The 1145436-nt window shown below is 39.1% G+C and overlaps 2 protein-coding genes and 4 long non-coding RNA genes across 21 annotated transcripts; 2 read left to right on the forward strand and 4 right to left on the reverse strand.

The window, feature by feature from the left end:
* Window positions 1-40712: 40712 nt before the first annotated feature.
* On the forward strand, window positions 40713-63427 carry LOC146443097 (uncharacterized). 4 transcript variants are annotated; one of them, XR_014856517.1, is made up of 7 exons: window positions 40713-40806; window positions 54202-54294; window positions 56873-56926; window positions 57100-57239; window positions 60690-61699; window positions 61792-61876; window positions 62450-63427. It is a non-coding gene; the product is annotated as an uncharacterized LOC146443097 (long non-coding RNA). The 4 variants fall into 4 exon arrangements; XR_014856516.1 differs by having other exon boundaries at window positions 60690-61876; XR_014856515.1 differs by lacking the exon at window positions 57100-57239 and having other exon boundaries at window positions 60690-61876.
* Window positions 63428-352222: 288795 nt separating this feature from the next.
* Window positions 352223-356170, reverse strand: LOC146443098 (uncharacterized). The gene is made up of 3 exons (XR_014855925.1): window positions 356057-356170; window positions 355847-355979; window positions 352223-353438 (listed from the first exon to the last, which is right to left on the reverse strand). It is a non-coding gene; the product is annotated as an uncharacterized LOC146443098 (long non-coding RNA).
* Window positions 356171-427688: 71518 nt separating this feature from the next.
* Window positions 427689-970885, forward strand: CELF2 (CUGBP Elav-like family member 2). 9 transcript variants are annotated; one of them, XM_085082623.1, is made up of 16 exons: window positions 427689-427993; window positions 521304-521346; window positions 521917-521952; window positions 664939-664974; window positions 841626-841822; window positions 872102-872184; window positions 895167-895215; window positions 903838-903972; window positions 914377-914456; window positions 919324-919482; window positions 921030-921093; window positions 931802-931936; window positions 950164-950283; window positions 956922-957119; window positions 959888-960031; window positions 965113-970885. In XM_085082623.1, the coding sequence occupies exons 5-16, from the start codon at window positions 841645-841647 to the stop codon at window positions 965238-965240; spliced, it is 1473 nt and encodes a 490-aa protein (XP_084938749.1). In that variant the 5' UTR covers window positions 427689-427993; window positions 521304-521346; window positions 521917-521952; window positions 664939-664974; window positions 841626-841644; the 3' UTR covers window positions 965241-970885. The 9 variants fall into 9 exon arrangements, with proteins under 9 accessions (XP_084938749.1, XP_084938721.1, XP_084938707.1 ...); XM_085082595.1 differs by lacking the exons at window positions 427689-427993; window positions 521304-521346; window positions 521917-521952 and adding an exon at window positions 595376-595905; XM_085082581.1 differs by lacking the exons at window positions 427689-427993; window positions 521304-521346; window positions 521917-521952; window positions 664939-664974 and adding an exon at window positions 715620-715885 and having other exon boundaries at window positions 965113-965284; window positions 966578-970885.
* LOC146443100 (uncharacterized) lies at window positions 798370-802409 on the reverse strand. 2 transcript variants are annotated; one of them, XR_014856520.1, is made up of 4 exons: window positions 802317-802409; window positions 801406-801554; window positions 799845-800090; window positions 798370-798998 (listed from the first exon to the last, which is right to left on the reverse strand). It is a non-coding gene; the product is annotated as an uncharacterized LOC146443100 (long non-coding RNA). The 2 variants fall into 2 exon arrangements; XR_014856519.1 differs by having other exon boundaries at window positions 798370-800090.
* Window positions 970886-977542: 6657 nt separating the features above from the next.
* LOC146443101 (uncharacterized) lies at window positions 977543-978808 on the reverse strand. The gene is made up of 3 exons (XR_014856533.1): window positions 978615-978808; window positions 978268-978460; window positions 977543-977608 (listed from the first exon to the last, which is right to left on the reverse strand). It is a non-coding gene; the product is annotated as an uncharacterized LOC146443101 (long non-coding RNA).
* Window positions 978809-1027086: 48278 nt separating this feature from the next.
* Window positions 1027087-1138629, reverse strand: USP6NL (USP6 N-terminal like). Of its 4 annotated transcripts, XM_085082677.1 has the most exons (16): window positions 1138516-1138619; window positions 1136147-1136247; window positions 1133382-1133471; window positions 1086744-1086817; window positions 1084853-1084935; window positions 1067911-1067950; window positions 1063808-1063888; window positions 1054956-1055063; window positions 1052899-1053008; window positions 1050637-1050685; window positions 1048840-1048960; window positions 1045651-1045745; window positions 1044046-1044111; window positions 1043859-1043958; window positions 1041526-1041678; window positions 1027087-1030669 (listed from the first exon to the last, which is right to left on the reverse strand). In XM_085082677.1, exons 3-16 carry the CDS (start codon window positions 1133383-1133385, stop codon window positions 1029228-1029230), a joined length of 2526 nt encoding a protein of 841 aa, XP_084938803.1. In that variant the 5' UTR covers window positions 1133386-1133471; window positions 1136147-1136247; window positions 1138516-1138619; the 3' UTR covers window positions 1027087-1029227. The 4 variants fall into 4 exon arrangements, with proteins under 4 accessions (XP_084938803.1, XP_084938795.1, XP_084938780.1 ...); XM_085082669.1 differs by lacking the exon at window positions 1136147-1136247 and having other exon boundaries at window positions 1138516-1138629; XM_085082654.1 differs by lacking the exons at window positions 1133382-1133471; window positions 1136147-1136247; window positions 1138516-1138619 and adding an exon at window positions 1115715-1116323.
* Between the last annotated feature and the right edge of the window lie 6807 nt (window positions 1138630-1145436).

Raw genomic sequence — 1145436 nt, forward strand, 5'->3', positions numbered from 1 at the left:
GAGTCTAAGGACCATTAAAATATAAACTAGGACTCACCCCTTCCCTTCATCTACTTCCCTTTAAAATACAGCTTCAAGTTTCAGTGGTTGCTTATGTGAGGACTTCTGCTTTTTCCAAAGCAAGTAAAAAGCTACATATTTTGCTGCTGAATTTATATAAAGGCAAGCTCTGATATTTTGAATAAGCTACATTTACCCAAAAATATTTGCTCCTCTGGCCTGGCCCAAAATTTAATCAGTGTTAAGCAAGAGTATGTACATTTTAATGATCTTTCAGGTAACATTCAGGAACAGTGTTTTAGTACCATGTGTTTATCCAAGTCTTTTGGTCTTTTTAAAGTCAGTGGTGAAGAAGCTGTGCTGTGAGAAAAATACAGCTTGGAGAACTCATTAGGAGCTTTTAGCCTGATGGTAACATTACTTCTTTATCACTAATACGTATTCCAATAAAGGCACAATACGTGAAAAGTAAACACACCTTGCCAGTATGTAAGGTGATCTAAAAGTAATGCATTTCCAAGCAAGATTTTGATGATACTCACACTCAGATAAAACCTTAGGCTCTCACGTGTATTCAGACCCAAGCTCCCACTGTTAATTCAAGCCTCTATATTCTCTCCTTTTAACTAGCACTTATATCTGACAGCTGTAAAGGCTTTCAGCCATAATAAATCTCTCCCTGACTTTCCAAAGCAAACAGTGTTGAAGTGAGTGATCCCTCCAATAACATTTTGTCAGCTCAAATCACCGCTGTGTTGTGAGTTAATCAGACAGTCTATGCTGACTGTTTGCTTCCCAGATTTCTTATGGTACTTATTTCCTACATTTGCTGTGATCCTGGTGTGCTGCCAATCCTAAAAAGGTATTTTGCTGCAGCTATACCTGTTGGTTAGATGAATTACTGTGCTACTTTTAATTTTGAGCAATTCATCAGATCCAGGTGCTTTTATTCTCCCAAAGGCATTAGGTGGGTTACCAGATCTCATTGCAGAGAACCTAGCCATAGAGCAGGAAAAGAAAAAAGCCACAGATTGTTTCAGTAAAGTCCATTTCATTGTTAAGAACTTATTTACTATGCCTTTAACAAAAAGTCAGGGGAAAAAATCAGGTCCTGTGCTCCTGCTTACACTGCAGTGTGTTTGACTATTCAGCACAACTTAAATTCTTCAATATGGTATTAAGACAACAAATGGGAAAAAGTAAGAGAAATGGAAACCAGGCAATATTGGACCTGAACCAATATTGGTCACAGACTTGAGAAAGGTATTTCCCAATTAATTAGTAGGGAAACTCTTTAACTTCATCAACAAATAAATGGATGAGAAAACTTTTGGCATCCTCATTCACATCTGTTTCTTTTGCTGACAAATGATATTAAAAAAATGAAAAATTCTAATGTATTGATAAGGTTTTGGCCCTTGTTATTTACAGTGTTTTCCCTCATTTCTCTTTTGTTCACACATGCAACCACTTGTACATTCACATCTTTACTTCAATCTACTTATTTATTTTCATTATGTCTCATCGTGATGAGCTAATGAACCAAACAGGTGGAGTTTTCCAGATGTCAAGTGGGTTTGTGCTGCTTAGAAAAATGTTTCAAGAGAAAGAGCTTGCGTTGATTGCTTTGAACACTGGTGGCTCCTTTTCACAAGAAGCAAATTCAAAAATGGTTGCCTTTGGCAGGTAAACTTACTGTTTTGCTTCAGGCGAGACAGAGGGGAAAAACCTGCACTGGTTAATTTTTTATAAGACAAAATATTCAAAGAGGAGAAAGTGGTTTTGATCAATGACAGGAGGCTGCCTATAAAAACAGTCAAGTTCAGTCCAATATTTAATTAAAATATATTTGGTTTATGGCAAAGAAGTTATGGAAATACATAGGAACTGGGATTTTCCTTGGCTGCAGTATCTCTCAGATCTATTTCTCTTTCTCAGGTAAATGAAGAATTGTCATGCATTGCCCCAGGCTTGAATTCATCATTTTCATAAGCAAGTTGTATTTTTCCCCCCAGTGTGATCCCAGTGATGAACTTTTCCCCCCAAACAACAAACCAGAAATGCATTCATTTTATTTGCTTGTTTATTTGCTTCAAAGTCATTGAGTTGGGGATGAATGATTCCTTGTTTTCCATGAACCTGCAGAAACAGGATTTTCTTTTTACTAGTTGTGTATTGGTTATGAAACTTTTTTCAGTCTCAAACAAAACACTGGACAGATTGCAACCACAAATGAGTCTCCCACATCTGAACAGAAGGAAAAAAAGGGAAAGAGGGAAGGGAAGGGAAGGGAAGGGAAGGGAAGGGAAGGGAAGGGAAGGGAAGGGAAGGGAAGGGAAGGGAAGGGAAGGGAAGGGAAGGGAAGGGAAGGGAAGGGAAGGGAAGGGAACCTGATGCAACTCAAGCATCATACATTACTTTTCACTGATTCTTATAAGATTCCTTTCCTGGCCCTCCAGCTGGTCTCATGGGAAAATAATCTGTGCCACCTTTAATGGGTCAGACATTGCTTCACCACCCATTGCATAATTTCAGAGTGAGGAAAAGATGTGCCAAATTTCACCCCCTGCTCTCCTCTCCAAACCAGGAGGGAACTCATGGATCCAGAGCAAGAAAGAGCAGGTCAGGATCTTGCTAAGACCTGCAGAGTTCTGTGGTCTGCAATCATCAGGGCTGTGATTGCACAGGCCAATCTAAGGAATTGAGGGGTAGGGAAGGACAATTTCAGAGTGTAGTTTTATTATAGGCCCTGTGTTCTCTTTCTAGGAAAAATACCAGGTCAATCCATGAGTCTGCTGTCATTGCAGCTGAAAGAAGAGATCTTAACATGATTAAATTCTGATAACATTATTAAATTATAATATCAAGCAAACAAAAAGTCCCTTTTCTTGGATGAAATATTAGTTTGAAGGAAAAAAATATGGAAAAATTCATCTTCCTGGTACAGAATCTCTATCTCACCTTGAAGAATATTCTTGTGAGTCTCTGCTTGATCTTGACCAAGTCATTTAAATACCTGGTCTCAAGGCTATACACTCTTCAAGCACTTCAAGAGGTGTGATTTGAAAAATAGACTGCACAAAGTGGCTGGGATCTCATGCTCATCCTAAAGTGTATCCTGACTTGACATTGTTGGGAAAGGGTTCTTCAGCTAGATGGTCCACTGGTTTGCTCTGAGGGGACAATTCTGTTCATAATCAGCCTGCTGACTGTTAAGTACCATAAAATTTTATAACTCAGAATGAATACAAGTGTTCTGATTCTTATAATTTCAGGTGTATGTAGTTTGTGGTTTGATTGGAAACTTAAGAATGAGAGCAAGAGAGAATCTTTTTCCTACTGCAAAAGGATTTGGTCTAATTTTAGTGAAAAAAAATAAAGCAGTATTACATCAGCCAGATGATGAGTCAGGACTCCATGATTTTTCTATTATTTTCTATTTTTGTTTAGCTGTGAATGTTAGGAACCTGTAGACTGAAAAAAGGAAATTTGAAAAAAAATTGATGCAATGATGTGAGAAAAATTGAATTTCTCCCTTTTTCCCCCCCTTCTCCCCCCACCTCAAAAGTGTAAAAATTCAAGTGAGTGCTGACATTTTCACCTTTAGAAACTCCAGCAGGAGATGACAGCTTTCAGCAGCTCATGCAGCTCTAAGATAAATGTTCCATTATGGGAGGCAAAAAAAAAAAAAAAAAAAATTTAAACTGAACTGCTTAAATGTCCAGACTGAAGCAACACCACTTCCTGGCAGATGATAAGACCAATCCTTAAGTCTCAATGTACAAGATTTGAGGATAGTAAAAAACACAGTGCTGAATTCAGTGGGTTTAAGATCATTTCCCCAGCAAACATGGCGCATGTGGAAAGGTGTAGAAACTACACCTGAATTTCACACCTCTGCAGATGAGCCAGGTACAGGGGAGGAACATCGATGCATGAACCTTATTTATATCCAAACAATGAAACATTGGCTCCAGCAGCCTGCTGACAAAGGGATGGGCAAGTGTTACCTCCTCGAGAGAGGAGCCTTTGGGCTTGAGTTGGTGCTGGAAGGGGAAGAGGAACCATCCACCCCCTGAAGAAAGGACACAAGCTCAAGGAAGTTTGTCCCTGAGACAGCTGCCATCAGTGGCAGTAGGGAGGTTTGTTCAGAGTAGCTTTAGCACACACCTGCAGAACTGACTGAAATTTTAACTGATGTTGGTAAGCAGATAAAGTCAACTTCAACAGAGTCCTCAGCTTTAAGTAACGTTGGGCTAAGATCTTCACAATCAGATCCAAAGGGTCAAGGAAATAACTTGGTTTACAGTAAAACTAACACTGTGCCATAATAAAGGCTTAAAAAATGTGTATTTCAGGATTCAGTCTCCACCCCATCTTTTAGGGACATAGTGGGCTCTAGGTTTCAGCAATCTACCTGCTTCCAGGTTTTCCAGCTCTCCTCTGAACAGCATGGCAGTACTGGCTTTGTCAGAGGCACAGTGCTGGAGGTAAGGGGTTCTCCCTGCCCACTTCATGTTACTAATGGAAACAAAGCTTTGCCAAATGAAAATATTGTTTTTAGCCAGAGCTTTCAACCTTCTTGTGTTACAGTTCTCTTTGCTGACTTGCACCAAACAACCATTATCCCCTGGGCCTGGACCGTGCTCTGTAATGGTCTCCAGTGATGTTGCCATATGCAAATAAAGAACAACACTGCTGACAGGGGAGGATATTTCACCTAATTTGTGATGGAAAAAATTCCTTTTTAGTAACAAAAGAAATAGGTGTCTTTATATTGAACTGTTCACAATATCTGCTTTTAGATTCACAGAATCAGAATCACAGAATGTTTTGGGCATGAAAGGACTTTTAATTATAATCTGATTCACCCCCCTGCCATGGGCAGGGACATCTTTCAGTAGACCAGGTTGCTCCCAGCCCCATCCAATCTACCCTTTAATGCTTCCAGGGATGGGGCAGCCACTGCTTCTCTGGGCAACCTGTGCCAGGGCCTCACCACTCTCCTAGTAAAGAACTTTTTCCTGATATCTAACATAAACCAACACTCTTTCATTTTAAAACTGCTGCCTCTTGTCCTCTCTTGCTAAAAAGTCTCTCTCTATCTTTTTACAAACCTCTTTAGATATTGAAAGGACACAACAAGGTCTTCCCAGGGCCTTCTCCAGGATGAACAACCCCAACTCTCTCAGCCTGTCTTTATAGAATAGGTGTTTCAGCCCTCTGACCATTTTTGTGGCCTTCATTGGGATTTGTTCTAACAAGCCCTAATCTTTCTTGTGCTGAGGACCCCATGTTTGAACACAGCATGGCAGGAGGCATCTCACAAGGGCAGGGAATAGGGGCAAAATCACCACCCTTGACCTGCTGGCCAAGATTCTTGTGATGCAGCCCAGGATACTTTTGGGGAAGAAGAGTCTCATCCATTTTGTTGGCCATGATTTTGGACTATGAGCTCAGGTGGAAACATAAATATTTGTTTAGAAGAATCCCACTCTGCTTGTGTTGTACATTCCAAAAAAAACCCATCATTTATCAGTGTTTTCAGGCCTTATGGGACCCCCCAAAAATGCAAGTCTTGTTTTAAGCCCTCTCCTCTTTTTCTGTGCATGTACACATGCTGAAGTTCATGTGTTAAAGCAATCTGTGACACAAAGGTTTTACCTTCTGAATCGAGGTGGATGAAAGGCACACAGTGCTATGATCCCCATTTCACAGAGGTGGAAATGAGACTCAGGCAGATTTAGGGACTTGCCCAAGGCAAGACAGGAAACCCTTAGCATGACCAGGAATCAAACCCACATCTCTTCTGTTCTTTAGCTAGGCAACTAGTGTTCCTCTAGGTAGAGAGCACAAATAAGATGGGAAGTGGTACTTTGAAGCCCTTTTCTCAAGATAACGTCACTGTTATTGTTATAATTTAGCAATAGATGTTATCAATACAAAAGTAAAGCCGGTTGCAATTTGAGTTTATCCTTTGTGATGACTCACTTCTTCCATACTGCCCACAAGAAGTGAACTAATAACTAGTTATTCCCCCTGGATTTCTCAGTATGAATTGTCTCTGTGTTACTTGCTTTTAAGACAGATTTCTAAACCACCCCAGCTGAGTCATATGGTCATATCAAACCCCCCATTAGACCTCTTGGTGACCCCCTGGTAGAAAGGAGGCTGCAGACACACATCCAACTGCACCATGGTGTTCCTTGATGGTCCATTGCTCTGATGAAAGACAGTCTGCATTTGGAACTTGTACACCCCTCATGTCCATAAAACACATTGGATTCTTTAAGCTTTGTCACTTTTGGTGGGCTTGAGCTTGCACAGCTGATTTGACTATACTTGATCATAAAAACATGGAATATCCTGAGATGGAAGGGACCCACAAGGAACATTGAAGTCCAACTCCTGGCCCTGCACAGGACAGCTCCAAGAATCCTACCATGCACCTGAGAGCATTGTCCTAACACTCCTTGAGCTCTGTCAGGGCTTGTGCAGTGACCACTTCCCTGGGGAGCTGTTCCAGTGCCCAACCACCCTTTGGGTGAAGAACCTTTCCCCAATATCCAGCCTAAACCTCCCTGACACAACTTCAGGCCATTCCCTCTGGCTCTATTGCTGGTCACCAGTGAGACCTGCAAGTTCTCTGCCTGCTGGAGCAGGATCTGAAAGGCAGAAACTCTGGGTCCACAGGGAATTTGGAACTATCAGAAAAGCCACTACAGGTCACGGAAAACACATTACTGAGCTCTTCTGAGTGTGGAGCTATGGAGATCCAGAAAACTCCATAGTTATTATTGAGACAGTTTTGTCTACCCAGTTTAGTCTACTTTTTTTGTTTTTTCCCCTGACAAAATAGTGAATGAAGGCACTTAGAATCATAGAATCATTTATGTTGAAAAAGACCTCTAAGATTGTCCAGTCCAACACTAAACTATGTCCCCACATGCCACATCTATGTGTCTTGAAGTTTGGCAAGCAGATCTGCATCAGGATGGCATCAAATCAATTATTGAAAGTAATAGGACTTCTGCCATTGAATCTAATAGGATTTTTGACATTGAATCCATTAATCCTGGTTTTTTTTGGGTTTTGTTTTGTTTTTTTTTAAAGGATGTTCCATTCTAGGTTCGGATATTTTTTCCTTATAGCCAGTTTTTTACACAGACTAAGCATTTAATCATTGTTCCAAACTGGGTAACTGCTGTTCTGAATAAAGAACTCAGTACTAAACAATCTGTGTTGGGCTTTTCCCATTGAGTAATTTGGTGTTTAGAATATACTTCATTAACTAACGTGCTTGGTTAACTAACATCTTTGCTAAATGTCACAACTAATGTTTGATTCAGGGATTTTATATGGTATTCCCCTGCAGTCTGTCTCTATTTGCATAGCCTTCGTTTTTCTTCTTCCAGAATTTTTGAAGCTTGTTTGTGAAAGTGCAACATTTTGCAGATTATCTCAGAATTGCTGAAGATTTGTTGTGGTTTTTTTCCCAGGGACTGGTAAAATCACACTGGCTCCAGAGGTTCAACTTTCTGCCCCTGCTGAGGGAGGTCATCAGTAGCATGGAGTCAGATTTGGATATCTCCCAATCAGAAACAAATAAAAGCTGGCCCACTGGGACTTCAGCTAGCCTGTATCTGCCCTTCCAATGAACAGTTAAGCTTTGTTGTGTGCCTGCTTGAGAAACAGCTGTTTGTCTAACCCCTGAACTGCTCAATACATTAATCTGAAGAATTATTTAACTCTGTCTGAGCTTCTGAACATGGCACCAATAACTGGTTAGCACAGATTCACCAACCTTAAAAATAATAATTCCTGAGGTTCGTTTGAAAAATAGTTTTCCTTCTGCCTGAGATTAATTAGAAGTGACAATCTTTGTAGGAACATACCCAAAAGAGAGCAGAGTTCATAGGGTTTTAACCAAGATGCTCCCCCTCGAAACCTTCATGTTACTGTTTGTGCCTGGTGTTTGTGAGTCAGCCGTGGAGGCAGACCCTGTTTTTTGTTGGCCTTCTGTTTGGGGAATGTGGTTCAACTGTGCATCACTCTGTTGTCCCTCTGCCAGCTAAGAACAAAGATCCAGTCAGAAGGATGGGAAAATGCATTAATATTCCACATGAGGAGGAGCCAAGCCTTGATCAGATCTGGATATCTTCAAGCTTCAAAGTTAGGAGACTCCTGGATTCAGTGTGGGCTCATTTGTTTCTGAACCCAGATTTAAAGAGAGTGAGTCACAGGGACCATTGATCCCTGTGAGAGAGTAGGCCTAAAAAGAGGGAAGAAATAGAGAAAAATAAGGAGGATAATGCATGTTTATGAAAAAAGTAAGTGACACACTTTTGTTTTTTGAAATGCTGAGTGATGCAAGATCAAATATTCTCCTCTCACTAACAGACTTGGTTCTTGCTTCACTTCATGAGCACATACACTCTTGATTCCTCAGATTGCCCTAGAGAAAAACAGCAGAATTGTTCACTCTTCTAAGATTTTGGTTTCTGAGAGCCATTGTTATGTTCTTCAGTATCTAGGTCATTAGGTATCTGTCCAGACTTAGCACTGGAATTTCCCAGTAACTTGCACTCTTTAGGGTTTTGTTCCTGCACCATTAAGAGAGATCATTGAAGGGACACCTTCCACTATCCCAGGTTGCTCCAAGCCCTGTCCAGCCGTGCCTTGGACACTTCCATGGATGGGGCATCCACAGTTTGCTGGCCAACCTGTGCCAGGGCCTCAGCACCTACACAGTAAAAATTTTTTTCCTAATATCTAACCCAAACTCGCCCTCTTTTACTTTGAAACCATTCCCTCTTGTCCTATCACTACACACGCTTGCAGAAAGTATCTTTTTTCCATCTTTCCTGTGGGCACCCTTCAGGAATTGAAAGGCCACAATTAGGTTGTCCGGAAAACTTTTCTTCTCCAGGCTGAACAATCCTAATTCTTTCAGCTTTTAAATGGGTGGCTTCAGGTTGGGGTAAATCCAGGGGGTTTATTGTCCCGCTCCACACAACATGCCAGGGTGTATTTTGCAAGAGGAGCTGTTTCTTGTAGATAACGACAAACAAATCACGTGATGCAATGCAACCCCATAAGGTGTTCTACCTGTCCAAGTGAAAAAAGGCAGTGTGGAAATTATGGAACAAACCATTAAGTATTATGGCCTCACGAGGTTCTGCTGTTGGTCTTGCTGAGTTTCAAGAGACCATCATCTCCATGGACTACAAAGAAAGCTGAGAGAACTGGTCCTACTCTATATGACCTGTGTTTCAGTCAAATTCCTTCCCTATGAGTTTTATTTTTCCTAAAGCTCCAACTCCAACAATCAAGGTGTTAGGAGAGATAATTAAATTTTCATTAAAAGTGAATGCAAACAGAGCTGTCAAACTTTAGCAGTCAGAGAGAAACCTTGAAAATTTAGCCTAGATCTGGGCATATGCTTGAGCAATGCTGAAGCCTGAAAAGAGATTAAATCTAATGTTTTTCTTGTATTATCATCAGTGTAGAAATTATGGTGTTTGCAGTTCAGGGAGTGTAAGAGTTAATAGGCAATGACAGAGCTCTGGGAACTGGGCAAGTTGTGGATTGTGTTATGAACACAATCCCTGTTGCAAGGAGTTTAGAGTATAAAAAAGGTAGGATAAGATGGACATGGACAAGCCAACAAGGAATATGATGATATTATCCTTTTTTACCAGATTACTGATTTACTGACAGAACAGGCCTGAATCTTAATGAGGGATTTAATCAGAGAAGGATGTAATTTTCAGCTGGAACCCCTTCGGTGAAACTGTAGATTTGACAACATCTATTTTGCCTGTGAATTTCTGTCAGATGAGCTAATTTATTCATTAAGCAAAGCTGAAAATATATTTGAAAAATAAAATATTTTAACATTTTATGATTAACTGTCCTGAATTTTTAGCTAAGATTGTTTAAAAAATGTATTTAAACAGTTAGAAATCATATTAAAGCTTAGTGAGTCATTTGATCTTAATCAATGTTAGGCTGTGATATTTATATTTTCACTGCCTCCTCTGCCAAAATATCCCAGCATCTATGTTCTTGCTCAGCTTGATGATGATGATGATAAAAAGATTATGAAGAATTAACAGGAAAGCATAAAATTTCCCATTTTTACAGCAGTTTCTCACTTGACTGAGGGAAAGATGTTGTTTGAGGAGGCAAATGGGGCAGGTGAACTGTACACATGTGAAGAGGCAGCTGAAGAGTCTGGGAGACAAAGGCAGAGAGGGTGCTAAACATGTTTTTTTGCGTTAGGAAAAGAGAGAATGGCTTTAAACTAAAAGAGGGCAGATTTAGACATCATGTAAGGAATAAAGTTTAATGATGAGGGTGGTGAAACATTGGCATAAGCTGCCCAGAGAGCTCGTGAATGCCCCATCCCTGGAAACATTTAAAGTCAGGTGGGACAGGAGACTGAGAAACCTGATCTGACTAAAGGTGTCCCTGCTCATTGCAGAGGGTTCCACTAGATGACCTGTAAAGATTCTTTCAAACCCAAATCACTCTATGATCCACCTTTCACACAGGGCAGTTTTGTCCCTGCAAGGGCAGCTGTAGACCAGGAGGAAGGCAGGAGGTGACAGGAAACCACTTGTCCCAGGTACAGTTCCAGTAACCCAGTTACTCCTGGGTGCACTGAGTCTGTCTCATTACCTGTCCTAATATTGTTTTCTGGACAATGCTAAGGCAGGAGAGAAACTCTCTCCTTTACTACTGCAAGGCATGGAAATGCAGGGCTAATTCCCTTGCTTGAAGCATTCCAGCCCCGTTAGGGGCAGAACTGTGGCTCCCCTGTACATCCTTCGGAAAAAGGCACAACCATAATCCCCCAACTCACAAAGCCAGCAAACCCCCAGGGCTGATATTGCCAGCTGTGCTGGTTATTGGGTGGTGTGGGGAGGGGAAATATACCTGGAGAGAGAAGATGCTTTGCTGTGAAATGTCTGAGGATGTGCTGTCACCCTGCAGAGTGTCTGCAACACCCATCTCTGCGTGGGGGAAGAGGTGTCAGGCTGTCACCAGCGCTCCTGCAGCTCCCACACCTATTGAGCCTGACAAAGCTGTTTAGCCAAAGTGCATCACATTCCCTGCTGCCCTCATTTTGCTTAATCTGCATTCTTGCAGCTCAGTAATCCTCATGGGGGACTTCCTATAAATAGTGCTTTGGCAATTAAACCCACTTTCCTTGCAAACTAAGCTTTAATTGCTATTGGCAGGTAGCTTGCAGGAGTATCTCCTATGGAGGAACTAGAGGATGAAACACATTTTAAATAATGAGGGTTTATCTTTGCGAAGAAAGGAAAGTTTATCTCAAATGCTAATGCTATTATCTAATCGAGCATCTAATGTTTTTCTATGCAGTTTGCCCCTCTGAGAGCACCACGGAGCAGAAATGTGAGCTGTGAAAATCCTGCTGTGCTCATGGAAATGTCTAAATTTCTCTCGCACATTTTCAGGGAAACCAGGTCAAAGATTACACCTCTGCAGTATTTCTATGGCAATACACATTCGTTATTTTTAATGCATTTCACTCAGATTTCAATCAGAATTATATTCAAAGAAAACAGCAAATCACAATAAAAGAATGTCCCCTCTGCCCTCAGAAAACAGGTGAATACACATCCAGGTCAATCCACTGGCCAGCTCTGATGTGCAGAGGACATGGGGTCATCTGTTTCAGAAGCAGGTTTAGCTGTTCTGCCTCCTGTTTCACAAGCACTTCACATTCTTAAATGACACCTGGAAATCCGAACAGGCACAGTGGAGCCTATCATAAAGGGAAAGAGGGATTTGGACTATTTGGAAGTAAATCCTGAGATTATTTTTACATGAACCTGTAAGAATGATATTGGTATGCATGTAAGTGCGCATAAACCAGCTGCTGCTCCTGCCTCCTTGCATGCTGAGTGTGCTTTGCTTCAAATCAATGTTTTTATGGGCTTTTAGGGGAGCAGGAGCAATCCAGATATGCACAGAAAACCAAGGCTTTTCAAACCTAAATATGGCATCTGACTATGTGAGGTTTAAATACAACTACAGATGATTCAGTCCTGTATCACACATTGTTCCAAATATGGGTCAAATTCTTTAAGGTGGTAAAGTTTTTACATATGTGTGGCTAGTTTTAATTTGCTATAAAGTCACATTAGACTCATGGAAATGAATGTGTGATATATTTCTTAAAAGAAAAAATAGCACATATAAGGGGACATGCTGCAAAAATGTATTTTTTATATTGTTAGTCCAGATCATCTGTAAAATTCACTTAAATAGAATGCGCACACACACACACACACACACACACACACACACACATATATATTGTGCTCACTTTTTATAAATTTGCAATTTTGATTTTTCCTGCTGGAAATATTTTCACCAAGTCCATGGTGGTCATGTCTGGGGCTGAGGCTGAGCTTTGAATTTGTTTGTACTGGGGGAATGAATTTCTTTGTTCTGAGTCAATGAATTTCTTTGTTCTGAGTCAATGAATGTCCTGAGCAGATGCATGTCCTAAGCTCAGTGCTGCTAGGAACCACACATTCCAATTAAACACTGAAAACTCAAAAAGTAGTGGCTTTAGATTGGATATTAGGAAGAAATTCTTTACTGTGATAATGGTAAGACATTGGCCCAGGTTGCCCAGAGAAGCTGTGGCTGCCCCTGGATCCCTGGAAGTGTCTAAGGCCAGGATGGATGGTGCTTGGAGCAACCTGTGACAGTGGAAGATGTCCCTGCCCATGGCAGGGGTTGGAACTGAATGATCTTTAAGGTCCCTCCCAACCCAAACCATTCTGTAATTCTCTGACACCATGTTGGCAGCACTGAACTATGTCCACCTTCAGCTGGAGACTGCCTCAGTAAACTGCTGGAGGACAAAAACCACCAGCAGTTGTATTTTAAGGAATGCTTTTGAATAAGAGATCTCAGAGAATTCAGCTCAAATCTGGAGATTTTTCAAGGAATCTGATGGCTAAATTTATTTTGGATATGTTACCCTGCTGTCAGGCCTGGGACATCTGTAAAGCTGCACTTTGCCCATTTAAATTTAAAACCAGCACTGGACCATAGTATCATTTGTATTTATTGTCCAGGCACAGAGAAATTTTAAAATGCTGCTAGGCACCTTACTATGTTTAAGCTCACTTAAAATGAGTTAAGCTCTCTGTGCTGCTCAAAAAGTCAGTTGGCTTTATCTCATCTCCATTTCTAGAGTAAGTAATACACAAAATATTATTTTTTTACCTAATTTTAAATTAAGCACACTGTGATTGCCTTTCTTACTTCTGTCTTACCCCAAGTACCAACACTGGCAATAATTTTTACTGCTAATGTAACTGGTAGAAACTTTTTATTTGCTTGCTTTTCTAACAACTTTTTTTTTTCTGTTCACATTTATAATCTTAACAAGGGAGAAAATGCTTATAGAGAAAACATAAAGGTATAGAAAGTCACAGAAATGTAGTCAAGAAGAATAATGGGTATTAAATCAATATTTATAAACATAACAGCTAATAGAAAAACAGGCTCATACCCATTTGTTTTAAAAATAGGTTGCTGCAAAACCATGTAAATGAATATTTAATTTAATGTGTTTTTTCTATATCAAGTGTAGTTCCCTTTACAAAAGCCCATGAACAATGACAATAATGCACAATAAATATTAATAATTACCCATAATGGGTAATTAAAGTTTAATAATTAGTATGAAAGTCAAAATAACAAGAAAGAATCACTTGATCACATTCAAAACATTCAGTATTTGAAGGATGTTGTATAATCATTGCAGCATAGGTTAATGATTGTCCATTTGAAGTCTGCACTCATTTACGTTCATGGTTATTGGAATGTAACAGTTGATAGAGCATTTCATGATAGAAAAATTGAATATGTAAATATTATTCCAAATGTGAGTCCACTGTGATGGGGTTATCTGTGCAAATGTAGTTCACATTGGTGGTATTCTATAAGGAGGATGCTTTTTGAAGTGCCTTTGCAAGAATGGGTTTAATTTAGGGGAGTTCAGGTTAGTACGCTGCACAGAAATAGAGAGATTTTGTGTTTGTAAACACTGCTCAACTGAACCAAATGCATTTAGTCTGAAATACCCTGCTACCCTGCAGCTGAGGGTTTGGATCACATTTTACAATACTTTGAAGAGTTAGGGTTGTATAATCGTTTGCAATGTATTTTGAGGTTCTGACGGACTCCAATACAAAGAAGAGAAATGATTTATCAAAAATATACTTTGGTTCATCAGACTCATTTATAAAGACAAGGGGCAGAAGACAACCAAAATACATCTCCTATGGGGTAACATGCTGATATTTCAAAATGCACCCAGTTCTTTCCAAGCTCTTCTCTTTGTTTTTGTTTGGGGTTTTTTTGGTTTGTGTTCTTTTTTCAGATGAAATAGTTTTTTAAAACATGCTACAAAAGGAGTAAACTTCTTAATAAAACAGGTCCATTTGGCTGAATGCTAAAATTTTTGTTATTAAATTATTTAAAGGATACATAATTAATCCCCGTTGTCCAGGAACTTTTGCCAACAATAATAGTCCTCCATATCTTCCAAGTTTTGAACACTGTGGCCATTGAGCTACTTCCATCTTCTTGTGTTCAGGGTGAGATTTGTGGTCAGCTTGAGAAGCCCCCTAAACCATATCTCTCTTTGTTTTGTTTTTTATTTTCTTTCTTTTTTTTTTTTTTAATTGAGTTTCAGCAAATTCAGTTTCCCAATCCTGTTGTCTGTCCCTCTGCATGGAAAAACAGGAAGCACTCTTCTTCTGCACATATACAGTAGCACACTGCAGTATTTTTATATTGGGATAGTAAAAGGGGACTGAATATTGTCGGGGACTTCTCACATGGCAATCCCTGTCTCTAAGACCAGTTAAGTGAAATGAGGAGTGCAGGTGAATGAGAAAATTACTAAACAGGGAAAGCTGTTTCTGAAGCAATATAATTATTTGCAGTAATGACCAATCTCTGCCTTTTCATTGCTCCGTGCCCTCTGGGACTATTGGTGGTCAAGCGGTTTTGCAATTGGTTTATCTTTCCCATTTCATAAATGAGGAAAATGAGAGCAACTTGCTGGAGGAGGCAAAACAAGCCTGGGGAACTGCCAGGATGTGAAATACTCATGGAAAACAAAATCCAAGGTAAGAGGAGAGGGAGAGGCTTTAAGAGAGTTGCAGCCTCCATTTCCAGTGCTATGGAGGGAATTTCCAGTACCAATGAAGGGAAACTCCAGCATGACTGCACAGCACACCTGCCTCTACCTGCTGACCTATGGCAGCCCCAGCATTGTCCCACTAGTGTTCCAGCCAATCCCAAATAAAAATCCCCAATACCCACTGCCCACAGGGACAGAATCCTGGAATCATGGCATCTGTAAGGTTGGAATCATCGAGTCTCTGGGATGATCAAGTCCAGCTGTCAACCCAACACCACCACCACGCCAACCACTAAACCATGTCCTCTAGTGCCACATCCTCATGCTTTCTGAACACTTCCAGGCATGCTGACTCCACCACTTCCCTGGGCAGACTGCTCCAAGGCTTGACAACCCTTTTGCAAGACATGGCATTGCCTCAGTGACTTTGGCATAGGTGTTCTCCCATGCTTGAGCAGGAAAAATTCCTCATCCTTTTGGGAATGCACCATTTTCTCTCTTGTACAGAGGTGCAGGAGAAGGCAAGTGGATCTGTGACAGTTTTCCAGGCAGAGCAGGAAAGAAAAGCTGCTCTAGTATGAAAGAACATCACCAATCCCCACATACTTCTGTTTAACTAAAACATGTAATAGAGGAAAAAGACTGAGGAATTCTGTGCAAGTGAGTGAAATTAGCTTTTTCCTAAAATGGAGAATTAGAATGTTTCATGAAATTAATGGAAAGAGGATCTTAGAAAGAATAAAGAGGGGCCTGGATAAATTAAAGATTTTATCTGAAACCAAACTGGAGTAATTGACTAAATTAACTTGTCTTAAAGAGACATGTACTGAGACATTGCAAAATAAAGAAAAGATAAAAGGAAATTAGAGAGTGTAATATGGCATATAAACAGCACCAGGAAAAAAAAAACTGAAGGGAAAAGTAAGAATGTTAGTGTCAAAGGGGAAGAAAAAAGGCTTTACATGCATAAAAGTGACTAAATGTGCCATTTTATTTTTCAACAAGAAATATAACAAATCTTTCTGCTGCAGCCTCAAAAAGAAAGTAAGAAATCAGTATTCAAATGACACACCTCAGGGAGCAGTCTACAAAAAACTGCACCTCATAGACATCTCAGACTTTCTGTATTTATTAATTAAAATTTTAAGAAATCATGGGAAGGCCCTGAGCAGAGATAATAATTTGATTTTTCCTACTTGGTGCAGAATGAACCAAGACAACCATCATATTATCCATGTTTTAATTTGGCCAGTATCTAGAATTAATCACAAGCAAGATTTTTTTGATCAATATCATGATATATATACAAAAAAAACCATTTAAGATTTTTAAAGAGACCTTTAATTTGCTAAGACAGCTACCACAAACCTGTGAAAGCAGTAGAAACCCTCCTGTGTGCTCTGTTAGCAGAACACAAATCCAGTGCCCTCAGTTTAGAAAATATTACTATGAAGGAATAATGTTAATGATGCAAAGCCCCTGCATAAACCAAGCAAAGCTTTTTGCACAACTCCTTCTTCATTCCTGATCAGAATATTAAATTAAGATTGCATTAAGGAATCAAGAAAAAGTGTTTTTGTTAATCTTGCAGACTTCCTTTCAAAGCTCTTTTTCCATTTCTTCTCTATAGCCTACATTAGCTATTGTTTTTGTTATTATTGTTATCATCATAATTATCATCATCTCCATCATCAATATAAGTACAAATTTTATTAGTAATACTATTATTATTTAAAATTGTATTTGCAATTAGTAGCCCAAATCAGAGACTGAATGCACTGGATTAAATATTATGTATATACATATATTAACACACATGCATGTATGTATATCCACATACAGAAATGCTTAAAGACTTTCTCATGAGGCAGTGAATTTACAGCAGTGGCAATTGCTTCTGTTTAAGGACTGGGTTCTGGAGGGAATGTGCATTCCAGTGACAAAGAAAGGATAGTTGCTTTTTTAAGAAACTGGGGAGAAGCAGTGGGTAGGACCCACCTCTACAGCAGGTCTAGTGCAAGACAGAAGCCAAAAAACCTCATGGTATTCTCATCCTTTGGCAAGGCATGAGTGATGCTGAAATCAAAACATATTCTACATTTGACAAGGGCACACATTGTACTTACACTCTCAGCCTTCCTGTTAATCTCAACTCTAACCAAAATCAAAGCCTCAATAGCATGGGAAGTGTTCAAGGCCAGGCTGGATGGAGCCCTAGGAAACCTGATTGAGTGAAAAGTAACCCTGACCATGGCAGGGGGGTTGGGACTAGATGATATTTTAGGTCACTTCCAACCCTAACCATTCTTTGTTTCTGTGATTCTATGATTCTATGATTCTATGATTCTATGATTCTATGATTCTATGATTCTATGATTCTATGATTCGCTTCTCTTAATTGCAATGAGATTTCAGCCAATTCTCACTCACAATGGCTGCAGTTTGAGAGACCCATTTCCTCCATTTTTCAATCTGCTTTTTGTCTTGCTTTGTTCTGGTTTGGTTTAGCGTTTTAGTGAGTGGGAATAGGGAATCTCTATAATGTGTAGATGTATCTGCCAGAGTACACTCAAAAAATTTTTGCAACAAAAACTTAGATCTTGCAAGAATACTCACTTTCTGACAAATTACCCAAGGTCACTAAGAGAAGATAATGGATATAAGTACTAGCATTCAAAGGAAAAATCTTTTTAGTTAGAAATGTAATTAACAAGGGAATGAGATCTTACACTTAGGTGAACCTCAAGAAAACATAAATGTCCGTAGACACCAAAGTAGTGAGGATGGCACTGAGTAGTGGAGTGGTAAAGATGGGGAACTGAGGCAGGACTATCAGCAGGATTTAAAGACCTGTTTCAAGGCAACAAATGGCACTCAAGCCAATGAGTGAGCTGCTGGCGTCCTATTCAGAGCCCTGTGACACGGGAGGGACTCCAACCCACATTTCCCAAGCCCCCAGGCACCCCTCCTGCAACTGGATAAGCTTTTTTCTGCTGCCTCTTTTCGCAACATCACCATGACAACAGTGGCTGCTCTCTTTTTGGCTGGTGCTCAGTGTGCATATTGATGGTGATCAACAATGAGGTACCACGATGAGTAAATAGATTAGACCCATGTGTTACCCTATGGCCAACACACACAATGAGCAGATCTGTAGCCCTCAGATCACTGTTGTTATTCCTCCTCCTGAGTCCTGCAGTGTCCTTTCTACTGACACGTAAGCTAGCATTTGACGATAGTATTATTTACATTTTTAATTACATTGTGTGTACTGGGTATTTACTCTGAGCACAAGTGGCAAGCTGTTTGGGAGCTAGTGTTTCTGCAGTGCTGCTAATTAATTGATGATAAATAAGTAAATAAAGAGCCCAGCAAAAGCAAAAGGAAAGACTATAGCCTGCTGCTTTCCTTTCCAGAAAACTCTATCCTCCCTAGTTTTTTTGCTTTTTCCTTTTTTTTCATTCAAGTGTTATCATTCACCTTTTAATTGAAACAAGTTTGCCATTTGGCTGCCAACATTTCCCCATAAGCAGCAAACGGCACTGAAAGCAGGTCTAAATGTTTTTTCTTCCTTTTCTTTGTTTCCTGTACTGGGATGACAGGTCCTTAGGTTACTCTGAAATTCCTTACACACATATTCCCTGATAAGTAAGCTCTGGCAAATCTTCCCTATGTGCCACCATTTGAAATTTAAGCCAAGAACAATGAAGGGCAATAATTGTAAACAAGGAGAAAGAGCTGGGATGAAAACAGAGCAAGAGCTCCAGTGCCTAATTTTTATTGAAAATGAAAGAATATTTCACCCTCCTCTCCATAAGTAACAATCACACTGCACAGATAGGAAGCAGTTTAATAAAGTGCAACCACAAGAGTTGGGCTTTCAAATGCTACACTTGCAGCTGTTGAATGTTTCCCAAGAACATCTCACTGAGTAAATTCTGGCTACTTTCATTATGTGACTAAGGCTTTCTTCAGCCTATCAGCACACAGCAAAAATCACGTTCATTTGCTTAGCTCTCCTGCATTTAAAAATCTGGTCAAGATGAAACAAGCTGTGTATTATAACACACATTTAAATATGAGTTGGCCCAGTGAGTGTTTTAAGAGGAGTGGATATCTGGTTTGTGTTCATTAACAGATGGAGTTATCCAGTAACGGAAGGGCCAAATTTGGGAGCTGAATTATGCAGCAAACCTGTGCTTTCTAGAACTGTTGATGGTTTTACAACTGCTTTGCCTAGATGGGAGCAATTATGCAAAGGGCAGGTCCAGGCAATGGAGACCATGCCAATGAGTCTGTAGCCTCACTGAAGGAATAATATAACCTCTGAAAGTCTTAGACATGCAAAAGGGCTGCTGAAAAAAGGAGGCAATTTTAGAAACATGCCTAAAGAAGCTGCTGTGTACATACATGGGCTGGATTCTGTGGAGGATCCACAGAAAAATAAGACCTGAGGAGGTCCCAGTGCTCCAGCCCCAGGTTCCCACCTGCCCAGCACACGTGGTGTGAACTGTCAAGGAACTGATCACAGCTTTTCTTGTTCTCCTCATGATAGCTACATCCAGAGCACAAAAGACAAAGCACATGAGTCTGTCCTTCATGAAGTTACTTTTAATTCATAAAGGACAATCTATTAGGGGAACGTGGGCATCACAATGCTGAGCCAGTTTTCATGTAGCTACCCAAAACCTGCAGTTCTAATTGCCTGTCAATATAGGCAACAAAAGCCATCATATTCAGCAAAAACTTGCCTAATTCTGCTAGAAATAAGTGGCTGAGATGAAAGTTTGTTTATTTTCTACACATTCCTGAGGCTTTCAAGCCTTTCAGCTCTGAAGTTGTACATCCCAGAGCATTTCTAAAGGACACTCAGACCTTTTCTTTCCAAAGGTAGGTGAAACAAATACATCAATCCTTTCTTTTTAAAAAACTTCAAAATAGAGTCTGTTCATTGAAAAGGGGAAAAACTAAGCCGAGTCTCCTATCTCTTTGGAACTGCTTTAACTCATATCAGCACCCTGTTGATAAGTGTCTTGGGCTGTAAAAAGCAGGGGGAAGTTGCCATAACATTTCTGGTCAAATCCATTTCTCTCTGCAAGAATTTACACCAGTTCACTTGAAGGAAAAGCAAATTTTAACACAGATGTATAGTTTAAAGTATGAAGAGACTCAAGTTCCCACTGCATTGAATACTTAATAGCAGGTATTGAAATATTTAGCAGCCTCCAGGCCTGAATCCAAACTCCCCTCCAGGCCTGAATCCACACTCCTTCCCCACAAGCCAGGTGAGTGCCTTAACTAGGTTATGAAGCAACCCAGGGACATATCAAGATCTCTTTATATCCAAGATCCACACAGCAAAATGTACCCTGGAGAGACAAGGAGAGGGAGAACTCCAGGAGCAGCTCATATGCACACAGTAACTGCAGCTTGCCTCTTGTGCTTTGCCGCACTTTTATTTTGGGCTATAAGGAATATTGAATTGTTTCCTCCAAACTGGAATGGCCTCAGCAAAGAGGTCTGAGATCATCCATGGCCCTAGAAATCCTCAAAAAATCTTTGCTGCAATTAGCTAGAAATCAATCATGGTCAATTAATCACACCACTCTCCCAGGACAGTGATGTGAGCTGTGGAGTGTCTTCCTCTGTGTCTTGCAAGAGATGTGAACCCTCTGAAAGGAGGAACACCTGAGACCTCCTGGTTAAGGTATCTTACCTGTAAAATGAGAGACTAGGGTGCCTGTGAGCAGATAAGGACAAACTTTTTAACAGGATCTATTGTGATAGGACAAGGGGGGATGGTTTGAAAGAAATAGGGTCAATTTAAATTAGCTATAAGGAAGAGGCTTTGTACAATGGCAGTGGTAAAACACTGGCATAGGTTGCCCAGAGAGGTGGTAGATGCCCCATCTGGAAACTTTAAGGGTCAGGTTGGATGGGACTCAGAGCTACCTGATCTAGCTGAAGGTGTCCCTGCTAATTGTCCAGGTCATCTTTAACAGTTCCTCCCAATTCAAACCCTTCTATAATTCCATGAGTCTCTAATGTCAAGTGGGGACAGAAATGGATGTAAGTGGGGCTCACTCCAGCTGGGGAGTCCTTATACAAAATGGGGCCACAGTACCTACCCTAATCTGGCAGTTATGCTTTGTGCTTTGAAACAACCTTCCAGATGGACTCCTGTGAGCAAGCAGGAGAACATTCAATTTATATTTGCCTTCCTGGGCTAGGAATGGCAGACAAGCCAAACTCCACAGTCTTAGTGAGGTGGGGCTTCTGAAAGAGACACTTCTGAATACCTGAGGCTCCAGGAGAACATTATTACTTGGTAGCAGCAGCACCAGACAAGCTGACAACAAACTACTGAAGTCCCTTATGAATCACTTGACAGAGATGTTCCAGCAGTGTTCATGGCAGGAACAGATTCTTGCTGTCAAGAAGTATCTACCCTGTCCTTGCAGGGACAGTCATCAGTTTGAAAGGCTGTTGATGAGGCAGTGAGGTTTCAGGTTTAGCAAGGTATAAGAAAGATTAAATTTCTGGATTTCTATTTTTATTACTGGGGCTCAGCATTGAGATTTAGGTTATTAAATCAGATTCTGAGTTTTCATTTAAAGGAAAACAACAACAAGGACAACAAAAAAAACACCCACACACTGAGGAAAATAAAATCAAAACAAAGAGAGCGAGTGACACTCCAATCACTGGAATGTAACCAGATGAAACTGTGTGATCCTATGCAGGGAATATTTGCTGCTGTTTGCTCCTGAGTTAATTAATTATTGCTGGCAAGTTGTGCAGGGTGTGGGCCTGTTCTTGGCTGCTTCACTCTATGTTTGATGCTAAGGCCAGGGGAACTCCAGAGGGTATTGTAAAAATTCCTTGCCTTGGGAGTGAAATAGAGAAAAAAAACTCTGCATGCTCACTGTTGTTGTTGTTTCAAATCCTGTCCCCCATGGTAGTTTTACGATGGTCTTTCATACTCTAAAACCACCAAAGATGGAAGCTGCAAGTTTTGACCATCTTAAAGGTGTTAGGGAAAGGTTAGAGTGGGAAAAGGGAAACCTAGAATAGGAGTTAGGATGTCTGTATGGGCCATAGCACATCTGGGCTTCATTCCCTGATTTGTTGTAAAATGTCACTATGACCTCAGTCAAATCACTTAGGGATGGGCTATTAAAGGGATTTACATACCTAAATCCACCATGACATTTTCAAAGTTGGAGCTCAGGCACTGCCTTGTCTTTCTCCTTCCTGCGGGTGCATAAAACTCCTGGGGATGGCTTAAACCCACCTTCCTGCTGGAGTCTGTGAGGCTTGAGAGAAACTTCCCCTGCCATGTCCCTACTCATTGCTTTCCCCTGTCTTCATGAAATTTGCACTGATATGGGACTGTGGGTATAAATGGATCAAGCAAGCAGGGCTGCTGAAAAATAAGCAGTCAAAATGTCACCACAAGTGATGGAAAAAATGTCAAAAATGGATAAAATATTATCGTTCACCATGTAACACTACAAATATGTGATAGAAAAGAATGAGGCTGGGTGGGGGTAAGAAATAAAAATGGGAACATGAAAGGTAAGATCAACTCTTTAACTAACAGAAATATTTTGTTTTACTTTAATTTTTACAAATTAATTTTCTGCTGCTAACGTGGTGATTGAAAATACAATTCAAGTCTTCTGTGCTCCAAGTATATATACTTATGGTCTGACAATTAATTCACCTTATTCTCAATATGTGAAGAAAATGGGGTAAATAACTATACCACAATCACAAAATAGCTGAAGAATTTCATGATAGTTGAGTAAAAGTTGAGTAATTTGCAACAAAGTCACAAAAACCCCGACAAAGGCTGAAAACAATTTCCACCTTCCTGGATGAAAATTACAGCTAATCAAAACTTTGTTTTATTTCCCTCTCAGCCCCTCTTCAATATATGTGATTTAGTGAAAATCATCTCTTTTCTGACTTTAACTATTAGCAAAACAGGGTTAAATATTCTCAGGATAGTTTTTTTTTAAAACCGCAATAACTATCCACGTAGGCACGGTTCCATTAATTAAACATATGAATTTAATGTAGCTAATTTATGCAAGTTTGGGCTCAGACTCACAAGTGGTTATCATTGCATAATAAGTTACTTGACCTGTGGTTTAACTGTCCCTGAATGGGATTTTAAACTGCACTAAGTTAAAATTGTAATAAAAAGGCAAAGTTTGGCTTAATACAGAGAAGAAAATTCTGCTAATTCAGCTTTATATTTCAGTAAGAATAAATATTGTGCCCATATGAAATGAGTGCATTGTCTATTTAAAAAAAACAAATACTGTATATTTTAGTTGGAGGTGCAAGAGATTTGTTGTCTTTTTAGGGGAAATTACAGCCAATCATAAGTTAGGGGAACTTGTTTCCTGTTTGCTATATTTTTCTCCCCATTAAAATTTAAATTAGAAAAGGTTCCTCAGGAAAGTGGCAAAAACCTAGCAAAAACACAATGATATTTTAAAATCCATTTAGGAAAAACTTTGTGCAAAGTTTCTCAAAATGGCAATTGAAATTTTTCTTTTACTGACTGTAACCAGACGCCTGCTAAATCGATAACTGAAGACCTCATGTTTTGTTTAAAGAAAAAAAATTGAGAAAGTGGGTCTGAGGGGGCAAAAAGTCTGTGGGGAAATTTGGACAAAGTAAATTGTTGTTCAATTTCTTCTCTGCAAAACAGAAACAAATTCAACCCTTGAGAATTGCTATTGTTTTTTCACCTTGCCTTTTTTTACTCCCTCTGATGTAACTATTGAAAATCAATGGTTCCTCATTGACTGAGGTAGGTGAAGCCATCCCATATATTCCTCCCTGCTGCAGGAAAAGGGAATGTAATGTTCAAGACTGCAACTCACTTTCTTTACTGAGTGCCTAATGTTCAACAGCAGATTGCAGCTGAGCTGGCTTCTTGTTTGAAATCGTGAATATGCAATACTTGACCAGAAAGTAAAGAATATGACTGAATAAAGATTTTATTTCTCATCCTCAGTCAGCTGACATTGGTTAGAGCTACAAAAGTCACTTGAAAACAGGCAGTGACTGCTGACTCAGAGGTCACACTCCACTCTGACAACACGAAATTAGTTGCAGTTGGTCATAATATGTGTTTCTGGTCTACTCGTGGTCAAGGATGTCTCCTGCAGTAACCCAAAAGCTTTGAAGCCTCATCTGGAGAGCAAAATCCCCAAGGGAAAGGTCACAATTTAAGAGAAGCAACAGTCTTCTGATAAACAGGATAAGGGAATTTTAGAAACTTCAAGACTTTTTTTTCTTCCTTCCTTTCCGGCCCACACAGGTATTGCTCGAGGCATCAGTCCTAGAAAAATTAGGCTACTGTAAGATTTATTGGCTGAGTGCAGAGTTTACATTACATTTTCTCTCATCACTTTCTCCTGGAGTAATTGCCTATGCATGCACAGTCCTGGCTGCAAACAGTGTGGTCTGATCCTTGGGTGGCTCATTTTGGGGCTCATCCAGCTAAAAGTTGATATCACCCATGAGCAGCTGAGTCCTTTAAAAGGACTCAGAAGCTTGGGACTTTGCAGGGAGATAATATGGTTCTTTAGAAGAGAAGCCCCTCATTACAGGGCTTTTGCAAACACTGTCTCTCAGTTATTTATTCCCTACAACCGCTGCTTTCCTTCAAGTCTGATTTTTTTTTTTACACTGTAATTTCCTTTCATCAGCAGCCACTGTAATTGATATAAAATACCTATAGACGTAGCTCTAGTTGTGAAATTTGTGGTTAAATCATTGTGTGAGTTTTTCATTCTTAATTTTATATATCCAGTGGGCCTAAAAAATTTGGCACAGGGTTTGTAAAATTCTCTCTTGTCTTCTTTGTTGTAATAAGCCTTGTAAATGCTCAATTTCAGCTGGAAACACCAAAATCAAGTTTGCAGAAGTGCTACTCATTGGGAAAGCCAGACACTCAATTCTCCACACGGCACCCCAAAGAGTTGGACTCAATGATCCTCTCAACTCAGAATGTTTTATAATTCTGTGACTCCAAGAGGCAAAGCCTTGCTAGCAGGTACAAACTACAGGACTCACACAACATCTGTGGGTCTTTCTACTCAAGGTTATGATTGGGCAGTGATAAAGATCTGACACTGCTCAACAATATTGCCCAAGCCTCCATACAGAGGATTTCACAGTGAAAATATTTTATGAGCTCTGAGAACTTATGATTATAAGACTTATACCAGTGGCGGAAGAAATCTTACATGTTCTTTAAGCTAGGCTAAACACCTCTGTGACATTCAAAATTCAGTACTTGAATTTTACCTGAAAATGCCTAAATGTAAATACTAGTGGGAAAAAAAACAAAACCTAGCTAAGACTTGGGTGGTAAAACCAGAACCAGACGTCAGAGTTTGACCTGTGGTGAACAGTCTTAGCATTTTCACTCATTTCCAATACTGAAGTGTGATGCAGAGAAAGGTGAAACCCAAATAATTTCCTTTTGTAAAAATGACAGTCCTGTAAAGCTACAAGAATGTTCCAGAAACAACAAGAAGAAAGGTGGGCCATGCCGCTTCAAAGCCTGGCTGTATTATTCTTATTGGTTCCTTGGAAAATATTTCATGACACTTGAACCTCTTGAACAGTAAAAAGACATCCAGCTTTGAAATAATAACTGGGGGAAGAGGGTAAACCGAGCCATATTTTTTCAAGCATTCCAGGTGCCCTCTGCAATTGGTGACCTAGCCAAGTATGAGAAACAATGCAATCCCAGGGGCCTGACGCCAAAAAGATCCACAGCCACTAAATGCATTAAGACATTAATGTCTACTTTGGGATCACTTCTCAACTTAACAGGTTAACCTCTGGCCCACGAGGGAATAAGCAGCAAACAAGGTTTAGCCAAAGCTTGTACTCAGAGGGTAATTGATAGCTGCAGCCCACCCATCTGATACATTTTTTTGATGGAGATAATTTTCCTCTCATAAGGGAGCTATCCATAGAAATAATTTAAGTTGACATCTCAACACTAAATCAAAATGCTGCGGTCTGACATAGGTACTGCTAGATGATCTGAGTCTTTCCAGCTAAAGGACAGAGGGGAAGGCAGGGGGGAAAGGGAAAGAAACCTTGGTTTGTTATTTTGGTCATTTTTTGGAAGGAAAGTTTCCATTTCACTGGCAAATAAATCAGCTTTTATTTGGAATAATAAGGAATCACTCCTTTATCCCTTTCAAAATAGACATATTTTAGATCTCAACAAAATGAGCCTTTGTGGCACATTTTTGGGTGAGTGTTTTTGATGTTTGCTTTTTTTTCTTTTTGAAAAAAACAGTCATTCTGCTGAAGTGTAGGGAGCTGTTAATTGGTTTTTAGTACATTAATGTAAGCAAAATGTGCCTGTAGAGGAGATAACATTGATATAAACCTTTGATATTAACTTTATTTCTTCTTCTTCTCTTCTCTTGCCTTTTGCCTTTTGCAAGAGGAATTTTAAAAGGTCTGGTTTTATTTGCCCTCCTTGTCCCAAAGCTGCATGAAAAATATCAAAGTACATCAAATATACAGCACTTTCATAGCATTCTCACATTTTCTATACAGAATAATAGCACAACCTTTGGGGAATACATAGGAGCAGCAAGAAACTTGCAGCAAATGGTGCTGGTAATGCTGGAGATCAAAGCTGAATGTCAATCCATCTGTTATTCTGATAGCAAGAGAAAGTTACTTCATCTCTTGAACCACTTGACATCTTTATTTGCAAAATCAGCTGTTATACTTTAATTCAGAAGTTGGTTATGGTGTAAGGGGGTGCATGTTTTTATTCTGGTTCCACAGTGTTATTTAAGGCAGAAAGTTGTTCCATATGAGACACAGTCATCTACAAGACATGACAGCAGCATCATTCCAGTCTTCTACAGCACAATATTTTCTGTTAAATATTCCCAACAAAGCTATGTATTTCTCCTACCTGAAAGATCATTGTATAACCAGAAAAAGTCATGGAATTTCAGGAAATTAATTAATGATTAAATAAAGCAATGTGATGGAGTTTTCTCCTCTCTGAGCAGCAGAAGTGACTGTCCAGGTAGCTATGTCAAAACCATATATAGTTTATGAATATGGCAAGCTTTGTGTTGTTACATTTCAAAAATAATAGAACATACTAGACAAGTGGCATTTGCAGAAATTGAACAAAAGCAGTGTGTTTAAAATATTTGGCTTGTAATATTTGATGTTCATTCATGGTTCCTTTGGTTTGGCCAATGTTACAAGGTCTTTCAACCTACAACAAAGCAGAAAGCTATGAGAAAAAAACCCAAACCATAAAACCAGAGTGGTTGGTTACTGAACAGAAAATATCTAACTATTATTATTTGACAAAGTAGATTTGGACTGACTTGTGCCAGCTGGAAATTGTTATATTGTGAACCAGAAAACTGTGTACTTCAAATGGTATTTATACAATGATAAAAGCCTTTAAAAACCTTTAAAAGCTGACATTTCCTAAGGTACGTGTGTTTAGAGAGCAGCAGGTAAACCACAGTGGGAAATTTTAGAATATTTTATGCATTTACCCTTCTTAAAGAAAAACATCAGCAGTCAGTTGAAACTGAAATACATTTTGATAGTTTAAATATAATTTAAATTTTGTCAGCTCAACAAATAATGAAGAAAGAGATATGCATTTCCACTTGAAAGAGGTGTTTAGGTATATCAGTTTATTGTCATCTTTTTCATGGAAAAAAAACCCAAAAAACCAAATCCAAACAGAATCAAAACTGAAATGTATATATTTTTAATCCTGCTCTGTTCAGGTGAAACAATATCAGTTGGAAACTGCAGGATCTTGATCAAAGAAAATTACCTGTTGGACCATTTCTTAAAATGAATTGAGTACTTACAACATTTTGGTTTGGGACATTTTGTTTTCCTTGTATATCATTCAGTCAGGTCCGTTGATCATTATACGGTTCCCTCGGGTACAAATAAATTTCACATGATGAAGGTTTTTCCTTATTGCTGAAAGCTTTAGTCTCTGTTTTATTTCCCTTCACACAGTAACTAATACACTATCTACAGTAAATTACTGTGACCCATTTGCATCCTTTTCTTAACCTAGGGGTGATTTTACTGGCCTCTTGGGTGGGTGACACTGATTTACTCCACCATTTTTTCTGGATAGAGGTCAACAGTTTACGAAGCATTGGGAAAAGGCTGAAGCTTGACGTAACACTAGATAGTTGAAAATTAAATAATACCAAACAGATCTCAACAGCTCTATGTTGAAATGAAGTTATTTTCTATAAAAAGGCAGATTAGCCTATCTTCAGTCTCATGAAAACCAGGGCCACATCCTCACCCAACTAGAAATTTTTCACATCCTGTTGAGGTTCAGTGATTTATATCATTTTATGTTGTGTAACTGGTGGTACACATTTTATTTACATTCCCATAAAGCAAAAAAGAGGACATACATGGATGAGAATCTGTCCCTCTGAAAACACACCATGGTCATCGTGGGGGTGGGCTGGTTTGTAGTCTTTATTCTGACCAACATATTTGAAAGGAAATTCTGCTTTGTGTTGCCACTTTAAACTTTTTTCTCTTTTTTTTTTCTTTCTTTTTTTTTTTTTTTACAGCACAGACTTCAAAATGCTTCTTTGAAACAACTGAAGAGTGAACTTTAATTCATGTTTTTTAAACAAAGGTTATATGAGACTTACAGAAGCCTCACAAAGGAAAAATATCAGCAAGAATTGCACATTACATTTAGAGTGCTACTGACTTTCAAATTTCTCTACAGGTATTATTTCCCATGAATAGGAACAAAGAGCAAAAACAGTTAAAAAAGCATATTCAAATGTGTGCATAAAAAGGCATGGTAAATGAATACTGTTTAGTTTGCTGACATAATTACTGGAATGTAATTTTTATGAGTCGTAGAAATCTTGGCATTTTCACTGAACCAGATAATTAGACTCTGAATAGAACAGGGTCAGAATAATTAATACATCAAAACTAGATGAACTTTTTCTAATTATTTTTATTTAATCTCTATTATAATTATTGTTATACTCTGCTGAGCATGATTGCCTCATGTTCATAGATTTGAATGCTGTCTTATAGTTGCATCCTGGGACTTTGTGGAATATTAACAAACCGTGGCCTGGAGAAATTAGAATGGTGTCGTTTCATGATGGAATTCTAAATTGGAATTTTTCTATTTTTCTATGTAGTTGCACAAATTTTGCTTCACTATCATTTAAAAAATGAATTTAAAAACAAAGTATTTTAGTTTATTTATTTTTACATTAATGGAGAACTTCTCCTGAAGTTAAAAGCAAGCTCTTTAAATGCACCTCCCTCCCCCTCTCTTCTGACTCCTGCAACTTTTTTTCAGATCTCATCATTTTTCCTTTTAATTAGATTTTTTTTTCTGATTGCATAGTTTCTCTGCAAGCTTTTGAAACATCAAAGTTAAGGCCAGACTCCACCGACTGAATTCAAACAATCACTCAGAAGCATGGAGAATAAGGAGTGCTTCTGTAGTGAATGCTGATGTAATTGAAGGCATGTGAGAGATTTTAGTCTGCATCCTATTTTTTTTTTTTTCTTTGAGAAGTGTAAGCATTAAATATAACCACCTTGACTGCCATCAGGGGGACTGATTCAATAAGCCCTCTGATGTCAGGTCTGCCTGACAGGGCCTTCAGGTTGTCTTGATGGCTTAAAAATATATCTATTCTCCCTTATACAGAATTTGCTATGTCTAAACAACAAAACACATGTAGCTGGAACACAATTATCAATTATAAAGTCTTTCCCTTTGCTTTAGTGGCAATAGTTTGCTAACTTGATGCAAGATGCTGCACGTAAAATTTTGGTAAAGTCTGGTAACCCACCAGTGTTTTTCCTTCATAACTTAATTTACACACCCTATGTGTGTCCAGGTCTAAAGCCATTGCAGACTTACCCTGGTATAATCATAAACAGAAATAAGAGGTGTATTCACTTTTGAACTTAGAAATTCTCACTACAATTGACTGTGGAGAGGCTTCTTTGAAAAAATTAGGGTTAAAAAAACTACCTATTGGCCTTTGCTTTCTAGTACCTTCTGTTATTATTATCTTTTATCATCATGGACAGAAGATATTAAGCAGAAAGAATGGTCTGTAAAACGTGTTGGGGTTTTTTCCCTTCAGAAGGTAATTCCATCAACACTGTATTTAACTCAACCCTATTATATTGGATCTGCACCCCAACTCTAATGAAATCTCTACTTCCTCTATCCCACACATGATCTGCTATGGGAGCAAAGACAATATATTTCCTCAGCTCTCACCAGCTCAAGGGTTTTTTATGAAAGCAAAGCAACCTACTTCTCATCCCTCACCCACTCCTTGTCTCTAAACATGAATCCCAGCCCTTGTCAGATTACTTTACAATGAACAGAGATACCTAAAAAGATAAGTGACCATCTTCCCTTTAAGGGATGCCCAAGATAACAACATTTGCTGCACCAAGAAGATCTGACTAATCTCTGTAGGATTTCAAAACAGATAGTCAGCACTCTGGGAAAGGAACCTGGCCTCATTTCCAGAGCAACCCTCATTCATTTAATGTCCTCACTGGTAGATCTCCTGCATACACAACCCAGCTCCCAGGAGGAAGAATGTGCATGGCTGGAACTGGGAAAAGGATAATTAATGAGTGGACAATAAGCCCAGGCTGAGTTTCATGGTAATTACAAAGTAGTCCAGACTCTGTATCACAGAATCATAGAATTTTTTGTCTTGGAAGGGACTTTCAAGTCCATCCCAACACCCCTGCCATGGGCAGGAGCACTGTCCACTAGACCAGGTTGCTAAGGACCCCATCCAACCTGGCCTTGGACACTTCCAGGGATGGAACAATATCCTTCTCTAGAAGAGAGTACTGGAAGAACACAGCACAGTTTGTCACCACAGCCTTGTAGATTAAAGAGGCAGATGCTGTTATCCAAGTATAAATATGTGTGTATAAATATATATATATTTATATATATATAGTATATATATAGAGTTCTGTCATGGCTACCCTACTGGAGTAAACTGGGCTGTCTTGAGGAGCTATTTGCTAAAATCTTCCTCCTAAACCACCTTAGGGCAATCATTGTAATTGAGTTCCAAAGTTTTCTTAAAAATAAAAGGAAATATTTCCCCATCTTTCAATCTTATTGTATTAGAACCACAATGCTGAAAGCCCAGAGTTCACCTAAATAGAAAATAACCCATTAGAAATTATGGCAGAGTCATGTGGGTGCTGATGGAGCCTTGTGAGGACAAAACTGAAAGGATCTCATTCATAATTATCACAGATGAGTACCTAACCTACATTATTTTGTTCATATCTATACTTCCAAACCTTCATTAGACCCAGTCCTGAAATGGTCATCTACATGGCCAATCTGCTGGAATTAAATTATTTATCACAAGTATATCTTCCTCTGATGCTGGAAGCTGAGAAAAATTGCCTACAAAATCTATGGGACAGTCCTTCCTCCAAATAGAAAGAATTCTTCGGTCCCTTTCATATTGTTACAACCAACATTTTCCTCCAATAAAACTGCATTTTCATCATTTTTGGGTGAACTAAAAAAAGGTACATTTAAACTCGAGCAATTCTGCCCAGCAATGCAGTTCCTGAAAGCCTGCTCTCGTGATTAAATTCTGCCCTGGGTCAGCTAATTTATGGCTGATATCAGTGAAAGGTCAAGCATCCTGGGTGTGGGAGGAGGGAAAAGTGAATGTGTGGAGGAGTTTGCAACCGGAAGGTTGCGTTCAACTGCTGATGGAACCTAAGGAAAACATTTGAAAATCTAGATTAAGAGGAAACAGATTGAAAAACACCCACAAAACTTCCCAAAGCTTAGAAATAATAGAGGACACTGATGTAGTCTCGTACAACTTTTGTCGATTTCCCCTACTCCTTTTCCATTCATTCTTCTCATCATCAAGTTTTTCCTCCTGTCTTCTCATACTCTTTTTCTTTTTGCTCTTGAGTTCTCATACCTACCCAGTTTCCTCACTGTTCTATTTTTCTGTATGTGCAGCTCTTGATTTTCAGGAGCAGATGAATTAATACTAAATTTTGTAACTGTTAAAAGTCCCTAAAAACCCCTTCAATACTAAAGGTACTCACCTGAATCAGCCACCAGCTGCTCTCCCTACAATAAAAATATAAGATTTTACAGAGTGGAGGTAACAGTATGGTGCCTAAATACCCACCTTGGGATGAAGTGAACTGAGCCCATAAAGGCTTTTCTCTCCCCATTAACAGTCAAGGGGTTTTAGAAAAACCATTCACATGCAGAAGTTCATGAGACATTCTCCTGAATTTAGACAACATGATTTCCCCAGTAAGCTATGGAAGATCTAACATTTTCCCCAGCTACAAACTGTACATACTTTCTGTCTGATAATGAGAGGTGAAAGAAGTGAGCAATTTTCTCTTAGTGACCATTTCCACTTCTGAGATGAGCTCATTTCCACAGCAGTGAAGTGTTTTATCTGCAGTTTCCAGTACGGTGTCCTAGAATTTTCTTTGAGGCATCATTTTGAGAAGAGCAGGAAGGTGATTCCTGCTGATTTAAAAAGATGGTGAGTTACATCATCTTTTCTTACCCTTTTTCCCACTGTCACTTTAAAGGCTACTTCATAACTCCACTTCCTCATCTCTGAGTATTTTGCATTTACACACAGGAAGCAAAACAAATCAACACAATATCTGTCTTCAGCCCAGACTTAGGCTCAGCCCCAAACATGAAGGACTCAAAGAACAAATCTCAGTTCTTCACAGTAGTATGTAGGTCAAAGCTGAAATATGTTTTGATAATGAAATATATTTCCAATGTACATTTTTGAGCCTCCAAATAAAGCCAGACATTGATAGAGTAGATCAATTTGGCAGAAGGACTTTCAGGATGGTCGTGAGCTGGTGCTCTTGCCCTTTGAGGACACACTGAAGTGGGTGGGCATTACACTTTTAGATTTGCAAAATTTCTCAAGAGATTTGTTGAAATTCACCGCTGATATTCTCCCTAATTAATAACAGATGAGCTAAAAAATCATCACAACAAAATAAGATATATACTGTTCATGTGTGATCAATTCTATTTGAGTGATTGCTACTTGGAGTGACAAATAACATCTAACTTTCCTGATTAGAGACACAAATATCTGTCTGTGACTAGACACACCTGGGACACCACTAGCAAACAATAGAAACCTCAGCCATAAACGTGGTATGCTGAGGTTTGCGAGAGTGGTTGTTGGTTGAGCTCCCACCTCTGCTACAGGAAACTGTTATGAGCATCTCTGTCTCTGCACTTGGAGTCTGCAGATCTGCTGCTTTCTAGCTGCATGAAGCTAAAAACTCAATAAATTTCAGGTACATTACAGGGGTTGCACTGTTTTCCCTCTTGGTGCCAAACTGAGCCCAAATGTTTGCAAATATATTGGCTGCCACTGCACAGGTCAGAAGAAAAATGAATAAGCCAATGAAAATCCTCATGCACAATTGATGTTTAATTGGTGAGTCCACTCATTTGAACAAGAAAAGACTGAGAAAAAGGAAGGTGTTGGTAGTCATTTCCTATACAAGCTATAAACCAAGCTGTTGAATACAGATGTTCCCTCTTGTGTTACTCATGTGGGATGTGCAAAAGACCCTGGCAAATTCCTTTTGTGGGGAAGAAAGGCTGCTTCTGCTGCTGTCATAGGCCAGCACAGGAAGATCCTTCAAAGGTCTGGTCTGTGCAGTGGTTGTTGGAATGACCTTTGTGCTCCTTTCCAACCCAAACCATTCCATGTCGTTCCCAAACCATTCCACGACTCTATGATTCTCTGATACAGTCTGTGTATCAGCCTGTGGCAGGTGAGACATGCGAGGAGGTGACAGTGACATCCAAACTCTCCTCCCCTACCCTCTCACAATGTTAGAGTCACCTAAAATCTGTTCTACCTCACATATAGGATGGAAGTTGCCAAGGCTCAGAAACCTAAAATCCATTCTGTGAGGGTCTCTGCCTACACTGCAAAGAGTAAGAACATGGGAGAAAGATGGGCAGTACTTATTCATTCTTTAAAAGACATTAAGTCTAATCTTGCTCTGGCAGACAGCAATGGAAAAGTTCTCAATAGCACTGCTGGAAGAAAACCAGGTCCTCAATGCTGCAATTCTCTGTACAGAAGATCCCAGTGACTGGAGTAGAGTTAAAAGTGGCAGTGACAAATGTAACCATTGCCATCCAGTGGTACCATGGGCTACTGCATATGGATGGAAAAATGTTCCTTGCACCATATTTCAGAAAACACGTCTCACCCCAGTACCAGACCTCCACAGCACATATACATCATCTCAAGGGTCTAAGAGAGCTGAAATAGTGCTCAGGAATTGAATGGGCCACCTACATAGGGTTGGGTAGAAGATTTTTACTTTTTTCTCATCTGTGGAAAAACTAAGATATGGCAATCAGACTTTTTCCTTCTGCTCTCTTCTGCTGTAGAAATAAATGTGTCTTTTATGCCTCGACTGCAATTGTATGCAAGAAATCCCACTTCTATCTTTAGGCTATTAGAAAAATAAGAACATGTAGTGAGTACATATAATTGATCTGAACTTTTCTTTCAAGTTAACAGAAAGCTCGATAATTCCAATAATGAGTTCAAACAATCCCAATTTAATCATTTTCATACAAAGCTTTCTCCCTTTCCTGCCTCTCCTTCCACAGACAAAAGTGAAGTGATTAATATATTTTAGTGCTTTTATGAAGAATACAAGTCCTTGCCCATTATTAAACAAATCTCCACTTAGGAAAAGGAACACAAATAGACACGGAAAAAAATTATTTCCCATTGTAGGGACAGAAAAAGCTGAATATGAAGTAAGGGGGGAGTAGCCTACAATGTGACAATTAAAAGTTATGACTAAATCAGTAGGATGCTGGATAAAAAACCTGACTGTGATGTGTTTTGCATAGTGTAAGTGATCAAACTGTGAGCTGGAAGTTGCTTCCTGGAGAAAATATTTAGTCATTAGCCGTTTGATTTCCATCTTGCTTCCTAGTCATGTGGCATAAACCCTCTGTAAATCTGATTGATCAGCAGATTTCATATCATTTTCCTATCATTACACATCCTAAACAAAGCTGACACCACTTAAAAGTTATAAAACAAGTGACACAGGACAATGAATAAGGTTAATGCATCTCAATCAGGGATGAATTTGACCCTCTGGACTCTGTCATATTTATAAGATTTACAGTCGGCATCATATTCGCTGGTGCACTCTCCTTGCTTTGTGACAAGGAGGCAGAGCAGCTGTGAAACCTCCAGATCGGTTAAGATGCAATTGTTTTGCTCATGAATTTGACCCTGTATGCCATATGGACTAGAAAGCTCATTTGATTTTAGCAGAGCTGCTGTTGTGATGTATTTCCAAATGATGCCTTTTCAGATATTTAGGAGCTGAATTTACCTCCTAATCACGGATTTGGAATGACTGAGGCTTTTATAGCATGGAAAATCATCAAAATATAAATTATAGCCAGGAGTCAGGTTCCATTTCTGGTAGAGCTAGAATGTGCAATTGCCTGAGAAAAAGCAAATGAACAGCAACCATAAACACCTGCAGAAGAAAGGTCAATCTCATAAAAATCTGAACAATCTTCTTAAGGTGTGGCCATTTTCCCTGGAGATTATTAGGAAACCTGGTGTGACACCTGCTAATCCAGGTACTAAATGCCTTAAGTTAGGTGTGATTCTGGGTCTGAGCTTCTGGTGATATGAGAGATTTTGCATCAACTCTGAGGTGTGAGAGCACCTCCAGCTTGACCATACACCCCATGTTTGCAAGACAAACATTCCATATTCTGGATGTAATAATCAGGATGAGCATGTTGTTGGAGAAATATTTCAAGGCCTTTATGATGGTTTTATAAACAGTTATCTGTGTGACAAATTATGGTAGTTTAAATATTTTGAAAACATTTCAGTGCTCAGCTATTCCTGTTTTGAGAGGCTTGGTTTTGATACACATCCAGTCCACCCACTGCATCATTCAAAGCTAGGTATGTTTGCTTTGGTTTGGTCTGGAGAAAAAAATCAGACATTTAGTGTCCCCTCCAAAAAGATATTAAACACTCTGAAGAAATGGGAAAAATTATTCTGGTTAATAGGAGAAAAACTGAGAAACTCTAAGTCAAATGTTACCTCACCCCTGGTTTTTGTGGTCGGTAAAGTTTGTCCTCTGTCAAAATTCTGCAGAAACCATAAGAGAAGATTGTTTGCACAGGACACAGAGTTCCTTTGGATAAAAGGTAGAGACTCTGGGGTGTTCAATAGACTATCCCAAATATTCTTCTATTTTCTGTTCACACCAGGTGCATCTTGATTTCTCTAATAAAAAGTTGCATGTGCCCATCTGTCCATATGAAAACAGAATGTTCTGTGGCAATTATTTGCCTCCCTGTGGGCAAAGGGTGAGATTGAGAATGAATTACAGGCAATACATTAATTACACATACATTGCACAATTGGAAGTGAAAGAAATTTAAGAAACTACAATGAATATGAGAAATAACCTAAATGTGTTCTATAGATGAACTGATAGAAAGGGAGATTGGGCTGATAAACTACAGACATTAAAAATACCAGGTCAATACTAGCTGCAACATGGTGAACCAAGTATTTTGAATAACCTCTGGGATAGTTTCTGCTAATGACTAATACCATTAGCAAAATTCCCTAGAGGACTTTAAACAGGACTGTGTGCACTTAGGAGGATGTACCTATGATCTGTATTTTCTCACATCTGCAAAAACTGCCATAGTTCAACTAGCCAATCAGTTTTAAATTGTGTTGATGTAATGAAATCAATATCAAATTTGTGTCATGGATGGGAGAAACAAATATGCCATTTTGCAAGAAATTTTAAAACATTTCAGTGCATTATGTACATCCTATGTTGGAGTAGCACCCAGAGTTGGTTTTTGCCTGTTCTTTATTTTTTTTTGTTTTCCCCCAGAGAAGATCATGATGAAGTCTTGGTTTGTCCCCTAGTCTTAAAATACTTCATCAAAGAATTTGCAATAATGCCAGGTATAGGACATCTTAATCTGAATAATTTGGGTCCTAGATCAATCACACAGATATGATTAGCTTCCTGAAGTTCACAAGAGTAAAGACTAAGAATAAGGGAGTTTAGCAATTTTCACTTTGAATGTTCCTGTGTTTTTATGCATTCATTACACTTAGGTTTAAATTTTGAAACAATCCCTTTTTGCCTTTCAAAGGAAAAATTGAGGATTAAACTCCATGCATCATAACTGCAATGAAAATGAACACACAGGAAAACAAAGCAGCAGACCTCAGCAAAACTCTATTCCAATCTTGCTAACCTTATCAGATCCTTTACTGTTGTGAATCCTGGTTTGCAGAAGTACACAAGGAGGTGGAGATTTCAATTTCCATTAAAATAAATTAAAAAACCACGCATCCTTGTGGTTCTTGCTGCAAATTTAAAAATACGTCACAGAAAACATAAGCCTGTATCAGCTGTTGGGGATTTCAGATATGGTGAAGTTTGAAAAAAATGTTCATTGTGAGCTACATTTGAATCAGCTGAAATATATAGCTGTAGAGAAGAAAATAGGCATGTAAGACAAAACAAAATTGAGCATACAAACATATGCCCAAGTCCTGATTCATCACCCAATCTTAGGGTAATTTATATTTATACATATTGCTTTTTGCAATGTTTGATGTTCTGATTATAAAACATGTCCAAGGACAACAAAAAGTAACTAGACAATATGAATGTGCATATTTTTGGCTTGGCTATGTTTCTATTTGGAAATATTGGAGGGATATATGAAACATCCCATATTAATATTCTTGCATAATTTCAAGATTGTTTGGCCCAGTGTTTATACATATGGAGCCACATATGGGTATATATGTTGGATGGGAATTGCTGTGTGGATTTTATGGTACTAGAGGGAGCATCAGAGGCTTGACTTTCTACTTTGGATAAGCCACAGATAACAACATTCCTGAAGAAGCAATGCAGCTCCTCTGTGCTCACATGGAGTTATAAGGGAAGTGGTAGAATCACTGTCCCTGGAAGAGTTCAAACCCCATGTGAATCTGGTGGTTGGGGACATGATTCAGTAGTGGACCTGGCAGTGGTGGGTTAATGCTTGGACTTGATGATCTAAGAGGTATTTTAAAGCTTTAATTATTTTATGACTCTCTCCATTCTTCTGGTTTTATCATAAGCCTTTACAGAAGACTACTTTTGTTGGTATCCTGTATGGAAGTACAGAGACAGTTTTCTAAAACATGTAAATAATATTTGTTTCTTTAGGTACAAGGAAAAGAAGTGAAAAATCTACTTTTCTTTTTTTTTAATTCTTGAATTCTCCACCAGGAAGGTAATATAGAGCAGTAGGCCTGGGAACATCAACCTAACATGCTTCATGTTGATTCTACTGCTTCCAGTAACTGGTATTTTGTGTTACACATGATGTACACTCTGGCTAAAGCTTTTCCTGACATGAGAGACTACTTAAAATTGCCACCAAGTCTTATTGTACACAGCAATTTCTGCCTGTGCAATGTTTCTATTGAAGCGTTTGGTCTCCCCTTAGTTTTAAAGCATACTGTCCACAACCTAATTTAGAAAGCTGTTCAAGCATAACTTAACTGAGAGATGTTGTTACCAATACAGTTTTCCAGACTGAAGATGGAGACACGTTAAACAGGTTAATGAACTGATGCTTAATGAATGTTTCTGACACTGAATACCTCAGGTTGATAGAAACAAACATTTTAGAGCAGAAAGGACCATTGGATGATGCAGTTTACTTGCTTGAAAACACAAACTATCCTATTTCATCTAGTTACTCATGTGCCAAACCCAGATGTTCAATGAACAAGGACTTAGTAAGGGGATAAATGACTGCTACTATTCTTTAAAAAGCTATGTGATATTCTCAGATATCTGATTTTTAACATCTTTTAATGTTGTGGAGAATTAATTGAAACTCTTGCCAAAAGTCAAGCTTGTTTGTCACAGATTCTCCCACACTTGTCCATTAGCAGTCTTACTGACTCATTTTCAAATTATCTGCCTCTTCTATGTATTATTTTTCTCTATTTAATTTTTCAATTTCCTCTACTACTTCTGGCCTTCTTTGGTAAGTTTTTTATGTCTCTTCACTTCTGTGTACTGACATTTTATTAATCCTTCCTCCCTTCACTACCTCCAGTTCACCCCCATCTATCTTTCATAGTCCCAAATTGCCACTTTATTTTCCTTGTGAAATCTGGGAACCAAAGGAAAAGAAGGAAATCAGCACTAATGTGTGGGCTGAGATGGGATAGAAATCATTATCTTATTTTGAAAGCAAAGTTATTGTAATGATGCTGGCTTGCCTTGGGAGAGGTTTAACCATCTCAGTACTTGCCCATTTTTCAGTCTCTAGTCCAAACCTGAAGACCTACTGTGACTGTAAGAATGAGCAGAGGTTTTCAGGGAATTTGGATTAGAAAAACTGACGAAGCCACTGTGATATGGAAAAAAATTGTATGAAACCCTGGATAACATAATACAGGGAAGGAAGGATACTGGGAGAAGAGTTTAAAAGGAATATTGGAAACTGAGGTGTACTCTGCTCCTGGACTTGAGTTTAAAAGAAACTGTGCCTCTTAATCCTCTAAAAGCCCTTGGAAACTTTGTCACCTTATCCTCTTGAAATTCTAGTTTGAAAGGAAATTAGGCAGCTTTTCAAATTAAATTTTGGCAAGTATACAATTAGTCATAAAACAAAACCACTGAAAAAGCTATATTCCTTGTTTATTTATCCAAACAGTACAGTCCTGTCAAAACCACAAATTGATGTCCACAGTCCAGTTCTTTCAACTCATGCCATTTACTTTTTCACCCATCCAGCAGTAACTGTCTGTACAAAGGGAGGGAGTGAGTTGAGGGTTTCTAGCTGATCTTTAGTGTCCTTAAGGCTGATCCCCACCTCACCTGGTTGGATGGATCCTGAAGGGAGGCTCTGAACCTGCTCTCCTGGGCAGCTGAATTCAAACCAGGATGCAATCAGCAGCTTAAGCCAGGTCCTCACCAAAAACCCCCCAGCATGTTGTCCATAGGGATGTTTTCCATTGCTGTTGTTCAGGTGTTTATTTGCTGGAAGGATCTGACTATGATAAGCAATACTGGTCAGAGATTTCCTAACACTGGGATCAATGCAGGACCCCAAAGCAGGGGAACCACACTGCCATGAAATACCACCAGAGGAACAAGTTAACCAGCCAGGGAACTAGCCACAGTCATGTAATCCTACTACTTGTAGGACCCAATCTGTGTTGTCACACCTGCTGCCTAACAAGTAATTTAGGTACCTTTAAAAGCCCTGCAGAGCACAGTTACCTGAAAAGCTTGATGGCAGGAGATAGCACGCTCAATGCTGGCCACCAGTATTCCTGAGGTCAAGGAAAAAACCCAGAAACTCCAGAGGAAACTGAAGACATCATGAGGTTGGTATAAAATATAAGTGGGAATTATCCTATTCTGGAAATACCTATCTCTTTCTGTTGACTATAGGGTGCTCAAGATGACTATCTAAGACCAACCAGTAGTTAGACAAAGTTAAGGGATGTGAGTCCCTGTTCCAGGGTAGATATTGAAACATCAAAACACCATTTTTTCTTTCCTAGCTCGCTGCACTTCCTGAGCCAATATAAGCCATTCCAGCAAAAAGTCAATTTTGCCAGTGTAAGCAGTGTCCTCATAAAGAAAGTGTTGTTACTACAACTCTCCCTATAAAGCCGTTGAGTGTAGATGAGACTTTATTTGTTTTATTTTGGTTTTCAGCCTTCTTTATGGATTTTACTTTTATTATAAACAAACTGGGGATGTTGCTACAGTCTATGAGTTTGCAATGGGTTGTTTTTAGCAGTATCAAGGCATGTAATCACCTTGACAACAGAAGCCAAACACACATGTTTAACTAACCTGTATGCAGCAAGTATTTCCTATATTAATCTCCCCAAATTCAGCAAGTAAATAATTTTTCCTAAATCCAACTTTTTGGTTTAGTTTGTTCTTGAGCTCTTGAGCTTATGATCTTTGTGTGTCCCCTAACTCTGAAGGGGAAGGAAGGTATTCAATCATGCCCCTTCAGTACTTAATCACAACTTTAATATGGTTTCCTTCCTGGTTGGTCGTGGCACATATTGAATTAGGAAGCAATCCTGTCCCAGATCCACAAACATACTGCCAACCTTATTTCCTCCACTTAATGTAATCCAGTCTAGGCCTGGATAATTGAAGGCTTTTGTTACTCCCACCATGCCCTTTTCACATGCTTCTTATATGTACAGTCTATAAGTCATTTTTTAACCCAGTTGTTCTCTCAAAACAGGTGGTCTATATTATGTTCCTTTGGGGTCTGACTCTGCTTTCATTTACCTCGTCATAAATCAGGAGTAGCTGTACCCAACTGAATGGTATTAGGTCAGTGTAAAACTGATGTAAAGGAAAGAAAAGAATTTAACTTTATTTCCTGCTACTGTTCTTCTGTGGGAGAGGGACTCAAAAGGAACTGCTATTATGTGGTATAACTTTTTATTTCACTTTTATGCCCCTTTTGGGGGCCTTCATTTTATAGATTTTCTCCACTGCTCAGTGAACCAATTTTGGATGACTGGAACATGCCTGTGGGGTTCAGCAGCTCTGCTCTGACCTGCTGCATAGCAAAGCTGATGCACAGTCATCTTTCTAGTATTTAATGTCTACAGTCCTTCTTCTTTCCATTTTCAAGAAATGCAGAATATGATTTCCAGAGACAGAAAACTGTAGCACTTGGGTAAATCACTGAGCCTGACATTGATCTTAATGGGTCCATGATTTACCCATCAACACTTATTACAGAACTACGAATCACCCCATTGAACCAGGTCCAGTCTTGTATCCAGTCTCTTCACACTTTAATTTCCTGTGCTAGCCATAATCTGGAAGAGGGGATATTTGGTGGTATTTAAAAGAAAGGCAGAGATTAAAAAAAAAAGAAAGAAAAAAAAATTTACCCAGACTCTCTGTACTTCCTTCAGGTCCATTTTTCATGTTATCAGGTTGATCCATCCTTTCATTCAGCAGTGGAAGTCCCATATCAATCTGCACTGCGGTGTGGTAAAACAAACAGGACTGAATAACATCTGGAACATTTTTTTCCCTATTGGCTATTGCTCAGAACAGAGTCAGAATATATTTTTCTAAAGTTTAGAGTGTGTGCATAAGGAGGAAATTGTAAATGACAGATTCTAAACAGCATGATTATATTTTTTCTCTTTTTTAATTTTAATAAGCTAATTCAATCAGTATCAGGTTGGAGTGAAGGGAGGTAGAAATCAGTTCATTGGAAAAAAACTCTTAGACTAGTGTGAAAATATTTAAATTTTCCTTTTTATTTTTCTTTGATTTGTCAACAGCTAAAAGCATTGTCATAAATGCTTCTTTCTTTTCCCAAATTTACAAAGAATGCTACTGTGAATGCATCATTTGAGATTTGTAGATTCATTTTCAGATTCAAGATTCTATAACATCATTTCCGCCCAAAACTGATAGAGACTATCTTTCATTTTGAAGAGCTTTTACTACTTAATATCTAGCAAATCACAGCTTCAAAACTGAAGAACCCTTACTAAGAGAGCACTTTATCACAACTAGAAAAAAATAAAGAGACTGAAAAAATGTTCATACTATGGTATATCAAGTCTAACTTTTTTTTCATTGAACCCAGAGTTGTGTTTTCTGTCCTCCAAAGAAATTTTTTAATTCATATCACTGCTAAACACCTCTCTAGTTCATGCCTTGGTCCTGTTGGGATTTTTCATCTAAACCTTCTCCCTGTCTATTCTCAAGGGAATGCAATATTTTATATGTTCTTTTACCGTCATTAGAACAAACCTACAAAACATAACACTGGTCATCGCATTGCCTAAAAAATATGGTGACATCATATTTTTGCCCTCATAAAACACCTCAGAAATTAAGCTCCTATCAAGAAATGCTTGACTTCATATAATAGACTGTTCATATAATCCCTCTCTCAAAAATAATTTGAATTCCAGATAGCAGGTTCCATTAATTTAGGCTCCTTTTGAGGTGCTTCTCCCACATCAGAAATATTTGAGGAGCTGCGGAGTCATGAGGACAATTCTTTGAGACAGTGGCTCAAATTTTGAGTCAGGCTCCAGCAGCTAATCTTTTTTTAGTAACTAACTAAGGAGGGGAAAATGGACTTCCTCTTCTCTTTGAAGGAAATCTTTTACTTTTTTCCAAACCTTTAGCCAAACCAAAATAGTCTATATGTGTTTTTTTTAACCTTCTGACATAGAAGAAGGAAATGGACCAGTACCTCCCATATTGTGTATGTGCATTTTCTTTAATTTCTTTCTTCTATGGAAAGGTGACAGAGTTTTTGATCATAAAATATAACTGTATCTCAAAACAAAAGTTCAACCCCCACTGTGCCTTTGAGAGAAACAATTTAAGCAGTAAAGTCCAACACAGGTATATAGCTGTGACCCCCACGTGGAAGTAGAGACATTTGATTTAGAGATGACGTGGATATGTAAACATTTTTACCTTAATTATGTATAATGCCTTGGAAAACTCTGAACTTTGACAATATATAACTATGCACATGTACAAACACATACTTTGGTTTTGAGACGTGAAATTTTTCACTTAGATGGCCATTATAATATTTTACTGTTTGGTCCACAGCCATCCAGAGCAAAACCCAGTTCCTGAGTGGACGCAATGATTTAAGATGAAGTCAGTATCTGCATCTCTCACCTCCCTGTTCTCACTTGCAACATGAAGGAGAATATTTTGTTTACCCACCACCATTACTCACAGTTAGGGAGAAACTCCCTTGTTAGACCAGGAGGGCTGATTCCCATCTCGCTTGCCGCAGTTCAGCACCATTTCAGACTGGGAAGGCTGTACCCAGTCAAACTGGTACACAGGAGTTAAAATCTGTCTTTGGCTGAGCTGGAGGAACCCCAGAGGACCTCCATGGCAAACATCTGCTGTGAACATAAATAGCAGCAGACTTGTATGGCTCACCCAACCCTTTCAAGCCCTCCCAGTGGTGTGGGTTTTGTGGGTGAGATGTTCAGCTTTAGGCTCATGAGCACATTTGTTTCATCAGGGTATGAGTCTGAAAACAAGGACATGAAAAGGAATGGGCAAGATGGCTGGGCGTGAGCCACCCCAGAAGTCCAGGCAGGTTGTGCCGCCCAGCACACTGCTCTGCTTGGCTTCGCTTAACTCGGGAGCGAGGTGTGATGTGAGTCAGCCCCAGGACTTGTCCAAACAGTTCCAAAAGCCTACAAGAAACATTTCTGAGGTGGGACTGGCTCGCAGTGGGAGTGGGGGAGTTGGAAGGGAAGCACATCCAGGGTACACGCGGGTGGCAGTCACGCAAAACCTTAACTTCTCACCGGGCAGTGACCTTCGTATGTTTTCATGTTTATCTAAAAAGATAAAAGGTATGTGCTTGCTCAGGAATGAAAACATGGGTAACATTCAAACAGGGGAAAGCAGAAACAGCAGTATAAGAGGCAGGGAAATGTAAACCAGCACTGAGAAACGTTTGACTTTGCCTTTTTTTTCGTTGTAGAGGTCATGGCTGCATTGCATTGAAGCAAATAGAAATGACTGAGCAGAAGGTTTTGATAATGTAGAGCAGAGCTCTTCTAGGGATACTTCTCACTGTCAGAATTAGTAAGATCCTAAAGTTAACAACATAAATATGACCAGAATGAACAGTTTCAGATTTTTCTAATTGTAAAGGAGGCACTGAGTTCAGGATTTCTCAAATGAAAGAAACTAAAACAAGAGCCAGAGCTTGTGAATGTGCCTAGTCTTTTGCATAAAGCCCAAGAAAGACCAGGTGTTTCTTGAGAATTTTTCAGCTGTTTCAGCATCTTTACCAAACACCAGGTAAACCCATGTCAGTAAATACTTTCAGGCCAACATAAAATAAATGAAATTAAAGTTTAAAACTGTTGGGAGGGAATGTTTTGTTTAAAAACATGAAGGCAGCTTCTGAGTGGAAACAAATTCAGGTCGCTCCAGTGAAAAACAACAATTTACATGGCTTGGATCGAGGCTGTGATGTTTCTGAGGTATTGCCTTTATACATATCTGATTTGATAGAACTGCTAGCAAAGCAGACTCCCTGTGTACAGACACAGACAGCACGCTGCTCAGACAAAGGTCCTGATCCTTATCTTGCACCAGTTTCACACTGGTGCAATCCCATCCCTACCAGCCATTTTGCTCTGGATCTGCTCTTGCTGCTCAGACTTGTGTCAGCCCTGGGCCCAAAGTTTCCCTGTGAAAACCGGGAGAGAGAAAAATGGCAAAGAAGGGGAAAAAGGATCAATTTTTCATTTGACACCAAGTGAATCATGACTTCCTTGTGGGATGTGCTACCTTTTCCCACTGTTGGCTCCATTTCCCATAATGCCCTTGACCTCGGAGGTCACCTGTCATTGGAAGATGAAGCTCTGAATAAACAGAGAAGACCCTGTGGTGTCTCTTATCTCTCGGTTTTGCCTCAAATCTCCGGGCGGAGTTTTAAATTATTCATCCACTGGTGCTCTCTGCGAGTTACACGTCTCCGTCACCTGCCCCCCCTTTGCTTGCCCATTTGTGAGTGAAGGCGGTATCCTTGGGAACCTTATCAGAGATCACAGATTCAGGCTCCAGAAATGAAATAAAAGAGGAAATTGGCTGTATTAGCATAAGAGGAGTCAGCCTGGAGTTGAATACACACATCACCCAGAAGCACCACTGGCTTCTCTTATCAGTAACGTCTGATCACCACTTCTTTATACACACAGGCACACATGCACCACACACATGCACACACACACACTCTCCACTCTTTAATTCCACCCAGCCCGTTCCTTTGTTCCAGCTCGTGTGAGGGAACACACGGAATAAGGTCAGATGGCACGAGTTTCCTGAAGCAGTTTTCAGCACTCCCAAGTTCTCCTAGGTAAAACAGCAGAAAAGAGCATAAACAAAAACTTATTTATTTATTTTGTTAACAGAAATGATGGTAATCCTGTAGCCTCCACTGGAGGGGAAAAAAAGTCAGGATAAAGATTTCAGATAGAGGGGTTCTGTTATTAGTTCAAGTATGATTCCTAGACCAATCTCTCTGTTTATCTCTCTCTCTCCAGTGTCTCACGATAATGCATAAACATGGTTTATGAGATTTTATTAAGAATATAAAAATCTGATATCCATATAATATAATTGGACATGTTTTTGAAAATTAGCACAGTGAATAATTTTGAAATTTAGAGGTGCAGATTTGTGTAATTGAGATAAATTATTTTCCTGGGCTTCCTTTTTACATGGAGACATTATCTCTGATATTGCTTTTGTGGGAAACACTACACATTGTTCCTTCTCAATCAGAAAACTGCACTGAAAAGGAAAATAAAGCAATTAGTTCACATTTTTCATGGCATGGTGAATTGGAATTTTAAAATTCTGCCTTCCTTACGTTTGCTGGGACATGATTGTATATCTGGCTTTTTAATTTGCAGTGTGTTGCTTTAGTGATGTACATTTTTGTTCTCAGAGTTGCTGTTGGCAGGGTGGCATCTGCTACCCCTGTTGCTGTTGAATCTAGTAACTGGAGAAAAAAAATATATTAGAGGGAACTGACAGTACAAACAGTGGAAAACATGCCCTGTGAGATCAACTTTGTTAACATTTTAGGATGATTTTTCTCCATGTTGTGAAAAACAGCAGAAATTAATTTCCCTTCTTTTGAAAGCTGTTATTTGTTAATATCCAATTTTGGTAATTTCCATGCAGGATTTTACCCATGGTAATATCACCATATCTCTACAGAATGAGGCTCCTTTGTTCTCTAATGAATATTACCAACATCACGCAGTAAACATGCATTGGTTTTACATATTATGTGGTGGACTAAAGTCTATGGTCCTTAATTAAGCAGAGCTTTGACTGAAATGAAAACTAAATCAAAAAACAAACAAACAAGAAACCCAAAGATGTTCCTTCATTTTTAATGATGGAACCAAGATGAAATCTTGAGGGCTTAGATTTTTAGGTCAAAAAAAGCAAAAGAAAATAGCTCCAATTCTCTTCTTAGTGTTTTTTATATTGGAGTGAGTACTTTGTACATATACTAATAATGAGAATGATGGTGATGGTGATGATGATTATGAAGATAATATTTCTATTGGCTTCATTCATTTTGCAAAGGATAAAAGATAAGATGATGGTTCAATAATCCTTTCCCTTTTATTCAAACCAAACCATGTATTTCTAGGAATATTTGTTTCATTTCCCCTTTGATCTCTGCAAAGTCCTTCCATGTCCTTGCCATCCAGAGTAACATCTATGCTTATAAGGCCTTGATGATCTTCAGAGGAAGGGATTGTAGTGTCATAGAGAACCAATCTTAATTGGATTTGAGTGGGAGGCGTGATATATTAGTTTGTAACCATATGCAGGACTGATGCCAAATTATTCCACAAAATGACTCTGGATCTACTGAAGTTGTTGTGAAAACAGCCCTTGACCTCAGAAAAGCCAAGCATACACCCTTAATACCTACCTCTCTGCTCTTGCAGTATTCATCAATGTAGGAGGCCATGGTATCACGAGAGGGTAGCTGGGAGGAAGATGAGAGTGATAAGAATAGCAGGGTTCACTTTTAGTTTTAGTAACATAAAAATCTTCTTCAGTTCCTTATTTATGTATAACTTGTGCTAATCTGACCAAGAATAAACCATCTCCTTTGCAGTGTCAACAGCAGAAAATGAAGAGTGTCATTACAACTTCTATTTGTGACACATCTGGAGGTTGAAAATGAAAACCTATGCATTAATGAAGAGTTTTTCACAGGTGATACACATTTAAAGCAGAAAGGAGAACTGAAGACATGGTGACTTCTTTTAAACAAGACTAAACTTGTTCATTGACTAATTCAGCTCATCCAACTGAATGGAGCTGCTCTAAAATGGAGCCTTATAAGGAGTCAAAGGAGCTAAATCTCAGTTGGGTCAATCACACCCTGGAGGTACTTCATTAGGTATGAACTTAAAAAGAGAAATTGGGGAAAAAGTGTTTTTCTTCACTAGTATTTCAATACGTTGGGCAGAATGGGCATGGACCGGGGATCTTAAAATGTGAAGGTAACATAGTAGAGATGTGAAGTGGCTAGGTAGTACATAGGGGTCTTTTCTCTGTCATCAAGGCCAGAGTTTCACCATCAGACAGTAAGAACGAGATTTAATCTTTCTAGATATTCCTGAGGTCAATTGGACATTCACAGATAAGGCATACTTTTCCTTTACCAGACTTTCTAGTATTTCTTCCTGGCAGAGTTATGACATTGATTAACATTCTTCTAAGACATGGAAAATCCCACAGACTCTGCAGGCTGGTGAAAATCACCATTTCTGTTTAACTTGGTGTTGCAGGATCATTGGGGGAACTTCCAACCCCTGCCATGGAGCTGGGCTCTGGTCAAAGTATAATATGCTAAAGAATTCACCCTCTAAATTATTTTATCTTATTAAATATGATTTTAATGAAAATATATCTACAGAACTGCTTATAGCACTTGTGAGTTTGATGGAAAAGAGCTCCCCTTCATATGAAGTAAGTGGGGGGTTGATGTTACCTTCTTGAAAGACATCAGCCCTTTTAACCCACAAAGATGCCAAATTTTTCTTCATTTTGAGTTCTCTGAGTCTCCCAACATGTTTTTTATACCTAAACATTTCATTCTGTAGCAAATTGAAACCTTTAAGAGCAGAAGTATCATGTCCTCTGGAATTCCATGGTACTACAGTTTCCAATTCAGCTACCTCAAACAAGCTACTCTGTACTCATCATGCCTGATGCAACTCTTTCTTCTCCAAGCCTCCTTGTAAATCCAGGTAGTTTCCATGCACTGCCTCCATATAACACATGTGGTCAAGCTTTCTGTCTTTTCCCAACCAGCAGAACAAGAAATATATTTATTTATTTCTTGAACAAGAGTTGATATGTTTATGCAATCACACTCGAGTTTGGGACTCAGGGACATGTGCTAAAGGTAAGCATTAATTCAGCCTTGAACAAGGCTCTACAAAGTGTTCTGGAGTCAGTCGGCAGTTGCTTCTGTGAGTCACTGCATTGTATTCCCACTTACTGGGTAAGAGGCAATTGCTTGTCTGAGCAAAATGGATGGCAACCCAGAGGGGCAGAAAGCTGCAATGTTCCCTTTCTGCAATAAGTGCATTGTGACAATTTGGCAGAATAGCATTTACCTCAGAGAGAAAATAAGACCCTTTATTTCAAGAACTGAGACACAGCTTCTTGAATCCCAGGTTTTGGAAGCTGATGTTTGCATAACAAAACAAATCTGCACGTGTCTGCAGGTTATGAATTCATTACATCATCCTACTGATAACAAACTTCTGTCTACAGGAGTTCTAATTTTGATCACGTGCTGTATTTTGAATTCTCCCCGACCTCTCAAATATATATTTGTGAAGACATGGTCATTGGAGTTTGAGTTACACCTTTTGCATTTAAAGGTCTCAAATACCGGGGCAGCTGGGATTCTCACTTGTCAGCTTTTCACTGATGATCCATTTTTTCATTCGAGTAAAAATGCCAAGATATCCTTTTTTCTCTTCTCCTGCTAAAAATCAATTAGCAAATGCATGCTATTTATCATGTATGTAAGACCATGTTAAATTATGCCTATTTTATATGTAGAGGGACAGAAGACATTTTGAAACTTGGTCAAAACTATGCTCTTTATTCATGGCTAAACCTCAGAGTTCTAGTCTGGATCCCATTCTCATCATCAGCTGGCTTTTGCATTTTGATAGTGTCAGGGGATAGTGTCTGAGAGCTCTCTTTTTCCATGGGGACCAAGATCTGAATCTATGCTATCTGTGAATCACAGAGCAGATACATGGATACAGAACAAAGAATGTCTGTGGAGCTCTCCAGAGATGATCATCTTTGTGTTTCTATTTCCTAATAAAGGCTTAAATAATTTCCTTTCAAACTGAAGAAACAGATGCCCCATTTCTTATCTGGATCATGTCCTTGCAGGAGACCAAAAGAGCATCAACATTTTACTTCTGGGAAGGCCCACACACTCCTATATAGCCATTACATTTCTGGGAAAATCTGATTTACAATTAAAGCTACACAAGGTGCATCTAATCTCTGTTTACATTTGTCAAAACCTGCCCCAGCTGTTTTCCTTTTTCTGATTCTGCAGTCATAAGCTGAGTATTTATGCTGCTTCTCCAGCAATTAAACGACTGTATTCACATGAGCAACTATTGTGTTTTATAAGGAACCTTTAGCCCCCAAAATGCAATTCAAGAAAATTTCAGGGACAGTACTATGAAAGATGTTTTGGAGACAAGATTTCATCCATGCATACAAATTTGGAAAACCAGCATTTATCTGGGAGGCAAAACATTTAATATTCAATGTAGAACACTATATTCAAATGACCCAAGAAAAGAGGAACCTTTCTTCTGGAGACCTCTGTGCTGCTTTATGGATGGTGATGAATTTCAGGAGCTAATAATTTGAAGAGAATGCAGACCAATGTAGGAAACACTCTGCTCATGTCCAAACTAGTAATGGAAATTAGTTCTGTATCTGGCCGTGTTCTTCCACTAAGTAATGAAATAAGATAAAGGATTTTGCAGGTTTTTCTGTATTCAGATTTTATGTAGGTTAGGAATTCCCTGTCATGGGCTGAACTGGGATTTTGCAGCCCTGGTTACAGGGAAAGATGTAAGAGTGCAGGCAGGTGAGTTGGTCTGAGTACAGGAATGCACCTCCAGGTATCTCACAAGGCCAGACCTTCATGGGGAAAAGGCTATAAAGTTCACTACACTGGTGCCAGCAATCTGACAACTGGGTAATGTAAGAAAACAAAAAAAAAGCCTACTTTTTTTTAACATTACAACTTTTTACATTTCTCAAACCTGTCAGCAATGAGCCATAATTTATGCACAAACTTATGGGAGCACATGAAACCTACTCTGCCTTCCTGAGCATCACCCCAGAATGCTGCTGCAGATACCAAAAACAAGCTCAGATTGGGATTTCCCCCCACTGCTGGGGTGGCTTTTCTAGGGAATTTCAGGTGGGCTCTTGATTGCTTTTCTGGGTGTTTCTTTTTAACAGCAGTGGTGATCACCTGAAAACAGAGAGCTAATGAGCCCTCTGTTTGCATGTACTTGGGACTGGGGTAAGGAACCAGAATTCTTATAAAACTAACTATCCCCTGTTCTTTTAGATCTAGGTTATTTTCACACTGGTAGGAGACATCATTTCTTTAAGGAGTTTTCCTAAAAGCTCTGAGTTCTCTCTGAAGAATCTTGATTTTCTATGCCCACTGTAAGGAGAACCATAGGAAAGGTAGACAAGTAAATCTGGCCAGGTGAGTTTCCATTCTTCCACAAGACTGCTTAATTTTGGATTCTCCCCCTCTGGAGACATTCCAAACCCACCTGGATGTGTTCCTCTGTCACCTGCTCCAGGTGACCCTGCCTGGGCAGGGGGATTGGACTGGATGATTTCCAAAAATCCCTTCCCAACCCAACTACTCTGTGGTTCTGTAAAGAGGCACTTCAACCTGAGATGTGGTGAATGTGCCTTTTTGGTACAAGAGCAGGTACCAGGTTAACAGGGGATGATGAATTACTGTCTTTTTTTGTATGTATTTCAACACAGATTGGCATTCCACACAATATGGGGATTTTCTCTTTTTCCCATGCTCTAATTAGCAAGTACTAGACATCTGAATTTTGATACATTTATGGACAAAAAAGATTTAATTTGCTTTTGGTATCATAAATTTAAAAAAATCCACTAATTTTAACTCCTAGTAAAAAACCAGAATAGAAAAAAAAAAGGAATAAACACACCTTTTATTTTCTAAAGTTCAAAAGTATCTTCTTAAAGTAATAAGTGTATAATACACTGGGTAGGAACTTTCAACCAAATCAGTAGGGTGTGTTACTGATAATACTTCTCTACTCTTTGGCACTGCAAAACATAATGACTAATTAACAATATTAGCTTAGTGCTAAATGTCTGAGGTTCTGTATTAACTGATAAAAAACCCCCTAACTTCAGAACCACTCTTGATTTATATCACTTGTGATGCTGCCCTAAAAAATGCTGTATTGATTTACATCAGGCAATCTCCTGTGTGTGGTTCAGGCTCTACAGGTAAATACAGTCCACAATGATTTTAAGGCCATGACTGAAAAACAGAAATAAAATATGCAGTTATTGTTCAACTTAGCAATTCTCACAGCTATTCAAGTTTTCGCATATTCACACAGAAAAATATGGGTGTGCAGATAACCAGACCACCCTGAAAAAAACTCATTTAAAACTGGACTTTGGAACTCCTACAAAGGGAAAAAAAAAAAAAAAAAGAAAAATAGAAAGGAAGACTTGTTTCTTTTCACCCACAATGCTGATGTCTATTCCTGCTTGCTTCTTTCACACCAATGCATAATGTCTTTGGATGCTTATCACAATAGCCCCCTTGGTAAATGAATATTTTTATTGCAGTAGCCTTTGGATCTTTAACAAAGAAAGATGGGTAGATTCCCACCCACAACATTAAAGTTTTCCTATTCACTGACACCAAACCATGTTCTAATGTTTAAACAAACCCAAACGCTTGGGAAAATTTAGATTTGACCTCTGTGGGCATGTTAAACAGTTTACATTACAGCAAACTCTAGTTTTCCCTAATGTGCATAGCACTTTGGAACTTCGTCAAAACGGAACAGTTTCAAAGCTGTATGATCTTCACCCGGGGGCCTAATTGAAGCGGCATGAAAAATATTTCTTTCTTTACTTCTTTTCTTTTTCTTTCTTTTTTTTTTTCCCCTTATAAAGCTGGATCTGAAGCTGGGTACTCTCCAAGAAAGCTTATGAAGCTGACAAACATTTACCTCCTGGTCCTACAACCCTAAAACTTCCAGCGTAGAAATTCAGAACAAAGGTCAGACGGAGGAAAAACATATTAGAAGCAGCATGACAAGCCAAGTTTTATTCTACTTGAAAAGCCAGCTTTTTCAAGTTCTTTTTCTTTCATATTGGTTGTTTGAAAAGAGATCTGAAGAAAAGTCGAAATCCCCATGTAAATGCATATATTTTCAAACAGGAGGATACCTATGCAGATGCATATTAAGCTGCATCCAGCTTTGGTGGGCAAGCCATGTTTGAAGAGCATTCTCAATGCAGTTGATGCTCGTGTCCTTTTTCAGTCCCCACTGAAGTTCATTTGCATCAAACTGAAATGAATATATAAAAAAAAAAATTAGATGTTTAATTTGCGGTTGCCAGTGGCAGAAGAAATATGCATTTGTGCTACTTTCTTGCCAAGCAAAACACTTTTGCAGTAAATGTTCTATCTGTAGAGTTCTGAAATGTATTGTATATTCCAAGATTTATGCCATAATACTGTATTGGGTACCAAACCATATTTTACTGGTTGTCTGGGGGTGAGAGTCCAGTCTGGAAAATTTATGAAAGAATTATATATATATATGTATGTGGATAACTTACACTCTACCTGTGACAGAGGGATATGATTTAGATGATGTTTTAGATCCATTCCAATCCAAACCATTCTCTGAACTTGGTAAAACCCCATTAGTGTATATTGATTTGAGCATTATAAACAAAAGACAATCTAGTAAAGAGCTGATAAACAAACATCCCAAGTTCCTCTGCAGATATGAAGCAATGTACATCATTTGAGCAGTCCTATTTATACTCCTATTTATTCTAACATACTTCCATTATTTTTCCAGGGTCTTTCCTATTTATCATTTTGAAAGCTGGGCAGTGAGGGGAAGGACTGGGGAGAAAAGGCTCACTGGTACCCTACAATTTTCTGCACCCAGGTAACACAATCTTTGTTCATCTGACTAACTCCATGGATGGGGATATTTCAGTTCAGCTCAGAAAATTAAAGCCAGCAAAGATTATTGGATATGCTTGCAGAATTAATATGAAACTTTAATAATCCAAAATATACGAGCATCAATGTGTTCCTACAAATCAAATGCAAATAATATACAGTTCCTTGGTCAAATCCTCAAGTGGGGAAAATCAACTAATCTGATCTATATCAACGGAGGATGGGATCTCTGGTTTAATCTGTGGCAGGATTTTCTCAAAGAACACTTTCCAAGTTTAATATTTGAGATCCTGAGAACTTTTGAAACGCTTCATAATGTGAAGACTCCCTGAAATTTTGAGAACACATCTCAAACTGTGACTTGAGACTTGAGGGACATGAAGTTAAACTCTTTACAGCACTCTGAATATTTATAAGGAAAGAGAGATTTCACAACTGTAGCTCCACAACATATTAAGTACTCGCAGCTACTGTTACTGTCAGAAATGAGGGTCAGGGATTTTATTTCATGTTAAGGGATCTTGTGTCATGTGTAAATGCTTCAGATAGAGGGCACATATGATACCTTTATCCATTAACTGAGCAGTCTGACCAGACTTTTTAGTATGTCAGATTCTTGAGACTGATTATTTAGCATTTGCCAATCCAGATGTACTGTATTAGTTTCAAACAGAAAAACTTGGTGTCAATAATATTCATCTTTTTTTCACCCCCAAGAGAGGTTAAAGAAATGTACAAAGTCATTAGAATCCTGTCAGTTGCTGTGTATTTTTGGATAGAATCACAGAATCGAATGAGCACTATTTGTTGAAGAGTCTGTATGCCCACCCTTGTGGAAAAAGATCTGATGCAATTTTAGAATGATTGAATAAATAAGAGCATGTGTACACAAAAGTGGATTCTGCAAAAAGTATTTTCAAAAGCTTTTCAATCTAATTGAGATGAGCTGTCTCATTAAAAATGTTCTCTTTAACCACTTGCTTCCTAAAAAAGGGAAGAGTTAATTATGAAAAAAGACTTTATTTTATGATCTTTGTCACTTTTCTCTTCACATATCTTAGTGGATCCACATGGCAAATGAAACTAATTCATTGGGTTGTTTCTGATCTTTTTAAACAGTAGCTTGTCTGAAAGCATTTCAAAACAATATGTAGTAAAAAGTCTCTTCTCTCAGGAGATCCTAAATCCTAAAAATGCTTTGATACGTGATAAAAAGGCTGCTCCTACATGTCCAGAGTCTGACACACAAAGGTGTATGCAATATCAGAAATTCCAAAGTAATTCTGATTTCTGGTAAGGATACTGAGGAAGCACAGTTACATTTGCAATTGGATTTCCCCTTGGGACACTGGTACCAGAGAAAACAGACTTTTTATTGCAGTACACGAAGAATTAGCCATGTAACTAGATAAGTAGTACACTGTTACAATGGTAAAATTTATGCACTCATGCACCTGGAGGCTTATGAAATATCAGGCACTAGATGTTTTTGAGAGAACTTAGGAGAAAAATATACAACAATATTTTAAATATCTTAATTTTCCCCCCTCATTTTATATTTACCTTTATTTCCATCCCTCTGATGGAAATAAAGGTAAAGGAGAAACTGCTTGTTAAAGGAGAAATTCTTCACTCACAGTAGCAATGATAGTAATAAAAAACTACTGAGCATCTGATAAATGTCAGAAGTGTTATTTGCAGTGGAATAGTTAAAGCAAACTTCTATGTGGTCAGAGATTCTCCTTTCTCATAGTAACTCAGAGTCTGAGTGCATGGACAGAAAGAATCATATTCCTTCATCCAAGCATTCTGTTTTTCTTGTCCATTTATCTCCGTCAGCCTACCTACATTTTCCCATGATTCAGGATCCCAGCCATGACTATCAGATAGCCACTGTCCTTCTCACACCTACAGAGTGTTTTTGAGTGCTGCCCTTATTTACTCTTTGGGATTTCAGTGCTGCAGGCTGCAAAGCAAATTATATGGGAGCAATCAGTCCTCATTAGAACTTTGGCCCACAGAGCCAAGGAATTTGCTGATGTGATCAGCATGAGCTGTGATTATCTCTAGTTTTTAGAGAAGTTGGCCCAAGCTAAGTGATGTTTTTCATTTATTGTTTCTCATGCTCTGGGATTTGTCACTATATGAAAGCAATTTCTGGAGGAGGGTGACTCTACTGCATATGGCCATTACTTGATGGAGTAGCATGCAGAACAAAATTCGCTCTCTGGAGAGTGATCCACTGAGGAAAAACAAAATCAGCTAACTCTTTGAAGTGAATGTAATAGTGATATCACTCAGCTAAATATAAAATATTTTTGTGCCTTGTTAGAATCATTAGATTATATATAAATAAGGGGATTAAAGTAGTCTCTGGATAAACCTGTTTATTTTGTTTTCTTTTTATGAAAAGAATATTTTCTATCATCACTTCTATCAAAGTGCTATTCCCAGAAAAATCAATATTTAGTAATATCCATTTAGTTTGCTGAAGTTCTACACTGGCTTTCTTTCTGAAATGTAAATTGTCAAATAGTGCTGACTTGAGCTCCTCTCTATAGTGCCTTGAGCTGTTACAGTGAACCTGAATGCCTGGAGAGAAGAGTTATCTCAAGGTATTTCCCATCTCTTCTTTTTCTCAGCTTTTGCCCAAAAGATTTCCAGAGGGGTTTCCATCACAGAAATTATCTGAGCTTCTCCAGCACTCTCAGGGTTAAGGATAATTATAGTAATTTTACTTTATATAAGCAAGAAAAATCTCATATTTATTTTGCATATATCTTTTCAGTTATGATGGGGTAGTAGCATATGAAGTTGTGATAGACGAGGGATTATGAAAATTCCAATGAGAAGACAGTTCCCTGTTCTACAGACCTTCCAATCCCTGTGAAGGACAAATAGAAACAGAAAAATATTTGAGAACACTCAGTAAGTAATATGACTGTCCCTCACAGTGTCTGCATAGTGGGAAGAACTTCCAGTATATCAAGCAGAGAATCATTCTCTACCGCTCAAATTCTCAGTATTTAAGAGAACTTATTTTCAGTTTCTCCTTTAACTTGTTTCTGAAGCTCACAGTACATTGTTTATATGTGGGCTTGAGGTAATTTTCCCAGAAAGCCTTGATCACTCAGCAGAAATCGAATTTCCTCAAAGGAGATAAAGATCATCCCCAGTCAGTGCATGATCTCTGCTCTCCTTGTTTTAATCACGCAAAGGTGAGTGAAAACACCTAAGAAACTGGTCCAATGATTCACATTTCATGGAAAATTTCACTATTTTTCAAAGAACATTTTTTTAATATTCAGATTGAAAAGTGTCTAAGTGAACTGCTTGTACTGGAAGGACAGAAAAATAACTGAGATGAGCAGCAAGGAGCTGGATCATGTTCTTGTTATGTCCACAGTGTCCTGATGGCTGGTGCTGCTCACCATCATTTTCAGTGTCTTCATGCATTTCTGGTTATATAGCTAAAAAAAACCCAAAAAAAAACCCCAACAAGTGTGCACCACGCCACTGGTGCTAAATCATTTAATTTTAATGAAATTTGCATCAGAGAGGTTGTGGACACTGGTGATGTGATATCCTTATTCTATGTAACCTCACACCATATGCTAGTGCTGAAATTTCTATAGCACTCAAGTAATGGATCAACATTTCTGCACCTTCTGACATGAGAATGTCACATTTTGCTGCCAAAAAACCCCCAAAACTTTGTGCAGAAACACCAGGGCTTTCTCAGCTCTCTAACGACTTTGCAAAGCAATATAATTAGAGATTTACACAGGTTTTTTGTCAAGCTTTGAAAGCTATGTTTCACATTTTTTAATCAGGTTTAACTTCATCTGACACTTTTTATCTTTAATTTTTTTTCTCTCGTGCTGGACTGCATCAGCTGTTCTGTGGAACTCAAGAGAAAAAATAGAAGGAAAATGTCTATAAATGTTCTGGAAAAAGTTCCTTTAACAGAGATAAAAGAATGGATGGTAATCATAAAGCATGACTTTTTTAGAATCTATCATCTACAGGAAGGAGTGTTGAAATACAATGCAGATATTGTATGTTCATTAACAAAGTCCATATAGGATTTCAAAAAATGAAAGAAAGATGGGGTCAAGCTGGTAAAGATGTTAGTATTTAAGTGCTAACATGGACATTAGAACAGCTTTCTTCACCTCCTGGTCTTTCCACAGATTTCTTGTACAGCTTGAGACAGAGTTTCTCAAAGACCTTCCAGTAGCAAAGTACCTACATGTCTGTGAAACAGCAAAAACAGTATTTTCAACTTCACTGTGAACTTACACCTGGCAAGTGTAGAAGGTACACAGAGGGAAAAAAACCACAAAAGAGTAGAACATAAAGACATAAAGAAAATACTTTTTCTTGCAAAATATTTTTCATGGAGAAAATGCCAATTATATGTACTGCAGTCATAAGAAGCAGAACAGGATTCACATATTTGGTATGCTTGGACAAATACATGCTAAAAAATAATAACAGTTGGGATTTTTTCTTTCTGAGATGATCCAATATAAAACTAAAGTTTCTTTCCATGAAAAATATTGAAAACTCAGAGAGGAAAATACTTTCATCATCTTCTAAAAATCTTAAAATGGCTTTCCAATTAGGGGCATAATTGTTTTATTTTTCAGCAGAGAATCAGTTTTGACCACCTTCTGACTTCTTCAATGAAGAATTAATAGTTTTTTTTATTGCAAAGAGTATTTCAGGTTCCAGAAATGCTTGGACATAAATTTTAGGATTTTCTCTCATAAAAGTGGAGAGCTTTCATTTCAACAATCAGTCTGAGGACAGCTTGCCTGTTCACTTCCCACTTCCCTTACCTATAGATGTGAAATAGACCTGACACATAAGTGGCCAGAAAACAGAAAATTTGACTGGGGGGTGGGTGTTGATGCTGCCAGATTTCCTCATGCAAGGTCTTTGAAGTTGATTTAGCAGCAAACTCTGTTAACCCTGCAGAGAAAGAAGCTGGAAGGTGAATGGTTTGTATTGCTCTGGGTACCAACAGCAGGAGGGACAGCTTTGGAGAGTAAAGTGAGGGTTTGCTATAATGGTGTAAGGGATTGCTATAAATAGGTAGAGATTTGGGTGATTTCATAGCTAAAAAATAGCAGTGAAATAGCCCTAAGGGAGAGAATCATTCAAATTTCCACCGTGCTGGAGGAAGTGAGAATATTTCTGGTGAGCTTGGGAGTTGACTTTGTGTCAGAATAGTCCAATGGGCAGAATACAAGCAACAACAATAGAAAGTTCATAAGCTAATTGAATATGTATTTCATAGAAAAACCCCACACATCTAGCATTCTTTCCAGGAAACATACACAAGAATAATGATCTAGATATTAACTTATGAAATGTTTCCTACAATAAGTTACTGTTGCGTGTCATTCTACTGCAGGCAAAATGAATGGAAGGCTTTGACTTAATATAATGAAAATTTTCTGTATTTTCCTCAGTTGAGAAGCTTCATTGAGACTTTGTATTAGCGTTTCATTATATGTGAGATGGGAGAGAAATCTATCTGCTTTTCTCTGCCAAGTCTTTTATCAGACGAGAACATGTATTTCTGCAGTCGTGTGAAACAGAATTGCAGATGTTCAGCGCCTGTATCCAGAAGTCACCCTTTTCTTGAGGACCCAGCACGAATTTCTATCATATCTATCACAGCTATTTTCGTGCTAGCAGGGACACGTTAGGACATGTCAGGTTGATAATGTGTTGCTTCAACTCTGGCAGTTCTGTAAATGTGGGAAAAAATCAGCCAAAACCAAACCAAACAAAAAAGGTTCTGCTTAAATTTCCATCACTGCAGAGTCATGCTCTGAGGATTTTGAAGAGAATATGAACCAAGCATTGAATAAAAATATGGTAAATTGAACCTCATCTATACCTGGCAAATTCTGCATGGTTTGATTCATATTAGGAAATATTAGTGGCTCCTCACATTAAACAATGTACCACTTTCTTCTCAGGAAAAAGATATAAATATTTTTAAACTCTGCATATTACATGTATTTTATGTATAGTATATCATATGTATAGTAAACTTCTCTCAAGTATGAACAATCAACTGCATCTATACAGCTTGTATTTATTTATGTAGTTCAGAAGTAATAGCTGATAGAGCACTTTATTAAAAAATAAATAATGGGGTGGAAAAAGTTGTTCATGCTAAAGCCGTTCTCATATGCAGTTTGTCAGGATGTAGGTGATTTTTGTAGTTTGATTTGAAGATTGTCATGAAAATTGCTGTTATGTAAAGGATATGTGTTTTGTTCTCCAACAAGTAGACGCTTGGTTTAGGCTTCCTTGTTGTCTTCCAAACATTTGATTTTTTTTTTTTTTTTTTTACAGCCAAGCTGCAAATGATGAGGAGTCAGAAACTGCTTTACAAGATCAGCCTTCACAGAAGTGTCAGACACCTTGAAATCAGTAACATTTATCAGCTCACCTAGATAAGCCAATACCCTTTGTACACCCCAAAGTTGGATATTTCAAAGCAATATTAAACCATTTTTTTTTCTACCAGGACTTTCAAATCACCCAGGGAAAATTAGCATCCATATAACACCAAATATCAGTGCAAAAACAAAAAAAAAAAAAAAAAAAAGAAAGAAAATGTGAGAGTCACAGCCCTGCAGACACCCACCCTGGAGAAGTTCATGAAGGATTTTTCAGGGGACAGAGCTCATTCTGGAGCAGGTACAGAGTGTGAGGAAGCCCCATGCAGTAGAGGTGAAGAATTATGAACTGAACACAACCCCATTCCCATTCCCCTGTGCCACTCAGGGGTAGAAGGGTCAGGAGTGAAGCTGAGCCTGGGAAGAGCAGAGGGATGAAAGGAAATTATTTTTAGCTATAGTCTCATTTCTCATTAACCCACTCTGTTTCATAGGCAATAAACTAAATTAATGTCCCCATGTCCAATCTGTTTTGTCTGTGACAGTAATTGCTGAGTGATCTCACTTTCCTTACCTTGACCCATAAGATTTCGATGGTTCTTCTCCCCCCTGTCCTATTAAGAAGGGGCAGTGACAGCGCAGTTTGGGGACCACCTGATGGTCAGTCAAAGTCAAACCCACCACGTTACCTTAGAATTCACTGAAATCCCCTCCTTGGCCTTTCCTTTCCCCTGCATATCTCCAGCCACATCACTGTTTGAGCCCAGCTAGACCCTGCTTGCCCTACAGATGCTGAGAGACAGAGCTTGGATCTCCTGCACAGTGTGGTGCAGCTGCACGAGGAGCACAGGATGGCTCTGCACCTATTCCAGGTGATTCATGGAATTGCCCAGGCAGCAAAAGGAAAACCAACCTGGGAGCTTTCATTTGCACCCCTTGGACTTTCACAGGACACACTGTTAGGTGCACACCTCAGTCCCACAGAAGACACCCCCTGCCCCAGCCCCTTCAAGGACAGAGAGAGACTCATGACTGTTGTCATCTTTATCATTCAGGTTGCTGATTATTTCAGGATATCACCACCGTTTCATTTCACCTGTGTGTTTTCTGAAGTTCTTCCATTAGCTGTGCTTTTAAAAGGTGAGTGAGCACCCCCTGGCCTGCCATACACATTTTCTGGTCACTTATCTGCATGACACTACAGTATTTAATTACACATTCACCTACTACATCTCAAATTAAAAAAAAAAAAAAAAAAAGTCCAGCACCACCACAAGTAAGAAAGAATACATCCAAATATCACTATTCATCTACCAGACCCAAAACTGCAGTGCTTGGTTTGTCTGGTATTTCTGCCACCAACACAATAAATGAGCTGCATTAACATACTATCACTAAAAACATAAGGCATCTGATATAATGGGAATGGAACTCATAATACTAAAACCTGTCTGAGTCTTAAAATATTCAAATCATTAAATCTATTTCCATCCTTCCCTCTCTCTTTCAGGAGGTAGTAAGGTGCATACCCACCACTGTGAATGTGTTAAGTTAAAAAAACCAAACAAAAAACAAAATTAAAAGTTAAATATATTTTCAAAGCCCAAAAGGAGCCATTTATTGCTGTAGGAGAGAGAATAAATTGCTGAGAATTTTTTTTTTTTTTAACAAATGGCTGGGAGTGTTATAATGTATTTGATTTTTTTTTTCTAGAGGTAATCTTAGATGTGGAGTGAATGAAGTGAAGTCTGTTATCAATCCATAACATCTGCTGCAGTGTCAAGTGATGAAATGGGTGACTCCAGAGCCCAAGACAGCTGGGATGGCTTTCTTAATGCAGTAGGGTATTGTGCAAACAAACAGGCACTGATACCGTCTATGGTTGTCACAATTATTCAAGCTGGTGATACATCTTCCTGTATTAGCTGCTTGAGAAGCCCTATTTCTTTTAAAAGTAAACTACTGTATAACAATCACCCATTCTGGTCCCTAACTCAGTTGAGTGCAAACATAATAAAACATTGGAAATAAAAATAAATTAAAATTTGCCACCAGAGCAGTAAAGCATAGAAATAGGTATATACGAGCTTGGGGAAAAAAAAACAACCTACTCACAGTTTATAGAGCTAAGAAATAATGTATACCTTTATAGCCAAGTCTATACTGGCAAGATTATTCTGCTTCTCTGGAGTGCCTCCCAGTTCCTGGAAAATCTAGTACATTGTTCAGAGCAGTTAAAGACCAAGAGTTAAAAAAAATTATGGATCTCTGCAAATATCCCTTTGACACTGCCAGATAACTACTGAGATCACTCAGGGGATTTCAGGTTAAGGCCAGTATTCAAATGTTGGAAATATAAGGGAAGATAATGAATTTACATTTAGGATCCTACATGTAAACAACCATCAGGTTTAAGTCAACAAAGCATTTTCTGCTTACAGAATATATTTATATACGTATAAAAACGCATAAAACTAAAAGACACAGCTATTGTTATGAAAGACTAAAACTCAGTAACTTGTTTTCATGAAAATCTGAAGATTATAATTTGGATCTGAATTGTATCATTTAAGGGCAGAACGTAATCCAAAAGTCACTTTGATTCTCCAAAATTAGGAAACATGTGTGAAGAAAATGTATCAAATATATTTTTTTTTTCCCCAAAAAGAATCATTTCAACCTTCAAGCAAATAAAAGCAACACTTGTTTTTGGAAATTGAGCTCAATTTGTGATATTTTAAAGAAGAATACTAGAAATGAAAAGTGATTATTTCATTTGCATTTAAATATATCATCAACCTAAATACAATAAATAGAATATGTATATAATACACACATTATATGAATAATACATAACATATATAATTTATTTTATACATGTATATATTGTTCTTAGGTTGAACCATGACAAGTTTTGTTGGTTTTTTTTTTTAAATTTTATCTCAGGTATCAAATTAAAACTATTTGCTAGAAAAAGAAGACAGATATTCACTGAGTGCCAAATGTCAGTTCAGGCACAAATTTTTTGAATTACATTTTCAGACCAAATTTTATCCACTTTTGTTCCTTCTTTCTCAGGAAAACAACAGAACCAGCACAACTGACCACTGTGATCATGGCACTGAGCTCCCTCTTGTACATGTGGGAGAGAGAGCAGCCAGACCAGTGGAACTGGTTCTGATCTCACTGCTGGTGATGAGCTTGTGGTGCACAATGGAAGTTGCAACACCGAGGGCTGAAAGGCAAGCAAAAGATGGGAACAGTGTGCTTGCTTGGATGCTCTGCCTGATATATTTGCCACTGCCTCACTCTTGCTCTGAATCAGACCTGCACAGCTCTTTCTGGCTGAGTCCCCTCTGCAGGCATCTCAAAAACATGTGTGCTCTAAGACAAGTTTTTTTGGTTTTTTTCCTGTTAACTGAAGCTGGTGAATCGTAATGAGGCTGAAGATTTTCCTTCCTCTTTCCCAAGTTGATAATAAATTACTAAAATGCCAATTTTATGTTCTCATGCATTCCTGACTTAATAAAGGTACCTTATTTGCCTAGAAGTGTAGTATTGGCTATTGTTTACCAGGAGGCTGGAAGAACCCAAAGGAAGATGAACAGATTGTGCCAGTTTAATTTGGTGCGATCTGATTCTGTTAGATCTTCTCATCTGATTTTGCTTTCCGAAGCAATGAGTGGAGAGAGCAATTTTCCAACCTGTGACCTTTCAACAAACCTTAAGCTGCTCCTGGAACACCAAGGTCATTACACAATACTCAGAGTGTGGTTGTTATCAGGAAAATTCATTGAAGGGCTAGGCAGGAGTCAGGCTGGGTGGCCCCAAAATTGCTGATCACCTGACAGGAGCCAGGGCTCACAGTTTTATCAGTGAGACTTGCAGGGACCATACAGAGAAAATGTTAAGAACTTGAGGAGCTTCTCATGTAGCAAAGACTTCTTCACACTGAAGGAATAACCTTTGAGTAGAGACCTGCAGATAAAAATAATTAATCCCTGGTTATTTTCCTTGTGTTCCTGAAGAAGTGAGCTATTTGATCAAATACATGTCTCTCTTTCCATCCATCCTCACCTTTCTCTTTCAAAGACTTCTAGCCTTAAAAGTTTCAGCCAAATTCAATAGGTAAAAATTTCAATATTGAAAGGCTCAAAGTTTTATGGAAGCTGGTAGTGTATAGGAGAAGCTCCATATGAGGTTCCCCATAGAGAAACACAAGATATAAAACTCAACAGCTGCAGTCTGCAAAACTATTGAAATCCATCAATAATACTGTTCCTGAAACCATTTATCTCATAGAAAGACTGATTGCTGAAACTGGGAAGGGTCCAGGTAGCTTCCATTATTCACTTCATTAATTCCCACCACCAAAAAAAAATCTGAAAACCTTTAAAAACAGAGCAACAATCTGCCTTTTCTAAGTTTTCTACTTAATTTTCTGAATGTGGCTCTATTTATACAAAAGTAAAATCTTAGTTAAGATGTGTTTTCATCTCTATTCTATTTTCATCAGCCATTATTTGTATATAAAATCTCAGACAGATGAAAACCCTTGATTTTGTAGTATCTGTCCACTTTTTCTGTTGACATGATACCCAGAGTCTCATGGCATAGCTGCTCCCACCTTGAGAAGGTGTGCCTGGGATTTGTTCTGTTGGGCATAAATGGATAAATGAACTATCAGATTGCTTGTTCTTGCTTTCTTCTCTTGTTTAGCTCCATAAAAAAAAACCCAAAACCAAAACCAAAAACAAACAAACCAAACAAAAAAACCCCAACAAAACAAAAACCTAAACAAATTAAGAATGTCCTTAAAGGTTGTAACTAGAAATACGAAGAAGCTGCAAACTCCTTGCAAATTGGAAAACACTAGTTTTCCCATTGGAAAACACCAATGGGAATTACAATGGTCATTTAATAATTCTGGCACAAGCCCCTGTATCAATACTGGAAATATTCCACGGGTTAATTTCCTCATGGATACTCTCAGGAAAAAAAGCTTTCTGGTGAAATTTTCTCATCTATTACATAGAGAAATGTTGATCTGTGTTTTCCAAGGCTGTGTTTGGGTTAGTTCTGACCATGAGAAAAAGAAAAACATAATTATTAGCAAGCTTTTATTGTGTTTTCATCACTCACTGCTGTGGAGACTGAATCAGATTGAGCAGATGATCAGCCCAGGTAATTAGTGGAATAGCTGAATAAGTTTGAAGATTCTCCTGTTGTGAAACCTGTATGCAGAGGGCGAGAATGTCTTCTGTTCTGTGTTCCTTTTGTACAAATGTAAGTGAAACATGGCCTAGGACAAATCCAGGACAGTGAGAAAGAGATGGAAATATTACAGAAATGTCTTAAACAGATTCCTATGGAAACCTCCTTGCCTAGTTGCCTCCTGACCCATCACCCATCAACTCAAAAGTCTGTAATCTATTTTAGGTTCTCATTTCCCTTTGTCTCTCTTTAAGAAGACTGAAGATTTTTTGGTGTGTATCCCCAAGAAGCTGAAATAAATTTCTAGTGCTTTGTCACTGAAAGAAAACAAAATTAAAAAGTTTATAAAAGTCTTGCAAGTGACTTGTCTCTGTGATGCAGGTTCATTGAGACTGACACAGAATGAAGAGGAGAAAAAATGAAAACATGAATGGTGCTGATAGTTTGCCAGGAACCAAGTGTATATTTTCAGAACTTTTCTATGTATTATTGTGCAGATATTTGCCTATACTCAGCAGAACCACACTAAAATCTGTGCCAGGGACTGGACTAGGTGACCCCAAGCTGGTACCTTCCAACCTCGTCCACTCTGTGGTTCTGTAAAATCAAGCTGGGCTAATATTTTACAAACTGAAGAAATCTGATGTCTTTTTGGCAGACAATTTAGACTTTCTAGGAGGGTTGATATCTCAATCAAAGTCCTGTTATTTGGGCTCTCTAGTGGAGTTGAAAAATCACTCTGATATGCTACCTTGCACACCTTATGTATTTCAGTTTTCCTGTCTGTTAAGCAGGGATGTTTGCAGGCTAATTTTTTTTTCTATAGGCAATGGGTTTCACACCACTGAAACTTTTACATTAATTCTGTTTTAAATTTGTGTTGATTTATTTTGTCCAAACTCCCACCTCCAAAAATAGCCTTAAAAGCACCGAAATGCCCATCTCAGAACTTGTAATGCTTTTGTTCTGAAATTTACTAGAATTTCACCCAACATAATTATTTAAATTTTCATGTTTGGCTTTTTGAAAAAAATATTGGTCATTCTTGTGACTTCAAAAGCTCAGAGATAAAAAAAAAATGCTCTCATAGATCCAAAGGGATAAAAAAAAAGCCAATAGGGGACCTAATTACAGCTGCTCTTCTGGTGGTTCTGGTATTTTAGCTAAGCTTCTGAGATTTCACCCAAGAGGGCTTTTTTTTTTGCTTTGTTTTGTTTGTTTGTTTGTTTTTGTTGTTGTTCATTTTTTGTTTGGTTTTGGTTTTGGTTTGTTTTATTTTTACTGCAACTCTCATCTTTGTGGCAGAATAAAGACATGTTCTCTACCTCTCTGCCTTCCAGAGCATGTGTCAGGATGTATTGTGAGACCATGAATCAGGTCAGGCTCCTCACAGAACACGGCAGCCACACTTCTCATTTTCACTCAAGACACTGTGGTATAGAACTACAACCTGGCACTTTCTGTTTAAAATTATTCTGCTTTCCAGGCATCTTCTTGCTTCTGTGTTTACAGTTCCAGTGAGTGTAAAAAGGTTCCTCAGGTGTAACTGGGAGAAGAATTTGTCTCAGGGTGGATATTCTGCAAACTCAAAGAATTCTTCCAGTTTGCCTCGTGACCTGTTTGTGTGTTGTAACAGAGTCACTTCCAAAGCTCTTTCATAGAATCACAGAATGATTTGGGTTGGAAGGGACCTTAAAATCATCTTGTTCCAACCTCCTTGCCATGGACAAAGACACCTTCCTGTAGACCAGGTTGCTCAGAGCCCCATCCAGCCTGATCTTGAACACTTCCAGGGATGGGACATCCACAGTTTCCCTGGGAATTTCACACAGCCTGTGCCAGTGCCTCACCACCCTCACGCTTCTTCCTGATACCTGATCTAAGCCCACAGTTTAAAGCCATTCCCTCTTGTCCTGTGACCTCAAGTCCTTGTAAAAAGTCTCTCTTCAACATTCCTGTTGCCATTTGTAGCCCCCCATGCACCTGACCCTTCCTCCAGGGCTTGCCCCCTCTCAGAGCTGGACATCATTTTGGGCTGCCAGAACAGTTATATGGGTTTGATATTAATGGCCAATATTTTGGATTCATGTGCCTCCGTGCTCCTTCTAACATGGTCAAAGACAACAGATTCATGGTTACAGATTCAGACTTTCTAGTAAATGCTCTTATTTAGGTAAAATTCTAATTCAAGAAAGAGCAGCTGATGCATTGTTAGGTGCTAAAATAAGGGTTTCTTTCTTGACAAAGGATGTTTAACTTGCCAAGTGGATGAGTTTCTGAATTCGAGTTCTTCCTCAACATAAGGAATAATGTTGAGAGATCAAGCTTTCCTTTTGGAGTACAGAGAAACTATTTGTAAACTCAGATTAACTTTTGTGAGTGGCTTTGGCTGAAAAAAAAAGTGAAAAATACTCTGAATTAACACAGTAATGTGCCGTCTTATTTTCTAAATTAACTCTTTCCTTAAAAAAAAAAAATCTAACTTCTCTTATATCAATATTAAAAACTAAATTTCCTGACATTTCATTTAAAAGCACTTTGTTGCCTAAAAATTGACTTATACAGAAAGTGGAAAAATATGGATTTAAATAACCTAGAAACAAAGTAGACTTAATTAACTTTGTTGTTAATTTTGGAGCCTCACATTAAAACATCCTGCAAACCCCTTAATAAATAAGACCTGATTTAGAAAGCATCCACCGTGCATTTCTAGTCTAGCCAACAAAATTACAACAAAGACAGATTTGGCTGGTGGCAATGATCAAATATCTTTAGGAACTCATCTTGCACAGCACAGAATAACTTATTGCAGTTATAAGCTTCAGCTGCATTAGTATCCAGTGCTCCTGGAAAAATATCTCCTTCTGCTTTATCAGCCTAGCAAGCTCCCAATGAAGATGAATTCTTGTTGGGAGCAGCATCCTGGACTGAAAAAGAATGTAGTGAGAAAGCCTGGCATTTGTCTTCCAATCAGAATCCCAATAAGCACACAACCAGGGGAAGCAGGAAGGGGAGAAACAAACATAAATATTATTTTAAGAGATCTCCTAATGTGCAATATTTATATACAAATACCAACTAGTGTTACACATAGCACTCTCAGGTTCCTGAAATATATCGAAGTACAGCAAATTGGAACGAGTCCTGAGTTTCCATTTACTTTATCTAACCAGACTTATCAATTCTTTTTACTCCAGGCTGACAAAGTAGAACTGCAGCAGACAAATGAGGTAGCAGGGCTGACATAATGTGTTGTCACAAAGAAATGGTAAATTAACAAAAAAACAAACCGTGACTTTGATCACCTCTGAGGCTCCTACTTTACTCAACCCAAATTAGTAGTTTACTCACTCTTTAAGGAATGTTAGATATTACTGGGAGGTGAGCAAAGAGAAAGGGAGTGTGCTTGTGAAGGGAATTTACTTCCATTTTATCTCCAGCTTTTAAAGTGCAAAATGGAAGAGGCAGGGGGGCTCCATGCTGGTCCCCTGTACCATTAATAACGAAAAGTCACTGGCCTCAATGAGAATAGGTTCAACTGCTTAAGTTTACAGATTCTATTCCTTGAGTTTAATGATGACTTGCCTGATGCCTAGTTTAAGTAATTGTAAATATAGAGGTCTGTTTTGAATTACAAAACAGAAGTATGACAGATGTGCCAGATGAGAACTAGAGGACCACAACTCTGGGCTTCATTGCCAATGGTAAGGGAGGGAGCATTTATATAAATTATCATTCTATCTGATCTTAGAAATTTTGGGGTGTTTATCACTAATTTGTTTGGTCACCTAAAAATGTCATTTTACTTACAGAGAGCTGAGTCCCAGGGAATCACAGTGGAAACAGGGGCAGAAGTTACAGCTTTGGGACAACAGCCCAGAATGAATGGCTGGATTATCTTTTTTCTCACGTTAAGTACTTTACGCCACACATCCAAGTAGTGAAAACTGCTATAGCTCCACTGAGATTAGGATTTTTGGGACAGGAGATATCATTCATTTGTCAGGTGCCCCATGATATAAAATAGGTTATGATATAAAATAATGATATAAAATATCCTCCTCAGATATAAAATAGGTTCCTAAAAGGAACCAGCAGGTGAATGAAACGTGAGGCAAAGAATTATGAACCATGTTCTGATTTTTTTTTTTTTTAAGTGTAACACTGTTAAAATCAGCTGTGGTTTTGTTCCAGAAAAGGTTATTGAATTTGGCAGCAGTCATTTAAATCAAAGTCATCTACAGCCTCTGGTGTGGAATGCCAGGATATCTGAGCACCCTGTTGCAAGCTGTGTCTGTCATGGATGCACTTTCAGGTATTTGGTCTCATGCATTTACAGCCATATTTCAAAATTCCTTTCTTCATCTCGCAGCTTCAATGAACCTTCCAGAGAAGCTGCTGTAAGGAAGCAAACACTGCAGACTGTAAATCAGAGGGTGGTGTGGACTATAAACACACTGGTAAACAATGCCTTGAAAGACATTTTAAAGGTGGGAGAGAGTCCCATGTTTATATGTAGCTCCTCAGTGTTTATCTAGGTGCTTCTCCAGGCTGCTATTCATTTCATGGAATTGCTTAGAGGAAAGTTAGGGCTCTTGGCTCACTGAATAAAATGAACAAATAGTAAAAACCACTAGAGGTTTAATACAAGCCTTGGTCCTTCAGCATAACATTGTAAAAATACTCCATCCCTTCTCTGAATTTTTTTTTTTTCTTATTGAAACAACCAGAAATTCCACATTTGTATTTATTTGGGGAATTATTTCACCTAGAGTTAGCACTATGAAGTGAGGTAAATAGAAATTCCTTTAGCTATATCAGGGAAAATGAGGATTCAGTTTGCACTAGCACACAGCAGTATAGATATGTAACACAGGTATAATGGCCTGAGTTACCTGCCTGAGCTACCATGTCTGTTGACACTTGGAGGATCTGGTTTAGGAAAAAAATGTTGGTAAAGCTCTGCGTTTCCTCAAAACAAGAGAAGAGGATTTTCTTTTTGGTTTCAGTTGATGTTCAGAGTTTTCACGTGAGTCTGGGATCCTCATCAGAAACAGAGGCTTGAAGAAATGCACTGAATACCATCAAATAATGATAAAATCTCAAGTTGGTGAACCTGCTACCTGCACAGCAAATTACCAATTGCCAGCTGTTCCACGGTAGCGAAAGGCTGCCAAATAATCCCTTTTATTGAAATGAAAGGTTCAAACCATCTGAAAGAACAAACAGACCCTCCAAACAAGCCCTGAGCACAGATAACTTGCAAACAAAACAGAGCTCGTGTCCTCCAGTGGATTAATTGCTACAAGTACCTGCCATGTTCTCATCACAATGTGGATTCTGTAGCCTTAAGGAAAACAAAGCTTTCACAGCCTGCAGAGATGTCTGAGGTCGTGTCTGCTGGTATAAGGAATGAAGGATTATTCCAAGAGATATTGGCTTGCACACACGTGATGGATCACAGATCCCTCTTAAAGTTAGCTGGGTAATAAGTGTACAATGTGCTTCTCAGTCTGACAAATCCAGATATGATATTAAATAATGGGATCCAATAAGAAATCAATGAACCTTTGTCTTCAAAAATTGCATTTTCGATTTTATCATTACAAAAGAATGGCTGTGATTAGATACAGAAAGGCAGGGCTATTGATTGTGCAGTCACTTACTCCAGGCTAAAAGGCAGATGGTTACAGTATTGTTTGATCTGCAATATTTTGGTGTTAAAAATCTCACTGGAACTATCCAGACAAGGAAAGTAAAACAGTACTGCATGTTGGATACACGAGAACCCAGCTGACAGAGAGCCATAAACTCTACTGAAGTTAGTTTTTCCAGGGGTGAAAACTCACTGAAGGAAAGGGAAACCGAATTAGGGAAAAATCTGTTCTTCCATGTAGAAAAATGAAGGCAGTATGCTTGCTTGGATTGCAAATCTGGATGTTGATGTGTTTTTATTACATTGAGCACAAGACATTCTGCTCATTTTCACTGGTTTTGGTCAAAACACACATTTATAAATAGTTCAAATCCTGATGACAAAGACTGAATATTTCAATCTAAATCTTGCATGAGTGTATTCTAGAGTGAACTCTGACATCCTGTGGGCACAAGGAAAATGACCATTATTTGTCTGCTGTATTGAAAGAAATGCTTGCTGTCATAGTTAGCAGTGTAAGCAGTGCTTGAACAAACATATCTACATAAATACACATTATTTTCAAATATTATGTGTCCTAATGTTTGCTCTTGGGTAGGAATCTCAGAAAGTTTCCATACAGCACTTTCATTTTTCACAGTCTATAGTACCCTATTTCTCTTGTATCTTTTGTCTGATCAGAGAAAGTAAGAAGATAAAACTTGGGGTTTACAGTGTTAATCTTTCAAGTTTTCTCTATGAAAGCAGAGTCAATAGCTCCATTTCCCCAATTAAAGCAAACTCTTTAATTATAGAATGCTTTGAGTTGCATGTTTGACAACGTCTCAGTTTTAATTAACTGAATTCCTCTTAAGATACCATGGATAATCATTGCCAGCAAACTTACCATGGCCTAAAGGTTGGGAAACACTGACATCTTGTGGGAAAAGAAAGCAAGGAGGACAGACTGCTTTAGTCAGGAATTCAGCAGAGCTACAGAACCCAGAAAGCAGATAATTTCATATATACATTAAATTATCAATAAACACCTCATATCATAGAACCACAGAATCACAGAATGGTTTGAGTTGGAAAGAACTTTAAGGATCATCCAGTTCCAACCCTCCTGCCATGGCAGGGACACCACAGGCTAAATGTGGAGTGTGGATATACATATAAAAATATACATATAGAAATATACACATACTGATGTATACATATATGTGCACCCACAAACACACAGAGGAAAACCACTGCTTCTAATACTTATTTGTCTGCAGCTGCTTTCAACAGATTTTACCACAGCTTGTGACTGCATTTCTGCTAACTTTATGAAACACAGTGTATTGCCAGTCTCTGCTATTCTCAACAAGACTAATTCCAAAATTTATGCTTTTTTATTCTCTTTTTTTAAATTATTCTGCCTGACATGGAAATCTGACATACTCTTTCCCCTCTGAAAATATATTAAAAATCATAGCATGGAGCGAAAGAGGAGAACTATATAACTGAAGGAGCCACTGCATTAAATCTATGGGGTAAAAAAATGCATTAGGTATCAAAAACCACCACTAAAACTGTAATTCTCAGCCTATTCAATACTTATCCCTACACCTGGTATTTCAGTCAGTCTAGTACATGTAGCAATTCACTGATGGTATGGAGCAGCAGTGGCATCTACTGGCCACAATCATCTCCTGACTGCTAAAATTTCTCTATTGTTAAATCTTGTGACGATGACTTTACTATCTCCCACCTCTTTGTAAATGCATGATGGTGAAAATACTTGGTGCCTGGAGAAACCTATTTAAGGCATATTCTGGTACCATGGAGGGGATAAATCCGTCTGAGCAAACCATGAGCTGTCAATGTAGTGGCAAAAATATAAAGTATTTGAAGGTATAGGCCAGATATTATCCCTTTTTTCTTCTTTGCTCTATGGTTAATGCTAAGATTTTTTTTTTTTTTTTTTTTTTTTTTTGCAACTGTAGAGTTTCACTGAAGGATAGAAAAATGATGGCAAAATGGATTTAATTTTTGGATTCACCAAATCAAATAAGTACCAGCTCTACAAATAAGGACAGTAGACCATAATCTACTGAATATCAGATAATTCCTGAGAAATAAACTCCTATTATGGGAATTTTTATTTTCTTGAGGCCTCTTCAAGATGCCAGAAAAACCCAACAGAAATGTAATGAACCAGGTCCCCAGAGTATTTTGGAGCTGTTGGAAAACCAAGGTGCATTTAAACCAGCAGCCTGTGAAGGTTTGTTATGGGGCTCATAGTCTCCAAACTCTTGATGTGTGACCTGGAATTAATACAAATTTTTTTTCTCATATTAGGTAAGAGAGCAAATATGAAAATGTTTCTTGGTGCTTTAATAGTGAGATACTTAGAAAGGTGCCTTTGTGTGAAGGAGACTTTCCTCTACAAAGTTTCTTGAAAGAAACTGCTTCCTACAAAGTTTGACTGAGTTCACCCAATATTTCTGCTATCTCTTTCCTGATGTGGGCTAAAATATTGATTTAATTATTTTGGCTGGAAAATAACCTAGTTATTTAGTTTCCATATAAATATTTACATTGGAGTTGTCCACATTTGGTGAAATGAATCTCTTTTGGGCGTCAGGTTAGTGTTTTTAATTTAGGTCTTGATTCAGCCACTAGCCGTTTGATACCAGATCATCTTTAAGGTCTCTTCCAACCCAAATCGTGTCTTGGTACCAGGTGTGCTTTGTGCTGGGAGCACACAGTTCCTTGGTTAGCTCAGGAACTTTCACAGAGATCTCGCAGTGTCTCTAGGGAATTCACTGCTAATGCTGAGTTAATTGAATGAAACCCTTAAATTACTTCCACAGTCAATGCAGAGGTGCTTTCAGAGCTTTGGCTCTGAAAAATTTGGTGCTTTCAGAAATTTGGCAGGTGGATGACCCAGTCTGACATACATGATCTATCTCTGTTGCTGCACAGGTATACACATCCAGAGTCTGAGGGACTGAATCTCATCTCAATTAATAATGAAAGAGTTTGGATGCAAGGCAGATCTTTTTTTGTTGTTGTTGTTGTTGTTGTTGTTGTTTGCTAAATATTGAAGAAAAAATAAATGCCTGAGCATAATGACAGTAATAATGTGTCAGACCAGAGATCCTCCCAGGCAACCATCCTGTCTCCAGCAGTGGCCAAAGGCAGAGAGCAGCCACTCCTTACACAGAGGGGTTGGACTGGGTTGTTTATAACACCCACACAGTACCACACCTTGTGTCGTGAGTGTATCCAGGATGGTGGGTCATAAAGTGATATTTTCCCAGAAAATTCTCCCAGGCTCCAGTACTCTGAGCTATAGGGCATGATTCCATGCATGAAAACAAACAAACAAACCAAAACTAACACAAAAATTCTAAAAAAAAATGTAATTACCTCTTCTTTTAAATTTTCCAGTTAAGATTTGAATTCCTGGAAAAAATAAAACCCCTCACCCAACAACCCCCCAGCAGGATTTCATTGGCATTAGTTCACTCAGGGTACAATTAGGTAAATAGTAAAAAACCATTTCTGGCAAAGTTGCATTCAGATTTCTCACAGATGCTTTGCGGTTTTCATTCCTCTTTGCACTGTTGCTCATGTGGAGAAGTAATTGGAGCATATTATGGGGAACAGCTGCACTCACATGCAAACAAGGGTATTTGCTGATGAACCCAGGTCTCCATCATCCATTTCGCCAGTAGTTCAAGGCATTTCTGCATGGGTTTAGTTTACATCAAAGGGAGCATTTCTGTTTTAAAGCAGAGTTTTGTACCAGGAATATACTCCAACCATTCCACTCACCTTGGTGGGCAAGTCACCCCAGGAAAAGCAGAAGAGAGATGAGCAGCAGATAGTGATCTATTGCAGGGAAAGCCTGTGAGTCAACAGAGCTGTTATATGGCCTCTGCTAATTCAAAGAAAAAGGGAAAAGTGACATCATAAAGCAGAAATCCCCTGGACTCAGAAAATCCCCTGCTGCTTTCCTGCACGGACAACACACCGATCCTTGGTGTAATTTATATTCCCAAAATATACACCTAAATCTTGGTTGTATAAATCTTTGTTAGTCACCAAGGTGGTTTGCACTGTTATAAATCAGCATCTTCCACAGAGGAAACAGTATGGTTGTAGAGAATAATAAATCTAAGAGAAATATTTAATATGATAATGCCTAGCAGCCATCAGAAACCATACCTAAAATAAAATACACAGTCTTAACTGTCTATTCAAGAAGCCCAAGAAGGACATATTAACAAGTGCCCAACTTTTTGTCTTGTTTGATATAGCTACACATTATTTAGATATTCCTCTTGTGAAAAAACAGGTAAAGAAAGGTGCTATTATCATTCCCTTTCCCAAGCAAATAAATTAGCATGGCTTTTTTCTCCTATGGGATGCATATGCCTTTGTGGATGAAATTTTGGAAAAAAAATAAATAATTGTAATATTATTCTTCACCTCACCTCTTCCCATAATCATGGCACATTTTGTGTCCAGTATCTTTCCCTTATTTCTGTCTTTTTGTATTCAAAGTAGGAATTCAAGAAGGTTATGTAGGGTTCAAACACTCACTCTTAAAGATATTGATAAGTTACCAGGAAAAAGGTAAATATATCATTTACAGGACGGAAAGTGAAGCTTTTGTAGAATTCAGGGTACCACATGAAATACTGAAGAAATACCTATTGTCTAAGCCTGTAAAGAAATGTGTTCCTGGGATCCCTTTCTCTCTAATCAAAGGAGGAAAATAGATATCCCCACTGTATAATCTGTTTTAGGAGATTATTTAAGGTGTTCAGCAGTTTTAGTAGGTATTGCCCATTGGAACTGCTCAGATTTGACGTCTAGAGTCAAGTCCAACAGAAACGTAGGCTGTTGACATATGTGAATTAACTTTGGAGTCAGCTAGAGTGAAATTTACGTCAAAATTACAGACTTGTGCCTAAGTTCCCCCTGAGAAGCCACAGCCAGTGAGAACATCCCCAGAAATGTGACAGCTGACCTTTGAGAGACCAGTGCTCCCCAACTCACCAGCAGCAGACCAGGAAAAACACCCTGAAATATTTCACCTGGACCTTGTGTGGGCAACTGAATTAAGTTTTTTATACACCTGCTTTTAGAGTTTGTGTGTCAATGTTTGCTGGCTATCTGGGACTCCAATCTCCTCGACAGATGATGGAGATTTGACCAACACCATCAAGGGAGCCCAAGGAATGACTCAGTTTACCCCACTGTGGGTGATACTGTTGTAGAAACATCTGTGTGTAGAGACCAAAACCCCAAGCTGTTGAAATGAAAACTTATTAAACAACCCATGGAATTCAGAACTGAAACTTGGCAGATGCCAGAGGCTCTGTGCATGCAGGAACCCTCCTGGAGCAGGAGCTGGAGGCTGCAGGCTCTCAGACACCCTCCACAAGTGACACTGAACAGCTTCATTCAGGCAAAATCCTTGATTCAGGGTAAACACGACTTAGCAACAACTAAAACATCAGTGTTATCAACATTATTCTCATACCAAATCCAAAACCAGCACTCAACCAGTTACTAGGAACAAAATTAACTCTATCCCAGCCAAAAGCAGGACAGCATTTCAACTAGGTGCTCAAATTTAGACAGTGCTAATGTTCCCCAAAGACAGAATAACTGTTACTGGGAGACACAGAGTTGTTTGGTTATCATCTCTTGGGATTTTTATGTCATTTTGAGGGAGAAGACTTCAAAGAACTCACACATAGCAGTTAGCATCTCTGCTTCTGCAAAGTTTTAAGAAAAATATTTTTTTTCAAATAACTCTTTCTTAAACACATTGGTCACCCCATCTCTAAAAGTAATTTATTCCATGTAAAGAAGACAATAGTTTAATTTGATGTTGAATAAAAGATGTTGATGTACTACAGTTGTATTACTCTTTACTTGACCTTTTCTCTGCCAGTTGATTATGCACAGCTTTAGACTCTGCCAGCACTGCTTTTGGCATAGCTGAATGTTATTAGTGTAATAAAATTCAGTCAATAATTAAAATACTTTCACACTGAAGTGCTCTTTATGACAATGAATTAAAATTAAACTTGGGAACATGGAAAGATCCCTAAGTGCAGGACAAGCTGTGTCTCTGTGTAGGGTTCGGGTTTTAGTTTTGGTGGGTTTTGTTTGTTTGCTTGATTTTACTATTGCTGTTTCTTATCAAAATATAAGTTTTGAGACAGCTGAAACCCTATCAATTCATATCAGATTTTTCACATAACTTCAGCTATGAAAATTTTTGCCCTTGTGGAAAAGATCTATCATGGTGTTGAAACAACATTTGATGTATAAATTTAATTTCTTTTCTAGAGAAAAAAATCTTCAGCCTCTCCTATTGCCATATTGAAATTGCACATATCCTACACCCTATATACCTTCTTCAACATTTCTCTGTATTTTGGAATTAAGAACCAAGGGTTACAGATTTTTCTCCTGAATTAGAGAGGGAGAAGCTCTTCTCCCCTGAGGATAGATCTGGTTCACTTTGTCGCATCTAGAGCTGGAATAATTTAAAGTTTTGTTTCCATTCCTTGTCTTACATAAAACAATATTTCCAAGTAAACTTCCTGTGATTTCTGCCTACACCTGGGGTACAGTCCATCGCAGGAGTCTCATGATAAAGCTGACTTTGACAAACATAAATATTGAATTTAATGGTTGTATTTTAATTTGGAAAGTCAGTTTATAAGATGAGAGGTGCCTTGAGACTTTGATATGACCAATTCCTTGAGACATGACACATTTCAATATGGGCAATATCCCAGAAGGAGGACTGGAAATAATCCGAGATATTGCCAGCTTAAAAGCAGCATCAACAGCAGCTCTCCAGCTCTTCACAGAGAATTATTTGACACTATCTAAAAGCCTCCTGTGAAGGAGATTTCATAGTAATTGTCAACAGCCTATTGTGGTTAACTTCTCATCAGAAACTTTTCCTAATATGTCAGTTAGACCATCGTTGTTTCCTCTTCTATTCCTAGGGGTCACAGAGCACAAATTACTTTTCTTTGAAGAATTTTTAGTGATATTTTGAAGCAACACTTATTCCATGAAAATAACTTTATTTTGCCTTTCTCCCCAGTTAGGGTAAAATTATTAGAATTTCTCTTGCCTTGGGTTTTACAAAATACTCATCCACTGTGGGTAGTACTTTTGGGGAGCATCATCCATTCCAGATGATGAATAATAAGCTAATAATATTAATGAGAGCAGACAAAAATTTTCCACTTAAAATCAAGGAATGTTCTGGATACTGAAGAGTGGAATTATTTTTGCTCCCATTAAAAGAGGAGGTATTAATTATTTAATACATATTATTTGGAAATTTGATATTACAACTATAATTTACATTATAATATATTTTACATACTGTATATACAATACTGTACATCACAATATATTGTGAATAAGAATTATTGGAAAATGATGAATTTTTTTAACATTCCAGATGGTAACAGGATAGTAGCACCACTTTAAGAAAAGTGATTTTGTGGAAAAGTAATGAAGAAAATCCACTTCAACTCAGAAAGTGGAGTGTTCAGAAACTCATTTTATCTTCAAAATATCAAATATCTTTATTTTGTTTACATCTTTCCAGGGCAATGATACTTTCCTTCCAGTAGATGGTGATAGAGAACTTCCCTTAAAAAAAAGGCGAATGACTACTGTGGGCTTTCCTTCCCTTGTTTTTGCGGAATCTGCCCCCAAATCAACATCGAAATAAATAAAACATTTTTTGTGGCCTCATGATGGGACAGCTTGTTGTTTGTCAACTATTTTATGCTCTCTCTACGATTCTGCTTTTTTTCCCCAGAAATAAATTTTTTTTCTCCTTAATCTGGAAGGAAATATGAACCTGTAATTACCATAATGCTAAACATTTTTTGTCTTACATCCTCTGCTGTGGTTTTTGGAGACATTTCACCCTCCTCTTCTATTTTCCCTCTGAGCTGGCTGGATGCTGAAAGTCAGCAATTTCTCCATTTCATTTCAGTTTAAATCCTGTGTTACAGAAATTTTATCTTTGTTCTTAATTCCAGTCTTCACGTAGCATACTTTTATTAACAGAAGGAAACATTTAGGAGTTTCAAATATGTGAGAATGAGGGAAAGAGATTTAGTTATGCAAAATTTGATCGTCAAATAAACCAGTAATATTTCATAGGGGAAAAATATCAATTAAGAAAAGATATTTACACATAGGATGAAACTGGACTTTGATATTTCAGTCATGTCAACCAATGTCCTTAGAATTAACAGGGAAAAAAAAATCAAAATGGTTTTGTAAACTTCAGAGAAACCATTAAGATTTTCTTTAAATTTTTATAAATGTATCCAAGGTCATCCCCTTAACATTTGGCTGGATATCTTGGATATTCTCTGCCAGATGTAAGGTGGTTGTAGGTGACATGCAGGCAGCAGTGACATTCTCTAAAGTACATAGCATTGATGAGGATGGTGGGAAAACAGGGACTGAACCTAAAAAATTTACTGAATCCATCTCACTCATGTCCTAAAGCCAAATCAGAGCAAGACAGAGCTGACTGCACTGAGAGGGCATTGAAACCAAACCATCAAGGTTGTTTCTGGTGTTGTTCTCTCTTGGAAATGATTATGTCTCACTTCCATTGATTATTGAACAAATGGGAAGGTGTTAGGTTCTCATAAACTTTCCAAAGTCTGTTTCTGAACTTGTATAAAATTATTGCTGTGCAAGGATGTAAATTATTGTTGTTTGCTGTAATGGAATGAACTGAGGAACATAATGTGTTTTTATCTTGCCTTTCTGACAGAAAAAAAAAGACAACAAACCACAAAAAAACCCCAAGTGAAAGCTATTTCGTGTTCGTGAAGATTTTGCTTGGAAACCTAGATTGTTTTACTTCCCCTGAAGGAACTTCAGTAATCTTACCCCAATTCACTGTGATTTGGAAAAGATTATGGGAATGCTTCAAAACAACGATAAGATCAAAATAAGATCAAAATAAAATGTCTTAGTTTACCAGCCAGGCAGAAATGTTTTACTTAAGGTCAATCTAACACTAATCTCACAGTGCCTGAGCTAACCTTTTAGGATTATGGGAACTATTTTTCATTGCCCTGGCCTTCACTTCTGTATTATTGGGTAGACTTACAAAATTATATCTCCTAGTTGCTGCTGTACTTGTGTCCCTGAGGACAACAGCAGAGCATGATGGAAGAAAAAAATGTTGAATTGGAAAATATTGACCACTCATTCTCCTGGTATATATTTTGTTGATTTTTTTAAAATAGGAATTTTAAATCTTATTTACATCCCTTAGACACAAGGTTCTAATTCAGGGGGTATGTTAGGGTGAGAACAAACACCTACCAGGACCCCAAAGCAGGCAGAGAGTTGCCACGAGATGATTTAGTATAATTTTGAAGTGAGTACTAAACGTCAGGCTAAACCAATTAAAACCCTTTCATGAGCAAAACCTGCACCAAAAAAAAACCAAAAAAACCCATCTGTTTTACATACCTGAGCAGATTTCCACCCTGAATTAGTAACTTCATATTTTTTCTGATAAAAACCCAGCCCAAATGCCAGGTCTGTCCAGGGAAAAGCACCTTGCAAGCTGCCCAAGTGATAGAAAAACACTACTGGGGGTGAAGAATATGATGATCTTCCTGCTCTGAACATCTTCATTCTCTTCCAAATTAACATAGGAACATTAATTTGATTGTGTACTTCCTACAGCACTGCTAATTAGTTATCTCATATTAATTATAGCAATTACACACACACCTATCTATAGGACTATTAGGCAGTTCATAGGAAAAAAACACGAACCAAGATGTGCTTGATGCAGAGCTGCTAATCAGCCAACAGCTGCTCTTGGTCCCAGAGTTGCTAGTTAACACCCAAAATACTGTGCAAAAGGGATACTTTCAAAACTCCAGCTAATAAAAACGCTTTTCAAGTCATTGCTAAACAAATGTGTTCAGTCTGTGCATTTCTCTTCATCTGCTAAAATACCATGGATCAGAATTAAATGCTAATATGACTAAGCAGCAGTACAAGAATCATCAAAGGGTTGTTGTGAGACATATTACCAGGGAACAAACAGAATATGTTTTAGCAGAGGAAATGTAGTCTGGGCAAATATAGGCCAGTAAATCTACTTTTAAATCAATAAAAGGTGTTTATCTGCCGTCTGTGAGTTTTGCCTGGAAAATGATTTCTGTTCTTACCATGATTTTATACACTGGGGTGGGTGATGGGAAAAGACTCATCCTGCCACATGAAATATCATAGGAAGTGCCCAGAAAGGGATTTCCATTAATGAGCTGCAAAATAGAGTATCCTGCTAATGCCTGGTTCAAGGGGTGTCCCCAGACTGACACCCAGAGTGTGATGTTCCTCTCCATCAGCCATGAAATGCATTCCTTTGTTTTACATGAGAATCTAAATATATATATATATATATATATATATATATATATATATACTTTGTTCAATTTTAAGTCTCTGTTCTAGGTGGCCAAAAATCCCAGCTCTGGTTCCTGTGCCTTCATGTAAAACAAGAGGACAGCCTGGTACAAGGATGTGTTCTACTGTAAAATTTCTGACCTTCTGCTCCCAATCCCTGTGGTGTTTGTGAGTATGAGACATTCAGTGACCAATTCATTGGTTTTAGGAGCAGAAACCATTAGATCAGCTGCTCTATCTTCCTCTGAATTGCAGACAGAAAATTCTACCTGCAGGTCCTACACTGCTTCCATCAGGACAGCTTTCTCACTGAGGCATTAAGGCAACACTGGAAGCTGTGAGGATCCCATATCCATTTTTCTCTACCCACATCCACTGCCACAAAATGTGAAGCTGCAACTTCCATTCTTTGGTTCTGGTTCTGTTCCCTCCACTCTGTTGCATCCTCCCATCTCACCCCACCCTTCCTGTGACGGACGTGGATCAGAGATGTTTCATCTCCATGCCTTTAGTATATCTACACCATCTATTTCTATATCTATAATATCTATCTATCTATCTATCGATCATCTATCTATATCTATATCTATATCTATATCTATATCTATATCTATATCTATATCTATATCTATATCTATCTATATCTATATATATCATCTATATCTATATCTATATCTATATCTATATCTATATCTATATCTATCTAGATCTATATCATCTATATCTATATCATCTATATGTATATCTATATCTATCCATATCATCTATATCTATAATCTATACTTATATCTGCGTCTCCATTGGATGGCCCAGCCCTTTCATTTTTTGTGGCTATTTTCTTTCTTCCAAAGTAATTAAATTGTTTGTGTAAACAAGTTGAATCCCCCGCTTTGCTTTCCATGCAAATCAGAGCTCTACCATGATGGAAATAGTATTTATACTTAAAATTAAATTCATCACACAGCTTCCTGCCTGGAAGCTGCATTGCCATTTCAGTCAATTGCTGCAATTGCTGCATTGCCCCTATTGCAGACCTTTATTTTTGTGTATTCCCTTGACAGATTTGACAAGAGTTATGCATATTAAAAGAAACCTATCCTGCTTGAAGAAAAAAAAGTGTACAAAATTATTTAATAAAATGTGAAATTGTTTGGTCACACTTAGGTCCAAGGCCCAAATAAATATCGTGGTTGTGTTTCACTGACTGCCAGGGAAAGTTTGGCCATCACCTTTTTAGCTGCATCAGAAGTATATCGTTATGTGAGGGTCTATATTTGGGTCTGAATACGCAATATGTCTTGTTTCAGTATCATTACATGTATATTCCTCATTTACAGGCTGAAATACATAGACAGGGTGAAGTCTCAGCTAAGAAAATCCAGAAGGCTCTTTATGCCTCACAAATTTCTCTCATTCTGTTTAAAATCCAGTCCTCATCAAGAAAAACTTGTTTAAGTAAAGTAAATTTAGTGGCCCTTTTCTGGAGCCAGAATTTTTATCTTTAGGAAAACTAATTGCCAACGAAGTGCAAAAAGCTGGTGAAGAGTCTAGAGCACAAGTCTGATGAGGAGCAGCTGAGGAAGCTGGAGAGACTCAGTGTGGAGAAAAGAAAGCTCAGGGGTAACCTTCTCGCGCTCTGCAACTCCCTGACAGGAGGGTGAAGCCAGGGGGAATCAATCTCTTCTCCCAAATAACAAGTGACAGGATAAGAGGAAACAGCCCCCAGTTGCACCAAGGGAAGTTTAGAATGCACATTTGGAAAAATCTCTGCACTGCAAGGATTGTCAAGCCCTGGCACAGGCTGCCCAGTGTAGTGGTGGAGTCACCATCCCTGGAGGGATTTAAAAGACTTGTGGCACTTGGGGACACAGTTTAGTGGTAGGCTTGGCAGTGCTGGGTTAACAGTTGCACTTGATGAATTTAGAGGTTTCTTCCAACCTAAAAAATTCTGTGATTCTATGATTCTAATAACAACCTCAAGCAGGAATTTGTTTCAGAAATGCAAGCAGGGCTATATGAGCCTTTTAATTTCTCATCCCAGAGAATGAGTAACACAGGTGTACAGCAGGCTGTGGATGCCATGCCTGCAGCAGCAGTCACGTCTTGTGAACTGATGGACAGGGGGGATGAATTTATGAGGCTGAATTGAAGAAAAAGGGAATTTCATGTCCTTCTCTGTAGGTAAACATTAAAAGCAAGCTTGTACCATAGGGAGATTAGAAAACCAACTTTCAATAAAAATGGTTTCCCAATGGCTTTTTACGAGTTTATTAATTGTAGTGTAACTCTATTATATTTAGATGGCCAAATTAGGCTTCACTGATCCTGCTTCATCTGTCTCTAATAGAGGGAGGGTAGTATCTACGAGGGTTATCATCATCAATGGAAGGGGTGAAACTGAAGATAGGAAAAATCTTTCTAGGTAAATATAAAACAATGCCAAATAGCTTAAAAATCCATATTTATTCTCACTGGAGGATTGTACTACTATTCAAAGTTGTCTAAGGATATTTACAAAACCAAGTTGGTAGGAAGAAGTACTCCCTCTTACTACATTAATTCATATATTTGGGGAAAACAAATGGTCCTTTGAACATAAAGAATCTGAAGAATAACGTGCTCAGGAGTTATTTATTTTCCATGAGCATATTAACTGGATAAACTATAAGAAATTTTATGACCTATGTCCCTACAGGTCATAACCTTCTCTCTACAAGACTTGCACTATAAAGTTTCTGCAATGAAATAAATTATGAATTTAATCCAGAGATACGAAAACTTGGGTGGTAGAGTGGTATGATATCCCCAGGTCATTTCAGTGCATTTCATGACATAGTTGTCTTTTTATTACATATGCATTCATTACATAAATTGATCCTAAAGATCAATTTTCGGTGAAAGTTGCCTCTGAACATATTAAAAAGCTGCTGCAAGAGTTAATATCCCACCTACCATTATCTGAGCGTTTAGCTGGGGTTTAGATGGTGTTAAATATCTGCTTCTTAGTTAATTCTCACCCACAAACAAACCTGAGGACTTTCAGTAAAATTTTGCTTGATCAAGAGCATGAGAATCTAAGAAATCTAGGGTTCTTTGATGATGATTGATGATGAAGGTAGATTTATTAAATGCTGAAATAGTCTTTACCAAAAGGAAGAAGCTGCAAAACCTTTTTCAACAAATACTCTTCTGATCCTCAGGCCTTTTCTTTGAAGAGAGTAGTCACAGCTTTCCTACCATAGGACAAAACTTTTCACTTCCCTATAAAAGATACAAATGGAACAGGAAAGGGATGGGTGGGAATAAATTTATATTCTGTTCTCCCAACTGCCACTGACTTTCTTTGTTTCCAGGCAACTTTTTAACCACAAACGTCTTTTTTTTTTTTTTTTTTTTTCTTGAGAACTAAATAACCAACATACTTTGCACCAGGGTTTGAGGGAGCTCAACCCAAGGGAATGAATTATCCTTATCTTGTGATTCCCCAGGCACACCTGACCATGATTCCTGAGTAACCTCTCATTCTGGCACCCTCCTCCAACAGCCTCCCTCCCCAGTCAATGAGAAACTTTCGAATGAGTAAACTGACATTATGACATTTGCCAAATTTCAATTTTGTTCAGTCAATTAGCAGTAGCTTCAGTCTTGTATTTCAATTGATTAGGCTGAAATTACCATAGTGAATTTCCATCCTGGAGGGTATGAAAGCCCTCAGACTCTGGGTGTACGTGAATCTCATGTGCCTCTCCAGCCTGAGCTGCTGTAGCTAATACACTAATGAAAAGGTTATGTCAGGCAAAGTGAATATGAAAAAAAAATTGAAGACAGAAAAGTTAAATAGGTTGCTTTAAACCTTTTAATAGAAATGGGATGGGGTGTTTTTTTTTTTTTCCTCTCCTTCTAATAGTAGCAAATGCCTATCTGTGAGTGCTTCTCGCAGATATTAAATGTAACAAATACAACAGGGAGTGCTTTTGAAACAGCAGATGAATTGAAACAGTGGGAAGAAAAAGGAACAGGAATGGGATGGGGCACAAGATACTTCAGACTTAATATATTGCAAAAAAGAGAGATAATTCTATGGGCTAAAAAAATCAATCCACATACTATCTCTTTGCTTCACAGAACGCAGAATCCCAATCATGAAACCAATAAAAATGCATTCTCTGATATTTTACCTATTCTATTTTACTCTTGCAGGGAAAAACAAACCCCACATGCAGCCCCTTTTAAAAAAGCAGGACTGCAAATTATGCAAGGGGATTGTTGTCTGCTGTGAAATCCTGGATTTAAGAGAATAAAACAAGTACCCCAGGACCAAAGCCACTGGACAGAAAACACTCCCAAACCTTTGTTCTGATTTATGCAGTATTGGAGTTTTCTATTCATCAGGGAAACTTCCTAGTGAGATTCTGTGTCCTCCCAACCCAGCCAGAAGGAACCAGGGATGGCTAGAAACTTTCATTACGGAATACAAAGACAGGAAGAGATTTATCTGGCTTTGAAAGTTGACAAGAGTTAAAAATTTCAGGCTGTGTCTCTTCTGCTCTCAAAAGCAGCCCCCATTCTCAAGAATAAATAGGAGCATGGCTCAGTATAAGAACAGAAGAGTCTTGATCTTGCACCACTGATGGGCTGATGTAGATCCTCAATAAACCAGCTTAAAATGGGTTCATGAGAGGAGCTCAGGCAGCTGCACTGTGTGTGCCTGGAGCCATCATCATGTGTCATTGTGAAAAAGTGCAAGTCTTGTCTTCTAACCTCAGGAGATCACAAAATCAGGCAGGAGGGAGGATTAGATTTTGACAGGACCTTGTTTACCCACTTGCCAGCACAATGCAGATCCCGACAGCCAAACTGTCTGCCAAATGATTGTTTGCTTTTATCTTGTACAGGTTTTCCTGACAAATAACTGAAAAAGTATTTTGTGTTGTTATGTCAAGATGTAGCACTTTCCTGGTGGTTTGCATATCCTAAAAAGGAACAAGAAATAGCCGTGAAAAAGTTTCTGGATAGGTTTGGACAAAATTTTTTTTTCCCCTCAATTTCATGAAATATTCACTTTATTCTCCCAAAGGACTCTGTCTCAATGACCAAGGTAATAAAGATCTGATGTATCTATTTCTCCTTTGGAATTATTTGGCTCATTTTTTTACAAAAGTGTGGAGGAACAGAAGTATAAATCTGGATCTTAATACGATTAAACAATCACATAGCTGTAATGAAAAATGCCATATCTGAAACTGTCTTGGAGAAAAGCACATCCTCAGGCCAACATATGGTTTGACAGTGCACATGCAGACTTTCAACTTACTTGTAAGGGAGTAATTTCCATGGACTTGATGGAAGTTCTCCAATTTCCACCCACAAAAAATGGAAATACTTCTTCCTGTTGTCCTCTTGGTCACAGGAAAAATTTCCTTTTAGAACTTAGTTTTCCTGTTGCTCAAATGCTTTCACTTGCCCTCTCTCACCCATCTTAGAAATATTTAATCAGTCACTACAGGTCCTTTCAGTGCATGAGTGGGCTGTGTGTTTAAAGTTCATCCTTTAATATTCACACTGTTTCCTGAGGTGTTCCTGCCATGTTGTTAAATTCTGCTTTGAATACCATAATTCCAGTTTATATTTGGAGGCGTTTTCACTTGTGCATGTCCTTTATGAAAATGCTGCTGTATTTCATTCTGTGGTGCCTGCAGATTATGGCAGTGGAGTTTGCATTCCATTCAGCTTCTGGAGGAAAGCAGCATAAACTTCATGTTTGTTTAGGACCTGGTTCTTTAGGTGACATTCTGACTCCAAGAAAGTCAAATTAGATTTTTCTATTTGTTTCAGTTGAGATGGGTTTTCTCTATTTATTCACTTAAGTGATAATAAAGAGGAGGAAAAAAAAAAAAAAAGTTTAAGAAAAAAGTTCTAAAATGTCAGGGACCAGCAAAGGTGATGACATCTCAAGATGGCTAATTTTTCATTTTCATATCATGTGGTGATTTTAAAACTGTGTGGTACTTCCTAAGCACCTTGGTTTAGATCTCTCCCTTCCTCTTCCCCTGCCTTCTCAGATTGTCCATTACATTAAAGACAAATAAACAAACAACACAAGGTTTTTCAGGTTCAGAAAATGTCCATAATTTGACTTGGAAAGGGAAGAAAATTATTATGGATAAATTGTGTTCTGCTTTACCACCTACTAGGTGAACTTGCTTCTGGGAAAGATGGTAACTGTTGGATGCTGAACAATGTGAAGAAGAGATATTAATTTGATATTTCTCTGCTGAAAAAAAGCTAAAAATTCCAGATGGAAATAGGTGGGCTAAACTTTTTCTGGCCTTTTATTTTGTCACAGAGAAGAAACAGGCCAGGACTGTCATGTTATATGCTAAAATGGTTATTAATAAGAAAAGATTTCTCCCCATTTCCCCCTCCTTCCTTCCAAGTTGGAATTATTACTATATGCATTTCCCTTTTCACATTTTCACAATCACAGGCAGCTTGTGCACAAGCATCCACAACATTAAGTTGTGAAGAATCACCCACAGTTCTCACTTCATTTTCTTGGCTGGGAACCTTGGTTTCCATTCTGCCTTCCATGCTGTCTCTCCCTTCTTCAGCACAATCCCCATTGCAGCTTCGTTTCCATAACCTGGTATCAGTGAGCAATTGGCAATGACAGTTGACAATTCTGGACTGAACCTTTCCAGAATCTGTGAAGATACAAATCTGAGATCCAAGGTTATGGAATTGTTACAGGAATTCAAGCCTGTTCTGGGTTCTGTGCAGCAGAGACTTTCTTCAGCCCCTGTTGGACCATGGGGATAGTATGCAGTGTTAACCTAAAAATTCTGAGGCAGTATTTTTTTCCATTAAAAATAGGTACAAACAATTTATTGAATGGAAAAGGGAGAATGGTGCTTTTGGTGTCTGAATCTGCATTGTTATTTTTGCCAAAGTGCTCTGCAGGTCATTCAGAGAAACCCTCAGCAGGGATTAGACACACAGTGAGATGTGCACTTCCACTCCCAACAACATAACACGACCTTCAGCTGAAAGCCAAAAAATGCTCATTATCTGTACTTCAGGAATACCTTCTGGCAGTGTTATAGTTGTATCTCTTGGTAGATTTTCCAAGTACACTCAGTGGTCTGACTCTGTTGCTAATTACATCCATGGGAAGGAGTTTAGACCAGAACTGTGAATTTGCTGAAGAATAACATATAGTTCAGTTTTGGCAAATGGGATATGTCTCTCTGCCCTTGACCATTAATATGTTTTTCTGGCATGCCATTGGATATGTGACAAAAGGCTTACTATGGGAAAATTGTGATTTTTTCAGAATTTGAACAAAATCCTCCAAATATTTTTCCCATTAGTACTACCGGCAAGTTGCAGTGTGGTAAATTTTTATTGTTAGTAGTATAAAATAGTCAAGGTGCTGAAGGCATGTATGTTTTCACTTCATAAGATACATTTAACATATTGACTTCCTTCAATAGACTTCTAATATTTTTTGAAAATATTTTCTTTATTTTGGTAGCTGGCTTGCTTCCTCATGTCAGACTATTGTTTTATCCTCAGATACTCTTTGTAGCAGATGTGAAAATAAGGACAATGTCTGACACAGGAGCTGAGCTCTTTAAAGTTTTCGGTCCTCATGTCTGTGGCCAAAAGAACTAGGTCAATCTCAGTTTGGAATTGTATTTTTACCACCCTGGATTTCATTGCCTTATCAGGGTCAAGTTTTAAAATAGGTTGAGCAATGGCATGACTATCCGTGATTGGACAAGTGAAAACCATCACTTTCATTTAAAAATACCTTTCCTTCCAAGATGCATTTTTCTTTAACCTTTCTAAAACTAAAATGAGAAAATTATTATGTTCCCTAGGAGCCTCCTAATAACAAAAAATATTGTTAGATTTTATTATTTATTGACAAAGAGTACTTTGGATGAGACAAGGACTGAACACTTTCCTGTTGTTATTTCCACCTAATCTTCCCTTCATCCTTACAGGAGCTCTCTTGAAGCAGAATCTCCCATAGTCCAACATTGTTACTTACCACAAACTTCCAGGTGCTGGGTAAGATTAAGAATTTACACTAAGAGAAGTTTATTATTTATCAGGCAGTCTGATGTATCAATGAAGATACACATAAACTTTTAATTTTTAATGGAGCATCCTTCACCTTCCAGAGTGCCTTAACCTTTCTCATGCTGGGGACTTTCTGTTTTGCTTGGAACCCCAATCTCCCACTCTGCCATTCATCTGTGCACTTCATCTGTGCACCCTGGAGTTGCTGTGGCAGTTTTACACTTGCATATCTCATGTTGTTCTTGTGTGTTGTTCTCACCTGTTGTTCTCATGGCCATGCACTTTCAAATTCTGAGATATACTGATTCAGTCAAGTTCTTCTTGTAAGAAATTGTCACAGATGTGAGGATAACACCTTCTCCCCCTTTTCCTGCCTTTTTTTTTTTGTGTAGAACCATATAGGCAAGGAAAGGAAGACTTAATGGATGACATAAAAACATAATACCCATTTCAACAGCCAATAATTATTAGACAAAAATATGTATTTGTGCACAAAGTTTAGTAGTTAGTTGGTGTGCAACATGTAATCAAAGCTTTTTCCAGGGAGTGTTAGTAGGATCACAGGCAGAAACCATCAAGTAGGAGATGGTTTTTCTTCCTGGCTAGCCACTGGGGAGTTTTCACTATTCCATTCACTATTCCACTCTCTTGCTCTGTTTATCCCCTAAAAGTAACTTTACCATTTGAGTCAGTGTATACCTTCAGCAAGACGTTCCTTGAATAAAACTTTGTCCGTGGAGGCCTCTTTTATCCCTCTTTGTACAACACTCTCAGCATCCTGGTAGGTTCAAGACAAGGCAAAATCCAAAAAAGAATCTGTGAAACAGGGATTCAGATAAACCCAGTTCTGCCCCAAGCCTGGCCTGGAGATTGCATTTAAAACTCAGAGAAGAGTGAGCCAGGGGAAATCCTTCTGTGATTTTGATGCATTTGGTCCTTGTTTGAGACTGGGACAAAGCCACAATCAAATTCAATGTTAACAGCAATTTATAGCACTTTTGCATCTGCCAAGTCTTAAGTTTTTATTTGTGCTTCTGATTCACGCTCTTGAGGATGTACAATTTGCAGGGCTTCTGAGCCTGCCTCCCATAGAAAAAAAAAGCCCACAAAAACCTTTCTCTTCTTTCTCCTCATTTTAAAAAACTGTGGTTAAGATGTGTATTGCAGAATGCTCAATAATTTTCAACTTTTTTTTTCTATTATATAAGATATATTCCTTACCTCTCTGAATCTATGGAAATAGCAGTGTGTGCTCAAACTATTTATATCTCTGAACATATAATTTTTCTTATCAAGTTGTCATTGCATTTTCTGAGCTGCTTGACTGGTTATTGCGGACAGAGTAAAAATATTCAGCTGCCAGGTATGCCTTAAAAAAAAAAAAAGGATATACAAAGACAATAATAGCAAGTTGTTCTAATATTCTACACTTTTTGCTCTACTCCTGCTGGTTACTGACAGTGCTGTTGTGTTTTTTAAGATATATTTAATTATATTTTTAATCTACTAGCTGTAGCACGATGCATTAGAACATTTTTGCTAATGAGTTTTTTACTTTCCAACATATCCTGTCAACGTGATCTTGGCAGGCAATCTTGTAGAGTGGCAAAATCTTTGTGCTCATCAAATTGGGCACCCATTTGTGAGCTACACTAGATGACACCTGAACTTTGATACAGATATTAACAATCTGTGTCAATATACTAGCCTATGGTTAATTGGAATGAGAATACAAGTTTGCAAGTATGAAAAGATCTGTTCCGCAGATATTCCTTGCTGATTGTCTTCTGCATTGGGTTGATCATTGGTGATAACGTGGTGGAACTTCTCTCAGACAGCCATATTTGCACTTGCTGGTACCATATGCTAAGTAGCTTGTGCAAATGCTACCCCCACACTGAATTAATTGCCTGACTCATTATTGTATTAACTGCTTACCATCTGAATTTGCATTCTCTCTTTCATTCATTATCAGTTCATGTTTGCCTGCTTGATTTGCTTCCTCACAGATTAGAAATCTCTTCCTGGGTCTGACACAAAAATCTGTGCTGTGGTATAATAATCACTGTCTGAAAATACATAAAAGAGATTTTAGAAATCAGATATGCAAAAAAATAAACTGTGTTGTTTATATGCTCTTAATTAATATCTCTGGTTTTCTGCAAAATCTTTTTTCTTGCAAAATTAAGTAGATTCTACAAGGTGTATTGGGGGCTTGGCAGATTTATAATGTCTTGGTAGCTCTGGTGATGACTGGCAACAGCTGAGTTGGACTTCAAAGGAACCAAAAATTATTGACTGGAATGAAAATATGAAGAAATCGCTTCAGATTTGCTCTCAGAGATCATCATCTAGCCTGACATTTTACCAGACTCGGCTAATTGCTGATTCCATTAAAACCAATAGGAGTTTTGCCTTTGTGGCCACCAAGATCAAGGCTAGCCTGTGAATTGTGTTAGTGCTGTCTGGATTATAAATCTTTCCTGACAGGTTCACTACTATGCAATATATTAGGGACTTAAAATTTAAAACAAATAATATCTTTTATTTTATGTCCTTGTTACCTCACCAGTCTGCCTTACCGCTTGACTTTTATTTTATTGTTTTAGAGTCTATCTTCCAACAAGACATCTGCTCTTGGTCAGGAGATAGAGTATTTCCCTTGTCACTATCTTCCAATAATTAAACATCCTCACTCTTGGAAAAAAAGTCTGACTCTTATTCAGTTTTATCTGGCTGAAGCTTTAAAGTTGGTGTTTGCATGGTAGGGCACTTAGGAAGGCATCTCCTCAAGGGAGGGACATTCCATTGACCAAGTGGAAAGAATTGAACTCCACCTGGAATACAGAGAAGGCCGAGATTCTCAAACAGTTTTTGTGTCAGTCTTTAGTGACAAGTGCCTCAGTGACACTGGCCACATCACAGAAGGCAAAGGCAGGAGCTGGGAGAAGGGAGAACTCTCTGCTGTACAAGATCAGATTTGAGGTAATCTGAGGAACCAGGAGGTGCACAGCTCCATGACACTTGGTGAGATGCAACTGCAGGTCCTGAAGGAAGTGATGGATAAAGTGGTTAAGCCACAGTCTCTGCTATTTGAAAGTCATGGCAGGCCTGTGAAGATCCCACTGACTGGGGAAGGGGAAGCACAGTTTTAAAAAGGGAAAAATGGGAAGACCTGGGGACCTCCAGACTGTTCAGTCTCACCTCAGTGTCTAACAAGATCATGGAGCAGATCATCCTGGGAACTATGCTAAGGCACATGGAAAACCTGATAGCAGCCCTTCAGTACCGAAAGGGGACTTGCATGAAGGCTGGAGAAGGGCTTTTCACAGGGACATGTAACTTCCCTTGCAAACTGATCTGACTTCCTCACAGTTTTCCTTGCTTTCAGTCTTGATGTCACCTCCTCTTTTTTCCTTCTGACTTTCTTCTGAAAATACTGAGTGGCATTAGGCAAGTCCTTGAAAATCTTTTTTGTCTGTTCTTCCTCCCCAGGCTGACAATTTTCCACTGAATGTCTTTCTGAGAATAGACAGTCATCGAGTTCTCAACCCACCTAATGTGCTTTCTTGACAACTTCTAACCAGAAGGTAGTGAAATACTAAATCCCACACTCTTCTGAAGTCTTAGTATGTTTGCAGTTATCAAGCCTGTCATTTCAAAAACTAAGGGTTTTTGGTTTGATTGCATTGATTTTCCTGTGGAAAAAAAAAAAGGTAGTATTGACTGACATTAGTCACCTTCCCAGCCTAATAATTTATGAATTTATACCAGAATCCGCTTTTCCTTGAACTATGTTTGTGGCAGACATCCGGCTAATTGTGTCCAGAATATCCTAAACCACCTTGCCTCCCTCCTCTGAATCATAATACAATGCTAGGATTTGCCCAGCCTGCTGATGTTTTGCCTCTATCCCTGTCTATTCATCCTGTCTATTCAAAATTCAGAGCATGAACTAGAAATGTCCTCCATCAACTCACACAGAATCCATCCAAGCAAGTATCCTGGCCTGCTGATTTAAAATTATTTATCTCTGAGAGATGTTTAACACCCTCCACTGCTACTAATGGACTGGAAAATACTTTATCATGTTCCTATGATTCAAATACATCCTCCTGCTTCTTTCAAGATACAAAACAGAAATATTGAATAAACATATCTCTCATTAAAAGTTTTGCCACCCCCCTAAGCACCAGAATTTTATTATAGCTATTATTCAGAACCTACCTTATTCCAGCTAGTCAGATTTTGCTCTTTTACTGCCTTAATTTTCTACAACCTATAACTTCCCTTCCTAGCTGATAGCTGTTGCTTCCCCTTTCTGTTTGCTAAATATTGCCTTTTAATTTCTAAGTTCTGCTTCCAGTCTTTTGTTGAGCCTGGAAGGTTTATAACTAATCTTGTCCTCTCTTTTCAATGCGTATTTATGAGATTTTAGGTACTTCCGTTTTTTTTTTAAAGAACTCCCAGATTTCATCTGGGGTTTTTTTAAACACTTTTTATATATTTCCTTTATTTTATTTTTTTTCTCTTATCAGGGAAATCAGGTTTATATATCAGTTTTGACTAATAAAATATGCATGGATGGGGAAGAGGTGACACTGACCTGTGTCTTCATTGTCTGGCATGCACACTGACCTGTATTTCAGGTCTCAATGCTGGAGTGTCTACACCACCCAAGAGAAAAACCTGTAAATGGATCTACAGGGTAAATAGTGTGGTTTGAAGGAAGATCTTCTCCCTTCCAGCTAGAACTGGCCTGTTGAGTGCCCACAGCCCTGGGCATGAAATATGGTGTGGCTGTGAGGCTCTTGTACTGCTATTAGATTCAGAAATTAATTTGGAAGACTTTTTTTTGTTTATATCAGTTCACAGAACGTATAACTTTATTTAATGGGGCAACCAACAGCTTCCAGTACACTGATTAATTCCTTTTTTTTCCTTAGAAATAAATCAAAATTTCTTATCCCTGAAACCTTTGAGCATGGATCAAACTTTTTTTGTTTGTTTGTTTGTTTGTTTTACTGTTTAAAAATATCTATGATGGTTTAAAATCATATATATGTTTTACTTCTGGCTATCTGACACTTACCACGTTTATTTTCAACAAATGTTTTGTCTTGCACTGAGCATGGAAGAAGTGCATTACCTGCTCCTTGTAAGCTTTAGATGAGGTGTGTGTGCTGTGATGTCTATGAGGAATCATCCAGCACATGATGGTTTGGCTCTCAATCAACCATGGACCATTGATTTCATTTTTTTTTTGCTTGTAAATAGGAACGTCATTGCCTTCAGTAGGGCATCAACTTGCTCAGTATCTACCAGTGTAATCTTCCCATATTTGCTGCTGTCATCCTTCTTTCTTACATTCCTGCTATTGTTATTTATGGTCAGCTACTATCTTATTAGCTTGTTAGAGCAGAGGGTTTATCTTCCTGCGTGTTTGCGAAGCACCTGCAGTGACAAGGACCATGATCCTGACATGCTGCATAAATAACAGCAGGATCCCTTGCTGTTGGGATCATAGATATTGCTGAAGGCCTTCAAAAGGAGGCTGAGGGGCAACATCATTATTTTCTACAGCTTCATGAGGAAGGAAGTGGAGAGGGAGGCTCTGATTTCTTCTCCCCATTATCCAGTGATAGGATGCATGGGAATGGTTCAAAACTGCCCCTGGGGAGGCTTAGATTGGACAAGAAGCATTTATTTTCTGAGAAGGTGGTGAAACACTGGAACAGGCTTCCCAGAGAGGTGTTTGGTGCCCATTTGGACAATGCCCTTAACAACATACTTTAACTTGGTCAGCTCTGAATTAGTCAGGCAGTCAGATTAAATGATTTTTTAGGTCCCCTCCAATTTAAATATCCAGTCTATTCTATTCTATTCTATTCTATTCTGTTCTATTCTAAATATATATATCAAAGCTATATTTGGACATCCATAATGTGGGTGGATTAGTCTCCATTTTCTTAAAAGGTCAAATCCTAAATCTGCTACTGATTCCAACAAGATTTGGATCAAGTTGTGTAGAAATAAACAGAATGAGGGTATTAACAAATGGCAGTATTGGTCCACTGTGGGTCCTTTTCTTCCAGGCACATGTTTAATGTCAGGTTTTTTTCCATTAGAAGGGCCAAAGTAAGAAAAACACCTAACAGCCATCAGAGACCTTTTCAGATTTCTCTGCAGAGGTGACAGAAATACCATTTCCACTTTTAATCTCTCCACAATGAGACCTTGAGAACAAAGTGTTGTAGTGGTCTTTGCACAAAGTCTGACCCTACATCTCCCAACAATGCCAGGAGCTTTCTTCCTACCTGTTCTCAAGCTGTCCAATACCTGATACCTGCCTGTCTGTTTCTTTGTCATCCAGCAACATGTCAGGAGAAAAATAACAACTCACAGCACCACCTGTCTTACAAAGCCCTAAATCTCAGTAACTGAGATGTCTCAGAGTCTGTGATCTCTGAAAAGCTGAACAGGCATTGTTAAAAACTAACCAAATTTGATTTAAACTACAAGTTTGATATTCAGCTGCTTTGAGGAGTGTGTTATTGATGCTGGAAGGTCTCTGCATTTTGCAAATCTCACAAAGTATTTCTGAGTCCCACAATATGCTTACAAATCTCAAAACAGTTTCACCAATTAAGTCAATGAATCCCAAAAGAAAAACTCAAACATTTTCACTTGCAAATCCTGACTTTCTTTCTACGATTCAAGGATAAGAAGGGATTTACAAAACCTATACTGTCAAGTACTGAAGCAATTTTGATTCTCAATATGCCTTGTGGCTATGTTTGAAAGAATGAGCAAGCAAAAAGTTGCTGACATGATGACAAAAATCCAAAGGGTAAAATCCTTCCAGTTGAAAGGAAAAGAAACAGAGAAGGAAGCTCAATACTGCCCATGAGGATTTTTCCTCATGATGATGTCCACTCCTTGGTTAGGTCCAGGTCCAGGAAAAATGTATAGATCTCCTTAAAGCTGTTAAAAATGATGCTGTTTTCCCCCATAAGCTAAATTAGAATAGAGCAGCATAGTTTAGAATATATTAGCATAGATGGAATAGTGGCAATTGGAAGGGATCTTCAGCAGTCATGTAGTACAACTGCCTGAGCAGTTCACAGTTGACCAAAAGTTTAAGCTTGTTGTTGTTAAGGACATTATTCAAATGCCTCTCAAACTTAGCAGAAGGGATTTTAAGCACCATAGCCTGGGGTGTATTTGTTCTGACCCTCTGAAACACAGCCTCAATGAATCTCTAAATAAGAATCTTGAATTGCAGAAAATTTATTTTCCCCAAGTTATCACTAGTTTGAATGACATTAGTATTCAGTTCACTTTTAGACTTGATGATTATTGCTATGTATTTCAGTAAATATGTATTTAATTGTGCATGCTCTTGATCCTTGGCATATTTAAAACCTTTGTATTGCTTAATTTCTATATTTTTTTTTAACTTTTAATTAGCAGAAAGTTCATAAAAAGTAAAGCAAATTTTGCAGCTGTTCTCTTGGATCTGCATGAAAACCAGGGAAAGATTTTATGTCTGCCTAATTTTACAAGTTTATAGTGCAGCTATCCATATGTTTTCAGGTATATTTAGTACAGACACATCCTACTCATTTTAAACTGTGTAATAATGATGCCACAGATTCCACAGACCCTGCTCAGAGCACTTCATCAATGTGTTCAATAGAAACTCATCTGACCTTACATTTAATTACATTTAAGTCCGTAAAAATTTGTATTTAACTTGAAAAATGTACAAATTCCTAACAGAGAAGACCTTCAATATGACTTACTCTTACCCCACCAATCAAACAGCACAGCTTTAACAGTGAATTTCAACAACAGATTTTAAATGCAGGCATGAAAATCCCATCAGAATATTACCAAGCATTGAAGAAATATATTTGTCCACAGATACACCCTCAAATTATTCATCACATGGTTTTCAAATAATTTTGAAAACTCCAGTCCTTAAGCCAGTGGGTTCTGAGAAGTTGTGGTTACTTTACATGGAACCCGCACTTTATTCTCCAGAACTGAAATTCTTGCATTTTCCTTTTGTTATAGCTGCAGCACTGGACCCTTATCAATATACACAAAATTTGGGTGGTGTAGAGATGTTTCCACCCAGATCCCTGAGAAACCACCCAGATGGTTCCCAGAACTGGACACAGCACTCCAGATACAGCCTCACTAAGACTGGTTAGAGGGGCAGGATATAAGTGTAAACTCCAAAGGAAATCAATTTTATTTCCTTGTACTCCATCACCTACTAATTTGAGAAATCTTAAAATAATCCTTTAAGGAAGAGAGTAATTTTCTCTTGTAAAAGCATTTATTTCCTGGTATTACACAATAATCTTCAGACATTCTTAGCAAGATTAAATAAATTTTACTTTTAATAATGAATGACTAAGAACTAACATGGCAAAAATCAAGGTAACTGATGTATTATTCAAGTACATGGTCTACAGCCATTTGAAGCCCATCAGCTTATTGATCTTATTATAGTTCAATGGCTTTGGATCAAACTACAGTATTTACAGGAGCTTTTATTTGCAAGGCATTTAGAAACAAGTTCAGATAAGATTTTACAAGTGCCACAAATGTTCAGCCTACTAATATATTTAAGTGTACAGACAACGCATAAAATAAACATTTATAGGTCAATGTTTATTGCATTACATAAAGCAACTTGGTATAATTTTCTGTTAATAGATTTTTCGTCCCAGCTATATCATTTAAAAAATGCTTTTACTTACTGCCTAATATCCAAGCCGGCAGGGAATTAAACAGCGGTAGCAAAACAAAATGTTATTTGATTAAAGAAAATTATTTTCTAAGAATGTTTTCATGTTGCCGCAGTGTTCCTGTTGGTGGTACATTATGCCAAAATTATAAGACCGAAGGAAGAATTTTACTGAGCAACATTAGATGGCAGTCTTGGATGAGCTGTACAATAAGCATCTAATGTGCCAAAATTCAGAGAAATGGTATGCTGGATTAAAAGCTGCTTCTGCAGTTGCATTTGGCATCCCTGTTGAAATGGGTTTAGATCCCATAACTTCTGTCATCTGTCACAATAACAAAGCTCTGGTCTGAATAGCACAAAAGGTAGCATTAGAAGAGAAATTTTCAGGCAACCTGAAAAAAAAATGTTTTAGAATATCAAGGATACTTTATTATTATTATTATTAGTGGTATTGGTATTTGAGTAAATGTCTGTAAGTACTTTTCATGGACCTTTCTCTCATTTTCTTTACTTTTGAGAGGAGCCATGTATTCTTTTAAGACCTTCAGAAACTTTTGTGCTACATCCCTTTAGAAAACCCTATACATGTTGTGTTCTATCAGCCCATAGAAACTGGTGGTTTCCTTTGAAATTATTTTCTTCAAAGTTGTTCATAGTCCCCAGTCCTATCACAGAATAAAAGGACATTCAGAGTATAGATGAGGAAAGGCAGCCTCACCCTGCATTTCTGTGTGTGTAAGTTCCTCCAATTACAGCTGCTGTCAATGCCTTTAGCATCTGCTCATCACATATGGTTTCTGGCCCTGCATTTTTCTTGGCTGGTGCCCTTGCAATAGTGATTTTGAAACTAGTGGACTGTCAAGCTTGGGTTCTGGAATTTTCTTGTACATAGAGTGTGGACTGGCAGTAGTGGTGTTCATCTGCTCTGCCCATTCTTTGATGTAATTAAATTGTGGTGAGTGGATCATTCATTGCTTTTCCATATTTTTCATTTACATAAACTTCCTGGAAGATAGTGTTTCTGGAAAATGTTATCAGCTGGAATAGTTTTGTGATGTGGCTGCTGAGGTCATATTTATGCGTGGAGAGAAAATAGGTGTCAGACTGACACCTGGAGTTAGTGACTCAACGCTTTGTGCAGTCATACAATCTTGCAATGGTTTGGGTTGGAAGGAACCTTAAAGATTGTCTAGTTCCAATCCCCCTGCCATGGGCAGAGAATTAATAAAAATCAGAAGTCAGGTTTTGAAGTGAATCTCATCACACACAGGTTTAACTGTGGTGTCCAACTGCATGACCTGAACAGTTCATGGGTGAAACTCGAGTGGAAAATGAGCTCCACGTCACACCTGATGTGCATAAAATTTGTCCTTTGGGCCAGGCTCAATACTCATATCACAGACATGACTGCACAAGTAAAAGATGACAAAAAATTATTGCAAATTTATCGCAATGGGCTTAGTTCACTTAAAAAAAAAAAAAAAAAGATAGCTTATCTATATTTGGCACAAAAAAAGTTTCTTTTATTTCCTTACTGTTGTATTAACATTGATGTTATTAGTTTAAACACCTAACTCCTATGGAGAGCTTGTAAAGTCTCACAGTGCTTTACAAACAGAATCCTGTCATTGTTCCTACTGTATAACTACCAAAAACAGGTACAGGAAAGATTAGGTGACTTAAGAAACGTGTCCTTGTAGGCCACTATTAGAGAAAAAATAAACCCAAGACGAGTGCAATTACAGCCCAGTAATGCTGGGACTGCTAGGCCACAGTCTCTTTTGGCACATCCCATTTGCCTTGGCTACACAAAACAAAATAACATATTATTCTGATTTATTTATTTTTTTTTAGTAGTGGAACAAATATTATTTGTATGGGGCAAACTGTGATGTTACAAAACACAACTTAAAGCTGCATAAAGAAACTCAAATCCAATTGCATCCTGGAGTTGTGGAATCATGGACAATTTGGTTTGGAAGTGACTTTTAAAGTTCATCTGGTCCAAGCCCCCTGCAGTAAGCTAGGACATCTTCAGCTAGATGAGGCTGCTCAGAACTTTGGCCAACCTGACCTTGAATGTTTCTAGTGAAGACTGAGGCAAAAATTTGTTGAATACCTCTTCTTGTCTACTGTTACCACTTTGCCAGTTTTGTTCACCAGGGAAGAACACTTTCTTTGGCTTTTGTCTTCTGGCTGACATGCCTGTAGAAACCCCTCTTGTTATTCTTTGCATCCCTTGCCAACTTCAGCTCCAACATTGCACATTTTTCAAACAGGATTTTTTTTTTTAACTCCTCAAAGAAATTCATGGTATCCCAGCAAATCTATGGTTTTCTGAATTTTCTGTGGAGTTTTTTTGGTTTGTTTTTTTTTTTTTTTTTGTTTCATTCTTCCTCTTAATATATTATCAAATAGTTTTGTGTATTTGTCATGTTCCTGTGCTCTGTAGTGGTTGACATAAACTGCACTTTAGAATATTTTGCCATGGATACAAGCAGCTCTGAAATAAAGCATTCTCAGTGTACCTGCTCACTATGAAAATAAAGGTAAGCCTCTTTCCAGGAAAGTCCACTTTTCAAATGACTAAACATCCTGGATTACACCAAAAACAACATCTAATTTTAATGGAGAAATCCTTTCATGTGATTTTAGGCATATAAATTAATAATAAGGGAAGCTGAGAAGGGGAAAATCTTGGTCAGTTATACAGCAATTAGGTCAACATGAGCATAGAGGAGAACTGGACAATAGAAAAGGGGATCAGAAAACATAAAAGCCTAGCAAGGTGTCCATAGGCTATGCAGTAACAGTATTTTTGTGCTGACTGAACAATAGTTTAGAGAGGATAAGTTTAAACAGAAATTCAGTCTTTCACATATGGCTTTACTGTCCCATACAGTGAGATTCTCTGAGCTATACTTACTTTTAAGGTGCTTATTTTAATTTGTTTTTAGATTTCCTATTTAAGCTTGTTGAAGGAATCATGTGCAAAAAAAATAAATAGTGTTCTTGTCTAAATTTTACATATGTAAAAAACTCCTCAAGGAGCAAGGAGAGGAAATTATTTTCTGTTCTCTACAGCCAAACCACTACCCAGGTTGTGTTTCTGATAACTTTAACTACCTTCATGGATAGAGCAGCACATAAGGAAATCTTCCTATCCCTCCATTATAGTTTGTAAAGATGTAGCAGAAACATCTTTTTCAAATTCCTGATGTGTTTTTGGATACAGGAGAAATAGAAAATGATGTTATCAGTTTAAACCTATGACGTGTACATTTCCCTAAACACCATCTCTTGTCCATAGACAAAAGAAAGGATTTCTGGGTATGACTGGTCTTATTGTAAAGCAGACTTTTACAGCAGATGAGTTGAACTCCTAAAGTTCCTCTTTGTTCACCTTTATTAACAGTAAGATTTAGTTGTCTAAAACCCAAAACCTGCATAACAGACAGCTGATGTGCCAGGAGATTAATTCCACACAGGAGTGACCTAACCCTGGAGCTACAATGGGATAACATGGTTATTTTTGGACCAAAATAAATCCATTATGTACCCAACGCCTTTTTACTAATTGAAATTGGCATGTTCCCATGAAGGAAATTTTAGTTTTAATGAATTTTCCAGCATATTTTTTTTATTTTATTTGTAAAAAAAAAAGTGCAACTCTTCCAACAAGTATGAAACCACAGGACTGACTCATCCTCAATGGAATTCCCAGCCCCAGTGCATACTACACTCTAATTCTATGTATTCTGTATAACTTTGTGGAGGATGGCATAGTCCTATATTGAGATATTATTGAAGAATATTCATATACATAGATACAGTTCTGTTAGGGTGGATCACTCATTTTATTTCTCTGGTTACAAATTTCACTTTCAGGAAAGAAATATATTTAGAGGAAAAAAAGATATTTGTTTCCTTGAAAAAGAAACCATTAATAAAAAAGTTATTTTTTTCTTTTCAGCTATTACTGAAATACTTTGCTTTCCAGTTTCTGTAAACACAAAAGGTGATATCCTTCAATACCTGAAAATTTACAGAAAAAATATAAATATTAAAAAGAAAAAAGGTAACTCTTAAGTTGTAGCTATTTTTACATCTTTTGAACTCCATTTACAGCAATTTATATTAATACTAAATATAGTAACTCCCTTTGTAAACTCTCCCAAGCCTTGGTAATACCCCAAAATCCCATGGAAATGTCCATACTTTACATTTTTCAAAACACAAATAAACTGAAGTAGAACTCAACTTAAAAATTACTGCATATTATATAAGAGGAAGACTAAAACTCCAAAGTAACTAATTTAAATTATCCTCAGTTTAAAAATTAGACCATGAAATGTAGAAAATTGAGCTTAACCTCAAAAGGAACCAAACCAGTTTCAAATAGTCCATGAGCACCAGGCAACAGAGAATCTGAAATTCAAATGATATCCAAATAACATCTTTTTTGTTTGCTTGTTTGTCTGTCTTGTCATAAGCCAGTTCTTGAGTTTATGGGTTATAGCTAAGGTCTGTACACTCCTGTTTTCGTCCAGATTTTGAACCAGGTGAATCTCATATTTACATATCTCAGAAGAAAAAGAAAACAGTTAGGAGAGAAGGAAAGCCCATGTAAACACAACATAAATTTAGATAATCCCCATAGATATGCTAAAGCCTTCCAGATTCATGAACAATAGAATTTTGTAACAATTTTTCATTTGCATTGTATAAACTGCAATCTTTGCTTTGTTGGCAGAAACACTTTGTATTCATGAACTATGTTTAGTTTAGCACTGCTTAGAATTTCCTTTTTCCCTCTAAATGCCAATAGAATAAAAAGACAAAGTAGCAATGTTAGGCTACCATAACACACAAGCTCTTGTTTTGATTACTCATCTCTGTTAGCCATTATGTTTGCCCACCCAGATACTTTCTGCCTGTTTTATTTTGTACAGTCTTGTGGAGCAGCCAGAGCAGGAACTGATATTTCAAAGTGGTTGATAGTGGGAAAGGAACAATTATGTATAAAACAGAAGCGGTTTTATAGAACAATACAGAACAATTATGTGTAAAACTTGAGAGGGGGGGAGAAAAACAATTATATGTTCAATTCTTGTTCATAATGACCTTTAAGATGTAAAATAAAAGCTCATGACTACACCAAGTTTGTGAAACTATAAAATAATTTTCCAGCTTCATGTTAGCCAATGGACACATTTTTAAACCCATGTTCTGACAGGTTTGGAGCAGGTGCTTAAAATGTATTTCTAAATACCACCATTAATTTCTCCTTTGAAAGCATGACATAAATGCCTGTAGGAAAAATGTTCTCTCTGTCTTTGGTAGACTGAGTGTTTTTGCACTAATATTCTCTAACTCGCGGCCCCCAAATTGGATATCAAATTTCATAAGTCACGTAGCTGAAGAATCTGGAATATTTGAAGATGCTGAAAAATTCCAGCTCTTGCTGACTCACCTGAGAGCAGCTGTGGGAGCAAACACCTCACACAGGAGAGTGGGAGCCACCCAAGCATCTCCATCTGCTACCAAACACTGGATGTCCTTCAAAAACTGACTGGTACAGAAAAATAATGGTGAAAATGTGGCAACAAGACTCCAGTGAACTCAGAATGGAACTGCTTGTCAGGCTCAAGCATTTATGCAAACAACCTGTTATTAACTCAGTAGCATTTTAAACACCCTTGTGGAGCCCTGCTTTGTATCAGATGCATGTTTCAAAAGTTTTTTGATTCTAAGTAATACATTGGTAAGACTGTCTGGTTCTACTCTTGGCTTGTTTGAAATGTTTATTCTACTGAAGAGCACAGATTTGTTAGAGACAATGCTGGGCAGAGAAGTGTGAAGAACAGGTTATTTCCATTAATAAAAACATCTAATTCAACACAAAACCCTTGGCTTTGGTGTTATTTTTTTTTTTGGTTGAAATTATTTTCCCAAGTCAATTCAAATATGGAAGACATTCATATTGACCCTTTTTTTTGTCAAAAAAATTCATATGTTGGCTCATTTGTTTGGAAATTACCTTCAATCCTCTACTTTCTGTGCATTTTAATTCACCTCCCAATAATCCATTTACACTTCTGAAACACAGGGCACTGAAAGTAATAAGAAAGATGGTTGAGTAATGCCCACATGTGGAACTGAAAATTAGGCTGTATTTGAGTCAGATGTATATTTATGCCTTGACAAAAGTACCTCTCCTGGCATTTAAGTCTTTCACAGAGAAGGCTTAATGAACATAATAACTTGGAAAATTGTTTACGAATCTTTTGAGTCCATTGTGAGTAATGTTATGTCAAAGGTGATTGTAAGCTGTGAGGAGGAAAAGTAACAAATAATAGAGATGGCAAGATGATGTTTTATGAAATGTTTTTCATGCACAGATTTCAAGATTCACTGCAGAAGATTGCAAGCAAAATTAACTGATTTTTAGATACAAATTTCAAGAGCAGTAGGTTGACTTAAATCACATAGGAAACTAAGAGTAGAAATGTGAATAAAGTTTTCCTCTCCTCCACTTGAGCCATGAGGTCTCCATTCTGGCTTTCAAGGCAAAACTACACTCTCATGTAATTACAGTCTTCCAGGAATTTGAAGTTAATGGAGCTTGGAGATTGGTCTCTCAGACCTCAGACTTGAGGCTATAATGCCAGACTGTCAACTTGTCTAATAACCCCATTTCAGACCTACAGTGAAGATAACATCATAGATGGGGAGAACAAAAAGACCATGATGCTTTTGCAGACTTGGATGCTGCAGTCCAGTGCTTGATTGGCAGTGAAATATTTCAGAATTCGGCAAGAGGTAGGTTTTTTTCAAGTTTCAGCAGGTATATCCTGATCCTATAGCCCACGTAATTAAAAGGTGTTATAATACCTTAACAACTGTCTCATATGTTCATTGTTCGTTTAACATTACACCTACCTCAGCATTTTTTCCCTTGTAGAAAGCAAGTTCCTGTTGGAAAAATGCTGAAGTGTAGATTGAGTGACATGCAGGAGCTTTTGCTATTGAATGACCCCTTGACACTCAGTAATGAAACCAGTCTTCGATGTTTGTATAAAAAGAACATTCAATTTTCAGGGAAATGTCAGTATGATTATTTTCTTTTCATCTCTTTTGATTTTTTTTATTTTTATTTTTATTTTGCTCGAGGTTTTATCATCACTTAACTCCAATGTATACATCAGGAGTTGTATTTTTAGATAACAATGAACAATTCTGAAAAAACTATATTGAAGTTTTGACATTTTTTCTTATCGTCTGAATGATTTTGCTTGCAGATAGGAATGGGGAGGAGGGAGGTTAGGAAAATGCATGCAAACAATAAATATGCCTCTCTAGTAGTCATAAACTGACATTTTGCATATGAAGAATGCACTACCTGTGTGTGCTTTCAGGTGAAGGAGCCCAACCTTGCAGCTCATGGAGTAAATCACAAATATGTGGGATCTGCATTAAGGCTGTGCTAACCCACAAACACCAAAACAAACCCTACACAAAATGAAAATGGAATTAATCCTTAGTGACAATGGTGACTTTAGGAGTGATTTCCAGGGCTCTTTAGCCATTCTTTGGGAATCTAATCATGATGGTTAGAATTTGCTCAAAGTAGTGACCCTTAGGTGGGACTGATGGACTGAGCAAGGGTTGTTGGTTCCCATTGGACAAAACTCTGGACTACATAACTGCTCTGCAAAAAAACATCCCAACTAAGTTACTTGCTAAAATGAATGCTAAATGAAGCCTTTATTCATCATGGTCTGCTGGCAAAGGCAGTCTCCCAGCTGAAAGAGACTGTGAGTCCAAAGTTCCATCAGGGAGATGAAGGAAACATCTCAAACCTCCTGCCTGAGCATCCACTATGTTGTATTTTGTGCACTCGTGGAAAAATTTTGTCTTTTTCAGTTTCACCGATGGCTGATGTCCTACTACGTGAAAATTAAATGTTCATTAGCAGTGAAACTAAAAAACAGGTCCCCCACTTCTAGAGCACATGTCCTGATTACCCTGATAAGGACCAATTCTCTTTGTCTCCAAAGACTTTTAAACATTAAATGCAAAGTAGAACAGCACTAGCGGGAAGCACTGAGGAAGAATGATGTCTGAGCACGCTTGTGTCAAGTTCATTCTTCTGAGAAGCCAGATACCTGCATTCTAACCTATTTTTCCAGGGGAATATGAGGATTTTAATAAAATGGAGCAATGACAGCAGGAGACACTGAACACATCCCTCCTTAGAATAGTCTTTTACATAATACCTGTAGGATGTGCTCATTGGAGTGTCTTTAGATGGAGGGATGTCTGCACTGCAAGATATCATTGGAACAGTTAATTCCCCTTTTAAAAAGTACCCTATCAGACTTGAATTTGAAAAAAAACTTCAGGATGTTCAAAGTAGTCTTTTTTCTGGGGAGAGGAAAGATGCTAAATGAAAAACAAAACCTCTGGATGTAATGACTGTAATTTGAGCTGCATTTATTACAGATATTGTTTAGAGTCCCTTTGCCAGTACACAGAGACATGAGGAATGGAATCCTGGTCTCAGATCTAATTTTAAGGCAGGCACTTCCTTAGCTCGGGCCCAGTGTAGTTTAACTTGTTCATGAGTGGCTTGGGTGGCAGATGCCTCCTCAGCAAGGTCACAAAGGTGGGAGCTGAGGGTGCTGTTCAGCCCTTCAGAGGGACCTCAACAGCTCTGAGACATGGGCAAAGAGGGATGAATGGAGCTCAGCAAAGGCAAATGCAGGGTTCAAGAACCAACTGGACTTGTGCCTGTGCCATGTGCTCTGGGATGGCCCTGCTTGAGCAGGGAGGTGACACCAGATGACCCACTGAGGTCCCTTCCAACCTGACCCTTCTGATTCTGTGACTCAGATGACCTCTCAGTTCTCCAAATCACAGCGACATGAACAGAGGCCTTTCATTGCCTGTCTCCCTTGATTACTCAGAGTTTGTATTGGTAGATTAGATGCTGGAGATGAATCTGTGTAAGAAACAAACACTCATGAATCCCACAGCCACTGCTTCATCCACTGAATTTCATCCAAATTTCTTACTCATCTCTCCTTCCATGAGGAATCACTCAAAGCCAACCTGAAAATCATATCTCACACAGACACACTTTGGAAGTCTATTCAGTCCAAACAGATTTCTGGGTCTTTGAGCATTTTCCTGTTGTTGACCAAAGGTCATCTTGCCTGATATCTACTTAATATCCCTACATACCTGAAGTTCAGTGTAACAAGATCTGGCACAGAATAGAAACTTAAATTGAAACAGATGATGACAGACTGTTGCTTGCAGTGAATTATGTCAAACAAGGGATTATGGAGGGTGAATACAGTAACCAAAAGAAAACATACCAAAGGGGAGTTATAATTGCTGAATAAACAACCTCCCTGCCTTAAGACTTGAGCAAGGGAATAAATATACTTCCAGTGGGAAAAATATCCTTCCTAGCTCTGTATTAATGACACCCAAGAACAACTAGATAAGTGTGTTCAGTGTTTAATTCAATTTAATTTAAAGCTTGGCCACTACTATAATCCTTATAAGTATCCCTTTAGCTGGAAAACATTACAGGCTCAAAATTGGATGCATACATGAGTTTATAAGAAGGAGTGGACTCAAAGCTGGATTGTAAACCAGGACCTGGTTGACAGCAATAGGAACTTCTGGTTTATTTCTCTGTGTTTCAGAAATAATACAGTGCCTTTATAGTATGACCTCGAATCATTGGAATCAAAGGGAATGTGACTAATAACTGCAGCACACAGAGAAACTCCCCATTAAGGGTTGATTAAAACTCATTCAAGTTGCAAAACTCTTGTTAGCACCAAGTTTCACGCTGTCAGCAAATTGCTTGGGAAAAAGCCCTCCGTTTCATTTGTGATCTTTCAATGTATTTCACAGAGAGACAATCACAGAAGTACTCGTGCATTCATCACACACTGAGATTCTCAGCAACACCAAGAGTTGTGTGGTGCTTGCTGTTGATGTGAAGCACACTTCACAAACTGGAGCAAGCAGCACAAGCCTGGGCCACACAAGTGCAAATGCTATGATTTCACATTGTCATTTCAGATTGTCTTCCTGCATCTTGCTAGTCAGGATGAAGGAAATATAAGGTTTACAGAAATGCTGTTTTCTTTTGCACATGGAAAGTGGATTCCGGGCAAGACAGTATATCGTAGTTTCACAACTTTAAATTAATTATTCCCACAATCCACAGTGGCTGACACTTCTACTGACCCTCATTTAAGAGGAAAAAAGGCCTCTTTCAATCCTGTGAGACATTAAAAATTCAGAATTATCTACTGCAACCTTGAAATGCCTTTCTACCATTTCCTCTTCACTATTTTTCTGACAAAGCTTTCAATCTTGTAGAAGTTTCTTTTTGCACCTTAATAGATCTTCACTAAACGCTTTACATAAACATCAACGTATTTCCAAATCTGTCAGTCTTTCCTCATGGGACAGGAGTTCCCCTTCCCCTGCTGTATATCATGTACAGAATGAACATGGGTATGATGCACAATTCATCCTCAGACATCCCACCCCAAAAGTGCTAGTAGTTTTGTTCATGTTTTTCACTAAAGTATCTCATTATGTAAGATTACAAAGTCATTGCAACACCTAAGAAATTATTTTCTTCACCCCTAAATACTTGATTAAATTCTGAAGATCAAGGTAGAATTAGCTGCAAATTTGGGCCAGGATGCTCCAAGAGATCAAATTGAGATTTAATTGAAAGCTACTGGCACAGCACAAATTATAGGCATTCGCCTCTCAATGTAACCCTTCTAGTGTGTAATTATTTAAAACAAATTTGAGAGTTCATATTGTTTAACCATTGCCATGCTAGTCAAAGCTACCTAGAGATGTAAGGGAAGAAATGGCACACTGGGAATTTCATATCAAAAAGATTTATATTTTCTTTCTCCTGGCCTCACAGATTATAAGGAAACACTGTTGGGAAAGAGTAAACAGTGAAAAAAATAAAAAAACCTTCCCTGCTGCAGCTGGATCAGAAACCTTCATAGGATTTTGTGCACTTACCTTTCAGTAGCGAGAGGGAAAGGAAGAAATGGGAAATAGGCAGCAAGTGCAATTTTGTTGTTTTCCTTAGTTCCAAGAAATACTTGAGGTTCAGATGTTCCCTGTGCTATTATACACGGATGACTCCACAATCCGGGATTTTCAGTATAGGAATCAACAAGTCAAGATGCAGCTCCTGCTAAATTTATTGTTCCCTGCTGTACTGGTCCAACAAGCAGAGAGATGCCTTGCAAAGCTATAACAACAAATCTGATTAAAAAAAGGAATTATGATGTTCTCACCAAACTACCCACAGATCCTTAATAACCCCTGTGACTAAGAGCATTGTTTTTTTTTTTTTTTTTCAGTTTGAAAGATCCATTGGGTTTTTACCATTAAATATTGAGTTGAATTTGTTGGTAGAATTGTTCTCCAAATTTTACCACACATGAATCCTAAAATGAGAAAAGTCATAGATAAATGACATTAAATATATATATGTTTTTTCTTTTTTTAACTTTGTTCCAGCACAAATTTTCTACTAAACAATATTTTTTAAAATACTTGTAGCATATTGACTAAAATGCTCCTCAGCTCAGGGCTTGTGTTGTTTATTAAACTAAGGCACTCTGTTTATCACATGCAGACTGAGCTTTGAGTCAGTGACCACCTCTGTGCAGTGAATTATGAACTGGTGATTTCAGTTCTTTTACAACTGCTAGACCAATTTTATTTGGTAAATATAGCTTCTATGTCAACCCTTAAGTGCAAAACAAAAACTATATCACTGCATGCTAGAAAGAATAAAAAGGACCCGGGCTCTGCCATCAAAATGGAGTTCATAACTCCAAATTATGTAGTGAAAAAAGAATGGAAGGAAGAGGAGAGAGCAAAAGTTGGATTGCACATGTGATATGTTGTTGTCAGCATTTGTATTGGGTTTGCATGTCAAGGTTTTGTCAAGAGTGGGGAATGGCTACAAGGGTGACTCACCTGTGTCCCACAGATCCAAGGGCAGCAAGATCCAAAACAAACCCACAGCCTCCATTCCCCACCTCCCTGCACTGCTGGAGGGGGAGCAGGAGGTAGAGAATTCATTAATAAAGTCAAACCCGTTAGGAAGGATGGGGTAGGGGGAAGATGTTTTAAGATTAGCTTTTATTTTTCATTTTCCTACTCTTTTATTTGATTAAATTATTTTCCCCAAGTCAAGTCTGTTTTGCCTGTGACGGTAATTGCTGAGTGATCTTTCCCTGTCCTTACTTCAACCAACAAGCCTTTTGATATATTTTCTCTCCCCTTTCCAGCTGAGGAGGGGGATGACAGAAGAGTTTTGGGGAGCCCCTGACAACCAGCCAAGGTCAAGCCACCTCAGTCACACCACACACCACACCTGGCCGGGAGAGAAGCTGAAAGGAGGCTAAAAGCTCTTTCCCTCTGACTTCAGAAACCTTGGAAAACACAGTAGCACAGAAAAACACATAATTATAATCACATAAAAGCCTGAAGAGCTTCTGAATTACAAACTCCAGGTAAATTCCATAAATTTAGAAAGTATGAATTACATGATTGTTGGGCAAAGAAACCCTCAGCCCTTGCTAAGACAGTTGGATGTGGCCAGAAGACAGCAGAAGTGCCAGAGAACCTGCCTTGATTTCAGCAAGCCTCTTCTGCCCCTCGGAGCAGCAGTTTGGTGACAAATCAGGAAAAGCCACCCAGATTACACAGGGAGAAGTGGGACAGACCTGCAATACCCATGTCAGGAGCGGGCAAACACCACTGATTTGTGTTTACCCTCAATTACACCACTCCTGAGATGAGCAGGGGATTTATGAGTGCCTACCCAGGCCGTTACTGCTGTGCATGAAGCCTGTGACAGCCCATAATGGAGATGTGAGGTGAATGCAAGAAATGCTCTCTAATGAAAAAGGGATTGGATTCCGTTAAGCCTCCGTCAGCACCAGCCTTGAAAATATTAAGAGAAATAATGAATTATAATTAAAAAATAATTTTCTTCTAATGAAACAAAATTAAACGCTAAGCTGGCGCTGCTGTGTAGGAAAATAAAGCGTAGGAATATCAGCAGCAGCATGGCTCAGAGCTTCAGAGAGGAGCAGGGTCAGTCATTAAGCTCAGTAGGTTGCTCACATCCACACCCCAGGAAGGGTGCAGAGGTGAGAGGATGGACCAGCCCTGGTCAGGAGAGGCTGCAAAGTGCAGAGATCAGGGCTGAATGCCCACAAACTGAGTTTGCTGCCTCAGCTTTGCTACCAACCCTCCCTTGTGCTGTTAAGCAAACCTTTCCCTCTCTCCCTTTCTACCCTGAGATACAGACTGCTGGGTTCAACCATCAGAGTTTGTGTAGCCACACAAAAGTCAGAGAAATGTCATTTCAGCAAGGATTTGGAGCATGTAATATCCTTTAAGAATGAGCAGAACAATCATGGAGGGTCCCTTCTGTCCTTACTCCATGAAGAGCTGAGCTGCTCCAGTTTTTGTCCTATTTATTTAATTTGTCACTTAAAATATGGAGATGGCGAACACAGGCACTCTTCTTCTGTCCTTACAGCACTGCAATGTAACATAGCCTTAATCCTAAATAAATCCCTTATTTCTGAAAGCAGATATGGGACTTACTATTCTAAGTATAGGAAAAATCATCTACTTAGCTGTCATGAACCACGTTGAAAAGTATTATCTATAGTTTTGGGGTTTTTTAAATGTTTCACATTTGCTATTAATTATCCTCAAGGAAAGCTGAATGATCATTTTGAACATGAACATGATTAAACGCATTTAATGCTACCTGGCGTTGGGCTGTTGGCTACTTAGGGAGAAAACTATGGATTTAATTGTATTTGAATCAGATTCCAGATGGGAAATAGCAAGCATTCAATGTTTCTTGGTCACTGACACAGCCTTGAAGTCTTGCAGAAAGGCTTTAAGTAGAGACTACAACTCCCACTGAGTTCAGTGAGGCAGGGTAAGGCACTCACACAGTATTTCTGGGACTGACTTAAAAAAAAAAGAAACCCAAAAAAACAACACATGCCCAAAGCACATCCACAAATCTTTGCCTGGATCTCCTACTTTCCTAAATAAGTGAATAACACCTCTGGAAAAAGCCCTATTCTTTTATAGGGAATGATGATATAAAAGGTTCATATAGAAATAGATGGTTACATCCTTTTTTTTTTCAGAGAAACCTACTATCTGAAGATACATAATGGAATATATGTCTATATCGAAACACTGACCATGGCAGCAAAAGAGAAATACAAATAAAAACAAAAATTCTGGTGAGAACTCTGGTAAATCCTACTGAATGATTACACAAGGAGAATAAAAGACTTGCAAATTTCAACTATTTCAATTTAATGTAAGCAGATTGATGAAAAAATGAAACTGTGCTCTGCATCTGTGGAGATAATACAACCCCGATCCCAGAAGCCTCTGATTTCTCATTTAAATTAAACCAGTCCAGTCTTGGATGTCATCACACTGTTTGTTTCCAGCATAATGGGCAATGGTCCCCACGGCTCTCGTGTGATGAAGATCAAACTGGTGGATCTACGAGTGACTCCATCATCTAGATTTCTTTTGGCAGCTCTCAGAAGGTCTCAGTGGCAGTTGCCCTGCTGATTATACAGCCACATTGAGTGAATATTCCAAATGACTCACCAGTCACAGAGACTGCGGACAGGGAGAAGGTTTGTGTTATTTCCAGATATAATTTATTATTTTCATAACAGAAGTAGCAGAATTATCTCTGAGAAAGAACAGCATTTTAAATGTAGGAAGAGTTTTAGCTGGGCACCTGGCCTTATTTATCTTCTTTCTTAATGATCTGGTGGAAAGAGAAACAATGAGTTAAACAGAATCACCACTTGTGTGAAACTGAGATTTACTACCAGCTCCACTGAGGACAGAGGCACAGTGCAAAGGGACCAAAAGGATATGAAGATATGATGGAAAAAGATATGATTTTCAGACATGAGAGAGGAAGAGACAAACAAATCCAAAATTTCCTGCAATACAGCCAGTGTTACAAAATAGAATTAAAAAGTGTAAAAGGAGTTTGCAATATTATGTGTGAGGAAAATAACAATAACAGTACTAGAAGTAAAAATGAGCAGAGGCATATTTTGCTTAGCTGAGCCAGAAATGTTGTTCAAATGTCCAAGTCTTGAACAGCACATGCTTTATAAATGTTACTGTCTGGATAGAGCTGATGTCTTCCCTCCTTCCCTTCCTTTTTTTCCCCCTCCCTCACTCCCTAACATAATTTCTTCTTTTTCTTTCCTTCTTCTGTTTCTCCCACCTAGCCTGCTGATCCTTGAATAGCTCTTTCCCTCCTCCCAACATTAATATATTGTCATTTTCAGCATGAAAAGTGTGCATCTACCTGTTCTCTCTCAAGCTGGGGGACCTGACAGAGGTGCTGAGGTAGAAAGTGGAAGCACTTTGAGAATGCAGTGAAATGTCTCAATAGACTGCCAAAGAAGGAAGTTCCCCTAAGATTAACCACCACAACAGGATTGTGTCAATTCCGAGCCTAAATGGAGGTGAAGGTTTGGAATTAGCTCACCAGAGAATCTTCCCCTGTGAAGACAGTGGGAACTTGTGAGGAGAGCAGATGGCAACAACAGGAAGCCAGGCCTGGTGAGTCAGACCTGGGAACCCTACTCCAGACAAAAATTCCCTCCATGGCAAACTGTGAGGAAGGAAGAAAGTCCTTATATACATGCCAGAAAGAGTTATGGGAAAGGCAGCTACACCCCATGGATATCTGGGACTTGGGCTGCATAAAAGTGATACCTCCAGAAGGACACTCTGGGACCCTCACCAATGGGAATACCAGAAGAAGACCAGAGGGATGCTGTTAGAATCCATGTGGTGGATCTCTTAATAACGGGATCATAATAGAAGTGTCTCCCTTTTCCTGGGTCAATAATTCCTGCCACTCCTGCTGCTGAAGAAGAGTGTAGCAGCATCCCCTCAACCAGTGTTTCAGGCTGGACTTAACAGCAGAATTTAGTCTTCAAAACAACACATAAAATGGATTCTTTCCCAGGATACATGAGCAGGGATTGAGCTGCTTCAAGCCAGTGAGAAGTCCACTCTGGGAAGCTGAAAGTCCCTCTTAAATCCTGTGTCTCATTATGCAAGTGATAATTTATGGCATCTCTGCTGGGTTTAATCCACCTGAATCCCACCCAAGGAATCATAAATTATTTCAAGCACCAAATACAATAGAGGAGACGGTGGAGGAATTTTAGTCCCCTTTGTTTTTATATGAGTTAAATAGTATCTCCATAAGTGGGATTTTTTTCCCTTTTGAACTTCGCTAACTGAATGTCCTCATGCTTTCACTTCATATTTTGAAGCATTATTCTGACTCTTCTTTTAGCCTGACCTTCCATTAGATTCAGCAAGCACTGACTCAGGTCTCTTTGCCTTTAATTAGACCTTGAATATACTTAATGGGACAGTATATTCAGGGAGATTCAAATGATTATTTCTCAGTAGAACCCACCCAATTGAAGGATATATTTGGCTTAAAAGGTAACTGTGAATGCAAGAAAGAGACTCAGAATTTTTGTGAAAATGACATTCCCAACTATACATCTTTAAAACATCACAAACTGCCACCTGCAGGTAAATTCAGAGGATAGTAAATACAGAAAGATATTTCTAATGTTTCAACATAAGCAGTATTTCCTAGTGATTTCTCACTGATTACATCTCATCATATAAAGCTAGAATTTCCTAGGACAGAAGAGAATTAAAATATATACACATGTTCTGTCATCTCCCTGAGAGAAAAAAACAAGAGCTGTCACTATCAAATTAGGCATGAATGGTAGAAATTAGGGAAAAAATATATATATTCAAATTAAACCACAAATACATTTACATATATACTTTTTAATATTTTTCCTTAAAATAGTTCTCAAAAACAAATGAATGACTCTGCATTAACTCTAAAACTATTGAAGAAGGTCGAAAGGTTTAATAACTTTGTGTTCCTTTAAAATGACCCACCCAAACATCCTGAAGGAAAATATGTGTGTGTGCTTTTATGAGTCAGCTGAATCTACCATGCTGCACCAAAATTTTCTGAACTAAAGGTTCCTCTCTTCATAAAAATATCTTTAGGAAATTAAAATTCACTTTTAAAGCATCAAATATTTTATTTTTATTAAAAATACTGGAATATCCTGATTTGACTGGTTTAAAGCATCCCAAATTTTTTGGAGCTGCTGCTGCTGACCACTGAAAACTTTTTGCAAGACTATCTGCAAAACTCAAATGTGATTAAAATAATTGAGAAAAGTGTGTGGCTATGTGTTATATTTCTCTAATTATGTTACAAGGGCAAACCCACAGCATAATTATTACAAGGCGGTTTTTGGAAATAGCTTTATTACTTTTTAATTTCTTTGTCTAGGGAGGAGTCACTGCCATTGGGATTTGTGTTAGTTGGCCTCCAAAATTCTTAGTCCAAGAGGCCATCCAGTCCTGTTAAAGAAAAGTTTAAATTAAAAAAAAAAAAAAAAATACAGTGGCAAAGAGCATCCAAAGCTGTCAGAGTCCTGTTATTGATGCTGTGCAATCTGCTCAAGTATTGATAAACCAAAGCAGAGCAAAAGTTACAGAAAAGAACAAGACCTATTGGATCTCCAGGTGGATCTGCATTAGCGTTTATTATATTGGAGCAAGAGCACCTTTTCAAAACTGTGACAAGTACTGTTTTCACAGTCAAGCAGAATTTTCCTACAGGTGTTGGTTTATGGCATTCCTGTGGGAATTTTTAATGAATACTACATCTTTAAGGCTCAGTCTGAAGCTTCATGTGTATAAACAGTTGAAATTAACTGGGAATCTGAAACTGAGTTTTTCCTTTTGTAAGGAAAACATCAGACTTTAAAAATAAACCATGCCTTTAGTTTTGACTTGCCTAATTTAAATAAACCATTAGCTAAGTTTTTATTTATGTCTCAGTCTTAGCTGCTAAAGTAGATATTTATAACTTGGTTCTTAAATTTTCTTCTAATTTACTTGGCATTTCGTATAATACAAAGGAGGAGTTGTTTTCTCTGTTTCTTTTTGTTTGTTGATTTTTTGTTTTGTTTTGTTTTTTGTTTCCCTTTTGCAATTTTTTAAAATTTGTTATGAAATGTCTAAATATCTCTTGAATAATATACAGTAAATTCTGCAACTTGTTGATAACTTCAGTGTGTAAATTTCATCACAATTCAAACACAGAAATACTGCAAAACCAACAGTTTCAGTCAATGGAATCATCCTTATTTTCTATGCAATGGTGCTTCTGAAACAAAGAAAAAAAAATCCTTCCTCTAAGCTTTATTAATCCATCAGAAATCTATGTTTGAAGGAAGCAGCATTATTACTTGGAACCTTTTTTTTTGGTTGATTTTGATGCATAAATACAGGATTTGGAGCCCTTAAATGTCTTGTTGATCAAAGTTTAGGTCTTATATGTGTAAAACTTCCTAAAAAATAATAAATTGTTGAGAATTAGGATCCATCTGTTGCAGCTGAGACACCTTAACAGTCTGTTATACACCTGAGTTGGACCCTACAAGATGTAATGGGCAGGAAGAGGGAATAATAAAATGTACCCAAGTATTCCAAAACTGGAGATGAGACAGATTTTATGAATCATCCTCTGAAAATGCCTATTTTTCATTAGTGACTATCAGGAGAGGTCAGAGTGACCTGCCCAGATGTAGTTATTTATTTTTTAGATTTCCACATTTTAGGTGAGATGAACTGCACATTGTATGACTAACACGGAACAGTATTTTTTGGACTGACTGAATTCTAAAAATAAGAGTTTTGAATATTAATGCAGCTTTAACAAATTTCCTGAAAACTTGTTACTGCAGAGTCTGAATAAAATCAACACCTCTGATAATAATAAGTTATTCACTTGAATTCACACTCTTGCTAAGGATCAGTACATCCTATGCAAAACCTGTCAGTACCTAGAATAGCAGAGTTGAGGGAGTTTACAGAGCTGATTAGTCATTACATATAAGCAGCAAAATAAAAGTTATTTTGTTGCCTTTTTATAGTTTGATACTCTTTTTTTTTTTTTTTTTTGGCAGACTATACAAAACTATGAAAACATGGAGGTTGAAACAAATGTTAAATGTGCTTAAGAATAACTCTCTTCCTGGAAAAGAAGAGGGAATTATATTTATACTGAATTAATGGTTAGGGTGTGTTAGCTCTGGGGTCATAATTTAACTTTCAATATTTACTTGAAATTCTTTCCTTATGTTGTTCTGGTGCTCATTGAATAAGACCCAGTGCAGTTGTGACATTTAACAGTCTTTATTGTAACGAATTTTTTCTTTTTAGACAACTTAATGGAGGCAATAACTCAAATTTTAAAAGCAGTTTCATAAAGCCTCCTCCTGAGAAGTTAAAGCCACAAGTGTAGATAATCAAGTAATTGTTAAATCAAATCAGTTGAGATAGCTTGAATATTTTCTTGGGCCACAAACCTCTGCCTTTACTTGTGCAAGAAAACCTCAATTCTCATACTTTTTTCATTCCACTTTGCAGTTCCAATAAACATATCTCCCCTAGCAAACAACTCCATCCTTCTCTCCATATTGATCTTTGCACTTGGGAAAACATTCTCCAAAAACGAAATTATCAAGCAAACTCCGTGGTGACAGAATTTATCATGAACTATCACTTTTCTTGAGAAGCATAAGGGGGAGGATGGGAAGTGATGGGTTTTCTTCATGCAGACATTTCACTCTCAGCAAGCAAATGTCGATCTTCCCCTTTGACGCCCTGAAATTGTGTGAGGCATTTCACAAAGCAAACTTGCTTTTTTTGTCTCTAGCTGGGATTCAAGCTAAATTCAATATGACACAGTAAAAGTCTAAAGACAGACAAGAGTAAAGGTAGGGAAAAAAGGTGAGGAAAATGACAGGAATAATTCACTGACATGATCAAGGAGCTAAGAGGTGCAAGATGTAGCCTGTCTGAGCAGCTGAACTTGTGTACTGATTGTAGATAGCAGAAATAACATTTAAGTAGATGTTAAATAAGATTGATATGACACTGGCCCCTGTGGAGAACTTTCACTCTGAATTACTGGCCTTGTCACAGAAGCATACCCAAAAACTTTGATTAGAGAGCAGCAAGCCAACCTTTGGTGCTGTTCAGAGTGACAGCAGTTCTGATATATTCATCAAAACCCTTACATGACATATAGTCTCACATGCAACTCCTGGATCAATGAAATTCTACATTGGTCTCCAGTGGTGATTGAAAACCATTCTCCGTGTCAGCTGCTGCTGTGAAAACCTCTTCAGTGGCGCTGGGATGGAGCAACAGACCCAGTAAAGGGTAAATGAGCTGTTCATTACCAGGTGGATGTAATTCCTTATTAGTCAATCTAAGAGCTCATCCTCTGAAGACAGGTGAATGCCTAATGTGACAGATTGGGTCCCTTTCCCACTTTGGGTAGAGGAATTGTTCTCAGCTTTCATCATGGCTTTGGTACAAACTCTCTGCCTGGAAAAGTGTCCTTAAAAGAAATGAGCAACCTGGTCTAGTGGGAGGTGTCCCTGACAATGGCAGAGGGGTTGGAACCTGAAGATCTTTCAGATCCCTTCAAACCCAAAGCTTTCCATGATTCCAATACTCTATTAAACATATCTGCACTTTGCAAAGAAATCCATGACATCAGAGAGCCATGTGTCCATCTTGAGCTACTCTCCAAAGGAATTTTTATCTTAAAACACATTCACTGGCACTTTCACATGTATGCTGGAGATCTGCCTACCTACAGGGCAGATTAGGGAGCTGCTAGGTGCTCTGTGTTTCCAGGAGTGTTTTGCTCCTTTTGAGTGCAAAACCCCCAGCATTTGCAGTCCTATCAGGAAGAGAAATGTGCACCTCAGTCTCTAGCTGATAAGTTTATCTATGTAAATGTTGTTTACTTGTGCAGTGTCTTCTGAAGAGCTTTGAGTTAGTCAAAATCCCTTCATAAGGCTGACAGAAATAACCCTGGACCTCTGGGCAATCCATGCCCTACCAGAACAGTGAGTGGTTTAGGCAACTGAAGTGAGATCTCAGCATGGAGATCAGTTTGAGACCAAGAGATCCATGTTTTGAGCCTGTGTACAGATATCCAGAGGTCTGCTTTGATCAGCAGAGATCTAATCAAGGCAGGGAACAAATCCTCACATCAGCCTGCCCTTTGCAGAGGCTAGGAATGACATAAGGCAGCTCCAGTTTTCCTAGACAGACATATTTTGGCAACTGAATCAAGATTCCTCTTTCCACATACAGCAAGCCTGGCTCCTCCACTGTAGCTTTGTAGATCTTCCATTGTCTTTCTTTTATCTTCATCTTTTATATGCAATATGCTGTAAACACGGCTCCAGCTGAGCATGAGAGCAGTTACCACCTCAGAATGCCATACAGACATCCCATTAAAACAGACCAGAAGGGAATGTGCCCTTTTTTGCTACAGAGTTACACCATTCACACTCATTTTAGTAAAATTTCAACTTCAATATTGTTTTCTCATGCTACTATCTAGCAAGTTACTTCTCTGTTACATGAATTTCATTTCCTACCCAGAAGTGTTGCAATTTATATTGGTTTTTATTAGTATTGAGATTCCCCATGAACCATGATTCAAACTGTTTCTCCAAATTTTTAATGCAACCTTCCACTCTGGTCTCCCCAGGACTCATAAACTCTGCATTTTTCCCTTTCTACAGTTAAACCCACCGTTCAGATCAACACTGAAAAGGATAACAAGGCTCTGGTTTAGCACACACTTATTTATTGGTGTCCTGCCAGTATTGCAGAGATTCTCTCACCAGAGTCCAGTGAAATGTGCTGATCAACTGCTGAAAATTCAAGCCTGACCAATGTAGAGGAAAAGGAGCAGAGAGAGCATCAAACAAATTGCCTAAAAGTAAACAACAGAGCCTCTTGATGGAGACTAGTATCTAAAATGAAACTTTAGCTGGAAATCAAGCTTCAACCTTAGCACTGCATCAGCTGTCACTTCTTCATGCTTTTATGACTCACTGCTGTGCTGTTGCTGAGAGGAAATTACCCAAAACAGGATTTTAAAAAGAGTAAAGTAGTGCTTAAAGGAAGCTCCAGAGCAACTGAGCATCCTTTCCAGCAAGATCTATTCAACCACTCATTTCTGCTACGTACAGGCAGACAAAATGATAACAAATATTAAGCAAAGACCACTAATTTGTATTCATCATAGTCTATGATTGCAAAGATTACCAAACACAGCAACCCAAATACAGTGGGTTGCTATATTCCAGTATATATTTCCTCCCTTCTGCTTGGTGCTGAACCATAAAGGTTGTTCTGAGATGTATTTTTTCGTTGGCAGTAAGTGCTGACAGTGCTCTTACAGAATCATAATTTTTTGAAATTGAAAAAGTCTATGAGATCAGCAAGTCCATTTTGGTCCATTCATGGAAAAGATATATTCTCCCAAGAGGGACATGTCTTATACTAAAAGAAGGTTACCTATGGATTGCAGCAAACACTGCACCTTGCTGGTGTCTGCCTGTGTTACTCTTTGCTTTGCCCCATCAAAGTCCTGCTGAATTCTCTTCTGATAAAGTTTCCATGGGCTAGGGGTGTTTAAGTTCTGTCATGCAGGCTGCAGACAGCCCAGCAGGAAAATGAACTCAGATCACACCCATCTCCTTCTACCTTTTCCTGGAGTAAATCACAAACAGGCTGCAGAAGCTCTGGATTTTTCTGAAGGTACATCCCACTGGACTCTTGCTTATCTTGTACCACAGGTAATGCTGCTGAGCATGCAGAGTAAAGCCCTGCAGCACACATTCCTCATGCCTACTTATTCTCCATGTGGCCAGATTTGCCACCCACGTGCAAATGAATTTCCACCCAGTGTCTGTTCTGGACAGGATGAATTTCTCACACTTTCACAGTCAGTCTAGAGCTTTGAGATAGTAACAGTGCAACTTTTGTCTTTGTAATGAAGATGCAGAGAAGTCATCAGTCTGAGCAGCACAGGCTGAGATAGTTCTTTCTATGGGCAAAAAACTCTGCCAGTCTGCAGATAAATCCTGGTGTGGAAAATACATTGATTGTACCTCAAAAGCAGCAGCAATCAGGGAGCCCACACAGGGTCTTTTGGTTAGAAAATTTCATGAGAGATGAGATGTGTTAAGTTAAACGTCTCAGCCTCACAGGTTGAACCTTGGGGTCTCACATCTGGTGACATTAGGAGGAGCAGCAGGGAGAAAATGCAGTCCAATGGCTTCTGTGTAAAACCTGGGCTGTGACCAGGAGATATTTGCAATGTACATTCACTTCCCACTGTGAAATGGCCCTCAGGGACTCAGTTGTCAAAACACAAATGTATAATATTTACCAGATGGGGAGCGAAAGTAGATGTTCTGCAATGCTCACCATTCTGCACAATAAACATGAGTTAACTCAGAAATGCCTCTGATGCTGATCTGAAGATCACAGAGAAAACAAACAACTACAGTCATAGAATCCTGGAATGGTTTGGATTGGAAGGAACCTTAAAGATCATCTTGTTCCACCCCCACCATGGGCAGGGGCACTTTCCACTATCCCAGGATGCTCCAAGCCCTGTCCAACTGGGCCTGGAACACTTCCAGGCATGGGGCAGCCACAGCTTCTCTATTCATTCTGTGCCAGTGCCTCACCACTGAAAATAAAGAATATTTTCCTTATATCTAATCTAAACCTGCCTTCTTTCAATTTAAAACTATTCCTCTTGGTCCTATTTGGTTACTTTTTTTCTTCCAGAATAGCAGAAGTTGGCTTAAATGGGAATGTATATCCAAAACAGGAAAAAGGAAATCTGACTTATGTTTTTATGTGCCCTATGCTAGAACCCTGTGTTAAAAACCACAGGTGATAGTGCTAATGGACAGATAAATTCCCTTTTAGTAGAATCAATCTCCAATGGCAGGTGATACAGTGTGTTTCAAAACAGAACTGTGATAAAAGGTGATGTGCTGGAAACATCTCAATTTATTAAAAAGAGGTCAAGGCCAGAAATCAGCCTGGTAGCAGTGCTTAACAATTGTCAGGGAATAGTCAGCAAAAACCCAACAAATTTGTTTCTATTTTCCACTGGGACATCTAGATAAGGCAGGTTACAATTAATTCTAGGTCCCAGTGCCTTCATTTGCTGATCATCTCACATTCAAACACTCAAGCAAGTTAGACTCTTTCATCATATCCATGCACCTTGCTGGCTCTCTGAAGATAACCTGTCTCTCTGTTCTGTTCACCACTTAATTTATCAGAACTTCCTTAAATGTTACACCTTTTTGTCACTATCAGTAGTCAGCTGTGATTTTTTTTACCTTATCACTCTAGCACCAAGAAATGCTGGGGAATATTATCAGTTCTGTCTACAGGGAAAAGAAATGAGAACTGTCAGTCTACCCTATATTCTAGAAAGCTCTTTTGCACTCCAGAAACAAAGCATCTGCTGGCACTTTGACAAGCTCTTTCCTTTTATTCGAACGGAAAAATAATCCAAAAGATCAATAGGAAGTGTGAAATGCATGGATTTTAGTGAATTGGAATTTCTTTCTTGTGTCACTGCAGGCAGAGAATGACTGCAGACACACAGGAATTTAACTGTAGTTTTGGGCATGGCTGTGCTATGCAGAGGAAAAGTCCTTGGAAATTAGGGATGGCAGAAGAGGATGAAGTGAAAGCTCACATTTTGCAGCCTTTGTACACTGAAGAAGCCTTTAGGTCAGAGATGTCCACTGGCACAGAGGTTAAACACACTTCTCATATTTCTCTGTGCAGGAGGGGACATTCCCATGGACCACTTTCTCCTGCATCCCATTTCAAACCCATGAAGACCGTGAGCCTTATGAATTTGAAATCAAGTCTCTGAGGCCATGGAAATTAGGTGGAGGTGATTATTATTAGTCATTACTTAAATTAAAAAGTAGGTTTGGCTTTTTTTTTAATTAATACAAACTTCAGTGGAAAATGGAGTTTAAGACAACTGAAATCACCTGCCTGTGCAGTTAGAATCTGGGCATGGTTGCAGATGAGTAAGGAAGGAGTGTATGCATAAAAATAAAGTTTTATTGAATAAAACTTATGCTGAAAGGGGGATAAGAACTCCAACACACCTCCACAAGTAGCTGTGCATTGAATACAATCCTGTGCATTGATCCAGAAGATATTTTTCCTTATTCTGGAAAAAATCATCTTTCTCCCCTTCTTTTTACCATTGTGTTTTCTTTATTCAACCACTAACCCGACCATCCTATACTATTTTCAAACATATTATTATAGTGACAGCTATTAACTGAAAGATTAGGCCTTCACAGGTGCTATTCAAGCACAGTCCACACCCACTAAAGAGCTTTTTCTGGGTAATGTAGGGAGAAAGGCTATAAACAAGAAGCATCCTATATAGAAATGATGTTCTGCATCCTTGTACTTTCTCCACATCCCTGATTACCTGGTTCTTAATTTTTATGCTGAGCACAGTTTTTTTACTCTTTAGAAGAACTTTACCAGAAAAAAGCTGTTACTAATTGCTTCATTGACAATTACAGAGTCAGGAAAAGTCTTTTCACTGGAGCAGGAGCTCAGCATTGTCACAGCTGTTAACACTCTCCTTTGTTTCTAAACATTCTTCTGGAGTCTGCAGGCTTTATTCTTTAACTTTTCTGCATTTATTGTGTGCAAACCTTGTGCAGAAATGTTCTCCTTAAAGAACAAACAATGCAAGACACAACAGTAGCAAAGGTTAGAGGAAATATTCAGCTGGCTGACTAATGGAAGGAAAAATCAATTATATGGACATCTCAAAATCCAAAGCCCTCTGTGATTTTTTTTTTTTTTTTGTCCTTGGCAGAGTTTTATCACATGGAACATTACTATTAGAGCTCATCAGCTCAGCTGAAAATAGTATTGACTGATGTATTGAGTATATTGTAAACTCTTCTGGGCTGGCACCACATTTGTCTATGTTCAGGCATCTTAATTGTTATTAAGACCCCAGGCTTGTGCTTTAAATAAATGGAAGTGCACCCTTGTAAGACAGAGGGAAATTTGAACAATAAGTTCTGAGTATGACAGGAAATAATAGTAAATCACTGTAAATTGTAATGTTTTCATGCGAAAGTGGGGATGCAAAAGGAGAATAAGTTCAGTGGAGGTTGAAAAACTGCAATGAAAAACTTTTCCTCTCTCTCAGTGTTCTAAATTGCTACCCAGCTACTTGGCTGCTGAACTTTGTTCCTAGAAACACAAACCCAATACTAAAATCAGAATATACACTAAGAATGCAACAAAATGTCCCTTCAGGGTCAAAATCCCTTTGTGGTAATTCTCAGGAGACTTTTGCCCTTTTTATTTTTATATTTAGTAAATTGATTTCTTAAGTTCCTGAATTGCTCAGATCCACTGTAAATTTTCTGACTTAATTTTTTCTTACAAGACAAAATGCTGAGTAGCCAAAATCCCCACAATCTTCCAAAATATCCACCTTCAAAAATATGGTCCTTAGGCAAAAATCTGAAACAGTGCTTTTCAGTCTCATCAAAATGGATTTTTCTTTTTCCTTTAACATTTGGGGTTTTGCTTAACTAAATCACCAATTATAATTTCCTTTTTTTTTAATATATATATAAGAGGGAAATATGTAAGATGGAATATCATGTACACATTTTAACAGTAAACCTTAAAAAGGAAATATACTGGAGCTAGTCATATTTTTAAAAAATCTAGAAAACAGAACCTATGGGGAAAGAATGAAGAAACAGAATATGTTCAGCACTTGTATATCTGGATGTATGAAAGATTGTTGAAAAGGGAAAGAGAATACAATATTTTTTAGTTTTATTTTAATGGATACTCCATTGTAGACATCATAAAAAGGACAGTTTACAATAAGAGAAAAGGGTTAAATGTGGTTTGAGTTAAATGTGAGGAAGTAACATTAGAAAGGCTAACACTGAAATAACTTGTCTGAATAGGTGTGGAATCTCAATCGCAGGCTGCTTTAAAAATTTGGTCAGAAAAACAGAATGTGAGAAGTGACAGAAGACACTAAACTTCCATTTGAACTAAGGAATTAACAAGACTTATGCTAGACCTTTTTGCTCGATTTTAATTGATTTTTATATATTTTTTTCTTATTGCAATACATATGGGACAATGACCATTCATCACAAGGCTTTGCGGTTCTTTTGATTTTAAATGGAATCAAAGTGTAATTTTGAACCACTTCTAGCAGTGCTGTTAGGGACCTAAAGACAGAAGGAAGGGTCAAAGTGTTACATGCATCTAAATAAATGAGGGTTTCCTGAGGAGACTTTCTTGCCAGCAAGAGAATTAAAAGCCACTGCAGGGAAGGCTTGAGCAACTCTTGTTATTCATTAATAGTAAAAAGAATATTTATCCTGTGCAAAGATGGTTAAAAGGTCATGCAATAACGCTACTGGGAAAAGCAATTTTATGTATTTATAAATATATCACATTCCATGGCAAAGGAAATCTCTCTGCAATCCTAACGATTAGCAAATGCTTTGACTGAATTCCATAATTTATTACTTCTCTTACATCAGGACATCATCCCTGAAACTTCACATTGAATTACCAGGGGAATAAAAAAGGAAAGTGGAGGATGTTCAGAAGCAATTATATCAATTGTTCTCTGGAGCCCAAACATTCATTTATTCAGCAAATAAAGTTAGTGCTAATTACTCCACAAAACAGAATTTCTCAATTTGGATTGGGTCCAAAGCATTGGTGTCAGCCCCAGTTTGCTGTTGCCAACTGGTGCATTTTCTGCCTGGGTGCAAAACACCAAGGCTGCTGCTTCACCCTCCTCTTATCCCTTGGTTTCCATTGGGGTTTGGATCTGCACCCCTCCCTGCAAGAAAAACGTTCAGGGGCTGGAATGTGTCCAGAGATGGGGCTGGGGAGACTCAGTCTGGAGGAAAGGAGGCTCAGGGGGAACCTTCTGGCTCTGCACAAGTCCCTGACAGGACCTTGTGGCCAGGGGAGGGTCAGTGTCCTACCAGGGGACAAACAATGGGACAAGAGGAAACAGCCTCAAGTTGCACCGGGGGAGATTTAGATTGGATATCAGGGAAAATTTCTTCACTGAAATTTGTCTGACATTGTAATTGGCTGAGCAGGGAAGTGATGGAACCACTATCCCTGGAAGTGTTCAAAAAATGAATAGATGTGACATTTAGGGACATGGATCAGTGATGGGTTTGGGTTAATCGTTGAACTCAATGGTCAATATTCTTCCAGCCTTAATGATTCTGTGATTCAGAAAAAGATTGGGAAACAGATATTATGTGCTGAATAAACACAGAATTAATATTTTAGTTGTCTCTTTATATTGTGTCACACTGTCTTTAGAGTAGACAGATACAAGGAGTTGTAAAAATGTCACTATTATTCCTGGTGTCAACAGCAGGGCTAAAGATCATGGATGGCCAAAACAGGGAGAATATGCAAACACAGCACACAGTAGAATGTGCATATCAACCTTAAACTATCTCTGTCTCATAGCTGATTTTTCTGTGTTCAGAGGAGTTTCATATTTCCCAGTTATCTAAGTATCAAAGCAGTCAATTCAGACCTGTTCCCAATTATTCTTCATATTGTGGTGGAACAAAGTGACCTCACTAAGTACAAGACCCCTCTGAGCCAGGGCAATCCGAGGTACAGAACAGAGGATTCTCACTGCTCTCAAACATGAAGTAATGCTGGTATTAAACAACAGATGCTTTACAAATGCATGAGATAATTTTATTCTGTTATTTCTTGGAGCAGTCTTGTGCAGGGCCAGGAGCTGGACTTTGATGATCCCTGTGTGTCCCTTCAAACTCAGGATATTACATGACTCATGAATTATGGCTCAATTACTTCCAGATTTTATTGTGAATATATTTAAGAGCCTTTTGCTTGTCTTCATGACCAAGAATGTGTTTCACTTAGCTACTATAAAGTTAACAAAGGGAAAATTGCCTCTTTCCCAATATGTTCATCATATGGAAAAAAACCTGCTTCCTTGGCTTACTTTTACCAGCAGTCATTAATTAATTCTCATAACACTCCTGTAAGTACCAGCATCTGTTAAACATTAGCACACACAGACAGATGAATCCTTTGTGGTTTTCTTTTGCGTATTTGTTTTTCCTCACAGACACTTGAGACTTACCAATTTTTTTAGTTCTTGGACACTGGATATTCTGTCCAGATTTTTATCTTACCTAATGCTGAAACTCTGAAGCAGGGTGTTTTTGTTTTCTGTCTTCCAAATATGGACCACCATGACAATAAAAACACTGAAAAATATATATTTATGTGTAAACTTTTCTACAGTGTGACAATACCCGCTCTTCTCCTTGCCTGAACTCTCCCCCTTTACAATTAGCTTATCTTCAGTATTCATGCATAAAGAAGGTTTCAGGCTAATATTTTTTTTTTTATTATTATTAGTCCTTTTCTTTCACAGGCACAGCCCTCCTGTTCCTCATCTTTCATGGTAACAGACTCCACAGACCTCCCTTAGAGCACCACTGCCCCAGCATCCCAACTACATAAAATTCTTTTAGATTCTTGTGCCTCAATATGAAAATCTGCATTCTTTTTTTCTGAGTTAAATGTCTGGATTTCTTTCACAGCCAATAGGAAAAAAAAATTTCCTTTTTCTAGAGCATTATTTATCTCATTCTTCCAACCTGAACAGGAGAATCAGACACTGAAATGCACATTTCTCCCCTATCACCATGTAGTGGTTCCAGCTCACCCGCCACACCTCAGTCTTCTCAAAGGGTTCCAAAATGCTGTTGGTTACTCTGGTTACCTGAGCAAAGATCCAAAATTAGATGAGGCAAAACACAACAACAATAAAAAAATTAAAGTTTTTCTTCCAGGCTCATTTTCTTTCTGATCTTTCCTTGAAATTTCATCAAGACTCTTATTGTTCTTGTGCTCATGGTTTTCCTTTCTAATTATGAGGGTGAGCTGAAGTCATATTCTCCCAACAGTAGACATTATTTTGCTCCCTGAGCAAAAAACTAAGGAAAAAAAACAACAACCATATTCTTTTGTAACTTTGTTCTCCTTTTCTGCTTTCTTTATCCCTGAACATCATGTTCTGCTCTTATTAACCAATCGTAAGAATCTATCACTGTATTATTTTGTTATGGCATTATTCAGAGTAAAGAAATAGTAGAAATCAGATTTATTCATGCAATTAAAAAAAAAAATCAGATTTTTGCTCTTTCCAAGGGAGGACCACTCATGTGATTTTAGTCCTTAGTGTAATTCTGTTCAAAGGTAACTTTCTGAGATCCAATCCTTTTTCTCCTCCATCTGATTGCAATGAAGTAAAACTTACAGGAAGGTAGCCAGAAAGCATCAGGATACACAATCTTCCAAAAATTAAACCAAAAATCCTAAACTCTGTGTAAGGTTATCACAGATTTTTTTTTTATGCAATTTGGTAGCACAAGAGGGTTAAAGCTAGAAGCAAAACTGAGTTCCAGCTGGGGAAACTCATAGGGCTGGATTTTCTTTATACCACACCTTTAAACCTCCTAGACCTTCCTGTCAAGAAAAACAAGAAAAACTCAGAGATAAGCACAACATAAGTCTCTTAAAACACACCTTAACTTTTCTCTTCTGTAGTTTTATACTAAGATGATTCCAAATGAAGGTAACCCAGTGCAATTTTATTTTTTGCATGGAAACAATATAGTCCTCACCTGTGCTTCAACCATGCACAGCTGGGGGTATTTACAGCTGTTTTGACCAGCAGAAGCTTGCATTTGTTTTAAAGACAAAGAAAATTTTTTAGACTTCTACTGAAACAGTTTGAGGAGTGGTAAAGCAACTCTGCTCCCCAAAGCTGCAGACGGGCTTTTGGACTATCTGCTGCTGAATTCCAAAAGTAACACTTTTACTTCAGTTACAAAACTCCCAGCATTTCTAAATTCACATTTTTATCTTTTGCACCACCTGAGAATCCCATCTGCTGTTTATCTCAAATATATCCAACTTTCAGCAGCGTATTTCTTTGGGATGTTCTCAAATTCCATTTTGGTTGGACTTTGTTTTTCATTTGGTTTTATTTTTGGCTTGTTTATTTAGAGATGAAACTGTGCATGGTGCAAGGCACACATGGGTTTTTCTTTACTTTCCCCTTCTGCTGCAGCCTCAAGCAGCATGTGTCAAACAAAAAGGATGGTCCTTTATTCGAGCTGCTGGTCACAATTCTTAGCAACCAGGAAGGGATGGTTCACAGGGATTAAGTCACTTTTGAAATGTGAATTCTTGACTTGTGATATAGCCAGTGGACAACCAAGGATAAAGATACCTGGAAGAGCCATTGTGTATTTCCTGCAGAAAATAGTGGCTTGCCCAGCAGAATACATTTGGATGCATTTTCCTAGGAGATGGTGACTTTTTGACAATGAGGGGTTTTTTTTGGTTTGTTGGGGTTTGGTTTTTTTTTTTTTCTTCTTAAAACTATCGGAGAAATGAGTTCATTTCATAAAAAGTTTTGTTAGGAAGCCTTTCCAAACTCCATGTGGAAATCCAGTCCAAGTGGACGCTGATTATGGCACACTTCAAATCAGAGTTAAATGCTGATGAGTGCTTTGCTCCTGAGGTATTTTGATGTGGACCTTTCTCAATCTATTCTTCTAGTGATAGCTCAATCTAATTCTTTAAAGAAGGGTGACATTCATCTAACCCAGCTGTATTTTCTAAAATCCAGCTGTCTGACCATAGTAATCAAGGCTTCAGCTATAGCCAATGAAAAGAAATAGATGGATAGGGCAGGAACCTGTCTTTTATTATGATATAAATCTTCTTCTGCCTCTGCCTCTCCTATGGCTTTACAGGAAATTCAAACCACTTGCTTGATGAAATAACTACATTTTAGATGGTTGGATTTAAAAAAAAATAATGAGAGCTGAAATTAAAGAGGGATAAGTCACTGGTGTTGTGCTCCTAACTTCAATATTTAGGCCAATACTCTTTAATATCTTCATTTATGACCTGAATAATGGGCAAAAATGAATCCTCAGTCAGCTTGCAGATGGTGTAAACCTGGAACAAGTGGTTGGCAGATGAGATGATTATATTACCTTTTAAATAGGCTGTAAAAATGGGGCAGCAGGAAAGTCATGAAGTTCAGCAAAGGGGAATGAAAAGTCCAACACATAGGGAGGAACAAACCTATTCATCAGTACATGCTGGTGGCTTTTAATTTTTTCTTTCATTTCAATGGACAGAAACTTCAGTCAACAACTCACTTGTGCATTTCTGAAAATCTTATTTTAAGTAGCATGCAGAATCATTGAGAGCACCAAGATTTCAGGCTTGGAGCAGGATGGATTATCTAGTGGTTAGAGCATAAGCCTGGAAATGAGGGGAGCCAGGTTTAGCTTCTTTCTCTGTCACAGGTGTTTTATGTTATCCTAGATAAGTCATTTTGCCTTTCTGTGCCTCTTACTCCCAGTTGTCAAATAACTCTTCCTTCCTTGCCTCTGTGGGATATCATAAAGCATGTGAAGTGTCCAGACTTTATAGTATTAGTTGCCATGAATGTATCTTAGCCTGTCAATTTTATGCTGGTGGAGGTACATTTTCTTAGAGAATCCAACAGAGTTATTTTGTCATTATACTGTATAACAGAGCAGAGTCAGCTCACAATTTTGCAGAAATATAGATTCGGGTTTTGTGGTGTTTTACTTTATTTTTAATGTTTGTTTTAACAAAGATGTGGGCAGGGTAACCTCTAGCAGAATTAGGAGGGAATGAGGGGAAGCAGTCGAACTGGACATAGGTTAATATGTTTTGGATGGCCCAGGGTACCAGTGGGTAGGTTATTGAACCAGAACCTAATTCTTGTACTTGTATAATTTATTTGAAATAAATTCAAAATGCACCCATAGAGCACATGTTGTATGATTATTGCTATCTGCTCTTAATTACAAAGTGTGGTCTCACTCAGAGCATCAGTTATGATGCTCATTTCTCATTTTTGATGCATCCAATTTTTGGGTTTGGACTGTTCTTCTGCACAATAATTAACATTATGCAGAACTATCAGGAAACATGAGTTTTGGGGATAGATTTTATGGGACATTAGATGTCTTCGATATCTAAAAACCAAACCAGAATAAGGACCTTAAACATCTTTGAGACTCCATCTCTTTTTACACCAGTATTTTGGAGTTCACTTGAGAAGAAGGCAAAGAACTGAGGAAAGAAAAAATAACTCCGTCAATGTAATAACTTGCACCAGCCAGAACAAATAAACAAACAAAATCCAATTTCAAATAATCTCCAGTGGAGTTCTCTAGTCTAATTTGCTCATGATAATGGATGAATGGTTCTTCCCTAATTGGTAGTTTCGAGTGGAGAACAGGCTTTTTTGTTCTCTGGTCGCCTCGGACATTGCTAGAGTAATGTTTCAATTGATAGTCTGACACTTCACTCCCACTTTTTTCCTCATACTACAATTTCAGAGTCAGTTAAGCCATCTGATGATGCTGTTTAATTCTCTTATAAATAACGGGTTTGCAAAATGAGAGAACTGCTGCTAAGAAATTATAGCCCAACAGAACAATTTGGGCATTATTTTGGATGACACACACACATCCATTATTTCAAAATTATTATTGTGGTGTTTTCATATAATCTTTGATTAAATTGAGTAGTTATCTTCAGAAGAACTACAGTTAACAGTTATACAGTTATAACCCAGTTCTGTACAAACTGATTTAGTGGTGGCAGTGTGTAACCTTGTGTAGGTCTGTTTCACCTCTATTTTTTCCTCAGATTAATAAAAAAGCAAACTTACACAAAAAAAAAAAAAATTGAACTGCTTTTCATGCTGAAAAACATTTGTGTGGCAAAATCACATTTCTGTAAATATCACAGTTAACTCTCTTTGTGCTAAGAGATCAGTACAAATATCTTGAAACCTCTAAGTTACATGGAGCAAACAACCTCTATCCATAAAATGACAGGTATTTCTCTTCCCCCACCTCAAAGGCACATTATCACACTGATGACTCTTGCAGAGTTTCTTGTATCTCCTTTAAAACATGAATTACCTTGGAGATATTTTTCTATGCTAGAAACATTACTGGACTAATGGTAAATCTGCAACGCATGCATAATGAATAGCATCAGTTTGCCATTCAAAAGTCCTTAGGAACTCTATGGGGTAAGTGATTATCTCACCAGCAAACCATTGTGCATTTTCTTTGAAATCTCATCAGCTACTCTTCTCATTTCAGTCTCTTCTGTCCCTGTCTTTAGCAGTTTGGGATGTGCAGGAAGCTAAAACTGAGTATGTCTTGCATTCTGTACTTTATCTTGGAGGGCTCCTAACTTGGGAGAGGAAGTCACCTGTATTTGTGCAATGAATTGTACTAAATGCAGTTATGACAGCCCAGGGCATGTAAGGCCAGTAAATCTGACTTTGAACCCACTAGGGACCAGTGGCCTCCTGGAGCAGGAGATGCCATAATTTTCCCTGAGATATCTCAAATGGAACCAGGTGTCCTCTCAGAGAAACAGAATCACTTCCAGGGAATGATTCTTCTGAACTACTACAGATGTCTGCACTGAGTTGAAATGAGTCTTATCTTACATCTTTATCAACATTTAAAGAAAGATCAAGTAATTAACTTCTTAATTACTGACATTGAAACTGTAACGGTGTGTTTCAGCCTACAGATGAGATATCTACAGGCACATGCACATAAATTAAGTTCTCACGAGTGATTAATGAGCCTAAACTCTCTGTACGAGAGTTTCATTCTCTTTAGTCAATGAAAAGCTGAAGCTGTGTTCAGTTCCCTCAAAAGTAGCTGGTTCTGTTTCAGATGATCAGTGATTTCCCACAAGTCCCACCACTGGCAGGTAGGACAGGTCAGTAAAACTTCAGGGGACAGATCAGTAAAACTTCAGAGTTCACAGGTAGAGAAGAGTTTTGCAGACAAGACCAGATTTGGTCTGAGAGGCAGGGTGTATCATGGGATAATTTGGATAAAATTAGGCCATGGAGTCCAGCTTCCTGCTCAAACCATCAGGCTGCAGAAGAGATATGTGGAAAGCACCTGTGAGCTGCCCCAAAACCATCCTTCATACCCCTTTTGGAGTGGTTTAAATGGACAGGTCCTGACAGATAAACTGTAGCTAATCTCCTTGAGTTAAGCTCAAGACCTTTCTTCACTTAAACACAAAGCTTTTTGAAGCCTGAGTGGACTCCCTTTGCCACCTTACTGATTTTATCATGAAGCAGCCATTTTTATAAAAGAGCACAAATTTCAATTTGCAATGGAGTCCTTTTAGAGGGTGGTAGGATACATTTAGGACAGAATAAATTAAAGAGAAATAACAGAAGATTTGTACCACACACTTCAATATAAAAAGAAAGATGGACAAATTTAGGAGCAGCAGGCACTCCATTGCCTGAATGAAAAGGCATTGAAGAGGGGATAGGGGAAGCAAGAAAATAATTTACTAATCTGTAGTCTTCTCTAGTCATCATATTCCAGTACAAAAGCTTTTAATTTATTCAGTGGAACATCATGTGAAAGTAAACTTTAGAATTTTTATAAACAAGGGGTTAAAATTTTAGGCACAGACTGGTGCAAATTCAGCTCCTTGTCCCTTTTTACATACAGATTCTATGCAGAACTTCCCAAGCTCTGTTGTATTCTCTAGCAATGACATCTCTGAGTGAGCATTTTTACCCATAATCTATGCTGAAATTATTTTCTAAAAGGGAGAATATTAATAGTTTTATGAAAATTGTTTGTAGGAAAAAACAGGGTGTTGTTTTTCTTTTTTGACCTGATCATTTCAGATGGGTTTATTTATTCTTATGTAACGTAAGTATTTAATTGAAGGATATGATAGATTTATGTTTATGGATAAGAGATTTTTGCTTGAAAGCAGAAGGTTTTGATTTTTATTGCAAAAAAAGTTAAGTGCTTCATTTTTTAAAGAAAAATGAATAAAAGGAATTATTCTGAGGAAACAAAACATTTTCTGACCATGTCTATTAATAGAAACTGTTTTTCCTATCTGAAATATACATAGAATTTCTCAGATGCAAAATGCAAAGGCTTTATTTTTTTTTTTATTCATAAGAAATTTCAGGAGACAAATGGCTTCTCTGCATTTCACCAATGAGAAGCAGATCAAAACTGTGTACTTGGAAATGTAGCACTATCTGCAGGGACTAGGTGCAAAACTATTTGAAACTGCTCATTTCTTTTCCTGGCTTAGCAAAGCCTCTGATCATCCTGTAACTATAGCAACATAACCATAAGCTGCTCAATTTTAGACACTTTTTGTGCATTGTCTATTTTTTCCAGAATATACAAAGATAATGGGAGAGAGGCACTCTGCTTTGTTTGCCTTGTTAAGCGATATTTAAATTATAAGTGATAAGCAGAATGAATTCAAATTTCTGCTGTCTCTAGATTCTTTTAACGTTAATTTTATTTACCTGAAGAGTTAGAGGAGTTGATCCCTTTTCCTGGCTGTAGGCACATCATTCCATTTGGGAAGCCCCAAGGGAGCTTGGTATCCAGCTGCCACCACACAGGGATGGATTTTGGGGAGCTTGTAGTTGGTTTAGGTGGAAAGAGACTCCTATTTCCAAGTAACTGAATTGCACCAAAGACTGGCCTTGTATTTTTCAAAAGATCTTTGAGTCTTGCTACCAAGATGACTGGATATTTCCTTAGTGTCAAACATCCAGGCAATGGTAACTTACAGCCTCCTGGAAGATACTGGACAACACTGTTTCAGGTCCCATAAAATCCAGTAGATTCCTTTTCCCGCCAACGTTTCTTCTCTTGGAACCTTCTTGAAATGCTTCAACCCAAAAAATTTGGATTGGAATTTAGGGATTTGTCTGCTGGTAGAGAGTTTTAAGTGAGCTGGAGTGATGCAGGTCCCCTGTAGGTCTTGTGTTCCATTTTCTGATCCCATAGAGATGTCACAGACAGCCCCAAACAACATTCAGTTCTGCAGTGGTTAATGAGCTGTGAACTTTGGGGCTCTCTGCCAACTCAGGATATTCTACGATTCTGTGATTCTGTGATAATGAAGACCTAATCAAAACAGCCAGGAGCCAACATCTAGGCACACACACATATAACTATATAGCTCTCAACCTGACTGGTTTTGGTGTATGGAACTGAAAATTAAAACTACTTGAGGCATCTTAGGATATTGATGTATTGGCACAGAGGTGACAAATAAAAGAAGATCATGAAGAGCTGCAGGAAAAGTACAATACCCTCAGACATTTCAAATGCCATAAACAATTTGGAAACTGAGTCAAGCAGTGACCATTTGTTTGTGCAGCTACAGGCCAGACAGGTTTTATTCATTTTTTAATCCTGTGAAAGAGATGCAAATAGCATGCAAAAGGATAGAACCTGAGAAAAATGCCTGCTATTAATACTACAGCTTAAAAAGTAGAGTAAAACATTTAGCAAGTATCACACAGAGCAACAAATTCCTAGTGCTGGCAAGAAAAATCAAACATTTTAGGAGGGTCAAGACAAATGCCCCAGTGTTATAAGTGTCAAGATCATGGACAGATCCAGTCAAAGAACTCTGTCCTTCTGAATACAGAGGTGTGAACTCTGATTAATATCTGACCACTCAAGATCCAAGGAGTCGTTCAGCACATGTAGAGCCTGTCTGTTCACAGTTCAATTCTAGACTTTCTCTGCAGTCATTGGAAAGAAATAGAAAAATCTCAGAGAGCAGCTCACCACTGCTGGTCTAGATTTTTTTTCAGAATAAATTGAATTATGTGTTACTAAGTTTTATTTGTGTTCATATTAATAGAGGGCAGAGAGGTCAGAGCAGAGCAGATGCCTTCCCTGAGCAACAAAGACTATTCCTGAGGACATAAACCATTTTGCAGCATCTTTCCATATTGACCCCCAAAGTGTAAATGAGCAATACGAGTCTGAAATTAAATGAATTTTATATAACTACATAAGGATTTTTTTCCCCACAAAATGTCCAAACTCAAACCAATATCTCTTTTGCTTTTTATAATCATTCTGATAAAGAGAAAAGTCTCACACTATATCTCAGAAAAAAGCTGTTCAAATTTTTGCTTGGTGAGATAGTGTTTTTATCTCAGGCAATGTCCCTGTCATTATTCTTGTGGAAAACTGCAAAACAACTTATTTCTTTTTACTTAAACTTTCCAATTTTTGAATCAACCACTCCGGATAAAGTGAATGGAAAGACGAAAAGCTCCTCCCCAACACTTATAACTTTTACTTCTAGATGTATTTCTGTTCATGCACACACATAGAGAAAACTTTTAAAAACAACTCCAAATACTTAAATTGTAAATAATAAAAAATTATATTAATGAAGTTCAGCAAGAACACAAATTCTTGCAAGACAAGGATATAGCCATGCAGCATCCTTTTCAGTCAAAGTTTCTCTAACTCCCTTTTTATGCCCTTCCTGTACTACTGAAGTTAATTATTAATATCTATCTAAATGGAGAGGGAGGAAAAACACTTAAGTTCCAGATCTTCTGGAAATAATTAGATTATTTAAAGGGCTTTATGGCATATCTACACCTGTAAAGAGTGAATGTTTATAAAAAACACTAAATAATAGTATTTCAGTCCCCCAAGGGGAAAATCCATCAGCGCTGTATCATATCACATATATAATCATAAAATTGGATGCTTGCTCTCAGATAATTATCAGAAGAGTCTAAAGTCACCATTTCTAATAAGGATTACACGTAATCAGATAAATAGCTGTGAGCATTGGCAGTCAAATTCCTTACTTATTTTCACTGGTCTTGCCGATACTACAATGGTTATCTAAAGGAATAAACACAGCTTTGGTTTCTCTCCTTGTCTCAGATCTCCCAAATCATCTTAACACAGTTGCTTGTCACTGAAAGAGTTATTTCCCTGCCTACCTGCCTTCTCCCAGTTCCCACCTTCACAGCCTCTGAGAATTCAGTTCTGCTTTCCTCAAAGAGAAACAGATGAAAATACTAACTAGAAATGCTTCCTTAGGGCAGGAAATTCTGACCAAAGGTCCTCCTGATCTGATTTTCTTTCTATATTTTCTCTGTCATGAGAATGAGGAGTTGAGGAAATTCACTCCCAGACAGCTCTGTGTTCTTATTCCAGAGCATGTTCTCTCTCTACTTTTTCCAAGAGACCCCAGTCCTCATATCAGCTCATGTTCTGATGGATAGAACCCTCACACCCTTACCAGATGTTAAATCAGCCTCATGCTTTGGATATTCAAATCATTTCCACTCAAGGGTCTTTCCTGGGGGGCTAGAGAAGAGGAAAAGGTGGAAGAATTGTGGCTACTGTTGAGGTAATGCTGTTGAGCAATTGGGATTAGAAAATTTAGGGCATGGGAAGGAAATAGCTCAAAAAAAGTGAACATTTCACATGATTGCTCCTGATGTGTTTGAATTCACTATGAAGCCAAGGAAGTCATGGGGTGGAAAGAAAGGAGGATAAGAGGAACCTGGCATGAGATTAGTTAATTATCCTCCTTGATTAAAGTCTATGGTCCTGAGGCTAACAAGAAGAGGAAATTTTAATGTGGAAGTTCTTACATGAAAGAGAAAAAACTTGAATAAATCTTCACTAAAGCCCTAACAGAGTATAGCAAATACTTCTGAGAAAAGCTGGGATTTTTGGTTTGGAACCACTGTGTATTAAGATTTTCATAGAAACATAGAATGGTTTGCATGGAAAGAGACTTTAAAGATCATGTAATTCCAACCCCCTGCCATGGGCAGGCACACCTTTCACTAGAGCAGGTTGCTCAGAGCTCCATCCAAACTGACCTTGAACACTTCCAGGGATGGGATAGACACAGCTTCTCTGGGAAACCTGTGCCAGTGTCTAATCAACCAGATAGGAAATAATTTATTCCTAATATCTAATCTAAATTTACTCTCTGTCAGTCTAAAGCTGGTCTTCTGGTCTTGCTAGAGTAGCTACCAGCAGTGAGTAGAAAAAAAAAAAAAAAATTGCCCATTCAGTGATATTGATTTTGCTAATCTTGTTTCAGCATGTTAGTGGTTTTTTTCTATAAGCTGCTTGGAACACATTTGAAAAGTCTGGCTAATGACATGTGAAATCAGATATACAGTAAAAACCATTACACACTATGAAATGTGTCCTCATAGTATTATTGGGAGGCCTTGCTTCATTACAAATATAGTATAATCATCATGGCTGATGGAGTTTAAACAAGAATTCACTGCAGTTTGTTTTGGTTCAGTAAAAACAGCTATGTCAAAGGTTTTGTATTTAGCTACAAATGTTTAGTCTCAAGGAGATAGTCTAAGGGTAGCCAGCATTCATAGCATATTATTTTCTTTAACAAGGACACCAGTGATTTAACAAATTCACCAATGGTTCTGAAAACAGAACACAATGTGAAAAACTGAATATAAATACTTTAGGATTCAATCCAGAGACCTTTTAGTTCAATTTGCCTTTCAAACAGCTGCTGTACCTTATTTATGCAGTATAAGCAACCTATGAAATTACAATTTAGATTAGTCTATATTCATTCCTCTCTATACATGAAGCAGGAGTACAGAAAAGTGTTAGCTCTTGATTTTAGGTGTAAAATTCAAGTCAGGTTTTGGAGTTAAACACCATCTATATTTCAGATGGGAATTCTGACTCTGTCTATTCTTCCTTTAATACTGATTTTTCTTGGTTGCTTTGTTGTTTTATGTTTTTTCCCCCAATGAATGACAGCAATTAAACCAATACTAAGGGAAACTAAACTGATTGTGCATTTCATACATTAAGAATTGATTTAAGACTCCACTGTGAAGGAAACAATAACTGCTGGGGGACTTTCACTGGACGTTATCCCCTAAACACATTTTCAGATTTACACTTCATTTTTCTGTATAACATGACTGCCACTTAGGCTTTGTTCCTATACATGGCCATTACTGACTCTCAGTTTGCCACCTGTTAAGTTGCACTGAGTAATGGTGTAAAAAAGAGACCTACCTTGAAGGTTTAGATAATCTTCCTTAAATTCACATCATTATGGAGTAAGAGTCCATTTCTTGAAAGGAAACCAGATGTTGACAGAAACCAGCCCCAATCACGTGGCAAGACTATTTTCACATTGAAGATCAATATGAAGGCTTTTTCTATACTTCAATTTGCTTAACTTTGCCTTCAGCTTCTGTCTTGGCTCCTCTGGTAGAACAGGTCCATTGTGTGGAAGGATAAAACATTCCTTATCTGCTTGTTAGATATGATCATATGATGGTTCATTTGATGGATATTTAACTTTTTTTTTTTTAATTAAGGAGAAAAAATATAAAACATATAACTGCATCTTGAGTTCTTCCAGTCAAGGCCTTCCTAAAGCAGCTCTGAAGTATGTTGCTTCAATATTTAGATTAAATTTAAAGTACCAAGAGTTGGTTTTTCTGAAGACACCAGGGATCTATGAGGAAAAAAAAAAACAAAACCCTTTATGGCAATCTGTCATGTATTTATATATTATGTCCCATCCCTGGAAGACTTCAAGGCTGGGCTGGATGGGGCATTGAGCAACCTGATCTAGAGGAAGTTTCTCCTGCCTGTAGCAGGGGGTTTGAGATGAGATGATCTTTAAGGTCCCTTCCAACCCAAAATTTCCCATGATTCTGTGATTTTATGGTTTTATTTCTAGAATAAAAGAAGCTGTGAACTACTGAAAACTATGTACTATGCTTTGTCCTGGACTAGAAAAAGGTAGATTAAGGGGACCTGGATAACCCAGCCTCTGTTTGCTTACATCTTTCTCAGTAATGGGTCACAGGAAGGAAATAAGGCAAGAAAGAAATCATTAGGGCCTGCCAAATATTTTCTGTTAAATTTCTTGTGTAGGAAATTTCTTGTGTTTGCATCAAACATGTACCCACAGTGCCTGCTGTCCTCAAACTTTAAATTTTCATCAGATAACAAAATCTTCAGGATTTTCATCAAAAAGGCAATTTTCCACAGAAAGGAATTCTGTTATTTGACTGTATCTAGAAGTTACCGATTTCAGAAGTTTGCTAAGCTGAACTGCGATGAATACAATTATTTGCACTCAATGCTACTCCTCACTGTGAAATATGAGCAGTCTTTACCCTGAGCAGAACAGATGAGTACATGCAAGCCATAAAGTCAACAAGTCCAACACCCTTTAGCATCTTCTAACTGCAGGTGAAGATTCCCCTTTCTCCTGTTGCAGTATCCATCATGTTTTTCCCTGTCACTGGTGCTTGGAATACTTTCTCCTCTTCTCATAGCAATATTCCATCAGATTGGTTTGCAAATGAAAACGTTAAAGCAGGGAGTATAATCTGAGTAATAATAACGCCTTTAAAGTTAATTGTAATGAAAAAGCTGTTTAGCCCTGCTTTAATTCTAAAAATTTAGGACACATTAACCTGTTGATAAGCCATCTTGTGAGGAAGGGATACATCCCATCTGTTGCACTGCAAAAAAAAAAGAAAGGATATCAGGGAATGGACAATCTCTGTTTGCCTTCAAGTTTCATTTTCATCTTAATTGGTTTGGTACTATGAGCTTTCCTGCTTGGCTGAAGGCAGAACTGGAACCTGGTAAAGCAGGGACTTTTTTCATTTCTTCTGTGTTTTAACTGTAATAAAAGAACATTCCCAATTTCCTCATAATCTGCTACATGTCAATTCCCTCAGGTAGCTAGCTTCATTCTATTTCTATTTTTAAACTACAGTAGTTGACTCTTGTTTTTCTCAGCTACCCTTTGCTTAACCTCTAATTTGAGTCTGCCAGTCTTTCCTGTTTGTCACTTAGAAAAGATGCTCTGGTAAGTAAGAAACAAGTTATTTGTGCAGAGAAGCAAAAGTTTATTTTTACCTTATTGTCTCATCCTATGCATCTTGGTGCGTATTTCAGTGTACTATTGTGTCCTGCAATAAATCCATCACAACCCATAAAATGCAAAAATTGAGGTTGCAGGTGTAAAGATAGCTCAGGCTAGCAGTGCACAGGAGCACACAGCAGACTGAAATCCAGGGCTTGTGTAAAGACTTGGCAAGGTTGTCATTTCCTTCACTGGACCAGGACTCCATTTGAGTCTTTATAGGAGCCAGAAGCATAAGCAAACCTTTTTCTCAAATTATGCATCATTCAATACTGCAAATTCAAAAAGTTATTTCAAAAAACAAAAATACTCAGAGTCTCCCAGAAGCTATGATATCTTACATCTTTACTTTATAACCATGACCTAAGCCATTCTTTTTATTTTACTTCTAAGGCTTTAGGGATCATTTAAAGGAGACATTTCAAGCAGTTTTCCTGTATTATATATCTGGATATGGAATCTGATACTACTTGTCTTTTGCAGTCAAGGCTATGAGTAAAACATCAGATATTTCAACGTTTGCTGTAACTCATGAGAGAAAGCCTCCACTAATTAAACTTGGAGAGGAGAAGATTGGAGTGAGGAAAAGGACAGACATATAATGATGAATTGCAGCCAAGAGAGGTTGGAATAACCTGTAGGAAAAAAGTCTCTATAAAATTTATATACCATTGAATTTACATGTGAAGAAGTAAACTCCCTACTCTTACCTTGTGTGGCACAGCAATTTTTGCCTTTCCATGGAGAAATGGTATCTGCACGTCTTTTTTTTTTTTTTTTTCCTAATGTAACAGTTATTAAAATGAAATGTTTTATGCTGTTACTGATGTCCTAAGTTATCCAAACCTCTTCTCTAACTCTTTGACTATAGATCTTACCTAGAGCCCATTGCAGGCGACAAAATTACAGCCCTGCTGCACTTTAAGGGTTTGTTTCCCCTTCTACTGAATTCCCATGGAGTTTTTAGCACTGGCTTAACTAGGAGTAAGCTCTGTTTTTAAATTCATACTCTTGATTTCAAACAAAAGTACATATTTTATAAAAAGAGTTTTCTGATGACAATATATATTCTCATGGTGGAGGAAACAGCAGTGCAGAAATTATATTACAGCCAACTGAAATTCAAGTTCTGTTTTTTCTGAGAAGAAACTTCAAGTGTATGCTAAAAAAAAAAAAATAATCAGGAATACAATAAAACCCTATAAATCAGGTAGTGGTGATTCTGATGTATCTGTATTTTAAAAGTATAGCCCAAGGGATTAAAACCATGATAATACCATGATAACAGAAACGGTGTAAACATTTCAAATAAGAAGGATTGTGTCATCTAGATAACATGACCTCTGAAGAAAGAGTGAAAGAAACTGTAGTTATTTAAGCCTAACAAAGTAAGGCGAGAGCTTGAGATATTTGATCTCAAATCTAGGGAGAATTATTCTGCAAGGAGGATTGGAAAACAGAAGTCTGCCATGTTCATGATGGGTGCAACACACACACAAAAAGTTAAACTTCATCAGGAAAAAAAATCTGGCTCAAACAATAGGGAAAATTTCCTGTCAGGGTGATGAAGTACTGGAATAGATTATTTAACCCATTCTGAAAACTTCTTAGAGGAAAACAGAAGTTAAAGTGACACAGCATAGTTGATCCCATTAAGGGGCAGATGAACTCAGTGTTTTCTGGCCTCCCATAGCCTGTTTGCTTCTGATAAGAAAACATTTTCCTTTTACAAATATCACCTGGAGAAACTGCCTTTGCTGAAAGTGAAATGATTTGCAGGAATGTGCTACCTTGGGTACACATCTGTTGGGATTTTGACTTTAATGATTTTGACTGGCTTTTTCTGAAATGGTAAATTCAATATGCAAAATGAAAGTTTAGAACAAAAGGAAATGGTTTGCAATTACTCCTGGGTTTGGGTTTTTTTGGTTTTTATGTTTGTTTGTTTGTTTGTTTGGGTTTTGTTGTTTGTTTGGGTTTTTTTTTAATAAATCTACAGATCACTCAAAAGCAATTATTAATTTAGTTTTGAAAGAAGCTCTGTAATGCCAGTATTTCCTGGTTTTTTTTTTTTCAAACTCTATCACTGTATCAGCAAACATATATGTTTTCAGTACTTCACTTTGCCAAAGGATTAAATTTGCGGCTGTCAATTTTTAATTAAAGCTGGACTTAAATGACATGTGAATTTTGTAGCTTTCAGGGAATATAATCCATGTACAATCAATGAGTTCTGCTGAGCTTTATGGAAGTATCTTGTTACATCCAGGAGCTATAAAAGTTTTACTCTTTCCTGAAGTAAGAGTGTATTTCAGTGATATTGCATAATGAAACCTGACTTCATCTTTTTCTGTGAGACACTGCACTAAAAATATCTGTACTTTGACTGACACTGATTTTTTTTTTTTTTTTCCTATAACGCATCCCTCTTGTGTTACCTGTTGAGAAAATAACTTCTTCTGGGTCAGGGTTGCCTCACAGAGGAAAAATTTTGATTTCTTTCTTCTAAGGCTTCTTTTAATATCATTTTAAAAATAACACCATCTTTATTTGAACACATAAAGGGAAAAAAACCAACATTTTTTTATTTTATTTTTGAATAACACTAATAAAAGAAGTTGTTTGTTGTTGTTGTTGTTGTTGTTGATGATGGTTTCTATACTCACCAATTTAACTCAATGTTCTGTTCCTGCTCTTGTTCAGAAGAATGCATATAACATGCAGTGCCATAAAACTGCTATATACAAAACAAAATACTCTGTGTACATGTGTTTGTTTTTTTTTTCTCCAAGCACACAATGGAGGGAAGAGTTGACTGTGATTCAAATTTGCTGTTCCTAGGTGAATTCAGCAACACCCCTAAAAGTTTCTACTGAAATCAAAACTGCAAACTAAAAACAAATATTATGAATTGTATTCTTGTGTTCCCTGAAGATAATTCAAGATGAAAATTTCAGTGATATAAATGTCACCTTTCCAACACAAAGCCTCATTACTCAGCATCTTGTCCAGAAAGGGATGATGTTTCTGGTAGGAGGTGTTTACAACAGTTTTCACTTATTTGCCTCTCAAGGAGGGACAGGTTTTGTATAACAAAACTCTCTGAAGGTTAATAATGCAACAGAATTTTTTTTAAAAAAATTGAGGAAAACAAATTTTGCAAAATTGTCATAATAAATAAGGAATAAAAGGGAGAGAACACAAACTAACTTCAAACTTCAGTCAGGTTGCTTAGTGCCTTGCCCAGATGTGTCCAGCTGCAGTTTGGAAACTCTTCAGACACATCTCACAGCCCTCAGGGCATTATTCCAGCTTGCTCTCCTTGCAAAATCACTTGCCTTTATATGGTGAGGATTTACATTCTGACAGCTTGTAACTGCCTCCTTTAGTGTTCTTTTGTGGTGCAGATCCATGAAAAGCCTAACTCCATCCCCTCTCTATTCCCCATTTTTGTCCTCTTACACTTTATGCTGTTAATTTTTAATTTTTATCCACATTTATTTGGGTTTTTTAAATTTCAAACTATACACAACATATGCATGTGGAAAGAGAGAGAATCAAGTTATTATGAATTTTCTTATGGGCACTTCTCCATTTTTCTCCTGTGAAATAAAGGCTGTCACAGTATCTCCCAAAGCAAACTCCAAGGTCTAGCCCCATGTTTCATATTTATCCATCATAATGAGATCCAAGGTAATTATCTAATAATGGTGAAGGTACTATTTAAATGCAAGAGCCTGAACTTGAAATGATAATTTTCAAATCAGTGATATAAGGCTATGTTATATATCACACAGACATGTATGATTTACTTTCAGGACATGACTCTTCACCAGCCTAAATCCAAGTAAACCAAAGCTGGTGAGCCTGTTAAAGGATCAAACCCAACAGCAATCATATCCTGCAAAAGATGGATGTTTAACCAGGAACTGCTGAGAAGAAACCAAAAACTGAGGCCATTAATGGCTCTTTTCCGGACTGTGGGCTGTTTCCAACAACTTGTATGTTTCTAAATAAGTGCCAGTGTTTGCCTCCATCTCACAAATAATTGTATTTTACATAACTTTCAGTGTTGTAAAGTAATTTTAGGTGTTGCTAATAATGAGAGGAAACTTTAGTGCTAAAAAACCCAAGTTAGTAGAAAAGGATTAAACACAGTTTCCAGAGTTATTACATTCACTGACATCCTTTTTATGGGCTGGAAAGAAGGCATTAGATCAGTCATAATTACTGTGTCAAAAAATATCTTCATAAAATAGAAAGGGAAAGGGTTAATGCAATGCCATTACATGGAATTTACAGGCTTAGCATGATGAATGTTTCACTCATGTTGAAGGTGGTTTTGTTGTTATCCATGGAGTAAGGCTGACTTAATTCTCCAGACATGAGGCTTTACTTCCAGGAATAATGAACAAATTGCTATTTTCACAAGGGCTCATAAGGCAGCCAGTTTTGTCCTCCCTGATTGTTTAGGAGACCCTTAAGGCTTTCACTGGGGACCTCATTATTTTCTATATGGTTAGAGGATGAATTAAAGAGAGCCCTAAAGGACATTTATGTATAAATAAAGCAGAGTAACTTATCCATCTAAGGGGAAACAGGATGAAACAGAGATGAAATCAGGAGCCATATAATCACCACCCTTCATTTCTCAAAAGTATGAAGGACCTAAGTGCCATCTTTAAACTAACTTTCTTATCAGGATTTAAAATTTCAGAATTATCAATAAATCAGTCAGGGTTAAATCAGAGTAAAGAGCAATTTGTTTTGATATAGGTGGGGAAAAAATGCCCAACAGTGAACCTGATTTGCAGATTATGAAACTGAGCAGAGCTAATTACAGCAATATTGATTTATTCCAGTCGAGCATCTGAGCTCCAGAAACTTCACAAAGCCTTTGACTTTGTTCCACCCTGTGCTTAACCAAGTGAATGACAATAATTCATTATTGTTTGCTAATGTGCTGAGCTTCACATGCCAATATTCCCTTTCCTGACTACAGGCAGAGAGAACTATGTGAATGTACAAGTGAGGCAAAGATTTTTATTGCAGGACTTTGTGTAGTCAGTTCTCAGCACATGGAACTCAATGAAGACAAACTGACTCACAATACCCACAAAATAACCTATCCCACAATTTTTCATCTTAGCTTGCAGTGGATAAAGAGACTAATTTGATGAAGCAAAGCAAAATCTTGCTTTTTTTGTGGGTTCATTAATTTTAATTATATTTGATTATGTAATGTAGGCATTAAAAAAAGTAATTGGATAATTGGATGAAGAAGAGCTTAGCAATGTCTCCAAGGGGATTGCTGTTCTGAATGGTCAACGAGAAGCTGGAAGTACAGCAGTACACTGCCAAATGTTTTATGTGATCCAAAGGGAAATTCTTGGAAAACGAGAATATAGGGATGGTCTTTAATCTCACCCTTCCATATCTTTCCCTATAGCAAAGGACACGTTTAGGCCTCAAAGGAGACACAGGGGAGACTATTCCTGTGCCAAGGGGATCCCCATGAAAGAGGTAAAAGTAAGAAACTCTGTTGTCCAAAGACATAAATCCTGGACATCTCTTAGAGAAAGCTTTCAGTCTAAATATCTTTATTCACTGCATTTTCCTCTCTGTCCTAGATTGCAGTATAGATATATTTATTATTGTATTACCACCTCCACAAGCTGTTAAAGCAGGTGGGGCACTGGTTGTTATCTCCTGCTATGACACACCCCTGATAACTGTTAATGAGCAATCAAGAACCAGCTGTATGACCAATGGAATTATCTCATCCTATTGTGAGATGCTCCACCCAGGAGGGAGGAGCCAAGCATTCCCACCTAAATATAACCTGGCTTTGAACTACACAAGTCACCTACTGTCTACTGGGTTCCCAGAGGACAAGAGCTACCACTGGACCCTCAGCTGGAGACCAGACCTTCCACAGGATCACTGCTTCAACCTAACTGCTTCACCTGGGCTGCTATCACCACCCTAACAGGGTATCAGGTTGTATCTGATTCTGTCAGTGTTTTCTCTTGTATTATTGCATTTATTTTTAATTTTCCTATTAATTTATAATTCTGACTTGTGATCTCCCACTGGTTTGTTTTCAAACTAATACACTCTCCAAAATTAGTCCAGAAAAACAAACAAACACAAAAGCCAAATGAAGAGCATCATCCCATTCCATTGACATAAATCTTTCCATATAATCACCTGCATACATCTCATTGCTGAAATAAAAGATTATACAAGATTTTTGATAAATATTATCACATAGTCAACAGAGCCACCTTTTTATTAAAGGAAGAAGCTATCTACTAAATTGTGAGATTCATGGCAGGTCAAGTGTGTCAGGCACACATGGACTTATCAGGATCAAACTGATTCACAAACACTCTATGTTTTTTTCCAAGATGTAGCCCTGATAGTCAAGTACAGTGCTCTTAGAAGGTGGGAAGATGTGTGTGGATATCAAAAAGAAAACGTCCTGGAGAGTTCTAGCAGCTCTGAAAGAAATAAGTACTTTTATTTCCTTTGTTTTGTTTGGGTTTTTTGTAAAGGGAGAGAATGTTTTAACCACCTGTGACTTCACGTGAAAATTGTTTACTGGAGGTGAGATTAGCATGAAACCAAAGAAGATTGGTGGCATCTGCTCAGCCTGCACCCATAAAATAATGAAAATAAATGATAGTACAGCTTTGTTATAATTTATCGTTCCATTTGTTCAGAAGGTTTTCACGGAGATGCAATCCCACAGAGCTTGTGGCAAAGTTTTATTCAATTTATGTATAAGATGGTTTCCTTTCTCCTTGAAAATTTGAAAGTCTACTGCTTTTAGGACCTGCATTGGACTTAACTAACAAATTTAGAAAGCTTTCTTTATGAAAACAGAGTGGTAAACTGCAATTTGGTGACTGAAGAGTTAGTAACAGATTTGTGTCATTGCTACAAGTCTCACATTTGATTTTAGGTAGAATTAAGGTTTTACCTCAATTTACCATGGCCTAAGCAGAACTGACTTCTCAGTAAAACTTTTGATCATTCCAATCTGGGAAGGAAGGCACTCTTTTTACACATTTGGGATTCATTCTTGTCAAAACTGACATGTTTTCCCTAAATATTTCTATTGTTAGTGAATCAGGGGGTTCTGACAGAAACATGTGTTGCTGAAACATAAGAAAAACCAGTGTCAGAGAGGAAAGGCTGCAAGGACATTTAGTGAAGGACACAGGCTCAATGTTTAGCAGAGATTTTAGAAAAGTGAGACTGAAGGATAAATTAAAATTGAATGAAGAATCCCTTACCAAATACTGGGTATTACCAATATCCCTTACCAAAGACTATTCTAGGAATGATTTGCATTCACTCACCACGAGTAGTGCATTTGAGTTTGATTGCTTTTCTCTAAAAACTAAGGGTAAGAAATAAGAAAAGTCCTAAAAGGACAACATAAAAGGTGAGAAGCATAGGTGATGGGGAGGAGAGCTTCTCTGAAAGGCAATCAACAGAACACACTTGATTAAGCTGGAAAGAAAGGTAACAGGAAAGAAGTCAATAATATAAAAAATATAATAGCAGAGAGAAGATCAACCTAAAGATTCTTTATGTGTTTTCTTTCTTGCTCCATTCCAGAAATCTGAAATGGCAGGTGGTGTAGGCAGAGAGAGATCAGAGCTGCATTTAGGCATACAAATTTGTACTGGGTTATTTTTTGAGACATACACATTTAAATGTTAAAATAAAAATTATGGAGCTCTGTAAAAGTCATTCATTTTGACATACAGGACTCATTTTTCTTTGAGAAATTTCATTCAAAGAAATTATAAGCTTTCCCTTATCCTATTTTGAAAACTAAGATGCATTCTTAATATACAAAGAAGAGCATTTTTTCTTTTTTAAGAAAACTCTGTGGTTTTCATTATCTCAAAGTATTTCAAAATCCTCTCTTGTCTCAGGTGGCATTCCCCAGAGGATATGTGCATTTTTAGAGACACCTATGTGACCTCTGTATGTTAAAAAGCACTAAAACAGTTTCCTTGAAGCAATCAAGACCAGTTGGTATCATATAACCCTGAAACTGCTGTAATTTTATACAACAGGTACCTTGGGCAGCTCTAGGGATAAGCAACTTGGTTGCTGAGGTAGCAGCAAATCTACCTTGACTCTTCTCTTTCCTTGCAAGAGAGTAGGAAAATCAGGTTAGATGCTGTGACTGATGGCTCTGGAGGAGGACATTCAGCAAGCACAGGATATTTGCTTTTGTGGTGAGTGGGCTGAACCTGTACCAGGAAATATTGCTGTTTCCACCATTCTCATGCCCTGGTGACAGGTGGATGAGAAAAGTTTATATCCCAGTTTGTCTTTTCATCAATATCTCCTTTCGTTTTACCACTTTCTTCAGTTTCTACTCTTGTGTTTTATCTCTGTCCTGAGCCTTGAGCTGGTCTGATTCAGTATTTCCCACCCTGCTGAGGAGTGTCAAACCAGGCTGTCACATGTGTCTTCCACCATCTGACTGCTATTGGCATAGTGTGAATGTCATTTTGTTAGGAGAAAGCTGATGCAATCCCATCAGGTGAGCACTCTCAAAATTGCCCTCTCTTTTAGGTCACTGCCAATTTATATTTGCTTGGTTCTTTTTCCTCTTAATGAGGTATAATTCGAACTTCAAATAGGAGCATTTGTTCTTTGCTAACTTGGTACAACAACCAGTAAAATAAATAGAAAGACTTCCATCTACTTCATGGACTTTAGATCCTCTGTATGGAAAAACTCCATCAGCCAAATTAACTTGGTCTCAGGAATGTCAAAGAAGTGAGAAGTCAGTTGGTCAGTGGGTGGAGGAGTAGTGCTAGATCTCAGTGAGAGAATCTGGTGTGGGTGTAGGGTGAGAAAGTGGATTTTAGTGTCAAGAGCAGGACTTTTTTTAGACACGTAGACATGCAAAGGGTTGAACAGTGACAGCACTCCTTTATTCCCTTTTAACTGCTCATACATTCTCAAGGTTAATGATGAAAACCCACAGGTCAGCAACATCAGTTATTTTCCTGCCAGTCATGCTCCCACCTCCAAAAATGAATGTAGTGCATGTCAGGTTTTGCTGCTATTAGTTTTGAACTCAGATAATTGTACCAGCTTTGGTACAGAGCCACCCTGAAAAGAGAAAATGTCAAATGCAACCTTTTCCTTGCTGTAAATGGAGTCTGCCTTCAGAAGGTGATATAACAACAGGCTTCAACTGCAATTTCTCTTTGTAGTTATGACAGTGAAAATTATTTTAAAAAAATAAAACTTCAGTTCATTTTTTTAAAATAAACTTTCATGATTTATGAGCTGTTTCGGGAGACACAGCTCACTCCACCTCCACCACAGATGAAATTAAAAGCAACAAACTTTAAATGGGTGCATATACTTACACTGTGCGTGATTAACTCTCCAGGAAGGAGCTGCTGCTGCAGGAAGCGATTGAGGAGCCATTTAGTAAAATCTGGGAAAAAGTTACATAAATACGAACAAGACTAGCAGTTTTGCAGTTTTGTTTTCTCAGGTAGGCTGATTTTTTTGGTGTGCGTTTGCTCGGTTGGTTGTTTTTTTGGGTTTTTTTTTGGTTGGTTGGTTTTTGTTTGGTTTTTTTTTTGTTTGGTTTGCATTGGGTTGGTTGGGGGTTTTTTGGTGGTTGTTTTCGTTTGTCTTGTTTTCGTTTTTTGTTTTGGGTTTTTGGGCTTTGTGGGGAGTTTGATTATTTTGGTTGTTGGTTTGGTTGTTGGGGGCTTTTTTTGTTTGGTTTTGGATTTCTGGGTTTTGTTTGTTTGTTTTTCTTTAAAACATAAATAGAACACCACCTTGATTTGAGAACTGATCTCTTCTTGTCCTGTATGACATGATAGTGAGTATTTTTTGCAGGCTGCTTTTCCAGACATGACCAAAATTTTGTTACTGCAGTGGGTTGACCCTGGCTGGACACCAGGTGCCCACCAAAGCCTCTCTGTCACTTTCTCCCAGCAGCAGAGTGGGACAGGGGATGGGGAATGGGGTCAGCTCATCACATGTTGTCCCTTCTGCTCCTTCCTCCTCCTGAATGAGTCAGACACAGAGCTGCTGAATCAAAGCCTACATCAGGATTTACTTCACTGAAATGGTCTCCATGCAGACATGGCCAATGTGGGATCCACGACCAAACCTAATCCAGATAAAATATACTATGTTCCACTGTGATGAAATACAGTCACTTTATAGAGTAAAAAAGTCAGAGAATTATTAAGTTTAGAAAAGACCTACAAACTGTCAAGCCCAGTTTTTCACCAAACTGCCACATCCGCTAAACCATATCATGGAGTGCCATGTTTACCCATTTTTTGATGGTGACTTCCCTGAGGAGCCTCTGCACATCTCCTTCTCTAGTGTCCACATGTATAAATTTAGATAAGACTTTTGGACATTTCCAATAAATCATAATATTTCTAAGTCAGAAAATTCACTTGACTTTAGAAATTAAAAGGGTTTTAAAGTAATTTGAAAAACAAAAATTATGGTTATGCTGGCCATCTACAGCAATGCTGAAAATTTAGCTATAAGTTTGTATTTAAGTTGCCACCTCTGTGAACACAGAATATTGCCACAAACTATCCCCAAATCTCTTGTGGTGCTTTAAAAAAAGCATTTTTCTACTCTTTCAAACACTGAACAGCAGCTGGGAGTGATTCAAAGCTTCCAGCAGAGTTCATGACAAATGTGAAGGAACTGAAAAGAAAATAAATGGAAAACTACTCTGGCAGTTTGTTACCAACATGGGATAGAGAACCAGGAGATATTCAGCATGTTTAGGAACATTGAATCATTATTGCTCAGAAATCAGATTCCAGGGAGCTCACTGCTTGGCTGTCCTGAAGAAAAGCAAATCACAGATCCTTTCACACAGAATCAAGTGTCTGGGACATGTCTAAGTTTCTCATTTGCATGCTGTGACATTTCTTGCACCAAGGCTTGGTGAATAGAAAGTGAAACAAAGATGACTTTGATGTACAAAACAAGCCATGGTAGAAACTGGGAAAATTGTGATTATATATGGTCTTTGAGAAGACAACACTTATCTGTAATAGGAGCTTGTATTAGGACTAATGTGAAACAAAGGGTTTGTTCCAGATTATAGTCTGTGCTGCCTGATTATCTGCTCTGTGAACCTTCAGTCACAGATAATGTGTCTAACAGCTCAGAGAACTGTATTCTCTGTGAGTTCCTCTCCCTCTCATTCAATGACTGTTTTCCCCTCAAACAGCTCATCTTTATTTGGCTGCTGAGGTACCTTGGTGCTAGCTTATAAAAAGCACAGTAGGTGAAAGACTGAACATGGTCTTTGAATTTTTGCTTGTTTTTTGACAGAGGTTGTGATGAGGGTAGCAACAGTCAGCTACCGGAAAAGGCACTAAATACTGAAAGAAATTCAGTTTTTCTTACTCAGCCGTAGATTCTTCAGTCTTGAAAGAATTTCAAAAGTTTTTCTAGAAAATTCATTTTCTTGAGATTAAATGAACCATATTTATATTACGTCTCACAGTTCCTTTTCTAGCTTGTTTTAAAAGCATCTTTCAGAGGGAGGTGAAGACTGTGGAAGCAACTGAGAAAACATCATTTGTGCTTCACTGACCTTATTACAAAAACCTTTTCTTAACATTAAATTTTCTTAATTTTAATATTTTTTGTAGCAATTAAACATCCATTGCACATGCCCTGACTGCCATGGCCAAGAGGAACACACTTTTCACTTAAACTTTGTAACACCTTCCCATCTTTTTACTTTTGTCAAGTATCCAGCTCCTGCCATTAGACATTTTTAAATCAGTCTTTCCTTCTTTACTGTGGGACTTTAGCCTTCTGATCATTGCCATAGTTTTTCTTTCAAATTTATCTAATTTAATCCAATGATTTAATGGTTGCTGGGATCCAGAACATGGTTCATGCCATTCCTATTCTATGATGTTTTTTATCTTTTGGGTGATGCTTGTTCCTAGATGTTATTTATATAAAACTATTTTTTTTATTCCTGCATGAAATTTCAGTCCTGCCTTACATGCTGAAATAATAACAGCTGAAATAATAGTGCTGCAAGAGGGTGTGTGACTATTATCATCCATCAGTCAGGGAGTAAAAGACTTTATTTCTTTTGGAGGTTTGAGGTTTATTCCTTCAGGTCACCCCAGCAGCTACTTGTGAACCCTGTCCTCACTTAGCAATAAGTCATAGTAGCCAGCCAGCTTGCACAGATTGGAAAAAATGAGGTTTCTCGGGAAGGCTCTTCATAAATAATGGGTTGTGCTGAAGTGACTCCTCTCAGAGTAATCACCAGATGTAGGAACCAAATAGGAAACTTGCAAATATAAATTAAGATTGCAATATTAAAATCTATTTGTAAGAAAAACTAGCTGCATATAGAAATCTGTACAGTTGCCACTCTAAATTCTAAATTAACAAATTAACACCAAATTCTTTAAAACTGGTTTACTTTTGGAAAAAGGATGCATAAGAATGGGAAAGAACTTCCCAGGCCCATTGATTCTGATATAACATCCCCACTATACACATCTAGTGGGTTTGAAAATGATGCTACAGCTGCTAGAGACAGGTAATAATAGCAGAGTCTTAATTATTGCAAGCCAGGGTGGAATGAAGCAGAAAATTCCCTGCCATTCTTCATTTCTTTTTTTTTCTGTTAACTAAATTATTTAACTGTAAAAACTACATGTGTCATTAAGGAAGTGTTATTTAGATTTATGTATCACATTTCAAATCGACCACTCTTCAGGATATCTCAGCCTAACTTGGATGATATAAAATTATATCCCTTGTATGCGTAAGAAGGTACCAATGCAACTCAGTGCAATCAAAAATTATCAAAACAAGCTGCCCTTTTACCCACACAAGAACAGATATCTTCCATATGGTTGCCTGGTTTGATATCTTTACAGTTTTCATGAATTTATTGTTACTATCTCTGTGAGGAAAAAAAAAAAAAGAAAGAAAAGAATGTGTTCTTTTATTCCTAGTTTAAGATGTACCACTGGATACAGACACTCTATGCAACTTGTTTAGGAGAATGGAGGAAATTTATGGTAGGACAAGCTATTGATTTTATGTTTAAGGTTGCTACTGTTGGAACTGCTGTGTAACACTGAAAAATGATCTTAGCTGTTCTTTGAATTCCAAGAGTCTCCATGGCCTGAGCTGTAATCCTGGGCATCTCTTTTTTAAAAAGCTTATGTGCAGACTGAGCTGAGGGTTGACTGTGAATTCCAATGCAATAAATTATATCAATGTTCTTTCAGGAAGAACTACAGTCCTCTCTGCAAGGAAGAACCCAAGTTATCTTCTCTCTGACGTGAGAGCAAGGAGAGAAGTCTGAAGATCCCAGGTCCATTTAGGCTGTGGTGTGAAGAGTTCCCTGTAACTAAGACTTCTTTTCCTAGGAAAAGCTGTAGGGGTGCTTCAGAACAGAAAGGTGTCTCTTTTAGCCTTGAAGTCACCAGGAGGAAAAGGTGCATTATGTACAAAAAGACAGAGTTCACAAAGATTCTTGATTACCCTGTTCTCTCCCACACCCAAATCCATGCTATTTGAGGCCAAAGGAATTTTTACCCAGAAGTTATTCATTCAAAGGAGGCCAAGATTTCCAGAATTTCATTTTGAATATAGCAAGCAAAATGCCCATACAACCTAATATATAGAATTGATTGATATATCAGAAATGTCTTCCTGTTACTAACTGAGTTGCAAACAAGAGTCTTCTTCTTACCCCTGCCTGGTCAAAACATACATCTATATTACCTCCTTATTTTTTCTCTATCCCTTGAATAATACTAGCTCAGTCACTGTGCTGTCAAATTAGGAATACATTTATTCTTATTCAGGAGGGGTATAAAAAGGCATATCCTGGCACTAAAGTAAGATGGATTTAGTTGATATAATCCTTACTTGGAGGTCATTTTTTTCCTCAAATCAACACTTGGCTTTATGAGGAAGTAAGGGATAATACTAACCAATATTACTCTAAGTATATTTAATGAAACACTATTTATAGACATGACTGTATTTGATTTTAAAGATTTTGGTGTAGCAATCATTCTATACTCCACTTTTGTGCCTTAATCCTCTGATTTACAGGAACCTGAAGCTCAAACTGTATGTTCTTCAGAACAAAGGATGCCAAAGGCAAGGTTAAAGCAATGGAATTAAAGCAAGGTTCATGTTTAAAGGCTATCAGCTCTGCTAAATTCCAATTCCCCTCTCACAACCTCCCCATATTATTTTCCTCACTTTTCTCCTAGGCAGTTATTGCATTATTGCTTTGCTGTGCTCCTGTTTGCAATGCGTCTTGGTTCAAGAAAACGAGGGATTGCCTTTAAATATTGCTTTAAAGAATCTGTGAAGATTCTGCAGCTGCTTTTCCTGGTTGAAAAGTCCTTGATGGGACTGGGAGGGAAGGGAAGCCTCGTTACAGAAGCTGGAAATATACCCAGGACTTGGCTTGCCATGCACAGTCTTTCATTGGAGTTCACACAGCTGCGGAGTCCCCAGAAGCAGGGAAGTTTGTCTGAGGCAAGACGAAGAAAAGATAATATAAGCCTTGTGAGAGTTATTTGGCACTTCAACATAGAAGTGCTTGTACTTCCATCTGGGTTGTATGCAAAATTAGAGAAGCCAGAGCTATATCCTACTCCTTGGGCTGTTGACAGGAGTTTGGCTCGCACTTTAATGGATTTTTTATATTTTTGCCAGAAGATTAGAACCACAAAACCTGTGCTGGAAATGGCAACCTATATTGTACATAGGAGTTCACCCTGGCAGATGGAGGACAGAAAGTCAAATCAGTTCTTTTATGTCCTTGGAATCTTGCAGTTACCCCTCAAACTGTTTCTGCTTCTGAGCATCTCCTACCCCTTTCCCATTATTGTTTGTGTTGGCTCTTTCTGCTGTTAACCACAGCGTTTTTTTCAATACAATTCATGCCTGGCCAAAGTGCTGCCCAAATTTCTTGAGCAACAAGCTGCTTCTTTTACTTCAGCATTTCATTTGACAGGGTTAGAACAAAAAGCACATCCAATCAATCCACTGTGGTTTTTTCAGTATTTTTCAATATCAATGGGAGTTGTTTCTCGAGTTAAAATCATGCTTTATGCTGCTGACAGAATTAATGAAGGTGCTGCAAGATAACATTATTCCATTCTGGTGTAATGGGGAGATCCACAAGTGGCATAAATGGATGGAGGTCCATTGACCTCAGTTGGGTGTGTCTGTGTGTGTTTATATGCACAGATGTGCTTGTGTATATAGAATGAAAGAATCCTAGACTGCTTTGGGTGGGAAAGGACCTTAGTTCTGACCCCTGCCATGGGCAGGGACACCTTTTATTAGACAGGATTGCTCCAAGACCTGTCCAACATGACCTTGAATATTTCCAGGGATGGGATAGCCACACCTTCTCTGGGCAACCTGTGCCAGGGCCTCATTACCCTCACAGTAATGAATTTTTTCCCAATATCCAACCTAAATCTACCCTCCTTCAGCTTGAAAGCATTCCCTCTCATCCTGTCATTACATGTTCTTATCAGAAGTCCCTCTCCAACTCTCTCGTAGCCCCTCTAGGTACTGTAAATCTTCTATAAAGTCTTTCTGGAATTTTTCTATTCCAATATGTGCCTTTACTGTCTTCTATATATGGAAATATTAGCAAAAAAAGGACTCATAGAATTTTCAGTGGTAGCATTCATTTGTCCTCTTCATTTTCAGTTTTCAAATCTCTAAGAGTAGAATTATTCTCTGACTTCATCCATTATTCAGGTTTCCCAAATAACTGGCTAATCTGAAACACATCACAGGAGACACTGGAGAAAAGAAGGACTAAGTTTATTGTACCAAATATCTGAATATTCTGTCTTCTTCTAACGAGGTAAAAAATCAGTTGACCTTGATTGAGTATAACTTCTATTGTGCTCCTTAATATCACATTAAAATGGGGGGGAAAAAGTATAATATTGAAGGCAGTTAATGAAGGAATACAAAGGAACTTTAATAAAACCTTGATTGAGATATGGGATTTTAGGATGGATCATTTTGATTGTGCTTTCTCTTCTGCTCAATTCATGCCAAAAATTTTCACCTAATTGTTTCTGCTCTGAGCCACTGTGTATGTTTTCTTTCCACTATTTCCTGCAAATTCCACTCTAGAGATGGCAACAATTGTGGAAGAGCCAGTAATGGTGCACATAAAGCTTCTTGTTGCTCTGAATTAAAGTGTTCTCAGTGAGACAATAGGACTTTCAGAGACTTCAGCCAGTAGAGAGTCACTCCCTGCAAAACTGCACATTTATTACCAGATATTAAGCTTTGACTCATTCACTGTCACTCTTTCAAACTCCAAGAAGGTCAGGAAAAATGATTTTAAGTTAAACTGAGTGTATTTTTATTGTTATTTTTCTCTACATCTAGAATCACAGTTTTAGCCAACATATAATGTTCAATATTTTGACATTTTCTCAGTGTTTGTGTAACCATTTTTATATTTATAAACTCACAAGCAATATTATTTCCATTAAAAAAAAAAAACTACAAATGCAAAAAAAATGTTCCCCATGCAACAATTTACAGTTTACTTTAGAAAACAGACAATTGTTTGTCTTAGTTCAAGCTTTGTTTAATGCCTTTCAAAATACAGAGTTAACAAGAAACATTTCTCTGTGGGTTTTATGACTGGAGAAGAAAATGTTTTGAAATGGATTGAAAGCAATTGTTGATTTTCTTTGGAAATCCACATTCTCAGGAAATTTAAACTGGTTGACCTTGATGGAACGAGTTTGTTCAGAACACTCTGAACCATCTCCATGTATTAGTAAGTGTTTGGTTCTCCCTTGCCTTTCATATCTAATTCTGCTCCTTATTATATTTGCAACAGAATTTTATCTGGGGAGCCCAAAGAATTAAAAACATGAGATATGTACTTGTAATAATTTGGAGTGATAGGAGACTACAACTTTTGCTGAGGTAAAAGAGGTAAATAAAAACATTGCAGAAATACATGCATAATTCTCTATAACCATTAGTTTTCATAGTCATATAGATGTTTGCAAAGGTAGATGTAAAGTACAACTTTCTGATGAAGTGATAGCATAGTCCAGTGTCAAAAATGAGAAGGCTTAAGTAGCAATACCTTCTTCACCTCCACTGTAGATTGTTTGTGCTTCACCTCTGCCCCACAAAATACTGAGACTCTGTTTGACAAATAATGGTAAAAAAATCTTTAGCAGAGATAAATCCACACAAATCAATTGACTGCAGTTCACACACCCTCAATATCTGGCTTAGTGCTAAGACCTGGCATTTACAATTAAGGACAAAAAGGATTTTTTGAGGAAAAGAAATGTTATGGCTGCCTCTGGAGAGGGAAGGGAGATGGAGTTGGGGCTGGAAACTGTCCAAACCAGCAAACTCATAAGGCTGTCAGATTCTTAATCTCTTACTGGAAGCAAACCTGCATTTCAGAAAAATAGGGAGAAAATGCTATGATTATTCTAACAGACCTCTGGAGACTACCATGAGCTCCTTACCAGAGAAAGAAAAAGTGCTCTAGCACTTCCTTTTGCCTCTCTCTTCAAAGTTAGCTCTTCATTTTAATAGCCAGATTCCCAAATAGCTCTTTAAAATGCCAGTGACGCTATCTGTGATGCCACCTGCTTACAAGTGAAATTACCTGACAGACCTCCAACTGCTTCGATGGGAGCAGATTTTAAACAGACCTTTGAACATGTGAACATAAAAGGTTTACTACCAGGAAGCTCCAAGGAGAATAAAGCACTTACTAAAGCAGACTTGTATTCTGAAAAACTTCATTTTAAGGGTGAGGATGTACCAATCCACCGTGGTGGGAGGGTTGGAGCTGGATGATCTTTAAGGTCCATTAGAAACCAAGCCATTTTATGATTCTCTTTTTTGTAGCATAATTTCCAAGGGACTGGCTACTCTAGCAGTCATTCTTATATCTAACAGCATCACTGTTTTTTTGCTGCCTTTGCTGTGAAAGGGCTGCTGAGGGGCATTTTTTAATTTATACAACAGGAACTAAACAGAGAACTTGGGGGACATTTGACTATTTAAGCAATATGACCTTAGGAGTCTATGCAATGTGATGAAAGCGCAGAGCTCTTTTCACGTTAAAGGAGTCAAGAACAGTCCTGCAAGTTCTAGATTAAAGGTACTTTTTGCTTTCTTCTCACGCTGAAGAAATATTAGATGGATGTCCCACTAACATGGAAAGATTCAGTCTCTCAGTATCTCTGAAGATATGTTAATTTACAGGAGCAGGAAAAATTATTCATTTCATGATTCCATGCAAGAGATTGTTGACTTTGTCAAAAAAATCCATTACCTTCAATTTCCAGGATTTTTGTCATATTTCTTCAAACATAACTTTCTGTAAAGCCCCTGGAGATCAGAATTTGGATAAGCATCACAGCTAATGCTCAACAGAATAGTAAGATCTTGTGTGGATCTTACAATTGCTCTTCTATCCTTTTCCTATCCTTGTTTATAATGTTCACCTCAGGATGAATTGAATATTTTAAGATATTAGTATTTCTTTTGGAACTTTTTGGCACAATATTTGAAAATGGAAGTAATGCTAGAAGCAGGCAAATAAATGCTGCAGTGAGGGACAAACCAACCTTCCTGGGCCAAGCCCCTTAAACAATTCATGTTGCATTGTCTCACCCTGGGGAAGGATTAATAACACCCAGCCAGTTGTGGCAAGTTGGACCCATCCATTTCTAGAGCCAATTCAATCAAAACCTCTGATTGAATAGTCATTCACATAATAGTCACGTCTGGCCTTAAAATTCATACCTTTTCCTGACAATCCCAGTCCTTTAGCTTGTGAAGTATTGATTTATACAAGAGCACAGGAGGTTGCCTGTTCCAGCCTTCCTTCTGTGCTTGATCAGGGTCGCTGCATCCTTAGGTCCAATCACTCAGTACATTTTATAAGCTTTGGATAATACACAGGTCACTAGCTGGAACACTGCACATTCATCTGATTTTCTAGCTGAATGCTAATAGGGCTTCAATATTTGTTCATTCAGCATTGTATTTCCAGTTACCACAGTTAATAAAACTTCTTTCCCAGGAATCGTGCTGGCTAAGGGAATCGGCAATGTTTATTCCCATATTTATCCCCAAAAGTTTTTCCTTTCAGTCCTGTCCCTCGCTGACTCAGAGGTCTGTTTTGTATGAAGAAGACAAAGAAAAGGTTATATGATTATCTACAGAAAGCCAAGAAAACATACTTGGTGGCATGCCTTTTTCATTGTTACTTGGAAACCATTAAAATATTAAAATGTCTACAAAAGCAATAAAATGATCACAGGAGTATGTGGTGATATTTAATTTTCCCACAAGTTAAATATCACTGATAATTAACTGTTAGAAGTTTATTTTGAAATGACATTTCAGTGGAATATCAGACCTTTACAACATAATTAAAGGTTTTCTCATTGTAATGGTGCCCTATTCCTGGTATGAAAGCTGTTTGAAATTATCTGTCTGCTTCATAAATGATTTTTTTTAACCTTTTTTTTTTTTCCCATTTAATTTGGCCATTTCTTGTTTTGTTTCTCTTTTAACTACTGATCATAGCCATCTCACTAGGTGATTTGGATCTCTAAGACAGGAAAATGGCTCACTTTTTTTTAAGTTGTTTGATCTGGCACTTTTCTCTGATCAGGTGGATTTTTGCTGCCAGTTTGGAATGAGTTTGCTGTTAGAAGAGTCACTCCAGGACACGTTTTTTTCACGTTAGGGCTGGGGAGATTTAGGCAAATAGAGTCAAATTTTAAAAATCCCCAGTTCTTACCTGAAGTAGGCTTTTGTCACTCCTCAGATATCACACACAGGTGTCATCAGTCCTGTAGAGAAAAGAGAAAACAGGATCCTGTCTGTTGCTGTTTAAAATAGGTGTGACATAGACAAGTGCAAACATAAAGAAATTTTAGTCTAACAAGGAAGTGTTTGTGGCATAACTTCCCCATTGCAGAAGATTCTTCTCTACCACCACTCAGTAAAATTGGCTAATTACTTACAGCATAAGGGGGTTTAAATCCCTATCAGAACATTTATTACTATTTCATGATATTCTATCCAGTGTAATTCTGTCTGCTTGAGGCTCATGTCATAACATGGTACAGAAGCCTTAGTAGGGCATTCCACAAATGCCAGAACTTAATACCAGTCAATCAGTGTTGTGCTTTAGCCATGGCAGGAGCTCAGCCCCAAACTGCTGCTCACTCACTCCCACCCAGTTGGAGAGGAGAGACCCACAAGGGTTGGAGTGAGAAAACTTGTGCGTTGAGGGAAAAACAGTGTAATAAGTAAAGCAAAAGCTGCACACACAAATTAGGGAATCAATTCATTACTTTCCATGGGCAGGCAGGAAAGCCAGGAAAGCAGAGATTCATCACGGATAACAGTGACCTGGGGACAAACACTGTCACTCTGAATGTCCCTCACTTCCTCCTTCTTCCCCCAGCTGTTATTCCTGAGCATGGTGTCACACATTATGGAATATCCCTGGGGTCAGTCAGGGTCAGCTGTCCTGGCTCTGTCCCCTCACAGCTCCCTGTGCACCTCCAGCCTCCTAACTGGTGGGGTGGGGTGAGGAGCAGAAATGGCCTGGGCTGTGTGTAAACACTGTCCAGCAACAAGAAAAAAATCTTTTCAGCACATACCAGCTACTGGGAAGAACATGAACACCACTCCAGCCAAAACCAATACAGGAATTTTCTCCTCTACATCTCCTTTTAAGTTTTAGTTCAAAATTGAGGTCAACATTTTCAACAGCAGCCCCCAAAATTTCGTGAGTTACACAAACAAGACAGTATAAATATTATAATCATTTTATGTACCATCCTGAGACATCTTTGTGCATTATTATCCAGTGATGTGCTCAGAAAAGGATTTCACTGCTATTCAGCAGTGCCTCAAGGACAGGCTGGCTCCATCAACACTACTAAATTAGATTATACCAGAAAATGTTCCTCAAGCTGCTAGATTGTTAAAGCAATCCCTGGCAATGTTTCCATGAAAAGAAACAAATATCCTCCAAGCATTTCCCAAATGCAGCCTGAGATCTAGCACAGACCAGGGACTGCTTCCAACAGTCAACTGGAAAGCCACTGTGCAGTCTTTGAAGGAAAAGGGTTTAAGGAAGGAAGTCATTGCATAGAGGGTGGTCTTGGTGCCAGACAGCATTAAAAATTAATGGAAGAGATAAAACCCCAATGTTTTGGCATCCCAAGAGCAGTCAGGGAGTAAGTTAGAGCAATGCAAGATTACTTTGGTTGCTCATTGCTCTGCTCTAGTGTAGCAGGAAAGAAACTTGCAGTGGAGTTGTAAAAGAGTTCATCATGCACATATTGTCTCTGAGGCATCAGAGGTGATCCAAAACACTGCCAATATGGCTTTATATAAAGGAGAGAGCAGTCAGCACAGTAATTGCTGGTGGGTGCTAAATTCATTTCACACAGGTCACAAAACAACCTTCAAAGGATGATTCCAACCAGCAGCTATTGCAATAGCAGGCACTGGGGTAGGCAGAGGCTACCCTGTGCTTTTCTGTCAAGGATACACCTCTGAAACATCTTCATTTTGCAGATATTACTCACTGGAGTCCCCTAAGCTCCATGACTCTCAGATATATTTCTTATCCTTTGTGTTTTATTGGTGAAAAACTGAAATATAGAAAAAATAAAACTTTTCTTTTAGAAAGAACAGACTATCTCAAGAGGCTTTCCGTAATATTTATTTTCATCATTACTTTTGTTTCTTTTTGGTTTCCTTTTAAAAGAACTTGGCTCAGAATTTAAGCTCTGACAAGCGGGAAAGTAATGTAAAGGGCATTAACATCCCATAAATCTGTCCTGTGACAGGTAATGGATGTCAAACAACCTCTTCCCAGACCTAACTGGAAGGAAAAAGAGAAAAAGAACAGAAAAGTACTTTCTTTTTTTTTCCCCCCAGGAAATTCATGGTATTAACAGGAGGATCAACTCTTTTATTTCAATATCAAACAAAATCCTTGGGTCAAAAGCAAGTTATGAGAAAGTTATCTTCGAAGAACCTGGAAAGATTGGTGCTGAGGGAAATATGCTAACTCTGCTGTCTGTCTTCATATTATATTCCAAACAGGGACCAGCTGGAAACATCCCATAATAACAATCACAGGATGCACAACAATGTCGGAATTATCTGCCGGAGTAGACACAGATGTTTTTGGAGAAGCTGAAGAGATTTATGCTATCAAATGTGAGAACAGCAGTGTTTTATTTCTTAAATGCATTAATAAAGTTGCTTCATGGGAGTTTTGTCATGTTGACAGAACACAGAACTGTCCAAAACATAGAATAAATCAACCAAGTAGAAAATGACTCAGATTTCTAAAGTATTATTAATTTTGAAGGGTTTTATTTCAACAAAGTAACTAGAGTATTTAAAAACTTAGATGTTCAAAAAACCCAGGATGTCAGGAATCTTGAAGACCTCATACAAAGCAAGCAGCCTCTTTCTCTCTGCTTTACAGAAAGACAATAAAAAGAAACTAAGGAGCAGAAAGAGAGATAATTTGTAATTAGCAAGTGACAGAAATAAACCCTCCATTTTCTGGATCCCAGTGGACATATAGTACAATAAACCACTGAACCCCCACAGTGCTATTGAAAAGATATTGGCAGATAAGTTATGTCATAACTCACTCCCTGTCTATGAAAAAAACTAATAAGGAAAATTTCATTCTAGTGGGGAAAAAAAAACCAAAACCCAAAAGTTAACCCCTGTCTAGCTGATCACAAGTATCTCTCATAGCTTAACACCCTTAAATAAATGTTAAGGCATTTAAATTATGTGTTATGACTTTTATGTCCTTCATCTCCACCTGCCCTTTCCTGAGGCCATCAACCAACAGTGTGTGGGACATTCAGCTGAGGAACATCAGCAGAAAAAGATTAGCTCTTTCAGTCTTGATTAAAAATGGTGAGACATTTCACGAAACAGCTGCACACCACACTCACCAGTAAGCCAGGTGTGACTAATGGTCAAAAAGTTTTCAGTTTCTTCTGTTTCCTTTCTGTTTGTTCTTTCTCTCTGTAAATGTCATATATTCCATCCCTGGAATTGTTCAAGGCCAGGCTAGATGGGGCTCTGAGCAACCTGGTCTAGTTGGAAGTGTCCCTGCCCATGGCACAGGGGTTGAAACTGGATGATCTTTAAGGTCCCTTCCAACCCAAACCATTCTGTGGTTCTGTGATTCCAAGATCCTATGACAAAGATTGCAAGGAACTGTGGAATGACAAAGACATCCACTAACACTTAGGAAAGTTCCAGACACAAAAATGAGGGGGATGACAGGGGGCAGAAGTCTCTTGAGGTAGTTTAAGTGTTGCTGCATTTTGCTGGGCTTACCTGTCCAGCATTTCATACAGGCATTATTTAGTAGAGATAAACAAATAAACAGAGCTGCAAACCTTGGAAGTACCTCCTAGACAATCTCAAAATGAAAATGCAATTGTCTTTAAGATGCTTGGGAGTAGACAGAAGGATGGAATCAGTAGCTGTACAATTGGGCAGATTTATGTGCATAGATATCCTATTCCAGCTGATAAAGATACATTCATAACTCACTGCTAGATACCAAATGGAATTATCCCTTTGTAAAAAACAAAAACAAAAAACCAACAAAATTATCAGATAACTATGCCAAAATAGTTGCAATCTTTTTACATTAGAATTGTCACAATAATTTAAGAAATTTAATCTGGAAAGTATTATTTTTCTTTTCTTTTTCCTTTCTTTTTCCTTTTTTGTTAATCTTAAATGCTGAACTCAAACCCTATTTTATTCCAGTCTACCAGAAGTTGATAAACACATACCTCACTAAGAGGATATGAGCAAAGACCAGCGAGTAATTAAATATCTTTGCTGAACTGGTGCTTGGGAACTGAGGGATTCATTATTTTTGTTTAATGAATTTTCCTAACCTTTGGTTCCATAGCTGTGCTCCCTCTTTATTCCCCTGAGATGCTGGCAAATGGATCCAGTCGACAGCAGCAGTTTGTTCTTTGGCCCAGGGGTATGGCCAGGAACAAGGGCTACCAAAAGGGCTCGATAGATACAGAGGTGCCAGGCTGGGAAGGTTTGTGTGTGAATAACTATTGCTGAAAATCAATCTGATGGTTGCCTGGTGTCAAAGGCAGTCAAGCCCATTTGCAGGTAATGTGGTGATTTTCTTTCAAGCAGGTCAGACACCACACATAAGAATTTGTGATGGAAAAGTAGGAAAAAGGGAATAAACCTATGATTATGCAAACCAGGAGAGGAATTTTGTGACAACTGAGACACAATCAGGTGCAGGCAGAGAGCAGCACAAATGCTTTCAAGAAGTAAAAGAGATTTTTAACTCAGTGAGAAGCAAAAAAAAAAAAAGTTGGAAAAAACCACAGGATGCAAGGAACCCTTTTGGATTTTAAATTGTAGTGGTAGCCATGCAATTGCATTACAGGGAACTTGCCAATGTCTAATTACCATGACGTCAGTCACATAAGGGCAGAGTTATGGGCTGTAAACCTGCATCTAATCCCCCTTTTCAGTGCTCTAACCCCCTGCCCACACAAACAGAAAGGGACTAAAAGACAAGCCAGTCAATCAGTGGTGATAACACCCCCATACAATCAAGCAGCAGAGTCCAGGGGAGGATTAAGCATGGGGGAATAACAGGGTTATAAACGAGAGAAACAGCAAAACAGCCAAAGAAATTGTAAGGGCATAATAATAGCAAATATCCTGGGAACAATTCTAAGCAATGAATTCCAGCAAACAAAACCTCACGCTGTATTCAATCAATGTGTTTTAAGAAAATATAATGTGTCCAGTGGGTAGAACCCTGGTGTCAGAGTGAAATGAGTTGGTGGCATAATGACTGTTGTTACTTCTCTTTTCTGTAAATTTGACACAATCTGTTCCTGTTTATCTTCCTGATCATACTCGGAGGCTTGATTTCAGCAAAGATCAATAATTCTTAGCTATGTTTTGTACATCCAGTAAACGTATTTTTCCAAGATACAGCTAAGAAGAAAGCTGAAATTAAAGAAAGGCTTTGTCATCTGCTTTGGTAATTGCCTATCTTGCTAGATCTGGTTTTCAAGATAAAAGAAACTCTAGAAAATACTCTCTACCTGTGAAAAATAAATATTTCTGAAAGAGAAAATATCTTTATGAATGCAAAAAACTTCAGGCAGGTTCCAATCCCTAGAGTTCATTGGTAAGCTGTTCATTTAAGGGATTACTCATTAAGGATCTGCTGTGTGTAACCCAGCTTTGTCCAGAAGGGTTCAAAGAAACCATTTAGATAGGAAACACATCACGGGCCTGTGGTAAACTGGAAAGAGACTGGTTTTGGAGTAGCTACCAAGCACAACCAAGGTACTCATAGAGATGAATAAAGTGCAAGATCTACCTCTGTCTGGCTCAAATTGTGGTTGTGGCAGTAGAGCTAAAGCCTGGTGAATGCCCTGAACTGATCAGTGTGGGACAGATCTCTATCATGTTTTCATTTCAGTGCAGAGAAGAAACACTATTAAAATCTACAGAATTTTAACGGGACAGAAAAAAATTACTTTCCATGCTGCCCTATTTGTCACCTCAGACTTTAAGCAGTTCTAGCGCTTTAATGTAACTATCTTCATAATTTTCTGCAGGTTTGCTAATTATCACTGCTTTATAGTTCACAACACCTGAAAAATGAAGGGGCAGGTCCAACAAAGCATGCAATCCGTATTGAATAACTTTAAGGGATATAGATTAAAAAATAGAATCCAAGATCAAAATTGCACACCTTTTTAGTGCTGGGTAAGAGTCACATACTTTAGACAGAAGATATCAAATAAGGAGCTATGTAGAACAAGTTAATATCACATCTGCAGGTTGTATCTGAACTTCAGCTCTGTGAAGCAGAGCATCTCAGTCAGATCACCAGAGGAGATGCTCCACGAACCTGGAATTCAGTCTGGAATAGATGCTTCTTATAATTGGAGAAGAAAGAAACAGTCCTGTCCATCTTTTATGTATTAATGTGTGTCCTGGGTGATACACTGTCCCCAAAAGGGGCAGGAGCTCATATTTCCCAACCATTCTTGTATTTGATAGAGCATGAGAAGAATGAATGAGCTGGCATCACTTCTTTTTCCTCCTTTTAAGTCTGCAGCTGTTGAGGAAAGGAAATCAAAACACGGCAGGGGATGAAGGAGCAGCACAACTTTGAGCCATGGTCACATAGAAATGGGGAGTTATGTTTTGAACTGCCTGCTTCTGTGCTCTTTACATTTCCATCCAATGGCTTTACAGATTGATTATCAAAGGCAAGAATAACATTCAAGACTTTTACTCCTTGGTAAAGATCTTAATCAGACTTGCTGCGTTTTGTGTCTTCTTTGGCTTCTAACTTTTTACTTTCTTTTCTAGCAGAGGCACACAGTTATTTCACACTCAGAACAGACACACACACAATTAATGGAAGCCAAATCTCTGGGTTTTTTCTGCCTGCCTTTAAAAAAGGAAGCAGCTACAATCACTGCTGGTTCTGTTAGGCCCCCAGCCCTATTAGCCTATATATGCTATTTTCCCCTCTGAGCTGATGAATTGCAGAGACCAATGTCCAAATGCCTCTCAGATACAGTGACAACATCTCTATAGCCCAGAGACCTTGAAAATAACCAGTTCTACATTGCCTGGTTTGTTTTGCATTCTGCAAAGTTTGGGTAGTAAGTGCTACCACCTAAATTATATTGCACATGGCAACATCATTGGTCTTAGACATCTTATATATCTATTGGTGGGAGAAATCTTAGTAGAAAGATCGAACTTCAATTTTCAGCTTCCCTGGCACAGAAAGGGCATGTAGGTCTCTCTTCCCTTTCAGACACAAACTAATACCACTGTTGAAAAGAAATCTCTTTTTAAGAGGGTTTGACAGGACCTACTGGAAGTTCAGAGCGCTGCTCTCTGCGTCTTCCTTGTATGCCAAGAGGATGACAACCAAGAGAGTCCCACCAATGAGGTCTCTTATACAAATCTGTTCCATCTTGTGCCATGGTTTTATGACAGTTCTTTCCTGCCAGACTGTGGCTAGCACAGTTTTTCCCATGAGAGGTTTTCCTGTGTTTTGTAAATAAAGATAAAGTTTGGATGTTTTGGAACAGTGTCCCAGAACTTGGACAGTGCAGGCCTGGCCAATCAGGCCTGGGGGAAGGCTTCTGACTGACCAATCTGGGTGACTTTTGAGAACTCTATAAATGTGATGAAATCAAAACAATAAAGGTCATTCCTTCTTGCCACTGAGAACCGATGCATTCATTACTCTGCTAGCTGCTCAACAGCGACACCAGACCAGTCAGAATAAGTCGTAGCAGTTCCTAGGTCTTGCAAAACATGTTGGTGGGGTTGATTAACTGACAATTAGCCTCCAACATATTACTTCTAATTATTAACTGTTCAACGACAGCCAGTGAGACATTGATAGAGTTGTATAATGGTGAAAAGGCAATGGGCATTTTAAATAATTTGCTAAAAATCATTTGTGCAAAGTGAGAAAACTCTGCTGAGCAGCACATAAAGAGCACTGCTTGAATGTCCACTACAAAATTTCCCACAACTGGAATTTGAACTAAATGTTTTCAGTCCATAAGAAGGAACTTGTGTCTTCTTCTTCATTTAAAAACAAATCCATAATTCTTTGATTACACTAATTACAATGCAGTTGAATTCCTTCCTTATTCCTCAGCCACTGGGGACCACAAACACATTGCCTTCGATTCTGTCTAAACGACATGTTTGACTTCAAATTACAGATGTAGAGAGATTATATTCCAAGTCATTTCATACTCTTCATAAGCACAATAATGAATTTTCATTGTAAAAGATCCACAGCATGAAGTCTTCAATTTGAGACAAAGCCATGTATGATGGTGTACTGCTGAGACCAGGAAGAAAAATAAAAGTGGATGGCTAAAAGCTAAAGATCTATCTTATTACCCTAGATCCATTTGATGTATCTTATGGCCATTGTAAAAGGTAACTGTCACATTCAGAAGTTTAGGAAAAACCCTATGAGAAACTCAGGACTATTTTTTAAAACTACTTCTTATTACCATTAGAATGTGAGCAGTCTGACTGAGATTCCTTTCACTCTCCCTCCCCAAAAGCTCTTTTTCTGTTAATTAATCTATCTGCTGTCTCATCATAGCTGGAAGCTTTGATTCACAGTTCTTATTAATTGTCACATATTGCGCTACAGCCACAATACAGGATGGAAGAGAACTGTGAAAGCAGAAAGTGCCTGGCAGAGAATTGAACATAAGGAGGAGCAATGGGCACTTATGGTAGGAAGAAAAGTATTGGTTCCTTGGAAAAAAAACCCCACATTTCAGAAGCGTGATGTTGTTCAAATACTGGATGATCTGAATAGTTTCTGTTGTAGTTTTCCTTCCAATATACAACTTTTCATATTAATTTCTGTTGGTATTTTGTTTTTTTTCAGGGTGCAAATCACAGACATTTGCATTGCATTGATAATTGGGAATTGCATTAGAACTGAGAGCTCCCAGTTTACAGCAGGCAACTTCCAATACACCCAGCAGCCATCCCACAAAGAGTATTATTATTCCTTTTTTCACCCTGTGTTCAGACAACTGGACATTGATTCACAAACAAATTTGAATTCACTTGATTTACAAGTAAATTGTAAATCATAACCTATGATTACCTCTTCTACTAAGGAAAAATAATACTGATAGCTCTCCCAGTTGATAAATATACTAAACAGACTCATCGGTGGTGGTGGTGGTGTTTCCTCAAGAAGAGGTGGCCTTGCCTTTTAGGTTATTTTCTCTCCTTTTTCATGTATGGCCGTAATAATTTTGTTGCTTTCTTCAAAGTTTTCTTCTTCAGGTACTCATCCTGTTTTGATCTGGACTAGTTGTTCATTGGAATTTTGGACTTAACAACTTGGAAATCTTCTGTAAAGACTTGGCAGGGGTTGTGAAATGACTCAGAAGCAAAGCAGGAACAAGCACTCAGTCAGATCTAGCTCATGGTCTTTCTTGGAGGCTCTCTGCCTGGCTTTAAGTACTTACATGACCATCATCACTCAATCTTTCTTAACAAGAGCATTTTTCATTACTATTATTTTAGAAGCACTTTGTAATAACTCAGAAGTACTGGAAAAAAATCTGAAATGCCTCTTTTTATTTTTTTCCCTCCTTCACCCAAAATATATGTTTCCTTCCACTGTGTACAATCTGTTTCTGTGGCAGTGGCTTGAGTTTCCTTGGAAACGGCTGCAGGTCAGACCTTGATTGGTTGTGTTGTCAGCTTGATTGCAGTGTTTCAGGCAGTGGGACCTCTAAGTGCAGCTCTGAAGCAAGTAAATAGGGGGCTATCCAAGGGCTTTGCATTAGTGGTCTGAAAGAAACCACACAGATGGCATTTGGGGGAGTGTGTGACACAGGGGCACTGGTTTGAGGAGAACAGGAGACAGCAAGGAGTGGAAAAAAAGAGCCAAATCAGAGGTGTTGGCAGGATGGCTGGGATGGAGAAGTTTGGCTGCAGTGAGAGCTGTCATAGTCTCATCTCTCGTTGAAGGGGCAGATGACAGTAGGGTCCTTGTGGTGGTCTGGACCCTGAGTCTCTCACTTACTGGGACTGGAATGCTTTGTTTCCTGTTTGATTCTGCCAATTCAACTGCACATTTTCTGAGGCACATGGATGTCTTAATACAGTACTAAGGGGGAAAAATTAAAAAGGATGTTTTCCACTGCAGTGTCTAGGAGCCAGTAAATTAACAGACATAATTATAGAAGAGAGTAGCAGGTTTGCATAACTTTGGGGAGGAGAGGAGGATTCCTGAATCTGCTGAGTTTATGAATCCAAGTACAGTAAAGCCACATAAGAGCATACTCATTGAGAAGAAAACAGGAGAGGTGGGAGCAGCACTTCAAAAGGGCTCCCTGAGCTTTGACCCCTTCCATTTTCCACCCATAGAAATACATGAGTACTGAGAATTTTCCAGGGCTTGTATGTGAACACAGTCACATGCAGGGTTTAGTGGTCAAATCCCATGTTAAATTTCTAAAACAAAATTGCAGAATATCCAGAATGGGCTTTTTCTCTCCAGGTTGTTTGCTTTGCCTTGACTTGCCTTGCCTTGTTTTCCATTCTATTCCCCCAACTCCCCGTAAAATAAGGTTTAATTTTAAACTTCAACAGCACAACAGTGGTGTGTGCTTCTGAACCACTCTGCCAGATAAACTTCTACATGGTGATTATGTTCTGTTCTGACTCCTTAATGTACTTGATAAATTCTTTGGCAAGCAGACATGCCCAATGCCCAATAACCTACTGTGAACCTACAGATTAAAAAAAAAAAAAAGAGAGAGGGAAGAAAAAGGTGTTTCTTGTTTTCCATGTGTGCACTTTCATTTATTTTTCTCCCTGATTCACAAGCAGATCACTTTCTGTTAATTAAGTAAAAAGTACTTAGTGGAATCGATCTGAATTCAGGTCTAAGAGCACTCGCTAATTCTGCTGTTAGTTTTAGGAAGCTGGTGGCAAAAAGCATCTATCAAGATAAATTTGTCCAGGCACCGCCCATGGTTAGAGCCACAGTCAAATGTCTGCAGTTTAACAACTTGTCTGTGTGTCAGCTGAGCACCAGGACTGTACTCCTCCTTCAGCCTATGGAAAAATGCCAGTTAAAGTCACCTGATAGAACCTGCTATGAAGTAAATAAAAAAGTGAAAATTTTCATTATTTTTACAGGCCTGTGCAGAGATTATCTCAGTTCACCCGACACAAAGTAATCAGTTAAATTATATTTAGCAAGCACAGCCCATAGTGACGGACAGATTTCAGCCTACAATGATAGATAAACCCCAATCAGACATTTCAGGAGTTAAACAGGGAAGGGAGGAAAGGGTGGCAAGACAGGGAGAGGAAGGCACCTGCCTGCTGTCAAACAGAATAGAAGCAGCAAGTTAAAGGAGGATAAAACCCTCTTGGTTTCTTCTCTAGTGCTGTCCCCAGTTAACAGCGCTGCTCTTCTTTTAATAGTGTATCACTCTTTTTCAAGGAAATGTAGTGCTCTCATTACAGATAATCCTCCATGCTCCCTCATCTTCCCTTTCCCAGCTTTACACAGATAACATTAGTTACTGTCCTTTTATTGCATTGTTCCATTTTGTGTACTCAGAGAACTATCTGCATTACAATAATCTATGTATGTCAAATGGGATTAGGAAGGAAATTGAATGAATTAGACAGAGTTAGACAGTAAATAATCAAGGAAATTTTAAACAGGAAAATACGTCACTATAATTATGCAGGTATCACTAATTCATGTTTTTTATTCAAACTTTTTTAATCCTCACTGTAGACAAAATTAAATGACACAGAAATTATTCTTTTTCCTTAATAATATATTCCCTGGAAGAGAAATACATATTCCATGCATTGCATTTTTTAGCATCCTTTATATGGTACATAGAGGGAGCTGTTGGCACAAGTTTATTAGACCAATCACTGAAAATTTTCCATTATTACCAAACCCTTTATAAGATTTCATTATTATTTTAACTGGAAAAATCATACTATCATCATCAATATATGAATAAAAAGAATCTCATGAGTTTTAGGCCCATAAGGAAGATAAGAACTGTAATACAATATTCTGCTTTTTGCTGGACATTGCATTCATTAGTATATGAACTCCAAGACATTAAAAATTTTTTGCTATCTCTAAATAGAAAATTAGGGAATATTAGCTTTACAATTTATAAAGTATATGAAAACATGTAGATGAGACAACTGTACATATATCACTGTGTATGTATGAGACACTCTTCTATTATTTCTAACACTGCAGAACAGTCTGAAGGCTGAGAGTTGGGATCTTTGTCCTCAGTGGAGTGCAGGGAGACAGCAATCTCTGCCTCTCACTCCCCTAACCTTCAGAGATCTTTTTCAGGCTGCTGCTGCTGCTGAAACAAGGGGTGAACAAATATTTAAAGGGGAGGCTCTTGCTCTGAGAGTGGTTTAGATGCTGTTAATTACCCGTGTAAAGGCAGAAGGACTCTTAATCTACTGTTCTTTTTCTCTACACACAAGCACCTAAAATTCTCACTAGTTTGCCCTCAGGATTAGTATAAACATTTAAAATTTGCAAAAGCAGATTAACAAATGTATATTATAAGAATGGGACAGTCACAGGAGCTGTCTTTAGTTAAAGAAATATTGGTTAGGGACAGAATATTTTTTAATAACAGATATAAAATGGAATCCACTCTTTTTTTCAAAACTTAAAAAATAGTCTTTTTAACTTTTTTGTCCATCACATTTCATTGCTGACATTCTGCAGGTTTCCAAACTCCTTTTGGCACTTGCAGTGCTGCCATCCTGAAATCATGACTATTGCCTCTGCAGTCCTAGTTCAATACCCCCCAAACAGGAAGTTCTGGACTTGATAAAAGAGATATTATTTCCCAAGGGATTTTTGGCAAAACTGGTGCAAGTCATATCTTCAAAATACAAGGCAACCTTGGCATTTTTAGCCAGGTCAATGCTGAGTGTCTTAAGGTCCATGTCAGAGCTGGACATCACAAAGAAATAACATTCTTACATCTTGTCTTAGGCTTTAGGAGCTTCTTAAACACTGAATGCATTTGACATGTCATACACTGAACAATAACAACAGGGTTACTTAATTTCACAGCAAGCACACAGATGTTGTGTTGGATGCACATGGTCACTTTATCCATTTTTCATTTAACTCGTAAATGGATTCCATTTAGCACTGAACAAAAAGAAAGCTTTTTACAATGCCTGTTCTGTGCCCAATCTCCTCTTCATTTCAGTCAGTGAGAGGTTTGACTGCCTTTGGTTTATGCTGAAGGAGCCCTTCATTTCAGCTCACATGTAAATGCAATTTTGTTTGCTGTTCAGTGCAGTGCTGAGCAGGTGCAGTAGACATCTACCTTAATGGTTGGAATAACAAGAACTGCTGAATGATTCCTGTCTACCTCAAATTTATATCTATCTGAGACTTTAAATTAAAAATTGCATTTCCTACTCAAGTCCTCAATTCAACGTGATACTTAGGCAGAATTTAGCTTCAATGCATGCACATTCCCAGGGATTTAAACAAAGCTATCTGTATATTTAAAGATAGCTTCACACTTTTTGAACAGCAACCGAAGCAGTTGCCAAGATTTTTGCTTTACAAGCACACAATATCTGAAAAACACATTTATTTATTCAGCAACTTGTTTTTTAGACCAAGTGCTTTCAAATCATCCAAATGGGTGTTGCATTTGTTTTGTATTTTCATTGCTAATACAATATTTGAAACCGTGGTTCCTCTGGAGCAATTTATGACGGAGGAGAAGGGGCTATTTGGTTTAGGATAGAAGTATTGGAAAATGAAAAATGGAAATTTTTATAATTGAGCCATTTCATGTTTGGAAGAAAACTAAAAGCTAATCTTAACTAAAGTGCATTCGTTTCGGTTCATGACACTAACAGCTGCTGTAATTGTAGTGTTGAGGCAAAGAAGTTCTGTATTGTGAAAAATATATACTAAATTGTTTCTAAGTATCTCACAAGATCTTACCTTCTGCCAGAAAATTTATATAGTCACAGTGCATTTATTTTTCATCGAACTGTCTTCTCCATAGCAACAAAAAATGCATATGTACTTATTGTGGAAAAAGTCAAGACACACAGGGAACCCATGCAATTCCTTAGTTGTCCATAAAGTGAATCATAGAATCAAAAAATGGTTTGGGTTGGAAGGGACCTTAAAGATCACCCAGTTCTGACATCTCTGCCATGGGCAGGGACACCTTCCACTAGACCAGGATGCTCCAAGCCCTGTCCAGCCTGGCCTGGAGTACTTCCAGGGATCCAGGAGCAGCCACAGCTTCACTGATCATGAGATAAACCCAAGACAGAGAATCTGAACTGTTTCAAAGTGTTTATGATCAGTCTGCTCCTTCCATGGCTGAACCATCAGGTGATGATTCATGACAGACATCACAGGTGAATGAGACTGGATGGAATTGTGTTATTTGTGGAGATACATCACGGTAACTGGAAGACAAGTGGTTAAGGATTCAGGATACTGGTAGCTGGTAGGTGGCGTTGGAGACTGCTTTTTTGCCAAATTTTCCATAGTCTTTGTTAAATAAAGGGAAATTAGATGCTGATGGTGTTTTATTTCATCTTTGGACACAAGAAGAAAACTTGCAAGCTGTGGCTGCCACTCATCCTGACTATTTTCTCCAATTTACTCAAAGTATTCTGTTTCTGCTTCATTTCCCAGAACCCTACTTTTCCATCATTACTGATTTATTTAATCATAAATATAAACTGAAAAATATATAGATCTAGGGATTATCTTTATACTCTTGAATTCTGGGCAGTGGTTGAAAATTCTGACTTTATGTTCTTTAATTTCTGTTGAAGAAAAGCTTTGGTATAGGAGAGTTCAGTTTCTCAGTTCTGCTTCTTGTTCTAAGTGAACAGGAAAATACTGGTATTAAATATGCATTTCAGCAAAAAGTATAAAAAACTCCAAACTGGATTATGAATTTTTTAGATGACTTCTAAATTAACCTTGATAATACATACATTTGCTGAACAGATATATACACAGGAAATAATTTAGTACTCATGGACCCTTTATTTCTTGGTTTTTCCAAGAGAGTTCTGCCTCATAACAAACCACTTGATGTAGAGCAGGGACTTGAACTTAGAACTACTCCACCACCTATGAAATCAGCAGACTATTGAGACAATTCAGGTAAGTCTTACTTATTTGTCCTGTTGAAACTCTTCCACTTTTAACAAATTGTACAATCACCTTTCTTGTAGTTATACCAAAAGAAGATCAGAAAATTGGTGGTTCAGGTATAACGTTTTGTTTTCCTTTTCCCTAAAACCTCTCTCAAAGATCTCAAAGATTAAGCAAATAAGAATGGAAATGTAGGTTGTTATTTAAAAAGTTAATTCTTTTCACATGCTATTTAGAGAGGAAGTTCGAGGAGACTGCTTTGCAGAGGCTAAAACAAATTTAGACTTTCTTAAGGCACACTGGAAATTCTTAGAATTTATTGACTTGGGTGCTTTAGTGTGGAGTCTATAAATTTATGTCCAGTTCTGCATAATTAACAGCACTAGCTCTTCAATAAATATAAATCACTATGTTTGTGGCTCCCATGTTGGTGAAGTCTCCTTTCTTTAATCTCTCATTTATAATCAGGTATGATTTAATAGAAAACTATTCATTTTTGGATCATCTTTTGAGGCATATGCTTCAGAGAGAGCACAGATGGTCCAATAAAAGGTACTTTTGTACTGCTCCCATAGTGTAAGGGAACTCAATTGTACATATAGAATTTAATGAAGACTCACAATAATCTGATACTATCACAAAACCAGGACAAATAGAAGAGTGAAACAAATCAATCATCTGGAATAGGTGTTGCCCCAGATGTTCTGAATTTCAGTAGAGTTTGAATCCTGACTTTAAATAAATAGGACACCATTCAACTGGAATTCAGCACACAGAAAAGGAGTCTGGCTATTACACAACTAAATTTCAATGAGGTGAAAGCAGCCCCTAACAGCACAGAGGCTTCCACATAAATCTTCACCAGGTGTCTTCACTTGATGTTAAATTCATGAGAAACTTCAAGATACAGAAGAATAACAGATGGAGAGAATGGGTTTGGTTGGAAGGCACTTTTAAGACCACCCAGTTCCAACCCCCCTGCGATGGGCAGGGACATCTTCCACTGGACAAGGTTGCTCAGAGCCACAGCCAACCCAGCCTTGAACTCTTCCACTGATGGGGGCATCCAGAGTCTCTCTGAGCAACCTGTGCCAGGGCCTCACCACCCTCACAGTCAAGGATTTCTTTCTAATATCTAATCTGAACCTACCCCCATTCAGTTTAAAACTATTCCTCCTTGTCCTGTCACTACGTAACCTTGTCAAAACTCTCTCTGTATCTCTCTTTTAGTACCAAAGGCTGCTCCAGCTCTAAGGTTTCCCCAGAGCCTTCTCTCCTCCAGACTGAACAACCTCAGTCTTGCTGAACTCTTCCCTGATCTAATAGATCTGAAATCTTTAAAAATCACAACAGTTTGGCTGCTCCTTGTACAATCCCTCATCTTTTAGACAATGTCATCATCAGAGGGAGTTTATAATAAATCTCAAAAGTAAAGTCCAAGACTCACAGACTGTCTTAGGTGGGCCCTGCCAATATTTATGTTAGAACTTGGATGTTTGTTGAACTTCTGAGTATAAGATTATTTAACGTAACTTGTTCAATTTTGTCCCTCTCAACAATCCTCTAATAATTTGTTCCAAAGTGCAACTCCTAAAGTACAAGAACACTGCATGATGTAATCCTACAATCTCCTGACCTGCTCATACCTGGCTTCTGTTTTCTTCATCTTCTCCCTCTACAATCCCAAAAGCTGAGATTTTCCAGGAAGGAGATCCAAGTGGTACTTGAACCAATTCCTAGAAACCCTCTTCATGCACAGTGCAACACAGTCCTTATAAAGATGTTACTGACTTCTCATAGCTTAATATTAACACAACGTTCTCAAGATATATCTTACATAGCGATACGACCCTGAAAAATGTCCTTAGTGTTTCACAAAAGCCTCGTCATTCTTGTTTGTAATTTCAAAGTCAAATTGTACTGTAGAGTGTAGTCACAGTGACTTCTATATCTGTAAAGTTATAACAGTTCTTTAAAAGTTAAAACATTCTAAATGTTAGTTCATGTAGCAATATTTTTCCACGGAAATGCATTAATAGATCTATTAATTATTTTTCCTTTGAATGATTTTAAATATTGGTAGGGTAAGTTAACATCCCAGTCTTTGACTTGGTGTGTTAATTTCCTATCGTATGAAGAGAGCAGAACTTACAATTCTGCTCTTGTTGTTTTTTATTTTTTTAAGCACAAGTCCCAGGTGTTTCATTTTTAAAAGATGTTACAGCAATAAAAATGTTATTAAAGTGTCTTTGTTCATGCTGTTATAGTTGAGGTTGTGTCAGCATTTCCATTACAAGCTCATCTTTTTCAGAGAAAATGCTCTGGTCCATTGGGTAAATAACACATGTTTTTCTATGACACACACAGAGGAAAGCTAGAAATATTAAAGGATAAAATTGTTTAGGATCCTATCTTAATTGCATACAGTGTATATTGTGTTGTAATTTTTCCCCATGAATGAATAAATCAAGTGTTGCCTGCCAGTGATCACAAATTTCCTTGTATCACAAACTATGTTATCATCTTTTTTTTATGTAGACTTTTTTTAAAATTAAAATCTGGAGAAAATATATTTCTCATTACTATCATGCGTATTTCTCATTAGAATAATGCTTTGAAATTTCAGCTAACCCTTAGAACAGTTGTGGAAATGAAGATGTGGTGGACCTCCGAAAGACAGGTCAAAACCAATATTTTGGGAGGTCATTTTTGGTTCTGAGCTCTCACCACAGCTGAAATAAGGTCTTAGGTGTCTCAGACTTCATGTAACATCATAAAACTACTCCAAATCACAGAAACTTTTAGTACTCCTGTCTTAAGTGACATGACAAGGCTGTAAAAAGAAACCAGAAACCACGAGAGCCTTCCTCACTGTGAAGTGCTAAATAGGACAAACCTCAGTATATTCATTTATTAGCAATATCTGCTTCCTCAAGGGGCATCTCACAGACCTTTTAGATTCTGTTTACATGTTTTCAGTCACTAATTACAATTTCTAGACACTAGCCCCACTAACAGTACATCTCTTAAACTGAATCCTGAGCTCTTTCCCTGCTCTGGGGCTGTGATCCTGCAGTTTGAGGAGCTTTTTGGTTATTTCCATGTCCCTCTCATATTTTCACACTCCTCCTGTCTCATCTGACCCTGTAGAAGGACATGTTCTATACCAGCAGCTTGGAAAATAAGTGGTTTGAATTTCACACCTGAACTCTTCACTCAGTATTTGTTTTAAAAACAAACATTGTCTTTAATACAAGGGATGGGTGATCTCTCAGCTTAATCTCACTTAGTAGAGAAGGCCAAAATCTTCATAGCCTCAGGCTTATTGTTGTTCTTGTTTATTACTCTCTGGATCCCTTAAAGACAACTATTTTATTGCATCCAGGTTTATTGTAGAAATACTTAGAAGTTACTTCTGGAAATTTGGATTAGGGTGTTCCAGAAGCTGTACAAACACACAGGAGGAGATTTTTCTTATCTACCTTAGATAAGAAAAGAGTTAAGAAATATTTTAATAGGATGAAATAAATAGAGAAGACAAGTGGAGAGGAATATTTCCACCACCTTTTGCACACAAGGAAGAGTGCTATTAGATAATACAACTTAAGCCAAATTGCAAGTGATGGAGTCAAAAATAATGCTCATGTTCTTTCCATAGCCAAATCTCACCTTAACACAAGACCTCTTATATTTAAAGATTAAGAATTCACAAAGAGAAGATTTGTTTGGCTCATTTAAACTTTTATGTCTACCAACAGATTGTGATTTCCTAATTTTTGCATCGTTTGCCCTTGTCCAAGACATGTTTTGCAGGGTCATCATTCATCTGGTGTACTGATTAAAAAGCCTTTCCTTTGTCTGTTCATTTCAATATTTAATACCAAGTTCTATGATTAGGTGCAGCTACTTTTTCTTATCTCCTCATAACATTTGTGAATGGATAACTCCTCAGTTTCAGGACACAGATTGCTTTCTTCTTGCTCCAGATTAAGTCCTGTCCTAAGCATAAGGTCTCATTACTAATAAAGGGCCAAAGGGGTCAATTTTTTTTCAGAGATTCACAGATGTGGCGAGCAAGGTTCTTCTATCTCTGGATAACTTAATTTGCAGGTGCTTAAAAACAGCAAATTCAAAGCAAGCTATTCATGACTTAACTATGAGTTCTTTTGAATTTTTTCTTAAATCCAGTTTTCTGGAATGAAGTATTTTTGGCGTTGACAGTTCTCATAAAGAAAAAGCTAATGATTTTCTTCTGAGCATAATATGTGGATAATTAAGATAATGTTTTTTAGCAATCTGAAGTGTGTAACTGCCTTCATACAATGTAAATCTTTTTTTTGTTTTTTACCCTTCGTATATTTAATTTAACTGTGAAACAAAAGAGTAGAGAGAAATATGATAGTTTGCATAATTAGACAGCTACTTCAACATTATATCCTTGGGTCTTTTTCAATCTTTCACTTAGAAATTTTCTCCATAACAGAGTCTTTTAGGATCTTTCTTTTTCTTCTCTCCTAGCTGCATTAAGTGTCTTGTCTAAGAAGAAAGCATTTGCTTTTGGTTTATAAAAGTGTATGGACACAGAGAGGCACAGAAAAAATAATAGCTGTGTGTGTTCCCTGTATATATAATGGATTTATATGTGTGAATACAGAAGCACATTTGCACATACAAGAAGTATTTAATCAGCTGTTAGACCTTGAAAGCATAATCATATTAAAAAGTCACTTATTTGGAAGTTACATTGGAGTGTGGTTATTAATAACTTTGATAAATTGAGGAAAGCTTTGATAGCATAAAGGCAGTGGAGGGATTTGCTCTGATGAATTTCTGAATGCTGGTGGAGAATAAACCATTTGGGGGGGCTGTGTGTCACTCATATTATTTAGAAATAATTGCAAGGAACAATGTTGAGTTTAAGACATATTTTATTGGCAAAAGAAGGGAAAAATGACAGAAACAACGCCAACTGAAAATGCTGCTTTTGTCTCTAAAACATTTTCCTCTACATCCCTGTGCCCCTTGTGCACCTTAATCCACTGTGGTGGCTCAGTGCTGTTTGTGAGAAACTGCTTCAGGACAAGTCTGCCCTGGCAGCTGTGCAAGAGCCAACATACATCCCTCAGCTGGACAGAAAGGATGTTTCTGCACTCAGGTTATACTCATTGTTTTAGGGAAGTGAGTTTTTGGTCTCAACCTTTGCATACTTGCTAAGAGACATGAAATGGAAAAAGGAAACCTTGAGAAACTGCTGCACAAAGCTGTAGTTGTCCCTAGGTTAGAAAAGATGTTTGAACATATTTGAGCTATTCTGCTTCTATCTCAGACAACCTGATGTAGTGTATAAAAATCAGTAGTAATGTTTCCACCCACATTTTCTAAAATAATAATATTTTGGAGGTTTTATATAATTTTATTTTGTGTGAAGTGTCTGCACATGTTTTTTCCTTGCAAACTCTCCAAAACCTGAGTAACCTCAATGTTTTAAAGTCTTCAGTTGTTCTCTGTTTCTTTTCCAACAGCTAACCAACACTCTCCATTGAGAAGCTGAAGAAAAATTGTTTCTCACTTGTGAATTCTCTTTAGGGAACTGTTCTGACAGTGACAAAACTCCTGCTGTGAGGCCCTTCTTAAAGCAGTCAGACTTATACCCTTAATGATGCTCTGGTGAGACCCCACCTGGGGTCCTGGGGGTCCTCAGCACAGGAAGGAGAGAGACCTGTTAGAACAAATCCAGTGGAGGCCAACAAGATGATTAGAGAGAAGGAGCACCTCTGCTATGAGGAAAGGCTGAGAGAATTGGGATTGTTCAGCCTGGGAAGAGAAGCTTTGGGGTGACCTCATTGTGGCTGTCCAAAACCTGGATGGAACCTACAGGAAAGATGGAGAGGGACTTTCTACAAGAGTATGTAGTGACAGAGCAAGGGGAAATAGCTTCAAACTTAAGGAGAATAGATTTAGATTAGATATTAGCAAGAAATTACTCACTGTGAGAGTGCTGAAGCCCTGGCACAGGTTGCCCAGAGAAGCTGTGGCTGCACCACCTCTGGAAGTGTCCTAGACCAGGCTGGACAGGGCTTGGAGCAGCCTGGGACAGTGGAAGGTGTCTCTGCTCATGGCAGCGGGTGGAACTGGATGTGCTTTAAGGTCCCTTCCAACCCAACCCATTCTGATTCTGTGATTCTTAATGTTCACACAGCAGCATTCCCACAGATTACATGGTACACTGGAAGCATGAAAGTAATTGCATGCACTCACAGGAATCTTTTGCCTTTAAAGTGGGTAGCTTAAAAGTAAATACTTTTAAATAAAAATTTTGCATTTCTGAGCAGAGACAAAGATTGGTAATCCATGCTGGTAGCAATTCACGTGCAGCCTGTCTCAGAAGGGAGCATGTTTTGTATCTGTCAGATACCGGCTTACACAAAGCTTGCTGTAACTCCAGAGAATTTTAGATCTTCTAGATAAACTGGATTTAGAAACTGCTGAGAAATACAGGGGTAATTTTAGTGTAATTTTGGCAGTTTTTGTAACATTCTGTTACAAAGAATGATAAAGCTGAACTCAGAGTGATTCATTGAAAATTTAGACCATGTTCGGTATTTCCACTTATAAAAGTCAATTTATCGGTAGGTTTCTCTGGGTACCTTTCAGAGAAGAAAAGGAGGCATAATCCACATTTCACAAACAGGTGATGTTTGAAAGCATCTAAATAGGTGATTTCTCCCACATTTACACAAAGTCATCATCTCTGTCCCTGCCCATGGCAGGGGATTCGCAATGAGATGATCTTTAAGGTCCCTTTCAACCCAAACCAGTCCATGACTCTATAAACTAGGGTTGAGAGTAGAAACTTTGGCCTCTTATTCCATACAGGCTCCAGATAGACCATTGTATTGACTGTATAAACAGCCAAGGCTACTTAGATTTAAAATTATTAACCCTCCTGCTTGCAATTCCTCCACTAACAAAGCATATACACAGTGCTCAACTGGAAAACTGCAGAGCATGACAGTCAATGTGTTGTTATAATACTTGTTGTTATGAATTAATTAGCTGATTTACATTTATATAGCACACTTCATGCAGAAGCAACACATGGCATTATACACTTAAACTACATTACAATTAAACAGGAATTCTGCTAGACAAGTCAAGACGAGGCATCCAAAATAAACCACCCAAAAAGCTCAAAAAAATTAAGTTTCTCATAGCTCTGATGGGAAGCAACTTATTTTTAAAAAATCAAATCTTTAAGAAAGGGCAAGTACAAATCAGAGTTACAAGGACAGTGACTGATCAGCTGCTCAGGGAGGTAAGTGGAGATGAAAACAAGATGTGAAGAGTATACAAGTACTGTAAAAGCAATTCTGCATTTGACAGGAAGCCTGTGCAGCATCCTCCATCTCCCTGTGATAAGCCAACATATGCAAGTGGCCATGCTAAATGCTGAATTTTGTGCAAACCAGGGACTTATGCAATGAGTGGTCAAGGAAGGCTGCAAACATAAAGTGGCAGCAGTCCATCTGTGGTGCTACAAAAATGTGAGTCAGGAGCTGTGCATCCCACTAAGGAACAAATGGTCTTAACCTACTAAATGAAGTCTGAATAGCTCAGCCTACTTCAGATGATTAGGAAATTAAAATTCCACTCCCAGCCAAATGTTGAGTGAAAAATAACTGTTGAAAGAGTTATTGGATGTAAGCAAAATAGAAAAAAAAAAGTTATTTCATTTTCTCTGACTTAGAGAGTTAGGACAAAAAATTGAAAAGATCCAAAGGTTGACTTCTAACAAAAGCTATCCAAAATCAAAAGGTATGTTATCAGAAGATAAAATTATTTTTAGTGACTTCACTGTCAAAATATGAAGATGCTGTGTCTTCTTTCACTCTCTTAGAGTGAAATCCATGAGACACCTGTTTCTGTCTCTGGAACTGAAGGACTGCTCAGGCAGGAGTTCTCAGATGTTAGCACTGACTGAACCTTTTCTCCAGAAATGTGCTTCTCTGTGTTCTTCCAATGTCTTATTTATTCTTATGAATAATTTTTGACTCATTGAAATTTGCCTTTTCAACCAAACTCAGTTCCCTCATTTACCATTTACTTTTACCATTTAATTAACATTTTTCAGAAAAGAAGTGTTCTTCAAGAGTTGTTTTTTTTTTCTTTTCAGCCAAGCAGATTTAGATTTACAAAAGATTGTGAAAATGTAAAGAAAAAAAAAATGAAACAAACAAAACCAGGCAGATCCTTAAAAATTTTTAAGCAGCCAACTTGATTAAAAAAATGCCAGGTTCTTGGTAGCCTGGTATTTGAAATTACATCACCCAAGAATTCCTATTTTCTGGGGTTTTTTTCTCTTATCTTTCCATAATAAAACCCCTGCCATCAGTGGGCAAGAGAGTGCAAGCCAAAGCTCGGCCTCAGAAACTGAAGGTAATTCATGGTGCTGCAGTTTGAATATTAAATGAATTTTTCCACTTGGATCTCATGGATCACATGCATTCCATACATCACATCCATACTTCATGTCCTTCAGATTGCACGAGTTTCCTCTGGGGTTTGGCAAATGTGGCTTTCATCCTCTGGCGTTATAAATTTTGGGGTTGTCATTACCTGAGATACCTTCTCTTTCCTCAGCCCGTACTTGGCTGTGATCCTGTGAGAGAAAAAACCATAATAGGTCATTCCCAGTGTGTCCAAACTCATTCTGTATCTCTGTGCCACAATCCAGGAGAGCTGCACAAATGCTGCAGTGGGGATTTCTTTCCCAGGGCATTGGCATAAGAAATTCACCCTGGGAATGTGGAAGAGCTTAAGGTATTTGACCGAAATGAAATTATAGCCATATCAGTGGTCAGCAATAAATTTGAGCAGCCTAGTGTAAATGTTGACAGCTATAAATTACACATGAATGGGTAAGTCATACTAGGGGATTGGATGAAACAAAAATTGAAATAAATAAATATATCAGAGAGCAGAAGAAAAAATAAAAGGGGGAGTGGGTTGTGGGAGAAGGGAGAAGTAGCAATCTACACACCCAGGAAAAACTTGTCAGTGTCCCTCCAGCCACTCTGGCAGTTTAGGCATGGAAAAATTACTGAAGGCAGATGATCATTATCAGAGCAAGAAAAAGATGTCTCTAATAACTGTGTTATCTGCCATCAAATCTCCAGAGACAAAAATAGACTCATTTGCTCCAAGGTTTCAAGGGTTACAGAGTGAGGCAGGAACCACAGAAAAAGAGATTGATACCAGGGATTAAAGATCACAGCTGTACAGAGAGGAGGTGGAAACAAATTGGCACTGTTTCTAAAGCCCTGATGAAAGAAAACGGTGCCTTGCCAGGGAAGGTGACAACTGAAAGATAAAAGTAGAAAGGAAATGTTTTAATATTAGAGCTGAGCAAAGTGTTGGTAATGAAACAGAGCTGCAGTTTTGCTTAGTTTTGCACTTCTTCACAAAGCAGGAGCTTGGATAGCTTTCTCAAGGTGAGCAATCCCAAGCCAATTTATTGTATCTTCGGGTGGAAATGATACAGAGCAAATTGTGATTCCAGCAGCTGAGATACAAACGCAGCCATATGGTTATCCAGCCTGGTGCACCCGAGTGTTTCAGTGTGTTATTGAGTTACCTCAGCCCTGACCATGGCCAGGCAGAGGTTGGGGCTGCAGTGAAGCTGCTGGAATGGCCATCAAATCCCCCAGCAGAGCAGGTATTCAATTATAAGACATTAAGGATTAGACTAAGAGCCACTGCAGGAAATGCTAAAGACAGAGATTTCTGGAGGCTTATATCTCTTGTGGGCAAGATAGATGGACTCAATGCACACCATTACCAGGGAATTAAGCTTGCTCACCAAATGGAAACATTCTTGTCTTAGCACTTGACCCTGAGAATTGCTAAGCAGGCAACTCCCACACAGACTGGTGGGAGCTGAGAATAGGGAGAAAAAAAATTAGGATATTCCTTAAATCTGTCTGCTTAGTTGAGATTTTGAATATAGAAATTGAAAATTAGTTTCTCGAGTTTCAAATTTCAAATAGGGATGGACAAAATCTAAAGAAAACATTTCAGAAACTTACTCTCATTTTTTTCATTAATTTTATTCCCAAAATGTCAAAGTTTCCTGGAGCATTAGCCACTGCTGATTTTGACAGCCTGCTGATAATGATGCAGTGATGCTGATTCACTAAAACAATTATAAATATATATATATATAAATAAATATAAATATAAGTATAAATATAAATATAAATAATCTAGTTTGCACTAGATGGGCACAGTCTAGATGTCTCGATACCAAATCTTTGTCTTTGCAAAACTGCTTTTGCTCTTGGAGCCCCACCATGGCTGTCCATGTGGTGGAGATACATTGCTGTGCTGGAGGGGAATTTGAAAGTATTTAAAATATTTCTGAGTGCTTCATCCCAAAGACAAATTTCTGTAAGTGCCCAAGCAGCTTCAGTGAACTCATTTTTTAGCATGTGTGGATAAAGACTTTGTGTGTATGGGTGTATAGCCTGTAGTAAGGAAGAAGTGTCCATACAGTGATTTTGAATTAAAATCATGGTCTCACAGTACATTAGCTGTGACATTTTCTTCAGTGAATAATAATGACAGGATTGGCAGTGGATTAGGCCAAAGAGACAAAAGAAATGTCCCCAGGTCGTAAGGAGCAATTTATCCCTATATCAGGCTGGGCAACCCCAGAGCAGAGGAAGACAATTTGTTATTTTAAGTGAGGTACTGGAAAGCTTTAGAGCAGAGAATTGTGTTCTGTCTGCTGCCAATAAAGGCTAAGATGGCTAAAAATTCTTATAAAGTCTTATGAAAGTTCTTATAAACTTTAGTTCTTTTTAAGGTTTTGTAAGACACTCAGAACAAATCTTTTATGGTGATTAATCAACACCCATTGGACTGCACAGGAATTACTTAAAATAAAACAGAGTTTGTCTTTCCTTGCAACCAGACACTATTGGCCCAAAGAGGTTAAATGAGGACAAAAATATTGCTGCTCACTACTTCTTTAGATCGGTGTAAAATTAAAAAATAACAAAATAAATACTAGAAACTTTTTTATTTATATATATATATATATATATATATATATATATATATATGTATACATAATGTTTTGACTGTTTGGACTTCTGCTGTTACTTTCTTGTCATACTGCCTGAAAATCCAGGAGGATGCAAATATTGCTCTCCCAACCATAAGAAATACAAAACAATTAGAAGGGAACTTCTAGTAGGGAATTAGAAGATGGAAACTCTTGTTTTATCATTTATTTTTAGGTGATGGGCTCGAGGAAGATGAGCCAAGTGATGTTTCAGCTGCTTTTGCTGTTAAGATTAGGAAGGGAAACTCTCATCTCCAGCGCCATTTTTTCTGCTTTCTCTGCCTGCAGAAACACAAACTCTGATTAAAACATTTCAAGTGTCTTTCCCTTAAAGCATTCTCCTGCATAAATGAGTTGGTGATGGATTTCTGCTCAACAGTTTTGAAGCATCTCTGCACCTGACTTCCCAGCATCCAGGATCATCCAGACTCACAACTTCAGCCTAAGTTGTTCTATGAATAATTTTAAATGAGGAGTGTCACTCATGGATCATTAGTTCACTGGAAGTCAGATCTAATGTGAATGTTTTCAGGAAAAACACCGTTAAAAGAAGAGTTCTGAATAATTATCTGAGTTATATAGCTTCCTAGAGATTACTCACCATTAAACAGATTTAGGTCTTGTTAACTGCAGGAAAGAAATTGCTGAAATTCTTTACGTGTACATGGGGACACACTTGGTCCCTGTAAAGTGCCTCATGTGTTTGTTAGTACTACTTCTAGCATACAGTAATTAAGATTTATATTGCTTGAGGATATTTGATGTTAACACTGGAAATTATGTTTTTCTCTAATCAGAATGTAAATGGGGGGAAAAGAAAGGTACACTTGAGGCTCCTTGTACTTGTGAGTGTGGAACTGTCATTTAGGTTTGGTTTAGAACTGCAGTTCAAAGGTGCTGATCTGAGGGCAGCCAAGGACATATTCAAATGCTGGACCCACAAAGATTTAGGGAGTTCTGTATTTTAAAATGAGGTTGTTTAACAGCAGAAACCTCTCTGTTTTCCAGAGTGAATATAATCCCTTTTTATATGTTCTAGAACTTAGTGTATAACAACAATGTCTCTATGGGGGGAATACACAGGCTGCTAAAAAAGTTAAAAATATTTTAGGAAAATTCTGCTTTGCCAAATTTTTTCCCATGGTGTTATTTTTTAGAGTAACATTCTCTCTGCCATGAAAAATAAACAGCAATTATAAGGAAAAAATTAGAAAAAATAATAAAATCATCTCCCTCTTTTTTGAGGCAATGCAGTTGTGAACCCCAAGGAAGACAGGGAGAGAGAAGATATTTTGTTTGACATAGTCAAGATGCATCCTGCATCACCCCTCCTCTGATCAGACATCCTAGTCAGAGGAGCAAGAATCTATACATTGCTAATTATTGCAACACAGCAACTTGATTGGTAAATAAATATCCTTGTTCTTAGCAAAGTAAGAAAACCTTTTACTATGTAATTGCAGAAAAATGTAGAACTAAAAAATGAAGAACAGAAATCAGATGAGACCTGAGAGAATTATGACTGAGGGGGCAGCTTGGAGTGATTCAGTTCCACTAAATTCACATTGGAAAGGGGAGAATGGAATTCTTCCAGAAGAGAAGTACATCTACTGTGGTGTAGGCTTGCTTCCCAATTCAAGAGAAATGCAACATTCATTTAGTTGCCAGAATTTGTGTTTGATTTGAAAGGTATTATGGATAGTTATATTATATAAATTCTGATTTTTTTCTTCTCTTTTTACTTTTTTATTCTTCTAATTTTTTTAACAGAATGTCAGCCTGCTTCAGATTTTCTCATGGTTTGCACAGCATCAGAGAGGAAATAACCAGAAGAACTGAAAACTGATCATTTCTAGGAAACATATTGTGGTGGTGTTTGGTTTTGTTTTTTTCACTATCTCAAGACAGTGTCCTTGCCTACCTGTCATTTTAAACTAGCTAAAAAGAAAGCTGAGTTAAATAAAGTTTTTTGAGTGCTTGAGTGACATTAATGTTTCAAAAACTGAACCCCAAATCCTATAACTTCAGTGCCACAAATATGCACGTGTCATTTATTTTTTAAGTGTAGATTAGCGTGGAAATATTTTAGTGGAAATCATTTCCTTTCATAGTCTATTTTCCTATACAAGCAAAAGGAATTCAAGTGAATATACCCATCTGTTAGGTTGCCTCACCCCAACAAGCTTTGAGCACACTGGTTGCTTTCAACCAAAATTATGGCAAAGACACCATTATTTAAAAAAATAATTAAATTTGTGTGAATCATGGCAATCAAGAAGCAGACATCGGTTCAAATGAGTAAGGAAAAAAGCAGAAAGGGTTCATTTGGTAAACATTCTGTTTGGCCACAGCAATGAGCACATGAAGAGTTCCCAGCCTGCCTTAGCCTTACTGTCATGTTGACTTTGTCCTGCTGCTCATGGAGCTATCCAGGGGATACAGGACAGAGCTGGGGATGTTGGTGCTGGAGTCAAAGAAGGAATAAAGCAAAGCACAGGACTGTTCATCAGAAAGGTTTCATTAGCTCCACTGCCCAGAGAACTACTTGGGTTTGGCAGTGAGAAGCAATTTCCTGCACTTCAGAGTGTCACTTGGCTGGAGGTGTAAATCAGTGCAGCTTATGGGAATACCAAGGTGTGCTAATTATATCATCCCTGATCCTCTCGGCATTAAAATCCCTCCTAGGAAGAATTCACCCTCTGAGGAGATTCTTTGATTTGGAGCCTGGGAAATAATAATAACCATAATGTAAAAATACAACTTGAAAAATGGTTTTAGTTACTATTTACTAGTAGGAAAATGCTTTTTAAAAAAATGACAACAATGTAAGAATTCTTGAAGAATAAGCCAAAAGGTAGGAGATAATTAGGATTTACCTAAAACTGTAAGATTTCCTTCTAAATATGAATTCTGGAACTACATAAAATATGCACTGGAATAACTGCTGTTCTTGTCATCTGGAAATTATTAATGCATTACTCAATATTTTGGATGGAAAGCAAAAGAGCCTTTCTTTGTAAAATCACAAGAAAAGGGATATCCTGTCTCAAGAAAATGCCACAAACTCCAAGGAGAAGACCTTTCAAACCCTCCCATTAGGACTGCTCCATTTTTCCCTAAACAGGGAATTAGTCCATGAGCATCATCTGGAATCCAGATGTGCCATGACTTGAGTATGTCGTGTTCTGGGCTATTACAATCATTAAGTTGCTAAGCATAAACAGGTTTTTGCTTTGCCAGCATCTTCTCCACAAAGTTTTATGAGTCTAAGCTTTCACTTCCCATTTCTCTTGTCTGTACCTCAAAAAAACATTTCACCTGAAGCTAAATAGAAAGTTTCATATGCCACTGACTTTCCTTTTAACAAGTCACTTAGGAAAAACAACGAAACAAATTTCAGTCTATATAAAACCTTTTCTTTTTGTTGGTTTTTTTTTCTCCTGGTTTAACTAAGTGAGGAATAATCTATTATTTATATTCCTATCCACTACACACAGAGTTCTCTCTCTGGGGAGAAGATGAGATAAGGAACAAACCACCTGCGACAGATGTTGCTCATATTCTTTCATGCACAATGGGAAGGTGTTCAGATTCTGCCATGGTGAAAGTGGCATGTGGAAAATAGAGAAAGGGGAAACTGTAATGGTGCTCTGAGGAGGGGAAATAATTTATGTACAACATTCTTCTTCTAACAAATCATCCTGTAAGCTGCTCCATCGAGGTAGTCAAACCACTGGGACACAACTCTGAATGTTACACCTTCATTCTTGACTGTGCCTCCTGCACAAACCAGCCACAGGACCCTGCTGCTCCCAAAGCTGTGTCTCAATTCAAATCACAGGCAGCAGAAGCAATGCAAGCCTTAAATTACAAAATTATTGGAAAACAGTAAGGAAAAATGTATTTTCCTTAATGCAGAACACAAAGAAATTGATTAAAGAGAGAGGAATGGAGTAATGCCAATTACTGTGAGACAGTACTTCATACATACATCCATGTTCAAATTGCCTTTGAAGAGCTGTGATTTGCTGCTTGGGAAATCTATGGGTAACCAAGACAATTCTGTGCTCTTTTTTTAATGGAATGTCTGTTCTTCCTCCAGTACACACTTTCTGCATATTTTGGTTTAGAAGCCATTTTGAGCAAGATCCTTAGAAGTGTTTAGAAATCTACTAGGCACCTAAACCACTGATGACTGAGGGAGCCAGACTGAAATATGGAGGATTTGGATATTGGAACCTTTTTGATCAACTGAGTTCTTGATGGTAATCTCATAAATAATGCTCAATAAACCAAGAATCTGTGTTATGATCAAGGTCTATATGGGAAAACTTGCTGTAGTCCTGTCTTGACTGGAGCAGCTCATCACACATTCTAGAAATGTGAGTGAAGGTAAAGCTCTAGGAATGGTTTGCAGGCAGGAAATGAAAACCGCTTTTTTTTTTTTTTTTTTTTTCAGCTCTGGGATGAAAATACATATCACAGGAATTTTGGATTCAAACGTGTCTCACTAACCATGTCAGCATCAGAAGCTGCTTCCTGCTTAATTCCTCCCCCAGACAGAGATTTGATTACCCATCTGTACACATTTGTCCTCTCAAAATATGCTAGAGATATGGAAACAAGGTTCTTGGAATCCCTGGAAAGTCCTTTGCTGATAAGACTCGAACTACTAATCCTTTTACATAGAATACAGAAGATATTTAGGTTTTTATATTTTATGCTTATGTGAACACCTGTATCTCAGTTGCTGCACTGCCATTCTTTTTCCTTCCTCTGGCTTCTGAAAGATAAGCAGATAAAAAAAATTTCCAAGGTCCACAATTCGGGATTTTTCTATTAGCTATTGTTTCCTCTTTGTGTGCCCAGTCTTCAATGGAGCCAGTATCAAGTGGAGATTTTATGTGTCATTCTGAGACAAATAATATATTAATAAAAATATTGTTTGCTAGTCAACATTTGGGAAAATGTCTTTACGCATCTTGCAGTGCTTCAGTCTGGATTTTTTATTAATATCTTGAAGAAAAATATGACTGGAGGCAAGGGAATTTTGCTATGCAGGAAAATCAAGCTTTCCATCCTGTTATTTAAAAACAAAAATTGAAAATTTTTGATTGACAAAGACCCCCCTACTTTTCCGTAACTGTTTGCCTCTTATTTTTATGAACTACAAAGTGAGAGGCACAGCAAGTAGTGCAAAGAATTCAGCTGGTCAGATCTTTACTTTTATGCTAAAACCCATTTATTCTTGGGCAAAATGTAACAGAAAAGAAAGTGTGTATAAGTATGTAGAACCCTAGTAATTTAGTTTTCAGTAGGTCATGTTGCTGCACAGGCTTAAGAGCTAGTTCACACTGTTATTGAATAAAAGCAAAAAGTGTAGTTACCATAGCAACGGCCACAACACATGATGCTGGTTTTTCCCTCTGAGGTTTTAAAGTCCCTCACATTTTTAAGGAAACATGCGTCAAAATATCTCATCTGCACTCAAAGGCCTTGGTGGTTTTTATTAAAATGCATCAGGTTTGAGGTATTCAGCAGCAGCTCTTTCTGCTGAGTGATTTTGAAGGCCAAGTTGCAAGAACACCAATAGTTTGAACATAGGTACTATACAGATTTCCTGTCACTTGCTGCTGGAAAGACATACTTTCATGTCTCCCTGTGTTTGCAAACAGAAGGGAAATGAAAAGCTGCATAAAGCAGGTCATATTTCCAAAATCAAGTAAACTTTGTGTTGTTCTCCTTCCCTCTGGAGAGGTGAGTCTAAAACAAGTAGTACCAGCTGTGTGGGTGAAGTCATGGACTGCCTTGGATGAAGAGTTTCTATGTCCATCTTATCACTTCCCTGCTTTCCCAGGAACCATCTCAGAATGGAAGAGTGGACAATATGTGACAAGGATTTTCATTTTTGTTTAGAAGGAGGTAGGAGCTTGCAGTATTAAACTTGCAGTAATACTCCATGAGACTTGAAGTCAATGATTTACACAGATGTTTCAATGGTTTGTATGGCATAAACTATAATTATAAACCAGCTATTGCACAGGACAAGAGTGTAAAAACTTCTGTCCTTTGTCTTTTAGAAAACTTTCAATCCTTACTTTTGGGAGAAAATCTAGGGAAATAACTCATAATTATTTTGTCTTGGCATACGGGAAATGCAGCTGACAAAGAGTATTATGAAGCATATTTCTACTGGTGGCACATTCTTCTAGAAGAAATTTAGATGCAATTTTTAGAACAATTCAGGCTTCAGAGATCCTTTATTGCTTCCTCACTGAGTAGGTTTAGTATTCACTGAAATTTTATTTAATTTCCATTGGCTACACAAACACTTTTCCTCACTCACTATTTGATTATTCTTTCCTTTTTACCTTTCATGTTAAACCAGTGGTGCTGGATCTTTTTATGGACCTCTGAGAAAGCATCACTGTTTGTATACACATTTGTGTAGGCAATATCAGCCTAGAAAATGAGTTAGTTTTTCTTAGTTAACTTTTATATAGCGAGTGTCTCAAAAGCAACACACAGTCTGCAGGTTGAAAACAGGTGCCCTAAACTATTAAAAAACATTGCTATAGTCTGTGTAACAATTATTGCATTTTACCCCTGCAGCTCATAAAGATGAAGTCAAGTGCAGGCATCCTACAGTTGATATATCAATGGAAAATACTATTATTTAATTTAAATAATAATACAGTGTAGAAGACAGTCATATAGAGACAGAGCAGTAAAAGTCTGACAAAGCAGTTGAGTCAGGTAGAGATCATTGACAGTGAGTAATGGTTTCATATAAAAAAATGTCAAAAGAATAATTTACAGATAATATTAGGGAGGCTAAATGAGGAGACAATGGTTCAAAGTGAAAATAAGCTCAGGGTGCAGTGATCCAAAAATTGCGTTTGAAGGCTATGTAAAGCAAATACAAAGCTGGCAGTGCTGCATCCCTTTGAAATAGAGGGAAGTCTGCAGTCTAATTGTAAAATATGGCTCCATTTACTGAACAAAGAATGTTATCAGCAAGACAAGAGGAAACGTGAGAAGAAAGCACTGGTTTTTACTGTGGGTAGTCACCTCTCTACAAATGGGCAGAACAAAGAGTATGGGTTTGTAGAGTCCCATTGAAATACTTGGGGATTATCTTGTACAAGGGTTGTATCATTTTTCATATCTGTACACACAATGCTGAAAATAATGATTAGGTTTTTCTGCCTGTAATGCCAACACATAAATTTCCTGTTCCTTCTGAATGGAGGTGCCTTCTTAATTACATTCATCTGTACATCTCTGGTCTGTGTAACAGGTTTATTTTTGAGTCACTCATTTAACAGGTGCTTGAAAGCAACACAAAGATACTGTGAAAATGGTGATGGGATTTACTACCAGAAGCATTCAGTCAGACCCAATCGGGGTACAACAGGCAGAGGGAGATAAACTTTGGCTCCAAGGACTGTTAGTGAAAAACAGAAGCACTTTTTTTCTTTTTCTCACTGGTATATAGGACTGGATCACTTGAGCTTAGTTACCTGCTGCTTCTGGCAAGTATTGTAATCTCATCTTTCAATGCAATAACCTCAGTTTTGAAAGTAACTGAAATGTTTCCCTCCCCTTTTCATATTGGACAAATGTCACAGAACTTTATGATTCTGATGTTTAGCACTTTACTTTAAGTTTCCTGTCTACATTCCTGACCAACACAGGAATGTGCCACTATTATTCTGTACCCCTTCTCCTCTGCAGTGTTTTGAGGAGCAACATTTGGTTCAGTATTTATTTTTCCTCATTTTGCTTGACATTTCAGTCCCAGTGTTAGAGTACAGATATTTTTCTTAACCAGCCTTCGTTCCTTGTTGTATGAGGGCTAAAGCCTGGTACCGACATTTTAGCACACATTTGTGTTTCTAATTAAAAAAAAAAAACCAAAAAACCTTCAGGAAGAGTTTAATACTAGCCTTCTTCTAGCATGAGTACATTCTGTTATGATCAGCTCAGGGCTCAGGAGTTGCAGTTGTTTACAGGGTGAGATCAACACAAACCCTCACATTTTGGGGAAGGCTGAGAGAGATTTTTTTAAGCAGCCATACAGAGCACACCTGTTGGCCAAAATCTCACCATTTGCTGTTCTTTCATGGCCCATGTACAATAAAGTGCTAGGCCCCTCTTGCTTTGTTTTCCTTGATTTTCCAGCCATGAAAGCAGCCAACACGGTTGCTATCCCTTTAACACACTGCTTCTGTCCCAGCACACATACCATGTTTTTATTAAATCCATAATTCATATTTCCAAGTTTCTTTTCTCACATCAGGAGCTGTAAGCAAGAATAGCAATGACACACATCAGGAGTTATAAGCAAGGATGGTAATGATATAAGGATGTTGCAACAAACAAAATGTTGTGCGAGTGCAATGCTGCTCCCCATGAGCCTCCATATAACTCCCCTGCCTGCCTGTTGAAGAATCACAGACTGAAAATGCTTCCAGCTAGACAAATGTTTTGGGGATTTGGATCTTTAGAATGAAAGGTTCAGTCTGTGTGTTTTCAAGTTCTCACTGGCCATTGTACACTGCACAAAGACACCAAGGAAGCTGTTAGGTAGGGAAAGATTTGTTGCAGCCTATTTTCTTCAGCTACTGTTGTAGCAGGTTAAAAAGATAAAATGCACTTAATTTTATAGAAATGGTGCAAAAAAAAAGTTTGAATATTTAACCTCAAAATCTTTGTTGTAGAAGTGAATGATCACACATAGTTATTTACTCTTTTTCTGCTACTGAAAAATCACTTCCACCAAAAAAAAAGAGAGAAAACATGGAGATATGTGCATTACTATGTAGGTCAACTATTAATTGGTTTCAAAGGGCTTTATTCTTTAAAAGAAATGATCCTTTTATACTTACAGAAGACATTTGTTCCATTTGCAGTATAAATTGGGACACATGCAGTTTCCTTTGTTGTTCTCCAAACCATGATGATTAAGCAAGCCCATTAACTCAACGAGCAATACAGTAAGACCTTTTGCAAACTACTTCAGAAAAAAAGCAGAAAAATCTCTATAAACACAGGTGAGAAATAAAATACCAATAAGGCAAAAGTATTGTTTGCAGTACACCCTTAATCAGCGGCGATTCTTTTTACGTCTCAGCATGAAATCTCCACATCTCTGAAGTTAGTTTCATAAGAAATAATCAGGAGAACTGCATAAAACCTAAAGGCCACTACAAATTAGATTTTGCCTATACAAAATATCCATTAGATATTCACAAATGAACCACTTGCATTTCAAAATACTTTGGCTTTTTGTCAGAACTCAAAATGGTCTGAGCAGTGAGGGATCAGGTTAGGAAAGCTAAAGCCTGTATAAAATTAAATCTGGCCAGGGATGTCAAGGGGAAAAAAAGAAAAGCTTCTTTAGTCATGGTGGTGATAAAAGACTAGAGAAAATGTGGATCCCCTTCAGAAGGAAATAGGTGACCTGCTTCCCTGGGGCATGGAGAAAGCTGAGGTACTCACCATCCTTTTTGTCCTGATCTTACCAACCACACCACAGGTCACAGAAGGCAAAGTCAGGAACTGGGAGAACAAAGAACTGTCTGCTGTAGAAGATCAGATTTGACAACATCTAAGGAACCTGAAGGCGCACAAGTCCAAGGATCTGATGACATATCCATGGGTCCTGAGGGAACTGGTGGATGAAGTGGTTCAGTCAGCGTTCATCCTGTTTGAGAAGTCATGGCAATCCAGTGAATTTCCCACAGGCTAGAAACAAAACTCCCTTTCTTGAAAAGGGTAAAAAATTGAAGACCTGGAGACCTACAAGTCAGTCACTCTAACCTTGGTGCTCTGCAAGATCATAGAGCAGATTCTCTCCAAAATTATGCAAATTCATATGAAAACAAACTAAGGAGGTGATTGGTGACTGCCAACATGTCTTCACCAGGGTCTTCTGTGATGGGGTTACAATGTTGGTGGATAAAGGAAGAGCATCTGACATCTACCCAAACTTGTTCAAAGCATTTGACAATGTCCTGCACAACCTTCTTGTCTCTAAACTGCAGAGATATGGATTTGATGGATGGGCCATCACCCAAACTCTGTAGATAAGGAATAGACTGGACGGTTGCACTCAAGGAGTTGGTTGCAGTTAGATGTTCTTTAAGGTTCCTTCCAGCCCAAATCATTCAGTGACTCTATGAAACCTCTGGCTTGAATGAAAAGTGCTTTGTATTCTTGAAAAACAACATGGTTTTTTAACACTTCCGTTTTACCTAAAACACACATTGTTGCCTTAAGCAAGGCTGTTCTCTATTTAGATAAATCTTCTAGAGTAAGATTAGATAGCTAAGGGAATTAACAATTGCTTATTGAAGAAGTTGTCTTCTATGAATGCCTGGTTTGGATCCAGATTAGCCTTGACTGGACAGTGTTATTCTCATACCAAAATCAAATACAGTCATAACTCCAGATGATGCTGCTTGCATCTGTGATATTACACAGTACTTGTGTCATTATTGTACCATGCCATAGTTCTCATGCCATTGTAAAAGGAATTTATTCCCTTAGCCTGCTGTCCATCATAAGTTTCACAATTTGGTCCTTTATTTCATACTGTATTTTCTTTTTCAGAGAGAATCAGAAGTGTGAGAGGGACTTGATGACTCCAGAGTTTGATTGTATCATAGATTGTATAGCTGTCCTTAAATGGGTCAAATTCATAATGAATGGACAATAAACATTATTGTCTGCTGACCTTATTTTCTGGTGGCTACCTGAGTACTATCAATGCCTCTTAAACATGAACGAAATACATGAAAAGGCAGGAAGATGTCAGGCTGCATAAGCCTTTTCTATTTAATTCATAAAACAGGTCACAAATTACATCATTTTACTGCTGTCACCCCTGCTGTTTTGCTCCACCAGTGTCCAATAATATCTGCTAGTCCTCCAGGAGAAATCTGGAAATGGTTAGGAACTGACTTCCAAGTTAATAAATTAACATCTGTAGTCCTGTACCTGGAACAGAAACCAGACAGGCTCTTCTCAGGCTATTTTTTGCTACTCCAACACAACAGGAACCAAAGCTGCAGTATCACAACAGCACTATAGCTGAGATTAAGAATCTGCTTATCTTTATTCTCCCTTCAAGATGAAGACATGCTTGCCAACAGTTGTAAAAAGTAATCATATATGTCAAAGCCTCTTGGTACTGATAGTTATAAAGAAAAGATAAATAAGGCAAGTTTTGGCCAATGCAACATATTAGAGAGGAAATTATCATTTGATCTTGTAGAACATCATGAAAACTCAGCCTCTTGGAAAAATACTATCCAGATTGAAATTATCAAATGCTTTGAAAACAGAATGATCTGGTCACAAAGTATTTACATGGTGGGGAAATAACTCAGACATTTATGAATATTTCTGTTCCCTTTCTTTCACAAGCTTCATTTAGCCAAGACAGGCAGCGCAGGATAGGAGATCTCCTGTCTCCAAGACAGGAGATAACTGAACTAAACTCAACAGGGACCAAGCTGACCCAGAAATAAACGAAGTTCCTCAGTTAGCATTCTAGTATTACTCTGCTTCTATATATGGATTATAAATGTTGGGGGAAAATTATTAACTTCACTGTGTTGCACACTGTCAAATAATCAGTATAGTCAAAGATACCTAACTTAGATACGTATCATAATTTCTAGATATTATTTCTACTAGAATATTTTCTACTCTCTCTGTAACTTTGTACTTACCTCCACTGATAACTAGGATCTGATGATAACATATTTTTAAAGTAAACACTTATTTTAAATACCAAGAATTTTTAGCAGAGTGATTCAAAACATTTTAGTTGCCTCATTTCCCAGCATCACTCAAAAATCTTACCTTCATTTGCAAACATTACTGTGTGAAATATTGCTACAGTGAAGTCAGCAAAATAACTCTGGACTGCAGGAAGCTGAAATTCCCACATCCTCTGCCTTGACTGCTATGGAGCCAGGATTTCTCCCCTGCTGTGTTTATGCTGAGTGGAATGGAGTTAAAGACCATAAACGATTTGCCACTGCATGAAAGTTTCTGTAAAAAAACTCCAACAACTTCCTTTTAAAGGTGGGAGTAACTAAGGTTTAAGAGAGGAGTGGTAGATTATTTGTAAATACAAATAAGTGAACCTTATTGTAATGTAAGCACACTATTTCCTTTTTTGTTGTTGCTGTTACATTTATTATACTGAATCAATGTATCCAATTTACACTTATCTAGGTGTGCCTTTGTAGTGACACAAAGTTCTGAAGGAGCTCTACGTGTGCAGGCTAGATAAATGTTCTGAGAAATCTACACTAACGAACCTAAAAGAAAAATATAAGAATATGAATTGGAGATATGAGCACAGTTTCCTTGAGAAGGATTTCAGTACGTTCATGATCAGAACACTGTCAATTTTTCTTCAAGTCAAACTTTTCTGCAAATTTAAGTAATAGGAATGACAGACTCTGTTTGTCATTACAGTATCTCCCAATTTTAGTACCAAAAAGGATTGGAAAAGTATAATCCTTCAACTAATTGTCATCCTTTAAATAATTGTCCGCAATTAAGTACATAAAATTCAAGTAAAAAAATAATTCAGGCAATATATTTGTGGTAGGTAGTTTCCAGGATTTACTGTACAGAATCACAGAATGGGTCAGGTTGAAAGGGACCACAGTGGCTCATCTGCTCCAACCTCCCTGCTCAAGTAGGGTTGTCCTAGAGCACCTTGCACAGGATTGTGTCCAGTCAGTTCTGGAATATCTCCAGTGAGGGAGACTCCACAGCCTCTCTGGACAACCTGTTCCAATGCTCAGTCATGCACAATGGAAAGAAGTTCTTCCTCATGTTCAAGTGGACCTTCCTGGGCACCAGCTTCTGCCCATTGCTTCCCGTCCTATTGCTTGGCACCACAGAGCAGAGCCTGGATCCATCCTCTGACACCTCCTTGCAGACAGCGACAGACACTCCTGAGGTTCCCCCTCTGTCATCTCTTGCTGAACAGGCTCACCTCCCTCAGAGTTTCCTCCCTTCATCACCTTTGCTGCCTCACACTGAACCATCTCCAGGACTTCCATGTCTTTCTTGTCCTGAGGAGCCCAGGACTGCTCCCTAGGACTGAGCAGAGGGGCAGAATCATCTGCCTGGACCTGCTGGCAATGCTTTTTCTGATACACCTAAGAATCCCATTGGCCCTGTTGGCCACAAGGACACACTGGTCCCCAGTAATCTGTATTTAAACTGGAATTTCTGCAGGAAGGGCAGGGCTGTCTCATACCACGTATGTGCAATGCATGGAAAATTGAACATCCACAAGCTGAACCACAAAGAACTACAATTATGCAGTCAGCAAAAATAATACCTTTCTAGGAAATACTTAACTATGACATCTCAATACATTTTTTAGCAGCAATCTCTCTCTGGAGAAAGGTCTTACTTTACCACGAGTGTTCCCTATAGTTCGTGTGTGGTCCTAAAGTGAAAAGGTACTTGCTAAGTGACATCCTACTGCAAACCTTTGTAATTCTGAGTCTTTTATACCCAGAAGCCAATGCTGCTACAAATGACAAGTCACAGAAGCTCAAATGTCTCTTTTACTATGTGCACAGTGTCCATACATATGCAAGAATGAGCCACTATCCCAAAGCTTTTTTGCTCCCAGACATAAAAATCTGCAGTATGGTTTCTAGGATATAACTGCAGGCAGTAAGGAAATTGTACCATGAGAATATCGAGGGGAGCATATGCAAAATAAAGAGTGATTGCTGTGTTAGAAGCCCTCAGGTTGGAATTCAACACAAGAGCTCTATAGGTTTCAGAAATAATATACCTTAAATGGTGCAAAAAGATATTAACTAAATGTTGTCTTTGCATAGGAAGTAGATATTATTTGTTAAATATCATATTTTAAATTAAGCAATGATCAAAGTCTGTTATTGCTTTATGTCCAGAATAGGTTGGTGTTTCTCAGTCCTGTCTGGCTCATGAAGAAAACAGGAAAAGTATTTAAATCAAGTAAGTTTTTTGTAAAAAAAACACCTCTGAAGTGAAAAATTCTTTGCTTCTTCTCACTTTTTAGTGAGAATTTTTTCCATATTTTGATTCAAATAAAGGTAATTCCAGAGGAGTAATACTGATTGAGGTCTTGGATAGGATGTGAAGAGGGATTGCCTCTGCCATTGAGCTCCCTTAAAACAATCTTCCTCTGCCTCTCTTCTTCACACTTTGGCTACATGATCTGCTTGAAAACTAAGCTTTGAGAGCTTGGTGGCTTTCCTACCACGGCTAGAAATTATCTAGCATACTTGTAACCTTTAAAACTTTTTAGTGCTTTTGTAACGCTGGTTATAAAGAAATTTTTGCTTATGTGTACTCTGGTTCTTTTGTAGTTATTTTTATGGCAGTCCACACAAATGACAATGTTAGCATCCTTGTAGCACTGATAAACCAAAAAAATCTAATGCTATTTAAGCATCCTGACATCTTCAAAACATTACCAAGTGAATGCCCCTTGTAGCAACCAAGGTGCCAGAGAAAGGCTGGAAAATTGCTTACTTCTTTGGTATTTTAAAGTAATAATTTTTTTAACTGAAGTATAGGACAGCAATACCTTGAAATAATCTACTTCTGTAAACTCTTTTCTCTTCTGCCCTGATCAAGTGAGTTTTAACTCTATGATTTTTTAGACACTTGTAGACCCAAGAGAGATGCCAATCATCAGCTACCTGTGGTGTTTCTGACTTCAGGAAGATGAGCAATGTGGAACAGGCCTTTCTTCCTCAATCTTGCATTAGGTAGATCATGAATTATAAGTACCCAAATTACTTCTAAATACAATAATTTAATTTTACCAGAAAAACTTAAATACACAATTCAAATTGGGTGTTTTAAACATGATGTTGAAAGTGAGGTGAAACCCTCAGATGTTTACCTCAGGGTCAGTTCAGAGCCTCTCCTGCTTTGTAGCTCTCAAGGATCTGCTCAGTGAGATGAACTTATGCAGCCCAGAGTTGTAACTGAATCTGTTTATATGTGTCCTACAGGGAAAGCTCCCAGAACATGATCAATCTATTCAGGGATTTTAAGTGTGATTTATATAATTTACAAGCTGTGTTTAATACAAACTATTATCGCTTTTACCTTTTTTTTCAAGAACATCTTCAAGGTTCAAAGAGTTGTACAAGCACTGATAATTAACTCTGGGATTTTCAAAGAGGTTTGAGAGTGAACACCCCATCCACAGCTGAATTGGCTGGGTAGCTCTTGAAGACTTCTTTAAAAGATTCTACCCTTGACTATTTTAAGTACAGTTCTGCTCCTGAGAAAATACTTCCTTACTCACGCTATCCATCTTTCTCTACAAACCTTAGTATGAAAGATCCCAGCTGATCACTGTCTTTATGTTATAAATAAGATTTTCAAAGGATGATGATCCCAGACATTAAGGACGAGTAAGCACAAGTAATACTTTGTTAAGAGATTCTTCATAAAATCAGATACTACAGGGTCACTGATACAGGTTGAAGTATCAAGATGAAAATGAGAACTTTTTTACTAGTAAAGATGATTAACACAATAATTTAATGCCAGTTCCTAGAGATTCTCCATGGTTAAAAAAAATAGACATATTTTTCCAAAAGTTATGCTACATTTCAACCAAGAACAGATTTTTAAAACTGTATGTATCTGTGATATAAGCAGTCAGAATTGAACTAATCAGCCCTTTTTAATTTTTTACTGCTGAATTTATTTGTTTGTGTTGAACATAATTTCTTTATATTTTTACTGCCTCTATATCTTTAATTTTGTCCTCTTTTTTTTCTCCTCCTCTTGCAAATATACAGTCAGCAACATATTTGAAGAAGTTTTAGGTGATATAACCTAGTTTTGTAACCCACTGATTTTGAGCCCAGAGGAAAGAAATAAATCAAAATAGTGTCTGGGTGTTATGAAGGAGTGGAAAATTGTTGGGGAAGAAAAACAAAGAAACATCATGCCAGCAGTCAATTTTTGTCTTCTTACTTGTCACAAAAAGCATGAGGTTGTTGTAGGTTTTAGGAACACAAGTACCCAATGCATTTAATTTGTCTTTAATTGAAAAGCATCACAGATAATCTTCAGAATTGCAAAGTGGTATATCAAGCAAAAACTTTAAGCAAGAAGTGTGAGTAAAAGGGAATGCTGTGAGTCTAAAGGGTAACTCTTTCTTGGGAAGTTTCCCATTTTCTGCAACAAATTATATCTATGACTGAACATTTGATGGTGAGCCATGGAAACAAAGAGCTGTATGTAGACAGTAAGTGAAAACACTGTCCTGCACATAATGGTCTTTGTTGGAACAGTACAAGACTATTTCTAATCTGTTAAAGATCTTGTTTCTTCTTCACAGTGCTCGTCATTGCAGAGATAGACAAAATAATATAAAATATCCTTTTTATGGATATTTATTTTACGAACATTATAGCACAAAAGGCTTTTCATATCATATGAGCAAATATAATTTAACCTTGGAGTTCCATAGTCAATAGTCAATTCCCTACTCACAGGACTGGCCATCCCACACACTCAGATTCTAATGGGGCTCTTGTGGTGCAGCTCTGGCCACTTGGGGAGAATTAAGCAGCACTGTGGATGTTGTTCTGTCGGCAACAAAACTCTGTAGGAGACAGGAAGGCTTTTGCAGAATTTTCTAAGGTTTTCCCCAACTTCAGGTGAGCTAATCTGAAAGTGAACTCCACAGCAAGGTGTCTTACACTTAATTTCCTCACTTTTCACTTTTACTGACCCAGAGGTCTAAGACAAATTCTTTGGTTTGCTTCTATCCTCTGTCCAAACTTCCAGGACTCGTTCACCTGTGACTGAAGGGGGCAGCAATTGCTGTGGATGAAATCATCATTATCCAGTTTCTGAACCGCTTGTTTCCCAGACTTCTTGCTCACATCTACACTCTCAGTGTCAATGGCTCGACTGCTTTATCATTTCTTTCTGCATAACAGAAACCATCACCCACTTTACTCATTGCTGCTCTCTTCTCTCTGGTTACTTATTTCATTGCTTCTCTCTGGTTGTTTGTCAGCAATTTTGCTTTGTTGACTGCTCCAAACATGGCTCCTTCAAATCCTGATACATTGCAACCACCTTAATTTGTGGTTGTGGTTATAAATAAAGCAGCAATAACAGACTAACATGATAACATGGTGATAGTGATCTGCTATGATCATTTTTTCAGCCCTGATTTTCTCTGAAAGATGTTGGATAGCATAATCCACACCCAATATTGTATTAAACTGTCTTGATAGACCTCATAGCAGAAAGTACTCAAAATATTATGGGTCCGTCTCTGCTCTCACAGAACATCTATGTTCCAAAAACCAGAAACTGGTTCACACAGAATATATGACTTTACTGGAAAATAATAAACTCTCCTTACATTACTGACCTATTATACACACATTTTACAATCTGAAGGAGCAATCTGTGCTAAAGAGAAACATAAATAAGTTCTTATTCTGGCAGTTTTATTACAAATTGTGTTGCACAATAGCAGATGAGCAATTTTATTCATTGACAAATGGCTTAGATCGGACTGGTGCAATGGTTCATTAACCTTATGATAAGTTTGGGCTATCTCAGAAGTGCTCTTGCTGTGAATTTAGATTTGATGATGGCTCACACATCAAGGAAACAAATTGCCTTGTCTTTTATAAGAAAGAAGGGGGGAGTAAAGAAGTTAATTGATGTCTTTTAAATCCTATAACTAATAAAGCAGATTTTTTTTCTAGATACTGCTTTCTGATTCTTACGAGATGCATTAGACAGACAATGCCAAAAGCATAGATTATTTTAGTTCTGTTGTTACCAATTAGAGGGAGTCAAAGAACCCTGATTACAATTATCAGATTTTAATGAGCAATTGTCTGTCAAGATTTTTTCACAACTCTAAGGGCTCATACATGATTTGTATGCAAAGTACAGGTACCCTTGCACAGTGGGTTTTTCTTTCAATAATCAGTACCTGATTTTTAACTATCAGTTTTCACTAAACATTTTTGAATTTGTTTTTTAATGTCTTGGAAGAGCTGCTACTTCTCTTACTTAATCTAATAAATTATGGACTTAGAAAAGATTAAAATAAAAAAAAGTCATGAAAAGCAAAAATTATTTTTAAAAAATCTCCTGCTATAAGTCTACATTGATTCAATCAGCCAAATCAAATTCATCTGATCTACATCAGCCAGATTCTCCTTTCCACCTGATACCTTTTCATCCATCTTCTTCATTTTTAAAGGTGAATTTTTAGAGGCACTGGGTTTAAAAATCTTACAGTTCATGTTCCCACAGAGGTCTTGGCTATTACATTTATTTTTACTTATGGTAAAAAAAATAAAATAAGAAATCAGGCTACTCTAGCTTTAGTGTTTCTAGATTAACCTACAAATAAATGCACACTCCAACCTCCAGACAATTAAGGACCAACCTCCAGAATGGTGACTTTGTGCTGCCTGCTTCATCAGATACTGGGTTTTTTTTGAAGTAACTCTCCTTGAAATACTCTAAATTTTGGATGTTAATCAAGAAATTAATTATGACTACTAAACAGGCTGTAGTTTAAGACCCATGCTTTATTTGATGAAGAAGCTGCAAGATATACAGAGAATGAGGTTTGAAGCCGCTGTGACAGTGAATGCCAACTATGAGGAAGAATAAGTACAGAAGGGATAGTATTTTCACTGCTTATTCTGCATAATTGATGTAAATACCCTGAATTTCTGTTTAGTGCCATCCTACTTCTGTCTTTTATCTCTATAAGATATTCAGGCTTGTAGGATCACCAAGTAAATAAGGGAACTAATCACAGTTCAGCATGAGTGCTCTAAATCTTTCTCTCAAGCACATAACTCACTCAGACTATGAAGAAAAAGAGAACTGTGTTCAGTATGTATGTAAAACTCTGTAATTTTCTATCTGTCTCTCTTCCTCCCAGCCCACCCCGGCTATTTTTCAATTTTTTTGGCCCATTTCAGCCAAATTTTACAGATGGGGTAGTCGTCACTAGATAATGAATGTCTAACATAGGGAAATCAGTGACTGACAAAGGAGAACCTACTGGTGAGGAGAAGACAGCAACATAATTTCTAATTAGACACTGGAAAATTCATGTAGAAAAGCATAAAACAAATCATGGAAGCCCCAAGCACACAATCAACTTTAAGCAAAGTTTATGAGAGAGTAGAATATCCACCCATGTGTTTCAGAAATTCAGCTAAAATCTTTGTCTGTTCTGCTGGTTTAGGCTTTTGTTTCCTAATATTGAGGCACGATTTCTTTTATTCCCTAAAAAATGAAACATTACAATTCAGTCTATTAAGGTCTCAGCAAATGTTCTATTTTTTCATTGTATTATTAAGAATAAGGATTGGTTAAAAAAGCAAACAGTTCCCTTTTTTCTTCTTTCTTTAAAGGAATTCTTCATTGTCTTCCTAGACATTTTATTAGGTATCAATATTTATGGTTTAATATTTAGCGAGGCTGAAAGGCTCACCTGTTTTTTACCAATAACTGGTATTTTATTCCTGTTTTAAAGTATTCTTTAGAAATGTATGATGGCTCACTCCTGCCACCTTCCTGGGTGATAAACTAGATAAAGCTTCACATGAATCCTGCTTTTATGGCCTATTCTTGTCTTTCTTTTCCAAGTTATATAGTGTGGAGGAAGATTTTACTCTGTCACTGTCATTTTTACTGAGGAGGGTGCTGTGCCATTAAACATCTCTATTAAAATAGATATGGCCACTTCAGAAATCAGGCACTACTTGATTTGAGTTAATGGAAACACTGGTTCCAAAATGTCACCTTGCTATGAGGACTGAAGTTGAACACAAAGAAACTGCAGATAATAAATTGGCACAGATGTCAAATTCTGTCACCATTCGGTTAGAAATATTCCAGAACATAGCAGGGAGCTTCATTGCAAATGCCAGCACTGCTGGTAGGCCTTGGAAGTGTGGTTCTGCTGACTCCTTACACATGGCACATTCCATTTTTATTCCACTTTTTCTTTACTTTCCATTGGCAAGTCTGTTTTGGACAGTTCAGAACTCACCTACGCTTGGACACGCCAGGTTCACCAACCCCTGGAGAACTCATTTAGGTTGTGTTTAAACTTTTACTTGCAGGATTGTAGTTGAGAGTAGAAAACAACCCCAGGCTGGTCAGAGAGTAGTTTCAACCCACCTGTGACTGAATAGATATACATATAATTGAGGAGTTTTGCAGCAATAAGGTGAAAAAGAGCATTTTCTTGCAACATTGTCAACCCATTGCAAGAAAAAAGCCACATCTTGTTCTCAGTTTTGTATTAGAACTGAGGCCCAACAATTTGGTTCTGCAGCTCTATGTGGGTTCCTCAGGCTTTGAGTGTGAACGCAGAAGATTTGCATTGAACACATGGTGGAAGGGTTTTGGTTCTCCTGTTCTTGATTAACAGATCTAATGTTAAAAGAAAAAAGGGATTTTGCCTCAGTCTTTGGTCAGCTGATATTTTCAGTCCTTAGAAGGAGGAAAAATGTCTTTTAATAGCTGTGACTGGTTGATGACACTTTTAGTCTGTCATAGCTCTTTATTTTGGGTTCAAATCTGTCGACACACCTTATTTCTGTATCACCTCCTCAGATGGGACTTGTCTACCCTATTTTAGCTGTGTAAGGATGATGTGACTGTCTCAACTATTTTGAATACCTATTTTAGGATTAGATGGACCATTCTGTGTAGGTGTTCCCCTTTTCCAGAAGCTACATGAAACCTAAAACCTGTGTCTCCAATTTAGAAAGTCAAAATAAGTTAATTAGTGTTCCTTTCCCTGTAGTTATCTACTTAACATTAGCAGATATAAAGATGAATAAATATCTACTTTGCATAGTTTTATCTCTTTTCAAGTTTTGGCATTTGGAAGAGCAAAAAAAAAAAGGAACTATAAGTTTCTTGTTCAATGCTGCACAAAGTACTGGCACACTAATGCAGCATATTCCAAAAGCTGTGTTCTTCAAAGCAAAAGGCTTATACTGATTCTTCAAAGTGGGAAAATTCCATTTCTGAATTTCTGAAATCTTGCTCAATTTTACAATAGAAGAAAAATGCCACGTTTTCTCATCACTAGCTAATGTTAATAGTTCCCACATCTCCCCCATGACTCATGAACTGCACACATTCTCTGTTTCTCAAACAATTTAGGTATCTGAATGTCTCTAATTTCGGGTGTACATGAGGCACTTTAATAAACTGGACTTAAATAATTTGCTTGTTCCAACAAGCTGTGCTTAAAAATATTTTTTCATGTTAGTGTCACTGTCCATATAGTTGGCTATATTTCTTTTCAAACTGAGAATTAGAAGAATTATTTTCTTCCTGTTGCTTAAAAGGGTTCTATTCAGGGGGTGTTGTCATACTAATGAAACAGATTTTTAAGAATGAAAGGTCAACTGTTTGAATTGTCAATCAACTGAATTTGTCCTTGTTTAAATCTGTCAAAAGCCAGTGTTCTACTTTGAAAAAAAAATTATAAAAGTCCAAGGTAATACTATTATTAAAAAAAAATTAATTTCTTGTGTTCTAAAGAAGGAGTTGAAACTTTCTGATTAGTTCTTTGGTTATTCAAAGCCTCGGTTTGATCAGGTTTTGAATAACCAAAATTGAGGAAACATTCATGAATGGGGTTATGTCCAATGACTTTCTGCAAAGATTCATGTAAGACTGATAGTATTTTTTTTTTTCTGACACAAAGGTGACAGCATTATTAAATTTATAAAAGTCACATTATACCAAATAAACTGTGTGATGTAGTTAAATGGCTGCAACAGGACAGGACATGTTCGAAAAGAGCCAAAAAGGAAAACACTTGACATGGGAAATAGGACTGAAGGTCAGACCTAGGGAAGCGAATCACACAGCAAAACTCTGGTGGAATGGATTTGTTCATTTTAGTACTGGCAGCTCAGCTTTGATTACAAAAATAACAACTTTTTTCTGCCTGAAGGCACAGGCAGGCACAGTTACCTGCCTGCCCCTGCCTGTGCAGGCAGCCCTGACCCTTCCAGCACCAACATACAGACCCACACTGTGATAAAGAGGTGGAATTGAAGGAGTCAAGCATGTCCCTTCAGAGGAATAGAAAGGGCAAAAACCCAGTCACCAACCCCAGCAATGTGCTCCTGAGGGCACGAGAGCAAAAACATATATTCAGCATTAGTAAAGACTTCAGACTTTGGTCCTTTCTTTATCTCTAAGGGATGCACAAGAAAGATAATCTACTTTCCATTCTTCTTTGATGAGTATATTAATAACTTCGAGATTACCGAAGTGGCGTGGGTGTCACACAGCCAACAGGTAGAGATTTCACCTGGTTTTGAGTCAGATATATGTAGGCCTTCACATACACCTCCAACAGATTACATTTTAAGCCTTTCCAGCAAGCTTACTTTGCTAATATTTCAGACAGGTACATGATAAATAGGTTCATGAATACAGAGAAATCTGTGGAAGCTCTGAAGCTCCTGTCGGCAGAGGTAGATTGAGTAATAACTCTGTTCTGGGAAACTCAAGGAGGAAAGTGAATGGTGATTTATTAACTCAAATGAACATATACTGTTTAACAAGTACAGCAAATGGAAGTGAATAATACATGAAAACTGCTAGGCCTTAAATTTAGTGCATAGAAAACTGCAGATTAAATCCATAGTAGTGGAATAGTAAGTGGAGAAGCCGAAGAGTGACAGCCTGTAATGGCTGATAAAGGTAGAAATGAACCTGATTACAGATGTCAAGGTGTCACAGAGCCTTAGGCACCAGGAAAACTAGATTGACACTTGAAAACTGGATAAAACTTTTCTGTGTAGTTCAGGGGCCTGTTATGTGCTACACTCATAGCATGTGGTGCTTAACTTATGGCTTTGTTCCACACTGGAAATGAGTCGTAAGTGCTGCTTCAAGCTGTTTTGATTCTGATGACAACTCCGAAAATACGAAGCAACCAGGAGCTCCTTACAGCAAGATGGTTCCTGTCCAAACAACATGTCAACGTATCTAACCTCCAGGTTTTCTGGCCTGACAGACTTTTGTGGATTTTCTCAGGCCCCAACACCAAAGTCTCACTTTTGAGGCCAACTTCAAAAATCCCAGCACTTCTAGAACTCAAGCTGTGCAGAGCATGTTGAGAACAGCAAAATAAATGAGAGGTGATCTATGAAACTCTCTGGAAGACTCTGAGCTTTTGAGATCCAGCATCACTGATGAGTTTAATTTACAGTCTTGCTTTATTTTTTTTTTCTCCACTGTATCCATCCTCACAAACTCCTCCACAAGCAAGAAGCAGCCTGGGTGGAAATGTTTTACTTTTCGACTCTCAGAGAAGCATGTGTATCACACTGAGAATCTCTGCAGGGCTTCCTCTGCTGTTCAAGTCTGGATTCCCCATTGAATATGGCTTTACTCAGTCATCAGACACAATTTATTCACAGACTCATTGTGTCTGAAGTGAGCATGAACAGGCTCCCCAGGGAAGTGGTCACAACACCAAGCCTGATGGAGTTCAAAAAGATTTTGGACAACACTCTCAGGCACATGGAGTGAGGCTTGGGGTGTCCAGGAGTTGGACTCAATGCTCCTGATGGATCCCTTCCAACTCAGCATGTTCTATGATTCTGTGATTCTACTGGATCATTTGGTCTGATATCTTTATACCTTGTATCATTAAACTTCACCAGTTTATTTCCATATTGAGCATAATAAATTGAATTTGTGTAAATTATACCATGTGCAAAGGTAGTTGTAATACCTGAACACAGAGGTAGAAGATGCAATAATATATTCGACTGGTTAATTGTTGCAGTTCTGGGTTTCCTATGCTAAAGTTACCCAGCATTTCCTCTCCTGATCACACAGCAATACTGCCATGAAGTCACTTGCCGTTCCTGTAACTCCTGAGAAAAAAAGTCTCCTTTTCCAGAGCTTCCTCCAGGATTCTACAGTGGCTCTAGCAGTATAATTTTTCAGTGTCAGCATGCAGAACAGCACTCTATTCTCAAATGTGAGGATGATTCCCCACTGAATACACTTCACAAGATTTATTAGATTCCCACATTTTATCTGTTGTTATGTATATTATTTATAACTTCACATCTATAGTCACAAATGCATGAATTCATACCGTTTTAGCAAAGTGTTTTTCACAGCTCCATCTTAATTTGAATCAACCATAATTCTATCAAATCTAGACATTGCTATACTTTCTGTTAAGGATTGATGGATTTGATACTTAAGCAATTAACATTTTTCAAACCACTTGGAATTTTTATAGAATTCCAGTAATTATTTAAATCATATACTGCTGGGTCACAGGTTACATTAGACAAAACTTATGAGTTATTCTGTACATTTAAAAATGTTCAGACTCATAACCAAGTGGATGTTATTTCATGTCTTCCTTAGACATTACTGGACTGAGAACCCCTCAGAAAATAAAATAGATATATGTAAGAATTTGTAAGAATACTGATTTCTTTACAGTATTATTAACAGTTTCTTAAATCCATTTTATAATTGGCCCAAATCACTTTTTTAATCCTGTTTGGTATGTGCATTTTTTATTTTTTACAGGGAAAAAAACAACAACGCAAACAACAGAAAAGTTTGCTATATTTTCCACACTAAAAATCTTAAAATAATAAAATGTGGTGGGTTTTTTTTTTAATTTAGATAGGCTATACAGTCATAAAATGCCATGTATTTTTTCCAGAGGGATTAATCTGACCTAACTACAATTGTCTAAAATTTAGCTATTTAAAATAAAGGTAGTCATTCAAGGATTCCTTATTAGCTAATGAAGAGTAATAGCTCTGTTGAATATAATGAATTAAAGCTATGGGAAGAGCTTTGTACTTCCTAATTCATTCACCAAAAATAACCTCAGATTTTCAGTTTTGGACTCAAAAAATATACTATGTTCCCAAACCCTCTCCTACAGTCAAACTCCATTGTAGTTAATATCTGCATACAAATGTATTCCTCCCCCAGCACTTTACAGGAATTTAAAACATGATCCTGAAAGCTTCACCAAGGACTGGCTTTCCTCAGTGGAGCTAAGGGTTTCAAAGTGGGAACACATGAGGTTTCTGTTTAGGAATTGACTTTTTTCACCAAAAAAGATTTTTTTTTCTGATGGCAACAAATAGATTGAAAATATAAATTGCTTGTAAGCAGTTCCAAAGATTTATGTGACTTAAGAAAAAAATTAGTGTATGCTGGAGCCACAAGCTTCAATCTTTTTTATGTAAGTTCAAACAAGTTCAAGAAAGGCTTCAAAAGGTGGCAGTCTGGATTTCTGCTTCCTTCAGTCAAATGACCCTTCTGGCTACTTACACACATTCTCCTCTCTCATAGAAAAACATTTTAAAAGTCCTTTAAAAACCTCTGTCTACAGAGGCAGTGGATTGGTTGAAAGGTTTCTAATCCTATAATTTTGCACACGCAGAGTGCCTCATGCAGAGGAGCTTTTACTGCTCTATAAGTGCTTCCATTTTAACTCTCTTGCTTCTCCAGTTTAAGGTTACACTGCACTCGAAAAACACCATCTTAATTGTACTTCAACAGCAACTTCATGGCTTTTTTGTTCCTCTTTCAAGTGTTTGAAATGAGAGCGTAACTACTCCCTGAGGTTATTGCTGTTAGCTTGGTGCAGGGCTGCTTGTCTTCATTGCAGGTGTAAAGATTTGAAGGAGACACAGCTTTCAGCAGCCTTTTTTTCACACTGGATCTGCTGAGGGCCAGGACTGTGGGAAGTCAACTCTGCCACAGGACAGGGGCCAGGTCCTGCTTCCAAAACCTGTTCTCACATCACTTATCCCATTGACTTCCAGACAGAAAGATGCCCAGTTTGAGGAGTTTGAGGAGATTGAGGAGATTGAGGAATTCCAAGTGGTTCCAGGGGACAGAGCTCTCTGCGTGCAGATGAGCATTGTAATGTGGGTTTTCTCTCTGTGGATAACTGTCCCTCTTCCCTCAATCTGAGGATGGCTATTTCCAGTGGGTTGGTGCTCACCCAGATTCTGCACACTCTAATGGGACAGGGAAAAGCCAAGTTTAACACCCAAGGTCAAGATGCCAAACTTGGAATATAAAGCAGCAGAACTTTCCTATTTTCTGCTGTCCAATTAACATAATAAAATAACAGTTTAGGAGTAAATGCAACTATATACCTACACATTGTGCCCAAAGGATGAAGACTGCTGCTGTGTTTAAACAAGGCCAAACCTTATAATCAAATGTTTCTTTAAAGTGATTATGAGCTCCTGAAAATGAGTCTATTAAAGTCTGCACTAAGTTCATGGCTCCTGAAAGAAAATATTCTCCTCACCTAGGTCAGATTCCTCTCTGGGGATTACCTTTGTCATTATATTTATCATAAAATATGTTTGTATTTTTTTCAGTTTAGCACTCTAAGGCCCCAAAAGAGGTCATTGTACTTGACTTTCTGTGAGCCCAGAAGAGCTCGTGATATAAATAGGCAAATTATATATCCATTTTAAGAGACTATCTTGACCTGTCTCAGGTTGCCAACTTCCCAGACACCTTTGTGGCAATGACTGTCATGCTGGGCTAATTACCTCTAATTGTGTTGTTCCTGTTACCTGAACAGGCCAAGTTTTGCCATAAAATGGCCAGACACAGATGTGAGGCAAGTAATCTTGTTCCCATACTATTGTCCCTTCCTTGCTAGAGTGATTGCTCTGTAAGTACTTTGGAAGTAGTTTTGGAAACACAGTTTAGTCATCACTGTCTGCATACCTCAAAAGAAATCTGAACCATTTAACAGCAAAAGAAATTGGACCTTCAAATATCAATAGAACTCTCCAAGTATGTAGTAGAGTTTACAAAACAAATCTATCCTGATTTGGCTGTAGAGGAAATATGAAGAGCTGCTTGGCAGACAGCGCTTGTTTCTCATGTTTTGATCTTTCAGAATAGGCAAGAAAAGAATTAGAAATGTCTCAGCCAGGGTACACCAGGACAGCCTCTATTCAACAGATGTGCTCTTGATAAGACTGCAAGTGACAGTGGAGGTGGTTGGTCACCTGTGTTACTCAAGATCTTGAGGTCAATCAGGATGATGGGAAACTACAGAATAACCAGAGATAAGTGGAATGAAAATGAAATTCAATGTTGAGAAATGAAAAGAAGCACACCTGAGAGAGAAAAGAGTGAACTTTACACCTACAATGATAAAATGGCTTGCACTCACAGAATTTGGATTCTGAGCTTATAATCAATACTTAGCTGAAAACATCTGATCAGTGTTTAGGAGAGGTTAAGAAACAAAGTCAGTTTTGGAAAGTGTTAGAAAAAAGTAGAAAACAATGTAGCTATTTTTATTATTCTTTATTAAACTATCATATACTTTGATAAGTATACTACCATATACTATCATATACTTTGGTATCATACTGTGATAAGCATAATTCTCCTTCTCAGATAAGACATACCACAAGTAAAATGGGATCAGAAAAAATTGACAAAGGGTGATCAAAATGTGGTATTATTTCTGTGTGAGGAACAGCTAAATGGACTAAGGTCCTTTAATGCTGAAAAGTAAAAAGAAAGACTGGATGTTGAAAAAGAAATAGAGAAAGACTGAAAATGTTGTTATAGAAATCTATCCTGTGTGTCAGAGGATGGACTGTCAAATGTAAATAGGGATTGACTGTTAGGTGTCTCCTCCAGTGTAGCAGGGATCATAGTGACACTGAGAAATAGTGACACAAAACAGAAACAGATTATCCTTCTTTATACAGTGTGTGAGAGGTTTTGGAGCACATCTGTGAGCTCCATGCTGCTGGCCATGGAGATGTGAAAAGAATATGCACAGGTTCAAATACCAACATATAAATACATGGAATAAAAATCCAATTAAGTCTGTTGACTACAAAAATACACTTTCCCTCAGAAGTCCCTGATCTTTAGTTTCTGTGCATGTGTCACTGCATCTTGATTTCTATGCATATTCCTCCCTAAACATGTGCTGGGTGATGCTGTCAGAGACAGGATTCAGGTGGTCATATGGTCCTTCTGCCTCTCTGTGGCTGTGCTTATGTTCTCATTATTATATTTTAGTCCTGGCTAAATAATTGTTTCACCAGCATAGTCAGATTTTGAAACTGCTGCTCCTGGGAGGTACAAAAAAATAAAATATATTGCCATGATGTGTCTGTCCATTTCCTTCCATACTCTATATCACCTCTGTTACAAGACTCATATCCTTCAGGAGATGGGTGATTATTTGTGCTTGGTTGTGTGTTAAATTGGATGATTCCAATCTCAACAATCTGCTCCCTCCTGATCGTGAGACAGAAATAGCTCTGCCCTCTGTTTCATTGTGCCTAAGGATGCAACATGCATCCATCCTGGATTTTTGCTGGAAATGTTGGTAGCCCTGGTGTTAGCCTACCCAGAACAGATTTGTTGAAGAGGTTTCTAATCCACTTCCAGCTTCTGCCAAACAAGAAAGCTGATGGGTTTGTTGTACAGCCCAGACTAGAGAACTGTCCAGGACTGCAGCCTGTGTCTGTCTGTGAAATCCCACCCTGAAGGGAAAGGGAGCACCCAATATTCATTAATGTTCAAGTTAAAAAAGAACAACAAAAGTCAGAGGGCCCACAAAAACTCACAAAGTTTAATTAGCATATTATACCCTTGGCATGGAAATTAGTATATTAATCCCTGACCTGCTACATAAGCACACAGGAGTGAGTTTTGGATAAAGGGATTTGGGGATAGAGAAGAGAGAAAGAGACTCAATTCTTCTGTGATTCTACACTTGCCTGAACAAGACCTGCTGTATTTTTGCCAGTTTTGCTGATTGTCACCTTTCCTGATTTGAGCACTGGGGCTCTAAGTGAGCTCAGCAGTTCTGATGCCTGACACACCATCCTGATGCCTGACCCAAGAGCTCCTGAGCTAAAAGTCTGAGTAACCCCATCACACACTAATGAATCACACTCACCACAGACAAGCACAGAGCAAACCTCGAGCACTCACCCACCAAAGGGGTTACACGAAGATCTTCACTGTCTGTCCCTTCTGCCAAAAAGATGCCAACCTACGTTTCAAAAGAAAGAGAATATTTAACCCCCCTTTCTCAAAATCTGTCTCCAAGTGCCCTGAGTGCAACCCAGGTGTGAATCCTCTTACACAGTGCCAATTAATCTGGCTTATTTTAAAGAGCACATTTGAGGAAACTAATGTGACACAGCATAGGTGAAATAGCCCACTAATTTTAACAGGCTGAATAATACTTTATGCTGCTTTACTTGGGAAACATCAGGTGGCTTTGGTGAGGATAGCAGCAGTCTCTGGGAATGAACACCCCTGGACGTATTTTCTGCATTTTACAATGTTGTGCAATCCTGAAAGTCTCACAGAAAGAGCATTATTTGCAGACTAAGAACTTCAGAATTGTATGAAAATCCAAATTCTTATATTAAAATACTCTTCACATGAAATTCAGTGCAAACAGCAGCAAAATTTACTTTTTCTCTATTTAACTCCTCTTGCTTGTCCAAAAGCAAGAATCTAGTCCTTTATAACAACACTTGTGTTATGGATTTGAAGAAAAAAGTATTCCCCACTTTTTTTACACTTGGAGAGCAGATGACAACTTCCTACATTCTCTCCTGTCACATAAGCAGCATGTATCAGTGTCAGGCAGAAGGTGTTCCTTGACTGGAAAATCTCCAGTAATCACAGGAGAAAGCCAGGGAGTTAATCAGAAAGGCAGCAATGACAGAATGTTTCTTTATTTCTCACAGCACTTAGGTCATTGCCTTGCTCCATGCCTACCCATTAAAAAGATGTAGTCATTTTGACCTCCTGAGGCTTGAAAGCTTGTTTCCAGAGCCGTGCTATGTTACCCTGCAGTCGTCTGAATCTGCCAAATAATGCTTCATTACCGAAATATCACTGATGGGATATTCTATAGAGAAATATCAGATTTATTAAAGGGCTGCTTGCCCTTGTGGAATACTGTGCTGTCTGCCCCAACCCTTTCTTGCCGTGTTTTCAAGATCAGAACTTGCCGAAAATGTTTAAGGTATTAGATCTCGCTGATAAATAATCTCAAACTGTCAGGAAGAGTAATAAAGACCTTGGGATAAAACTGCCTGTAATCAGCAGCCTTGTTTGCAACCTCAGGAAGCAGCAAAGGATTTAGTGGGTCTGGACACAGAGCAGACCCTTTCCTTGGAGACTCTTTTGTTCCTCATCCCTGTTCTCCTGCTGAGCACGGAACATCAGTCAGGGAGTTTATAGCCTCATCAAACTCAAACGCTTGCTTCTGGGTTTTAAAAATGCCAACTGTTGCCTTCCCTCAGGAGACAGCGTTTTGCAGAGCTGATAGAGATTCTGAAATGTAAAACTGGGGCTGATTTGAGAGTATTAGTCAGAAGCTCAGCAGTCTAGCTGGAGTTAATTTTACATTAAGAGTGAAGAGCAAAGTAAAGACATAGAAATATGATGCAGGTTTTAGGGAATCATGGGAATAAAAATACTTTGTGTCTAAATATCAAATGACTTTGAGAAAACCACTGAGATGATATGGTAGTTTTTAGGACTGTTTTTCTTATCCCATCTTAGCATTTTCCTTTTTTTCAACATAATTGTTTTTCATTCAGAGCGTGTCTGTGTTTCCTAATTGTAAATGTGGGTTTGCATGGAGACAAAACACAGTACAATGCTGTCCTTAACAATTTAGCTGACAAATAGGTGTCTCTTTGTTAATAGCAGAATAATTGCAATATCAAACCTTGTTGCTTGGCAAAACTTCTTAAATTAGGTAGCATTTGTCAAAATTTTCTGAAGTTAAAGACCTTCTAAACACTATTGTTAAATCATTATGAAATCTATCCCAAAAGTTACTTGTAAAGTTTGCCATTTTTCCTCTCAGGGAAACAAAAACCCCAAACCAACCATCCATTAAACCAACCAAAAGCCCAGTTTTTCTCTCCATGTCCATTCCAGCTCTAGCTATTCTACAGACCACAGCAAATGAGCCACAAAGAGTCATTTCCACAGCGCCGTGAAAAAACAAGCCAGTGTTATTCCTGATTTAAGGCTGGTTTTTGAGATTAATAAATACCATTTTTTCTTCCTTCACTTTTGCTGAAGACATTTATGCCTTGTGAAAGTAGAAATACAAGGCCTTGACTGACTTCAGCCTTGGTTATCTATGATTGGGTGACATTTTCAAAAATCAAGTCCATATAAGACCATGTAAAACAAAGGTCACCAGAAAAGTGAGTCCTTTATCCCTGTCACTTAGGTACAGTTGGTGGCTACATCTGAATAAAGAAAATAAGATTTACATTTGTGAGTGGAAATAAAATCTAGTGAAGAGTGCTTTAAGGGGTTTATGTTTGTGCCTCTTGTGGTGATTAGGCCATTGATGTTCAAATATAAGCACTATTTCAATTTCTTTAACTCTGCATTTGCCTGGTAAAGCTACTCAAATCCCAAAAATCAGAACTAATCTCTTATTGCTTATGCATCACTCAAGTCTTTGTACCCTCTGTTCCAGCTTCACTTTTTTTTTGTTTACTTAACCAGTGAAAAAATCAAAATCATGTATAATGACAGCTGAATGTCTGACTCCGAGCTCTCTTTACACTTGTGCAAGTAACCTCAAACACTTCATTACTGTAATCTGGCATTTTTTCCTCTTACTTGGGAAATGAAATGGCATTGACAGCTTGAAAACTTGACAAAAATATAGTAAGCACAATACTTGTAGCTAGCTTTTGCAGTTAAGTACTGGATATTGTTGTGAATTTTTTTTTTTTTTTTGTAATGCAGAGGAAGCCAAATTGAACGATTAATCTTTGACCTGTATCTGTTGGAGGCATTTGAACAACCCCTTTTAAAGAGTTTAGCCTTCTCTGTAGCATGCACAGAACTTTCATTAACACTAAATAGAGTTACATGTGCACACCAGGGCATAAGCTGCTAAGTAGATATTAATTGGCTAAGAAATGATCCCCTATTTCTTCTCCTTACAGTGTTTTGGAACTCACTTTTGGCTTGCTACCTTCATAATTCTTTGAGGCTGCATTTATTCCTTTAACTATTTAAATGAGGACTTTTCTTTGAGGGATATTTCAGTTCCTGCTGCCATTTTAAAGGTAGTAGAAGGTAAAAAAGCTTCAATATTTAACATCAGGAGTCTACTCTATCCCTCTGTCCCTTTCTAGGCCAATCCCTGTAAATTATCAATATCTTAAATAGCACTTAGACTAGTAAATTCAAAGGAATTATGAGTAATTGTGAGTCTGCAGTCAATATTATTTTGCAGCTGTAGAAAAGAGTTTGGAAGCAAACGTGTTAGTTCTTTATTCAAAACACACTGCCCTTTCTTTGTAGCAGTAAACCAATGCAAAATGCCAAGCTGTGAAAATAAAGCAACATAGCAATACAATGGCTAGAATTTTATATTAAGCATACAACTGTAATGGACCACTTACAACTAGAAATTGCTTTATTGTCATCTGTGATTGCCATTTGGAGTGGGTTCAGGATTCCCACATATATTTTAAAAAAATCTATTTAATCTATCCATGTTGAGCTTTGTAAATGTTTCAAATCACCTTTTAAAGAAGCAGAATGCAAAGTGCATTCATCAGAGAAGTAGAACTGCAAGTATTTGCTAAAATTCATGTTAACAGTGTGCCTGTGCTGTGCTTGCACAGTTTGGGATGCTTAAACATTTGGGATGATTTCAGAGTTAGGGGATCTCCCTGTGTCCTTTTTTCACTTATCAAATTGGGAATACAGACCACTTGAAGCAACTCCAACCTTTCCCTGCAACCTATAGTTCTCTGCTTTTCTTCTTTGGGCAAGAACAGCTACTGCCAAAGAATCTCTGCTTCTTTCTGCACCTGCACCATGAACTGAGCGTTGGAGGCAAGATTAATTTTGATTTATTTGGACATCCATGATGCAGACATCCACATCGCAGATACATGAGCTGAATTCTATATTTTTGTACCTTTTGCATCTTTTGGGGATTTTCAGAATAAGAAATTATTTTAGGGACTGTGCCGTCAGTTTAAAAATTAGGTATCAGGGTTTTTTTTATATCATTTAAACTGAAGCATTAACAGAAACCTTTGTCTTTGTAATTCATGTTTTCTAATGTTGCAGGTATGCCAATGGAGAGAAGCTTTACATGCATCTTTTTTTTTTTTTGGTTGAGCTGTGGCTCAACCATGCCAAGTTTAACTCTAGAATCAGGGACATTTGTTCTTCTGATGCATTCCTATCTTTTTCTTGTATTTATTTTTCACTTCTCTTTGCTTATGTTAAATGAGTGCTTGCTGGTACTATCAGGCCCTGACAGTGCTATAGGCTTAAATGTAAAGAAGGCTCAGCTGATTATTTTTTCCCCTTGGGAGCTGCCCTTTGGCCTGCAGGCAGTTCTTTTAAAAATTTCTCAGCTCTGGCTGATGCTATTATTACCACAGATACAATTCCCAACTCAACTGTCCAGATCAGAAGTGAAGCCTCTCTGTTGAAAAGCAGCAGAGATGCTGCATCTCCACTTTCTTCTGCTCAGACAAGCTCCTTCCACAAGGCTGTGTGGAACAAGGCTTTGTGGGTTTTGTTTTGCTTGGTTTCTGTATTTTTGATCGTGCTTGTTGTACAAAAGAAAAAGCTGAGGGCAAGATGTTGGTGAGCCTGGAATATATGTGTATAAAACTGATGTTCTGCTTCCCTGGGTCTGCTCAAGCAGCACTGGCAGGCTGGTGGCACTTTCATTTGTATTTCTTAAACAGAAAATAAAGGGAAACAGCAAAACCAACCTGGTAGCTGAAACATATTATTAGGAATGTTTCCACTACAGGCTCCTACCAGCTCAGACAAGCCATTTAAAATCCCTACTTCAGTTTAAGCCTTTAATAAAATGCACATCTGCTTATTTTCAAACCATAAATTCTCCTGCAATCACCAGGAGGGTTGCTGTATGCAAGGAACATGAGCTGCTCCCAAGAGTTGCCGCAAATTTACTGAGGACTTGAGAGAATGGGTGGTTTCATCCATCTCTAGACAGTGGGATGGCCAAGCTCACCACTGTAAACTCAGATGTGGGGTGTCAGCTCTATTCTGGGACATATTACGCATCCCATTTTTAATAGAGATTAAGAGGGATTCATAAAACTCACATGAATGGTAACCTAAGTTTCTGGTATCTCTGACCTAGTAATCAAAACCTGTATCATGCTTTAAAATGTAGCACAGGTTTTCCATTTATTTAGCAATTTTTATAAAAGGCACTGTGCACGTGTTTAAACACCTACCACAAAGCCATCTCAGAAGAAGCCCTTCTTCAATGATTTTCCAGCTTGGTATAGAGATGGAAATGGAGAGTTTTTTATTAACTTCTTAGATCCTAGAGAAAAGATGTCAGGTGATGCAACAGTCAATCAGAAATTATTTGGACTCTGAGTTTTGAGACTGTTTTTTTTTTTTTCCCCAAGGGTTCCTCCACAAATTACATGAACTGAGAATTTGAGATTTAGCCCAAACACGAAAAGTAAAAACTCAAGTTGAATTGAGTGAGCATTGGGTTTATGTTTATAGCTGTATGCAGTACAGTGATGCTGTACAGGCTGTTTCTTTATAGGGATATTTTGATGTTTAACTTTTATGGATCACTATGAGATCCTTAGATAAAAGTTAAAATGTAGTATTCCATAAGGCCTCAGGCACGAAAGCACCATTAATAATTTAACACTAAAAATATGGTTACTCTAGAGGCTGTCAGATACTACTGTGGTAGAAATACCTACAGAGATAGGTAGCATAACATGGATTGAATAATTCATTTGATGAATTTCTCAGTATTTTTGAATACATTTTACAATGTCTTTCATTATTCACCTAACTTGTGCACCACTGTTAAACTATTATCTCGTGGATGCAAAAGCTGTTTACCTTACAAAGAGTTTATTTCCATTGAAGAAAGGTAAATTGCTTTGCAAAGCCATCTAATATCACCACATCCAGTGAACAGCTTTCACTAAACTAGGAAAGGTGTTCAGAGAATAAGTGAAGTTGCTTCACTTATTCAAACTTTAGGTTAAGGAGTACAGACTATTATAGATATTTTATAAAGTTTCCTCAGTGAAGACTTTGGTCCAAGACCTAGTCCAGGATGTAATTCAGACATTCTAAAATAGGAGCATGAGGTATCTCCAACATTCTGGTGATGGAAACTATGATTTTACAACAGGGCAGCTCTGTTTATCCTAATCAGGTTTTGGCTTTCAATAACTTCAGTGCACATGTTGAGTTGAAGATGTGACCTCACTAATATTCAGATATTCAGAGCTGATGTTGAGAATTCACTCTGGCTGATCATACAGAAACCATTTGGAGTGGGATGTTAGCATATAGCTTTGCTGTGTGAGGATTTCTGGAACCTCTCTCTGACCATGTAAGGTTTGTAACACTGGTCCTACTCTCAGATGGAAAGCAGCACACACAAGGGCAATGTGAAGTGTTAAATATAAATGTTTATGAATTTCTTTTCTGTTGGAATTTTAGGGTGACGGCTGATAGGTCAAGGTTCACTCTTTATTTGTAAAAGAAAAATACCCTAACAGACAGAATTGGCCAATTCTAACATCTGCTGTACAGATATGAGTTTATATAACAGCTCCCAATCTTTCCTGCTGCAATCTTGTCTGTAAACAAACAAGACATTTACTAGACAAAAAACAGGCTCAAGCAGATTAAATGAGTTCTCTAAAGTTATAAAAAAAAGGTCACCAAAAAAGGTTTCTTTCTTGGATAGGTTTGGATCTCAGATCGCCCAACACACCTTTTAATGTTACAAATTCATCCTTTTTTGCTGGATATTTGGCTTCAGAATCCCTTAGTAATGAGCATGGTGAGGCTGAAGATTTCATCATAGAAAATTGTCAAATAATCAGTAAGCTATGGTATTCAAATGTGCTGCCACTAACATATCATGGTAACTGGAGCTACATTGTTTTATTTATTAATGGAATAAAGAAAGGATGTGACTAATTTGTTTTTGCTTCTTTTCAGAGATGATCATATAGTAAAGGTGGAGGAGACCCTATTTTTTAACAGATCAAAGCATTTGTTTTACTGCTTAATTCTTTGGTACTGGCTCTCCCAAGGCCCCTGCTGCTATGAACTAATGCAAATTACCTCAGGAAATCCAACGGGCTCAGTAAACACTGAATATTAATTCAAAATGTTTTTGGAAATGCATAAACAGCATCAGTCCCAAAATCCAGAGCAGAACCAAATAAAAATGTTAAATTGATATGTCAGAATTTTATGGGCAGTGCTGTTTTGGCCATAAAAATCCATTTTTTCTTGCCACGTTGAATGATCATGTTGTTCTATCATAACACATGAATTCTAAATCATTGAGCAATATCCCAGGACTTCTTCAGCTTGCTAAGTGCTGATTTTCCCATGTTGTCCAGTCCACTTGCTCTACATATACCAATGACGTGTACTTTTGAGAAGGACTAGAGTTTTGTGGTTGGAGACTCAGAACAGGATGCAGGTAACCCACAGCAGCTCTCCAGGTTTCTTTGATTTGCCTGTGTGTGGCTTTTGCTTTACCTATTGAATTATCTCTATCTCCAGCCATGGAATTTCTCACTTTTATCCTCCAGATTCTCTCCCCCATCTCACCAGGGTGAGTGTCTTTGTGGGGCTGTGTTGCCAGATGGAATTAAACCACAAGTATCAGGCACTCTGGTTAACTCACAGCTTTGATATTGCTCACCTACAAATATTTTCTTCTGCTTTGGTGCTTTCTCATAAATGGACAGTTCAGGAGAAATTGTTTCCATGCTTGAGCTAATACAAGAAGATCCAACTGTCAGCTGTTTCTTCCTAAAAGAATAATTCCAGATCAAGTCAGACCTATTTATGAAAGTCAGAACAATTATCATTCAGCTCGAGACATAACCAATCTACAGCTTGGAAAGAGGAAACTGTCATTTACAGAAGTTTCTACATCATCACTAAATCATATTGATTTTCAAAATATTTGTGCTGGTATCAACACATCATACTGCAGTGAGTCTGACACTATTTAGATATCTTTTGTGTCTGAAGGAGCTGTGGTCCCTTCAAAAGGAATTCTGAAAAGCAAGCTGGACACTTCTGAGCAAAAAGGTCCATCATTTTCTTTCAAAGGCCCATTGCCGGACCAACTCTCAAATTTGTTCTGTATTTTCTTTAGAGGACAGAAGTAGACTGTCTGAATATTGAAATGAATAAGAAGAGTGCATTGGCATGCAGCTTTCTTTACTTTTCCACTGTATTATTACACATTTTAATATTCACCTTGGGAACTTTTCTTATGCAAGACATAATATCATAAAATATGGATCTGAAATATTGAGATCCTGATATACTGGCAAATCCACAAACTGCCAATAAAACACTCTGTGTTAGAGGGTGGGAAAGGAAATCACAGCGTGTAAGCAGTGATTTCACAAAATGTAAAAGATCTAGAGATACCCAGAGGCTCCTCAGGTGGTAGCAGCAGACACCGAGTACTCATTCTCCAGAGGGTGCAGCTACTTTCCTTGATTTTCTGGAGATGAAAAAGGCAATTTAAATATTGAATACTCTCTGCCCTCGACTAGGATTGCTCTAGCAGCCCACAGATGAACTCCTGTTGTCTCACAGCTCGCTGGAGAGATTCCTACAAATGCCTTGCGAAACCACCAACAATTGCCCAATTGCCCAATGTGACAATCAGAGCTCCTCACGCCACAGGTTCCACTTTGCAGGATGGAAAAGGAGCTTGATGCACTCTGACAGCAAAGGAACATCTTTTTCTTTCTGTATTAGCCTTCTGTCTGCAGAGGCTGGAAGAAACATGATGCTTCCAGGGTCTGTTGACAACAAAAGCAGTTTGATACAGAGTTGTGCTCAGTTTTTTCTGGAAATATAAACTCAAACCCAGTACTACTGGTTGTATCAGTTATACACCTGGGTGTTTTCTCTGACAGAAGGTATTCTGAGGACAATAGTTTCTCCACTTGTTTTACAAATGCATCAAATTTCATGCTGTGTCATACTGTCAGCAACAGTCTGCAGATGCTAAATTGCAAACTGCATTGCCACCCAAAACTTTTCGCCAATAGGCACTGTTTAGTCTGTATTTGATAACCATTAAAACATAACTTTTTGATAGATTATTGGGGCAGTAATTTTTCTTTCCTTTCTCCCAGGCAGAGCAATAACGAATGGTAAAAACAATTTGCAGCAATAAAATAATTTGGTGAAATTCAGAAATAGACACCTGCTAGAAGTGGTTCTGGGATTTAAATACATATACCAATTAACTGAAAAATTCTTGCTTTAATTGAATAATTTTTCTCAATAAAGAGTTCATTCTGATATTTTTATCCCTCAAAGGCAGATGTAAAGTTAAGACATTCTTCACATAAAACGTTTTACTGTTTTGGGTTTCTTTTAATCCTTTTGTTTTAGTTTTCAAAAAAAAGACCTTTTGTTTTGGTTTAGGGTTTTTCTTTTGTTTTCTTTTTTTCTGAGAAATTTTCAAGAGAAAGCAAATGTGCATTTTAATTCTTTTTCATGCTAGTAATGTACTACCAAAAAAACCCCATATATACAAAGACAGAGAGAGATGTATTAAGCTCCTGTGGCCACCTTGGGAGCCATTAGCTGATTTGATAATAAAACTGAAAATTTCTTGGCTTCCACACTCATGTTTTGAGCACAAAGCTTCAGTATTTTCTTAGAATCCAGCAGTGAAATGTCTTCTATTTTGATACAGAAGCAGTTCTTGAGTTATCCAAGTGATGTGTATTTTCCCAGATGAACCTTTGACAGTATTTTAAACAGAACTCATTAATTTCTATGGATGTTTAGCATTCCCAAACCCTATTTCTTTCTTTAAAAGCATATGTGAATTTACGTAAGCCTTCCACTCACAGCAACAGTCACTGGACAGAATCCAGAGTGCTTTAAACACAAAACTAAATGCCTAAATAAGTTTTTAGACAAGTTGCAAAGGCTACAGATTTTCTAGTATCTAAATTTTGATGAGTGGAAATCACAGAAGACTATTTTATATAAGATTTTTTTCTGGTATTAAAATTAACACTTAGATGATATTAAGATACACAAGTAATAATTTGGAAATGCTTAAGACCACTCATGGATAATTTGAAAATCTATATCTGTGCCATCAGATATCTCTCTTTGTTTCAGACACAATGATTAAGAAAAACATCTAGTTTTTCTATCAAATAAAGCACTCTTAGTCTCTAGGGAGATTTGATATTTTACACAACCTATGGGGAAAGATCAATGGAAAATAAAATGTTTGATTACCCTTAGTAGAATTGAAGAACTGTTTTCCATAACCACATTGTAGCTGAAAGCTGTGTTTTTAACTAATGAAGCTCTTTGAGAAGTATTCTGGAACAAAAATGGTTCTGTTTCCAAAGTGTCTCTTTCTTAGCCAGAATAATAACTACATTTTTGGTACTGTGAGTAAATTCTCAAGGCTGGTGAACTGCTGACTTGGGATACAGGATGATGGGTGAACTCTATTCGGTTTTAGCTCAAAGGAACTAGTAAGGATATAATTTTAAGTTGTTGGTCTCTGTTTTTTCAAGAGTCACATGAAAAATAAACAGGGTTACAGAAACAGAGACGGACTAACTGTGCCACTCTGGGGTAAAAGACATTCTATATTCATGTGTTTATACACTCTTACAGCTGAAGACATTGAATAGAATTAGTTGTTTATCTGTTTGTTTGTTTGTTTGTTTGTTTTTCTCTGCTAGGAGGTTGTACTGGCACATAGCAAAAGGCAGGACAATAGTAACCAGTTAGTTTCTAGTCCAGTATGGAAAATATACCAGTTTCATGTGGAAATAGAAATTTTGGCATGTTATAGTATTTAATGTCCATACTATCAGTTATAAATTACATCTAATCTTTACTTGCAATGTTCTTGGGTTTTAGATGTCTATCCTTAATATATAACAAAAGTATAAAAAGAAATATAATCCTTTTTAAGATGTGTCTGCTCAGCATTAGGGTTCTTGCATAGTGGTTGGTGGTAGTAGCCAAGCTCAAGGAGTCTTTTTTTTCCCCACTTGATGTGCTTAAAAGAAATTTCCCTTAGAATGAGAAGTAAGAAATAGGAAATACTATGTTCAGCCACTTGTGGATTTCTTTTGTTATTTTTAAGGTTTTGGTTGTTATTCTTTTTTTAATCACTCCTGTTTCTTTACCACTTTGTCTGGATAAAATTTAATCCATATACACAGGAAGCCCCTAGATTCTATTGTCAAGCTTCCTAATAGCACACTCTCACTTTATTCCCTGGTTTAATCCATTTAAAGCATCTCACATTAACTGTTGCCAATTTGTTGTTATACTTTTGAAGCTGTGGCTTGAACTGTATTGTTTTCTGAAAAAAACTTCCTTTTCTCAATGGAATTCCTGGCGAGTATGATCTACTACTGGGGTTCCTCTCATTGCTAATGCTAAACAACCCCCTAGGTGTTCTTACTCTGTTGTATTCCTATTTAGCTTGTGCTGGGGAAAAAAAATATATGTAGAAGACTTCAAAATGAAGTGCAGAAGAATTTTTTAGTGTGATTAGGTGATTTATTATTAGCCTAAAGCAGACATGTAGGGTCAAAAGAAAGAGACCTTTGCCTTTGATATATTGTTCCTATAAGCACTGGTGAGGAAACCTAGATGACTGGTAAAGGTATCTAAATCTTAGATGGTCAAATCTGGATGAGACAAATCCCAGATTTAGTACAGATATTTCAACGATTTAGGTACTACTGGGCTTTCTGGGTTTTCCTAGGATTGAGCTGGGTTTGTACAAACCATTCTCTTCAGCGCAAAGTTAATTATGAAAAATCTTTAACTAATGGACTACCTGCCAATTACTTGATCTTCTGGACACCTCGGAAAGGAATAAACACCTGGAACTATCACAGCCTGTGAAAAAATACATCTTGCAGAGCCTTTGGCATATAGATCCTTGCCCTGCCTTGAGTAAGAGATGTTACTGCCTAGTCTGTGTGTTGATCTGTATAAAATGTTTTCTCAGCCTGTTGCTTAGCGGATGGAATTGTAAAACTCCTGGCACCTTCAGAACTGAATCCTGAAGGATGCAGAACTCCACCAGCTCCCACCACTTGCGATGAAAGCTGATGGTATTTAGCAGCTTGTCAGCCCTTGATCCCATCTGAGTTGCTGAGAGCTGCACAGGCAAGGGAGCATCAGGGAGCCAGGTGGGATCCATGTGAGCTCAGGCAAACATCACATCCCCTCAGCAGTGAGAAACTTGAACCTCTGCCACTGGCTCAGTTCCTGCCACAGACACTTTAGCATATCATGCATGAAAAAGAGAGCAAACTGCCCTTCGATTTGGCCCACATTGTTGAAATTCTTGGATGGAGATACACAAGCCAGATTACTCACACTGCATTCATGTGATTTTGTTGGCCTCTGCCAAGCACTGGTTCAGTGATTTCTTAAGTGCTCGTGGCTTACAAAGAGAGATGATTGACAGCCATTATAGTGCTATACCTTGCCTTTTGAGGGAGAAAAAATATGTTACTGATGAGAATTGGAAAAATTAACTACGAAAATCATGAGACTTATGCTTGATTAGTATTGGCTGAAACAATATTTCTTTTCATCATGTGTAATCATGTGTTAGAATTCCTGCCCCATTAAATGAGAGGAGACTACATAAAAACATGCATCTATCCAGCATGAAAATTCAACTCTGCTTAGAGCTCTGCTGGTGTCTAAGTGAATTTATACTGATGACTCCAATGGCTTATCAGATCAGAATTGGTATTTTATCCCTGTCTTCATGTTTCTGACCATGTAATCTATTTTGCAGAATTGTAAACGATTATTTCACTTTTACATCCAACACAAAGGCTATTTGATTTTTTTCTGGAGAAAACACTTTTTTTACTCTCTGTTTTTGGTTTTTGTTTTTTTTGTTGTTTTTTTTTAACTTGATGCATTGTTTTCAAGAGCTCTGGTTAGCACATCATATAACAAACCCAGCTCATTATTATGCATTATCTACTGCTGCTTGCCGCAATGCAATATTTACACTTTGGCATTAAGGCAGGAGATGGCCCTCGTTATGGAGCACAGCCACCGCTGATAGATCGACACCACGGCTTTTCAGAAACATGAAGAATTGAAAATGGTTCATCTGGGGATTGCAAGTGCTATGAATTCTTTATATCTAACAGTTGGCCTGCACTGACCCAAAGGATATTAGATTTCTTAGGAGCAAACGTGCTCTGCTGAAATGTACTTAAAAAGCTCCATCTCAGCATCCTGCAGCGGCTGCCCCCCCATCATTCCTGGCTTTTGCCAGGCAGAGCTTCCTCTCCCTCTGTGCAACCCTTGCTCCCTGCCTCATCCCTCCTGCTGGTTTCCTTAGGTCTCCGCGTTGGCATTCTGCAGGCAGCGGGCAGGAGAGCGCAGGGCTAAGCGAGTGCACCATTAGGAGCTGGAGGAGGTTGCTCCCAAGCCTGGCTTTTATTGCCATGTCACTCAGATTGTTTTTACAGCTGGCAGGCCAGAGTGACCTTTGGCTGCCTCTTCTCATTTCTGTTGGCTCCTTCCCCATGAGTCCACGTCAAATCTGCTTCCCTCGCGGTCTCTTAAAGGGCTGCTCTGCCATCTCTGCTGCCTCTGACCTCACCCTGGAAGGGGAAGGGGGAAGGTGAATGCTGAATGGCCCAGCACTCACCATGTCCTGCTGCTCCAACAGCATCAGGATTGAGCCAGGTGTAGCCTGCTGCTGCTGGAATGGGACACCAGGGAGTCACCAAGGGGCAGGGAAGCACAGCAGGCACCAAGCGTGCAGGGAGATGAGGGAAGGCATGAAGTGACACTTTCCTTGCACAAAACACAAGGCAAAAACACCTTGTCATGCTAATGAGACATTTCTCTAACAGTTTCCCTTTGAGGATCCCAATCTGTAAAAACTGAGCACCACAATATCATTCTGCAGGAAGTATCAGTATCATCCCAATTTCTTTTTTCTTTTGAGACAGATCAGTTGACTGATGTCACTGTTGGTCAGTGAGTGTTTACCACTCATGGTCATCTAAGCACTGGACAATGCTGCTACCCCAGAAGTTGTTTTCCACTTTCTCCTTGCACCATCCCATATTTTGTGTCCCCAAAACATCCCAACCTCTCTGTTAGCAGAAGACCCTTCACAGAGGCAGAAAGCAGGACAGAATTTGGTTTTCTTTTTTCCACCTCAACTCTAGCAAATCTTTTGTTTCTGCCAGCTCATGATGAATTTAGAGACCTGCACAGGTGGAGAGCAAACTTTATGTCCATTACGCTGGGCTCTGACATCATGACCAAAACTCAGACCCTGCCTGCCTGGCTGCCACCACAGCTCCTGTCCTTCCCCTCATTCCAATGACATTGCAGAGAGGGAGAAGGAGAGAGCAGGATTTGGGGGGATGAAAACTGTCAGTTAAGTGAGACAATTTTTAATTAAACTGTTCATTTCACTAACTGCTCTGCACAAGGAGCTTTATTGTAGTGTTGCTGTGGCAACCTTAACTTTGAGCATCCTGACATGTGATTAAAATCTAAGATTTAAATGTTTCATTAACAAAGAGACATTATTTTTTTTTTTTTCCCTTTTCATGGGCATCCACCAAAATCACTGATCCTGAAGACTGAGGATCAGATTACCACCTCAGATTTTAGTCCCTGAGGTAAGGGATGGAGAGAAACAACCGTGCAGATGACTGAAAACCTATGAGGGAGAGATATCCCTTTCCTGACTTACATTGCCTGCCCCCTTCTCCCCCCTGCCCCACGTCTTCCCACTCCCTAAGGATGCTGTACCAATCAGACTTAGTAGCTTAAAAGGCCATAAAGGGAAAAATGTCAGGTGTGAGCTGCTCTGCTCAGCATGACAGGAGTTCAGATAAGAACACAAAAAATACCACATGGGGTTAGACATAAGGTTCATTTAGCCTGCTAACCTTTGCCTGGCAACAGCAAGTAGCAAATGCTTAGGATATGTATAGACTTGACCTTTCTCTCACAGACCCTCCCAGCTCCTGATAACCATTACTTAGATGTGTCCTTGCAAATCTCCCCCAAATGGTGGTTTTTCCTAGTAAAGACCTTCTTAGCTAAGAGAGGCATATCCTTTCCTTCTCCTCCCCCCTTAAGTGGCCATGCTTTGTCCTTTGAAGAAAAAATGATTGCTGCTTGTATTATGATGGAATGGGATCAAGGATTCAGGGCAGCCCTGTAGGCAAACAATGAAATAGAGGCATCCTAGCGTTAAGGCAAGATGCTTTCTCCTTTCTTTTGTTCTTTCTGTGCCTTTTAAGAAAGAAAAATTGGATACAGCCCCTAATATATGTTCCTGTATAGAGATGGGGATCTGTCCTGACATGTCCTTCTCTTTTCCCCGTTAATTGTCATAGCAGTTTCACCCTGGAAAGCTGGGGTCACATCATCATCTTTGATTTTACCCACCAAGGGAAATGAATAAAAAAGAGTCTCTTGTATAGGCAAACGTATGTCAGACAGCAATCCTAAAATAATACTCTTTGACTCTTCATATCTCTTTTAATTTCTCTCGGGCACAGTTCTAATGTAAGTTATTTAAGAATATGATACAGTGGAAAGATGTTACATGATAAACAGTGGATTTATCCAGGAAAAGGAGGCTTATATTAATGCAATACTTATCTCATCCCTTACAAAGTTGGATGTCTTCTTTCCTCCATCCAATAATGGAGGTTCATTTACCTTTTGGTTTTCCCTTTTTTCAGGAAAAGAGATGAAAACTCAGAGGACATCTCAGTGCTTGTGCAACATAGGAGCAACACATAATTTCCTGACCTCCTGAACAATTAGTGTAAGCCCTGAAGTGTGATATTTGATTACCATTCCTTACAGATTTAGTTTGTGGTGCTAATGGCTGTAAAATTATTGAGTTTCTTATTAAATGCAGTCACAGAATTTGTCTCAATGATTTCCAGTTGCAGAGAATTACCCAGATTGAGCATATGTCTGTTCCAAACTTGCTCTCTTTTTCCTTCCCACGACCTTTTATGCATCAGGATTGTAACAAGAAGAGAGAAAATTTACTGTAATATGAAATTTTTTGAAGGCCACAAATATGGCAAAATTGTTTGTTTGCTTACTTTCTCTCTACTGTAATCTGTATGTTTATTTTAAAACCCTCTCACATTTAGAGATTGATGTGAACCGTATGTTAAGATGGATTTTATAGGTTGTCTCAATTCTGAATTGGACAAAATCTTATAAAATATTAATGACTGTACACAGATATAGAAGATAAACTTTGGTAAATTTAACTATTTCATACAATGTCTCCTATGAAACTGGAGGATGTAAAGGTTACAAAAAATTAGGAGAAATAGTAGGGGTTTTAATAAAGAAGAGGTATATTTAAAAGGGATGTGACATTTATTATTTTAACTCTATACTTATGAGATATTATCTTGAAAGTGAGATTTTCCTTATACTTTTTTTCCTGCCAATCAGCATTGTTTTCCAAATTAGAGTTAAAAATTTCCCAGCAAGTTCTCTTCCCTACTCTGAGTACTGTACCTCAAAATTTTAATACAGCTAAATAACAGTGTCAAAGTTCTGTAGACAATGATTCTAGAGGAAAGTAAATAATTATAAGATAAGAACTGAATGAAGAAAAAAAAATACAAAACAGAGTTTCAATATGTCCACAATTTTCTTTGGCAGAGCTAATGCAAAACATTGCCCAACCTGAGAAATAAAAATTGCTCTCAGTTTTTAAATTTTTTAGTGGAAATGGAATGGATCAAATGGAAAGGATCAAAACATCTACTTTGGGTATCCTAATGCCAAAGTAAAAAGCTCCTGGCCTCAGCTTGTCATGTTGTTAATTAGTGCTTAGAAAATAATAATACAAGGCTCCTAGAGGATAAATAAACTGGGTTTGCCAAGAAGAAACAACATTGAATCACAGAATGGTTTGGGTTGGAAAGAACTTAAAAAATCATCTTGTTTCAACCTTCCTGCCATGAGTAGGGACACTTTCGACTATCCCAGGTTGATCCAAGCCCCATCCAACCTATTCTGGAACACTTCCATGGATCCAGAGGCAGCCACAGCTTCTCTGGGCAACCTGTTCTAAAGCCTCACCACCCTCACAGAGTAGAATTTCTTCATAATATCTAATCTAAGCTGCACTTTTTTAGTTTAAAGCCATTCACCCTTATCCTATCAGTCCACACCCTTGTTAAAAAGTCCCTTTCCAGCTTCCCTGTAAGCCCTCTTTAGGCAGTGATATAAAGATTTCATTCTTTCATTTCTTCATTTGAGATGAAGTTGTACCTCTCCTTCCAAAAAAAGACTGCAGTGCAGCCAAATTCTTTGATCATGGGTAAAATAAAGAAAAAAAAAAAGAAGAAAAGTGGTCACATAGTTAAGGAGTTGATGCACATCTTCATATTTCTGTATGTGATGTACATATAGGCTGCTTTCTGTAATAGGATTCTGTCAAGTATGCATTTTGTCCTCGTTTAAAAACAATCTTAGAAGTAAAATACAAGATTTTTCACATCATCCCCTAAGCAAGGACTGAAAGAAGAACACCAAATGTTGTAAGTTGGATAAAATCACTCTCCAATACCTGTTTTAAACAATATATGCCTTAAGCTTTGTAGCCGTTAAAGAAGAACAAATGGTTCTTGCTCTTTGGAGACCTGAGGTGCAAAAACAACACTTATTATTTAGGAAAAAATGTATTATTGAAGACAAACAGCGTATTTTTTGCATTAGACTACCAAAAGACATGTTTTCACTTTTTTGCTTTTTAAAAGTTTGCATCTCCCTCTACAAATATTTTTAATGACTTCATCGCTTTTCAAACACATGAGATATTTTTCCCCCTTTTTGTGATGTTTTTAGATTCAATGAAGTTTAACTGCATTTTATCTGCCAGAGGTGGGAATTAAATAATTTCTCAGAGATGTAAGGGAAGCTGGAACTTTCCCCAGTTGCCTGCCTTCTTTTCTCTTTTTGCATGTCTCAGAGTTTTGACATTTTCCCTGGTGACAGTTGCTATGCTATTCCTCAGCACATTGGCTGGGGATCCTTGCAATGCCTAAGGTGCTAAGGCATGTTTTGTACAGAAAATCATCTTTCTTTCTTTCTTTTTTTTTTTTTTTAGAGGCTTCTTGGAACAGGACATCAGTTAGAATTTCTCCCCTAGAGAGATGATGTCAAACTCCTCATCAGCACACTGCAGAGTCAAAGGCACAGAAAGTTACTAATGACCAAAGACATTTTGTGCAGAGACACCCTGCCTGTTATCTTCAAGAGGGACATATCATCCACCAGGTTCAATTAAATTATTTATTATAGCCAATGTCTCCCTTCTGGGGAGGGTTGAAAAAGGCAGGAGAAATCTTAGTATTTCCTAATAACCAGGTGTGCCACTCCCACAGAGGATGTGTGTGAATATTGCCTTCCTAATAGCTTGCAAACCCAGTTTAACACCTGACATCTGAGACTCCAAGATTGTCTTATGCCAAGTATAAATCAGAGAGAATTCATTTTCTCCTTGTCCAGTTCCATTTAACACTGAATTTCAGGTGTATGTGCAAATAGCAAGACAAAAATTCTCTTTTCACAGGTGACTCCTTATCACTTGTCATTTGTCTTCTCTCCCAGCTCAACTTGTTTTGTGAGCACCTGAATTGCCTTATGAAAAAAAAAAATTATAATAATAATAAAAAAGGAAATGGTGCTGTTTGTCCTGTTTTTTGTGGACTCTGGCAGACTCAGGCCTCCAGGAGGAGTTGTGGGCAGGTAAAATTGACAGCAGGCTCTAGCTGCAGCCAGGATCAGCTCCCAGCAGGGCTGACACACATTGTCATCTTGTTGTGGCAGCAATCAAGGATTCACAGGCTGGCAGAGTCAGAGAGAGGAGAGATCCTTCCTGAGCACACACCAAGGAGGGCATTTTGAGAGCCCCATGTTTGGTTAAAGCCCAGCACCATCCTATATTCCTGAATCAAGCTGTGTGAAAAATTTATTTTTTTTTTTGTCTTTTGTTTTTTTAGAGTTAGCTGCCAAATTGGGAGAAACTGTGATGGTAGCAACAGAACAAGAAAAACGATAAAATTTGAGTTGGATGTAAAACTTGGGATGGGGAGGGGGTGTGGAGGAGAGAGGGAAGGGCTTTTGCTGAAATAAGATGCGTCATTTTGCTCAACCCAAAATGAAAAGCTCTCTTACGGGGACTTGGGAAAAAAGAAAAAAGGGGAAAAAAAATTCATCAGGGCAACACCATTACCCTCTGTGTCCTCAGTACCTTCAGAATTTAGCACATTTAATCCTAACTCAGACATTCCCATGCCCATTTGTACTTTTGGTGACATAGCTGAGCTCAAATGTCTCTGTGTGATCTTCACAATACCCCTGAATCTTACTGTTCCACCAAAAGACTATGCAACCCAAATTTGCTAAGGTAGCTGAAAAAAAAGAAGAAAACTGAAATATAAGCAGGAGTTATCATAAACTGCTCATCTAAGGCTAGTTTTCAACTAGAGAGGACAGGAAAGAAAATAAATTAATTTTTCTCTTTAAGCATTTAGTTTTTCATTTGCTGCCTTTTTTCCCCCTTTATTTTTTTATTTAATCTGTACATAATTTATCCATATGTCTGGATCTCCCAAACTGATGCATGTCTCTGCCTTGTATTTAGATATTCCTATTGGGATGTCACACTATTTAACTTATATATAAAAGCATAGAAATAATCCCAGGGAAAGCCCCATCCTGAGAAGAGGGTAGAGCATCAATGAAGGCATTTTATGTGAATCTGCCCCACTAGGGTGTAACGTTGAAAACTGAGCCAGATCATCACTTTTGTCATTATGAACTGAGAAAAAAAAAATTACACTGCTCTGTATTGATAGAAATATGCTGAAGTAGAAGTGATAAGAAATGCTATTCTGAGCAATCATGGAATATTTCTTTAAATTCTATATTTGATGGTTGGCTAGAGATTTTTCTCTTTTTTTTTAATAGGCATCATCATATCAGTTTCTATTTATAGGTTATATCTCTAGTCTGAGAGAAGTTGTTTATATAGTAGTTAATGCAGATAGATTTTTTTAGCTATCATAACATGAAGTTTGTGTTGTATCTAAGATAAAAAGATTAACAGTTTATCATCTTTTCTAGAAATCTGATTTTTTATTGATTTCCATGGTTGTTTCAGTAACAAACATCATTCCATTATACTTTGTCAGGAATCCTTGAATAGGATCTTCATTTTTTCAGACATTAAAGACAGAATCAAAATCAACAACCCACCAACTGACATCCATGAAAAAACTGCAAACCAGCACATCTGTTTCCATGCACACATCCAAAACACATCATGAAAATTTGTGTTATCTAGCCATGTCCTTGGACACCAATATTTTTACTTTGAGGAGAACACTCATGATACCTACCTAAATAATTAAAAGGGGAATTTTATCCAACAAGGCACTTTTCCAGGGGAATAGATTCTTGTGAAAGAAACATTCAAATACATCACAAGAATTACATCCACACATCACAGGCACAATGTGTTATGGGCCATCCTGCCCTGGAAACTGTGGGGGAAATGGATGAACAGTATGATTAAGTGACTTGTTTAATTATACATTAAACTTATATGGGCAGATCATATCTGCTCAGAGCTCTCCCAACAATTCACAGTCTGCAAATCTCTCAACTCATCCAAAAAAAACCTCCCTGTAGGTCACAAACATGACAAAGGGATTTAGATCATAGCAGAGGAAGAAGTTTAAACTCTGCTAAAGCATCTCCACTACAACCACAGTAAATATTTCCACAGTGGACTCATAAAGCCTTTTATCTTTCATTTGTCTTTTTGCAGAACATATTACACTTCATGAATTTCACCAAATGTCTTACTTGAGATGTGAAAACACAAGAATGAGCCACGCAGAAAATAAATAATGGACAAAACCACCTCTGATCAGAGAGATTCTATCTCCCACAAAACAGCTACTCACTACTCTTTGAATCATGAGAAGAAAAAAATACATATAAAACTTTTTAAAACTCAGTCTGAGAACTAAAAATAATGTCCTTTTTTCTGATTACCAAAAACCTTGGATTAAATCAGCCATGACTTTGTGATACATTATAATATTTCTCCCATTGGCCATCAATATCTCTGTGTTCTTCAACAACATTCCTTCTATTCCTTGGTACCACTCACCTTTTCCAGAGATATGACCTAATTCTTATTTAATTAAGTTAATAATTTGGTTTTGGTTTTAATACAGCTTTAAAACTCACTACTCAGTGTTAAAAAACATGCTTATCTTTTTGTCTTCATCAGTCTAATAAAATGTTTCTATCTTTGCTTATAATTCTAAGATGAAAAATTTTGCATATTTTTTACTTTTAAAAAGTAATAATTTTTCAAATTCATTATTTTTTTTTCCTTTTGATGCATGAACTTCTTTTTCAGTAAAATAGTTCATCAAATAAAGTTTAAAAACACACATGATTAAACTCCTACTTCTGCCCATAGTTCTTTTTCAAATTCACCTGGAAGTCTACATCTTTCTGTAGCTTTGTTTTCATTCAGAAAGAAAATTTTAGAAAGAAAGCTTAACCAAATTCCATTTTTTGGACAAGGAATGTATTTTTTTAAAGCAATTATGGAAACTTTCAGGATCTACAAGATGCCTTAAAGTAATTATCAAAGGATGTCCAAAAAGTCAGTGGCTGATAGGTAATTAAAGATGATGATTAAGCATAAGGATGTTTTACATCACTATGGTTCCCACCACCTTCTTTAGCTGAAAGTAGTGCAGTGCAGACATTTCATTATTTGCCAAGATGACTCCCACTCTGACCCTGAATAATTTCAGATGTGTTAGACTCTCAGCTGAGATCAATCCAGCTGTCAATATATCATTATTGGAGTAAGGACACTGGGTAGAAAATGAACTAGAGGCATCATAGTAAGACCCAGAAATGCTTAAATTAGTTATCTCCTCATTGATAAGCTTTCAATTTCTAAATCCAAATTTCCTAACAGAGACTGATTTCATGAAATTCCATCCCCAGGATCTCCACTTACGGCGTAGAGACTAAATATCAAAGGTCTCTGAACTGTGAGTGATATTTACCCACAGTGCGCGTGTCATTAACAAGTAGATACGAAAAGATTGATTTTGGCTCTGACTTTAAGAAAAGATCTGGCAGTTTGTGTGCGTACAAATTTTGTTACCAGCAGAAGTATAATCCTTGTAAAATGCTAGAACTTCAAATTTAGAGCTACAAACATCATATTAATTCTGATCATAGCAAATTGTTTCAGATTGACCAAATTGTTGCTGTTGCTCTTTTGCTTATGATCATATTTTGTTTTGGATGATAAGGAAATGTTTTTGTAAGAAATAGCTTTTCTAATCTATTTTTCAATTACAAATGTGCCAACCAAGGCTAAAGCCTTAAATGATATCTCTAAGCAAGTGGATGCATTGTTGAACAGTCTAATCATTCATGTACCATCTGCATTTATTTGTAACTCCAGTTCTTGCCCATTTCTGCTTGATTCAGAGCATCAAATATGAAACTGAGTCGCTTGTTTGAAAAGATAGGTGTTGCTGTATTTGGATCAAATGATAGCATAGTTAATATTAAAATCCTAGTCCTCTCTGGAACCTGCATATTATTTATGAGTAACAGTAAGTCCTCAGTCCTTCTAGAGAGGTCATCCACTTTCAGTTAGAAGGCACATTAGGGTTTTATTCTTTGATTCATGGCCACAAGACTATTTTCACAAGATGGTAATTTCTTCACTGAAAAGGTGTCCAAGCATTGGAATAGGCTGCCCAGGGAAGTGATGCATTCACCATCCCTGGAAATGTTAAAAAAAACATGTAGATAAGGAACTTGGAGACATAGTTTAATGGTGGGTGTTGTAGTGCTGGGTTAATGATGGGGCTTGATGCTCTTATAGGTCTTTTCAATCCTTAATGATTCCATTATTCTATGATTTCTACATCAGCAGTGGAGAGAAAATAATCTCAGAAACCCTGTAAAAATGCTGCTGGGAAACCCTGGTTGTCATGGTCTCCATTCCAGTTATCACACAGATCCCAGTGAAAAGGCTGATGCTTTCTCACAAGCATCTTCTCCTTCACAAAGATGACATCACCTCCCACTTTAATAAGTTCCAGAAACCCCGGAGGAAACCACTTGAATGCTTTTTAAAAAAATTCCCCCAAGAAAAACCCCTTCAATCCATTTGATATAAGTTTGTGTATTTGCAGAGTTTTCAATAAATATAAGTCACCAAAATTATTTGACCAAATTTTACTAGGAGTACCAGCAAAGTCAGCCATTCCATCTGCTGCCTCCTCACTCCCCAAACACCTGCACTCCACCTGCTGCTCTTTGGCTCATAATCTGCATGACCCACGCAGGACCTGGGAGGGCAGGGCTGTGCCCTTAGTCACGACATCATCCCCTCCACAGTTAACACTCACCTGTTGTGCTGAAAGATTACTTGGTCTTGCTGGAAATCAGGGCTCTTGTACAATGTGTAATTACTGCAAGCAACTAAAATATCAGGTTCGAAGTTTCAGGTTTTTTATTCTTGGTAAAACTGCATTTTGCAGATCTCTGCACTCCCCAAATTTCTCTGTGCATTCAGTCAGACATTCATAAAGGGTAGTCGAGCTTCTCAAATGATGTAGTTTTGCAGGCATGCATATGAGAGTAGAAATAATTATAAAAATTGTATTTACACAGAATAAAATATTGCAGATGCAGTTTAGAACACCTTAGAAGAAACACTGGTGAGCAGGAAACACACCACAATTATTGATTTTATTTTATTGGGTAAGGAAAAATGATGAATTTTCCTCTTCTAGCAGGTGGCAATAGCTTGTTGAATACTGAAATGGATTGAATTTCAAGATATGGCTGCACATTATTATCCTTTATCACTGTCATATTCAAGCCTGGAAGATTTCTTTCACTAAATGAAAACCACATTGGAAGATGCCATTTTATTTGGGAATAGGTTTATACATTCAAAATTATCCTTGGCACTCCACTCTTAATACCCCTCCAGTGATAATTTTAAACATTATTGGTGGAAGATGGAGGGATTAAAACTTCCAAGGATGTCAATCATTTCAGCCATCCTCTCCCCTGCTCGTGTCATCTACTGTAGGAGCAGAGGCTGCAGATTTTGTGGTTTATGGCATACATCTGGAATGGAACACTCCTTAGTATATTAATTATGCATCTCGGTATTTGTCTTGTGTGATTATTTTTTCCTTCAGCTAAAAATAATTTAATCACACATTAAAGTCATGAAAATTCCATCTCTTTTCCACACTAGATTCTCCAGATTTATAACCTGCTTACCTCACTTGGGTTTGTTTTGAGATTTGGAGATTGGCCTTATTTATTATACAGTCTATAAAGTAGAATTATTCTAAATCACTCCTGTGGAACCATGAAAATGAAACCTTGGATAGGCATGAGAATTTTTATGTCTTTTAATTAGAGCTTATGTTTAAACTTCAAATGCTGTGGCAAAATGTTCATTGAACAGCCTTTACTCAAGCTGACTACAAAGGACAGCACCTCAGCTGTGTAGAGATGAGATCTCACAGCTTTTGAGCAGTTTTGAATAACAACATCAATATTCCAAATCTTCAGCTCTTACTTAGTCAGGAGATTTATACAGGAATTCTGTTGCTTTATCCCCATTTTCCAGGCTGGCAAGTTGAAGGGAAGTGAGGATTGAAGTTGTACTTTTTCCTTTTCTACAGCTGCTTGGTGGCAGCACAGCCATGAATTTGTCCAGGATTTATTTACAGTCAGTCTAAAGTCACATAATGATTACAAATGGACAAAACCAATCCTCATGCTTCAAGATCCCAGCTAGTCCATCTTCACTCGGAAAGTCTGGTCCACCTCATGCACAATCAGTTCACAATGTTTATAGTTGTTCTTTTCTGAAGTATCAAATAATCCATTCTCTGTGTTTGCAGCCACCTGGATATGGCTGTTCCTGCCTTCCTTCCTGTTCTCCATCTGCAGCACAAGATTCTGAGGACTGGAAATCTTCCATTTAAATGTAGCCATTGAGCTTAAAATGCTTCATGCATGTGAAATATAATGAGTTATGATATGCAAGCAGCCAGACTGGATGATCTAATGGTACCTTCTGGCCATAAGCTCTTTCAAATTGTTAAACCTATGAAATTTCAGAACATAAAATACAGGATAATGTTAAGTCAATGGGAGTGGTGGAAATTAAGCATTATGTGTATTAAGCCCCACATGCTTGGTTTCATTAAACTCCAAGCACCAGAATTTCTCCCAGGCAATCCTATTTCATAGGATAATAAAAGAAAGAGGGAGAAGCTTTAGGGCCACTTGACCAGTGTCTCCCCCTATTTGCTAAGTGCACACACTAAAACTAATTTTCAAGGAATTTAATGCCTGAGAGTCAATCCAGCAAACGAAGTAAATCCTGTCTGACAGAACACCTGCAAGTCACTGGGTAAGAAATATTCTCAACGCTGCTTCAGTAAGCTTATGCATGCAAATTTAACTCCAAGTTCAGACAGGTACTTTGACTGTCTCAGCTGCTGGTGACTATGGATTTTTTTGGCATAATGGGGCAAGAAATTGCTTTTTAAATTTGGAAAGTTTCAGTATTTAGAGCAAGAATCTAATACAGTTTGAACAAAATCCTTTTAAATATATTTCTCAGTTACTTCATTTAACAGTTATCATAGTCCCATATATATGCACATAGCATTTATTTATATATTTATAGACTTATTATTAATTTAAGACAGCTTTTCATAGTTTCTTACATCTCCCAGGGAAGTGTAGTATCATGTGCAATGGAAAACTGAAGTTAAACAGATCTTGAATATCATTAACTTGAAGATTTATGGTGTGTTACATGATCAGACTTGTTTTAGACTATGCTCAGTCTTTATTTTCTTTCTTCTATGATAAATTTTCATATGTGTTTGTCCTGATGAAGAGAACATGTTGAAGCTCTCCAGTATGCAAGGTAAGTTGCCACTTATATTTTTGCGTCTATATGTTTATAAAATCCAGAACACGACATGTAGGGGTATTGTCTTATTAATCCTTGATTTTCAGTAGCCAAATATCTCCTGGAGCAGATACAGTTTGTGACAGATGCCACACTTGTGGCCCTTGATCTACCTGACACGTAGGCTATCACATCTCACTTCCAGGCTGGCTGTACAAGATGTTCTTTTTCCTGCAAAAGCAGGTGATGAGATGTTCTGTACAGAGTTTCCATCCTTGGGTGCAAAATAAATGCACATCTGGACCTCGGGATTGACAGAATTGGAAAAAACTCTATGAAGGACTGCACTGAGACCAACAATACATGTGAAAACCCAGAGAAAATCCTGTCTCCAAAAAGCCCTTGAAAGAAGCAACTGTTGGGATTTCAAAACTTTTCCCAGGGCCACAAAGATACATGGCAAAACCAAATCCAATCTCTGGACTTCCAAATCATTTCTCTCCCGAAAATATTTATTTTCATAAAAGTTTTCTTGTACTGCAGCATCTGGCTTGGTCATCATCAATAGGAGCACAGGGGATGAGGTTATCCTTGCAGGGGTCTGCATGCCTGAAAATTTGCACATTCAGTGTTTTGATGATAAGATCAAAGGCAGTTTCTCTCTGCAAAACCATACCTAATGAAGGCAAATATACACCTCATATCTAAAACTCTTACAGGTGAAGTTTCTGGGACTGTAGTTCAAAGGGGTTTTGACTGAAAGGCTATTAGCAATATGCTGAAAATAATTTTTAGATATTTGCTCCGTGTGATGTTTCAGAAAGTGTTGTCTCTCTTCCCTCACTGAAAATCTAAGCATAATTAAAGATTATTTACATTTAGCAAGTGTTGTGGTTTAAGCTGGCAGGCAGCTAAACACCACACAGCCTCTTGCTCACTTCCCACACTGCAATGGGATGAGGGAGAAAATGGGGTAAAATAAAGCAATATTTACGGATTGACATAAAGACAGTTTAACAAAATAGAAAGGAATTGAAGAATAATAATAGAAATAACAATAATAATAAAACAACAACAACTAGAATGTACAAAATGAGTCATGCACAATGTAATTGCTCACCACTAAGATTTCCTCCTATTTTATATATGTGTGTATATACCTATATACATATTTATGAGCCTGACACCATAGAGTATGGTGTATCCCTCCAGCCAGTTTGAGTCATCAGCCCCAGATGTGTCCCCAGCTCCTTCTGCATCTCCAGATCAGGACTTTAAGGCATGTACTTAATGGATTTTTTTTATATGATTGCTTTTCATGTGGACAAAACTCCCAACTTATCGAGTTCTTAATCATTTAAATTCTTCTTTTTCTCACTATCTCTTCTACCTTCTCCATGTACCTATCAGTAACTTACATAACTTAGGGAAAATATTCTTACTGCATTACTTCAGAAATGCTTTTGATTTTTTGGTGACTCCCTTTTCTGACTGTCCCTGTGAAACACTGAGGAAGGAAAAGCCTGGAGAGGGAAGAAGGTCTGGACCCTGGAACAGCCTCAAGTCAGACCATAAGGGCAATTCAGAATAAAAGAATGTGCCTCATTCAGTCTTTAAGTCATAAATTCAGACTTAATATACTGTTTTAATTCTGTCTTTTGCTATATAACCTTGAGAAAAAAAGCTAAGCCTTCATCCCCCATTTCCTGTCTCTAAAGGGAATAATAATAGTCATAATAACAAAATATTTGCTTTGGAGGTAAATGCATAGCAAGATGGAGGTATTTGGATAGTATGATAATGCAGGTTACAAAAGCAGCTTGGACCAATAATGTGCTCAAATGTAGATTACTGGAAATCTTAGCCTCTGGGTTTGTCTTTTAGAACCAGAAATGTTTAATCTTTCTACTACTGTTATTGTCTTTAATCACCTTAGATCCCTCTTTTCGTTCCAGCAACATGCACTGCATGTGAACATTTTAACTATCGGTTTGACATTTTAGTTTGAAGTTATATGTGTGACAGTGGCTCTTTAAACCAACAGATCTGAACTGTTTCCATCAGAGCTTTATTCAAGTTTGTTTGTTTTGCTGATAAGAACTCTAGAGTTATATTTGCAAAGACCAGCCAGTGGGTAACAAGGATATCATTAATAAAAAAAACGCCTTTAAACAAGTGCCCCCTTGCCTGGTAAGCTTCATTTCCACCTATGTCTTATTCTATAGACAGATGCTAACAAAAGACTTATCCTGGCAGGTGCTGTGTATCTACTTGTTTTTAACAGGGTTTACAGGACTTCTGGTGAAGTTTGATGACTTCTTCTTACATCCATGACATTTTTCTTCCTCTCCATGTGATGTAGTCATTCTTCTTCAGTGGGAGTTTGTATCTTCCCATTAACTCGTTAACTACACTTGTAAACTGTCACTGAAGCAAGCAGATCTTACAGGAATCTGGACACAATGTTGGCTTTTATTGGTAAAACACAATTACAAAGGTAATTGGCTCCTATACATCTGTGTGACACTTTCTTGGCACCAGCTTCTCCCATTCCTGGATTGCCTTCCCCTCTTCCACTCCTCCTCAATATGTTTTAGTATTGGAGCCAATAGCCTGGTGACCATTCAGAGGTTATACTTGGCAGGTTTAGAACACAGATGCTGGATTGCAACGTTCAAGGGCTTGCAAGAGTTTTTATACCAAGTTCTCTGAGTGGCTCAGTCTCTTAGACTGTGCAGCAATTACAAAATTGCCTTTAAATATGGGGAGTTAACTTGTTGATGAGTTAAGTCCATTTTGTAGACCTCCAGTTTCTCCTGCTTTATTTTCATCTGGAGATAATTACGTTCTCTCACCTTTAGGATCATGTTTTCCAAGCATTCTTACCCAGATGAGTTGATAATGGACTATTTTATGTAACTTTTTTAAAGATGATCGAGTTCCTTGAAGACCACCCACCTAAGCCCCTCTGCAGTCATTGAGACAGATTACCATTTCTGCATCCTACTACAAGCAATCCAAAGTGTAAAAGAAAAAAAACATGCCAGGTGGCTGAAGTGGGAAGTGGGGGTAACAGAATGATGTAAAGCTGTCAATTTTTCACCAGTCAAAGGCAGCAATCACAGCCCACAAAATGCAAACAGAATAGTCATAGTCTCCTCTATGATACTTTCGGAGAGCTCCCTTGAACAAGATCCACTATAAATCAGTCATTGCAGGGTAAGAAAAAACTAGGTACTGCTTCGTGTCCTTTGGAAAACCACCCCCAAAACAACAAAAAAGCCCAAAATTAAACAGCTGTTCCTCCTTAAAACAGTGTCAGAGCCCCTGGTGAACATTTTCTGTCAGGTAGTGGGCTGGGGAGTAAAGGGGTTTTACCATGAAAGATATGACAGCTCAATGTTGAAATCAACTTCAGTGTGATGAGTTCTTGAAAAGAATATCTCAAAGAAAAAGAAAAGTGAATTCATCAGCCTCTAAAGGAGCTGAGGCCCTGCAAGATGAGCTCTGGTTTAGATGTACACTGCTCGAGCTCATCAAAAGAACAAAATGAGAAAATACATAACTGGAAAATGTAGAAATTTCTTTACCACTCATTTTAATTTCTTCTTTGCCATTCATTTTTCTTTCTCTCTTTTTCAGAACGGAATACCTTTCTTATTTTTAAACAGGGAAAAAAAACTATCTAAAAAAAACTGGGGGGAGATGTTTCCTTTATTACTGGCAGAACCAATTGTTGCTTCCATTTGGACTCTACAGAGCCACAGAGATGAAATTTTCAATTCTGAATCCAGCGAAGTCGGAGGCATTTGGGTGTGTCCACCACTTAAACTTTTTCCTTCACCTCTAAATGAATTTGTGCAGGAGCTGAAATAATGTTTAATTCTTTGACAGAATACAAAACAAGACAAAATCCATGGGGTTTTGTGTTTTGTAGGTTGGCTAAAGAGAATAACATCAGAAATCTTCTGTTTCTGGCCAGGCAATTTTAAGGCAGGTGTGTAATGCTATATATTTTGGAAGGTCTGTATGCAATTAACACAAGTAGGTGTTCAATAATCAATAAGCACACCTGAAAGATGAATCAGGATGATTATTTGGAGTAGTGTTACAATCTGTGCTTGAAGCAATCTCTTTGTTTTCTGCTCTACTGACCAGAAATTTCTCAGCTTGTTAAGGGTTGAAGAAATGAGGCATCAGAGAACAAATCCAAAATACAGATAAAGCTATAGCAAGAAAGAATAAGAGAATTCAGGCAATGCTGTGCAAAGCCAACAAACGTTAGCCTGACTAATGGCTTTTTTAAGGATGGATTTTAGTATGAAGAAAAAATCTTACAAGTAATAATGCAGATTCATATTTAGCACAGGAGACAGATCAAAAATGTGTGCCTATTTGCATACATGTGTGCATGTCTTTTCCCACTGCAGCAGCTTCATTTCTTCTGGAAACAAAAATAGCTGTGTGATTTAACTCTCTCACTTTGCTTTGCAATTGGATCTTTATGAATAGAATAACAGCAACAGCAAATATGTCATGAGCAATCAATAGGTTGTCATATATTTCTATAAAATATTCATCAGATAACTTGAAACTGAACAAATTCTTCAAGCATGTTGTATCAACTTTGCTTACACCAAGCACTGCTGGAGGTATTAGTTTCTTTGGCATCCTTAGGAATTTTCACATTTGAGCAAAGATTCACAGTCTGGCCTGGGAGGATTTTGTTCCTTTTTGAGAGGCAATTGCATAAATAAATACAGTAGAAATTTCCTTGTGATAATAATACATCCTTAACTGCCAGGAAAAATTACCTAGGAAAGCAATTGATTTTCTGCCACTGAAAGATATTAAATCACATTTTTATATATTGTAAAAAAGATGTTTGATGCGAAAAATGACTGAGCAAGAAGCTCTCTTTGCTTTCCTCTGCTTATGAAACAAGCTAGACTGCAATTTTCCTTTCTAGTACTAGAATTTATGAATCTATGATACTTACAGTATATTTGCAGATGATTTCTAAAAAAGAAGTGGAAATAGATCAATAATATCCATTGTTAGTTGAATGCAATTTTTTACCTCAGATGTCTCGCTGTATATTCTCTACATGCACCTACAGATCCATCGTGCACAAAAGTTATGGAATATTTAAATGCAAGTCTAATTTAAGTGAACATAACCTTTTGATCTAAAAAATAAATAATCTAACAATAGGAAAAATTGCAATCTGTCAAGACATATTTGAGTTATTTTGCAGTAATTGGCTTGGCAGCAGCTTCAGTCACAGATTTCTGTTTCACAGATTGTCCCCAAATGAATAAAAGGTTTGCTTTGAAATATAATTAATACTGCGTTCAGCTGCAAGACTTTCTCAGGTTGTCAAAGGAATTTGAAGAAGGTATGAAGAAAAGAGAAAGAAAAGAAAAAGAAAAAGAAAAAGAAAAAGAAAAAGAAAAGAAAAGAAAAGAAAAGAAAAGAAAAGAAAAGAAAAGAAAAGAAAAGAAAAGAAAAGAAAAGAAGAGAAAGGAGAAGAAGAAAAGAAAAAGGAAAGGAAAGGAAAGGAAAGGAAAGGAAAGGAAAGGAAAGGAAAGGAAAGGAAAGGAAAGGAAAGGAAAGGAAAGGAAAGGAAAGGAAAGGAAAGGAAAGGAAAGGAAAGGAAAGGAAAGGAAAGGAAAGGAAAGGAAAGGGAAGGGAAAAGGAAAAATAAAAAGAAAGGAAAAAGAAAAAGAAAAGAGAAAGAGAAAAAGGAAATGAAACCAGAACATGATAAAATACCTAAGCTGAATCCAAAAATTTGCTAAAGGGCAGCAGGAAAAAAAATTGGACTGAAATGAATGACAAAAGCCTTTCAGGCATTTTTATTATTATTTTTTTATATCAAATCAACCATCAACACACAGTTCAATAATGTTCCATGAACTTTACAGACATTTTTATATTGTCAGTTAAGGTAACATATGATGATGAAATATTCAGTCTCACAGTGTGTGTATATTACAAGAGACAAGAAAACCTTTTTTTTTTCGGTGCTGGAGTTGTAAATATCTGTTTCACACACAAATACATTCATTTACACTTTAAAGCTATGTGCAAGTGTTTAGGGTTCAAGAAGTTGGCTTGGGGAAGTTGGTGACTCAGAGTGAAATGTTCAGCAGAAATGGAAAAGTTGTTGCAATTCTCCTCCTCCTCACAATTAAAGGGTTATTTAGCTCTGAGTCCTCAGGTGCTCTGCACTCCATTTTTTTCCTCACAATTCCTTCTGAGATTTGTGAGATTTGTGATGTGCATACAAGGCAAGGGATATGACTCCTTGCTGGAAGTGAAATGAAACCGGGAATTTGCTGTGTGGGGTATGGTTGTGCTATCCAAACAGATGTGGCCCTAGGTGACAGGATATAGACAGGGGTGGAAAGAGGCCTCTGTAGGGGTGGTAAGGATTGTTATTGCCCTCAAAATCCTGGCACTACCCATTTTTCCTCTAAAGACCACCTGTGTGATTACTCAGAGAAGGTGGATGCTGACATTTTGGGAGCCAAAATCCCATGCCAGCTAAGCATCAATCTACACAGAAATGTTTGCAAAATTTCCTTGGTACTTACCTGCATCTGTTATACATCAACAGTTCAAAATGTACCTTTAATGGCTTTGCCATGCACTCCTTCTGCTATTTAAAAACTAACAGCATTCCCCAGTAGACAGCAGTGAGTGTGAACAGCTCAAATTAACACAAATTATATAAAGTCATGAAAATAGAAATGGAACAATGCCTCCTAGGATATTCTTGTGTTTCAGCAACAATGTTGTTTACTGCTGAGGTTTCCTAGCTGGTTTTGGAAGGCAGCTCTGGTTGGTGTTGCTGCTTCCCCTTAGTTTTAATTAGAGATGTCCACATCTGAATTAATCACAGGGCATTCCAATCATTGTCAGTGAAGAAAATTCAGGGTTCAGCTTATCCTATGACCAAACCTTTTAATGAACCAAAATAGATGGCCACTTTAAACATTCAGGAATTTAGGGCTGAATAAGGAGCAGAATGCTTTTCAGTGTGATTACAACTTTATTTATCAAAAAAATAGGCAATTGCGACAGTTATTGACAAAATAGGTTTTCCCAGATGATCACTAGAAAGACATTCCTAAATGTTCCAGTTAGCTAAAATGAGTTCACTTTTCTTCAGAAACCTGCAAGTCAAAACCCTCTCTGCTTTGCCTGGACTTCAGCTGGGTAAATTAAGCACATGAACATCTACAAGAACTGGCTCATTGCTTCAATCTGTGTGTACCATGTTATCACCCCACTCACAGTTCACCAGGAGCTTCATATTGTCAGAGATGATTTACAGTGAATTAATTCCACATGTTAACCAGATTCCTTTCCTGTTCAGGTAATTACCAGTGAATTAGCTGAATTAGTTTCATGTGTTGCTTGTCCAAGAGAGTTTTGGGAGGGAAAGGGTGTAGCTGTTGGTCTGTGTGCTCCAAGGTAGCTTCACAGGGTGCTGAGGATTTTTGAGAATCTGGTACTGAGACAGGTTGATGTGCAAAATGAAGCTGTTTGCAAAGGATGCTGTGAAAGAGTAGAGAGAAGGGGGAGACTGAAGATGTGGCTTAGTGTATATCCTAAATCTGGCTGGAAGATGGGCTTTGAACAAGCTGTTATTTTCCACATGGGAGTAGCATTGCTACAGTAAAATGCCAGATTTCATCCATCATAATGTCATGGCTCATATTAAAATGTCTTGAGGGACCTGAGGGAGGGATGGGCAAAAGACATCAAATCAATTTTCAGGCAATTGCTACGGTTTTCAGAACCTAAGCCCTGTGTGATGGCGTTATGGTTGCACAAAGGGAGGCTGTAAATAAGGTCCATATATCAAGAGAGGAAGTAATTTAGAAAAAGGCAGTGGATTTGACTTTTGCATGAGGCTGAACATACAGTGAAGTACAACCAGGTTATCATTCTATATATTCTTTACAGAGATAAGCACCAAATCTATACTTTTGAGAAATTAGCACATCAGTGTTGTCCTAAAAGTGTCAGCTGCAGAGCAGAGTAGCTCTGGTTTATATTAATAAAAAAATTAAAAAAAAAAAGGCGGCTCTAGGGTTATTTTACATTTGTTTAAATTAACATTTAGTTATGAGAAATGCAAGTCAAACACCGTTTTATAGCTTGTTTCTTCTGTAAGCTTGAGCATTCAGCTTTAGCAGGAAGAAAAAAAAAATACTTTTTTACAAGGTGCTTTTAAACAGAGAGAATGGGAAATTAACCCCAGGATAGTCCTGTGCTAGAAACAAGTAGACTTTGAAAGTTTTATAGTCTACACAACCAAGGATAAATAGTTTTATGATGAGTTTTTCAAGACAACACATGGCTTGTGTACCACAGTGTGCAGGGGGCAATGTTTGTACAAGATCCCCAAGCAGGTGGCTGAGAAGGAAATTGATCTACCTAATGGCTTAATATTTCTGGATACTGCATCCACTAAGGAACTCTTCTTTTTCCAGGTCTATCTGTTGGCAAAGGACCAGCATATATGAAAATCTATTCAAGGCATCTGAGCGCCTTCATATTCCATCTGGAAACAGAATCCAGGGAGTTGCCTGTGAAGAGTCTCAGAAAAAAATACTTGTTTTCTCAGGTATGTGCCTGTGGATATTTACCTCTTCCATGAGCCATGCAGAAGGAAGTGAAAAGAAAAACACACATGAAAGCAGACCTGCAAAGGTGGTTTTATCTGAAATGGTCATTACCATAGGCACGGTTGTCCTGCACCAATCACTAAAGTAGGAATTTTCTTTGTAAATGTGTAGTTTTAATCTTAGGCAAGGAAACGTCAAGATTTGCTACCCAGCATCTGTTTATATCTTGTATAAAATTAGCAGCTGGCCTCAATCCTAGCCAAAGTGGACATATGGCTGAATAAAAAAAAAACTACAATACTTAACACTAATCGACATACTTGTTGGCACTAGAGCTGGGTGAATAATTCAGTTTCTTTTCTGTTTGGTAGCCAAACCACAAAAGAGGTGGGGAGATTTGGTACAGCAAAATGTTTCAGCAAAACTAAAAAAAAATTGCACAATTATTTCCACTAAAGTGTTTCATCAATACAAACACATAAATTTACTTATTTACTTTCTAAGGTTAGTTGATGTCATTACTTGATCTTTTTTCTGTCAGTGGAGATGATTTGCTTAAGTACAAGATATTCTTCCAAAGCATGAAGTCAGTTAGTTCTGGAGAAAGTAAAACCACACATTTTTAAATAGAGAAATGAAATAATATGACATTCTCTCCTTTTTCATTGTCTTCATGGCTGAAAATAATGACTGGTTTTGTCTCAGTTTCCAGAGATTTTTTATTTCTTCCTTAAAGCTTTATTCTTCAGTAAATCAGCAAATTCACTGTTCACTGTGAGGAAAAAACCCAAACAAACAGACTGGACAGTATTCTTTCTTAGTTCCATCATGGACCAACACACATGACAATCAAAGTAAATTCAGGTTTCATTTCTATAGGTTGGCCAGCTAGTCTGGTGCCCATTGGATACAGAGATTTTTCTCCTTTGGGTATATTTGCCATACTAACAGCTTCAATGTGTAAATTAGTGTGATGGTTTGTTCTTTATTTCAGCACGGACCTCATAATGATATCTATTAATGGTTCCAATATAAAATATCTGTTCTTTGTGCACAGTGCATTGGGAAGCAGAGCTAGCTGTTGTCAATAAGAGCGTCTTTACACAGAACAAAGGAGTTGCATGGCAGTTAAAAAGTCTCTGGGAGCATAGATTATTTCCGATAAATAAAGATTTCCAGGTTTGAGTGAGAAGATCTGTTTCTTTTGGTGAGCTGTAAAAAAAGAGTGAAAAAATCCTTCAGTTATATGTACAATATCTATGTTTATTTCTCCAGAAATATTTGTGTAATGAAAATCTAGCTTAGCCTACAGACAGCAGAAGAGGTGGATTGCACTTTGTGAACTCTGATTTGTCTATTTTCTCCTTCTAGGCTCCTTCTGTGATTTTGCACCACTGGTGGAAGTAATGCTATTGATTACCCAGGTCTGATTTAACAAGGTGCATTAATGAATGCTTCTGTGCAAGCCTTTTAATATGGCATTAAATTCAATTCTGTTACTTGAACTCATGTGCTGGCCTCCAGTTCCCATTCCTAAAGGTCACAGGTGTCCCTCAGGTTCTGTATCACATTTGCCAGGTCTGTACAGCAGCAGTGCATAGCCCCAGGCACCTGAAATGGCACCAGATGTCTGTTCATAGGTGAGTGCATTTATCTCTGAGGATTTGATGCAGTTCCAGCTCCACATGAGGTGTCTAGGATGTGTGCTCACAACTGAATAGGCTCATTTTTGTCTACAGAGCCTGTAAAGCTCTTCAAATGAGGGACCAGCTGAATAACTCATCTCCATTGAGCTCAATTTCTCTGACCACACAGGCTTTTAGTATTATTTGAGATGCTCGAGTGCCTTTAAGATGTTCTCATGGTGCTCATGTGTGACACATGACACCCAGGGACCTTTGCCTGCTGGAGGAGCAGCTCCAGGTGGGATGCTTAGTGGTCTCTCAGCTGGCATACATGTCAGAATAAGGACAAACTGATCCAAACCCTTCTGACTGTACCGGAAAATAACTTCTTGGAATTGCTAAGTTAGGCATCCACCAACATTTAACACAAAAAACCCTTGAGATCTGTAGGGCTGGCAGATGTGACACAGAGCTCAAGAAGACTCAGGCCCCTCTTTAGCAGGAATTAGATGTCAAGATGACCTGAGTTACCTGCAGTGCCATTAGATGTGGCAGCTGCATCAGCCCTGTGTCTGTGCTGGATGGTGCAACAGCAGTAAATCCTTCTTGTTCTCACAGAATCCCCTGAAGAACCAAGACTAATTGTCAAAATCTGGTGCTGAATCCCATCCAAAACAGGGTGTTCACCTAAACTGGGCACACACTGAACCAGTAAAGTGGCTAAGAATGCCATTCAGAGAATAAAAATAGCCTTTTAGTCAAGTGTTAATATGCACATGCTTAAAATGCAGTATGTGCTTAAGTGATTTGCTGATTCAGACCTTGAAGTGCTTGGCCAGCCTTTCCCTCTGCAAAGCTCAGATTAGAAAAGCATGTGATTTTCTTTTTTCCTTTTTTTTTTCCTTTTTCCCAAGGCAGGAAATAATTTCTCACCTTTTTAAGTGCCACTTGTCTGTGGGAACTGTAAAAATTGTTACATCTTGTGGAAGTGCCAATTAGACACAATAATTACTTGACTCGTCTGCTTTAGCATTAAAATGCCTAAAACTCTCTGTCCTTGGCAGCTGGAATTTTTATTTCTGTGCTTTTCTGACTTAGGAAACACACTCTTTTTTGTGAAACTTGATATAATGATCAACAAGGCAGTCACTAAAATTGCAAAACTCCACTCTCCTAAACTATTCCTAGTATTTTTATTTCATTTATTAATTTTAGGAATTCTTTCCATTGTAGTTATTATGATCACTTTGTATAATTTAAAATAATTCATATGAACTGTAACAGTAACATACTTTTTATGGAGAATATACCCCTAGATTAAACATTCTGAAATTGCATTGGATTTTCTCATCTAAAATAGTATATTCAAGGAAGATAAAACCAGTCTGTACTAATAAAAACCTAATATACTCAAAATCTATGTGTATAAATGAGATGGAGTGAAGTGCAGAATTATATTCTTTTATGTAACTCTGACTAAGTTTTCTGGGATGAGAAAGTGGAAGAAATCCAAACTAGCTAGGGCATTTTGACATATTTCTGCATTTTAGCACATCCCCTACAATCTTAAAAATCATACAGGTATTTTTTCTAGAATGCTATTATGAGCTTTTAATAATTCTCATGTGTAAAATAAAAGATCTGTTTTAGCTGCATGTTAGGTGCTTTCACTGGAAACTGCTTCCAACCAAATTTTACAGAGGGGTTTTGGGGTTTTTTTTAAGTGTTACAGAATATTTTAGGGGTTTTTTTCTGAACTATTCAACACCACTTCTGTCTAAAAATGTGTATGCATAGGTGGGAGTTGATTAATGGTGCTAAAAGCGCTTTGTGTAGGATCTTATGCTAATTATCCTTTATGCCCTAACCTGTGTCAGTTTTAACAATCTAAATTAGCATTTTCTCTTAGGACTAGAGGAATGTGAGAATTGTGAAATTGGCTCAGTAAGCTGAATTAACAGTGCGAAAATTGAGATGTTCTGTCTTTCCATATTAACATCTGCTTCTTGTGCTAAATGTGATGTTCTAATCTAAGTGATGGAGACAAAAAGAAAAAAGACAAAAAGGAAGAGGAAGGAAAGATGGGGTGGGGAAAGAGAAATGAAAATCTTGCTGCATTGTAAAAAAGTGTAATTGGTGACAATTGTTATCGGCAGTTCCAGGTAATCATGTCTGGAATAATGGATTTTTGACATGCAAGTCTCCAAAATTGGTTGCATTATTGTTGATGCAAATAGTTTAGTTTCTTTCCTATTACTGCTGTAATATAATAGAGCACAGTCTTATAGACAGTGGGTGATACAGACAGCACATTGCTCAGACAAAATCCTGATTACAAATGGTTCCATTTGGTTTATTTTATATTCTAATAGTAACATAAGCCTTTCTGGGCTCATTACATTACTAAAATAAAACCCCACATTTCTGAAGAACAAAGGAAGCTTTTATTATTGTTTCTTCTTCTAAAATTGTGTGAGGATTATTCAGATTTTGGGTCCTAGTGAGTTGACAAACAGCAGTAATCGACAGCAGCGAGAAGAATTTTGCCTTTTCAAAATATAATGATCATTCCCAGTCCTGTGAACTGTCCATTGTTGCTCCTGATTATCATAATCAATACTGTCTAAAATGTTCCTGAGCTGCCAGGATGGCATCTGTGCAAGAAGCAGCTCCCAGGCAGCAGCGACTCACTCCAGATGAGTGAAAGTCAAACTGCAGCATCCCACAGCATCCCCATTCCTGGGAGCACAGTGCTGGAATGAAAAATGTCTAAATCCACTGCTTGAAGCTGCAGCTTCGTTCACAGAATTCAGGCACCTGGGAATTTAAAAATAAATAAGTAAATCAGGACCAAAATGTCAACAACTTGATGACAACAACTGGAAAGACATTGGGGCAAAGAGGGAGGTGTGAGCCATGCCAGGTGGCTGATGTCACATTAATCCTTAATTCCTGTGTGGAACCAAGACTGGTGATGGCTCCCTGGGAAAAGCTGCATCCCCAGGACTCCAAAGTTCTCTGTGCTCTGGCCAGGCAGGAGGATGTGGGAGCACCAGTTCTGAGTTCCAGAGCTGCTTCCAGCTCCTAGGGTTTCATAATGCTGATGGCCTGAGCTCTTGGAGTGAACATAAATGTTGGAGAGATCTGGTTCAAGGCCTCAGTTCTCATCCTTCACTGCTTGGCAGGAAGAAAAGAGGGGAGAGAGTTTCCCACTTCTATCTTCTTTGCTGATTTTGCTCAGACTTGTGAGAAAGATAGAAATAATGAGTTTGGCCCCCAGTCATCACTTCATTAAAATAAAAATCCTTCCTGACAGCCCAAGTGTTATCTTTAAAATCTTATTACTTGTCAGAATACACTTTTGTCCTATTGCTAGCCAAGAACATTTTAAACTATTTCTTTTTATTTTATTTTGTTCGTCCCTGCAGCATTGCCATATACAACCCTTTGGAAACATTGTATCACTTTTCAAGAATTCAGTTCAAATTGAATTTCCAGACCTTAAAGGGACTCCTGGCAAAAGAGATTACAAATACAAAAACACAGAGGGCAGCATGGTTACCAAAACTATGGTATTTACATTCACCAGCAGCTGGGAATGGACAAGATCTTGTCCCCACTGCTCAGTTAGGGGTCTCTTTTACAGTTGGACTCAATGATCTTATAGGTCTTTTCCCACCTAAATGATCCTACATTTTGTGCTTTATTCTGCTGTCCTGCTCACACCAGGCTTGTGCCAGCTGAGCATACAGGTTTGTACACCATTATTTGCTAGTTTCTCATCTAACTCTACAAGCTGGTTGTTCACTAAACATTATATTTACATTTTCTTTTAGCATTGCTTGAACACCTGCAATAAGAATGTTGCTATAACCTGACAATCACATTCTGGTAGACATAAAATCAATCCTTAAGCACCTGTGAATTTTCCCTGTTTTCTTCCACTTTATCCTAAAGAACAATAAAAGTGACAAATTGCAGCTTAATTTCTCGCCAGAAGTGATTTCTTCCCAAACACCCAGAAATGCTCAGCAGTACCCTGCACCATTCCCACTCCATGATCAAAAACAAATCTTTTCCTGCACTAACAGGCAATTCACCCTTTGAATCCACTTTTTAAATCCTGGAAATCACAATCCACTCTGGCTAGTCATTGCATCTGTCCATCAGCTGGGAGATTGACATGGATAGGGTAACATCAGCTTTGCTGGTTCATCTGCTTCCTCTTTAAGAAGTTCTCCCAGTTCCACCCTCAGCAATCACTTGGCCCTGAAACCATCTGTGACTAGAATCTCTTAGGATTGGGATATTTAATCAATTATGTCCAGAGCTGTGAGAAGAAGAGGTTATGGCACTGTCATATTGCATGTGCTCCAGTGCTGAACCTTTATGGAAAACTTTAGTTTTATTAAATGTATCTGTTTTGTGTTCTACAGTCTCTTGGGGGTGAAAAGGCAAATTAATTTAATAATAGATTGAATTTCTACCAACATCTGTTTGCAATCTGGCCAGGCTGTTATAAATATCACTTTCCTGTATATCAAAATGAAGTCTTGTATTACTTAAACTAAGTTCTAGAAAAGATTCCAGAGCTCTTTTTCTTGGGAAGGATTTTTATTTTATTTTATAATTTTATTTTCTAAAATTGAATAATAACACTTTTGGACCTTATAAAGCAGTGATTTACCGTTCCCCAGATGGTAACATATGCAATGCTATTATTTTACTGCAAAAGCCTGAAGAAAATAGAGAAAAAAAGTCAAGCTAAAATTATACTTTGTTCTTTCCTTTTTTTTAATTTTTGGAAAACAAATGGAAACCAACCAGTCCCATTAATTCAATTTCTCTCTCTTTCTTTTTTTTTTTTTTTTTTAATTTGGTTCTTGTATCATGGTAATGTTAAGGGAGAGCTATTATTGGTAATAAGGAGGCCAAATAGTAGAATTATTTCTAAGATATAAGCCCAAGAGACAACCATCTCAGTACTTTCAGATTTTGGGCACCACCTCAGCAATTTACATCAGCTTGTGTCTTTCTGAAATGCTGATGAAGAACTTGTGCTCAAAAACTTTGTCAGATCAGGGCCACATACCTCAGTCCTCAGCCTTCCATGCTGAAAGAGGATTGTTATTGTAAAGAAGCTTTGATGATGATGATGATGATGATGATGGTGGTTATTATTATTATTATTATTATTATTATTAAATTATTATTTTTGTTTGGTTTTCCAATTTTGGCAATTACATAGGGAAACCCTAACTCTGAGTACTCTGGCACAATGTAAGCATCCTGTTGTTTCCCTCATGACCAGTTATTCCCCAGGGCTTGACTGCATGTTTCAAGCAACTTTCACCTCACAGATTGGGGAAAAATGAGGTCATGAGCGTCTCAAACTGGTAGATCCTGGCTATAAAGAGAGAATTTAATTGCCTGATTGCTGAGGTGTTTATGCTTGACAAGTGTTTTCCTGAGTTTCTCTGACAAATGATAGTGGATAAAGAGTCAGAAATACAGGGATCTCCACAAACCCACCTACCACCTGCAGCCCATCTGCTTAGAAACAGTGGGCACAGGGAACTAAATGTTTAAAGTTGTATTTTACATATAGCTGAGCAAGACCAAACTCCTAGTCCTAGCATGCTAGTTCCAAAACCTCCACATTTTTTTATGGTTGACCTCACAGCCTTGAAGGACGGAGCTCTCTATGTGCTCCTGCCCATGGCAATACAGCATGATACTGATGAGCAGCACAGTACCAGAACACTTGGCTAAATATACAGAAATTTAGAATTTTCTTTTCTTTTAGAGATGTATTCTTTCTTTTCTGTAAAAGAATAAGACAACAGTGTACTTTGGCTGGACATTTTTATAGTTCTATATGTCTTTGATTTTGTTTTTCTTCCATAGCTTTTTCCAGTCCTTGCAGGTCACAATTCCATAAGGTGTCACCTAACCATTCAAAGCTATTGGGAAGAATGTGACCTGACAGTGCAAACACTCTGAAATAGATGGAGATTAATTATATGGGATTATGAAGAGGCAGATGAGAAGATAATGGAAAATCAACAGACCTGGGTTTGACCTCTATTCTGAAAGGAAAAACCAACAACAACAAAAAAAAAAAAACCCAACAACCCCCCCAGCCCTGTTATATGATCTTGGACAAATCTATTTTGTCTTTGTTCTTTCTTTGTTGGCTTTGTTTGTCAGCTTTGTCCTTTCGAATACAATGCTCTCTGGGACAAGGACTGTTTTTTCCTTTGTCTGTACAGTGTCTAAAACAAGGTGCTTCAGCCTTGGTGGAAATCTTCAAGTGGAATTGCAAGGATAGTAATTATGGAGTCTTTGTATCCAATGTCACAAGCGCTTAATGAGTTAATAGAGAAGTGTCAGTATTAATATTGAAGGAAAGACAACAGATACAGCCAAGAGAGGGAAAAAATCACCTTCAGTGTTTGAAAAATCCATAATAGAGGAAGTGTTTCCTGTGAGTCTGTTTTATTTAGACAATAAGACATTTGTTCAAATTACAATAGACATTCAAACACTTCTTATTAGGAGCTTTAAAAACCTGAAGGAAGTTTTCTTTCTGTTTTTCCATTGAAGTCTACAAGAAAGAGAGAAAGGCTCTTGCTTTCTTCTTGCCCTGAGAGAGGCTTTTCTACCAGCAAGTGAAACATTTGCTAAATACAATGGTTTATTTTTTTATAACAAAGGTTTTTGACCATACCCATTCTTTATAAACATTTTTCCAGCTTCTCCTGTGTCCTTTCCTTTTTCTAAAGAGGCTCAGCTACTCAATGTGGAAGGTGACAATGAGGCTCAGAGCAGTGCAGTGTACCAAAGGCATTGTACTGAATATCTGTGTGTATCTGAGAATGATGAAAATGATAGAACCTGTTTGCACTGCTGGAAAGGAAAGCATACAATTGTGCAATTCTATTGATATAGAAATGTTCTCTGGGTTCACAGGCTAAGCCTGTTGATGGGGAATGAATGTGTTTACATATCTTAATTTCCTTGAGGCAGAGTGTTTACCATTTTAGCTCCTCACAGTGAATAGAGAACAGGGTTTACATGGTCACTGAAGGCAACAAAGGATTTCAATGGGTTTGTAGCATAATTTCCTCAAGCTTTCAGGATAGTGAAGCAGTAGGAAAATAGCACATCTAATAAGCTGCTTTTTGTGAGAAAGCTGGAGTTTAGGAAGATGTGGACTAAGAGATGGACCCTGCAAATACTTGTACGTGTAAGGAGTTCTTCTGCTTCTGACACATAAACTTGAGGTATTTGGAAAGTCCAATTCTCTTCAGTTGGACCATTTATGTGTTTAAATTGGACACATGCTTGGTGTTCTGCTGGGCTGGCAAGCTCAACCTGATGCTTACAGTGGAAATGAGGAATGCATTTGATTATCATGAAGAGAAGCAATGCCCAGGACAAAGGGATTAGACTGCAGGAAATTTCTACTACAGTGGGGAAAAACTAAATTGCAACATTTATCCTTAAAAGTTTCAAAACATGCAGTATTTTCAGCAGCAAATCATGTGAGTATCATTTTATTATCATTCTAAAATGCCAGGAAAGAGTTGGGCAGTTTTGTCTTCCCTGAATAATCCCACTGATGGGGAGAAAATCCCATGAGGTCAAGGGTAATAAGACAGGGCTGAAGTTGCAGACTTGAGCCTTTTCCTGTAGTATATGGAAAAACAATGGTTATTTGCCTTTTCTCACTGTCCCATATCTACATGGTTTTGGCTTCAAAGTGTTCCTGTCACATCAGGGCAAGAAGAAAGATTCACTCAGTTCTTAAGATTCATGGTTTCAGCATAATCTTTTACTGATATTTTCCAGAGAAAAAGAACACACACTCCTGAAATGTCAATCAGTCTTGATGCAGTTAAGGATCCTATGTCAGTGCAAGTCGCTAGAGCCACTATAATATAACAAAATATTAGATTATACATGCTTGGTCCTGTTCCCTTATTCTGCTTCTAAAAACTGGAGGAGGACAAGGTCTGGTAGTGGTTTGCTTTGGTTTTTTTAGAAGATATTTTAGTAATCCGTCTGCATCGCATTTGGAAATGCAATTAGCTTCATATATTTGGACTGTTCTGTGCAGACATCAGGTGCTAAGAAAAAAGTGCTAAGAAAATTCACAAAAGCTTTTGGCTCTCTTGCGTAGCAGCTGGCTGAGCAGATAGAGGGCTGGGGTTTCTTTTGGGAAGTGGACAGGCCTTTGAAGTCAGCAAAATAACTCTCCTGGTTTAGATTCAATTTTCAGTCAATTGCTGGTCAGATTAGCTGTAGGACTGCAAGTGTCTTACTGGTGATGAGCTAAAGCAATTAGATGCCTGAAGCTTGTCATCTCCTTGTTAACAGGCTCCTGGGTATGCCTGCAGCCCCCTTATTTGCAGAAGACTGTAATTCAAATGACATCTGTGAGTTATTTATAGGAAAACCAGTGCTGGAGCTGTAACCTATATAAAATCAGCCACTATTTTAGTTCTCTGGCAGAGACGCAGCCTCAAAGTCTCCCGTGCTTTGGGATGCTCCTGACATCAAATGCAGGGTCAAGGCTGACCTGTGTTTTTTGATTTTGTCTTTTGTCTGGCTGTATTCACAAATCTTTCTACTACTCTGAGTTTAAAACTCTGTTGGATGCTAAGTCCTGAGAATTCTGGCTATAATAAATTTAAAAGATTGCAGAAATAAGAGGAGTCAGGGGCAGTCTCAGGACCCTCTGTTAGCAGAGAGCCACCAGCCAGTGTTTCTGAGAGGATATTCACCCACAGAGCTTGTAAGGAAAGCACTCAGGCACTGGGAAGGAAATTCAGTCACATCTCTGCTCAGTCAGCTGCAGAGATGGAAATGCTGGGTAACAGCAACATTAACTGTGAGAAAGGAGCTACGTCTGCCCTGTCACTCATAAGCAGACACATTTTCTCTGCTTGTTGAATTCATCCTCTGGTGTCATTACTCCATGGCTGGTGCTGCTCCTTCTATCTCCACAGCGGCACCAGATCAAACATTTTCCTTTCCTGCTGCTGCATACAGGAATAAATCACACCAGTTCAGCTCGTCAAGTCCACTATGACACCTCCTGGGTTAAGCCTACAGAAAAAAATACAGCAAATTTTGTTACTTTTAATCATCAGATTTCCTTTTCATAACGTCCCCTTCATTTCTGTTCCAACTCCTCCCCCTTAAAAATTACCTGGAAAGAAATAATCTTCTAGTCAGACACAGATGTTTAAGTTTGAGCTGAACAAATTTAATTAGTGCATAGAACTAAAAACTAGAATTGTGTCAGCCTCTTGGTCTTAATAGCTATTAAAAGTGTTATTTAAGAGCAGGTGTAATTTATTTCATAGCATAAAATTGATCAGATCAGTGCATATCAAAAAGACGCATGAATGATGAGATTATGGTAATTAATTAATCACCTAAATGTATGTTTAAAGTGACGCTTGACAGAGAAGAGCCAAGAAGTCCAAAATTAATCATTAATCCACACAAAATTGCATGTATCTTAGCAGCATTTCTGCAGATCTTTTATAATTCTGTACAAATAACAATTAAACAAATATATTTTAACTCTGGAAAATTACCTTAAAAGCATATTGGGATCCTTTTTTATTACCACTGAGCTATCTCTAGGATAACTGTGTTTCTGTTATGCACAGAATTGACAGATATGACACATCTATTCAGGAGTGCCAAACTATGTTCACCCTGACTGCTGCATTGCTTCCAGTGAGAGGTTCTGTCACCAGATCTTAATTAAGCCTACTGTTGATAAAGCTCAAACCAGATTAAACACAACACATTCTTCATTGCTGCAGTCAATCCTCAGTGACATCATGAACCAGAAGTGGAGCCAGTTGGTACTTATAGGTAGAAACTGCTTGTGTTTTGATATTGCAAAGGATTTAGGCTGTCATGATCACCTCTGAAAACCTCAATTGACCATTGTTGTCAGTTTATCACTTCTCATTCTTGCCCAAGTGAGAATTACATATTTATTTTATGTGTTCATATATTCACATTTCTATATATTTGCTAGGAGTCTAACATCCTACTCTACCAGAGGTCTAGCCAAGACATTGGATGAAGTCTAGAAATCAAATTCACCCCGACCATCTCATTCCAACACCCTTTGCCCTGGGCAGGGACATCTTCCACTATCCCAGGTTGATCAAAGCCCCATCCAGCCTGGCCTTGAACTCTCCCAGGAATGGGAAATCCACATCTTCTCTGGGCAACCAGTTCCAATGCTTCACCATCCTCACATTTTTTTTCCTCCAATTACATGATAGTATCTTTTATAAACCCTTAGTTTCTGAATTTAATTTATGTTCCTGTAATTCTTTTCCATGCTTGAAGGATGAAAAGCATGAAAACACAAAAAATTCATTGCTGAGCATGCACATGAGAACAAACTAAAAGATTTCAGGTACATCTAGAAAAAGGAAAGAACATCCCCCCCCAAAAAAAAACCCAAACACAAACCAATAAGTGATAAAAACAAAATAAAACAAACAAAACAAAACAATAAAACAAACAAAACAAAAAAAACTAAAAAAACACACACACCAAAAAAACCAGCAAAAAACCAAAGCAACCGCAGATAAAACAAACCAAGCCAACCAATGAAAACAATGCAAAACCTCAGATCCAGCAATTTTAAAACCAAAATAGCTAATTAGGAACTTCTTAACATTTGGACTGGCAGACTAGATTTGAATTTTTGATGAACCACTTTACTGTCTTTCCTTCTGCTGATGTAACATCTATGGAGGAATGCTCATGAAGGAGCTGTGAGGATCAGGCAGACACAGATTTACCTCTGGCACAAAAATTCCACTCCGTTAATTTCTATGTCACTATGCGTGCACTGCAGCCAACAAATGGCAGTGGTACATGACTGATATGGTAATACTACTAATATTTATGTTCTGGATGACAGGACAGTGGTTTGAAAATTTAGGAGCATTGGAACTGACTCTCAGGCTTTCCTGCCAGATGACTGTAAGCCCTTCGAAGGTTGTTCCAGCTGTTTTCCCTGGTCCAAAAAATTTCTTTTTTTTTTTCTTGGAAGTCACCTGTTTAATTTCTGAATTCTCCAGGGTGAAGAATGTCTTGTGATGCACAGAAAGGGGTCTTGATCTCAAAGGCATTCCATGATTCACCACAATTCAAAAATTCAAACATTAATCTCATACATCTTTGCCCTCATTTAACCTGGTTATGTGTATGGGCAAAGCATCTCATTTGGTGAGCACATTTTGAAAATGAGAGCTGTCTTCTGAATTGCTTTCAGCTGCTGATTTCAATCCATTTTATGGTCACCTAATGATAAAAAGTGAGCTTCATTTACAGAACAGAGTTGTTTTGAAGTTGGACTAATGCATCTGGTGGAAATTTCCAAAATAATTACAGTGTGCTTCAGTGGCACAGCCTGGTGTGGCCATTGCAGTGTGGATCAACATTTTGTCTACAGGACTGCAGAAATTCAAGAGATCCATAAAAAGATTTGACACAGTAATACTGGTAACACACCCAACTATACCTTTTCAAAAGGCATCTCTAGAGCTTAATGTGTACAATCCTGGTGAACTGACAAAAAGTTAAATGTTTGATTTTACCATAATGGTTTTGTTTGAGCTATTTGGCTCTGCATATAAGATCTCATAAATCACTTGGATATGGCTCAAAAAATTTCCAAGCAAAGGCAAATGGTGCATAAAACACTTCAAAGTGTCATGGAAAAAAAACAACTCCAGGCTTTCTGTGGTGACTTCCTTCCCTCATCTCATGTTAAGCCTTTGTGCAGTGAGCATCAAAACATCAGCTCTCCCTGACTTCGCTCTGTTTTTAGCATCAGATCTTGGTTCTGATGCCAGCACTGCTCACAACAGCCCAGACAGGCAAAATTTAGGCTTCCTGTTCCAGATGCAGAAATAAATCCAAGATGAGTTTGGCACTGGTGACAGAGAAAAGCAGCAGTTGCTGCACTGAGTGTGAACAAAGATGTGAGTGGAAGGTGTATTTGGAGTCCAAATCATGGAGCCTATGACCAGATGATAAGGATCCAAGGATGAGATCTCCATAGTAAAGGAACTAGAGCTGGGCCAAAGGTGAGAAAAGAAGATTTAAAACCTCACACATATGCTTTTGCATGTGGGTCCATGTACTTGCATACGCAGAAGAGCATAATATCCCCCCAGGAATAATCTTTGACATTTGGGTTGAGTTGTTTAGTAAAATAAAACAAAAAATATCATGCAAAGGAAAGGAGCTTGAGAGCCTCATTCAGACACCGTAGGGCCTAGACAATGCATAAATTCTCTACTCATTATTTCTGAAAAATTTGCAGCTGCCCTCTTACTAGCTTTTGCTGAATGTCTTCCAAAATGAGAATTATCCCTGACTGTTTAGCATAGAAAGGAAAAGAGAGTGTTAAAGCCTAAGTGATGAAATAGCAGACAAAGTTGATGCCAGGGGCAGCCTGGTGTAAGTCTCCCCTATAATTATAAAATTATACAAAAGATTACTTCCTAATTTGGCACTGATTATTTTTTGACTTCATGAAACTACAGGGATAATTCATTCATTGCCCTTTTCTGCTTTTTTTAATTAGATATTTTCAAGAAATCCCTTCTTCAGCATCAAAGTTGTTGTGAAGCAGGGGCAAGACAAGCTTTTTTCCTTCTGTTAATTATTTTAGATAATGATGACAGGATATCAAAAGTTTTTCCTCCACAGGGAAAAACTTTCTGCAACTTCAGAATACTCCAACCTATATAAAACTGCTGCATAAAGGTAAAGCAAAGTTAAAGCAAATGAAAGTCCCATCACAGATCCACAGATGCAAGAGCAAAATGTGACATAATACCCCCAGGTTGTCCTAGTGCCTTCAGCACAGTGATGTCCTACAGCATCTCTGGCAGGTACCAATCTCTACATTTTCATGACCAGTGACAGGACACGAGGGAATGGCCTGAAGCTGAGACAGGGGAAATTTAGGTGGACTATAGAGAAAAGATTTTTTTTGGGCACTGGAACAGCTTCCCAGGGAAGTGATGACACCAAGCCTGACAGAGCTCAAGAAGCATTTGGGCAATGCTCTCAGGCACATGGTGTGGCTCTTAGGGTGTCCTGCACAGGGCCAGGAGTTGAACTCGATGATCCTGATGGGTTCCTTCCAACTCAATATATTCTATGACTCTATGATTCTGTAATTTACCTCTATTCATTTTACAGTCAGCACTGGATAAACTGCATAAACAGCCCCTGAAGCAGAAACAGGGGGATCCCTACTCCAGGATGGTACCCCAAGAGATTCTGACTCTCCCCAGTCTTCTGCTTTTAAAAGCCTTGCACATCTTTGTGCATCCTCTATAAATGTAGGTGTCACCTCCTCCTCCTCTTCCTATTCCTCCTCCTCCTCTCCTGCCTCCTCTTCCTCCTCTTCTGCCTCCTCCTCCTCATCCTCCTCCTTCTCCTGATATTTTGCAGGAAAATGCCTATCATCAGCTCTGCTTTACACTGAAAAAAATCGATATTCTTATTCTGAGTGTGCTCATCACATTGGGCTCCCAAGGGCTGCAGGATGGAGGAAAGCTTTGCTGATGTGTCCTGGGCAGACCTGGCAGTCAAACACTGAGCCCAGCCAAAGTGGTGGCAGCTTTGGAGACAGCTCAGAGACTGCCAGGCATGCTGGGAATTATTTAGGGCAGACAGAGGCGCCAGCAGATTTTCAAAAATCTAAATATTTATAGACTTACTTATTCCGCGCAGGTGACCTGAGAACAAAGTGATCTAGTGAATGACTGAAAACTAATGACCTGGAGCCACACCTGGGTATTCTGAGCATCCAATTTAGTGCTTAATCACAAGTACTTTCACAGATCAAGTGGGACTTCAAGCTTGCACTTGCATTGCCAAATTGCAAGTCTCTACTCTTTTAACTTGACACATGTCTAATAAAAAAATGCGTGTGAGGAATCAGACTGGTGCTCCTCTTGAGTGTGTGCTCTTTTCATTGATGTTAATTTTCAGTTTCATTCTAATTGGTTTCATTGGATGCTGGGAATAAAAATATTTCTGAGGCACTGGTTGTAGTCATCCCTCTATTGTCACACACGGTGTCAGGAGGGAGAGGACAGCTGAAAGGAGAGAAGAACATTTGGTATCCCCAAGTAAAGGGAAATCAGTTAAAATTCTGAAAAATAGTCAAACTGACCAAATATCTTTGTCTTGAACAAATAAACAAAAAAATTATTTCATGAAATTATTTAAAATATTATATTTATCTGCTTAGTTTTTAATATCCTTTGGATTTAAAGGAAATCCTTTAAAAGTTGTTGAAGTTGGCACTGAAAGAGGGGTAATGTGAGGAAGAGCAATTCTGATATTAACTTCCTTTTTTTGAATACAATCAATTATTTTAATGGAAAAATGCCTTCTTGTGTGTTCCCACTATTCCTGTTTGAGACATTAAGACTAGAGAAAATGTTGTCAAAAACCAAAGTGTCAGAAATGTGTCCAAACTAAATCATTATAAGTTTCTTCATTTTCAGCTGTTTGTCATTAAAAGGATGAACTTCAAAATGCTTTCAAACTTTTAATGTAGGTTTTATGCATAAGGACTTAATGGGAGAGAGTAAAACAATCCCAAAGTAACTCTAAATCTCAAAGAAAGTATACACAAATTAAAGCTCTATTATTCCACTGATAGGTTTGTTCTACAGAATTGCATGGACTCCATTACAAGATAGTAAAGAGTCATAATTAGAATCTACTGCATACGAATAATGTAGAAAAAAAATACTGTCCTTTTTCTTAAAATCCCCAAGCTCAGACTCAAATACTAGTTATTCTGTTGCAGATTAGAAACACACTAAGCACATGAGTGGAAATGAAAACAACATTGGTTGTTTTTAAAAATACATGTTGACCCACTGCTAATAACCCCACACTGCAAGGCCCAAGCCCTTTTCCCAGTAACTCTGGATGCAAAATCAGCTGTTCTCTGCACAGTGGGACTCATGAGAGCTGCTTCCCTGCAATTTGAGGTCCTGTTTCCCTCCCTTTCTCCACTTCAAAATATGGGTGGTGGAGGGCCTGGGGTCCTTGGTGCCACTGCAGGAAAAAACTTACAGTGCAATGGCTCCAGAACTGCTCATGCTATTGTCCCTGGGTGCTACTGTCCCATCCCTCATTATTAACTCCACCAGTTGGACACACAGTGGGAACAGCTGAACTTGTACCTTTGCTGGAAATAATCTCTTCTCTGCCTGTTGTCTGTGGAATTTCATATTTTGAGGCATCACCAGTCTGTCAAATTGATCAATGGGTTCTAGAATTATTAGGGGAGTACAGAAAGCAGGGAAACTGTAAAAGCCCTGTATCTTGGCTAAATCATACTCGGAGTGCTAGAACTTCATCAGCTTTTCAACAGATTCCACCATACTTGCCCATGGCAGGGGGTTTGAAATCAGAGGATCTTCAAGGTCCCTGGCAAACCAAACCATTCCATCATTCTATTATTTCTGTGATTTGAAACTCAGAAATCCCTGGCCAAAAATCATAGTTTTTAATTTATCTAGGAAGGTTCTGTGGAATCATGTCTCATTTATAAATGTTGCTGGGAAACTACTGAGGACTGAAAATATGGATCTCTGTGGTTTCAATAAAAGCTGTGTTTGTCAGTGGTTTTTTGGAGGATTTTTGTGGGTTTTTTTTTTTTTTTGTTTTGTTTGTTTGGGGGTTTTTTCGGTTGCTTGCTTTTTTGTTTGGGTTTGGGTTTGGTTTTGTTGGGGGGTTTTTTTGTTTGGTTTTTTTGGTTTTGTTTTGTTCATTTGGGTTTGGTTTGGTTTGGTTTGGTTTGGTTTGGTTTGGTTTGATTTGAGGCTGGGGTTCTTTTGTGTGTGTGCATTACAGAGCTTATTCACAGGCTAAAGAATCTTAAGTAACCTAGCTTGTTTTATGAGGTTGCATTTATAATTTTATTACTTTCCCAGGTTGGCCACACCAAAAGAAGCCTAAGGTGGAGAGGACTTATGTCTTACAGTATTTCCCAGCACAAACCATCTGACAGTGACTCTCCAGAAACCTGCAAAGGACAGAGTTAAACTCACTTTCCAAACAAATAAAAATTTTCTTAACCAGGTTCAAGGATATGACCTGAAATGTGTCCCAAACTGGAGAGTGTTCCTAACTGCTGTCATATGGAAAACAAGACATAAATGTCCCAAAAGGTGGAGTGTTTGGAGCTGGATGGTGAGATCATCCCATGATTCTACAATTTATAGGCCATGAGAAATCAATATGGGAACAGGGGTCCTTAACTTTCTGTGGAATTTCTGAGAAACTTTCTGGTGACTTCAACTTGGATTATGAAAATCACACTCACATAATAGCTGTAATTAATTAATTAACAATATTTTCAATTTTGGCTTTGGAAGAATATGAATGAGAATTTAATAACTGTTCATTCATTGAGAATCACAGAAAATATTTCAAATTTAGAAAAATCAAGTTTGAAAAAAAATCTCTGTACAGCTACCAAGAAGTTCTAATATTTTTCCCAGAAAAAAATTGTAATTATTGAGTATAAAATTTTTTCTCTTCAGAAACCAGTATAGAAATTATTTTAGTATTACTTTCTAGTAGTAATTTTTCCAAGACCTTTCAATGTATTAAATTTTTTCTTTAACAGTGTGTTAACCTAGAATGAAGAATCTCTGGAAAACAAATCCTTGATTTGTATAACAAACAACCTGACCTTTAAAAGTCTACAAAATATAAATTAGCCTTGTTTTTCAAAGCCAGCATAGTAACACTTCTACAAGGTTTGGTATCTTCTATCCAATTCCAGCACATATCTCCTAATTTGGTCATTTCAGGGTATCCACTGGGCGCATAAGTGTTTATTGAAGACACATGTTTTCCTATTTTACTTCTTTCTGCCTCTGAGAGTTAAAATTTGCCCAGAGTCTCATTGCATTTTAGGACATTATTTTCTTAAATTTCAGTTGATGTCTCTTTAGAATAATTCCTCCTCTGCTATCTCAATGAATAAAGCACCAAAAAAAGACTGATGGCTTTGAGTGAATCTTTTCAGTTATTTTGATTCTGAGAAACCAAGAGCAATTTTCAAATCCATCTTTGTTCCATTTACAAAGATAGATAGCTACAATGAGAAGACATTAAGAGGTTTTGGTTGGCTTTTTTTTTTTTTTTAATCAAACTTTGGCCGTGAGGGTGGAATTCACTGCACTGAATTTTAGGCATTTAAAAATTAGGCACTGATTTCTGAACTACTCAGCGTAGGCAGGATGTTCATTCCTAGTCAATTAAAGAAAAAGATGTTTCCAAGGGTGATTCATCTGACCTGAGTTACCGGGTTTAGGTTGAAATGTTTCTCTTCACTGACTGCAAAGAGAACTCATTCTTTTAAACACTAAATTACTCCCGTGTCTCATCTCCTAGATATGTATTTAAAAAATTACCTCCCTGGCCCAGCTTCTCCAGCTTTCAGTGTGGGAATTTTGAAAGTTCTGGCTGACTTCACAATGATGGAGGTAGAAAATCTCCAGCTAATTTCAGCAGAGAAATGTCAGGACAAGATTATTTTTTAAACTAAGCAATTTATGCAATTGTCTGCACACAACTGATGTGGGCTTTTTTCTTTTTCTTTGTATTTCATTTGGAACAATTTGTGAAAACTAATTGAGTTACTTAAAGCATAAAAACACTGCACAACTCGCTGCTGGTATTTTGATTCAAATTTTTATTCCAACTTCTACAGAAGAAAACAAGCCTGAGCAAGAGCTTAGTTTTTATCAGAAACTCAGTGAACACTTACCTGGCTGGATCCTCCATTTCCCAAAGATCTGAGCTGCCATTTTTGCAACTGAGTCCATATACAAAATGCTCTCTTACAGAATGACTGCATTCAAGTGAAATAAGGTAGATTTAAGTGGAACATAAAGAGGGAATACTTCACAATGAGGGGAACAAAACAATGAAGCAGGTTGCTCAGTTGGGGATTATTCCTCCTTGGTCAAGGTCAGCCTGAATGGGGACTTTGAGCAACCCAACTTCATGAAAGGTGGAAAAGTGACCCTGCCTGTGGCAGGGGGGTGGAGTAAATGATCATTTTGTTGTCCTTTCTAAATAAAACCATTCTGTGATTCTATACTTTTATGAATTGTTTTGACATTTGTCAGATGAGGATGTTGCACCCTAAATATTTTGGAAAATCCAGTCTCTAAAGGTAGTGGCACTGCACTTGTCTCACTTGATCCAACCCTGCAATCATCAAAAATCAAGGTACATTTTCAGGTGAGGTCTCACAATGTCACATTTGAACGCCACAGAAGCTGTGAAATAATCCTACTGTAAATAGGTATTTTCCTTTTTTAAAAGTTGGATTCAAGAGCCATGGAAATTGCAGAGATCCTCAAAGGCATGTTGTGAACATGTCCATCCAACTCATTGAAACATGCAGCTGTCTACATCAGCTGAAATAAATCCCACCTTCTTCCAGGGATTTTTGTAGAAATTAAAAGCTATTAAGAAAGTGGTGAAACTCACAGTGCACTCAAACAATTTCTTAAAATTAGCACACAAAGAGGTGTTCAGCATGACTAGTGACGAGAAAGAGAGACCATATAGCCCTCCATCCCTTTTCTCTGTCTCTGTTTACATTCTCTTCACCTCAGCATGGAAAAGCATTTGAGGCATCAAACATGTCTTTACCTCTTGTCACCACATTGATCACTCAATTTGCTCCAAATAGTCACTTGAGCCTCCTTCAGTTCATTTCCCCAAATTGCATTTGTGTAATGCCTGAGTAATAAAAGTCAGCAGAATGACTAGATGGAATTTCATCCTTTAGCATTACCATTGAAAAAGACATTACTATTCCCTTATCAAAAATATCCATCAGCCTAATTACATCCCTTTTCTTCACGAGGTTTTAAAATAGGATACCTAAGTATGATAGCCAATGCAGAGTTATTATTTAATGATCATAGGGGAGATACATTTTGATTCATTTTCTTACATGTTAAAAATTTATGACAAACATAAAAACCCTGTTATAGCAGCTGGATCATTTGTAATGGTCATAGTTTTATTTAAATCATATATAGATAAAACATGTACATTTTAAAACATTATGCCATTTTGAACCGCTTGGGGAGACAGTCTTGTAGGAAGGAGATAAAGCAAGCAGTAAGAATAATATCAGTTAAAAAATACATGAACTCTGAAACTTGGCATCTAAAACTTTAATTCTTTTTTTTAGCCTTTTTTAATGCAAACTTTTCACCAATTTTAATCATCTCTCTGGTAATGCCTACATTACCTCAGTTTAGTTTAAAAGTTTTGACACTGATTTTGTCATTGGTCTTGTAATAAGACCCTGTTGTACCTGATTCTTTCCCAACCAGTATTATTTGTCTAACAATTTAAAACCAAAGAAAAACCAATAAGAAACAGGGGAAAAAAAAAAAAAAAAAAAAAGCGCAAAGACAGGTTTTTAGAGAGCATAGATCATCTGAAAGCAAAACATCTAATTCAGTCCAGCCCAGGGGAAAGTTTTTACACTTTACTGGAATTACAACACTCCTCTCCACTTTGTGGACATCCCAAAAAATTTTAATACATACCCAGATGGTTTCTGTTCCTCTGGAAATTATGTGAATAAATTCTCGTCTGTTGCAAAAGTTTGTCCAGGATAGTAAAAGTCTGAAAAATACAGAAATAATTTTAAAGTGTAAAAGAGATTTATCCTGGAATTTTCCTATAAATAAGGGTGGTGGATTTGCTACATCCTTCCTTCCAAAATCCAGTTTAATAGCTCAGTGCTAGTTAAATCATTGATAATGTTTTCTTTTTTCCTTGAGAAGTGCAGTTCCAAATATTTTTATTTTTTTGACTTCCTGCTTATTCAAAAGGAGACTACAGCACAAAATGCAGAGGGATTTGCAAATTTTCTTTTCAAAATACTTGAATTTACAATTTAAAATAACCAGTTGCCACTGTATTTGAAAAGGGAAATAAACACATACAAGGAAAGTGTCTTCTAAGCAGCTTTCAGGATTTATAGGGGAGTTATCTCCCTATAAAAATTGATTTCTCTGTTTCAACAAATTAGGCTTTGGCCCTTTATGGTTAAAAAGATCTTTCTCTCTCAAAGCCTCTTGCAAAAGCCATGGTTTAGTTTCTGAGCCGTGGCTGATATAAAAAGGTGGAACAAGCTGTATTTTCACGTAGCCATGAACATCAGCAGCAGTGGATCAAGCCCATCATTTTAATGTTTTTAAATATTCTCTCTGTAATTTTGGACAGTTTTGGGAAGCAGATGCCAGTTTCCAGCACAAGGACCTGAGAGGAGCTCTTAGAGGGAAAGATATAGCAGTTGTATTAAGGGCAGGAACTAATGGATCCAAATGGAGAGTAGTTTGAATGGGTTATAAACTGACAATTTATGTTTTTATAAACGCACACATGTGTTGGCAAATAAGAATTTAGTCTGTCTAATTTTGACTTGGAGAAAGTATTGTCTTACAGCCTGTATTGGGCAATTTTGTAGAGCCATGCAAATGCAAAGTGAGCCTATTGAAAAAAAACTGTCTCTAAATCATGGATTTTTCTATCATTTTTTTAAATCAGGCAACTGCAAATTTGCTACAAATTTATGAGAGACATTATAAGATTTAAAATTAATCCTAAAAAAGTCTCTCCTTTTTTGTGAGAGACAAAAGAAGTAAGGTACAAATGATGACAATTCTATGTTATAAAAGTAAATTAAGATCAAACTCTTCTCCCAAGTTCCTTTATTTTTTAGAGTAATACAAAAACATAGCCTTCACTTGCTCTATTCTCCTGTTCAATAATATTTTGCAGGTGAAGGACTTTTTTCTTTGGGGATTACCCCAAAATGAAGGTTTGGGATATTTTTCTTTTTTTATATTTCAGTTATTCTATCATAAGTTTCCTTAGGGAACCCTGAAACTCTAATAGTTAGATGTTTTATCTAAGACAGATGACAGGGTTACTTGTCTGTGACTCATGAAAGATTTTTGTGCTATGGCTGAAATTTATTTTGAGGATTTTTTTTAATATTTCAGCATAAATTACATGGAATTACCTGAAATAACTTTGACAAGCATGAGCTTGTATAACTAACAATAACAAGGAAAAATTACCAGGAAGTTACTTACATTTGCAATACTTTTTTGCAATATATATGAGTCAAGTACCTATATTGCTGTTTCGTTGCCATCAATATTAATTACAGCAATAAAAATGACTCCATTATTGCTGTCCTGAAAAGATGTTAATGATGTGGTCATCACTGAAATAGCTAAATTGGCTAATGTGATGGCACAATAAATTCAGACTATAATTGGGCTGATTCTCTTTTCTCTGACATCTGTGTAAATTAGCAGCTCCCAAAGCATAAAACTCACACAAATGAGCAAAGATCCAGATCTTTGCTTTATAGCTGTGGAGACCAGTTTGTAACAGTTAGGTAATTTTAGTTAGTCACTCTGCACTTTTGTGCTGCATTAGCTGGCATTTATATTCCATAGACATAGCCACCTGCATCTCAGCCCCTTCAATAGCTAAATTACTAATGTGTTAATATTCTTGCATTAGTTACATTTTCCAGCAATTCACCAGAAAGTATTTCATGATTAATAAATATAATAAGAAGAAAAATACATTTATATATTGCAGATATTGAATAGCTGTAAAAAAAAATATTTTGTCTAAATTCACATTTAAAAAGCCAGTTATTTAAACTTTAGGAAGAAAACCCCAAAACATTTACTTGCCCCTTCTATCTCTTCTATTTTAACTACATGACTATTTTCCAACAAGGTCCCAGGCTTGTTTAGAGAACAGACTGAAAAGTCATTTGCTGATGAACAGCAAGACAATACTTCAGTTTTTTTATTTCATTACATTTTCTCAAGCTTTATTCACTGTACAATATTCAGACTTTGCTCCAAAGACAGAATGATTGATTTCTTTCCAGCATTTCCATGTTGCTTCTTCTTTGCAACATCCATGGGTTTCACAATGATTATTGAATTTTTGTGCACAGCATTTCTGGTAGACAAAGATTATAATATTTAGAGAAGGAGAAGGGGAGGCAATGGTTGACCTGGTTTTACCTCATTTATTTTAGTTGCATAACGCTGTTACCTGAATCAACAGTTTAAAAATTTCAGATTAGATCTATTGTTGGTTAAAAGATGCAAGATCTTTGCAGAACAGCACAGATTTTAACCAGGTGCCTCTTTGTTTCAGCTACTAAAGGTGCATAATGAAACTGTGATTTTAACTTTCATAGTGCCAAAAATTCACTGTAGATTGCGGTAGATGGAAACACCCATTTACCAGTGAGTTATGCAAGGCTTAATTTTTCCTGGGAATAAAAATAAGACCACTAATAAAGTTCATCCATTTCCATAAGTTTATTGTTTTTTTGAAGGAATTATTCTGATAATGAATCTTGCTTGTGAAGTCTTTTTGATTTTTTCAAAGCAGGGGACCTGCAGATCCTATGCCAAGCATCCACAAAGTGTGAAACACACATTTAACAGCCAACAGTAGGAATTTTGGTTTAAACAATGTGCCTAGGAATACAGAAGGCATTCTGCAGAAGTAGCTCTGGGCTTGGGTCCCCTGCAGATACATTTCAACTGCCTCTGTCAGCTGAAGTCTACTCTCTAACATGCTACACATATTCCAATTCCTGTTAAAAAATTTAAAAAAAAAAATCTAACAGCTCATTAAACTGAACAACCTCCCCTTATCCCCAGAGCCTGGTCCATTTCTGGACCTTGGCACATAAGAAATTGAAACGGGGAATTCAGCCGCTAACACGCAGTAGCTGAAATACTTTGGCACTTTGCAGTTTTTCACTACTTGACGCCCCGTGTCAAAACATTAAGGGGGATGTAGAGCAGCAGCATGTCATTATGTAACATTTTTACACATCATATTTATAAAGAGTCAAACACATTTTATTCTTGATCTAGAACTCTGCTAATTAGATGCCACTGACAGTTTGACTGCAGACTCGGAGTCTGAGCACTGTCATGCTGTTCCCGGCTGGCATTTATAGTTGGCTACTCCATAGAAGCTTGGGCCATTCTGCTCAGGTTTTCAAGGCAAGACAGAAGCACTGAAACTTTTCACCACTTGTTCATCATCTCTCGCTTGTTAATTAATGTCTGCACAGTGCTTTGAGCATGTGCTGTCAGAATTCTGCCTTTTATTTCCCTGGTGAAAAAGCCTACAAAACACAATCGTGGATGCCCTACAAACCATGCTATATGGGAAAAAGGAAAGCCAGAGATTAAATCACCTGAGACTACAACCTTTTTTGAAAAGTGCATTCATCATAATATTATCACACCAATAGAGGTTATTGCTCTTGTGATTTTAGGTTAAAGAGATTTTTGTCATTTAGCTAGCTCAGCTTCAGCAAAAGTGCAACAATACAGGGCTCAGCAGCCGGTGTAAAGCCAACCCCAAAGCATGGAAAGGTAATGATCAAACTATTGAACTTTTGAGCTAAAGGTACATACCTGACAGATCTTCCTTTCCTTCCTAGAAATTGTAATTGAGCCTGGATCACGTCTCAGAACATCCTACTGGTAGCTGGAGTTTGTGATATACTTCTCTCAGCTCTGACCATGCTGCTAAATGGCCCCTGCCCTGCCCATTTCCTGAGCTCTGATTGAATCAGCCACACATTGGAGACACTTTAGGGGTTCACCAGGTCCATTACATCTGTTGCTAAATGTATCCATCAAAATTGCATTCTCCAAAGTCCTAATCTTTGTAAATTACTAGTTTTCCATACAAAGTAAAGGACACATCTACAGGAAAGGATCAAGTCCCCTGTAATGATATTAAATAGGAATTTACCTGTCTGTTGCCCAGGTTCATCATATCTCCTTTCCAGAACTGCATGCCTCTAAATTCAGTGTGCATTTTCTATTGGTGGATTCCTGGATGCCAAAAATCAGGCACAGTAATGCAGAGGAAAGGGTGTTTTCCAGCTAAAATACCACTGCAATACAGATTAGGAGAGGCAACAAATTTAGGAGGGATCATAAAAGAGAAAGTCTCTATGAAAAATTACATAAATTCCTGGCTTTCCTGTTTGTTTTCTGCTCACAATGATAATTGTATCTCTTCAATTCCCTAAATTATGTGGTCATCTGTAGGTGGCAAAAGCTATTGTAACTGTTTAGTTCATCAGTTATCCAAAACCTTTTGTGTCAAAGTTCAGTGAAAACAAAGGCAAAATAATTTATCTATTTCTGCTGATTTCAAAGGAGCAAACAGTGCTTCTTTCTGAAGCCAGGGTACTTATACAACTTCTGAGATGGTCTATTATTTCTTTAATGCCTAAATACATGCTTATTTGATAAACTTGGAGGTAGATATACAGAACTATGGTTAAAATTTGTTGTTTAGAGAAACTCTTCAAATCCGTGGAAATACATTTGCAAACAAAGACAGATTTTAAAGGTGGGGGGCTTGGTCTGTTTTTCAGCATAAATTACTTCATGTCCCCAGACCACAAGATTATGTTGAGAGCTCAAGGTTATCTAATATTTATAAAGAACTGGAAGAGTAAAAGAATGGCTTTATATAAAGGCAAACTTTACCTTTATCAGCTCAGCAGTCTTAATCTTGATCTCCTCATTTGAAGAGCTGTGGAAAAAGGTGTGTTTGGGGAAAACACAAGCATAATTAGACAGGAAAATGTTTGTCTCTCGATTTTATTTTCCTCGGTCTTTGGAAACAAAAATTACTTTACATTTACTCACAATAAAGCAAGATGTTTCTCAGCTGTGAAATCCTCCCCACAGAAATCTTCCATAGCAGTAGTAAATAATGCAGCACAAGGTAATGACAATGACACATTAGAGCTTCGTTTGAACGCACGCTGTGCTCTGAGCGTGATGCAGAATTCAATGGACAGTGATTCGAAGGGGGGAAGAGGCTTTTTTGTGTTCACATTACATAATCCACTCCTCTCTGTTGTTTCCGTTCTGGGCATTTTGTCCAAAAATGTTCTGCTTCTCATAAAGTGCATTCAGCCTTATCTGGAGCTGAAAAGCCTAAGGCTTTGTTACAATAGTTATTTATAACTTAACTATAAAAAAGTGATAGCTGAACAGGAAAACACTTCTTCAGTCATAAATAAATAGCTCATTTGTACCTAGGGAGGAGAAGAATAGCTTTCAAGGAGCTTTCACTTCAATTGCAGAATCATGACTTCCAGGTAGAGGCAATTGGAAGAAGGCTCTCTAAAACTAGATTCATGCCATTTGTTGTTGAAAGCACATTGCTAAGATTTCCAAAATTGCTCTGGGATTTGAATACCTTTGTGGGTTTTTAGGTGTCCCACTTGGAATTAATCTGAAAGGAGCCCTTATAATACCAAGCATTTTCAGCTCCCTGAGAACCAGACATTCTTGTCAGCCATCTAGAAATGGAAGAACACAAAATTCTTGCCTAGGAGAAAATGAGTGGCAGCTGCAGATGGAGAAGCATATTCATGTGGGATAATTTAAGCCTTTGAAATACAATGGAGGTAAAAAAAAAGAAATCTTGAGAAGTTTCTTTTGAATTATCCAAGTAACAATTTTTGACCTATTGTCAATATTGATTTTGTGCTCAGAGGCTGATTTCAGATGAGGCCCTAACCATTGAAACATGGAAATCAGAAACTATGCCTTGTTTATGATGAACTGCTATGACTCTGTTTGATATCACTTAGGCTGGTATGAAACTAAAACACAGACATAGCTTTTCCAGAAATGTGAGTAAGCAATACCTACATAACAACATAGAATCATAGAGTAGTTTGGGTTGGAAGGGACCTTAAAGACCATCCAATTCCAACCCCCTGCCATGGGCAGGAACATCTTCCACCACACCAGGTTGCTCCAAGTCCCATCCAACCTGGCCTTGAACATTTCCAGGGATGGGGCAGCCACACATCCCATGAGTGTAATAATTTCAGTTATGATGTTCAACAATATATTAACATCATAGTTGAAATGCTGAAGTTTTTTGTGTTTACAAGATTTCATATATTAGCTTCAGACAGAGATAAAAACTATTCAAAAGAGTTTAACTTTCTAAAACCAGGAAAAAAACCTCAATTCTGTTCTCCCCAAAATGTGCAGGTTTGCAAAGACATTTTCCCATTTAATTTCAGCAGAATTTTGTTTGTTATATGGGGAGAAAAAGGAAGAGAAGGATCATCATTCATACAGTGCAATTGAATTAGAACCACATATAAACATGGGTTTTATATTAAATTTTAGTTGATGTTAGTTTTGTGCTAAATGATCTGCTTTGCTGATCCTTCAGATCATCATCCATGTTATATTGGAACATTTCCAAAACTCTTGAATAAACAGAGATATTTTCCCCTACTTTTTCTGGTATTAATCTTAAAGAGCATATAAGATTCTAAGCAGCATACAAGATTTCTAAGCAGCAGCAGAGAAACTACCTGAATTCTCCAAAACTCGTGATGAAATGCAGCATTTCTCTACTCTTGAATTCTTTTCAGTAGGTGTTGAAATCTTTTATAGTAGATTGCATTTTACATGTTAGAAACTTCACAAGAAGGTGTTAATATAATTGAGACATGATAAGTTTGACAGTTGGTGTCATTATATGAGTTTCACTCAGCAGCCTTCTGAAGCAAAAATAATTAAAAAATCTGTTTTCCTAAGGAAGGGAAGCTTATGGCTTTAATGATGAAATAACTTCTTAATGACCTTTTCTAATCCATAGAGTCCTTGTCCAGGTCCCAATATTCAACCTTTTAAAGTGGATTACATGTAACTATTCTGACTCTCATATTTCTGATATTATTTTTTAAATAGATCTTTTTGTAGGATTGTATTCTGTGGTTACATACTTTCCCTTATATTTGTATTAAATTACAGATAGGGAAATATCTTACAATTATTTAATTGAGACTTTAAAACTCATCACCTCTCAGTGGGCATCAGTAGGCTGGGATTCTATCCCAAACTACCATTTTATCATGACTTTTTGAAGATCAAGCCAAATAACAGAGAAAGACCTGGGGAGAGCCATGAACAGACCTTGGAGCAATGTTTGGAGAGTCTGGGAAGAGGAGGCACTCTGAGTATCAATTAGATGATTCATTTCCTGCCAAAATTTTGGTCACCAACATGTGATTTAGTTGATCTGTAACTGTTAGGATTCAAACTGCTAAAAAGGGTAGAAAGGGGGTTTTTTTGGTCTCTGTGAGACCTATGAGGAGAAGCCAAAAAAAAAATTGATCAACAAACCCAAATTACACTAAAAACATAAATACAAAAATAACCACACTTTAAACTCATTTTTGCTAATGTAGAATCAAATAAAGGACAACTCTGACCACTAAGTCTGTGGTAATATTCTTGGAATATTTCATGCAAGAAAGATTCAGAGAGTTCCTTGCACCATCTCTCCATATTCCTTGGTGAAACATGAATAGAGCTGCCTAATTTGCCTTTCTCTTTCTTCCAGCCTTCATTTTTGTAGACCATATTTCTGAAAACAGCAGAAAGTTTTATGAATTCTAAATACAGGGGGAGTGTTTTATGTAGTCACCCTCTTGGACAGGTAACACTGACTTTGCATCAAGATCCATCCAAAGGTCAAACATGACAGAGTTATGGAGAAATTAGGAATGGACACAGCATTAGACCTTCTCCACAAACATTGCACTGTATAATTTTACAGCTACTTAAAGAATTCAGATTTTTTCAGGCTGTCCTAGGTTACAATATAGATGTATTTAGTATTCTATTACCACCAGCCGTGGGGCATTAGCTGTTATCTCGTGCTATGTCTCACCCCTGGTAACAGATAGTGAACAATCAAGAACCCAAGCGTGACTCATGGATTTATCTCATCCTATTGTGAGATGCTTCACCCAGGGGGGAGGAGCCAAGCATTCCCACCTGGATATAACCTGGTTTTGGAACTGCCTAAGCCAGCCCTGTCTACTGGGTTCCCAGAGGACAAGAGCTACCACTGGACCTTCAGCTGGAGACCAGACCGTCACAGGATCACTGCTTCAACTGAACTACTTCACCTGGACTGCTACCACCACCCTGACTAACAGGGTGTCAGGTTGTATCTGACTCTCTAAATGTTTTTTTTTCCTCGTATTATTGCACTTATTTTTAATTTTCCTATTAAAATTATAATCCTGACTAGCAATCTCACACTGGTTTGTTTTCAAACTAACACACAGGCATAACACCAGCCTGCACACAAACCTGCTCTTTATCTACACTCATCTCAGTGTCACTTAGCTGTTACTCTCACTTTGGGGGTCTTGTTCTTGGTTGGAATGAATGAATCAGAATTTAAACCTAAATGCTTGTATAAACAGATCTCCAATTAAGTGCTGCAGGGCCATTTTAATCTTACAATCAATGATTTGTGTCCCACAGCCATCCCTGGCACCAGTGAGGGTGGGATGTGTATCACAAATTTTTTTTCAATAGTCTGAGTCATGAAGAGAGGAGGATGCTCTCCTTGTGCACAAGTGAAACTCAGTAGGGATGGAGACTGACAGGCCCAGTATATCCCTTGAAATTTGGCAGCATTTCTGCACTATTTACCACTTCATCCATTTTACAACTCTGCTTATCTTTCTGTGTGCTTGAAGACAAATGATCCCAGAAGAGTAAAACCCACATTCTGTAAAGAGTAGTTCTCTACCCAGTCTGCAGTGCAGCCCATATGCCTTAGGTTAGGCTTTTCCACCTCACTTGGCCAGACAACTCTGCTTCTCTAGGAACTCTCAGACCATGTCAGACCTCCCCACTTAACTCAAAAAAGAGATTTGTGAATTTACAGCTTAAGAGAAATAAAAAACTTTACACATTCTCTGTTATGCAGTAGATAGCAAAAGGAGGAGAGAGGAGAAAGACAGATTTGGATGCCAGTGTCTTAATTCAGGTCAGGCACCAGGTTGAAGGCAAGCTTGGGACAAGCAAAAAGACCAAGGTGAAAGAAGAGATAGGTGGAAGAAAGTAGGAACAGGATTCCAGGCAGGCAGGGAGAGCTGAGTGATCAGATCTAGATTTATAGGTTTATGGAGGAACATTGCTGTTGTCTGCAGTATGCTGAAAGAATGATTTTTTCGGGCTGCAACAGCATTCATGGGTTAATAACATGAGTTAATTATCATTATTATGGCCTAAACAGTGGGTTCTTTAAACCTTACCACCTTGATGCCAACAGTCATTTACCAGTCATTTACTAAGTCTCCTCTAAAAATCACTTCCAGTGTTTCAGATCCATGATAACATTTCTGCCCCCTGTCCTTGTAATCATGCTTGCATTCACATGGCAGATCTTTCCAAATTCCATGAAGAACAATATACCAATGACAGTTTCAAGGGGGTTGAGGGAGGTCAATAAGTAAGATTTTCATCATAGTCAGCATGTCAGTGCTGAACTCCACACACAGGATGTGTCTCTGGCAGTTCACAGATGCCATCCCCAGGCTCCAAGCCTGGTCCCCATGGTCTGTGACACTGAACAGGTTACCTAGAGAAATCGTGGATGCCCCATTCCTGGAAATGTTCAGGGCCAGGTTGGATATAGTTCCAAGCAACCTGGTCTAGTGGAAGGTGTCCTGTCCATGGCAGGAGGTTGGAGCTGGCTGATCTTTAAAATTCCTTCCAACCTGAGCCATCCTATGATTCTACGACTTGCTCCAGTTCACTTTATGTGCTTATCATTGCAACAGTCACCTTTCACAGAGAGAATTTTCAGTAACCATTCTCATGGCACACTCAGCAACAGCTTTCCTGAGACAACATTTTGTGTTGATCCCCATGAAGCAGTTTCACATATGGCACCATCAGTGGCTCAGTCCTCTTGAAGGAATATTCTCTTAATTCTCTTAGCTGCATGATCTACTCTGATTGCACAGCCTCAAAAGCTCGTCTTGTTTATTGGGGTTTAAAGATACCTTTCCCAGAGTTCCTATTTTTCAGCCAGACCTGAAGAGAAAGGAAAACCAGAGCACCACTGGGACAACTTGCTCTGTCATTGTGAAAACTTGACAGATCTTCAAATTACAGTGGGGATAGTTGAAGCACGGTGGGGGGAAGGCCCATGTTACAACACTAGTAAATTAAATGTGCTTTTGTAGCTTTTGTATCTTACACAACCCAGCAGGAATGACATGAGAAGAGATGACAGGCAAGCACATGCCTCGGCTAAGGAGAGGGAAAAGAAGGTGAGGAAGCAGGAGGTGGTGACAGAGCATGAATAGCTTCACAAGGCATCCCCAGACAATCAAGTTGACGGAGTGGGAGTTTGCAGGCAAACTTTCTGCAGTCTCATTAGATAGGGAGCAGGCTGATGAGAGCTCTAAATAACAGGTGCTTTATTTAACAAGGGAGAGTGAACATGAAAATGAAATGAAAAGAAATTATTAGGGCTAAAGTTTCACCAGGAGTGTTGGAGGCTGAAGCTAGGACAGGGAAGAATGGTGCTCTGCCTCTTTCTGTCCCTTTGGATATCAGGAGGCTCATAGGCAGGAGGTCAGAAAGTCTCTTACAAACACCTCCACCCTGCAGAATTCTGCCCATCCTTGCAAGGAACTGAGTTTTCCACAGCTGTAAAGTTTTTGTGGCTCTCCTGAGGAAGTCTTGATATTTCTTCTTCATCTTCCTAAAACATCAACCAAACTCAGTCACCTAAATAACTAGTTATACCACTCCCAGGAACAGCACATAATCTACCATCAAATTCAATTATATAAATTTGTTTTTTGGAAAGTAGGACCTGCCTATGAGGATTTTAGCTCCATGTAATTAACCAAGAAAATCTTTATCCAGTTTACAGTGTTTACAGACACAGCATAGCACAGGTATCCAGCAATTACACAATATGTCCATCCATCACCAGTTTTTTTACTTTTCTCATGGCATCTTAATAAATTAGTAGCAGTCTTCTTTTCTTTTTTTTTCCTTTTTTATCTTTTTTTTTCTTCATATTTCCTTTCAATACAACAGTAGTAAAGAAACATTAGTTCTCTTGCCTTCACTAGTCAGAATGAGATAGATACATCACCATCTTAAAATTGCCCATGGCATTTTTTTTCAATTTTAAGCTAAATCTGAAAGAATTTGAAAGCTTCTACACTTGTTTTTTAACACTTCATGGTGATTGCCTTGCCAAGAAGTGGGAATTCAATTCTGCAGGAGACATTTTGCTCAGTAACAACTGGCAAACTTGCAATTAGTTATATCTGGCCTTGTTATTTGGTCATAGTAGCTGGTTCTCCAGAAATTCTTGAAGGCAAAGGAAAGAAACTGGAGTCTGCTTCCCATCTTAGAGGTAGGATAAGATTACAAAGTTGACAAGCATTATTCAGTCTTGTTCATATCAGCATTCAGCTCCCACATCTGCCACGACTTTGAAGAAACCAAGACTTGCTACTTCATTCTGCAGCAAGTGACCACTTTGTGGCTGGATTTTTGTTTTATTTTGTGGAGGGAAAAAGAAATTAGGGATAATTTTTCACTCAGTGGGTGTTTTATATAGATACATATACTCCTCTCAACCCATTTGAAATTTTACCACAGGGAAGTACTTTAAAATCCTGAAATTATTTGACTTTTTTTCTATGTTACCTTTTTACACCCTTACCTGAGGGCAGCACAGTTTCACTTGCCTTTGGCACTCTGGTTTTGTCCATGCACCACGAGATACACAGGAATGTGGTGATTCATCCCCTCTGACTTTGGATCCTATTGCTCAGTTGCTTTGGCTGCCTGTGGCTCTCTTCTTATTGCTTCAGAGACCAGAGGGCTTTAAGGTACTATTCATTTGACCTGTTTTAGACATTAGCTTTAGCATGAAATAAATGGCACTCCAGAAGTTCTCATTTCTCTCCAAGGTGAGCCTGAGGTGACCAGCACAACCCCAGCTGCCCATGGTGTGGCTGTCTAGAGCTGTGTTAAATCAGCCCCACCCATGAATCTCACTCAGGACCTCGATCCACTCAGATCCATGGTAAAACTCCCTTAGACTTTGGGTACAGTTCTGCCCCGTTTCATCTTTGAGAAGAAATGGATGTGCTTGCAGATCCAAGCACATGGTGGGCTGTTAACTCTCCCAGAATTTAGGACAGCACCTTAAAGACTCATTAAATATCTGTATTGAGTTGCTCCTGTTCACTGACCTGTTTGAAATTAAAATTAAGTTAGCACGATAGGGTTGGAGATCTAACATTCTTCTGCAGGTTTGAAATTGTAATTGTTTTATTAAAATATTTGCTCTTTTGCTCCCTACAAGGTTTTTGATGGCCTGAAAGTCACTGTAGAGCATCATGCTAGCCGTTAGTGCTTTGATTTCCACAATGCCTTTCTTTATTTAATAGGCCTGAAATATTGATTAACATTTACAGATTCAATTCCAAGCACTTGCCAGGGGTTACAGAGAGCCAGAGAGAGCTGGTTGTGCCAGTCAGATTCTGAGGTGTAATGAAATCCCCTACTGTGCCTGTCAACTTATCCAGTGTACAGGTCATTTCCCACAAGGTCTGCCGTGTTGAAAGAAGCAGTTTTCACATGAAACATTTCATAGGCAAAGGGAAAATATGTCTCCAGTATTGTATGCTTTATCCCTTTGTCTAATATTGAATGGCCTCATTGCTTCACACAATTTTTGCCCCCAAAGCTTTCTAAGTCAATAGAAGAAGAATGTTTCAGGTGGGCAAAAGTCAAGACTCTCAGTGTAAATGCTTTATTACTGTTGTCAAGGAATTTCACAGTAACTAAGGCTAGAGATAGACGAGCCGCAAAAGGACTGGAATCTCAATCCATTTTAGTTAAGTATTGAATGATTCTTTTATTCCTCCAAATATTACAAAGCTCCCTTTGAAAGATACTTACATCTTTCTTCCAATAATGTCCTCTTTCTTAATTTTTTCCAAGACCACATCTTTCCTTCAAATTCAAACTCTCTTACCTATTTCAATCCAAGTCCAAATAGAATGTACTTTATTCCATGCAAGTCTACATCTGATTTTCTTTTTTTTCAGGATCATGGTGCTTTTGTCTTCTTATGTCCTATAGAGAAAAGAAAGAATATGCAGAGAAATGTTTCCGTTTTTTAAGGTTCCAGATTTGCTCCTGCTGTTAAATGTTAAATATCTGATTTCAAAAGGGTTATTTTAAAGAAAGATGTCTTGTTCTTTCACTGACCACCATCTAATTTTAGATCAACTATGCCAATTGTCTTTAGGCCAAAAAAATCAATGTGAAGTTTTGGGCCCTGACCTTTAATGTGAAGCAACATTGTCTCAAGTTTAAAATTTCTGAATAAGAAGTACTCTTGTTTTTCCTTAGTTCTCTAACGAGGAGGGTGACACAGGTATCCAAGTTGGTAAATGCTTCCAGTGCCATGAACCTGACCTGACCTTAAAATGATGACTTTGATTTACAATTTCAGAGTAGACCTTAGCTGGTTTCTTCACCAGCTCGAATTGTAATGGGACATTTGACACTGATGAATGGATGGATAAGACCACCAGTGGATTCAAACATAATTTCTTCAGTTTTTCCTGAGAACATTGAAAGAAGAGGGAAAAAATCCACCTGAGAATGATGTGTTGGATATTTTAGATGTTGGTAGTAGATCTCAGGAGGGATCAGTTCCACTGCTTTAATAGAATGTTCCTTGCAACTTAAATGTAATGGAAATTGGAAAAGGCAAAGGGGCTTCCATTGAAAAATTGATATGAGCAAAATCCCACTATTAGACATTCCAAAAAAAGTGAAAATTTTCTCCCTCAAATATGTCTTTATTTATTTATATGTGATTTACAAGAGGATTTGCACTAAGGTAGGTGGCAAACATGCAGCCCTGATAAACAGTTTACTACCAAAATTTGGTTTCCCATTTCCAGGAATGAGCTTCAGTGAAAATTCATCTACTAGTTTCTCTCAATCCACAATATGCACCCAATTCTGTTGCTAATAAATTAATTATGGTCTGTATAAACCTTTGTTTTAGTCATTATATTGCAATTTCTTCATTCTTCACTGAGAACAAGATGCCTCTAACAAGAGCTTTGCTGGAAATGGGAATGAAAGGGATTTTTTTTCTGGTAGCCAGCATGTTTGAGGTTAACACATTAAATTCTAATGATCCATGAGTGATGCCTAGGGTGGAATCCTATTTAAGGTTAAATAACAGATATTTAAATATCCATATTTGAGCTGAGTATTTAATCTCCTGATAGGTATAGTTGGTAGTCATTGTATCTAGAAAACTATTTAGCTGACCAGCCATGAAGAGTAGAATTCAACTGTTTGAACTTTCTGAAACTTAAATATCTGGGGCCTTTTGAGATGCCTAAGGCAATCCTACTGGTCTGACAAATATAACACAGGATTTATGGGAGGTGACATCACTGTGAAGCAGAAGTTAGAGGCCAAGCAAGACACTTCTCAGAAACTAAAATTATACAAGACTGTATTTAGGCAACAGGATGCTGTCCTAGATAACTACTTCAGGGTGAGCTGATAATCTGAGCACCACAAATGTCACTGCTTTCAGTCATGGAGACATCCTAGAGGATTTGTAGCCTGTACATAACTTGGTCCTTGTAGGAGACATAAGCCCTATTGAAAATGCAGGTGAAAGCCAAGTGGGATCCACAAAGGAACCTCAAATTGCAATCGACACATTCATTTAGACAAATTACATGAGTTATAAAACCCATTGAATTTTTGCTACATGTTCTTTGACTGTAGCAGGAGCTTAGATGTGTTGACACCTGCAGGAAAACTATTCTGGGACTTCCATTATATCAATATATGAGATTGCCCAGAAAATACCCCACCTGATGTGCTTAGGGTCAGACTGGAAATAAGGAGTGGTTTTATCACACAAAATCAATTAAATTAGAAAAGACCTCTGAGATCATTGAGTTCAACCCATGACCAATCACTACCTTGTCACCCAGAAAATGGCACTGAGTGCCATATCCAGGTTTTCTTTAAACATCTCTAGGGATGGTGACTCCACCACCTCCCTGGACAGTTCATTCCAATGCTTAATCATCCTTTCTGTGAAGAAATTCTTCCTAATGTGAAACTTAAACCATTCCTGGCACATATAATCCACAAGTAATTGATCCACAAGTTATTGTTCCACAGGTCTACACAGTCCTTCAAATCATGTTCCCCCAACTCACATGATCTGCTTTCTTCTAGGGTGGTTAAGACTCTCTTTTACATTTCTTCTTCCCAATTTACTTCTCCCCTCTGAATCTCAAAATTAGTTACCTTAGAAAACTGCACAATGCAGGGTGCAGTCTCACCTCATCTTGATGGAAGATGTTGACCTAGAGGATCACTGACTCTGAAATCCTCCTCAGATTAATAGGATTTCTTGGAATAACCACTTAATTGACATTGGGGGGCTGATATTTCAATACTGATGTTGAGTTCCTCTACATAAAGAGGTTAAACATGAATCAGTGTGTGATGTGCAACACAGGTGTGACTTCCTCTTGGAGAGTCCAGTCTGTAGCACAATGGAAGTCTTGGGGTTTTTTTCTGTAGTCCATAGAAAATGCCATTAATGCAAGTATAGGAAAGCAACAAGCACTTGAGAAGAGGTGATTTCAGCACAGTCAACTGCATGGATGGATTTGCCTCTAACTGGATGGACAAGATGGCTCAGATTAGGGAAGAAGAAAAGTGAATATAAACATCTAATACCCTGTGCTTGCAGGTGAAAGACAAGACCCAAATACCCTGGCATTTTGATTCAGGACTTCATTTTAAAAGGAAAACTCTGTTTCCAGATGAGGTGAACCTTTTATTTAACTTTTAAGGAGGAAAAAAAGCATCTCAGTTCAGATCAACTCAAACATTGTGGGTTTTTTTCTGAAAAGAGGTAAACAGAAAAAGCAATAACTAGCAGACCCCTAATGAAAAGAAGGTAAACTTAGATGAAATTGAATTTCAGCAGAATATCTGTGCCTAATTCACTTCTCATTTGAACAGTCTGGGTCACAGCTATAGTGTCCTGACATTACCATGCGCTGGTTTCTAGTGGTGACTTTCCAGTATGTCTTTGACACCATTCCATACCCAACTCCATCCCTCAGAGCAGCTTTTCAGCTACTTTTCAGCTTTCCTAGCTCCAGCTACAAATATTTGTTTTTAAAAATATTTTCACAATTTCTGCTTTCTTACATTTTCTTTTGCTTAGGAAAGTATTGACTCTAATTCAGCTTGACTAGGCTCCAGAGCTTGGAACTTTATATTTATGCTTGTTTTCTTTGAGAAAATGCTGTGTTTGCTCTCTACATTGCATTTCTTGATTCTTAACCATTTTATCACTCTACTGCCAACATGAATGTAACCCCCTCCAGTTAAATCATTGTCTTTTTAGAGCAACTTTGTAGTATTAAAGACAAATCTGTAACACTTTAATCATGTTGACATAACAGCAACCCAAGATATCCCTGACTGCAGAATGCTGGGGGCATGAATTCTAACATTTTGCTGTAGGCTAAATTGCAAAAGAAAGGTTTTAGCAGCTGTGATTGACCCTATCTGGTATAAATCAACTATGATGTATTTCAATTATTGTCCTTTAATTAGACATACACAGGACTGGGGACAACACTGAACACAGTCAGGTGAAATCTCTGCTGCAATCCAGAAATGAATTTACCATTTACATTTGCTGATCTCTAATTTTGACACCTTTCATGAAGGTCTCCAGTTCTCTTTTCCTCACGCTGGTCACACTTTAAGCTCCCTTTGTCTCTGTGCCCCTTTAGCAAAATGGTGCACTGACTTGTTGCTGAAGACATGAAATCTTCCTGTTTTCTGTGCTTTTGCCATTATTTTTTTAGCAGCCTCCTCATTCTCTGCATTTTCTGCATCTGATCATCACCTTTCTTTGATTAACTGTAAGTAAAGCTTACAGGTGTTTTGGGGGATTGGTTTTGATGGAGATTTTTTAAGCATTAGTAAAATCTAGCTAGAGATTTAGAAACACAGATCCTACCAACTTCTGTGGTGGTGCTCTGTTCCTACATATAGTAAAGGTACATTTGAAAGTCTCCCTCTTGGTGTCTGAAATAGCTCTTACACCATCAAAACTTAAATGGAAGTGAAGATGTAAAACAAATGCTGAACACCCACGGGTTCCTTCAGTTTTAGTGGTTATTGCAGGTGCTTCATCACTTCTAAATTTGCACATTTTTACCCAATTTGGAAAGGCCAGCACATTTGCAAAAGTGCACTCTCTACCCTGAAGAGTTTTGGGTTTCGATAAATGTGTTACCAAGGGAAAAACAAGATGCAGACCTCGAGATAGTTCCTTAATTTCTGCCTTTTATCACAGGAGCTCTTCACCTAATGCTTCATGATAAATTCAATCACTGACCAGCTCCTAAAGCAGAAGCAGGGAATCTCTGTCTACAGGAGCAGGAACAGCTTGAGGTTTCTTTTCCCATGACTTATGGTCACTTTATAGCGTGTGAGTGTGACACAATCCATGTGTTTGACAAGCCTACCACCCTTTCAGCAGGGTAAAGGTACCCATGTTTGGCTTAAAAAGCCCTCTTATGGCTTTTCCACTGGCTTCCATCAAATTCCATTAAACAGTGAAGCCTGGCAGGGATTTTAAAATTCCGTATGAATGCTGTGGGTTCAAGTTCACAAAAACATCAATGCACTGACATCTGATTAAGAGCTGATTCTTTAGAAACTCAATAAGCATTTAAATGAATTGTCATTTATCCAGTTTCCCACACAACCAGGGAGCTAACTTAAAATCCAAACTTTTCCATGAGTTATTTTAACAGATCAACCCTCCTTTTTTTTATTTTTTTATTTTATTTTTTTTTTAATTATTATTTGTGGCCATACATCTTTTCAAAGCCAAGCAAAAACTCTGAAAGCAATTTGCAGGGTTAAAATGAAGCTAGGAAAATCCCCAAAGGGTTCTTTCCTGGTGCTAAATCTGGGCCTATTTTATAGTTGAGGGAAGAAAATCCTTCCTTGAAAATACATTTTCTAATTGAACATGAGCTAAACAGATCTTTGGGCTAGTTCTCCATTTTTCTCCTCTTATCTTAACAGAAGATTACTCACATTATCAAAATTCTATTAAAGGGTTTTTATTGAAATAAATGTTGGACTTATGGATATTAATAACATAACTTCCTTGAGCACCTGTTCAAAACTAAAGCAAGGTCAGAAGCTCAGGATCATTGTAAGACCACTAACAGAATAAAAATACCTGAAATAGAACTTCTGTGGGACAGTTTAGCTTGTCTTTTAGCTTGTTGAGAATCCAATAACTCGTATTTTCCAAGAGGAAATTGTGCTCCAAAGGGCCAAGAAAGGTAGTTTTCTTGAAATGAAAACAGAACCAGAAGCTTATGTAAAAAATAAATCCAAAGTAAAACAGACAAATATTATGGTACTGAGGATGAAATCTTGAGATATGAAAATATTGTGATCTGGACCTTTGTGATTAGGGCTGCAGAGGAATGGTCTCATCTCCTTTATCTCAGAACAAGGACTGAAGATCTCTGAGAGAAGATATTGTCTCAGAAAACCTGAAAGAAGCGTACAAATATGATTCCTTCACCTCCACTGAGACTTCTGCACACTTTGAAAGGGGAGATTTGTGCTGTTCCTTTAAAATTGTGTCTTAAAAAAAATATTGCAACAAAGGAGATTCTGAAGATAATGTGTAATTCTAACAAAAACAAGTGATTCCTTCAGAACTAAATTAAAAGTTGAAAAGTCCCCAAACGACTTCCTCAATACTAGGCAATATATGAATGAAATTTAAATTCCTAGATCTCCATATCTGTTACATACTTGTTTCACTCAGATATTCCAATGATCTGAAGCTCATGAGTGTGAAAGTGAGCTGAAATTTCTTTACCAAATGAAGATTTGTTGTCGAGAATTTACATTTTTCAAGGATAGTTTATTTTTACTTGTTGCTAAAAATATGTTGCTTTTCCAAAGAATTTATGAAAAATTATAAAACTTCTGAGAAAAGTGAAGAGATTTTTTTCCCTAATTCTAAACTAGAGAATTGAGGAAACATAGAAAGAACAAAGGATTGGAAGTGGGGGAGGAATTAGAAAATGGTGCTTAAAATTTCAACATTTCTATAGTCAGTGGAATTCATTCTATCTTTGTCCTCCCCTTTCCAGACTTTTTTTCTTTCTAGTCATAGCTGGTAAGTAGTGTGGCCCAAATTATAGATCATTTATATTGTATTAATATTCACCGTTTCTTATTTTGACAAAACACTGATAAAAGTTGTTTGCTGAAGAAATACATTAATATTAATAAGTGAATAATGAGCTCACTTAAGACTTTCATTATCTGTACATTCATAAGTTTGAAAGATTAATATGATAGCTGAGCAAAAAATAGTGCTAATTGTGGTCTCAGCTTGATCACAAGAACAGCACAGCTTTTCCTAGAGATGCACTAAAACCAGAAATCAAAATACCAGCCTTGAACTTAGGAGCAGAGCTGAAACCCCACCTCAAATTCATTTCTTAGTTCTAGCTTCACTCTTTATCATGCCATAACTTTCCAAATATTTGTTGAAAGAGCTCTTGGGAGCTCTCATGTTTGTTACAAAAGACTGGCCATATTTATTCCAGTAAGGGAAAAACGTTGCCCTCACTGTAAACAAGAAGCAGCTGGACTGTGCTGATGAGCTCCAGTGAGAGCAGAGTTTATGCACATTTTTTTGCAGGTAGGCATTTGTGTATTGTCTGCTTCTCCAGCAGAGTTTTGTTTTGTCTTGGAGTTGATAGTCCACACCAAGATACATGTAAATAGACTTCCCATGAGCTCTTGCACGAAAAAGTGATTGCAGAACATATCAAAACAGTCACAAAATTGCTAAGCTGCCCTAAAATTGGTCTGAGAACTAGTTGAGGACCAAAGAACAGCTGGAGTGGGCAAGTGGTGGCCACCAAGGGCTGAGAGAACTCCCTTACAGGAGTCTGGGATTGTTTGTTTCCAGGAGACACAGGAGAGCAAAGTCCATCCTAGGAATATTTTCTTATCATCTCGTTCATGCTCTGAAAATTGAATCACACAATATTTTTTTGCAGGAAGAAAGAAACAAAACCAAAGCAAAACCTTCAACAAAAGAGTTTTAGTGTACATTTGAGGACAAAATTAATAAGACCAACTCAGTCTTCGGTGCCAAGTCAGGAAGAAAATTTTCTTCAAGGTTTTGATGGAGTCTATTAGGGCCTCTTCATTATAAAACTTCCAGTGTTGTTCACAGTGGGAAACATGATTCCAAAGTAACTTGTCTGTCAGATTTGTTCTGGTTTAGCAACAGGAAGATTGAATCTTTAAATTAATGTAGGAAGTAGAACAGTGGGAATGGCTGAAAGATGCTTTGCCTATTACAAGTTTATGCTTGTGAAATGTAAATCTCGATGTACTTATGCTTTATTTGGACATTTGTAATTGCTGGATCAGCTGGAAATTTGAGTTAGCACAACTCAGGTCTGACTTGCTCCCTCAAAATCTCTATCCATCATCTGTAAAAGGGAAATTTGTGCAACTATTGCCCTTACTTTTATGTCTTAGTTAAGTGCCAAGAGATCTGTGTCCATCTAATATCCTAACTAGTATTCTGAAATGATAAAAACAGATAGACAGATAGCTGGATGATAGATTAGACAGATAGACAGCTATATCCAAATAAGTCCTTTTAATTTCCTTGGTGTCACATAGGCAGATTTTTCCCAGGGGCCACAAGACCACTCCAGAGGGCAAGTTCAGTCACCAAATAGGACACTGACCATAAGAAAGTTTATGGTCTGGTTTCCAGCCTGGGTGAAATGTTCTAATTTAAGCCCTGTGAATACCTTCTACAGTGATCACTTGTTAGGTGGAATGTGCAGATTTAAGGTATTTTGTTTTAAAGACTATTTTTTACCTTTTCTGAGTTGAAGATAATACGAAGGCATTTCAAGATGAAGGCATTTATATTTCAAGGAACAAAACAAAGAGATACTGTAATGGCATATGTGAGCTACATTTACCCTGAGGCATTTACCATAAAGTTCAGGGTGTTTTTTTATTGCATCATTCTGACAGCTGTGAATAGGAAAGTGAACATATTGGTATTGTCACTGGGAACTACCATTTGTATCTTCAGATGCATGTGGGAGAGGGAGAATTAGGAAAGGTACCAGTATCTGTGTGCACACACTGAGAGACACACGGAGCCAGAGAGCTCCCTTGGATCCATTTCATTTGGAATTCAAGAGGGACAAAACAGTTAAAACAATTGCTGGGGTTTTTAATAGGAAAAAGAGGGTGGGAACAAAGGTGGGAGAAGTAAGGAGCAATGCATGGTGAGAGACAGAGAGGGAGGAAGGGAAGAAGTAGCCAAGCTGGCAGGTGAGTATGCAGAAAGGAGAGACAAATGGGGAAAATAATATAAAAAGAAAAATAAAGAAAATTAAAGAGAGGAATCAAGGAAGGAAGGAAGGAGAGAAAGAGAGAAAGAGAGAAAGACAAAAGCTGACTTCTTTCAACATATTTGTCTGGAGAGGTACACACAGGTATGTTTGATGTGCAGACACAATTTAAAATGACCTTCTACAAATGTCCTAGTGCACAAAACAAGAAAAATCCATCTCTTTAAATGTCTGGAATAGTTCATTATGCTTTCTCTAGTCTCCGTGGAGCATCTTTAAGCGAAAGCTTGGTAAATAATATATCAATTTTCTATCGCCACCTATGAGTGAAAATGTAGAACTGCAAATTATTCTTCTGTGCATAATCAAGGAAAGAGATGTGACTGTTGTCGTTCAAATATTTCCAGATATATATTTTATGTCTGAGGCAAAACAAACTACAATCACTTATTTCTGGAGGAAATAAGCCAATTTTCAGCATATTTAGGGTTTAGTAATTTATTTAGTTTTATTCATATTGTACATTTTGGGATTTATTTCAGTAGTTCTGCTGTTCTGGCCTAACTGAAGCCAAAATTTGGGTGGCCTGTGGTCCAAGATCAAGACACTTCTGATTTGGATGGTGCATGCAAATAGAAACAAGGGTAGTCTCAACAACCTGAATCTACAGTGTAGTTCTAGACTGTGAGCTCTGAGATAGAGGTAATGATTTCATGGCAACTGGTGCAAGAGGAGAGGAGGAAATAGGACAGAAACATGGATAAGAATTTGCTTAAATCAACAGCAGGATCAAAGTGGAATAGACCAGAAAATCTCAGTGAATGTGAACCAGTGAGATATAGAGTGCTTGAACAATGGAGCTGAAAGAAGAGTCAGGATGTGCAGGATGACAGGATTAGGGAGGAATTGGGTATGGCTGCTGAAAGTGTGTGATTCCTGAGGTCACAGGGTAGAAAGGAATTAATGCTGTGATATGGCAGCAGCAGGACTTGAGGAAGAGTAAAGAAAAGTAATGACAACACAGAATGTGTTGAGACACTTCTTTAGGATTCAGGAACTCTGGATATCATATTTAGCTGAACCACAATCTTCCTATGTTATTGGAAAAAGAAGAAAAACAAAAAGGAAAAATAGAATAACTCTGGGCCCAACTCATGGCAAGAGTCCTGGTGGGATTCATTAAGTGAATGAAACATTGCAGCACAGAAATCTTTGAGCAATTCTCCCCAGGCTCCTGAATAGTCATTGAGGAAAAGCACATGTAGGCTGTGACTCATCTGCGTGCCTTTGGCTGGATGAATTGCATTTAAAAGGAGCCTATTTTGCTCCATTGTCTTTGAAGGGAGTCAAGGGTGCCCAGCTCACATGGAGACTTCTGGAGCACTCATTCAGCTGCCTCCTCCTATGAATGGAGAGAAATGGGCATTTCCAGGGTGTGACTCATTCCAGCTATCCCAAGCACTTGTCTAAATTGCCTTCTGGAATTGCCTTTTATTTATTTATTTTAGGAAAAAATCTCAGCCTGTTATTCCCGAGTGACTAACAGGCTTTGATAAGTCACACTTGCATGTCTGAAGTTAGGTGAGATGAATCCCACTCATGAAATATGAATTCCCAATGAATTCCTTCCTTCCAGACAGTTGCCAAAGGTCTAGAGACCAGGAAGGCTGAAGATTTACATTAAAACTGTCCTGATTTTTTAATCCCTTTTTATTTACCTCTGGTAGATTGAGAACATCTTGGTGCTATGAGGGCATCTCTTGGGCGCTCCTCTTGATGCACCACAGAGAGGTCCCAAAATGCTCATTATTTTGGCAGCTCAGGAGTCATTACTGTGCCTTCAGCCCACAGTGTCCCTGTGCCCCAGATCCTGGGGCAGGACTGTCTCATTTCACTGTGAGAATTAACACATGGAAGTTGATTGCAGGGAGGTAAGAAGGTATGAAGGCAGAGGTCATAAATAAAACGACACAGTGTAAAATGTTGAGGTGTTCATCGAAGGACAAAGCAAAGCTGAAGTAGCAGCATTACAAAATTACTATAATAAAGTGCAATTTAGGCAAAGGGTGAATTCTGAAACAGATCTTTCTATGTTTGTGTTGGTTCTGCCATGAAATATCTGTGTGATCCTCAGCAGGGCACAGAAAAGCTCTTGGGAAAGTCAGACACTCTGCTTATAGAGCATCAACTAAAATAGAACCTTCATATAAGGAAATATTTATTTATCCTCTTTGACACCAAAAATACAGAGAAAGCTTCCAAAAGGCAAAAAGCTTTGGCTTTCAACTGAAAGACAGTATGTTTAGATTGGATATTAATGAGAAATTAATAATAAATCTTTACTGTGAGGGTGGTGAGGCCCTGGCATGGGTTTTCCAGAGAAGCTGTGGCTGCTCCATCCCTGGAAGTGTCCAAGGCCAGGTTGGACAGGGTTTAGAGCAACCTGGGATAGAGAGTGGCATCTCTGCCCATGGCAATTGTCTTGAAATGTGACGATCTTTAAGGTCCCTTCCAACCCAAACCCTTCTGTGATTCTTCGATTTTCTGGTTCTATGATTAGATCTAAGATCAATGGACTCTTCTGATCATTTTGCTTTGCTTTGCCCTGTTTGCATGGAGGCACAAAATATGACTGTTTTACTGTGTGATAGCAGACCAAAGAATCCAGAGTGGCTCCATTTGGAAGAGATCTTGGGAGGACAAGAGGTCCAATCCCCCTGCTCATGCAGGGCCACCTAGAACCTTTTGAACATCTCCAGGGTAGGAGATGACCTCTCTGGGCAATCTCTGCCAGTGCTTGGTCACCCTCTCAGTTAAAAAGTATGTCCTTATGTCCATGCTCTGTTTTGGTTTTGTACCCATTGCCTCTGGTCAGGGCAATGGGCACCAAATGACAAATATAATGCTGAAATAAATATGCATCTTGAGATGGTTGTTTTCTTTACATAGGAAATATGTCATTTGTCTGGATATTTTCTCTTTCTTACATTTAGAATTTCATATGAAATTAATATTTATCACAAACCTAATGAATATTCCCAGATTATTAAGGAAAAGTGCATTTTTGAAAGCCTGTGTGGAGTATATGAAATATTTATAATTTCATATTGATTTTGGTATCTTTGCTGGTAAATATTTTAATTAAAGAATTTCATAAAAGACATGAGACAGAGAAGAACAAGGGATTTTTTCAGCTTTTTTAAAATCTCTTTTTTGATGATCCCTAATACTTCTGATCAGCTGTGAGAGACACGCATCAGATTATAAAAACTGAAAGATGTGAGCAATAAAAGAAAGTCTGTTGCATTCTCCAGATGCTAATTTTTAAATGCAGTAGGAGTATATTTAAGACCTAATTTAAACAAATCATTTAAACATCAGAGTTTTAATTTTCATCCTCTGCTGCTCTGTCCAAATGTTTAAGAATTTGGGATATAAGCTTGAAATCATTTTCAGAGACCCAGGGATCATACCCCATGAGAAGAAATCTTTTAAATTAACCCTATTGGACAATCAAGAACTTATCATTCCATTAGCCACTTTTACTACTAAAAAAAGGAAAAAATCTGTTATTTAAACCATTTTCTGGCATTAGATATACAGTTAAAAATGTTCAATTAAAACTTGTGCAAGTCTCAGAGTATTTCTACTTCACTGAAGATATAATGGAATATATTTAATTTGAGTGAAAGGATGTTAAAGATATAATAAAAGACTTTGACAGGTTTCTCAGAGAGCAAATGAAATTTAAATATGCAGATCCTACAGGCAAAAAAAAAATGTTCTCAGAGATCTGATTAATACACTTCAGCTCAGCAAATATGGCTTTACCACTAATCCAGGTAAAATAAAAGCAATATATTAAATGATTAATCTACAGTCTAAGATGGTTGTCCTCAGATTTTTGAGGATAAAAAAGAATATGGAAAAATTCACACAAAACAGATGTAATGTCAATGAAGCCTAAAGTGAAGAAAATTCACATGACCCTGCAACAAAAGAACAATTACTAGTCATTTGAATAGTTAAAATTGTTCTGACTACCCATACCAGATTTTTCTTTTACTCCCTGTACACAGTGTTAGATATGTGCTGTAAGCAATATTTGCTGTGAATTGTATTTATACCTTAATCCCTAATTTAATAAGCCACCCCAAATAAAGGGACTGAATCTCAAACTGAAAGAACAATTTAAAATTCTAATGTTTCTTTGTTTAACTAAGTACCAAAAAAACCCCCCAAATATATAGGGGAAAACAGGGAAAATAGGGTTAGAAAACAGACACAAGCCACTCCAAAAATTGTTTTAACCAATTTAATGCTGGGTACTCAGTGGGTGCTAATGGGTGGGACTGACTCTCCAGGATGAGGGTTCACTTGCAGTCTTTGCAACTGCCTAGAATTAAATATAAAATTATGATCAAGCTGAGAATCCAAGGTTTGAAGGATAAATCATCAAAGCCATTAAATTCCCATTTTAAAAATGACACGAGGTCTGGTTTTCAGAGGTGGTTAAATGGCTACAGCAGCATATTACTCTTGGCTAAAATCTTTAAAAACCCCACAGCTCATATCTCCTAGGAAATTGCTTGTGTCCCTAATTTTCTTCTAGACACAAACGATACATAAACATCTAATTGTTTTCATTAATAGGACTTGATCTCTTAGAAACTTTCAGTTTCTTTGAAATATTACTTCAAACTCTCAGCTGACATGAATTTAATGATATGATGCTACTGATGCTCATGAGGCTCAAAATTTGCTTTTCTTTTTATTCCAACACGCCAGGAGTCCTGTTATGCAAGAATCAATTTTTATTTAGTAAAAGATTAGCTTATGCTTCTTGGCATCTACAAAAGAAGTATGAAAATGCAAAACAACACTTAAAGCAAGATGGAAAACCAATAGAATTAATTCTGTAGTTCTAAAAATCTGATTTTTTTTTCACACTGGACCTTGTCTTTCAAGAAGAGGAGAAACTCATCACTTGTCACAGGCTGAGGTTATTGATACTGAGCTCCCCAACGTTCAAAGAGAAACCCACAGGTTGTTCTTCCATTGAATACCGAGGAGATCAGCATCATTGTGTCAATAAGGAACACACAGTGAATCAAACAGAATGTCTGCATGCTATAAATACCTTGAAATCAGCAGATATGTCACTCCAAAAAAGGGAGACCCAGTTTTGCAGAAGTGAAATAAACAATTTTGCATGAATAGCCTGAAGGGAGATATGGGTTACAAAACCATCTTTCTCTGCTGCTTTCTCCTGGTTTTTCAGCTGGCTGGTGTTTTCTCTCCCTCCTTTCTCTCTCAGCTCTGACTCAGTCAGGCAACTCACTTATTAAGTAAACAGCCTTCAGAGCAGCTTGTCTGAGGAATGCTGTTCCATTAAGTAAAAATACAGAGCAAGAAGCTCTTGAGAAGCAATGATCAGAGATCTCAGAATACAAATGAACAAATGCACTTTCTGATTTAAATATGTTATTGTTATTAGCACCATTATTCATCTTCCAGTAGCTTCTGAGCAAACGTCTTGCTGCACTAAACTTTCACAGGCATAAACATCTATTCTGCCCTAAATAACTTCCAGTGTTATTGAATGTTAGTAACATAAAACACTTATCAGGAAATGAGGCTGACTCACAGAATCAACTCACTGGGTGACAGGTGGGTTCCAACCTATTTTTTTCGATTGAAAAAAAAGATGTTCTTTGTGTTGATATTAGGGGCTCTCAAAGGCTTGTTGTTTTTTAACACACCCTCTTGCAGCGATAGCTGCCAAAATACTTGTAATTCTCCGTTCAGCATTCAGCTTAATGATCCTGTTTCCTAAGGGTCTTCAAAGCCTTTTTGCACAAAAGAAGGGAAAGTCTACAAACCCCTCTGAATTCCTCTGCAGAGACCCATGCTACTGCAAAAAAAAGTGAAATGGGAACAGCAGTGGGACAGAAACATGTTTAAAATGCCAAGAGGGAAGGTTAGATTAGATATTAGCAAGAAATTCTTTGTGGTGAGGGTGATGAAGCGCTGCAACTGCAGTTTGCACAGCAAGTTTGTCCAGAGAAGCTGTAGCTGCCCCATGCCTGGAAGTGTCCAAGGCTGGGATGGATGGGGCTTGGAGCAACCTGGGATAGTGGAAGGTCCCTGCCCATGACAGGGGGTGGAATGAGTTGATCCTTTAGGTCTCTTTCCATCCAAACCAATCTTTGATTCTTTGATTCAATGTCAGTGGTCCCCTGCAGCAGCCAAAAGAAGCTTTCCCAGGTCCCACTCAGCCCTGGACTCTCATCATGCTTCTTTCTCACAGCCCAGAGCAGGAATCTATTGTCTTTGCCACTCAAAGTTAACACATTCTTCTTATTGTCCAAGGCCAGTGAAGCACTTTGGAAACGGAAAGCATTTCAAAACACGCCTGGAGCATCACTTTAGAAACAAGCAGAGGAACAATATCCCTGTGAGGCAGAACAATGCTATTATACTAATTTCACAGATGGATAAACTTGAACGCAGTAAGGTAAGGCCTAGATCCTGTTTGGTGCTGTGCTTTGATATTTTAAGGGATTAAGCAGCACAGAGAGCCTTTTTTCACCCTAGCAGGAAAGCTGAAAGACAATCCATACAAGGAAATACAATAAACTGCAATGCATTTACATACACAACGTGCCCACAGCCGAGTGTGGCTCACCAGCTGCAGGGCTCCTCTTGTCTGCTGAGCTGCACAGGTAACAAGGATACCAATGAATATTTTTCCCAACAAGGTACTTACTTTTTTTTAAACAGCAGTGTAATTAGTCCCATCTGCCTCAAACACTTCCATGTTCTCCAAGCTGGCATGAGTTCAAGGCAGATGTTGCCTCTGCTCCACTCCTTTCACCCTCACCTCACCAGCAGGGCAGGGTTTGCCCAGGATAACCTTCCCCAAGCCCATGGAGAGCTCCCAGGTGTCCTCATGGCCATGCTCAGGTCTCTACCCAGACCCTACTCTGAATGTTAATGCTGATCTTCTTGCATGTCCCCTGGAAGAGGCTGCACTTGGGCAGGGTGACAGATCTTTCTGCATCTGCTGGGAAAGAGCATTGCTGAGTTTTATCTCACTTTTTCACTTTGCACTACATGAAATTTTTAATTGTCTAGTTGAGAGAGGGTGGCAGCTGACAATTGCTTTGTTCAGACTCACAGAGCTGATAATGCTCTGTTCATGAAACTGGGGCTGTTAATGATTCGTAAGCTGATACTTCCTCACACTTGATTGTGCACAGTAGACTTCATAATTTGAGCTTGTCATTTTCATTTTTCAGGGGGGAAAACTACAACAAAACCTCTCCTTTTCATGGTAGACTTCTCTATAAGTGTGTAATTACATCCTGATGTTCTCTGTGATTTGTACCTTGTTCAGCCCATTGAAAGTCAATTTTAATACACTTCCATAAAATTTTTATTTTGTTAGGGGGAAAAAAAAAGCATTTTTTTCCCATGTGATACTGTGGGGCTACTGTTTTCTTATATATTAATACTTTAAATACATAAAAGATGCTCCAAAGAACATTTACATCAGAGGGAAACTGTAACCATACCTATCCTGATAATTACTTCAAGAAGAAGGGATTTGTCATTTCTGCAAGTGACTGACTGTGGAAGCATTTCCATATCCATCCCAGGTCCTCACCACAGAGATGGTAGAAGTTTCCTGCAAGGATTCTTCTACATCTTGCAAAGCTTTAATAAGCAGACCTTCAGTGTAAACGTAAAGGCTGTTTGCAAAATCATATAAACTATTCCAAATCTTGCATCTGCTGAATGCTGTGGCTTTGGCTACATGAATCAAGTGGCTGAAAGACAAAGCCTTCTGAGTGTCTTAGCAGGCTTTGAAGATTTTTCTAAGACATGTAAGTGTTCATAAAAGTTTTTTTCTTAGTAATGCAAGCCTAAATATTTAAAATAGATTGTTGATTTTAAATGTTTATATTTTTTAGATGACTGTGAAGTCCTGTTCTCTGAGAAGCAGGATACTTTCAAGCATCGTTGTTTAGAGAATGCAAATTGATAATAATTTTGAAACAATCTTCTCTATTATTACATTATAGACAAGTGCAACCAGAACCATTTTAGACACATATTTTCTAAACAATCTGTGAGACAATCCCAGTTAGAAGAGTACCTGGCCCCAAATGACCACATTAACACTTTTATTCCATGATTAGAGAATGAAGACAAGGGAAGGCTCAGTCTAGCCTGGGTTTGCAGCTTTTAGTATCAGGGAACCAGACACAAAAGGTGATTTCAGATGCCAAAGTAAAGAATATTAAAAGCTATGTAATTAAAAAAAGAACCAACTAAATAAATAAATAAAATACAGATGTTTCATAAATATAGTCATATTTATGTGTGAATAACACTGTAGCTTGTTCAATCATCCAAGATATCCAGATGCAATAAATACAGAAAATTTGCTATCTATAAGTAGCCAGATAAGTGTAGAGAAAAGATTGTTTTCAATCACTTAATAGCATATTTTCCTGACTTCCCATTCCTTTCTGGAGTTTAGGCACTTGGCACAATAGAAAGGGAGATATTTTTCTCAGTGGCCTTAAATATATGCAGCCCAGATTGTTACCTGCCAAAACTGGGAGTTTCAATTCTCTGAAACTTAGAAAATCTCCTACACACATTTTCCATTTCCTAAGGCACCTTTCCAAACAGAAGGCTACAAATTTGGGATACAGCTGACCAAAGAAACAACAGTCATGAAGTCAACATGTAATATGGAACCTGATTTTTTAACAGGTTGTTAAGAAGTCTCTTCTGGGAGAGAGGGAACTGAATTGTAACCCTTGAGAATAAAATAATTTCTGTGTGAAAACCAAGAACCCTCTAATGTAGAAGACATTGGTATAAGACAGGTCAAAATGGTTTTGTACCTACATGAGAGGTTTGGGATCAGCTATGTAGAGAACAGTCATAAAGCAGATGTAAGTGTATGCATTCTCCTCCTGTTTTAGGAACCAAACAGGGAACTTCTTAGGTCTCACTCAAAATTCCTTGCCAGAAGTCATCCAAATCCTGTGAGAACTTTCCTTCTCTCTTCCACAATGCTTCATATTCATGAATTTGTTGAGCTTCAGTGGTATTCTCCATCTTCATGCCCTGAAAAAGAAACACTGAAAGAAAAAAAACCCAAACAATCAGGATGGTGAGATCATGAACAATCTCTCTGTGGTACATAATCTGAAAGTCGTGTGACCATCATTATCATTAGCAAATCTGTATTAAATGCATAACTGATGCTCCCTTCTCTGTCAATTTAATGCACTTAGAAATCAGTCATGTAAATACCATTCAGATGATTTGATTTAGCAAATCTGATCTGCCCTGTTCTAGAGGTAAGCTGAAAAGTGATTTAAAAATCATAAGGACTGTAATCCCCATTTCTAACAGAATGCATTTCATTATACAGATGTAGTCAAATTCTTTGGGATGTTTAATTCTTCCTAAACTTATCTCAGTTATTAAAAGCACTGCAATATTCCAGAGCAATTTTCCAAAGTTCTATGGCTAAACTGCTGTTTGCTGTGGATGTTACACAATAAGGAAACAAACAAAATATTATCTCAATTTAAGAAACTCGGATTTATCTCATGTAGTTTTATCCATCTGAAAGTTATACATCTGCCCTGGTTATCTGGGGTCTCTCAACAACCAAAGGAGAGAGACACATCATGAGAACATGATTCATCCTTTCTATCTTAAATACCTATCTCACCCTGGAAGCTGATGCAGCTTTTCCTAACTGTTAAAAATGGATGTCTTATTTCCAATCTGAATCTGTCTAGTTTCAGCTCCCAGCCACTGGATCCTGACATGCTAGATTAGTGAGTTATTTACTGTAAAAAATACCTTCTCTCTGTGCATGAAGAGTGCAAATAATCTACTCTTCAAAGAACTAAATAGATGGAGATTCCTGCTTTCCCACTATATGACATTGTGGTTGCTCTTCAAATAAGTCTTGAGAGATAATATTTCTTATCACCCCAACTGACACAGCTGGAAAAAAATAGACAGGTTTCTGGGCACATAAGCTCTTCTTTAGGTCTCGCTGAGTTCAAAGCTTCTCTATGAAAAGCAAATTTATTTTCATTTTTGAAAAACCATTTAACTTGACAAATTAAAGCTTTGCAGGGGAAGGAGCACTTCTTACACATAATTGGCACTCTAAGGTTTTAATTCTACAAAAAGCACCACAATAGTGAGCCAATTTGCCTTCTATTACCAGGAGTCTCTTTCCAGTGTGTACTCAGCAAATTCCGTACATAAATGTGATGATTTAAGATCACACTCCTGAAGTTGGAGAGAATCAATGGGATTGTTTCCACTAAATGACTTTCATTTCGGCCTTTTGGTTCAATTCTCTACACTCACACAGGATGAAAACTTCTATGGGCATTGAGCAGCAGTCATTAGGAAGCTGTGGTGTGCTTGTAGGAATAAAGTTCACATAAATGGTGAGAGAAAGCACACTGTTAATTTGCATTTTACTTTAAAACTCAAAGTGTATTCTAGAAACCCATGACCCTATTATCAAAGGCTAGAAGAAGATAATGAGATTCTAAATAAGGCTCTGAATAAATGAAGGTTTTCTCTCAATTATGAATGGATACATGCTTACTATTATAGAGGTGTTCTCATGTCACTTTTCTGAGGTCTTTGTCAAAACTTTCACTTTGTCAGATGAAGGTCGAGGGGACATTTTTATTTTCACAATTACAAGCTCACTGTGAAGAAAAGGTCCCTAATAAAAAATGCAATCCCTAAGCAAGGAGATTCCAGCAACTAAAGGAGACAACTTTAGAACATTTGACATTTTCACCCTCTTGGAAATGTAGAACCATTACTCCATCCTTACTTTTCTTACAAGTCCTATATAAATGGATGAATGAATTTAATAAAGATATCCCAGGACACAAGAAATTAATGGACAAAAGAATAAAATAAAGCTGCAGCTATTAAAAAAAAAAAAAAAAAAGCAGCCAGCCTTTTTGTATTTAATCACAGATAAAAATTAATCTAATTTTCGGAAAATTCTCCCTGGTTTTCCCATTTTCTTTTATTCCCTAGATTTCACAACTTGATTTTAAAACAAAAAATACTTATTTCAGTAAACCACACAGGGAAACAACATTTTAGCAAATTTTCTGATATGAGATTTGGGAGATATTCCAAAGGCCTTCTCCAAGGCCATTTATATCTGATATATCCACTATAGCTGAGATATAATGATAAACAAAAGCAATATGTTATTGTTAATTTAATTACAGTAATTAATATTTTAAATACATTGCTGATAGGAAAAATGTTGCAAGTGATTCAAGCTATCAGTTTAGTTATGCTGAACAATACACGATATCTGATGCTTCACAAAATGCCAATTACATCATCAATAATACTTCTGTCCAATGCAACAAAAATAAATTGGATATTAAGCAGGAATATAATTCTGTCCCTATAGTAAATAAAAGCAGGAGACCTCTTTCCTCTTTCATCGTGGCATAAATAATATTATTAGCACTGCTTCATTATTTCTGGAATCTACATTGAGTTTTCCCCGGGGCACAGCAACTGAGACATGCTTGATTCTCTTTACGTGTCCTGTAACTTGTCAACAAGCTGAAGCAATTAGGACTTTTTCTTCCTGGTGGTCCGTGTGTGTGCTCTGAGTGATTGGTTTTATTTAAAGATGGACCAGATCTAACATTCTTTCTGGTGACAAATTCCACAAACTGCAGGTCAATTCAAATCAGAGCCCACTCACAATTAGTTTGGTGTATTTAGGGTATATTCTCCAGTGGAATTCTTGTGTTATTATGGAAACAGCTGCAAACGGAAACTGGCTGGTGGATTAAAATAGAAATTCATACGATTCTTATGAAGTATCCCTGCTATGAATAAGGGTTGTGTAGAAAACTCAAACTATTCCTATTATACACAGTAGACATCTTTCCACCTGAATGCTCTTATCTTTTTTTTTGATCATATAAGACAAACAAGAAAGATTCTCTGGATTTGGAAACAAGACTAACCCCTTCAAATCCACCAATTCGAAGAGAGAATGAACAAGTCATTCATTTTCTATCCATTTTTTATTTAAAACTGTAACATTTTTATCTCTAGTGAAATATGCAGTTTTGTTTCATTGGCAGATACAAAGCCCTTTTGTGCTGTTATCTTGTTCTTTATATTCATGTATCTTTCTTTTAGAAAGCTAACAAATGACAGATTTTTAAACTGCCTCAAATCCTTTAGAACTCCTACACTTTCAAGAACTTTAGTCACTTGAAGCTGTAAAAATTTGGAACTGTGATAGATATTATAAGTGTGCTCTTGCAACTTCAATTTCTAATTTTCAATAAAAATTCTATTCTCAAATGAAAATGGCTTTGGCTGAATATAGTTTATTTTAGCTAGAAATCTATTTTCTTAGTTTCACAAAGATTAGGTTTGACTGCTTAATCAGATTTTTTATTTTGAAACATGAAGAAAAATCAAAACCAAACCTAAGTTTCAGGTATTCACGTTACTTATGAAATTCCAACTCAGATTTTAGTTCGCCATTACTAAACACGTATTTTATTTCTTAGTTCTACAGCTGAAGATCTTGTGAGTTCTTTTCTGTGGTATTGGAATCCTATCTGCCATTCATTCAGTAGGAATTTTCCTTTTGACAACATTAAGCTGTGAGGGAACAAATAACACAGCGTTTCACTTTGCAACAGTATGTGATCACCATTACTCACTCGAAAGACAACCCCCCAGGTTATGTGGTGTCTGAGGAAAATGTTTAGAAATCCCCAGAGTGTCATATTTTTATAATGGATATTCATGCAATTATTCATGTTCTGTCAGATGTATTCTCACTCACGGCGTTTTCACCACTTGTAGTAAGTTCTGTCTGCAGTACCTGACAGGACTGACTGAGCCAAGACCTTGATTTTTCTGGGAATGCTCCAAACTGAGAGGCAGCTGCCAACTCACCCAAATATGTTTGTCCAGCAGACAAGATAAGCACAGAGAGGTGAGGTGATTTGCCTGAGGGCACACAGAGGGTGTGTGAGGGCACCATGTGAGGTGTGGAGCTGGGAAGGGAAAGGTGATGTCCCTTTTGGAGGGAAGAGCCAATGTTGCTCCATTCACATCAGCTGGGCTGCTCAAGGGGAATAGAAGTGAGAAAAAACACCTCTTAAGAGTTGGTTGGTTAAACTACACAGTTTTGAGGACACCAATAAAGGGTTCCACTCCAGATAATGAATATAGATAGAGGGGATAAAAGATATTAAGGAAAAAAGTGCCCAATGCAAAACACTGTCCACATCAAAGGCTGCAAGAATCAGAGAATGATTGAGGTTTTAAAAGGCATCTAAGATCAGCGAGCCCAACCATTAACCCAGCATTGCCAGAAGTAAAGTTCAGGCAAAATTGACTCAGACATACTTAATACATCCCAATAAATCTGGTATCCCCAAAACCAATAAAACAGCTAACAAATCTCATCTCACCATAGAAAAAAATGCATCCGCATAGCTAATTATCATTATTTTCCAGTGGGATGCTAATACAATATTCTGCAATATTAATTTCTCACAAATTAGATTTTTTAAAACCTACATATATAACAAAATATTTTTTTAAATTTTTTCTGAACAGAACTATTTACTGACTCTAGAATTTCTGTTTTTTAATTTGGAAAATATCTTCTTTAAATATTTAGAAAAAAATATCTATAAACAGCATGCAGTTTTAATTACAATTTATACGCTTGCATTTTAATTGCCTTTTAAACTAATTTAGCTTGTTCTTAAAGTTAATTAAACTCATTGGGGGGAAAATGTTCCTTAATTCAGTTGTGAAAATGGAGCAGATGTGGAGATGTATTTGTGATTGTGTCTATCAGTCTGAACTTATAAGAATCCTTTCAATCTTAAACTCTTTAATAGACCTTAAAACAAAGTGTTCCCCATGTGATCAGCGTGCCCTGTGCATTTTCTGTTTTCAACATTAAAATTATACGTGCACAGCAGATTATTTTTTGATTAGTTTGTCCCTTCTAAAATTCATTAAATCCAGACATGAGAGGATGCTTCTCTGACTGTACCGTTAGAATTTTGGGTCTTGGGGACTATTCACTGTAAGTTTCCAAACATTTCAGTAATTCAAATTCAAAATCAGGGTTTGATTTGAACAATTGTGACTTTTGCAATTAGCTTCTGGCAGGCCAGGGAGCACTTTGGCAGTGAGAAGGGGGAATGTGCATTCTCAGGAGAAGAAAATATTAGAAATACATATCAGTTGAATTAGAGGTCACTGTGGCACTTCAATTCAATCCGTGACATAGATTTGAAACTGATGTTTACAGCAGTTCTGCCATTGGAGAACTCATCATGGGCTGGCTGCAATTCCTACAGAGTCCAGAGCTCTGTTAGTCCATGCCAAACTTGATATTAAACTAGTTTTAATTTACAGCTGCTTCAGGTGTATTTACTCCAGTCATAATTACAGTTGTCCACCCTGAAAATTAAATTGTTTATTTAGAATTAGAAGATGGCACGGGAAAAAATTTAATTGCCAAATATCAGTTTCGGAAGGAAAGTTCCTTCCAACCAAAGAACCCTACCAGGTTCCAACTGTGATTCCTACCTTGCTGTGACAGAAGGATGTGCATAGTGGTTACTACCAAAAAACGAAATCCATAGCCCATATTTCCTAAAGTGACCTCTTCATATCCCTTTCCTGAAAGAATTTAACTGCTAGTAAAACCAAACTATATCCTCATTCTCAAGCCTGTTCATAAAAATGATGTAGTCAAGATTTCTGGTTGCAGTGATATGATAGTACCTGATACATGTTAAACAACCGGGGTATTGCAGACAATTGATCTTGTGATTCACACAGAACATTAAAACCACAAAATGAATCCAAGCCTTCAAAAGGACCATTAAAATGATCAGAAGTGACTACCCAGCAATGCTCATTAGCCCAGATCTTGAATGGTGTTTAACCAACATAAGCAAACAAAGGAGGTTTTATTGTGAGGGCTGAGGGAGAACAAGAGCCAGAGTTTCAGTAGCCTCAGAAGAGTGCAAGACACCTAGAAATTCAGAAGGGAAAAAAAAAAATTGAGAAAGAAAACCAACCCTTTCATCCTCACTGTATCCAGCATCTGTGGGTCAGTGGTTCCGAGGTCACTGACATCACCTTACAAGTTTTATAAAGAAAGCCTCGGTTAGCCTATGGTTCTGTTATTGCGGCAGAAACAAGCTCGCTGCTGGTTTGTTAACTTGTTTTGATTCTGCTCTACTCTTGTTTCACTGACGTACACCAGGCTGACATCCAGAGACACTCTTCTTGGGCAGTCATGTGTATCAGGCCCGGAACGCTCGCTGTCAGCTTGATAGAACTACTAAATGACTGTGCGCTGATCCAGAAGCAACCGTTCCTCACACTGTGCAACTTGTTGGAGCTTTTATGCATACTATATAGTGTGTGACAGCTACTTTTGTGCATGTGTAGCTGCTCATTATATACACATTTAAATTCCTTTGCAGTAGCGCCTGCATGTATTTCACTTACAGATAAACTTTATGTTTTTCTCCTTTTGTCACGAGTCTTTATTTTTCATGCTCTCTGGATTTGAAAGGATGGGGATTTTTTTACAAGCTTTTTCTTTACTGACCATCCGTGTTTGCGAGAACTATTTCATTAGCTGGTGCAGCATGTAAACCTCATGGAATTAATCTGTTCTTTCACACCCAAAAGCAAATTGAAGTCGCCTCAATGCTTCCATAAAACTGAGCTTGTACTTTTTAGATTACTGACCACGGAGATGAGTGCATGCCTGTTGGAGGAGCTATACATTTCCACAGGAAATGTTCTTTTTTACCTCATTGTTGGCTCATTAGTCTTTCTTCCCCAGTGCTGCAGCTCAAATCCACAGGGAGAACCTCGATGGTATGTAGCTCTCTGTGAGACAGCTAAACACAAGTGGGAGATTGATATGGGATTTATGGGATTCCCTTAACCTAAAAGGAAGCAGGACAACATATTTCCTTTCCTGACAAAAACTGTCAGCTGTCATGGATCTCCTCAGTCACACTGTGTAGATCAATAAGGAATCACAGTTCCAAATTCTGACCTGTTATAAAGCTTTCTCCAGGTGTTTAGGTGCATTGTGAATATTCCCCAATGGATTAGCACACTTGGTTTTCTGGTGGCCCCCAAAATGTAAACCAAAGGCTGTGTGTAGGACTGTGAAAGTCTATAGCCCGGTGTCAGAACATGAATTTCCATTGGGTTCTGTCTATTTAGCAGCAGTGCTCTCCAAGAATTACTGATAAAACCTTCCCATGTAGCTTCATCAAAAACATGAGTGTTACTGAATTATCAGACATATCCTTCTAGGAGTTTGGAGTCCCATTTAAATATCTAGGATCTTTCTTATTTGGGGACTGTCCTGTGCAGAGCCAGGAGCTGGACTTTGCTGATCCTTGTGGATCCCTTCCAACTCGCAATATTCTATGATTCTAATTTAAGCAACTTCTTGGATATGGGGAAATATTTTTTGTACCTCTAGAGGATTTTTTCACATTTTTTTACATTTCATAGTAAACTTAACTCAGAATTGTAGATTAAATATCCCTGTTCACATTTTAATCCAGTTTTCAAGCCTTCTCTATCCTTTCCAAGTTTTGTAGCTCCACCAGCCCATCCAAGATCAGCACAATAAAGTCATTTCCTCAGGTCTCAAAACAGTGTTAAGGGTCTGGAATATATTAGTCCAAGGTGCCTTCATTTTGTTGTCATTGCAGACTTCTTTTGAATCTTCTGAGATTCCATGCTGCTGGCATCCACATTTACCCTTGGAAGAAAAGACTGTCTTAACCTTGCTAATACACAAGTCCCAGAGCACGAGCTGTCATGACTATGCAAGCAGTGAAATAACCACAAGGTCTCTGTAGAGTTTTAGATTATTCCCTATTTGCACATAGGTTAACTGTGATATGAAAGAAGAGAGGAAAAAATTATGCTGCACTGATTCCTAAAAAAGAGCTGGTAAGAGTCAGCATGTAATGTCACTCTTTATTAAAAGGCAAGTAATATAATTTCCTTCTGTCATCCTTTAGCGACTTCAGTGACGTTTTCATTTTCCCTTCTTTTTGACTGCTGGTCACACAAGTTATGAGCCAAGCCAGCAGTTCATGAAGTGCAATGGTTACACCCTTGCAAAGGGCAGACTTACAGGGAGGCTTTAATCTCACCTGACTTCAGGCACTTATATCGATCTGAGTTATTCATTTGTTCTCATTTCTAACGAGTGAGGAGAAACTGCTGGTTTTCAGAAGTTTATTTTAATCCTAAGACATGTTTTGTAATAAGCCATATAAAAATGTTCTAAAATGTGGATTTGTGTGCAAATATTAAATGCAGTCTGGGCTTCTAGTTCAGCTGTAGGTATGAGGTATCTAAATCAGGGGACATTAATTCACCTAAAATAACTTAGAAGCAAAACAGAAGCAGCACAAATCAAGTCTTGTAAATCATTCAGAGAATAAACACAAGGCTTTGCTACATATCATCTCTGTTTGAATGGAGATAACCTAATGTCATTTGAACAGAAAATACCTGAACTAGCATTTTCAACAAGCTCATATTGCATAATGTATCCCAAGTCACATAGGAAATGTCAATATGTTTTCTCTCTCCATTAACTTTAGAAGGCAATTAGAGGACTAGTTTACACTAGACAGATCACTTTTTGAAAGCTAGAAGTAAAAGAGATTAATTCTACCCTATCTGTTTGCTCTGTGGATTTATTTTTTCCCCAAATCAGGCTTGTGCTGTCAAGAAGTGTGTAGCCTGGCTAGATCTATACCTCTGACTGACACTTTTAAGAACATGTGGACAACAGTGTTCAGAAGGCCCAGGTTCCCCTGCATATGCAAGTGACTGGATCGTTAGAACAGCCCTAATTCTTCACATTGTCTTTGTCCTGACAGCTCAGCACAGAGCTGAGCATCAAAGCCACTTCAGTATTGTCTGAGAGAACAATCTGGAGGCACCAGCACAGCAACACAGGGAGATGTGCTCACCAATGTAATTTCTCAGCTCTGCACCTCCTCTGTAATCCAGTATCAGCTGTGGATACTGAATTTTCACTTTCGCAACCAAAAATTTTGATTGATTCCATGGCAGGATGGAAGCGTCTTAATTTTAGAGAGTTTTGAATCAGCAAAAAGTAAATATCCAAGCACAAAAGATATCTTCTCTGTTTAATCTGTTGTGCTTATTCTATCTGCATTGCTGCCATTTGATGTGTGATAGTTCAGCACCTTGAGCACTGTGTTGTACCTCAAATTTTGGGGTCAGTTTTGGGCCCTTCATGACAAGGAACACATTGAGGGCCGGTCCAGAGAAGGGGGACAAAGCTGGGAAAGTTCCTGAAACTGTTATTTATTTTGTCTCTTTTTAACATGGATAACAGGTAATATTGGTTAGTAACAATTTTCCAGTAGATCAGTAATGGAAGAGTCACATCCCCATAGTCCAAATCTAGTGGTTTTTATTAGTTTTAGAGAGAAAAGCCACCCACTTGTATTTTAGCCACAATGTTTTGATTTAGGATGTCAATATTTGTCAGAACATGTTCTAAAGCTCATATAGAGGATTTCCATATGGAATACTGCTAGGATATTTTGTGTTATGGTGGAGATTAGCTGCAGTGTAGCAGTTACAATCCCAAATTAACCCAATTAGCAGGAAAATTATCTTAGTCCAGTGAGGGAGAATGTGTAAAGTCAAGAGAATAAAAAGGTTGGTTAATAACAAAGAATTAAATAAACTCACTTCCACCTTACACAAACTTAGTTTTACTTTGGAACAGCCTGTTCATTTTAAGAAGTTGGTTCCAATGTTCCCATGCTGAATCAGACCACTTGTGATTTCTACTCAATCTAGACAAAAGCAATTTTTTACAGTTTATCATCACAATATTGATTCTGTCATATTTTCCCTGATACAAGATTGATGTGGATGTTGGAAACTGCTAAAGGGAATTCAAGATTATGTTATATTCCAGGGAGTGGTTTATAATATGTAGTGAAAATAACATTTTGTATTGTTGTGATTTAAAAACTTGCCTTGTCTTATAGAGGGGGAAGTGACCCATCTATGTGTGTATTTAGATAGAAACAGCTCCCTTGATTAATTTAAAGAGTGATAAATTAAATTACACGGCACTGACAATTAGGGAAAAAATACCAAAAAAAATGTTGAATTAAATAAATTTGAAAAAAATAGTATTAAAATGATGAGCAGATGAAGATATTATAGTAGTTCATATACTCTCTACCACTAAATGCAGATGAGTATCAAAAATTCTACAGAAACCTTAGCACTGATCAATATGGTTGTACAATTTTTAGCTATGTAAAATTACTTAAAAGACTTAAAAATAGTTTTCAAGCATTATTCATTTCATTCAACATTGTCTGCAATAGTTGTGGCTGTAAATGTTATCACTTAAACAAATTCTTACAGAGCCTGTTGCACACACAATTCTAATACTGTCTATTAAATTACCACATTGCATAGGCATTGAATTAATACCTATATCATTACAAGGCAACTACTTTCATATTCTACTGTATAAAAATAGGACTATCCTTTATCACCTTTAACTTTCTACAGTTCATCAGAGTTGTGTTAAAACTGTTTTAAAAGGAAAGTTTCAAAAGAAAACAAATAAAAATAGGCCAAAGTTAATACTGTAAAAAGCACAGGTAATAAACTCTTCACAAATCTAGATTTTTTTGTAAGATAACAAGTAGCGCACAATTTAGGTGAATGAAAACGTTTCTTTCCGTGGAAATACAAGTCAAATAAAATTCTAGGTGTAGTGAAACTGGAAAAGAAAATTTCTGCCAATGTTTAGAAACTTTCTCAGTAGTTTTTTTCCACAGCCAGAGATGTTGTCCCTCAGTGATATTGGCTTTCCAGCCTATGGGTTTTGTCCTTCCCCAGATTCTTTTTGTTTGATTTCTTGGTAATGGTGCAGGTGATCTTTTTTTTTATTATAGGCATTCTTATCCTAAAAGTACATATTCCAAATACTTTGTTCCATACATATCCTGTGTATTTTCAGTGCTTAGCTAAGGCCCCAAGAGTGCAATCATATTTATGGTTGGTGGAGAAAGACAACCAGCTCAGGAGGGATGCATGAGCTGCCCAGAGGGACAACCTTAACTGATTACACTCCAAAATTGGGCATTTCAGATCGCTGAAAATCAGACGAGAAGAAGCCAGGCCTTAGTCTGCTAAATGCAGCAAGGAAGCAATGTTCTGAGGAAGCTGTGGCATGAAGCTTAAGACAAGCATCTTCCATCCCCAATTCTCCTATTGGCCAGCCTTAATCTCCTTCTGATTTGGAAAAACATAGAACCATAGAATATCCTCAGGTGGAAGGGACCCACAAGGATCACTGATCTCCAACTGCTGGCCCTGCACAGCACACACCAAGAGTCACACCAAGTGCCTGAGAGTGTTGTCCAAATGCTTCTTGAACTCTGTCAGGCTCAGTGCTGTGATCACTGCCCTGGGGAGCTCTTCCAGTGCCCAACCACCCTCTGGGTAAAGAGCTTTCCTTAATACCTAATCAGACTCTTTTCTGACACAGCTTCATGCCATTACACAGTTCTATGTCTTTAATGCATCCATACAAATGAGGATTTCTATCTTAGAACTGTTTTAAATTTATTTAATCATATAAAATGTGAGAAAGAAACATTATTGCCATATACGTTATTTTGAGCTTCAAATGTGGTGGAATCTTAACTAGGAATTTCTTGGTTTTAAACAGAAATGCACAGTACATTAAAGGCATAAAACCTTCTTTCAGAAAGTTTACCAGGATTATATCAATGCAATGAATGATGAACACAAAACATTGTGCAAAAGATCCCAGTCATCATCTGGCTCCAAGATCAAATCTCTCTCGTTAAAAAAGTAATGAATGAGAACGGTTCCTTGTCCACACACCCTCTCAGAAGACCAAGTGCATGTGGTGCTTTTAAACTGTACAATGCTGATCGAGTGACAGATCTTGAAAGCCCATCTGCCCCAGTACTTCAGCTCCTGACACTTTTGTTTTGTGGGAGCCTATTCATAAATTTTTATTTGCTGATGCTTTTCATCATAAATGTTTAAAAGTAAAAGTGCATAATCATTTTCCCTTTAAAAAAAAAAAAAGCCTGATCGAAATCTAACTGAAGTCAATGGGAGCTTTTCTTCCTTTGACATCAATAGGCTTTGGATCAGATCCATACAATGCAATTTAGTGCAGCAGTTAAATGTGTGCTGAAGTTCCGTGAACTACAGAGGGGCTTTAGACACACTCTCAACAAATGCCCTCAATATCCAGCTGTCTTCGGAAGACAGCATTTGTTTGGTGGTTTTGGGAAGGAAGGATGAAGGCAAGAAGTAGAGGATAATTGAAGTTGATACAGTAGCATAAAAACTTTTAATTAAAAACTAGCGAGTTTCTTACAGTGTTCACAAAAACTCAGAAGGTCACAGGTATAAGTGGGCCAGTAGGAATGTTTCTAAATTGCAGAAACTTCTTATTTTTGTATAAAACCTGCTTCTCTTAAAAAAACACACATTGGAGTGTTCTGGAACTGATATTTAGTTCTGTGCCCATATAACATGGCCAGAGACCTTAGGGTGCAGAATACAAACTGTCAGCCTCAGTAAATCTGTGGAACTGGGCCTGACAGAGCAAATGTGAATTAAAACACTAGAAGTTGGGTGGTGTTATGTACAATACAGCCCTTCATGTCCGAGAAGACATGTAAGACTGAAAATAAATAAAATTTCATTTAGTGCATTAAAAAGCATCTAATTAGATAGTAAAGGTATAAAACTTAAAACTTCTTTTGTGGTGATCTGAACTGTCACATTTTTTTTTTGCAGACAGCACTTACCTGGTCATGTAAGTAACTCTTTGTAGAAAAATCAGGAAATGTGCATGAATAATGATGACATAGTGGGTGCCAGTGCCAAAATTGTAGATTCCCAAGACTTACAGATGCAACATCAGAGTGGGAAATGGGTGTACTCAGTCCTTGGACAATTTGGATGTCCATTCTGACAATCCAACACATCAGAGGTACTTACTCACATGGGCTTTCCAGAGGAAAACACTGATGCTAAATTGTGTGTTTCTACCATATCAATTCTGCTGAAGAGAACTTTCAACCTTCCCTGGAACATGTGCATCATGCAGATCCACATTTTCATCTTTGTGTGATATTTCACTGGTCACTTCATTTATTCACCATAGGAATTTAAGTTCTTTGGGCTTTGAACCTTGCTTTTTTCAGTGCTTGAGTTTATCATGTTGAGGGATCTCTTTTACACAAAAGGTTATGTGCAGAGGGAAATTAACGCTATTAAGACACAACTGCACCAGACAGTTATGCAGAAAAGTAAAATGTTTAAATAAACACCAAGGAGTGGTTGTTTTGAAGTGTCTAGTAAACTGGTGTTTATTAAAGTCAAAACTTGAGAAATTTAATTCTGCTTCTTTCCCTTAGTATTTTAATGAAAGAAATCTCAATCTGTCCCTAGAAATCCCAGGCAGGAAAAAAAAAATCAACCTTTTCTACAGACAAGTTTAAAGTAAACTGGGAAAAAAACAATAACCTTTTATGAAGTCTTGAAAAAGGGAAAGATTAAAAAATATGTGATCAATAACAAACAGGGTCTTCTGCCAGCCTTCATCTCTTCTGCCTGTAACACAAAGGCACATTAATGAGTACACAAGCATGAGCAAAAATATTATGGACTGTATTTGCCTTCCACTTAGGCTATGGAAAATTAAAGCGGAGTATCTGACTCCTTCTTAGTTCCTTCTAAACTTGAAAATGGAAATTAAAAAAGCTGTTCTGTCACCAGTACAGTCCCTCCTTTCTGCTGGTATTTTTTTGACTTTTTTCCCCCCAAAATTATCATATCTTACATTGAATGCAATGAGACAATCCAGGCACAGTAAGCAAAGACTGCTCCCTGGAAAGGCTGAGTCACTGGAAGTTGGAAACCTAATTCCTACAGAAGGGCAAAAAAAAAAGCCTTTAGACAGTTTATTAGTTCCATGCAAAAGTATCAAGGGTCACCAACTATTCCTGTTCTGCTAAAATATTTATAAGAGAGAGTTCTGGAGAGATGTGCTCATTTGATAACTTTTTGGATTATTCCTGGAGATGCCTATGGCAAATGACCTTATTGCCCTGTTGTGGTTTAACCCCAGCCAACAGTTCAGCCCCACAAAACTGCTCACTCAGGTACCTCGACACTGAGATGGGGGAGAGAATTGGAAGGGTAAAAGTGAAAAAACCCATGGTTTGAGGTACAGACAGTTTAATAGGTAAAGCAAAAGCCATGCACAAGCAAAGCAAAACAAGGAATTTATTCCCCACTTCCCATGAGCAGTCGGGTGTTCAGCAATCCCCAGGAAAGCAGGGCTCCATCAAACGGACAGTGACTTGGGAAGGCAAATGCCATCATCCAAATACCCCCTTCACCATGCCTCCCCACCCTTTTCTTTCTTTCCCCCAGGATTTATGAACTGCCCATGACCCCACATGGTCTGGGACATCCCTGGGATCAGCTGGGGTGAGCTGTTCCAGCTGTGTCTCCTCCCAGCTCCTAAAGCACCCCCAGCATCCTCACTGGTGGAATGGTGTGAGGAGTAGGAAAGGCCTTGGGTCTGTGTAAGCCCTGCCCAGAAATAATGAAAACATCACTGTAGTATCAACACAATTTCCAGCACAGATTCAAAACAAAGCCCGTCACTGGCTGCTGTGGAGAAAATAATGTCTTGGATTGATGTTATGATAATCCTTTATCCCCTATCGTTGGCTTATATGCCCAAGAAAGAAAAAATGTGTAAAAATGTGTGGTCCTGTCTCTGTAACTACACCCAGCCGAAGAGAGAAACGCGGGTTGTTTTGAAAACATTTTCCCCAAGCCTCGCTCCGGGGGAGGATTCGTCGCCCGGCAGAGACTGCGTGCTGGACGGGGGTCGGAGTGAGCTCTGTTCCCGTTTTTTTTCCCATTTTTTTCTTTTTCCTCGTTTGGACCCCTTCTCTTCGATCTGCTTTGCCACCCGGAGACCCAGGAGGGCCAGAGGACAGCAGAGCTCTCCAGGGAGCTCCACCCGGCCCCGGGGGGGGGCGAGGAGGAGAGGGGCTGCGTCTGAGAAAAGGACTTTTTAATCAGGTTGAATAACTCCTTTTCACCTTGGTTTTCCCCTTCCCCTGTGCCTTGCAGGGCACTCTGCGTGGTTTTGTCAAATAAATAGTTTTTTCTTCACTTCCATCTAAGAGGTTCTGTTGTGGGTGGGGGAGGGGGTGTCGGGGCCCTTCGCTCTCGGAGGAGAGAGAGTCTTATCATTAACCCGGGACAAATAAATTCTACATCAGCCAAAACCAGCACAGCCCCTACCTGCCCCTAGATCTACTGAATCTCTGGGAATGTCACTTTCCCTCCCAGTGTCCTCAGTCTCTAGCGGTCCAAATACAGAGTGGGACCTCTGGGATTTTTCACGAGCTTTATCATAGGGTTGGGAATGCCGTGCTTTCTCCCAGGATTTTCCAAACAGAATGTGTATTATCTGTGCAGACTAGAATGCAAAGAATAAATATTTCCTTCAGACCTTGATGAAGGCAATTGATGGGAAGAAAAATTAAAAGATGAACCATTTATACAGAGGGCTATGCAGCACCCTGACATAGTATTTTTCTTCAAAAGTAATAAATATTCATTAACCATTAGTGAAATGCCTTCACAATCTAGTTGGCTTTTTTTTTTCTTATTGCAAAGCTACAGTAAAAGGACTCAGAAGGTAATTTAGCTTATTAATATTCTTTATTTGTATTACACTAGTAATCAAGGCCCAGTAATCACCCCACTCTCGCTGTGCTCTGACAAATGACCTTTATTTGGCTGCCACTGCAAAATATATCTGTAACTGAGAGCAGCAGATGACCTAGTAGAGCTTCAGAACAAGTGCATGTGGGGGCTGCTGCAAACTCATCCTTTCTCTCCAAGCAGAGCTCAGCACTGATGATCAGAATGGAAGACACCAATTTCATGCTATAGAAACTATTTTAAGTCCCCTGACACCTCCTTTTTTTTTTTTCTTTTTGCTCTGCACTGTGATAAGAACCACATTTTTGCAGAAGATTATCCCTAAATACAAGTCTGTCTATCCTGAAAGCAGAGGAGGTCAGATTCATGGATATTCACTTTGCCTGAAGAGTTTTCACCTCAAGTTACTGCAAATTATGCCAAGAAGTGACTTAACCTCTGTTCCCCAGAGCTTAGACCACTGCCTGAAACTCTCAGTTACTGTGTTTTTCCTTCCTTCAGTTCTGCTTGCTCTTTCCTCATGTCTTCTCTCCCACATCCCACTGAACAACAAAAAATTCTATGGAGATTAATTAAGAGATTTCTGTGTTTTTTCTAATTGTTGTTATTGCTGAGAAATTGAGCAGAGGTCTGAGGAAGTACATGGGCTGGTGGCTGAGGCAGAAAACCAGGTTTCAAGGGACTCAATTGAGTTTCTGGCTAACTGGAAATATCCGAAGTGTCACTGCTCATTAATTGCTCTCTGTCCTTTCACTCTCTCTGTAAAATGAAAACAAGGGAACGTCTTTCCTCCCAAAAGTTTCTTTATTGATTTATGATGAGATTTGTTATCTTTTCAGTTGTGAACATTATCAGCTCTCCTGTAATTAGATAGGCAAGTTAAAGTCTCCAGTAAATGAAACAAAGTAGCTGGGGAAGATCATAATCTTAATTATGTGAATGTGCTTATTTAACCAGAGAAGGCTTTGGGAATCTACTATAGCAAAATTTGTGTTAGATTATCCATGATTCTCAGCATTGAATGATTCTGATCTTGATGATGTGTAACATAAAATTGGATTAAGGCTAATGCCAAATATGTAGAAAGGTTCTATACGAGTGGAACAGGAAAAGACTGATTCCAGGAAACAAACAAACAAACAAACAAAAAATCTCTAGGTTGATTCATTTAATCTCCAGCTGTCACCTCCTAAATACCCTGTGCAGTTCAGCTCACCTAAACTAGACACACAAAGGCAGGTCAGCTGAATATTTAATTTTCTAGGCTGTCATACTGGCTTGATCTGCTCCAAAAGTGATGCAAGCAGACCCACTGTAGCAAGGTTTAGAGAGCAGCATGCAGATACTTGCATTAACATTTCTTAGCCTGCAGATGAATTTCAACCCAAATATTGGAATAGATGTATTTTAAGTATGAAGGGCTTAAAAGTCATTTTGGTCAGAGAGAGGAGCTCACCAGCAAGTCTGATTCTGCTCCAACATGTCCTGTCCCTCCCAGTGACCCAAACCAAACTCTGAGTTTATAATGGCATCTGAAGCCAGAGGAGTTTCCAATAGCTCTAGGCTTGCACATGTCATGCTGCTCTGCTAATTGCTCAAGCAGCTGTACTTTTATATCTTCCATACTTTCTGAAAAGGTAATCTAATTGAACTTGGATTTTTACACAAAGAAACTGAGAAAACAATAAACTGCATTTTCGGAGAGGAGCAGACAGGTGCAGGAACAATAGACAACAGCAAACACATAAACAAAACTCTCTTCCACCATATTGGAATACAAAGAGAAACAAAAAACCCACTGATCCTGGCATCAGGAGCAAGATTGTGATTAACCATTGAATTATTCACTGTTACTCTTGTTATGTCAGAGATTATGTGAAGGTTAAATAAAAGTGGAGGAAATAAAAAGTAAAATAGAATCAATATAGAATATTTAATGGAGGAAAAATTAAATATTGCTTCAGTAAGTAGTATTTATAGTTCATGGCATGAGTCTTCAAATTCCAGAACATAAGATGGACTTTGAGTAATGTGACTGTAGGAGTTGGGAATGAACTCAGAGCAAAGCTCTGACACTCAGGCTCCTGCATCATCTCATAGCTGGCATTAATCAACAGCACATTCAAGATTTGCCACAAAGCCCATTGCTATGAATACTAATTGAACACAGTTTAGAGCTAAAATGAAATATATTTTCAAATCACTTTTTTTCTCTCTAGCACCCAGAGCCCTTTAAACAAAAGAATATGTCTGATGGAAATAAGGAGAAAAATTCAGTATACAGCCTAAAGGAATCTCCCTGTTTCTGGATGTTTGTTGTATTCATCTACTGGGCTTGACACACTGCTGAATTTTTCAAGTAGTTAAGCTGCATAGCACCACTGATTTCAGCAGGTTTACTGCAGTGTGTTTCTAGTGCAAAATGGCAAATCAATTTGCCTACAGTTGCATATTCTTCTCTACCCATTAAACTGAGTATATCTTCAATTATTACTGTCTGTTTATAGTATTTTAGACAGCCAGTAAAAATTTAAAAGTGTTTCTTACCAAAAATGAAAACAAAAAAAAATCAAAAGATGGGTCGGGCAGATTCTTCAACTTAGCCCCTAAAACTGACCTTTTTTAGTGCTGTCTTCCCTGTCCTCTGTACAGCATGCCAGAATCTTAAACAGATTCTTTTATACTTAATATAATACTTAGCATCTCTTTCTGGTTTTGGAAGTAAGGGTCATTTTTAGGTGGGAGAGGTGGTTTTGTGGCTTTGGGGATTTTTTTTTTTTTACATTTTATTATTTTGACTCATTACAAGTTGTAAGAGACAGTGAGGGACATGAGTTCAACAGTCAGAATCTGTTCAGATTGCACTTGGACACTAAAGTACCTGTTCCTGCAAATTGACTAGATTAAGGGCTCAATTTCCATTTTAACCAAGAACATGGAGTATTTATTTGTGGAAATACCCTTTGGCTTATCAGAAAGAAGGTTAACAGGTGGCTTGATCTGAGAGTACCTAAAGAGCGGCTAGAAGAGAGCTCTTTAATCAAGTGGCCAGACATGAGCCAAGATCCAACAGCCAGAAATTGGAGATAAAATTAAATAGGAAATAAAAACCGATTTTTATTCTGGAGGGTAATTAGCTGTTATTTGCTGTTGGTTATTAGATTACAGGAAGAAGTGTTTGGTACAGGAACACAAGACAGCTGAAGTTGGAAAGGGCTTTTGGAGAGAATCTTGTCCAACACCACTGCTCAGAGTCTTCTGCAGCAGCTTGCTCAGGGCTGTATCCAGATGGGACTAGAATGTCTCCAAGGACAAGGACTTGCAAAATATTTGCCCACCCATACAATAAACCTGATTATCATAAATTTATATTGAATTTTCTGTATCTGAATTTGTGGTCTCTGCCTGTTGTCTTGTCACTGAGCACCATGGGGAAAGGTCCAGCTCCATCTTCTCTGCTCCCAAATCAGGTATTTCCACACATTGGTAAGACCCCTCTAAACCTTCTCTTTTCAGCTGAAGCCCTCTCACCATCTCTTCATTTCCCTCCCTTCAGATTTTCCCACCAAGAATGAAGGTCTCTCCATTAGTCTCTCCTTAGCACTAGGATGTGCTCTAGTTCAACCAAAAATATCAAACTTAAATGCATGGGTTATAAAGGGATATTTGTCATGTAGGAAGTCAGACAACTAGAATAACTTATTTTGCCATTAAAATCTTCAGACTAACACCTTTGCCTTTCAAAAAGAACAACCTTCATTGAGGGTTCAGATGAGTTTTCTTTCTTCCTCAGAGAACTGTAATTTTCAGTCACAGGAATAGAATTATAAAACCTGAATAATTTTCTGAGTAAAAAAACACCCACAATTTTTTTTTTTTAGACCAATTATTAAATGACCTGTTTGGCTGTGGTGTACCCACATTGTTCTCCTGTACAGTCACTTGAGAATGTTGTTATAGGCACTTGTTTCCCTCCTGAAGAAAATGGCATTTTGGATTTTGTGGATCAGCAAAACGGCAGGAAATCCTCAACAATTATTGCCTATACTTCCCTTTAGCAATGTGGCTGCAGCAGGACTGAGCAGCTTGAAATGCTTTACCAAATTATTTTCAAAATGTGGATGTTATTTTGACATGACTTATTTCTTTGCTTGAATAGACAATCACCTTAGGATCTACTTTTCTTGGCACATGGTTAATGCTATTACGTTTCTGATCTACTGGGGGAATTTTTACTAGGTTTTTTTAAGCCTTTCATTGGAAATCAATGTCTAGATTTAGTTCATCAGAACATTTCTGCTGAATCTGTTACCTACCCCTCACACATGGTATTCCTCTGAAAATGGCCTGGGATTAATACAGAAACTGGATCACAGAGCTGCTTGCATGAATCTGCTTCAGATAGATAAAAATTGGGGAGTTCAGTGGCAAAAACTCTGGGTGGTGCTTAACTGGCAGCTCTCTGGATGTGGGAAGGTAGACACTGTCCTGAGGAAGGCCATGCAGGGATGAGCTGTGGCTCTTCCTCACCAGCTAATTCACCACCTTTGGCCTTCTCAGTTATTTCCAAGGGATGGTGGAACCAGCTGTGGGGTCTGGATGCTCCAGGACTGTCCTAAATGGGGACACAACCCAGATACAAGAGTTCAAGGAGCTGTAGGATGTGCTGGTTCCCACAGTCCTTATGGTGTTCAGGCATTCTCTGTCTCTGGATGTTCTCTGGCTGCCTTCAAGCTCACACTGGTTGGCAGCTGCATTATTCCTCCCTGTAGCTTTGAGTTGTCTCAGTGTAAAGGGGTCTTGAGGGCTTTTGTCTTTGCACTGTTAGAAATTAACACGTTGGGAAATGAATTACACCTCCTGCCAGCTAAATAAAAACACAGACTGATCTGAGAAAGTAATTTATTGATCTTTCTGCTGTTAAAGTAGATTTCAGGGTGCAAAATACTAACTCAGCTAAATCAATATCCCTTTCACTGCCAAGCTGACTTTAAGATTGTGGGGATATTCTGAAGAGTGCAGTTTAATGTCAAGACATGTCCCTCAGACACCACCTCAGTTAAAGCTACAGGGCAGGTTTTGGGCAAAGTGGGAGGGGAATTCTAACAGTGCTGTGTGGATCTTCCACGACCAATTCATTGGGATCTCAATGACATGTGAAGGCAGAGCAAGGTATATTGCTGAAAGTTAAAATTGCCTTTAAGTACAAAGCAGTTTTAAATCCCTTATCAAAGAGTACACTTGCAAATTTTGGTTTAATAACTTTTCCTTATCTGACCCCTCCAATGCTGTATATCAGCACAGCTTTACTGAATTTAGCAGTGTCTCGTTGGAAATCTGGCCCTCTTCTTGATAGCAAGGAAATGGTTCTAAACATATCTATGCATAAAATGTCAGCCAGATATTAATTTATGCAAAATTTGCCTTTTAAGATATGATTTTATAGGAATATTTTAAAAATCCTTTAAAAATAATTTTTAAAGCATTATTTTAGCCATAGTAAGGGACTGTTGGGTATCAGCTGTGATTCATATCTCACAGTGATGAGCAAGACTGTAAAATGTGAAGTAATACTGCAGTATTCAGCTGGAAAGCAGCCCAACTAGAAGTCAGTGGATTCAAGAAGTAAGTTGTTGCAGTGCTGTTTTTCCCCAGAAAATTATCCTTCTATGCCTGAAAGAATTAAGAAGAGCAATCTAATCACCCTATGTTATTCTTTCCTACTTCATGATTTAAAAATTCTCTGGTTTTTTCTGTTTTGTTTTTTTTTCCCTCTCCTTCCCTGCAAGGAAAATTTAATGAGGCATATTTGCTTGTTTCCATGGTATTTCAAAGAAAGATTACTAGCTGAAAGCAAAGAAATATATAGAATAAAGCAGGGAACGAATGCCTTGTCTTTAGTAACACATATAAACCTTACTTTCAGAATTAATTATATAGAAATACTTTTTCTGTACTTGTAATAAGTGAAGACGTCAGTCATTTTTTTTACTTTGCTGGAAGGTCTGATGTTATACAGCAAAAATTATTTTCTAGCCAATCTCTCTATTATTTGGTCAGATAGACATACACATATATGGCTTTAAAGAGCTTTTAAAAACAGCCTTTGCTATTTGAAATATTTTGTAACTAGGTGACAAACAGTGTTCTGTTTTCACTATTCACACACACAGGGCTATATTGTGCAGATTTCATTTATTTACCGGTGAAACCCAAATTTAAGTCTGTGAATAACACCTGGCCAAGGTGGGCACCACTCAAGGGGACCCAAGTCCGTAATTCCTTGTCTACCCAATGTCTGGTATGACAATGTTTGCTCAAATGCAGACAGAAAAATGTAGTTATCATCAAAGCCAGTTTTATTAAAATCTCTTGTTCATAGTCAGAAAAAAATATCCTTCATTATTCTTATGCTGTTAATTATTTGTTTAAATTTTAAAGGACTCCAAAGTTCAAAGGATGGATAGGATGTCACCCTGCTGCCATTGAAGTCAGTGCCAAAATACCTATTAATTCCAGAGGTCCAAATTCAAAGACAGGTAAAACACTGAAATTAAATAGAGATGACAACAACAGAACTTGAAGCAAGGATTACATTTACTGCAACACCTAATGAAAAATATAGACAGGTGATGCATGAATAAAACAGAGGTTCTCCAAGAACCCATGACCTGTATAACCATGAGCAAACCACTAAAGATTGGATCTGTCACTTAAAATGACATACCTGGGTAGGAGCTCCAGCTTTCTCCCTGGTCAACAGAAAAAGATCAGCAACTTCAGAGGACAATTTAATGCATCTGAGACAAGAACCTGCCTCCTGACCAGACGTTTAATTTAAGTGCCTAAAGCTGGATGGGATGAACCAGGAAGAGCAAATATACTAAATAAATAGTAGTAGCAATAGGGACAAAACTGCTGAGGGCTTTGCAAATCCTCTTGAAATCTAATGTGCCTTATTTCTTACCTTCAAATCGAGCTGGAGTTACTACAGTGTCTCCAGAGATTTGTTAATACAATGTGCTTTGTTAGCACAAAGCAAAGAAATCCCATCTATTCAAAGAAGGTGGTTTGTTTTTGTTGGGGTTTGTTGTTGTTTTTTTTTTTTTTTTTTTTGAAATTTCATTGCAATGCTAGGAATAGTATTTTCCAAAGCTCTTGTCTATTGTTAGAGGTTTTGTTAAACCTCTTCAAACTCTCTTTGAGCTGCACGAAGTCACCCTTGCGGGTCTTTCCTTTGTTTGGGATTCAGTGGGGGATCTGCCTGTCTTTGTGTAGATCCCAGCTTCAGCCATCAATTATCCAATTACAATAAAAAATGTTAATTCCACTCAGCCACCGCTGATCAACTAGATCTAATCCTTAACAAATTTAATAGAATCACCGTGAATCACACAAGAACACTTGCCTGCAAATTCAGTTTGAGGGTATGCTCATGTTAATAAAAAGCCACAGGTCATAATATTGCCAGCCAAAGTATCTGATTTTACAGAGTATTGTTATTTCAATATTATCAAATGAAAAAATAAGGGCCATCTGCTCAGCATTTTAATGAAAACATACGCATATTTCTTCTTACCTATGTTTAAAAAATAGTCACTTCATCTGCCATTTACCCATTTCCACAATCTTATAAAAATAATATTTTTTTCTTCAGTTCCAATTTTACCGAACAGACAAGCAGGAATTATTATCTTCATTTTATAGGTGGGAGATTATTAACCAGAAAAATCAAGTTACAGAGGTTTTCCAGCAGAGAAAACTGGTGTCTGCTAAATTCCTCTATACTGCTTCACAGCTCAGGTTTAAAACAACTTCCATAATTAATCTAATTAATATAGAATTTAGAATTTGGGCATATACAAACACTGTGGAGTAAAAGACAAAGAAGATAATATGCCATTCTTGCCTTCTCCACGTTTTCTGAGTAACATTTCCTTATTTTTTCAGGAAAAGAAAATCTCTGTTCAACTAAAGTGTTAAAATATTATCCTACATATACTTCCAGCAAGCAACTTCTCGGCATGGGTTAGGCTCTACTTGGAAAACTATTGTCATCCAGGAGACAACCTGTAGTTTTAAATGACTAGGCTGTCAGTTCCTTAGCTCTCTGCACTTGCTTTTTCTGCTTTAGTGAATAGTAACAATTACACGACAAACAGCATGTTATTTCCAACTGTGGGTTTTTGACAGAAATCTTTGTGATACAAATATTGCAAACTTCCATTCATTTGCACGATTAAATTTTGTGCAGATTTTTAAAAGCCTTAAGAAGATTTTAATAAAGCCTGCACTCTCTAGAATTTGGAAGAAAACAGGGGAATCTTTTCAAAAGGATTTTTATTAAAATGGAATGCCTTAAACAGTGCAGATTTGGGATTTTTTTTTTTTTTTTTTTAACTAGTTTTGCAAGATTTGTGTTGAGATTCACTAACAGTATATTTCATGTCCTGGAAAGGGTGCTGCCAACAATAAGGATTAAATATTAAGCAATTCTTCACCACAAAACATTTATAAATCACATTTTTTCCTGAATTTAACAATGAACATTCAACATTATATCTAGTAAATAAACACAGAAATATTATAATTGACTAAAGCTTGAATGTCATTTATGAAGGCATCTAGAACCCACAGACCCTACCCTGATTTGGCAGGAAGCACTTTTAAAATTCACCGTAAGCATTTAATCTTTGAAGGACAAGCAGGGATTTAAATCATTCATCAGTGTCAGATTTGAAAGATGTGTACTTGGATTCCTTTCCTCCCCGTTCTGCCTCCTCTCCCAACTGGAACATGAGATGCACTTCAGGTGTCACTTTCTCCCAGCTCCCCGACTGTGGCTCGGTGAGAGTCCCCATCATCCCAGGGTGACACTCCCGGGATGACAATCCCTACCCAGAGTCTGGTGACATCCTAATTACCCTCTCCAAGCGCTGGTGGTGTAAACAAAGGAGGAACGAGGCTGCACGGAGGAATTTCGTGAGGTTTTGCGTTTTGACAAAGGAGGAATTGTGATCTTAGCGTGGGGTTGTGTCCCCAAGCCATAAAGAACTCCAAGCCCCAGACTAGTTTTGCAGCCCTGCTCAGCTTTTATTGTATTTGCCCAAATTTCTCCCACTGTGCAGTCAGCTTACATGAGAATTCATACCTTTTTTCACTATTAATCTATTTTCTTTTATTTCCAAAGTAATTTTGAACAGTTCTACTCTTTGCACTCTTGACAAAGTCTGCAGCTGTGGTTTTTATGAACTGAAGTCTTTTATTTTGTGTTCTTTCTGCAATACAATTAATGACTGTAACAACAAGCAAAATGAATTTTTCATCAGGGTTAGACTCCTTATGAATATTTTTTTTTGCATTCATAGATACATTTTAACCAATTAAAAGAACTCACTGTACCTGTTGAAGCTGTTTGATTTCCACTAAAAATATTAATTTAATCCCAGTATTTTCCACATATACTCTTACATCAACAGATACTTGATCTAATTTATAGTACCTGCACACTAATTAATGGTCTTATTTGAAATAAAACATTTGCTATCCTGACCACCTTTAGTGATGGTTTCCTAGCAACCAAACCACCTCAAATATTGACCCTTATAAGATGTCCTTTATCATTCAAGAGGTTAATTTTTTGTATACTTTCTAAAATCAAATTAATTCCTTTACATAGATATTACTCAGTTTCTGTAAAATGTCTTTATTAATTTTCTCAATGTCTTTTTCACAGTAAAAAGATGGATTCAGAAAAGTATCCTAAAATTCAACATAAAGTCAATTATAAAAATAAAAAGAAACTGTTGCACTCTGGAAAATAAATCAACTATTTTAGCTGCTATTATTATTTTTTTATTCCAATTTCCATTAAAAAAATTCTATGATGGAGTCTCAATAAAAATTCAATGCTTTAGTCTAAAAAAATCACTTCAAATAGAAATTAATGTTTCTACCACAAAAGTTAGTTTATTCTGTGTTGAAACTGAAAAATTCAAAACCTATGGCTTTCTCTACAAAAATTGAAAACCATGTCAAGTGTCATTGTGCTTAAAGCTGAAGCAGCAGTATTTTGGCCACCTGGAATTTTCAGATTATGGATGTAATTTTTTCCCATTTATTTCTGTTTTGTCAATTCTTTCCTTACTGGAAATCCTTGGTAAAAGTCAAATAATTTTAAAGAAATCTTTTTTTAGATTTTTTTTTTCCCCACAGAGGAAATAAAAGAAAAAGAAGGGAAAAGACAGAGAAAGGAGAAGGAAAAAAATAAAGAAGAAAAGCAGTAAGAAAAATACTAAAATCCTAAATAATAGTCAGAAAATTGAAAGTATTTCTAGGGTGTTTTATTAATTTGTGGATACAACCATACTGTTATTTCCAATGTTTTCCCTGTAATTAAAAAATTGACTACCTTTAAATTTGGCTAAAATACTCAGACCTCTGGCTGGGACACAGGTGTTCAAGTGATGTTTCTGTGCCTGTGTGGGGCCAGAAACAGGCACAGAAACAAGTAAAACTTATTTTTGAGAGACCCCTGCACTGCAACCCCCAACAGGTTGTGGGGTTTTTCACCTCATCAGTTCTGTGGGGGTAACTTATTAACACACATTAGCAGAATTGTGGAACAATCCTTCAGCCATGTCACAGGGTTTCATTCAAAATGCCATTCAAACTGCCACAGGTATATAGGGGAAAGGGGTCATTTCAGTGGAAAATAGAAAATTTAGCAGTCACTGCAATAAACAAATTTTGTCAATTTAATTTCTCTAATGGAAAAACATCAACCAGCTCTAGCTCGATGTTAGCAGAATGGCTTTCTCAAACATTAAAATTCCTTCTCCTATCCAGCATTGCATATATTTTCTGTTATTTGTATGGGTTTAGATTTTTAGTCCATTTTTATTCATCATTTTTTCATTAAAATTGCCACTTCAAGGTTGGTCTGCTTACAGTGTCTGGGCCCACCTTTTAATAGTTTTTACTTTCTATTGCAAATGGCTGTGCCCCTACTTAAGGAATGACAGCAACTCAGCAAAAATCATCTTCCAAAGAGCTCCCACTTCAAACCAGCAGCAAAAAGGGGTACTTAGCTCTGATTAAAGCAGATCTCTGTGTTTCATAGAGTCAAGAGAGCTCCTGCACAAAGCTTTTTGATAACTACACAGAAAGGGCAGGACATGATGTACATCTCCCACTGGGATGCTGAAGTGCAAACCCCATGGTTCGGTTGTGCAACAGAGCCAAGAAAGATCCAAGGAAATTGTGGGGCAGGGAAGGAGGGATTCCTCTTTGATCCAAATCTCAGAGTGGTCCCATCCAGAAAATTGTCTCTCTGAGATCATGAAACCTGAAATCTGTTTGGCCTGTAGATCTCCTAAAGGCTCTGACTGCCAAGGGTTGGGACAGGTGCCAGTGAGGAGGAGGTGGAATGATTTAGGTTCAAAAAGACCTTTTAACGATCATTAATTCAAATCATAAACTCAGAACTGCCAAGGCCACCACTGAACCATGTTCCTCAGTGCCACACTTACATCTATTTTATATTGCCAGTCTCCCATTCTGAGTTTTACTCCCAGTCTGTTAATTCTTCCCCCTTTAATTTGAAAAAACCTTCTCTAGGTTTTTACTGCAGATCCCTTCAGACTGTTTCCAGTCCTGTTCACTGGACCACTGCCCCTGGTCTCAGATGTAAAGGTTCCACCTAGAGAGTTCTTGTCCATTGGGAGAATTCAGGTGCCTCACTTCATCTCTGTATTTCTGGGTGTTTTTCTGAACCCTTTGGTACTGTGCCTATCTGTGATTCTTCTGCATTTATATCTCTAGCAAAAGGACAAAGAAAGCATTAGACATTTCAAATTTTAATTAATGGAAATATGCTTATGATGCATAATTGGGCTGCTGGGTAAAATTAAATAAATGGATCTTATTTGGAGACAGAGCAGAGATCAAGAGATCAAGAAACCAGATTAGACTAGAAAAACATCCATCAATTATCAGTTACTAAAATTAGCTTTGTCAAATGTCAATATGAAGCTTTTTTCCTTGAGATCCAGTGCCAGTGCAACAGACTTGTAAGATTAATCATCTTTAAACACTTTGTTGTTGTTGTTATTGTTGGATAAATTTCCAGTTCATTGTTTTATACATTAACAAGAGTTTTATTCCAGGAAGTTGTTCAGTAAAAATGTTGTTTATTGCTTTGCTTTTCTTTCCCAAGCTGCTGTTGTTTTCACAATCAATGAGAAATATTAGTTTCAAAAGCTAAAAACCTTCATCAAATAATTGTGGCTAAGAAGACACCAGAACTCTGCAGAGTACATCCAAGTGCATCCATTCATTGGCTCACACTCCTGACTCTTACAGTAGAGATCTATATTTATGCATGTTCCCTGTTTTCTTACTTAGAAATCTATAAATTATATCCATATCTGTCAGTCTAACAAATGTTTTAGCCAATACACCAAAGGGAAATTTGACCAGTAGGAATTTAATGGTGAGTAGATATTGAAATGCACAGCAAGGAATACATTAACCATTTCTTTTTAATATTGACAACTGTTTTAAGCAACATACAGAGTTACAACTGAAAGGAAAGAATTGATATCTTCCTTTGTAATCACAGACTATTCACAAAGAAATACAAAATAAGGAAACTGAAGACACCAGTGGTTACCTCAGCAATTGACTGCATCATTTTGAGATCTTTCACATTAACATTTTCCCAAAATCAAGTACCAGCATGCACACTAACTTGCAGAAAGATCAATATTTTATCTCCTACAATGACTATAATTGCAAATCTGTGCCTCTGTATACAGAATCACTGCAGTTAAAAGCCAAAGATACTGAAGTGGTACCCAAGAAACCTCATATTCTTGTAAATTCCGCTAGAAGAGGTTATTCCAGAAGAACCAGGTGAAGAAAATTTAAAATGTTAGTTATTTTCTGAGGGGTATGAATCAAAATCTTTCTCACTTTTGGACTGATTGGAGTCACGCTTAGATGAAGTTGGCAATAGTAAATACCACTGTGGCTTGGGAAAATCGGTAGGATCTTGCAGTATATTGACTAAAATATGCTAAATTTTAAAGAAATCTCAGTGCTGAATTCAAGCAAAATCAGTAATAAAGATGAAACCCCAGTGGTGGTTTGCAACCATATCTAAAAGCGATAAGCCACGTCCATACTACACATAGCAAAATTAAGGAACAACTGTAGAACACAGATTTCCATTTTTAGCAAGATAATCTGAAGTAAAGGTAGAGCAGATATGGCTATAGGTGGAACAATCAGACTCTCCTGTTTCTGTCTACATCTGAAGTAGATGTTGCCAATTAAAATGCCAGCATAGGAAAATCCTAAATTAAATGGGATTTTTAAGAGTTGGTAAATAACGATATATAAAATAGTGTTCAATATCACAAATGTATCTCACCCCTCTCTAAAATTCAGCACAGTAAGACTCTCCATGATGTTATTTAGCTAAATCTAAGTATGATTTGCAAACAATTCCCTCTGACAGCAAACTGGTTCTATCAAAGCCACCCACTGTCTCACTAACATTATTATTCAGTTTAGCTACTTTAATTAGCTGGGCATTTTGCAGAACAAATAAATAATTCTTGGCCCAAGGATCTTGCCTAATAATTTTATGGGTGATGTAATGAGTGACAGCAGGTTAGAGTAGTAGAGAAAGAGAGGCTTGAACCTTAAAAATATGCTGTGATTATCCAATCTGAGTTCACAAACTGAGTGATGTGCAGCATGTGTATTCTTTATTCTTTTTGATTTTTATGAGAGAAGGCAGAATTCTGAACAGTAGTTTTTCTATGACTTTGCTACTGAGATTTTCATAGCTATCTCATTAAAAATCTTATAGTTAGCATGCACACTGCCAAGTTTTCAAAATATATTCAAAAAAACTACCAGAAGGAAACCATAGAAACATTGTTGGGTGTACAACAGTAAAAAAGAAGTCCATAAATAACTACTGAGAAGAAATAAAAAAACCTAAGTTTTTTTTAGATTACTTAAAAACTAACTATCAATTTAAAGTAATAGCTGCATGCCACCTTTTTAGCTGCTTTCCTTTACATGTCATCTGGTAAATGCAATGACTTTCTTTTCAAGGTAACACATGAGGATATCCACAAAGTGTTGAAACATGGAAAGCTTGGGAGGGACCTACATGGAGAGATCAATTCCCCCTAAGTAAGGATACGAAATTAAATCAAAGTAAGTACTCTGCACCAATTCTTAATGCAGACAGTGGCCTTTGCTGCATCTCCCTCTGTGTTCCTAAGGGAATTAAATTAGAATCATGGCTGTCTTTAATTTCTCCATGTGGTGAATGGGTGGAAAGAAGTATGTCCATAAGAAGAGACAGATATGAAATGGACTGTACTGTGCTGTTGAAATGGTTTTCTCTCTCTGCAGCTTTTATAGGGGGAAACTAAACTGAACTGACTTCAAAGAAACATACATTCCTTAAAATAGGATTTTTTTTTTTTCCCCAATCAGGAATACTCAATTCTGCCAAGAGGATGGGTTGCATCTTACCTGGCTTTGATACAAGCCTTCTGGTACCAAGGACAATAATTTTTCATCACACTTTTTCCTGTAATGTAATTCCAGTGGTGATGGTGCCAGAGATCACAGCGCATATTCTCCACACTTAATTTTTGAATTTTGTCTTTCCTGGTGGCTTCTGCCACATGTGAGCATATAGGTTCCTGTCATGATGGTTGAATTGTGTCTTTTATAGTACTAATTCTCACATTTCCCTTATATTACTCCAAGTTCCCTCAGCCTTATAATAGGATTTGCCTCACTAAGTCTAATCATCTAAAAGTTAGACATACAGTCAAAGCCACTAAAGCCAGTCATGGAAATGTCTTCTGTACTCAAGGAGAGAGGCAGGAAGAACAAATCCTGAAACCATAGAGTACTTCAGGCAGAGAGAACCACTGTGCCTCACCTAGTCCAAGCCCCATGCCCAAGGGAGCTTTCATTTTGACACTAGATAAAGTTGCCTGGAATATTTTCCAGATCAGTTATGAAAATTTCCACGAATGGAGATTCCATAAACCCATCCAACCTGTCACAGCCCATTGCCATTCTTTCTGCAATTCTTTTTCCCCATGTAACCAAAAATATCACTGCTTTTTTTTTTTCACATCATGTGCCACTGTCCTTCAGCATGGAGAGTTGTTTTTGTTCCAAGGGGCTCTGTGAAATATCAGCGCTCACATCTTGCTTTAGCCAGAGTGAAGGTGGTTTACCAGTGAGGTGTGAAGGTTTTCTTTTTCTCTCCTTCACTTGGGCTAACATGACTATTGTGGTTTGTCATGAGTGTCTAGATTGTGGTTAGATGTGGAAATACAGTAATAGATGCTTTCACGCAAAGATGGAAGGTTGTGACACCAGTGTCAAACCAACTATTTCAGCATTCCCCAGCGATGCATCAAAATGTCAAAATAGTGACAGAAGTTGAAAAGCATCTCTAACAGGGGAGAACCCTGAACACACCTTCCAAAGAAAGAAAAAGGCAAGGCAGTTGCAGTTGTATTCTGAAACTGAGTGTCCTGTTAATGATACAGCACAGGTTCTGGTAATCTCTAGTTTAGAAGAACAGTAAATTGGGTGTGCAGTCAGGTGTAAACTGCACATTTCTTTGAGTACAAATCATCACTGGATGCAAAATATCTGAGACAATTAACAATTATATTATTTAAGCAAAATATAAGAGAGTTATGGAAGGAGCAAATATTCTGGCAGCACAGAATGGAATTAGGTATCTGACAGAATCAAGAATCCAGGCTACTGGCTAAAATTTTAGTCATCTTCTGGGGATCTAAAGTATCTGTAATTCTGCTATACTTAGTTTATACTCTGGTAGCACAGTTATGGCCCAATGTGCCAGCTGAAAAGCACATAATAATAATAATTAATCCTTGCACTACAGAATTTGCAATACAATTAGCTATGATGAGCGAAGAATTGAAGACTTGCTTTGGGGATATGTAATCTTACTTGGGACTAAAACAAGATGTGCCCCCAGTTACACTGACAGTCATTAAGACACAAAGAATCAAATAATCTGCTCAAGTCTGCAGAACAGATGCAGCAATTCCAGGAACTGCTCAAATATTTCTCAGCCCTATAATATGCTTCAAACTGACTGCCATTTCCTACTTTTCCTTTTAATAATTGTGTAAATAGTGAAGGGCAAGAAGCTGGATTTCTTCTTTGCTAAACATTTAGATGAAAAAAATAAGCCCTGAGATGCTTGTTCCCTGAGGAGATGTTTCCCACCTGGACAGCTGAGGTACCACAATGCATAACTGAACAAACCAGAATGGCAAGAAGTGAATTCACTTTTTTAAGTCTTAACCCATGGATGAAGCTGTTTTAAGCATACTTTTGAGAATTTAAATCCCTAGGTCTGTATTTAAACCCATATTAGCTTTCAGTTTAATGAAGGTCTGAATAACACCTCTTAGCTTTACTTGGTTTGCTTCACATGTCAATATAGAAGTCAGAGGATTATTTAAGTAGAAATGAAGTCAGTGTTCTTTATTGCGGAAATCAAAGTTATTTTTTGGTCTTCTTTAGCAAAACATTGCCTGGAAGAAACAACAATCTAAGAAAAGCTGCAAAGGCAATAACTCCATTAATTAGGCCATTTCTAGTTTACATTTTTAAAATAAAAATGCTGGTTTAAAAATAATTTCTTAGCGTTATTTTCCAATTTAATAAGGTTATGTTAGTTAAGAGTTATTAGTTGCATCAAACTTATGTCATCATTTACTTACTAGGGTTGAACACTGAATTATATTATTTATATTAAAGCTGAAGTTCACTGCTGACCAAAATCAGTCCCACCAAGCAGTTAAAATCACCTTTTTTAAATAGAATTATCACATCTTCATTCTCTTCTTTAACTAAGAAAAAAGGCTCATCACAGCCATGCTGTTAACAGGATGATTACTAGGCCAATTCATCACCATAACCCACTTATCCCAAGCAACTTTCTTAGGCCTACAGATTTTCTGGTGACTTTTCTGAAAAACTGAAACACCTCAGTAAGGTGAACACATGACTATCTCGAAACAGCCTTGTCAAAGGTTCTGTGAATTCTTATTCCATTCAGTAGGGGAGGGATGTTTAGTCAGCACCAAGATTCACCTGACACCACTCAAGTATCACAAATGAACCTTTGTGCACCTGTTCCCTACAATCAGTGTTGCTAAACATGAAACAGAGTTTTCAATCCTAGAGCACTTAAAATTCCTTTTTTTTTTTTTTTTTAATGCAATTTTGCCCAGTTCTCTGTTGAGAGACTTTGTATTTAAAATGCAAGTGTTGCTGGAAAATGCTAGTGTTGCTGGAAAATGCTATTTGCATTCGGTGGTATTTGACTTATCCAGACACACAGGAGAGGAATCAAACACTTTCTTCTTGTAAGAGCAAGGTTCTTTTGGACACATCAGGGGATGAGTCACTCTGCAACCATCTTCCATCACCGAAAATATCAAAGGTCTCTTTCAAAGAGAGGCCAAAGTGTTTTGTCTATTTCACAGCCAAAAACTACTGTGAGATTAATTTTCTGCTATAAAGGTACAAAGTTCAAGTTGCTAAAATTAGCAATTGTTTCACCTGAGCCTCTTCTCTATGGTCCTATTCAAAGCAGTATTGTTTAGTGTTTCAGTGCCTGCTGCTTAAAATGTAATGTTCCCTATTTAATGTGTCAAAAAGCTTTAGCTAATTATTCTCATAGCAAGGATAATCGTACCAATTATGATACTTTAAAAAGAATGGTGGAAACAAAGAAGTGGAGATAAGATTTAACAATGACAAGACAAATTGGGGAGGCAGGGGAATCTTAAATGTTGAAAACCTCGAGTGCCTTCTTTTTTACAAGAAAGGATAAAATTGCAGCTTTTTGAGAGAGACAAGTTATCACTGTACAATCTCTGGAACTATGGATTATTATGACAAGGTTCCTGTAGGTTTGGAATGAGGATCATGGGTGTCCCTCCAGCCTCAAAATCTAAGGCATGACATAGAGCAAGATCTAATATTTGTATCCTTATCTACCTTGGACTGACAGGCACTGAAATTTTAGGTGCATAGTCCTGAAGGCAGCAATCCACCATTTCCAAGACCTTTTTCCTCAGGTCTATGGCTGCTCTATGGGTGGCCTATGAAGAGAAGCAGATGGCCACAGGATTGATTGTGTCAAATATCTATCTCCATTGATTTCCTCAGGAAGACAAGTATTGCTAAAGGAGCATTCAAACCATCCCAGTTAAATCTGTTTCCCTTTATTGGTGTATTGAACACACAGGGTTTTGCAAACAGCTGGGATACAGGCAGGGCATCCCCACTTTTAAGGAAAATTCTAAAAGGAGCAGATCTGAGTCTCAGTGAGGAACAAAACAGTAGCAACAATGAGACCTGTGTCCCCAGAAAGGTAAATAACCAAAAACTGGAACATATATGTCAGCCTAGAGGGTGAAAAACTCTTGTTTCCCACATCAAAAAGACCACAATAGGATGTGGGACACGATTAGGAATGATCACTCTGTGATCCTGTTGAAAATGACTCTTTATAAAGGAAGAAAATCAAGTAACAAGGAGACAGTGAGGAATTTTGCTCCTTCTGCCTTGCTGCCAGAACAAACTGAGAATCTTCTGACTTTTCAACTCAGTCAGCAGTCTGCTCCTGCAGCTATTACCTCAGGAGCAGATAGGAAGCCCAATTGTAATGACTTTTATCGCTTACTTGTGGGTATTGTTAATCACTTTGAATGTCTCTGCAACACATTTAAATTTCTCTAAATGTAGTGACAGCTTTGGACAGAAAATCACAAAGCCCTTGGTTCTGATCCAGATCACACAGACAGCCTGAGCATACTTACTGTCACTTAAAATTGAAGAACAGCATCGTGCAATTGTCCTCTTGTGTCTGACAAATTAGAAGCCACAGATTGAGTTTAAACAACCGTCGCCCTGGTCCACAAGCTCTGAAAATGAAGACACCATGAAAGTTTTTGGCACAAAGGAAAACAAGTCAATATACACATCAGGACACTACAACAGATAAAATTTAGCTCTATCATAACCAGCTATTCAAGCATTCTTGGAGAAATTGAATCTGTCTGCTGCTATTTCTGCCATGCTTGCTTTAAGCTCTTCTCTTATCTAACTCCCTGACCATTTATCAAACAGAAGAAACCAGCTGGATGCTAAGGAGACATTTCACCATCAGGCTGAGGGGTGGTACTCTCTGAGAGGTGTCACAGTAAAAGGCACTGAGAAATGGGAAGTGCGTAAAATCTTTACAACTCTTCTTTCCCCCTATTTCAGAATCCTTTTCTGAAATATATCCTCTCTATCTACCAGTCAAGTTTCACATTGAGAAAAATTTATACCAAGTCTAGAGAAAGAAGTGGATGGAATGAAAAGAAAACCTGTGAGCATAAAAGTTTAGAAAGACCTTGAGGAGGATACAGAAAGTTTGATTTTTGCTTAGTAAGATTTAAGTGAAACACTTTTATGGGGGGCCACCTTTCCTTTACAAAGACTGTGGTTTTCCCATAGCACAAGAGAATAAACACCTACTTAGAAACTGTTCCAGGCTGCCAATTACTGTAGGGGTATTTCCCATTCCCACCCTGTTACTAGTGTTTTGTTCCCAAAAGTTTGTGAAACTCGAGACAGTCTCAATAAGGCTTGGATTCCTCCACCAAAAATACAACTTCCTACTATGTGACTGAGACACACAGGCCTTGGAGCAACAGGCTGTTGTACAGAAAGGAATGTAGCAGGGAGGTGTGTCTTACACTGAGAAAATCAATGCTGTAGCAATGAGTTCTGGATATTCAAATGTGCTGAAAACCACCTTAGGTTCCATGACCCTTCCCAGTATTATTATTCTTTGCAAATCTTTGATTGTTGGGTTTTTTTCCCCCTATGAATTCCACTTATATTATAGATTTCCTTTCCATTACAAAGGTGCAAAATGCCACCATTGAGACAGGTTAGCATCATCTGTGAAACACCAGTTTGCCTTGAAATCCCTTTGAGGTGGCTCTGTGAGGCAGAATTGACCTCAAGAACACAATGCAAGTTTTGGGAAGTTGTGGGTGAGTTTCATCCCATTTCATCCCATTTAAACTATCTAAAACGTTTGTTGTGGGTTTTTTTTTTTTTTTTTTTTTTGTCTGTGCCAATTGTCTGTACCCTTTCTTTAGGAAATGGAAAGGAATAACTGCTTCCAAAGGACAAATGAACCTGCTCATTGTGAACACTTATTTTAGGCTCTGGAATACCTCTCTGTCTCTCCATGGATTACAAAAGAGCTTAGACCAAATGTTTCCCCATTGGATAACTAAACTTAAGCTCCTGTTGCAGCTAAATATAACAAGAACATTGTGAGACTAAGCCTAAAATCCCTTTCTGTACTACAGCTGGTAAACAGGCCACCTGACAGCAAGGTTACACACAGGTTACAGACACTTCCTCTTAATATTTTTCCAAAGCACTATTCTTCCTATCCTCTAAAACAGCTCAGACTACCACAAGTCACACATGGACAGATGGATGGTTTTGAATGGTTCAGTTGCTCTTAAGTTTATACAGGAATTAGTAAAATTGCAGAACTCAAGAGTTATCACTTCAGCCAACTCTGGTGACAACAAACCTCATGTTCTGCTATGAAAAGCCCTATTTTGGCTATGCTAATAGCTTCACTGAATGACCTCAGGCTTGCTTTTTTCATACTGTTATTTCATGGCCTGGTCTAACACCTGACAGGGAATTAGGAAACTGGAGGGTGAAGCATCTGAAAATGCCATGGTCAGGACATGGTTCTGCAAGAGAACAGCCCAGATGAACCCAGGACAGCATTCAGTGATTTTCCTCAGGGATTGAAGGGTTTAAACCACATGAAAGCAAAGCTTTTACTTGTGCTGTAGCAGAACCTCTTGGCTGAGTGTACTCTTAATAGGGTAAAAAAAAGGCTGGATGGCCTAGTCCAAAGAGTGGGGAATCCCTTGATCTTAGAGGTCTTTTACCACTTTAGCAATTCTACAATTCCATAGCAAGAGGAGAAATAGCTTGATTTCTCCTTCTGTTTCCTAAATGGGAAGCAGCAACCCGTTCCCAGTGCTCCCTTAAAAACGGCAAAGCATGAGGAACTGCTGCGGTGTGAGATGGGAATTTCAGGTCATTACTAATCTGGTTGACATGCAAAGTGCTGAGGTAGAAATTGAAAGCCCAGTTGCACATCCCAGCCCCCTGAGACATTTGGTCTCCCAGGAACCATTATTTCGTCTGTACAAACCACTGTTTCATAAAGAATATCGTGTTTCAGCAGAAAAGTCAAATGTGTCCTCTCATAACTCCATGTGGCTGTTAGCTTACTGCTGAGCTAATACTTTGCCACATAAATAAAACTGCAGAAAAAAGAGAGAGCAGACTTGCAAAGAAACATGGGGAAAAAATATAATTCATTGGCGCTCAGGGCTGAGAAGCTAGAGAGCTTCTTTCCTTTCCTTTTTTCTTCCCTTTACCCTTACAAGTTGATGTGTATCCAAACAGCTTGAAAAGTACTTTGAAATCCAACTTTAGTCAGCTATGATGAAGACATAAGAGGAGCTGATTTTTCCTTTGTGATGCTTTGTTTTCTTCTCTTTTATTCACTGTTCACTTCAGCAGTGGCTGCAGGAGATGATCCAAGTGTTTTTTCTTGTAACTTTTTTTTTTTCCTTTTTTTTGGTGCAGTTAAAGATATATTTCTTGAGTTACACTGTGCAATAGTGCTTACATACTGCTGTTGAGGCAAGCTCAACTAGTGAGCTGAGAGGGCTTGAACCAAAATTCAAGCCTTTTCCGACCAGGGAATTTATAACACCTTACATAAGGACTTTTTACTCTGATAAAAAAATGCTGCTCTGAGTGGAAAGACTGTGAAATGCTATGTAGCTATTTTTATTTTTGTTGAATCAATTTCACAAATGATCTAAGGTACCACTGGGGATCAATCACTGGGCTCAAGGGCAGAGCTGCCACAAAGAGAGATCTAGAGAGATTGTAGGACAGGGCCAACAGGAACTTCATGAAATTTAACAGGAGAAAAAAAAAAGCAAAATTCTGTATGTTATTGGAGTCATCACTGGACAGCTGGGGAGCAGCTCTGCTGAAAAGGACTTGGAGGGCAAATAGCTAAATAAGAAACATCAGCACACCCTGCCAGCCAAGTGTTCTGGATTTCTGGTGCAGGAGCAGAGCCAGGAGGTGGAGAACAGTGATATTCCTCCCTAACCAATAGCCATTAGTCCACAGCTACAATCCAGCATCTAGTCCTGGGACAAGGAAAGGCATTGGTAAAAACTGGAATGAATTCAGTGGTGGGCCACCAATACATGAGTGGGGGAGAGTAGGAACTGGAGTAATTGACCTCCAGAAGATGCTGGAGGACCTGGGCTTGTTTAGCCTGGAGAAGAAACAGCTTCAAGAGGAAATAACAAGTCAAAATTATTAAAATCCAGTTCAGCAAAGCTCTTTAATCCACACTTAGCTTCAAGCTTATGTTTGTTTTTTTTCCTATTCATTACAGTTTTTTAATAAAAATAGATATATTTATGTCTTTTTTTTTTAATTCTGATCTCTCTAATGCACTCACACATCTGTATATTTTTAATATATTGTAAAAACCTACTTAAAGCTGAACAAATACCTAACATCTTCCCTGCACTGAAGTGTTTTGTAATATTAAAATGTGATTATCGTTCGTCCAATTTGTGGGTAAGGTGTTATTTCATTTTATTTTTACAGCTATATGCAGTATTACCAACCATTAGCACGTAAGTAGGAAATGATGAAATTTTTATGGCTCCTGCATAAAATGAAATGGTATCAAAATTACGAGGTTTAACTCTGAACATTTAATAGAAATAAAAGGATTCAGTGCTATGCAATTCCTCTGGCAGGGGAGCTTCCATCCTGCCCCTTCAGCCTGGCTGTTGCTGAAGGAAACACAGTTCTGCATCTGCTTTGGAGGAAACCCTTCAGTCTGACATGGCCCTGGGGCCAGGCAAGCATCAACCAACAGGAAGGAGAAACACAAAGGAAAAGCATCTGAAATATCTTTAGCCTGCATAAAGGAGAAGACCCACCAAAGCAGTGTCTGGATCTGTTATCTCATTCCCTTCAAAGCATCAGAAACCAGAAGTGATTGCTCCTTCTTTATTGATTTTGGGGACTTTCTTCATGTTCTCATTTGGGGTACCCAAATGGCAGCACAGTAAATCTGCAGTTCTGGTTGACATAAAAGCTACAGAAAGGATCCCTGTGATCTGGTGCATGATTCCCTCATCTTAGTGAAATAGCACCATAAGATAAAACTGTCCTTTGGAGCTGGGCAAAGAACAAGGTTACACCATTTTGTTTGCAAGAATGCTTTCTTTACAGGCAAAGATTAAAAAAAAAGTTTGACATAGTAAGGGGAATTAATATAAATGTCTAGCCAGGTTCTCAGTAGTGTCAGCTGACAAATGACAAATTAATCCTGCAAAACTGTATAAATTTACAATACCTGAAAATCTTTCACCCTTTCCTTAGGATAACACAAAATCAAAAAATATTTAAAGAAAAGAGAATGATGTACCTTAGCACTGGAAGACTTAAAAAATTATACCCAGTATTAATACACATGCAGTTGACTAGAAAAAGGTTCTCAGAATATTGGTTAAATGCAACACTGAACAGTGTCTGCTAATATTAATTATTATTTTCACCATTATTATCTTGATGTTCTAGGAGAAATTTAAAGTACCTCCAGCAAGCATTTTTAGAGTGCATTGATATGCAAATTAATTTTCCATGTAACATCATGCATTTTCATGTGGCAATCTCCACCCTTTAAGCTTTTTCCCATCAAAGAAAGAAACAATACTCTGTCCCTGAGGTATCCAATCAAAATTTGTGAACCATTTCAAATTTATGAATCGAACACACACAGTGAAACCATTTACTGCATGTTGTATGAAGGGTGACTCCACTGTGCTCCATGGTGGGATTTTATTTTATTGCTTTTTTATTGCTTTTTAAATTATTTTCCTAATAATTCTTAATTACTTTTGCAATTAACTTTTTGACTATCATTAACCGCTAATTTTTTCACAGAACTGCTCATTGCAATTTCAAGATCACATTCCTCAATAGCAACAACTAACTTTAACACTGAATATGGAAAAGTTAAAACTAATTTTTCACTTTTTCCTTTAACATTTACTTCTAGCCAGTTTTAGTTCCCAGCTATTTGCCTGCTGATCATCACGCCTTGTGCATCATATTGCTGAAATGTACTGAGTTGTAGAGCAAGAGGTCAAGGGAAGGCTTTAGTTTAATTGTTATCTATGTCTGGGCATTCAGATCTTAGATATCCCAGAGATCTCTGTGAAGCACTTTCCTGTGTGATTTTTTTCTTCGCAGAAATGAGAGTATCAGAACCTCAGTAGCTCTGGAGGTTAAAGAACTTTTAATTCTTTATATCTGCGTTCTCCATGTATGAAATTTAATATTATTCCATGCCAGAGATAACAATTTTTTCTCCTGAAGAACAGATAATGTCAAGAAAAATTCATTCATGCTTTTAGACACCTCAGGCAGGTTTTCACTCACCTAATTTTAAATGTCTACAAATTAATTGTCTACACCTGAACTAGGTGGAGAGTTTTTTTGGCTCTCAGAGACCTGGGAGAGATATGGGCACTTAACTCATCCTGAGGCAGACATCCATAACAAGACAGATAAAATGTGTACTTTAAGTACCTGTTCTTTCTATGAGTACAAAAGAAATTCAGGCACATACTGCACCACACAGTTCAGATCTAGGCATACACACAGCTGGATAGCCACAACACTGAGATGAGCTTGACATCCTGAGTTTACAGTGAAGACTGATGTTTCAGTTTCTACATAGACACCCTTTGGAAAGTTTATGCTATATATGTCTTTGAGCTGTAACCTAATCAATATTTTAATAACCTCAATTTTTACCGTTAGAAAGGATATTTCCCAAAGCTATGTAAGCATGATTTTGTTTTAAATTAAGAATCTGGAGTCTGTTGTGTGCTGTAGAAACTGAGAGAAAAGTGCCATGATCGCATATAACTTTGTGACCCAAAGGGTGCATGGTTATTTATTGACTAAATTCTGAATAAAATAGAACAAGTACAATGAGATTGTTTTGTGATTGCATTTTCACCAAACTATATGATTGCTTCTGGATTCAATATAATTAGTTAAAAGTAGCTCAAAGCACCAAGGGTAAACAGAGTAACACAGAGGGAGGAAGAGATAAAGAGCATCTCAGAATGGTAATGCAGTTTAGGCCAGCAAAACCTCCTTGTTGTGTACTTGAGGTAAGGAGTAGGAACACAGTTTCAGATTTTTTGAGCACTTAAAATTTCAGAAGGAAACAGGAAATGTTGCATGTAAACAAAAATAGGGTGAGAGAAGCCTGTCTGGCATGCATGTTACATGCTAGCATACATTTGCCATCATTTTTGGTATAGCTAACCTAATAACAGTGAAAACTTTGATCTTTATTCCACATACATTGTAGAACTCAAAATTTAGGACAAAAGTGTGTGAAAATCTTCTGAGCATCAAGAAGGGCTCAAGGAGTCCTCTGAACAACTTCATCCTGTAGATCCTGCATTGCCTCTTTCCCTATTCCTACTCGTGAATGTTGACAGCTGAAAGTAGCAACTTTTCTCTGGAAAATTTTGATTCAGTAGCTTGCTGTGAAAGTAAACTCCCAAAATTTAACCTAGAAAGCCATCATTCCAAGCTTTCTATCCTGCAGATTTCTAGATTTACAGTCCCCTGTGAGTTAAAGGGGAGACAGAAGTTTGAATGTTGCAGAAGTCAGAGTTGCATTACCAAACTCGAAGTCCATTCTTTCTGCCACACCTTTCAGGATCTTGTCAGCCCTTGGGAGCCTAACCTAGCAGTTTTTCTGATCTCTGGCTACCTTTACTCACACTCTAATTTCAGGTATAGTACTGAAAAGCCAACAGAGAGGAAGAGCCTGAAATCACCACCAGCTTGGATGCATCAGCATCTCTCACTCCCTGAGCTCTCAGTGCGGTTAGAGAGAAGGGGTTTGCAGCGTAAGGAATCAAGCAGGTTACATTATTTTCAGCCAAAAAGAGTCATCCATTATGACAAGACCATTATCTCCTGGGACTATGCCTCAGCAACCAGTTGCTTGAGGATTTCAGGGGGAAAAAAGGATGGAATCAGATGTTGAGGAGTGTGAAGAGGAAGCAGATCACAGTGCCTGTCTTGTATCATCTCTCAGCCCTGCAGGTGTGGCTCATAGGGAAGATTCTGTATGAACTTGTGGAAGTTAAATAATCTCGTATCATCTGTTATATAACCCTGTAAGTTGCAAAGGGAACAAAAAGTTTATTGTTTTGCATCCTATTTTATTCCTTAATGTTGCCTTCAGCGATTTTTTAAAATTCAGTGTTACTACTTTTCAGTTAATGACTTCTGAAAAAAAATATATAAACTTTTATAACTTGAACAATGATTTTTTAATAGTTGTCTACAATCTAAGCTTGCAACAAGTTCTTCTAAAGTTTTCCTTTTGGAAAAAAATTCAATTTATACTCACTCTCAAAACAGTGCTCTTGCAATATCTTGATTAAACTGCCTTCAAAGTGTTGGTTTCACAAAGATTAAAGGAAAGACTCCCAGCTTACATAAACTGATATCAGCTGTGGGCTGATAATATTTTAGATTAGTTGAATCTCTAATATTAACATTTTCTCCAGACATTCCTGATTTTCCTAGTGAGTTCCACTGTTTTGATTTTTACTTGTACAAATAGAGAAGCCCTAAGGGGGTTAAACTGAGATGCCTTAAGCAGTCTCATTTTCTAATGGAAAAGACAGCCTTCTGTCTTCTGAAAACTAGACATCTCTAAGATGTCTGTTAATTTGCAGATGCATAAATTCTAAGCATGCAGGATTCTATTTTTAATAAGGTTTTAAAAAAAAAATTCTTTTCTTCTATATGTATCAGTCAGGATTTGTAAAGCCTTCAGTTGTAATATCACATCTCAAAAAAATTTAATTTCACTTTTTTTTTCTGTGTATCTCTGATAAAAGCCTGAGTAACAAATGATAAAATACCTTTCTGTATTCTTCTTTATTTTTAAAGCACAGGGAAAATAATGAGGGGGAACAGAAGGGAGAAAGAATATATGAACAAGTATTCACTTTTACATATATATATATATAAATACATATATAGCAAATATCTCCTCCAGTCATGTTCACACAAGATAATGAGGCAATCCCACTGCCCCTTCCCTTCGAAGTTGAAAGGAAGGTTACATTTCTGCACACTTAAAATAAATGTCTGATTTCTGTAACATAAAAAAAAAATTAAAAAGGTGTTGCTCAAGGGAAGCCATCAGCACTTGAGAGAACCATAATCCCCACCATCTGCTACCACAGAGACAGAGCAACTCTTCACAGCTTTTGTTGGAGTCCTCAGGCTGCAATTGTACTGCAACTGGGGGTGGTCACAGTAGACCTGAGCAATTTTATATCTTTACTGCTTATTCCCCTGCCCGCCGCCACCTCTCTTCCTTCCTCCTGTGCCCATTTTTTTACTGTAACAGGCAAAATCAGGGCAGGGAAGGGATTGTATCTTTCTGATCTTTAGGCGACATGCTGCCACCAACAGAAACATGAAATACACGTTGTATTTTGAGTCCGCAGGTGATGTCCTCTAGGCTGAGATTCATTTCATTTAATTATAGTTATCTGAAAAGTACTCAGTCTAAGGCATCTTTCTAGGCTCCTCCTATAGATGATTTTTAAAAAGGCAGTTCCAAAGGTGATTCATCCTAAACTACAATTGGCATTAATCCCAAAATAAGTGCTGTGTAAAATTAATTCTCCTGTCTGATATAAAAAGAGCTCAGGCTCCAATTTGGAGCAGACACTAAGCATGGACTTACCTGAGGAAATGCAGCCAGCTCCAATGCAGGTGTCCTTACCTGAGGTGACTTAGCAGATTTTCTTTAGAGCCAATAGAAAGAACAGGAACTTTGATTCCTCTCGTCTTAATGTAGATCATGGAGTCATAAAATGTCTTGGGTTGGAAGGAGCCTTAAAGCTCATCCAGTTCCAATCTCTTGCCATGGGCAGGGACACCCTCCACTAGACCAGGTGACTCAGAGTCCCCTCCAACCTGGCCTTGAACACTTCCAGGGAAGGGGAACCCACAGCCTCTCTCAGTACAGAAAGACTGAAATACTGGAAGTATTTCTCTTCACCAATGGCAATGATTAGCTCGTTTTTAGACTCTTTTTTAACAGATTTATAACAGTTAGAAGATATTTTTAGCAATTAAAAGAAGTGAATTTTGTTTCTAATTTCCAGGAGGCTAAAATTTAGTGAGATTAATCTGGGCTTTGCCAATTGTCCCACGCAGCTTGGAATCATGTGAGCAGTGCCACCACCTTCTAAAGACCAGTCCCCTTTGCCAGACAGCCACTGACCAATGTTATCACTTTCAGTTTTTAGGATGTGCAGGTTTTCATGTGCTTTCCAGAGCAGCATGCAGAGGGCCAAAGACTGAAATCACTGCTTCCTCTATCACACCAATATAAAGACACAACCAATCCTTCGAGGCCTTTGAGTTACTGACAGAAAACAGAGGAGAATTTGAACCTAGAGGGAAAATGTGTGTGTGTTACTTGAATTGCCTGGGAATGTTCACGTGGCACAACGTTCAAATGTCCATGGCACTTAATTTGCATACGCTGGTTGGCTCATGGCAAAATTAGAATATGAGTTACACATTTGCAAAGACACTTGTTCACCACAGTGTGCATTGAAATCAGTGCTAGTTCATTATAACCATTTAAGCATCTTAACCTCATTGGCATTTAAGTATTGGATTGAGCTTTATCTCAATGAGGTCATTAAAGAGAGTTGAATGTATGGGAGGATAGCTCCTCAGCCTTATTTAATTGCAAATTTTATAGTTAATTACTGGGACAAAACACTAAATAAGAAGACAAACAGTACAAGTTAAAATGGAAGGTTCTCTGGCAGATACAGCTTTATAAAAATGCTTCAGTTAAATGCTAAGAACTCACTCATAATAAAAGTAATTTCCCAAGTATTATGTTCTATCTCTGTTATGGTTAAACACCATAAATTAGCAGTGAGCATTCCAATTCAAATGACTTGTGTTCTTCAGTATTCTGAAAAATCAGTCGAATCAGAAGTCCGCTAGGGCTTCAATGGAAGTAATAGAAGACAATTTAATTGACAGGAATGTGTTTTAGATAGTACTTCTTATCTTCAGGCAACACATTTTATTACCTAAAACTTCATTACAGTGCACAAGAAAGGAGAAAGAGAAACATATGTTTACTTGTAGTGAACCATACATTTAAAATGATAACAGAATTGATTTCTTCCTGCATTTTTTATCTTTACTGTATACATTATGACCTGTATGCTGAAATGTGAAAACCTAGAAATTTCTGGTATACTTCTGCATTTTCCAGGAAAAAAAACCCAGTAATGTTCTTAGAAGAATGATATTTTTTTATTGTTGTAATGTACATTGTTTTCCTAAGATCAAATCTAAAAGGAAAAGAGCCCCTATATCATTCTCAGTAGTGCTTCTGTCAGATCTTGTAGCTATATTTTCCAAACAAAGAGGGTTTGGTGTTTCAGGGAGAATCCCCAACACAAAAGTTAAGAGGGAGAAATATTGGTTTTCAAGTGCAAGTACTGTGTGTGAAGTCAATTTTAAAAGTAACAGGTGACATCGCTGATTTTGATCCTGTATTATCAGTGGGGAACAAATTACAGGTTCTGAATTCACTGCCAGCAATTATCTGCAGATTTTTTCCAGCTGTTTCTGAGGGAAAAGAATGATGCCCAGTTTCTGGTGCTCCTGGAGTGGGGCTTATGAAACAGCTTTTAGCACCCAAAATTACTATAAAGAAGGCTTAGATGGCATACTAATGACTAGAAATAATAAAAATAAAGAGCTCCACACTCTAACACCACCCCTTTTCCCATTATGACTTACAAACTGATAGTGTTTATAAGTTTCCATAAGCCATCAGAAGAGGCTGAGTCTAAAATGAATACTCCAGTTCTCAGAGCTATGAAATAATTACAATCTGTTTGGGGACTATGAACGGAAGTTAGAATAAACAAGCTGAAATATATAATTCACAACTATATTCAACAGTCTTAATCCCACTGACCATAGCAGCATGGAATGGCTTGAGTTGGAATGGTTCTTGAAAATTATCTGGTTCCTACCTCCTGCCATGGGCAGGGACACCTTCTACTGGAACAGGTTTCTCAAGTCCCAGCCAACACAGACTTGAACAATTCCAGGAACGAGTTATCCAGAACTTCTCTGGCAACCTGTGTCACAGTCTCGCCATGGTCACTGTAAAGAATTTATTCTTAATACCTAATCTTAGTCTACTTTCTTTCAGTTTAAAACCATTCCCCTTGTCCTGTCACTATGTGATCCTGCAAAATTTTCCTCTCCAGCCTTCTTGTAGGCCCATTGTAGGTACTGTAAGCAGCAAAACTAAAGCAATGTAAACCCAAAAAGTACTTTTCCTTCTAAGCAGACCGTTTCAGGATCTGCATCTCAGTTGTTACACTCATGGTGCAGGAGGAACACTGACAGTCACATAGGCATTAATTGACTTTGACTCAGAACTGTAATTGTATTACAGTTATTAATACAATATATTACAAGTTTTAATACACAATAATTGAATTGCAAGCCATTTAATGGTTGAGCAAGAGTACACAGGAAACAAAGTGACCTTGATTGGTCGGTCAGAAGCAAACAGTGCAGGCAACAAGGACACAGATGTGTGACAAAGAATACAAATCTTCTACATGACTATTGAATCCAGTAGTGAGAAGCTGGGAGCACAACAGACTGTCATCTGTGTAGAAACCCTGGTTGTGTCATTGCAGTTAAATATTAGTACAGTCCATGTATTGATGGCAGGAAATACAGAATACTTGTAGAGGAGTAACATTTCTTCTATTGGGATAGTTGAAAACTCCATTAGAATATAGTTATCAGTTCTAGAAAACAAGCAAAGAAACCCAAACCAACCCAAAACAGAAGAAAACAATAAAACAAAACCAAAACTAGGCAGGCAAACAAACAACAACAAAAACCCTTTAAAAACTGTAAAAGGTTTAAAGAAAAAGCTTTAGTATAATGAAAAGAATGAAAAATAATGACAAATCGAATTCCTATATTGACTCCTGTATGGCTTTTGAGCTGGCTGTCTCCAGAAGCAGTCTGAAGGCTGCTGTGCTCCTGAGACACAGTTATCTGCATTATTAAATGTGTTGGCCATTTGGGTTGAATTCAGGTTCCTTACAAACACTGCCTGTTCCTGTGTGACTGCAGGACAACCCATCTGACTGAAATCAACCTCGGGACACAACACTGGCAGAGGGAGCAACATTTCCCCTTGGAGTTTGCCCACAGATTCAGATTCTGTGTGGCTCAAATGCTATCTTATTACTAAATACTAAGAACTATTTACCCTTTTGATCTAAATCTCTGTCTCAAGGACCTCCCAAAACATAGCATGTCTAAAGGAAATGGGGTTAATGGCCCCTTGAAGTGGAGCTGCCACTGGTGTAGATGACTAGCAAAGGTTGGACACTGAACCTGCAGACAGCATGGTCAGGAGAAATAAATCCCACTGACAGTGACCAGTGCAATTTCATTTTCCTTCAGGAGGTCAGTATTCTTTCCCATATTTTTCATCCGCATTAAGCCCTTGTCACACTTTTTTTTTTAATTAGGAGGAATTTAAGCGTAAATAAATAGATATCAATAAAACTTTTTGGTTATATCGGAACTGTATTTCATAGTGGGGTTTTTTTTCTTTTTTTTCTTTTCCCTAACATTTGTATTTTGACTTTCTGGAAACACTCCTCCCATGGTCAATACACGTTAGTAGTCTGTTTTTACCCTCAATGCCCTGATCTTATCCTCTTTGATGAGATCTGCTATTTGCAGAGTATTATTACTGGGATGTAAGAGTAACATGGGTTGATGGACAAACAAATAAGCAACAATAAAATGCTGCTCTTGGAAAACACTGTACAAACATCAATTAATTCTATTTGCAGCAGCCTTATGCAGCTGGTAAATTCCCCTCCTGCAGATGGAAGTGCTAAGGCAAAAAAAAGTGGCACAGAATTTTCACTATGCTGGGGCATTGATTCAGATGGAGGTCTGAGGCTTGACTCTTTCCTTAAGAGTGCTTTCCCACAAGCCCCAGAAGGCTCTGCAAGCTCTGGAACGTGTGTTTCTTACAAAAATTAAGCTGTGTGATTTCTTTTCTCTCTCCTGTAAAGAAAACTCTCCCTGTGGAAGAAGTTCTTGGTTTCAGGCTCATTAGCAGCTGAGCTGCAGCAGATCCCAGCCTGTCCCTTCTGGGCCCCCAAGAAGTCTTTTCTCCCTCCCTGTGAAGGTCTTGATGGTGTGGCACCTTCTTTCTCCCAGCAGGCCACACTCAACCAGACTCTGTGTCTGTGCCTTCTCCCTGCATTAATAAGCTTTTCTCCCCCTCTTCTGAGCTCTTGCTTTCCTTGAAGAGCCCAACTTTCCCCCTTGAGGTGCTGTTTGGACCCAGAACAAAACCAAGAGGCAGTTTTCCTCTTCCTGCTTCGCCTCAGCCATTTATAAGAAGTGTAACATCTGATGCCCAGCAGACTGTGAGCAGACGTATAACCCAGACACCATTCATCATGCATGGCCACAAAGTGACTCTTAATTCTGGTACTCCAGTCCATCTTGGGAGGCTGAGATAAGGGAGGCTGTTCCTCAAAGAGCCCATAAGATTTTCTTTGGTGAAAACTCTGAATGTTTTACTGTTGCTCATAAAAGGAGCCTTTCATATGGTTTTACACTGGATTTGGCTTTTCTGTGTGCAGCTTTTAATTGACGGAATCATTCATAGTGACTTTTTAATTTATTGATTTAGAGGAACTCATCCTTTCCTTCCAGAAGTAAATATTTGGCCTTCCCAAAGCAGTTGCCTTTTAATTGTGCTAATGCATCTGGCCACATGGCTGCTTTGCTTTCTTGCTCTTCTGAATTTTTCCTTGAAGAACATGAGCTGAACTTCCTTCTCAGTGGAATTACAGCCTCCTGAGGACAAAAGTAGAGGAAACATGAGTTCAGTATTTAATAACAGCTGCCCACTAAAGGGACAAGCAAGGCTGGAGCTCCTGAAACACAACTCTCAAACTGAGCTTCACCCTGGTAACACCCTAAGTTGATCTACAAGTGTTAAAATGGTTTAAAGAAGTCAATGATAATTTACATTTAACACACCAGCATAATAAGTAAACAACTATTTCCTTTCATAGAAGAAATACTTTGAAAGCTGTTTTATTTAAGTCTAAGAATGAACCTTCCTTGATTGTACCATTTTTGCCACAGTGCTGTCAAAATGAGTCAGCCAAGTACCTGATTTTCTTACAGATCACAGTTCAAGCTCCCTGGCTTAGGCTTGAGCCTAGTGCTGTGCCATCCAGTGCAGGAAGCACTCTGCTTCCAGACTCAGGAAGATGGGAAGCTCAGCAGAGAGCAGGATTCAAACCCAGCCTTTCTAAAATAATTTCCTTTCTGCTTGGCACCTTCTCTTTGACCATCTCAAACTGACATTCAGCTACCAGCAAAGCAAAAAGTGAACTCTTTATCAAGAAGGCATTTGAATCCAAAGTCAAGACTCTGGGTAGAGAAAAGCTGTGGTCTCTTTATAGTATTTTCATATACATATATTCATATATCTAGTACATGTATATATTCTCAAAACATTTGATTTTAAGAGGAAACCACTTATACGATGATTATTTTTAAGAGGGTAGAGAGGTTTTCTGTAATTATGCTACGCTCATAGAATCATAGAATCCTCTCACACATCTGTTCATTACATATCTGTGTCTCTGTAGCTAATCATCTAGAAATTCATCACATGGAATATGTAAACAAGGCAGTTCCATAACATTCACAGCCAATCAGAGAGGCTGGCAATGTGTATTTGATTACTGACCAAAGTCACTATTTCTGTTAAATGCATTTTATTTCATTTGCTTCCTCCATATTTTGGTACTAGAACTCCACATTTATACATGCACAAAGATTTTGAAGGCCTATTCCAACCTAAACAATTCTGTGTTTCTAAGCTGCTGATGAGCAGACAGTGATGTGGGCTGAAAACTGGCTGAAAGGCAGATCCAGGGAGTGAGCATTAGTGGCACAAAATCAAGTTGGAGGCCAGTAACTACCAGTGTACCCTGGGGATCAAGACAGGGTCCAGTCCTCTTTAATATTTTCATTACTGATGTGGATGAAGAGAGAGAATTTCCATTCAGCAGGCTTGATGTGGACCAAGAGATAAAGAATCAGCAGGAGATGCTGAAATGCCAGAGGAATGTACTGCCATCCAGAGGAACCTCAAAGGCTGGAGAAATGAGATGAGAAGAACCTCATGGAGTTCAAGAAGTGAAAAATCCTGCGCCTGGGAAAGGACCACCCCAGGCACCAGTACATGCTGGGGGCTGCCTGGCTGAAAAGCAGATTGACAGAAAAGGACATGTGGATCCCGGAGGGAGCCAAGCTGAGCAGGAGCCAGACAGGTGCCTTTGCAGCAAAGACTAATGGTATCCTGGCTGTGTTAGATTAACTCTTGCCAGCAGGCTGAAGGAGGTGATCCTTCCCTTCTCCTCAGCACTGGTGAGGTCACACCTGGAGTTTCTCGTATTCTCTAGATATTAACCAAGATTCACTGATGTTCTCAGAAAATTCTCTCCTAAGCTTTGCTACTGACCTGGGATCCTGCGTTCACCTAATACTAACTTTAAGTATTAAATGGAGGTATCCATCAATCAGGAATTTAGCCATTACATATTCCTCTTGTTTTCAGAGAAAGGAGATATTCTTCATTAGAGAATTATTAAGATTTCATAGGGCCTAAATCAGACTTTGGATGGGCCTTTCTCTGTATGAATCTTATAGGAAGACTAAGCCTGCTAAACTCCTAAATTAGATCCCTCAGTTGTAGTCCTTAAATTAAATTGAATAAATCAGACAAACTTCTTTTTTTTTTCCCAGTAGTGTCCTCCAGAATAGGTAGTTCAAGTTTTTAGTTTTATTTGATTTCCTCCCAAAGCCTATACACCATCCCTCATTACAAGCTGAGCTCTGCAACTTTTGTCCTAATGAAAATTACTATTTAAAGTAATTTATTATGCACAAATTAGGATTGGGCCCTATGAACAAACGTATATATTTGCATTTGGATGAATGTATTTGTGCACAGCTTAATCTCCATGTGATTGTATTTGAGATCTCAGGGACAGTACCTAATGTTTTCCCTTCAGAATTGTCATAAATAAATGAACTAGGGATAAAATACTGAACTGATTTTTGCAATTGTTAAATTACTGCAACAGATGAAAAATACATAGCCATAAAATTCTGACAAATATCTTCAGCTCACAGCTGGCAAGGTCACAAAGCCTGAACTGAGCTGCAAAATTATGGGTATTTACTTCTCTTTGGGTTAACATGGCCTAAATTCTTAAAGGAAAACAGCTTGCCTTTGGAGTCAGAATGTCACAACAGCTTAGGGCAAGAAGACAAGCTCCTAAAGTTGATCTGAAGTGGTTTATGGCAGCATTGTCCCTGTTAAAAAAAATAGCACTCAGCAGGTGGTAATTACTGCATGTCTGAATGCAGTGCAAGAATGGAGGATGATTTACTATAGAATGGCTTGGATTGGAAGGGACCTTCAAGATCATCTAATTCCATCCCCCTGTCATGAGCAGGGACACTTTCCACTATCCCATGCTGCTACAGGTTCCATCCAACCTTGAACACTTCCAGGGATGGGGCAGCCACAGCTTTTCTGGGTAATTTGTGCCAGGGCCTCATACATGTTATTTATCACACTGAGCAAACTGTGTGTGAGCAAGAACACATTCCAGCTGAAGAGTGGGAACTCAGAGGTGATAACTTCTCAGGCTATTCCTGTTTGATCTGCAAGAGCTTGTCTACCTTTTCATGAAACACAATGCTGAAAGTTTGGTCACAAATGCAGGGTGAAGGATGCTGATCATATAATTGTATTTTCCAAGTATAAAGAACACATGGGAGAATGTCCTGTTTAAAACAGGGCATTATTTAGAAACAGCCTGAATTATCTGAGTTGATACTGCATCCAAGTCACTGTGATCTTAAACAGATCAAGTCCCCTGCATCTATTAATTACACTGCAAATTCGCCTGATTGTGCGACTGTCTCACAGATTCAGTGTCGTGGCTCTAAATTCTGTTAATTACAATTCTGCCAGATGGGTGACAGAAAAGGGAACAAACTCCAAATTTCTGTAAAACGTTAAGAGAAAAGAAATGTCATCCTGTTTTTCCTGTAGCAAATGTTAAACCAGACCCTGGCCTGTATAAACTGACCAGCTCTCTTGCTGGTGTTGGACCGATTCACACCAGCTGAAGATATAGCCCAGTGTTAAAAGAACAGATGATTCATGGAGCTTTAATATTAAACATTAATATGATGTTCTCTAACATAGTTTAGTAGGTACTTACTGAGTGCCAAGTTTCCGTCGGTGCCTAGTAAGTATACTGACTAATAATAATTAACAGATCTACTTGGAAAGCAGTAATTTTCATATATTCCCCTTGCAAGATTTTTAACTGTTAATGAAAGTTAGATTAACAATTGCTGTAAGATGGATCTATAATACTCAGCTTTTTCCTTTTTTTTATCCTCAGCACAGCAAAGAAATGATCATAAAAGACTCCAGTTTCCATCACAGGGGTAACAAAGACCTCCAGGGAATATCCCAGGGCTGACTGCAGCAAGGATTTTCTCAGGTAAAGCAGCCCATGGCTCTTCCTAAACAAGTGGGAAATTGTGTTGATATTTTAGTCTGCAGCAATTTTTTTCAGGGATTTTTTTGTCCTTGTTTTGTGTTCTGCTATCACAGAAATCAAAGGTAGCACACCATTGCAGGGTACACAAGGGTCTGGAAGCATAAAGAGGATTTTTTTCTGCAGTGTTGAGATCTTCAAGCTGGTACTCTTTGAGCCCAAGCAGTCTGGCAAAGGAATGCTGCGTCAACTGGGGTATGAAAGCTTCAGGCTGCTATTTGCACTGGGCTGGAAGTGGGGGAAAATCCCTATGAACCACCACAGAAATCTCTTATAAACAGGTTTGGGATCTGGGCAGCAACCTCACTCATCCTGCAGCATCCAAGGGCACATCCTCCTCCCAGGGTTCCCATTTCTCACCTGCAGTATTCCTGGCAAAGTGAGCACTAAAGGAAAGTTTGTGTCTTTTATGTGAGGAAAGGCATTAAAAACACAGCCCAGGGTCTGAATAACACTGACTCACACCGAGGGAACCCAGCCACGCTCTGCTGATACCGAATGTTTCACTTTCCCCAAACGAATGAACTAATTCACTACTTCTGAGAGGACAAAAAAAGAAAGAGAAAAAAAAAAGCCCTAAAACACTGGTGGATTTTTATTTTTATTCTTTCTTTTATGTCTGCTAGTGGGAAGTCCTGACAGGCCAGGCTTTCCCTGAAACAATGCAAATGAATGGCTGAACACCACACAGTTATTGGTGCCTTCATCCTTCGTGGGCTGCAAATGCAGCAGAACTGTGCATATTTAGTGTCTGTGAGGTGCCTTGGATAATGATCTTCCTCTGATGCAGTATTATTGCTGTTTCTGGCAGGCTCTAGAAGGGCAGGCTAATTGCACAGTGTCAGGTGGTAGGTGTGTTACTGGGGAAAACTCTGAGAAAGCACATCAGCAGAGCCTTTTTCAATATAATAGGCACTGATTAGCCAGCCAGCTAATACGGCTGGAAAAGTTTCACCACTCACTCTTTGCTTTAAGTTCAGGAGGCCTGGATGTAAATAAGGAATAAAATGAAGACTTTTGTTTCTTGTTATGGCAGTGAAGGAGTAAGAAATTGCACTGTTTGAAGAGTCCACTTTAACACCCATTCCTTGGAAAAATGCCATTTGTCATTTAGCTTTTCCCAGGCTGGAGATACCAAGGAGTCTTTCAAATCCCATCAGAATCACCAGGAATTTAATCCAATCATTTAAGGGCTTGATCCTGAAAGATGTAAAAAATTCTCTTGCATAGGACATGGAAGGATGTGACCCCTGGTTTTGAAAGCTTTGTAGCAAAACAGTGTCAAAGCAGATTGCAGTGCTTATAAAATTATAAGAAAAAGTCTTCTTATATTCTATCTTACCCACTTGAATTAAACCTAGTTTTTCCTCTCTTCAGAAACCAAGAGACTGATACTCCCAAAAATCCCAAAAAGGCATTTCTCTATTAACTTTGAATATATGAGGGAGGTGCTTAGATACTAGATGGCAGTATAAAACCTTAATAAAATTCATTTTAATAATGACATTTTAAATAGTCATGCAGTACATTATCAATATACTTGCTGGGTTAGCAGAGGAATTAATTTAATTTCACCACCATCCTGCATATTCCAGGTATTGAAGGTTTCTTTTAGAACAGATACAAACTTTTTGTATAATATTCAGACATTAATGAAACCTTCAGATAGACTCTACTTTCTCCTTAAATTTAGTCATTTCCATAATTGCAGTGAAGAAAAATAGAGTGTTATTTTATATCAATATTCAACAAGTATCTTCATTACAATCAGGAAAATTTTGTTACTGGTAAAGATAAACTCCTTAAATATAATTTCTCTCTGCACTGCTGCTATGAATGAGAGCAGTAGAGAGAAGAAATTGCCCCAGTAAATCTGATGCTGAAATATAGATTGTTGATAATTAGTAGTCTTATATGCTGTTTCTCATTGGGGCCAATCCATTTTTATTTCACCAATTTGGGAAACGCATCACAAATCCAAGACTGATTGCAGAAACCTAAAGCTGAGAAATATATTGCATTCAACAGATGGTGGTTAAGTTAGATAATAGAACAGAGTATCCTGCTGAAGAGATTTATAGCCTTTTTATTGCTCATTCTGGGGGATGTTAGCATTCTCCATTTATGCTCATAAGGCTTTTTCATGGCAATATCCATAGTTCATAGACTAATTCTTGGAGCATTGTTACATTTATCTAACCCAACCTCCCACATAACACAGGTCAGGGCATTTCATTAAGTGTTTCTTGCACCTAGAAGCATACTTTTATAGCAGCTATCATAGCAATGGTAAACTGCCAACACCTTTCTGTCAATTTATGCTCTGTTACAGTGAACTCTCACTGCCCCAGCCCAAAGTGCTACCCACTGCCATTTACTCTCAACAGCTCGTGGTTGCACTTTCACTCTCCCAGCCTGTTGGTTCTGTAGATTTATCAAGTAGAGCCACGAAAAAGGGCACAAACAGAACGTGCATGATGCTAAGTTCAGATGAATACAGAGTAAGCAGTAGTAAGACAGGGTATATTAAGTAGGAAATACAAGTCAAGGAAGCAGCAGTTGAAGGGCTCTTGAGCATTTTGCTGGGAAAGGTCCTCTAACCTTTGTGAGTGGTGCATTTCAATTGGATGTCAAAGCCTCTCAATCCATAGCTCTACTGAGCATAAAACAAAACCCACTTGAAAACTAGATGAAAATATTGCTTGGTATTAATATGGTGGAATGGGGGATTTTCTGTTATTTTTCCTATTTTTTTCCCAACAGAACAAAACTTTTCAAGTCATCTATATTCCACAAGTAACAGCACTTGCCTTTATGATGCTCTACTATTTTTTTCCTTTTCCATGAGGTTTTGCTTTCTCAACTGGCATGAACAAACTCATATTTACAAGGAGTATTTGCTGACATGGAAAAGCCACACAATTTTTGCAAACACACCCACTCTTGCTCCATGGCACACAGGCAGATGAGAAAGGTTCCATCTAAAAGCTGCTTAGCTTTTTCAGCACATCATGTCTGTGGCACATCTGGTGGGACACATCAAATCAGCACAGCAGCACCTTCAAATCAGACTTGTAAATGTGTGGTCTGCCTGCAAAGCCCTCTGCAAACCCCTGCCCAAACCTGAAAGTCATTTAGCATAGCAAACCAGGCCCACACACACCTCACATGGCCATCATGCTCCTGCCTCTGCTGTAGAAAATGCACCAAAAGGGCCACAGAGGTGTGGGAGGGACTGAGTGTAACAGGGATCCTAAAGGGGCCCCAAAATAGCTTTCTGCAGTGTTGGCTGTGATTCTCTATTTGCTATGTTTACAAGAACATTTTGTTGGTTTTGTACTTTCCCATTCTCCTAGGTTGCAATATAGATGTATTTAGTATTCTGTTACCACCAGCTGTGGGGCATTAGCTATTATCTCCTGCTAATGACCCACCCCTGATAACTGTTAATGAGCTATCAAGAACCAACCTCATGACTCGTGGAATTATCTCCTCCTATTGTGAGATGCTCCACCCAGGGGGGAGGAGCCAAGCATTCCCTCCTAGATATAACCTGGTTCTTGAAAGGCAGGAAGAGCCCCTCTGTGCTTGATTCCCAGAGGACAAGAGCTACTGCTGGACCTTCAGGAGGTGACCAGACCTTCACAGGATCACTGCTTCAACTGATCTACTTCACTTGGACTGCTACTACCACCTTGACTAACAGGGTGTCAGGTTGTATCTGACTTTGTCAGTGGTTTCTTTTCTTGTATTATTGCATTTATTTTTAATTTTCCTATTAAATTTATAATCATGACTTGAGATCTCCCACTGGCTTGTTTTCAAACTAACACACCCATATTTTTCCAAATCCTCCAGATGTCTTTCATCTCTAAATCCAGGAAACAAACCTCATAGAAGAGAGGGCAGTTTTTCCATTGCACTGCCTAGAGCTCATCCCATAGTGGATCCCTTATCACCATGTCCAGATGTTATAGCAAAAAAAAAAAAAATAAAGGTGAGAATTTATTTCATTTCCAAGGATTGTTGTGCTGGGTAATTCCATATTCTGTCTCCCTTTTGAGACTGGGGGCCACTGTAATATCTCAGCATCTCAAAAGCATCCATCCAGTATCTGCATGAGGAAGAAATGTATTTTATTTTTCTACAAACGAGAACGGCTCTCAAAAATTAGTGAGTGAATTTCCAGGTTCTTATACCTGGAAATATCACCAAACGTATGAAACCCACTTTCATTATTCTTAAATACAGCAGTTCTCAATAACATCATTAGTGGAACTGTTGTACTGAAGGAAAGTTGATTTTGAAATAGATTGGGTAGTCAATGAAGAACATTCACCATTTTATTAGACATTAGAGCTTGGGTGTAAAACCCCTTGAGTCAAACTGGACCAGTCCATTTCTGTCAGTAAATTTATAATCTAGCTCACGATGGGCTGGATTTCACTTTGAAATGTTTTACAGATCAAACCCAATACTGGCATCATCCTTATTTCCCTCCATCTGTATATAAATCCAGAATCACCCAACTGATCTGCACCAGGGAAATGTCCATATTTCCACTAGTGTGCTTACCTCCAGTAAGTTAGTTGTCTTATTTGACACTCATTGTAAGAAGCGGGAATGAAATAATTGCATTTACTTTTTTTTTCAGCTACATGCTGTTAAACTTGCCATGTCAATGCATTCTCTTCTGGTTTGCTCAGAAAAAGGCAATTAACTTAAAGCCCAAATGCTAAATGCACAACCAGGGCATATTTTTAATTGCTTTGAGTCACTTTCAGAAAAATAAAGGAACCGGGCATTTTCCTTTAGTTCCTTGTCTCATCAGATTTCAGATTCCCAACATAAATTACACTCTATTTGTATGCAATGGTGGGTTTTCTTTCTGAACCAGCTGGCCCTGACTCTGCTGTCTGTGTGAGCTTAAGCAGAACACCCCATGTGCTGTATCTGCTTTTTGGCATCCAGTGAGGGAGAGAAAATGACCAAACACCTAATTTTTTAAAGGCTTCCTATTGACAGGTAAGTTTTGGTTACAATGGCAGAAGTGATGTTCAAGCTCCTGATAAAAAGTTTTGTAATTGCAGAGTTGGCAACAAAAACTGATCTAAACAGGAGTGCTGTAGTGAGAGCTCTGACCACATGGCTTTCTGTAAGTGCAGGCTTCATCTAATACTAGAGGCACAACAAAACTCCAGAGCGAGGAATGGAAGCAAGGAAAATTCAAATAAGACAAGGTAGGATTTTAACAATGATATCTGTAAACTATCTGTAAACTATAAAACTGACTTTACACGAAAAGTGCTGTGTTTTCCTTCCTTTGAAGGGTTTTAAACATCAATAACTTTCTGAAAGACCTTCCCTAACTCAGCCAGAAGTCATTGGTAAGGTTTGAGACAGGAATTACAGTGCATCATTTTGTCCTACAGAATTCTAAAACCATTTAGGTAGGAAAAGACCCTTGAGATCATTGAGTATCACTATTAACCCAGAAATGCCAAACCCACCACTAAAATATGTCCCCAAGTGCCACACCTACAGATCTCTTAAATACCTCTGGGGATGGTGACTCCACCACCTCCCTGGGCAGCCTCTTCCAGTGCTTGACAACCCCTTTCCATGAAGAATTTTTTCCTAATATCCTAATAAACCTTTCCTGCTGCAATTCGAGCCCATTTCCTCTTCCCTGTCCTTTGTTACCTGGGAAAAGAGACTGATCCCCACCTGGCTGCAGCCTCCCACCAGGGAGCTGTAGAGGGCAATAAGGTCACCCCAAAGCCTCTTTTTCTCTAGGCTGAACACCCCCAGCTCCCTCAGCTGCTCCTCACAGGAGTTGTGCTCCAGACCCTTCACAAGACGCTTATACAGGAGGTCAGGGGAGACAATGGGTTTTTTGAGCCATAAAATGGAATTTCATTATGATGGTGCCAAAAGCTTCATGAAACACATTAAACCCTCATGTTTAAGGCAATGGATGTGACATGAAAGTGAAATCTAACCTCAGCAAAAAAAATATTTAACATACCTGAGCCATGGACCCAGTGTTTGGCTCTGCTCCCAACCACCTCTACCAGTGAGGAAACCTTGAGCCTTGAACCTGCTGCTCTCTCACCCACCACTAACTGGGATGATGCCTTTTCTGTACATTCAGCATGGTTTTTGCAATGATTGTCTGTTAAATTGTGTTTTCCTGTGCAATTGGATACTACAAAGAGAGCCTCATGCAGCATTCAGTCACAAGCTGCTAATAGCTGCTGATTCTCCCTTCCACAGAAACATACATTAAAGAGGAGAAGATATTATCAGACTCATGCTGAGATTTAGAAGTCCTCTGTGTAGGTGTGAGAAGAGAGAAACTGAAGGAAGAATAGGAGGAGTGATAAAGAACAGACACAATCTCTTCAAAATTATGGCCATTGAAAGGAAAAAATTTCCCAGATCAATCTTGGGATGGCAAACTCTCCATCTGAACTTTGTCTCATTTTTGCCACTGAGAAAAGTTCTCCTGGTGGGAGATACTTTATGATATTATTTGTTTGAGTCTAGACCTGGTCCCTAGCTTACTGGAAATCTATATTTGCTGCAGATTGCCTGCTTTATGCTATTTATAAAGCACAGCTTTTTTTCAAAAGGCTCGGCTCCCCCCGATGTCCATGGGACATTTAGCGTTTGACAATAATGTGAGTAAAATTGGACCAATGCTGAGAAAAATCTCTCTCCCATATGCCATAATGAAACCCCCCCGTGTGTTTATGTGCTTTTTAAAGCATGTTAAGTGATTATGATGGGGCAGACACTTTTAATATATAAATCTCTAGAAAATGACAGAACATTTCTGAAGCCTCCTGAGTGGGTAGGAATCCTGAACCAACTGTTATTTCATATTTAATCCCATTCCCTTTCTCCCTAGAACTAGGCAATCCTGATTAGGCTCTACTTTTTAATAAAATAACAAATTCAAATAACAAATGCAAGTACAGCAGTGTGCTCCATATAAAATTTACATTAGAGCTTTTCTGAGAAAAGCTTTAATGCTGTGCTTGAAGTAATTTTATTTTTACAGAGTGCTGCTCGTTAAAAGTTGTAAATCCCTTTCTCTGTTGCTGAGGATGTGTCTAGCTCCCAGTTAAATGGAAATGTATAATCCTTCTCACTCATTTGCTTTGCTTAACTCGTGGTTGTCTCTCTGGGCTCAGTCCTGGAAGGTGCTTGATTCTCCCCTGCTAGGAAGACAGAACCAAAATCAGACCTTTCTCCTTGTCTAGGTGGTATTTCACTTTCCTGAACAAATGCTATTCCTTCGCCCCTCCTGCCCATTTCCTACATCCCTGATGAAGGAACAGAGAAGTGGGTCAGACCTGTTTCCCATTCTCCCACCTCCTTCCACCCCCAGAGCAGCAGAGCTGAAGCTGTGGGAGAAGCTGAGTGTGGAGTGCATGGTGCATTTTCTGGGGGTGAGAAGAGGACCATGAGGCAGGTTGAGACTTGGAGGATCACAGTCTTTTTCACAGTTTCTTCTCCCCCAGCCACAGGCAAGTGGGTGTGCCTAAAATGAGCCTGAAATGCAGTATTTCAGAGATTTTCTATCATCTATTGCTGTGAGACTTTGATGGCTAACCACATCAAAACCCAAAAACCATGCCTGAAAATTGGCAGCATCTGGAACCTCCCATTATTTGTCCCTTCAAATTTTTGCCAGAGAAATAGAGAAATAATTAAATGAGAGCAAAGTCACAAGGGGAATGTGACTCATGCTTTATTTGCCAAGCTGTTGGAAATGCTGAAGGCCTCCTGCTGTCACACAGAGCCTCGCAGAGGTTCTGCCAGTTCTGAACAATCCCAGTCTGGTGCTGAGGCTTTGGGAAGGAGAAAACACTGTGCCATTATCCACAGCTGGAGTCATGACCCTTAAAGGAATCTTCTCTGTGCTTCTAAAAGGATCAACTTCTCTCCCAGTTGTATTTTGTCAGAAGTAGAGATGGGTCTAGGTGGCTTTTATCCTTGAATTTTAGGTTAATGTGACAGAAACCAGAAGTCTGATTAGACTCTTTTGTGAATTCCAGAAAAACACAACTCCTTCAAAACATGCCATTTTTTGTTCAATGGAACCAAGCAATTTTGTTTTCCTCCTCAGGTCTTTTCTTAAATGTAAATTAATTCAAGGTTATCACTTCACTTCAGCATCCCCCACTTCACTGGAATTAGTCTTAATTTACTTTAATGAAACGAACAATATTAATCTTAATTAAAAGCCTTAGGGATAGACCTCATGACACAGACACCTTGCACTTTTGTTGGAGCCTCTCTTCTCTGTCATTTGGGATCCAGGAATTTGTCTTTCAGCAAATGATAGCCCTGATATTTTTCAGCCCTATTAATCAATTAAGTAGTCTAGGACTTCAGAGAATTTTCCTGATAGACTCTGGCTTACACTCCACTCACTCCTTAAATCAGCATTTGTTGTCAGAGGGAGGAAAAACAGCCTGAGTCAATGGGTTCCTATAACATATTTTGCACATGCAATTCATTTCAACAAGTAAAAGTGAGCAATTAACTAAAAGTTCAACAAAACTGGCCATTGAGTGACATCAAGAATGAAACTGCCCAGAGAATTTTTTTATGAGGAAATGGCTGAATTGGGGTTGTTCAGGATGGGGAAGAGAAGGCTCTGGGGTGACCTTACTGCAGCTTTTCAGTACCTGCAAGGAGTTTCACAACACAGCTGGAGAGGGATTGTTTACAAGGGGATGTGGGGATAGGACAAGGGGAAATGGATCTAAACTGAAACAGGGCAAGTTTAGATTGGCTATTAGGAAAAAAAACTTCACTGTGAGGGTGAAGCTGGACCAGGTTGCCCAGAGAAGTTGTAAATGCCCCTGAACGTGTTCAAGCCAGGCTGGATAGGGCTTGGAGCAACCTGGTCTAGCAGCAGGCAGTGATGTTGAAAATAGATGATCTTTAAGGTTCCTTCCATCCCAAACCATTCTATGATGAGAATCTTTTTTCTTCTCTCTTTGTGAGTACATTTTATGAGGAGAGGCAGGATGGGTCTGCTTGTCAGGAGCCTTTGCTGCTGTTCAGCTCAGGCATGTGACTTCCTGCTTGGCAGCAGCTACAAAACTGCTGGTTCCTTTCCAGAAACCCAAGTGGAAAGCTGGTTTGCATTCATTTTGATGGTGTGAAACATCACAATTTTCCGTGGTATTTGGAGAACACAAAATCAAATCTGAGGCTTTTTGCTTTACCTTATATACATGTATATATATGTACATATACATATTCATGTATATATGTATCCATTTCACAAGATGTGGAGAGAAGTTTGCATGTGAGTGACACAAATATTATTTTTACTGCTGAATGATCCTCTATTTTTCTAAAAAATTAAAACCACACAGTTGTCCATCCCACCACTTTCCATCCCACCCATCTTCAGCGAGTTAAAAAATACAAAAGGCTGCTCTCCTCTGCTCCATTAAACTAAAGCATGTTTAAATGCCCTTTCAACACCTCTCCCTCTATGGTGAGCACTCAGACAGGCTTGAATATCAAACTCCAGATGTTTGGGATCTTGGCAGTCATGCCCTGCTCCTGAACCTTTGCCATCAGCTGAAGCAAATGGCTGTTACTGAGAGCATTGTTGACCTAAACATTTTCTGACAGCACCTTCAACCTGCCCCTGTGATTGACACTTCCCAGAAAGCTGATGTGTCTGATGGGCTGTATCAGTTTCAGCTCTTTAGGTTTCAGATTCAGTAGCTGGTAAAATGAGCTCAGTTCTCACCGTGCATAATTCGGTAGCTGCTGCATCAGCTTTAGCTTGCTCTGCATTTAATTTATTAGGAGAAGAGATGCGTTTCATACGCACAGATTGATTGTTATTTCACTTGGTGATGTGTTTCAATCAGCAGGTGATATATGTCATTTACTACATTACACAGTTACAGATGCTAAAATATGGTTCAAAGGGATACGTACTTGATTTTTCAATACATTCTAATGCATTTTGACATGTTTTTTGTTTAGTAATATATCCAGTTATTCCTTCTATTGTGTATGTTTTTCACGTGGGGTTTTTTGTATTGGGTCGTTTGGGTTTGTTTTTTTTTTACTTAAAAGTGTCATTTATGAATGCTTCTCTTTATCTAGAATGTGCTTAAAACTTTAATCCCAATCTCACTCTGGTTTGCTTATTTATATATCAGAAACATTCACACATGTAAATTATTACCATGTCAACCTCCACGTACAAAGCAAAATAAGTGAATTTGTAGAGATATGGACTAAACATTGCAAGATCCTTATAACAGTGGAAGTGATTTTTGGGGGGATCTCAGGACATTGTTCAAGTAACATTGATTCATAACCTGCTTCACCCGCTCACTACCTTTCTTCTTGTCATTCATAACTCTCTAATTTTCTTTATGTGGGTATAAATAGAAAAAAAAAATGTGCTAATTTTTTTTATTATTTTTAGAACTCCATAAAAGCTAAGAAAGAGCTCACAGCCCTGAGATGCATTTTTAGGAAATGTCTTGATTTCTCTGTGTGTTGCAGCAAGATTTTCTGAATTTCCAAGCTAACAACAATTCTACCACTCCCAAACACATACTGTTGGACAAAAGCATATTGTAAGAAATGGGCTGTGATCCTCAAAATGTATTGGTAGGCAGTTGGCAGTATGCAATGGACAAATATTTTCTCTAAGGAAAGATGAAGCATCAATAAAGCAGCAGCCTCACATCACATGTTGCAGCTGGAGGTTCAAATGAGATTCAGGCAACTTCAGATCTGTCCTTTGTCATTTTGGAGTGGATGCTCTAAGACTAAGACATTTTGCTTGAATCACGAAGCTTTTCAGCCTAACTATGCTCCAGCACTTTAACTTTGCAAAACACTTCACAGAAAATATTTAGCCCTTAAAAGAACTTGCTTAAAAACTGAGAATGTCAGTATTCCACACAATCATTAAAGACTACATGACATTCTCAAGAGAAGAAATTTAGTGTAGAAAGAAGACCAAAGTTTTTTCTCACCTTTGTGTGCTTCAATTCCAAACTCCAAGCCTTTAAATAACTGCTGCAATTTGGAATATTCTCTAACGCTTTTGCTGGGAATGATTTTGCTAGCACATTCAGGGCACTTAAACTCTGCTTCTCCTCAGAACTGCTCTCTGGAGGAGGTTTTCTCACCCCAGTCAATATAAAGAGAGCCACAGCATACGAATTTCCTAACTTAGGTATCTACACTGTAAATACCCTCTCAGGGACTGTTGCTGCAGGATGTAGCATTAAAACCTCTTCCGATGCCTCAAAGAATTACTGAAATGTTGTCAAAGGCAGGCAGCTATGTATCATTTTTCTGTCACTAAGCACCTTTACAGCATTACAAATGTTCTAAGTGCTCAAACGATGTGCAAAGTAAATCCATTCTAAACCAAGCCAGTTAAAATATAAACAGCAAAATGTTTGTCTTGGTTTTGCCTTTTCATATTTTCCCCAACACAGAAAATAATCATCTGGGAGGCTCTAAAATGTTGGAACAATAAGGGCAATTTTATAAAATATTTTAAGAGTTTGAAAAATGTTCTGCTTGGAGGATGAAGAGTACATATGTATATATATGTGTTTATATATATGTATACGTATGGTGCTTTGGTTTTTTTTACACCACCTTTCTGACTCACAAAATGCTTCAGTTCATTGAATTTATTAAGAGAAAAATTGTGTGTTGCTGTTTCTGATCCAGTGATTAGTTGAACTTATCTCTTGAGGACTGTGGGAGAGAAGAAATTCTTAGGCTTTGTTTTTGCAATGCCATCTCTGGACATAGATCCAGAATATTGATATCAAGGGACCGACCTAAAGCTTATTGAAATCAATAGGAAGACTGACTGCTGTGATAATGGTACTAGCCACAATTTTGGAAATTTCTTAAGCAACAGCTTTATGCTGCAATGGGATTTGAGTAAATGCTTAAGCGTTTTGCTGCACTGAGATTTCGTCCTGGCACTGGGGTTTATGTACCTGCATTTATCAAAGGTGGTGTGTTTGTATGCTTGCAGGTGTGTGTGGATGTGCCCAAATGAGCAATCCACCTAGAGCTGCTGTGCCTTTATTACCCAGAGCAGATAGCCAAAACTCCATCCGTCACATAAAATAACAGGGAACTGCAAAAATTCCCTGGATTCACCAGCTGCATCCTCCCTTCTTTTGCAGGGAGATGGTTTTGTTGTTACATTTGCCAGGCTGTCACCGGCGATTTCTGCAGCGTGGGGAGATCCTGACACCAGCCATCAATGTGTCACATCTAAGTGATGTTGTGTTCAGCACTCACACACAATTTTCAAGCCACAGAGTTGTGTGTTCTGCATAAGAACCTGCTGTGGCTTAACCCCAGCCAGCAGCCAAGCCCCATGCAGCCACTTGAGAGCCCTGCTCAGCAATAACAAAAACATCTCTCTAGTATCAACCCTGTGCTCAGCACAAATCCAAAATGTAGCCCCATACCAGCTACTGTGAAGAAAATCAACTCTACCCCATCAAAACCAGCACAGAATCTTTAGATGAGAGTAGGTCTGTAGCAGATTTACATCATGAGAAGACCAGAATGACAAGAATCAAAGTATTTTTATGTCTAACTTACTTGGGTTTGCTTCAGACCCCTAAGTTTCATGGAGAAAGTGAACATCCCTTGCTAATCCAAATGGAATATCCAAACATCTCCCCGTCCATAGGAATTGATTTGTGCTCAAAGGTTTTTGCCATGCCCTAGTAGAATGTAAGCCATACAGAAAGGGCTTTAAATAAAAGAGAGAAATCGTATCAGTAGGTTTTGCCAAAGAAAGAGTTCTCATAAATGTCGGACGACAAAAGGCTGCCAAGATGTCCAAGAGGCCAGCACATATCACTCTCAAGCAAAACTAAAACAAAAAGGTTGAGAAGCTGGGTCCAAATATTGCTTTAGATCTTTTTTATGTGAGTTTACGTTGGTTTGGAACCACAAAGCCCTCAACAGTGGTAATAGGCATAAAAATATTATGTTACTATGGAGAGTGTTTTGAGGTAGCATTACTTGGAGTTTATTTTGTGCTGCAGTCCTGAACTGTATTAGTAGAGGGTGTTTTCTGTTGCTGCTCTGTGCTAAATTACTGCAGTACAAAAGTTTCCTATCTCACTCTACTTCCTCCCCATCTTTCAAAAAATATTACTTCAGTAACAAGCTGAAGGTAACTTGCTGGAGACACTTTCTGTGTCTATTTCTCTATCATTTTGCACTAAACAGCTTTTGGTTTATGGTTAAAAAAGACCCAAATCCCTGCTTGCTGGAACATAATTTTTTTCCAGTGGCTGTGGCACCACATTAATCCTGAGTTATTTTTCTGAAATATTAGCTGTGCAAGAAACTACATTTAAACAAAATAGCATTTTCCTGGAAACTATATGAAACTGTAAGGGGATATGAGTTTGTTTTAAAGATGGATAGGAATGATAGGCAGACCCAAATACTTATCTACGCATGTCCAGATGGCACACTTTAGTGATCTGAGCTTGGAGATGGATGAGAAAAACTTGTGATTTTTAATCTTGGGTCTGACACCATTTCCCTCTGTGGCCTCAGGCAAACCACTTAACTTCTCCATGCCTCAGTTCACCATTTGCCTCTAACTTGGAGTCTTTAGCAGCAGCTGCTTTCACTTTCTTTGGTAATTAGGCAAGAAATCTCTTGCTGGAGGCCTGGCATTAAAAGCTACTCTCCCTGCTGAAAGGATAGTGGAGTCTTTTGATATCTGTCGTGCTCATTTTTCCCGGTTTTCAATACTTTTAAAAGATTTCTTTTGACATCTCTTGCATGTGATAATGCAATCGAAATGTTTAAGCTCTTACTGATGTAACACCCAAGCAACACACATTTGCATCTGCCACTCCTCCTGCCCAGGGTGCTTTGAAGAAACACAGGTGAGGATTTCAGGTTCATCCTCATGACATTGTCAGGACAAGCAGGATATCTGCAATGCCAGCCCCTGGACACTTTACTGGTATCCATATAACTCAATGAAACAGCCCTGGGACCATTTTGTGCTGCCAAGACCTTGGACACCTCTCATACTCTTACCACAAATATTTTTCAGCCCACCAGATGGAGTGATTATATCCAAACTGTTCATGGGGATGGAGTCCTTTCATAAAGTGTCCCTTCTACTGCTGGGAAACTTAAATGACTGGGAGAGGGTTAATTAGCATAGGACCAAAATCACAGGAGGAGAATTCTGTAGGTTACATGAGAACTGGAAGCCATTTTTAACCCTGTTTTATTTGCCTAGATAGATAGATAGACAGGGACATGTTCCAGGGGAATATACTCACTGCCAGGTGAGGAATAAATTTAAGAAATAAATTGTTTTAAATGTTACAGCACATTCTCTACAGATAACTGAGATACTTGCAGTTTTGACAAAAGTAATAACTAAGAGGCTACCCTTTAGCAGTGAAATTCTAAATATACAGGCAATAAACCATATCATCTCCACTTCAGAAATGCAAAACCATGACCAACTTACCCAAAGTAGTCCAGCACTCCTGTAAGTGGGACAGAGCTCAGACTTGAGCCTCTCGAGATCTGCTGGGTGTTCTGTGCCATAGGAAATACAGCTTCTCAAAACAAAACCATGGTTTGATTTTATTTAGACACTTATATTGTTTCTGAAGCATTTTTACAGTATTAACTCCAATTAAAATAGTTTTAGAATGAACTAGCAAGTCCCAGGATGATTGGTGACAGGCCATGGTTACTCAGGAAGCTCTTCCCAGACCAAAGTTCCTCAGATATCCACACTGCTGCTCTAACTGGGAGAAGTATTTGTTCTTTTTGAGATATGAGAGCAGTGCCCACTATCTCAGCAGGGCCTTGTTCCATGGCATTACACTTGAGTAATATTTGTTTTCATGGACGTATCAACTTCCATTGGTTATTTCCAACTGAACACTGTATTTCTGGTAGAATTTTTGCTATTGGTCCCCAGATTCACGAGCTTGCCCTCTGTAATACTGAATTTCATTAAATTGCTATTATTCCAGTTTTCAGACTCATCCTGAGTCTGTGTCATCAGAGATCTTTATGGATGTACTTGCTTTCTATGCCAGGATTGCTAGTGAGAGTACTAATTAATTAATTAAGAGCTTTATTGCTCTTAGGGCTCCTCTGTCAGCCTTCCTTCAGGCTGAAAATTTCCAATCAAAGCAATACTTGCTGGCAAATGGTCTTTGGGCAACCCCACAGTTTTCCTCCTTCTTCACTGTTTAGCAGTTTCCTGGTTTATCCTTCAGCTTTAACTTTTATATGTTTTATCTGAAGTTCATGCTCCTTTGCTGAGGGAATCAATGTTATTTGGGGTATTTTAATAAATGAAAAAAACCAGCTACCTTTGGCACCCCAAATTTAATTTTACTCTATATCACTTTTTTCTGAATATTTATAATTTTTCTCTTCCTTTGAGATTCGTTTCAATTTTTTATACCATTCATACAGAACTTAAAAGACTGTAGTGAGCTGGATCATTCTTATTTCTACTTTCTGAAAAGAACCCCTACATCTTCAACTACCTATCCCTTAGAGATTTTGTACTACTGGCTCTGCAACTTCTTATTGTTTTGTAATTCAGACACATCAGGTCACTCTGACTTTTCTTAAACCCTCTGAGTTTTTGTTTCTCCCTAATTTCCATTTCCATATCTTGGTGTGTATTAGTCATCCCCACTTTGCTACTGTGCTCTCGTTGTTCTTATCAGCCACCTCAGCACTAGTAAATAAAGCAAGGCCATGGCACGAGCTCAAGGACTGATGAATAACCATCCCTGCCCCTGTACAGATAAAACTGACCAGTTTTGAGTCATGCAAAGCAGGACTGGCATGATGCCCATGCCTGGCTCAGGGACAGATCCAAGAACGAAATCTGGATGTGACCTTCCTGCTTTGGGGGGTGTAGAAAGCTTAATCACATCACTGATTAAGAGAACAAATCTGATGAGGAGCAGCTGAGGGAGCTGGGGGATTTTAACCAGGAGAGAAAAGGAGGAAAGAAGCTCAGGAGGGACCTTGTTGCTTTCTAAAACTCCCTGAAAGAAGGTTGTAGTGAGGTGGGTATCAGCCTCTGCTGGCAGGTAACAAGTGGCAGGACCAGAGGAAATGCCCTCAGGTTGTTCCAGGGCAGGCTTAGATTGGATATTAGGAAACTTTTTTCACCACAAGGGCTGTTAAGCAGTGAAACAGGCTGCCCAGGGAGATGGTGCAGACACCACCCCTGGAGGTATTTAAAAGGTGTGTAGATGTAGCACCTGGGGATATAGTTTAGTGCTGGACTTGGCAGAGCTGAGTTAATGCTTGGATTTGATTATCCTAGAAGTCTTTTCCAACCCTAATGATTCTGTGATTCTATGTGATCCACCCACATGCAAGATTTTAGGTCATTTTGTTCATTAGCATTTCTGTATCCACTGAAATCAAGGCACAGTATCACAATATTCATTTAGATGAGTTCATTATCTTTCCTCCCTCCACCACTAATTCTTACTTTGCAGAGGAAAAAAGTGAAGGCAGAGGTGCTCAGTAACTCACTAAATTAGCAGCAGTCCTCAAAGCAGGGTGAAATAAAATAGGACTAGAAATGCAGAGAGTGTATTTTTATATTCCTTTATAGACTTCTTTGTTCATGAAGCCTCTGGTTTGTAACCACCTCCCTGCTTGGGTCTTTTTTTATTCTCTGTTGTGATTTTATGTTTTCTTTTCTCTTCTGGACAATAGGTTATTTAACTTCTCCCTACCCTTTCCCCTCCCCATTCTATTGTCTCTGCTGTCTTTTTATAGCTTTGTTTGGCTGATTTGGGTTTGCATGATTTATCACTCTAATAACCTCTTCCTGCAATGGTGACAGGGAAGGTGCCATGGAGGGTGGAAAACTCCTTCTTCTTTATTGTTGTCTCCTATGTGATCTGGCAGGCTGGGAGAGCAACACAAAAGTGGGAGGGATGGAAATGGGAGGCACTGGAGCTGCCAGAATCCCCTCCCATTTAACATTTCTGCCAGGTTTTCTAGACATGACAGATCCTTCCACCCCTTTTTTTGTAGCCTTTCAGGGGGAGAGGGTGGGGCTGAGTGGCATTAGCATGAGAGGGTGGCCAGAGAGGAGAAGTAGTTATAGTTTTGATGTGATAATTTAGGTCTGCAAAGGCTTCACCTTTGTAGATTCAGAGTGGTTGTGGTTTGGCTGGATGTGCCACATAATTCAGAATGGCTTATTGTAGAGGAGAGGGGTGAGACGAGGGCTTGTGTGGCTGTTCTGGTTTCTGGTCTATTTAATCTCTGCAAGGGGGAAAAGACACCAAAGGAAGGACTTAAAGGAAAATAAGACTAATGTTTTGTCTTCTGAAGCTTGGAAAATTCTGAGCTATTACAATATCAAATAAGCCAAGCCCTGTCACTGTTTTCTCTCTATTTTATGTGAAGCACAGAGCAGCCAAAGGCCAATGACCTGTTCAACTACTTTATAGCAGCTTTGTTTCACCTTCATGCTGAAAAAATGAGCAGAGCACTGATTTTGTCCATTTTAGTGCATATCTTTGCTCATTTACTGTTTCAGAGCTCCTCTCCCCTCATCCATCTGCCCATATGTCCCTTGCTTTAAATATTGCCATTTCTTACCCCACTGTTAAATATTTTCCACCACCATCATGGTGCCCTTAAGATGTTTTTTTCATAGTTTTTCACATTTTTTTCCTTTAAAAATGCCAAAATGAGTTCTGGCTCAGGAGAGCCACCAACATGCCAAACTGGCGACCAGTCTATTTTCCAAAGGACTTAGATTATAAATTTCTCCCAGTTAGGAGGTCTGTTTTCAAAATTATATTAAACCCCAGTGCTCCTAGCAAGAAGCAACTTACATCACCTTCAGCATTTTAAAAAAATGGCCCATGTGTGGTAAAGGTTTCTTAAGGTCATGACTTTAGGATGTTTTTATAACATCAGAAGTTTTTTTGGCTTATTTTTGTATGTTACCATCTCACATCTGTTCTCACAGCTCAGCTCTGAGGCACAATGTAAATTTCACTACATTCCTCTCCTCTTTTGTTTTTCATGGAATCATAGAATGGTTTGGATTGGGAAAGACCTTACAGATCATCTCCTTCCAGCCCCCCTTGCCATGGGCTTGGACACCTTCCACTATTGCCCCAAGTCCAATCCAACGTGGCCTTGAAAACTTCCAGAATGGGGAATCCACAACTTCTCTGGGCAATTTATAATCCAGGGTTCCATCATTCCTCAGTGATATTTAGTAGCTCTTCATAATCTTTTTTTTCTTTGCGTGCCAGCTGCATCCCAAAGGCATCAAAACTGGCAACAATACGAGTTCAGTGAGCCCTTTTACCAGTGGTTTTGAAAGATCTGCTCTGCTTTCTGCTGCAGGGGAAGAGAAACCAGGAAGAATTATCTTTTTTTTTTTTTAATCGGAATAACTTTTTACTGCAGTTTTTAAAGGCTAATTTTGTAAGGACAAATTATAAGTCTCTTTGAGATATCAAAAATTTAATTAGAAACACTCTAAATATAACTTTATTTTTTTCCAGACAATTTAATAAGTATATTTGGGTGGCTCATTCCACTTTTGAATACATAATTCTCTAATGCTTTCAAGTCCTATGAAGTTGCAGACCATCCCAATTATAGAAAGTTCTGTAATACCTTGTTGCTTAAATGCATCTCTAATTCTGACTATGACTTAATCTCATGTTAAACTTCTCAATAATGCAATTTAATGTTAGCATTGTAGTTACTGAGTACTTAAGTGCTGTTTTCCATCCTAGAATAAGCTCTGCATGAGCCCAAGAGTCCCTTCCCTTGACTTGGGCAGTGAGTCCCATGACCCTGATGGTCTGCAAGGTGATCCAGAAGCTGTTGGTCCATGATGGGTGTCCTCTCCAGTCCACAGGGTGATGTTCCCTGGGGACAGCCCCAGGAGGAGCCAGAGCAGGGGATTCTTTCCCTGAAAGAAGCACTGGCTTTCCTTCCCCTGACCTGTTGCCCCTGGACTCCTTCATGTTTGTAGGGATGAAGCATCAATCACTAAGCCCAGCAACCCACAGCTCAACAGATCATTTTGTCTTCTACACTTCTCTGCAATCATGAATCACGTCAGGTTATCATAATTTGCAGTCTGGGAACCAGTACCTCTAAGCACTACATCATCAGCCACAGAAAATTCTCATTTGAATGAGAAAGATGCAGTGGATATATTTTGTAATTCCCATCCCATCTTACACTGATAGCCTTGAAGGTTTCCTGCAATGCCTCATCCTTTGCTGCAGTCCCTGCAAATTTATTCTATATTATTTTTGAGACTGGATAATTGTTTCTTATATTTGCATTATTACATTTTGTAGGTTTCTTCAGCCTGTACACTCTCTGAATCAAACCTAGGCTAAACATGTTTTTAAACCAAATATTGCCTTTTTATTCCTGTAACTATAACAGACTTGATCAGTTCCAGTTAAAGATAAACTTCAGATCACGTAATTCTTTACTCAGAATTAGTTTCATGCTATGCATTCTCAATTATATTTGTCTTTCCTCTATGTATTTACATTTCCCATTCATTTTTTTCCTAAGTGATCTGTACTTCGTTTATAATTTATAAGCATTTCATTATTTTTTAATGAAAAAATAATTTTTTTTTCGCTTCAGCATATTTCAGCCAAGCCCCATGCAGAAATCCTCCATGTCACTGCCAGCTCTGTCCCCTGGAAGGAGGTCTGGATGTGCAAGAACTTGTCTGTTTTTCTGACTGGCCTGTTGAAGGTGCCACCTGTCCCTGCAAACCCTGTCACTCCCTGCTCTCCTGAGCACTGAGTCGTGAGATGTCCTTTCTGTTCCTGCTGCTCAGGACTGAAAACTCTTGCAAAACAGCATTCATTTCTGAATGCTGGCTGTTGTCTGGGTCTGTACACGTTCCCATTCCTCAGGCAGCTGCTTTTCTCTGACATTTTCTTGCTGTCTATTCTACAGCATCTCTTCCAAACCCCTCACTTGGCTGTGACCTCCTGCATCCCAGTGTCCTCTTCTGCTGGTGAGTCTGTCCAGAGAGCTTGCAACTTGTTTCCCATTTAACATTTTCATTCTGCCTCGAATATTCCTGCAGCTTGGCACATCCTGGTAGCACTTTCCCTAAGTCTGGATCTATATCTTCCAGCAGCCCTTCCTTGCAGCTCTGGAACTCTGATCCTGGTCACTGATAATTCAGATGTGGCCCAACGAAGCAAAGTTACGCATCTGACTTGTTAGTTTAGGGTAAGTCAACAAAAACTTCAAAAGTCTTCTATTTTCAGTTTCCAATCTCTTTTCAAAGCTTTTTTTTCTTGGGAAGGCAGTATTCCCCAAATTTATGAAGCTTGCCTATTTGTTCTGGCTTAATTCTGTACTGCTAAAGCAAATACTCGTAGGGAGATGAACTGTAATCTCTAGGTCAGTGCTCTGGATTTATTTCAGTATCAACCATATATCTCTGACCTCAAAGTCCTAGCAGCTGACACTGCTAAAAAAATGACTATTATGAGCTCTGTCAAAGCTCATTTGAAAGAAATCAAACATTATGAGGTTTTGGGAAAGCAGGCACCTCTATATTCCTGCTCTCCAAAAATGGAACAGAGAAAACTTTATTATTTGACTGCATTATTACTGGAAAAACTCTGTCTTCTCAGGGGAACTTTTTAAAATCGCTACAGCTGGAAAACAAACAAACAAACAAACAAAAAACCCAAAACCAAACTAAGATAATGAAATTAAATGAAATAAGCTATTGAAATTAAATGAGATATAGAACATGGAACATAGTATTAAAATAAAAAATAAAAGCATTAAAATATTGAAGTTACAATACGTAATATGATATAAAATATAGAATATGAAGTATAATATATAAAAATATATATATTTTAAAAATGCTTCCACTCTCAAGTTGTAAGTTAGAAAAAATCATTTAAAAAGAGAAAAAAGAGAGGAAAAATACATACATTTCAGCTCTCACACTTTCTCAATTCAAACTGTTGTGCCATTAAAAACAATTTGCATGAATCATGATAAAAGTGTGAGATGCAGTGATTCTTTAAGGTTAGAACTGGCATCTGTGCTTTGCTTAAATGTGAAGCCAATAAAAATGGGAAATACTGATTAGTTAATGAAATATGATAAATTATTTCTAAATCTGAATATTTCTCTAGAGAAAGATTCTCAGCATATAAGGTGTCATTCTTTGCAGGTAATGCTGTGGGAATTAATCAAACAAAAAGCACAAAACTGCTCCTTTAACCTTACTACATTATGGACTCTGCTGAGCATCAGTTGGAACTCTGGAAAATTGTGACATCATTTGAGGCTGGCTGGCTTTCTAGTATCAAAATTGATGATTCTTGGGTCCAGCTTAGACCTGGAATCTCCTCAAAGCTCTAAAAAATCACAAGAAACAGCTTTTCATGCCCTTTACATTCTTTCACTTTGTAATTTCAAAGATGCTGTTGTGAAATTAAAATACAAAGAAATAGTGCAGGTAAGCAATTTTTTGAGGGTTTTAGGTTTGTTTAGTAATTTTTCATGCTTTTTCTTTTTACAGTGTTATCCAAGCAGAAGAGTAACTCTTTGAAACACAAAGCATCATTTTGATTATATTGAAATGTATAAAAGGTATTTAAGACATGATTTTACATACAGACCATGATGCTAGCAAAATCAAGCATTTTTTAATTGATTGAATAATCTGTTCTTGTGATTAAAGTTAAAGGCAGTTTTTAAAACAATTACACTTTCCTAAAAAAATTGAATATGAGCTAAATTGTTTAATTAACATTGAGAAACCTTTCTGGAAAATTTGAAAAAAAACAATTCAACCATATTAAAATTAAATTTGTGTGTGATTACTTCAAACAAGTCCTTATTAGTCACTACCTGGGTGATCGTGGTCCTCCATGCATTCATTTTTAGTTCCCAATTATTCACAGTTTGTTAATTGGTGTGATATGGGATGAATATTGATGGTACAGCCTGAAGATGATTTCCATACCAAAGGAACAGGCATATTTACTGTCCATGTACAACCCAAAAAACAAAGTTCCCAACAGATATGTCTTGGAAAATTGGCAAACACCCTTCTCTGTGTGCTGTGTGTTGGCTCATCACACAGAGAGCCTTGAAACAAGAGAGATGGAAACATAAGGGAACACAATGAGAATAAACATAATAAAATAAAATAAAAACAATTAAATAGCCCAAAACCAGAACAAAGTGAAATGGCTGAGTTCAGTTGTTTAATTTGTACAAACTTCTGGAGACACTCTGGACCCAGTAAGGTCCAGAGACAAAAAATGGTGGTGTGACTTGGTGTATCTAATAGAGAAGGGTCTGCATGTGGTGTTGGCTATCCAGATTTACACCTCCACTGAAACATGAGGGTGTTCTGTGAGGGAAAAAAGCCTTAAGAACTCAGATCTGTGTCAGAATTTCCCCCAAGCTGAGTGTTAGCATCCTGTTTTCAGCTGCTCTGTGCATCTGTCTTAAATCCAGCAGGGCCATGAGCAACTCAAGCTGCAGAAGCGGGAGGTGATGAGAGTCTAATCCATGAGAAAATCGTCTCTGAGAAGCTGGGAGAGAATCTCAAACATTTAAGGGAAACCTGAGAGATTAACTCTGAGCTAACACTTTAGTGGGATGGTCCAAACTGACTCTCAAAATGGGGATGCAACAGGAAAATATGAAAGAGGAAAATGCAAGATGTGAACAGAATTGAAAATTTGTTAGAGGTAATACATCTAAAGGAGAACAAGGCATAGAATGAAACAAAGCCTCATATTCTATCTACAAGAAAGGATTTCCACCAAACCAGAGCCAAACTGGTGTTTTCAAGGAAAGAGGTACCTGCCCTCCTATGGAGATGAGACAATAAATTATAGGTTTGCAGGGAGTGTGTTCCATCTCCTCTTCACCCTGCCCACAGTGTGCAGTGTTTAAAATAAAACAATCTAAACCAGAATGTAAAGTTCTTAGTTGATTTTATTTTCTTTTGAAATGGCTCAATTTATCTTTGAAATTCAAAGAAGCACAGCTGCACTGTAAATGTTCAGAAAGCCAATGAATGAAAAGTAAAAGCATTAACATTTAACTTGCACTTGAGGTGGTTTTCACCTTTGATCAGTTAGCATAACCTGAAAAAAAATTTTATTGAAATAGTGACATTTCCAATATTCAGGCAATATAATTTTTCACATAAAATGGAGCGTAGCTATGGCCCAAGTTCTTTTCAGTAAAAAATTGCAGTTAGTACAGTCCAGGTGGTTTATAAATTCAGCTCAACTTCTCTGAATTAATTCTAAAATAAATTTAAAGACCTTACATAAAATAATAAAATTGTTTCTAATAGTTCAAAATTCTGTGGATTATTTTCTAAAATGTATTAATTAAAAAACTTTTCCTCAATCTGAAACAAAACACGTTTTAGGTTAGAAAAAATACTGTGTTCTAGATGAAGTGGTGTGTTTTAGATAAAGTGGGGTTTTTCTCTTTTTAATTTACTTCCTTTTTTTTTCCCCCACTCAGTGGCTATGGCTGATGGCCTGGGAAAAAAGACAGTGAAAATTTCAGTTCTTCATACTGTTAATAAGGACTTCAAGGCAATAGGATATAATTTCTTCGAGGTAATTCTAATGACAGAGAGAGCTACTCTGGCTGTATTTACACCAGTAAAATGAACATGGCAATGTGCAAGACACAAGCACTAACTTTCCAAACTTTGCCCTTCCTTGAAATTCTCAGAAGTCTCTGGCAGAAATTTTACCTGGCCCAAACTACCCACTCCCGGTCAATGTCCAAATTTGGTGCAGGATTTAGCTTAGCCAGGAATATTTTTTAACAGGCAGCTTGCAGATACCCATCCCGCTGTGGGCAGAAAGAATAAGTTCAGCTAAACGCACTGGAATTGTCCCTGAACCCTTTAATTCCCTATTAAATCCACAGCCTCCAAGGCTACATTTAAGACCAGCTTTAGCTCCATTCAGGAGGCAGGTATGCAAGCTGGCTCCAGGCACAGCTAAAGGCTGCTTTCCACAGCACACAGGATCCCACCAGCAACTGGGAAGCATTTAATGAAGTATAATGTACTGAAAAAGTTCAGTGCTCAGTGATGTCAGCAAGCAGAGCACACACCTGCTCTCACATGCAGACATTAAGTGGGAGAATCCCATCTCAGATGAGCTCATCAAGGTCTTTGCCCAGCTTTCCACATTGAAAATAAACCAGGCAAAGCAGCCCCTGTGACATTTCCACGTGAGGTTAGTAATACTGAGGGGGAAAAACAAGGACACAAAGGAAGCAGCAAGACCAGGACAAGAACAAAAGCAAGGAACAAATCTATGCCTTGCCATAGCAACTTTGATGATGTTAAAGGAGGGTCTTGCTCTACCAGCAAATTTGGGGTTAGAGGCTGCACTCTCTGTAATGAGTAGTAAGGTGTCAAAAAGGGTCAAATTGCACCCTTTGTCTCCTCTATTTTTCTTTCTCAAGTCTCTCTTCTTACCATCCCCTTCTGCATCTCCCTCCACTCACTGTGTTTTCAAGCCTCAGAGCAGGCTGCTAACCCCCCTTATCTCTTTATCATATTTCCCTTGTTACACTCAACAACAGCAGGAAAAGACAGCACAAAATACCTATTTGTGAAAGACTGAGAGCTTAGTTGCAGAGCCCACAGAGGCTCCTTTCTAACAGTGAGTGTCTTTTCAGCTTTATGGCAGGGGTGGATTTCTTTTCAGTCTTGCAGATCTCTGAAAAGACAAGAAGCCTTGCCAAATGTATAGGCCCACACACCTCAAAGCTATCAAACATGTCACCTTTTATTTCTTTCACCTGTTTATGGACTGTGGACACCTGTGATTTATTGGCAGCACGTACTGCTTGCTGTGGAGAAAGTTTCTGACACAGGAATTAGCTTAGTAATCCTTCAGCTTCATTAAACCACTTTGGATTCTATTTCAAATATTTAGAATCTTTTTGAAGCAATTATTTATGTTCAAAATAATACTTAAAAAAAAAGGCTCTTTGGAATTGTACAAAAGCCCTCATGTAGGAGAGCAAAGAAAACCTAATGAAACCCAAAAGCATTTTATTTTTCCTCCTACACAGTATCTTCACTTATGGCAAGTGGAATCAGCAGTCTGCACACTGAGCAAGAGATGCTGTCAGGTAGTAAGTTACTAAGCAGAGAGAGCTTTAGTAGCAGTTGCTAGATGGTGCAGAGACTGTTTCTGGTAGCAGAAGCTACCAGGTAGTCAGGATATTTGTGCTTCTCTGATCATCTGTTGCGCAGGCTTCACTCTTTCTGCTGACTCAGACATGAGGTATTTGGAGTTTAGTGTATTTCTGTTCGGTTTAGGTGAAGTTTCAGGGCAGTGATCAGTAGAAAAGTCACCTTAACCTGAGGGCCATGCAGGAATAGAGTTTTCATGCACACATGTTTTGATAGAGTTTTTATAAGATTTGTTAATAAAATGTGGATTGATTTTATGAGGGTTTTTTTCCCCTATGAACAAATCCAAAACTTACCAGAAATACACGCTGTTTTTTTAAAGTTGACGGGGCCCAAATTTCTTTTGAAAGATTTTTTTCTTCCCAGCAGATTATATCATCTGATTTGACAAACTAGATTGACAATGCAGGTGACTTCTGTAAGATGATTCTGCTACCCACAGGCAGAGTGTCCAGAGCTTTTGGCACCTGTCAGGGTATCCACTACTAATTCACCTTATGGGATTTCACTCCCATATCACCAGGAGAGTGTAACCAGCCATTGACTCTGAGGTATTGGGCATGTATCTGCTGAGGTTCTTCACAGAAACATAGATTTATTGAATCATAGAACAGTTTGTGTTGGAACAGACCTTAAAGGTCGTCCTGTTCCAACCCTCCAGCTATGGGCAGGGACACCTTCCACTATCCCAGGCTGCTCCAAGCTCAGTCCAACCTGGCCTTGAATATTTCCAGGGGTGGGACAGCCACAGCTTCTCTAGGCCATCTGTGCCAGGGCCTCAGCACCCTCCCAACGAGGAATTTCTTCCTTATATCTGATCTAAACCTGCCCTTTTTCCCTTTAAAGCCTTGTCCTGCCAATATTACAAGCCCTTGTAAAAAGTTCCTCCACAGTTCTCTTGTTAGCTCCTTTCAGATACTGAAAAGCCTACTGAAAAGTTTCGTTTCATCTCCAAAATTTAAACATTTAATGAAATAAAAACCAGGACCTTTGTCCTGAGCCCTGGTTCTGTGCCCTAATTACACAGACAGTGTCTTAATTTTCATCATTTAAGAAACTATATAAAGTGTTTCATACAACACAAATGGCTCCAGTGAGGACAGCTGAGTTGCCAAAGCAATCCAGCTCTGGTGCTTCAGGAAACATTCTAAGTGGCAGGAAATATGTGAAAAACTTTAATTTATATATTGTTTTTCCTCCTCGTCAGTATTTGTTGAAGCTGCAAAGAGATCTATCAGACAAAAAGATTGACCACCCCTTTTTAAGACTGACATGTGAGCACAGTTCAAACTCCACCATCCCAGCAAACCCACATGGCCAATTCAGCATGAATTTGGAAGGAAGGTTTGTGACACTCAGCTGCATTTTCCACCCAGTGGTATTCATCAGATCTTCTGTCAGTACAACGGTGCAAGGATCCTAAGTCACAACACTGCTTTGCAGAAAGGCAAGTGGGTGTTTTGGGTGTTTGGGGACATGATTTGATTTTTGGCTCAGATCCATACCTTGGTGATCATTAGCAAAAGAGGTTAGAAGGTATGTAATTGCTAAAATAAGTGTCAGAGGGCTAGGAATCTAGGCTTGCAAATGTAATTACAGAACCTGTCAATAGCCATTGATTTCCTTAGACAGATCACTGGAAAGCAATCGGAAAGCATTCAGAAAGCTGGGAGTAAATTGGAGGAATGCTACAGAGCTCCAGCAGGAGCAAATCGTGGTTTTCTATCTTTTTCTCCAAGTTTTATATTTAGACACTGGAGCATCTCACAGACCAGAAGCATCTTTTGTATATTTGTGAGAAAATGTTCAGCATTCCTCCTGTACATGCTGGCTTCAGTGCATTTCATCAAACTTTAAAAAACCTGACTAAATGTTCTAAAATGAAATGATTACTAATCTCCAAAATGTATGTTTTCATAGTCCATCTGCCCTCTCTTGAGTGACTATATTCTCCTTAATATTTAATGTTTATTTATATAGCAGCTCTTAAATTATCCTATTGTGAACCAAACTATCTTATTGTTTACTTTACTCTGAACCTGTTGGAGCAGTTCCAGAGGAGGGACACAACAGTGATCAGAGGGCTGAAACACCTCTCCTACGAGGAAAAACTGGGATAACTCAGGTTATCCAGCCTGGAAAAGAGAAACTTCCAGTGAGACCTTAGAGCAGCCTTTCAGGGCTTCAAGGGGACAAATAAGAAAATTTGGGACAAAATTCTAGCTGAGTCTGTAGTAACAGGACGAGGGGTAATGGTTTTAAACTAAGAAAAGATCAGTTCAGACTAGACATAAGGAAGAAGTTTTTTACTATAATGATGGTGAAACACTGGCACAGGTTGCCCAGAGAGGTGGTGGATGTCTCTTCTCTGGAAACATTCCAGGTCAGGTTGGATGGAACTCTGGGAAACCTGGTCAAGTTGAAGATGTCCCTGCTCATTGCAGACAGGTTGGACTGGGTGACCTTTAAAAGTCTCTTTTAACCCCAACTATTCTATGCTTTTAAAAGTTCAGTCTTGCAAAATTGTTCTGTCTCCTTGCTCCTTCTCTCTCTGACTCTTGAGTCCGACCTTGTTGATAGAAGAGAAATATTTAAAGACTGAGTCCAGAAGTTTTTTCACAGTTTGTTGGAATTAGCAGCAGAATGTATTAAATGGCACTGAAAATATCAAACAAAGCTGAACTGTATTTGAGGACAAGAGAAAGAAATGTAAACTAATTGTGGAAGTCACCCATCATGTAGTAAAAAAGTGAATATTTGGGACTCCAATTCAAATAGTAGCCTGGAAAAAAATTATTATAATTAGTGACAGCAGAGAAAAACCTCTTTTACATGCAAGATGTTATAGAGATCCAGCCAAATATCTAATAGCAGGAAACAAAAAATAAGAATCATCAACAATTTCCTCTGTGTATATCACATTATTCTTTCATCTTCATACTTCTGAACTTTTTTCCTTTTTTTTTAACAATTGCCACTGTAAATCTTTCTCATGTTCTTATTTATAGGAAAAAATATAAATTCTAGTCCATCTGCTTGGTGCTTTTGAAATACACAAACATGGCTGAATCTCAACTTGAAATAACAGGGAAAATTATGTTCCTGTTGAAGCTTTTTTTCTGGAGGGCAGGATGAAAGTCTAGACAGTTGTATTGGGTTTGTTTGGCAAACCTTTGGTAGCAGAGGGGTTGCAAGGGTGGCTTTTGAGAAGCTGCCAGAATCTGCCTCATGTCTGATAGAGCCAACTCAGTTGGAGTCAACACTGGCCAAGGTTGAGTCCATCAGCGACAGTGGCAGTGACTCTGTGATAAGACAGAGAGGGGAAAAACCCTGATGCACATCAGCAGAGAGGAGGCAGGAGGTGATCCACTGCTTCACTTTCCAGCAGAAGTAATGTAGGACTGAAATAATTTCTGCCAGGTGAAGGTTTAAGGGAAGTTAATAATCCACTTACACAGCTCAACCATTGTAGCCTGACCCATTCCCACCCCTGCCTGAGTGCTAATTGCCAATGCACCTACAATTGAGAATTCAAAAACTGCCTAATCCTGAAAACAAGTGGAATTCCTCTCTCAGATAGTTCAATTACAGGTTCTAAGATGAGTTTAGAGACCTCCAAGGCTGTGGTTTCCTTTGTTTATTACATACATCATATTCCTTTGCTCTGACAGGATTTCTGCTAGCAGCTCAGTGTTGAGGAAGAACAGGAAAGCAAACACTGAAATTTCATTCCCTGCCATTAGACACCATCCAACACAGGATTTTTATTTTTCAGATTAACGGAGAAAAAATGAAGCTGCCTGGACTTCCTTGCTAATCTGGGCCAAAATGAAGATTACCACCATATGTTGGCCTGTGAGCTAAAAGTTCTTAAAACAATCTAGAGATATTGACAGCACAAGTGCTGCAGATGTGGATATAAGCCAAGTAACCATATGTGGTCAAAAGGAGTGTATGGACATCATTTTCTTTCAATAACATCTGCAAGATAAAGAATTAATTGGACTTTCTGGCTGGGAAATAGCCTAAGAAATGTAATAGATTCATAAAATACCCTCAGTTGGAAGGGACCCACAAGGATCATCGAATTCCAGCTCCTGGGCTTGCCAAAGATAACCCCAAAAATCACACCATGTGCCTGAAAGTGTTGGCCAAACACTCCTTGAGCTCTGTCAGGCTTGGTGCTGTGACCACTGCTCTGGGGAGCTGTTCAGTGCCCAACCACCCTCTGGGGGAAGAACCTTTTCCTGATATCCAACCTCAACCTCCGCTGACAGAACTTCGTGCTATTCCCTCACTTTCCTATTGCTTGCACAGAAAGAAAAAAATACTTCCAGGGTGTCAGATGGCCTGAGAGTCTGGCCCTTTGAGAACAAGCTCTTTGGAACAGATATCTTGTGTTCCTTAAGGTTTATGAAGTCCCTGTATCCTCCATGGTAGAAAACACATGTACGGAGAGCAATAGAAAACAGAAATCTGCTGAAAATGCCACCCAGCTTTGAGAACAAGACAGACAGCTAGGGAAAAAAAAAAAAAAAGATAGAAATAAAAGTTAAGTCACTTAAAAAATCCCTTAAAAACTCTCCAGGGTATTGCAAATCCCTGTAGGCATGGAGACTACATGGTTGTGGATTTTTCTGTAGAATTCTGCAAACTTTGCAAACACTTTAGGATGCTGCAGGGAGCAGATGTTTTCTAGCTGTCATCACTGGAGTATTGCTACCCAATTACGGTTTTGTTTCACAGCACCTTTAGTATTTTCCATTCACTTTATAATTTTCCCTTAACTTTTATTAAGCTAATCATAGGCTTGTGGTTGCCAGCCTGATGGACTTAGAGAAGCAGTTGTTAAGTAAAGCTAGCTTGTCCCTCGAGAGATTGTCTCAGTCATACAATAATTCTAATAATAACAACGATATGGGGAGGGGAGGGGAGGAAAACAATCATTCAGGCAACAGACTATAGTGTTCATTATGTTAATTTACTCCCAAGTATTTACTCAGTGTTACTTGGCACTAAGAAATGAAATTCAGTCGGTCCCATTCATAGAAGGAGTGTGGTAACATCATGTGAATGTTCAGTTTCATTTAGGGCAGGTAGGGAAACAGAGTAATGTTTTAATCCTTTATCACTTAAAAAATGCATTCAAAACCTTGCATGCCTGAAAATATGAGGCTTTTTTTTTTTTCCATGAAGCAGACCCATTTGGCCACTTGTTTACTGTACATACTGCTGGCAAATATTGTGGCTGTACTCACTCAAGAGAGGCTCAGGGCTAGAAAAAGGTACAAGGAGGAAGACATGGCAAGTTAAAACTGAGGTGATTTGACAAGGAGGAGTGGAAACACTTTAGTTTTAGGGAGAATCTTCTCTGCCCAATCACCAGCAGCATCTGAGTTCTCTGGATGGTTTCTAGATAACTCAGATTTTCTTCTTTTACAGAAGGCACAGGGAAGGGAGAGTCCACTGTTTTTTTAAACTCATTTGAAGCACCCAGGTTTCTCCCCTATACAATTGCTGACATATCCTGTAAAGACTCCACAGCATGAGGATAAAAACCATCCCTTGGATAAAGGGACTCTCCTCAAAAGAGAGGGTTTGCACAAGGATGTTGGTACCAGATGTTGCAGGTTGAATGTGGGAATGAGGGTCACCTGGAGTGAATAAATCCCACTGAATGTTGGTTGCACCCATTTTGTAAATGGCAAAATGTTTACTCCAGGTCTGACTTCATTTCCTTCTTCTTCTGCTGCCCCCAGCTGTGGGATCTTCCAGAATTTCAGGCTTCGGAGTGGAGTTCTGTTTGCAGAAGGAGCCAGAGCGTTGTGGAGGTGATGAACATGTGATTCTCACCCTGACATGGTGCTGGATCCCATTCCACACTGCAACACCAGCATTTTTGGCATCAGTGTTACCTTGGAAGATATCTGTGGCTGTCCATCCTGCCCCATAGTGCTTCAGTTTCTCAAAGAGATGCACAATACTGCAGGAATAGGGGCTAAATATTTCATTCAAATGTTAGACAGGCTTTAAAAAAAAAAAAAAAGATGAAAAAAAAAGACTTTTCTCCATCTCTCTTCTGCCCTCTGTTTCCAAGCACAAACTGAGCAGAATCCTAATTCCATTGAAATCAGCAGGAATCAATTGTACTCCAATTGACTGCACAAGGAATAAGTTCTTGGTGAATAATACATTTTTTTTCCTAATGTCTTTAGAATTTGGAGATGAGGAATAAAAATGTTGAAATGTGGGGTAATGCAGGGAAAAAAAGAGGAATTTGTCCACTTAACCAAACATAACAAATATTTTACTATAATGCAGGGAAAAAAAGAGGAATCTGCCCACTTCACCAAATAAAACAAGTATTTGACTACCTAAAAATCCCCTACCAAATAAAACTTTCTGAGCCTGTATCTCATTATTGTCTCTCTACTCAGGAGAGGATGGGAGAAGAGAAATGCACTTAACTGCATGGGGCTGCCGAATTTCTTGGAAGTGAGGCAACAATCTCAGCCCCAAAGTAGCTGCCACCCTTTCAAAAGGTTCAGACACCCTTGGGTAAGAGAATGGCATTGCAAAAAGCCAAGGCACAGAAACTACCTAATGTGTGATTTTTCAGCGAAAACATTGATGAAATCTTCAAAATGCTGAAGGAAATTAGGTAAGTATGAGCAACCCAGTTCTTATTTTCTTTTAAATTAGATTATTTGCACACATACTTGCTAGTGTGAGAACATGTGTGCACATGTGTGGACATTTGTGTAATTAACATTAACAGACTTAAGCAATGATTCCTCACATAGTCTCAATTATATTTCCCACTGAAATTCTTCAGTTTAAAAAAAATCTTTCCTAGAACACAAAGCAGAGAATGTTGGGATATCTCATCTCTTTAAAGCCATGTCAATTCTTGAACTTACTATTTTTATGGTAGGTTTTCTGGTGTGTTGTTTGTGAGGTTTTTTTGGTTGGTTGGTTATTTCTTTTTTTTTTAGTAGGACATTACCACTGAAGTTATTTTCAGAACATCATATGGATTTTTCATTGAAACATCTGTGTTAACTTTTATCATCCTTGCTCTGCTTTGTAATTTTGGAAACAGATATAAAGAATGAGCAACCCAGAGCACAGTAATATAGTGGGAAGCATCCTTCATAAGTCAATTGAGGAATTTAATAATCTCTTTAGAAATAAGCTCTGCAGCTATGAGAAAAATGTGTGGGTTAAAGGCCTTCCAATTAAGAAAGGTTTCTCTGTGGATTTATAGGCTGGTGGTTAGCTCTTCCTGTTCGTGTTTCCATGGCAACTGTCAGGTAGATTTTCTGCCACTTGCTAGGAAGTTGGAAATGTTGAGTCTGGTTGAGCCTTTCAATTCACTGAAGCTTAAATGAAATTCTTTGCAAGGAACTGGCATTTAGCCTGGGTCATTTATTCATATCTAGAAGAGAAATCAATTATAGTAATCAGATGTGCAAATTTTTTTTTATTGGAATTATTTTGGGTACACATTTTTTTTTATTATTATTGTGCCACAATCTATTTTTAATGCTAGGGTAGGAAAGGTTTGAAATGCTGCAGCTGGCCTCTTTGCTGCTGACGGCTTATGGCTTTAATTACAGCCCAAGACACACACAGGCACGTCTCTCTCTGGTCTACTTTTACAAGCTATAATCACTCCTGGTGATATTCATGATACCAGCTCGAATCCTGTAGACTCATTAGAGTTGAGACACCTGTATTGTGAGAAACACAGCTTACTTGCCTTTCCTCCTTTCAATTTTCTTGTCTTGTTGATTTGTTTGAATTAGGCTTGAGGAAAGTAAATAATTTGTGTGGCTTTTATTCAAACTTTCTGGGTACATCATGGTTTTAATTCCACATCAGAATCCCTGTGTGTTTGCACATTTCTCAGTGCTCCTTCTATTTTCCACCCTGCACTGACTGTCGTTTGACAGCTCCACGCTTCATTCCTGTAATTCTCCAACCTCAGATATGTTGGGGGGTGTGGTGTGTTCCTATAATTTCAGCCTTTCTGTGGTGCACAATCCATGCCACCTAACGAGCTCTGTCCTGCAGGCTTTATGTGAATAATGCCATGTAGACTTCATTGACTTTTCTCGCGAGGATAAAGCCAGCAGGGCTTGGCCCAAAGAGCACAGATTATCTAAACACAGGCAGGATGGTCTTCGGGGCAGAGAGGTAGTTAAGAGCTTGGAAAACCTGAGGGCTCGCTTTCCCTCTCTTCCCCTGGCTTCCAGGGGGAAGGGAGATTCATTTAGTGGCAGATCCTAAACTCCATGAAGTCCTCTCACACCGGAGTTAATGGAGCTGTGACAATTTATGCCAGCTAAGAATCTGCTCCATTACCCAAGCTCGCTCCAGCTGTATAATAGAAATAATAGCAGTGCCCTACCTCGGAGAGGTGTCGTGAGGATAAATAGTTAGATGGGAAAGTGTTATGATACTATGATAATGAAGACCAGAAAAATACCTTCAATAGACAGAAATCAGCATAACTGATCTGACATTTACTTTTATTCTTCCAGTCCTTCTGCCACAGAGAGACAGTAATAGCTTGACAAAGAAAAAGTGATGCCTAGCCTCTATTTCTCCTGCTGCTTTGCTTTCCTGTCTTTGTTGTTTCTTTCTTAGGATTTCACCTAACTTTTCTTAAAAGCTTTTAAGAACCAGTTAACAAATATTTCATTTCATTTTCACCCTCGCTTTATCTCAGACTATTTAATTTTGCTTCTTTTTTCTACTACTCTTCATTTCCATGAGTTAAGCCCAAAATCTGTGCACACAAAAGTCCAAACAGATTTAGTTAATTTTAAACGAAACATTAGTTCCCCTGGCATTTATAAAGTAACCAGAACCAAGGTTTTATGTTGCAAATTTTAGCAGTGGTTTCCAGGCCAGCTAAGAGAAAATTATTTTCACCCAAAGAGACAAAATATCCTATCCAAGATATTAAAGTTATGCTCAGACTGTAGATTTGGATATATAGCTCAATTGGCTCCTAGAAGTTGTGTAAAAGTCATGAATTTTCCAGTTTTCATGATGGACCTTTTGTCTTAGGCAGACTTGGCACCCTGGGCGAATCTCACTGGACTTACTTTGCTGTGTTTCATCGTGTAAAATGCCTTGAAGAATAATTCTTCCTAAGTTTTTAGTGTGGATATCGTCTTTCCCTTTGAGTCTGCAGAGAGCCATCCTGAGCTTTTCTGTGCATCTCCAGCAAAGACTGCAACCCTCTGACCACCATTGTGAGATTTTGGGTTGCTGTCATGACTCACTGACAAAGCCAGGAGCTGGATGGACTCACAGATTCTCAGGTGGGAGGAGATGCCTCTCTAACATCCACTGCATCAGGAAACAGCTCCACTGCTCCTTGGGTGTCTGGTTCTTATGGCCAGGAGAATGTTTTGAAAAACCACTTCTGCACTGGTTAGGGGTGTGCATTTCACCAGCACACAGATCATTAATCAGATTTTAAATAATCTTCAAGAGACCAAACTCTTTTGTTTAAGAGAAAACTAACACAGTCCCAGTGCCACCAGCACTGTACTACAGCTCTTCTCTGAGGTCTGTTCTTGTTCTGTGATTTATGATGTCGGTTTTTACCAAAGAGGAAGGGGTACCTGTGCCTGTTCAGAAACTGCCTTCACAGCAAAACACCTCTACCAAGCTCGGGCCTCTCAAGGCTCACATATTGCACCTTTCCTCCACAAAACACACCTTGAATGGCCAGGATTGATCTTTCATCAACACTGCATGAAATTGTGGTGTCAGCATGATTTTGGAAAGATTTTAAAATGTCCTCTTGTGGTGTTAAAGAAGAAGAACACCAGGATCCTTTACTAGGGTTGAGAAATTTTAATACATAGTGGATTATAATTCCAAGAGGCTTCCTCGTACTGGGAAGAGGAGGGGCAGCTGCTGATCTCTTTACTTTTGTGACCAGTGACAGAACCCAATGCACTGGCATGAAACTGCAGCACAGGAGGTTTAGGTTGGATATTAGAAGAAAGTTCTTTCCCCAAGGGTGGTTGAGCACCAGAGCAGCTCCCCAGGGAAGTGGTCACAGCACCAAGGCTGAGAGAGTTCAAGAAGTATTTGGACAATGTTCTCAGGCACATGGGGTGACTCTTGGGGTGTCCTGTGCGGGGCCAAGAGTTGGACTCAATGATCTTTGTAGGTCCCTTCCAAATCAGAACATTCTAGGATTCTAGGAAGGCTTGGGTTATAACTTGGTTTTCCTCTGTATGTCTCTGCTGTGGCTACTCAAAAACTGGGTTCAGGCACACACAATAAAAGAAGCCAAGTGCCTACTTAACCTCAGCCTAGCACAGCACATGGCAAGAAAAGGCTGTGGAATAATTCTCCCCCTCTCCCTGCAGAGCACAGCTGATGGACTGGCAAGGTAAGAGTGACATTGGTGCACTGGTAGCTTCAGTCTTGGTAACTCCCTTTCTCCAGTGCAAATAAGCAAGGAAATGGGAGGAACTGAGGCTGCAAAGGACGATGTGTTTAGGGTGGTTATCTTTACAGACCAGCCTTTGCATACAGCTGTGCATAAAGTAATTTTTTTAATCATCCCTAGGAATGCATGCTGAATATCCCACTCCAAAGCAGTCCTGTGTGTTAGCTGGAAGTGTCAAAATGGCAAAGAGCTGGAAAGCGCCGGTGCTTGTTACACAAAACCTGAAGCAGTACATTCCTTCACTGCTGTATATAGCCACATCTGTTTTAAATGTAAAGGCTGCTGTTTCAGGTGACCTTATATACTCTCAAGGCATTAGAGTATGTTAGCGAGTGTGTTTTGGAAAGGTTAAAAAATATGTCGTCTCTTTTTTCAGAAGCTATTAGTTGGATACAAGCTGAGTTTTTCAGCCACATGGTGTTATTGTAGGAAATATGAGGATCACTTCAAATTCAGTAATGGCTTGTTCTTCCTGGCACTAAAGAATTGTGGCATCTAATTAATGACTATACTTCTCCATCACAATCCCAATACAGATTCCTATTTCCATTTGTGCAGGCACTCACAGGATTATCTATATACAATTACTCGGAGGTTGTTGCTGCAAGGCAAGAAACAGTTTTACTAAGTCACTGTCTTTCCTTCCAAGCAAAACATCAGAATGAGGAATTGAAAATGAGTTTTTCTTTAGGTGCAGTGCCTGGGTTACTTCTTTGAGGAATGAGGAGTGATGGCAAAAGACAGGACATCCTTGGACATCTCTGCCTGATGGTTTGCCAAACTGCTGGGGAGGGTCTTAAACTGGGGATGAGAGGGATGGTCACAGACTTTAATTTCAGCTGATAAGGCAAACCCTGTCAGACAGGGACACCTGGAGTGCCTGTACACAGCAAACAGGGAAACAGGCAGGAGGAACCAGGCTGTAGATGTGCCTACAAACACAGATGGAGTATTTGGGACATGGTAGGACTGGAGTCCTCCTGCTTCTCTTACACCCAGCTTGAGTTATAGAATCATTAAGGTTGAAAAAGACATCTAAGATCATCAAGCCCAACCATTAACCAAACTGCCAGATGCAGCACTAAACCATGTCCCTTTGCACCACTTTGACATCTTTCTTGAACATTTAAGCCCATGATCTGTGACCTGAGTAGAGTTGCTCAGCATTTACATTGCTGTCGAAGACATTCATCCATACCTGGTTTCTTGATTCAGCTCACAGTCTTTCCTTTTTCAGTTATTCTTTCTTAATTGATCAAGATTGTTTCTTTCCAGAGCAATAACTTTTACTACAATTACCTTTCAATTCTCCTACTTCCAGTGGTACAGCAATTTCATGGAGACCAATGCAATGATCCAAATTTGCATTTGCTGTCATTGATGAGAAGTTCAAGAGCTTTATAGCATGAAGACTTGTAAAGATGGTTGTGAGGAGAGATGAAGTTTGAGAAACGCTCCGTATCCTCTATATTGTTATACTCACCTTTCCAACCCAGAGAACAGCTCTTGAGTTTTTGACTTTCATTAAAATTCTCTCAGTAATGACACTGAAGGGCTACACTTTTTTTCTCATTTCTGGATTTAGGACCAGCCTGCTCCCTTCCCAGCTCTGCTACTCTTTACATCAGCAGAAACAAGCCAGTCATGTAAGCCCTGATCTGAGGGAGAGCAAAAGGTACAGATCATCCAAATCACCCAGTTCCTTATCTCACACTCTTTCAAATATTAGCAAACACACATCATCGAGAAGATCTTTACATTGCATAATTTAAATCTGAAACACAAGTTTATCTGAAAATGTTTCAGGCACTACTGATTGTTCTTATTTCTAAAAAAAAAAAAGGGGGAAAAGCTAGTCTTAATTGTTGCTATGGTAACTAACACATCTGCCAGGATATGTTGCAGTGGGAAAAGAGTGTGAATTCTGTGAACATTTCCTGTTGTCTTTCCATGGAAAGACTTAGAGCAGGGCTCCTTAGTGGCAACTTTACAAACTCAACTAGAAGGCACTGTGAAATTGAAAGGCAAGCAGTGTGAAATGAATGGCAAGCAGCACTCTGGTTTAAATAAACAAATAGAAAAAGCGGGATTGGCCAGGAGAACTCATTGCCTTTGGTAAAAAACAAAGTTTTGGCTTTTGTTTTGTTTTTTTTGGTAGAGTTTAAAACACTATTGGGCACTTTATATAGATGGCAATATTATCAGTAAGATTTCAAATACCTATATTTTTAGCAGACTCAACGAAATTACCCCTCAGAGTTAAGGCCAACTCATTAATATGGAAGGAAGAAGGACGGCAAAGGAAGGAGGTCAGGTTCTGTAGAGCTCCCATCATCTGAATGTGGCCTTACAGAGGGTGGGTTTGGAATGCTTTTTTTGAGGTTTGCTTACTCCACATTCTACAGCATAAAAAAATAAACAGAGTATTTCCCAGCCTTCATCTCTCAGTGCCAAAAAGCTGACCTGCACCTTCTTTCTCGCCCTTCCTGCTACCCATATTTTTGTGTTTCACTCTGAAAGAATTTGATGCATTGCTCCTCTATTTATAGCTCAAACAATCCAACCTCAAGGCGGGTGGTTTCATTGAAAGACAAACAAACTTCTAACAAAACCCCACTGATTCGTAAATGACCAACTCTGCTGACACTGCAGGCTGCAGGGGACTTAAACTACCCTGGGAAGTTAGCCATTTACTGTAGTACAGAGTAAGAGCCCCTGTGGTTTCCTTGGCCAGGAAACAGCTGGTGGGTTTATTTCTTTTTTTGTTTTTTTTTTCTTTTTCTTTTTCTCTTTCATTTCTTTCCTTACAAAAAAAAAAATCAATTTCTGCATTGTTTTATAAAAGGATCAAAATTTAAGATTTTGTTGCTGTTTTGATGTGATGTATAAAACAGCATGACTTCCATTCCATCCTTTGTCTGACACACTTATTGATTTCAAATTGTTTTGGGGCAGATTGTTAGCATCGTTTCTCCTTTTAAAATGTACTTCTGAATGTAATGGTTTATTCCCTCGTGTTCAGGACTTTCGACCTTTGCACTGGGATCTCGTCTTGATCTTGTTCTTGTTGATGCCTCTCTCTCCCTGAATTAAAGCAAGTTTCTATTCCATTGGCACTTTTATTCCATACAAAAGAGGTGTTAAGACACGATTTTGCGCTCTGCCTCCTTTCAAGCTCAATGGACTTCTGGGTGACAAATAAAATTGTTTCTCTACTATTTCAAAGGTAAAACATGCCTCTGTCAAACACTGCATTTGTACATTGTTTAGAGTCTTCTTTTACAGAAATAGAGAAATATTGATGAAATGTAGACTCTGAATCTCTTGGAGAAACCAAGGAGGAGAAGAGATAACTGCACATATATGCAGCATTTCTAAGCATCAAGAGTACTTTGAAGGCAGATACGTGCATGATCTTGACACTTCCTCGCTCCCTGATTGGGTTCCCTTCCTTTTTTAGACCCACACAAATTAATCACAGTTGTTTGAACTGAAGATACAATTGATTCACGAGCAAAAACTTCTTGCTGCCTTCACTTGAGCTTCCTTCATTGTAGGGATGACTCAGGTTGCTGTGTTGTCAAAAGTGTCCTTCCTGCATTCTTTGACAGAAGGAAAATAGAATGAGGGATTATGCAGCAAGTTTGGGCAAGCAAAGATCAGGCATTTTTAGGGTAGAGAATTACACCTACTGGTGATTTCAGTTAGACCAGCGACCTGCTGCTTTCTGCCTCCTCCTCCCAGGCTGTGTGGACATGGTTAAGGTCTTTGTCCTGGGAACAACTTCTGGCTCTCACCCCAGTGTCCCACAGCCACATGGATCACATGCCAACCCTCCCCACATCCACAACCTTCTTTGTCTGGCTGTCATTCTGGGGAAAGTGAGGCATATCTGTGGCCTTAAAATTTATTATTCATACATTTGTGGAAAGTTTGGGATGTTTGGGTTTCTTTTTCAGTTCTGGACACATGAAATAAGGAAACAAATTGTGACAGTGCACCAGAGAGCATTTCTGTATAATGACCTACAGGTTTGAGTTGTAAGCCTTGAACATGCACAAGAGCCATGAGGGAGGTATAAACTTGCTGAAGTTTTATTGGCAGGACTAGGCAGGGAGAGGTGTGAAGACAAGGTGTGATTTCATCCATATTTCCTACATGGCATGATCTTTGGAGAGACTGAATTGTGTCCTGGTGTCACCTAACAAAGAGTTGTCTGGTTCCCGTCAAAGCAGGGGACATGAATGAATCTAATCAGGCAAAACTTCATTTAGGATTACCAGAGAAGTTGCGAAATCTCCATCCTTGGAGATATTTCAAAGGAATCTGGATGTTGTCCCAGGCAACATTCTAGGTGACCCTGCTTGAACAACAGAAGGGGACTAAGTGTCCTGCAGAAGTTCCTCCCACCCTGATCCCATGAATGGATGCAGAATGATGGGGAAACAAGACCAGAGAGAAATGTGGGTGTAAAATCTCTCTGCCAAGCTTTGCACACTTTTTGTTTTGTCATCTTGTTGAATAGTTTTGCAGGAAAGAAATGTTAAAAAAACAAAGGTGAAGAGGCTGAATATAGTATTTTTAGTGGATTTTTGATGTGCTACTTGTTAACGAAGACACATCTCAGACAAAAAGTGTGATTTTTGCACCTTCTTTGACTGTGTGGGAGAACTGCTGAAATCCATCTCTGGACCTAGACATACTACAGTTGACTCTATTTAGAAGAATTCCTCAAAAAGAGGAAGGGAGCTGGTAAAAGTACTTTATTGGGATTTTTTTCTCTTCTATTTAAAAAAAAAATCTGGAATGCATGTTTTGTTTAAAATAGGTAAGGCAAATTAGAATTTTTAAATTAAAAATTTGGTAGTTAATTCAAACTGAGATAATTTTAGCATATTTTCCTTCTTACAAAAATAAAAATACAACAGGAACAACAACAACAAAGAAAATCCCAGTTTTAAAATATCTGTTAGATAAGATTGTCATTTATACTTGCTTAAATTTTTGGCCAAATTATCAATTCTCCTACTCTACATCTTTTCCTTCAGTTGACTCCAAAGTGTGTCAGCTGGCTTGTTTTACATTCCTTTTAAACCATACATTTGTTTTAAAAAGCAAAAATAACAGGACAGACTGAAAGGGGGGAATTGTCTTTAAATTACTTAGTTTCATACTTAACATCCCACTGTGTGCATGACAGAACCACAGAAACCAGCAATGTCAAAGATATTAGATCATCCAGTCTTTCTTTTTTTAAAATGCAGAATTCTATTTGCTTTGATATCAAATCAAAAGAACCCAAAATGGAACTGTATGTAAAAAATTAAGGCAAATGTTCCTGGCCTTAGAATACAAGTTACTTTACTACTTTATGTTTCATGTCTCTCAGGGAGGATTTTCTGAAAATACAAATGGGAGTTGGGTGCCTGAGTCGATGGAAATCGGACACCTGACTCCCATTTGTGCCTTTGAAAATCTTCCTTTTATAAATCATTGTGGAATTCCTATACTATGATAGAATGTAGAAAGGGAGAGAAGGCTTAGAAGTGATGCTTGAAGTTCTCCAAGGACTATAAGGATACTCTTTCTACTTTCTTGCCTTTGAAACTGATATTCTTGGTTAAGTCACCGTATTTAAATATAGCTGTTCTTTTGCAGAGAATTGTGGTTTGCAAATTATGATAACCAGCTTTCCTGCTGATGGTCATTCAAAATTCTGCTGTATGATCTTTTTTTTTTTTAATTGCACTCTTGTTTATAACTATCTTTTACTAATTATCTGAAGTAATGAATGTCTGAAAGAAGCAGGGAAATAAAAGTATTCTGTAGGTTGTTGAGCCACTGTTTGCTGTAATTATTACACTTTTCAGTTATTTCTGTTGCTTTCATGTTCTTTTCTGTTTTGAGGCTTTCTGACCACTTATTACACTATCCTAACAAGAATGTACAGGAAATCAATGACCTGAAAAGTTCATCGCACTGTAATATGACTTAATTTGGAAATATTGTGCAATACAGTAATTCTCATGGTCTGATACTGCCTCACATTTTAACTTGTTGTAACAGTTTTCTTAATCCTTTATAGACCTGAGACAGCATAACTCTTCCTTCAAGGCACAACCATTTCTGTAAGGTATACAACAATTACCAGAGATATTCTGATTTCCCATCACTACTATTTTCATCCCATGGAAACCCAGGAGAAATGCCATTCCCTCTCAGCTGTGAGAATGTTTTGAAGGTTTGCTTGTGTTATCCCCCAGGATAGTTTTCAAGGTCTTAAAAACAGGCCGGAATTCATTCAGAAGAATACGCAGTCGTTTAGGGAAATGAAATATATTATGATGGAATAGTAGATTCTGTTTGAGGAAGATGAAACATTTCTTAATTAATTTATAACTGAAGAGTACATAAAATAACACCTAACATATATTACTTTTTATATCAACAGAGAACTCAAACATTATAGTTATTCAATGGAATATTAATTTCAATGAATTTCAGTTAAGACATGTTCTTAATAGAACCTGGAATACCAGAAAAACTCAATACTGAAAAACATACTAATGTGATAATATTCAGAATGGATGCAAGGAATCATCTGGTAAACTTCAGGGTTGTCAGAGTGACATGAAGTTATGGAAAATATGTAAAAAAGAAATAGGAATTGAGTGGATATAAATTCAAAGAATGAAATATCAGCCAGCACTAATTAATGCAAATAAATATCTTTTACAAATTTGAATGTCAACTTTGATGAGACTATGAGTTTGGTATGGATAATTATGAGATTAAATATATTACTTTGGGAATGGAAATTAGGCATATAGGCATTTTACAATGCCTAAAATGACCTCACTTGGAGATTTACAACACCTGCCTCATATAATTCTTCAGATGGGCTTAGGCAGTGTGTAAATCCTTGGTCCAAGAGAGTTGTGTAAGTTACCGTCAAAGGCTGCAAGCAGACAGGTCCCCCAAGTCAACACAACATCTTTCTTTTGCCTAAAAAGACAGTATTGATCCTCCCTCCCTTCTCCTCTCCTCTCCTTTCCCAGCTTCTTCCATTTCAAACCATTTCCTTCTTTCTGCAGAGCTTATTTGACCCTTTGGTGAGCGAACTCAGCTTGCAAGATCTAACTTGATTTTATTCACCCTTTTGCTGGGCTCATTTTCTTCTGCTTTAACGGGTGAAATGACTCATCAAGAACTCAGACAAATGTCAGAGCTGGGGTGTGGAAAACAGCTGGAGCATGTGGCTGGGAGCTGGCTTGGGGAGGTGGAAAGACAAGAAAAGTCAAAATTCCTTCTTTTGGATGTCAGAGCTGCTGAGTCAGCCCTGGCCATCCATTTGGAGCAGAATGTTCGTTTGGTGCTTAAACTGAAACATCTCCAGAAGAAGCACCTTAGCTGAAGGAGATTTCAAATATCCTGAGGTTGAAGGGTTCTGTGGTTTGGAGTGTCAACAGAAATGTCTCCAAAGCAGCACCTCTGTTTGAGCAGATTGGTTCTCTATCATGATTAAGAAGAAGAAAAGAGGCATTGAAAGTGTACACTGTATTTTAGAAAAGAAAAAAAAAATTCCAGAGGAAAATGAAGGAAGGTGTTTGGTTTATTATGCCACAGTTCTGAATAAGAGCCTGAATTGCTCTTTTGCAGCACCCAAACACTAGAAAAGTCCATAAGTTATCCAAATGGGCTTATAAGTACCTATAAGCTTATTCTTTTGAAAAGTAACAAGTAATACTGTGATAAAAGAATAGCTTCACAGGAAATCAGTTAAACACTGAAGATTAAATGAACAGCACACAAAAATGCTTACAGAAATCATTTCACTCTGCAAAAGTATTTCTAGTAGGATTCTACAGGAATCTATATTAGGGCTGAGAAAATTCAGTGTTTCCATAGTGATGGAGAAGTAAACATGATACGGCTGCCAAAAAACAGGTAATTATTGGCAGAATGATAGATAACGATAGTGACAAGGATTTCCTGCAGAATAGTCTGACAAGCAGGGTCCATTCAAAGAGAAACAGATATATTCATCTATATATTTAGCTGAACACATTAATGTGGGGAACATTACAGAACTGAAGATTGCATCCTGGTAAACTACTAACCCTAAAATTATGCAGTATTGAAGTATAACAGAAAGTCAGGATAAAGTCACAGTAAGTTATTGGGTCAGAAGGACAATTGCAAATCTTTGAGAAGAAGCAAAATATTGATACTAAATATTTCTATGGATTAGTAGTCAAATAATCTTGCTTGGTCTTGTTGGGTTATTTATTTATTTATTTTAGAAGGTGAATCTACAAAAAATATTTAAATGCTAGCAAGAAACAGCTGTCTTTTCTCTAATTAAAGATGTTAGAGGATTTATTTTGTCTACGTCCACACGTATATATGCATGCTGTAGGAATTTGCTTGCCCTGAGAAAAATGTCGCTGCAAGAGCACAACTCCTTGAACCCCAGGAAACCTGCTCTTGCCAGTACAATATTCCTTGGTTTCCCATTGAAGGTAATTTTTTCTAGAGGTGAGATTGCTTTTTTCCTAGGACAGCTTCCCAGGTTCATTTGTGCACAGCTCTCCTTGCTCGATTAACTCATGCTCTTCCCTTGGAGCAACTCCACATGCACAGCCCTGGCTTGAAGAAAGGCTGAGAGGTGATTTGATAAGTACATCCAGGAGCAGAAAACCAGAGGTTTCAAATGTCTATTTAACCTAGCAGAGAGCGATGCTGAACCAAGCCAAATTCAAACTGGAAAGTGGGTACCTGCTGTAAACAGTGAAAGGGATTAAACACTGGAACAAATTACCAATGGGAGTCTTGGTTGCTCTGTCTCCTGGAGTCTTGGTGTCAAGCAGAGATGTCTTTGTGGTAGTCAAACAAATTGCAGTTGGGTTCAATTTAGGCACAATTAAATGTTTTCTGATGTACAGAGGGTCAATGTGTATGAGCTGAGGGTTTTATCTCTCTCCATCTGCACAGCTGTCAGCAACAGAACATTAAAGAATTATTACACATGTAAATTTAACATTATTTATTTAATCAATTATGCTGGAGCTGATTAAGTACTAATATATAAAATTCAGGGTTTTCTTTTTTTCTTTCAAGTTGCACTTAACTTGTTTTCTCTGGTGAGGTTAATGAAGACATGGGAATCTCAGCATTTTACAGGACTAAATGACTTTTCCTGCTTTTTATGATTTATCTCAGTTCTTGAAGCTCCTCCCCAGCTTTTTTTAAGATCTTTAAAGTTTTTTTTCTTCTAGCTCATCTACTCTATGGGTCAACCCCACTTGCTTTACTCTCCCTCTCTACTCTATGCTGGGGAGGCCTCAGCTCGAATCCTGTGTGCAGTTCTGGTGACCACAATAAAAGAAATATATTAAACTATTAGAGAGAACCCAAAGGAGGACAACAAAGATGGTGAAGGGCCTTGAGGGCAAGCCATAGGAGGAGGGGCTGAGGGGCCTTGGTCTGTTCAGCCTGAAAAACAGGAGACTGAGGAGAGACCCCATCACAGTCTAGAACTTCCTCACAAGGGGAAGAGGAGGGGCAGGCACTGATCTCCTCTCTCTGGTGACCAGCAACAGGACACAAGGGAATGGCATAAAGTTGTGTCAGAGGAGGTTTAGGTGGGATATCAGGAAAAGGTTCTTCACCCAGAGGGTGGCTGGGCACTGGAACTGCTCCCCAGGGCAATGGTCACAGCACCAAGGCTGATGGAGCTCAAGGAGTGTTTGGACAACACTCTCAGGCACATGGTGTGACTCTCGAGGTGTCCTGTGCAGGGCCAGGAGTTGGACTCTGTCTTTGTGGGTCCTTTCCAATCCAGTTTATTCTGTGATTCTGTGAGTTGCATAAGTAAATTCCAACTTCAATTGTTTTTCTAAAACAAAGAAAATATTAGCACCCACTCTCACAAAATCAGTCACAAAACTAATATTTGCACCCTCTGAGATTATAATCCAATTTAAGGAGAGAGAATGATTTAAAGAAAATCCAGGTGTTTGACTAGTTACCTAATTCATATGAGAATTTCCTAAAACATTTTTGCAAATGGGATGAATGAATAGTAAGTAATAAATTAGATAACAGCAAATATATATCTGTTTAAATATTTATGCTTAATACTTTCAGGATTCAAAAGCATTTTTGAAACACACCTGGCTTATTGAACACTCCAATAACATGACCCCTCTAGAAGCAGCACAGTGATCAACTGTGTTTATTGTTTATTTATGAAAATGTTCTTGACAAAGCTTTATTATTTTTTTCTACTTTTTAACTCAAGCAGCCTTAATGGCCAGAATGTAAAGCAAGATCTTAACTACAACATGATGGCAAGATTGAACAGTTTTAATTACAGAAGGGCAGTATTCCATATGTAAAGGAAGTGATTTACAGTGTGGTTAGTTTGATCTAGATTTCTCTCAACTTGTATCTCACAGCTTTTTTCTCTAAAAATTACCTGAATCCTGACAATTTTTTTTTTTTTAGGATTTAAGGGTCCTGACATTGTCTGAAAAACTTTTAGTGCAAGTCCTTTAAGGTTGCCATAATGCATGTGAGAACATTTGTGTGCTTAACACAGTATTTAAATGTGGTTTCCAGAAGAGATTTCTTTTGAGTTAGTCAATTAAATGTCCCATTTTCAGATATCTAGTAAAGCAACAGTTTTTGTTGAAATGAAATCTTTTTGCTGCTTCAATTAAACTGTAGATTTGATACTCAAACCCCAGAGAGGCATTGCCTATACAGATATTTCCAAGGACTCATAGAGAGGTTTTGTGTTGGGTTTTTGGTACTTGCCTGAGCCATTTTTAACAGATACATAATTTGATCCTGAAACTTTTTAATTATAATGTTTAATTGAAACTCTCACATTTCAATTAAAACAAAGCAGTCCAAAACCATAGGGTGTTCAAAGCTTATAAGTAGGATATAATTTATTGCCATTTTGATGATCTCTAAGTCTTCAACTTATATCAATTATAAATAACTCATTTGAAAATGGATACAAGTGAAATTAACTAAATTGACACCAGTTTCTTTTTGGGATCTGAAAATATATGCATAAATGGCAAGAAAATGTTAATTGACCTTAACCTTTTCTGTGATAAGTCTCTTCAGTAATGTAGTAATACTTGGCACTTATATAGCATAGTACCTCTTATCTAAAGATCTCAAAGATCCTTACAAAAATTAATTAAATCTCACAGCACTTCTTTGACGTAGGCATGTGAAGTATTAAATAGGTGATTAAACTGGAAACTAGAGGCTAAAACTAGTATTTTCAAAACAGGATGCCTAATGTTAGGAATAAGACCCTAAATCTGCTTATCATGATCCCTTATTCTCCATAAAACCACACTTGCCATTGATCCTAGGACTCTAATGACACATAAGCACAGAGCTTTTGACTCAAAAGGTCTTTGATGCAAGGACTTGATTATTTTGGCCTTTATAATGCCAAGCAAATCACAGGTCAGACAGTGCAGAGACTCCTGCTTGGAGGAAGCAAAGACATTCTGTCATCTCCAACACCTTCTAATTCTGCTGAGAGAACACAGAGAATTTATCTTTGAAATAGATCACCATCCAAGACAGGGGGATGAACTCCCTCCTGGAGGTGCCTCTCTCCACCAACAGTGGGGATAACCAGGAAACCTGCTAAGAGTGATGTTAATTTTGAGAGAGCCAGTATCAGGCAAGATGGATTTCACCTTAATTAGGGGGAATTCTACACTAATGAACCTGATTACCACAGCATTGTTATGATTCCAGCATTAAAAAAGCACAAGAAATACCTAATACTGACAGACATCCTTTAAATACAGCACTTTGAATCTCATATTTCTTTGTCGCTTTGAAACTAAAGACATAAAGGTAGAATAAACTTTATAATTATTACCCTAAATTCTTGTTAACATATGTTGCAATCTGGATAACCGTAAAAAACTTCATTCCTGAACAAGGCTTACAATCATAAAGCTTGGATATGTAAGGTGGTGTCAAGCAAGGTGTAACCACATATTTGCGCAGATGAATGCGATGGTGCATGCACATATTGCACCTTAATTCCAGGAATTCCTGCCTGAGGAAGCAGTTCAGTGTCAATTCAAATAGAGGCATCTGTGCAGGATGGGAACTCCCTCTTGCATGCAATTCATCCATGCTAGATTTGAGGAAGAAGATTTTATCTCATCAACAAAGAAGTATTCCCCCTTGAAATTAATTAGGATTATGAGCAGAGATGACAATTTGTGTTAGCATGGAGCTCAGAAGTCCACCAAAAATCTCCTAGGAGAGACTGGACACTCATTGCTACTCCCACCATTGAGGTGAGAGAGATAGATATTTATTTTCAGCATCTCAGTCCCCAGCACCCAGGTGTCTTCTCAGGTGATTTGAGAAAATTTTTGAATTCTAGCTTCTAAGTGCCCTATGTTGGGTATTTCCCAAACTGAAAACACAGAACCTCAGAGGAAAAAAAAAATTAAAGGACAGAAGTTTTTAAAGATTCATGGATACCTCAATTTCACAGGAGTCACTATCTATAGATTTGTAGTCTTTTAGTCCATGGATGAACTCCAGCTTATAGACTTTTATCTTGTCTATTTCCACTACCTGTTTCTCTTGTTGGTTTTGTTTTGTTCTTCTCTACTTTAATCTTGAACACAAGTCATCCCAGCAAAAGAGAAAAAGCAGGCAATTCATATTTGAAAACTACCTACCAAAAATATAATCACTTGACATTCAGTCTCACAAGCACTTTGCAGGACTGGCCACCTTTACCTGTGTCACAGGGCACTGGCAAGAAATGGCAATTGAGAAGAATGTGACCCAGCTTCCCTTGCAAGCAATGGAGACATCTCCTTTTTTTCTTTTTTTTTTTTTTTTGTGGTGCTCTAGAACCACTGCATAATCTTGTTGTAGCCAATAAAAAAAAAAATTAAACTGTCTAATTTTGTAAGATTTCTTTCTTTTGTGGGTGAAGATTACTGAAGTGAAAATCTTTTAGAACAACCAAGTGTATTTCTGAGTAGTTTATTAAAATAAAAAAAGACAAGTTCCCAAAATACTTTTTGTGTTGCTGTCACTGTGAAATCCTTGAACTGGAGTATTCAGGGTAGAATAAGACCAGCTGGAGTGTAATTCTGGTGGTAACTTACACTTTTATATTTCATGAGGCCTGTAATGTACATTGTGTAGTTGATACCACAAAAGTTTTGCTGTCAATCTTTGAGGTTTAAAAAAAGAAAAAAAAAGCATTTTTGTTCAGCACATAGGGAGCACATGTTTTTTCCTCTGTGTCTCCATGTGCACAAGCATGATGAATACATTCCACATTGTCCAATTACACAGCTGACATTTTTCTAAAATGACATGTTGAGCATTTCCTTACCAGCTTGGAACCTGTCCCTGAATTCTCTTAGAAAAATACAGAGCCAAATTAGGTATAGCCTTCTTTCCTTAGCTTAATTTGCGTTTTCTAATTCTACTAACAATAAAGTTTGCCTGGATCATCAAATTTTGGAATTGAACCTTTGTGTTATCTGTTGGTCCTCCTTCAATGGTAATTTTAAAGTTAGCCACCTCCTCAGATGGATTAAAGCAACCTTATACACCATCAAAGAACACCCTAAGTTCACCCAAAAGATCATTTGCAATTGAATTTTGCATTCTCTTTGGAAAAAAGATCTTATGCAGGGCCATCAGCTGTATGGGTGCTAATTAATAACTGGGAAGACAGCTGCTGGTACAGTTATTTATAAAGATTTACTTACCACTATGACCACTGAGAAAGTCAAAACCCTTGGCCTAGTTTATGTTTTCATCTAGAGTTTGCATTGTCCATCCTGTTACCTTATAAATAATTCTTGTATCGTTATTGGTGCCGAAACAGCACAAGATCCACGTCGGCGTATTTAAAATTCAGAAAGTGCCGCGAAGGAATTTGAACTTCGCCCTGCTGCAAAGGAGTGCTGTAATTCCAGGATAAACCTTCTCCTCGTGCCCGTTGGCAAACCACACAAAGCCTCCTTGTTCAGCACCTGTCAGACACAGCAGCCCCACTCGGCAGAGGCTCCTTTTGGGGTTGACCCCAAAGTCCTGCCCCACTCAGCTGCTCTTGTCCTACTTGTGTGGGCTTGATTAGCACTGCAGCAGAGCGCCTTGCAAACCACATCTGCTACCTGATCCTGCCCTGTTTGTCAGCAGGGATTGGATCTTCCAGGGAGCCTTTTCAGCCTCTCCTCACAGCTGCTTCCAGTTCCTTTCCTGTCCCGTTCAAGTTTTGCACAGCTGTGTGAGTCTCTCTGTGGCTTGGACACTAACTCTCCTTTCAGTGCCTCTCTGTCTGTATTGCCCTTGCTGGAGATTTGCTCTGCCTCATCCAACTGCCTCTGGATTTTGATGGGAAGGAGTTAAACCTGGAGGATTTTTAGCACAATTCAGACAGTGAACTTTTTTCTTCCTCCTGACCAGCAAAGCAGTTTGCTGCTCATACGGGACCAAGGCTCAGCTGACAAATAACCCCACTGACATCAGCACAACTCGGCAGATTTATATCGGCTGAGGAGCCAACTTTCCAGGGAATGCTGAAGGCCTATCTGCTCACACAGGCTTTTGCTTCTCAGATTGTCAGAAAGACACTGGACTTAACCTTCACTGTCGGCTTGACCTTTTAAAGCCTAGTTCCAAGCACTGTTCTTCCCCACCTGAAATGAGGGATCTGATCAAGCTTCTGCAGTCTGAGAACTTCCCTTGGCACCTGAGCTCTGGCCCTCACCCCAGCTTGGGGATAACCAAGGCAGCTGCATACTCATCTATGTTCAAAGGCATCCAGGGTGGGGGACTTGGCTTGGAAAACAGTTTTTAATGTTGAACATTTGTTTTTTTTCCTTTTCTTGTTGCCATTAATAGTTTGTCACAGGAAGTTATATTTGAAGGACTGGATGTGTCTCTTTAGTAGCTGTGATTTTACAAAGACAGATAGGACAAGTGGTAATGGTTTTAAATTACATTTAGATTAGACATTAGGACAAAACTTTTTACTCAAAGGGCTGTGAGGCCCTGGCAGAGGTTGCCCAGAGAATTTGTGGACACCCCATCCCTGGAAATGTTCAAAGCCAGATCGGATGGGACTCTGAGCAACCTGGTCTAGAGGAAGGTGTCCATACACACAGCAGGGGTTTGGAACTAGAGGATCTTTAAGGTCCCCTTCCAACCCAAGCCCTTCTATAATTCTACGGACACCAGGAGCTCCAGGGAAGACTACAAAAATGACCATTCATTTTTAAATGCTTGACCTTGGTTTTCCAGCCCTGGAGAGATTTTTGATAATAAATATTTTCACTTAGTGAATCAAGGTGGACACACAAAAGGAAGATAGACTTCACAGTAACCAACAACATTAAACATTTTTAAATAGCTTGTCTGGTGTTATTTTTTAAATCTACTTTATGTATTGTAATTGATGACTTTATAACTTGCAACTTCTTTAATGAGTCCCTTCTGATTGTTCAAGTGCTCAGACATTGAGTGATGCTGGAAGCCAAATGAACAGGAGACTTATCCTGTGCACTGTAATAGAAAGAGAACCGAAAAGTGCATCATTGAAAACAGTCCCTTATGGGTTTAGGTGACCCTGTAAAATGATGCCATTCGTAAATCTATTAAATTCCATTTTCAAACCTGTTGTTATAAACAACAAAATCAGGCCTTGCTGTGTGTCTTTAGAGCATGCAAGGAAATACCTCATTGTTCAGGCAGCAAGATGGATGAAGAAAGTCCAAATTCAGAACAATTACAGAGAGAAATTAGCTAAAGTTCATGGCGCTGAACACAATTACACAATGCAAGGAGGGTTTGTGTAATTTCTGTTTCTAAACAGTGTGGTCTGATTATTCCCTTTATTGCCAGCTCAAATATCAGCAGAGTATGAACAGGTTTCTAAATTCCAGCAAAGACTTACAACTAAAGCCCCTGGTTGTGCTTTCTGAAGCATGTCTAAAACTGTAGTCAGGTAAAATTTCCTACTGATCCATGAAATGCTAAAGTTTAAACAGTACCATTTAGCTGCAACCACCTGTTTCAATTAATTCTCTACCATGTTTCATGCCTTGAAAGCTTTCATCTTTCTCTTTAAGTCACTCTGTCAAGGACCACAGATGTTTTATTTTTACTGAAGCCCTACTATGCTTTCAGTAACAACAAGAGGTGAATTAAATAAATCTACAAAACACGGCTTACATGGGCATCCATCATCACTCACAATATATGTAGACATAGCTGTCAAATAAGAGAAACAATCCTAAAGGACTTGGCAAGACAGCAGCCAGCCTTGTGCTGCACTTGCTGGATATCAGATTCTGTTACACACTCTGGGAAAAAAATACACTCCTATGTGGGGGAGCAGAACTACTGGTTATAATCCTTGCTCACCTGCAGGCCTGGCAGGCAGTTTTGTACCTTCCAATTCATCTTGTGAATTTATGCTGAGATGTCTCTTTGCTTAGTATGTGGGGCATCACCTTTGGCAAGAACCTTTCAGTATAATACTGAGGGGGACAATAATCTGACACCAGAAACTCATACATGGTTTTTCACACTCTTGATAAAACTGGAGGCCCTGTATTGAATGCTATGTGACCAGCAGCACACAGCATGGAAATCAGATACCTAAATGGAATGCAATGCAAATGCAATGAGGTTTTTTCTCAAATACTTTTAGAGACCTCAGTTAGCATTTATTTCCCACCTATGGCTCTCATACAACGTGAAGGCATCCTGCTCTTGCCACCTAACCACCACCCTCCCTGCACTGGAGGCTCTGTCACACATAATCCGTGATTCTTTAAGGAGACCTGCAGCTCCTGGAATTTCTAAACAAGCAGAGAGAAAGGCAATTTTATAACTTTAAAAGCAGAGGCCAACAGGACCATTTGTCTTGCTTTTCATTGTTTTTCAGGAGGATCACAGTGAGGGCCTGGATCTGCCTCCTTACATTATCCAAAGAATGCCTTTAGATTATCCTCTGAGTTCTACACCCAAAACTGACACACACCACAGACAACCCATAGGTCATTTATCCAGGAGAGCTTTTCCACAGAGCATCCTGAATCTATTAGTACAAACTTTACAAAGCTGCAGTGTCATCTCTGCCACTGTGACCTTCTGTCATAGCACTCACAATAACTTCACCCCTCCCAGAATTTCAGCTGGTATCACTTGCACTTCCTGCCTTCCCCTTTACACTAATATAACTTCAAAATGCCTATTCCTTCCCCTACAGTAGGAAAATATGGAAAGAAGTCTCCTGCATCTCCTCCTATAAAAACAGCATGACTGAAATCCTGATTCCACCAAAATCACCTAAAAGCAATACCTGTGTGAGAAGATCTTTGTCTGATTTTTCCTGCTTGGTTTCAATTTCAAGAAAAACAGTGATTTTCTTTAATCTAGTCAAAATCAATATAATTCCATTGGTAGAAAAATATTTTATAGTACTGTGTTTCAACTGCTGTAGAAAAGAAAAATTTTGCTCTATGACACTACAAGAGAGAAGTGTCTGCAGAACAGTGTTTTAAAATTATTCTAACAAGAATAGATATTTCCCATCCACAATGAAAAAGCTTAGAGGGGAGATCTTAGTTAAGACTTGGATGTTTGTTTGTATGCTTATTTGGATTTTCTTTATGCTGAGAGTTTTTATGGGACACTTGAAACAAATATTTTTTGACTGAATGTCTTATTTAATTCCAATAATAGTTTTAAAGGGGTTTTTTTTAATGCCTACCTGAGAGTAACAAAACTTTGTTCAGTTTTGGGAATGCACATGATAAGTATTACAAATTAATTTGACATAGCTCCACCTTGAAATTTCCCTTTTTGTTGTGGGGAAATAAACCCACAAAACTGTCAAAACTTCTAAATTTGTTTCCACCATGTCAGCCACTATGCAAACACTTTTATGTCAGGCATTGAAGACAAAGGCTTTCTTTGACAGGATGGTTCTTGCTCTATTGGCAGAGTTTCAGGCACAAGGTGAAGTACTGGAAAAAAATTGAGAATTATTTCAAAATATGGACAGGACAATATTTAAAACATGAAAATAATATTTGAAAAATTTGGCAGGGATTAATCAAGTGTGGTAATCCCTGATACATTAATATTTTCTGGTCAAATTTTTAGATTTAAGACTTTTGTGAGCAGAAAACTTTTCCTGAAACTTCAGATTAAGGCTTTCATTGTTCTACTCGCCATCCTGTATCAAGGTGCTGGAATTACAGTATATATATATTTCTATATTTTGAATGCAGCGATTATTTTAGAATTCTTGGTCAAACTCAGCTCAAGTTTAAATATAAGGGAGTTTTAGTATTGATTTTGCTAGAAAAAGAAAAGCCAAACCCTCTTAATATGCTGCTCCAAGTGGGCACTGATGGGATAAATTGCTGAGTCCAAAAACCTCTTGGCATTAGCATGAACATGGACTAAAGCTGAGCATTAGATCCACATAAGCATTATTAACCTTTCCCTCCCTGCTGAAATCTGAGGGCTGTGGGAGAAGGTTTCAGCCTTGTTTCAATCTGTAAAACTCTAGGAAAGCACTTTGCTCATGCCAGAAGGTACTTCGTTTAAAATATGCTCAGGCCCCACTGAACTGATGGTGTTTGCCTAGAAAATATTAATGGTGGTTTCAAAACTTTATGTATTTTAAAATGTATTGTATCGCTTTTTGTATTGTAAATAGGCTGAAGATGCTGGTTTAATGGCTGGTAATATGACTGAAGAATTTAGCAAATAAAGATCATGGAAATAAACCCTTTTTTTCCTTTTTTTCCCCTGCAAAAAAACAGGTCCTGCGGCTCAAGAAGGAAATATCACAATTCTACAGGAACCACCACTAATATCACAAGAGCAATGAGAAACATGGAATTGTTTAGGTTGGATACAATTTTTGAAATCATTCAGTCCAACCATTAACCAACACTGCTAAGTCAACCACTAAACCATGTAAATCACTCTAGAGGTTCACACAGAGAGAAATACACTTTGAGGATTCAGTGCATCTGATCTTAGCACTACTCTCTTTCCACCAAAATTACACACAGCTGTGGAGTTCAAGGAATGCTTAGAAGTAGACTTCAGTTACTCACTTTAAGCACCAGTCTTTATTTATTACTTTTATACTTATATTTCCACACATTTCTCCCTGGCTTCAGCCAACCATAACAGCAGCTGTCCTTGTAGAAATAGATATATGCAACTTAATACAGGAAGAAACCAACAGGTATCCAAGCAAATAATTCTGCCTTTTGATGCACATGCTTCCCTCTCCACAGCAATCCAGAGGTGGGTGGCTATCCTGGGTAGATATATTCAAATAACATCAGTCCAGCTGTGTCTCCGTGGTAGCAAGGACTTCCTGTGAGGTGCACAGTCCTGCCAGATGTGGAGTGTGTAAGCTGGGAGAGCTGAGTCTCCTGAGTTCCACAGCTCTCAGATTAAAGCTCATTTGGAGATGTCTGTGTAAAATGCCACCATATTAGAGTTTTGGGTGTATTTCTCTGCGGTTGAACACTTTTGAAAGAGGTCACTTTTAGATGATGATTCAAATCTGTATAGATTGGAGAGGGAATAAAACCTGAGGTTTTCATCCATCTGGGGAAGATAAGAACAGGACAGGATTTATCAGTTCTGATTTTGAAGCAGGGTCTCTGTGGAGACACAGACACATGGCTGCAGCCCTGATTAAAATATCTAATTTCTAAAGAGATCACTCTATTTTTCAGTGTTTTCCTGTGGATCAGCCTGATTGTTATACGGCTTAGGTATCTAACTCCAAATTTTGGGGTTTGCTTTGAGAACTAGTTAAATAAAAATATAGATTCTGCAGCCCTTTGAAACCCAGGCACTGATATTTTATTCTTCCTACATCTCAGACCCTAAATAGTCCCCATGCTGCTCATCCTCAAAGGAGGATAGATGCATTTCATTGTATTCCATGGAATGTCTCTTCTCTATTTTGAACTCAGACAGCATTAATTCATATCCTGGCCTCCAACAAGCTGCAACCTGACTAGAAAGAGTGAGATTAGCTTTCAGAAAACTTTCCAGGCTAAGGATAATATAGATATTTCATGTGTCACTCTCTTATCCTTATCACAGAGATCTATATAAATGACTTTCTGGCATTCCCCCACTTATCTGTTACACAGCATTACAGATCTGTAAGATTACACTTTCTGTGGGCTCCGAGATTCTCTCTTGAATCCAGATATTCAGCATTGTTTTCACCACACTTGGACTTCGTTCCACTTTTAGTAGCAGCATGAAGTCAGTCACATTTAAATCAGATGAAAACCTGAATTTTTCATATTAATTAAAGTTCAATAGATTCCTTATAAAGAATAGATGAAAGAAGCAGCAGTGACACAGGAGTCATGTAGGCTGGATTTTCTGCAGATTAGCTAAAGCTGGTATGAACTTCCTCCCCAGCTTTGTCAAATATTTCCTGATTTTTTGAAGAGATTGACAAATAAGGTTTTGCATAATAACACAGAAGCAATTTCCTCATAATTCCCACAATGTAAAGAAGAGAGAGAATTAAAAAAAAAAAAACAAAAACCATATGGGAAAAAAAAGTGCTATCTCCCCTAAGTGTTGTTTCTTGAAATACTGTTAAATGCACACGACCTGATCATTCTCCAGTGTAATTCTGGTGATGAATTTAGCTTTGGCACATTTAGGTACAGATTGCTGGAAAAAGAACTAGTAGACTCTCTTAAAACTGTCGATTTTTGGAAACTGATCAAAATGGTTATTTACAAAAGAAAAATCCCACATTACTATAAGAGCTCCTTTTTTGAGGTAATGGACTATATTACCATAGAATCATAGAATAGTTGGGGTAGGAAAAGACCATTAAAGATCATCTATCCAACCCCACTGCAATGAGCAGGGACACTTTCCACTATCGCAGGTTGCTCCAAGCTCCCTCCAACCTGGCTTTGGACACTTCCAGGGATCCAGGGGCAGCCACAGCTCCTCTGGGCAACCTCTGCCAGGGCCTCAGCACCCTCACTGTGAAAAATTTCTTCCTTATATCTAGTCTGAATCTATCCTATTTTATATCAACACCATTATCCCTTGTCCTTTCACTACGGGCCTTGCTAGATATTTGCCACCATTTATCTCACAAGCCCCCTTGAAGTACTAGAAGGCAGCTATAAAGTCTTTTGGAACTTTCTCTTCTCCAGGCTGAACAATCCCAGCTTTTTCAGCTTTTCCTCATAGGAGAGATGCTCCAGCCCCCTGATAATTGTTGTGTCCCCCTGGTCCTGCCCCAACCAAGCTACTCTTACCACAAATATTGCCAATCCTAGCATTACTTTTTGCTGGTGAAGAACCTGTTGCTAAAACATTATGTCATATTTGTTCTCAATCTCCTTGAGCTTTCAGAAGAGACTTGGTTATACAGCCAGAAATAAGTCAAAGTGAGTGTTTACAAGATGGTAATTTAAAAATGGAAAATGTGAAAGTGTTTTAATTTAGTTTAGAAAATAGGTAAATTAATAAATAGGGTAAAAGGTGTATTAGTGACAGATTGTTCAGATCTGCCCACATTTTAATAAGTTTTTTTAAAACAAACCACTCGCTGTTATTATTTAAGGAAATTTTGCTTGAGGATTCGTCACATTTTTCTAATTAATATTTGTAAAACTAGAGGTAATACAGCAATTCTATATTTTTCTGAGAGAGATCAGTCAATGCTATTGTTAGTTAATATTGCAGAGGCAGTTCTTTTGATTGGGTTTGTTCGGGTTGTTCCCGTGGTACAAAGTCTCTAAGCTACCAGTGTAAGTCTTGATTTGACTTCATTTGGGATGACAGTCTCAAAAAGGGTCAACCCAAGACAAGCATGCCCTAGAAGCCTTTGACTTGGAGTTCACTTGTAGCCGGGGAAACAGCAAGAGTGCCTAGTGTGAAATTCCTGGTATGAGTAGGGAAATTCCTTCTGACTTTCTCGTTTGAAGGGTGGGGTTTAGGATATGAGTCTGTTCTGAGCAGGAGAAAGGATGTACTTATTGCATATCCCATACAGTATTTCTGATACATATAGGGAAATATTTCCAGTTCCTAGGAGGAGCACCATTGCTCCCCTCACTCACAGAGGCTGTGAACAGTGAGCTTGCTCTGTCCTCAGCCTGCTCCCAGGGGACAGCAACTCCACAGTTACAGCCTTGGGTCACCTAGCAGCCTCCTGAGGCTCCTTCAGCTGCAAAGACAGTTCCCTCAGCTATCCAGGATGGCTCTGAAACATGCAGACCCAAGTTTGAGACACCAGGAAACTGGACTAGTCTGGGTGACTTAATGGGCAAGTGCCTCACAGGTCCACCAAGCCAAGCCGTGGATCAGTGATTTCCCTGAATGAGACAGGAGAAGAAGCATCTCCTACTGCAACATCTACCGCCATGTAAAGACTACTCTATTTATTTGGTCTGTACAGCCACCAGATGCACATCCCAATGTGACATTAAAAAGCAATCCTGACTATTAGCCAAGCAGCAGTTACCAAAGGAAGTTTCTAAGTAGATTAACTGCTTTCTCCAACTCTGCCAGAGCTACCTGCGCTCTGACTTTTTACAAATAGCAAGGTTGAAGCTGATGTTACAGTGATTCTAAACTTGTATTCCTGCACAGGGATCAGTGAGATAACATCCATTAGACAGTGGGTTCAGCATTTAATATCCCATTTCCAGTAAAGCTGCCCTTGAGAGAGTCAGCAGTGTGGTTCTGCTGGTGTAGTATTATGGGGAGCATGAAGAGTTCTCAGCAGGAGGCTGATGCCATGGTCTGTTAGCCCTCCCTGTACCAAACAGACACACCAAATCTACCTTTCAGATCAAAGCTCTGTTTTGAGAGGGAAACCTCTTGTTTCACACATCCTTAAACATCTAAAGTTACAACACACTAGGCTGTGGCAAAGACTGAGGCAAGACTTTCATCTTCTCCATGATGGAAATCTGAACATTCTAGCCCAAGACAATACAGATGACTTTGTACCTTTTCCAAAGTAGATTTCTATATGGGACAACTGGAGTGAAAGGATCCCTGAGCCATTTCATCTTGCTGCAGTATCCTGACAGTGCAACATGAGAAGCAAGAGATTTCTGGAAAGCTGGAAGGTAACCTTCAGCAGCAGCAAGCTTCCAGGACATGGTGGTCTCGTCTAGAGCTGTAGGTAATCCACTTTGTCTGGGATCTGTCCCTGGCATAAGGGAAATGTGTGTTTACCCCTGGTCCTCATGTGTGAGCATCTACAGACCTCCCAAAATGGAAGAGTTTTCCCTCCCACTAATTTTGGGGAATATGCAGATCCACAGTGGCACAGGGCTGCTGAAAAGACTTATGGAAGTGTTAGGGATTTATCTGAGGGTTTCACATTACAGTGCCCCATAACTCAGGTGCTCCCTACATGTCTCAATTCTTCCCCTGTCAGGGTAATCAAGACATTGCATGGGCAGACAAAGGGCTGTAGAACATGGACCATTGGAAATTTCTTACCCTGCTGTATTAGTTTGAAAACAAACCAGTAGGAGATCACAAGTCAGAACTATAATTTACTAGGAAAATTAAAAATAAATGCAATAATACAAGGAAAAAAACACTGACATAGTCAGATACGACCTGACACCCTGTTAGTCAGGGTCGTGGTAGCAGTCCAAGTGAAGTAGTTAGGTTGAAGCAGTGATGCTATGGAAGGTCTGGTCTCCACCTGGAGGTCCAGTGGTAGCTCTAGTCCTCTGGGAACCCAGTAGATAGGGCTAACTTGGGCAGTTCCAAAGCCAGGTTATATCCAGGTGAGAATGCTTGGCTCCTCCCTCCTGGGTGGAGCATCTTACAATAGGATGGGATAAGTCATGCAGTTAGTTCTTGATTGCTCATTAACAGTTATCAGGGGTGAATAATAGCAGGAGATAACAACCAGTGCCCCACCTGCTTTAACAGCTTGTGGAAGGTGGCAATAGAATAAATACATCTATATTGCAACCTAGGACACCTACCCCATGGAAGAAGGCCCAGATCCTCAAGAAGCATTCTGCAACTTCCTTCCAATTTAAGTTCATTCAAAGATGGAGGTCCAGGGACTCCCAGAACTCATTCTACAACAGAAAAAGGCACATGAGACTTCAATTATTGTTATCTACTAAAATAATATTTTAAAATACTGTAAATAAGTAGGAGTATAAGACATTTCAGAACAATTTGATGAGAGCTGTGCTGTGTTTGGCTGTGGCAGAATTAGTTTTCTTCATAGTAGCTGGTATGGGGATATGATTTGGATTTGTGCTGAAAACAGAGTTGATAATTCAGGGTTTTTTTTGTTATTGCTGGGCTGAGCTTACACAGAGCCAAGGCCTTTACTGTTTCTCCCCCCACCCATCTTTTTCTTGTCACTTGCATTGAAATCTGTCTACAGGATTCTATATGATGGGTAATGAAAAACAAAGTTGAAAGTTGCTGGGAGGTATCTATCAGATACTGCAGGAGTCAGGTCAGGCCTTAATGTCTTCATTTTGGTCCAGAGGAAAGGAGTAAATAGAATACTAATGAAAGTTGCAGATGGTACTAGAATCAGTAAAGGTTATCAACCCCAAGGAAATAATGCAAGGGGACCTGAATAGGTTAGGAATGCAGGCTTAAAGCAAAATTGTGTTTAGCCTAGAAAATTGCAAGCTAATCCCACCAGAGAAAAAATAATTAATGTTGAGTAGCAAAGGGAGGAAGGTAAAAAGAGCCTGAAATGCAGAGTTATTGAAAGAGATCTGAGGTGAGAGAAAACTTTTAAGTTAGAGATAAATTTACAGTGTGAAGCAGAAAGGAAAAAATATTGTTGAGTTAAAGACTTGGGCAAAATTCAGGCATGTCATAAAACAAGATGAAACGCTGGAGCTTTGTGCATGGCAATATCAGGCAGAGAATCTTAAATGAAAGCAACTCAGTACCAGAGGGCGAAGTACAAGGAGAGAAGACTTTTTTTTCTTCCCTTCAGGGATAATTGTTTTCTAAGGACCCAGTAAAGAAGTCGTTGAATAAGTCTTGTAAAAGCGAGCTTGGATAAGTGATATGAAAGTGGGCATGTCCCTCCAGAAACAAATATTTTCCTCTTTAACTAATACTTTCATTTTAGTTGGTCAAAGAATATAAGATGAATTTAGAGAGATCAGAATCAAGATCTAGTAGCCACACATAGAGAAAACATAATCTCTAGCACTTCAGGCATTTGAAGGAAGGAGTAGGCAATTTTAGAGCTGTGCAGTAATAAACTTTGGTAAAATTGGAAGGAAAACCAAATGGTACAGCAGGTTTTCCACACTTGTATTTTGTGCTATTTCCTACTGACTCAAGCTTTCCCATTAGATAAAGCATGATTTCTAGGAAAGTTTTGTTTCAAACTCCTCCACTCTTCTGAAGGGGATCCCTCCAATTGCTTCATTAAGACAGGGAGTATTTTTGGTCAGATCACATTAGTCTAATTAATATGTCTGAAGAGAAGGCCTAGTATTTTGCTATTTACAGCTTCACCTGAACAGCTTTGGAAATAAAACAGTAGTAGTGCATTTCAAGGGAATGTGCTTTGTGTTCAGAGATCCATCTTTTTTCCATTCCTGACTTTCTTTTCCTCTATAGAAAAGTTATTTGATATCTTTAAGACTTTCCTTACACATTGATAACATGGACATAGTAGTACACATTTACAAAAACTGCTGTCAATGTGTGAAATCTTCTGTATTGGAGAGAAATTTTACATCATGAAATATTTTATACATACTGACATTGCATTTTAACTTTTATATATTCTTTTGTTTAGTTAAACTAGTCATATTTGTTTCCAATGGTCTTAATTCTAAATGGGTAGATTTTTAAAATTAAATATTTCATAGTCCAGAAGGCTTTCCCAGTAAATAAAAATTTTCAGATTGATCAAAATTTAAGCCTAATTTATGTATTGGGATTTTTTCCCTCTCACAAGTCCAGGTTCTACCATTTCAGTGAGAGGGTCCTATTTTATGCACAATACTTAAGAATGATTACTGACTTTCACTTGTAAGGCCAAATCTTTTAAAAAAATCTATCCTCAGTGCTGTAATAACTAATAACTACTTCCATTGAGTTATCTAAACTCAACTGAGTTGAACAAATAGAGTTAAAACCAAAATCACTTACTGCTTTTAAATCAGAGCAGGTTTGGTTAAAACCAAAATCCATGTGATTCATTACTTATGTCAAATGAAACATAGAAATTCCTAATCTTGCACAGGTGACATAAAAATGAACTATAGAGCAGTAGTGCAGTTGTACCTGGAAAATTCTGTGTTGAAGGTCTTTGTTCTTTCTGCTTCATGGCAAATGGTCATTTAATTTTTCATAAAAGGAGAAAGGATTTCTGAAATACAGGCATGAGGCAGACTGATCATTGGTTCTCACACTTGCCACCAAGAAAATCCCATTCTGCCTCTGCCCCATTAGACAACAAAGATAGCTGGGAAGGGAGCTGGGCTGAGATCTTGTGAGGTTTAAAAAGACAGGTTGGTCAAGCTGGTGAAGGGTTTGGAACACTAGCCCTATGAGGAACGACTGTGGGAGCTGGGGCTGTTTAGCCTGGAGAAAAGAAGACTCAGAGGAGACCTTTTCACTCTCTACACCTACCTGAAGGGTGTTGGTAGTCAGGTGGGGGTTGGTCTCTTTTTCCAGGCAGCAACTGACAGAACAAGAGGACGCAGTCTCAGGCTGCTCCCAGGGAAATTTAAGTTGGATGTTAGGAAAAGGTTTTTACTGAAAGAGTGATAAAGTTCTGCAATAATCTGGCTTGGGAGGTGGTAGAGTCACCATCCCTGGCTGTGTTTAAAAAAAGATTGGATGTGGCACTCAGTGCCATGGTTTAGCTGAGGTGGAGTTGGGCATGGGATGGACTCAGTGATCTTGGAGGTCTCTTCCAGCCCAGTGATTGATTCTGTGATTCTGTGATTCAGGCAGGCAGTTGGGTTTTGGCACATATTTTGCCCCTCCATGTGTCTCTCCAGCTCTGTGCAGGAGACCATGGGAACACCTCTAGAAGGCAATTCCTGCTCTGAGCCCCACTGTGAGCTCTGGCCCCGGGAAGGTGCCTGTGGCACTCAGCACAGCAGCACAGCAGAGACACACTGCAGCCTGAGCAGTGACAGCTAGGGTGCACTGATACACAAGTGCCTGGCAACTGCTCTAATTTATTGCCGTAGCTGTTATGGCTCTCTGTGAAGCCTAAAATAATCTATGAGCGTTTCACATTTTAATAGTATTCATGTTGAGGGCCTCTGTGTGACTGCAGCTATATGATAACATATGCCCCAATCGGATCTGCCCTTTGTGTACGAGATGACACAATTTGTGCACAGTTAGCCATGAGGGAGATGGAGATTATCCATTTCCAGTGCAGGCAATGCTGGGTCTTCCAGCCTCTCATATGCACCAAAGAGACAAATATTTTCCTTTTTAAGAGCATTTACACCCTCAGAGCTCAACAGATGGGATGTTCTTGCCCTTCAAGGCAAAGCTCTGCTGTCAGAAGAGACACAGAGGACCAAGTAAGTAGCAGGCGCAGAAAGTAGTTAAGAGTTTAATGGGATTTGGCTGATTATTATGTTTTCTTTCATTATAATTAACTCATATTTTTAATAACACCAAGGACCTCAAACAAGGGATGACATTAGGAATATGTAAAGTTCCTGGCAAAGAAAAATGCTGTCCAAGAACATAACTGTTTATAGAAATTGAGCACTTCAAAATGTTAGCAAAAACTACAGTTAAGAGCACTGTAGTTGTGTTCATCCCTTCCTCTGAAATCATGGTGTCCAGTGCTACACAATCATGTGTCCTTCAATGCACGGTTTCTCTTTATCCATCCAGCCTATTTCTGACAGTTCAGCTCCATGTCTGAACCAAGCCCTCTATGACTGCTCACACCTTACTTCCAGGCAAAAAGTTCCACATAAACAAGCTATTTGCCTCTCCAGAAGCATCTCAGTTTTAGCTCTCTTTTTCCAGGCTTTTTTTTCTCCTGTCTGTTTCTAGCCACCTGGATACATGCCTTGTTTTCTCTCCTAACGTATTACCTCCATTCCATTCTTTCTTCTCTTTTCTTTAGTTTCAGAGCCTTTCTAACCACAGTTTGAGTGCTCAGCATGGCCATATCTACAGTGGTGACTGAAGTGGGTGTCAGTCTTGAAACCAAAAGGCATTGCAAAAATCCACGTCATAGAATCATAGAATCATAGAACCATAGAATCATAGAACCATAGAATCATAGAATCAATCATAGAATCAATCATAGAAACAATCATAGAATCATAGAATCATAGAATCATGGAACAGTTCTGTGGATTGGAAGGGACCTTAAACAACATCCAGTTCCAAACCCCCTGCCACGGGCAGGAACACCTTCAACAAGCCAAGGTTCTCCAGGCCCCATCCAACCTTGCCTTGAACATTTCCAGGGATGGACCCTCCACAACTTCTCTTCATCCACAACTGGGCCTAAACCTTCTTTCCTGAACTCCCAAAATTAGGGGACATCCTGTCATTCCAGTCGTTCTGCCCCTTCACCTAAACCATGTGTGATGTAGCTTGTCCATCCCGTGTTTACTGCTAATTTCTTCAGAAGGGCCCTCATTTGTATAATTTCATGGATGTATTTTTTTTGTTGTCCCTGACATAATTGTCACCTCATGGACAAATTTCAAGTCCCTGCTCAAATCTTGTCAGAAACATAACCTTTACAGACCTCCTGAAAGAAAAAGCTACCACCATATCTGGATGGTTTTGACCCCGCCTGGCTTTCCACTCAGACTGGGCTGATTTGACCAAACTTTTAATCCCAGAATGCAGTGTGATAAAAAGTCATAAACAGCTAAAAACAGGGCTTTATAAAAGGAAACATGAAACTTTGACAAGCACTGCTCCTAGCCCTGCTAATAATACCTCTTTGACTGGTTTGATATTCCTTGATCCTCTTGTAAAGATTGCAAAAGATAGAGAAGATTTTACAGGCAGGCTCAATAAATACCAGATCTTGTCTTTGTCTGCATATTTGCATATTTCTCACCTCTTAAGTTTTAAGCCCAAAAGCTAAAAGGTGTTCATTCAGGAGCTGACAACCTCCACTTCCCGAGTTCCTCTTGGATTGCTCCCAGCTCCATGCAATAATGTGCAGACACACAGGTCAGATGTGAGGGTCAGCACTGCACACTCAGGTGCCTTTCTGCAGAGCAGCTCGCAGAATGCAATCCTATGGCACACGTCAGGATTTGCTGAGCACATCTAGGGAAGCTGCCAAGGCATTTGGAGTGCTTTGGCAGCAGAAGAAACAGCTGGTCCCATCAAAGTGATCACATTCTTGGACATTAATTTAGCGTCTGAGAGGATGGAGTGATGCTTGCCAGGTGATAAGCTTCATAATCCTAAAGAGTTAGAGACTCAGAGGCTACAGCCTGGTAAAGGTGTGGTTAAAGCAGGTGCAACTGCTTAGTTAACAGGTTGCTTGAGCCTTGGAGAAAAGAGTATTTAGGCAACATGTAGTCTCTGAACTGAAAAGTTGCCTCAACTGGATGAGTTATAAGTAGATTGGCATCAGAAGGCTTTGGACTCTGATCATAGGAAGCCATTTTATGGAGTCTCAGTAAATAACAATAGGTCAGTGCTGGTGCAAGAATGAATTATTAATCGGTGTATATTGTGAAAATGCACTTGAATGAGTCTGGAAGGTTTTTGTTCTGGGCAGAACATGCTGAAGATGTATGGAGATACATATCAGAAAAAAATTTAAAATATGCATTCGTGGTGACCTCTGTTAAAATATTTAAGGTCTGATGTATTGTGGCATTTCCTAAACACAAGATAAGTAGCTCCTGTGAAGTTTTGGTGTTGACCATCTCAGAATGGCCATAGCAGATGCCTTTTTTATTTTTTTTTACCCAGTGTATTGCAATGAGAAATATCCAAATAATTCCTGAGCTCTTTAATAAGTCCCTTTCTGCTCCAAGGCTGTAAAAAAGAAAATACAGGAGTCAGTTATGGACACCTGAACTTAATGCTGGTAATGAGAGTGTGGTTATCTCCTCTCCTTCTCCTATTTACACCACCATGGAAAACATCCCCTTTCACCTTGGAGCCAAGGCTGTTATTGCAATATTACAAAATTGCTGAGCAATTTTCTTTCTCTGCTTAGCTATTATTTCCAATGAATCATCAGTTGCCACCCATTGAATGCAACCAAACATCAAAGCAACCCCCAAAACACATTATGAATAAGTTGCCACCCTTATTTTCCCCATTATTTCTCCTGTGAAAAGAGAGGGAATTAATACACAGCATCTGTCTCTCTTTCCTGTCTTAGGGCTTTACTTTCACACCACAAACAATTCTAAAGAAACGAGTGTTTGGAAGGCTAACACACAAGGATGGATTAATTTATCAAAGCATTAAATTCCATAGAGATTTTTTTTTTTTAAGTCAGACACCATTGATTGCAAGACAACAGGATGTACCGAGGGGACAGAAACACAGGTATGAAAAATGAATTCAACCACAGGCAAGGCAACAGGGAAGGACTAAGATGTGTAACTGTCATTTATTAAATCACATAAACTGCAGAATTTTTTCCTCCTCAAGAAGAAATTTTGGTAAGCAAAACTACGTGCTATAAAATAATGATCTTTTAAAGGAAATTGTAGCAAGCTGGTTTTTTCAGCTGGGGAAAAAAAGTAAAATTGAGTGATTGTTATCCACAAGGCAATCAGAAGTTTAAACCCTTAATTTCCACTTTACCAAACCATTTTTATGGGCTGGATTTGTCCTGGGGGGAAGGAAGAAGTCTCTTTTTTTTTCCCCCCCAGCATCAGTGATTAACATATATAGGTCACCACATCAGATGTAGAAATCCTCCAACACATTACTTCTGAAATAATGCACTGGATTCAAAGACCCCACAGAACTGTACACAAAGTACTCCATTAACAGCAGGTGCTGTACAGAAAAGCTCTCTTTAAAAGAGCTTTTAATTACAGTATATCTTTGTTTAGAAGCCACCTTCAACTACCTTTTCCTTGAGAGCTGCAGAGGAAAGCAATTAAATGTATGAGAAAACCACCCTCAATTTAAAGCTGCAGGAGAAAGCAATTAGTGTAAAAGAAGGCTTAGCTTGTACACAAAGAAATACGGTATGTGAAGTCAGTGGAGGCTGGGTATTTCTTTGACATAATTAATACATGTAGTAAATCTTTAGATGTGCAACTACCCCAAGTTGAAAGCCATAGCTGGCTGTATGGCCCATGTTTATTCCCAACTCTCCCTCTAACAACGGAGTTTACACAAAATTACATTTATCCCTCTCGGCTGTATAATTCACACCTTCTCTAAATTCTCTTTACAGAGGTGAAGGGTTTCAGTAGAGCTGAGTGAGCAGGGAGACACAGGGGTTTATTTATTTGAAGTGAGGCCACTTGCATAGATCTGGCTACAAAGAGAGACTTCACGAGGGGAGGAAAGGGATCTTTTTGGTCTTTTTTTGGTATTTTTAATTTACAAGTCTTGTTTTTAATACTGGAACTAATCTCATACTGAAACCTCTTTTTCAACCTGTTTCCCATCACAGTAAAGCAGAGTCCTTTTAGACAAAAAGGGGTTTGAAGGTTTGGTGTGTTGTTGGGTTTTGGAGGTTGGGGGTTTTTAAGTAATTGAAATTTAGAAAATGGTTTCTGTGTTTTCAGGACTTAATCTTTGATGATCAATGACATCAAAACTTGTGGGAAAAAATGAAAAAAACAAGCAACAACAGCAAAACAAAACAAAAAACCAAACCAGTCAATAACTCCACTGAAGTTAGAGGCAAAAATGTTCCTTACTAAAACAACACCAGAAAACGCTTCATTTGATGGCACTTTGTAGAGGATACAAAGGTTAATTAGATACTTTCTACTGCATTATATAGCAGGAAACCTCTGTTAATTACTGCTTCTCTGACATAACTGATTCATTAAAAACCGACTATAGAACCACAAATAAAAAAAGAAAAAATATATCTTTCCCATTCCAACCCAAACTACCAGGTTCTCAGAACTGTGCCTTCTGGGTATCTGGTTTTCTGCATAATACCTATTTACTTCTACAGTCCAAAGCCTATGATCCTTAATCAGAATTCAACAGTGACATTGAATGGTTAAGTCTAACATACAGTATTACTAAAACCCTAAAGTTAATGAAACTTCCACCAACTTCTAAACACCTCAGCATTTGTTTCTGTGTTTTCTCATGTCCCACATTATAGGAGAAAAGGTTGATATTAAGAGCTTATTTTACCACTATCTTTATTTCAACTTAATAGCACAACAGAGGTGTTCCTCTAAATGTGTTGTGAGCTTTTGTAAATTTTTTCAACCAATTAGTCAAATTTCTTCCTTGAAAGTATCTCCTTGCTAAATCCAGCTTTTTTTGGTTTTTTGTTGTTTTATGCACTACTGTATTCCTTTAAAGGCAAAGTTCAATTATTTGTCTTTTGAAGGTCTGAGTGCCTTGTTTAAAATGCCAAGTGCATTAAAAACAGCCCTCCCTTGACTTTTGCAAGGAGATATAGAAGGATAATAAGTTAGCTGGATTTAACGGAATTTTGAAATTGATCATGTGTGTGTTTGTGTGCACAAAGATACCAAAATAAGGATTAAATGCTGTCAAATATCAAGAACACTTGTTTTTTTAACCTTTTGCCATTTTTATTTCTTAACAAGGAACAAAAAGAAGGAATGTTTTGTGATTGAAACAAAGGACAGGGAGCCAGGAGACACTGAACTTGGATGAAAACTTGTACTAAAACAGTTTACAAGCACAAAAATAGGGCTTTAAAGCCACACAAGTGTAAATGAGATCAATTTATAGTGGGAAAAAGCTGCATTTTTGCTGTTACTACTTGGGGAATGTATTGTTGCACTTCTGAATTACATTCACTGTCCTAATGGATTTGTATTTAAATTTTGAAGATAACTCTCTATGCTGTCTTTTTCCTCTATGCTGATACTGAATCCACAGGAGATGGAAAAAGTTTTTGCAGACAGCCCAAGATTGCTATGAGATCTTGGTGAACTTTGCAAATAAATGGTTCTCAGCCATGACAATTTATTCCTGTCTGGAATGGTGGGATATTTCTACCAACAGTGGAAATGGCTTGAGGTCATTCCCTGTGAAAAGGGGTCTGGAGGCTTTAAAAGAGAAGAAAAACAACTTTAAATTCTACTGTGGTACCAGTTTATCGTGGCTGGATGTTCATGAGCAGGAACTTCAGAGGGCTGTGGGGAAGATCCTACACCTCGAGTCCTGTTGTGCAAAAGGAAGCACCTTTTCAGATCTGCTTTGAAGAGTAAAGGCTGAAGGAGAAATGTTTCTGCAGGGTTTTTAAATAACTATTTAGAATCTAATTGTCTATGGTAAGCATGTTCAGCATGTATCTCTTCCAGTGCAAACTTTGAGTAAAACTGAGATTAATTAAATTAGGTTTAAACATTTCAGCTTTTCTATTTTATGGTTACGCACATAAGTAGAGCAATAACTGGATACAAATGTTGCGTATTTATTGTGGCATGATCCAAGAAATTACTACTAAAGTATTAAGGAAAAGCATAATTTCACTCTTTTAATTTTATTTTATAATTAGACAGGAACCATATTTTGGTGAATACATTTATATTTAGAAGTTGTATATTATGCTTATCTTTGTTTGGAGAGGATGATTTTAGCCCCACTGCTACAAGCCTGTCAGCAACAATTAAAATAGCTGTTAAAAAAAGGCATTTATAGCTTTTGTACTTGTTTTTCTTCTTCATTTTCATGAAATATTTCACACTCATATGATGCATGCAGTCTGTTAACAGTCTCTAGCGCAGACTGTCAAAAATGGTTTCAAACATCTGGGTAAAAACAGCTTTTTATGTACTGGGATTATTAGTTCGTCCTTTTCACACAAGTGTTGTGCCGGTTGCTCATTATGCCTCTGACTTCTGTTACTTTTTGTTCTCAAAAATGATTTGAAAAAGTTTAGAAGGAAAACTTAAAAGCGGAGCAAAAACAATACTGGCAACTTTTTTGAGTGCCAGAGTTTTAAGTGCTTTCTCTTGAAATATTTTCCTGACTTTCCATTCAAATAAGAATTTTTGTGGAAGGTGTTACGGGGAGGGTTGACTGCATCCCTGCAAAGTGCAACACAGTAAATGTCTGTGTATATTCTCCATATACCATTCTATTAAAATCAATCTGCTCAGGTTAGTTTCCATTCTGAGGAGAGCTGAGAAACACAACCTCCAGTTTCTGTCACGTGCCGCGCCGCATCAATTAAAAATAAATTAAATTTCATGTAAAGAACCTAACTTAAAAATCTCAGCAAACAACAACAGAACCTTTTCACTAATGATTTTCAGTCATCAGAAGTGGAGAGAGACTCAGACAGCAGACAGCATGGTCCCAGCATGCTTTTTGCCTTTTTTTTTGTTTGCACAGTAGCTGTCAGTTGCAGCCCTGCAGGTAGTAGAACCCAGTGGGAAGAGGGGCGGGACAGAGCGATGCTGCCTGAACTGACAGCAAATTTAAATTACTGAGCTTTCTTTTGCTTTTTTTCTTTCTTTGAGTGCCCTTTCTTTTTTTTTTCTCTCTCTTTTTTTTTGGTATTTTTCTACTCTGCGACAAACTGAAAAGATTGGAGCACACACTAATTTAACAACCCTGCTTCGTCGTCTTCTTTTTTTTTTCCTCTCTTCTGCTTCCAGGATAATTAAAAGAGAAACCTGTAAAGGCAACGTTCCTTCAAGCAAGTTGGTGCTGTAACGTGCTGGTAAGATGAATTTAATTTATTTTTTTTTCCCGTTCCTCATCTTTTCTTTTCCTTTTTTGGAGCTGTAAGCTTTTGTATATCTAACGCAGTCATAAGTGTGGTTCCCCTGCTGTGGAGGGTTAGGATGTAATGAAAAGGTGTAACGGCTTGATATGTGACCTTCTCCTATTACTTAAAATGGGTAATAACAGCTTTCCTGTCTGTCCTCATGATGCTTTTCTTTCTATGAATTGACTATTTGCTCAACAGAAGAGATGCCGTGATTGTCGCACTATGACAATGAGGACTTGATTGTTTTTTGGTTACTATTCCATGCTCCTATCAGAACAGATACTTGAGTTAGGGGATTTGTGTTTGTGATTTTTTTTCCCTCTGAACGTTGCCTGAAGCACTGATACGACAGGGGGGTGGAGATGGGGGTGGAGGAGATGGTCTTGGGTATCATCCTGCCTGTTCAGCTGTTTACTAGGTAGGGAAGTGCAGCACTGAAACTTTTTTTAAAAATAAATAAATAGTTTTCCTCTTGCATCAAGTGGGGTCAGTGTATCCAGGATTTATTGTTGTCCAGTGCTGGGTAAAGTTCTTGCTGTCCCTTGCATTTTTCTTCTGGAGAAGGGGGGAAGGGGTGTTCCACTCCACACCTTGTCATACCGTTGTAGCAGCTAATTGCAAGAAGCTGACAAACTTTGAGATGAAATACCAAGCGTTGCTTTTGTAAAGAATGAGTTTGATGCTGTGGCTCACCTCCTATGAATACCAGCCTGCCAGATACAATCAGATCTGTATTATACACATTGCATTCCTGACTTGCAAGTCCCTTTATTTCCAAGGTCTCCTTTTGTAGTCTTTTTTTGATACTAGCACATTATCATTTTATTTTTTTAGCATATGAGATGTGTTTTGCTTTTGCTTTGTGTTTAAGCTTACAAAACTTACACGGTGACATGTTTTCCTTAGGCTTTCTGAATGTAGTTCTGCCAAGTATTAAATGCTACAACACCTACTGAAATCAACAGGAAGGCTGAGCTTGTCCTGTATTTAGGAGGAAATTGTGAGTACTGGCAGGACTGCATCTTATGATTGCTGAGCTATCTCTGTTTTCCCAACTGCAATTAATTCTTGTTGCACTTTAGACTGGATCCTGTAGCTTTTACTGTAGTATTTAGAATAAACACTATTCTTACACTTAGTTGCTTACAGGTTTGTGGTCATGCTGATGAAAACTTTTTGAACATAGGATGGAGTTTCTAGGAAGAAGTGGATAGACTTAGAAAACCAGTGTGATTTAGTCCTTTAAATCCTTGAAAGCTCTTTTCCTTATTTTTTTTTTAAGAGATATCCTGAAACTAATAATCTGCATATTGATGCATCAGACTTTCCAGACTCAAAGGTCTGTTTTGCTAAATGCATAATGTGATATCATGAGAGAAGTTGTGCAAGGAGTGGAGATGAGGAGCAGTGGGATTAAACAGAGAGTCCTTTCCATGTCCCTGGAGAGGAGGAGAGGATGTGCCAGTGCCATATGGAAAATCACATCCTTTCACAGCAACTTGGTTAGGGCAGAGGGTTAAGGGCGCTGCACTTGCAGAAGTTCATCACTCCCTATTTCATTCTGTTTCAAGCACTGCAGTACTTTTCTGAAGGTTTCCTTTGCTTGTGCAGAAAACGCTGGTGTCTTGTGAAATGAGGTCGTTGTAGCTCCCACATCTTGCCTTAGCCCTGAAAACTTGCCTTCCCCCACACCAACACCAAGGTCTGCAAGGCCCAGAAAATTAGGCTTTGTCCCTTGTAATCCTAAACTCTCACCCATTTATAATCAGAGAAGAAAAGGGTTGAATTCAGTGTTCTTGTTATGGAAATAAGTTTTTATTCACTCAGTATCAACTGACAGTTAGAAGCGTATCTGATGTAATATGAATAAACTGTAGGCTGTTGTCGGTAAATTATGCATTTATAGTCTCACATTCTCCTAGAAACAGTGCTTTTGCAATGCTCAAGTGGCCTAATGGGGTGAAACAACCACCAAAACTCTCATCAGAGCTTCCCAATCACCCAAAGTCATGAGAAGTCCATGGTGGTTGGTTCCCACTGTCCATGGTGAGCATCTCAGCCATGGGTGAGGCTGCAGGGAGGAGAGCTTGAGTTTAGCCAGGGGTCTTTGGTCACAGAGGTGACGTCAAAATCACTGTTTTGAAGCAATATGAAAACATAGTACAGCTGAGTTTAGATGCTGAGTTTTGTGGCAAGAATTGATTCCTAAATCCTTAAACTATAAAAAAGCTGGTAGCAGTATATTTTTAAAAAAATCCCACCCTAACCCAGCCTCCCAGTCTACATCCTCTTTGAATTTAGTCTTTAAAAATATTTATTTTAAATTAATCTGTGCACTTTAAATTGCTGTTGGCTTCTAGCAACACTTTCCTCTATTCAGTGCTTGGAAATTTCTAGTTGAATGCAACTGCTTTCGTTGTAACAAAAAAAAAAAAAAAAAAGAAAGAAAAGCAAGCCAGAAAACTTGCTGTAATTTCCTGTCAGTAACAGAGAAATAAGAAAACACTAGGCTAATAAAAATGATAATCTGAGTTTACAACTGCTAACAAGAGTCCTGAATAGAAATGGTGCTATTATGCACAAAGAATTTCTATCATCACTGGAGGAATGTAGTATAAAATTATGAGGTTTATTGTTAGGGTCCTGTCAACCAATCAGAAATCAACCCATAATCTTACTTGTGAAATACCATAAATTTTGGCATCTTCCCTCCCCTCCTGCTAATAAAATATTAAAGAAATTTTATAATTAGAAACTTTGATAACATAACTATGAATTTCCTTTACAGTAAAAAGCTGGCATAATTCTGTATTTCTTCCACATCTCTAACATTCCATATAAAGTCACGGCAAGTCTGAGTTGCACGCAGCAGGTAAAATGAGGGTAAATCACAGACTTGCCATGGGCAATAATGATGGGATTTCATCAGTTGCTTTCTCCTGGGAGAAGCCAGATTCCCAGATTTTTCTCAGGACTCTGAAGAATTACTAAAGAATGTGTCATAACACCTCCTTCCCTGAACAGGATTATTTATTAGCATTGAATTTCTGGTCAGCTCAATTCAAGTATGATAGAATCTTGGCAAAATTCTTAGATTCTAACCACTGCAGATTATTTTATTTCATTTTAGTAGTAAAAGACTCTTGGATTTCTCTTCTAACTGCAAATAATTTATGTCATTGTAAGGGGCTTGCTGTGTTTCCGTTTGATTTAACATATTAGTCATGGTCTTCTTTCAGCAAGAACCACTCTTGCAAGAACATTGTACATGGGCTGTGAGTGACCCCAAGTCTCTGGTCCTCCCCCAGTCCCTGATTGATAACATATTGGGCTAACACTTGCCAAAACACACTTCTCCCACAGGTCTGGCAGCCTGTCACACATCCTTCATCACCCTGTGATGTTCATGTGGCTCACTGCACACTCCTTGGGGCTCCTAACCCTGTGTAGGGTGTAGAGAACCCTAAAAATAATCTGATACCTCCTATTGACTTTCATCATCCCAAAGGCAAGAGCTCACAGTATTTGTGAGATCATTAGATATGAATTAAGAATATAAATAAATATTTTATCTATTAAGGTAAGCCGTAAAATAAAAGCAAGAAGGAAACAAAGTGAAAAGAGAACTAGAGGCCCATTTCTAGGCCATAATTATCATCACCCAAGGTCTTCCCTTGGTTGTTCTGCATGTCCCATGGCCTGTGGATACTGATAACTCAGCTCCTGCCCTGATGTGCTCTGAGGCCTCTTGAAACCACTGCTTTCCTACTAATACTTTTAAAGACACATATTGTCATCTTCCTTGGGGATGGTAACAAAGCAGGAGCAACCCAAAAGCTTTGGGGTTTTTTTGGGTTTGGGGTTTTTGGGGGGTTTTTGGGTGTTTTTGTTTCGGTTTTTTTGTTTGGTTGGTTGGTTTGGGGTTTTTTTAGTTTTTTTATTTATTTGCTTTCTCAGTCTGGAACCTTCAACTGCCTCTGTGTTACCCATAGAGGTGATTGTTCTCTGTCCATGGCATTTGGGCACCACAGGTAGGGCTCATCTCATCAAAATTTACATACCTGTAGTGTAGACACCTCTATGTGAGTGAGACACCTCTGTATCTCATTACAGTCAGAGAAAACAAGCAGCTGCTTTCAGGGAGTGGTTTATCTGACCTATTTTAAACATCTCTTTTCTTACCATCCCAATGAAGGACAAAATTTTCAAAACTCAGACCATTTAACCTCCTCTCCGCCTCAGATTTTCTCAACTACCCATATTGTTGTATTGCTTAATTTAGACATCTCTTGCAACTACTTCATGAAGACAGAGGACTTGAAACTCTGTAAATTACCTTCCTTGAAAAACTATTGACTTACCAAGCCTCATATACCTGGCAGTGGGCTTAAAACAAGGCTAATCCTGTGAAGTGAGGACTGGATTGAAAGGCACACCCATATATCACTGACATAATGTCACTCATATATATCATTAGTCCTCCAGGGCGGCTGGAGGGAAGCTGTCACAAGTGCATTCCTGGAAATGTGTTTAACGTCCAATTAATCTTGTTCCTCATGGTTAATTTTATTAGGCTGAGCTGATCTAGTGAAAGGAGGTGCTGTGATTGGTTTATTTGTTCTGCTTAGGAGGCCAGTGGCATTTAAAAGTCATGCTGCAATGCTATTAAAAAAATCCAAAATTTGGGAAACTCCAATAAGTGTGATAGAGTTTACCTACTTTAGGCACCATTATTATAATGAGTTGTTGCTCCTGATGAAAATTCCCTTATCCAGAGGAAGCTTCATGCATTTGAAAGCCTTCAGACTGACATTTTGGCTTCCTAAATTTTTATAGCTAAAGCTGCACTGAGAGTGCAAAAATATATTCTGCAGAGCAATCCCCATCTCCCAAAGGTACTTCACACCTGCATCCCACCTGGTTATCTGTGAAGGGGCTTTTTGTGTCCTCTTGGCCCTGTGCTTGGCCCCAGGCACCTGTTTTCATGCCCAAGCCCATGGAATGTGGCATTAGGGGCTGTGGGTGACGCTGCTGGGTCACAGCCCACCTGAACAGGGGGTTGAAAGGGTCCAAGGGAGGCAGTTTCAGAGCAGCTTTGCTCATAAGTCCTAGAAGAAGTGATACTTAAGGATGACCATAATCAGCGTCACAGTCAGGTTTATATTCAAGGAAAATCTGATTGATTTAAAAGACAAATGTGTCAGCCCACAAATATATATTAATATGTGTATAAATACAGAGTATGGCTGTTGAACATATAAAACCCCACTAGAGATATAAGACATTCAGCAACAGGAACACATTCTACCATCCGACAAACTTGGTCTCCCTTAGGATTCCTTTCTCTCTTCACTTAGGTGACCTCCAGCACCTTAAAGATTAAGTGCAGGTTTGGTTTAAGTTAGGGAAACTGGATTTTGCCATTCATTTAAGCAGCAAATTGTTGATCATCCACTCAGTTGTTAATCCACTTCTCAATATGGTTTAGTGGTGTTCAGTCAAGGTAGGTTGGACTTGGTGACCATGGAGGTCTTTTCCAACCTGAATGATTCCATGATCACCACACATGGTGGGGGTAGCTCTATTCTGAACCTGAGCTCTGCAATGTTTTGCAGAAATAGACTTTATTCAGACAAGGGCAGTGGCCAGATTTTGAAGGAATTAGAAAATGTGTTACTATGCAGTAGAACTGCTCAGGTGATAAAGGAGCTCTGAACACAGGATTGGGTCTCTTACACTTTTGCTGTTTCCAGGGATTAATGTATGGACACTGTAGCAGCCACTAACACAGTGAGCTATTCAGAAGGCCTGTTATCTGAATCTTGGATAACAAGAGACAGAAGTATAGATTAACAGTTGCTCTTAATCAATCTGATGCAGTCAATGTTTTCCAAAGGCTCTCCATTAGCCAGCAGCTCATAGCTCTACTTTTCTTTTTCTGCACCCCAAGACTCTGGCAATTATGAAGGACATGTGCATATTAAACAAAGCTTTTGCACTCAAGTGAAGAGCAAAGGCTGTCTGTCCAGTGTCACAAAGTAAGAAAGACCACATTCACAGGATATTAAAGGCTGGGTACTCTTGCTGAACAGGTTTACACATTTAAGCCTTGATCCTGCAAGGACTTACACACATGCTTAACCTTACACACTGCAAATGAAATCCTGGGCCTCTCAAAATCAATGACAAAAGTCCACTGACTTCAAAGGGCTGCTCTGTGAATAGCCTTTTTGGTTTCAGTGCAGCCTCACAGTGTGCAGAAGCGTGTGAGCTGATCTCCCCAGCCTGCGTGCTTGTATGAAGTCTTAGGAGATTGAGTGAGCTGCTAAGTGTATCTTTTGGAGCACTTCTGTCTCACAACAAACTATAAGCATTCAAAGATGTTTTCTTGTTTGATCTGTGTTCTTTACGAGTTTTGCCCAAACCCTGTGGTAAAACCTGCTGAAGCAGTCTGTGAGCAATCCATAATGCAATTCCCTCCCTGGCTAGTATTGCATTCTGAGCAGTTTGTTTTCTTTACTTTCCAAAAGATCCAGTCCCTGGAGTGAGGTGATTATGCTGGAATCACATCTTTCTTTTTTAAAGAAAAAAAAAATCTATAGTTCACCTGATTTTATAGGAAATCTGGGAAATATCTAATGAAATTACTTACAGATCAGAAAAAAAAAATAGTGTATGAATTTGTGCAGGAATCAACTGCTGGTTTTCATCTGCTTTCATCCAGTGATGCTGCACAGACCCTCTGGTTTTGGGAGAGGTAAAATCTGCTCCCAGCGCTCATGGTGACTGTGCTGCTGGAGCTGGGGGCTCTTGGGCAGCCTTGAGGAGCACCAAAGTGTCTCAGCTCCAACAGCAGAGCTCATGCTGGAAAATGCAGATGCTGCATCAGCTGCAGTGGTGTGCAGATGCACCACTGCACCCTGCACATGCTAGGGACTAGGGAGGTTTTGGCTATCATCTCCCTAAGCCTGCAAAAACATTTGTGAGGACAATATGTGTACTGTAACAGGGAGCAAGGATTTGGGATAGATATTTATAAGGTTTTGCATTCCAGTTATGCTTCAGGATAAGCCTATGTTAGCATTTGTGTAAGCCAAATTACCTCTTCTCACCTAAACTGGTGGCAGTCATTTGAGAAGGAGAGTAGGCTGGGTGAGCTCAGTGAAGCTACTTTTTTCTCTTTCAGCATTTTCCTCTGACACGTTTCATTGCTCTAGCAGCAAAAAAAATCCCCAGACTTCACTCTTTTTTTTGGCTTTTACTGTAAAGGTATTTTAATTTTATCTTCATCGTGCTCCTGTACTAATGGGCTTTACACATTCCCAGCAAAGTCCTGTGTGAAATTCTTAACCACAGAGATTACAGAAATTTACTGCTTCACTGGCGTGGTCAAGTTGCCACAAAATTGCATTTGTTAATGTAGCTGTGAAAACACATGGCACCTGCCATCTCGGAGCACAAGGATTTTAAATATGGCTTGGAAGAATTTAAGAATGCCCATAAAATGGGGCTTGGCCGTGTCAGTTTAGCTTTAGGAAGGAGAATGTGCTATAAAATACTCACCCATAATTGGACACAAGTGACAGCTTTACTTAACTAGTGTTCACAAATGAATGAGCAATGAAAATGTTCTGCCTTTCTCACCCCAGAAGAATGACCACGGCAGATGTTAATACCGTTGAGAACAGCTTTATTGTAGCTACAGGTGAGACAAATGGAGGATTTATTAGTCTGGGCATTGAGGGAAGGGGAGGAAGGGTGAAAGTCCAATGTTGTTCCAAAGAAATGCAATGTCCATTCCCAAACCCATTGCATGGCACACGCAGTGCACTAAAGCAGAGGCTATTCTGTGTTCATGAATTCATGAGCATGCCTGCTTTTTTTGTTTGCTTTTAAGTAGCCAATACTCAGAATCACAAATTGAACATGATTCTGCTGTTTATTTCCTCATGTCCTATCCTGTACCCATTTAAGTTGATGGCAAATCTCTAACTTAATTGATAATACGATGTAATCAATGACTCAAAGTCTGGGAACTCAGTGACCTGTGAAAGTGTAAACAAGAGACAACGTTGTTTTTTCTCTGATGAAAGTCCTGAGACGAGGCTTGGTCCAGCATCTGCTGGATCCTTTCTGTTCATTTTAATGAGCTTACAAATGGTCCCTAACATAATGTGCATTCAATAGAAATCAGCATTGGTTTTTCAGGCACTGATCTAGTAAAGCCCTTAATTATGTGCTTAAGATTATGGTATGGGAATAGTCCCATAGAAGCCACTGCAACCACAGAAATGTTTTAAGCTCAGCAAGTAAGAAAATGTTTTTTTGGTGGAGTATGATCACGTTTTTTTCCAGTCAGTTGCCTCTGCCAAGAAAACTAACAAATACAGTTTCTGGAAATCCAACACCATGAGATGCCATAAATGCAGTGATATTCAGATTTGTAAATTTTTTTTTTTTTAGCTGCTTTATATTTCTTTATGCCCAGATATAGAAAAACACTTTACTGCAGTTGTGACATGAATAGGAAAACTTACAGCTTGAAACTCAAAGCTCCCTCCCCTTTGAGATTGAGGGTACACTCGCATGTGGTGCTGCTGTCTGTTGTCAGTCCCATTTCTAGGTAGAATGATATTTTTAAATTCATAAAAAGTAAAGCAGCAGGAGAAATAGGAAAATGTTATTCTGTGTATTTAAGGTAAGTTCTGGTGGTTTACCCCAAACTCTTTAAGCAGGTGCTTTCTTAGAAGAGCTGTTTAAATGCAGTTTGAGCTTTGGTGTCATGTGGAGCACATATTGTTTAACTGCTTCACTTCAGCTCATCCTGCCTCACCAGAGGGGACTGCATTTCTGCATCTTCTTGTTTCCATGAAACCTCTTGATATTCACCAGGATTATTTCAGGTAATGCTGTTTACAGCAAACACAGCCTATGGTGTTTCCAAAACTTTCCTGCTGTCAGAAGCAGGAGGGCCAAATTGAAAATATTGGTTTGGGAGAATGTAATCTTTTCAGCACAGGCTTTGGTCAGCGTGGCTGTGTGCAGTGCAAGTGCCCAGTAGTAATGATGTCCAGGCAGAGGGCCAAATGCTAAAACTGCCCCCAGAGTGAATATACTCACACTCTGTGAGAGAAGCAGTAAAGTATTCTTGTTTCCTGGCCAGCAACACAGCTTCCCAGGAGGATAACTTTTGCCAGGAGTATGAATAAGCTGCATTGAGGCTGTGCCTTATGGCAACTGCTGCATCAGGGACTGCTAAGTAACTCATAAATAAGCAGTCCCTGCTGCCCCCCAGTTCCAGTATCCAGCTTCAGAAGGTACTTATGTAGGTCCAAGTATAAAAGCTTGCACAGTGGCCTCAGTGGACTTTGAGAAGAGCCAAAGCAGAGGTGGCTACTTTCCATCTCCTGCTCCTTCGACTGGCCATAATTTTTCTGGCAAGCACAAATGTACAGAGCCTAGAAGGATTTGGCTTCTATTCTTTAGCTCATATTCATCATGTGGGTTGCTCCAGCGAAGTTATGAAGCCAGGAGCTCCTGCTATGGTGGGATAAAGACTCCACCACAGCTGAAATCTCTATTTGTAAATTAATTATGAATAAACACAGGAAAAATAGGCACACTTTAATATACCAAGCAATTATCTTGTTTTGGGCACACAAGTGTATTTATACCCACAACAGAACCACATTAAAATGTAGGGGTTTTTTGCATTAGTGCTCATTTTCAGTTTTCTTGAGAACAACTTCAATTCCACTCACATAAGCATGCCAGACCTTCTGCTGATATAACTCAGAGTGATCCCTTGGAGTCTGCTGAGCATCTGCCCCAGAATGGCAAATAATAGTCTCAAGAGCCCCACTAATCTTTAAGGATGACAGAAGTTACTGATCCACATGTACAACTTTTTAGCACCACACAGGAAAAATAATTTCAGCCAAGAATTCCTACACTGAGGATAACCATAATTTGTAAGGCTGTAGTATAGGTTAACTGCTTCTTGCAGCAAAGCACCCTGTCTTGGTTTAAAAAGTTTTAAAGGTTTAAAACTTGCCTACAAGGATGCAGTAGTTCAAAGTTTTGTGCAGAGAGGTAGTAACAGATATAATAAAGGATATGAGCATTAGACATCTATAGTGTTCTATACTGTGCCTCTGTATTAGGCATTTCCCAGCTCTAACTGCTGACATACAAGGGGGATCCAGCTGCTTCTTCTTTGCAGCAGAATTGAAAATTCTGATTTCAAATAAGCCAAAAAAGTGATTTTCTAGAAGGCAATACTCTGTCCTTGTTGTCCTTTTCTTCAGATACATTTTCCTTGCCTTTAAGGACATTTCCTAATTTATTGCACAGGTACCTCCTTTTGCAAAAAGATAGAAATATCATCAGCTTATGTGTTTATCTAAGAAAAATCTATATAATTTAGACAAGGATAATCAACCCCTTCTGTATATGAAGGCAATCTGAGCACCATAAACCAGAAAAACATTGTCATAGTTTAATTTTCTTTATGTTCTTCCCTCTCATCAATATAAGAACATACTTTTGTGATGTAGCTACTTATCTTTTGTTGAATACAAGAGTGAGGGAACAGAAGTAGCTCTTTTTTTGTTATTTCCAATCAGCTTCATACCTTAAATTATTAAAAACCTCTGGCAAGTCTTTCTCATGAAGTGTGATTCACAAATTGTATGAGTTAGTCTTCAAAGATTTTATTAAAATAAAAATGGAAATCTATGACCCTTACTAGTGGTTTGTCTTATATAAATGTATTTCTCTGCTTAACTTTCACAAAATACATTAGGACAGAATGAACGACGTTGAAGCAGGACAGGAAACACTTCAAAAAGAACTAATTTTCACATGCTGCAAAACTAGTTTGGTGAACATCTTGAAAGATCCTCCATGCCTCCAAGTTCCTTTATGCAGCTTCATTCATTGTCTTAAAATTAATTTTCCAGAGTGAGAAAACTTGTTTTTAGGGAGGTGATAAAACTGGTTTTGAAAGCCCTGGTGATAGTGGTTCACATTGCTGCTGGTGAATACATTGTGAACAATGTATTGTTCAGAATCTCCAGGGTTCTGTCAGTCCTAGGAATAAATCAACAAAGGACCACCCTGTAGCCCCACATGCTGCTGACCTGCTGCAGCTCATGTCCATCCACACACATTCCTCCAGCCCAGGCAGAACTGCCAGCATCCAATCTTTCTGTGCTACCTGCTGTCCCCCAGCCCAAAACTGGAATGTTTTGCAGAGTGTTATTTGGCACAACCCAAAGTTCTGCAAGGGAGCAAACTATCAACTAAAGGTCTGTGAATGGTCAGAAAATGGTGCTTAAGCCACATTCCTGGTCTGGATTTTTATATTAATGAAGACATCACTAATAGACACACAGATCAAAGGGAAAGTCCTGCCCAGAGTACTCACAGACTCTGATTTGAACTTCAGCCAGGTGCAGTTTCAAACTTTACCAATCATATTAGAGGGGACCTGAAAACAAGAGATGGGAATAATGGCAGGTGTCTGCACAGATTACATATAATGTTTCCAAACATAAAAGTATATCCTAACCTGTGTAATAAAAACTCAGTGTGTTGATATATCTACAGAGCATCCCTGAACCAGGAAGTTTTGGAAGATGGGAAAGTACTGTAAGTTTGGTTTGCTCTTACAGCCTGCTCTAGGCATCCACTACGGACCACTGGTGGACACAGGACAGTGATTTGGAAAAACACCTGATCCAGCCTGGTGCAGAATCCTCCTGCTACCTGAAACAGTGAGGGCAGAGGCAGGAATTATGCCTTCCTTAGAGGAAAGAAGGCTGACTGTTGGTACAGAGCTATTGAGAATGGATAAGGGCTGCTGGAGTGCAGCTGGCTTTCAGACCAAGCACGTCCATCCAAATAAACACTCCAGGTACTCATCAATATGCCCTTGTCCAGGAGCAAACTGGATCCTGAACAAGCATCCAAAGATATAAAAGTGTAAATATACTGATGCTGTCCTTTAGGAAAAGTCAGCTGCATACATTTACCACGGCAAGAGGGGGTGAGGGACTGGGGGTTGTGTTATTCTACTCACTTAAAATGTTTGTTTTGATAATTTTTCTAAATTAGTCTTGATATTTCGCTGCGGCCTGTATTTCCCAAAATTATTATTAACAAATAAACAGATCTTTCTTAGCTGTCTCTGAAACAATAATGGCAAAGGCTCTGTTGCATATGCAGGAACTCCAAATTAGGTGAAATTTGCTTCTGGCAATGGAGTAGTGGCATCATGCAGACACATCTACCAATAATGATACTTCTTTTTATATGTGTTGTGCAAGCAGCTATGGCAGGACATGTTCCAGTCCTGGTTTTATTAAATGAACAATACAGACCACCAGTAAGTGTTGTGTCGGGGGAAAATAAAAGCATAAAATATGCATATGATATGATGATGGGAAAAAGCATGAAGAGGAGCATACCAATGTGCTTTCCTTCTGCAGGGTTTTGGCAGGCTTTCCAAACTGTCCAGTTTAGAATTAGCAGGGTCAGAGGAGGTGTCCCAAAATTTAGTATCATTTGGGTTTTTCAATACCAGACTCCTCTGGAGAGAGGTGAGTTCTCTTTTCACAGGATAGATAAGTCTTCTCAGCATATTTCCCCAGACAGATTCTCTTCTGCACATCTCCTTGCCAACTGGAACCTTTTGATCTCAACATCCTCAGTGCCAAATTCTTTAATGGTGTAAATGAGTGAAACTCCACCTAAGGCAGTGGAGCAGATCCCATTTGCACCTGCAGAGAACTTGGCTTTGATTCTGCAGCCAAGGAGAGATTAAAACCATTGGTTCTAGTAGATTTGTTAGCCTGTAAAAATGCTCCTCATCTCCGGCTGCAGATAGCTCTGCTATCCAGTCCAAATGGGAGGAGGAAAAGCAGCAGAAAATGCTTTTGAGGCCATGAATCTTGGAAAGGGAGGATGATACACTGGAGGGTTTAATAGGATTTTGTGATCTCTGTCATATGATCGAGGATACATTACCATCATTTTGATTCTGATCTCTTCACTTGCTCTCTGTGCAGCTTTTTTCCAGATCTCCTAATGTGAACCACTTATTCCAGATTGCTCTTTGAAGAAGGCATCCATTGATACATCAGAGATTAAATGAGTCACCCGTGATGGATTGTGGTTCATGGCTTTATATACCACAGAAAATTATGCATTTTACACTACCTTGTAAAATAACCATTTATCTAAGTAAACATATTGACTTCTTTTGGGTTCATATGAAAACTATCCTGGGCTGTGAATCTTAATTTAGCAAGTTCTTGACAGGCAGGAAAAAAGACAGCTAACAATGATGGAGAAGAATCAGTTACTTAAATGTCAATAGAGGGAGCTTAAAAAATGAGCTCAAAGTAAGAGATCAATTTGTTCTCCAGTGTCCAGCCAGAGACACAGACTTGGCAACTTCCACCTTTTCCACCCTCTCAAAAAAAGGGAAAAAAAAAAAAAAAGAGAGAAGCTTTAGAATTTGTGGCAGTTGGTGCAGTTGTATGCTGCTGTGATGTCAATTCCAACATGACAACAGCACATGCTGGAGGGAGAAATGAGGCCAAATGTTTAGAACAAAGGGAAATGGCTGAGTATCATTTTCCAGAGGCTCTACCTCTTATCTTTCCACACTTACTGTAGCTACCAAAGTGAGGTATCTCTTTTCTAAGCACCACAGTTCGCACATCTGTAATAAGGAAATTATTCTTCTGATCCAGATTCTCCCTGGGGCCTTTCCATGTGGGTCAGAGTAACATTTGAACATCTGACATTGGTAAAATTGGATCAGCATAAATGTGCACCAATCCTTCTTCTGAGCTGAGAACATCAGAAAGCATAAGGACTGTGAAAGAATGCAGTTTAAGAAAGGAGGTAAAATGGCCTCATCCCAGGTCCTTTGGAAAACTCTGTGTTTTTCACTCTAGTGGAGCAGGAGTACAGGTCAGCACTTGCTCAGCTTTCAAAAAACAACAGGTTAAATTTTCAAACAACAGGTTAAATTTCCTAGTATCTAACCATTTCTGCTTGTTATGTCAGATTGCATTTAATTGGTGCACCTGCCTGATTTTTGCCCTCTCCACATCCTTTTCCTGATAAGTATTTACACCTCTCTCACTCACAATAGGGTCCAAGATGCTGAGTGCATCATTGACTTCAGCCAGCTTTGGATCAGACCTGTAATCACTGCAAGCTTCTGACTTGCTGGCTCTGAGTATTTAGGATGAATCATCTCAGAGACAAAGCAGAATATCAGAGCCAAGTAGTATCTTATATATTTTTGCTTCCCCAAAGGTTTACTCTCAAAAAAAATCCATTGTCCTATATGCAATATAAAATAATTCACCGTGGAGCAAAACATTGTATCATGGTACAGATCTGGGCAGTGATTGAAATAATAACAGACTGTTTAATTGCTAAATTACAGTAGTGATATTATGAAATAACATATTATATCCGCATTTATAATAAATTAATCCATCATGATTAAAGGTCTCTCAATGAATACCAAATGAATTAATACATGATTGGCCTTTATAAGTATAAGCCTTTAAAATTATGCCGTTTTCTGCAAGCAGCTAGCAGCCCGCAGAATAAAGTGGCAATGAGAAAATCTGTCACCGGAAAACTTTTCTACATTTCACGCAGAACACCTTTTCTTTCCGAACATTTTTGCATGGAATTTGTTACCAGTTATGACAGATAGCTTTTTAACAGGAGAAAATATGCCCATAATCACACAATGTTTGGGGGAGAGGGGAAAATTACCGCAATATGACTAATTTTATGAAAGACATCTGTCATTTTCTACTGTTGTAATACAAGCTGTTTAGTAAGTAAATTTAATTAACCAGATTTCTCATTTTAAAAAGGGGAGAAGAAGGCTTTTACAGCATGCCAGGAGCATATCCCTTGAATATAGTTTGTTTAATGCACCCAATTAGACTGAATCATCAAATTTTCTGAACCTTAAATATCTCAAATTAATTTTTTCCACATTGTTTTTCCATGTAGCACTTTGCAGCCAATTGTGCTGTGTAATGGATGTTTTTTTATTGTTGATAATCCTTTTTTAGAGTTTCTACATAAAGCCAGGGCTTTATGGTGCTTGGCATTGCATGTAAAGAAAGAAATCTCTACCTAAATATGTCCCATTGAAAAAGAGTGACACACAAAGAGTGAGGAGTGAGAAAGGCAGGGAGAGCAGGTGTAAGTGTCCCAGGTCATAAATAATTCAGTGAAACATCTGAGTCTTGGTCTGGTGTCACCTCAAATACCAGACCACACTATGCTTTTGGCTTATAAAGGGATATAATTGTAAGTCAATGGCAAGCTCCTGCTTAGGGGTGTGAAATTCCCTCTGTTGCTCAAATAATTGCAGACCTGAAAGGTTGGTCCTTTTTTTTAAAGAGGATATGGCTCATTTTCTCAAAGTACTGATTTCACATCCTTCAGACAACTTATAGCATAAAGAAGGAATTCTGTAAAGGGTGTTTTTCTAGTAATATGTAGGTTACATTATAACACTGTTCCCCACGAAAATTTATGCAGTTTTCAAATAGCCAGCATTTATGCAGTTTTCCAATAGCCAGAAAAAAATATCAAACAAGTGAAAATTTATTTTGTTGGTGTCAGTGGGAATCTGAGGTAGCTTAAAATGCAGTAAGTGAAACTACCCAAGATCAAAACCAGACTATAAATTTCAATTTAACCTCAGTTAAAACAAATATTCAAATAATACTAAAAGAGCTGATTGCAAGTTAATATATAATGTGTTTTCCATTTTCTTAAAATCTTCTTAAGAATATTTAAGTTAGTAGAAGCTCAAATCCTAAACAAAACCTCTTGGTGAATTTCTAATGTTAGTGCACCTTCTGAATTCTGTTCTTAAATATGACACCATCCAAAATTTAATATCTTCCCCTTTTGTACACAGGGGAAGACTTCATCCCTATTCAGAAAAAAAAGCAATCAATGCAAAAAATACCCACTGTATGGGAGTGTGTTGAACTGTACAGAATTTCACTGAAGAATGAAAGCGTCTTCTTTTTCTTAATTTGATTTCATTTAGAAACATTTAGATAGGTTATGTATGGAGAGCACAGCATTAATTCTGGCAAGTTTTTGTTACCCTAACAGATTTAGGAAGTTAATTGTACATAATATATGTCTGGTATTTAGAGAACATCATTGACTTAATAGCATGAATAGAGTTGCTAAATGTGGGGAATAAGTCAGTCCAGCAGATAATAGATTGCTTACTGGGGTGGAATAATCATGCAGAGGAGTGGATAGGGAAAACTGAAGGACTTTGGTTATCCTCATGTACATGCACACATTGTAAATCTGCCAGAATATCTGCAAGCTAAAACACTGCATCCAGTCCTTTAGATCAGGGTTTTCCTCCAGCTTGAAGGATGAGTTGATAACTCCAGTAAATGCCACCTCTTTCCTACACAGGGCTTTTGTATAAGTTCAGGTGGAGAAAGGTTGTAAAATTGGTAGAATAGTACAGGCTGGGAGTTGAAATGTGAATTTAAACACCTTTTTTTTCTTGTTTTTCTTTTTTTTCTTTTTTTTTTCCTTTTTCATTTTTATTTTGTCACAGGCTTACTCTGCCCCACTTTTCAAGGCTATTTTCAGGCAAGATGAAGTGCCCATCTCTGGTCACGGGAGAAAGTTGGTTTTAATGAGTCCCCATGTAAGGGCAGGTTAAAACAACCAGGAAAAAATATAGATCCAAAGGCCTGTTTACAATCCAGGTCACTTGAATATGGCATTGAGAGCACCTTTGCCTTAATTTCCTTTCTAAATGTCTAGGACAGATTAGAGCAAACACAGCTTAGAATTAGAGGACATATGGTTATCTATATTCATATCTGTGCCATAGAGATAGAAGAAATATATGGTTTTCGTATATTCAGCATGTGAAGCATGCAGACATGAAACAAACCCACCCCTGAGGGGTCAGCAGCACAAAAGGTGCTAGAAGCTTGAGGGAATTTTATCTGAGCACAGGCAACACCATCAAGCTCTGAGACAGAACAGCTTTTAAGTGAACAATTGCAATCTTGCAATTAATGGAGACATATCTACTCAGTATTACAGTACAGCCAACCTGCATCCTTGGCTTATTAATTTCTCCCACTAGTACAAGTAGGTTGACGTCTTCTAAATTAAAAACAGTTCCGCCTTAGGAAGAATTGCCAAAGAATTTGTACATTAGAAGTCTCAGGAGATGAAACTCTTGCATGCCGCCTTCGCTGGGGAAGAGTACAAGCTTATCCTTCAGGAAGTGTCATCTGCCAGTTATGACAGCTACACATTTGTATTCATTTATGAATTCACCATTTACAACTGTGGCTATTTAACACAACAATTCCCTGGAAAATCTTTGGACTCCGTGTTTGCATAATAAGAAAAAACTTTCAAGAACAGCTCATCTCCTTCCGCCTTTTCCACTATTCCTATTTTGTACCCAATGAATTTTACACAGGAATAATTTAGGGCTGCATTTGGCAGGGTTGTTCTGGTCTCTGTGCACGTAGGAGGCTTGTGAATCTCTTGCAATCTTGCTACAGGGGACAACATTTCTAACAGGGTGTATTCAGGAGAGTTGATTTTGTTATTCTGTGGAGTGAAAGTGTAGTCTGTCACCTGGGCAGATACGACTGTTAACTGGAACAGGGCTCCAGGTACTGAAGCTCTGTTTCTTATTCAACTAGAGATGTTCCGAGTGACCCTAAATAAATCACTTCATCTAGCTGGTTCTTTATCTTTGTATAACATCAAAACACAGCTATGATTTCTTCCTCTCCCAGGCATGCTGTGGGAATGCAGCAATGAGGTGTTTAGAGAGCTGTGTCTGCTCTCCTCTGTATTTGGGCTATAATTGCAATGCTTCCTGAAGCTGAAGAACACGAGAGTCCACATGGGCTGTCAGCTCTTCCTCTTATGGGAGCTTCCCCTTTGACAGCTGAGGTGGCAGTGGCCATGTGTGACATTAACTCATGGACTTCCTTAGAGCAAGAGATTGAGAATGAAATAATAGTCTGTCTATCCCTCCCAAGACAAAAAGGAGACAACAAAGTACAAAAATTACCATTCAGAGAGAAGCAAAAATCAAAATCTTATTAATTTTGCACCATTTCAGTTGATTTCCACACTGTATTTAAGTATCTGTACTCTCAGATCAAGAATTGCTCCAAAAAGGATATTTCTGTGAGTCTAATGGTTTTTTTTCCTTTCTTGGCCTCTTTGCTCATTAGTGGTAGTGAGGCATTGTCCAGAGGGGAAGAGGATATCAGCTGGGAGAGGTGTAGGTATTATTTAAATAGAATATTGACCTCTGGGAAGTACAGGGGAGCAAATGAAAGAGAGCTGTTTGTGGACTTGTGTCTCAGAGAAGGTGAAGCAACATGCTGCTGAGTGTATATGTAATAATGGGAGATTTATGAGGAGGGGAGCAGGTTATAAGAATAGACCACATTAATCTTCTGCTTCAAACTCTTCTCATTAATCTCCCAGTAACAAACTGCAATGGTTAAAAAAGTAGACTATTCCTTTAGGCTGTTTTTGCCATGATTTTACAAAGTCCTTAAAGAGATTCCTAGAAAAAGGTTCTCTGTTTCTCTCATCTTCCCATACTATCCTATAGCAGATGCAGAGAACTCCTATCCAAGATGCAGGTTTGCAAAAACATGTCTCATCACCATGATTTCTTTCCACTTCTAGCTGTAAATCAGTGTCCATTCCTCACGACTCCCACCTTCCTTTCCTCTTTCCCTTCTCCATTGCTAATGAGATAGAAAAGTATCTTGTGACTGCTATCTGCTGATCAGCCTGAGCCTGAGCTCTGTGAGTGGACAAATTTGCATTTAGAACATTCAAATAAATCCAGATACCTGAATAAGCATGAACAGCAAAAATAAAACCAAAACAACAAGCAAACAAACAAAACCTTGACAAGATAATATTTTCCTTTAAAAATCATATGAAGCAAAATTAAGCTGAATTTCATCTGAATCCACTGGAAACTCTGTCTGGTACATGTAAGGGTTGCAGAAGTGATGTCTGCTGCTGAAACCATCCAGATAACTTGGCAGTATCTCAGTAAAATAGATTGGGATAATCACTCGCCGTTGAATTCTATTGTGCGTCTGAATTTCTTGGCTTTGGTGCACTGCAAATGTTCTTTATGATTTTCAGTTATCTTTAAAAATATCTCCTGAAGAGTGGAGGCTCTGACCAGATAGGGATCACAGACTCCATGGAGTCATTTTTCTTCACAGAGTAGTAGAAGTAGCACTGTCACAACAGCAAAATTGTATTCTATCCAGGGAGTAAATATATTGATTGCTTACTTAGCAGAACTGGCGAACAACACACGTTACACCAACTCGCTGCAGCTTGCATTGACTTCCAATTTGCTTTTGGATGTAGGACTTGATGTACAAAGCCATGGGTTTTGTGTCTGTGGCTGCTTTTCTGCTCTTTCCTGTGTCCTACAACTAGAGATGAGTTGGGATCCATCTGCTAGCAGTTTCCATTAACTCAGAGGGACAAAAGCTTCTGTCATACAAAGTACTTCTGCTGCCCCAGAAATTTTAACCCATTTAGCGCCTGCTACAGAGTCTATTTGTTCAAATGATTGCCTACAAAAGGAATGCACGACGTCACTATCAGACATTTTTCAGTTAGTTTCACAATCATCAATCTTGTTAGTCCTCTGCCCATAACCAGAGCTTTGTACCCATGGCAGCATGACAGAAATATAGAATATCCTGATTTGGGAGAGACCCACAAAGATCATCAGTCCAGCTCCTGGCCCTGCACAGGACAAGCTATAGAATCTCACCACACATCTGAGAACATTGTTGAAACACTCCTTGCACTCTGGCAGGCTTAGTGCTGTGATCACTACATAGATATTTCTGGTTTGTTTTCCAAGATTAAATTAATATGACAGAGCTTTAGGTCTTCTGATCAACTAGAACTCAGTTCATCAGTGACCACACCCCAGTCTAGACACATGCTTCATCAGCTGGTGTGGTGAAAAGATTGAAATTCTCAGCCTAAAAGCAGCCTCAATGGAAGTGTCTCTATCTGGTGCTTGAACAAGGAGCTTCAAGATCTGAATTCAAGAGAAAAATCTATTTAAAAAGTCTTTACACCAAGGTACTGCCCAGCTCCTTTGGTGAACTTTTCTACTATTGGTAATTCTGTTGGGGGAAATGTAGAACTTTGGATGTTCTGGATTATGGTTATACCCCTCCCAACAGAAGCTCATTTTTTAAATGCAGTTAAGTGGATCAGCAAATGTCTGACTAAGCAACACACTTGATGTTTCATTTGATTTGTTCTGCTTTTGAGAGTTTTGTTCACTCCAACCATGGTTTCCCTCATAAATATATATGCCTATGATGTAGGACTGCAAATATGTGTCTCCCTTGGATTTAGCATATGTGGATAGAAACATAGAATGGTTTGGCTTGGAAGGGACCTCAAATATCATCTCCTTCCACCCCACCTGCCATGGGCAGGGACAACTTCCACTAGATGAGATTGCTCAAAAATGGAGAAATACTACTCAACTTCAGGTTGTGATTCAGTATTTCTGGTAATCCACTGGTTCCATTGAGCAGCAGATGCTGGGCAGCGTCTGCATAGCACCCATGCAGTTCTACCCTTTTGTCTATGACTGACCAGCTCACATCCACACTACACCAAAGCATGTGCAGACTTCAGCCTGTTCACTTCAAAGTCATTTGAAATGCTTTATTTGCTTAATGTGTAGCTTGCTCCTACTTGCATCCAGCTTGTGCATCCATGGCTCCTCCTGAAGTCACAATAAAACCAGAGTGCTTGTGCCTGCACAGGCTGTACCCATTCAGACCAAATGCTGTGTGAACTTGCTGTCAGCCCACGACATTGCTGGAGGTTTCTCAGCTGTGTAGGCTTGCATTGCCAAAGAAGCCTTTTTTATTGATTTCAACAGAAATGATAACTGTAAATGGCTCTTTTGGGTAAAAAGCAGATCATCCCAGAGAAAAAATGTGGCTGGTTGCTAAGATAGTCTACTAGATTGTGGGAAATATGGGGGATTCAGTGCAGGAAATGAGTTCATGTCTCCTTAGGCAAGAAAAGCTTGGACTGGCCATGTTTCTTCCTAGGGTTAATGATTTTAATCCCCTGTATTTTCTGAAATGGGCAAGCTGTTTGCTATCCAGCAACTTGACTGATTGCAGATATTTGTGTCAACTCAAATCTGAAAACTTTACTACTGAGCCAGATCCCGCAAGAAAAAGTTTGTATTTTTGTCTTGCAGTCAGAGATAACCTTTATCTTGGTCTTCTCAGAATACAAGGCTTATATGATAAGAGGCCTTGTCCTCCAGGCCACCAATAACTCCTGAGTCCATGACAGACTTCAGCCCAGTTTGACAGCCACTCTGTATTTTACACCAGCAATTGGTTTTGCACGCACAAAAGGCAGGACTAATCACAATGTCTCTTGCATGCCAAGATTTCACGGGGAGGACCAACCCATACATTAGCTGGAACAAGCCCAGGGCACAACAACGCGGACGCAAAATCTGCAGCAAGTTTGGCTTCCCAAATTCTGCAGCTCACACAGCAGTTTGTGGGGTGGGAGGGGGATGTGGATGAGTGAGAAAAGATTAAATATTCTGCGTTTGGAGAACCCCTCGAAATGGCATGTAAAGCAAATCCTCTGCTCCGCAGAGCTTCCTGGGAAATGACTGTCCCAACCTTTATCGCGGCTTATCTCTGGCGCGGTGTCCTTTCCGCACGCACTCCGCTGCCCAATCAGCCCACCAGGCTGTGCCTTATCGCAGCCATAATCCCTCTCCTCCTCACTCTGGAAGAGCAGATAAATGGGAAGCAGGTGTGTTGCATCCGGCATGTTAACTGAGTGAGTGCTCCCCAAATCTGCTTCTTCAGCTTTGCCTTTTATCTTGTCTTTAACACCGAGCAGCCACCGCTGATAACAAGCAGATTAAAAACACTATCAGATTAACATTTTTATGTAATAAATGGTCAAGAACCTCACATTAAAAGAGTATCTTTCCTGGCATTAAGCATCCTTCACTCACCCAGGAAGCCTTTATCAGCTTGAACCTGCTCTGCTCGTTGCATAATAAATCTCCGAACCCTGATTTCATCGTAAGGAAATTCTTCATGAGGACAGCAGGGAACTAAATGGATGACTGTGTTTGAAAAGGAAATCAAGCAAAAAGATTAAAGTGCTGGTCTCTTTAGTTTAAAACTAACTTTGTGCTAAATCTTTTATCTGGGGGATTGCTTAGTTTGGATGTTCCACAGTGTGGCACAGTTTTTTGCTTTCTCCAGGGCAGTTCAGATTAAGCACAGGTCAGATTTATGCCAGATGGACTATTTTTTAAATGAAAAGTTTCTTCATTTTTCTTCAAAAATAAATCTCTGATCCACTCTCCCCTTCCAAAATGATGATATTACTATTAGCACTTTTGTTGAATGTGCTCATCTGACACATTTTACCTTTGACAGTTTCTGGCATCTTTTGTTTACTAGCAAAGTACTTCTCAGGCCAAACACTGGACTTCAAAAAAGTGGAAAATCTGAAAGAAACTATTTTGATAAACACAGCTACAGTAAATGTTCCACAGAAAATCCTGTGGAAAATGAGCAAAGGTCATTCTGAACCCTGTCAAATGAAAACACACTTGCAATTTAGTTTGGCCAGCAGCAGCCCTACCAAGAAAATGTAATAAGAACATGAATCTATTTTTTGGGGGGAAAACTCCAAAAGATGGTCACAGCGCTTACCACTAACTCACATTGTTCTGGTTGCAACAGGAAAAAAACTGGGGAGGAAAGAAGCATAAGAGAAAAGGACTCCTTTTACCTTAGCACACACCCAAATAAGAGGGCAAAGAGGGATGTTTGAGGAGTGACATTTGCATGACAAGTGCTGCACCTCTGATAGACAAATGAGCTCCTGAAGATCTGGCATCCCTATATAAGCATTAAAGCCACTCAATGAATAAAAAAAAAATAAAGATATTTTTTAAGATTTTTCAGTCTAAGATAGCTTGAGTAAATGTAACATTTTCTCACAGGGAAACACTGGGGGTTTTCTTGTGTTGTGCATCCATGTTAAAATATGAGGACTTAATGAGGTTTTCTACAATAACTGTCCTAGAAAGGGTTCTCTATTCATTCAGTGCTCTGTTGCTCTTCAAGATCTTCCTTGAAGATAATCTTCATTTTACTTTAGCCAGACTGGCTGGCAAGTTGCTTGACTAGTGTTACCTGACAGATTTGATTTTCAATCCTAAGATTTTTTTTAAAATATAATACATGAAGGAATCTGAATTAAGCTTTCTTTTCAGAATACTGGAAAGCCTCTACCCTTTATTATACAGCTATGCAATACTCAGACTCAACTGTTAGCAATTTTCCTGTACAGTGTTCTTAAAACTGTGCATAAACTCTTGTAAAATGTCATTAAATGAAATTATTTTTGAAACTCAGATTTTCACATCCACTTTTGGGAGAAGAATAAATCTTCATCACTGAATCATAGAAGAAGAGAATAATAGAGTTGTTTGGGTTTGGGTAGAAGGTGTCCCTGCCCATGGCAGGGGGAGTGGAACTGGATGAATTCTAAGGTCCCTTCCAACTCAAATCATTCTATGATTCCATGATAAATATACAAATTAGAAAACTGTCCAAATGCATGTTCATATAAAATGTATAAGGAGCCAAGCAAAAAGTTGTTTCGGTATTTTTAACAAAACATATACTGCTTTCAGTTATTGGTGAGTAAATCCTACAACAATGCTCCAAGGGTTGGTTTTGCAGCCCATAGTCACACTGATTAAAACTTCTCAGAGAAATTGCAGTGGAGTATATTTCCAGTTGAATAACACCCCTTTGGGGAAGCAAGAAATTCCCAGGTAACAATTGACAGCACCTGCTAGAAGCTCATTTCTTAGTAAAGCAATGACATCAGACCCACTTGATGGTATTTTAACCCCTATCATTTCAGAATGAAATTGTAAGGAGCCAGGGTTTTGTGTGCAGAGCATCTTTCATCTACCCAGATCCTGCAGTATTGTGCAAATGCAAGTGATTGCACGAACAATGCAACAATTCACTGCAGCCAACAGCAAAGTTCAGCAACAGCTGAGCCTGAACAAAGAGACCGCACACAGAAAATCCAAACAAAAGGGCATGAGGCAATAATGATTCTACAGAGGAGGCTCTTTTATTTTTAGTGTGAAAGGATATTGGGGAAGGAATAGAAAGGTTAGGCATGGAGATTTCAGCAAGTAGGAGCACAAGGGGCTACATGGCCAGGCAGAAAGTGATGATTGGGCAGGAACACCAAACAATAGAAGTGCTCTCAGCAGCAGATGCCAATTTCCAATAAATTCAAGCATCACATAGGGTTTTAGCCACATGACTCCTATTGACTTTAATAAGAGTCATGCAGCTAAAAACCCCTCATTGCTTGGAAAGTTGCTTATTAAAAAGTGAATACGAAAAATTAATTTGAGACAGACGGGCTATTCTGGAAGATCTGGCTTGGAAATACTGTGAGTTATGCCAGCAGAGAATTTGGCCTGATAGTAGCAGCATTACCCTGGACACCTTTTTCCACTTGATATTGTACATGTGCCTTCTCCAGTATTAGTTACCGGATAAAGAGGAATGTGAGCTCAGTTGACACTTTGGTTGACTGCCAAATAGAACTTAATAGAGTTAATAGACAGTAATCCTGATTTAGAATTTTTCCGGGTTTGCTCCATAAATTACTGTGGCCACTGTGTGTTTAAATAATGGTTTTAAAGAGGAAAAGCGTAATAGAGACAGCTGAGCACAGCCAGGCTTACACTATTCCCTGTAAATAGTATTTCTGAAATCTGTTTAAGGTGTTGTTATGTAAAGAGATGTTCTGTATTTTTGAGCTGTTGTAACAGCAGCTGTCATTGACCAAGAAGTTCTTCTCCAAAAGCAAGATAGCCTGAAAACAACTTTGAGGGTTTTTTATCTCCATTTCCATTCCCGCTTTCCTAACCAAGCCAGACAAGAAGAAAATGGAAAGATTTGAGCACAGAATTGGTCAAATGTTTTTAAATGGGATGTTGCATCACAATAAGCATAAACAACAATTAGATTGACAGCAACACTTTAAAGATGCAATAAAGAATATATAAATTTCCATCAGGCTATCCTCAAAGTTCCTGGTTTGAAAGATCCCCAACAGGAAAATGAGCTGAGTTCATCCGTTAACATTTTCTTGTCATATATGCATCTATTGTTTCCAAAGTTTGTTGCTGATAAGCTGAGAAGAGGAGAATACCCAGGCTCAAATATCTTTTATTTCATGGGCTGGACTCTCTCTGAAAGAAGAAAAATTCCCAAAATTAATGCCTAGGCCATTTTGTCAACAGACAATTCTGCACACATACACCAGTCCAATGCAATCTCAGGTTTTTGACATGCAGATCTCTTACCTAAACTATAATAAGCAACCTAAAAATGTTATTGAGGAAGATCTTATACATCAGGTATAAAAATCAGCTAGATTAATGAGTATCCTCATACTTATATCTCCATGTCAAGGCAGCCACAGCAGTTTTTTACAGTATGAACCTTCTGCAAAATGTATAAACACAAATCAGGTTTAACCTAAGAATACTGAATTCTAACATCTGTAACTCATCCATGCCTTGTTCAATTTGTATGCAACCTTAAACACAACAAGTTTATGTATTTAAACAAAAAGTTTAAAAGTTTTCCTCAGTTTAAATGTTTTCACCTACTTACCTCCTCGGCAATTACGGGTAATGGTCAAGGCAAATTTTGCAGCTTAGAAGCTTCAGCATTTAAATCAACTTACAATTAGGAGATAGAAAAGGACTACCAAAAGGGGGGTAGCTCATACTTTCTCCAAAGAGTTTCAGTTTCTTTAATAATTTAAGGAATATCTAGTGTTACAGTAGGTAAGGAAATGCCCTGAGAGTGAAATCAGGAAGACAATTCTTATGATTCCCTTCCTTGGTCATAGCAATTAAATCAGCTGAATGGTAAAAGAATTAAAGGACATATACACACACAAGAGAGAGTGTAATGCAGTCCCATATTTATAGATGAAGCTGATATTAAAAATCTGAGGCAGGCACCTTCAAAAGGAAGCCATGTGAAGCACACAGAAATGAGCCCTGCTGATATTATCATGTCCAAGAAATGGATGATGCATCCTTTTACTGTACTGACATTTCTACTGGCATAAACAGTATAGACTGTAGCAAGCCTGTAAAATAACACTGAATCCTGAAGAAATGTCTTCACTCACCCATGGCACCCATCCATATCTCTCTGTTTCCATGTTTTTTAGGTTAGCACATTGCTTCCTGTAAATGAAACTAGCTTCGCCCCTCTCCCCAGGATTTTGGATGACTAACTTTCCCCCTCTGAGTAGGAGCACTAGCTTCTGAACATGAAAATGCTAAGCACGACAACCACCTCCTTTCAAATACCACCACAAGGGTTGCCAATATGCAAAAGGAGTTTCTCATCTGGATTTCTGGCCAGCTTGAGGACAGAAAGAACAACCTATGGGAGTTCTGTCCAGACATCAGCTTTTTTCACCACCCACTCTCATGAGGAAATGAAATTGGAGTCCTCCACAGAAGATGGTTTTTAAGCTGCTTTTCTCTGGTTCTTAACCTTGCAAGTCAGGGCAGAAACCCCACCAAATTAATATTGCTCACTCCTTTGTTGTAACACAGCAGAGGTGACTGAGAGAGGAGGAGGCAACAGAAGACAAGAGACAAGAGGCAGGAGGTGCAGCCAGAGATTTTCTGAAACTTTGCCATGCTGGATTCTCTTGGGATGGCTGCAGGAGTTCAGACTCATGTAATGCACCTCATTACTTACCAGACAAATATGAAAACTTGCCACATTTCATCATTAAATACAGGCTCCAGAAAGTGTCTCTGTTAGGGGAGTGAACAGGGTGTGAGCTTATTTTTCAATTTGCAGTTGTGATGAGAAGCCTGAATTGTTTTGATTCCTTCTTTAAGATGGTCTTCCCAAGAGATTTCAAGGTCCTCAGCATTAAGACAACTGTGTGATTTAAAAAAAAAAAAAAAGTAGGGAAGAAGAAAATATCCTAATATGCCATCTCACAGTGGTTGGATGCAGCAGAATATTTTCTGCCCTCAGATATCATCCTTTGTGTCAGTGAAGATGTAATACTTAAAAAGCAAAAATAAAAAGGAAGAAAGAAATCAAACCACACAAAAGGAACGATGGTACCCCAGGGACAACAGGCAAAACATGTCTGAAGTCCTGAAATATGTTAATTGCAAATCAAAGAAGAAAGCACAAACCAATGAAGCAGTGATCCTCTGCAGGTTTCAGCTGACACCTGCATTTAGCTTCCTTATTTTTTTCCACCTTAATGAACATATGGAGGCTGCTCTATAAAGGGAGCAACATGTCATACACCCCGTAAGGAGTTTTGCACAGTTGCTGAAATGAAACAGAATAAGTGGTGCTAAAAACACCTTTCATTAATCACCCAAACACTGCTATGACACTTAAGTTAGCAGTTCAATTATTAAAAGCCCATGTTGGTGGATTTCTTGCTCATGCAAATGTTATCCTATTCCAATAAAGCGTTAGGAAAACAATGTGTCAAGAGAAAATTAATCAGTCACTAGTGCCTGACTGGTGTTTTTCCATTTCCATTTCCCTTTTCCTTTTTTTTTTTCTTTTCTTTTCTTGCATTACTTTAAGGAGAAATATCCTTAAAAACTAAGGTAGGATCTGTATATATTTGCCTCAAATCAAACAATGGAATAGACATAGGGGTGTCTAGGCCTTCTTGTACGACCATATGGAGAATCTGAGGGATTCTGTGAGCCTGAGATGCCCCAGAGCTGTGGACCTTGAGGTTCACTTTGGTATTTCCAGGACTCCAGAAAAGCTGAAAGGTATCACTCAGTGTTGTAATAGATAAAAGAATATGGAGAATTCAGGGCTTTCCAACTGAGGATGAGACAAGTTCACGAATCCTGTCTTGTCTGGGTCAGATGAAATGTCTAACACTCCTCAATTCTTTACTACCTTCCTTCTTCACATATCCTGTCCCACATAGTCCTTAGGTTGTTTGGGGAGTATTTCTAAGTTGTCAGACTTTTAACATTTCCTGGGAAGTGCAGAACATTTTAAAACCTTGAGTTATTCTACATTCCCTGTTGTTAAAGCAGCCCGTGTGCCTGAACTGTGCTGAAGCAGAGGATGCCAAAAGTCCAAACACCTCAATGCATTGAGGTTTCCCAGAGCTACAGATGATCTGAGCCTCTCTCAGATAATCTGGCAGGAGGCCAAGCTCATTTCTGATGGAAACCAGAATTAGTTTAATTTCAAGGAAAAGAAAGAAAAGGAGATATTTTCTCAGAATGCCATATTTAAGAAGAATTGGCGTTTTTCCCACTGGAGCTTGCTTTGCCTGGAAATTCACAGCTGCAACAAACGACTTGAAAAAGTGGATGAGACCAAAATGACAGGACACAATTAGCAGTCTATCTGTCAAAAGAGAAATCTCCATTTAACGGGATAGCAAAACCAAAAAATAGACACAAGGACTCACAGGTATTTTGTTTCTGTTAAATTATTAGTTCATAATAATTTATCTATATTAAAAATGGGACATCTAATAAACAGATTACAGCATATGAATAAGATACTCTTGCAAAATTTCTTATCACGGTTGTGTCTATTTGTGTTCCTCAGAAAAAGTCCAGACTGGATAAGCTCAGAGTACTTAACGTTTCCTGCACCAGTGTTTTTTAATATTTTTAATGTATTTTAAACAGCAAAAATATCACTGTTTGCAGTGTTATCTAGGCAGCTAGGAGAGGTGATGATAATAGTTCAAAACCAGATTACTGCCTCTTGAGGTTTCCCTAAAGAAAATGGAATGTTCAGTGTGGCAGTAATAGGAATGGGAAATATCTGATTCCAGCAGATCCGTGTGGTTACCAAGCAATTGTACTATTCCTTTCTCAACAATTGTCAGAAGGAAAGAGGTTGCTCTGGATTAGCATCCTGAAGCAATTTTAATGGACACATCAGTGTAACAGTTGATTGTGAGCAGCAGGATGGGATTTGTCTTAGAAGCCTAGGTGGGTTGTGTCCATGAGTCTGACTGATTCATGTAAGCAGGTGGGGAATATTCTAGAAAATCTGGAATAGCTGACTGTCTTATTACACAACAAAGGATCTGTATACTTATGCTTGGATAAGGTCTCAATGTTATTTGCTCATACAAAACACTAACAGAGTTTCACAGGCAATCTCTGTGCTCTCCCTTGTTTCTGAAGCTCAGGCCTTGTTTGGTTTTTTGGGGTTTTTTTGGGTTTTTTTTAAATTATATTTGTATTTGATATCATATCCAAGGAATACACCATTGTAGAATGCAGCTTCACCATACATCCCCTGGATTACAAGACACACTGGGGACTTCCTCACCTCCCTGCACAGCTCAGTGGCAAACCAGTCCTTCTGGAGCAGCCTGGAGAGGACATCCTGGAGATGACTTCCTGGAAAGCCTCATTTAAGTATCACTGCCCAGTGTATTAAGTCTAAACAAAGATTTTGATGGCAAGGAACAGCAGGTATATGCCACTGGTCTTCCTCAGTGCCAGTGAGATCCAGGGAAGACAAAGAATATTTCCTTGCCCACAGTCTTTTGCCTTTCAGACCATGCTGTAATTGTATTTCTGTGTTTAGATCTGCTGGTTTGAGCATTTTGGGGCAGCTAAGTTAGCACTCATGAGGGATCTTTTGCTACTTCTGTTTTGCGAACCCTACAGTGCTCAAGAAACTTTGACTTTCAGAAATGTTTTTCACTTTAATTCCAGGTCAAATAATGTGTAGGCTGAAGTGTTTATTGTGTCAGCCTATCAGACCTAAAGTGTTAATGAATGGATCTTGTGGACTTCTTTGAGGCTGTTCACCCAAACTACATAAGATCACACACAGAAGCTTAGGTAGAGCCAGGCACACCACATTCAGAGATAGCACTGATGGTACAAGACTTCCTTCCTTACCTTAGGGACTGAGAAATTTTGGCCATGACCTATGTCATTCAGTCTGAAAGTTCTGCTTTCTAAGAGAAGGTAAATTGTTTATTTTACAAAAATTTTACCAATATTCCAAATATTTACCATATTCCCAATAACAACACCAAAACATATACACTTGAGACAATATATATCTATAAATTCAGTTCTTTAAAATGCTGCCTTCTATCCACCTATATGATTTGTCTTTAATTCATAGGGAAAAACCAGAAATTCAAACAGAGCCAGGACTGAGTTATGCCATCTAGGCTGCTTGCAATAAAATAGGAAAAATGATATGACATTCAGCAGATGCTGTTTGAGTGTCTGTTTTTCTGTGTTAGTACGATTAACTTGTATTTACAAATTTCTTACTTTGTAGATGTGGTACTTAGGGACATGGTTTAGTGGTGACTTGGCAGTGTTGGCTTAATGGTTGGACTTGATGATCTTAAAGGCCTTTTTCAACCTAAATGATTCTGTGATTCTCTGATTCTATAACTCCCACACAGTTCCTGGCAACACTCTCATTAACTCTATCCAAACAAGGAGAAAAACATGAGCTTCTCCTGCCCATCCTCTGTCTTTAGTAAAACCCTGAGATATACTGGCACCCATTTAAAACCAACCCTAAAGCCATCCATTCCTAATGATTCAAAACTGACAGATTTATTCATATACTTCACCAGACACACTTAGCCCCGGAGGGCGTTGGAACATTTTCTTCATAGATCCTCAGGGAATTTATGCAAATGCCAAGTTCTCTACTTAAGAGGGTTTTGGGAGTGCAATAACAAGGATGGTATAGCTCAGGAACTGTGATGCAGAGGAAAATTTCGTTGCACCTGCCACTATTAAAACTGGATCTTGTCAGTATAATGAGCACCCATTTTCATGGCAGTAAATTTGCATTGGAGAGTTTTTGGGGTTAGGTTATGTCAGTCCTCTTCAGAATCACTTCTGAAGACAGGAGAACATGACCTCCTGTTGACACCAGATCTGGACACATCATACTCTGAAAATAGTATATTCACTACAGCATTTTACCTTGATTTTTTTCTAAAAGCCTAAATATTTCATGTTGATGTCTTGTGGGTGTCTTATTCAAAATCTATCTGATTAAAATCAGAATTTTGTGACAGATTAAAGGGAATCAAGATTGATCTACTGATGGCAGGAAATTTGTACTCCAGTTTATTTCCTTCTTTGCTTGTGAACTGAATGTTCCTCTAAAAGCAGTGCTTTGAGAAGCTTTTCCCAAGAAAAGTCTTGTTGGAAAATGTAACTGAAGGATGTGCATTTCTGTTGCTATAGGTACAGGTTTCCAATTAACAGAGCTCTTTTCAGAGAAGGATCTGAAAACTTGACTACAAACTTGATGTTACCATGACATCATAAAACTCAATTTTCCCAAATATTCACAAACAAGAAATTTGATTATAAATATTAATCATAAAATTCCTGACTGATCCCTTCTATGTAAGTGTCATACAAAACTCAAGGGAAAGAGGTACGTTTCTACAATAAAATTTAAAAGAAAAAGGAGATACACTACAAGTAGGCAGTTGAAGATTTGAGAAAGACTGAGGAAAAGATGACCCAGAGCATTTATTTTATATGGATTTGTTTTAATAAAGTGCTCCAGAAATGGCTCCTGACTAAAGCTGACATCCACTGCTGCCTTAGCAGAGCTGTTTTATGCCAGAGAGGTTGTGATAAATGGGCTCCCCAAAAACCTTTCTGATTCATCTAATCCTTGAATAGTTTGCCCCACTAAACAGTCTTCATTCATTTCTAATGTTCTGGATGAAAATTCAAACAAATGTACCTTATTTTTTCCTGATCAAGAAGGGACAGCAAAGTTATTGGGGTAAAGTGATCCATCCTCAAATACTCCTGCTCTGGGGGCTCAATTTATCATTTCCATTAAAATCTCACACTTCTGGCAGATGAGGAAATTATAATAACCAAAAATCAGGTCCCACCTTCAAAATAAAACCTGGCCCTCTTTTTCCTCCTCTTCAATTGCCTGGGAACCAAAAAATGTATGAAAAAATAATTCAAAATACACAAAATTATTTTATTAAATGAGCTTTATATGCAGATTCACTTGTTTGATTTTGTTTCCAGACCCCTCTAATTGAATAGAAAAGTTTGAAATGAAAAAGAAAAATACAAATCAAAACCAGGAACTTTTCCCCAGATGCATTGCTGTGTAAAAAACATTCCTGCATAAAACCTTGCATAATATTAAATAGAAAGTATCTGTGATTTTAAGCTCTAATTCCTGCTAAAATTAGAGCTAATGTCTAACTCCTAATTCAACAAGTTTTACTGCATGAAAGCTAATTACATCTAAAATGCTTTTCTTCACCACCACCCTGATTCTACGAAGATTTATATTTTTGCTGCATCTTAACCATGACAATTATCCTACTGAATCAATGAAATTGGTCCTATGTTTAAAATAATGTCAATATATGTGAATTTGGTGTCTTAAAGAAAAAGGATTGTAGCAATATTATCAGGAATTTATTATCATGTCTTTCTGACAAGAAGTTGAAATAGAGATGAAACATTGTTAGGGTTTTTTTTAATAGTGGTATTCTCTTTTTCTTTAATAGTTATTTTCCTTAGGACTTAGCTCAGGTTTTTCTTTCCCTGTTGCACTCACTGAGGGCAGCTATCATATCATAGCCAGGGAAGATAATTGAATGAAGAATTGATTTTTATTGCCTGTAATAAAAAGCAGTTCTTATTACTTTTACAAATTACTCATAATTACAATTGTCTAGAGAATGCCTTATCACCCTGAGTGGAGTTGAAATAAGCTGGATGCACAATAGTACTTCCATGTCTGTGATTTAAAACTTGTGTTCTCATTAATGGCAATGTAAATTAGCACTATGGCAAATTAAGTTCGTATCATTTTACTGGACAGATTCTAATACTGCTGAGGAAGAATCTTAAGCAGACATGCAATTTATTTCTGAGTGGCACCATTCCTGCTGGAGCACGTGCACAGAGTCTGAGACGTTTCTTTAATTACTGAGGAAGTAGAGTTGTGCAAGTTCCACCTCATGAAACATTTTGATTATGTCTTTTAGAGCCCAAGTGTTGGAAACTCTGGAGTGCTGTGAGCAGGTATCTGATTTGTCCCATTGCAGACATGCAAAGCTAGTTCCAGCATTCAGATTGCTCTGATTAGCTACAGGAGATATTTATTGAATGGCCTTTACTAAGGTCTTGTCTTTAAATTTCACAGAAAAGCAGCAGTAAGTTTGCACCTGGCACATCTGAGTTGTTTTTCTCTTATTTATCAGGCAGTAAGGCAAATAGAGAATATATCTGGCTTTTTTCCTGCCCTTTTCTTTTTTAAAGTAGAACAGCTAATTCTAGATCAATTTAGTATATTTGATCAGTTACAGGACAGAGAGAGAAAAGCTGGAATTAATCAGAACCTCTCTCACCTCAGTAAGGAAAAATGAATTGTTAAGAATCCCCTAGACAGTCAGTCCTTCTTAATTTCTATTGCAGGGGCTTGTGATTTGCTTAAATGTGTTATTCAGATAAGTCAAGGTATTGATCTCATTTGATTATAGAAAAAGTGTCTTCCAGGAAGAATGAGAACCAGTTTGGAAATGAGAGACGAATATTCCTTCTTATGACCTCTTGTATGACTGGGAAACATCTGTCCTTCCCTTGCTGAATAGTGTGATGATAAATAAAAGTTAATTTTCTGAGGAGTGTTTTAATGATAATTTAGGTTTGCTAGTTTTTTTTCATATTGTACTTTATATTTTATGTCGTTTAACTCTCTCACTTAAAACTAACTACCTTTAAGGCAAACCTTTATTCTTAACAGCACCACACAAACTTGGGTTCACGACTATTTTTTACCAATCAACAAGTCCTAATAATTCAGTAGAACCTGCTTAAGGATATAATCAACAATTTAAAGAGCGGTTTATACATTAAATTTGCATACCAGCTATCCAGACATATCCTGACCACACTGTGCAACACAAACATGTAGCATACATAGGCATGTGTTGGGCATGGGTTATTCAACACTAAAATTAAAGTATCAAAGTTCTTATTAATGTATATGGTATTTCCAAAGGTCTGTATCTTGGGCATTTTTATTAATATTTTCTCTGTTTGACAGTAAAAGTTCAAAGCATCAAAAATAGTTTAAAAAAAAGAAAAACCAGACCCCCCCAAAAAAAAAAAAAAAAAAAAAAAGATTAAAAAAACCCTCAGAATATTCCATGAATCTGTGAAACCTTCCTGAATCTTTTCTCAGGATGTCCCACTTGAAATTTCAGGGAGGAAATGCATACTTTGACCTACTTAATAAACTCTTGAAATGTCATTCTACACTCAACAAGTGAACATTGAATATTAAAGGGAATAAAGCAACTATAACCTTGGAGAGAAGTCCAGTAAATTCTGAGAACCTCAGAGGAGACAAACTGCTCCCACTCTGGATTCAGCCAAGCACTCTGGACTCTGCAGCTTCTTCTCAGGATTCCCTCAGTATCTCTTGCTCTGCATCCATGATGAATGGAACATCTGAAGAGACAACACTTTCTTGTTCTCCATGGACACAACCCTCAGTTATTCCCCATCGTCACATGCCACCAGACTCTCAAGAAACATAAATCATGTCAAAGCCATCACACACATTTAGGTTTCAGTTTGCACTGCAGTCCAGACTCCCCTGTTGCTTATTTTCCATCTTGAGCCCACAGTGTCCTAGGTAGGGAAGCTGGGAGGAAAAACTCTTCATGGTGGGGGTGTTACACTCAGGTTCTGTCTTTATATGTCCTGTAGATGTAACAGCATTGTCAGAACCCCTTGCTCTTGTCAGTCCCACGAATATCTACTTTCAGCAGATCTCATGGGAAGGAACTCTGCACCCACTGTTGCAGTGACAGCAGGTCATGGGGAAGGACTGAATTTGGCCCTTAGAAGGAACCACAGAGTGGATTTCTGTCTGAGAAGACCAATGGGAAAACTGTCTGGAAAACTAAATATTACTTTGAGAAGACAGACTGAGGCTGAGGCTTCTACCAAGAGAACAGTGCTCAGTTCAAAGAGAAAGTCAAGAAAGATTTACCGTTAGAGGAAGGACTGAGCCAGCTGGGGCTGTGAGATGCATTTTTGCTTTTTAAGATGATTTTCTCAAGATACTTGGATGGCTGATGACCATGGAATGCTTCAGAGTTCACAGACTCCTGTCAGCAGGGCAGAGCTTAGTGTCCAACAGAATTCCTGGGGCCATCTCATGCAGGGATCCTCAACACACCTCCAGCTAACCCCAAACCCATTCCAAACTCAGACCTGGTGGCATCATCCAAGACACGATCCTCCAAGACCTCTCCAGGCATAGCCAGGCCTCCTCCAAAGCCCAAGAGATGGCTTTGGTGAGTCCATTCTGGTGATGGGGACATGAAGGGGGAGCATATGAGTGAGGGACACATGGGTCCTGCCAAAGGACCATATAGTGTATGTGGCACTCTGGGCCTGACAACTGCAGCAACAGCATTGTTTCTTTTTGTCTCAAAACTTCCCCTGATCATTTCAGGAAATGATGTCCCACCCAACTTGCTCAGGACCTCTAACTACTTAAAACTTCAGTAGTCGATGTTTGCATATTAATGTGGTGTATTACCTTCTGTCCTCCTAATCATGCAAATGAATTGCATGGTTGTTTTTTTCTTTTTCTCACAGATATATAGGAAGGAAAGACATTGAACCAGGACAATTTCAACATGCGAATCCCAAACAAATTTGACTTTATTGAGTGGACCAAAAGCAGATGATCTAGCAAAGAAACTGCAAGTAGAGCACTGAAGTAAGAGCCTGCATCCAAAAAAACTGTGAGAATCAACCTAATAAAATCAGCTGACGACAGCCTGGATCATACAAAAAAAGCCAGAAAAGCAACTTTTAAATGCTGGACAGTCCCAGAGATAACACCAGCAGCCACTGTGGAAGGGAACGAAGCTCCATGAGCCTGCAGGAATTTTGTCCACTGAAACCTTTTTCAATATTTTGGGCTGTGTCTCCAACCACTAGAAAAGATGGGGATTGTCCATCTCCTTTTCCAATGACTGTGATGTGTGGGGACAACACCTATGTTCTCTGCAACAAACCACATGACTGCTGCTTTTTTTCCCTCAAAGATTTAATACCTCCACAATTATAATCATTCCTTGTCTTAATGTTCTCATATTCGGCCAGTTCACCAACATTTGCTGTTTATTAAAAAAATAAATGTTTCAGTGTTAAAAGTGTCTGCAGTTCCTTTACTCTTATGTTTTTCTGGGCCCTTCTGAAATTTTAGACTATTTGGACCACTTTGCTAACTAGAAAACAGATTAGAAGCTGACCTACTTTAGTGGACAAGAGAAATGACTGTTAACAATCTATTCTCGAAATATACGTATATATCTCTTAATATTTTTACATCCTACTTTTTTTTTTTAATTTTATGGGATGAGGATAGCACTTAATCACTGCAAAACTTGAGCAATAAAAGTAGAAAGGGGTTTCAGATTTTCTGGGGTTTGTGCTCTATAAGTGATCCTCAGTCTTCCACAAATTAACTTTCATCTTTCTCTTTGCTTCTGCTCCACTCCTTCAACTTTTTTCCCCAAATGTTACTGACTTCCCCTTGGAGTTCCCGTGCCTCCCATTAATGCCTTCTCCAAGGACAGTCCCCTCCATTCTGTCAGCCCTGACTGTGCTGGTCAAGTCAAGGTTAACTATCACTCATAGCTAACCTGGAATATGCCAAATTTAGTTGTTTCAGACTTGAAGGCAACACTTTTTCAGATTTTATGTAATGTAGGGTAGGTAGAATTACACCACCCCACGGTTTTAACATTGCACCAGTGATAGGACACACTAGAACTCCATGGAATACAAGAAAAAGAGAAATTCCCACACTGCTTCTTAATTTCTTCCTTTAAAAATTAATGTAGTCATATAGACTGATATCTTATTGCTTGCTACCATGAAAACCTCAGTCTTGCAAAACTTGTCATCTGCTTTCCCTATTTAAAAAATTTCTTCTTCTCCACCCTCCCCTTCCAGCTGCCAAGCTAAGAGCAATGTTGTACTTCTTTTTAAATGTAAATTATTTATTCTTGGACAATAGTCAAGTAGGATGTTGCAAGTAGATATCACTTTTTAAAATAGGCTGAACCATCCAACAGCAGAAATCAAAATTAAATCATAAGAATCACTGTCAAACTGCTCATATTGTTTATTCTTCTCTTTGTCTTCACTGACCCCGTGGAGAAAAATTCTTCATAAAAAGGTTTATCTAATACATATCCAATTATTTCTTAAATAGTGTCCTGGAGTGTATTTCATGATCAGTTGTGGTTAGTGATTTAATTAAACTTTTGCAGGATATCTGCATGAAAATATAGCCAGTGAGACAGACACATACTTGTTCTAAGGGAGGTGATTGACAGCAGGGAACAGATTGACTTGGCATGTTAGTAAGACTCATTAATCTTCCTCAAGTGCATACTGGGAAAACACGGAGTTCTCTCAACAAGCTGCTAACAAAACAGAGTTTCTGTTTGAACAGTAGGAAAATTAACAGTACAAGGGGAAGTTGTAAGCAAAGAGTGAGATGCTCTTCCATGATGAAGCGTTGTTGTCTGGGGGGTTTATCACTGTGGTGCTTTAATATTTAGAACAGGGTAATGGATGCTTGTTAGAAATCAATCCATTATCACTTAGGTTTGAACTGCTGTGCTCTGAGCACAAAGCTGAATCTTAGACATTGAAATGTTGCTACAAGTCTTGAACTAGAGATTATACTATTAATTTTATATTGGTGAAACATGCTGCTTCTTAAAAAGAAAAGTATATATAATGTGCTTTTGTACCAATCTATTGTGACAAAAGTTGGGAAAAGGAAGTTTCTTAGATGAAGTACAAAAGAAGGGCTGCTGAATGTACAAGGACATCCTGTTGGAGAATCAAATTAATTAAAGCAGAAGAAATTAGTTTCCCTTAGTGTTTCTGATCAGCTTCTCAGAAGAGAGACTTTTAACATCACTCATATATGACTTGTATTAGAGAAGTTTTCATTTTTCTTATACTGAACAGTTAGCAGTAAGGATTGATTTTATTTTTTTTTCTGGACTCTTAAATTACTTAGCAGCTAATATTTTAACCACAGACTACATCTGGTAATTCTCTACAGTCTACTCTTATAATTTTTATTCATGTAAGAATGACTATATGATCTGAAAAAACCCTCTTTTTGACACAGAATGCAGAAAGTCATTCCAGCTGAGGTGCACTGAGGTGAGACATATCATGAGGCATTTTGAGGGAGATATGCACACCATTATATTTATGACATGGCCCTGAAATCTATCTCTAATGCAGATGCAACCAATGTAAAGAACCTAATTTTGCAAAGGGCTATGAATGTGCTTTTTATTCCCACTAAACTCAACAGGATGCTCAGCACATGGCAGAATTCCCTTGAGATAGAAAAATGCTCAAGAGCCCAGACAGCAGTGGCCATAAGGAGGAAATGGGGCCTAAGTTCTTTCCAAAAGTCTCCTTCCCACATAATAAATTAAATGTATGTACCTCACAAGTTGAAAAGCTAAGATGATCTGAAGAGGTGATTACAAGTAATCTGTGAACACGACATTTGTTTTCTAAAGTTTTTTTTCTCATTGCATCTCCCTGAAAGTACCAAAGGAACTGAACTTACAGAAGTCATCATTATCTCAAAGACTTAGTTTTCTGATACTTTGTAAAATTTGTGAAATGAAGAACATTTTTTATTTGTAAAATGAAGAACATTTTTTATTGATGCTGTAAATAGTACAGGCAAATTAGATGCTATCCAAACGCCAATGAAACATTCCAAGCAGCACTGGCATGTGCTTTATATACAATATATTGCAAAAAAAAGGAAGTTTCCTCTGCTTTCTTGCAGGAGAGATTTCCATGTACATTCATTGTGTTTGCAGAGCTTTCTTTTCCAACGTGGTGTCAATGGAATGGAGTTAACTATAAATATTAGCAGCCTACAGACACACAGGGAAATAACACAGACTGCAACACACTTAAGGATGGGGGATGCACACTGGAGCAAAATTGGACACCATTAATAGAGGTTTCCTGGTAGCAGAACTGCTGTAATATGAATTTTTATTCACATTTGGTTTAGTGGGCATGCTTGAGGTGTCGTGCTCAGTTCTGAAATGTAAAGCTGACAGCAAGATACAATGCACAATAACACTGCAGGTTTCTAAGGGAGAACTCTGCTGTGTTCCTTGATCCTCCTCTATTGTAGTCGTCTGCAGTTCTTTACATTTCCAAATTTAGGCTCATCAATGCATATCCTTTCAAGAGGAGCAGCATGGCTACGAATTCTAGAAAGAAGGAGAAAAACAAAGACAATTTTAGTGATGTTCATCAGTGCCTCTTTTTGGGATGTTCTGTGGATTATTATGTCCTGTACTTTCATAGACCAACAAAGTTCTTCCACCATCTGGAATCAGCAGGCCTGTGTACTTTTGAAAATTAGGTCCATGGTTTCAGCTCAGCATGCAAACAGCAAAACTCAGATATTTGCAAAGTGTTCTTCAGGCTTTCTTGCCAGTGAGTAATGGGTGAGAGCAAAGAAGCTCATAAATAAGTTTGCTTGGAATTTTTTTGACAATGTTTGGCAAAATGCACAGTCTAATTGATCCTAAAACTTAGCAGAGATGTACCCATTAAAATTTCCTTATGTAAGTTTTAGGAGGAGTAAAAAAATAAAAGCAATCAGCAAAGACCAAAAATATTCAGTTTACAGTCAATGGAAGAGTCAAGTACAGTTCAAAGAAGCTCAGAAGTGTCTATATGGACACTTTTAGTTTATGGCACCTTCATACATAACTAATCCCTGTGTTCCTGTCATCACATCTTTGCTAAAGGGCTGGGAAGATTGTTCAGCCTCGGGAAGAAACCTAATTGTGGCCTAAAGAGAACCTGCAAGAAAAGTGGAGTGATAGGACAAGGGGAATGGATTTATACAGAAAGAGAGTAAGTTTAGATTGGATATTAAGAAAAAGTTCATTCCTGTGAGGTTGGAGTAGCCCTGGCACAGGTTGCCCAGAGAAGCTGTGGATGCTCCATCCCTGGAAGTGTTCACGGCCAGGCTGGACAGGGCTTGGAGCAGCCTGGGACAGTGGAAGGTGTCCCTGCCCATGACAGCAGGGTTGGAACTAGATAAACTTTAATTTGCTTTCCAACCCAGGCTGTTTCATGATTCTAAAGTGAAAAGTCAGGTCTTGGTCTCTGTTTGGGCTGATTTGGAAGGATTTTTTTCTGCATCTCGTACCAGAGATGCCTAATCCTCTATGCTACACTACCTCAAAATAAGAGAAGCTGTTGAGAAACTGCCCTTTTCCATCTGGGCAGCTTTAGCACAGTCAGACAGTAAAATCCAATTGTCTTTATCTTCTCTGTCCTGTGCTTGTGTCCAGCCAGAAGTCCAGCGTTCAGCTCTCAGTTGTTTTTATGCTGCACATTGTATCATTCCCTCCCTGAGTTCCCCTTTCACCCACATGCTCCCTTAAATCAGATTTCTCCCTTTGGCAGGTCAATGTTAGTGTCTAAACCTCTTCACCATAAAGCAGAGAGTTTTAAATGCCTTGTTGGACATTGTTCCAACATGTCCAAACCACAGGCTACACCAGGTAAGGTTCCTCTGAAGTACAAGACCCAGAGATAGGCATTGATGGATGTCCACAGATCTGAGATTTAAAATCTTGAAAACTCCCCTTGCGGCCCCACCATATGCACCCAAAAAACAAAGGACATTTGTGGTGTTGAGATGAAGAGGTTCTGTCAAGTTTGGTGAAGCCTAAATTGGAGATGAAAAGAAAAACCAGGAAATTTCTGTATTCATCATCCAGTGACATTTGAGGAATGGAAAAAATCTGTGCTTCTGGGATTACAAGTTTTATTTGAAAACGTTTAAGGAAGAATTTGTCTTGTACCTCAGTTTCAGCTTTTGCCACTTGCCGTTTCTTGAGAAATTTCTGTGCAAGATTTCAGACCAGTTCTTCATCCTTACCCTTCCTTCACCTCCCTGATCTTCTGTACACTCTGTGAAGCACAGATGGAGCAATCAAAACAAGCCAAATGTCTGTCTCAGCCCCTTCACCCACATATGCACTGAATGAAGGCAAATAAAAGAACAAACAATACCTCTAATGGGGTGCCACAATAAAAGCCACATAAACCTAAGGGTGATGGCCATCACAGAAAGAAGCTTTTAAATAATGAGTATTTCATACCAAAACTGTTTCAGAACCTGAGATAAATGTGGATAAGACAGCAAAAGAGATGCTTTACTTAGGCATCACTCCAGGCAAGGTAACTTTGAAGCTCTAGGCACAAGTAGTGTAGTTCAAACCCTTCAGGACAGGGTTTGAACTGGTACCAATCAGTGAAAGAAACATTAAAACCAATTTAAAATAATATTCTTGTATAGGGCAACCATTGCAGTTAATCGAGCCAAAATAGTTTCACCAAAAGTGCTTGTGCAAAAGCATATTATCTGAGAAACTGCTGCTGAGTTCTTATACCATTTTCATAGGTTGGCAGTAGAGGCTGTTATGATTACGCAGAAAGTGCACAGTAATGGTTTAGTTATTACCCAATAATTCCTGTATTGCTAATTACATGGAGCGTTTTGAATAAATTATTCATATGCAGTTTAACCTTTTTAAAACAAATGGTTTTAATCTGTTTTTAATCTGTTGTAGGCAGCTCCTGTTTTGTTCAAGTGCATGCTCCCAGAGTAAATAGTACTGATGCTAGTAACTAACATGGGCTATTTTGGGGGAGAGATACTTCGAATATCCATTTCTTCCCTATGTGTGGGTGCCTGGCTATGCTAAATTGTTGCACAGACTATGCAGTAAGTAGATTCAGCAATAAAACTGACTGTAAAATAATCGACTGTTGTCTTTGTCACAATGATGGATCATGTACAGTCAAAGATCTGACACCTTACAAGTTAGAAGGGACTATTTCTCCTCCTTACTTCCTCTATTTTTCAAAATTCATATGGCAATTCACCTAGAAAATCTCAAAATTATTGGTTGGTATACTTGGCAAGTATGTTTTCAGTTGACATTTGAATTGTAGTTGAGGTATTATGAAAAGCTGCCTAACTGTCTGGGTGCTGAGCACCATTCCAATGCAGGATAAATTATTTTATTACCAATGATCTATATGTGTTTTTCGTAGTCTTCTGAGTTTTGCTAAGATTAGACTTTCAGTTGTTATTTATTTCCACGTCTCTGCAAATATAAAAAGTGAATTATACATTTCTGTGTCGTAGCCTCATATGGTTGGGAGGGATCTCAGAGGCTATCTCATCTATCCCCTGCCCTAAGAGGTATCAACAGCAGATGTATTAATCCTGACAGATGCTTGTTTGAGGTCTTCTCATAGATTTCCAGAGATGGAGTCATCACATTGTCCCAGACAGTCTGCTCAGTGTTTCCCTACCCACACTTCAAAAGAGGATTTGTTTAGGTTTTCTGTCCCCTAATGTCTTTGCTTTGATTGAAACTCATTTCTAATCCTTTCCAGCCCTGGCCTGAGGAATAGATTCCTCCCCTTCACACTGCAGCAGTTATTTTTGTACCTGAAGACTACTCTGGTCCCACAACAGGTTATTAATTTTCTTCATTCATTTCTCACAAACCATATTTCCTTATTCTTCTGAAGGTTCTCTAGCCTGACTCAGCCCTGTGAGCAAAATGTGGTATTTCATCTTCCCCAGAATTTCATTCCAGTTTCTATGATGTGGCTGTCTACAGCAAAGTCACCAGAGGCTCCTTTTATACCCACCAGAGAGCTCAGCACCTCCTTAAAATCAGCAGCACTCCAGGCAGAAATGGTTTCAGAGCCACATCCAACCTGGCCTTGAACAATTCCAGGGATGAGGCATCCACAGCTTCTCTGGGCACCCTGGGTCCTCACCACCCAGTGTAGCACTGGCCCATTTTGGGACACAGTAAATCAGTTTATTTTCCATGGAAAAGCTACGCAATCACTTTTTCTTCATGATAAACATACATGTACAGGCTGCTAATTATTCTGAGGTTTTGTATATTGAAAGTGTTTCATGACAATTTAAATTAATGTGGGAGTCTAAACAAATGTACTTCTTCTCCATCTGCTTTTGAATGCATGTACACATAACTATTTCTCCTGAATTCTGAGAAAATTTATTCTCCAGAACTCCAGACCTCACTCCAGAGTCTGTGCTTCACAGTTTGGTGGCATAAAACATCAGACAAAAAAGTGGTGGTTTGCAGAAAATCCATGGGGATCAGGACACCTAAGGCCCCAGCCAAGACCATTCACTGATTTCAGTCTTAGACAAATCTCTTTCTTTGTTTCCCTTTTTATCTCTATCCTTTCAGATCTCTGGGACAAAGAATATCTCTTTCTTTGTGCTTCAGTCTCTGCTGGGACTTCTGAGTGCTATTGGAAACCAATTAATAATAATAATATATTAAGCTTATAATAAACTTGACATTTACAGAAAGAAAAGCTGCTCATTTTTATTTCTGAGCATGTTAGATATAAGGCCGAATATATCCTATACCAGGAATGCTTTTGTATCAAGGGGAGAATTTCTGGTCCATTGAAGAAAAAGGGAGTTTTGTAGGCACAATTTTAACTGCAATCTATTATTAAACCCAAAAAGAGCAAGGTGTGACGGCAGGGTGCAATGTACCAGGTTTTTTATCAGATAACTGTAGAATTAGACACGGAGGGGACTCTTCTTAGGTTTTAGAGGATTTTCTTATGGATTGTTCCTCTGGCTGGTCTTACAATACAGTACCCATTTCTCACAAATTTGGAGTTCGTATTGTGTCAATTCTTGTGTCAACCTATGCTGGATCTAACAGCTCAGAAGCATTTCCTGATATTCAGTTTACAGTTTGCTTTATTCATAGAAATGTCCCTTTAGAGCTTCATTTTAAAGGCTTATCTATTTCATAGAAACTAATGCACTTTTCTTTTTCTAGTATTTGCTATTAAACGCAGATAGCAATCTTTGAATATTTTTTTTGTGGGAAAGGTTATTATTTTTCTTTTTATCACATGGATGTCTGTAAGTAACATGTAAAATTATCTCTGCTCTTCTCTTGTAAAATTGCAGACACATAATGCTTGACTGCAAAGCTCTGCAATTTTCGTGTTGTTTTTTTTTTAATACCCTGCATTTAAAGTTTCACATCTGCAGATCTGAAGAGGAGGATGTAAAATAAAAAGCACACAATGTTCTCAGGAAAACAAAAGAGGAGTGAGTAGCTTTAGATAAAATGATTGCCTTGTACCTCTGACACTGATTATTTTGTTTGGTGGTGCACAAGGCTCTGAAGGAAAGAGTCCATTTGGGAGAGACATCTGCCCTCTACATTTGCCCACTACAATGGGATGCAGGTTAGTCCCTGGCTGAAGGAAAAATTCAGATAGATTCAGGCAGAAATGAATGTTCAGTGTTAAGCAAAGAATGCTGCATTTTGGAATGGATGTTAAACGATGTGTCAGGCAGCTCTAAAGCAGACCCTTTAAAATGAAAAGATACCATTGCCTCCATGTCCTACTTGCCTATTTGCACTGAAGCATCAGTGACAAAATATAGATTGTTTCTCTGATTCTATCCAAAGCAAGGCTTTGATTATCCTCAGCTGCCAGGCAGACTAAGCCCCAGGTATTATCACAAGACAGACTTTCAACTCAAGACATAGTTTACATCGAATTTGTGGTCAAAACATTTATAGCTGTCCTGGGCATAGGCAGAATCACAACTAGAACCCAAGATATTTTTCAAGTGAGAGGTTTTTCTGGTTTCTTATATTTCTTTATTTCAATACAAACTTTGAAAGGCACCTTTTTTTACACAAATTACAAGGATTTCTCAGGGAAGAGGTGGGTATTCGTGTGTAGAAATGAGGAATTATGAGATTTCACTATAGTAAGCCTAAGGGGAATATATTTTTTCTTACAGGTCAGTGAAAACAAGGTTAATCGAACTTCTTGTTGAATAATCAAAAACCAATATACTATACATCCATGTAAAACTTGTCTGATTCAATATTTGCTTTAATTAGGCTTGCTGCAGCAGCTAGTGATCCCTTTAGAGCACCAGCATTTCAGGTTAGGATTCCATTGGAAGACTTGCCATGCCAATTTTTAAAAATCCCTCCCCCATCTTCCTCACTTTTCCTTGTAAAAGCAAAAAAAAAAAAAAAAAAAAGACAGAAAAGCAAATTTTAAGCATTGAAATCATACTTTCATCATTAAATACCAATGAAAAATATTTCAAAGCATGATATTCCATACTTTTGCAGAAGGCTAATCTAAGGGACAGAGAGGTTACACAGCTTAATCTAGGTAATGTGACATATTAAAGGGAGGGCCAGGACTGGAACATGAGAGGTTTGCTTTTTTTTTTTTTAATCCTGGGAATATACATAATTATCATTTCATACATAAGAATATCAAGAGAACAATCTGCTGCTCCCATTATTTTTATAATGATTCCAAATGGGTGGTGTTAAGGACAATTTAGACAAAAGTCAATGCTTCCAATTTGTGGGAAAATCCTTGTTCTTTTGAAAAAAGACTGAATCTGTCTGAAAACGTTTCATGCCAGAATTTTCTGCAGAGCAGAAGCTCTCGAGAGGCATTGAAATTGGCAGCCTGGCTACATGTATTTCTACAAGGATATTGGATTTACAGGACTGCAGCAGAGATTTCATAAAGTCCCTGGTTTTAGGGCAAATCACCCAGGAAGACTCGCCCAGGAGTGAGGACCTCATATCTCCACGGTGTCTGGATTTAAGTGCTATCCTGCCTCCCAGCTAAGCTAGCACCAGAGCTGTCTCACAGGGGGCTGCATCTGGACTGACACTTCTAATTTCCCTTTTTTTAAACTTTGTCCAAAATATTTCCATTCACAACTAGCGTGTAGCATAGTAAAAAGCTTTTTCCTGGTCTCAGTTTTAAGAGGACAATTGAATAAGCATCAAAAACATCCATTAAACCACCTCACAAAGGTACTGGTTTCCTCAGAGCCTAATAAAATAGCCTACAGGTCTTAGAGTTTAAATGAGACAATAAACTTCACCACACCGGGGTTTTTTAAGGCCTTTTTTTGATCATTGATATGCTAAGACTTTTAACATTCATAGTTTCAACTCCAAGCAGCAAAGGGTAAAACAAATGCAGTTTTCTAATGTTTCCAAAGTATTCCCCAGAAATTAAATATACTGCTGGGTAATTTTTCTGCTTCATTTTGGGTAAAGATTCTGCTTTGGAATTAAAATCCTTACTCCTCTAGATATGCAGATTTTTACAGATCTGATATTGAAAGGTATCTTTTGGGTACATTGCTCTTTACATTCCACTTTCTAAGCCCTCCCTATCAGAAATGCTGAAGGAATTGACTTTCTCCTGGTGGTCTTTGGCAAAGAAAATGCCACATTTTTTGCCAATTATTTGCCACTATTGGTACATATCCGAAAGCAACAGAGCTAGAAACAAAATGGGAAAGATATGAAAAAGAGAAAGTAAAAGAAACCTGAATAAAAGCCAAAGGTGTAGAAAACACTGAATTAAAAAGACTAAAGAAAAAAGTGAAATAAGTCAATGGAAAGAAACAGAGAGTACAGCTCAAAACAAGAAAAGAAATAATGATGCTGCTTCTTTCGGTGTATTAAAGGAATGGTAAACCGAAAGTGGAAAAGTTCAGGAAAAAAATCATGAAAACAGAAAAAGACACCATAAAATGACAAAGAAAAATAAAACCTAGAAACGCTATAATAATTCCAAGTACCTTATTTACAGGGAAGTGCTTGTAAATATGCCTTCCATATGCTTATAAATATTAATGTTACATATTAAACATACAATAAAAAGGCAAGCAAAGGAAAGAATCTATCTTTAATGTGATTGTGATTTTCTAAGCTGTGACACTCTTTAGCATTGACATAATACACCAGGAACTTAACTGAGCATGAAACTTAAGCATATGCTGAAATTTAAGCATTTCAAGGATCCCATTCACTGCTGTAGCTGATTAAAACAAGTATATGCTTAAATGTGTTGCTGGATTAGGGTTTCTGGGGACAGGTTAACTTGCAATGCCTACAAAAGAAGATAATATTTTAAATAATATTGATTTCTCTTATTCAAAGCCTTTTTATGACAGCATAGGTTTCTATGCAAATTTTGGGATCTCTTTTCAGTTGAATCTCAGCACCACACACTGAAAATTAATGAGGATGGGAGTTTGAATTGGAGGGATGGGGCTTGGAAAATGTAGAGCAAAATTGCACACGCACAGGATTATTACTTCAGTACATCCACTAATTCATCATTAAAAACAAGGTGATAGCAAATACCAGATTTCCCAGTCTGTGTTCTTGTTTGCACGCAGATATCTCCTTAAATCCTGCTTATATTATGACTTCTTTGACACAGCACTCAGATAGGGGTAGATCAGCAGCATCAGTGCCAAATTGCACAATTAATCTAAGGTGACCTGAGTAATTCAGCTAAATGAGGCATGATCTGAATACGACAAGGTAGAAGGAACGCAGAGGAAGGGAGCAGAGCATGAAAGGAGAGGTTCTCAGCTCAAAACGAGGCACAAAGATTCGGGTTCACTGTTGCCCTGCATGTTTTATATTTATTTGCATCTCTGTACAAAGTGGATGTTACACGCTACAAAAGAAGAAGTAAATGAAAATGCATCTCCGTGGGGCTCTTCAATGGGAAAGTAGGACAGGGCTGTAATTTAACACATGGGACAAAGCTATGCTTAAAAAGCAGCCAAAAACCATGCACTTTAGCAGTATTATCTCTGCTCTCTCAGACCTCTTCACTGTAACTTCAAGCCTGACTCTCACAATTTGTATAAAGATGACAGTCAATTGAATTTCCCTTTCAACAGCCCTAATAGCTCATCGTCTTTTTTTCTGTCTGATTCATTTGTGTCTTTCCATGGTACATTTTCTCCAGCTGAAAAACCTGTATAAGATTTTCTTACCCCATCATGCCCCAGGCACCTCCAGCCCATGTCTCACCAGAATAATTCAATACTTCAGTTCTGCCAGTGCTGCTTTTGCACCATATCTCAGATTTCTGAAGTGAGCTGAGTTTAAAAAACTAAAATCATTTTAAAAAATAATCCACAAAACAGTTCTGCAGTTGTATAAAGAGAAATGTGGCACATGGGAAGGAATAAGGAACCTAGAGCACAGAATTTCATGTGAACTGGTGAAAAAAAAGAAAAAAATCTTCAAGATTTTGTGAAACCTCAGCCAAGGAGGGTGAAGTAGCAGCCAAATAGCAAAAGAAAAAGCAGTGTTGAGTGACAACTAACTTTACCCAGTTATAAGCAGAGTTTAGTGAGCTGTCTAAAATCTGTAAAAAAAGCAATGAAAGAGTCTGAATGCCCTAATAAATCACAGTGCCCGAATAAAATATCATCATTTATCCTTCTCCTGATGCAGTGTTCAGAAGAATGAATAATTCCTCAGGTTTTTCTGTAACAGGAGCAGGCATATGCTCAGGCAGCAACATTATATACCTTTGATGATGCTGGGACATCTTTCAGGCAATTGTCTCCTTTTATACCATTGCTATTAGGATCACAGTTTAGTTCAGAGCAATTTAAATGTATCCTTATCTCTTTCTTACATCTCTCCAATAAATCTTATCTGGTGGCTTTGTGGAGGAGGGGGTGGTAGAGCAGATTGTTGTAAAAGGTGTTTGCTTTACAAGCCAAGGCAAAATTTACATTTCCATCCAGCTGCTGGAAACGTGCTTTTTTTTCATATGCAATTCAGGCAGTCCTTTTTACAATTTCTTTTTATTTTATTATTTTATGAAGAGAGCTCTTGCAGTCCATTATAAGCTGCTAGCAGAATCAATTAAACATGGCACAGTAAAACTGCAGAACAAAGGACAGAAGCTTTGCAGGATACAGTATGTTCAGTTAATTAGTCCATTACGAATTAGTGGCAATTAAGATTGAAATCTTTTTCATTGATTTGTGCTAGTTTATCTGTGATTGAGCCAGCAGATGAATTGCATAAAATGACAAAAAGAAGGAGGAGTGAAACAACAAGTTCAGAATCCATACTGGATATTTCTCAAACCCAAGAACTGAAGCAGAGGCTGGGAAAGGCTGGGGCAGAGAACATGACTAGCCCTTAATTACAGATATTTGGTGTGTAGAAGAGGAGTAGACCTGGCAAAATATTGTGTGGTTCTGGTGGAACTTTGCATTGTATTCTGGAGATCATGGTGGTCATAAGCACCTCCTGCAAATACTCAGAGGGAGCATCTGGATTTTAAAGTGCACTTTTCTGTGTGGCATTTAAATGCCTCCAAGACAGATGTGATGGAATCAGCTCATCTGCAATTTGAATCTAGGAATTTTTGCTTTCAAATTGAAAACAAGATGCCTCAATTAGTGAGCTAGAAAGAAGGAGACCACAAAATCTAAGAAAAATTTGTCAGAGCCTGGAAGTGAAACTTGTTTTCCTGCCAGAAACACACAATTTCTGAGCCTATTTATCGCTGACCAGTTCACAGACGTCCCAGTTACACAGTTCCTGAAGAGAATTTTTCCACCATATACTTTCCTTTTGGTGGACTACAGTTTATTTAACTATCCCAGTCCACCTCCTGAGCTGGTTTCAGAATGCAAGGTCATGATGTTGCACTTGACAAAAATAAGGGTACAAAGGCAGTCCTCAAGGTATTTTTTATACAATGGATAAGGTACACATAATAAAATGCCATTATGGAATATTAGGCTTTTTGTGTACTGTGAAATGCTTATAACGCAAAGGGAATTATTACATTTCCAAAGCCTGAAATGCCCCAGATTTGCTTTCTCTGAAAAGACACTAATGCCAGTGCAAGAAAAAAAAATTAAAATATTTTGAAGGTATTTTTTAGTCACTTAAAAGATATCATCTTTATGAATGCATGAAGAACAAGACTACTCAATAAATTGATACTTGGACCTCAAGAGCTATGAGTCAGTCACAAGTGGTTACTTTCTATTGGCCATTTCACAAAGTAAGTTAAATAGTCCACATCCCTGTAGGCAGAACAACATCCCAGGAACCAAGGCATGCGCTCTGCTGTAATTCCTGCTACCACTCTCAATGCTCAATGATGGAAATGACCTTAATTTTCTCCCGTTGAGGCCATGTCTTTCTCTGCAGGCTGAGCTGCCCTGACAAGCCAGCGTGGCTAACTGTGCACTTGGTGAGACACACGTGGCTCGCAGAGCTCAGCCAGGATTTGACACACCAAGAGCCAGCAGCGTGCCTGCTTCTGCCATCAGTAATGTCAGACAGAAATGCACCACAGGATCCCATTTTCTGGATGTACAGTGAAATATGGTACATCTGTATGTTCATGAAAGAGGTTCCATGTAAATTCTGTATGAATTATAGAATTATAGTATGGTTTGGGTTTGAAGGGACCTGAAAGATCATCTACTTCCAACCCCCTGCCATGGACAGGGACACCTTCCACTATCCCGGGTTGCTCCAAGCCACATCCAGCCTGGCCTTGGACACTTCCAGGGATGGGGCATCCACAGCTGCTCTGAGCCTCACCACCCTTACAAGAAAGTATTTCTTCCTGATATCTAACTCAAACCTGCTCTCTTTCAATTTAAACCCATTCCCCCTTGTCCTATCACTACATGCCCTCACAAAAAGTCTCTCCCCATCTTTCTTGCACATGATAGTTAAGTAAATCTTTTAAAGAGGTCTTTTGCAAACTTGATGTTTCTTCCTGTTTTCTGACATGTTGGCTCCACCTCTCTGACAGTAGCAGGTGTGGGCATAACACAGGCACAAGGGTAGGGAAGCACAGATAGATCTGTTAGAGCTTGAATGCACAAACCCTCCTGGAGCTGCTGAGTTATGTAAGTGCCTCTCTGTGCACACATTTTTGGAGCACAGATGTAGTAAAAGCCTCACTCCCCTGTTAACATTTTAAGTGCAAAGAGCAGAGCTGCCTTGCTGAAAAAGCAATGTACAAGCACGGGGAGTTGCACTGAGCTGATGTATTCCTGCTCCATTATGCTTCTGCAGAGATGCTTTTTTTCACATTAGTTTTTCGTAACTCATAATAATTCTTATTTACAGTTGTACTTATTACACATGCGCCTCTCTGGTTTTAGATACATAGTCACATCCCTGTATATTCATATATAGGTCAGCATAGAGGTACATACAAGATCTAAGTGGTATGGCACCCTAGATGACAATAAATTCTTGTACATTCAATAAGGAGCACTTGCTTTTATATACTTACTTTATGTACTTATATATTTTTCAGAACGTAACTGCAATTGCAGAATATATTTTAGCATTAGTAAAGTGCCATTTCATAGATACACTGAAACTCAGAGTAACAGGTAGGATTTTGGACATTTTTCAACGTTTTTAATGCACTGCATGTTGTTGCCTGCTCCCAGGCTGACAATTCCCACCAGGTACATGCCAGGCTCCTACCAGAGTAGCCATAGCCAAACAGATGTGACTGAACTCTTCCCCTCCAAAACATGTTTCAAAGATGCAGGGAAGCATCTCAGTTCATTTGGAATAGTAGAGCTTCACAAGCCTGGGAAGGCAAGCAGAATCCAGCTCAGATCAAGACTCCTAAATGTCAAGATCTACAAGTAAGCCTTTAGCTGAGTGCCTCAGCTTCCACTGTAATCATTGGAGATGTGGGATCCAAGCTCAGTGCCCACAAATAGGCATCCAGTGTCATTTGGGATGGACTCAGGCATCCAGCCTGTCCTCCAGACACTTCCAGGAAGCTCCAGGGATCACATATTTGGTGTTATATATATGCCAGTCTCCTGGTGCAACTCAGATCCTGTAGGATGCATCAGGTGGCACTAGAAACCTATTTTTAAGGAACTTAGTCTTTGTCTACTTTTCAGGTGAGCTGAATTTCTCCCAAGATTCTTTCAACTGCTTTGAATAGGGGATCAATAAATTGTAAAAAAAAAGTTGTAAAAGAAACTCAACAAGTTTTAAAAATTATCTATATATAACAATGCTTTTTTAATGAGGAATTCCCTTATGTCAAAGTGACTTAAATACACTCTTCTCGGACTTACCAACCCGGGCAACTCAAGGAGCTGAGAAATTTTCCCATTAGTTTACATGGAATTTAGAGAGCAGATAACCCACAAATAACGGTACATGATAATTCTGGCCTGGTTGAAAAGGAGAATTGCAAGCTATTTAAAAATCACCTCAGCAAAATAACTTTCTGCAAAGAATGGCATTTAGACAGTCACTGATATAGATCGTCCCAGAACACAGATTTTACCCACAACCCAATTTAGTTTTCTATGGCTTGCTTTGAATCTTGCCCTACATGCCCATATAATCCCCATGTTTGTGGTGTTATAACTAAATACCAGAAGATTTGCATCATCTGCACAGATTTTCTATTTGCTGACTGCATAAGTTAAATCAAAGTACAATACTTACCATTTTGTATAATTTTTGTGAAAAATTACTAGGAACCAATTATTTCCCTAAATTTTATTTTTAGAAATCTGTGGCAAAAGAGGTGCAGAAAAATAATGAGTTTTTTAAATCTGTGCCAGTGCAATGGCCACAGATCTCTGGCTTCTCAATGACAGCCCTGAGTCTTCAGCTGATACTTTGCTTAACAGGGCATGCCCATGTCTTGTTTCATTTCTCTAGAGGCAGCTAATCATTCTGTAGCAGGAAAAGCAGCCTACCATTTTTAAGTGTTCTCACTGTAAACCTCTGAAATCCCATTCTGAAGCATCTGAGGGCCATTTTAATTGCAGTCACTCACTCCCTAGCACACCCTAGGAGTGGATGTGGTTTATTAGATCATTCCTTCAGACTCTGACTGGAGCTCCCCAAAAGTGCTTGCTGTCTGATAAGTGACAGTAAAATGACATTGTAGGTTCCTATATATCTTTTCCCGATGGATTCCAGATCCAATTTTCTCAGATCATGAGTGAAAAGAGCCTTATTTTCTCTTCCCCCTCCTGCAAACACAGCCTGCAATCTGAAAACCAAAGGGGGTTCTTCTTCCTTTTGCCTCATTACCAGTAAAAAAGATCCTGCAAGCAGAGTTTTACTTTTCTAATGATGAAAATACATTCTAATTTCATCTTCACATTTGGCTTTATTCCTCTAATCATATCAAGACTTTTTCCTGTCAACAGGACAAACACAGTCAAGGCCAGTATCTGAATTGGAAGAGGTCACTTTTATGAAGCCATGTGTCATAACAGCATTTCACAGAGATTTGCTAATGTGTCAAGAGAAAATTGATATGTGGAAGATATTAAAGTTTGGGTTTGAATTTCTTGGCTTGAAATATCAATTTGAAATAGCATCAGAACTGGACTATAATGCCAGCAGGGAATCACACTGCTTTGTGAGAATTCAAGGAAAGAAAAATCTAGAAGAAAAGAAATGAACACAAGGGAGTACAATTTTTGGCTTTAGACCCTTGACAGAACCATTTTTATTGAACCAGTCATAATTTTTTCCCCTATTTTTCAATGAACTAGTGTGGAGAGCAAATGCTTCCTTTAGGGCAGTGTCGGGTAGTCAACCAGGATCACTCTAATGGGATTGCAAGTGACATTTCACTGGCCCTCATTCCAGGTAGAAGTTTCTGCATCAGCAGGTTCTTTTCAATGCCTCTCTCATATCTCAAAAAGCCAAGAAGCTGTTTCCAGCAATTACCTTGACCACATCTGACCAGGCCAAACTGTAATCTGTTCATATTACTCTGTCGTTTTGAAATTAGAGGTGGGAGAAAGTTGGATTTGAGAGGAGTAGCGGAGAGAATGTAAAAATTAATATATCATATTATTATTAGCAATAAAACACCAACCCAATATAGTGATCATAAAATAGTCACGAACTAAAATCAAGGGGTGTGAAACAAATCCTCTAATCTTCTTGCTTCACATCACACCGCTGTATTTTATGGTAGATTGCGCAAAATGCTCTTTGTGCTCTTGCAGTTGCAGGACTTTTTTTTTATTTTTAATGTGTATACTGCTGTTAACCTCACCAGCACTACAAAATCTCATAGTTCATTGCAAAATGTAGTGTAATGCACTTCACCATTCAGATTAGATATGGGTGATTATGACAATAATTGTGTGCATGTGCTATACATCTGTACAATCAAGCCATTCTTTTTTAAATATTAAATGGCCTCTTGGGGCAAAAAGTAGGTTAATCAAAATAATACTGTCAAGTAGAGAGTACAGACCTTTTTATAAAAGAAAATTAAGTAGAACTGGTAATTATAAGTAGTGTACAACCTTTCAATGTAGTCAATAAGAAAGTCAATTTGCTTAAAATAATGAGGTATTCTGGCATGAACAATCTGTTCATACTTTGTTCCCAAGAGCCTCCAGAGGGAATCAGAGCCCTAGCTGACATTTGATACTTTCTGTCAATTTATCAGCTTGGTGTCAGTCTGAGTTTGTAAGATGGTGGGAGAAGGATGCTTGGGGACTGATACGAAAACTAGGAAAACAGAGTTGGTTTCTAATGCCTGAGCTTATCCTTATTAAAAATAAATAAACCCCTCACATTTCCATCCACACTCCCTTCAAAATTAACTTGGGATGTTTAGATATGGTATAAACTAACAAGAATAACTAGGGTGGTAATAATAATAAAAGTAAGCAATATTTGGGAGAGCTGAGGAGATCTGAAGCTTTGGGCTTCTCTAATGGAGATTTGTTTGCAAATTAATGATTACAGGAGAAAACAAATTACCTCCCATTTTCCATTTCTCTCTGAGGTTGTTCCTGTGCTGCCAGGAGCTGTCAAGGGCCAGTCTTGGTAAGACAAGATATTCAATGATGTCATTTTGGTGGCCAGTTCAAAACATCCATGAAATCATAGAGATTTAAGCCCAAACCATGAAGGCCTGTGTTTCCTTCTGCTGCCTTGCATCCAAACACACATTCCTTAGGAAGCTTTTCTTGGAGAATAAAAACTAACAGCCAGATAACTGGCAAAGGCTTAGGGTCACATAAATATGTGGCTATGGCAATTTATCCTGGTTTTTACACACCTGTTCATGGCCACCCTGGAGGGATTTGGGCATCCCAAAAATCAATGGTTCTCTACCAAAGAGCAGTATCAGCAGGACATATAGAGATAGGACAAGGGGGAATGTGTTTACACTAAAAGAGGTGAAATCTAGATTAGATATCAAGAAGAAATTCTTTACTCAGAGGGTGGTGAGACACTGGAAGTCCAGAGAACAAGTTGTCCAGAGAAGTTGTGGCTGCTCCACCCCTGGAAGTGTTCAAGGCCAGGTTGGATGGGGCTCTGAGCAACCTGGGACAGTGGAAGGTGTTCTGCCCATGGCAGGGGAGTTGGAACTCAATGAACTTTAAGGTCTCTTCCAACCCAAACCATTCTGTGATCCTCTGATTCTGTGACTATTAGGAGGGAGGTCTGGAAAAGAGATATTTGTACATATGCCACATAGAGGTTGCAGCTAATTAACACTTTATAGTCAATGAGAATTCATAATGATTCATGCTAATATTTACTGGTTCTTTACGATGTGCTGCCTATTCGACTGGTTTGTGGAATTTGCAGCGTCTGAATGGAGATGATCTTCAGATCACCAAAATCAGTCTTTCAGCTAAAGCAGCCATCTGGGAGAACTGCTGAGTGAGACAGCCAGGCCAAGAAGGGCAGTGGCTGGTCCATAATCCCAAATCCTGCTCAGTTATGGCCAGGTGGAAATGGCCAATTACCCTGTGCTGAGTGGACTCATGGTGGAGATGAGACAAGGCATTGCCAACATGACCTCTCAGAGCAACCCCTGAGGATGTCCCTGTGAGATCTAAAACGAAACTCCACATTTCTGCAGTAACAGAAATGTTGCTAGAGAAAGATTGAATCAGTCGTGGTGACCCTTCTGACTGTGACACAGCTTGGGAAAAAGCAGATACATCTCAGTGAGGGCAAATGGGGGCTGAAGGGAGAGAGGAGCTGAAAATCCTGAAACCTGAGAGGACTGCAAGGTCATCTACTCATTCCAAGGTGTGTCTGAACCAACTGAGGAATTGAAGTGTCCTTCAAAGTAAAGCTTGTGCACATTTGCAAACAGTTCAGGGAAAAGGTAGTGAAAGCAGGTATTTCAAGAGCAAACAGTGGAGGTTTTGAGCTCCTTGTGCCTCACATCCCAAGCACTGCCAGCCCAGTGCAGGACTTGGGGAATTTTCTTACTTCAGGAGAGCAAATCTTTGCCCTCACTAGTGCTCTGCCATATTTGTAGCAAAAGGCTGCCCAATTGCCTTTGACCTCCAATGAGCTCCATGGTTTGTTTATCCTGGCAAAGGAAGAAGTAAAAGTATGTATTTTCCCAGACCTCACCACAGGCACAGAGGAACATGCCAGGTATTCCTGGGAATGTGCAGAGCCATGCTAATCCTCCAAGCTTTAGACCTTCTCTGCAACATCCTTTCATGACATCACAGCCTTCCCCAGAGACATTTTTTTGTATCTCCAGGTTACAAGTGTGGATGCACTGTGTCCATTGAAATGGTAATGCTCTGCAAAGTCACAACACCCAGAAAATTTCCCTCAGGGGAGCTTTAAAAACCACCTGATTCATAGTACTGTCTAGTCTATGTGGAAGGTAAATATTTGCTCCACAGAAAGGTTTTTCATGTTTCCCAGTGTTGAATGTCATCCCTAGCAATGCCACTAACACTGCTTTTGGTGTGGCTGAAAAACAGATATATAACAAGTTCTTTCTAAGAACACTCAGCAGCACATTGAGCCAGTCTGGTGAGTCTCAATAGGCAGGACACAAGCACCCTGCTTTAAAGGATGGAACCAAACAGTTAAAGAATAGTTAAAGGAAAGCTTTATTAGTCTCTAATGTAAAACAGAGACAAGAATTTCCCTACCATGAGGTTTTCCTTAAAGAAACACTTGACTTCTTTTCCAAACAGAGCACTTAGGCAGACTGTGCAAATTTCCCAAATAAAGTAAAAGAAAAAAAAATACTCACTTTAATGTGTTATATTTCATCCTGTCATCATCCTCACGTATTTTTTTCTGGAGTGACCAAGCACAGAAGGCATCAATCAGCAAGTTCCTACATTTCTACAAATAAGAAAATTGGAAAAAAAAAAGGCCAAACCAGATTTCAATCTAATGTTCCTTTTAAATCTTTCCACTTAAGGAACTAGCTAACATTAAAGTGCACAGTGAGTAACAATGGCAAACACAAAGTCCTGGTGCTGGAAACACAGCTCACTGCTCCCAGTGCTCTACAGCCACCCAGGACCTGCTGTGTCTCATTGTACCATTGACAACAGACACCTGAGCATCTCCTCTGAAAATGTGTTACCAAGCAAGGGCTAATTATACCCACTTTCTTAATTAATTCCATGGAGATGCTAGCTTTTGACAGGAATTGAGGTGATAGCAGGAAATATTTCCTACATTCCCTATCAATGGAGTGGTTCAGAGAGAGAAAAGGTCAAAACATCTCACTATCCACACATTTCAAACACAGATCCTGAGTCCTTAAAAATGTATTGCAACTGACAGAATTATTTTCTATGAATGCTCATTCAGTCATTTTTAAGATTAAGCCAATCTCTTGCTATGAAAGTTCAAATAGAAAGAAGGTTTTCCTGGTTTTGTGAAACTGAAATTCCAGGGGAGATTTTCATACAGATAACTGCAAAAAGCTGGGAGTAATTTCAAACTCCAGCAACTCCTTCAAGGGTGTATTTATGCTCTTAGCTTGGTTTATCTGCAAAACTACAATACAGTTTTAGAATCTGGACTGTCTTCATCTATATGCCTTAAATGAACTTTTTTTTGGCAATGGGTCTCCACCCACTGGTGATTGGACCCCACTGAAGTGTTTCAGATTAAATACAATAAATACTGATTAAAAAGTGCAAGCTGCTCCTGAAAATGTTTTCAGGGTTATCTATAAGACAAAAGAAATGTAAAACACTGAGCTTTTTTTTTTTTACTATATGTGTGTTGCACAGGGTGGAATTCATCCGACCACACAGGGGTTTCTGGATGTACACAGACAAATTGGTTTCAGCATTTCACCAAGTAACTCCAAACTCCCTTAGTAGAGAGAGACAGTCAATACAACCAAGTGTCTCATCCTATTTTAGACAGCTACATTTCATTAGATAAGCCTTGTCTCTAATCTCCACTGACTCTCATGGAGCCCAGATTCTCAAAGCTCCAAAGCATGAGCTCAGGCATACACTCACCTTTTGTCAGACCAATTCCAGTTTGAGTTTCTGACTCTATACATGATCATATTTCTAACCTTTAAAATTTAAAAATCACTGCACTTTTCCCTTTTGTAAAAATTAGAGTTTATGCTATTTCCCATGGTTAGGTTTTCCAGTCCTAAGGAACAACACAAATCAATCTGCCCACCTTAACAGGGAATTCTTCATGCTGCCAAATGTAGTTGGTTATGGATACACCAGTCCTTGGTTTCACCTACTCAGTGTGCCTGGGTTTCCTCCACAAGCCAAAATTTCCCCAATCCCTCAGTACCACATAGGCAGATTTCAGCCTTCTTCTCTCCACTTTTTCTAGTCCCAATGTGTAGATTTATATGTAATTCCCTGCATTAAATTATGACACTAATTTACCAAATTTCAATGGCTGTTCATACAGGTGCCTTGCTAATCACAGGTTAAGTGATTTCACATGTTCACTTAGTGAATCACTACCAGAAATCCCACATCTCTCCTTTCTCCATCCTCTGCTTCTGACAGCCACTGAACTCTGCCTCTTCATGGCATGATGAACACAGGCAGTGAGCACTAAGAATCATTAACTGCATCCACAATCCACTCCACAAATGTCTTTCACTCGGCTAGATCTCATTGCTCAATTATAACCTAGTCACTTACATTTTGCAGCTCATCATCAGAGGCTTCTTATCACTTGTGGCATTTGCTCATTAAGGCTGAGATGTTATTCCCAGGATTCAGGCAAGGGTTAACATCAGTAGGAGTTGCATTCTTGTTCTGTAAAAATGTTCAGAGGCATGACTAAACTGATCATCTCCTGTTAGAAATTTTCTTCTTGAAGAAATTAAAGGCTTTGTCAAATAAAAATGAAAACTTCTTCCTAAGTTTGCAGTTAAACTGCATGCATTAAATCAATTAGCTGTAAAGCCAACTAACGCAAACTGCCTTAGACTATATTTCTTTTATTCATTTTTTTAAAGGGAGTGAAAAGACTGACCTTTGCATTACTGTGCTGCCTGCATATATAGTACATTCAAAATGCTGGAATATCTGGAGACACCTCTCTACAAATGAGCTTAAGCACAAAAAAAACCCTGTATTTTTGTATGCTCTCCTTAAATATCTTTTTATGCATATTTGACTTCTATAGACATCCTGGCTTCAAAACACACTCACATTTACCGTATTTCTTGTGGGACTTAACACTGTGCTGTGTGGAGGAACTTTGACATGTGTTGGACTGCTGTAAAAATCAATATCAAAGCCCTGAATATACTGCTTATTAATGTGCAGTTGAGGAGAGTAGTGAAAATGACCCATCTTAATGCTGTTGACAGCACATTTGTCTTGGTGTCTTATTGGTTTTAATTTGTCATCTGGTAAATGTCCATTTATGTAATGGAAAGTTAAGTGCTCATTAGTTTACATTTAGCTTTGTGTCTAGAGTCAGGTCAGACTGCTGAAACTGATGTTACATGAAAGCTATTAATAGTCACAAAAGGTTATTTCAATAAAAACAACTGAAGGGAAATATTATATTTGTAAGTGTTCAGATAAAGTCATAGTTTGGTTGCTTGATTGACCCTAATGTCAACAAAATAGTTTTTCTTGGGTTTTTTCAGATGATGTGGAATTTCATACCTCTTAAATGTCCAAGAAATTCTGTATGAAATGTTTACCAAATCAATTTTCAGAAATATGAAAACAAATCTATAACCTTTATTACTGGTGAGTGAAGCAAGTTCTACAGATCATATGTAAAATCATTAATTTACTGGTGTTATGTGGTCTGTACTGCAAAACACCTATCTTTTTCCTCTCTTGGTTTTTATTTGTGTTTGCTCAATCTTAAAGTGAAGTTATCAATGCACTTATAATGAAGATGTAACAATAGAAATCATTGCTTCCAGAGCTTTCATCTGAGACCCGCTGTTAAACTCAAGGAAGGCATAAAAATGGCATGATCCAAAATCATTCTGCAGAACTGGGCAGGATTTTCACTCTGAAATGCATGTGATATTTTATCACCTTTCCCAAAATATCATAATGAAAAATACTCAACTGCTCTGTTGCTGTTTTGGCATAGGGTGAGAATGTGTATAAAGTCAAGGTGACTACTCTGGGCTACTGAGTAAAAACAGAGTCCAAATCAAAGTACTCCTAACCCAGCCCTGCCAAGAGTGTCTGCTCTGCGCTCAGCTATTAACTGAATCTGCCAAGATCCAGTAAAACCTCTTTGATGGTATCTACCTGTAAATTTTGCCTTCTTCCAGCTCACAACAAGTTATTACTTTGCTGTACATGTGAACTCTGACTTGTGCAGCTGGAGTTAAAATATCTGCTCTCAAATCCCTTTAAACACAGGAAGATGGGGGAGAGCTTAGTGCACGATGCACAGCACTGCTGACACCTTAAAACAATACATGTTATTCTTTAAAAGCAATCTTAGGCCAAGCCACCCTCTGACTTCGAATCCATTCTGTGGCTGTGTTAATCATATTGAAAATGCCAAGATGCTTTTGTACTGCTCTGAAAGGTGAAAAATGAACAAAGAGGACAGCAAACTGCAGAGAGAATTATTTTCCATGTGTTGTTTGTGGGTTTTTTTTCATCTAAGCAAAGGGTTTCATTTAAATGACCACTTCAGTTAGTACCACACAGCTGAAGTCCCAGCCTCAGCTTTCCCATCGATTGAATCTGGTTGACCTCCTTCTGAAACTACCTGGGTTTTCCTTGGTGAAAGCCACAGTGTAAGAGCTGCCTGGTGGTATTTTATATCCCACAGGTCAGCGAGTGCAGCTTGTGCCACTAAACTGTTCCTAATGAGTACCTGAATTAGCTTTCAGATCTGGGCGTTTGGATTAATTTCTCTGCTCGGGAGGCTTTTCAGCCCAGTTCCAAACAAAGGCACAATGTGGACATCACACTTCCCGTGTCCCTAGATGCCAAGTTTCCTGAGGAGCCACAAGTATCTTTTCTCAGGTGACCCCTCTGTTTTCCAGGCAAAACAGAACCCATGCAGCAGGAACTGAGTGATGGAGAGCTGAGCCTGGACTGTCAGAGAGGATTTTTCCCTGAAAGTGTCCATTTCCTTCCAGGGACCAGAGGAGCACAAGAGCACCTGAGCTCAGATACAGGAATGCTTTGAAAAAGTTTTGTACTCTCAATCTTGCTTCTTCCAAACGATTCTTGCACAGGGTTGAATGTTTGGGGTGCAGCCATGATCTTTTTGGAGGGTAAGAGAGTTCATCTGTATGGAAATGAGCCATTCAGAGCTGTTTTCAGGCTGTCTTGAGTTACCAGTCAGGAAGTCACCAGAGAGGCACTGGGGATAGAAGGAATTATCAGTAATCAATAACTATTTCTAACATTCCTGCACTGTGCTGGAATTACTGTGATCTGGATTCCCAACATGAAATATGGAACAATATTTCATCTTCCACAAGGTATCTCTCATATTTTTCTTTCATCTGTACATTCTTAAGGATCTCAATGGTCTTACTACATTCACAAGTTTTTGTTTAAAATTGTGCCTGTTGGTTCTCAAACAGTTCAATACATTTTTATTCACTCCTCCTAAAACTGAAAAACGTGCAATTGAAAAGAGTTTTAATTTTTGTTACAGCTTTATCAATGTTTAGCCAGTTCTAGCAGCCTATTCATATCTGTTTGAAAAACAGGAAATATTCTGCTTTGGAGACAGAATTGGAGAAAATAAAAGTTCACAACCTTTCAAAAGTCCAAAGAGTTAGATTTGAAGGTAAAACTTCTGTCTGTTTTCTAGAGCAATCCTCATCTCACAGACACCCTGAGCTGAATCTCTAAGCACACAATATTCCTCAAACAAACACTCCATACCCCCAGCCCCCACACCTTATCAAGTTTCAATCCTTCAATAATGCTCACAATTTCGTGGGAAGTCAGGACTTCTTCAGAGAAAGTGGAGGGATCAGGTGAGGTTATTTTGTTTGCTGAAATCAAAATGTGAAGCCAAATCTTTCCATGACTTAAATCCCTTTCCTCTTCTTCATAGCCAAAGTATTAAGGATCAATTCTTTGTTATAAATTCCCTTTGATAGGTATAAGATAACATACATTTAGCACATAGAAGATGAGATTTTTAAATGTTAACCTTGTATAGTTAACAATGCAATACTGATATACTTTTTTCTTGCTGCCCTCAGTCATTTAAGGCATTCTCATTACCCTCAGGGATTATACATTTTTATCCGGGTAATCTTAACTGGCCCATAATTATATAGAAAAGTAGTAAACAAAAAGTAAACTCTACTATTTGGAAGCCTTTTATTTCATTTTTTTAAGTGTCAGAGATCTGGTGTTTAACAAACATCACCCATTCCATTAATTATATAATGGGCAAATAAATTTACCTCTGCCACTCAAATTCTTCTGATAAACATCAATAAGCAACTAAACATTTACTACACAATCTAGAACATCAAATAATGATTCTCTATAGCAGTTTCTGTATTATGTAACATAAGAGCTGGGCAATTAGCTCTAAGTAGGTACTCATTATCATTTTTCCATGAACTTAAAAATTCATTGGTATCTTTTAAAACAAAATATCAAGTATTTTTAAGGAGCAGTTTATAATAAAGGAAGTGTCTCTAATAGGGAAGATTTTCTTAGAAAAGAGCTCTCAGGCAAAAAAAAGTCTGTGTGTCAGGGCTAACAACAATATCCAGATTACATATTAATTTAACATAATTTAATTAAGATAACTAATCAAGTAGAGCATTTGAGAGAAATTACATTCAATAGTTATGGAGTAGAAAGTGATAGTAAACTGTGAGCACTGTTAAAGTCGAACACATTGACCACTACAACATGGAAAATAGTCTTATGTAAAATGGAGAGCTTGGAGCACAAAGACAAGATTAGACAAAGAAAGCAATTATGTTCTTATCTACTGTCAGTTGCAAAAGAAGAAGTCAAGTGTAATATCATGCATTAAGAGGCAAAGTACCAAACATGAGTCCACAGCCCTAATTTTTGTTTCTGATGTGGAATGACATGAAGTCATAAAAAAACCACAAAAGAAAGAAACTGTTTTTTTCCAGCTCTGTGATTATCTCTTGTTAAATCTCCAGCTTTCTTTGGGTTCAATTCTGAATGGAAATAAAATTTGTTCAACAGCTAGTTGCTTAGTTTTGAACTGTAAAGTTTGGATGGATTGATTCAGCTTTCCCCTCATCCACACAACAAGTAAAAGAAACACTGAAAGAAATTCAAGTGAGGAAGATTCAGTCCTTTCGAGTGGGATATAAACTGTTTTATTTGGAACAATTTTCCAGTGATCTTTTGAGTATTTTGGCTAAACAGTAACATACCTGTTATTATGAGTTAAGCAAAAGCTTGTTAAAGATTTCAATGCTCCTTATTCAGTTCACTTTGTTGAATAAGAAAGCTCCAACCATCATAAAATTGTCTGACACCTGTTTTCTTCGTACTGGAGTAATACAATGTCAAATTTATCCTTTCTTGACTACCTTAAAAAAATTAGTATTTTGATAATTGCAATAGCTATTATTGGCTTATATGTATTTTATTAAAAACATTAAGTTTTGGCTGCCCTGTCCCTGGAAGTGTTCAAGACCAGGTTGGTGCAACCTGATCTAGTGGAAGATGTCCCTGTCCATGTCAGGGGGTTAAAAACACACGATCTTTAAGGTCTCTTCTAACTGAAACCATTCAGTGATTCTAAGAAGTTTTCCTTTTATTTTAGTAATGAAAATATCTGGGTAGATATTTGAACCAAATCAGCATGGAAGGAGCAAGGACATGGTTTGTAGGGAGCTGGCATTGGATGGTGACTGCAAATAGTTAACATCACTGAGAAATAACAGAACAAATGTACCAGTTCAGAAAAAAAACAGGATTCAGGCTTCCACCTGTGGGTTCAAGCAGCACCAGTAATGATGGTATCTGAACAGCACATGATAATATTCTGAGTCACTGCTGAACACATTGGGAACATACAATGTCACTGCACAAAAGAAACCCATAACACCAAAGCCTCCAGTTCTACCAGACAGAAAATAAGTCGTTTTTAGTTGTTTTACTGTGTTACACAAGAGGCCAGTGACAAGGACAGAGCCCCATAGTATTGGTCTCGGTACAAACACAGAACAAAGAGGTTGCCTGGGTCAGGAGTTTAAAGTCTAAATATAGCTCTTGATTTGTGGAGGGCAGGGTAAAAACTGTCTGCTCAGTCTGGCCAGCACCAGTTTAGCATGTGCATCACATTCTTTTTTTCCATTCTGCTTTCCAAGACCAATCAGGAGGGATCAACTAAGAAGGGTAGTTCAGGCAGAATAGACTTACTATTTTCATTTTCTTCTACATAAATAATGCAATGTTATTATGGAAAGGAATAGAAATAGATTATCCTCTTTTTAGTTCCAGTCCCTGGATGAAGGTTGAAAAATATATTACTGTAGTTAGCAATGTTACACTTGCAGAGAGAATTTGAATATCAATAAGCAGAGAGATATTTAAATGGATATTTACATATAATATCACTGTATGTTTACATTTAATATCATATTGGATTTAATTTTATTATGTTCAAGAAAGCAATTGGGTGAAGAATAAACACTGTGGGATGTTATCTCATAGATATGCAGAATCAATATGATAATCAAGTTGCTGATATAAACTCATAAGAAAAAGCTTCTGACATTTCATCTAGGATCCCTAATTTCATATTTACAATGTGGTGTGAGACTCTATATGGCAATCTTAGTGTTTAATTAGGAAGACACTCTTCTATCCATTTTTTTTTCTAGATACTTTTACCCTCCTTTCAAATGATGAAAGACTAATACTGATTCCTACCAGATACTCATGAAGACTTTTTTCTTTCAAAAACAAAAAATAACTTTAATTAACAAATGCAAGGTGAATTTATGAAGCAAAACATCATCCTAAAAATTTCCAGTGCAGTCCACCATCCTAAAATCCTAGTGAGAAGTTTGAGAAGTTGGTTTGTTTTTATGGGTTATTAGCATCTATTTCCAATATCCCAAACCAGTGTAAGATGCTGAAGTAAATTTAACTGGGTATAATTTTTATTTTTAGAGAAACAAAGCCAGGCATAATGACTGTGATGTGTATGCTTGAATATGTACTTTAGGGGAGTAATTTCTCTTCCCTAATTTGACTATTTTAAGTAATTTATTTAACAAGTGAAACTATTCCTTTCCTTGCATTTGGCCAAATAAGTGTCTACCACCTTCAATGAGTCACATATCAAGGTGTTCACTATCAGGTTGGCTGCCATATGTACCTCAGAAAAAGCCAAAAAAATGTGTACATGAAGGAAGGTGACAACCAGCACCCCCAGACTGGGTTTATTGGATGACCTCTCCAAGGGTATAAATACCATCCTTGGACATTCAGAGCCGACTGCAGCAGAGCCTGGTGCAGGGAACACCCCAGAGCTGGGGACTTGCTGTGGCTTCCAGACAGAGCCCTGGAATGCTGCAAGACTGGAGAACAGTTAATCAAAGATGTTTTATATCCTTAAAGATCTGGGTGCTGGAAGGATGGGAAGCAAATGTTCTTAGACCCACCTTTAACTCTTTTTAACAAGGATTTCACTCCCCTCTGGACCAGAATCTCACAGAGGGCAGATGTGCTACCCTAGGAATGGACTAAGTGAAGACAGCAGTGACAAACAGCCTTTCACACATGTCTTCAGTGATGAGAGAGCACCCCATGAAATATGTTTCTCTGTCTGAATTAAATAAACTTATCCTTTAGGAAACTATTCTATAAAAAGTTATGAGAGCCAAACGTCTCTAAAACTGAGATATCATTAAAGCTTCTACGACATTCCAGGCATTGCCACCAGTAATTTTGTGAGTTAGGATTGATTGGGTCTCTATTCAAGAATAAAAAACGAGTAGCGTGCCAAGAATGTTGACAAGGAGAGATATGAATCCAGTCTTATCTCAGTGTTATTGCTCTTGCCAGTCACTATCTTACTATTAAGATAAAGCAAGTTACCCCAGCCTGTGAGCTACTGATTGAAGGCTGGATAATGATTTCTGGATTTCTCACCACTGCTGCAATATTGGAGGGAGTCTGGAAGAAGATGGATTGGCAAATTGCAAATTTACATTTGAGGGTGTGCACATAAAAAGCAATTTAATGAATTTATATACCTGCTCATATATGTACTTCTCCCTGTCTTTCATTGGCATAAACAAATGCCATCTACTTTTCATAAATAGTTGCACATAAACATGTCATCTCTGCTTGTTGGAATGGCATTTAAGTGTGCAGAGATATTTAAATATAAAAAAAAAGACATTATTTCTTTTCTGAACTGTTCTGTTAGAGTGATGTATATCTCAATATTCAGGAAACATCGGTGTAGCTTGCATATTGTATATCTATAAGCACTGTATGCATATATGTGGAATTTATCTGTGCACAATCCAACCCCATAAAATGTTTCATGCTTTTAAGTGGCTTTTGGATCAGTCCCAGTATATATTTCTTGCCTTGATGCAGCAGAATTTAATACTGGTTTGGTTTTTTTTCCTTGTTGGCTGATTGATAAGTTATGGTTACAACAAGCAGGAGTTGTGCTTGGGGAAAAGAAGTTATGAGATTCCAGAAATTTATGTGTTCCAAACAAAAATTAAACTAAGACTGCAAAGATTTTCAATGACATAGAGGTAGTCCTCATAGGACAGTAATAGGCTATTCCAGCAGGGTGTTAAAAGGAATTTTTCCCTATACATAATTCAGATCAGGAATTTGAAGTTCAATTTTCATAACTCAGGTCCATTCCTTAGCCACCCAATTATTAACCATTTTGGAGTGACATTTACTTTTACTTGCTTGGTGAGAGCATATTTCCTATCAAAACTGCTGTGTGTTTCAAGAATTCTTGTTTTCTTGGAAAACTCTTTTTTATGGTAGATTAGTGACCAACTGTGCAGCTTCCAGGTCTGAAGTTTGATGTCTCCCACGTTACTGTGGCTTCGTCCCCCAAGCTGTCTGGGGAAGCCAAGATGTGCTCAGTGTCCTGTATGCCTTTATAAAACACCTAACACAGCACAGCATGGACTGTGAGGCTTTAAGGTGTTAACACAAATTTTCAAACTTAGAGATTGTTATAGGTCTCCCTTTGAATTCAATGGACAGCAACAAGCACCTCAACAAAATAACTCATTTAAACAATTTTAAGGAGGTGGGATTAATATCCTAGAGATATGTTTTGGACAGTCTTTCCTAACACTATCCCACAATATCTGCAGAATTCTTAACCCATCACAGGCATTTCTTCTGCTTTTTTCATGTTTTCCTAACCATTAATATTTGGGAGTGTTTTTCAAGCATTACCAACAATACAATTATGATGTATCCACTTGGAGAAAAAGCTGCTTATAAACATCTTGAATGTTAAGCACATATTGAGTTAAAGAGCTAACAACAAAAGTGCACTATTTATATATCCATTAGATATTTGCATCAAACCACTCCCATCTTTAACCACAAAGTCCCCCAAACCAAAGATGTTTTTCCTCCCACTATGCTACTTTGGGTAAAAACTGTGGCTCTTGTTACATGGTACAGGCAACTTGCTATGACTTCTTTCTTTGTTTTACCATTTTCATGAGCTCAAACCCCTGAATTTCATAAAAATTTACCTTGTTTGGGGGGTTTTTGTGATTGGTTTTTTGGGGTTTGGTTGGCTGGTTTTTGGTTTTTTTTTTTTTGGTTGGTTGAGGTTTTTTGGGTTTTCTTTAAGGTTTTTATTGGTTTTGATGACTTTGTTTTTCATATTATCTTGTAACTATCAAATCAACAGTGTTCTACTTCTAAGTCTTGGGTTAGGCAGTGGACTGGATTCTCCTTCAGACCCTGCCTGCAACAGGATTTAATGCCAATGTCCACTTTTTAAACAGAGATAAAAAGCAAGCCCTGAATGAAATCAGACATGGCTAAGGGATTGCTGAAAACCTTGATCACAATGACAGCTTTTGGATTTATTTCAGTAACTGATTTCATTAAAGGATATTCCAACCTATGTATTTTCCAGGTTTTAATTATTTTTTAATGGATTTCAGGAAAACAGTAATCTAATATGCACTGTTACAATTATAAAGTTTGGTGTGAAATTCAAGAAGGGAAATTAAGGCACAGTCTACCTACTGTGTGTAGGCCTAAGTGTTTCATGAAGTCTTATGTAGGCTCTGTTTACATTACATATATCATACTTATATAAGCTGCCATTCTCTACAGGCCTCAAAATCCCTTGAAGACTATAAGCACAAGTATTATCACAATTTTTTACACTTGAAAATTTAAGCATAGAGGCTAATCTGAAGTTCTGTTTAGCATAAAAGCTTTTCATCCAAGGTTTTATATTAGCTGCTTCTCTCTAGTGTGTTGGTATTTCTAAAGAATACATACATTATACACACAACACTTGCAAAGAATGAATTTTTTCCTTCAGTCTATGCACAGCAGCTGAGAAATGAGAAAGAAAAGTGGTATTTCTAAAGCTGGCCAGATGATGTGTGGCAGAATACACATCCAGCATCCTATAAGTCTCCTTCTCATCTAGAGTGGAATCCTGGATTTATTCCTACCCTTCTGTTTTAACCAAGATCTTTGTATTTAATTGTTAAATGCTGACAGATGTCTTCAGATCTGAAGATCATTCTTTTTGTGAGAAGCTTGCTGGCTAAGTAGACAGTGTGAAATGGAATGCCTAAATCCCTGTTCCACCTAAATTGGAACTAAGGCTTCAAAAACCTAAATCCCCTTCAGTGGTCCAGTCTTCCTTATTTCCAGGGGGTCTGCCAGGAAAGAAGCCACATTCATCAGGTATCTCCTTACTGAGCACCTAACTTTAATGGCCCAAGTGTGCTCAGAAATGCTTGCTGTGCAGGGTTGGAAGTAATTTCTTGCTGTAATTTCTGTTTCTGCACTGTGCTGATTTGCCCAGAGAGGCCCCAAGGCTGGGAATGGATAACTTGTGTGCTGCACAGCTCTGCATGATGCCAGGGCATGAAGCCTTTTGGGTGAGAATGCCTTTCCATTGCTCCATTTACATTATTGTAGGAACAAAAGACAAAAACAAAAACTCCCAAGACCAGGTGGAAATCCCTTGGCTAACCACTTTCCACTGACTTTCCTCATAAACTCTGACTTCTGGCTCATGACTTTCACTAATAGGCATAAAGTGCTTCATCTTCAAGATGTTCTCACTCAGAACAGTCTAAACCCTAGGAATTTGGCATTTAAAGCTGAACTTGGCTCTACGTTTTAAGAGGCATCAATCTCTCCCCATTAATCTTACATATTGGGTACAAACTGAGGTGGATTTTCTTTCCCCTCTTCTCCACTTTGTTTTCTCCCAAGGTTTCCATTCTCAAACGTTCCATAAGACAATGTTAATATTTGACATTGAAATTCTCACAGTAAATATCCATTGAATCTCATGTCCTGTCATGTTAATGTTAATTTTTTCTCATGTCCTGTTAATTTTTGGGTTTGCCTGCTGACACCTCTTAAGTTAATGATTTAGAATAGCTGCTTTTAAGAATGAGCCTTGGGTAGAAATTTTAAAGGTGAGAATGTGGTTAAACATCCTCAGCCAGAGGGAGTTCAAACCTACACACAGAACTCCCTAATTATTTATTTTTGCAGTATTCTAAGGAACAAAATATCAGATTGGGCAGTGATGAGAGAGCAAGGTCTTTTAGGCAGAGCAGGGAAATGCTAATAGGAAAGGACAACAGAGATGCAAACAGCACAGAATTTGAAACTCAGAGAAATTCTGAAAGGAGGAAGCTCACTGGTTTCCAATCCATATATCATTGATGTTCTCTTATTTTTTTGCTGCTGAAGTCAGAAAGGCCACAATATGCAGATATTTCAGTGCTGCTGATTTTCTGTTCAAGCTGCAGCCTTCCTTTTACAAATCTGTTGTAACTTGTAAACTACTCATTATGAAACTATGCTATGCTATAACTAACATGTTAATGCAAAATTTTATCTGTCTGTACTAATTTTTAAAAATCCAGAAGACTCGTGTGTCTTAGCCAAATTATAAAATATGTCTCTAGTTTCATTGATTTACAGTATGAATTACAGACTGTCACAACTCAAATTACTTCAGGATGTGCAACAGTGCTTGGACTCACAGTTCCATCATTCAGGATTAGTCATTAAGGTACCAAGATAATGCTCAAATTTAAATCCTCCAAACATGGTGAGCTACTTCTATAGGGTGATGTGTGGTGTAAATGAGGAAAACCAGAGCAAAGGCTGTAAATCTTCAGGAATTTTGTATGCAGTTAGCAGCATGTAGATCCCTGAATGTGATTAACAGTCTCATGCAAGTAAGGCAGCTCCTCTAGCTGTCAAGATTTTCACAAAGCAAAACCCAATTACACATAAACAGATCTTGAATTTTCCCTCTGGGCTTGTGTTTCTCTTACCTATAGATTTTCATTCTTACCTTTTTCCCTCCCTCCAGAATGTATATTTAATACATCTAAAGGTTGCCATTTTATTGAGGAATTCAGGCAGCACAATCCCCTGGGTGTCTTTCTCTGGTCATGTGTTGTACATGTTAAATTGAATATATTGACAGCTTATTATAGCATGCTTTGTCTTGTAAATTAATATTCTGTTAGTTTTTAATGTATATCATATATGGAAGCTAATCAGTTCTTGTGTTTGTCTTTTAATGTCATGACCACTTCTTTAATTCAAGGACAGAAACCTCCTGCAAATAGCTTGGGGTTACTCCCAAGTAAAACATTTCATTTCAGCTCAAAGGGCACAAGTGAGGGTCAGACAGGACAAAGTTCATGTCCCTTAAATTAGGTATCTAACAATTGCTTCTCTAAATCATGCATGTTCCCTGCACAGTCTACAGAAAGAAAGGATGGCTTCTCAAGAGTCAGTAATTTTCTGCAAAACTGTCAAACATTTTAGGTCAAAGGGATTATTATCCTGTGAATGGGCCCATTTCTCTCTAGTGGCTCCAGAAAGAGTCCATATTGTCCAGCTCAGATCTGCCCAATTCCCTTCTCAGACACACCAGGTAGGATTCTGTTGCTTAGGTCACTTGGGGTCACTTGAGATGCCCTTTGGTGTCCCACAAGTGCACTTGGGGTGGCAGAGATGATGCAGAGCCTACAGCACACTCCAGATCTTTTAGGTTAGCAGTGTTCAGGGCCAGGCTGGAAGGGACTTTGAGCAACCTGGCCTAGTGACAGATGTCCCAACCTGTGGCTGGATCCGTCATTCATTATCGGTGTTAAAAGGCAGAATAACGCAATTTAGGGATTCCTCTTTTTGTTCTCTGTGACTGTGACACTTTTGCTGAAAAGCTGCTGGACTAATCTGACTGTCCTTAAAAAAAAAAATAAATATATATTAAAATTAGCCATATTGTGCCCCCAAAACAATATTTTCTCTACAAAATGCCTCAGAAAAAAAAATAAAAAAACACAAAACAAAACAAAAACAAACAAACAAAAAAAAACCCAAAAACTAAACAAAACAAAAAATAACCACCACTAATCTCCAAAGCACTAAAGCAACCAGTTAAATACTAGCAGCAAAGGAATTTTGTTTAGCTGATCAAATGAACATATTTCCAAGTAACTTAAATCACAGCCTCTATTTGTACAAGTACTTATGCTGAGTTTTAAGGGGCCTTTAATCTAGCAGATAGAGGAGGAAAAGGTCTAATAATTGCATTCTGAAATCAAAAAGTTCAAACTAGAAATAAAGGGGAACTCATTTATTTTTTAACTGTATATAATGAGCTATGTTACTGGGCAAATTACTAAGTGTTATTGTAGTCCTTAAATCAAGATCAGATGTGCTTATAAAACATACATCTTAGTTTAACAACACAGAGCTGGGATTCAGACAGAAATCCCTGGATGAAGTATGACCTGTGCTATGCAGGAACTCAGACTAGGCAGAGCTTGAACTAGTTAATCATAATGGTCTCCTGTGGTTTTAAAATTCACAATCCCATTAATTTCAAGCAATGGGTAAGATATGCTTATGTGAAAATGAATTTCTTAAGAGTTTTCAATGGGGCAAAAAGAGTAACAAAGACTCAACCAACCACAGAAGAATTACACACCATGTGAGATGTCCTTTAAAATGCAAGTGGCTGAGCAACTTCTTAGCAGCTGCTTTTCTGCCCACGAGAGTGTATCAAACTCTTCATAGGAGCATCCTCATGCCAGTTTTATAATGGATACCTGGAAAATCAGATTAAAAAGCATCTTTAAAACAATGAGCTTTGTTAGCCCTTCAGTTATAAAGAAGTCCATCAGCAATCAACTTCAGCACCAGCTCATGGTGGGAGAACAGTGGCTTGTGAATTATATGAGGGAGAAAAATCATATGAAAAGAACAGTAAGCCTGGATAGTAATCTATATGTCTATTTTAATGTGACCTCTACCTTGGGGAAGAGGGAATTATGCAGGAAATACAGAGACACTGCCATTACCAATGTAAAAAGCTCTTACCAATGTATCAGCTGGGATAAGTTGTGCTCAGAAAGACCAAAATCATTAAATATTGCTGCTATCAGGCACCCTACAGTCTGGTCCATTTCTATATGTGTAGTATTTTCTGTCAGCATCAGTAGACTGCATTTTGGAGTGTGGATGCACTGTGAAATCACTATGCATTATATTCATGGTTTTGGATACAGTACTTTTGAATTTTGTGACTTTTATGCTGCAGAATACTCAAAAATTATACTGTTCCATAATGGAAATGGGAAAGCAAAACGAGGTCTTTTTCACTGCATGCCTCTGGTCTTAAAAACATGTATGTGCAGCAGTGCATTTGTCACTGCAGCCACGTCTTTCTTTCTGGTGAAAACTGGGATGCAACGACAGCATTTCATTTCCTGTTAATATCAGAGGGTTTTCTAACCCTGCAGGAATGTGGCACTTTGCTTTTCATGGAAACCAGGACTGCACTGGGAAGACAGCAATTATATTAACTTCATTTTTAGTATTTGATTTCTTACAAATCACAGAGCCTCCAAAAATGAACTCCTACATTGGTACCTTTTTTCCACAATTTCTGCCAGAAATGTTTATTTTTTGTGTCTCACCGGATTTGATCCACGGATTTCCTACTGAGTTCAGGACAATTGATAACAAGCTTATACAAGAAGAATTAGGCAGCATAAAGGACTTTTGGGGACAAAAGTCAGCAAATGCTGAATCTTTCTTTGCACAAAACTTCTTTCTGATAAGTAACAACTCAGTTCTGTTTGACTGGGTGAGAAGTTTTATTTACACAAGAATCACCATTTTGTCTCTCTGCTAATTCTGCTAATTTCCAAAATCTGGTTGTGGTCATGCAGATGTGAGCTGTAGGTCTAAATTGAGATGAGTCAGATATATTTGCTCCAAAATTCCTTGGGCACAGATGAAAATTTTGGTTCTAACCAACACACCTGTAACCTTAGATCCTGCAAATTGTAAAGTCAGGATCCATACATGTCTTTGGAATAACAAGTTCCATGGAATTCAATGGGAACTAGCTCTCTAAATGCCTCCTGTGTTTGGGCTGTATGAAAGTATAGCTTTCAGTTTGTTGGGTTCTCATCGACTGTGGAAGATTTTATTTTTGGCTTTAAAGCTGGGCAAATGGTTGCATTCCTTGCCCTAGATGAGTATTTCATCTGTCCATGGCTTTTAATTGCTTTTGAATTGCTCCCCGCCAGTTATCACTATCAAATATGGGTTGAAAAATATTTATAAAGAATTCAATCCATCATCAGAAAGAGAGTTTCCAAAGGTAAGTCCACATGGCTTGCTGCAATACAGACCTAATAACTGGCTTTTTAACCTGCACTAAATATTCTTTTCCCTGTCCTCTTCTGATTGCTCCATAATTAACACTAGGGAGACACCAGATTTAACTATCTGACAGATATTTATTTAAAATACCTTCTGCTGAATATATTAACATTTCTGTATCTACTTTTTTAAGCAGCTTTGAGTTCTGCAATAAAATCAGATCCAGAGTTTGGTTATGTTAATAGCCTTGCATGGTGGTATAGATCAATTTGGAAAAAGCAATGAATCAGTCATCTGCAATATAATTGTATGTGTTTACACTGTAGAAATGTTTTTAGCATAAAAACACAATAGAAGCATATGAGTCACATCAATATCACTTAAGCTGGATAAATTGTGAGTGGAAGTTCGCTGGAAAGGAGGATTTAATGCTCTCCACATACATGTGCTGATGGCATATATTTATGCATTAGCTGAGTTCTTCTCCTGAGACTCTGCAGAAAGGCAGGACTGAAAATAGCTGCTACCTATGGAACTAACTGGTTAGTGAATGCAGTTGTGCCGCTCAAAAAGAATGCCTGAGTGCATGGAGTTAGTTTTATTGCTAGCTCTTTTGCTAGAAAAGCCTTTGTGTCCGTTCTTTGTGCAGATATAATGGACTCAAAGAATCACAGAACATACTGAGTTGCAAGAACTCATAGGGATCATATACATGAAGATGCATTTGGAATAGAAGAATCTATTACAGCCGTGTTCTAGTATTATTGTTATCACAATATCTGGGTAGTTTCATATCAAACCTTAAGGCCCCTGATTAATATCTGCTATTCATAGTTCAACTTCTCCTAGGGAAGAATCGAGTGTGACATGCAATGCATTGTTTTGAGAGGGTTTTGTTTTGTTTGGGTTTTGTTTTCAGCATATATGCTGGGGTCTGACAAGATGAACACTGTTTTCAAAAACAGCCAAGTTGCAGATGGAGGAAATGATTTGTTTGTGGTATTCTCTATCAAAGAAGTGTCACAGATAGATGGGTTTTACTCAAATATTAGAGTTTGCACCCAGTTCTCTGATTTAGCTGGGTAATAAGTATATATTCAGGCAGCAAGACAGCTTGCTGTTGACTATATGTATCATGCTCAAAAGTGCAGAGGAATCCCAACAAAGCCACTTGTAATTTGCACTCACTAAATTGGATACAGATCCACCTTTTTTCCAACAGTAGCCTAGAATAACAAAGGTTTTGGGAAAAATGCCTGGTTTTGGTTGAACGTTTCTTCTTGCTGGCTATCTGCCACCACAAACACAGAGGGGATATAATAACAGTCATTTGGAGTTCTGTAAACCTTGTCATCTGAGGACCTCAGAACGCTTTCCAAGTGTTAATTAAATCCTCACTACATCCATGTAGCCATGCATGGCAGATTCCAGGTTGTTGGGCTCTCCCTGTGACCACAGTGCTCACTGACTCTGCTGCTCTCGGGAGGTTACAGATTTTTGCACCACAGAGTTCCATCTCAGCCACTGCTCTGCCAACCCCAACTCCAGCACTGTGGTTTCCACCTAACTCCTTAAAAACAAAACAAGAGGGATTTTTCAGAGAAGCTGAACCTGAAGACTGTAATTGCAGTGGAGTTTTAAAACAGGTTAACTTGGTTTTTGAGGATAATGTTTTATTAGCAGCTTCAGAGAAGCAGCTTAAAAAAACACTCAGGTCAGTACAGAGAGAAATCATTCCTTAGCACTGAAAAAGCACACAATACCTCCCCATGTTGCTGACTCCAAGCAATAAAAAATCATGAGTTCACTCCAAAAAGTTCTTTTAATAGTCTTTTTTGTCTGCAGGCTTTTTGCTCTCTTCCCAGTTCTTGAGATATTACAGTTTTAAAGTTTCTCGAGGTGAGAAAAGATTCTTCCCACAACCATAAAGAAATGAAAACAGATATCCTTTTCAAGTCACTGAAGTCATTAAGCTTGGGAAAAAAAAATCAAATATTGCAAGACCTGATATAAAACCACAAGAGTTAGCAGTGTTGTTTGTTTACCTCTTTAACACAACATTACTTCCTCCTGTCAGTTCTGAAAAGACACTCAGGCTTAAACCCTGTGCAGAAAGAGCTCTTTCTCTCTTACTGCACTCTAATAAGCACATTGCAATGTGTCTTTGAATTTACCTGTGTTGACCTCAAACAAAATTCCATCTGAATTCTGTTTTAATTTCTTTCCCCCTCCTGTGCCTATGTCTTTAATTGAGTGAGTGTGTGTGAATAAGCCCTGCACTGTGCCCTGTGGAGACACAGCACTGTCCACAGCAGGGAGAATGGAACCAGATATTCTTTCAGGTCCCTTCCAACCCCAACCACTCTGTGACTGTGGCTGCAGCACATGCAGAGCTGTGCTTTGACACCTCCTGTCAGGGCAGTTTGTATTCTCAGTTCTCATCATCCCATGTTCAAATCCCAGTAAGTCACCTATGGAGACAAGTGTCACATACAGATAACACTAAATATTCTCCAAGCAGCCTTTTACAAGCATTTCTTTACCCTGAAATATCAACATAGACTGTTTTAAATCACCAATAGTGCACTCTGGAGGGACAATACCTCCTGTCTGCCTTGTGACCACAGAGGAAACTGCACAATGTTCTCCTCCTGGATAGTAGAGAATACAACAGGTAGCTTTAAAATTGATCATTTGGATGCCATAACAACCCCAAAGCAGTAGCCTGGAGATCCTTTGCCCTGCCAAGAAACTTCTTTGGGCAGTATTGCACATGCAAATCATAATGATATTACTTCTGTGTTCAGCAGAAATCTGGGCAAACTGAAAGGGGTCTGAAATAGCTCTCTATTCCACTTTATAACTCAAGACAAACCAAATAACAAACCACATTTCCTGAAATTGCTTTCTCTGACATTGTTATGATGAATAAACTTCAACAGTGTTACATACTGCACCTTTCTAAGTTTATAATTAGGCATAAACCACTTAAATATGTATTGTCTAGAAGCAAATATTACTTTCTTTGTATTGTCTCTTGGTGATTGGCATGAAAGTTATGAAAGTCTCACTGAGTGACAAAATATAACACCTAAACATCTTGATTTGTTTTTAAAGGCTAATATAATTTTCAATTCATGATGTCTTCCAAACTCTCTTAGATAAAGTTGCAGAAAATTTTAGTTGCGATTTTTTTTTTTTCCAGGGAAGTTTTACTTGGAAATGGTATGCAAACAGCATTCCAGTTCCATACATCTGTAACATCACATCTAACAGAGTATCTGAGAGCCTTCCAGCCCCAAATACAGTAAAACAAACTAACTTTTTCTGTATTTTTTGTGTTCAGCCCTCTCTCAGAATTAAAGGTATATGCAGCAGAGAACTTTGCAGTGTGCCTGTACAGAAAACATGATTTATGTGATATATTTGTTATTGGGAGAAGTTCAAAGAAACATACACTGCACATGGGATGGTTCTTGCTCCTGTGGGATTGTGATTCAGATATTAGACAGTAATGAAGTTCCACCTAATTGATGCATCCCCCAGCTGCAGCTTTTCAGACTTACTCCATCATTAGTAATCACAGTCTTTCTTGCAGCACATTCTGTTGGTCACTATCTTTAAAATAATGATCCTCAAAAAAGTTAAATGGCTCCTAATTTCTTCTCCTAAGGCAGTCCCAGATGTGTTTTCCATCATCCTTTTTCCATACCCAATTTACGACTGGCCAAATGGCAGATCCTGCTTTTCCCTGTCACTCTGCAGTGCTCTAACTTCACCCTTCCTATTTGTTTCTCCTTCTGAAGTCTTAATGAGCTCCAAGGCCCAGCTGGTGAAGACAACACCTATAATATATCCCACATCCTTATTCTCTAGGAGCTATTTAGTGGAAACATACTCATCTAGGTACTTACAAATGTCAGCATAAATTCACCAAGCAGAAATTGTGTCAAAACAATCTAGATGCCACCCACTAGCATGGGAAGGTTTGGGGACAGAGGAGAAGCAGCTGAAAGCAGATATTTTGACTTTTTGTGCTTTTTTTGATATTGCTTTATGTGACGTTCTCACAAGGAAAATTAGGAGAGGGATGGTGTAAAATCATTTGAGTTATTCATCAACAGCAGCTTGTTATCAAATTAGAGGGAGAAAACAAGCAAAGTTTCTAGGGAGCTCAGCTCTTTTTCAGATTGTATTGGGAGTCTCCATTAAAACCTCAGCAAAGGAGTAAAGATTGTCCACTAAAACCACAGGTGACACAACTCCCAAAGGGACAGAAACCACCCAGAAGGACAACATAATACCTGGAAACATCTCAGTTGCAGTTCTTTGCCTGATTTTAGTTCTTCTGGAAAGATCCCAAAGAGTAATGATAGCAATGTGCAAATTTTTTTCAGGTTTATTTAACCTAAGCCCAAGAACACTAAGGGCATTTGGGAAGTGTTAAAGAGATTAAAGGCTATTAGAGACAGAAGCTGATGCAATGGACAGAACAAGGCACCCCAGGCTTAGACTATCATGGCCCAGATCCAAAAGGAAATCAGGAATCTCACACCACTGACAGCCCAGTGATCCCCTGTAAGTCTAGGTCATTGTTAGGAACTTATTAAAGTCTCTTCTGTTCATTATAGCATCTGAACTGCATCACTGTCCTTTGTTCCATTTCATGTCCCAAGAGTAAAAACAGACAATTCCCCTTCTGGTAACTTATCACACAAGTGTGCAGGCTAGAAACACCATGCATGAAACAATGGGTCTAGTAAATACAGTCTATAAACCAATATATAGGTCTCTTGACAACTTTACACCACTTTTCAACTTTGATCATAATTTAAAAGGTGGCACTTATGTGTATCGTGACTGCTCTCCTTTCAAAGTCTTGTTTCTCATGAAAAAGATGTCTTTGAAGCTAACAGCCATCAGGGTATTGCATTAATGCTATATTGACTCAGCCCTTCATCTTTCCAAGGTGTATAAATTGAGTTGCATGCAGGCAGATATATGATGAGACCTTTCAAAGGAGATATCTGTGTGCTCATTATCATCACTATTACTCCTTGTGTCCCAGAAAGGCATCATTGTGGGACATAGTAAAGCACAGAAATGAGGGACTTGGGAGATCAGACTGATGTTCCTGTCATGACCCTGGACATGTAATTTTCCCTTCCTGTGCCTCAGTTTCTGCTTTTATAAATTAAGATAATGATACTTTGCAGACTACATTAATATCTGCAGATGAAAAACATTGCCTGAGAGACAGCTATTGCCATTATCTTTATAGGTGTTTTATTTGGGAAAAATATTTTCCACCCCTAACTGCCAAGAGCTTGCAGCCTCTAACAGGAAACAGAAAGCTTTTTCCTCTTTCTAGAGAAGCAGAGACACACAAATCAAACACAATTCCTCTGGTCACAATGGAAATTTGTAGCTAAATCAAGTATCCAATTTGCAAGTCAGTGTTTTAAGCATAGGCTTTTTCAGGTGTTCTCCCTGGACATTAAAGATTTAGTGGGAGTTTTCATGAGAGAGTGGATTTTTGCCAATATCCAGGGCTAGAATTTTTCCCTTCCTCTGAAGTAATGCAGAAAACTGTTTGCTGATAGCTTGCTGGCCTGCCTGACACCCCAGAGATGACCATAGAGCAGTAAAGCTGCACAGTTTGTAAATTATACAGATCCTTTCATCCTCTGAAACAGCAATCAAAATCTCACACAGCTTTTCCAGCCATTAATTTGAATGGAAAGTGCACAAGAAAGAAATTCAGTTCCTGCTGCAAAGTGCAAGGGGTTTGGAAAAGTCCCAGGAACAAAGCATGGCCATTCAGATGAGAAGGAAGATCAGATTTTGAAACTGGGTCAATACACACCCAAAACCACCAAACACAACAAAACACAAAAAACCCAAAAAACCACCACAGACTGGGGTATAAATCATCCCTGTCTTGCACAGAAGCTTCCTTTCATTGTCACTCTGACCAAGGGGCAAATCTGGCACAATGTAGTAATTGTACATTTAACTGCTGTTATAACCACATCACACACCTTTCCTCTTAGTTTCACCCCAACATCTCTTTCTCCCTATATCTGTAGAAACTTCTTTTCCTCCACATTTCATTCCCTGATGCTGATCTCCCCTTGAAATGTAGTGGATGAAGCTGCATTTTGTTCACCAAAATAATCAATTTCTAAATAATACCATTGATACTGAAGTATCAATATAGCTCTTTCACCTCCACAGATTAAGGTAGGTTTGGGGGGCTCAGACTTCTGACTCACTGTTTCAGGCTGTTGATGGGTCTGAATTGCAGCAGACTGAACAGAGCTGAGAGAAGGAGGTCTAGCTGAAATACTCTTCTTTTTGGAGCAGGTGGGACTAGTTTTCAGGCTGGCTGACTGAAACATGTATTCCCATTTTATTGCTAAAATTGTGTGGGCATCCAATATAAATATATGTCCTTTAGGTCCGTTAAATAAGTAAATACTAATAATAATAATAAAACAAAACCCACTTGTTTTGGCACAGCGACAAAATGAACAGGAAGGAGTAAAGGGTATTTACAGGCTGTTAATAACACAATGTTGCAATTTAGGCTTCCTTTACAAAATACTGCCCAGTATCTACCATCTCATGATAAATAGAAGCTGTATCGCATGACACTTGTGAACAATGGGTGAAATGGATATTAGAAAAATCTCATTTATCTTCTGCTTTATTCCGTGATAGAGGTCCTTGTCACCATGGCTATTATGTGACTAGCCCTAGAAAGGCCACCTCATTAGTTTTCTTTATCAAGATAGCAAGGTCTCCTTTAAAGGGACAGCACTTAGATTTTAGATTCAAATAGAAAATAGATTTCATTGTGTGAATGCTCCTATCTCTGTTTTCACTGCTTAAATACATAGGTTATTTCCACAGCTGTCAACCAGATGAAATTAACACTCCTGTGATGAGGAAGGTGTTCCTGGAACAGAAATAGAAAAATGGAATTTTATGAGCAGTTCGCTTGTATTTGTCTCATGCATTTCCTTAGTGCATGTGGCATTTCTTTAGTTGAGAAAAAACACACAAAGGAGAAAAAATAAATGAAAGCAACTTTCTGTATATTCTGTAAATCTATTTTCCCTTTTGTCTTTTCCACTCACAAATACATCTTCCTCTTGTCTGACAACCACTTTGAAAATTTTCCTCTATTGCCACCAAAGAAACCGTGTGAGTGTCAACAAATCAGTAATGATTTAGAATATGTCAAAGGGAATTCAACGTTTTTGTCTCTCTTCAAAAATCCTAATGACAGGTAGTAAAGTTGGACAACACCATCTCTATTGGCTTTCTCTGAGTTTTGATGGGCATTTCTCATTGAACAAAAGAGTTGCTCCCCTTCTGCAGCAGGAAAGGCAGGGGAATGGTTGCTGCAAAATCTGATAGTGCCACATAGTTGTATTAACCATGTCTAGTTTTCTGCCTAATTAAGAATGTTTTGGATTTAATGATATAGAAGAAAAATGATTACAAAAAAATATTGTTTTTTCTTTGTCCTGAATGGTGCTATAATAGCAATCAATTCTCAGAATACTCTCCTAGCTTTAAATAGGTGATTAAAAGCACCCTCTCGTTTGCTAACTCAGCAGAGAAGAGCCTTAGAGTCAAAAGGACACTGACTCTGTCAATACTATTAGCTTACTGTATAAATCCTAATGACTTATTTAACTGCATTTTAAATTAATATAAAATTTTAAAATGCAAAAAATAATTGTGTTAATGCAACATTAGGTTAGGAATTTTAAGGCACAATATTAGGAAATGACACAGATAAGGCTCCTTCAGTAATAATCTGTATCAGGTGTGTGTATTCAATGAGTAACCTGAGTGATAAATGTTGTACCTGAATACATTGAAAATATCCTCAAAATAACATGCCAACCACATTTGCTAGGAATTGATTAGTTATGGGGAGTTTGAAAATTCTATCTGCCTTGCACTTACCATTTTGAATATGAAAGAATTGAAATGACATTGTGATTTTTCCTTGAAGATGTTGCATGTCCTACTACAAACCTTCTGTAGTTTATCCATGTGTAATATCCACTATGGTACTGGAGCAGTCACATTCCAGAAGTTTGCAACAGAAGTACCAAGAAAGTAGAGAGTGGCACTTCAAAGAATTTACCAGTTTAATATCAGATTTAACAGAGGCAGAAGACCCCAGAAGAGGAAGACAAAATTGATCACCATGGTGGATAGAGGGTCATAGACACTCTGAGCCCTTCCTACTTGGAATCCCACAGACAAGGGAGCTGCAGACTCATTGACTGAACCACCAGTGCAGAGCTCCTTGTTAGGTTGCTTATGCCTGAAGTGAACTTGTTCTCCTTCAATACCAGTTTTGCTACTCCTCTACTATCAGTGATTTTCCTTTTGGAATTTCCTCAGTGCCTAGGAAATAAAGAAATTTGAGATAGGAATGGAAAATTAAGATTCCTCAGCACTTCCTATCTCAGTCTACTCCTACCTTTCCAGTCAATCAGATGTTTTCTCTAGGTGATTTTTTTAATTTTAGGGCCCTTAAAAGTCACATTCCTATTCCACTGTAGCACAGTCCACTCTTGAAAACATTTCGTGCCAGAAAAAATTCTGTCACATCAGTAACTCATTTCACATTTTTACTACATTGTGTTGGTTAGTATGTCATTAGTAACAGATGCACACAAGCTGAAGAAATCAAGGAATCACCTGAACTTACAATCATTTTGAATTCCTAATGGAAATCCCCTGTCAAGGCTCTGAACATTAGTTTTGGCTCAGGCCAGAGCCACAACAGCAGCAAAAGACAAGAGTTAGTTCAAGCCTGCAGGAGCTCTAGTCCAAACAGATAAAGCAAAGTGGGGAATAAAATCTGTAGAGATGGAATACAGATGTGGAAAGATGAGGGGAATAGCCTAACAAGTAAAGATAACGACAAAGCTGGGAATAGAATCAGCTCCACAGGCTCCCTGTTCAGGGCATCATCTAGCAGGTTTGGTGGGTGCCCATACTGGGAAGTTCAGGAATGGAGAAAAAAAATTCTGGGCTTCAAACCACTTGTTTGAAATAATGCTGTCATTGCATGGAAGGAGGATATTTTAAATGCCACTACTACCCAATATTGCATAATATTGATCATGCCCATGGTCTGGATGACCACCACACAGAGCCAGACCAGCCAGCATAAACACCATAGGTACTCATTACATAACAAATCTTTATCTCTTTACCTTTCAGGACATTAGATTGATCTCCTCTGAACTTTAGACTTTTGACAATCATAAATATTGTTTCCCCTTCATAGCAACTGCAGAAATACCAGGGATACTGCTGATGGAAAAACCGTGACCTTACTTATTACACCACCTGTGTACTCTTGAGAACCCTATAATTGAAACATTACATGTTGACTCACCTTTTTCTCATGATGTATTGTAACTTCTCAAGGCTAGGGTTTTCAATCATGGATTTTCAGAGTTATATCCGTGAAACAGATTTTTAATCTATTCTGCTCTGAGACAAGCTGGTTCTTCTCAAGAAACTCTCAGTCTTCCCCAGTTATTTTTATTTCATTAAAATGAATGTTCAAAAAATTCCTTTTTCTCTTATAGCCCAGTTTATTCTTCAATAAAATTTTGCTACAAGGTTTTCTATTAACACGGAAGGATCCAGTAGTGTAGAGGGACCATTCTCCAGCACACCAGCACTGCACACCCTGTTCCCCCTTTCCTCAAAGGCCCCTAAACTGATTCATAAAATAATCCTAATGATAACCAGGCAATGCTTTGGAGCTTCTGATCTCTCTGGCTATTTTTTTTTTCATATTTCATCATTTTATGCTACTTAAAAACCCTGCTGAAGGGCATGTCACCTCCTGTAGGAATAGCTGGGGATGGTACCAGAAGTAATAGAGGAAGCTACTCACTGGTAAAACGGTTACTCTTAAGTGTCTCAAATACTTTGAAACCTACTAAGGTAGATTAAGGTAAGGAATTATTATTGACAGCAGTTTTGAGTGAAAATATTTAATTCCCCTAATTCTTTGAAAAAATCTGTTATTTTTGAGAAGGGACATTCCTCACCTAAAGTTCCTGGCATCATTTCCAGCTTCTTTCCTCTTAATAAAAAGAAGTTCCAGAACACTGCCTCCATATTTTACATATTTAAATAATGAATGTCTTCTGAAAGAGGGCGTGAAAATTATTCTTGGCTTTGGTTACTAGAGAAGTTAACATAAGCTACTTAGATTACTATTATAAAAATGTTATTCAAATGTTTTTACAAATGTAAGTCCATATTGAGAGCTTGATCATGAATGGCTTTTGTTCTTCAAGTTCTTCTTGACCTGCATAATCCTTTGGTTTGAATTCTTGAGGGGAAATAAAAGCGCATTAAAGAAATCATGCTCTGTATACAAATAATTTTTCATTACTTGCTAACGAAGGAATATGCCTTCCTATTATGCACTGTTTTCTTCTTACACTGAAATATTTCTTCACATCCAAAAAATATAGAGACTCGAGTCACCAAGGTCTGAAGTTTGACAATGTGTTAAAGTATTTTTGCTGCAGTAATTTAAAGTAGGCTGCACCAGTTGCTACTTTTTATGTCAACCAGAAGATTTTTCCAAAGAGAAAAAATTACACACTGCCTCTTTTGCTGGTCTGTGAACAATTTCCCAACTGCTTTCTAATTAAAAAAATTTAAAAAAAAAAAAGGATGTAAGAAAATAAAAACCAAAAACAGGAGACTAAGGGAAGTCTGAGAAAGTATCCCAGAAATCCACATTCTACTGAAGATTTGGCAAGCTTCTTCAAAACTTGAAGAATACTCTGCTAGCAAAGTAGCAAAACTGGACTGAAGAAAGGCAGGAGACCTTTATAATGTCCATAGTGCCATGGAAATTCTTCCTGCCACAGTGCCCCTTTTCATCTTCTAGAGTTTATCCTGGGTAACACTGCTGGGGACTGTTCTGCTGTTAGTGAGGAAGTTAATGGTTCTGGTATTATTAGTTAATCAGGAGAGATTCCCATTTTCAGATATCCATATTCATTCTCGTAGACGATTATCCTCCGGAGTTTTATAATGGTTTGTAGTCATCAGCTGATGGTAATTACGGAAGAAAAATATTTCAGATGAAAGAGAGATGGAGATTGAGTGGATTGAGCAAGGTCACTGAAGTGATTTGGGGATTACTTTCCCAGTCCAATTCCCATCTCACTCCCAAAGCATATTCATCTGCAGGATGTATTCTTCCCTTGAAGACAGAAGGCATAAATATTACTGTACAACTTTTCCTTTACTGTGGGACTGTGGTAGTGTACTGCCACCCTCTGCTGGAATATACATGGACCAAACAATTTCTCCACCCCCAAATATCTATTCAGAAAGAACAGTATGGATTCTGTTATATTTTCTTGTTCAACTGAAGAAAACTTGAAGGATGTGGAAGGCCGATTTGGTATTATGCTTTAAAAAAATCTGAATCTGTTTGTAAAAATTTTATTGGAAGGCTACTGTATACTAAGTGCATTAAATTCAATTTCTTCAACTCTTCCTGAGGAAATTATGGCAAGAATTTTCTTGGAATTTGGTCAGAGAACTTTGATGTAACTGGTTTAGAGTTGTAATCCTCTAGGGATTCAACTTTATGATCATTATGAATGCACTTAAGCTTCCAGTTATGACTTTTTGCAACCTTCTAAAACCTTCCAGTGAACCCTTAAAATCAGAAGGAGACACAAGATCAGCTCTTGTCCTTTCTTTGTACGAACCAAGGTCTCTTTAGTATTACTCAGTTTACAAGCCAGAATTTCCTCCTTTGTTACAGTGGAATCAGTCTTTTCAGTTACAAAGGCAAAAAAAGGGTGTGTTGAGATGGGCAAGAGTAAATTATTTAAACAAGATCAAGAGATCAACAATTTTGCTTATATGTTTGCACCAAAGAGGTACAATAAGGCCATCTTTTTAAGGCCACACAAGAGATGGAACTGGGCACCTCCATTTCTGCTAGCCCACTTTGGTTGTTTTCATGCAGGTAAATGATGCTCAATCCTCTCCAAATATCAGACTTCTCCAAAATATTCAAACCCAACACCAACAGGTTGAAAACCACTTAATCCCTCTGAAAGATTATTTTTCCATCACCACTAATGCACAGCATGAGTTCAGCTACTAAGAGGAAAAAAAAAAAAACAGTTGCAGCTATTAAGATTAAATTCTGACCATATGGGAGATACAAGAAGGTCTCAGCACAGGAATATTCCATCATGTTAATTGATTACTGCAATATGTTGCACATGAGGAGAAGGAAGGAAAAAGAATGTTGTGAAGATGTTCCAGCAGGTCCCATCTTTGAGTAATGCAGATTACTGAGGATTTATTGCCAAAGAATTTACTGCTTTTATTCACATTTGGCCCTGATTTAAGGATCTGATCCAGATTCTTGAAACAAATGGTAGACAAAACCTTGACTATACTTGAACTAGGATCTTTAGAAAATGAAGTTAAATACTGAAAGCAACACTTGGCTTATCTAGGACAATCAGATCTTTGCATTCCATAGCTCTTGGACAACACTGACTAAAACGGTCCTGCACTAGGATACTCCCATGACCACAGTCTCTGAATGACCACCTAAGGTTTTTTTCACTGATAATATTTGATAACTTGGATTTTTATCAGATAAACAAAAATAGAAAACGTTAGTTTGGGTAATCACCTATCCATAAAGTGTTGTTCACATTCACTTCTAATTTATTTCTAATCCAGGTTGCATTCATTATTCTTTCCATACAAAAATGCCTTCACTCTGTGTTTGAACCTTAGCTGTAGCCAGGAAAAAAAAACAAATAGAGGCAACTATAATGCAAGCAAGGGAAAAAACATGTCTGTTTGGGAGGGAAAGTGTAGCATAAGGAGAATATTGGGTTAACAATAAAGCTCTGTATTTCAACACCTTCACTAATAATTTGGAATTTAAAATCAATTCAAATTACTAACGTGAGAGAGCTTTCAATGAAATCATGGTGACTGGACTTATGAGGCATCTGTGCCATAAACTGAAGCTTAACTGCATTACTGTGGTTGAAGTGCTGAATTAAAGGGAGTCAGGAGGAGGACAAGGGAGGAGAGACAAGAGGTATCGCCTCTAAAACCTCTATAAATCTAACCTCCCTCCTTCCTGCTGACATCATTAGATTCCTACTTTGCCACTGAATAGTCTCAGGTAGGGCTTTAGTGTTTGACAAATGAAGGCAATTTGAGGATTTTATACTTGTGGATACATTGTAGGACTTACTGTGGAACTTAAAAGCATTTTTCTTGGAAATCAAATATTACCTTGGAAAATAACAATACTGGCAAATGAAACCAGTAAGGTGCCACTCAAGACTACAGCCCAGCTTTAGTCATGTTGCTCTTTGAGAATCTAAAGCTTTTAATCATGCCAGGCTTCCACGTTTTGGGTTAAAATTCATGGCCATTTACAGATATTATTTTGGCCACTGGAGAGTTCACTTACTAATACAACAGAGGCTCTATTGAAGTAATGGAAATTTTTGCATTATTATTTTTTGAATGCACTACGATGACTGCAAAGTCCAAACCTACATGAGTTCATATGTGACAAAGTTACTGAAAAATGGACTTAATTTGCAATGATTTTGTGTCTTTTGTTCTTCTGTATTTTTGTCTGTGTGCTGTGTATTAGGAACTGATTAAGTATAAAACCAGAATATTTTGATTGCTTAATATCTTCACAGCAATAGCTTGTGTTGACTTTTGCATTAGTGCTCTAACCTTGAATTAATAAGTAAATAAATGAATTCATACATCTATGCTGTTTTCAGTACCAAGGCCAATGTGGTCTTATCAGAGGATACAGGCCAACAATTAACTGCTTAGAGACTCACTCAATCAGACAATTCTTCATTTTTCAGATGAATTATCGAGTAAAAACCCATGATATGCGAGTCCAAAATATAAAACCAAAGCTATTAGAAACTAGTCTTGGGGTTTTTTTCCACCCAGGTTTCAGGAGAAGCCTAAGGGCTGGCAGCAAACATCAAGGGTAATTTCTATTTCCCTCCTCTCTTCTGCAGTTATGTAGTTACCTGGCATTGAGAAGGTTTAAAAGGTAAGAGGGGCAAAATAATGTATATAACAGACAATTATAACCAAACAAAACTAGAAAATTGTACCAACTAGTTGCTATTGCAAATAACCACTGGACAGATGTGTTTTACTTTCATGAGCATCTAAGTGTGATTTTACAGACTACACTGCATGAAAGCCTAAGCCTTTTGAATATTCCTTCAGCAGTAATATTCCTCCTGTTGACAAATCTTTTAAATACCTTAGGCAAGCATTACTTCATGCAAATCAGATTTTCAGAGGTGCCATGTGAGAGCACATGCATCAGACCCAAATCCACTGGAATGCCAGGGATAAACGTATGTTGCCAGATCATGGGAAGATCAGAACTGTTTTTAAGAAGCAGTCTTCCTGGAATGTGGATTCATTTCTCCATAAGACCATTTTTCAGACAGATCTATTTCTGAATATCAAGTTTTGAGTTCATCTTAGTTTGTATTTCTGAACCCATGACTGTCAGCCACATATTTGAAAAGCCATCTATTTCTCAGGCATTTAAACTAACCTGTTCATGGATATGCATGGCTTGTAAACCTCCTTCCATATACCAATCTTAATGAGATTTTGCTCTTCAGCCTTCCAGTTACGGGCAAAACAATCTGGTTTTGTGACTCTGGTGTGTCTGCTTCGAATGTGAAATAGGCTGGCACGTTTCTGTCTCTCACTTTTGTATCTGGGTGACAATTTACGTTATGCACAGAGAAGCACAGTTTTAAATCAATAATAAAAATACTTTAATCTTACTTTTCTGGATTTCATTTATTTTCAGGTGTGTGTAAGGATAAAAAATTTACTAAAGTGGCAGTCTAGAAAATTGAGTTCCCGAAAAAAATAAAAAATCCCTATACAATTGTTAACAGCAATTCTGTCCAAAGTAAATTCCATTTAATATGGACTAGAGGAGGTAGAGGCCATTTCCAGTTTAAGCACAATGCCAAACAGCACAATAGATTTTATATTTCTCTCCAGGTGTGTAAATTGTTAATTAACCAAATTCAATTAGTTAAGTGAAGTATAAAGGACTGTATCACGATAATGCTCAGCATTTAGCCTTTACCTTTAGCTATGGATTATTAGCAGTATGGAATGGCTTGTGTGCAGCCTAAGAACTCATCCTGGCTGTGGACATGCTGAAGTGACTGCCTGTGCCCGAGTGGCTGCACGTGGCTGACCCATTCTGGCCAGCTGACCCATGTAATCTGACCTTCTGCACGCTGCACTCTTGTAAAACAAGGCAAACACTCTTAAATCACCATCAGGATAGTTTAACACGCTTTAATTTACATTTACAAGAGGTGACAAATGCACTTAGAGTCAAATTCTGTGGAAGTTTGTCAAAGAACCTTCATTTACTGCGAGCAACATGTGAGCACTGGACTGCATGATTTCAAGAAGTTCCTTCCACCCTAATTTTTAACCTGCAATTCTAAGAATTATGTAATTTAGGGACTACATTGAATCAAATATTCTCAAACAGTGAGCTCAATAGCCAAAAGTAAGCAGGCTATCTCAGCTGGAGCAATGATTTGATTACTGCAATGCTGATGTTACAGTGCACCTTAGAATTGTGGAATAAGGGTTGGAAAAGATCTCTGAGATCATCAAGCCCAACCTTTGAACAAACACCACCATGTCAGCTAAGCCGTAGACCTAAGTGCCACATTGAGTCATTTCTTGAACACTTCAAGGGAAATGATACTGAATCCACCACTTCCCTGGGCAACCCTTTCCAGTGCTTCACAACCCTTTCAGTGAAGAAATTCTTCCTGATGTCCAACCTGAACTCCCCTGGTGCAGCTTGAGGACGTCCTCTTGTTCTATCACTGGTGTTGAAAGGGCTGTTGTGAAGGAACTCTTATTTGAAAGGAAAGGGATTTCAGGCACCAATAAATAAATAAGGTGCCAACACAAAGGGGTTCTATTGGAATACCTGTGGCCCAGACTAGCTGACTTGTTATGTCCCTGAACTGCATGAAGCTTTTACTGCTGCTGAAGAATCTCTTACAGCTTACCTGGAAGCAAGAATAAATTGTTGAGGAAGGAGATGTGGGTATGGGGATATTACAGAACTCACTGGTGAGGTAGTGGTTATGGCCCCAAGCTTTATAGGTTTAAATCTCCGGATTTGTTATTGGACTGTATCTATTTTATAATAACATGATGAATTTTCTTCACAGACCAATGGCCTCAGACAGTTAGGAGCAAAAGTCTGGCTCTGTCTGTCTGAACTGTAGAGGTTGATTCAAGCCCAGGAATTTCCTGATCAGACAGACTGAGAAGCCCAAAACAGACAAACTAGAAGTCAGATGACTCAGAGGACTTAGTCCTGGACCACTTCTTTATCTCATATTCATTGAAAATTACAAGTACACATGCTCTACAAAGTTAAGCCAAATTAAAATGGTTTTATTATTGATTTAAAAGATTCTAAAACCTCAGAATCACATGCAGAACACTCACAGAGTGTGTCACAAATTGAATTCTTTCTTTTCAAAGAAAAGTCTCCATTCAGGAAAAGAAAATCAATTTTTTGAATGGAGTAGGCAGACAGATCAATTCGTTGTAGAGCTGCTGTTCAAGGAATCCTCAGAGTCTCATATTACTCAGGTTTAAAACATGATTGATCTAATTTAAATTTTTTAAATATGTAAATTATGCTGTCATCTGATTTCTGATATGAGTCAGTCAAAGACTGGGACTGCACCACGGGAATCAGTTCACAGTTGGTTTGTGGAGGTTTTATTTATCTTGGTTTAACCTTCATTATGGTGGCCTTCTATAGAAGAGCCTTTTTGAGAGCCTGGTTCCTGTGAGCAGGCAAGGAAAGGGATGAACCTTGCATGAGGTAAAAGGACACAGCAGACAGAGAGGAGGACAATGGGAAAGGTCAGAAATGGATACACATGAAGTGAACAGTCAGTGGGGAAGCAAAAAGGACTTTTGGTTCATGGATCACTTAATTAAAAAAGGAAATAGCCCATTAGCATTGCACCAGAAGATTTAATTTTGGGAGGTTTTCAAGCCACAACAATGCAAAACCAAACAGAAAAATATAAACAGCCACCAGACTCCAAAACATATGCCAATAACTTTGAAGTTAACATTACCTCTTCAGTAATAAAATCCTTGGTAGCTTCACCCTTGGTTTTAGCACATTCAGATTGGATCACTTTAACACAAACCGTAAAATTCCAGACATTTGTGACACTTGTCACAGTTTACTTTGCCTGCATTTTGGGACTTCGTATCACCAATGTTTAGCTGCTGATATTCATGGACTGCACATTCAAGTAGGACTATGCTTTCCCTGCTCTGAATAAGAAACATAAAGCTTGTGACTGGGGCAGCCTGGGAGTCTCTACATCACTGTCAAGCTTCTTTCTCCTATGATCTGAAGCTGGAGAGCAGATACAAGGCTACTTTGTATTTAGACTAATTAATGGAAATTCTCTGCTTTGAATATTTTATATAGACTAAACAACAGTCATTCCTCTGCATTGCTCATATCCAGATGCTCTTCATTCCCTACATTAAAAGTCCTCCTAAGTAGCCATTGGCTCAGATTTAACCAAAACTTCATTTCTGAAATGGGATAATGCCCCACCCCTGGGAACATTCAAGGTCAGGTTGGACTGGGCTCTGAGCAGCCTGATCTAGTTGAAGGTGGCTCATTGCAAAGGAGTTGGACCAGATGAACTTTAATAGTCCTCTCCAACCCAAACCATTCTGTGATTGTTTAAAATCATTTTCTGCAAAGAAGCACTAGATCAGTGGCCATAGGGATAGTAACAGTACCTACCTCTCAGTACATCAATAATTTTCTTTCCTTGCAGCTTTGGTGGGCAAGGCCTGTGTAGGATCTGGGCTGTAGCTATCAGCCTCTGTAGCTGCATATTTCTTTGAAAGAAATAAAATTCAGTCCAGTCATTTCATGGTGCCTTTTGACTTCCATGGTGTTGGTAGCATGATAAGGTTTTGCTTTCTAAATATAGAGTAGACACCTCAAGTGAGTGTTAAGAAACTGCCTAATGTTTTTATCTCATTCACATATAATGCCTGACATACAATGTATGCCTGACCTCGAGCACACAAAGAGACCTTTTGAAGTTGGAGGGAATTTGCATGTGACACCCTACATATGCTTTAGCCCAATGTGCATTATTGGAACACTTAATGATTTTTGTCCTGACCATTTTAATGCCCATGCTAGCATCTGCCATGCATGAAATTCCTCTTACTGACACACTTTTGTGGATAATCTGGCATTTAACTCCTATCTTTACTGAGTCAGGTGCATTTTGCTTTCATCTTTATTCTAAGCCAATACAGTGTTTGCTGATTACCTTTATCAATCTCCCTGTGCTAAATTTGAGTGTATTCACTGAAAAAACTGCTCTATAAACGACCTGTTTGGTATGTAGATAAGAACTGGATCCTTGTAATCCCAAATTGTTATTACTTCAGGCCCCAAAAGTATAATTTAATATCAAAGCTTGAATTGGTATCATAAATGCAATTCAACAACAAGGAAAACCTGAGTGATTTTCAGATAAATAAAATCAGGATAGATCAATGTATATCTGTAACAATTTTGCTCACATAATTTAGTGCATTTAATTTAATTTAGTATTTTTCTTTGTTAGGTCTTCAAGCAGAAAGAGCTCAAGGTGTCACTCAGCTGAACAGGTGAGAGCCAAGTTTTCCCTAGTACTTCAGAATTTTATAACAATTACTCAATTTTTCTTCTGTATAGAATAGTATAATATATCATACCATATCATATATATTCTAACTTCTATATTCTTATTTGCAACAACTTTGCATGTTCTTTTCTGTGTGTTTTATTTTCCATTACACAATTTTCATAGTTAACTTCCATTATTTGTCATATGTTTAATACTTATTGTTTTGTTTAGGTAAAAAAAAATTAAAAACACATACCCAAAAAAAGCAGGATCAGCAACAAAATATTTTTAAGTGATAAGAAAAAAAAAGAGAAAAAGTCCTATAGTTTAAGTCATGCATGCAACTTTAGTATGGGCTACCTGTGGTCATGCAAACATATCAACAGAATTTAATAAAAAACTGAAATGGAATTGTGGATTCCCACATGTGGTTAAATTATACTTCTTCTTCCTGTTATAAAGGTTTAATTATGTTTACAAGAGTTGAAGAGCCAGAAGAAAAGTGACAGCTAATATAAATATTTGCTTGACCATCATTTGGTAAATACATTTATTTTCCTTCTTTCCTTAGATATTCAGCTCTTTCCAGCAGAATAACAAGGAGTAGGTAAGTTACAATGATGAATTATTCTTTCCAGTTTCATGTTCTATTTATAGCCTTTTCATTCATTAGAGCTTTTAATTTGTCTTGGGTTTGCTCGTTTTCACGCTCTCGTGTACTTTTTACAAAATAATTTATTACAATTCATATTTCTTTCTTTTCAAAATTATAATCCAATTACTTTCTCAGTAAACAAGAATTCCTCCTTTTTATGTGAAATGAACTACCAGCCAAAGCAGTTTCTGATTAGACAAGCTAATTTTGAAAGAACAGATAGAATCAAGCAATGAACTGGATAAAAATAATAATGGAGCATACCTTGTTAGATAACAAATGGAACAGACTTTGGAGACAATTAATGCAGGAGATACTTAGGGCATGTTAAACAAATTTTGTCTTATTTATTTGCTGCTATAAATCATAGCTAGTTTCCTTAAATAAAGTGCTCTAACCACCCGGTTTACATCATATTTCTGTTATCACTTGCTGTGTTCTTTACATGGAAACCCCAACACCCTTTTTTAGGAGGGTGTGGATAGATAGATAGATAGATAGATAGATAGATAGATATAAATATAGACAGATTGATTAATTGATTGGTCCAATAAGGGAAACTTGTCTAACAACTTTTGGGATAAATTTTGTTGCAAAATATTTGGTAACTTTGTCCAATGGGTAAATATTATTTCTTCTATTTTGGGTTTCCAAATGACTGAATTACAGAATGAGGTGTCATTACTTGCTGGGCTTGATCCTGTTTCAAGTCTTACACTAAAGTAGCCCTTCTTATTGGGCTTATTGTGAACAGAGATGTGTCAGGCCTTGTGCCTCAATGTCTTCCACTTGAATCAATCCTACCACCTCGAGTTGGAGGAGCAGCTCTTTACAGTCCAGTTGGACTTGCATAAGGATGAGATCACTTATGAATATGAGAAAACATCTTCCCCCACTAGCATTGCATCCAACTCAAGTTTAAGGAAGAGCCACCAAAAAGACTTAATTTTAAATGTGTGCTGACTTTTAAAGACATCAGTAGGAAGGCAGCAAAAACCATCAAACCATCAGTATCATAAAGAGTCAACTTTTAACCTTGAAGAAGGGAAGGGAATCATGAGTCTTTACCTCTTTCTGCAATCCCTGTAGGTAGCCACAGTATGCAGATTCTCCTGTGTTCTTATAACTTGTGTGAAACCAGTTCTTCTGCTTCTGTTTGTGCTGCAAACTTCAGTTTTACCTAATGCTTTAATAATAAAAACTTCAGTGGTATTTCTGGAGAAATAAAACCAATCCTCCTAAATGTGTGGATGGCTCTTATTGCGAAAGTATTAACCCATTTCATCTGTGTTTCCTGCTTCCTGCTTTGATATTTCATCACTAATCACATGGATGGTAATATTTCTTGGTGAATGGTAACGTCTTTGTAAGAACTGCATATACAGTTTTCTTTTACTTACTTCCAGACACTTCCCCCTTATTCACTTTCTTTCCAAGATTATGCTGCCAAATACCTCTTGTCTCTCCCATCTGTATCTGGAAATCATCCCTAGCTGCCTTCTCTCCCTTACTCAGACAAATTGCACCTCGATACGGATCCAGTAAAATAACTTCATCGTTTCAACATCTTACTTTACTCATGAATCCTTGCCTAATTCTGTATCATTTCTCATCTCCTCTATTCTCAGTTTTCCAATAAGGACCTTTGATTTTCTCTTGAGTGCTCCTACCTTACAAGCAAATCCTTTCCAAGATCATTATGTTTCTGGCCTCGTGATTTCTCTTAGAGTACCCACTCCCATCCTGTGACTATCCAGCTTACTAAGGGGGATTATTTTTATATAAATTAGAGCCCTTCTGCATTTCAGAAGTCCTTAAAACATCAGGGAACCACTCTGCCAGAGAGCACACAAATGCAGTTACGACTGAATCATGCATGTGCTAATAAATGTGACCAAATCTCACCTTGCCTGTCTCTTCCTGTTCCCTCTCATTGTATATGTATTCAGTTAAGAACAGAAGTTAAAGGTTAAAGAGTCATCTAGGTTAGTGGAAAGGTGGGTCACAGTCAAGATAGTAATTGAATTCTTCTGCATGTTTTATTTGTACATTGTATTTTCATTTCTCATGGGAGATGTTACCAGGAAAAAGACTTTTGCTTTCTCATGTCTGAATCAGACCCTCCAGGCAGCTCATACTCCAGTCAAATGTGACACAATTTAGTAATTGATCTAATATGGACTTTTGTTTGGATATTATTTTCTTTTTGGCCTAGGGTCAGTTGTAGGCCAGGGTTTTGTGCTGCTGCAGAGCAAAAGATTTGGCACATGGGCAGACTGTCCTTTAAGATTCAACTGTCTTAGGATGTGCAATGAAGGGGTAGAGACAAGCCTTGGAGCACAGATTGGATGTCTCACATGGAAACACAAGGGCTGATGAGTTGCCATTTCAGCCTGAATAAGCTGGAGAGACATGGGTGGAAAGACACCTCAGTGTGGGAACCATGGTGATTGGAGAGCAAGAACCATCCTGAGGAGGAGAAAAACACTGAAGGCAGGTCGTAACAGGAGCCAGTGGTGATTTCAAACACTTACAGTTTTCAAATCTCCTCCAGCATCACCCTGTGACAGAGTTTGGGGATGAGGGAGGTCTCTAAGGTGAATGATCTAGCCAGGAGACAATGAAGATTTCAAGGCTTGCCTGTATTTCATCAGAAAGTTGAGTAAAATCGGCTCAATACCTGGGAAATAGTTCTGTATTGATGAGCCAGCATTTTCTGTGAGAAGATAAATATTCTGTTGACAATTCTGACCAACCCTATTTCTAAATCTTGTGCTATTTCTCTGTCGTATCCATTCTGCTCCTTGACTTGCAGGAATTGTCATTTTTAGTTATATTTGCACATTGCCTCAACACTGAATGGAGGCAATAGATTACAGCATGAATAGGAAGAGAAGTCAAGAGATTTAGGGTGTTTTTGTTTCCTGTCTAATAAATGAACCCCCTAATGAATGCTGCCAGAAATTGGTATTGTCACATGACTGATCAGTCCTGAACAATTGAACCACAATGCAACATTTCAGATGCTTCAATATATTTTTTGGTATTGCTGGGATAGAAATATACCATCATAGATATATACCACAGTAAAATGTTAAATTGCTAAATGTGGGTAGTTTATACCCAGGCATAGTATAATCACAAGTGCTGACACTGTTCTCCTCTCTTTTGTAGAAAAGCTGATTTAAATTTAAGTTTAGTTCGCACTTTTTAATTTATTTCTCCTTTTAATTTCCTCTTTTCATATAGGGGAAATTATGATCTTATGAAGCTGACATTAAATGATCAAACAATATTGAACAACCTAATGAAAATCTTAAGCAAAAGTCATTGTGAATTAGGTATTTGCTAAACTGACAACACAAGCCTTTGTAAACCTGATATTGTTCTTATGTAAACTCATGAATGGAGACTTTCTCAAATAAATTACTTAATAACATCAGAGTCATTGGCTGAGTAAATATATCCCAGGGGCGCATACTAAGATTCCTGAATTTAAATGTTCAATAGAACTTCGTATTTGTCACCTTTACTAACGAGTTTTTCCTTATGAAATCATTATTAGCATGAAAAAGTTAAATTTTGTATCTAATTTCTTGAATTAATGCTGTTTGAAGACCCTAAGGGTTTGAAAGTTCTTTCACAGGAATTCATCATTTACATAATTTTCATAGCCCCAACACTTTGCTCTCTGCTATGAATGCACATTGTGGCTTTTTTATGCATTAAAGCAGCAACTTCTATTTTTCTCTACACAAAACAATTAAGAGAAGAATAACAGGTAATAAACATTTTTAATCTTTAATATTACATTAACAGTGAAGTGCCATATTTCATGCTTTCACAACTGCATTGCATGCTGAATGATGCATTTTTGGTCCCTCACTATGAAGATATTTGATTAGAAAAGGAAAAACAATTGAGTTATTTGAGATCAGTGGAGCTTTCCGTCATTTCCTGCTTGAGATACTTGCGAGTGCACAGCAGCATGGACAGATTTTTAAGCAGACTGAACCATATTTTCCCAACTCCATATTATCATAGTTCAGCCATGATCTATGAATGTTTACTTGATTTTTTTTTGTTGCTAATATAGCTTATTATATGGGAAATTTATTCTCTTTCAAGCTGAAACCAGTGCAGCACAGTTTCTGACCAAAACATCTGATGTTAACCTCTCCTCTGCCTACTGTTATTAATATTAATTTTTATTACTGCATATCTTTGGGCACTCAGGGTCATGGACATATGGTAGACATAATACATGCTTAGGATGGACCTAAACTGGAAAACCAAATTAGCACCAAAGACAGACCTAATGTTTGCATCCTTTGGGTTTAGCATAACAACTGCAAAGGAAACATAACAGTCCAGGCAGTATTTTGAACAGCACAACTGGACTTTGCTCCGTGTCAGGGCTAAACTTGTTTGACAACCTCCAAATAATTTTTACATGGTAGACACATCTGCTGTTCCCCAATTTAACAATGTGCATGAGAATTTTTATTGTTGTTGTTGCTACTGTTATTATTATTCCTGTCTGTGTACAGTGAAAACACTGCAAATGATGCAGTCTGGTTTGTGGCAAATTTTTGATTAGGATTCAATGTGAGATGAAGATTTCACTTTTAGGTATGCACTTCTCACCCCAGTATGGATATCTAAAAGACTATTGCACCCACCTAAGATGAACTGATTCTAACAACTGTTTCTCCCCTGGCTGGGAAGGGAACACACCTAATGGAATTCTACATATTCAACATTTAAAGCCTAATCTGAAGCCAAATGTGATCTTTGAGTTTGCCCATATATTCACATGTAGTGCTATTTAAGAAGCCTAATGTCATGTACTCATTTATGCTATCTTCTTACAGCAGCCCTTAGAATGACACTCTTCTGTCCTAGTTCAAAATGAAGAAGCAGCTTCATGACGTTTAAACTGAACATAATTTACCTTTAATTTCTTAATACAATGCAATGAGGTGAATACCGATTTTTTTAAAGCCAGTTTATTGTGCCTCTGATTTCCTCCAACCTTCTCCAAAGTTTCTGTAAAAAAACACTCTTGTTATTCTATAGAAGGAAAATCACACATCTGTGCATTTTCTCCAGTCACAAAACATCTAGAAACAGCTTCTTGGTGCATTATCAAGATTCCTATTGTTTTCCAATAGCAGTTTCAAGTGTCACATTATGGGTCAATCTTGCTGCTCTTCCCACCCAGGGACAGTGCCGAAGAGTCCCAGGGATGGAAAAAAAAAAGAACAGCCTTGTAGATTTACTATTAAACTATTAAATCCAGCTGTTACAATTTTTGCTGATCAGCGTTTGACATAGAAAAGCCTTAAATCAAACACTGACACAAAACGAACACACGAAACCCCGTAAGTCTGTCTTCTGAACACCAGCAGCTTCCTTTCAAACCTTGTCCAAAATCTTCTCTCTGGACAAATCACTCTGCCTGACATAGTGGAGGAAGTCCAGTCTGTGTGATCAACTGTGTACAGTTTTAAATTTCCTACAAATCACGTTAGTGGGCTGAAAATATGTGTTACTGCAGGAATGCGCCGCATTAAAGTCGTTCATTTTGGACTCCAAATGAACAACCTCAGAACAGCTTGTTGGAAGCCTCTGGCATTTAGTTACAGTCAAATTTGATGATGGCTTGTAATGTGCATGTCAAAATGAGGTTGGCCATTGGAGGCTGCTTGCTACCAACCTTCTTTTTCCATGAGCCAAATCACTGCCCAGATGCTCATAGAGTCTCATTACTGTAATGCCAACATGTTATCCAGGTTCAAATGTGGGGTTTGCTGTTGATCCAAACACACACTAAAGCCACTGAAAAACTCTATCAAGGAGTGCTGTGCCACTCATGGATGCCAAAATTCAACTAGCTCAGAATTTTGAGGGATTTTGAGTCATTTGCTATGTCCTAACTTGCTGTGTAAATTCAGGCTTGCAAGATGTAAGACATTAAATGAATATAGATGTTTGGGCTTGTTTGGCTATTTCCAATAGCTAAACCCCCAAACCAGCATTTTTCAAAGATTCCCACTAATTTCCATGGACTCTGGATGCAGCTATTGGAAAACCTGCACTTAACATCCATTGCCCTACTGAGATTCCAGCCGATTTTGTCACCCTGTGATGAGGTGCTCTTCAGGTATAATTGTCTGTCTCTCATTTGCAGTATCTCCTGGTAACCCAGGCACTCTCCTTCTTTATCCATTCCAACAACAATGGGCATTGAGAAAATTGAGAATAAACCTCATGAAACTCAAATTAAAACATGCAACTCAAATATTTATCCCATAGCAAGGTTTGACTGGTTATAAATGAGAACTATTTGGACTGATTTTAGGATTTTATGGAAATATATTCCTACTCTGTAAACCAAAGTTATGAAAAATATGACCGATGGTACCAAGACAACAGTAGCTACCTAATCCTATCTATGTATCTGTTCTAGCTTGGGTAACTCACACAGGTTCTATTTCACTACAATTAGGGCACTGATTTTAGGTTAATTTTTGTTCATCAATCTATCCAACAGAAGCTCTTGAAGGCATGGAAAACTTGAGTTTCATTGAATCATCCCACTATTTTCAGCTTTTTTAAATGTGTTTACTAGACAGATTGGAAAAAGGTGTCATTTATTAAAATTTCTCTCAGTATTGCATTTTTCCTTTTTGCACACCAGTATCTTGTAGTTTTACTTCTAAGAAATACTCACTTCTCAGGAAATTTTATTCATTGGTGTAGAATTATGTCATAAGTTGGAAGACAATATTCATAAATAAAAAAGTATTATTTTTTCTACACTGTTTTCCTGTAATTTTGATATTTTCTTACTTAGTTTTTACTTTAATTTCCTTAGTTTTTGACTTCCTTACCTTAGTTTGGGTATACAGTAAACTCCCCTGTGTCATTTATTGTTATCATCATTGTCATTTCTCTGGTGTGACATGTATTTTTCCTTTCCTCTATTCAGAAAAGAGAAGATGGACTGTCAGGAAAGCTTTCTTTTATTCTAGTTCTGCTTTATTTTTGTAGCATGCAAGTTCATATTTTTTCAGGGGTTTTCATTGATTTGAATTGCTGTAACAGGTACTTAGTGCAAAGTCTGAGCTTGTACAGTAATTAAAGTGAGAGAATCTCAAGCTATTTAACTTAATAAGGGGAAGTTAACTGACTTGATCAGAGTCTAATACTTGCAGAGGGAAGAATTTCTGATATTCATTGACTCTTTAATTTAGCAGAAAAGTATATAACAAGATCCAGGCAATGGAAGATGAAGCTTGACAAATTCAGAGGTAGAAATAAGATACTCAGAGTGTAATTAACCATCACATCTTCCCTACAGATGTGTTAGACTCTGCTGCCTTCAGTTCTGAAGTCTTAAAAGTATTCTGACAAAATGTCAATATTCAAATAGACTTTATTGCCCGGTTGTGATGATGATAGGCTGAAATTCCTGATGTATATTGTGTGGAAGTGCAAGCAAGTAGCTTTACAATCCTTACTGAGTTTCACCCACATTTATGGCAGAATCCTCCACTGACGTTCTGGTTTCTGGTGAAAATTATAGAGGAATAATAATAATAATAATAACAAATTGTTTAATTATTATAAAGAATAATTTAAATATTAATAGCCTAGAATGTACAGGCAGCTATATTATTGTATATTGTATATAGCACTATGGAGAGACAGAGGTGCCTTCTTCTAAACAGCCTGACTTTGACAGTGCGTGGTCCAGGTTCCAAGACAGTAAATAAGACTATGAATGTATCTGATTCCTGGATGGAAAAACCCTATTAATATCAGCCTCTACTCATGAAAAAACGTGATCACCCCACACACTTTAGGAGTAGGTTTCAAGTGTACAGATTAAACATCTAATTTGAGCCAATTGTCAAGTTATGCCAAAAAATCCTTCATACAGTCAACAGAGGAGGGCATCCAGAGACAGGTTCTGCCTATCTAAATTTAGATTTTATATCAAAGTCCTGGGCCACTTTCTGAAACAGCCTGTTTCTCTTCTTGATCTGTGTAATGGTTCTAAGGGATTAAACCTCTAACTTCAGTAACTACTTAGGAGTTCAGGAAAACACATGAAGTAGTCCTCTGATGACCTTCAAGAATTGCAACTTCCCATTTGCATTTTGCTCCCTAAATAATTGAGTACTGTCTAGATGCAACACTTGACAGACCTTCTCTTTTTGTCTTTGAAATCACATTCCTTTTAAGAAAGCTCGTTCTTTTAAAAATTTTTGGAGGGATTTGTCAGACTAATTGTAGGCTTCTTGGGACAATTATCCTCAATTCGCTTTACATCCAATAAAAAAATAAAATATGTAATTGTTTTTAGGGCATGATTCACATTCTGTAATGTACTTCTAGATATGAACTGCATTCTAATGATGTCTATTTTTCCCTATAACCACAAAATCAGGTTAAGGAAGTTAGTTAGGGTTGAGGTACTGACACGGCAGACATCTGAAGTTAGATCACATAATATTCCAAAGGTTGTCATGCCAAGCTTCTTCATCTGGTCAGATTAAAAAGTGTTGAACAGAACCAGATGTAAATCAATACACTTTGGAATAACAGTAAATGAGTTTTTTATTGTATTGCATGCCTCATTCCTTTACTGTTTTAATACAGGGGAGAAATCCTGTGTTACACATTGACAAAAATATAGAAATAAATTTTGAACGCACTGTAGAGAATGTTTCTCCTGAATAAATCTTTAATATGAAAATGGCACATCATGTGTGAAGTGGCATCAGTGTTTCTGCTACTCAGAACAGTGTGATTATGCTTTCGAGTGTACACATGACATTTGGGTACTTTTAAGTGATTGAATGTTAGGAAACTACATCCCATTCCTCTTTCTGAAAATGTGCTCCCAGAGTTCATATCCTGGAAAAGTCCTGCAGTCATATGTATAAGAACAAAGAGATGAGGAGAAAGGGAAAAGACATTATCCATAAGGTCATCTGGCTTCTTTTCATTTTGAGAGGATAGGTTTTTAAAGTCAGAAAAGGATTTGGAAGAGAATATCAAAGTTTCGAAGGCAGAGACTTCTTTTTCAATAGGGATGTGGAGTTGAGGAAAGTGGAGGTATTGAAGAGTGACAGGTTTACAGGCACAGACATTAGGACTATCTTGATACAACCAAGAGAAGGAGAAGATGGGTAGAGGATGAAAAGGAAACACAAGTCCTAGGACAAGGTCCTTGGTCCTTTACACTGAAAGATTTTAGAATGAAAGTGAGGCCATCCCTCTGTAATCTCAGACCTCAGAGATAAGGGAAGACATTTGGAGAAAGGAAGATTTCCCCTTGGTCATGGAGGATTGGGTTAGTGGTCAGCTAGACAGATTTAACACCCGTAAATCCATGGGCCCTGGTGGGATGTACCCATAGGTGCTGAAGGAGCTGGCAGATGTTGTTGCTAAGCCATTTGCCAACATCACAGAAAGAAAAGTCATGGCTAAGGGGAGAGGTGCCTGATGTCTGGAGGAAGGCCAATGTTTCTCCCATCTTCAAAAAAGGCAAGAAGGACCCAGGAAACAACTGGCCAGTGTTCTTTCACCGCAATGACAGAACAGGTCATTCTGGAGGCTATCACCGAGCATATAGAAGTAAAGAAAGTCATCAGGAGTAGTCAGCAGGGATTCACCAAGGGAAAATCATGCTTGACCAATCTGATAGCTTTCTATGACAGCATGGCAGGATGGGTTGATGGGGAGCAGTGGATGTTGTCTGCTTCGACTTCAGCAAGATTTTTGACATGGTCTGCCATAACATCCTCGTAGGTCAGCTCAGGAAATGTGGGTTTGATGGATGGACAATGAGGTGGATCAAGAACTGACTGAATAGCAGAGCTTGGAGGGTCATGATCAGCAGAGCAGAATCCAGTTGGAGGCCCGTAGTCAGTGGCATTCTCCAGGGATCAATATTGGGTCCCATCTTATTTAACTTGTTAATCCATAACCTGCAGGAAGCAATAGAATGTACCCTTGGCAAGTTTGCTGATGGTACAAAAGTGAGGGGAGTTGCTGGTGCACCTGAAGGCTGTGCTGCCATTCAGCAGGACCTTGATAGGATGGAGAACTGGGCATAGAGCAACCTGATGAGGTTCAACAAGGGCAAGTGCAAGGTCCTGGACCTGGGGAGGAATAACCCCAAGTGCCAGTACAGGTTGGGGGCTGACCTACCAGAGAGCAGCTCTGCAGAGAAGGACCTGGGAGTCTTGGGAGGTGACAAGTTGACCATGAGCTGGCAGGTGAGAGTGGTATCACATCTATGATGACTGTTGGGATCTACACCTCAGCAGCACCTGTAGAGAGCACTTTTCCACTGGAAACCCATTAAACAAGTAGATATAATTGCAACAAAGTGTGACTGGCTCATCTTATCGCAACTTTAAGGTCTTTCACTCTTTCTGCCTTGGAAGCAAGTGAATTTAGTTCAGCTCTGTGCTTCTGAATGGTTTATCAGGAGTAAGTGGCTTTGAATTTTAGTCTTGATACAGATTCAGAGCAAAAATCTTCCTAAGGGTTGGCTCTACTAAGTAAACACAGCATTGTATCCAGCTGTGAGTTGCTCTGTAGGTTTGGCTGTTTGTTGAAAATATCTTTTGAAGTTCTCAGATTTATACCCTATCACACTAAAAAGCAACACCAGGTAGCATCTCCTGGCAGTGTTCGTGTACTTGCTAATAAGGGCTCCTCAAAACTATCAGGTTGCTACATACAATTCTCAACTAACTGAACTCTTATAAAGTAACTATTTGCATTTTATTTCCACCAACCTGCAATAAAATTTCACACTGCTCAGGTAAGATTGCATTTTTAACCAATAAGACTGCACTTTTACCCAAAGCAGAAACAGAAAAAAAGGCCATTTCCAATTGTGAATCTTGTCACAATTTGCCAGTGGCCCATTTCTGGGTTTTATTTTCTTAGAATGCATCAGAGCTACCAGTCTGGGACATTTGAAAATGTAATTGAGCTTGATAGCGAGTGATACAGTTAATTCTGTTGGTAAATGTTGTGCGGTGCTAATTGCTAGTTCTAAATTTAACAATTAGTTTAGAAAATCTGAACTGCAATTTATAATGGGATATAAGCTGCAGGCTTCAGCTTGTACCAGCTTTTTTATTATTATTACTTATACCCGTTTAAGAGGATGCAGCTGAAAAAATTTAACCAAGAATCAAGATGCATGCCTAATTTAACTTCAACCAAATTTGACTATACATCTAGTAAATTTGCTATGGCTGCAAAATATATTCTAACAAATTAAGCTTGTATCAAGTCTTCTGCTTTTTACAGTTTGTAATTATACATTAACTGATATTGTCATCCTAAACTTCATTAAATTCTTTAAAATTGTCATTGATGTTGTCTATCAGGGAAGTAGATTTGTACAGGTCTGTGTGTTCTTCCTCCTTCTAAAGACAAATGTTGCCATATTTCAGCATACGGGATTTTGAAACCTGGAATGACTCATGCAGATTTTGTTTTGGACATTCTGCAATACAAATGTCTTTGAGATAATAAAACATTAGCAGGAAGGAAATAAACCTGAGATGATAAAATTAAATCTCTTTTTTGTCACACTATAAGACTTTGTGTTGTAGAATCACTGGGTAGTTGAAGTTGAAAGAGATCTGGAAACCATTTAGTTCACCTGGAATTGTTCAAGGCCAGGTTGGATGGGGCTCTGAGGAGCCTGGTCTAGCAGAAGGTGTCTCTGCCCATGGCAGAGGAGTTGGAACAAGAAAACCTTCAAGGTCACTTCCATTCAAAACCATGCTATGATCTATTCTATTTAATCCCCTGCTCAAAAGAGTCAATTATTGCAGGTGGTCAAGATTATGCCCAAAAATGTTTTGACTTTCCCTAAAGATGGAGACTCCACAGCCTTTCTGGGCAACCTGTTCTGGTGTTCCATGACACTCACAGTAAAAGAGTTTAAATGGAATCTCCTGTACTTCAGTGTGGGTCTGTGGCTTCTTGCTCTATCACCTGAGCCTTCTTCTCTCCAGGCTGAACAACCCTGGCTCTCTCAACCTCTCCCTTTTTAGGAGATCCTCCAATTCCTTAAGCATCTGCTGGACTTTCTCCAGTACATCAATGTCTGTCCTGTGCTGGGAAGCACAGAGCTGTGCTCAGCACTCCAGAGGTGTCACCACTGCTGAGCACAGGACCACGATCTCCTCCCTGGTCCTGCTGGACACACTTTGCCCCCTGCAGCTGGGAAAGCCAATGGTCTGGTTTGCCACCAGGGTGCACCATTGGTTCATGGGCAGCTTGGAGCTCCAAAAGACCCACAGGTCCTTCTTTTCCAAGTTGCTTTCCAACTGTTTGGACCCCAGCATGTACTGGTATGTGGAATTGTTCCTCCCCCTGTGCAGGACTCTGTTTCCCTTTGTAGTCTTCATGAGTTCCATGTTGTCCCATTTCTCCAAGCTGCTGAGGGTTTTCTGAATGGCACCACAACCAACTGGTGGATCCATCACTCCTGTAAATTTGTTAAGGGTGCACTTTGTCACATTAACCAGATCATTAATTATGCTGCTACACATCACTGTCTTCAACATTAACCCCTGGGATGTTCCACGTATCTTTTCTACTTATTCTACATTTATCCTGATATCTGTCTCTTTCAAGTGTACAAACCTACACTTAGTCACCCTTTTCTGTTCAGATTTTTAGATAGAGAAGTGTAGAGATACTGTGGTTTTGTCATTGCTGATAAACACAACTGGATTTACCAAGTTACATAACCTAGAAAGACTCACTTTTGAGAAAGACAAAATCCTTGGCTAGTCTAAACCACCATGTTTCATTAATTGTGTTCTGCCAGACTTGCATTGGCTGAATATTTGGCTCCAAAAGTTCCTTTTGAAGTCAGTGAAGTCCTTACTACTATCCCCATGGAATGTGAAATATTGTACTCCTCATGTAATTTTTTAGGTAGAGCAGAGAAAATAATTTTTCTTACCAAGAAGGTATTACAGTTTTTTAAACTGTACAGTTTAAACTACTGCTCTAGCATGAGGGAAAATAATGATGAAAGAATGACCACACAGTAAATAATTTTCTGCCCACAGAAAGAGCATTTTTACTCTCCCACACAAGTCCAAAGATAATAAAAATTTCGAAACTGGTAATGATAACTTGATTTTCTCCTGCACTGCCCCAGCCTAAATAGTGCAATTTGCCTGTCATTTAAAAATATCTGAATGACAACAAGGCAATACTGCAGTTCTGCACCCTGCTTAGTATAGACCTTAGGTGCGAATTGCCAGTTCACTACTCTGAGACAGCTAACTGTCTTCTCTTCCACTCAACCTTTCTTTATATGAAAGGTTGAGTGGAATTCAGATACCTTGTTCCTCTACCAGTCCTCCATCACAGTCCTCCTTCGATGCAGAGCATAACAAAAACTTAAGAGACATTAATGACTCTTGCCCTGGGTCTGTAGGGGATGGGCTGTGATGGAGTGAGATGTGCATCAAGCAACCACAATGGACATGGCAGAAAGGGGTGAGGGGGAGGATATTTCATCTTGTCTTCAGCTGTAGGATGTGCTTAATGAACTGAATTCTTTTTAAACCAGCACACGCTGCCTTGTCCAAGCCTTGTACTTTTTGTCCTTCAGTAGCAGGTTCACAGACTGACATTCATCTCTCTGAATGAGAAGAAAATAGACTAAATGGAGTAAAAATGTTACTCTGCTAAAGCTGCAGAGACTTGCATCCATTACACCACCTGTTTCATAGCAGTCATCTGCAGGATTGCTGTGGCATTCACAACACCGATGTGGAATTAACATGCATTTTTATGATTTTGTTGTGACACCTTGCCAGACCACTTTACTGAAAACCAGGTGAATTAAATGAACCTAAAAACAAAAACCCATATACTTGACCCTATCATAATTGAAATGAAAAAGATTATATTTCCAGCCACTTTCAGAGATTAAGGTTAGCTCCAAGCATTATGTGTGACTTTTAGTGTTTTCTTCGTACAGTACCAAAGGCATAATAAATTGTTACTACAGTCCATAAAATCATTGTAAACATATCTCATTTGATACAAATCAACTTTGTTAGGATTTTATATAACAAAGATGAGCCTTTGAATGATAAGCAATATTTCAGTCTTTTATTAGTTGAACTAGAGAATGTTTTTATCTTGAATTTGGGAAGAGACAGTTAAGACATAACTTCCAGAGTTCTCATCAAACGGATTTAGAAGATTCCACATCAAAAACACAAGAGAGGTGAAGAGTCACCACAGTTTATCAGGTAATTGTAAAAATTACAAAGAGGTAGCTGTGGCATTTGTAAAGTTTCACCATTGGGCATTGCAAACATCATGATTTTATCTACATTAAGTGCCCAGTAAGGATTTTAACAGTCAGCATTTAGATGAAAGAACACAAAATGTTGATTATATTAGATACAAACCAGGTAGGAGGCAAGGAGTTAAGGTGAATACAACAGACAACTTCAGAGCAGCTCTTCTGCAAAAGAAAATAAAAAAATATTTTTCACATTTTATCCTTCAAAACTAATGCAATATTAAAAAGATAACTTCAATAAAACCAGAAAGAATTCACCACTAATAATGCAGAGTTTGTCCAAGGCCTGGTATGAATCCTGTCACTGCTAGTTGCAAAGCTCTTATGCCTCCATGTATTCTTATTGCTTTTTAAAGCAATCTGGACTTGAAAGCAATCCAAAGCTACATTGTTATGTTGTAAATTGATGTACATCAGCGTTAAACCAGTCATTAGTGTGAAGGGAACCAGAAGAAGACAGGGAGGACATAAATTATTCAGCACGCAGGGCCTCAGCATTCAGCATAACATTTTTCCATATGCTTCCCTTTTTAATATAAAAAGTAAATGTGCACACATACACACACACCCACACTTACAAACGTTTTCTGTGCACCTTTCAGTTCCTAGCCTCTTTGAGATAATATCACACAGATTTAATCCAAATGCTTAGTCTAATTCTCTTCACAATGGCATTATTGAATCTTTTGTATTTGGTGAGCAGAGGAACAAATATGCCAAGCCTGGCATTGACTAAGAGGTACCCATGGTGAGGTTTTCAGACCTCTCAGGTTTTGACCTGTTGTTTCTGTTAATAACACGATTTGTTTAAAATGAAATGTTTTTCACAATTTTAAGCGTCACATATTATACTAAGATCAATAGATCTCATTTGTGTTCATACCTTTCATGGTTCTAATTAATTATCCTAGAAGTTGAAAAAATACTCAGTAACATTACAGAGAAATTATTTCTGAACCTGGTAAATAGTCATAAGAGAAAGATGTCTTAAAAAGGATGTCTTATAATCCAAGAGAGTAGCAAAGGAGAAATAGGAAGAAATAGGTTCTTCTCTATTAACAAAATAGAAATCATCAGTTTTTAAAATACAATTTTCTTTTACAATTTTCTCTGTATTTAATGTACAAGCCACACTGAGTGAAAATTTAATTTGAACCAGGCAATGTCATTTTCGAATTTATAATCAATAAAAAAAAATGTTATCATATATTTCTGGTGCCACAATGGAACATTTATGAAGCTGTATCTGTCCACTCCCATTTGCATGAAATATTTGTAGTCCTACCATGAGTCACAAACCTCAGAACTTAAATTTAAAACACATGCTTCCTAATAGCCTCTCTTTAATAATGTATCTGTGCTCCTAATCAATGTGAGTGAAATGTTTTCATAATTTAATAATAAAGTGGGTACATTCAGAATCTTGAACAGGTGAGGATAAATCATGTTTGCCTGTGAATAACAGCTTTTATCATTTACTCAGTGGGATCATAATGTATTCTTTCAATCTGCACCAAAGGTAGTAGCAGGAAGCTATTTTATAGATTTCTTGGTAATCTGAGCTGATGTTATACCTGTTACAGGACACTTCCAATAAAATAGAAACACAGCAGGATGAAAAAAGATACAAATGGTGTATTTATACCAGTCAATAAAAGCATGACTCTCTAGTAATAGAAAATTTGTTCATGAATTGTGAAGTACCAGTGGCTCAGTTGGTAAGGTATCAAAGTAATTCGTGTCCTGCCTTTGTAACTTTTTCTTACAATTGTACCTTTAATTTGCTGTCTCATTTTCATTGTCAATGAGAAAAAGTAAGCCAAGTACTTTCATGGACCTTAGAATCAAAGCAGTGTAGTGGAATGAATTTTTATTTTGTAGATCATTCCCTGCAACAAGAAGGAAGTCTAGAATATATGGACATATGAACTCCTTTCTAATGGCTCGAGCTCATGTTTTAGAGGTCATATTTTAATGGCACAAAACACATTTTGTTTGAGATGCCAGATCGACTTAGTAACAACTTCGCACAGAATTGCTTCCAATGCTCACCAGTGTGAACTGTTCTCTGCAGGCTGATGCATGTAAACAAAGGCTTTTCTCCTCTTTGCCGAAACTCTGCTGATTTTGGGGGTGCTGCCATTAGGCACAAAGGTTGCCAGTTGGGCTCAGTTTTCAGGACAGAGTCAGTAATTTAGAAAAGAGTGTTACAGATATGGAAGTTAATAGGGTGCGCCAGGCTCTGACCCTGGTAACACTACTGAAATTCAGAGTCGTTCCAGAATGAGTAGAAATTATTTATGGTTACTCTCAGTAAGCTGTGATTCTCATCAGAGTGGGTCTTGAATTACTTTTAAACCATGAATAAAATGAAAATTAAATACATTTAAGAGAAATAGGAGCAGCCATACTGCATTGGAAGTGATATTTCTATGTCTGGCTGGAGGTGATTTTTATAGCTCAGTTAGCCTCTGAATTTTGGTAAATAGAGTTGATTTGTCACATTTAGGTGTTTAGTCTCCATTCTTTTAACTGTGTATTTTCCAAAGTATTTTAATGTCTGAAGGAATATTTCTCTACTGCTTTTCTTTTACCCCATGTATATCTTTTAATTTTTTCCTGGATAGGAAATTCTGATTTTTATAAACATGTACTTTTAAAGCCCACAATTCTAATCACATTCAGTCTGTAAGGGAATGTTCTTTCTACCTTCCATGGGAAAAAAGAAATCACGAGTGGTATAAATTTTGCATCTCATTTCCTCTTTAGTATATAAATCTTGTGCAAAGGAAATAGGGCCTCCATTATCTCCTAGAGATGAAACAGCTTCTAATATGGATAGTCTGCATTCCCTCTGTCATGTTCCTGGGGGATAGGTTAATAAATAATGAACTAAATGTCATATTTTGAAGTCTCTTAGTTCATGGTGATGCAGCTTTCTTACATGTTTATTAAATTTCAATCTTCATTAGACAAGGTTAGTGGAGAAATTAGGTCCCTCTTGTATTGACATAGTAATGTGGAGCTACAAAATAAATAAAAAGCAGATATATTTTTGCAGTTTTTAATCATCTGTGGGTGTTTCCCTCATTCTGACTGTGCCAGATACACTTTCTATGACTAAATCAAGTTAAATATTTGTCAAATTTTGACACTGTCCATTGTAAAGGTTAAAAAGGGAAAAGAAGTTTTGAGATTACGTGCTGGATTTGAACTAAATGACTGTGTTGAGCAACTGACAAACAAATCTGACAAAATTCTTTATAAAACTCCTACTTAGCACAAAATATCCAAGACCTTGAGATCAGTTCGGATACCAGACACAGAACACAGAAGCAAAGAAAGATTGATTAATGAAAATTATGATCTGAAAATTAATAGTTGCAGCTGAAAAAGGTGTGAAACAAGTCCCCAGCTGAGAGACCATTTAGTTATAAATACAAATACACAACTCTAATAGCTGCTACACGTACAATCACACATGAGGGACCTGTTAAGCCAGGTAAGTACAATGTATGTAGAAACTAGCTATAGTTAATTCTATAATAAAGAAATGGATTTTGGAAAACCTTAAATTTGAAATGGCACCGTAGTTGAGAACCTGCTTTGTAGAAAATAGCAATAATTTCTGAAGGAAAAGGAAAATAAAAAATACTATACAAATGTAGTAGTATCAGTGGCAAGGGTAGTTAAGAGGAATTTCGAATTTACTAAACTTTTTCCTCTTTTTTTGGAAAAATTTTTGGAAAATCATTACTCTGTTGGAAAAAGGTGAAATTAATATAGAAAATGTAAGGAAGGTCAGCCAAAAAGAGACAAAGTGTGTAAAACCATGACAGAAGTATGGGATTGGAAAGATGTTATGGAGGGATCACAGGATCATTGGTGTGGCAGGATACAAGTGTGGAAAAGGGTGTGAAGAGAAATATTTCTATTATTCTTGCCATTTTCCACACTGTATAGGCCTCTCCAGGAGTGCAGAATGCAGCTCTGATCACTCCTGTGTGAGGAAGGTGCTTTCAGACATGGACAGAGAGCAGCAGGCTGTCAGGATGAGCACAGCAGCAGAGCATTTCCCTGCAGAAGGACACAGAGAGAGTTTGGCTTGTTTAGCCTTGCAAAACACAGAAGAAGACAGGATGTGATTGCTCTCTATAAACTGATCAGGTGGGTAAACATCAGGGAGAAAAACTGCTTAAACTAAAGAACAATGTTGGTCCAAGAACAAATAGTTATAAATTGCCCATGAATAAATTTAGGCTGGAAATTAGATAAAGTTTTCTAATCCTCTGGTGAGTAAGGTTCTGAAACAGAAAGAATAATAAAGGAAATGGGGAATGTAGTAGGTTTTAAGAAGGGGCATTAAATAGTTTTTGAAAGGGATTATATGGTGTGGGTGCCTTTGATGAGCAGATTGGATTCAGTGGCCCAGTGGACTGTTTCCTATTTTATAAGCAGATATTCCAGTCAGACTGATTCCAATGCATTATATCCAACTCTTTACTCATGGGTGTCCTGTTTGAGTGGATAGTGATACAAATGGAGGAGTACTCCCTGACAGCCCTAAACCAGAACTAATAATCTACTTTTCTGGTGTGTTTTATGTGAACCTGAAGGTAAAAGACATCAGAAAATGAAAACAAATAGAACATTTAAAGCAGGCTGCTTGCTGCACAAAACAAATCGCAAAGAGAACAAAAAGACACTTGATGACCCCAAGAAAATGTGCATTTTACAAATAAAAATAGTCAGCAGTTAGATATGGCAATATGAAGAAATAATGAGGGTTTTTTGGTTAACATGCTGACTAGCCGTGTTAGCACATGGCAAGCTTTTTGTAAATATGTTAAAGGTGACTTTTGAGGATGAAAATGGTGTAATGATATTTACGTGAATTTGCTTTAAAGCTTTTATGGCAGAAGAAGGTGCATGCATGGGGGCAGAGAAGATGAAGGTGTAAAGAGAGAGAGGTTATAGGCAAGGCTGCAGCCTTCATGGAGCCATGAAAGTGAAGGGAATGGTTTCCATTGAATGCATGGGAATGCAGCAAGCAAGGAAAACAAAATAGTATCAAAATGACAAAAACAGAAAGTGAAGTTTGTGGCGCCATTTCAATTGGACACGAGCAAGTTAAAATTTCATGTTTCAGGGGGAAAAAGTGGTGCGCAAAAGCAGCCTAGAAAACTTCAGTGAAACTTGAGTCTGAAAATGTAGCTCTGTCATGAAGATATTGCACATATTGGGAATTCAGTAATTCCAATAGGATCCTTAAATTGTCTAAAAATGGACATTCCAGATGGTCAAACACCTTCAACTCACAGTGAGCCACCAGCTCTTCAAGGACTCATATGCGTGTTGTTAAAAATGCTCTCTCTAAAACCCAGGTTTAAAAGCTGTCTTTAGCTGAAGATAGGACATTTCATGGCTGTTTAGTTTTCTTCCTTCTGCCTTGTGATGGAAACCAATTCATGTCAGACCTAGCATTTAAATTTTCACTGTATACAGTTATAACTTCAGAGAATTACTTCATTTGATAGATAGCCTGTGCTCATTGAGCATGGGCTCTATGTACTCTATCCACCCCTTTTTTCTCCTGAGTGATATTTAGCAATTATTGTTACTTAATTCCTGGATGAAAAATTACAGGGCCCTGCTCTGTAATTATCAATGACCTTTCAGAGTAGAAGAATGCAGCCGATGAGATGCAGTGGGACTGCCACAGGCAGGCTGAGTATTTGGACAGATATCAGCAAGAATGCTGTTCCTCCCCCTGAGCTGCCCTTTGTTGGATCCCAGAGCAGCTGTAGGGTAGAGCTTTGAACAAACTTTTCTGATTGCCACTTGTCATGAGGCACAATGAGGAGGTGACAGGCAGAAAGTAGCAGCTATCTAAGAAAAAGTCTAAAAAGGAGTCTAGCAAAGCCCAAAGCACTAAAACCCACAATGGAAGCTTCCCTCTCTGCTGTCTTTTCAGGTGATTCCACATGGAGTCATCTCGGTTTGGTGCAATAAATACACACAGTAAAGAAGAAATATCTTCTGTGATAGTCACTGAGTGTTGCTACAGAGGAACCCCCCTTCCAAGGGCAAGGCTTGCCCTCTGTTCATGGGTGAACAGCACAGTACTTTTCTGAACTTTGAAACAGGAAGAGAGTTGTCCCATGTGCTTTTACAAACATTATTCCTCAATTCAACCATTCAAATTTTTAAATAGGGCATATTCCATCTATTTCCATTGCTGATCCTGTATTCGTCTGCCAAGAAGATCCTAACATTTTAGATATTCTTTTTATTACTCTTGCTTCTTTTTCTAATCTGATAGGAACTAAGTTTAAAAGGTAGTTCACTTGTCTAGTTTTGACAGGATTTCGCTCAAGCCATAGTTCTTTTAACCCACATATGTCTGGAAGAACCCATCATTCCCATAGTAACTCAAAGCCATTTCTTTAATGGTGTAAAATTGCCATGTATTCCTTGGTTACTCAGACGTTAACAGGTTTTCTTTCTGAATCATTTGCCCTGCTAAGTGCTACATTCACAGAAAAACCTGTCACCATTATTAATGGACACTGTGTTGCAGAACCACAGTTCCAAAGCATCATCTGTAACTATCTGTATGCTGTTTATGTGTAGGTAGATCCAGGGCCATATGCAGGTAAGATTTTCATACCTATTTGACACTCTGACAAGCAAAAGTGCCTTAAAATTGGACAGGATCAAGAAACTGTGAAGCATCTTCACATCTTCATGTGTCAGAAAGGGTTATATGTTTAAGGAATTTTTGCTATCCACTGACTCAGAGTAAACTGTGGGAGCTGCTCAAACCACAGCATTTAGGATGGGAAGTGAAGGCAACTTCTGTCTCAGTAGTAGGAACGTAATTATCCGTTTGGAAATCAGCCAGGATCCTGTATCTAATATAGATATACTATTCCATATTAAATGATGCAGATTTTTAAGAACCACATGTTGCCAACTTTCCGTTCCACTTCCTTATTAAAGACATTTTCAGCAGCCTCTTGTCTTCTGATAACATAGACATTACCTCAGGCTTGACACAGACTATCAGACTGCCTGTTGAACTCATCCACTCTGGTGCTTTGTCTTACAGAGAGGGCTGCTGTGCACATACTCACCAAGCTGTACATCCTACATATCCCACTAATCCTGGAAGATTTGAGGAGATAACTCCTGAGGTTGAGTGGCCCCAGGTGGTGGGATGCTATTGAGAGTAAATGAGAAGAGAAATCTGAGCATCAGAATCTTTCCTGCGAATCACCAACATATCCAACCTGCATGATATATTAATTTCTAATTAAATGTTGACTTTTTTCCCCCTAAGGACATTTTGGCTTCTAGACCAGCACAGTTCATTAGTTAGTTGCTCTGTTTGATTCAGTTATTGTCATGCCTTTGATCACTTTCCATCCAACTGAGCATGTCAGAGTGGATACCAAAAATCTTTGTTTCTTCGTAATTGCAGGAAGTACATTTATTTCCTAAGCAAGGAACAGCATTTTCTCAGCCTCAGTCTTTGCTTGCCATGACAATTCTCTTATTTCATTGAAACTGATGAAATTTGCCCAGTATCTATGTTTTGTATCATGATGGTTTCTTTTCCTGGCATCTACTATATCAGCAAGGTAACCAGTCCTATTTTCATCAGACTGTCTAGAGATTATTAAAATGAGTAATTCTTGCTAGTTGAGATGAAAAGCTGTTTTTAAAAAAAAAACTAGGTGAGATAATATCAAGGCTATTTCTGCTCTCTGTCTATATGAACTCAAAATAATAATATTTCTTTGCTTAAATATAGTGCATAATAGAATTTTCATATTCTGCATCAGCCCTCAAAGCATAAAGGTGTTTCCATCTGTCAGAAAGCAAAGATATAGAAAACATGAAGTTTATTATAAGCCTGATTAGAATTTAAGTACCTTATTTCCAGTAAATTCACTTTTCCTTAGTTAAAAATTGGTTGAACTTTCTTACTGAAAACAGCAGGTGTCTAATTCTCCACAAGATATTTTCCAACTTAATTTTTATAGCCTTAAAAAAAAAAACAAACCAAAATTGTTTAGTGAAAAAAAAAAAAAAACCAGAGCTGAAAATACTTTTCAGGAACCTTGTCAACACTGATGATATGCAGATGATATCATCTTGTTAAAATGCACCATCAACTTCATAAAACATTTCCTACATTTCTCGCAGCTTTTGCTGTGAATAGCACCTAAGACTCCCGTAACTGAAGGATTAATGTATTTTTTAAACCTGCCTCTTTAATCTTTCAGTATTTCTCTGAGCATTTGTCAGAACTTTGTGCTTACACACCTTCATTAACTCCCCTGTACAGTCACTCAGCTTGGATTCGTTTACTGTAACTTCAACCATCTAGAAGTTACTATGGGGAGTAAATGAGCTTTCTGCAGGGACAGCTGATCCCTCGCTAGGACACACGTCTGATATACATGGAATTATTTCCTTCTGAAGTTGTTTATCTCTCTCCACTGACTACAGAGGAAGCCGAGGCAGTAACCTCTAAAGAAACACCAAATATTTTAACAGCTAAAATGATGTGACAAATTTCTTTGCCTTCTGTTTTGTTTATGCGGTTGAGTTACAGGGGAGGGAAGGAGAGGTTTCATTTTTTTTTTAACAGGGTATCATGATTATGAATCAAACAGCTGAGACAAAATTGAAAACTATTTTGGCTCATATTTTTAAATTAACACTAATGGAAATTATGTCCTCCCTGCATTCATGTATATCACTGGAAACTCTGCCTATGACTGTATTTCTATACTTTAACTACGATTGCCCTGCTGCAGAGCTAAGATGCAATCAGGGTAATTGACCTCTGCTAATTTTTGGTGTGACTTGATATAATAATTAGGCTGAGTTTGTCACCAAAAGGGGTCATTCCACTTTTCCCCATGCATTTATAGAAGCACAGAATCATAGATTCATTTAGGTTGGAAAAGACCTCCAAGATCATCGAGTCCAACCTTTGACTGAACAGCACCATATCTACTAAATCATAACATTAAATTCTGTATCGAGTTATTTCTTGAATACTTCCAGGGGTGGTGACTCCACCACTTCACTGGGCAACCCTTTCCAGTACTTGAAAACCCTTTCAGTGAATACATTTTTCCTGATGTCCAACCTGAAACTCCCGTGGTGCAGCTTGAGGCCATTTTCTCATGTTCTGTCATTAGCAAATTCCCTAACTCTTCATTGACTAAAGCTTGTATTGAGAGGGGATTCAATGCTAAACTCTGCTTTCAAGATCAGTTTTGTTTAAAATTCATCCACTGACCTTGCTCACCAGTGGCTGGTGATAGGAGGAAAAGCTTGACTGTACCCATTTGCAGCACTCAGCATTTCTAGATAAATGGCAAATCACACCCTAAACAGCACTGCTGTCATGACATGCATAGTTTGGAACTCACATGCAAGATGAAAATAGAAATGCAAGCACAAATGCAATATTTAGATAATCATTCTTTGCTTTACATCTTAAGAGCAATGAAATATTTTGTATTTATTTATTCTTATCCTCTGTTATTCAGAAGTGTGTACTGATGAAATTTCACTTCTCAGAAAATAAATTCTCCACTCTGGACTCTGTAACTGGATGATGCAAATAGCGTATCAGGCTGCTGTCCCTCTCTGGGTGTTACGACTCCACTAAGTTTGAGGGATGAAAAGCCCAACCTTTCTTTATCCATGCTGGAGGGGCAGAAGCAGAGTACATAATCAAATTACGGTCAGGAAATTTATCAAAAACACATCACTCCTGAAAATTGTAGTCAAACATAGAAAACATTGCCTTTCAAAATATGTTTCTGCAGTGCTTTGAAGTTATCTTTTGCTACTTAGACAGGATTTTATATCATTAATGATCTATCCTGTTCATACATTACTTTTTATGGCCTCTGTTCATTTCACATTGATTTCTCCCTGACTTATTAAGGTCTCAGTCTCAGACCTTAGGCACTCTGCAAATGTAAATTGCAGCACAGAAAATAAAAATGCCAAAATCAGGCTGCGCCTGCCAAGTCATAACTCAATAATATCTACCATCTATGAAAATAAAATCCATAAATACTTCTTAATATCTACATTAGCTTCATAGAGCATAATCTGTAAATGCTGTAACCACTCCCCCCCTCCGATGCATGAAGTTACTTAATCCAGATGCTAGAAGAATTTTTTTTAATGAGCATTAGTATTAAAGTGCTGATCAAAGTGAATCTTCAAAGCTTCCTCATGTCTAAGTATTTGCAGGATCCTGGGTGATCTGCATATAGTCTTGCCACTGTATTTCAGACTGTTTGTGTGCTAAACTTCGTGTTGAATATAAAAACAAGTCTGGATTGCAGCAAGTGTGCTGTGCAAACACTGCAATGTGGAGAAGTTCTTTCTCTCCCTGGCTGCACAATACCAGGGAAATGCTGAGAAGATCTGCATAAAATCAACAGGAATTATGAGAGGAAGAACTGAAGATGGAAGCATGTAAAATGTATCTGACTAGTTTTGATGAAAGGGTGTCTACAACTTATGAATAAATTGGTCCAGAAAATCACTTTTAAGTCTTTGTCCATTTTCAGCAGGCCTGTAACCAATTTTAATTACGGGTTGTACAGCACCCACAGATAAAACTCACATCATGCTGTCTTTCTGTCTTATGGATATGCAGGTAAATATATCATTTATCATGTGCTTCTTCCTGTTCATTTGGAAGATAGCGCAATATTTTGCAACACATTCCACTGGGATATGTAGAAAACATTGATATCCTGGTAGGCAGGAGCCTCACAGTGGTTTGAGAGTTTAGTTTGTGCAGCAAATAAGAAGTATAATGTACATGAATTATAATGCAAAACGACTGTTTAATTCAAGAGACATCCAAGGATTTAGATAGCTGCAGATATATACAATATGTATGAGGACTATAAGTATATCCATATTTTGAGCAGGAGGACCTGACATCTACAGGGATTTCAGTATTACAAAAAGTAACACCAGGTTTCTTTGCATCCCCTACAAGCACAAATCCATCTTGATGTTTAAGATATCATTTTACTCTAAAATTCAGGCACTCAGTTCACATAATAAATGAGTACTTTTGTCTGTAGAAACAGATTCACTGAGTGTTTCATGGACAGTAAACAGGAGGAAAACAAGATGAAAAAGCATGGGGTAGTTTTTAAGCAAAAGCTGATGAGAGCAGCACACTCATCTCACATCCATCCTGTTCTCACATCTTCTTCAGCTCTTCCATGTGGATTCAGCCTTGGAGGCAGCTGTGTCGGTCAGGGAAAACATGCCTAGCTCAGGGGATGAGTAGGTAATTGCTTTAAATGGAAAGATGGTAGATTTAAATGACATATTAGAAATAAAATCTTCCTTGTGAGGGTGGTGAGGCCCTGGCACAGGTTTCCCAGAGAAGTTGTGACTGCCCCATCCCTAGAAGTGTCCAAGGCCAGGCTGGACAGTGCTTGGAGCAACCTGGGATAGTGAAAGCTATCCCTGCTTATGAGTGGAACAGGGTGATCATTAAGGTTGGTTCAACCCAAACTGTTTTATGATTCTGTCATTCTAAGACACAGCACAGCAACATCTTCTCCCAAATCTGCCAACAATCTCCACGGACTTGAAGGCTCTGTATTACTTCCAGGAGGGTGGCTTTGCAGCCATATTAAGGGAAACCCATTTGCAGTGGATTCATTTGGGGAACCCCTACCCAACCCATATGCAGCTTCTCCCCTTTGCAGTGCTGGGGTTGGGTCCTTCTGCTCACCCTTCCCTGAAGAATAAAGCAGCTGGAAGGACAGAAATAGCAGGATGATTTTCCCTGCAGGTGTGGATATGTGCTGTGGTTTCTGTTCACACTCTGCTGCAGGCATGGTGCTCTGCTCTGCCCGTCAGCAAAGCAGCCCTAGGCTGACAGTGGTGTGGTGAGTCCAGATGATGCCACAGCCAACTTCCTTTTCATCTGAGTTCCTTTCACTGTGCTTCATCTGCTGACAAAGTTTCCCTCCCATAAGAGGCAGCAGATTTCTTCATCATTATTTCTTTCCTAGTTGAGAAAATCAATCTGCAGAGTTGTGCTTCCACAACTCCAGGGTGAAAGAGCCTTTCACTGTGTGAGGAAGAGGTAAAGCAGCTATTTCTGTCATGGCTGTGTAAGGAATTGAGACATCTTAAGGACAGTTTTTGTAAAAACTGGATTTAGGTGCATGTAATGCACCAATTAATGCAAGACAAACAATCCAGTTATGCCACTGTTAAAGTGGGAGATGGGACAGTTCATAGAATCACAGAATGTTTTTTGTTGAAAAAGGAGTTTACATTCATCCAGTTCCAACCCCCTGCCAGGGGCAGGGACACTTTCCACTAGAGCAGGTTGCTCCAAGCCCCATCCAACCTGGCCTTGAACAGTTCCAGTGGAATAGATGAACATTAATCTGTTAAGGACATACTGCAGCATTTGAATGTTATGTCTTTTCTAGTTTCTCAGAGAGCAAAATGGAAAATCTGATAAATAATCCACTTCATTTAAAAACTGATATATTTCACTTGATGTAAAATAAAACTTCCACTTGGACTGAGGCAGGCCTAAGCCAGTCTCAAATGTAGACAACTATTAAAATATTAATTATGTATTTGCTTGTAGTTAATAAAATTTATCTGTGTTAATTGACAGCAAAATAACCAGGAAGCTGAAGATACTCTATACTCAACCATTAAATACACAGTCACTGTTAAGAGACAACTATATATAAATATATATACACATACATATAAATATATGTCAAAGCTGCTATTTGTAGGCTTTGACCAATGTTTTTGTTCCAAAGTTTTAAAATTAAACTCATACCTCACAAAGTTTTTTCTTCTCATTTTAAGCACACAGATAATTTGCTTGCCATTTGGAGTGGCTGAGAAAGGAACTATCCCATCTTAGAAGGACAAAAGATTACATGGAAATGATGAATTAATGGAAGTTTTCTGGTACCATGAGGGTCCTGTTGCAGCCAGAGACAGTTTGGAGTAGCAGAGAAACTGCTCCAAATGACACAAGAGCATGAAGAGACCAAAGGATTTGACAAGTGAAAAACTACTTTTGTGTCCTTTTTTGGAGTTATGCACTGCTGAAAAACAAGCAGATGCTTTGCATCAAATGATCCTCATGGATTTTTAAATAAAAGCTCTTTTGTAAGAGCTTGCAACTTAGTACATGCCCCTAACTACAGGCAGGACCAGGCATTGCATTTAGTTATGACACTGAAACATCAGCTGCTTGCTGAAATTCCATTTGTTGCCTTAAGTGACCCATGAAAAAATTCCACGTGAGGATGGTAGACCCAGTCCTGCAACAGAAGGACACAGAAATTCTCATGCCATATTGCACTTCCTCACACCAGCTAGGAGTGGGTAAGGGGTGAAAGTAATAATAGCAAATACTCAAACATCTACACCTTTCTTCAATTACTTCATTTTTTCCTAGTAGTCTCTTATCTAAACATGATCTGCTCTCGAATGCAGCTGGAAAGACTTGGTGAATCAAATTTCAGGTTGATCTGATGGCAGATTTTCAGTTAAAAGCATACAGATTAGATGATTAGAGCTAACCACTCTGCAAGGATTTGGCTAAAATCTCAAGGATATTTCTATTTGTTTAGTAATATTTTTAATGAAAACATGCTTTGTCTGAAATGTTTCATGGATTCTGAGTCTCTTCAAAACATCCCAACCAATACATATTTTGTTGATGGTGTAATTTATATACCACAAGACCTTTGGATGTAAGTTATCTATACAGATATTAGCCTTTAGCATTTTCATCATAAAATATATGAAAAATTGGCAAAGTTCTTGGACCTGGAAGAATCTTTGAACTAGAACTATTGTTCTATCCCAGAAAAATTTTGAACAGTGCAAGGTGGTGCAGATTTACAGCCAGTGTCCTGTCAAAGGTTTTGAAGGTCTTCTACACAGGCAATTACACAGGCACACACAGAACTGAGATAGATCCATGATTCAAATACAACATTTGCCAAACAGATTAAACCCATGAACTTCAGCTATGACTATTTTGCCTGTCAGTAAAACATGTTGCTTAAATCACTTATGCTCTTTGAAACAAGATAGGAAGCAAAATCCTTCTTTGTGGTGTGGCTATTCCAAAGGCAAAAACAATTTGCTTTTCAGAAACATTTTTCAAAACCCCAAGGATAAGTCTTCTCTGGAAAATAGTTAGCTGCAGACAAAGAGGGGGTGGACTCCATCAGAGACAGAAAAATTCACACCTACTCTTGAGGTGGAGGAGGATTTCTTAAGCTGGGGCTCCCAAGAGCCCCCTGTAGCACTCCACCATATGAGCACTTTGAAGATCTCTGATGGAGAGCTGGAGCCAATTCTTCAAACGGTAATGACTGGATATTTTGTTTAGACAACTTCAGCAAATAAAGAGTAAGAAAGTTAAATATTTCTCATGCATGTCATGGAAGAGTTTAAACAAGGGGTTCCACTGACTGACTATGGGGTTTGTGAGTTTGAAATCTACGACTTGAAGTTCTATTATCTCCTGAGGATAAGAGAATCAGTGACCATAGTATTCAGAAAAAAGCTGAGTGTTCAGTAATACACCCCATCAAAAAAACCCAAATTGTAAGACAGGAAGCCTTCAGCTGTTTTGCTTGAATGTGAACCTATAGGTACATAGCTGTCCCTATGCTTGATAAAACATAAATCTGTGAGAAGATTTAGTATGTTTACAATGATAAGGTTACTCTAGAGAGTTGCTAAAGCCAAAGGTGAGCAGAAATACATCAGCTGACAAAAACCAAGATTGCCACTCTCCATATGTCTTGCCTCACTGATGTCTCCAGATCCCCATGGCTGCAAGGAATTGCTAATAATTCACAAAGTGCCCACACACATTTAGGGCTGGGTGCTGGGTTGTTGTCTCAAACTGTTTTCTTCAAGCCTGAACTAACAGATCACATCTTTGAGTGAAAGACAACTCAGAAACTAGATCCATTTGCTTTTCTCTTTAGATTGTGGTATTTTTGAAATGGACCGAACTGTCTGCTAAAACTTCTGGGTGCATTCAACTTATTTTGCACAGAACCCACTGACAGGTTTCAGGTGAAAATGTATCCTGTTCATTATCAAGCCGAGGTTTTTTTCAGTTGTCTCAGGGTGAAAGGCTTTGCTACAGCCAGTGTTAATCTGTCTCCCGCTGCAGTGGTTGGTCTGCTGTATAAACCTGGGATTTTCCAGGAGGGTTTTGTGCACCCCAGACGGATTATAGGGCTTGACACAATGCCTTCAAAAAAAATGACATGCTCTTAATATAACATGCTTTCACAATTTTTTTGCTCTTCAAACTGAAACCAGAAGAAAAGATTTTTTATTTACCTTAAACATGTGATACGAGCCTGCATGTGAGATTATGTGGGAGATTTAAAGAACTCTGGTTAAAGAAAGTCCTGCAGAAGAATGCCCACAAATCCCAAAGCATTGTTAAATTGCACCATATAGAACTCAAAATAAAAAACTGAAGGAATTTTCCCACTGTGATTCCATAAGTTTGCTTTTCTTCATCACTGTAGATTGCTGTCCATTAAATCAATATGAGTAAGATATAAAGGTACTAGGAAGTGTCCAAAGGAAGGCTGTGAGAATGGTGAAGAGCCTTGAAGAGAAGCCACAGGAGGAGGGGCTGAGGTCACTTGGTCTGTTCAGCCTGGAAAAATACCTCTGATTAATTAAATCATAAGTGTTCAGCCAGGTAGAAATCTGTATTTTAGCACTTTATTTATAAAGAAGTACTGGTTCTATATTAATGGGAAAATATAAATGCTAATATAAAGAAGTCAATGTGACTTCAACATTTTATATGGTAGGGTCTGAGAAAAAAGCCAAGAGCACTCATAAAAAAGAACAATGCATCCAAAAAGTTACAAGTATTTCATATGTAAACATGCTGCTAATCCTGTAGCATACTGTGCCTCAGGGCAAGACTTAACCCTGCTTACTCTGCACTAATATTTAAAACATATAGGAATGCAGAGAGAGAGAAACAGATTTCTCTCTAAAATAAGTAATTTATTCTTTCCTGATTTAAGTAAACTGAGGGGAAAATGTTCTGCTCTCAAAGGCATCAGTTTTATTCAGGAAAAAAAGAGAGATGCTTTACCCAAAGCTACTAGCATGTGGCAACTAATTTCAGATTAATTTATGAAGGGCAAGGCTGTTCATCCATCTCCATGCAAGTTAGCAACCTGACATATTCAGTGTGAAAATCACTGGCTGCCTCATCTCCTCTGAGATTTTTGCTTTGTTTTAACTCTCATCAAGTAAAAACACTTTTTCTCCCCTAATATTAAAACCATGAAAGTCACTTCCTTTCATTGTGGAGAAATGTTTTATTAAGTTCGTCCTGACAAATATCTTCTGACAAAATCCTTCTTTTCAGAGAAAGTGTGAAAATAAATGTATGATTTATTCTAGAATTTGTAGATTGTTCCTCATAGAAACAGGTATTGCATATATATCAGTTGGCACTCTTTGCTCTAGAGGGAAAAAGCCCATTGCTTTAGAAACCTTCTATTTAATTAAGGGGGAGTTGTGTGAAGAAAAAAGACAGAAAAACAGAAAGACAGTGAATGAAAAAGGAAAAAAAGAAACTTCAAGGTGCAATGATCTCATGTATTTGAAAATTCAGTGGCAAGAATAAGGTTTAAAAAACCATATCTAGAGAAATATTCCCCCCAGTATATGTGTTATTAGTCCATTCAAATGTGATGTGAAAAGATTTGAAAATCTTAGAAGAGAACTTGCCATGTTAGTCCAGATGGTGAATGAAGCATAGTCATGCCTGTTTCACTTAATAAAAACCCACTTAGAGTGAAAAATACGTTCACACAGCAAAAGCCTTCATAAATAAATAAAGAGATTTTCACCTCTAAAATATATTCTGAAATTGATCCTTACAAAATCCCTTGGAGGGAATTTGTGTATAGAAAATGAACAGAGACTTTTTTTTTTGGTGACTTTTTTTATACCTGTGACAGAGAGAGTGGGACAGTCAAGAGAGGAAAAGGGCTCTTGTCCTCCATTCTTGACACTTGACCTGTGGGTAAAAGTGATCTGCTGAAGTCAAGTGTGTTCACAACATGGAGATAATATCTCTGTTGACAAGTCTCCTGACTCAGACCTCTTCTTGGGCCACTAAACTGCAATAATTGTTTTCTCTAGCTATTTTTAATGTGGATTCCCCTTTCAAAACTGAAACAAGATGTGACTTCCTGTGTATTATTATTCCCTTTCTTTGCATTCTTCAGAAGAGATCTGTGCCTTTTTTAGCTAATTGCATTACAGGCTTCAGTGGGTTTTGTAGTGATTGTAAAGTATTTGTAAAATGTCTTTGCAAAAACTGAGCAGAGATTCCAGTGTGAGGTTTCAGACTAATCCTGAAATCACTGAACTCTGCTTTAACAGATCAAAATGTAGTCAGTTTTTAAACACTTTGGGGAAAGACCCTAACCCAGTACAGATGGCAAAGCATTCAACTAGCTCTAGAGTCTATAAAAATAATTCCTTTTTATTACTTAGCTGTTTCACAAGTAATATGAAAATAGGTTTGTTTCTTGATGATTACATTAAGCATAATTGGGAGAAAGTAATAGGGCATCTTCTCATTATTGTCTATGAATTGATGTTCCTCAATTATATCCTTTTTATGTGCATGTCCTGGTTGTTTGTGGGTTTTTTTGGTTTTGGTTTTGTTTTTTTCCAAGGGAGCAATTTTGCCTTCCAAGTGTCTTTTCCAGAGGAAATGAACACATATCGTGCTTTTAGACCAAGTACTGTAGTGCAATTAATCTCTGCACTGTCCTTTCCTAGCAACCCAAAGTAGGAAATATATGCAGCCAAAGTGTAAAGCTAAACAGCTAGCAGGTTTCTATATTTACAAGAATCAAAGCAGCTAAATGACTCAGCTGCCTCCTAATGTGGGTTATATTTGAATTTGGGGAGAGTGGGGGGAAGAATGGAACATTATTGCTTTAACAAGGTTTACTGCTAAACTGAACATATGTTGCTCATAATGTCACTTTCTAAATCAATGAAATTATCATTATAGAACATGTCGACAAATTAGACATGTAAAGTGCAAGCTGTATGTGGGAGAGATGTAATTTGGCTCTATAAAAAGAAATTAAACAATAAAATATCAATGACAGATGTAGTTAGCTAAAGGTTTTGAGGTTTAAATACCAATTTGTGAAAAAAAATTATGCAGACCCAATCAGGGTACGAGATAAAAATACCAGCCTTCATGCAACAAGATGATTAAGTATTTGGACCAGATGTTCGGAGACCTTAGATGTGCCCTTTATTTAACTGGCAAGCATACTGGCAAGTCCTTAAATTTGTAAAATCCAAGTAATGAAGGTTAGCTCAGATGGAAGTAATAAAACAATCAAATATCAAGAGTCATTCATGTCTGTGCACTATACATCATGCTACAGTTCTGAACTCCACGTTTTAATATACCAGCAAACGTTTTAAAGGAACAGGTTTTTTCCAGTATTTTTAAATGAAACTTACTGAAGTATTTTTTTTCCTATTTAAAGTTCTCAAAGCAAATGCAAGAATTGAATGCATTCAATATATTTTAGATCCTTTTCCCACAGGTTTGCAGATTTTATAACTCGAGTCTCAGCTAAAACTCTGTGTCATAATTCCTGGGTTATAGCTTTGTCTCACAGCTGCTCTGTGGTTGTGGGCAAGGTGTTTAAGACTAAACAATAAAATGCATGTATGATCAAAGAAGGATGTCTTGCAGGTTAAAAGATGACTTCTGTTTAGACCCTTCTAACAACTTTGTGGGTGATCAATCTCTCTGTGCCTCGTCTCCTCCTATTCATAAGCAGCAGGGTGACATAATCCAATGTTCTAGTTTATTTTTCCTCTTGGGCTGAGTCTCATCCCCAGTCATATCAGAGCTGCTGAGCACAACTCTGTTGTGGCAGATCAAGGCTGTTATCTGCAATCTCATACCTTGGGGTCCTGGCCAGGCCATGCTATGTCACAAACTCTCCTTTCTACAGAGTCCAGGGCAGCAGCTGTGGGGAGAGGTTTCCATATGCATTTGGGTATTTCCAGAGTGTGAAAGGGGAATGTATCTCGAGCTCAGAAATACTGGGTGCCTTCCCTTCATGCAGCCACTCTTCTAGGACAGTGACTAGCAGAGATGGCCCTGATCTTGTTTAAGCCTTCAAGACATTGCCATAATATAATCAACAGCAATTCTGAAGGCATAAATAAAAGATAACATTCATGAGGTTTTCAGAGGGATGACATAACGTGCATAAAACATTTGAATACCACAGACAGAGCAGATGAAAAGGGATTGAGCTGTAAAGAAGAAATCAGTCCTTGATGGGCTGATGCAGTTTGGCAGTAGAAGATGGGTTTCATCTGATCAGTGTAGGCATCTACAGTGTATAGAAAACATCTCAGCTATTCACCCCCACTCTTTGCCACCCTTATAAAATTCAAAGAAAAATATGCTCATCAGCCACAGTTTAACTCATCTGAAAATAAATCTTTAAAATGGATTCATTTGAGCTACAGCCCAAAAATACCTGTTCTTCACCATTAGCTCTGGAGAGAGTCCATGATGGTAGTTCAGACATGGACATGTGCTAGGTAAATATGAAAAGGCAAATTAAATATGTGCCAACCATTGTCACCATCAGTTGGTAGCTTTTCAGCCTGCCTTGATACTGCAACCCAACCTAAAGAAATATTACAGCCAGTTAAAAAGTTAAAGAAAATAAATGCATGAAGAATGCTAACATGAAAATTTCCCATTTCTTATGAGAAACTTGATTTTATGTTCCCCACAACTTAGAAAAATGAATCCATCCATATGAGTAGGAGAATATGATCTGTTGCTCTTGCATAACGTTCTTTGGAATATGGGTTTCAACACTTCTGTTACTATGGTGTCATTTGCAAAACACTTGTAAACCTGTGACAGGCATCAGAATTTGATTAATTAATCTCTACAAAGTGCTTTGAGTTTCACTGGGTGAAAGATACCCAGCTTTAGTTTCTTGGGTCTTCTCTCCTGAGGAGCAGTGCCTTCCTGTACCTGCCTTGTATCAGAAAAAAGTGTGGCCAGCTGGACCAGGGCAGGGATTGACCCCCTGTCCTCAGTGTTGGGGAGGCCACAGCTTGAATCCCATGTTCAGTTTTGTCTCCTCAATTCAGGAAGGACATTGAGGGGCTGAAGCATGTCCAAGAAGGGCAACAGAGCTGGGGAAGGGTCTGGGGAGCAGCTGAGGGAGCTGGGGGAGCTCAGCCTGGAGGAAAGGAGGCTCAGGGAGGACCTTTTTTGCCTCTAGAACTCCCTGAATGGAGGGTGCAGCCAGGTGGGGCTCAGGCTCTGCTCTCAATACCAAGTGATAGGACAAGAAGAAATGGCCTCAAGCTGTTCCAGGGGAGGTTTGAATTGAATATTAGAAAAAATTTCTTCACCACAAGGGTTGCCAAGCCCTGGCACAGGCTGCCCAGTGAAATGTTGGAATCACCATCCCTGAAGACCTTTCTGAAATTTGTAGATGTGGCACTTGGCCATGGTTTAGTGGTGAGCTTGGCAGACCTGCATCAAGGGTTGGACTTGGTGATTTAGAGGTCTTTTCTAACCCCAGCAATCCAAAGATTCCATAATTCCAAAGAAATTCCAAAGATGAGTAAAGCTATGTGAAAATCACTGTTTGCCTGGAGGCAGAAAAACTAGTGCTGAATAAAATGAGACTTGGTAAATGCATTTTCATGCTTCTTTTTTTTCCCCCATTGCCCTTTGAAGGGCAGATCTCAGCCCTGTTTAAATGACAACCCTCCATATACCGACTACTCTAAGTGTAAACACTTACTCACCAAGCAGGAAACAGCTTTGATTATTCAGAAACATTTAAACAAAGTGAAATACCTTCTTTTAAGTGATTGCCTGAGCATAGAAGAGAGATGGGACTTGTGGGAAGAAGTAATGTCTTTTCTGAAACAAACTAATAGAAGTGAAAAGAAACAGACAAGCTTTAAGGGGCTTTTGTTCTGGAAAAATTGTTTTTTTCCAACACTATCAGTTATTCTAATAAAAGATATTACCTCTCCCTATAAACCTTGCCTCTCACCTCTTAATGTTACTTACACAGATACTTCATTTTATTTCTGTTTCTAAAGGCATATGGATTTAGAAAGAGTCCATATCCATCTTCCACAGTTTCCAAGTGCTTAAAACACTCTGCCTGCAGAATTTATACTGTATATGGAGTGCTCTCAAGGAGCTGCACTTACATAACAGTGCTTGACTGAATGTCTTGTTTTCCACATGCAAGTCCAACAGGCTGGAAATCAGGACTGCTGAGAAATACCTACTTTCTGAAAATCATTAGTCTTTTTTTTCCCTCCCTAATTAATTTTTTGAACCACTAGAGAGTCGCAGTAGAGGTGACAACATTTCTGAATCTGAATCACACTCTGATTTAACCTGGGCTTGCCATGCGGTCCTAATATCCCCTGCTAACTTCTAGAGTAGCTATTTGTGAGTTTGACATAACTTCGTTCCCAGAATCATGCTGGAGTTATATTTAATTGCTTTTGCTCTTCTCTGGGCATAATTAGAAGGATCTTCACTTTTTCTCTAAGATGTCTCAAAAGAAAGAAAGCTTTGGGTATTCACCTTGAACTTTCCAATTGTTCCATTTATCTGCACAAACAGAAAATTATCTAGAGTTCTTTGGAAGATGGCAAAATTACCTTGTTTACTGGACTGATTAAAAATATCATCCCTCCTGTGTTACACAGCTTAGACTACTTTTTTTACCTGCTAATTGAGGTTGGTTCTGCTGTGCCCTTTCCCAAACTGTCAGTGTACTGCTTTTACCAAACTGAGACAAAAAGCTTCTGCAAGGGCCATGACTCCCCTTCTGACAGTTCTCCTACAGAAAGATTATGCCTAGCAGGGAAGTACCCTCAAAATTGACAGAGTCTGATGGTCCTGATTTAGAAAAAATATAAATTGAGAAGTTATCTCCTGGAGGGACAACAAAAGAGGCATAAGTAACCCAAGGAGGTTCCTGGATTACACTGATAAAATCGTTCTCCAGGTGAGCAGAGGAGTTCTGCTGGACCTCATAAGCACCAACAGTGTGGTGCTGGTTGGGCATCTGAAAGTCAAAGGCAGCCTTGGCTGGAGTTCAGGAACCTGGGAGCAAAAAAGAGGGTGAGAAATTGAAAAGCCATGGATTTTGTGAGAAAAGACTTCGGCTTCTTCAATAATCTGCTCAAAAGAGTCACATGAGATGAGGACTTGCATGGAAGGAGGGCCCAGGAGGAAGTCTGGTTCATATTGAAGGATCACCTTTTCCAAGTTAGAGGGCTCCATTCCATTAAACACAAAGGCAGGAAAAAATGCCAGGAGGCTGCATGGATGAACAAGCTGTTCCTGGCCAAACTCAAACACAAATAGAGGGTGGAACCAAGCATCTCCAGGTGTCCCTGCTTGAGCAAGGGGGTAGGACAAGGTGGATTTCAGAGGTTCCTTCCAACCTCAACCATTCCTTGTTTCTATATCTGCTATCATGCCATCCAATTAGAAACCAAATATATTTTTCAAGACGTATAAAATACAAGACATCACATCTGGCTCACTGAAACACTAAATATTGGAGTCTGGGTGCTGTTCTGGTATTGTATCCCATTTTCATCTCCAGGTACTGGCCACTGGATACTGGTGACCAATTTGACCTTTAGTTGGAATCAGAAGGTTCTTAACATTTGGCCAAAGAAGTTCAGCAACTAGCACCAATTTTTAATTCCATTTTCATGGCATTTTTTCACCATCAGAGAATTAGTTTTGTAGATGTTCGTAGGCATAAGTGACAGAATAAAAACTTCTTATTTCACTGAGGGCATATGAGGGTGTTAGAGAAGGACTACAGCATCCAAGTGTTCATTAATGTAATTTTCTGCAGCTATAAGACATTTAGAATAATTCCTGGTGGAGTTTAATTAGAGCAGTTAAAATTTTTTTCAAGCTCTCTTTTGATGGAAAGCTCCTTCCTGTGAAATGGAATGTCCCTATTAGGTAAAATTTGCAGGTTTGGGCTGGGGGGAAATAATCAGACAATAGCTTTTTAGCTTTGCAATCATAACCTGGAAAATAAAGAAATCTTTCAAAAATATTTATTAATACTTCATAAATAGTAATTGGTATTATATTTTTTTCCCCTGAAGGCAACATAAATTGTTTTCTGACGAGCTCTCTTTGTGCTGTGCATTTTGCATAACAGGCTATACTGGCCCTTTCTCCCATAAGCAACACGAGAAAATGTAAATTTTTGGCATGAATCCAGACAGCTGGGCTCCGTGGGACATCTTCCTTGGTCATGCCTTTGACTCCAAACACTGCAGACAAAAGGCAGCGGTGAATAAGTCACCCTTTTCACACTGGGCTCCAATTACATCTACTGCCTTTTGTGAGAGGGAGTTTGGAATCTGCAGAGTCCTTGGGCAGCTGGTGGGTTTGTGGCCATGCCTGAGTTGGAAATCTCATGAATTGAAACTTGAACTCCGTGATGGTTCCCATATCCCACAACCATGGGAACCGTGAGAAAGCTCACACTGATTGATTAGAGTCTCTGGGTCACCTAACTTCTGTCAGGGATGTGAATCTGCAAAGCCAAAATAAGCTTCTTCCACACCGGAGATTTGTCTATGGTGTTTTAATATTACGACTGTGCCCAAATAAAACCCAAGAAATTGTAACCTTGCTCTCATCTGATAGTAATAAAATTAATTTGCCTCAGAGTAATAATGACATGTTTCTCAAAGGAACTTATTTTACGTGCGTTTTTATTTCTTCTTTTGAATAGTGTATTTTCTGCATATTCTGCTGATTGTATTTATAAATGCTACACCATTTTGAAATCTGAAATTAAAAGGTTTTCAACCATTAAATATGCAAAATCTGATAATAGCTTCTTGGTCCATTTTTATCTTCTTCAGCCTCAGTCCCATGAAACCAGAATGGCAGGAGCTATTAACTCCCTGTTATTTATTGGTTATCTAAAGGCTTCATCCTTCATGTGATATCTTAATATATATTAAGTGTTTTCTATGGAAACAATTAAGGTATTACAGGCAGAAGATTCTGATACTGCTTGAGCAGTTTCAAAGCATGTGATCTCCAAGGAAACAGAGATCCTATTACCTGTCCCCATCCTACAGAAGTTGCCAATGGCACAGGATGCTGGGAGTCGTGCTGTTGGCTCCAGCAGGACTATTCCCAATGTGTGAAGTTCTGTACGTGGAATATGCCTAATTGGGTTATTTTAAAAACAAATTAAACACTACACAAATTTGCCTCGATGACATCCTTCCCAGGCTTTGGAGTTTCTCTTTGTATGCTTTTGAGAGGATTGTTTCTTTGGGAAGAAAAATAAGACTTTGCAGCAAAAATTCAACATTCAGTCAAAAAAATCAGATCCTGTGGACTCTGAATGGGATTTGTCCAGGCATTTCAGAGGTCATGCAATTTTGGTTACCTCCAACATTTGGGTCCATTTTCATCCCAAAGGAATTTCAGAGCCTCTCCAGAGGTATAAGGCAGTGAACATATTCTGGCATACACTTTTACTGCAGTGAGGAAGAAGGTATGAAAGAAATCCTGAGTTTTACAACTCTCTTTGTTACCCCATGACCAGCCTTCACAGTCAAATGTGTGACTTGTTTATATTTTTGCCAAAGCACATGCAAGCTTTGCTGCTGCTGTACCAGAGCCCCTCCCTGGTGAGGTCTGGGGCAGCACAGAGTCTTGCAGGCACATCTCCAAGAGCTAAAGTAGCCTTATAAGACAGCCTTGAAAATTTGTTGGAAGGAAGAGGGCGGTATGATTTCCCAGTGTTAAAGTGGGACCTGTATAATCTTGTTTCCAGGTGTTTTTTTCTTAGTTTCACTCACACACTATTTTATGTTGGCTTTGCAAAATCCTGGTATATTAGATGTATTGCAAATGATGTCTTAAATATCACTGATGGCTCCCTGAAGTATATTCTCTGCTAAAACGTTCATTCTGATTTAAATGACCAAAGCTACAGAGTTCCCACCAGATCCCTGAGGAAGCTCTCGAGACTCTAACAGATCTCACCTTCCAGTCAGCAACTCTCATTTAATTTTGGTTGCCCGTTACCTGCACACACTTCTTGTACCCTAAGAGTGTCATTTGCACTCTAACTGTGATGTGTTATATCTTACAGTGAAAATGACTGAACTGCCTGTTGGTTATGTCTAGTCTTTTGTTCAGAAAATGTGTGGATAGAAAAATATACAGCGGAGAAAATGTTAGCTATTTTATAGCTAAGCCCAAGAGGTTATTCCCTGGATCTTCTACCTCAGTCTCTTTTCACTCTTTCCTGTTTTAATTGTCTTAACATGGATAGCTAGAGAGAAGTACTAATCCTATCAATTGCACTCTCTAAATCCCAGTATCTCTGTACAGGTCAAACTAGAAGTCATTTTTAGAGACTGCCTTTCAAGGTCTTTAAATGAACTGTCAAAGTGTTCTGAAAGTTGATTTGGAAATGGAAAAAAGATATAAAAGCTGCTGTTGTTTGGTTTGTTTAAGTAATGCATATGACAGGGAGATTTTAGAGACAGTCTTGGAGAGTTAGCAACTCTGTTTTCCATAAGTTTGTGAAGGTACTTAATGAAGGCAGCCTTACATTAAAATATGTCCCTTGGCTCTTGAACAAAAATCTAAGCTCTTCATCTCTTTTATGATATTTTAGGTGAAGCTGGTTTGATACAGACTTTGAATAGGCTGGCATTAAAACATAGGGAAAAGCCATTGAAAAATAGTGGATTTCAAGAAGCCTAATACTGGCTTAACGTTGGACAGGGAAAAATATGTTTGCAGAAAGAGTTTAATTGTCACTGCAAGAGCACCATGTCTTCCTTTTGTGCAGTTTAGTTACCTAAGACAATGTTCGAGTTTTTCTCAAGCCCAATTAAGATAAGGAACAAAGCATGGCCTTGTTGGATTGAAGAAGACAATCCCCATCCAAAAATCTGCCATCAGCACAAAGTGGGATTCATTCAATATTAAATTTACGTCTTTTTCTCCTAGGTCTGGTGTATCTTATCCACATAAATTGTAAACTTAAATGAATGGGCTCTATTTCAGTGTGAGGGCCTGGCACAAGGGATTTCTCATCATGGAGAGCACCTTTGGATGTGAACATAATGCAGTTATGACTCATCTTGAAATGCAAAGTGTTCTGCTCAAGAAATCAAAGTTGGTTATGACTTGTACTACAGTGATCCAGGCTGAGTTTTGCCTCTCACTAAATATGGCTCAGATAAAGATGAAAAATCCCACTGGTAGAGGAGGAAACAGTATTTCAGGGAGAAATTAAGGCTATCTGCACCTCCTGTACAGTGTCAGCAATGTGATAAAGATAAAAGCATTTTTCCTTTGCTGTTATTTCAGCCCTAAGAGCAGTTCTGTGGAAAGTTAATACTTTGTTTCATGTCATCATCATCATCATCATCATCATCATCATCACAGAATCATCATAGAATGGTTTGGGTTTAAGAAGGGACTTTCAAATCATCCAGTTCTTACTCCCCTGCCATGGGCTGGGACACCTTCCACTAAACCAGGATTCTCAGAACCCCATCCAGCCTGGCCTTGAACACTCCCAGGGATGGAGAATCCACCACTTCTCTGAGCAACCTGTCCCAGTGTTTCCCCGCCCTCATGGTGAATTATTTCTTCCTAATCTAATCTAAACCTACTCTCTTTCAGTTTGAAGCCATTCTCCCTGTTCTGTCACAACATGCCCTGTAAAAGGTTTCTCTCCAACACCTTCAGTCTCAACAATTTTAGTGATGGTCAATGCTTTAAAAGTTGAGGTAAAGCATTTGAATAAAATGTAAACAGGGCAAATGTAGTCATTGAAAGTCATAATCAAACATGATAAATTCAAACTGAAGTGATTTTTCTCCTGCTATGTTCAGCTTTCATTCTTCCAGTGGACATTTCCACTTTAGCTCTTTGCACTTTTAATTATTTCAGATCTGAAACAGTTGCTTTTTCTGCAGAAGAACATGCAATCAGAGTAACTTTGATGCAGTAAAACCAATCTGACTTGTATGGAACAGAAATGCAAATAGGCAATGGGAACATGACTCAGAAGGTTTGCCTGTGCATAGCAGTTGCTTTGTAGCCCCTGAGACAGAGTGAAGAGGATGGCATTGTCACCTGCCTGTCTCTTCATCCATCATTAGTTAGGCTAGAATTGGTGAAGGTGTCATATGTGCTGCCTGATACAGAAGGATGCTGTTCAGCATCGGTTGCTATGGGTCCCAGAGTCACTAAATCCCTTTTTTATTCCTGTTTATACTCAGGGTCTATGAAAGGTTCCATATCCCTGTGTTAAAAACTGCAGGCTGGCATGGAAACCTCCAGAAATGACAGACATCCTTTCTCTGAATACCTGTAGCAATCTCAAGCATATTTTCTGCAGTAGCTAAAAATCTTGGGAAAAACTAAATATTTGTCCTTCTTTTTATGGAACAGGGAGGGATTAAGAATTTGGTTTGCCTGTGTGATACAGATCCCAAGGTTTGCTAGTGACTGTGAGCTTTCAGTACATTTCTCATACCTTCCTACTACCCTGTGAAAGCTCTCAAAACTCAAAAGGAATCTGACATTTCCAGCTCTGGTTAGCCTAAAAGGAATGGTTTCTATTTAAGTAAGGAAATGTGCAACTAAGATAAACTATTCCAGGAGTCTCTGCTTCCAATCTAATAACCTAATATGTATGTGATTAGTGTTTATAGGAAAATCAAGCTGTTGGTTTTTGAGGCAGAGACAACAGTGTTTGTTTTCTCCAGCATGTTTTCACATAGCATCTAAATGTGTTCTGTCTTGTTATTTGATGCAAATTTTTGTTTGGAATTTTCTCTGTTTTCTGTGTTTCTGAAATTGGAGGGTGAAACACGTGTAGATTTCTAGATAGCAAAGAGCAAGAAGGCTTATTTATTTAGTTACTACTGGGTCATTTGTACTGTTTCTCTTGCATGTTCTTGATTAAGATCAGAATTTCCAAGCATTATCGAAATCAATATGTACTTATACAGAACAGTGTGTGTGTGTAATAAAAAATCAAAGCAACTATTGTTATGCTGACCTCTGTAAATGCAATATCAACATGAGGAATAGCAAAGGTTTCTCAGTAAAGGACTGCATAGTGTTGCAAGCACCTTATCACCTTATTTTCACACTGTAATTTGTCCTGTGCAATGATAATTTTTAATATTCTTCAGAACCACCACATTCAAATTATTAAATGTTGTTTGGAGAGTGAGATGGGACTAAAAGGGATGAGTTTAAACCTGCAGACACAAGAAAACCTTTGTTGATATTCTTTCCATATTGAAAAGAGTATTTTCCATATGGCTACTGCTCTTATTGTTTTCATTACTATCTCAATATGCTCTTCAGGGCATTACAACTAAGAATTTCATTATATCTATAACACTGGGTCTGAAGTATTACAGGTAAGAGTTACATCACATCAAACAATTGACTCTATTTCTTACAGGCATCATTTTAAATTTATAGTTCCATTATTTCCAACTGGGTTTGCAGATTGAGCACTGGTTTATGAAGTATTCATTCCTGTTTGATTTTTAAAAATACTGATTTCTTAGTTTAAAAAAAAAATCAATATATACAATAGCATTTTCCCACTGGGCTACAAGCAATTAGAATCCACCAAGGGAAAAGTCATCTGTCAATTGCAAACATTGTACATAAAAACAAATCCTCAGAGCTGTCTGACTAAGGCAAGTGTTTAAGCAAACAAATATATTCAAATATTCAAAGATATAGTTGATGTAGTAACACTTTTTGCTGAGCTTAACTCAAAAATCATTGCCATGTAGTAAACAGAACATCCCCTAAAACAGAGATTAAAACAAGCGATGATAGAACTGCATATAAATGACAAAATAACCACAGGTATATGAATCTTGATTGCTGAAGAAGACCACATTTCACAGTAAACACAAGAAGTGGAGGTGAGGTGATAGAAAAAATAGCTGTTTCAATAAAAATAACAGGATTTTATCAGTCTGCGGCATGGTCACAGTGTTTAACAAAGCTCAGATCATACACCAGACCAATAATGTCTCATTCTTATGAACATATATTATATTATAAATATATATTATTTACAGACATAATGTAATTCTTTTTGCTGCATTATATTGAACATAAGACTTAAAGACAAATGTAAGATCCACTTTTTCATTGTTTTGTGAGTTTATAGCACACTCTCGAGTCACATTTTCATGCTTTTCTTCAAGGTCTCATGGACCCAGAAATTCATAGTTTTAATAAATGATAATTTTTTCTGGTTTTGCATGACACATTAAATCACAGGACTTGGCAACAGCGTTACAAATCTACAGGTGGGTATCAAAAAGATTAGAAGGCAGCACTTGTTGTTTTTGACTTTCAAGTTACATACTCTTATTTAGGGATCTCTACATCAGGTTTTTCGCCTTCTGGTTTGTTTTTTTTTTTTTCCCCTTCAAGATTTTCCTTATCAAACTGTAAAGCTCAGGGATCCTGGTCTGTGAAGTGGTGTTAAGTGCCCAGACTGTGCTGAATGGTCAGCAGCAAACCTGCCTCACATAATTTGTATGCACTGCTGCAGAGAGAGGTTACAGTGCCCACTGCTTGGTTTAATTGGAGTTAAGTAGATCTATTATGTCGGTGTGCCCCATCCACAAGCTGTTTATTTTGATTAATGCATGCATCCCGAGGAGTGAAACACCCGTGTGAGACAGAAACTTTTAGGAGAAATAAACGAACAGTTTTGTAGACTAATTTCCCTGAGAGATCTGTGTATTTTTAATGCTTTCCTCCCCCCTTGCTGGGGTAGACAGTTTGAGACTCTTTGATAGATTTGGTGCTCAGGATGAGATGTGCTGATCAATTGTAAGGCTTCACTAGTTGGGACCTTAAGAATTGAGACACCCTAAATTACAATTCTTGCTTAAATATCATTTACTTCCAATTTGTGACAGAAATAATAGTGAGTAAACTATTAGCTAGGATGTAGAGACTTGAAATGGGTGGTTTGAAAGAATAAGATTTGAAATAAGAGAGGAAAACCAATAGCAGCTGGGAAGTAACTTCTGAAATTTGCTTCAAAATAAAACTATACACACCCTGTAAGGGTATCATGATGGGGTAAAATAGGTTAAGGCATTAGATAGAGGAGGGAGGAGAAATCCACTGCCTATAGGTATCAGAACAGCAGTCAGTTTCAAGGCTGTCATCTTCCTTGACTGAAACAAAAAAAAAAAACTTAGAAAAAACCAACCAAACAAACAAAACCCCCACAAATTTAAAAAGAAAAGAAAAAAGTGGCTCACAGGAAAGGAAATGATTCTTGAAGAACACCAGGGGCAGATGAACTTAACTGTAAAGAAAATGTGAGAACAAGGACAAAACCTTTCCAGACAAACTGCATGAAGGTCAGGTAAATTCGAGGCTCTTCCAGCATCAGCTGACTCCTCCTGTGGTTGCAAAGGGAACATAAATGACGTGTTTATGCTGAATGCCTGAAACCAAGGCATCAACCCTGGGCCATCTGTGTGTGTCACCAGCCATGTGTGCTGCAGGAAATGGCTATGCTGTGGCCTCAGACTGAAGGTTATTGAGAGAAAGTGCTTCTGTGATCTTATTTATTTCACTGAAAACTCAAGGAAATGTGGTGCCCTCGGCAGACAGAACCTGGGCAGGATCTCACAGCCACACCAGCCACATCAGCAGAGACAGAGAGACAACCTGGGGAGATTTTTAGGAGGTTAGGACCAAGAGAGACAAGCACTTAACAGAAAATAGGAGAAACTATCATTGTTGGAATAACAGTCCATAAGTTTTCAGAGTTTCTAGATGCTTACCCTAATGAAAATTGAACCTCTGAACCTTCTGAGGTTAACTTGTCCCCACTTATAACATCATTAGGAGATAATGTCAATGAAATGGAACACTGTCACAGGACAGCAGTTTCCCACTGCTAAATAAATGCTGAGCCAAAGCCAAGATACTTATTTTCAAAGTGGGAGATATTTACCCTGTAAACATGTTCTGTTCCAGTGACTTTACGTCTGTTATACCAAACTGCTAATGAGGGAGATGCTGTCTGATGCATGTGGTTAAACTAATAAGACTTTCTCAGTGTCCTCTTATTGAAAATACATATTTTTATTGGATTAGAGAACAGATTAGCTCAGCACTTCAGCTAATTTGGAAAACAATTGGTTCATACCAATGTTGTTTCTGATATTCACCCTACTTCAGGGCTCCTCAACATAAACAGCTGGAAAACATTGCTGTCATTCAGCAGCTCTAGAGCTGGAAACATTGTCTTGCCAGACTAATGAGTAAGTTGACATATATGATGTAGCACTAGCACTGTAGATGGCAAGGGAATTAAAATTACAACATCCCAACAATTTCAATATGAATGGTGCCAAAGGAATACCAACAGTTTCTGGAGATATGGAATAGCAGGAAGATGTCTGGGCCAAGAAGCTGCTCTTTGCATGGACCCAAGAATTTTCAGGTGCAAGCCCAAGCAGATGCAGGAATTTGAACAAGAGTACATCTGCTAAATCATCCACAGGTAGTACAGATTCCAGAAGTACATGGATGTAGGGGCAGGAGGTGTAGAGAATTTTAACAGCCACTTCCCTTAAAAGAAATCTCTATCAGAGGTAGAGATTGATTTCTCTCCTGCTTTAACAATCACAGTCCTTGAATGTTGACTGCCTAGAGTAAACACAAAAACTGTTTGCCCAAAATACCTTTATTTTTAATTATTGCTTATATTAAAATAAATAAAACCTTAAATCAGAAGTTCTAAAATTCAAAAAATTCTTCTTTTCTGGCCATACATATTCAGGAAAAGATTAAAAGTGTTATTTGGAAGAAATATTTCTTGAGAGAAAAAAAACTCCCTTAAAGACACTCCCTTTCCCAAGGGCACTCAATTCCTAAGTCACAGTGATGCCAGTATGATATTTGTTATTTCAGGGGTTTAAGGTTCCCTTGCTCTTCTGTCTATCTGTACCCTCGCTCCTAATATTTATTAAACCATTCTTTCTTTAATAGTGAGAGTTTAATATTGCATATTGCATAGGCCTGAATTGGAAGTTCATACAAGCAGTAAAAATTTAGCACTGACTCCTAAGGAAAAGCTTATATATTGCGATGAATTATCTCCTATTATTTACACCTATTGTCCTTATTTTTACCATGTGGGTTTTTCTATGGCAAGGAAATTGGGTGAAATTACCTAATAAAAATTTTAATTCATTGCCTAACAGTTTGTAGTAAGGTATTCCCAGTGTTTCCACTCGGTGAGTTGTGTCTCTTGATGTCTCAGAAATAAACCAGCTTTGTGTTTGCCATAAGGGCACACCTTTATGACTTACTCTTTTCCATTTTGTAGCTTGTCTTATGAACTCTCTCAGTGCTTTATTCTGCTCTGAAAATGATTTTTATGAAAGGAATATATTTTCCAGAAGCATTCCTAAGCAATGCTGACATGGGTTTGAGTCTGCATTTTGAGAAACTGTGCTTTTCAGTATGCATCCACAGCTCCATGACTATCCTTCCTTGGACCACATATGTCAGTGATGATAAGCTCTACAGCTTCCTCCATCTCCAAGTTACTTCAGCATGCTTGTTTTGTGTAGGTTTATGTCAATTCATTTTAATATATCTCAGAACAAATGTCATCAGGATCCAATAATCACAGTTTATTGGGTGGACAGAAAGCAGGCAGTGAAGTCTCTATTGGGATTTTCAGCATCAATTTATGAGGTGCATTGCAAAACTGAAATCCATCTGATTTCCATCAGCTTAGCTATAAATGTAGGCATAATGATTCTATCCACTTATTTTCGAATCAATTTAACATAACTATCTCCCAGAATTAGAAGACATGGATCACTGCACAGTTTAGGCACTAATATAGTGGTTTCTACTCACCAATGTCCAATACCACTGATTAGTTTAGTGTCCCACTCCTGTATTCACTCCACATCATTAACAACTATTGGAAACAGTGGACTTGCGTTGTTTGGGCTTTCTTTCACAATCCATGCAATTTAGAAAGCAGAAAATGCAAAATGTTTTAATATTAACTCTTCTAATTGATAAACTCTTAGTGCACCAGAATGCTAAAAATTATTAAGTCCTCTGGGGATAGAAATGTCAATAATTTTAAATTTGGAAATTCAGGTTGACATGTTCATGGAAAACTTGGAGTGAATAAAAATGTCTATTTTATAAGCAAAATGGAATTCTGTTTCATGTTCTCTTCCAGTTTTCATCTGTCTCATCAGCTTTGCTGGAGTGCAAGTGGTTTTCATCAGTGTGGAAATGCTGATGGCTGAAATGGGGGCACATCCCAAGTTAGACGTTGTATTAGTGGGATTTGTATGTAAATATGCATCACAACATTTCAGAGTGCACATTATTCCAGAGAAAAATTCAGTTCACAACATGTAAAGAAGGAATTGAGACGTTAAGTTGGGTGCATTTTAACGAGGAAGTTTAATTTGTATTTTCTATGTTTATTTATAGGGAAGGCTTTATTATGAACAGGATGCTCATCTGATCAAATGCAATGATGCAATTAAATTGCTTCTTGTTGAAACAGGTTTTATGGTGCTTATTAAAAGTAAATATAAATAAATGTTTGAAGATCTGTGTGATCAGAAATGCCTTTTGATATCAGATGGAAATATATCAGCGCCTGAAATGCCTTAACTCTTTATTTAAATGTGGCAGATGAGTGTTCATAACATCAGATTACTAAAAACACAACTGACATAACCCATTTGGTTTTTTCAAAAGCTTTTGTCAGAGACCTCATGGGAGGCTATTAAAAAAACAACACAAAGTAATCATGGGCTAAATCAGAAATATCCAGGTCAAAGACAGAATCCAGTATGAGAGTAAACTGCTAGAAATTTGGAGAACTCAAGAGTAAAAATAGATTTTTTCTGCTACCAATCGGAGTGTGAAATCTACAGACAGAAACACCCAAACAAGCCACAGTGTCCTACTGCCACTTTTGCTTCTGCCTTCATTAAAGAGATTGATGTAATGAAACGTGCAAAGCAATTAAAGGCATGAACAAATAGGAAAACTGATACTAAATAAGATAAGTTCTTATATTAGTTATGTATTTTCATGGCCACTGAGCTTCAGGAAATCCACCACAAGATGAGCACTGTCAGAGAAAAAGAGCTGTTAGGACAATCTCAGAGCTGTCACTGGTTATCTGAGAGAGCTTATGGGAGGGGGTGTCCAGAATACTGGAAAAGTGCAATTATTGAGATATCTTTTAAAAAGGGGAGAAGAGGATGGATTTGTCAGCTTAACTTCAATTCCTGGAAAAATCCTGGAGCAAATAACCAAGCAAACAATTTGTAAGCCCCTGGAAGATAACAAAAAGATGAGTGACAGCCAACATGGATTTGTCAGTGTGGTGGGTTGACCTTGGCTGGATGCAGGTGCCCACCAAACTTCCCTATCACTCCCCTCCTCAGCAGGATGCAGTGGAGAAGGGGAAATAAGATGGAAAATCTCCTCACAGGTCAAGATAAAGCCAATTTAATAAAGCAAAGAACAAAGGCAGTGCATGGAAGCAAAGGAAAACAAAATATTTATTTTCCATTTCTCATCAGCAAGTGAAGCCTGGGAAGCAGATCTGAGAGACAAATATCATAATAATGAACGTCCTGCCTTCTCCTTTTGTCTTAGCTTTAACTGCTGAGCAGATGTCATATGGAATGCCCCTTTGGACAGTTTGGGTCAGGCTCCTGGCTGTGCCCCTCACAGGATCATGCCAGCTGGTGAAGGGGAAATGTTGGAGAGGCAGCTCTGGTTCTGTGCCAGCTCTGCCCAGCCGTGCCCAAACACTGGGGTGTTATCAGCACCTTTCTACACAGCACAGCACTGTGGGGAAGTGAATTCCAGGCCCAACACAGTCAGAAACAAGTCTTGTCCTCCTTCATGTCCTCCTTTGAGAGGGTAACAGGTTTGTAGATGGAGCAGAATAAGTAGATGCTGTGGTCTCCAGTGAGGGGTCTGACAATGTTTCACCTGACTCTATTGTAGTAAGAAAGAAAACATTAGCTGGATTAAGCTTCTATAAAATGGGCTGAGAAATGGCTGGAAATTTGTACCTTAAGCCATCTGGAAGAAAATAAAGGGTATTTATTAGGACAGAATATGCCAAGTCACTGAAAAGAGGCCCAACCACTGGGGAGGGTGAGAATTCTGAATGAGTTCAACAATTTGCACATTCAGTCTGAAACACCTTAGATGACTTCAGGGAACAACTGGCTAATCAGCAGCTCTGCAGAAAAAGAGCAGTGATGGAGAATAAGAGAGGATCTCTGAAATTAATACTATCAGCAAAGTGACACTTTTGCAGAAAAGCCAAATACTACTACGGGATGTACAAGCAGAAATAATCTCTGTAAAATACATGACATAATCTTTCTGCTCTATTTGGCATGAATGAGGTCATAGCTGAAGCGTGGTGTTCCCTCTGCAGTTTGCATTTCAAGAAATATTTGCATCAGGTGAAGGATTAGGGGTGTAGAAACTTGACCTATTAGAAATCAAAGAGCTGAGATTGCTTCCTCAAGAGAAAAAACCAAGTAGAGACAAGATTAGGAGTCTTCAAATACATAAAAAGTAGATGAAAAAGGGAAAAGATTGAATTGTTACAAGTACCCATTTTCTATGTGACAAGAAATAATGTTCTCTAAATTGAAGAAAGGGATATTAATGTGAGACACTGAAAGAACTTTTTGTGGTAAAAACAATTAAGGACTTACATAGGTTGCCTGAGAACATTCTGACTCTCCCCCACCTAAGACCTTAAGAGCAGTTTAGATAAACATATGCTAAAAATAGTTCAGAGAGAGCTAATCCTGCCTGGGGTAAAATAATGACCCCTTGATATTCCTTCCATACATTTGTTTCCTTATTTCTCCATTAACACAATGGAGCACAAAGGTTCCCTATTCAGAGTCATGAACTGAATGCCTTTGATAATGGTGAGCACAATGAATAAACAGGACATTGGCAGATGACAGAACTGTTTTCTGCAGCTAAAGTTTGTTCAGAGGAATTTCTGACAGTACTATTTGAGAAAAATTATGGCAAAGATAGATTGAAATATTTATGTACAGTGCTGGCTAGGCTAGATAGCAAACTAGGAGACCTTGACAAACTAGAGTGATGAGCAATCACCAAGCCTGTGGCTAGCACAGGTTTTTCCCATGAGAATTCTTCTTGTGTTTTATAAATAAAGATAAAGTTTGGATGTCATTGGAACAGTGTCCCAGTACTTGGACGGTGCAGGCCTGGCCAATCAGGCCTGGGGGAAGGCTTCTGACCGACCAATCTGGGTGACTTTTGAGAACTCTATATATGTGATGAAATCAAAACAATAAAGGTCATTCCTTCTTGCCACTGAGAACTGGTGCCTTCATTACTCTGCTAGCTGCTCAACAGCGACACAAGCCCATGAATTTTAATCAGGGTGTGAGTCTTGGGGTGTCCTGCACAGGGCCAGGAGTTGGACGTGATTATCCTGATGAGTTCCTTCCAACTCAATTTATTCCAGGATTTTCTGATTCTAAGATCTAGGTGACTGTGCATAGGACACAGGAAGGGCTTCTTCAGACTTGCCCAGTGGTGAAACTGAGCATGAAAGAAAGGAGTCCACATTAACACTTTACAATGATTTTACGTAAAGTCAAAGGATTTTATTGGGTTTTAACTCGTATTATTATATGAATTTGGGTTATGCTTTAGCAGAAATACAGAAGCCCAAATTTTTATTGTTTCCTTGCTACAAAAGAACTGAATGACAAGACTGGTTGGAGGTGAGCAGGAAATATTAAAAAGCTTGTAAAAATAATGATATACTGTAGAGTATTTCATCTTTAAAGATCACATGAGCACAGAACATAATTTGTGCCATTCAAAGCAATAAGGGAAATTAAACCCCAGAATATCTCTAATTGGAATTTTTTTTAGGTTACCTGTCATTTAGAGAAGTCTGGCTTGGAGACAGGACTGTGTGCATCAGAAGGGCTGTACAGCAGCACTCACAAATAGGCAGAGCATTTTTAACTCCACAAGACTCTTCAGATCTCTGTATAATAGCGGGTTGTATTCTGTTATAGGGTTTTCTTCCCCTCAGTACCATTATTAGCCATCAGATTCTACACTGGGCCATTCTTCCCTTGTAGACACATCATCTGTTCCAATTTGCTTCTTCGAAATTAGCAAGTTTCTTTTAGAGAAAGAGGTTTTTTCTACCAACACCACATTCCACTTCGCAAGGAAATGCATAGAATCACAGAGTGGTTTGGGTTGGAAGGGACCTTGAAGATCATCTTGTTCCAACCCCTTGCTGGGTGCAGTGACACCTTGCTCTAGATCAGGTTGCTACAGGTTGCTCCATGGGGCATCCACAGCTTCCCTGGATAACCTGTTCCAGTGCCTCACCACCCTCACGGGAAAGAATTTCGTCCTAACACCTAAACTACACCTCCCCTCTTTCAGTTTAAGCCCTTGTCCTATCACTATCTGCCCATGTACAAAGTCACTATCCAACTTTTCTATAAGCTCTCTTAAATTATTTAAAGGCCACTGTGGGGTCTCCCTGTAGATTTTTCTTCTCCAGGCTGAACAGCCCTAACTCTCTCAGTCTGTCTTCATAGGAGAAGTGCTCCATCCTTATGATCATCTTCATGGCCTTCTCTGGTCTCATTCAAACATTCACATCCTTGCTATGTTGGAAGTCTGAGAGGCAGTTCTGTAGGTGTGGGCCTCATGAGAGGAGAGCAGAGGGGGAGGATTCCCTCCCTGAAGCTGCTGGTCACACTTCTTTTGATGCAGCCCAGGATATGAGTTTACAAACGAACCTATGGAGCATCAGGTATGAGTTTACTGTGTCTTTTGAAATAGCCAAGGTGTTACCTGGAGCCTTCACCATGAGGACAAACCAAAAAGACACTTTTATGCATCATGACATCCGTGATGCCTCACAATAGCTGTCTCCCAAGTCATTAAACAACAAATCTGTTCTCCCAAAGTCACAAAACATAACACAACAGTGCTGAGTTTTGCTGAATTTGTAAGATGAAGAAATAAGATCTTCCCACCTGCCAAGAGTGTCAAGGAGAGAAACCTTGCTGTTTGTATTTCCTATCTAAATATATTTGTCTCATATTTCAATAAGATGATTGTTGCATTTCTCCCAACTGCAGTCATCTGCACAAAGTGGATAATTGTGCCTCAGAGTCTCTAAACTGTGTTGGTGTTCTTTGGGATATAAATTGCTGCACAGAAAACTCAAAAAATCATCTGCTTTCAAGGTTTAAGCTTTATCATAAAAGAAAGAAAATTGCTTGCACAACTTTTAGATGAGGAAAAGTTATTAGCAGAGTTTAAAGGTGTTACTTATTGGAATACAGCAGTGCAGACTTGACAATCTGAAATTACTATAAGTGTCACTAAATAAAGTAATGGGGTCAAATCTCATGTGTCTCTAAACTGGTACAGGTCCATGGAGTTTAACAACACTGTGCTAATTACATCAGCAGAGAATTTGCCCTCAAGTTTCTAAGGGCCCATCACAGGCAAAAATGCTTTGCACAGGAGTTTATTCTCAATTTGATATCCTTGGATGTGCTGGTTTGTGTTTATGTAGCTGCAGAGACATGCAGGGATAGATTTGTGCAGCTCCCTGGCTCTGGCATTGCTATCAGCAATCTGTACGTTTTCATTTTGAACTCTGGCACCTTGGAACAAGCTGGAGAAGAACTAATAACTCTGCCTGGTGTCTCCAGGTCTAGAGAGATCTGAAATGCTTTTATTGATAGACAATGAACTGTGTTAGTGACTGAGGAGGGTAGAGAGAGTTGAGGGGGGTTCTGCCTCTAAAAAAAACATAACTATTGAACTACTTTTACTGAGAAAGGGAAAAAGCAAGCAAACAAAACAACTCAACGTACTGTGTATTAGGCTTGAATTCACCTTAGGCCCTTTATCTACTTTTTTCATCCTGTTTTCTCTCGGCTTTATTCCCTGCTCAAACCTATAAGGATTTGACAGCACTGCTGCCCTTTAGCAATACTAGCTCTGCATGGGAGGGCAGCAAAATATTAGCTGGTTTAATGACATTCCCTGACTCCCTAGAAAAGCAGCATTCATCATCATCACTTAAGAAAACACCTCGTCTCAAGTAGACAAGCTCAAGCAGGTTATTGCATCCACATCCATTACAAGGTTGCAACACCTACACTGAGGTTACCAAGAGTCAACATATGTTTTACTACTACTTCAGAGAAAATTAATGTATTGAACCACAGAGCTAGCTAATTATCCATATCATTGACCCCGACATCTTAATGGAAAGCATTGTTCACCCACTCCACAGCAGCTCACACAGAATTAACGTCAGATTGAACATGTTATAATTGAGGTCGGAAAGCGCATAAATGGTTAGAAAGAAGAAAAAAAGGAAAGAGGCCACTTTTGGTCTGCCTTACCCCCTTTCTCCTCTTCCTCCTTCAGGTGCAACTCTAAATAGGTTTTCAGTTCACATATGTGTGTTCCAACCTTGTGTCAAACAGTGATGTCCAAGGCAGATTTATTTTGGCATCCTAAGACCATGGATAGATTCCTGTGGTAATTCAGGCTAGAAGGGACCTCATCCATCCCAGCTGCTGCTCTCTGCAGGTTCAGCAATGAAGCCTGACCAGGCTCCTCAGGGCTTTTTCAGAGTTGGGCAGCAGAAGAGGTGTGAGCACAATGCTCCATCTCACAGCTGGATTGGTCCTGCTGGGACTCAGTGTCACAGCCACCTGTGTAGGACTAACTCTGCCATGTAGAGCTGTTTGTGCTTCCTTTTAACTGCACTCCTTACTAACACCCCAGCACTTTGTCACCACTGACACAGTAAGTCCCAAAATGCAGTGCTAAATATATAATTTTTTGTGGCTTCCCAAACACCATCTATTTTCTAATTTCTTTCCCATCATTAATTTTCCTCCTCTTTGCTGACTTATCAGTTGTCTTAAATATTATCCTTTTAAGTCTCCATGGTGTCCAATGAAAAGGAATTAGGTTTCTAAATGTGCTTTCAGACTTAATCTTGCAATTATCTACTTCATATTGTTCATCACTCTGGCCAGGCACTCTCTTTAGGAGAATTATTTGGCCTGAATAAATATCTTCAAAGTCTGAAGGCTCAGTTTCAATAAAGTTTATGGAGGCTTTAATCTCTATTGATATTGTGAAAGTCTGCAGTATGATTTTTTTTTTTTTTTTCTTCTTACTTGGTGGCACAGTAGCTTCCTTGGACTCATAACAGTACTCCTGTCCAAGAGTTAGGAGAACTGTAGAAACTACCTTTTCAGAATTCTGTTTCTTCTTTTCTTTACTGGACTCAGAAACTGGATTATAGGATATACATGGTAAGTGTTACAACCACCACATAGGACTGAAAAGTAGAAATACAAGGTTTCTAAAGTGTGTTCCAGATGGCTCTAGACTTCTCACAAAAAATATTTTTTTGCCTTGACCTGAAGTTTTTAGTGTATAAAGTGTGGGAGCATCTTAGTGTTTATGCAAAGTTACTTCAGGCAACTGTCAAACTTTCAGAAGTACTGACAATTTTGAAATCCTTAAAAATCGAGTTCCTCTGAAATGAGCAAAACAACACTGTCTCATGACAAAACTTTCATGAAGCAGACAGAAACATAATAATGGCTTCAGAAGTTGAGATCCCTGAGGAAACACACCAACATTTCAAAGCATCAGTGCACAGATTTGCTCAGGATGTAGCTAACTTCTGAAAGCAAGAGCATCTTTCTAGTCTTGAACCTTTAACTAAATATCAGTATGAAGATTTAGGCACCAAACCCAAGACATTGTCCATGGAAAAGTAAACTTGACCTTGGCTGAGTGGAAGGTTGAACCAGACAACATCTTTGTCCCTTTTCTCTTGTTACACTAGAAATCATGAAGAAGATAAAACTTTTTAAGGATGTATTCTTACATATTTAATTCCCAGGTTTATTACTGTCAGCTTAAAACTATGAATTTTCTGAAGAAATTAACTAAAAAAAATCTCAATGACAGCAAAGAAGCTGTAAAATTAAATTAAACATCACTCTTCAAAATCCAGACCAGAAAATACAAAGTTTGTAAGGCAAATACAGTAAATCTATGTACATATTTTAATGGATTAGAAGTATAATACACGTGGATGACTGTCCTATGCTATGTTTTATTTGCTACACTAAATGCATCATATCTTACAAACCACAGAGAATTGTGCTCCTGTATTAATTACATTTTTAAGTGATTTTCTAATCTTTGGACCATTTTACTGTCTGACTGTTGCAGAGAGTGTATTAGAATTTCACACAGCACTGCTATTCGAAAGAATTTAAATAGTAAGCAAAAGCTCTCCATTTTTTGTGTTCTTTCAGCCATTTATTTCTATTAGTATCAAAGTGGCTGTTTTACATTATGCAAACATTCATTGCAAAAGCAAGTTGGATAGTAGGTTAACTCTTAGAGAAGAAATATATGCTGTGATAACATTACCCAGTGTAGATGTGTTACACTTAAGGCATTAACTTCAGTATAAATCATTCTTTATATGAAATAAAAGTGCTTTATTGCTTTACAGCGAGATCCTAAACCACAGTAGATGGATGTCGTAGGATGTAATCTGGGTGCCAGTCAATTGGTGCTCTTTTTAAAGTAAAGGATGAAATTGTAGACAATGATATCCAGAAGAACATAAAAATCTGATGTATACCCACAAAATCAATGACTATTTAGAATGAAGCTTGAAAACTTGGTATAAAACACTACCTTTGCCTCATGGAGCTAGGCCTACATCTTGTCCCATTGAGTGGATTTATGGAGGCAGTGCTGCAGTATCTTTAAATGAATGAGAATTCCCTTGCTCCTTCAGGTCTGAGACACAAAGTGGAACATTATGACCTGTTGAGATTTCTCTGAGCAGCAGCAGCAAAGGTAATAACAGCTTCACTGCCAGGGATATGGTAAATCAACCCATCTTTCCTTTTCAGAATATCTTTGCTTGTGAATTGTATAACCATAAATACATGTTTAGCAAAACAAGGAATTAATTTGTTTTCAGAACTTGCCGGAAATTTTCCATACATGTTCTTGCAGTAGAAAGGAAAAAAGAGAAAGAGCAATGCGAATTTTTTTTTCCTGGAAATTTTTCTGAGAAAGGTTTTCTTTTTCTGCTTGAAAGAAGTCATATACATTTGGACTGAAAAGCATATTTACTGTTCTTTTTTTTCCCCCAAGAATTTCCTCTGTACATTGCTAACTAATCCTTAAGTAGCAGTTTTCATCAGTAGCTTTCAAATCAGCACAAAGGAGAAAAATGTCATTGTTCCTCCTGAACCTACGGCACAGCAAGGGGGGAGGAAGGAGATGCTAAAGAGGTTTGCATTAATCTCCCAGCATGCCAGTGCAGCAAAACCCACTTCCCAAACCCTAGGACTGTTTTCTACTCACTTTTGCACATCCAGTCAGCACTCCTTGCTTGCCTGCTCTTTTGGCAAGGATCCCACTGAAATCCTCAGCCCAAAATACCTCCACATGTGGCAGAATATGGATTTGACTTTTATATTTGAGCAGTTCGTCTGCTAAAGGAGGAACTCGAGGCTCAGTTAGAAAAAGTTTGTCCCTTCCTTCTCAGTTCATCAGTTTCTGAGTACTGGGAGCCAAACAATGTGAATTTTGTGCCTTGAATGTTTATTGTTTTACTTTGTAGCTCAGCAAAGAAGAAGAGAGCAGGTGTGGAAGGCAGGGAAGAACAGTGGGACTCCTTCAAGACAGGAAAAAATACTCTCAGGCATGGGGAGAAAAAGAAAGAATAAGCTGCTCTGTGCTACCAGTGCCTACAGTGGAGGAGATGAACTACATTACCAACAGCAGTTCTGCCTCTTGCTCCATGCACCTCATTTTTTTTTTGCATAATAAGAGAAAATTATATTTTGTCATACTGTATTAAAGATAATTATCTCCTGCAATCCTTGTGGTTTTCTATGGTTCTGTAGTTAACCCAGTTACAGTCCTTGATATTTGCACAGCAACTGCTTGTTGCTGCCTCAGAAGAGAAATTCTTCCTTCACTCATTCCAGAAGAAGTCTTTATCAACCCAGATGTTAATCTTGGCTATTGGTCATTCAGTCAGCAACATGGTCAGTAAGGACAAAAGGAAGCAAATATCCATGGAAGTTGTATTAATTTTCACACAGCTATGAGTGTGAAAAAAAGTTTTGATCTAGTGGGGCTGGAATTCTCTATGGTGGCTGCTCTTCTAACAGAGGATCCTTTGTAGGGAAACCAGTCACTGAAGGAGACATCTAAGGGATCAGATTTTGGAGGTCCTGTAGGTCTGTTCATTCCAAAAGCCTGGAAAGCTGATGATGTCCTTGAGAGTACCATGGAGTTCATGCTCACTGCTAGAGCTGAATGAATGGCTGGCAGATGTGAGTCACAACTGTGAAAAGGGCCCAAATAGATGAAAACCAGACCAATGAAAGAAACGTATTGAATGAGAGCAACAGATAATTCTATGTCATTGAGCACAGTGCACCTTCCAGTATTTTCAGAAAGCCTACAGGATGCTGCCAGTGTTGGATACCTGAGACACTCCAGTACATTAAAGGGCTTGCAGATTGTGAAATGTTGTGGATTCCTTATCCCTGGAAATGTTCAAGGCCAGCTTGGATGGGGCTTTGAGCAATCTGGTCTAGTGGAATATTGAAAAGGTGATATTTAAGATCCCTTTCAACCAAAATCATCCTGTGATTCAATGAAATGTAAAACCACGTGCTCCAAAGCACACAAAGGCTTGGCTTTGCCCACAAGCCAGCACTGGAATCCTCCTTGTCTCAGGGCTTTCTTTCTCAGACTTGCAGGAGTGCAGTCACAGGGTGCTTGTGTCCCTCGCGCATTTTTTACCTTATGGCAACACCTGAAAACATCAGCTGAAATAACTGCACCAGGTACCAGCACTACAAAAGACAGTAGGATTCTCAAGTCACCTATCATTTAAATAGACAAAAGAATGGGAGAATGCAAATATTATCATTCCTGCTGAGCAAACAGAGAGCTGGTATCACTCAGAGAGGTCAGGCGGATTAAGGAAGAAAACCCAGATCCCGTGACTCCCCAGCCAATGTCTGAACCACACAACCGCAGTTGTGCTCTCGACAGAGCTGCTCTCTCTGGGTTTTGATCAGCACATATTGCTTCCAGCAGTTATTCTGTCTGATTTCCACATCCCTATTAAATTATTCTATAGATGATGTAAAAGGTCAGGGGAAAAAAAAATCAAAAAACGCACGCAAAAGTGTTGAGAAAAATGCCACCCCTTTTGTGAAGGCTTAGTGTAAAATAAATAAATAAAGTGGTATTAAAGAAGGAAGAATTACCAAGGGAGTCATAAAAAGTTAGCTTTAGGCCAGAGAAATGTTGCTTTTCATTTCTATATAGTACATGAGAATATTTTGTGGACTAACAGTGCATGAATAATGTTTTATTAAAATGTATATCTTTACAGCTTTATTTCATCAGGTCCTTCAAGGCCTGGCATAAAAAAGGTTTAACAAGTTTGACACATGCTGATTTAGCATTTATACCACAAACTGAATCTGCTTTGTGAGGGAAAATAGGCCAGCTTTCAAAATACAAACACTGTGAAGTATTCAAAGTGAAACAAAACAAAAGTGAGAAGTGAGAAGAATGAAAAAAAAATAGAAGAAAAATGCAAACCATGATCATTCCAAACCTGCTGTGCAAAGGTTTTAGACTAACTTTGAAAATATATTGCATTAAATGTTGTAGCACTGATAATTCCAGCATCCAAGTTTCCTAATGGGATATGCAAATCTGGTTTGTAGAATTCAACTAGAAATAGTGAGCTAGGGTTTATTCTCTTTTATTCTTTCAAATGAGCTCAAGATCTGGCTCTTCCTGAGTCACCTTAACCCTTTCAGCTACCAAACTTTAAAACTAAAAGAAAACATTTTTCAGAATGTAAAAGTGTCTTAAAATTTTTAATTAATTTTCACATGTTTGGTTGCAGAAGGAGATATTTTAGAAATCCTCTTGTTCCGCCTCTGTCTCCAGCCCAGAATAAAGTGCTGAAAGCCCCAATACTTAGGAGGAAATATGCTTTTTCTGTGCTAGGGTATACTGTGACCTAGATTTCTGTGATATTGACATTAGTTGACCCTCAGCTAAACTCTTAGCTAACCTGTCTTGACTTTCAAAATGTTTTTAAGTGCAATTTTTCTTTTTTGCACAAAGCCTGGATAGCTGGCACATTTTACAACTTTGCATTTCCATTATTAAAATTGCCAGATGGAGGCCAGTTAAAATGATTTTTTTTCTGTTACTTTGATATTTTTGTACTTCTGCTTTTCAAGTAACCAGATGGGGGTTAGCTAAATCCTCTGAGCTACTCGTTAATAAATGGACTGTAGAGACAAGTATATAAATCTATATGCTAAGCTTGCTGGAGTTGCTACAGCACTACAATAGGCAAAGGATGGCTAACATATCCTTTTTGTTAACAGGACACCATCTTTATAGAGCTAATCAATAAACTAATTAAGATTTGAGGTGTATCAGTGGCCAACTTCACGGTGAAGCTTTTACATTCTCTCAACATCTCTTCTACATCTCCTATATTTCTGCCAAATTAGAGACAACAGAAATTTGGCTCTGTCATGGCAAATACCTGAAATTTTATTTACTGGTATATTGAACAGCAGAGACCCACTCTACATCATAACTTAACATGTCTATTTAAAGGAAATATACTAAATGGAACCACTAATATTTTCTCTGAGAAATACATTCTTATGACATTCATTTAAAGATTATTTCTAATACTTTTTCTGATCCCTGTATTCTCTTTACTTTAAAACACCAATGCTTTCTAGTACATTTAAATCCTTTTAGTACTGATCATTCCAGAGATAATTAAAATATTATTTTATTTTAATTTTTCTATCATTTCTACCATTAATTTTTTAACTTAAGAGATTCCGAGTCTAGTTCTATGGGGATAAGTGGAGACAACCACTTTCTGCAGCAATCCAGGCAAGGGAAACAGTGATGGTTTTCCCATTCCACTGCAATTTCCCAAAATTATACAGATATAATTTATAAAGCCTGAATGCCAAAAGTTAAAATTAACAGACTTGGTTTCATCAATTATACATCATGATTTTGATGAAACCAACAGTCCTCTACTTACGTGCATCTGCTTGAAATAAGTGAATATGGAAATTGTATATCTGAAATTCTGTAATTTAATAAGCTGTGTGGAAAGGTCCTTTGTCCTTTTACAAACAGAGTAATTTGTAGTTTTAGCCAACAGTTTTTTATCTTAACTACTGTCTAGTGTCAACTAGAACAAATCTTTCCTTAATAGTCTTCACAGACAATAAATATGGGGGTATGTGAGGGAATATGTTTCACCTGGGAACAGATGTAAAATCTTTGGTAACATTTACAGAAATTTTAAGCCATTTTTTATCTTTTAAGGCTACTTTTAATATGAGAGAGGTTCACACTTTCCTGATTAAATAGTATAAAACAATGGCCAGTTTCTCTCCATTTTATGTTTTACTGCTGGACAATCCAAAACAAAACAAAACAAAACAACAACAAAAAAAAAAAAAAAGGTGCTATCATCCTGGGAAAAAAGATAGTTATATTGGGTAGTGTGGCTAATGGATAATGATAACTGGGGAAGCCATGAACATTGGAAATTTTGAAGTCTAATAATAAAGGAACAAATGTTAATTTTGACTGCTTCACAGTAATCTGCACAGAAGATTTGTGTAGCAATAGAAATCTGATCAATGAAGAAATTGTCTTGGGATCTTCATACAAATTGACAAGCCCTGCACATCTACTTTTCCTGGTGACATATTATCCTGCTTGTTTAGTTGCCTCTCCTATGCATTTCCATTTCAAATTTAACTTCTAAACCCTTTGTGAATATAGTGCAATGCTGTGACAACAGTAGGACACTATGAATCCTTACAGCACTTTCCAACCTATGCTCTGTGTGTGTTCTGTGGCAAATTTCTATTGGCTTCAATGGCAATGGCTCTGAAACTCTGTCACAGATATAATTTAATGTCATCCTTCTTGTGATATTTTCTTCCTCTTTAGTTTAACCTTCTTTCCCATTTGGAGAGTGATAATAAGGGTTAATTGCTGCAAGGGCTCGTTGATTTAAGTCAGCTGATGGCTGCTGGTGAGTGAGCTCAGGAAGGTCTGCAGAGCAAGTTGTTTTGCTTTGTTTCCAGCTCAGCATCACAGGCAGCCCAATCCTCTCTGCAGGCTCTGCTCCCACAGAGTTGTCCAGATGGTCTGGCTCCGACTGCCTTTCCTTTCATGTAAGGTGGGGAAGTGGTGGGGAAAGTTTGTGTGTGCCTGAAATAACTCATCCCCCACATCCCTGGGCCTCAGCTGCTGCACAACCCTCAAAAGATCCCAACATGTGCCTTACACCATTGTTTTCCTTTTACCTTTCTTTTTTTTTTTTTTTTTTTTAATAATAATCTCATGGCCACATCTTGCTCCTTGAGGCCTGGAAGGATGCAGGGGAACAGATGTTGCCCCCCTGTTTTCTCAGTAGTGTGTCAGGCTGGAGAGTGACAGGCAGGACACATCAGGATGGCTCTTGCAGGTGACAGTCACAGCACAGCAGTTGTTTCAGTGACTGTGGAAAGTCGGGAAAAGGCTTCTTTTACAGGCTTGAGAAAGACATAACCTGGCTGAGAGGTACTGGAGATCAGTCTCCCCCCATTCCCCACTGACAGCCTGACCCTCAGCTGGTGAACCATAAACACACCGCTCATGTTTAGGTCAAATCATAGCTGGAACAGCCAAGAGGATTTTAAACTAGCTTGTTTAGTAGGATATGTGAATGTCCAGGCAGTTCAAATTCAAAATTCAACCTGTTCATCAATTAAATATATTTTCTTATTGCTTATATAATTTAATTTCTTTCTGTACTATGAATTAAAATCAAGGGAACTGGGAATTTATATTTTAAAAAATCTGATATAGTTATCTTGTTGAAAGACTGCTGATTTAAATAAATGGATTTAGTATCTCTACCCATAAACAGTCCAAAATGCCTGGAGTGAGGAAAAAAATAAAAGGAGTGAAGAGGATTTTTGGATCATAGGATGACTGGGGTTGGAAAGGACCTCAGAATGTCTGTAGACAAACCTCCTGCTCAAAGCTGTGCCAGCCATGAGGTCACATCAGGTTGCTCAAAAAGAGGAATCTGAAAAGTGGGTCTCTGTAAAGCATAAATATACTTGCCATAATTAAAATACTTAAAATGGAGCTCATTTGTGTAATGAATGGATGGATGGAATAGTAGGCACCCAGAGTCTTATCTGTGCAGGTCAATGAGGTCATGGACCATGGATGGCAGGAAAAGCACCAAATCCACCCCTTGCACCTGCACTGGCAGGACTGAGTGCACACCCACCAGGGAAGTGAGTGGAGATGCAAAGGTGTCTCCCCTGTGTTGGTTTTGGCAAAAACCAGCACATTCCACTCAACTATTTCAAGCAAGAGACACAAATCAAAACCCAGGATGTGTTATTCCAAAAGCACCAGATCATCCCTGGACAGAAGTGTTCAAAGCCAGGTTGGATAGGAGTCTGAGCAACCTGCTCTGGTGAAAAGAGTCTTTCTCCATGGTGACAGGGTTGATAGTTGATGGTCTTTATGGTCCCTTCCAACCCAACTCATTCTAGGATGCAATTATTTAATTTTCTTAGTCAAAGCTACTGTATCCATGCACTAGGTAGCAAATAATCGATGATTTGTTTGGAGGTTTTGAGTTTCAAACATAAATAATATTGTGCTTGATGCAAACAAAGTCCCTCCTGGACTTCATTATGTTGGATAAAGACGAATTTGTCCCTAGACTGGAAGTTAGTGTTGCCTAAGGATGAATGATCATGACAAGATTACATTCAGTTCAGCAAACTGAGTACATACCTGCTAGTCATTCACATACTGGTGCTTTCAAAGAGATAATTTTCCAAAGGAGAAGAATTCTGAATGAAACTGATTGGAAAATAGACAGTTCCTTATTCATGGTTTATTACGTTATCATAATTCCACAGCGATGAAAGAGGATACTTTTGGCTGAAAGCTTATGGCATCTCAGTAGTATGGACAGCAATTTTAGATAGATAGAGATACAGCAAGGGAAAATGAGAGGGGAAATGAGGAATAGGGAAAAATGAAAATTTATGAAATATATCAGGTTGTAATAGAGAAGCCAGAGGCAGAGCAGGGGATGGCTGTCAGGACTACAACCAAGTGGGAGAAGCTGAAGGTGTGCCAGGAGCAAACAGCAGTGCTATAGCTCAAGGGACTGTGAACATTTATTTCCACATACTGGTTTTGTTGCTGGTTAGGCAGTAACAGTCTTTGGCTCTGGGATAGCCTATTTACTTCAAAGTGGTTCTTCTATCACTCTTTAATTTGGGAATTCCTGCCTTTAGGAACCCTCTTCTTGTATTATTGAAAATTACATAATTTCTAAAAGTCCAATGTACTTTTCATTCACTAGGTTATTTTCTTAATTATATTTGCAGGAGATTCAATTGCAGTTTTGTTCACCTTCAATTTATGTTCCCATTTCTGAAGCCTTTGGCAGTCTTTCAAAGAGTGTCCATACACACTGAATTTAGTCTCTCAGCTTTAGCTGATAGCTCTCAATAAATTCACATGCAGTCCTTGCAGAGGAGAGAGCACCTTCCCTTTCCTCCTCCTTCCAGCAGACCTCCAGAATAAATCATGACCCGAAACACTTCATTGATCTTGGTAAAGCTCTCCTTTCTGCCAAACTCAATAGCTGATGAAGTTGTAGCTACTCTTTCTCCAGTCTTGTGCCAGGTTTTGCAGCAGAAAGAAAAGATTCTGTGCTATGTTAATGTTTAAGTGATGTTTTTCCATTCCAGGTGTCCAAAAGCTGCCCTGATACCCAGGTCAGGACAGCTCCCCATGGCAGTTATTTTGCTCAGACAAGAGCTTGCAATATCAGTTCAGGTGGTTTCACTGAAATGGTTTTCACCTCTGATGGTGGGGGAGAGGGGCCAGATGGGAGCTGGGAAACAGAATTTTGCTTCAGCAAGAGCTGGCAAATATTCAGCATGTGCAGATGAGGATAAAAAGTGGCATTGCTTCTCCATGCTGGGCGGAACACTTTTAAAACAGTTTCTTTTAAAGCAGTTTCATACTTCCTTCTGTACATGAACTCTTGGTATAGGTCATTACTATCCAGAGATAAAATTTTCAATAGCACTTCAGGAAAGACAGAGGTGGGCAATGGGCTTTTCTAGATCCTGGGTGACAAATATTTTGGTTCTGTATTTTAGACATAGCAGGATTATTTCCTTATATCACCTAAGGATAATGAAATTTGTATCAAATTCATAGAAATTTAGACATCTAGAATAATTTTTAAGATGCAGCATCCATAATCAGAAAGAAGTTTGCTTACTTTTTAAGGAGACAATAACTAGAAGAAAAAGGAAAAAAAGAAGGCTTGTGGGTATCTAAAAGCAGCCTGGTTAGTGACTAGATACCTTTTTCTGCAAGAGGAAAAAGCTTTCTCAAACTACTGGGTAAGGAATAATTAGCAGCAGCTGGAACTTCTCATTTGCAGACAAGCTACAGACTAAAAGAGAAATATAAATTATCTGAAGAACCTACCTTATGAAAAGCAACACTATCTTCCCCTCCTGGTTTCCTCAGGCAGAGACTGAACTCCTTCCCAGCTGTTGAGCAGCCACGACAATTTGTGATTCAGTCCTCTAAACATCTGTCAGATGAGGGAGCACTGAAATGCAAGATGGGAAGCTAAAAGAGGGTAGATTTAAATTAGATATTAGGAAGAAATTCTTTACTATAAAGGGTGGTGAGATATTGGCACAGAGCTGCCCAGAGAAGCTGCGGATGTCCCATGCCTGGAAGTGTCCAAGGCCAGGCTGGATGGGGCTCTAAACAACCTGAGTTACTGGAAGGTGTCTCTGCCCATGGCAGGGGGTTGGAATAAGATGATCTCTAAGGACTCTTCCAACCCAAGCCGTTCTATGATTTCATGATCTGCTGATCTCTTCCTGCCTGACACAACAGGAACCTGTGAAATGAAGGAAGTTTCCCAAGGGCACCCCATGAATTATTAGCAACAAATCCAATCCAGATTTGGGGGACTCAGCCTGTATTAGGTCCTGCAGCTTCCAGAGAAGTATGGAGTTGCTCAGGCTGTAACAACTGAACACCCAAATGAGGAAAGAAGGGCATTTTCCTTGCTCTTCTGCAGGCCAAACTTTACTATGTGCAATTTTCAGTGTCTAGAGGGTAGTGCAATGTTCTAGAAAGCTGCTTCTATTAATCTCACTCTTTTTGCCATCTTTATTGGTTGGATTTTGTCAGATGAAGCAATGAATGTTTATGCCCCAGGTTTAGAAAGCAATAAAAATGTTTTATTTTCAACATGGGGACCTGTGCTTGTCTTTATTGGAATCATAGCCTAGGCCTTGTCTGGGAGAAAAATCACTAACTTGCTTGGGCTTGTGTAAATGAGGTCAGCAAGAGAGAAAAGTGTGGCATGAGACTTTGAGTATTTTGGAATGGAAAGTATCTCCTGTAAACAAATTATGTGTGTGACTATGACCTGCTGTATATAAATAATCTGGGCTACAATAGCTCTTAATGCTTTGAAAGATACAAATATTTTATGAACAGCTGTAGGAAGTGATGGAATCACCAGCATGGGAATGAGTGAATGTTTAGGTGGTGCTTTTCTTGAAAATGAGTAGTCCTCAGAAACACAAAAAATGTGGTACTGTTTCTTCAGAAATTAATGGAGTTTCTTTGGATAATAAATGTAAACGACTGCATTCAATTAGAATAAATAAGAAAACAAAGCTTTCTCTGACTTTCCCTTTAGAGTGAACTTTTTTTATGGATAAACTCTCCTTTAGAACTGAATTTAATTCCAACCTTCTATTGATGAAGTAATACTGTTATGAAACTCTCTTCTGCGCTGTTTTCACAGGGATAACATGTTGGGTTTTTTCTCAGGAGAGCAACAGCTTATTTCAGTGCACTCTGTGGTGCTTTGTTTGGATACACACACACCTGTACATGGATTTGTAGATGCTTGTGCCTATGCAAGCAGATAAGCACTTCTAAACAAAGGCTCCAGGGGAGTTACATGCCCAGAATCAGGACACTTAATTGGTTTTTGTGTCTATAAAAATCTCCTGCCAGCTGTTATGGCAAAAAGTTGCCTTCCTATTTTGTCAGCTCTCCCAGCCTTTGTAATAGGAAGGGAAAATGAAACAGCGTTATCTCTAGTGAGTACAGCAAATCCTGAATCCAGACCAGCATCAGGCTGTAAAATCAGCCTGTGTTGGTGCAGTTCATACACAGGCTAAAAGGGTGCTCCTCCATGCCTTTAGATTAAATATGTATGGGATTGCTCTGGCATCTGAAGCATTTTCTCCTTCCCTACTCGCATGTCATCATCTTTAGGTGAATAGCAAAGGGATGAGGGACTGTCATGAGGGACCTTGTATCTCTCCTTCTGTTTAAAAGATATAAGCTCAGTGCATAAAATAGGTGTGTGGTTGACATCTTCCAAATCATGTGCCTGAATGTACTTTAATAAATACAAATATCAGAAATGGAAGATTTATTTCACCATTTACATAACTGAATAATTATTCCCTTTAGCTGTTTTTCCCCTTATTTCCCTCTAAGACTTTGGAGCTTTTATTTTCATTCTAAGGGGTATGGTATAGATCACTTTTTTAAAGCTTCAGGGGTTCCTTACTTTGCTACAGCAACTCTTTAATTTTTGAAGTGGTAGAAGCCATCTGTCTCAACAGATCATGTTCTTTTACACTGAATGACGAACCAGTATTACAGTTGATTTATACTTAAAACAGTCTTGGAAAGGAGGGAATTCCATAAAGCTGCCAATTTTTGTGTCTTCTATTAAGTTCCTAGTGTTCTGCTCTGTAGATTGCTAGGGTGGTGTCTGTACCTCCCAGATGGGAAAGTAGGGCACAGATAAAAAAATAGTTTTCTCAATGTCAAGAAGAAAGACATTGAGAGGAATTAACTGAATATCTCCACCTAGTCCCTCACCAATAATCATCCTATTCCTTGAACTTCTGTGACGGATAGAAAACCAGAGGTAAATATTTGAAGAGTCTATTAAAAGACAGATATGGATATGGAGCCACTAGTTTTCTTTTGTCTCTTTGGAAATGGTTTCCTAAACATTTTACAGTATGCATTCAGCATAAGTTAATTACCCTTAGATTTATTCTGCAGCGCTGCATGAGATGGCATTGGGGCTGTCCAAATGCAGCTGTGGTCCATGCAAAACATGGCCTTCACAACAAAGCACTTATTAAGGACATTACCAAAGTTGTTATTTTCCGGGCTATGTTATGAAGGCAGCCTGAACAATAACCTTTTCATGAGGCTTCATAAGGACCCCTTGGTGTTCACTGTATGACCTGTCACCAAAAGAATGGAGCTGAAAGACAGGCAGTGTCAGCTTTGGCTCCTCAGTCTGCTGTGGCACTGGAACAGTTAATTGCTTTTCTCCTCTCCACCAAATCTGACCCCTGACTCTGCCAAATGGAATGAAAGAAACAGATTGGGGTGTGCAAGTAGCTCTTTTTGAACATGTCTGGCAAATACAAGGAGCTTTTCTTCTCTTTCATTCTTTCCGTTGGGTGAGGAAGGGCAAGCCCTGCCCCAGACTACAGAAGTGCTCTCGCTCTGCCAATGCTGCAGAACGAAGAAACCTTCCCTCTTGCCAATAAAGAGAAATTCAGCAGAGGACGTAAATGTTTGGCTCATATGGTGTTTAAAGTGAACTACAAACACCTTAAAAACAATTAGGCTGATGGGAGTTTGGGGATGCCTGTCTCTTCAGAGAGGCTGGAAAGCATTTCTCTCATAATGAAGTATGTCGTAATAGTGATTTTCTGCTAGGTGAATAGACACAAAACACATCTTTGTTCGTGAGGCTTTTTATTGCAGCAGTTGTCGTGAGCCAAACCTGAAAGTACTTGAAAATCCATTAAAAACACAATCAGGATTAAAAAAAAAAATGCCATCTCTTGAAAGTTTGTCTCTGCAGACTGTAAAAGTGAGAAGTCGATAAGTATGAGACACATTTATGCAATTTAAGATTAATGATTAACTGTTAAAGTGCAGGCTTTGTACAATCAGCAAGGAAACAAAGCCCTTCAATCTCTGCAGCTGCTGGATGAAGCCAACCTCTAAGTTACTGCGTGTGATAAGATGTGCTGAATCCCAGCCCAGTTGGCCATTGACCTGACATGAATCAGCGACTGCTGTCTCCAGGGTGTTTTGGTTACAGTTCCCAATTCCCAAGAGGTAATTGTCAGCTGGATTTATGCCTGTTTGTGACTGCTTTTCCTCTGCTTCTGTACAAGCACCAGTGCACAACTTAGGGAATTTCTTAGACATGAGACCTCAAATTTCTTGTCTCCCAAATTATGTATTTCACAAAGAGAAAATGGACTAGCTTTAAATACTCCTAATAATACTTGGACTTACTTACACGAGCCTAGGAGTAAGATCTTTAATTTTATTATTTTCCATCAGAATTACTGAATTCAGACAGAATTTTTGCACACATCCAGGACACGAACAAGTGCTCAAGTTCCCAAGTTAAAGCAGCATCTTGCCAACTTTAAAACATTTGGCTGGTCAGCAGGAAAGAAAAAGCTGCTTGTAAAGCACAGGAATGCATTTTCAATTAGTCACTCCATTGCTTAAAAGGCGAGTCATTAGGGACTAGGAGGAAAGGCAGGGGGGTGGCAAGGTTGGTGGGGAGGGACAGCATGAGACAATCTGGAGAAGAGCCTTTATCAGCCCCCAACAGCAGCCCTGGAGTTGGAGGCCACTCTTTAAAAGCTGAGCTTTTGTTTAACAACAGGCTCCCCAGGGAGAGTGAGGTTTTCCTGGTAAAAGACCAAGATTTCTTTCAAATAACTTAATATTGCTTTGTATGAAAGAGCAACGGAAAAATATGTATTGGGAAGATGCTAGAAGGTTATTTATTTCTCTATTATTGGCTGATAATCAGGCTGCTGGGCACCCTGACTAAAAGGTTGTGCTCTGGAAGACCTTCCTTGGCTCCTAAAATCTTTTGAATGAGATAACACCCTTGAAAGAAGATTAAATAACGAACCCAAACTGCTTACTATACTTGGTTTATTATCCTGCCCAACACTATGAAGTTCTCAGTCCAATAGAATTCTAGTAAAGAAATAGCTGGGGTGTGGGGGAATCTCATGACATAAAATCATCTTTCTAATGCTCAGTAGCCATAACTGCTTTTGCTTTTTTAAATGCTTTGTCCTGTACTTGACCTTCAAATGTTTGTAGCTAGCTGATCTGGAACGTTTTTGACTCCACAGCTGTCTAAACTAAGGATGATGACATTGCTTAGAGATCCTTTTGTGTATGTGTTTATACAGGAATGCTGTTTTCAAATGTATATATATATTTACTTTAACATGACTCAAAAATCTTGGAAAGCTTGTACTTCTTTATCTTATTAGCTGAGAACTGATAAGTTTCACTGGGGGAACATGTTATGGCATGAAAGACCCACATCATGCAATAGGCTGGATTTCAGCAGGTAGAGAAAATTTCTGGGGCTGCTGCCTTCTGGCTAACTGTAATAAATTTGCTTAAGTAATATTTCACAGATGTGCTGGCGGTTTCCTGGCAAACAAGCTGAAGATCCTAGGAAATTTCTTTACGCAAAGCATAAAGATAAAAGTTTCGAAGACAAAGTCCTCAACCTCAACAGAAAAAAACATTTAGCTAAAAGCTGGGATAGAGTCCACTATCTAAGAGCACAAGAGTTAAAATAATTTTACAGTGAGTTTCTGTTTCTGTTTTATTTGTTTTCTCCTACTATAGCTACATGCTGTCTGAAACACGTGAGGCTGTTTTGGAAAATCCATTGCCTGTCGCAAGTTCCTCAGTGCTAAACTTGATCTCGTAGTTTTATTTTTAGAAGGCTTATAGCTGCTTTCCTCAGCGCTGTAAGAAAAAGCTGGCAAAATGCCAGCAAGGTCCTGCAAAATGGAGACATGGCTTACTTTTCATACACAAAAATTTAAGATGAAAAAATAGAAATAACTACAATAAGTGCAAAAGGCAAAGGAATAAGTATATTTACTCCTACAGTATAGTTTTCATGTGGATATGTTGGCGGAAATAATGGAGTGTTTTCTGTGGGTAGAAAGTGAAAAATGTATCTATGGAAAGTATAAGATGCACTTGTTAGAGATAAAATTCTCGAAATAGACATAGTTTGTGGAATTTTGGGATGAGCAGAGTGAGACCCTGAGCATCTTGGTGCAGTGGGGTACAAACACAGAGCATCTGCCTCCTTCTCACCTTGACCTGCCACAGTGGAGGATGTGACAAGGAAACAAACCTGGCTTGTCAATATGTCAGGATAGGTCAGGGTATTTTGATTTTTGTTTTCTTTGCAGGCTAAGTTTAAAGCCTTTCTCAATTTGAGCCTGGTCATTGATATGTTTGCACAATATGAAATATTCAGTGAGAAGTTTACATGGGAAAATAGGTGAATGTAGCTCTAAAACCAGCAAATGTGACAATAAGATAGAGAGGAAAGAGAAAAGGCAGTGTGCTGTAACCACTGATGTCCCCCCCAGCCTCAAACAAGGGATTAACCTCTATAACAGTGGTTTACAAGCTTTTGGGAGGAAAAAAAAAAGAGACACTGACCAATGTCTATTTGCTTCCCGTGCCCTTCCATGCTAAAAAAAATGAAAGTTTCCTCAGTTCCGCAAAGAAACAACTGAATTTAATTTTCCATCACAAGCATCTTGCCTGACTCCTGTTGTTAAATAAATACAGGGCCCAAAGTTTCCAGAGTTGGTTACAAGCCTTATCTCTGCAGAATTGCTCAGAAATATATGTGTGTATCAGGTGAGAAACACTCTGTGCCCCACTGGTGTCAAAAGGGAGGTGGAACACCTGTAACCCCAATTGCCCTCCACTCTCCTGCCCCAGATCTGCACCTGCAATCTCACCATCAGCTGTCTCCCATGTCTTCATCCTCCCTACACCCTTCTGAGACAATGCAAAACTGTTGGAAGCATTGCCTAGGGGAGGATGTAAAATTCCAAAGTCTGAACTTGAGGCCTGACTTGATGAACTGATCAACGGACAGGGCTGAGCCAGGAGCTTCACCTGGCCCAGGCAGGGCTCTCCCTGCTCTCCCAGGCAGGAGATGACTCCTGGAGGGGTCAGCGATGCTCTGCCCTTTCAGCAAAGGCATTTTGTATCTGGGTAGTTTAAAACTGGTTGTTGCTGTCTGACCACTATCTGGCTGCTGCCTGGCAGGCAGAATGGTCACATTCTCTTTTTTTGGGCAGTGGGAAGCCTCAGTGTCACCTTCTGGCAAGGGCAGGACTGTGCTGCCTTTGTGCAGCCAGCAAGGGGGGCTCAGGCTGCCCAAACCCAGCCTGCAGGGAGCCTGAAATGGTTTAGGCACAACTCGAGTTTTGTCTCACCAAAGAAGGAGGCAGTGGAAGTCTTAAGACAGCCTTGAAAGTTTATTATGTCTTATAATATTCTTTATTATGTTTCCATGAGTGTGTCACACAGTAGCAGATCTCCCAAATCTCTCCGTGGCCATCACATTACTGCTTCTTTTTAACACACAAGGGCTGATCTTAACTCTTCTTTTTTTCTTTTTTTTTTTTCTTTTTCTATTTCTTTTTGAGAGAGAGAGAACTTGTGGCAGAGGGAAACTAGGAGCATATGTCTGTGATATAAATATCAAAGTGGAAGTATCTGCCAATTGGGGTAGTTTGGTTCTGGCTGAACACTTCATAAGGTACTGTTTTGCTTTTTTCCACCTCAAAGAATTTTAATTCGGGAATTTCCAGAAATTCTAATGAATCAGTGGAGCTCAAGGAGAAGTTACAGTCACCTGCAGGATGAATGGGAAATATTTAGAAGGAAAAAAATGCAAGAGAAATATTTAAATTGAGGGAAATCAATGTCAAAAATGTAACAGAAACACAGAAGAAGCCAATCATCTCAATTTTCCTAAGTAAACACACACTAACAGCAGTTACACAACTTTTCAGATCAACATAGGAATCTGGAGGATGCTTTACCATTTATTTTTTAAGTAGTAAAAAAAATAAATGGATTTAATGGATCTATATAGACACCTTTCCCCTTTCAAACACCCAGAGGGTTACATTTGGCTCTGCATGATTAGACTTTTTATTATTCTACCATAATAGCAGCCTTGCTTTAGATCAGAGTATTTTCAGGCACAGCTTCAGTGCATAAGTCTATCAGTTCTGATAGATTTAAAGAATAGAGGGGGGAGAGAGATTATTCTGCATTCTAAAGGTTGTGAACTGTTTTTAATGCCTGTCTGTCTCTCCATATGGGGGTGAGGGACAAGGGGAGGAGGGAAGGGTGGGAGAGGAGTTGCTTTAGAAAGTCCCTCCTTTAAAAGTGTCAAACTCCAACCTGCACAGAACAGGGAAAAGACCACCAGCAACCCTCAGAAAATCATATAAAAACAAACCTCAAAGGTAGAAGAAAATACCCAAAAGGAGAAGACTGCAGCTTGCAGTAATCTGTAAATGATTGCTGGCAAAGACTAGAGGCTTCGAGCTTGAGCTGTGTTTGTTCCAAAAGAAAGCCAAGAAGGACGGTGTTAATAAAGAGAGATTTAACTGAGGGCTGTGCTTGGAATAAAGTGGACTACAAAAAGGTCAAATTTGATCAGTTGGAGCAGATTACAAGGGCTTTAAAAGGTAGTGGCGAAGAAATGAAACTGGGACTGTGAAGCAATATAGCACAAGATTGATTTTGGGGGTGGAGAGAAGCTGGGACAAGTGCTTATCAGCTTGAGAAGGAGGAAGAGCTGTGCTGGGTTTGTTGTCATTCCCACACTGAGTAGAGTACTTGCTGCTTTTGTGGTTAGCCTTCCCTGCCGTGGGTTTTTTTTTTTTTTATTTTTTAATTTTTAATATACATATTTTATTATTGTTATTACTACAATGGTGTCTATAATCTCTGACTTGGATCCTCTGAAAAGCTGGAAAGTTTTAAGGTAGGCCTATGTTTTCTTCTGTTTGGTACAGGCATTTTGGGTTTAGCCCTAAATTAACTGGAGCTTGAGTTATAATCGAAATGCGAGCCCTGGGCTTAAGTGAAAAAGGAGTCTCTGGTAATTAGAGCCCTTTTAAGATACAGCAAAAACCTTTGAGCAGATGTTTAGAGAGACCCGAGAGAGAATTTTTAAATATACTTCTCAGTGTTACAGTGCAGTGAGGATTTTTTTTTCTTACTTCTTTTTAAGGAGAGATTGCTCTGTAAATTCAAGTTAATAGTAAAGGCTCACACCAGTTGCAACTGCAGCATTAACTCTCTGCTTTCCTTGCTGTGCTCTGCATGGGAATGAGTGGGAAACTCCAGAGAAGCAAAAAAAACCAGCATGAAAGTTGATCAAGAAGTGGAAAATAGACTAGAGGGAAGGAAGAGGGACTAAAATGCTTGTTTCATGTTGTTGTTGAAACTTCCACACTTTGTTGTCTCTCTTAAGGCAAGTGTTTGGCACTTAAAAGTTGCTACTTTTTTACCCTCAGCACTGGTGGATTTTTTTAATTTGCATAGTGAAAAATGGTAATTTGAACTGCTAAAAATTATACGGAGGAAAAAAAATCCCCATTAATGCTTGCTGCAGATATTAAAGATCCACATTGTTAAACGTCCGTGTTTGATGCTGCTCTAAGTGCCTGGTGTTGCCTTGCTGAGAGACCAGACATATAAAAGTTTGCAGATGGTTTGCAGAAACTTCACTGAGACATTAGAAACATATGGGAGTGTAGATGGCAAAATTATAAAATCACTTAAATATAGTTGCATAGATACCCCTCAGCTTTTTTGCAAATCATGAAGCTGTACCTAATTTTTTTTTTTTTGTTATTAAATTACAAGGATTGGGGGCTATGAATTGTGATATTATTATGATGCATGCGCAATAATGTTTTAAAGTATACTTTAGCTTCTTTATACAATTTTTAGAGAACTTATTTTGTTCTGAACTGAAAGAGGAAAAACAACATTTCAGAGTCAAAATATAAAGTCTACTTACATGACTGAGGTTTTTTCCTTCATTGAACTTTCTATTTTAGTAGTTTGAAAGTCTCTGACCATTTTCTGAACCTCTGTGTAGGACTGTGAACTGAGATCCTCTATCCTCGCCTGTGGTATGAGACTTGGCACAGCAGACTTATTGCAAGTTTATTTTATTTCATTTTTCAAGTCGTTTAGGACTGTCAGCACAGAATGATGAGTTTCTCTCTGCCTTCCCAAAGTTCGGTGTGGATGTTTCCTGGGAGGGATGGAGGAGTGCAGGGCTGGCAGTGGCAGCAGGGCTGGGGGTTCACCCTGCACCAGGGCTGGGGTGACTTCTGTGCCTCACCACCAACACATTCCAGGGAAATGCTTTTGCAGAGTCTCATTTGTGTTGTCTTACAGCCTGAGTGCTCCAGGAGAGCTATTCTAGGAATTATTCTAAGTTTTATCTAGCTCTGTGAGACTATTTCTGATTGCTCTGTGGGACAAGTCAGGTGATGCCAGGTTTGTGCTGAGTTGAAGGATGACACAGAGGACTTGAAAGTCAGGAAGATTTAAGGAGGAGACAGTGTTGCCCTCTCGAAGAATCCTGTTTTCCTTAAAAAATCATGTTTACATGCCTATAAAATAAATATCTCCCAGACACTTTTTCCCTACACAGCATGCCTGAAGTTTCCCAACTCTGTGTGTGAATCTGGAAGTTGCAGCTCTATGGACACAGAGTAGGTGAAAGATGTGATTATGTCTGGACATTTCTGTGCAGTTTCTGTGTGTGATTAGAGCAGCAGCTCTGCACAGATGTGACATTGTGCAGCTCCACTGCAGGACACAGAAGGTTAAGAGGTGGGAAAAGGCAATATGTAATATGAGTGGAATGATCACTGAAAGAAAAAAAAGAACTAAAAGTCATCACATAGCTCATATGGTTTGTGACTTATTAAACTGCAATGCCATTTATACCTTTTCTTATAAATTTTAGTTCCCCTTCTGCAGGCCAATTTCCAACCTGTTTGACACCTCTGAGGTTCCTGGTTTTAGTGTCTCCCCTCCATGAATCAAAGAAGCCTGTAGCTAATATCTGTAAGAAATAGAGGAATTTTTCTGTGTGTTTCTTTTAGGTGCACAAACCAATTCTTTCAGACTCAAATGAGTTGATAGAGCAATTGCCACCACCAGCTCTAAACTAGTGTCCTACACTGGTGAATTCTCAATTTTGTTTACTTTCTGCACCCCCTCTAATTTATTCTGTGACTCCATCACTGTTTGAGACTTGATTAGCCAGGAAAAGACTGAAGGCTGCAGATCCTGTGGAGGCAGCAGGTGGGAATATTTACATTAATGATTCCCAGGGGCTCAGAGCAGCCTTGGTGCTGATATCCCCCAAGTCAGCTGAGCTCTGGCTCCTCTGTCCTGCTCTCCAGACCTCTGGAACAAAGGTAATAATGAAGGGAAGAGTACAATATGACAACAGACAAGGCTGTGGCTGGTGGTGAAGCCTAAAGGGAGGGAGAGGTGGTGTTGAAGCACCACAGAGGATTTTGCTGGGCTTCACCCAGCTGAGGTGGGAGACCTAGCAGAGGTATTAAATGAATGGCAATATGATGTGTGTATATATAATATTACATCAGGCCTCCCTATTTGGTTGTGTCTGTCTGGAGCAGGACAGTGAGAGCTGCAATAATTTCTGATAAGTCTCAGCTTCCTCTGGGTGCAAGACCCCTAAACACAGTTTAATGTGCATTTTCTTTCACTGGATTTATTCATAGTGATCTGAATACCAAAGTTACTGGAAAGAGAATGCATGGATTTTTTTTTTTTCTTCCTGTTGTCTCCTTGGGGATAAACTCCCAACATCAGATCTATGCTGAGACATTAACACACCACTGCCTGATTTCCCTGCTCATAGTGTGACTGCAATAAGCACCATGTCCTGTTGTATTCCTTGGAGCCAGGAGAGATTGGCAAAACTTCAAGCCTTCAAAAAAAGAAAAAATCCTTCAGAGCCTTCCCAGCAAACAGTGTCTGCTTGCCCAGCCCTCTGCAGACACAGAAATCTCATTTACCATCTTCAAAATGAGATGGGAGTTGGGGTGGAGAACCCCCTAGTGCAAAAGAGAGACCAAAATCAGCTGCCTCGATTCCAGAAAAGTCTCTTATCCCTGCTTAGAACTTCTGGGATGTGGTTTTGTTCCTCATATGTGACAGGGAAACAGTTTCTGAAGCAACCTGTGCTCTGGGCCCCTACAGCAGCAAAAGCAGAGCAATAGCCTGGCAAGGAGACACACAAAGGAGGAAAAAAAAATTAATTCCTCAAGGCCACATCTCCTCTGTTGCTTTTTAGCCTTAATTTGGCTCTGACAAGGCTAAATCCAGCACTATAAATCACGAGTTACCTATACAGGGAAGACCTTGTACCCCTTTGCATTCCTGTCTGAAGAAATATGTGACCTTTCTGAGGCACAGTTGCAAGGAAAAAAATTGCAAAGTCAGTTTCAACTTGCCTTTGCAACCTCAAGGTGAAATCCAAGCAAAGAGTAGGAGTTTTCACTCGGAGGAGTGGTCAGCTCCCAGCCTGGGAAGCAGGGAATCTTGGTGTCTGCTCTGCATGTAAATGATTGGAATTTCACAAGTCCTATTGAACCGACCAGTCCAACTTGGCTGCTAGAGTTGGGAACATCTTGTTTGCAACACGTCATGTGTCAGGCGGATGTACCAATTCAAATGTTCTCTCCAAAATGTCTTTTTCCACCACACCAACACCATCCAAACAGCCTGCTAATGGTTTGGCTTTTCAGGAAAAGAAAAAGTGTTTTTCACGGTTAGCAAATCAGCCCAGGAGGAGCAATTTTGGCATTGCTGGTGTGTGTGTTATGAGCTGTTTTGGGAAAATAGTCCTATCCCTACATCCACCTCTGTGAGTGCCTGGGAATTGAGGTGGGTTAAATAGCTTCAAAATGTTCAACTGGGGAAGGGGAGAGGAAAGTAAACAGAGCAACTCAAATTTGTGGGCACAGAACAATAAATTGAGCAAAGCTTGAGATACGGCATTCTATATTGTATTCAGTGTCTGAACCGACTGGTTAATGCATCCCAACACATAACTGCTTAGAAAAAGGACTCAAAAAAACAACATTTCACATGTGCTTTACTCTGAGGACCTGAACAATGTCCTCTTCATCCAATACTCAAAAAACAAAAGAAAACAAGCCCTGAAAGTTTGGCCCAGGGATATAATGCTGGACTCCATCGCCACCATGAAATACAGAAAATGGAATTTCAAATGTCAGTGGAGAATACAAATTCCCTCATAATTGCCACAATATGCTTGGTTTAAAAGAAAAATAAATAAGCGTGGAAAGAGGGTGTGTGTATCTTGTAATAACTAAAAACACATTTGAGAAATGGTTTTCCAGTTTGCCAATCCAAAAATACAGATGGTGTCAGAGATGGCATTGAAAGGGGTGTTAGAGAGGGTTACACACATCCCAAGTCCTGACACAGATCAGAATCACCAGGGGGATGGCGGCTGTTGCCAAGCTCTGATAAGCTAAATATGAGCAGCAAAACACAGAGTGGATTCTTCTGCTTTCAGTTTGAATGTGCAACTCTACAGTCACTCAAGTGAATAATACTGGGATGAAAAATTAGGGCCAGCTGTATTGAAGTATAAATTTTTAATTTTTTTTTAATTATTTTTATTTGTGCTTTCTTTGCACTTTGTAGAGGACAATATGGGCAGTTTTTCTTAAGCTTTTGTTGGATTTTGGTTGGTTGGATTTTTAGGTTTTGTTAGTATTTTTTTTTCTTGAAAAGGCAGGATCTATGGGATGATGCAAGAAGTAAAGATAACAGAAGACAGCAGATTAGAATGTAACACACTCCTGCATCCATTGTTGATGGCTGAGAAAGTCATCTAGTCCTCCTCTAAGCCTGTGCAGATTTATTCTTGCATCTTTATTTTCCCCTGATTAAAATTCACTATCACTCTTTTCAATAAGAGGTTATTCTCCACCATTTTGCTAAAAACAATCCACTTTTCATATCAAGCTTGTGTACAAGCTTATTACATCTTGTTCATTTGGACATGAGTTGTTAAACCTTCCAGGTGCTTTATGGAGGATTTAAACATCCAATTCAAATGAATGATCTCTTACAAAGAGCTTTACTTACTGCTGCTGCCATGTTCCTTTGCCTAATTATTTATATTACCCTAACTCCTAAAAAGTGATATAAAATTACTGCATCAGCAGCACAGCTGTCCCACCAGAGTCTGTGACAGTGAGGTGTAGTAACTCCCTGTCAGCCACCAGTGATCTGCAGTTCAGAGACTTGTGCCAGCAGCTGTGGCTTTTCCTTGATGGTTTCTTCCTCCATGAATTTTTCTGACTGGTTTTTCAGTTTTGAGTCCAGAACATCTTGCAGCAAAGGAATTCTGTGGTTTGCCACACTGGTTGCTGTTACTACCAAAGCAATGCACTGGAAGGGCTCTTTTGCATGTAAATTTGTCCTGCATCCATGTTTGGGGATTTTTAAGCCTTTTGTAGTTCTGCATTTAGTGGAATTGAAATAAGGAAGGATGTTACACAGGTAACTGGGCAGTGCCAGCCTTACATTGTCCTTGACAGATGAGGTTATAATTTCATGCTTTTCCCAGGCTTTCTGTGTTAGTTTGGAAGTGTTAGTTAATCTCTGTGTGCCCCAGTTCCCAGAGGTAAAATGGACCTGTTAATACCTGTCTTGTTTACTTTAGCTATAAGATTTTCATGGCTATAGAGATGAACAACTCTTTTCTATAAAACCTACAGCACTGGAGGCTCAGCCTTGGGCTGGGGTTTTCATCACCTGCCCTCATAGCAATAATTTATTTAACAGAAACTAGAATTTAATTATTTTGAGGGCAAATAATTCCTTGCTTGTTCACTAAAACCCTTTCTTCATTATTTCGGCCTTTGCAAGATGGCACCAAGGACAAGCCACCCAAATTCCTTGGTGTTTTTTTCAAGGAGTTGTTAGGCTTTGCTTGTTTGAAGAGAGATTCATTAAAGATCTCTTGCACCCCTGCTAGTCTCAAGATACTGTACCAAGGAGGGAGAAAAGGAAACCAGAAAGATTTGTAGTCTTTGTTGCTAAGATTTTCCTTTGCTTGACCTGTGCAAGTCATGAATTCCTTATCTCTTAGGAAAATACTCTAACTATTCCCGATGGACATTCTCTGGTGGGTATCACTGTCTCCCAACAAACCTGTTTAAACTTCAGGAGCTCTAATACTTCTGAAAAATGCTCTGTGGCACTAAAAAACCCTTATCATAACCTAAGTGTTACCATCCAGCTTTTTTTACATGAGCAGCTGAACGTTCTTCTACTGATTATACTCTAATTTTCCTTAATTAAAAAAGCCCTAAACCTAATCTCATATTAATTGCATTTTTATATAACTTTCTCAGGTTGTTTTTTTTTTTTTCCTTTGGCTGTGTTTGTTTCCTCACGTTTCATCACAAGTGAAAGAAAGTCTTCTTTTTATTTTTAACTCATCTGGGTAAGTCTATGCATTCCTGGAATATAGAGGAATGTTGTGATTATTCATTATATTGGTGTTGAGTTGATCCCAACCTGGTATTAGGGGACCACTTGGTTACTGAGCACCTGTTGACCTGCAGACACTGACTTTTTTGTTTCACTTCATTTGGTTTTTACAACTGAGTTTTAAAAGTGAAGATTTTCTAAAGGTAGAAATATTGGGAGGCTCCAGTGATTATCACAGTAGTGCTCTATTTTGTGGAATGGATGGATTTCAGATTATTGGAAAAATTTTTCATGTCAGTTGTGCTGGATTTTTTTTTTTTTTCTTTTCCAGATATCAAGTTAAATTGCCTGTAGCCAGTTATCTTCTAGAAACACTGTGTATAGATAATTTTTATCTGTTAAAGAATTAATGTACTTGTTCAGGTAATTTTGCAATATCTTCAGTAGTAGAAGACTGATCTCAGCTTAACACACCTGGATGGCTGACTACATTTATGTATTAAATTAGCAGATGAATGGAACCAGAGCTTAGTTGGGGTTGAAAATCTTGGTATGGCTTTTGAGTTATTTGGTTAAGCATATTCCACCCAAGGATTTGTAAGACACCATGGAAAGCTTTAAAGGGGGGAGAGGTTAGTCTTTTTCACTTAGTTTTAAGATTCTGTGGTTTATATTGGATTCTTGGTTTCCAGGTCCCAAAGAAAACAGTAATGCTACAGAAAGGACTTAAATGAGCCTTTGCAGCAGTAGACATTTCAGTTCTGAAAAATATGTGGACTTAACCTTTCTCCATAAAGAATAGGCTATAAATTCACAATTTAATTAATCTCTATGTGTCACCCAAGCACTGCTCTGCCTGTTACACTAATCCTGAACTAGGAGGCACTGACCGATCTCAAGCTGAGTCTACCTAATTTTGCAAATAGTAACTAAAATCACCTTCAAGCATTTTGGGGATGAATTTAATATCTCATCTCTTAGGCTGTCATTAATCTTTGTTTTAAGCAAGCAAGGGGTTACTGCATATTAATCAGAGGTGGTTTCTAGTTACTGTAAGGTTTGCATAGATTTCAGTGCAACTCACTTGAAGAAGTACTGGGTCCATGATCCCTGATAAATTCAAATACTTTAATTTTGATGTGCCCTGTCATTAGAGGTGCTGGGAATGTTGGCTAACTTGGCACTTCAGCTGCATTTCCTTTCTGCCCTGCTGTGGTCTCGGGGAAGAACTTCAGTGTCTCTGGCACTGCAGAGGCTGGTGGGGTCTCTGTAGCCCTTGGACTTCCCCCTTGTTGGAAAAACTGACCTTGCCAAGAGTTGTGAAATGTTGTTGACTGCGGTCAAGTTTCGGCTGGAGATGCCAAAATAAAGGATTTATGTAGCCTGGGAAGAATTACTGCCTTGGAAGGGGGAGATACGTATTAAAGGTCTCAAACGGGGTGATGGGGAGAAAAGTGTTTAAATGCTGATGTAAACTTTCATTGACTCCAAGAGGAATTAATTGGCAGGGTCTTTTATGTGACTTTTGGGTTTAGATTTCCAGCTGACTCAAACTGACAAAGCTCCACTGAGCAAGATCTACTGACTCAGAGTAACTGGGAGTTGGAGCCCATGTGTTTTGCAGAAGACTTAACATCTTTCTTTTTATACATAAATTTTCTGGATCTAATAAAAGTAATAAATATCTTGGTCAAAGTACTTACTGTATTAATTAATTCCAGCCTGTGTTTTTGATGCCCAGTTTTATTCTATCTGATGTCTGGACTCTAAAAATCTCTTGGGAATAAGGTTATGTAAAGTTTTAATTTTCTAGTTGTTTTTCCTGTGTTTAAAAGAAACAGATGACCCAACTCTTTGCTCTTTAGTTAGCCTTCAAGTAGACTAATAAATTTACCATCATCTATTAAGAGACTTAAACCTATGACATCATAGGCTGCAAACAAGCTGAGTAAACTAAATACATAAGTTGCATATGAACTTTAAATTGTTGGGAAACAGTGACAGGAGAAACCAAGTTTGCTGTATTGCAAAATATTTTTTTGCTACCTATTTGAGCTAAAACTTGCCTGATTTTTGTAAAGGTGGTGGGGGTGGGAGGGTTGGGTTTGGTTTTGGGGTCTTCTTTTTGGTTGTTGTTTTTGGGGTTTTTTTCTAATTCCTGCATAAGTAGTTTGTATTTTTAAGCCAGAACAACGTGATTCCTACAGCTAGCTCTGGGATCGCTCTTAAACGAGTTTAGATCTCCCTGCTGTTCACTGAGAGTCACAGCTACATCTGTGGGCAGCAACTTGCTGTGTTTAGCATGAGATTCATTAAAATCTGTGGTTAGTGAGAGCTTACGTTGTGCATGCAGTTATTAAAAGTGTAACTGCAGAGTTCTGGTACATGATGCCCCAAAACTAGATCACTATTTTATGTGGACTTTGTGGTCTCCTCTTACATCTTTGCTCTCAATTTATTTTCACAAGAAGAATTTAAAAGCAGTTTCAGTTCTTCACACCCAAGAGAAAAAGCAAGTTACTCACTAATATGTCCCCTAATGTAAAAGTACCTTCTGTAGCAATCGTTTCTGTAGTAAGCAACAATCTGAATTTTTCTATCTTAGTCTGGGATGTAGTTATTGTACTTCACATTCTTTCTTCTGCATCTTATCTGTAGATACTGTACAACCAGGCACAGCAGAGTGTCCAGCAACAAAAATAGGCAATTATTCTTGCTGTGACAAAATAGCACAACAAAAAATCTCATCTGCTGCAAAGAAAATTTTGTTGTTCACATTTGTGTGGTTGAATAAAGGTAACAAGAAGAATGAGCACGGATGAAGCTGCAGGTCCAATTCCAGGAGGCATAACTCTGTCCTATTCACATGCACATGAGAAATTACCTTTGCCAGAATTATTTTTGCTGCAATTACAGATGTTTACCAGGCATGCATCATAGCAGAAAGGTCCTAGGAGAAGACGTCAGTTAATTTGCAGAGGGGTAAAAAGCCCCAACAAAGCAAATCAATCAATCAATCAATCAAATAGAACAAACAAACAAAATAAACAAAAAGCCTAGAAACCCCAGAACATCATAGCTACTGTTCAAGGAAAAGAAAGAACCTTAAAACAAAATGCATTTCAATGTACAGAACCCAGCCTGGATGTATTGTGTACCTGTATTAATCTGACTGTTCTAAATTTTGCCTTGTTTTCCCATTAAAGCCTCTGCAAGTTATTACAAGGTTGATTGTTCGTCCTGTATGGGCAATTCATGTCATGGATTAAATTTAAGCAGTTATTATGGAAACACAATCTATAACAACAGGGGGAAAATGATCTGTGTTGATGCAGATAAGCCATGTATACAGTGACTTTGGGATTTGGACATGAAACAACGTTGGGCTCCAGGTTGCAACATCATAAAATGTGACAATCTGGAGGAAAGAACAAGTTCTGCATTTATTTTTTTTCTTGCCTCCTATTTGTTCTTATAATATCAACCAGCAGTCAGACCACACAGGAAGTTTGCACAAATCTGTGTGGTGAAAGTGCGATGGGGAAGCAGAATGAGCTCCGCAGCAAAGGGTTAGGCATGTTTTATTTCTTCAGCAGCTGGAAGCTTAGTGTGGCACTGTGGAATAAAATCAGCTTTGCAGGGAGGAAGCTGCATAATCAGTATGTATGACAGGCCCTTAAGATGTGATGATCTGGAACAGAGCAGTTACCTATATATGGTATTTTTGTATCGTCTCGGTAGGAGCTGCCAATTTTGAATTCCTTCAGGAAGATGGTAAAAAATGTGCTTGAGCCAAGGGGTTCCAGCAGGAGTTAGAGAAAAGTTTCAGACCCAGAAGGGCTCCCTTCTGAGGAGTGTTTAATTACGGAAGCAGAGTTGCACAGAATTGCTGGCACTTCTCAGAAACAGTGACTTAAGTCTTCTGTTGTTTGAATTTTTTCATAACACAAAGGAGAAACAAAAACCTTTTGAAATATTTAAAACCAATAACCCACATGGCAATTAGCTCACAGGATACTATGCCAGTAGATTCTCTGAAGGCCAAATCCCTGGAATAGGAAAAATATATATTTTTATGGGTGATGAGAACGTCTACAATTGGATGGAGAAGGATTTAAGTCCTCATGTTTTGGCCAACTACTGTCTGAGGTCAAGGAGAATCTTTCCTTATTTGGCAACATATCACTGTCCATGGAAGCTTTTTGTACCTCTCAGGGATGGAAGGTCACATAAAACAAACTCCTGTCTGATCCAATGAGACAATTGCTGTGTTATACAAGAGCGTTAAAATCCTACTCATTGAATTTTCCTTCCTACTACTGAATTCTAACATTTACTTTATTGATGCAATGTGTGAAAAAAGAAAGAGCAAACCTTTCAAGACTTATGCTACTAAAGAATATACTTTTTTTTTAAAACAGTAGTGTATACAGGACCTTAACCACTTTTTGGACCAATGAGTTTCATGGGGTAATTTTGCATTGAATTAAAATAATTATCCATCATCATTTGAACTTTATGTACTCTCAGATAGGTAAATTGTGCACTTTAGCAGGTCAGCTTGTATTCTGACATTGTTATGGGAAAGATTTGCATATGGAAAATGTAGACTTCCCTCCCTCCCCCTTCCCATGATAAAAATCTCCGTACACAATAGCTGTACTGCCACATGTCATGGGGACATTGTGTAAATTACAAAATTACAAATTTGTCAGCCTAACCAAATGTCTGAAGGAATAATGTCATATTAGTTATATTTCAGCTGTAAGCCTGGTCTGTTTTAACCTTGATTTCTGTGGCAGCTAGCCATACCAACAGCTTGTGCACGGCTGATTATAAACAACTTTATTTTAATGTAACAAGATTCTCATTTAATTCCTGGGAGCTTGATGCGATGGTGATCAAAGCTAAATGCAGACCTCTCTCTGAGGTAAAGGATAAGATTAGGCTGACCAGAAAATACAGGATCCTGAAGATTTCAAGATCACAAAATCTTTTGTAGGTTTTAATTCCAATTTTCTGAAGTTGGATAGTGCACTTAAAATATATAGATGGAGAACTGCCTTAAGTGCACAGAGAGCCTTGATATAACTCGGATATAGTTTTGGTTTTCATTTAATTCCATTTTTGTGTGGAAGGACCTGTATGTTCAACCAAGGTTTATTCATTTATTACTGCAAGTTATATTTTTTCTACATTATTTTTAGACATTAGGGATGAAAAATTTATTCTGGAAGAGCTGGAATCTTTGAAATCTGTTTTCTTTCTTTGGGTATAGTGTGTGCATCTTGGTTGGATCCTCTCGTGCTGAATCAGATGAAGATTCATACTTGGTGGGGCCAGAGGGTCCTGCTTAGGGATTTTTTGCTATTTCTGGTGGTTTCAGTGATAGGATTGTTTTGTGGTGGTTTTTTTGTTGTTGTTTTGCTTTTGTATTATTATTATTATTATTATTATTTTCATTATCTTTTTGATTATTTAATTTCCTTTGGTGTGGGTTTTATGTTGGGATTTCTATGTGTGTGTCTGTGTGGGGTTTAGGGTGTTTTTTGGAGGATGAGGGGATGGATTGTTGATGTTATAGAGGATTAAAAGTGTCCTTGTTGAAGGAGTGTGCCTGAGAGGTTTTCTGTCTTTACCTGACTGCCTGCTTTCAGGAGGCTTAAGACAATTTAGTACTTTGGAGATTACCACCTCCTTGCCAAGCATCTCAGAAACTGAACAAGAAGTTCAAAAAAGGTGGGAGGGATTAAGCTAACATATTTGTATGTGACCATACAGTATTTGTACATACACATATTTGTATGTGACCATATTTACACATCTGATTCCTAAGGAGGGTGGAAATGGACTACATTGTTCATTTTATTTCGAAATCAGCAATAGTCAACCTAAATCTGTAAATGTCAAATTTGAGGGGTCAAATCAAAACCTGAGTTGAACCTTTGAGTGGCTCTTAAGCTTCTAGTGAACTGAATCAAATTGCAGGAATGATTCTTAGCTCAATTGCCCCTTTAACCTCCTGCTGCTTTGCAGTTTTGCCTTCCTTCTTTGCAAATAGCTGATTTGGAGCATTCCCCCTTTTCCCTCCCGCGGAAAAAGTACAACTTTTGACTTCAAACAGAAAGACAACCTTTTACATAGACATGGGTTGTAAAGCTGAGAAAAAATTGGGGGTCACTGATTTTTTTCTTCTTCCCCTCAGGTCTTCATTTGTTATTGTTATTTTTGTTTGTTTGAGAGAGCAACAATAGAAACTATGAACTTGAATTTTTTATGCAGTGTTGTCAGTGGCAGGAGGAGGTGGGAAACAGCAGTTATAGCCTAAGGTCCTACATTATGTGTTTGATATTTGTGTCACTGGGCAATATCTTGTTGCCCATTATCCTGGTGCTGGGAAATCTTTAGGAGTAGAGATAATGAATCCAGTGTGTCAGTTTTCATCGTTAAAAATTTCCTTGGCTCTAAGAAAAATGAGTATGTGAATGGCAATTTCTGATTTGTAGCTACACAGGGAAAAGGCACAGATGCTCATGTGCACACAAAAACACTGAAAGTCAAAAATAAGCTTTTTTTTCCAGTTGGAAGGTAAAAATGAAGAAATTTGCTAATTTGTTCTTTTAAAATACATATAAAATCACATTGTGGAGCTTTCTTTACCTCTTAGATTATTGCACAATCTTAGAACTTACATTGAGAGTTCATTTTTTCTTGTGGTTATCAGTCCATGAGTTTTTGAAACAGGAACTACATGAAGATTTCTGACTTCTCAGAGCTACAGAAATTACTCTTCTAAAATCCTCACCAACTTCTGACCAAACTCTCACTTCTGCTTCAGCTGTGAGGTTTTTCCCTTACTCTGGGCTGTGTGTGATACAAATGTTTCCCAGTTCCAAATGGGAAGCATCAGTCCTGTTTCTGGGCCAAATTTTCATGGTCCTTTCAAATGTGGACTATAGAAACCAAGTAAAAGTCCTGCCCAACACCCACAGAAGAAATCAGCTTGCAAAGCTTCCTGACAATGTGTTCCAGGGAAAGATTTAAAATCATTTAAAATAGTTTAACTCTAGTTCTTTTGTATTCTCATGCTCATGGCTTGCTGTTTTAAAGACCTGTTATTTTTAAGACTCCATACCAGTGTTAATCAATGTTAGCTGCGTGTCCCCAGATTATGTATGAAGACAATATATTTATGCTTTTATTTGTCGAAGAAAGCTCTATGCCAAACCAAGGTCTTAATAATCAGGCAGTGCTGGGTGGGGATTCTTTTTTGTTTAGCTGTGTTTGTCCTGGAGATTGTTAGGCTGAAGTATTTGTTTAAAAGAAACAAAAAGAAAATGAGGGTCTATAGCCAAGTTTTCAAATGATCCTCTTGCTCACTGGCACTCGCTGAGACAGGAAAAGTGATGGCTAGTGATTCAAAAATCCTTCATGCTCTCATTTTTTGGCATTTGAGCTCCTAAGAGAGTCTGGCCTTTTTCCTGCATCCTGAGATTAGCTGAAGCACTGGTTTTATGGGGATTTTTTTACGATCTGCAGAGTCCAAAATTACAACATTGCTTGGGAAGTTTTTAAGACATTTTATTCTATGGAATCTCCTTCGAGGCATTGGCCACCTTTAAGTACTCTTGATTTCAAAGAGGGTTGGTGATTGAGTTTCATACAGGCATATCATACCAGAAACAGCCCTCAGTCTGGGGAGGTACACTTTCATTAGGTTGTGAACCTCTCCTGGCATTTCTGCTCTGTGAATCTCAATTGTTTCTAATCCTGTGTTTAACTTTCCTGCGAACTTTGGTTTGGCAGAGGAGCATATTTGCTTGTTTGGGGCAGGCTGTTTTTTACTGCTTTGCTTGAATTTCTTAGTGTTCTCCAAAATCACAGCGACTTACTTGGGAATCTTGCCAGTGTTTTAGACTTCAAATAGTGATAGTAAGATTTGTGTGCTCATTTGAGGCTTACATAAAGCTAATGCTAATATTTGTGGGCATGATTAAATGTGTTTGGTATTTTGGAGGGGAGGGATGTATCTAGCTTATGAGTTATGCTTGCTGCCTTGTGGGGATTCTTATGAAATGTAGCAGCAGCTCAACAGGTTATCTAGCAGAGGGAGAGTTAATGCAGAGTGCTGATACTCATAAATCAGGAGATTAATGCCTGCCTTACACCTCTTAATAAAAACAGCAGAGAACAACAATCTTATCAACATACATGTAATCTGTAAACAAGGGTTGTAGTCAAATACAAACAGATTTTTATCATTATCCTGCTTCAAACCATGTGACTTTGCAGTGAAGAACTTGCAGGAGATGAGTTAATACATGTCTGACAACAGTTGCAGCCAAAAAAATATAATCATTAATGCTAACATGAGCAAGATAATTGGGATTTGTGGGGGAGTGAATGTCCAGATTTGAACTTTTGAACTGCCAAGCATAAAAGCCTGTTGCTTCCTCTCCCCAACTGCTACAGCCTGGCTGTAAATTTTTGTGAACACCCAGACTTAAGGAAAAAGTAAAATGTGCTAAATCTTCCAATTAACAGAGATGGCACTGATGCATCAATTAGCAAGCTGATCACTTCTTGTACTTCTACACATAAACTGTTTTCACAGAATCACAGAATGGTTTGAGTTGGAAGGTACCTTAAAACTCATCCAGTTCCAGCCCCCCTGCCATGAGCAGGGACACCTTCCACTGGATCAGGTTGCTCAAAGATCCATTGAAAAATGAGAAGTCTGTGGCCTCCAGAGCCAAGGCTGAAAAGATGTGTTTCTAGAAAGAAATTATCTTGTAGAAGAGGAGGAGGAAAACAAGGGTTAGAAAGAAGATGAATAGGAAATATGTGGGAATTGAAACAAGTCCTGGAGGACTTTCTGAGGAAGATAAGCAGAGATGAACATTAGGGGATTCCTGGAGACCTCAGCTGGTGATGCCCAACCAGGATGAGTAGCACAACCTCTGACCCACCCTGGCTGAGTAGTGAAGTGAATGTAGCGAACGTAGGCTGAGTAGTGATGTGAGGTGTAAAGGAAAGTAAAACTGAATTTCCTTCCTTTCTAACTAACTCCTTGCACCTCTGTGAACATTCTGCTGAAACATGTTGTCGGGGTTTGATCTTGACTAAACGTAGATATTCAAGCTCACATACATAAATATAAGGGCACTCCTTAGCTCAGCACTTGCTGAAGCACTAATAAATTCTGGCCTCTAGATTTAAACATGTCATGTGTGCACATAATGTACAGGCTCAAAAATTATGTGGAATTACAAGAGTTCCATAAATGCTATTTATAGTAGGCTGTGGGACTGTAAGCAGCAACGTAATCATATGTATTTTCCAGAGTAGATGGCTGTGTTTTCAATGTCAGTCCACTTCTAAAAAGCACAAATAAGCTCAAAACACTTGGAATTAAATGGTACTCTGTGAAGAGTAGGTAGGATTCATTACACACAACCCTAATTAGATCTTAGGATAGAAATGATTTTATATGGTATTAAATAACATGTTTTGCTTTGAACTCTCAAACTTCACTCTAATCACCTTCCAGCTTTCTTGGGTACTCTTGGGTACAAACTAAACCCCCTTCTTTTTCCTCAAATAATCTATCAAGGGTTGTTAGCTGAGGGAAGAGAGTCCTCAGAGAAGTAAGTCAGTGACATAATTGGTTTCCTCTCAAAAATGTGTATGAATGAAGATAGTTGCAGCTGTTAGTGAGTACAGAGATAAACTTTCCATGCTTTAAGCCTTTTGATATGTATTTGTGTATGTATTTTGCAGCTAACCTATTTTAAGGAGGAAAAAAACCCAATAAATTTGGTATTTGTACTTACTAAAAAGTAAAATCTTATTAAAAGTAAAGTAAATGATAAACTTTTTGAAGTAGCTTAACTTTGCATATGAAAGACATGGAAAAGTAGATCTAAAACCCTGGTCTGTATTTTGAAGCTGGAATAAAGGATGATGGGTGCAGTGAATTTTCTACACAAAGCTAATAAATTGCTTTCCACCTGATTCTCTCAGGGCTTTGAAACTCCACCTAGCATAGGTTCTTCTCCTCCAGCATGTCCTTCTTATAGCCTTCATCACTGATCATTTGGGAAGTTAGGCTGGAAGTCTCTCTTCACCTGCCCCCATCTCCTCACCTCTTAGTCCATCTACTTCCCAAAGCATTAATTGAAATTCATGTTAAACCACAAATCTGTGCAGAATGCACATGACAGCCCCTATGTATGGTGCTTTAGGGTGGCCTGGGTATACAGTAGCTGAATTAGCCCATCAGGCAGGGGAAAATAAACTTGTAGAGACAGTTTAGGCACTGAGCAGAACCATTTGGTCTCCAGTCATACACGTGGAGCTCACGAGCTAAAATATAGAAGGGAAAGTCACAAATTGATACAACTTCTGATCATCTGCAGCTGAATTTCAGTGGTGACTGAGACACTGAACTTTCAAAGCAAAATTGTCATTAGAAGCAGACCAGCATCAACTCTGAGCCCACTAAACTAGGTTAGACTTTAAAACACATAAATATGTCTGTCTAACAACAAAAACCTTTTAAATTAGGTCAAGTGAAATTACTCTGTAACCGCAATTGTGGCTCCAGTGCAATATTAGCTCAGGTTGTTTTTTTCTTTATGAGAGTCTCTGTATTAAAGATTTTTACTCATGTAATTATTGGCCAAATGCCTGCCTGCAATTTCTTTCTGTCAAATGAAGACATGAACACAAAATGAGTTTAATTTACATGGCCTTTTTGTATGTGTGTGTGATTTACAGTGATTTTTTTAGAAAGATGCCTGAGCAGACAGTGGCCCCATTAAGTTCAGTGTGATTTTCAAAATTTGCCAGAAACTCTGGCAAATACTTAAGCAGTCAGTGAAGGCTCAGTTTTTCACTTCAAAAGAAAATAAGAAAAAAAGCATATATATATGTATATATTGTTATTCATTTTCAATGAGGTTGGATATCAATATCTAAGTGAGTTAGATTCAACTCATGAAGGACTGAAAATGTCCAGGCAAATGCCTCATTAAACTGGGAGGGGGCACCACCATTCACACCAAGGAGCACCATTCAGACAGGAACATGTGAGAATCTCCCAGGATCTTTTGCAGCAGTGAACGAAATCGGTGTGAAGCGTTTAAATTTTCCTGGATGAATGTGGCCAGTGAACCACATCTCCTTTCCACTGATTGCTGGCTTAAAAATGTATTAAATATTTGCTGTCTCAACCGTCGGGTTCAGAAAATGCTTCACTCGGTGAGTCACAGCAAATGCATGGCATAATTAGCATCTGTTGGGGTTAATTGATAGAGAACTCTTCAAAAACAGAAATGGACTCTTAACTCCTCTGCCTACTGTTTCTTCTTTTCACAGAGATGACACAAAGGGAAGAAAATCTTTATGCAGAATCTCATTGAATTGATGAGGTTATACAGAGCAGAAACAGACAATGTATGGCTTAATGTGCCTAAAGTGTTTTGTAAAACCCAATAATCCACACATGCATATTTAGGATATCAAAGATACATTCCAGAGAATACTGGTAACAAAACCCCTGTTCCTGCTCTCCCTAACACCTTTCTCCCCTGGGTTCCACCCTGCTGTTGAGTTGAAGCCTTTTTTCATCACATCTTGATTAATACTAGGTGCTAAAAGCAAATTGGTGATAACTGCTGGTCGTGACAGCTCTTGTGCAAGCTCTTGCCAATGGCAGCACTAGTTCTTTCCTGTTCTTACCTGCATCAGCCTTCGTATTTTAATCATGGGCCCCAAGCAGAAATTGTCAATTAGATTGAGCCTTGTGGTTGTCTTTGAATAAATGTTCTTTAGCAGATAGATTTAGTGCCTTGCTACTCTATTCCCCTGGTTTCTATGTGCAATATACCTTCCATATACACTAAAATGAAGTATCTTCCTGGGGAAAAAAAAAATCTATCCAATCACACAGCAGATAAAGTGGCTACTCTGCTGAACTCCAGAAAGAAATGAGAGGGCTTGATGAATGCCTTGAGGCCAAAACAATGATTCTCTTGCTGCCTTCTCTTGGAAATAAAAAAACCTCAAGATGGAAAATCTGAGTTATTTCAATTTAAACGGTATGGAGGATTGTGGTAAAAGAGACAGTGTCACTTCTTTTATCACATCTGCATTTGATCAATGTCTCTTGAACAGTTTTGTCCCAAGTGGGATAATGGAAAAAGGGATCTTCTGTGTAACTGGCTACAAATTATTGATAAATGGGGTAGGATCTGTGAGGATGCAGGGCGAGTTGTTCCACTGACTCATGAGAGCTGTGGGGGATGCTGGATGCAAACGCAGCTCAGTTTTGCTTCAAAGAATGATGGCATAGTCAAAAACTCAAAAATTACAGACACTTTACACATAATTATATCTGTTGGACTTGAGTGGGCTGTGAAAAGGAAAGATGATAGAGTCTGGAGTTTGCTTATGTCTGAGAAAAGTATAGTCCAAAACAGGGAGGGACAGCACATCATCTTACATCAAACCAGTTTCTGATTCTTTTTTTCAAAGGAGTTTTCGTTATATTTTATATTGGAATTGACTACATACATATGATGCTCACACTCTGGAGCAAGTGAATGAGGGAAAATGTCTCTCACTGGGAGGAAAACATTCCCTTTGGAAGGTGTGTGATGGGCACTGGGGAAAGCAGGATCCCACAGAGCTCCATGGTGCTGGGCCAGTGTGTGTCCATATGACCCACAGGAGACAGAGGGAGAACTGCCATTACCCACCTAGTAAGTGGAGTCCAGAACTGAGACTGGGGACTGGACACTGAGGCTGAATTATGGAATCATTTGGGTTGGAAGAGGCCTCCAAGACTGAACAAAAACACCTTTGACAGAATACCTCCATGCCCACCAAACCATATTGCAAAGTGCCACATCCAGTCATTATTTGGAACACTTCCAGGAATGGTGAATCCACCACTTCACAGATCATCCTGTTCCAGGGCTTAACCACACTATAAGTGAAGAAATTTTTCCTAATATCTAACCTGAGCCTCCCCTGGTGCAATTTGAAGCCATTTCTCCTTCTTGCTGGTTACTCAGGAGAAGAGCTCAGCCCCATCCCAGCTCCAACCTCCTTTCAGGGAATTATGAGCGTGATAAGATCACCCTGAGCCTCCTTTTCTCCAGGATAAACAATCCCCATACCCTCAGCTGCTCCTTATCAGCTGTGTGCTCCACAACCTTTCCCAGCTCCATTGCCCTTATCTGGAGGTGCTCCAGCACCTCAATGTGGTGAGGGAACAATTTCCACCAAAAATTTTCACAAGAATAGTTTGTTCTTTTAATTTTGTCTTTTTGGGGCTTTTTTTAATAGTTCTTCATTCCACCAAAGTAGTTTGTAAAAAAATGAAAATCTTAAAAAAAAAAAAATAAAAGAGAAAATTAAAAATAGAAATCTGAGGAAAACAACAGAAAGACAGAGCGAAGTGAAAAGTTTCTCTAACACATATTCCAGCAGTTGTCCTGATGGCCCCTGAGTGTACACACAAGTGAGCTGATGGCTGAAAACATGATGCTTAGGGTTGGAAGTAGACAGAGGGATTTGTGGTGCTTGGCAGCAGATGTGCATTATCCAACATGAGCTCCTCCGTGTGAGAGTATGGCTGGGGGAGGCAAAAGAGAAAGGGAATAGTTGTTACCGAGTTATGAATGGGTATAATTAGGTACCTTGCCCACGGTGACGTGGAAATCCTCTGTCAAAAATGAAAATGGTAATCCAGGTCTTGTGGAGAAAAGCCCTCTGCAGTACACACAAAGTTATCCTTCCTCTTCTGGCTGCTGCTTTCCAGCTAAGCCCTTTCCTCCAGGGCTGTGGGCATCAGTCTTACCTCTAGGAACATAATGATTCAAAAAAAAGGTGCTCGGGCAAAAAGGATTAGTAACTCTAAGCTTCCGACCACGGGCAGTGTGTAGAACAAATGCCTCTTACCGACAGTTCAAAGGTCCATCTCAGGTTGTGAGGGGTTTTTTGGTGGTTTTGCTATTAATTTTTTAATTAATAACTGAACCTCGTCAGAATGTAAAAGGTTCCAGCACGATGCGAACTCCAGCAATTTTGCACTGAATAAAATGGAGGCAGCATTTGCCTGTGCTTCCCCTGCAATTACGGAGCGATTCTCCTGTCTTGTTTGAATTTCCTTTGTCGTTATGAAACACAACAGGCTGACGGCTTGATATTAAAAGCAATTGTGTTTCCATTCATGCAGATGCCAGCCTGTTTAGGTGAATTTACTAAGTCCCTAGACGTACATTTTTATATTATTGCTGTCTCTGGGCCGTGCTGAGCATTTTAATTCTCTGAAAATAACCTCTGTTTTCCTTTCATCTCTTCATTAGCTCTTTCATCATGAGGACATGAATTTAAAAATATATATATCTCTTAAAGTTGTATGTAATAAAGATGTTTGTTTCATTCCAATTTGTTGAGCTGTGCTTTTAACGTTCCATGGCTTTCACAACCATAAAATGGCACAATTATTTCTGTGTTGTATTGCTTTGTACCCTGAGGTTCCATTTAAAACAAAGCAGAGATGTGTTTATAGGCAGTATTGAAAGCAATGTATATGGATCTTGATGTCAGGCATATTTTATTGAAGTAAGATTAAATGACAAGTTCTGCACTATTGAAGTGAAATCAGAATGAGATTTTGTGCCGAGCAGCACGTTGTTAAATCAAAATTAAATTAATACTAAACTGTGTTGTTATCTTTGTGCTTTTTGGTTGCATCTTTTAAAGATTAACTTTACAGCCAATTATAAGCATTTTAAAGTAAATATTCTGGACACATTGTTATATCATAGTGCATGCATGTGCTATCAGATATCTGAAGAGTGAAGTTTCCTGCTATACACTGTGCATGTGTGCTTGGATTAAATCCTTGCAAGAGAAACTAATTTTCTTCCTATATAAAATCACACCGTTAAGTACAGCTCAGGTAAAAAGCCCTTTTTATTTGATCTCTTCACCTATTCTGTTGTTCTGAAAATGAGCTAAGAACGCTTAGGGTTTTTTTCAAGAGGGAGAGGTTTAAATTATATCAGTTTTAAAGTTAAATGCCTAGGGTTGGCTCTAATTAATAACTGCACCACAGGAAGGACAACAGTACCAGAAAATTAGTATAATTGTGGATTTTTTTTTCCACAGTTTTTATTGTGCTGGGAGGGGATCCCATAGGAAACATAGTTTTCCTTTCAAATTTACATTTTTGATTCATAGAAGGGATGCATTTCTGATTAACAGAGAGGTCTCCCAAATTACAGGCTTAATTAGACTATTTGTGCTTCAGGATGTGAAGGAATTGCCTCTTAAAGGATGGTCAAATTACATATCTTGCTTCAGTGTTTTAAGATGAGCTGCACTGCAGGAACACTTTGTAGTTTGCACAGGCACTAAAATTTCTGTGATGGTACAGTATTAGTGTCTGGAAAATACAGTTACTTGAGGCTTTTGAAGCTGTGGAGTAGATGGCTCAAACTTCTTAGTGTGCTATTGCAGGAATTTGAGTATGTAAGGGAACACCAGCTTCTTATTTTAACTGCATGTTCAGCCTGGACTCTGAATGTCAAGTTGGATTTTTTTTTAATCATCACTGGCGTTATTACGTCTCTCACCTCTTTTTCCCATGAGACAGTAATCTTAGCAATATATGATCTAATAAATATAGATGATTTAAAATCCCAGCTGCCTTTATTCCATCTAGTCATGGTTTAGCCTCTGCCTGGTATGTGTCACGTAGTGACTGTCTTCACCTTTTTTTTTTTTTTCCTGGCTGTTTCCCTTCCAGGTTTTTGCTTCTTTTCCATTAAAATTGCAAAAGATGGAGTTTCTCCTGCAAGGTGTTTTATGCAGCATTCAGAACAATCAGACCTGGTTCTCATTTTAGACCTGTAGATGTTGGCATCTCAAACATATTTTTATTTACTACTACTATTATTTTTTTAATATGTGGATTTTTATAGCTCAGTCTCAGACTCCCTTCACCCGCAAGGGTGAATAACATAGAGCTACCATGCAGAATACACTTTTTTGGCCAGGTGGGCATTCTAGACAAAAATTTCTGCTTTAATCATTGAATGATGATTCTATTTAATAACATAACTATATAGAGAGTATAGTATATAATAAAATTCTATATAATAACAAAATCTGTTAATATATAAATCTGGAATGGAAGTAGGATTTTTGTCTGTGCACTGAAAGGCTTTGGCTTTTATTTGTGCTTTTTTTTCTAATGTTAGTAAAATCTATATACAGATTAAATCCAATCTGTAGGACTACTATTAGGTGAGGACTAGCAATGTTTAAAAGCTAGGTTTATGAAAACATGTTTATCCAGGGAGAGAAAGGAAGAAAAGTTGCTTTAATTTAGTTTAATGTTTCCAGTCCTTTGGGTGGCACAGTAAGAAGGTCCTTTGCCAGGCTCAGAGGGACAAGAGAGTAAATGACTTATTGTTGGTTCAAATATTTGTCTGTTACAACTTGAGTATGCTAGGCCCACAGATTTTTAGATAATTTTTGGAATTTTTCCTTTTGTTTCCATTTTTATGGAGAAATTTGATACATGAAGAAATTGAGGAATTTGCCCCCCAGCAAAAACGCAAGCTGAATGTATTATCTAATACCAACCCCACAGCTGTCTTGTCCATTTTTAAAGGGACACATATTTCTGGGTCTTGAATAATGAATTTAAAGAAAAAAAAAAAAAGATCCGTATGATATATTTTGGGGAAAACTTTGCTGACAGTCATGTTTCTGCAAGTTTGGCCAAACAGGCAGAACTGGTGAATCCATAGTGATGACCTCTGTCTGAGTGGCACTGCTGCTGTGTTGTTCTCTGTTAACAAAGAATGAGAACTGTGGGAAGCTGCTGTCCTACAAATAATGAATATTAGTAAATAGCAGGAAAAACACACAGGACACTCTCTGGGTTCCAGTTACCAGCTGTAGCAGAGTTGTCACTCACTGCAGGTAACACACAGACAAGGATGTCTTGAGGGAATTGTTAACCATTTTTGGGTGCTTTTCTTCAGACATTGGTATGAAAGCAAATAGGCTTCATAACGTCTAGCTGCTTTTGGCTCCTCATTTCTTTTTTGGTGCCAGATGACCTCTACCCTTGACAGCCAGTGCCAGTCTCAGCCAGGCATGTGAGTGCAGTCCATGTCAGCAGTTGCCCTGCATACATGTTTTTTTCATCTATCCTTGGGACAGGGAAAGGCTCCTCAAGCCCCTGCTGGAATGCAGCATGTCAACTTGGCAGCCTCGTTTATACCAAACCTCAGCTTCTTCCCTTCCCTCACCTGCTCAAACGCTCTGCCTTGGCACGCGTGTCAACCAGTGTGGTCAGGTGTAAAGAGGCATGTGGCACAGAAATGACATGGCTGTCACCCAGGATGGGCTTCCTGCTGTGGCAATGGTTCATCCAACACAGCACGTGGAGAACCTGTTCTGCAACAGGGAGGGAGTATTCATGACTTTGGATGAACGTTTTTGTGGATGTCTGATTGTTTTTTGTCTTTTTTTTTTATACCCTTTTTATACATTTTTACACCCTTTCCCTGTACCTTTCACAAACGCTCCTTGTACTTTAGCCCCACATGTCTATAATCCTTGTAGTCTGATATTTAGCTTAGTTTGGGGGTTCTCTGGGGAGAAGAGAAAACATCCCTACCATCTCAAAACTACAGGTTCCAATGTTGGACAGAGCCTCCTCTCTGGAACATGTTTTTGTAAACTAGACTGTAGTCCCAATTAGGAGGGGGATAATTAGAATAGGGGACAATTACTTAATTTGTTAAGTTTCTTATTGGGGAATTTTAGGTAGATATGCTAATTTGTGAAGTCCATAAAATTGTACATGCATTGTACATGAGATGTGCTCCTCAGCAGGTTTCCATCTTTGACGAGGGTGCACCTGGGATCCTATTAAAACCAAGGTAATACCCTTTTTTCCCTATACTCCTGTGTCTGCCTCTTATTTTTACCAGCTTTAAAGGCATCAGCATTCTGGTCCTCGTGCCTCTGCTCCTTGATTCCTTTGCTTTCCCTCTTCCCCATGTGGGTGCTCTCTGCTGATCATCCCACTTGTATTTCGGAGCGATTTGGAAGAGAGCCCGACGGAGGTGACTTGATTCCAGTTGTCAGCGTCAAAATCTGCAGGCAACAAGACATTGCTGCTCTGTTGGTCGCTGCCAGGAAATCATCCTGGTCGAACAGATCCTGAAAGTAATTCAATGGGACTGCTGCATTTCAGGATGCTTAGGGGCTCCACTGAAGGCAAGTCTTGGTTATAGAGGAACTTGACAAAATTCAGGGCAGACCTAACTGCAGCAAGTACTGTATGTTGTGCTGGCCTTCTCAGCAAGAGAGAAAGCAGTACCAGTGCTAATTTCTGGTGGAAGAAATTATCAGGTGTATGAAAACATGATGTGGTCAGTAGGAACTGTGAAACCTTTGGTTTCAAACAACTAACAGCCCAACTATTTTTGAAAAATACTTACAGTGGGATGTTGGTGTTGGAGGAGATCAACACTTGAAGGTGTTTTAATTCAACCATCTTCCTGTGCACAAGCCAAACCAGCTGGAGAGGTTTAGCCATCAGAGGTTTCACAAGCTGGTGGATCTGAGACAATTTCCCAGAGGCTGAGTGGTGAGAACTCAGACTGGATGTAATGGCCTTGAGAAAAACATGATGTGGCATAGAATAATATTTTTGTTTGGCTTGTATGTGACCTTAAAAATCATCTAGTTCTAACCCCCTGCCATGGCAGGAATGCCACCCACTAGACCAGGTTGCTCAGGACCCCAATAAACCTGGCCTTGAACACTTACAGTAATGGGGTCTGTCTCAGTCCTGTCCCATAGGTTGATAGTTCACAAAAAATCATTTCCTTGCCTCAGAAGAGAGACCAAGGATGGGTTACTCCAAAAGTCAGAGCTTTTTAGCTACACTGCTCTTCTGCCTGTGTCAGTGGTGGACTCCATCAGTAATTTCCATCTGTAGAGCTATTCCACTAGTTCAAATTCAACCTAAAAATAAAGCCAGGGCTTCTCCACAGCTATGCAGGCTATTTTTGGTGGCTTTGAGAATGGCTGAGAAGTAGGCAGGTGTCTGTGCTGGTTTTCAGTGGTTGGGACAAAGCTTTGTGAGTGATATGGAAGTAGAAAACAAAGAGGGGTCACAACCAGATCACATTTTACTGGACTCACCTGTCCCTTTTCAGGAGTTGCCTTCTCTCCACCAAACACAATTCTTTCTGACTTCCATGAAGTTATAAGTGATTAAGGGTAGGAATCCAGAAATCCCAGAGTGTGAGAGCTCAAAGCGTTCAGATCAAACGGGGCATGGTGACAAAAATGTAGGCAAAGGACATGGAGCAAAATTCCAACTGTAATTGCAGTTCTGCTGTACGAAGCAGTTATTCAGACAATGAACAATTGAAAAGCTATTCACATCACTTCACATTTGCTTAGCCTTGTGGCTAACATGTCATTTTGGTTATTGTTAGATGGCAACCAAAAGCAGTGAATAGTCTGTGCTACTTGGGAAAGAATTTAAAAATCTGAGTAAATCAATAACACTTTCTTGGATGCCTCTTATTGCCTTGAGTTAGACATGGAAGTGCTAGGTGAACTCAACCTGTTCTCTGAAAGGGCCTTGGTCTGTTCTGTACCAGATGTGAAAAGCCAGAAGAAAATAATTACAAAGGATGTATCTAATTTTTGCACAGTGAAAGCCAAGCAAAGCAGACTGAAGTGTGACAACAGAGGTTCAAGGAGACATCTCTAGACAGGAATCTGTGTCTGCTTGCTTTGGAGATTTCCCTCCCAACATGAATACAGCTCTTTTATTTCTGACTTTGGATGAAACTGAAAGAAAACTGAAAGAAAGGCTCCCTTTGCAGTACCTAGATGAAGCCTGAGAGCTAAATCAAATTTCTTTAATCTAAAGAAAGCATCTGGTTCAAGTACTGGTTTTGAACTTCTCTGCTGCTTCTTCTTCTTCTTCTGTAGAAGCTATTAGCCTTTCTCCAGGTCTGACCTGGGGCTTCCAAAATCTGAGAGGTTTTCTCTTTCTTTAGATTGCTGGCAGCAATGGCTCTTAAAATAAATAAATAAATAAATAAATAAATAATAAACCCACAACAACTAAAACATTGTCTAAAGTCCATGCTATAGAGAGATTATATAGCTTTGTGAAGCAGTACAGAGAAGACCAACTACACAGGAAAGGCCTTCTTTAGCCACTGAGACTGCAAGGGTGTCAGAATAAAACTAAAATTAATATTAATCACTGTCAATATTGTTTCTTGGCTTTAGCATTTTACTTGATGCAGAACAAGCACAGATAAATAAAAGAAACCTGTTCATGACAGAGAGCTCTCCCAAATGCCATAGTCAAGAAATCAAGCCTGTTTGTCCAAAGTTTTGTCATGCAGCATATTTTGTGATTTTTTTTTCTGGTTTTTGTTTTTAGTGAAAATCTGGCAATGTCACACAACTGCTTTTTGTATAACTGCCCAGGAGTCCTGTCCATGTTAATGTGTGGCCTGACACAGTGATTAAAGTGAGAGGGAGTGGAGGTCTCAAACCTTCCTTTTAGAGTTTCCAGCTTTCTTTACTCCTCCAGAGCAAATATCCAAAGAATTAACCAAATAGATTTGGATGATTTGATTGCTTTTAAACTGTATTCAGCTCCTTTCATTGCAAGGACCAGAGTTTAATTGCTTATCTGACTGATAAAGAGACAAAGCTACATGGTTGATCAATAGATCAAACTAGGTCAAGGCATTGGACTTGGAATCCATATGAATCAGGGTTTCCATTCCAAGGGCAATAGGCATTTTGCATGACCCTGGAGAAATTATTTAGTATCTCAGGGGCCTCTGTTCAGTATTAGAAAAACAGGATGATAGTAATGAAGTATTATGAAGATATAACTCATTAGCAGTTGCATGGGGTTACAAAAGTGCTTTCCTGATGTGCTTTTAACTTCATGGGCAGGGTAGATTTAGTCAAAATCCAATTTATCCTCCAAAACATTAACAAGTCCAGTTCTCTTTGTGCTGTGAGAATAAGAACAGATCGGGTGTGGGGTGTGTTATATGTTGTTATTTTCCATGGCTGGTTATTCCAGTTCCAATGGCAAGGTAGGAGCAAAAGTCTTTTGGGCATGAGGGATGCTGTCCTTGGATTGAATGGAACAGTGTATCATGCCAGCTACATTACTGTGTGGAAACAACTAACACGATTATGGTTTTATATTAAAAACAGTAATTCACAGTCACAAAAAAAAATCCACTCCCTGAAGACAGCTTAATACAAAGAGGCTGATTTGGTCATTGCGTGTTCTGCCAAACCTTTTATAAAATTAGATCTTTACTTTGTAATTTTTTTTTCTATTTTTCCCTAAGGGTACTTCAGAAAAATAGTGGCGAGATATATAAACGGGGTGTCTCCTTCTATAAATTCTCATGTAAACAGCTAGGCTCAGAAAACCCAGACAGACCTGTCTGCCACTGTGCTGGGCTCTGCACAAAAGCACCTAAATTCAGTTCATAATACAATTTAATTAAAATAAACTGCAATGGGTAAAAGGAAATCATTGAAAAGCAAAAGGCAAAAGTCCTTGGAGATAATTCATATTTGTCACTTAGAAGCAATTTTGGCACAAGTAGGGAGTTTCATGTCTTTAGAATAAGATAATATATGTAGGTATGAAGCTGCTAACATCTTGCTATTAAGAAGTATAGACTCTATATCAGAAGAGGTGTTTCAGAAGGGATTTTTTTTGTAGCTGGAACATGTTTCCCGGTAATGTGAGTTGGGTATTTGAAAGAATCCAGTTAGCCTGCTACAGGTGGCCTTGTCCCCTCCTGGAGAACTGATTTGAGGCAGATACTCAGTTATGAAGCAGCAAAATAGTCCACTATTTATACCTGAAGCACATGAGTGAGTGATGAACACAACTTCTGACAGAGTGAAGACTCTACACAGTGCTTTAAAGTGTAGGTTTGGGCTTAAGTCATTAAGCAGCACAAGAGCCTTAATATTACATAATATTTGTTTTCATTTCCTGAGCTCAAGTGCTCGCAGTTCAGTTGTAAAAATCCACTAATTCCTAATATTGTGTTGTTTGTGTTTTTCAGGATAACGGTAGTTCTAGTACAAAATCTTGCTCATGGCAGGAGGAGAGGATTTTAAAAAGGAGAGTACATTCATGCAGTATTCATTAATGGTGAATCCTTTTTCTTACTTTTTACCTAGAGCTTGTTTTCTCTTTAGAAAGGGATTCAAAGCTATTTATATTTAAGAGAGGAAAATTAAATTCCCAGTTGGATTGGGATTGTGGGGGAGTGAGTTTTTGGGGGGGGGTTTGTTGTTTTGTTTGGGTTTGGGTTTTTGGTTGTGTGGTTTTTTGGTTTTGGTTTTTTTTTACTTTTTAGATCTGCTTTCATTAATGCAAATACTTTAAAAAAGCAAAGTCAGAGCTATTTCAGTGGCTTGCAGAAACAGACATCAGCAGGCTTGTAGCCTGTGTTTATCAGGGCTGTCCTGTGTGGCTGCATTTATAACATCCAGCATCCACCAACAGGCTAAAGGGCAAATAGTTTAAAATGTGTTGCAATTTGAGAGACTGCTTCTTTTTTGTCCTCTCTCTAAAATGGACTTGCAGCAGTCAGTCCCAGGCAATCTGAAGACAAGTGTTGTTTTATTCTTTTTCTCTGGACTGCTCTGTCCTGGACTCAATGTAAAGGTTTGCTTTCAGTCCTGTGATGAACTTTAGAAACTCCAAGCAGCAAGTGTCTCCTAGAAAAGAACATTATTGCAGTTACCTATGCAAAAGAGAAGCTGAAGTGGAATCGAAGTCATCCAGGCAATCTCAAGCCCTGAAACCTAATTTTAGTCTTTCAGGGAGTGGAGAGGGATGCACAGATCTACTTACTCCAACATTAGACAAGCCAAAAAAGGCACATGTCATTTGAGACTTGAGCCTGTGGAAACAATTTGGAATGAAAATATAGCAGGAAACTGCTTGCTTAATCATCATCTTTCCACATCTTCACTGAAGAAGAAAAGTAAAGTCAGATAAATCCAATTTGCCTGAGATTTTTCATGCATGCAGCTCCTGCTGTGAAGTAGAAAAATATTTCCTCTGCATTTGGAGAAGCCATGATAGCCTGCCAATGGCTAGTTTAACACCTGTAAGCCCACCCAGCTCTTAACCAAGTCCTGTGAATCCAGGCAGATAAAACAATCTTATTGCAAAGAAAGTTCAATTCTCATGGCTGTTCATAGTCTTTTATCTTCCACGCTCAATCCATTACTGTGTTTTCAGCATTTATTTCCAGTATCATATCCAAATACTCTAAATTGAGAATTGAGATGTGTCTCAGTATAGAGGGGCTTGCCTGAGAGGTAGGAATATCTTATTACCTAATACAAAATTTTTATCAGTGTAGAGTGTTTCTTAAATAGTTCTGCTTATCTACCTGAAAAACTCTGATGATACCTGCATTTAGTTAATGATTTCACTAACTGTGGCATTATTTTTCTATTTTTTTCCAAATAAAACCCTTCAAGGGCTTTAGATACTTTAACTTTTGGAAAAGGCAAAAGGGCAGAAGTGTCTGTTTTACACTGAAGCCTTCACCACATCTTTTATCTTTGCCTCTGTGATTAAGGTGCACAGCATATCACATAGAACTTCTTCCATTTTCCTTTTCCAGAGCTGCAAAATTTGGATTTATAACTCTCTGACTTGCTCTGAAAAGGGCAAGGAGTGTTAAACCAAGGAGTTTTGCTACAAACTGGAACAGCTGTAGTTGGGCAAAGTGGCAATCCATTGGTCACAGTGGGAGCTTTTCCTACTGATGGGAGGGGAAGGTTTATATGATCTAAGGGGATGGTGCATAATTCCTACAGGAAAGGGAAATGTGTACTACTTACAGTCTTTCAAATACTTCTTCAAATCCTGAAAAAAAAGCCAAACTCCTTCTATGTCACCAATATACCTAAAAAAGCCAATCACATGAGAATTTAGGTATGTAAACATGTGTTGCAAAAAAGGTGATGCTTCCTCTGTGGTCAGCCAGAGTAGAGGAGCTATCCCACTGTGGAAACTGCTGAAAAAATTTCTCAAACAGTAAACTAATAGTTTCTTGCCAGTAAAAATTTTCTCTGAAAACCAAATAAACTCTCCAAGAAATGTAACATGGAAAAGCACAAACCCTCTGCATCACTTCAACTAGCAACGGGAAAATGTTATTATCTGGAAGTGAAAAAAATTGAACTTTGGGAACTTTGTTTAACAATCATTTCTCTTCCTGATTGAAATAAATGAGCCCAAGGATTTAGCCCTATGTTCACTCTTCAGAGAAAGGGCTTTTACATTGATTTCTCTCAATAAGCATAATTTTTTATTTTGATGTGCAATTAGGGCAAATTCAACTTTTTTTTCCCCAGCTCCTACTTTCACACAATGCCCCTTAATTAAACACATCATACAGAGATGGCAGGTGACTTGACATGCAGGGTTGGGATTCTGCTGTGATCAGAATCAGAGCCACTGTTCATGCCAGCCAGCAACACTTTTGGGAATATAAAGCTGCAGAATTGAAGGTAAGAAAGCCAAAGCCCATAAATGGCTCACTCTGGAGTGAGCTGGGGCAAGCCAAGCATGGGTAAACTCTGAGCTGGGGAGTGCAGAGTTGTGGTCTCATAGAGCAAGGGATACATCTAATTACCAGAATCCAAATCCAAAACCCTAGTTTGTTTAAAACTTGCCATTCAACAGCAACCCTCAGTTAGTAAAAGGAGCCCCAGCTTGTCAGCCAGAGCTGTGTTTAATCTGATCCCACTCCCTGCCCTAAATCCTGGGCAGAAAGCCAGGGGGACCTTCGGCTCCTCCTGTGGCTTTGGGCACTTGCAGTTTCCATCGCCCTGATAATTCTTGCATCCTGTACCAGCGTGTTAATTCTCCAAGAACTCTGTAAATCCCTGGGTGGCCTCTTCCAGCTGGCTGCTGTGGGGCATGTGGCTTTGCATTTGGACATGTGAACACCTACCTGCCCAAGCAATGCCACAGCGCAGCTTGACTTGAAATTTCTCATGCAAAAAGTGTCCCAAAGTATCTTTTATCCGAAAGTAAATATTTGTCTGGAGCAAAGCAGGTGTGGCAGAGTGTGGAAGACACAAGGAAATAACTATGGGTTTTTTCTACTCTTCCCTAAGGAAGATGGCAACTTCAGAAAGCAAGAGCATCCAAGGAAACTTGCCTAGGTGGCTAAAAGCCTATTTAAAGTGACATTCCTGCCAAATTCTTTTAGACTCTTAAATTCCTGACCTGGTCAGGATTTCAGTTCCCTGCTACTCATATTCCAATTCTTCTTGACACTTAAAACTGAGAACGCACTCAGAAGCTTAAAAAGGAGACCAGTGTTAGGCGAAGGGGAGACAGAGGTAACCTGAGCCCTTGAAAATGAACTTTAAGGATAAAAGAGGGAGACCTTCCAATTCTGAGATCAGATGGTATTCCAGCAATATCCTGTTTTCAGATGCTACATTTTCTGCTGACTATATGACAAGGATAGCTGTGACACAAGGACTTGAGGAGCCTTGGAGAAAAACACAGTGAGAAATACTTCTGGGTTTGCAGGATTTTTTTTTTTACTCTTTTTTAATGTATCCTGGCTGCCACAGTCCATATTTTCTTAGTTCAAAACTGTACAGTAGCTGTCTACAAACTGCTGTAAAGTGCAGTTACCTGTTATTGCCCTGTAAATAATTGAATAACCTCTTCCAGGCAACATGGTCAAGATGCAGATTTAATTTACTTACAGGCCAGTAGTAAAGATGGTTGAATCCACTCGGTTCACTGTCTGTGTCTGGAGGTGTTGTGTACAGGTACATAAATAGTTTACTGAACCTGTCAAATTCTCTGGCAGGAATGAGCATGCCCTCTGGTCTGCTACATGTGCTTATATGAAACACTTCCCCTTCAGTTCTCAAGCAGTAGGGAGTAATATATTTTCCAATATTTTTGTGGAAGTAGGTAAAAGACAGAATTAATCACATTGTAGCAGAAATGGACACAGAGTTTGACTTTCTGGGGTTATTTGGTGGTTTATTGTTTGGGGTTTTTTTGCATGGTATGATACTTTTTTGTCTCTATGCTCCTCAGTAATTATATAAACTAATTATAAAAGTGATGTGTAATTGTCTCTGCCTAAATTTGGACAGTAGTAGACAACAGGGCTGAAATGCTCCCTAATGGAATGTTCAATTGGTGAAATGAACCACAGGAAATTAAAAAATCAAACTACACACTAAAAAAATCCCCCATCACCAAGGTGTGGGTTTGTCCCATCTCTATTGAGGAGGTCACCTTAAAAATGCTTTTTGTAGAATTAGTGCCATGAACAGGAGTGTGCCTCAAAAAAGAGACTAACTTGTATTTTGCTTAAAGCTAAATCCAAAGTCAGTGACATCCTTTGACTAGTTACCTGAGCCTTTCAAAATCTTTCATGTATGATTTTCAAAGTTTTTATATTGCTTAAAGAAAAAGAAAATGCTTTAGACTCTGATCTGTACTCATTACAAAAAGCTTTAACTGATATAATTTCCACCTCAGGTTGGTGTGGTTTTAATTCTTTGGTCTCTATTTTATTTTTATAAAAATATAAAAAGACAGACAAAGAGAAAAATAATTTAAGGGTGAGATATATTGGAGGGAAGAGAGGAGAAAAACCTTCCATTTATGAAAAAAGAATGAAATGAGGTATTGTCATCTGCAGATGTCCCATCATCTAAATTACTTTTCCAGACTAATTAATAAAACCTGGATGCCACTAACATTATCATTATCCCCATTAACATTATCCTTTTGGAAAAAAAACATGTTAGCAGCACAACTTTTCCAATTGGTGCCATTAAAAAAAAAGGCCAAGATAATAGAAAAAAAACACTCCATTCAGCTATCATTCTCCAAGATATGAATGCTTTAAGGCCTGGTCACACATAATCAACAGAATTCCTCTTTATTTTGGTAAGATGGTGGGTGTCTAACACACTCACACACGCTGGCCGTGTCCTGGCAGTGCTCCAGAAAGGATAATGGTTTCCCTATCTCAGTTCCCTCACAGTTTGGATTAGATACAGTATTTTTGTTGCTGTGGTAAACTCTTTCTGCGTGGCATGGCTGTGTGCTGTTCAACAGCTGCTCCTGTCCTCTGCAGGGATGGATGCTTTAAGCTGGGCTGTTCCAGGAGTGCTGTAAGTGATTTTTAATGAAAGGCATAGAGGTGCTGAGACACTGTGAAAAACGATGATATTTTCTTAGAAATTTCCTCTCTTTGAAGGTCAGTGAAGATGTCCTTTTGTCCATATTCTTTGAACAGCCCATCTGTCCCCTTGGTGCTTGCCTTCCATCCAAGGACAGTGGTGCCTTGCTGCACAGGGACAGTGTGGCCACTGTCCCCAGATTGTAGCCATCACATGTGTTTTTCCAGAGATAAATGGAAAAACATTCCGAATTTTACTTCCTGATCAATAAAGACAATAGTCCCAGACAAGACAAAGTGAAGCCAGAGCTGGCATCACAGAGATGATGTGCCCAATGTCAGTGCCCAGTGACTCCACCACTGCACAGCCTGGGACTTTCAGGCGTTGCTATCAAGTTCCAAGGCAGCAATTCCAGGCTTGAAGTCTGTTGGTTTTCATAATAACTTTCTTATCACACAATTATGGAATAGTCTGGGTTGGAAAGGACCTTAAAGGCCCTCTAGTTCCAACCACCCTCCCATGGGAGCACCTTCCACTCTGGGGCAGCCACAGCTTCTCTGGGCAACCTGTGCCAGGGCATCCCCACCCTCACAGTACAGACAGATGTAAGAAAAGGCATTATATCTCTTTATAATAAAATCTGCAGCTAATATTTATAGAAGTGCCCTGCACTACTTAATAGTTTGTCACTTGCATTGCAAGCTTATGTAAAATCTATGGCTGCTGTAGGGTAAAGGCATAAAACTTTCATGAGCAATATAAAATATACAAAATGTTGTTGTTAATATTTAATACAATTTGCAGCAGTCAATGAGCACAATCAATGTTTATTAATTAAGTTGTTCTGTTGCAATAGCAATTTCTATTTTTTTTTTTTTTTTGGTGTATGTGTGTCTTCAGGGAGAATTCAGCAAGTTTTCTTGACCCATTCCAAAAAAAAATTGGCATGTCTAACAATAGTGTTGGCAATGTCTTACATCACTCGTTTGCTTTTTCTTCAGCTAGGAAATACAACTCTTTTAGTGACACCTTCTATTTAAACACTATATGATAAGAGAACTGGGTTTGGGCCAAGGTGTTTAATACAATGTGTTACAATTTGGGCTGTTTGTAGCAGCCATATTGACGCACTGCAGATAATCCAGCATTTGAGGGGTGGTTTTCTTTGTTTTAACCCTACATGGGGTTTGTAGGCAGCAGCATGCAGGGTGGGAAAGGAATTTATTCACCTGGGATCCATAAGATCAGGTCTGACTGCACCTGCTCAATCAGGCCATGTACTGAATTGCCCCAAAATGCAGCATTTTGACCCCAGCCACAGATGTTCCCATGCTGGTGATGTTCCCCCTGGAGCCTACAACACCTCAGAGGGTTTGCTTTGAAATCACAGGAGGGAGGGAATGCTCCAACCCAACGTTCTCACAGGACTGAGCTGGTCAGCATCAGGATTTTAAGCAACTCCACTACAGCTCGGATTGTTCTGGTTTATCAAGACTGTGTGCAAAACATTTGCCTTTGCAGTACTAAAGGTGCTGGCTGTGATAGAGAGCCACAAGGGCCAGAGCCTGTTTCAGCAGCAGCTGCAGCATTCAAGGGAATCCAGGAGGTTATTTCTGTCACCTGAAGTACATGGTTAACCTCTCACTGTGGTTATCACCTCTCTTCTCCATTTTCCTCCATGCTATTTCTCTCTTAAATAAAACTAAACAGTTTTACGATGACTTCTTCATACTATAAAATAGCTTAATATATCTTTCAAAGAATGCTTTTGTGGTAGTGTTTAATGCCACATCCAAAATTGTGTGTTGTCTGTGAAGTCCATCCTTTCATTGTCATCTGTGTGCTGAACTGGTTGAGAACTGTCCAAGCACATTTTCTTTCTGTTTTTTTCCCCTAGACAATATTGAATTCTCCAGCTGCATTAGAACAGGAGCACTTAATGGTTTGGGTTTTGAGTTTAGGTTGGCTTTGTTTTTCTTCTTCTGAGGTAAAAGGATTTTACAAAGTAGAGCAGAGCCATGCAAGAAATGGTTCTGTATCAGCCACGAAGTGGTTAAGTCATTAATTTATTTGTCTAATGCCTAAAATAAACATAAAAGCCATGACACTTTATTTAATTTGTCCTCTGGGCTAAAAATGTCTTGAGGTTACCAGTGATCTTAGTTGTAATAAGTTTTATATATGTGTATCTCTGTATAACTGTGCCACATTATTTTGAACTATACTGCTAGGGGTTTATTGAAATATATCAACCTTATTGCTAATATTTCACAGACGGTTCTTCATTTCAGCAATATAGAATTCAATTTAGCAGAAATGTGATATTCCTCCTGAAATTTTAAATTCCCAGCAGATGTATAATTCAATTAAGTCCAGAAGATTAAAAAAATTGAAGTCATTCTCTATACATACACTCTTTCTGCTCAGTTCCAAAATAATGAAAAACTACAGCTGTTCAGTTTTGGTTCATCTATCGCTTTGTACAATTTTTATGGGTTTTATGTGTAATCACATTTGCAGAGAGAATTTTTATACAGCCTGCTCCATTTTGCACAGTTATTATCTTTCCACATTAAAAACAGATTGTAAAAACTGATACACAAGCCTTGGGCCCACTCCTTAAGGCAAGTAAAGCACAGTCATTAATCATGGGGGGTGCAGGGGAAAAGGGAGCTTGTAAAACTTAATTGTTCTGTTTCCTTGTGCTGCGAGATGGCCTTTGTCTCCTCTTCTTCCTTCCATCAACACGCTTTTTTTTCTTCTTTTTTTTTTATATTTTATTTTAAACTCGTTCCAGCCTCTGTGTGGAACTAAAGGGGTCATTTATTTGTGTGTAACTGACTTCAGCAGAAATTGGACACAGGCATTACCTAAAACCGTAATTCTCCTCCAGAGGTGAAGAGGTCCCTGTGTGTGAGTGCCTGCATGCTGAGAGCCTTACCAAACCCTTCTTAAGTTCTTGGCTCGTGTTCCTAGGCTGGCTCTTGGGGTCAGGTTTCCATGTCAAATGTCACAAACAGTGTCTGTGATCTGTGCAGAATAATTTAATTTCCTGTGCCTCAATTTGTCCATTTTTTTGAATGCAGCTGCAACACAGACCTGTTTCAGAGGGTGCTGCTTGCACCTAAGCAATAGCTCTGCTTGTTGAACTGGGGTGCCAAAAATCTTGCTACTTTATAGGGATGTAAGTGTGGTAAACCTGTAATACAGCTTTTGCTTCAGAGTTTGCCCATTTCTTTTCATAATCACATAAATCTATTATGACCTCTCTCTGAATTCCTAGTTCAGAAAGGAATTAAAACCTGTTTCATCTTGGTATTTTGAACATAAAATACATAAAACATTTTTAGTCAAAGCTCGAAGCATAGGGTGTCAGAAGGGCATTTTATAAAAAGTTCACCCTGTGATTCTCTCCAACAAGGGAGCATTTGCAACATTCCCAGAGCAGTCACTCAAAGGTAAATAGCTTAAGCATTAGTGATCACCACAGCGTCTAATCAACTACCTGATTGCTTATACAAATCCTACACTGCTCAGTATTGACCTCAGCGAGGAAAACATTGATTCACTGACCTGTCACTAGATTGTTTTCCAGAAAGTATAAGGGACTTACCCATGCTTGTTGAAGGTGCTTCTTATCTCTAAGGTGTCTTGCCTTTAGTAGATAACAGAAGGATATTTTTTTCCCTTCTCCTTCCCTGCAAAACTGGAATGTACAGCTGTTGAAATAGAAGCAGATGATTTCACTTTGATTTTGTTTTAGCTAAAAGATCTGGCTTTGGGGTGAATAAATCAGCTGAGGAAAAATAACTGGCAAAAATTCAGTGTTGGCAGGAGAGCAGTATTGGACAGAAGAGTGAACAATCACGCTAGGTGAAATATGATGTATGTACTTGCCATTGCATGAGCAATAACACAGCTGTCTTGCCCATGCTTACTACTTCAGCATGAAAAGATTTTCAGATCAGAATCTATATTAATCTGTGTTACAAATTGATATCCAGACACCACCTTAATAATTGTGGTAGAATAAAAACTTATTTACTGTTGACCTGTGATTTTTTTGTCTTGTGTATGTGGCAGCATGTTAAGATCTCTTTCATCATTTGGGTACTGTGCATTCTTCTTACTACTCCTCTAAATCTATATTTTGTTCTATAAAATTTGCAGAGAGGGGTTTTTTTCAGCTTTGTAGATATTCAGCTCCCATGTATCTTAGCTTTCCAAAGTAACAAAAATGCCCCTGCTGTCATGTAACTTTTCACCTCCTTCTGAATCTTGTCCTATATATAACATGAAAATCTTTGAGCTGCAGTTGATTAATTACTTCTTCCCTTCCCCTTGCAGTCTGCCTGCATCGTAGATGCCTCCCTACATCTGCTAAGCTGCAGAACCTAAACACTATCCTCTTCTGATGCTGCTAGTCCTCTTTTATAGGAAAGCAGCCTGTCCTTGGACTGTGGGATTTGAATTCATGCATGTGAAATAAAGCTCCAGGGTACATAGACCATGGGGAAAGTCAGTGTTCAGTGGGATCTAACCTTTATGCTCACCTATGACACTGGTAACAGGCAAGTCAGACTTTTGCCACTAAATATGACCAGTTATGTGAATTCTGCATTCCTGTCACTCTGGACACAAAGAACATATTTTTCTCCTCTTTTTGCAGCAGTCATTTCTGTATTTGAAAGATAGAGAATCAGATTTGTAGCTTTTGAAGATGCTGAAGCTCCCCTTGCCCATCTACTCTCCAGATCATCCCAGCTCCCCCAGCTCTTCCATTCTTTGCTTCCTGTAGGTCATAGCATTTGGACTTGGACCATTCTTCTTGATGTCTTCTGGGTTCTCTCTGTCTCATAACTTTGTGGTAACTTGGTGCCTGAAATTTCACCAGTGCTGGGCAGAGAGTGTCATGCTAAAAGTTACTTTTGTGGAGCAAAAAGTTCCATTTCCCTCTGGGCTGTGTGAATATGGTGACTATGACTTTGTGTTTATGTTTCCTGTGATCCAGGTGGTCTTCCCACCTTCCCCTTCACATCTCTGTGTGTTTCTGTCAAGGCAAAAAAGCATCTTCCCACCATGTCCACACTGAAGCAGTGTATCAGGACTTGCCTGCAGAAAGAACTCTTTTAGCCTGGCTACTCTGAGCTGTAATGAAAACAAATAAATATTGTCCACTTGAATGACAATTTATCTTCCATGTTTTCTCACTGAATTTGCTGTATTGCAAAACTTTGAGTCATGTGCCTGTAGTCTATGTTTTGGAAACTGCCCCTGCTGATGCAGGAAAGGATCAAGGAAAGCATCCAGAGTGGAATATGTTGAGAGATCCCATCCATCTGGCTGACTAATGAGACACTAAAAGAAGAGTGGTTTGGTTTTTTGCTGTTACCCAATCTGTGCTGGGACATTATCTGCATATCCAAACACATTGAGTTCTCCCAGGAAATCTCCATGTGAGGATTTTTTCACAGTTCTCTCATTGCACTGAAAATGTATTGTCCAGTAGATGGGATGGCAGTACTGAGATATTGTATCTGGAGATGATAAGGTCCTTGACTGAGTAAATAACACTTGTCAGTAAATACTTCTCTGTGCAAAATGTGTATTTTATAAAATAGTTTATATTCTCTTAGATTATGACATGAAGCAGCCACTTGGATTTGCCATTTAACTTGAGTGGACTGTAGGATATGTGACTGGAGCCAGACAGGAAACAGAGCTGGGTTTCTTACCTTGCCACCCATTCAGACTTGCTCCTCTCATTGCTGTGAGCATATTTCAGTGTCAGTTTATACGCAACTTCAGGGCTAATGCTCCACAGCAACCTCTGTAAAATTTACAATTCTTCAGGGTCCTCATGTAATTTACTTTGTAAAAATGTGCAAAAACTTTTGAAAAGCTTGAGAACTTATCTTTTATCAGGTGCAGGCAAGGGTCCCACGTAGCTGCAAATCCCACATTGCCTGAGCTGCAAGTGAGCAAAAGCCTGGGCTGAGATTTGAAGTATTTTATTGCAACCTACCTACGGCTGAACGTGACTCTGGGGCTCTGAGAACAATGGGCTTCTTCAGACAGTTTCAAGAACATAATGTTCATTTGGTAACTGAGATCAACCCAATTTGTAAGAAAATTTCTCCTTTGTTTTAAATGCTAAATCCTTTATCTGTAGCAAGTGGAGAGAATAAGACAGGCCAAAATGCTGCCACAGACCTTCTCCTTCCTACTTGTTTTTTTACTGCTGGGTGCACATCAGGCTTTCAATTACTTTCTTGTTTACATCAAGAGAGGAAAACAATGCTGATTGTACCCACAGGTGGTCAGCCTTTAGGTAATCAAAGGAAAGCAATTAATTCCTTCCATGCACAGCAATGCACTTCCTCCTAATGGAAAATAAATACTGTCACTTTCCATAAGGCAGCCAAAGAAGGACTCATGGATGCAGGACTTTTTCAGCTGCCATGTTGTTTTTATTTCCCCCTCAAGAGAGGAGAGGCAAGGAGGTGGAGTGAGGGAGGGAGGAACCCTACATGGATATTTTAACTCCCAGCTGTGGCCTTTTGCGAGAAACATTTAGAAACAGGAAAATCCCTGAGGTAGAAAACACTGGAGCAATCCAAACCCAGTAAACTCTGAGGAATGAGTGTCTTAAGGGACACTCATGGTTTACTGCAATCCCAGACTCTTAAACAAGGAGTAAATAGATGCTGGAAGTTGTTGAACTCCTGCAAGCAGCACCCATTCTGCAGTGAGCCAGGGTCCAGGTCCCTCATGACTCAGAACCAGGGTCAGTGGTTTTACAGCCTTGAGACTCTGAAAACCAGTTGCTGTCTTTCCTTATTGTCCAAGAGAAATAACTCCTTCTTCCTAAGTGATGGCAAAGCCAAAAACGTGCTGAGGAAAGTAGGTATTATCTGGATGAGGACTGCACTCCATCCATTCCAGCACAGGTAACAAGCCTGTTAGGAGATTCTCATTGAAACATTATGCTATGGATCCTCAGAAGAAACTAGGAAGATGGTTTTTCAAATGCTTGAAGGTATACAGGGATGTTAAGTTGCTAATTTGGTTTGTGGGGTTTTTTTTTTTTTTCTCTTTGTTAAAGGGAAACTTAGAAACTTCCTTGTAAAGCAAACACAAAAAAATGCATCCTGCTAAGTGCTACCATGGGACTTGCAATAAAAGTGAAGGAGCTGATAATCCCGTTTCCTGTGTTTCCAAAACATACATTTAAAAATTTTACGACTTTGACCTGGGTAAGCATGAAATCTCATTCAACCCCAGCCTGAAACTCTTGTGGTTTCAGTTTCGTTGTGTGGGTGAGCTGACAGTTCAAATTTAGGTATACTTCATGCCTTGTTTTTTAATCATCTTTAAATTAAAATGCCTTGTATTCTAGTATTTACAAACTGTTTCCTTATAAACTGAAAGGGAGGAAAAACCCTCTCTGGTTCATTCCTATTTAGTCTATTTATATGCATAAGCAAACAGAGTGACACTCTTAAGAGATTCCAGTCTAAGTATGTCCTAACCAAAAGCAAATCTGGAGAAAACTCAGCAATGCAGAGGGTAGGATTTTGTTTAATTTGGGGTGTATTTATTTCTGATTATATTATGTTATTTATATTATAAGGCAGAACCTTACAGAAAGTGCAAGGGATATGAATTCAGTGTTATCCCGAGCTTAGCAGACAATTACATAATGCATTTTTTTCTTTTTACTTTATTTAAGAATTATTAGTTTTAAAATAAAATATGTCAAGAACTATTATTTTTTAAAAAAAGTAAAAAAGGCAAAAAACACAGTTCCCTGTATTTATCAGACCCACCTTTCCTGTGCTGTGGCAAGTTCAGCCCTCAACAGCTTCTTATGCAAATAAATAAACTTGAATAAAATCAGCTTGAGAATTCAAAGAATATTGGAAGCTTTTGTAGCTGTCTGTCACATTTATCTTTTTTCACATATATCACAATTAAATTTAATTTATATCTTGATCTCTCAGCTTTACATATCTATTGTTGGACAACTCAAGCTCTTCGTCCACTACCACCCAAAATGTTTTGTGATAACCACAAGGCACTCAACAGCCTGCTCATCCTGTGGCTACTCAAAACAGCCTCAAGAAAAGAAGACTTTTTTTTTTTCCATACAGCTGTTAGAGATGCCTCCAGACATCACCTTTTCTGCCTATAATTTTGTACAAAGGGTGTAATCATTCTTGTGCTTCAAGTGCCCATAGAAGTGACCAAAGCCTTAAGGTCATTTTTTTCCCCTTGGGGGGAAGAGCTGCTGTGTTTTGTGCATATCAGCTTGGCTGCTGCTATCTAACGTGTACATTGTAAATGTGAAGTGCCACGACTCCTTCAAGTGGCTCGAGTGCTGGGAAACTGCCTTGAAAGCTGTCAAACCAGCCAAAGTGTGGCTCCTCAGACATGATCTGTCACTAAAAAATCCTTTCAGCCAGAAGTTGCCTCAAATAGAAAACTCACTACTGGGGCTATCTGACCAATTTCTATTCATAGAGAGGGAGAAAAGGAATGTACAACACTGGGAAAATTACTTGCTGGTAATTTTTTGTTGTTATCCTGTTCTTTTTCCAGACTGCTTTCCTTCTTTCTCGCCTCCCTGGGATGTTGCTTGACAGATGTTTCCTTCTTATCTCACTCTTGCTTTATTGCTCTGCCAGTAGTATCTGATTGATAGAAAGTGGGCAGGCTGGTACTTACAATGCCATCCCTGGCTGATAACTCTTTTGCCAAATTTTTTAAGAGAGCTGGATTCATTGCTCTGTTTTGACTGAATTCTGCTAATAGAGTAGGAAAAAAGAGAGGATGAATTGCCCTGTGGTAATTATTATTCTTATTTTGCATGGAATTTTAATAAAGCCTGAATAAATTTGAGCAAATCCTTGAGTTTTAAGGATCTTTGTGGTCCATTTTACTTTAAACATTCAGCTGGGCTTGGACCTGGATTGAGCTAAATGATGTAAAACTATATAGGGCAAAAGTTTAAGATCTTCCATCATCTCTGTATAAATAAGCCAGACTGATTTAACTGCAGGTCTGTTGGAAGTCTCACCCTTTTGCCTGGCTCCTTCAGTCTGTTCATGAGAGTGCCTGTCCTGGTGCTGAATATCTCTTGGTCCTGGTCTTGTTTCAGTAAAACTTCATGCAAACCAGCAACATGGTTTGGGAAGCAGGACCATAAGTGGGGATGTGGAGGGGATCTAGGCACAGGAGAAGGAAGTTTATTGCTTTCTTTGCAATCTGGTAGCCATTTTTTGTCTTGATGGTTCCTTAAACTCTCTGGAACCTATAAAACCACTTATGTGAGGGAAATTTTGCTGAGTGTGAAATGGAGAATGGCCCAAATTGCTACAGTACCCAATATGTTATTAGGAGCAATCTCCGTGAGGATTTTTTTTACTGTATTTCTCTTTTATCACTTTATTTACTATATGTCATTGCCAATACACTCCATTCATCTGTGATTAATAGGATAATTTCATTCTTGACTTAACTGGGACTCTGCATAGTCAGAAAAATGTGGTGGTTGTATTACTTTATGCGATAGGAGTTGTGTCATGTAAGCAATTGGGGAAACATTCTGCCTGCGTGTGTTTATTACAGTGCAGTACTTTGTAAAGTCCATTTGAATTGAACAAGGCTTTTGAACTATTGATTTAGCTGGCACTTGGTGCATTGAGAATAATAAACATTTGTAGTATGTAGGCAGCAGTCTATAAGAGATGGGAGTCTGTCTGCTGGCATATGTAATGCAATAACCAATGTCAGCTGCACTGATGGGAAGCAGTAATGAATATGGCAAAGCATAAATTTAAAAACAAATACACAAACAAATAAGCAAAAAGAAAAAAAAAGGAAAAACTAAAAAGAGAGTTTAACTTCAAATTGTCTAAGCAAGATCATAAAGGGCATTTTGTCCTGAGGCTGGCTTTGGGTGCACAGGAAATCCCATAATGTGTTTTGCAATGATGTATACTCCACCAAAATAATTTACACTGTTCAAATTGACTTAGAGATTGATCTACTAGAAAAATAGAATATATATTTGTATCAGTATGATATGTGTTAGTATGGGCTAACCTTCTCCTTCTGAGAGATTTACCTGGAAATAATCCAAGTATAAAACATATTGTCTGGAAATTTTCCATGTCTTGAAATTTTCCAACCAGGTAAAATATTTGTAGATTATTTATGAAGTTTGGAGCATGACAATATAGCTGCACATCTTAAATCCTCGTGTTTACTAATGTACCTGAATGGACCTTTCCCCTCTCCCAGTGAATGCTGGAGAGCATAGCACCCACTAAGATGAAGCAGAAATAAGAGACAGTAATGCAAGGCTCATGTGGGGAGAGGTCAAAATTCCTGCAGGTTAATCAGGATCATCTTTTGTCTCTGCAAACGCTGATGAGTAATGAATGCAGATCAAATCCTCAGCTCTGAATTCCCTTAGCTGTATTTTTTAATTTTTTTTTCTGTTTTACCCAAAATGCCTGCCTGAAATGACATCCATTAAGAGTGTAGGCGCTCGCTTTGTGGAGGACAATGGGGCACATCACGTTGTCACTTTGGAGGCAGAACTCCCACGGACTTTCAGCAAGTGCTGCTGGGAAGCAGATGGTGTCTCTTGGCCCAGCCAAGGCGTGCGAGGCTGAACCAAGGCATGAGCCTCCTGTTCGCCAAATCCTTTTGAAATTGGGGTAAATTCTTGCAGCTTTCTGTGATCAGGCCTGGATTTCAAATACTGGGATTTTTTTCCCCCCCTTTTTTTCTTTTATTCTATAGCATCAGCAAAGCTTTTTAGCCATCCTGCTGATCCACTGTGATCAAAAAATGGTGCTGGAGTCTTGCTGCTGGTGGGAGGTTTCACACAGAAGCTCTGTGCACAGGCTGGATCCTCTGCTTACATCAGCAGCAAGAGGGGGAATAAAGAGGCCTCTTCGCCTGGTGTACAATTTTATATACTTAAATGTAATGGTTTATGACAGAATTCAAAGCGACCAACTTTATATTCATAGAGAAGCTCAGAATTAAAATTGGTGGGTTTTTTTGCTTTCAGATTTTTTTTTCTCTTCACAAAGGCCCAGAGGCAGCAGCGAGATTAACAAATCATGAGCTCTTAAGTGCACAAGCATTTTTTTTCCCCTTCATTTGCAGTTGCCAAGTGCCTAAAGTTAACCACGTGCTTAAGAGCTTTGTTGGATCAGAGGTGAAATCTTGTAGCACAAGCAAAGAGAAATTAAGCACATGCATGGAGTTTTGGTAGCCACTATTGTTTGGGGCTCAGGAGTCCCCAGGTAAAATTATTGGGCTGAATTGGATGTGCAGAATTCACCTTAACATGTAGTAAAGGTGCTTTAAATTTTTTTTATTTGATGATTTACTTGCCATAGTCTGCCCAAAGCATTGATTGTAGGGTGACTGATTGCCAGCTTGATCCAAAGCTTGTCAGCTGTCAGTCATGGAAGAGTTTTTGGTTTTCCTGTGGTATTTGAAATCTGTCTTTGCTTTGTCTTCTTCTCATATTTGGGTTGATGTTATTGCCCTTCTTCAGACACTGCATCATCTGAAGCTGCAATGAATGGTTTGCACATAAATAACTCGCCACAGGAAAAATCTGGTGTGTGGTTATCCCTGACATATTGTGGGAGCCAGGTTTTGGTTTAATGCTTCTCTTTTCATTTTCTTTTTCTCTTTTCCTTCCTTTTTTTTTCCCTCCCATTCACTAGAGATGCAGGGATTATATAGTTGAATTGTCTGTCAGCCCCTATTTTTCCATTTCTTGTCTCTATGGCTTTTTATGCCAGTTAAGCAGTTTAACCAAATTGGACAGGCTCAGAGGCCTCAGATATATTTAATTTCTGCCACTTCCATGAAAATAGCAGGCATTGCAGAGGAGAAAAAGTAGCCTCTACGAGGTAAAGTCAGGATATCAACTTTTATTAGGTATTCAAAAATTTCCATGGGACGGCAACTTGGATACATAAATCAAAGGGTAACGAGGCCCCTTTGGTTCTGCCATTCACCTAACTCCTTGTCTTTCTCCCACCTTTGTGTTTAGCAGGATCACAGAGCAGGTGTGGCACAATTCTGTGTCTGAGAACCCTGTGGAGTCCAAGCACAGGGGGATGAACAATCCCCTAGTCCTGCTGGGCCACGCTGCCTGGTACAAGCCAGGATATGATTACTATTCATTATTGATTTTTCAGGTTGGCAGCAATTAAAAAAAAAAAATAACAAGAAGTCCATGGGCAGTTGAAAGAGACTTCAGGGCCTTGGAAAAACTGGGTAAGGAACTAGGAGCATAAGTAGTGCTCTCCCATATCCTTCCAATCACAGGGAATGATGAGAGAAGAAACAGGAAGAGCCAGGAGATCAATACCTGGCTCTGAGCCTGGCATTTCTGGCAGAATTTGGGGGTTTTGATCATGGATCTGCTTACATTACACAAGGCCTGCTGGAAACAGTGGGGTTACACCAGACTCATTGAGGGGAACTGAACTTTGCAGAGGAGTTAGCAAGACTTGCTAAAGGAAGTTTAAGCTAGATTTGAAGAGGGAAAGGGATAAAACTAGGCTCACAAGAGATGAGCCAGGGGGTTGCACACCAATGCTTGAGTGACAGCATGTTAGTGAGGTCCTTTTTTCTGCCTTCTCAGTGGAGGTAAGGGACAGAAATCTGTGTTAGAAACCATGGAAGTGCCTGAGAATGGTGACCAAGGAGCTGGGGCTTCTCTCCATGAAGGTGGTGGGATCAGCAGCCCAAAGGAGCAGCATCTGCACCAATGCCTGCAGTATGGGCAGCACACAGGAGGAGCTGGAAGCCAGGGAGCAGCAGGAAAATTATAAATTAATTGCCAAAAGAGAAACACAATGGGCTGACACTCACAACTGGAATGCAAGGCAATAAAGTGCTCAAAAAGGACAGGCAACGAGAGATTATGGGGTAGGTTAGGAGTGTTTTGATTGTCTGGAGCTTGGTGATGACAGAGTTGAGTGTTTATGGGTAGAATCAGGGGAGAGGCCAACAAGGCAAATATCCTGGTGCATTTCTGCTCTAGACCACCCAGCCAGAATGATGAGAGAGAAGAACATTTAATAAGCAGCTGGGAAAAGTCTCACAATTACTAGCCCATGTTCTCATGGGGGACTGCAACTCACCCAGGTGTAACCAGAAATAAGGCACTGCAGAAAGGAAGCAGCCAGGAGGTTCTTGGAGTGTGTGGAAGAACTTCATGACACAGCTGGGGATGAAGTCAGCTAGCATAGGTGCCCCTCTGGACCTGCAGTTTAACAACAGAGACTGGTGGGTGATGTGATGGTCTGAGGCCATCTTGGGCACAGTGATCACAAAATGATAGTTTTAGATGCTTGGAGAAAGAAGGCTGGCCAGCAAAACTGTTCTGGAGGGTAGGCTTTGGCCTGTTGAGGATTCTGGTTGAGAGAGTCCCTTGGGAGGCAATCCTGAAGGGTAAAATTGACCAGGAAGGCTAGACATTCTTCAGGAAGGAAATCCAAAAGGCACAGTGTATTAGTTTGAAAACAAACTAGTGGGAGATCACAAGTCAGGATTATAGTTTTATAGCAAAATTAAAAATAAGTGCAATAATACAAGGAAAAACACTGACAAAGTCAGATACAACCTGGCACCCTGTTAGGGTGGTGGTAGCAGTCCAAATGTAGTTCAGTTGAAGCAGCGATCCTGTGAAGGTCTGGTCTCCACCTGAAGGCCCAGTGGTAGCTCTTGTCCTCTGGGAACCCAATAGACAGGGCTGCTTGGGCAGCTCTAAAGCCAGGTTATATCCAGGTGGGAATGCTTGGCTCCTCCCTCCTGGGTGGAGCATCTCACAATAGGATGAGATAATTCCATGAGTCATGTGGTGGGTCCTTGATGGCCCATTGTCTGTTATCAGGGGTGAGTCACAGCAGGAGACAACAGCTAATGCCCCACAGCTGGTGGTAATAGAATACTAAATACATCTATATTGTAACTTAGGACACACAGGAACAGGATATCTCTATATGTCAAAAGATGAGCTAGTGGGGAAGACTGGCCTGGCTGAACAGAGGGTTTTAGCTGGAACTCAGGGATAAAAAAGAGAGTTTGTGACCTTTGGAAGAAGGGACAGGCAATGCAGGACTGAAAGGATGTTGTGAGGTTGCACAGGAGAAACTCAGAAGGGCCAAAACCAGTTAGAAATCAATCTGGCTACTGATGTAATAGACAATATAAATGTTTCTATAAATACATCAGCAATGACAAGAGGGTTGAGGGGAATCTCCATCCTTTATTGGATGTAGGGGAAAATACAGAGATGGAGAATGAGGAAAAGACTGAGGTATTTAATGCCTTCTTTGCCTAAGTCTTTAAAAGTAAGATCATCCCCCTGTACTCAGCACTGGTGAGGCTACACCTCAAATCTTGGGTTCAGTTTTGGGCCTCTCACTGCAATAAAGACATTGAGGGGCTGGAGGGTGTCCAGGAAAGGGAAATGAGCTGGGGAAGGCTCTGAGGCACAAATCTGATGAGGAGCAGCTGAGGGAGCTGGCAGGCCTCAGCCTGGAAAAAAAAGAGGCTCAGGGGAGACCTTCTCACTCTCTACCAGCCCCTGACAGGAGCTGCAGCCAGGTGGGGTTGATCTCTTCTCCCAATTAACAAGTGATAGGACAAGAGGAAATGGCCTCATCTTTCACCAGGGGAGGTTTAGCTTTAATGTTACGAAAAATTTCTTCACTGAAAAGGTTGTCAAGCACTGGAGCAGGCTGCCCAGGGCAGTGGTGGAGTCACCATCCCTGGAGGGATTTAAAAGACATGTGGCACTCAGGGACATGGATTAGTGGCGGGCTTGGCAGCGCTGGGTTAATGGTTGGACTTAATAATCTTAATGGTCTTTTCCAACACCAACAATTCTACCACATAAGATGAGTGTGAGCTGTAGCAGTGCTACACTGAACACAAATTGCAGTTGGAAAACTAAATCCAGAGTCACTTATTATTTCTGGATGGACTTCGGGGATGGGGAGGGCAAGGAAATGCCCCCACTTAAATGCTCTGTGCTGAAAGTGGTTGAGCACAGGAGCAGGTCAGACAGGCTGGAGCTGCCTGTGTGTGTTTGCAGTGCCAATTAATTACATCTCTTTGTAGTGTGGCAGCGATTTCATCCAGGGGAAATGAAAGAACGTGCAGTTAAATAACCCTCTGTGTGTATATGTAATTTCTGGAGCTTCCTGTGAATGCTAATATTGTGATTGGACAAGTTATTTCTCAGCTCCTGCAACTACCCAGCAGAGTAGAAGTTTTGTGAAGTTCTCAGTGATTTTTTTCCTAGTGAAAACATGGGGGTTAGTGAAAGCATGATCTGGTTTTGTTTATTTCTTCAATTGTTAATCATTGGATAAAAATCTTTGTTTGCTTTCAGGGAAATAATAGGGAAGAGAAAGATCCACAGCTTGTTAAAAAAAAATAAGAAGTCCAAAGGTAATTATTCTTCATGTATGTAAACTCAACCCGAAAAACAAACCTAAGCCAAGGAAATATTTCAGTCAGAAATCCATGGCTTTTTTTGTTGTTCTCTACTTCTGGCTGCCATTGTGTGGGATGGTGCCTGTTTGGAGGTGTTAATCTATACAGAATGAAATTTCAGAGAGCACACATACTATATCTGTAGTGCTCCAACTGTTCTTTGAGATCCCTGTGAATTCATCTCACATAATAACCAGAGGAAACAGTGGAAAGCCTGTGATTAGAAACCTAACAAGTAGAGCCTATTTAGTGATAGCTTAAAAAGCTACAATTCACATGAGCTGGCTTGCTTTATACAGCTCAACAAGACAGATCTGGGCTTTTGTTGGTGTAAAAAACACTTTAAAACAGAGTACAGGAATTTATGATTTCCATGGCTCACTTTGAAAATCGATCTTTTTCCAATGTTTTTCTTTTTTCGTCTGAAAATTATTTTTCAAAGGATCAAGCTCTGTTATACTTGCTAGTTTAATCTTTTTTCTCCACTCTGTGTCAGTGATGTGGATACCTTTCAGATAAACAGCACTGAAAGATTAAAACCATTAACAGCATAGCCAATACCTGTGCTGAGTCCTTATCAGAGAGTCATACATAAAATTACTGACTGTTCCTTATGTACCAACTTCATGCTTGGTCTTATTTTCTGGGACATTGTGTGTTTGTCACTAGCTGAATAGGAGGGAGGGTGCAGTCTATGTCAAAACAACTTCTATCTGAGCAGTCTGTGGCATGAATATGAGAATAGTAAGAAGTAATTGAAGTGCCAATTTGCTACAGCTGAATATTGCAATATACTGGTTCTTTGTGCACTAGGTTGTTATGTATATTCCAGGTTCACTGCTGACATGGTTTGAGGGGAAATTGGGCTTTATGAAACAGCCCTGATGTGCTAAAAAAGTTTTGTGAAATGGATAAAATACTTGTGTTTGAATTTTATTGATTGATATATGAGGTGAAATAGGAAACTGTATTTCTGGAGGCAAGTGTATGAAGACAGATCAGAATTGCCAGAATAAAGCAAGCTGGGGAAGAGGAACACGATGTAAAAGGCGAGTGAAAAGCGAGAAGAGGTGACTGTGAACTGAGTACTGGGAGTAAACCAGACTAGAAGAGATCTAAAAATAGAAGAAATTAAAAAGGTACATTTTTGGAAGTAAAACAAGGAAGGGCCACTGAGACTTCTGTCAGGAAAAGATGTGGAAGTATGGAGGTAAACCTCAGCAGAGGAAGGGAAAAAGCAAAAACATCATTCAACTTGCTGAGTTCTGGGATTTTTTTTTTTGTGGGGGGGAGTTGCATTTTTTTCCTTTTTTTATTAAAAAAGATGGGCAAAATCTTGTGCATGTAGACAACATCAGAGTATGAGGGGAGAACTTCAAAAGCTGACAGATGATAATGTAACTGTCACTGTTGTGAATATGGAGAGATGTCTCTGGAGCCTATAAAAGCGATTCTGATTTCTAGTCCTCCCCATTTAAAATACAAGGGGTTTAGAAGCCTCATGGCCTTGGTGTTGCTGTGGGGTGTGGATTTGGTGTTGACTCAAGGTTGTTACGTGTGAGAGTCACCACCAAGAACTTCCTGAAGCATCTGGGGTTCCCTCAGAGGTGTCTCCTGCAGTCCTGGAAAGACCTGGCCCCATTTCACTTATGAGATCTGACGAGATGGTAGCCTGGGGTGGCAATGGCTTCTGCAAAGAGCTCCACAGAATCGGGAAATAGGACAGATTGGGGTCGGGCTGACAAGATTTAAGTTGACACACATTTTGTGAAATGAAAAGGTCATGTTTCAATGGAAAAGGAAAGGGGGTTTTGTTTGTGGGATTTGTCTTCTGGCTCAAATTTCACTGATGGCAATCTGGTCCACAAAAGTAAGAGAATACAGCCAGCCCTTGGATAGCAGGGCTTTATTAAGGATTTCAGGTGGTTGCAACTCATTCATCTGATATGTCCCAATTGTCCAAATAGGCCAGTGCACTCCACACCTCCCACACCCTCTGTATATGAGGAGCTTTGCCCATGGTTCCATAAGCTAATAATATCTAAGAAAACTTTGCACCTCTCAGCAGGATGGCAGAGCTGCTCTGATTCCCCTCCTTCTTGAAGAATTGAGCTGAGGGAAAAAAGGTCCCTGTCCTTTTGTCTCTATTATAAAGTTTTAAATCTAAACAAGTAAAGATTTTAAATACGGTAAAACTTCAATAAGGAAATTTTTACTTCTATTGAAACATTCCTTGTTTGGTTCTGGGTATTTTTTCCTATTGAAACATTTACAGCATCACCTCAAAGCTGTAACTGTGCTCTGTGCTGCCTGTAAATGCAACAAAAAGAGTTGCTTCTGGCACAAAGAGACTATAATTTATATATAATATAAAGCAACTGGAGGGAGTTCTCACTAATACAGACTCCCCATCTGGAAATAAGCTGTTGTTGAGCTGTCTGCTGTGGACAGGAGGGTTGGGCTGGCGGTTTCTGTTCTCTGCATTTGAGAATGCTTTTAAAGGACTTCTGCTGATTGTTATTTTCGTTCTTCTCAGTACTTTTCTCTTTGGCATTGATTTGTTTACAGCTCTGTGAGTTGCACCCAATTTCCACCTGCCATGGAGGTGCGATGACTTAAGTTGGATCTCACATATAAGGAATCCCTAATACCAGTTGGAAGTGCAGAACCCCCTAAGGTGTGTCTATTAAGACCCTTAACTCCTATTTTTTCCCTCGTGCAGCTGGTGTGGTCACTGCAAGCACCTGGTATCAGAAAGATGCATCTTTAATTTTCCTAAACATACATGCGTTGTGATGCTATTTTTGGAACAGATGGAAGCTATTTCCTCAAATGGTATTAGTGACTAATAAATGACATGACAATAAATTCTTCCACTTATACTGCAGTGCTGTTTCCTGGAGGGGCAAATAAGCACTTCCATTTTTGCCTTCTTTGATCAGAGCAATCAGCATGTCCACAGCATCTAAAGATGAGCATTTCCCTACTCAAGTGAATATCATAGCAGCAAATCTCCACTCCACGGGCAAATGAGTTGTGCCAGGCATTTTAATGACGGGGTAGGTTAGCCAGGTTATAATTGTCTTTAATTTGCACTTGCAGAAGCTGTAACATTTACCTGAACATGATTGGCACTGGGAGAGGGGGAAAATTATGTCGCACTTTTGAAAAAAATCAAAGAAACAACTTCAGATCTTATATTTGAAACAGAATATCCTGCTGACTGACCACGCACATTGGTAGCAGTAGGATTTTTTTGATCCATAGAGCTGAATGATCGCTGCAAGTAGTGAACACAAAAAATTAGTTCCATGGTGGAAAGCATATACTTTTGCTTTTATTTTATCTTTTTTTTTTTCCTTTTTCAAGAGCATTTCAGAAGGCTCAGCCCTTCTCCCTGCTGAATGGCACATTGAATCCCTGCTCTTTTCTCCATTATCCTCAGAGACTGGGAAAATTTTTTAACTGAGGTTATCTGAGGTTTTGTCTAGTTTAGCTATTTTTAATAACGAAAAGAAGAGGCTGTCCTTCCCTTCCCACCCACTATTGCACCATTTTACAGTAAAATATAATTTCCTCCTTGAGTGAGAATGGGTGATGAACACTATAACTAGTGCAGGTCTGGACACCAGTCCTGGCACATCTCATGATCTTGCAAACCAAGACTGTGTTTTCTTTTCTGTTGTGTCTTGCAAACTTCCCCTCTTTCTTTGCAGGAGTTCTTGCAGAAAATACCTACAGCCTTCAATTTCATCCTTACTGCTGCATTTTTTGTTATTTTTCAGCTTCTGCAGTGAATGGCTTTTGCTGTCAGTGTTTCTGTTCTGTAGGAGGGAACTGTAGGTGGTTACAGCTGTAACGTGTGCTCCATAATCTCGAAGCATTTGTTAAAAAATTTCCCGTTTGCTCTGTTTCAATTTTTAACCAGTTGAGTGGCGCATGCCGGTGCCCTGGGGTAGCCTTGCTGCTCTGGCAGCACAGCCTGAGCAGCATCCCACCAACATTTGGAGCACTTGCCAATTGCAGCAGGACCCCACAAGACCCAGAGACTTCAAAGAGAGGATGAGAAGAGGGATGGGGGTGGTATTTTAAGCCTAGCAACCACTGCGGGTAGGAATTGAGGAGAGAGGCTCCTGAAGATTTGATTTTGTGTTTGGTTTAATTTTTATCCCTAATCTTCTGGCCAGCCAGTCCACAACCCACGTTTCTGCTGAGGCTCCTGAGGGCATATTAGAGGAGAGTGGGAGTTGTCTTTTTGGTAGCCAGCAGCAGAAGGGCCGAAGTATTGATTGGGAAATGTGTGAGAAAAGCAGAAGGCATGAACAGCAGGTGGTTTGGATGGGAAGAGGCATTTCAGACTAGGGGAGAGGAGGAAATAGACCACTGCTTGCCTTGGTTTGTATCCATCCCAAGCATTTGAGAGCATGTGGATGTTATGCCCTCATGTTAGCACACTCCACAATCCCTTATATAAAATTTTCTTGTTGTGATGTGATATTTGCAACACACGTTTCCTTGATCCTGTTGTTATAGAGACATTTCTTCTCTCCTCATGCCAGCTATTAAGAGCCATCATGTGCAATGGCATTTGAATTTATTCTTCTCCTGGCATTAGCAGAGAACTTTCTTCTCTTTGTAAATGTTGAAATGTTTTGCAGCTTAGATATAAATATAGCAAAATCATATCGCTTTAGTTCCAGCATCTGGTAGGATCACTTAAATATATAATTGAGTAAAAATTAGAATTTAAACAGCAATTTTGCCACTATTTTGTTACTTTAAAACAAAACAAAAAAAATCCAACTTTTTTTAGTCATGGTATGGATAAACAAATATCTTCTTTCTTCCAAACTAAAAATAGCTACAGATTCAGTCTCTTTTTCTCAAATTGCTTGCAATTTGTATTAGCAGAGGCTTCAAGATTTGGATTGTGGATCTGCCTGTTGAACAGTCTGTGAATTAACGGATGTAGGATCATGGGCTTTGTCAGGGAGATAGACAGACATGAAACCCTGGTTGCATCTTTTTTACAATTATGGGTGTTCACCTTTGATAATCTGGTAAAGAAGTGAATGCAAAATGAAATGTGTGTGAGTCTCACCTGCGTGCAGCAGGTTCCTGCAATGCTGCGTTTGCAGCAGGGATAGAGGAGTCAGTTCTCTACACTGCTAAAATCGAGTATTCAACCCCTCTCTGCACATGGCAGATTTGTGATGAGTTCTAAAATTTAAATAGAAGATCTGTTCATTCTCTCTACTTTTTTCCCCCTACTTTTCCATTCTTTCTCGCTTTATCCATTCCCTTGTCTTTTGAGGGAGCCTCTGGACCCAAAGATTTTTTTTAATGTCTCAGGTTTTGTCTTTTCAAATCTGGTCTCAGTTTCAGTGCAGAAGTTTTGTTCAAGCCTAGCAGGAGGTTCTAAAGTGTGTTCAGGAGAGGAGGCTGTGTGGAAGAATTTTGGAAGCTCTTTTGTGAACTAATTATAAGTTTAGTATGTCAGTCTAACCTTCTGAACAAAGACTGTCAGGCATCGATATTCCCTTTTGCACAGTAATTCAAGCCTTCAAATTCCCTGTTTTTTATTAAATCAGTTGATGAAGCTTCTGTTATTCTCTGCAAGGAAACATTTATTTATCCATATAGAGAGAGTCTGCAGAGCTGGGGTACGGAAATTACTCTCTTTCAGTCTCAGAGCTCCTCATTCAGTAAGTTCCTCTTTTGTAAGGGTGAAATATTTGCATTAGTCCTGGTTTGTAATTTGAATTTTTATGTAAAATAGGAAGACTGTTGTTTGGGAAAATAACTGAGCCTTATCTAATTTCATTGTTTTTTTAACTCTGGTGATTTGCAGACTGAAGTCATACATGGGAGATCTGTGGCTTTGTCTGGAAGTAAATGTCATTAGTCCCTGCTTCTGCTGCAGCTATTTTGGGGGAGGATCTTTGTGGTAAACAATGTCCATGCTAGAGGTCTGTGCTGCAGTTGGAAACCTGTTACATTTGTTAAAAACATACAAAAGGTGGATCCTGCTGCAGGAGTTTCATCTAAAGTCAATCAAAGCAGAAAACGTGGGCAAAGGATGGATAAGCCACTGCAGGCTTCCCAATTCCAGTGATTTAGATTACATTATTCTTAATCTACACAAAGTCTTCCCCCTCTGGAAGAGATGGCCAGTAGAAAAAGAAAACCTAACATGACTTGGTGGTTGTAGTTTGTTATCTTTTTGCATCACAACACTTATTTTGCAGCGTTCAGAAAAGACACATTACAGAGTGAGAGAATTTTACATGCCATATCTTCATTTAAAAGCTGTGGCACGCATTAAATTTAATTACTCTCCTTCTATGGCATAAATTGAGGGCAGCTTCAAAAATGAGGGTGGCTTCTATTAAACTTAATTACTTTTCCCTGCAGTCTGCATGGTTAGTAATCATGGGAAGATTCTAAACAAAGATACAGTAGAGAGATTCTTTTATGAGAATAGGGCTGGAAAGTAGCATATAAAATATAGAGAGATGCCAAATACCTTTTATATCCAGCTTTAATTTATTATTGTTATAGTTAGCTAGTATAATAATAATAATAATAATAATAATAATAGTTTCAGCATGATTAAGAAGGTATTGCTGGGGAAGGGGTGTTAGTTGGATTTAGTCCTTCAATGTTCAAGCAATGAATTCCTCAATTCCTTCAAGTTCTTTTGCAGATTTACGGGGTGAAAAAAGGTTAATAATAGAATTTTTTTACAATATGTTCTATTGACTATAGATGGCAGATCTGACAGTTAAAATGAAAATTGTTCCAGAAGAAACTAATTATTTGAGATGTTATAGGGATGTATAATTATATTCACCTTTAAAAAAGGGGGGGGGGAAGTTTTATTACAACTGTGCTTTTTAAAGAACAAGTGGAGAAATAAAAGCAGTAATTGTTCTTAATTATAGCTAACTGTAATTGCACACGACCGCAATATGCAGCACATCAGCAGCAGATTAAGAGATCCTGGCATACATGCAGTGTGCAGAGCAACTTTGAGCAGAGGTGCAGTTTTATAAATATAGTTATGTATAATCTAAGTCTTCTACTTCGAATTCCTTCCATGTTGATTTTATTTTATTTTATTTTTACGGCTATTATGGCAAGATAATTGTCAGTTGGGAAGTGCTGCAGCAGCAATTTGTCTGTTGTAAACTAGTCAAAAACCTTCAAAAGGAAAACTTGTTTTCTTTTACACCAGTGATGTGGTGTGACCAGGGGAGATTTTCTTAAATGCCCTTATGTATCTCCTGATGCAGATAGATGGCTAGCGGGATTTTTGTCTTAAGCATCTCAATATCATCAGTACCAAGCTCCCGAGGATTCTGCAGCATGGTTGAAAATCTTTTTTAGCAATCTATCCACAAGTTTTTTTAGATTCAAACCCCTCAAAAATGTAACCCGTGAGTCTTTAGACGATGTGAAAACGCTGCTTTGAACAAAATCCAGAAATGCGAATGCCTAAAGGTAGACTCTGATTTCTTCTCCTGCACCTGATTTACAGCCTCACATTTTTCTTTCAGCTGAGTGCTCCTGTTTTTGAGTGCAGCCTTGCCTGTAAAACATTAAGCTGTCGTTACACAGTGAACTAAAGAGGGAGTACAGATGCTTAAAGGAGGCTGCTGAGCTTCAAAACTACTCTCTGTGTTTCCTGCTCCCAAACAGATCATTACTGAAAGAGCAGGGGTCAGTGTGCACCACGTTATCGATGAACGTGCGCGTGGTCTGGTGACGGTAATTTCCGCATCTCTTTAGTACGTCAGATGCTTTCAGCCTTTGTCTTGATGTGCCAGGATGCTCTCCCATGTTCCCAACCTGTTTTAAGCTGTTCCTTTTACCCAAAAATAAATAAAGCCCATCTGTCACTGAATGCCTTCTTTCCAAAACAGAGTTTTGCAAAATGTTTCAGTCTTGGGCCAGCAGCAGAGTTAATTTAGCCTAAAACTTGGTGGACCAGAAGGGATCTTTTGAACTGCTGAGAACGGGTTGTTTTTTTGCCCTGCTTGCAGGCACAAACTAGCCCCAGCTGTAAGAAGCTGTGCTTCTAAATTTTTTAGGCTTTGTAGTTTGGGAAAAGGGTGGATGCCTACCCCAAATCAGCAGAGAAGGCTCTCTGAAAGAACTGCATGGTTTTTAAGAAAAGGGTTTTCACCAAGAGGGACAATAACATACAAGAAGTGAGTGGCAGAGTGAAAAACAGCATTAAGAAATTGGGTGAAATCACTCATAGAAAAAAGAAAAGGTAAAATTGATGGCTGGGTACACAAGCAAACATGTCGAGGTGTAGGTATAATAAAAATTAAACTCATTCCTGCAGGTAGCAATAAGAAATCAAAACTTGTTGTTTTACTGCATGGAGAATCTCATGATAACTGGCATGTTCTAAATAAATCATTCACTTCAAATGGCAGCACTGTAGCAAAAAATGTATCTATTACAGGGCTGCTAATAAGCAAATGTGAGCAGTATTTCTTGACAGCAGGCTGTGATTGTTTTTTAGTAAATCTGTGTTAAGTAGGAAAGGAATAAAAGCTGACACCCAAATAGCAAACCACTTTGGCTCCTGTTTTCTCACTCCAAGTATAGATGGATGCATTGACCCAGATCAGAATTTCTTGAAGGATAATTCTGGTTAGTAGGAGCCAACATGGAATCAAATGTGTATACATTTGTGTATGTGTTCCCAGAAAACCTAATGATACAATTGCAAATGCTGAACATGTTCCCCACTCCTCTTTGTTAATAGTGTTGCTTATGCTCTGCAATAAACTATTATTTCTGTGCTATTTCTGTAATTACATTTAATAATCATCTCTCACAGTCCAATAGTATCAAATGTAGGAGTCTTTTCAACAAACTATGATAAATAGCTCCTTGCCGAACTGTTGTACTTGAGGAAGCTTTATGGCTCTCTTTGTAAGATTTGTCATTTTCTTAATGCAGCTTCAAAAAGCTTCTGAGCTTTGTTATGGACCGTCACTGTATTTTTCCCTTCCCCCTCTGCCTTCGAGTGTAGCTGGGTAAATGAAGCTTAATGTGCCATTTCCAAGCACTGTGACACTCCTCCAGGGCTGGTTACATTTACCATTGCTAAAGTCTAAATAAGTGAGTTTTAATGAGCAGGAATGGTTGCTAATAGCCGATTCAGGTACTTAGTAGTCCATGTTATTTAACTGTGGTAGAATTACAGAACATAAATGGTCTGATGATTAATAGATGAACCTGCTACATATTGCAGCCTAATAGTTTTTGCCATTAAAGAACTATCTTAACATCTTCTGGTTTGGATGTGGTTGGGGAGAAAAGGGCTTGCTTGTATATTTGTATCACTGGTAACTTACACTTTAAAACACTTTATATCATAATTTCACAACACCATCGATATATTGTTCAGTAACATTTATGAACTTGTTAGAGAACAATGGTTCTTGTGTACTTCAATTTCCTGAGGTGGACAGCTCAGCAGATTTATTCTCTCTGGTTAGAGTTGTCAAAAATAAACTCAACCCATCCTTTTAAGGTCAGGAATAAGACAGGGAGTTAGATCTTAATCTCTTTTCTTCTCCTGTCCCATTAATTTTGGGCAGTGGTAGACAGACCAGTAAGAACAAAACTTGACTGTTTTTTTAAACATTTCTGATTTGTGGGAGGACAGGTGGCAAGAGGGAAAAAAAAAGAGGCAAAAAATAACAGATGAACAACAAATGAGCAAGAATGAAGAAATAATAGCTTCCAACATCTGTTGCAGTTTGTGCTGAGATACTCCAGAAGATACTGCAGTATTTATGGAAATAGTATGAGGACTATTTTGAACTGCAGCTAATGGGACACAGACTCCTGGCTGGCAGGCTTACTCAGAATCCTTTCTACATTTTTCCTATTCCATCCCACGTTTCACCCTGGCATCATCGTATTTTGGATTACGAGGAGGAGATGTCAGGACAGAAAGGAGCTAAGAAGTAAATTTACCCTTGACTAACAACTAGAAAAAGGAAGTAACTATTCCAGCAGGTGGATGAAAAGACAATGTGGACAAATGTCTGAAGGAAATGTTAGCTATACTCATATTCCATGTAGACAAGCTGTTTTAAGTAATTCCTGTATCCATCTGATGAAAACCCTGCTAAAGAAGAGGCTTTTCCAAAACCACTGGATGTTTTTCCAGAGGAAGGGTAAAGGTAGTGGCACATTTTTCAGAGCTGGTTTCTGTTTCCATAGCTGGCAGTGTAGGCAGGGGGTTTGCATCTGCCCATGGTACAGTGTGTGGCCATGCTCAGCATCCCTCCTGCAGTGTGGAACTTCAGCAGGAGCTAACCTTGTGGGATTTCTGGAATTTGCTCTTTCTGAGTGGAAAAATACAGCAAGAGTGCACCCCTATCAAAAGTGAAAGTGGGAAGAGCCTGCCCCCCACCCAAAGCCTGGAGATTTGTGGGATTTTCATGGGGGTTCTTGTTTTGGGGGGTATTTTGGGAGTTTTGTGTTTGTTTGTTTGGGGTTTTGGGGAGTTTTGTGAGTTTTGGGTTTTATTTTGTTGTTGTTTGGTTTTGTTTGGTTCTTTGTGGGTTTTTTTGTTTGGTTGGGGTTTTTTTGGGTTTTTTGTGGTTTTGTTTTTGACTGGGAGGGTTTTTTTTGTTTTGGTTTGGTTTGTTTGTTTATTTCTTTGGGGTTTCCTTTTGGTTTGTTGGTTAGATTTGTTTTACTATTCCCTGGTAGTTGCCAATGCCATTCCTGTATTTTTGCATCCTGAATTGGGCAAACAAGACCATCCCCTTCCTAACTTCTGTTAGTTCTCCCAAGGTATCTATACCTTAGTACTTTGCTCTAGAAGTCCTTCAGCTCCACAAAACTTCAGAGATTCCCAAATGCCTGTCTCAGCCCAGTCTGCATTGGGTAAGAAAATGAGTAACTATTTGAATACATAATAGCTGAAGTATCCAAGTTGTTTAGCTTCAGTAAAGTATTTTGAGACCAGGAGGAGATGCCATTTCCAAGCTTGGCATTTCTTGGAGGAGAATCAAGAGTTACTTCTCTGCAATAAGTTTAAATAAAGCCTCCTAACTTTTTGAGTGACTTGTAGTTTATGAATGTTAGTGAAACCATCTGACACCAGGGAAGACCAGGGTTTTGAACTGTTGGCACTGTGAGATTTGCAAGGGGAATATGGGCAGGAAGAGTGAAAGTGTGGGCATTCAACAGAAAACAGTTGTTAGAGTGGCTTTTTCTTTTTGGCATTCATCACTGAAGACATCAACATTTGATCCAAGCAATGGCTCATTGTAAGAACACTTGTGCAAATTGTACACCTAACTGGGCCTCTCACCCTACACAAGTATGACAAACTCTGAAATATCAGAAGACCCCGAAGCCCTGTACTACATGTCAGAAACTAAGGAAATAATCTAGGCCATCACCATCTACAGAACTTGAATAATTTCTCTATCTTTCTCCATGTATCTCATGCAGACCGGTGAATGTATGACTTCTTGGGGTTGCTCAGCCTGGAGAAGAGAAGGCTCCACACAGCTCTATTGCACCTTCCAGTACCAGAAAGGATCTACAAGAAAGAGAAGCAGGGACTCTTCATTGGGGAGGGTTGTAACAGATTTAAACTGAACAGGGTGGATTTATATCAGATATTAGGAAGAAATTCTTTCCTATGAGGGTGGTGAGGCTCTTGCACAGGTTGTCCAGAGAAGCTGTGGCTGCCCCATCCCTGGAAGAGTTCAAGGCCAGGTTGGATGGGGCTTGGAGCAATCTGGGATAGTGGAAGGTTCCTTGCCCATGGGATGACCTTCCAGCCAAAACCATTTTATTGCTCCAAAATTCTTCTACAGAATTAGCACACAGAATTCTCTTGCATTTCTATATTCGTACAACTAGGTTTGACCTGAAGTTGCTGCTGAGATTTTGGGTGTGATTCCCCTCCTTTCCTTGGCGCAGTGAGAAGAGATGGTGGTAAAGTTTCACTGCACCAGTGGCAGTGCAGGATGAGCTACAGGTCAGTCAAATACCAAATGTGTGAGATTTTCTACCCTGGGAGATTACAGCAGGTTCAATGAGCATATGGGGAGGAACATCTGCTCTGTTTTGGATGATCTTTCTTCTCATTTTGGAGAGAGACAGAGGGTATTTTCCTCCTACAGAGCTCCCTGAGGCAGTTGCCTGTGCATCACTTCTTTCTCTTCCTGTGCTAACAGGGTGAGGGTGTTGGACTTGGTACCATGGTGGATTCTCCCCCATGCTCTTCCTGCTGCTTGCTGTGTCCTAGAGAGCTAAATCCTGTACCCATGGTGCTTTTTTTGTCCATTTCCAAGCCGTTAGCTTTCAAAATGCAACACTTGCCTGAGAAAACACATGGCAACAGCCACATCCATGAAGGCACGGTCTGATCCTCAAACAAAGCACCAGAGTGGGATTTTTCTTCATTTCCTCTCCATGCCCTGGCATTTCTCCCTGATGACCCTGGCTGAATTGCATCCCATCCATGCCCCCATTACCAGTCTCTAAAATGGACACTGCTGTGTCTTTTCCACCTAATAATTTTTATCTTGCTCTTTAATAACAGAGCAAAAGAGGTATGAGAGAGAAGTTTCATCTGATGTCCTTGGTGGGTAGCTAGACAAGGGGCCAAGATCTTAGTTGGGAGTTATAGTTAAATTGCAAGGAGTGAAAATTTGGCCTGAATTATGCTATAAATTGTAAATTATAATAATGCTGTTTTCCAAGATGATGGGGTGAAGGTTAAATCAAATTTTAATTTTTTACAGAATATATAAAATATTGTCACAATGATGAGGGCAGACTTTATTTGGGCTATTATTTGTACACTAGATGTACACTGGACTGGATCAGTTTTGGTGGCAGGTGGTTATCACTGAATACATAGAAATTTCTTTCCTCATACCTAAAGGGGAATAAAAAATTCAGAAGTAGCAAATTTAGAATAGTGAAAAATGCGGCTTTTAAAAATAATCGTGGAAGAAAACAACAAGCATGTTTGCTCATGTCCTTTATCTCAGTCAGCTAATCTTGCAGAATGTCAGCTTGCATAGAAATAGATTTTTACATATGAACTTGTTACATCACTTCCTAAAAAAAGAGTATTTAGCTTGTACTTAAATAGCACATTCAGAGACTGTTTATGCAGAATTTCTGCTGCAAATGTGTGATCCTTGTTAGGTAGCTAAGCTCGGTGTGAAGCTTTAAAATGGCATCATATTTATTTGCTGCTTACTGTGTGAAAGATAAAATACTTACAGAAGTATCAGTTTGAAATCTTGATAGTTTTTAATAGTTTAAATGTTTTAAAAGATTAAATTGGCTTTGACCATTTTGATCTCTGGTTGTCATAGGGAGCAATTCTACCAAAAAGATATCTAAAATGCATGTAATATAGAGAAAACAAAGCCTTGTCTGAAATCTAGCAAATTAATTGTAGCAAGACTGAATTCAGAATTTAAACCCTATATTTTATCCAAATGTAGCCAGTTTATGTTGCCGCACACTAACAAATCTGAGAAACTATCCAATTTAAGACCAGTGAAATATCTTGTGTCTCACAATGGTATTTCAATAAACACTATTAATTCTTCCAAGTCAAGGCAGATGCAGTCCCCAATGTGATTTTAGGAAGAGCAGAGACAACAATGTGTCTTTGGAGGTGCCATTTTTCACCTGGAACGTGAAATCAATGTCCTAAGCATTTGTGGTCATTAAAAACCCCACTGCACCATTCTGCAAGAGTAGAGGCATTGACTCCCAAGTCTTGGTGAGACTCCAAGAAGGTAATTATATTCCTCCTGATACAAACTTCCTTTTAAAGCTAATTTAAAGTTTCTCTTCAGCTCCTCTCCCCTGCTTTGAATGGAAAATCCTTCTTATCCCTTTGTAAACTTCTCTTCAGTTCTGCTTTATACTGACAATTAGTGGTTGTCTTTTGCCACCTTGCTGATGCATGTGTAGGAGCAGAGAACGTGTCTGCAATCATGAAGCCTACAATTAAAAATCTTTATTGGTGGTCTGGTTGAGGGGTGCTGTTCAATAACAACTTTTGGAGCCTTCCCTACCCTGACTTTCTTGTATAGCTCAGTGAGTGGTGTGGTTTCTGTGTGGAGGCACAGCCAGGAAAAAGTGGTCAAAAGCATCAGGTGAGTTGTTTGTTCTGGCAAGTCAGATTTGCCCCTGGGGCAGAGGAAAGAACAACTCATGGTTATGAAATATTTGGAAATAATTCATGCAGAACTTCCTAGTTATGAATATTGTTGTAATTTGTTACACACATCAGCACTCTTGGCATTATCCAGTTATGCCCACAGTGAATATTCCTGGAAAAAGACCCATAACTTTTCAAGTGATCATCAAAAATACCTCATTTCTCTTCAACATGTACTTTTTTCTGTTTACAAATATATCCCTTCCAGTAAGATCAATGTTTGTGTCAGTTGTGGGACTCTATTTAGTGAAGATTTGAATATTTCACCCAAATCAGAAACATCAGCTTAACCTATTGGGGTTTTTTGTGCTTTAAGGAAAATGAGCACAAGTAATAGAAGTTACTGTTTCTAAACATCCCAGGGAATCAAAGGGATCATGTTCACCTGTCCTGGAGAAGACAGGACGTTTTAACCCTCCTTGTTGAAATGTTGACTGCTGGCTCTAATGCCTAAAACCAAGACCTCAGGATTTGGACACTTCTCTTTCCAAACTGGAAGAATCCCCTGTTCAGCATCCTGGAGCTCTTCTGCTTGCATTTGTGCTGCATTCTTATTAGCACACCCTACAGATCCCTTCTCCAGCTTTGCCCTTATCCTCATGTGCCTTGTGTGCCGTAGGCGGGCTTTATCCTCTCCCCAAAGTGTGAGATGGAAAAAGGAAGAACAGTAACACGATTGCGGGAATGTGTTGCTGCCTTTTTTTTTTGCATCTTCCCCAGCACCCTGACAGATTGCTTAGCTAGAATCCATATGCTTCCCTTTTCAGAAAAAAAGTTGTTCTCGATGGAGACCTTAAGCTTCCAAATCACTAAGGGTCATGATCCTGCAGAACTAAAAAATTATTTGTAAGTGTAGTCTTGGCTGATATGGTTTGAACTCGACACTTGCTCAGGTTACTGGTGTGCATTTAGCCCAGCATACATCAGATGACCTCAGCTGCCCTTTAAAACCTGCCCTGTCTCCTGTGCCTCAGTTTACATCTCTGCGGAAACACAGCAAAAATCATCACATGGTTTGGGTTGAAAGGGACCTTAAAGATCATCGCATTCCAAGCCCCTTGCCATGGGCAGGGACACCTTCCACTATCCCAGCTTGCTCCAAGCCCTGTCCAGCCTGGCCTTGGACACTTCCAGGGATGGGGCAGCCACAGCTTCTCTGGACAAACTCTGAGAAATGTTGCAGAGTCAAACTTCAGCGCTGTGCTGTGCCAAATCCTGCATGTAGGTGGGTAGCAACAGCTGCCAGTCAGCCTCCGAGAGCAGAGCACCATATGATTTCTCAGTGAACAAAACATTTAATACAAACACAACACTTTCCAGATATTATGAAGAGTTTTCCTGAACAACTCTCTTTAAACAGAACTATTAGGCAGTAAAGTCTGTTTGCTGATCTTTATGCAGATCTTCCCACTTCCACTTCACTGTAAGGCTTTGACTAAAATATTTATACTTTTCTGCTTTGGTATACATCCTACTCCAATCCTACAGGAAGGATTTCTCAGCCTGTAGAGAGAAATGACAACATGCATGTGTGGTGCTTGGTTCACCCACACTGGCTCTCTGGGCTTTGATAAGAGCTACATGGTCCTCTCGAGAGTGCAGAGCCTCTGCAGTAGGTCAAAGCTCCTCACAGGTCTCAGAAACAATTTATAAACCTCCATTTTGCTTCTTTGGAAGACCCCATGGGAGGGTGTAACATTTTGGGGTTTAGACCTCCCACACAGCACCCCCCTGGTTTCAACAGCACCTACATTTTCCATGTTACCCCAAATCTATCCTTTGCAGCTGAACACAAAATGCTTGGAAATTGTAAAGGATCTTCCTGGAAATGCTGCCCCTGCTCTTCCACAATGCCACCCTCCATGGAGCAGCTTTTCCAGGGTCTTCAGCCTTGTCCTCTCCTGGTCTTAGCGCTGCTGTGCATTAGCTCACCCCATTTGCATAGGAGCTGATTTCAGTGGAATTCAGGGCAGCTCTGACAAAGCATTCAAGTTTCCATCCTCACTCCTTTTCAAGGTCATCCTTTCATACCATAGGCAGGATGCAAAAATACATGGTCTTATATTCTCCCTTTGAGTATTATCCTCTTGTTTTTATCCAAGATTTTTTTTCCTGCAGATACTGTAAATTCTGAGTTATATTTATTGTGTGTGTCTTTGGGGAGTTCTAGGGGTCTGAAAATTGGTTGGGCAAGTCTAGTTTCAGTTTCTTGAATGACTTCAGAATGAGTATCTATTATCTTTAAATAAACTTTAAGGGTTTTCTTGATGAGTAATTTGCTCCAAAAGATTTTCTTTTTTAAACTCCCATGAAATATATTTATAGAGCAGTGTTTCAATTCCTGATATTTATAGGAACACTTACCATGGACATTAACCATCTTCAGCAGTCCATGTACCATTGCTTTCCAATGGCATGGGAGGGATAATTGGTTTTGTTTTCTGGGAAAATAATATTTTAAGTTTCATAATCTAAAGGGGCGTTAATTCGTTTTTAAGGTATAAGTGTTTACTGACTTGATGAGAAGCAGTGAAATCTTTATATAGTTGGAAGGTAATCAGAGTTATCCTCTTTTATTTGTGAGTTTGACATTTATTTGAGTTGGATCTGCACTTCAAAAACCACTACCTTACATATTTGTGCTTAAAAATGGAATTTGATCTGACCAAATGTGAAATTGGGAACACAATTAATTACATTAAAAGTGTATATGTTAAAGACCTGAAGTGTCTTTGTTTACCATTCTGATCACATTCAGATTTTTTTACCATTACATCACTACTTAATAATTGTTCTCACAATGCTAACATCTCTTGTAGAGAGGGTTATTTAACAAGAATGAAAATCTTTAGAAATTTAGATGCACCAATCACTCACTGCTCTGCTGAGAAGCTGACAGTGTGGTTCCAGTTTAACATCCTCTTTTAAACCTACATGATTCTGCTTCTTGATGCTTCCTGCAGTACCCACCCACGATTTGCCTGGTTGTCTCTTTAAGCTGGATGAGCAACTGCTATTTTATAAAATGTGCTGCCATATCCTAGAGCAATAAGGTTTGTGCTATTCTGTTATTAGAACAGTAATGGGTAGCTAAAGGCTACGGAGCCCCTTTAGAAGAAGAAACAAAGAGATGCCCAGATCCGGCTTCTTTCCTTCAAAAAAAAAAGCATTTCAATGAAAAGAGATGATGTCTGGGATTAATGGTGGAGGGGGGAAAAGTCCTGACTGTTGGAACCATTCAGTGATTCGGTTCTTTGACAGGTTACAAAAAATATCATATTAGTTCTTTGAACTGTGTAAGTCATGAGCAGGGCCTGGAAAATAAGGTGGTGTGATACTAATGTGCAGGAGTTTAATGAAAATAAAATATCTAACATGTACAGCTGTATCAAATAACCCTATAGAAACTGAGAATGTATTGCTCCACTCTAATTTCATTTTCTTATCTCTTTACATTCACTTCCTCTTGCTCCTGGCTCTCACCTTTGATGTCATTTACATCATGGACTTTGTTCATCACAGGCACCTCATAAATATGTACCTGTCTGCCTTAGCTGGGGTGGGAACTGCTTTTTTCTGAGGGGGCTTAAATATCTGCTGGTCTGCTGCTGAGTGGTGCATGCAGGAAAAGGGTGTGAGCTATCTTTTTATTTCTTGCTTAATCTCCTTTGCAACCACTGAGCACAGTTCTGATCTGTGCCTTTTGAAGCAAAGCACTGGGAGGTTTAAGGCAACCTTCTGTGCCCAGCAAACTGCACAGCTTGGAGATAGAGACTCTGAAAATGCAAAGCCATGCACGTTTAGAGGGCCATTTCATCTCCCCTGACACTGTAAAGGAGACTGCAATTGCCAGTGTAGCCATTAAGGAAAAAGCCTGGGTGTCGCTGTAGGATGTCCAATTAAAAAAAAAAAAATTTATAATTAAAAAAAATTATACCCTCATAGCTGCTCATAATTCATACACCACCAAAAAGCAGGGGGGATCTAGAAAGATTGCCTAAAGAGGAGCTCTGAATTATTGTGGTTTTAATATATTAACTCTGTCGTTGCCCCATCAAGAAAAGTGACTTCAGAGCATGGGAAAACTCTAGAAGAGCCTTCAAAAATATATTTCTTTATTTTTTTTCCTTTGGATTCGTTAATAAATTAGGCTTTGGGGTTCAGTCTGTATATATAAGTTTCATACTCTTGCAACAAAAATGTATAGGGTTGGCTTCATACATAGAGATCACTAGATCCATAGTTTTGGAAATTGTTAAGGCAAAAGAGATTTTGGGACCTATCTTACCACCTCCCCTTACAAAAAAGATTCCACTCCAACTGCAGAAGTGAATGGAAGGATTTTCTCTTCCTAAGCTGTAAATAATAATGAGAAAATATTATGCTGAGAATTGTGCTATACCATAAATTCCACCTACAGATGTGACATTTTGCAGGTTGCATCTAAGCAGAAGCAAACAGGATATGGACTCACCAGTTACTTTTCATGTAGCAAATTTACATATTGGACATATTCCATATTGCAAAATGTGGAATGAGATGGGCATCTGGTCAAGTGTAAGACAATTAACCCACTTATGCCTCCTTGCTGTTATCTTAAGGTCCTATGTATAGGAGACAAATGAGAAATGGAGCTATCCAGCTGTTTTCCTGATGCTTGGATAAGGTCTAGGCAAACGTGCTGGGGAGGGAAAAAGGGACAAATAGTGGATGTAGTTTAAGGACTGTGTACATAGGTAATGGTAATGTATTTAATTGTGCTTTAATCTGACAGACCACTACATTAGCCCACTTTCACTGTCTCGCACTCAGCTTCCATCAAACAAATTGCAAACCCACAAAAGTGTTTCAGACAAGTAAATTGGAAGAAAAGTCACATATTTGGAAAATAAGTATTGTTTAAGACCAGCATAATGTTACCATGTTAACATTAACATGGTATTTTCTCAGTGCATAACGTGATTGTAGAACTGTCTAATGTCTTGCTTTTGCTGCAGCACGGAACAAAAAAAAAAAAAGATAACATTTTCCACTGGAAAATTGGCCCAGTGATGCATTTTGTCTATGTAAGATCATACAGTGCTGGCATTTGAAACAGTGATAATTTTACGCCTAAAAAAATGAGTAATTGTACCACAGAGAACTTGATTCTGATGAGATTCTTAGATGACACTCCATCGTCTGTTTTTTCACATTCTTTTGTATATGATCAGGGGGGCATCTCATCCGCCAGTGACGCGTCTGCGTACGGAGCTGAGGATGTGTGTCTGCACTCCTATAAAATACAAGCAGTGTAAAGGCATCTTTAAAATTTTATAGCTGTTTAAAACACAAACTAAGTTTTCCTCCCTTTGTGTCTTTCAGAGAGACTGCCACAGAGTTATCTGGAACATTACCAAGGTAAGCAAGTTGCTCTAAACATCATCTGCGTATTGATGTCTGGAAGGTGCTGAAAGAAGCACGACCTTTGCAGCCAGAACATGATCCTTTTCCTAAGGAAAACTGCTGGGATACTGAGAACTGGGGGTGCAGAGAGGAGAACACTCCCTGCATGCCACAGGCAGACGAATGACACCAAAATACTGGCACAGCAGAGCCCACACAGCTCAAAGCGACGGGTTGGAGTCGCTTTGAGGCTCAGCACAGTTGTGCACCTGATGAGAAAAATCCCAGCTGTGGCTTCCTTCCAGCTGTGCAATTATACCCATGGCAGGTGGTTTGGCTTTTGCTTTACATTTCACCTGAGGGATGAGAGGAGGGAAACTTGGAGGTAGGAGGGGAAAAAAACGCTGTGATCTTAAGGCATTTTCATTTGGAAAGCAGGAAAGCAGCTTAGACCAAATTCTTCTATGCTGAGAAAGCTTTTTGTAAAATAATAGAACTAGACAAGACTCCCAGGCTGCAATGGACTTTTTTGAAGAGAGACCTGCCTACATATTGTCAGAGGATGCAATAAAATGCTGTAATCATGCAGATAGAGAAAAGGGTGGAGAGAAGGGAAACAAAAAAAGTCTGATATGGTAATCTGTCACTTAGCAGAGATGCCTGGTGAGTTAAAAAAAGATGCTTTCAGTCCACTGGTAATTTCTGACACTGGTTTTGCTCTGAGGTGCAGGGGGTTTTAGTGGGCTTATGGTTTTGGGAGGTTTTGCTATCCTCTGATTAAAGCAGTAATTCAAACAATTTATAATGTAAAAAAAAATTTCATCAGGAAAACCAGTTTTCTTTAAGCATAGTAATACCTGCAAGTTGTTTGTGATTCTAAGGCAGAGAAAAAATATTCGCCTTTCTTTCGGGGGTGTGTAGTGTATATTAGTTGACTTGTTTATATTGATAAGCTGTAAAAATGGATATTTTCACTATATGTGATGACTTCCCCTTCTGTAATGTACCCTTTTGTTCTACTGGTACACATTTGTGTGATTTATATGATGTTTTCATTTAAGAGATACATTTCTTTTTATGGTTTACTGTCACTTGTTATCTGTGGTTGTGCAAGCAAATATGCTGGTGAAATTTTGCCATGTGTTTGAAGTGGTGACCAGTGATCAGGCCTACCTGTCAGCAAAGATTTTGTTCATCTTCCTTGCAAAATAATTGCAATTCTTCATACATAAATATATATATTTTAAAAAAAAATTAAAAATGGGATTCAACAGAGTAGCCACCTTCTTGTTCAGGAATCTCAATGTTGATGCTTAGCTGTATCTTTTACTGGTTTTAGTGCTAAAATATTTCCAGTTTCACTACCCCAACTGCTGAGGTATTATAGGACTAATATACTGGAAACATGAAGTCCTTACACTGCAGAAATGAATTCCACTTCAAATTAAAGTTAAAATGAGACACGTAAGTGCTTGAATAAACATCCCATTTTGTACTTGCCATTAATGATTGTCTAAATGTGCTTTTTGAATTATTACCACAAGGCTTTAATTTCAACTGCAGCAAGATGTCACAAGTAAAATCAGATTATACCGGCAATGTGCACAAGGCATCGTAATTGTGTTATAAATATTAAACCAAATGATCTTGTCATGATTTAAAACAAATGTTTCCAGCTAGGCACAGGTTGTCTTGTCCTCCAGCCTTCTCCAGGATTCACCTGTTCCTGCATTTCTCTAAGCAAACAGCTCCTTGGGGTTCTTAATCTTATGTTGTGATATATTAATCTAATATTTTTGTTCTTCTTTCAAACGTCAGGTGAATCGTTTTGCTATTATTAATTCATAACAGTGAAATAGTCTAATTTCCCCACCAACACCACGTCTCCTTCCACCTTCACCCTGAAACCACTTTACAGCATACAAAATTTTACGTGTTGCCCCTTTAAAAGGCAAAATTTATAACCACTTTCCCATCATTGCTGGGATTCCCATCCCTGTATTTTGTCCAATAAGGCAGAGCAAGTCCTGTGTAACACTGGAAATCCAACTCCCCTTTGTCCAGACAAACACGATGCCTTTTCCCAGAGCAGTAATGACTCTTGGATGTATTTGTGGCCAGGATTGATCAAATCATTTTCACGCACTTGCAAACCTGGTGAAAGGGTTTTCACTGCAAGTGGCAGGAGTGTGAACAGATGTGTCTGTACTTGGAATATTTTGTCTGGCTGTCAAGAAAGTTTAGGCACTGGTGGCATTAATTTTTTGTCGTTGCTGTTGTCATTAAAAAAAAATAAATTTTAAAACTGCTTCTGGCTTTTTCATAGTTCAATTAAAGAGGTGGAATTGGGGATTCATTCCCATAAAGCCCTTTAATTAGTCAGAAGTACAGAGGAGTATATTTTGAATATTTTCTCATCTTCAATAGTAACCAAGAGAGGTTAGACATGTGAATTTTATAAAAAAGCAAATATAACAGTGTCTTGGTAAATGGTGGCTTTTTAACATGTTCATTTTCCATTTAATACTGCTGATGGCTCTCTAATGATTATATTTAAGAGGAAGAAGAAATCACCCTTCTTCTTGCCACTGTAGTATGTGTATCACTGATAGGCAAAAATAGAAAAATGTGAGTTGGTGGACATCATTTAGCAGGAAAGATAATAGATTAACTTTGCCTGTAGAAAGATATAAAAATATTCAGTACAATTATATTGTGTCAGTTCTAATTTACCAGTTATTTCTGATGATTTGGGGAAGCTCAGGCTAGAGACTGAATTGAAAATTCAAACTTAAAATGTGATAAAGAAGCTTTACAATTTTTATATTAAATGAAATTATTATAGCTGTGAATGTATATTGTTTTTTCTAAGAAAGGCTTTCTGTGCGCAACAGCACATCAAAGAAGAGATCTTCACAAGGAAAACTTTACAATAATATTAAGTTGTTCATTGCATGACCTATTTAGAATACTCAGATACTTCTTGTTGTAGACTACATAATTAAATTTTAAATGGAACATGATAAAGAAATTATACTGGTGATCTCTAGAGATTTGAATACCCTATTTGGATCTTTACAAGAGTGTAGCGAAGGCATACTTTTAAAATTTAATAAAGGTCTGGCCTATTTTTTTTCCTTTCAGACGTTCTATAGCTGCTATGGCAGTTCTGTTTCAAACCGTGTTTGCTCTCAACATTTCACAGTCGGTACCTGCAAATAACAGAGCAAACTAAAAGCATTAGAGGGAGCATAGCTTAGCTTGATAAATTCACCATTAAAAAATGACACAGAGCAATTAATGAATGGAGAGAAACTTCTTGGGGAAGCTGAGCCTTTCCTGGACCAGCCTGTGAGCAGAGGAGTGGAGGGGAGCAGGGAATGAACTCACTGGAGTCCTGGAGCACAGCACGAAGCCCTATGGGCATGAGGGAGATGATGTTTGGAGCTAAAAGCAGAAAATACTCAGCTTCAGTTTCAAAGGAAAGATTTCAGTCTCTTGCCACTTCTGTTTGTTTCTGTGAAAGTTCCTTTATATTTAAAGAAGAACAAATATTTTAAATATAGACTAACCGCATGGATTATTTATTTGCTTAATACTAGGTTAGTATTAACAGAAGACAAATCTGGGCTACTTTTCCACTTTTATATTCTGGCTCAATTTTTCATTGCACTCCAGGGGGGAGTAAAGTTTAAACGGTCACTTCCTCCTCTAAGCTGTTCAAATAAGACAAAAAAAAATTCAAGCTAATAATTTGCATATATATTTTTCATGAGAAACTTTGTAGAAAAATCACTGAATCACCTGCTTAAATCTTGAGCAAACTCAGGGAAACTCGTATTATGAGGTGAAGGCCATCTTAAAATTGTCATTTAGACATTTTTATTAGAAGTGTGGAAGGAAATCTGCAGTGGATACAGTCACGTGAAAACAAGCAAGTATGTTCAAAATGGAAATGTAAATCTTTGTCTTGTCCTCAAATTTTAGTACTCTACAAACTTAATATGTTTTAAACCTGTGGTCTGGAGTAGGGTACAAACTTTGGCCCTCTTGAGTTGGGGTTTTATTCTCCACCATTCCATAAATTTCTTTAATAATGTCTAAGTTCCCTTTACGGTAGAGGCTTCTGTTCTCGGGTGTCTGCAGCATTTTGAAAATAGAATTTAAGTACTGAAGTCACTTTGGTGCTTTTGAAAAATGTTAACCTGCAACTTCACCATTATTGAAATCTAATGCAACTAAGCTTTTATCTAAAGCGAAAAGAAGAATTGACAACCCACCATATGACAAGCAAAATGAAATCTCTTGATCACTATCTGTCAGCAGTCTTTCTAATACCATTGTGTTAGGGAATGATATGTCTTCCAAGAAGCTCAGTACACAAGGTTTTGAATCATTTTTGTCTTGACAGCCTAACACAAGTAACTACTTGTAAGTGCTTGGATGAATTATAAAATCTATGTGGCTCTGCAGAGTGAGTTAATAAAACATCTATGAGCATTTTAATTACTATGAAATGAAAAGGATTTTTTCCTGACAGTAATAGGGGCATGGTCTAAAGACCAACCTGACATTTCAATTGCTGTCTGCACTGGGTTTGCACGGACGGTGGGAGTTGGGGTTACCTTCAGTGTTTTCTCTCCTGGTTCCCTTCCCAGCTGAGATCTTCTGGGAAGCTATTTCTCTCCCTCTGAGAACACCAGGCCATACCTTTCACCCCTCATGTTTTCATGTCCTCTCATGTCACCAGTGCTGCTTTGCCAGTTCTGTCAGGCTTGAACGCCCACCCGCCTACACCAGGCATGTCTCTGCCAAACTGTGACAGAATTTTCCATACTTTCACATAATATTTACTGGAGCTTTATTCTCCCTTTGAAAAGCAGGTATTTGGCACAGTCCTCTTGTGACCCTCTCTTCTAATGGAGAAGTTTTGCTTTCCACCTTCAAATAAATCCCTTCTCAAAACTCAGTCTTGTTTAGAGGCATATAAATAATTGGTCAAGAAAACATTGCTCATCCCGGATGGCAGGCAGTGCTAGCTGATAACATTAAAATATCTTGAATGTCAAACTATATGCAGCAGTCCAGAGCTAGTCTTTGGAAATGATATCATCTTCTATCTTTTCCTAAACCACATCATTAAAAAGAAAAGAAAAAGATTCCAGCCCTCGATATTTAAATGTTCTCAAGTCAACTGTCTTAAAGAGCAGATTTTCCATAATCTAGATGCCTGCTATTTTCTAAAGAAAGTAGTTATTTTGAAATGAGACTTGAAATTCACTAATCACTCCTGTACCAAAAGAAAAAAAAGTAAAAAAAAAAAGTAGAAAAATCTGATGTTTGACCTTTCTCTTTGCCTCAGATGCTTATTTCGAAGCATTGCTTCCTTTCATCTAACCTTTGAGCTGCTTTTCTGTACTGGAAGCAGGACTGCCTATAACCCATTGTATCTGCTGTAGAGGAATGCCCTGATGGTTCTTGGTCTTTGAGGCACTGGAATATAAATTACAGTAATTATTTGGGATGGTAACGAGTTTGATGTTATTGTAAGGGAATCTGGAGTTTTTGAGGCAATAATACACAAGGTCTCTTCACTATTCTGATTTTTATTTTTCCTAACTAAAGCTTCAATACACTTAAAATGCAACATGGAGCTATTCCTTATAGTAGCTGTCGACATGGCTTTTTTTTGTTGTTGTTTTACAGCCATTTTGAAATATGTTTTTTACAGCTAATGATAATCTTAAAATACACTTATGTGCAATCTGATCCCTTTCTAAAGAGATATTTTTAAAATCTTAAGAGGAGCCTAAGGAGCATAGAGGTGATTATCCATATGTGCTTACTGATGACTTGCATTCAAAAATTACTAAGATACCAATGGCAAGATTCACATCGCCTGAATTTAGCTATCACAAAAGTCCTCTGTTGAAAGAACCAGGGGAGAAATGGAGAGAAATAGGTGCCTCATCTCAGGACAAAGTGAGTAACCTAGGGAATTGTTTTTCTATCCCCATTGCCTGAAAATGCAGCCTGGGGGAATAGCACAGACTAGACGTTTCACCTGATGATAGCTTTAATTTAAGGTGAGCAGCCCGACTTTTATAAGTGTTAAAGTGCCAAGTGACGTAAGCTGATGTCTGCTGGAGTTTTGAGGACATTGGCATGCTTAACCTCAAAAAACTTTCAATATTTCGTACTTAACTCCTAAATATAGATCCTGGGAAGGAGGAGGGGAAAGGCAGATAGAAATCATTGCTGGACTTGATAGAACTCTGACCCAGAATGCTGAAACTCTTCTCACAGTGCAGAGCCCTCAGAAATCACAGCAGTTCTGAAATGGTTCCTAATTATACGTAGCCCTTGAATCTTAAAACTGAGTGTAAGTGATTTTACTCAGAGTCCTGGTTTTGGAACCCATACCCATTTTTCCCCAGCAATTGCAGGCATCTCTCACAAACGCTAATGAATTTGACAGCAGATTTTTATCTTAAAAGTCTGGTAGAGCTTTTGTTTTTATTCCCTATTGTGAAGCTCTAAAACTAGAGACATATTCCCTTCCTTTTTTTTTTTTTTCCTGTTATTCACCTTAACCAGACTTCCAAGCATCTTTTTAACTTGTTTTACAAAGCACTGCTAAACGTGCCCAACGAGGATAATGTGCAGTAGAAGTGAAAGGACTTAGATCTCTTCATTTCCATTCCTGAAGGTGAATTCCAAGATCGCGATTATTTTTATTTATACAGTGCCTAAAGAGTACTAAATACTTTATGGAACAAATAGAAGACCTCTTGTAAAAAGCACGCATTCCTATAATCTAATTTTAGTCTCAAATCAAGCAGTATGAATGCTAAGCAGCAGGGCTTGAAGAAACACAGAAGGTGTATGAGGGCTACGCTAACAAGATTGAACAGTTATTTAGGTTCATTATCTGTCCCACTTAATAGAACTGCAAGATCTTGGTGGTTTAAGTTAAATTTGCATTGGTCTGTGGAGAACATCTGACTGACACAAGAATGGTATTTCTTGGGTTTGCTCAAAAAATGAGCCTTTGAAATGGAGTTGGAGTGAAGATAGAGAAAGTGACCATTGCAGGTGGATATTGAGATACCATTCCAATGTAAGAAACAGCAAATGAAACCAACTTAAAATATTAAGCCTGTTTTCCCTCCTCACTTTATTTCCCAGCTCAGTCGAAATACTTGTGCTCCAAGTTGGTGATTTGTATGTATCCTTTATTTAAATATGGTTTTAGTCCTTAAAACCATCTGAATAATGTTGTTAAAAAGTCAGTGCAAAGGGTAAAACTTGTGGGAGTAACTCCAGATGTAAATATACATTTTGGGGGGAAGAGAAGTGTACACATATCAGCTTCTGGAGAAACAAACCAGCAGCTGAAATCAGGGGAGATTTGTTAACGTGGTAGAGTTAGGAAGCTTTATCTTAGTACCTTTGCTATAGCATGAACAAGGCATGTGTCATATATTATATAATATAGGATATTATATCATATGTTTTATAAATAGTTAGAAGTGAACTGCTCATGTAAAGAATTCTTATCATCATCCTTGCCATTGGTCCCAGAAAAGCAGTAGCAAGAAACATGGATGGAGAGCAATGTCAGGAAACCCAGCTGCTCTCCCTGCAACAGCAGAGGCTCTGGTTTAATGCTCTCTTCAACATTCCCTGCCTTCTGAGCATTGCTTTTATTTATGAAATCACTGCTATTGTAGCATTTACAAAAATTGCGACTATTTGAATGTTTCCAAAAGATTTGCTATAAACTAAAAGCAAATCTTAGACAATTCTCAGTAAATTATTGAAAGAGGTTTTTAAAAAAAAAACCCTAATGCATTCCCTGGTGTTCAAGGTTAACACTTTATACTTCATCTACATTATATTAAAAACATTTTTACTGGAGACCATAAATGTTACACATTTTTAAAAGGCAACGATCGCAGTGGGACTAGAAATGTTGCATAAAACCAGACACGAGACCTGCAAGCAGTAATTGGTGCCTGGTTTTTTTTATTTTTTTGTGGGTGCTGACTTGAGTTTGCTTCTGTGAGATGATGCCCATTTTTCTGCCTGTCTTGCCACGGGAAGCAGGCAGCCTCCAAGGTTTTCCTGTGGTCAGCAGCAGGCTCTGAGCCCCAAACTCCCGTGTTGGGAGCAGAGTCTCATCATGGTGCTGTAACTCTCTTACTGGCGGAGAGGTTTTGCCAGTTTGGAGCCACAGAGGAGCTACCCCAATTTCTGTGTGCATCCTCCCAGTGCATTTTCAAGTTGTACCCTACACAGCACTTCTACAGCAGCAAAGTGCCAGCGTGGCTCTTCTCTTCGCTGGGCTATAATGGAAAATATTTTTCATCCAGGCTCTTTGGAACTTTTAGTGCTTCCACATCATTTTGTGCAGGGAACGTTTAAGGCTCATGACGTAAAGTGGGTGCAAATCATGGCTTTTTGTTGTAATCTAACCTTAATGAATGCCCTTGGAGAAAGAAAGAGGGAAAACAAGACTAGGCTTTACTTGACACAAAAAAAACAACCCTAAAGCAGAGAACTTTCAGCCCTTTCAGTATATTTTGCTTCTGAACTTTTAGATACAAATGCCACAATGGCTCACATGCTTAATTTTGGAGAACAGTCCTGCTGATATCAAAGTGATTGCACAAGTCAGTGCAATTTTAGCATGAGTATTGCTGCTTACTCATTGCTGTGAGATGAATATCCTCTGATTTTATCCTAACATTGCCACTAAGATCATAGACAGCTCTACTTGATCAAGAAAGAAGAATAAACACACAGCAACTCAGTTTTGGTTGTGTGTTTATCCTCTTATACCATCTTCTTAAAACATGAACAGAGAATCATAAACTGGAAGCTTAAAAGAAGGACCTGAATGGCTCCAATACTATTTAGAGTATTGGATTTGGTTAATTGAAACTGCTGGACAACTGCAGGTGCCACTGACTTTGGTTCAAAGGATAAGTGTGCTTTTCTGAACCAGGCTATTAATTCAAGTTCTTAAAAGGTTCCTGTGACATTTAGTAAACCTTCTATGCTTGGAGCTCAGGAGCCCATATTTTAACCGGCTGTTCAAAATTTAGTTCCTTTTTTAAGCTTTTCTGTTGGGGGATACAGAGATGCACCTGCACTGATTTGCTCATGGATGCCAAAGGAACTGTGGCCTGTTGCAGTCGCTGGTAGCTTTCATTCCAGGATTGCATGCAACAGTAAGCAGAAGTTCCTGCAACTATAAAGTTTCATTTAACAAAAATGAAATATTATTATTCATGTCATGAGTAATTGAATCCCCAGATGTTCTCATTTTCTATCAATGGCTGGAGACAATATGACTCTAGATAGGCTGTGACAACATGAATTGATTTCTTTCTCTTTTCCTTTCTTTCTTTTTTTTTTATGTTTTAAACCTGCAAAGTGACTGTGGAATTTTTTTTAGCTGATTGCTTGGATCTAACATTACAGGCTGTGCAGCTGTAAAAAAGACCTTCTCATTTTCATTGAGAATAAGTAAAATAAAAGATCGCAGAAATAGCATTGCTTTCCCCTGGTCCTGCCCCTGTTTATTTCTGTAGAGATAACTGGGATAGAGCAATTGAATTTGGAAAGAAGTCTGCAAGAAGAGATGGTTGCTGCTAACACTGAATATTCAGAATGTAATAATAAAAGTAATCATGTTACTAAAAAGCCACCTGTTACTTTTTTTTGTTTTTCTCTAAAGCATAGGGTTTTCTTTTTGTCTCTGAATTTATAGCAGAGATGGGAAGTCCAAATCCTTAGAAACCTTACTATACGAAAGGTAGAAATTCCCTGTTAAAGTTAAGCAGGAAAAGAAGCTGTGCTCACTAACATTTCTAACGCTGCTAAAAATGAATGTTTGCACATTGAAGGAACAAAAGTAGAAAAACTTTAAGTGCTTGTTAAGGCATGCACACACAGTGCATACAAGCAATAAGTCTGTTTTGCTGAACTGTGAAATTGCCCTGAGTAATTTCTCTAATAACAGAACAGATATTGCCCCTCTGACCCCAGAGGAGCTCCAGGCTCAGTGCAGCAGCCTGTCCTGGAATCAGCAGAAACTTGTGCAACCAAAGCACAGGCTGCAAGCTGAGCACTGGAAAATAAAAGAAACCTGATGGACCACTTGTAAGTGTTCTGGCTGATTTAAAAATTCAGAAAATGATTAATGATGAAAGTATTTATTGATTCCCCCTGCCATGACCTGTTCTTCAGAGGAGCTGCACTATTGTGTCCAGAGCTGTGTTTGACAGCTGCCTTCTATTTCCAAAGACAGTATTCATTCCACTATGAACTGAATGTACAGTAGCAGAAACTTTTAATTGGCGTTTCTTGTTAGCTTTCTCCTATAGAAATGATGCAGTGCTGATGCTTTCCCTCTGTGTTATGGAGAATGCCTCTGGAAATAACGGTTCTGTAGCTGGAGCAGGAAAAAAAAAACAAAAACCCACAGAATCCCTTGGGATAATGCAGCACATGCAGAAATGGGAAAAGAAATCATATGAGAAAGACATTCAGTTAAAGCAGCAACTTATGTCTTCTCTTTCAAAACTTGCAAGGTGAAAAAGAGCAATGTGGTTTAAAGGGGATATTGATTTGGTGGAGCAACGCATGAACTCCTGCCACAACCCCAGCACTTCTCCAGTCTCTGAACCTCTCAGAATTAATGCAGGGGTTTTAGACTGATTGCTTGAAGTTCTTCTGTAAAGAAAAGCATGTCTGATGAATGGCAAGGACTCGAGGAGATTATAAAAAAAAAAAAAAATTAAAAGTTTCTCTAAAGAACTGAAAGAAACTTTGTCAGCTGTACTTCCTTGTAGTGCTGTATAGATAGAGCAAGGCAGCCAGAGACTCAACCTCATTTCTTCTGCCTTCCATTTTGTCTTGTGAGTGATTGACTTTCTTCAGCAGCTCCATCAGGTAAAGTGACATAAATGGGAAAAAAATTCCCATCATGAATTCGTCTTACTGTGCCAGGGACATAACAGACTTTTTTAGTTACTCACCCATTTGAAAAAGAATTTGAAGCTCAGGCAGATGTTGAAAGTCTGGCATGCGAGTTTGGTTGCTGCTCTATAGGAGGTTTTCAATTTCTTATCTTAAGTAGGTGATATTTTATTACCTTGTGGAGTGCTGTGGGGTTTTGTTAATGGGTTCTGGATAATAGAAAACATGGGGCAGGAGCTGTTTATCTTTACAGCAGTGTAAGAGATGTTGTTCAGCAGAAAGCCAGTGGTTTGTCTCTTCATCTGGAATTATCTGGCATCTGCAGTGTAAAACAGGCTGGCAAAGTCAAGAAAAGCAGACTTGGAAAGAAATATCTCAAGAAAATATTCTCAGCCCCTGCCCAAACCTCTTTTCAGAGAATAAGGCAATGCTTTCTGCCCTTGTTTTCTGTGCTTTTATGGCTTTTATAACTCCTGCTATTCTACCTTTAAAAGAGATAGGAATGTCCAGTTTTCTTCTGATTTTCAGCTGCAATACTTTCTTTGGATTAACCAAAATCAAAACCATGTTTCCTTTCATAAATTTAGCTTTTTATTAATTTTATTCTGCAAGACAAAGCACAAATTTAGAGAATTGTGTCTAGAGTTCACAAAAACAATAAATAAGGATATAAGGACTATGAATAAATAAGGAAAGGCCACAAATTCTCTCCTCCCTGCCCCATATTCTGCATTCATCAAAGCTGGTCTCTTCTGACCTTCTAGAGGCTTATAAGATCTATGGTCTCTATAAATCTTCTGGTGAAGTACCAAGTCTGATATGAGAAAAATCACATTAATATGAGAAAAAACACACAAAACAAAACAAAACAAAAGCCTAATAACCTCCACCAAACCCACCTTTGATATTATTCTGCTGTGTGAGAACATCTCAGAGTAACTACAGTTGCAGATCATTTTCCTCTGTCCAGCACTGCCCATGCAACACTGACCAGTGGGCTGCTGCTCTCAGGCATCAGTGTCATCATTTGCTTCTCACACCATGTTTTTTAGATTTCATTACATTTAGAAATTCTCAAAGTGTGCTTTCCTTAAAAAATCTGCTTCAACCACCAGTCTCTTTTACCACTGTTTCCAGATTGGAAAAAAAAAATTAAAAAGGGCTTTTATCACATATCCCATATGTGCTTTATGGTGCTGAGACTTGATAACTGAGATATGATTTTATAATGAAAAATCCCCCAAGGAAGTATGCAGATGTACTGTGGAAAGATACTGACACTCTGTGCTTTATTTGTAGGAAAGGTATGAGCACTTTTTCCTCTTCTTTTTAATGGCAAAGAATATTCCATTAAAAATAGACTTGTGTCTCTTGTGAAACTCCTGAGGATATGTCCAAGTGGTGGATGAGCCATGTACATGTTAAAATGGTTCTCTGCAATGCATTCCCCTAAAATTTGGGAAAGATGACTATCATTAATGATATCACTGTTTCTCTTTTTTTTCCCCCAGCTAAATCTGTAGCCTTTTGAATTTGAAATGAATGCTACAGCTAGGGAAATTCAGCAAGATGCTAGTAAAGGGGGCTATTGATGGCATGCTCCATACTGGAAAGCTGTCTTGTTATTGAATGCAAATGTGGTTTAGATATGTAAATTATATTCAAGATTTCATCAGTAAGCCTTTAATATATCTAGAAACTATCTTAAAGCATTTAAATAAAATGTTAATTGAAAGTATGGAATAGTGTTAGCAAGCTCTTTCAAAGAAAGCTTCAATTCAAGGCACGGAACAAGGAAGCAAGTGCTCTGATCTAGTCAAACAGAACCTCCCATGGTAAAAACCTATAATTGTTTTAAAGTTCTCCAAAAACCTACATCTCTGTTCTCATCTCATCCCACACACTGTGATATTCCTTATGTTCCTCACTCTCCTCTCTCAAAGCTGACTTTCTTTGTAGCCTTCTCCCACTCCCAGCGTGCTGCCTTCTCTCACCTCCCACGCCTGGAGCTGCCTCCTGCTGCCCATACAACAAGCACTTTTCTACACATCCCAGCCCTGTTCCTTTCCTTGAGCTTGTCTGTGTCTAATTCCCTGCAAAGCCATCAGGATGTCTTGCCCTGCATCAGAATCCGGAGGGTGAACTCAGGAGAGCTCGGTAGTAAGCCAAGCAGTGAATTTAGATCTTCTGAGAGTGATCATCAGATGGAGCAAACGACTGATCTTCGCATTTGAAAATAAACCCACACTTCTTTTAAAGGCTGAAGAGAGAGTGATTGAGTTAGACTGCATCCCTCTGGTGCTCATGGAAATACTTTCACAAGCAGCAGGGCAGTTGAGCAGTGTTGGCTTTAACCAAGCCAGGTCAAATTCATCAACAAAAGCTTTAAATTAGCACCAAGAGCTAAAAGTGTGGGAACACAGAAGCACGAGCATCTCTTGCTGCAGCTCTGCTTTTGACTGTCACTCCCTACCTGCTCATTAAGCAGAAGGATTTTGGAGGTATTTGCTAAGTTCCATTGCTGTCTGCAGATGGTCTGCAACAGTGACAGCAGCTGTTCCAAAAACAAGCAGTGAAGGGAGGTATTATTGCTCTTTAGCTATGTTTACAAATTTGTAACAAGACTATTATTTAAAGTGTGGGGTTTCGTGTCTGCACGCAATATGTTATTATCTAAATGTTGCTGGATTGATGGAGGGCGTCAAAGGGATGTGGCACAGAGAGATTTCTCTGCTTTGGTGTGGTTTCTTTCTGCCAGAGCTTGTGTGAATCTTGTAGGTTTGGGTAGAGGTTGCACAGATTAATGCTAAAACCTGTGACTTGTGCTCCCATGACCAAGGAGCTGTGGTGAAGAGCAGCCACATGATACTGCTCAGCTGATGAGATTTTGCTGGGAAAGAGCTTGAGATCAGGAAACACAGAGTTCTGCACTGAAAGACAAAAAATAAGTAGAAATAAAGCGCATCTAATTTTTGCATGTTAAATGCACTTCTGATGCTAGAGGAAAATTGCCAGCTAAGAATGATTTTTTACAGTCTTTCTTTCACAACTCCCTACATCCACAGACCAAAGGAACCCTGCCACCTGCTGTGTCTTGGGGAGGCTGTTCAAGGATGCTGGGATGCTCCTGCAGCAGCAGCTGGGGCAGGGTGTGCTGCTTTAGCCATGATGCCTCCTGGCTGTGACCCAAATGCACAATCCATGCAGACAGGACAATGTTCTTGAAGGTCAGGACCCAAACTACACATGAGGAGTGAAAACTCTCTGGTAGAAGCTTCTCATTTTCCGTGTATCCTTTCTGCTGTGCTTTACCTGAAATGGTTGCTTTCAAGATGTTTTTGGCTTTGCAGTTCATCTATGAAAGGAGATTTCTGACTGGGTTTTTCTTTGGGAAGTATATACAGAAAAAAACCCAAAAGCTAAAAAAGAAGAGGGGAAATGTATGTAATAAAAAATTAAAATATGAATTCTAAACTTTCTGGTCTAGAAGTGAAAATGCAAACAGCCCCATTTCCGTTGAAAACGTGTTGAGTTTCCGTGTGGTTCCCCACTTGCATGATTCATAGCTGATGTTTGTGTTATGCCTACTTGGCTTTGAAACAAGCCAAACTTGAGCTCTCCACCTTCTCAGGTGAAAGGATTCGTCCCACAGTTCCATATTGGAGTGATATGAATCATTCCTGTCTGTTTTCACTGCTGACTCAAAGGGAACTTATGCATCAGGGCTCCCATGGATAAGTCCATGTTGGAGATAAGTGAAGTTAAGGGAGAAAAGTTTCACTGTTGGCTTTACCATTGTTTCAGTGAGACTGGGATTACAATTTTCATTTTCTTGAAATAATACAATAAACTGTAGTGCTGTACATGATCCACTGTGTGATAACATTTGGCAAACCATTTGGCAAAAGTAAGGCATATGAATTGAAGACTGTGGTAAAGTGAGAATGTGTTGTGTGGTTTTGAGCATTTGTTGCTAATACCATATGTAATTACTTTTCTTTGAGTAAGTATTTTTCATTTCTTTATATTGCTTGTATGTTAGGAAGCAGAACTGGAAAAAAGCATTTAAGAATTGCGTCTTGGTTAATTGGTTTAATTAGAGGTCAGTTAAATGCAAATGGGAGAAAAAGAGCTGATGTAGGTGGTTTGAATTTGTTTAGATTGCATATGAATACAGAAAGTTCCATCATGTAAGACTGGAGGTTGTACTGGGCTTCACTCAAAGAGGAAGGTGAATATACTGTATCTATTCCCTGTTAGGTGAGGCAGAAGGAAAGATCGTAATTCTCTTCAAAGTGCTGGTATTTGCAAGACTGGTCCCTCATCCCTCATATAATGTAGCCAACAACTGCTCCATGTAAGATTTCCTGTGCTCACCTGCTGTCATTCCTCTAACCTTTGAATACACCTGTGTAATCCAATCAGAAAGTAAAGGTCTATCATTTACTTCTCTTAATTCCCTTGGACAGATTGCTGTCTCATTAGAAAGACTCGACAAAGTAATTCAAGAACTGTAAGGCGCTAATAAGACGCTGTCTTTAAAAATGGATTGGCTGAGTAGAAAGTCTGGCAGGTCCCCAGGATGAATATCTGGCCACAGGCTGGAATTATTTCTCTGCTAATCTCCTTGGTGTGTTCAGAGGATCTGTTTGCATCTTGTGAAGTGGGAGGTTTGGAGGCTGCTGACCCATGAAGAGCTCCCATCTGGGGATCCAGTTTGCAGCCACGTCAGGCAGTGGCTGAAGATTGACTGCTTTCTGCAGCTCCAGACCATAGGCCAGGGCAGCACCTCTGATTAGAGGCATATTCAGAGTATGCCCAGCCCTGAACTGTATTTACTTTTCATTAGGTTTGGTGTATATGCTTAAGGTTTGCTGCGCTGAAGTGAGCTGTCAGAGCTTAGCACTGTGATTTTCTTTTTCCTATGCAGGCTTGAGAGAGGAGTCTTTGGATTTTTGGAAAGATAATGGCAAAGAGAGAGCTGAGAAAATCAGAAACCCTGCACCTCACTGAGAAGTGACTGGGCACAGCTCTTTAAAACACAGGGTTTGCAGTTGTACAAAATTGGTCTGGAAGAAGAGATGCAAATTCCATACAGACTAAATTCAGATTTAGTTTTAAAATGCTACTCACATGGGCACCAGCTAATACACCAGCCAAATTCACTCCATTATTAAGTTAAGAGGCTACGAGGTGACCCCCATGAAATGTATTAACATAATGTCAATAATGAGTCTTTTTATAGGAAGGTGTTGAGGAAATGCAAGCAGAGTTTTTAACATGGTACCACGCTCCCAGCCTGGCTCGATTCTCAGTTCACAAAGCTTTATGTCATGGATCCATCTGTTCCCGGGAGATGGGTGTGTGTCGATGCCATTTTCATGGGCTACTTTGTTTCTCGCTTGAAGCTTTCTGAATTCTCGGGAAGTTGCCTGAGACTTGGTATTTGTTGCCTGAGGCTCACTGTTGCCAAGACACTCAGCATGGAGCAGAGATTGCCTTCACAGGCTGGGTGGGACCTTTACTTAACTCTATCAAGGCTCATTAAAGCTTCAAATCTCTGAATGCACTTTAAAAATTGAGTGACAGGAACTTCTGGGAAAGTTTTGTTGAAAAGCCTGGCATAACTGAGTAATTATAATATAGCAGTACTTCATGTGCAACTTGATTGTCACAGCCTGTGTCAAGAGAACTCATAATTTCTGAAGGATAAGACCATATGTTCCAAAAAGAGCTTTCAGAATGTGAGATACTTGTTTTGGAAGTTATTTTTTTGCTCTTCATAAAAAAAAATAAAATTAAAAAAAAACCCCAGTGTTCTGAAATGAGATTAAAAAAATCCCCCACATTTAATTAAACTGATCCTTTGAGAAGAAGTCCCAGACCTGTTGGATAAGCAAGTTCTGTGGTTACTGATTCACTTTTGGGTGTATCTGAAATAAAATGTGGCAAAAATATTTGAAAGGACACTGTTATCCTAAATATGAGGATGCTTTCCCACTTATACAGTCTAATGCAGTAGTTGAGGACCTCTTGGCATATAATGACAATCACCTTGCCTGGGATAATTGGCCTCTGAAACAAGGAATGGACAGGAGAGTCCACCAAATGTCCAGACAGATTTGTGTGTAGCAACTGGAAATGTTACATGCTGTGGTTTACATCAGCATCGAATATAAATGTAGGTGACTTCAGTGTCTTCTGTTTTAAGCTGTATCTAAATCACCTGTACTGTCCTGAAAACTTTTTCCTTCATGAATGCAATGTGGAAAGGTGATTGGGCATCACTGGTGTTTAAAAGTCAGAACTGAACCTGAGCTGACATTTCTGAGGACGTAAGACTTACAGAGAATTGTGCCCCAACAGGAAGGAATAATATTGACTAACAAGGTTTCAGCCTGCTTTTGGAGACCCTGAATGTACACTGTGCTTGTATTTTTAGAATGAAAATTACATTTTCATTGCTATATTCTAATAGAGGGATGGTGAAAACTAACAAGAGTCAGGTTGGAGGGTTGGGATTTTTTTTTCCCAGTAAGGGACAACCACACTGGGAAATATGATTTTTGTCCCAAGAAATTATAATATAACATATTATATAGTTACAAGCATAACTTGATTGGCTAATTAAGGATATCCATGTAAGATTTCCAAAGAGGTTTTTTCTGCATTTCATACTGAAGAAAAGGGCCAAACTTTGCTTGCCCTGCCTAGGAGAAATTTTACTCACATAGTTGCTAAATAATGAGATAAAATCACGCTTGTAAATATTTTCTTTTCCTACCTGTGAGACAGTTAGGTCATCTTAGCTCTGCATACTTAACCTCTTCATCTTACTGTTAAGTTTCTTTAAAATAGGGCAGCACAATGTAAAGTCTACCTGTAAATTTACCCACTTTAAATACTTGGAATTTTCTAAATGTTTTATGTGTGTTTAATTTTACCTTTATTCTTAACACTGGATATTTCAAATACCTTCTCATCTCTAGATTGTTAGAGAATACTTATTAAATACATGACAGATACCTCCACTGGAAGGGATCTGTGTAAATTTGGCACCTTTTGGACTTGAATCATCTGCTGACCCATGGTTCCCATGGAGTATTGATTGAAACATCAGGTGAATCTGAACACCATGTTGTACCTGCATATTGACATCAGTTCTGTAGATGTCCTCATCTGGAATGGCTGTTCAGTGCTTCTTTTATGGTCATTGGAGAAAAGCAGGCACTTTTCCAAAACCTTTCCCAAGGAAGATATTTAAAATAGGTTGTATGGATTGTTTCATACTCACTGGGGAAAAACAAGCTTTGTGACACATGGGGTCTGAATTAGTGGTTCAAGTGTGCACACCTTCTCTGAAGAGGTCTAAAGTCATATGAAACCAACTTGCCCCTTTACACTTTATGAGAAGGAAAAGAATAAATAATTCCATAAAGCCATTCTTTATGCTCTCTCACAGAATAATATCTAATAGACTGACAGACACCAAAAAAATCACCCATTTTCCATGATCTGTCAAGTTAATTAGACAGATTCTTCCTATATTGGTTTTATGTTCCAAATCCCAAAGATTTGATTGGCTGGGTTTTGGCTGGGAGACTTGCAGTGTTGTAGGAAACTACCTTGTCTGTAAAGATTATACTTTCTGGTGTTTAGAACAAACTAATTCTTCAGAGCAAAGCCTCCACCAGGCAGATCCCTGGTAAATGCTGATGTATAAGCAGCAAGAGGTATTCCAGAAGTGATGTGAGCTGCCTCTGCTTAACGAAATACCCACCTTTTTCCTAGTTTTAGCTTGTCCCAGTCCTCATTTCCTAATCTACTCAAACCACAAGAGAACTGTTTAGCTAATGAATGATTGAAAAGTATGAACACCGAATTCAATAAGTCAAAAGGAAAACAAACATAAAACCCACAGAGATAACAAAATGTATGCTTAAATGCATCATTCAATTACTCTACTCACTCTTTGCTTCCCATTACAGTCTCCTTTGTCAGCACACTGAGTATCTAAATGGCAATCTCCTTGTGACAAGGAATTTCTCTTCATGCCTTTACCTGCTGGTGCAGAACACCGTTGGTACTTTGCAAATATCAAACAATAAAAAGAATTGATTGCAAGCAACGTAGGACTTGCATGATGGCTAGTGAAGCCTCTCAGGGTTTTCCCTAAGAAGTACTGATGTAGCCACCAAAGTTTCAGATTAGAGCTGCTCTGGTCTTTATGAGCAAGAAAGGCATTTTCAGGTAACTGCTGTTAAACAGCTTTAGTTCCTTAAGTCTCCAAGGGTGATACAAGCCACAGAAGGATTGTGATTGATACAGCATTATTCTTTGGTTTTTCTTAGAGGATAAGTCAGCCATGAATCACGTTGCTATAATTTGCTGAAAATTGTTTGTCCCCTAGGATGCATGTTGTATCAGATTTTCCACTCAAGATTTTCTTTCTTGAAAGTTCCTTGAAAGTTGGTTCATCAGCTTGGTACAAATGGAGCAAACCCCCCTCAGCAGGGAGGCTGGAACTAGATGATTTTTAGGGTTCGTCCAATCCAAGGCATTCTATGATTTTTGCAGCTCAGAGACCACCTTAATTGTTAAATACGGAAGTTCTCTTGCCTCAGAAAATGAAGCCAACTCCTTTGTCTTGCACCATTTTTAGGTGGCCGTTTTTAACTGCCTGTAATGTAAATAATTCAAAGGCAGAGCTAACATTTGTATTATTAGACTGCATGGCATTAATGCTTCTTGGGATCTCAAAATCCTCATTTTCAGTGTACTAGCATCTGAAAATGATTGTATGATCCTCTAGAGACTTTGCTTGGATATTGGAAGCAGATGTTGGGAAAAAAAAAAAAAAGAAAATGGATAGTGGTATTGATGAGTCCCATCATAAAAAGATAAAATAAAAATGTCATTACCTTGGCATTGCTGTGTAGCTTAAGATGATGAAATGCTGCAGTTATCATGGAAGAAATGGTCTTTTTGCATCCTCCAGCTATAGTCTATTGCACAAGATTAACACTGAGAGTCTTTACTAATTAGTTTTTATGGTCAAACAGTTTTCATGAAGTTTGTTTCAAAGAAATCAAAATTAAACTCTTTATAGCTCTGAAAGGTAGAATTATGGAATATGAATGCATAGATAATCTTTACAAGCTAGAGGAAAATGATCTTTGAGCAACAAAAGCTATAAAAAAGACCCAGCAATATCTCATATATTGCAATATAGACTGTTTGAGTAAATTATGATACCAGGATTTTGGAATTGCAGTTAACGTAGGGTGGGGAATACACAGGTTACTGGTTACCATTTTTCTGACTGCATACCATGTTGAAAAACTTCACTCTTTACTCATCTTTGTAAAATTAAAAACTATGAGAATAGGATGTCGTGGACTGAATTTATCCCATCAGAAAAACAGCCACAATTCAAAATGCATCATTTCCTCTGCTGCCATTTTGCTCCTTAGCTCCTCTTTGTGTTGTTTTTTTCAGTTTGCTACACCTTCAAAATAAGCCACACACTGGCTTCATCCCACAGAGTTACTGCACCTCCTATTTGAAAGTGTAATGACAAAACCGAAATGTGGTACTGCTTTTCCAAGTCAAACCACCTTAATTTACCTGTGTGTTTGTGCAGATAAGCTTTACTAAACTGTGGCCCAGTAAATATCCTCTCTCCAGTGAGCCTGTAGCAATTACATTTCACAGACAGAAAGGGAAGCACTGGATTTAGTACAGTTTTCAAAACAACCTGTGTTTATAGCAGAAAAACATTTAAACATTTAGGGGCTCTTATCCTAGTCACTACCAATAAATTTCTGGCTCCTAGAAGATTTAGCAACTCAAGTACTTCTGAAAAATCTATCTTTTGTTCACAGGCACTCTTAGCTGAATCAAAACCATTTAATTCTTTAACAGAAGAAAGAGGAGGTCTTAACTTTATTGGGGGCTACATTCTGGAATCAAGACCATCCTTTGTGGTGGACAATGGAGACAAAAGCACACAAATCCAAAAGAATTATATGTCTTAACTCTTTCATGAATTAGTTTTGCCCCATTCCTGTATCAGTGCTTCCTTTGACAGATGAAACCTTTACCTCAAATTACTATTAAACATCAGATATATGCAAAAAATTTCTCATAGGTTGGCTTTGCTCAGGGTGGTTTCACAAGGACGTTATTTTTCTCCTTGTGCTGGAGCCTTACAGCAGGGAACTTTGCAGTTCTGATATGGTTTGCATATTTGAGATTCCTCATACACTGCTTTCTTTGGTCCCATTGTTAATGTTTGCATAATTAAATAATGGGTGAAACTGAGGATTATTCTGCCTTAGTCTAGATTATTCCAGCTCTAAGAACCTGCAAAAATTTGGTGTTGTCCTGAAGTAGTACAGAATGACCATGACATCCTTTCAATTTAATCTTGTCCTCTGGTGCCAGGATTTGGGGGTTTTTGTTGCTTTGGGGTTTGTGCCTAGTCTTACAAATTCCCAGTATCATTGTTAAGAAATGGACTCATATACAACAGTAGAATCTTACCCCTTGAGGGATGCATCCAACCAAAGGCATTAGAGGTAACTAGGTGTAAAAAGGCTATTCATGTTTTTAAAGTCTATAAGCTCCATTTCAAAACAGGTCTATTCTCTCTCAGGTAATCTAAACAGCCAGCTGTGATCTTCACTTTTTTTTTCTTTTTATTTTCTTTTTTTTTTTTTTTTTAAGCTTGACAGTATAGGCCAAATAAAAGTAAAACTTGATTTTGAGATACATCACTTCAACCCTTGTGTTCAAAGCCAGGTTGGATGGGGTGTTGAACAATCTGGTCTAGTGGAAAGTGTCCGAGCCCATGGCAGGGGATCAGAACAAGATGATCTTTAAGGTCTGTTCCAACCCAAAATTTTCTGTGATTCTATGATCCCAAAAATGCTCCACTGGCTATCTTTTTCTATTCAAGACAGCACTATCCAGTAATAAATTCATCGATTAGTACACCAGATTAAAGGATGTGAAGCCCTGGAAATGCAACAAGAGGTTAAATTATGGAGTGTCCAAGATACATTCCATTAATAAAAGAAAAAAAAAAACCATATTTCAAGTGCTGGGAAAAGTTTCTTTAGTTGTTGTAAAATAGGTTCCATTGTTCAACAGACTCAATACAAGAAAAGGTGCTGGTGCCATTAAATCATTAAGAGAATACACTTCTTATTTGCAAGTTATGATTAATTTTTTCTGAAGCTTAAATGCAATAAACCCCTGTTGTGTGGCAGAGACTGTGACATTCTGTTACAGGTTAATTTCTTTCCTTGCAAATTAGAAAATAGTGTGACTTGCAAAACAGGGGAGAGAGTGGGGAAACATGCCAGCAGCTGCGCTTAGACTTTTTTGCCTTTTGGCTTCTTCTTTCATTTTCTAGTCTGCTGCACTTCTTCTTTCAGTGATTTGGATGCTAGATGCCAATTTGAATTTCCAGTGCATTTAGCATCCTACAACACCAGGGAATTTAAAAGAGAATTAAGAATGTACAGGACATTAAAAAAAAGATAATATATCTTTTTCACAATCCTTTTTATCTTCTTACCTCTCTGTGATTGCAGTGATAACAGAATCCAGAAAACCACCACAAAGAGCCAGTCAGATATTTATTTTGCAAAGGTGTGTTTATAGCAGGAACTAGATGAGGCTGCTCATCACTTGCAATCTGTGGAGAGCTCTTTCACAGATCAACAGACTATAAGATTGTTTTCCTGGATATGAGCCACTGATGGACCCATACAGGCTAGTAAGAGTCGTGGAAGAGTCTTTTATCCTGTCTCAGCGGGGACATCTTCCCCATGGGCTTCACGAGAGAGTGTTTTCCGAGCAGCGGATTTAACGGGGGGAGAGAGGGGATGGAAAGAAGATTAATGTTTCTGCCAGTTCCCCGCAAGTTCACAGAAAATATTGGCTAGAGCAGGAGTGGCCCGGCTCCGTCATGCTCTAGCCTTTTCTGTGTACTTAGAGTGGCATGTTTTTAATCAAATGTGAAATATAGCTTTAGCAGGTCGAATGGATTAGCCTTCTTTGTAAGTAACTCTGCCTGCTTTAGTCAAGAGCGCAACTTTTTCTTTTTTTTTTTTAATGTTTCACACTTAAGGTTGTCGTCTTTAACTTCATCAGTTTAATGGGTCTTTGGAGTTTTGATTGTTAAAGGTGGGAACTATTTAATAACCATATCCAATTCCAATTGAGCTTCCAAGTACATGCAGTGAAGGCAGCAAGGTAAGAAACTCCTCAGCTGGTCTGTCATAAAAGCTTGGAAACGCTTGAGACAAACGAGGGGAGGTTAGTTGCTTTTTTAAAATCATATTGGGATTACAGGGCTTCTAAATATTTAAGTTTTCCTTGCTTTGGGATTTCAAACCTGCCTATGTTTAGAAAGTTAATATCCTCAAACTCAAAAATGGAGAAATCTGTTCATGGCAATGTACATAACTGATTTCCATCTTCTAATGCTGGTTGTTATTTATCAGAATCTCATCAGTCTCCTGTTCTTATACAGCACTGAAGTTATCAAAGATAACAGGGGGGATTTTCTGCTACCTTATTTCTGGGCCTCAGAATCAGCTGAGCCTCTAATAAAGTTAGGCTGTTCGTATCAAACCATCCCTTATCAGTAATGTACTTTGAAAGCTGTTCTATCTGGTTAAATCCAAGTGTAATAATAGACCTCGTACCTGTCACATCCTCAGGCTGCTCTAAAGTGTTGTTGCTTCACTAAAATAAATAGTGCAGGTGATTTCTCTGTGCCAAGAAATTCAAGTAAATGTTAGACATAATTGTAAAAATAATTTGATTTTCAGAGTTACTGAAGGGTTTTTTAAAATTTATTAATCACTACCATATTTCAGGGTTAGATATGGTATGAAATTGCTGTCAATTTTCCTTGCAACTCTTTGAAAGGATTTGAAAAGACTTTGAAAAGACTTTGAAAAATTTGTGTTTGTGTGTTATCTGTACTTATCTTTTACATTTCTGACCTGGGGTTTAATGTGCTGTTCAGACAACTTTTGTGGAGCTTGTTCATTTTATTAAGCATGGTTATGAAAAAAATTAAATTCAAAAAAAGAAATCTTTTAAAGCTGTCTTTCTAGGAATCCATGGGATTAGAAGACTAAAGACGAATAGCAAAGTAAAAATATTTCCAAAGATTCATGGGCTGAAACAGATCTCTTGTCTTAAGACAAGGTTCTGTTTGCATAGAGGCAGATAGGAAATTTAACATTCTGTTTTTTAGAAACCAACAATGAGTTCTCTGAAGACCCTATCTGAGATGACTACCTGTCATGTCAAAGTTTGTCCTTCTGTGCTGCAACAGTCAGCAGTGTGATAGCAGACCATAAAAACTCCAGCAGTCCTGACATTCTGCAAAACTTTCAGGCAGTGGAGAACAGGATAACATGGTAGCTTGGCCATTTACCATTGGATTAGAAATGTAAAACATAGTTCTTTGACTTCCATGAGGATTTCCTGCTAGTCATTGCAAGTGACAAAATTCAGTAGTTTCCATAATAGATTGATATAATTTCTTAAAGACAAAAAATAAAACAAGAAACAAAAAGAAAAAAAATTAAAAAAGCAAAAGTGCATCCCAGTAGTATTGCAAAAGATGCTGGAACCAGATTCTCTGTTTCATATTCCCAGCTCCTCATGCATTCCAGTCACATATCTTATCTATTCCTCTGCCTGTCTGTCCATTAAGAAGGAATAAAATTCAAAGGATGCCTGGTGTCTTCTGCACTTTTTTAATTTGACTGTTGGTTCAAGGCCATGTTTCAGCAAAGCATGTCCGCATTTGTTTAAGTCTCACTGCCTTTAGAGATGAGCGCAGTCTTTTGAGAAACTGAGGCCTCTGAAGCTATGTGAAAACAGTACATCCTCAGTCTAAATAATATTTCTTGCTTTATCTGATTAGTGATGGGCCATGCTTTCATTTTTTCCCGCTTTTTAAAGCAACTGCCTTCATTTATCACCATCCAGGGACCTATTTGGGTAGTCAGTGGACAGAAAACAAGGCATGAATCTGTTGGAAAAATAATTTGGCTCGTGTAGCTCTTCTAAATATAACTCCCTGATCAAAGCACGGAGTGTCTTTTGTAAGTCTTATCCAAGACAGATATTAGATGAAGAATATACTGAAGCCTTCAGACTTTTGACTGCGCCTTTTCAAAGGCATGCCATCCTGAACGTACCATCATGTGATGCTGTTTGAACTGAGCAAACATTTTTCCTTCAACTTCTTTCTCTTGCATTATACAGCTTTAAAAAAACCCCAAACCAAACAAAAAAAGCATCTTCAATTAAAATGCTGGGGATTTTTGAAGGCTGCCGGAGAAGAGCTGTTGCAGTGTTATGTCTTAGAACCAATTTTTTTATTTATAGCAACTTATGGACATAAATAAACATAAAGTGTTTCAGGGTTTTGTGGTACGTTCATAAACATGAGAGTCCTTGCAGCTGAAATGGAATCCTTCTGAAATGACAGTTAATAAAAGCTATTTTTGATTTAGCTACTAACCAGCTTGTTCTGTAACAGGTGTCTTTCAGGTGACTCCTACTTGTCTTGGGCAGAGATGCAGGTATAGGCATAAGAATATGACTAAACCCTGGTGAATCTTTACCAATTACTGAGCTTTGAAACTTCATTGAAATGCTTTTCCAATGCTGTGGTTTTCTAAAACAAAATTATTAGCTGTTCTTGGGGTGCAATCACAGCAGAGAAGGCTTTGCTACAAGTGCACCAGGGAGAGAAAGCTGTTGTTCCTGTAAAACTGACACAAACAGCGCTAATTAATATACTGATTTTACAAGTGATGTAGGGGACTTATGTAGACAGAATTAATTATTAAGATCTCTTTCTTCAAAACACGGTTTCTAAGCTGCTTTGCATGATTATAATGTGAACCTGCCCTACAAAGAAGTTGCAGATCTAAGATCACATCCAGACAACAGTCATGTACTTTATCAACAGCTTGAAGATGAATGTATGCACACACCTGGTAAAATTAGGGAGCCTGGTTCAGAGAGATGCCGTCAGGATCAAAGCCTGGGGAGTGTGACACAGTGAGTGAAGTCAACACGCTTCAGGGGGAAAGGAAGACTTTACCAAGTCAGTGACAATTGCTGTGACTGCTCCCTCGCTTTCTAGTTTTGAAAGTATAAAGTTTTTTGATAGTTCTATGAACTTTGCCATGTAATTTTCATAGGAATGGATAAGGGATGTAGTAAACAAAACAAATCCCACTGTGATTATGCTGGAATTGCACTCTCTTGGTGCTGGATTTAGTTCTAAACTACCTGCAATAATCTGCAGTAGATGTTCCAGAGCGAGCTGGCTTCATTTTTGGTTTTTTGTTTGATTTGGGGTTGTTGGTTAAGTTTTCTCACTCTTTTTTTTTGGGGGGGTTGGGTTGTTGGTTTTTTTTTTTTTCTTTGTTATCTGTCGCTGTTGAGCCGCTAGCAGAGAAGTAGAAACCCAGGTTCTCAGGCAAGAAAAAGAGAGACTTTATTATTTTGATTTCCATATATATAGACTTTTCACAGGTCACCCAGATTGGTCAGTCAAAAACCTCCCCCTAGGCCTAATTGGCCAGGCCTGAACTGCCCAAATCTTGAGACCCTGTTTGCAAAAACATCCAAACTTTATCTTTGTTTATGAAACACAGCAAAATGTTCTCACAAGAAAGACCTGTGCTAGTCACAGTTATCCATTTGGTGTTCATGTTTCAGGGACCTATTTTTAAAATTACAGCAAAAATCAGGCCTTGCAGCAGACAAGGGTTTGAAACAGACCAAAGGCCAGATTGTTATTTCTAATGCTGGTTTTATTCTTAGCCCTGCATAGCAATGCTCCTCATGTCTGGAGCACGGATAAAAATGAGATATTGATGACTTTCAGACTCCAAAACCCTTTTGCTTGTCTTGAATGCAATTATATAAGTGGCAGTAAGTGATGTCTGAATGAGATTAATATAGGCTGCTTAGCTCCTCACTGCTGCAGGTAGGAATGAGAAGATCTAGGGAATGACTATTGAAAGTATTAAGCAATTAAGGTGGGTAGTAAAAAGTGGAGACTGACTGGGTTTTTTCTTTAACTTCATGATAATTTGAAGAAATGAGTAGCTGTATTATATAAACCATCAGGTGTGATGATGCATTACCGATATAATTCTTATTTTGCTTAAGAGCAGCTTCAAAAGATCTAATGCTCCTCCTCAATCCGATTAGAAGCAAATGGAGAATATTGAATGCTTCAAATCTCTCTTTACAGCCTAAATGTTTACATCCATCTAAATCAGTAAAATTAAAAACAGAGTTTTTGCAATTTGAAAGCAATTTAGTCCACCAAATAACAGTAGTGCAAAGCAGAGGTTCAGCCTCCACTGATAGGGTCCTGTCTCTGTACTCATTGGGTTTGGGGCAGAATCCGTTCACAGTTTTATATCTCTATAAATTGAGAGTGATTTCATTAGCACCACTATACCTAATCTGCGTAATTCAAGTAAGAATTGAGACCCTGGAGGTTGAAAAGCACAATGTCAAATTGCAATAACTGTGAAGCCAATCACTGTATAATTTCCCTTAGGTTTCATGGGTAGTGAAGTATCTAGATACCTGGATTTGAATTTTGAATAGTTAGGGGAATAAAAATTCTGAGGGTTGAGTTGAGGAACTGAGCTTTCAGGGAAGGAATGTTTATCTGGGTTGTTTGTTTGTTTGTTTTACCACAGAAAGTGAAAGGATTGCATTTATTACGTTGCTGTAACTCATAGGATCCCAGAAGGGCTTGGGTTGGAAGGAACCTTAAAGATCATCCATTTCCCACCCCCTTGCCATGGCCAGGGACAGCTTCCACTATCCCAGGTTGCTCCAAGCCCCATCCAACCTGGCCTTGAACATTCCCAAGAATGGCGCATTCACAATTTTCTCTGAGCAACCTATGCCAATGTCTCAATACCCTCCCAGTAAAGAAATATCTGATCTAAAGCTGCCCTCAGTCAGTTTGAAGCTATTGCCCCTTGTCCTGTCATTGCATACCCTTTTAAAAAGTCCCTCTCTAGCTCTCTTACAAACCCCTTTAGGTACTGGAAGGTGCTATAAGGTCTCCCCAGAGCCTTCTCTTCTCCAGAGTCAAGAATTACAATTCTCTGAGCCTTTCTTCATAGGAGAGGTGCTCCAGCATTATCATCTTCAGGACCTCCTCTGGACTTGTGCTTTTTGGGAACATGAGATGGGTCCTTCTTCCAGGGCCCAGATTCTACAAGAGTAGAGGGGCAGGATCACCTCCCTTGACCTGCTGGCCACGTTTCTCTGGATTCAGCCCTGGACATGTTTGGCTTTCTGAGCTATGAGCACACCTTGCTGGGCCATGTTGAGCTTCTTGTGCACCAACACCCACAAGTTCTTCTCTGGGCTGCTCTCAATCCATTTCCTGCCCAGCCTGTGCTTGTGCTTGGGATTGCCCTGACCCAGATGTGCTTGGCCTTATTGAACATCATGAGGTTCACACAATTCCATCGCTCAAGCCTGTCCAGGTCCCTCTGGATGACATTCCTTCCCTCCAGTGTGTCCCCTGCACCACATTGCCAAGGCTACACTAAACCCACTGTCTGTGTTGCCAACAAAGATGTTAAAGTGTGCCCATTGATGTGCAATAGCCCATTCACCACAAAATAAACCACACCAGAGGAAAAAGGCTTGCTCCTTTCTTGAAAGTATAATATTTAAACCTTTTGAACTTAAATAAATCCATTGAATTTCATTGTGGAAGAATCACTTGCTTGAAAAGTTACCTAAACTGACACTAACAGTGCGCTGGGAAATGAAGCAATGGAACAAAATTCTGATCTTATTTATACTGATATAATTAAGGAAGATTGTAGACCCTTTGGTCTTTTTAAGGTGATCCTTGTGCATGAGTAGGGACAATGGGGGCTACAATAATAAAACTAATATACCAAAGAAAGTCACTGACACTGGTGTAAAGCTGCTTTATGGGTAACAGTAAAGCTGCTCAACACATAAAGCATCCATAACACATTTTTCTCAGGAGTTTGTTCACATAATATGCACACAAGTGTGGGAATGAGAAGGGTGATTATCTTCTACATTAAAGTCATTTTTATGTCTCTTTGGAATATAAAGCAGCTGTAGGGAAGGATTTACACCTATATTCAGCTCCCTGCACATGATGTCTGGAACGCAGAGGTGATATGTGTGCGAGTGGGAACAATGCCCATATATATTTCAGTGCCAAATAGCATTTTCTGCTTTGCAGAAAGGGAAGCTTGAGCACAGGACTTTGCCTATGTAGCTCCCAAACTGTGCTGGTGCCCTTTCTAGGAGTGGGTTTATCCAAGGCAACATGAAATAAAATCTACTAACCTTGTCCTTTCTGCAGACAGAGGAGGGACAGTGGCCTCCCTTTCCCTGCAAAGTGAATCTGGGGTGTTGAGCTGCCAGCTGCTCCTGCCATAGGTACATCTGAGGATGGAGTGGGGGAAGGATTCAGATTTTAGGCCAGACAATGTGGATGAGGCGAAATGTCTGCTGTGAACACTTTGTGCACTGTGCAGGGCAGCTGGTGTCACTGCTCCTCGTTTGCTTTTGTGCCTCTTGGGACACTATGGAAAATCCCATCTATTATATGGCAAAAAACCAAATCAGTCTGTGACTGCAGCTCTTCTATGTAGAGTTGCACTGATACCCGTGTTGTCCTGATCTTCTCTAGTGCTGATAAAGCTGTTCTTTCTCCTCTAGTAAAACATAAAAAGTAAAAAAAAACCAAACAAAAAACCAAAAACCCAAAAACAAACAAAAACCCCAAACCAAAACAAACTCAAAAAAAGAAAAGAAAAAAGAAAAAAAAAAACCCAAATGAAAAAGCGAAACCCAAAACCCAAACAAAGCCAAACCAAACCAAACCAACCCAAAAAAACAGCCACCAAAAAAGCCCCAGAGTTTTTTTAAGTGTGGCAACTGTGCACACAGCTCTCATGAAAGTTTTGAAATGCCCAATATTTTAGGAATGTCCACTAATTAAGGCTGCCCAATTGCAGCCCTAATTTTTCAGATTTTTTTAGATCTTCTGAGGGGTTGATGCTCCCATTGATCTTTAACAGGACTGGACAGTCACAGCACCTGAAAATCTGTGAGACAGGCAGATGAATGTTTGATGAGCCAGAGGGAGAGTGTGGAGAGACAATGCTTTGTTTGATATTGCTAATTCTTTTGTTTCGGCAATTAAGTATTTTTTGAAGCAAGTGACTGATTTGGTGAGAGATGAAAGGGGATTAAGTGTGACCCACTGAAAATTGTTTCTAGCCCTAGCTGCTTATTATGAAATTAGTTTTTGTTTCAGAGTAAAACACACAGACTTGGTGATATGGAAACTATCAATTAGCTGTATATACAGAGAAGTCCCTTTCTGTAAGATGTCACCTTCTTATGTGACAGTCTTCTAAATATATTCTTTTGAAAGTTTTCATTATTTGGTGATGGTTTTAAAAACAGCAGTGATAAGGAAAATAAATAGATTGTGATGGAAAACAACTGGAAATACTGGTTTATTCTTTTATTTCCCAAAAACATATTCAGAACAAATTCTTTTGGCCATTTTAAAATACTGCTGCTGGTTTGGTCAAGAGGAGTATAACCCTCTGTCAAGAACTGTTTGATACCATTATGAAATATTGATTTTAGTGCCTTTGTGTTAAAATAATAATAATAATACCATGTTGTTTGCTTCATTTTTCCTCCAGCTGAGGAGCAATTACTCTGAAGTTAGGTGGTAGACACAGACTCCAGCAGCAGAGTGTTTGTGTTACTGTGATTACCAGACACACAGACACTTGAGAGAATGAACTTAAGAACACCCTGTAGTATTTTGGGCACCTTCAATCGAGACCTTTTCTGCACTAAATGTTTACTTGAAATACAATCTGACATACCTCCAAAGATTTGGGACTTAATTTTCCACACAAAACAAAAATCAATTAAAAAGTTAGATCTTACAAACTTGTTTACTTTACAGGAAGGATGGGGCTTCCCAAATAATTAAATCAGTTCATAAAACACACAAGGAAGAAGACAAATAGGTAGGATGCCAAACATTTTGGATGTGTTTTTAGGAACACGAATGGATTTTTTAAAGGGTTCGTCCAGGCTGGTGTTACTCTTGGTTATCTTTGGCCATTCTGGATTCCACAGCCAGTCACCAACTCCATCTCTGTGGCTTTGCAGATGATCTTTCTGTAGCTGCAGCTCTCAATGTCAAAAGAAGCAGAAGAAAAGGACATACAAAAGGAAGCAAAAAAAGAAATTAAAAAAAAAAGAGAGAGGAAGAGAACAGGGCTCTTAACAGTACAGCTTGATTTGATGTTTTGCCTGAATCTTCACAAGTGTAAATATTTGACTGCAGTTTTGGTGCTTTTTTTATTCCCCTTCAGGTAGAGTATTTGTTTACATAGCATAACATTTCCTCCTTCCTCTCTTCTGTTCTTTCACTTCACGAGTGAAAATCTTCAGCTTTTTTGGCAGGGGTTTAAAGATAATAACAGTAGTGAGTGTGAATGCTGCTTTGTCTTGAAATTCTATAAATCAATCTCCTTTTGCTAAAGGCTTCCATAGGAAGGAACATTTGAACTTTGACCCCTTTTTTTGCAGCCTCATGCCAGCAAGAGTCCAAATGGACCTGGAAAGATTGGATAAAAAAACCATCAGATTTTTTATCATGAACACCCAAGTTTCAAATCCTTGCTCAGGTGAGACCTTCCTTACAAAGAGGAGGGCAATTCGGGAACTAATGCTGGAAGTCTTGCTTGGCTACTATCTACATCATTAATCTTAATGAATACTGGCAGCATATATACCAAAAATATTGTTCTCTTACATGAGAAAAATAGGACAAAGTTCTATTCCCAAGAAAAAACCCAAAACAAGGGCATGCCCTTACTTCTAGGAATTACATTAATTTTTTACTCTTTCATCCAGCCACTGTTGCCTCCAGCATGTGTTGCCTCCTACCATGTGCAGGTGGTAGGATTGTTCAGGTTCAGGGGAATTTACCTTCTCTTTGGAGTTTTTTTTTAAATAAGAAAGGGTCTCTGCCATGGGTTTCTAATTATATTGTTTGCTTGGAAGGCAGCAACAAACAACTACACATAAGTTCTTTCATACATATAGATGTAGAGACTTTTTGTTATAAAGCCTATAAAGCTTTGTTTCTACATGATGGTTGATTTTAAATGCCATAAAAGGAAAAAAAAAACCAATTAATTTAGCCTTAAAAATCCATAAAAAAAAGCATGTGTTGTCATTTGGGAGGTTTGTACACCATTTCTGGGATCTTGTACAACAGAACAGTCACAAAGAAGATTTAACACTACAACACCTCTGGCATTAAAAATCTCCCTCTTTCGAGTGATTTTACTGGAGTGAAGTATATAGCTGTAAGATTTAGGAGTAGCTTAATATAAGAATATTGAAACCCAATGATTGAGTGAAACAGCTTTTCCTAATGAGTACCTTGCTCCCAAGGTACAGAAGATGACTTGCAATTTTTTTTCTTAATGAAAATGGAATAGGAAGGAATTAGGTTTCATAGGCCTGTTTCAGAAGTGCTAATGCAAGAAGCAAATCAGTAATGAAAGTACAAATTTTTTTTGGTCATGTAAAGGAAAGTTGCTGAACCTGTAATGACTGACAAGGGCCGATTTTTGCATTACTAACAATTTTCTCTGTGTGTTTTATTATGAAATTATTTGACACTTAAATAACTTAATCAAATTATCAGGTTTAAAAGACCAGCATGGGAGAGTGTGGAAGATGTCATGCTGTCATCTGTGCCATTTCCCATTGAAAAGGCTCAATCTTATTTATTTTGATTTATGAGTTAGGAAAGAAAGTCTTTTCTAGAAAAATGTGTGAGCACCTTGCAATTAGTTGTTCACACCCGTGGCTTCTCCAAGACAGAAGGTCCAGCTAGGTTAATGATTTTTCTCTCTTAAATTGGCCATATTGCTTGTCTTATGGGAAAAAAAAAATTATTCAAGACTGTAATATCTTTTAAATCACACAAGAGAAGCAAAATCCACTCATTTGTCTGGAAGCAGATAGAATAGTGTAGTAGAGCAATTGAAATAAATGGAAATTATTTGGGGATGGACTTTGTGGTGCACAAAAATATTTCCTAGATGAGTTCCTAAAGTCTAGATGCACTGAATTCTATATCAGGAACTTTTAAGATATATTTGGCCATAAGGTCAGCTATGTATGAAATGCTGCTGCTCTCTGTCTGTGGAGAAATGAATCCTTGAAAACCAGAGTTAATGTCTCCTTGGGTTTTCATACTGAACTAATCCTCTGGGAATTTCATTCTCCTTTCAGTTCAGCCACTTTGGTCTTTGGGAATGATTTCATACCATTTGAAAAAAATGAATCCAACTTCTGTAATACTGACATGCTCAATACTGCATGATTTTATGTAAGTGCTGTCTGGAAAGTAGTATGTAGCTAGACTGAAATATGGACAGTGTGGGTTTCCATTAGCTGAAATACCTAAAGAATTTGTTATATTTAGAATTTTGTTCACTTACGCTTAATAGAGCTCCACTTTAAGTTAGGGAAAATTGGTTTCATTTTCTCTTGCTACCATTAATAGCTATTAGAGTTGAAAATAAGGCTTTAAACATATCATTAAGGTACACTTAAGTAACTTGCAACTGACAATTAACTCAGCATGGTAATACATTATCATAACATTTTTCTTTGATAGGTTTGTCTCTTAAAATATAGGAGGAAAGACAAATGATGGTTTTGTAAGACTACTCATGATTTTTTTTTTCTATTTTAATATAATTTACATTTTTTTATCAGTGAAATGTGTTCCACCATATATGTTCAGAAAACACTGATTTGGTGTTTCACAGAAAGGTAGAATCACAGAATGGTTTGTGTTGTAGGGGACCTTAAAGATCATCTAGTTCCAACCCCAATGCCATGGGCAGGGACAGCTTTCACCAAATCAGGCTGCTGAAAGCTGGTTTGATGGTAGGCAGTTGTAACAGACTGTGCTGAGGGGGTGTCTGGGCTTTGTTGCTTTGTTTCTGTGGGTACAGTGTTCAAGTGGGATGGATGAAGAAGAAAATTTGCTACACACTTCATGGGTCTTAAACTCTGGGAGTTTGCTTCAATAACCAAGGAAAGATACAGGCACAATTCAGATCCACATTCAAGCATGATTTGCTTTCAGGTTTTATTAAAATCCTTTTCAGCAGAAAGCATGATGAGTTCGAGGAAAAAAATCTGATTGCCGACACCTCAGCATAACATGCCATGTGTTTTCCCTTTCAAGACAACAGTAAAATCCAGCAGTGCACTTAAACTGAGAGCACTGTTGTTGCTGTCTTTTAAAGGATAGAATTAATGGGGAGGGTTTGAGCGTGCAGCACGGGGACCAAGGACTGCCACCTCCCAAAACTGAGCTGGAAGGTTACAGTGACAGCAGCAGCAGAGGTGACATCCTCCACTCCTTGCAGAGCCAATGGCATTGACCTTATCCTGTCAAAGCATGTAAGAAGCGATGTGGGCAGCACTGGCTTTGTGAAAACTGGACACATTTATCCAGGACGTTTCACCACATTACCACACAGTCACTTGTAGAAGTGTAGCTAAAATAGCTGCTACGTGGTCAGTTTTTTGCAGGGAAGCTAGAAATGCAACAAAGGCAACAGTAGTGTGAGTGAATGCTTCTCCAAATGGTCTGAAAGCAAACCTACCAGTGCCAGGCATGCAAAATCCCATCAGTTCTGTGCCCCAGATCTTCTCTCCTGCTTTCTTGCGAATCCACTCTTGGACATATTGGTTTGAAAATTGCACATCTTAGGGCTCTGCAGCCTGGCAGTGTGAGAAGTTTGTTTTGTTTTGAACACTTTCACCATGCTTAAGTCTGCAGAACTTAAAGAAATCAGAGTGGTTGCATGCATTCTCCTGAAGCTGACAGCAGCACAGCATCCAAGCATAGTATTTCCTAGCTCACTCTCCTCCCTTTCCTCCTCAATCATTTCTTGAAAATTCCTTCATAATAACCTTATCCAAACCATAAATATGAAAGTCAAATAAGCCCAAAGGAGATTTATCATCCTCTGACTCGGCACTCCTTTTATGATTAATAATGACATTGATTCCTTTAGAAATGAAACAAAAATTAATTTAAAGGTTCTGATTGGTTTTAATATTAGGTAAACTTAACATATCGAATGAGCGTAAAACAATTATCAGTGTTATTAACAAAATTAGCTACAGCAAATTTACCAGAAGGAAACTGTTGCTATTTAGTTCCCTAATTATGTCACTATTCTTTGTGACCAAGTGATATAATGAAAATAATTTGATCTACTGGTGCTGCATAGAGAATTTTCTAGGAGCAGCTGAATATCATAATCTGTTTTGAACGTATGTTTTCCTATTCTTCTTCTGTTTCAGAAAGTAGAGGTCAAGGGCTTCAAAGAACTTTGCAATGAAGTGAACCGTGCTAGGCAGAATATGGAATAGATTCTTTTACAATTATGAAATGTTAGATAACCCTTTCCTTGAGGCCAGAACCCTTTGACTTCTTGAAGCGATCTATGGTGTATGAATTTCAGACTCTGGAAAAGCGTGGGATGTCTTTTATCCTGCCTGGCACTAAGGCCAAGGATTGGATTTCCCATGCTGTGCTGTTGTCTGCCTATTTCCTTGCACTGTGCCTCAATCAAACACATAAACTTGGCAAGTTTTTCTTTCCAGCCTTGAGAGCTGATCAAATGGAGAGCAGTTGGATGCCCTCTAGCCATCAGCAGCTCAGCCCAGAGGGACAGTCACCTGGCCAACCTTGAAGGCCACCCAAGCATTGGTGATGCAGGGAACTTGGGGTGCCAGCTTTCATCTCTTCTGTGCAAGTATCCTGTGCTCATGGGTGAGCAGTGCAGTGGGGTAGAAGCAATGAGAGCTGACGAAGCTGATGAGAGAAGTCATACATGATCTTGGAATACTTCTTGCAAAACGTCTCCACTGGCACTCCTGCGCTTCCACCTCAGCAAGCATTTAAATGGTGGGGTTTTTGAGCATTTCTGTCCTTCCAGATCTGTCTTCCCTCCCTGGCTCCATCCTGACTGGTCAGGATATTTGTGTGTGTGCTCTCAATTCTTCCTTCCACTTGCCCTCTGCCTTCCCTGGATTGCCATCAGTGGGCAGCTTGGGTCCAGGCACATTTCTAGCCCCATACCTGTAACAGCTGTCCCCATTTCTAAGCAGGATCTTTCTCTCTCCTTCCCAGTGTAGCTTTATGAACTGGAAAAAGGAGGTTAAGACACTCCAGTACAGTAAGAAATCTGCAGCATGTGAGTGATCTGCATATTGTAAAACTGCCTTAGATTGTAACAATGAACTTCAATATGATCAACTCCAATATTAAACTACACAGAAGTGAATGGGAAAGCTCCTGTGGAATAGAAACCCCTCGAGTACTTCCCCTGGCTGCTTGCTTAATGCTTGTGAAGATGCTCTGAACTACACAAGTTGTTTTCTTGCCTACACTCCGACTTTACATCTTTTTGGTTTGTGTCCTCTGGGAAACATTTTTATTTTTGTTTCATTATTTAAAGCAAGCCTAATATTAATGATGGGGCTGCTGTGCATTAAGGCACTGTGCTACCAGTACACATCAGCTCATAACTTTTGGTGAGGCTTTCTGCATAATTTATGTCCAAAGGAGAGTATGCTGACACAAAATCGAGGATTTAACCATGTTTACTGCTGCTTGTGATAATTAGATCATTTCATACTGGAACTACTAAGCAACTGAAGTAAGGTGGGCCTCTGAGTAATTGTTAAATTTATAGTCTTCTCTTAAATGATCAAACATAAAGAACTTGAAATATGTTTTGTATCCTGTTCTTTATACAGCATAATCAAAAAACTCAGATGCTTTACATAAGATACTTGGCTGCCATCAGATGGACCAGTGCAAGAACTGGCAAGCAAAAATCTTGCTCTCATAGGACTTCCCCAGTCATACCCTAATTGCCTGGGTTTATAAAGTTTCCTATGGTATTTCTTGAAAGAGTTGTGTTAGGCCCCAAAAGTTCCAAATCTAACAATTTTTTGACAGTTTTGATGCTTCTAAACGTGGCTGGAATGGAAAGGGCTTTAAGTGAAAAATCAAATTCACACATGCTTCTGTTAACCTCTGGTTTAGCATATTTTAAATCACTGCACACATTTCTGTATGTTTTCTGATCAGCCATGCTCTGGCATCTGGTTAGAAGCATGTAACAAGTCATATGGCTCAGCTTCTCTAAGAAATAAATACACATTGGGTGTGGTGTCAATGGGAGAAAGATCTGGAAGACTGAACAGGCACCATGTTCATAAAATCTGTTATTTTAGGTGGAAAGTAGAGGCATTTTTTCCTTACTGATGGATTATGGCAGAATTATAAGAACCATGAATTTCCACTCACACAGTCCTTAAACAGACTTCAGATCCAGGAGTGCTAAAATGTTCACCTTCTTGCCCAGATAAACTGTAGAAACATTTTGTCCTTTGCTTTGAAAGGTGCTCTCCATCAGTCACTTGCTCCTGTGGCTCCTTCTAAAAATTATCAAGCATTACAGATCAGAGGTCAGAAAGAGGTTCCTATACAATCAAAGCATTAAGTTTGGGTGCTCATTGTGACATTACAAAGAGTTCTTTTGATTTCCTGATGTGGCTTGTTTCTTTCCTGAGTTGGACAAAACCTATTGTTATTTTTGCAGCTTTTACAGAAGCTCACCTTGTTTCCCTTTAGATATCCTGAAGCAACACGTGAGGGTGGTGGACTGTTGCTGAAGTTCCCTGCTAGGTGGAATGTGTGTTGGGCTGTCCCTGAGATGACAAGAGGTGTAACCTTTCCCTAAACATCTTCCTGCTTCGTTTAGGATGCTTTTTCTGAAAGATGGGTGTTCAGTGACAGGTACATACTACACAGTTCAGAAAAGGCACCCAAAATTAAGCCATCTGTAGAACATACTAGTGAACATCCATCTCTGACTCTCATCAGAGCATGAAGGCTACAAAAGAAGCCATGACTTGGGTTTTTTGGGAGCTTAATATGTTTCCCCATTTGTATCCTTTGCTAGGAAAACAGAAACAGTTATTCCCCACATCCAGATTCAGAAGGGATGAGTCTTTTTTCAGTGGGTCAGAGCCTACTGTACTTCAATCTTAACACAGAAATTCCTTTTTACAAATCCAGTTTTCCAGTCCCTGATGCAAAGTGATTAACAGAGTTCCTGCATATGTTACTCCTGCATTTCATTTTCTCAGTTGTGTCTATGAGTGAAATGCATTCAAATGCCAAAAATACATAGCATTTCTGAAGCTGATTGTTATTAATATTGTTCTGTTTGGGTTTTTATAGCTGTAAACCTTTTTGAAGTGCCTAGCAAAAAGCGAGAGGAGCAGCTTTGGAGGGGGGAGACAACTTTGAAATCCACAGAGCAGAAGCTTTAATCTCCAGTTGTGACTGACATCAAACAAAAGTGCAAAAACTCCCTTTGTTCTTGAGCACAAAGGGTGTGTTTGTTGTTTGTTCAGGGTAAGTGAAAGGCCCCCATGAAGTCCCACTGAAGATGTTTAATGAATCTGGCAGCCTCCAAGCTGTCTTTTCTACAGAGTAATCCTACAGACAGACCCATCACACATAATTTAACAGAGTGTGACACAACAATCTCTGCTCAGGAGAGACTTTGGAGAGGGAATACTTTTATTTCTCAAGAGCACAGACCCCTTAGGCTTGGTGCTGTGGAGCAGAGCTCTTCATGGTGGTGGTGGTGGTCTCTGAATCAAGGAGTTTTACATGCTGAGGTATTGCTTATTAAGCTTCTTTGAACTCATAGTTAAAATCCAGAGAATTGTACTCTTCAGTGAAGGGGGCAGGGATCTTGGGAGCCTCAGCTTCTAGTAGAAGTCAAAGTCAAGAACATCTAAGAAAGGAGGAGGACTGCTAACAAAACCAGGTCAAACAGGGACATGGATTTTACGGAAGGAAGGGAGAAATAGTATCAAAATCAAAACAATAATGGAAAATATTTAAAAAAAAACCCAAATGAGTGAACATTCTTAGATGTCAGATCCATTAAGGTTTACTACATATATGTCATCTTTTATCAGTTTGTCCTACTTGATCATTCCTTGGATGAGTAGAATAGGAATAACCATGGCATGTGTCTTTAACTTCCCTTGTCCTTTCTATGATCTATTGTTTATAACCTGGGTATTGTTGAAATTGGGCTGTTTACTGCCAGGTCTCATGTTCTGTTGTGAGGCTAAGGATGTTGTGTGTGGCTGGGAGCATGTGGAGTAGCTGGTGTGTGCCTTTATGGTCTGGGCATTGCCCTTGAATAGAACAGAGGGGGCTTGAATCCTCCTCGGACTTGAATGCTCAGGTGGGTGCATTTGTCTTCTCTCAGCAGAATCAGCTTGCAGCCCTGCCTCATTCTGCATGTGTAAATATGGGCAATCCATTTCACATTTCTGTGTCACCATTTCTTTTACAAAACAAGCATAATCTTGTTTACCTACTTTGGGATAAGAAACTGTGGAGTGGCCTGTGACAACTCATAGCAGAGCCTGTGAAGACAGAGCAGAAGTCACTGTTCTCTTGCAGAACACCATGGTTGGGGCTCTTTCTTTCCCTAACTTCCCCATGACATCAATCAAATTTTATCCCCACTGTTGGATGTAAATGCAAAATGCATTTGTAGTGTAGATGTGAGCTACTCTTGGGACTACTGAGGGTCCAAGCACTATCTGCTGTTGCATTTGATTCCCCTGCCAAATGCCAACCAGAGCCCCAAAAACCATCAAACATCAAGTCTGATGACTGGGATTAAGACTTAGTACCAAAACAAACTTGACACCCTGGAACACAACACACAGCCCTTTTCTAAGAGCTTCTCTGCCCAGCATCACTGTTTGAAATATTCCTTATTCTGTCTTAAATTGCAAGAATATTGTAGGATCTATCTAAAATAGCAGTCCCTGTTTCCCTCCCTGCTTCCACCACCCGTTATCACATCAGATGTCCAAAATCAAGTGCCTGTGTGCTCTGCTGACAAGCACAAGGGGATTAGGGAGTGACGGGTTTAACAAAACTGGCTCAAGGTTTTGTAAAATGCATCTTGGAGCCTGAGCTCTGAACGAGCCATAAAATTCCTCCCGTGAGGTACAAGTGAGGTTTCTACAAGACTGGATCAGAACTTAATAATGTTTTTTCTAGGTTTGTTTTTTTCTTGCTTTCTAAAAGGTGCCAGAAAACCACCTGATTTTTTACGATGCTGTTAAGACTAATAATGACTTAATGTAACCATTGTGTAAAAAAATCGGATATATGTTTTACCACCATCAAAAAGAACTGATTTCAGGGCTGCATGCAAACCATTTGGGGCAATTAGCATGTAATTTAATTTGCATTAATCAGCACAAGGTCAGCAAGAAATTAAGTGTGGGTGTAGATTTTACATATAACAGCATTTGAGAAGAAGGGAGGAACTGTTTTTACAGGGTGTTAATTTGGAGCTAAGTGCATTCAGCAAGTTTGGCGGGGCTTGGCCTTGCAGGAGAAAGATGAATGATGTGGATTTGGGAGCATTGAAAGCACAAAATGATGTGGCAATTCACCAAGCATTTAATGTTGCAATACATAAACACTTTAACAGACTCCTTGGCACTTGTAAAGATCAGAGCACAGGTTTTGCTGAAGCGCTGAGCACTCTGCTAGCACCGAAGGGCTCTGTCTGTCTGAACGTGGACAGGATCCCAAGGGGCTGTGTGCACCGACCATGGGTTGTGCCAAATGATTCAAGGACATGGCCAGATAGCCCAAAAGCACAGATCTCTCTGCAGCTCTGCAGTATTTCCTTACTGGAAGGAATTTAGGCAAATTACTCATTTTCTTGTGTGCCCCTTCAGGCCTCCAGCCATTCCCTCTGCAGCCATTTCATTTCACAAAGTCTCCTTGAGGGTCCATGAGCCTGACATGTGAACAACATGGTAAATGCTGAGAGAATCCCACTGCTGATGACACAGAAATTGGTTTTGACAAAGGTTATCTGAGCATCTGCTAATGGGAAATGAGATGCTAAGAAGTCTGGTGGTGTTTGGCTATGGTGAGGTGATACATAAAATGTATATGGCTGATCTTATGCCTTTTTCTTTGAATGAAGAACATTTATCAGTTGTGTGGCCTGGAAAGTGTCTGAGAGTGAGTCTCTCATATTTCCTGGTTTTTCACAGAGGATAATCTCCAGGCTCTTTGGAGCTGCCACCTGTCCACCTGTAGTTCACACACATCTTTGTTGCAGCAGGGTTAGAAAGAAACGAGGGCAGCACAGCACAGCCCATTATAAGACAGGATGCCATTGCCATGTCTGCAGCCATTGCCTAAATGTTATTCTGGAAACAGAATTTTTGGACAAAGTAGACATAGAAGCCTCACATTCAGTTATTTATGCTCAGCTGAGATGATGAGGTTGACTAGTTCACCTGAATTTTTCACCTCCTCAGAGGGAGATCCTTAGTAGGTTGAACTGGAATTGAATTGAAAGTTAAAGGAGAATATGCTCTTGGGCTTCTTTGTTAAGTTCCCAAACATAAATAGCATTAATCAGACCAAAGCATGTCTGAAGGAAATGGCTATACGAAGAGTTTTTGGCATGCAAAGCAAATTGCTTTCAGATTCAGAATCAGGATCCAGTTTGACCACAAACTGGAATCCTATCTTTTATGAGAGAGCTTAGTTTTGCTTGAGCTTTTCTCCCTCTGTGGATTAAGATACATTTGTACCATCCACTGAAAGGTTCAAGCTCCTGGGCACAGCCTACCTGCCATGGCAAAAAGCTGTTTGTGAGTGGCATCACCTGACTTCTTATGCTGCTTCCACTGCTCAAGCGAGGCTTTGGTATCTTGACACTCCATCTTGTCAAGATATACTTCCTTAAGCAATATTTTCCCTAGCTAGCTCACTATTATAAAAATGTATGTTTTTATTTACATGACGGACTAATAAAAGCAAATTTGGCTTTAGAATCATAGAAATATAGGTTGGAAAAGATTATCAAATCCAAGCATTAACCCAGCACCAAACCATGTCCCCAGATCCCACATCTATATGTCCTTTAAATCCTTCCAGGGATGGTGACTCCACCACTGCCCTGGGCAGCCTGTTCCAGTGCTTGATAACCCTTTCTGTGAAGAAATTTTTCTTAACATCCAACCTAAACCTCCCCTGGTACAACCTGAGGCTGTTTACTCTTGTCCTGTAACTTGGGTGAAGAGCCCAACCTCACCTGGCTGCACCCTCCTCTCAGGGAGTTATAGAGTGAGAAACCATCCCTGAACTTCCTTTTCTCCACAGTAAACACCACCAGTTCCCTCAGTGGCTCCTAAAAGGATTTGTGCTCCAGACCCTTCCCCAGCCCCATTCCCTCCTCTGGACACACTCCAGCCCCTCAATGTCTTTATTATTGTGAGGTTGCTGTGCCCCAGGGGCAGGACCTGCACTTTGCCATGCTGAATCTCATACAATTGGCCTCAGCCCATGGATCCAGCCTGTCCAGGCTCTGCCTTTCTACCCTCCAGCAGATCAACACTCCCATATGACTTAGTGTCATCTGTGAACTTACTAAGGGTGTACTCAATTCCCTAAAAAAGATCTCTGATAAAAATACATGTTTTTTTTATAAACTGTATTATCTTGAAAACAAACCAGAGGGAGAGCACAAATCATAATTTAACAGGAAAATTTAAAAAAAACACAACCAAAAACAATAATACAAGGGGGAAAAAAACCTGAGAGTTGGATACAACCTGACACCCTGTTAGTCAGGGTGATGGTAGCAGTCCAAGTGAAGTAGTTGGGCTGAAGCAGTGATCCTGTGGAAGGGCTGGTCTCCACCTTAAGGTCAAGTGGTAGCTCTTGTCCTCTGGAAGCCCAGTAGACAGGGCTGACTTAGGTAGTTCCAAGGCCAGGTTATATCCAGGTGGGAATGCTTGGCTCCTCCCTCCTGGGTGGAGCATCTCACAATAGGATAATTCCATGAGTCATGCAGTTAGTTCTTGATAGCCATTAACAGTTATCAGGGGTGAGTCACAGCAGGAGATAACAACCAGTGCTCCACCTGCTTTAACAGCTTGTGGAGGTGGTAATAGAATAAATACATCTATATTGCAACCTAGGACATAAAGATACCTTTTTCTTAAAAAATTTGAGCTCTGACATTTTAAGGAATTCCTTAGCTGAGAATCTTGGTTTGTGCAGAATTTACATCAAAGGTTTTGAAATGCATCCATCTTCTGTGTGTTTTCACAGGATCTGATTTATTTCTTCCTTCCCACAAACCTAGATCTTAACTCTGAATTACAGGCCCTACAAAACTCTGCGAGTTTGGGCACTTAGAAACACGAAAAATCACTAGTCATTTTTTAACATCTTGCACAAAACTGTCAAGTGTCAGATGACATGAGAGAGGTCAAAGAAAAATGTGTTGTAAATCTATCTGAAGATTTATATCCCAGCTCTTTCATTTTAATCAATGCTAATAGATTTTTAAAGACAAAAAAGGAAGAAAGGAAGGAAGAGTATCCTTTGTACAAAAAAATGTTAGGTAGAGAGTTTAAAGTATTTAAAAAGTGTGGTGATTTTATTTTACAATCATGCAATAATCCAAATTAGGGAGGATAACAGCTGAGGAAACAAGTGTCTATGCTAATTAATTTTTTAAAAAGTAAAAATTATTTTGCAGCTATTCGTTTTATTTTTGTGGCAACTGTATAGAACTGATACAGTTCCTCCCCTTCAGAACATTTGCAAATAGAAAATCTGACTATTAGCAGATAATGAGTCAACAGTTCTCAACCAGTATTTATAACCAAAGATCAATTCATCTGATTTACATTATTCAACTCTCTGTTTGTTTCCCTTCCACATAGGCCAACAGAATATTACCTACCTTTTCAGGAAACTTGGTGGATTACAAGTTTTTCCCATAATCCTATATTACATGTTGGATAGTGCAGGAGTAAGGTCCACTTATCACATCCCATTCATTGCCAAATCTTCTCCTGGTGGAAGCATCCACTCATCTAGATGCCAGATTCCAGAAATTAAACTCCTTTCTCTTTTTCACTCTCATGTGTGTTTCTGTTCAGCATCACTCTCTCTGGTGAGAGCTTGTTTTTAAATATCCACTTTTATCCCTACTTGTTGGATGCATTTCATGGATGTGTGAAATGAACCTTCTGTATAGAGCACCATAAGATCATTTTAAAATAGGTTCAATAGAACTATTAAATGTGGTCCTATCTCTAATTTTAGCATAAGAGGATGAGTAGCCATTAAATTCTCATCTGTAATTACTAACATTTTTCATGTTCATTGATATGTGTTAATACAAACAGCTCATACATTTGTATATATTGTGCAAGTTCACTTTCTTTAGAGTGTGCTCCCAAGAATACAAGGTCCTTGATATCTCACATCATTAAAGTCATGATCTTGGCATTACTACAAGTGCAAAATAAAGATATTCCTGTTTAGACAGAGCAGGTTCTGCTTACGCTTTAAACAGATTTTAAATTAAAGCAGAAAATAAATGGTTCTGTAACCAGCTGTGTTTGTTCTCTCTCTGCCTTCTTTTCTCTCTCTTTCTCTCAGATCTGGTGCTCTGTTGCCTCTTCTGTTACTCTTCACTCTTTTGATCAGCTTTCTCCTCCTTCCCTTTAGTTTCAAGCCAGATGTTCTTATGACATGTAGATCTTTCCAAATTCTTTATTTCCTTTGTAGAGTAGCCATGTCTGCAACCACAGCCTGGCCAGTTGTAAGTTGTTTCGAGTGATGTATCGTCTTTAAAAAACACACTGAAGTGCATTTCTCTGTTAGAATTCATGAATTGCACAAGCTGCGAGTTTTGCCCCCTTCCCTGTTAAGGGTGGGGGGAGCACTGGAGCACATCTCTTAGGTAAATAGGAAAGGATTGTTCCTTCTGTCTCCCAGATGCTGAGATGCAGAGTCAGCGCTGCTGAATGCTAGAGGGAGGCAGCACACACCTTTTCTGTCACAGAGAAGCAGTGGGCACCAGTCCTGCTATTTGCTTTAAATACACAATTTTTTTATTCCCCTGCTGTCCAAGTATTAATCTTCAGCATTTACACAACATTTTGTACTCCTGTGTTTTCTGTCTGTGCTATTTAATTTTCATGATGCTCCTTGGGTACTCCCAAGACAAAAACATTAGAAAATACCTTTTGCATCACGCAGACCAACAGTCTGTAATTGCCACCTCATGACCCAAACAGAAAATCTAGGCATAAAATCAAAAATATCTACCAAAACAGACAAAAGGAGATGGGGCGAATTTTAGACTGGTTTTGTTGCCAAAAAATGAGAATTATTTGTTTTATCTCTGCTGCAAGAACTTGAAAATAATCTTCTTTTTCCTGAGCACAAAGATGCTGTGAGTCTGATTAAAACACACACGGCATACAGAGGTAGTACCTGTCCATGTCTGCATGAATGGCTCTAAAGCTAATCAATAAGATTTCACCATGAAATTGTATTTAGATTCTTATGAGGTGAAGAACTGAGTCTCTGTGACTTGTGTTTTCATAGCCCGGAACAGCAAAGAAACTTCTCCACCTGAATGTATGTGCATAATACAAATAGCAGATGTCACAGTGTTTCTGCTCTCCTGATAAAAATAGTATCCTAGATGTCAGATGGCTGGAGCTGAGGACAATTGATCTCCCATCTGCAACTATGTTAAAGGCTGTATAATCAAAAACCAAAATCAACAGAGGAAGCAGAGACAAAAGTGTGATGATTTGTTCTAGGTAAAAATGAACAAAAAATTCAATTAGAGCTGAGGTAAAGCCTGATGAGATACAGCCTTTTGAGTTACAGCCAATTCTTTGCTATTCACATTCACCAATTAAGTGGTCCAGAGTAAAATGACTCTAACAATAATACCTGGGTTTGTGTTCCACTATTTCCAGTAACACAAAAGCCGCAGGCAATGAGTTACTCATTTTCCTAGATTTTAGGGGAAGATACCTAAATTAACTGTCCGCTTTCTCAAATCATGCTGGAGAGACTCCATATGCTCCCCTTCTGAAGCTGAGGCCAATTTCCTTTCTACTCCAAATTTTACATGCATGTAACTTATGATAGGTCATAGAATCACATAATGGTTTGGATTTAAAAGGACCTTAAAGATCATCTTGTTCCACTGCTCTGCCATGTGCAAGGACACCTTGCAGGTTCTTCAGACCCACGTCCAAACTGGCCTTGAACAATTCAAGGGATGGAACTGCCACAACTTCTCTGGGGAACGTGTTCCAGTGCCTCACCACCCTCAGTGTACAGAATTTCTTACTAATAGCTAATCTAAACCTGCTATCTAGGTTTTTCAGTGTCAAGCCAACCCCTCTTGTCCCATCACAACATGCCCTTGTTTAAAGTCTTCTCCAGATTTCTTGTGGGCCCCCTCAGACACTGGAAGGTGCTGTAAGATCTTCCTGGAGCCTTCTCTTCTCCAGGAGGAAATAACTCCAGATCTCTCAGCCTGTCTCTGTAGCAGACGAGCTCCAGCCCTCTCAGCATCTTCACACCCCTCCTCTGGATCAGTCTCCTCCAGACCTGGCAGCCTTGCCCAGCTACAGCTGGATTGTGGAGCATCCTGCAGGCAGCTTGCAGCTACCTGGAGGTGCCAGGGAGGCTCCAGGTGTGTGAGCTGCTCTTGCTCAGCAGCCACAGGGTGCCCAGGGCCGTGGCAGGGCTGTGGAGCACAGGATGCACACAGGCTGGTGATGCTGAAACAGAAACATGGGAATTCTCACCTTTGCTTCAGGCACTTAGGTGGGATCCGTTTTGCCTAATATGTGCATCTAAAAGTTATGGATCTAATCCTTTTGTAGTCAATGGAGAGACGAGGTAATGCTCTTTAGTATAACTAATCTCCCCTCAGTGACAATAGAGAAACCCTGGATGACTAGCTTAGACTAATTGCTCAGCTTCAAAGGTGGGATTTAACCACCTAAAACAGTGAAATGCTATCAGATTAAAGTGCAGCTTTTCACACCTATACAAAACAAATGTGATTTGAGCCTAAATAACTGCACAGAAAAGCAGATAACCAACTTAGACTGCAAGTGCCACTTGTGAGGAGAAGACATACTTTAAATGTTTGTGCAACCCACAATAATGCACCGATTTATGCATCTTGTAGCGCTCTGTATTATGGTCACAGTGCTCTGGAGTTTATTGGATTTTTTCATTTTAAAGATGGAGATGTGAGCAAGAGGTTAATTGGTTTGCATGAGATCTGACACGGGGACACTTGGTAAAATGGGGACATGAATCAAGGCTTTCTATTCCTCTCATGATTGCACTCATGATTTTTGGTCTATTGTCCTGGACACTTGTCCACCATTTCTTTGTCATGAAATGTAGTCCATCCTGGCTAGTAGAAACACTTTTTTAGTGTAGCAAAACACCACTATGTTTTGGGTTTCTGAGTATTTTTAAAATACTGTAAGCAAATGGAGTGGTCAAAGAATAATTTAAACTAGAAGTAGAGAGCAGAAGGCACATTTTTAATTGGTATAAATTAGTTGTTGTTACTGGTTTTTCTCTGAAGTTTTGATCATTTAGCCTGTGTAAATGATTGTTATTCCTGTGGCCTTTCAAGGATTTACAGCATCACATAATTAGTTTAGCAAACTCATAGGCCACACGTGGAAAGCTTGGGTTTCCATTAAATACAGGGCAATGAAATTATTAAATTTCCACTGTACATAATTTGTGCAGAACATTCTGCAATATATGCATATCAGTTATGAATCTACAATCAATTTTCATATTAAATGTTGAATTTAAACTCCACAGCTGGACTTTCATCCTGAAAGAAGCCAGATAGCCCTGTGCATCTGGTTTAATCTTCCCTTCAGCCACATTATTTTAAAGGCACTCCTGCTTAGTACATCTTACAACTGAAAAATAATACTCATATTCCCTCTCATCCTCAGCAGCTGTGATCCCTCTGCAGATGTTGTTCTGTCAGACGTTTCATTACATGTGATTGAAAGCGTAGGTTCTTTTTGTCTGTCTGTGTTACCGCTTTGTAGGTTTTATTTTCTTTTTTTATTTTATTTTTTATTTATTCCTTTGGCTGTAGATGAGTCCTTCCATAATACTTCACTTTATCTCCCATTGCTGCTGCTTCTCCTTCTTTCTAAGTGCAGAAATGATCAAGAACTTGCAACTGCGTGGAGCCGCCCAACAGAAGCCCATTGATTCCCCACCAAAGGGCTCTGTGTGAGCCATTCTGCTCCAGCCTGAAAAGAAAGCTTTGTTCCCTCAGCTGGTAGTGTCTTAAGATGCTGATCCTTGCCATATTTTTTGAAAACTGTAGCAGTTTATCAGACTGTTTGACACTTCCCGTTCAGCTGTGTACTCTGCAGCATACTCTGGTATTTGCTGCTGCTCGTTCATCAGCCTCACCAACCCGAAACTGCTCTGGAGCAGCCAGGGCACCACGGTGAGCTGTGCTGGGCACAAGTCATTTGGAGGTGAACAGGAAAGCAGCTGAAATCTGGAGTGCTGGTGGCCATGCCTGAAATGGTAGTAATGGATTTAGTATTTGGGGCAGGAGGTATGGGATTTGTCATGTTGGTTGAGTATTTTCCTGGCCGCCTTCCATGACTGTTCAGATATTTTTAGCATGAAGTACAAGCTATGTTGTCTCAGTTGACCTTGGAGCATGACATTTTAACATGGAATTGGTTTGACTTGCTAATCATTAAAATGATTTATTATTTTTTATTGCAAGAGCAACTAGAATCCCAGCCATGTTTTGCAGATGAAAAGGGAGGCAAATTGAAATCTGTCTTCCCTTGACTTGCAGTCCTTCATAATACCCATGTTTCCTAAGCCGCCGTCTTTCTCTCTACACCATTAAAAGTAGATTATGTCCAGGTTTGTTTTTTAATTTGTCTTTTAGTCATTTGACAAATATTATATCAGAGTGACTGAAACTAATCCCAAGGTTTCACAGTGCTCAATGAGAAGTGTAGAACAAAGGGATTGTTTCTGTTGCAAACAATTTACGACCTTAATAGAAGTTTACAGCTGCCATCAAAAAGGCAAGATCTTGCTATCAGTGTATTTTTACTGGTGATTGCTCTCTCTTTGCCTTTATTCCCAGACTCAAGTTTAAAGATCAAGCCCCTAAATACCAACTCCTGGTAAGGAATTAGCAGCAGTAGCACTGTATCAGGATATTGTAGCAGTATATTTTAAGGCAATAATATATAACGTAGGAAAAGAGCTTTGGACCGACCACAGCCAAAAGTCCATGAAAGTTTAATTCAAATTTTGAAGTCCAGATCAATTTTTAGCCTGGCTGGACTTTTTGACTAGTTGTCAATTTTGGACAATTCATGTTTATTGAGTTTTGCACCTTTTTAAGTTACCATGACCTGAGAGGAAATTACAGTAATTTTTAAGATACCTTTTACTGCCACAGTGGTGCAGAAAAGCTTTTGACTGAAAAGAGCATCAAGGACTTGTTGACTTTTTCAGTCTACTAAATAAGCACCTGCTCAAGTATCTGATGTACATTTAAAAAAATTATAATACAAAAAAAAAAAAAAAAGGCAACCATCCTCCTGACTCAAAAGTAGCTGCACAGCTTAAAGATTTACCCAGCAGAAGCTGAATACAAGACGTGAAAATAAACCTTTCTTTGACTACCTTGGCAACTGGGAAGACCACAACCTGCTCCTACAAATCACATGGCGGATCTCCCAAACAGGGCCAAAGAGGCTGCTTCCCTGAAATCCGTGCCACACTATAGTTCCTTTCATACATAGGAAGTGAGTAAATCATTGAATAATGCAACATCCTTCCCCGTCTGTGAGAACTGTGCCAAAGCCAAGCGTGAGGGTCTGGGTTAAAGCAAACTCAGTTACTTGGTAACCGAGTTGTGTTTCAGAGGGGTTAAATTGGAGGGATTTTGAACTTGTGATTTGGGGGGGTTAAAATTGCCAAGAAAAACTGAAAACTTGAAGAAGATCCCCAGGTGCCTGCATTAATACTCCCCAGCCCCTCTGATGTGAGCTGGCAGGTCCCATAAAGGCACTCAGCCTTGAACAGGGAAGGGAAGGAGGGAGAGAGAAGGAGCTCCAGCTGCGACTCCAGAGCCCCAGAAAGAGCCTCTAACCCAATTCCCTTAAAGCACACAAGCCTCACGAGCCACAGCATCTCTTTGCCACTGTATTCACTGAGTTCACAGGGCAAACAAAAGATCCATATCAAGCATGCATCCTTCCAGAGGGGGAAAATGTTTCCTCATTTGGCCATAGAATTCCCCCCCCCTTTTTTTTCAGTTTTATACACAGAGATATGTATGCATATATATACATACATTTTTACTTTTGTTTTAATGGTGGTGGGGGGGAATGTTGTTAATTTTTTTTTTTTTTGGCTGGTAATTAAGAGAGCTAACACCAGCTAGGCTAGAGTGAACGCAAACAAGACCCCTATAGGCAGCACAGTGCATTAATGTAAAATATGCCCAGACAACATAACTTGTCAGAGAGGATTATTTCTGCTTAGTGAATCTGCAGGGGCCCCTTTGCTCCACCACTCAGCGTCTGACTAGAGAGAGAAAGAGAGAAAGAGTAGCCATTAGTGAGTAGCTACTGTGGCATTGATGTTTGAGCGCACTTCTGAACTGGCTTTTGTTGAGAATATCGGTGCAGAAAGCATGCGCTGTCCCAAATCCGCTGTTACTATGAGAAATGAGGAGCTGCTTTTAAGGTATGTTGTCTCCTTTGTTTTAACGCGTGCTTTCGAGTTGCCTGGGCCCGCTGCAACTATAACCGTGCTGTGTATTAAGTAGTTTCCCTATTTAAAGGAAAAGACAGGCATTGCTGGGTGCAAGTAGCATTTTCTACTAGTTCGGGTCGCACGTTTCATGTATAGCGACAAATGTACGGAGAGGGCAAGGAGGGGAAAAAATAAATATATTTATCTTTCCCTTTTTTTTTTCTGCCCCTTAAAAGAGAGCTGATATTTCTTTTACGACCTCCTTTGCAATATTTCTGCCTGCTTCATTATTATGCACTGGGCATGGAATAAGCATGGAAAAAGCTCAGGGAGACTCCATATTAGAGCTAGTGCCCTAAATACCACTTTAATTTTCACTTAGCCTATGTAAATAGTTACTAATGCTTTACCTAGTCTCTACCGCTCTGAGATGTTTTAAAAATATCTAAATGCTCCCTATATGTGGGATTACACATCTATTCTCTAATAATGCTGCCAGGTTTAGCGGGGGGCCAGCATCGACTACTCTTTTCAGAGACACACAACACGCAGACACTCACACACACAGAATTATGCTGGAATTGGCACCCCGCTTTGAAAAATGTAGTCTTTTGTTTATTTGCTAGCAGACATTGTAGCACTGAATACATCTTTTGGTCTGACAATGGGACAGCTGAACAATGGTGTTGTCAAACTAGCTTAATGTATGTCTGGCGATGGGGTGGTTTGGGTTGTTTTGGGGGGGGTTTTTGCTTTCCTTTTCTCAGCCCCTTTTGCATTTCCCTTAATCTTTTTGTAAATACAGTAGAATATGAAGTGTGTTGCCTGTTTTGTGGTGGTTGTTTCAGTTGATATCTGCTGCTAATAGTGCAGGGAGGGGGAGCTTTGTATCTTACAATTATGGCTATTGCATTAAGTTGGAGATTTATTACTAACCTCTCCTTTAACTGTGGTGAGAAAACTTATTGATTCTGAAAGCTTACAATACTGCTGTCAATCTGGCAAATACATACTTGCCAAATGTGCCCTTGCCTAATTTTATGCCTGATCATATCAACTTTAACTGCTGTTTTGAAGATACTGTTTCTAATTTTGTTTAGGTAATGAAAATGCAATAAAAATGATAAATCAGATCTCAAAGTGGGAGCCCATGCTACTTTCCATTTTTATAATCCAGCTATTAGCATACGTTAGAATTTTTAAGGTCAGACAGAATAATTTACCTGAATGATTCCTATCCCCAAATCAAACAAATTATTCATATGACATTTCTTAAATTATCCTTCTGTTTAGAGTACCATAGTTTAGCATTAAAGCAGTTAACAATTTTGGGGTTGAATTTGGCAAAATACTCTTGTATCTTATGCATTGTGAGAAGAAATTGGTACAAAGCTTTTGAAACATTTTGGGTTACTAGTTGGACAGCAGCTTGTGTCCTAAATAAAATGAATTGTCATCACTCTGTGGAGTTTCTTAGACTGTTTAAAGTCTTCAAATACTTTACATGTTAAGCAAATGTACTGTTTTTAGTAATTAGTTTAATGATTTTCTGAGACAAAATATATATTTATCAGTGATTTCTGGTTTTTGCTTTGATCAATTAATAGTAGAGATTTTGTGCTTTTTTAAAAACTGGACTCTAGTGCATGATTTATATGGGTTGAGGGGTCTCTTGGATCCCTTAATTAAAGCAAAAGGACATTCAGGATTTATTGGTAGCAGTCAGAGCCCTCTAAGGCATGTATTTCAACACAAAAATGTTTTGTGGGGAGACGGAATACTTGCTTTGCTGTTTTGCTTTTTTTTTTTTTTGTCATCGTATCTTCTTCCCGTGCGTGTTGAGATGGTGTAAATCAATAGCAAAGAGTTTATGTGAACAAAAAGGTAATATCACATAAAATACTTGAGAAGCCAGGAGGTTATGGATTATCAGGGAGTACTTGCATGCTGTGTGTTGTGCATAAACATGAAGAAAGCAAGGATGGTGTTTAATATAATAGGACCATGACATAATTCACTTCCTTGGAAGAACTTCTTTCAAGACAAACATTAACTCATTCACAACTGCTCTGCTCTGCCAGAACTGAAGCGGGGGGTAGACAGTGGCATGTTTTTATAAAGTTATTTTTTTATCATGTCATGCTGCAGCAGCCTGAGCTTTCTAGCAGCACTGCCCTTTGTGAGTGGCAATAAAGTGAGTCCCTCACTCTGTTACGTGGAAATGCCCCTTTAGTGTTAGCCCAGAGCAGCGTGAATGCCACTTCTGTAGCAGCCAACAGACACCTGGGCAGCACAACCAACCACCACTTTTAAGGACTATTCAATACTAAAATTGTTCCCTAAGCGTTCTGCTCACAGGTGAGTTCCTAACAAACTTACTGTAGTTTCTATATTTTCAGATAAAATGTTGCATAAAATACAAATACTATGATTTTTTTTGTCTTGGATTGAAAATTACTTTGTTCTTTTCCAAGGGTATTTTCTGACATTGCATTCACATCAAAGACTGATTTTTGAATTAGTTTGTGTGAATCCTACTCGAAAAACCCCAAAATTTTTCCATGCATATTTACTGAAATATTGCTTTTTGAGCCATAACAATTATTATTAACATCAAAGAATGTGAAGCAAAGCAGTAACACAAGTAATTTCTTAGCATGTTTAACGAAAGTATTGGCTTTTGAAAGATAGTATGGGTTTAGAGATCTTATTCCTGAACATCGGAGGTGCGTGTTTTGAATCTCACCCATTCACAGAGCAATGTGGTGCCTTGCAGTTGTCAAACTTGGCAACATCTGTTTCCACAACAGAGCTAAGAGAGGTAATTCAGACTCTGCATGAGCTGTTATTTGTTCTTGCAGTGACCAGGTGTGATGTCAAAACGAACACCCTCAGTCCTACCTGTTAGAGAATGAGAAGACAGGTCTTAGCCCAGGATCTGGCTTTCTATGCTTCCACAGGGAAAACGAAGTGAATTATATTTATTTATTAGCCTGGAGTCTTTGTGTGTATTCATTTATTTATTTATTTATTTACTTTCATATTCATGAAGCACAATCATCAACATGCTAATATTTCCTTTGTTAAAAGAGGATGACACTGACGTGTTTCTGTTATCAAATTTAAGTGTGAAGGGATTGAGTCCCGCCCTGCAGATAAAGACTTGGGGGTGAGGAACTGCATGTGAGCTGGCAAAGAGTCCTCACAGCCCAGGAAGCCAATTAATTGTATTCTGGGCTGCATCAGGAGAAAGGCGGCCAGCAGGTCAAGGGAGGTGATTCTCTCCCTCTACCACGCCATCATGAGATTCCACCTGTGGTACTTTTTCCATGTCTGGAGTCCTCAACAAAGTAAAGACATGGAACTATAGGATCGTATCCAGGGGAGGACCACAAAAATGGTCAGTCTGGAACACCTCCTCTTTGGAGACAGGCTGAAAGACTTGGGGTTGTCCAGCCTGGAGAAGTGATGGATCCAGGGAGATGTCAGAGCAGCCTTTCAGTACCTAAAGGGGGCTTACAGGAAAGAATTTTTAGCAGGGCCTGTTGCAATGGGACATGGGATTGTGGCCTTAAACTAAAGCAGGGTTGACTCAGACTAGACATGAGGAAATTTTTCACAGTGAGGCTGGTGCAACATTGGAACAGGTTGCAGAGAGAGGTGGTGGATGCCCATCCTTGGAAACACTCACAGTCAGGCTGGACACGGCTCTGAGCAACCTGATCTTCTTGAAGCTGTCCCCTGATCATGGCATAGGGCTTGGAACTAGATGACCTTTAAAGGTCCCTTTCAACCCAAACCATCCTGTGATTCTATTCTCTATAAGATTGCAAACTATACCTTTGGGGCTGAAAAACAAAGCGAGTGTTCAATTAATATTCATATCTAGAAGTTTTACTGCAAGTGTAGATTGTGCTTGAATACTTAAGAAGTCATTCAGGAGTGAATCAATACTAATTATTGTAATCAGGAGGGTTAATTAGCTGAAGATGCTGCTGATGGAAAGTTCACTGCTTACAGCCCTGAAAACACCTAAGTTGATGAAATCTGAAAGCAAGATGTCTAGGAGGACTTTGTGTGGAGAGAAATGTTTGGCTTTCCTTTGGCATTTCAAGAGCCAGTCACTCCAAAGGGGAAACATAGCTTGTACTTTGTATTTTGCATGATATTAATTCAGGGGGTATTAGGAGATGCAACTAAATGTGTCATGAAGGTATTTTGTGGTAGTCTCTCAATAAATGCAAGTACCATTTTGGATAACCTGTACTGTCTCTGCTGCATTCATTTGTAGATTACCATAAATTAATATGGATAATCTTATGCATTTGAAATCTGGTTCCAGCACTGTAATTTGGAACAGTTATTTTATTTTTTTCCCCATTTGTGTTCAGGCACAGGGACTTTACATGGTATATGTACATAAATTACACATGCTCTGTTTCTAATACACATATATAACTGTATGCATGCATACATGTGTGCACATAAGTTTAAACATTTTTCAGTAAGGGTGTGTATGTCTATTATCCTGTGCCCTCAAAACTCCCACTCCGTTTCCATCTGCAAAACAGTATTCAACTCCATATTATTCAGAGGACAGTTATTGAAGAAGAAGTTCATGAAATTTAAGTTAGGTGATAAGGAATAAAGTCTGAAAATAAATTACTGAAGAAAATCCTTTTTCTCATTCTTTTCTCCTTTTTCAAAATTCTTTTCCCTAAATTAGAGCAGTTGTGTTTCTTAAAGTGGGCATTACTGAATTCAAACAAAATCCAGCTGTACAAAATCTTTCTTACAAGTGAATTGCAAGAAGACTTTATATTTAATGCTGGGTGTTTCGGTTTTGCATTGTTTTATGCTGTTGTTGGGTTTTGGGTTTTTTCTTTCTTTTCCCCTAGTTGTATCTATTAAGATTATAACCAAAACAAATGTCTGGAAGTTTATTCAAGGAAAAAAAACAAAATCAAAACCTACAGAAACCCCCCTCTCAGTCACACACACACATAATCCCCCCAAGTGAAGTGATGCTTTCAGAGGAGAGAAATTCTATTTCAAAACACATCCTTCTTTCCTTTCTAATGACATTAGAGATTATCACGTGCAGGTGCTATTTATCTTTGCAACTGCTTTCCTATGACTGTTTTACTGCTTCCAACACATTTACTTGTATGTCAGCCATAGAAAAGGTAACTGAAAATGGCAGCTGTTGAGAAAGCATGTCGCCATGCCTGGAATGACATGCATTATCAGGGCAGCAGGAGTTGCTGGCTCTACAGCCCATTTCTACTTGACCTGCGGAATGATTGGCTGCCTGGGATGGTGATGAATCACTGGAGTTTATGAAACAAGACTGCTGGCATCCTCACAGAGGAAATAAAAACGGGATTTTTTTCCCCCCTCTAACATTCTTGCTGTGGCAAAGAGCTTTATCTTTTTTTTTTCCCCTTTACGTTTTGTTTTGCTTCTGTGTTATTTCACCCTGCAGCAGAAGTAAATGTGTCAATTAAAGTCACTTTAATACTGTTCTTGGCAAGTTAATGATGCACTGAAGGTTAACTATCTTTATTGGATTGAAATGGGCAGGAATTCTCCCAAATTTTGTGTAAATCTTGATCTGGACTCTAATTTCCTCATCTCTCACTCCAGTCCTGAGACTGAGATAGCATAACTAGTAATCAGCTCAAGCGGGATGTAAAAAGGATTTCAGCTGTTCTCACACACAACTTTATTTTCTCTGATAGTGTAAGGATCAGTGACCATTCCGTGGGCTAATATCAGTCAGCTCCATCTTCAGCATTTCTAAACTAATGACTAAAATTACATTTCTGGAAAGCACCGACTCCCAGATTTCCACTCACTTTCTAGGTGGTTCGTGAAATTATATTGTGCATTAAGCCCACATTACCGGATTAGGCTGCTATGAGCCTGTGCTTGTAGGAAAGTACCGTGGGGCTGTAAATCTGCCAGGGCACTGACAAGGCTGACACAGCGTGGATCACAAGCTGCCCTGTAAAATGCAGCCAAGTAAAAATGATCCTTCTATTTCAATTAAAATACCCAAAATTGTGTTTGGGGGTGGGGAATGGAGAGAAGTGCTTGCCTGTCTCTCCATGTAGCATACTCAGTGCGCTGATGTGTTACCCTGCATCCCTTATTCGGGTAAAATAACCTATTTTTAAGTTAACTCTCTCTCTTTCAAATGAATAAGGTTACCAATAAAATTGCTCAGGAAGTTTTTAAATACAGCACTTAGATGAACATAATGCTTTTTGCCATTACACGAGAGAGGGTTTTTCTCAACTCTCATGCTTAGCTGCCCAAGCTTTTTTCTCCACTAGTTTTGAAAAGCAATTTGCATGCTCACATCAGCTATTAGACTTTTCCACCTTCCTCCAAATAATTCAGCTGCTGCAGAGGCTGCAACACCTTTGTTATTTAAGGCACAGCCTTCCCATGCCCCTGCAAGGCTTGTGAAACAGAGGAGGGCAAACTTTAACCAGCGAGAAGGGCAGAACAAGGAACTGTTGCTTGTGCCCTTCGGTGTGCGAGGGGTAAATGCTGTCCTTGCTCCAGAGTTCCCATGGCAGCAAATCAGCAGGTCATCCTCAAGAGCAGCCTTTGAGGACGCCAGACAACAGTCTGTCACCAGCAGGAAGAGACAGCACAGAGTTTGAGGAAAGGGGAAAAGAATTCTAGAAAATCAGTGAGGGGATAGGGGAAATGGCAAATAGAGGAGGGAAAAGTAAGGGTGTTCAAACACAGATCATCTGGAAATTGAATCCTGCACAAGTAGATACCTGTGGATGATAGGATAGCTGTGCTACAGAGTGAATTTAAGATTCAAATCCTGCACCTGCCCTCCCTGGAAGCTGCACGTCAGCGTCTGAAGAATTGAGGGCCTCTAGAAAAGAATCAGAGGATTATCAGAAAACTTAAAATTTTAGAGATTCTAAATTCAACGGTACAACCTCTTGGTTTCATTTTCCTTCTCTTCTGCCTAAAAAAGATCTTCTGCTAAACTGTGAGGAAGAAGCTCACTCTGAAGCTTGAGAATTTGCCTGCATCATTTCAGCCCACATTTAATTTTAATGAGAGAGTTATATAACCCCCTTTAAAAATAACAAAACACTAACAGAACTGCATTGGCAACACCAGGTGTTCTGCAGTGCTGCTCCAATGAATCATATGGAGATTTGTCTGTGCACGGCTGATGAACATACATTAAACTCAGTTAACCCCCACCCCTGAATAAAGCAATGCAAAGTGACCAAAATTTTTCCTAAAGAGCCTTTCTCACAAAACAATGCCAAACTACATGCCTGCCCTAGGAACCTCATGGTTCCAGCATTTTTTCCTCACTAAGTTTTTGTATCAAGGGGTTGAGTTTTTCTTTAAAAGTTGCAGATGAATTATTGTGACCTTTCAAAGTGAAACATTTTATATTAAACACTAAGCTGGGTTAAATGTTTTGGTTCAGACGAGAAAATCAATGTTCCTGTTTGTTGCACTGTGCCCCAAATCTCTTAAATTGTTAAGAACAGCACATTTAACAGGTAACTCTGGGAGAAATGAACATGTGACTTCATCAATGTTCCTTTCAGACAGAGAATTTGTTGGAAAACTGAATCAGTGACTTGAGCTTGTTAAACATCTTGGTTCAGATGCTGTTCTTGACTCCAGGAAGTCCCTCAGCCACCAGTTGCTGGAAGGTGTGAAGATCACAGTGCACTTGCTATACTCATGCTCTTTCTCTTTCCATCCATTATCAGACTCAGGAGCATGGACTAGGTGGACCTTTTGATCTGGCCCATGTGGTAATTCTTGCACTGTTCATTTGAGGGACAAAGCCCCAAACCACCAAAACCAGGCATGGTGCAGTTTTCTGCACATCCAAATGCCTTACAGTTACTGCAGGAGTCTTTTCTTTATGTCCTTCATGTCTGATCTTTAACAGTTTCTGTCTGGGAAATATTAAAGTCAAACAAAGATAGCTACTTTATATATTTTCAGGGTGATTGTTATTTTTGAGGATTGGCATGTGTGCTAGACACTTCATGAACAAATGAGAAAAAAAAGACCTGTGAAATTGCCTACCTTAGATGCTATGATTTGGGTTTCAGGTGAAATCCAATCATTTTCAGTGCGAAAGAAAAACACATGGTAGAAGTGAATGAGAAGGGAGGATGAAGGTTAAGCTCATAAGGATCCTGCTGCTAGAAGTGGAGCACAGTAGGTTAATTCAGATATTGTAGTAAACCCCTCAGATGTCTTTGCATTTTGTGTTTGAAAGTAAGTCTACTTTTGGCTTCTTGCCTCTTTTGATATCCCTTAGCCACATTCTTTCTTTGCTGATGCCACATTAGAACTTCACACTTACCTTTGCCTGTGGCTTTTGGAGTTGGAGCTGCTCTCCAGCATCACCTCCTGATCCAGGCCATCCTCACCATCCACTTCCCTGATCCTGCATCTCTCCCAATAACCAGCCTCTCCAGGTGGGCAAAAATCTTCAAAAAACTCAAATTTATATAAAATGGTAGAGATTTTTGAGTCCCCAGTAGTTCTTCCTGTGGGTGTGCATGGCAAGCAGGAAGGTTTTTTGTCACAGTGGGATTTTTCCCCTGCCATGTGAAAGCATAGATGGGGCTTTTGCACATTGTGAGGATGGAGCTACACAGACAAGAGCATGAGATGTGTGATTTCCTCTGTCCCAAGTCATACGAGATTATAGGTTTTCACATGAAGATGAAATAATAGCCAAAACCAAGAATACTCAGTTCCCTCTTCCAGGGTTGTTTGGAAAGGTGATTTTTTTCTACCATAAATAACATTATTATTGTAGGAAATCAGGTCTGCCCAGTGCTTGCAGTACCCCAGATTCTCTCCTTTTTGGGTAGTGGCTGTTGATTGCCAGAGGGTGAGAAAATAAGGTAGTCCATAAAAAAAAACCAAACAAACAAAAAACCCAAGAAACACTGAAAAACCCAGTCAATGTCTGTTGCCAAGTCAAGATAAGACTGGGTTGACAAAAGCCTTGGTCTTGTGTCTATATGCACAAGGCACTAACACAAACACCTGTGGATCAATAGTGATGCTCTTCAATAGGACTGCAAATAAATAACTGGATGGTAAAGCTTGCCCTTGCAAAAATTTGCTTGTTACCTGCTTTACTTCAGTATTCACTAAACAAAGTGCTGAGCTCATGAACTGCCCAACTGGAGCAGAAGGTACTGGGCAGCCTCTCCTCAGCACTAGCCCTGTGCAGGATTGGACCTGAGGGTGATGATTGACCACCCCACGTGTCCTGGTGCTGTTCACAAAGAAGGTGTTCCTCCAAATTAAAGGCTTTTCCAAAAAACCCTCCATTTCATGTAGCATCTGCCTTGTGCCATGATGTGTTGCCTAATTGTTTTCGGAAAGATTGAGTTATTAACCACAAAATGGAACAAAGGCCCTTTACCCACAGTGGGATGAAATCACCTCATCACTGGTATAAAATAGGAAGGGGAAAAAAAAGAGAAGTGAGTGGGAAGTTTTACTATAGCAACCAAGTTTACATAATATCAATGCGCTTCAAGTGAAAGCTCTAGAAATGCTTAATTTGAGGTACCTTTTCACAGGGCTAATTTTAAATGACGTTTATTTCTGAAGATTACTGATGAGCTACAGTAGCCTACGGAAGTGGAGGAGGCCTCAGAAGCAGCTGAGATTTCAATACGTAAAATTCATTGATCAGTTTTAAACAGTATTTCAATTTTCTTTTTAAGAGGGTTTCTGATATATGCAAGTTATTTTATTTCTCAAAATAAGATGAGTGGAAGACTGTTGTGTGTATGGCTTTGTAAATACAAAATTCCTACTGAAAGGTTAAGTTTTCATAATTCAAAATTTTATTCCAATGTCAGATGTAACTGACAAAGACAGTTTTGTTCCAGGTAATCAAAATCTTCACAAATGGTAAAATGGTGTAGAATTGGGTCCATTACCTTTTACCACTCAAAGAAATGCACTACTTTTTGCTTTAATTTTTAATGATTTTTACATCATTCTGTAGTTTTGCCCAAGTGCTTTGTGTCACTTGTGCTTGTGTGCTTTGCTTTGCTGTTTCTTCTTTGTGCCCCCTCACGTTCTTGCCCCTCCAGAAGTCTGCTGTCAAGAGTTCAGCTGATGGGCTCCCTCCCTGATAGGCAGGTAGGCTCACATCCCATCACACAAACCAAAATGCTGTCCTGTCTGCTCTTAGTCATGCCACTACTTCCAGGCTCATGCTTTGCCTGGAAGGTAATTTCTTTGTGAAAGATAGCAAACACCTCATTTGCATTCACTAACTCCAGCTGGACCAGATTCCTGTTCCCCCTCGCATTAGTGGAAGATCCTGAGTGATTCCACTGGAGTCATTTGAGCCTGCTCCAAATTTACACCACCGTCACTGAGCTCTGCTTCTGCTGCCTCTGTTAGAAACTTGCTTTGATGCCAGAGATAAGCTGAATCCCGAGCATGTTCATTGGCTTAGAGGGGAATAAAGCAGAGGATTTGAACTCTCTTCATACTGCCTTGCAGGCTTGGGAGAGAGTGAAGTCATTCAGAAACTTTCCCTTGAAGTGCTTCCAACAGCAGCATTTCCTTGGCCCAATACTGGGGGGCAAGTTGATTAGAAGAATGGCAATTAAAGATCGGCTGAGGAGAGGGTCTGGAGAGGGGCTGAGGAGAGGGTCTGGAGAGGGGATGTGATGTGAGCTCCACACTGGATTTGGCTCTGGGATGTGGAAGGTGTCTGCTCTCTTTGTCACTTGCTGAGTGAATCCACAGGCAGTGATGTCAGAGTGAGCTCACACACACAAGTCACTGCTCAGTCCTGGCCTTCTGCAGCTGAACTTTTTGTGGGTTTTGTTTTGTTTTGTTTTGTTTTCTCTGAAGAGGTGTGTGATTTTCAAAGGTTGAGTTGTTTGGAGAAATTGCATGTAGCTCTGTGCTTGAAAAGCTGCTTGAACGGTGACTAATCTGCAAAGGTGAGGTGGAATTGCTTCATCTGCCCCACTCGGATGGAGAAAGCGAGGGGAAAACAGGGTCTGGGCCTCTGAAACGAGGGGAGGAGGGACAGGAGACAGCATTTGTAGCTGGAATAGGATTAAAGCCCGAGAATTGATGACTCCAAATTCTAGGTTTCTCCCTCAAAACCACCATATGCTCCACCAGTTGAAAAAGCTTAATATTGGCGGGCAGCAATAATGCAGCTCCTCTAAGCCAGTGTTTAGAGCCATTGTCTGATTTATGCTGTGAAAATTAATGCAGCTTCACTTGCCACTCTCGCCCCCCATTTCCCTCTGTACTGTAGCAACACATCAGAGCTTCTACTTTTTCCTTAATATTTAATAAAAGTTGCTATTTTGCGCATATGTGCTGGTCAAGAATCTGGCATTAATGTTACAAATAACAGAGCTGAGCCTGTAGCAGCATGTGAAACATTCAAGATTTTTTGTTTCTCACCACTTACCCTCTGCCTTCGAGAGTTAATTCATACACAGACACTACATAATTTATGTTTGAGAACCAAATTATTCGAATGCAGTTTTTCCCTCTAAGCTCTCCTTGAGTCGTATCTCAGTATCTTTTATGGAGAGGGTTTCTTTTTGCATTTGACCCTGTTCCTGCTTCTAACTTTTAAATGGCAAAAGCAAATGTGCTTTGAAAAGTGTGTTACACTGTAGTTGTTAAATAAAGCAATAACCTATGCACTTGTAATGCTTTCTCTATGACCTACTTACATACTACTTCACCCTCCTTATAGTATGATTAAAAGCTGCTTTGAATCCACTATTCCCTCAAGGGATTTGAGGCTAGAATTTAACAAACTGCTGAGAAGGCTTAAGTCAGTAAGAGGGCTTCCCTACAGCTTCTTCCAGCTAATTCACATGTAATTAAAAGGAAAATAAATATTTCAAAAGAACATACGTTTTAATGAAGCATTTTTAAGCACTTACACCTTGCAAAATGGGGCAAATTTATAAAGATCTCTCTATTCCATATGCAGATTTTAAGCAAAATTATTTGTGATCTTCTCCTCCTCCCTCTTCGCATCCTGTGCGAAGCGTGGATTTACTTTTCAGTCAGCAGCAGTGGGACTGTGGTCCTTAGAAGAGACAGGCTGGTGAGACTGAAGTCCTTTAGATCTAGCATGTACCAAAAAAACTAATGATCCAGCCGCACAGGGCGAAGTGGGGGTGGAGACTTCTTAGTTAAAAGAATATCTTCATCCTCACTGAACTGCCTGTATTTCTTCTGAGCTAAAACCTTTCCCTTCTGCAGTGGCAAGATTTTGAAATTGAAAGTTAATCCAACTCTGCTCTGGGCCGGATTAACCACCATGGAGGCCTCAGATCAAAAACCAGGTGGCTACATCCAGCTGGAGAAAGTTGTGCTGGTTTCTCCTTTCATTTGGACTTTGCACCTGATTTTTTTATCCACTGTATAGTCAGTCCTACGCTGTGATGGATGGGTGGCGTAAAGGAATCACCATGAATTCAGCAAAGAGGAGCCATAGCTTTGCTTTTCGTCTTTCTACGTGGATGTTTAGGTGCCATGGTGATGAGGACAGTATGTGAATGTATAGAGCAGAGCAGATTAATAACACTATAGATATCTGTTCAGGATTGCAGCTGTCCTACGGGGATTATGCTGAGGGCCAAGTGAACCTATTCTTTCTTTAGACTTGCAAAGTAGGCAAAAATTTTAGCAGCCTGAGGGGTTTTTCTCCTTTTTAACTGTTTAAAATTGCAAAGTGTCTTAGTGCAATAAACTGGACTCTAAAATTTTGCCTGTTCTGTATTTTTTTTCCTATCAAATCAACATTGGTCAAAATTTAAATAAAACTTGGCCTGAGTGATAACATTTTTTTTATGGGTCAATCTCATTTTTGTATTAGAAAGCTCTTTGAAAAGTTTAAGCATAGAAGGTTTTAATTTGCATTTGTTACTTTTTGCAAGTGTTGATTATCCATAACAAATCAAATTATAAAACCTGGAAAGAGATTCAGATGGAGAAGCACACACAATGGAGAGGAACGTTCTGTCTGTCTAGACTGCTCAGATCATCCAGTAATCTTCGTAAATATGTTAATATTCTTTTGCCTGGAGCAGCTTTGTATTGAAGCAAGTAGGTCTTGGGGATGGAAAGGAAAATTTATACAGATTTTCAGGGGGCGGTGGCGTGGGGAGGGGAGCTCCAGCTATTTGTATGTGTGGAATTCTGTGTGCATCTTGGTGGTGACATTATGTGCGCGGCCAACTCTGAGAGCAGCGAGGTTGGGAGCGGGTTTTTGGGGAGGCTACAGCCACGAGAAAGGATTTGCCGTCATTAGTTACTTAAACCCCTCTTCCTGATCACTGAGGACAGAGTTACTACCAGTTTCCCTCCAGCCACTAACATCACTCTGAGCATTTAAACCACCGCCAAGGTCTGAATGGCAGGAGTTTGAGCGGAGAGTGCCTGCACCCATTACCCTCCCAAACCCTCCCAGTGCTCCCAGTTTGGCCGGGAAGCGCGGTGTCCGAGCGAAGCCAGCGTGTGCTGCCGGCAGCGCCAGCCCGGGGCGCGGAGCTCGGGTCGGGCAGCGCTGCAGAGCCCCGGGCCGGTCCCGCCGCCCCCGGAGCCGGGCCGGGCGGAGCCGCGGAGCCCCGGGCGGGCAGCCCCCGGCCCGGCGGCGGCGATAGGCCTCTCCCGGGGCGGCGGGGGCGCAGGGGTTAACGGGGAGCCGCAGCGGGGAGATGGCTCCGCCTCCCCGCTCAGCACCTGGCGCTCCACCGACAGTTGCCTCAGCAGTCGATTTCGGAGGGGATTGGCGGAAAAAACCTAGAGGGGGAGAGAAATGTGACAACTGCCGGGGCTGGCGGCTGCCGCGGGGAGGCCTCCGCACCTGTGCCTGCCGCTCCGCCGCCCGGCGCAGTTGTGGGATCCGCCGCGCCCCGCCGCATCCTCCCGCCGACCGCCGCGGCGCCCCCGGAGCCCAGCATGACTTCTTCGTTCAAGCTGGATTTCCTTCCGGAGATGATGGTCGACGGCCGCTTGCTGGTCTCTGACAGAATGTAAGTGGCGGCGGGGCTGCCGCCGGGTCCCCCCGCCCCGGCTCCGGTACCGCCCGGCGCCGAGCCCCCGCCGCGGGGCGCGGAGCTCCGGCCGGCTCCCTCCCGCACCGCCCGCCCTGCCGCGGCAGGGGAAAGGGGGCTCGTACCCCCAGCCCCCCCCCCCTTCCCAAGTCTCTCGGTGGTCTCGGTGTCGTGCCCCCTCCCGGGGCGTTCGGCGTCCCGCAGGTCGGGCGCGGGGCGAGCGCGGGGCTTCTCGGCCGCCGCTGATGATGATGCAACGTGGAGAAACGCGCATCGGTGGCGCGGGGCTGAGCGCTCTCCCCTCCGTGCCCAGCGAAGCCCTCCTCAGACACCTGTCCCCTGCACCCAGCCCGGACCCACCCGTGTGTCCTCACCCCTTCCCGGCAGAATAAAAACGCCCCTGCAAAAGCTTCCTCAGTTTTCAAATTCAGATGAAATACTAAGCATCCACTGGGAGTACCAGGCAGAACGCAAGGATTTGGCTCTACTTTTCTTCTTTTTTTTTCCTTTTTTTTTTTTTTTTTTTTTTTTTTTTTTTTTTTTTAATACCGTCCCCGACAGCTGCCTGGTACTGCGAGTGTTAATTAGGGTGAGGATGGTTGTTATACGTGCAGCTGAAGTGAGGATGAGATGTATTGGAAGGCGCTGAATGCTGGAATTTCAGAAGCAGGAGTATTCCCTTAGCCCGGCTCTGCTCTATTAATCTCGATCTGAAAGTTTCTATTATCGTCCTCTTGGGCATTGCCAATTGACAGGTATTTTCAGGTAACCTAAGCCTTGCATGAAACAGTAAAAGCTAGATATGATGAAATAGTCATCTGCCGAAAAATATGAAGTCTGAGGAATGTGCTGCATTTTTTTACAGTATCCAAAGTATGTTTTATTTTGTTGCATTTTCTTCTTTCATCAGGATGACAAATGTGGTTTGAGTTACATTAGAGCGAGGCAAGAGGTTTTGGCATTGACTCTGCACTGAAGCTGTTCTGGTTGAGGCAGCGCTTAAGTTACAAGTGTAAATAAACTCGTGTGTGCAGCAGAGAGTGTCACCTGCAATTTGCACAAATCAGGTTGCATACTGTGCCCCCATCTAAGACTATTCAGACTTTTATTGCCTTTTTTACTGGCAACCAAACTTTATCCTGAGGTGGAATGCTTTTTCTTGCACCAGCAGTGTTCTGCATGGAGACATTCAGTAGTGGCCAGTTGTTCAGACAGCTGAGATTTAGTGAGTGGGTGGGAGAGGGGCAAGAGTCAGGGGGGGAAGCTACTTGGTGCAGATGACTTACACTATTTTTACAATCCTTGAAGGACAGTGAAGTGTGTAAATGCTGCCTCTTGTCTTAAATTCGTGATCTTAAATTTGAAAGAGTTCTGTGCTGTGTTTTGTTCTTCCCGTTGCAAAATCCCAGTTTTTATTGGCATCAGTCAGTTTTGGTAAAAGTGCTGTCTTATTTCTCTGCTTCTGCAGAAAGATTGACGAGGTTTGACTGTTAGGGTACAAAGTAGCAGCTGAACATGGGTATCTCTTGCTCTGCAGTCCTCTGTAGGGATCTGCCACAGCCGAGCTTCCCCTTGTTTTCATCATCTCAGCTTTGATTAGAGTTTCTACCTGCTGTCCTTCCAGGCAGTCAGAAAAGATCCTGCTAACAAACATCTCCAAGCTCAAAGGCACTATTAACTGTGGCTGATGATGCCCTGTTGTCACTTAAGCTTATATAACTTTATCTCAACTTGCCCCTTGAGGTGGGGGAGTACCAAGTCCAACTCTTTCTTCTGCATTGCTCTCTTCATACTCCTTTTCTCTGGGAAGCATCCATAGTGTATTTTAACACAGGTTGAAACACGGTCAGTGTTCATTAGATGCAGATCTTAATGTGTGTAAAGATACAAAAATTAATCTAGAGAACTATCAGCTCCCAAGTGGATCTCGAAATACAGAAGTTTGATAATGGAGTTGTTAAATGCACCCATCCTTGTAGAGCTGGTGCTGGCTCCTCATGTATTTTTGGGGGGAGGGGTGACTAAGTAATCTCTTGAAGGAAAAATAAACTTTACCTCCTGTATCATCAATGGTCATGTTGTGATGTGCGTCCTTGTATTAACCAAACCTTGCTTTGCTGCTGATCTAAGTAATTGTGGAGATGGTATGATTTCAAGGGATCATGTATCATGCATGCAAATTAATAGTGAGGCTAAATTGCCAACAACTCAGGGAGCTTCTAGTCCTAACAAAAATAGTCTTGGAACTAAATGCTGTGTGTGGGAGCTTCGCTACACTGCCTTTCTGAAACTCTGTCATTCGCTGTGTAAAACCATCTTTATCTTGTCCTTCTTAGCCAAGTGGTGACATACATTTATTTGCAAGTCCCCAGCTCTCTGGACTAATCACTGCTGACGAGGATGCAGTTTGATTACGCATCAGGGGTCAGGGGCACACGAGCACCTTCCCCTTTAGCTGCCCCCCCGGGTGAGCAGAGAGCCGCCAGCAGCGATAGCAGGGTGGCACGGAGCATCTGAGAGCACTCCGAGTTACCACTCTGCACAAAACTTTTAACCTCGCCATCTGCTCCAGCCATTCTGTGTAGCTCAGTCCAGTCTTCAGCAGAGAGGAATTTCCTATTTTAGAGCGAGGCAATTAGCAAAATATATGTATAGCACTTCTCTTTCACAGCACAAATTGGCAAAACTAGATTTTTTTTTTTTAATATATTTTATATGCTGGTGGCGTATCAGATGTTTTGGGAAATCAGGAGCATACAATATCACCTGCACTTCGCAGATTTAAAAATTCTTTGTGAAGGGAATTATTTTCAGAATCATCCATTCTTTCTACAGGAGAGAAAAAGGGAGTTTTTCAAGGAATACCTTTCAGTGCATATCTAGTGTGAAAGTTAACTGCCAGCTTGATAATTGCAAAGTTAAAATGCTTTTACCTCTGTGCAAATGTTAATTGCTCTCAAATGTTGCTTCCTTTCAAATTTTTCTGCTGTTACTGTATAGCTAAATGGAAGTAAAATAGAACATCAGATATGTTGAGCATGACTGTGTATAATTAAACTGTATGCATGGCATCAGTGTACCTGTTCAGTAACTTAATGGCAATTTATTAGTAAAAATTAATTAATGACATGGCATTGGAAAATAGATAGTCTAGGATATGAAGCATAAAGATGCATGAACTTCTGTTCTTGAGGGCAGATGGCAACCTGGATGCTCTAACCATGGTAAATGCCTGCAAAGAGCCCTACTTGGTTAGTGCTTTGGGAAAATCAGGAATTGTTTGACTGCTGTTGTGCGCTGCAGGGAAGAGGCAATTCTGAGGAAAATACATAGATATGTGTAGATGAAATGTGTGTGTATTTGGACTGGGTAGGAGAGGGTTAATGCTTACCAAGTGAGGTTATAAAATCTGAGTTCTATGTAATTTGCTGATTTCACTGGCTTACATGTTCATGCCAACTGGTTGATTGTAAAGTGGTTGCTTTGAGGATTAAATACTCATCGTTGTAACCCCCCCATGTTGATTTCTGCAGTAGCACCAAATACTTTTCCATTCCATGTTCTACATTTCAGTGCCTGAGATTACCTTTAATGTAAATGAGTATCAGTGTTTGTTACTGCTGAAACAAACTCAAATTTTGCTTTAATTTTTGGTAGCTGGATATAATGCCAATAAAATACATTGTGCTTAAACAGTGCGCATGCAACCACATGGGTTACATGGCAATAATGTGAAAAAATATTTAGCCTTTGATTTTCTTCTTCTTCTAATCCAAGATGACTCAAAATCAGATATATGAGCAATATGCTGATTAAAAAGTGAGTGAAGATCAATTTTTGATAGTTTTTGTTTCAAACAAAATGTCGTAATTCACAGGGCATGCTGCTTGCAGTACAAAATCCAGAACTTCCTTCTCTGCATCAAACCTGCAATATAGAGCTTTTTTTTTTTTTTTTTTTTTTTAAGCAAAAACTGGAGATAACAAATTTATGTTTTTAAACTTTACTGCAGGGAAACTCAACATCCTGTCAAAAATAATTTTTCCACCATCCGGTCTTTTTTGTATCTAGAATATCAAACCATGATTTGCTAACCAAAAATAAATAGTTGGGTATTTTTAAGAGGATAGTCTCATCCTTATACTGGCATTTTATTCCAACTTTGATTCAGCAATAGCTTTATTTTAAGTGTTATGAGTTTTATTTAAGTTACTTGTGTGACAGATTCCTTGGGCCGCTACTGAGGAAAAGCAAAGCAAAAAAAAGAAGAAAAATTTTGACTGTTGCCAAGGAGCTTCAGAAAAGAAAAAAATCTTTGGATATCTATTAAGTAATTACAATTTCATGGTGTCCTTCTCCCCATCATCTTTTCTAGAACCTCATTCAGTAGTTAACCTACGATAACTCTCAGCACATCAATATTTAAATATATCTTTCACTTCCTATGATACGATCTCACAAGTTTTAAGCCTCCCCCACACGTATTCATCATCCAAATTAATCATCAGTTATGATTGCTCTAACAACTTTGATAACTCTAAATATTTCATTGGCATTTTAGGATGTTCGATATCTTATGAGCATTTGGACTATTCAAATTTCATGATTAATTCGTGGATTAATATAAAAATATTTGACCAAACTGATACAGGGGAAAGGTGTACAAAATCTTTTCATTTTTAAAAGCACGTGGAATACAAAGAGTACACTTTGGCAAGACAACACTCTAGAGAGAAATAATTCTTTTATAGTTCAAGCATATAAAAACTTCTTTCCTACTGAAGTGGAGAGGCGGCGTTTTGATTTTTGGTTTCTTTTTTCGACATTTCCACTCACTGTGTTTGCTGTGGTGGATTATTTCTTGTGTACTCATATTGTTGCAAAGCATATTGCATCTCCCAACATGATTTCCTTTGATTAAAACAAACTTGCCAGGCAAGGTTAACCAGAGGCTAAAGTCACAAAATAGGAAATACACGTAGAAAGCAAGGCTGAGCTTTCCTCTGCAAAGAAGTGGGAGAACAAGAAAAACCTTCATAGGTACAAGAAAAATGCAGGAACAAGAATGCCTATTTGGAAAATAAAAACTAATTGGAGCAATAAATGTAATGTTCTCAAGTAATTGTGAAATAATTATTCCCCTTTAGAATCATCATACTTTAATTGCTTTCCAACGCATTCCTGCGTTCTCTGTGCCTATGGAAAGGAAGAGAAGTGCTTGTGTTCCCTCCAGGATTTCATTTTTCATTTGCAGTAAGCTGCTAGCTTTCTCGTAAAGGTTTTCAGAAATATGTTGCCTTAAATGCTGTTGTGTTCTTCCATATGGTGTTAAATAGAAAAGGTGAATGGCAGATGCTGGAGGTATAAATTCCCTCCTAACGTCCAGATGAAGCACCTTGAGATTTAGTTGTGCACTTTCTCCATCCTCTGCATCACAGATTTGTAATCAATCTCCCATTTTCATTGAGACTTGGTTACGTAAATAGGACACACTTCAGTAGTGTATTCTCTTTGCTCACAGCTTGATTCTTGAAAATTCAGCTGACAATAGTTTAAAATTATAATATTAATAAAGAGGAGATCATCTGGCCTTCAAAATGACATCTGAAAGCAGCTTCTGTTTTGTGTTAAATCTTAATTACTGTATTTAAATGAATGCCTAAATGAGCCAATTCACAAAGGAGTTGCCTACTGTACCAATAGTGCCTGTTTGGTGATTTTTTTTTCCTTTGGATTTACACAAATATAAAAAAGTAGTTTATATGGATGAGAACAGCTGCGTTCTCTTGCCTCTTACGACTCAGCTGAAGAAGGCTGAGTATCTCGAGTGTGTTCTCTGTCCTGGGACAGCTTCTCCCTTGCCTGCCAAATGGTGGCAATACTTGAAGCCAAGTTAAAAAGCAGTGTCTGAAAGAAACGTTGGTGCAGGAGCTGTGAGGAAGACCCTCCTCCTGAGTCAGATTTTGTGAGTTTACCCATCACTTACTATCAGAGGCAGCATATTGTCACAGCTGAGGGCAGGACTTAGGGCTGAGTACTGTGGAGAGGCTTGGTCCATGCCAAAGTGCTCCTGCCTCTAGTTAGGCTGGGAGGGATGTGCTTCTGCCCACTTCTGCTCAGCTTAGTCTGGAAGCAGAGAGCTGTGTCCTGGTTATTCTGGAATGAGATGCCATGCCCAGCTGTGCCCAGCTCCCCCTGCTCCCCACTGCATCAGGGATGGACTCGTCCCTGAAAAGGAGCATGCAGGGAATTTATGTCCTTGATGTCCCCTCAGCCTATGCATAGTGAGCCACTTTGGGTTTGCCAGGGAAACAACAACAACGACTTGAGTATTTTGCTTTATGATTTTCACATCCCTGTTCATTTCTTAAATTCTTGTGTGGATCTTACCCTGGGGTTTTAATGTTTAAAACCATGGCTATTCCAGAGATGTAGCTATTGCTCTTTCAGGAAAATGGCATTAATGACCTACCGATTTTTTCTTTTTTTTGTCATTATCATTATTGTTATTATTGTTTTCTTTTTGCCATGTGGGTTAGTGTGACAAAGAAAATGTAGTCCTGGCAGAAAAGCCTAACACTGTGCCAGCAGTCATAGGTAGCAATTCGTTGCAACATTAATTTACAAGTTTTTCAGTGTCTTTCCACTCAAGTGTACTCACCCCTGGACAACAGTGGAGATTTGGAGAGGGATATCCAGACACAAACAGCCCTTAGCTAGTGTGTTCAGCTGGATATCTCTATGACAGGAGGACTGTGACCCTTCCAGTCCCAGGTTATACTGTGCTTTCCCTCTGATCCTACATCCTGTATGCTTTGAAGCAGTTCCAGCCTGATATCAAGTCACAAGAGACAAGAGATATCTTTTGTTTCATAACCCTGAAAAATAATGAAAGTCCATCATGCTCTTAATCCAACGGCATGACACTGTCTTCTTGCTTAATATGTAAGTGCTCTTCCCATGTCTTGCTCCTCAAAAGCCTTGCCCCACTAAATTGCTCAGAGATGCAAAAAACCCTAAACATCCACAGCTTGCTTGACCCACCACTTGTGGTGTTGACTCCCAGGGCACTTGGTCCAGTGATGGTGCCTGGACTAGTGTGAGATAAGAGCACTTCATTTGCCTGAAACAGACCCAGTAGTTGAAAATTATTAGCTTCTGGAAGAGGATAACTGCATCTGAAAATCTACAAAATCAAGTGATCTATTCCCTTCTCTATTTTTTTTCCCCTGGCTCATTCAATTGCTTGGCTCTGTCAGCCTTCGCCTGCAATTCATTGCTAGCGAGAGAGACATCTGGTTCTGCCCTTTATCAATAAATGCTTTTATATTTATTTTTATATTTCACCACAGATGGAATGTAGAACAAGCATTAGGAGTTTGAAATGTTGTCAAACATACTCCATGCCCAGTGGCTATTGCTCAAAGACAACTCTTTTCTATACCTGGTTCTCATACAAGATGCTCTAGAAATTGCAGGTCTGTGGTTTGTCTTGGTTTCACCATGAGTTTTAGAAAACTTGATCCCCCTGTTGTGTCTTCCAGGGGAATAAAAATAATCTTTCATTTTATGTGCAGTGTCTCTCTGTTAACATATAGAAAAGCTGATAATTTCATTAGTCAGTAAATGAACTTTCAATTTTTTTCTTAATCCAGTTTAATGTCTTCCTCCAAGATCTTACTGCTTAGAAACCAGTTTTTCATGTTCTAATGGCCTTATCAAAACTGCATTTAACCCCAGCTGTCCAAAACAAAAACCACATAAACAAACAAGAAAAGAGAGAGAGAGAGAAAGAGGTCAGGAAATCCCAGTGACTAATACTTTACATATGCATTTAGTCTTTAAAACTGATTTCTGAAAATACCTTGACTGGGGCGATATTCAGAGATTTGACCACAAAACCAGAAATGCCAAGTTAAGGAATAACCACAGATGAGCTAGACGATCTCTCCAGGAAAAAAAATGCAGAAGTCATTCTCCTTGTCCTAAACTGACCCATGTCATGCAACTTCTTCCTCGAAGCACTGAATTTTTTGGATTGCCAGGTGAGCGCTGGCTTTTTCCGGCAGGTTCAGCGTTGCCAACTCCTTGTGGAGATCAGTATTGAGTGGGAGGGGAGCAGGGGGAAGAGGAAGGAATAAAATTAGCATTTAATTTTGCAGGATGTGGAAAAATCAATGACAAGTGAAGCAATTCTTAGAAAAAGAGAACCTCTCTGGACACGTAAAGCACCATTATCTGATGTTTTATTACCAACTATAGCCTGCAGTCCGTGTTCAAGCCAAACTTCCGATGGGTTTCCAGGAGCTTGGCTTGAATGAGGAATGCAAAATGTTGGGCTTTGCATCCCGTGCCAGGCTGTCCAGCTCTGAACGATGAATTGCAATTGTGCACGTGGGTTTTGCAGCCTTTTTCTCATTGCTTGCCTCACAGTGAACTTCAACATGGAAACATGAGAAAAATAACTTCTCAGATACTCTTCTACCTCACTAGCAGAGTTGCTGTCTTGATGATGAAGTGGAAGATAAGTCAGTTTTAGTTAGGCAGGTGTTCTTTTGAGGCATGTTCACACGTCTCAGGTTGGGGCAGGGGGATTCTGGTGTTCTCATCAAATCTTTTCCCCCTTTGCCAGAGAGGAGGATTCATCTTGACGCCTGAGGGCTCTCAGCTTTCACAGATACCTCTACTGTTTGGCTGCAGAAGATAGAGTACAACTTCTGCTTTTAAGTTGGTTTGTTGTCTGTGGAGAGTAAATGCAGCAGCTTTATAACTGTGCTCAGAAAAGTCCAGCACTATATTACGGATTTTTAAAACAATTGGCTTTGCCTGATTTCATTGTCCCCTAAGTGCAGCCTAGAATCTCACTTGGCAGACCACATTTATTTATCTTCAAGACAAGGCTGTGTAGAATAAGAAAAGCTTAGAGCTTCAGTATCTTCTTCTTGCCATTCTCATGTCTGTGCTATTCCTGGGGTATTTCACTGGAATAGGATGAAGTTTTAGTATGTATTGTGGAACATAATGATTTAGGGTCAGATTCTGGGTATTTTTGTCTGTTTTCTTTCTGCAGTGACTGTTTCAATGTGGCCATATAGCTGCTGACATAGGGTTCTAATTGTCATTGGAAAGTGAGACAGCAGCAACTCTTCAATGTCCCATGCAAACCCTTCCTTTGAAACCAACAGGAGTGAGACCTGGTTTCCAGCCACAGATATTGCTTACAAGTCTTAATGTGGCCCAGAAAGTCTTCAAGAATACTGGCTGATCTCTGTGTTTTCAAAGTATTATTCCGGGCTCCTTCAGGTCATTTCTTCTTCCCCTGCATGCACAGCTTATCGGATTTGGGTAAAGGTCCTGCAGCAGCCTGTGTGTCTGTGTTGATGAACAGCAGGCCAGTCATAGCAGGAGATGCACGCTGGAATTCTGAAAGGAACAATTTTCAGCTTGCTCAGATGCCCATATTGCTACCTGGAAGCTCTGCAGGAGCTAGAGACTTATTTGGCTGATTCTGTGCCTCTTTGCTCCCTCTGTCCTCACCTCCCCATCATGGGATGCTTAGGCTTCTTTACTTTGCTGGCCCTCAGAGGATTTGAAGGTCTCTGAGCACCCCTGAGCTCTCCATTTCTTCTCAAGTGGGAAAGGCAATGGAGAGGACTGCTGCTGACTTCAGCCAGTCGAGCCTCTGATTTTCCTGTTTGGTTTGAAGCCACATATACAGAGTGAATTTGGAGTTGAGAGATGCCAGGCCTCTGGGCAAAATTAATATTGTGGAGCAGAAAAAGGTATGTATTTAGGCAAGGCTTTCGTATAAGATGCAAATTCAGGATTACTTAGTAGAGAAAATAATCATTTAAAATTAATGCTATATTTAAAAAGTGGAGCATCATTTGTGTTAACAGGAATGAAGGTTTTATTTTTAAGCTGAGCAAAGCCTTAAATCCCAGAAAATAAAGTTGCTGCTGATAATTTCTGGACATGAACCTGGAAGGCTTCATGGAAACTTAGAAATAAATCAACTTCCCTCTCCTTTCCCAAAACTCTTTGGGCAAAAAAAAGGTGTAAATATTTAACAGCAAATAATCAGATTGCCAAGAACAGCAAACAAAGCCTTTTTATTCAATTCTATATTATGCTGTAAATAATGAAAACCCTCATAGATCTAGCTGGATTTTTTTTATCAGTGAAGAAGCATGCAGTACTCTAAAAATCTATCAACATAGCTAAGACTTTTTCCAGCCTTTTACCACTCCATGCCATATTTTTATCTGTCCCTGAAATATGCAATTTGCCCTGCTTATGTTTGTTTAAACTGCTGGGAGCCTTCAGCATGCTCTGATCTGTGGTGTAAGCAAGAAGCCTTCCCTGCCCTTACCTACCTTGTGAGTTAAGAGCCATCCTGCTCTGCTCTGCCTTCTCACTGTCCATTCAGTATCCACAGAAACACCACTGTGATTCCTTCCCTGCTTCTCTGGTGGAAGAAGTTCCTTCAGATATCTGCAAAACAGTTACTTTGTTTTCTTCCTTCTTTGTTAAGTAAGGGAAACCTATTGAACTTGGAGAACCACCTGGAATTTAGATCTGAAGTGCTTAATGATTTTATATTCTTACTGTCCAGATAGTGATTCAAATTTTGAAAGTCCCAGAAAGCATGACCAACCTTTTTTGTGTGGTTTCATTGACCCAGCAGAGTGGAATTATCAGTCCTGACTATGATTTTCTAGGTCTTCTGTGGATCTGTTGCTTGACAAAGTATAGTAGTTTTTCTTGCACTTTTGTAGTGGATGTTTTAGTAGGTTCTCTCAGCTCTGTATTTCAAACAGTCTTGTACTACAGTTGTGAACCAAATACGATACTATCATGTTGTTTTCTTTTTCTCCACAACCACGAGTTGCCCTACTTACCCAATGCAAATCACTGTGAATCTACGTAACATGTCTTTCTCAAGGGCATCTGTTAATTCCATGTGACAGGCTGGGGAGCTTCAGCCAGGAATATTGAGCACTGAAAGTAGACCTGTTTAGGCTCAGTAGCACTTAAATTTAATCAAATTTTAATCAGTCCTCCTAAATTATGGCTTTGACAGACTTTGTGTGAGAGCAGTTTCTTCAACGTTGAGGTGTTTAGGTGGGACTTTTATTACTAACAGCATTCCCCTGTACAGTAAATATATACAGCACCAGGTAGGTGATGCAGCAGGAAGACACAGTGGTCTCAGTAGATGACAACCTTCTCTCTAAATGCTTGACTTTTTATACAACAAAACTGGTGGTAATACTCAATGAAAATGAGTGGTTTGGAATCAGCTCAAATATTCAGGTTCCAGAAAGACTGGTTGTTATAAATAAATTAAGGACTGAATCCAAAGCTCGTTGAGTCGATGGGCAGACTCCCTTTGATTTCAAAGCACTCTGTATCTGTGATCCAAATGCACCGCGAACAAATAAAGACAAAGAATTTATGTTGATTGGACATATTCAGTGTGACAAGAGCTTAAGTCTGATTCTCCTCTTTGCTTATGAAACACAACTGTGTGCTTCTCCCCGGGGTTGCTGGAAGACAAGTATTTTGGTAGCTGCATGCTAGGACTCACAATTAGTGCCAGCACTGGCTCCTAGAGCTAAGAATTGCAGTGCTCTATGGAATGGAGAGAAAGTTATGGAAAGGGACAGAAAGTTAGGGCTGATAGCAATGTATTTTGGGGTTATCCTGATTTGCCTTCAGGGCTTTAAAGGTGTTAATTTATCCTCCTATTTTTATTTTTCTTAATTCTTTCTATAAAAGGTCATCTTGATCTGTTATGGTGGTAAGTTTAATGTCATCAAAACACTTGCAGGCAAATTGTGGTCTTTAGAGAGAGGAGGTTCTCTGCTGGCTCTGAATGCCCTCTGTTCTCATCCCTTGTACAGGTTGGAATATTCTGTGGTGTCAAGCACTGGGTCTGCCTGCTTTCACACCTGTGGGACTTGGGGACACTGTGTAGATTCTTCTTTCTGCCTGTAAAACCTTGTTTAGAAAGTGGGTTAATTTTCTTAGTCAAGGAGCTCAATGCACTCCAAGGGATGGATATGTTGCAAGTAGCACCAGAGCAGCATCAAGATTGTGTTTCAGACTGATTCTGGTTTACTGCTGAAGTAGATGCTGAATAGAGATGCACAAATCACTTTTGCTTACGATATGATTAACTTACCTGAAGCAGAACTCCTCTGATACGGACTTCTGTTTTTAATATCAGATACATATATTTCATTTTACCCTAAAATAGTTTACTCTTTTGGATCTTCTGAACAAATCAAATGTTTGATTTCTGTTTCTGAAATTCATGATCACGTTAGCTTTGAAGCAGCTTTCAGTCTCATTTCTAAACTGAAGCTGGTTAGTTTGTCTCAAAGTGACTTCTCCTCATGCAACCTTGATACCTTTTTACTCGCTATCTTTTTTTTTCTGATCTAGATTTACTTTTGCAACTGTGAAAGGCATGGCCATTTGAACAAGGTGTACTGAGACACCTCTACATTTTTAGCTACTTAATTTCTAATTTTTTATAGACCTCAAATTTTCACAGTTAACTCCAATTAATCTTTGTTCTGGTTTATTTAAGTTCCCCATGCAAAGAGTAGAATATTGGGAAAAGTAAAAGCAGAATGTGTGTATTGGTTAGTATAAACCACAGTCCTTTTCATACTGAACATTAGCTTGTTGAAATGGCTCCACTCTTGGCAGAAGACAAGCTTCGTAACCTAAGAGGATGTGATTTGAGTGGAGTTTTCATGCCCCATGTGCTCATTGTGTTCTTGCCACTGATGCAAACATTATCTATAATTACATTTTCAAGAGACTGAAAATTGCAGTCTTTGTGGAACAAAAATGCAGCTGAAGAATGGAATGTATATCCTCTCCACCCTCATTATAAGGCTTATAAAAATCAAACTATAAGGCCCAGTACCGTAGCTTTCAGATTACAGGAAACCAGCACTGTCAGCCTGCAGTAGAGCATTTTTCACTGAAAATTAAGGCCTTTTGATTATCAAGCTAGTGCTGTTATTTCTGCTAGTTTGCCACTGAGACTAGTCAAACTAAAATTTGTAATTCAGATCAGTATAAATAAAGTTGGAGTAATTAGTCTGTTTGCTTATTTACAATATTTTCATGGATTTGAGATTTCATTCACAATTGGTGGCAACATTAAAAGATTTATTAGACAGATCATAACATGGGTGTTGAAACATCCTACCACACCATAATGTGGAGCAGCCATGTTCTTCAGGGGGAAAACAATAGTACTGGAAATGTTGTTTTCAGGATGTTCTCCTGGACACTGAGGAGTTTTAGTGCTGCTGCTCAAACTACACATCTCACTAGAGCACCTCTTCCCTACATCAGAGTTACATCTTCATTCCAGTGGCTGAAGAACCAGAAGTAGAAAGGAGAATGTACATCCTTGACTTTCTGTGTAAAACAAGCACTGGAAACTAAAACGAAAGCTTTCAGGGGGAGACAGCTTATCCTGATCTCCAGTAGCATGCTCTTTAGAGTAGAAATTATTGAAATCATAGTATATCAATCACTTGTGTTCATAACACCCATGCATTCATTTTCCTCTTATGAACTTCAGTTCTGAATGGGGTTTTCCTTCCAATAAGTGGGGCATTTAAATGTTCTCTGAAAGTGAAGTTTCTCTCTGATATCAGGGAGATAATTGCCTTTGGATAGAACAGCACATGCAGTTATTGGTTCTATGATTTACTGCATCGAGGAGTGTGCATAGAGGTGTTGAATGATCACATCAGTGCTAATAAATAGATAAATAAGAGATGGTCCTGAATGCCTATAAATCCATAAGAATAAATGCAGGAATGTAGGAATTTGTTAGGAACACAAATAGTCTGGATTAAAATTAGTGTGTATTCACCTTTCAAGCTGGTTGCTTTTTATTTTTACAGAGGAAGTAATAATTTGGTTGCTCATCCTCGGTTCACAGTTATTGTTAAAATAAATTTTAAAAATAATTTGGATGAAATTGTATGACTCTTACTAGATACCTGTTTATGACCATCCAACTTCATGTGGAAAGGGGCTTGGACAACATCACATTGCAGGCAGGTGACAATAAAGGCAACTAGATCCACATACTTTCTGCAGTTGCTGCCCAAGTTGGTAATTCTGCCTCCAAGTTCTGCTCCCTGATTGCTGCAAGTTATACACAGGAACACTGTGGTGATTGAGTGCTGGAGTTCCCAGGACAGCATCTATTCTTAGTGGTCCAGCAAAACTTATTAAGAAAAGTAATTAGAACAAAGCTCAAGTACATTAGCGTCTTTAATGCTCCTGAATTCTCAGAGCTGTCTTCAGCATTGGCAGAGGCTGTTTCCAGCAGAGAAACTGAATCAACTTTCTTTGCTGAAGTTAAACCTCCTTTGGTCTTCGGCATCGTAGTGGGAATTTCTTCTTACATAATGATATCAAGACCCAGACAGATCAAAGGGCGTTGGTATTCCAATTAGTGAAAGTAACCCACTTTGCTTTTTATTTTTTATGATGGATTTCTGTCAAGATGCAAAGTTCTGTGTTTCTGCCCGCTTCTTATGTGTGGTGCTCTTCTATGCCATGTCACCTCACACCTTTTCTGTCACCTCCTGAGGCTCAAGAACTATTATGTGCTTGTGTAACTATCCATTTCCCTTTAAAGATTCATTTTTTCTTTTCTTCTTCTTCATCATAAGTCTGCCATCTTAACTCTGGCAGGCTAGAAATGTATTTTCTTTCTCTGCTTGCAAGACGACCCAGCATTACATTTGCTCAACAAATCATCTCCACCATCCTCCTGAATATTTGTTTCTCCATTGGAATCCAAAAAGCAGTTTCAAGCCTGTGCAGTCCTGCCTGGGGAATCAAAACTGTGTCTCCTTGGGCTTTCAGGAAGTCTTTGGGGAGATCTCTGTGACATTTAAACTACTTCAGAGATTTGAGTGGCTGTATTCCTGAGATGGGAGTGTTCACTAAAGAGCTTCAGTACAGGGAGACCTGCTCTATTGAGAGGAGCTAAAAGGAGAGGTGGTCTTCATTTTTTCTTATTGTATACCTAAATTCACTCATCTTGGGTACTCATCCCCTTCCCCAGGCATTCCCCTCCCTGCTGATTCTGGTAGAGTTGGACAAGAGTTAACAAAGTGCCCTTTGAGCTGCAGGATGTCCCATTAGGCAGGAAAACAGGTTTCTAGGTTTTACAAGTCCAGACTACTCACATTCACTTACTGAACAAGCAGTCTATTTATAAAAGGGACCACAAGCTATTTTTTCTTCCCTTATGCCAATTAGTGACAATTTTTAGGTCTTCTCTTCTGCCACACTCAGGTTTTTTTGTCTTTGTTCTTCAGTTGCCTTCGAGAGGTCTTTTGATGCTTTCTGTACTGTTGCTTTCTAGGCCAGACAGTCGCGTCTAATGTCACTCCTGACAACGTGCAGTCTGTATAGTAAATTTAATAGAATAACACCCATTTGTTCTTTGCCTCAAAAATAAAATCTTCTTCCAGTGGAAGCTGCTGAATTGCAAGGATTGCACAGCGGCTTGTTCTTCTGGGAGCACCTGAAGGACAGTTGAGAAGACACATCACTGTGGCCACACCAAAACTCTGCTACTTGGTTTTCCTTCTTAGCAATTTTTATACCTTTGGGGGAGCAAAACATAATTCTCAGTAAACTGGCTTGTGCCTGCCTTGAATCAAACTTGTCCCATTTCAGATATTTGTATCATAGATTTCCAATGGCACTAAAAATATGTGTGTTAATTTTAAAAGATTCTCAGGACTTTTCCAAGGATGGAGAGGAAGTTTATCCCCTAACTCCTGAGGCAGGGTGACTTTTGCCTGGCACTGCAGACAGGATTGATGTTAGTTTCCCAACCAACTTTTTAATAAAATACCCTGTTTGAATATAAATATTAGAGTAGTCAGAAAGGAGTCTGCCAGTACCTGCCTGAACATTGCTGCTTCCCCCACACTGAGTTGCATGCTGATCCTCAGGCTATTCCATTCTGTGATGCTAATAGCACTAATACAGTATCATTGTGTTTGAGGCTTCAAAGATACTATACAAGCATTTTCTTATGATTCCCTGATCTTTGCATTTATACCCAGCTGTTTGTTATTCAGTTCAGCCATCAGCATCTAAGTCTCAATGGACCATGTAATATGCAGCTGTAGCCAGATGTAATGCTTCCTTTTCCTAAATGTTTCTGTTAGAAGCTAAGAGTGGCAGGCTAAAGACGACTGATAACAGTGTTGCTTGCATTAATTTAAACTCCAGAGCTACAGTGATTCTGTTTGGCAAATTTATTCCATGGCCAACAAGCAGAGCAATATTTCCAATCTCCATCATTGCTAGTAGTGTTGACATTAAATACATTGAGTATGTCTGCACTGATATGAATGTACTTATGGTGCTAATTCAAATAGGAGAGGGATGTCCAATTTGCATAAACAAATATATTTTCAGATACAGTTCTATTTAAGAGAGATAAAGACGGGAAGAAGCTTGTTCTAAACAATGACTCGCAATAATTTAGAACAGTTCAACAAATCTTCACCCTACTTAATTTTTTGTTCTCTATAGGTAGCTGGGGAGCCTTTTCAACCCCTTGTTCAAGCCACAGGCAAGTCTTGCTCTGCTCATCTTTCCTGGCATGGGTGGTGGCACAGAAGGGAATTGCAGTGTTTTGAGTTTTGGAGTCAATGATCTTTAAGCTCATTTCACACCAAAACCATTCTGTGATTGATTCTTAATTGATGCCAATGAGTGGTTAGAGACTTCTGAGCGACTTTGGACAGGAGCATTCTTCACAACTGCAAAATGCCATGTCAGTGGGGACTCAACATACTTCAAAATTTTTATAGAAATTAACTTTTCACTAGGGATTTTAATTGTTCATTGGCAGTGTAACTTTATAACACACACTTTAGGTTCTGCTTTGTCATTTTGTATTATTTAACTCAATGTGAGAATGAAATCAAAATTAGATGGATGTGTAGTGGTGGCTCCTTGTTTCTTCCCTCCCCCTAAGCCCAGCTTCTTTATATATATATATATATAAATATATATATATTACTTTGCACATTTAAGTAATCTTAGTTCAGCAAGGTTGTTGAGGATGCCTGGGGTGCTGCACAGCAGTTGGATGCAGCCCCAGTGCTTGGCACTGTGGGCTCAGGTTGGATTCCAGAGTGAAAAGAATTACACAGAGGATTTGATGGGATTGTAATGAATTGCATAGGGGAAGTGCTTGTTTGAAATCAACTCCATTAACTCAGAGCACAAACCATTGCAAAGTCAACAGTTTTTCTGAGTGGCCACCGCCAGCCATCTCTTTTGAAAACACTAATGGCCTGTTTAATTAGGTGATGAAAATTGTTTACAGTTGGTGATCCCAAGTTTTGTCATTTTAATAATGGTTAAATTCAATCTCTTCTTTGATTCTTGGCAACTCTCTCATTATTTCATAACCTGCTTATGTCTAGTTTAATTCATTTGTGTGTATTAAAACCGACCCTCTTGTGCAGTAGTGGTGTTTGCTCAACTGCACTCTGTCATTACAATACGTGGGGAATAACCAATATACAGCAGTGGATGTTAAACAAGTACAACCCTGGAAGAGAATGTTTACATTTGTGGAAGATGTGTTCCTTTTGAGTTGACTATACGCGAGACGTAAAGATAATGCTGCTAATATCATGTGCATTGCAACTGTTCTGTGCATCTCTCACTTCTGGGGTGTGCTCACTCCTCTTCTCTCTCTCTCCAAGCTTAATAATATCTGTCACTTTGCAAATCTAAGAATGAAAAACTTAGAGAATGTGGTTGAACCCTCTTGCCCATTCCCCCTCTGCCTCCAGTGGGATGAGTGAGAGAATGGGGAGGTGGAAGTAAAATTCATAGGTTGAGATTGTTCAGTGGGGCAGAAAAGGAATGGTGGAATATCCCTTTGGCCAGCTGGGGTAGGCTGTCCCTGCTGTGTCCCCTCCCTGTGCCCCACAGCCACATCACAGGTGGGGAGGTGTGAGAAGCTGAAAAGTCTTTGCAGTTGGTATAAACCCTGCTCAGCCACAACTGGAGCAGCAGTGAGTTATCAACATTTTTCTCATCCTAAAGCCAAAACAGAGCACTGTACCAGCTCCTGGGAGGAAAATTAATGTTATCCAAGCTGAAACCAAGACCTTGTATGCTTGATTTTGTCTTCAGTGATTGCTCTAGAGGAACCAGGAGCAGAAGTTTTGTTTTAATTTTATGATGTTTGTCTTTTTCTGGTAAAGGTGGACTGGATTATTGAAATTATTTTTTTATTTTTTTTACTTTCAATTTTTTGAATGTTGATGGGCACAGGATGCCTGTGGGCTCCCTTTTCTCTTCACCCTATCTAAGCATACTACAAGACCCCCAAGTCCCTGTCTTACCAATCATATGGTCTAAACAACAAGAAAAAAAAAAAGTTGGAATGTGAACAATTATATGTAAGCACACCTGAATGACAGGAGATGCATCCAGACTCATTGGATGGCACTGGCAGAGGCCAGGAGATGCCTGGTTCCCAGCCTCTTGGTCCTTTGCCATCTCAATGGACTTGGCTTTTGGTTTGATTTTTGACAGCATTATATGCCTTGAATATTGCCAAGGAGCTCAAGCACAGGCAGATGAACAAACTGGCAGATGCTGGGGTAAAAAATGTCTTTTAAGCTTGGGGATTTTTTCCCTGTCTGTCAAAATTATGTCATATATTGGTCTTTGGATTCAGAAGGAATAGGAAACTTTCAATTGAGTTTTGGATGCCTCTAAGATGGAACCCCACAGAATGTTTTTTTTGAGGAGCTGGAGACTGGTCTGTTCAATGACCACATTGTGGTTAATGCTGTGGTATGAAACCCTACAACAATTGTAAACCTCTTTGCGCCTCCTATTTTTGTGCTGCAGATGTAGAGGCATCATTAATATAAGTATGCAATATGCTGCATGGGTAATTAAAGCATTCCTGCATAGTTTTTTCTTGCAAAGTGGTACAGACAGTTACAACCATATGTGACTACGCTTAGGCAAAGGTTGTACTTTCTGGAGCTCAGAAGGCATGTGAGAGACCCAATCCCATCTTCAGAAAGCACTTGATGTATTCTGAGTCCCAGGACACCTGGAAGGACATCCCTAGGATGTTTTCAAAGAAAGTCCTTCTGCAGTTCAGCTGCTCAGGAGTTCTTTAGCCCTAAAAGCACATAGAGAAGGACAAAACCTTGGGTATAACTTCAGAGCAGGTGTTACCACAGCAGCTGTACCTGAGTGACCAGGCAAGTGTATGAAAACCAGAGTGGTAAGAATGATGTACACAACAGGGCAGGCATTTTCCAGCATGACAATGCTCACTTCAGGTGTTTGCCACTTCCATCATGTGTACTCAGCTTTCTGAAATCGAGGTAAATAGGCAAGCTGAGGATTGTTGTATTCCTGTGTTTCTGACATTGCTGGACTTCTGGAAAACTACTGTGATGCTGTTGCAGTATGACAGGTGGTCTATTGTATAAATAAGAATGACTAAAGAAGAAATTGTTTATATTCAAGGCGTAGAACTACATGAATGATTCAAAGGAAATGTGATTTCTCCCATTTCCCGGCTGTTGTATTCTTGGAAAGTTCTTTAAATATGCATAGAAAATGCAAGCAAAACAGGTTTTTTAAAATTTCTAATTGTGTGTGCCGTTTTCTCTCTAGGGAGCAAACAGATGAACCAAAATAAATAAGGTTTATCTACAGCTTTAGTGATAAAGATACTTGACCTGAATAACAGTAGGAAATAATGAATGCAAATGTTTGCAAGAAGCTGTCACATATCTTTATTATGTAATCAATACAAAAGAGTTGGGATTATGTTCACATAGTAGTGGCACACCCTTTAAAATATTATGGTTCACCATAAATGCAATTTTAAGAGTAGCATTCAAACCTCCTACTACTTATAAGGGATGTTTTTAACAACTTTTCCTCCTTACCTCTGCATCTTAGTTACACACTCAGGAAATCTGTTTCTCCTTTGCTTGAAACTTCACGTAGCAAACTGCATAACAGCACAGGTTTTTGGGCTTTTGGGGTCAAAGTTATCTGAGCTTGCCTATTTTCAAAGCTAGAAAGCAAAGGGTTAAAAGGAGTCTTTGTATTCCTCTATTCCCAAATCACCATTTAAATTGAAACATAATTTTATGAACATTATATCTGAATGCCATTTCTTTTTACAGGATCCCTTACCTCTGGGACACGGGCTTGGATCAGGATTTTTTTTTTTCTTGCAACAGCTGTTCAGTGCATGAAATAAGCCAGTGGATGTGGTCCAGTTTATAGTGGGAAAGTGTCCATCTCCAAACCACCATCTCAATTGGCACTGAGTATCATCCTTGTCTCAGCAAAACGGCCAGAAATTGAATGAGCATGAATAATGAACCCTTTGCAATTGTCCAGGTCAGGTTGACAGCAATTTTGCTTCTGTCTATTGATAAACTTGGCAAAGGTTCTGCATTTCCAGGCATGCAGAGGCCTTTCTTAATGGTTAATTCTCAAAAATAAAATGCACCAAGCTTGAAGTCGCTGTATTCCTACTGCTGATTAATAAGATGATGCCATTTTCAGAACATTTTAATACAGGGCAAATCTGCTTCTTGCTCTGAACAGTTTTCATTTTAAAATCCCAACTACAGGGACAGCAAAAGGTATCTTCATGTTGCAGTAATCCAGGGAATGAGATTTAAATAGTATAGACTGTCACATGACCTAAATTTTCAAATTTGGGTGTCTAAAGTTAGACACTGAAAATCAGGACAATTATTTTAGTCTTCCTACCCATTTTTGCAAGCACAGAAATACATTGTTAAGTCTCATATTCATTTTCTATGGAAGTAGGGATGGTTTAGTTTTAACTTCATGCTTTTTCTCTGAGGAGCTCTGAACGGTTTTATGAAGTATGTCAATGTCTTGGTAAAGAAAATTTGATATTGAAGCCCAGCAAAGTTGAATCTGTGCTCTCATCTTAATATAAAACTGTCCTTTCAACCTAGCTTGGAGCCTTTGGAGGTATTTGCAAGGAGGATTATCTTTCTTGGCATCCTCCATAATCACTGGAGAATGAGAGGCTCCAGTCCTGAAATGTCTTATTGGAGCCAAACATTGGTGCTCTGCAGTCTGTCTGAGAAGCTTTTTGTCTGATGTCTGTAGAGGGAACCCAGATCTGGATTCCTGTGCCTAAAAGTATCTTTGTGAGTAGCTTCTTTTGTGGGATTAATGCAGTATAATAAGGTAATGATTCTTCCATGGTTGACACATGAAGGGCCTTTGTCCCTTCAGGTCCCAGTTTTTCTTATCCTAGAGAGATCCATTGATCAAAATGCCTGAGTGGGGCTGATATAGCTTGGCTTTGGCAAATATTTACTCAGGAGTAAGCCTTCCTCTTTGAAGGGCTGGTGGGACACCCGTGTGTTGCACAGAAATGAGACCAGGTTTTTGTGTTAGGTTTGTCTTTATGAAATCCATCTTGACTGGAGTCAATTTAGGTGAAGAATGTCACGTTAATTGGCTGGTCCCATTTCACTCATTTGTCCATGCTGAGCCCTAGAGTCAGCTAGAAAGCAGAAGGATCAGGAAAAGCAAAAGGAGCAACCCAAATGCAGGCTTGTCTCAGAAGTTCTTTACCAAATGCTGAAAGTAAGGATGGAGACTTTGGGTTTATGTGGTTTGGGAAACTTCCAGTGAAAATATTCTCATTGCGAAATGTCAAGTCTGTGTTACCCAGTTGGTTTTGTAGAAGTCCAGCAGCTTTCTGTCAAGGAACACTCCTTTGCTCAGGGGTGGAAGCTGGTGAAAGAGATGGATCTCAGTGAGCTAGCAAGCTACCAAGTGCACCATTGTCTTCACTGGCATGATTTGAGTGAGAAACTTGAACCTTGGTGTCTTCACGTCAGCCAAGCCACCTGTCTGCCAAATTGTCTGGTGATTTCCTGTGCAGTGGTAGAAAGAGTCATCCATCCCTCAAAGCCAATGAGCTCAGGACTCACAAGGACAGTGCAAGACAGATCTGGTCTTCAGAGTTAAATATTTCCTGTCCTGTAGAGATCACATGTCTCATCTCATCACTGCCCTCCTTTCCCAAGACTGTCTGTCTTAGAACATTAAATTCATCCATATATACCTTTTCTAACCTCAAAGTAAATATTGTTTCTTTAAAGGAAGGCTATACACCCAGTTCTGCATTTCTTCCTTTTACTGAGTAGATTTGCGTCTCATTTCAGACTCATTTGAGACCTGAGACTGCACAAGATCTTTAGAGAAAAGACCATTTGCTTGTGGTGTGTTTATACAAAACCTAATTCTGGGGACCCTGATCCATGAAAGGTCTGAACAGCTCCTACAAGACAAATAATAATTTGGGAAATATAGGCTTAACCTCTGCAAAACCAAACGCTTTTCCTTGTTGTTGTAGGATGAAAGAGAAAAAGAAAGGAAGTGTGCATAAAGCAAATGGCATCTGGTATGCTGCAGGAAAATGGACCAGTCTAATAGGCATTAGTGCTAACAGGCCTCTAAGTTTCTTTCCTCAAAATTACTTCAGTCAAAAAAAATACCACTTCACATTTGTGCTTAATTTCACCTCTGTTTATTCTCCTCTCCTGTTCCCTGAAGAATGTAGATGAGGTTTAAGTTAGTCTTAATAGTAATAGGTTTGGAATCTAGCACACTTTCACAAAATTAACTTTGCTTCTGTTGATCTGGGAATTAAAATGCTTCATTAATTTAGCAAGTCCTGGTTTGACAGCCAAATAATGCATTTTGTAAGTTGTACTTTTAAGTCTAAAATTCTTATCTGCAGCCCTCCCTGAATGTCTCTGACATTCAGGGCAGCTTGCAGATCTGCATGGCCTGGAAAGGAGGAAAATGTGCCTGAATATACATATGTAGAAGTGCTATAATACAGGTTGTATGAGTGACTGTGCTGTGTCCAAGCATGTCTTTAAGCACCATGTGAGTAGGTGACTGTAAAGAAACCTGTTTCTTCTCTCCTTTACAACTTTTTTCTTTTTCCTTTGTTACTTTTTTTCTTTCCTCATTTACCAATCCAACTCAACACAAGCAAGAACATTTTTGGTAAAGGGAAAAAAGCTGGGAGACATGATGGATTTCTGTGCTGTACACTGGGGCTGGGGGAAGGGAGCAATAACCCCCAAACATGTCTGTATTAAAGAAAGAGATTTGTTATCTCTCTTCTTCCCACCAGACACCATGTGGTACTGACTCCTGGGAAACCAAAGAGATGCTGATATCACCAAGTTCTCAACTATGCAACTCCATAGAGTGTTCTCATGTTTTCTGTTGCAGTCATTCTGCAAATGCTCTTTACCCTATAGATGTTTTACACTAAAACACCCATGAGCTACATGAACCATGCTATGATCATGTATGAGGCTTGCAGACTGTGCTGTTGCACAGTACATACCTGCAGAGGACTTGTATGGTGCCTTCCAAGTTTTCCCTGACACAGAAAATTAATCTCTTCTTCACATCTCTTATAAAAATTCCCCCAAATCACTTTTATTTGATTGTGGCTTGTCTCAAGGATCACTCTGATCTGGGCCCAAGCAAATGGCTGTGGAACACAACCATGAAAAGACTTCAGGATTCTCAAGGCTCCATAAAACTAACTGTAAAGCAATAAAATATAAAACAAGTTGAAACAGTTTTGTTTTATTGGTGTTTAAAAATGCTTATTCCCCTTTAGGGTCACCTCAGAGTGGTGCAGACCAGCAGTTTCACAAGGAAATAATATAAAAGCAGGTACAGGTTCCCCAGCATGAGGCATGACTGGATTCCAGGTTATAGAGGTAGAGAAGCTTAGCCAGACCAGAAATCCTGCTGGGTCAATACCCACCACAGAGTTACCAACATGATAGATTCAGCTTAATTTGCACTTTGTTTCTTTGCAACTCTATGATTTACATTACAGAATGTGCTGAGTTTCAAGGAGCCCTCAAGGATCATTGAGTCCAGCTCCTGGCCCTGCACAGGATACACCAAGAGTCACACTGTGTGCCTGAGAGCATTGTCCAAATGCTTTTTGAGCTCTCTCAGGCTTGGTGCTGTGACCACTAACCCTGGGGAGCTGTTCCAGTGCCCAACCACCCTCTGGGTGAAGAACCTTTTCCTAAAACCCAGCCTAAACTCCCCTGACACAACTTTAGGGCATTCACTTGGGTGGTGTCACTGGTGACCTCAGAGAAGAGATCAGTGCTGGTGTCTACAAAAATGTCATGCAAAGACAATCAACTGTAATTTTTCATTTGTGCAACCTGCTGAAAAAGCAGGGATTTTACCCACACTGGATGAGTAAAATTTTTGGAATTTCTTTCCTCTGCTCTAATTACCATAAGTCAAGATGAGTCTGTAGATTCTGTAGCTGAGGCTAATTGTGTTTTGTTTTGCTTGGGAAAGTCTGTGGAGTGAAAGGCAAGGTATGTTTTTGCGACATAGCAGTGTGGCATTCTCTTTTCCCCCATTGCACTGCTTCATAACCTCAGTTATTTCAGAGGTAGCTCCTCTTCAGTGTGGTTCATAGCAAAACTCAGTATTTCTGTCTCTGTTTCGGGAGGGGTGGGGGAAGAGTTAATTTTGCTCTTCTGTTGTCTAGGAAACAGTGGTTGTACTTACTTCCCTTTTGAAAACAGATAGTGAATTCCACATTCAGGGAGCAATGAATAAGATAAAAAGCCACAAGATTAGAAGCTTGAATTAGACACCATTTGAGAGAGCAAAGATAAGTTTGTGTGTGTGCTGGAAACTCTTCGGTTGCACTGAAGTGGAGTGAGGAGAAGATCTGCTTTTAAAGAGGGTGCTCAGGGCTTTTAGGCTCTGGGCTGTTGGCGCTGATTCAGCACAGCGTTTAACTAAGTGCCTAATTTTAATGATGTAGAGCCCCGCTGAGTCCAGGGCTGGGGATGTGGTCCGGCTTGTACATTAAGCACTTTGCCTCCCACCACTTGGAGAACTCAACCCTGTGCACATCGTGCTGGAAATTAAGAGAGAGATACCAACAATTGTGATCTGGGCTCCTGTGCTGAAAACAAGCCATCCATCCAATTTAGGGCTGTAAATACTAAAATTGGAGATGGGGTTAATGACTCAGAACAACAGAACAGGGATGGGGATTTAAAAAAAAAAAAGCCTTGACGGTTGTCACAATGGGCAGCAAATGACAAGTGCATTTCAGTGCAAGTTTAAGACGATTATACTTGGAAGATGGAGCTAAAATATAAAGCGAGGGCTGTATGCAATGCTGCACGTTCAGCTGGAAATGTAGGTTATGTACTTGGTATTAATTCATGTCCCAGTGAACAGGAAAAAAAATCTTTCTTCAATTCAGATGGGACTTGAGCTGTAGATTTTTCTGACTAAGAAGCTCTGGATAATTCTTTTCTTATGTATTATTAATAGTTCTATTACATTAAATCTTAGGTGTTCAGAATGATCCACCAGAGGTGTTTCTCCCCCTCGCTCTCAATCCGTTGTTCCCAGCTGAAGTCTAGGGTGCACCTGGGTAGGTGAATCAGGGCTTGGAAAACTGGCACACCGATGCATATAAAGAGAGACACAATTTTCAGGACTAATTTCTTACAAGCAGTTCAGCAGATGTGTTTTCAGGAGGGATTTTAGTGTAGTCAAGGAGGTGCTGCCCTCCAAAAGGAGCACTCTGAAGAATTGCAGAGTCCTGGGGAAGAAATACTAAAACAAATGAGCAGCAAGGGGGAGGGAGTGATAAAAAAGGAACATGTTGGGAGTGGTGAAGCAGAAAGATCCTGGCAGGGAGTGCGGAGCAGGTTTTCTGGATGTGTTTAAAGGTGTAAAAAAGGGCTGCCTCAGAGACAGTAATGCAGATAGTAAATCTCCTCCCAGGATTTGTGATTACTATGTTTTGATTAAAAAAAAAAAGCCCAACAAAATATAAAACCATTTAAAACCAATACAGGGGAAAAAAAAGTAGTCACATGGAAAATCCTCCTGTCTCTTGTGTTAGTGATCCCAAGAAGTCCCTTGTGAATGTGGTCAGCATTGCTGTACAAATATGCATGCCATGCTTCTGAGTAGCAAATTCCAGCCCCCTTTGAGGGGAGCTTTGCGTGAGGTTTTGGAAATAAATATAAATGCAAAACCTAAAAACCGAGAAGGAATATGGAAAATGGGAAACGCTCGGGAGGATTTGTGATGACTTTGCACACTGGAAGTAGGATGCAAACTCCCAGGTTGGAAGATGTTTCCGAAATGGCAGTCAATTAAAATAATATGTGAGAGCGGGTTGACAGTTTGGGTGTTTGGAGTGCAGTGGGTAAGGAGCAGCACTTAGCTGGGTGTTCTCCTATGGCAGTTGTTAGTCACCTTTTCCCTTTCCCACAGAGCAGAGAGAGCCCTAATGACAGTGGATATAATGATGCCTTCAGGGATGCTTAAGGAGCAACACGGCTCCTACAGCAAGGTGTAGCCTGGTTCCCTTCGTCTCAGTTTCGCTGGTGTGTGGAGGAGCCAGGACATGCCTCGGAGGGCTTGTCAGCCCCCCTCATCACCCCAGAGCTGTTAGACAATTAGCTGCTGCTTCCTGCACATGGCTGGGAGTGGAAAGGGAGCTCCAACTCCACTGCCTCACACAGGGCTGGAAGTCATCTGGCCTTTGCTGTAAAGAGATGAGAAATGTGAGTTACTGCTCAGCATGGCCTGTGCATTTCACCATAAAGGGTTACTTGGCAAAGCCTCTGCCAGAGGCATCCATGTCTCCTGATGAGCTTTGCCAGTGCTGCTCTTGCCTCATCTCTCTGACATCAACTTTCCTGAGCTGCTGCAGCCTTATGTAACTGCCCCAGCTCTCCCAGCAGCCTTTTTTGGGGGGAAAGGTGCTGATTCACCCTGCACACAGGTGCTGCAGCACAGCTTTGGTTGCAGCTCTCAGGTCGGGCAGCACCTCTCCTGAGCAGAGCTAGGGAGAAGTAAAGAGAGGGGAAAAAGTTGGAGCTGGAGGAAGGTCACACTGCAGCACTTGTGTTTCTACCTCTCCCCTAGAGATGCTTGCAAGGAAAAGACAAACCTGATGGATGGTTGTATTTTCAGGAGAACGCAATGCAAAGCAGGTGGTTCCTGGCACTTAACAGACCTGGGGTTGTGTCTGTGCTGCTTTCAGAGGTTCACCTTCAGCAGGTTTCAATCCTGGCTGCCATGGGTTATGCTGACAAAAGACATGATGGCAGAGGCTGCAGAGTGAACCACCCACATGCCAGGGCCCAGCAGAGCCATGCCTAGTGCAGAATACCAACACTGATGTCTCTTTGCTGTCCTGAGTGATATTGGGATGATAATTAGCAGAACTCTATCATGCCCAGCTGCAGCACCACCTCCCCACAGTGCTGTAGGTATTCACCCCATGCCATGCTTGGTTGTGCTACAGAGGTGGTTTCCTCCAAATGGATCCCTGAATCACAGTGGCTCATAGACACTTAGGGCTCAAAACAGGAATTACTGGTCCTGGCACAAGCAGCCAGCTCAGAAATCTGAGTCTGTAATCTTGGGTTCTTCTGTGCCCCTTGGTTCAGCAGAAAGGGCACCCCATGGCTGGATGTTCATCTCTTCCTGAGCCTCTGGTGTACAGCAGATAGAAAACAGTCTTGGAGCCAATTTCTGTCCACTGATTAGAGAAGGAGCCAACAGTGTGACTTACGTAGCCTCAGGCATCTGAAATGGGGCAAGACAACGTGGAAAGACCTAGGAATGTGGGTAGAAACCAAGAAAGGGAGGCATTTTAAAATGTGCTGTTTTAATGAATATTTTCAAAGCAAAACAAAATTGAATTCCTAGAGTAAGGCAGTCTACAAAAATGCCAGACTTCAAAAGCCAAAAAGGAGGAGATGTATGGCTTTCAGTGTGCAGAATGTGCAATATATAAAAATACATTTTTGAAGACTTTTAAAATTCAGAAATCAGAGTCAAGAAGAAAAGAAAAGGTGAGATGAGAAGGAACAAAGAAGGGTTTCAGGGTTTTCTTTGTTGTTGCAGTTTTGATTTTTTCACTGCTCATCAAAGCCTCCTTCAGGACCTCTCCATCAGCCTGCTCTAAGGACCTGTCCCAAGAAGTGCCTCCTCTAGCAAGGATTAGCTGTTTGTTGTGAAGATGCTAATTTCTGATGATAGTTCTGGGAGTGCATTTTCTTTCCTTGCTGATAGAAACCATATTAGCTAATAAAAATAATTAAATTTATATTCTCTAGATGTAATTGGTGATTATGCCCTCTAGGTGGGAAAAAATGCTATCAGATGAGCAGAAGCCTGTATTCTCCATTCAGATGAATAAAATTCTTTATTTTCCACAGAAGTGGACTGCAGAGAGAGTGGTATCCCCCAAGCCTATACAGAAAGGGCATTAGCAGCCATTTCCTAAAGTAATTTATAGTATGGTTCACTGTATTATGCCAACTCTAACAAACTCTCTCCTCCTTTACTGCTAGCATGGCTGTAATACCGGTTACTCTACTGGGAATTTGGCTCTTGGAAAGCTAAGTGATTTATAAATTTTTAAGAAGTGATGCATACAGCTAATCTAAAGGAAAATGGGTTCTTGCAGCCTGTGCAGCTGCTGGCTGGGACAGGAGAGGATTTCTTGCAGGTTTCCGTTGCTAAAATGGGAAAACTCAGATAATCGTTAGGGTAGCTTGTTTTAACAGATTGTTGATGAAAAGCCATTGCTTCTGGAGCCTAAAGCCTTCAGTCTACCCAAAAACCCTTAAAGCAAAGATAACTATTGTTGCAGTAGTGCTTACTCTTGGATCATCACGTGAATTTCCCAACTACTGCATACTTTGTGTGAGGGAGCAGTATTTTGTCAAACAGTGGTGGCCTTTATTTAGGTCACACTTGAGTCCCTTCTCCTTGCATCCCTCCCAAACATGCTTTCAGTGTGGGAAACAAACTCTTTCTAGGAAGCAATTTGTTAGTTAACAGCCTCCCTCCTTCCAGCTGGGACTTATGAGCACTGGAGAAGAGTGGCACAGAAGGGATGCAAGGCAAGGAGCATGGGAAGAAGTCCTCCCAGGTGAATTCATACCACAGTAACTTGATGTTTGATTTCTGGATGAACGCAGTTACTTGTGCAGTTCTGGAATTGCCTCTGAAGGACTTCCTGTATGGATACTCATGGCAAACGTACACTTCAATGCTTGTCTTAGAAGAATTTAATACAAATCCATCTAACCTTGGTCCTTGACAACATCCAGATCAAAAGTTGCATGATGTTCCCACTTCCCTGACACAGATGGCACCTGACGCAGTAGAGAGATGGAGGAGAAGCTGCTCCCTGCCCTGCTTCAGTTGTTAGTGTGTCATCGTTGCTAGAGAAACACAAAACCTTGGACTGGGATTCTGGCAGAATAAAAGCCTTTCAATTCATATTTGATCACATTTAAAGGAGGGGGAAGGAGGGACCTTGTAAAAACCCTGTTCATCCACTAGAGAGCATATAGGCAGTGCTTCTCCTTGGAGAAAATAAAAATGTCAAGCTCTTATTATGCACAATAATGCAATGCAGTTTAAATGTTTACTGCTGTTCTACCCACCGCAGTCACATATGGAGAAAAGAGTATGTGAAAACTGGAAGGAGGCTTTGCAAATATATGACTTTCATGTTCAAAAGCCTCTTATCTCCTTGTTAGCGTTTAATATCTTCTTGCTCTTAAAGTGCGTTCCTATTCTCCCCATGGAAATATTAAATTATTTACAAAGTTCCTGAGAAATACAGGGGTGGACTTGAGAAGGTGCAGAGCCGCTCTCTGCAAGGGCATTTTATGGCTTTTAGAAGATTCCAGTGTTTCATTTCTGGCTGATGTGGTTGGGAAGAAGCTTCTGCAAACAAACTGATGTGAAGCTGCTCATTCTGCAGATGATCAATGCAAGAAGCTGGCGCTGAGAAGGTGACATCCTTTGAAGTCTAATGATATTAATGTTGACTCTTAAATATTTCATAGCTGTTACTCTTTTGTAGTGATTTTAGTGCTTGAGTTAAGGAGTACAATTTTTTTTCCTCATCTAATTTCCATTTTTCCCCTCTAAACTGCCTCACTCTGTGTGTATACGATACACGTATGTAACTTCAAATTTAAACCACAGGGATCTGTGTGCGTTAAATGGATAGTAGTACACCCCACTAATTAATTAAACTTTTTTTTCCCTCATGGGTGTGAAATTTACTTTTTCCAAAGGCTGTTTGTTAATACAGTGCATGTTAGAGGCAGTTTTTTCCAGTGGAATATGCAGCTGATTTTCCCTGCTGCCCTAGTTAACCTTATTCCGTCCATCTGTAGGTTACAGATGATTCCACTTACACTTCTAACCTGCTGTGAGAGCTAGGCATGAAAAATAGTATAGAAACCTCAGGTAACTCCTCTGATACATACCTTTTCCTCTGGACTTTTTTATGCTTTTCTTATTTTGTGGGAGGTAAAATCCTTCATAGTGAATTTGCTACATTCGTATAGAACAACATGGGTTTGGTGCGTCACAGGTGTGTATTCATTATGTGGCCTTTCCTGATATTTTTTTACTTTTTGGGTGCCACGGTTCTGACCTAGCCATTGGCAAAATATTTTAGTACTTGGACACTGGATGGATTTGTGCTGACACTGATGGACAATCTGGTCAGGATTTTATTTGCCCTCAGCACCAAGCAAAACTTTCTTTTTGTTGCCTTTTGCAAGTGATCAATGGATCCACTTAGATTATAACCTGGAGTTAGGAGCAGAATTACATATTAAAATCTCTCATTGCAATAAAACAACTGTTAAAGTCCATTACTTTTCTGGGGAAAAGAATGGGATTTGTTTAATTTTAACTGCCTCAGTAGTGTTCTGGTGCACATGTAAACGCTGATGAATGAAATCAAGCAATTAGAATTAGAAATTAATAACACAAGGCATCTAGTAATTTCAGCGAGTTTGCATTTTGATTCTGATTGATTTTTCTAATATTTGCTAAGTGCATATGTATCCACAAAGGCTTTATATCCATATGCTGTATTTTTAAAATGCTGGCATGTTGACTTCTGGGATATAGATCTGTTACTTGACAGTATATTATGATTTAATTTCTGTTATCTGAAAAAATGCACCATTGAAACAGCTGACGCAGAATTTATGCATATCTGTTCATTGTTCTCTTTTTCAAGGTTTTTGGAAATTACACTTGCTTCCTAACACTGTAAAGTTGGTTTACATTTCAGGCAGGGTTATTTTTCCTCTTTGAATGACAGCGAGTATTTGTGTGCATGTATGCAAGTGTGACATCAAAATACAAAGATAGCTGCCTTACAGTTCTGTTTTTGCTTTTTAATTGATATTTGGATGATACAAAGCCACACGACAATAAAGTGGACCAACTTTCCCAGCTGGATGTCATATTTGATGAAGTATGTAACCAGAGAAACTGTGAATTATGTAAAGTGCTAAATAGGATTCTGGGTGTAACATATTACCCTGTGGGCTGGAAGATACTGCTGGTTATTTACTTGCACTTTCTGAAGCAACATTATTCTGGGTGTTTCTCAGAAGTGCTAAACTTCATTATTGGGGAAAAAAAATTTCAAGGAGTGAGTGTCATAACTTCTGGTTTCCTATGGGGAAGGAGTGGGAGGTTTTAGAAGGCTAAATGTGAGTAGTACTGAGTATGATTTCTTGAGCTCTTGTCTGCCATGCCTTGCATGTGTCTGCTCTGCTGCCACCAGGTAGGGACTGGGGTGAGCCAGATTTCCTGATAGCTCCTGACGAGGATGGATGCTGCTGTCTGGGTCCACTGAGATAAGAGCTCCTTGGGCCTGTTTCGGGTGGTGGCTTTGTTTTATATTCTGTGTTTACCTCACCAAGGAATATTTTATTTACTTGTTGATTGTGTCCCTTTCTGGCTCTGTGCTTGGTTTAGTTTTGTTTTTTTTTTCAGTTAAACAGAATCATATAATTTATTTTTACATGCAGTTCTTGAAAAGCCACTCTACTAACATCAGGCACTTGCTTTGCTGCATAAACCTAATCCAGACCCTCTGAAATAGAGATTTTAAATTTTAACCTCAATATAAAATTTGCTACTTTATCTTTTCCTTTTTTTTTCCATACTACACCTGTTCTTACTTGCAGTCCCTGGATCTGTTGTTGGCCATGTGCAGCACATTCTTATTTATCAACCACCATGAGTGTCTTGGATGATCTATGGAGGCAGCCAAACTTTTTGCAGTAGCATTCAAGTTGTGTCAGGAGGTTGTATCTACATGAGGGTGTATGAGTTGATTTGGGTGTAGGAGGAAATACTGTTAAGAAGGACCAGATTTGGAGAAGAGTTTTGCCCTTGTACTAAAAATTGTTGCTTCGTGATGCATTAGTCTGGAGTTGTGCAAAAACTCACTGCTTGGAGCAGATAACTGGACTCGTAGTAGGTGTGAGGTTGGTGTTTGTGGGAGGAATGCATGTCAGGAAAAGGTTCATGTCCGTCAGTTGTTGAGTGTTTTTGTTAAGATGATGCAATTTTAGCTGCTGGATCAGGCCCTGAGCTCAGGGTTGTCTCTGCTGTCTCTGGCCTTTCATTAACTGGAGGGGACAAAAGTTAGTGAGTGATACTTAAAATACTCAAGTTTTGAAATAAATACTTTCAGCTGCTTTCCATTTTTTATTTCTGCATTTTCAGGTTCTTTTTTTTTTTCTTCATGTTTTTTTTGGGTCTTTCAAAGCTGACGGTGCTGTGCAATGGGGGAGATGGAAATTTTCTACTCTTTTATGTGTGAGCATTATGCAGGGTGGAGAAAATCCAGGGACAGGCAGCAGTGTGGCTGGGAGAGACAGCCCTGCTCTTGCTGAGGCTTTGGTGAATGGCAAACCTTCTCTTTCCCAAAGACCTCTCCAGAGACTTCCTTGCTCTTGCAGCCAGAAAAGGGCACTGTCTTTTTCAAAATCTTGCTGAAGGAACTGGAAAATACCAAGAACTAGAAAGCACTTGCATTATCTCCTCTTACAAAACCTTGTTGGCAGATGTAGGGATGACCTGGTGCATGCCTCCAGGAAGATTTAGGTTTCAGCTCATGGGCATTTTCCTGCAGAAAACCAGGTGTTGGATCTTACAGAGCAGGTCTGTTGGGTGCAATACCCTGGGAATGGTTTTTTTCCATAATTCAAATGTTTTGGGGGTGAAAGAAGGAAAATGCTGTTTTAGTGGTGACTCACAGGAGTCTTGTGCTCCTGTGTGCTTCACCTTCATGTGTGAAGCTCTGTTCCAGTGTGAAGACAGAATGCAGCACAGCACAGGTGCTTGCAACCATGAGCATGTGCCTTCCTTGGTATCTGTGCTCATTTTGACCTTCAAGGTCTGCAGAGCTGGGGGAGAAGGACAAGAGAGTGTTACTGTACTGGTGTGGTGGGAAGGCCTTGCAGAACCTCTGCAAAATGACAAATTTTGCATCAAAACATAGGAATCTAATAACTTGTAAACTGCTTAGCCTTCTCCAACTTTCCAAAAAAAATTTATTTTTACATAAATTCTACCTCTTTCCTACGAATACAGCTATCTCCATTTACAATTCTATGATTTTTCAATCATACATGAACCTAATTCTAGCATAACCTATTTGAGACAATATAGCAATATGTAAAGTATTTGAAAATTCAGAAATTGAAATACTGGTATTGGAATTTTGGTCCGTCTGTCAGAATTCAGGCAGTGCTGTAGCAGTTGTTGCCCAGTAATTCCTATTGTACAATGCAAAACTAGGCTTAGCGAGAAGGTGTTAAAAACACAACCAAACTGAGTTTTCGGTTGATTTCCTGTTTTTAGCATTTAGATTCAAACTACAGTAGGAATGTAAAGTTTCCCATCTAGGTCTCATCAGTTAAAACTTTTATTTTGGTAAACGTAATAATGTGTTTCTGCTTATTAATTTCACTGCAAGATCGTAGGCTTAAAAAAAAATAAAAATAAAGCATCAAGACACTCAAGGGAAAGAGCAAGTTTGATATGTACTGTGTATTTATTTCAAGTGCATAAGTACCTTAATGGAAAAAGAAATGCGGTATTTTTTCCTTTTCTATTAACTTGTCAAAAGCCTTGGGCTAAAAATTGGAAAATTTTATAACCTTCAGCGCACTGCATTCAAGTTCTGCTTTTAAAAGCCTAAGATAAGAACTTTTTAAAAATCAATTTACTAATTTTCAATAGGTTTCCAATCCAAATGTCCTAGTTTGTAAAGCTGTGTGACTCTTTTATGATAGTTGGTCAGTGTGTCCTATATCTAAATTTTTAGTTATGGGGAAGAATTACCAATATAATTCTCTACAATCACCATTATTTTCTGTCTTTCCCAAAATAATGCAGAGCTTAAAACTATCATCTTTGAAAGATACCTATTTTTTTTCAGTTTTCATATAGCAGGTAACCAGTGCTCAGACTCATCTCAGGCCCTTTTAAAATACCTAGTTCTGCTGGCCATAGTTGGATATTCAATAATCTCATTTTTCACTAGAATTTTTGGGGTTTTTCTATATGTCCTCATGCAACCTGCTGTTTTAATTTTGAATTTTAAGTCCAGGTGATTTATTTATTTTTTTTATAAACTTGTTTCCAGCATTTGCTCTGTACCAAAATCCAGCCTCTTCAACTTTCCCAGATTTCCCTTCCTGACTGTGTTCTGCAGTGAGTTCAGCCCCGCTTTTCTGTATTAGTTAACCTTTTGCCCTATAAATATTCGTTAATGGAAATTTTTCCTGGTTGGCTCAGGTTTGTGATATCAGTGAGCCTGGGCTGATAAGGGAACCCTGCTGCCAGCGTGCCGAGGAAAGCATTAAACCACAGCTGTACTCCTTAGTGCTCCTGTCTTTACCTGCCCCAATCGCATACCATTACACTTGATTTATCCAGTGTAACGTGATCCTTATACAAAGCCAAGCCTGGTTGTCATAAAGCCTTCCATTTTCATGCCTTCCTTATCTCTTTTCCAGCTGCATTCTCCCCAGTGCAACAAATAGCTCTGATGTAAAACTTTCAGAGTAAAGGGAGCCAGGACTAAATTTGTGCAGCTTGGGTTTGGGTGGGACTTAGACAAATGTGGTTTGTTTGGTTTGTTAAATTATTTTATTCCCTTTTAGCCTCTTGCTTTCTGATTTCTTTTCATTATATTAATCACCTTGCTTATCTCAGTAGTGGAGTACTGGAGATACGAGCTGTGAGATTCACCATTCTGTGGCATCTACTGGTGTCTGCATGTTTTCCTGATCTGCCTGCAAGTGCCTTGGGAGCTCAGCTGCAGCCACCTCAGGCTGCCTTCTGGGGGGATGCAGGGGGCAATTTTGCATTTCCATGAAGCTGTGTATTTAAAAGCTAAATAAACTAAAATATGCACAATTCTTCCGTAGTAAATCCCACCAGGGCACCTTCCTCATCAGACTTTTGACATAAAACAGCTCTTAGCACTGATCTTCGTGTTGGATCAAGCTTACAGTGTGTTTAGCAAAGAAAACTTTCATTCATCTGTCCCTGCAAATTAAAACAATCAAAGAGCTTGGAGAAACCTAAAACAAGTTGCAGAATGGGAAGGTGCTGCTGAGTTCAGGTGACTAAAAATATCATGCCTTTAGAAGTCTTAAAATTGAGAAATGCAAGATTTCTGTGAAACAAAAGAACCTAAAAATCTAACTATATATATTTCTTTGTCTTAGGAACTCTTCTTTCATGTTTTAAATTTTTTTCTTTGAAGCCACAGAGAATGAAAACTTAACTTTGCCCATTTTTGAAAGGGGAACCCAAGGATCCCCTACAATCTAATTGGTTGTGTCCTTCCAGTTTTGATTTTGATTTGTACTGAGTATTTTTGGATGCATCAAAAACATGACTTGCTGTCAGAATATGTGTCCTTGTCAACATTTCAGTAAGCAGAGGTCAAACCAGAACATGAGAACACAACTTACATATTCATAATTGCATAAATTGTCCCAGAAGAAGGTCCTTGATTATATGCTGTCCATTTGCATGCTTAGTTAATAGTTTAGTGGACACCATGAAGATGTCAGCTGCTTCTTTACTGATAAATTTTATTTTATTTTGCATAAGCCTACATACTTTTTCAGACAAGAGAATTAGTGTAATCTCTTTCAGCGTGGTAGTGACATGAGTTCAATGCCTAGAAGAAGGGGTGATAGCACTGGATATCTGTTAAAGGAAGAAATCTTTGAAATATTCAATTCACCTTTGCAGTTACAGTGACTAAAAATTCAAACAGTCCTCAAAATATTGATGCAACTTCACAGTATCTGTAAGTCTATAAGCACCTGCCTCCAAAACAAACAAACAAACAAACAAAAAAACAAACTGTGAGGAAAGAGAAAGTATTGGAAGATAAAGCAACTATAAACAGTTACTGTACTGAAGGTAAGGCAGCTTTTTAATAGTGTGGATAAAAGAAATGAGGCAGTAAAATCATGGGAAGGATAATACAAATTTCAATGAATACTGATGTGGTTTCCATTAATTGCTTTTAGAGGGTTTGGGGGAAAAGCCATTTAGTAATAGAATAAAAGAATAAAGACGGTAACAAGTGGTGGTCAGGGCCACAGATGCAGCCATCTGAAGATGAGGAAACCTAGCTGTGATCCAGCATTTCTTTGGTCCAATTTTTGGGGCATCTTTGTCACCAGTGAGTGTTCTCAACAATGTTTGAGGGTTTCTGCTCTAATCACCTGCATGCTGCCCTGAGCACAATGGTCAAAATTCTCTAATATCCTTAGTTTGACTACAGCAAAGCTAAACCTGCCTCCAGCTGGGACAGTTGGAATGGTGAATCAGCCCAGCCCCTGAGAAAAGGTGACCAAGTTGCAGGGAAGACAAAAGGTCAGGAAAGGAGCAAAACCCCCACCTGCTTACTAGTGAAAGCAAAGACTGTGATGACCTAGTTTCCCTTCTTTCATTAGGATGTGGTTTAGCAAAATTGCCACCACGTGCCTGCAGAGTTGATGAGCCCCAACCACACCACAGAACTTCCCAACAGCCAAGTTGTGCAGAGCCTGGCACCATCTGCACATCCACCACAGCTCTGGGGGCAAAAAAATCCATCTAAGAGGCAGCAGGTAACTCTTGAGAAACACAGGGCCTCTGCCAAACCCCCGTGTGGGGCAAAAGCACTTGCAGGAAGCAAGAGGTGAGTCAAGAGCAGAGCAAGGGCTGTGGCAGAGCCTGTACAGCCTCACCTGCCCTGAGTTTGTGCCTCCACCCCTCCCAAGCACAGCCACTTGCCAAAGGCAACTGCAATTTTTATGAATATCTTGAATTGCAGCCAGGTAATTACCTCCAGGAAATTTTCATGTTACTAGCTGATAATCTATGGAAGGTGAATGAGGAAGACAGGCTTGAGGGGGGAAGCTAATAATTTTATAGTATAATGAACAATCATCTTGATTTAGAAGCTACATATAGGAAGATCTAGGTGTAGTCTTCAGGGAAGTAGTCTGTTCTGTTAGTGCTAATGCTAGGAGGATACTCTGCCTTTTGTGGATATACACAATGTCTGTGTACTGGACTCAACACATTGAATCTTGATCCTGAACTACCCAAAATTAGCATTGAGCACTATCAGCCTACTGCAACAGTGCTGAGTGTCAGAACTTTGCATGTGACTTTTCAAGAATCAAAAAAAATCTCTGCTGAAGAGGCTGTTTCCTCAAGCTGACTTTCACATTCATTTTTGGGTTTTGCATGTCTATTAATTTATTTCCTGCATTCCATTAAAAATGGCATTTACAGGTCAAGGAGTATTAAAATTATTTCATTCAGGGGAAAAAAAAAACAAACAAGCAACAACCACAACTGAAAAACAACAGCAAAACCCTCTGCCTTTGTTGATTGTGCACTTTACCAAAGATTTACATTTTTCACATCTGTTGCCCTCCCATTATAGTTTTCATCTTGCATGTAAAATTGATACAGCAAGATAAACAATCTCCTGATAGCTGGAGAAGGAAAGTTTAATAATAACCCTGATTATTTTTTCATACAAAAGAATATAAAACAACCTGTATTTTTTATGATGTCACAACTAGTGGAGAGTTTGACATTATCACATTAACTGCTAATGTATAAATGCAACACTAATGTACTAGAATTAAAACATTGTATAATGACCTTCCCTTGGTTCAGCTATTAAAAATACATTAATACTCTGTCTTGCAAATTGGACCTGATGCAATTTTATTCAATAAATAGTTTGTGGGGCTTTTGTTTGTATAGATATCTGTGCTTATTTTCTGGAAAATTATTCTGACTTCATCTTTTGCAAAGTAGAAGTCAGCAACATCTCAGGTGCACTTATATAGCCTTTATTTTATTTTTATTCTATTTGCAAGAATAGTAGCCAGAATAGGGAAACTCAGTCTCCCTCTTCCTACTTTTTACTCAAGTTGGCCAGCTTTATCCAGTGCTGTGTGGTTCAGTTTGTAAAATCAGTGTATTACCCATCTCATGTGCAAATTGAGACTTAATTAACAGATGTTTGTAGCTACTTTCACATCCTCCTCAGAGTCACACGATGTGAGCAAAGCAGTTGTTGCTGGGACACGAGAACATTGGAGCAAAGGCTTTTTTGGAGATGGGGAGTGGCTTACATAAGGCTATGGGGGGGTTACTTTTTTTTTTTAAGATACTTTGTAATCTTTTTAAAAAATCCCTATTTTGAAGCAGGGGGGGCACAAGACAGCAAAAGATACTTCCCATATACTATGTGTTATTTCTTACATCCCTCTTCTGCAACTTGCATGCATCAAGGTTTTAAAGCTCTTAAAAGCAAGCTCTGAGTTGAGCAAAAAGACTGCTGGAACAGCAGTGGGCATGTCGAAGCACACTTGAAGATAACAGCTGTCAGGACACAGGAGATGAAAATGCAACCAAGTACACAGGCTACAGGAAAACTTGGCCTTGGGCATTTTGCTTTCACTTCAGTAGTTTTAACCCTCTGTGCTCCAGAAATGGTTTTTAAAGTTAGGGGAGCACAGAAAAGGAGAAAATCCTTTATGAGCTGTTTCTGAAAATTGAAAATACACAAATAACTAGTAAATAACTGCTGGGTCACCGTTCTAAAGTACAGGCAGGGCTGCATTTAGACAGCTTGGCTTTTATCTGATTGTGAGCCATGCATTTCCTCATATGGGAACTACCACCAACCCAGTTTTAATCAGTTGCACTTTTGTTTTTGCATCTAAATTAGAATAGCTTGGATTGAAGCGGAAGTGAAAAGAAATGTCTGTCAAAGCATTTTTGTAAAGCAAGAACTCTCTCTCTTTATTTTCACCATGCATTCTGCAGTATGATATTCTTCATTTTACCCAAATATTACCAGGATTATAACTCTAGTGTATTTTACATTGGCTTTCTGCTTGCAAAGCTAAACAAACAGTTCATGAGCCATGCTGAGAAGCTTCCCCAAAGACCTTGCTCTTTAAAACATGTAAGTACAAGCATGACTCAGATTGGCGATAGAGAACGGAAACTTTCAGTTCTGTTGTTGTCTCGAATCCACCTTGGTTTGGGAGCAACCAAAAATATTCCTTCATGATGACCATCCAGGGGCCTCTGTGAAGAGACCCAGCGGTATCAGTTACTGCAAGTAAGCAGAGACATATTTGGCACATGCCTCAGCAGAGACCAATATACCTCCCAGCCAAGCTGAGGGACAGGACAGCATTTGATTTGTGACTAAATTCCAACCTGTGACCCAGCAAAGCTCCTCACCGCCGAGCCTGTTGCTCCTGCACTTTCCACCTCCATTATATCCAGTCAAAATGAAAATGGCTAAACACAAGTTTGTGCTAGCATCTGTTTCCATGGCTGTTGTCTGAAACAAAGCCTAATTATCACAGCCCCTTCCCTCATATTTTCTTCTGACTTACCCAATTGTCTGCAGCTTTGATATCTAGAGCATAAATGCCAAGGCTGAAACGTGCATTCAATTAGATGACTCTTGACTGACCTACATAACAGTTCATTCATGAGATAATGTGACCTGGAGTCATGGAGATAGAAGCCAGTTGATTGAGCTGGCTTGGCTGTGTACACTGCAAACTCTCCAGTGATTGAGGAATCATCTAAAATTAGCCACACGCTGTACGTTGTCGAGAGCCTTTCAGACCCGGCTATGTTTCAGTAATATTTCTTTTATGAGATGGGCGTACAATTTGTCACACTGTAATTCTTTAATGCTTAACTTTATTAACATGAGGTACTTGGGTATCAAATAAAACGAGCAATTAAGTGATTTATGCTTAAGGTCTGCTCTTAGTTCAGGGCGTAGGTAGCCAGCCTCCCATGAAGGGGCGAGAGCATGCACAGTATTTGCCACTTCCTTCAGAGAGCTACAAAATGGTGCTTTTTGAAGATGAACCTCGTTGTGCATGTAAATCCCAATTGCCTATCACTGCGCCGCAAGTTAAAATGTATTTTTGTGCTAAAGGTTATTGTGTGTTTGTAGAGAACCACAGGGTATTTTCCCTAGCTTTTGCCTACTGCATTTGTGAACTTGCAGCTTTTAGCTGTGGGGGGAAAAAAAGTTAACCAGGGAGCGACTGGTTTCAGCATAACGATTAAGCGACAGTTTTTGTATTACTAAGCCACAAAGGAAGCTCAGATAAAGGTTGTAGGTCGGAAGGAAACCTTGAGGAGCATGCTCGAAGTGAGGCACTTCAAGAAAGGCTGCAGCTGTCACTTCCACATCTGAGGGGCTGTGAGGTATTTCAACCATTTTCTTATTCTATCTTGTCTTAAAGATTCATTAACAGAATAATGTGAAATTATCTGGTGGTGTCCTCCAGGGCATAAGTTCTTCTATTTTTATTTTTCCCCTCAGTAAGTGTGGTAGGAGCAGTCTGTGCTCTGTCATGTCCAGTTCCTCTCAGATGGAGCGGCTTCGGTGCCGACTGATGTGTGTCGCGAGGAGGACGGGGGGACATTTTGTTCAGGGAGGCTGTGGGCTCTTCAAAACACATTTGGGGCACAGCAGCACGGTTCTTGAGGCTTTCTCTTTTAGTAGGTGCATCTCGTGGGGGTTTTTTGTGCATTTAAAGAGCAGGTTGCTTGCTGCCTCCTTCTCTGTTTCTTCCATGATCTGGTTCTGTGGTTAACTCTGTGCTGACACAGTGGTGATCCTCTCTTGGGGAGGGTGAAGATTAATCAAAATGCCCAGGAGCTGGCTGTCAGATGTCCAGCAGGAGGTTTCCTGCGAGTCTTTTTTTGAGTTTCTTAGGGGTTCGAGTTTTTTTTTTTTTTACTTTACGTTGTATAAGAAATAATAAGGAAGTGACAACCTGCACAGCATTAAAAAGGCATTTAATTTATTTTTTCACTTTGGACATTTTGCAGTGCTTTCGTATGATCTTTCTTTTCCTTTTTTTATGTTGCATATACATTTTTTGGCTTTGAGTGAATAAATTGTTGGGAATGCTGGAGAGAGGAGCAGCAGTGAAACTTTTGTATTTTGCAGGAGTTTTTTAGTTCAGACAGACCACTTGGGCTCCAAGCTGAGGCTGAAATTGCACAGGGCCCAATTAGTGCCTGTTACCTTTGCTGTTTGCTCTTGATGGGTTGCAGAGACAGAGGTTTAATTAAGCAGAAATGGAGATGTGGAGTTAATGTTCATTATAACTAAAATCGAAACAGCTGTTTACCTTGCCGAAGCCTTGTGTGTTAATGTCCATAAATCTCACCTCGAGGAGAGCTCGGAGGAGCAGCCTTATACATGCATTTCCAGATACTGTCTGATATCATTTTACATACTCATTTTCACAACATTTCCTAATCATATTAATTAACACATTAGGGTATAATTCTTATTGTCTGCAGAAATTACTTCAATTAAAACTATTAACATATTATCGTGATTGTTGTAGTATTTGCAATTTGCTTTGTTACAACTCAACAACTACTCCAGCAAACCCAAATGTTTGAAATCAGCATAAACTTGTCGTGGCTGTGCTTTTCCTCTTAACTGTCACATCAGGTCTCACTGTAGGCTTCCTGCATAAGCTCTGTTTCTGTGCTGGGGTTTTGTCTGTGAAAAAAAATATGTGAGAGGCCATGACTCTCCTACAAGTAGAGGCGAGAAAGATTTTGTCTTTATTAGGCTCTGCAAGTGCCTAACAGGAGTGTAATCGCTGTGCAAGTACATATGGAAGGAGTAAAAAACTACAGTGGAGCACAAGACAGTAATGGATAGAAACTGGTCACATGCATGCTAAAAAACCTAAAAAATTAGTAAGTTTTTTTGGTTTTTTATTTTCTTGTTCAGAGCTGTGAGTTTCTGGTCTGGCTGTCTTGGAAGAGGAATGAAGGCAAGAGGCTAGCTTTAATACTGAATATTGTCAGATTCAAACTCTCCTTACAGGCAAGTGAAACATGCCCCCTGTGTAAAAGGCAAAAATTTGTTGTCAGTGTAATTGAAATATTAAGTCTCATCAAAGATTATTATTATTATTATTATTATTATTATTAATCCAGATCTACTTATTAACAAAAAAGAAAGAACACTGTTATTGGGGAGGAAAGCTCCAATAATACATTTGAAATTGAGATAGACACATTTCTGAGTATCTACCCCATCCAAGGTGTTTTGCTCACCCTTACTCCATGAGCTTTAATTTTTGGAGCTGGGAAGTGCTAAGGACAGGTAGTCAGATACCTTCATTGGGAGGGATACCTTGATAGTGGGGGCTCCTTCTTCCTCTTTGCCATAATGAGCATGATGTTGATAGTGTCTTAATCCTCATTCTGTGTTCTGCTTCTTGCTATTTTTTATGTTTCCTAACATTTTTTCACACCTTGCTCTTTCTCTTTTGGTTTGCAGCACCACCCAGTCAATATGTATATCATGTCTTACTTATGTTGGATACTTTTGCTGTCTTACCCTAAACACCACAGGTTTGCATTTCTTTAGCCAGCTCTAGGTGAATTTTTGTAGTCCTGGGCTCTTGAGTGTCAGTCTGTATGCCCTGTCTGACACTTGCTCACTTGCTCATGCCTCCACTCCTCCCTCACTGTACTCCATGTTGCCTCTTCTGAGTTCTCCCTTATGATACCAGGTCTGAGTTCCTCTGCACTCTGTTGTTACCTTGGGATCATAAATATTTCATCCTGTGCAGAGTAACTGCATGTTATTACTCTCTCTATAAAAAGTACACTTAAACCACATCATTATGCGAAGACAAGCAAAACTAAAATATATTAGGCAATAGCCACCTGGTCATTAAGAGAATTGCTGCTGCAGCTACAGCAGCTAAAATGAAGCCCCAGGTTGGGCAATACAAGAGTAGGCAAGCCTGACATGCCTGGGGCTGAGGATGTGCAGGCTCAGCACAAATCTGTGTCCTACTAGTGGCATCACTGGGCTACAGGACTTGAAAGAGATGAATAAAATCACAGTTTGGGTTTACCCATATTGGCTGGGTGACACAGGGTATCCTTTCTGGTCTGTTGCTTTGTAGCAACACCTTAAACCGTTGAAATAGAAAGGGAGTACTTTGCCTTTACAGAGCAGGTGTATATTGGTGTAGTATTAGCAGACAAGTTGAGCAGAAAACAAGAAATTCTATCTAACTGAGGTAGATAATTGCTATCATTATTCTAAGCCATATGTATTCTATTCATCTTCATGATATTGCTGCGACAAAGCTGTTATCCTCCTTTACAGATAGAGAGTATTTATCTACAGTTGCCCTAGGATGCCTCTATAGTCAATGGAAAGACATTTCTACCTCCATTTTAGTCCACCTGAAGTCTGAATTGCCCTCTAAAATGATTATTTCTCTTCACGGACTAAACAGGAAATCCCACACACATAAATTTAATAAATCTGAGCCAAAGAGATTAGAGATTTGTCTGCAGCAGATGAGTTTCAGAGCCTGTGCTTTCACAGCTGTTACTAGTAACTAGCTTAGCTTAAATTTATTTCATATATGGAATATATAGGTGACTGCTATAGTTTAGATTTTACTGTTGTTATACACCAAATGAGACATGTCCAAATGGCTGAGTGTGGAATTTAATTTTCATATTTCAGATGAGAAGATAATGCCCTAATCAGTTCTCGTCTATCTAATGCTCTCAGTGGCACTACTCAATTCTTTTCAGTTTGGCTACCACTCCAAACTGTTAAACCATCTGCTGATAGCAGCCGAAAAGATGACAATATAATAAATTACTAGAAAAAGTTAAGATGCCTAACATCTGCTCTCCACCAAGCTCGAGCATCTTCCCTGAATTGATGTTCTGTCATCTCTTGACACAGTAAGGGAAGATGCCTGCTCTGAAGCTGTTGCAAATTCAAATAATTTGCAGCTGGACCTACATTCTGGGCATCCATCCTAAGCCTAAATATGGAATAACAATGGAGAAGGGAGAAGACAAAGGCAGGAGAACAAATAGTTTCTCAAAATACCTTAAGAACTTCCTGGCCCAGGTAAAGGCCTTAGTCTACTCATTATTCATTATGATTAATGAAGAAATACCTAATGATGGCAAGCAGAATTTTGCAAGACAGAAATAGAAACTGCTGCCTCTTCAGAACCACATGACTGTCTGTCCTGGAACTACGTTGTGCATAATGTTTTAATCAAATAACAGTTGGCTTAGTAGCAATGGACCACATTGGTTAGTGCAAACAGAATGCAAACGTATTCTAGATAAGATTATGTAGCTCTGAAGGTGCTGGTAGGCAGACACTGTTGAGAAAATATACACATAATATTTACTTAAAACGTTTCTGGAGCCTCCTTTGGTGTTATTAGTCTGTCATGAAAATCTGCAAACACATACTTATCAGAAACTCACTGCAAAACATTAGGCAGTTAGTGAAGTCAAATATAGAGGGTAGATGCCATAGCAGAGCACAGTTAATGGTTGAGCTGTGACTTAACTTACATCCAAGTGCAAACATAATTAAATTAGAGAAAGTCCTGAACCAAACGTAGGAGGAATTGCTGCCTGGAATGCAAAGATGAGCCTGGATCCCATCCTCCTGCTTCAGCCTCCCGAAGTAGAACTGGAGGAGACAGAATTGCAGAGGTGAATCTACATTAAAAGGTGTAAAACAAACTAGTAGGTGCCAGAATGTTCTGCTAATTATTGAGGTACAAATTTGGACAAAATTTGTTAATCTGAGAGAAAAGACTTGACTGGAAAGTTTGGAATGCATTAATCTGGGAGATTTGCCTTACATTAGCTAAGCCCTAGTTGTTTTCTATTTTCTAAGTTTTTTCAAGTGTAAAAGTATCCTCTTAAGACATTATTTCTCTAAGCATAATGATTGATTTCTTCTCAACTCCTAATTTTTCTCACATACACAGCCCTCTCAACTGCTTACACAGTGAACAGGTGAAGGAGGGACACTCCTTCAGCCCAGATACCTCCACAGGAATATCCTGTGCTCTTAAAGTAGTTCAGTGAAATTTCACTGGGTCTAAATTCACCTGAAGCAGAAGGATGATCCTTGTAAATAAATATGTAATCATATAATGTAGTTGTAATTAATAAAAGAATACAAACATAATAATGAGTGTATATACCCAAATACTCCAGCAGCCTTTAGGATATAATAAAGCAACTGGATTTGATCCTGGAGAGTATATTCCACAGTGTATTCCCATGAGTCCTGTTCTGCCAGAGATCTGTCATCCATCCATCAATGAAAATCTATTCCTTCAGGTCTAGATTAGAATTGCTCCCCCATTTTCCCCTTGTAACAGTAGTGTTCATCATTCCCTCTGCTGCTTCTCCTTACCTCCTTCTGTCTCCTGGTAGACATTGGGGCTGCTGGCTGGTGTTCCATAGGACCAGCAAGCTTTTCCTGAGCTAGACCCAGCAGAAGCAGTACTGAAGTTCTATTTTAGCTTGTGTGATTTGGCAAGCACTGGCTGTGATGTGACAATATGTGAAATAAGGAACCAGCAGGCTGGGCTGGCAGCAGGAGCAAGGAGCACCACGGTGGTGGTTAATCTGAGATTCTTGCCATCAGTGCACCTGGATGTGCCCAGGAAAAGACACTCAGGTTTATGTCACACTGCACCAGCCTGGGGAAGTCCTGAGGGGTTGCTCAGCTGAGCTGGTTTGGTTTGTACACACCAATGCTGTTTGGAAAAAGTGGCAGAGTATAAATCTGTGTGCGTGCATGTGTCCCTGACTGACATATTTAACCTAGTGCAGAATTAAACCTGTAGCTGTCACTGTCTCATCCCAGCGTGGTGACCAGCTGTGCCTGACTGATAGAACAGGCTGTTTTCCCTTTTAATGGTATTATTTATAGCGTTATCTTTCGGAGTGAGGTGTGAGACTGGCGTATTTGGCTGGATAGCAATGCCAGTGTGTTCGTCTGCTACAGGGTAGAGGTGATGTTTCTAATCAAGCTGAGGCTGAATGGACTTTCCAAGAGGAACAAGGTGAGATTTCTAAACAATTTAAAGGATTTGGTTCAGAACAGGCATTAATCAGTCATTAAAAAGCAATTGCAAATAACCATTACTTTCTGTCCATCTCCAGTGTTTCTCAAGCATGTCCCTGAAAGCTCGACACCATTCTGCAGCTTTAGCAGTAATTTGAATGCAACAAATCGTACCTGCAAAGCACAGATGTTGAAAGCTGAAAAATCTGAAGGTGCCGTATGTTTCCTGTAATTGAAAGCAGGTGCCCTGAAGGAAGCAGAGATTCTGTTTCACTTTATGAAGTATCTAGTTGGCAGAGCAGGCAAAAAATACCTGCTAAAACTTCATTCACTAGGACTGGATAAAACAGATTAAAACTGTTGTTTTACAACAGCTCTTGGGCTCCAACAAGGGATCAAGATCCTGTTGTGTTGGGCACTGTAGACAGAAAGAAATTAAGTCACAGGGTTTGGAGTAGTAAATAAATGGAACTGCATGTATTTAAAGGACGGGATGAGGGGAAGGATCATGATACACAGACTTCTTGGAGAGAGTCCAGAGGAGGACTGCCAAGATGATTAGAGGGATGGAAGACCTCTCTATGAGGAAAGGCTGAGAGAGTTGAGGCTTTTTCATCCTGGACAAGAGAAGGCTCTGGGGAGACCTTATTGCACCTTCCAGTTCCTAAAGGGGGCCTGGAGAGAGCTGGAGAGGGACTTCTGACAGGCACATGTAGTGATAAGTAAAAGGGAAATGGCTTTAAGCCTGAAGACGACAGGTTTAGGTTAGATATTAGGAACAAATTCTTTCCTGTAAGGGCAGTAAGACATAGGCACAGGTTGTCCAGTAAAGTTGTGTATTCCCCATCCTTCAGAGTGTTAAAGGCAAGGTTAGACCAGGCTTGGAGCAACCTGGTCCCATGGAAGGTGTCCCTGCCCATGGGAGAGGGTTTGGAACAAGATGATTTTTAAGGTTCCTTCCAGCCCAAACCATTCTGTGATTCTATTATATGATAACCCTTCCTTGTGCAGCACTGAAACCAGGCCCAGCATCTCCATCACTTTGGGTCTATTCTACTCTGCTTTGGGGTGGATGCTGCAATCCCAGGCCTGCATCTCCCAGTGGTCCCACACCAGAAACCCAGGTATCACTGCTTCAGTGAATGCTCAGTATGGTAGGCTGCCAATCTATCTTTTGCCCAAGTTGTTGTTTATGTTGTTGTTTATAAAGAATCCAGGCCCAAAAAATTATTAAAAGCTATGAAAATTTGTGTTTTGGAGGATTACTTTTTGGGAAACAGCCTGTAAGGTGAAGCCTGCAGGATAATAAACAGGAGAGAAGTGCTGGTGAGTTGTAGCTGCAGCTCTATCTGCAGAGTTCACAAGCTGTAAGGGAAGACTTTTTTGTATGTCTGTGCCTCAGTTTACCTATGGGCAGTGATAAAAGCCTGAAGGGTTCTCTGAGAATTATTCAGTTGTTGTTTGTAGGGGTTTTTGCATGGTTTGTGGTACTTTTAAGACATGTAAGATCCAAATGCTATATACCCCATGAGATTTGGCAGAATTGTGTTCAAGCCAAACATAGCCTGTGGGTGTAGGTAGTATTTGATGCTTAAAGGCAGCAAAACAAAATAACAGAAAAGCACCCCAAATCATCCAAATTTACTGATGCTTCCAGCCAGTTTTGTACTTCCAGCCAGTTGCAAGCCAGAGCTACATCCCCTTCTGTTCTCTGTTTTGGTGGCTATAGCAAACACAGAAAGACGAAACAACTTTGATCAAAACATTTTTCAACTCTTTCGCTAATGAAACAGATAGTACATGGCACAGCATCATTGTATGTTATTTCATCTCTCTCAAAATGCTTTTCTTAAGTTCTGAAAGTGCTGACTGACCTGTGTGCACCAGGCTCAAAGCTCTCGCTCCCATTTAAAGACTCTGCAGTACTTTCACTATATTCTTTCTCTTTGGACTACCCACAATTTTTTTTTCTTCATCAGTTCTAGGCAGACATTTTCTAAGACTTTTTCTTCTTTAGTCCATCAAACCACCTGAAAGAAAGAAAAAAATGTCCTTTGTTCACATTGTGACAGAGAACACAGAGTTTGCTGAGAAAATAGTGAATTATGTTTACCACCTTTTTCAAATGGCCAAGGATAGATAGGACAACTTGTGGGGAAAAAAAGTGGAAGAAAAGGTCTGATTTTTAATATATATTAGTCAGTTTTTCATTCTTTTTGACAATCTTATTTAACTCATTTAATATTGGATCTTAATTCCAGCCAAAATTTTAGAAACTAGGAATTTAATGACCACATCATTTCTCTCTGTGTAGCTTCCTATACATGAAAGGTCAATGTCAGTCAGACTGTACCATTTGGCATGAAGATGAATATAGAAGCTAAAGAGGATTTAAAAAATACATGATCTGGCATTTGAAACTGAAGTCTGGGTGTTGAGTCCTGCTTTTATTCCTTTATCTGCTGGTGACCTAGCACTTCTTCTCTGAGGGGGTGTGTTTACAGATTTAAGAGGTTTTTTGTCCTACTGTACCGCAGTGGGGAAAGTCCTGTAAGGGCTAAGTCAAATTTTCAGGTAGGTTGAAGAAATGTCTGGTTGATGCTACCACTCTCCCTAGAGGCATTTCTGTGCAGAAAGTATGTAAAACAGGGTTAATACTCTCCACACCTCACAGAACCTGAAAGAGAAGTCCATTTACCTAAAAATCTTTGGCAGGGATGTCTGGTCTCCTTGTTTCTTGTTATTGACTGTAGAAAGAAGGGAAAGTGTCTGGGTTACTAATGTGGTGTTTACCGAGGCTTCTGTAGCTCAGTGAAACCCATCTGAGCATTAGTGCCTTAATTTTGCCATCTGTGAAACATAGGTTATGTCTTGCAGTTGGAATTGTGATTCTCACTGCTTCTGTGTTCAGAATGCCTGGAGAAAGAAGGCAAAGTTAGAAGACAGTGTGGTGTTTGCTCTAAAAGCTCCAATATACAACCTGAAAGTACAGCACAGGTGTGGACATACACAGAAGGAAAAGGATAGCATTAAAAAATAAATTAGCATCAGATGTCTTATAAGCCTTTTTTCTTTGCACAGTAGTGCTTTTAGGTGGTGGTGTTAGGTATCTCAGGAAAGTAGTTGAATATTTCCAGTCAGTCTTGGAAATACCCATTTTAATGTGCACAGCAAAGGTGGAGGGACCTGTGTTAATGATTTGAATATTTGCACATAAAGCTTTGTGCATAGTCCCTCTGCATCTGCTGGCTTGCTATTCTTTACTTTAGTTGCTCACTTTTGTTAATTGCATCAACTGCTCAACCGAAAAGTACATATATATATTTAATATGGCTTTATTGTGCATTGTAAAAAAGTCAGAGACAGCAGTCAAACAGCCTGTAGAGATGGTCTTACAAACATTGTAACAAATGTTACAAAATTTCTGAATTTCCAAGATTTTTATGAAATGAAACCTGGCTGAATAATCCAGATCTTCATGTCATCCATTTGTCTCTCTCTGGAATCACACAAAGCTCCCTTCTGTCATACATGAGCCTTTTGCGCTTCCAGTGCCACATGTTTCACATTTTCCTTGATCTGTCTTGCCAGCTGTGTGACCCCATCATAGGGTTTGAATTGAGTGAAAGTATTTACATAGTTAAAAGGATTGAGAATAACATGATGATTACATACTGGGAAAATCTCATTGAGGATATAAAAAAAAATTCACTTTGACTTGTGTGGCTTGGAGATGATTTCTATGTTTGAGCTATTCACTGATGGCCCTTGGACTTTAAAGCACATCAGAATAAAGGTACTCTGGTGGTGTCTGACCAGCTTATCTGTTTTTTAAGGTGTTTAAAATGTGGACTTCAACCTTGGAATCAAACTGGCCAACAGCTACAAGTTAGAATCCATTGTCTCAGGCTGTTTATAATTTAGTCTGTGTCTTGCAAGTCATTTGAACAGGAAGTGGTTCCAAAGAATACATTTAGCATTCACTCGTGGGGTTTTCCTTTCTCTGTCTGCAGTAACTTCTCCTGTGGAAGCAGAACTAAAGGGTCTGCAAAAATTTGACCTCATTGGTGCTCACAGATGCTACACTGAATATGAAATTACTCTAACTGCACTTCCTTGGGGGCTGCTAAAAGATTTCTCTAACTTCAACCACTGTGATGTGATGTTCGGGATGACTCCTACTTTTGTACCTGCATATTTAATTGCATATCTTAAAGAGTAGAGGGTGCTACTGTGGGAGAGCTTTTCGCTTCAAATGTATGTTACCTTGTTTTAGTTTTCTCTTTTATGGTTTTGTCATGCATATGTAATATCAGCTCTTCCAGAATAACTTTACCTTATTTAAAGGATGAGCTGAGTTTGCAATTTGATGTAACCTACATTGAGGCTTCTCCTCAGTTTCTAGGGATAGAGAAATGGAGTATCTTCTTAAGATGCCTAGGTTATCAGGCATTATAAAATATCCATCACTCATTCCTACATCTAGTCTGGCATATTCAGACAACAAAGAATCTCAATCCCTAATTACTGCAAATCACCATTTGTAGCAAAGTGGGACAGAATTTTTGAGTGAAATCTCAGATGATCTGGTGATCTTTGTCCTCTGCAAGAAAGTTGTTCTTTGCTAGGAGGTGGCATATAATTTATTGAAACCAGAAAACTTTGATTATTTCTGTCCTGTCATATGAGAATGAGGTGCTGCTAAGGTGCACAAAGTAAAGTTATGCTGTCCCTGGAAGAAGAATTCACTTGTTTCATACTTCTGGTATTTCGGTTTCATCCCCTCCTGATCTGATGGCTTTCTGTTGTCACTTCTCATTTTCATAAGGTATTGCTCCTGCTGTTAGTAGTAGTAGGATCATGTGGTAGCTGAGGTTTGAGGGTCCCTCAGGAGATCTCCAGCCCAACCTCCTGCTCAGAGCTGGGTCAGCTGTGAAATCTGACAGTGTTTCTCAGCGTCTCATGGAGCTGTGTCTTGAAGACATCCCAAGATGGAGACTGCACAGTGTTTCTGGACAGCCTGCTCCAGTGGGGAGACTGCCCTCCTGGAGAAAATATCTTTCCTTCTATCCAATAGGATACCCTTCTTTTACCTTGTATATGTTACTTCTTGCATTCCCATGGTGCCATGCAAGGGACCTGGTCTTGTTCAGCCTGGAGAGGAGAAGGCTTCAGAGGAACCTTCACATACTTACAGGAGCATACTGACAAGACAGGCTCAAGCTCTTAAATTGGTAGATATTCCCATACCATTTTAGCAATTAAGGTTGGTCTGGAGTTGTTCACACTTTGAGAAATCTCTGAAAGGAGATGCTTTAAAGAGAAGAGATCTCATTTCTGGCAGTTGGCAATCTGTGTGCATTTAAGGAATTATTCTGTCCCTTCTTCTCTTCTTTGAGTCAGGGAATCCAATCTGCACCACATGACATCTTGCCTGGCTGATGACAGAATCTGCCTGCCACTGCCTCAGTCCTTTGGGCATCCCCAGTCCATTGGCAGCCTGCTAATGGATGCAGTGAGACTTGTTCTGCTCCAGGTTTTCTAAGCAGACAGAGCAGGTTTTCCCCTCAGTTGCTAACAGTGCGTACACCAAAGTAGGAATGGTTTTCTCCGTTTTTGCATATGTCTGAATTTTCTCTGCAAGAGCTGTCTCATGTTAACTTACTGCCTGAAGTTATACAAATTACTGCTGCAAATGGTTAACACTTAAGGAGATGGGGAAATTGCTGTTCAGACAGTACCTATCAGTCTGGGGAGCAAGTACACAAAAACTTGTTTCATGGTAAGGCAGAGTAGCACCCAAAGGCAAAGAACTGCATTGGTGTTCTTGAGCTATTTAAGAACATGGGGTTTGTTTGTTGTTTGGGTTTTTTGTCTTTGTTATTTTGCTTGTTCTTAATCTGCCAATAAATGCAAATCTATTTGAGGTATTTTTTTAAATCATTTGGGACTATGCTGTTATTTCCTTGCTGTATATCACTAGGCTTTTGCATTTTTTTCATAATCTTAAAAGAGAAATGAAAGCAGTTTACAAATCAGGGCTGACTCTAATTTGCATTTCTAAATCTTACATGACCCTGTTCCCCCAGCATGGCAAAATACTTGGGTGCCAACTTCAGACCAAAATGAAACAAACCTCTGCTGTATTTTACTTCTGATCTGTATTAAAACTAGTGCTTGTAGATATTTAATGAAAATAATATCCTTCCCTGTCCTTTTAAAGGAATTGCTACATTTCTCATTTTTAGGTGTTTTTTTCTACTGCTAATGCCTCTTGTGCTGCATCCAAAGCACCCCTGCAGGTTTCGCAAAAGTATAACAACCTCTTCACCAAAAACATTTGTCTTCTGAATCTGGAGGGTCATGGAAGTAAGGAGTAGGGAGTACAGAAAGAGGAGGATTTGAGATTTTATGGCAAATTATTTTTCAGGGGACAGACAGAAGGCTTCTCTTCCTGAAGCAATGCTAAGCAGCTAGACTAGGATGCATTTTAACTTAAGATATGACTAAAAAAGAGGATTAAATCTTTTTTTACAGCTATTTAAATTGTAGCACTAGCTGTGTAAAAGTATGTGAACAACTTTACAACACCAAAATGAATGTTGACTAGCCTAGTAGCCTGATTCCACAAAACCCAGAGAAAATGTGTAAGTAAAAATAAACAAAATAATAGTGATAGTGTTCAAAGATTTTATGCTTTTTTTCCTGTAGCCTCTCCCAGGTGTTTTCAAACTCTGACATGGTGACTTCCAAACATGAAGTTTCACCTACACATTTGTTTTAAATAGATTTGGTTAAATTTCTTTTCCGTCAGGGAAGAATTTGGCAGGTCCTTTAAGGTCTTCATATATTGGGCTATTTTGAGAGAGAAAACTAGATATATTTTCATGACATCACTGTTTGCTGCTACATTATTATACCCTTCTGTACATTAATAGTGCTGAGTTATTAGCATCATCCCACACATTCTGTGTTGATGCCAGCAGGGTGAGTAAGAAAAACATCTGCCTGGGAGGTAGAAACGTGTTTTTATATATGAATGCATAAACATGAAAATTCTACACTTTCTGGTTTGAATTCACACCAGAGGGCACAGGAGAGACCTGTGAATTTCTGCAGTCGGGAACTGGCCCTTGTGCAAATCCTGTGGAAAGAGGTTGGAAGGGATAAGGTGTCTGTCCACATCAGTGTTAATGAAGAAGAAAACTGGCAGAGTGACTGCTTCCTCCAGGAGTAAAGCTACAGATGTTCTGACACTGGGATACACATGCTCTTATTTCCTCAGCATTCATGAACTACTTTGTCAGTCATTTAAGTCTGTGTTGCATTGCTTGAACTTAAATGCAGTGCAGGGAATATTTAAGGTAATGTTGATCCTTCCCATTTATTGTTTTTTTTCCCAATGGCCTTCTATTTTTTTTAAATTTTTTTAAAATATTTTGAAATATTTTAATTTTGTCCATTCAGGATGGATGGGGTCTGTTAAGCATGGCAAATCCTGATGGCTGTGCAGCTCCACGATATTGAGGAGGAGAAACAGTACAGGAAAAAAGACTGTTTAAAATAAACAAGGAGAAAATCTTGACCATTTTTATATTCAGAGAGGTGCACCTACTTAAATTTCCCAGAACACACTGAGCTTTTAGTAAATATCTTAATAGGCTCAGGGGTCACAGTGATCCTCCTGTTGATACTATGGAGTTTTCTGGCAGCTGACACCTCCATGGAAAAACAGGAATGTCAGCAGATGAAAGCAGCATTAACATCTTGACAGGTGCGTGTTACAGCAGCATCTTTAGACAGAGCTCATGTGCTTCTAAAGAAAGTTTTTTGCCACAATAACTTCAGTTTGAAAAGTCTTGTATTGAAAAGTACCTATGATAAAATCAGGTCTTCCGGAGTTGTCTGCACAGCCTTTCAGGGAAAGCCCAGATCTCTGTCACTCAGTTCTGCCCAAAGCTTGCATTATTAAAAGCAAGATGTAAACAGAATTCCCTTTTCTCTTTAATCCTCTCCCACTTTATCTTTCTACACAATAAAAAATATTGCATTTTATACCATAATAGAAAGTTCATCAGAAACATGGCAGAATACTACAGCCAGTGAAGATGCTGTACAAACAGCAGAGCTGTGAGTATTTAGCAACATCACAGTCGCCTTGTTTCACATTTGCAATTAATACACGTCTGTGTTTGCATTTGTTATAGGACTCTTGACAGCACCAACATAACAAGAAAAACGAACAACCTGAGTAATAAATCTCTGGAGGCATTCAGCAAGTGCCATAGGGCTCATTAATCTTGATTATTCCCCATAATAGATAACTTCACAAATCATCTATTCTCCCCAATCATGCACATAAGGATAATGTATATGTAATAGCCTCCCGTACTGTAAAACCCCAAATAAAATTTCATTTTTTAAATATAAGTCTTGACAAGTGCAAGACAAATATTTAGAGAAAAAGGATGGGTAGGAATAACAATGAACTGGACTGAAACAAGTCAGGCAGTGACTGTTGTGAAAAGATGGGGTTTAGGTTTGTTGGTTTGTGGGGGGTTTTCCCTTTACTTTATGAAGTCTCTATTTGAATCAAGAAATTCATTTCTTTCTAGCTTGAAGTAGATGGGATTTTCTTCCTGAGAGTTTTGGCCTGGGAGATTAAGCAGTCTGCAGCTGCAGCCTTCATGCATGCTCCTTAAGGACTGTAGACAGGGCAAAATAGGAGCAGCTAAGAAATACACTGAATTCCAAACAATTTAACATTTATAATTCATACTACTGATTCCTTTCTTTTGTTCTTCTCAAAGCCTTCCTTTGAAACCTGCCAGAGTTATCAAAGAAAACTCTAGTTCTGATTCCACATGGTCTTCACCTGTTTACCAACTTTTCTCGACTACAACTTAAATATGCCAGCAGAAGAGATGTGTGAAAAACATCGTATTTAGAGTAATACTGTATATGATCCTTTCAGTAAGAATAGCAGAGGTGCTCTAATACCCAGAGCTGCAGGCTGTGCTTCAGCTCACAATTACCATGATTACTTTAAAACTGATTGTTCAAACAACAGAAAATATAGAAGAAATACTAAGTTTTGAAAAAAAATACAAAATATTATGGCTTAAATGTGATCAGTTTTACAGGATAAAGGATAAAGTAAAGGATAAGCAAGAGGAGTGAAGAGGAAAATAAAAGATTTTTTTTTTTCCCCAGAAGTGGACCAGTACTTTTTATATCTTTGTAATTGTAGTGACCTTAACCTGATGCTTAAGAGGTTCTGCTGATTGAAGTTTCAGAAGTGTAAAGCTCTATTCACAGCTGAGCCTTCCTCTTACACAGTATAAAGCATGAGATTTGATTGCCCTCATCTTTGCCCACATACCCATTTGGCCACCTTTTTTCTCCCTCCCTCCCTCCATGTGTCCAAATGCTCTCAAAACCCCAGGATTTTGTTCTGTGACCTGGAGCACCAAAATAGCAGTTTTGTGTGACTGGAAAGGATTTTACAGAGTAACAACCCAACAGCTTTAGGGTGTGTTTCTTCTTCTTGTTCACTGTCCCTCCTCCACCCTTTGTATAAAGCACTCAGGATTCATTTCTGTAAAATTTATTAGAAAAGACAACATATGCATCATCTTTCAGAGCTGAAAAAAGAAAAACCTGAAATTTGGATCAGTTTCTTTTTTCAAGATCTGCTGGGCACATTATTTGAGCAGCTCTGTTTCTGTAATTGTTTTGTATGTGAATGCATAATACCTACCTATAAAGCATCTTTTAATGCTATAAGTCTTTTAATGTCCTGCACTGCATGTTGTGTCTCTGTTCCTAAATACATACATGTGAATCATATCCACAGGCAAAATGCCTTCTGGCAAAGAGGTGAAGAATGGGTCTTGCCTCTTAAAAAGTTTTAAAAAGAGGAGGGAAAAAAATGAAAATGTTCAAAATCATCTAAGTTCAAGTGGACAAAGGATCCTGTATGTTTGACATTTGTGTTTAGACCTTTTTTTCCTTCAGACTTCTGCAAACAACTTTCTAAGACAATGTCAAAGAGAAATGCATTTTGGCTTGAAATTTTTCTTTTATATCAGCGAAGTCTAGTTTTTTGAAATACAGTTTTGAATCAGGATAAATGGGTTCTATTCTTAACTGTCTGAGAAAAATTCAAATAACTCCCTTAATCTCTCTTGGCCTCAGTTTCTCCCTGTATAAAACTATACTTATAATGCTCCACCATCTTTGTAAAATGTTCCACAGTCTTCTGATGAAAGGAATTATTTTAAGTTCAAAGTGTTGCTCTTAGTGAAAGAATGATCTTGTTTATTCTTGAAAAAAATACTTTATATAAACATCGAAGAGCTGTTTGTACCAAGTGTTTAATCGGCCATAAGGTGCTCTTGTGTCTCAATTACCAATATTTTCTCATCCATTTATCCACAGAAAGGAATGTGTTTGGTGATGTGGATGCCATGTGATACAATTCCATCAATGTCAATATGTGCAGCAAACTAAATGCAGTGTTTGACGTTGGCCATAATTTCCTATTCTGTACACAAATTAGCATAGCAATGGATGCAAAGTGATACAGAATCACTTATAATCATTCTCCTTCCACTGCCCAGCCTGGCTGATTTCCCCAAAGAGCCAGGAGTCAGTGCTGGAGGGCAGCTGGAGCTTTGCAGTTCAGGCTGTGCCACTTGCATTCACCTCCAAAAGCTGGAAGTGTCTTTGTCTTTTGTTGGAGGAGATTATCAAAATATAGGGATTGTTTCTTTAGAAGTTAATGCAAAAGGCCACTTTTTCAGTTAACAGTTGTCACTAGTTGACCACTTGCTTCTTCTGGAAGTGTGGAAGAGAACACCAACATGCAAGAAGGTCAACACAGTAGAGGAGAAGGTAGACTTGATTAACTTGTCCCTCATCTGTGTTAAAAAGGAATGAACACTACAAATAGCCAATAACCATGGATAACACAATTATTGAAGGACAAAATTTGTGTTGTTTAAACAGTCTCGGTCTGATACTATTGTATTTTTTCACCTTGAAAAAGCATTAGAAAGCCATTTTCTTTCTTTCTTTGTTATGCTGATATAGTGGTACAAAAGGGGATACTGACCCCTCTGGTTTAAACTAGGATTACTGGTCTTAAACTGGCAAAGAATAGAGTTAAGCAAGGCCAGAATATGAACACTGGGACATCTTTGCATCTCTTTAACTGACGATGGATAGAGAGAGGACATTAAGGCATTTTGTATTATATATTGTATATATTTGTATTAAGGCATTTTGAGTTCAAGTACCCAAAGGGTTATAAGGAGAAAGCGATCACCCTCCAGACCTTGCTAAAATGGGATTATAAGTACAACTGAGTAAGTGCCAAGGTTCCTGCTGGAGGGATCATTTCCATCTTTCAAGATAACATCTAGTATTTTAGGGAGGGAGCACTTAACAGCCTTCCACTGGTGTCTCCCTTTACCTGAAAAGTCATCTCCATAAGCACTTTGTCAGTGCTCCAATGCTTTCTTCAGTGGGATTATATGACCAAAACCCTGCTCCCAGTGTAAACCAAAAAATACATTAGCTGGTTATTTTTAAGTTGTTTGGAAACCTGACAAGTGAAAGCAGCTCTAAATACATCCAGATTCAAAACACGTTACCCTGAGTATCTGAAATAGAAGTTGTAGTTGTGACAGACTCCCAGTGCTCACATCTCAGGAGCTTAAAGGATGAGAAACACATGTTTAAACTCAGATGCCCAATTTAGAAATAAATTTATACAGGCTCTCAGTCTCTAGACTAGGACCTGTGTTATGGAAAAAAGTTTATGTAATGCTGTTTCCATTATAGATGGAGGCTAATTTTCTCAAAAAGACTCTTAATACTGAGCAAACAAGTAAGTTTAGTACTAAAAACATTCTCAGTGCTTCATTGCCTTGGGTTTACAATATCATTTGCACGTCAAATTATATTTCATCTTATGATTTAGTAATGCCAGAAGAATAGATCTAATTCTCTGTCTCATGATACCCTTAAAGATGGAAGATTGCTTTCCATGGAGTGTAAAACTCAATTTGTAGTCATGTGTATAAAACATGACTTTATGGCAGATTAGCTTGCTGTAGATTTAGTTCTCTCTGACAGTGAACTGAAAAATATTAGCATTTCACTGAACACAATATTAATGGCAAGAAGAGAGTAGTATTGTAACATAGAAAGTAGAATAGGATTTTTGAAAGTAGAGCAGAGGAAAATCTATTCAGAGATTTGCAAGGAGTTTAGGTAGAGTTGGCTTAACTTTTCTCTTTTCCTTGACCTTTTTTCCCCCTATCTGTGAGTCATTTTGAAAAACAAAAGTAGATTTCCAGTTGTCAATGATTGTAAATAAAACAGCAATTATATTATTGGAATATGCCTTTGGATCATATGTGTTTCAAGTGACTGTAGTAAAATTGAATTTCTAGGTATTTTTAAAGGCTTCCATTGATTTTGATTTGCAGCTGTCTTGTTTAGCAGTCAGATGTGATGTTTGCTTTTTCCAGTGTAAGGAGAGAGTATAAGCAGAAGATTAGAGTGATCGTTTGTGTGCAGTTCATTATTTATAGTGCTGTGAAGGTGGTGTGGTGCTGTGATGATGGTGTCAGTGTGTTGAAGCAGGTGAAAATCACCTCCTGGGCGTGACGAGGCTGTCCCTTGGAGTGCTGAGTACTCAGAACTGGGTCCAAGCCAAGTAATGTGCCACTAAAACCATCAAAGCCATGTGCTGCACGGAGGGTTTTAGTAGAAGAGATGGAAGAAGGAAAGAAATTGAGAAGGAAGCCAAGCAGACACTATAATTAAATGGCGATCAAGAGGGAAATGTTTTATGGAGAGTTCTCTGTGCTGCTCTGTATCCTGCACTTGAATTTTTGCAGCCTATCTTACATGTATCTGCCAGAGCAATCCAACATGTTTATACAGAGCATGCTTTTATAATGTGGCTGATAATAATGAAATTCTTTATGCCTAACTCAAAGCTAATATATTCAAGATACAAATGATATAGGAGGGCGGAAAAAGCACTGCAACAATTTAGCTGCAGTTGTAGAAAGATTCCCCATGCTTCTGTTTTAACTGAATACTTTGTATTTATTAATTGTGTTCATTTTAATTCCACAGTAAGTCAAATAACGATGTGTGAAAACAGCATAATTAAGCTTTGATATTTCTGCAAAAGTAAGAACTGAATTCGATCTGCTTTTAATCTTTCAGGCTATTCATTGTATCTATCCCTTATTCGTACAGTTATCTCTTTTCTCATTTAGTTCTCTTTGATTAACAGGCAGTGGAGGTCTACCTACTTTCTTGGGTCAGACACTAGCTCTGCTGTCTTTTAAAATACCTTTCAGTGTTATTACAGGTCCTTTGTTTCTATTGAGGAAAGCATTTAAGATTGTAAATGATGTGCTAAATTGTCCCATTCTTTACAGAATATTTTCCATATATTCCAAAGGCTGAAAATTAAGAGTGTGCTTGTTTTTAATTATGCACGCTCATATTAATTCATAGTTTTCACTAATTTTCTTTCATTTTTAGCTACAGCTTATACTGCGTGAGACTCAGTCCTACAAATATGCATGTGATTAATTTTTTTCACCAGAAGGGGTTTTGTTGCCATTGCTTTTTGCAATCTCCAGAGGACCTGCTTTGCAACATACACAACATAACAGCAGTGTGCACTTGTGGATCAAAGTGTGGTGTACAGTCAGAATAAGGTGCTAGGGATAGGAGGAGAAACTGGTTCCAGCCCCCTGATATTGACTGGTTTGTAACTGAGTTCCCCACAGAAACCAGCTGTGGTGGTTCATCTTGGCCTCAGATGAACAAAGGGAGTTGGAGGGGAAGACAACAGGGGTACAAAACTGCTGTTTTCACAGCTGTCCTGCTGTGATGCTTATTTTATAAGGTATAAATACAAAAGGTATTTCTAGTATAGGAGATGGACTGTGATGTTCTTTAACCTTATGGTGGTCTTTGGTAGTAGCACTGGAGGGCAGGTGGGTTTCCTCTCAGAGTTACAGTCTATCTCCACTGAGAATTTGGTCCTAAAATTTTGTCTTTGAAACAGCTGCTTCTTTGCCAAACTGTTAGAGGTTTTGTTCACCAGTGCAAGGAGGCGGAAGTGAGAGAAGACAGAGGGACCTGTTGAGTGTGACTTTCCTCTCTCTCTGTTCTCTGTCTCAGGCAGAGCTGGGGACTGCATGAAGCTTTTACCCCAGAAAACCCAAAAAGCAGAAGAAACTTGTTGTACAGTCTGGTATTTGACTTGCAGAGTTGAGCACAGCCATCACACAGGTTTGCAGTGCTCACATGTGCATCAGGACCTGTGGTCATTGTCTGGCTCCACAGCCCAAAGGCATCATCACAGCCTTCAAAACCAGCCTGCTTGATGCCATCTGGCCTGGATGGGGTTTGTCATGCCTTTGCTTGTGCCCAGTGCAGCACTGTCTGTTGCCACAGTGGTAAAAATGCATTTTGAAAAAAAAAAAAAAACAGGGTCAAAAAGATATGTTTGCTATAAAAATCCCAAGGATGCCTTAGCCTTGAGGGGGCTACAGTGATGTTGGTTGTTAACCCTCTCAAGAAAAGCATTTACTGAAATGTCAACATTTATTTTAAGCTGAACAGGCCAGGACAAGTACTGAGGGTTTCCTGTGGTTCAGCTGGCTTACTGACAAGTGCTCCAACTTTAACAGCCAAGCCCACACGAGGGCTGTAAATAGGCAGGTAGTCTTCAAAAAAAAACATCTTACTCCATTGCAGTGGCAATATCTGTATGTCTCAGCCTCCAGAAAATCCTCTGTCACTAAATAAGCTGCTCTATGTTTCACAGTTTACGCAAAGACACACAAAAAAGATGCCTTCTCCTCATGGGCTGTGCTCTGTGGTGCAGGAAAAGAATATCAGAGATGGTTTGTCTGCCCACCCAGAGCAAGGAAAACCACCCTTACTCTCACACTCCTATTAATAACAGCTTAGATGTTGTTATTGTGGGGTGTCTTAGACATTGCCTCAGTTTTTATTTTGCACATGAGGATCAAATTTTCCACATGCAAGTATTTAGAAATAACTGCATTTGTGTGTTTTTTAAGGGCTCTCAACATGCCCAAGAGAAGCACCTTTTGTCTGAACAGTTAATGAAATTTTGGCATTTCTTTAAAGCCCTTACAGATCCCTTGAGGCTTTAAAAGTTATTTGTAGAAATTTCAAGAGGCATTCCAGATACTTTAAAAAAATAGACACAGGCTTTAAATAGTTAATGAATGCACATCGTTTACCTAAACAGTGTTTTTATAGATCTTTGCAAATATGACATTAATTAGGGAAAGTAACTAAAGCTGAAGTGCCGCAGAATGTTAATCCTCAGCATCAGTAATTAGCTGTGGAGGAGAATTTTTAAAAATGTTTCCAGTTTATATCATTTTGTTTTGGAAGAAACACAAATATGTGTGTTGAATTATTAAGAAAACAAATGAGCCTAAAAAAAAAAACCCAACAAAAAAAGCCCTTTTAAGGAGTGGATGGGTGTATCTATGCTGTTGCAATGAACCTTTGCAGGTTCATGGCTTTACTGGCTCTGGGGTGGAAGATAAGCCTGAGATAAACCTCAGATATTCCCTTCCTGCCCCTCCCATGCCCATACATGTGTGTGTCCTGTGCACCAGGTATCCTTATATTTCCAAATTGCCCTGAGACCAGACAGTGCAGAAAGCTACTTGGCAATTAATTTGATTGTGTTTTTAACCAACCAGTAAAGGCAACTCTTTGACTCTCTCCCTGCTGCATGCCCTGGTAATCATTTTGTTTATCTGCACAATTTGACTCGCCGCAGCGGGCAGTGGAAGGGCTGCCCGCATTGTTTGTCTTCTTAAATTGTTAAATGAAATGACTCAGAAGATTCAGGAAATTAATTTTTGTAGACTCGATATATGGTGAAAAAAGAAAGCTTTGAAGTGGAGATGTCAGTGTAGCCACTCTGAAATTCATGAATCAGACGTCGCAAGATTTTCAGAGGCATAAAAACTGAGAAATTTTTTAAATAGTTGCGTCCTTTCTAGTTGCCTATTGATATCTGAACCTTAACAATTCATGTCACTCTGAGCTTTATTCAACGGCTGTTTTATATGAAAATGAAAGCCAAGATACCCATATAAATAAGACTCCAAGAATCAGGGCTTTTAAAATAAAGTGTAGCATTGTTATTAGACTCATATTAAAATTGAGATAATAGCCAGTGTTACCTATTCTTTTCTCTCTCCTTTTTGCTTTTTTTTAGGATGATTAATTTAACAGCTACTATCAAAATAGCCATAAACAATTTAATAAACCTAGTAAAACTTCAGATGCTTCTTTATTATGCATTCAAATAGGATTTTCAGCCTCTCGAGTCCTACTCTACACCCTTGAATGCTGCTAAGTAGTGCCATTAAAACAGCAATACTGGGAGACCATTCTCATTTATGGTGATTGTAAAATAGGGGCAAGACACTGGTTTGGATTCAGTTTGAGAGGTATGTTTCCACAATAAATGCTAAAGAAAACGCAGAATTAACCTCTATTCTCTGTGGATATCAAATGGTTCACTTTGACCTGCTGACATGTGTTAGTACTGTCTCTGACTTTCTTATGTTAAGCTTGAATGTGTGGTAGGAAATGGTAGAAATGGATCTTCCTACCTAGAAGACAATCAGAATTGTGGCTAAAGAATAGTAATGTCTTACTGAAATAGCATTAATTTTCTATAGGTTAATTTCTTTTAAGATGTTGTGTGTTTTGTTACTTGAGAATGTTTAAGAAGAAAAAGTTAATACAATATTTTTATAGCATGCTTATGAAGAAAGGCTTTGAAATTATTTGAAACTAGTTTTTTCAAGGTATTTGATAAAAATTTATACCTCGTCTGAGCTCTGGAAACTCAGGCCTTAAAGCCATTCCCTTAGTTGAAATATGTTATGCAGGTTTTTACTTATTTTGCACTCATTTTTGTGGTACATATTTACAAGTGATAATTCAAGGTGGGTGACAGCCCAGTGAAATGTGAACCTGTGGTTTTGTCCATAGGTGAAAAAAAGGTGAAGCCATGGGTTTTGGTTTCTTGTTTGTTTGACTATACAGATGCAGGTGTATCATTCAGAGATACAATAGAGCCATCCTTGTGGCTGTATGGATATGTGAGAATTGCACAGAAAGGGTCTTACCAGATAAATTTGTAAGGAGCACTTTTTGGGGGGACTGTGGGCAGAGCTTACTGATAAAGCCAAGTGGGCAATGCAGCTCACTTTTGGTGCCTCCAAGAAGTCAGCTGTGATTCCTCTCTGTCACCTGTAGTGTTGCCCTCACATTTTTCAGGGCAGTTCTGCTCCAGCGATGCAGCTGGAAAGCAGAGTTTGTGATCAGAGAGTGCAGCAGAGCCATTGACATTCTGTTTCTGAATAAGAAAACCAGGAATTGCTGAGTTCTTTGTCCATTTGATTGAGAAAGTAGATTTTCAGGGATGGCTGCAGAACAGCATTTGTGTCTCTGATAAACCCCTCCTTCTCACACGAAATGTGTTGTTCTGCACAGTGACAAGCTGATTAAGAGCAATTTTTTAGAGAGAAAATAGACCTGCTTTAGATGGAGAAGAGAAAAATATTAGCCTCTTGCGTGAACATCCTTATACCAGTGGTTGTGCTCCAGTAATTAAATTCTGACAAACAGATGAACAAACAATCTCCAGGGGTAATGAGGCTCAGTCAATGAACCACAAGTGTTCACAAGTACTAACAATAAGAGAAAATACAATTGAAACCCCTGCATATGTGTTACTCAAAAAGCAAGTTAAGGACTAATTAAAGGGATTTCTGTTTTCCTCTCCATGCTTTGCATTTAGAAATAGATTTATAGAGTATATTCTTCACATTCCAGCATTCCAGCATTCTTAGATATAAGCATGAGAATAGGTTTTGAACTCATTTATTTTAAAAAAAGGAAATCTAATAAATTCAGCACTGCACTTGACCAGAAGTTATCACCAGCATTATGCGCTTCTTTTAAACAAATTTGAAAACCTGTAACCAGAGAAGTGAAATCCATCAAATTCAGTGTGCTCACCCTTTGCTTAGGGTGCATGAAATGCCAGCTCACGAAAATGTGGTTGTAGAAATTGAATACAGTTCCTTCCAACCTGCTTGGTGATAGCATATTTCACATGCTGAAATGTAAGTATCTCTTTCTGCTCTTGGGGAAAAATGATAACATATGCCATCACCTTAACTGTGCAATAAAGTAACTCAAATTGGACATGTCTGTAGAAAAGTGCTTTGTGTCATGTGATATAAATATCTACATTTTTTTAATGTCCTTTTTCTTATCACCTGTGACAGAGGCCTGTCTCGCCACTGTCAGAATTGATTTTTTCCCTTTGAAGTATTGTTTCTTAGTTCTTCAAAATATTTTTTCCAGCAAAAAAAAGACTGGCAAAACGACCATTTTATGTGACAAGTACAGATGGGGAGTTGACAATAAATACAATATCAACTATGCCTTTTGCTTCAGCTTCTGGTCTGAGAGAGTTAATCCCATCAATGACAGTCATGTTAGTTTTATTGATATTTTGTAATCTGTCTGTCCTTTCTCTCCGTGGTTCACTGCAACCTGCTCTTGGTTAGTGACCTGTCACACACTACTGGCATCTAATTGCTGCATGTATTACTTATTTCATTTAAAATTGTGCTTTTAGGGATCATGAGAAGCATCTTGATGAACAGTGCCAATTGGGTCGATATAAACCATTTTCTCCCCTCTCTCCCTCAGTGGATCCCATATTTAAACTGCATTCTTCAGGGTGCTCTTTAGCTGCTGTAAATGGTGAAAAATCTCCAATAGGTTGATGCTTTCAGCTGCTCCAGAGCAGTGGGCATTTTGGGGAGGTTTGGAAATGCATTCATAGACACATAGAAGTCATGGTGATTTGGAGTGGCCCAGCTGAGGGTGTGGTACCAAATCCATGATGAACCTTTATCATCAACAAAAATCTGCTCCCTGATTATGGAACTTAAAGCTATAATGTGTACGTTTTTTAATTTTTTTAAGTATTTTTCTTTATGGCAATCAATGACAACAAGCTCCAAGGCCTTGAGCACAGTAAGGGAAAATCCTAATGACTCCAAAACACAAGAGCTGACCCAAAGCTGATTTGCAAAATGTCAAGTGTGGTTCTAACATCCTACTCTGGGGTTTGGTTTCATAGTTGTTCTCTCTCTGTAAACAGGAAGAGTAACTTGAAAGCAAAGGGAGGCTGTGAGAAGGTTGGTCTGTGCACAGTGGCACGTAGGACTTGCACTTAACTGGGGCAAAGAAGGGGTTTGGTCTTTTTGTTTCTTTTGGGGTTTTTTCAGCTTTGTTTTGTTTTTCATTTAAATCTACACCTGTGTGCCAAAATGAAATGTCTGTCTTGTTGGCTGGAAGGCAGGAAAGTTTCCATCAGTCCTCTTGAAGGTGCACCCACACTGTACTTAACACCACAGGAGGTTCTATGTAATTCTCTTTATTGGGGTGGCATTGCCTTTGGCAGAGACAACACACCCAGGGACAGTATGACCAAGACCCTGATGTTTCCTCTACTGCCATGCAAAAATGGGCAACAGGACAGAAAAGAAAATGTAAGAGTTTTCTTTTCAGATATTATATTTTTTTCCTGTTCTCCATATTAGGTATTTTTAACTGAAAAAGGGAAGAAGAGCAAGCAGACTAATTTTTATCACTACTTCATTTACATATTTAATTTTTACTTTTTATTTTAATATTTGTTGATGAGATGGCCTGATATACTGATGTGGCCACTGATGATGTATTTTATACCAAGAATGCAGTGCTGTCCCTAACATGAGGTTTAAATCCTGTTTCTCCGTCATGGGATATGAGTACAGCAAAAGGACAGAGAGACTGAATTGGTAAGGCACAGAAATTCCAGAATTGCTGAAATCATTTAAGAATCTAGGGTTCATTTAAAATTTCATTTTACCTTGAGGCTTTCTGCAGCACGGAACCTTGAAATAAAAGGAATTTTATTTATAACCAGTAATAAAGGCTTAAAAATCTGGCAAATTTAATTAGTGCATTTTAGTAAAAATATATATTTATATTTTAAAAGAGTGAACTTGAATGACATGTAAACTTGGCAGTAGATATCTTTGGAATAAACTATAGTAAGTATAGTTGCATGAAGGTCATATTTCAGCTGTATAAAAATTAGTCTTTAATTAATATTAGTTGCTGTTGTGGTGGTGTACACACAAGAACCTCAAACCCTTCATTAAATGTTAAGTAAACCTCAAAAATTCCCTTGTGCAGTTCTGTAGTCGTTTTTCACATTCTTCTGTTGTGGCACAGAGAAGTGAAGTAATTTTCTTTCTACAAGAACCAGAAATAAAATGAAAATTCCCCCCACCAGCAACCACTTTATTGCCTCTCTTTGTGTTCATCACTTAAAATAGGATCCCTTTCTTTGTATATTTACGTTTTAAGTTTCTTCTCAACTGTTTGCAGTCTAGGGATGGGTTATTTTATCTGGTATGTGAGTGAGTATTGCGTGTCTGTAAAGTTCTCCTTACCCTTTTATTTATTTATATTTCCTTTTGACTTTGCAGATTTTCTGCCACACCTTCACCCAAAAGATGTTTCTAACCATAAATAAGGTTAAGGGTTGTTGTTCTCCTGCCTTACGTACAAGGATGCTGCGAAATTAATATTTTAATTTTGCAGAATTAATTAAAAAAAAAAAAATATGAAGGAAATCCCTTCACCATATACCTTTTTTCTTCCATTAGAGAAAGCAGCCTGGACATCTTACTTTCTGAAGTCTGTGTGCTAATGCTAAATACACAGCTTTGGACAGATAAAGGAGAACTTTGACTGTAACTGAGAGGTTATTTATGCACAAACAGGCGCCTCCATCCCACCCGTCTGTGCGCGCCGCCCGTGGGCTCACGCTCTTTTCCCTCCCATCCTCCCACCACATTCTTCCCTCAAAGAGCTCTCTGCAGCTGAGAAATTAAACCTCTTTACATATCCAGCTCCAATCAGTCCTGTTATCATTAAATTCTTGCTGTGGGATCCCTAAATGAACTAACTCATGTGTAGCGTGCAGTTTTCCCTGCTTCTTGCTAAAGCATTTCCCCATTTGTGTGGATTTTTTGAGTCGTGGAGGCAAAGCCAAGAAAGAAAAACTTCCCTCCCACAGCACAAGAACAAAGCGCTGTTTCCTCTCTGCCTGAAATTATTTTCCTTGAGATGGTCCTACAGGGAGTGAAGCCATTTTGCCATTACCCCTTAGTGCTACTTTATGTGGGATTTATAATGAAATTGCTTTGACAATTTGGATAATGATGGAACAACGCAATAATTGATGAAACATTTTGGGGTAGAATGATTTCCTTTGGGAGACATCAACTTTTGCATTAAAATTGTAGTCCTAGCGTTATACACTGAAACTTTAAATAATAATAATTTTTAAAAAATAAAATAGACTTTGACTGCATTGCTTAGGTCTCTCACTGATTTGAGTTTCTGGTAGTTCTTAAAAGTAAGATTGAAAAGGTCTCTGGAGCAGTAAAACCCACATAGCTCAAGGATTCTATCGCTGATAATCAAATAATCAAGGAATTACCCTGTTTATATTAGTTCCAAGATGGACACAAGTAATAGTTTGCTGCAATTTTCACTAAATTGACTCAATGAGCTAATGAGAAGTCTTATGGTAACAGCGGAGGAGAGAGTTTTATTGTGGTTTTTAATAATTTCCCTCAAATTTTTAGTTTAAAATTAATCCCTAAGACAGTAATATGTTTTACAATGTCTATATATTTTTTATGGTCCGCCTAATGTTTTTTTTTTTTTAATTTAAAGATCTCGAAGCATTTAACTTCAGTTACTTTATTAATGAGTCATCTCAAGAGCATTTAATGTAGATCAGAGAATTACATTTATTACTTCTGGAATATAGTTTCATTGATTTGTAAATCCAGAGTAATTAACAAAAGTAGGCTGTACTTCATATTTGCAATTTGCAAACAGGAGAAGTGAAATTCAGAGACGATAAAGCAAACCAGAAACCTGATCCATATACACTACATACATTAAACCCTCTCCTAGTCCTCGGGATTGTTTATCTGGTCAGTCTCCCTCAGACACAGGGCTGTTTGCATGGCTGGATTTTTGTCATGCTAATTTCCAACACTTAAATGCTTTAAGGTAAAGCAGTCAGATCAATTGCTAAGAAAAACTCTTCAGAGAAAAATTCTTACAGCTGAGCCGTGAATTCCTGGAAAGGGAAGCTGAATCCTTGAAAGCACACCTCCACAGCCACAGAGAGCTCTTCCAGCACTGCACAGTGTAGATTTGTCTACTAATCAGAGTAGTTTTGCCACAAATGCTTTAAGAAACCTGAACTTCATCTGTATCTCTGGCAATTGTAAAAGAGATGTTGAGTTAAAACATGTGACATTACACCAAACAGATATGTTAAAAATTGTACTTAAAGGTTAATATAATAAAAGTGTAGTTCATGTGAGAGTGATAGAAATATTGATCATAAAAATAAGTAGTGGCCCAGAAATTCAGCTGAGAAGCAGGGGGGGAAAAACTAGTTGATATATGAAGAATTTGAGTTGTGACACTAAGATCAATGGCTGTATTTTCACCCAGTGAAGCATGAGAGCTTCAGATAAGGGCAGTTAGTCAGTGAAATACTGACTGACATACCCTTTTACTGTTGGCATTTGGTCTCCAATATTGATCTTGGCTGTCACTGCCAACAAAGTATACTGAGGCTGTATTTATGTTCAGATAATGTTGTGTTCAATGTTTTATGAATGATTTCTAAAAGCAAGGTGTATAAGGAGTTAATTTGAGCATCCACCTTCTTTTATTTGATTTGTTTTTTCACAGTGCTGTAAGCCATTAAAAACTTTTGCAAATCAGTCAGAAGACAGATAAAATGCTGCAATCCACACAGATTCTTTAAATCCAGATATTTCCCATTCCTCTGCTGAAAAACAGTATTCTGTAAACAACAATTGTATTGTTCTTTGACTGTCAATGCTGGGAACACTGTTCCTGAGTGTGCAGAAGATAACAACTATAGTGATTAAAGAATAAATCTTTAGGAGGAAAATCATTATTTCTTGTGTCAGTTTGGGGGAGCTGGAAGAGTTAAATTCAGGGCTTTTGAAAATAATAGTGATATTACACCAAAACACGTTTACTGAGAGACATGAATCAAAAGTTTTGACATTTTATTTTCCTTTACCTTTTTCTGCTGGCTCTCGCTGAAAATCACCTGTGAACAAGATCTTTGATTCTGCTCTTTTAAAATTAACGGTTTGAGCTTGTGTCAGAAAGGCTGAGAGAATTCTGTGCTTGTTTTCAAGGTGGCTTGAGTGAAGCTGAGCCCCTTTGGCTGGACCAAGGGTTGAGCTCTTCCTCCACTGCAATCAGATGTTTTTGCATGTCTTGAGTTAGCTGCTGGCTGCTTCAAAGAGACAGAAGGGTTTATCTGGGAAAGAGAAGCACAACCCAAACCAAACCATTTTTCTGCCTTTCTCAGAGCATCATCCACAGATTTGTACCATCTGATTAGTTTTTTTCTTATGTTTGGTCATACCTGCAGGATTCACTGAGGTTATCATAGGGAGCAGACCAGGGAAGGTTTTTATTGTTGCCTGGCAAACCTTGAACTTCAAGGGAAGGGAAGTCAAGGAATGAAAGTAGTGCCCAAACAATGGATTCCCTGACTGCTCTAAGGGTCTGATGTGCCTGTTCTAAGCTAGACTAGACAGGAAGAAGTGGCTCTGTCTATGCTGTGACTGTGGTTTTGTGGAGAAACAGTTAGTTAGGTAAAGTTATGTCATTTACCCAAGACAGCTTATGTCAGTCTTAGCCTTTGACCTCTTATTCAAGTTCATTTGCTTTCTTATACCCGAATAACTCTCTAGGATAATCCTAACCAGCAGAAGAGACATCACAAGAATGAGTAATGAACTTAGAGGCTGGAGACATGGGAGCCATGTCAGGAGCAAACTCGAAAATCGCTTCAAGTTTTAAGAATGAAGAGTTTATCACAACAGTAATTTAAGAACATAACAGTTAACACAGTGTAATTGCATGCAAAATTCTGTAGCAGAAGTAAGTAACACTGGAAATAGCTTAATCCAACTCTCCTGTGTCCCAGTTCTAGTAATGAAGCTGTGGCTAAACCACTGGAAACTGCCAGCCAGCCAATGTCACTTGTTTCTCTGTGTCAAATCAGAAAGAACCTTTAATTTGAAAATAGAAATTCACTTTTGTTTTTACCTGTCTTTGCTTCAGATTTTTATACACCCCATAAAATTGTGGGGTGAACACCAGATAGTGCCATCACTAGTGGTGCATTTTATGCTGAAGTTATCTGTCCGCTGCACTGGATACAAAAACAACCTGTGGTTTGGGTTAGCACTGGGTGTTTCTCTGATGGGATATTTGAAGGTATGACAGTCCATCTTCTTTAAAACCCAAGTTTATACTGTACACAGCAATTCTAGAGATGCTGAAAGTTCTAAAAGCATAGGTAATGAGCATTTTAATTAAGTAGAGTGAGGAACCACAGCTGAGATACAGATGTACAATATTGCTGAACAGATCCTTCTCAGACTGGATGGTAGTGGTGCTTCATCTTCCTGTGGATTTTCCTAGGGTTCCTGAGGGTATTGTGACCACCTTTTAGCTCAAAGATGGTGAATGAATATCATCATGAATGTAATACAACATTATGTAGAGAAGCAGCAGTTCTAGACATTGGATGAAGCCAGCTGATGTTATTTTTGCATTCTTACCTCAGGGAAGAGAATAAGAAGGTTAAAATTGAAAATTATGATGCTTTACTCATTAAGGCTTTTACAGTTGCAAATGTATACGGGGTTAGCAGGGATGCCTTCTGGACCATCAGCAGCAATACTTAGCACTTTGAGATTTCACCGTTTTCCTGAAATGGGAAAATCATTTATGCATATTATTAGTCGCTTCCTAGAAGACAAGGTATTTTTCTGCAATAAGCATGAAAAATAAGACTTTTTCAAACTTTGTTTCAGTCAATCAGCTTTGATTTTTAAATCATGAAATAGCTTAGATGTGGGTGAGCAAAACTAAACACCTGTGAAATACATCTGCTGATGGCAGCCAGTGACACACAGTGAGTTGAGTACTGAGCTAATGCTGCTCTGCTGTGAGCCCAAGTCAATCAGGACCTGATGGTTGTCTGTTTAAAGCAAGCTCTCCCAAAAATTTGCATTTTATGTTCAAAAAACATGTTTTCCATTTTTCACTATGAGTTTTGAGGGTTGAGTTCTCTCAGGAAACAGCTTTCTGGGTTCCTGGAAAACTGACGAAACCCTTCAGGTTCTGTCTCTTTCCATCATATCTGCAGCCTGCTCTTACCAGTGGCCCTCTGCTGTCCCTCCTGTCCTGTTGTAGTGCCAGATCGTCTGCCCAGGAAAGTCCGCCCAGCCCTCACCTAGAGCACCGGCTCTTATGGCCCAGCAGTCTCTGTCTGCAAGTGGGGATGTTTCCAGCCGAGGCGAGCCCTGCCTCCAGCGAGTAGCTGGTGCGGCGCAATGGCAACGGGGAGGAGGCAAAGGGCAGAGGGATGGGGTTTCTCCCTCATGCAGTCACAGCCAGCACCGAGAGGAGGGAGAGGTCTCTCGGGCCCTGATAGCGCACGGCAGTAAAGAATGTGCGGCCAAGCTACCTGCAGTCTTCTAGTGATTTATTGTAGGTCCATCAGGTGAGGGTCCGGGGATGGAGAGGCAGGATGGAGAGGCAGGGACAGGTGTAGGGTCTGGAGGTCTGGAGGCAGCAAGGTACAGCCAGTGACAAGGGGTTATATGGGGAAGGAAAAGGGGAGTGGTTTGGTGCACAGACCAACCGGGAGTGTCTGAGGGAAGAGGGACAGGCATACAGACCAGTAATAACATAATAGGAGAGGATACAAATTCAAACGAACCAATGGTATACAACTCAAAGGGGAACAAAGGAGAACTCTCTAGAAACAAGTCCATATAAGGGAGAAAAGGCGGGGGAGAGCTCCGGGCCAATGGTCTTCTTTGCTGGTGCATAATCTGCTGCAGGGTCTCACTGTCTGCTCTTCTTGTCACCATGACCTAGACAGTACAGGCTGTCTCAGCTCCCCTACGGCTGGCCTCTCAGCTACTGTAACTTGCAGGCATAGCCTGCCACACTGTGCCTTGCTGTGACTGTCATACTCTTGCCACCATGGCTGGAAGCATCTCTCCTGCGCATTCCCTTCTGCCCAGGCAGCCAGGTCTCCCTGTTCAGAGGAGCAGAGGAGCAGCCTCAGAGCACACATGGATCCTTTTTCAGTTATTACCACTCTCATCTGCTGGGAATTGGCTTCCTTGGTTGCTTGAACACATCAGGGGTTTCTGTTCCAGCTGCAGTGCAACCCCCAGGCCCTCTGTGGCCAGTGATCACCTTTGGACTTGACTCCTTTCTCTTTCTTCTTGGGTGAGATTTGAGAGGATCTCAGCAGTCTGCAAAGCCCAGAAATCATCAAACTCTATTTCCACAGATTAAAGAGGTTTTCTTCAGGAAACAATCTTTCTTTTCAGAGACAGAAGAAGAGAACGAGGGGGAATATGTGGGACTTGCGTGTATTTGTTGGTTTTTACAGTTAAAAGCCCTCTGCAAGCATTCTCTTCAACATTTTTCAAGGATCTGATGCAGCAGGTGTGTCTTGGAGTTTGTTTCGTTCTCCCTCAATCCATCTCTGTCATGATTTAGACTAGAACAAAGGGGTGAATGAAACCAGACATTCAAAAAGAAAAAAGGTACAGCACACTTCAGGAGCATTTTACGATGATAGGATCAAACAACCTCATACACTATTACTGACCTTAACACGACGACAATTTAAGAGCATTAATCATCTGTATCAGCATCTTCATCTGCTTACAGAAAAAAGGCAGAAGCAAATATTAAAATAGTTTGTTACAGGCTGACTTCTTTTCTGATTTCACTTTATTTTGTTATCCTACATATCCTGTCCACTATTACTGTTCACTGTACCACCATCATCTTACCTGCTCCACTTAAACTGCATTAAATATTGCACTAAAAAGAATAATGCTATGCAGGGATGGGAGAGATTTGAGGGTTGTTTACAGTATCTTACTTAGATCAAGCTTGTACTGTAACCATGTCTAATGACCCTTTATTTCATAATTTAGAACCTGGCTTCTTATGTAAATATATATGCACATACATACATATGTAAAATATATGTGTTTGTGTATATATATATAAACATTTAGGCACATCCATAAACACAGAAAAGAACAGAGTCCTCCATGTCTGCCTTTCCAAGTGGCATCTGAGGATATATCGTTGAGTTCATAACCCATCATTTCTATTCTCCTAGGCACTGTAAAATTCATTAAGCTAAGTAAAATGGCAAATTATTGGAGTATATAGAAGCGTGCTTGTTTGATTTTTGGGCTCTTGTCCATGTTGTTTACCGAGCAACGCTGCCTCATATTAGAAGGGTCGAGATTTCTAAAGACTCTAATAAAGCAAGTCATATTATGTGTGTGTATTAGAGTGTAGCAAAAAGCCTTTGTTCATTCTGACTGCAGTGGAGCTGACTTAATGCCCTGTTCTGCAGCTGTTCTCTAACTACTACTCAGTCCAGTATTTCTTCTACAAGAATCAGTTTTGTCCATCCTACAGGTTTGCTCAGGAATGTTTACAGAAATGTCCTTTGAGGTTTTACTAGCCTGTGACCAGTCTAATGAAACAACTGGATAGTTGCTAGTGTAGAAATCTGACGAATATTTTCTGGCAGGAGTTGTAGGTTGGGGTTGGATAGGCTGGAGTATCTGTACAAATCAGCCCTCAAGGTGTTCAGAGCACAGAAGCATTCATGATTTTACTCCTTGCATCTCGAGCTCCCTTGTTGTATCTAAAGAGATGTCAGATCACTTCTTTAAGGGTTTAGGGAATGAGACTCGAAGGACTTAACTTCAAAAGAGCCTGTCATTAGTTGGTTTGCATTCAGACACCTAAATGAGCAACCTAGAGTTGCAGGTCACTCGACATCCAGCAGACTCAATTGATTTTGTTGGGATTGTTTACGTTGAACACTTCTGATACCTGACTGCATCTTCTGGATGGCTGACTGGGAGCTGAGCATGTTGGCTGTAGCTTGGGCTGGATGTGCTTAACACCACTGCAAACCCATTCCAGGATGTCTTGTTTTCCAAATGCAGGTTGTTAGTACACATTCAGTGCTCCTGGCAGACTCCTAGGCTTTGCACGTCATCCTGCTCACCATCAGTCTGCTCAGCAGGTAGTCCTTGCTCAGTAGCCAATAGCAGAGGCTAAAGGTGAAAAAATATGCTTAGACCTTCTCCTCCTCCCTCTCCATAAACTAAGCAAGGGTAAGGATAAGTGGCTGCCAAGGAATCCATCATTTGTCCTGGTTTAAAACCTATAAATAGCCAGATCATTAAAGGTGTCACTTACAAAACGCCTTTGTCACAGAAGCTATTTATGGTGTGGACTTTGGCTCTGCACACTTTTCTAGGACTGCCAGAAGCAATGTTAATCTACCTGGGCAGTGAAGCTGGCAGAGCTGATAGTGATTTCCTCTTCTCTTTCACATTAATATAAATTAATTTTTGTGTCACAAAAAGCAAAATTTGGATTCATATTTGATAACCAAATAAGAAACAAAGCTATCCAATGACTACCAAAATGTTCATAAAAGTGTTTGAGATAGAAAAGTAAAAATATTCCCATAATCTTTAGTGCTCTTCAAGGGAAAATAAGGAAATGCACTTTTTATTTTAAAGATTTCACTGGGTTGCTGCTTACTGTCTGGGGAACCAAGAATGCCACAGCCCAACATCGAATATGTGTGCTTTAAATGAGTTGTAATGAAAAGACACAGGGACAGAGTGTTTGGTGGTTACAGGGCTATTAAGAGACTCAGCAGACCCAGATTAATTTTGGTCCTTTGCCTCAGACCTACATTATTACCTTGGACAGGTTACTCAGTCTGTAAAGGGGAATTATGCATCACTATCTGTAAGGGTGTCATAGCATGGTTTGGGTTAAAAGAGACCTTAAAGATGCTCTAGTTTCCACCATGGGCAGGGACACCTTCCACTAGACCAGGAGGATCCCCATCCAACTTGGCCTTGAAAACTCCCAAGGATGAGGGACCCACAGGTTGTCTGGGCAATACATTCCAGTGTCTCACCACCCCCACACTAAAGAATTCCTTTCTGATGTCCAATCCATACCTACTTCATTCAGTTTAAAGCCATTACCCCTTGTTCTATCACTAGAAGCCTTTGCCAAAAGGCCCTCTGCAGCTTTATTGTGGGCTCAGTTTAAGTGCTGGAAGATATCTCTTTGGCTTTCTGGGCTGTCAGTGCACAATGATGGGTCATGTTGAGCTTCTTGTCCACCAACACACCCACATATTCTCCCCAGGGCTGCTCTTGATCCATTCTCTGCCCAGCCTGTGCTTGGGATTGGGATTGCCCTGACTCACATGCAGGACCTTGCACTTGGCCTTGTTGAACTTCATGAGGTTTGCATGAGCCAACGTGTCCCATGGTCCCTCTGGATGTTATCCCTTCCCTCCAGTATGTCAACCTCACCACACAGCTCTGTGTCCTTGGCAGACTACAGAGTCTGCACTCAATCCACTGTCCATGTCACCAGGCAAGGTGGTTGTCACAATTCCGACACCTGAGAAATGCCACTCCTCACCAGTCCTCATTACAGACATCAAGGAATTGACTGCAACTCTTTGAGTGCAACTTTCTAGCTCATTCCTTATCCATTGAGTGGCACATCCATCCAATCCTGTTCAGAGACAAGGATGCTGTGTGGGACAGTGTCAAGTGCTTTGCACAACTGCAGGTAGATGACATCAGTTGCTCCATCCTTGTCCACCAATGCAGTTTTCTAGGGATGGTGTTTCAGTTCATGAAGCCCCCAAATATGCTGGAATCCTTCATTTTGCACTAGAAAGATTATGGATTAGATGCTGTTACTATTTCCTTAGATTTTTCTGTAGTTCTAGTGTTAACTGCAAGCAACATGATTTGATTTCAGATCAGCAATGGTCTCTTCCATTCTAACCAAAGCCATTTCAATCATGAAGATTTTCTCTTTATTAAAAACACAGAAACGAATGTTACTCAAATCAATTATTACTGAATAAATGCTTTGCTAATCAAGTTAGGAGAGACTCTGCCCATTCCACTGTTTCAGTGATGTATTGAATATGATGGACCAGCTTGACTGAAGGCAGACAGTGTGTTTATATATATTAAAAAATATATATATATATGTGTGTGTGTATGTGTCTATGTGTGTGTAGCACAGCTGATACTTGCTGAAAGCTTTTGTGTGGTGAACCGTGACGTTAATAGTGAAATCAAGGTTTGCTAGCTGACAGACATCAATTTGCCAGAGGCCATCCCTCCTCTCCACCCTCCCTGGCACATCTTTGTGCTCACACACACACACACACGGACAAATCTTGTCTGCTGATTTCTGGCAAATCCTATGGATACTTGCAATCTCTGCTCTCAAGACATTTGCCAGCCAGCCTCTCATAATATCTCGTGTGCATTCCTGCAGGCTGGAAAAAAAAATAAGTAAGAAGAATTACAGATGATTCAATTAAACTGATATTGTTCACAACAAAAATGAGAGCAAATGCAATTTGGGTCCTGTTCATGTGACTTAATTATCTCTTACCTCCCCACTCCACCCCCTTTTTTAGAATTTAAAAACAATTATGATATAATTGCCAATCTGGAGATCCCTAGATATGCAGTAAATACGCTTTGTCTCACTGAATGCTCTTTTCCCTGATTCAGAAATGGGACCTTATTAAAAATGCACACACACAAACACAAAAAAAAATCACATAAAGTCATCAAATGACCTTCAGGAAATAAAATTCTGTAATGCTGTATACCCAGGAAAGACATACCCGTGTATTAAGTGAGTGAATCTGCTAAAGTCATTGAAGATAATTAGCTGTGTGCATTTATAAGATGCACACACTTTCAACACTCGAGGCAAATCCCTAGAAGTCAATTGAGACCTTCTCTGATAGAGGCGTGGAGGTGCATTTGAAGACCAAACATGCCTTTTTTGCCTGAATTAGTAACGTTTCAAAATTTACTAACAGCTTTTTAATGTGTAATCAGCTTGACTTAATGGGGAAGAAAAAAATCGCGATCATTAGGAAGCCCATACTGAGTGTATATATTCACGCGGAGGGAAAGTGCCTTGCAGTGTACAGTAGTTTGGAGTAAGCAGGATCCATTACCCATATCTGATGAAGGGCTGTCAGATATGAAGCAAATTTAGAGACCTGCTTGTCCCTTCAGCTATTCATCACTGCTGAGTAGCTCTAGTGGCAGCCGGTGGTATTTTTAGAGAGGAGAATGATACGGAATTTCTCCGTGTGCTGAACATTAGCTGATCCCATTACTCAGAGCTACTCGGAAAGTCACAGCTGACACATCAGCTTGGTGGCAAAGAAGAGCGATTGGCTGAGGAGGGAAAACACAGAGGAGACGTCTGAGGAAGGTACATTTGTGGGGACATTGCCACGTTGAGACTTTTGTCAACTGAGGTCCTGTGTTACATGGAGTCAGCAGCTAAATGCAAAAATAATTTTTGAAAAGTACATTTTCTCAGGATTCTGTGCAATTTTGTCCAGGTATGTTGTCACATAATACATATAATAGTTTGAATAATAAGAATGATAAATTATTGTTAGCTCCTTAAAGCTTTCAGCAGCTGAAAAAAGGTTTGTCCTGAGCTTCGGGATATTTCAAAATAATATGGGCAGCTGACTATGAACAAGCTATTTTGCAAACAACCAAAGTCATCTGTATTATTATTTATCATTATTTCATCAAAGAAAATCCATTTAGTTTAATGCTCATTTGAATTGCTTCTCTTTAAGACCTCCAAATCCTAATAATGTGTCGAACACACTCCAGAATGTCAAAATACTAAATTGTATGTAATTTTCTTTGACAGTAAGTGGATGAGTCCTTGCCAGAATTGTTCCTCTTTACACCCGGTGTGAAGTCATTGCTTTTCTTCCGTCAAGCGATATTTGACTTTTTAAAACCTACTAACAAGAGCACCGCTGACCTTCTCGTATCAAATTCAGCTCAGTGGGGCTGTGGAGAGCAGAGAGAAGTGGTCAGCAGGCCTTCTGCCTGTTCTGCTGCAGCCCCAGCTCCACACCATCAAGGACCGAGGGTGGGCACTTGTGCCAAACATTTAAAAGCTGGACGATTCTTTAAAGAATGTCCTTTTTTTTTTAATAGCTCTAGTACTCACCCCCGAGCGCTGCGATACTGAACTTCCAAAGCTTTGGGCTTACAATGAATAGCATTCATCTTCGCTTCTGGTTCTGATCTTGTAAAAGCTAACTCATGCATGCACAACATGATAGACCATGTTACGCCTCAGAGCCTTTTTCAGAGCTATCATCTAATACATTTTTTATAAGCCAGAGTGCATTCATAGAATTCTGCCTCAAAAGGCATTCGGCTTTAATGGCTGCACTGAAATGTCTAGGCTGGGTACTTCTGCTGTTTGAAACAAAAGGGTAGTGAAAATGTTGACATTTTTTATAGTAGCCTTTAAATTTCAAGGGGGTTTTTTATTAAAGGTATGTTGTTTACAAGTAGAAGAATGTCTAGAGAAAAGCTTCTTTCTCCTAGTCCTAAATGAAAGAATTTTGGCAGCCAAGAAGGTGCACGCTCTTTGTGGAAATGTTTGTTTGACTGTATTTTATACCACATACACACACATGCATACATGGCTCTGCAGAGAGGCTGATCTTGGAACAAGTTAGACTAGGGAGATATTAGGAGCAGATTTTGGGGTCAGCCCTGCGACTTAGCTCAGGACTAACAACAAAAGGGAGCAGCAAAAATGGTGCCTGGGTATAATTTTGTAATATGTATCAAAGTACAAAAAAAAATAACCAAAAAAAGAAAACCAAACCAAACCCACTACCAAAATTTCAATTGATTAAGGAATGCTTGAAAATAGATAGTTGCCCTTATTGAATATACTCCAGTAGATGGACAAGTTTGCACTCTCACTGAGAAATTTGTTTTCTAAAGAAAATTAGTAATCTGAGGTAAACAACAATGCTCTTGAATTTTTCTAGTCCTCTGCAGGCCGGACTGTACTCATTTGGCTTGCTCCCATACATTTTGAAGACTACTTTCCTATGTATCAGAAATTTGATTTAGCAGCTTGAGTTATTCTTGGGTTCGTACGTAACTGGAAAGCTTGTTTGTCTTTAAAATGGGGAGGACATTTGTAGTGGCAGAAAAATTGAGATCTTACCTCTTAATGCTTTCTTGGAGTCCCAGGATAAAAATTCTGTTGAAGTATTTTAGAAAATGCTTTTTCTTTTTTTAAAGATACTTCTGAAAGGCTTCAAGATAAAAATTCTGTGAACTGCTCGTTATGAGTGACTCATTTTAAAATCTGAGTTTGGCTCTGTGTTTGTACTTTGAAAATCTGCAGAGATGGGGAGTGTGTCAGAATCTGGGCCTTTGATTCATTTCTGCATAAGAGATGGGAGGGTGTCTTCTGCTTTGTCTTAAGAAGAATAATTTGTCTTGATGTTATTGTCTTAAAGTGACTTTGAAATGATAGAGTCTGCGTAATTCTGAGTCAAATTAGAGGCTAAGACAAGATAATTGAATTGTATCTTTTGTGTGTGAGGCATTTGGTGGAAAAATTTGTCCAGATTTTACAATATTCAATTATCTAGAGCTGTGTCCAAGTTGCCACGCTTTGCTTTGACTTGGCATCTTGTTGCCCAAACAAGTCGTTGACAGCCCATTCTCTGGAAGTGTTCAAGGCCAGGTTGGATGGAGCTGTTAGCACCCTGGTCTAGTGGAAGTGTCCTTGCCCATGGCAGAGGGGTTGGAACAAGGTGATCTTCAAAGATCCCTTCCAACCTAAATGATTCTGTGATCTTCTGCCCTTGATCTCATCATACAGACATTTAGGGACTGTGCTCATGGGTTTATTTTGAGTCTAACAATGATTGCAAGCAGTCTAACCTTTTCTGCATGTATGTCTTTCCATGGGACTTAAAGATTTTCCTTGCAGGAAAAGCCCTGGGAGAGGGTCTGACTGGACAGACAGTTGCATAGCAGTCAGTTCTGCACCCTTGCAGCACAGAACAACAATACTGGGGTGTCCTGAAACAGAATGCAACAGGCCAGAAGGGATTGTGTCTCCATTTGATAGCTGTGAATCTGCATCTACACACTATGTGCAGTTTTGAGCTCCCCAGGACCAGAAACTGTAAATAGTATGCTGGAGGGAGTTTGGTGGAGGGACACCAAGATAATTATGGATCTGGAATACATGATTTAGAAGGAGTGGCTCAAAAAACTGCCTTATCCTGGCAGGGAAGGGAAAGGGGAAGTCCTAAAGGCGTTCTGAACTACTTCCTGACAGGTTATAAAAACAACAGAGCAAGACACTTTATTTTTCCCAGAGGTGAACAGAGTGCATAGGACAGGAAGCAACAGGCACCAGGTGTTAGCATGAAAAGGCAGATTTTGATGCAGAAAACATTTTCATCGTGGTGTGGTCAAACACTGTAACAAAAGCCCAGAGGGACTGTCCTTAAAGATACTGGAATATCTGCAGAGCCCTGAGCAACCTGATCTTGTTGGCCCTGCTCTGAGGGTGGCTTGACCAGGTGACCTCAAGATGTCCCTTCCAACCAAAATTACCCTGTGAGTGTGTGCTGACACAGGCTCTCTCTGGTTAACAGTGCAGTCAGGAAATTTGAATGCTGACAAAAGGGAAGAGGTCAGTTCCTCCTGTTTTAAGAGCCATTTTTGTGAAGTTAAACCAAAAAACCCCAAACAAAACACCCTTGTTTCAAAGGTTTGCACAACTTATGACCCAAAGTGAGCAAGTTAGAATTTTTTGTCATGTTCTGCAGAAGCAGAAACTGCATGGTGGAATTTTGCAATGATTGCAGTAGTAGTTTGTGGTTCTTTCTGTATGTAAGTATTTGTAGCCACCTCCATTGCACTCCTAAGTTTGGATATGGAAAAGGAAGAACTTCTTGGTTCCTATGGGATGAGCCAATGGTGCAGTATGTCTTCAGAATCAGCTAAATGCCCACCTTCCTTTTTGCTTTTCAGACTGTCAGGACATCTAGAAGCAGATTCAACATATCTAACCTTTTAAAGCTATAATTAGCATTAATTTCTATTGCATTAGTATTGAGAAAGCTCAGTCAGCTTCAGTTGCTTGATGAACAAACCTGTAAGAGACCCAGACTTTGTTTCACTTTCTCCAACAAAAAAAATTAATTTGAATGTTAACCTACCTGTGCAACTCCTGACAAGACCCACTCCAGCTGAACCTTGTAAATAATTGTAGCTTAATCGTAGTATTAAATGTTCATCCATGAACATTTACAGCCTTTTGCAGCCAGTGGAAGAAGAGTGGGCACTACAGAAGGGTGCCTCAAATGTTTTAGGTGCTACTGGGATAATACATCTGAGATCTTTTGCCAGGAAAAGGATTTGTCAAAGACCAAATTTCTAGCAGTTTACAAGGGCCTGGAATAAGCCTTGAGTCACAATCCAGAGCTTGTGCTGGTTTTATCTCTATCTACCATGATCCCGAAGATACCCCTGTACATGAAACATGATGGGCTGCCTCATAGAATTTTATTTGGTCAGTTTTCTCCAGAAAAGTGTATTTTGCACACCTGTATCACTTTTGAAAGAGGCAGTCTGTCATTCTAGATGTTTTTTAAAGCAGCAGACAGCAGCCTCGCTCAACATTTCTGCAATAATGATGACAACCACTGGAATAATATAAACCACTTACTAATCAGTTTGCAAAGGCAGGACATCTGCTTTACACAATACAGAAGCAAATTAAGGAGGCTTTCACAGTATTCTGAAATTGTGCGCTAGATTTTAAAGAGAGAGAGAGACAGAGAGAAAGAAACTAATGGTAAATAAATTGGACCATAGTGCTAGTTTTCATCCAGCTGTATGTGGCTCTAAAACAGCTTTCTCAGAAAGGTACCTATTATTTATTAATTCAAGATGACTCCAAAAAGCAATTCCTCCATAAATTTCTTTCCAACAACTTTCTGATCTCAGTAAATTCTTGGCAGAAGTTGTGCTGGGAGAATATGTCCTCAGTCACAGTCTTCACTATTGCAGTTCCAAGAGGCTCTTGCCTGTAGAAGCATGGCTTTTTAAAGGTGTAAAAGATTTTGCATGCAGGTGTACTCTGTGTTAAGTGCTGACTTTAAACTACTCAGTCCTACCTTGCATTGCAGAAGGAAGAGAGGGAGTCTGGGATTCATGGCATCCCAGATTTAATGGGTTTGGTTTGTATGGCTTTGTCAAGGTTCCATCATCTTCCTGGTAGCAGCCCCAAATCCAGTTCTCTCTGCCTCTGAGAAGCTCCATACATCATCTCCTGAGCTAAAAAGTTTAATATTTTTTATGCATGGAAGACTGTCAGTTTGTGTTCTGAAATGTAGTACTTGGGCAGGGAGGGGACCAACTCAGCTGCTTCCAGGGATTAAGTGTGAGAGTCAGGAGTAAGACAAGTGGGCAAAATTTAGATACAGATGTGATTTAGGATAGGCATTGCATGTCAGCTTGGAAGCAGATCACTCTATTTACTTTTCTTGGATACACATTTCAATAGACAGCAATGTCTGTCAGAGTTTAGAATTAATCTGGACAGAAATCCTAAAACTAATTTTTATCTGTCTGGTCCAGGGCAAGGATGCCAGTTTAACCTGTTTCTTATTTGATATAAAGACTTGTGGGATTGGGATCTGAGTTTGTTTCCAGCAGTTGGCCACATCAGTACTGTTTGGTTAAATAAACTCATTTAAAGTTAGGAGAATATAATTCAGAACTACACCAGATTGCCTGGACTACCCAGTCATGGAATATACACAGTGCCGTGCTTTGAATGTTTTAGATGGCTCAACATATAACCAAAATCTGACGGTCCAGAGAAAATGAGTCCTTTTGGGAAATGCAGATGTTAAAGATCTGAACATGTGCAGCCTTTAACTAGGAGAAAAATGTACTTCAAGTTCATCAATATTTCCTTTTTTTCTTGGAGTGGGGAAAGTACTGATTGGCTGAATTTCAGAAGAAATTACTGGCTTTCCTAATGTTAAGAGTAACACTTTGCCCACTTAGAAGAAGAGGGAAGAACTGAATCCATTTTTGGAATGTGTGTATATTATCCCTTTTACTTTTTCCGGGATATGTGATTCCCACCTTCATCTCAGAGTTGTAAAGTTTAAGATCTAAAGCAAAATATACCATTGTAAAGGATGCCTAAAGGTCTTAAAGAATTGGTTTTCATTTAAGTCCAAAGTCATGATGTGCAGGTTTTCTTTCATCTGTTTATTTTTAAAGGTGGTGAAGTATTTAGTACACTGTATTACACTTTTTGCCTTTCTAGATTAAGTATTCTGGATACTCATCACCTTTAAACTGAAATGGCACAGGGGAGTAATAATGGAGAAAGTCTCCACTATAAGCTTTTTCTAAACCAAAAATGTGTGAACGTTTGGATTTTGGGGAGCTACTCAGTGCTTCTCCCAGCTGATCCTCTCATCAAGGATGACAGCAAAGACTGGCAATCTTCTGTAAAACTGTGATCTCCAATGTCCATGAGTTCCATCTGTCTATAAATATCAGAACTCTTAGTGCTGCACTGCAGCAAAAATGGGAAGCTTCCTCCCTCATTGGTGTAGCAGCTCACCAGAGTGCTCTGTCCCACCATTCCTTTAGCATTTGCCGAAGAGTGTGGATGCATTGACTCTATCCACATTTCTTACCAATATAATACACCACTGCTCTGCAAGATACTGTCTCCAACAGGCTTAGAACTTGCTGCATAATTCAGCCTAATGATTAATTTTATTTCATTTTTTGTGCAGCCCTCTCTTTCTACCTGGAAACAGAGACAGTGCAACACTGCCAGGGCATCTCTAAAAATCACCACTGCTCCAGACATTTCTAACACCTGCGTTTTGTGAACTCTTAGGTGCACATTACATCAATACTTATTTTTGGACTAGAGGCCCACAGGGAGCCCCTGGAATAATATTTTTGCAGTAATTCATCATTGAACTCCCTGTGGTTAGGATATACAAAGATATTCTAAGGATGGCAGCGATTTGTGCCTTCTGCACAGTGTTTCTCAAACCTCAAAATGTCTTTCCCTCAGCAATTTAAAGGTTGCTGTTGGCTGTGACTGCAGGGGAAAAGACATTACTGTTCCTGTGAAGAAGTTAGTTGTAAACATTTAAAAAGCTTCAGTAATTTCTCTAAGGGTAGGCACCAAACATCAGAAAAATATTGACTGAGCTTATGCATAGCTTTTCTGCATTTTGTTGGTTATAAATAAAATAAAGGTACCTAGATTACATTTCATAATAGAAGACAGGTGAGCTGAAAAATTTATAAAGGTGTGAGAGAATTAAGAATGATCATTTTCAGTTAACATTTGAATGATGTGGCTCCATTATAAACCATTTAATGCAAGATGCAAATGAATGCATCTGAAAAGGGAACTTCATGTTTGTGGGTTTACTGTAATCGAGCACAGTATTTATTTGAAGGAGTTGTTAGGGAAATTAAGGTTTAAGGCTAGATATGACTATTCTGCTGAGAAGCTTGAAAATATTTTAATCAAGTAGAGACAACAGGTCCTCAAACAAATAGGAACCTCGGGGTACTCTTTGGGGGCATGTGAGACCACAAGATCTTGAGTAATCAGGGGGTTCTAAGGCAATGAGGAGAGCCACCCAAAATTGCTTTTGTGCTATTGATATTCTCTGTAGAAAGTCCCAGTTCATTCTAGACCTGACATGCTCAACAGTCTCAGAGGAGCAAATTTTCTCCCTCATCACGAAGTTTTGATGAGAAGGTCCCTTAAAAGCCATCAATGCTCATGGAAGAGGGGAAGAGACACCACTGCCTCTCATGTGACCAACAAAAGGCCAGTGCTGACCCAGGTCACCTTTCCCAGGGGTGGCTGTGCCCAATGTCTTGTTTGCAGAAATAAATTAGCTGTGTTTGAGGGACAAAAATGGCACTGGCTACCTGCAGAGATGGAAAACCCCAACCCCAAAGGCCCACAACTGCTGGAATCAGGACAACCAGCAGGGTTAGGGGCATCTGGCAGAGCAGCAGGCAAGAGCTATGGGTGATAGGAAATTCATTAATTACCGTGACAAGTGGTGTTCAAAGGCAGGAATGGCAGAGTATCTCCTCCCAGGCGAAGCTGGAAGATAAATATTGCCTCATGATGAGTAAGTGAGGCCATGGGAAGGCCTCTGCTGGCAGATCTAGTGACAGTGCTTTGAACATAAACATTTGTGGGGATACCTTTAAATGCTGATGCTTTCCTCCTCTCTGGGAAAACACTGAAAATAGCATTTTCTAGCCCAGAGCCACTGAGCAGGAGTAAGCAGTTGCAATCTGTTGACATTGTATGTTAAAAGCCACAATCTGTATCTGGCAAGAGAGCAGAGGTTTTGAAGTTGGAGCTGAATGAGATGAGGTAAATAGGCAGGAATGGGTGCTTTGGTTTTTAATTTGTATTCAGTTTTAATAACATCTAATTGATTTTTGAAGTATTTTTGGAGCTTTCAAATAATTCGTAATGGTCTTTCAGAGCTTTAGATATAGAGCATCATATTTCCAGTTAAAGATTCATTATTTAATTAATGCAGCTCAGTCAAGTCTTGATAAATACGAGCACCATCAGAGCTATTTTTGTTTCCTGATTCATTTCTCCAACAGGACTGAGGAAGCATGGCCTTGAACCATGTTTCTAATGGTGAACTAATTTCCTGCTGAATAAAAACAAGGAAGAGAATTATCTGCATATATTCTACCAAGGTTTCTACCACATAATACAGAGATTAATAATATCATTACATTTCTCCCCCTTCCAAACACCTTACTTGACTTTACTAAGCCACACTCTGAAGTAGAAAGCCAAACTTTGAACAGAAAGAGTAGCTAACATATAAAAAGAAGATTAAGAAAAGAAAAATAACATCCTTAGCTCTGTTTAGGCTGTACTGTTTTTATAACTGAAAATCAACCTCTGTTTCTAAACAATTTATATGCTGTTTGGCTATTAACATTGCTGCCATTTAAAGCTCTCTCTTTTTTCTTCCCTCTCCTCTCACCCTCAGTATTTCATTTTTATACCTGTCATGAAATGGTCGGGGTCGGATGTCAGCACAGAGTGCATCATTTGTACATTGTGTCTTTTTTCCTCATGTGCCTCTGCTGCCAGAGAAATTGAACTTTCGTCCATTAAAAATCCATTTATTGTGTCTTGACTTGACTGAACTAAAGAACAGGACATTTCATCAAACAGTACAGTTTAAAATCAAATTAAATTGTACTAGAACCCAGAAAATGTGACATGATAAAGACCCTGGCCATTTAAAAAATCTTTTTAAAGACCTTCCTGATTTCACTTACTGGTACTTCCACATGTCCTTTAAAGTTCAAACTGGTCAGTGGTGCAAGGACTCACCATGGAACACCTAATAGGACCCCTATTGTCTGTTTCTTTCTTTCTTTCTTTCTTTCTTTCTTTCTTTCTTTCTTTCTTTCTTTCTCTCTCTCTCTCTCTCTCTCTCTCTCTCTCTCTCTTTCTCTCTTTCCCTCTTTCTCTCTTTCTCTCTTTCTCTCTTTCTCTCTCTCTTTCTTTCTTTCTTTCTTTCTTCTTTTTTCTTTCTTTCTTTCTTCTTTCTTTCTTTCTTTCTTTCTTTCTTTCTTTCTTTCTTTCTTTCTCTCTCTCTCTCTCTCTCTCTCTCTCTCTTTCTCTCCTTCTCTCTTTCTCTCTTTTTCTCACTTTCTCTCTTTCTCTCTCTTTTTCTCTCTTTCTTTCTCTTCATAAAGCAGGTGGTGAGCACTTCTTACAAATTCATGCTCTCTCAGGTTTGGCACCTGCAAGCTGTGTCTGGGTGTAAGTGATCTCCAGTTGTGATGTTCTTGTCATTCCTGTATGATCCTGTGTGTTGGACATCTACAGCAATGGCTTGTTTTGGAGCACTGTGTGTTTGAGTAACTCAGTAGCAAACCCATGAAAATCAGGGGAGGCAATGCTTGTCCAGTAAACTTCCCTGATGGCATTTCAGCTTGGTTAAACACATTCCCCCAAAAATGGGGTTTGCATCATATATTCTTCCATAACAACCTGGTCCCTTTATTGCCATATGTACCCACAGCTTGTAGGGGAGAGCCTCCCTTAAATATAGTTCTTATCCTAGTTACAGTTTCCACAATGTTGATGTGCCACTGGAGTCATAGAAGCTGGAGTTTCGCAGATGGATCACGGAATTAAATTGTGCAACTCGCAGGGCTACATATGTGCAGAGTTTCTGGGAGTCCGGGAATGAAACCAGGGGCTGAGAAAACACCCATCTTCCAGACCCAAGTGCACGGGCAACAGCTGGAATTTGCACGGCTCCTTATTCAATTAATATTCAGAAGCCACTATTGCATTTTCCCGAGAGCAAAGAGACAGTAAAAGCAAGCTGCTGCGTCTGGCTCCACTGTTTGTCCTCCCCCTTAGACAGCGTTGGGTTGTTTGGTTGGTTGTTTGGTAGTGGTTTGTTTCTATTTTAACCTCTTATAAATATGTGTTACATTTGGCAAAGAGGCAACTGGGGACCGAGAAGAGAGGAGCAAAGTGGTGTTCCAGAAGCCAAGAGAGAAGTGTGTTTGAAGTGAATTGCTTCACTCCAGATTTTTGTTCAGATGGGAGACGCTTGATTTGGTTTTTGCTTGACTTGCTTCCATGTGTACTGAGATGCTTGTTTGTAGTTAAGGTCTTTCTAAGGTATGGTTTGGGTTTACAGTCTAACCAACATCAAGAGGAAGGTTTACTACAGTGATAAATATTTATTTGGATATAATGCTCACAATGTTTTTAAAATGTAAACAACAGGTTAAATACAAGTAAGTTATTTTTGAAAAATGAGGTATGTCCTTTCACATTTGGACTGAGTGTGTATTTTAAGTGGAAGCAGATTACAAAACGACGTTTAGAAAACGCCATTTATAGACCCTTTTTTTGTTTGAACATATATAAGAGGTGTCCATTCTGTTCATGTGCAGAAGGAATACAGCCACTATGATGTTTTTCTGGCTCCCAAGCTGCTCAAATAGAAGATCAGGCCAAGGAATGTATTCCCTTACGGTGTTCTCTGGACTGAGGCATGGTCTGATCCTTGAATTGCATGTAATACACAGGCTCCAGAAGCGCTGATTCTCTGGCAACATGGTTTTTTTCCTGCCCAAGGCCAGCCCTGGAGAAAGAGAGGTGAAAGAGAGTTACTGAATTTCATAGCTTGTTACTTACTGTCTTCAATGAATGATTTCAGCCTAGAAATCATTTATCATTTCTTGTAAAGTATTGACAAGTGGCTGAAAGCTAGAAGGAGTTTGTGGAAGTCATTTTTATTTTGCAATCAAAATGAGAAGCTTTGGGGAATCTGGCTTCCTCTTTTCCTGACCCACCAATATGAGGGCAGTGACAGTGGGAAGCACTACAGTATTTTTTCATATACTTTGTTTTGTACTATATTACCTCAAATAGAAGCTTTTAATCATTCCTACATAAGCTGAGGAGATGCAGATCATTGTTCTTGGCTTTAGTGTTTGGCTTTTAGATGTCAGGATTTCCATGCACATCAGACGCATCATTTTAATGGGAAACTAGTTTTTTCTGGTACCTCGTCATGGTTTAAATAATTGATTTTGGTTTCTATTTGCACCCTTTTTTCTATTTTGACAAATTACGATTATAGTGTTCAGCTTTATCATTGTCTTATAAATGATATAACAACTGCTTGTGAATGCCCATAAGTTTTTATTGTTGCATGTGAATGTTAATAACAACATTGCAGAATGGCACAGAGAAGGTTTAGCAGAATAATGTTTGCATTTCCTCTAGCAAAATATCGTACCATAGTACAATTCCTGGATAATAAAGCCATAGATTCTCTTATCTATCTGTGTCATGGTAATGAATCATGTACAGAGCTTCTAAATTGAAAGTGTATGTTACATCCATGATATGGATAGATAGAATCATAGCTCTTCTATATATTGAAGGTGTATGATTCATACAATGCCTGGGAAAATTAGAGCCATCCCCAGAAATTCCAGCTCTTGCTTCTCATGACTGAATGGGCATCATGGGCTTCCTGATCACATACTGCAATGTGTGCACACTGAGCAAGCAGCAGCAGGCACAGACTGAAGTGCAAAGTGTTGGAAGTTTGGAGCATTTTTGGGCTTGGAGGGATCAGTGTCTGTAGCACCTTTTCTGGGTGGGAGAGTCAGGCTTCACTTCTTCATAATGGCACCATGAGGGGATAAATGATATTACAAAGAAAAATTTATATCAAGTCCTATTTAAAAAAAAATAAATTTCCTCCAAGGAAATGCACTTTATTTCCGAAATCATTTCCTCCTTCTCCAGCAAATTTTATGCAGGATGCTGCTATCTAGACCACTGAGTAATGTAAGCTTGGACCTCTGGGGTCATCTGCTCCTAAATCAAAGCAGATTCAGTGAGATGAGGATGCTCAGGGACTTGTCATGCCATCACACACAAAAATTCCAGGAGCGGAATACCAGATTAATTCTTTTTATTTCCTCCTGTTAGTAATATGCTGTTGTCATACTTTGCTTCTTTGTTTTAGTTTGAGAGGGTATTAATGTGTATCTGAATGGGATTAAACGTGTATAAATCTTGCAGTGACTGATGATTTAGGAAATAGTTGTTTTCTTCAGCTAGAAGGTTATTCTCCTGAAAAATGTTCCTAGTATTTTTTGAAAGCTTAGTCAAAATCTTCGTGTTAAAATTAGGTAATGATACATATTTTGCTAAAAATCTATGAAGCGTTAATTTCAATCACTCTTTAGGAGAACGCAAAAACCTCAATGAGACACCTAACCAGGAAGAGAGGAACGAGTTCAGACACTTAATGAGTTTCAAAATCCTGCTTATTTTGGTGAGGGATATCAGGAATGTGGGACAAATGAAAAGCCTCGAGTCTGAACCAAACCTGACACAGGCAAGGGGAGAGAAAGCAAGGCAGGAGTATGATGAAGCACAGGAAACCATGGCACAGGTCCTGCCCTTTTCCTTCTCCATTCCCTAGAAAGCCAGAACTGTGGCAAAACAACCCAAAACAGCAATGCCAAGAGAGGTTGCACCTTGCCTTTCACCTTTTATCTTCCCTGGCCCACTGCAGGCAGTGGAGAGTTCAGTATTTGTGTGGTTCTTCTCTCCTAGGAAATCTCAGCAGTCAGGAAAACAATCTTAGCTCTTTTAACTCTAATGAAAGTTGAAGGCAGTAAACAAAATCATGGAGTAAATCATCCAGCGCTGACATGTCTTTTGGAAGCAAAGAGCCTTTCATTCAAAGATGTGAAATAACATTTCCGTCGTGTTTTTGCTCGTCTGATAATTAGAAGTGATTTAGGATGGCAGTGAAGGTGCCTCTAATGGGCACCTTGTGGGTGTTAATAAAAGGAAGAATACATTAAATGTAGTGATTTGTGATTGGGCTGATGGGGTTAATATTTTCTTAGAATATAGCTGGCCGTTTTTCTTCCAAGTAGCAATGTAATGTAATTATAAGTACCTTAGTAGATGGACTCAATTGCTCCTATCATGAAAATTAATTTCAGGAACATGCTGAGGCTTTCTTTCGTTTCTTCTTTATTTTCTACACTGTGCAGGGGGTAGCAGACACATACAAATGAAATTATGTTTGAACAGACCTCACAGAGGCCTGACCAGTTCCTGTGAACGACTGAAATTGAAATCTGTGGGAAAGGAGAGCATTTCTTTTTACATTCCTTGACATATTTTGCACCTGTAAAACTCCCAGTTTTCTCACATGCTCTTTCAAAGCACTTGACAAAGCTAGACAGATAGCTCCAAATTATAAGAGGGAAAAATGAAAAATGCTGAGTTTTCCCAAAATGTTTCTGTGTAGTAACTGAGCTATGATTGCAGCTTTTCCAGTAGGTTTAGTCAAGCTTTATAATCAAGCTTCTTCAGCACATGTAAATGTTCTTGCTGTAGTATTTCTAAGCACTTGAATACATAAATAATATTAATAATCTCAATAATAATCTTCTATGTTTTCCATTTTAATGCATAGCAAAATGCAAAAAATATAACTGGAATTTATAGTCTTGGGATATAAATTTCTAAATTTTTGTGCCAAGTGAAAGTCTACTATATAGAACAGATTCAAAGGTTTGCAAATCATAAAAAGGACAAAAAAATCTGTATTTAGTTATATTTTGAGCTTTTGCAAGTAACTTTAGCCTTGAAGATCTTAATGGAATTAAATCAAATAGGACTCTCAGACATTGCTCTGAAAATATACACAAATACAGAGAGATATCAGCAACATGAAAGTGTTGGATTGCTGCTGTGTGGTTTGAAACCTTAATTACCAATACTCATTAGCAGATATACATCTGACCCATTAGGATTTAAAGCAGCTAAAAATAATCCTTAAACCCATGGAGGAAGAGGAATGTACGAGAGAATGAAGTAGTGAATCTTGGTGTGTTTGAAAACAGTTTGCTGCATGCTTTTGAACCCAAAGCAGACGTCCAGGATTAGGGTTTGGAAGTGTGAAAGTGGGTCTCAATTTGAGATGATGATGTAAATCCCTGTTTGGGCAGAATTTCAATGGAAGGTTTTCTATCAATTTTACAGACCTTGCATCCTTCAGAGAATTTGCTGTCTGTGCTTCCCAAGTATTAATATTCCCTGTTACTCTTATTGCAGGCTATAAAGTGTTAATGAAAGGAAAAGTCTGGAAATTCCTTTCCAGAGAATCATTTGCATGGCAAGGGAGGGAGAAACACAAATATACTTGCAAGTCGAGGCAGAACTATGCTGGAGTTCATCATTCCCTTTCCTTTGGTTTTCTGGAGAGGGACTTAATGGTGTTTGAACATGACTGTATAGTGCCATTAATGTAACAATTTTCATTTGTACAGTGCAACACCAGAAAGATAATCTCTGTGTTAAGTACTTTTCCTTTATAATCCCTGGAGAGTCAGAACTCTAAAAGCAAATATTGTATTTACCATAGACTGTAAAAGGGAAGAAATGAGGCTAAAATGCAAAGCAGCAGGGATAAAATAGAGTTCCTTTTGGATGTCTGCAGTGCTACTATGAATATACATATACTCACTGTTATGCTTTTTATATTATCTCTAATTTGAAATAAACAACATGATTACAGATTAGATCAATCATGGCTTCAGTATTTCTGGCCAAAGCAAGAAAAGCCTGGATGTGCTAGCTAACAGTGCAGTCGAAGCAGAGATTGTTCCACTGTTTGGTGAATTGTTTAAGGATTTTAATTTACAGTAATGAGTGTTGTTCTCTGCAATGTAACCTGGCTCCCCATGTCTCCCTTTGGAAAACAGTCACTGCTTGTACATACCAGTGGAATGATGATGCAAGGCACTGAACAACAAAACAGAGCAGCTGAATGCTGCTGCCTGGCATCTCTTCCAGAATAGAACTGAGTGGCAAAATTGATGCCTCGCTGTCCTTCTTTGATTTGTGCAGGAGCTCTGGTGGGAGCTCAGCCACTGCTGGCAACTAGGGGATATGGGAGTGCCTTTCAGAAGGCATGAAGTGTGCAGATAACTAATTCACTCCTGAGGACAGCTCTGCCTTGGCTACTGGAAGGATTGAAGGATAAGATGACTTTTTCCTGCATATGACTCGTGTATTTCTTCTTATGAAGTTAAGCAAAGAAACAACAAGCAATGGCAGCTGGAGAATATCACAGGTGCTTGAAAGCAATTTGACAAAAACAGTCAAGAGAAAAAGAGATCAACAGTTTACAGCACACTTATTTTTTGGGTAATAGTTATTCAGACTGGAGAGGAGCTGCTGGGAATTCAAGCAGTGTTCAAAAATGATAAAACATGGTGCTAGGAACCTGATGTTCAAATGCTTTGAAGCTGCTGTCACTTAATCTGCTTTCGGAATACTGCCCAGAAATGATGCAGTAATAAGGGCCAGCTGCTGTGGTTGCCTTTCTTATTGGCGTATTTTTAGTGGAATCATCAGTTCAATGATGAACAAATGCATTAAATGCAAATAAAAGGTGTGTTAAGGACAATTCAAAAGGGAAGTGATAGGAAAAACCCCTGTGAGTACAAAGGGAAGTAGAGGAATGGGGCGGGGGGGTAGCGTAAAGAAGAAAATCTGGTCAAACTTACAGAAAGTTATTTGAATGTCCAGAAGAATAGGTTTGGTTGCTTGCTTCAGATGGAAAAATGATGGCTTTTCCCTTCAATTCCCTCCACGGAATGGAAGCTTTCCATGCTTTCAGTGCACATCTAAGGAGCTTTCTCTTTGAGGTGCCTGGAAGCCTCAGCCACATGTCAGGGTTGTCTTTCTTGTGGGCAGCTCAGTTGGTATTGAGAGTAAAGTCTATTATTTAGACTATTATTCCTGCAATCCAAAACTGGAGATTTTTGTCTGAATTCAGGGACTCCTGCAATCAACTGGATTTTATTCTTCTTTTTGGGAGGCTGTTAGTTGGACTGCCACTGCTTGAAACCCATGCTTAGTTTGCTCGTTGATAGTTCAAGAGTAATTGTATTTACGGTTCATTTTGCTTGGATGCTCATGACTCTAATCTTTCCAAAGTGTCAGTGGTACAATTCAGCTCTGATGTACGTGTTCATCGTCCTGCTAAATGGAAAATCCCATTGCAGTTATGATTTTTGTCATCTCTGTGAGAGCTAGGAGAAAGGATGTTGTGGATGTTCTGTGAAAAAAGAGTGGGTGGTATGAAGTAGAAATACAGGTTGTGACCAAATGCTCAATCTTGTCCACTGTGTAAGTGTAATTTAGATGTGGATCTCTATATACGTGAAACATTTAATCATATAGTGAACCTCTGTTTGCTAAAGGAATGAGGTATTGGTTATAGAAACACCAAGGTGTTGCACAATCCTACTGGGAAGTGTAATAAATGACATGAAAAGCTGAAACAGTCAGAAAAATCCAAGTAACTGCAGTGTTACATACTTCTGTTGAATTTTTCAATGAGACACTTAGAATAGCATCTTTTCTTTTACAAATACCAAGGAGAGGGATTTTCATAGAAAGCACTGCAGAACAACACAAGTCTTCCATTTCACAGGACTTTGCACCAAGTGGAAATATTAGTCGGCTACTCAGAGGGAAGTAGAGCAGATGAATTAAATCTTCATTTCGTTTCTGTTGAGCTTCAGCAACTGAACTTTAATGCTTTTTAATTACATTGCGTACCTGGTTGGTGAGAGGGGCTATATTAAACCACAAATACCTTAGCATCTGGGGCTCATTTGTTGCAAAATGAGCACCATCTCCTTTAATTCCCTATTTCTCTCTCTGCTCTTACAATATTTGCCTTGTACTGATTCCCCTTGCTAATTGCAACCCATCTAGCGCTGTATTGGAAAAAAACATTTTAGTTGCATGATTTAATGCTTTTAAGTCGTCTTTGCTTTGCTGACTCATTGGTCAAACTTGAAAAATCACAGCAGTGCAAACATTGCAATGCCAGCAGAGGACTAGCAGGTTGCGCAGGGGACTCTGTTACTGATTAGTGTCATTTTTTTTCCGAGTTGAAAGAGCTATTGTGTTTAAGGCCATGAGATTTAGAATTAGGAGTAATTAAAAACCAAGGCTGCTGCCTTTATATTTTTTTAAATATGAAGGGCCCCGGGAGTCTCTGTAGTCATTAGAAAATCCTATTCTCGTGCTAAGCCTGTCCTTATAAGCAGTTCTGTTGTTGGCTTTCCTGAATGTAGAGCTGAATCTTGTTGAGAGTAGATGATGAAAGGGGGGAAATATCGTAAAGGCAGGGGAGAAGAAAAGTGAGTGTGTATGTTTGGGGGGCAGATATTTAGTGTTTGCGTGGCTGCTTTGGAATGTGTCCTTAGCAACTGGCTTTCTAGTCTAATAGGAAAAATAGATGGTGGGAAAGCATTCAAGGAAAGTGGGTCACATTTGATCCATGACCTAAAAGGAAAAGTGGGGGAAGGGAATAATCAGCTCAGATCATTAATGAGGTGAAAATTTATCCTTATAAAGCTCATTCATTGCACTGGGCAAAGATGCTGTTCTGGTGTCTTGGCTATGTGATAAAAAAAGCAGCTCCCACTCTCTCAAAACACAACAGTTGTTCCGTGGCTTTGTATTAAAAGAAAACAAAAAAAAAAAAAATAGAAAAAGGTTGTTTGTTTTAAACACTCCAGCAACACAATGATTAGACATGACAGTTTGGCTGTGGGGCCTTCCTTTCAGTTCAGGAAAATGTAGAACAGAGCTGAGCTGTCCTTTCCTAGTAAAAATGAGGTCATTTGTAAAGCTTTGTGTACATTTCTGCAGCACTCGTGGAACAGAGCTCACAGAAACAGCTCTCCTGAAGCCTCACTCCTACCTCCACCAGTGCTCCCATTTTTAAGAAATGCAGGCCCATTGACCACATAAGATGAGGAATCAGAAGCTGAGATTTAGACGAAATGGCTCCTCAAGGATGTATAGTTTTGATTTAGCTGTCAGTGCACTGCCGTTGCTGACTCTGAGCTTTTACAGCTGCGTGTGGCTACAGGGAAGCTCCTTGTAATCTGTTCCTTCTCCATGTGAGCTGTGTATGTGCTCTGAAACAAGCAAAAGTACTCTGTCAGGCTTGATTATTCTCTCTGTTACATATACAATGTATTGTATACATTATATTCGCTAATCCCTGTTGTTCATAAAAATGCCCCAGGCAATTAAAATTTATTGAATAATAATTTATTTTATGTAAAAGCTAATACTAATTTTCATACCCAACTATTTTTCTCCTACCAATCAAATGCTATGCAGCTGCTAATATTTCAAGGTAGTTTTAATTAATGTCTCAGCCTAGTGCAAGTCTATGGAAGAATGCATCATTGAATTAAACAAGAAAGGATAGCAAGGCATCTACTGGATAAATGCCTAGAAAATATAGAGTAATGCGAGATGTGAGCTGGCACATTGGAGTTGCATTCCCCTCTACCTTGAAACTTCAGGGAATACATTCCCATGCTGTCCAGGAAACCCCCCAGATTCTCTGACCTTCTTAGTAGAGCAGCAACTGTTTCAGCCAACAGTATTGATATTCAGTTCAATCGTGGAAAGATGGAAGCACAGAGAATTAAAGAAGCATTAAAGATCTTGGGCTCATTAATGAAGGTGCTTGGTAGAAACCAGTAAATTAAAAATTCCTTACTTTGTCGGCTCAGTAAACTCAGACCTGCAATGTCCCCTTCTCCCCTTTCTTTTTTAGCTGTCTATGAAGATAGTCTGAGAATGTGTCATGTTTCCTAACATATGAAAATAGTAGGAAAACATCTGGGCTTATTAATAACATTAATCTGCTACTTAGAAAGAAGACAGCATTGTTTGGGGCCTCAGAGATGCTCTTGCAATGCAAATAGTAATAGTGGCTTTGGAAAGTACTTTACTTCTGCTGTATTTCATAATATTCAAACACTGCCTTTAAAAGAAAAATTAAAATTGCATCAAGTTAAAAGAAAAAAAAACATCATGAGAGGGTTGTCAGGTTTTTTTCTTTAATAACATAATGGTTCAGCATTTATGTATTGGTTTCCTCTGAGTGTTTTAGAATTCTTTGTTGGGATGGGATCATAATTCAAAGGTGAGGGACATAAACACAGCAAAGGAAAGAGACTCACGAAAGAGGCTGAGAAACAGCTTTTTTTGTTGCATAGTTCTCTGCTCTTTACCATTAGACACACTTCCCAGCTTTGTTCTTCTATTAGATTTTGTCTTCTCTGAAGGATGGTTATAGCAAGAAAACTGATGTGCCTTAAAATAATCTGTGAGTAATACCCCTCTCAATGAATTTGAAATTGCCTTAGTGGAGCTCCATGCTCAGTGTTCAGAGCTGACCTGCTGCCCAGCTGGTCGCTGCCTATCCTGAGTGATTGTGTGGGCACAGGGCACAGATATCCTTCCCTGCCTCAGACCAGAATGAGCACAAATCCACAGCTCTCCAGTGGTGGCAGTCAGAATGAAAATTCAGGCTTCATCATTTCTTTCTCCATATCTCTTACTTACAGTGACAAGCCCAGCAGGTTCAGCCTTCAAATCATTAAAATGAATGTTCATATTATTAAAATCCCATATTTGATGCTTGGATTCCCCTCGGTTTCTTTTATCAGGCAGCTGAGACCTGTGAGCTTCTAGTCTGTATTCTTCCATTGCCAGCATCCTGGTCCCTCCACCTGCCCTGGGGCAGGTTCTTCCCTTTTTCCATCTGTTGAGCGAAGGTGCCGATGACCATACATAGAGGGGTGATGTGGAGAAACAGTTGGAAAAGGGTTAGAGATCTTAGGGAACCACATGGTGTTACTAATCCTCCAGCTTTCCAAAGACTTGTCATCACAAATAAGAGTTTTCCACTTTCAGGGGCAGGAGGGAAAGAGAAAAAAGAAGGAAAGAAATTAACCCTGTGGTGTGATGACAGAGATTTCTATAAATCACACTGCGTTTCACACTGCTGCTGACAGCCAGCCAAACCTGAGCTGGCCAAGTTTCCACAGGTCGAATGTGTTACAGGGAGCTTAAAAATACATCCACGACTGTTTAACTACCTTTTCTCTTGCACAAGGGTATTGGAGTTTAGAGTCTTTGTAAATTATGGGGTGGTCCAAATCATGTGGATGCTATTCCTGGTTTTTTCCCACATCCTCTTTTCCCACTTCCTCTGTAAAAGTGCCAGCAAGTCCCTAAGACCTGGGTTCATTTTTGCTTGTGAATAAAACCTCCAGAGCAAATAATTACACACTAGGATAAGATCTTGTCCAAAGTGTACAGTTTAGAAGTTATCCTTTTAAATTTTTCCTACTGCAGTTACGATGACCTTAAAAACATGGGGTTCTGGCAACTTTTCAAGCTGAATTTTCCTTTCATTTGGCAAAACAGTTCCAAATGGAAGCTGTCTTTTGTTTTCCCAATGCTGCATTTGCACAGAGTGCCCTTCAAACTCACAATTAAAAGATCTTTGAAGTCAGAAGTGTCCCCATAAATGGCTGCCATATGACTTGGGAAGTGTGTGTGCATGTGCGTGTGCTAGGGCAGATTTTCGTTAGGATTTTTCAGGGTATGTTTATTAGGAGTTTTTCCTCATTTTATTTGTTTGGATGATGCCTTTAAAAAGGGGAGTTGCTCCTCTCCTAATTATGTGTTGTTGTTTATTTTCTTGTGAGCTTCAAAAGAACAGCACAACCGGCAGAGCAAAATATCTTATTTGCAATAATAGACAAAAAAAATAAGGGACTAAGTTAAATCTTATACTATAATGAGGGTTTACTTTAAAAACTCTGATTTGTTGTTGACTACTTCTCTGCCGGTGCTACTGACCTTTTGTATAGCAGGTTTCTCCTTGGATGCAAAAGTATAACTGTTGGTAACCCAAAATACAAAGGAAAACAAATCCTTTGAAGATACTAGAAAACACATTGCAATGGAATTTAGAAATTTCAACAAGTGAGAAATTAAGACAACTTGGCCTGTTCTGCAGTGCATACAATGCATTCCAGCCGGCACGCGTGTGGTTTTTTCCATTAAAAATTGCTCAGCATTCTGCCTTCACATCCACTTTCTTTCCTTTAATCTACATATCATGGTTGCATGCCTGGTGGGACCTGGTTCTGCCACGATTTGACCCTGGCAGGAGTGTGTAAGTCTTGCCCGTCTGAAATTGAACCCAGACTCAAGTTTTACTCATTATTCTGTCTTCCATGAAGCTGGCAGAAGTACTCGTGCTCCTACACAGAATCAACTACCACTAATATTAGGTTTTAGAGGTTTTCCCTCTCCCCCCAAAAAGCACCAGAGCAAGTTATAAGTCTGTTGAAAACTCACTGGGGAAAATCACTTTCTAATTATTGACATTTTAGTAGCTATCTAATGAGGTACTTAGATTTTTCTCACTTGTTATATTGAGGAGCAGTTAGAAAAGATTCAGGAAAAGGGAAACTTCTGGATTTTTTTAAGCTTCCTTGTAATACAACTTAGAAAAAAACCCTTCTATTGATTTTGTTGTTGTCCAGGAATCTGATCAGAGCTGAGGTCTGCTCTGCAGAAAGATTGGGCACTTTTTCGACTCACTTTTCTGCCCCCTAAAACCTGTCTGGGCAAAGATTACTTCTCCCTGGAGAAATGGGAAGCATTTTCCAGAAAACAATCATGTTTTCCTTTACTAAACAAGCAGAATTTAGAAGAGATAGCAGAAACAGAGGTGTTTTGAGGAGAGGAGGGGAAAAAGAACAAAAAACCTCTGCCCCCAGTCCCACTCCCCTGCTGTATTTTTCATTGAAATGGCAAAGTCATCTTGTCTCTTGTCCTGCATGCAGATGTTGGGTTGAGTTTCATAAGATTATACTTCCCAGTAACATTTGAGATTTTCCCCACAATTCTTGAAGTTTTCCCTGCCCACATGCTTTAACCTCAAGCCTTTGGAGGGGTAAAAATCTTTTTTGTTTGCTTGTATGTTTAATATTTCACCTTCTTCTGCTGATCACCTTCCAAGCCCTGATCCTGATTTTCAGTTTCAATTAATCTGTAGCCCCTCTAACACTTCTCTAATACCAGAACCTTGGTTTTTAAGACAGAGGAGGAGGAGATGGGAGGATTGACACTACCTGAAAGAGTTACATAGGCAGGCAAGGGACTAGAATTCCCAAAGCCAAATAGTAGGATGAAAAGAGATAGGACCAACCCTTAGCACCTCTTGGTTGTCCAGCCAGAGGCAATACTGTCTCATGAATAGGCAGTGAATATCTTAGCACATTTTATCCACCTGCAAAAATTTCTATGCTCTTCTCTGGGGTAGGATTGCCCCACTCCTGCCCTGCTCCTGGCTTCTGATAGATTGCCAAAATGAACCCTCAAGAACAGGAATAGAGAAGCTCTTTCCCCTTCCCCTGGCAGGGTGGAAGTCCACCCTGGCCCAGTGAAAAGCTTGACTCTCTGAAATAAAGCAGGATGAGCTGCATTTCCCTCTGTTCCACAGAAATCCGCTTTGTCACTACTTTGACCTCCAGTTCACCAAAATCTCTCCATCTGTGGGAAGAAAAAAGTTGGCTACAGCCCTTCACAGATGACTGGCAGCTTCTCCAGGTTTTACAGGCTTGGTTAGCACAGAAGCAGATCGAGACCACACTGTGCTGTCATCCAAAGTGCTCACAGCCGTTGCCCCAGCAGTATCACATTAAACTCATCCTGTATCAAGATGTGGTGGAGCAGCCACCCTGCTCTGAGCATGAACGGCACCCGAGAGCTCTGGAGGCCGTGCTGGTGAGCTCTGTTCGTGTTTCCACTGAGGTTGGCATCTTTCTAGCAGCTCACTGCAGCTGCATTTGAGCATTGTGAAACCGCAGCTTCAAAGTGCCTGGTGAAGCAGATCCTTCCATCCCCGCGATGTGCGAGAGCAGGAGTCACACCATGCAGGAGTGTGTCTGCATGTGTCAGCAAAGTGCCTTTTCAGCCTGGGAGCTGAGCGCAAAAATTTCGAGAGGAATCAGGAAATTAAATTTTGAATCCGTGTCTCTTCTGTTTGTTAGGGATTCGTCCTTTCACAGAGATGCAACGTTTCCATTGTGTGACTTGTACCCTCTATATACACAATTTCATTTTAATTTTTTAATATTGTCTTTCCCAGTTGTTGGGATTTTTTTCGCTCTTTTTCTGGACAGGTTATACATATGCTAATCGAAATATGCCTATTATTTGAAGCATAGTTCTGCTTGTCAATGAAGCTTCATTAACACCGTTATCACTGCCTGACATTTATCTTATAATTTTCCAGAGTTGACTGTTACATCTCCATGGAAACCCAAATTGCAATTGAAACAAGTGAGATAATAAAGGCATCCACAGAGGATTGACAGTATGCAAGCCCACAGTGTTTGCAGGCTACATTTGTTTATAGTTCCTTAGATAAATCCCTTGCAGTGGAGATTTTTATTACCTGTCTCCTATCTTTCTATGACTACTGCTTATTGCAAGGTTTAGAGCAATGCTTTTTTTTTTTTTTTTCCTTTGCTTTTTAATTAGAGCAATAAATTTTATTGGACTCAGCAAGGGAGGCATTGAAGATGTAAATTCTAAAGTGATTTTTCTGGGATGAAATATGAAGTTTTTAATGTGTGAATTTGGCACTATATAGACTAAGGCGTTCTTATGTTGATTTGCTGGGGGTTTTTTTAAGGAGCCAAAACTTAGGATTATGGACTCTTTTGATTTGCTGACTCTTTCAGTATGCAAGAAGGATCTCTCTTTTTCTGTACCTAAGGACTTGAGCTCTCTTAAGTTCGTGACTCTAAATCAATTTAGATGGTGCCTCAAAGCAAAGAGTCATGAAACTGGAGTGGGTCCAGAGTGAATTAATCTGAAATTAATTTGATTTTGAAAGGCTCCATCTGGCTGTGTTTGGAAAAGGCATTTAGACAGATATATAAACAAATGATCATCTGTATTCTATATGCCAGATGTGGTGTCAAAAAAAATGAAGAAATGGTTTAAAAAAAAGAATCAGCTGACGGGGATTTTGCTATAATGATGCTCAACTTGTTGAAATCACAATTGCATCACACTTCGGACAATAATCTGTTCTTATATTCAGATTTAAAAAGGGGAGAGCATGGCTGAGCTTGATAGGATTTTTTGTTTTAACAAAATTGAATGTCACAGTGTGCTCTAATGGTCTATTTGAGATCTAACCAAAACTGGCTAAACAAAATTGGCTGTGCCCTTAACATGAGCAGGGCTGTGATCTTCCATTCCCTTTTTAAGGAAGCTGTTTAGGTAAGGCGGCCGTGACAGGCATGAGCCATTGGCCTCCTTCTCTTTGGTTGTGGCTTTTGGCCTCATGAAAACCATTCCCTGCACTTTGTGGAGATCAGCTGGGACCAGCCCGGACCGTGTGTTCACGCGTGGGTGCCAGTCTTGAAAAACACCGGACTGTAAATTGCTTCTTGCAATAATCAGTTGATTTTAGCACACAGAAATGGCTGCATTTCAAAACAAATGTTTGGAGGACACCTTTCCCATGCCCTCCTTCTCAACTCCAGGACACAGTTTGCCACAAACTAGATAAGACCTCGCAAAACCTCATAAAAACTTGCAGATAACTGCCAGCCTGGCTACAAAACTTGCTGAAATAGTCACGTCAGTAACTATCACGTAGAAGAAAAAAAATGTTGAAGCCTTCATTGCTGTCTTTGAAATTTTTTTGGGGGGCAAAGGAAGAAGGGAATTGAGTAACAACTTTGTAAATTTGGAGCAGTAAGTGTTTGGAATGGGGAGAGAGAGAGAGACTGAGGCTGTTGACAAGAAAACAGATGGTCCTACATGTCCTGAATTTTAAAAGCCTGGTACTATTCTAATTCAGTTGTTGACATGTCACAAATACATAAGCGTTTGGGTGTAATCAAATACCGTTGTGCTTTTTAAAAAAATAATACCGATAAATGTTTCCTGCCACACAGAAGAAGAAGTGTGCTTCATTACAAATGTGTGTAATCAGCAAGGCAAGGCATTAATAATCCACACCATTAATACTGAGCAGTCAGCTACTCCAGGCTCAACTTCATGTGAAAGAGTGTATCACCCTGCGCTCCAAAACTATAATGTAATTGTTCAGGTGCATAAGCTTGCTCTCATGTCACTGTCCAGCTTACAGTGATAAAAAGAGAAAAAAACCCTTTTCAATTCTAGTCCCTTTTAGACATAGCACAGCTATTAGTGCCCCAAAGAGACTACAAGCGAAAAAGTTGTTGAGGAGCAAAACAAGAATGAAACAGTAAGCTGCAGTAGTTGACGTAACAGACAGTTTAGACTCAGAAGAATGATAAATTAGAAGGCTTTGTGAATGCTAAACTCTGCAGGTCAAAACCAGACGTGCAGATGCACATCTAGGAGTTGGTCAACGGAAAACAGATATTTAAAAGTTATGACTTAGGTATTTATTGGACTTTTCATGGGGTATGTAGTGATGGAACAAGGGGAAATGGCCTTAAACTGAAACAGGGCAGGTTTATATTAGATATAAGGCATAAATTCTTTATTGTGAGGGTATTGAGACCCTGGCACAGGTTGCCCAGAGAAGCTGTGTCTGCCCCATCCTTAAAAGTGTTCAAGAAAATGCAGGATGAGGCTTGGAGCAACCTGGGATAGTGGAAGGTGTGCCTGCCCATGGCAGGGCAGTTGGAATAGATGGTTTTTAAGGTCCTTTCCAACCCAAACCATCCTGTGATTCTCTTGTCTTAACTCTCAGGGACTTTTCTTAGAAATGCACCTACCTTACACCTGATGAAGACAGTCCCAGTCTTGTTTAAGTGTTTAATGTACAGAACAAATTCTGCCCAGAAAGCAAAAATGAATTATTGGATGGTTGCCTAAATTGAGCTTTATCTTACAGAACATTATTGTTTAGCAAACCTCATCAAACCTTGAACTAGTTATATCCCAAAGCCTTCAGCAACATGGAAGAACAAGGGCTAGGGGTTACACAGCCTCTTAGTTTATATCTTTAAGCACTTATTTTAGTCATTCTTTTCCTGTATCCCAGAAATTTGTGATTCTCATCCATACTGGAACAAAAAGGGAAGCAAATTCAAAGCAGTCGGGGTGGGGTGACTTTGACTTTCTTCAGCCATCAAAGGGCAGGTGTCTGTCACTGTTGAGCCTCTCCTTGTTTCAGTTTAGTAAAATCTACAGGCTGCTGTAGGCAATCCTTAAAGATACTGAAAATAGGCCATTGTAAGTTTTATCAGCATGAACAAAAAGATGCTGCCCAGTTCACACTTGTACAGATGGTGTGTTTAATTGTTTGCTTCCGCTATTAGACAAACTAGCAGTGATATTTAATTGGTTTCCACAATAGAAGACTCTAAAAAAACAAGCCTCTTCCCCTCCCTGTTTGCTTTCACTTCTGTACTCGTTCACTCTTGTTTACATATATTTTAACTTGTATGAGTTGCTCCACTCACAGCACATGCGCATCATTAAGCACTGCTGCATGTTCTAAAAAATAATTTGCTTGATAAAAAACAAAAAATAGATCCATACAGCATCAGTAAGAGTTGAGATATACTCATACATATAGAACTTTTTTTTTTAAGATGTATTTGAATGTAAGGGTTTTTTTTGAAGGTGTGATGTAGCGGATGTACGAAGCTTTTGCAATGTCAGTTGCTTGACTCTGTGGTTCTAGGAAGCATTACCAACAGCACAACATTAGAATAACATCTTTTGGTAGTTTTAAACATGTGTACAAGGGGTATCCAGGGTTAAGTTGAACCCCCTGCCTTAAATCAAACTGATTTGTAATAGAGGTGATGCAGGAACAGATAGGCTGAGCACCTGAAGAGCCACCAGCCTCTGGAGGTGAATATTTAACTTTGGTGAGCAGAGCTCTGAGGGCTAATTTTAGGAAGCTGAGAAGCCTTAAAGCGCAAAGGAGTGTATGTTCTCCAATGTGCACCTCCAGCTGAAAAGGGAACTGCATTTTAATATACCTCTTACTATGATTTCCTTTTGTATCCTTGATTTCTTTCTGTGATACTGGTGAGGAATCTGCATCTATACCTCTAAGAAATAACATGTTTTATCTCAGGTGGGATCAGCTTTCTTCTGATGTATTTCTAGTCTCTATTTTGTTCGATACTTTTTCCAATTCATATTGCCCCTAGTATCATGCAGTCTGATGTATCTGCTTGAAAGGTAACTTCCTCTGCTTCTCCTTCTCCCAGCCCACATTTATTACCCATCAAAACTTTTTCAAGGTAGGAATTTTTTCCCCCCCCCCATATTTTCAAATCTTTTTTCCTCTGGGATAAAATGGTACCTCCTTACCTTTCCTAAAATTTACATTTGAGGCATTAAGTCATCACATGCACTAAGTTTCAAATTAATCAGAAAACAAATATTCCCTATACTAACAGTGCTTTGCTGTGGTTTTTATGATATACTACATGGAGAGAGTTAGCAAAGCTGAACTACAAGAAATCACTGATTTCACCAGAAAAATGACTGTGAATTTTAAATTATCAGGGCAGTAAAAAGTCATTATCTAAAGAAAAATAACGCTTTTAGAGATAATTTCTGCCAGTGTGGAGGCAACACAAGAAAAAACATCTTTGCATTTAACACCGAGTGCTTATACAAGCACTTGAGAATTATTAGCTACCGAGAAGAATAAAATCTGAGCATTGTATGTCAGGTATTAAAAGCCATCAGTATTTTCATGTAGTTCCTGTGTGTGTGAGTGCAAGTGCGGTTGCTCTCTGCTGGGTGGATGAAGAATTGCTCATTTCTTTGTTAAAGTCTTTATGGGGCTGTAAGATGGATTGCAAGACTTACAGCTGCTCAGTTGTTAGCCCTGCTGATGGGTGCAGGGAAGCCTGGAGATAATTATTTTGTAGACTTAACTGCCTACATAGGACTGAACATCCTGCCATATGAGGTTTTTTTTTCACTGGGCATGATGTCAGGGTCATTTAGCAATTGCTGTTTAGGATATGTGTTACTTAATAATAATTATAAGTGTTATTAGAGTCTAATAGTTCTGCCAAAAACTGTACAACACGCTACAGCAGAGGCAGTTAATGATTTTTGAAGCCATCTTTCCTCGGAGCTGCTTTTGAGCAACTGTGCTGCGAAAATGCTGATGGGCCAGAAAGCATCTGGAGATGACTTTTTTCCCCCAAAACACAGAGACCTGGTCATTTACGGCTTAAAAATGTTGCACAGCTTCTTTTTCTGTTTGTCAGAGGTTCTGGCCCTTGTTTTGCTGGCCAAAATCCAATGTAGGTAATTACCTTCTGTGTCTATAAATTGCAACCCCCTGCAGTTTTCAATTGGGTACGGTATTGTTCTACCCTTCCTGGCTGAAATTGTTGTGTGATAATGCTCCATGTCATTAAACAGCTGCCGTCTGTCACCTTACGATGAAGTCATTCCTCTCTAAACAATGAGTTTATAAAGCCCTTTTGGGTCCTTCCAGATAAAATTTGCTCGTAAAGCAGCAGTTATGATCTTTGGAGTACAGTAAGGTGATGCTTGGTTGTCTCTCTTGACAGCAGTCAGAAGCCTTCAAACGGGTGTTGTCCCTTTTGTCAGCTTGTGTGATATCCTGGCAGTGATGCCACGGCTCAGATGTAAATACTTCATTACTTTAAAACCTTGGTGGCTGCAAATGCCTGTGTGCTGGCTTGGATTTAGTTGTCATTATGCTTGGAACTCGTTTGTTATCGTGTTCTTGTTCTGTTGGCTCTTAGAGGGAATTCTAGTATCTTATACCATAGAACATGAAAAAGGCAAATCCCCAGCAAATGGTAAAACCACAATAACAGGGTGAGGGTTGCAACATGAATTAACCAAAAAAGAGCAGTATGAAGGTTCTGGGTAGGGTTAAAAATAGACTAGAAAAACAGGTCTCATGTAAATCCGTTTGGTCCCCGTTAACAGCTGTTTTTCAGCACCTGACTTGACACTGGGGTCATTAATGGAAATGAATGTGGATTAATTCCAAAGCTCTTAACAGTGATGAATTTAAGAGAGCCTGTTTTGATTCAGATGTTGTTTCTGAAGGCTACCTCTCTGTCCTAAGTGGCCAGCTCACTTTTAGCAGTCTTGCAGTAATTAAAGATGTGAATGGGAGAGACAGAGAAGGCATCTACTAGGTTTTTCCGGTGCTCCTGCTGAAGCAGCAGGGATATTAAAACAATCTCTAGCTCCTCAAGAGTGGCCCTGTCAACTTGCTGAAATGATGGAATGGTAGTTAGGTTATTAGAAGAAAAATTGGCACAAATTGAGAGAGAGGATGCTCTGGCAGCAACCACAAGCAGCCAGCAACTCAGTGTCTTAATCTCTGCCCTCAGGCTGCTCTCTGTGATACAGATGACACCTTGTCAGTGAAGATGATGTGCTGGGTCACCCCTGAGTCCAATGGGCTAAATTGGCCATGGAGGGAAGGATTGCTACAGTGTAAAGCAAGAAAGCCATATAATCTTTTTTTTTTTCTTTTATGTCATCATTTGGGTACTGACAGTAATTACCCCGGGATCCCATTCTCATTAGTATCCCCTAGACACAACTATCTCTGTATACTTGTGCTTTCAAGAAATAGTGCTCAAAAAGCACTCACAAGGATTGCTTTGCTTCCTTCTGGAAAGTTTTACATGTAGTTTCTCTTTTGCCTTATTACTTCCTGGGTACAGGAGGAGGGAGAAATGGGGGAAGGAAGAAGCCACTTCCTCTGAGAACCACTGTGTTGGCAAAGAGAAATTAGTAAAAACCCTACAGCTGTTAGCAGCCAAGAGGTCTTAGTGCAGGGCAGTAATGTCCATTGGATGAAGATGAAGGCTGGGAGAAGATAAGGGAATTCATTTTTGGCGGAGATCATTTTCAAAGGATTGAGAATATTTGGCTGGATTCTGTATTGACCCAAGAATCTCTGTGACAACTGAACCATCAGGCAGGTGTGTGTATTGTTTTATTCCTCAGTGGATCCTTCAAGTACACTGCAGGGATCAGATCCACAGAACTTATAAAATAGGTTGTTTTTTCCCCATTGTTATCTCTCTGCTGTTTTATTCATTTTCTCATTTTGTCTGCATTGGCTCTAGTCCTACAGTGGCTGCCAAAGCTGGGTGAGGATGCTGCTGCAAGTGTCACTGCTGCAACAGTGCTCATGACTTCCTCAAAATCTCAACAGTGAGACTTGGATTCCCTCTCTGAGAGCCTTAGTTTGCACTGAAATCAAAGGAAGTGCAATTTAGGAAGGAGCACAGCTATGTTTGTAGAAATGAGTGCCCTCTCCATGGCCTGAACTTGTCTGTCAAACCCCCAAAATGCTGGCAGCTCAGTCAAGTCCCTACCTTGTGGCATAAAAGTATTATGAAGAAAAGCCTAAATTATGCTTGGTTTTTCCCTAACTCTGCAGGAGTTAGTGGATTGACAGAGCTGTCAATGGATGGTGGAATTTAGTCTGGAGAAGTTTTAATGACTTACTCAAGTTAATGCAGGCAGTGAGTGACAAAACCTGTCCCCTGGAGCTTTGCATCACAGTTTATGGTACCTATGCCTGGAGTCAGAGCCTTTAACCATCTGTAGCCAATAAAGTATTTAAAGAATATGATCAATGAAATTCAACCTTGGTCCCAACAAAATAAAGAAAGGGCTTAAACATTTTGTGAAATTAGAAGAGATCTTGGTCTGTGCATAAACCTTTAGCTCAAAACAAGAACTAGGTGCTAATGGGGCCATTAACCTGAGAAAACAGGTATTAGTGTTTGGTTTTGTGGTTTCCAAAAAAATTGGCTGATTAGCCATGGAAATTGTGGGGCTCTTGGTGGTAAAGATGGTTTTAGTAAAGGAAAAAGCAAAGAAATAAACTTGTTATTCTTTATTAAACATGACCCTAGCTGTAATTTTGGGCTAAAGTAGCAATTTTGTGTGGATTTCTTAAAGAAGGGATCCCACAGAGAGAATAGATGAAGGGCATAATTTAAAACTGAGCTCAATACATTTTCTCAATGCAAACAACACAGAGAATAAATGAAGTGAAAAGTCAAGCCAATTTCTGAAAGAAAATAGTTGACCAAGCCCAGGGCAGAGCTGGGAGCTTAACTAAACTTCTACCTTTTCTTTCAAAATAACATGTAAGCATTTTCCCCAGTTATTTTAAGCTATGGGTCAGGGATTTTTCAACCTCTCTGCTAGGGAGGTTGTTTGACAGATTGGGTTTTACGTAAAGGAATAGGAATTGAAAAGAAATAATGGAGTGATTTTTGAGAGGTTTAAGTGTCATGTAGGTGCCTACTGCTCCATGAAAGTCTTGGAAGTTGTTCTCATGGAGTATCACTCAAGTGAATCAGTCATAGTTTCTGTTTCTTGTCAATTTTAGGAGGGTGGTTGTTTGGATGGTCGGCTTGGTTTGGCTTAAGTGTTTTCCCTGTATGGAAATGCAGTTTCTAAGGCCTGGAGAAGTCACAATTTCTCCAAGTGTGCTTGTGAACTGTAGGACTTATTCAAAATGAAGAGCATTTGTAAGACAAGATATCCATACACGAAATGTAATATAAAAGTTTTGGGCCAAATCTTTGAGTCTCTTACTCAGACAAGATTCCCACTAGAATATATAGGAATTTTAGCTATTTATGAGTGTGATAAATGCTGTTGTCTGCTGATCCATGTTGAAAGCACTTCACAAGGGATGATCAGGCTTCTTGTTGGTGGTGCAAAAATGCACCTTTAATATAACTTTCCCTTTCCTGCCTGTAAGCAGGGAAAGTGCTAAAGTTAATGCAGGCATATGAATGTGTTTAGGTGAATTATGCTTTCAAGGAGATGAAACACATGCAACTAAATAATTTGCCCTCACACAGGTTATAGCTGTGAGACAGGGGAATTTCACAGGGTTGTATTCATCTTGCCACTCTTAGATTTTTTTTCACATGTGAAATGTGATTTTCATCTGGTTGTGCAGATTCTAAACTCTTCTAAGTCCTTCGGTGGGCATTCACTCCTGAACAATCATCAAATGGAGAAATTCTAATTAAAGCCAAGTTTTTGAAAGTGGCAGGTGGCTCTGAAATGCCTGAATTCTGCCATGATCAGCTTCTGACATTGCTGCACACAGGCCATTTGCCCCTTCTCCCTGGTGGAAAGATGGGGGGATGCTTGAAAAGTCATGCATCATTAGTGTTCTTTCTTGAAACTGAACCATCCAAAAATTATCAGCACTTATGGAATTTCTAGCCAAGTAATTAGTTGAAACTACTGCCCCTAATTATCAATAATGCAGGGCAGGAAAGGAGTGGTGTGTTTTTACTTTTGATCAGTATTTAAAATTCTTTATTTTCTCTATAAGGACATGAATCTTCCCAAACCATGATCCATCATTTGTCTCCCAGATCAGATTATTTTTTGTTCCAAAGTTCTTTTCCCCTGCAAAAGTGTGGTTGTTTTGAACTTGGATGTAGGATGTACATCTGGAGATCAGATAGTCTAAGAATTTACAGGGGGTGAAAATGTTCAAAAATTTGATCTCCTTCTGCAGGAGAAAAAAACTTTTTGAAGCAATATTTTAATTTCCACAACAAAGTAGGCAATTTTGCCGCTGCTGTCTCTTTTTGAATTGTGCCTTTTTTATTTTTTTTTATGGCAGCAATAAACAATGTGCTTTAAACTGGGTCTCTCCAGGCTGCTTTTCCTTTTTAAAGAGCGTAGGCAACTAATCGGCAGCAACCAGCCACATAGCTGGAGTGTTTTCCATTCTAGGCAATATCATACTAATTTGATGCACACATGGATGCTTCACACAATCTGCAGATTCATCGCTGGCATCTTGCATTAGTCATCTGACAGATTGCCAAATGTTTCATACTCCTTTCATGTGACTTTATTACAAAACACACACACACAGACACACGCACTGCCTTGTTTCTGCCAGTAGCCAGTTTAGTGGGAATTCACTGCAGTTCTGTTTACAACAGCCATGGAGAGAAAGCTGCACTTATTTGCCACTCTCCTCTGCTCTAAAACGCAGAAGTCCCCGGTTGTGTTGTGCCGCTCTCATCTTATATAATGACATTAAGCAGCAGCCTGCAGAGAAAACCAGACTCAATGAAAAATGTAATAGCATTGTTTTTTGTTCATAATACTTATGCTATTAATTAAATACCAATTTTTTTTTTCCTGCTTTGTGCCAATTGACATCATCTTCTGCATCTAGTGCACATGAAAACTGCGTAGCCTCCTAACTTGCCTTCTCTTTTTAATCTCTTTCTAGTAACGGCACAGCTAACAAGATGAATGGAGCTTTGGATCATTCAGACCAACCAGACCCAGATGCCATTAAGATGTTTGTTGGACAGATTCCCCGTTCGTGGTCAGAAAAAGAGTTAAAAGAACTTTTTGAGCCTTATGGAGCTGTCTACCAGATTAATGTTCTCCGAGACAGAAGTCAGAACCCTCCCCAAAGTAAAGGTACAGTAGTTGTGCTCTCTTTGCATTCAGTTTGTTTGCTTTGCTGATGATCTTGCTTGCCTTCAGCATTTCCAAAGAGGTTTGCATCTGGGCTCTCTGTTTTGTAGTATTCTGTGTTGAGCTATGCAGCAGTCCTAGGAGGAGAGGACTCCTGATTCCTATCGGATATTGCCTTCCTCCTCTTCTTAAATTGAAGTTTAATTGTCTGTTATGTGGAAGCATGCATTCCAACTGTGCAAAGAATAACAAAATATCTCTGTCCTTGCCTAAATTATCACTGCCAAGAAATGTGGAAACCTGAGCGGTTGCTTCCCAGGATTAGCTCATGAAAAATATAATTTTCTATTTCCTTTTGTTTTGTCTCTTTGCACTCCAGGTGGGAATTATTTTAAGGAGTCAAAAGGGAAAAATGATAGTGGTGGGTGCTTGCCATGTTAATGCTCCAGCAGCAATAAAAATTACAAATAGTCACCCTGGCCTTTTTCCAAAACCTGATTTCTTTTCTGAAGTCATGTTAAAGGATTGGGTTTTGGCACTGATATTGTTCTAAATGAAAGAGTTAATTTTGCTTCCTGCATTTTTTCTATACACATGTAAAGTATTTGTCCCTGACTATATTGCTTCCTTTCACTATGCATATCTGTGCTTATTTAGGCATAGGAGAGTTTCGCGTACCATAGCTATTTAAGTGTGACACGTGCTTACATGTAAACTGAAAGTGAGTATTTTGTTTCACAGAAGGCATTTTTCTCCCTGCATAGCTGTATATTTTCATTGGTGCTTCAGGTTTGGTCCATGAAAGTGTTGCTGCTGTTAGAAATAATTAGCATAGCTCGGAGGCAGAACTGGATGTGCCTGTGTGTGCCTGGCTGTAAGGTTGCTGGACACTTATTCCTCCTTACTGCACTCCTGCCACTGACTTTAAAACCTTCAGAGCACACAGGCTATGGAGAACATCACAGGATGATTCTGTGGGCGAGCAGCAAGTTAACCATGCAAAGCAGCCCTGCTGGAGATGAGAGGTGGCTGCTGTTGTGGGAGGCACACAGCACAGCCCCAGGGGCTCCTGTGCTTTTGGGCAAAGCACTGCCAAGGCTCAGCATATCTTCCTTGCCCTGGGACATGGCAGAGGATCCTCTCAGTGACTTCTTTTTGCTGCCCAGTTTGGGCAGCCGGGTGCTTTGAGTGTCTGTGGTCCCTTTTGGGTTGATTGCATCTCTCACTTCTGGTTAAAAGACTTGGTGCATTGGTCTCACACCAATGTCAGGGTGTTCAGCTCACTGTGCCTTGCTAATCGAGTGTCTGTACTCAATCACTCTTTCCCTTCCCCATCCCTGCAAGTGTTCAAGGCTGTGGTATGTGAACAACCTGCTCTAGGGGAAGGAGTTCCTGTCCATGGCAGGAGGGCTGGAGCTAGGTGGTCTTTAAGGTCTATTCCAACCCAAACCATTCCAGGATTCTATGATTCAGAAGCAGAAGGTGTTTCTGACTGGAGTGTTCCAGTGTAGCTCTGCTTCCAGCCTCCCCCACCAATTCCCAGGACTGGTGTATTGCAGCATCTACCCCTTAACTGTGCTAGCACAGAGCCCTCACCAAATGTCTTTTTCTTGTAATGCTGGCTAGGAGAGCATTAAGAGGTCAAACAACTGGATTTTCTGCAGTCCAGGCTGCTATGGATGAGCAAACTCCTCCTTAGTTTAAACTACTAAAATGCTGAACTTTGAGACTTGTCCATTTGGAAGGAGCTGATTCCTGGGTCACAGCAATGCCTTCCCACTAAGCAGTAAATGAAGTGAGAACGATATTGTGGTTAGACAGAAGAAACCCATTGATTCCCATTTCTGTAGTGTTTTCCATTACACTGTACCTGTCTATCAAGCAGCTGGAAGGCACAAGGATGAAGCATAGGTCATGCAAATCTTTGTAGACTAATTATCAATGTCTGTAGTCCCCATATACAATATTCTTTTTAAAGATGGCTGAGTTTTGGGGATGCTTTTGCTTGGACTCTTTTCAGCCATGCAGAGATTACGCTTGTCACTTCAGGCATTATGTGTTAATTAATGAGTAAATGAAATTAATCCTGAAGACAGACAGAATAACTTTCAGACTTACTTTTCCCTGGCACCAGCATCAAGCTCTTCTTCCTCCAAGGGTCAGCTTTTCCCTTGGAAGCTTGAGAGGAGTGTGTCTCCATGCTGTCTCTATTCTTTGTCAGGCTGAATCTGCCAGCAAGATTGCTAGAAACCTCTTGAGTTTCTCATGGATTTCTCTTGACTAGGAATGATCTTTATTTTCTTAATCCAGTTGCACAAAGGATTCTGTGTGAGATATTGTTAAGAATGCTAGAAACATACAAACCAAAAAATTGCCCTGAGAAACATCTTGCTGTCTTCTTATCATCACAATGCATGAGAAATACTTCACCTATGCTATCTAATTGGCATTTAATAATGAAACTGAGCTTTCCTTTTGTGTTTGGAGGTCATAAAATCATAGAATATCCTGATCTGGACAAAACCCACAAGGATCATGGAGTCCAACTCCTGGCTCTGTGCAGGACCACGCCAAAAATCACGTCTGAGGTGGAGTAAAACTCCATGTTCCTCTTCTGTGTAAATACCCACACAAAGCAACCATTTTTATTTAATTTGAGGTGGGTGGATTTGGGTTGTGCCAAGCATTTTCCTGCCTGCTGACCCTTTGTATCACCTCCAGTTCTGTAGAACAGTCCATCAAGGGGAGTTTGTGGTTGGGTGAGGCAGAAAAAAAGTCAATTTTTCATTTCATTGCATGGTTGGGACTGCGTGTCAGGCAGAACATTCACAGCCTGGTGTCTCACAGAAATTTTTTCTGAATATGCTGCAAGCCATGAGTTGCAATGACAGGAATGCAAGTTGGTGTTACTACATCATTATGGGGGGGGGGGGGTTGCATTTTAGTTTTGCTCTTTAAAGAAAAGCATTTTGATTTTTGAAAGATTTCTCTTTTCTCAGACAAGGGTTGTGTATTTCTGTGAGCTTGGCCAAAGGGGCTCCTCTAATTTGGACAGAGTTTTTCTCTGATGAACTGTTTATGAAGCTGCTATCTGAGTCTCTCCCAGTTCTGTCAAAAATAACCATAGGCTGCTTCTCTCTCTCCTGCTGTTATTCAGACTGTCTTTCATACCCTCCAACGACAGACGGCCTAGTTCATGTCTTTCCTCCTTTTTTGTGTTGCTTGCCAGCTCTGCAAAGCTGAGGCTGGAGGAAGACAGGTAGGAAGCCAAGTTTACCTCACTCTGGAAAACTAGAGGAAAGCCATCTTAATTCCACAGATATATTGATATTAGTGCAAATGTTAAAGGTTGGCTTTATTAATTGGGAGCTTCAGGAATGGCTGCATTCTAGGAAATTCCTTGTGATTTCCAGAGTTTGAAGTTCTCTGCTTCTTTTGGAAGTGTGAAAGAGCTCAGCAAAGTAATTTGACTTTGTGTTTATCCCCTGTTGTTTTGTAAGGCTTTTTCCTCCTTCTGCAACAAGAGAAATCCGGGGGATTAGGTAAACTAGATACAAAAGAAGAAAAAAAAGGCGGGGGGGGTGGGTCAGGGCAGGAAATTCTGTAACATTGAAATAAATAGCACCTTTGGCTTCTGGGGCTGTGCGGATTTGAAGTCTGGGCAGATCAGCCCTCTCTGTTGCCAATCCAGTTTGCTCCCTTTATATAATTTATTCTGGGTGGACAGATGACTTTTTTCCAGAGTAGTTGTTAACAAGAGCTTCTCTAAAACCTGAAATGCAGCGAGCTCTGTGTGAAGGCAGCACACACTGCCACAGAGCTCTCTCTTCCTCCCCACTGTTTTCCTAAGCCGGAAAGATTTCCTTGGCTACTTGGGTTTCGGAATCCAAGTGCTGAAGCAAGCAGATGGCACAGGGCTACTTTTGCCTTTTGAAATGCAGCAGAAGAGTCTTGGGCCAGATCCACTCTGTCCTTTTGGCACCTTGCCTCTATTTCAATACCTGATAATTCTTGCAGGGATCAAGGTCCCCCAAACCAGCTTTGTGCTGCCGTAGGAATGGGCAGAAGCAGGGAGAGGCACCCATGTAACAGCTGACTCCGTGTTTGCCTGTAGCCTTTTACAGAGTTTTTATCAGATTAGAGGGAGGCTGCTGAGTGAACAAGGATGTGCTGTAGTTAAAGGCCAGTGTTTATTATTATCCTATTTAACATGGTAATTTAAGTCTACTGGGAAGTGAGCAGAGGAATCTGATAATGAGGCATTCATCTGCTGCATACAGGAGAGACCAGGTGGGCAAGGAGGCATATAGATATATAGTGATATATATTATATATATATGTGTGTGTATAAGAGGCAGAAGTTACCTCTCACAGGTCCACTTTAGCTTTTGAGATCAGATGAGTGTCATCCTGAGCACATTTGCTGTCGAAACAGCAGGATATGTGACCACAGACACTGTATGTGTGTGGCAGGATAAATTTTAGTGATGCTGGATGACAGATATTTTGTTACTATTGCAGACTTGAAATATTTTCCTGCACTGGATTAAAAAGTGCCTTCTTGTTATTTTTTTAGCAGGTGCATTGTGCACTATGAGAAGTTCCACACAACAAAGACTGGCAAAAACCAGATGTTGTCAATAAATTCCAGTACAATGGAGAAGAAGAATGAATGATAAAGTTGAGTTTTTAACTTAAAGTTTCTGACTGTAGGGTGTTTAAATTCAAACCTTAAGGAATCTTAAATCTGTAATTTTAAATGGGTTGTAAATAGCATTGTAGAATATATTCCAGATGTGAGCTGATTTTTATAAAAGGTAATTCTTGCTCGACAAATCCAATGGAGTTTTTCAAGAAGTTTCTGTGAAAGTGGACAGGTGTGAAATTGTCTGTTTAATCAAGCTGGATTTCCCAGGGGCATTTCACACAGTGTCACACAGGAGACTAATCCATGCATCTGCTGGTGAATCAGAGAAGGGCCTATTTCCAAATGGAGAAAGGAGCTGGGTAGATGATCGAGGGCAGATTAGAATGGGGAAAGGTTATGGGCCAGGGGAAGAGAGGGGATGATGACTGGAGAGCAACAGGGACTGTTATTGGAGATCAATACTTTTTCACTCTCTATGTAAATGGCTTTGAGAGAATGAACCACCAACTTGTTATCCAACTTTTTGGATCATGCAGGAGGGACTGGATGAGGGAGAAGCCAGCTGATAACCTGGAGAAAACAATCCAATACAAAGAGATTCTGCTCATGGTTCATTTTACCATGAGCAAGAAGAGTAAATTGTATTTTGAGGGAACACATGTGTTGAATGAGTGTATTTTTCAAAGATTTGAGAGCAGGAGAGGATTTGAAGAGTGCACATATCATAAAAGGACTGACACGATGTTTTGTGTCTGTGTGGTCAAAAAGGCACAGAAAATGCGAAGCTGTACAAATGGAAGCATTGAATAGAGCTTTCAAGGAAATACTGCACCACTTAAAGAAGGATTTTTTTAATCATGTTTAAACTACAGATACCAATATTTAGTACCATTCTATAGAAAAGGGCAGAGGTCCAGGGAAGAGCAGCATGATTTTGTATGAAGTCAGGAAGGGTTGAACCATGGTGAAAGGTCTAAGAAGGTTAACTTGTAAAGGGCTTCAAACATTGACTTACAAGAAAGCTAAAAGGGGAAAAGCTGAGGAAGAATACAGGACTGTACCTTGGTTTGGAAAGAAAAAGTTATAAGGGGATGCAATTGAAGTTTCTGCAGTATGTTGAAGTGCATACCAAAGGCAGGAATAGATAAGCTCTTTCAATTAATATTAAACCCAGGGACTGCACAGCATAGACTTAAGACAGAGGAACAGCAAGCCAACAGAAAAAAATCCAACTTCTTAAGTCAAACTTTCTTCCTCCGCTTGCAGAGCAGGGAATAACTTCCAGAAGAAGCAGTGAGAAAAGTTCCAGAAGAAACTTTCCTTTTGCTTGCTTCCATTTAGTGTTTTGAAATAATGCATCTGGAACAGGATGTAGCATGACTCCTCCCTGCATCCAAGAGCAGCTTCACCCCATAAACAGGACAAGGTGCCAAGGCTGTGATGGACACAGCTGTCAGTGGCTTAGCCATGTCCAGCACAAAGAGGGGCTGAGATTGGTGTCCCCTCATATTTTTCCATTGCTTTGAAGAGAGGGAGCAGATGAGGATAACATCCCATCATGTACTTGACTGCAAACCTGTTGCCAGATAAATCAGTCTTACTGAATCTTCCCTTCATTGACAACAGCAAGAACATCAGCCCCTTTGATAGCAAAATTTATCATGGCAAACCCAACCCCGTCAGACAGAGCAGAAGTAGTGGAAGATATTTGTGAAGACACTGTTAACAGGAGCAAGGGGCTGTGGTTGCAGAATGGGAAGGGTAGAGGATGGTGGGGGGAGTTGGGTAAAGGATTTTTCAGTTGTGGTAGTTAAATATAGAGACAGCACACAAACCTTTCCTTAGCCTTGTTTCTGAAGCTCGTGCATACAGCATGTGAATGACTGGAGCTGTAGCAGAATGAAGCTGGGGCTTTTTTAGGCATCTTTTTCCTCCCTGTTTTTATGGTATTTATCACAGTGGGAGCTTGGTCCAGAAATGAGGACTCTAGGTATTGCTGTAAAAAGTTAATAAAAATAACACATCCCGAAGGGATTAAAGTAGATCACTTTGTGGCTCGTTGGCTGTGGTTTCATAGCAGCTTAACTGTGATTTAAAACTGCATATGAATTTTAAAAATTAAGCTAAGACCATATAAGCACAGTATTAATTACATCTACGCTGAAAAAATGCATAAACTTTAACTACATGAATTTATTTAGTTAAATTGATAGAAAACCCATATGCAGACCAGCCATGAGAAGAGCAGGACTTCATATTGCAATTGTGGTTCTCTCTGATGTTCATGTCCAATAAACACTTGGGGAAAAGCAAAGTTCAGTAAAGGGATGCTTGAAAAGGACTTTTTGAATTCTAGTTCAGGCATGCTATAACATTGACAAGTTCAGCACACCATCCAGCATTTACTTACAGAATATTTTAGAGCAACTTTTAAAAAGAGTCTCAAATGTTCTTAAAATATACATGTGTAATCTGTTTTTTGTAATGACATCATTTCATTGGGAAAAAAAAAAAACAAACACGTAGGCAGGCAGCTAAAACAGCCTGAACTTTCAGTAAAATTGAAAAAACCCAACTAATCAAATTGCTTTGTTGAATGTGAATAATGTGCCAAACCTCAGTTTCTCAAATATATAATCTCAAAGGCAAAAATTGTAATGCATGGAAAAATCTAAGTCAAGTCATGCACACACTTACACGCAGGAATTAATCAATAGATATAATACTCAGACATAAAACCACAGGCATGTTTAAGTATTTTCAAGTTTGCTGCCTACATTTAAAATATATACATCTATAAAAGTACCAGATAATGTCAGTTTGATATTTATTGTATCCAGTTTCTTTAGCTGAATATTAAAGCTCTCATCAATGAGATGCAAACATTTTATGACATTGTTGTGGCACTGAAATTCTTTCCTCTTCCAATTCTCTATTACATGAATAAACATACAGTATTTATCTGCTCGTCACATAAAAAAAAATGTGAGTTTTTGTTAAGGGACAATGGCTTCAAAACAAGCCACACAACCCTTCTCTTGGTATGTAGTGTTCCTGATTCTATTCAGTTTGAATATCAGAATCATTTGCTTCTGACACGTGAGGAGGTTTTGCAGAGGATTTGGGGATTGGTCTGAAATCTTCACGCACTTTGGCAAGGAGCTCAAAGGAAGAAAACATTTGACAGCTGATCAGTGTCAAAAATGAAGTGTAATTGGGAAGTAGCCTTATGAGCATGGATTTCAGCTGTACAGGAGCTTCCAAATCTCCCGTTTCCACTGCAAAAAAAAAAAAGTGTTTTATTGCTTTTCTCTTCTGCTCTTTTCACCACACTAAAATCAGTCACAGGTGCCTGTGCACATATATGCACAAATAAGTAATAACTTAAAATTAAAACCCATAATGCAGGAAGATTTCCTCATTAAAAGATAGAGGGAGAGACTCCAAGGCAGTAAGAATTTCTCTGTCACTGCTGAGATGATGTGAGAGACATAAATATTACAATGATGGGTCACAGTAAAAAGCTAAAGACCACATAAAACATTTTAGCATAAATATGTCATCAATTTTGCTAGTTCTTAACATGAAATTTAAACCCCAGGAGGGCCCTGAAAGGATGTCTGCTATTCTTTATAATTTTGAACTGCATTAAAAGCAGATATGTATAGCATGTATAGCAGTGTAAATTAATTACTAGTTCATTACTTCCATCTTCCCTGCACCAGACCTTGTCACCCTGTATTTTTTTTTGTGAGAGCAGGGTAGCAAGAGGGCAGGTTTGGGTATGTTTTGGGTCTGGCAGGACCCACAACCTGCTCAGTGTCAGACTTCAGGGATACAGATGCTGTAAAAGGATGTGCTGTGCCAGTTGTAGTATTACTTTTTTTATAGACATCAGTTTCATAGTGCACTGTAACCATCAGCATATTTCAAAAGAATAGCAAACAACTCCCCAAGGATAAAGTCTGGTAGTGGCTTCTAAGCCTGGTTTGAGCTTAACTCAAGCCAGTGAGCTGTGGGTGGAAGGCTGTGTATGCCATATAAATCTCCTGGTCCATCTGTCTTGGGAAAGAATGCATTTTCAGGAATCTGTGTCTTTCTAATTGCTTATAAAAACACTCTGAGACAAGCCAGTGAATAAATTAAATTTGAATGTTTCCAGTGGATCTTTTCAGTTTCTCACTGAACCTAATTACTGTCTAATCTATGCCCATGAGTATGCAGTTTTAAGTGGGACGTTAGACTTTCACTCTGCAGATTAAACTCTGTGGTGCATAAATTCATTATTATTTGTGGAGGAGAAAACTTCAGTGTCTGCTACCTTGCGGTTTTAATTTAAAGTAACTACTGCATCTTAGTCAGCCATACTTTTAGAAGAATAAGAGGAGCTGTAAAGAGGTGGAAGATATTTTCTAATAAACCGTGTCTCTTATTCGCCCAACTGAATTGGGAAAATTTATGTTTCAAACAATAATTAAATGCTCCTGGTAGCTCAAGATGTCATGCCTTCAACTGCAATTTTAGGGAGCTGTAGCACAATAGGGAGTGGATTAATATAATGTACTGCATGAAACTTTTTGCTGCAAGGATGAGTGTGGCACCGTAAGGAGCAGCGCTGCTGCTTCAGCCAGACATCTCAAAGTGTATTGCAAAGGGAGACAAATAGCACCACTCCATTTTTACCAGCTGGAAGAACTGAGATACAGAGGCCTGGGGGGACTTTTCCCAAATTTTTTGAGTCACTTTGAGCAGGCAGAGAATAATGTCCTGTCTGTGTTGGTGTCGTTTTGCCTAAATCAAATCTGCTCCCTTCGTTTTCAGAGTGTGAATCCCTGAGCTGGTTCACACAAAGATTTTGTTATGTTAACACTGCCCAGGTGAGATCTGCATTAGTTTATTCACATATTAATCAGATCTGATGAGGACTGCAGTTAGAAAACAAGTGTGGAGCAGACCCAAAGGCACCAGCTCTCACTCTTCCTATGCTCCCCCTAATTAACACAACGATGCTTAAACAACAATCTCCCTTTATTATTTGCAGATCATGGGATATAAAAATCATTGTAGATTTAAAATGGACTATATTAACCCAAGTAATTCCACCAGGACTTGAGTTTCTATAGTGAAAAGTGTTGTGTTGTCTCTGGCTCAATTAGATTTTTCTCAGTGTCAATTTTAATTCACTTCACCAGAGCATGGGGGAACTCTCAGTGGAAGGGAAAATGTTGCTTCTGAATGAGAGCCTCCCGTAGCCCACATTTTATTTAAGAGCTTTAAAATGCTTCGCAGTCCCATGTTCTCCCTTGAACGTCTGCTATTGTGTGCCATAAGAGCTGAACAAAATCGCTTGATGTTTCTTAATGTGACAGGCATCTGAGTCTGAGCAGGAGGATGGAAATGGGGAAAGCAAGGTCCTTGGTTCCCTCTTTTTATTTAATACTAAAAATGAAATTTTAAAAGTCTTGGTGAGACTTGACATCTACATAAATCTTTCCCACCTTTCCAAGCACCTGCCCATGCATAAAGAGAAGTGAAAACTTGGCAGCAGGGTTTCCTTTTGCAGTGCTGAGCTCAGGACAGAGGTTGAGTGGCCTTAGAAATTGTTTTGTCCCCTTTAGATTTGGGTTTTCCCACCTTCCATGGCTGTCAACACTTTGGTGTGCATTGCTTGGTTATGCTCTGCTTGGTGCAGAGTAATCCAAAATTACTGTTTATTCTCTATTTCAAAGGGTAAAATCGAGTAGATTTTTTATCTGAGGATGTTTCTCATTGTGAGAAGGGGAAGAGAAGAAAAAGAGCTTATGATAGAACTGTCAGGGAAGGTTTACCCTAGACAAGGGCCTGAAATGTCCACTGTGGATATGTAGGACTTCCAAAATGCTTTTTTCCAGCATGTTCAGCTGTTTTCCTGTCTCTAAACTTGTCCTTCCCATGCTTCATTACACTCTCAAGACTTAGGATTTATGGGTACTTGTGCACACACACTAAAGTTTTACTTTGTGTTTGGGTGGGTTTTGGTTTATTTGCTGGGGTTTTTTTTGGCTGACACCTCTCATCTTCCAGTTTTGCAAGTGATTGAGACTGCTTTCCATATCACTGGGCTACCTATAGGAAAACAGCTGGGACTGTCACCAAAAGCAGTCCACGGGGTCAATGGATGTGAACCTTTTTTCTGATTCAGACAGAAGCTGATACAACAGCATGGTGCTCAAGTGCCCCATAGCTGTTAATAATGCTAGCTTGTGTGTGAAAGGCATACATGAAATTGTCTCCATGGCGAACACCTTTGTGTTTTTCAGAAGAACTGTGCAAAACACTCTGTGAAAATTCAGGTTTCCAAATGTGTCATCTCTCAGCCTTTTCATTTCCAACAGTTTTAGCTTTCCAGTGACCATGTGATGCCTTTCTGTGCTGTTTTACTTGCTTAGGTATATATTGAGTTAAAAGGTGCTGCGTGGAAATAGTGAATTTTTACTATTGCTATTATTATCATTGTTTAGATGCTGCAGTTTAAGTAGTTTAAAAAAATCTCCAAACTAAAGGTCAGCGTAGCCTGTAGGTTTACACATGCATAGTACAAGTAACCTTCAGAAATTTCCTCATGACAAGATAAGTGCAGCAATTATATTTAAATGAGTGCCAGAGAAAATTTCACTGTAAACTGCATTAGCTGGAGAGTGTGTGCTGTAAGAGGATTTAATTGAATTAATGTTACTTACTATCAAAAACTCCATCTAGTGTATTGCCAGGTCTCCTTATTACTAAGAATAATATTTGGCTCATAAAGACCCCTGCTCAACTAAGCACACAGTCCTTATGACTTCAGCAAGTGATTAGAATCAGAGCATTTCCTTCCCTGCTTTGCTGAGCAGGAACAGGCTGGAAGCTGGGAACAGGCACTGGTGTGTGCACAAAGCATGGGATCACCGAGACCTTTAACGAGGTTCTTTGTGGAGATTCCGCTTGCCAGTGGCTTCCCAAGTGTCTGAGGGAGGTGTGATTTTGGCAGGAGTGTCCTTCCCAGTTCGAGTGCAGCTGGTTTGGGTCGTGGCTGCAGCAGTGATGGAATTGAGCATCAAGTCTGGGTGTACAAGAGGGACTCAGGGTGATCCACACTGGGGCTTGGAAGCCCTCCACAAAAAACAGCAGTGATGGCAGGGGGATTTCACTGAATAATCCTGGTGGCATTTTTAATGCTGTTATTAATGCAGGATTCTCAGCCTCACATTATACGGATGTGCCACAATGCGATCCAGAGAGGTATTTTGTGTGACTTCCTACATAAAAGCAGAAATGCAAATAAGCTGTATTTACATATTCACATGATATAAGCAGAAAACTCAGACGCGTGGAAACGCAGGGACATAGCCAGAGACATGCTTCAAACCAGGGATAAAGATATCCATAGTTTTCCAACTCTTATGTTTTAACCATTAAGGAGAAAATGTGATATATTGGATGTTTTTGCAGAATATTTTTGAATGTCAAAAATCCCATTGAAGCCTTTATGTTTGATATTATTTTATTTTCCTTTCACATGCATTCTCTAAAAAGCGAATACATGAAATCCAGCAAAAAAAACCCTTTTATTCTCCATTCATTCAGCAACAAAAGCAACAAAGAAAGAGGGTTTGAACCAATCTTTTATGAAAATTGGGAAACAGTAGAATAGTTTCTACAACAACTTCATTGTTGTCTGAATCAAATGGCAAAAGTTTTTATTCACCTACGCATCTTATATTTTAATAAGCCACATGTCACTCTTGAACTTCACCCACCCGTATTTCTGCATGCGGGTGGCATTCTGGTACAGTCAGTGAGGCACATGCCATTCAAAGGAGTTACAATCTCCTCTTTGTTTTTGTGGTGTTGTTTTGGGGGAGAAAAAGAAAGAGTAATTGCCCGTGTTAACTGATGTTCATTACACGGAATTGTTCAGCTCTCTTAAAAAATCATTGATCTGCTTTTCCCCCGTGAAAGTATTCAAGGTCTCAGTTCACAAAAGAGAAATCAGCATGTAAAGCAGCAGCCTGGCAATCTGTGCTGCAAGGAGCAGAGTGCCATGTTCTGTGCAGAAATGTCAGCAGAGTTTGCTGTCTTCAAAGAAAAAAAGACAAATATTTAGTGAGGATGAGAAACATTATTACTGTTGCAATCAGATGTGATTTTGGGGAACAATCTGTTTAAAAGTAGGCAGGTTTTTTCATACATTTGTATGTAGTTTTTATGATTGAACATTCGTTAGGTAACATCTGGCACGAGCTGCTCCTCTTTCTCCCTAAGTTTCATGGCTTTGTTTTGTATTTCAGAAGGATATTACAAAAGGTAATTTGGTGTCTCATTCCCATTGGTATGGTCATGGTTTTAACTTTTGAATTACTCCCTTGAAATAGGAGGGAGGGGAAAAAAACACCATTTGGGTATTTTTAATAGGGAATAGGCAGTATTTGGATTTCATGGCGAGTGCCCATGGTACATTGTGTGCATGCAGCAAGTCAAAAGTGCAGCTGCAGACCAGGGTCCATGAGGCACAGATAACAAAGGGACCCAAAATCTGGGGCTCCAGCCTTGTCCACATGCTCTTATTATCATTTACTGTTTGTATTGCAGATGCAAGTAACAGATTGTACAATATGCTGTACAAACAGATTGGTAGAATGATCTTTGTCCTGAAACACTGACAGCAGAGCTGAACAAGAAGGATTGACAGTATGCAGCACTGAGAGCTGCACAGCCCAGATGCCACCGTTTTGGACCCATGTCCTCAACAAAAGGGCTTTGTGCATCTTTGGTGAAGCAAAGGTCTGTTCTTGCTGATCTTGCTGTAAAGGGCTGAGTTTTTAAATGTGAATTAAAAGAAAATAGCACAAAGATCATTAGAGAGCGAGTGAGTAGGAGAAGGGAATGTGCCTACTTCTCACTCTTTTTTTCTTCTCATCTAACAGCATTTCTTCTACACTTGCCAAATCGAGTGTGTCAAAGGAGCAGACTTTCAAACTTTGGGTGGTTGCTCTCAGTATTGGAACAAAGCCCTGCAAAAAAAAAGGTTGGGGCACACAGGGCTGAGGCTTTGGTGACCTGACTGGGAGAGGCACTGCTCATGGAAACTCTGACACTTTGGAAATGATAGAGAGAGCAAGCCTGCAAACTTGGCTTGCTTTCACTGGGCTACCCAAACAGGAAAAATCCTAACACTTAATGTCTTTTTCATAATCCAGGGCATGCAAAGAGATCATCCACTTATGCCCTGTGTGGTTAAGAAAACCAAGAATTGCTCACTTATTTATTGAAGTAGCTAATGTGCATTTCAAAGTGCCTCAGTGTTGGCTTGTGGGGGAAGGAGTGAACATTAAGATTAATCTCAATGAAAATATTTTTGTGGGAATAGTTTGCTCAGTGAATCTAGATCATCTGCAGCTGGTAGAATAATGATATAAGCCTGTTTATATGTTTTATTAAATCAATAAACTACACAAAAATGGAGGTGTTTTGGATTGTGCACACAGCTTTCAGAGAAACCTTACTTAGGGACAAGAAATGATTTTGCCATTTAGAAACATTTTTGTTTCTCTTTCATGTGAAAGTGCTCTCTCGCTAAAATTATTAAAGAAAACATTTTTCAACTCTGAAGTATTGCTGATATTTTGGCAGTGGCTGTGGCCAGTAGTCCAAGGGATGGGAACTGCTGAGCGCTCAGTATTTAAACAACTGGTGTTGACTTTGTGGTTAAAGAAGTTTTATGACTGGATCAGACATAACACTTGACTCATGTGGTTTCAGGTTTGAGGTAGGACTGACTGTACTGGAACATGCCAGGATCCAGGGCTCAGCATCCCTGGCTGCTCATGGCTGAGCCACTGGGGCCTTTGTCAAGAGGGGATGGTCTCTAAATCAGGCGAGGGATTTTGAGTTCCAGGATGCTAAGGTCTTAGGTTTGGAAATCTTAACTTGAATGCAAAAAAACCCTGCTAGTTCAACCAGCCTGTTGTCTGCCAAATCTACGCTTGTTCTGTTTAGTGCATTCTTAAATGTTTTGTCCAATTTTATTTGGAAGTGGACCATAGGGTGCTCTTTCCAACTCCCCCCCACACACCCCCAAGATTAAATGTTTTATTATTGTACTGTAAACACACACAGTTCTTACATTTTTTTGGTGTTTTGGTCACCCCATTTTATTTATTTTCTGTTGTATAATCTCTCTTCTGTGCTAATATTGATGAATTGGAGGGATGCATTTTCTGTCATGTAAAATAGTACTGGGGATAAACTCTGCCTAGGATTTTGGCTGACCCCTTCATCAGGCTTAGCTCAAAAATTAATTTGTCATTACCCAGGTGCTATGCACTAAGCTTTATTGGCATAGAGGAGCGCCACATCCTGTATGTTCTTTGGAAGGAAAAAAAGTGATCATATAATCACTGAGACAGTAAACAGTCATTTCCAATCTAGTAATATTTTATATGAACTGGCACTGTATGTTGTATATCATCCATCTTGCTAATCCTTGTTCCACATTGCCTCCCACTTGAGGCCAAGAACATTACAGCTGTGCCAGAGAGTGGGTGGAAAAATAGCCTTATTATTAACCTAAGTTGAAAACATAATGGCTTTTTGAATGTCTTCATTCACAGATGCAGTCACACTAAAATATTAATACCCTTAAGTATAGAGAAACAGAACTTTCATTTAAAATCCATTGTCCATGTGTGTTGCAAAAGGGAAAGCATTGAAAGTGTTGTGAATGCCCTGTATCTTTTGTTTTATGTTTTATCCTTTAAATGTCAGTTTTCTGTAAGAAAGAAGCCAAAATATTCTTCAGAGTATGTTTTGAGCAATGTTGCTGCCATCACTAACATTGCCTTGTTGTAAAGGAAAAAGAGTTTCTCCAGTTTTCTCTTTGTCTTAGAAGACTGGTAATAACTGAGTGGATATTGAAACACATAATGACTTTTTAGTACCGTGATCAAGAAGGGCTGCATTGCCAATGTCAGAGTTTGTCTAATTCTCATCCCCAGAGGGATCAGAAATATTCAAGATCCATGTGTTTTCTGGGAGGAACCATCACAAAAAGCAGAGGAGAAAACTGCAACCCTCATCTGATTAATCTTCAGAGCACCCCAGGATCCCTGATTTACAAGCAGAAATGAGGGATTTAGCAATGAAAACTAAGTAAATTTGCAGCACAGCATCACTGAAAAGGCACAGAAAAAGGAGGTGATGCTCTTCTTTAGTTATAGTCGTGGTTTGCCTTTCTTCTTTGAAACTCACTTCTGTGTATATCTTCCCAGGTGAAATATGAATCTTCCACGAACCTCTTTAGGAGGTGTAAGAATTACTCTCGAAGAGTATTCAGGAAAAAAAAGGAATAAGTCTTGATTGTACTAATTTATGACTAGCATGAAAAAATGTCCCCTCTTTTAAAAAGGAAAATAAAAAGATTAAAACTTCCAGTGTATCAGGCCATGTGTTGTAAATTAGCCTAATTGTTTTAGAATTCAGAAGTGTTTCATCATTTTAAATTGGGCTTGTCTGATATTTAGTTCCACATTTTTTATAACTCTGCAGGACTAATATGTAGCCTGTTGTTGCACATGAAAAGCCTTTTTTATCCTAATTTTTAAGACTGATGGAATGAGAGGAGGTTGACAAGTAATCGCTTAGTTATCTCTGTGTCAAAGCTTATGATATGCTTTATAGTGAAAATGTGCAATATGCAGTTCCAGAAATAATTTTGCTCTACATTATGGTTTATCTTTCTGGCATACAAAATGCAAGAGTGAGTAATGCTGAAGTCTGATAGAGGATTTCAAATTGCTTGGAATTATCTCTAAGTTTCGCCTAATAAGTCTTAGCAGGAGCCAAAATATTGTACAAGATAGGGGCCCCGATATTAACAGGACTTCCCTCCAAGCACATCCTTATTTCCCCATATCCCAGCTCATGTGGGAAAAGAAACTTCACATTTTTAGGGCATCATTTTGCAGTTTCTCTGTTGATCCACTGTACTCTGTGAATAAATACAAGTCATCTCTGAGCAGGGTTTTTTGTTATAAGACCAAGTGGTGCTTGTTTCCAGCACGAACTGGTGGCTGCAAGGCTTGCTTGACAATTTAACCTGTAACCCACAATTTCTCAGCTCTCATCCAGGAAAGCTTTGCATTGTTTATGCTCAGCAGAGATATTTTACACAATAACAACATGTTGAATAAAAGACAAGGGCACACTGTAAAGTTAACTGGAGGACCTCTTGTACCAAAATACAATACCTCAGAGGTTTCATTTTATTTTTTTTATTTATTTTAGCTTGCAGTTAGGACTGGGGGCTTTGTTCTAAAGCTCTCTGAGTTTTTGGGTAACGATATTTTGTTGGATGTGTTCCTGTGGCTGCCATGGTGACCCACGGAGAGCACTGTGCAGAATTCTGCTTCTCCAAATGTGATTAGATACATTCGGCAGCTATTGATGCCGAGGAACACTGAATAGTTTCATCTGCTTTGCAGACAAGCTTCAGTGTAAGCCCTCCTGCCACTGCCTGCTCAAGGCCACCTTTGACAGCCACAGGAGCCAACACATCACTGTTTAGGCACTCTTTTTGTTCCTTTTCTCTATTTTTCCTTCTCCCTCTGATTAAGTTGCCAATCATCCAGCTTCTTTCTCTTCTTGTCCTGATAAGTTGCCAATCATGTCATACAGCCTATACCTCTCTAGCCAAGTATTCCTCTTGTCATAACTTGAAAACAGGCGGCTGGAGATTTATTTTAAATCTTGGTCTGATTAAATGCCACATCTTGATCTTTGGAGAGCCATAAGACCTGTAGATCATGGTACTTTTGTTTGAACTTTTCTGAACTGGTATTAACTAACAGACTCAAGACATGTCCTATGGGTCATCCAACACAGTCTCAATATTCCCTTCCTTTAATAGATATTAAATACTCATAAATAGATTTTTTTTCATCAATTTTCCAGGACATACATGGTGATAGTTGCAAGAAATAAACAATGAGTTGTATGAAGGCTTCTGGAGAGAATAACATATTTATTTGTACGGCATGTGGGGTTTTAAGTTTTGGTCTGCTTGTCAAATAATTTATACAAAGATAAGTAGTAGCACTATTTCTTGAGGTCTTCAAGACATAAATAGCAATTGGAAATTAAGCAAAACTGAAAGTGTTTACTGTGAAAAGCATATTTAAAATACTTTTTGTGATATTTCAAAATAGTTATTTTGGGAGAAATTATGGGAAGTCTGATTCTGGGAAATCTACAGATATAAAAAGATAAAACATTGGAAGAATTACATGTGGAAGCGTAATGCTGTTCTCTCTGGGATGGGAGCTTAGCTGAATTTTCCTGCCTCTAACAGTTCTCTAATTCTATTAAAACTGCTTTCCTAGATATACAAGATAACACTTACCCCCAGTATTTATATTTTGCTGGCTTGTTTTCCAGTCAGAAGGAAAAGACTGTACTAATCATCTTAGTTTTTCTCTCTCATTTTGGAAGTACATGTGTTACATATCTATTCTGTATCTCCCTTCATTGATTTTACATTAGTTCATCCGCAGACAAAAATAAAGAGGAATAACAATTAACCAGAATAGCAATCTCTTACCAGGAATGTTTTCCTTGCCCTGGTGAGGCTGCCCAGGCAAGGTGAAACATGAGCTATAATTCTTTATCAGGACACTTTGCATTTTTACACTGTTAGTCTGTGCAAATGAAGATTCTGTGCAAGAGGCAAATGAGAGGCAGTTTGGGAAGTGGTTGTGAGATATCTCTCAAATACCTTTGAGTTTGAGCTTTCTGAGCATAGATCCCCCACATGAAGTGTGTTCTTCGTTCTCATTGCTGGTGCTCATTAAGCCCTGCCATTTATTTTTGTGTGCCTGCACAAATATATGGCTTTATTACTAAAGTGGTTTGTTTATCTTTGCTGCTGCTGCATTTATTTTAGCACTCATCTAAACAATTAATTAGGGAAACACTTGAGTGCCGAATACACTTCTTCAGATACCACTCAGTTGGGTTTTTATTTATTTCCAGGAGCATCAAGCATTAAAAAAACCCCATCTTTTGCATTTTTTTTCTAACCATGCCTTTTTCCCTCTTTTTTGAAGTTTCCACAGCAGAGTACATTGCTTTGAAAGATCATGGGCCCTGTTGAGAGTTCAAAGCCAAGTAAAGATGATGCTTAAAGTTCAAAGGCTCTGCAGAGCTGCATCTTCATCTGCATAAAATTGTTTCAACCGACTAGAAAGATAGAAAAGTTGCCAGGAATTGCTTCTATTTCTTTTTTATTATTATTGTAAAGAAAGCTTAATTGGGGAACAAATGTGTCACTGCTAACAAGTTCAGGCAAAGCGAAGCTCCTTAGATGAAGCACTGCTTGAAGGTGTATGCAGTGTAGGAAAGATTTGACATGTGCTGTGACCCTGTGAGAGTGAAGCTGTGAATGCCTGGAAATCAATACGAGATGTGCAAGGGTTCATGATGTTGAAGTGGAGAAAGAGTTGAAAGAGTTTGACTGCATCTTGGGCAAAGGGAGCAAGGGAGCGTGACGGATTCAGACAATGGATTTAGAGCCAAGTTTTAAAGATGGGGAAATGTATTTATCAGGAAAAATAACTCAAATAGTTGAAAATTACCTCAATAAAATAGTGTGCATGCTGTAGCAAATTGTGACTCAGAGTGGAGGCTTTGCCAGTTGTTCCACCAGCAGAGAATGGAGCCCCCAATTTGGTGCCTTGGCGAAAAGCAGCAAAACACAGGGCAGTGGGGGTGTTGGAGGAAACAGTTATTTGTTGGTTCAAGTTCAAGGCACTTAGAGGCAATATTTATCCGAGAATTTCTTTCCATGCTACTCAAGCATCCCTTAAGCCATCTCAAATGTCTAGTATTGATTTCTTCCGTTTCCTATAAGGTAACTTTCGGAGGAAGGGTGACAGACTGCAGTGAGTCAGATGGCAGCAGCGCTGGCAAGTACTGCTCTGCTGTTACTCATTGTCACTACGGTGGCTGTGTCTTTTTACCTCAATTTTTATTTTTTCATGGTTTCTTCAGAGTACTCCTTTGAGCTCAGAACATTTTATTCTTTCTATTTTACAGGGAAAAGCTAGAGCATAGGGAGATGAAAGGCCAGATTGTTCAAAAGCATTTAGGCATCGGAAGATTCAGATGGGCATTGAATGTTATTTTCAGAACTTCAACACCCTATTCCTAGAAATGAGTTATCCAAGGTCAGATTTTAGATTCTCTTGCAAGAATGGTATCCAACTCTTGCAAATTCAGTTAAATGTTGAAAACACCCCATGCACAATGTTCTCGCCAAGTTTCTGGGTAGGGTTGAGGTTTTGTTGTTGCTTTGTAAATGAGTAAAGTGTCAGCAATAGCAATCTTTCCACTAAGCACCATCTTTTATAACTCCTTCTCCCTGGACCTATTTCTCTTTTTTATCTTAGCGCTGATAGTTCTGGCTTTTCCTATGCTGTGCTTAGAAGACATAACCTCAGAAGTTTAGAGCTGTCAATGGAGTTTAAACAAAACTTCATGTCAGATACAACAGGACTGGCTAAATGTAACTTTAAAAAATGTGCTGTTACCGCGAATTCATAAACATACTGATCTGTTTCTAAAAACAAGGTGTGGCACAAGACATTTTTATTGGTTTGTGTGTCTGTGGTAATATCTACCGTGCTGAGAAGTTCATAGAGTCATCATAGAATTATAGAATGGTTTGGGTAGAAAGGGACCTTAAAGATAATCTTGTTGCAACCACCCCATCATGGGCAGGGACATCTTCCACTATCCCAGGTTGCTCAAAACTCCATCCAGCCTGGCCTTGAGCATTTCCAGGGATCCACAGCTTCTCTGGGCAACCTGTTCCTCTCTTTCACTGCTCTCACAGTAAAGAATTTCTTCCCAACACCCAACTGAAACCCACCCTCTTTTAATTTGAAGCCATTCTCCCTTGTCCTATCAATACATGTCCTTGCCAAAGTTCCTCTCCAGCCATATCCTGGTCCCCTTCATGCAGTAGAAGGTGCTATAAAGTCTCTGATTCTGTTTCTTTAAAAAAAGAAAAAAAAAATTATTCCTGTGTTCTTGCTGTGAAAAATCTCATCTTGTGTGTGAAATCTGCTAGTGAATGTTAGCTGGTTCCCAACTGATGAGTACAACAACAGAGCAGTCATTTAACTGATGTTGTCTGCTAGAGTTAAATAAGCTTGCAGTATATTTTTGGGGAAGTTAAGCTGTGTTAGGAGGGATCTTGTCAGAGTCCAGTTAAAATCCTTCATTGCCATTTCACAGAATCACAAGCTGGCTGAGGTCAGAAAGAACCTCTGGGATTCATCTTATCCAACCCTTTCTCAAAAAAGGGTCATCTACAGCAGGTTTGTCAGAGCTGTGACCAGGCAGGATTTTAATATCTCCAGGGATGGAGAGAGTCCTCAACCTGTCTGGGCAAACCCTGCCAGTGTTTTATCACCCGTAGGATAAAAATGTTTTTGCTTATTTTTAAATGGAATTTCCTGTATTTTCATTTGTGGCCATGGCCTCTTGTCCTGTCATTGGGCACCGCTGAGAAGGTTCTGTCTTCTCTACTTCCTCCAATGTTTTCTTCTCCAGGCTCAACAGTCCCAGCTCTCTCAGTTGCTTTCCATATGAGAGATGCTCCAGACCCTAACTCATCTCCATGCTCCTTCACTGGACAGCCTCCAGTATTTCCACATTTCTTTATTGGGGAAAAAGAAAAATATTCAGAACACCATATATGTCTCAGCAGGGCTGAGCAGAGGGTAAGGATCACCTCCACTGACCTGTTCTGCCTGATGCAGCCCAGGATGTCTTTGGCATTTAACCAGCAAAGATAATTTCCAGTACAGAGCATACGTTTTTCATAGTGACAGGGAAGGTTTATAAATTGCAATTAACTCTCAAAGATTTGATGATTTTGAAGGGATAATTTCATGGTAAAGCTCTTCTATTCTGAGTTTTTTTCACTACAGAGTTGCCTCCTAGTTGAACTAGGTCTTGAATGGCTTCTCAGGAGTCACAGTGCAATTAGAGGTTTCATCAGAGCAGTGATCTGGAAGTCTTATCAGGAAAAGCCAGTCTTCAGTGATCTTTCTCAGGCATTCAAGTGAAAAAAAAAATAGAAGAAAATCCATTATAAGAGGTATGTGCTGGGAAGTTTGATTTGCTACTAGTGAGTGCCAGGGTTGGAGACAATAGGGCTTTTGAAATGGCGTCAGGGAAAGATGTGTCCCTGCCTATGTTAATTTATGTAAACATGATCTTTGTAGAGTCTTTTTGAACTGAGATACAGTGTCACAGCAGTTTTCTGCTGCAGGAATGGATTAATAAGGGAGGACATCTTAATTTTGTATTTCCATTTTTTTTAGCATCTATTCTCTGAACCCTCTTTCTCTACTACATCCAAAGATGTATTTAGCAGATGGTCAGACTTAGGGGTTAACTTGCACAGAGGACATGTTAATTCTTTTTAAAGCCAGTAGACTCAAGTCAGTAATTGTTACCTGGCCAAAGGAAAGAGAAACAATAACCATCTGCTAGGAAGAAAAGAATAAGAATTTCTTTGAGGGAAGAAGAAAAAGAAGAAAGAAAAGGTAAAGGGAAAATGATGAGAAGACAGCATAAGAAATAAATAATTATTTGTATTCTCATTTTTTGTAGCTTCATTTTGATGTCCCCCTAATTTCAAGATTTCTTTCTTGAGACAGTATATATGCATAGTGACAGACCTTGTTTAAAACTCTTTCCAGTTTAAAAAAAAAATCCTGTATTTTGTGTATATTCTTTTCTGTGTTGTACAAGTGGGAAGTGCAGTGACTTCCCATGGGACACCCATCACAGAGCTAGAGGCTGGAATGCCATTTCCCCACCCTCTCCCCCTGCTGTCCTACTTACTTGGGAATTTCTTGTCCAAAAGCTCTGACAAGCAGTTTTTATTGTAAGCCATATGGAGCAAGGTGTAAGATCCCAATTATTCTCTACCCCCGAGATCTAGAAATGTGAATGGACCAAACATGAACTCAACAGGAGGCACTGAGCTGCTGCTTTGATTTTCCCACTGACGTTGGTTGGCTGACAGCTGTCAATCTCAATGGCTCACCCTGGGGACTTACACTGGGTGGGTGCTTGGGAGAGCTGGCAAAAGAAGAACAACCCAGGCCAGTGGTGTTTCCACCCACCTGCAGATCAGGTGTTGATGCAGTGCTGATGTGAAGGTTCAGTACCACTGACGGCTCAGCTCAGTCTTCACAGCACTTTCTGAGTTTATGTTGCAATGTCTGTCATCCACTGCTCAGCCCAGACCAATAAAGCTCAGCTTCCATCCCAGCACACAGGGATGGTTTATTTTGGGACAGATTGTAATGACATAGAATTGCCTTGATGCTATAAACCTGATTTGTGTGTATTTATTTACCCTGACACCATGTATAGAATCTAATTCTGCATCTGCTTTTTTTTTCACTCCTGTATCACCATCAAGTCCAGATATCACAAGAGTATGGCCAAGCTGCAGGTGTGGCAGTTGGCCTTTTCCTTCAGAAGTAAAACAGAGTTCCAGTGTGCTGAAACTTCCCAAATATTCACTTCCCAGCCATTACACAGGCAGTAGGAGAGCTCAGGAATTTGCAAAAGCTGTCATTGTCCTATACGAAAAATTGTACATTGAAATTCTTCAGATACTTGTACAGCTATTAGCTATTTAAAACTGTTTAATATAAGTGGCTTATTTCAGAGAGCAAGAAAAGTAGATTCTGGCAATTTTGCCCTTGATATCTTTTCTATCTGTGTCGCACTTTAGTCAAAATTTACATAATAATGGGTAGGGAAGTGTTGTGGCACATGAACCGGTGCATATTAGTTCTTAGTTGCTTTCCCAAAAGACTTGAAAATGCAGCAAATTTAATCTAGGTCAAAAGAAAGGGAAAAAAAAAAAGAGGAAAGTAAAAAAAGAAAGAAGAAAAAAAAAAACAACACTTCCATTTTGTAGGCAGAGGACATTTATAGAGAGCATTTGTATTCACAAGGGTACAGGAATGACAGAGTGTGACTCCTCCAAAAGAGCTCCCCGGTGCAGCTGAAGGCTGACAGCAAACTAGGACTTGTGGCCAATTAACAGAAAGGCCGTCATAACTTGCAAGGCATGGAGAGAAAAAATTGAGCTCCATGGGATCATTTTTCACTGGCCATTTACGGGTTTGTTACTGGCCTGGAGCATTTGTGCTTTAATGCAAGCAGCATGCTGTGGGGCAATCTGGGGCTGGGGTGCTGCCACCCTGAATGTTGCAACCAGGAGGAAAAATAGAGCACAGGGTGGAATTTGGCACGTCCCAGTTGAGAATCCTTCTCACATGGGAGCCTACATTCAGCTAATGTATTAATATTAGAAGTGGCATCGCTATAATATGTGCTGTCATTAGAGTGGCAGTGCGGCTTCCTGGCTGGTGACAGGACTGGTAATACGGTTTCCATCAGGGTGCCAATTATATCAAACTATTAGCAAACCTGAGCTAATTGGGAGGCGGCATCGTTAAAGGTTGATTTCTGCTGTATTCGGCAATTCTATCAGGAATTGCTTCAGGAGTGAATCCTTTCCATCTTACTCTCCTGTGACTCCGTGTACAATAGAGTGTGAGGATGGTGCAGGTAGGAATCAAAACACATCCCTGCCTTAGAAACCGTCTTTTTCTGATAAGCAGAGTTTCAAAAATAGTTGGATTTTTATTTCTGGGTTCCTTTGTCAGGAATTTCTGGGTTCCTTTGTCAGGAATGGCTATATTTGCTACTCAGGAAGTTCAAGGTTTTCTCCAGTTTTGTATGGAACGACCCAATCACTATCTCAAAGACTTGAAACACCTCTCCTGATACTAGAGCAGTGTCTTCAGTGCAGATTAGCCAATTGCACTAGCATCTGTAGCACAGAAGAAATGCCTGGCAAGGCTCCCATTGCACGGCACCAAATGTTACAAAAGTCTCATTGCCCAGCCACACACCTGAACTCCTTGTAGCAATAGGTCTTTTCAGGGGCTTTAGTGGAAAAGGACTTTTAATGTCTTTATTGGCTTTTGGGAAATGACATTACAGGTCATGGTGTGTTTGGTTGCAAATCATGCTGTTCAGGCAGCTTTTTTGTGATTTACAGAGGTCATGTTCCAGGGTTCTGGTGGACAGCTGGAATGCAAGAGATCTTGTTAAAGGCTGCCCTGTATTAGTGTAGTGTTTAAATTTTGGTAGTGGGTGAGTGAATGTGGAAATCAGGAGAGAAACATTCAGAGTAGGGGAAAAAAAACCAAGAAAAATAAATCCTCCTTAACTTAAACTAGCTTGAACTGTGGTGGATTGACAAGAAGCTACTGTCCCCATTGAGATTCCAGGCTTGTATGAAGCCAGCACCTGTTCTGCTTGCAAATGCACACACAAAAGTGAGCTTCATTCACAGAAAGAAAGAAACATAGCAGGACTTCACTCATTTAGCCTTCCAGGGCCTTCAGTCCCTTGATCTGTCAGCCCCTTAGAATTCAAACGCAGCCTTTAAAGGAATTTTCAATTCACAACATGATGACTTTGTTGATGTCCTGAATGTGAATGTATTTTGAATTAAATTTGTCTGCCAGGATTCCATTACTTGGTAAAAGAATACAGAGTTCAATCATCAGATAATCATTATAGCTGTTTTGAAGTGTTTATTTTATTAGTCTAGAAGGTAAAGCAAATTTCATACTTTTAAGTTGTTGCAAGCTTTGCAGGCTCCCTGATAAGCTCTTGTATTTCTATACCCCATGGTTAGGGTTCAGATACTGGCAGCAGGTGATAATATGCACAACACAGGAGAGATCCAAACTGACAAATTTTGACAGTTGAAAACTAAAGAAACTAATAAATCAGACCAACAAATACAGGTTGGGTTTGCTTTTTTTATCTCTCTCCTGTATCTTTTCTGTTTTAATTCCCAAAAGTTAAGTTTTCAGGCCTGGGAAATTGCAAAATATTTTTCAAGGAAATCAAAACCTCAGAGCATCTTGCAGAGCATGTTTTAATTCCTGTCCACATCCAAGGGTTATTTTCTCATATTGATGCACATGTGTAATTCTTGGTGACTTTAACACAGGAATTGTCTATTCAGTTTAGGGAGCTGTAAAACACTTTTTCTCACCCGAAGCAAGATGGAGGTTGCCGTATTCATTCAGGCATGAAATCCTGGCTGAGAGATTAAGCCTCTTACACAGATCCCAGTGCCGTTAAATGCCAGCGAGGACCGTGTAAGCTACATCTTCAAGTGGAGGAGAGCTTTCCTTTGTTAGTTGTTCAAAATTAGGAATGTAAACAGCTCTCACAGCATAATTAGTCTGTGTTTGAATTGGGAGAAAGTGACAAAAATAACGGCATGGCGGAGCTCCTGGAGACGTCACAGAGCTGGATCTTGCAGCCTAACAAAGCCATGACTGCCCTGCTGGGAGGTAAATTTGGGTCACAGAGCAGAAGTCACACGGCAGGAGAAGCCCCATTGCATGGGGTCACTAACAGCTCTTTGAAAAATCCTCTTGTTTACAGGAGGAATGGCATTCCTTGAAGTTTCATTGTGAAAACTGCAATTTGTCATAATTCCATAACATCCTCCAGAAACCCAAGTTTGCCGTCAGCAGAAAATCATGGCAACAGTGGTATGAGTGTCCCCACCACTTGTTCTTCTTTTTTCCATTCCTCACTTCTAAATTACGGCTTCAGTAAACCCGTGGCTTGATTCTGCTGTAATCCATTGCTGCCATCTTTGACAGTGACTCACATAAAGCTGTTTCTAGCCATACACGAGGCTGTTTGTCCCTGTCACTGCCTTGCTAAACAGGTTTCTGTGGAAATTAAATAAATAAAATTTCCACCACTGGTGCTAATTGGTGCCTTTGGCAGCCTGAGCAAGGGCTTGTGAATTGAATGTGTCATGGAGAATTGAATGTGTCAACTCTCTCCCAATGGCTGGGACCTTGAGGTCTTTCTCTGGCACTAAATTTCTTTTGAAAAAAGAAAAAAAAGGGGGGAAGGGGGAGCGAAGGGGGGAAGGGAGGGAGAGTGAAAACAAGCTGAAGTAAGGGATCTTTTCCCTTTTCTTAATGATGTGTTGAAGTTAAGCATTGTAATGTCCACACTGCAGCGCTTGCTCGTCAGATGCCTTGAGAAGCAGGGCTGCTTTCTGCTGCTGTTTCTCAGGCATCCCATTTGTTGCCATTAAATGCCAAGCAGCACGGAGTGGCAGGTTTTATTCAGTCTGTTCAAGCATCTGGCAGGATAGCCACGAAGTTGTTGCCGATGTCCTTAAGGGACTGTAGGGATCTGCATGATTCATTCAGCATTTTTTTCGAGGTACAAAGAAGAAATGCCTTACGCCGTAGTAAATACTGTTCCAAGTAGAGCACAACCAGCTTAGCAGAGCGCAGGAGATTTGCTGCTTTGGAGGCACTGACTGGCAGCATGACTCCTGTGCCTGTGGGCAAGAATACACTAACCCACGTGGAGTTAAACTGGGCTGTGTTTCAAGCTGCTGGGGATCAGCAGAACCATGACCACAAACCAATTCACCTTTCAAGTTGTCCTGACTAGGAGGGGAGAGGTTATCACTGCCAGGCTTTGAGTTATTTGGATGTCAGAAAAGTCTAGTTGTGGTTCAAGCTGCTGTCGAGTTTATTTGGTGATGAAGCAAAGATTATACGTGCAAGGGGCTTGAAGGGGAGGGTTGTATTTTTTTTCTTTTCTTTCAGTAGGAAATATACTTTTTCTTTTCCAGCTGGGCCACTTGTTTGTCTTTGGCAATTTCAGCTGGGGACAGCTGCCAGTCCTAAAGCACAGATTAGCCCTGTCCTTTTGCACAGGCATCTTCCCCTCCAGTATACCTGAAGAAAAGACTGAATTAGGTACTTTTTTCTATGTACTAACTCAAAAGGATTTTACACCAGAGGCATCTTCAGTTTGTGTAACATGACTGCAGCACCTCAGAAAAATCCGTAGGCTGAGCTACAGCATTTCCTTGGGGACCACATGTGCTATTGCCTTTTCTGTTCCTCTCTGTTCTCTTATTTTCTTTTTTGAGTCCATCCCCAACCTCTGTAGCAGATCCCTCCAAATTCAGGTGTCCATGAGCAGGTTTCCATGCCCCCTTCAAACCACAGCAATCCAGCTCTTGTTGTGGGGTTTGCTTTATTTAAGAAGATAAAAGCCAGATGTGTCCAGAGAAAAATTTTATCCATGTGCATTTTCAGATGTGTCAGTCTGAAATTCTGTGTCAGCTTAGGAGTCTCTATTTTTGTCAAGGTTCGAGGACCTGCCTGAAACATCTGCACGTTTCCCATTAAGCTACTGTTTCTTCCGGCCCTCATTCACAGAAACATTTTTCTCTCCTGTGCTATTGCTTCCCAAAAATGACCAGTTAAAGGGTATTTCACAGCATATTCATCTTTCAAGTGCAGTTCTTTTAAGTATGGCCAAGAATGATAAACCAATAGATTTCAAATTTCTCCTTATCGGAATGAACCCACACAGCTGAAATCTAAAATGAAGCTCTTCAGGCCCATGGAAAAGGACATGGCAATTGCAAAGTTGTGATTACAGCTTGATATTTTCCCCCCTGAATCCTCTCTCCTGGTTAAGAAACTTTATATTAAAAAGCTAATAAACCAAACTAAGAAACAATAGAAGATAGACTTGGGGCTGGCTGGCAGGGTAGAAAAATATTGCGATGTTGTCTCAAAGTCTCACTATGAAATGTCACAAACTTGGAACTTTTTTTCCTTTTTTTTACCTGGGGTAAAATAATTCAAATTTTCAGAATTTTCCAGTGAAACAGAAGGTTTAGAAACACTCACAGGAAACACAAACCTTAACAGGCTGTGCCTGTCTAACATACATCCCTGCGAACAATGTTCCACTTACTGAAATAATTATTGAACCATCTCCATCGCAAAGTGTGAAATTTTAAAGAACCTGTTGGCAGCATGAAAAATGTTTCTTTCAGCTGTGTTAAGTCTGCATTACCTGCCTGCCCATGTCTTCTTGTGCCTGCAAGTGATTTTGTGCATTAGGGATAAACTTGCTGTGTTCCAGCTGGGAACACATGATCACCTTTGCTTGTTGTAGAGGTGATGGTTGTCACTGGCCCAGCTGCAGAGAGCATTCCTAGTGCCATGCACAGCTTGAGCCAAGCAAGGGGCAGCGGAGAGGCTGTTCTGGATTCAGCCCTTCCTTCCAAAGTGTGGGATGGGCCATCTCCACATGGTTTCTTCCCAATATTTGCTGTGTGCTGCTGTGCAGACCTTCTCCTTGTGTCCTCTGCCATCATGGGGATGCTGCAGGGTTGAACACAAGCAGGCATGTCAGGTGGGCTGGGGTGTTTCACCTTGGCAAACAACAGGGAGCTGATACAAGCATCATCTTTGCTCACTGCCTGAAGCACAGATTATTTTATCTGTGTCACGCTCCAAGGGAGTACCAAGGCTCATGAGCCGGGGTTTCTTTTATTTACTGATTGGTTTTGACATTTCTCTGGAGTTGTAACAAATCTCTGGCTGTGATTAAGAGAACAGGATTGTTTTCTGATTCATCAGTAAGATCTGCATCATCCCGTTTCTTGGGAAGTAGGTTTTTACTTCAGCCCCCCAGGCAGCATTACCCAGAATGTTTTCCCTCTCCCCATAGCCACTGGGTCACCAAACACCCCACCTGCAGCAAAGATCTCATCTGTCAAGGAGCAGACTTCACTGCTGTAGGACATTACAGGCAAACCCTGGTTCTTCTTTTAGTCCCATGCCTGTGATGTTATAGCTCTTCCTGAGGATCTGCCTGTGAGCCCTGAGCTCACCCTGGGGCTGGTGTTGAGCTGCCTGGGTTGCTTTTGCTTCTGCACATGTTTGCAGTGGAGAAAGTGACATCAACCCTAAGTCACAGACCACCTGGCTGGACTGTGCTGTCAAAAGGGAAACCACAGGATTAAAGCAACTAAAACAACCTGCTTTACTGAAAACTAGGCAGATGCAGGGGGAGCAGAGCCTCCCTTAATGCTGTCAACCATCAGCATCCTGCACTATCCCAGCAGTGGTGAATTCACCTGTAGCTTGTTTTTCATTCTTGAAACTGAGATGAGCGTCCTACCTCCAGTCCTGCCTGGTTTCAAAGAAAGGGGGAAACCCACTTTAGCTCTTTTGTATAAGGCCCTTTAAATAAGGTCCTGCTTTAGCCTGATTTTCTGCTTGGGAGGTAACAATGAATTCCTGCTGCTTGAGCCTGCCATGTTGCTTATATTCAAAGTATAATGGGGAGCTTCCAGAAAAATACAACCTTATTTACAATGTACAAAGCCAATTGGATTTTGGTTAACAATTTCTAAGTGATTAGAGTTCACTAACAGTGTAGGTGTACTATAGATGCAATGCACGGGGGGGACTTTTTATTTTAAACCACACAAGCTTTCTTTTATTCATGTCATTCAGGCGCCTCAGGATAATTCACATTTCCAGCTTTCATAATGTGTTGTTCAACCACTGTTTTTTCTCTCTCCCTATTGTACTCTCACAAATCATACTCACTAATTTCTGAAAGCTTTTCATTTCTCTCTATAGGTTGTTGTTTCGTAACATTTTATACAAGAAAAGCTGCTCTTGAGGCACAGAATGCACTGCACAATATTAAAACTTTACCTGGGGTGAGTACATTTACTTTTTGATCCTAATTATTTTATTGCCAGAAAAATGGCCCTTTTGCTCTTGATGCTGCTTGGTGCCCCAAATGGCCTTGATCTCTGCAAGGAGGTGGCTAAGCTGATGGTCTGTCCTGTATCAGTGCCAGTCCTGTAGCAATGGCATCATGTCCAAAGGCAGTTGCTGTTCTCTAGAAAGTCCCTTGGCTGGAAATAGTACTGATTCCTGCTGACCAGAGGCAGTGGCCAAAGTGCAGTGTGGATCCTTTTTTTTTAAATGTATTTAAGGGGGAGGGAGGGAGGGAGAGAGGGATGGGAGAAAACATATGGCATAAAACCACTGCACCACTGGGGCTTCATGTTTGAAAAGGGAGAGAAGAGGAAAAGACAAGACACAGCCAATTTTGTTAATGCAGCCTTTATCCACATGTTTTCTAAACAACCTGAATGCACTAGCTGCACATCTCAGGGTGTTGGGGAGTGTGGTATCATGTAGCTGCTTGCAGAGTCATCCTGTCCCTGACATCACCTCTCCTCACCCCCTGTTCCCACTGACACCAGTGTTCAGAACTGTTGTGGCTGTGTTGTACAAACTGTATCTTGTGTTTTCCTATGATATTTTATATTTAAATTACAGGGCTAGAGGGAAGTATATCACTGGTAATTGCATGTCTTAGCTCTGAAAACTCATTGTACCACTATTTTCATTTTTTCTGCTGAGTGTGGCCTAATACATTGAGGATGGAAGAGAAAAAATACAAAGGATGGAGGTATATTCCCTCTTGATGTAGGAGAAGTGTTCAAGTATATGTTTGTAGTGTCTGGTTACAGACATGAAAATAAATAAATAGACTGTGTAAACAAATAGAGCATTGACTGGACTGATAGTTCTATGGGCAATATCTCCTTTAGTTCCTATGTGCTGTATGTGAAATTGGACACCGTGTTTGAAAAATTATGTCTGGCTAGTTCACTTTATGCAAGTGATTTCCTGTTAAGAAAGCCACCTCATCTGTCATGCAAATGACCAGCATCTAGAGGTGTGTTGGACAGTTACCTGTGAGCCCTGCTAGTTCACCAAGATAAAATACTGGAGTCCTCTGTCATTTGCAAGTGAAAATTCTGGGAATGGTGGTAGGGATTCTGCAAAGGTAGGCCAGCCACAGGAAAATAAGAGGAAAATTGTGGCACTTCAAGTGATGTTTTCCAGCAACTGGCCCTTGCAAGGGACAGTATCAAGACCTTACAAACCTCCCAGTGGTAGTCTTGTCACCTGAGGGTGTAGAAGATGGGTGTGCCATCCTCAAGAGAGAAAGGAAGGCTCTAAGGCACGATTCCTTTTGAGACCCCTTTGGAATTCAGGCTGAATCTCAGCATCCTCTGGCTCTGCAGCTCCAGTTGTTGGTTCCCATCCCCATGGCAAGAAAATGCCAAGCCCTTGGACGTGTGCTCTCTATTCCAATTCAGTGTTGCACCCAAACCAAATCACTGAGTAACTGCTCTCTGTCATGCTCTGAATCTGTGTGGACTGGCAGGGCAGGATGGAGGTGATCCCGAGCTCACCCTGCCCAGCTAGCATCCCCTTAGAAAGAGACAGAGTCCTTTTAGAATCATAGAATCACAGAATCATTAAGGTTGGAAAAGGTCTCCAAGATCATTGAGTCCAAGCTTTGACCAAACACCACAATGCCAACTAATCCATAGCACTGAGTGCCACATTCAGTCATTTTTTGAACACTTCTGGGCATGATGACTCCACCACTTCCCTGGGCAGCCTGTTCCAATGTTTGATGACCCTTTCAGTGAAGTTCATTCTGATGTCCAACCTGAACTTCCCCTGGTGCAGTTTGAGGCCTGTCTCTGGTTGCCAGGGAGAAGAACCCAACCCTCACCTGGCTACAACCTCCTGTCAGGGAGTTGTAGAGAGTGAAAAGGTCCCCCCTGAGCCTCCTTTTCTCCAGGCTAAACAAACCCAGCTCCCCTTTCTTTGCTCTGTCCTTCCTTGAGCCTCTCAAGCTGGTTCATGTGTTTTACAAGATCTTGTTTATCCCAGTGGGCAACTCAGAGGGGCAGAGTCCTTCTCTAATTTCCACACATATGGGTGGCAAAGCTGGCTCAGCTTTGCATTGCATCATTACTTGTGCAGAGCATAATTTTCTCCTCCACTTTTGCCCAGCTAATGAGCAGGCTGCAGTTAAAGACACTTGTGTACCTTTTGATGTTTTTAAAATAAGGTTCAAAAATATTTTTTTTTCTAAAGCTCTCTCTAGCTCTTTGCCATTTAAAACTAATCTTTCCAAGCTGTTTTTTCCTGTCCTGACTGTGAGGTTACAAAGTTTTCTTTTAAGGAAATGTGGAAATTGCATTCCCATGACTCTGGGGCCTTGGCTTTAAAAATATTCCTGATACAGTCAGAGATGTTTAGATTTTACTATGAGATAAGTTATTATACCTACTTTTTTAAAGGGACACCTTTAATAAAGAGAAGAAACTTGAATACAGTTCTACTACTTGTATTTCAGCATGATTCAGCATATATTATATAACAGATTCTATATTTTGCACGTGCAGTATGCTGATATTCAGCATATATGGGGATACTGTTATGCTGCATCTGTGTGTTCCCAAAATAACTTCATTTAAGCACGCCCTAAAGTTGTGGCACACATGCTGGAAACGCTTCACGTTAGCAGGATTCTCCTTGTAAGAATTTTACCAATTTCTGTATTGTTTCTCTTGCCTGCTAAGCAGCTTTTGCCAGATCTGTAGTGGATAGGTCCATGTGTGAAATAGTCTCAGAGCAAATGGAAGCAATCTTCTGGCAGAGCTACTACAAGGGATGAATTTGGATCAGGTTCATTTAGGCACCAAGCATCAGCTTGCTTCCAGTAAGCAAGGTATGGTCAGTAGGAGGTTCAGTAATAAGGTGTCTCCTGGAAACAAAAGAAATCTGTGTCTTCCTCTTTTGCTCTAATACCACCATGCATCAGAAAAGGCATCCTTAAATATCCCAGGTAGAAAATCCGAGGCAAAGGCAGGTGATTTATTAGTGCGAGGTAAGGAAAGTTGGCAGAGGCAGGAGCAGGGGGCTGCAGGGATGCTGTGGCTGTGGGAACTCCTCTGTGTTTTACCTGCACTCAGGTGTAACCCATGTTGCTGCAGAGGCGTGGAGGAGAACAGCTCTGTGTTCATTAAATGATAGAGCCTAGGTTATTTCTGGGTTTATTCTCTTCATTTCTTAAATGCAGACCTGCTTCATGTAGCTTGGTAAACAGGTTTTGGATCAGCACCAGTGAAGCCAAAAAAGTGGGGCTTTACTGTGAAATTTATCCCCCTTCCAAGGCTGCATGTTCGGTTTAATTTAAGTAGTTTTTTGAGCAAAGCCTGCAGTGCTCTGTCTCTATCTCTGCTTTTTGCTTGGACCTCATCCTTAACAGAGACATGAAAACACAAGCGCTTGATCTTCTCCTTTGAGCTGCGCCCTTTTAGTGGACATGAAGAAAATAAGACCAGACATAAATGATTAATGCAGAATCTTGGAAGAAAATATTGCAGGGTGCCTTGCTGTTTGATTACAAGCCTTGGAATTAGTCAACATTTCCATAATTCTAAACCAATATACACCTGTTTTCCCACTGTGATGTGAAGGCACAACTTAATTTAACAGAAACCCTGCTGTGCTAAATCTCTCATTAAATACCAAGCTAGTTCTGTAATTTAAAGTTGCAGCACTACTATTTTAACTGAATTGCCTTTGTATTATAAAATTAATAAGAAGTTAATGATGCACTTTGCTGTATTCGCTCAGATTTTTTTTTTCACAGCAACAACAACAAAAAAGAAAGATAAAGAAGAAAAACATGTCACCAGCTGACATCTCAAGGCTTTTCTGGTTTTAATCATTTTCCTGAGGATAGAAATTAATTTAAAAGATTTTTTAAAAAAAAAATTAAAAAACTTTCTGCACAAGTACGATCAAACATCATCCTTTTACTTATGATGAATATAATCTCTCTGTTAGTCATAATATTCCTTGTCATATATTGGAGCTTTTATCTTTCTCAAAACATGTATTTAGATATCACTTGTTATGTAGGAGTGCTGCTAGGCAGAGAAGAAGATATGCAGTGTTTGAGAAATACAGACATATTGTTATGATATATGATACAGATCAACAAAATAGCGACAGTTCTCTTCTGTTTACTTGGTGCTGGCATCACAAGTAGCTTTTATGTGTTGCAAATAAGCAACATGAATTTTCAGATGTGTCTTTTCAAACATAGCATAGGAGCAGCTTGCTGATACCCTCATAGCTCGTAGAGATGTGGTTTATATGATTCAGCTTAGAGTCAGGTTTTCTTGGAGTGTTCATTTGGATTTTGTTTTAAAAGGCAGATGGGAGAAAAGGGAAAACCTCAATTTGAATGTAATAATGATCTTAGAAATGTGCTTCTTTGGGATGAGATGTAGAACTGAGGCCTTAACTAGTCTCATCTTCATTAAGGATCTCATGGTTTCGTTAGAGGTGTTTAACTTCTATTCCCTAAACAGAGTAATTCAATAAATTCCACCCATCTAAATTTATTCTGTACCTTCAGTTAGATGTAATAATCTTGGTTTCCCCATGCTCTAATTTGCTGCTTAGTGAAAATTGGCTTCTGTATAGAGGGCAAACCTCAAAGAGCTGTACTCGGGGACTGCTTTAACTGCCTTCATGGCACTGACATTTGTTCTTTGTTTTAGTTTTAGCATGCTTTATTTTAAAAACGGAATGTGCTCTGTTTTGCTGACTAGTGAATCTGGTAGAATTTCCTGGCAAGAGTTCAGTGCAGATAGGTAGCACAAGAGCACTAAATGTTGGTTGGATTCTTGGAGCCAAGTAGCTAAATAAATGCACCTTTAATGTCAAGCAGAGGCTATTTGAAGTCAGAAATCAATGGGCATCCATTTGTAAAATCTACGCCTAAAACTCTTTGGAGTCTTTCTTCTGTATTTGAAGTTAAATTTATTGGACGCAGTAAGGGTTGTTTGTTGTTTTATGTACATTTTTTGATACATCCTCCTACCTAAGGTTATCACCACAATAATTAACAACCCACACTCTGCACTACCATGCTTTTAACAGAATCATGGTTTACGTGGTTCTTATTTCAAGTGGGATATACATATTCCAAGTAGCAGTAAACCCTTTGTATTGAAGTTCTGGCATGACATTAGGACATTTGCTGTATGAATTGATTTAAGGGTTTAACAAGGAAGAAATACAATTTTGGGAAAACTCTTAATATTTTATCAGCAAGGTGGAGTTTGTAGGAACTGTTTTTCTAAAATAATCTTTTTTATTTTTTGGCTTTTTTATTATGGCTTTCTTTTTTGCCAGATGTTGTCAAGGGAAACCTTTTTAATTTTTAAATTGTAAGAATCACTATTGGTTTTTATTGCATGCTTTTTTACATCATAGGGAAGCAACAGTGGATTAGAAGGAACTTTGCCCAAAGGTTGTGTACAGGCTGTGAGGAAGGCTCAAGACTAGGGGTGTAGAATATGAAAAACTGACTTTTAAAGAGGAGCTTGGGCCATTCTTCTCTTTTGGTGCCCATTCACAGTAGGGTCAGCTCTACCCTACACCAGGCTGACAATCATCAGCACGATGCCAATCTGCTCTGGGGCTTCCCTTGTCCCCTGGGCCAGCTCAGGTTTCACACTGATGTCAAACACACTTGTTCTTGCTCCCTGCCACAGAGTCAAGATCATCAAGGAAGAGTCACAGCTCCTCTGGGGACCTGGGGCTTCAGGGTCAACATGGGAGAGAAATCTCAGCGATGGGCAGAATTGGCTCAGCAGGCTATTGAACCTTCAGAATAATCTGGTTCAAAATGCAGGCACCCATGACCACTTACTGTGAAACCTCATTCACTTTCTCATAAAACTCCATTTGTCCAACAAGAAGCAAAAAAAACCAAATATATTTCTGGTTCTCACTTTACAGCATGAGCTCTTTTCTAATGACAGCCCTGGCACTCTCCTTTCTGGAGCAGTGTTTTAATATCCAGTTCCCTTCTCTGTTTTAAGCCTTATGGTTTGTCAGTACTATATGAACATTATGTAAAAATTACCTGTAATAAAAAGGTAATCATCCAATATGACTTGAATAATAGCTTGAATATGATATATCAGTGACTTTGAGAGATTTTGACAAACAGAAAGGGAATTCAAAGAGCAATTAAGTTAGTTAAGGCTTCGCAGTGATTGATTTATGATGACAAATTAAACTAATTCAGTACTCATATAGTATGGCCAAATGCTGTTTAATGAGGGATCCAAAGAGTAGAGAACTGTTTAAATGATAAAAATAACCAGATGGGAAAGAGGAGAATTCCCAGGGAGCATCTGTTCTTAGGAAGTGAGCTAAAACATATTGAATGATAGTGAGAAAGTGAGTCTGGCCCATTCCTTCCTTTAAAATACTATGCAAACGAACCCACTTAATGATACACATTGCCCAGCTCAGAAGAAATATAGAAGTTTTTATTATGCAAAAATACCTCTTCTACCCCTGCCCCTCAGAAAAAATGTTGCACTGACTTTGTCCGTTCAATGAAAAATCAGTATTTGCACTAAATTCAGGTACCTTAGTAGATAAATTGGGTTTGCACCTACCATTGTTGTGAAATACGAAATGGATCACCAGCCCTGGATTTATAAAATTGGAAAAAAGTGACTTAGGAACCCAGTGAAAACTGTGTAAGTAGATGAACTTGCAGCTTAATGGCAGAATGATGGGTGCTGTGCAGGCATAGCAAGAGCGGAATATTGACCAAGTGAAAATAACTTCTTTAAATTGGTAAAAACATTTTGTTCAGAACTATATTGTCCTTTTATCTCATTGAGGGATGGAAGGTCAAATACACCTTCATCAAATTCACAGCCTCATCATTAGGGTAACTTCTGGGCAAGCAAGGAGAATGCAGTTCATATCCTCTCTGGCTTGTTTATTGAAAGGATTTAGCTTGGATTGACCTAACAGAGCTTTCACCACTGGACGTAGTTAAGATTGGGGGTCACTGTTTCTCCTCTTGAAGCTGTTCCACTGGAAATGAAAGCATCAAATTCAGGTGGGGGTGAGAGAAGCAAGGAACAGCATTTGATTGCCTAGTACTGAGGGCAGTGACTTCAGCACTGTGATATTTGGATGTGAGTCCATGCTCTAGTCAGTATTTTATTCTTCGGAAAAGCTTCAGACATTTGGAAGAGACTCTCCAAGAGCAGGGAAGCACAGAAAGATCCAGTGACCTGAGGCACTGAGAGAAGGTGGCTAAGCTGTGATCTGCCTTACTCAGGACAAGGATGCCCCTGGGAATTGTCAGGAAGGTGCAGAGCTACACAGGGCATGAGCATCAGGGAGCTGCTTTAGATCCTAGGCATTCCTATCAGGTTGTAGCTTTTCCTGCTGGGAAGCAAGAGCACATTAGCCCAGCTGCAAAAGCAGTCAGATGCACATTAGGCTTTTTAGAGAACTCTTGGAGTAGTTTGGGATTTTTTTTTTTTAATTTTTTTTGCACAGCTTTGCAGTATAATAATATTGGGGTGGAAAGTAAGTAATGCATAATAATGGCTTGACCTCAGAAAAATTCACTAATGTGAAGCCTATCCCCTAAAGGCCAAACCATTCTGGTGTGTGACACTGGGATTTACCTCTGACTTACATAACTCTGACCAGTTGAGGTCATCACTTTGCAAAATCCCTCCAGAACTGTTGTCCAAATTAGAACATCTTACTCAGTGAGGGTGGAGGATCTGTTCACAGGATATCACTTTTAAGCTGGGTACCCAAAAATCACTGACTTGGTGAACCTTTTGCTGTGCACCTCAGAATTGAAATCTCTGAAGAAAATTGAGAGGCTATCACTGGAGTACTCCAGGGTATTGCAAAGCTCACCAAGATTTAGGTGGGATGCTTAGCTAAGGATAATAGCCCAGGCACTCTCTTAAACAGCTATTTATCCTCCTGCTGGTGTTAGCTGTTTTCTGTTATCTGGAACAGAAAGTACAGGTGCTTCAGTCAGCCTCATTAGCACCACGACACGAGCTATTAAAATTGTCTTCGTAATGAAAAACTAGTTCAGGGAGTCTTCCTAGCTGTCTGACTACTCCTGCAGTAGTGAAATTAGAAAGGCAAATCATAAACAGTGTTGCAGGCATCAGGAAGCAACATCATTAGAGGTGCCCTTGGATGCCATTTACCTGCCTTGATAGCACAGTTTGGCACCCGTGGATCTGAGTTATGTTGTGACTAAGGAGCCTGAGCCTCATGGCATGTTTATAACAGAGAGACTGTTTGTTCAGCATCCTCCAACCCTGTGAGCTGTGCAGCTTGCTTCAAGCATCTCTGCTCTGTGGTCCATGGCTGTTGAAGGGATGCAGTGCTGACTCTTTTTGTGTTTGCACTCCTGTGGTGCTGCAGGAAGCTGAAGTATCCTCAGACAGCTTCTTCCCATCTCAGCTGGGTAATGAACCACCCTGGGCAGGTGCACCATGCTGCTGAATGGGACAGTGTACAGGATAAGAGAGAAAACACAAGCTCTGTCTTCCCTGTGGTACTCAAAAACCCCATAATACTACAAAAACCAGGTGAAACTGGGTGGCTTGGTTGAGTCTCCTGCTCTAATAACACACTTTGGACAATTGTATTCTCCCTAATTAAAAACACTCTTTGCAGACCCAGAGAGATAATTGATTTTTTGCTCATTCTCTGGAAGAAATTACTATCTTCATCAGCTTAGGTGGAAGAGCCACTTTGTCTTCTCTTCCCTGGGGTGTGCAGAGAAATCCTTCCTCCTCTTGCCAGCAGGGTCACTGGGGCTGCTAGAAATACTCAGTGATTCATATGGGTGCAAGAACCAATGTGGGGTACAGAGATGTTCAACACAGAGCTGCAGAGCTTGTATTTTAGGCTGTCTGTGAAGCAAGTGATCAGTACCCTCTAAGGCAGAGAGCAAATGTCATTATCAATATGACAAGGGGGGATGGCTTTAACCTGAAAGAGAGTAGGTTTAGATTAGACATTATGAAGAAATTCTTTACTGTTAGGGTAGGGAGGCCCCAACACAAGTTGCCCAGAGAAGCTGTGGATGCCTAGTTCCTGGAAGGGAAGTGTCCAGGTCCAGGTTGAAAAGGGCTTGGAGTGACCTGGTCCAGTGGAAGGTGTCCCTGCCCATGGCAGGATGTTGAAACTAGATGGTCCTTAACGTCTTTTCCAACCTAAACATTTCTATGATTCTAGGATTCTAGGATTCTACAATTACTGTGTCAAATACCTTTTAACAGGAAAAGCACTGCCAGAGGGGGAAAAGCTAATATTTGTCTCAGTTTTGGAACCGTCCTTTTTTTCCCTTGGAGCGTTGCTGAAATCAGTAATGGCTTTACTACCAAATGGTAGCCTGACTATCTGCAGGAGCAAAGAGAAACAGTCTGAAAAAGATGCCATCATAACTCCTTTTATTAGCAAAAGCCTATATGTATTGCCTTGTGCCAGGGAAGTTAAAAAAGCAAAAACTGCATAAGAAAAAAAAATCACATTTGAGCCAAACAGAGTCTTAAGCAGTGGTAAACAAAATGTAGCTTCCTTTGTGGTTGATTTTTATCCAGCTGCAGCCAAATATCAAAGCGATATCAAAGGAAAGCTACCCATTAATTAATTCAGACTGACTTCACAAAGCAAGCTGGAGCTTTTGCTGATATCTGATTCTGACAACTTCCTAATCTTCACAAGTTGTCATTAAGAGTGGCATTAAAGCAGTCTGCAGTCAATCCCAGCTCTCGCCCCATTGTAACTCAGAGATGGTCTATCTGGCATCACCAGGGCATACACAAGCAGGGCTTAGAATAAGGAACTTTGCTCCTTTGCAAATGGAATTTGCAATGTATCAGGGAATCTCATTAATACACTGCCTCGATCATTCATCCTAGGAATGCTCACCCATTCCCACTTGCAACCGTTACAAGCTGCAGTGAGTGAAAATTTTCTCTTCCAAAAGAGAAACACAGGGAAAAAGCAGAGAAAGAAACTGAAAAAGAAGCTTGTGTCTGAAAGGAATAATTAGAAGTCTGTAATGATCTCTAAGAAAGTATGAATAGAGCTTTATCACTGATTTCAAGATAGAGAACACAAGACTGTGGGCTGAAGAAAGTAACATTGTGGAAAATAAGACACTAATCAGGATAAGATCAGTTTTAAACTAAAAACTTTGAACAACCTGGTCTAGTGGAAGTTGTCCCTGCCCGTGGCAAGGTGGTTAGATGAGATGAGCCTTAAGGTCCCTTCCAACCCAAACCATTCTATGATCCTATGAACTGGAAGTCTGGTACCTCCATAAGTGAAGCTCGTAATTCCACCATGAAAACACAACATTCAGTGTTCCTTACTGCTGCCAGGATCTCTCAGAGGGATTTCAGCCTCATGCAGAGATGCGAGGGATGTGATGCCTTTATATTTCCATTCAGCTGTGAATGGCTCAAGTGATTGAAGGGAGTTTGTTTTCTAGACCATCACTTGAGCAAGTATCCACCAGACAGCAACTAATGTTATTTTGTGGCAAATTCCTGACAATACCTTAGAGGAAAATATGCTCAGTTATTAAACAGTATATTCGTTTCAAATATTGCAGAGTATACAGAGGAGAAGTGCTGTTGTGGGAGCACCTCACCCAGCAGCAACACCAGCATCCATGAAGATGGTGTATTTATTTCCTCCAGGGCCAAGTACTGCCCAAATGCCAGTGACAAATGGGAATTATTTTTGGTTGTACACAGAACCAAGGATTTACCATCATAAGAGGTGAAATAAAGCTTAGATCAAGTATCAGGAAAAAATACCCAGTGTCTGTTCAATTAGAATAATCTTCTAAAGGAAACAAAGTTAAATCCCAATCCTTATGGGCATTTGGGGTAGGAAAGTATTAGAAAATATGGGATAGGCAGTAATCCTGTATTGGCATTAAGTCATTCGAGATGAGCTACTGGATTTTTTCATCTCATTTCTCTGACTGCTAAGAAGTGAAAGAAAGCGCTATGCTGTGTAAATATAGAATCCTCCTATTTGTACAAAAATACATGATTAACCAAAAAGAAAGATCTTGCTATGCAGGAGCTACAGTCAGTCAAAGTCCTGTGCTTATACACTTGTGTCTGGAGGGCTCTGGGGGTTGCTCAGGCAGGCGTGTCCCTTGCCTCTTGTGACCCTGTTCATTTTGCAAAGAATGACATGGATTTACCCCAGTTTAAAAGTGGCCTGGTAGCTGACAGCCCTCATTGTCTGCTACTTGTCTTCCTCCCTGTTGACAGGAGAGCCAAAAATAGAGGGTGTGCATGGGGAAAATTTTTTTTCTGCACCCATTCCTCTTCCCCTGTGCTTTCCTTGCCCTCTGCTAGCTTCACTGACACTGCAACAGCCCTCAGGCTGCATTAGCCTCTCTCAGAAAAAGTAGCATATGCCAAGAAACCAGGAGTTCAAGACTTCCCAGTAGCTCTAAATGCTACCTTTGGACCAGGTAGGATGAATGATGTAAGAGCTTTTTAGCTCAGTTGGTTTTATCAGAGGACTTTCCTGATAGCTCTCCGTGGCCTCCAGCTGTTCCACCTGAAGCCATCTCTGCAAAGAGATTTCTTTGACCTTTAGGCAAGTTGCACATAGAGATGTTACTCACAGGGCACAGCACAGAGAAAACTTCTAATTGAGTACAATAGCCATAAAGAATAAGTAAGAGAAGACAATTTTTGACATGCTGAGGTTTGTAGTCACTGAATGAAGCATGTTGTTGCCTTTTTTCAAGAGAATCAAGGGGCCTAGTCTCTGGACACATCAAGGTTCAGTCTTGGGGTCAGATGCTGGTTTGGAGCTCTGCAGAGCTCTGGGTGGAGGCAGGTTGATTTTGGCCTTACTTTTCCTGACACTGTCCCTTTTACTAATGAAATCTTAATCACAGCTTGGTCAAAACACCACAGCCAGCTGGAACTGACTCATTCTTCAAAAATATATGTTTCTGCTAATGTTGTCCATTAATTTTTGTTTGTTTAACTTTCCAAGCACCTATTGACACAAATATTCAAATGCATTAGAATTCCTAAAGATTAGCATTATAAATATATACTGCATGTTTAGTTTGAATACAAACCACTTTCCTTATCCCAAAGAAAGCACTGGCAGAGTACATTAGCTGCAGAGATGCTAAAAAATTAAAGAGAATGAGTTCATTCGAAGGGTGGTTAAAAATAACATGGTTGCTCAATGTGACTTTTACTGGTGTTTGTAATTTTATGTATACACAACTAGACATCCATATTTTCATATGGACAGTGTGTGTTTGTGTGTTCTTGTGGTTGGAGACTTGTGGCAGTATCATTCTGTTTTCATAGACAGATCAAATATCGAGCTATCTTTTTCATTTTCTCTCCACAGCCAGATTATTTCACCACTGCAGACTATTGGCATAACACTGAGAACTTTTATTTGGATGCTGATATTGGATAGTCGTGGAAAATTCCTGTAACTTCAGCTCATGGAGAGCTTAAATAGAATTTATGAGCCATATCCTCATTTGGCGTAAAATATTGTGGCTCTGCTGGTTCAACAATAAAACTGTACTCCTTACCCCAGCTGATCTCAGTCAGGAGGGTAGAGTTTTTGACATCTTCATTCAAAACCTCTTTTCTACCTGACTGCTTTGGCTATTCCCTGCAATATTTAGAGGCATGCATGTTGACAAGTAGTTTGGGGCTCATGTCTGGCCTTTGAAGAAATCTGGATTGGTCTGTGTTTGGTAAAAGGGAGGAATTAGACTGCCTGTCTGCCTTCTGGAGAGGAGGGAATTGTGGATTAAGAGGTATATTCCAGACTCAGAATTTCTCTGTACCTTTGCTAAGTGAAAAGTGAAAACGGCAGCGACCCCACATCATCAGTGCCAACTTTTTCTATGCATTGTACCCTTTGCTCTAATTTAAAAGGTAGAATTTCAATAGAAGTTATAATTTTGATGCTTTTGGGGCTTATTTTAGACTTTCCTCAATCACACTTTTCAGCTATAAGATGTTCTTGCTAGTACATTGTAATGCAAATAGGAGAGCTTTCCAACAGAACTTTAAAAAAGCTTTACATTAGAAAAAAAAAATCCCATAGCCTAGAATTTGAGTTTTGTACCAAATAATAGACTCTAGTTTCTGTCAGAAGAGGAGCCCAAGAGCGTTGTTGGATCAAGGTGACCTTCCATGCTGCAGAAAGAGTCAGGCAGAAGATCCACTTAGCAAATGAACAGAAAAATCTGTGATGTGAAACTGGGGGAGTGGCTGAGGCTGGTTTCTCTCTTATTGAATGAAAGCAAAAAATTAAGCAGATAAGCGTAGATGAGATAACACTGTGAAAGAAACAGAGGAGCCCCTGCCTGTGCTTTCTTGCCTTTCTGAATTTTGCTGTCACTAGTCATTCCTTTTAAAGAGTTATCTCCTGAATTTCAGCTCGGCAAAGGTAGAGGATATTGATGAGGATAAATCACATGGTGTTTTCCCAGAGCATAGTTCACAGAGGAGAGCAAGCAAGCACAGAACAACATAAGTCTTAAAATAAAACTCCTGCAAACAAGCATTTGATATCCTGGTCGCCTTGGCCTCTCTCAGAACCGAGTTTGTGTTTTGCATTACAAAAGCCATTCCATGTTTTTAAAAACCTTTCATTTAAACTAAATTTCTTTGCAGTCATTGGTAGCCAGAAAGAAAATTTATTTTATTTTTGGTTGGGACTGTGTTTTTGGGGGAGAAGAAGGTTAGGATGGAGGATTGCTTTGTTTTCTTAAGAGGTTTGTAAAAATTATCCTAGAAGTTGATGTGGAATCAGAGGGATTTATGTAGAAAGGGAGGGGTTTCCTGTGGACCAGGCTTGAACATTAACACCCTAAAATGGTGACCACAGACTGAGCTACTTGAATATTTTCATCTGGCAGCAGGAAAGGTATTTTTTAAAATGAGGACTTCATCTTGAGCCTTCACAGATTCTGAGAAGGGCGAAATTCCCTAAATGTACCCTCAGGAGCCAGTGCTCCCTAAGCAGGGAATCTGGCTTTTTCTGGGAGGAAATGTGAAATCTGCCTTTATAGACTTCTCAAGTAAGAACAAACCTCTGCTTTGCTGCCTTCCCCTTTTGAGGTGGTTGAGAGACCTCTTTTTCATTCCCATGGGAACACTTTTCATAGAAGATGACTTAATAGGTAGCATAATAACTTAATAATTTTGGCTTTCCTCTGGCTCTGTTTTCCAAATACTAATACAGGAGGAGGGGGCGTTCTTAGATTTTCAGGGAAAGTACTCCCTTTACTCTCAACCTCCTGTTGACTTCTGGAAACAAACACCCAACTGGGGAGATGGAAGAAAGTACATCTTCAGAACACTTGAGTCATGTCCAGTGGGACACTGACTGGAAGGCTTGTGTCATGCTGGGAATTGAGTCCTGGCATCTTAGGTCATGCTGGGCAAATCCACCCAATGCAGCATGAAGCTGCATTAGTTATTAGCTGACCTCCCAAAGCCACAACAGCTTGGCTTGTGTTTGGTTTCTCCAGCAGTCCTGGATCACTGCTTTATGTTCTTGCATTGCCTCTCAAGTAGGGTATCAAGGGAGAAATATTGTAAAAAAAACCCTGCTTGTGTGGAGTACAAGTAGTACTTGTACCTTGTACATTAGTACCTGCTAATTAATATCTTACCCATACCTGATGATAAAATGACAAGATATTGGCCTGATAGACTTGGCTTCAGTTGTGGAATAACTCCAGATGCATCACATGGAGCCTCTATGCCATTTTCCCATCTTCCTCCTTTCTGCTGCAAAGAGCTAGCAGTGGTGAGCACCTCGCAGTGGTGTCAGGAGAGGAATCAGTTAGAGCAAGAGGATTTTGGGCTCTGATGCAGTGCGGACAGCTTGGCTCCTTCCCTTCAGATCGTCATTCCAGGCCATGCAGAGCTCCCCTGCCTGGCACTGGGCAAGCCGCCGCCTCACTGCGCTTCGTTTCCCTCTCACAGACCTGGGCAGCAATTTTTGCCCCTCGCAATTACCTTGAATGGGTGTTAAAACCAAGTCAATTAATGTCACGGAGAGACTTCTGTTATCTCCCTGCCCCACCCCATTGACATGCAAACTTCAATTGGCAAAATGTCAACAGAAGTTATTGCTGCTGCCGACGAGATGGATAACTCTTGCTGTTAAAATAATATCTGGTGTTTTGCTCAGATGTCTAATGGGTTTGCTTTTTAAGCATGGATGATGCAAAATATCCCCAAGGCATTATTCCCAACAAGTTATAGAATACCACTTAATGTCTATTTTTAGGATTGAATAGGTTCTGTAAAGGCTCATTTGTTTGAAGAAAAGATAGTTAATAACTTTGCTTTCCATGTGATTTTGATAAGACAAGTTTTGGCCATACCTCCCCTTTTCTATTTCCACTCTGACTCGCCTGTGTCCTGGAGTTGTTGCCATTAGTGTGGGAAGTAAGAAATTAAGGACTTAAATAAATGGAGGAGAACTGCTAAAAGAGCAACAGTAGTTATTTGTACATTAGGAAGTGAAGTTGTCTCTTCTAAGATACCAAACTTTTTAATTTCTGTATGAAAGTAGAACTTTTAAAAGAGACTGAGTGCTTCAGCCTAATTAATAAATGTACAGGAGGAACAGCAGAATGTGAAGGTGACTGTAGAAGAGACCACTAGATAAATTATTATTATTATTACTATTATTGTTGTTGTTATTTTTGTTTTATTGTTATTTTAGAGCACAGCATTGTTTTTAGTCTCTCTAACTAATGTTTAATTTAACTTTAATTTAAACCACAGAGTGTAGTGGACTGCAAATGACTGAGTTGGAAAGCTTCCAAAAACCATTGAATTTCAGTGGTTTTAGTGTTCTCCAGTAAAACAACTTGTTTTAAGCAAGCTATATGCTTGTTTCTGTGCTCTAAATAGAAAATAATGATGTTATGCATTACCGCATGAACTATATTTGGCACCCACCAGCAATATTCATTTTCTCTTGCTTCTCTCTCTTCCTCCTGCCCTCCCTCCCTCTCCCTCTGTCTCTCTTCAAAAAATGCATGTATATATGTCTGACAGTAATCTAGCAGGCCAAGTAACAGATCACATTCTTCTACTACTAAAATTGTATGAATGCCTAACACAGCTTAAATCCCTTAAATTGGGATTTATGAAAGGATGACAGCAAACAATCTTCTAGCTATGCCATCGCTCAGGCAGTTACAGCAACTGCTTTACATTTATTTGTGAGACTCTATGTGATGAATGCACATTTGTCCTCCTTTTACCTGTGAATAAGCTAAGGTGGATGACTTCAACCAATGCTGGGAATCCAGAGTTCTGCCTGTGCTGGTGAAGCAAGCAGGAGCATGGTGCTGGTTAGCACTTTTCCCCCTGGTGTGTGGGCATACTTGGGGGAAAAACATGGAATAGAGCTGCTCCCATTAGGCAGAACGGACAAGGACATCCTGTTTGGAGTGGAAGGAGAAGTATAGCTGTGTAAATGCAAGCTGTACCACTTCTTTTAAGAGCCAGGGAGCAGTCCTTTGCCTCTTTTATTCACTAGTATTTATTTGGCCTTAGAGACTATCCCCAGTTTCCAGAGAAGTTCCCAAAGCGCTAGCAGGATATTGACTGCGTAATTCAAGTTAGTTTGACCCTAGAGAAGTCATTCTAAACAGTTCTTTTCGATAGGAAAATACACCTCTTTTACTTCTGGGAAACTTGTATTACTTGTGAGTCACAAGGGTTTAAAAAAGCAAAACCAGTTGGCAATGAAATTATGTGAAAAATGAGTGTTCAAGAGCTTCCCTGAAAGATCCTATGGAAAAATTGGGGAGCTAAAAGCTGAAATGAGAGGCTGGGGGGGGGGATGTGTAGAGGTATCTGCACATAATAATCCAGGAAAACAATGGTTTCTGAAGACACTGAAAATCATTTAATTCTCTGGTGCTTATGGACTATTTTCACTTCTTTCCCCAGTCTTTTGGTAGGTCAGTACATTCCCTCCTGACTTCCAGACTCAGTAATGGTTCTCAGGAACCTGGTTGGTCTTGTTTTTTCCTTGGACTACTGGTCTAATTAAACTGCACTCACTAATTGGATCAGGAGCTTGGAGAAAGCTTTGAATTCATTTCCAGACCAGAGTTAGACAAAGATCATATTTTTTTCCCACTGGTTTTCATGCTGATACCTCTTCAGGTGGTTTTCTTCTGAGCCCTTAGCCTTTCTTTGCTGCTCCTTAATATTTCCTTCCTCTTTGGTTTTCCTGTTGATTCCAAAAAGTCTCAAGATTTATAATCCTTCCCCCAAAAAGAATATTAGAGTTTAATTAAGGTCTGACATCTCTCTCCCACATCCTCTCTTGACATTTTAAAATTCTGAGATGTAGAAGATATGAAAGAAGTCCCATTTGGCTTCAACAGTGATTAATGCTAGCAAGAAGCAAGTCCCAAAGTGCTAGAAATTACAAGATATGTGCAAGCTGTGATCATTTAATCCTATTGCTTTTTGTTTGGTTTGGATGTTACCCAAGTTCTTCAAATTTACCCTTTGCTTGGGGGAAGGTTTAGCTCCATTTTGTTGTGTTTCTCTGAGATGTGGTCTGTGAGGGTGACAGGTAAGGGACAAACTGAGCTGGGTCATGGGTCGAAACTTACAGCCAGGGCAGGTGACAGGGAAGGGAGAAAGAGGACAGGTCTGAAAAGGGCTAAGAGCTCTAGAAATCTGCTGGTGGCTTTAAAGGGTCGTAGAAAGATGGTGACAGGAATGATAAGGAGTGAGGAGTCATGGATAACATCCTCCACACGTAATCCCTCAACTCCGGTGGTGAAAAGTCTCACTGTGCTTAACTTTAGAGGACTTTCAGGAGGTGGTCTTTGACTGCCCTAGTGAGCTGGGGGAAGCTGTGGACAGCTTTATGTGCATTCAGGGTCCTTTCTTGCTGAGTGGCTTTCCTTCCTCAAGGCATCAGGAATGGGAGCAAGGCATGTGCATCTGCCGTGGCAGGAATGGAGAATAAAAGCTGCTAATAGATGTAGTAATTATGTATAAAGTTGCTTCTGCAATGGACCATAAAAAAAAGATTTTTCATAGTCTAGGTGGCCAGAGTTTCAGAGGTGCTGAGGGTATCCAAATTTCACAGACTCAACACAGCTGCAGCAAAATGAGCCCATCAGCTCCTTCATCTTCACTGAAAGGCATCTCCTGCTTTTAATCACCAAAGTCCTGTGTAAGACTAATATACTCACGTTTAACAAAGCACCTCTTACTAAAGCAGCCAATACAGACCATTTAGAGTGCCAAATGCCTCCTCCTACAAACCTTGCTTCACTCGCAGAAATTGCTGCTCACAGGAAGTCTTTAGCCTACTCAGAATATCTGAATGCCCATTTTTCTTCAGAAAATTGATGGAAAGCAGGTGCCCAAGAGCCATTCCAGCAAATATATTGACAATTCTGAAATGTGATTTAGGGAGTTGCTGCTGATGCAGTGGTGACTTGGAGTGTGCCAATCCCATGCTTGTCCATGCTTGGACACAGCTCTTCCCTGTTCACCTCTGGCACTTGAGGCTTAAGATTACACCTGATTCAAAGCATCCCCTGACTAAACAAAACAAACCATGAGCTGATCGCCTTGTGCAGTGTGCAACCACACAATAGCAATCACAGCTAATGACTCTGATAAATGCTAGACTGCACACACCTCCTTGTTTGGTGTTTGTTTTGTATACAGAAGGTAACATCGACTGAATAACGAGGATGCCAAGTTACAGATGGGGTTGTGGAATCGTATTTGACAGCCGATTAGAGTAATCTGACAGAAATGATGACTTAATCACCACGACAGACTCCAAATTCCCAGATAGAATTCCACCCAGGTTAATCTAATTTCCTTGCAATATTTTTGCCAGAAATAGACTCTTAGCCGGCTTGTTTTCTCCCATGCAGATGTCACATGGCTTTGACAAGAATGTAAATAGGTACTGTTATTATTGTTGAAAAGATGACTTTGAGGCTCTAAAGCAGGAGAGGCTGCATGCCTTTGAGAGGCATTGGGTTGCTTTGCTGTGTTTTTTTCTCTAATGAAGTTATGTTTACATACAGCAAGATGAATTCAGGAAAATGAGGGGGAAAAAAAAGATGTAACTATTCAATTGTAATTCTAGGCCATGGCCCGGGTCCTGCTGCTGCCCTGGACATAGCCAGCAGCCAGATTCTCATTAATTTCAGGGGGATTTTCAGGATTGCATGTTTGACAGATGTTTCTTTGCCTTTTTAGTTCCCGTGGACTGCCTCAGCATCCCAGCTTCGGATGTGCCCAAGGAGAGGCAGTGATGTGCTCAGCCCCAGGCTTTGGGTGGCCTCTGTGACAGCCCGGGCAGCAATGTCCCCCACTTTGTTGCCAGCACTGCCACAAGGCACTGGCAACCTTGGGCAGCAGGCTTTTGGCTGTAAAACAGTGGCATGGGGTGTTTTGAGAGCGATGGATGGGGAGCACCTGCAGGAAAGGCAGGTCGTGCTTGCTGCACAAGTGTGTTCAGCAGCACTCTCTGTGATATTGATGAGGAGAGGTTGCTCCTTACAGCCCGTGCTGCAGCCTGGGTTTGAGATCCCCATGCACTTTGCTTGCACAGGATGATGTTCAAGTCTATAAATTACTTGCTGAGGTTATTTTTCTTACTCTTGCCTCTTTATTAATTGTAAGTGTGCATTCATAAATACTGTATTTTCATAAACAAAGCTTTCTCCAAGAAAAGAAGAAAATGTTTCCTGTTGTTCTGTGTGGCAACATGACATACTGAGAAATCACTTACCTTGAGATCCATAAGTGATGTATAGCTACAATAACAGCTTTCTGATAAGACAGGAAATCCTTCATTTCGGTAGATGACATGATTCTAGTGAGTGGCATCTAATTTGAAACAGTTTTATATCATCTATAATCTTTTGGAGGGCCAGGGAAAGCTCAGCTATTTTATTATGTTATAGCCTGCAGTTATACAAGGAAGATATAAAACACACAGATTATTTTCCCTTTTGCTCATTGTAGAGTGAACGGATAGTACCTATTTAGCTTTTGTCTCTGCCCCTTTAATTTTCTTATTCACTACACACTTCTTTGAGAGTCATTCTTCTCTTTTCTTTTTTACACCTACCTTTAAATATTTTATGGGTAGAGAGCTTATAATATGTATTGTCACGGCAGTTGTCTCTAGAGGTCAGCAATGAGTTTAATAATGAGATGCGAACCAGTGACTCTGTAAAACCCATTTCAGGTTATAAATGGCATGTTTTATTGAATCTAGTGTTAAAGGTTGTTAACGTATCAATTGGTGATGGTCAGGGTTAAACAAGCTTCAACATGAGCCCTCTCATGTTAGGAAACTGTCAGTAAGGTATTTTTCCATTTTCCTCTTTGCTGAAGCCAGGTTTGTGTATCACATCCATTTTCCTGGGGTGTTCTGCAGTTTAAGCTCTCCAGGCCTGAGGTGGATCTTTTATTAGTTTTCACTGATATAATTTTAAGCACAATGGCATCACTCCCAAATTCAGCTTGATGGTGTGAAGAGAATTGGGACCATGAGTTTTTAGCAGGAACATCTGAAATCAAGTCAAAACCCAGTTGAAGCATCATGTTAAATCTTGCCTCTTGCTTCCTGAATGTACCAGGTTACTGAGTTAATGAACTTGGGGTAATTATATGTAACAGAAGAGGGTGATTTTGAATGCAGTAAATGTGTTTGTCAGGTAACACTGATCTTTGTGTTGTGACCATGGGCTGCAAGAATAACTCCTTCATGTGAATTTGGTGTAAAGCTGGCTTCTCTGGTTTGAAAAGTGAGAGGTTTTTAACATTGTTAGAATTGCCTTTATTCAAAATATCACCTGTTAGGAGCATAGACATGCAGCTGCAAAGAGAGGTAGATTCTCTGTCTACCAAAGGCCTGAATTTGGGTTGGGTTTTTCTCTCATATTCTGTATATTCCTGAATACTTGCCTTTCTTTCCTCTATTTTCTCACCATTCCCTTGCTCCTCAGAGGTATCAGTAGCCTGCAAGGGGCTTGTAGAGCAAGTCACACCTTTTTTCTCCTTTCTGTTTTTGCTTGCTGAGTGGACATGCTGCCTCACATTCCCATGAATTTTAAGTCTCCTGCAGTGCCCAATGTATTGTTGATGTCAGGAAAAATGTTAAGCACCAGAGAAGACAGAGAATGATCGAAACTTCCCTTTTTTCTATAAAACTGATTGAATAAGAGTGGTGGCAGAAAAGTGCTGGGCTATTAAAGTCCATTTAGGAAACAAATGATTCAAAGAGAACAAAATTGTTAAAACTGAAGCAAATTTATGCATCCTGACAACTACATCTACCTTGTGGCTTTGCCTTTCCCTAGGACACAGTGGGGAGCTGTGCAAGCAGCACAGGGAATACATTGATTTGCAAGGCCAGGGAGCGTTCTGGACTTTGAGTAAATCTTACAGAAACAGTCACAGCAATATTTTATATTTTCTAAAGAACCCAGCAACTTTTTCCCTGGTGGTTAAATTACTTCACCAAAAGCAATGCAGATGTGGGTTTCTGTGCTGCTTTGAAAGCACATTTGATATGAGGGCATGGATGTTCTCTCCTGCTCAGCTGTTTTTGTTTCCCAGAGTTTGTCATAACAGTCTTTTATTAAAAAAATGGAATTGCCTCTGACATTTTCAGGCAATTCTCAGCTGTGCTGCACTGAAAAATTATATGAAAGTAGAAAGAGCATACATTTTTTCACCTGTTCACGTGAATTGGTAAGGAATTGCTGAGGAGAGAAAAGGCAGTGGCCCTGCTGCTGCCAGAAGGTTTGTGCAGTCAAATCCCAGCAACTATGCAGAGCCCATGAAAGAAAATAAAAATGGGGGTTTTTTGCAAGCTTAAACATCTCCCGCATTGAATCTCAATGTGAGGTCAGTTCTTGAGGCTTTTGAGAAGCTGTAATAAAATTTCCCTGAACACACCACAGTGGCCACAGGGCTGGCTATAACCAACATCCTGTGGAAAACTCACACGCTGATCAGAGGGAGCTCAACTGTTGTGGTGTTATTATTCCTGAAAGAACAAAAACAACATTTGTTGAAATTTTATTGGAGCTATCAACAATTCAGTGTGGGAGCAGCATCATTTAGTAGAGGAAGCTGAGGACATATCAGACCAAGTGTGCCAAGGTAGGATATTCATCAGGGAGCACTGCACACACAGGTTAGTTTCCTTTGCAGCAAGAGAGACATGAATGGAGGAAGAGGTTGAAAAGGAAAAAGGATTTGGAGTTTTTATGGAAACTAGAATTGTTTCATGTTGTGGTGGAAGCTTTATGAAGGAGTGTATATTGTATTCTAAAACAAAAAGATGAGATACTAAGTGGTTATAGGAAACTATTTTAGGAATCAAGATCTCTTCTTCTGCAGTCCTGAAAGAATCAGCACAGTTTTTTAATTACAAGCAAAGTTCATTTGTCAAGCTCAACTCCTCTGAGTACGTTTGAAATGCTTGCTAGTTCTTAAATTACTTGAAAATTCCATCTTGGTTTTGGCAGTGGTTGAGCTCAAGGAAAAAAAGTTGGTAAAACAGAAACCAAGCATGCCATAAACTAATGAGGGCTGTAACTTTAGAGGTCTTCTGAAACTAGATACATCAAATTAAAGATTTATATGAGTCCTGTGGGCCCAATGATCTTTTTTTTAATCTTCCTCGTTATAAAATATTCTTTTACCATTTAATTTTTTCTTATAAGCCTATGATACAGTGTTATTTTGAATTTATATAATTTCAACATGTTTATTATTAAATCATGTCTCTTTTTAGCCCTTCTTTAAAAACATAATTATTGATTTTTTATGACTCTCCAACCTGCCTTACTCTCTTTCATTTTTGCTTTTAGATGCATCATCCTATTCAGATGAAACCTGCAGATAGTGAAAAGTCAAATGGTATGTGTTTAATTTATTTTTACTTAATTGTGTCTCTCTCTAACTAAAGTAAGTACAATATTGTGAGAGTTTTTGCTTTACTACTTTTGTGGTGAAAATGACAGGCAGTTTCCCTACACCTGACATGTTGGGAAGCTGTTGAGCTGCTCTGAACTTCCTTTTATCTTCTGCTTTAAAGAAGGAAGGAAATGTCCTCAAAAAAGGTCTTCCTTGTACCTGCTGTGCCTCACTGCATACATCCTTCCCTTGGGTTCTCCTAACAGTGAGGGAATGTGGGAGCACCTGAGATTGATAAGATGGAGATAAAATGTTAATGCTGACAATTAAAAATAAAAGAAACAAAAAGACATACCTGTGTTAGCAAACTACGTAAGCACATGATTTGCTTTAAACATTTGCCAAAACTACCTTTTTATAGAATGATGCCATTCTGAATCTGAGCCAAATTTAGGTTTTAATCACATGCTTCATTATGAGCTGGGAAACCCACTTTGGAGCTCTCTGTGTACTTATTCCTTACAACGATTGAAAAATGAATGTTATAAAGACAGTAATATCCATTTGGAATACTAGGGTACTGCCTAAGTGGATGTATATGACATGCAAAATAGATGGAAAGCTAAATCTATTAAACATGCCAGGTTTATATATTCAGGGAAATAAGATAATCGAATGGTAGCGCAACTTGGCGGCGTGTGATTCTTTAAAAATATATACGTGTATATTTTGCCCCTTGATTTGTTCCTGTAATTTTCTAAAATATATGTTAAAGATATCATCTGCCTTCTTAGATTGCAAGAGCTTCATTTTCCCATAAGGCCCACATAATCAGAGCTGGTTCCTCCAACAGGCATCTTTGCACCTCATTAATTAGTAATCAGGGCAGAAGCTGTGCACTTAGAGATCTACATACCTGCAAATGTAAATTATGATTGGGCTCTAAATCTCTCCACAAGGCTTTTTTAAGGCTTCTTTTTTTGCTAATTGTAGTGCATCCCTTTTTCAGGCTTCTCCAAGGATTATGAAGTTTGGAAGGAAATTAAAACTTCACATTGTGCTAGGTTTCCCATTATGACAACTTTCCAAACAAAAGTGGCCATGAGTACAAGAAATATGAGCCATCACCCATTTGTAGGGCAGGGGTGTTCTCTCTCTCAGGCTGGAATCATAGAATCATCGAACATTCTGGGTTGGAAAGGATGGATATCCATCCACAAGGATTCTCAAAATCTGGTTCCTGGCCCTGTACTGGACAAACCCAAAAGTCCCATCATGTGCTTAAGAGCATTGTCAAAACACTCCTTGAGCTCTGTCAGCCTTGGTGCTGTGACCACTGCCCTGGGGAGCCTGTTCCAGTGCCCAAACACCCTCTGGGTGAAGAACCTTTTCCCAAAGAGTTTTAGCAGTGATTTCTTGCTGTCTTTGTGTGCTCAGAATAGAGGCCAAAGTGCCTGCATGGGCAGAAGGACTGAACTTTTCAGGCCCCACTGCAGGAGAATGTTGCTGTTGGAATCCAAACTCCACTCCCTAGTATTTAGTGCTAGCAGTGGGCACAATTATCCCTTAGGCACAGGAACACTGGCCTGAACCCTCTGAACTAAGTATGGCCTCTATGGGTTCTTCTTTCAAAGACAAATTTCACCTCAATTTCCTTGGCAAATTAGAAAAATAAGAGGCAATGAGCCAAAATTGACTCCTAGTGAGTTACTTGTTCATTGCCTGAAGTGTTTCTTTCTAAAGAAGATTGAACATATTGGAAAAACACTGTGGGGAATTGTGCAAATTCTGTCTTTCTCTGCAAGTAGCACCTGCTTGGAAAGCAGGGTTGGTTGGCTCCTGGCTGCTGCTGTTAGTCTGGGGTTATCTGCATGAAACTCCTGGGAATACTCTCTTATTTTCTGGAATCTATTCCAAGCATGAAAATCACGAGGGATTGTCTTTTTTTGCTTTTATTTTTTCTTGCCTTTCTTTGTATTTTAGGGGAAAACAAATTGTCGGTTCAGGGGTTCCAACTGTCAAATTAAATACCTTTTTAAATTTAGACTCCTGAAGGGTGTGGTGAGTTTTGATAGGCACGTTCAAAGGGTGGTGAACTATTTGTTTTTAATTGACTGGAGAAGCAGAAGGCAAACAACACCACAATGATGGTAATGATGGTACAGCTCCTCAGAAAGGCAGGGCGTAGGCATGGGGTTCATGGAGTGGGTGACAGTTTGCAAGCAGCTTGGAGATCAAGAAATAGGCAAAACAGCAGTGTGGGGGACGTGAAGGCTTGTTTGGCACGTGTTTCCCATGTGCTCCAGGCTATCCATCTGAGGAGGTATATTATCCATGCCAACAGCAAATTGTAAGCTTTACCTCTTCAACCAGATTGGTAAGTTCGAAGGGGAAAAGAAAGAAGACATGCCAAGGCGTCTTGGTTTTCCAAAATCCCTGGTGGTTGAGCTTCTAAAGCATACTTGAAACTATTTGATTTCTGAGTCATAGGAGGATCCTGGTGGATTATAGGTAAAGTGGTGTTTGTCAGTTTACAAAGAGATTAAAGAAATTCTCTTGGTCAAAAATTTCTTGTGGAATGATGTGTAGGACAGGTTGAACACTCTACAATTTTTCTGAGCTGGTACATGTTTATGAAGGATTGATAGACCTGTTCAAGTTCCATAGGGAGGAGGGAGAGGTCCTCTCATTCAACTGACAGAGGTTTTCAAAGACTATTTGCTGTGCAATTAAATGTCCCCTCCCTGTATTGAGTCTATTGTGAAAAAAGTTTGAATGAGCATCCAAGCCAGAGAGTACCAGGATGAAATGCTCCTCCTTTCCCATCACTGTTCCTGCTCTTAGATGTCTGCATCACTTCCAAAACCTGTGCCTTGGCACTAAATTCCAAGGTCACCTCATGGAAACTGGAAGATGGGTATGGAAGGGACACCTCTTGCACACCTAGACCAGGGTGCTCAGAGCTCCATCCAACCTGGGCTTGAGCACTTCCAGGGCTGGGGCATCCACAGCTCCTCTGGGCAGTGTTTCCTTCCCTGCCTCTAATGGGTCTGAGTCATTTCTCTGCTCATGCAGATCAAACAAACTTATCTCTTCTACCGAGATTTTAGCAGCTAGAGTTGATGGGGCAAGACTTGCCCTCAGATCTAATTAATTTGTCTACCCAGGAGGATTCTGAAAAGCTTCTTATTGTTGACAAATGTAACATCTCTGAAGGATTTTCAGCTGATGAGTTTTGTAGTGTGTCCTGGTCTGATCACCCAGTAGGTCTGGTCTGATCACCTTTGTGCAGGTTGTTTGAACTTGTCTACAAAGTTTTAGTTAGGGATTTTCTACCCAAAAAGCATGGTTTTGACTTGAAAGCTCCACCATTACTAGTTTCATCGCTCACAGTATTTATCCTTTTAAAGACATTTTCCCTTTTACAAACAAAGGGGGTTCCTCCAGTCTTATGCTGAAAAACTTACAAACACCTGCTTGACTCTTAAGTTGCCTGTGGCCATTAATATGCTACAATTTGAAAATGCTTAAATGTGTCTTGGATCTGGATTTGAACACAGTCAATACTTTCAGGCACATATCCTGCAGACAGTATATTCTTAAATGGATCTAAGCATCACTGCTTCAGGAAAAATGTCAAAATTCTCTATTTAAAAAAATTAAAAGTAGAGAGGAGGGTAGCTGAGTAATCTTATAATTAGTTTTTATTTATTGTATTAGTGGGAAATTTAAAAAATAATTCTGAAATACTAAGTGACACAACTTTGCCAACGTGGAGGTAGTAATTAGATGCCATATGTTAGCACTAACACATAGAAAAGTTGATAATTAATGCAGGCAGCTCTGGATTCAGGTGTGACTTTGACAGATTGTATGCAACGGGTTTTCACAGGCTTACAGCTAGGGATAAAAAGTCTGATTTCACCCCTTCCCTTCTGTATGGGAGTAAAAAACCAAAACCAAACCCAAAAAAACCAAAAACAAAAAATCAACCCACACCATTTATTCATAATTGAATATTTATCTATTTGCTCAAAAGAGAAGGCATCTTCTGGGGAGAAAATCCATTCTTTATCTGACTGGACTCCTCAGAAACGTACAATAAAGGGTTATAATTTTAATATTTCATAATTTTGGAGGTTTAGAAGAGTAAAAAGAAAAGTTTGTTGAATCTTCAGGGAGTTTTGCCATGATTATTACAGGGTTTAATTCTTTTGTAGCATTCAGAAAATAATCTCTGTTCCTTTATTCTCCTGGGTTAGCACAAGCGATCTAATACAGCCTGCAAGAAATGCTCATTACTGAAGCAAATTGAGTAAAGCTAAAAAATTGGACCCTTCAGGATGTTATTCTGCACACTGGATGTAGTGCTGTCAGAATACAGGAGGCTCAATTTGAAAAGTTCCCCCCCAGCAGAGACAGACTTCATCTCAGATAACCTTTGATGGCTAGTGCAGAGTTCTGGGTTCAAACACAATGTCCAGGCATGTGTGCTAGTGATGGCAGAGCTAGCCCTGATGGGGTTACAAGAGCAACTCATCTCATTTTAAAACAGATATCTGCACCTTGTCACACAGGGTTCCTGCATTCTGGCAAACCCCACCCCAAATCCAGCAGGCTTAGCACTGGATGTGTCACTAGAAGTGCCCTGGCAGCACAGCCAGCCTGCGTCTGTAATGTGTTGGGATGGATTAAAGGTGAACCCCATAATGTGTTAATCAAGAAACTGCAGTTTCACACCTTCCTTCCTGTAAATAGAACTTCAGGCCTTGTTTACTGTGACCTTCTGGCTGCTTCTGCTCCATCAAGGAGGGGCACTCAGCCACCCCATCCTACCTGCTGCTTCCAAATAGTTGTATCTCCTTCATTCCCACAGAGTGGTGCAAAATAGTCAGAAAGTTCAACTAAACCCATGAGTGAGGTTCAGAAATAATGATGTCAAATACACGCCAAAAAAGTTTTGATTTTTCTGGATTTTGAATTATTGAAACCTACCCCAAGGGTGTGGAGAGAGAGTTATCAAGCAGCAGTGAAATGCTTGAGATACGTGCTCACTGTTACCTTTCCCCCAGCTTTCTTCTTTTCCTGCTCTCATTGCCCAAAGCACTTGCAGCTCCCAAGCTTTGTCCAGTCCCTCAGAGTTCATTTATTCCTCCTGTCCCTGCAGCTGGAGCTCAGGACACCTAGGTGTTATCATGATTCCCAAGATCTGGGAGTTGGCTGGAAGGTAACAGCATCTGCCAATCGACCCAGTGAATGTAAAAAAATCTGTAATCTGCTGTTGGTGGCAGGGTAGAGACTCCCATGACAAAGGCCATCCCACCTTGCTGGGAGAGATGAAATCCATCACTCTTCGGAGGAGATGATCTCTTGGCATTGCCAACAGCCAGCTGAGCTGAGACTAAAACTTTAGGTCACTGAAGCTGGGCCAGAGGGGTTTAGGCTGCCATCCTTTCCCTAAGCAGCAGCAGGTAGCACCTGTCCCAGTCTCAGTGCTTTGCTGGGTCATGTGTGTTTAACGCCAGGCTCTTCATTTTACAGTCAGTGGGAGAAACCCAACACACAGGAAACTCCACAGGCTTGGCAGATCCAAAGGGAAGGTTGCTAACCTCTAAATACATTTGACCCACACTTCTTGCAGTCTGTTGTCTGATTCTCAGACCTTGCCTGTGTGGCAGGTAAGAATTCATTTCAGAAAGAAAGAAGTGGCTGACTAAAAATGCAGAAATGAATCCTGAAAATCAGTCTTATCGAGGTGGAAAAGTATTCCTTTCTCCATGTGGGAATATATTTTTAAAAACTCTTTCAGCCTAATAATATCAGATGTTCTATCAGATGGAGTGAAAATATGTCATTTTGATCTTGACAATTGTCACTTTAAATGTTTTTTATGCTGGGCCCCTAGCCAGAAAAAGAATAGCAATTTTCTTAAGCTTCAACACTGATCAGCACTGACTAATGGCACTGAATGCAGAGCACGTCATCATATCAATATGTTTTCTGTACTCTGAGCATTCTTCACAAAATCTGCATTTTTAAGATGTACAGTACACAGGAGCTGGCTGTTTAATTTACTATAAAATCACCCTCAAGCTGCAAACCTGCAAATCATGTTAGTTAAATGGCATATTTATAGGTTTACTAGTGAAACCAAAGGAGGCCAGTGGGGAGTTTGTCACCTGCTACTCTTTAGGAAATTAAAACAGAGCCTTCTGTTTGCCTCTCGTTTCTTTTGAGTCTCCATGTGAATCTCTTTGGTTTGAGGCTTTGTCCTGGCACTGAAGCAGGACCCAGGGGACCTCCTTTGGGATGCTGGGGCAGGCATTTGTCCAACTTAGCCAGCAGCTATTTTTAAAAGAGGGTTGGAACCTAGTCACCCTTAGGGTAGACCTGCACACTGTATTTCAAGCCTAAGATCAACCCAAATTTAAACTGGCTGGTACTAGCTGACACAGAGACACAAAATAAGAGGTTCATAACACAGTGCAGAAGGAAATGCTTGGAAATGTACTTGGCACCAAGGCTTCACCTGGCCTGACCTCAGTCTGTGGTGGAGAAATCCAGACCTGGCAGCCCAGCTGGGTCTCAAAACCTTTCCTGCACCACAGCCATAGTCTGTTCCTGTTGTCGAGGGGATCAGGCTGGCCAGGGAACTTCCCCAAAAAGATTGCTCAAGGCAGTATAGGAATGGTGTGCAGCCAAGTTACAGGCATCCTTTAACCAGCAGAAGTGGCTGCCTGCACTCCTCTTGTAGCTGTGTGCAAGGCAATTTGGCTTTCCCACCCTTAAAATAATAATTAGCGGCATCAAGGTCAGTTATATGTTATGAATCAGATGTAAAGTTTCATATATATTTATATATATTTATATATATATAAATATCCCAACTTGCAGGTCTTACTTGCAATCATGCTTATTCAGCTCCTGATCTGTATATAACCAGCTCATCCCATGCATTCATCATTTCTTAACCCTTTCTGGAGGGTTCACCTGCATGTGGAACCTCAATATAAAGTGTGAATGAAAATGTTCAGTCTTGAGGAATCTCTGCTGAGGAAAACATCTTCCCCTGGGTGTTAAGTTCACACTAATTTTCTTGCAGTTTTGTAGAGTGAGAAGCTGGGATTGCAGGGGCTGGTCTCTGTTTTGGGTTCTGAAAAATGCATGGGTTTGGTGCTTGCTTGCATAAAAGCTACAAATATTTTTTAAAGTCAGCAATTTAAGGAGAAAATTACTTCAAACGCTTCTCATGATCAATAAACATGAACCTCTTCTTGTAATTCTTGAAATTATTAAATGCACTGAAAGTGTTGAAGTATAACACAAATAAAATCCTAGAAAAAATGGACGCAGTTCCTTCTTCCTCAGCTGCAATTCATTCCATTTGACAAGCTTGTACTAATACAGGAGACAGAGTTAGAGAGCAAGGCAGGATTCTTTTCTTTTTTTTTCTTTTTTTTTTTTGTAAGCCCAGAAATGAAAATACTTCGTTATAAAAATAATTTGCACAATAATAGAAATAAGTAAGTGCGGTGCAGACTCTCTGGAGTAAAGCTTTCCTTCCCTCTTTGCTTCCCCACAAACCCTGACAGTCTGCTCATTAACAGGGAATTGGATTTACATGCCATTTCCAGAGAAGAAGAAAGCACTGGTGTATGTTCTGTATAATAAGCACTTAGATTTTTGGTTTAATGTAGATGGGTAGGTGCGTTAACATTTTTGAGTCTTTCCAGAGTGAATTAAGTTTTGATGACCTCTTTCATCTTTGATAAGAGTCCCCAGCTTTAGACCTGTAAATTTAAGTTTGATTAATAGGACTGTGTGCATTCTGCTGCAGCAGTCCAGCTTGTGCTGGTTTTGGTGACAGTGCAGGCAGGAAATACTCCACCAATAATTCAGGTAAAGCACCTTTTTCCATGTGGGTTTTTTTTTTTTTTTTTGCAAACTCAGCATCATTACACATCAAAGGGTGTTCAAGTTATGTCCTGGAATATGCCTTGTGTCCTCCTGAAGGGGAGAGGGCTGTGGCGCTGAGAAAAAAACCAGCAGAAAAATTTAATGCATTCTTTTTCCAGAGCAGTCATTGCACATCTGCCTTTCCAGTGCCATGCATTAAGTTGGCTGAAATTGAAAGATCATATAGGAGCTGCTCTCAAAACATTTCTCAGGAATATTTTTCATTAGCTTGTATCATTACATGCACAATCCCTTCTTCACCCTCACCCCATCATGATTTCTTTCACACATGAGGGGGATGAGGGAATTTATCTGAATTAGAATCTACGCAAAGATAGCTTTAAAAGTGTCTCTAACAGAGGGATACTTTTCCCTTAGAAGCCACGAAGGGGAGGTGTATGCAGAGTGACTAAGACAGCCAATTAATATGTTATATAAACAGGCGAGCACCACTAGGAAAAAGGAGAGAGAGAGAGAAAAATGAGATATTTGGGGTGGGGGAGGAAGGGGGGAAGGGAGGTTGTAAGTATAAAGTGTTTGCCTTAGGACTTGTCTTCAGTTACAGAGCCAGACTCACATGACTGGAGCTCGGTTTGATGTGGTAATGAAGCATTGATCACAGGAAAAAGATGAAATGGCCTTTGCTCATTCATTATTTTTATCTTCTAGCTGTGGAAGACAGAAAATTGTTCATAGGAATGGTTTCGAAGAAGTGTAATGAGAATGATATCAGGGTGATGTTTTCTCCGTTCGGCCAGATAGAAGAATGCCGAATCCTTCGGGGACCAGATGGGCTGAGCCGAGGTGAGTGTGCAGTCTGTAAAGTCTCTTTCCTTAAGTGCTAATTGGGAGCTTTATGTCACAGCCAAGGTAGGCAGAGCTGCTGTCTGCAGCGAGAGGTTACTCTCTAATACGTCCCACGTGATGAAGGTATCCACATGAACTTTTCACAGTGACTGAAATTATCACCTTTTATTTCCAGTGTCAGAAAGGTCTCGGTGCCAACATATTAACTTGTGTTATCACCCTGTTTGTCAGCTGGAAAGGTTCCTTTGCACCCTGAGAAAACACCCTCAGTTTTCTGCTCTCACAAAATCAAAGCTGCTTCCCTGACCCCATTTCTGCTTTGTAGCACAAGGCCAAAAAAAAAAATAAAATAAAAGGACAGGACTGTAAATGACTGCTTGAAGGCATAAAGGGTGATGGGAACTGGCCCTCATTGTAGCACTATCTCCTCCATTCCTGTGTTTTCTGTAACTATATGCAAAACATAGGTCTGCTGTAACTGAGAAACAAACAGGTTAGCTTGGACCTGAGAGCTTTGCCTGGACAAAAGTTTGTAAAAAGAGTTTTTGAACCTTGTGCCTCTATGACAACCCAAAAAGCAGGGGAGAGGTGTTTAGCATCACCGTCAAGAGCGATCAAGTGGCCAACCTGAACTTGGAAATGAAATGCAGCACGGACTTCAGTAGCCAGTGATCCCTTTTGAGTGCAAAAGTACCTTTTAGGGAACGCCTTCTGAAAACATATTGAAAAGAAAGATAAAAATATGTTGATGACCCAGGCTGCATATTAACTCCATGGTATATGGACCTGAATTTATTCTCAGAGCATGAACCTTCTCAAAACATCAGTGCCAGGAGTTGTTGAGTGGAAAAGAAAACAGGGATAGTCCCATCTCTCAGCACAGAATGATGTTGTGGTACCTGCCACAGCCATTTAATGGCACAGGGAGTAAAGTAATTTTAATTGCGGCGCTCTGAAAAACATAACATCTGCAGAAAAAACAAATACATAGAAAGCACAGTTTATGCATTTTATTACATTTTCAAAAGGCATAGAAAAAGGCAATGACCCCCTTTTTGCATATGTATATGGGTATAGATTTAGATTTTTTTTCTTTACTTTTGGATCTACTTGTTTCTAGTGGGCAATAGGATCCACAGAATTTTGTGCAACAATTTGTGCTTGGGGTTTTTTGTTTTGTGGCAGCCCAGTTTCTATAAAACACCTATAGATTTCAGCAGAGGAAGTGCAGGTATTCCTATATTTCATGGCACTGCTTGGAAGCATTTACTGTAGTAGTTCTGAATAATAAGGACTTGTTGAAAAGCCACTTATAATAAATGGGGAGCCCCACGAAAATTATGCACTTGCATTTATGCTTTGTGATCCCCAGACTTTTGGGGCTGGGATGCAGCAGACCTTTCAGGCAAGGAGAGCCTCATGATCATGGCTTTTGCCTTGGAGAAGATTAGGGCAGAGGTCTGGGGTTGGTTCCTGCAGCTCAGTAAGGAATGTTTACTGGTGGAGTTGAGTGTTGCCATTATCTTTCTAGACCCAACACTGAGGCAAAATAAGTGTTTCTGATTTTCACTGATTTCATTGTGTAAGCAGCACAGGGAAGGGATGATGGAAGACACAAGTGGGAAAGGAACTAATTAACTGCTGAAATAACAAGATCTGCGCATCAGATGTTTTGAGCCCCAAAAAAAGATTTAATTGACTTGTCAGCATCACCCAACAAAGAAATGGATCTTTCCTGGGATCCATAAAAATCCCACTGCATACTTGCTTTTATTCAACAGACTGGGTATAGTAGTAGCATAGAAAAGTTAATTATGAAATCCAACAGAGTAGGTGAGGTTGGTGGGGTAGTTTTGTTCTGCTGTGAACAGCAATCTCACAACAATCAGGAGCTGAGATTCCTAAGCCATGTCTCCAATGGATCAGGCAGAGCAGTGTTGTGTGCTGGCCAGCACAGCTGTAGAGTTAATGTGCTGTTTTCTCCTGCTGGAGACTGAAGATCTCAGCCCAGGTAGGTCACACTCCAGTAACCACAGCAGAGCTGCATCCTCTGTGCCACTCGGGTTCATTTCGGTCACAATCACGACTGATATTCTATCATGCCCTCATGCCTCATGCCTTGTTAAACTCGAATTGCTTTCTACACACCCATGTTCACACTTCAAAATGAGTTCAGCTGCGCCAACCAGGTTTTCAGGCAGATTTTTATCAGCTTCACAAAACCACCACTCCAGGAGAGAAGGCAAAGTGTTGGGAAAATGGTTGGTATTGCAGTTGAAATGAAAAGTGCTGAGGGACATCTGCAGAGGAGGGAGCCTGACTGAAAAAGCACAAGGTGAAAAACTGCTTCAAGAGAATTTACACTGTCAAATCCTTGTAAAGAGTTCCAATCCTTAATGAGTTTTAATTCATGTTACCATTTCCAAGATGTTAATTCACTTTGCCACAAACAGTATTTGTTTTCTCAGCACCAGTTCAGATTTGCTTCCCTCCTAGACACAGAGGGGGAAATGAAAAATACTGTCTGAGGAAAACACTGACCTTGCCATGCCAGAACTTTCGGGAGCTCAGTTCAGTGCTCACAGCAGTGAGATGGAAATGTGGTCCAGTAAACTCTGTTTGGCATCTCTTTTCAATTGCATAACAAGTACACATCACAGTATCTCAGATGAAAAAAGCTTGTAAAGTATCTTCCTTGGTATTTATGCCATCTTTTGAGCTTTGTTAAAGGGTTCAGGCAAATAATCTGTATTACCAGCAGATATTTGCAAGGAATAGCTCCAGGTTACACTGCTCACTAGAAGAGTTTTGGTCTGGGTTTGGTTTTGGCTTTTTTTAATCTAGTAAATACTAAAAAGGTTTCAGTTGACTTTATTTTAGCCCATTTCTACCCTACAGCACCAACCTTACCATGGATAGGGTAACAGTCTGCTGTCAGCTCGTAGGCAGGATGTAGGGATAGTATTGTCCCACATGGGCTCCAGGAGCAAGGAGAAATCCTGTCCTGTGGCACCAAGGGAAAAGGTAACACTTTGTGATGAGTGTGATATAAGTGCTAAGGTAGAGGGAGAGGGGGAGAGAGATGGAGCTAGTTTTTTCTATTGTAGTTCCTAACCAAGAGTTGACAGAACTTTATTAAAGTCACACCCATTGCTGTCGCTACTGATAATGGACCATCACCTTTTCCACTCCAAATTCCTATTGTCAGCTGTTAGAAACTCAGCTGTAAAATGAGACTAAAGTAATGATACGGAGCTCCAGTGGTGGAGCAGTGTATTTTAAAGAAACTGTGATTTTTTTTTAGCTTGAGTCATGTTTTCCCCCATTGTTACTCACTCCTGCATCTAAGAAATAACCATTGTTTATGCCTGTAACTTGCTATATTTCGATCAGCTACAAAAGTAAGCAGCAACCAAAAAGCATTGCACTCAAAAGTCTCTGGGATAGTCCCTGTGAAATTAGCTGGCTGACAGAGAGTAATTCCTAGCCGTGAAAGGTATTAAAAATAAAAATACCCTGTTGGCCATAGAGATAAAGAAACCAGGGACCCAACAACCATGGATGCTGGCCATCTCTTGAGCAGGGTTCATGGGACTATCTAAAGAAGCTTGCCACTGCCTGTACGATATTCATTATTCTGAGAGAGGGATTCAGCCTGCAGGGTTGTTTAATCCAGCACTTTTTCTGAAGAGCTAAGTATGCTTTACAAAAATTCATGATTGTGATATCATGTGCTAAGCTTCATTATCATGAAAAAGCAGAAGTGAACTGCCTCAGATGATTAAGATTTTAAATCACTTATTGTGAACGGCTTAAGGAAACTTTCAGACCTCCTGACTCCCAGCACTATGTAATGTCTGCATGACCACAAATGCCAACACAGAGAGCCAGGCAATGAGAGCTGGAGTGTGCAAAAATAGCCAGAAATACCCAAGTTTGATTTGTAGCACATACTGATGTGCTGTATTGACCACAGATGAGTTGGTCACTCATCATCTCTGTTATCCTGTTGCTTAAAATAAAGGTAGCGATGCTCCTCTGCCTTTGTAAAATGCTTTTTTTAGATCAGTGGATCAATATCTCCATATCACTCTAGGAATTATTAACATCCATAATGATGATAAAAAAAATCCTCTTATCCTTATCACAGGAGCGCCACATAGCAAATTATTCTGCTGTATTGCTAAGTGCAGATTTATATATCAGATACCAGAAAGAAGTCAACTGGGTTAATAGCATGCACTGAAAAAACCTGCTAATAACATGTAGAGAGAGTTGGATATATCATGAAAATTGTGAAAAAGCTCAAAATGCATTTTTCTACATCTTCCAGGCTCATAATTGTATGATTTTTTAACAAAACATCACCAGGCACATGGGACAAGTGAACACTTCTGCAGACATTGATTACAAGAATTGTTTTTTTCATTCTTTCTTTGCTTTAAGAGCCGGCTGGAAATTGAATAGCGAGTTACACCATGGCCAGGCAATTTAATTTCTTGAAAATCCAGTCAGAACTTTCAAATTCAAGTGTTTTCTTGAGAAATTAGTAAAAGAAAATTAGTATCTGCATCACAATTAATTGCAGGGAAAGATAGGTGAGGAGACTTTTATGCTGAGGTTGTTTTTTCCTCTGGATATTTACTTCTTTGTTCTGAGCTAAAGTAACACAAAGTGCCAGCTGTGGGAGCAGCCTAGATCAGGGGTCACCTTCTGAATATTCTATCAGTAAGTGGTGGGAAACAAGGACAGTGGAAGTGCTGTATTTTTAATAGCTCTTCAGAAGCACCTCCGTGCCTTATTCCTTCTGCTGCAATGTGGTAACATTTTCATTTTTTCCAATCATTATGGCACATTTAATTTTGTTTTCCCTTGCTGAAACTCTTGTGCAGCTGGGAGGGAAGAAACACATCCAACTGACCAATGTCCTGCTGGCCTTTGGCCAGTAACTACATCTCAGATTTCCATTACTGCAGTTTTGCAGCAATCCCTCCCAAGAGGGAAGCCTGAAATGAAATAATTTGCAAGAGGTCTTATTCCAACAGGAGGATCATCGAGGCACAGTTAGAGAATGTGGTTTTTGGTACCCATTTAATTCTGGGTTTGTGTAAATTCCACTCACTGAAGTCTGTACTTTGCAGGGTGGGTAATTGAATGTCCAATTAGAAATGCTTTGAGGGAGCCATGAACTTCAGGAAATTTAAATTCTTCAGCCTGTCATCTGGTCAATAGTCAAGTCAATAGAGCTGAAGAGCTGAGGCATGGCTACAGGACATGCCTCTTGTTACCTTTATGTGCCTGATATGCATAAACTGAAGAGCTTCCCTGTTACTTTTTCAAGTTATTTTCTTCAGACTTGCAGTGTTGCACTTGGTCTCAGACCTGTCGTTGTGTGTCTTAGGCAATACCTAACAACCAAATGTCGCTACAATAAACAATTTGATGTCTCAGCTTGTAGATGAAATGTATTTTAACCACCAAGACAGATTTTTGTGTGATGTCTTCATTAGAAGGCTGTTTTCCTGGATGTTTCTTCCATCAGACTGGGCTGTATTAGCACAGTGTAGAAAAGGAAAAGTCTACTTTGCAATCTCAGCTAGAAACATTTTAACCCAACTAGAGCTTATTTTTATCACACTTCAATTTCCATAGCTTTTTATTCAAGCCTTATCTTTTCTTTAAATAGAAGCTTTCATCTGAGAGGATCCCAACTACTCCTTTCAGGAGTAGTTGGCAGCTTTTCATTTTTGTTTCTTCACAGAAATTGAAGAAAAACTTTGTTTACAGCATACTGGGAAGCTGTGGTGCAACCATTACAGCACCAGCTGTGCAGCCACCACTCACAGCACTGCGGTTCCTTGGGTGGCTTTGAAAACCTCTTGAGTCTTCTTCTGTGTCCAAACCATGTTTTTAAACTTCCAAACAATGTCTAAGCATTTTGCATCTCCCTTTAGCTTCACTTTAAAACCTCTGGTAAACCATGGTAGTTTCATGAGGGAGGTTTCTTGTGTAGGTATGAACCTTACCTGAGGCTTCCATACTTAAAAATGTTCTACTTCACTTGCAGCTTGCAGGTATTGATGTTGTGTTAGGCTGTGCAAGAACTGCTGACTGAATGTTTCTCAACAGTCTAGGAAAGCCTCAGATGAGAAGAATCCTGGGAAGCAGGAGCTGAAATGGGGCAGAGCTGAGCTTTTGTAAATATTTCAAATATTCAGTCATTGAAGCAGCAAGTTTGGGATGGCCAGCATCAAGGGGGAGGCCTATCACTTTTCACAGCTTTTTCAAAACTTTCTTTCACTTTCTGGTGGGAGAGGGGTAAGGAGCAGCCCTGAGAGTTTAGGTGCTCTCTCAGCCAACGTGGCAGATGTGATAATGTGCTCCAGAATTTCTCCCATGGCAGGGCTGGGTGCTCTTACTCCAATTCTGCCTGCAGGAGGAAATTACTTCCAGCAGCCTTTCCCCAGGCACTCATTTATCTGGTGTAGGGGGTGAGAAGGCAGCCTAGGAGAAGCAGCTGAAACTCTTAGGTCTTCTTTCTCCCTCCCCTTTTCTTCCTGTCAGTGATCCTTGACATTTTGAAACCAGAGCTGATAAGTGTGAGGTGTCTTGCAGGTTGGCTGCTTTTACAAAACAATCTATTTTTTGGTGTAGCTAGGTAGCTGGTTGTACAAAATGAAGTTATTTCAAGGCATTAGCTGTAGAAATATCCCCCTCTCCATATTTTCCCTCCCAGAGAGCTCCATAGCTCCAGTAAGAAGGGAATAATTGAATATCAGGGCTTGGTGGGGTAGAACAGAAATAGTTTGCTTATAGTAGCAATGGGTCTGGAAGACCTCAGTCCACGGCATGCCAATCAATGCCATGTTTCATAGGATGAGGTAAGAGGCCACAAAAATCTTTCTTGTTTCCTTGCACCACGAGGCATGAAATCTGATTAGTCCTGTCCTCTTCTAATTGTGATTTACGGTCCTAAAGCTGGCAGTGTGTTCCCAAAAGACCACCTGCACCCATGTGATACAGAGTGAGAGTATGCTGGAAAGGATTTTCCCAACCCTTCAGAAACATAAAGAAATTAAATCCAGTGTCTTTGGAAACCAGTTTCTGGTTAAATTCTAGGGGCTCAACAAAACCATCCTCCTAAAGTGCATGTGTACCCCACACAAGATCCTACCACTGACCATGGCAGCAAATACAAGCATTTCAGGAGAACAACTTTCCTGAGTACCTAAATTATAAATGCAAAGTGTTTGAGTTAAATAGACCAAATCCTATGACATAGGCTGAGCTCCCCTCCGGTGTGGCAGTCTGGTCATGAAGGAAAGGACTCCATAGTTCACACATAATAAAATATATAGGATCCCATATTTCATGCATAATAAAATATATGTGCACACATAATAAATATACAAATGTTGTGTGAGAGTGTCCAGGTTTGGTAGCTGAAAAATAATCCTTGCATGTGAATACATGCAGCAATGTCTGGAAAGATGGTTAAATTAACAAACATTTAATTGGGGCACTTAATGGCAACCTCTTAAAGTCTAGGTTTCCAAATAATTTAGAAATAATTGTCTGCTGAATTTTTGCCATGTTATTGAGGTACATTGGGAATTTACAGTGCAAATGGCCACTGTCCATCGGTGGGAAATGGCCTGCTGAATGGAGATAACAAGGGGACCTAACCTTGTAGCCTCTGGCTGGCAAACCCTAATTAAAATGCAGCCCCATCCTCTCTGTGGAATGCTGCTTCCAAATGCTCATATTCAAGCTGCATAACCTCATTCATCAGGCATTCCCCTTGCCCAAAGAACAAGTTCCTTTCAAATTGGTACAGAGATCTGCTACAAAGGTCTTTTTGCTCCATGACAAAGGCAATGAGACCCATGCAAATGGTTTTGGGCTGAGGAGTGAGGAGGAAGGATTTGCAGTGGTGTTGGGTGCTGAAAGTACCCAACAGCTGAGCCGTGTGGTTAAAAAGAGAGAAAGCTGAAGGGAGGGGAGGGGGAGTTTGCTTTATCTTGAGAGGAATGCAGCCTTATTTCTCTGCTGATTCACATTTCTTTTGAGACCTGCTAATTGCAACATCTCTCAGTAAGTTACTTACAGCAGAACTGCTGGGGAGAAATTGTGATAAATGCATAAACTGTGTTTTATTGATTTTTGTTGACATTTTACATGCTTCTCATGCATTTGAAACCTCCATTCAGTAATTGTCACTAGAGTACACACTCCTGAATAGTGAGAGCCGAAGAAGTGAATGAAGCAGTTTCTTGACCATTATCAACAATATTATTCAAGGCTCTGTATGGGGTTCCTTGCCTGCCCTCCAGTATATCTCTATTTGTGCTCATCCCCCACTGAATTTGCAAGATAAGAAAAGAAAACTGTTCGTGTTATTTCCTTTGTTAATGTTAATAACAGAAATGGTATTAAGAGAGATTACTTTGAGACTGATGGTAAATTTGGGCCTCTTTAATTTTAGTGCACAGCAGCTATATGGAATCTAGGAGTACCGTTGATTATTTACCCTTCTACTGCACATTTTGTCTAGATTGCTGTACAGAAAGCTGGTTTGTTACATCATGTTCTTTGACAGAAATTTGTTGCTGAACAAGACTAGTATAGCAACATGTAGTGTGGCTAAACAGTAGTGAGACATCATGAGCTGTTTTGTTACCTAAGAAATACAGAAAGTCACAACCCTGTGGTGAAGTTTGGGTAAAAGAATTCTGATTTCTGATTTTATGATGCTCATCTATCAGCCAGAAGTACATAAGTCAGCTTAGGTTCTCTTGAATCAAGGGCCTTTACTTTAAAGAGAAGAAAAAAAATACCGCATGATGCAAAAATGCATTGACTTTATTTTCATGACTAGATGTAGTGCTTTTGGGTAATGATCAGGCATTGCTTTCTCTTACTGTTGTTTGATTAAAATGTGAATACAGTCTTGACTTGATAATCTTACCAGGTACACACAGAGCTAAAAAGAAAAGGTATTCTATGCCTCAAATTGATTTGCATAAACCAAACAATCTGTTGCTTGCTGGATTGCAAAATGGTTTATTTTGCCCATTGGCCACAGGGGCAACAATATTGTATTTTTGATGCCAGAATGTAGCTTTCATGCATTAGCTCTAAAATGACAATATGCTTTAGCCTCTCAGTGCTTAGATCTGCTTCATTTGGAAATCTTTTAAGTAGTAATAATAATAATGTTTTGAGGAAATTGAGTGGAACACTAAATTATTCTCTGAAACCTAAGTTCAAACTGTGCAAGGCTAAGGGAGCTGAAAATCAATGCACTTTTAAAGTCATTAGAGATCACAAGTGAAATAAGTCTGTGTTGCTTTAGCTAAGCTTTTAGTGTGCCATGGTATTATTACAAAATCAGCCTGAATCTGCATTAATTTCACAGTCTTTTTCTTTAAGATGCCCAAGGGTGCATGAAGAATAAAATGTAAATCTCAGGAGGCAGTGTTTTTATTAGCCAAAAGGGCAGTGAGTCATGCACTAAAAACGTTGACCTGCACCATGCCCAGTGTAGGTATGGCTGACAATAGTAAAAGGGTGGAAAAATAGCCCAGGCATTAGCCTACTGGCTTTTCATTATGATTTTAAAGGCTGAAGAGGGAAAAAATGAGTGATTTTTCAGTTATTCATGACACATAGCTTCAGAATTGTTCAAGCTGGCAGTAGCTTTCACAGATCAAAGAATTATACTTGTACCTAGGACTCGAAGAAACAAAAACCATAAGGATTTTTATTTTTAATATGTTATTTTCTTAAATGTTAAGATTCCACCTACATTACTGAATTTTGTCTGAGTCTTTTCACACATAGCCACAGGCTACACAGCGGAGTTTTTCTCATTCCTGTTTGTATGATCATTCTTGGTGCATCACGGTAATTTGTGATGTTATGGACCCCTTTATTAAATTCTCAGTTCAGCTGTCAGTGATGCCGACATTTATTCACTATCCACAGTTTACCTACACAAAAGCCAGAGCAAGCAATTGTTAATGCATGGCCTGAACAGACTTAACTATGCAATCCAAAGGCTACATAAAAGCCTTATTTATTTCAAACCCTGTGGCTAAAGAACAAAAACAGTAACAAAACAAACAAACAAAATAAAATCAAAGCAAAACAAGCAAAAAAAATTAAATAAAGACCCTTCTTGTCACCCATCCCCACCTAATTTTTTTCTTTCATCTATGGTCAGATTAGCAAGTCAGCACTGTCAATAAATAAACTAGAGAAGTTGTTTATTTTTATGTACTACTGAGAACAGTGTCGTCTTGTGGCCGTTCTCGTAGACTGTGTTGGTTTAACAAGCGTCCAACCCTTTTGTCTTGTTGTTTTTTGTCTTTCCTGCTCCCTGTCCCCTTGTTCCCACAGGCTGTGCGTTTGTCACATTTTCTACAAGGGCAATGGCACAGAATGCAATCAAAGCCATGCACCAGTCTCAGACCATGGAGGTACAGTACTGTATCATTTGCCCTTTCTTTGTTTTCTTTGTGCAAATGATTGCGAATGGTAAAGCCATGCTCTCCTGGATCAGATCAGACACATGACAATCACAGATTTAAATTTTTTACGAGCTCACTCTACCTGTCTTTGTGAAGCTTTATTTTTCTCAGTCACCTGAAAGAGTACAATAAGGCTGCTGTGTGGTATCCAAACACGGCTCTCAATCCTGTTTTCAGTGGCATTCAGCAGAAAATAAAAATGCTGTGAATACCACTCCTCAGTCGTACTCAGAGTATCTCTGATGAGTAAATTATCTCTATTTTTAGCACACGTACCCCCACAAAGAAAAATCTTAGTTTCTATTAAATAGATTTCTAAGTGTTGTGGTTTGCACTGCTCTGAGAAAAAGCTCAAGAGATTTAACATGGCCACGCTGAGTTACTAGTGCATGTGTTTTTTCTGCGAATAAAATCTCTTTTTAAGTTAATATTATTTCTCCTTCTTCATGTAGCCAGTAAAAATGCTAATGATGACAGAGCATATTGGAGTGTGGCACTTCCTGCAGAGCACCATCGTGGCTGGCCCCTCACAAGCAACACTCTTTATTCCCTTCCAAACTGCCTCTATGGCCTCGTATTTTGTCATGATGAGCAACTCAAAACTCTAAACTGGTTCACTTAATGTGACTTGAGCTGCTGGCTAATGATCTGGTCATTGGAGTGGTTATCAAATGCCACGGCTTGTCTGGCAATCTCAAAACTTTTTTCAGTCTGTGATTTTTGTCATGGTCTTTCAGAATTTTGCACAAAAAACCGCACAAGTATGAAATCTTTACTTACTCTGGATCTTCTAGCTTATCATTGGAGAGTGCATGTTATACTGTATTATGTATACTGTATCTTTGTGTAGTGATGATTTTTCTCAGAGGTGGCATTGATGTTATGTGCACTTGTTTCTTTTTTTTATTTATTTATTTATTTCTTTTTCCACCAGGACCTTTCAATTTTTTTTTTTTTTTTTCTCTCAGTGATTTTCCTTTGCAATGCTCTAGTCTCCCAAAGCATGCTGGGTGCTAAACAATCATTATTGCGTCATGTCGTTGAGCTGCTTTGTGTAACGAGCCAAGGGGGGAGACCAGGGGAGGGAGGGTGGACAGAGGTCAAGGAGGAGGAGAAGATAAAATTCAAGCCAGTGCATGAAATGTCACTAACTGTTTCCTGTATAGTACAAGTAATGATACCAGCATTGCAAAGCTATTGTCTTTCCAAACATCATGTTTGAATTTGGTTGAGCTTCTTTTATAATCAATGTGTTTTCTTTTCAGTGCAATGCATTTTTAGACCCTGGGTATACAGTTTTAGTTGAGAACCTGCCAATGAGATGAGAATAATTGAAATTATCCTTACTAGAAAGCTGCTGTTATACAGTCTATGCAGTCTGACAGTATATTGTGAAAAAACTGCCACTTTGAGTCTCTGGAATAATACCTGTAGTAATTTGTCTGCCGTGCACTGCTCCATTAATTCAGATCTGTATGTTTTGCTGGGTTTGATTCCAAGTAAAAAGGAAATGTTTATTGGTAATACTGTGTTTTACCTATATTTTCCATGTGTTTTAATGTATTTTTCTGTCTAGCAAAATGAATTTTGCACAGCTCAACTTCTGAAGATGGTAAAATAAATAACACCTCCCAGACAAATTCTCCCATTCCTCTGTTGTATGCAGCACTCCAAGAAGGGGCTGCATTTTAATGGGATACTCTTAATGAGATTAGTTCTGTAGAATAATCTTGGACCAAAATCCTTCCCAACACCTTTAGAGACATCACCAGTGAGAGCCCCAAATTGGCGAGGCAATTCCAAATATTTTGCACTTTGAATATCTGGGTCTTTGTGTCAGTTGAGGTTAGGCTGTGAGTCCCTTCTTGGAAAGAAGCCTTACAGCCTCCCAGCTCTGTGGAGGAGGGACTCAACCTGACAATACAGAAAAATATGAAGGCAGCACCAGCTGTTGGGAAGAAAATGGCACTGAATAGCATGGAAATATGAAGGCATAGAGTGAGGAAGAGACATGCACCTTGTGTGTGCTGAGAGCTTCCCCTCAAGCTAGAAAATGGAAGTGCATAAAACAGAAAGCACCCTGTAGGCAAAAAAAAAAAGAAAAAATTGCTTACTTCTGCCAATATTCTTCTAGTGAAAAGTTAAATTGGGTTGACTAGTGTTACATGTCAGCTCTCAGCCTGAAACAGTCATCCTTGGACACTTTGGTTTCATGTTCTTTTGCAAACAAAAGTGGGCTTAGGGGAAGTTATGTAGTACACAATTGCATTTCAACCCAATTACTACAGATTTTTTTTTCCTATTTTATTATTTTCAGTTCTTTAGCATGCATCATTGACCAAGATGAATTTTCAAAGAGGGCTAAGAAAGAACAATGGGGATGTTAAGTCCAGATGAATACATCTCTTAGAATAATGCATTCTCTTACTGCTCTTTCCACCTGACTTACTGACCTGGTTTAATCACCTGATTTTTAAAATATAATTGCTGCTCTAGAGTGTTTGCTCTTCTGTTTCATTTCTATGGAGTTATTTTTTGTTTGTTTAAGGCATTCAAATGCATCACCAGTAGAAGACACTAATTTGTTATAATGGAGTAAATTTGATACAACAATAACAACCCATATAGAACCACTTGCTAGATATAATCTCAGTCTTCAGAATGTTTGCTTTCTTGAACATGATGAAGTGATGAAATATAGAGCAGACAATGAAAAAATGAATTATAGATTCATAAATTGCAGAGATATTGTTTTTATACAATTTACTGACATTTAAGCATTCATAAATATGTCAGCTGTAGTGTTGAATGCTGAACTGCTGAACTGAAAACTGAAATAACCATATAATATTTCTTCCTTTATACTCATTTCTGTTTCTTTGGAAGTAGAGTTGATTCTCCTGTACATCCAGGCAGAAGGCAGTAAGTTCCAGTTGATCTTAGCCCAGTGTTACCAAACCTCATATTAGATAGAAACAACTTGCTTTTTTTTTTAATAAGCAAAACCAGAAAAATCTCTCTCACATCCTCTACCCTCTGGCTCCTTTTTCTTTCTTCTTTTTTTCTAAATGGTCTTATTTTTGATATTAGTATAAAAATCACTAGAGAGAGGTAATTGTGTAACAAGCCGACTCCTTCATAATCTTTATTTGATTGCTGGAGTGTTATGTATCTCTTTTCTTCCTCACTGAAACACTGAAAGACATTTTTACAATGAAACACACAGAAAAAGAATTGGAGGTGGAATAATAAGCCACAAGTGATGATTTTCCAGGATAATTCTAAAGGAACAGTGTTGATGGGAGATCTTTATATGAGAGATATTATTATTATTATTACTGCAGTTTATTTCATCATTTCATCTGATGATTGGGAATATTTTTATCACTGGTCCTGGTGTGAGATTCTTTAGAGAAAAGGTACATGGCTGCTTTTTGTAAATAGAGGACAGAAACTTTTCTAAAGATGTTCACAGTGCTGTGAGAGCAGCCATGGGAAGAGTAGGTGAAGTATAACCCTGCTCTGCATCCCACGCTATACACTTTGGCTAAAGCACTGCTGTGTTTTTTGGACTTGAGTCACTTATCACTCCTGCCATTGTGTTCAGATTGAAGTTAGACAAGAAATTAGTATAACAAAGCATGGCAGGTGAAGGGAAGTTATTCATTGGATCCTGTGAAGTTGAAAAGCAGTATGAAATGGATTGACAGTTCCGATGACTCATAAAATGCTTGAATTAATTTGAAGAACTGAATCATTACAGTATATAGTTTGCTTGCTTGATTTGAAAAAATGAAGACTTGAAAGGTTAAAATATGAAACATCTTTTAGCAGCGAAAAGAAACAGAGAGAAATCAACAGAGACATCTTTCATAATCACGTCTCATTCTCTCGTGGCTTTGCCCAGGAATACCCAATTTGAACACCAAGGGAAATTCCAGCTTACCCTAAAAGTCCATTTGGTCTGTGACCTCCAACTTCTTCCCAAGGGTCACTCAGCCAAGGGTCAGGAGTAGGCTTCAGACCAGACTTCTAGCTCTTTCTTACAGCTTCCCTATTTCCTAAGGCATCTTATAGCCTTGCCATGCCATGTAACAAGAGGCTGATAGAAGCAATAGAAGAAATGGTGGCAATCAGGAATGGGCTGCTATCACCAGCACTAGTCCCTTTCGGTCTGCATCCTGCCCTTTGTTCACATTTCAAGGCTGCTTGATGCAAAGCGTGCCTGGGCATGGACCGCAGGTGGGTGAATTGACTGAGGGTCCTTGGTGTGAGCAGGGCCAGTGCCTCACTGATGGTGATGCTGAGGTGGATCTGCTGCTCCCAGTCCATTCAGGGTGCCCATGCCAGCTGCACTGAGTGTGACAGCACAGCCAGACCATGGCAGCAGGGTGCTGTTGGCTGTGTGGTTCCTGGCAGCACCAGGGAGGTTGGACACCTCTCCCTTTGGCGATGCCTTGAAAGCAGACTGCAGACAAAGCATCACATCCATCTCATCAGCTGTGGAGCTTAATTAAAGAGGACTGGTACACTTTGCTGTCTCTGGCAGCAATTTTGATAGCTGGAAGGAAAAGAGAGCCTGAGGAAAGGTGCTTTATAAAAAGAGCTGGGGAATCAATAATTTCTCCATAGCCTCTTTTGCTAAGAACATGAAAATCTTAGTCCTTGCAGTCCTACACATGCCAGACACAAAGAGAGGGTGAGCGATCTGGTTGTGCCAGTGCCAGTGGCCCTACAGAACATGGCTGAGCTCACGAGGTGAGGGTGACCTGGTGTGATTTAACCCTTCTGTCTTTCCCAATCTGTCCAACCACAGGGCTGCTCTTCGCCAATCGTGGTGAAGTTTGCCGACACCCAAAAGGACAAGGAGCAGCGGCGTTTGCAGCAGCAGTTGGCTCAGCAGATGCAACAGCTCAATACTGCCACTTGGGGAAACCTCACAGGTCTTGGAGGACTCACACCACAATATCTAGCTGTAAGTTCACTTCAGAGGAGGTGGCTGCATTATGCTGTGGATTTTTTTAGGACCATGGTAAATCAGTTCTGGTAAACTCCCTGTAATAAATTGCTAAATTGTCCAGCATACACAGTGTGTCTTCTTCTGGGTGTGTTTATCACCTGGTCTAAACATAACAAGGAATAGAATCTGAATAAGCTTTTGAGGATGTGTCAGGGCTGTCAAAGGCAAACATTTAAAGTATCCTCGTGCTGCAAAAGAGATCATAGATTCATAGAAAGGCTTGGGTTGAAAGGGACCTTAAAGATCATCTAGTTCCAACCCCTCCACCATAAATAGAATTTGATTCCATTAGTTTTATTGGGGGCTTTGAATGGCAGAATCTGGTTTTTATAGCTGGAATAAAAGTTAAGTTCTTCCTGAGGGGAGGACAGAGAGCCAGCTGAACACTGTGGGGGCCTTATCCACATGGTGCAGCCTCTAAACTAGAACGTTGTGGTTCAGTCATCTAACTTCCACATTTTCATTTGACAATGGCTTTTGCTTTAATGCATGGTCATTTTGATGCTAAACACGCATGGTTCATAACCCCTCATCCAGAAAATGAAGGTGGCTAGGAAAAGCCTTTTTTCCCCATAAATTTAAAATGGTATTTTCCTTGGTCCATTTGTAAGATGAAAAACAGGTGGTAGCTGCTGTCCCTGCTGGAAAATCTGAAATCCACAGCCATGTGTCTTAGGTCCTGGATGGCCAAGAGAGACTCCCCTGCATCACAGCAGAGAGGAAGCCTCTGCCTTTTGTGTCTCTGGAGTTGAGAGGTCTGGTTGAGGAGCTTTTGGATAACTTGGAGGTTCCTGATGGTTCCACTTCCAACTCCCCTGTCATGGGGATCTTTAAGGTCCTTTCCAACCCAAACTGTTCTATAATTCTATCATTCTGTGAAATGTATGTGCCCATATATACGTACTGTATATGTATAAATACATCATTTGTGTGCATACAGTGCTTTGGTACAGTGATACAAAGAGCAATTTACCCAGCAATTAAAAATATATATTAGTGCTGAGGTTGGCTAATTAATACTGAGATAGGCTAAATTGCTACATATACAAATACCAGTGTAATGAGTATCTGTATGTTTGATTCATAAAGATAATAAAGAAAACCTGCATTCACAGGGCAGGGGAAGAATGTACCATGATTGACAGAGATGAGTTATGGTAACTACCAGACTACAGAGGGCTGTAATTAGTCACACTATGTTGGTTTAAATAGATTTAACACCTGGTTGTTAAAAAGAATAAATTGATTAATTGTTTTAAAGCAGCCATGTTATTGAGTTTCCCTTGTGTCTCTGTGTTTCTTAATAGAGATTAGACATTAATATGGATTTACAGCATTGACTCTAGGGATGTTCATTCCAACAGCAGACAGAAGCAAGAGACTGTATAAATGTAAAGGAAAGCAGAAATACTCCAAATGTGAAATGATAGCTCATTTTAGTTTTATCTTCATTTGCTACATTACTGTCAGATAGATTGCTGTGTTGTTTTGTTCATTCACAGCTTCTGCAGCAGGCAACTTCCTCCAGTAACTTGGGTGCCTTCAGCGGCATTCAGCAAATGGCCGGTGAGTTACAAACCCTCTCATTTTGCTCCAGCTATGATTTGTATTCTTAAGCTATTGAATTTTGTACCTCTAATAATCACACTGTCAGGGGGCGGGGGGCGTGTTGTGTATTAAATGTGGCAGATGTATTGGCAGGGGACAGCTCACGGTTCAGCGTCAATAGAAACACTTTCACCCCTCTTTCAGAGCTGAAATTAAACCCGGTGCTCCCAGGTTGTGCAAACAGTTTGTCTTGCATTAGTCACCTGCCATTTGGCCAAAGTAACCAATTGTAAATTGCAGGAGAGCTCTTAGTCCCTGCAGCCGTATCCTGCCCTATGAAAAGTGTCAGGAAAGCAACAGCAGGATTACATTCTAATTTCCAGTGAGATTTCTGTGTCCTGAAAAATCAAATTAATGGCAGCCCTCAAACATTTTAATAATGCGTGGTGAGGAAAAATGTTCTGACCTTTTTAATGAAACCAAAGATTACAGGCCTACCTTCAGTATGAATTTCCAGGCTCCTTTTATAATCACGGAAAATTAACTGGGTGCCTTTTTGACTTTGGAACCCTAGCTGGCAAAATTACACAACAGAGATTTTATGTAAAAGTATAATCTTTAGTCTGGAGGAAAAAAAGAAAGGAAGAAAAGGGAAAAAAAGAATCAAAGTGTGAGCAGATTTGAAAGCCAGCTAGTTGGAGGGTTTCTTAGTAATGAGCCGTGTGCCAGTAGTAACTGATGTGTAGTGATTAGCAAAAGGTCATTCCCACTGTGTGACCTACCATGCTGATATTCTAACTTAACATGATGCTAGAGAAGGCAGCATGTGCAGTAAATCAGAGCACAGATGCACATTATGCCTGCCGTGAGGAACTGTTAAAAAGCTTTTTTTTTTCCTTGTTACAGGAAAAAAAAAAAGAAAGAATCACAAAACCCCTAAATTGCTACATTAGTTTATTTTAATCATGAGCCTACTGAATCAATGAAATACAACATTAGGCTTGCTTCATCATCACAAAACAAGGGCTAAAATATTCAGAAGTCTTTATGAGCACCATTTCTCATTCTTTTTTTAATCTTTTGCTGCTTCTGGTTCTGCTTTGAATGAAGCCTGAAATACTTTAACAAGTATATATATACCACACAGTATAGCTATACCCCACAGGTATTCTTTGCTCAATCGTTATATTATGCCATTATTGCAGTGACATCAGAGACTAATGTGAACCTGCTGTCTGACAATATAAATTGGCCTACAGATGACAATATCTCTGAATTATTCTCTCTTCCTCAGACCTGCTGGCAGTGCTTGCTGGTTCTATTATGTTACACTTGCAATCTAGCATTTTTTTCATCAAAATAATGTATCTTAATATGATAAACAGAACAGAGCGGTTCAGCAACAGTTTTATACTTGGCAGTTTTGGAAGTAGTTTTGAGCTCAAAGATTGTGTTTTAATGTTTTCATATTTGGTTAGGTCTACAAAATGAAAGAATTGGGACACTGGGGAAAAATAATATGATATCCATCGCAGTATGTGCTTAGAAGTTTTTGTTGCCTGTTTCTTGCTGTTGGAGTAGATTCAGCTTTGTCTTCAAGAACTCTGTTGAAACTAAGGATTTTAGTCAAGTATTTTCAGGATGGGCTCTCAGTCCAGGATATGATGTATTCTCTGAAAATCATATGGTCTTGAGACTAAGAGAAAGTCATCTTAAGAAATCATAGTGGCACATCATTGTTACTCGAGGGATATGCTTTTTCAACTGCAAATTAGATTGCTAATGCACTCATCTCTAGGATAATTTGATGACTGACTGCCTCTCTTGGAAAAAAATGTATTTTATATCTTATATTCATGTCATCAAAGCAGCTTGAAGTCTACTCCTTTTGTTCTCCAAAATATGTGACTCTTAAATCTCTATGTTCAAGGTAAAATTAGTGATACTAAATTGTTCTCCAAGCTGCATCTCTACATGGAAGTGCCAAAGACTAAGCACTATTTTGTTGTTAGAACTGAGAGTTCATGTCCTGTCCTTGGAAATCAGGCAGTACTATGTCATGCAGTGCATCTGGTATTACCAATTTGTATATAATATTTTGTGAAAGGAATAGAAAGTACTCCTGTATCTGCAGCAAGTTTGCATTACCAGTTGAAGCTATCTTTGGACATTTGTAATGGCCTAGTGTTTTTTAACTTAAGTTGTATAGGTTCATTTCACAAAAAAGAGTCTAATATGTAATTCCATATTGCATATAGTTTGCCTATTAATATTCCATTTCAAAGTGAGGAATAAAATCCAGACACAATTGAGTGAGGTGCTAAAGAACATCCGTCATTGAGGCTTTCAAGTTCTTTGAACTTTGTATTTGAGGGGTGCAACTTTTATCCTTGAAGTCGATGGGTGTGCTTACCATGTAATTCAGACACTAAAAGTTTGATCAAAAGCCACATGAGCCATTGAAATTCCACCCTTACTTCCATGTCAGGGCTCAAGCATCCCTTTTGTGCTTAAATCTTGATGAAGTCACGGTTTGCTACATTAGAACTTCTGATACAGCCACCCCCTTGTACAAAATTAGGGCCCTTTGGATCTGCAAGTGTTTATTTGTACTGCTAAAGCTTGTGTTGTCTCTGTACAGAGCAGAAGGGATACAGCACACACCCCACTGCACATGTGAAGAGTTATTTGCTATGCTCAGTGATACTATTTCTTAAATCAAAGCAATTTTCTTTGCTAGCAGAGCAAAGACACCACTCTTCAGTGTGGGGTTTTAAATTCCCTTTCCCTAATATCGTGCCTCAGTCTGGTTAAAGTAGTTCTTATGTTGGAAAAGCAGTGGTTCTTTGATTTTGGTGAAAGGAGTGGGATTTTTAGGTGTTTGTGACTGAAGAGCATTGGAGTTTCTGTTTGTTTGTTTGTCTGTCAGCTGGGAATACAGTCCAAAGAAAAATGGGGATTTTTCTCACGAACTCTAACATACAGACATTAAACACACAGCACCAGCTCTAAAAGTGAACCCTATTCTTGCTGTGGCAGCCCACTGACCCTATTATATATTAAGCAAATAATGAAACTAGTTTAACTAAAATATGAAACCCTAAAATTTGAGAGACAAAAGGTTGTAGCTTGCCATTTTGCTTTCCAAGCTTTAAGGTTCCATGCTTAATTCCCCAGTTCAATTTCATCTCATTTATATCGAAAAACGAGATTTTCATGAAATCATTCTACTTCATGAGTCAAGCCAAAGAAAACAATGTAGTATGTTGAGACTGGTAGTAAAGCTGGGAGAGCTGGCAGTGGTGCCTTTGGTATTACAGTAATCCCCTGGTCTTGATTACAGGCACTAATTCTACCTTGCCAAAGTCTGCTTCATCTTCCTGTATAAAACACACAAGGACATGCCATCTTTATGTGTATATTTTATAGTGAGCTCTTTCTCACTTCTCCTCCCCTCCTCTGATATCTGCTAATGCTAATTTAAAGGCAGTGTTTCCTCTCACATGCCTCTCCAGCCTCTGTATCTGGCCAGCACTTTGTCTTTGGGGAAGGCTAATAATGTAGATGAATTACATTATGGGATTTGATTGTCTTACTTTAAAAGACAATGCAAGCTACATTAAGCACTAGCAACCTTTCAAGCAAACAAAAATTCCTCCTTCAAATATATACAAATTGCATGGGAAGCTTAGTTCAAAGGAGATTGATGTTGCTTGAATGTTTGCATTGAATTTGGCTGGTGCTGGAGCAGGTCCTAAAAACTGCAGTTATTTAAGCCAACCTGCCTATTTGAGAGCTTGGGAATTGCTATACAGACAGTGTAAACAAGAGGTTTACTATTGCTGGGATGACTGTAGAAAATATTTCAAGGTTTTCAATATTTAAACAATATACGGTCTAGGAAGATTTTCTATTGTCCGTTAATGTTGAACGTTTTGGCAGGAATAAATATTGGTTCACACAGCAATGTTTCTGTATGTGTGACCATTCAAGAGGTGAAAATATGTACAGTACTCATAAGTGACACAAAGGGCTTCTCTTAATTTCATTGAATAGACAGTGTATTTTGCTTTCTGAAGTTATACAGGAGGAGAAACCATGGGTTTGGATTTTCTTCTTCGTCTTCCAAATCCCTAAGCCCTATGCAGCTGGGACATTTAATATTTTTCCAATATATGGGGTTTTTTCTAGTCCTTTCCAAGTTCTCTCACAGTTTGGTTGCATTTCAGGTTGAACTTCTGGCCCTTTCTGAGCCCTGTTCAATCCATTCCACCCTTCTTCTGCTACCCAAGCCAGATTTCCCCCTGTTGCAGAGTCTGTAGGAGCAGATGGGTGAGAGAAAGTCTGTGAGGTTCTGCTTTCTGAATATTTTCCCCTAATTGTTGGATTGGCTCAGTAGATCTGGAGGGACCAGTTGGAAGCTAGGACCATCTGCACAAAAGCTCTATACTTTTGCATTGGCCAAAGGATCCTTTGTATCCTCTGACTCTTGGATGGCTTCATTCCAGCAAAGCCATACAGAAGGAGGATTTCTCCTGCTATGACCTCTTTAGGGATATCATATTAAAAGTAAAGGTCACCGAGAAACTGTTTCCAGCTCAAGGGAGATAGCTGTTTCTTAAAGATAACTACCAGTTTTGAAAATGTTGACCTCAGGGACCAAAAACATTCAGCTTTTGTAACACTAATTCCGTTGAAAGTCCTCATTATTTTAACACATGAAATTGGCTTTTTTTTTTTTCTTCTCTTAACTAATAAATTAAACAACTCTATTTAGCATTTTTGGAGAGGCAGAGTTTGCAACAAGTGAGCCTGTTCACAATCCACATGTTGTTCCTTCTCAGAGGAGAAGGACAGGCACCTTGAGAGGAAAAAGCAGTGCTCTGCAGTTGAGGAGACTTATTCAGGTGTGCTTATTCAGGTGGTAAAAGTGCATGACATGGAAGTTTGGCCAAGTCTGGGCACAAGATCTGTAGCTCTGTGTGAGCTTTTCCTAGCCAGTAAAACAAGGGTGAGGGGGACTTTTTATTGCCTTGGCCCCTCTGTGGGTGGAATTTGTCCAACTGAACTTCAGCAGTTCAGAAAGTAGGCATCCCATCTCCCTGCCATGTCAGTGAAGAGCGAGTCACTCCCAGGTAGTGTTTCATCCTACCCAGCCTGGGGTTAATGTATTTTATGGATATTAGGAAAATATTATGTATAGTAGGAGGAAATTCTTCCCTGTGAGGGTGGTGAGGCACTGGCACAGATTGCCCAGAGAGCTGTGGATGCCCCATCCCTGGAAGTGTTCAAGGCCAGGTTGGACAGGGCTTGGAGCAACCTGGTCTAGTGAAAGATGTCCCTTGAAAGGGGGACTTTGGGCTTTGAGCAACCTGGTCTAATGGAAGGTGTCCCTGCCCATAGCAAGGAGCTGGAACTAGATGGTCTTTATGGTCCCTTCCAACCCAAATGTTCTATGATTCAATGGTTCTGTGATTCTATTTTAGGTTCAGATTATTTCATTCCCCCCCCTCTCTCCACCCCTTCTTTAACTATTGCAAGAGCCTGAGTAACTTTTTTTTGGATGCAGTTAGGTAAGATGAATCCTTCTCACTAGGACTGAAGATGTTTCAATTGACAAAAGTGCCCTTTGTTCCAGGATGTGTTTAGAGCATGTGTAACCTGAAAAAGGGCTGACATCCTACCTATGTCAACAAATGCTGAGAGGGGGGTTGGAATTAGGTGATCTTAAAAGTCCCTTCCAACTTAAACCATTCTATCATTCTGTGAACCTCCAGTCAGATTTAAGCACATACTCTTTAAAAACAGGTCAGAATCAATTGTGGACTTAAAAATTAAGGGCTTTGCTCAATCAAACAGTAACTGGTCAGGGTACCTCAAGTAGTGTCTAGATAAGCAGCTTTTCTAAAAGTAGCTACAGAATATATATGGTTTACTGGAGGTAGTGCTTAGGTCTCCTGTCTATTTTAATTCTTAGAATATTGCTGGAATAGCCTCACCCTCCACACCTTTACACACATTCTAACATCAGCATCCAAAATGGCTGATGTCAGTGTTAGTAAATAGTTGCTTTTTAGCCTGGAGACGATAAATTTTACCTTAATACACATTTTTTAAGCTGCAGACAGGATTTAATTCAGATGGAATAAATCCTAATAATTGAGAAGGATAAAATTTCCAAAGCAAAGGAACTCAAGGCCGGCGGAACTGCTTAAGAGCTATCAGATTTGGTTCTGATAATCACCACTGACTCTGAAACTCTCCATGCATACAATGCCATTAAATGTAGCTAGTGCCTTCCTTTTTTAGGAATTTGTTGAGTAAGCAAATCTCAGCTATTTCCTAATATGATTTTATTATGGTTTTAGAAACCCAAGAGCTGATGAGGCCTAAGAAGTCTTCAGGAGTGGCTTGTGACTCCGTTCCCTCCTCTACAAATACCCAGTAATTCCAAATTTACAGTTATCACAGGAGAAAAGCTGCAGTGACTGAAACGAGGCAAATTACTTCATTGTATGAAAGTTTGTGTCAGAGGCAGCACAAGAAGTTGTAAAATGTAAATCTCGTGCTCTCAAATTTCCCCATGTTTTCACAGAACTGCATCTGTGACTGTGCAGCACTACAAAAATTTCCTGTGAATGTGCTAATAGGCCTTATGAGAATGTTCTATCACCATCCATCTGTCACTTTTTAACAGGCCTGATTGGCAAGCACTTGTAACAACTGACATCTGTTCTCGCTTATTGATATGTAGATTTATGGTAATTGCTGTGAACAATAAGACACAAAATTACCTAAGGTGAACATTAAATTAAATTTTCATGCCCCTATCCTTATAAATAATTTTTTAAAAAATCTTAAGTTTCAAGGAAGGCATACTGTGCATCTGTTTTGTACATAATTTAATTGTTTTTTTAATCTGCCAAATAACAAAATGAAAGTTGAATTTCCTTGCGATCTTGAATATTTGCCAAGCTGATAGCACATTGGTAAATACATGTTATTAAAAATGGAATCAAACTGTATTGTGATTCTGGGTTTTTTAATCATTTCCCTTTAATTCCCAACATTGTCTCCATCATGAAGATCAAGAGTTATTCCTTACCCAGAAGGGTTTTTTTTTCCTCTACAGGAGGATTTTCATTTTTCATGTGCAGCTCTGCCTATGAGGCTGTTCCTCAGCGTTAAGCAATTTGCATTTCTTTTGAGAGAGGTGCATTTGCTGAGTGAGCAGCACTTTCAAATAAAATCCATCGACTCATTTGCTGTCCAGCTCTGTTGCGGGATTTGGGACTGTTTTGAAAAAACTGTAGGATGTGAAATGTGTGAAGAGAGTGTGTGAAAGGGGAGAGAATGGGAGAGCAGATTCATCCCACAGAACTGTACCTTAGATGAGGTTCAATTGAACCAAAAATCCCCATTTGAAAGCAAAGTACTTTTGGGGTCTGAGACTTCAGAGCATTTAGTTTCCCTCCTCCAAGTTTGTCCAAGCAATTGGGATGTTGACACTCCTGACAAGTTGATGGGAGAAACCAATAAAGAGGGAGCAAAGATGGTAAAATGCCTGGGGAATGTGAAACAGTGATGACAGGACTTATTTTTCAGATGTTGGAGCAGACAGAGGATCCTAAGAGAATGCATATTAAGTGGTAAAACTGTTGACAAAGTGGGCTCTAGAGCATGCTGGGTGACAGTGTGTGCCATGAGTCCTTGCTGACAGTCACATTTGGGTGCTCAGTTCAGTGGGGGTCTTTGCTGTCCTTCTCTTACTCAAGTGTGACAGCAGCCAGCAGGTTTTTTTCCTGCAGACACCCAATATGATGCCCTATAACATCTGCAGAGCTGGTTTTTGGCCAGTGTCTTGCAGTTACCTCTGCAGTAAAATAGACTGGGTGTGGAAACAACTTCATCACCACCAGGCTCTTGTTGGTTTGTCTTCTTTGGGTATTGAAACTCATTTGTCAAATTGATGGGTTCCTCTTGTGCTTATAATGTCCCACTCTATTAAAAAAAATGTTTTGTGGGATGAGGCAATGATGAAATTTGTTTTGCATCCACAGAGGTGCAAGGGTGATTCATGAGTGCAGAGAGCGCAGTTGTTTGCTCTGCTGCCTGTTGACCTTTTCTGGCCTAGGCTCTGCTCTAGAACCATTCTGTATTCATTACAATTGTTTAATCCTACCATGTATGCCATTTAAAAGTCCAAGGAAACCTCCAAACAGAAGAAATATAAGCTGATCATGGCTGAGCCTTCTGATGAATAACTCAACAGAGGATGATATAAAGCCATTCCTCTGCAGGAGGGCAACTCCCTGCTTTCCCAAATCCTTGTTACAGAATGGCACTAATATGGCCTCAGTGAAGACCAGCAACATTAGCTGGATATCCTTTGCTGAATTGCTTATGCTCCTTATGAATTAGGAAGGTAAATGATAATTGAGGACCAATATCAGTCCAGGATGAAAATTAATTCCATATCTCATTTTGAGAACTACTGACTGCTTTATTCGCAAATAAGTGGGTTCCAGCTTAAGTCTTCTCCATCCCCAAAATCTTGTTTGAAATAGTCTGCAGTCTTACTATCAAAGTAAGACAATTCTTTTGTGGGGAAAAAAATATACACAAGGCAAGCCAATAAGTCAGATGAATAATTTAAAAAAATAAAACAATGTTGTTTGCATACCTGAATTTCTATCTGAACTGCATCTGGCAAAATAGTTGGGATTGGGATTGTTTGAGAAAAGCCTTATCTTTTAAGATGGTCTTTAGCCTCCAAAAGAAACCTTAAAGAGATTTCTTGGTCATGTAATGTCTCCAAGTGTCTTGTTCCTGTTCCAGACTATGAATTGGTGTATCTTGGATCAACTAAAATCTTAACTCCCACCATTGTAATTGTGTCACATTTTCAAAAACCCCAACACCTGAGCTGAATTTGGGCATTGACTGTGACACCCACATTAGAACCTCAGTCAAATTAGGTGCTCACCTGAGGCCTGACCTGGCTGCTGGAATATGCTGTATTTAAATATGGGGCTTTATTCACAAATAGATGCTACATCAAGGTTCATTTTACAGTGCCTAATGCTGTGACAGTAAGAATTCCTCTTTATGCTGATTGTATTAACCTGAGTCTGTGATACATGTGTTTGAAAGTAATATCAAGTAATATCATTATTGCAGGAGTTCTGAATTCCTAGAAAATACCCCCCCCCACTGCATATTTTTTCTTCTCAATCACACTTACCAAGTTTTGTATTTAAACACTCTTTTTTTCATTTTCTCCAAGTTGTTGTTAAGCTCCCCTGTTTGAGATACAAAGTGTGCAGGGAGAAGTAATATCTTTTGTAGGCAAACTAACATTCAGAAAAAATCAGACAAGATTTCAGGCATTCAAGCTCTTCTTCTTTGAGTGTTCCCCCCCAACACTCATGAAGTCTTCCCAGCTCTATCACTAGGTCTAGAAAACGTATTGCTCTTCCTACCTAACCTTTTGTGAGTGTATTTGTATTGTCAGGAGTACAAGAACATAATACAACTCTTTTAGTCTTTTAGACTTTTGGACTTACAACTCTTTTGCACTTTGTCAACTCTATTGAGGGCTCAAGCCCTCACAGAGCTCCTTCATATGTCCAGAGCCAAAGGCTGATCTCTCACTGCCATCCAAAACATTTGTCATGTCCTTGTGTAAATGCCCAGTGTGAACATCACTCCTGAGGATAGTTGGTTTTACTCAGAGGATCCTGAGAAGCATCCAGTCTGGTTAATGCTAGCACCCATCTTATATCTGTGTTTTAGCCCTTACTGAAGTATTTCACCTTAGAGTCAGTGCCTAAGTACTTTGTCTAGTCCAAGGTAAAAGGTATGTTCTTTTGAATTCCTCTGGAGAGACCAACTCCTGTCCCTCTGATTTAAGCAAATGTATGTCATTGGCTGTTCCTTAATCATCTTTTTTTTCCATTCCACATAAGTTCTCTTTATTGTTTGTCCTTTTTTGCTTGCCATCTAAATTAAACCTTTATTTAAACGCCTCCATGTCTTGTAGGTTCTCACTAAAATGAAGGTGTATCTCCCCCACATCTTCTAAAATAATGACGCACCAGATGACTCAGTAGATTTGATATCATAGTCCAGAGCTTACAGCCTGAAAGTCCTGTCTCTATGATGGCTGTGTGGTCAGGCTGATACTAATTTGTTGTACTTAGTTCATATATGTTTGTAGAAATGAACCATCAAAAGGAAATTGAGCACAATTATTGGCTACTACACAGTGTAACCTTAGTAGTTATATTCAAAGGAGACATGGGAAACAAATTTTATTCATCCCAATTATATGACCCTGTCCTGAATGTGTTTTAAATGCTAGTTATCTTCTTTACATCCCCCATTGTGTCAGGAAATAATATTGTGCCTGGGCCTCACACAGAGTTTAAATGACTTTTAATTCTACAGTTCTAAGAGGCACAAACCAGGTTTAATTTTCCTGAAGCATAGTCTGGTGTCTTTGGTACATTCTCTCAACTCCAAGGTAGAGAGGTGAGAGATACTATTCAGGAGCTGTAAGAGGTGGTAGCAGATTATTGATATCTTGGGAGTGAAAAGAATCAAGTTTATTTGTAAGGTACACCCCAAGCCCCATGACCATTGAAAACAGCACTTTTTGGTGATTATGATGATGACAGTGATGATTATTGCCTGTTTTAATTAACCCCATTTCTTCTCCACATAGGCATGAACGCTTTACAATTACAGAATTTGGCAACTTTAGCAGCCGCAGCAGCCGCCGCCCAGACCTCAGCTACCACCACCAATGCAAACCCTCTCTCCACAACGACTGGTGCTCTGGGAGCCCTCACAAGTCCCGGTAAGAGCAGAGTGCCTGCTTCCAGCACAAAAACGTGGGAGTGCAGGGGAAAATGGTAGTTAAAATGATGATTCTACATTGTGTCTAAGTTCCGTGCTCATGTAGATTCTGCAGAACCTTTAATAGCTGAATACATTTTTGTTGCTGTTGTTTTTAAGCAAATAACTGCTCTTTCAAGTGCTCCAATGTGGACATATTCACCTTTCCAGATTCATTTCAGGGGCCATTAAAGCCTAACAGACCCATCTTACAAAACTCTGTGTGAAAATTACAATTGCATGGGAAACTTAAGATGAAATTAACTTTTCAGAAAGAATTCAGAACGTGACCAAATTCTTCCCATCCAAATGAGAATCAGCTGAGGTGGTTCTTCTTAATCCCCAAGACACTGATCTTTGATTCCCAGCACATGCACATATTGCCTTTACCCATTATGAATTTCTGTTAAGTCCTTTGGTTTTTTCCTTCCCTTGCTGTATTGCTTTCTTCTGGTCCTTACAGTTACAGAAGTGACATCAGATGCACAAGGAATACACAGCCAGATTCTGACTTCATTACACTAAGCAGAAGCCAAACTTATGGGGGGAAAAGGGACAGGATAAGAGGTGGAGATTCTTCCATGACCACCACATGGATTTCCAGCCATGAATGTCTGATGTCTGTAAAACCCTAGAGAGAAACTGGGGCAAATTCAGACTTAGGTAACACTTCAGGATCTCCAGAATTCACAGAGAGAGATGTTGATTCAGTGTAGTTACTCTGGATTTACAGTGATGTAGCTGAGTAGACAATCCAGCCACTTATTGTTACATAAAGGCTGCAGGGTGTAATTATTTGCATCATGAAGTGTATTTATTGCTGTTCTGAAAAACATTCATATTATTTTAGACACCACAAAAGAGCGTTTGTGTTTAATCTTGTTTAAGTGTGTATTTATCCCCCATGAAAAAGTAATTCATGGCAGACGGTTTGAGCTCATCAGTAAGGAAAACAGTCTTCACTGCACAATAAAACTGGGACCAAGTGTGGTGCTGGGTGTTGGTGCTGGCCAGGGCTCCCATTATATACAGTTTTATTGTTTGTTTGGGATAGAGGTTAAATGGAAAGAAGCTTGGCTAATACCAAGTTTGAGCAGAATTTTCCTGTTTCTGACATGAGCCTCATCTAGGCTTAAAAATAATATTCATTAGCAACATTTCTGAGAAGCAGGCTGGCTGAAAAGAATTTTGGCTTTAAACCTGAGAAATCTCTTCCCTCCCTCCTGGAGCTGGGACTTAATGCTTAGCAAAAGGCTAGTCCCAGTGTCAGTGTTCCCATGCTACTCCTGTCTAAAGGCAACCCATTTTATAGAAGCAGAAATGTTGCATTTCTTGCATGTTCTGTGATATCTCTGCAGTTTAGATGATAAATGTCTGAGCAGCCCTACCCTCCCAAGACACACACAATATATCTTGACCCATACTGCCAAGACTTCTCTGGGGAACTCAATGCACTGCACTGTGGTGCAGAGGGGCTGGAAATTAACTCCCTTTCTAACTCCCTTTTTCCTTGCTGCTCTGCAGCAAAGTGGCACCAGAATGTTCCTGTCGTGCACTTTGTTTTGCCATGTCAACACAGAACTTGGGTTCAACCTTAAGGCCCTCATTTCTCCCTTTTTCCTCTCCAGCACAGTCTTCTTATCCAGCCTGTCTGAGTTGCTATTCCCTTTTAACCTGGCCTTGAGGCTCCTTGAGAACCTGGAAAGTGGTTTTATCTAATGTTCAGGTCTGCAGAGGCCCATGGTGCTTCCACTGGGCAGGGCAGATATATCTTTGGGGTAACTAGAGATTCCTGTTGCTCAGGGTGGTATTGTAGAGCAGATACCAAGGCATTTTCCAAAAAGATTAATGATTTTGGCTATCACATTGGACTTGTGTTATTTTCAAAAAATTCTGGACATTTAGCCTTTCAAATAATGTATTCAGAATGCCAGTTGCCTTTGGAAATGTTATAGATGGTACCTGTACACAAGTGTTTCTAATATTAGACAGCTTGAAAAATCTCTAATAGCTCCACTGACCTATTTATGTTGCACAACCAACCTAAAATCAAGCCTTGTTAAAATGTTCTTCAATTTAACCTTCCTTATCTGGTTCCACATTCTCCACCCTATTACATATTTTGTAAACCTGAATAATATCTTCAATGATTCTTCTCTGCTCCATGGAAAATGAATTTAGTTTGATAAAGCTTTTCATAGTAGCTCAAAGTGTTTCCACTAAAACTTGAAATATATTGGCAGACAACATTTAAATCTGCCTTTCAATGTGTGGATGTTTGGAGGCCTTAAGGGTATTTTTTTGGTCTAGTTTTCCTCTGACAGAACACTTCAGTTTGTTGTGTTTCATAAGTGTAAATTATTTTGTCTGATTTCAAAGCCTGCTAAGCCCAGGAAGAAATGTTTGTGTCTCTCCAGATAATGCATTAAATTAATATTTTTCAGTTGAGAAAACAGCCCAAATTTGGGGCAGTGCAAAGGTAAATGCTTAAATTTAATCCTTTTCTTGATGTTGTTACAGGCAAAATACTGCACAGAATGGAGGTGGGCATAAGTGGGTACTTCTAGTGTGCCTTAATTCATGGCAGCCACATAAATCATATCCAGATATATCTTCCCTGAAGATCTCCCCTGGATCAACCTTTGACCAAGAGATCTTTCTCTGTCCTTTGTAAACGTGTGTCATAAGAGCCCCAAAAGGTGGTTGTTTCAGTTAAAATTCATTTTGAAGCTTAATTTTACATAGATAAGATTTAGCAACCATCAGTGCACTATACTAGTACAGAGAGGAGAATGGTCAGGCCAACTTCATTGCATTGGCAACACAGAAAAACAGGCCAGGAAATGAGCAGCCAGCAGGACATCTGATATCTGAGGATTTCCAAACAAATTAAACTCCAATGATCTTTCTCTCATACACCCTGACTAAATAGCTTTGACCGTAAGAGAGTCTAAGGACATTCGTTCCCCTCCATGTGCTAAATACTTTCTCTTAAGCTTGAAAGAGTATTCATTCAGAAAGAACAGAGACAATACAATCCCCCAAACTATTAATTTTTTTATAATTGTAAATTTATAATTTCAATTTTGCATACCCATGGAAGTGTCTCCCTACAGCATTGTTAGAAATGATTTTTTAAAAGCCTTTGCTTAAAAAAACATGAAAGATTAAGCTTTCATTTTAGTAAAAATCCCCTCAGGCAATAAATAGGTTCTTTTGTCTCTTGGCCCTGGAAAAAAATTAAAATGGTTTAAATTGCCTATGGTTAAAGTAACTGTTTCTTGCAATTATCAGATGGTAGTGAATAAAAATTAAAATGAAATCATGAAAGACTAAAAACCAGGTAAATGCATATTATGTCTTTCATGAGTTTCTCATGGGTCTTTTGAAGACTCAGTTAATCATCTTTCTTGTCTTTTATTTTGATATGATAATTGTTTCCTTTATTTACTTAAATCACCTCTATTTGGTTAATTAATTCTTCACTTTATTTTCGTTTCATTTGCTTAGGATACTTTTTCTGTTTTAAAGACAGGTACCAGTAGTATTTCATATTGTTTTAAAGGCAGGTACCTGTAATATTTCATAGCACAAGGATTTGTGCTGGGATAGCTTTTACCTGACTCCAGGTTGTCTGATCCAGTTTGCCTCAATTACCCTTGGGTGGCGACCTGGAAGTTGGTATTTCTTGTTCACTGGGAAGGGATTTTGGAGGGACTGCCTCAGCTGCAGGTATCCACACTGTAAATTTCCCAATTTGGGCAGGATGAATCCCAGCTGAGTGTCAGGAGCCTTATTCCCTCCTCCAGAGACTGTCCTTGACACATCCTGCAAATGGATCACCGAGCAAAGCGCTCGCAGGGAGGCTGCTATTGCAGAGATGCAGAGTTCATTCCGTGGGTGGTGGGAATGCCTGGAGGTGGATGTGAAGGAAGGACATGTAAGCTCAGGATCAAAGTATCTGTCTCCAACACTGCCTGACATTTCATTTCCCTCAGTTGACCCACTACCCTAATTATCCTAAGGGTGATAATGTGTATTCTGACTGTCCTGGGTGGTGCAAGGCTGATACAGCACAGTAAAATGTGGACCATTCAAAGCAAGTTGGTGTAAACCATGTTTAGTCAGGGTTTGAGTATCTCTAAGAATGGAGATTCCACAGCCTCTGTAAGCTCATCTCAATTTTGTTTCTTCTAATTCATGCATAAATGTTTTTTTAGTAGCCAGTAGGAAAGCCCTACTATGTGCAAATGAAGAGACAATACATCTAATTATATATCCAAATTTATCTGTATGAACATACACAATATAATTTTTGAACTGTGGGGGGATAGAATTACTAAACCAGAAGCTAATTCAGTTTCAGACTTAGGAGCCTTCATTTTCCATGATATTTTCATGATTATTTGATTCTCTAAACTATTATCTATTCACACAGCTGGAGTAGCTATCCATGCTTCTGTAAAAACTCTTTGGGTTTATCTGTTGTGTAAAACTAAAAGGAAATATTTCTGAAAAAAAAATACTGATAGGATAGAAAGTGAGACCTTTTTCCTTTAATGATCTCTTAAAATCCAGTGCAGCTTTTGTCATATTATATCAGTATTCAGCCATTAACTCTTACGTTGGAAAAAGAAAAGTTCTCCTGAGCACAAAAGTCTAAAAATAGTCATTTTCAGACAGATGCTGACATTGAAGAATAACAGTCCCTAAAAAAGGAAGACTGTGAAGTATAGAATAAACTGAAAAAGAAAAAAAAAAATTAAACTGTCTTTTCTGTAAGAATTAGTTCATTCTTTCCCTCTGCTCAAAGCAGAGAATTATAACTTATAGCTATCATCGGTGGCTCATTATTTTCTCTACCCCCAATCTAGTATGAAGATTGTCTTTGTTAGTTGAAGGTGTTCATGTTGTGAGCACAATTGTTGAAAGGTAGAGATTTTCTAGGATATACAAGATGCTTTAGCTGAGAAGCAGTGAAGAATGTTCAAATAATCATTCTTAGAAGATTTGCTTTTTATTCACTTCAGTACAATACATTTTTCTCCAATCAGTGGTGCAAGGCTGCCACCATGACATTTTGTTAGAGGCCAGTACACCCACTGAGCTAGTTGTGATTTGCTTCCAGGATGATCCAAAAATAACCCTACCAGTAGGTGTGTAGGAAGATCTGACAGTTTGCTAAAGACTGAATTGAAGTAGATGTTTCATGTTGGAAAAGATTGGTTTAAAATGCAGGATGGCACTTGTCGTGCTGTAGTACAAATTGATTATTTTTGTACCGTTTCATGTGGAATTAATGCATGTTCCATTATTGTAAAATCATTTAAAATGAGCTTTATTAGTTTTGCACAACATAGAAAACTTCCCTAGTGTAATTTTCATTATTTTTAGGATAAAGATACAGCTGATAAATATTACATAGCCTAAATAAAGATATGTACAGTAGACATATTTAAACAACACAAGTTTAAGTTTTTAAATGATGTGTTTAAGTCTAGTTATAGAATTAGCACTGTTACCTTAGTGCTTGGAGGACAGAAAATTTCAATGCCTTAACCCTGATCTAAGCACCAATATTTTAAAAGAGCATTTTTTCAAGGAAGCTATGGAAGAAAATCTTGCCTTAGCACACCCGCATCTTGGTGCCTGTTATTGGACTGCATAGTTCAAGGAGATTTGTGACAAGAAAGTATATTTCTGAACTGTTGTGTGTCAGTTGGTCTTACCCACATGGTGTTAAGTTTCTGAGTCTGTGGTTAGGCTCCTAAATAAGTGAATTGATTTTGACTGCTCTTAGTGCCCAGAGATTATGCTGCTTCTTGGAGAGATATATTGGTACTAAGCCCATCTGATAATTAGGTCACCCTTAAGCAGGCATGCAAGCACAAGTTGGAGCCAAAAATAGGAAACTGGGCATTTTTGACCTATATTTGTATTTTTAATAATGCTGCAATATGTCCTAAATGACTAAAGAAGAGTGGGAATTGTGGCTAAGAACCTCCCAGAGTCCCAGTATAGTAGAAGGAGAGGTGAATTGTGATGGATTCATATGGATCCTGCCTGGAACAGCACTGTTTCTCCCTGGTGTCCTCATTGGAAAAATGAGCCTGTGAGAAAGCTGAGCGATGCTGATGGCAACAGACAGGGTGTCAGTTCACTGGGATTACCTGTTTGCATATTTGGCCCTTAAGATGTTACAGGTCTTTGTACATTCTCCTCTCAGAAGGGTTTCTGAGCAGGTGCAGCAGTGCAGCCTGAAGCATCTCAGGGAGGTTCAGGTGCTGAATGGGCTCAGGGTGGGCAGAACTGCTTTGTGAAGCAGTGTGAGGCTGCCTGAAAACTGCAGGAGTCATTTTGCCAAAGCTCCTTATCTCTTTTAGAATCAGCATTATCAGTTTATGAAATTTTTGGCACAGAAATCTCCAGCTGTTTCCTGAGAATTCCATAAATAGCAAAGGATGGAAACGTGCATATTTTCAGTCAAGCATTGTGCTAGTTAATTTTTTAGGTTTGTTTTTTTCTTTTAGGGAACAGCATACAGTACTAAACCATGGATTAGTAGGATCTAATTCAACAGGAGACATGTTTGTTTTTTAAACATTATTACATTATCATCTTCCTAAAGTATTAAATCCATTGCCTTAGCACATTTCAGGATTTACTTTGCTTGCAGTATACAAATAACACGTATAATACATTTTATTTTGTAAGTGTCTCTCTACCCCACTCTTAATCTCTATTTCAAGCTACAAGAATCCCAGTTTGTAAAAAAAAGCTCTTTTTCTTTCTGTTGGAAGCACTATTTGAAGTTCATTCAGGGTTGCTTTCTACTAAAGAAGGATGATAATATCAGCTTGCCTACACAGGTAGATATGTGAGCTTATGTGTAATATATCTTACAAGAAGTTACAAACCCAGAAAATGCTGTAGTTCATAATACCCAGGAAATAATGTAAATCTTAGAAAAACTCATGCATTTGAAGGAGCTTTCAACTACTGGCAGCACTGTTCCTACAATCCTACTGGATTGTGTGCGTGTGTCCATGGATACTCCTGCTCTGTTTACCTAAGGCAGAATAATCAGAATTAATAGAAAAAATAATAATTAAAAAATCTTATTTTTATTGTATTAGTTGTTATTATTATTAATGTCTTAACCTAATTTTTTCAACATTCTCTCAAAGGAAATAGTTGCTTGAATATGGATCTACTGAATTATTTTATGCAATGGCCAAACAAAAATATCTCCAACTGCATATGTTTAAGACCAAATAAAGTAAACCCTCGACTGTTTCTGCTGTTTGCAGTACAAAAAGGTGCAATATGGATGAAATGAACCACAGTGTCACAGTGAACTAAATATGACTTTTCAAATGGTCTGCAAAGGACTTGGCTGAGTTATTTTACATGAGGCGAGATAGTCCTCGAGTTCTGCAGCTCATAGGGGTGAGCAGCTGTATCTCATGGATGTGCCATTGCAATAAGGTTGTGCTTGCACACCCCACTTAGAAGTGGGGAAGACATCCTGTCTTCCATGGAAATAATTATTCATGCACCTGCAGGATTCATAACTCCTTTAACTACAAACTCAAATTTTCAATACATAGTTTGTCTCATCTCTCTTCTAAAATACCATGGATGGGAATCGTATGTGTCTGAAGGAAACAAGTCTTTTAGAAATATCTTGTTGCAACGGAAAGACAAACACCTCCCAGGGACTATTTATCTGATCTTAAGATAGATGTATGAGAGAGGTGAAAAAGATGCATCAGTCATCCTCTCCCATGTACTAGAATTTGAATTGCCATGTATGCCTGTTGTAAGCACTTGTAGAACAAAAACATTGCTTACCTTGAATGATAGCCTTGGACTCTGCTGACACCCTTTTTTCTTTTTTTTTTTTCTCATGGAGAGATGCTACTGCATGTTATTTGTCAATGCTTAGTGCTGAAAGTGTGTCAAAGATGTTTCAGGCACACCAGGGGCGGTGTGAAGGAACCTATACCAGGCAGGAGATCCTGGCCTCAAGTAGAGCCTTCTTGATTTTAGATCAGAAATTCTTCAGAAGCTGATTTATAAGTGGCTGTATTCTGAAGTGGCTCCACACGGAGGTCATTTCAGCATCAGGGCATGGGTCTCAGAACAATAGCCTGCTCCAAATTGTGTGAGATAGCAGTAATAAACATGAGAGCACAGCTGGAAGTTCCCTGTAGAAATGGCTTTGATGTGAACTCAGTGGTGCTTCAACAAGCACAGCCACAGCCCTTGGCCCCACAGAGTGAAACAGTCATAAGTGCTCAGTAATTCTTTGTTTTCTTCATATTGTGGTGATTCAATTTGGTTTGATTTCAGTTAGACTTGGAAATATCTAATGGTCAGCTATGAAGTTTAACTCAAGCCAGCCCACCTTGCACTATTATTCTATTCCTGAGCCTGTCTAAAGTATTTCCCATCCAAAACCAAAGGCGATTTATCATTGTAGTGGGGAGAATGCACAATGTGTTGCAGGCACAGTATTGAGGTACAACTTGTAGCTTACTCTAGAGGTGGATGGTCTTCACTGAGGAAGATATTTCAACAAAACAGAAGCATCAGTGTGGAGTTGACCCAGAATATTAACTTGCTTTTTACTCTCTCTCCATAGTCTCACAGGAAAATGTGCCCTTAAACACCAAGATTCACAAAACCAGCCTAGATTCACAAAGACATGCCCAATCAATAAACTGTTATTTGTTAGAATACCTTCTGCTAGATAGAAAGGTTTGAAGGAAAGTTATAGAACAGAAGACTAGAAAACTACAAAAATAACCAGCTGATAGGTTTTTCTGACATACCTGTTGTAACTTTGCTCTGTTTTCTCCTCCTTCTTTGTACTGCTGTGGAAGGTCCATGGTGTATACATGGTAATTTCATGACAATCATAAATGTCAAGTTAGGTGTTAACATAAATAAGTGATTAAAACAAGTGTCCCTGATTTTCACTTCTCCCAAGCTTTCTTAGCTCTCAAAAACCCAGGCAGTGCTGAATAGTGCTGATTTATGAGCCTGAAGTTATTCTCATGTTGTTGAAGACCTCGGCTTCTGAATTTGCAAAGAATTTGAACAAATTTGTTCACCTCTTTATGTTTCTTTCTTTTTCTATTCTTCTATAAGTCAATGTACACAAAGGACTTTGTGAAACGTAAAGCTGTTTTTAGAAAGCCAGAAACAGAATTAACACCATGGGGAAAGACTCCTTCCTCTCCTCTCCCTCTCTGCCTTGCTTGCTCTCATTTGCACGTGCATGGACACAGATACAAAGAAGAGACCACATGTTGAGTGCATGGTGCCCTCCCTTCCTCCTTTGCTCACTGCTGCTTCTCTTTCCCTGTTCCTTGAGAAGATATGGACAGACTTTCATGGGAACAGTTCACCTGTGAGTAATGAAGAAGGAGAGGCACACTGACTTATTGGAGAAAGACTGTAATATTGGTATATGTCTTTCTATATTGTCATTCTTGTTTCCCCTGACTCTTTCTTGCTCTCTTGCTTTTCTGGTGCTTTGTCCCTGGAGTGCATCTGTCACTTTTATTTTATCCTATTCAAGCACAAGCAGAGCACTCCAACTTACTAGAATCTTCCTTTTTGACATCAGACAGCACTTCCGAGATACCAGAAAATCTGCAAGTTTTTACTTCTTTCTCCATACCAGTGGCAATGTGTTTGTCACAGGACCTTATGGGAAATAAACTGCTCCAGACCACAAAAATCTACCTCTCCTTTGCCAAAATTTGCCCTGAAAAACAGAACCAGTGCCTGCTGGTACTGTTAGCAAGAGGGAGACCACCAGTTTGTGCAAGGGCAAATACTCAGATTGGCTGGAGATCACCATAAAGGGCAGACAATTTAATGCCAATCACACATGCTAGTTAGATTAGAATACTGATGAGCCCTAGTGAAAGGCCAACTGCATCTTCTTTTAGCAAAAATATTAAAATGCCCCCGTTTCTCCCCCTCCCCCTTCAGATTCTCCACAAGAATAAATTAAAACTTGGAGGTGTGGTTATTATCACAGAATAATTAGACCCCATGGGATTAGAGACACTCAACGTTTGCTAATGCCCCTGGGTTGTGATTATCTAATAATGATGATGCCTCTGTCATTGCTTAATTATTTTTAGCCTTTAAAATGTTCTTTCTGCAGTCCAAGCCCGTAGAATGTGTTCATTTCAGCTAAAAACACCACTGCAAATTCCTGAGAGCAATGTCACATGGGCACCATGATTGACTTGCCTACTTCTCCCCCACACCCGTGTTTATAATCCTCATTTCCTAAGCTCCAGCATTACTACATTTGAATCATTCTTCTTTTCCAGAAGACATTTCATTTGTGTGTTTAGGATAAAACTTTGGGGCCTCCATCTCTTCAAAGCAACCAGTTGGTGTTAGTGCTACATAAAGAGAACACGCCAGAATCAATTGACCTTAAATGTGTAGGATCAGATATGTCCAGAATCCCCCATAACTCCAGGTCAGTGGTCTAGACTCCCACCTGGAATAAGAGCCACCCACAGCTGGGTGCCACTCATCTCTGTTTAAGAGAGTACCACCACCAAACTAAGATATTATAAACCAGGCCAAAGTCAGAAACTTTGGACAGACTTTGTCCAACACAACTAAACTTTGTTCAACATCTTTGTTCTTTCACTGAGGCCAGCAGGTGTTCCTCATGTTTAGATACAGTTTTCAATACACAATTCCAAACATCATTGGTTTTTGCAACTCAAGATTAGAAAGAAAACAGAGAATGCAGCCTTAATCTGATTATCCTTAAATCTAGAGTTGTCTCTGAGCTTTATTATCCCTCTTGGACTAAGCAAGGGACAAAGGCATATTTTTTTTACCCAAAAAGATTTTGTGGACTAAACAAAGATTTTAAATTCAGCTTACTAAAATTAGAGATTTCTAGTTTGGGTTTAATATTTCTTTTTCTTTTCTCCTTATAATTTTCTTATAAACTTGTACAAGTCTTTTTTTCTGTCTCTGACTGGGGAGCTCTTAGAAATATTGTTTTTTATATTCTTTTTTTTAGTGCCTTTACTCCCTTTGCATAATTTCTTTATATCCTTTATTTATGTTCTTCTACCGTGATTCCATTTTCTGTTGCACATTGCTGAATCTAAGAGGAATCTAAAACCACAAAGAAAGATCCAAGGTCAGAACTTCCTTTTGTTAGATGTAGATCCATCCCTGGAAACCTCACCCACACAATGTAGTTGTGGCAGCCTAGAATCAAAACCACAGATGAGAGTTAAGTGGCTTATTCAATGTCAACCTCTGTTTCTGTAAACAGACCCAAGAACAGAAACCAGTTCTACTGTTCTGTTTTCAACATATCTTCATTCTTCAGCCTTTTTTCTTTCTGCCTCAGTATGAGCTAACTTCTACTTTTCTCCTACACTGCTCTAACTCCCATAGAATAATTGAGGTTGGAAGGTGAGTTGGATGTCTGTGACCCAACTCCCTGCTCATGTGAGATCAGGTTGCTTAGGGCTTGATCCAAAAGAAGTCTTAAAAACCTCCAAGGACACAGATGGAGCAATCTGGGTAATCTGCTCCAGTGGTTGACATTCCTCACAGTACAAGTGTCTTTAATTATATCTGAGCTGAAGCTCTCTTGTTTCAATGTACTTCTCATCTTCCCACCATGTACTGTTGCTCTATCTAGTGAATTATGTCCTTTTAAGTACTGAGAGGCTGCTTTAGGTTCACCTGGAGCTGTGTCTTCTCCAGCCTGAACAAGCCCAGCTTGTTACAGGATGAGTGCTGGAGCCCCTGACCAGCTTGCTGGCCTTCCACTGAACTCCCTCCACCTGATCAGTGATCTCCTTGCAATGAGTAACTCAAATCTGCATGTAGTGTTTAGATGTGATCTAGCAAGCACTGAGTAAAGAGGAAACCTGGATCTCCTGGCTCACCTCCTATCCCACAGTCCAGGATGCTGTTTGCTTTATTTGCTGCCAGTGCATGCTGCTGGCTCATGGTCACCTCCCACCAAGACTCCCACAGGTCCATTTCAGCAAAGCTTCTCCCCAGCTCATCCATCCCCTGCTGTGTTATTGAAAGGGATTATTCCTCTCCAGGTGCAGGACTTTGCATCTGTCCTTGTTAAATTTCATAAGGTTCGTGCTGGCCAGTTCTGCCCATCTGAATCCCTCTGAATGGCAGCCATTTAGTCAGCACCAGTGTAAGTCACATCCATTTTATCTGGGCCTTGGATTCAGTGAGCTTAGGAAGGCAGCAGAAAATCAGAAACACATGCAAATTCAGTACAAGAGAAGGGATTCTGGACCCAGACAATTTCCAGTAGAGATCTGACAGGAGTGTCTCCCAAAAGAGAACGTTTGCTCTGCAACTTCTCATGCTTAAAGTCACAGAGATGCTGAATCTAAAATTTGTGGGCAATATTGATCCCTGGTGCACTACTACATCATCTTTACTGGAGCAAAATAAATACTTTGAACGCCGAGTTATTTAAACTCTCCTTTAACTAAAACAACAAGAGCAAAAGTGTGGTTCACAGGTGAGTGGTGATAAGCAAGTGGCTGATACCAGAGTAAACTCTGAGCTTCCTGTTGTGCCCTGCATTCGTAGTGACAGGCAATTGTGGAGTGTAACCAAGGGCTGCCTACAGGACAGCTGTCAGCAGGGCTGAGGCAGTTACCATGGTGGATCTCTGTGTGGAAAGTCCCAGCACAGTTATGCCAGTCTTGGAGCTGCCCTGAAGCCCTGCAGGACCAGAAAACTGGTTCTGCTCCAGAAACATAATAGCTGTTCTTCACATGGATGGGGTTGGCAAGGTGTATAGCAGCCCTCTATGCCTGCAAAGAGCTGGAGGTGCCCTTGCTTTTTTTTTTGCCCATTTTCTCTGCTAGTCCCGCCCTAAAACCAAAATAATGTTTCCAGTAAGAAACTTCACTTAAAATTTTGTAATGCCTCATGTTCTTAATATCTTACTCCAAGACTTGCAGTTTTTGTATCATTTCCACGCAGTATGCCCATGTTTGAAGAGGAGGAAGGGAACAGGACAAGGTGGATAGGAATGGTGAAGTGCAAAGTTTTTACTGCACATAAATAGTGCCAAGCACATATAGCAGGGAGTTTCCAAGAGATTTTTTTTTTTTTTTTGGTGTTATAAGACTTTGCTGAGAAGTCATTAGAATTCTTTTTTCACTTAGACATTTTCCAAAAAAGTAAGGAAATAATGAGGTTAACTACACACTGCAAACCATTTCTCTGCTAAATCATGTGTGATTGGAATAGGTCATTTCCTTCAGAGCAACAGTGAGAGGGTGGATTATCTAGTACTTTGTCCTCAGGCAGCCTTCAGGGACCCTGACCTCCACTGTGGGAAAGAGGATTCCTGAAGATGAGCAGAGGGATGGAGCACCTCTCCTATGAGGAAAGGCTGAGGGAGTCAGGGTTGTTCGGCCTGGAGAAGAGAAGGCTCCAGGGAGACTTTATTGCAGCCTTCCAGTACTTAAAGTGGGCCTGCAAGAAAGATCAGGCCAAAACTTTTAGCAGGGTCTGTAGAAATAGGACAAGGGGTGATGCTTTTAAACTAAAAGAGGGTACATTTAGACTAGATACAAGAAAGAAATTTTTTATTACAAGGGTGGTGAGACACTGGCACAGGTTGCCCAGAGAGGTGGTGGATGCCCCATCCCTGGAAACAGCCATGGTCAGGTTGGACAGGGCTTTCCACAACCTGATCTAGTTGAAGATCACTTGTTGCTCATCTTTAAAGATCCCTTCCAACTGAAACCACTCTGATTCCGTGATTCATTTTATAAATTAACCTGAGAAATGAGGGGTGGGATTTGCCCAAGGCTGTACTAAAGACAAATCTGTGGTTTCAGTATACTGAGAAGCTCTACCAAGGGCACTCCTTGGTCTGAGGTGTAGGAAGTAAATAGGCATAACAAAAATGTGCCTGTTCCTCTAAGATACAGCTTTCTAAGAGACATGGCAGCAACTGTGAAGAAGCAGAAAGTCTTGCAGCAAAAATCATAGCAATTGCTTTATCCAGGGCAGCACAAGAAGTTTGAGGGAAAATTGGGAAAGGCATCAGTAGCATAGGGTAGTTGAGCTCATCTGCATGCTCTTCAGGGCAATTCAGTCCAACCTGAAATAGAAATCTAAAGGTAGGGTGTCTGAATTGGAGGTCTTTAAATCTCAGAGAGTCCAGTTTTGACTAGTCTAGCTTAAACTAACAGTGAGGCTGCCAAAGGTGGGGAAATTAATTCCATCCACACTGTGTGTAGCAAAGCCAAAGAAATATTTACACATCATTGCCTTTCCTAGATGCTGTTATCCTGAATCTAGTTTTCCAGCTGAGGCAAATCCAGATGATGTAAATCATTATGACTCTATTGACATAAGCTAGCCAAAAGAATGGCCAGAAGTTTTTATGCTAATTCCAGTTGGTTTTTTATGTTGGCGTGGTTTTTAGGAATTGTGTTGAAGTGTTATTTAAATTAAAATTTAAGAGAGAAATAGCTCATTACTAGTTCATATTTCTGTTAAAAAAAAATTCACTGACCTAGAAGGTGTTATAACCTTTTAGAGACAGAAGTAAATGTTTTGAGAACATTTGAAAATGCCAGCTCCTTCCAGCCTTAAAAATCTCCATGAGTCCAACATTACAAGTTAAACACAAATATCTGTATTGTGTAGAGCAACCACTCCAAATGAAAATGTGTTTTCTGTATCAAAGAAAACTCTGTTCAATATATTCTGTTATATATTTATAACAGAATATTTTCTGTTATATTCTGTTATTCTAATATATTTTGTTAAAGAATATATTAACTAACAGCCAAGTCTCTTGGCTTAGAGCTTGAAGCTGATAGCAAAAATTTCATCAGTTACATGGAGGAAGGACAGTAAGAGGAGGCGCAGACACTGATCTCTTCAGGAACATGGGGTGACTCTTGGGGTGTCCTGTGCAGGGCCAGGATGACCCTTGTGGATCCCTTCCAACTCAGCATATTCTGTGATTCTGTGAATGTTCTGGTGTGGAGGGTGGAGGGAGTCATGAAATTTTTTTTCATCTATCTGGTGTCAGAGGAACCTGGTAAAATCCAATTTATAAATTATGTAGGTAGCCAATCTATTTTTGTCTTCTGGACAACTAAAAGACATAAATATAGAAAATATTCTGACAGTGAATTATTCTTCCTTTGCCATTACTCTGAGCATTTGTGGAGCCCAAGAGTTTTGCTGACACAAGAGAGTTATACAGGTTCCCCCAAAGCAGTGCAGTCATTTGCTGTTACCACAAGGCATGTGATTTTTCTTCTTTCCCTTCAGTTTAATATATGTTACAATTTTTTAGCTGAAAAGAACCAGAAAATGGCAAAGAAAAGGAGAAGCATAGTCCTTGTCTCTAGATGGATTTCTGCATGTTCTGGGAGCGCATGAAGTAAAAACTTTCAGCTGGTCTATGCCTTCACGCTTGTCTTGTAGGACCTTTTAACTTTTATTTCATCTTCCTTTCATTTTCTGGGGGATAAGGCATACCATTCCTTCATCTGTTGGTTTCATGCAGCATTTTATTAGAAATTTTCACCTCTCTTAATATCTTGGACCTTTTATGCTCCCTTTATGGTAATATTTTAGCTCATTATTGTCTTCATTTCATACATGCAGGTCTCAATCAATTAGTGTGGAGTCTCTCAGGAAGCCTCATGCAGAAGGTGCTTGATCTGTCCAAGTGCCCTAAAAAAAGGAGCTCCCTTCATTTCTTTTCACCCTCTGTTCAATAAGATAGTGGAAACCATACAATTTGTTCAGTTTCTTTCTCCTCTAAGAAATATTAAACCAAAGAGGAAAGAGCATTCTCCCACTGCATCTGTGAGGCAGATCACTGCTAAGCAGAAGCAATGCCACAACAACCAAACACTGATTTCTGAGGTGCTTTAGGGCTGCAAATAGCATTGTACAGTGATCATGTGCCAAGTCTTTATTCAGGCAAACTAGATAATCTGCATTGCAGCTTCAAATGGGAAAAGCACTGAGGCACCTGCTCTTTATTTGTCTGATAAAATAGAGAAACTTGGTAGCAAATAAAAGAAGAAAAGAGATGTTGGCCCCAGATACTGACCATCCTGGAGCATGTGTTTGAGCAGTCAGACTATGGTAAGAGCCCCCACAATTCCCTGTGGGCTGCACAAGAGGGAAGGTTTTAAGCAGAGCTTTTTTGCCTTCTCCAACAGATGTGTTGACAATCCATAAGCATATGGCTCTTGTTCACAGGAGTTATTTGCCCCCAGCTTTAATGTAATTTACAGGCAGTTTCCTAGTTCCCATTTCTCTCATTTCTTAAATATAGGCATTTCCTCAAGAGAAAATGGTAATAATCCTCTGAAACCGAAAATTGATGGAATTTAGTCCAGTCAAAAGCAGTCAGATCCTTCAGATTTGAGTTTTATATGCATCATTTAAATGATTTGCTAATGAACATTGACAGAAACATGGACCAGTGTTGGTCAAAGGGAATTCACTTCAGGTTTTTTCCTCTCTTCTCTGTTGGTGCCCACAGTATCTGACAAAAGTGGGTGGTTTTTTTGCTTGTTTTTTATTACTTTTTTAATCAAAGACATTATTGGATTCTTATTGTTTAGTGGGGATAGATTGAATAATCTCAGGTGCTTCTGTTTGCAACATATAAAATTATTCAAATTACATCACAGATGCTAAGACGCAAGGAATGCATAACAGAGCCTGGAAATCTCTCTTCCCCCACAGCAAGAATGTTCTTTGTACTTCGAGGCCCCAAGAGTGTGAAAACTTGTCTTTAGTGGGTCTTAATGTTGCAAAGGCAGGTTATTTGTAGGTTAGAGCTTCAAGGTTTATCCACAGAGTGAAAAAGTTGTCTGCTACTTTCCTTACTGGACCCTGTCAGCTCTAGAGACTGCACTTTCTTGAGGGTTCACTGAGTAATCTGATGTGTTTGACAGCCCAAAAAGCATCAAGATAAAAGTGGTCTTAACCATTTCATAGCTAGGTAATGAATAGGAGCAAAAAAAGCATGGTGTAGACATGATGTGCCTTCAGTACATCATCAACAAAACTCCGACTGTAAATGTTCACTTTTGGTAAGATAATGCAACTTTCTAACAGAAAGGAAAGGAAGCCTTTATGGTTGATACACTGAAGTAGGGCTCAGGAGACAAGCTAAAAACTTATTTGCTTCTGCAGGTTTTTTGAGTGTGGTTCATCTTGTATAACTTTACCTATCTGTGAGTTAAGTGTTTAATCTACACTGGTTATTCAAGACCCTTCTGTGAGACAGACTCACCCAACCTATCCCAAATGATGACTCTTTATTACTTTCTTATGACAAGAGAGCTAGTCTCTTTCTCTCCCTAAACACATAATTTAGATTAATTCATCTCACCCACCTTCGTCATTCTCTTGACATTGTAGCAGCAAGGACATTTTCTCCACTTCTTCCCCGCTGGCAGAGCTTTTGGGGATACATACAGTACCACAGGGGTGCATACACATGACTGGCTATGTACAGAGCTCAGGATAAAAGCCTGCAATAAAATGGATGGTAGTTACATTTTGTATTTGGCTTGTATTTTGTATTTAGCTTTATAGTATTAGTAATTCTTCTTTTTCTAATCTTCAGGTCTTTGAATGAAATTCATACAGTGTCCTAGAGCATAATGTCTTCACTTAGAATAATTGAACTTACTATTAGAATATTTGGGACCCAGAACAGTAAGCTGTTGCATGATAAAATTACTGAGTAATTCTTGTTTGTTCATTGATGGACTTTGAGGTGTGTGGCAAAATCCCAAAAGCCTGGCTAGCTGATGAGCCTGGGATGCTAAGCTGACTGACAAACTTTTGAGAAAATGTCTGATCCCACACATACTGGTTTGGTATTGTATTTGCAAATAATAGCACAGTGCTGAATTTTGTAATCTAGTATTTGCAGTTCTAGACTCATCAACACTTCCCATGTACAATCATACTATTCATGTCTTGAACAAGGTTGGTCTTGTTGGTCTTATTTTCTTTTTTCCTTTTCCTTGCAACTAGCCCTGTTGTGCTCCACATGATTGTAAACTGTTCTGTGATCAAATAAAACAAACAAACTATGGCCTTAATTTTGCTTGATTTTTTTTCTTTCAGTTGCTGCATCAACTGCTAATTCCACAGCTGGTGCGGCCATGAATTCTTTGACTTCTCTGGGTACTCTCCAAGGACTGGCTGGAGCCACTGTTGGACTGAATAATATTAATGCACTAGCAGGTACCGTAAACAGTGAGTATTTATTGCTGTGGTGGACAGCCTTCCCCAGTAATCACGCCACAAAAAACATCAATTGTAAAGTGATAATACTATTTGGAATCTCTACACCAAATAAGGGGGTCAAGTTGATCCAGTTCGATTCATGGTACATATGTATTTCTGGAGTCTTTTAGTTTCATGCAGTTTGCTCTGCAAAGTGAATTTCCTTGGGTCCCGGCATAAAGACTCCTCTTCTTGCAGTACATATGGAAGGTAAAAGAATTGTCACCAAGGATTTGGGTTGTCTAGGTTATAGGAGAAGCTCTATTTTCATTGAGGGAGTCTGACAACAGTTATATCACCCCAATGTACAAAACCTCACTCAGAAATGTAGTGCTAAGAACAATGTTTGCCATGGAGGCAGTCCTTTAAAATGTCTGTAAGAATTATCTAATTGATTTGAGAGCAACATGCTTTGAAAATGAAGGCAAGTCTTTGGCTTTCAATTGGCAATATAGGAGAACATGCAGTCAGTCACCCATAATGCCAGAGCACACACACCTATCCTATGACATCTTACACAAACCCTGGCATCTCCAGCTAAGCAGATGCCAGTAGTTGTTAAAACATTCTTCCTTGTTCTTAGCCTTGGTCAAGATTTTCTTGAGGAAGAAGGATTTTTTTTTTATTGTTTCTGCTGTGATGACTTCACCTTTGCCTGTAGTGGGAGAGATTTGCCCAGCTGCATTTTTCCGCCTCCCTCTTTTTTTGTTTAGCTGCTGTTGCTCCTTGCATTTTTTTTTTTGCAATGCAAGGAATCTATTTGGTCATTGCCAGTCCATGACCCATCATAATGTACCCTCAGGAATGGATGTCCTCCTCAGTATCTCTTGCTCACTCTGATGCTCTGCATGATGTCCTTTCTGTCACTGTTACTTGGCTGCTCACCTAATCTTTTTGTTCTGTGATCTCTGGTTGGCATTGTTGGGAGCTGGGAAGGAAGGGGGCTAATGGATGTCCATGTAGCAATGTTGAATGGTTGCATGGGGTCTCGTGTAAAACAGGACTTGCTTCTGGCAAGGACATGTGCATTTCACACAAAACAACCTCTTTGCAAATACAACTCAAGGACAGCTTAGGAAAACTTGAGTATTAGGTCCCAAAATGGCAGATGTTAGTTTCCTTCCTTATTACTCCATTAGTGTCAAAGCAAGCCACTGGAAATGGCATGCATGAAAAGCTAACTTACCTCCTCTCCTCTCATGAGCTCTTGTAGTAAGAGATCTACTCTGTCATGAGTAAGAAATCATTAAATATCCTTTCTGATTAGCAGTCATTGTGCTTCACTTGGTTTACAAAAAGTCACAATGTCAAGAGCAAAATATGGCATCCCACTCCTCCCCTCCCACAAGTACTAAGAACCCAGGCACACTGGAGCACTCCAACATAATGTATCCCTTCATCAAGACCAAGCAAGAGTCAATCCTAATAGCTCTTTGCCTGGAAACCCCTCTCTTGCACTGCTTTTAGCACTCCTTGCTAGGCTGCAAGCAAAGAGTTTACATTTTCTCAGCAAGTATTTCGAGGTGATGTGTGTGCAAACTTATCTGCATGTGTCATTTGAAGTATTAATTATGTATTCACAGCCTGGTACCAAATTTCAGTTTGTTTTAAGTCACCATTTGCTTCCATGGACTTGTACTGATAGTGACTGCAGTCCCAAATCTTCTTCATGGATGTTTTTATGGATATGTGTATAGTGCTTACAAAATGTATGTGGGTATGTCTGTCTGTGTATATACACCCATGAGAGAGAGCTGAAGAGGGGAAACTGCTTCCCCATGACACAGCTCAGCATTAGAACACTGTTTCAAAAGGGTACCACTGATTATCAGTTTCTGGTACTTGTGATGCTGATGATAGTGAAGCATTGCTCAAATTACAATAACTTCCCCTGTCTATTTTGATGACAATTTGGGGCTTTTCCTGAGGACCATGTCTGACTCAGTCATTCACACTCAAACCTTCCCAGGGGTCTGCCTTTGGGAAACCTCACGTTCAGTAAGTCTGATGTTTCACACTGACATGGCTTATGCCATGGTCATAAGCACTCCAATAAAAAATATTCACTGGCCATGGACATTCCTGAAGTAATTATGAAGCAAATTGGGAATTGAGTGACATGCTTCTAATTGGGGAACTAGAAAATCCAAACACTGAGCTTGGGCACTGATTTATACAGAGGTTCAAAGAGATGCTCTTCTGCCTAAGCTATGTCCTGCTCTGCATGTGAGAATCACATGGACAATGTCTTCCATGCTGAGCTCACTAGAAGACTTTTATCTGTTTTCTCAATCCTGTCTGGGTCTGTGAAAAGAAGCTGGGCTATGGAGGCTGCTAGTGCTGTCATTGTAGAGAGAAGCATTTTAAAAATATGTCTGGAGGCTTTCAATAAAGTGGAGTATGGTAAGTTTAACTATCTCCAGTTTTCCAAGATTCGGTCTTCCCTCAGTTTTTCTTGAAGCACCTAAAACTTTAAATGGCAAAACATTAGACTGTCTGCTTTGACCATGTAAATTTAAGAATTCTAAGTAACAAAAAGACTTACGAATGTTATGAGGAAAAATTGCTAAAGAGAGAGAGGAAGCTATCCTTTGCAATTAAGAAAGAAGACCATCTTTCAGGATACTGGACAGCTATGGCTCAGTATTTGTGTGTGATCCCAGGGCAGTCACTTAGCCTTTCTGCCCCCTTATTTACATCTGTAAAACAGAGATAAAACTATTCATGACAGATTTGAAGGTGCTTGAAAAGCACTTTGAGAGACCTTTGGACTTGCCAAGCTTTGTTGTTTCTGTATTATGTAGAGAAACTCAGGAAAGTAGAAGGCCATAGATGAGAGGCTCCAAAAGGTTATTTCACAGAAGGGAGGAAGGGACCAGAGTTCAGTGTGAGACTGAGGTGCATTGGTAGAGATAATAAAGAGATGGCAGAGATGTGTAATGGCATCTGGGCCTTGCAGATTTCATAAAAATGTAAGAACAGAAAACATTTGAGGCACTTTCTGCAGCTCTGTTTTGCTCAGGAGGGAGGTGTGTGCCACACGTGGGCTGTGGCAGAGTAGCTGTGCCCTTCCCAGGAGCAGTGCCGTGGGCAGGGCTGTCTGGCTGATGGCTGATCTGGAATCGCTTGGTGGGAAGGTGCTATTGATTCCAGGGGGAAGGAGGGGGTGGATGCTGCCCACTGCAACACAAAGCATGTTTATCTAATAGGCCAGTGACTCATGAAAGATAACATGGTATCCTAATACTACCTCTGTTATCAAGTTATTTCAACAATAATAAAAAGAGAGATACAAGCTGCTTTATCAGGAGCCTTTCCTTTAACCCGTTCTGTGGTACACCCATGCAAGCAGTGACACAAACCTAAGTACAAAAACATCAGGGCAGACTAAGGGCAGCCTCAGGATCAAATTATTTGTAGTAGCAATATTTAATACAAATCTAATATATTGTATATTATACATAATTTATTATAAAAAGTAATATTTATGTTGTTGTTTTTCTTGTTATTATAATATTTTGAATGCCATCTATCACTCCCCCTCCTGAACTGGGCAGGGGAGAGAAAATATAACAAAAGGCTTGTGAGTTGAGATACAGGTAGGGAAAGATCTCGTACCAACTACCATCACAGGCAGAACACACCTGACTTGGGGAAATTAGTTTAATTTATTACCACTCAAATCAGTGTAGAATAATGAGAAATGAAACTAAATCTTAAAAACCTTCCCCCCACTCCTACCTTCCTCCCAGGCTTAACTTCATTCCCAAATTCTCCTCCTACTGTCCCCCGGTGGTGCAGGAGGATGGGGAATGGGGGTAGCAGTCAGTTCATCGCTCACTGTTTCTGCAACTCTTTCCTCCTGAGTTGGACTCCGCACTGTTCCTCTGCTCCAGCATGGGGTCCCTCCTACAGGAGAGAGTTCTTCCCCTGCTCCTTCAGTTCAGTGTGGGTCTGTTTCCATTGTGTTTCTGCAGTACTCCACAAACTGCTCCAGCATGGGTCTGCTCCGTGCATGTTTTCCCTCAGGAACAGGCTGCTCCAGAGTGGGTCCCCCACAGGGTCACAAGTCTTGACAGCAAACCTACTCCAGTGCAATCCTCTCTCCACAGGTCCTGCCAGGAGCACTGGCTTCCCACGGGGTCACAGCCTTCTTTGGGCATCCACCTGCTCTGGTGGGGTCTCCTCCATGGCTGCAGGTGGATCTCTGCTCCCCCATGGACCCCTGTGTGCTGCAGGGCTCAGCTACCTCACCATGGCTGCATCAGGGGCTGCAGGAGAACCTCATCTCCAGAGCTTGGAGCACCTCCTGCCCCTCCTTCTCCATCAACCTTCGTGTCTGCAGAGCTGTTCCTCTCACACATTCTCACTCCTCTCTTCTCCAGCTGCAGCTGCCATTGCACAAGGCTTTTTCTCCTTCTTAACCCAGTTACCCCAGAGGTGCTACCACTGTCACTGATGGGCTCTGCCTTGGCCAGTGGTGGGTCCATCTTGGAGCCATCTGGCTTTGGCTCTGTAAGACATAGGGGAGGCTTCCAGCAGCTTCTCACAAAAACAACCCCCATATCCCCCCCACTACCACACAAGCCCAATACAATTTTATAACTGGAACCATTATACAAGAAATACCCAGGTCTGTTGAGCTCTGACAGAGATTTTTGTTCAAAGCAGCAGTGGCAGCCAGTACCTCCCATCAGGGTACAGCAATGCTCTGAAGTGGGGTGGAGGGGAAGGAGAAGTCTTCAAAGTGAGACATTTTATTAAGGAAAGGCTAAGAATATCACATCTCTGTCAAGTGTTTAGTCACACAAATTATAGTAAGATCAAAAGGTATAATTTATGCAGTACAATTCTCTTAATTGGCACAGACTCTGGTGGAGCCATAAAGGTGCCACTTGAGCAATTGTCCTGATTATTGGAGACTCATAGGAATATGCTTTTCAAATCTACATAAGAGGTGGAAGGATACTGGGGTCAGCATCTTTATCCTCCTCTGTCAATGCTGGATAATTCCCTGCAGTATTCTTCCTTTCTCTAAATTACTCGTGTGATAAGGTTTCTGCCATCTTCCTTGAAGATTGTTTCCCAGTCTAATAGATTTCATTATTAATTTACTATAAAGTGTCCTCTGCCTAATTTCCCCACTTTTCCCCAATTTATATACCAACCCTTATTACTGCTCTGAAATTAAGCCCTTCCTTCTCTTCACTGTACCTTGCTTTGGGGTCTTAATATGACACCATCAGTCACATCTTCACCCACCATTTTGCCAATCAAAACATTACAGAGACACTGTCTAAGAAATGATTGCTGGTGATTCTGGGTACCCCATTTTTCTAGTGACTGATCTTCTGTACCTCAAGAGGCCTGATTAAGCCCTTTAAGTTTTGTGAGCTGTTCACCTAGAAGCTGGGGGGCTGGGGTAGCTAATTGTGCAGAAAACAGGGCCTGACTTTCAGTCCTGATGGGCTCTCACTGCTCATGTTGACATAAGTTGGTCATGTGGAAGATGAGCAGGGCTCTGAAAACTGCCATGCTTTCAACTTCCAACAGAAAATTCACTTTTTCTGGAATTTCTGAAAGATATGCCAGCACTGTTAACTTCAACATAACTCATTTAGGAGCCATGCTGAGAAATAGAAGCAGTGGAGGGAAGCTGTAACTCAGGAGTTTGTCCACCATCGAATCAGAGTAGTAGAACTCCTTATGCAGCCCACACTGTTTACACGGATGAAGGATGCCATTTTCTGCACAGCTAGCAATCCCATCTGAAATTTCCTCTTTAACAGCCATCTCAGTTAAATTACTCTGTTACTTACCAGGATGTAGAATCGCTGTAAGTTATAAAAAAAACCCAAAGTGACTCTGCTTCCCATGTGAAGAAAAACATGGCTAGAAACAAATGCTTTTGTTTCTTCATGAAAGATGCCTAGTCTGGATGAAGTATTTTTAGTCACTCTGGATGTGCTGCTGTTCATCTCCTGTGGAGTGACTGGAGTACCTAGAGGAGGAGGGTGGAAGCAAAGAGCATTGCAGTCCATCTTGCTACCACAAGCTGAAGGGACAAAGGCTGTAATTGCACAGAAGGTTATCATAGAATCATTTAGGTTGAAAAATACCGGTTTTAAAATGCAGTTAATCAGGGTTCTCTGCTCACTCTGTATGAGCAAAACACTTCTGCTATGGTGTGGTCATGGCCTGTTGCTGAAGACCCTGGTCAGAGAAAGCAGGTTTCCTCACAAACTGCTTTTCCCAGTGGCCAGCTTGCAAGCTCAAATAGGTCCCCCGCTGCCAGCTTCAGACACCCACAGCAGAAGCGCAGGTGTCAAGGAGGATGAGCAGAGAGGCTCTTAGGAGCACAGAGCTGTAGTACTTGCCAGTAGCAGGCTGCATGCAAGTCCATTTGACTGTGCAACCCTTGTGCTGAAGTGATCCTGATGCCAAAGTCGTGTTTCTTTGTCCTCAGTCCCATTTGGTGAAGTGCCGAGCTGCATGCACTGCTGTCGTTGTCAGTGTCGTATAAATACCAACGACTTTCGGAAAGCACTAATGAACAAGTGCAATTTCTTTTCTCTATTGTTGGGTTTTTTGTAAAGTTGCTCAAATGCTCTCAGGTATGGCGGCCCTGAACGGAGGACTTGGCGCAACAGGCCTGACGAACGGCACGGCCGGCACGATGGACGCGCTCACCCAGGCCTACTCAGGAATCCAGCAGTACGCGGCCGCCGCGCTGCCCACCCTCTACAGCCAGAGCCTGCTGCAGCAGCAGAGCGCCGCGGGCAGCCAGAAGGAAGGTAAGTGCCCACGCCATCAAATGCGGCCCAAGCGGTGCCACGCGGCCGTTTCCTCGTGGAGGCTTCACGGAAGGCCTTGAGCAGTCTAATCTGTGGTTTCTTTTTCCTCCAGTTTTCTCCTACTTAGCACTGTCGCCTTCTTTAACCTCTAATGTGTTTCACTTTTCAACCGTCTGTCCTTCAAGTTTTGCTTTGCCACCCATCCTTCCTTATATAAAAGCGTTTACCACCTACTGTATACAAAGGCGTCGCAAACAAAAATCATCCCTCTGTGAATGCAGTTTTGTCTTCTGTCATAGTGAAGCTAATCTGATTAAGTTCACGGTTTTGAGCTAATGACAAGATCCGTTTTCGCTTTGAGTGGTTCTTTGCTTAATTGTGGGTCTTGTGGGGAAGCAGCTAAGTGAATGATTGCCCCCCTCTCCCCACACCAACAGCAAATAAACCTCAGGAAGTTTTTGCTAAGAATAAATGAATACTAATTACAAGGTGTTTAGGAGAATGAGGTTACCCTTTTCCCCCTCTTCCGTTCCCCTACATATTTCCCAGGCATTTTGCAGGGTTGTTTCTGTTTTCATTGCTTTCTCCTGTCCTAATTTCCAGCTAATTCTACAAAGACAGGAAAATACTGCATGCTTTCTAAGACTGTATCTATGTTGTCACTACTGTTCTTGCCAAGGATAAGCTTTGGAAATAAACCTAGTATAATATCCTCAAGAGAAATCTTTTTTATCCTCTTTTGAAATAATATCTTGCACTATTATGTGATGTGTTTCATAGGAAGACAAATTTGGCATTCCCCCAGCTGGTTATTATATAGGGACACTGGAGTTAAAATGTACATTTTCTCTGAAGTCTTTTCTTCATTTGCTGCTAACAGCTTGGATTATTTAAAATGAAAAGGGTTTTTAAAATCTTTTTTCTCCTTATTTTTTTGTTTTCTGCAATTATCTTTCACCTCAGGCCCTTTGCTCAGTGACAATAGAGTATTTGACACCAGAAAAAAATTGTTTATTTGGTGTCATTGCAAGATACATAGTGAAGGACAGTTTGATTTTTTTCTAAATATTTTAATTTTTTTTTGTTTAGAAACATTCAAATCAACTTTAGGCTTATTTTTTATTATTATGAAATGCCAGAATCCTTTTAAAAATACAATATTATTGTTATATATCTTGTATCTGTTAGTAAGTGTTTAAGTTCAAGTGAGTAAATTCTGAATATTGACAACAATGTTTTGTCTCTTACCATGATTTCTGATGGAATGGTGAAGAGTCTGGAGTGGTTGAGGATAAAAAAGTCCAAGAGAAAAATGCTGTATAAATATTAAATGCTGAAGTACAGTGAACTGCCTCATGCATATGCTCTTAAATATTTATTAGTAAGTTTTTATCCCTACTATTTAAAAGAATATTATTTGCTGGGAATGACACCTTACTTGTGACAAGAAGAAAAATGTCAGGTGACAAGTTTTTTCATCTCTTTTTTCCCCACCTCCCCAAAAATTTTTCCTTTTTTTTGCTTTTTTTTGCCTAATTCATTTATCCCCTCCTTTTGGGCAAACTTTTCTACCTTTTCCTTCAGGCTGAGAGAGAGCAGCCAGCCTGATTCTATTGCAGAAGGAACTCCATAAATCTGATGAGCACTTTCCTCTTCCTCTCCAGAAAAACAAGGACATCACCTCTGAGGCACACTTAGGTTCCATTAAGCAAGGGAATGCTTAATCAGGTTCTTCTAGGAGTGTTTTTAGCAGAAATGCTTGTTCCCTTTGCATACCTCTTATGCTCCTGGAGCTGCACAGGGAGGCCACGTCTGGCTCCATCATATATCACACTCTTCTTGGCATCCACTGCTTGTTTCCAGTATGTTGCTGTAAAGGGGGAATTGAGCTGGGGAAAAAAAAAAAAAGCCTGTTAGTGGTAGGATGAATGATTTAACCTACAACTTTATAAATACGTATCTCAAATTTTGTCTGTAGCAAAAATATTCAAAGCACCTTTGAGTTTATGCCTTTCTTTGCAAACTGAACTTAGTCTAAAGCCACTTTAATTTCAGTCCAACTACTTAATTTTGAACTATTTTAAAAGACTTGCTTTACAGAGCTTCTTCCAGGAGACAGAGCTTTCTATGGGGAATTAGAATTTAAAAAAAAAAAAAAGGCAAGCTCATTTTGAATAAGTCAGTACAAATTTAAGTCTGAATGTCTCTGACTTCACTGACTTCCAAGTCACAAGGTGTGCTTTGTCTTATTATTTTTTTTCCTATCTCCTCCATTTTCTTGACCTTTGTTTTTAAATCTGTGGTGCTCAATTCTGAGCTCACCTCATTCCATTTCCATAAGTTCCTGCAACTGGAATTAAACTGACAAACCCATGCAGGTGTTTGAAGGAGCAGAGAACTCCTTGTGCAGTTCTTGGGGTATTTTGAGAGCCAATACATTTTGTACCTGTTTTTCTAACCCTAATTATACTAAAAGACATTTATGGAAATTGAAGAGAATGAATTTAACTACTTCTGTAGGAGAGTTATGAAATAAACACTTTACTTTTCAAAGTAAACACTTTTCATTATGGGATGCTCTAAAGAGCTGCATTTCAGCTGTGCTCCTTTGATGATCCACTTGCTTTTGTTCCTTCAAAGTTGGAAAGTGAAATGCTTTCTGACCATCAGCTTCAGTAAGTATTACGGAAAAACAGATTAAATGTAGCACCTGTAATAACTGTTTTGACAGGATTTTTTAAAAATTTATTTATTTTATTTTCCTAAAGGTCCAGAAGGGGCAAACCTCTTTATTTACCACCTCCCCCAGGAGTTTGGAGACCAGGACATTCTGCAGATGTTCATGCCTTTTGGAAATGTTATCTCTGCTAAAGTCTTCATTGACAAACAGACCAATTTGAGCAAGTGCTTTGGTATGTCAAATTTAATAAATCAAATATAAAAACCACATGCACTATACTGAAAAGGGGTCAGGAAAGAAAATTAACAGCAATGTGAGAAATGTCATACTGGAAACTCATTTCAAAAATAATGGACTGTTAATCCTCAAATGAGCACGAAGATGCACAGACAAACTACTTCTAACTAAAAATTGGATATGAAAAAAACAATAATAATCTTCCAGTCTGACATCTCGCATGAATGTGTCAAGTACATGAAACTAATTACACCCTATGTGGGGGAATGTCATTTAGTATACTATTAAATTGCCTTATTATGGATACCTAATTATTCTCTATTGTATAGCTGAGCCACTTAAAAAAAGCTCTATGTTTAACCCATTACTTCTACATTACAGGAATTTCTTTCTTCTGAATTAAGATTTTGCAATTAGTGACTGAATGGTGTGTACCTGTAGTTCAGAATATTCTGCAGACAGTTCATGTCTAGATCTGCAGCTCCAGCTGTTGTGGGTTGGTTCCAGTGTTTTATGGAAAGTGGCATCTCCCTTACCTTAGGGCAGAGATGAAGGCATCTCACAAGATCAGTGTCTCAAGTTTCCCAGAGAATGCTTCAAGCTGTCAGAAAATTAGATCACAGCAGAGGAGGAGATGATGTGCTGGTATAAAAATAGTTTTAGGGTTGATTAATTAACAGGGTTGATGTCTTTGGAATAGCAGAGATGCACCAGTTCAGTGCTTTGATGGAGTGGAGCAGAGAATGTAAGCAAGTGGTAAACTTTTAGAGCATTGGTCTAATAATTATGGTCTTATACAAGACATTGGGAGGATTTAGCAGGAGGAAAGAATCTCTTAAACATGAGTTTGGTAAGGGTTGGCATAAATATTGGAGTTTCCTTAAAAGTAAGAAGTCATTCCTGAAGTAAAGGAATGCAACTGTAAAAGAGAATTGGATAGCACACTTGCAAAGTTGATTCAGTTCATAGAAAGAGTGTGACATTCTTTCTGCATTTTCCCACAGTCTTTCAGTTCATTTTTGAAGCATAAAAAATTATTCATATCTAAACCATTATGGTCCAGCCTGTGTCTGCAATGGGTTAAAGCAGTCCCTAAGGCTCTTGCAAATTTGAAAAGTGGAATTGAAATGGACTCCCCATTGATCTGGAGCCAGTTCTGTTAGTGTGTTGGGGTTACAAAATCGTTGTTGAGGTCTCCAGGAATCTTGATGAAATGACAAATCAAGCTATGTTAATCGAAATGCAGCAATTGTGGTGACTGCTGAAAGAATGTAAATTAGTTTGGGCAGGTGGCTCAGTTCATCAGCTCATTTCCCACTCTTGCTTTTTGTGTGTTTCCTTTTGCTCTTTGATTACCTTCTTACTTATTTGTCTGGGTTTGTGGGACAGAATTGCCTAATCTAGAGTGATGCACCAAGGCTATCTTTGAGGGAAAATGGAGGCGTCAACACCCAGTGGATGGAGGAATCCCTCTGTCTTTTTGGTTTTAGGCAGCTTTCACTGATATTTCCATTTCTCATTTTTCCTTCCCAGATATTCTGCCACCAGGGAGGGAGTTCTGCTTTAAAAACAAAAAGTAGAAGTGGCAGATGAAGCTGAGTTTTCTGATTCAGTGGGTGACTACTTGGTGATGCTGCAAATCACAGGCAAAGCCAAAATTAGTCCTGCTAGCTTAATGTACTGGCATAGTCTGCGTGTACCTCCTCAGCGTTATTAGCAAGAATTATCTATTTGTTGTTTCAGTCCCATATTTGTGTTTTAAAAAGCTTCTTTTTTTTCTTTTCCCACCCAAAAACTGGGACAATAGTGCAAACTGGGACAATAGTGCAACTGAAGAACCCATTTCTCTGCTGAATCATTAATGGTCATTGCTCTTGGTACAGTTTGGGTTTGGTTTTTTTATTTGTTGGTTTGGTCTTTTTGCCCTTGTAATAATAATAGTAATAGTAATAGTAATCGTAATCGTAATCGTAATAATAGTTAGTAATAGTAATAGTTTTCACATGCTTAGGGCTTTCACATGCTCTGGAGTTTCCAAACTCCTGCCTAAAAGAGGAAGAAGTCAAATTACAGATGAGAACACGTTAATTATCCAAATGGTGTAAGATTGTCCAAGTCTGTCCATTGGCAGAAATGGGAAGGTGCATTCTCAGTGAGTCACAAGGCACTGATATACAGTGATGAACCTTTATGTAAAACCGCTTCTCAAAATTAAAAATTCCTTGTCTTTTGCAGAAAAATGACTTTGGCATATTTTTTTTCTTGTACAACCCAAAATGAATGCTCAAGGGATTAAATGGCAATGAGGATGACAGGACAGTCTGCATCTGTTTACATCTGGAAGTGCTCTTCCATGAGTTCTCATGGGCTCCACGGGCTTTAGTTGATTCAGCAGACAAAGGGTTTCACTCTTCAAGCTTATCTCTTACCTTTCATAAAACTTAGAATAAGAAAAATGAGATACGTAAAAGTAAGGCAAAGGAGGGGGGACCCAGTTACATCAGTGCAGAAACTAAGTTGGCCTCATAGCAAAATTGCTACTCAAATTATTAAAAATATTTGTGCTGATTATAAATATACCCAAAGATCTAAAACAAAAATCAGAGCTGTCATGACTGGGTCTTTGAAAATTCATAAGAAACATCATCCCAACCTCATGTAACCTGTGCTTTAAAATTCAGACCAAAAAATGATGAATGAGTGCAATCAGAAAAATACAAATAAAGGGAAGGAATGCCAGATTCTTTATATGCTTTATAAATGAAGGTTCTGAATAAGGAAGAAGATGAGAGTGGATGAGAGTGTAACAAGCTAATGTAGGTACTGCTTTCAGTGTAAAGACACAAATTGTGAATCAGAATAACAGTTGAATGATAGGGACTGATGCCAGCAATGCAGCACAGAGGTTGTGTGTTTGAATTGCTGTCTGAGTCAAGGAAGCTGTTAAAGAGACACAAAATGAGGTGAGTGATCTCACCTCCCTGGAAGGTAAGGTAAGCATAGCCTGAGATAATTGTTCTTCTTCCAGTCATCATTGGAGGTGTCTAATTTGGTGACATGCATGATGGGTGGAAAAGCCACTCTGGGTGTGCTTCCTTCTCTTCATTCAGCATCCATAGATGGCATCTGACTAGTTTAGATCACTTGCTTTGTTTCCAGGTGGACAAAACTAGGTAAGAAGGAAAGGAACTACAGTAAGGATCAGTTCATAGCAGTAATATGCACTTAAGAGAATAAAGTGAAGGTTAGGAAAGATGTGGAGGGAAATGCTGAATTGTCAAGGTAGGTAGGAGTAGCTATATCTCAGCTGTGGAGCATCTGCCTGGACAGTGGTATAGCTGCCTCCCAGCTCGTGGTAGTTCCCTTTTCTATCCCTGAGACAATCCTAGAGCTGATGGATGTAGAGCTAAGATAATGATTGGAGTCATGTGAACAGACAGGATCTCCTAGAACAAAATAAGGGGAGGGAGGGAGGGAGGCAGGCAGGCAGGCAGGCAGGCAGGCAGGAAGGAAGGAAGGAAGGCAGGAAGGCAGGAAGGCAGGAAGGAAGGAAGGAAATGGCAATAACTTTAAGAGGGAATTATCTAGGGGAGAAAGTGAGGAAGGGACAAGAGTTATTAAATCGAATGAAGGTATGGAGGAACATTTATTATCCCTTAAGGAGGTAACAAATAAATCAACCACAGGACAACATGGATAAAGCATATTGACTTTGGCCAGGAGAAGGTCTGCAGAAATTTAAATGAGAGGAGGTTTTGAGTGGAAGGAACAGAAGTTAGCCTGAGTATTCAGAAAAGGGTTGTAACTTAAATAGTTGGTGAAGTTGATTTAAGCCCCAGGGATGGTCTGTGAAGGAGAGCAGCTGGACAAGGACCAGATACCTTGATAAGGGGGGAGGATTTTCTTACAATGAGGAAAGTGTAATTACACTCTGGCTCTACAATTGGAAGAGGGCAGCAGTGCAAGAGAATAGGCTGTAGTAATGGTAAAAAGATGTTATGAATCCAAAAATTACAGAGACACTAAACACAAATGAGTAAAGCTGGTTGGTGAGAGGCGCTGAGAAGCCTGTGTGTTAGGACTGAAGACAAATTGTGTGGTATCCATGCTTTAGGAGAGTGAAGGGATATGTGTTAAGGCAAATTCAAGTGGAAAGAAGAGGGAGCATTTCAAAGCAGATGCATAACAGCAGGCTGAGTACAGTAATAATTAGCCCGAGCTGAGGCAGAGCAGCAGTTAGGCGAGCTTTGCAATTACAAGTGGGAGGCCCAGATATGAAAATGAACTTTGAGCTTCCAGAATAAGGGAGATTTGAGTATATTATGAACAGAACAATTTCAGTCTCCCAGGGAAAAGAAATCTGAGCCAGGCCAGCTATTCTGAATTACCCAAGCAAGCATTATCCTCCTAGTTAGTGCTCACAACCCACAACCGAGGAGTAGAAGATCTGGAGTTCTCATCAAGCCCTGCCATTGTCTTTATGATGCTGCTTAATTTTGATGTTTGCATACCCCTTTAGGTACCAAGAGACTGAATTAACTAACTTAAGGTACCCTGAGATCTTGAACTGGAAGGGAAGGAGCTGTAAAAATACAAAATATTAATATTGCAACTGTCCTAGGCCAAGCCCAAGGAGAGGAGTGTTCCACAGCACACATGAACTCACACCCAGGTGTGCCACTGGGTTTAGGCAATTTGGGGGTTGATTCTGTAACCAAGCTTTTTGTTTCAGCTTCCCATCTGCAGACTGGCCTAAATAGCACTTCATAATAGACTGGGAGGTATGTAGATACTAACTGAAAAGTGTCACAGTAATAAATATCTTCAGTCTCCAAGGTAGGTGGAAACTGCATTGCACCAAAATTGGCCAACTGCATCCCAGCTAGTAAAGAAATATTATGAAGGTAAAGAGGAAAGCAAAAGGAAATGGGATATGAAATGTGATCAGAGAACTAATTGAAAGCGAGGTAAATGTGTTAAATAAATAGCAATCATAAAATTCTAACAAAATGCCTTCTGACATTTGTTCTAACCTAGAGCTGACTTTCTCTCCCTCCTCTGTTCTGTGTCTCGCAGGTTTTGTTAGCTATGACAATCCAGTCTCTGCACAAGCTGCTATCCAGGCTATGAACGGCTTTCAGATTGGCATGAAACGCTTGAAGGTTCAGCTGAAACGCTCCAAAAATGACAGCAAACCTTACTGATCTTAACCCCAGATGCTTACTGCTCTTATTTTAGCTTTCTTAGGGTAAGTCCCATGAGCAAACCTGTCCTCTGCAGGGGGGTTAAGAAAGAACATAGAGCCAACCTTCACCAAGAGACAGTTATTTTTACAGTTACCACTTCCATCTCCCCACTTGTCCTTATTACACTTGGCTCCCATTTCCTTGCCAAGTAATTACTGAGTTGTGTTACTGTATTTTGTTTTGCAGCATAATTTATCTCCTTTTTGAAACAAAAATAAACGTCTTGAAATTCCAAACAGCACACACACACACACAAAAAAAAAAATGTGCAATTTAACTCTGTGAACCCTGGTGCCATTAGCACACAATAAAAGTTGTTTTCTATGGATGGATCGTATTTTACCAGGGTGGCACCAGCAGTTTATAGGTTAAACGAAATGGCCTCATGCCAGTTGAAGCACTTATTTTGCAACAAAAATTGAAACAAGTCTTTCCACTACATCAACTTGTTTTTTGAGAAGATTTGATTTTTTTCGGTTCAAATCAACGTATTGTTATATATTAGTCTGATTTTACACTGGTCGTCCTTATATTTCATTTTTTTTAAGTTCTTGTTTTTTTGGAAAGGATTAATGTAAAAAAGATTTAGAGATCTGTTTCTAAAGCTACAGGGTTTAAAATAAAAAAAAATAAAATAAAATGAGTGACAATACTTGATGTTTCTTGAGAGATAAATTTAATAATAATAAAAAAAAGAAAGCCACAGGCCTGTAAATTTTATTTGTAAAAAGCATTTCTATTTTTATACAAAATTTTTACTGCCTCAGAAATAATGGAATTTATTTATTGCCTATTGTTAACTTATTGGATACCTAAAGAGCAGCTCTCTATGCTAGCTAGATCCTTTGAAGTAGTCTCTAGAGTAATTGTGCCAAGAATGGGCGCTTTTTCACTGTTGAACCCTCCACCCTTTACAGTTCATGCTTTTATCCTCTTGTTTGTATTTGTCTGGTTATTTTGTTCGTAGTTTCCATTACCTAGTTTAAAGTTCAGTTGTCTGACCCTTTCCCCCCCCTCCCTGTACCTTTCTGTTACATTTGTAGAAACTGGTTCTTTCCTCTCTTTTCTCCCCAAAGAGGAATCCATTCTCTCTGACTCCTTTCAGATGGATTCTTTTGGGGTTCCATTGTGTTCTTGTTGACAAGTATTGTAAGTTAATGCAAATTATGTGAACGGCTCATAGGCTCTACTGATAAAAGATTTGCATTAGTTTTCTCCTGCACCCATAAAAGTGATTTTGTTTGTGCTGCATAGATTCTGTGTAACTTTTTTCCTCTTCCTTGTTTTTTCCCTAGACATCTCCATGCCCGTTAGCCCATCGTTTGCCTAGCATGTCCCTGTGGCGTCTCAAAAAAAAAAAAAGTTTCATCGTCCCGTCATTGTTTCTGATGTCTTTCTGACCTCACATCATATTTGGTTCTCCTACTGACCTAGTTTGACCTTTGAAATTTGCATGTGACCTCATCTAGCTATGAATTCTGGGAAGTCAATGTGAAAAAACATTGCTGCATTCATGCAAGACTGAAATTTATTATTAGATAAATTAATGATAGGATTTAAAAACAACCTGTGGCAAAATGTTTTTTCTTTCTTTCCTTTTTTTTTTTTTTTAGTTTTGGTTTTTGGTTTTCTTCTTTCCTTGGACTTTTTGTTTTGTTTGGGTTTTTTGTTTTGTTTTGATTTTTCTTGGTTGGTTTTTGGTTTTGTTTTTTTTTTTCATTTCGTAAAAAAAAAAAATAAAAAAAAAAACAGACTTGAAAGTATTATACAGGGATTGGCATTCTGCCTGGTCACTGGTGACAATAGCAATATGTGTCCAGAGGCACAGAATGTTGGTTTCTAACAGACTACTTCCAAAACAGTTTGAGAAATAAAACTGTCTGATTTTAAGTCTCTAGAGGTCTGTAATAGTTTTTACATTTTTCAGGCAGTGTAAAGTTTTTTGATAAGGCCATTTTAGGTGGCTCACTTTCTCATTAAAGTATATATATAGAACCACTTTTTGTAGATTAGTATAAGAAAATATTTACCCTGTTTTAGGGCAAATGCTACCTACTTGTGTCACCTTTTGCTGAACTGACTCACAGTTAGACAATCCATGGTTTAATGCACATGAAATTACCTATATTTTATACTGTTTCAATGTACAGAAGAAAGGTTACTGTAAAATGTGTTACGTTGGTGCTTCTGTGAATTAAGTTGTGGTTTCATCATGAGTCTTATGGTCTTAAGTGTTCTATGTTTATAAAAAGACAAGTTTAAAATTGGTTTACTTGAACAACAAGAACAAAAAGAAGATTCAAAAAAAAACACAAAAAAAAAGTTGTTTGCTTAAAAAAAATAATTTCATGTGAAAATGAAAAAATATTCCAGAATAAGTTTGTGTTGGCTTGTGACGCATTGATGTCATTTTTTTATTGTGAACAATTTAGGTGTGTTTGTGTTCAGCAAAATGTGATCGGTTTTTCTTTTAAAGAAAAAAAAATCAGTGAAACTATAGTGCCAAATTCCAAAGGTACTTTCTTCCTAGAGCTTCAGTGTGTTTCTTGTGTGAAGTAATTTGATAACATGGGTATTTTATTATGTGTTTTGTATAAATCCCTAATATTTAAAGAAAAAAGAGGTTAAAAAGTTTGTTAACTTGCTATCCTGTGGTCTTGTTGCCTGAAATTGTTATTGTTTGTTATTTCTCTTTGATGTTTTTTGTAAAACATTGTATAAGTGCCCATGTTTCACTTTTTTAACCACTCTGCACACATCAATGCTGTGAAAGCAAACCTCACTATGTATTTTCTTCATATTGTATGGAAACCTCTAAGGTGAGAAAGTTTTGAACTTTTAACCCTTTCCACCCAGAGCTGTCTTGAGTGTTAATACCTTTTATACATTCACCATTTTGCTGTTTATTTTTATATATATATCTATATCTATAAATATATATATACTTAGTTTTTTGTGGTTTATTTAATACATGGTTGAAATCAGAACAATGCACAGGGCAAATCTGAAGGACAAAAATATTTTACTGCTGTCTAAATTTCTTCTGTATCTATAACTAAAATTATTTAAAACCGTAATTAACTTGTGGTTTTCCTTTTTAGATTTTGGGGATTTTGTCTTTTCTTAAAGAGCTTTTAATATGCTGCTGGAATATGCTATTCAGTATTAATAAAATAAAAGAAAAAGAAAACAATTCTTTAATTATCTATTGTGTGAGCCACTCCCAGCCAGGAGCGGTCAATCCACCATTTGAAAAATCTTGACAAGAAAAAAAAAAGAATAATAATATTTTTGTAATTTAAATAAATGAACTTTTGCTTAAATCAGATGCACTAGATCTTCCTGGGTGAAAATTCAGTGTGCACTGCAGTTAAACTACTTTTTATGGATAAAGTTTACATACACTGTAATGTTTGGTGTTATTTGCCATTATTTGTCACGGCAATATATTGGCTTACTCCTGCAGACACTCGTACAGAGAGGAGTAACTTTACTCGTACCAGTCGTCCATGGGAATATCTGTGTGACTGATGTGGGTGTTTGCTGGAGGAAGCTCTTTGTAAGGAACCAGAAAAGAGATGCTGGTAGCCCTTTTCACTGCCTTGTAAGTCTGATTAGGTTGCGTTTCTACTGCACAAACAGCGACCAACAACCAAATTCGGTTCTTTGCCACCGGTTTAGCGAATTCATTGCCAATCCAATGTGTGTGAGCAGCAGTACCTGCTACAGGTCATAAAGTGCCATACCTTCTTCCACCTCCTAGTTCTATCTGGTTATATCTGAAGCCACCTGAAATTAAAAACTAAGCCCTATATGAGCAACATCAGCTGGTGCACTCTTGTCTCTCATCCCCAAATTAAATGCTTCTTTATGTAGAGCCCTGGGATGGAAAGGACTAGCCTCTAGTGATGCAAAAAAAAGTTTCCTTCTTATAGCACATGCACTTATAAATAAATGATCTATACTTTTCTCACGTTTTTACTACTGCTGGGGCCTTCCTACACCCTTTGAGGGCTATTTTGTACTACTTGCAGCAATTGTGCGTATTCAAAGTATCATCTCACGTACGTTATATTATATATATGTACATATATATATATAATATGAGATCATCATTTGGATTGTTTAGAGACTGTTTCACTAATTTTTCTCATTGTACCCACTGTCTAAATTTCCAAAGCTTTTGTAGATGCCCTGGTGTGTCCTGTGGGTTTTCCAGTCCAGTTAGAGCAGTGATGCCTCTGGTCCTCAGGCAGTGTAACTCAGCACCAGGCTTCCCTGAATTACTCCACAGGACATTGGCTTAGCAATTGGAGAGGGTCAATGTTTCTGTACTTCCAGTCAACTGAGATGAGTCATTGCTTAGAAAAGTGTCCATCTCTGGAGAGAAAAAAAAAAAAAATTCAAAAATTAAAAAAGAAATTCAAATACAAAACCAAAAACCCAAACATACACCTCCTGGGAAGCAAATTATCTACCAGTTCTCTTTCAAAATAATGAAAGGAAAAAGCTGCAAGGGTGCAAGGGCCTAATAAGAGAGGAAGTAAAACAAGGGAAATTGCTTTACAAAATTCTAATCAAAAGACGAGACTAGTTGTTTTTTCAAACAAATTAGCTAATTGCAATGAAATGGCAGTCCTCAAAGGAGTAACAAGTTCATCTTTCTTTCACCATAGGGGTTACAGTTCCTTGGCTTGTGCTACTCTGGAATCATTTTACTGTTTCTGTTTTTATTATCTTAAGTGCTAATTAACAAAAGAAAAAAAATATCCTGTAGTTTCATTACCTTTTTGGATAATGTCATACAAAAAGAAAAAAAAAAGAAACCTATGTATTTGTGTTTTTTTCGTGCTGTGGGAATTGTTGTTTGTAGATTAATAATACTATCATTTTGTTTAGAATTACAAACTAGTTTTTAAGTATTGTCTGAGAAAAGCCAAAGTTAATGCAATCTAGTGGAAACTGTAAGACCATTTGAGTATTGTTTCTGTTTTATTGATGCATTTGGATTTTGTTGTTTGATGGAATTTGAGCCAAAAAAAAAAAAAAGAACAAAAAAAAGCAAAAAAAAAAGCAGGCTTTCCTATTTCTACAACTTGATTGTACTTATGCATTTTGTACCAGTGGAACTTTTTATACTGGAGATTAAAAAACAAATGGAAATTTTTGTGGCTTACTCTCGTGGGCCCCCTCGATCATGACTGATTTTCAGGTTTGATTTCTGGACGGTAGAAAGAGAGTTGGTTTTGTTTCAAGAATTCAAAACTTTGGCTTGATTTCTTTTTTTCCCTTTGCTTATATCTAGTGTTTAGAATTTTGTCTTAACAAAAGCGGTAAGTTTCACTTTTTATTCTGTATCGTGCAGTTACACAATAAGGTAATTAGAATTAGGAGTACTCGGTCACTTTGCGTGGATAAATGTATTAGTTAAAACGTTAGGGGTTTGCTTTTTTGCTGTTTAGATCAGAGTTTTTTCTGATTCTTCTGTCCTCATTGTGAACATAACCGTGTAGTTGAAACAGTCAGACTTATTTTTGTAACGTATGTTATTGTGTGATGCAGTTTTTTGCTTCTGTCTCCAATATTAAACCATTTTCCTAATACTTGTCTCTCTACTTTGTGTGTTGTATTGTTGGTGGTCATTCTGTGTTGGTAATACATCTGCACACCTCACTGTTTCACGTGCCTGTTTTTTTTTTTCTCTATTTGTTGGTTGTGTACAAAAGATACAGTCGATTCCACCTAAGTGAATAGCTGATTGGGGGGCAAAAGAGGATTTGTACATTTTAGACATGTTCTGATTTCTTTGATTTTTTTTATTTTAATTTTTCTCTCTCTTCCTCCCCCTAGTCATGCCTTATCACTTGGATAATCTCTTGGAGCAGGAAGCATTTTAAAATGAGTTTCCTGCAAAGTCCTATTGAAGGTAGCTTTTGCTAGCCTTCAAACTGCAAAACTTTCTGCACACAAACACAAGAGAAGCCACCTGAAAAGATTTTTTTTTTTTTTGCTGTGAAATATGGATTATGGAGATCATTTCTTCCTAGTCGTTAAAAAAAAAAAATAAATAGTACTCTGCCACTACTTAGCAGAAGCATATGAAACATTCAAGAAAAGGAGAATATAGCCTTGGGATTTCTTCCAAACTGCACAGTAATCTGATGGCATATGGCGTTAGTCAAACTCTCCCTAGAAACTAATCACATCCTAACTAGGGCTGGGAGAGCCTGCAAAATTCTACCAGGTGATCAAGCTTGTTCTGTGCAGTTATACATATAATACTTTAAAAATATAATAAAATCCAACTGAGCACAGGAAGACTTTCTGTTAAAGCCAGTGGAAGTTAAAAAAAAAAAAAACCAAAAAAACAAACCAAAAAAAACCCACCAAAATAAAAAGGAGAAATAAATGATGGGAAAAAAGGTCCCCCGTTGTTCCAGTGGGTGATATTTTTGCTGTGGGCTTACAAAGCAGATCATTCTCAGCATTGGCTGATAGTATTACACAAATCTCAAAAGGGACTAAAGAAATACCATAGCACTTTTTTTCTCATTATTTTTTACAGTTGGCTCTTAGCTTTTTTATTCTTTCATTTCCTATAATTTTTTCCTCCTCACAAGAATCTCTCTGCTCTCCCCCAACCGGTGTGTACCACGATGAAATAAAAGCTGCAAAAGAAAAATCTATGTTCTGGTTTACAAAAAGTCTCTTCTCTCCTCTGTTTGATCTCAGATAAAAACCTTACAATTTGGAGAGGGGGGAAAAAAAACAAAACAAAACCAAACCAACCAAACCAAACCCAAGGAGGAGAGAGAAGCACTGGCAAGTGCTCTCTGGAATTCAAGCCATACGCCCCCATCCCTTTCCTTTGTCCCACTTTCTGTGATGCTCAGGAATCGAAGACCACTTAAAAGTGCTCTTATGAGACCCAAACGACACTCCTCCCTCTTGTCTCCTCTCCCCTGGTCTTTCTGGCGCTCTGGCTTTGGCTCACACACACACACACACACAGCCCCATCAATACCGTCCGACAGGATCCTGGCGCACTGGGTGTATCCGTGTGGTGTCAGCAGCAACATTGGTTCCTGCGTTTGGAAGAATTTTGAAATTTTCTGGTGGCTTGTGAGTTGGCCTGGTTGTTACTGCTCGATCTATTTTTCTAATTTTTTTTTTTCTTTTTTTCACTTTTCTGTTTCCATGAGAAGCAAAAAAAGCGATGAGCCTGGAGCCCCCAGCGAGCTCCAGTGGCATCCCGCAGGGTCTGTTGTCAGAGGTCAGGGGTCCAAGCAACTCCAGGTTTAATCTAAAACCACAGGAGCCTGTAGCAGGCAGCCCAGGCAGGAAAGCAGAACCTGATGGTCAGACTATATCCTGGGTCTTTGACACCTCTAGAGTTTATGATCTCAATTTGGATAATTTTGACACCAGTGGATTCAGTTAAGTAAGTCTTGACTTGCATGATGGATGAATCAGAATTGCTCTCTGGGTTTTTTTAGCTTGCTGTGGATGTTTTCTGGTTTTTTCCGCCAAACTTGGTCTTAGGAAAGAAACTAGAGCTTTGTGAAGGGTCTTTTCTTCCAAAAATTCAACTGAAAAAAAAAATATACTGCAGTTAGGTTTCTTTTAAATACTCAGGGCTGAAAGATACAGGGTTTTCTTTCTTTCTCTCTTTTTTTTTTTTTTATTTCAACAATGGGGGAAAAATGAGTTCCTTAAAGCAATGCAGCTGAACAGTTTGTCCTGCTTAAACGCATGCTTTTAATTTCAATTATGTTAGGCACCTTGCAGTGTTAGCAAAATGTCTCTTTGTTAGCTATATGTGTATCGCCATGGGAAATTACCAAACTGTCACAAGACTCACTGATTAAAGAATAGCCTGCCAGAGTGTGTGTGCCTTTGCCCAGTGTGACTCTTAGGTATTAGGCTAAGGAAAACAGTTTAACAAAATGTAGTGTGAATCATTCCTGATAAGTGAATAAAGCATTGTGACCAAGCAATCAGATTATTCACTTATCAGGAATCGACTGTACTGATAGTTTGCCTGATCGTTTTTGTTCCTCATCTCTGTTGTAGTTTCACTACTTTGCTGTGTTCTGTTTTTTCTCTCATGCTCTTAGCAAAATCACTGGGAATATCCCTTCGTGTGATCATGAAACGTGCTACTGAGTAACAAATAAAAAAAAATTAAATATAAAAATGATATCTTAACAAAATCTATGCACTTGCTATCAGGAACACAATACTGGATGTGTCTTATATATATTGAACTATAATAGTATTCGATTTCTTAAATAAAGCTTAAGAAAGGATTCTGTTGTCTGTAAAATTTTATGAGCATTAAATGGAAAAAAAATGTTTCTAGGGTTGGGCGCTTTTTGTTATATGAAATCTTCCTGGGTACATGGTCTTTAACCATGCCCAGGCAAATGTTATCTAATTCGCTTGATATTTCATTAATAACAGAGACTGAAAATTAGGCTTACTGAAATCTGTGGGGAGAAAAAGTCTTGCCATTCAGTGACTTGCAGCAACAGATTCTAAAATGCAGAAATTTTGATCTTTTTCTGTATTTGCAGAAGCAAATGTGTTTGGTTTTGCACTAAAATAAAAAATTAGCCAAACTACGTGAATCAGAAAATGCCATAAAACAATACAATAATGTACTTTTTGGTATGTGACTTTTTTTCCTCCTGATTCTAGATAGGTTTAGAGTTAAAAAATGAAACCACAAATGCTCAAAATTCCACAGATTCCACACTGGAGGTCAAAGAATATTTTGGGGAAGATGTGTGGCTTACTGTATATTTCCTGTATCTGAGCCTTCTCTTAGGAAAAGATTTTCACATCAAAACCCATTAATTAAATGGGAATCAAATAGGTAAAACTGTTGAGTATTCTGAAAAAAATTATTCCTTCAATGGCTGTACATTTGCCACAAAATTGTAGATTTTAAACAATCTGATTTTTATGGAAATGCCCATAATACTTGTATTTATCAAACTTTCAATAATGTCAGCCTTTGGCAGAAAGATCCAGGAGAATGAGGGGAGGGGAGGGAGAGGGGTTGCTTTCTTTTTTTCTTTTGAACTGCATTACTGCCTCACTTTTCATATGCCATTATATTATCTGAAAAAAAAATTAAATTGTGGAAATCTATCTGCTGCTTGTATCAGTCTATTCGTGCATATTTAGTAAACATTACTGATCTCAACATCCAGTGGCCAGGTGTGTCAGCCCTGTAAGCCAAAAATACTGCTTCACCAGAGAGGTCACAGGGAGGATTGGGATTTGCTTGGTGGGCAGCAGGATGGTCCTCTCCATCCCACATCAGCACAGAGCTCAGGTGGGAACCCTGCCCTGGTTTTCAAGGGCTGCTGATGTAACACAAATATTAAATAATCGCAATGATTAGCTCATATTTGTATTCCCTCTGATTTTCCTCATTAGCAGACTTTCTTTTTTTTCCATTAAAGGGAACTGGAAAGTTGCAGTCATTTTCTGAATCATTTGCCCCTGTTGATAACCTAATTGTTTTACATGAATGCTAATATTTCCCTCTCACACATTTATATCTATCAGCTAAATCAGCAGTAAAGTAAACTCTTCTGGGATACATTCCTATATCAATTAGCAAGGATTTATGCTTCAAAGCACCATTAGCATTAATGGGAGTGTGCTCTTTAGCATAAACAATTGGCAATAGGTCTGGTGGACTTTATTTCATAAACAAAGGAGCATTTGAATCTTAGAGACTTGTTTCCTCAAGACAGTACTTCAGGGAGTGATGTCCCAGCCTCCACGGCTGCTCTGGGGACATCTCACTCACAGGACATGCATAAATTCCTGAGTTGCCAGCAAAAGGAGACAATGTCAGTTTGGAAAGTGGGCTGACTTCTGGCACAAAGTTTTGTTGGTGTTTTCCCTTCTGAAAACCTGCCTGAGAGCACACCAGGCAAAATTTTCAAAAGAGTTTTTCCCTCTGACAAACAGCTTGAAAACTTTCACTGTTAGCATGCTGAGTGCCTCAGGGTGGAGACCACAGAGGGGAGGGAAGGAGGGAGGGAGGGGATTTGGAAAGAGGCAGGAGGAAGAGCAGAGATGAAGCAATGTAGGAAAGAAATTGTTGGGTTTATCAGCACCTTCAACTGTCAGCCTCACAGCTCCACAGCTTTCAGCAGAGAGCTAGAGGGGACTGGTAAATCACCAAGTCTCACCTCTCACCTGTAGGTCAACAGTTTCTCCCTACCCCACGTTTGATCAACAAATACTCAACAAAAAGGTTTCAGTCTGAATCTGAAGGCACTGGGAGCTGGGGCAAAAGTCCACCACTTCCCAGAGGTGCACGATCTGCTGAATCCCTGCCCGTGCTTCTGCAGATGTTTTCTCTGTTGGTTTTGGCTCTGCTCGGTTCTGCTGCATTAAAGAGCCCTTCTGCATCTGCCATTTCCCCCCAAAGGCACTCATAAGCAGGTCTCAAGTTGCTTTTCATCCCTCGTTCATAAAATAAATATATCATGCTCTGGAAGCATCTACACACAATAGAGGGGTTTCAGTCCCTGAATAATCTGTGTGCTTTATTTCTGCAACTTTTTCTTTTTTTCCACGACATTCTTTTCTAAATTTGGGTTACCAGAGCCAGGTATGTTATTTCAACATCAAGTGGTGCAACACGCAGAAATCAAAAATTGCATCCCTATTCCACTCCTCCGAATGACACAGGGATTGCATCATTCCCTGCAAAAATAACGTGCAAAAGCCACAAAACACCATATTGGCAGAATTATCTGGGGTTTATCCTTTAGGATATCAAAATCTACCAGGATGCATTGTGCCCCAGGTTCCTCTGTGTATGTGGTCTGCTTGCCTGTTCTTCCACTTGAAAACTTCCTTACACCCACACTGAAAGCACTTCTGTCTAACTCCTAGTCCCCTCCAACACTTTCCAATGTCATCAGCAGTTTTGATATTTACTTCCAAGTCATTAGTGAAAATATTCAATAGCATTCAGACCCCCTCTAAAAAAAACACTCTCCTACAGTGAGTCTCCTTTGACAGCTTCTTTGTTGACCTGTCAGCCCATTCTTAAACCATTTTATGTGCCTTGTATTGATAGGGTAGCATGGTAATTTTATAATCAGAATCTGTTGTGCTGTCAAACATACAAAAGTCAGAATGTATTCCATCTTTGCAATTACTTTTATCAGCTAAAATCTACAGTCACATCAAAGAATGAAATCCAGTTTGACAACCCTTCCTCCCTTAAAAAACATGTTGATTGGCATTAATTGTTTACCTCATCTTTAATGTCTTTAAACCCATATCAATATGTCCATTATTTTGCCAAAGTAATGTCAAACTAGCCAACCATGGGCTGGGCCATCCTTCTTTTATCAGTGCATGAGAATGTCACATTTCCGAAGTGGGATTCTGCTGGTGTGCTAAAATATTCCTAAGGGTCCATGTCAATGGATCAGAGCTCTCTGTCCTATTTTCAGCCCAAGATACCTGGGGCTGCCACGTCTTTAATAAAATGGTAGCTAAGCAGACTGTTACAGAGTTGGACCAGAAACCCTTTCATCCTTCTCCTGACATGTAGGTCTGTGAAAAAGGAGATTTTTTTGACATTACCCCTCTTTCTGCAGCATGACTAGAAGTTTTCCCATCTCCAAAAGCCTAAGTTCAATGATAAAATAAACAGACCCAAAGAAATTTTTCCACTTGTCCTGTCCTTCTCACCCAGGTAGAATTGCCCATTTAGTGTGGAACCACAGGCCAATACATGTTTGTGATATATTATTTAAAGGTCAATAGGAAGCATGTGTGAAGGTAAAGTACCCTTTCATTCACTATCCTCCCCTGAACACATACAGCTGCTTTCATTGGTGCATGTGTGAGTTAAACCCTGTGGCTCTGAAGGAGGCAGTGGAGAAGACTCAGTACCACCTGAGGAGTGAGGGAAATACCTGGGGTCTACTAGAGAAGAGAGGTCATTTGGAAATGAGAAGAAACCTCAATCAAACAGACCTGATCCTGCTCATTTTAAAAGGGATGAGCAACAGCAATAACAGAGAAAGGTGCTGTTTCAGGCCATGGTGATCCCATGCAGGTGTCTTTGACAGAGAGCACAGAGTTGTTGAGTGACCAATGCATCACCTCGAGAACCTCCACCTCAGCCCAGCAGACACAAACTGCTGCTTTACCCTGTAGACATCTCCACTAGTCAGGGTAAAAAACGCATCCTGCACACAATTATTCCCACTTGAAGCAGTGTGCCAAAGACCAGGCAGTGAGGGAGCTGTCTGGAGGTGTTGCTGACTTTCCAGTGGCTATAAGAGGACAACAGGAGGCAAATGGAGTTTTCTCAGAAGATACTTCAAGTATTGCCCCCAGTGCCCAAGGATACCCTGCTGACTTCAGCTGCAGCCACTGCAAAGAAGGGCAGTGCTGGGTTGATGGCTGGACTTGATGGTCTTAGAGGTCTTTTCCAGCACAAATGATTTTGTGATTCCAAGGGCTTGCAGACATGATGCAAGATGAACAGGGAATTTGTGAACCCCAGCTCTCCTAGGCCATTTCAAGGGCTCTAAATAGTGCAAGCATAGGATCTGGTGCATCCAGATACTCAGCTGAGGATCCCTAAGCTTAGAAGGATGAGTCTGTGAGCTGAATCCCACTTTAAGGCCTATATTCACTTTCCTAAACCTAGGTCATGTTGGATACTCCAGGGCAACTCAAATGGCATTGATTCCTGCATTTATTAAAGAAAAATTGAGCTCTAGGGGTCTAATTTGTAGACAGCTGAAGGTGAAAATCAGTGAATCCTATTGTTAACAAATGAGCCCCAGGTGATGTCCCATAGGCCCTAAGTGGGAATTGTACCATACCAATAAAAACACCAGCTGCACTGGAACTGCTTTTTAGGGGATAGATGTATGCAGAATATCCCTCTGACAGGAAAGCCAGACCCCTGAGGGCTTGTACTTACGTGATCTATAGAGCACCTCTGGCTTTAGTTTCATCCTCTCTGCTTTTGGCCTTGAGGATCCCTAGGAAATGATCTCTTACATTTCTTGTGGATGTGGCGCAAATATCACATAATTAGTGGTACTTGGGTCTCTGATCCTGGTGTAATCATGCCACACACTTCAGTATCCCATACCCCCAGACCATAGATCCTCCTGTTCAAAAGAATAATAAAATAAAAAGCAGGAATCATCACAAACTCTTTGGGCAATTTGTTGCACTACTTGACTGCCCTCAGGGTGAAGATGTCTTTCTTGATATCCAGCCTGAACCTCTCTTGTTGCAACTCACACCCCTTGCCTCTCTCACCTGCCAGATGCCCCTGCAAAAAGCCCTGCTAAAACTGCTTGGGAAGTTCCCCAAAGACACCAGGGCAGTGTGCTGCTATTAGGTGTCCCCAGGCTGTCTCTGCTGAGCAAGCCCAGCTCCCTCAGCCTCTGCTGGTAGGTGAGAGCTTGAGCCAGCCAGCCATGCTGGCAGGGCCTCCCCTGACCTCCTTCCAGTTTGTCCTTTTCTTTTATGTACCGGAGACACCAGAAAGTGGGTGCAGTATCTAGATGTTGTATAGCACACAGTAGGTAGGTTTTTGCAGGGTGGAAGGGTGAGAATCCCTTCCCTCACTGTCCTGGCTGTGCTCCTCTCCAGCCTGATAAGCTTGCTCTGAATGACAGCCTTGTCCTTGGTGATCCTTCATCAATTCTGTGTCATCTGCAAACTTCACAGGATGAGACATGGAGTGCTGTGAAATATGAATGTTGCACTTGCCCTTGGTTGCACTTCTCTGTGTGGGTGAATCTAAGGCAAGTCCAGGCTGAGGAGACAGACGGCATATTCTGGTAGCTCACCCACTCCCCTCTTCCTTTACTTTAAAATGAAAATTAAATAAAAAAAATTTTTTTAAAAAACACCAAGGAAACTCTCAAAGGTGCTAATAAAGGAAACAGGTTTTTCTCTAGCAGGCACATGTAACAAGTCACACAGCCCATTCTGAGCACCCCTTGGGAATCAGAACTGGGATTTCTGCTCACCACCCTGCTGTGAAACACTCAGGCAATGCTTCACTGGTCCAAAACCTACCAAGTGCTTGTGTGTGTCCACAGTAGTGACAAAGACAAAGCTGTGGCTGCAGCACTGGCAGGATGGCCAAGATCCTTGTGCTTGCAAGTGATAAGAATCCACCCACACACACACACATTTCCTTGTCAACCAGTGTCACTCTGCTGCAGACAGCTAGAAACATTCTTCCTTTCCTCAGGCATGAGCACAACTTGTGGCACAAGGTTTTGAGCCTCCTGCTCTCCTGTGCTGACCCCAGCTTTTTCTTGCAATGCACCTTTATCCCACACACCCTCAGCAAACCTCAGATTTCCAGCAAACTTGTGGGTGGGGAAAGGGGAAATAGTAAGAGCACCACTCAGTCAGGGACTGAGAACATGCTGGCTAAAAAGGTGAAAAAACCTTGACCAGTATAAGTGCAGGGAGACAGAGAGGTCATGAAGAGCTCTCTCTCCTCCCCTCCCCACATCCCAGCTTCCTGTCCCAAACCATGACCATACAAGCCTATAAAATTAGGTGGCATAGGCAGATCTGAAGTCAGGTGGGTTTTTTTTGGTTGGTTGGTTTTTGTTGTTTTTCTTTTTTTTTTTTTCTTTTCAAATGCCATCTGGCAAGCCAGTGGATCCCATGGTCATCTTCATGGGCCTTACACAGTAAATATTATTACAAATTCCCATTTGAGATGTCCCATTTCCCTGTCCCCTTCCAAGCACCTTCTTTCATGACTCAGAATACTTGCTTACTAAAAAGCTCTCATTTATGCCAAAATAACTTTTCCAAAAAAAGAAAACCCTTGCACAGCCCCATCCCAGCCCATGTACCTCCCTTTTAGTGCTCCTGCTTCCTGTGAAAGAGTTATAGCTGCAGCCAACTCCCAAACACCAGCAGTGGGGCTGGGGGTGGGCTGGGCAGTGTAAATTCTACCACGAATACTGAGATTGTATCCATGATTGTGCCACAACCTGACTGTTTATATCTTCAACATCTCAGCAAAATGGCTTGTCACTGGGTCAGAATGTAATTTCTTTGCCATAAATCACCTCCTGTGCCTGCTGCAGGAACAGATGCCAGCCATAAATTCACTCTTGGTGGAACAGAGCTCCTGGATGAGAGGTCATGTTCCCAGGTGTGAATAAATAAAAAGTTCACAACTCACAGAAACAACACCAGCCAGCTGGATTGTGGCTTTGCATGGAGGGCAAACAGGCTTAATAGGAGGGTTCAGAGTGTCCCCTTCTCCTCCAGACTAATTTTCTTCAGCTCCTTTAGCCTTACTGTGTTCTGTCAACCGTTGGCAACCTCCCTGCTTGCTGACTGCTCTTCCCTTCCTCGGCAAAGCACAGAAATGTTCCTACCTGCAGTCCCAGGGCTGTGGAGCTCAGCCCAGGGAGTTGGTGCCAAAATGCCTACTTAGACATAAGAGCTTTAGTGTGGCCAACCCGGGGGCTCAGTGAACTGAAATTCTTGGTTGTTTGAGCATCCCTGTATGCTGGGAATGTTGGAGAGGCATCACCAGATGTTCAGCCTGAGCCATATAATCATACACCAGAAGAAACTCCTCATTCTCTGCTGAAGGAAGGTGAGGAAAGGGTTCTGGTGCTGAAACTCAGCTTTAGCATCCCAGCCGGGATGGACACAGTGCTCTGGGATGTAGATAAGGAGCCCTTGTGCCCTAGGAGTGCACTTCAGGGCTTGCCTAGAAATTTGTGATCCTCAGCCTTCAAGATACAAGGAAAAAAAAATACCCAGGGGGAGAAAAAAGACAACCCACAAAAAAACTCAACCAAAACACAATGCAGCCCTTCAAACTGGATTTTTTGCAGCAATGTCCACCCGTGTCCTTGGGAAAAGCAGCTTGTGAGGAGCATTAGCATCATTGCTGGAAGTTCAGCTGAGTTCTGCTTCGGCATACAGAACTGCCTTCACCTGGGCAGCTCTCACCTGCTGAAGGCTTTCCAGGCACCCAGGGTTTATGTTCCTGGAGCACCCACCACAGCTCTCATTTCACGTTCAGCTGCCCAGCCATGCCTGGGGAGCTGCCTGTGCACTGCTGCTGTTTCAGACTGACAGGCATCAAAGGGTACTTTCTCCTGAGCAGAGCATTTCAGGACCCCAGGAGGAACTGTGCTATGCCTTTCCAAATTAATATGCAAAAGTAAGCAGCATGAATCAGCCACAGGGCACTGCAGCTCTCCTGTATCCCTTTTACTCCTACCAGCAGCTTGGATTTTATGCTTGGAGCATTGTTCTCTCTCCGTTCCTTGCCTCTCAACTGGTCCTCTCTCATCTAGTTCCCATTACTTTTCTTCCTGTGAGTAATCCTTGGTCTCTGCTCTGTATTCAACAAGTGTTGGAAATGAATGAAGGAGGCGATTAATTATTTAGGATTGTACAAGGGAATCTAACTAGGTGCAGTGGGAAGGAATTAAGCAAGTGAGACATAAAGGCTGAAGATCAGGAAAATATTTCCTTAAAGTGAAATGTAATAGAGGGCAAGCCTGCCTCTGAGGCAGCACAAGAAGTTTCTCCTCCCATGGGATTTAAGATTGCAAAGAGCAGAAAATGGTCTTTAAGTGGAATCCTTCTGGGACAAGGTTAGCCAGCCCAAAATACTGTATTTGTCTATCCCTTCTAGGCACAATGCTGGGACACAGTGTGTGAGAAAGCACTGAAACGAGAACACAAAGAGATTTATTCATGCTGCAAACTTAAAATGCAGTGGGCAACTTCCCTTCAGCGCAAACAACTCCTTTTATAACCTGTTTGAAGAGATTTTTTTGTATCTCCTCATTACTCGAGTAATTAATTTTCAACAACGAATGTGAGAGGACACTGCATTAACACAGCAGGTAAATTTGGGACACAAAAGAAAGAGCACTAGCCCTTAAAATGAGATTCATTTGTGAGGACTACATCTAAGTTTCTAATGGCACTCTGAGCAAAATCAAGGTTTTTTGCTTTCATTTGTTGGGCTGTCTCCTTTCATTACAGAGTGTCCTAGCACAAACTGATCTGCCACACTCCTGAATCCTTTTATCTCTCATTAACTCTCCTTTTTCTTTTTTTTTTTCTCATTGATCACTTCCTTCTCATGCAAAGAGTTGATATGTTTAACCTTCATAATCTTGCTACTTTGCAGTTGTGGGTCGGTAATTACAGCTGTTTGAGGGTTCAGCCAGCAATAAATCAAGTTGCACTAATTGAACAAAAACTCATACAAGAACCTTCTCACTGAAGTTGTTGTTTTGCCCTTTTTTCGGAAAATTTTACAGCTCAGGAATACCATGTAAACTTACTGCTTATGTGAAGTTTCAGGATTATTTGCATAGAATCATAGAATAATTAAAGTGGGAAAAGAACTCCAAGGCCATCAAGTCCAATCTTCAACTGAATACCACCAGGCCCACTAAAACATATTGTGAAGGGACACAACTACTCAGTTTTTTAAACTTCCAGGGATGGTGACTCCACCACTTCCCTGGAAAACCTGTTCCAGTGTTTACCTGCTGTTTCAGTGAATTTTCCCTGATGTCCAGCCTTGGCCCACTGTGGCTGCAGATGGAGTGGTCCGTTCAGCAGGTCAGGCTGCACACTGTGGGCAACCCAAGGGAGCTGTGAGTGACCAAATGTTGGCTTGGGTGAAGCCCATCTTTAGAGGCCAATTTTGTCACCTACAACACTGTGACATTTTACCACAACAAACATCCATTCCAGCCTGTCTGAGAGCCTGATTAGAAAGGCAGAGTACAAGATCAGCTCATGTGGCAATGACAACATCCCAATCCACCTGCGGGCTTTCTGTGGAGCACACAGGGCTGTGGATTTGGCTTCTACACACATGGGACCCATGAGTTCATAATGACTGAGCTGTTCTGACACTGGATCAACCATCAGACTGTTGGCCAAGTAGAGGCAGGGGTATGAGGATACCTGGTGATACATATTCACAAATCTTGAAGATTTCTGGGAGCCTGATGCCTCTGTCAGTTGATGGGAGATACCTGCTGGCACTGAATCTCCAGCCTGCATTGGCATGCAAAGAAATACTGGCTAATAATTAATGCTTTGCTGCTTTCTGGTAATACCAAAACTCTTTCTGTGTGTTGTCCCTCAATTATCACACTGCATATTCTTCTATTTTCTCTAATTTACTGCTGTTGAGGTGAGGACTGCCTGGTATCTTCAGGCACAGAATGTGTCCTCAAAACTCCAGTGCTCCAAAGAGCTGACAGCAATTTCAGACTCCCACAAACATAGGCTGAGGAAGCAAGGAAAACAATTTTACATCAATTTTACAGTACAGGTTCCTGATGCTTCAGAGCTGGAAAAGCCCCAAGGAGAGCAGGGGGATACAGAAGTGACACAAGGAAAAGGTTTCTCACCACTTTTCCTTTGTCTCAGGGGGTAATGGCTGCATATTGATGCCAAACAATATTGTGCATGTTCTTTAGTTTGGCACAAAATCTCCTGCCTTGCTCTTTGTCTGATCTCCTGGATAAATCAGTTTACTCATCTTCCAGATCCTCAGCTGGAATTTCTCAGTGTACTAGCAAGCCAAACAAACCTTCTGTGTGTCCCAGTGGTTTCAGAATCCTTCCCTCTCATTTAATTAGTTCTCATAGCGGTTTCAGAATCCTTCCCTCTCATTTAATTATTTCTTGTAGTAGCTAATGGCCACCAAGTCTGCTCTCTGTTTTTCCCTGTGGGTTATGACAGTCTCATTTGCAAATTATTTTGGGAGGCATCCTGTAGGAGCAGAGGGCTTTGCCACACTGACCCTCAAAATTTCATTTATCCTTCTGGTGATCCTTCACTTCCAGGCTAAATGTTGCAGCAAAGTGACAGAATCCAGTGGAGGATAGCCAAGGCAAAGTCCTTCCTGGACAGTGCCATTTTTAGAGAAGCAGTTTAAGACTGCCAGGACACATCACCCAGGTTAACTTCATGAGCTTCCATCACTAACATGCTCCTCTTTGGCCACTGCACTGTGCAGCACAAGCTGTTCAATGCGGAGGGGGTTGTGGCCAGCCTGGGCTTGAACAGACAGCTGTAATCTTCAACAGCTACTCACATACCCCAGTGTCCCACAGATGTCTGAATGCCATTTTCCTTCACAGAATATCAAGAAATAATAATGGGAGAAATTCTGTGTCCCTGAAAAAACTTCTTGTTTTTGGCTGGTGAGTAAATTTCAGGAGAAATTATTATGTGCTGAGAATTAAAGAGAAGCACTGGCAGGATCTTGGAAAGCAGAGATTTTGTCCATGTAACATTTCAATGAGCAAAGTTGTGCCAGGGGAAAGAAGGGGAAGGTTAACAGTAAAAAGCACCAGCTTTCAGTTGAATTTAAAATAAAAACAGGTAAAGTAGAGTCTGTGAAAATATTTAATGTCTTCTTACAGTGAAAAACCTGAACTGAGTCCTTCCCACATAATTTTTTTGCATTTCGCAATAAGCATATGGTATTTTTTAAAATGTTTTTCTCCATAGGGTGTTAGTGTTATTAAGTGATGCTGGTTCCTGAGCCTCTCTTTTTAAGACCCTGCCACGAATGCTTTGCAGCAAAGATGTGCCAAGGCTTGCATTTGACTCTGTAGGGCTCAAAGACTTCAAGTTGTCATTATCACTATGGCAACTATTAATCATTCATTTGTTGTAACATAATAAATACATGCCCTCAACTAGAAGGCATGTTACAAATCACTGGAGTACCCTCAGAGCTGCTCTGTGCAGCTCTAGGTCACCCAAAGGAAGGTACAAGTACAGCACTGAGTATGTCAAAATGTTGCATCAAACCTTGCAGTTTGGGTCATCAGAAGAACAGAGTAATCAAGTAGTCAGTGTGGGCTTTGTGTGATTTCTCAAAACAGAAAATGCTCGTGGTGTAAAGCATTTGCTCTAAAACGTGGAGGCTCACAGGTCTGATTGTCACACACATCTCTGCTCTGCCCTGGGAGAAGGCTAGGGGACCCAGCACACCACCTTCAAGGAGCTGGATCCATCATGCAAAAACAAAATTTGAGGTCTTGGAGACAAAATAGACACATCTGCAAGGACATCCATTCTTCAAAGCAAGGCCAATAATATTTTTCTTGGGCACAGAGCTACCCTGACAGAGCTCCACCCTGTCACATCTGGAGGTACCATGGAGGTGCCTCTGTAGTGTGACACAACATGAGCACATTCCCTGGGTGGTCACAAACCAAGGGCCAGCAAAAGGATCCTCTGCTCTCCTCTCTCCTTTCCTAGCCCCAGCTGGCTCTTTATGGCCACCACTACCAACACCAAGAAAAGCTTGAGGACAACATCTGTAAAGACATTTGAGCAGCCACGTTAACAAAAATTAAAAGTAGCTCTCTTGGTCACATTACTATACCATTGCCCACAGCAAAGCCCACCTGTTTCCCTTGCCAAGAGCAACTGACAGACTGCTCCATATCCTGACTGCCTTAGCACAGCGGCCCCTGGGCCAGTGTGAACGTTGGTCAGCAACCTGACTCAGGGTTCCTATGGGATGCTTATGGCCCTCAAACATCAGTGCAGCAAAAGCCCCCATTCCTATTTCAGACTGTTCCTATTCTCTCTTTACAGCATGATGCTGAGGGTGAGTTCAGAGCCCCAGACCAAGGGATGAGAGGATGCCAGAGGGTGCAAAGCCTGGTAGGAACATGTGGCAGAACTGGTCCCATGCTATTTCCAGAACCTACAATGAGTCACCATGGCAGCTATGCCCAAAAGCCAAGTGACTCTGCTGAGTTACCCTGCAGCCAAAAAGCATGGTTGTAGTGACCATCACCATAACAGACCAAGAAGTATAACTGGCAGCTGGAGACTTCAACTGCCTGGAAAAACCTCAGCCCTTGTCCTGACAGGCCACAGTAAAGAATAAAAGCCCCCAGACAGCATCACTTAGTCTTTGGATTCTTTTGAAACAATTAATGATATTTTTTCCTGGATCAGTGTGAACTTTATCCAGTGAGAACAAGCTTAAGGCCATCACTTATCCAGGTCAGTGGCACTGACAGCTTCAAAAGGCTCTGCAGTATCAGTAGCGATGGTATTCCAGAGCATCTCCTTTGCTCCATAGGTGGGTCAGAGGAATCAATTACCCACTTTTATTCGGTACTTGTGAGATCACATCTGGAGCACTGGGGCCAGTTTTGGGCCACCAAGAGAGTGGTCAGCCGGTTGGAGTGAGTCCAGTTTGGTAATCGTCCAAGATGCTGAGGGAGCCAGAGCACAGGATGTGTGTGGTGAGACTGAGACAGAGAGTTTGTTCATCCTGCAGGAGAGACAGCTTCAGGGCAGGAGGAGGAGGGTGTGATCTTACAGCTGTCTTCAACAGCCTTAAGTGGGAAGAAACAGATGTTTCTCAGGAGCTTATAATAAAAGGACCAAAAGCTACATGGACAATACAGGCATGAGAATTTGCAGGAAGGGCACTTCCAATTAGGCACAAGGAAGGAAAAGTTCACCATGAAAGGAGTTAAGCTCTGGAAAAGGAGTCATGAGAGGAGGTGAGATCCCTGTGCTTGGAGGCATTCAAAATTCAACCAGGCATGGCCCTGAAGCAACCTGAGCTAACAGGGAAGTTGGCCCAGCCTTGAGCAGCAGGTTGAACTAGGACCTCACAAGGTCCTTTCCAGTCAGAACTGCACTGTGGTGCTGTGATCTTTTATTTAGGTGATTCCTACCTCGCTAATCCCCAGCAGCACATCACTGCAAACAGCAGCACATCACTGCAGAATACATGCTACTTAATCCACCACTCTTTGATCTTTAGGACTGGAGTCAGTGAGGGGATCACTAGATGAATCCAGCTCTGGAGAGATCTTGTCTCCAGAGATTTATGACAGCTAACTACATTCCTCTCTCAGCCTACATGGCATTTTATTTTCTTTTATCCTGCCTCCCCCGCCAAATCCCTGTGCCCAGTGTAGGAATTCTCCTCTGTATTGTACAGAATCTGAAATAAAGTATTCAAAGGTGTGTTAGTGCCACCGGGAAGGGTTTTAGACTTAGCTGGTTGCTGTACATCTTATATTCAGATTAATCAGGGAAATAATCACATACATTGTTCATAAATAGATGGATCCTGTGTTCCTAATAGAGGCTAAACTTGCAAAAAAAAGAGAATCAAACGATGGTTTGCATTCAAGAACAGCAGGCTTAGCGGGTGGAGAACGAAAATCTTCTCATGGTATTTCTATTCAAGTCCAGCCTCAGCATAAGGTGATCACATTATGTATTTAAAAATGAAAAACTTCCATTTTTCTGAAGGAAGCTTTATCACAAGGATTATCTACAAAGGCTACACAGAAAGATGTAGCAGCAAGGAATAATGTGCCAGACTGGATAGGAGCAGCAGCAAAGGGGCTCCGTGATGCCCAGCACAGCCGAGATCCTGAGATAACAGCCTCTTTGTTCCATAAATGTTTTTCCACAACGCTCATAGCTGAACTACCAGAGCACTTTCAAGTCATGCACCAGGCAATATGACTAACATCTGTCATGTTTTTCCTTTCATCCTGTTCCCAGGGGCAGAAGCTTCTGCAGTTTGGGGAGGGGAAGTTAATTCATACATGCATTGGTTCACACGCGTGCGACCCACGCACATGCAACGTCCGTGCTGACGGAACCTTCTTCCTTAATTTGCTTTTTGTTAGTCAGGGGAAGAGCTAGAAGATGTAATTTCCACTAGAAGATGTACTTTCCACAACGATCAGGGTAGAGATTCGCCACACATTTAAAAGGAGAGATGCAATTCTTTGAAGTTCTGAAATCCCAAGGTAGCACACCCAAAATTGTATCCTATAAGTAAAAGACAAACATTATCTTAAAAAACATAATCATCCCTCCTCCAGAAGTTCCAGCCCAGAATAACCTTGTCTGTTCTCAAAGCAAAAAAACAAACAAGTCCTGGCTGCAAAAAGCAATGTGAGACGTGGCAAGGCAAGAGATGTAATGGTGCTCTATTCCAAAGCAAACACTCAGTGCTTTTATTACAGTGCAAAACAATAATGGGATACAGAGTGTACATGATGTAAACACCTTTAATGCAATTCTAATTTTATTGTTGCTTCAAGATCACTGATTGTTATGGCAACTAAAGAGGGAAGGGGGGGAACCTGATCCCAGCATTAATTTGATATCAGATTCATTTGTTCCACATTTGTGCTTCAATGCATGCATAATAAACAATCTTGGTTAAAGAAAAATAATACTGTAGCTATAATAATGGAATAATGTAGTATCCACTTAGCCCCCAAGTCTGGTTAAAAAAATAAAAAATAAATTTTTTTTTTTTTAATTCATTTCATTACCGTTCCAGCTGCAATCCAACACGCATTATAATCAATAACACTTGTAGAGCAGGAAGGCAAATTTTCAGAAATACAGTCTATTAAAGCACTGAAAACTGCTAAACTGACAATTACAACAGTGGCCTGATGTCACAGCTGTAAACTCCAGACTCAGCAGCAGCAGTAGATGCTATTCCACTCGCTCACATGGGATGTGGGCACTGCAGCACCAAACGTGGGGATGGATTCTGCAATGCTGATGTGCCTCCTGCCAAGGAAGGGCTAGGCAGCTCCGTGGTGCAGCCCTGCCTGGCTGGGGAGGGAGTGTCTCTCATGCTTTGTGAGCCTGAGCCTTGGTGGTTGAACTGGGGTTTGGTTTCTGAGCTCAAATTGAGTGTGAGAGAACTCACTGCAGATCAGCAGCTCCCCAGTGCTGGTGGAGCACTTACTGCTCAAAGACCAACTCAAACCCCTGCATTTGCCATTGAAGACAGCAATCCAAGCACACAAACCTCCATCAGGGCTTGGGGCAACTTGGTCTAGTGCAAAGTGTCCCTTGCTGTGGCACAGGGGTTAGAACTCAGTGATCTTTAAGTCACTTCCAACCCAAAGAATTCTGTGATTCTACAGTCCTTCCGGAGAGTAAAAACTGACTGCAAAACCCTAAAATTTTCCACTAACCAGAGTGCCCATTCTGCCCATAAGATCAATAAGTGTAAAGTGGAAAAAAGATTGAAGCTACTTAAATGAGGATTCTTAAGGGAACTCTATCCATCTCTGTTAAAGGGGAAAAAAATAGGTTGCATCAGAGAAATGGAAGATACAAGCTATTGCCCTCCAAGGAATGTGATGTCTGCAGTTTACCCAAACATAATTCTGGAGGCTTTGGGACATGAAGTGTGGCTTCACTTTGAAAGGGACCCATTATTAATAGTGTCATGGGTTTCTGGGATTACTGTGTCTCAGAGGTTTATTGTATGTTCATTTGCTCTGTTTACTAGCAAAATGTTTCTCCTCAGATTCTCATCTTCCAGGGCTGTAAATGCAGCTTAGGATCTGAAAGTCAGGATGAGCTCTTCCAGGGTCATCCATCAAGAGTAATAAAGTGTCTCCTGGAGGTTACACATGGGTAAGCAAGAGCACAGCCTGACAGCAGTGGGATCACACCGTGTGTACTACAATTAGAAATTAATGATCACTCCTTTCAGATAATGCAGAAGAGAGAAAAGGCTCCAGTTCCTGAGTTCTGTTAGTACAGTGGGGCTGAGGGCAGGAAAATCAGCATGTGCTTCCCCAGAAAACACAACTCCCAACCCACACAAAGCATCCAGGCTCACTGAGGTGGGAACTTGCCTTTTCTGTGTCTCCTACTTTCAGAGAGACAGATTTTGCTCGTAACGTCTTTCTTTGAAGAGGTGAAAGTAGTAAGGCACAATGTGGCCTGAGGGTCAGAAAGATGAACACCCTGCTAATGCAGAGAGAATTAAAACATGAAAAATGGTTTCACACAATTGGCTAATAAATGGCGAAATGAGAAATTAGTTTGTTCTGTTCCCAGAATAGAGCCTTATTCAAATGTGAGTCTGCAGTGCAGCTTTCAGAAGCACCATCCTGTGCCTGGGAGCCACGTAAAACTGTGTTTTAGTCCAGCTGTTCAAAATCTATCTGTATTGTTCTTTCAGTAACCAAAAAAGCAACAGGTCTCTTTACAAAGGACTCCCAGAGTCAGCAATATTTGCATTTACAAATCATAAATGCCCAAACCCAATTCAACAGAAGCAGTGTCACATAGCTACCAGCCTCTAGCTCACTGGGATTTAATTATTCCCAGCATCACTTCTTCACCTCTTTGTAAGCTATTTTCTGGGAATTCATATATGACAAAGAAAACTAATATCATAAACTAACCACACATTGTGTTCGCCCTCATTGGCACTTGGTGCATAAGACGCCACAGTAAATTCTTAAATTGGCCAGAGCCCCAGACAGATCTTTTTATCTCTTCTACCGACCTGTCATCAGTCACTCCAAAGCAAGGAGACAGACTTTCAAAGTTTTTGGTGATCAGGGCTGACTGACTTGCAGCCTTTGAAAAAGCTTCAGTCTTTACAGGACAGGCCACTTCACCAGGCTGATGGCACAAAACCTGTGCTCAGGCTCACACCCTGCCACAAATATGAACTTCTAAGTTCTTCTGACCTGACAGTGTAATCTTTAATAACTGGCATGTCATGCAGAGTTGTAGGAATTCATTTGCATGGTTGAACCAGCCATGATGGGAAGTGGAAACCTGACAAAACTTCAAGCAAGAAACAGGGTGGAAACAATAGGCTTCCTACAGAGGAGACCAAATTAGATAAGACAATGATCCTTTTGAGGATTGCAGGCCAGGAGTTGCCTTTATTTTTCATAAATAAACATGAAATTGGTGTGCTTATCCAGGTATTTGGGTAATGTGTTTTCTTTTTTTTTTCCTTGCTCACAGCCCATCATCGAGGGCTAGCAAGGACAGGTTATTTGCACAGGAATTGAAATATTTGTCCTTCATAGTTCATTTCTCATTTGACATTCCTTATTCCTGATTGTTCTGCTTTAAAAGATAGAAGCATCCAGCCATGGAGAAGCAATAATCCCCAGCAACAGAGGAAGCTGATGACACAGCACAAATGGTGCACTTTGTGCTTGGTGCCTGGCATTCAGCAGCACCACGGGAGCAGAATCCAAAGGGGGGTTTTGCACAAGCCCATTTAGCAGATTCTTCCGAATAACAAACATCTTTAAACGAGGCTCAGCCCATAAGCAAGGGGCAGGCAATTTTTAAAAAGCCACCAAAAAGCTACAAACGTTGCCCAAATCTCCCATTGGGGTTTTGCAAATACTGGCGAACTGGGTCATGAATTTTGCCCGTGGGGTTTTGAAAGGAGAAACTCCAGATATTACCCTCTGTTTTCGTCTGGAAAAAGACCCTTCAGATCTAGAGTTCTGGTGCTGCCCACAGCCTCTTGATTTCTTAGGAACAATCTGAAAATGACTCCTGTATCCAAAAGTCAATGTCCTGGTCAAGTAGATAAATAACAGGCATAACATGTCCCTCTCCCAGGGCCTTGCACCATAAAGAGTCTCTTTAGGGGTGTTATAAAGGGTATAATTTCTGTACTGCTGTTTCCCTTTGTCCTATTGCTGATCCTTTTTCCTTACCATCTGTTGGTGTTCTGTAACTAAAACCACATTCTGAAGGAGAAGTAAGACCAAAAAAGGATTCTTAGGCAATTTAGGCAAACTCAGATTTTGACCCCCATCTCTTCTTTTCAGTATGGATGTGAAACTACCAAAAAGTCTTTTCCAGACAAAAGCTGAGCATCAGCAAGTCCCATCACCATGGTGTTTTACAGTATTGCTGCCCAGAGCTGAAATGTGAATTCAGTTGTGAATTTTGGATTTGGATCTGGTCACTTTTGATCAGAATGCCACTTCTGATGTCTTCTTGATGGCACATCTTGGATTACATTTACTTGAGCTCAGAGGGCAATCAAGCAAATGCAATGAGCTCTCAGAGACTGAATCTGCTCTTCTTTTCCATCCATAAGATCCCAGTTACAAGCAGCAAAAAATAATTGTAACTTTTAATACTGAAGTTGATTTTTACAGTGATTTTGAGTTTTTCTTGTTGAAGTTTGTAATGTTTAGATCATAGTGCTTTTTCAATCGCTTTCCTGCTTATGATCTCTCAGTAACTTACAGTGATTAGTGGAAGCTCCAGCACACTCTCACATGACAGAGGAGACACAGGATTACAGCAGTTTCTTCCTCAAGAAATGAAAATTGCACACTCTAAGCCACTAGAATAAAGTAACTGGTGATGAACGTTGACTTTAATGGCTACTGGGGATCTCTCACTCTGCTACTAAAATCCAGCCACTTGTCAGATGAGAACACATCTGCCACCCAGCAATCTGCAGACACAGAGAAAAGCAGCTTGGAGATGGCTGTTTCAGGGTCACAATCAACAGAAATGGAAATTGGCATTCAACAGAAGCAGCTTCCCTAACCTGAAAATTATTTTTACATGACATTTTAAAATAAAATAGAAAATAGACATTTTAAAAGGACTGACATCTTTCAGTTAGGAATAGTTCAAAGCAAAATATTTTCATCAAGTTCAGATTAAATATGGGGAAATGTAATTTGTTTTTAGATTCAATCCATTTCTGAAAAAAACTTTTGGACTTGCAGTATTTTCAGTGCAGTGGAAATGCTGCTTAGAACACCAACAGCCCAGAGATGAGCCCCAAGACACTCTGCAGATGGATGGGAAGAGATATTTCATGTTCCAAATATCCTGGAGCCCAAAGAGATGAGTCAAGCAAAGAGCAGAAAGAGGTGGCAAAGACCAACAGCTAGTCCAGGTCTCACAAATCCCCCTCTGGTGTGTCTTTTATGGAGTTCCACCTCCTGATGTTTTTTACTTGCTTTCAGTTGCAAAGGACTCTCGGTAGGTTGAGCTGTACTACCTTGCATGGCCAGGCATGAAGATCAGGCTTTGATTCCTGATGTTTCATTCTTTTGTTTGATTATAATTGGCTCAGGCTTAGAATGATAACAGAATCACTGAATGGTTTGGGTTGGAAGGAGCCTTAAAAATCATCTGGTTCCAACCCTCCTGCCATGGCCAGGAACACCTCCCACTAGACCAGGTTGCTCAAAGCCTCATCCAACCTGGCTTGGAACACTTGCAGGGATGAGCAAATGATTTGTATTTAATGTGTTTGGCATTCATTCCTTCGCCTAAGTTAGGTCAGGCGAGTTTTCTGGCAAATACAGACTATTTTTTTTAGAGAAGTAAAAGCCACTATGCAACTCTGGGAGGTGGAGGATTTGTTTCTCCCTCAGCCTCACAGACAGAGCCAGCTCCACTGAGTGCATGGCTCTGTGGGTTGCCATATCACCCCATTCATGCCCTGACAAAACAAAGCCCCATGGCCATGGTTAATGTGGCACAGGTTGAACACATCCTTTGCTATGCAGCTTTCAGCCACCACAGCAGAGATCCTGCTGCCTGAAAGCAGTTGGGCAAAAACACCTTTAGTGACCCAGGCAATACCCAACCACCTCATGCACTCATTGCCCAGGGAAGAGACCTCTTATCTGTGGAAAAGTGCATGGCAGGATCAGTTTAAATATGTTAAATTCCCTCTGAACATAACCAAACAGCACAGCTTGAACCCTTCGGCCAGGATTTCCTGGATCTTTGAACATCCTGCTCTGGGCTCACAAGGAGGTGAGCCAACCCTGAGCCTCTGTGTGCTGCACAAGGGAACCCTCTGGAGAAACAGCACATCACTCTTCAGTGATAAAAGCATCTCCTGCCCTTCCTCTCACTGTTAATAGATATGCAAAAATTACCTGCTCTGCATAACCAACAAGCAATAGTTGTTTGGAGGACATGTCCCCTCTGTGAACACAAGACCCCAAGCTGCTGCTGGTGGCTGTGGGTGGCCTCCCTCACTGGGAAGGGATGCTCTGCCCTGCCCAGGCTCTCTGCCACATCACCCAGCGATGACAATTTCAGCTGCAGAGTACATGAGTGGGAGATGTGCTGGGAGGCATCGATTTTTATCCTCTGAGGAAGCCTCACACACAAAATCTCCTGCAAAAGGGAACCAGTCAGAGGTGAAAGAGACTCCTCAACACAACGTAAGAATAACATTCCCATCTCCCTTTCCAGCTGAGCCCAAGAAGGTGTGCAGGTATGCTGGGGCACCCAGCCTGGCATGAGAATCAGCCCCACAGTGGTGCAAGAGCCACGGTGAGCGAGACAGAAGGCATGGGATGCTGGGCTCCCTGTGAGCCCAAGGTGGTGGGTTCATGCCTTGTCCTAGATTACAATATAGATGTATTTAGTATTCTATTACCACCAGCTGTGGGGCATTAGCTGTTATCTCCTGCTAATGATTCACCCCTGATAACAGACAATGGGCCATCAAGGACCCACAACACGACTCATGGAATTATCTCATCCTATTATGAGAAGCTCCACCCAGGAGGGAGGAGCCAAGCATTCCCACCTGGATATAACCTGGCCTTGGAACTGCCCAAGCCAGCCCTGTCTACTGGGTTCCCAGAGGACAAGAGCTACCACTGGACCTTCAGGTGGAGACCAGGCCTTCTATAGGATCACTGCTTCAACTGAACTACTTCACTTGGCCTGCTACCACCACCCTGACTAACAGGGTGTCAGGTTGTATCTGACTTTGTCAGTGTTTTTCCTTGTATTATTTCACTTATTTTTAATTTTTCCTATTGGATTTTAATCCTGACTTGCAATCTCCCACTGGTTTGTTTTTAAACTAATATATATTGCAAAAAACTCAAAAGATTGTTAGAAGAGGTTTTCCATCATTTGCAGTAGAATTTGCCTCTTTGTGACATTGCCCATTTCCTTTGTCCTGAAAGAGAGGTGGGCTTAGCCCCCAAGTTCAGCAAGACTGGAACAGGAGGGAAGAGAGGAGCTTAGTTAAAGTGTAATAATGGATTTAGTTGTCTAAGCCTTTTATATCGAGTTGGCCTTGAGGTACAAAGATCGGCTCTTAAGGATCTCAGAGGAGAGGCCATCCCAGCTGATGGAGGCCAGGAGATGTTGGTTTGTCCTTACAGTGGTATCAGAGTGAAAATGAAAGGCTAAGATGAACAGCTAGGATGGGTTTCAGCACAAACCGACCTCCCATGCCTGTGGGGACCCAGGATGCCCTTCAGTGCCTGCCCACTGATCTTCAGCCATGGTGGATGCAAGGATGGGACATGATTAGTCAGTAAAGACATAAAATGTCATTATCTGGTGAAAGCTGAATCAGGATTTGGCAATTCAGGGCTAACCAGGGCCAGTAAAACATCTCAGGAGAAAAGCAGCAGAGGCGGTGGGGGCTGAAAATAACAAATGTGATGACAAGCTGGAAGGTGGGAACTGATGGAGAAGGTGATCTGAAGAACAGACAACAGATCAGTCATTCCAAAGACAAGAATCCATGGGGTGAAATAGAGGCTGGAGCAGTGGAGGCAGCAGGGCAGCCAGGGTGAGACAGCAGCTGACAGGTAGGACAGGCAGTCAGGGTCCAACCGGTCAGAGGGAGGAAACTCCAGAGCACCAGTCTGTCATTCCCCTGGTATTTATTCCCCTCCACTTCCCTTTTGATTAAATAATTGCCTTTTCATCTGAAAACCCCTTTTGTCTTTGCTACTGGCAGCCTCACCACTTATAATCTAACCCATCCCTCCCTAAAGTCATCCTTCCCATCACTATCCACTCACAGCCTCTCCAGCTCGCCCTGCGTTCAAATGTTCATCTCCCATCTCATCCAAAGCCAGCCCAGTGCTCCTGAAACTCAACATGATCCCATGTTTTCCACACTGTGCAGCCAGAACACCACCACCTCATCACCAACACACTGTTGATGCAAATGTGCCCCTCCCATGTGTTCAGGTGAAGCTGATAATTTTTTGCCTTTTACTTTAATATACCCTTCTGTACATCTCTATACCCTTTTTTATATTTTCTATACTTTTTATACACTCTTTGTACCCTTAGCCTACATCCTTGCAATTTTTGTAGTCTGATATTCTAACTTACTTTTTGGGTCCTGCAAGGCAGAAAGACCAAATATTCACAGCAGGAAACCAGAGAGCTCTGTACTATCTCAAAACATATTTTTTGTTAAAAAAAAAAAAAAAGAAACATTTTTTAAACATATTTTGTAAACTGGGCTCTAGCATCATTTAAGGGGAAATGATTAGAATAGGGAGGCAATTACTTCATTTATTAAGTTTCTTATTAGAGGATTTTAGAATTAGATATGCTAGTTTTCAAGGTCCATAAAACTGTATACATGTTATATGGAGGGTGTGCATCTTGGTGTGCCACTTTTGCAGAGCAGTGTGCCTAGGATCCTATTAAAATACCAAGATAAAACCCTTTTACCCCTTTTTAACTGTGTCTGTGTCATATTTCTACCAGCAAAAAGGCAACACAGGGAGTCTCAGGCTCTGGGAAAAAGCAACAAGCAAGACCCTCACAGCTCGTCTTGGGTCCAGGGCAAAGTGGGTGCAGCACCAGAATTTCCTTCTCCCCAGCCAGTACAACAGAAAACAAGGAACTGCTGGGGAAAAAAAAACCCAACAAGAACTAAAAACAATTACCTGTGGTATTTGGGATAACGTATTCCCTGACAGCTGAAAAATGCCACAACCGGCTCTCTGTACATCTGTGACAGAAGAGCTGGCAGCTGCTCCAGGTCACAGCCAACCTTTGCTGAACTCATGCTGGCCCCACAGAAATTACTCCTCCAGCCCCAAATTCCTGCCTGCACATCCTCACACCTTTCCCACCACAAGGCCAAGAGCTTGGAGAGGGGAACAGTTTGCCCCCTGAAAAGGGCAAACAAGGAATCACAATTTTGAATAGAATCCAGTAAAGAGTTTGGAATCAGAAGAGAGAGAAAGGAGGAAAAAAAAAAAGAAAAAGAGCCTCCACCAAAGCTCACAATTAATGTTTCCTTCTCTGAGATTTACTAATTTTCAGCTCTCATAAAAAATTTGAAGACTCCAAATAGAAGTAATACATTCAGGATGATAAAAAACTTCCATGTGATCTCAAACTACTTTTGAGCAGGGACTGAACTAATTAGGAAAGCTTGTTTGTTCTTGATCAGGACAGTCTTAGAAAGAAAATAATTTAGGACTGTTTTTTGGTTTTGGCCCATCAGTGAAAATAGAATCATTTCCAGTGGGATTCACAACCAGCTTGTAAGGTTCTTGGAAAACAAGAAGGAAAAGATATGCAAAACTTTTCCTTCTGCCACAGCTGGCTCTTTGGAAAAGTAACCAAGGCAAAAGCAGGACAGAGAAAGAAAACTTGAAACAAACTGAATTTTTAAATAGTTGTCAAAATCACTGTTGGGGGTTTTTTAATGAAAGATGTCATAGCTCCTTTTTCACAATGTTTTCTTGAAAATGCTCTAAACCCAAGTTTTCAATCACTGGAAATTTCTTGTTTTCCATGTACTTTTCTCAAAATTCAAAAAGACGGAGAAGAAAACCACCCACTTCAGCCATTTCTAGAGGATTTTTTTTTTTTTTTGGCACAAAACTCCATGTTTGGGACTTTTGCCACAAGACTGTGTTTGGAACATTTAGCTTGTAGCTCCTGGCAGCTCTGGGAGCCACAAGGTGCTGCTCAGAACAAGATATTCCCATTTCTCAGCTGTGTGAAGATGCAACACCATGAGCCCCTTCTGTTACTTTCCTCCAGCATCTGGAGAAGGAGAGAGTGAAAAAACTGATTTTGTATAATGATGCACAGGCTCAGCACAAAGGAGGAGCCACGACACAAATCAGGACCAGGAAGAAACACTAGTTTTTCAGCTGATAGTTTTTATTGGATAAGAAATAATTTTAATTATCAGCAACTGAAAAGTACAATTTTTTTAATCCAAAGGGGTTTCAGCCTTTCTCCTTTTTCTCAGTGAAATTTTGCTGGAAAGGAATATAGAAATTCCAGTGAATGTGTTGAAAATGTTCAGCATGACTTTTTGTTTTTTTAATTGTGGGGGGAGGTGTTGAAAGGGAAGTTTAAAAAAATAAACTTACCACCTGTCTTTTCAGCTTGTGGGTGTCAAGCTTACCAAAAAAATACTAACAGCAATGTCAAAATCATAGCCAAATTTAGAGCAAACATCACTTTTCATATGAACCAACCACATTATTATGCAACTTTTAAAAATGACAGATGATAGTTATTGAAAGTAAATGATAATGAGTGTTCAGATGGAAGTGTTAGGAAATGCATAGGCAAGCACAGAACTTAAGCTTGCAATCTGTATGTGTTGAATAGAGGCTGTAAACTATATATTTTAAGTGAAATGAGAGTGAAATGTTCCCGAGAAGAGCTAAGCTCTGTGAGTTCAATTAGCCATTCACATGCTGAGTTCCTAAATAGATGTCAAATTCCATGTGAATGCACATATTATAGATAATTATAAAAAATTAACATTTAATTTCATTGATCATTTTATTTCATTAAATAATATAAAATAATATAAATATATCAGTGAGTGTACATAAATATATGCATACATGTATATCTGTGGATTTATTTTTTTAACATATTTATGTGTGAACATGCATACACACATCTCTATACGTGTTGGTGGAGGTCTGCACCTTGTGCACATGTGACTGATCCTATTTTGACATAATGGATTTGCAAAATAGAGTGGCAAAGACCTAAAAAAGTGAACTCTGCTGCAAGGACAAATTAGCATGTAGTGAGAGCCCTGAGGAGGACATCAAGCATCCAGACATTTCAGCCTACAATGTCCTGCAACAAAGAGATCGCTCCAGTTGCCTGCAGTCATATTTTTTAAAGATGAGAAACTAATTAGCAGCATTATCAGCATAACTTTATCAAAAATTCTGTATTTTTCCCAAGTTGGAGAGTCAAGTGCACAGGGAAAACGTTGACTTTAACAACATAATAAGAGGGCCCTGGTGGGTTCTCAGTATAATAATAATATCAATAACAAAAGCAACAATAATAGATAAGACTGGTTTATCTTTTTCCACAGTGGTTGGTGGCAGATCTCACGTACCTGGTATCAGTCTTTCTTCCTCTGGCCAGAAATAGAAAGACCTTAATTTAACCCTCCCCCAGTTTACTGAAAATATTCAAAATCTACCTCAGGGTGGGTTATAGAGGGATGCAAGGGCAGAGAGGACCAATCTTGGTGGAGTCAAGAGAAGAGGTGAGAAGAGCTTCCTGGAGCAAACCACCCTCAGAGCTGCACGTTGCGGGGAGCAGATGGCCCAGGGCAACATGAAAATCAAACCACTGGTGAAAATGCACTTTCAGGCTGAAAAAAAACCCAAAATCAAACCAACAAAAGAAAAGGTGGCTTCTCCAGGTTTCAGCTGGGATAGAGTTAATTTTTGTCCTTGTAGCTGCACAGTGCTGTGGTTTTTGGATTTAGGACAAGAATAATGTTGGTAACATACTGATGTTCGAATTGCTGCTTAGAGTAAACACTAAGTTAAAGATTTTTTGGCTTCCCAGGCTCTGCCAGGGAGGAGGTGCACAGCCAGGACAGCTGACCCAGAATGGCTAAAGGGATATTCCATACCACAGGACACCATACTCAGAGGATAAACTGGGGGAGAGTTAGCCAGGGGGGTCCATTTGCTGTTTGGGGACAGAGTGGTGAGCAATTGTGTTTTGCATCACTTTTCCTTTTTTGTATTTTATTCCTCTCTCTCTCTCAGTCCTATTATTGTTATTATAAACATTATTATTATATTTTACTTTGTTTCAATTATTAAACTCTTCTTACTGCAATCCATGAGTTTTACTTTTTTTCCCAATTTTGCTCCTCATTGGGGCAGGGGACAGGAATGAATGAGCAGCTGTGAGGTACTTAGCTGTCATTTGGGGTTAAAACATGACGTCCTCTCTTTTCACTGTGATAAAGATGGAAGAACTACCCATGATCTATCCATCAACAGCCCTTCACTCTCAGCCAGGGTCATCACAGATGTCTAAAGTCCAGGGACAAGTAAACTTTCACAGCCAATCAGAAATTTCTAAACCACATCAATATTCAGCCCAGAGAAGTGCAAGCAGTGATAACACACTCAGAAGAGCAGTTTGTTTTATGTAGCTTTTGTTTGCTGCTTGGTGTTGTCAACTGTGATGATTTTACCTAGAAACTCACATTAAGTGGTACTTTTCCCACTGGCCAGCATTCCTGGAATTGTATTCTTGTTCTTTGTGCGTCATTGAAAGCTTGAAAATTTCAGTTCTGTATGTACCTCTACCTAAAAAGAAGACAAAAGCAGTTTTAGTTTTCTTTATAATCCTCATTTTCAAGCCATGGTTGGGATTCACAGGAGTGAAAAATTATGCTGGATCTGGTGTCACTGAGCACCCAGTGGCAGAGGTTTCCACTGTGGGTGTTAAGGTTTGAGATGAAAAACCCACTCCCAAACTGTGCATACCATGAGCTGCAGAAGCCAACATAATCACTGCTGAAGGGCCAAATTATCCCTGCTGGCACCTTGTGCAGATGATCAAACCTGAGGCTCCAACAACTGGACTTGGGAAATGTCACAGAAGCCTGAAGAATAATAAAAACATGGAAATACCTCCTGAGGGAATGCATGTCACTCAATGCTCCCGTCAAGGAAATTGCAGGAAAATTTCAGCTGACAAACACACACACCCCAGGAGCAGCACTAGGCTGGATGACAAAGCCATCACACCGGGGAGCAGTGATTGCTGCACCCATTCAGACTGTAGCCTCACTGCTCCAGGGCAGAACATTCCGAGCACACAAACAGCCCCCAGGCCATGCAAACTGACACACTTCCTGCAAAAATACCCTTCCTCAGGGCCCCAGATCAGAAATAGCCCTCACAGGAAAGGAGCACCCTGCTCTTGCCCTTCACCTCCCACCCAGATTCCCCCAGGAGAGGGGAACTGGAGAGAGGAACCAAAGTTCTGCAAGGAGCTTTTCCATCCAGAGAGCAGAAGGCAGCAACATTTACTGAACAGTGCTCTGGACTTCTGGGTGTTGTGTCACCTCTGAATGGAGTGAAATCACCTCAGAGGGAGTGTGTGTAGCCAAAAGCAATCACTGAGGTGAGGTCACTGCTCCCTTTCTCACTTTGGGATTGACCAGGTGAACTGAGCCCTTGGTCAGCACTGCCCACAGGTGTGGTCAGGGATGGTGCAGGAACTTGAGCAAAGCACATGGATTTCTTCAACAACTTCTATGGCTTTTGACTTGTTCTTCTGTCCAAAAACTGAGTCGGGAAACACACTTGGTTGCACATCAAGATAGAGGGAGAGCAGGGTTATAAAAATCACTGGAAATCTATGTAGCATCAGTGCTGTACCTAAAATATCTTCACTGCAGATTTAATCAAAACATCCTGCAAGCCCCATCCATTTGGAGTATTTTATTTAAAAAACAAATGACATGGTGTGTCAATGTCAGAGCTCAGCTCTGAGGCACCAGATTTAAATAATACCATAGGATTTTGGTGCCTGGGTTCCCAGCAGAGCCCACAAAGCAAGTCAGCTCCACTGAAAGTTGAGCCTGAGGCATTGGCCTGGCAGGTATGACATGAGACATAAGCAAGACCTCTTTTTTCTGGACTGACACCTGCACTGGTCAATGAAGCCCTGACTGTCTGGGCTGCCCTGGGTGTGCTGCTCTCTAAATCGACTTCAGCTCCACTGAGAATAATGAGAACTAAAGACTTCAGCATAAACAGAGAGGTGTTGGTGACACCAATTAATGTCGGTGTCACTTCAGGCTGAAAGCCACCCTGAGTTTCTGAACTAAAAGGACAACTCATCCTTTGTTACCCATCGGCTTTGTATGGAGGATTTCCATTTTTTCCATCTGCAAGGATGGGAGAGCATCCACAGGGGGAGGACAGAGCAGCTGGGATGGCCAGTGGCCAACAAACTGACAGGCCTCACAGGCAGATGGAAGAAGTTCATGGTGATTACCAAACCAGCTCAGCAACTCCTGGAGCTGCCCAGAGACTGTGGCCAAAGCTGGACAAACTTGCAGGCTTGCTGGACTAGGATATGACTTTTGGTGAGAGCTAAGGGTGTCTGTGTCATGAAGAATGGGCTCTGTTAACTGTGCAAGTGGTTCTCATGGCCAGCAGGCTTTTTGCTAGAGCAGTGCAGAGCCTGAGGGATTCACACCTCAGTCTTATCCCTTACTCACCACAGAGTTCTGGTCTGGTGAGCAACAAAGGACCCACCAGCTCCATGGTTCAAACACAGCCAGCTAGAAAGAATAAATACTTTAAATTAAAAAAAATTTAAAAAAATTAAAAAAAAAAAGAGGCGAATTTTCAGAAGCTGTGTTGAGAAAGCTGGAAAGCCCAAAGAAGCAAGAGCTATCAAGAGGCAGTGGCCTTCTGGTACATGAAAAGTATGCTGAAAAAGGCAAGGGACAGTCTGTTTTCCAGGTCCAGGGCATATAGGACAATTCATAGGATTAAGTTAAGAAAAGGGAGATTAAGTTTATGTATAAAGGAAAAACTTTCCAGTGGCTGGGATAATAGAGAACTGGAATAAATTTTTCTGACGTTGAGAGGTTTATGGCCCTATAACTTTTGGGATTTAGAATAATATAGTATTTACACTATTTACACTATCACTGTATTTACATGGGTTTATGTATTCTAATAAGGATTTACCAGCAAGCTACTTGTTTCTTTTTGAAGCTGTGCAATAATAATATTTATTTATCAAACTACAGTGCATAGGAATGATGCCTAAGTCTGGAAAAAAGTTTTTGCATGTCCCAAGTGGACACAATTCTGCAAAATTCAGCAAAAAATTTGCAACTACTTCTCCATTCCCTATTCCAGCCCATAGTTGGTATGAGTTATGGTAGCTTTGGGAATGTGGGATCTTTCAGCAACCTGCTCACCTACTCTGATGTGGTTCTTCACCTTGATAAATCTCTTTTCTCTTACACATAGATATAGGCACACACATATGCATAGAGATTTTTAAAGGTCTTTGAAGTCAATACCGGCAAGTGGAAACAAAGAATATTACTTGATATGGCCCTAACAGATTGGATTAAAAAAAATAAATTAAACCAGCAACAAACAGCCCTTGAGTGCCTGTGTGCCAACTTTAATCCCCTCGTTAATTAAAAACGGCCGAATTATAACCCCTTTCAAAAATGAGGTTGATAGCAGAAATGCCAGCTGAACAGACCCTTCAGTGTAACAGCCCTGCTGCCTCCTCCAGAACACAATCGCGGAACGGCAAAACATATTGGCACCTCCTGGATCTGCAATTGGAATATTTGCTCGGTGCCGTCTCTCCCTGTTAATTGCTGTGTGGAAAGCAGTCCCGGCACAGCCTCTTTATCTCCGAGCCTCAGAAGCGCTGCCGGCAGCCGCCACACTCGGGGGCACAGCTTGGCCAGGCTGCCAGGTGTCTCTGCCAGCCCCAGCCCCGTGTCCCCTCCCCGAAAGCGGCAGCTGGATGGCCACGCTTGGCTCCCGGGCTGGCGCTTGGCTCACTCTGCTCTTGGCTGGCGAGGAGCTGAGCAACAGCTTGCGGCCTCGCTGGGCGGGCTGGGATGGCATGGCATGGCATGGGATGGATGCTGGCTGCCTGGCTGGATCAGCAGCCTCTCCTCGCTTGTCAGGAGAGGAGAGCTCTGAGCTCCTCACTTCAACCATTCTCCTTCGGCCACCAGCAGCACAGCGCTGAAAACCTCACCTGCTCGGAAAACCAGATTGGAAACTGAAAACCTCACCTGCTCGGAAAACCAGACTGCTTTTCCATTTCATCCCCTGTCGTCCATTTGTTCTTTGCTTAAATGAGGAGCTTTATGAAGCAAGGTTGCTCTTAACTATGAGTTTTTACAATACCTTCTATGGTGCAACAGCACCCTGATATCAGCTGTTAACCCATCAGGCTGAAAGGAAAATGCAGTCTGTAAAATGGCTTCTGGCTTTGCAGATGGATTCCCTGTACGAATCCAGGACCAGGGGCCAGATCTCCACTGGAGCTGTGCCAGTCCACACCAGCTGTCAGCACAGCCACAGAGGATCAAGTATTTCCGTGCCACCCCTTCTCTTCATCACAACTGTCAGCTCAGGCCCCACCATAGAATATTTATTAGCAGTGACAACAGGAAAGAATAGAAATATCAACTCTTAGGTTGACTTTTGAAAAGTCAGTAAGTAAAAAATATACTATTTTGTCCTCATAAAGGGATTAAACTTGTTGGAAAAGATATAGGGGGAAAAACCAAATCCTTGAGGCTTGGGGGTAGGTTTGCTTTTTGCTTAATGAAGGATTGGCAAAGGGCTTACACTGCGTGAAACCAGACATTGCTCTTGAATTCAGATGCTGAGAAATGAAACAATCAGTGAAAGCACCGAAGCACAGGTGTATCCATGGGTCTGACCATGCAAAAGTTATAAACAACTAAGTGCTAAGGGTTGCTCTGTACTGAGAGACAGTCTGAAGTCTTTGCGTTTACATACCAGCTGCCATCAAGGCTTAACCAAAGTGTTTCCAATTTCTTTTTATTGTATTTTGTGTTGTGTTTATGTGTTGGAAATCAAGGCACAGAGCCTGCAAGCCAGGGTGAAAAAAAGGACAAAGACAAATTAAGTGAGGTGCCAGTGGAATTCAGGTGCTTAAATGCACAGAAAGCAATATTTAAACTCTCTGCTCTGCTGCTGTCTAAACTTAGAGATATCTAAATGCCCACAGTACAATTCTACACTAATCGAAGATTCCTTTATTTCTCTTCTCTCCAGTGAGTTAAATAATTTGCAATCCCCACTGATGGCCCTCAGTCCAAGCCTCTCCATCCCACAGCCAAGCCTTGCCATGCTCCAGCACCTCCCCTTCCCACCAAACTGGGGCCAATCCCAGAGCAAAAGAGCAAAACTCCCTGTGTCCCTGGCTGTAGACTGTGTCTGGTTGGAGGAGCTTCCCAGAGACCTCATTTTTGGGACTAAACAGGAGTTAAGGTTAATCTGCTCTTGGCAGCAACTTGATGGCATCACCTTGCTCCCACCTGGAGGGTGGTTGAGTCTGACTCCAACTGTCCTTTGGAGCCCCTAAACCCCAACCAGAAATGAAGGAGTAGAGATCTTTGGGTTTCCTGCTGGGGAAACATTTCCAGGTGCCCCACAGGGATTCCAGCCCTGATCACTCTGCCTACGGCTGGAATGGCATTTTGTGTCAGAGGCTCCTGTCAATTGACTTCCCATCTGGGCTGCTGATAAGAACTCCCTTGACTAGGAAGACATCACTGCAGAGAACAAAACCATCTCCTGCTGAACTGATTATATTTACTGTAAAACACAGAAGCAAATGAAATCTCTGATTGAGAGAGAAGGAGAAAGCTTTTAATCCCACTCTGTGAAGCTTGCCAGATTGACAAATCTAGAAATACAAATGGAAGAGTAATTATACAAGACTCACGTCGCTGCTCAGATTTATTTTTCCAAATGTAAGAAAGAGAAAGAGACAGAAAAGGCTGGGCTTGTTATACTGGTTTTCATAGTTGTAAGTGCAAGTTGATTAGCAAAGTTCAAGGTGTTCCAAACTACTCAAAAAAACTTCTCTAAGCTGTGGCACAATGACAGTGTTATGGATGACACAAGACAAAGGAAAAAATAAAAGGAAGAAAATAGCAACCTGGAAAAAAGTCATGTTTTCATTGTTACAAGTCCTAGAGCTCTTTGTGCTAGAAGGGGAAAATGTCTATATTACCTGGTCCAAACAATTTTTAAGTTATGTGAGTAAACTCTATAAATATCCATTAAATCTTTGAATTCAGTTGCTAAATGAAAGTGATAGAGAGGACCAAACAATTAAGTGTCTGTCAAGTTATAGCCACGAAATACTGGGAAAATATACATCAGGGCTTTGGGTCAGGGTTGAGCTCAGAGCAAACGCATTTCTTTGAGGACCTTTGAGGACACTGTACTTTTTAATTGAACTTGTACTTCCAATTTGAGACCTGAGCATCCATCACTTAAGGCATTTTTTAAAAACACAGCATAGACAGGATTCATCTTGCCCAATTCAAAACATCCACACCAGAGACATCTGTGCCTCACTGAGTCTCCCATCCTTTGTATCCATGAAGGGAAAAGGCACTTTTACAGCGTGCTCAGCTGACTTATTTTAGATATCAGCTTTAGGGCAAGATGAATCATGCCTTGAATGTGCCAATTTCCCCGTGATGCCAGAGCAAGACTAGACAACCAGTTTGTTTGCTCAGATGAATCCCATGTGGCTGGGGCTGATAGATTTGTGTTATGATCTGGCTGAATGTGGACTGTCCGTGGTTCCAAGTCTTACATCATCCTGTGGAGAGTCCTGTGCCTCAGTGGATCCTTAGAGGTGAGTTGGAAAACAGCAACTGCCTCCAGATATCATCGGTTCTGACAACTGCCATGGTCTGCTAATGAATCTGGATGGCTTCCCTGGAGGTACAAATCACCTTAAACATTTAAGTCATCCCCAGAGATTTTACAAAGTTTGAATCAAACAATGGTAGATTCAGATGAATTTCAGGAATGTTGGTATGGATCTATAGTGGAAATTATTTGCATGCTCAGTTTTTGGTTTTTAGTGGATTTATGTTAATGCTACAGATAGCAGTATCAAGACAACAATTTACATTCCAGTCTTTTCTCCTTTGGTGAGGAGCTTTATAGGTACATTGAATATTGAACAGGAGCTTTCCTTCCAAATTTAGTTTCCAGAAGGGCTTAAGAAAGATAACCTTCAATCAGAGTTTTATACATCTGATTGAAAAGCCAACACTCCAAACTCTGTCTATGAAGGGTTTTGGCATTATTTCTGTTATGGTCATAATCAGCTGCTTGCCCATTCCAGCTGCTAAAGCACATTAGACAAGACTTGAATTCCAAATATTATTCTCATCACCATGGTATCCTGTGCACAGATCCCCAAAGGTAATTAAAGAAGTTTGAGGCTCTGACTCCAAAGGCCAGGTCCATAAATAATTTCAGCTCTGGCAATTAGGTGACATCGTGTTTTGTTCTGAGACTTTTGTACTGCAGGGAGTGAATCCAGAAGCTGCCTTGCCTCCAACCCACAGGGAGAGATCAGGGCACCCCCACAAAAAAACACCCACACAGCAGAAGGTGAGGTCAGTGCAAGCTCACAGAGGATGCTGCACACAGGGACACATCTGTGATCTCACCTCTCCTGGAGGCTCCTCACCCAGGCTGCCAGGGAAGCAGGCTCCATCTCCTCAGGCTCTTTGGACAGAATCCTCCTTTTCTCCTGAATGCCAGTGTTAAAATCTATGTTAAACACAAACACAATTGGCACACAAACAACAGAAGACATTTTGGTCACTCCCCCCTTCACCTGCCAAATTCAAACCAAGAGCTTTAACTGTGAGGAGAAAAAGCAGAGACCCTTTGCTATGCTGACTGTTTGGCCCAATATTCCCATGAATATCCCAAATCCCACATTATTTTCTAGACAGCAACACAGCTGTCTAGACAGCAAAACCAACTTTTCCAGGAGAAGGCAGTTCTGAACATTTATCTTTAATCCTCCCTCCCATGATAAACAAAAATAACCAGGAGTGTATCTTTTCCTGCTTTTACCTAACATAAAAAGCACAACTGTTGAGGCTCAACAGCAGCAAACATAGATTTAAAGGACTTAAAAAGTGTGAGGAAACACAAAATCAAAGTCAGACCCTCCTGAATTGGGTGGTGGTTGGAGATAGGTGTTATGTGCTGTTATATTATATTTTACTGGCAGCAGTGTATATTTCACTTTAAAACTGAGTAAAAGAAGAAACAGCAGAGGGTTTTCTTAAGATAGGAAAGGGAAGTCCTGGGAGAACCAGTGGCTTGGAAAGATCCCACCTTCTGCATAAGGGGTAAAGGACTGGCTTTGCCTGAGGAGCAGCAGTGTTTGCCCTGGATATTCATCCTGCAAAAAATAGCAATTAATGGATTTTAATGAGTAATTTTATGCACTTCTAAAGATGGTTCAGGAAGCACAGGATGAGTATTATTCAGTTGTATGTTTACTCCATTTTAGATCCTGCAGCTCCATGTTTTTCCTTTCTGTCCTTTTTATCCTGCTGTTCCTTTCCTTCTGCTTCAAGGATGAATTGCTGGCAACCCATCTCAGGTGTGTTGTCAGTACTAAACACTGTCAATTAAGTGCTTTCTGAGGAAGATTGGTCGAGCTGCCTTCTCAGTAATGAACATCTTTCTTGAAATTGCAACTCTAAATTATACTATTTGCCATAATATAAAAGCTATAAAGAAAAAGAGAATGAAACCCTTGGGAAGAGACATGTACTTTTCCCTCAAGTTCTCTTCCATCCTTGCCACCTTCCATCAGCCTGACAAAAAGCTGTTTGTAAGAGCCTCTTGAAATGAAGAATCAAATATTCAGTCACAAACAGATTAGCCTTTGACTGTACTTTGCTCCATGCTACACTAACACAATCAGCATGGGAAATGTTACCCAGGAAGAGGTTAGGGGAAAGGATGGAAGACCAGGTGGTGCTGGAGACCTGAATTATAAAGGTTTATTTTTCATGAAGCATGACTTTTATTTGCTTCTAACCTTAGGAAGTAGCAGTGCTGGAGGTGAAACACACAGCAGGAGATGTTCAGCCACGTGTGCAAGGGCAGGTGTGCTGCTGAGTCACTGCTGAGCTGGGGCTGTCCTGTGGAAAGGAGACAGGAAAACTGGGATTACTTTGGAGAAGTTAATTCAGAACTAAAGCAGCCTTCACACACCATGCCCAAGGTGTCACTGATGGCACGAGGAACTGCAGGATACCTGGACAGAGTGTGGGCTCTCAAATGTGGGAGAGCAATCCACAGAACATTTATCACCTGAGGCTCCTAAAGGGCCATAAACACATGATTTTTGCCACTGTAATTACCCAGCTATCTGGAGTTTTGCTGCTGCGCTCAGAAATGTTGTCATCTCAGCAGGGCTGTGCAGGTTTGCATCTATGTCATGTACATGCCTGTTGGGATCTGCAAATTAGGTCTTTCTGAGCTTAAGTTCCCTGAGCAGTCTCAGCTTTTCCTTAGGTATGAAGCACAGGGGAGGATGCTTTGCATAGATTTTCTCTCACCACCCAGGAGCTCAGACAGCTCTTTCAGAGCAGGAGATGGGACACATCACCTCCCCTCCCAAAACTGCTGCAGCACAGGAGGAAATCTAAAGCTGGAGAGGGAGAGAGTGTGAGCCCACGATAGCTCAGCCCCGACAAAAACTCTGACCCTGCACAAAGACTTGGGATTCCAGTCTCTGTACAGGCACAACATCTGCATTTTGCTTTATTTTCAGTAAGTCACGTACAATACTGCACATTTGCTGCATCAGCAGCAGAAGAGATGTCTGATCTCCCACAACATAAGCTGCCCTCGCAGGATAAATATGTTATATTTTTGTGGCATGTGCTCCCTCATTGTTAGGATAAACCAGAGTTCATGGAAAACAGAACTGATGACAAGTATCATTAAATCTCCAAGTAACTTTTTTTCCCCCTGAGATGTCCTTCCTGGAGCCACAGAGAAGGACATTCAGTAAATACATGTGTCACCATTACTTACATCAGTAATCTAGCAGACAAGACTGTGGGATTGACATGATGGCCACAGGGGCTGAATTTAGGTCACCTACGAAATGAATTAAAAGCTTCTCCTTATCTCAGTGCCACATCTCCTCCTCACTCACACCCTTGTCGGGCACAAAGATGATGAAAACTAACCCACTGATTGCCAAGTGACTCCTAAAAACCACAGCTCCTAAATCAGGGTGCCAGACTACATTAAACTGGTACAGCAACAACAGCAAACCTCTGGATTGTGTTTGCCCCCATGTAGTTACTGCTGCAGATCTCAGTGCCCAAGATCTCTGTGTGAGCTTATATTGAAACAAACAAAAACTGCAACAACCACAAAAAAATTTGGACGTAGATTTGCATCAGAACCAATGCCTGGTGGTGCCTCTGCCTGGCTCCTGCTCCCCACTTCACCTCCACTTCTACAGAGCTGTGCAGCAGAGGGCTTTGGGATGAATGACAGACTGCAAGCATAGGCTACCACCTGCAAGGGCCAGTCGAGCCCTCTGCTAGGAAAACAGCTCCCTTGTTCCCATTTTTAAGTGATTTATGGTTTTATAAAGCACACTAAATGCCCCACACTGCCCAGATTTGCATGTGCTCATTGCTGATGTCCAAACAAACCTGCAGCCAACACAAAGGCACATCCTCACCTGAAACCAAGGCGGGTTTGAGTCTTCTTGAGGTTGAAGAACGGCAGATGAAGGGGTTTTCTGGGTGTCTGGCAAGTATTTTTGGAGGACAGGGTGGATAAAACCTGAGCCTGGCAGCTAAAGGAGCCCAAATCCTTCATCACTCAACTCTCAGGTGCGGAAAGGGACCTAATGTGATGAGGTTGGGGTTGCAGTGCTGACAGGAGAGGTCTGGAGTTTTAATCAGGAACGTTTCTTGTGTTTGGTTCTGCTTGGGCACCTAAGAACTGACCCTGTACACTCAATATGTAAATACATACTGTGCCAAAAACCTCCTGGGCTCAGGAGTCAGCTTTGCAAAATTCCAGTTTTGGCTAATGATTTTGATGCAAACCAGAAGCAATGTGCTTTTCTGGTGCCTCAGAAACAAAGTGTGATCCCTGTGTGAAACCTCCTGCTGGGGTCCCAGCAGCCCTTCTCTGGGGCTGGCCAGCTCAAACCAATAAGGCACAACAGAAATTAGGCAGAGATTAAAATTACTGTATGATGCTTTCTATTCACTCTGGTGTTATAATGAGGATGGGATAGAATGAGAGGAAGAAGGGGGACATTCCAGTTTAGGATTATCAATTGTATTTTTGGTTTTTTGTCCTTGAAGGGCTTTTTGAAAGGCTGCCAGCAGAGGCAGCAGCATATGGGTGTGCAGCCAGAGAAGAAGGCAGTGGGGAGACAGGAGGGTGGGATGTCCTGCCCAAAGCCATCTGCCTGCAAAGGGAGAGGCAAATGGGCAATGAAGAGATCGTGTTTGTGTGGAGGCACCAGCAGGTGCTGGGCAGCCACAGATGCCAGGAAGGGCAGTGGCCAAAGCCAAGCCAGAGGAAGAAGAGGCTCCTGGGGATATAAGACAGGGATGACACCCAAATGGATGATCTCTCCTTTCCCTATTTAGAGAGATATTTTAAAGTCTATTAGACCATGGATTAAGACAACCAATTTAGCCATGCCTTGCATTGTACTTTGGCCTGTTCCATAATCACCGCAGGACAGAATTTGGCTTTAATCCTTTCTCATCCCAGGGACAAAGCCTGTTTTCACCCAGTGTGCCAAGACAGTCTATGAGATTAAAATTATGTGTCTTGCAAGATTGTCCAGATCCTGCCTTCAAGGGTCTCTTTCTAATTGTTTTCAGAGGCTGCCAGCCTTGCAGGGTGTAGCGCTAACTTCAGAAGATGTGGGGTGGAAAAGTCTTTTTTAAATGATGTTTTAAATCAGAGGAAGCGAGGAGGCTCTTTAATTCCATGCAGAAAATCACTTCTTCCTGCCAAGCAGCAGTGGGAGCACAGGCCTTGGAGTTCACGGTTCAAGAGTGCAATCATTTGACATGCAAGCAGTGCCAGGAGGCAAAAGCAGGAGAGGCCAACCTAGGCAGAGACTCTGTGACTGACCTTCCAAGAGAAAATCCCAATTTGCAGATCTATCCTTCAAGGACCTGGCTCCACAGACATTCATTGCATTCACCTGGGCAATCAGAAAACAATAACAAAGGTATCAAGGTTAGAAAGTTTGGACTTAAGGTTAAAAGGCTGGGAAAGAAAAAAGGGGCTATAGCCACCCAAAAATAACACAAAAAGCCCTCATTGTGAATGGCACTTGGATTTCAGAAGAATGTTAAAAACTTTGATTTTTTTTTTCAGTCTCACTATGGAATTAGGACACTTAAAAATGCATAGGAGCAAAACGACAACAACAAGCCCAAACACACCCTGCCCTGGGATAAGTCTGTTTCCTGGCATTGAAAAAGCCACCAAATGACAGACTGTACGGTGGTAATTCACGTCTGTGACATTACAGTGATTGGCTTTTAATCCACTCACCATAAATTACTGCGAGTCAAACAAAGCACTCTGAGGAGACAGACAGACAGAAAGGAACATTCAAGGTTCTTGATTATTTATCAGTTGGCTGAAACATTCAGAGACCAACGAGAGCATTACATGTCCTACCCAATGAATCACCTCACGGCAAATGATTTTACATTCATGTGAAAGTTTCCACTGAGGGAAAGGATGTGCAAACAGCTTGACTTCGCCAAGGTAGCATTGAGATGGCATAAAGAGGCCAGACATTGTTGAAGCCAAGAATAAATTGCTGATTTCAGACAAGCTCTGTGTGACACAAAGAGGTTTCAGCAACGTGGACAGTGAACTTGGATCCCCAGAAGCCACACCAAGGATGCTTCATTAGAGGGAAGTTATCAGGCTAAATACATTTCCAATTTCAGTGCTACCATCTTTAATTAAAATTAAGGACATTTACACCACCTAATTTACTCTTCCCTCCTTACCCTGTACTTTTTACAAGATACTTCATGCAGCCACCTCAGCCACTTAAAGACTTTGCCTTCCATGAGTTCCCATTTTGGATCTCCCACACCTTACAAATGCTGCACCATGAAAATACCATATTGGGCAACAGCTGAACAGAACTTTGTCCCAGATGACATTTTAAACCATTCAGGAAACACTGATAACAAGCATATTTTTTCCAATTTTTTTATATAAATAAAATTTAAGTTTCAGCCACAAATCACTTGTGTTCCTCCATTAGTGGATAACAACTCCAAAGTGCAGCAATTAATTTGGGAGTGCAGTGTGATGGGAAGAACCAGGTTGGCAGCAAGAGAGAGCAATAGGAAACAAAGTACTCAACTAATGTTTCTAAGAAACCAACATGAAAGGCTTGTAAACTGCTATAATACTTGTTTTTCTCTCTATCATACTTAAATTTCCTTTGCATTATGAATTCATCACTGAAGAGCACTGTAGACTTGGCACTGGCTTTTTACAAAGCCAGTCTTAAAAGCATTTCAATCAAGGTGGAAAAAACTTCACAAAAATCCTAAGGCCCTGCATGTGATGCCACCCTTCTCACTGATGCAGCCTCTCAGATGGATTTGGTCTGTTCTTGACAACAACATATGCAATAATTTCTGCATGAGCCATGGGAGATAAGGACCCCTGTGGTTCTGAATTGCCATCATGCTGGACTGCATGTAAGTGATAACTTAGCATTTGGGGATAGAAAATACTGTGTATTTTACTTTCTTGTAGCCTCCTCTTCATCTTAAACTGTCTTTCATGTGATAATTCGAAAGACTTTCTCCAGACCTTCTATCTTTAATAGAAGTTAGACAAAGCCTGAATCATCCTGTGTTTTGGCAAATGTTTTGCTATGGATGCATTTTTAAATAAACATCTGATTCAAAGGCCTGGGCAGACGGTGTAAGAGTGGGATGTGCTGCTGTAATTCCTCTACCCAAATATCTCAGTACATCTGTGATGCTGCTGCATCACCTAATGTTAACATGTGCAATTTATAGGGTAGAAATGGAGAGAGAAAATGTGCTGAAATAACTTGCCTGTAGCAATATGCTGAGAGATCCAGTGCCAGGGCTGGGAATTAGAGCTCAATTGATTTCTGGTATCCAGCCCCTTGCATAATTCACTAGGTCACAGTGACAAGATTTAAATATGGGACTAATTGAATGTTCATATAGGAATTGCTGCTCTTTTGGTCTGGCTTGATGCAAAGTTGGAGAGGGAGAAGGATACAGAGGAGAAACTGAAGTCTCTGGAGGAAAATACAGGGAGGGGGGAATAGCAGGAAGAGAAAGCTGCTCTGTCCTCCTCCAGTTATCTCGGTGGCAGGTTAATTCTGGATGACAATTTAAATGTCAAACACAGTCAATGTACTTCACCAGGGAAAAACCCCATCTCCTCAAATCCCTGGTGACAGAGCAGGAGCAGAAAGCACCTGGGCCCTGGTGGGCTGCTCCAGAGCAGAGAGCTGAGCTCCCCAAGAACCATAAAACTGTCTCCAAGAGCAGGAGCATCTCCAGAGGGGAGTGACCATGGACCCAGGGGTCTTGCTAGAGTCACCCTCGAGCTGCTGTGAATAATCATGAGCAGATGCATGAGATGATAGCAAATATAATCATTAGAGTGAATGTTTCCAAAGGAAAAGGTCTGAAAAACAAACCCCAAATGGGTCAGGGGAATCACAGACTCTCTTTCCTGTGCAAGATTCGTCCTTCTGTTTGTTGGGCAGGTGGGTTTTGTGCTTCAAGACCTCCAGTTCTCATCCAGCTCTGATGGAGCAATGGAGTGGCTGTGCCTGCTCAGAAGATGTTTTCCCAAATCAGCCTTGCCTTGGGAGCAGCTTGTGGCTCCCTACACAGCTCCCCTGAGCCACTCCACTTTTGCTGTAGCCACACTACAAACACTCCTATTCCTCCCCCTGGAAATCCAGAACAGCCTTAGGCTCCTGGAGTTCTCCAGCATTCTGCTGGCACAGGAGAGGACTCACATTGCTACCCTGATTGTGTGGCTTGTCCCCAGGGATGGATCCTGATGAAACTGCTCAGGTGTCTTCCCCTGCCTTGGCAGTATTAAAGCATTTTCTTCCCAAGACTCCCTCCTTCAAGACAGCAAATTCCAGGAGCTTGGGGTAGGAGGAAGCTTTAAATTTTTTTGTAACCTCCAAAATAAGCAATTCTTCCTCACCCAGAGGGCATTCTTCAACCTCCTGTTAATTTTTGCAGGACATCCCTGGGATACTTGGAAGTACTCCAGATACGTTTCCCATTGTAAGACCTGCAGTAATACCTGCTTTTCTTCTTCAAATGCCACAAATTCTCCATCGGCTGCAGTCCTCAGGGCCTCTGGGAATGGGGCTGTTGATCGGGTACTTCCCAAGGAGTGCAGCAGTCAGCAGGGCTGTGTGTGCAGAGGTTAAGTCAGACCAACACAGGCTGCTCTCCAGAGGTGAGTGCTATCAGTTCCTAAAGGTTTTGTACCCCAGTAGCTAAATCATCATCCAGTCTTCCTAAAAAAAAAGCATCTAGACAATTTCTCTCAAAAAAAAAAAAAAGTTCATTCAGGAGCAAGAGCGAAACACAGCTGTTCTCATCAGCAAAGGTGAAGCCTGCTCAGCTGCAGGTCTACAAACCCTATTTCAATTCTACAATCCCTGTTGAGTTTTTGTTGAGTTTGGGAATATTTAAGATTAGTGTTAAAAATTAAAATCCTCTGAGTCACGTGCCTGTGTCCAAGTCCCCTGCCCCCTCTCTCACCCACAAAAATGCAAATCCAAAGTTTTCAGTAGCTCTGAACAAAAGAACTTTCAAAAGTTCATATAAAATAAGAGAAAAGCATCTGATTTGGGTTGTCCATTTGTTTTTGGGGCTTTTGTTTTGTTCTCATTCATCCAGTGAAATATATTCAACAAAATTATTTCAGAAAAACTTCTGACCAAAAACCCACAACCTCTTTTTAATGCACCACCCAATGCCAGCAGGGGAGAGAGATGTTCTGAAAGAAAGGGAATGCTCTGCATCCTTTTTATATGTCACCACCTGGGGTGTCTTCCCAGTTCACAGACTGTACTGATTCCTGTGCTGGAAACTCTGGACACACGGAGAGAACAGTGAGTTCTTCCAGATCCCTCATGCTCAGTTTCTGCGGGTGAGATCTGTTTATGGAAACGTAAATCCCTTGGCTGGGCTCTGAAATTACTTAGAGCAGCTAAGAAGCCACTGACCAAAATCATTACAAATGTTGCTCATCTTCACAGGGTCATTTGGAGACGAGGAGATACAACTCACCTTTGGACTGTCACCAAAGCAATATTAATAATTATGAAAAATAACACGGGCTTTGCAGGACATCGCAAATCCAGAGCGCCACGTCTTGGATTGGCCTTTCCTCGGTGACAAATTCTAAACAACAAACATTCATAACACAAGTCCATGAAGTATGGGCTGTGAAGGATAATAAATCCTTTGGCAATACGAGGAGGGTAGGAAAAGCTTCCTGGCACAAGTATTGTTAACACTGTCTGTGCACTCAAATGGCAAGTGCAGGTGGATTCTCAGCTCTGGAGGAGGATGTAAATTATTATTATGCAAAATATTCCTTCCAGATAAATGCTAGCTGAGCCATACACCTGACTGCTGTCTTTTAAATATTTACACCTTTAATAGCTAAAGAAATAGATAATTTTTTTCTAAGGTCTCATCTAGAGTATCTCTATATCTCTACCAGCCAGAAAAGACATCTTCTACCCATGTGGGTAGGAAATATATTTAATGCTGTGCTTTCCTCTCAAAATCATTATCAGGTTTTAATTCCTCATTGGCAAGTGCCCACCCTGTGGCTCAGTCCTCTGAGATATTCTGACTCAGACTCTGAGATCTTTGAATACTCAGGGTTATAATCAGTAAAACACTGACATCTGAGCACACAACCAGATGTGGGGAGACAACAGAGGGAACTATTCTACAAAAATCACTGTATGATGTAGAGAAAGGAAAGCTAATCTATCACGAGCAAGCACTGCTGGACATAGCCTGTGGCTACCTAACAAAACACAGAGTCTCTACAGAAAAAAAGAAAGGTCTTTCCCCTGACAGCAAAAACACCTAAACCTAACAGACACGTAAAAAGTTGTGATCTGCAAAAAATCCATCTAGTTAAAAGTATAAATACTTCAATTTAAAAAAATTATAAAAAGCAGACCAGGAAATGGCAGTGAGTTTCAGTTAGGTTGAAAATATAGACAAGTAATAATGGAGAGTACAAAATTCAATGAAAACTTTATAAACTTCAAGAATCCAGCATAATAAAGAAAGCAACTTGAAACAAAGAAATCCCAAGTGTCACGTACAGCTTCATTGTTGGACATTAATGTTAAAGTTGTAAACACTGATATCAAGATGCAACTTCATGTAATCACATTAGTGAGAGATAGGAATTGGTGGGGTTTTTCCCAGCAGATTTCCCCTGGGACTAACTCTTAGCTCAATATTATTTAATATTTTATCAATGTTCTAGATGCTCATGTAAAAAAAAATTTCTGTAGATGACAAACAGATGGGATGGCAGTAAATGATCAGAAAGTAGTTTTACAAAAGAAGATGGTTTGGGGGTTGGGGTTTTGTTGTTGTTTTGGCTTTGGGGTTTTTTTAAGGATCACAATACAGGCAAATTGATTCAAACATAAATAAACACAAAGAAATCCTTCTGGGAACCAGGAAGATTTCCACAAAGAATTGGAAGCCAAAGCATCATGAAATCTTGTCTGTCATAGAGGTCTTCATTCAACTGATCTTTGCTTGGGAACAAAAGCTTAGTTTCATGGGTGCTTCATATTAGCACACTTATTAAGCCAAAGTATTTGAATATGGCATGAAAAAAATCATTTTAAAACCTGTAAAGACCGTTTTTATGTAGCACAGGCACCAACTGAACAGCCATCAGTTAAATTTTCAAAGCAAAACACAGACGCAGGACAGCAAATGCTCTTTAGAAGTCGGTGCATTTGTTAATCCACTCTGTACTCTGGAAATGTATTCTTTTAGACAATATTTAGGCTCTTCAGCTCTAAGTTTTAAGATGAGTCAGGTAGAAACAGAGAACAGGAAGATGTCTAAGTTCCCTTGATTTGTTCCCATTTTCACAGCCAAATAATAGATGTATTCTTAAAAGGTTCTGTTACTCATAAAACCCACACCACACATTGCTAAAAAACCCCAAACTCACAGGCAAGGCTGGTCAATAATTTCTCTGCACACATATATAATGGGCACTCACAGCCCAGTCCTGCCTGTCTGGGGGCAAGTGATGACCTGAACAGGAAACCAAAGTCACAAACCAGATACTACCTTGTATGACAATTGTCCTTGACTATGTTTAATTACCCATTAAATAATCCTTTCAGTCTCACAGGACAGAGACTTGTTCAGCCTTTGTGTTCAGAGATGTTGCTGAGTGGCTCTTTATTATTATTATTATTGTTATTTCTCTGAAAGAAGCCCAAGAGAAGTCATCTCACTTGCAGAGGAGGTCTGGGTCCTCCATTTTCCACAAGCCTTTGTTGGCATCGTTGTCCTCAATTTCAATGCTCCTTTATATGTGAGACCTCTGAACCAAAGATGTGAAGAACTTTCATAGATATAAGTTTCTTGAAGTTTGTTTAGAATTAATACATTTCCCTCCTCCTGCTTCTTTGCATTGTGCTGCCACTTCAAACACAGAGCCCACTTAGCTTCTTCTGGAATACTTCAGATGTCAAGGCTATGAGGGTTTTGAGCCTCTTGGAGCAGTTACAATAAAAATCTCATTTCAAATACATGCTTTTAAACAACAGCTTTACAGAAAAGACTCCCATGAAAATAATAAAAATATGTTTTTCATTTTGAATTAATAAATGTACTGCAGAGCAACAGGTTCATCTAAATTGAAGAGAGGAAAATATTTGGTATCTTACACAGAAACTCAGAGAGAACAAACTTAGTTCAGTACTTCTGAGAAGATGTAAAAGCATCATCCCACATCTCTGTATGCAAAAAAATAAACCAAACCTCTGAGTGAAATTAAAGATTAAAGAAACACAATTTAAAAGAAAAATGGAAATCAGACACAGGAAGAGCTGTTTGTACAGTGCCAATGCTGCATGAAATGTATCAATAACAGGTATGAAACCTGGTGGGTTTTTTTTGGATTTTTTTTGCTTATAGAAAATTCTCTCATACATAAATATCCCAGCTCTTCTGAGCTCAGTGGTTCAGACACTCTGTATTTACAGTCCTGAAGGACCAATCTGCTGTGGAAGGCTTTCCTCTCCAGGACAGAAGGAACTCTCCAGCTGCAAGCAAGAAGCAGGGAAGGTTGGGCATGAACCATCCCAATCTGCCCCAGCCTTTGCTGTGGTTCTGTGCCAGGTGGTTTCTCAGTTCCCAGGGTCAAGGAGACAGATTGGGGTGGGCAGGGCTCAGTCAGCAGAGCATGAAGGTTCCTGGGCTGGCTGTGCCTGAGCCTGCATGGGATGAGCAGAAGGTGGTCTAGCAGCAGAAGGAGCCAAGAGCAGAAGCTTGGCAAGGAAGGACTCATCAGAGAGATTAAAAACCTGCTGAGAGGGGCAGGAAGCAAACATCCCATGGGGACAACTCTCTGTGGATGAGAGGGGCAGCTCAGAGCTTGCAATAAACCCCAAAAACATGGCTGGGTTGACTTAAGTTCTGTAAGAAAAGATCTGCAGAGGAAGAGACTTAATGGACAAGGGCAGAGAGCGCTTAAATATTTAAGAATGCTCTTCATCGCTTTGAATTCTAATTAAGATAATTAAGTATTCTAGCTGACATTCTAATAAAGCTTTTTGAATTCCAAGAGCCATTCTCATTTTCTTTTGTTAGCTCACTTCAGTGAGAGGTTCAGGTACACCCACCTCAAAGCACCACCAGCATCCTCTAGGTCTATTCAGCTCCTAGCTGGGAGAGAAAGGAAGCAGCCAGAGACTGAAAAACAATGCCTCCAGCCAAAAATAAGTCCGAAAGGTCAGACTACACTTATCACAAAATGATCAGACAGAAAATATTTGAGAAATTCTGTTCAGCACAACTAAGTGCAGTTACAAAGACACCTTAGGAATTAAATGTTGCAGAGCAGGGGAGGCACTTCAAATCTTGTTAGGCTGACAAGCATTTATTATTTTTTCACAGCAAAGACAAAAAAGCAAGGAGGGAATTTCTCCCTAAGCATCCCCATCATTAACACAGGAGTTAAAAATAAAAGGGCTGCAGGTTTTTCATATAAACAACACTATCAATGAAGTGTCAGACAGAAGATGCAGGCTGGGAAGGTTTTATAAAGTAGCTCAGCTATATTAATGGTAAAACTGAGCCAAGGATATAAAGAAAGGAGTTCTTCCTTGCCTTCTTAAGCAACATGGACATTGGCTCCTCAAACTCTATGAAGAACAGTGGGTACAAAGTCACTTGAGAGGCTGGACACAACTCTTTGACCTGCTTCAATAATTTAAAATAATTAAATGCAACTCCCTCACAGGGGCACCATCATGGAGAGTGCTCCTTCAGCACTGCATGAGCAATGGGCTTGCTTTTATGGCTGGAGACAAAGCCAATCCCACAGCAATCCTACTGTATTGCTTAAAGAGAAAAGAATTGCAAGACAGGAGTTTAGGCAGCTCACCTTCCTTTTCTGAAGAAAAACCCCTTAAAAATTAGTGATAAGCCCCTGATGACCTCCAAGCTCATGGGTTAGGCTCACAGATGGAAACAGTCTTGCTTTAGCTCCAGAGACATCTACTGAGGTGGCCAACTTGCCAGCTAAGATTTTGCTGAGCCTTTCCAGCAAACACTGCACACAAGTGAATCCTTCTGCATAGAGTACTCAGGGGATATACCCAAGGTATCTTAAAAAAAGGTAAATCCAGTTCAACTACTTTGTTAGCAGCAGCCAAGTCTTTTCAAAGGTACAGCTAACTCTCCATCTTTGCATGGGTAGTTAAGTAATTTTCCTTTATTAATCCAATCCGAGGATAATTAGCAGTCATGGAAGTTTGGCTTCCCTCCTACAAGCCCCATTAGTCCAGCTGGAAAGGAAATTTGAGACCTCAGCTTAGGGTCATTTTAATATCAGAACATGATTCACTTCTAAGAGGGGAAGCAGACAAGGGAGTCTGGCCTTCGAGTTAATAATAAAGTAATTATCAGGGTTGCACTGAACGTTATTCTGGAACTCAAAGGTCTCTGTAAGAAACCACTTAAATGAACAGGGAAAAACATCACCTGACCAACCCTATTGAGTATAACATGAAGGTTATAATAAAAGCGATCTGCTTATGTGCCCAAAATCGCATGTTCTGAAAGCATTTCAAAGCCTTTCAGACATAACATTTACAATGATAAATGTGTGCCCAGCGTGACACCCCACCCAGTCACCGAAATCGTGGGGTTTTATAATGGCATTTAAAGAGCAAAACTATTTTGTTCCTTGCCTGAAGTTCGGCTACCAGAACTTTTCTCTGTGGGGAGCAGACAGAGCTGTTCAACTTCCAGCAGGTCAAGTCCACAGATATTTAACTCCAGAATTCATGATTTTTCCCTCTCCTTTAGTATTTGGCATAATTTGGACAAAGCAGGGAGGAGCAGGAGATGTGAAAACTGAATACATTCTTAAGCTTTGTTGCAAAGCAAACAAACAATGCCCACAGCCAGCATCCAGGAGGAGCCACGAATAATTAGAGCAGACAAAGGGCTCATTTCCTCCCCTGTCAGACTTGGTGTGCTCCAAAGAAACTGAGCCCATCAGGAAAGCTGTGGGAGCAGGCAGGATGGACACTGCCCACATGGTAAGAGCACACTGGAGGTAAATGCTGCAGTTTTACACATTACACAGCAAAAGCACAATGTACAGCATCCAAAAGGTTGAGGTACAGCTCTGTACAACTCCAGCAGCCACAAATTACTTTCTATAGCTGTGAGTGTATTCATTCTATGGCAAGGAGAGACAATAAAGACATTCCTTCTTTATTCACTGTATGTGATGAAATATTTAGAGACCACTGTGTTCAGCCATCCAGTAAAGGCTGGCTTGTTTCTTTGTGCTGACCAGCATCAAGTTGTCAAATCATGGACACAACCTCCCACACAAGCAAGGCACCACTGGGGGAAAGAGCTCAGCAAAGCCACTGATCATCCCAGACCTTCCAATTAACAGGGCAATAGAGAAACACCTCTAGCACTTGAGATGATACAAGTACTGCTCACAGCACAACCACCTGATAGGTCTTTCTAAAGCGCTTGTGGTCAGCTTTTACACTCAATTTCTCTTTCACGACCTTCAAATCATGTACTTTGTCCCTTTTTCAGTGTTTTTTCCAGAGCAAAGTGACACCACTGCAACCTGAAGAGACTTCAAGATGGATTGGAGAATGCAATGAATTGACACAGAGCACGAAGCTCATGACAGGCTGACACAAGAATTGAAAGAAAACTCATTCACTGGAGAAGCAAACAGGTGGACATCTCTACTGGATGGAACTGCAACAATTCTGATGGAAAAAATCTGACACAGTACAACCTGAGGAACAAAGGGGACAGTGCTGTGAAGGGTTTCAGGAGTTCCAGACACAAAAGTCTGAACAAATGAAGGATATTCAACACCCTGAGCATTAGATGACAATGAAATAAAGATCTTCTAATGCAGTCACTTTCTTTGGAGTCTGAAAGGTTGATTGGGTGAGTTGCCTCTAAAGAACACTGAAGCCAAGAGGGCTGTTTTAAAACCACTTTTAATATAAACACCATACCCAGTTTGTTCTAGGTTATCTTTATAGGGCTTGTGTTCAGGAATTTGAAGCTGCTGACTTCCAGAACAGACCTAAACTCCTCCTTCTCTGAGAGCATGGGATTTCCATGATGTGCTTCAGCCACAATACTGCTCACCTTGAGTGCTGTGTGCAGTTTTGGGTACCACAATGTAAGAAGAGATATTAAACCATTAGAGAGCATCCCAAGGAGGGCAACGAGGATGGTGAAGGGTCTGGAGGCCATATGAGGAGTGGCTGAGGGCACTTGGTCTGTTCAGCCTGGAGGAGACTGAGAGACCTCATCACAGTTAAAACTTATTTGTGAGGGGAAGAGGAGGGACAGGCACTGACCTCTGCTCTGTGGTGACAGTGACAGGGAATGGCCTGAAGTTGTGTCAGGGGAGGTTTAGGTTGGGTATCAGGAAAAGGTTCTTCACCCAGAGGGTGGTTGGGCACTGGAACAGCTCCCCAGGGAAGTGCTCACAGCACCAACCCTGACAGAGTTCAGGAAGTGTTTGGACAATGCTCTCAGGCACAGGATGTGACTCCTGAGTGTCCTGCACAGGGACAGGACTTGGACTTGATGATCCTTGTAGCTTCTTTCCATGAGTCTGTGAAATTTCAGAAGAAAATCCAGGTGTTGCTACAAACAAGCTTTGTACTGAACTCCACTCCCAAAGGATAAGGCAGTTAAGCATCACCATGTTTGAAACACAGCCCTTCTGTTTTAAATTTCTGTGAGTTTTACTATAAAACATGCATTGCTGCTGGGTTCAAGGAGAGCTTTCCACCAGTAAAGCTTTTCCACTTACCTGTATTGCAAAAACCCAGTTTCCATAGCTGGGTGCCAATGTGCCTGAAAATACCATCCAACCCACCTGATGGTAGCACTGGAAACCACTTACTACTTACAGTGTCATTCCCAGATCTGAGTTTTCTTTGGGGAAAAAAAACTGGGAACAGAGAAGCTCAAAAAGAAGGGACAGATCAAAATAATCTAAAAGACCTTTTGTTATTGAAAAAACCCAGGTGAGATCTGTTTTTTCCTAAGGGACAAATGCACAAATTATTCTAAAAGATACTGTTCAAGTTACAAATACTATGCTTGAAGTGGATAGGTTGAACCAAAAGCCAACTTCAGGTCTTCTAAGCAAGGAGAGGAGCTCAGGCATCCCAGTTCCCAATACAGGCTTCAATTCTTCGCCTCATTTCCAGCAGAAAAACCTGACAAAAGCAATGTACTGCCAGGAAACAAGGGGTTATTTACTTAACTTAAACACACTGGAGTGACAGCTGACCTCCTGCCAGTCTAAGCTGGCATGTTTCTGTGGCAGGACACAGCATTCTGCATTTTCCTTAGCCTGTGTGTAATATGGCTTTTGGTGCTTGACCCCAAGCAGAAGCAACCTCAGAATTTGGACTGCAGAGACTGTACAAGAGTCTCCACCCTACAGCATCCTTCACCAATGGCCAAATTAAATTGCTTTCTGCCAGGAAAAGCCTTCCTGGTGAATATCTGACCAACTGCAATACGGGGAATACAATTTTTTTCCTTAATTTGCACATAATCGAGAAAAGAAAAGCTGAAGAGGCAATCACCTCTTATAGAAACAGCAAAAACAGAAGCAAAAAGGCATCACAAAGCTTCTGAAAAACACATGTTGGCACATTATCAGAGAAAGAAGACAGAAGAATCACATCATGCACAGCTCACCTTGACAAGGCTGACAATAAAATCAGTAAAACAAACAAACTAAAAAAAAAAAGGGAAGAAAGAAAAGTCAGAACAAGAGATCTGTTTTCTGCTTATTCATTCTAAAGGTACCATTGATTTTCTACCTAACATATTAACTCCGTAAGCACAAAGAAAAGCAGTCAGTGTGAGCAGAGAGAATCAAATTGCTTAGGAGAGGGACCTATGTGTTGCCTGCTGCAGTAAGAAGTTCTCTTGGCACAAAGAACCCAGAAAATGGTGTCTTTCCCAGGATTTGGCAACCACTTAAAGGCTATTCTGAAATGGCTGCAATTATATTTCCAATTTCAATTGTTGGCCTAGTCATCTCCTCATTGCAACTGTGCCACTAAAAGCATTTGGATTGTCTTAATATTGCCCAAAAGAAAAAAAAAAAAACTGCAGCAAATTATGCAGTAGCTTCATGCCATCTAAGAGAAGCCTGAATGATACTTGGTTAAGTAGCTGTTAAACTGTAACTATGCTACGTTTACAGAACTTTACAAAAATGCAGTATTTAAAGGACTACAAAAAAGATTATATTTTCCTCTCACTGAAGTACTGAAAGTGGAATGTTCTCTGCTGGAAATGAAACGGTGGGCGTTTGATGGCATATTTTAAATAGTATTCTTCTTTGTGCATGCAGTGTAATGCCACCCAAGGGGGAGATTAAAAAAAAAGTCTGCAATTTGCAAGTCCATTTCAAAGTCATATTGAGGATGATATGAAATTCAGGATAGGATTCTTGAGAGAAATCTCCCTGGAAAATGTGTATGTACCTCAGGGAAGCTTTGGATTTGCTTCCCCACACTGGAATGCTGTTCTGTCTTTTGACATTTCAATGTTGTTTACTGTTGGCATCTAATTTTGAAATTATTCTGTGGTTTATTACAATGGTGTATCTTTGACTAGCAAGAAGATATTTCTCTTCTGCATCCTCCATGATTTCTAAAAATACCTTGCTATTTGTCTTGGAACTTCTACTGGTAGCAAGGATACAGCAGTTACTTTTACAATAAGGGATTCACCCTGCTGACAGATATTACAGAGGTAACTGACATTTACACATCTTGGCTGTGAGAAAAACAGGACTGTCCTGACAAGTCTGATGATTTTGAAACAATTGCAAACAATATCATGCTTTAAGGCTTTAGGTAGTCATCAGCAGGATTAGGAGGGAATACTCTCCTTAATAGACTTCTGGCTAAACAGGTTTTCTCTTTCCTCGGTGTTGCCTTCCCTAAAGCATTACATTACTGGATGTGGGGAAAGGGAAAGATAATTTTCCTGAGGTCAGATTCTCTTCCTTAGCTGCCTGGGCAAGTGGATGTTTAGATTCAGATTCATCACCAAATCTGATCTCAGAATCTTCCCCTGGGTCAGCTGAGGAAGGAGGAGCAGGAATGGCTTCTGTCTTCACTTGCAGTGCCTACATGTCTTGGTTATGCAGATAAGCAAGCACCTGGATCACGTAATCACATCCCACTCACCAAAAAGGTTAAGAGTACCAGTGACACCATGATCCTTCCTGTCTTTCTTCCATGGCCACAACAATTTGTACCGCAGAAGACTGAAATGCTTCAGTCCAACATTGAAGGAATTAGATTTAATTTAGCACAGCATCCGAGTGAAAGGAAAAACAACCACAGAAGACTACAGCATACACTCAAGGTCCTTCCTTTTCCTATTAAATCCTAATTAGCTCAATTTCACTAAATTTTTGCCATACAGAAGTTAGACATGTCTCCTTACTCAGTCTTCTGTGTTCTCCTCTGTTAATTTTCCAAATCCGTATGCTGAATTTGTCTCACCAACTACAAAGAAAGCCCTGACAACTAACCTGGACAAGAAAGCTACAGTGTATACAGGCCAAAATCATGGAATTATAATTATATTGGAAAATTATGAAACCATATGAAACCAGGAAGAAAAAAAACGTCTCAAGTATTTTATGTTGATACTCACCACTTCTCTGTTTTCAGATGAAAGAAAACAGTGACAGCAAAGCTCTTATGAGGATATCTAATCCATGACACTGAGATGATTCCCTCCAGAAGGAAGGCATTGGCACAGCCAGTGTCTCACTTCACTCTGCATCAAGAGGGTTTTGTTACTGCTACCAATGATAGACTCAAATCTGGCTGTACCTTTAGTTTGGCTTGTCCAGTTAAATGAAGATAAAAATGTATTTTGCACAACAAACAGATGGCACAAGGCTGGGGTTTTTTTTGTTGTTTTGTTTTTTTTTTTGTAAACCAACTCAATAGCATCCTCCAAATATGTGAGAGACAGAAGCCACAGTCAGACTATTATTTTGCACTTTGATCAGTGCAACTCTGCAAATTCCTCATGCCAACAATTCTCCTTTCAACTGGTATTGGGTGAGATTATTAGAACAAAACCAGAAAATTATCATCACAGTTTACACTCCTAGCTTTTGCAAATGATAGTCTGAGGTTTAGCAGTGTAATAAACTATAATCAATAATCTCACTGTTTCTGCAATAATGCAAAACCACTGTATAGATTGTATCCACACTGCTTAGTCTAAAAATAAGCAGGTAAGAATTAAATAGGATATATCATATATATATACATGATTCATTTATGAAAAGTAATTATTTGTGCTGAGAATAGCAAAAGTCCAGTCTGAAGCTAACCAATAATTTAAAATAAAGACAAAACAACATAAGCTTAATTATTATTATTTTAACATGTTAAAAATACAGTCACATCAAAATAGGGTACACAGTTATAAAACTGTTGCAGATGAAATAAGAAAATAGTGTGTATATATTTTATATATAAAAATCTACAGTATTTACTAATGCTGATACATATTTTGGAGCTTCATGTTGTTTGCACAAATAAATTGTACAGCTTCGTTATGAATTACAGAACCATCATTAAACACTGAGATTATTACACTTAGCCACAATATTATATACATACATTTCTAAGCTGCTGTAAGCAATCGGAACTAAAGTAAGCCCAAGTCATATTTATCTTCACAATTTTAGTTTAGGATTTCAGTGTAGTGCTTGGCTACTGTTACTTCGCTGCAGTTTGCAATTTTTAAAATATAAAATTGCCCAGTTATTAAAAATTACATCAGACACGTTATATACACACAAAAAAAATGTTTTGAAACATACTAAGTAAATGTTACTTCCATTTGTAAAAATTGTTTTACTTCTGTACCTTAAAACTTACAGAGCCAACCTGCAGCAATAATAGGCACTAAAGCTCATTCTTTAAAGGAAAAAAAATAATATCCATTTCTATGTTTTCAGTTAACAAACTTTACAAAACAAAAGGGAACAGGACAACCTTCCAAACCATACCAAACTGGTGTTGATACCAATGTTTAGTTACTTCAGTGTTAGAGAAATCTCTCTGTTCAGCACTCCAAGGACCTCTTCTGGCGAGACCCTCCTCTGCCTCAGCTCCCGGTGAGAGGTCAGCGCGTCCTGCCGCTTGCAGGACTACATCCTACATGTGCCACTTCACCTGCTTTGAATTCCACCCCCAATTCACAGTCAGAGAAAGGAAAACACAAAGTAGAAAAGGCTGCAAACACTAATTAGAATTACTTACATTAGCAGGAGTTTAAGGTTCCTGTTAACAACAGTCAGGGTCATTTTAGTGTAAAACATGGCGCAGTGCGAGCAGCCGGACAGCACAGCAGCACACAGCCCATCCCAGACATGAACACCCAGCAATTCGGGGGGAAAAGGGCAAAAAACAACAGAATCCACTTGACAAACAGAAGGGACACTGCATACTCACACAGCTCAGGGAATATCAAGCCTGGAGCAAAGCTCAGACACCCTGCGTGTACTTCACAGAAGTGTCAAGGAGCTGTGCAATTCTGTGATACCTGTGAGATTTGGCCCTGCAACCAGTTTTAGTCTGACAGCACAGCATGGCAAAAAGTGAAGGGTGCAGTACCACTGCTGTATCTGGCATTAGTCTCACTGTGCTCCAGTATTTTGCATATAGAACAACATTCTGAAGGTAGATTTGGATGAGAAGGTAAAAATTCTCCACTTCCGATGCACCTAAAAAACCCCTAAACACTGCCCTGAATTTTAAGCACCATTTCTTAGCCAGATTAGAGAGACATTTTTGGCTTTCTGCTTTTGCCTGCCTGCTCCTTCCTGCTGAGGAAAATGACAAACAGTAGTCAAAGGAGAGGAAATTAACTCTCACATAAGATTAAATTAATAATCCCAAAGCATCTCTCCTGCCCAGAACAGATACTGGGATGCTGAGGCAGCTGTATAAAAATGACAGAAATTTCCATTCAAAATGAATGGCTTCTCAAATAAATTACAAAGAAAAATTAATATGAAACAAAAGTACTTCACGAGCTTTGCCCAAAGTTAAATGCATTTACATTTAAACTCTTTAGCTCTTTTCCATGAGTTTGTGTACTGTAAGTGCACACTCACACAGGCGCACGCACACACACACATCTGTACAGTGCATTAACAATGTCAGTCAAAATAAAACTTTTAAGTGTGTTACAGGTTTTAGGCAGAAGGATTGTAACACAAGTTATTTAAATGTAAGGAGCGATGACAGCATGGTGTATATGAGCTTATTGCTATGTCTATGTGCATTAGATCACTTCCAGTAGCTTCCATGCAAGTCCAAGAACTCCACCAGCCTTCAACCAAAGTCTGAATTATCTCTGAAATAGTGTTCTTATTTTTGAACTCACATGAACCATCGGCATTTCAGAGAAGAACTGAGGTGGACTACAACTAACACAGTACTGTTCAACTGGTTTTGGTTCTTGCCATTTTACTAAGCACAGCCAGATTCTCAGAGGAGCACAGATTCATGAATGGACAATCCATCAGTTCTGTTCCGATAATGCTGGGCTTGAGCTGATGGGCTTGGATATTGGTACTGTGCTGAACCATTCTCTTCAAACGTTGGTGAAGTCCTGTATCTTACTGGACTATCCATGGAAACAGCAGGAAGACTGTGGTCTTGCAAAGGTGTTGGCTGAAAATGCTGGTATTTCTGGAAGTTATCCAAGTGGCCTTTGTTAAGGTCTTGGCTCCAGGGCTGCCTGTAGGGTTCGTGTCTGTAGACGTAGGCAGTGTCTGGCCACTTTCTCTCCTCTGGTAAATAATCTGCTGGAGGGATTATGAACTTGACACCTGGGGAGGACCTCGAGTTGCTGGTGTAAGCATCGACTGGAGCGACTTCTGTCTGACCCGGGGCTGGTGAAAGGGGATTTTGGCGACTGGCATGATAGGAATTCATCTGCAGTTTATTTGGGGAATAATCTACTGACATAAAAGGTGGGTATGGCCTTCCAGAGGGGCCAGTTCGATTCCCATGGTAATACAGAGGTGCAGAACTTGTATTGCCTACGGTGGAAACATGCTTTGGAGAATTCCCATAGTATGTAGGGGGATTACTATAACCTGGCAGTGGCTGTTTTACATTCAGTCCATGAGGTGGGATATCAGACTGAGATGCGTATTTTGGAGATCTGGGTTGTGAAGTGAAGGTGTAATTATTGGGTATTTTTAATGGAGCTGGTATTTTTTCCATTTGCTTTCTTGGGCTGTTAGAAAATGCTACATGCCTAGGACTCTGTGGATGAGTTCTCTCAAGCATCTCTTCAACAGGATTCTCGTTCTCAGTTTCATCCTCTGAAACATTGTCATACTGAGATGCATTAGACCCTCTCTTACCTTCATCAGCATCCAAAACCCTCACCTTTTGCTTTACATTCAAAGGCTGCATTTCTCCAGGACTTGGTGGTGGACCCAAAACCAAATGGTTTACTGGCCTCACTTTCACCTCTGCAGTGAGTTTCATTGTCTTTTCCATTATTTTGACATCAGACGGTTTATTCCACTTAGGTACAAATTCCCTTCTTGTATTGGAAGTAGCATTAGAATTTTGATTAGCAGCTGCATTATTGTATAGACTTGAGTTGTCTTGCTCTGTTGGCTGAGGCTTTTTTCTGGTATCTACCTCGTTCTTAGGCAAACTGTTTTGTGTCTCTATCGGTCGAATCTTCTGCTGTTTTAAAGAAGGTTTCTTTTCCACAGAATTAATTCTTTTTCGGTCATTTGGTGAACCTTCTGGTTCTTCTTCTGTGGATGGTCTTCTCTCTGTCCTTCTTGCTGCTTGTGTACCAGTGCTGTTCTGTCCATTAAGCACTGGAGTGGAGTTAAGCACAGAAGGCAGAGGTCCTGATGGAATCTGCCCCAATGGCTTCTTTGGAAATTCATCTTCTTTACCTAAAACAAGAACAGGAATAACATAAATTCACCTTTGTGCAGAAGCCTTCTTTGATCTGTTGGTCATGCAAGCAAAAATAGCTACAAATTAACTGGGCCTCTCTCTGGGTCACCATTCTGCTGAACATCTCAAAGGTTCTTCTGTACACTGACATGGAACACAATTCTCTTTAGCCTCTCATCCCAACCAGTTATTCCTTCCTACAGCTGATGCAATCTTACCAAGCTTTTGCTCTACCATGACACTGCTGAAAAAAAATAATTTTCCTAGATGACATGCTGGTTACAGTACCTACTCTGTGTGGAAGCCTTCTCACATTGTCACATTAAGCTAACCACTTTGTCCACTTCAAAAATCCTCCCCAACATCCCTCTCCCAATTTACTATTTTCCATGCATGCATCTTTTAATGTTCACCTCTAGCAAGCCACACTATCAACTCCTCCCTCACATGCACAAAGCTCCCAGCAGACATCTTTGAACTGTCTCTCACTTCAGTTTTTGGGTGGAGCTCCTCATCTGCACAATTAAGACCTTGTTCCCCCTTAAACCTTCCCTGCCTAGAAATTTCATCCTCAGTATTAAAAGCCTGCAGTAAAAGGTTCTACACTGAAACTTTTTTTTCAGTTCAGGTTTTTATCAATACAGAGCAAGTGAAGCAGCTGACACCAATACTGGCTATGTCATGGTTTCAATGGAGCTTTCCATGGCTGGGTTTTGCCAAACACAAGGACATCATTTACTGAACAAGGATATGAATGGGAAGTTCTCCCAGATTGGAGCTCAACACATTGCAACAGCCAGTGGTAAATGTCAGCTGTGTGGGGACCCAGAGCAACCCACACTGACATACAGAAGGAATAAAGTAGTGTTTCATGGCTTGATGCTGCTCACAGAACAATTCACATCAAATTTTCTACTGCAATCCTTCTCCTCAGCAGTCAACACCCTTCATAATCACAGCCAGTGTCTTTTATCATATCTACTTGCATATAACTTATTTAATTGTGTAATCCATTACTTTCCCATTATAAGAAGAAAAGGTCATGCACTTCTCATTAAATGTATTAATCTAGATTTAATTCATTTGATGTTCAGCATTTAAAAAAAACACAGAAGTTTTAAAGTCAGCATTAGCAAACAAATCCTACTCACTGTGTATCTATTTATAAAGCAGAAGCTCTGTTTTAAAGAGGAAAAAATGGCTACCCTTGCTTAAATGCTATGCAATATAAATTATATAAAATGGCTGTCAGTAATATAATTTTGTTTAATCCCTGCTTCTTCCTAAGACAAGGACTGTAGAATCTCTCCCCATCAAAGATCAGAGAGTCAGAACCTCCCTTTCTAGCTATTTGTAATTTAAATTCTTTTTGTCTGTATGGGTTCACAGGAGTGAATACACACAAATGTCTCTCCCTGACAAGTGCTGTGGTTTCAAGTGAGCTATGTTCATTTACACAGGCAGGAGCAGGAGCTCAGTCTTTGATGAGTGGTTCATGATACAGATACACTGAAGAAAGCCAGCAACCAAGGTCACTGTTATTTATTATAACAGCGTAACAAACTACCAGCACGGATCAGTTGCTATATAAACTAAATGAAAACTCAGAGTTTGAGCCAGCCAGGCCATAGCAAGAGGACAGCAGACAAGACCACAATGGCGCCATGTGTCATGACAAGATAACTAAATAAAAGCACTTAACAGAAACAGCCTGGTTTTGCCAAACAATTAAACTAGTATTTTCTTGACTTTTCTTCGTAAGAGCCAGAGGTCATATGGAAATCTACCCTTGGCTTCAGAAACAGCTTCAGAAACCTCAGTTCACATATAGCACACACACTGGGGCCAAGCCTCAGCATTAGGCTCCAATGATGGGCTCTTGGAATTACAAGTCTGATGTTTGGTCTCTTTCCATATGGTTCCCCACTATTCCCAAATCAGGACAAATCTGGAGCAGGGCTCTCAGAGCTGCACTCTGCAGCAAGGGAGTGTTCCACCACCGGAAGAACAGATGAGGGGATGGAGGAATGAGCTGCACTGATACTCTAAATGGGTGATTTAACAGCTCTGCAATACACTCACTGCTGCACCAACCTCTCCAAAATTGTTCTTTAGTGTTTATGAATAGGAGTTCACTTTCTGAACCCACTTCAGTTTGGCAAGAAGCATTTGTATCAATTCCATCTGCATCCTCAAACACACGGTAATGCAAAGCTGAAGATCTTGTCCCCTAAATGAATGTTGCACATAATAAATATTCCTGGTACTCAAACTATAGATTGCAGTGCTTTCAATCTTAGTAATCTTGAATGTGAAAAGATCATGAAGTCTGAATTGAGAAACAATACTTTGGTATGTACAAAACACATACCAAAAAACTTGCCATCTAAATCATACAAAACTAGTCTTTATAGGCTGTTAATCCATTTATAGCCTCCAGGAGCTCCAAAGTAGTTATGGAACAGCACAAGAAAATGGCTCTGCAATATCGCTAAATTATTTAATTTCTGTCCTTGTATGCAAGACATGTTTTAGAAAAATTGTTTACTTTCTTCCACACTTGAAGTTAAAATATTCTAGTTATCTATATAAAAACCTGAAGACCAGTTCCTCTAGTAGCTGTAATGCTTCTTCCATTTGCCCAGGGTCATCAAAAGCATGAAATTATTTCTTCCAGCTTTTACTCTAAGAAATGCCTACAGAGCAATAGGGGATCCTTTAAATATACTTAGCTGCACAATAAAGGTGGGGTTTGTGTGAGTTTTTGGTTTTTAATTTCACACACTTAAGGTTTCCTAATTACCATTAAGCTCTAATAAACCCAAGTGAGAACACTGCAGACATTTTTATTGAATTCTATCGAGACTGCTTTGTGTCACCTTTCCCTCCATTTCAGGGTAAAGGAACACACTAAACCAAGCATATGTGGGCTGCATGGTCTAGATGATGTATCCTGTAACATGAATCACACCTGTAAAATGACTGTCAGAGAAATCTCGCCATGTCTGTAGCAAAATTGTTAGAACTCAACATTAATTCAGGTCCTGAGTGACAAGGAAAGTGTTGCAAGACAACAGTTCATTTAGAAAAAAAATCTGTATTTTAACAGCATGATACCATGTTTATAGGCTGGTAACACCAGAGCTTAGTGCTTTCAGGGAAAACAAAATACAGAACAATGAGAATGTGTGCAAGGAGGCTCAGTGGGGAAAAGAAGAAACACAGGTTGAATCTTAGCCACAGGGCTTCCACAGAACTTGGTTTAACTTGGCCTTGGACACAAGTGGCTCTGTTAGTGACCCACATCTGCTGGTGCAACTAAGCAAGGCCACGTTGCTGGAGGGACCAACTCAGTAATCAAGGAAACGAAGCACAGACCTTGTTCTGGTTCAGAGGTGTTCCTGCATTGATCACCTCCTGCCATAAAAAGCACTGGGAGGAAAGGAGAAGTGTAAGGATCTATGATGCTGCATCAAAATGGCATGCTGCAAACAAATCATCTTCTAAAAGAAATTTTTTGAAACTGCAAAATAGATACTGAATTCTGACTGAAGTGTACAAATCATACATACATGTCCATACACACACATACATGCACAGAGTTGCCAATTCCAGTGAAACTAACAAGTACATAAAAACCAAATAAAAACTCCTGAAGTTCCAAAGAAGTTCACAAAATTGAACAAGTAGAGAGAGGATAACCAAATTACCACCATGCATGTGACTACAATGGGACACTCCTCAAATGCACAAATAGCACACCAACTGTGTCTGGGAATGCTTTAAACAGTCCACTATCAGCATTAACAGCAAGAAACCCGTGATGCTGCATGCTGACAAAAAAGAAAGAAAAAAGGTAATAAAAGCAAAAAGCTGAGGAAAAGAAACCATAAAGCAAAAGCAAACAAAAGAAACCAAGTCACAACAAACATCTCTACCTGAAGAGGTACACGAACAGCTCGCCAAACAAGCATGCAAAAGCACCAATTCCTCCAAGCCACATTTCTTTTATCTACCATTTTTCCCCTCCAAATCTGCCTAAAGCCTCACACACAGCTCTCAATCATCTCCTTTACTACTTCAACTAAACTCGCTGTTCAAACTCCTCAGATTTGAACGCAAAGAAATTTTACTTGGGTGTTTTCACAGAAATTCAACTGAGTTTCTGTTTGTGCTGTTCATCCAAGATCTGAGTTAATTCACTGTCTGGACATATCTGTCTGACTAAGAAATGGAGAAACTGCTGAATTCCAAAAGAAGTACTTTTGGGACAAGTGCTTTTCTATACAATCCATGATGTTCACATACCACAATTGAAAATATTTTAAAAGTAGCAGAAGTGAAGACAAAGCTGCCTAAGTTCAGTTGCGACTGTTTTGACCTCTACAATCATCAAAATGTGCCTTTGTCCTCTGAAGCAATCTGGGCAAACAGATTTTTCCCAAGTTGCCAGTATTCCTGTGAGAGATGGATATCTCTGAACTCATCCTTCCTTCCTTCCTTCAACGGAGCAGGTTTCTAGACAGTTTAGTTACTGGCTTTTCCCAAAGACAAGTGCTATAATAGCTTGTATCAGAATTTACAGAGCGGGAACTATAGATTTTCTATTTTTTCTTTAAAAGAAAGGCAGTGATTTAGTTGGCTTCTATGCAGTATAGCATAAAATAAGCATACAACAAAGAAAATAGAGTGAAAAATGGGTGAGGAAGGACAGCAATGGAAGTAGAGGGAGACAATTTAAGGAAAACAAGAACAATCAGGTACTTGTTTGTTATTGGCAAACGTATTTCCTGGCATGAAAAGGAGCAAAGCACATATGAGCAGATCTGACTGTTCCCCAAAAGATAAGAAATACAAGTCATATTAAAGAAAGTTTGCCTCCTGACTTCCTCCTGCTCAAACAAGCCTTGGCCACCACCCAGTGGAAGTTGATCTCCACTACAAGACTTTTACAGATAATTGCTTCAGGAGGCACTAACAGCCTCATGCATCGAGTAGCAGACATATAATTGGAGTAAAGTGCTTTAAGTGCTCTCTCTGGTGAATAACAGTCTAGTCCTTAATTTCAGCACCAGAATACATGCACTTTGACTGTTCTAACACAATTTTCAAGGATGATAATGGTCATAAAAACAACTCTTAAAATGACATCTTGAAATTTTGTGTTTATTTTCCATCAGTGACATCCCATCTTCTTTGGTTTACAAGTCCAAGAGAATTTTAAAGAAATTTAAGTGCCTGCACTAGAAGCTCAAGCTGCTGTCTGAAAGTCAACCTCTGCTCTTCCTCCTTTATATGCCATCACTGGCAAAGGAGTTGCTAAATTAAATCCTGCTGGACAACTTGAAGGGAGAACCGAAAGCACTGTTTGCCTCTCTGCTGCTGTGCCACTTTTGTAGTACTGACAGTAAGGAAATCTTATTTTATAAACATCTGCATTCAGATAAACAGCAGAAATCTTAACAGATTTTTCATCAGCCAGAAGATACAGGTGACCAGCTGCATGCCTGTAAGCTATCCTTGTAAAAAAAAAAAAAAATTCTAATATTAACCATTCCTTCCAGAAAATATACTTCCTTGAAAAGTCAGTTTTAAACAGCAATATGAGCAATGACCAACACAACTATCTAGATCATGTGTTTAAAGATCATGCAAGTTTTAAACAGTAAAGATTTTTAAATGATGCAAAGCCAAAGTGCTGAACTGCTAGGATATATACTAATTATATTAGTGCAATTTCACATACTATTTTAGTTCATAGTATTGTTGCACCACACAAGAAACAGGGCAGAAAAAATAGTTTAGTTGATTAAAACATGAAATGCATTGTCAGAAATAGCTACTTGTGTATTCTTGAAGTACAAGAGAAAAATCCAAAATTCCTCTGAAACAAAACACAACCAAAAGAAAGACACCATCAGAAACAGTAAAGTCCAGCTGATTTACATAATTCTATTGTTTTGGCTACCAAAATGCACACTAACAGGAGAGAACAGACATTATTTAAAAGATTACTAAGGTAGTATACATTGCTGCACTATCACTGATGACTATGTAAAATAGATAATTAAATAAAAGATACTGATAATAAATTTAGTAAAATATAACATCAAAGACAAATATCAGATAAACATTTTAAAATTTATGGCAAATGCAAAGTTCAAACTTTGCTAGTTTTCCCTGAATGCAAAAAAGATTGGAAAAACTAGAAGAACTGGAGTTTAAAGCTGGTGTTGATCTCAGGGGCATGGGAAGGTTCCAAATTTGCCAATATTGCTTTAAAATTAAGGTACAAGACTTTTATCTTTGATTTCAGGCCTTCTGAACTGCTGTAAAGTCTGTAAAACTTCCTGTCATAAAAATCCAACCCAGGACCCCTCTGCCCTCCCTTTTCAGTACATCTTATATTAAAACACAGGTGAGAAATTGTCTCAAGAACAGACCTGAGGGGCTTCAAGCCTTGAAGTTTGGCCTGCCTGTCTTGTTTACAAAGCACTGGATTAATAAAGTATTTTCAGCAACGTATTTTTAATATGAAACTTCCACTGGTAAGCACTTCTGTTTATTAAAGTCAGACACTATAAAAATCTATCCATATATAAATATTGTTTATTAAGCATTGCATTATTCATGTAGTCCTACAGGAAAAAATTACAGCAAAGCTGGAAATTCTATCCCTATCTTGTGAGCATTCATAGAATTTAGCTGCTGTTTTTAATGACAAGGAAAGAATTTGCATCGAGGAATTTTTCAAGTCAGTGGTGTACACCAAGAAAATTCTTCTCATTATGGTCTTAACATTATCCTTGAATTAAGGAAGAGATTGTTTGATCTACATTGGATCTGGCTCCAGGAGGGTATGTAAAGTCACACAGATTTAGGTGAGAGTGCTGTTCAAGAACCAGTCATGATGTGGACACCCAAGCAATCCAGAAAATACCAAACGCCTTTTCTTCTTTTTGAGGGTATGTCAGAGAAGTACCTTCAAGGACAGTTTCTATGCCTGGCTGTCACAGTCTCTCTTCTCCCAGGGTTCAAGAACTACAGCTTCCCAGTAAGAGGTGTGCTTACCCAGAGTCACTGGAAGAGAGGGATGCCCACTCTTGGGCTGTAGGAACAGTACTGCAGTTGCAAGCCACCCTCTGGAGGTTGTAGTTGCTAAGTATGGGCTAACCCTACACTGGTCATCACTGGACTAGACATTAGCACAGAAAGGAAGAAAAAGCCTTGGTCTTTTTTATGCAAAACAGTCCTACTATTGGCAAAAACAGCTCACTGACATTCAACATCAGTAAGATCCCCTTAACACCCATGTTTTCTGGCTGAGCATTTTAATGGTTTTATCAGTGAGAAAATGTTAAACAAGTCCCTTCCTTCTCTGCTCTGAAGGGAACAAGAAGCTCCTTAATTCAGTGAGAGAAGCCGTGGAGGAAGTGAGCCAGAGAGAGCTACATCAGACATAAACAGACATCCACTTTAAAGTAACACGAAAGTTATTACCTCTTTTAATATCCTGCTGCAGCTTACCCTACTAGGGCAGGAAAATCTATACAGCCTAACAAAGGATGCCAGATGGAAAATTCCACTGAGCTTAATTAGCTCACTGCTATTCCTGGAAGACTGATACTGATGCAACTGCAAGATGAAGGTTTTTTTTTCTTTTTCCTAACACGCATTTTTACTTTAGTTCTTAAAGGTGTAATTCTTGCTCAGTGAAAAAAAAAAAGTACAAGATAAGAAGCAGCACTTTGATTTCAGTTGAGAAAACTAAAATAAACATTATTTTCTCAGGCTACAGTGAATACTTGAATTAACAGATCAGGATTTTTTGTGTCTGCGTGACATATAATAGTCTTAGATGAAATTAGAAGAAAGGCAGTGCAAGTCAAGGTAGAAAAGACAGTAGAGCCAGACATTTGTATGGGGTTTGCACAGCCAGGTTTTGGCAGCCTGTGGGAGAGACCTACCCTGGAGAAAGATAAGTGTGAGGAGTCCTCACCTTTTGAGAAAGAAGCGGCAGAAACAACATATGAGGAACTGAGCACATCCCTAATTCCCCATCCCCCTGTGCCACTGGAAGGAGGCAGAAAAAAAATGGGAGAGAAGCTGAACCCAGGAAAAAGGGAAGAGTGGGGGGAGGTTCTATTAAGATTTTATTTCTCACTTTCTGACTCTGATTTGATTGATAATAAACTCGATTAATTTCTTCAAGTCAAGTCTGTTCTTTCCAAGAAGGCAACTGCTGAGTGATCTCTCCCTGTCCTGATATTGATCCAGAAGCCTTTTTTTATATTTTCTCTTCCCACCCAGCTGAGGAGGGCACCTGGTGTCCTACCAGGATCAACATGCCACAACACATGAGCAAAGCTGAATGTCTAGAGAATGTTGAGAACCCATAAAAGAATATTGCTTGAAGATAGTGATTAATAAAATCAAAATTAGGAATGTGAGAAAATTTAAAAAAAAAATTCAAAACTAAAGGCTTGTGAAATTCATACAAACAACAAATGAGGCAGCCTCACTCAAATACAGATAAGAGTAGACAAATCAGCTAGATTCCCAAGGATTAGGATGAAGGCATTTTATTTTTATTCTGTGAAAGGTTAAGTAATGTTCCCTTCTACTCTTAGCAAAAACATACCACACAGAAAGGCTTTCCCAGGCTACTTTGAAATCAAAAATGAAAAAGCTCAATTCGAGCACCAAAATACATTTCACTTTGGCTTTGCTCCTCCTATTTTAAAATTAAACCTTCCTCATTTATGTTGACGGGGAAAGAAAAAAAACAACACACAGAAGACATTTTGTTACTGATGTTGCTTTAGCTACCAAAATTAAGAACCAATGTGGCTCAAAACAATTAGCATCATTAATCAGAAGTTACATCTACGTGTGCACAACATAAAATCAAACAACTGCATCAATCAAACAACCACTGCCAAAGTGTCTCAGCAGGAAAACAGTCACCATCCTTGGCTGTTGGTGTCCACAAGAAGAGTCCTTGAACCTCACACTTTCTCTCACAAGGTGGGTGACACATCACCTAAAGCCTCCTTGAATTTTCTATGAAAATCCAGAGTATTCTCAAACAAACTTTCACTTGAAGGTATTTGATGTTCTACCAAAACAAAGGCTTTAAAACATAAGTAAGTTAGGAACGGACTTTCTGCTTTCTGCGTCTGAAAGAAAATGTCTGAGATTTTCTGTGAAGAAAACTTACCAACATGACTTACATGCATGGCATTTTCTAGGCTGGAAGATACATTAACTCCATCATGTAGCAAACTACAAAAATCTTTCCCAATTCTTCATCTACCACAGTTTCAAGTGGAAACTATGAACTTTTCACAGATTAAATTTATTTTACCGCATCCATAAAAAAATCTGTGCATCTGCAAACAACTGAAGTTGCTGGAATAACTCCCTCACTGTCCAAAAATAACCATGGAGAACTTTGCATTTACGATTACAGAGACATGACTCCTATGATCTATCTCCTTGTAACACGGTGGTGTGGAACTGATGTTAAAGGACACATTTGCTCCTATTTGTCACCCACTGAGACAAGATGCCTGAGACAGCACCTGGCTGAAGAGCTGGACAGAAAGAGCAATTTCTGAATAGAAAGTCAAGACTGAAACCTAAGTTGGGGGAAAAGAATGAAGAGGAGGTAGAATGGGAATGCTGTGGTGAGAAAGGGGAAGCAACAGATGAAAAGACAAGAGCAAAAACTAGACTTAGACCTTTTGTGGGTGGAAGAAAGTCTGCTGGACAGATTGCACAGAAACTCAGGAAGAAGGCAAAACACAGGAATAGGGAGCAAGAGAAATGGGAACTCTGACAAGAGCCAAAATAAAAAACAAATGTATGAACAGTATTTGTACTCCAAGCAACAGATCTGCTGAAGAACCAGATGAAACAGGTATTTATTTGCAATAAGTAGCTCTGACAGAGCCCAATACTGTGTGCACTAAATGTCTACAGAAACAGAAAAATTAAGTTCATTAAGGAAAGAACAAATTATCACAACAATGCTACATAGGCAACCTTTATTCTGACACTTCTTAACTTCTGAAAGCTAACCATAGCAACTTAATAATGTTACTTAAAGGTAATTTTTGTAATGTCTAATTTTTTTTAAAAAAACATTTTCTCACATACTTTTCTACAATTAGCAAGGATAAAGAAAAAGGACTCTGAGTAATCACAAGAAAAAAATCTAATTAAGGACTATGGATGTAGGGTAGGGATAGAAAAAAGAACAGAATCTTAAGAGGAAGAAGAGATCCTATACATTTCATAAGTAGGGCCACATAAAACAACCATCTCTTATCTGCAACCAAAAAGCACAAAAGCTAAGAAGAAACAAAGAAAATTATTCCATTAAACACCCAGCATATCCATCACTTGCAAAAAATTAAAAATCTGGATTTGACTGACAGAAGAAGCTATTTGACCTGAAATTTGGTCCACATCTAATCAATCTACAAAACAGTCTGGATTCTCAGACAATTAAGTGTTTCAGACACTTTAAAACCTTGATATTTGATCCTCTATCTGAAAAGTTTTATAAATTCAAGTCAACAGAATTACCAGAACATGGTATTTTTCAAAGTGCTTTGCCATTAGCTTAAAACCAATAAACAAAACACCAAAAGTAGAGGAAACTGATGAAAGGAAAAGTGCTAATTTTATACTGTAAAATATTTCTGGGTAAAAACTCCCCAAATCTATGCAGTGATGAAGAGGAAAATATTTGCACAGTTTTCAACAGCATGAATTAACATTTAAAAAATTAACAATGTGTGAATAGCTCCAAATATCTAAATCTGCATATGCACAAGTTTCTTACCAGCTACTGGTAAATCCAGCTTTGCTCGTTTCAATTCTGATATAGAATTTTGGAGCTGCTCTATTACAAAGTCATCTTCATAGAAGAAATCCTTGGCTAAAGACTCCTGCAGAAATTCTACAAGCTCTTCCATTTGTAATTTCATCAGATGCTCTATGTAAAGAGAAAATAATACATTATACATTAAGATATGTTGATAATGAACACTCCAAAATGTTCTTTAGTCATTAGGTGCTTTTGTTTTCAACGCAGAATGAAAAACACTTGTTAATTAGGCAGATAACAGATTTCTACACCAGAGATCTAAAAATGCATTAAAAATTCACTTGCAAGACACTATGGAAATCCTTTCTACACATCATTCTCTGGTTAGGACAGTGTTTTCCAAAAAGAGGCATCTTCAGAAAACTAACTACAAGTCACCCTCCTTCAGCCTTGTCATGTCCAACAGCTTCAGGTCTTTATTTGTCAGCCTGCATCCTCAACTTAAAACTACTGCTGTAGATCTGTACAACATACATCATCTCTCTTATTAGGAGCTCTGAAAAGCAGAAAAACATTTTTAAAATCGCTATTTACAGTACCTTCATTCACAACTGAATTAACTCCCAATGAAATTATGATGGCAGTTCACACTTCAGAACCATTGCTTCAGGCTCTTGGAAAATTCAGGTCATATTTTGAAAGTCATTTTACAGTTATCAGATTATTTTTCTTTCCCTTTTTACACAGAAGCAAGGCCATGTGGATTGCAGGGTGTAACTGCATACCTATGTATCTTTTTTAATCATTTGTATGTCATAAAAATTTTCAGAACTTATAATTTTAATACAGAAACCACAAAAAATGTTTTGGAGCTGTAATAAAAATGCTCTTGGCATGTATTCCACAATGACACTTTGACTGGATAGCTTTACCATCCACATTTTAAAGGGTAGACAAGAAACTGGAAAACAAATCAGAATCTGTCTTCTGCCAGCTTCTCTGCCAGCCCTCTCATCTCCTCTGTTGCCGTGAGGTTCTCTCAGTGTTTGATCATGGAGGAAGTTGCTGTGTACTTGCTAAGCAAGCAAATCCACACTCACAGTTTTTCCTCAGGTCTTCCCATTAAAATAGTGGTGAATAAAAAAAAAAAAAAAATCAAGTAGATATCTATTTGCAAATAAAGAACAGAAACCAAAATGTTAAGCCTAATGATTTGCCTCTAAATGTTTAGCTTTCTCAAGTGCAGTAACATAAAAAGTAACCTTTTCGATTTTTCAAAGCACTTTATGAACAAACTAATGAGAACAGCCCAGTGAGACAGTGAGGTAGCATCACCACAGTTCAAGCAGGAAAAACTAGCAAGGAAATTATGACATCAATTCTGCAGGCCCCATGCAGACCTCTGCATTTACCTAGAGTCAAATGACTTCACTCAAAAACCAAAGTCCCACAGCAAGAGTGTCTCAAACTCGAGCTACAAGGTTTCATCCTAAAAAATGTTCATGTCTATTTAGAAGCCAATATCCACCCTCACAAGCTTTTTGGGTCCTTTGGAACTTAGGATGCTAAATCACTTTGGAGAACCAAACATAGATGCTTAGACACTTCTATTCAAAATCTCAAATTTTACTTTGCCCAAAATCAAGAGATCAAAGGAGAACGTCACACACGCAGACCACAGAAATTCTGGATTTTAATTACATTCTTGGACAAACAATGGTATAAAAACACACATACTGGTGATTCCTCACTGATGAGGTATTTGCTGGTAAATTTTCAGCATTTAGTGGCACACTCTGGATTCTCTGTGTGCTTTTTAAATTATTTTAAATCCTGTGGGGACTAATGAGCCATTTCCAGACCACAAAACTACCACACTTTTCCCCACTGTTTTGTCAGCAATACAACTCACTTCAGGTCCAAATAACCTTCTAACGCTAATAAATACTTCTCTTTGACAATCATACTGCACTGGGCCCAGCTGAGTTAATTTTCCAGTGGAGTTAATTTTCCCCAGAGCTGCACTCACAGTGCTGTGCTGTGCACTGGTGTCTAGAAAGGTTCATCTTATTTTGTCCTTCCCCCAGTCCTGCTGAGGAGGGGAGGGATAGAGCAGCTTGGTGGGTACCTGGATCCAGCCAAGATCAACCCACAACACACACATTAACAAAGCAAAGATTTTTAACTTTTTGTGCATAAGGAATGAAAAATACTTGCCAGAAGCAGCATCAGGCAAATGGGAAACTAAGATTTTCACACATTAAGGTCAAACTACACCAAACTAACTGAACTAGAACCAAAGTAGCTGAACCTCTATTTAGGTTTCAAATGTTTGAGAGATTTCTTACTTCTGTGCAGTTTCAGAATTGTGTAAGACATAGCAGTGAGAATCCGCTCTCCTTCAAGTATGTAGATATCCCATATCCTGAGGCTTAATGTAAAGGGAGTCTGCAATGACAGAATTAGGCAATTCTTTGAAAACAGTCTGCCCCAAGTCACAATTAAAAACAGCAACAAAAAGAAAAACATACTCACACGATCAAGAAAACACTGGAAAAACCACTTGGTTGTGTAAAAGCTGGTGGGCATATCCTGGGAGTCCTGCAAACAACACAGAAGTTAAAAAATACTTTCACCAATACAAGTAATGCCTTGTACTGTCCATGAAAAAACATTTTCCTCTTGAGGCCAATGTACTCAACAGTAACCATAAATAATTAATTTAACTATATAAGACACTGTTACTTCAATCCAACAAATGCAATTTCTGTCTTTTATAGTTTTTCTTCATCAATTTCACCACCTGAAGAAGATGCACTTGGAGATGCAGAAGTATTAATACATCCTAGACTTTTATCATGCTCTTGGGACAGAGGTAGCAGAGGATAAAATCCTCTCTCAAGAAAATAAATCAATATTCTGGAGTAACCCAAGCACTGGGTCCATTAAGTCTTTCATTTCTCTGTAGCAAGGCTGCCAATTCATGTCAAAGGCCGAATGGACTTTGTTACAAAAATACATATTCACCAGAAAGCAGCATGAAACAACCAAATTCTTTGAACACAGCGCCTCAAACAGGATGTAGGCTGATAAGGAATTTTATTTCTTAATTAAGTGGCCTAATTTCCCCAGAGCACAGATAATCCATGTGGTATGACACCCATTCAAAGATGGCTAAAGGTTCTCTGCAGCTTCATGGAGCTCTAAAAAGTCCTATGCACAATTAGAGAAAAAGTCGAAGAAAAAGCTGAAAAGTTAAGAAATCCTGAATTTTAACTGTGCAAAAACATCATATTCTATGCTTGTGAGATTCAGCTTTTCCAAAAATATGGATCACATTCGACAACTTAGTTATACAAACACTGAATAAGCAATGGGCCAAATCCCTTTGGTTTATGTGCAGGCTTCAGTTTTGCCTTTCAAGAGGTAACACTGCCTCATTTTAGTGACACACTCACAGGAAGAGATGAGGAAAAAGATGTTGCTACAAGTGAGCATCTCTTACACTACCTTTTAGAACCTGGAGATGGGTTCTGGCAGAACCAATGTACTGTGGAAGGAAACTCTTGATGCCTACTGGAAGGGCATTTTCCTCCCATTAGAAAAGTAATTTACTTCTTAGAATAAATATAGCCAATATTAGAAAATAAAAAGGCATATTATTTTCTATTTGAGAGCATTAGAAGAGATAAAATTCCACATTTAGCTTCATGGAAATAAAAGGATTTTAATAGGACCATTAACCCCTCTTACAAGGGTTATTTTTTAAACAGAGATTACAACTGGTTGGGCATAAAGTCACCCCTGTCCAGAGATGAACCACAAAGCTAAACATACAAAAACTCCTTGATAAAATGTTTTACCAGCAGCTCACACAAGGCCATATTGAAGAACCACACACTGTCCTTAACTCAGAGATCCAAAGACACCCAAATTACTAACTCTTAGGACCCAATTTTACCATAAGTCTGCCAAGGTGCACCATAACTGCCTATAATGAAAACAACAGCACTTCTGCCTCTTAAAGATTTGCATTTTTTCCTGAGGTTTGAGTATTCTTGATCTAGTGGGTTCACCTTATCTGAAACAAGGTAGAAAGCTGTAAATTAGCATTGCTTGTATTGTGAAATAAGTACTTACCAAATGCTGCTTAAGTTTGGACAAAAATTTCTTCAGTATTTTGTCATGATGTTCCTGAAACCTCATCAGTTTTGGAAAACCAGGAATAAAAAAACCTAAGAAAAGATGTTGATCATTTAACAGATGCTTGTACTATAAAAATGACATTAAAAAAGGCATTAAGGCTCCAAGAGCATTATCCTTCTGTAAGACCACTGGATCTGAACAGATATTCATAACAGTATTTTGATGTCTCTACACAGATATGCACATACTCCTGCCTAAATAGCTACAATCAATGCATTTCCTTATTGACCATTATTAGATTAGAATGACAAATGACAGCAGGTCCATCAGCCCTACATTAGTCAATCCAATACAAGATCATGTGGAAAACACATTTTTGCTTATTTTTTAAAAGAAAACGAAAATGAAGAATCACAACCCACACCCACTAAAACTGAAATTACAGCCCAGAAAATTCATGATAGAAGAGCAAACAGCATAGGCATCTACTAGAACTGTCTGCATTGGGGAAAAGTCCACGAAAAAGAAAGGAGGAATATTCTAACAAGACAAATATCATGATTATATACTGTAACTAAAGAATGTGAGCTCACACAACTGAAACAAAGGGCATATAAAAACCATCTAATCATTTTAGTGATCATACATGGAAAAGGAAAGCTCTAAGATCCCTTCCCAACTGAGGTATCAGCAGAGTTTAAAAAAGGCTCAGAGCAAACACATTTTTATGGTCATTACTATGGCTATACTCTTCTAGGCAAGAATCACAGAACACACTGGGTTATAGAGATCTAGTTCAGCAGTTCCATATTCTTAGGATTAAAAAGGTTGTAGAAAAAAAAAAATATTTTAAGCAGTAGAAAAACTGGAAGTAGTAGGGACCTGCAATAGTCCCAAACCAAAAAGTCCTTCTAGTTACCAGTTATATAATTAAGTGCATAGTCACTAAAACAAAAGATTTACTACCTCAGATTCACATAGGTTTAGTATTTCATAGATACAAATGCTAATTCTACAATACTTAAATGTCAGGTTGCATATTAGGAAATTTCAATAACAGAGGCAAAGCTTTTAGTTTTTTTCTTACTGTAAACAGTGAATGACTACATCAAAGCTAATTAGCCATCAACAATAACAATAAAGGTGTTTTTCCACGGAAGGTTGCTCTTTCACATTTACATACACCAACTCATTATCTTGAATTTTTAAGACTGTAGAAAGATCAATAGGAAGAGCTTCCAAAAAGGCAGGTAATTTTCAGGGTCAGATACCTGTATTTTATCATTTAGAGACTTTACATCATCCATACAATATGAAGTACCAGAGAGGGCAAATTCATCTCTTGCTTTCAAATGGTGTTATACTAGAAATTAGTCTGGCTAATGGGCTGCACCCAAAAAGTATTCCAGGTTGCCATATCATAGGTAGAAGTGAAAAAAATGTAGCACATTAAAAACCTTGTCTGTGGGGAGGAACTTTAAACTATCCTACCCTTGTCAATATGATTCCAATTGAATTACTCAGCTCATCCCCATAATGTCCATAGGGAGATGCCCATTTCAGAGAACCATCTGATGGTCTGTGGCATCAAGAGAAATTACAAAAGTTTTTCTTCATGAATATAGTTAATTTAGAATTTCAATTACTTAAGCTTTAAAGAATTGGCAAACAGTGCTTTAAGCTACTTTCCCCAAAGAAGAACATAGAAAGTGCAAACTGTTATATGATATCAGTTAAATTAGTTTTAAAGTTTCCTTTCCAGAACCTACAGTGATATTTACAGATGCACAGTGACATAAACTGATTTAAAACAGACGCATTCAAAGAATCACAGGAAATCCAGGTTGGACAGGACTTCTGGAGGTTATCTGGTCCAACCTGCTGAAAGCAGAACCTCAGACTAGTTGGCAACATTTAACAAATGATAAATTTGGAACATTTGAGTTATAATTCAAGTTTTTTTTAGGATATCTATAAATGCAAACTTGTCTAACAGATGCTGCCGAGACCATTTCGGTGTGTATAAACCTGTAGCACGATGGTTCAGATGCCCTGTGGAGGAGCTCCTCAAGCCTTGGCTACTCAAAATTCCCTCCTTCCCTCTCACATCACTTGACAGGGGTGTGACAGGAATGAAGGAGGGAAAGAGGGAGGTCTGCAACATCCCAAGCAGTGCATCTGCCTAAGTTCAGCCTCTTGTTCATTATGCACATGATTTGGTAAATAAGGAGTTGATTTCGACTTACTTTCCCCAAAACACCTAAAATTTTCTGTGAGCTTTGAGGAGCTCAATATTCTACACATTTGCAGTTGCACAGATTTGGATTATTATGAAATCTATAGATTATTTCGTAAAATGCTTTTAGTCTGTGTTATCATTGTGTAAAACAGAAAAATAACAAACTATCCCTTTGTTTTGGGGCTGGAGAACATCCAGGAATACTAAAAAGCCAGGGAAAGAAGATATCACAGAATGAGAAATTCTTCAGCAGGGAAAAGCAGCTACAGCTTGTTGGAAATTGGCTAAAAAGACCAAGTACTGGATGACATTTACTTTTACAGGCTTCCAAGAACCACAGCTTTTGTGAATCACCACAACTGTAACATCATAAAGATTTTGGAATTCATGGACTTGTTCCATACCAATAGCCATGGAATATGCACAGATCATACTAAATCTGGCATGGAAAGAGAGAACTACCAATAACATTGGAGCAACATTACCATGAGAGCAGGAACTTCTGTGTGAAGCACAGATAAAACTGAGAAACCTGAAGTTCATGCCTAGACACAAGTCCATTTTTAGTGTAGAATCCTGTCCTGCCAAATGATAGCACAGCTGCAATATTATTTAACACATTCTGTATTAGGTTTCCACTACTATTTTATTACTATATAGATGTCTACATAACCAGCTTTCAATTGGTTACATTCCCTCAGAGAATAAGAGAAGAGGAAACCATCTGATTTTCATTAAGAACTATTTGAAAGATATCACATATAAAAACCATTACTTACTCTTATGGATGAGAGCTCCAGTAACATCCTATACTTCCCCCAAGTATAAAGCTCCCATTATATCTTATTGTCGACCAATCAGAACAGCATAACTCCATTTTCAAATAATTTACAGATTAAATAGGGCAGGCTGAAACCTAAATATACAGTCATGAAACTCCATACCGTGCATAGCGTGCTTTGGACCAGAGAGGAGTTTCACCAAGGCCCAGAAGGCATCTTCTTCATTCATATACATCAGGAGCAAAGCTGTGATCTGGCTCATTCCCTGACAGTATCCAACTTCCTGAAAATCATACAGTGGAAATATTAAAATGCTGGAAACAAAAGCCTTATAGCCATGAGCTTTTAGCTTTTCCTTGAGTTAGTGGAGGAAAGATGATGCCTGTCCTGATGGCAAAGCTTCACACCAAATGCACTTCATATTTAAACATTAAAAATATTGATAGATAGAAGGGATGATGCACAACCCTCCAACTGAAAAGTAACCTCAAGTACCGATTGTTCATTAGAATTCACTACTGATGAACAAACTCCTTGGTAAGTACTAAGATTTTCAAGTTACTGTATCATCTTATTGCCCAATGGATGCATTTCTCATTTAGTTGTAATTTGGGGGGTTTTATGGAGGGTGAGAGTATCTGGCTTTGTTTTGGTTTACAGTCAGGGCACCATCTGATAAACACAGGATTTTTCAAGAGTGACCTGTAACTATAAACTTGCTCAAGTTTAGCAGCCCAACAGCAAGCAACTGTAATAAACTCAAAGAAAAATTTTAAAATCCCAAAACTGAACTTGAGTACTTCCTCTGCTATTAATTTTGACTTTTATGGCAGGAACCAAGTTGTCACTATCATTCAGCTGCTCAGATAACCCCATCAATGAAGTATTTGTAAGGACAATTACTTAATTGTTGAGTAAGTTTTTTCAGGTTTACAAGTTCTTAGCAACTTTACTATAGAGATAAAACCAACGTGTAAGAACTGCTACACTTCAAAAGGAAAAATACATCAACAGAAATGTAATATAAAAACTTAACTGTAGTATTCTCATCATTACACTTTAATGGTTGATTTTAAATATTACTATTCACACAACTTGAAAATTGAAAATACTAGTCTGATGTTTTATAGGAGGTAGATAAAGGTCAGACAGAAAGGTTACAGTTCCTAGAACTTTGAAAAAATCCAAACAAACCAGTATTTAGGTCAAGTAACTGCTTAATTTCACTTTCCTCTTCTAAACGTAACATATTTTCTATTGACTTTTAGGGAGCTGCTGATGGATATAAAATGGAAGCTGTACAGAAATGCTCAAAATGGGCCCAAGGAATGAGGGGAAAGTGCATTAAAACTACAGTTAAATGTGGACATGATGGCATTTCTGTTTCTTCTATTTTTAGCATACAGCCGAAAGACATTACAAAATACCTAAGCTTCTAACCCTTATGATATAGTCTGGAAAGCTCACTCTAATAAATCCCCATCCAGGACTGCAGCCAAGACCAAGGGCTTACATAAAGAAGATGGGACCTTTTAAACTAACTTCAAATTTTTAGAACCTTTCAAGTTATGAAATACACCTGTGGACTCCAACACACATCTTTCTGCAGTGTTTTCCTCCCCATCATTCAAATGAAAGAGAAGCAGATAATATAGTGAGGGGAAATATCAGTCACATAACACTCCAGCACAACACAAATTCATTATTCTGATTAGACACAATCCTTGGCTTCAGCCAAACCGTAAGCACAGTTCAGTCTGTCCAATAAAAAAATTCGTAATTGATATGCTTTATTTTAACTTCAGCTCAAAACATGTCAACAAGTAATTTATTTCTATGTACTTCCAAAGGTCTCTGAAACATTTGTTGGGTTTTTTAGGGAGAAAGATAGAAATGCAAGTTATTATCTTACAGCACATTCAGAGAAACCAGATTTAAGTGCGAAGGTATACAACTTACCGTATTATATATGGAATATGCAGCTAAAACATGGAACAAAGATTGTTGCCTGGAGAAATAAGAGCAGAAAATAACAAAAAGATAGTATTATCATCTGTAAAAACAGAAAAACATAGATGTAGTGAACTGTATTTTGGAAACATGTTTTCCCAATTTAACTTACCTAGCATTAAAGAACAGGATAAACCACACTTCACTATGAAAAGTGATTCCAATTTCAAGCTGATTTCGTAATTAGCACCTTTATGGTGTTTTAGATGTTGAAATGTTTCAAAAACATCAATAATATCTTAGAAGAGAGTGGTGGCACATCATCATTTTTACAGACAGGTAAAGTGAAACATTGCATGGATGACATTTCAAACACTATTTTATTCTGAATGCCAAAATGTAAATCCCCCAAACCTGATTTCTGTGCTTGCAGAACACTAACAGCTGTTACTGATTCCAAACAGAGATGCAGAAGTCAAGATGTGAAATACACAAAGCAGCCACAAAGGTGTCTTAATCTTAGCACCAAAATTAAAGTCTGCTCTAGTGACTGCTACTGCCAAACTGAAGATAAACAACTTTAACTCTGGGTCAGCATTCTGCGCTCAGTCCTCCACTGATCTCTGTGTACTTCAAAGTTAGAATTAAAAAGAGTTTTGAAAAGGTCCTTTGCTTCCTGTAAAACAGTCTAACTTGTGAAGGTAGCCAGACATAAAAACTCCAAACAATAACCAACCAGCACACGTTCTGCACTTTCAAAGTGGTATATGAAAGTAATGGTGGAGAGCTCTCATAATGAACTTTTAAACTCACAGCTACTCTTTTGTCATCTGTTCAGGAGAGAATCTGGATAGCTGAATGCCTAGTTTCATCTACGAGTAAAACTGCTAAAATTTAACTGCTGAGTGTTGCATATTGTCCTTTCTCTATCCAGTGAAATTTTCTCCCTGTTACTAATCAATGAATGGAAAGAGATATTAGCAGGCTGAAAAAAAAGAAAGTGTAAACTAAAAGGTGCTTATTTTCTTTTGGGAAGAGGATTTATACTTGGAGAATTTTATCAAAACATCTACAGTGTGGCATTTTGGTTTACCCTCTTGCAGAACTGAAGTTTAGCCACTGTTCAGTAACTAAAAAAAAGTGTAACAAGGTACTAGACATTAAGCTGGAGCCTTATTTTACAAGGACAAACTAACAGGACTCCAATGTACACAGGAATCTCATGTATCCTCAGCTGACCATATGAAACAGCACCATCTCATTCACAGTAACATACACAGAATAATGGTAATTTTAGCATTATTTAGACTAGATGGTAGCACTAAAGACTTGTAAAAGAATGAACCTTCAAAGACACACAGTCTGCTTAAAAGTCAAACAAGCTATTGACTTTCCCAAGGGACTTTATTTCACTGCTACGTGAAACGATTTCTGAATTTTTCACTGAGGCGTTGCCGGAAATGCATAATATATGTACATTAATTCCAAGATCTATTCCAAGTGTGAAATTGCTTTAGGCAGCCAAAGGCTTTCCTGTGGACTCTGAGGCCATGGTTACAACAGCCACAGGGATAGCAGCTGGCTCTGCTTGTGTTAACCCCAAAGTGATGAAACAAGCAGCTCCTGCTGACATCTAAACTGTGTGCACAGCACCAAGAGAGGCCCAAAGTAGCACAGGCACTGACAGGACTGAACTGCATTGGCTGCACAGAACAGTCTCAGCCTGGGAATCTCCGCTCTGTGCTCCTTCCTTACAGCCAGCAGAGAAATTCCCCTGATTTGGAATTTTGCCACAAAATACCTAGAATAATAATGTAAGAATATGTTTCTTTTATTATCACGTTAAAGTCCACAGCCCTAAGTACTGCTTTTTGAGAACAGCAGACTACCATGGAACCTGCCTTGGCAAGAAAAGGAGATTAAAAACCGAACTAATACAGAAACTGAAGAGAAAAAATACTCTCTTCGTCTCAGCAGGGTACTGATGCTGCAAGCGAGCAGCAATACTGATGCTTGTATCCCCACTTTTTTCACTATTAAGCATTTTTAAAGATGACAGCTGCTTAATATTCCTCATCTGGTGGCAGAAAAAAAAAACAAAACCAGAACATTTTGAAGAAATCCAAAAGCATTATGGCCTACAGTTGTAAATAATTAACTACTCAAATGCAAAAACACTGCTTTATTTGGTTCTGAATTAGATACTAGGAGAAGAAGAATATAAAATCCAAAGGAAGGCTACAATCTCTGGGAAGATGGAAGTTTACTTACTTTACACCATATCTGTCCCGAAACATGATGTGGTCCCTGTAGGTCCGGTTTACATCAAGGTCAATTTGCCGAATATCTGGTGAAGACCCTCGTGCTTGACACTTCAATTTCTAGGAATACAGTAAAGAACACAAATTAAGTCTAAATTTGTGAACTCTGAAGTAGCAGAAACCTTCTTGACTGTACACTTCTATTGAAGTAAAAGCCATCACATGATTTAAAACAATACAGAATTGCAACTCTCAAAATCAATAGTTTTAACTTCCAAAATAAGCACATTTCTGACTCCACAAATTCTGCGGAGTCAGAAACAGCCACAGAGTAAAGATGTAGAAAGACCAATCCCATAACACACATTTTTTGGACACATCATTCACTACCTATATTTAAGGCTGTTTGAGTATTTCAAATTTCTTACTGCCATTTCTCAGGCAGGCACAGCACTAGAGAAAGACAGAAAATTAATGTTACTACTCAGGAATAAGAACCTGAGATGCAAGTGCTCTAGACTAGACTTTAAGCAAATGATTTAGTGTAGTTTTCATACTTTTCCTGTCTTTTTCTCTAGCAAAGTAATAGCTACATAGCTGCCAGTTATTATCTAAGTACAGATAATGGCCATTTCTCTAGTAATTTCCTCTGTCTTTCTGTTCAAATCTAATTTAGCTGTAGAATACGTCTACTTTAACACTTGCATTAGTGTTTTATAATTAAATCCATTTTTGTAATTGAATACTTAGGAAGCCTGCACAGGTTTAGACTGACACCTTATTTTTTGCACTTACAATAATTTTCTCTCGACACTCACTCATTCATTTCCACTTCTGTCCCCAAAAACTGAGTGTGCAAGACCCTGGATTCAATATGGTATTTTCAAAACATTACATCTGACTATTAGAGAATACCACAGACAATCAACAGGCAAAACTCTATGGACTCTGGTTACAAGAAAACAAGAGTAAGGACAAAAATAATAATAATAAAGGCACCAAACAGGGAACAGTAACATGTTCAAGTCTGTTGAACATAACCAGAGGCTTTAGGCACTTGAGGAATTACTTGTAAGTCACTGACCCAACGTAACACTAACCACAATGTCAGCTATGTGCACCTTTCAGTACAATATAAACTAACAACACCCAGAATGACTTGTTGCCCAGACAGAAAAGCAGCAAAGAGAAAATTTCTAGTTTTAAGGTGGCATGAGGACCCAATGCCTATGATTTGATGGAAGACAGGAAAAGAAGCACCCTGGCCATCATGGCAGCTCCATGTGTGAGAGAACAGGAAGGTACTAAAAGTTTGAGACACAAGAAGGACAGAGGTTAAGAACTGGTCTTTCCCCTGTAAAGAGAACTGAAAGGAGCTCTTTGACCTACAAAAAATGTGTATTATCCTCTTACATTTAGGGTGTGCAGTTTGTAAGTGACACTTGCAATGAGCAGTGTTAGTATTACTTCAGAAAACAGGAAAATAGAGAGCAGCAAGATGAGTTTATCACAAACAAACCAATCTGATAACGATGGAAGAAACTTCCTATTTCTGTATCTGAACTACAAACACTTCTTTGTTTTGCACTGAGCATTAGATGACATTAACAATTTCTGAAGATTATTTCACCTATTTTTAAATGCTTCTAATTTTACTCAGCATTCTTTCCCACAACTACATTATTCAGTATTCATTATACATTAATTCTGTTTTACCTCGTTTGGCTCTCCCCCTAGTCTTACTTAGGAACTTTAAAAAAATGTAACAGTTAGAAAGAGCAGCCTGTTAGACTAAAGCGCAAGAAATATGAAGAAGGTAACAGACACCAAAATTTAGATAACACCAATACCAACACCAATGTGCTTTCATAAGATTCCTCATCTACTCAGACTTAGCTCAACTTTTGAATACACAGCTTTTTTCCTAAATAAAACAAGCAATAGAGTGCAATGTAATTTATAATTTATTTTTTTAACACTTCGTAACAGCAAAAGCTTAATAAAGCCTGTAGTTTTAGTATCTGATATTTTTTTAATTAATATTTAGTAGAATTTCTTCCAACTCACATTATAAAAGTCTTTCATTTCTTCTTTCATCTTAGGAACATCAAGCAGCAAAGACCAAACTTGCCCTCTGAACTGCAGTGGGATCCCTTTATAAATTCTCCTATGAAACTGCAAAAAAAGAAAATATTATAAAAATGCAGCACAATCTACAATGCTCTGAACAAAAGGAATAGTGATGCACAACATGCGAAAGAGAAAAATGCAATTATACCAACTGCCTCAGGAAAAGGATGACCTGCTGGGAACAGTGTTCCAGTGTGTTTTGGGGGTCAGAAAATGTCCCATTTGGGACAATTGCCCCAATGCCATTTGGCACCTCTCAACAGAATCCAGAGGCACAGGGACAGAATGTACACATAGGCCAAACCATCCCAGGTGATGTTTTCAAGCCAGGACTTTTGCATGTAGGAAGGTCTATCAGAATTGTATCACCACTGCCGAGCAAATTCTGTAATTTAGACTCCAAAAATCAGATTCTTAGCAACACTTTTTCAGGATAAGCCACAAATAACTCACTGTAATTACAGTCTATAAATAGAAATAGTAAAAGTCAAGCAGCAAAACCACAAAGCTTTAAAAATTATCAGTAAAAAACCAAATGCAGAACTGATTTTTGAATTCTTGTAAAACTGCAACAGTGTGCTGAAATGTATGCATGCAACAAAAAAAAACCTGTGAGATCACAAAAAACCCCAAAATTTGCCATTTCTAAAGCTAACAGATCTCAGATTCTATTTCTAAATGAAGAATCAGTTTCCTAAATACATTTTAAAACATTTGCAAAAAAACCCAACAAAAAACACAAAAAAGTGTTATCTTTCAGACATCTCTAAAACAAGGAAAATAAAAAAGATAACTCCAACAAAGAAAATTAACCTTTCTGAAATTATGTTTTTACCATTATTTTAAGGATTACACAGGGAGACAATTAGATTTAAAAGAGAACAAAACACACACAATGCTCTCCAATTCTTCCTTTGTGTTTGTCCTACAATGAAAGTTAGACTTTAAAAATTTCAGTTGACAAAGCTACCACTTCCTTTAAACATTTTTATAAAAGTTATGTTTGCAGTAAGAAATATTTTATAAGAAATGTCTTCCTCAAAGACAGGATTGTTTTTCTTTTCATGTATTTCACATCTCCAGTTTTGGAAAATTAATGAACCCCTTGTTGCAGTATATTTCCAAACCTCCTGCCGTTTGGAATGTATCGGCTCTTAAAAGGTGTCTTTAATGCCAGCAAGGATTTGTGTCTGGATTGCACAATCTGTAACTCTTGCACAAGTAAGGTTATGAGTTTTTTTCCCTTGTTCCTTTTTCAAAAGAAAAATATAAACTTGTATAAGATACAACAGACATCCTGGAGGCTGTCCACAAAAAAAAATGTTGTGCTTTATTTATAATGAAAACTTTGCTGCCTTAATACTAAGTATGTCAAAGCAGCAACATTTGTAGTGTGAGCACAGCTGTGTCAGTACAGCTTCTTCTGTAAAGATGAAGAGCAACACACAGAGCTACAAAGCAGCCTTCTCTCCAGATGGATACCTTGAGCTCAGGTCACACAGAATTTCAGTGTATGTCAAACCAGACACAAGGGTAACTGCTTGTGGGAGTGAAGAGAATTCAGCCTTTTGAAAGCCAAACACCACTAACTGCAGTGGAGTCATCCTAGGAACAGATTAGCCTGTCTACTGGAAAGCAGAATGAGCCTAATTTGCAATATCTTTTCTGGAAATCTGGAAGAAAATTAGTGGAAAAAAAATGCATTATCTACGTCCTCAGTGACAGGTAGTTCTATTCCTCAGACCCATGTACAGCAACAGACTATCTTCAAAACAAATATTTTTGTCATCTGATTGTAACTTTTTAGCTAATTTTCAAATGTCTCCAAGAACAAAAGGTTATTAATGAAGACAACTGGTTGAAGAATAAATTCTCCATACTACTGTTGTTGTACAAATGAATAGTTTGGGAGAAGGTCAGGTGGATACAAAGACCTTTCTAATAACAGCTTTGTATCCAAATAGAATTAAAACAATTCAATCCATCCATACAAAGTGTGGAGTTGTTCAGGGGTCTTTTTGGAGAATGAAACTGAAGGAGAAGAATCTCCAGCCTCAGAGAAGTCCACGTCATTTACAGTTTTCCCATCTTCTGCACTGCCCAGATTGAAACAGCCAAATGCTAGAAAAGCCCTTAAAGCAGTAAGTAAAAACTGAGACAGACAACTGTGGAAGTGCTTTTCACAGAGAAGTTTGAAAAGTGAGTTGCAAATATAACTTTACAAAGAGCAGAAAGGACAGGGAGGTGAACAGTTTCATCAGCCCACTACAGTTATGCCAAAAAAACTCAGGAGGAAAGCAAAACATTTTCAGTAGCTAAGTTCTGAATTATTGCACTACCTGACAGAATAAACCCAAATAACATTCACAGCTTCTTGCAAACCATTTTAGATCTGTGTTCAGCTGACTCTGCTGTTCCAGCTATTCTTTTATTGAGGCAGAGAAAGCTCCTCAGTCATCCCAAGTCATTACCAGATCCTGCCTACAGACTCAGCAGAACCAAAGACCAAAGACTTTCACTATCTGATACAAAAGAGAGAAATGTCACTCAGGAACAGAACCTTTCATGACATAGGCCCCACTGCACAGTGAAAAACATGGAAACAAGTGTGAAAAATTTCACATACAATGGAAAACTGAGAGGAGTGGCTGAACCAGAGGGTTGTGCTACCACCCCGAGAAATGTCAACAAGCTGAAGAAATGGGCTGATGGGAACCTCACGGAGTTCAACAAGGAGACGTACAAAGTCCTGCACCTGGGAACAACCCCAGGCACCAGAACATTCAAGTGGCCACCAGCTGGAAAGAACTCAGAAGAAAAGGACCTGGGAGTCCTGGTGGACACCAAGTTGAGCAGGAGTCAGCATAGTGCCCCTGAAGCTAAGATAACCAATGGTATCTTGGGCTGCACTGGACGAAAGTATTCCCAGCCCAAAAAACCCCCCCCAACAACCCACACCCCCCCCCCACCCACAACAAACCCAAAAAAAAAAAACAAACAAAACCACCAACCCCAACACAAAAAAAACAAAAACAACAACCAAAAAACCCCAACCACCCCCCCCCCCCCCCCCCCACCCCAACCCCCCCCCCCCCAAACAAAAAAACCAAACAAAAAAAAAAAAAAAACAACAACCACCACCCCCCACACCACCCCCACAACCCCCCCACACAAAAACAAAACAACCCCCCCCCCAAAAAACAACCACACACCCAAAACCAACAAAAAAAACAACACAACCAAGACACCAGCATATTGAGGGAGATGATCCTTTCCCTCTACTCAGCACTGGTGAGTCCAGTTCTGGGCTCCTCAATACAAGACACACGTGGACATATTGCAAAGGGCTACAGAGATGAGGAGACTTGACCATCTCTGCCATGAGGAGAGGCTGAAAGAGCTGGGACTGTCCAGCTGGGAGCAGAGAAGGCTCAGGGGGATCTTACCGATTTGTATTTTGCACCACCCTGAAGGAAGGATGCAAAAAGGACAGAGCCAGGCTCTGTTCAGTGGTGCCCAGTGACACAACCAGAGGCAATAGGCACAAACACACACTGGTGATTCCCTCTGAACATCAGGGAAATACTTTTTCACTGTGAGGGTGACAGAGCACTGGCACAGGTCACCCAATCAGGTTGTGGTGTCTTCATCCCTGAAAATACTGAAAAGCCATCAGGACATGCTCCTGGGCAGCTATAGGTGTCCCTGCTCAAGCAGGGGGCTGGACCAGATGACCTTCAGAGGCCCTGTCCAACCCCAACCTTTCTGTGACCCTGTGCAACACTGCAGTTTGCTGTGCTACACCTTGGGGAGTATGGGGGAGAACCCACACACACTTCACTGCAAAATTCATTTCTGATAATCATTCAGTCACCAAACAGTTAAAGAAAATATAAATGCGCACACAGATTATTAGCTAGCTGAATGTCTTTACCATAAGCACCATGCTAGTGCCCTCTGCTGTATTTTATGTCCTTATGTAATTCCCGGTTAAAAAATCTGCTGAGAAATGCTGGTTGGATCTATACACTTGCAGAACTCTAATCTATTTTTCTGCTCTCTCTGAATTAATAATTAAAACAGAAAGTAGAAAAGTCAGGGAGTTACTTTTTTCTTCTGCTTCTGGGAAGATGAAATACTGAGTTAATTTTAAATAATTTGTTGACGATAAGGGCTTTCTTAAGATAATAGCTCAAAACAAAACACAAATATGCATCACTCAACAAATGGGGTTATGGGATCTGGGATGTTTTCATCAGTACAGGACATAGAAAAAAGAAAGTGATCCTTGATACATTTAACTGTATAAACACAGGAAACATAAAAATACAGGCTTAAGCTCTGTATCACTCTAAACTGATATTCAGCCAAGGACAGCAATCAAACTCTTGCAATTATTAGTAAGATTGTTGATCCTGAAGTACATAGGTGAAACTGACACTGGATGAGGCCCTGTCACCGGGCAACTCAAAAGGAGCTTCTCATGCAACACCAAACTGAACCTATAAATACAGTGACTATACAGAAAGAACTATATCCCTTGTACAGCAAGAAAAAGCAAACAAGCAAACAAACAAAAAAACCTCTCAAATTTGGAATACTCAAAATTAGCTATTATCTCAATGAAGTCCGTAATGTCTTACATGCAAAAACACACGGAAAACATACAGCCTCCCCACTCCTTGCCCAGCCCAAATCTCTCCAGCTTATAAACCCAATTGGTTTCTGGACAAGAAATGAAGCAACTGATGCACAGCACTGGCCTGAAGAGTGGCAATTGGCATCATTGCTCCTACAAGATACAAAACTGGTTTTCTTGAAAGTGAAATTTTCTCAGCTGTGTCAGAAGAGCTGCACAGCAGCAGAGGGACTCTGCCACCTCAAAAAGAATCAGTGATGAGAAGCGTAAGAATTAAAATCTGAGGTCTCACAAGAAAGTATATATATAATGAAAAGAAAGTATATTTATAAAGGCTGCTGCCTTTAGAGGTTCTTCAGCTTCTGTGGGTTGAATAAAAGGAAGAAAAAGTGCAAACAGAAGAATTGCTTCATCTCATTCAAAAATCTCAGGAATGCAAAGAGGGTTCTTCATTAAGGCTCTGTGTTCAGACTCCAAACGAATTGGAGACTTGATTATTATACTCTGTGTGACTGCCAGAACAGCTGGAAATGGCAGCTACCCTGATTGTTTCTCCTCTTCCTTTCCCCTTCAATTTAGGCAACTTCAATCACAGATAGATGAAGGCAGACAGGGAAAGACAGAAATACTTTGGTGGAAATACTCAAATGGGAATACAGCATATAACAGTTTTATTTAATCTTTCCTGAAAGTTATGATCATACTAAGCCAGGAAGGATTTACTATCTGTGGGTGGTTGATTGTACCCTGAACCACTAAGCAGTAGAATACAAATAGGAAATAAAAGCATAAACTAGAGAAAGACCACACTGAAACACAAACTTTGCTGCTCTATGACACTTCCTGCATAAGAATTGACTGATGGGGAGATGAAAGCTTTGTTTTGACAAATATCAATCACACAAAGACACAAGGGCAGTTACACACTTCAGAGAGTGGTATCTGTAAGAACCATGACAACTCCACTGAAAGAGATGCCTAAATAATCACACAGGAATCAAGGAGTTTTATACACAAAGAGCAACTCAGACAAAAGCACCAGGATGCCTTTATGAATGAACAGGAGTGCCTGGACAATGTGAAACAAAAAAAAAAAAGAAGCCTACGGGGGGGGAAGCAAGGACAGGTAGTTTGGAGGAATACAGAGACACCATCTGAGCAGACAGGGATCAGGTTAGAGAGCCAACACCCTGGGGAGATTAAATCTGGTCCAGGACATCAAGGACATCAAGAAAACCTCCCACATAAGGAAGAAATTCTTCCCTGTGAGGTTGGGGAGGCCCTGGCACAGGTTGCTCAGAGAAGCGGAAGTGTTCAAGGCCAGGCTGGATGGGGCTCTGAGGAACATGGTCTGGTGGAAGAGGTCCCTGCCCACAGCAGGGGGCTGGAACTCGATGATCATTAAGGTCCCTTCCACCCCAGGCCATTCTATGATTCTGTGATTCTGCACTCTTAAGGAGCTGTATATGGGTTCATTTTATTATGTCATACTTCATTACCTCTGAACTATTACTCAAATATGGTAGAGCTTGGCACATTTCTGGTCTCAATGTGACAATTCTTCCATCTTTTTCCAGTTCCTCATGGTCATACATTCCTAACCTCTACTTCCCACCCCCTCTTTTTTACTAGGTTTAAGCACAAGAGTTCTAACAGGAAAACAGTGGGAAGTTCCCAGAGGCTTCATCTATTTCTTGAGATATTCTTCAGCAGTCAAGATCAGGGGAAGATGTAAAGTGAAGCATCTCAAATGCACATGCACACACCATCAGTGCGTTAATATTTTCTCATTAACTCATTTCACGAAGTTATGACAGAAAAAAGTAGAGAAGGAGCCTATAGGCATCTCTGCAAAAGTACTGAATGAAAACTGTATTTTGTAATTAAGCATATGACAGTTTGGGATAATGTAATCAAATATATAAATTCACTTACAGTTTGTGTACAGTATGAACAGGTTCCTTCAAGGCAAAGTTCTCTTAGCTCTGTGTTATGAAGGCTCATCACAAACAGGCTGTCTAAGTCCTGTATTTTGTACATACCTACTGTATACCTGGGACCATCACTTTCTCTGAGTCTCCCTTCCTATCCTTTTAAGAGCAGAAGCATGTCTCAAATATGCCACCTTCCAAAACCAAGCCATAAGTACAATTATCATCTACAAGACTACAGCATTATAACTATTGTTGTTGCTTCAATGTTCCCTTCAGCGCTGTTTCTAAAGAACACTCATTTCAGGAGAAGCCTGACTGCACAGAAACCATGGCAGTGTCAGGCGAAGTGAGTCTTGTAACACACAGTCTGTTCATTTTCTTTAGCAATTTGTTCCTCTAGCATTAACCACTTTATCCAGTCAAGTGAAGACAGAAAACAAGAGTCAGGAACTGTTCCTGCAACTATTCCTTCCACATTTCAAGAATGTGAGCACGGAAAGCTGGTGCATTCTTCCAACAAACTTCCAGCTAAAAGCTGTCTTTAATTGTGAGCTTTGCACAGCCCTGAGAAGATGGCCAGGCTTTCCATAAAGAGCAGTGACAAATAATGCCTGGCTTTCCACTGGATGCTCGGGAGGAGGAGGCAGCTGATTCTTTAGTCTGCATATTCTGGTTCACTTACCACATAAGATGTGAGAAAGAATAAGGAAAACACCCTTGTTTTTCAAATCTCATGTGCTTCACTAGAGTTCAACAATGAGTGAACATTTTTCCTTGCCTCAAGCAAAGTTCATCCCTTTATGAACATATTGAATTATTCCAGCCACTATTTATAGTTCAGCCTATCATTTGTTACATGAACTGAAACTCTTTCTGCTCAGCTGATCTGCTATACCTTCTGCATGCCTGGTGAAGAGAGGATTATTTAAGTCAGTGTCTCGTGGACTGATGTCACCAATGCTGAAGAGCAGAACTACTGTTGCTTAGATGACACGTGGTTATTGTGTTACCTGAAAGGTCATATCTAACATTTTTTTTGCAAACTAAGTAGCTGTTACACAGGTTTTTCTATTGTCCCGTTGACTTGGAAACATATTTGATTTTAAACTCCTTACTGTCACATTAACAAAACAAAGTCACGAGTGTTAAGACCTGGTAGTTTCTCTGGTAGTTTCTCCTACCAGAGAAAAGGGCAGGACAGAAAGTAGAATTGGAAGAAAGACTTTGGGAAAAAATAATAATTTTTCATGCACTCACATCATATTTTAAGGAAATGGACTTTCTAGATTCTGAGCTATACCCTGAAAGAGATCAAACCACTGGCTTTGGTTTCCAACAAAAGCGAAGTGCAAGACACAGATACTCTCAAAAACACAGGTAGTGAGCAGACTGGATGAGCCAAGTAAATTTCTCACTCTACTTTACTTGTAGCATCTCAGTTCTCTCCTCATGAGGCTAATAAGTTTTCTGTTCTCAGTCTCTCTCTTCAAAGGTCTCAGCTTTGCACAGGTAACTTACTAAAGCACAAGGCAGTAAGGGAGTAGAGTGACATTCCAGGCCAGTCATCCAGGCAGGAACCTGGGATGTGTTACAGCTGTCCTCGCTCCTCTGCACAGTACATGTGGATCAGCAGCATCAGAAACTATCAACAGAACCCCAGCAAAAATCCAAGTCTTAAGATGTGCTGAAGAGAAGAAGGAATCTGAATTTTTGATTCTGTGCATTATCCATCAAACAGCCACAAGACCAGCTGTGAAAACCTCCCCACAACCCAGTTTTGGAAATATACCTTCTCCAGCAAGTTTTTTTCCATAAAATTTCTGGAAGAATTTTTCCAGAAATTCTTTAGTAATTTTAAGATGACCACAACTGCAATTCTAGCAAATAAACTGTTCACATGGAAGTCCCTACACAGTTTTTCAGGCAAGTAGAAGTACTTAGCACTTAGTGACATATCTGACACACATATCTCCCTAATAACCCACTCTCTCCACAGATTATTTTGCACACATGAACACAATTCCTTGCATTTGACCACCAATTTTGTTGGGTAATTACTGTTACTATCGGGTTATTAGGTATTGCATTTTGGAGGAATAAAAAACCTTATTCTTTCAGTGTGTATTTTTTTTTCAGATATTAAACACAGAATCTAATTTCAGGGTATACATTCTTTCAGAAGTGACAGCCAATGACAAAAGCATGCAGAATTTTACCTTTTCACTATTCTTGTATTTTTCCCAGCTTTTCAGCATCTTAAGCCATTTTGTAGTTCTTTCAATTTCAAGGTGCTTTTGCTGAAAAGGAATTAGAAATGTTTAATATTTCCTAAAGGAATAAATTTTAAATTATTTACATTTTCTAAAAATAATGAAAGTTTAACAAAGCATTATGAACTTTTTATTCAGTCATCTGAGAACAGTACAGAGTAACATCAGTTCATTTAAAACACACAAAAACCAAGCCAAACAAAATCCAAGCAGAAACCACTGTCTTCAACACTATGAAAGAAGTGTATTTTGTACAAGGAGATTAACACCTAAGATTTCTAGGTGTTTCTTCTCTATGTATTTGGTGAGTAAAAAAAAACAATTTCATTTTTTTTATACTCTCTGATTATACTACAAAGTTAGTCAGTGTTTTTCCATTTTTTAGTGACACTATTTCACCTCCTTCATGGTGCTTTGAAGCAGAGTATCCAGACTGGAAAGGTTAAAGCAGAAAAATGTATGTGTGTGGCCACTGCTTTCTCTTCAGAATTAAATACAAAAAAGTATTTCGTTTTATTGTAAAGGACAGCCCCTCTACCTCCAACTTCAAATCCAGGATTAATAAGGACAGGAAGCATATTCATATGGTTAGTGATTCAATTTGGTAACAATGTAGAAATTTTAAAGCTCTGCAAGATACTGAAAAGTTGTTAACACTTGCATTTAGTATTTATAAAGTCAAATTGCATCAAAAATGTTTTGGGGGGAAATAGAAAAAAGAATTATTACTTATTGTCCCAACAGAATCCTAGTTTTACTTCTAGCTTTTACCCATCAGAATTTGTGTGTTCTTTCTTGGCTATCAGTGCAACAAAACAGGCTTCTTCACCTTCCTGAACGTCTTTAATCCAAGAGCTCAAAGCCTTGCATTGGCAGAAGTACAACTTGATCATGTTTAGGTGCACCCCAACTATGATTCAATCCACAAAATGTCCTGGAAATAAGCTGGTTTCAGTTTTTAAGTTATTTTTGTTTGAATTCAAATGATAAAAGCCTGGCACAAGTACAAAAAAGTTATGGGGAAAAGAAGTGCCTCTACTATTTCAACCTTATCTAACTACTCGTGTTGCAATCAACTGCCCACATTCCTGCTCAGGTCCTGACTGTATTGGGCAATATTGCAAATACTTGTCTTTTAAAAATACTTTTAAAAGGCATTTCTTAAGACTTATGTTACAAGGGAAGGGTAGAAAAAACTATTGCTTCCCAGATTTCACAACACTGAGTCTCCTTCACACTTGCAACCCCTTTAAGGAATCAGCATTTTCAACATCTCTTAAAGCAGCTGCTCTCTGGGCATAGTTTAGACTGCAGGAATAACAGGAAGTCAGGAAAGGTCTCTGCCCTCAGTAGGTTGTTCGGATAATTGTTAAGAAAAATAGAATTCTATCTGCTTCCACAGTCTTTTTATTTGTATGTTTGATCTGCTTTCAAGATTTTTGGTCCTTTGAGCCAGAAGCTCACTTCAATTGTATGTTTGTTCAAGCTTTTATGTCTTTGTGTCAATTTATCCCCATTCTCAAGTGATGCTACTGTAGTCAAAATAGCAATTATTGCTGTGTTCAGTTGTTGAAAACTTCTAGCTATTTCTTTCCCTGTCTACATTATGTTCACTTTCATGTCTAACAGGTACAACACTGAAAACACAGACAGATCTGAGGCAGCTCATTGCAGAGCAGAGGGACATTGCTGCTGCTCTTTCAGGCAAGTTTCATGTAGTTGTCACCAAAAAAAAGAAAAAAAAGGAATCCATTTATGTGTCTTCTGAGTACATTTTACACTTTGAAGCATTTTTGCCACTGGGAGTAACAGAATCCCTAATTGACACAGAGCTGGTTTCCCACTCTCATGTCAGTAAACAATGCACTAGTGAAAGCAAAAAAAGCATGAAGCTGGCAAGCATCCCTCGTGTGCAGCACTCCACCTTCCCAGAGAGCACGTGTGACAGGGCTGAGGCTTAAAGCAATGCTTCAGCAGAAGCCTCAACAAAACCAGAACTTGCTGAACTGTTCCCCAGAGAATTTATAACCAAGTAAACCAATGACAAAACCTAACAAACTGAAAATGACTTACAAAACACTTCACTGAACTTCAAAACCAGAGCCAGACACAGACTCTAGATTTCCTGAGGTCAGTTCTCTGGCTCCTTCTCTCCTCCTGAAAATCTTTCCTAGTTTTATCTGAGATGTGCTGGATTATTAATCTCAAGGTTAAACCGTTCATAACAAAGGACAATGATTCATTGCATTTAAACCATCAAATGTGCAGCAAAGTAATGAAGCACTGAAATTACCAATTATTGCTTTGAATGCAGAGTAAAGATATTATGAGCAAAAATACACACACACAAGTACACACACAGGAATCCCAGCCTAAGGTTTTTTTGGATATGGAGAACAGATTCCGAATTCACAAGGACATCAACCCTTTACATAAGTTGCAAATGAAATGAAAACTTGAGTTACGAATATTTTATAAAATTCATAAATAAGGCAAAAGGAGAACATAAATGGTTCTCCAGAGTAAGTGACTTCAAAACACATTCTACAGAAAGCTTTTAATCTTAGCCCACATTAACATAACACAGTAATCCTTATGAATGGTATCTTGGCAACTGCAAAGATTCAAACCCTGCTGACAAGAGCCAGATAAAGCTCAGACCAGCAGAGGTCAGGATACCATCAGGAGTGTAACCAGGAGTCTAATGCAGGAGCATCACTGGATGATTATAAAAACACACTAGACTTGCAATTTAACATTGACTCCATAAATACAATTTCTATGCTGACACTTTGTCTGAGACAGCATGAATACAATTTTGGACAGAGAACTGAGACACTATTTTCCCCCCAATAATTTAAGGCTAACTACAAAGCCACACTGAATCAGAGCTTCAAAACTCATCCACCACAGTAACTGCAAGCTGCCTAATATTTCTGCTCAGAGATTCACCCCCCTGCTGTGTCCTTCTGATGGAAATGAAATTATACATACACTCACTGTGTTATTAAATGTAATGAAACATGGCAGGAAAACACAGCTATTTCAGGCTGTGTATGCAAAACCACACATGAACCAAGGCAAAACAAAAGGGACTCACAAGTTCCATTCTTTTACAGTAAGCATCTCTTACTAGCCTCAATATATAATTGAAGCTCAAAGTAATTAATTTTCAGAAGCACTGCTGCTCTTAACACTCAGGGAGTTGAGCTGCCTTGGAGTAAGTTGTTCCATCCTTTTTCCATTTATTCTACTGATTTGTGCAGCCAAAAGGGCTAATTTAAACTTAGAGCTTTAAAAATATTTTATCTTGAGTTTACTGATCTGATTTGGTCTTGGAGATACCAACAGACCCGACTGACCAAGGGGAAATACTAATAGTAATTAGGCCCAAACAAGTAGGAATTCTGTTCCCTGTTATTTTTATTGCTTTCCACATTCCCAACATATCAGCTGTCAAACTACTTCTCCAGTACCCTCCAGCAGCAGAAGGATTTTTGGACCAGACCTGCATCAGCTAGTCAGCTCAGTAACTCAGCATTACAGGGGAGGTCACCACACTGTAGTGGCAGCAGGATGTTTGTCACCATTTCCCAAAACAGCAAAGCTCCCACACTGCTCAGGATGGGAGTGCACATCTCGCACCCCTCGGTGTCAGTGCCACCAGCTCACTCCCACAATCATCCCCCCAGTACAGGATGGTGACAGCTCCTGGCACAGGGACAACAGCTCTCACTCTTTCAGGGCAGAGCTGAGTGTGAGCTCTTAAATAGCTCCATTTCCTTCACTACAGCACATAAAGGGCGAGGAAAATTCATATCTCATCGACAGGAGTGAATGTAAGAACCAGTGAGCCCAAAGGGATCTGAGGGAGAGTTAATGTGGCCTCAAGGACAACAGTTCTTAGGGGACTTAGAATGGACTTCTTTGGAGATACAAACCACTAAAACACTTCATTAACTCATTTCACAATTATTTATACTTTTAAAATCTGTAAATTTGTAAATGTTTACTTCCTGGTAAAAAAACCTGGAGGACAGCAGACTTACCTTTTCTATGACTGCATCATGGACAGGAAGCTCCTCTGGACTGAAAAAAAAAAAGTTTATATTAGTCAGTTAATCTTGGCACAAAATTTCTGCATAGGTTCTTACAAGTCATCATTTATAGCAGCAATTTGTCATAACAAGTGAAGAAGAATTTTGAACTGTAAAGAAGAACTAATATTTTAAGTACAGAACTAGCATTTTAAATCAAAATAGTTTCATAACTTAAGAAAAACGTTGCATAGCTTAAGTCAGTAACTTATTTTTTCTTCTGTAAAAGCACTCTGTGCTGTACTACTGAACTGAAACCCAAATGATTTTTGTTTCATTTAACCATACTATTGCTAACTGATTTACCAATTTAAAAAAAAAAAAAAGGAGTTCCTCCTTTACTACTGTGCTCAAGGAAAGGCACTGAGACTTTGCGTGACTCAGGAGAGTTAACTCACATTTTCTCAAAACAACAAAACTCACTCTAAGTAACAAGGAGGAAGCAGCAGAAAAAAAATCAGTTTTGTTACTAGGTACCTAATTAATACTACAAATTGAAGTCTTTTCACTTCTTACCCTAAGCCTAAAAAGGCAGTGTAGGAATTGAAAGCTTGAAAAGCAACCTTTGACCAGATACACCTTCAAACTTTCCATTACTTTCATTTCATTCTGAGGACTCTAACTTCTGTTTTTCTTATCAAAGAAATTTGTGTTTTTCATCCCAAAATTAACTGGACCACTTTGATGCCAAGTGAGCCTGCCTTCCCCTGCAGCTTCTGAAAACACAGCAGCTCATCTGTAAGAAGCAACTCCCTTGTGCTCTAGAGGTCAGATAAATAACACACCCAACAAAACCATGTTTAAAAGGCACTAAAACACAGGAAACATGGGAAATACTTTTAAAAATTCCTACTGAGTCTTGGTATTATGAAAAAACCCCTTATACCCACACCATTATAGCTTTCTACAGTGAGGCCATTAAACCCCAGTATTTTAGACCTGTATCCACTCTGTGCAAGGGTGACCTTGGGGAAGGCTACAGAAGTTAATGCTGCAGTCAAGGTAAGAACACTGATGCAAAATGCTTGAATTGTATTCAATCTCATTTCATTTATAAGATGCTGTTTCAGATTAAGAAGTTCTATTTGAATAAAGAAACACATTTGAACCACTACACCTAATGGAAAAACTTGCTCCCATCAACACTTTCACAGAGACCACACACACACATGTCAAAGTTTCCAGCCCACAGCCCAGAAACTAATTTTAAAACCAAAAGACTGTTCTTTTCGAGCAGTATTGCAAAAAGCATAAATCGCTCACTTAGAAGCACTAAACAAATATCTGAAAGTTTTCTTGGTGAACAACATCAAAACCAACGAAATCGTGATTGTGATCAACATCTAACACACTAGAGACAACCTACAGTCAGTGTTATTTGAGGCTGTAAATGTTAACAAAATTGTAGTGTTGTGCACGCTCTCATATAACTAAACCTACTGAAAGCAGGACCTTTGCATGCCAAATATCACCTAGAAATTGTTATTTTAAATGGGAGAAAAAGCAAAGGGGATGAAAAATACCAATTTCATGCAATCTGCTGGGGGTGGTTGTTGTTTGGTTTGATATACAAGGAATGCTACGCCTTCTCACACCACTTAAAATTTCCAATTCTTCAGTGACAGTTGCAGGCACTGCCTTCACTCCATAAGCCTCCCACAGCAGCCTCATTCTTCACAGCCCTGAGAGGTCACACCAGCAGCTGGCTGTGCACACAACAAACTCTTTTTCCTCCAGTGCTGCCTGCAGTGTGCAAGACAAGGATCTGACAGCTCTGCATCCCCACGGACTCACACCAGCCTCAGCAGCTCCTCTGCTGAACTGGTACCACTTGACAGCTTATCTTCACACTGGCATGGAAGCTGAGCACATGGACGACTAATCAAATCTTACTTTTCACAAAGGGAGAATGAATTGCAGTGATTTATTAAGAACTGCTCACAGCTAACTTTGCAAGTTACCATTAATGTACAAAGAAAAGGCATGGCTGAACCTCCCGAGCAGGAAAAGAAGCAGGAGCCCTCATGTCCTGGAAAGCTGACACTAAATTAACCCAACATCAAATTTATGCTCATGCTGCTCATTATTTTTTAGCTCTGCACTAACACCATAGAGCTACACTAAAATTCCACAGCAGCACATTATGGCAGCCCCATGTTTTTATTCCCCAAGATGCTGCTGAGCACCAGGCAAACAGCACAGAAGCCAAATTAATCGCCCCAGGCTGCTCAGTAACTCTCTGGACATGCAGGAATTCCTGGAGATCTTCCTCTCCACTAATGAGATGGCACCAACTATGCCCATATACTCGTGTGTAAACCTCCAAATCTATCCTGCAGGGATTGAAGGAAAGGCAGAGTGGGCACACAAACTCTCCCAAGCCCCTAAAGGTATTTTAAATAAATACATATCCATTTAGTGTATGTGCTTTCTATGCAAAAGAGCCTTAGAGACTTTTCTTTTTATTAGGCAGGATCAGACACAAAATAAATTAATGTCTATGAATCTGTTAATTTATAATACCTTCTATTTTTTCTTTATAATGATTCACCATCCCCTTCCTTCCCCAGCCCAGCCAATCTAATATTGTTACACCTTAATTACTTCCTTAAAAACAAATCTCCTCCAACCATTCCCAGTCTATTTAAACTTGTATTTCTCCACGGTTTTAATCTGCATATTTCACCAAATAATAATGGAAAGTAGTAAACAATATTAACACAATATAGCTATATCCTAAGATGCCTGTTTTCCTTTAATAACTCAAGTAATATTCATTTAGGGGATACAGAAAGAACAGAATTAACTAACATAATTAGCTGGGAACCATAAAATCCTGGACATCCAAAAGAGGATGCTTTTAACTGAAGTAATGAAAATAAGGTCTCACTTGTCAGAAATGAGATCTTAACACTCTGCTGTCCATACTAAAGTAAAATCTGAAGTAGGTAAAGTCAGCTGTTGAATGAGCCAGAATCAAGAGTCACTCCACCTGGTCTGTGCCTTGCCATGAAGACAAGAGCTCCCAGCTGCAGCAGCTCAGGGCTCTGCCTGTCACTGCCAAGCAGCTCTGGGGTTACAGAACCAAGAGAAAGGGCTGCAGATATTGTCTCCAGGTTTGGGAGCTGCAAAACACTGCAAGATCAAATCCCAACTACAGTAAAGGGCCTGATGGTCATCCAACCAGGAGGTTCCTTGAAGGCCTCTCACTGGAAGAAAGCAAATATTGGATTCAAAGGTGTGACTGGAACTTGGCTTTGTGCTGGTGCTGCAGAAACTATCTGCCCATCTTTCAGTCTGGACTACTTCCACCTTCTGGTGAGAAGGTCTCTAAGTTCAAAGACACAAGATTTCATTTACTGGCCTTGATTGAAAGTGCCTTTTTTTATTACATTCTTACAGATCTTACATCTTAAAGATCTTACATCTTTAAATCCATCACGATGGCTAACACAAGTTTTCATGAATGTTTCAAGAAAACTTTAAAAAATAACTATGTCAAATGCATAAGTATCTGTCCCGTCAGAACATTAAATATGCAGATCTATGGTTTTGACCATTACAGCATGCATTATAATTAGCCTCAAGTAACACTGGTAGCTGAAATAAATTGAAAATTCTAAGACTTAACAAGCCTACAGTCCCTTACCCACTGCTGCTGCTTAAATCAGTCATCCTTAAACAGCACTTTGATGTATTTGTTCAATACAAACACAAGGAAAAGACTTTCTCACATTAGACAGTCAATAGATTTATTCTTTTCCTACATTTGAATTTAAATCCCAAGTATGTTCCCTGCTGACTCAAATCACAGCATTTTCCTGCTTCTAGTTTGGCTAAGGTTTAAGAAATGTAAAGCTTCCTCTGTCCTTTGCAGCTTCAGTTGAGGGTGGAAGATATTTAGTGCAATCATTGGAAACCTTGGTACACCGATCACCCCAGAACTCTGAATTCCAGAGGATCAATTCATTTCTTCACAGTTACAAGTTGGACAAGGCCTGACAATGAAATTCTCATTGCAGGGGGGAAAAAGTGGCAAAAATTGACCACAATAAGGCAAAAAATACTACAAATGCCTGAAGAATTGTAATGTTCAAAATCTTTTGGTAAGTTGTATTTTTATTTCTCATAACTTCTACTTCAGAACACAATACTTGCTTAAAAACTCTCTCAACTTGCTCTAGTCTGTCTTACCCAGACAGAACTGGCCAGGGCACTGTGAAGAACTTTGGAGCTCATTATCATTAAATATTTGTGAGAATAACTGTGATACATGCAAGTTATCTAATTAAAAAGTCAATTACATTCAATATTCCTGTATTACTGAACTCAGTGTAACACAACCATTAAAAAACTTCAATCCTCAAAAAACCTGCAAAGCAGTGCCTATGCAAAAAGTTTTCTCAAACTATTCCTCAATTATTTTCTCATGCTCCCCTCAAACTACTCTAAGTGCAATAACATCACCTTGTATCACTGCACAGTTTCATTTTAAATGAAAAGTATTTTGAAATCATATCTGGTGTCAAATTTTAAATATAACATGGGATAATTTTCTTGCAGAACATTATCTTCATGATCTCATTGAGTTAATGATGAAGAAACAAATGCTGTGCATTCAGCTTGTCATTTTTGATGCACTGTTAAATGTTTAAATCCATGAGGAAAACATACTTGCTACTATCCGGAGACTTATTTTGAAGGAAATACAAAAAAAATTTAAATAATTTGTATAATTCTGAAACCTTCATGTTCATGAAATTTGTGAGTGAAACATCCACAAAAACATTAATAAGGTATAAAACTCAAATCCAAAAGTGACATGAAATAAATTCATGAGTGATCATGCACAGGTAAGGTATGAGAAGGGAAGAATTCACTTGACAGGTGTCTGAGCACAAAGAGCTTTGGTACAAATGGAGTTGTTTTGCTATACAATATGAAACTCAGATTACTGACTAACAAATTGCACCATTACACTCTCCAGATGTATTAGGAAAAAGTAAATCTTCCCAAATAGGTGCAGTTTTTAAGCTGTGTGATTTGTCAGAACTGAGTTGAAGGAGTCTATGGCTTTACTAGAAACAAAAAAAGGAGTATATTTACACTGGGAAACCAATTCCACAGTGATAAACACACTAAGGAGGTGTTCTGTTAGATCTGCCTCCCCCTCAATGTCTGATGCATGGCACATAAAGCTGTCAGGGCAATACATGGTACTATGGATATCTGCAGCAGTGCTTTGCAACACAATCACACCTTCAAGGTAATTTTCAGAGGAATCCTGACTATGAAAATTGCTTTACTCTTCTGGCTTTTGAAAGGAAATTAAAGCAAAAGTGTTATTTTCAAAACCAATAATATATGAAAAATATTTCTGAAAATATTAAGGAAAAGGTTAAGAAAGCTGTTTTTTCACAGATAAAATTCTGTGGCTCACCTCCTTCCTTGTATTTCACAATTTACTTACAAACTCCTAATTTTGATTTGAGTCTGTCCCTCAAAATAATTGGAGCCCTGGTACTGTAATCATCCACTTTGAATTTTCACTCAACAACCTCTGCACAGTATGGGGGTAGTGACTACAGCAGATTAAAAAACAGCTTTCAGAAGTTTTGTTAAAATTCATAAGCAAGCCAAAGCAATTAATTAACATATGGGATAAGCCAATGTGACATTCCACAATATAATTATCAGGAAACATGCTGCAAGAAAGAATTTAATGCTGGCAAAAGATTGGACCACATGTGATTTTGTGACTAGGTTTTATTTGCAATTATTATTTGTGGATTCTGTGGATGTTGCAGCCAACTTGCACAGCACAGTGCCATAAATACGTAGGTCCTGTCCAGAAAGTCTCAAGCAATGCACACTGCGACAGATGAGATAAAATAAAATCAAAATTTTTATCAAATTCAATTAAATCTCAAAATGGTGACTTTTTAGTAAAGCACTTTGCTGCCTGGGAGAAGATGACTTTGCTGTGAAGTTTTTATTGCCAACATAAAAAATTAACAAGAAATTCCTAGCAAAAAACCACTGAACTGTGTTTTCACTGCCAAATGCTAAAAATACGTGCTTTCCTGTGTTTTTAGGAAAAATGTCTCTAGAAAGGCATGTTCTATATGCTAACTTTCAAGTTTTCCCAGCTTGGAACCAGAAAACCTTTGAGACAATTTATAATCTGCTTAATTGAGCACATCAGCTTTTCTAGTGATTTTTTATGTCACTTTAATTGTATATAAATGAACACTAAGGTTAAAAATGTCTTCTCAGAACCACATTTTTATAAAAAGAAAAATTAGTCTAAGCTACCTTAAAATTCTCGAGAGTAAAAAAGGTAAATGAAAGAAAATGCCTTGCTTCTAATTTACATTTGAGAAATGTCTAAAACACCTAGGATTTTTCCTTAAACACACATCTCCTGCTTTGAAGTACTGCTCAAAGGTTAGTTCCTGGGCAGATCACTCACACCATAAATTATTAGTGATCCATGGTTTGCATGTTGGCAGCTTCTTCTGCATCAAAATTCATGTGCTATGAAAAGTGTATTTCAACATAAATTAACTAAGATGGCATTGTTCCAGCAATATATACTTGTTCACTGCTGAAGCTCAAAGAATCATGTACCTACATTTGCTTCTTTGATGAAATAAACTTCAGTGGTCTCAAATCCCTTTTTGGTGGTTCTTCATTGGGTCAAGAGTAACAGCAGCTCTGCACTACTAAAAACTGTTCCCTCCTTTAGCCTTCTTAACAATCTGTGCCAGTGAAACACACTCTGGCCATTCCCTATATTCTACTACTTTAATCCTCTATAAATGCTAAATTTAGTAGAAAATATATGAGGTAATAATGATTATGCTAAATACTTATGTTTTAGAGCTTAAGCAGTGACTCAAAACTATTGCATATCGCTTTATGAATGTTGTATAAATTAAACCATATTAACATACTCAATCATTTTTTCAGTTCTCCTACCTAATAGCTCTTTTCATACAAGGAAGTACTTTTTGAATTCCTACTACACAGCGGGTGTAGTAGGAATCTCATCTTTTACTCAAATCAAGCAGCAGCAGCAGCTGTTAAAAAAAAACACATTAAAAAAACACATGTCCTTAGCTGGCAGAATTATCTAGTAGCTTATTTTTGTGTTTGCCATCAAATCTGCAGGATTGCATTCACCTCATTTCCTTCTGTATCCACAGAGAATTGTTGATGTGACAGCCTGGACTAACTCAGCTGAAAGAATGGATTTAAAATTCAAATTTAAACTCTAGTCCTACGAATAAGCTTAGAATAAAGCTAAGCCAAAGAAATGGGTAACACTGTGACACAGTTTTAGAAAGAAAAAAAAAGACCATACCATTCTGAATTATAGCAAATACCAACAGAACATTTCTTCCTTCCACAGGAAGAACCTGCATGAAAGGAGAGTAGTAGAACCACACACTAGATCACCATGACAACACAAGGGGGAAGGGAAGACAACCAAAACATTAAAGACAAGAACATTTTAAATACTTCCGCAAAAGAAATTAAATTCAATGTCCAAGTCACAGAAAAAATCATTGTTAACTTTTAGACACGTAATTTCTAGGCACTTCCTCCTTCTCCTGGTGAAGTCCCACAAATCCACAAGTGATAAAGACAAGTATATACAAATTGTAAAGCTCACAGGTGACCATCTGACAGAGAAGGTCTGGTTCCTCTTCCCTTGCTAGGTCTGGTTTAGGCAATTTTCATGGAACAGCTTTGAATAAACAACCACTTTTGACCATCAGGCTGACAAAGAGTACTTTTTAAAGTACCAAGTGTGAGAAAAAGTGAACAACAACAACAACTGAAGAGTTCCTTGTAATAAACCAAAATACCTTCTAAAGCAACACTTCTGACCACATGCTGTTGCAAAACAAGACTTCGCTTTAAGGAAGCAAATACTGCAAATTGCCATGGACAGCTCATGCTTTTGCACACAAATTCAAACGCATGAATGCAAAGAGAAGACTCACAACACAATCACCACCACAAGTGCAGATAAATTCATAAAACAATGTTCATTGTCTGTCATGGAAGCAAAGCTCTAAACTCTGATAGAATGGACAGGACTAAGCAAATTTTACAGCAGGTCCAACGTACTCTTCCACTGTCAGGGACATTTAAATAAAATTAGCTATTTACCCTGGTCTCTGAAACAATCTCACCACTTCACAACTGCACAATAAGCAGGGATTCATTTCAACTTATCATGAATTCCATAACTGATAAACAGTGGGTTTGCTGTGTTTTCAAAACAGGTTTTGTCATATGGAAATGCAATTAATATATTATTTTAAAAGTAATCCCCCATGGAAGCACAGAAAAGAAAAAAAAAAAAAAAAAAAGGATTTGTCCAATGCTAGGAAGATGGGTGCAAAAAAAAGCATTTTGAATATCAATTACTAACCCAAGAAAACTACCACTTTTCTCCTTAAATAAAGATAATATCCTCAGGGTATATTAGGGCAAAAGGAAAGATTGTTCAGCTCTGTTTAGAGCTGAAATTCGTGGGTTGTTTGTTTTTCTTTAACAGCAATTCCTCAAATATGATGATTAGCAATGACTATTTTGGAGCAAAATCAGTCAAAGCAAGTGTATCACATATTAGAAGGCAGAATCCACAGCACATAATACAAGACTCCAGTGGAGAGAACAGAGTTCAGTGGAGCCCTCATGGCAAATCTTTATAATGCCACATGAAAAATTCTAGACAGTCAAAATGAGGCATATTTGTGTATTTAGGAGAAAGAGATGAGAAATGCACAATTTTTCTCTAACAAGAGAGATCTGAACTTTCTTTTAAATGAGTATTTGACTTTGGCAGCAGTAAGAGGCTGAACTTGCCACACTTCTTCCCAAGGGAGGGAGCAGTTTAGCCACTCTCCCAACAAGAGGGTCTGACCCTGTCTCACAAAAGCTGAGAAGAGGAAAATGACAGAAACTCCCTGTTGAATGACCAGGATAAATCTAATACAGTAAGAATCACATTTATGATTGAGTCGCTAAGAATAATAATTTCATTGCTCTTTTAGTACATCACCATGTCACTTAACCTGTTTGGTAATATTTGCTGTACCTAGAAAACTCAGGATGGTGGCTGCATGTCACTGTGAACAGGAACTTTGCAGCTGTCCTAGTAACCTTGGAGCTCTTTCCTTAAGCTTTGATGTGCAGACTTAATGACCTTAAACAGAAGTAACCTTAAGCTGAGACAGGGGAGATTCAGATTAGATTTAAGAAAAAAAATTTTTGCTGGTAGGGTGGTCAGGCATTGGAACAGGCTGCCCAGGCAGGTGGTGGAGTCACCATCCCTGGAGGTGTTTAAGAGGCATCCTGATCTGGCAGTGGTGATGTGGTTTAGTGGTTAATGTGATGGTGCTGGGTTTACAGCTGGACTTGAAGATCTTAAGTCTCTTCCAACCCTGATGATTCTATGACTCTCCTACTAAAAATGTGAAATTAAAGTTATATCAAATCCCTATTTTTTTAATGCTTCTTTGATTAATACCAAGTTACATCAACCATGCTTCTTTCTTTAACTGCTATTACCCAAAACCTCAGCATAATTTCTTTTGCTGCCAAGAACCCTCAGAGAGCTGTCCTTACAGCTCTTATCTGGAGAGAACTCACTTGTGTGCCCATCCAAATCAGCACAGAGTGCTGTGCAAGAGATACTGCTCTTGGACACATGGTTCAACAGGCATATTGGGAGAAAACATTAAGGAATGCACACAGAATACTTCAGAAACAAGAACTATTTTCCAGTAAGGCTACACAAAAATTGCCAAGAAATGGAATCCAAGAGGGGATAACTGGTTGCTCATCATATTGCTCCCTATCAAAAAGTTCAGGGTAAAATAGTAATACTGGAGGGGGAAAAAAAAAAAAAATCAGTAGTTTCATTTGGAGACATTTAATGGAGTACCTCAATCCTTGACTGAGCTCTCCATTTCTTTGCTCCCCTAACTCATTTTTGGAACAAGCTGTAGAAATGCATTAGAGCTAATAAAAATGCAGTACATTTTTTTTTAAAGAATGAAGTTTGATGGAGAAGAGCAGGTAGGTCTATCTCAGCAAAAGGAAGAATGAATTCTGCTATTTGAAAAGCGCCTCTGGCAATGTGCTAATCTCCATCATTAGCAAACTATTCTCAAAGCATGCTCACTGCTTTAACAGGCTCATGGGATAAAGACTGAGGCTATGAGTCACATTCTCAGCTGCTGTGAATTGGTACAATTCCATCAGAATCAGCACAGAGCTACTGTAAGAGCAGCACAAGAATCTAACCCAAATTTTGGAGAGAGCCTCATGAATAGGATGGAGAGGCAGACCACATCAGTACTTTCTACCACTATTGTACCATTTTTTATTCTCTAGGGGATAAAAACCCACATGAACAGCCTTGCAAAATTAACCTCCAATCTGCCCAATCTCACTATGCTGATCCTGGAATATTTATTACCATAAGAGCATCTGCCACAGTAAACATACATCCCCAGTTTCCATTTACTGAGCAGATAGTAAAAGGAAAAGCATGTTTAAACTGAATCAGCCAAGTCAGAGCACAAAATCTGACAATGTTGGTTATTGCTATAAGATAACAATTATTAATGTAAGTTCACACAAAGCTTGATAATAACAAGGTCTGAAAAGAACTCATATGGTGCAGGCTGAAGAAATGAAAGTTCTTTCTAATTTTTTGAATGATGTCATGGCTGCCATGATTTTCACAGCTCGTCATCTAAAGTTACCAGAACAATTCTGTTATTGGCATTCATCAATGAACAATGGAAAGAAAAAAATTCTTGAAAGTAGCAGTAAATAAATTGCAGTTTCCTGAACATTTAGAATGCTTTCCACAATATATTAGTCAGAATCTGTATTTTCCAATGAGCAATATTTGGACTTGAGATGTACCTGCCCCAAATTCCAAAAACCAATGTTATTCTTATTTTACTTAGAAAAGCACAACTGTGGTCTTGAACAGTTTTCTTATGAAAGAAAACTGAACACCTCCCTCACAGCCAGGTGAAGTACAGAGAGAGTAATATTAAAGAATCATCAAGAATATACACACAAGGATGCTTGTAAGAGACCAGATAATACAAATCCTTATTGCCAGCTAAAAATGAAAAGTGTGGGACATTTTATCCTTTTTAAATACTTTTGCTTGGTCAGCATCTGATTGAAAGACCGGAATCAGCAGTTTCAACAGTTACCAAACCAATGAACCTTGCTGATGCTTCATCCTCAGGGGGATGCTGTTAGGTGCTTTACAGATTTCAGTACAAAGCCCCTCAGGACCTGCAGTACCCTGACCAGGAGTATATTGGTGTGGTGACCTAAGTGCAGGAAGATGCTTTTCAGATAAGCTCAAATTATAGCTTTCTGTGCCATCCTAGGAAGACACAGAGGCCATTTAGCTTATCCTGCTCTGACTTTTGGCCTGGTGTTGAAAGGCCCCAAAGAGGATCAGCTCTTTAAACTGGTGTTGACCTTTTACAGTTGCAAAATGCTGTTCTCAGCTTCTACCCTACTTTGGGATCACGTACAAAGTTTGGGCTGTTTTGCAAACTTCAATCAGCCAATGCTCTTGTGACCATTCAACCTTAACATTATGTGGGGCAGGGAGGAAGGGAAAGGAATAAAGTTATTCTGCCATCATAGCTAACTGAAGAGTTTCACAAAAAATAAATACAAGTATATGTATTAATGAAAAATAAATCCTTAAGTATGTGCTTCAACGACCATCAGTTAAAGCTTAAATTTTTATTTATTTTCAAAAATATTGACAGTCATTTGAATTTCTCACTTTCTTTTGCTGCCTTAAGACCTTTAATAATTTTTAGCTATAAAAATAATTCATATAATTGTCACATCTAAATAGACAAACCAATACAGATATTACATAAACTGTCAGTTTAAGTAAAATGCCTTTAAAAACATTTCTAGTCGTAGTGGGGAACTCGCCACCACCTAAGGAATAAGGTATTTACTTTGGTAGCTTTTTTAACGATTCCAAAGCAGCACCAAATCAACTAAAGAATTCAAGGAGGGGGTGGGGGAAATGCCAGATCCCAAAGCATTAGTGGAATGTCTGCTATGAGGTTCAAGACACTCAGAAATTCCTTTAGTTTTTTTTCCCCTGAAGTTATTCCCTTATCAATGACCGCTGTTAGAAAAAATGCAAACAGAAGTATCTACAAGGTAAAGAAAAGGGCTGACGAAAGAACAGTTCCCAGCGAAAATACTGAGGACATTTACTTTAAAATTTAGCCAGGTTCCAAGACAGGACAGAGAGGAACTGGTTTTTTGTGGGGTGCAGGGTCAACATTCACACAATGTTGGCCAAAAGATGAAACATATCCAAGAAGAGGAGGGAACAAAAAAAAACAAAAGGAAAATCTAACTAAACAAACCCCTTATTTTTTATGAATACCAAACACATTCTGTCTTTTTCATTTCCAAAAACAGCTAAAACAGTTTTTGTTATGACTATCAGTGTAGAGATCTTAGGCATTTCTCCCATTCCTAAAATACTTGATCACAAAAATCATCTATTACAGGCTAGGGCTTATCTGAGCCCTATGGGAGTCTCCCAAGATGGGCTGCTGGACTCCCATCAGCTACAGGCACAGCACGAAGCATCCATCTCCTGCACTTCCTAGAGAAGAATATCCAATCTTATCAAAACACTGGCAGATTGTATATATAGACACGGGTGCTAGACTTCAGAGGAAAAAATGTTCCCTCTAAGATTGAATGGCACTTTTCACATCAGCCTGACTGCTCAGCATTCCTGCACTATCATGTGAAATCAGCAGCCCAGCAGGATTTTTACTGGAAAACAAATTTGCACTGAATAAGGACCATGCCTGAGTTTTTTTTTGGGGAAAGGATATTGCTGCCTATTTTTTTTCCTGTAAATATTTTTAGGTTTATTGGTAACCACAGTGCACTTGAATAAAATATACTGGTCTGCTCTCTCAATATTTGTGGTCACGAGTAAGACAAGCTCCCTGACATGGGATTCTCTGAAAGAAACACTATGAAAGTGAAGAGTGATGTTTTAATAGGGCATTCCATGTAATAGGAATATTTACTGAATTCACGTATGAATTTAATGTACTATTCCATGTATAACAGGTGACACTGACGAAGACCAGCAGCACCTGATAGAAACAGGTCTGTCTTAATTAAAAGGAACAATACTAATTGGAGAGACAGAAGAGACACGTGGAAGGGGATACTGGGAACATGGCTGGAGATGTACTCCCAGTGGGAGGCACACCATGCCCAGGTGGAGGAAGACATGTAAAACACAAAGGAGCAGAAGGTGAAAACAAGTAAGAAACCAGGAGCAGCATAAAGAAGTCATTATATGCAGAGCCTCCTGCACTGTCACCTCACCAAAGGAACTGGGGTGATCCAAGGATAACCCGTGACAAAAAGCAAGGGAAGTTTATCCTGGAGGCAGAGGGGAGACAGGTGTTTCCTCGAGGTGCCTGTTGAAGTTTTATGTTTTGGAGTGTTCCTACCCAGCATCCAAATCAGCAGTCAGAATGTCGTGTTATTTGGCACTAAGTTATGGAAAAAGTTCCCCAAGTTGAGACTGGTTTGCCTGCAACACCACATGGCTTAAATAAACCACAACCCACCACTTCCTTACAACCTTACAACAACAGTAGTTGGTAATGGCCAAATTTTCTATACTTGAGCCAATAATGAGATTTTCACTCCTGTTCCTGGCATGACTCTCATGTACAATTGATGTTTCCAGCAGAGTAGCTCATACCTCCTGCAATTTAGTTAGTGCCACTGAATAAACTCCTCATAGCTGCATTCTGTTTTCTACAATCTGGTCTTAAACTGTCTCAAGAGACAATCCCCTTGGGCTCCCTGCAGGTTATTTCACAGCTTAGCTTTGCTGGAAACCTTCTTCCCACATCCAACTTCCCTCCAGAACTTCCCTTTATTCATTTCAAATAAGTCTCGTTATTATAATGCTCTGGTACTTCTCACTGAACATGCTTTCTTGTTCCCTAAATTCATTAGGTATTAACTCAGCATTTTTTTTTGTTTCTTTGTTTTAAATAGCTATCTTAATAACCTGTCCACACCAATTTCCTTTTAATATCCAAAGTTAACTAGAACATTCACATTCATTTGCAGAACTGCTACATAAAGTACTGCAGCAAAGAAATTGTGTTCTGAAGGCAGCAGCTAATAAATATTTAAGACAGTATTGGGTAAAGATGGTCCTAACTAGTATAAACAAGAAATACTACAATACTTAGAATTGTCAGAGACGCCAGATATATCAACTGAGGTTCTTATAAGAAGGTTAAAGTGACAAATTTCACCTGAAGGGAGATGTTGTATCTGTTCCCAACCACAATCCAATTTCTCCACTGTTAAATAAAAACGCACCTTCCCCTTACCTCTCCTTCTGTTCTCTGAAGAAAACCTGAAAAACTTCTACTGGTATAGCAGGACGACAGTCAAAAGTGTTACATCTTTAGGTTCCACAAGTTTACAAATTCCCAGTTTAACACACAAATAAGGACACTGGGACACCAGAAGAACTGTAGATCTAGACCAAAACTACTCTTTAAATGTCTGTAGTCTTTACATTCTCCCATGTTCTACCCAGTGGCAAAGTTACACAGGCAGCCTGAGTGCTTCATTCCCTCAAAATTATCTTTTCTGCTGTATCAGCGATCAACTGAACTTTGAATGCCCCTTCACAGAGCCAAGGAAATCTGCAAACAAGACACAGACAAGGAAAAAGAGAAAACTACTGATAGTAATCAAAGCCTACTGTACTTGAGAAAACAAGCCCCAATCTTGTATCAGGTTCCTCACACCAAGCACCCTCCTGATACAACAGACATTGCTCTTAGTATTTTAAGATGTCACTGTAAACAAGATTACAAATCACTGTACACCTTAACTAGGGCACTGTAAGTTTGGTAATGCCCCCAGATTCAATGTGCATCAGCCTGTTTGCTAATTTATACTGTAAACACCTGATAGGTCACAGGGAATTATGGCTCTCAAGGATGATAACCATTTGAGGCTTTTGGTACATCCTGCTTCATTTCAAACTCTCACAGAACAGGAGTTTCTGTCAGACACAGCAGGCCCAGTATGACAGCACACATGAACACAGGCCATAGTTAAAATGTATAGTGCAATATAAATTGTCTTTTCAGGGCAAGACAGTTGGTATGTTTATCCTAATTATATTTCTTCTATTAGGAGATATTTTGCTTCTCAATAAAACCATCATTTGCAATCAATTTGTCTTAAACAATCATAAAGCAGTATCGAGAACATTCCCAGGTGAAATCTGCCCTGTAACAAGACATGGATAAGCTAAAAAATAGGCACAATTAGTGAAGAGATTACCTGCATACACTGTTAACCTGTGCAGTCTTAATGTAATTTAAACCTTTCATCTTTCATCCCTTGAAGCTGACTATATAGAGAATTAATTCTGTGTTGGTGAGCTTCTGGGGAAGAGGTCTGGGGTAATGAGTGACAGCAGCAGCAACTGGAGAGGACTTGAGTAACAATCTTCATACTCAACACATAAAAATAAAAGTATCACAATACAAGTAACAAGAAAAGTTCAGGAGTTCACAAGGATACTGAAGTCAGAGGTGAACCCTACAGTGGTTTCCATTACTCCTGCCCAAGAAATAAAATAACTCTGACATTTATTCTCCATTAGGAATGCTACAACTGCAGCTACACCACCAGGCACGTGGTGCTGCAGCTGTGGTTTACCCACACAAGGACCTCTTTGTGTAGAACAAATCTGTTTGAATGTCATACATCAAATTAATTCACCCCAATGAAGCACAAGCAGTCTGCAGGTAAAGATGACTTTTTAACTGACAGCTTACAAAAACAATGACATTAGAAAAGGGAAGGAAGGGGTGGAAAAGTCCCCTGAAAAACAAAACATACACACCCCCATTCCCCTTCCCAATACTATAATTTACATAGGTATTATTAAGGTTTTCTATTATCACTGACTTTTTTTAACTGCATTTCATGTATTCAAACATAATGCCTAACAGCAAGAACACCAGAGAGTCCTAATACTATCAAAAGTAGCAAGTCAGCTTGTGCCCAGTTTCTGCAAGCTGGATATTTACATCTGCCAACCACAAAAACACTACTACAGTTTAAGACTCTAATCCCCTGTTTGCCAAAAAGTCAGAGATTACACTACAATCGAGGCACCTACAGGGGAACTGCATCTGGATTCTGGCATCTTCTGACTTAAAGATTCAACATTAGGTCCCAAATCAGGAGAGATTTCAGTAAGGTTAAAAAATGTATTAAATCAAAAGATATTAGTCTTTGAAGGACTGACATTCACAGTTGTTCATACACAACGATTGAGTAACCTCAATGTGTTGGGGTCTTTTTAAATATAAAGATTTTAGCAAAATTTTTATAAACCTTTCCAAGAATTTCAGGTTTGTTTACATCCAACTAAGTTATTCACAACCAAAATTTATCTGCAATTCAGCTTGAAATATCTTTTCTGTAGACTATCAATTTTCATTCCCAAATAAAGTACTTGAAAACATTTCACTCCCTATGCAGGATCAAGTTACAGAAATAAAAAAACAGATAGAAACTGAATTGAAAAGCACAGTGAAAGATTAGCCAGTAGTAGCACTTACACAGCAGTTTCCAAAATATCTATTAAGAAGGCATAAAAATACTTTCACCAAATAGGTAATACAATAAAGAGCCTGACTATTAATAGTAGCAATTTATCTTATTGCTATTATTGCAATTTTGATCTTATTTTCTTTATAAGCTTGTTACTTACTGTAGAAACCCAAATCTATCTGTGACTTTGTAAAGACGGTAGTCAGCATCTTCCCACGGCTCAATCTGAGCACCCTCACGTCCCTAAAGGGAAAGGAAAAAATAAAAAGCCAAATTATGTTTTATGACACAATAAATTAAGACATGTAAGACAGCATTCAACCATTTAAAGCATTAAACCATTCGTTTCATGTCCAAAGTCCATCTTTCATGAACAATCATCTGCAAGAGCATATCCCACACAGTCCTGAATTAATGTCCATGCTGACTTACAGCTGTTGTCAAATAATGCAGCACTGAGTTTTCCCTCAATTATGTGTTCATTCATGCCCCACTCTTCCATTCCAATTGCCAGCCTTGCAGAAGGCTTGCAGAAGTTTAACTGCATTTCAGCTCTGTCTGCTTCTGGTCTGGGCTCTGCACAGGTCACTGGGTATGAAGAGAGACCACCACTCAGAACATGAAGTGTATTGGGTTTGTGTGGCCTGGTTTTAGTAGCAGGAGGCTCTACAAGTGGTGTTTCTGAGAAGCTGCTGAAAGCCTCCCCTATATCCAAAGTCAGCCAGCTCCAATATGGACCTGCCACTGGCCAAGGCCCAGCCCATCACCGGAGCAGGTTTGGTGGCAGGACTTGTGACCCCACGGGGGACCCACACTGGAGCAGCCTGAAGGACTCACCCTGTGGGAGGGACCAATGCTGGAGCAGCTCATGATGAACTGCAGCCCATGGGAAAGACCCATGGAGAAGTTCATGGAGAACTTCAGCCTGTGGGAGGGACCCACATTGGAGAAAGGGAAGAGTTTAAGGACTTAAATCCCCAAGCAGGAAGGAGCCACAGAAACAATGTGGGATAAGCTGACCACAGCAGCCATTCCTCATCCTCCTGTGCTGCTTGGGTGGAGGAGGCTGAGAAAACTGGGAGCAAAGTTAAGCCCAGAAACAAGGGAGAAGTGGGGAGAAAAGTTTTAAGACTCAGTTTGTATTTTCTTGTTATTCTACTCTGATTTGATTGGCAATAAATTAAACAGATTTTCGCAAGTCAGGTCTGCTTTGCCCATGACAGTCACAGTGAAGGATCTCTCCCCACCCTCATCTCAACTCATGAGCCTTTTGTTACATTTTCTCTCGCCTGCCCAGCTGTGGATGGCAGTGACAGAGAAGCCCTGGGGGGCACCTGGGATCAGCCAGGGTCAACCACAGGAGCATGTTTTCTCTTGTTCCAAGGACCAGAACCACAGACTCACCTGCACACTGTGCAGATCACCAGTAAGTCTGGCGTATAAAATATTTCATGAACTCTACAAACAAGTCTGTACTCCAGTGGCACTTAAAAAGTCCCTAAGTGCTACAAAAATACCTGAATACCATGTAAGCACTCTTGGTATCCTCCATGCCAGGCTTTTCCTGACAAGGAGCCCAAGAACAAACATGGTATGACCTGGGCATTCTTTAGCTCCCCACAGCAATATTAGAAACAATACAGCTCACTGATCTTTTACTTTTTCTGCAATGATTTCAGTGTTTCTACTACTATAACCAAAGATTAAATACATAAAGAGTAAAATGAGAGTCTTCCTGATCTCATAGATATACTAAGCATCCTCAAACACCCCACTTTCACTACTTCTAATACAACATACTCTCTGAAATAGTCCCAAAGTAACTTGCTATGCACCTGAAAAATTAGTTGAATGAGTCATTATCCAGAATATCCCCCATGGAGGGAGAATTTAACTTACCCAGAGGCCAGTGTATCATTAAGCCATCAGATTAGTACTCGACAGAGTATTTTAAACAACAGCTAGCTGGAATCATTATTCAGTTTTTAAACAGACATATTACTAAGATTCATTATAAAATGCCTTTTAAATTATTAATAAAGTTCACTTACTCTGTCATACTTGGCAACTATCTCTGCTCGTTCCTGGGCAAGTTTGATAGCAGCATCCTGCTCAGCATCTGCACCTGCAGAGGAATTAAAATAATGCTGTTCAGATTTTCTCCCTTGTGAACAAAGAACTGCAGCCAAACACTTGGAAAATCTTCAACTTCAGGGAGACTACTTAAATGGAGAAATGCCAAAACTATTGTGTAAAAGCAAAATATGACCTTGGCGCATGTCTTGAATACTGCTCAAAGCAAAGTACAGTTACTGCACAGTATCTTAATTGCTGAGCTTAGAAAATTTCAGATTTTCCACCAATGCAGATATTAAATAGAGTAAAAAGATAGTTCTGCACAACCCACTAATTGAAAGACCAAAGAAAGTACTGAAAGCCACTAGCTGGCAATTCCACAAACATTCTACCAGTCAAAGAAACCTGAAACACTCACTGCTGGGTTAAAACAAAAGTGTAAACTATTTACAGGATTTGTAGAGATATTGGAAGACTGAAGAAATACTGCGTGGCTGCTTCTTAGAAATTGCCTAAAACTTGTTTCTCAGAAAACAGGGAAGGATGTTATTATAGTGTCAGAACTGCAACTTGGGCAACCCACAGCTGGAATAAGTGTAAGGATATGACAACAGGAAGGTTGACAGGCAAGAAAAAAAACAATGTGTAAGTAAGCATTGGACAAGAGGACACTGCAAATGCAACATTTAGGACATGAGTGAAGTTCAAGTTTTGCTAAATCCTGCTCTCTGAGCAGAAACCCTCTCTAGAACATGGACAGGAACAGAAAGCATTAAGAAAGTAAAAGCTACTGTTTTGAATGTCCAACAACAGAATGTACTTCAATCCCAAATTACATGATTACATAATTACATGAAACCAACGAGGTAAATCTACTTTAATTAATAGTTTTGTGAAAGATTCGAGAGTTTATTTCTTTGGTTATTAAAAAGCAATGAACTTGAGATAAAGCAAGGCTTTTAAAAGGTTTGAAATATATTTCAACCTAACACTATTATAAAAATAACTCCAAGCATGTGTTTTTTCTTCACTATCTAGTTCATGGCAACATAATGAACTTCAGGAATAGTACATACCAACCATCTGGGCCATGAAATAGAAAAGCAGATCAGATATTACAGTCTTCTTACACAATTATTTGCCCAAACCTAGTGTTTCTTTAATAAAGTTTACCTGCATATTTCTCAACATTTAGACAAGAAGTTGTGCCAAGGTGGCCTTCTAAGCCATCTGTTAGAGATTTAGCATGGTCTCTGCTTGTTTTCACTTCAAGTTTTGCCAGGAGAACACGAAGAGAACCTCAGTATGACCCACAACACACTCAAGCACCACCATTCAGACAACAGCACTGCTTATCCCAAACTTCATCTAAGGGAAAGTCTGACTACTTCTTTAAAGCTTTTATTTATGATCCCCAGAAATCACACTTTGTTACCCTCACCTGGCCTCCTTTTCCTTGTCACCATCATTTGCCAATCGTATTACTCCTGTTTATTAGCAAGGACATAGAGCTCTGTCATTTTTTCCAGCATGCAGCAGAACCAGCACACATGTATTTACACAATTTTTGATGAAGAAAAAAAATCCATCTGCTATAGTTGGAAGCTTTACATCACTTAGCCACAACACTGACAAATAATTTCCTCTCCATAAGATAAGGGGTGAGTAGAATCATTTCATATTGCTCAGACTTTGGTGTGTCCAAGCAGGGCAATGCTCCTCCTGTGCTTTCAGGTCCCCAGCCTTGTCACACCCAAGGGCACAGACACAACTTCACACCACTCCCAGGGCACTGCAGCACAATCTACTCTCCCAGCACAATTACAACAATCTGGTTCTTAATCTTTACTAGCTGACATAGCGTGTCTGCTGAACTGACAACATCCACTAAAGCTACCATATCAACACTGACAAAAAGCAGTGGATGAGTCCTGGTTTTACTTTCAAAGTGAGAAGATAAAGGAATTGTAACCAAAATTAAATTGTGTTTTCTTTTGTAAGACAGCTCTGTGCTTACAGCAAGTCTTTAGAGAAGACGAATTATGGGTTTTTAAAAAGTAAACTTTTAACTTCCTTAGAAACTTGACACTCCTTCAGCAAATTCAAGTACTGACTGACCCTAATCTCCACTTCTCTAATGAACAGATGTGGGGGGAAAGCTCCCTTGTTTAATGTACACCTGCTGCTGAGCTTCAAGAAATACAGGAAAAGTCCTATCACTGATTTCCAAATAAAAGAGAGATGTAATTTGACAAAGAGTGTGCCTGAATATAAGTGGACAATACTGTAATACATACTACTCAGTACATTCACATATGTATATTGATACAATTTTTTAACAGAGCTAAAAATTGTTTATATTTTATTTTAAAATTTGCTCAAAAGGACATGCATAAATCTTCAACAACACAGACAGAATAACAGTGTAAGATGAAAAAAAGTTTAAACCTTTGCTTAAAAGAATGCCAAACCGTATTCGCACCAGAAAGCAAGTTCCTGATTTCTCCTGACAACATGGCCATTGCTTACCATCTCTTCTTCCACATAAGCAACGTGAATCAAAGTTTGGCATGTTTTATGTCTCATGACAATTCATTAAATTTAATATGTAAATTATCATATTCATTGCCTTTAAAGTAATCCTCTTTGCTTTCTGACAGAATCATCTTAACGTTCCAGCTGCACTGATATAGTTCAGTGTTTCATTAATCCACCAATACTGAAAACCCAGGAAACAGCTTGAGATGGGGACAAGAGCTTTTATTTTGGGAGATAACCATTAAACATGATTTTTCTTGTAAGAGGAAATATTTAAATATCTCCAAGTTAGAAATTATGCAGTCATTCCTGATAAAGCAAACGCTCAGTATGGAAACAGGAAAAATTCTTCAGTACAAAAATACATCACTATGAAATTGAAGACAAATAACTGGTATTCTGAAGTCTTATCAGTTTTATTCAGTATTATCTCAAGTGAAAACAGTTAAAGATATGACACAACTATGATTAAATTCACTAATTAAAAGTTAGCATTACAGATTATACAGGAAACAATGCCATCTCAGATGAGGTTAATACATAGTCAATTAGCTAGTACAGAGAACTGAGTTGAACTAAAGAATGAGGAAAAATATTAGCAACGATCTGATGATAAAATCTGTCAATGATGGCATGTTAAACAGCACTCTCAAGTCCCCCCAAAACTGGCCAAGCTTACAAGATACAAGCAGTGTGGTTAAAACCCTGCCCAGCAGCAATCATAGAATGACAGGTTGGAAGGAACCTCAAGGACCATCTAGTCCAAGCCTTCTTGGCAGAAGCACAGTCCAGGTAAGATGGTCCAGAACCCTGTTCAGTTGAATTTCAGAAGTGTCCTATCTTGGGGAATCCACCCCACCCCTGGGGAGATTATTCCAATGGCTGTTCTCATTGTGAAAATTTCCAAGTGTCCTGAAGCTCCTTAGGAGCAACAGACATAATGCAAACTAAAAATATGTAAGATTATGCTATATAAGATTATGTATAATTAATGCTAGACTACCTGGAAGAGACCAACTGCCATAAGTGGCATATTTAACAGCAAAACAACAGATCCAAGTAAAAATAAACACTAGTAAAGAAAAAATAAGGCTGTGGCCTACAAATAGATGTGAAAATTCAATTCTGACTTAACAGCAAAACTTACCAAGGATAGAGATTTTTGCAAGAAACAGAGCTATGGTTTGATGGATCTGATGAAACAACCAACCAAAAAACCAAACCAAACAACCAAGCAAAAAACCAAAACAATGAACCACACAAAAGAAACAAAAAAACCCACAAAAAACCACAAAAAACCCACCAAACCAATCCTGCCTTAGTCTTGCTTTTGAGCCATCTTCTCCCTTCTGTTCCACAGGGAGGAAGAGTAGCTGTGGATGCAGGCACCTACAGACACCAGAGAACCTCAACCCAAGGTCCCCCTATAATACACCTAAAATCCGTATTTTAAGGTGGGTGTAAGGAGAAGGTAGGGGGGGAAAGTTTGGTGATAATGTGATTTTGTATTCTTTTAAATCACCGAGCTAAACACTGAGGATCCTTCCTACAGTAACTGAGTTTTCCACAATAAAGGAGGGGAAACTGGCAGCACTATCACTTGTGTTTCCAGCAGTCAAGCTGGAGCTGAACAGCCTGTGACAGCCTGGCTGCTCCTGACTGGGGTGACTAACAGAGTCACACAGTCACACCTGGCTTTCATGACAGCCTGGCAGAACTGAGCTGCTGCTGAGGGAGGAACAGCCAGAAGACAGTAAAACATTGGTCCTTCCCACAAAAAAAAAAAGCTGTTGCTCTACAAGGCTTACAAAGCACTTTTGAACTCTGTCTAATCCTGCATGGCATCTAATCCTGTTCAGCTACAGAACTGCAAACCAGTAAGGCACAGATTTTTATTTTTTTTTTTTAAGTGATTTCCATGTCAATCCGCTGAGCACACATCTCTACTCCCTGCAAAAGCAGTCATGCAACTTACAGGAATGGTCTTTGGGGTTACTCAAACTTACTAGTGATGTACAGCCTAAAAAATTACTAGGCTGTACCTCACCTGGAAAAGGTAACAACAACCAAGGACTAACTCCCTCATCAAGGCAGTATGAAATGAGTGCCATTGAGAGCCTCGGCGAGTTCCTCACGCTGACGAGGAGTAAGGTACGAGATACATTGCAGTGCTAACGCATTATCAACAGCATAAGCAGCTGCCTCTTGTAGATGTGCCATAAATTTAAGTAGAATCATAGATTTGTTTAGATTGAAAAATACTTTTAAGATCACTGTGTCCAACCATTAACCCATCACTGCCAAGGCCACCACTAAACTATGCTCCCAAGTGCCACATCTACACATCTTTTAAATACCTCCAGGGATGATGACTCCACCACTTCCCTGGGCAGCGTGTTCCAACGCCCAACAACCCTTTTGGGAATAAAATTTTTGCTAATATCCAATCTAAACCACCCCAACGCAACTTGAAATCACTTCATGTCATTCTGTCATTTGTTACCTGGGAGAGCAGCCTGACCCCCAGTTGGCTACACCCTCCTATTAGGGAGAAGGTCCCCCCTTTGAGCCTCCTTTTCTCCGGGATAAACACCCCAACTCCCTCAGTCACTCTTCACAGAACTTGTGCTCCAGATCCTTCCCCAGCTCCATTCTCTTCTCTGGACATGTGCCAGCACCAAAACATCCTTCTTGTTCTAAGGGGTCCAAAACTGATCCCAGGATTCAAGGTGTGGCCTCATCAGTGTTGAGTACAGGGGGACAATCACTGCCCTGGTCCTGCTGGCCACACTACTGCTGATACAGGCCAGGATGCCCCTGGCCTTCCTGGTCACCTGGGCCCACACTGGCTCATGTTCAGTCACTGTGGACCAGCACCCCCAGTAGTAGTGCTTCTTTCCATATGGCTGAGGCTTAATGGACTAAGAGCATCCTGTGCAACTTTATCTCATATTCTGAAGATAGTTCTTCCTTTTTTGTCCTTTGACCCACCATTGTTGTCTCTGCAACTGCAGAGCACTCTAAAAATCCCCCCAAAACTGAACACATTAATTTGTTTCCCATTACTTTACTAAAATTCTTGCTTGTTTGCACATTACACATTCCACTGCACAAAGAGCTGCACTGGCACAAATTCTGTCTGCAGGCACTACCACCAGCTGCTACGCATCTACACATTCAAAGCACATATCAGAGCAATAAACAACGTCTCTGGTCATAGCAGAAAGTCCCTTAAATACTCACGCTATTTATTTTCCTTCCAGTTCATTCCCATAAACAATGAAATAAAAGCCATGACGTACACTTAATAATATTTTGTTGTGGGTACATGATGTTCAAAAGGAAGAATCTTAGTAAATACCTGCACATCGATACTAAACCTGCTGTGAACAAAAGGGATTAAGCATCATTTATTATACTTTTTCTTTCTCTTCATGCAGAGAGAACTTGTAACATAGAGAAGAATTTTTAATATAAAGTGAACTAGTTAATTAGAAAAGCAATCTTTTTTGCATAGCAACACTTTCTCTGAAATACATATTTCCAGAAGTTAATATTTCCAAAAGTACATATTTCCTGAGCTACACTTCTTCCACCATTAAACATAAGTATATACCTTAATAGTATTAAGCATTTAAAACTCAGTTATCACTAATTTGAAATGAGAGGAGTAGAACAGCACAATATAAACAATTAAAGACCAGTACGTAAAATTTCACACAACACTTTACCAGTCTTTAAACTGTCACTTTCTTCCCAGTCCTTGTAGAGCTCTGTTTTAGTCTTCATGAAGTAAATACGTTCGCTTCTAGACCATATTCTCAATCAGTTTATCAAAAATGACCAGGGGAAAAGTTCTCCTCCTCCACTTGCTGCATTTACTCCACACAACTGAGGCACTTGACACGTGCTCCTTTTTCCAGACACAGCCCCTCCACAGCTCCACGAGCTGCAGAGGCTCGAACAAAGATGCCATTTGTTAATGCGAAGTGTCATGAAGGCACCACGCTGGTGTTCTCCAGCCCAGCCCACAGCCCTGCATTCCAGCTCATAATAAACAAAAGGATTTGAACAAACAGCCTCAGAGGCCAGGGCTCCTGTAACACATCACTGTTATACTCTCATGCAAGAATTCTTACTGGTATTTTCCAAGTGCTGCAGGAAAAGCATCTTACTGAAAGGACTTACTTGAAATGGGGCTTGAAGTACTCTCTTTCTGGCTTATTACTTAAGAAACCATGAAATTAGATAACTCTAAAAATACAGTTTAGATTTCTGTAACTGTTTGGCATTCCCTACTTGCAGGACGGAAATTTTACATATTTTCTGCTCAAAACTCATTTATTATTCAAGATATCTTGGGGACCTAAAACACCTAGGGATGTAAGAAGTTGGCAAGAACACTTTTGTTGATAAAAATACAAAAAATCAGGAGTAAAATTGGTAGAAATAACCTACACCCTGAAAACCTGAAAAACACATCTCTGTGCCAAATATCCCACAAGACACACAGACAAAGACATTCTCCTGCACAGACTTTAAACTTCACACATGCTCTCTCACGCAGACATTCTGCTGCTGTGTGGTACCTGCAAGCAGAAACCAGACAATTCCATATCCGAACCTAAGTTAAGTCAGCGCATACACACTACCAGACACTTTGTGAAGCCAACTGAAAAATGATCAGTGGCACTGGCACAGCTTACCCAGGGAGGCTGTGGAATCTCCATCCTTGGAGATGTTCATAAGCCATCCTGACATGGTCCAGGGCAGCTCTGCACAGCCCTGCTTGAGCAGGCGGTTGGACCAGATGATTTTGAGACGTCTCTTCCAGCCTCAGCCCTTTTGTTGTTTCCTTGCACTCAGAGAAGTGTTAAAATGCCAGGAACATGAGACCTGATCAAGTGTGTTGGACTATTCTTTTTTCCCTAGAGACCGAAAAAAGAACACTTCCTTCAATTGTTTGAACCTTCCTCCCCATATCGTCTGGCAGAGCACTGAGCCTGGAAATGAGCAGCAGCTCCTTTACCACTTTAATCAGTTTTAATCAGTCTTTACCACTGATTACTGCTCATGGATCCCACCCAAGCCCAGGTGTCAATAGTTTAGTCTGGATTCAGCATGAGTTTAGACTAAGCCAGTGCCATGCCCACCACCAGGCACATTTTCCTCAAAAGCTGCATTTTCTTACTGCTGACACAACAGTAATCCTCTTGCTACACAGAAATAATCTTCCACTTTGCTCAAGAAAGAACTGGTTTTGTAAAACCAGCTACTTTCTGTTTCCTTATCTTTGAGCACATTTGTGGTGAGGATGAAAAGAACTCACACGCAACGAACACTAGCACTTGTTGCAGGTTAACTCTCTCACACCTTCCCCACTTGAAAACAACTTGCTTTTTAATATCACTGCTGCTCTTCTTCCACACACTACTCCCAGACAGCATTAACTCATATTACTGACATACATATATATGTATATATACACATCGTAGCTATATTAGAGGTATCTATACTGATATTTCTCTTATATGTCTCAAATTCAGCACGTCTGCTTTTGTGGGTGTTTTCAAGTAGACTTACACAGAGAAAAGGTAAGGTTTTGGATTAGCTGAAATTTCTCTCTATTCCAAAGAAAAGAAAAAAGCTAAAAGAGAGTAAAACTCTTTGGAAAATCAATATATTGCATTATGCTCTGCACCAAAAAAAAGCCCATTGCAACAGCAAAACACATGCAGCCTTCCCCTCTTAATAACCAGCATTCACAGTAGACCCTATTGTAGTTTTAGAGCATGAGAAGTAATGGGTGAAGATATGAAAAATTTAACTTCCCTGTAGAAACATGACTGAACTTTCATCTTAATGAAAAATTACATTGTACTATGGCAGAACACTTGCAGTTCTGCAACATCCCCTATGAGACACTGCACAGTCACCGATGGAAAATTTGGTCACTTTGGAAATTAGTAGAATTAACTGCTACTAAAAACCTTCTCAAATCAATTTTAAAGTGATCCTCGCAGGACTCAAAGCAAGAGCAGGGAAATCAAGGCAGCCCTGCTAAGCAATATTCCACAGAGGAAGCCTGTGTCAAAACATAAAATAAGAATTTAGGAGTATATGTATTGCATAGCATTTAAATCAACTACTCTATCTTGCTTTTAAGCAACAGTGGACTAAAGGACTTACAGACACTCTACCAATATTAGTCAGTTACTGCAATATGTCTGTCATTTTATTTTTAATAACACAGCCTAACACTTTTAGTTTAAGGAGCAACGAAAGCACAAAACTCAAAATAAGCCAGCAATAAAACAGAAAAAGAACATACTCTAATAAAATACAACTTTGCCATTTACTTAATCCTAAATTGCAATTTGTTTTTCTATGTGTTTCATGCAAATAAGTACACCTTAAAATTAAATCATCTCCCTCAGCTATACCTACACCTAACCAGCTGGAAGCTGCAGTTGGAATGCTCGTGTCATCACCTCACCACTAAGCCTTACGAAAGTTACAAGGGCTACAAAGTGGAGTGACAAGATCTGGCAGAGTTCTCCTGTAATTCCATTTTACAAAGAGTTGTGTGTGCAGTTGTGTGCCAGAAAATTAATTTGCTGAAGGTTAACACAATCAGTTGCAAAGCCAGAAGAAACCATAATTGCTAATCCGCAACAAGCTACACTGAAAAGAGTAAGCCCAACTTTGAACAATGCTTCTTTCTTGAAAGAAAAGCAGGACAAAACCAACACATAATGCACCCTCCTGCCCAGGACTCTATCAACACAACCTGAAACATTTACAGCAGCACTTAAAAGACTTAAATATAAAAACTCAGGCTGGGCATAATTTGGGATTTGCCAGTATGTAAAGACTGGTCTGACTTGTGTCACAACTAGCTAATGTCTTATGTCTAAGCTCAAGCCAACCTTTGTTCTTCTCTTCCCAAGGGCGCAGTTGGTCTCCGGACCTTTCATTACTGTTTTTCTTTACTGCTATGAAAGAGCAGCACTGTGGCCATGATGAAGTGGTTGCTCACCTACACATTTGTCTGTCAGGAGATGCAAACAGTGTGCTGAGCTCAATCATGTCAGCCCTCCAAGCAGCTGTTCCAGTGGCACTGGGAGCAGATCTGCATCTCACTGTTCCAGGGGACACAGCCAGCCTTGTTTCTGTAGCACATTATAACCCAGCAGCAGCGGAACAACAGAGACACAGCCTTCATGCAAAAACACAGGAGGTTTTCTACTACATGGAAATCTTTTTTTGGTGTTCCACCAAGGATTACATTTCTTAGAACTCCTACTGTGGCTAGAACTGATCCCACTGTAACATATAATCTGTTTCATCTACGGCTCATGAGTATTACTCCCACACTCCCCGTGAAATCCATGACCTTTCCCAGCACTAGCCCTAGCCTTTATAATTCTGTCTTAATAAAATATGCTGCAAATCAGCTGCTGCATTATATGCTAAGATCAGACACTTGACCTTAGAAGCAGTATTGACAGATAAAAAGCAGAAATATTTCAGGAATTTTACCCTCAACCTAATTTAAGTCAAGGCATCCTTTCACACCAGTGACTTTTCAGGTACTGGTTATGATTTTATAAGCAAATGTAGCTTATATTCAGCTTATATAAAGCTGAAAATGCCTTTTTTTTTATCCCTTGTACTTTAAAAGTATAGTATACTTGCAGTTCCCAGAGGCTTTTGAAAACTAAAATATCTCTTCTGTGCACTGACATTGCTCATACTTTTAACCATGACAGGCTACTAAACACACCAGCAAAACGATCTTTCAGCAAGATTGAACATAGCAGCTCTCTGCAATAAATTTCTTCTTCATTTTCCCAATGCCATATATCAGGATGATATATAAAAATCATTTGTTTCCCAGCAATATAAATCAAAAGAACATTAAAAAATTCTCAGAAATTTTGACATTATTTCCAACATAATTTCAGATTTACTGTTTTGAACATCATAATTAGAGGTAGAATATGAATGTTTTCACAGCACTAAGAATCGCAGTATCAATTTAAAGAGTAAAATGGTTCTAATATGTTAGATTCTTACACAAAGCAGAACATTTCATAACAAGAGCTATGATTCCCACGTTAACAGACTTATATTTAAGTAGTCAGTTGCCACACTGCACTAATTATGTTAAGTCTCCTGATTAATCATTTTTCTCTCTGCATTAGTCAAAATTAATGAAGCAAACAATAATTATAATTTTAAAATTCAGCATTAATGATGTGAAGTCTATTCCCAGGTTAAAACATCACCAAGACAACACTCAGACAGACTCTGGATGAAGTTTTTTAAAAGGGGGCGGTTCTTAATTTTTGAGGAAGCTGGTTTATTTCTTCTGTAGGGTTAGAGAAGTTACAAAAGTTGTCTAGCTACAAAATTTCATCTATATTGGTATCATTTTATACTGGCTAAAATAAAGAGGTTTGTTCTTCTACACAGACGAGCTTTGAGTACACTGACATACCCACAGTCCAGCTCATCATTTAATTACACAGCCGATTTAACTGATTACAACAGGAAGAAAAGGAGGGTTTGTTTTTGTAACAGATGCTATTCTGCCACTTAACAAGACTAAAGAGCTCCAAGCCAGCTCAGAAAAACACCAGCTCTGACTCAAGGCGGCAGGAGCAGAACTTGAACAGCATCATGGGGATGCAGCAGCAGCTCCCCCGACCTGCCCAGCGCCCACAGCCTCAGGGCTGGCACGGAGTTGTTCAGCTCAACAGGCTCTGCCCAAACCTCGCTGGCCCCGTGGGAGATGGAAGAGTTCACAAACAAGCAACGCATGAGCAGCTCCTGATCCCACCAGCTTTTACTCCCCAGCTGCACATGTTCTACCAGCCTTCACTTTTCTGCCTTCTCCAGGAAGAGACGGCATCAAGTGCCCAGGGATGAGTCCTTGTCCAAAAGTGAGAAAACCACCCTGCAGCCTCTGTTCACGCCTGAACTGGAGCTTCCCAGGTGCCGAGCTACTGCTCTGCCTATCACCCCAATACACAACAGGAAAATAAAATCTTAAATATTGTGAAAGCTCTGGCAGGATGAAAAAGTGTTTCTCGCTTTATTCCAGCAAAACCGTATTATATGAATTACACTAGTTACTAGAGGCTGCTGGACAGACTGTTGTGATCCATACCACAGAGCATGGATCTCGGGCATCCCTCTAGCTACCACTGGGATGCACTGAAGGAACCATCAAAAATCACAGTAACAGTGAGAGGAGCTGCAAGGCCCTTCTCTGTTCAATTTTAATTATAATCTTAACATTCTTAAAGCACTTCACAAAAAAAAAAAAACCAAACCCAAACAACTGAGTTACACGCTACAGCTCAATTCACCATAGGTGAAGAGCTTTCTTCAATTACTGTCTCTGAACTGTTCATCTTTGAACAGATGAACATTTTAACTGCAGCAATACTTTAAGTACAAATAGGATCCTCTAAGTGAATCCTCCAAAAAGTCTGAATGGCACCAAGAAGCTCACATGACACTAAACCTTCTCTTGGTGGCTCTATGATAAGTTCGAGTAAGTCCACAGAAAGACATCAAAGAAAATTTAGATACCTGCCTGCTTATATCACTCATGTCTACACAGCATGGACCTGCTTTGAAAAAAACCTGAGTAACTGGCTAATTACAATATCTGTCATTCATTTAATTAAAAACTAAAATGGCATTTAAGAGAGGAGAAAAATACTGAAATCCCTTCTGAACATTTGAAATCATCCTAAGTGTCAGGCAGCACAAAATCCATTTTTTTAAAGTTTATAAAGTGGTTATAGGTAAGGCTGGAGGAATAAGAGACAACCAGATGAAGGGTAAACAAGTTTGTCGAACAGCAGCAGAAACGGGGGAAGTTTCTTCATCTTTGCTATGAGAAAAGGAAGTCAGTGGTAGACAAGAAGGTTCTGTTGTTTTCAGTTTCACTGACTGAGGGCTGGTAAACAAAACAAAGTAAACAGCCATGGCATTTCCCATGCGAAACAGGAATTAGGGCCTCCAAAGCTGACCTGTGTTCCTGGTCCCAGCCCCAAACTGAGGGAAAACCCTGCAGAGCAGCTGCAGTAAATCCCAGTGCCATTCCCACCAAATCACAACCAGGTTACATTCATACTGCTAACTAACAATACCAGTATGAATTTGTTTGCTTCCACCTAGTTTGCATCACTTAAAACCTTTGGCAATACAAAACAACTTCAGAGTTTGGATAAAAAAACCAAAAGGGGAAGGCAGAGGAAAAAGAAAAAAGATCACAAACTTTCTGGCTGTTTATGGAACACTGTACCAGTATGAAAAACCTTCTGCCTACATTATATCCATTGCCTTTATATTCTTTGCTAGAGGAAACACCAAATTATATTTTAGATGTAATCTACGCCTAAAATTTAGGACAGTGTGACAAAAAAAGTCTGGGGTTTTTTTCCCCAATCTCTGACACCAGTTAAGTACAGTCAGCACCACTGAGGCAGGCACAATACTGTAGTAGGAAAGGAGCACAAAACAAAAATGAAAAGGCATTTGTTTGAATAGTTGATTTTAAAGGACAGTGTAGGTTAATCAGAACAGAATTTTCCAAAGAGGTTATAAATCTCCTTCAAGTAAGAGATCACAGCAAGAGGCACCATTTGGCTCATTCTTTGGATACTCTGAAAATGTTTTACAAATATCCAGTATTTATATAAGCTGACAATTATTAATTTATACTGCTGTTGAACAGAAACAATAACTTTAATAATCAGTGCATTAAAAAGCATATCAGTAACACTTTATTTTTATTGGCTTAGAGGAAGATAAACACTGAGGCACTTCAGTGACACAAACCCACCAAGTTTTCAATGCTTCTCTCAAAATCAGTACTTTTATTTCAGTACCAATGCAAAATTAAGAACTACAAACACATGCTGTGAAGACCGTAACAAGTTCCTACTGCACAATAAACATGAGGTTAATTCTAATCTAAGCCTTGTACACAGGCATCAAGCAAAAAAATCCATTTATTGTTTATGCTGAAGTCAATAATGCACTGAACCTACTAATGAAGATCTGCTTTATAACCACTACACTGTTAAAGAAAAAAGCCAAACCAAACAAAACCACTCACAACCCAGAAAAATCTATTTGTCACAGACTTTCATATCTCAGCAGAAAATTACCTGAAATTAAAAAAGCAGTTTGAAACTCAGTACACTGAGAAAGTCTACTTCATCTAATACAATCCCTATTCCAGATTACAAGCATTAGCTCTAGGACAATACACAAATATAGCCTTTTATGGATTCCAATCCAGCCCATATAACCTATTTCATTCCAAATACATCACTCTCAACCTCTGCAAATTTCATATCCCTCACAAAATGAAAATCCACAGGAAGAGTCATGACTTGGTTGAGCCTGTGGAGCTGCATCTGGCAAACAGGATCCTGTTCCCTGGGAAAAGCAGACCCATTGTAGAACCCTCCCCAAGGGCAGACATGAGCTGTTCTCTCCATCAGAGAGAAGGAGGAACAGCACCAGCTGGGATTTAAACACAGATCCACCCACTGTCTTCTGCACCTCTAGACAAGCAGTTAAGATATTCAGCACTTTGGGGAGAGTTCAAGTTCTCATTTGTGCAGCTTGGACAGACCAGGAGCAACAGGGCTGACTGGTTACCCAGGCATGAACCAAACATCACAACAACCTTCACAAGACAACAGCTTTGAGCTTTGAGTTCTAACTAAAACCAGCAGCTGCAGATAGAAAACTTAGACATCAAAGCGCTAATGCCTATATGGCCTTTAAATACTCTTTTTGACTTGGTTTCCTGGCCAATCAGGAAACCTTCCCATGAGGTGTAACACTCATTCTGAAATCCACTGACCTTACAGTTCAGCAAATTCATCAGTGACGTTTTCATCAGTGAAGTTAAACCCAAAATTACTTGCAAGGGAAAAATATTTTTGGTTGTGAATTGTGGTTCCCTCGTACCACTGAAGACATTTCTTCAGTATATGTTAAAATGACAACTTTGCATTTCTGCTGTTACTACAAACAAAGCCAAAGCCTGTTCTTGAAGCAAGGAACTAATGCAGTAAACCAAAGCATCTCTGCAAAGGTATTCACAAAAGGTCTAGCAATGGGATGGGAAATGAAGAGGATGAACATAATGAATGTTCATTCAATACAACATTTTGGAAGGACAAGGAGCTATCACTCCAAGGGCTTCAAACTGGATGAAAAAACAACAGCCTCTCATCAACTCTTCCCTCTTCAGCAGAGGTACAGCTGTCATCTGCTGTCACACAAGCCTGAAAGTGAATGAAAACTACCAAGTATTTCTCCTGTTTTAGAGTTTTCTGAAACCATTAAATTTAGCAACAAATTTCTTGTTCTAACAGCGAGTTCTTGGAAGAATTTACAAACAACTCAGTCTCCCTAAAAGCTGGGGAAAAAAAAAAGAAATACCATTTTCAACTTAAGTTTGTTTTACCATAATCCACACTAATGATGACAGCTTTTAGGGTGTACTAGGCATCATTACAAACTTTACTTAAACAGCGAGCAGAATTTCTACACTTTCTCCTTCTCTAGCTCACTTTATTCCCTGGCATAGAAAACTCAGGCATGTAACTATTGAACACTATAAAATTATTCACACATGCTCTATTTGCCAACACCCACTGTTTTGGAAGAGAACACGAAACCTAAGCATTGACAACAGGAACCAGCAGTTCCCATTATTGTGATAAGGTGCTATAAATGTAGAAACACAAAAGCATCAGAGAGTACTTTGTACCTGAGGTACAAGAGGCTGCTTAATCCCAGGGTAACAGTCAGGCCACCTCAGACACGCTGTTGAGAGGTTTCTCTGAAAAGTGAGTCAGCTGCATGCCCTGGGGAAGTTCTCTCTCAATTAAAACAGTATCACAAACAGCCATTATTCTTCAGGTGCTGTTGAGCCCAGGTGGTGTTTCACTGAATCATCAGCTCCAACACAGACTTAAAGTTACTTTTTTCTCAGATAAACAGGACAGGATTTTAAGCAAAGGCACAAGACAAATACATGGATTTGCAACTCAGCTAATCAAGCTTTACTAAATAAAAAAATCTTTGGTGGGAATGCAATGAGAAGCTCCTGTTGTTTGAGAGGTCCACATCTATTCCCACGCTGCTGATGCAGGTGAAGGATGAAAATTCAGCCCAAGCACTGCTGCTCAGTTCAGACACTGCAACCTTCACCCTGACACTCAGCACACAAGGAGGCAGTGACCTGTGTAATTGTTTTCCGGTAATGTAACACCTTCTGAGACTTGAGAGGCAGAGGAGCAAGAATTTAAAAGTCACCACGTAATGACAGTACAAATGCAAATAATATGAAAAGAGGATACAGAAAGCAGAAGTGGAGGTGGGGAGGAAGTGTGATGTTTTAGCTAAGGAATGACATTTTAAGAGGATGATGTACAAAATTGCTAGAATATAATTAGCTGTCGAGTTAAAGCATGCAGGGGTCATCATCAGTAAGGGCTATGGGCTTACAACATTCCAGGAAATGTGAGTATCAATTTTCCCACCACCTTGCACCTGCTTTCTTCCTTCACACCTGTACATTATATCAGCAGTATTTGATGTCTTTCTGCATACACAAGCAATGCTGAAATGAAAAAAACATTTAAAAGCTCAAAAGCCTGAAGGAAAATTCATGGAGGCAAAATATGGATGCAAAATTACTGCACATTCTTAGACAGATGAAGAAGAAACAGAATAAACTGCAGAAGAACAGGCTATAGCACAAGTTAGAGTGAAGGGTCTATGAACTTTGAAAAGCACAGTTATTCTCCAACGCAAAACTGAGACTTGTGAAAAAACCTTACCAGCACAAAAGGAATACAAATAAGGTATAAGTCAGCTTCATTTTAAAAACTTTACTGTTACCTTTTAGATAGCTCCAAAGTATAAGGATATGACACAGGGAACTGCTGTATTTATAAGCTACTGTGAGGGTGTAACTGCCAGATCCAGCTGCTATGTGGCCACTTCAGGGCAAGCAGGGGAAATTTTTTATTTTTACATCTCAGAGGTAACTCCTACTCAGTGAAACTGGTATGTCATTACTAGTCCAGGATCAGGCAGTTCCTTGAGACATCATTCAGCCATCAGTATTTTACGTTCAAGCTTCTTAGCTCACGTAAATAGAATACCAAATATTTACAGCCTTTCACACGGGACTGTAGGATTTAGCCCAAATTTTAATCGAAGGACTATTCACATTTGGCTCAGAATGAGGAAGAATGATTGGGAAACAAGCTCATCTGCAGGTTTTTTTAATTGTGGAGGAAAAAATTAAAATAATTATAAAAGAGCTGCAATAGTTTTCATGTTACAGCAGTTCTGTAATGTTTTTGTATTAAAATAAAATATTACCAGATATGAAGCTCTGACATTTTTTTTTATAGTTTTTAATTGGAAACAAATGTTTTCCCACTAATCAGAAATCTATGAACTCAACTGATGAAAGCTGCAGGGCAGATAAAAGGCAGGTAAAAATAGGTTTGAAAGAAGGAATAAAAATACTGCAGAAAAGTTGTTTTAAAATCAGCTTAGTCAAATAAACGAAGTCCAAACCAAACCTCTATTAAATAACAATTCTACAGCAGCAGGAATGATTTAGATATGTCAAATAAATGTTGTGTCCCCTTGTCCACCTGCCCCCTACAGTCACCTCACATTCAACTGTATTCCCATTAGTCCGAATTCGATTATCTCTTTTCCAAGCTACTCATATCAGGAAATTATAGCTAGGATGCAAGGGATAATTTGTTGAGGTTTCCTAATGGTAGCAATGACTTTAGAATTTCTAACACTTACCAGCCAAAATTGCTCCAAAAAGTCCACTGGCATACCAATAAATACTGTTTCAAAACCAATTACTACACACCAGTAACTGGAAATGTTATGAAGCTTATTACTTCTTTTTGTTTTTGTTCTTAAACACAGATTTTAACCAGGAATACATTAAGAGAGCACAAAGGAAAAGGCAGGAGGACATCATTCAGATATCCAATCCTGGATTTACAGTGCTTGTTGACCACATCACTGCTCTTTGTCTCCAGCTCTGCTGGAAGTTACTGCTCTGGGCAGAGCTGGTAAACAGGATCATGTGAGTGCACTGCAACCCACAACAGAAAAGTCAAACTGCTGAATTTGCTCACACTGCCATCACCAGAGCTTCAGGAAACTTGGACTGGGGAGAACTCACAGCAACAGAGGCCTGCAAAGTTTCAGTTTGTCCACATCCTCAGTGCTGCTGCAGTGAGTTGACCCTAGGCTGGCTGCCAGCTGCCCACTGATCTGCTCTCTCACTCCTCCTACTCAATGGGACAGGGGGAGAAGAAAACAAGAAAAAGCTCATGGATCAAGATAAACAGGGAGGTCACTTACCAATTACCCTCATGAGAAAAACCTACTTGGCTTGGAGAAACTAATTTACTGGCAATTAAAAACAGTATAGGTCAGCCCGTAACACTTGGTCTTTGCTGCTCCTTAATCCTGACACTCTTCCCATGCTCCATCATGGTCCCTCTGATGGGATACAGTCCTTCACAAACTGTTCCAGTGTGGGCTTTTCCCTCAAGCTGTTGTTCCTGCCAGAAAACTTGGTCCTGGCGTGGGCTCCTCTTCCAGGGCCACAGTTTCTGCCAGGAGGCTGCTCCAGCATGGGCTCTCCACAGGCTGCAACTTCTTTCAGGGCACATCCTTCTGCTCAGTGGGGAGGACTCCAAGGGCAGCAGGTGGATCTCTGCCCCTTCATGGACCTCCATGGGCTGCAGGGACACAGCTGCCTCACCATGGTCTTCTCCAGAGGCTGCCAAAGAATCTCTGCTCTGGTGCCCTGAACACCTCCTGCTCCTCCACTGACCTTGGGGTCTGCAGAGTTGATTCCCAAACATTTTTCCTCTCTCCTCACAACTGCTGCACTGTGGGTTTTTGGCATTTCTTAACTATCTTATCCCAGAGGTGTTACCAGCTTCACTGATGAGCTCAGCTTTGGCCAAGGATGTGTTTTGGAGCTGTGTCTGGCTGTGTCCAACCCAGGGGCAGCCCCCGGCCTCTTCTCACACAGGCCACCTCTGCAGCCCCAGCTACCAAAACCCTGCCATGCTAGCCCAATAGTGGACAAAGAGAAAATCTACCATGAACTTAGCACTTAATCTCAAGAGGCAGAGCATATAAAAACCCAAGTCATAAATGTCAGTCTTCAGTGCTTTAGGGAATAATCCCTTGATCCCTTTCCTGCCCCTGAAATATTGAGCCTACCAGAAATTGCACTTATTTCCAAGAAAGACCTAATTAGGCTACTCTGTCCAATGCCAAGATCATAAATCTGGGGTAAAAGACTACTGATGTTCCACGCAATTCTAAAAATAGCATTTTAGTCGAAATTGGAAGAGCACTTTGGAGCAAAGCTCCAGATCATCTCTATTTATTGTTCTCCAGTTTGTGCTGGGAAGAGACTTGGAAGTATGCAAAGCTGGATTCCTTCCAGGTTCAACTATCTGGGAGATGCACTCCTACCTCCAAGTTATGTTCTACCCACAGCATAAGGCCAAGAAAAAACTGCCAAAATGCAGAGGAATGTTGAACTCCCAGCTTTCCTCTCTCCATCTCTGCCTCCAGTGCCATGCTCCCTGCTAGCATGGACACAGTCCATGAGCCACTGCTATGTTAAATGCCCAGCCCAGGCCCCAGCACAGTTGTCCTATGATTTGCTTAAGTATATTTGCTCATTCCTCCTTTTAGAGCTTATCTGCACTATTTATAGAATGGCTTTACATTCTCATTAGTTGCCAGACAATGATTTTTAATACATGTTCCATCACTACAAACACTCCTCTGCAAAGCTTTACACATTATGTAAAACAGGCAATTATCACTGCACAGATTAGAAGGTCATTCCAACGCCTATAAACTAAATAGTAGTGGGAATTGGAGTCTGTGTAGCTTATTTTCTTTTTCATCTATAGATTTGGCAAGCTCCAGACTAGCATTCATCCCACGTATTTCAAAACCTAGCCAGGGTACTAATTCACGGCACAGAATTGACAAAAACATATCTTTGATTTGTGCAGCGTGTGATCCACACTACAGCCTGGGAACATAACATTTTCATTTACTGAGTGATGTGACATGGTGGCTTCAAGACTTGATGCAGCTGCAGCATAGATGGGGAAATTTTTCAAAACATTTAAAAGTCTTTTCAATGTACAGCTGTCATCAGAAAAAGGAAAGGATTAGTCAGTTTTTTTCTTTATAGAAGGAGAAAAATTAGGACACAGAGGAATGGTGCAGCCATTTATACATCACACAGCGAAGAGCAACGCCTGAAATCAGCAGTGTATTGCACACTGGGGAGCCCTGGAAACATCCCAGAAACACCCAACACTTAAAAGTGATGAAGAATTGTTCCACCAATCTAAACAATGTGACTTTAAATGAAACAGAAAATATTTCTCTAGGAGAGATCACAGCATATTCAAGTTACCCAAGTCCCTTCATTAGCACAAACAGTATTTCCTTTTCTATCAGCAAGAGGAAGTCTCAGATCAAGGCAACTTCTCACATTCCAGATGAGACCTGTGAACTGCACTATAACCATGTCCTTCAGACTACTGCTATTTCCCACTCAAAAATGAGGTTTAGCAACAAAAGCTTCACTTCCATTCTAACGGTGACAGGAATCAGTAAGCCAAAATTATTAATTAACACTTTGAAGGTTCTGTTTTTAAAAAAATAAGCCTGAAACTCAGCCTTAACCTCTGTAAGATACTTCTGACCAACTGAAGATTAAAAAAGGCTTGGAGAGTACCTTTTAGTCAATATTTCAGGGGGAAAATTAGCACATAGTGATATGGTGAAACTTGCCTATTCACATTCATGTTCCCCTCCAAATGCTTACATATTCATCTTGCTTGGTATATTAGCTGAATCTCAAAATCTAAAAACGAGGAAAAGAAAAAAGGATTTTCCCTTCAATTTCAGAGATAAAAGTATTTGCCAATCAATAAACACAGAAAGCTTTGTGCAATCTGCTTTACTTGTAAAATTTACGTGACTTTGCTACTTGCTTTTGGAAAAGTAATAGGTAGAGATGTTACATTTAAACACTTCATGTTCAGATACAACTGGTGCCTGAAGTGGTGCAGCCATCACTTCCACCACTACAATATGAATGCTAAGAAAAAGAAATTTGATATTTAGATCCTTTAATAGAAACCTATTTTTCCATGATTAATTAAACCACAGGGAAATAAGGAGATTTCTTTTCCTTGTATTCCACTTACGTTTCATTAATATCTGTATTAGACTGTAATGCTCCTATGGCTAATGTGCCATAGGAGTGGAGCATCCAGAGTGGGATAATGCATTGTTCAGAAAGCACAACAGTGGCAGACAAAAAAAAATTACTGTTAAAAAAAAGGAAAAACAACACACCAAACAAAGAAAAAAAAAAAAAAACCAACCACCACACATACAGTGGGGAGGGGAAAATATCAACTGCAGAACACAACTTTCACTCCCTGAGGACATATGGTTTTAACTGTGTGGATCAGGATGATACCTGGCTTAAAAGCTACAAAACCCCTGAGGTCTTCAGAACACCCTGAGACTAAAGGCACAATTAAATCCCACCTCGCAGAGTTATTACTCAAACTGCCAATTCCATGTGAAGTGTACACTCAAGATGTTTCCAGTGGCAGCAGAGAACACCTTCAACCCAGCAGTGGTATCGAGCAAACAAGAGTATCCAAAGGCCACAAACTGAACATCCATGAGCTTCTCCACATGGACAATCTGCTCACAGGAGCTGTGGCCAGCCAGCCCAGACTCATTTTCCACCAAAGCCCACTTGTACACATAGAACCCTCATGGTTGGCAGGTCCCAAGATTTATACCTTGGCTGAGGGTGCAGAGTTAAGTGACTGTGACACCTGACACGGGAGTTGTGCTCTTCTCCTGGAGAGAAGAGTGTGCAATCAAGTGTCTGCACATCTACTTCCTTTTGTTCAAGTGTGTTGACACATAATAATGCTACAGAAAAGAATGGTAGGGAAAAAAACCCTGCATCACCTGGGACATGATGCAGAAGGGAGTAGAATTTGTTCCTTAAGGAAATTATTCCCACCAAGGACCTGCCCCTTCCAGGTACTGCTAAAAATGCTTTGTTAGCTGCTTTATTAGCAAGAAGACAGCAGCAGTCTTGGGCATCTGTGTACTTATTTTCTCATTTCCACCAAGAATTTAATTAACTGACATGAATTAAGTTTTCTGTTTGATCTGGAAATTCAGTTCAAATTAACATTTTTATGGATAGTTTAATAGTAATGCTGACAGAGAATTTACTTTAGAAGAAAGTGCTTGGACTTACAAACAGAAGGATGAAATAGTGGAAACTAATCCACTTCAAAAACAGTATTTTTATTTGCTTTTAGACAGGATTAACTAAAAAAATGGCTTTGATAGCTGATTGGAAAAGTCTGTATGTTTTCCTTACAAGCTATACCAAAAGATCTAGAAGCTCAACAGGACAAAAATACTTTGAAGAAGCCAGATAAGATGTCCAGGGAAGTTGTGAAATGTCAGTACACACCAAAGCACTTTCTAAGCCACCCAACTGCTATAATTATCTGTTTTAGAAAATGTCCAGCTGGGAGCCTGTCACTTTGAAATATTCACCACATTTTAAGTTATTGAAAACTTTATTTATTTATTTTATTTAAGTTATTGAAAACAAACACACAAACTTATTAGCCTTCATCTTTGCACCATTGCTTAATCATATCCACTGCAATTTAACAAATAAACTGTCACCTTTTTAAGCTTTTTAAATTAATTCTGTACAAGCTTTCCAATTAACAAACATGGACATTAGCATTTGTGTTTAACATTGGATTCCAAATTCCATAAGCATGAGAATACTGAAAACTTAAGAATTTATGGCACAAAAAAAAAAACCTGAGATGATCCCTCATTGCTTGAAGTGTGCACATCTCAATGGCACAACTTTTTCTTCAAGGAAATGAATATACTTTCTCATGTAAAATAACATCAGCATTACCCTTTGACAGTCAACATAAAGAAAAACGTTGTACATGCTTGAAAAGAGCATATGCACAATTGCCACCCCACCAAAATCAAGATCAGAAAAATCTGTTCACCTGAACTATGAAACTGCAAGACTGGCTGAGAATGAGGCTGCTTTTTCTACATTCTTCAGGCAGAGCTTCATGGCCTTTTCCTCAAAAGTCTTCAAACCAAAACTAAAATGTCACAGTTGTAAAATTCACACATTGATAGAAGCATAAGAACCAGCAGAGAAGGAAAGTCACAGGACACAAACACTTTTTTACCATGTTCAGATTCAGGCTTGAGACCTGGGCTCTGCTGAAAACATAGTGGACAAATGCCTCAGACAACACAGAATCTTTGTCTTACCTGGAGTATCACTGAAACCAGAAAGCCAAATACACTCACCCTACCAGCTCAAGCCAAAACCATGTAACCATTAATCTTCCCAAATATTAAGCAAAGCCTTGAATGAATCATTAACTGTCCTCTTCTTTCAAGGAACCCAACAAACCCACCTTGTTTTCAGTTGGTCTTTCTACCCAGCTGCCAGGTGCCTCCTGCTGCAGTGAAACCAGGCGAGTTTGCAGATCCCCACACACCAAACACAGCAAGTCAGATCAGTGTCTCTGATGCCAAAACAGCTGTGCTGATGTACACAAAACTGAGTTTCTGTCCCATCTAGCAGAAACATCACTGCAAACCTGTTGTGCTCTTCCTTATTACACTACTGCACTGTTCCCTACTCCTCCTCCTTTTCAAAACCTACTTTAATAGAAATATTTTATGGTAAGCTCCCACATTTCCCATGTGCTACAAGTAAGGAAGCTAAAATTGTATTTCAGGATTATTGAGGATTATTGAGAATATTGCAGTTGACAGTTCATGAGTTTAGGGTCACACCTTTCCAAAAACAACCCCAAGAAATACTGGAATAACAAATCATGGTACTAAGCTGAAGATGAGTTGCCTTTGCTGTGCTTACCTGCTTGTAAGTTAGCTCATTTCAGCTGACTAACATTATTGCACAAACAGAGAACAGGTAGTACTTTTCTCCTCTGTAGTTCCTCCACAGCTAAATGAATTCTAGCTGTCTGTATTAATTTTGTTATGCCACAGACCAATTCCCAAGATACACCATCTACAGACTTTGTTTAATGATGCCACCTACCTAATAACCAAAGACACAGACACTAAAGTAAGCCATTAACAGCCACATATGGTGAAGCAGCACCAGGACCTCTCCTAATCACTGCAGCTGGCATCACACAAAGGAGAAGAATAAAATTTCAAACAAAGTAAAAAGGCAACAAAATGTCAGGATAAGAAATGCAATAGAAAAGCCACAATATATGTATGAAGCATTACCATTTAAAGTGAGAGGTAGCAAACACCAGCCACAGAAATAGAGTATTTTAGATAAAAACACTCTAGATGAGTCACTGTGTGTCCAGCTGTACAATGATCTAACTGTATTATTACTTGTTTGTGTCTGCATCATCCTGAGGTGAGCTCCTCACATTCCAGCAGAAGGAAGTCCCACCAGCACTTCCCACTAGCCTCAGCCAGTGGCACCACTGAGAGAAGGTTGTCCCCACAGATTGTTCACATCCCACTGCTGGCTCCTCTGTGGAGCTCACAAGCACCTTTGTAGAGCTGCACCAGCAAGTGGATGAGTTAAACTAATCAGGGTTACAGTAACTCAACAAGAACAAAAAGCACCATTTCCCACTCAAAACCACTGCATGGCTACACAAACGCAGGTGAAGCACTGTGGGCATTGGAACTGGGATGAAGAGGCAAAGTGAGCAGCAGAGGCAAGGCAGGAGCAGTCATGTCTGCCAGCATTACTTAGTTGTGAAACCACAGCTGAAACTTTAACACAAATAATGTCAGAAGAACCGCTGAAATATAGTTAAATTCTGTCACACTGGTAGAAACTTAACCATGGTATGAATTGAAGCTGTGCACATGTACTGATGAGCTGCAGACTACAATACATTATCTTGACTGCTGTGGGCAGAATTTCATATTTAATGACCAAAAAAAAAAAAAAAAAAAAAAAAAAATTTAACTCCCTGCCTGCAGCTCACTGAAGAGCTTGTTAATTTTTATTAACTTGGCTCTTCTGCTCAGGCTCCTTTAAAAAATGAAGTAATTCAAGGACAGATATATAAGTCATGTAAGTCTAGAAAAACCTTTACTTCTAATCCAGCATTTATCAGTTAAAATACTCAACCTGGATTGTAATAGTATTATATGAAGAAATGAAGTAAGAAATTCAGATAACCCTGGAACTTCCTATAAGAGGAAAAATTCTCAGCCTTCTGTGGAAAGATGTTACAACAAATAGAAAAACCAAGGGATTGAAGAAAGTTTCCCATATTTCAGCAGATGCCTCAAGGGAATGCATTCAATTTTTCCCCAACTATCACCAAGTGTAAAGAGAACACACCATGACTACTTGATGTGGGACCTTTATTTTATTTTCTCCGTCTTGCAACTAACCAACTTAGTCCACGCCCAGAGAAACAACCCAAATAACAGTCCTATTTCTTGTTAAGTCTAAGTCTGATATCCAAGGTATTACCATCACTATCATCTGCTGTGAATCCTGGCAGTAACTTCTCATGTGTCAACCATTGCTGGAGAAATAAAATAGTTATCCTTGGCTGGCCCAACATTTACACACCTCCTAGGCCCAAACAGTGCAGTGACCAAAAATATGACTCCTCTTACATCCCATTTAAAAAAATAATATCAAATTGAAGTTTCCTCTCCGGTTTCTCTATCTCACACTGAAATACTGCATCCCTTTTAAATTCAGTGATTTCAATTTAGTTGTCCCATCTGCTAGAAGTGTTTTAATATGTCTCTTTTTATATCCTAACATCAAGGTGATGTTGCCAATTAAGTTCTGCTGTAGCCATCTGTAAGAGGAAGAAGGGAGGAAAGTAGTAAACATGAGTATTTCTTCATTAATTTTATACAACTTGGATTTCAACCAGGATTTTAGTGATGGAAAAAAAGAAAATAATTAGTACATTTATATTCTATGTGGATTTCTCTAGGAAAAGTAATATTTGAACTATTTTTTAAAATTCAAAGAGGTTTCAGATCTCATTAAATGTTTGGCTTCAAATTAGAACGCTTGTCAAGAGAATTTTATACTGGTATGATTCATAATTTTATTCAAAGCAGACTTTCAATTTCATAAATAAAGTCAACCTCTTAAATTTCTGCACAAGTTCACATTCACCTTCAAACTTACAGGGTATGTAAAGTGTTAACCCTCTGACAATAAATTACTAGTGCTCATTTTTCCTTCTAACAAATCTGACATTATCTAAATAGGGTAAGAGTCTGGAGTTTCCCTTAGTTTCCCAAAAACTAAACCCATAAAAACCAAACAATAAACTCTACACACTCAACTTCATTGCAATGAAGACTATGGAAAACAATTACAGAACTTTTTTCCTAAAAAAAATTTAGTAATTTAATTTTTAAACAGCACAAGATTTTTAAAAGTATGGAAATGTGAGACATTATAAATCAAAACTTACTGTTCAGCTCATTTCACGTATTCACAAAGCAAGACCCCCAGGCCTACTGAAGGATTTTCCCATGTCAGCCTCAACAGCCAAAGACTGAAGACAAAACCAGAACTGCAGGTCTTGCACTCGGAGACAAGGTGGATACTCATGCTCACACTGCCTAACTCTTTGCAGGATCTAGTCTTGTAAACCACCTATTTATCAGCCTCTTATGATACAGAAAATTAAATTTAATTTAACTAGTGCCATAGGTCATGATCACAATGAAAACAGATTGGCCTGTAAAAAAATAAAATCAGACTCCACAACTCTGTTAAGGCTGTTCAGCTACCCCATTAAATCCACATTTCAACCCGTGAAGCATTAGTAATGGGGTTCTTTTAAATAGAATTCCACAGGAATTTCTTCTGCAGGGATTGAATTTTCATCTCCATAGTAGCTGTGCTTACTGCAGACCTTATAACAAGCTTCTGATGTGGAATGATGGATGCAAAAAGACACTCTCTTGGCTATTAACTGTGCTTCTAAGCCTCAGTCTCAAAATAAATCTTGGGAAAATTGGAGGGCAGAGGAATCCTTTCCCCCACAACCTTATGTACTATTTATAAAAACAGTTATATGGTTAGGACATATAGTCCTAAAGAAATTTTTAACTTGCAATTACATACGAAATATGCAATTAATACACTGTGCTCCTTTGTAACATCCACCTCACAAGAAATTATATTCTAACAAAAAATACTTTTTAAGGGGAAAGAGAACGATGCACCTCAGGAGTGGGATTTAAAATCTTTACAGTTTAGTAACACCAATTTGAAAGCACTTTGGTAAACACTTCACTCATTGTCCCCCATGTCTCAATGGATTCACCTTGCATTCACACTGGGCTTCCTAGCAACTCTTCCTTTGCAAGTCCACTTTTGCATTTACAGAAAACAATACTGAGAATGAGTCATTTCTGCAGAATACAGCTCTTCAAGTACACCAGATGCCTGATGTTGCATGCTGTGAAGAAAAAAAGCTAACGTCTACTCAAATTACTGTATTTATCACCAAAACCTGTCAGCATTTTGCATATTTTATAAATGTTTTCTTCAGAATACTTGCATGTTTTTTAATGTTATGATCTTAATATTGCTTGTCAAAATGCTCTACACCTGGTTCTGTAAGAGCTGACAACTAATTAGCTCAGTTAATAGCAGCTTGAGAACACCACCCAAACGATGACCAAAATTAATGTCTTTTAACAAGGGACTAAAACAAACAGAGAGAAAAAAACCTCAAAGGTTTAGGACTGAGAAAGTATTTCATCATGTTTTTCAAAGCTTTCTCTTTCAATTCCATTGAATCTGTTCCTACAAGTAAGTATTTTATGGGTTTTGGTGTTACATCTTTTTAAACAGTTCTTACAGCAGTTCTGTAAAAATCCTGCCTGACAAGCGAGGTACGTGCAGCAGAACTCCTGCCCCTTCGTCCTTCTCTGGAAGCAGCACAAATCAAAAATGAACAGTGAACAGTGCTGAAGTCAAGTAACTCACTGGGATGAAATTATACAACTCTTGGGGTGGATGTTCAACCTATCAGTGCAAAATCTAAGGAAGTAATTAGGAAGCTTGCCTTTTTTTCTTTCAGAATAAGATGGTAACAGCTGAGCCCAGTTCTACCTTCACTCTTCTTGTTTACTTACAGAGGTGTGTTCATTAACTGACTTGTTACAATTAGAGCAGCCTGATGTTACTGATGAGTGGTTTGAAATAAAGGTACTTGCCTATAGCCACACATGACACATAAGGGCAGAACAGAAAAATGACAAAGTAACAGGCAGATGCAGATGCTATAGATAATAAATTATTCACAACCTATTCAATACAAAATAAACTGGTCCTAGAAAATTAATGCTATTAAGAAAGGATTGAAATTTTTAAGTTATCCCTACAAATTATTCAGTTCCTCCACAACCAAAATATTCAGCATTTGCAAATTAAGATGTAAAAGACAAAAGAAGTGTTTAATCAGTTCCTAATTAGATATGTGTGCCAGATACCACAAAGGATGGCACTACTTTAGCAAAGAAAAAACAAATGTTCAACACACTGAAGTAAACAAGAACAGCATTTAACATCAATTAATTTCAAACAATCATTGATTATTTCAAGTAGTTTTTCATACACTTGCAAGAGGCATTTTGGATTTTGAAGTTAGTTGTAATCTAGAAATAATCTAATTGTAAAACCTAACCAGCAGTGCAGCTGTGTACTTCCAGTCTCTCATTTCCATAAGCACTAAAGAAGCCTATTTTTGCTCTTTTTCTCATTTAGAGCATTAAGACTCTAAAAACTATTTTGATGGGATTACACACAATACAGCTGCTATTTTCACAACCTGAGCTCTCCAGACAACACAAATGTTTTTACCACAGAAACAAAACAAAAAAAAGAAAATCTTTAGTACCACAGTAACAGTTACAGATACTGACAAACTCAATTTTCAGCATAATAAACGTCACTGGGATTCTCTTTGGGAAAGCTGCAGTTGCAAAACCAATAATAATTAGGCTTAATATAGTTCTAAACCAAATTATGGCAGCTGTACATGCCACAACAAAGAACATTTTTAAGTATCAAGTACGTAATTTAACTACAACCAAACTCCAAAATATTTCTGATTCACAGCAAGTTACTGAGAACACTGAATATATCCCAGTGCTGCTCTTACCTTTCCTGGCAGCATCTGTTCTCCGTCTTGCGGGTGACACCAGATCCTTTACAATCTGTAGCACTTGAATCATTGCTCGTTAGCAAGATCAAAGGAACGAGGTGCTCCTCTAAAATTCCAACAGGTTTCATTACTACACCTTATTACATGGCTGTCTTCAGTGTGCTCAAACAAAAGTGATGCAGGAAGAACTCATCTACCTTCACAGGAAGATTTCTGCCTGACGACTCTACAGGCTGGGGTGATGGATTTAAAGTGACTTCAGCACAAGGAGAAAAAAAAACGCAAGCAGTCCTAAATGTATTTCTACAGAACATTTTACAGTTATTTACTGCAGAGAACACATACTGATTTCTCTAAATAAAGTTTAAAGGAAACATTCATAAAGTAGCTAAAGAAAGAAAATCCCACTTGAAATGACTGCCGACAGATGCAGCGTGCTCCCCTACGCTCAGTAACTAAGAAGTGTGGCTGCATCCTCTTTTCAAGTCGGTCTCAATTCATGAAATTTCACGTAATGCTTAAAGAAAGACTCCAGTGCAGTGCAGAGCCAGCGTCAGACCCACCAACAGAACTAAAATTAAACCCAGCCTGCAAAAACTCCATCAGGCATAAGCAAGCTCCTGCTAAAGACAGTCACTGGGCTCCTTTTCTCCCCCCTCAAACAGAAACCTCTGACACCCTTGTACGTGACAGGAATTCTCACACACCGGGAGGCACGCTGGAAATCCTGGGAGTATTTCAGGCGTTCTCTCCGTCACCACCAGAGGCCCAGAGAACTATTGCAGCAAAGGTATTGTCATTACTTCTGTCAGGTAATTTTAGGCAGACAGATTGCAGTATGTGCCCCACAACATTTTTAATGCCATCTGGAAAATGTACAAGGGCCCATCAGACATGCCTTTTGTCAAAGTCTCTGCGGAGCTAGCAAAAATAAATAAATAAATAAATAAAGCTCATGAGGAATCATGTTGTATGTGATCACTTTAAATAACTGCCAGGCCTGAAGAGGCTCTGTGAACACTTCAGAAAACTGAATTCCTCCGCAGCACTGCGAGGCCTTGCACACACAGGCATTGATTTAGGAAGCCAACTACATGCTCTAAAAACCATAACATTAAAACAAACCACAGGCCACATTCTCTGGCCTTTAGACCTTCTGTTCCCATTGCTTAAGTGTTAGATGGGGAGGGAGAAGAGGTCATCTCTTTCCATTTCCAGCTGCTCATCAGAAGCATTTCAGATTTTAAGATTTACTGGTGTATTTATCCACTTCTATGTCAATATCTTGAAACACACAGAGCACAGGAATGACAAACTATGGCTGTTATGTCAGTCAGAGTCACAGCCTGCCTATTAACCTCTGCCAGAAGAGCAACCCAGAGTTCTATCATACTTGGTTAGGCAAAACAAAGGCAAGTAAAATCCTTCTCCCTGCCAAGCCATCCGATTTCTTCTTCCACTCTGCAATCATTCAACTGTCTACCCAAGAGGAAGCTTGTAGACACACTGTGCAACTAACTATGACTTGTCTCTTCCTGATCAAGGATTCTTCAGAATGTCAGGCAGAATCCTCAACTATTCTATATTAAAAGTAATTTCTAACCCCTGGACCTAAAGTTAAATTCCAAGTTTAAGACCAATGACTTTATAGTGAGAGAGCTTTGGAGAACAGTACTAAAAACAGACTCTTCCAGAACAAATATAATTTCAGAACATTTAAATAAGATGTGAAATGCAGGGTTGTGCAGTAAGGTTTACCTGGAGGTCCATTATTTAATAATCCAGTGCTCAAAACTGATGTTGGAAGAACTTTTTCAATGATTATCTCACCATGATGTGTTTGTTCTTTATTTAGTTGGGTAATCAAACAACTTTTCTCCAAGTTAAAGACAGAAAACTAAAGGAATATCATTACTTGCAACTACATTACATTGCAAATTTTCTCTAAAAAACTGACTTCTAAGTTCATGGTTCACCAAACACAACTACAGAACTACTAAATTTTTAAAGGTCCCTATATAGACATATTATGGATGGGAGGAAAGAGGAAGGAAAAGAGTAAGGCTCAATAAAATATTCAGTAATAACATCCACCTGGCCTTCCAAAGCAAGAATATACCTTGCAGACCCTAGAACTGATTTTTAAATGAACTTGACTATCTCACTTCTACAGCAACATTCTCAAGCACTGGAAGAAGGAGAGGATGGTGGGCTGACAAAAACTAACAGCTGGGAAAGGGGAGCAGAGAAAAAAGAAGACATGATTTTGTGAAACTTATTTAAAAATAAAGAAATAAAGCCCTTCAGTACCTATTCCCAACTGCAGAAAATAAGTTGTTCCCTTTTCTTACAAACTATCCCTTATCCTGCTGGTCCAGGTCCCTGTGCTCCCTTTTAAAGAGAGACACACAGACCTTCAAGACTGGAAGCCATTTTCACACACACCTGCCTTCCTCAATATGAAACAGTTCACAAAGTTGATATGCACAGTAGTTTCCCTCCCCTCTTTTTTGTGACAATTGGAATGTAGGGAAAAAAAAAAAAAAAACATTAAAAAACCCACAAAGCCTTAAAATTAATTTAGGAAAATGTAAACAACATTCCATGTGCAATGTAAAGAAAATGGTGCAAGTCTGAAACAGGCACGATAAACAAGAAATTCCAACAAATCACTGAAAATTTGCAGAATTACACAGTAAGCTTGGCAGCTGCTATTTGTCTTTTCTCAAACCAATTTATACCCCAAGACAGCAACACTAAACCTTCTTTAGTATAGAGACAATACCAAAAAGACTTCTAGAAATAAAACACACTAACTAGTCAAATCATGTAATTTCATCTGTTACTCATGAGTCAGAACTTGGTTATAGTTCACTCTTATCTTTGACTGATACTGAACCAACTGATACTTCCATACAATCTGTCACTACAACTGCCACCTCTCAGACCACACATCCTGACAAAACACCCACTGTGGGCAAGGATACAACAGATGGAAGTTCACAGCAATTCTGACACACACAAGGTGAACCGCAAAGAAATCATGTCATAAATTTAGTGGAACAATTGGAGAAGATTCTGTTTGAGGAAAAAAAGTAACACTACATATTCAATGCATATAACATGGATCTCTGCCAAGCATTTTTCCTCTTCAACAGCGAGTTTGCTAAGCAATATGTGATTTGATGATGTTCTTGGATTTTGCCTTTCTTCCTTGACTTCAAAATTGTAGGGAATACAGAAATCATGCACATGTTATCAACCTGATGAAATACATTGGTATTGGAAGGAGTAGTTAACCAGGACGGGATTTTATGGATCACTGTGTACAGCCCTTGATCTCTCCTAAGCATAATAAAAAAAATGACCTGCATCCTGATTAGTCAGCTATCATAATTCAGAATAAAAATGCTTCCGTTAACGTAATTATAATTAACTGATCTTTGGAAGCAGTTCTTTTTCATTAAGCATACTGCCAGGAGGTAACATTTACAGCAGAAATGATGCTGCAGAAGGATGGCTCAGTGGGTATTTGTCAAAGGTATTTGATAAGGGGTGGGGAAGATCAGAATTTAAGTCTGAGGAAGACTTAATATTTCCTGATTCACTCTCTTCTTCTAATCTGTAATGTTTATATATTCACAGCATTCTGTCTAGGCTATTAAAAAACTATCAAGAATCCTCGGGGTTTTCCCAGGCAGCACTGCAGCTACCCAGAAAGTGCCTGCTTGCTGTGTCCTCATTTACAGAAAGATGTACAAGCTACTAACAGAAAAACCCCAACCCACTGGAACGGCTCAAGGGCTTTCATTCATAGGAACAATAACTCTGAACACATTTGAGTTGAGATGCAAAGTTACTGCCACTGTTCCTTCTCTATCTCATATCAGCCTGAACTGTCCAAAATTCAGATATTCTGCATACAGATTATTCCCCACATCTCTGCAGAAACCTGGGCAGGTCTGGCTTCATTATCCTCCCCTATGTTCCCCACAGCCAGAATTATGTCCTTTTCCCTACCTGCTAGACTCCACACATGGTTAAGATGCCAAGCCTTCAGGCCTGACACCAAAGGGACAGAAGAGTCCACAACAAAATGGCCAGGAAGGTCCTAGCCCAGGGCAGTCATGTCCCTGCATGTTTCAGTGGCAGCAGGATCAAGCCCTAAATCCCCTACAAAGCAAATAAATACACAAAACACTTCTGGTGTCTCTAGCTCTGCAGTAGAGCAAAGTCTGACATTAGAGGCAGGAGAAGGGGATTTACAAGAGTGCAGGGTGCATTTGCTCTTTGGACCCTCCTTTCTAGGCTGTAACACCCAGAAGGTGTTTCAGTACCTTAGGAGTCAGCAGGGCTGTCCCAGCAGGGCTGTAAAAACTCCAGTGCCACCGAAAGGGAGGGCAGCTGCTCTTAATGACCCCTTGGAATGTTTGTTTTAAAAGTTGCAGTTTCAAAAGCACCCATGGCACAACTGCTTCATCGTCCCTCCCATCTTAGCAAAGGCACTCAGAAAATGATTTTCTCATCAGGAGCAACTTGCTCATATGCAGGCTAAAAGTTTTCAAGAATAGATTAAAGGATTAAGGAAATACAAGTCAGGCACATTAGCTGGGAAAAGATTCTTTAAATATCAAACAGAAGGAAAAGTATATTATAAGAACATTTGCAAAGACCCTTCACAGTAAAAACGGCTTATTTCTTGCAAAAAAACAATGAATTCAGATAGAGAGTCTATCCAGCAGCTAAGGAAAACACCTTAACTATCCACAGAACCATTTTCTTTCACAATACTCCTCTCTGACTTTTCTTGTCACAATTGGTCTTCAACTTATCTCAAAACATTTAGGCATTGAGCTCTAAAACAGGCAGTATGTCATGATACAAATTATTACTACAGCTGTGATAAAGTAAGTTATCTATTGCTTCTCACTAATATTTTAAATTAGTTTTCCACTCTCTGAACTGAAGCCTACAGTTTTCTTTAAGTTTTAAATAATCTACTGTAGTTGGAAGAGAATTCTAGAGTTCCAGATCAATAACTAGCCCTCCCCCCATAAATCTCTGAAACTTTAAATTCTTGATCTTCATTATTTTCTACAGATCATTCTTTGAAGCATGAAAAAGGTAAAAAAAAAAAACCCAAATGCTCTCAAGAATTGCTATGAGAAATTCTTGTAGCCTTTCTTGTAAAATGTTTGCACCAGTGATACGACTCCATTTATTATTCAGGGACGCATTTTTCAAAAATGATTGCTTTTGACCATGCATTTTGCAAAGCACCCATAAAAATAAATAAACATCCTTACAGTTGTCTCAATGGTCCTTCAGAGTCAGTAACTGCTTAATCCAACAGAATTTGCATCCACTTAGGAATTCTTTTTCCTTCATTTCTAGCAGGTTTGCTACGCATTTTAAAGCATGAATCTACAGCTGCAGTTTTTAAAAGAAACGGATGCAGATCTATCGGCCTTATTTAAAAGGCATCTTCTTGGAAGCAGCAAGTTGCTTGATCTAAAGGCTGGAAAAGTAGTAATTTCAAGAGAAAGCTATTTTTTTTTAATGTCTGTTTTTCTTTACACTTTAAACATACAAGAAAGCTGTTCATTAAATTCACATGATGGAAAACTTTAATAAATCGTCAATGAAATTAATTCTACCTGTTCCAGGAAAACCCTGTGAACCCAAAACAGAAAAACAAATACTAGAACTGGGGAAAAGGGAAGATAGAAAAACACAGGGCCACATTCCGCAGACCTTATTGCACACTGTGAAGGAAAACTGCACGTTGCACAATCCCTTCCCTGCTCAATGCTCTCACTGTTACTCTTCTTGCATCAGTTTTCACCCCCTCAGCACTTGCTACAACACATTCCAAAAGTGGATCTAGACTGTAACACGACAGACAGTGAGTTTGCCTAAGAGCCACAATGAAGCCAAAGGAACTGGGCGTGTAGATCACTTTTATCATCCTGGTAACAGACACCAGACACTGATGGAGGTCACTATCAGAAGTCTGTGCTCACATAAGTCTTGATGCACTCTTCCAAAAAAAGGAAAATTTAAACAGGGAAAAAACATGTACAGATGTACAAACTATTTTTTTCTTCCCAATAAATGTGTTTTATACCAGCCACCTCCACGAGCAAATTAAGGCACTGCTTCTTCGTTGCTCATATATTTTCTCTAAAACTGTACCATCAGATTTATACACACAAATGCATCTAAACTACACAGTTTAACAACGTTCAAAGGGTTCCAAAAGTTCATTTAACCCATAAAGACCTGGCAAAAGGAATAGCTCAAGCTACAGTGCAAAACTCCTTAGATACAACAGAAGTACTTCTTCATGTCTTCTGGATCTATATGATTAGCCTTGTGTTAAGCAAGATACAAAGTGTTATGATAAAGAGTTGGCATAGCATCGCAGATTCTTATTGTGGATCTTCAAATTAATTCAATTTCTTTCTCCTCTCCCTCATACCATGCCCTTCAAAGGCTAATTGGTCACTTTATAAGGCTCATGAACTGGTCAAGAAAGCACCAACAACGCAAATGGTATTTCCCTCCCTCCCCCCCCTAAAAAAAATGTTGTATCTAAGCAGCCCATTTTAAATAATTAATAAAATAAGTTTTGGTGGTTTTTTTAAACAGCAGGAAGAAGGAGGATGGTAATGCAGTATCTCATCTCACTGAATGCACACACCCCACAAAATTTCAGTCTTTCTCATATTAGAGTGCAAATATTCATGTAGTTTTAGCTGCGAATGAAATTTTTGAGAAAAGTTCCATACTAGAAGTCTAAAAAAGAAATCCGCAGTTACAATAACAGAAACTATTTTAAATATATTTCCTAATAATATGCAGCATTTCCTGCACTTGCAGGATTTCAAACAGAATATGCAGCAATTTTACACTTCCTGGATTTGGGTCATGGCTGCAGTGCTAATCGACAAACTTATGTTAAGCTAAAGGATATTATTAAATGTTCTGTCAAACCTAAGCACACAGAAAGAAGCCACACTAGTCATTAAAGACTTTTTTTGGTTTTGCAATATTAAACAAAAATGAAAACTATTAGTATCCTACATGTGCTAATACTGAAGTCAAAGTACATTCATTAGTTTAATCAGGCAAAGACTGATAAAAGTGAATATGTGTTAAATTCAAAGAAGGAAGAAAAATAAAAACTTTGCTTTTAATTTAAACCTTTGGTTTCCTTTTGAAGAGGATATGAATGGGACTAATAATCTTGTACCTCCCTGAGGCAAAGAAAAACTAGAAAATTCTATGCACTGCTATTTGTTGGCATGATTAAATCCTTCACTGCATGTACATTTCTACACTGATATTTAATCCAAGTAATAAAATGCAGCTGTACCCAGGCTCCAGGAAGAACATCAAACCTTATTAGTCCACTGCAAAATACACACTACTTTTATTAAGCCCATGTATTTGTAGGCATAGTTTGTGCAGCAAATAATACAAGGTGTGGTTTTCTGTCTCTGAGAGAAATATCAAAACTTTTAAAACAAGTTTTTGAATACTGTATAATAGGCTAACACTAAAGTAGCATCTACTTCCACTAATGAGCCTACCTTAGTGATGAAAAAACTGTTACGAAGAGACACAGTCAAAGGAAGAACAAATTCAGCATTTCAAAAGTAGGCAAAGGAAATTAACCCAAAGGTCACACAGAGCAGAAAGGACCCACCCTCCTTTAAAAGGAAGTGTACCTGGGTCTGTTTGCTTACTGCAGTTGTGTTCTAATGGGAGACACCATTACCTGTTCACTTTCCGACTTCTGCTTCCTGCCCTCCTTCTGTATTCACTCAGAAAATGCAGTCTTTCAAAGCAGATTTTGACAACGTATTCTAAAAATCCAAGCTTAGCACTTGACTACATGGCAATCATGTAGCACTTGACAATCATGTTAACCGTGACTACTTAAGGTTAATGCTAGAGCCCATAGTTGAGATGTTTGCTGCCTAAGTGGATGGTTGTGGCTACCTTTTTGGTTATCTCTGTTTTGCCTCTATTCTTAGAAGTGGATTTATTTAGTGTACTGTATCGGGCAGGTCCCACTTCCTTCACATCCAATCCTACTTCCCATAAAAACATATACATGCCTCCACTATTGAGGAGTTCTCCTATTCCCTCATCAATGAAAAAATGGTGGCAACACGTGGGCATCTTAGACTTCTTTAGTCAGCTTCACCTTAAGACAATCAATCTACCCAAATGAAGAATGCCTTACCTACTTATTCCGTGAGCAAGAACACAGGAACCTACAACACTGTCCAAGTTTTGGAAGATAGAAAACTGTAGTACATATACTGTTCTTTATGCTGTGTCTGTAGATGCAGAGAATTTAAAATCATGCCAAGTTTCAGCCAACAATTGCCATGGTCCAGACAAGAAGGGTCATCACTCTACCCAGTATTACATTCAGGCATTGCAACCCAGCATTTTAACTCCCACTTGTACCACACCAGTGCTAAAGGAATAGAAGTGCCATCATCCCCCACTTGTAATGGATTTATCCTTGAACTTGACCAGTTAAGCTTCATCAAGTAACACCCAGGTAACCTGGCCCTGCTATTTCATCCTGTAAGTCCACTGAATATAAAGTGTTAAACAAAAACACAAATTATGTTAGTTCTCCAGAATGGATGTTCCACTTAATGACTGACTGCATAAAGAAGAGGGAAAAAAAAAACCCCACTCAAGCGCCTTACAGTGAGTTTCACATAAATATTATTTTAGTTTGTTTTAATGCATGAGGAATAAATAAATATCGAAATGTCACTAAAAGTGATTCATTAGCCTTTGCTCTAAAAAGAAAACTTTCCTACCACATACTTAAAGCAAAACCTACAAATACTTTTGTCACTGTTTCTGACATAAAAAGGGGGGGGGGGGGCGGGGCAGGGAAGGAAGTGAGGAAGAAATAAAAAGCTAAATTAACACTTTTCAATTTGTACCTCATCTTTTTACAAGAGACCAAATTTTTTTCTCCTGTTCTCCTGACATCCTTCAAACATTCTTACAGTAAATTGCTGCAACCGGGGAGCAGAGGAAGCTAAACGCTTGTCTAGTTTTTGCAACCAGATATAAAATAATATGAACTGTGACTGCTCTGAAGCTCACAAGGCAAGCAGGGTCTGCAGAGCAGCCTGAACACAAGGATGGCTGTAGCACAGCATCACTCCAAGAACTGAGACCTGCAGCCCACAAGTGTCACCTCAAAACCTAAGTTTGGGGGAGGGCAGGAAAGGAGGGTTATGCCATTGTACTGTTTGTACATCTCGGAAACAGTAGCACCATGAAATAAAACTCCTTGTATAATGCTGTACAAAATTCTACTACACAAAAAAAGTAAAAGGCTTTATACTGAATGCAACAGAACATTCTGGTGAGAGACTTACTTCCCTATGTCCCTAAAAATTCTGGCAAGTTTCATTCGTGCTCAAAAGAGCTCTGAGTAAGGCTTTCAGCACTCCACCACAGACTTAGGCAGGTTTTCAAAGAGCTTTTCAAGGCTCAAACAGAAAGAGTGAATTCAAGAATTCCCTCCTAAGGCAAACCAAAGTGCTTTATTAAAACAAAGTGCCCTTTTACAGTAGTGATCTGTTAGATTAATGACTGCCCTGGCCAAAAGCACTGAGGTTCTACAGCATGTTGGTATGCCTTCCATTCTGGAGACTATTATGTTACACAAAATAAAACTGGGAAAAAAAGAAGGGGAAAGAAAAAAAAAAGGCCACAACAGCACATCACACTGATTTCCCAAACCACCTTGAAACTTCTACATAGCTTTCTGCTTGCTTCAGAAATTTTGACCAGGATAGGTCCAGGTTTACCAATAGCCTTGAAAAAATTCCAGGGCATCTTGCCGTCTCCCACGTAATTTCAGAAATTAAAGTATGGTAATTATAGGGGAGAGGGTCCTTTGCAATGAGAGCTTAAACAAGCCTTATAATCAGCTGATTGACAGAGTATCACCTAAGGGCAGCTACTTTATTAACACAAACATCTGCAACCATCCTTGTTAACAGTGAAAGGATAACAGGATGGATAGTTTAAGCAAAAGAGAGATCTTCAATTTAAACCAATATGGAACCACTAATCTTGCTGACACTACTTGCGTCATCCCATTTCTGACAACAACCCCAAATATTTTTCAACTGTGCTACAAATCAAGGACGTTGTTTCCTATCAGAAGCTGGGTAAAGCATATCAGAGTAGCTTTTCTTGAAATACAGTCAATTTAGCTCAAAATAACCCCACATCTTTTAAATAAGGTGTTTTTTTTCTTAAATATGACCATGAATAACAACATAAAATGAGACTGCAGCTTTTTTTTTTTCTTATCTGTGACAAAGTTACACCAGTGAGCAGCATTACTTCACTTTTCCTACACAGTGGTGCATATCATTCAATCATTTGTATGGAAGGTGAGAATCAACACGACTCACAACAGGCAAGGAAAATCCCATGAACACCTCACTTAACACTGCTGCTGGGAAAGTTCTTCTTTAGTCCATTTCTAATCCTTCATCTCATTCAGCTATTTTATGAATTATCCAATTCAACAGGAAATAACCTCACCATTAGGAAGCTTAAAACTGCAGCCTCTAAAAATCCTGCAGTAACTGCAATGTTGTTCCCTGGCTATGCAGTGCCTTATGCAGAGAAGGGGGTGCTCACCCAAACATCTACATTTATAACTGTTGCTTTTCATCTGTATTCTAGTTGGGAATTTCTGCATCCTTCCCCCTTTGGAATGTACTTGAATACCACCCTCAACTTATCACAAGATGAAAAGGATCCCAGAAATATGAATTGCTTACATAGTGGCAGATACTTGATACTCACTCCAGAGAACAAGGTTACAGTGTTCTTATGCTACTCACTCCTTCTGCTGCAGGAGCACCAAAGACCCACGATAAAGGCATCATTGTACAATGTTCTATATAAAGGAGCACAGAGAGAGGCCCAAAGACTAAGATTTAAATAAAAAAATATGTAATGGGAGAATATTATCGTGCCAAAGGCATGTACTCCTGTGTATGCCAATTAGTCATAATTCAGCACTCCTTACTGGCCATCAATCAAAGCACGGAGGCAGACAAATTTTAAAAGATTACTCCCTTTTATTTATAAACACATAAAATAATTTTAATATATTTTATGTAGATATATGATTTATAATATAAAGAGAAAATAATTTCATGAAATATATATCACAAATATAACATGTAATGAACGTTTAAATATACATATATTCCTATCATAACCATCTTTCTATCATCTTTGTTGTTTTGGACACACACACAGCTAGAGTGTCATAAACCAAATAATTTGTAAACAATCCAACCTTAATTGCCAGTACAATCATGACAGAATAAATGTGAAGTGTAAGTGCCTAAAAAGGACACATTCAGGGAGCAGAGTGTGTATATGAGAAGACTGGAACTCCAACAACATTAATGATGGTAATTTTCCTGCCACAGCTCTCCTGTCAGCTCAAAACTAACAATGGTTTCCTGCCAGTGCCAACATCTTGATTTACAAACAGAAATTACATCTCTTTAAAAGTAGGTGTCATGTTGCACTAGCTTATTTAGAGAAGCCCCATCAACCTGCCAGGAAAAAGCCCAAATGCAAGATAGATTTGAAGTTCCCTTTATGGAAAATAAATTTTAAAATATGACACCTTTTAAAAAACATTCAGTAAATGTATCTGAAATGTATGCAAAGGGTTTTACAAATATAACTTTACTATAAATTAACTCATTTAAATTAAACCATAAATATTACACAATACCTGTTTGTTAGCAAAGCCCTGTAAAAAGTGACACTGCTGAACTGGAACCTACCACCTGCAAACACAGTTTCTGGATGTGATAAATACATTTTTGTTAACTGTAACCCCCTGCAAAGATGCAACTTCACTTCAGACTACAGAGATTGAAAATTTTATTGAAGACTTGTATTTACTTTGTTCAAGTAAATACATGACAGAATAAAATTCAAAAACTGGTTATCTGCCTCTTTGATTTAAAAATACATTTTAAGTGCAAGGGAAACAACAACTTAGCAGTCCTAAATATCCTAAAAAGGGATCAAAAATAAAAGGATTATGAAAAAAGGTTTAAAAATTAATCTAAAATCTGTTTAAATACAAACAGATTTCAAAAAGCTTTCATTTGTGTTCTGACATATTTAAATAGCTGTACCATGAACAAAAAGAAAAAATCCACAAGGTCTGAGAAGCTGCATCATTATACCAATTGAATAAATAAAAAAATCCAACATAATAAAGTGTGAATATTAAAACAAGTAAGTTTCTACTAACATGCCTGCATTTCCCCCATGTGATGCATCAATGCTGTGCAAAGTATTTGGGTTTATATTTTATTGCTACTCATGTACCTTGTGGATTCAGAGGAGCAGTTTAATTACAGTATTGGTGAGAAACTGGGTCATCCAAGATCTGATTAGCCCTCTGGAGATGCCTCTCCTCGCTTAGCTTAGAGGAAGCCCAAGATTACTGCATTCCTGAACAACTCAAGCTATAGTTCCATACACACTTCAAGCAAGAGAAAAACAGCATTTACCAGAGTCTCACCCACAGATGGCTGATCCCCCCTCACTGCTCTCCCTGCACAGCAGCAATGCAACCACGAATGCAGCTACCCAGGCAAGAGTTTAGGGAGCTCACCCAATTGCAATCACCCTCATTAATCCTGCAAGGAAGAATGCAGGAATTCAGGCAGGCAAAGGACACCACCCACTCTATTAGCATGGGTACATTTTAAAGAAGTCATGAAATTTTAAGACCCTGAGTTCTGCCTAGGCTCCATCAGCCCAGACCTTTCTAATGAAACTTCATTCAAAGCTTTTTTTGTCAAGACCACAAAAGTTTCTGGAACTCATTAATTCTGACCTCTGAATCTGTATTTTGAGTCAGAAAACTGATCTCCAGCCTGCTTGCTGACAGTGTCACCAAGTACAAGCTGCACTATAAGGAGGAGATGGAGCAGCAAGTAGCAGCACCCCAAGAAAACAGACCTGAAAAGTTAAGAAAACACAGACGAGTAACAGTGAAGCAAGACTGAGGGGCAAGTTCTCCTACTACAAGATTCCAGAGCCAAACAACAGTTATTTTTCACACTTCAACATCCCACGGTGAAAACGTTAATAATGTACTACTACTGATCCAAACACCTACTGTGGTAAAGTCCCTTGACACCTTCAATTAAAAAAATGGAGGAAACATTAAATAAATACTGATATTACCAGTGAAGCAATTTTTAGGGGGTCACTAATACACAGTAGTTTACTATTTAAGAATCTTGTGGGTTTCCTTTTTTTTCACATAGCTTAGTTGCACAGAGCTATTCTTATTTAACTCTTAATTTTTTTAAACATATCACCAGTCTTCAAAGCAACCTTTTTCAAATCTGCATTATGGCTCTTTATCCCCTGTATCCTGCAATGCTTTATCATTCAGAGTTCAATTTTTTCATAGAGAATTACCATTTCAAGTTTCAGGAAAGATAACCCAGGAGACACCATAGCTTCTTCTCTATTTCCCAAGTCACAGTATCTATAAAGATCACAAGATAACTGCACTGTGAAATCACAACAATTGTGAAAACACTACACAAACTGTAGCTTCAAACTTACATTTTATGAGTGGGCTATCAGGGTTCATGGTTCAAAAATAAAAACTTAGCATGTAACATAATCTGACATCCTTTAGCTATTCAATATTATATATTGTAGAAGTATTTTACTTGACTTCTAGGCTTTCCTTCCCCAGCATGCAGTTGTCTCTGCGAAGCAGAACCTAGACTTTTTCCTTTCTTTCATTTATTTCCTTTCTTTCTTTCAGCTCACTGCAAAGAAGTGACAACTACAAAGCCTCTTACACCAAATCATTCAGCTTTAAAATTATTTGCAGCACTTTACCCACAATACATAAAATGCACAGCCACCTACACTTTGGGTAAACGAAACCAAAAAAGGTCTATTTCCAGTATTTATTTTATGAACAGTTTGACTTGGTCCTCAGCTCACTAGATTCATTCTGACACACCAGGAGGGGAGATCAGGAGTGATGGGGGAAACTGAGCCAGCCTTAACTTAAAGACTTTCCTCAGCACAGGAAGCTTTACAGGTGCCCAGAACGCACTTTCCTCAGCTGCAAGCACAGAAATAATATATAGAATGGTTTGGGTTGGAAGAGACCTTAAGATCATCCAGTTCCTACCCCCTGCCATGGACAGGGACACCTTCCACTAGACCAGGCTGCTAGCCCCATCCAACCTGGCCTTGAAGGACTTGCTACAGCACTGCATCTTTATCTGTTATGGCTGACTTTAACGTTTGTTTTAATTCCCAAGTTCATTGTTCATGAACAGGGAAAATGACAGAATATTTCTTTACATATACTATAAGAACACAGAAGGAAAGAAAAAAGATCTATTTTTTTAGAAATCCCAAAACCCTACAGTTCCTCTGTGAACACAGACTAGAAAGCCAGAGCTGTAATGAGAGGTCAAGGTAAATAACCAACCATCAAACAGCAGCAGCCTTTAATCACTCCACTGTGGCCTTGATTTGAACTGGTGAAGCAAAAACTTCCCCCATCATTACCAGGCCACACCAACCATTTGCAGAATGTAAGATTACATCGCACAGCATCTCTCAAAACACACAAAATGTGTTCCTACCCTCAGTTAAACAGAAAGAAAACCTGAACTGATGATAGTGAAGCACAAAGACGCCGGTGAGCTTCCCAACTGCATGCAGCTGTAAGTTTTTAGTGTGTGAGAAACAAAACTAAAAGCAGAAAAACAAAGTCAGGAAAGAAATATTCTGTATTGTAAGTTGGGACTGCATCTTACATATTTAAGGGGAAAAAAATGAAGATGTCAGCAGCTTGTTGTAATACTGTCTACCAGCATTTAGTTTCACTGCAGCAGCTCAAATAATTTCACTGTTCTGACCTTTCCTCAAATGAGGAAAGCGTAGGAAAATTCCCAAATGTAAAGAGCAGAGTTTATAATATTAAGAATTTATCATGACACTACACATTTTCTGGCCACTAAATATAAGAATCTGGAGAAAACGTAGATTAAACCAACTCGTTCTGTGGTGGGACATTCTAGGTAGGTTGTGTCCACCAGGATTTCTCTGAGAAGTTATCTTCAAATGCAAAACAAGTCAAAAATCAACCTCACTTAGCTACCCTTGATACTCTTACAAACCCTTTAAGCTATGACTTCAGTGTCCTATAAGGCATACAATGGAAATGCACTATTTCAAGTGCAAATTTGTTTTACCCTTATTTATTAAAAAACGTTTGTAGAGCTAAAATAAGCATGTGTGTGCTTCTTAAGTACCAGGATATTAACAGATTTACTTCTACAAGCTATTTCAATAAAATAATAAGCTTTATGTAACAAATTGCTAAAACAGCAAATATTATGTGGTTAAAATTACTTAAGCTAGTGAAGAAGTTGGCAAAACACCCAAATAGATATGATCTGCCTGTGAATACATTTAGGACAAATATTAGAAAAAGGATTTAATCATTTTAGGACTTGAAGTCCAGCACAAAGAGCAATGGAAATAATATACTGAATCAAGTACATCACAAGAAAATAACAAGTAGGATTCAATACTGCAGCCTGAACATAATAGCATTCTGAAGTTTTTACTGGCCTTCTTAAGGCTGAGATTTACCTCATTTTAGATAGATTTTTGGTTTGAATGACACTAGGTGATGCACAGGTTAGGAATACTAGAGACTCCCACCATTTTTAATACATCTAGCTATTCTAAGTCCCCACAGATTTTGTGAATAAGCTCACATGTACAGAAGTATGCAAATAAATGCAGCTTCATAAGATATGATACAGGTCTTATTGACTGAGATATTTAGGAAATAGGAGCCTAAAACTAAGGACTGTGCTTATAGCTCAAGTTTCTCTCCAGTAAACTATAAACTAAGAAATCCAACATCAGCCAAACATAAAACATCTAATCTTCTCTAAAGTATTTTTTTAAAGTGGCACTTTTCTGCAGTGTCCTTGAAGGCCATCACTTAGCACAAGCTTAAGCATCCAGGCTACCACAAGAATGTAGTGTCCTGCATTACTGACCACCACAAAAAGTACTGCCAAAGTGTTGTCTTGCATTTGAATAAGGGTCTTCATTCTTCCTAATGAACAGCTGAACCCTCCAGTCTGGAATCAGCTCAAAATCTGACCAAAACCAAGGGTGTTTTGCTGTAGCACTGGCTGTACGTGCTGCACCCAAACCAACATCACCATAGAAGGACCCTGGAAGTCACACTTAACACAGCAACTATGAGTCAGTTATTTGTTATGGTTAACACTCTACATAAGGCAATGCCAGCACATGAAAAGCTCAGTAGGACAAATGAAGAGTCATATTCAGTGTTTGACAAATCAGGATATTCCGGTACCTGAGTAACTGCCTGGAAAATTGTCCTCTATGCAATACAGCAAATACTTTAAACAGAAAGTAAACAAATGAGAACAGCAATATGAAAGAAAATAGAGATACATCTATATAGAAACTAAAACAGTTCTATCTACACTAGTATGAGCCCTATAGTGCACCAATTCTTTCAGCCCTTTTTCTGATGTAATTTTTGCCCTGCTGCATTTAGCAAGCATTTTCTTTAGCATTCTTTATTTCCAGATGTCAAGAACAATCATTTTTCATTTCGTCTGACAAGAAATTTAACCAACAATTTTCTTTACTCACTTCCTCCCAGAAACTCAAATGGTCTTATTTTCCTAACACAGGATATAATTATCCTATGAACAACATGCCTTCTCTTCAGCACATTCAGTACCGTTGTGTTGAAGCTGAGCTACATTACAAATACAGTTCCTGTGCAAATAAAGTTTTATCCTTATTTCTATATGAGGAAAGGCCAAGTAACATTACTGACAAAAGTTACATTAAGTCTCACGTCCACAAAACTTAAAGAGACTTTTAAATACTTAAAACAGTTCACTGAAAAGAGGTTATCTTACCCATCAGATATGACTTAACCCAAAACTTCCGGTGTCTTTCATCTGTTTTTTTCCACCATAACTGATATTAAGTCACAGTTTTCTGTGGCTCAGATCGTTCTAATACATGCCAAAATTCCTTTGGGATCAGACCTCTCTACTGGAATTTGTGTAACTTTTTTTTTTCCTACAAAATGAAGTCCATTCATTTTATGTTGGATTTTTACCAGTTATTTTAATTCACTAGGCAGTCACAAATTTTGGAGTTCGTAGCAAACCCAAGGCATTTTCCCCTCGAAGTTACATGTTTTATTTATACTGACTAAAACAAGCATCAGCTTGTTACAGAACTCAACTTCTTGAAAATGAGACCAGACTACAAACACAGAAGTCTTACACAGCACGCACTGATCAAAAATTTGCAGATTAGGTATGGCATCTGCCAAATCTCAACTTTATTTGATTATTTTTACAGGACTGGAGACACAAAACCCAGTGTGAATATTTTTGAGGAATAACCACCTCCTAAAACCTACTACAGAAGTACAGTTCTTCTAAACTACAAACTAAAGGTTTCTTTATTTTCTGAAAGAAGTCTACTTACTCATGACTGGAAACTTCTTTGTATATAATCCAAGACAGGTCTTGAAGCAAGGTATCTTGTTGGAGAAGGTTTCTCAGAGGTATACATGTCCTGAAGGTGGGAGAAAAATTAAAATATAAATAATTTTTTCAACCTCAAATCACTAGAATATATGTTTACATACCAATTGCCTTTCCTACTATATTTTCATCTTCCTTAAAAAAAAAAAAAAAAAAGGAACATAAAGATGTATTTGATACGACTGGGGAACTTTACTGTTTATGGATATATTTAGCAGTTTACCGACTCAAAATGTGCACCTTCCTCTAACAATCACGTTACAAACTTGTGTGCATGTGCTAAAACTGTGCTATAAAACAATGTTTGTTATCTCTTGGGAGCAGTTAAAAAGTTAAAAGTACAAGACTACAATACGGATATAGTAACTGAAAATTCCAAAGAAGTATTTTCCTTCAGCAACCTCAGCTAGCAAGAAGATGCAAAAAAATACTCTTTAAAACACAAGAAATGCTATTAAGATTCCTGAATAAGCACAGGTTGGCATTGACTTCCAACACTTCCCCCTCAGAAGCAAAACCTGAAAAAGTTACCATTTCTAGCGACTGTAAACCTACAGTTCCATCAATTCATCGTGGATTTCAGAAAAGGGAACCCAAGTAGGGCAAATATGAATTCTCTAACAATATGCCTGGCCCTCCCTGAAGCCAAATATGGAGGACTTAATCTCCAGCAATGACAGCACAGCAAGTACATTTTGAAAAATTTATTATATAATCTCCCTCCTGCTGCTAAAAGCAAGTTTATACAAGTCTGATAGAACAGTTAAACGAAAGAAATTTCACCTCACAGCTGAGATGAAAAGCAGAAATCCAACGTATCTACTAAGCAATAAAGAATTTTCTTCTAATACCTGCACAAGTTCAGGAATATTATATATTTCCTCTTTTCAAAACCAATTAGAACCTGCTGAACTTCACCACTTGTGCTAATCCAGCCAGATAATATCTAGTGCTGACTCAGATTTCAAGTCTCAACTCTTCTGATCTCCTCATGCTTAAAAAAAAAAGCAAAGTAAAATGCAAAAATACCTAAGAAAGGATACAATTTTTCCTAAATTATGACTTCACAGCACATTTACAGATCTACAGCACATGGCAAAGCAGTACAGGGGCTATAACAGGACACTGCAAGAAGGTTCCTTGATGAACTGCTAAAACAATTAAAAAAAAAAACAAAACCCCAAACACATCAAAACCACACACACCACCAAAAGAAGAAATCCAGCTGCCAAAAGGAAGCCTTTGGTAAAGCTGCAGACTGAAAATTACAGCCAACTTTTTTGTATTGATCAAGTAACACAGGTAAGGGACTCATTAGGGAAATAAAGCAGTTGAAAAAATCCACACACAAGCATTCTAAACAAGCAGAGAAGAACATAAAGCCATGAGATGCTGCAATCACTGAAGAACAGTTTGAACTGCAGGTTCTATCAAGTTCCCATGAACGTCTGCTAAATTAAGTATTTAAGCACACACAGCCCAATCAAAAATAAAGTGTCTGTTAAAACATGTCATTAAAACTCCAGCCTTGTCAGCTTCCTCTTGATTACTGATGTCAAATTAGCAAATATAACTTCCATGACATTTAATTATTTACTGGGCTAATGCCTATCATGTTAAGAACACAAAATGGATCAAACAGACAGCCCTCAAACCAGGTCCAAAGCACTTTTGACCAGAGCTTCACACTACCTTTGGGCCCAAATTCTTCTTGAGTATTATGCATAATCAACTGGAAGACCAGAGTCTCCAATTCAACTTGATTTTCCAAAGGCATTATCTCACCTTAGTTTTGTAAATATGAACTAACAATACTTTGCCTCTGAGACATCGTGTTACATGACATTTTATTGTGTGTATGTACAGGAAAAGGCTGTTCATTAGGAAAAAACAAAACAGCAGCTCTGAAAACCACTTAAGGCTAATAATAGCTTAATCATGCACCTCATCACTTATAAAAATCTTGTCACGTAACACTAAGGAAATGCAATGGGGACAATACAGAGGCTCTGTACTACCTAAACGTGTGAAAAGTGAATGTTCCATTGCACCACAGCAACCTGACCTCCAACTCCCAGCCATAAAGTGCTACTCCTCTACTGCCTTCAGTGTCCAAATATTCTGTTTAGTTACTCCTAGCATCTGTTTACCAGACAATGCAGTCTTCTGGTAAATTCAGCTGTTGTTCTTTGAAATAGCACTACATGTGTGTTTTATATCATTTCATTTGTAAACAACTTTGTCATTTTGAGGACAGGTATTTTCTTGGGCTATTTGAAAGTGTTTAAGTCAGTAATAAAACAAAAAGAGGGGGAGAAGTTTCCCCTCTCATCTGTAATTTTGAGTATAGCAATAGCAAGCAGTACTGAAAAGTCAAAACTACCAAAAATCACAAAGTCCCTGCTTTCTACTGCATTGCAATATCAACTTTTCCTAGGGATGTGTGTTAGAAACTAAACTGTTCTCATTTTGCTTTCTCACCCAACAACCTGGTTTATTTCAATGCTTGCAGGGTTCTCTCCTGTACCAAAACACTACCAACTACTACAAAACACAGCGTACTACTTGTTGAGTGTCTTTCTGAAAGGCATCATATTGGAAAAACTTTTCATTCAAAACAATGCCTGACACTCTTTCTTTCTGCTTTCCTTTCCAATCAACAAGGCTGTAATAAAAAAGAAAAAGCCAACCCACCCACCCACACACCTTTCATTTATGTCTTTTCCTGAAGAGCTAAGCCTTGTATTCCACCCTGTTTCCTCTACTGACACACATCTCCTCACTCTAGGGTGTATCACCTGCAGTAGCTGTGAAATTATTGGCATTTTAGTTGAGATTTGAAAGGAACACCTGCAGTGAGCAAAGCTCTTTGCCACTTCAAATTCACACATACTCATAGTACATTCAACTGCTTGTTTCCATACCTGGTGCCAGCCCTCTTTTTTACCCAATACTCTGTTTCAGGATAATTAGCAGGAGCCAGATTGCAAGCAAATTACAGCATATTGTAATTCTATGCAGTATGACTCTACCCAGAGAAAAGATTTTTCTTTAGGTTGGCAATTAAAGATTCAGGTCTAGCTTGTATGTTACTGCAGTATCTGTTTAACTTAGATGCTAAGGAGTTAACATTAAGAATTTATACCCCCAGTTCCCAAGCACCAGGAATCACAGGAGCAGCATCAACTGCACTGCTTAAACACACGAAGACAAAACAGCCTGAAGAGAGTCTGCCTTGCACAAATCAGTATTTTGGTATCATTTGCCTTCTTCTTTAAACCGAACATTATGCCGCCTCGCAGAAAACAGACAGAGATTTCAGAAGCACTGTGTTTTAGAGCTGCACAGATAGCTGGCTGGCAAAACATTAAGTCTGAAATTGGTGGTTTCTGTGCTGTGTAATCAGAGGGCAAAGGAACAGCTAGTTAAAAGGCAGTTCTACTAAATACTTATTTTACACTGCATCTCAGCTGAATTAACTTAAAAGTTATACTCAGAAACAACAAAAGTTAAAAATGAGCAAAACTAAGTCCCTTCAGAGCACAGGTATTAAAAAGAACATAATAAAAATCCCTATTATAGCACCCAGTTTCTGAGCATCCCAGCTCAGTAAAATGCCCAAGACAGCGCAAATGCACAATTCACAACAAAGTGAAATTGCTACTGTTTGAGAACCTACACAGAATCACTGACTGGCCACAGATGAGGAAGCACATGGAAGTACAAATGAAACAAGCCCAACGACACACCCTCCTTTGTTCATAGCAGGAGTATTTACACTACAAAGCGTTGAGGCAAATCGCCTTTAGTTTCAGGCACTGCTCATTGGCCGCTGAGTTTAATACACACGCCTGGCAGAGCTGGAGTTTCGACTGTCACACAGCAGCTCTAGATTGCAGGGTACGCAGCAAGCTAGAAAACCATAGAAAACCATAGAAAACAATTATTTAATAGAATTATCCTAACTGAAGGGATCCTCCACAAGATACATTTGTTGTGAAGAGGGCAGATGTGGATTTGTTTTCACTCCACTGTAATTCAGTGCAAGCTGAAGAGCAGCTCCCCTCACAGCCAGCTTTCAGTGCAGCTGCCTCCTCCAAGCAGCAAATGGCACAAAGAAAGTTATTCTCGAGCATATGCGGGTGAACAACTGGTGCAGGAGTTTGGGGACAGTGACTTTTAAGTCACCACTTGACTCTCGTTCAGCTGGCAGATCAACGGCTTCGATGGTTTCCCTACAGGCAGGGAAGGAAGAACCTGAAACACCTGATAATAACTGGCTCTTTCCTGGCAGTCCCGGGGAGGCTGAAGCTGGGAGAGCGCCATGGAGAGCCAGGGCAGAGCACAGGCACGGGAAGCCCTCTGTCCCAGCCCACCGCTGCCAGCCTGGCACTTCCCACCGCATACCTGAAGGATTACAAAAAGCAGAGGAGGGAGCCGGTAGAGAGAGAACAGCGGTGCCAGAAAGTCACATTAAAGGGTTCAGCCATCCAAATCCTTCCTGCTCCCGACCGGGGCGGCACTGTCGCCTCCCACATGGCCAGAGAAGGGGGGCTTAAGGAGGCCCCGAGTGTGTGACCTACAGCCGTGAGCTCTCCAGCACACACCTCCGGACCCCCAGCCCCACTGTGACTGCGGCCCCTCGCGCCGCCACACCTCGCTCCAACCTTACAGTGGGACCAGGGGCATCTCCACAGGGCTTCCCCCGGGCTCCCCCAGCACTCCCGGCTCGCCGCGTCCCGCACCCCCCGCAGAAAGAGCAGGGAACCTCCAAAAACAAACACGCCCCTCCGCTGGGAATGGAACAGTCCGAAGCACCCCAGTACCCTGCGGGAGCCGGCTCCCGCCACTTCCACCTCCCCGGCCCCGCGGGGGGTGCGCGCCCCTCCCCTCGGGGGAGGATGGTAGCGCCCGCCTCCCCTCCGCCCGGAGGAACGCGCCCGCTTCAATGGAGGGTCCGGCGCGGCACCTCCACACACACACGCGGCCCCCCCCCGCACCCCCGTAATGGACGGGTTCAGCCGGCCACCCCGGGGCCGCACAATGGCCGGAGCAAAGCCCCGGCTCGCCCCTACCTTTGCTCGGCTTCCTCCTCTTCCCGGGGCCTCCCTCCCTCCCTCCGCCGCCTTCCCCAGCGGCGCGTCCCTGCTCGCTGCCCCGGGACCGGCGGCCTCCGACCAGGAAGTGCCCCGATGTGACACCGCCGCTATGGAAACCCTCCCCGCCCCCGCCCCTCCCACAGGGCTGACCCGCCGCCGCCATCTTGCGCTGGGGACGAGGCGCCGGCTGGGCAGAGAGCTCCTGTGGGGAAAAAGAGGGGAAAACACAAAACAGGCCTCGTGCCGCTCACAAACTGCTTGTCTGTGCTGCATGAGCTACCAAGGCCCTCAGCATGGGCACCCGTTCTCCTGTGTCCAGTTCTGGGCTCCTCAGTGTGACACAAAAACATCGGGATATATGAAACTCCGTCACTATTTTATGGTATAGGGGAGTAGGCATTACTTTATTCCTGTCCAGTGTGCATAGCGGATAACTCGAGCCATATGCACACCACTTCTAAAACTTTCCATTTCTACATTTTTAGCGAACAATGTTCATTGATTTTAAGTTTGATAATTCTGTTCATTAGTTAGTATTCTGTCTTCTGTTAATTACTGATTTCTCACTTGCCATGCTAATTAGTCCACATTTTTCAGCCCTTTTATCAATTTTTTCCCCGACAGAGTCTGCAGTACTCAGGCTTTGTTAGTCTCTTCCAGTTACTCCAACGTGTCTTTGGAGGGCCATGAATTTTGGATCATTGGTGTCCAGCTTTCCTTTGTTCATTGAAGCTTATCAGCATTAGTTTAGCAAAACTTAAAGTTCCATGATCTAACAATAAATCTGTCAAAAGAAACTTAGCGGCATGCTGGCTAAAGTGGAAAATACACTGCTTTTGATGAATTAAAACAATTACTTAGAAAAAATTAATTAGGATAGTGGTGTAAATTGCAACAATTCCTCCCTTTGGAAATTATTTTAATTATTTCTTTTAAGATTACTTCCACTTAAATCATTGAGTATTTAGCAAGATTTAACCAGTGGTGTGGCACTGGATGGTAACAAAGCCAAGCGACTGGGATCTCTGTCCTGCGATGTGGGTATTGGCCAGAGGATCAGGATGAGACCAGAAACTCTCAACTCTGGAGGCAACTCTTGTCAAGTGTGATGGAAAGACACCTTTGCAAGGAAGACCTTTCAGTGCACCAAGACAAGTGAAACACCATGGAGGAAGCCACGCAGTGCCTGAGAGAATTAGCCATGCTGGAGATAATCTTTTCAGATAACAATTTATTCCCTAATAATCCAGACAGCGTCCAGTGTACACAAAACATGTGGTCATGTGCCAAGTCTTTGGAAGTGTTGGCATGAAAGGAGGGAGAACAAAAAGTGGGCATTCTGGTTTGGCAGACTCCAGACATAATGAAGAAACAATCTCCGCCCCATTATGGCCTACATCTCATCCATGGAAAGACTGACAGAGGATTTCTGGAATTTAAAAGAGGAAATTAAAGAGAGCCACCAAAAAATTTTAGAGGTTCTTAAAGAGGAAATTTTCCATGCTCCACCAGAACAGACCAGAGTCTCTGCTATTAGAAGCAGGCATGCCCTGTCTAGGGAGAGAAGGGACACTCCACGAGGTAACCTGTGGTTTCACCTGCATGGAGAAGATGTAAGGAGGTGGGATGGAAAATGCACCTCTGCCCTAGCAGCATGGGTATGTGAGTTAAAAGGAGGAATGGCTACCACAGGAAGCTCTTAGAGGATAAATGCTGCTCCAGTTTCCCATGGACAAGCCCCTAGGCAGAGTGGAAGGGATGATGTTATGTCCCAACCTCTCCAGGCCTGGAGGGACAGGGATCACTTACACAGCCGGCAGATCAGGTACAGCTTCCACTCCTTGACACGTGGCCGTTGTCAAAGAAGATCAGGAGCCTGGAAAACAAGCAGGATTTAGAAATAGATTTGAATAGAACACAGCTTCACATCATAAAATGGAAGGAGAGGACCTCTCCTGTTCCTCCTGGAATAGGGGACATCCCAGTCTTGGATGAGGACAGGATGATGAGCCCCAGACTCTCTCTGTGCTCTCCAAGGCAAGAGAGAGGCTGCCCAAATGCTTCCCAGCAGCACAGTTCCCAGCCCCTTTCCCTATGCTCCAAATTCCCTCCATGCCCTAGCCAAGGGAAGTAAAGGAAGAGAAAACATTTAATTGCTCCTTCTTTCTGCAAGAAGAGTTATTTTTGGAGTCTTTGAGACAACGCAGCAGGAGAACATCATGACTTGAACATGAAGAGCTGGGCACAACTCCAGGGCTACACCTGCAGCCAAGTGAGAGGAGAGTCCCTGGTGCCTGTGGGGAACAGAGAGCTCCGAGGGGTACCAGGAGCTCTGAGGTGGCATCCCACAAGCTGGGTAAGGCACCCAGTTAGTGCCACGTGCCTCTGAGTAACACCTTCTAGGCCCTGGAGCTGTACAAAAGGTGCAGAATGAGGGATCAACATTACAACCAGGAGTAAATTTGCAATATGAGTAAGAAATTAATCTCATTTTCATTTATTAAACACAGATCAGATAGAACTCAGCACAATTTACAGCAGATCCAGATTGATTAAATCTTTTATCAACCTCTTCAGAAAGACCATAAGCCTTCATTTCAATAGATAGAGTAGCCCTGCCCCTTTTTTATGCCCAAAAAATCTGCTCCAAAATTTCAGTATTTCACAAGCTTAAATGCACTCAGCTGCTATACCACCTGCTGGGTTTGCTTTTGTTTATTTTCCCAAAAATTAAACTGGTGGGTTTCAGGTGTTCTTGCAGCCCATCCCTTGCCTGATCATGTCATTGCCATTTCCAGGAGCTTTGCATCACCCAGGTCTGCAGAACTGATGATTTAGACAGAGTTTTGTCTGTACTCTCATGCGAACATCAGCCCACAGGGAGACACCGCATTACATAGGAAGGGCTGTGTGAAAAGCAGGGGTGGGAGTGGGACTTGGAGCAGGAGGGTTTGCCCTTTGCTTCACTATTTTTGGCTGCCCAAAGGACTGTTTTCTTTTTGGGTGGGATTGTTCACTTGCCTTCAGCTAGTCCCATTGTTCACAGGCTCTGTTGGTTTGGTGAGGTTCAGTTTTCACTCATTCAGGCCTTTCTTCCTGCTTTTGGTGGCTCCTGCCATGGGAATCAGATTTGAATGTGTGCAGTGCTTGCTGCCTGATGAAAGGGGCTATTTCTGTCCCCTCTGTCTGTCAAGGCAGATTTTCTTAATTCTCCTTCCTTCTTTCCCAAATTTTCTGTCTCCTCTAGCATTTTCTTCCCTTTTCCCATTCACCTCCTTATGTCTCATTCTGTTACTTCAATATTCTCTCATTTTTTTCTCTCTCTTTCCTTTTATATTGTTGATTTAGCTTTCAGTATTCTTTATGAAAACTACACACAGAACAACATTTAATACACTTACACCATACAAAAAACCGTTTTTAAAGGTCTCCTTAATACAAAGTAGTTTTTCCTTGATCTGAAAAACATCACAACACCAAACATGGCACTTGCCTGTATATTCCACGTTATAGAACTTCCCAGATATTATTTTCTACATTGAGTACATAGACAATGCATGATTGTCTATGATGATTTGCTCAGCAAAACCCAGAAAGCCTGGCTGAAAAAGGCACGTGTGGCTGTATCTAAAGTGAAGCACAGGATGGGCTTTAAAACGTGAATTGGGATATTTTCCTGAATGTGAGTTTTAGATTCTTATTAACAGGATTTCATTCTATTCCCACAGCAGAAGGCAAAGGGATTTGCTGAAAGAGAGGGAAAAGCTATAATCAAATCATACAGCTTTCAAATCAAGGAAAAGTAGAACATAAAACAGAGGAAGAAAAGGAAAATACAAGACATAAGATTAGGTCTTATTGGTAATGATGCACAACGAAACAAAACATCAGCTTCATCTTTTGTGTGCCTTCTGGTGATTTTCCAGTACAGTAGCTGAAAGATACATTTTTGTGAAGTGCAGGTCTGATGCAGAGTTACAGTAAGACAAGGAACCAGGGATCTCATGACAGGATTTATAGAGTCACCATTCAGAGCACAGTCACTATTAAAGTTTATTATCACTCATTTGTAACCACCAGAATGTCAAAAGCAACTCAAAGTTAACAGAAATAGAATCATTTCTTAGACACCAACAAATCTAAAAGCCTCAAAGGGAATCATTTTCATGAAGTTACAAGCAAATGAAAATGGAGCCTGTAATAAAATGTGTCAATACTCTGTGCTGTGATAGTGTATCCTGCAAAAGGTGTAATTACTTGTCTAATGTAGTGCAAAAGTTAAATCTTTATGACCTTTTCCATTTGCTGCTGAAACCAGCAGAAAGAGAAGTGTGAATGACTGATGGAGCAGAAATATGTTCACCTCATTCAGGTAAAGCTCCTTGTGAAAGACCAAAATAATTTTTTTCCGGCAATGTGATATTTAGAGTCTTTTCCCAGCTCTGCTTCGTGTAGAATTTATGTACCACAATGTGAAGTGGGGGATGGAAGTTAGGCTTTGCATTTAAGCACGTTCTTCCCTCTCTGCCTTGAGCCATCTGTGTTTGGTCAGCCTCCTGTTCAGGGTAAAGCAGTGTGAAGGTTTCCTACAAAGCCTTAACTGCAGGAATAGCTTGCCAGGGAAGTGGAAGTCCTACAGCGCTTATCTTTTCCCTAACCAAGCCCATATGGCAACCATAGAGTGAAACAAGCCAACCAGAGGGTGGCCAGGCTCTCTCAAGCTGTTTCACACCCATAAGGAACAGAGTTCATTTTCCAGGGAAGGGCCATTGCTGCATTTCCCAGGGTCAGGCTGCCCAAACACAGGACATGAGGTTACCCACGTTCCTGGCCAGTGAAGAAGGTGTGCTCACAGATCCTGCTGAGGCTGGTGTTTACACCAGGTACCCTGTTTCATTCTGTAGGGAAGCCAAGGTCCCTGCACACCGCCACACTCACTATTAAAGGCACCCCTCACCTTCGGCAAACAAAGGCTGTAAAGCAGGATGAAGCTTCCTAAATTTTGGCAAATACCTTTGAAGTGTAAATCTGCTTTATCCTTTCTGTAAGGAAGAGCATTCTGAATGGTGAGGCATCAACTACCAAATAACAGGCTGTTTTCCTCAAAGTTTCCATACAATCCAGTAATTTACTATCACATCCAGAGATATTTACCTCAAGATAATAAGCAGGATTCAATCTGACCACACTTCAGATCGATCAACATCATGAAAGGTGGATTTTCTTAAATACTGGTTTGAGGGGAAAGTGAATTTGTGCAAGGACACACATACCTTGAGATATATGAGCCAATCGGCTTAAAATGTTGTTTTGCCCTGACCTGACAAGACTTGCTGTCTGGCAGTGCATAATCTCTTTTAATGTACTCCAGGAAGGTGATGGCTGTTTGAAAACCCTTCTGAACTGCAGTTTATCTTGATGGCTGACACCTGAATAGAAACTACACAGCTCTGTGGAAGCCCTGGGACAAGCAGGTATTAATAGGAGTCCATGTTGATTCAGGAGACAAATGGATAAGGAAAGACTCTGAATCAACTTGTTATAGGTTTTGTGCAGAAGTTTAAAAAATTGTGTGTCGAGGATTTTGAAGCAGGCACTGCCAATGGAGACACCTTTTTCACTGAATAAAGCCACAAGGCTTTGTCCTGCACATGAGGATGTTTTCCTAAGAGTGTGCTGCTCTTACTCATCTCCGTCAGAGTGATTTCAAGTTGTGCATTTAAGACTCAAGTAAGCTCCTTTGCAAACACTGTTGAGAATAGGATCAAAATGGGAAGAGATTACATGTAATCTAATTATGTTAGGTTCCATTTGAAATCCTTCAGTGTAAAAATTAAAAGAATACGACACAGCTTTCCAATATGCTGTAGTTCACATGGAAGTGACATGAGCATGTGCGACTGAAGCAACATGTGAGAAAATATCATGTGTTGGGTATACAGCAACGTTTGCTTTAAATAATCTAAACCTCAGGACTAGAATGGTTTGGTGAACTAAAAATAAATTCTAAGAACTTTACGCCCTCTGTCATTAATGTGACACTGGTCTTTGCCTTTTATTGTCTGGCCACAGCTTATATGAAAAAGCTGGTGATGAAGAGATCTAGATCAAAAAATCAACACCAAGCATGACACTGGTCAGCAAGGTTGTGCCTGGAGCAGCACTGACCCTGAGGATTGGCACATGCTCATGGGACAGACAGTGAATCCCTGTTGCTGAGCTCTCTGCACTTTTATACCATAACATTCAGCTTCCGAAAAGGGCTTCAGAACATTCATAGTCACTAGAGATTGTTTTGATTAATTCTTCATTTTCACAGTCTTTCAAAATCACACAAGTGAATTAAATTAACTTTGGCTGTAGGATAAGAAGAAGCAGTTTCACTGAAATTGCACCACCTTGTGATCCACACTGAATCATGCCTCAAATTATGTACTGAAAGTCTGATACTCACGAGTGCTCCAAATGTGCTTGAAGGGAGGGTCTGGAAACCCTAAGGTCTCACTCTCCTCATTCTTTGAGTGCTGCAGGTGGACTGGGGGGAGGCTCAGGTGTGGTACTTCACCTCTGTATCACCACTAATGCTCCCAATCCATGTGTGACCAATTCAGAGCTGAACTATGTTTAGTTTGTCAGTTAAGTTTGGAGTGGTAGGCTTCCTTCCTAGACTTGGGTCTAGAGCACCACTCAACTTCATGAACTGTTCTGTGAGATTCCTCAAAACTGGGATTGCAGAAAGTTCTTCAAAGTGACTTGTCCAGTTCTATTTCCCTTATTCTGAGTTACACCAAAACTGGATTCAGAAAACAGGTTCCTTTCTCCTTTTGAATTCAATCTTACGAGCTTAAGTAGTTTTTACAAAATCCACCTAAGAAGGAGAAGGTCAGCTTTCTCTTC

This window comes from Lichenostomus cassidix, chromosome 1Aa (genome assembly GCF_008360975.1).
Source record: "Lichenostomus cassidix isolate B80296 chromosome 1Aa, HeHo_3.0, whole genome shotgun sequence".
Lineage (NCBI taxonomy): Eukaryota > Metazoa > Chordata > Aves > Passeriformes > Meliphagidae > Lichenostomus > Lichenostomus cassidix.

What these genes read in the sequence shown, in the direction of transcription:
- CELF2 (XM_085082571.1), top strand. Translation starts at nt 715,779, where the DNA reads ATGTTTGAGCGCACTTCTGAACTGGCTTTTGTTGAGAATATCGGTGCA. An exon ending in GGGAGCCCTCACAAGTCCCG is followed by an intron (nt 931,937 to 950,163) that starts GTAAGAGCAGAG and finishes TTTTTCTTTCAG; the next exon opens with TTGCTGCATCAACTGCTAAT. An exon ending in CAATTTGAGCAAGTGCTTTG is followed by an intron (nt 960,032 to 965,112) that starts GTATGTCAAATT and finishes TGTGTCTCGCAG; the next exon opens with GTTTTGTTAGCTATGACAAT.
- USP6NL (XM_085082654.1), bottom strand. Translation starts at nt 1,115,787, where the DNA reads ATGATTCAAGTGCTACAGATTGTAAAGGATCTGGTGTCACCCGCAAGA. An exon ending in ATGATGCAGTCATAGAAAAG is followed by an intron (nt 1,063,889 to 1,067,910) that starts GTAAGTCTGCTG and finishes ATTCCTTTTCAG; the next exon opens with CAAAAGCACCTTGAAATTGA. An exon ending in AATTCTGAAACTGCACAGAA is followed by an intron (nt 1,041,679 to 1,043,858) that starts GTAAGAAATCTC and finishes CTCTTTACATAG; the next exon opens with AGCATCTGATGAAATTACAA.